The sequence below is a fragment of the Chlamydotis macqueenii genome, chromosome 7, assembly GCF_036417535.1.
Source record: "Chlamydotis macqueenii isolate bChlMac1 chromosome 7, bChlMac1.mat, whole genome shotgun sequence".
In the NCBI taxonomy this organism is placed as follows: domain Eukaryota; kingdom Metazoa; phylum Chordata; class Aves; order Otidiformes; family Otididae; genus Chlamydotis; species Chlamydotis macqueenii.
The window spans coordinates 31,433,145-32,586,577 of NC_141562.1; the positions used below are offsets into that span (position 1 = coordinate 31,433,145).

Here is a 1,153,433-nt window from a genome sequence, read left to right on the forward strand (position 1 = left end):
ACAGGGAATAAATTTTTTATTCCTCATGGGAGAAGCCAGTGTCCTGAAAACTTCAGCATTTTGAGTCATTTATGTGCTGAAGAGGTGTTACAGTCTTTTTTTATTATTTTATTTTTTTTTTCCATAGCAGAAAGCTACTAATGATATAGCAGCTCCCTTCTTGAGGAGCAGAGCTGACACACAGATCAGCAATTCTGAGAAGCTGTGGGAACATTTAATGAGATGTAGAGCAGCCGGTCATTTGGCTGAACCAACCGCAGCCTGCCATCCTGACAGCTCCTGGGGAAGGGGCAGGCCAACGAGCCCGTTTTGGCTATCTGCTCCTTTGCAGGGCTTTGCTGGGTGGGAGGAGGCAGAGCTGCCCAGCAGTGCGTGACCTGACTCCATGCTTCAGTGACCTGCAGGAAAGATGGGGAGAAACTCTTCAGCAGGGCCTGTTGTGCAAGAACAAGGGGTAATGGTTTTAAAATAGAGGGAGATAGATTCAGATTAGACATCAGGAAAAAAATTGTTTACGATGAGGGTGATGGATGGAACGCTGGCACAGGTTGCCCAGAGAGGTGGTGGATGCCCCATCCCTGGAAACATTCAAGGCCAGGTTGGATGGGGCTGTGAGCAACCTGATCTGGTTGGAGATGTCCCTGGTCCTTGCAGGGGAGTTTGACTAGATGACCTTTAAAGGTCCCTTCCAACCCTAAATATTCTGTAATTCTATGACCCACCATTGCTCATGTCTCCTTGCTTAAGTGTGGGGCAAAGGCAATGAAAGTGTAAGGGTCCTTTTCCTCTGAGAAGCAAAACTGTGCTTCAGCGGAGAAGTGAAGAACGTTTTTGCCTAGCTCCCCAGAAGACCCTGCAGGAGATGCAGGGGTGTTCAGCATCACGTGCATTTTTTTTCTCACTCATTTCTTTTTTCTCACGTAAACTATATTTTAGGCATACTCATTTGCAGTACTCTGGTGTAGACAATAAACACACACAACTATTTTGTGAAAACTTGCAGCTCTTAATTTAAATCCTACTTTTGTTCTTTAACCTTCAGAAAGATGTGGAGAAAGACTGTGAAAAATGTGGGTGACTATATTATAAGATATTCCTCTTTCTTTAGGGTAATGTTTAATGATCAGTCAGTGACTGAGTTTACATACATTAAATATTTATTTTTCTTCTGTAGAGCTGAATGGGGAAATGTGCTCACGTTCCTAGCAGATCACTAATTGGGTAACTGTGATGCTTAGGGTACTTCTGAAGCAGCAGTTTTATCTGTGCTACTTGTCTCATTAAACATTTTACTGTTTGTGTTCCAGAAGTCATGAATTCTCCAGCTGGGGCTGGGACTTTGATAAATTGTAATTTTGTATGCTGGAAACGTAACTTTATTACCTCTGAGTAACATAAATTGTCAGTTTACTTCTTTTCTTTTCTTTCTTTCTTTTTTTTTTTTTTTTTTACATTTTTACAGCACAAATTCTGTTCATTTCCAGTGTTTGCAAAATCATAACTTTGTTGAAATCAGTGGGTTTCTACTTGTTGATCTGGCTGCAGAAACAAGACTATAAATCTGTGGGATGTGTGTGATTTCTTACTGATCCTTTATTTCTTTAATTTCTGTGCTCAGATTTTCAGTGAGAGTGTTTTCTCAGACCCCTTGTTGCTGTACTCAAGCTGGGACTGTTCTTCTGGCAGGCGCAAAGTAGCCTTGGCTTTTTCTCAGGGCAACAAAACTCAGGTGGTGACCGGCAGCCAGGGGAATCCTTCTTACCTCCTGTTACTGAGATGCCAGCACCAATCTCCGTTTCCCATCTCATCTGTCCCTGGGATATTTCTGGGGAAAGCCTGCTCTGCGCTGGGTTGGATTCTGCCAGACAGAGTCCCAGTCCCCTCCACCACTAAGGGCAACAGGATCAGCTTTTAAGGTGGTGCCCAGCATTTTTCAGAGAAGGTATATTAAGACTAGAGTAGCTGATCCTGCTAGAGCTGTATTCAAAGCTTTTCCCGTGTTATAGAATCATAGAATGGTTTGGGTTGGAAGGGACCTTTAAAGATCATCCAGTTCAACCCCTCTGCAAGGAGCAGGGACATCCCCAACCAGATCAGGTTGCTCAGAGCCCCATCCAACCTGGCCTTGAACTTTTCCAGGGATGGGGCATCCACCACCTCTCTGGGCAACCTGTTCCAGTGTTCCACCACCTTCCTCTCTGGGCTTTTTTTCCATCCCACAGGACAAGGATTCCCTTCCAAGCTGCTTCCTTGCACCTGCCGTACCCCCAGTCATGATGCTAGCAGCTTAATTTGTTTTGCTGTCCTCTGCTTTCCACCCTCACTTCTCTATTTTTTACAGGGATAGCCCACTCAGGAGCTCCTCTTTGTCAGAGCTGAGCTGCAGCATCGGTTTAGCCCAGCAGAAAGGAGATGAGCTTGCATAACATGTGCAGAGAAGAATCCTCCTGTCTGGGAGGATCTGGACTTAGTGAATGAATCACACATTTCTCCTTCCCAGGAGAGCTATATTTTATCTACTGTTTATTTTAAGTTCTGCCCCAGCTTCATTTTAGGAGCTTAAGAAATAAAAGAGTTAAAGTATTTCTTCAGCTTTCAGGTGGAAAATAATATTCAAATAGCATACAGGTGCAAAGTCCACAACTTCTTTTTGCAAAAAGCCCTGAGATATTGAAATACCGAACCCTTCAGAGAAGATTATTTGTTAGAACTGGACTAAGCATTATTCTGTTAATGTTGCCCTTAAGTGTGCACCATTTGCTGCTCTGAATGTTACTGCATGGCCTAAATACCACCGTAAAAATGAAGCTGATGTTGAGTCTTCAAAAGAATTTTCCCTAATGGAATTCTAAATATAGATCAATGAACATATGACATGCCAAGTCTTTTTTGTTGTTGTTGAGGTTTGCTTAATCTTAATTGTTTGCTTAGTTATGACTGGTTCTTTTTTTTGGCACATTAATGATATTTATATATGGAGCACCCTAAGGAGGCTGCATAGCCAAAATATTTGAAGTCATAAAGGGTCAAAGCTGCCACTCTCAAAGCTCAGTTTAGAGTTACATTAATGAAATCCATAGCTAGTTATTTCTAAGGTCACATTGTGGCGGGTTTATTTATCTCTTTGTAGCCCATGAGCAGTCTATTTAATGATGCTGCTTTTGTATGAAATAAAAAAAAAAAACAGACTCTTTGGCACTTCTTTAAAAATATTTAATATTTATACTATCAAACTGAAAACTTCCTTAAGGTAATGACAAGTGGAATCATTCAAAATATTCCTGGAAGAGGTAAGCTGTCAGGCTGACGGGCTGCTTTCGAGTGTCGCTTTCTCCTTAACCTGCCCATCCCCCTGCTTCTTTCTTGATTTATCTGCCTCGAAGCTTTTAACTCATATGAATCTCTCTCTTGCTTGTAAGGCTTCATATAATTTTTTTTTAATGAAACAAAGGTTATTTGTGGGGTGGATTTTTTCTGCAGCTAAAAAATTATTACTTATCTGAGCCAATGAAGCACTCCACATTTATGTTAGCCTTAAAAGCAAGATTTCTCCTTTGTAACTACATCCTTTTATATATACAGTAGCATATGTCCATCCACTTTTGTATTTATTTATTACAGGTAAGAGCATAGGAGGCTCAAACATCAAACTAAACCAAGTAATTTGTTGTTGCTTTGTTTAGTTTGTTAGATCATTTTTAGTGTGGTAAGATACATAGAGAGGAAATCCAGCCTCAGTGTGTTCTGTTTCAGCATAATCTGCTGAATCAATAGTTTCTAGAAATGGTTTTAAAGCTAAAGCACACATTAATGAATCTACTGTCATTAGCCGGTGGTTTTCAACGCCTAAATTATGAAATGGGTCTCACCGCCATTTTTTGAGTAGATCTCTGTCAACGTGCTTACAGGAAAGTTGTGAGCTGTTTCTGCAGCGGATTCTCTTTTTTTTTGGTCTTCAAATATTAAATAAATTGTCTAAGATTGAGTAGTTGATTTATTTTGATAGAACCAGGTGAGTTTATGCTGATTTATTTATCTAAATGTAATGTTAACTTCATGTCCATGGAACTGAGATTTATCATTACTTTGTCTCTATCTATTAATCTATGTGTATATACACATGAAAATGAACCACTAACAGGTTAATATAATGTTGCATACTGAAAAATTATCAAGAAAACCCTGGGAGCCCCTTAATGAAACATTTAAGGGCCGAGATCAAAACTGTTGTCTGCTCTGCCATGGTGTCCTGATGCCAACAGGCCCAGATTTACAGTAGCTCATACAATAACACTGCTGCCCATTGGTACAATGTGATAATTTTTACTGTTTGAACAAACAAAAGAAACACCAGCTTCAACGGACTTCTAACTTGTGAATACAGTTTTTTAAAAATTTAAATCCTTTATTTGATAAAGCAGACGGGTATCATGCCCAGCCTCAGCATGCATTACAGAAAGTGTTTGACAGGACAGCAGAGTTAACCCAAAATGCAGGTTTTGCAGTGTGTTCACAAAATCTGGGCAGTAAGTGATGTTTCAGCTCCTGTGGCAGCATTACTGTGGTAGCTGTCTTCTGTTAAAGGTTAAAAAAAAAGCCAGTGAAGAGAGACATAGCATCTTTTTAAGACGTTAGATCAATGGATATAGAATTAGATGAGATCTGAGGCTGACACCTTGCCAGTTTTCCTCCCTCTATCCCCTTGCCTCTCCCTAGTCTCTAAAATTTCATGTTGAAGAAAAAGTGAAAACTGAAGAGCCCTGCTATGTTTTATAGCTGAGAAATGTGTGTTCAGACAAGGGTTCCCAAGAAGCTCTGACCATCTGTCTGCCATGAGCAGGATGTTCTGTGCAGGGGGCTGGAAACCTGAGAGCAGAATGGGACCCTGTGCCTCCAGTAAGGTCCTTGTACTTATTAGCTAATACCTGAAAGCGAACCCGTAATGATTCTACTTTGCAAAGTGAAAATGAAAGATATATTATAAAATCTCTCAATTCTGCTAGTCCTAGGAAACCTAACAATTAGCCTTGTCCCACCATCGTAGCACCAGTATCCTAACACAGGTACATTTCCCAAATACAACAGCTTTCATTTTTTTCCCCTGGAAACGTACACCTTTTAAGACACATGTTGTTTTTGGAAAAAAAGAGTTTTATTCTGCATGGCTTTTGGAAAAGATATTATTTCAGTAGATTAAATCCACTTTTTCCTCCCTTTTTTTTTTTCTAATTTTAATGCTTGGTCAAGCCATATAAATGCTCCTGTACCATTGCTTAATGGTTTTGTCTGTTTGTAAAGCTCAGAAAGAAATATCTTTCATTCTACTTCATTTTTAGAACTTATTTTTGTATCCCCTGTGTATTATCTCAAACTATGGCGTACATTTTTCATTCCGTTTTTGGCTTGTGCTCTCCCTGAAATCAGTGTTCTGTTCTGCACGTTCCTCTGTAATCTTCTTAAGTAATCATTTCACTTGCACTGTAAATAGAAATCCATTTGGTTAATTAATGATTTGGTTATTACAGGAACTTTTTTTTCCTTAAACTTAATTTCTCTTATGTGTAGATGTCAAACATGCCATCTTTAGCCTGGGACTATCCCACATAATGTGTTATGGGTCTGCTTCTTACTGAAAGCAAAATTGAGGCTTTTGGGTAAGAAGCTACATTTTTTACCTTACACTTATGAGAAAGATTCTTTAAAAGTAGAATTAAACCAGCTGAGCAACATTGTTTGCCCAAACCAATGTCTCTGACAGAGTATGGACTTCCAGGTCCCATTACTCCTATTTAGAATTTAATCCCCAAATCTAATCTATAAGCCAACAATCTGTTAACTCTCTTCTTACAAGCGTAGGAAAGCATAAGGTGCAAAGCTCATAAAAGAAGGGAAGGAAATCAGCAACTGTGTCGTGGAAGAAAAAGAAAAGACATGGAAAAGACTACAGAAAAGCAAAAGGTAATGATAGCAGTGATCCCAAAAAGGAGCAGATTTTTTTTTTTTCTTTTTAAATTGAATTATGCTGAACGTGAGAACACAGCAGTGGAAAACTCACATCCCCAGTATGAGCTCATACTTAAAAGGGTGTCTCTGAAGGGTAGTCTATGTTTGACTTTCACTCCTTGTGTCAATCTTTTCCTGACAAGAGAGTGCTTTCTGCTGCTGGCAAATGAGCCTGCAGCATCTTCAGTTCTTATGGTGGCACGTGGACTGTCGGCAAACGTGGAATCTGGCTCTTTGGTCGAATAACCCAGCTAGGCTATTTAGTAAGAGAAAACATGCACTGTCTATCCTCAGCCTTTTTCTTCCTTACCCATAGATAAAGCAATCTAGAATATCTCTAAATTGAGGTGGGCACAGATAAAGTAATTCCAACTTTAGTCTAAAACTCTTCACTGATCGGCTTTAGTTGATAGTTCTAGCGAGATGAGAAAACTTCCCGTATTCATTTCTTTAGAAAGAAAGGTTTCAGAAGTACTTTTTTTAATTCTCCGCCTGCTGTAAGGAAAACGTGTCTGTGGTTTTCTCTTGGATCAGTCACATAACTGATTGAAATGCATGCGTTTTTCAGTGCATTGATATTTAATTTCTTTAGAGTTCCCATATCTGAATTTGGTATTTTGTATTAGAAAGGAATTACCCCAAACCCTTCATTCTAATGAAAAACTAGAAACCGAGAGATGTCAGGCACTGAGGTAACCATACTCTTTTATGACCCTGTCTTGCCCTTTACAAAAGCCAGCTTAAGTTGCTTAGAACTGCCTATGATTGCTCATCTTTTCTAGTCATTACTTCCTGCATACGCAGAGCAGAAGAAAAGTCTTGTGCCAAAGAAGATTAATGAAAATCTACATTACACTTCATTCAGAGCATCTGCCTGCTTTGGAAGTCATGCACTGGCACACATACTAATTAGAGCAGAACAAAATGTGCCTTTTTTTTTTTTCTTTTGGGGAGGAAATTGAAAACCAAGAAGCTATTTTCAACCTAATTTTTTTAAATGGTCACACCAGCTGTGAACATTAAATATCTCATACGCAATGTGCGTTTCGTAACGGAGACTACTACAGGGATTAAATTAATAACTCCACTTTCTCAGAAAAAAAAACAAAAAGCACAACATAATAATGATTCCTGAAAAGGAAGAAATCTACTTTTCTTCAAATGAAAAAGTAAAAATCATCACTAAAATATATCTGCACCCTGAAAGAGTCTACTGATGCTCTAGCACATAGTGTGCTATATACTAGCTGCTGACTAAGGGGGAAAGCAGATGGTATATTATGACTAATTTTTATAGTGGAAATAAAACACAGGTAATAATATGCCTGTTAACAGAAAGGATCGTTGAGGAATTGCCTGAAATTGTGGAATGAAATGTACAGTAATACGTGCTCATCCTGAACTGATTTTCCTGCCTCCTGGCTGGGAGGGGAGGGAAGAGGAGGAAGGCGACTGTGTTGATGGGAAAGTGAAGTTGTTCAACCAGGGCAGGTGTTGCTCTGGGACAAACACTCCTTGTCCCTCTGGATGTCTGCTGGTTGCATGTTCTCTTCAGAGGCAGGGTAGATTGAGGACGTCAGCCACTTGCACGTCCCTTGTCTCATCTTCAGGTGAAGACTTTCCCTTGCTTCCCAGGCATGGTCTTGCCCTTGGCAGTAGGAAATCCCTTTGCTTCGGGGAGCAGGACTCAGGAGGTGCAGGTAAATTGTTGCAATGGAGCATTGCAGTCACCAAGGGGAAGTCAGCAGAACTCCTTCGAAATTAGATCACCCAGTTGTCCTGTCAGGTATGAATGGCTAAGAGTCATCAAGGAAATGATTGCATGTGATAGAGAATGGCTGGTTCTCAGCAGTCAATTTAACATTTGGGAGAAGATTTCTGAAAAAAAAATTACCACCAAATGTATGTATAAAAAAAGAAAAAAAAAAAGTAGCATAATTGCACTCCTAGGTATCTACTTCCATGAGATGGATGTGCTTGAAAGAAAGAAAACTTTACAGAACTCTTCATCTAGCTTGCTACATGGCAGAACAACATCCTTCAGTCTGTCAAATTTTTGCCATCAAAAGGCTATGAAATTCAAAGAAATGTGTTCTTTATACATTATTCAGTGCAGCTTTCCAGTTGTATACTTTGTAAATAGTATTTTTAGGGGTTTGGAAATGATGAGAAGACAGGGGCTGGCCAGTTTTCTTTAGACTACCTTAAAATTTTCAGCAGAACACTAAATAATTCTCCAGTGCTATAGAAAAAGGGATAGTGGATGAGAAACACAATCACTCATTTTTTCTAAGCATACGGCTACAGAAAAAGACCCTTCTGTCAGTGAAATGTAGTTTGAATGAAAAATCAGGGTATATTAGCTATGTGGCTCCAATTTTGTATGTAAATTGCCTTCCCACACCCTCTCGGTATTAATGCTTTTGTGACAAGCAAAGAATGTAATTCTGTTTTGAATTCTGTTTTTATCTGATGATGAGACTCTGTGCTCCCTAACTTGTCACCACTGTGGTGAGATCAATTGCATCTTCAGTGTTTCAAATCATGAGACAGTTAGCATTTATTCATTAAAATTCCTTATTTTTCTCCATTAATATTTTTAAAGTAACTCTCTAAGGTTTTGGGTTCCCCTTGGGGTTAAAGCTAATTTTCAAGGACTTGTTTTGATAAATAGTTAGAAATACTTGCTTAACATAATTTTTTTTTTTAAGGAGGAGATTATTGCTTTTTCTCCAATTCTGTTGAACTTGTGAGCTTCAAGGAGACATCCAGACAGTGTTACACTTCAGTAGATTGGCCTGCAAGATTTTAGGTCGAAAAGCTGTAATTGATTCCACCTCAAAAATTCATGACATAGATATCTGTCTTTGGCTTATAAAACCTGGACCCAGAAAATAAAAACCTGAGAGCTTGGGTTGTCCATCTTAGTGAAGTCAAGTCAAAGAAATATTAATATTGATAGCTATAAATAAATTGCAGAGAAGAGGAGTAAAAGCCAGAGACTGACAGAAAGTATTTGAGGTAGAACAGATCATAACACTGGCTGGAGCACAGATAAATAGCCACTTACCCAACGTATACTTAGGTTGCAAGTTAGACATTTCTTAATGATTAAAAGACTTCAGCTTTGCAAAAGTTGGTTTGACTTTTATGGTTGTACTCGATGATCTTAAAGGTCTTTTCCAACCTATGTGATTCTATGATTCAAAGTAGTTTTATAATGGCAATAGCAACAGCAAACTACCTGACAGATGTTAGACTGGCTAATGATGAATTTACATTGGGAATGTTATGGCATTTCTCTTGCAACTGCAGGCAGCTTAGGCTCGGGGACCCAAAAGCCCCTGTTCAGTCCTAGGTTTCCAGAAGCTTTCAGCCTTTAGATCTCCTGCAAATGTCAAAAGCAAAGCTATGTGGAGGAGGCAGATCCTGAATTTCAGTAATGTGGTATTTACAGAGTTCAGGTTCTGTCACAAACTGTCTGCCGTCTTAGAGAATAACGGGGGAAAGAAGGAAAAGACAACATCATTTTTCAGCAGTGCCAACACAAGAAATTTACAATGATGCTAAAATAATTCATAACTTTCTGCATCATACCTTCATTTCCTCAGCTGCCATTTCCCTCCAATATAAATAAGCTAAGCCCAGTAACCCTGCTGGTAACCAGCACTATGTTGATGCGGGATGAAAATAGATTTGAATCTGAGAAGAGAGACACCTGAATGATACACGTTCAGGTGTAAGTTCAGTATTTCTTTTAATAGTGCTCAAGAATTTGAAGGATGAAGATGCATTGATGGAGTGGCTTGACAATAGCATCTTTGACTGCTGTATTGATTGCATGGGCTTGCAGCAACCATGGTTTGAGGATGAAAAATAAGATTTTATTCTGTTTAGAAAGAGATACTTAAAAGGCTTTATAGGATGGGGTGTGGAATTAGCCTCTCATCTTTTTCCCCTCAAATTTTGTCATGTAATGAGACAAAATGAAGTTTGTGAATGAAAACCAGTGCACAGTTCAAAGAGGCCATTGGAACAAAGCAGGATTTTCTTGCTCAGAGTCAGTCCTAAAGTATGTGAATGTACGGAGGGGCTAATTTATCAATCTGCACTATTTGACAGCTGACTGAACACGAGCCAGCAGTGTGCCCAGGTGGCCAAGAAGGCCAACAGCATCCTGGCTTGTGTCAGGAACAGTGTGGCCAGCAGAAGCAGGGAAGTGATCCTGCCCCCATACTCAGCACTGGTGAGGCCGCACCTTAAACACTGTGCAGTTTTGGGCCCATCAGTAGAAGGACGTTGAGTTGCTGGAGCACATCCAGAGAAGGGCAACAAAGCTGGTGAAGGGTCTAGAGAACAAGTCTTATGAGGAGCAGCTGAGGGAACTGGGATTGTTTAGTCTGGAGAAGAGGACGCTGAGGGGAGACCTTATCGCTCTCTACAACTACCTGAGAGGAGCTTGTAGGGAGGTGGGTGTTGGTCTCTTCTCACAAGTAACTAGTGACAGGACAAGAGGAAATGGCCTCAAGTTGTGGCAGGGGAGATTTAGGTTGGATAGTAGGAAAAATTCTATCTTGGGAACAAGAGTGTTTGCTGAAACCTGCTCCAGCATGTCAAACAAAGACAGCCCAGAATTAGGCAAATCTGAAGAACTTAGGCCTGTAAACCTGCAGGAGGCTGCTTAGGATAACAAGTAAATCCAGATTTAAATATTTTAAACTTTTAAGTATCTGAACACTAATGCGTAAATTTGAAGCCCCTGGAAATCTGTTTGTCAGCCTGTGTGTAAGGTAACATAGTTATACCATAGCATTTCATTTGCACTTTCAGTGCAGTATTTTACTTCTGTCAAAATCAATTGCTGAGCCTTTTTAGTGTGTTTATTTAATTGTCTCAGTTAATGGTACAAGTTCACATGAAATAAATCTCCTTGCTAGAAAGGCAATCTGCAAGGAAAGCAAGTGCCCTCTTAGTTTCTGCATAATATTTAAGAAATGCTAAAAAAATAGTTTGTAGGATTTATTAAAAGATATGGTTTCAACTGTGAAATAGCAGGAATACGTCAAACTTTGTTACTTAGGAACCGCTGAGAGCATAACTGTAGAAGTATTACCACAGATGTGGCTTTGTGTTTCATAGAAAGACAGTTGTCTGTGGAGACAACCAGCTATGACAGAGCTCTTCACTGGGTACGGTGTATGAAGGAATCTTTGTTTTTTCTTGTGTCCTTTCTTGCATGCTATGGGCTTAAGTAAAAATGAGCTGATGTGGCTTTGGCTAAAAGCACAAGAGTGATCAGAAATGTAATTCCACTCCAGAAATGGACAGTGCCCTTCAGCTTCGAGTTTGGCCTCAATTCCCACATTTCTTAGTGTTTAGGAGGGCAGTGTAGGATTAAACTATTATTTGTTGATGGTTTGTTTAGGGTTTTTTTTTTTTTTTCAGTAGTAGGCTTAATGCTATTGTAAGGCTTGAAGTGGAGAGAGAATTTGTCACCTCATAGTGCAGTCAGATAAATGCAAGGACTGGAAAAGCCTCATCCCTTCTGATCTAATAAAATGATGCTTTATCTAGAAAAAGATGTAAAATCACTTCCTATTTATTCACACCCCTGCTGAGACTAAAATTAACCTAAGGAGGTGCTTAATGGCATCTACGAAGCCGTCATATTAATTAAACAGATTCAGAACATTTACTTTCCAGGAAAGCATCTTTTCTTTTTTTTTTTTTTTTTTCTGCCATGGACACTTATGACACTGTTGAAATGATATACACTAATAACTCTCATGTCACTAGTAACTTCCAACATTACTTTGGGAAAGTGCTCCCACACTGTTCTTGGCTATATATATATGTGTATGTGTATCTTTTAACTAAAGTGGTGCTGGCAAAACATCTCCTGCCATCACACACATTGACAGCTGAGGCAGCCAGTTAATTTGGCCATTACAAATTTTATACTAAATTTTGTCCCCTTTTCAGGGGAGTTGCAAGAATAAAGTAAGAGAGAAAGGCTGGCGGATGGAGGAAATTACAAGGGGTCTACTTACAATAATTCAAGCAAGGAAATAAAACCTAACTAAATACAGTGACAGAATATGCTGAAGATGATTGGTGACAATTAATACTGGTTCTTTGCTTATCTTTTAGTTACTTTCAGTATGACGTTGTCTGAAGATTTCACAGATACCAAGGAGTGCAGCATTCCCGGAGCCAGCGGGGCCGAAAGCGCTGTTCTGCTGGAGCACCAGAGGAGCGGAGAATAATCACCAGGTCTCTCCCTTCATAGTCCCCTATTTACGTTAACACTCTTCTTCTTCTTGTTTGTCATAGTGAAATGGATGCTGCTGTAAATGCATGAGAAAAATGAGATTTGTGACAGGAAGGTAAAGCTCAGCAGAGGATTGTACCAACACAGATGGGCTGGATAAGAATCTGCAAAGGTACAGGAACATTTTCAGGGATCTGGTTCCTGATTTTTTAAAGCCATATACTTTAAAAGGAACTGAAAAAACTTGGCTGTGAAAAGGTTTCAATTTACTTTATCTATTTTTATACCTGTTTTTGAAATACATATAAATTTGAAAATTGCTGGTTTTCTTTCTGGGTAAAGATGATATACATCTTCGTGTTTCCAGACCTTTTGTAGTGCAAATCCCTTTGTGCTTCCTTTTAGCCATTTCAGCAACGCTCACAGCTGTAGATACATCTTTGATAGAAGCCTGAGGAGCCCACACACCTTTTGCTTACATGGCCACAGCTTTCCTAGCAACTTCTATCTTTTTTTTTTTTTCTGTTTTGCTTCCTAGAGGTAACAAAAAAAGTAATTTTCCCTTTTTTTTTAAAAAAAAAACCAACCTCTGATATTCATAACTAGCCCATTATTTTTGCACTCAGTTCTTAAATTTATCATTATTTTCTTTGAAAGTCTAATTTGACTAAGGGCTGGACCCTATACTTCCATTCCCTCATCCAGTGAAACAGTAGTGTACTCCCATCAGAGCACAACAGGTCTGGGTTCAGAGATGTCCAAGTCATCTTAAGAAACACAGAGTTGGGAAGGGAGAAGGCCCAGTGCTGTCCATCCAGCTGGGCACACTCGTTTCACAAAAGGACGATTCTGAGTCAGTACGTGATTACAGGAGGCAAACTTTATTCACAGCAGCTCTCCTCAGATGCTTGCCAGTGCCAGCACAAGCAATCCCTTTCAGAAACGATGCTGTGCATTCCTAGAGATAACACAGCTGTTCGTATACATTCTTGGAATTCGGTCCCTGGAGTATGGCTGAAGTCTTCTGCATAAAGGAAATTACAAGTCTGATTTAGGAAAGAAACCAGAAGAAATAGCTACTACTGATAAGAAGTTATTGAAAGCACAGCCCAGGATCCCGTGCCAGTTGGCATGCTGAATTATTGAACAAGTTTTCATCAAAAGGATTTAGATCATTTTGAAGCAGGATGCAGGAATGCATACTTGGGTTGAAATAACTAATGATCTACAGCTCTGTATTAAATAACTACTCAGCTACGGTTACTGAGTCAGTCCTGCCCACCCTAAACTCCTTTCACTAGCTTGGATCCCCAAAACAGGAGCATTGTAGACTCAGTGAAAAATACTAAATTTCTCTGTGCACATTAAAAAAAAAAATTATTAACTTTTTAGAAATGATGAATGGTTGAATTCACACTAATTGTCTGTTACATTGTAACTTGCATTTACAGATTCCCACTGTGATACAAAAGCTGAAAGTATTTTTCCTTCAGCTGGTTAATGTATTCAGAGTCTTTTAACTATGGCTGGAAGTGATGAAAACATGTCATTTTTCTGACATGTATTCTCAACCAAGAACTCTTTACTTGTCTTTTGCAAGTACAATAGACTGTCTATAATAATATCTCAGCTCTAGCTGTGGTATTTTTGAAGCAGATGCTCATGTTAGTCATCAACTCCTGCTCATATTAGTATGCCTTAGATACAGCAATATCTCGTTGAAGGCAGTGAGATTTTTCATGGCATAGGTATACTTCAACATCAACTGGGTCTGCATTATCCAGTCCTTTGTGTTGAGATCTATGCCCAAAGCAGAACACAAAATACTCCCAGAGAATGTAGCAAAAGGAAATAGCAAAATTTATCTAAAGCGTGTTTTGTAGGTAGTATTCATGGTGCATTTGGGAACGGCTACCATATGAACTCCAGTTTCTCTGGGCTTTGAGATTTGTTGTGGGGAACTAGCATTTTTTTTCTTTCCTTTTCTAGACAGAAAATAGATTTTACTTTTCTTTTTTTTTTTTTTTGTTGAAATTTAAATGGAAACAAACAACAAAAGGAAAGCTTTTCCAAAATTGTCGTTTCGCGTATCATTTCAAACCCTAACATTATGATTTTATAGCTGTTCATAAGGCCAGCTGGAGCATTTACGTATTTTAGAAATTATGACATATTTAGGGCACTAAATTGACATTGTGGATGAGCAAAATATAGAGATAAATAGCTAAAGAGGAATGGATATGTCCACTAGCATACAACACGTTCAATGTATAGAAGCAGAACATTGTTGCAGTACCACATACCCTTGCCCTTAGATTTGACAGCCCACACTTGTGCTCCGGTGGGTTGCCCCTATCTTTTCCAGATGCTGCTGGATTCCAGCTGCCCTGCGACCTGGTTCTGCAAATGCTGCCGAGCAGAATGCTTGATGCTGAGCTCCCTAGGCCACCACCATCCAAAGCCGAAGTGTAACGTCTGTAGGCCTGCTTAAAGTGCCCCAGGTATGTGAATCATAGAATGGTTTGGGTTGGAAGGAATCTTTAAAGGCCATCTAGTCCAACCACCGTGCAAAGAGCAGGGACATCTCCAACCAGATCAGGTTTCTTAGAGCCTCATCCAACCTGGCCTTGAATGTTTCCAGGCATGGGGCATCTACCACCTCTCTGGGCAACCCTGAGGCTGTGTTTGTGAAATGCTGTGAATTGTCTTGGAAAGAAAGGTTATTACTGCAACAGACACAACTACTTTTGAGGTCTTTTTCTGGCCCGTGCGGCTTCAGGACAGTCGTTATGGTTACGGGTGGTCAAAGCTCAGCCCATGTAATTTCAATGATTTGCCTCGGCTGCTGTAAATAGTGCTGCATATGACGTACGTGGAAAGGAATTAGTTTGGTGGCTGTACAGTAAACTGGTTATTTCAGGTATTGTCATTTTATTCTTCTCCTGTGAGAATGAATTTACATATCTACAGAAAGAGAGTGAAGAATTATGCTTTCTAGAAACGTTCACCTTCTAGCTGAGACTGCAGTGAAATGATTAAATTAATTTTAAAATAGGGTTTTTTAGAAAGTAAGCTGACAAAAATGTTTCTAGGTTTAGAAAACCAGCTATGTATTTAGTGGCTTAATTAGCTTACTGCTCTTTGAATGAAAATTAAGAAGTCATATGATCAGCCTACAAATACATATTTTGTCATGCCTAGTGAGAACTCCTTTCTCCCTCACACCAAAGCACAATAAGGTCAGCCAAACTACTCAATGCCTAAAAATAAGAAAAATTATTTGTAATTAGATAGATAGATAACTGGCCAAAAGCAGAATGGATACTTGAAATCTTTAAATCAAGACCATTGACTTCCTAGAAGGAGGAACTTGGCTCAGCCACAGCTTGATCAGGGCTAAAGGACGTTCACTGCCAAGGATACGCAAAAGATCAGTCTGAAGGAGGAGGCATGACGATAACAATTCTTTCTGCCCTTGTAATCTGTGACTGTACATAAGGGAGATAGATAGGTAGTAGAGAAGAGAGCTTTTTTGGAAGAGACACTATTTTACAGCCTCCTAAAGACTTCAAGGCCAAAGTGAATTCCATAATAATGGCAATTAAAGCATAGCTGGCTATCTCTCCAGGTTAGGCTTTTGAGTTAATCATGCAAAGGTCATTATTAATGCCACTCAAGCACAGCAGAACATGTTAAACCACCTCTAAACCACCTCTGACAAAAACGGTTGCAAATCTTATTTTTTCCTAGTCAATTAAAGAGTGTTATATATATATATATATATATATATATATATTTTTTTTTTTTTTTAATAAGCTGTACAGACTACTTTAGAATACAAGGCCCATTCCTACATATCTAAAGTATTTTACTGGAATTTCAGGAGTACAAATGGAATTGAAATTGTATCAATTAAAAAAAAAAGGTGTCACTAAGTTCATTTATCTTTTACCTCAGAAAAATAAATAAACAATGAAGTGAGATAAAGAAATAAATACTGCCTGAGTAGGCAGGCAGAGAAAGAAATCAAATAATTTTCCAAGTGTGCTGCATAGAATGGGTAGATGTAATAAGCACTAGAGTACAAAATATGACTGTTTAAAAAAGGAAACCAATTGTACCTCTGTTTTGAAATACAAATCTTGCAATCTTATTCATGGAGTTGCTACCCACTATTCTATGTGGTTTGCAAAATTCTTGATGAAAAGAAATATTTTCTTCATTCATTGTAGAGAAGCTGTTTGTATTCAGATACATAGCAAAAGTTCTAATTATTAAACCTTTCTTCTCTTAGTTTGTGCTCCCATTGCATAATTTTATATCCCTCAACAGCCTTTTTCCTTCACCTTTTCTCCATAATTAGGAAGCAGATGCTGTTTGAGTCTTTGTTCGTAGAGCAGGACCTGCATTGTCAGGGGCTGAGTTTTTCGCAGAGGATGAGCTCTCTGCTGTGCCTCCGCAAGGAACACGCTGCCAATTATTTTTAGGAAAGAGCCGACTTACAGTAAACATCTCTCTCTTAATGGTGACAGACTCAGCTAGGAGAGTGAAATAATAAATCTTACAGAAAGAGGGATCTGACCAAATTATTGAAGAAGAAATCACTCCTGCCAGGTACTAAGAAACTTGGTGACAAAGCGAAAATCCCCAAACCCTGGAAGGCTTTATCCATCTCTTGAATATTACTGTTTTGCATTTTTAGAGCATTTCATCTCTTCAAGATGCAGAACAAATGTTTCTTAATTCTCCTAATGGTTCTCTGAAGCGGGTGAGCATTATCTCGGATTTACAGATGGGCAAAGGAGTACAGAGAGGTGGAATGATTTGTCTTGGACCGCGTGAGTCAATGTCAGAACCAGGAATAGGATCAAGAAGTGCTTGGGAGTACATGCCCATGCTGAAACCACTCAACCACACTGTACTTGTCATAAGAAATGGAAATTAATTTTTAATATTCCCGTTTCCAAAGCGAGATTTTGGATTTTAGAAAAATTAAATATTTATTTCATTATGTATGACTTCATAAGCCCATAATTTATACCAGATAGATTTATTGGCTTTATTTCCCCATGATAATTATATAGTCCTTGTTGATCTAATGGGCTTGTCATTTTTAGTAATGTATCCATCTGCCCAGAGAAGCAGCATTATTTGCCTCTTATGTACTTAGGAACCGAGTAGAACAGTGTGCACATAAAAATTACCCTGAACTTCAATATTAAAATGAAGGGGTTTTCCTTCTCCTAAGTGCAGATTAAATACACTAAATTAATTTGCAACTACTTCAGTTTTCTAAGCAAATTTAATCCTCTGATATTTATCAGGCTGGCAGCATCACAGTCCTCTATTTACTTAAAATATTGAATATTTAAACTGCTGATATATAGCAATGACACCAGCAAATTGCAGAGTTTACAAACATTAGCCAGCCTGCCTTTAGCAGGAACTCAAAAGCACCCAGTGCCTGTGACGGGGCGGTTGTTCAGACCCATGTGCAGGATATTGCAGGACGTTCGGGACTGAGACAACTACAGAAAGAGAGGTTTTCCCTTAGTCCCAGCAATCTCCTTTTGCTTCAGAAAGTCATAAATTACTTCACTGCTGATAATATGATATCGAAGCCTCTGTAGCCATGGCATCACCATAAACCATAAAGTTTAAAATTCCAGTTCTTTCCCCCAGTCAGCCCCAAAATTAATTTCTCTCCACGATTCTTTTTTTTTTTAATAAAAAAAAGTCCCTTCCCAGAGCTGCATGCCTCTGACCTTCCCTGTGCAGAAATTAATCTCAGTCTCCTTGCCCAACAAGTCAAAGTCTCCTCGTGTTTCAGTCTTGGGTCCTTAACATATTTTCTGGGTGAAAGCCGTGTTAAAGCACACATTCTTTTGTATAAATAGTGTATAGGAAAACGAGGAAACTGTGATATTGAGCATAGAAACCCTAAAAAGTATCCTCACATTTTCTGCAAATGAACACTGCATTTTCAGGTAAAAATTGTTTTTTATTCCTGCATTGTTATGCTTGTGATAAATTTGGAGAATCCTACACATGTATTCAGCCAGACAGTCAAAAGGAGGGTCTTGCTGAGTATTTTTAAATAATTGTGTCCTTTAAAGGTTAAGTATGAATGAAATGGTGTAGCATTTTTGTTCAATTACACTAATGTTTTAAAGACAGCATTACTGTTATATAATTCAAGTCAAATAACATCTTAGAAAAAAAACAAGAATTGAGGGAGGGGGAAATAGTGACCCTAAATAAGTACAGGAAAGAAGATAACAGCAGAAAGATTGAATAGCCTGGATTGTGAATAAATATATTGGTTGTGCTCCTGCTTTTGCTGCTTTCTCTTTCAGTCCAAAATTAGACTTCATCAATCTGAGTCCACACTCATTACCCTCCCCTGCTCACCAAATTTCTGCATAGCATGGCACAGGTCACAACTAATTACTAGGCAAGAGATTCTCACCTGTTTCCCTCCCCTCATCTCCCTGTCGATGCTCTGTTCCTCTCCAGACAGCCTATGAACGCAAGAGAAAGAATTTGGCCAGTCTGCTACCAAAAGAGGAAGAATTTAAAAGAGAGTAAAGTAATGCAGATGGCTGAGAGCCACCTGTCAAGGATTCTCAGGGTGCAGATCACTGATGCTATTGACCGTTGCGATAGACACAACGAACTCTTTGCCACAGAGCTTAGTGTGGGCAGGACACCTGCTACAGCGTGACTGGTAAGGATGGTAGTTCCCCTTCTTCTTCACCTATGACATGGCGGGTAAAAGGGACACAAAAAAAGTTAAAAGGTTGGAGAAATCAAGCTGTTGATGATAGCCAATATTTTCTTCACATAATTCGCTCTTCTACTTCTCTTATAATAGGTTAGGTATAATTTTTTCCTCTGTCTTGTACCGTATATTAAAGGCCATCCTATTGTAACCAGTTTGACAGTCATATCTTTCTTGTTTATAATGCAATTTGACTGACAATAAGACAGGGGACTGCGATTTGAACTCCTCACTGTAACCGGCCTGACAATCATCTCTTTCTCGTTTACAGTGCCGTTTGATTGACAATAAGTCAGGGGATTGGCAGGTGGTTAGTTTGTTTTTCCCTGAATGCATACTTCTAGCTGAGACAAGACATCTATTCCTAAATAATCTGGTAGATAATTTGTGCAGAAATCTAAAAGGGTGATGTACCTCAGCATTATTATTAAAATAATACTGTTCTTTGGCTTTGTACCAATTTCACTTTTAAGATTATGGTTTTCTTTCTTTTTCCTCTGCCAATTGTCTCTCTACTTTTCATCAATATTATTACAGTATTGTTATTAAAGCATTGTTTATATTTTAGGAACTGTTACGTAGGTTCTTGACAATTTTCTTCTTAACAAGTATCAGAAAAGCTATTATCTGCTTTGCAAAAGCCATGTCCATGTTCTATAATTGGGATGTTTGGGGAATTCTTTTCAGTGGTTGCTGCTTGTGCGTTGTTGACCATAGCCAGTTACTTGCAGGATATCTTCTTTATTTTTATAGAGAAGGAATTCTGGCACTCCCTATGTTGTTGATAAGCGTCATCTCTAAATAAACACACTTTCTCCAACACTTGGCACACTACTGCCTCCCACTAGTGGGTCTCAAAGCCAAAAGCAGCATAATTTGTAGTGATGTAATAGCAAAGGTGTAGCTTGCAGTGACCTTCTCCAGGCCAGGAATCAATGCCAAAAAGGTCCATGAAACATTCCCTCTGCAGTAGAATAACAACCTGTCAGGATGCCTAATGCATCTGTACCTTCTCTGCAACGTCCAAAGGCAGAGGAATCGGGGAGTATGGAAAATAGATATCCTAAAAAGCATTTTTCCTTAGGGGAAAAAAACCCCCAAACAGATATTTCCATATTAGTGTTGCTCTGCAGTTTCAGCCTGATCTTTAGGCACTCTCAATTGGATATACTTCATGAGGGCAGCCACTGTGGAGGCGGGTTGAAGGGCAAGGGAGAAGGGGGCAGTTCATGGGCAGGAAATCAATAATGGTGCAGCTCCCAGGCTGAGGCAGCAGATTCTGCAGCCACTTCTAAGTCCATTATTCACATCAGTTCTGGTGTCCATGGTTTGCAGGGTGCTGCCTGCGTTATAAAGGGCACATTCTTCACAGCCTCACAAGATGCATTTAATTAAGGAAGTGATACAGCTACAGAAAAATACTAGTCGATATTTTTGTGGAGCACCTATGAATTTTTTAACTAGAGGGATATGATCTCTTCACAGTTTAAATGTGCCACCTTCACATGCAAATATTTTGTATACAAACATGGGAAAGCTTTTCTCTAGTCATTGAGTAAATACTCTGCTCAGAAATAGTTTCAAAATTCTTCATAAAGAATCCAGTCAGCTACATCATTTAAATACACTTGAGGGGCTGAAGATTGAAAAAGCAAAAGTAGAAATTGCACTTGAGCTATGGAGGAACAAAAAGTAGAACAGGTATGTTTGTGTCTATGCTTGTTACTAAAGGATGAAAGGGTGAAGAAAAATTTTCAGTTGATACTGAAGAGACATTAGACTGCAGACTTCTGATGCAAAAGTATTCAGTAGAACAAGAAGCCTAAAATGAGAGCTAAAGGTGCTAAGCCAGAGGATTGAAATGTAAAGTTTGTTCACAGTGGGGAGAAAAATATTTATTCCTTGTTTTCTGTTCCGAATAAAATTCTTTCTGATGCTGTAATCTCATGCTGCTGTTTATGTCAACCTGTGAGTTTGCTTATTCCCTCTTCTCTTCTAAAAATCATTGCAGGTAGTGGTGCATTTAATCAGCCTCTTTCCTAGATGCCAAATAGGGAGCACCTTCCCGTCAAACACTTGAACTGGTCAATTCCCCCAGTTAACGGCCACCATTTTGAACAAGGAAGATTAACACAATAAAAAAGTGAAAGGGAACAGAACTAAATTTCAAAGATGCTGAAAGCTAACGTAACACAGCGCTGAGCTCTTTACTCACGCAGAGAGCTGTTGGCTCTAGGCATGCTAAATGAAACATGTTTTACATCTAGATCAGAGTAAGAGTAATCTTAATACTGCTATCATTTCTTGGTATTTTTTTTCCCTGAACAAATTACAAAGAATATAGCAGCCACTACTGCTATAGTGTGGATTTCATAAACCAGAATGGCTGTGTTTTCTCACTCCTATTCACTTGGTATTCAGCATTCAGATAGTAATATTCATTATCTTTTTCAATTAACTACTGATGAGCTGTTTGGAGCACACTAGTAGCGAGTTATGGGGTGGAAGCAGACACAGTTGTTCTTGCTGCCTTTCCAGCTCCCTTTAAAGTGGTTCCTACTGCATGGCTAGGAGCTGAAGCAGCTATTTCTGTGAGCCGGAAAATAGAAGCGTTTTGTCCTCTGGTGAAGTATAATGGAAGACTGTAGTGCAAGAAAGAAAGATAAAAGACCAAAATTGGAAGCTCTTAAATTTTGAAATATAAACCCCCATCCAAGTTGACTATATGAAAGGGAAAAGGAAAATAACAGCTGTGGACATGGAGCAGAAGGAGAACACGGAAGCCCAGCTTCCCAGTTCAGTAGTCTATTCCTAGGCAACATTATTAAAGTAAATATGCAAAGACAATAGCAAAATATACTATTTTTATTGTGATCTCTCTAAGAAACTGCCAAACAAAACAGCTTCCTCTGATTTCTCACATTTATTAACATTTAGCTGTTAAACTGTATCGCAGGTAACATTTATTCTTTTTTTTTTACCCATACTTCCAATTATCATGTCCAAGTTACGTGTTTAAATGACAGCAAAATTCTTATGTCTATGGAAAAATCTTTTCTCTCATCCTCATGTTACTACAAATACAGATTCTTGCCTACTTTTTTTTTTTTGTCTAATATAATACAGCCCAGAGAGCACAATACTTGGAAGACAGATTTGAGCATATTTTTTTTAATTGGTCACACTCTTTTTTTTTTATATTAAGTTTTCACTTTTAATGAGGAAAATAATACAGACAGACAGAAGAGACAATTTTCACTTACTACTGGTAAAACATACTTACGTTATATTGAAATAATTTACTTTCAGCTTTGATAGGTTATAAATAGAAGGCATTGCCATTGTCTAGCAGTTCTCCTGCAAAGGAGAGGTAACTGAGTAGATGAATAAAATATTGGCATTAAAAAAACATTTTAAGTTAAATCCTGAAGTAGCTGATGAAATATTTCTACAGCAGTCCTGTCAGCTCATGCTCTAAGTAGTAACCTCTTTTGCTTGGTGGGGAGGGTTTGGGTTTGGTTGCTTGTTTTTCCTTTTTTTTAAGAAGTAAAAAAACCACCCCAAAACCAAAATACCTGAGCCTGGGGAGAGTGTGAGTGTGTCTCACACTTAGAATCATAGAACAGTTTGTCTTGGCCCACTCCAACCTGGCCTTGAATGTTTCCAGGGATGGGGCATCTACCACCTCTCTGGGCAACCTGTTCCAGCATTTCACCACCTGCATCATAAAAAATTTCTTTCTTGTATCTAGTCTGAACCTACCTTCTTTTAGTTTAAAGCCATTACCACTCAATATCTTGAGTCTTCAAGATATCTGAGATGGAGACTTTTCCAGACCTGCCATTCACACAGATCCTACTGAGGTGCTTTGCTCTTTAGTGTCCATCCCCAATTTCAGAGTACCCGAACACCTCGCAGTACAGCCTGCTTGGTCTTCAAGGAGTCGATGAGACAGAGCTGTGCTCTGTTCCCCTTCTGCAGGTAGAAAGCTTGGGCTACCTGTGCACTGCTCTTGTAGAGAGGTCGTGAGTCCAGACTCTGTGTCCGTACCTGCTGCCTACTTGAAGGAGAACAGTCACCTCTGGCCAGCACAGAGGGGAGGAGAAGGGCACTGAGATCTCCAAGTTGTGGGACCACATCAGGCTGCAGCTGGTTCTTGGGGTTCAGTTCAGATACGGTGTGGGAGCATCCAGGGAGATGTGCTGGTTTGTCTAAACTGGTCCAGATCTGTGGCTGTGTCGCAGGTTAAGGGTCCCTTCTGTGCAGAAAGATGTAAGGGGAACAGAGAAATGGTCTGAGAGATTGTTAATACCCTTAATGAGGCATTAGCTTTATTTAATAAAAAGTGCAATGTGTGTCACATAAGGTCTGGTATTTCAGGGACAGATTATTTAAAATCTAACAGCAATTTACCACTGTGCCTTCAGCCAAAATAGCTCTGTTTGGATTTTAATTCTTCTCCAGCTAAGGGATGACAGCACTGAAGATTAAAGCTTTTTTTTTACTTCTCTTTAAGATTTCAGTAAAGTGCAGATTTGAAACACAGAAAGAGGTTGACCTTCGTATTAACCTGAATCTCTCTTCCTGTTTCTTCTTGAACATATTTTATTCTCTTTATGCACAGTGGGGCTCTTTTTTCATGTGCTCCGCTGTTGAACAAAATGCCAAAAAGATGGAGTGTGCACTTTTACATCAAAGAAATGATGAGACCATAAAAACTCATTTCCCTTGTGACTTCTCAAATTGTTGCTAAGGAATCGAATGAGTCTGTTTGAAACAATGTGTCCCTTTAAATTCTGTTTGCTTATTTGTCTTAAAACACAAAGCCACAGTTTCATGTAGATCCTGGTCCAAAGGCCACTGGAGTCAATAAAAGACTCTCAGTTACTGCAGTGAGCAGTAGGTCAGATTTTTCAAGTATTTCACTATAGAAAACCCAGGGCAGGCTGTTTTAAGAAGAACTGGCTATCTAGAGAAAAAAAAAATTGCTTGTTTTGTTTTGTTTATTCAGCTAGTTAAAAATTTTGCCTTCACGTGGGCAAGAATTCAGTGAACTCCTTACTGAGCAGAATGAATCTGACAAGGACAATAAAGGTTGAGCAGTAGTTAAATTCAGAACTCCAAACCAGTGAAAATATTTATTTACTTCCATTTTTCACAGACAAAATGATGATGTGCAGTAGAAACAAACACAGGAACAAAATCCACAATTTAGACTCTGTTGGAGGGAAACCATCCCCAGTTCTGTGTAATGGTTTTGGATAATCACTCTCACTGCTGAGATGAATGATTTGTTAGTACTACAATCCGGTAAGATGCTAGAAACGATCTTGATTGGAATTAAAAGGCATTGTAAAGCAATTAAGTTCTGACTATTAACAAAGCTCCCACAGGGAGGATTAATTTTTAAAAGTAGACAAAGACTGCATTTAGTAGCTGTATAACTGTGACTATACTGAAATATGGAAAAATGCTACAGGAGGCCTACGCTGTTGTAGATATTGCTTATCAGTTTCCAGAAAAAAGTTGTGAAGTTCCAATTCAGAAAAGCATTTAAGCATATGATGAACTTTCTTTCATTTTAACTGGATATAAATTAAACAAATTGCTAAGCCCTTTGCTTAATAAGGAGCAATTTAAGTATCTGCTTATAGCCCAGGTTCAGATTTAATTGAAGTTTCCATTCTTCTGAATTGGAGCCTTAATCCCCTGAATTGTTATGGTATTTTGGGGGTCTGTAATCCAGAAAATTCTGCTTTTCTCCAAGACACAAAGCAATCTTCTTCTTAAAGTTACCCATAGTGCGTATCCAGTTTCCTTTCCAAAGCTCCAGCTTTGTGCTTTCTTTAATTTACAGTTTATTTGTCACTCCAAAGGCATGTAGTAATTTAAGCAGGTAATTTTATAGTTGTTCAGAACAGTGATTTCTCACTCTACCAGTTCAAGAAAAATCCAGTGCTGGAGAAGATACTGAACATTCTCTGTGCACGTCCCTACCTCTCATCATGCTCAGATGATGCTGTTACTTGCCCTCTTCCCTTCTTCTGCACATCGCAAGCTCCCGGCACTCTTACACCCAGTTTCTGGTTGGTCAGTCTCTATTTTATGCCTAGAAAGGGATACTTTATGTTACTTTTCCACGCTGGGATAGCAGAACAATGGGGAAACATTGCTACCAGTAAAATATGTTTAACTATTTTAAAAATACTGGAGTGAGCCAACAGTCCGTATCAAAGCCTTTGCAAAGGCATGAAGCCAGTTTCTCGGATTACGTTGTTTATAACCTCACTTGGGCTGTTTCCCAACAATTTAGCAAACGTGTGACTGTTTTTGTATCTGAAACGAGTTTGTCCAGTGCTAAAGTGAGAATATGGGATATTTACAAAACAAGGCTACTTAGCATGACTGGCAGTCTAGGAGCCTGATTAACTGAATGGTTCCAGCAATTCTGTTACTGAAGATAGTTCAACTGTCTTCTGAATTACACAGCGGGTTTTGGATTGTTTTTTTTTTTTTTGTTTTATTTTTCTTTTTTATTTTATTTTATTTTTTTTTTGTTCCTGGTAGCATAGTTCTGAGCTGAGTGATTGAGCCAGGTTTTGTTCCACACTACTGGTTCTGAAACTGTTGATGCAGCAGATGCAGGAATGCAGGTTCAGAGAATCACGAAGGAATAAAAGGGCAAATTTGCTCAATGCTTCTGACTACAGAGCTCCTTGAGCTGAACATTTATTCTCTGGTAGTTAAAAAGGTAAAGCCCAACTATACAGGTACTTTGTTAAAAAGTATTTATTGTAAACTGCACTGAAATTCGATATTTTGTACTATTTCTTAAAACTCAGAGTGTTATAATTTTGGTTTTAAATCCAAAGAAAGCAGGCACCCATTTTCCATACCTATAGTTAATATACTGTCTTGTTAGATACTGCAGCCCTGATTCCAGAGGATGGAAGGTCATTTATAGAATCATAGAATCATAGAATCACATGGTTGGATGGGACCTATAAGATCATCTAGTCCAACCGTCTTCCCACTACCATTGCTGCCACAGCTACTAATGCCACATATCCTGTAGCTTCTCATCAAGCCGCCTCTTGAACACTGCCAGGGACGGAGACTCCACCACCTCCCTGGGCAGGCCGTTCCAGTGCCTTACCGCTCTTTGAGAGAAAAAGTTTTTCCTCAAGTCCAATCTAAACCTCCTCTGGTACAACTTGTGGCCATTTCCTCGGGTCCTGCTTGTTGCCTGGAAGAAGAGGCCAAACCCCTGTTCATCACAACCTGCCTTCAGGAAGCTATAGAGTGCAATGAGGTCTCCCCTGAGCCTCCTCTTCTCCAGACTAAACAATCCCAACTCTCTCAGCCGCTCCTCATAAGACTTGTGCTCCAGACCCCTCACCAGCTTTGTTGCCCTTCTCTGGACACGTTCCAGGGCTTCAATGTCTTTCTTGTAGTGAGGGGCCCAAAACTGAACACAATACTCAAGGTGCGGCCTCACCAGTGCCGAATACAGGGGGATGATTACCTCCCTGCTCCTGCTGGCCACACTATTTCTAATGCAGGCCAGGATGCCGTTGGCCCTCTTGGCCACCTGGGCACACTGTCGGCTCATGTTCAGCTGAGCATCAACCAACACCCCCAGGTCCCTTTCCTCTTCACAGTCCTCCAGCCACTCAGCTCCGAGCCTATAGCGCTGCATGGGGTTATTGTGGCCAAAGTGCAGGACCCGACACTTGGCCTTGTTGAACCTCATGCCATTCAGCTCAGCCCAGTGATCCAGCCTATCCAGATCCCTCTGAAGGGCCTCCCTACCCTCAGGCAGATCAACACCGCCACCCAACTTGGTGTCATCTGCAAACTTACTGAGGGTACACTCAATCCCCTCGTCTAGGTCATCAATAAAGATATTGAACAAGATGGGCCCAAGTACCGACCCCTGGGGGACACCACTTGTAACAGGCTGCCAGCTGGACTTGACTCCATTAACCACCACCCGCTGGGCACAGCCCCCTAGCCAATTCTTTATCCAAAGAAGGGTATACCTACCCAGTCCACAGGTAGCCAGTTTCCCTAGGAGAATACTGTGAGAGACCGTGTCAAAGGCCTTGCTGAAGTCGGTGTTCTTGGAAACAAAGAAGAAAAGCCGTTTGGAAGGGGAAAGGAAGTCTCCAGAAGATCCAGTTTTCATTTTTAAACCAGTAGGTTGCATTTTTAATATCCCTCCTCGGTACTTTTTCCTTTGCCATCAGAAAGAAGTATATAACAAGTTCATACCTTTGAAAGAACTCACGTTTTCATCACTTGTGCTTCCAGAATGTCATTGGCTTTTGAAAATATGCAAGGAAACCGCTTCCTTTCCTGCTGTGATGCAGTGTGAGGGATTCTCTGCATCCACGCCTATATGTTGTTGCTCTCTCTAATACCTCTTCCTCTTCAAGAGAACATTTATACTTGGGAAGAACTGAGTCTCTGGTAATACAACAGAGCTAGAAAAGGCAGGAATGTTATTGACGTCAACCTAGGCTTGCAATAAGCTGTATGGACTAATTGGTGATACCATCTTACCACCTATTTTAATTCCAAATGAACACTAGAATATGTAGTTGCATAGTTTGTACTTCAGAATTGGCTTACAGGATCTACAATAAAGGAACAGTGCGATTGAGCTAAGGAGTGATGCTGAGAATAGTAGGGAAATAATGACTTCTGTTGAGATCTTTAGCAACATTTATTGTCTTCCTATCTACTTAGCCATTCAGTTGAAACCAAGACCAATCCTTACTTTGCAGTACCACAGATTTCAATGTTCACTAAAACAAGAAGCCTATAGAGTCATTAGATCCTGAATATCTTCATAAGAGGTACACTTTTCAAGAACATTTCAAGGCGACATTCTAAAAACATGCAAACATCAGAAAGAACTGAAAAGCATTTCTATACAAATCATCATTTCTATACAAATGATAACAGTCATTCACAATGTCCTAATTTGTGCATGTTTTAGGATGTTTATGAAGATTCCAGGGCTGGATACTATATTCATTTAATTAAAATAATAGAAATGTACTGATTCAGTGCATTACTCTCTTAAACCACTCATAAGAAAAGATTTATCTCACTTATCCAATGGTAAAAATTATATTGCTCAATTTCTTCATCTTTAGTGCATGTAGTAACACAGAAAAATCACTTTGCAAAGTGCTTTATGTCAAGGGAATTCCAGGCCACAGTAAACGAGTGCACACTAAAATAATGAAAAATGTAATTTGGGGCGATTCACAAAATAAATAATTATTAAAATATAAAAAATATATTATCACAAAAGAAATCATTAGGGTGTTTATGAATGCTAAACTCTAAGTCTGTTACTCAGCTATGTGCTAGCAAATTATGCAGACATATAAAAAGGGAGCACACTTAACACTGAGGAAAAAGTTGGTTTGATATTTAGGACATGTTGTAACCGGAAAAACTCCTCATGATGATTGCATTTAACATTCAGAAAACTAAAAAAAAAAAGGGAAAAGATAAAAGGGAAGTTAAATAAGGAATATAATTATGCTTTAAAATAAATTCCCTTTCTGTATGACGGGAAAACTGTGAAAGTGGCCTTTGGAACAGGACTGTGAGAGATGGTGGAGACCAGTCAGAGGTCTAGAAAATATGATCTCTGCAGAAAGGCTGTGTGAACTCAGGCTCTTTTAGATTAAAAAAGAGAAGGCCAGGGCTAGGTGACCTCCCTTCCAGCTTTATACTTCTATGGTAATAAAAGGAACTGAAGGAGGGTCACTGTATCCGAAGACGTTTTTCCTTTCAGAAAAAAAAAAATTACTTCTTTATAAAAGTTGAACTGTCACCTGTTCTAGAGATTATATAAAGAAATAAGGGTACATCAGTGTCCATTTCCTCCCAGAATAAGCAGGAAAGCATCTTGCATGGGATGGCAAAATTTTATTTATATGCCGGAGAGTGGGGTGTTGATTAAATTCTTGCTTTTGCTAGAGTGTTCTTTGTCTATTGTTTTTTTTTTTTTATTAATATTTATTATATAACTATGTAGCTAATAGATCAGATGATGCTTGGAACTATGTGATATTAATCCAGTAAATAAATAACTGGCTTTTAGCTGTGAGTGGTAAATGTGTTTACAAATATCTTCACAAGGAGCACCTGGCCACCTCAGCAGGTCTTGACAACATAACTTTCCAGGAAGACTTCTAATCAATAATATACATGAAGTATATGCCATATGGCCATATACTTTTCACTGAGATAATAAATGATATTTTAGTTTATGAAAGTCATCTTTATCAAATGGAAATGACTCTGGCAAACAATCAGATAAAAGGTGGAGGAAAGTGAACCCATTCAAAACTGGTATAAATTAATTGGGAAATTCTCTGTTCATTGTTCTCCACATAGTCTGTGATAACATACATGGGTCTTTTTTTTTTACTTTGCTTTCAGGAGTGCAGAGAGATGTCTTTTCTCTTTGGGTGGCGGGCGGGATTGCATATATGATGTTATGAGAACAAGCAGGCAGAGGAAGGAGAAGATGGAAGACAGGGTGCATTATGAAGGCTGTTCCAGGTTTAGAAATTAAAGGGAGATAAATGGAATATTGTGACCTGCCCATATAGAAAATCAGAGGTAGAATCAAGCCTAGGACTCAAGTCTCTTGATGCTTTGTTTAGTGGTTATTCTCTGCGATGGCTTCTCAAAACCAATCCTGTTTATCTTCCTTGACTGTGCCTATATATGTAGGTTGCTAATCTGCCTCTGCATTTCCAACCTATCCAATGCAATGGAGAGTTTTTAAAGGTTTTAAATAGATGCTTTTTCAGATGGTGTTCATATTTAGCTTGTTTTGTTGGTGTTTTTTTTTTTTAATATAGCAGGAACACTGAACATGTGAAATTGTTAATATTTTCAGCTGATTAGATGCAGAAACTTTACAAAAGTTACTGGTTCTATTTTTGAGGAATTAAAGCAATGTGCTTCGTCTTTCGGACAATTGCTGCAGAGACTTGTATAAATCTGGCACATTTGTTCTTGTATTTTTTAAAATTTATTCTTGAGATCCTGCTTGGGAAAGAGTTGTTTTAAAAATTCATTATTATTTGATTGCAAGTTGGATGTCAGCCAACTAAATTTTTGAATTTGAAAGAAAATGCAGCATCAGCTTCTCCAGAACTATAATGGAATGAAACCCTCCAAGCACTCATTAAAAGGGCTTCTGACGTCTGGCAAAATTAGATGAAGTGTAAATCACTGAACTACCATATGTGGGTTTGAAATGGAATATTTAATTCTGTAGAATCCAAACCCAAGGCTAAAGGGGAATTTAACTACACTAGCATAATATTTTGATGATGGAAGAAGCAATACCATTTTAAAGGTTTTATGTTTAATGCTTAATTTAAAAAAATGTTTATTGAAGGAATCTTCATTGATATCTGGCATAGAGGCAAATGCTTGATGAATAATACTACAGCACAGTAATAACCTTCCTCCACCGAAGAGTTTCCAAGGGCTTTACAAATATTATTGGAATATTCTGACTGTAGAAGCCTGACCATAATAATTATTTCTTCCCTTAGCTTGCTCCTGATAATTTTATGCTCTTTGATACAGCTCATATCAGGGGAAGTTTGCTGTTGCTCCTCAGTTGCTGAAGGATGGAGTTGGTTCCACTGTGGAGGTAGAAGGGATCAGAAATTATGAAACAGTCTTGCCTTCGATTTTCCCTGTATTCAAAAATGCAGCTGAAAACTGCTGTTTTTTCAATAACAATAAAAGTAGTACTACTAGTAAATATTTCTATTCCTGTTCATTCCATTGACCCTTGTTGAGACTGGGGCTCTGCTATTCTGATGCCATACAAGTTTCAAAGAAAAAATGCCTGGCTTGAAGTCTTTGTAAACAGATATAAGGAAAGGGATGCGGATGCATCATCCGAACAAATAAATACACAGAAGAATGGATGTCACTTTGTTATACATGAAGTAAGTTTGATTTTGATCCCTCCTGGCTCTACTTAACTATAGCTTTTTGAGGTTATATAGTTTATTATATGGTTTTACAGTAGTTTAAGTTGGCAGGCTGTGATTCGGCCTTTAGCTGAACTCTCGAGAATAAAGGTGAGACGGTGTTGTTTTATCATTATTATTGTCTAAATGCCTTTATGAAAGCAGGCAAAGATTCATTTCACATGCTGCAAAAGTGTCACTGCCCCAACAGGAAAACCAGTTTGAACAGAAAAACATGTTTGTTTTCTTGTTTATATTGCACATGGAATGGAATACTTCTGTACAGAAATGTACTTCTTTGTGAGAGGATGGATGAATACACTTTGATTTTTCAGGGAACTATTTGTCTCTTCAAGCCAGGCAAGGTGGGACTCATGAATTACATTTTAAGAGGAATCACTTTGAAGACAAAGGAGAGATCCATGTGAGAAAATCCGCATTTGAGGAAATCTTATGCAGAGTTTCAAATTTATTAAGAATAAAAACATTCTTCAGAAAAGGAATGAGGTTTGAAACACTAAGGATGTGCAGCACTGTGCTAAGAATAAGGAAGAGATTTGATCCCTTCACATTGTTCTCTGAAGTGGGGAAGCAGAGCAGTGGGAGTGTGTTGGGATCAAAGGATGGCTGGTAATTTATTTTGTGTCCTTTTCTACAGCTACTTTGATATCCAGTATAAGCTGAAATGAATAATGTTCATTTCTTGAGGAAAATATGGTGCATTTGAAAACCAGTGTTCAAATGAGCAATAATCCAGTCTGGCTGCCTTTGTGTTATCCAAAGCAGCAGCGTCTTCAGCTTGAGATAAGGGTAGGAAGACTGCTTAATTTCAAAGGTTTTCACTTTTATCTTAGACTGGGAAATCTGAATACTTTAATGGGTTTAGGTTTTTAATTTAATTCCAGGTTGCTCATCATTTCACCTTTCAGCTGGGCTATAGAGATAATTCAATCATATTTCCCTTGACAAGTCATCTGAACTACGCTTTTATTTCTCTGCAGATGTGAAAATCAGCTACCATAATAGAGAGCGTGACAGACACTTTTGCCTTCTCTCCATCTTTCTTCCTTAATTTTGAGACTGTTCTGGGCTTGCTCCGTAACGCAGATGTCCTCTGACACAGGCAGATGAAAGGTAACCATTTAATGAAAATGTAATGTGGTGCTTCTGCATAGACACCACGCCAAAAGGTTTGGAAGGAAGGCCAGAGAGCAATCATCAGGCAAGGAAAGGATAAAAAATGCACAAACAGCGTGTTTCGGGGAGTGTGAGCTGATCTTTGCCCAGAATTCAAATAAGGTACTCATCTGTTTACATACTTTCTCCCTTCCATAATCGTTTTTCACAGGCTCCTTTTGTTTTTTTTTTCCAGAGCTATCCCCTTGCTATCCAGCACATAATCAGATCTTAACTTTTGACCCAAATACTTGAATACAGAGGAGGATTCTCTGATCTGATTCTCGATCCCAAATGGGTCATCAAGAAAGACACAAATCTGAGGTAGTAATTTCTTAAATTAACCTTTTTTACTGTTAGACTTCACAAATTCATTTTGTGTGTGAAAGTTTTTCTCTTTGAGATACCACAACCAAGCTCAAGCATTTCACAGATTTGGGTGAACGCACGCTAAAACGAATGTCATGACATTTCCATGCTCAGATAAGGTCCAACTGCTTAATACTCATCTTTCTTTTGCGGTCACTAAACATAATTTCTTTTTTTTTTCTCAAACATGCATTTCATCACTTCTGTTTTTATGCCACCCTTGAAGGTCAAGACAGCGACAGCTGCTCAGGAGTTAACCAGTGCTGAACTGCATGATGCTCTGCTGGTTTGAGAAGTCCTCAGCTGTGAACTGCTAAGATCATCCCACAGAGAGGTCTCTGCCTTCTTTCCTATATGCAGCTAACTGTACTACCAGCATTTTCTTCCAGTTTCTTCAGAGAGATGTGGGCATTCATTTTTGCCCAAAATACTCAGAGCAAACATCCATACTGTCAGCTATTTATAACAGATAAGAACATTTATTTTAAAACCCAATTTAAAAATAAAGGTAGACTGGTCTCTTAAACAAAACCTCACAAACCCAAGAGAAACTCCTCTTTCATATATCAACAACATAGTATTTTTGTTTCTAATTATTATCAAGACAGTTCTATAAGCTTTGTTTTACTATGCTACATTTTGCTTTAACATTGTGCACTCTAAAATTCTCCTCATGTAAAAGTAAGGAGTATTTTGTATAATTTTCTTTAGTCTAGAACTATTCCAATTGCTCTCAAACTAAAAAAAAATCCTCTGTATTCTTCTAGGGTTGACGTGGAAGGCCAAATTTGGAAATAGTGCAAAAAGACTATTCAGGTTGATATAAACAATGAAGAAAGTGAATAGACAAGGTCAGAATGAAAAATTAAGTGAAAACTTTATAACTTGTCTGACATTATGGTAGCTTTTCAGTCAGTAAATTATCCAGACAAAGTTTATTACAAATTATTTTTGGCAGTTAAATATTTGAATTATTTAAACAGATGTAAGTGGCTCAGACCAAAATATGATTTTTCCAACTTTGTTTTTTGATAAACAACAAAACAATCTTCCCATAGTCTGGAGAAATAAGGGAACGGGAGGAAATATAGAAGCACTAAAACCAGTAAGCTTAATTATTCTGCTATGTAAAAAAGTGTTGTGAAATAAGAATACTCTACTTCTAAATATTTTTCAATGAGATTTTATTAAACCTTCTTATTCTCAGACCTGAAGCTATTTGTCTTCACGGCATAACAGAATTATTTGTAGTTAGTTGTATAACCCACCCAGAGTGTTGCCTTTGATTACGGGTTCTCCATCTTGACGCTGATGCACAGCTAATAACTTTTCTTGGCAACGATGAAGCCACAGATCTGCTCCATGAAATATAGCTGAAAATCATATTTCATAATCTTGTTTTGAACATAATTTTAATATTTAGTATGACCATGTGCAACTCTGACAGAAGTAAACTGTGATACACAGAATTAATTTCCGTAGGCCAGACACATGCCTCGTCTTGTAACGATGGTGGACAGTTGAAGTCAACATGGCTGGGAAAGGCACCTGAGAAACTGAAACTCCACCATCTGTCTTTGCTTCAAGCTTGTGAAATTGCTTTTAGAGGACTTAAAGTACAGCATCAGTATAAGACGGAGAATTTGGAGAGGAAAATGGGTCAAAAATTATTAATAAGCCATTGTAATGTGGTATAATCCTTGTGGAAAACAGCAGTCTTCTGCTACAAAGCAGTATAGGAGTTATTACTATTTCAAGCACAGATCTGTCCTGTTTGAACTGAATATGAATATTATTGTGCCACTTGTGACTCATTCTCTGCTTCAGCAATTTTTATTTTATTCTGACTTGCTTGTGCCATCTCTTTATACTTATCATTTATAGATGTGTTCTTTTTTTCTATATTTTATGATTTTCTTTTAGATTTTCAGATTGTTAAAGAGTTCTTGATGCAATCATGTTAATTTTTGATGTACTTCTAATCTTTCGACCATGTTAGGATAATTTGCTGTTGTGCCTTTATCTCTTGCATTTCTTTTTTTTCCTTATCACTTCTCAGATACTTGCATTTCCCTGAGCTATTTGGAGTCCATTACCCTTATCTTGTTATTCACAATTTAAAGGAAGAATGGAAGACTTATCATTTTTATGATCTTTTTCACTTGAATTAACTTTCACTTTAAGATTCTCAACCACTTCCTCCTAAAGAATTTGAATTAAATCTAAAATAGCTACTTTCTGTGTAATTTCCTCCACTTCATAAAAGAAAAAAGCGGTCCCTAGCACATCTGAAGAACTGAATAGACAATCTATGTCCTGCCTTACTGCTTTTTCAAACAGAGCCGCAGATAGTTGTATTCCCATTTAATCACTAGGTCCTGCCATGTAGTCTTTCCAGTTTCTGCCCCTTGGATACCTCCAATAGTTGCTACATTGAAAAAGTCTCCTGATTAGAAAATCTTTGGTTTAAACCTGTCATTATGTGCACTTTACTCTTTTCCTCTCCTATATTTCAACTGGTATTCAATAAATCTTCCTGTCACATTTTCCTAGACTTCAGGAGAAGTAAATATGCCCTTCACAAGCCAGACCACCTCACTTTTCCTACATCTGTTCTTCTAGAACGTGCTATGCCCTTCCATAACTACATGGCAGTATTGCTGTTTACCCAGCCACACCTCTGCAGTGCGAGTTGGGTCACACTAGAGTATTAAGACCGTAAGGTCCAGCACTTATAGCTCAGACTGCAGAGTTTGTGGATCCACACTTCAGATGTTCGATGGCTCACTTCGCATTCTCCCTTTCTTCTTGCAATTTTTTCCATTCTCTCCTCTCTCTCCTCCCCACCTTGATTTGGACCATACATATACTGAATCTATAACCTGAAAAGGAGGGGAGGCAAAGCCTGCAGAAGTATTTCACTGGTGCCTTTTAAAACTGGTTTAAAGCTTTTTTCATGAAGAGCAACTTGCCGAGCTGATGAGGTGTTCCTCAGCAGTTAACCTTACAGACAGCTATGCCCACCTTCACGCCACCTGTGCAGCCAGACATCCCTGTGGCACAATCTGGGCCTTTATCTCTAGCTGGGGGCACGGATAAGGTCAGCATCTCTACTCATAGCTTCTTCAGCCTCACTCATATCGTACCTGCAGCGACACCAGTGCCCAAGTACACAAAGAGGAGATGCCACGTGTGAAGATGTTTTGGTCTTTTGTGGCAATAGCCATATGTCCAGGTATGTGTAAAACTTGTCACTTCAGGGAAATAAGATAATTCTTAACAACGATTGCTTCTACCATTATTTCACACTGCAGATATGGAAGGTATTACTTTATATCTTCATGAAAATTAATGTCTTAAGCTAATTAAATAACTGCTTGCACACTTGTCAAAATATTATATATATACATGTGAATTATTTCTTCAAATTACTGCAAATAATTTCATTGAATTAATACAATATGCCAGTTAGATTCCTGGCATATAATGTCCGTTTTGACATTAATACTGAGGGAAAATTTAAACTACTGAATTCTTTTTTGACATCTGTATGGTAGACAAGACAGGGATCAATGCTACGTAGCCTCTCATTTTTGCCAATTTTATGCAAATCAAAGGGCAAAGAGCAGCATCGTTTTATTCCATTATTCCATTATGCCTAGTACAACTATTGTTTCATTATCCTTGTTGCAGTCTATTTGATGTACTTGTTTTTCTATTTTTTGCAAGTATCACTTTCCAAAGTTTAATAGTACAACTACTCAAATATTATCTGAAAAAAGAAAGAAGTAATTTTTAAAAATATAGAAAAGTGAACGAACAGGAAAATTCACTAGGCTCCAAAAGAAGTAACTGGAAAGGAAAATGTCATTTTAGGAAACGCAAATAATTTCATTACCTTGTTCAAACAAAATATTGAGAAATTAAGTATTAGAGAGGTTACTAGAGTAGCCATTATTAATAGTTTTTTAAAAGAAGAGTGAGAAATCAACATGAGATTACAATGAAATAGAATCATTAAAACTAGGCAATATCAGTCCAAATGAGCTGAACCATGACAGAAATATAAAGATGGAAATTGTATTAATCAAAATACTGATTGTACTGTTGATTTAACAGTTACCCATCATTTTACTTCTTTTTTTTTTTTTTTTCAAAAGAGATGAAATTTGTCAGCCTGAAAATATGGACTGAGAAGTCATGCTTCAGTAGCCTTTGAAGAAATTGGTGGAGGACTTACTTACAAAACACTTGAGTGAATTATAACATGATGAGGAAAAAACAGCAAGACACTAATAATAAATGCACTCTTCCTAAATCTTGCAAAGAAAAAATAGTGGATAAGAGAAAATTGGAGCATATGATTTATTTTTATTTTCAAAATCTTTTCGTAAGGCTTTTTTGGATATCATTCAGCAAACCAGCCTTATCCAGAAAAATGTGGAAACCTCTGCTAAATTCTGAAGGAGGGGTATAAATCCCACTAAGGTCAATGGAATTTCATTACCATCAAATAAATTTTTCAGCATTTTGCTGAAACTTATGAGTAAAAAGAACAAATACAAAAATAAAGGCAGCAGTGGTATGAATCCTAAAGATCATTTCCTGATTTAGAAAAGAATGAGAGAAAATAACTCAAAGTAAATGCTTTCTCAGCTAGAAAAAGTCTAATAGCTGTGTCCCTTTGGGATAATTAAGGGCATTGGATAAATTCAGTACACCTACTAACGATGTGTGAGAAAGGTTGAATTGTGAGATGGAGCTTTGCTGACAAGGAAGAAATTCCCTAGCTTAGTCAAGATTAAACAGGATTGTGAAAAACTCCAGGAGGAATAGCAGTGAAAATGAAATGCAGCAGAACGGATGCAGAAAAATACTCAGCAGAAGGGACATTTGCAGTGGAAAATGTCAGTGTTTTCCAGATAATTTGTAATATATTGCAGGATGCATCAAGGTTGCAGCATGGCATACAATTACACATCTATTCAGTGGAAAGACATCTAAAAACTTTTCATTTAAAAAAAAATCAAAGGATCACACTAAGAGTCAAGATCGATGTCAGCAGATTTCTTCAGTCATAGATGGAAAGGCTATCAGATGTAGCTTGGCTATTTAATTTTTAGCATGTGTACAGAAATCATATAAAAAGACATAATATGATTTTATTTCCTGGTTCAGTAGACTTTGATTTGAAAGCAGACAGGTGTTTCAAATAATGACAATGTCATTGTCAGTGCTGACAGAACCTGGTTTTGTCTGGTCTCTCTGTTCTTCTGAAGTGTCTTTATCTTTAAATGGACCTGGAGCCAACTTGTAATTTACTTTGTTATTCTTGATCCAAAGTCCACAATTTTAAAATAAATGTGTAAAAATGTAATTATTTTTTTTTTCCTATTCAAAACATTCTGCAAAGGAACAAACATTTTCGTAAAAGTCTGACTTGTTCTTTGTAGAATAGATTTTACACCTTGGCTTATACACATGCGTAAAAAATATAAAACTGACCCTATTTTTTTTTTCTCCAGGTATTGGCTTTTGATAAATACATAAACACTAATTTCCCCCTCATTTGTTTTGTAGTTCTTTCTGAGTTTAGTAAGCTTCCTACAGCATTAACAGTCTTTATCTTACAGCAGTTTGCTCGCCAATACATATTGGAGATGAAGGTAACAAAGGTGACTTACTGCTGTAGCAAAATACCTGCAAAGGTGTTAAGAAAGGTAAGATTTTCTATCAAGGTTTCATTTTAGAAGGATGCCAGTGAATTTTCTATGAACTTTATTTCTTTTTTTTAAAAAAAAAAAAGAGTAGGCAAGGAAAGGCTTATATTTTTATTAACATAAAATTGATGCTTCCCAAGAGTTGACTTACCAGGTAAGGTAAATATGAACAGAAAATTGTAATACACATTATTCTGTTAGCACCAGAATCTGTTGAGTAGGGATAAATTTGTCCACCTCACAGAAGAGACTGATGGTTTTCATAGTATTGGAAAGGGTCATAGGGAACGGCTCAGGTGACTCAGTGTCACTCAATGAAAAATTAGCATGGGATTTAGGAAAAAAAAAAAGCCTTATGTTGTCCTCCATTCAAAGCGTTGTGTGCATATTTGGAAAGCAAAAGGAAAGCCTACACCCAAGTTATACTTGCATGGTTCAGTAAGAAGCCTGTACACTGCACACCATAAAGCCTGGACACTGCTCTGACGAGTTAAGCTACAACAGCTCTTGAAACGGTTATCAAACCGCTCTGCAGCTATTCCCTGCACTACAGCCATCTACACGCTAGGTTTACCAGTATGTCGTAAGGCCAACTCAGATCCATACATCCCTGCCCAGAACCAGTGCAGAGCTTGGCACTTCTACTTAATGAGTCTGATAATGTCTGTCCCAAGGAGAAGGGAAAAACATTTGTTTCTCTTAATATCATTTCAAAGAGGTCAACGACAAAGGTAATCTTTTTTTTCCCCTCTACTGTTCAGCCAGTTATATTGTTCTTCTCAACATCACTGCAAAAATACATCTTCACTAGATACTCTAAATAGGACCAAGCATCCTTAAGGAAAGAGGTTGTCTGCAGCAAGGCTTGATTGGTACCAGCCCGTAGGAGAGTGCCAGCAGAGCAGGGAGAGGGTGTGTGGGTCAGGGTGGGGGGTATGGTGGATTCTGCCGTATTCTTGTCCTCAGCGTCTTGCAGAAATTCTGAAGAAGTCTGTGTTTGAGGACTGTTTCCCTTTATCCACTCCACCCTGCCTCACAATAGCAACCTTATAGATCTTTAAATACACTTCAAGCTGTTTTGCTGAATGAACACAAAAGTATCAGTGTTTTTGTATACTAGTGCTTAGGTTTTGATAGTAACAGCTAAGAAGCCTTTATACTTTATTCTTGTTCTTTTTATTTTGCTTCCCTACTAGGATGGATATCTTCTTGGAGGGTGTTGTTCACATAACCTTCTACATCACTACCCTAGTCTGTAATCTCATTACCTGTTTTTATTCAGTAACTTTAAACATTTGATAAGTTATTCAAACACTTTTACATTGTAAATTCTACCCAAGACATTTTAGTACATTAGACCTTTAAAAGTGTAAGCGACTTCTGTGTCAAGAACCAGAAAGATGAAAGGTGTAAAATGTTACACTTCCAAGAAAAGTGGAACTTACAGATACGCATGTAACGATGAAAGGATTGACAGATCTGACTTCTCTCAGCCAGATCTCTTAACTTCATCTGACACCAAAAAATCCCATCAAATCAGCACAGAAGAGAACCACTATTGGCATTTCCACATCACTCATCTCCTAGGGTTGTGAAATATCCACTGCATTGGTGTGACATACAGCAGCCAAAAGGTTTGCATTCCTTCATTTTTGTAGCGTGTTACTTTTTAGTCAGGAGATAGCTGTCCGATGTTTCTTCCTTGCTGTTCTAAATCTAGAAACCTTTATGTGTATAGGTTTTCAGTTATGATTGTTTATGCAGTAAAAGTAGTGTCATGCCATTCTCTGCACCTCTCATAACCACCCTAGTCCTTTTCTGATAGCTTATTTGTGTTTTTTCTCCAGCTAAACAGAATTACCTAAAAAGCTGTTTAAGCTTGCTCAAGGTAAATTTGTATTTCTATTTTCTTTCTTTTTTTTTTTTTCTTCATTCATTACTGAAGAAGAAAGTTGTCGTTTAATGGACAAATGCACACTGATCATTGTGCTTCTGAGTAGATCTCTTGCCTGGTAAAGGATTGTTGAGAGCTTAGCTTTACTGTGAATGTTAATTTCAAAAATTTGGCTGACTTCTGTAGATGTGAAGCAAAATCTTCCTTCAGCCTGAGAAAAAGATGGTGCTGGCTTTACAACCTTTTTTTTTTGATTGGTATAAAGAAATTGAGAAAGTGGAGGAGGAATGTATCTCCCTGCCATGGTAAGCAAAACTGTTGCTTAAAGTGTTGCTGGATTTAAAAGTAGTCTTGAACTGACTTTGTGTCTTGGACTCTAATCTCCTATTAACAGCGTTTCTGGTCCCATAATGTTATTTAACAGAGGACAGTTGTTCAGCAGTCTTAATCACATGTAATATTGTACAATTAGCAGACTGTTTGACAAAGGCTTCAGCCTCAGCTTTTTTTTTTCTATAAAATACAAAGCAGCAACACAATTTCCATTTCCTCTCTTTGCATGAACTCAACAATTCACTACTAAGCACATACAAAGAGACGTCTAATAGCTAAGAAATGTGTCTGATCCAGAACAACGGCATGATCTATCTCAGCTCTGTTAGGAGGACAATGTACAAACTCCTGCACTGAGAGCAGCTTGTGGGCCTCCTGGCATTCCCTGGAATGAAACTGGATAAATCACTTTTCGTCTTTCTTTTCCCCACACACTTTCAGGTATTCCCTCCATCAAGACTGTAAATTCCTTAAGACACAGACTGTTTCTCTGCTGTTTATATTGTGCTTAGCTCTGACATACTGATCTTGGTTGGGCTCTTAGGTCACACAAACAGATACTGCTGGATTTTATTGCGCTTCTTACTGTAGTACAGATGTACCTTGATTTTTTGGAAATTCAGGTGAGGGTTTAATGGTGTGCCTGGGAAAACAGGCTAAACCAAAACCCAGACAATTCCACCACACTTCAAGGGTAAGAACTGCAGAATCTGAAGAAGGGTCGATTTCAAACTCTAACACGGATTACTTCGGACCTATCTGTTCTGAGACGGTACCAGGAGATTAAATGAAACACCTTTTCTTTCTCATCTTGGAATAGAGACATCATGTCATAAATTCTCAATTTCAGTGTTAGGAGAAAGTTTCAGAGGGTTGGATTGCTGCTATTTTCTTCATTGCTTAAGAGCAATGCACTTTTTTTTTTTCCCTTGTAGAAAAATTGTAAAATGAACAGGTGATAGCAAATTGGGAAAAGACAGGCTGTGTATGGCACACTTTGCAGAAAAAAAAAAAAAAAAGCAGATTTTGGGCAACTTTATTATAACGATTACTTTTGTACAGCTCTGTTTACAAAGCTAGGCACTTTTGTTATCGCTCATCAGGCTGTAAGCGGTAGGCAACGTCTTGATTTTAACCATAAAACAGGAAGATGGAGTAAATCTCAGGAAGGCAGGGATTTCAAAAGAAGCCCTAACATCTCTTCTAGTATTAACCACCGCGAGTTCAAAGAAAATCGCCTCTGAACTTTGCAGGACCTGAGGCAAACACCGGAGGGGCCCGGCCTGGCTCCTGTGGAGCCGGGATCAAGGCAGCGGGCGGGAGACATCAGCTCCTCGGGCCACCGGCTGCTCTCCCCGCTCACCGGGGCCCGGGCGGCAGCGACGAGAAGCGCCGAGCCCGGGGGCTCTCCCCGGCCCCTCCCGCCGGCCGGGCCGCCCCCCCTCCTACCCTCCCGCGGGGCCTGCGGGGTGCAGGCCGGCTCTGAGCGGCAGGGGGGCTGCGGGCGCGCTGCCCTTTCATCTCCCCTCGCCCCGTTTTTTTTTTGGTTTTTTTTTTTTTTTTAAGCGTGGGCGGGAGCAGTAAGCGTTAAGCTGTTGAAGCGCAGGGGAAGGAAAGGCATGTGGGGCTGCCAGTGTGCGGTGACTCCTGCCGCACCGTCCCCGCTCCGGACGGAGGGCACGGTGCTCTCCCGCCTTCTCCGCGCCGCCGGCCGGCCCCCCCCCTCCTCCCTCCGCCGCGGAGGGACGGATCCAAACGGGCCGAGGGGCGGGGGGCGTTAGAGCCAGCAGGCGGCTCTGAGAGAAGATGACAATTAGCCTTTAAAAATGGCTGCTTGGAAGCTGTCAGCTGGGACGCGGAGGGGCTGTTAGCTCCCCTCTCCCGCCCTCCTCCCTTCCCTGCAGGGCTAACAACGCAGAGGGGACACGAGCTCCTCAGCCCTTTCCTCCCCGCCGAGTCCCCCCCCCCCACCCCCGCCGGTGCGGGATGCCGTAGCGGCTGCGGGGCCCGGCCGCCCTCACTTCCCTTCTGACTGGCGAGAGGACGGCGGCGGCGGCCGCCTCCCCGCGCTCCTCCTCGCTGCCGCCTGCCTGCGCGCCGCGGGCAGAGGGACTACAAAGGAGAAGGGGGAGTCGGGGGGCTACATGATCGAGGGCGGCGTGTGTGCGCGCACGGCGGTGGGGGGCATAGCTGGCGAGGAGGAAACGCAAGGTCAAGAGGCAGCTCTCCTCCTCCTCCTCCTCCCCCCCCATGGAAGAAGACGGGAGCGATGAGCCCTGAGGAGGACGACGAAGAGAAGGGGCGGATGGCTGAGGGCTGCCGGGCTTCCCCTCGGGAGTGACGGGGCGCGGAGGGCTGAAGGGGCCGGAGGAGGCAGCGCCGGGGTCGGGAGAGAGGGAGGAGAGGAAGACGAGAAGAAAAAGCGGGGGGTTTGAATCTCCCCGACCGGATTATTTCCCCTCGGGGAAAGCTGCCCCTTCCCGGGGTGCGCGGGCGGCGCTGCCATCGCCGGCCGCGCCGCGGCCCATGGCCCCCGCGGCCAAGATGGACCCGAGCAGCGCCGGGAGGAGGGCGGGAGCTGCCCCCGCGCCCCTGGGCCTCCGGAGACCTTTCCCCTCCGCCTGCTGCTGCTGCTTCTCCTCGCTCCTGGATGTGAACAGCTGGCTGCTCTTCTACGGCTTCTTGTACCTGGCCCTCTACGCCCAGGTGTCCCAGTCCAAGTCCTGCGACAAAATCTCCTGCTTCTCGGGTCACTGTGTCAACTCCACCTGTGTCTGCGACCAGGGCTGGGTGGGAGACCAGTGCCAACACTGCCAGGGCAGGTTCAAGTAAGTCTCTGCTTATTACAATTCTCTCTTTCTCCTTCCTGCACCACTTTTCTGTCATTTTCACTTGCCTGCTTTTTTTTTTTTTTTTTTTTTTTTTTTTTTTTTTTTCTTGTGTCTACTATGATTTTGTTCATGTGTGGTGGAAGTATGTGACAGAAGTTAAGGATGAAATAGGCTTCTCCACCTCGCGGTCCCTCCCTCTAAGAACACACAGGACGCAGTCCTATGACAGAAAATTGTACCTGCCGACTTACTGCTGAAAATAGGCTGCTCCGCTTGATGGGAACTGAGAGAGAAGGAGAAATCAGCCTAACGCTGTCGCTGCTGTCCCTTCTGGAAGTGTCATGGAAATGACATGTGCGCTTCATGGGACTGCCCAGGGAGCAAAAATTACCGGTGGATTTGAATGACACTTCCCTTCTGGAGAGTGAAAGTGTTTTGCTCATTTCAGTCTTCCTCCCTCTCTTTCAAGGGTTGTAGCTAAGTGCCCATTACTCAGGCATGTTCAGGGAAACGTAAATATAACTCAGTGAAATATACATAGCTCTTGACAAGATCTGCAGGAGAGGAGAGAGTGGTAAATGTAAAGCAACTACATATTTTTGCAAAGGAGTGAGTGGTCAGTGAAGCTAGAACTAGCTTTTTTTAAAAAAAAAAAAGTGGATGTGAGACAGAGTCGTTGATCAGTGAGAAGGAAGCGTACCCTGACACTTGCTTTTTTATATGTAGTGGAAAAGAAGACGTAATTTATAGGACTGTCACTTTCCCCCCTGCCCCTTTTGGTATCAGTGTAAAGACTGGCTGTGAAGAATACTGTTTGCTGTTATTTTGCTGTATAACCTTGGACAGGACATCTCATTTCATTCCCTTGTAAAACACCTCTTAAAAGCAGGAACTCTATTTATGAAGTATACTGACATAGATAGCTGGAAAGTGTTCTAATATCTAGCTAATAACAATACAGTGCTGAGGTTATGTCTTGGAGAATTCAAATTCTGTCATTGGAAAAGTACTTTTAAGAGGTTCAAAATATCAATAATTGTCTATTTTAAATTGTGTTTAAGTTCAGTTTTCTCTTTGGAGTACTAACATTAAGCTACACAATTTACATCTCTTTTAAACATTTAATCCAAGGTCACTCGTTCTTAAAAGTAAATCCAGTTACTTGTTAGCTTGGGAAGTTAAGGAGTATCTGGAGTCAGACATGTTGGCTGAAGTAATGTACATGCTGCAGAGAAAGAAATAATTCACCGATAATATTTGGTGGATTATTCCATAAGTATGATTATAACTGAGTTATAAAAGTAATAAAAGGCAAATATAATACATCTTTTCTGCATATGAATTTGGTAAGAAGATTTTCAAAGTTGGTAATTTCTTGCCTGTTTGTATTGAGGATTTGGGGTTTGTCCTGCTCTGTGCTGTGGAACAATGGGCTAATTGCGTAGGGATTGAGAGTGAGGAGAGGAGGCCCAGGTGAATCTTCTTTGTGTGTGAGGATCTGCAGGAGAGAGGCTTGCAGAGCTATTATTTCCTTGCTTTAAAGAGATTACTGGTGTCCTTTGTCTTGATGCTACTCACAACAGACCCTAGTAGTGCAAGGGCTGAAGTAAATTTTCATTTCCTAAATTTAAAAGCTTCTTGTGAATTAGTATATTCTCTGAATGGTTTACTATTACTCTGGAGCCTTTACCCAGTCCTTACAGGTATTTCCTTGTTCGTCTGTTAAAATATTTATGTTTCTTTACATTGGTTGTATTTGATGAGCGTGGAGGCACCATGGTTACATTTTCACTTCTGGTAGAAAGTTGATAATTCATCCCCACCTAGAGGAAGTTCTGCCTGAATGTCGAAAGGGCACCTCTCCTAACACAGTGGTTAACTGGTGTGCCGTTGGGAGTTTTGGTAAAATCAGAATAGATTTCTCATTAACTCCTCCATATTCTTTCACACTTAGCTTTAGAAATGACAGTGATGCTTGCATGGTCATTTTTATCATGGAAGTAAGCTGCTCCTATTATATTGGAGACCTGTTTTTTACTGAGGACACTTTCATAGTGATAGCTTTGATAGCTTATCTTTAATCTTTATTCTTGGAAGCAAAATATACACTGCAACGGTAATAAGTGTTCTAAGATTAAAAGCTTTTTCAAGTCCTGTGAGCTGGGGATGGCGTGAAATAGGCTAACGTTTCTTACAATGCAAGCAGCAACTCCGAGTGGTTGTATTTTGAATTCTGAAAATTCAGATGGGTGTTGAATGAGTGATGAGTCAAGTCTATGTATTTCCAACTGAATAGTTGGGGGGAAAAAAAAAAAAAAATCTTACTTTGCTTTATGACTGGGTGATTGAAGACCTTTCTGACTTCCGTGGCAATTGATGGTTTGACTTCTTATCACAGAAAATTTGCATATTGTTTCTATTTATCTGTGAAGCGTGAGTATCTGCTTTATACACAAGTAGCCATGACTGGACTTTTGCAGCAGCGGCACTTTGTTTTGATAAGTGATGTTGGATGTGTATCACTCTTGCAGCAGTTGCTTCTGTCAGTAAGAATCATTACAAAGAGTGTTTCAGAACGGCATAAAGATTTAAAAGTGTGTTTGGCTAGTGTAGCTGCATGAGCAATTAATTTATGGGTTGTAGATAACGATCTATACAAATATTAATTGAACCTTGTGTGTTATTCTAAACATTTACATTGTTTCAAAGTTTCAGCAGTTTGAAGTGCTTGGGTGCCTCTCTGTTGTGTGAGATTAAACATGAACTTTTAATGACCTAAATTGGACATGTGTCATACCTGTTTTCTGTCACTAGATTATTTGAGGAAACAGATTGGCTTAAAACACTTGAAAATAAGAGTATTTATTTTTCTTCATATAAGTGAAGTATGGTTATTTTTGCTCTTCTGGGAATGAGTGACTTGCAGTAGCGAGCATCAGAAACATTATCGTAAGAGAAATAGTCAACCTGGGGTAACTTGGGACCATTAATTCTTTGGTGAGAGACGTGTAGTGTTTTTGGCTTTGTTTTATTTCTTTTCTAGACTGAGGAATAACAATGTAGCAGAGAGACATCAAAAATAATTGATCAGTCTTAGTAAGCAGGTGTCAAAATTAATTGACAATACTATGGTAACCTTGCCTTTTCCCTGCAGGAGAACTACCGAGTAAGTAAACTACTTTGCAAATTTTGCTCTGGACTGGATGGAAGAAAGAAGGGTGAATGAGAGGGGAAAATGGGCCAAAAGATTCTCTAGCATAATTTTATTACTCTTATTTATAGACACTTGTATTTACTCCTTGTATTGTGAAGCATGTAGTGACTCGTTACATAAATGGAAGTGGTGTTGTTCTTACTGCGTTTCGTTTACGTCCATGCCAGTCACTTTTCAGAATGATCTAGGCCTCATCTCTGCTTGGCAGTAAATTATTTTTCTCTCTGTTCAGGATGGATATCTGAATGCAATTCTAACTTCCTTCTCTTATAAACCTTTTTTTCCTTCACTTCTGCTATGACAGAATGCAAAACCTCTTTTTTTTTTTTTTTTTTTTTTTAAACCAAAAATGGGAATTTGGTTATTAAAAGAGTTGAGGAAAGAATTCTGTCTGCCTGTCCATGGGAGACAGGTTGAAAGGTAAGAAAGCCAAAGGATGAGCACGTTCTGTTTTTGTAGCAGGGAGCTTGAAACAGCACAGTTCCCAAGATGTAAACAAAACCACAAGCATAAAAGCATAGTGTCCAGTTTTATTCTGATTGATTTATTAAGGAAATGACAATTTTAATGCTACATCTGCCACTCTTTCTTCTGCTGTCCTATACCTTTGACTTTATTGGTCAGTTACAGTTTTCATGATGATATGAGTTAGGGCAGAAGGGAGAGGGAAAGGCTGCCCAAATCACTTCTGCTGTGAGACTCCAGGGAATTCAGGCAGACAAACATTATGAATGGCCCAACTGCAGGAAAAGCTGCAGTCACAGCTTCTGTGCATTTCGATGTCAAAGTCAATCAATCTTGAGATGCAGCTCTACAGGAAAACAGGTTTCATTAGTTTTGCTACTCACAGAATTACTTCTTGGAAGAAAAAAAAGTTTCCTTCAGATTCGAGCAAACAGTTACCCCTCTCTCTAGCTCTGGTTTGTACACTGGCATGTGGAAGAGCACTAGAGGAAAAATTGTGCATGAAACTGCTCTTCCTTTTAAGTTTTTGAGTACCTGAATGACTGGAAATACCCAGTCTTCTAAGATGCTGTCTTTAAAAAAGTAGATTGTGCCTTCAGTGGTTATCATTGTTTATTTGATAACTTGAGAGTCCCAACTGGCATGTGTAATGAAGCAGAGTGTATAGGATAAGTGAGCACCTTTGAGTACCTATGTTCCAGTTAATCTGCTTTGCCTAGTTCTACATATCTAGTTGTTACGGAGAGAGTAAGAGCAAATCAATCTGTTTGATCATGAAACCTTGTCTCCAGATGTTCTTATTGCACTTCTGAATAACCTCTTGCATGTTCTCCTTAATTTCTAGAGCTGCTATAAAAGATTCTGCGTTCTCCTAGGATAAAACAGTTCCCAAGTACAAGAACCTTAACAACTGAAATGTTAAAAGGGTATCAAATTTTGTTAGTCCAGGCAAAATCCTTATTTTTGTCTAAACCTCTGAATTCTGCTGTCTGAAGAACGACTCACGCAAGGAAAGTGTCCCTAAATTGCAGATTGTAAATGAACAGTAATGTTGTATAAGATATTATCTTTACAAAAACTTAGTTTTAGCTGCAGCCAGTTGAAGTTCATGCTTCTGTGGAAAGGGGCGATTTTATCCTTCATGCTTTACTTGATTACATCTTTCCGCTTCTTATGTAAGCATTCATATTCCTGCTGAGAGTTGAAAAATATCAACAGGAACATACCTCCTCCCCGCCTCTGAAGCCAGCTCAGTTTCATGGTGTTACTTCACTTGTGTAAGTCTCATGCTGACCTAGAGGAGGTAGCAGGAATGAGCAGGTGTAGATGGGAAAAGAAAGTTGTCCCCTTCAGAAGTAGTACAGACTTAGTTTGCCTTAACTCTAATGTGCAACAACATCACCATTAAACTGGTGCAACTTCTGTTATACAGGGTTAAATCCTGAGTCGGGCTGTCAGTTGCAAAACTGCCTTTGTCATTAGCGTGGCCTGTATTTGATTCAAGACAATTTGTATAACTATTCTTATTCACCTCAGTGGAATTTTGTGTGAGATTTTACACCTGAAAACTGCCTTTTGTAAGTCAACGTGTGAATGTGAATATATTTAAACTAGTGGAAACACCAGTGATTATGATTTTATGCTTGTAAAATGTAGTCTTTGTTTAAATTGTTTTTAGTGGTGATGCTCTGAAAAATGTTGTTTTTTTTTTTCCAGTATGACTTATTCTCTCTGTCTGTATTAAAATTTTAAAATACAATGATAGTTCATATGATAAAGAAACTTTGAATTTGTAAGGAATAAATTTTTAAATTCAAATATTGTTTTGAAATGTGAAGCGTAAGCCGTACAACCATACTAAACTTCTCCTACAAGCTAAACAATCTGCACCGAAAAGTGTTTTTTGAAGGGAAAGCCATCTTTTTGAAAAATTGATTTTTATTAGAGTATGTTTTTGTTGTTGTTTAATACTTTCTATATAGAATCATTTAGGCTGGAAAAGACCCTTAAGATCCGGGTCCAACTGTTAGCCTAACACTACAAAGTCCACAACTAAACCATTTCAATGTTTTTTTTTTTTTTTTTTTTTAATGGGCTTTTATAGACAACACCAGAAGTGAACTCTCTACCTGTTCTTACAGCTTGCCATATGCAGGCTGTAGGGTAGCTCTGAATTAATTCCTGTTTGAGTTGAACACATGCTTTAGAAAATCATCTGTACATGTCTGAAAACGCTTCCACTGACTTAAAAGCCCATTACAGACTTTCAAAATTCTTCCATTGGTTAGTTATCCTCACTGTTTTCTGTAACCAGCAAAACCAAATGCATAATCCCCCCAATCCAGAAAATCTACCCTACCTCTTTTTTTTTTTTTTTTTTTTTTTTTGTCTACCTGAGTTGCTCTGTTTTCTCATGTTTTGAGTCAGGCCTTCACTGCAGAGCCTTCAGGATGTCAGCTCTATGTTCCCTGTGTAGGTGACAATATGGTCACCTTTTTCTCACTGAGAAGGGAGAAGGAGCGTTCCTTGGGTCGTTTCAACATCAAATAAATTTTTCCATCCTTGATTGCTCTCTTGGTTTTTAGCCTTCCCTATTTTATCAGCATTCTTGAGCGATGAATGCCAGAGCTAGATGCTTGTCTTTTGGTAATGGTTGTGGTGGTGAGAGTAGAAGCAGAGCAACCTCTCCCCTGCTGCTTGGTGTCCTGCTGCGTGCAGCTGCAGAGAATGCTTCTAAGCTTAGTACTGTGCTGGCAGCTCAGTCCCTTATTTTCTGCCTCACAAGACTTCTCAGAGTTGCAGCATCCTCCGTACCAAGTGATGGATGCGTGGCCCTGCTTTTCTCAAACTAGTCTGTGAACTGAACACAGCCTCCCCTATTCAGAGGGGTATTTTATTGTGGGGCTACAGACATGTATGTGTTTGGGATGGAGCTATGCTCTCTTAGAAACACCCTTCTTCCCTCCCCCGCCTCGAGCAGCAGATAATTAACAATGTACAGACTCCCTTCCTGCATGTGAGTCTGAGACCTTCTATAGAATTGAATCCAAATGCAAGTTAGGCGAAGGGCTCGTGGATTCTGGAGTCCAGTTTGTTTGCAGACTAAGCAATTCATTACTGAAGCGAGCAGGTATGGGAACATACGGCTGATGACCCCCTCAGGCCTTCAGACAGCACCAGAGGCTGGTTGACATTGCCATGGGTGTGTAAAAAGCTCAGTTGTATTGAGTGTATGCTTAAGCCTATCCGTAAATGATACATAAATGTCTGTACCAGCTATAGCATTTAATATTGATTATGTTTTTAATTTGGCAAATAAATAGTCTCACACTGTGTATCTCTTCCTTCCTTTAACCAAAAAGAAGGCAGGATGATGATATTTTGGAAGGCATTACCGTAGTTCATGACATCTTTTTAAAACGAGTACAAGCAGTTTTTGAGAGCTCAGTCTATCCTACTGCAGTAGGAATTAATTTAATTGTCTCAAAATGTAGACAGAAAAGGTAGGAGGTCATATGAGATGCTACAGGAATATCCTTGGGATATTCTTACAAGTACTAGCTGAAGTGCTGATGAAAAAGCTTACACTACTACATTGACAATAAAAAAAAACACATTAGAAAACTCATGCAGTATTGAAGAATAATTATCACTCAGTATCCATGGAATTTATTATTAGCTGTATAGGCTAGTCTTGGCAAAGATGTTACAAGGTTGATGTAAGGAGGAATAAATGGTGATGATACCTGAAAACAGGGGCACTCCAGTGAACTGCAGCTGTTAACAGTAAAAAAAGGTCAACAGTAAACTATAAGCAAAGTTGTTTTCATATGAGATGGGTGAGCGGTGGGGAATTTTGAACTAGCATTGTAGGTTACCATACATACTACTAAAAGCCTAATGAGTAGATGTAGGAGTTGTATTGATTTCAGAGTGGAGTAAGACCTTATTGAGAAATGATGGAACTGAGCTCAACACTGTCTATTACTTAAGTGTTCATTCACAGGTATGTTTGGCTTTGAGGTGTCCTGCAGACAGAAGAACCTAAAACTTTTAGATCTCTGAGAAGTAATTTAGCCACCAGCTCTATAGAATATTCTAGGGTAAACATCTTAAACTTTCTGTTAATGCAAGAGCATTTCGCAAAAGCTGAACTCACTGTAAAATCTCTGCCAAAATTTAGAGCTTACATCATTCATGTGGAAGAAATGGATTCCAGGATCTGTTTGAATCAATATTTTATATTTCTTAGCTAAGGATGGAAATGTGCTACTACCATCATATGATGGCAAAGTATCTAGTGTATTCATGCTAATGATGTTTAGAAGCAAGCTAGCTGTGGAATATTTTCTAAGTTTTAAGCAGCAAATGTCTGAGAACCATGATTTGGGTAGGGAATTTACAAGGCAGGATATTCTAGGATTACCTGTCAACGGAACAAGTGCTGAGGTACTTAAAGATTGCATGCAGACACATAAAGTGGCACTCAGCGTCTACATTTTCTTATGGATTTCTTCCATAATTTATGTGCTTCAGTGTCTCATCTGTAAAAAGGAAATAACACTTCCTGTAAGGTTAAAGACTTGAGGTGACCCACTACTGTAGTGGTGAGGGACAGCTAATAAGAGAGAGAGAGAGAGTTTAGAATTGTAGAGCATGCATTTCTTCCTAGAATGTGATAAGTGCTATGGCATGAAGTACTGATGTCCAAACTGTGCCATATATCTCAAACAAATGAGTAAAATTGCTTCCTTGTTAGGTCAGGTGGACCTAAAACTTGTGAGCAGTCTGTATTATTGCAGAATACTTCAAGAATAATTTGTTCTCTTCAAGAGAATCCTTGGGAAAAAATTGTACATTGGCTGTCACTCATAAGATTTTATTTCAGAAGGTAAAACCCCCAAAGACCTAACTCCCAACCTTGAATTAAATCTTATAAACAAAATATTATGATATGCTGTAGTATTTAACAGATATTTTGAGGAGTTACTGCTCTACTTGTATGAACACAATGTTCTATGTTAGTTAATACAATTTTGTATCAGTATTGAAGAACCATGCATTCCTAATTTGTAGGATGATTGCATTATGTTATTACACATTTGTGAGTCTGGATTCACAGTCTTTAGGTGTAGACTTTTATTACAGACATGCACTTTTATTTTATGCATAGATGTATGTTTGTTCCTATGTTTCTGCATTTTCTGCTTGTTACCTTGAAGGCTAATAATTTGCCTTCAATGAAAAAGTGGATTGTGTTGGGTATGTCATCTAACTATCTGGATGCAGGAGCTGGGACTGAAGAACAGTCGGAAGTATCACGAAAGAACTTTTGCTGTGTACGTTATCAGTTGCAGCCATAAAGTGTGAGCAGCAATGATTTTGGTCAAAAGCCTGGTAGGAGAGCTGGGGTTAGTAATGTCTGTAAATATTCTGAGCTTTACAGAAACTTCCTATTCAAGGTGTAAGTAAACTGTGAGACACTGTGGAACAAGACAACAAATCGGCCTCATTGGTTGCCACCCCCGATCCAAGGACAGAGATAAATTAACCAGAAAAATATTTTGCTAGTCATGCTGCAGTTTAAAATACTTCCCTTTTTGTAATGGATAGTAGTGGTGAATAAAACATGGTAAGCTTAATTTTCTTGATAATGGATCTCAATTTTCAAACTCAAGAAAACTTTGATACCCTGACTTGTATAAAGGAATACTTGATAGTTCCAGCTTTATGAGTAAAACTGAAATGCTGATTAATCCAACTGTAGGATAACTTGCACCTTTAATTGTTCTTCTTTTGAATCTCTAGAGTAAGAGAGTGTGTATGTAAAAGCATGTATTTCTCACAAAGAAAATCCAGAACAATAAACCAAACCAAACACAAAACAGCTCACATTCGTGTTTGTGTGTGCAAACCCAGTTGATGAATGTACTTTGGTGGATACTTGATCATTAAATGTGTATGTGGTATAGCCAAGGTGTTACGGGGAAGAGGGAAAAGAACTGTGTGTTTCGTAGGAGGTATCGTAGAGCTGCTGTAACTTCTGTAATTCTCTAATATCAGCAGATCTGTTTGTCTCCTCCCTAAGTTGACTGAGGCTTTTCTAAAGAGTAACAGTTAACAGGAGCTGCAAGGTGTTCCTGAAAAATGGCAAATACTGGGTGAACAGACAGCTGCTTTTGAAAACATACGAACTTGCACGTGTTTGCACAGCTGTAATATTTTTTTCAGATGTTTTCTAAAACCTAATGCTGATAAGTATTAAATCCAGTATATTGTATTTACAACTTAAGGGTTTTTTTTTTTTTTCCTAGATATTTTTATTAGTGTGGCACTCTGTAGGAATAATCTGTGAGCATCTATTTTAAAATCAAAATGACCCGATTTTTCTAAAGGTTTTAATTTCCAGGTTGCTTATAGTGTTTTAGTTTTCACTGGGGAAAAACCCCCTTACCTATAATAAAGGAAGTACTTACCTCTACATGTGTATTGTATCTTGTGTCTGGATATCTTATTTAAGCACTAACTAGCTGGTCATCACAATGGCCTGGAGAAATAGATGCTTATTTTTTGAGCTATTTTACACGTAGGAAACCTGAGGTTGTGTGGTTGTTGAAGGTAACATAACAAATAAGTGACTGAATTTAAATTGAAACTTGAGAGCTTATACAATTTTCTATGATTCTGTCTCAGTCCTCATTTTAGGAAGGCTGAATTGTTTTCAAATTGTAGATTCTTTTTCTGCAAATACACAATATAGACTGAAGTGATTTGTTTTCTCAGAGACCTTTACTGTGTAACCTAATCGGATACAGGAGAGGATATGAAGTTTATTATTCAGATATGGATACATAGCTGAGGAATTTAGTGATGATATTTCAGACTGTTCCAAACGCATATGGTATGTCGTTCAATGAGTATATGGAGGGCTTCTGTTAATGCAGGTGTAAGTGCCAATGTAGGTTAGAGGTTGATGAATACTTAGATAATTGATCTTGACAGGTGTCCTCTGTTGAAATGAGCCACGACTGAGTTTGTAGGTAGTTGTCTTGTTTTTAAAGGGGGTCAAGGGGAACAAGCAAACCATGGCTTAATATTTTGAGTTCATAAAAGCTGTTCATTAACGGGAACGCTGCTGGATTATTTTATTTTCAATTTTTATATACATCCTTGAAGTGTACTTACTGCTTTTGGGTTTGTATGCCTTCAGAAATCTGTTCTCTTACATAAAACTCTGAGGTGACAGGCAGCTGAATGTAAGCAGAATATTCTTTTAAAGTGTTCTGGTTTTGTTAGTGAGGGGGGGGCTAACACTAACAAAACCAGAACAAAAGTTAGATGTAGGTTTTCTAATTTAGACTAACTGCCTTTATAGGTAGCAGCTGGACAGGAAAGCAGAGCCAGCGTATGTTATCCTTGTCAGAAGCTTCTTTAGAAAAATAAGAACAGTTGCTATTATGAAATATCTGATTTTTACTGTGTGTGGATGCAGGAGAGAAATTAGAATTTTACCATGGAAGAGAATGGGCACTTGAAGAACAAAATAGCTGGGCTATGGTGTGATAGTTATTTTGGAGTAGTTGGGTTTTGAATTTAAGCTAAAGAGCATAGAAGGAAAAACATTAAGGATGAATGAGGTTGGGTTTTTTTTTTTTGGTTTTTTTTTTTTTTTGGTGTAGGGTTATATGCTGAAGGGTAGGAGAAAAAATATTTGAAGAAGTGTGAGGTTTTTTTTGTAAAAGTAGTATGAAATATGAGCATTTGCTTCTGTATCTGTTTAAAGCTGTTTCTGTTACTTCATCAAACTAATGCAACATAGTATTTTATTAATTCTTCTTCTATTTGCAATAAAATAGCAGTGCCTGCATTGCTCAGTAGCGGTATACGTATTTGTCAGGAATGTCTGAAGTTCCCCGTCAGGAATGTCTGAAGTTCCCCGTCTCATGGGAGACTTATTTCTCAACTAATCTTTTCTACTGTTGATACCAGATATAACTTGATACTTGTTCTAAGAATCAAGTAACAGTCCTCTGTACGTATCAAAAAATGTTATCAAAGTGCATTTAGTTGTCTAATTTAGTGATGCCAGGACCATATCTGAAGCAGAATTATGCTGTTTATGTGTCTGATGAACTGAATTTGCAGGATTGTATGAATGGAAAGGCCTTTTATATCAGATAACTTGACAAATGCTTCTGTCTGACAAGTATCAGCAGTTAAAGCATTAAACTGGAGTTTTTTAAATTACATGTAGAGGGCTGTTTCTGACTGAAATGTGTGGAAACTGAACATCTTCCAAAGATTCCAAGTTTTTCTGCATTGCAGCTGGAGGTGGGAGATGGACAGAGGTCGAAAAGAAGTGAAGTTTATGAAGACCAACGTATTTTATCAGCTTCCCTTTTTCATATATAAATCTATATGTTGGATAGTGCAGGTCCTGCTGCCTGTATTCTGGAGCTGCCATTTTTAGCAGAAGGCGTCTCGGCTCCAAGGGGTCTCATACTGTTTGGAAGAATCCCGTGATGGTGTTGCTCTGTTCAGTTCAAAGACGAAGGAAGGTCTCTGCCAGAATCCTGTGAGCACTCTAATGCCACTTCAGTCAGCCTCCCAGAGTCAGACTTTTTCCTGTCTATGCCTCAGAAGAAACTGTAGTTTCTTGTTTTATTCTGGACAAAAAGCCTCAAGTGGGGCCTTTCGTATGCTAGTTGTATATTCGTTTCCATATACAACTGTGTTATTCCTTAAGCATTATATAGACCAGGCTGCGATGGCTAACGCTCAGTCGTGACTCTGCATTAGTTGTGTCGTCTCTGTTGTTATTCTTAGAAGAATAACTTTTAGTTGATGTAACGTTCAGGTAGTTTACATGTAGAGCTTCACTTGCTTATCTAACAAACATTCCTGCAGATAACTGCTAACTGCGAAGCTTTCTTGTTTTCAAGTAGTTTTTCAAATAGCTTTTCCTGTTTGTTTGGCTGGGTACACAAACAAATGTATCCAAACTACTATGAACTGTTAGTAGTCAGAGTGTATCATAACCAAATTTTTCTAGGTAAAGCCTGAGAGATTGGGATGATCGGGGTGAATTAAAGCTCACTGTTTGGTGCTGGAGTCTGGTTTTGTTTCTTCCTGAGATATCAAATCTTAGGGAAAAGCAATTTGAAAGCAGATAAATGCCCAACAATCAATAAATGTAAGATCGTAGTGAAAGTTTGAGGGGGAAAAATTGTAAAAGAATAAATAAAAAAAAAACCTCCTTTGCAAAATGATAATCAAATTGATTTTTTTGAAAGCTCTGAAATGGGTACTTAGGGATTATCCCTATTTAAAAACTGCAATGTGATAGTGAGTTTGAGAATTTCATTTCTATGAAAAGCACTTTACAGATTTTCTCCTTCACAATAAATTATATGCTTTCTTTTCCCATATCTTTTATTACTGTATAAATCTGCAGAAAAGTTATGAATTTGTTTAATATTGCTGTGTGCGAGGAGACTGTGTATTATGTCAGAAACAGATTTAATTGTGCAATGTAATGGAGGAAGGAAGGTGAACTGAAGAAGGGGAAGAAACATAAATACCAGTAGAAATTAACAGATAAAAGGAGAGAAAGTTTAGTTATTAAGCTATATAAGCAATGCAGTGCAGTACTTATGAAATGCAGAACCAAACAGTTATTTTTGTCATTTACAATTCTTATTTAAGTTAAAGGAAAAACAATTTACATGTAAAGGAAAAAAAAAAAGCCTAAATGACAGAAGAGTTTGGAGCACCCCTCATAGCATAGCTAAAACGTTACAGATGTTTTGCCATTTCTTGTCTCAACTCCTGCAGTTTTGTTTTCTTTTGAGCTGGCTCCTCTCCAGTGTGTGTAAGTGCTGAAAGAAAACATTTTGCTTTGTTTATGACTTAAATTTCTATCAGCCACTGTGAATCTCTTATAAGGACTCCTGCTCACCTCATTTTTCTACTAAATGGGAGGAAAAGAAGCTATGCAGCCCCACTAGAGCTCTATTTTAATTTTAGTTTCTCATAATTTGGAGACTGACAGTAATCTTTAGATTGTTTCGAACCTCCTCATTCTGGAGCTACAACTCTGGATAAAAGTTTACAAGTAGGAACCACCACCTCACTAATGATGCTCTTTCACGACCACTGCACAGTTATTTCACCAAAATGATGCGTTTAAGTAATGACTGAACTATTATTGTAAGTTTAAAATAAAATTAATGACAAATTATTAATAGGAGAAAATAAGTAGGATCTGTAAAGTATGTTTTTAATTTGTAATTCTCTGGTTATCATCAAAGCACTGTTTCTTTCTTTTTAAAAATTTATTTTCTTCTCTAGATGTACGTTGCAATTGTCTGAAATTGCTAAAAAGTTATAACCCCAAACAATGTGGCAAACAGGTAACTCTGAGCCTTATGGAGGAGGGAGCAGAGCAGCAGAGAGTTTTAATTTACCGAAAAATAAAACTGTGACTAGCATTGAGAATGAAAATTAAATATTGGAGCTGTCAAGTTTGAATGAACGTAAATGTTGAAGTTTCTTTATTGTTTCTATTATGGTTCAGCTTTTCTAGGAGATTATTTGGCCTTGCATTAGTAGTAACAAATAAGAATTAATGTTGTATTTGTTGTGGGATAAATGAATATTATTTGGTCATTGTGCTATGCGAATTTATAGCTGTCATTTGTAGAGTATTGTAACTTTCTGTTATTTAAACATAAGCTTTTAAAGTTCCTAGGTGCTTTTGCCTCAGGTGGTGAATTTTTATTTTAACATTAAGCTTCCTGATAATGCCTAGTTTCTAAAGTATTGTAGTCTCTGGGTTTTTTGGGGATTTTAGTTGTGTGTTTTTGTTTTGTTTTTTTTTTTCTTTCCCCTTTTTAAGTCCTTTGATTTTTCTAATGACTTGCCTGCCTCCTCAACACTCTGGCAAGTTGAGATTAATTAAGAAGGCGGGCAAGTTGGGATTAATTAAAAAGGCTTGTCTGTAAAGCAGCAGGGATTTGTAGGAGTTTAAAGGTAAAGCCTTGTGTATGAAAGCAAAATATTTCTAAAACACATAGATCTGTATATATGTGTGAGTGTATGTATCTACTTGTGTATTTATGTATGTATGTACAAATATACTTGAAAATAGAGTTTTCTACAGACATGAAAGTCCAGTTCTTTGTCTTGAGGCAGCTAATGTGAGTGCTGCAAACCTTCCCTTCTCTGGGGTTAGTGCCTCTAATCATTGTGCTGCTGGATGAGAGTGGGAAGGAGGAGGAGGAAGAGTTTCATTTTCTCCTTTTGTGCTCATATTTTAAAAGACAATCACTACCACTGCATTTCTGTGAGCTGTGTTCCCACGTTGCCTGTCAAGATCTCAGCGGAGTTAGGTGAGTAGATTCATATGTCGGGGTAGACATGAGATTCAACTTCATACAACCAATTACGTCCTTTTGTCAGTGCCTAGAAGCATAGCTGTTCAAGAGTTCACGGGCTGCAACATTGGAAAAAAATAAGGTGGCTGGTAAGAACAGCTGTCTTCAGGGGTAGACAGCAAGGCTGTGCATTTTGAGTTGCAATTTGGGCTTGAATACTGCTTTTATCCTACTTCTGTCTACATGCCACTCTGTTTTACCTTTTTGGCCAGAGTTCTGGCTGGTATAACCAGCCAGAGTGATTGAAACTGCTGGCTGTTGACATCTCTGCAAAGGGCTAATATTTGGTTGTTCCCCCACCCTTGCAAGATTACAACACTAGTCCATGTAGGCTGTTTTAGGGGTGAAAGCATCAGTTGTTTGCAGGGACCCAAAAGCTGTGTGAAAACACAATATAATGCTTCTGGTTTTTAAAGTAATTGCAGTAAAATAAAGCCTATATGTGGCAAACACATAGTTCCCCATTATTATACTCAGGGACGTTTCATATGGAGGGAGTGTTATCTGTTTAAAAGAAGATAAATAAAATAACAAAAGACCACCACAAGACCCTGTAGACAGCTGTAGCAGAAAAATCTGAAACTCCAGCAGGTATTTTTTTAAAACATGCCTTAATGACTTTGTATATATGACTTAGATGAAAGAATCTTAAGTAAACTGTTTATCTTATGCCACAGTCCCAAACTCCATGGAATGAAATGGCAGTATTTTGTAACTAAATATTCTATAAATATGTTCAAAGGTTCTTGAATCTCACTTTTCTGACTGTCTGAATTTAAACTGTTACTCTAAATTTGTTCATGCAGTCTACTTGATACGTGCCTGTTCTTGTGTGCATACACTCACTTAGCCAAAAGAGCTGTTCTCTCTCTGTTTCCTTTTCCTGTTGTCCTCTTTGTATGTATAGAGTGTGTCATATTTTTGTCTTGGACTTCATTATGCTAGGATGAGCAAGTGTCTTCTTGCTAGGCTCTTATTTCTTCTGTTCACTCAAATAGCATTCTCTATTCATGTTCTAGTTTAATCTTTCCTATTCTGTTTCCTGGATATGGCTTTGCCGGTCTCCTGTGCTGTGATACCATTTCTGCCTGACTGCTTCTGGAAATCCCACATCTGGATCACTGCCTGATATCTGGGAATCCAACACTGTAGGGTCATTTCTCTTTTTCTTTTTTTTTTTTTTTTTTTTTCTGGCTGTATCCCCTTCGTGACATGTAGTCTTTCTGATGCTGTTTTAACTATCTTTTTTTTCTTCTCCAGTGGAATAGCTAAAATTATTCCCCTCGCTTCCAAATGCGTGATTTTACAGACTAAATTACTGGATTTAATCTCTTTTTGTGTTAGTCAGGCATCAACATCACCTAGCTCTTTGGGTAGGGTATATTGATCTCTAACATTATGAACAACTTAATGCCATCAATAAACTGCACTAGTATGCTGGTGCCATCATTAAGTGTCTTTTTAAGATCAGCTTTTGTCTGCCTCCGCTATCCAGTGTTAATTCCCAGATAGGCTGGGATTTTTTTCTTATGGGCAACCTGTTGATCCCCTTTCTGCCCAGCTTGTTACTTGCATTATGGTTCTCATATTAACTTGGTCTCTAGGTGTAAATAATTGTACAGCTTATTCTTGAATCTTTGTGTAATAGTAATTTTCTTTATAGTTGCTTTATCAAAGATGAAGCGTGCGATATTAATAAATTCATGATGCATTTTATTCTACTTTCCCCTCATATCCATATTTTTAGATTAAATTATGAATATAGAATAATGGGAAGCTAGGCTAATGGGTTATATTAATTCTGAGCAATTCCTTCCCATTTTGCATTAAATTTAGGTACAATATTTGCTAGAATATGACAAATGGTATAATTTAATATGTTTAATAAAGAGCCTTCTGCTTAACTTGCAAGTTAATGTCTTGGGTCTTTTGTTTCCAAGTTTTCTTGCGTAGAGATTCTTGTCTCTGTTCTGGTAGGACAATAAGTTCTTTGAAGTTTGTTACCAATAAAATTGTGGTATTATCCAATTCTATACACTTATTTCCATCGGCTTTTGCAAGATAATACTTTACATCGTCATCCCGAGTGAAAACTGTTGAACATTTATTTTGTTTTGTGTTATCTTTAATTTCTGTTGCTTCATGCTTCCTGTTGTTTTTGCCAAACTTCCCTTGGCTAAGAACATTATTTAAAAAAAATTTGGACAAGAATTGGTTCTAGGATTATTAGTGTTACACATTAAAGTTCAGATTTTGGTTTTATACTTGATTGCCTTGTCATGTGTACATTCTTTAATTAAAAAAGTGTAGTTAAAGAGGAGGTAATGCTGACAGAGTTACAGGTTATAATCACAGCATCTCAGTTCATCTTATAAGATGTAATAAGACATTAAGTAATTCAAGGCTTGTTTACAGTTCTTGATTTAGATACGAAGATTTTAGCCTCACTTGGAATTTGGGCAGTATTTTAATTCCAGCTTGAGTTTCCAACTCATAAAGCAATTTTCATGTTGACTGTAAGGTAAATAGCACAAGGTGCATCTCCATTGCGCCATAGATTTTAATTATTTAGAATGGAGAATTATTTATGCTGATTACTACTAGAAATACACACATTCTGTGTTGCTTCCCGATTTGCTTTCTATCAGTTATCTTAATTGCATAAATGACACTATATGAAATAGTTAATGAGATGCTGTGAGGTGAACAAACAGTTGCTGTCACTCGAAAAGCAAGTTCTAACTGGCAATAACAAAGAAATAATATCTGCTTATAAGAGGTTTATGACCCCATGGCATGTATTTTGCAAAGCAGTTTGTAAAGATGAATTGTTTCTGTGCTTGTCTAGTTATTAAAAGTAACAATTTAATCAATGTATTTGACTAATCTTCATCTGAGATTACAGCAGGAGTGCTAATGAGTATGTGCAGCTGCTTTGGCTTTTCTGTTATGTCCATGTGGATACTCAAATTGATACTAGTGCATCATGCATGTGTATAACTCTTCCATCTTCTCTGTTCTTTTTTTTTTTTTTTTTTTGCCTGCACTAGAAAAGTAGTTGCTGATGGAAAATTTAAATGGAAATATCTAAGAATTAAGGATCATACATATTGGCTTAAAAAGGGCTAATTAGTTACACTTGGTACTTAAAAAGTAATTATGCAATTTGCCCAATATGAAAAGCTGAGGTGCTGTTATGTGCTCCAGTAATGGCCCTGTTGTAAAGTACTTAGGCACCTGTTACATCTGATTTAGTATCTCTTCTTGAAATGTTGTCAAAATAAGTATTTGTATTGGAATTGTGTGGTGGAGGAGAGATTTATAATGAGTTATATAATTTTTACCAAATTCCTCCCTGAGCAACAATAATGTTTATACAGGAGAAGATATTAAAGTGTGTATGTATCCAACAGTACTGTTCACAAATACCTGATCTTCATGAGCATCACTCTCCTGAAAATGTATGAATAAAAAAAACCCAATCAACTTGCATAATCTATCCACGCCTCAATTTTAGACTGTGAACTGTACTGTTTTTCAAGATAAGTTCTTTTGTGTTTACTCACAAATAATTTAAAAAACCCCAACAAACCAATCTGCTCTGTAATCCAAAGAAAATGGAAGTTTTTGTCTCAGTGTACATCTGAAATACAAACTAAAAATACTACTTTTGTGCATTTCTATTGGTTTAGCTTTATTTCTTGTCAAAAGCAAAGAGATACAGCTTATTACTACAGAAGGAACCCTCCACCCACACTTGTAAGAAGAAAATAAATCAGCTTTGGAGAGTTTTTAAAACTTGCTGTTGATGTATTTTACATGCTCATTAACTGTGACACTAAGATCAGTGGATTAAAGGAATTTTAAAGGGAATGGAAACATCTAACTAGAAAAAATTGGCAGACGTAGCAGATAAACCTAGTATAAACACTGTAAATCTGCTGGGTTTTGTGGGTATTTTTTAAAAACTCGTTTGTGAGATTGAATAAGTTGTGTGTCATTTAGAGCGGTGCATAGCAGGCAGCTCTCTGGATGATGATGGCTTCTGGGTGTTTGGTTCACTAGCAATGTCAGCGTGAGTCCTAAAATGTCAGTCATCCTGATATTTTAACCTCATTTTAAAAAGGGGAAAACCCAAGCAATACAGAGAAGATGAAGATATTATGCTGTATGTTTGTGAAAGTTGACTACTTATACTGAATGCATGAATGAGCCAGGGAAATGGCTGTTTCTGATGAGTGTGAAGTACGTACGGCAGCTGAGCTTCCAGTGGGAACTTAACATTTTGAGCCTGGACATGTTTTTGAATAGAGGACTACCTGAAAACATCTGGATTTGCTCTCATCAAATCTCTGATTTGATAAAGTAACCCTTCATTATCAATTTAATGTAATACTAGCAGGAGTGTCCATCTTTGTCCTGAGGTGAGAGAGCTAGACTGACTGTAATTTTTTCCTTTAATTAAGCAGAGTGACTTTCCTTTCTGGATCCTTAGGAGGCCCATTTGCCTGATTATAAGATGTGTTGTTTTTTTTTTTTTTTTTCCCTTTGCAACATGCTTCCCATGCAGAAATCCCTGTTTGCAACATCAGTGATGTATAGAGAATGCACGCTATGTTTGTTAAATATTGCCATGTTAAGCTGGAATCAGCAGCTCTTGCAAAGCTTGCAGCCTGTAAGTGATCTGTGACATAATCTGCATGTAGAAACAGCCCCAAACAGGAAATGAAGGTCTTTGTAACCTTATTTTATAGTTAAGTTAATTTTATAATTATTTTAACCTTAGAAGTTCTTAGGAAGGGTTTGGTTTTGAAAGGAGGAAAGCAAAGGCTATGCAGACATACGGTTAGATGAGTCAATGTGTGCTAGATGCTGTTATTGGCACTTCATTCCATGTTCAGCCCTGCAGATCTTGGAGATGAGAATTTTTTGGCCTCTTTATCTGTGCAACAGAAGTGCAACTGGGACTTTTCAGTGTTGACCTAAATTATGCCATCCACCCTCCACCCTCTATTAGTTTGACTTTTAATTGAATTTGTCTTTGACATTGCTGCTTTTTGAAAAGAATTGTCCTTCAGGGTCTTTTTTTTGTCCTTTTTTTGTTTTTTTTTTTTTTTTTTTTTTTTTTTTTAAAAAAAAAACAAACAAAAAACCTTGTGCCTTCAATGTTGGTTGTGCACTTTCCTTGAAATTTGTTCTTGTCTTGACTTTCATGACAGAAGTCTCCCTTGACTTGAAGCTCTGAACTACTGTTGCTGCTTCTTCAGTGTCTTGTTGGATTATTTTCTTTATAAAAATCACTGAAACAACTACTCTTCATCCTTTTTTAGCCATCATTCTTCACTTGATTGCTTGTCTGCATATTCTGTCTCTTGCTGCTGGTTTTAAAATACGTTCTTCCAGCTCAGGCTTTTATTTATTTAAATACTCATGTCCATTCATCTTTTGAGGGAATCAAACAGTTTTAGAAGTGTCTGGAGCTCTAAATATCCAACAATTCACTAGTGTGCTTAGCATTTCTTGCAAATCTCTCAGATGGTATTAAGATAGAGTCTTAGTATGTTCTTTGACCTATAACTTAATTCAACTCCCATAAAAGAAGTTGTTCTTTTATTGTCTTACTGAACTCTTATGAGTGAACCCACAGTTAAAGACACAGATATCTGCAAGTAGCTTGTCCTGGTTCTGGCTAGGATGGGGTTAATTTCCACCAGAGCTGGGAGGGGAGCTGGAGCTGGTGGCACCTGTGGCTGGGGACACAGCTGGGATAGTCACCAATTAGCCAACAGCTGGGACAGTTTACCCAAATTGGCCCAAGGGCTGTTCCACACCTTGTGACCTCATGCTCAGGGTATAAAGTGGGGATGGTGCTGGGGACAGGTTTTGGCATCAGGATCTGCTGTGAGTTATTGTACTGTAAGTTACATGCTTAAGTATTTTCTGTGACTGGTTTTGTTTTCCATCTCTGTTTTCTCTTCCTGTGTTGTTCTGTTAAACTGTTTTTATCCCAACCCATGAGATTTGCTTTTCTTTCTCTGCCAGTTCTCCTCCCCATCCCACTGCAGGGGCTGAGAGGGGGAGTGAGCAGGTGTGTGGTGTTTTAGCTGCTGAGTGGGGCTAAACCAGGACGTAGATATAGAAATAGTTAGGTTTTCAGGTGTTCTTTTTTAAAAAGAATGGCTTCAAGAGCTGTGTTAACCAATTTTCATGATATTTTTCACAGAAATTATAAACCACGTCACCAAAATGATTCTGAGCAGTTAGTATTAGCATTATTATTAAATTTAAAAGTAGTGATGGCAAATGATTTGTGTATTTTGGCTGCCTCAAAGAGAAGAATATGCTGACACAGTTTTGCAGTGCTTATCTGCACAAACTGTTAATAAATTTTTGAATATCTGAATTTTAATTAATTTCTGAAAGCTCATGCCTAAAAACCAGTAATACTATACATCTTATTGATTATTATTATTGATTATTAACCATATTCTCTAGAGCGTGTCTACTGAGAACAAGAATGTGACCTGATAGATTCTATCGAGTACCTACCATTGTAGTACAGCATAATTTTTGCAGAACATTATGTTTTAACATCTGGGATATGTTAGACTGTTTCCTGGATTATTTTTTTTTTGTAACTGATTCTAAAATAATTCCTATTTTTAGCTCATAGCTTAAGTTTCATATCTTAGTTGGGTCATGTTCTATATTTAACACAATTATTGATCAATCTATCAAAGAAAAAGTACTTTCAGAACATGTCATGGCATTCAGGATTGTCTATATGTGCTATACTTTGTATGGAGAATTTGTCTGTAAGCTGCATCTGTTTGCAGGATTTTGAGTGTTTCAGTCCACAATTCTTGCCATAGTTTGATGGTGTGGCTTCCCCGCCCCCTCCTATATTATACACTCCTGAGAGTTCAGGTAAAATTATTTCTGAATTCAACTTTGTGATTTATTTTTCTTTCTTTTCTTTCTCTGATGAAGCATGTTGAATAGCTGAGTTGTTGCAGTGTTTTAGAATGCTTGCATCAGTGCTGAACATTGAAAGATATTTCTGGAACTCTAAAATATAAATGTGGCAGACTTGGAATTAATGCATAACCTTTATTTTAAGATCAATATGTGGGAGAGGACTCTATGCAACCTTACGAATAAGAGACACGTCTCTGCATTTTGCTCTTATCCATCACCAGGGGCTGCTTAAAACTGTTAAGTTCTTTTTGTGCAGACATTTGTGCAAGGCAACCTGTGACCTAACAATGTTTAGCCACCCTATTTTCTGATGGAATAACAGGTGGCTACTGAGAGCTTCCTTATAACTTATTCGTATGTCCCAGTATTCACTTGTGTCAACCTTTAAAATGCATTACTAGAGAGAGAGTTCTTTCCTATTTTGAAGCAGGCAGATGTTATTGACCCCATTTAGGCTGTTACGTTATCTAGTGTGTAGAGCAAGTGTATCAGTCCTTCATGCAGGCTGAGCTGCAGTGTGGTGCTGAGGAAATCTCGACGCTTACAGGTGAGTAGCACAGATCTGAATGGGAAACTACGAATCTGTACAAATGCAGAATTACTCTGAAAGCTTACTAAAAACATGTTCCCTCTTCCCCAGTTACATGTTGTCTGCTTGGTAGCTTAACTCTACTTTTGAAGATCAATGCTTTCTCTCTTAAATATATTTATTTACAGTTTAGCCACCCACTTAAGAGACAAGTAATTTGACCTAACTTCCTCCTTTTTTTCTCAGTTGCTGCCTAAATGATCCCTCTTTCCACTTTTGGCACATGCAAAGTTTCTTATGTTTTTATACCACTCTTCTCTAATGAATGGTACAAACACTAATGAGAAGAATGTTCAGAACTGCAGTTCAGAAGTATTGAGAGCCTTCCAGCAGGTTTCTGAAGCTGGGCTTTGCCCCGTCTTGCCCGTAAGACCCAATCCTGTATGCCTGCAAACCCGTGCCAGAGGTAACACGCGCGGGGCGTTGCTAGGGATGGAGAGAAAGCAGGGTGGCTGTGTGTTTGTGCATGATAAACTTGCAGAGAACATGTGTTGAGTTTGGTGTTCTGTAGATTGTCTAGACAGGAAAAGGTCACTTTTGCAAGTACCCGTCAGACTTAGTTCTCTTCCACACAGTGATCTTGGCCTAAATATTATTCTACAGTGAAATTTTATTATGTGAAGAGTGGACACATTCTGCTGTGACTGATGTTTTTTGATCGTTGGTCTGTGATTGAAGCAGCAATACAGTATTTGTATCTTCTTTATAACAATAGTTAACTCTTGCAGATTTATACCAAAGTAACTGAGACAAGGACTATGTCAATTTTTAAGCTTAGTAAAATTTTTAGCTCTCTTCAAGTTTTTGTGAGAGTACAGGGTATGTATTGAAACTCAAGAAATATGAGTAAATACTTCCGTAAAGCTCACTTGCCAACTGAAAGCTTTTTAAAGCAGCCTTGTCAGTTTAAATTCCCTAAAAGTATGATATGTAAAATTATATACATCTGCTGTATAATCCTATCCTTAGTAAATGGATTTGCAGCCTAAGAACTTCTGTGAATCAAAACACTTGCATCCTTAGGCTGATTCAAGAAAAAGCATTTTAAAATGTAAAGGGATTAAAAACTTGTATTCCCAGTGACTTTGTAAGCAAAGATTTAGCTTATTTTCTAACTAAATGCAAAAGCTGACATTAGGCTGGCAATTCCCAAAATCCAGACTGAAGGAGCCATCTCAGTCTTGTATATACAGGTAGCTTTTAGACTTAGTGTTTAAAAAGTAGCTCTTTTAGTAAGCTAGGAGGAGAAAATGAGGCAAAACCAAACTCCCTTGGTCAGAAGGTGAACATAGTCTGCTGTCACTCTGGATCTGGCGCTAGACTACCCAAAGTGATGAAGCGCTGCTTGATGGAGGGGTGCAGCTGTGTGGGTCAACGCATTCACATTACAGCTTGGGTCTGGCTTCCATGCTAGGACAGAGAAATTGGAGGAAGAGGGATTCTACTTCATTTTTGGTTAGATGGGATGCAGAGATGGAGCAAAATAACATCTGTAGAAGATTGTGCCTTGTTCTGCCTCTGCTGGCTGGTAGTGTTTTTTTACAGCCTGGTCCATATCTGGCGCCTATTTTAGGGGAACACACATGTTAAAGTGTAAATGCAGATGTGGATTTTATGAACTGTGGACAAAAGTGAGCAAATATGCAGATAAAACCAGAACTTTTCCCACAAGAATATAGTTTATTTACTCAATATATTTTATTTGCCTTAATTTATATAGTCACTGGAACTGAGCTACCACATTTTGATGAACACTTTTTTTTTTCCCCCCTTTCATTGCTTCCATTAAATAAGTTGTTTATCGAAATAGCTGTATTTTTAAATTCCAAGTCTTAAGCCTTTGCCTTTTAAAGCAATGAATAAACTATCAGCTTCCTAATTGTATATTTTGAGATGCTAGAAAATGTCTCGTCTTGGAGTAATTTTCCTCTCTTTGGAACGTTCTGTGGCTATTTTTTCTTTTTGATAAAGAGTATGCATCCATGTAAGTGTGTTTTTTTTTTTTTTTTCAGTTTTGAATTGAAGCTTATTTTGGGGATGACTTGAGAAGCCCTTTGGCTCTTTTTAGGCTGAAGATAAACTTTAAGTTTCATAACTGAAAAACAAGTAATGCTAGAATTAGTTGGAGTTTTGCTTTAACTCTAGTATGTTCCATTTTAGTGACCTACTAATAGTTTTGCGCACAATGCTGTCCTTGGATTGTTGAGGTCAGGAGTGATTCAAGCTCAGATTAATGATTTAAGAGCACCTTCTGGTGACTACTGAAAGGCCAGAAAAATGCTTGTTTTAGCTGTGGGGTGCATGTTTAGAAGTGTATCCAGAAGTATATCCTGAAAACAGGTTGGATATGTTTTGTATAGGAGAATATACTGGGATATAGTATTTTTACCCTTTATGCTCTAGAACCTCTTCCCCTCCTTCATCCCTCAGTTCTTAATCTCTTCTATTATTTCTCAGCATCACTGCACAGATGCTTACACTAGATAAGAGCTAACAAAAGAGCAGCAGTAACCAGAAACTGAAATAGAATTTCAGCTGTGATCTTAGACAATGTAGCTCTTTTAATGAAAAAGCATTGAGTATTCTTATGTCCATGATTCTACTTGCACCTGTTTCAGTTTGTAACATTTTTGGTTCTGGCAAGACCTTGGTTTGGGAACAGTCACATGTTGAAAGAAAACTGTTGTTATATATTGCAAAAGTATTGAAAAGGTTTAATGTCAACTGAAAGTTTAAGAAAAGTTAGTTTTCCTTTCTTGTGATTTGTTGCTGGTATTAAGCCATTAAGCTTACCTGAATTCATCCTTGGAATTGTTTTCTTTAAAAGAGAAATCACTTTTGTATTGATAAACATTGAATCAGTTTTGCATCAATGTTAACTGATCAATAGGAACTTCAGAGTCTTGACTTACCAATGCTAACTTCTAGTCAATGAACTGAGAACTAAATAAAAGCATTATGAAGATTTTCTTTTGTTGTTGTGAAGGATTTCAAGGAATATTTGAGTTTTCTTTTGTCCAATAAAAATTAAGGACATTTATTGGAGTTTGCGTGGTTTTCTAAGATGTAGAAAGAGAATTGATTTTGTTAGTTTGTGATATCTACTCACTTATTTTTACCTGGCTCTGTTCTTGTGAGTGTGTATCTTGCTGTTGTAGTCTGTTAGGGGAAAGTGGGGCGTTCATTCCAAGCAATGTTCCCCTGTTCCCCTGACCACTATTCTCCTTTCCTGGGAGACTGGGGACGACAGCCCCTGTGACAAATTCCCATATGTCTTCTCTCCCCATTCTTAGCTCCAGCTCTGTCTTTTGAGGAACTGGCTGGTACTGATCTGTGCCTTGGCATGCTAGAGCAGAAGGGGTTTGGAAATCTCAGCAGAGACTTTTTAAGGTTTTGTTCATTGAATTGGCAGTGTCCTTATCAAGACAGGATTTGAAGTGACCAAGCTTTCTCTTGTGATTTTTCTGCTTAGCAAAAACAAATTCTAAACCAAATTTTTTTTTTAGTTCAATGCCTGTGTGGTGAATAAACCTATGGAGTGTTACACTGAAAAACTTCAGAGTTGTATCTTTCGTAATTTTACTAATATAGTACCTCCTTTAAATGCTAAGCCCATATAAGATTCTGAAAGTGGAGTAGCATGTGGAGTCTCAGTTGAGTTTTCTTACTGGAACTACAGGTATGCACATATGGGTCAGTCTGCAGGATGCAACCTGTTCATTTTCCTTGGTGTATTATTTTTAGTGTAAAACTTTAAAAATGTTTGTGCTAGCTTTCAGAGATTCCCATTAATTGTGTTGTATAATGGTAGCTTTTCACTATTTTGTGCTTCATTGCAAGGAAAAAAAGAAAAAAAATGGGGTAAGAGAGGAAATATTGGAAAAGCGAAGCTGTTATCATTTAAATAGCATAATTAACTTTTGTCTTATTCTTTTGTAACAGCAATACCTTCTCCCAAAATCCAAACAAAATTGCTCTGCATGCATGTAACGCAGATTAAGACTTATTTTGGAAGAGTCTAAGACTTTTAGAGTTTTGAAGCTGTCAGGATACTTCACAACACCAGCTTTGGAAATGTAAAATCGTTGCATTAGCAGGTCCTCTGTTAACAGTTCAGTAAATGGGAAGTTGTACTTGGTAACTAATGGATATAACATACAGTTCTGTGTCTGCCCCTATCTTCTAATATTTCTCATCACTATCTGCAAATTGTTCTTGGTGTTTAATTTTGGTTGAGAGCCCATGAGCTCAAAGCTAAAATTGCTAACAAGTTTTGTTTGTTACTTTAATCTTGACTTCAGTATTTCATTAACTCTGGAGGTTTTGCTTTTAGAGACAGGAGAAATTACAGACTAAAGATATCCTCCTTCCTCCCATCCTGAATCTCTCAAACCAAAAACCCCATAAAAAAAAAAACCCAAACAAACCACCTGAACCCCTATACCCATGTGTGGAGTAATTTGATGCTGTGAAACTGGCAGCTGGAATAGTTGACTCAGAATATTGTAGTCTGTCCTTTCTGATATCTCTTCATACACTTCTAGAGGGAGCACTGGAAGTTGCTAACAGTGTTACGACTTGCCTGTGAATTAAAAAGTCAAGCAGAAAGTGTGAGTGAAATGACACCTGCCACAAATGGTGTGTCCTAAAATGATACTTTTTTATTAGTGGTAAGAATCTTTCATGTCCCCAAACAGGAATGCCTTGTAATACCCCAGGGAGATGAATGCCCTTATTCCAGTTCTGTGTGGTAGATGGGATGTGCTTTATATTTAAGGCAAATGTGTAATGTCCTAATAATTGTTATAGCCGCAGAAGTCAGAAGGTAAGTGATTATCTATATAATTATCTAAAAGACATTGCTTAAAATCTAGTCAGCAATTGGCCCTTTGAATTAATTGATCAATTACGTTCTTTTAAAAGAACTATTTTATCTTCTTATCTCAACATTTGTACTGTCTGAGATTTGTGTTCAGGGACTGGAAACCTCTTGTGAAGCAGTGCATGTGCTGATGGGAGGTGGAAGAGAGGGAGAAGTTGTTGCTGGCTTTATATTTATATAAATAAAAATAGAATGAGAATGCTGAATTTAAAGAAAGCGTTGAAAACCAAATAAATCATAAATAATATGAAACAACTTCTATTAGTGTACTCTCAGGGATGTTAAGAGATACTTGATATCTCTGGCTTTGTTTTTCTTTGGAGTGTGTGTGTGTCAATTTACTGCATTTGGATAATTTCAGAATTAATATAGGTAGTGGTAGCTGGTGCTTGCAGCCTTATGGTAGGAGGCAGTGTCCTGCCAGGAAAACTCCGTCCTGAACAAATATGCAATTTGATATGTAGGTGTTAATTGGTCTAAATGACTGAAAGGTAGAAATAGCTGTTTCTTGTGAAGCACCAGTGTTTGTTAGAAATTTGTCTCAAAGAGACAATGAGAAATTTAGGAGTAGGTGACACACTGGATTTAGAGCATTTGGCTGTTACCTCAGGAAGCTTAAGTTAAAACCCTGAACTAGGTCACAAATGAAAATGAGATTTAGTGATGTACAGTGAAAAATTGGTGCAGTGCATTACCTTTTTGCCAAGTACCTCAGTCAGCGTTGTCTATGTTTTGTGCCCTGCATTTTAAGATACTGTACCGTGTTTAATTAATTATGGAATTCTTACAAAATACATGTATATGGCTCAGTATATAAATATATCTATACGTGTGTTTAAAGTATACACAAATACTTAAAAATACATAAAAATTAATAAGTTACTTTAACATTCACTCATGTTAATCTTGTGATTAAATCAAAACCTGTAGACAATCTTACTTTACTTGGACTGAAATCTATTTTAGGCAGCAGAGATGAAGTGAAAGATGTTAACAAAATAATCTAAACAATGTTAGAGAGTACACTTAACAATGTTAATTTTGGAAATGGAGGACTACCTTGTAGAAAATAAGGCCTAGAGAAAAGAACTCTGGCAATTAAAGAAACATTAACTTTTTTTTTTTTTAAACACTAAGGATAATATAGGGATAATGTGTTACTTCTGGGTGATTGAAAAGTAACAATCTATTCAGGTGCAGAACTTTTCTAAATGAAATAATGATATTAACAGTAGGAAAAAAGTAATAGAACCACTTCAGTTTGGCAGAATGTGGTTTTCTTTGCTTTTGTTATTTATTTCTTCATTATCTTGGCAACATTTGGCCATAAAAACTCTTGGCTGAAATGAACATTGTAAAAATGTTAGAGCGATGAGATGTCTCCTTACTTCCTGGCAGTCTTCTGTAATTTCTGTTTACTTCTAATAGTAGGTATCTGGATGGATAAATGAGAAAACTTTGGGACTGCTGTTAGTATTCTTCTGAATCAACTGAGTAGTCAGAATTTTGAATATTTCAAAATTTTCTCTTTTTCTGAGAAAATGAGTAGCCATAACATGAAATTGTGAATGCGAGAAGTTGGGCGGATGGTCTATATCTTACTCAAAACAACTTTATTTTTATACAGCTTTTTAACCTTTTGGATTCTATATATAAAGTGTCCTTTGAAGCCATAATTAAATGAGATAGTGATGCTGGGAAATATGTGACGTCTTGTGTTTGTATCAAATGCCAACTTGATTTTTCTATCAATTCTTAATTTTAAGCATGGTGGCAGGCCTATTTATAGGCAGAACTTTGGATGACATCTATGAGCTAGCCTGGGCGTTTCTAATACAGTGGATGTCTGTCTCATATAATTTTGTCCAACCATGATATTAAAATAGGAAGTACCAAATGTGTGTGTTATTCCAGATAAGAGAGATGAAGCTACGTTTCTTGAAGTTTTTTTCCAGATCAGTGGAGGATATTGTGCTATTTGCAGTATCTTTTAAGGAACTGATTTCTGAGTTGAGACCAAGAGGACTGTTGCCACTTAGAAAATACTGGCCAGATTTGAACTGTTAATTGGTGTAGCAATTCTGTAGAAAGTATGCAGTTCACTGTTGAACTCTGTAGATTGACTCAACTACACTCAATTTTATAGAAACTTTCCATAAATATTACATGTAAGTCCATCTGTGTAGAACTAGTTAGGATAAAAACTTTTTTTAGTTGTTAATAAATTCTAAATGGTTGGGAGTGATACAGTATTTAGTAGTTTGGGTTTCTTAAAATGTAGCATAATATTTCTGCTCCCTTTCCCCTAAATCAAAAGGTTTGCATTTAGAAAGTATTTTCTCATGTTAGGTTAAAACTTGAGAAAACAGTTCAAGATTTTTTTGCTAAAATATATGTATTTGGGTACCTGTGTTAAACAATTAAGCTGTAATCTCTATTTTTGTTCATCTCTGAGATACAGAATCAGATGCATTTGAAGTAATATTAAAAAAAAATATATTTCCTGGTGGATGCCTACTATATTAGAGGAGGAGTGAGTGCTATAGATAAGGAGCAGTTTTTCTGGAGACAATCCAAGCAATTTATTAAAAATCTTTGTGTGGTTTTCTTCCCATTACATGATGTGAATATCACTATTCAAAAATGCTAAGGATCCACTTGTGCTGGCTGCACTCTGCTATTCTCCCTCATACTGGGTTAGTGTCTGGGTAGACCAAATTTTGTTAGGCTTTGCTGTCTGTTTTAAGAAGGCTCAAATATTAAAAAAAACCCCAAAAATTAAAAGATTGCTTGTATTTTTGGAGAAGTTTCATTATTCCAAAATCTGGATTCATTTATTTAGTTATAAAAATTAACAAATACTTGATACCAGTAGAGAAAATGGTCAGTTTCTTTGCTTATATTCAAGGCAATCAGCATTTGGATTATTTTTTTTAGGTAGTTATGACTTATAGTCACATATTTTAAAGAATGTATGTATGTATTCTGAAAAATAATCTGAAGATCGAAGCCATCTTGACTTTTCAAGACCCGTGCTATGAAGCTACACTTTCAGTACTGTTACTTATTCCATTTATGTATTAAGCTATTAAATGAAAATAGTCCAATCATTTGTGCAGTGAGAGAGACTACTGTGCCTGTTCCTTACCTCATCTCTTGGCCTCCATTAATCAGAAATTCTGTTATTCATTATGTAAAAAAAAAACAACAAACCAACCCACAAACAACAACAACAAAAAAACCCAAAAAAGCAAAAACCAAACCAAAAACCTTGAAATAGCATTTTCATGTATGCTGCTATTGCTGGAAACTAATGGGAAAATTTATCTACATGCAGAAAGAGTAGAAAGCTCTTTTCTATATGCAGGTCAGTATTTTTCATTGAACTTAGTATCAGAACCATGAGGAAGAGGAAAACCTTGACTGTTTGTGCCTGTAATTTGCAATGGTGATGTCTGCAACAGCTTAGTTTTAACCAATGCAAAAAATGCTACTGTGTTGTAGTTGGTTCAATGACTTACATTGTCGTGTACAGAATTAATGCAAGTGTCATGATGAGGACTTTCTACATATACGCACTTGAGTTTTAATTTTTGTTATTACTGCCTCTGTTAGTATTTTGTAAGGTGAAAGAATAATGAATATGAATAATAATTCAAAACCTGTTGACATAGTTGAGTAATAGAAAAATGACTGTTATGGAAAATGTAGTTTTTTAAAAGAATATACACCAATGGGATTTCATCGTTTCTTGTGGAGTCCATTGATTTTTAAGTAAATTTTCTTACTATGCAATGTGGCCAGGAGTTACCATCTTTTAAGTGAATGCTTATATCACAGAAACAAAAATAGATTTTCCTACTGAGAAAGTGATTATAAATGAAACTTTCCACGCAGCAAGTTCCAGATCATGCAAGCTGCTTTGATCCCATATAATACTGCCTGAAAAAAAGTCATACTGACTGAATTGGATTTGAATTTCTACACTTCAGTAGGTATAATTAACCCTAGTAAGATGGACTGGAGTACTACTGTTTAGTTCCTTCTGTGGAGGCTGTTAGCAGTCGCAGGGAATTACAGGTTGTATACAACTCAGCATGCATAAAGGCAGTTGTTATTCTGCTGCTTACATTCAGGAGAACCAGCTACATTAAGGACATGAAATAATTTTTCTTCTCTAGTTGCTGTGCTGGTCAGACTGCAGCTGGAGTAGCAGGTACCATTTTGAGATGCAGGTGAACTGGAGAAGTTCTAGTGGAGGCAAGTCCAGAAAATGATGCATGAGGAATGCCAGATTAAATTGTTTAATTTGGAGGAAAGCCTGAAGGTGGATGTTTGTAAAAGGTAAGAAAAAGAAGGGAATTACATGTTTTCGAGGTCCAGCTGAATAAGGCAGGAAGGAATAGGTTTAAGATGAAGTAAGAAAAAAATGTAGACATTTAGAAAAGCTTTCTAATATAAGGAGAAGTCAGTACTAAAGTAGATTGTCAAAGAAGACTGTAGACTTCTGTCATTGGAATTATTAAGAACAGACTAGACAAATAATTGTGAAGAAAGATTTCAATGTGGCTGATCCTACCTTGGAATAGGCATTAGGGTATCTTGTAACTGAATGGCAATTTAAGGGTTTGGTGTTTTTGGTTTTTTGTTTGTTTGTTTGTTTTTAGAGGGAAAAAAAAAATTCAAGTACCACCTAAGACTGTGAGGAGGTAGAAGCAAATCTTTAGGTATTCTCGTACAGTACTTCCACGGTAATTTTAATATACAGTATATTATGCAGTCTAAGGAAGGGAACAGATTTTTCTGGAACTTTTATGTAGATGAAAATACATTGCTTGAGTAAGATGCTATGTAAGTTTGTACTTTGAAAGGGACATCTACTTCTATGCAGTATTCTTTCAGTAGGTGTTAGGAGTGTTACAAAAACGTATTGTAGAATGACAACCTTTTTCAGAATCAGTAAATGAAGAAACAAAGAACCTGTTGGAGTTAAAGCTTAAATTAATGTTTTGCACCCATCAAAGACTATATCCACGATAACTTTTTTTAATAAAGTGAACAAACAAACAATTCCCCCGAACTCAGAAACTAAACGTTCAAGCAATTTACAATAGGTTAGAAGGAAAAACTGAATGCTTAAATCAAGCAGCACAGACATTTTACAAAAGAAACTGTTACTTTGTCAATGAATAAAGTGGGGCCTATTTAAGAGCATGGCTTTGATTAGGTGGCATGTGAAAAGTTGTTGTGAATGTCCTTACTGTTTCTAAAGATATATTCTTCTATTAATGCAAGGCAATATCTGGATAAGTATATGAGTGTGATTGGCATATACAAATATTTTCTTAATGTATTAAATATTTATTCCTGTTGGCTGGTCACTGAAGAAAAATTGGAGCTACAGTATGTTGAGTATATTCAGTTTTAATATACATTGTGAAAAAAAAAAAAACAACAGCAAGGTTCTACAAAAAATGTGAAAATGCAGGAAAATCAAATGCAAATTCTTAAGATTTTTGTCATGTGCTGATTGATGCTTTATACCTTGGAAAATAAAAATCTGTCTTTGTGGGTTTTTAAGAACATGTTGTTTCTTAGATCTTCCTGTGAAAAAATATTAAGAAAAATCTTCTTAATCTATCACTTAAAACTTTAGTATGAGAAGTGGCCTCTTGATCTCTTTTATATTTATATTTCTTTTTGATACCGCAGTGCTCACTGATTCTGGTTTGTTCTGTAAGGTGGTCCAAATTTTTTTTTCTTTTTTCTTTTTTTTCTTTTCTCTTTCTTAATGTAGTCAGCCCATGTCATTTGGGAATACACGAAGAGCCTCTTTCCCTGCCTTAAAGATTAGACACAAGATCTTGAACTAGAAAGGTTGCCCCTACTTGTATTTATGAAGAATTTGATCTTATAACTTTGAAGCACAGTTATTGATTTTTATTTTTTAATAAAACAAATATTCATAAAAGATGAAAAGGAGATATTGTGAAATTTTGCACAACAGGGAGAAGAGTCCTTGACTGACAAAAAAAATACTGATACTGAGATGAATCCATATAGCAAAATATGCTCTGTATTTCATATTCAGATATATCTGAAGCAGCAATTGCAAAGTAATCCAACATTCCATAAAATTCTGAATAGACATTTAACACTGATAGAGATAAATGAACCTTTTCATAACCCCTTCTTTTGTTTAACAGTGAATATTTGTAATATTATGAATGTGCCTCATGCTTTGTTTCTCCAAAGGTACCTGTATTATAAATCAAATGTCCCTCTACCAGCAGTTTTGTGGATCTTCATGTTCTACTGATGACAGAAAATACCCACTGACTTCTCTGATTTAAATTAGTATCCCTTTCTGAAAGACTTGACAGTACTATTCTCTTACAAGAAGATGCAGGAGATGACATGTATCTTTTGCAGATCTGTAAATATTACATCCAGGAAAGGCCGTTTTAATAACCTCCTCTGATGTCTTATATATTGCAGACCATAGATTTCATCAGACTTCTTCATTTTGGACCAATAATTTCTGACTGAACTAGAGCATACTTCTCTCTTTTCTTGAAACACATCAGTCTTGATTTAAAGTCTCTGCAGTGGTAAATATAAATGTTACCACTGCAAATTCTAAATTAATTGTTTTTGCCATTATTTTATAACAGCGGTAATATTCCAGGGGAATGTAGATACCCGTTTGCATGTTTCAAGTCCTGTGTTGACTTCAGCCTTTAGCCCTTGTGTTTCTGGTAAATGTCTGGCTGCTAGATGAAAGAACATCCAGTGCCACGTATTTTTCCTGTAAACTGTTACTGACTGGTTAGCTTGGTGAGCGACTAACCTGTTGTTGATGCTTTTGAATGTCTTTAACTCTGCTGTGCGGCCTCCTGACTTTGTTCTTATAGTGCGGTACAGTATTCAGAGAAGGGAAGTGTTCTCTTGGCATGCATCTCTAATTTTTTTTTTTTATAGTTCCTGATTATAACCCTGCCAACTGAAAGAATGCTGTTGTGTTTATGAAAGCTGGCACGCAATTTAAAATGGCAATATACAACGTCAGCTACCTCCCTGTGTGTTCTGTTTAGAAAGGTGGACTCTTGGTGGGATAAACCTGTGGTGCATTGGCAGGCCCCACAAATGGTTCTGACTGTCCCCTCATTCCTGAAGAGGGGGAGTGGGGTGCAGCATGTAGGCATTGTTCCAACTATCCCACTTCTGGACTAAAGAGTGTGTAGTCATGTTGGCTCATCTGGACTCTGGTTATTTGACAGGTTCACTGTTAGTCACAGAGCAATAATACATCCAGGAGTACCTGGCGTTGTACGATAGAGAATACTGCCCTTGATTTGGTAAGAGGTTATGCGAAAGTAGTACTGCTTATCTGTGTGTTATTTGTTGGATTTGATAATGTTTGGAAAGAAAAATGATACAGAAAGGTCCTTGGTATGACTCAAGAAAATTAAAGCAATACCCCTATGAATTTGTTTTAAATAGAACAGTCATTTTATCTTACCATTTTCCACAACCATTGTTACAAAGCAATGTCATGCTTTTATTTATTCTTTACTTTTTCAGCAAAGTGCCCTAGCTGCTTCAAAGGCTATCTACTCTTCCGAAAGAAACAATTTATCAAAAAATTATCAACCTAGGTGAACAGGGAAATTATTTGCACTTTACTAGTGCCAAAGGGCTGATCTAATAAAAACAACTCGTGTAAGTCACCTCCATTGCATTATACAGCTACTAAGGCAGCAATGGTCCTGACTGCAAATTAATACTTATGATATTTCACACTTCTTGTGGCAAAATAAATGTTCTGTGGCTTGCTATATAAGACTTTACATCTGCACATAAACCATATGACAGCAATAAAATTATGCTGATTGGAATTTTATGCATCACTGCCATTAAAAAAAGATAATAATGCCTTCAGTATAGTGCATACTCAAATACAGGATCTGCTAAGTTATAAGTTGGTATTATGTTCAGCATTGTTCAAACACTGTAACATCTAAACCCTGAAAAACCTATTTCTTATGTATATAAACATGAAAGTATACCTTTAGGTACAGTTGGCGTTTCTCAACAAAAAAATATTGTAAACTGAAACTGGTTTCTTCAAGCAGAAATCTCTGTGGCCAGGCACTGATTCACACGAGAGCACCTGACAGGAGCACTGTTGCCTTTCCCCGTGGCCGTTGCTGCCGCTCTCCAGTGTGCAGCAAGGGAGGAGTGGGAGATCGCAGCCGTGCCTCTCATCGTAATTGCTTTGCTTGTGAGCTGTGCCAGCGATTGTACCGCACTTAGCAGCAACTGATGCTTTTGGGGAGTGCTGCGCTGCAGCATTCAGACCAGCTCAACGTAGTGGGTTTTGTGAGGGAAATTCTCTCAGCTGTCAGCTAACTGAAGTATGATTTTTGTTGTTGTTGTTTTTACTTTTTTCCTCCCAGCTCATGTTACCAGCTGTTTATCTGCTTTTCTGCTTCTTATTCAAAAACGTAAAATCCGTTGTTGATACTGCTTTTATGCCTTGAAAGTGTTTTGTGGTACAAGTATTTGGACAGCTCCCCATGTCAGAGAGCTTTGTCCCGTTTCATCAAAAGGAAAGTGAGGGTAAAGATCTTCATTCAAACCACCAGTGACAGGTACGCTGTGAGCCACTCTGCTCCAAACAGCTGACAGTAGTTCTTACAGGACAGGTGAAGGAACTTGTTTAAAACCTAAAAGTTTACATGGACCTTGTCTCACAAATTCATCTTTCTTGCTCCCTTGTTTTTATTTCCTTTCCACATGTTTATGGTTTTATGTTTGGAATTACAAACCTCTGTTAATAATTATGCAATTAGTATTTGATATGAGTTCAAATGTAAATTATTTGCAGTAGATGTGGTAGTGAATATTTTTAAAACTGGTGTACACAGCTTCAAAGATAGTAGGATAGCAGGTGCTGAATTCCTGTTCAGCCAGACTCCTGGTGAGAAAATTTAGCTGAGACTTGGTCAGCTTTGTCAGCATTTCCTCTGGACTTAGATCTAGTCTATTGATTTATTAAAACAACTTAAACAAAACAGAAAAACTCAACTGCTTCTTTTTCTTATTCAGTGATACTTATTCTTAATGATTATCTTTCCACACTATAGTGAAATAAATGAGCATTTTTGAGTACATAGTTATATGCACTATTATTGTTGTGACATTTTAAGGAGTAGGATGGTCAGTTTTCCCAGTGGATTAACACCGCCAGAGATGTGTGTTAAGGTTTGAACTATAGAACATAATCATAAAAGATACATAAAATGTGGTAAATTAGTGAAGTTACAGTGTGATGAAGCTATTTCAGAAAGCTTTTATGCTAATAGATTATTGAATTTCATCTATTTTATCACTCTGTAGAGATTAATGTTAAGTAATATATATGAACGGAGGAGAAAGGTTCTATTTCTACATTAAATGAATTTCTGTATGTAATGAATCTTGAACTATCCATTATAACTCAGAAAAAAGGTTCTGTTTAAAATGTCAGCATAGTAGCTGTTGAAAGAGCAAATAAAATGTTAAGATGGGAATAGAGAAGTGGAAAGAATTATTTTCCTGCTGTACAGATTCATGGTTCATTTATATCTTGAATATAATATGCTGATCTCTGTGTTGCATCTCATAAAAGGTGTAGGAGAATAGAAAAGATAAATTAAAGGCAGTAAGCAAGGATTTCTCAGGTTGGAAAAGGGACAGTGGAGAGAAGGGAGGGAAGCAACACATATTACATTTTGAATGGGATAAAGCATATGAATAGAGTACTGTTGTTCATCATCTCATCCGATACCAAACCTAAAGATGTCAGATGAAATTGCCAAGAGGTAGGCACAGGACAAAAACAGTTGAGAAGTCTCATCATATATGTGTGGAAGTAATTCCTGCAGCATGTTCTAGATGCTGCAAGTTTATATGGGTAAACTCCTATGAGAGACGTTAAGCCAAAACCAATATAAAGGCGCTGCTTCTGGCTGAGGATGTCCCTGAGCTGCAAGTCATTGAAGGTGGTGTAACGCTGTGGGGAGTATCTGTAGGGATTTAAATTCTTTTCCTGGGTGTCCACTGTGGGCCACTGTCAGAGACACAGTAGTAGGCTACATAAGCATTTTGATCTGGCATTTTATAGCTGTTTGTATGCATTTTATTTAGTTTCTGTGTAGTCCAGCATTCTGCTTTCCCATGTCTCATCACTGGCCAGGAATAAAAGAGGGATAGGCTGGCAGAGATGCTTATTTAAATTTCTAAATTATGCCTTAATTTCTCTTGATCTAGAACAATTTTCCCACTACTGCTATGGTCTAATTTCAGAAGTAAGAGGTAGGCCAATGGCAAAAGAAACAAACAAAGCAAACCAAAATACTTGTAAACAAAAACCGCTTTGCATTGGCTTGGATCCATTTTTTTTTTTGTGAAGGATAATTTAAATTCTGTATAGTATTTGCTTTCTACTGAACTAGAAAAATTAGAAGTCTTGTGATTGCCTAGGGGAAGAAAGCTAATCTATGATACATTCTATAATCTGAATTCTGGTTTTTATGAACAAAAACAGTGTGATGAGAAATCTGAAGAGAGACTTGACTTTTTCCCTCACCCTTAATTTTCTTTCCAGTCAGAAAGAATCTATTGGCATGTTGATGATGTGTGTTCTGTTGTGTTGTCTCTGGTTTATTATAATACTGTTTTTTCTTCTTCTTGTAGGTTAACAGAACCTTCTGGATATCTAACAGATGGACCAATAAATTATAAATATAAAACTAAATGTACATGGTTAATTGAAGGATAGTAAGTATTTGCTTTCATAGCTTAAATTTTCTGACAGTTTGATATTGTGTATTCTAGAGATCTATAGAACTCCTCAAGTAGAAACTGCATACAGGTACAATATAAACATTTTTGGTTGTTTTTTTTTTGTTGTTTGCTTGTTTTTTTTTTTTTTTTTTTTGTTTAAGTGTTACAAAGGTTTAAAAAAAAGTTGAAGTAGGGTTTTCAGGATTGCTCAGAGTTGGCTAAATTCCATTCCCACTCAATTGCTGGCAAAAGCTGAGCTGACACTGGAATTTGGCCAGTGCTGCAAGCTCTCAAAAACCCTATGATAAATTTGTTGCCTGTTTGAGTACCTTTACGTAAGTTCCAAATGTGGTTACAGAATCGTATTATTTAACTTATTATCTTACTTATTTATCTTAGTTAACTCATATCAGTGTTAAATCAGGACTGACTTCAAGTACAGAATGCTTCCAGTATAATGGTAACTATTCAGTTACACGTTGCTCAGAAGTTAGTGCTTCTATGATGTATTTTATTTTACATTCTAGTTTTCCTCATGTACTTAATTTTAAAATCATTTTGTGCCTACAGTTTATACAACTTAGATGTCTCATGTCTGTTGCTAGGTTTTCAGTTTATGCAGCCTAGAAACACACGGACATGCACAAAGAAATAATGAGATGTATGCACTAGTGTGGCTAACTGCTAAAGGCACAAATGTGTTAAATTTCAGTGGGACTTTCTCCCCCAGGCTATAGGTCAGGATTTTGCAGAAGAATTTGGCTAGATCGAATTCTACTCATTCTAGAAGAAAATATGACCCCCTTTTGTATTTCCATATTGTCATTATCTCAGTTACCTTAAACGTCTGCTCTGTTGCTGCAGTTCTGTAATGATCTGTCTGATCCAGTTTTGGTCTGCTTATATGCTGATAGTAATTTAAACACAAATGCAATGAAGTTACGGATAGTTTGCAAAATCATTTAAGTATGAGCTTCGATATCTAGGTGACTAGGCTATAGCTGAATATCTTTGACATAGCTAGACTTCTCATTTCACCCATGCTAGCTCAGGAATATTTGCACTGCACTATGCTACGCTAAAGTGGAAACATGCCTCAGGACTGTACACAAACTCTGCTTTGAAGTTGGTCTTCACTCTGTTCCCCCTCTTTGTGGGACATGGTAGGGTGTATTGCTGGAGGAAACAATATGCTGCGCAGTATGTGCAAGAGTAATGCAGCCCTGTAACAGAGTGCAAAATGTCAACACACAAGGAAGTCACATATGTATAAAATACTCTGTTAAAAAATGAACAAAGATCTCTCTCCAAATGTTCTCTCACAAAAAAGCGCATGTGTTTTCCAAACTGACAAATTGCACTTGAGCCTGTCAAGTGCGAGAAGAAGGTGGAATTTAAATAAAACAAAGTCATCAGTAGGTTGCATGTAAATGTATTTAGGAGTCTGCTAAATTTTATCATGTGATACAATTTCCCTTTTTGAAATCTCACAGTCCCCATCTGGGTCTCTACCAAAAACTGGTGAAATCTGATTCCCAGGTGTCAGATGGGGAGGGTGGGGAAATCTTGCGTTAATATTGCTTGCTGTATTAAATTTGTGTTTTAAGATTTTAATTTTCAATAACTAGTATAATACTGGAATAAGGATGTGTAGGTGAATTTTGTCCTGACTCTTTCAAACCTCATAGTCTTGATATTGCAAAATAAAGCTAGTGTATTAAAATGGGGATATTTTAGTTGTTCTAGGTTTGTGGTTCTGAATACTGATAAAACCCATTAAACTTGAGTCTCTTGTTAACTTTAGGGATTATTAGGTTTGGACTGAAGATGTTATTTTTAAAGTTTTCTAAGATAAAGTGAAATATTCACTTGCCCTGAATTTTGTTATTTGACTCTTTTAAATGTTTAGTTAGTACTCAAAATGTTTTAATAGTTATGATGGCACGGTCAATTTTCTTGTAAGCTCTTTGTCTTATGAGCTCAATACTTCTGTAAATTATGTTTTACACTTTTTTTTTTTTTTTCCAGCCCAAATGCAATACTAAGATTAAGATTTAATCACTTTGCCACAGAATGTAGTTGGGACCATATGTATGTATATGATGGAGATTCAATATATGCACCTTTAATAGCTGTATTTAGGTGAGTGTATTTATTAGCTTTTTAGTCCAAGTAGTCATGTATGGATGTTTTTAGTTTGTGGGGGAAAAAATAACATTGGAGGCTTTAATTTGTTAAATTAAATTGCTTTCTTTTGTTAATATCGTGTGAGCAGTAGTGTCAGTATCTGATCCTACTTAAGAAAGAATTGCTATCTGTGACTCTGACCATGTTGCACTATGTGGAAGTTATAAAAAATGGCTGCTAAATGCCTTCTACATTTTGGTATGGAGAATGGAGAGACTTGTTCAGGGCATTTGATACAAGCGCTATCTTAAGCACTAATGTTGTAACATATTTCCTTAGATTGCTGAACTGGGGATCGTTGTGACTAGGTCACAGCAGGTAAAATTGCCAAATTCCTCGAGGTTCTGGAACAGACCTCAAACTTACTATTAACTGAAATGATGGAATTTCTTTCCTTTTTGTTTTGTTATTTTTAGTTTATGGGAATTGGTACACACCAAAAATTTTTTTACGTTAATTTTTGTTTCCTAGAATCATAGTATTACTTTTTAGCAAGATTTAGAAATAAACATAAAATCAACGGTAACAAACAACAAGCATAGCAACTAGTACTTAATATTGCCTTTCAAATGACAATAAACCATTGAGGTAAAGAATTGGGTCCATGCACTGCATTTCTGATGTGTGCAAGAGAGAAGCAGCAGGACATGTGAATTTAACACTTGTCTCCTCTATTCCTGGACTTCACCAAAATGTTTCAGTTGGTTTATTCCTAGCCTTCCATTAAAATTTGGTGAAACGTTCCAGAAAGAATGTTCTATGCAAGTGTACTATGGTTTATTAGAGAGAAGGCACAGAATACTAATCTCTTGAAGTCAGTAAAAGTTTTATCTTGATATCTATTGAGTGCAAAGCTATGTTTTGAAAACATAAAAAAACCCAGCAAACCAGAAATTGTTTGTGCATATATACAAACATGGTCTGTAGGGCAGAAATTGTGCTTTGTTTTGTGTTATGAAATACTGATTATGCTGCTGAAGTTTAAGGAATACTAATTGCATAAATGATCGTGTTTTGTCCTAGGGGAACAAAGGTCAGGTCGTCCCTCTTTCCTGCCCAACTGTAGCAATCTACACCTTCTTCTTTCCTAATTCTCATGAGTTCTTGTATAATTGCTTGGTTTTGGTTGTGGGTTTGTTTTTTTTTTTTTTTTTTCTCCTCTCCTCCCCAAAGCTGTATTTGTAAAATGTGTCTAGCTATCATTCAGGAGTCTGACTTGCAGCATGAATTGGAAAGAAAAAGGAGGTTCCTCTTCCTGTGTTTTTACTTCAAAAGTCTTTCAGTTTATTGATTGTTAGTGTTTCCCTTAGGATTCATGTAACTTTTAATTCTTATTTGTGATGTGGTACTTTTATGCAAGTGCTCCTTTTTTCTCAGTATTTTACTATATTGCTTGTTTTTCCTATTTCAATCTTTATGTAAGACTGACATCTTAACATCTTTCTGAAGTTTGAGAAAGAATTTTATTTTCTGTTGAAAATTGACTTTTCATGGGAATTACTTAATTATCATACTTTCCAGCTTTGAAATTCTTTAATAAGATAAACTCCTGAAGGTGCAAATATTATGTCCTGGAAAACTCTACCTTACCTTGCAGAGGCATAGACAAGTTTTATATGCATTTTATTATTTGATTTTTTAAAAAGAAGTTTTAAAATGAAATTTTAAAGGGAGCTAACTCCCTCTTTCCTTTTTTTTTTTCTTTTTTTTTTTGTCCCTCCTAATCCCAAAGACTGATTAAAAACATAATTCTCACTTTCTTTTCCAGTGGTCTAATAGTCCCTGAAGTGCGTGGAAATGAAACTGTTCCTGAAGTAGTTACTACATCTGGCTATGCATTGCTACACTTTTTCAGTGATGCTGCTTATAACCTAACTGGATTTAACATTTTTTACTCGTAAGTATTTCTTAAGTAGTTATTCTGTTAACAAACCTACCATTTCTTTCAGGAGAATGACAAACCCAGTGAAAGTTTTTATCTTTTGATATTATTAATAGTATAAGAGTTATGCTTTGTGTTATATTTCTAAAACCAGGGAGCTGGGTTTGTAATGAGTTTTCATTTAGGTACTAGTTAAAAAAAGAAAAAGCAAGATAAACTATATTGTTCTGAGTGAAGCCACATGGCCATTCCAAGAGTATGTTTTTCTGATGCCATATGGAACCAGCATGTATCTCTTCCAGTATTTATTTAACAGGTGTAGTTGTCATATGGAATAGAAGGGAGATTTTATTTGCTGTCATGCCAATTCCCTTCTCTTGGACTAGGAACTTCCCTTCATCTGTTGCTTGATTTTTCTTGCTGAACATACTTTTATGGCTTTTGACACCTTCTCTAAAGTCCTACTTTTATTTTTGCGCCTGGCGCAAACATTTTATTCCATTTCTTCTGTACTTCTTGGGTACTTTCCCCCCCTAATGTCCATTTCAGTCTGCATTCATAGTTCTTATCTGGACTCTATCTTTTAGTTTCTCTGATGGCAAAGTGTATTCTGGTATATGCTTGCTCTCCTCAAGTCTGCTTTTCTGTGTCAGCAGCTCTAAAGATGCATCCAACGGACCTGAGCCTCTTCCTTCTTATATGCACTAGCTGTTGATTGCACCCTCTGTCTCATTTGGGACATGCTTGTACCTCTTTTCACTGGATGCTTTAGTTCAAGAGGGGATTGTTTGGTCCTATTGGACTTGTTTCTTCAGGAGATAGAATCACAGAATTACAGAATCACAGAATTATTATCAAGATTGGAAAAGACCTAAAAGATCATCCAGTCCAACCATCACCAATACTTCTCAGATAAATCATATCCCTCAACACAACATCCAGACGTTTCTTGAACACCCCCATGGTCGGTGACTCCACCACCTCCCTGGGCAGTGCATTCCAGTGCCTGACTACCCTTTCCGAGAAGTAATATTTCCTAATGTCCAGCCTGAATCTCCCCTGGCGCAGCTTGAGACTTTTGCCTCTAGTTCTATCACTGTCTACACGAGAGAAAAGGCCGACCCCTAGCTCACTACAACCTCCCTTCAGGAAGTTATAGAGAGCTATAAGGTCTCCCCTGAGCCTCCTCTTCTCCAGACTGAACAATCCCAGCTCCCTCAGCTGCTCCTCATAAGGCCTGTGCTCCAGACCCCTCACCAGCTTCGTAGCCCTCCTCTGAACGCGTTCCAGGGCCTCAACGTCTGTCTTGCAGTGAGGGGCCCAAAACTGATAGTTTTCCCATGATTGAAGATATTCTTGTTCCTTTCTTTCAATTTCTTCAGATTCTGAAATACCAGTTTTTGGGATGTGGTGGGCAGCACTGCACTTCAAATGTGGAAGTACATGTAATTTTTTTGTCATATTCTTTGTTAGTTTTAAATTCCTATTTGTGGAACCATAGTTTTAATCTTGTCAGAGGTATTTGTTAAATTGTTTGTGGAAAGACTGTTTGTCATTTGCAGCAGTTTCCCTACCTTGTACCAGATAATAAATAGCTATTCAGAGTTTGGGAAACCTCACTAAATATGCTGTATTGGAAATGGCAGTCTAGAGGACTGGATATTTTTAATTTTTGTCAGTTGACATCAGTAAAATGCAATCACCTGGCAGACTACTCTACTGTAATTAGATACATTTCTCAGTTATCCCTGAACCTTTTATTGCACTACTTAAAATTTGTCTTGCAAGTAAATGGCAATATGACATAGCATTCTTAAGAAATGAGTGTATGTGCTCTGCGTTCTTTTATGACTTGGTAACGTGGTGCGTGCTATATATCATTACCCAATTTTTTGGAAGATTTAAAATAAATGGAAAAACTCTGCCAGTTTTTAATTCCATTACCTATCTAACTCACGAAATTTTATGTATTCTGTTCTTCTGTTTCTTCTATTGCAATGGATTCTTTAAAAATATTTTTTTTTTAGTGAGCCAACAGTAACTCTTTTTATGTTAAAAGAGGTACCTATGGTTGCTTTTTATGGCTGCATTAACTTTTTTTTCTATCACTGATCTGTTGCACTCTGCTTCTGTTACCCTCTTTCTTTCTTGCTTTGGCAACTCAAAGCAGTTTTTGACTTTGTCTATCACTTCATCTTGATGGACCACTCATGTCCCTTTATTTTGGGGGAGACAGAAGCACTACATTTGTAACTAAATGCCATGCCAGTTGCAAACAACGATAGTTATTCCAGATCTCTCTGAGTAAATTTTATGTTCCTTGGAGTCAGACAACCTGCTTCCAACTGTGCCAATCCAGTTTTTCTCGTTCTGTTTGAATCCTTAACAAATCCATTGGAGTGGGAATATGTCTACCTTTAAACTGGTATTTTTATTGCTGGAAAGGCTAAACTATTCACCTTCCTGCAGAAGACTTTTCCTGTGAAGTCAGAGGGAGAGGTTTCTCACAGCTGTGGTATATAGCAGTTCGTGCTATTGATGGTTTTAATGCCATGCACTAGGCAAAACCCCCAGGACATTTGCACTTCAGAAGTAGATTGATTTGATTTTTTTTTAAATTATTATTTTATTTTTTAACTTCTTTTCCCCTCTTTCTGTAGCATAACAGAATCAGTCCTCTGAGGTATGAGTGTTAAGGAAATGAAAAGGTGTCTCCTGACTGTCCTACCATAACTACATTTGGCCAAAAGCCCTGACTTTTCCAGTTCTTTATTCCTTTGGTAAGAGCAAGTAGTAGCACTTTATTCTGAGTTTCATGACTTTGCTGTCAGTCGTGAAAAAAGGTTTCACATGCTTTTTGGACTTGGTCAGGCACATACTGCATGAGATCTATATTCTGTTCCTGGAAACTCTTGGACCCGCATACTTCAGTGTCCTCCCTCCCTCCTCATCTCCAAGGAATTGCCTGCATTTCTGGAACCAGTCTGTGTAATTTTGCAGTCCAGTTGCCTGTGATCTCACTGTTTAGTAGGGTGTATCACAGAAATTCTAACTCCCATAATAGTCACAGCCTTCTTCCAGCCTAGTCTTTCCTCTTTTTCGCATCTCTGACTGCAAAGTTAAGGAGGCAAGATTAAGATGGCTTTGTTATTAAGCTGTCAAAGCATGAAGTGCTGCCTGTAAGTAGTTTCAGGATATTAACTGTCTTGTATTTTTCCTTGCTTGGTTTTTCCAATTTTATTCCCCTTGGATGTTAAACATCATGTTTTATAGTATGGACCAAAGCCACTCAGGAAAACCCTTTAGCTGTATGATGGAGAGCTAAGGGTTACTGCTCACAGTCACTTCAAGTGAGGATGCTCCTAGAGGTAACAGTCATTTGAAGGGACTGACTAGAGTGCTTATACTGGAACGTAAGGAAAAATAGATGGTGATCTGTCCAGGCAGGGCCTGTCCTTCTGCTTTACGTCAATACTTCTTGGTAAAGTACAAGATGTTTGTGATCCTGACTGCATCACAGACTTGGTATGTAAGCCTGGATGAACACTTCTTCAGCTCACTTGCCTCTAAAATCCCAATTAAACTTGTGTGTTATCAGTACATAAAAATTTTCAGGAAAAAAATGTACTTGAACAAATACTCTTGGAATGCTGTCAGATAAAACCGCTGTCAAACTCTTGGCTTGCAATTTTCCTTATTTCATATAATTTTTTTTTTTTTCCAGAATTAATTCTTGTCCTAATAACTGCTCAGAACATGGAAAATGTACAACCAGTGTGTCTGTACCGAGCCGGGTGTACTGTGAGTGTGACAAGTATTGGAAAGGAGAAGCCTGTGATATTCCATATTGTAAAGCCAACTGCGGCAGTCCAGATCATGGGTACTGTGATTTAACAGGCGAGAAGCTGTGTGTTTGCAATGATAGCTGGCAAGGTAAGGTTTTGTTACTTGGAATCAAGTACATATTTAAAAAAGAACTACTTTTAATGCATCCTATCTAGTATGCAAATTAGCATATTTAAAGAATAAACATAAATGAAAAAATAATTTCTGGAGGGAATTTTCGTGTAGACCTAGATTTGTGTGCTTTAGTGACATAGAAGGCTCACAACTTTGATATTTTCTCTCTGAAGATACTGTAGAAATATCTGACCTAAACTTTCTTGTGGTGAGCATTATTTTTTGGATTGTTAATTTGAAAAAGTATTGGCAGTAATTACTCAAGAGTTGTGAGCATTGCTGGAGACCTGGAGTTTCTCCATAGCCTAGTTCACTATTCTGTTGATTTTTTTTTTTAGTATCTAGGCAGATTTTATTTTCTTCCCTTCTTTCCTAATGTCACATTGTCACATCATGTTTTTAGTGCTTCATGAAGTTAGTATTCATGGGTTTCAGTTGTATATTATTTCTATAGTCTCTCAATTAAAAAGGAAGATAAGCAATTTTGTTACAGTGGTACAAGAATGTGTATGTGGACATGTATGTGATGCGATGGATGCACTGTAAGCATGTGCTGTAGATTTACTCAAAGTACCATAAATAATAGTTTGTTATTAAAGGTAAATTATTTAAGATCTTAAATGTTTAATTCCCTTACTATAATCATGCCAGATGTTTCTAATTTTTTTCTTTTTATCCTTTACCATTCCTATTGAAAGTCTCAATTGAGTTAGCTTGTTATGCATTGAAATTGTTGCTCTTCTATTAAAAGAAATATTAAAATACTTCCAGATTACTTAGCTGATATGCCCTCTTCCCATTGCTTCCTGTTTCTACTTTTGTTTTATTGCTGTTTCTTTTTGCATGTCAGAGGAAATGACTTTTTTTTTAACTCCTGTTAGCTGTCACACCCATTAGACCAAAGACACCATGAGATTTAATACGTTTCTGTTCTTAATAATTAATGAAGGTGTTCATTAAATGGCAGTCAGTGCACCCACAGAAAGGAAGTGCATTAGCAATATGGTCATTGAATGGAAACAGTGCAGACTTGTGACGTGGTATGAGAAAAGATGCTGAAAGCTTCATCTCTGTAAGGAAGCTGTGAGTCGAACTTGCAGAAAGAATGTCACCATTCTATTTGTGCATTGATTGCTTGCTGTTTCACATTGTTGTATACAAAATGAGGAAATGTCACAAATATTTGGGAACACTTCTTAGGCTACACCTTCATTTACAGTGCATGAGCATGAAATAAAATGAAAATTCTTCAAGAGGTACTGACTTTCACTGTTAGTACCTTCTTTTCACCTAGCATTTCTGTGCATACTAGCTTCCTATTCTTTGCTACAGTGAGTAGGATTATATAGAGATAATCTGCTTAGATGTTGCTTGAGTTTTCACCAAACCTACATGGTTTTCAATTATTATTTTTATTCTGCGCCAGATGAACTGGCTTGCATAGGTAATTGTTTTTCCTTAATAAATGCAAAACTATACCAAACATTGCTTAGGTTCTGCAGTACTGTAGAATACTGTCAGTATCTTCTATGTAGGTTATTTGCAATGCTGGAACCATAAATAGTAGGGTCTTTCCTTCTATGCTTTTGAATAGAATTTAATGTTTTTTTTTCTAACATTCTGGGGTTTTTTTTTTTTTTTTTTTTGGAGTATGCTTAGTCCCTGTATATATATAAAAAAAAAAATCACTGTCCACATCGATCAATGCAGTCCAGTAAATAAAATCCGTAGTTTGGAACATAAGAAGAGTATTTCATATTTTACAGCACCTGGTATTTCTTTCTTTTACAATGGTGACATCTTGTGGATGCTGTGGAAGGAGCAGCTCTGAAGAAAATTTCACCTTTAAAACGATATTCTGAGAGAAAAGAGAATACTGTATTCTTTGAGATAGAATAATTGTGTTAAGTAAAAAGTAGGGTATTAGATATATTTTGTGGAAGGAGGATGTTGAAGACGTTAGCAGTTAGCTGCTAGTTGTACAAATACTGAATAATGCCAAAGCAATAAAAACTTTTAGGATTGGCAAGAAAATAATAATTTTATTTTTAACAAAAAGTACATTTAACAAAAATGTACTTGTTAAATGTACTTTTTGTTAAGTGTTATTTTTAATAATGCTAATAATATTTAATAATGTTAAATGTTTCTGAGGTGGTTGGTCTCAGAGGTACATACAGGAAGAAAATTTAGTATTTACTTGAAATCTAGTTCATTTGAAATATTCAGGCAACATAGAGGAGGCTGAAGTTTTTCCTGACTAGTGACTATTTTTATGAGCACTACATCATGTTAGTGATGTATGTTGTCCCGTTACTGACTAATGTGTCTTGATATTCTAAAGCAGAATGTGTTGATGCATGCTGATAAGGCTGTGGATATAATTCCGGAAGGAAAAAAAGGTGTCTTAAAACTACGGACTTGCTCTCTTTTTCTTTGCTAGGCACAGATAAAAAATAAATAGGGACTTGGCTGAGACAAAAGTGGTGGCTCTTGTGTTACTTGACTTGTTTAAGAAATGGAGAAGATTTATAGAAAGCTTATAGGAAGATGATACCTTTTGCTGAATATGTGTTTGGAGCCAGTAAATCCTCTTTGATATGAGGAATGCTGTGTCTTGGATTGTCTCAGGCTGTAAGTGAGCAGAGGAGATTTCAAAACATCTAACTTCTGTGACAGGGTTAAAAATTCAGGATAATTGGAAGAATTCTAAACAGTTCCACATTTTTAAAAGGGTTAAATGGACTGTCTTTGGACACGCTGAAAATACTGCTAACCACTAAGAATGTGTTATATGCTTTTTAAAAGTAATACTACACTTCTTGTTGATAGAGATGCTCTTTGATTTCTTCAAGGAGCTTGATTTAATGCCATGTAAAGAAAATAACTAGCATGCCACGTATCAAATAGGTTAAAAACTGTTTTACAAAAGGAATTCAAAATATAGCTGCCTGTAAGATGTGCAGTAGCTGAGTAATTAATTGAAGATTTTTTCAGTGACCAGTTTTTGTCTGACGTTAAACAACATTTTTAGAAAAGATCTCCATTATTATAAAATTATCAGGTAAGATAATAAGATTCACTGTGTGGTAAATAAAGGAAGATAGTTTCATTATAAAAAGCTATAAATCATCCTGTTCAGAGTCATAATTTAGAAAATTGTCTTAATATGTCTTAATGTAAAGTGGTCTGGGAACAATGACTACAGGCTGCATTGGCAAAAGAGAAGGTTGCCTTAGAAAGCAGAGATTAAAACTTGCAAACTCTTGTAGGTAGTAACTTTCACATGAGGAATTTAGAGTAGAGAGCAAGTGACCCTTTCGCTGAGACAGGCATTTGAGAGGGAACATTGTATTATAGTGCCTGGTTTGGGGATCGGCGCTTTAGGGAGGAGTGTAAATACCAGAGAGACTCAAGTTGTGCCACAAAACTGGTGTGTTTGCTAGGAAACAATCTTGTGATGGGAAGATTAGGGAGTTAGTGGTGACTCTAACATTTAGTGGGAGTCCTTGCTGAGAGCTCCTGCACAGGCACAGAATCTCCCTGGTCAAGTGAGATGTGGGCACGCTCTTGGTGCCAATACCCTTGGCACTGGGCGCAGAAGGGGAAAAAAGAGTTGAAGACTCTATTGAATGTAAGAGAAACGTTATTGGTGCTTTGATCATTGAACGTCAGTTCTGCACACAAAAACGGGATCTACTAGGGAGGAATTACAGGGTGTGTTTACATTAGTTTTTAAGAGGATCAATAGGGTACCTTCAAAGCAAGTCTGATCCTCCATGCGTACTGTGTTCTGGCTTGAAATGCGCGGTGGTTTGGAAACACTGCATTCCTTTTAAATGAAACCACACCTGAAGATGAGTACTAGGGTGGCACATAATGCACACCAGCCACAAACCGGAGTTCAGTCTAGGGATCAGATCTAGTCCAAAGTTAGAATGCCAGTAAAAATTCAGGAATATGTATAGTCACTTTTTTTTTTCTCCCTGCAGGTCTGCTCCTAGCAGATAGAGATGCAGTGGAAGACCAGATTCTGAAATTAAACTAATTACCTTTGACATAAGTCTATTAGGAATTCAGGCAGCTTGAATTTTAAAACATCCCTCTAGGGAAAAATAAGCCTTTATGTAAGGAGAAAAGTATACAATGAAAGTATTGAAAGGAGTGCTGTGACTACTGCACTGTAAAATTCAGTACTTTGCCTTGCTCGTTACTGTGGCTTTTATTCTAACAACATCTTGAGTATGGCCAGAGCTACTATGTCAATGTGTGTCTGTACTCGGCTTAAATTATTCTGAAAGGACTAACTGGAGTTCATTTCATTTCTACTGCTTCAGTAAAAGGCTTTGAGGTCATACTCTCTCGTTTGGACTGCTTTATTCCTTGGTGCTGCAGGTTGGCAAAGCTGTGCTTGTGTGGTGGTGGTTTATTGAAACCCATGGAGAAGGTTTGAGATGTGAGCTCAGGCAGTGGCAGTTGAAATGCTGTGCTGGAAAGAGCTTGTGCCAACGCCAAGAGGTCTGGAATCTGAGATTTTGGCCTGTTGTGCCTGGATGTTCCTGAACAGAAAGCATTGACCACCTTCAGTTTTAAAACCATTACCCCTTGTCCTCTCACAACAGGCCCTACTGAAGAGTTCCTCCCCATCTTTCCTGTAGGTCCCCTTTAGGTATTGGAAGGTGCTATAAAGTCTTCTGGGAGCCTTCTCTTCTCCAGGCTGAACAGCCCCAACTCTTTCAGCCTGTCCTCATATGAGAGATGCTCCCAGCCCTCTGATCATCTTACTGGCCTCCTCTGAACCCTCTCTAACTGGTCTATGTCCTTCTGATGTTGGGGGCTCCAGAGCTGGAAGCAGTACTGCAGGTGGGGTCTCACCAGAGCGGAGTAGAGGGGGAGAATCACCTCCCTCAGCACATAGGGTGTGATTGAATAGTGAAGCAGATTATATGTGGGTTTATCAATGTAGTTTTGTACTAAAGTAATTCATAAGAAAAGTGACAAGAAAATGCAGTATGTTTTGTCTGAACCTCAGGATTTGATGGTAGGAAATAATTTAAACTGCAGAAGTCACAGAATACATAAGGGGCAGTAAGGGGAACACAATTTGTAATTGTAAAATGTGAGTTGGCAGGTTGAACAAGAAACTTAGGATAGAAAGACATCAGAACTACTTAAGGACTGATCTTGTTACATAATTTTTGTAATCTACTCATAAGACCACTTAAGAAATCTGGTAATGCAAAGGTGGGAGTTACTTTAAATGTGAAGGAGGACCAGAATATTGTGCAAAAAGGGTTAGGGTAATGTGTGGGTTGCAATTGCTTCAGTATAAATTGTGAATTCATACATTTAGGGACTAAAAGTATTAAGAATTTGTTTTTTTTTATAATCTTGATTTGAAGTTTGGAAGGTGGTGGGGAGAAGACTTGCTTGTCTATCTCAATTAGAATATGAACTAATTTATATTCTTCATTTTATATACTCTGCAAACTGTGAGCTGTCAACTGCACTAGTAGGATGATCAGTCACAGAATCTACAGTTAAATATATGAAAATATTAGTACTATATTTCATTTTTGTTACTACACTTTTATGAATACAAATTCAAACAGGTTCAGGAGGAGAACCATGAGGATGGTCAGGGCTATCAAAGGTATTAACAGAGCATGGTTAGTTTAAACTGGTAAAATTAAGTCTGGGAGAGAATGTGTTGCTGTCTATAAACGTTTGTGGGATATATCGACTTAAAAGATGGACAAGGTCTTCAAGTCCAGTGATATCAACACTGGTACAAGAAAAACTGAGGGTAAACTCTAATCCAGTGGGTACTGTCAGCTTCTGCTAATCTGGTAAGTCCCTGGTTCTTTAGAGAGTAAGAAGCAGAACTTGTTTGTTTGTTTGTTTTTGTTTTTGTTTTTTTTTTTGTTTAGTGTTAAGGTGACAGATCTTATGCAGAGTCTACCAAAGAGTATACTTGTTCTCAGTCACGAATGACCAGGAAGCTTCCGTGACTGTACTAGCCTGGCTGATCTGGAGTTTGAGACCTCAAGTCAAACAGTTAGAGTACTGTTGAGTAGCACACAGCGATGGCAGACAGTGCAGACCTTTTGGCTTGCCTGCTCAGACTTACCCTGCAGATTCCCTAAGGCCAGATCACCCTTGGAAGAACCACTCTTCCTGGATGAGGAAAGAAATGGGACTGAATAATAGCAACCAGATGGCATTTGAAGAGCCGCATCAGCTTGTGTGCATTAGGATTTCTGACTGTTCCATTCATGGAGGAGACTGAGTCTTGGCACCGTTTGCTACCATGCTGCTTTAGCTGGAGACCCATCCAGGTTCTCTCTGCCTACCATTAAGTCTCATTTAAAGCAAAGACTATTTACAGGAAGGGGGAAATAATTATGTCCTATGTGGATGATGCAGAGCTGTGCAGTGGCAGTGCAGGAATACACCTACTATTGGAATGCTGGTGACCAATTCTGAACAACCCTCATCTTTTCACGTGGACAGCAACTTTGTATTTTTATGTAGGTCTTACCTCACCACTTTCCTGTAAGAAAGATGATGTTTTGCATTGTGAAACTCCCAATAGAATTTTTATTGGAAGGATATTCAGATATATTATCTTTTCTTGAAAATATTTTTCATAATATCAAATTCATTGGCATATGAAGGTTTTATTGGGTACTTTAGAATAGCAATGCTGGGTTTGTGTTGGTGGTAGTTGAAAAATTATGTTAAAGTGATAATTCTCAGCTCAAATGATCAGATATCAAACAAATAGAGAATAAGAACAAATACTTTATTTAAATCAGTTGATTAGATTGTATGAAAAACAGACCATGACATTTATATTCAACACATCAGTTTTGTGTTTTTTTTTTTTTTTTTTTCTTCTGTGATCCCAAAGGAAAAGATTAGAGTTGAAGACAGCAGATGATATTTTCTCATTAGATGGAAATTGATCTTATGACTTGAACTGCTGGAATAGATTGTTACTTTGGCAGTTCATGAAACTCCTCAATAAATAGAAATTCAATTCCTTCTCTTGTGTTGCGTGGGTAAATTGCTTTTTTAAAACCTATGGAATTTTTTCCTACCTTTGAGGATAATGTAATTGACTTCCAATTCAGGTTTATATAGTTGTTTGCTGTTTTTAAAGCTTGCTTTTTTTTTTTTTCCCTCCACTGATGGACTGAGTTACACAGTAGAAAGATAAGAAAGAAATCCAATTTTAAAGAAATGGAGAAAAATCGTATTTGCATAGAAAATAATAAAACATTTTTCATTATTTTTGTTCTGCAGCTGTAGTACTTTGCAAAAAAATAATGTATTTAATGTTTCTGAAGAGAAAACGTATGCTGAAATAATGGTGATGTTTCATGGTATGTGTATTTAAGTAGGAAAATCTGTAAGTCATGTAAGTCCTGCATTTACCCTGCCTTTATAAGCATTTGCTCTTTAAATGATATTTCAGTAAAAGTCAATATTATTCTATTGCTTTGGGTTTTTCCAACTGTAAATTCCATTTTTGTACTGATTAATACGTACTGTGATAACTCTGTGAATGTTTTACACTTTCACTGAAGAGGCACTCCTGGCCGCGCAGTCTTACTCACGTTGTCGCAGCCGTGTGTACGTGGGCAAGGTGAAACACATAAGGGAAGGTATGCAGATTAACAGCTAGCCTGGCTAAAAATATAAGCAAGTGTTGACCTGGATGCATTCCCTTGTCTGGTTCACTGTGCAGCCATGTGAAAACTGGTGCCAGTAGCGATGTGAACTGGAGAGTGAGCAGTGAGGAGAGGCTGGGAGTGCCTCTTCTGGTGACAGTGCCGACTGATGGCACTGCAATGCACGTGTGCCTCTTGCACAGAGTATTAACGTGTTCGGAGAAAACAATGGAGGACCTGCTACTTTCAAGCTCCTGAGTTCAGGTCTGCTTCCTTAGAATGCGTCCTTCCTCCGTGCCAGACCAGGACCCGGGTGCATGGTTTTTTCTCTTCTCTATCGCACCTTTCCTGTTGTTCAGTGTCGACCAGCAACGAAACGCTAGATGCAAGAAAATTGTCTGCTACGTTCTTTCAATCACTGATCTGGTTAACAGCGGTGTTAAGACTTTTGCTTTGTGAACTTTGTATGCAAAGCTTTTGCTTGTCCTCGCTTTAATACAGTCAATGTAATTTGAATATATTTTGGATTTTTTACATGAATTCTTGCAGTTTCCTGTCTCCTCCAGAAATGAAATCTCAAAGCAATTGACATGCGAGTAGTTTGTGTGTTTTATTCGTTATTTGCCACCAGGGGACACTGTTTACCACGGCATGTCAGTGCAAGAATGGGAGCTGCAATACAGTACACGAATGTGTTTTGATTTTCTGACTGGAGGCACCGATTTCCTAACTTTAAGTTCTTCCCTGATCAAAGAATACTTGATCAATTGTTTATTTTTAAACACTTTTAGATTCAAATTAGGTGTTTCCTGCAGGGATTTACCAGATCAGAATCTTGCTGAGGTTACAGTTCTGTTACAGTATGTATTATTAATGCTTAAGAAATAATATACTGAATTGTTCATACTCTCATTAGACCTCATTCAAACACTGTAAATCTTTTCTGGGTAGAAGGCGTAATGAAAAAATGGGAATTGAGTGTCTCCATTTAATGAATGGAAGGTAATTTGGATACAAGTGGACGTAATTCTTCTATGGAGTACTAGGAAAAGTTGATACCTGGTTAGGTACAGGAGATCTGACTTGTCATTGTGTATAAGCAGTAAGTGTGAAGTGTAACGAGGTCTCTGGAAATAAAAATAATACACATTGGAAAAACTTAATCTCCCCTTTCCCCACAAGGATAATATGTTTTAAAATTAATGTCTTCATGTAAATTTCTTATTAAATAAAAATTCAATGACTCTCTTTTCTAAATGCTTTTCCAGTCTTTTCTTCACTTTTTTTCCTGTTTGAGTAGAGGGCTCAGTTCTCTAAGTGTGGACTAACCACTGATTTATAGAGTGGGGTAATGGTGTTCTCTGTTCTTAACATGATTTGGTTTTTTGACTGTTTGAGTGTTGGGGTGATATGGTAATAAATTATCTTAAGCTGAGACTTTACTATTGACTGGTGATGGTTAGCTAAGAGGCTATAATCTTTTTAGTCAAGCTAGAACATAGACAAATGTAAGACTATGTAAGCTATGTTGAATTTTATGTGTAACGTTATTGCTTAGTCACACAGTCAGACAAGAACTTGTTCTGTGGTTCTTCAAAGGCTGAACTTATTTTTTTCTGACCTCCATTAATTGCCTGTAACAGCAGACTTTCTTTGCTGTTCGGCCTCTTTTGGGATCATTAAAGCTGTAAGTTGAATATCTTGGGTACCAGCAGAAATCTTTGTGGGAATCCATGGGTGACTTCCCTTCGTGTAAGAAGTGGCTGTTCAATCCTGTCTCCTATTTCTATTTACAGTCAATTATTTAGCCATGCGAAGACCTTAATTCCCTTGTTATGACAATCAAATTTCCTTAAAAGTCTTTTGTGAGAGTTTTGTTAAGAGCCTTGTGAAAGTCCATGTCAGTGCATCAATTGGATCACCCATCTTGATTTCCTCAAAGAATGTTAATAGGTTTGGAAGACAGACTTCCTCTTTACAGAAGCTATACTGATTTATATTGATTTTTACAAGTAGATGGCAATTATCTATCTATTGATTAATTCTGTCCATTCTTATAGTTTCTACAGATTTGTCTGGTAGAAACAGAAACATAGCAGGTTTCCCCTGCAACGTTCTTAAAAAAATTGATGTAACGTGTGACACTGGGATTCAGACTAGGTTTTTTTTTTTTTTCTCTTTATTGTGAGATTCCAAAGAATATTATGTGCAGTCTGACTTGAACAGCTTTGGTTTTTAATAATGTTCAGTAACTTGAGAGAATTATTTACCCCAGTTAGGCTGAGAGGGACATAACATTGCTTTATAGTATCAACATCAAATTACAGAAATAATTTAGTTATCATATAGTATCTGGATGCCATCATTGATGATAAAAACTTCAATTCCATGATCGATGATGCTTTAAGTAGAACACACTGGTGTCCTAAAAATTCAGCGTTTCCTATCTAGGAATAAAGCCAGTCAGTAATACTGTACAGTTACTGACAAAAGGCAAATAATGCATATGTTGTCTTTTTTTTTTTTTTTTTTTTTTTTTTTTTTAGCAAAGTTCTGAATATATTCAGGTTTTAAATAATAAGATTTTAAATTTCTTCCAACATCTAGAGCATAAAATAATGATGAAGGGATCACATTTTGATTATTACAGAAAAAATGAAAAAAAATCATTATTTTAATTATAAAATAACTGAAAAAATCATGCATTTTGCTATCTTTTTGGCTAATTGGCTAAAATATGTTCCAAAATAATATATAGTTGTGAGTTTCGGTAGCTTTGTAGAATGATCTATAAGATTTTATAAAATGTAAACATTCAAATAATTCTATTTATAAAGCACTTTACAGTGTGTTTTACTCTTGAAAGACAATGCAGAACGGCATTGGCAAAGGCCAAATTTTGATTCCCAAGATTTACTATAGTGTAATCTATTTTGTAGCTTAATTTACTGTAATTTTATTTGCTTTGATATAAGCTTACTCTAGTTATTTCAAATGCAGTTTAATCTTTCTCCAGAGGTATTGCACGGTGTATACTGTGCTGTGCATTTTTAGACCTATACAGCATCTAAAAATATGATGCATTATGCCTTTCTTTCAATTTGTGACTCATACAGTATGTTTTCTGAGAAGAATGCTGAAATATATCATTATTATTTGAGCTAATCTAGCGCTTTCAATTTGACTGACGTCCCTTGCTGACAGTTTTTTCGTTGAGCATCTGTTAAACATAAAAGTGTATACTGTATTTTATCAGAATGAGCAATACTGACATCTGTAATTAAGCCTCCCCTGTTTCTGCTTTATTGGCTTTAACATCTCTGTCTAACAGATTGTACAAATTGCGCATTTGTTTACAAAACAGGTCCAGATTGTTCTTTGAACGTTCCTTCTACGGAGTCTTACTGGATTCTACCAAACGTAAAGCCATTCAGCCCTTCGGTGGGCCGGGCTTCCCATAAGGCGGTCCTGCACGGGAAGTTCATGTGGGTGATTGGTGGATACACTTTTAACTACAGTTCGTTCCAGATGGTGTTGAAGTAAGTGGTTTCTCCTTTGTCATGTCCTTTCTGATGTGGCTTAGGGAAAACAGATTTACCAGGGAGGTAGCCTCTATCCTGTAATTTAGCTGGAAGTTTTCTGTATTTTTAGATTTATTTTTTAATTAATGCTGTTATTTTATGCTTATAACTTCCTTATGATTAGAAAAAGTGAAAATATGGGTGACATTAATCTATGTGTGATACTAATGTGTAATTTCAGTTTTGTGAAAACTGTCGCTGTACTTTGCTGGAAAACAATATATATATAAATATATATAAATATATAAATATAAAAATACTTCTAGTGATAAAACAGTAAAAAAAAAAAATCTGTGTGCTGATATTTTTCAGAGAGTACATCTAGAATGCTATTTGCATTATTGAAGTTAACTTATAATTATAGGAGACTTGTATTTAATGCATGTACTTAGCCCATTGGTGACCTGCTAGTAGGATTAGATGTCGTCTGTATTTCCTTTTTTCATATTGTGATAGTTTATATGGTGGCTTGTATATACAGGCCTTAAATGCAGTAAATGGAAGTATTACGGCATGTTTATTAGCACGTTTATTCTATTTTTGTCTACTTATTGTTTTCTTCCACACCTTTGCAATAATCCAAAACAAATCCCATCATCTTTGGTGATTTCGTTTTCTATCCGTCGTCATCTTCTTTTTACCTCTCTTCTATCTTGTGGTGTTATAATTTGTTAATGGATTAATTTTTAATTAAAATTTAATGGGAATTTAAATAATCCATACAGCTTAGAGGGTGCTCAACCGTACGTTTTTGAAGTAATGCAAAAGATTGTGGCATAAGCCATTTAGTGTTGAATATTTGTTTTTTTTATGTGACAGATAACAATGCACTTAGCAATCTGGTTTCATAACTTTCTTGTAAGTCTGGTGATGTTTTAGTCACATTTTTTGAGATTGTTGATGGGTCCTTGAAAGAGCTACTTTTGTTCTCATTGATGAACATTTAGTACACTATCAATAGTTAGTACACTGTTGTAACAGTTAAGTGATTGTGTTACTGCTGCTAACGAATTACCATGTCAGATAAAGAACAATGACATCAAGTGTGCACGCTGTGCTAAGCAGAAGTTAGTTCAAATATAAAAGTCCCTAATTCTCTGCAGGTAGAAAATGTTTACTTCTCTATTTCTCTTCTAGCTACAATTTGGAAAGCAGTATATGGAATGTAGTACCTGTATCCAAAGGGCCACTCCAGAGATACGGACACACTCTTGCTTTGTATCAGGTTTGGACTCTTCAGCATCTGATTTAATTAATGCCTTTGTGTGTATTGTTAGTGATCTTAAAATGATTCATCATGACCATAGATTTTGAGGATAATTTAATTTCTAGTCCCTAAGCATTTTTTATTAGTGTCTTCTTCAGTATTTAAATCTATTGCATAATCTTTTCCCAAAAATTGTGTAATACATCTAAGTCACTTGTTAGCTAACCATAAACCCTCAGAGCTAAACCCCCCTATGAAAGTGCTTTATATAATTGAAATTGTGGTAATAGAAGGAGAGCTGGGAGCCAAGGGTGACCTCCACATGGGCAGTGCCCTTGCTGAGCAAACACCATCTGCAGCGGCTGAGCGCAGCGGGCAGAGCCAGGTACTGGTAGCAGGGTCCTTTGACAGCCTCAGATGCAGCAACTGATGACCCATGTCCAGGGAGTCCAGTCAGGAGAAGGAGGAGGCATGGCCAGAGATGGGACTGGAGAGAAGCCTACAACGTGTGCCTGAGGGGTCTGTCCAGGAGACGAGCTACCTACAGCGCAGGTCCGGGTCCATCCAGGAGGCAGGATTGCAAGCAGTGAGGGACTGAGGGCCCATGGCTGAGCCCTGGGTGAGTCTGTTCAGGGTGATTAAGGCCTGTTAAAGCCCTAAAGACTCTGACAATAAGAAACATGCGTTGATTTGGTTTATTATTTTTAGTACCTCTCCTTGTTCTGTTATATCCCTTCTGAGACAGGGAGAATCACTGTCTCTGGTGTATTGGTACCTCAGAGATTGATGTCTTAGGATTAATGGTCTAAAATTTTCCCCTATTAATTCTTTATAGTATTTTAGCTTTTTGAAAATCTGTTGGCTTTGAACTGGTATTTTCACTGAACTATCAATTATAACCTCAAAATCTCATTCCAATCAATGCAAAACCCACCACCATTTGTACAGACTTAAAATTGTTTTTTATTTTTATGCATCACTTCATGGATATCTACATGAACTATTTACCCTTTTATTTGTCATTGTATTGCACATTCAGTATTACAAGACTCTTGTGCAATTCTTTGCCTTTGACCATTGTCTCAGCTATTTTGAGTAATGTAGTAATGTAAAAGAAAAAAAAAATTAATTTTTTCATTCATCCCTGTGCCAGATTGTTTCTAAGAATGTTTAACAAAAAAATCCCAATTGTAGATCTCTGGGACACTACTAATGACCTCTATTGATTTTAGAAGTGAGTATTTTTTTTCCCAAACTTTTCCTCATCAGGTTATTTACCCTTGTGTTATCTGCCTTGCTTGTCCCAGAGCAGCTCAGTTTCTTTAAGGAGGAACGTTATCAAGCCTCTTTTGGAAATTCCAAATAACTGTATCAAGCAAACCTTTAATTCTTTCAGGAAATCCAATGCCTTGCAAGATATAACTTCTGTTTTCAAAAGTTGTTAGACTTTTCCTCAGTCTGTCTTATCCATGCATTCACTGAATTCTCTCCTTTCTGCCTGTTGCTTTTCAGTCTCTTAGTATTGACACATTGTTGAGGAGGGAGTTACACACTACAGACAGGAGTCAAATGTTTTGTTCTTAAATTCCCTCAGACTGATCCTGGTGACTTGTGGCTAATTTTTTTTTTTTTTTTTTTTTTTTTTTTTACTATAAACTTCTGTAATTAATTTTTGCTATGGAAGTATCTGTAAAGTCTACCATGAAGAAGTCGCAGGGGAAAATTAAGTTCATTTTATTGCTATGGCTTTATCTTCTCAGAATACTCCTTCAGACTGTGTGTTGGCACCACAAATTATCTAGTTGGCTGTATTTCTAATGCATTTGAAAAATGAGGTATTAGTACTTCATATATAAATTTTGCAGGCAGCTCATTAAACTGCTTCATGGCTTGCGTTTATGTATTTCTGTATTTTAATATGCTGAAGTTTCTGAACTTTTATTTTGAAGTATACTATTTCTTCTGGTAGTTTCCATTATCCTACTGTTAAGTTAAGCTTTGTTTATTTTGTTATTTATAAGGGGAAATTTTATGCATTTTTTTAGGAAGCATTCATATGGTCTGAGCAGATGTCCTTAAAATGGCTTCGTATTGTCATTACAGATTTTATCCTTTTAGTTTTCTTTTTATGATCGGTCTTCCTTTTATATAGCGGTCCTTTTGAAGTTAAGCAGAATTGTAGGTGTGGATAGATTTTTCCCCCGCCTTTGCTTAATTTTTCTTTTCCTGGCATCTGTTGCTCTTCCAGAGATGCTGAATCTGTACCTGGCATGGTTTATATTGTAGAGGTGTTTTTCAGTAGTAATAAGAACTAGATTCTGTGCATGCCCTAACATCAACTACAAAATTGCTTTCCTTCTCGTCAGTTCCCTGATACATTGCTAATGCATTACCTGTTCTTTGAAGGTCAGATCTTTCTGACCAGTATCTTTGATTATTACAGTTCTTGTAGAATTTGGACCTTTTAGTTGGGAAACATTCAAGTAATGTATCATTTAGCAGTCCAGAATAAAGGCTTAAAATATCATTTAGCCTTTTTATTTGACAGTGCTAGTATTTTCTTGAGCTATTCCAGACTAAAGGGTAGCTGTTTTAGAGATACTTTTACCAGCAAATATTAAATATAATAGAGCTGTATTAATTCAGATATCTTTTTGGATCTCAGCGAGGAAATGTAACTCTTGTTAGTCTTAATGGAAGCTACAAGCAAGTGTGTGGTGAGGAAGCTGCTGTTGTTGTCAAAGACAAGTTGATTAGTAATTAGAATTCACTAATAATGAACACAGCACCACTCATTTCAATTAACTAATATGTTCCTTGTACTAGTGATTATGTCAAATATGAAAAATTTACATGGGCCAAAAGGAGGTGATAGTGTAAGCTGAAGAAATTTCAAGTGAAAAAGTACATCTGTTTGAAATAATTTCTTAAATTAACTTGTTAGGATAAACTCTTGATATTTTCCCTTTCAAGCGTTTAGTCTCCTGAAAAAAAAACCCAAAAATAATTTGGTGTGAAGAGTAGTAGAAGGTAACACCTAGAGATGGCAGCTTTGAGCTGTGTACTAGTCATTGTGTAACATTTCCTTTATAGTTGAGAGGAGAAAAAATATCCACAAAGAAGAAATTAGATTAAGTTTTTGACTTGAGCTCCTGAGATTTCAAAGCCTAGCGCTAGACCAGAGTGAGAGCACAGAGCTAGTATTGCCTGATTGTGTGGTGTGAGGTAAATTGAAGCGATATAATTGACTCTGGAGAATGAAATAAGTTACTGCGCCCATTTCCCTCAGAAAGCTTCTTTAGTTCAAATTCAAGTACTGTACTTCTTTATTCTGAAAAAATAAAAAAAAAGATCAGAAGACTCCCACTGATGTATAGTTATAACAAGTAACTGAGACTTATTATGCATTTATAGAGGAGAAAGTATAGAAGTGCTCTTGCTTTTAGACCAACTAAACTGTTAGATAGCATTACCTTCAGTGCATCTTCAGACTGGTTATTGGAAAGGTGCTACCTGTATCTGCTGGCAATTGAATCTCCTGTATCTCAAAGATAATATATAGTTCCTGGCATCTTGCCACTAAAAAATGTCAACATACTTAGAAATAATTTCTATAAGAAATAGGATTATAAAGAGACTGGAGGAAATGGCTTGTGAGATTTTTTTTTAAGTAGGTACATATAGCTTTGCTAAACAGTGACTAGATAAGGAATTGGATAGTAATTGAAAAATACCAGATCCTTGGAATAAAATAGAAAGGGAGTTGCATATGGAATGAGTACATGGTCACTGCTGGGAGTTTACTTGGTAGTGAACTTGTGGTTGTGTCACCTTGAAATTTTGACCTCAAAATTAAACTGTCTCAAGACAGAGGAAGGATGACTGGGCACTGAGATTTGTTTCCTTTGAGAAGGGCAACAGGGATGAAGCAAACGGACAGGCTGATGTAGTAATTGTTAAGATGTTTTCCAGTATATGGACCATTTTATATGTAGTCAAATTTAATTTGACTCATTTGAGTTTTATGAATGTTACTTCCAATTTTAAAGCTTTATTAGAAAAGAGTAATTGTTTTTATTACTTTTTCAAATTAATTGATATTGATGTTGAGTCTGTATATCTCATCTGGTACTTTTTTATTAGTGTAATCAAAAGCTAGTTTTAACAAAACAAAAAAGAGTAAAAACTTTCTCCTTTAATATGAGTGAGATAAAAATCTTTCACCAGTAGGTTTATTGTTATTCTTTTATATGCCTATTTTTGTTAGCTATTGTAGTATAATTTTGAACAGCACTAGGAATGTAACAGTCTTTAACTATTCTGTTAATAGTTATTAGCAGATTGTATCACCAAGCTGTATCGTTGGTGTTTGGTTTGGGTTGTTGTTGTTGTTGTGGGTTTATTTTTTTTTTCAAGTTTATGACTTGAAGTTACAGTTACATCTTACGCATCTTTATAATTCTGATTAGCAGAACTTGGAAGTATATGAGATGTGGGTAAGATGAACTGTCATACACTTTTTGCATGTAGTCTGGATAAAAGCCTATTCAGAGTTACTCTTCAATTAAGTGGACCTTACTCATCAAGAGATTGGTTCCTTTATGTAAAAGTGCGATAGTTTTCATTCCTTGTTTCAACGTTATATTCTAATTGGTGTGAAAGTTGAAGTCTCAGCATGATCGGCTTTTATGTTTAGCAGATCTAAAAGTAGATGCCTAGTTAATACTTCTCTGTGCAGTCTTCATTACTTTTGCCTTCCTTCCAATATGTTTAATCCACATATTAAATGTACAAAGGATCAGACAGACATCTCTGCTAAAATTCCAGGTTATACATTCAGCGGTTTTAAAGGTCTGTTGCATAGTTTTATTTGCATGCTTTTCTTCAGCCTAGTTTTCTTTAAATGTAGGAATGTTCATATAAACAAGTAAGTTTTGTTCTTTTGCCAAAAGCACACTACCTTTTTTCCTGTCCTTTGTTTTGAATGCCACTGTAGCCCAGGAAAAAGTTATTGGTGTTTAAGATATGTAGGAACTGGCTTAATTGAATCGTTCAATGAATTAATACTGTAGCCAGCAACAATGTGGAAAACTGTGGAAATAATGAAGAAATAAAGTGACAGCGTTCTTGATGAGGCCTAACCTCCTGATGTACAAATTGCTGCAGTATGTTCCCTCTTGAACTTGAATTTGGTCTTGTTGAGAGGCTTAGATTATAACACACTCCTTGTGTAACATAGCGGGTTCTTATTTGAGTTCTTACTCGAGTTCTTATTCAGTGAGGCTGTAGTTCGACAGTAAGTGAAGAATAATAAAACAGGCTGCAGGAGGAAGAGTTCAGTGAAGACTGCTTTCCGGTCTGTCAGTCCTGGTGTAATGGGAGGATTATGACATCAATAAAGATGATGATGATTCACATTTTTTTTCTTTTGATATAACATGTTGATGTTACCGTATTAAAGGAGGTAACGATCCGGGGAAAGGAAGAGGAGGGTTTAGACAGTCCTAAACCAGGTGGCACATACTGAATGCAGAAAAGAGGCTTGCGATGGATGAATTAATAGCAGATGAATTTTAAGGCTTACATTTTCCTTGAAAAAAAAAATTACCAAAGTTTCCTAATGATGTACGGATTTGACTAAACACTTGGAAAATTTAGGTAAGTACAGAGAACAAAAGTTCTGATGAAATTTTGAGTCCTGTTACTTTACATAAAGTTAATTTATATACCAATTCATGGGTATAGTCTATGGGAGGGAAACAGGTTGATAGTCTTGTTTCAAGAAATGGAGAATGACTGTTCCTCATGTGGTTTGAAAGTAGCATTTCTTTGGCAAAATTTTCAGGAACAAATTTGATTTATATAAGAATTAAGGCAGAAAACTTCTTTCTGAGAGAGAAACTTTTCTATGCAATCATCAGATAGTTAAGAAGTACAAGATGAAGATTATGTAGTTATTTCAACATGATTAATTTACTTCCAATTCATTAGAAATGGCTTATAAATTACCCCCTTATTGCATTTCGTTTACGCCTTTTTTTTTTTTTTTTTTTTTTTTTTTTGTGTGGTAACTAGCAGATAAGATTCTTTGGAAATGCAGGCAGGATTTGCATAACAGTGTAGCATTCCCAAGTACAGTTAGAACAGCTGATAGGTATTGTTCTTCTAGGAGAAAAGAAAAATTGCAAAATCTAAAGAATAAAAATGACAAGTTTTAGAAAAGTCTTGAATTACTGCATTTCTATGAAATATAAAATCAACATTAACACTGAGATATGGTGTAGGGAAAAGAGCCTGTCCATAGTCAAAAGAACTACTATTTTGGCCATCTGTTTGGAATTCAGTGTGGAGTGTGTAGAAGAGTTACTTTGGTATACTCTATAGTCTGGTGACTAGGACTTATCAGACAAGTGGGTGCTCTTACTTGCTGTTCTGGTAATCTTGTTGGGTAACTTCCTTGCTCTGTTTTAGGTTTTTGCTCACTGTAAAAAGCTCCTCTGAAGGGATTTGAAGTCTTCTTAAAATTACTATGCAAAAAATTGTTGATATTGTTGGGGCATGATTTTTCAGGAATTATCAAGTACACAGCTGACATGGAACTCAGGAATGTGAGACAGCTGAAGTAAACCATACTGGATCAATGGTCATTTTTGTCATTTTTTAAAAAAAAAATCTTTTTACCTCTATTGAAATCAAATATTTGTTTACCTATCTTGTGGAAATTCTCTGGGTTACTTTGTAGATTTTTATGAAACTTTGAATGCATAAATCACCATGTTAATTTATGATTACTCACTTAAAGGAGGATTTATTTTTGGATTTGGAGCCTTTATGAATTTACAGAAATTAATGATTTCATGTAGATCCTGACTTTCTTTGTTACTATAACTCTAAGGATAAATGCACACTCAAAGATTTTATTATCTTTTGGATTTCTAAAACAATTCTGCCCTTAAACTATAGAATTCAGACTGTTAAGCTAATTTTAATTTACCAGAACTCTATAGATCTTTCCTGTGTCATCTGTTTAGTGACACTAAGTAAATTTGCAAAGTTTGGGTTTTGTTTTTTTTTTAAGAAAAGTATTTTTGCTTTCACTGTTTGGATGTCATTCATGATCATCCAATGGCTTATTTTCGTTACTGTTTGTAATAGAAAATTAAATAAGGAAGAGGCTCTCCAGAGATTTGTTTTCATGGGATCACAAAGAATAGTTCAGACTGGAAAGGACCTTTGGAGATCATTTTGACCAGCCTCTCTACTCAGGGCAGGGTCAGCTACAGCAGGTTGCTCCAGACATTGTCCAGTTGGGTTTTCAGTATCTGCAAGGATATTCAATTCCATGTCTCCAAGCAACCTGTTTCAGTCTTTGACCATCCTTACTGTAAAAGTAAATGTTTTTTTCTTATATTTAAATTGGGTTTCTTGTAATCCAGTTTATGCCTATCACCTATCTGTTCACTGGATAACACTGACTCCCTCTTTTTTTTTACACTCTTCCACCAGGCATTTAATTTTACTTGAATTATTTGGTTATTTAAAAAACACATTCCCCAAAGATGATGATGATATCAACAAGGCGAAGAAATTAAGAACAACTTTACTGCTTTAAATTGTCTTAATTCCTTCAACAAGCTTTCCAAATTGTGGCAGTTGACTTTCTCCTGTATTTGATCTATTCTCTGGTTTCCATTTTGGCTAGCTGAAATATTTGTGTCAATCATTACTCTATAAGAGAAATACTAGATCAAAGAAATGTTTTCTTCTCTTGAGAAATGTGATTTAACACCTTAATGTGTTTTGTTCAAATCCTGGCTTTGGTCTTATTCCTGCATTCGCTGTCATCCGCTCTGCTCAATATGCAGTCAGCTATTTACAGGTCAGATACCTTTTGTCATCTTTCTTTGTCATTATAGTTCATCAAAAATTTCTACTGAAATAATTTTTTTTCTAGGGAAAAAAAGGTGATTTGAGTTGTAAAGTTTTGGGTTCACTGAAACTAATAGGAGCTATTTTGTTGGCTTGCACCTGAACAGTTGCCAAGAATCCAACTGATGTTGATGTTGATGGGAATGTTGTGAATGAGTGAGCTGCCTACCTGCGTGGTTTACAGCAATAAATTTATCATTTTTTGCTGGAATTCCCTACTAAACAGGAGCTCTGAATTACAAGTTCAGTATACTTTTATACTTCAATTTGCATATGGCAATATTTATATGAATTTTTCATTTAAAAACCACAAGATTTTAAAAGGTGTCTGTAACTTCTTAGGTAATTTTATTAATATTAAGTAATATATCTGAAATTACCAATTAATTTATTGAGTAAATAACTCACATTCACTATCTGCCAGTGTGATTAAAAGTGTTGCTTTTGATGTGAGATGTGAAAGTTTTAAAATATGAGTGTGCTGGATGTCTTACGTCTTCTTGGTGCTTATCTCCCTGTTTAGTTACCTGTTCCTTGGGCAGTCTGCATCTTGGTCTTGTCCCTACTCTGGACAGAAGAGTACAGTTTTTAACATCTTTCGTCTGAGCCAGATTCTTGACACTTTTTCCTCACTAATTTCACAAGGACTCTGTTAAAAAATTATTGTTGTTTTTAATCTCATTCCTTTTGTGGTATACTGTCTTATAAACAAATACCTAGTATTCTTTATTAATTTAAAGGTCAGCAGTTCTTGTGTCCTAGCACTCTTGAAATCTATCTTGTGTATTGTGTCTGTCAGAAAGCCTCACCTTTAGCATATAACTTGATTTATACTTAGTTTATAAGTAAATTATTAAGATGGTATAAGTTTATAAGAGGATTCCTTATTTTATTTCACAATCCTTAAGCTGCTCAGGACTGTTTGCACTTGATTGCTTCCTACAGTCTCTTCCTAATATCTTCAGATAACTGTCCACCTTTATGTGCCTAGGATGTTGCTTTTTCCTGTATAAATATTTTAAAATTCTGCATTTCTTCCACTGACTTCGGTCTGTGAACCTGCCTTTCTGCATGTTCAGCTGATCATCACTAACTTTTAAAGTGTTTTTCAGCAGTACTAGGAGCTTCCTGGTTTTCAAACAGCCCTCAGCAAAGCTTACTTAAATATGTTTTTGTGGTTGATAAAGCAATTGTCATGACCTTCTTGTTGTTTTCTCTGTGAATAGTCTTCTGTACAGGATCTGCTGTGTCATTTATGAAGATTGCTTCTCACAAAAGTGTTCTTTTATCTGAACTTGGAATCATTTAGGCAGAACTGTGAGGGTAACTTTCTTACTGTCAGCTGAGTAATCATTTCGAAGTTCATGGAGCTCTTTAGGTCACCTTTTTTTTGTCTAGTGTCTTTTATTCAGTGTCAGAAATCTTTTTTCAAATACTGTTATACAGCACCTGCAACTCCCTAATTAGCTCCCTCTTTCTGCTGTAGTCTGTTATCTGCATTTAAAAATAAATAAATAGTCTACTATGTTAGCAATGCTGATTTGCCTTATGAGATCTACGTGGGAGTGTGATGAATGAGCCGTATACAGTCCTTTTAAGAAGAATATTTATTCAAACCTGCAAACCAGGACAAAACCATTCATTTGGATCAGCGTACTGTCTTCTTACAGCTTTTGTGGGACTTCACCAAGCTCTTAGAAATGTTGTTTATCTCATAGGAAAAGTGTGGGTTCAGATACATATATCTAATCCTACTACAAATTCATGCTGAAGGATGCGAACATCTTTTGTTCAAACACCACCAGTCCAAACTCATCTGTAAGAGAGTGTCATCGCATAGGAGCAGCTTTAAATTCTAAGTCAAGAAATATTTACCTCCTCAATGAAAAAATAGTTTAAAATCTTGCAGAAATTTCAAGTGTACTCTTGAAGACAGATCAAACAGTTTGGTCAATTGTTTACTGACTAATGTTTCTGAGTAATCAGGAAGTTTTTCTTGTGGTCCAGAACTCTGTTTACCATCCACTGTAGGTACATAGACAGTGTTAGAACCCTCCCAAGCCTTTGTTTTGCTGGGCTAAATAGACTGTCATTCTACTGATAATCTATATTTTACATCCCTGCCCGTTTCTGTTTGTATTTCTTGAAGTGTATAATGTTAATTCCATGCAGTTTATATTTCTATTTAGATCCTGTCAGCTCATTATACAAAAAAAATTTGAATTTTCAAATTTTCAGTATTCCATGCCCAGCAAAACATTGCCAAATGTGCTAAGCCTGCAGCCTTTTTTTTTTTTTAACCAGGTAAAATTAGATTTAGGTTAAACTCTAGAATGTTACATTGTAGTATGCAAAAGACAACTGCCAACTGTACAAACACCATGCAGATGGGATGCAGAATGTATATGTTTCTGGTATGTCCTAGCAAAGACTGAGTATCATTCTCAGAACCAGAGGGAGTTTTTTTCTGTCCAGGATAAACTGTCCTTGAGCCAGTCTGTGAAGCCAACAAGCTGGAATTTGTTCTGTGACTTTTTATACCGTGGTCTGCCACTCTAGATGAAGGTTGAGATTTAATAGGATTTCCTTTTAGTTAATATTTAAATAAATCATTACTTGTCAAAAGAGATGGCATTGCTCTTTTAGTTATGTGGTTCATGAAGACTGGAAAAATCTGTTTTGCTTCCCTTTAAAAGAACTCAGAGTAACCCCCTATGGGGTTTGATTTTAGCCTGTGTACCCAAGAGGATGCTATACACACGTTGTCCCTTTTCTCTGTGCTCTGATGACTGTGAAGTTTCTCAGGACTGAAGTTACTTTGCTGTTAATAGAGGATGTGCTCTCTTGTGCATGCGCTGAATGAAATCCCTACAGACTGAGTGTGTAGAAAATCACATTTTAGTTCTGTGAACTGTTCCTTAAGAAAACAATATAGTATCCTTTCTGTTTAGTTTTTTTTTTTTTTAAATAGAATGCTGTGGTATGAATTAGAAGAGCCACATAATTAAAGTTTTTCTGCTTGAAGTAATCTGGTTGAGATTTATTTTGGTGTCATTGTTATGGCTGGGTTTATTTTTCAGAGAAATAGTCTCCTTATTATCATTGGTTTAGTTTAAGCACCATTATCTGGGATTAGTGTCTGCTATTGAGCTGGTTAATGTAGTATTAGTTAAATGTGAAGATCTAAGTCAGTGTTCAGTTATGAAACATTACACAGCACAGAAGTATGGAGTTGAGATGTTATCTTTCTGTAATCCATTATTTGCTTTCTATTCTCTCCCTTCCAATTTTTACAGGAAGACATCTACATGTATGGAGGCAAAATTGAAACAAATAATGGTAATGTTACTGATGAGCTGTGGATTTTCAACATACACAGTCAAACATGGAGTACCAGAACTCCTGCAGTACTCGTACATGGCCAACAATATGCTGTTGAAGGTCATTCAGCACACATAGTAGAGCTGGACAGCAGAGATGTGGTTATGATTATCATTTTTGGATATTCTGCCATATATGGATACACAAGCATTGTACAAGAATACTCCATCAGTAAGTTGCTTTCAAATAATTTTTATCATGTACTACTAAAAAAAAAAAATTCTGTTTTTTTTTTTTTAAGTGGAGAACACTCCTGTTTTCAGAAAGAAAAACATGTATTTTGCAAAATAAATAAAACCTCATATTTTTTCCTTTGAATTATGTAGATCAAGTATCCTGTTAAGCAGTAGCATTTCATACGTTTAGAGTGTAATGGCTTTGGCTATGTGTTATTGTGCACATGGCTGTGGTATCCCAAAGAGGGTAAAGGCTGAAACCAGAAGTTCCACGCAGTAATTGTTGTGTTGAAACGTAGTGTGGCGATAAGCTTAGAGTAGGAGAAAGCACTTATTTCTCTAGCAGATATTATATGTCTGAATTATTCTAAAGTTTTTATGTCTCCTTTCTGAGATGATAATTTTATCACACGCTAGTGAGAAATTTAGTTTCTTTTTTGTCACTTGCATCAATTGTAAAGTAAACTTGTAACGATGTAGGGTATTACTGTGGAAACCCATTGAGTTTGGTGGGTCTGCTCACGTGATGAAGGATCATTGGTGCATGCAGTGCTTAGCAGAACGGGGTCTATAGGCTGTAAATGAACCATTTCTACTGTGGGTAATTCATGTTTCATTTTACTTCATTGCATCTCCCTCCTTTCCCTCCCCTCTAACCTAAATGAATTTTGTGGCAAATTTTCCCCAATTCTGTGTCAGCTGTAGCATTTACAGTTTTGCAGCTGTAGGATCATTTTTAACCATAAAATTCCAGATGGTGTTTTGAACTGAGGATAACTAGTTTTTTTGGGGGGACTTCAGCAGCTCAGAATCCAAACTTAAAAGACATAGGAAGTGGTAGAAGTTTTGCTGTGAATCCACCTGAATAGGAAAGAAACCATATTACAAAAACGGGCTTCTGACGTTACGGAAAGAAAAATTAGAGTCTCATTTTCTCAGTCTCTGCTTTCTTTTAAAACGTACAATGCCTTAACCTTTCAAATCATACTGCTTTATTCTTTCTAAATGTTATCAACCATGGTTTTTAGTTCTAATGAAAGCTATTTTTCAAGCATTTACCAGATGCCTACTGAAAGAGAGAGGCATAGAAAGAAACCTCTAGTGATCCAGTCCTGTTAATGAACTTTGCTTAACGTGATATGTGGAATTCTGGTGTTAAAGCCTTCTGACCCTGATTTCTATGGGGTCTGGGTCAAGAAATGTCTAAAGAAGTTTTAATTATTTGTGGATTCCCTAGATTTTGACGTAGGTATGTAGTTCCTATTTACAATACATGTGAATCACATGTGTGCATGGTCTGAAAATTACTCTGACATTGATTATTGAAGAAAGTAATTTCTATCAAAGTTAAATAAGTTCTGGAAAAATTGGACATGGTTTGCAGACAGATTTTCACCGTTCAAAAGTACAGGAATTTATTTCTACTCCAAGGATATGGTGGTTGATGCAGAAACAGAAGAGCTTCCTGTTGTCCTTTCTTGCTATACCTAGACTTACGACTTTTGAGGAACCAGTAAATCCTGGTATGGGAATTATGTGAATGGTTTTACTAACTTCAACCATAAAACTTTTCTGGGTTACTCCCCAGGGAAATTTATTTCCCTTTAGGTTAGCAGTACCTCATAAACCTTCTAAGAATCTCAATGTGAGTCTCAAGGTGAATATAATAATGGTGTTTTGTTTTAGCTGAGGTTTGTAAAAGCTTCTAATGTATGAAGAAGCTTCTGAATAAGTCTTCTGTGACTTGACTTTATTTTCTTAGAAGACAGAAGTTGGTTTAGATTCGCGTCATATCTCTTTTTTAGGCTGAATTTTTTTTTTTTTTTTTTTTTTTTTTTTACAACTTTAGAAGTCAATTATAGGTTGCTTTTGATGAAAAGTGTTTATTTAAAATAGCGTTGAAAGACACGGCCCAATGATGTAAGATGTGTTTCCTTTCTTTTGTATGTTAGAATAAGCTTCAGTTTTTCTAAAAAAAAAAAGTTGAGTTTTGTCACTGCAATGAAATTAAGATGTCACACTGAGATGCTTCTTGAACATTTTGTTCTCTTTATCTAATCTGTTCCAAGGTTATATTGTGGTAAGGATAGATCAGGCCAATGTATATACCCTTCCTTGGATTTCTTAGTGGATTTATTAGTGTATTTAAAAAAAAATTCTTTTTGAAACATCTTTTTAGGAACAACTTAATCTTAAAATGCTATTTTAATTATTCTGTTTTGATTTAAAAATTATTATTGCTCAAATTTTCATTTTTGTCTTGATTTGGACGTCCTAATCAGTTTCATACAGAGAAATGTACTGGAAAAAAAAGGAAAGAAATAGATTTTGTCTCTTATTTCACTTGTTTTGCGTTCTTTGATATGATGTTACATCTTTGGATGTGATTAATTTCATGTGAGCAAAAGGCTGTAATGTATCACCTTGTCCATAAAAAAAATCAATGCTTTTAAAATGTAACCACCATATTTTATAATTCCTTTAAAAAATATATGAGGATTGATCTTAAACAGGTTGTGTTTTGTTCACAATGCCATTGGAAAATTAGTTATAATTTTAGTGACCAGGCATCTTCTAATTCATAGCCTACCTTTATCAATTATGAGTTTATATTAACTTGTTTTCTGGGTGATACATTTTTTAATGTAAGCAGCTCGTCTCCCTTTTTGGAATTATCTTTTAATTATAGATACCAATCCTCCCTTTTGCAAGACTAATTAAGGCAACCTCATCTATTCTGCTGTCATTCTAATAGTTCATCTCTGTACCTTTTTCCACAAGGAGTTAATCACTCTTGAACACGGATGACTAGAAAAGCCTGTGGTATATTTTAGGTGAGATTTCACTGCTGCCTGACTAAAAAACCTTAATCCTACTTTATTGGGAACACCTCACTTGGTATCTGGTAAAATGACATTTGTACTGCATCTATGAGAAAGTCATTAATGCCTTATAGACTTTCTCAGATGAAGCAGTGCTCCTACTCATTCTTTTCAGTCATTATCAACTAATAGGCTTCCATTTAATAGAAGTTCGTGTTGCTAATTCCAGTGCACGATATCTTTAAGTTATTGTGGAATTTTGATCCATTTTTTCCAGTAGCCAAGATCATATGGTTCATTCTGCATGTTTTTCTGCTACCTCTGTGGATTTATAGTGTCCAAATTTCTGCAATTATTACATTTAAAATCTGTGACTGTGTCATAAATGCACCCGTTCTGTTTCTTAAGAAGTCTTCCTAGTAATCTCAGCACCTCTCAACATTGTTCATTGCTATTTCTTTTTTGGTGTCGAAATCTCATTCCTTTATAATGACTTGTTTACCAGTTTCACATTGTGACACTAGAGTAAGGACATTACTGAAGCCCAGATAAGGAGAACACCTACGCTTCCTTCTGTAGATTATTGTTTTTTAGGTAAATGTGATGTAGATGGTTTGGTACATTTGTATTGCCCAGTGAAACAGTTTGCCATTATTTCAACATTTTTAGTTATAGTTTTATTTTAAAAACCTTTGTTTTAAACCTTTGCGTATTACTGAGGCGAGATTAAGGTCTGTCATTGTCCAGATCTTCTCTCCTCCCTCTGATCTTTAATGTCAGCACTCTGGTTGCTTTGGTAACATCTAACCAGCTTTGTTTGAAATGCCTTGCTATGGAGCCTGCATTTTCACTTGCTGTGTCTGTCAGAATTTTGGAAAGGATTCATACCCTCAGCTTCAGTACATTAAATTGAGTTTAGCTTCTATCTCAGATGTAATTTCTTTTTCTGTTTACATGTTTTTTGCAGATGCCTCCCTTCTTTCTTTTCTTTCACTTGATCAGTCTCTTGGAAATGGTCACCGTAAAGCTGGACGTAAAGTGTGTGGTTCTGTTTGACAAAGGTGACCAGAATATTGCAGCCTGTAACTGTGTCCAACTGTTTAGTATCCAACAGATTTAATTACCTGAGGTTATCATAGTGATTTCCCTAAGCATTTAAAGAGAAACTTTATGTGGTAGAATTCTCTAGACGATTACCCAGATGTTGAAAAATGTCAAATTACAAATGAAAAGTAGAAGCCCCCATTACTGGAATATTTTCTTTTTTTGTGTCTGCCCCGCCCCCCCGCCCCCCCAAATAATGTTCCATTACTCTATATATAAATAATGTAAATGTGTCAGATATAAATAGTGTGTTACACAAATATTAGCATTCATACACACAGAAAAAAATTGGTACAAGTCTTCCAATTTAATCTATACTTTATAACTTGCTATAAGCACTTTTTACTGAGAAAAGTAACTTGCTTATATAGGCAGTGTCTGGAAAACATCTAATGAAAGTGTAATAGCCACAGTAATAACTGAATGTCCTCAGTCTTTTCACTGTAAAGAAGAATCTGGAGGGAAAAAAAACGTAATCTTGGACTACCTATGTAATACCAGATAAAAATTGAAGTGGAATTTAAACTGACTTTCATGTGAACCAAGGTGTGTGGTGTTGTGTGCTAGTCTTGGATAAATAACTTTATAATGGCAGCCAGTTTAAGTTAAGAATTAGGAGACTGCTCCATTTTGGACGTTCTTGTCCATACTTTCTGTTCTTCTGATATAATCTTCAAGAGGCTGTAAGTGAATTATTTCTTCCATTTCACATCCATAGAGCTGGCTGCCTAATCATCATAGACTCTCTTGAATAGACTAGCTTCTACAGGAAACATGTACCTCCTGACCTGCTCTTTTTTTGTGGCTTATGTCGTCAGCTGCCAAAATGGAGGGGAAAAAAATGGAAATTTCAGGGCCACAGGCAACAAGAAATCTCTTAACCTCTCTGTATTTTTTTATTGCTATGGTAAAATAGTTTCCACTTTTGTTTTACTCTTCAGTCATAAGAGTCACAACTATTGTGAATGGTTTTATTTGGTTTCTCTGTGCAGTTATTAATGATGTGATGTAAAATGTGACTGTAAGTGCCAGTTTAATGAGCTGCTATCAAATGATCATTTTATGAGTTTTTGGCAATTGAGTAGGTATATTTGCAGTTAAATAACTAAGAAACAGTAGTTGGAAACTGATTTTTAGCTCAATAATTTTACAGTTTACTAGTAAAGTGTCTGTCTATATCCATGTGTACTTTGAGCTACCTTATGGTTACATGCTTCTCAACTCATAGAAGTTCAGTTTCTGCCAGGCTTCTTCAGACAGTTTCCCCATGACTGAGTACAGATGTTCCTAATGCAGCTGAAGTAGCTGGAGCACTGAATTCTCATCAGCTGTCTCTGATGCATTTTGGAGACCTCTGTGATTAGAAATCTATGAATCTATGATGGGAAAAAGTTAAGGTTGAAAGAGAATTAATTGTAACTCTTAATTTCAGATTTTCCAAAAGATTTGGGGTTTTTATTTTTTGTTTTGTGTGTGTGCTGAACTCATACCTGGGAGAGTATGAGAGTATGAGCCTGCCGTTTGTAACAATGATGTATTTGTGATTTAATCAAGAATAGCAGATAATAGTCTAATAATGTCGTTATCCATTTGCAGGTATTTTGATGTTATCCATTTGCAGGTATTTTGATCCCTTGGTATTAAATTACTTCTTAAAACAAGTCCCTAGTTATTGTTGCATTTATAATGATAGTGAAAATGACTTTATATACTTAAAATTCCTAGTATTGTGTGTTAGCAATAGTAAGCCTTAAACCTATGTCTTTGTTCCAGGGTCTAATTCTTGGCTCGTACCAGAAACAAAAGGAGCAATTGTGCAAGGTGGATATGGCCATACTAGTGTCTATGATGAAATGACAAAATCCATTTATGTCCATGGTGGATATAAAGCATTACCTGGCAATAAATATGGATTGGTGGATGATCTTTACAGATATGAAGTTAATACTCGGACGTGGTAAGTGCAATTTATAATGTAGGAAACTAAGTTACTTCTTAGTGAAAAAGAAAACGTAAGCATAGAGTAAGGTAGACTAAGGTTCTAGTAAAGTCATGTAGGCACTTCCATATCCCTTGCATGTTGAAGAACAGTACATCTTCTGCAACAAAATGGAAGAGTTGCAGTGAGGCATTAGACTTCAACCAGCGGTTTCATGGAGCTACATATCGAAGGAATGGCAAGGAGAAAGCTTTGCACGTTACACAAATTAAGGAAAGGTTCTCCTATCCAGATGTAAGTAGCATGCAGAAAGAATACATGCGTACTGTTTCCACATACTATGAATATACTGCTGATGCACATTCAATTACTTGTTATATAAATAAGTGGAGAAATCTAAAAACTGTGGAAGATTAGGAATTGAAGATAAGGAATTGGCTGGATGGCTGCACTCAGTGTCATGGTCAATGGCTTGATGTTCAAATGGAGACTGGTGATGAGTTGCCTTCCTTGGAATATTGGGATTGACCCTGTTTAACATCTTTGTTGGCGACATAGACAGTGGGATAGAGTGCACCCTCAGCAAGTTTGCTGGTGACACCAACCTACGTGGTGCGGTGGACAAGCTGGAGGGGAGGGATGCCATCCAGAGGGACCTTGACAGGCTGGAGAGATGGGCCCGTGCCAACCTCATGAAGTTCAACTAGACCAAGTGCAAGGTCCTACACATGGGTCGAGGTAATCCCAAGTACAGATAGAGGCTGGGTGGAGAATAGATTGAGAGCAGCCCTGAGGGGAAGGACTTGGGAGTGCTGGTGGATGAGAAGCTCAATGTGAGCCGCCAATGTGCGTTTGTAGCCCAGAAGGCCAGCCACATCCTGGGCTGTATCAAAAGAAACGTGGCCAGCAGGTCGAGGGAGAGGATTCTGCTCCTCTATTCTGCCCTGGTGAGACCCCACCTGGAGTACTGCATCCAGTTCTGGAGCCCCCAAAATAAGAAGGAGATAGACCTCTTGGAGTGAGTCTGGAGGAGGCCACGAAGATGATCAGAGGGCTGGAGCACCTTTCCTGTAAGGACAGGCTGAGGGACTTGGGGCTGTTCAGCCTGGAGAGGAGAAAGCTCCAGGGAGACCTTATAGTGGCCTTCCAGTGCCTCAAGGGGGCTTATAGGAAAGATGGAGGGAAACTCTTCAGCAGGGCCTGTTGCGGTAGGATGAGGGACAATGGTTTTAAAACAGAGGGAGGTAAATTCAGACTGGATATAAGGAAAAAACTTTTTACACTGAGTGGGGTGGAACACTGCATAGGTTGCCCAGAGAGGTGGTGGAGGCCCCATCCCTGGAAAAATTCAAGGCCAGGTTGGATGGGGCTCTGAGCAACCTGATCTGGTTGGAGATGTCCCTGCTCCTTGCAGGGGGGTTGGACTAGATGACCTTTAAAGCTCCCTTCCAGCCCTAACGATTCAATGATTCTATTATTGTTCAGAAATCTATCAGAAATAAGAGAGAAAATTCCTGGTGTTGTATAGGGATCCTTAGTTATTAATGTTCTTCGTTTTTCTATTTTTGTCAGTTCTTGTCTCTCAAGTTTATTGTAACTTATGAATGCTATTTATGTGTTATGTATAGCAAGTGGCCTTACATATTTTTTTCTTACCTTAGAGATGATTAGAGATCAAGAACTATTTCTTGGAACACTTTATTCTTGCAATTTAATAGCTGTATTGAGCACTAATGGCTTAACTTTAAGCACACAAGACTTGCTCTCAGATGTTGGAAACATAGGTTTGATTTTACTCTTGATTTCTGAATGCCACTAACTCATGGCACTAGAAAACATTATTACAATAGATTTTTGTCCCTTTTAATGTGTTTTTAAATTGCTAGAATTTTACTACCCTCTTACTGTACTCTGTTCTTGGAAGAAAGTGATACTGTATCCCTTGAAGGTCTGTTCAACAATATAATAATAATTATTGGAATATTTTTATTCATTATTCACATAAAGCTAGTAACAAGTGCTTCTATCTGCTCTATACTAATGTAGTATTTTCTGTAGCTTGCAGGGAGCTTAACTCTTTTGTTTCATGAATATTACACTGGAAGTCAATTGTACTATAGAACTGAAAATTGACTGAGAAGATGTGGTAATGACACTTACATAGTAATAAAATCTTCGTTTACTGTATCTGTGACGTCTTATAATCAGTATTCAAAGCACTCAGTGAGGCTACGAAGCCTGAACCTGTCACTGGCGAGGTGGGATGTGAGGAAGAGGTGATCCTCATGCCCATGTACTTAGCTTTTTTCACACTTGGATTTCCTTGTCCTCACTGTCTCTGTTTTTCTCTTGCACTCGCTCACTCTGTGTTTCTCTATCTGATCTGGCTGAGGTTCATACGCTTCGCTGTCTTGGCAGGCAAAGCTGATTACTTATTTTATTCAGTGGCATGTTGGTTTTAATTTCTTCATATCAATTAGGCATAAGCTTTACGTTTCTTGGAATGTGAGGGGGCGATTCTATGATATTTTAATTCCTAGTGTGAACACTATTTCTAATACATGATGGAGAATTACAGCGTTTGTAATACTTCCGTTGCTTTACATTACTTTCATCCTGCTGCAGTTGGCAATTGAGGGGCAATGTGGTGCTGGGCTTAGATAATGGTATGAAGCAGTGGAAGCACCTGCTGGTATTTCTGTCACCATTACAGTATCATGCTGCTCTGTGCAACACTTGGCATTGGTGTGGGTAACATGGTCTGATGTTTGCAGATACACATATATGTGCATAGATAATGAATTCAGTGTGAAGTGTGCTGAGACTCACGTAATTTGCATGGGGCTGATATGTATTGGAGAGCTGTGGAGATTGTTCTCATCAGTGATGCTAATGAGTAGTGAAAATCATGGCCAAATTAACAAACTTGGTCTCTATTACACTTCCACTTCTGCTGAATCTTGGGGAAAAATCACTGTTATCCAAAGGGATGAAACTCAGCACACAATATCCAAAAGTTAGGAGGAAAAAAAAAAACAAACAACCCTGTACAATGTGGGGACCAGGGCCGGGGGAATGCAGTTGAGTGACAGGTAGAAAAGTTGAGTAGCTCAAAGAAAAAATTGTGAGGATTGCTGTTATATATGCTGTGGAGAGGAGAGAGTCCTTAGTTTTTCCCGGAACAGTGTATGGCTCTTTAGGCCTTTAGTGATCAAGACAACTATTTGTAGACAGCTGCAAGGCAGGATAATCAAGATAGAGCCTAGTGTACAGCAATTAATGCAAATTAGGAGGTAGCAGCTGTAGAAAACTGGTAGAACAAAAGACAAATCTATAGTTCAAATGGGTAAGGACAACATTTTCTTAGTATAATTCTTTCAATTCGTAGCAGCAATATTGCTCCGTTACTGGTTGAAAATAATGGTTAAAATAATGTCTTATTCTATTTCCGTGTCAATCCTGATTTTGTATGTTGCTAGCTGTTAAGTTGAAACCAAATATCACATTTTCCTGGCTGGGTACCATAAGTATTCTGTATCAAACTAATTCCTGGTTAGAAAACCGCATTTATCTGATTTCTCTCTATTTTCAAAGTATATTAATCAGAAATACACAACAAAAACACAAGTCATGTAACAAGAAAAAAAAAAAGGAAAAAAAAAAAAAAAAGAGTTAAACCCAGAAGTGCATTGGTGTCATGCTGCTGGTTTTAAGGAATTTTTGCATTTTTAAGCAGTAAAAAAACCAACCAAACAAACCAAAAACCCAAACCCTCATTTACTTTCATTTAGTCTTTGATATTTCCTTTGATGTTACTTTCGGGGGGTGGGGGGGTGGGAGGATATCTATTTAAGTGACAATATGAGAGCTTTAGTCTAAGACCTTCCTTTCAGCTTATTTAAACATACAAACTCTTGTCACTTTGATTGATTTACATAATTATGTTAAAACAGTAAGATATTCTTTAAACCCTCTCCTCCAAACTCTATGATGATGTAAAAATATCGAACAAATGTTATCGGCGTGATTTAAGAGAGAGAGGAGTATTCAATCAGAAGGAGAGGCTGTCAGGTCAGTATGTTTGTTACAGGAAATTAACGACAAAACAGTTTAATTATAGGTGTGAACAGTGTGAAGTAACACAAGTGAAAGTGAGAGTCTAAACTTGAAAGCTGTTAGATTACCTAAATATTAGGGGAATGTGAATAATATTCTGTACTGGTGATCTCATTGGCTCTTCACAAACATGTTTACAGCTGGTCTACTTAACTAATTCAAGCTGGCAAAACCCCCAAATGGTTACTCTCTCCGTTGGTAAGATTGATTTGCTGTGATTGAATCAAGTTTGTATTCTGTTCTGTTTACTAGCCCCACACCTGCCATTTTATAACTGTGATGTTGGGCCCATGTCATTGCTGTGACACAAAGCAGACCACACAGACACAGGCTGAAGTGAATGAAGAGAAATCAAAGACTCAGTGTGCATGGACTGTTTTTTGTTGTTTTTTTTTTTCTCTTTCTTTTCTTTTCTTTTTCTTTTTTTTTTTTTTTAAATGAAGCAGTGCAAGTGTGTTTCATCATAACTAGAATGACTTCTACCACTTCTTTTCTAGGTCTTAGTGTTCAATTAATTAAAAAGAAAGAAAGTTTCTCCTTTTCCAGTACTTAAGATGGTCTAAAGATTCTTTTAGCCTTTTAAAGAATTCTTTATTGCATTTCTTCATCAAAAAACCGTACATGGCTAAAAATATAAAAGACTAGGAAGTGATAATATAAATGGATTTTCATTCAGTTTTGAGTAAAATTTACCATATAATTTTTCACTTCTGAAGAATGTAAACTTGATATAATTTACTTGGACTACATTATTTGACAAACTATTTTTAATTTAAAAAAGCGTGATGTTCTAAATGAATGCTAAATATATTTGTTTAGAGAAAATTAGAAACAGAAATCTTAGAAATCTTAGAAAAATCAGAATACATAAATCATATTTACTGAGTAATAGCTTTAGTACTTTCCTTGTATTTTATATTGTTTTAATCTATTCTTGATATGTGTATGTACTTTTTCAAGTGTTAGTATGTATTACTTTATTCTTATGTTTTGCAGGACTATTTTGAAGGAGAGTGGTTTTGCAAGGTATCTTCATTCAGCTGTCTTAATCAATGGAGCTATGCTCATTTTTGGTGGCAACACTCATAATGATACTTCCCTGAGTAATGGTGCAAAGTGTTTTTCTGCTGACTTTCTTGCATATGATATAGGTATGTATTGTATGGTATTTTTCTTACTTGAGCTTTAAATAGTGTAGAGTTGCTTTCTCAAGTCCAGCTAATGTGATCCTTTAAAATCTTGATCCCAAACACCTTCAAGTTATTTATAAATTATATCAGAAAATTAAAACCAGGCTTTTGTTCTATAGTAGTCTTAAGTTTTTGGTTTGTGGGACAAAGCATAGTAGCTAAAATAATAAGTTTTAAGAAAATGTGCCTAATACTGTCTTAGAATACGAATAGCGGACATGTTGCTAAGTGAATTGCAAGCATTGATGCATTTTGGTGTTGTGAAAGTGTGTTGAACGGAGACCTCGGTGTGGTTATTACCTCCAAGTGTTGGTTGATCCTTTTTTTTCCCCTGTACTGAATATCGACGTAGTACTAATAAAATATGATGATGTAATTAAAAAAAACAAAACAAAACACCTCCACCCCTGCCCACCCCCCCGCCAAAGCATGTCTCCACAAGTAACACTTTCCAAAAACGTTTGAAATTGGTGGCAGTTTGGGAAATGCATTGCTCAGTGTTTATATCAAGGCACCACAATGGGTCTGAACTGAAAATGGAGAAGCCAAGGTAGGCAGCAATCTGAAGGTGCGGCAGGGGTGGTCAGGTGGTGATGCTCATTAAACTAAGAAAGGTTCAGCTGTCACAAGCTGAAGAGCCATCTGGAAACATAGTAAGTCCGCACCACAAGAAGCAGAGTGTAGAGAACCAGCCTCTTGGGAGGTTGGTTGTGGTAGATGGCTGGTTGTAGATGAATAGACACAGGTTGGGGCTGATAGCTGAGATGTATGGGTTTTGCTGGGTATCTTGCTCTGACAAGTTCTCTTCTCCCCTTGTGACTCTTCTGCATTTTGGATTAGAGTATTATTTAAGATTCCTACATTTGAGACTGAAATACGTAGCTTGATCAGGATACCTGCCTCAGTATGTGTCTGTTTCACATGGAGCAATGGGAGCCTTGCTGAGTGGGAGGAAAATTCTAGCAGAATACTCCCCCATGTAGACTGATGGGATTACTACATTAAATGAGTCAGGGACATAATAGACTATGGAATACTTTTGCATCGTTATGTTAAAGATAAACTGTGTTTCCATGAATAACAGTGCAATGAAAATGGCTAAGCTATTTCTGCTTAGTTTCGTGGAACAGAAGATAGTCTTAGGAGGATGGTGCTAAAAAAAATTTAACTTCTGAAGCATAAAAGTCTGCTAGTATGCAGTACAAATGTTAAAATACAGAATTCATTCCCAGTTACGCGAGTTAAAAAGTAGAAGTGAATAATAATAAAAGCACTCTAAAAAACTTTGCTGACAAAGACTTGGGAAGAGGCTGGACTGTCATGTTGGGAGAATCAGATTATTGGAAATGACAGTAGATGTGAGACAACGTTTAATGGAACCACGTACACCTAGGAAATGACAAGAATTTTCCCCCTCAAACTGAAGGCACATTGTTGGAAATGACAGTGGCTCACGTATCTGAGTCAGGGGTGGCATGTGGCTGTGGAGGTTGCCTATGCTGTCCTAATGAAAAGAAGAAAGAAACATTAATGCCGTTCACAAGGCCCTGGATATTTTTGTAGAATTTTGGCAACACACGTTTCAGAAAGACAAACCAGGCTCTGCATGGCAAGTGGCATTAAGGCCATTTTGAAGCATGAGGAGCCTTTAGGAGAGAATGAAAGGATGTGGTATAGTAAATTTTGCAAGAGAGTGGCTGAGAGCAGAGAAGATTGTTGTTTATAAATATATGGTAAGGATACCCTTTGGAGGAAAACTGTTTAAGGTAAAAGACAGTCTTGAGACAAGACGAGTGTAAGCTTTCAGTCTGTAGAATGGTTCCAACCATTAGAGCTGTGCAGTTCTGGAAGAGTCTCCCTAAAGGATTGTGGAGGCTGTAAATGGAAGAGAATTTAATGAGCTCATAATCTGTCTCCTGTCTTGTTTATTGTCACTGCTGTTCTTACCATAAATACTTTTTCTCTTCCCTAATGTTTGTGTCTGTATCTTATGCAGAGGCTGCAGATACAAACACACAGGTCATGTTTGGGCCAAAAGCACTTGTTCTGGGAGCTAAAAATTGGGAAATGTGTCAGAGCAGTCTGGGAACTGGACTTATGCATGATCTGGTTCAGAATAGCCTGTGGATAGTGCCTGGATGTATTTTTGGCAAGCGTTTATCAGCTAACTACAGTGGTAGAAGAGGGTGAGACATGATTCTTTTTATAGGACTAGCTGATGGCTCTTTGTGACTTTCTGTATAGATATCAATGCAGTGTGTTTGCTTTCATGCCAAAAAAAAAAAAAAAATCAGTAAATTAAGTACATGGACCATGTATGTGTTATTTCCTGCTGGTTTTTAAGGTGGAACAATATTTTAGTTTTTCTAGTTGATTACAATATTTAATATGATATTTGTATTTTCTTACAAGTCACATTCTCTGTGTGTTATCAAACTGATGAAGTATAAAAGAAATGAATGTAGTAATTACTCTTAAAAAAAAATTAAATCTGTGAAGATTGATTTGACTTAATCTTCTGTATTATTAATTTCACCAAATTAAAAACACAGCCTCACAGCACATGTTAGATAAAGACATACTTTTATCAGAAAAATGGTAAATACTTATTTTACTAAGAATTAAATAATTATGAATGGATGTATTTCAGAATGTTATTTACTTTGTATCATAAGTTTTTGAACAGTGCTTGGAAGAAAAAAATATATGATGCTATCACATATCCTAGATACCTTGCAAGTGATGGAGTGTTATGCTCTATCTTGTAAAAAATGGGTGCTGTCTGGAAACCAGCTGGATCCTGGAGATAAAGCCTATACTATTTATGTTCAAGTTGGGCTATAGAGTCCTTTTGATTATATCTCTTATTATACATGACATAGCCTTATGGATAGATTGCTTCAACTTTTTATTATCCATGAAAACACTGTTTTTCATATTAATATGAAATAAATATTTGGGGAGATTCATCTCAGTTAAGTTTAGCTGTCTAAAAGGTTGGGTTTTAATACAATCTGGTAATCCAGGCTCCTGCTCTAGTCAATGGAGGGAGATAAGTATCTCCAGAGAGGAGGTAGTTTTACCAGCTTAAAACAGAGTTGCTTTTTTTTTTTTTCTCTCTCCTGGAATCAGTTAATGATCTCTAGGTGCTGAACTTAGTCTACATGCATAAGTTTTGGACAGTTAAACGTAAGTGTTGTGAACCAAGGGCTCAATTCAGTCATTTTAAATGCTTACTGCATCCAAATATATTTTTAAGGGTGAAGACTCAGACATACGGAGATGTTATAAAACTATTATGATGCTCTCATTTTAATAATTTAATATTATTTGTAATTACCTAAATAGCAGTAAACGTATGATAAGTCTGTTGCATGAAATGAGCTTTAGAAACCTGGCCTTTTATATCCTTTTGTCCGCTGATATTTTACCACCAGGCTTGCCACCAAGTTACTTTGGCTGCTCCTTAAGTATCCACAAATGGTTGTTGTCGTAGAGGTGAGGTCTTTTCTGACTGTGCTGTTATTGCTTACACTGTGCTAAAAGAGGGACCTTGGCAATGGGGACGGGGCTGCTGCTGGGCTCAGTCTCGGATGCTGTAGTTGACTTGCAGTTTTCTAACTGATGTTGGTTATGGCTTTTCTTTATCGACTGTTGTTGGCTGAAGGGCCTCAACTGGTGAGATTCTGCCTTTTATGGATGTAATGTCAGTGTTGAGCCTAGGATGTTTATTCAGTTCTTCCATTACAGCATTTTCAAAGATACCTGTAGCAGTTATCTCATTTATAAAAAAGAATTTGAATAGGAGTTTAACTGAAAATATATATGCACTGCATGTGAAAATCTGTACTCCCTGACAACTCTGGAAATCAGGGAGTTGTGTATGCAAAGGCAGTTTGCGTATAGTCATCATACATAATACTGACAGTTAATAGAAACTGGGATGTGCGTGTCTGAAAATGTGGCAGCATACTTGTAATTAATTAGTAGGGATTTATCTCTCAAAACAAGATATTATCTTGTTCTTCAGTCTTTACTATGTACTTGAGAAACTGTGTATTAGGACCTGTACTCCAAGTTCTCCCAAACTTGGAAAGCTTCTCTCTTTCGAAACACTGTATTTCGGCGTTGTCTGTACCTATGGGAGGAGTGCAATAACCCATACTTTTAAGATAATTGTATACTCTGCAATGTTTCTTTTGTGAGTCTTGTTACTGTCTGGATTTCAATTTGTTGTTATTATGGATCAAATTATATGCAAATTCAATTGCTTATGAAAGACACTATTGCATGTGGAATATTAGATTTCTTCTAGGGTATTCAAACAAAGCTTTAAAAAGTTTGTTGGGAAAGAATTTCCAGGATTGTGTAAGAGATTAACTTCAGTTTCACTTGTAATCAATCATATTGCTTGTATTTCGTAATAAAATGAATTGTTTATTCATAAAATGTGTACTTGTAAAATAAGTTGTTTCGACTCTAGTCTTTTTAATCAACAAAATGAGTGAGGAGCAACAGCCCCCATATGCCTCTCTACTTCTCAGTGACAAAAAATTCTGCTGATCAGTTTAGGATGAGTAGTATCACTCCATTTGCTTACGAGCTGTTTCTGTTAAAAGCAGTATAGACTTCCATGTGCAATATATTTATACCTAAGGAGACAGTAGTAAATACAACCAATGCCATATCTTCCACTTACTATATGTATAATATCTTAAGAGTGCATGACATTTTACAGAGGAAAGTATTTTATTCTTTATTCAATGGAGTTGACCATCCTTGTTAGACTTAATACAACAAACACAACACAGAAGGCTGTAATGACGTTCAACAAAGTTGAAACTCATTCTGCATTTACTGTTTGTTGCTTTTTTCTTGGAACTCTACAGCAAGTCTGGAAATTTGAGTACTTTGAAATGTTCAAAACCAAGATTGAAGGTGATGGGCAGGAACAAATTCTATTTAATCCTTTACCAAACCCCACCAAAAATCAGTTGGTTAACTGTCTGCGTTTTGCGTTAACCAGTCTGTACAGAGAAACTCAGATCGGGAATTTAAAGCTGAGCAAAAGTATTATTCTTGCGCAGTGCTCCGTTCAGTGTTTAGTACTCATTGAGAAGGCTAGAAGGAGATAAGAGGGAAGGCCATTTGTAATGTGCTTCCGTCTCCTTTTTTATTTTTATTTTTTTATTTTTCTTTTCTTTTTTTTTTTGTACTCTATTGAAAAGACCTGCCAGTTTGACAAATACCATCAGCAAGAAAGGAATTATTATATCTCCAGCCCTCAGGGGTTTCTTATCTCAAAACTGGCCCTTAATATGGTTTTATGGTTTTCCTTCAGCGTTAAATCCTGCTGCTTCTTAAATAAATTTCTAAGTACAGAAAACTATATATTTGTATGTGTTTGTAAAAATACAAAAAATAATGTGCAACACTATCCAAGATGAGATGAAAATTTAATGTGGGTTTTAAAAAAATTGTTTCCTTTACCATCAAAGGCATATGAGCTCAAACATGCTGTTTCTGTTAACATGCAGTGACTTAGAGCAGCAAGAACTTGATTTTAAAGTATAACAGCAAGATATTGCTGGTTGATTGTAGCATTAAAATATTTGCTTTTTATAGCTGTTAAAATGGAAATATTTTCTTGAAATAGAAATTTAATTGATGTCTGATCACTTATTTCCAATAAATAGTACTGTTCTTAGTCTGAATTTCTTACATAATTCAAACATCATGGAGGCATCAAATGCCAGTTATGCCTGGGATATGGGGAATACCTGATTTTTTTTATTTAATGCTGCTCCTTCCTTCATCTGAAACTTGTGCTCATAAGTAATTGGTGCTTTAGTACTGTGGTGTCTTCTGTTGAAACTGTTTCAGGACTAATGTCTCTCTGGCGTGTATGTGCTTTCACCATTCTGTTTAAGTAGGGAAAATAAAAAAGAAAAATTGTGAAAGATGAAGTGTATTAGTAATACCATAATTAGTGATGAAAGGGTAGATGTTGAGAAAGAGGCAAGATTTTGGGGATGCACTGGTCCTGGAAGGCGTGAATTAAACTTGCTGTACTTCCTTTTTGTTCAAACTGCTAAACTTATTCTGAGGCCACCATCGGATGTTGAAATTATTGCTGTTTTGACCATCTGTGTTACTCTGGTAATAATGTGCTTTTGATGTCTGTTTCAAATTAATACAAAGATGTAATTGATTTATCTATCAGGGCACATTCTCACTCTAACTGTCTTTATGGGCTCAGGCTGTGGTTCTGTGGAAACCTAAGTCAATCCAGCGCCGTAATACTGCAGTTTTGCCTGTAGCCATGCTGTCCTGCTCCCTCTCCTGTGTCAAGTCCACCCTGTGTGACCTTGCACTGAGCCGTTTCAGTGTGGTATGCTAACAGGATGCTAACTGGACGCAATGCTGCTGTGAATCATTTTCTGCGTTAGAAGTGCCAGAAGAGCAGCACTAGCAGAGATGAACCGTTCTGACAGTGGGAACGAGAACAGGAGCAGCGTAGCCAGCAGTTAGAGTGACTTGGGCTCTGTGTGACACCAGCCTGGAGGACAGTCTGTCCCTCTTGGATTTACTCATATCTATTTTTGTTGTTTTAAGCGGGTGAGGGAGGAGGGGTGTTTGGGTTTCTTTTTGGATTTTTATTTTAACCTTGAGCAGACTTCCTTGAAATATGTGGTGTGAAGGTGATAGTCCTTTATTTTTAAATCATATCTATAACTTGATTAATTATTCCAAATTTTAAAATTAAGTATACCTTATTTAGATGTGGCTGACATTGGAATCTTACAGATAAAGAAATTCAACCATATTAGGTAAAAACCAACCTGTGTAATAATTGCATTAGAACCCCAGAAACAGGTTTCAGATGTTCTCCCTACAGTCCTGCTGTTTGCCAGTGACCTTTTCTGACTGTTAAGCTCTATAGGACACTTTAGCTTCTTTGTGTTACTAATTCTGACTGTGCAGCTTCCATGGGCACATACTCTATCCATACTCTATCCACTTCTGTACATTATGGAAAGTATGCTGAGCAAGTAGGGTTTGGTTTTTTTTTTGTTTTGTTTTTGGTTTTTTTTTTGTATTTTGTATTTTGTTTTTTGTTTTTGTTTTTTTTCCTCCTGTGACTTAGTGTCCAGATTGATAGCTCTGCCACTAGTTTAAAACAAGTAGTGTCATCTTGTTATTCTGGTTTCAAATCATGTTAAGGCAAAATGCAAGTAAGTTTTTTCATTGGGAATATCTGAAAGGACAATGTAATTATCAAACACCTAAATGTACATATATATGTGTGTGTATGTGTATTCATATATATATATATATATTAAAAAAATAAAGCCACACTTTTAATTTGGATTAAGTTGGAGAGATCTCTCTCCCTTTAACTCCTTTCCAACTTTGGTTTTAATCCTTGTCTTCGTGTGTTTAGCTGATTTTTTTTTTTTTTTTAAATGAGAGAACTGTAACCATGTCTGACATAAAAGTTTTCCTGAAAGTTTACCCTATGTTTCAAAAACCTGTTCCTATGACAAATTCTAGAAATGTTTTGCCTACTCTGTAGAAAAGTACTTTTATTGCTCCATGTTAAAGAGATTTCTTTGAAGTTTCAATCTCTAGCTACTCCCTATTTCTGTTTGCCCTGATTCCAGCTAGGATGGGGTTAATTTTCACCTGAGCTAGAAGAGGAGCTGGAGCTGGTGGCACCTGTGGCTGGGGACACAGCTGGGATAGCTACCAATTAGCCAAGAGCTGGGACAGTTTACCCAAATTGGCTCAAGGGCTGTTCCACACCTTGTGACCTCATGCTCAGGGTATAAAGTGGGGATGGTGCTGGGGGGCAGGTTTTGCTTCTTGGGAGGGAGCTGGGCATCAGGATCTGCTGTGACATATTGTACTGTAAATTGTGTACTTAAGTACATTCTGTTATTTGCTTTGTTTTCCATCTCTGTTTTCTCTTCCTCTGCTGTTATGTTAAACTTTTTATCCCAAGCCATGAGTTTTGCCTGCCTTTCTTTCCTGATTCTGTTCCCTGTCCCACTGGGGATATGGTAAGGGAGTGTCCTGGTTCTGGCTAGGATGTAGTTAACTTTCACCTGAGCTGGGAGGAGAACTGGAGTTGGTGGCCCCTGTGGCTGGGGCACACAGGTGGGATAATTTACTAATTAGCCAACAGGTGGGATAAGTTTACACAAATTGGCCAAAGGGCCACTCCATCCCATGTGACTTCATGTTCAGTGTATAAGCGTGGAGGGTGCAGAGGGGAGTCTCCTGCTACTTGGGAGGAAACTGAACATCAGGATTTGCTGTAAGCTATTGTCCTATATTTGTTTTCAATCTTTGTTTTGTTTTCTTCTGATATTACTCTTAAATTTATTTTTTGTTTCGTCTCAACCCACAAGTTTTGCTGCCTTTTCTTTACCAGTTCTCCTCCCGGTCCCACTGGAGGGTGGGGGGAGTGAGCGAGAGACTGCATAGCTTGGTCCTGAGTGGGGCTAAACTATGATGGGGGGAAGAGAGCAGATGACTGTGTGGTATTTTAGCTGCAGAGTGGGACTAAGCCATGACACTATTACTATGGGATTTGAATATTTGAAGTCATTAAAGTTCAAGTAGGAAATAATGAAGAAAGGACTAATTGTTCTAAAGAACTAAAATCCCAGTCAGGACAGAAAAATGAAACCACACCAAAACCGCATTTGTAGACACTCCTACAGCAGCACTAAAACAAATGTGCTTGAATAGTTAATTTGAACTGGAGATACTAATACAACATCCATTTCAAATACATGGTGGAAGGAAAGTAATTAGTAACATACTTAAATCAAGGTACCAAAAGATGATGAGATGGGCTGCACAGCTGGAGGAGAGGTGTTTTGTATTAAAGTACTTATGAAAAGAAGTAAGTTTACTGTCACGTATGTTCAATGAAATACATGTGAATTGAAATCCTTTGGCTAATTTGAGGGTGTGTAGTGTTAGAGCAATATTGCTGGTCACTTCATGACTATGATGGCAGTGGTTATAGTTGTGGGTGTTGAAACAGGCTGTGAAGGCACAGAGAACTGTATAATAAAGGAACGCTTCTGTGAGTGTCCTCTGGCTGTGATAAATGCTATGACAGAGAGGTGTTGCTGACAGGTTCTTGGAGCACCTACTCAACAAACACATCTAAAAGGAGTACCTGCTGATTTATTCTTGAGCAATGCAAATATACATTATCTGAGCTGGGGACTGCAGTGGCTCACGTCCTGCAATTTCTAGAATTGTAGAAAAATCTCTATGCATATTAATCCTTTCTCCAGAAAAATCCATCAGTGATGCATTTAGAAGGGAAGATATACCTGAAAATCCAAAAGCTACTTAAAAATAAGTGAAAAGAAGGAGCAAAACTTTAAACACACTCCATTAATATTTTTAAGACTGATAATATTTATTACTGATCTGTGTGATATGCGTTGATAAATAAAAAGCATCTGATAATCCATTTTGCATATATTTTACTGAAACCTTTTGGAATTATTTTATGTATTTTCATATGCTTTTGTTTTGTCTTTCAGCTTGTGATGAATGGAAGATTTTACCAAAACCTAATCTGCATCGAGATGTCAACAGATTTGGTCATACTGCAGTTGTCAGTAATGGGTAAATGAAGTGTATTTTACATTTTCCCGACAGTTTTTCTGAATGAAAAAACTGTAGCAGAAATTATGCCTATGTGAAGTATGGTTCAATGACATACAACTGATGCTATTTACTAACATGAAAAGTAGTGCTCATCAGGGACTTTACTTGTCTGTGATAATCAGTACAGCTAATCATTAATTTGACATGCTGTGGTATCTGTTCGGTGGCATTTTCTATGCACCTTTATTGTATATGAAGACAGATGAATAAAAAATAGCTATAATAACAGTTACATTTACTTATTTTTTACTAATAGGTCCATGTATATATTTGGCGGTTTTTCAAGTGTTCTTTTGAATGACATCCTTGTGTACAAGCCACCAAACTGTGAAGCATTCAGAGATGAAGAGCTGTGTAAAAACGCTCGTCCAGGGATAAGATGTCTGTGGAACAAGAAACATTGTGAATCCTGGGAATCTGGACATGCTAATAATATCCTTAGAGCAAAATGTCCTAAGAAAACAGGTAAGTGAATTCTGGTCTTACAGTGTCAGATTTGCAATGCGATGTAGGAGATGGCGGGGGGGAACCCCCTCCAAAAAAACCAAGTGGAACTAGAGATTGGACTATTAAAACTGTCCCCCTCTGAAAGAGGGGAAAAGCAGTGCTGCTTCACGTAGATTACCTATCAAACAGGAGCATTTGTATAGAACTCTATAGCATAATCACAGCTGGAAACACACTTGAGGTAAACAAGCTCTTTGCTGCAGTATGTCAAAATGGGTTCAAGTTTGTCATGTGAATTTCTGTGCGATATTATGATAGCTATGTTGTTGGGAACAGCAATTTAGTGCTAGAAGTAACTGTTGCAACCTATTTCTAAGTGTTTTGGCTTGTCACAAATAAATTGCTTGTGAGAGCGTTGTTCTTACACTTCACGTAAACAGAATATGCATCCCTGCTACATACATCTGCTATTTTTGATGTGCATCTTTCCTTTCAGCACAGTATAAAATTGACTGTGTGCTGCATGTACGAACTGCCACACAATTAAACTTCCAGTCCACTTTTCATGTTTGTTAAAAATCCATTAGCTCTGCTCTTTATCACTGCTTCAAGAGAGTTTATTTTTCTGTTAGCTTCTTTTTGTTTCTGAACTGGATATAAAGTTGCAAACTCAGAAAAAAGATGCATTATATAACAAAAAGATTATCCGGTACAGCTTTCTGAAGAAGTCCTTTTGTACAGTTTCATAACATTTAGAGATCTACAGTATAGAAAATTTCAGCTCTTTATGAAAAGAAAAATCTTATGACACTAAATTCAAAAGCAATACAGATGAAAGTGGATCTTACAAAAAGCTGATAATATCAACAGGTGTTTAAAAACCAACAAACAAAACAAAGCACAGACAGGCTGAAGGAAAATAAAGTTAGAGCGGTTTCTAAAGTACAGCTGCTGCAGTGGGAATAAACTACAACTAAACTTGCCAGAGATGAGGTGTGTTCAATTCCAGTTCTGAAGCAGTTGCGCTGCTTCACTGCTGTCAAATCCTTCCAGTTTCAGGTGGTAATATTCTGCTGAAAGCCGATTTTGCATATATTCTTTGATACTAGTTGGCTCAATTGTTATCTGGTTGAGTATTTTCTGAGAAACTGCTGATACACGTATTAAAGGATAAGTAGAAATTTTAGTGGGTTTTCAAAAGTTCATTTCTTGGATAGTAAAGCTTCCCTGGCAAGAGAATCTCTTAAACTTGCACTATCCTGAGACTAAAGAAGCCAAACAATGGAGGAGTTAAACATGGTAACTGGTGTAGGAGATGGTAGGAATCCTCCTATTTTGGGTCATGGTGACTTTTCAGACTTTTGCCTCCTTTACACAGAAGTAGTCGTTTGTGTCCTGAACTGTTTTAAATAGCATAAATTTTAGTCCAAGTTGTGGAGGTTTGTATTAAGGATTTGACATGAACTCTTCCTCAAATATTTTTGTAGAGAAAGAGCAGAACAATAACTTGCCAATCATTATTAGGTTTCTGAATTAATTTATAAAGACTTGTGTCTTGCAGTAGCATATGTTGTTAATCTCTGTCTTTTTTTTTTTTTTTTTTTTTTTTTGTTCATTACTTTTACTGTTGCTTTCTTGCATAGCAGTCTAATATTTTTATCAGAAACCTGCATCTGAAGAAAATCTTTCTTCTGTGTTAAAGTGAAGAATGAACAGAGTCATAGAATAGTTTGGGTCGTAGAATAGTTGGGTTGTCTGAACAACCCTAACTCTCTCAGCCTGTCCTCATAGGAGAGGTGCACCAGCCCTTTGATCATCTTCATGGCCTCCTCTGGACCTTCTCCAACTGGTCCATGTCCTTACGTTGGGGGCCACAGAGTTGGATGCAGTACTGCAGGTAGGGTCTCACCAGAGCAGAGCAGATGGGCAGAATCACCTCCTTCAACCTCCTGGCCATGCTTCTTTTGAAAAAACTTTCCAATACTCTTAGTTTATGCACTGAGTTTGTATGCTGCAAATATTCCTGTGAATATTCCTTTAGTTGATATGACACTTAGAACCTTAAAATACAGTTGTTACTAAAAGCATTTTTAAAGGAGCAAATCTTGTTAACTGAATAGAATTCATTTCCTACAGTAACTTAAACATTTATGAATGGCTAGAGTTCAAATGAAGAATGTAACAGAAAATACTCTAAGCAAGTGTTTAAAATATGGTGGTATTCTCCTTCTGTGTGATGTTTCTTTTTAACTTTCATCTGTATTACAGCTGCTGCAGATGACAGATGTTACCGATACGCAGACTGTGCAAGCTGTACTGCCAATACAAATGGGTGCCAGTGGTGTGATGACAAGAAGTGCATTTCAGCTAATAGTAACTGTAGCATGGTGAGTCTTTGCAAATCTGTGATTATTAATATTGTTTGTTTTCTAACTAAACCAGACCCCTGTTGCAGCAAATAAAAGGGGTATAGTAGACTAATAGTAGCTTGTTTCAAACACAAACATAGAATCATGGAATCATTAAGGTTGGAAGCGACCTCCAAGATCATCAAGTCCAGCTGTCAACCTAACACCCCCATGCCTACTAAACCATGTCCTCAAGTGCCAAGTCCGCATGTTCTTTGAACACCTCCATGGATGGTGACTCCACCACTTCCTTTGACAGCCTGTTCCAGTGCCTGACCACTCTTTCAGTAAAGAAGTTTTTCCTACTATCCAACCTAAACCTCCTCTGCCACAACTAGGGGCCATTTCCTCTCATCCTGTCACTAGTTACTTGGGAGAAGAGAGCAACACCCGCCTCCCTACAACATCCTCTCAGTTAATTGTAGAGAGCAATGACGTCTTCCTTCAGCCTCCTCTTCTCCAGACTAAACAATCCTAGTTCCCTCAGCCACTCCTCATAAGACTTGTTCTCCAGACCCTTCACCAGCTTTGTTGCCCTCCTCTGGATGTGCTCCAGCAACATTTTTCTTGTACTGAGGGTCCCAAAACCGCACACGGTATTTGAGGTGCGGCCTCACCAGTGCTGAGTACAGGGGCACAATCGCTTCCCTGCTCCTGCTGGCCACCCTGTTCCTTATGAAAGCCAGGATGCTGTTGGCCACCTGGGCATACTGCTGGCTTGTGTTCAGCCAGCTGTCAACCAGCACCCCAAGGTCTCCCTTTCTGCCAGACAGCTTTCCAGCCACTCTGCTCCAAGCCTGTATCATTGTATGGGGTTGTTGTGACTTAAGTGCAGGACCTGGCACTTGGCCTTGTTGAACCTCATACAGTTCACCTCAGCCAATTGATCCAGCTTGTTCATAAACATGTTTGCCTGACTTTTGCAGTAAAAATGTTGAAGAGGACAGGGTTGGACTGCAGCAAAGATATATATTTCAGGGAAAAAAATTCATGTATTCTTTAGGACTGTGTTAGTCCACTGTATATCTCTCAGGAAAAATACTATTATCTCCTAATTAATGACATTTGGAATGTCATCATCATCTTGGATTTTGTGCATATGCAGTGTACAGTACAAAAGGCAGAAACCGTGGAATCCCGTGAAGGTTGACTGTTATTTTCCCTTTTAAACAGGACCTGATCAGTCTCATTCGTCTTGGTGTTCTGATCATTGAGCATCACAGAAATGTTTTTCTTCAAGTCATGGAGTTACTTGTAATCTCATTAAAGGAATATGAGCCTCTATCACTGAGATTAACTGGCTCGTGATGATTTAGTAAGATTGTGCTGATCTTTCTGTAGACAAGCAATAAGAACATATAAACTCACACAAGTTTATATTTTTCTATTTTTAATATTGCTTAGTGCCATGTTTTATATTGTATGTTGTCCACCAACTGCTGCATCTCTTGCTTGTTCATCTGATTTTTTTGACAATCTTATAGTAGTATTTTAGCTTTATAAATTTTACCTCTTTGTATTTTTCAGCTAGCTCCAGACACCTGGCTATACTTGGGTTCAAAGTCCTTTCTTTACACACTTCCATTAGTAAAAGCAGCTTGCTCTCTGGTTTGAACCTGATACAAATCAATCTTGTTCTCTAGACAGACAAATTAAGATGTGAGTTGGATTGACTCAAATTTTGCCCATTCAAAATGAGCAGAGCCAGCTCTAATCACTGGCGTTTGTGGGTAGTCACTACCAATAAAAGCGATGCAGACACAAATTCATCAGCAGTGGTGTTATAAGTCTGTCAGAGTGATTTCACATTCCAGGCACTAATAGTAGTTTCCTTTGTGATAGTCGAGGACTCTTCCTTTCCTAACACATTATACTATATTAGGTGCCAATTTTCTAACTGTGGTTTTCTACTCTTAAGCAAGGAACAGTTGCTAAGGAGCAGACCATCCCTGATAAATGTGGAGCATTGTGCGTTTTAGCACAAGCTTCTCAGTTCAGTATCATTCTTTGACAACCTTTTGTGATCAAGATTGTCAACATAATTAGCAACTAGTGCATCAGTCTTCTCTATATCATTTCCTGTCTTTTATTCAGGGTTTGAAGCGGATAGCGAATGCTGTTAGTGGAGTTACTAAAGAATGGGATAGTGAAAATTCATAGAAATTACTTCTGGAAAGAGTTACTATCATAAGTTGAAGGTGGCTATTGTAAAATTAATGTATTGGCTGGGAGATGACAGAGACAGAATTTTGCAGCTCACCAAACAGCATCAACAGAATGGCACCATGTGGAGAAATGGAATGGATTAGACTGATTATCCATTTTCATAAACTACTTCTGGACTAGGCCCACAAAGTGAAAATGTTGTGACAGTACTGTGATGGAAATGTGGGTAACAAGCTGTAGAATCAGAAACATCACAAGGAGAAAGCCCCATTTTTGTAGCTGTACGAAGACCTTGATTTATAACTTAGATCATAGAACATCCAGATGAGACAGACAATGTTTTAGAATCTATTGCTTTTGCTTCATGGAAACTGGCCAGCATACTGAAGATATGTTGACAATCAGTTTGACTTTGGCCTCGTGGTCATGGTTGTTTGCAAAGCAGTGATTTTTCTGCTGACTGGAAGGACTGTAAAATATGGAAATTTTTCTGAAATAACTCTGGACAGATGGACTTCATAAGTAGTACTAATGCATTGATGGTACACGTATACCTGCCTATGCTCACCGTCTGATGTGGGTCAGCACATTAACAGGGCACTATATTCCACTAATGTGCAGATTCATGGATAATCAAGGTATCTTGATGCAATTACCTGATGTAATTGTAGGCAGAGGCTTGCAATGCCAGATTGTTCTGGAGGTCTGGCTCATTTTCACACCAGCAAACCGGTTTGTTTTTCTCCCATAAAACATCACATAGGTGGGATGCTTCTCCGTGCTATGGTTTTAGTTGACCCCACCATATCTGATGCAAATACTGAGGGGTGAATGCTTATCCTGTCTTGCCCAAATAGGAAACAGTTTACTTAAAATATGTGAAGTGATTCAAAATGGTACTGAGATTTGACTCGTGAGTAGGTTGAACAGCATGTCAGCAATAGTGCCTTCTTGTCTGTTTTCTACCATTAAGTATATCTATTAGGTATTTTATCTGTTATAATAAGGATTTTAAGGGTTGCCTTGAGAAATTACACCGTTTAAATTCCTTGGACTGCTTACAGTGATTTTACATAATACACTGAAGTTATTCCTTAATAAAATGCAGTGCTTATATGTTTTTTTTTTAAAGTTATTTCATTTTTATCTTTTTTGAGATTGATTGGGGCTAAAAATGGTAAGATCACATACTCTACCAAATGCAGGTACTGGTTTTCCCTAGGGGCAAAAGCAGCTATAGTATTGTCATTAATACTGTCTTATGCCAAGTACAGACTTCATGAAAGATGACATACTAATACCCGTATAACTTCCTCTTTCAAGCTTTTTCATGCAGCATCTTGCATTTAGTCCTGGGCTGTTGGAAATAGAATATTGTGTAAGACCTTGTCACACAGAAGGAAACTGCATCATTGATGTAACTATTATTTTTCTCCCATTCATTGAATTTCTGCATCAAAGATGGAAAATTAAATATGGTTTACTTGTAGAACCTAATAGTGTTGCCTGTGTGTGTCTCTAAGCATTACATGTCACTCTTTCCTCTTCTAAAACTGGGGGAAACAGCCTTCTGTCATGCTCATACCTGCCTTTTTTTCCTTAGCTTCTGTCTTGCATCTTCCTCCTTTTTGCTTTTTCATAAAAAAGTTTTGTGTCCTGCTTGTGGTATGTTTCTGATTTTTGTGGAGTAAATTGTATTGACTTTTACCAGCAGTTCATTGCCCTTAAGTCTATTACATTGATCATGCGCTTTGACACTTTCATTTGTACTGTGTAAAATCCTAAGCGTGTTCCTGGTCTTCGCTGATTCTGATGCATTTTGCATGTTTCTTAATAGAGGGAAAACCACCAGATCTGATTCTGCTTAATATTTTTATGAAACTGTATTCACTTTGTACATCTGCACATGAAAAGCTTTATCTCTCATCCTGTGAGAATGACACCCCCTTGCTGGTTGTGGTGTTCATAAATTTGACTATTAATATTTTGTAATGGAAATATTCTCAGGAAAAGCTGTTAACTTTGCAATTTTTCCTTATAGGTTTACCAAAATTTTTTTTTTTAAAAAAAAGGCTTTGGAGGAGAGATGCATTTAGGTGCATTTCTCTTTAAATTGCTGTGTCTTTACAAGGTGTTAGCTTTCTTGAGAAGGTAGCATGGAAGTGTAAGCAAAGAATTGTTCTCCTCCTCAAGAAGGAGCCATGCCATGAAGGCAGAATCTCTTTGTACCTTGTGGCAAATGAAATGGTAAATGACTGAATAGGGCACACCAGTTGCAACAAAAGGCAAAGCTTTCTTACTGAGGAAGACCAGAAAGCACCTGAATTTTAGAGTAAAATAATTTGCTTTGTCAATCAGTTTTTGCTTCTCAGAAATGGAGCAAAATATTGGTTGATAAAGTGGCAGAGAGTCTTAATATATTAAGAGAGTAATAATTTTTAGAGTAGCAATATAGCAATGTTATGGCCATAATGCTATGGGGTTTTGCAGGCACATGCAAGTAATTAAAAAAGTGTGGTCACATTGAAGCCCTAAAAGTACAAGAATACTACTGCTTGCCAGCCTTCTTCAAGCAATGTACTTGAGAAAGAGGAGGGTGAGCTGGGTTTGGATAAGTACTATGCCGCTTGTATTTTGATTAACTCAAGTGCTGGTAGAGGCTGAAAAAAGTAAAAATATTTAAGTGCACATGTAGGTTGTTAGTGGACAATATGTTGGCTTCTTTTTGACATTTATGATGTGAAAGAATCTTGAAGGTTTTCCCTTCTTTGTCTTTTTTTTTTTTTTTTTTTTTAATCCCACTTCTTTGTCTTCTACCTCACACTGTTTTTTTTTTCTCCAGGGAAACAATGGTAGATGCTTGCACTAGTTATCAAAACAAATTGGTTTTGATTACTTATATCTATAAAATAACTCTTCCCATTTCCTGGCTCCAGGGCAAACTTCACTTCAGATCCAAACAGCACTCCTGAAAGGCAAGCTTCAGGAATTAACAAGAAATTACTTCCTTCTCCCCTTCTATTGTTCTACTCCTCTGTAGTAAAAACTGAAGTAGTCACTGCAGATATAGTATACTCCACTGGTTGTCTACAATGTTGGCCTATAATCCTTCAGTTTATACAAGTGCTAACTGCCCACGCTAAAAGTTTGCAAATAGAGTAACTTGTTCCCGTGTTACTTAAGGAAAGTATTTTAAAGACTTGAGATGCAGCAGTAATATAATACTAAACTTTACTTGAAAAATGTTGGTTGAGAGAATTTTTTTTCTTTTCAAAACCATACAAGTGCTTGGAAAAAAAAATTTAAAGAAACCCCACTTTCCGTATAAAATTTCAACTCTTATTCTGAATCTTCACATTAAGCTTGTTAGCCGCACCCTTACCTCTAGTAGCAGTCTCTGAATTTCTTGTGTGTCAGTCTCCACACATGCAATGTGATAAAGCACCAGTTGATGTAACCAAGCCAAATACAGCCCAAATTGGTATGTGATTTAAAAGCATTTTATATCTGAGTGTGGCAACACAAACTAAACACTGTAGAACCCATGGAGGGTATGATAAAGAGCATATTGCTGAGGGATAGAGGGTACTAGAAGATGCTTCAGAGAGGGCTATAGTCCTACATTGGTAAATATTTTTACACAGTGCTTTAAAGACAAGTATAATTGTCTTTGTAATGCTTGTAGTGCTTACAGAAAGTTAATGTCCACTTTCATGGTGGAGAGTCCTTGGATGTTACACTAATACCAATAATAATGATCATGGTAATCTGCCTACATTTGAGGAATTCAAAGAATAGTCAAGGGGAAAAGTATAAAGTCATAGAAGGAATTATGAATAGAATAAAATTTATCTTGGAGGAAAAAAAGGAAACCTTAAGACTAAGGAGCACCAAATAGTAAGGTTTGGGAGTAGCTTCAGAGAAATAGTAGCAAACTTACAGTTAGACTAGGCAAACTAGACAAGATTATACTTTTAACCTGAATAATCCAGGAGAATGAGAGGTACAGTATTTAATAGCAATTTCCAAAATTCTAAGATAAACTACTGTAACATTTTCATTCTGTGGTGGATATGCAGAAAATCACTGCAGTTCATAAGTCTACCACCGTATCAAGATCAATACTGAAAAAAATTCTAAGTAAATCAGACATAAGTGGGAAACTTCATGTATAACATGATTTACTTGGACTTTGGTGTGTAAACATTACAAGTATCCTACAGCAATATAAACTTAAGTAACAGATGGGCTGTCATATTTCTGAATTACGTTGAGTTTGGTAGCTTAAGTTATAACCTTAATATTCTGTTAATATGAATTACCTATTGGATTCACATCTACATTGAACTAATGAGATTTTCAGGCAAGCAATGTTTAAATTGGATTTAAGGGAAATAAGTGCTGGGAATAAGGGAATATGACAGGGAACATTATTACAGAATAGTCACTAGTACTTTGAATTTTATTTTAAGCCTTAAATAACCAGCGCACAACAAGCTTCATGATTAGAAACTAATAGAACAAATATCTTGGTTTAGTTGGAAAATTGTAATCTGTATGTAATATCAGTGAAGAGTATATTATTTTCAAAAACAACGCTGGAGGATTTTGACTAAGTCGTCATGAAGTGTTAAAAGTGAGTATTAGTTGAGGCATTGTAAATGAGCAGATGGTGGTTACTTGTGCTTTCAAATTCACTTTAAAGGCTCTCTCAAGCAGCTTGCTGTTCGTATGCGTTTATCAGCCTAAGTAGACTTTCTGTTACTTTATGATATTGTCTTTGGCTCTGTTTCATACTGTGGTGTAGATGCTTTCTCCTATTTGCTTCATGGAAGCCTTTCCGATAGACCAGAAAAACAGTGAGAACTTTTGTAGTAAGCTCACTGATGGGCATCTGATCCAGTAAAGGGAAGAGACAAGTCCCTAAACAGCAGTGTTCTTCAGCAAGAATGAAACTGGTCTTGTGTGAGATTGAAAATTCAATTTAACAACTGCATTTTAGGATTTAAAAAAATAAAAATAAAAAAATTAAAAAAAAAAAGAAGAGGTTGGTTATCTTCCTGACTGCAGTAGGTTGATAACAACTGTATAACTTATTGTTGTCTTGCCTCTTTAGATGTGCTTTCTCTTACTCCAGATTATTAGAAAGGAAAGCAACCAAAATTGTTATGTAAACCATTCATATGCTATCTAAGTGCAATCTCTTTTAGCTACTATGCATGAATGATTTATTAAACAAGATATCAATATTACGTATTAATTAAACATACTATGCAAAGGGAAAAGGTGACTTGTATTCAAAATGACTAAGTTGGAAAGGAAGACCTCAGTTTTCAGGAAAAAAAACAACCCAAACCCAAGTAAAAATTCCTTTAGTGTTTACTGTCTTGTATACTAAGGTACCAAAGGAATAATGTTATTGCTGGCTTTATGTCACTGTTTGACAAAATGATTTCCTGTAGATTCTGTAAATTTTATACTAGCTCTGTTGCATATAGATGTGCAGTTAAATCTGTAAAATAACATGATTGAAATTTTTGACAAATCCTTATTTTGTGACTACTGGTTTATAGCTCCTATTTTTGTTTCATTTAATCCAGCTAGGAGAAAGCAGATCATATTCTTGCACCTTCAGTCGATGATGTTTAATTATTTTACACCTGTATCTTGCCCCATTTTTATAATCTGTTTGATTATTTGCTTACTTTAATCCACATAGGATTAGTGAAAGCATATTCCTGAACTAAGAAACAGAGATTTAGTTATTTAAGCTCTTCCTGGGGTCTATACAGGGAAGTGTCATCTTCAGAGTCCTGTTTGACCCACTCAGAGTTAGTTGTCTAGGACAAATGGGGTGATCTGTGCTCTAGAGATGCATTTCATACTCTCCTGAATGGTAAGGGAATCTAGACAAAGAGCTTAAATTCAACCTAGCTTTTAGGTGGCTGTGATTTTTCTGGGAGGGATCCACCTGCTGTGTATTTCACTTTTGACTTCTGGTTTGTTGACGGTTTGACATATGTTTAAGATGCTGTTTTTATCTGTTTTTGTTTTTATAGTCAGTTAAAAACTACACCAAATGTCATGTGAGGAATGAACAGATCTGCAATAAACTGACCAGCTGCAAAAGCTGCTCGCTGCACCTGAACTGCCAATGGGACCAGCGGCAGCAGGAGTGCCAGGCACTCCCTGGTAAGCGCTGTGGGGCGGTGATGCTGCTTTTTATAGTTGGGTTTTTTTTGTTTTGTTTTTTTTTTTTTCAAAATTGAGTATATCTCCTCTATTGTTGCCAAGAGTGTTTGCTCAATGAGTAGACCTCGATTTGTTTCGCTTGTGCTGACTCTCCCTGCCTGACCGTGCCTGTGCAAGTGAACATAGATGTAATTACATCACTGATTGATATGTCAGTGTTATCTTTAATCTTGTCTCTCTTAGGAGAGAGAATAATATTAGAAAAGGCATAATGGCACGTACCTCTGCACAAGCCAGTGACTGGTTCTAGCCTGTGAGGATCAGAGTGCGGACCTGAATTGCCATACTGAGTCCTTTGCTGCTGCATATTCATTGACTGTTACTTTTGCTAGCTGAGATTGTATCTTCTAAATTATACTTCAATTATACTTCGTTTTTTTCTGTGCAGATAGGACCTAAGATCTAGTTTCTTGATTGTCTAGCGTCGGTAATAGTATGAAAGCAGTGAATATTAAAATGCTAATATAAAGTAATCTCAGAAGATGACTGTTAACATTCTGAAATAATATTTATTCTGTAATTCATATTCATAACTACATATATGCAGTTAGGTATCAGAACCGTTTCCATTTATGTCCATATGAAGTTAATGAAAACAGGTTTCTTTTCACAGAGATTATTCATTAAATAACTTTAATCAATTTATTCTGTGTAGTTTAAAACTACATGTGTATGATCTACTCAAAAACGGTAACAGTTGCTCTGAATTACTTATCTTTTAGTAGTTATCTGAATCTGAGTAATACTGAAATACATTGAAGAGGAAATATTTTCTAAGGTGCTATCTGAATTTCTTATTCTGAGGGTATTTGTATTTAGGCACATCTAAATGCAAAGGTGATGATCAAGTTAGAGTAAAGTTGGGATCTCTTAATTCTAAGGCCATTGTTTTCAGATTTTGAAATTTACATAACAGGTAAAGTGATTGGTTAAAACACTGTTAATTATGTACTTACTCTAATCTTTAATATTTAGTTGTGTTCAGATCTGAATGTGGAGAAGAAATAGTGTCGTAACAATATTGTTACACTGTAACTTAGCATATACCTTATAAATATTTTGTCATTTGTTAGAAGCTTATTTTCAGAAATACACTATTCAGTATGATACTACTTGGTATTTTAGAATTTCTGTGACATGAAAACGGAAATTGAGTGTGGGATGTATTTTGAATGATGATCTCAGGAAGATAAAATTTAGACTCCCTTGGGATTTTTTAAAGTTTTTTCAAATCAGCTTTAATGTATGTTTTTTACATTAGCTCATCTGTGTGGGGAAGGATGGAGTCATATTGGAGATGCCTGCCTTCGCATAAATTCTAGTCGTGAAAGCTATGACAATGCCAAACTGTATTGCTACAATTTAAGTGGGAATCTTGCCTCGTTAACAACCTCAAAAGAAGTGGAATTTGTTCTGGATGAAATACAGAAGTATACACTTCAGGTAACTTAAATAAGTGTAGTTGATGCTTATGTGAATTAAGTTTGCTTTGAGAAATCTATTTTAGGGATTCGTCCAAAGAGAGGGAAGTTTATGCCTTGAAAGAAACATAGCGTGGTGCTAAAGACTGCTGTGAGTGGTGTGTAGGATATTAAGGAAATCTCATGTTTAAAGCTAATGATGTAGCAATTCCCAAGTGTTTCTCCTTACTAGATTTAACTGTTACAGGTTTCTGTTTACTTTCAAGATGTGACTCAGGAGAATGGCTGAAACACTAATCTGGGGAATCCCAGCCATTTTTGATGCACTACAATGGCAGGAATCAAAACAAGAGAAAAAATTTTCACTGTAACAGGAAAAAAAAAAAATCCTGACTTTAACATCAGTACCATAAAACTGCGTGCAGCAGTGGTCTGTACAAAAAAAAAAAAATTAAGTAGGTTAGGATTTTACAGTTACAGAAAAATGAAAGATAATTATGAATAATAATTAAAGTTTGTATCAAGCTAGTATGTGATTTGCAAGATTGCTATGTTGCAGATGAATATGTATTTTCTATTATTTGCTAAGAAAGGAGAGAAGTAATTCTATGTCAGAAGATCTCCCCTGATATTGTACTTACTGTAACCTTGAAACACATTCTGTCTGTCCACTCTTTGATATGAGATAATGTTGAAAATGTAATTGAAACCAAAATAACATCACAAATGACAGTGATTTATCTAGTTATTTATTTTGCCTTTTTTTTTTTTTTTTTTTTTTTTTTTTTTTTTTTCTTTTTTTCCCCCTGACTCCTGTTAACATACTGCACAGGACGCCTTCAGATCTAATGGGGTGTGGTAGGGTGTTGATATGACTGATATTACCTGACTGGCTTGAGGTGTAGATGAGAAATAGCCTCAAGTGTTAACAAGCTAGATTTTTCTTACATTTCAGAGCTTAGAATTTCTACAAGGTGACATCCTGCTGGGCATATCTTTATTTGAATGAAGTATGTCCTGAGCCAATGTGATGGTTTAAATTTGAGATATCTCACATACAGTATATGAAATTATAGACAAATGTATGCACTTTAAAAGTATATCTTTGGTTAAATGACCGTTTAGTTATCAGAATCTCTAATGAAATGCTACCATGACTTATGCTGGTTTTCAGTGGCATTTAGAAAAAATACTGGTGGTGTTTTTGGTGGGTGTTTTTTTTTTGTTTGTATCTGTCTGTCCAGTTACATTCATTCTGTATTGAGACAGCCTTAATGTGTTATCAGGTGTGACAGAGGTTCTCTGAAACTTTGCTTGATTTTCTGTTGTCTGCCGTTTCCTTTCAGCTGCAATTGTAATGATTTAAGGGATGAGATTTCATTTCAGATGGCTTGTTTTTGTAACAGGTGGTGGTGTAGAGTTCACAAATGCAGTCAGAGCGACTGTAAGGTGAACACTATGCCTTCAATCTGTATTATCTGTGGTGGAGTTCTGACTTGTGTAGTTAATATCAAAGGCTTTGAAATATTTCACTTATGTGAAACAAAAGCTTTCAAGATTAGTGAATGTGTCAGAGCAACATTTGGAAATGAGAGTGTGGATCTGTTTTTAGCTCAGCTTTGTTTGATGTTCTTGTACAGAGAAAAGAATAACTGACAACTTTTGTGTGTTTTACAAACTGTTAAAATAGTATTGGTAAATACGGCAGCCTGGAGGAACTTAGGAATTCTTTATTGTTCACAGAAATAGTGTGGGACTTTGATGTATTCTAATACACAAAGTTCTTGTTCTGGTTCAAAATTAGGACCATTTCTTAATCAAGATTAGGATAATACAAAACTTTGATGCTTTGGAAAGATTCAGAGGGAAGAGGCTGTCACTGTCTGCACACCCTGTACAGTCCTCATTGTGTATCAATAATTTATCTTAATTCCAATACTAAATTGGAAATAGATTGCCTTCTTTTAAAGGACAAGATTCATTTGATACTAAAGTAAGGGACAAAACGAAGACCTTTTTGTGAAGTCAAAGCACTGTTGAATTTGTAGATGTATTCTAAAACTATCACCAATAATGTAATGTCTTTTTCACTGAAAATAAATGAAATTCTTTAAGAGATGGCAAACTAAACACGATAGACAAGCTGCAAATTCCTCTGTTAAAGTAAAATGGCACTTGATGTATTTTCTTATATGCTGTTTTGTTGACCTAGTAAGCAAAATATTATGAAACAGAAGATTCAAGTTGTGGGTTGGTTTTTTTTTTTTTTTTCAAAGTAGATAAAACAGCAGCAGTATGAGGTTACTTAATTGTTCCTGCTAATAGTAAAATGTTGTATATTCATTTAAAAGTGCAGTTAGTTCTCTTGGGAGTTTGCCTACAACTGTGAGATTTAACTAAAAATAACAATCTTCTTGTTAGCATGCAGTAAATTCTGAGAAGACTTAGTTTTGGTGTGGTAAGCATAAACAAAGATGAGAAGAGCTTTAAACAATGCCTTTCATTATATAAACCGTTTGCAACTTTTCTTTACCTTGCTGTTCTCAGGGTTAAGCATCCTTTACAAATTACACTGAGTGTAGGTTGCAGTTAATTAGTGAGCTTTGCGTGGCTATGTTATTCCTTGTTAGCTCAAAGTATTCTCAGAGGGCTGTGTGTTTTTTACAGTTTTTATCATAGGTTTGGCTGTAGAGAAGCTGACATCTACTTTTTTTTTATGAATGAGTCCTACTTTACTACAGTTTCTAGTAGTCCCACTTAATTGTTGTGGTTTGAGAAGTCTAATAAATTATTCAACTCCTTGTCTCTCAATTTTGGAGTTGTTGCATTGACTGCCCATTCATTCACCTCTAGTTTAGCTGTCTTCCTACTTTCAGGAGGTGGGGAGCTTAACTCACTTTGGATGCCTGAGAAAAGAACCTGAAATTCCAAAAAAATTGTTCCCTATAAAGAAGAAAATAAAACTGAAGTCTCCATGGAATACTAGCTATAATTTCTGTAGATGGAGATTGGGAAGTTGTAGTGTTTTCAGTTTACCAGATTTTACTTTTATTGTGTTTTTTTTTTTTTAATTTTTTTTTTTTTAAACTGATGCCACAACATCAAAATTTGAAGAGAGTTGAAGTGATATTATGAATTAATGCAATTCTTCTTCATTGGAAGTTGATATTTTTCAGAAGAAAAACAGACACATATGGGGTTGACTTCATGTCAGCAAGTGTTTTTCTGAAGCAAAGAGTCAATTTGTACTGTATTTTTCACCCACCTGGCTTGATAACAGTATTTTTCAAGAGACCTGGAAACTAGGATCTTACATCAGTGAATTCTGGGTACAGAGAACAGGCAGTCTGGCTTCCTTCCTGTCTGATCCTCTTCAGAAGTATCTTTGGCAAGATACTCAAAGTAAAGGAATCTCTTTCCTACATTCATTTCAGATTCAGTGAAACAACCATAGAGTTCAAGTGGAGGGTGTTCAGCTCTCATTATCCAGGTTGGATGAGGCTCTGAGCAATCTGATCTCGTCAGGGATGTCCCTGCTCCTTGCAGGGGGGTTGGACTAGATGACCTCTGAAGGTCTCTTCCAACCCTAACCGTTCTATGATTCTATGATTCTCTTTTTGAAGCTTGAAGAAGAATCTGAATTGGCATTTTCATTTGGCACCTTTGAAGTCCCCTAGTTGCTTCCAGTACTTTGAGACTCCCAGCTGTTATGACTGAACCTTTCATCAGTTTGAGAGAAAAGGACTAGATTTATGCTTTTTTTTATTTATTTATTTTTTTTTTAAGATAAATTAGTTTAATAGTTATAGCACACTGGTGGCTGCAGGTGTCACAGGTGGAACTTCCTGAATTCTCTAATGACTATTTGTTTTTTCCTGTTGGCTTTCATGCAAAGTGGCAGCAGTCATTTTTGCTGATAAGCTTTGGTGATATCAACACAGTCTTCAGCTGTGGTCCACCACATCATGGAATTAATGCCACATAATTGAGTATGTGCTTTAAACATGTCATTTGAGTGTTTTGATGGCCTACTTCTCAGCTATTTATTATATTTTAATCAGACATTACAAAAAAAAAAAAGAAAAAATGTTTCACTAATCTGTCTTTGGCATTCCAACAAATGCCAGATGCATCGTAAGTGAGCCTGGAAGGTGATAGCTTCAATGGTGTGTATTTGATAGCATGCTAATCTGTCTTCAGGTCTGTATTTTGATGTGTTATGCTAGCAAAGAGCCAAAGACGGTACATATGGATTTTGAGATATCTGACGTGATGACTATAGGTTGTCCAGATATTACAGCTGTTAAAAATGATGATGACATGCTGCTTTTGCCTGAAGTCTTTCATTTCAGGGGTGCTGTTTTATCTCCTACAGCTGCTCTGGTCTTTCTGATCTTCCCTGGGACTTTGTCATTATTAAAAGGATTCTGAGTAGCTCTCCTACTCAAACAGAAAAATTTCTCCCCAAATGTTGGTGCTGCACTGTCAGTTTTTGTTATTGGCCTGATGTGCTTTTCACCATACCAGGAATAGGACCTCTATTCTCTGTATACTGATGCTGAGGCCAAATTATTTGTCAATGCAATCAAAACAGTCCATAACGTGTTGAAGATTCTCTTAGCCAGGATTCCTCACCCTGAAAGTAGGCATTCAGGGTTGGTTTACGTCTGTGTTTGTCAGCAACTTATCCTGCCTAAGTCCCTGACATTTTTTCATGTGTGCCTGATGTCTAGTGGCATGGGATAGAGTGCACCCTCAGCAAGTTCACTGATGACACCAAGCTGTACAATGTGGACGATACGCTGGAGGGAAGGGATGCCGTGCAAGAGGGACCTTGACAGGCTGGAGAGGTGGGCCTGTGGCGACCTCATGATGTTCAACCAGGCCAAGTGCAAGGCCTTGCACATGGCTTGAGGCAATTCCAAGCGCAAATACAGGCTGGGCAGAGAATGGGTCGAGACCAGCCTTGAGGAGAAGGACTTGGGAGTGCTGGTGGATGAGAAGCTCAAAAGGCAGTGTGCACTTGCAGCCCAAAAAGCCAACTGCATCCTGGGCTACATCGAAAGATGGGGCCAGCAGGTTGTGGGAAGTGATTCTGCCCCTCTATTCTGCTCTGGTGAGACCCCACCTGCAGCACTGCATCCAGTTCTGGAGCCCCCAACATAAGGACATGGACCTGTTGGAGAGGGTCCAGAGGAGGGCCATGAAGATTGTCAGAGGGCTGGAGCACCTCTCCTGTGAGGACAGGCTGAGAGAGTTGGGGCTGTTCAGCCTGGAGAAGAGAAGGCTCTGGGGAGACCTTATGGCAGTCTTTCAGTACCTAAAGGGGGCCTACAGGAAGGATGGGGAGGAACTCTTTAGCATGGCCTGTTGTTGATAGATTGAGGAGTAATGGTTTTAAAATAGAGAGAGGTAGATTCAGTTTAGATGTTAGGAAAAGAATTGTTACGCTGAGGGTGTCGGAACACTGTCAGAGATTGCCCAGAGAGGTGGTGGATGCCCCATCCCTGGAAACATTCAAGGCCAGGTTGGATGGGGCTCTGAGCAACCTGATCTGGTTGGAGATGTCCCTGCTCCTTGCAGGGGGGTTGGACTGGATGACCTTTAAAGATCCCTTCCAACCCTAATGATTCTATGATTCTATAAATATCTAATATTTTCTGATGCATGTGGACCATGAACTTTGATTTCTGTGAATTGCTGTTAATGTGTAGGTATCATCTTACCCACATTGGTCTAACAACTAGTAATCAGTATAGTAGCCACTAGAAAAAAACCCCTACAATTTCATTATGGCCTGATTTTTGACTCTGTATCAAATAATAATAATAATAATAATAATCAGGATTGACTCTGAATAGAACAAACACAGATTTTTAGTAGAATGGAAGCATATAGTGGGTGGTGTTTGGTGATTGTGTGTTGTTTGTTTTGGGTTTTGGTTTTTTTTTGGTTTTTTTTTGGTTTTTTTTTAGAACAATTTTAAGAGGAAAAACTATATGGGCAATGACTGGTGAGATGATTAAGTGAGAGAAGAACAGGATAAATGATCTCAAAATGTGAAATTCTTGCTGTTGATCTGTTGTTTGAAATGTTTTAACGTAAAAAAACCACCAACACGTAACTAATTATGTCACTTTTTTTCTTTCTGATTCATAGAAAATTTCACCTTGGGTAGGTTTACGCAAGATCAACATCTCCTACTGGGGATGGGATGACATGTCTCCTTTTACAAATACAACTCTACAGTGGCTTCCTGGAGAGCCAAATGACTCTGGCTTCTGTGCATATCTAGAAAGAGCTGAGGTGGCAGGCCTGAAAGCGAATCCGTGCACTGCAATGGCAGATGGCCTTGTGTGTGAAAAACCTGTTGGTAAGCAATCTCTTATATTCAGTTACTGTTACTGTCATGATTAGCAAGCTGTTTGGATTTTCATTTGGCTAAGAGGGATTTTTGGACAATTTGGTTTAAATAATAAAAAAAAAAACTTTACATTTTTTTTTTTTTAACTATATGAAGCTTTAATCTCAAAACCAAATAATATTCCTAAAGCAGGAAATATTTATTTGTGAACTAGCTTACATGACTTAGTTTGCATTACACCAGAAGTCTTATAAATTGCCTCTACATGACTGGTAGTTAGTGCCAACAGTGACTGTAGCATGAAAGTGTCTGTGGAGGTGTTCAGCAAAGCTGAGGTTTTCTTTTTGAATTGAACTGAACATCAATAAACATTTTAATGGTCTAAAAGACGGATGAAACCACAACTCTTGTTTCTGTCTTTTAGGTTTCTTTATGTGTAAAGATTACTGTGGCAAATAGTCACTTGAGAGTTCAAATTAGCGTGTTCATGCTCAAACTGTCTTTTGTTTCTCTTCACAGCTGTGAAGTTAAGCATATGAAGTTCTTTAAATTTCCCCTTCAGACTTATTTTGTGCATTATTTGCAAAAAAACAGGAAAATAGCTGCATTGTTGGTGTATTGGGAATGTTGCCTGTGAATCTGATGATTTTGCTGTGAAATTGTCAGACTTGTTAACTTGCATAATCAAAGTATGATCGTACCAATCCTTCATTTTCTTTATTTTCTTCTTAGTATTTTTTTTATTAATTGCAGACTGCGGCTTTAATACGTATATAATAGGTCGCATCCAAGAACAGCCTTGGTTAAGTGATTTGGCATACTATATGAGCGGAGGAGAATGGCTTGAGAACTTGTCTTGTATTCAAGATGAGTCAATAATATACAAAAGCATGGCAATACATATAGGAGAGCTTAATCCCAATGTTTCACAAGGCACTTCTGTATGGGAAATATACTGTTATGTATACTTTTGTGTTTCTACCTAAGAACTGCTATAGTCTTGTACACTTCAGAGATTTTTTTTTTTTTTTTTTTTCAAATCAAAGCAAAAATCAGGAATTCAGGTATACAAATTATTTTTGTGTGTTACAACTTTTTGACACGACATACACAACTAACCTAGTCAAAATATAGTCTCTAGCAGAGAAAAATAAATAAAAATCAGAAACCAACCAATCAAAAAAACCTTCTCAACCAAATCTGTTTTGCATTGAACAATATTTCTTTTGTTACTTTACCTTTGGATTCTAGTGACTTTATGTACACTATAAGGCCAGATTTTAGGGATTAAGTCATAAGTGGAATATTTGCTGCTTTTACACTCTTAAACTAATGAGAGCAATATACCTAGAACTCTACTGTACTTTAGAAGTTTGAGACTTATTTTATGTCATAGATGTACAAGTAAGCAAGCTGATGTTACCAGGCAATGAATATTAAATTAACTATTTCAGTATATAGATGAAATTGCCTTGAAAATTTTTAAATTGACCCTTTTAGAGTTCTAGTATGACTCATGCTGTTTATTACTTCATGATTTTTATAAAATATTATTATACTGCACTGTAAGTTTGGACTAAATTGTTTATAGCTAATTAAGGAAGCAACAAGTTTCACTTTAAAAATAATTTTTCTAATGGAATGTATGATTAAAGAAAAAGGAGGTTGCAATTGTGTTCAAAATTCCAAATGTTTGTATCTCTTTTCCAGTTAGTCCCAACCAGAATGCCAGACCGTGCAAAAAGCCGTGTTCCTTGCGAACAACGTGTTCTAACTGCACGAGCAATGGTATGGAATGCATGTGGTGCAGCAGTACAAAGCGATGTGTTGACTCAAATGCCTATATAATCTCCTTCCCATATGGACAGTGTCTAGAATGGCAAACTGCCACATGCTCCCGTGAGTATCTTTATGTTAATCCTGTTAAATATACTGTTGTATTTTTTTCTGCGCTCAAAAGAGCATCTATATGAATAGGATTCAGTACATTCAGTGAAGAGAAAAAAAATTTCGGATGAATCACCTTATATAGCTACTAATGTGAGCAGTCAGTATTGTATATGTATTTTCTACATACAGACAAAATATTGGTAATTCTTTTATAATGAAACATATTTAGTTGGTTAAAAGAGATAGTAAAAAGTACTTAGAGTAATTTTTTTTTTATTTTAAAATGTTTTTTTTGTATGACCAGCATTAGTGTATCAAATAATGGCCATGGAATAATAATAGTGTAATTATTGAAAGGTTTCTCTCTCATAACAGTTCACTAAAGTTTTTTTCAGTCCTGTAAGGAATTAATTTTCCAACTTATAAAATATTGATAGTGAGTTGTGGCAGAAGATAAGTAGATAGAAAATTTTAGATAAAATGGAGCAGCACATGAATGATGCTTAGGTTTTTAAAATAGCATATATTATTTCAGCCTGAACTTTTAATTCTGTTTTTGTGTTTGTATAGTATTTGCACATCATGCAGATTCAGTTTGTTTGGGGAACACAAAAACTTGTTTTTAATTTAATTGTCATTTTTGTCAGGTCTGAAAAAATTTATATTAAATAAGGCAAATGGGATTTGCTATATACCCGTTCATCATTATGTAAAGGTAGTTGTGTATGAAAATGTATTTACTTAATTCAACAAATGAAAGAAAAACAAGATTCTGTGTCTAAGCAGATGGGATGTGTTTTTTTTTTTTTTTTTTGAGTTTAAAGCATTAGATATTTTTTATTAAACAACAAAATGAATTTCCAAATGAAACATGATGCAGACATTGTTTCAGTCTAAATTACTTGTACATTTTATTAGGCAGACATATTCTTATTGCAGCTTGACGTAATGAAATATTAAGTGGATTCTCTTATCAGTGGGGATAGTGTTTCTACTTGCTTGAAGAATGGAATATAACTATACCTTATTTAAAAAATCCTCTTTAAATTTTATTTTTATTCTGAATGACTGATATCTGAGTTTTTACGTCTTTTGCTCTGAATGGAAAAAAAATAACTTCCCACAAGCCAGTGTGATTTGTAAGAAAAAGTGTAACAACTGAGAACTGCACATTTATTTTCACAACTTGGAATGAAAATGAAGAACTCTTTTATTGGTGACGTTTTGTCATTTTAATACTTGCTTGTCAAGATGTGTCTTCCACACATCTTCCATCTATATGACTTTTGAATATGTGACACTTGAACAATCTTGGACCACCTTTAGAATTTCAAAGAAAAAAAAAGATTCTGCTTGAATATCCCCTTCTTCCATAAACAGTAACTTCTGAGTTAGCTGTCTTCAGTTTTAAATCTGAATGCCAATACAGAAGAATATTTGAGGATTTTAACTTTTGATTCTGTTTTATCTTCCATGAAGATGGTGCAGCTGATACTTCAGCGCTGTTTTTTCCTAGATTTGTAAATAGCAACATGAGAATTGTTTGGATTATCAGTGCATCTCTGAAAGAGCAAACCAGCCAGTATGTAATGGTGGTCTTTATTTTTCTGCTGGTCTTCTAAGGTATTAAAAAACCAAAAAATTTTTATCGTTCAGCTTCAGATCTGATGAGGTCTGGTTTAAAACTGATTTGTGTAACATGATTGATGTTGTTTTCCGAAAACATTTGAGCTCTTCCCACCACCCTACTTTTGATATTTTTGGAAACATTTCCTCCTGTTTGGATTCTTCCAAGTCCGGTGATACAAAACCTCATGCTCCAGCTTTTTGTACTGTTAAAGTCCCTTTGAGGTCTTATTCAGGTTCTTAGTTGCCTGTTTTCTTTTTATATACGTGTAACTTTAGATAACTGGAGTATTTTTTCTCTGACAACTGTCACAACTTTTAAACAATTTTAATAGTTAATGAGGTCAGAGTAACTAGCTTTTTTTTCTGCTGTGAGTTTATTTAATTGGAAATGAAATTGTTCTGCTTAGTATAGCCTTTATAGCATGGAAAATATTTTTTACACTGAGGGTTGTAGAACACTGGCACAGGTTGCCCAGAGAGGTGGTGGATGCCCCATCCCTGGAAACACTCAAGGCCAGGTTGCTCAGAGCGTCAGCCAAGCTGATCTGGTTGGAGATGTCCCTGCTCCTTGCAGGGGAGTTGGACTAGGTGGCCTTTGAAGGTCCCTTCCAACCCTAACCATTCTATGATTCTATGATGCACGTATTGCCTTTAGGGAGGAGAGGGGTCTAGGTAGCTGTGAACGTGAATATTGGTTGGACATAATGTCCTGGCTGCTGCTGAGCTAAATTCAGATGTTACACTCACGTAGAAGCCATTTGAGTGTCTTCCAAAAAAACCCTACAAACCTTTGAAATACTTTCTTTTTAAAAAGAAACTTAGACTATTTTTGGCTTCCTGGTAGGATGTTCCTGAAGTTCCTGTATGCTTTTAATGTTTTTTATATTTATCTACAAAGTTAATGTCAGAAGAGACAGGGACCCATAGTGATCAGTGTTCAAATGATTCTGATGTTAATTTCGTTCAGTTTTACAGCATTAATTAAAAATAAAATTAAGATGTATCAGAAAAAGCTCAAATAAACTTGTGAACTCTAATGGTATTCCTGAAGATGCTAATTTGTTATTAATAAGAAATGACAGTTACTTCAGAATATTAATTTTAGTTAGTTCTAAAGAGATTTCTTAAAATATGAGGAAGACTGTTTCTATGAAAATTAAATTTAAATAAAGAGTATAAAAGAACTGGAGGAGATTTGGTTCTTAGTACGCAAATTAAAAAATGAAAACTAATTAACGGATGAGACTCTTAAGGTATAGTTCAGTTAAGAGATTGAATTATGGCTTGTAGCTTAAGAATCCTTTTTTTTTTTTTTTTTTTTTTTTTTGAAAGATGTGTAGTATGCTAGTTTGTTTCAAAAGTTCTATGTAAGAAGACTGAGTCATGTTTGTAGATAAATACTGAGGTGTGATCCTGGGATACTTCATACTCAAATTTTTGGTTTTAATTTTAATTATCACCTTTTTTTTTTTTTAATTATTGTGATTACTCTTGTTTGGATTACTTACCTTGTCTTGAATTCTGGAGTTTTCCTACTGGAAGGGCTGTTTGTATCTGTAAAATTAGTTATATATATATATATCCTATAATATATATGAAGTACAGAATATATATTTTTATCATGGGATTTAATGAAGATGTGGAATATTATTTTTTTGTCTCCTTATCTTTGTTTATTTTAATTCTTTATTGTTGCATTGTGATGCAACAGACAGCTTCTGTGTATTTTGTGATCTGTGAAGAAGTACAACTTTAAAGAAAATGATAATATTCTTACTAATGTTACTGCTATCTTTTAGTTTGCACAAGAAAATAGACATGCAAAACTGTTTTTTTCATCAGCTGTTTTAAAATCCTACCATCTTACTAAAAACAAACACACCTCCCACCCCCCAAACAAAAAAACAAACCCCAATACTCAAAACAAAAAAACCCTTGCATTAATATTGTATTCCATGTAATAAAGCTCAAAACTGCTCTGGACTGAGGACCTGTGGACAGTGTTTGGAACAGCCTGGGTGTGGATGGTGTAATGATCCCAGTAACACTGGAAAAGGACAATGTTTGGAAGGATCATCAAGAGGCCCAATGAAGCCTGTTGGCACGCACTCCAGTGAAATGGTGCTTGATGCTGGTCTTTGTCCAAAAGAGAAAAATTATGAGTGGTCTTTTATCCAGTGTCCAGGTAAGGTCTGCTTCCATTCATTTCAGTCTGTGTACTTGAAATAAGATAGAATTCATTCTAAGTCTATATAAGCCTACTGAACAGTTTGTAGTTTGGATGAAAATAATAAAAAAAAAGTGGATTATAACATGTAGTGTGAAGATTATTCTGCCACATTGATGAATAGTTGGCTAAACCATTCATGTTCATTCATGTATGCACTTAGTTTTCCTTGTAGTTCATACCCATGCTCGTTATAGTGCCTCTGGGCAATAAGTATTTTAAATTAATTCTCATTTTCTTTCTCCAAATCTTTACAACTAGTATTCACCAGGTAGCATAAAAATGTTTGGGGTTTTTTTTGTTTTTTTTTTTTTTTGTTTTGTTTATTTGTTTGGGTTTTTTTTTTTGTGACTGGTCATCTTCAAATCAGTAGTCTTCAAAGCGACTGTCATAGTATTTCTTTTGATATGAATACATTTTAATTTTTTCAGAGTTATATGGTAACTGAACTATTATTATAAATAAAATGGCAAATGTATTATATTAAAAAAGAAGAAAAATAAATAGTGTTGGCATTTCCTCTCACAAGAGGAGCAGTTTGCAAGCCCAAGTTTCTTTAAAGCCTAAATTTATCTTCTGAAAAGCAGTGTGAATCGATTCTAACTAGTTTGTTTAAAACTAGAATGTGTATCTTTAACCTAGATCCAGATTGTAATGCAGACATCCTTTTAATGTGTTTTCCTAGTATTAAGTATTTTCTTAAAACTGTAATTATCAACAATTGTCAGCATCACCAACATTTCAACACAGAGGTCAGAAGCAAATTAGACATAAAATTACTTATCTCCAGGGCAGCCTTACTGAAGATTCAACTAAATCACATTTGTATGTGTGAGGAAAATTACTCTGTTCCTCTCAATGATGTACATTAAAATAACTTAAAGAAAAAATGACTTTTAAAAATTTAAGTCTTAGTTCTTACTTAAATGATCATTATAGTCTCTCATTTTAATTATTGTTTTAATTATTTAATACTGATGTCTACAGCTTGCTCTCATCTGTATCACAGAAAGTTGTTGAATTATGCAATTCTTCTGGCTTTAGGCTTTTCTCCATGAGATTCATATTTTTAGGAAAATTAGCAAATACATAATAACATTTTGAAATGTTGTGCCAGATTAATTGTGGATTGTATTGGTTCTTATTGTATATATGATTTTTTAAAAATTTGATTTAAAATCTCTTCTATTTTCTTTGCCTTAACAAAATGTAAGAATTAAGAGCTATTATATATCACCAGATAATATTACAACTTGCAGCGAACTGAAATTTGCAATTAAAAATTTGATTAAGGTTGCTTTTGTTATCCTTTTAATAAGACAAAAATTAAGAAACACAAACCTAAGTGTAAGGGAGAATAGAGGAGCAGTAGCTAGAGAATACCAGAATGAACCATTTTTCCTACACTATGATACAGTCTTATCTAGGCAATTGTACTTTACTCCAACAGAACACTTACTTAATGTCCTATGTTTACATTTGGTTTATTGGGCTGCTTGTTTTTTTTAACCTTTGCTTTAACTAACTTAATGTGTAAGACATATGAAGAAAACCCAAAATGCATCTACAATTCATGGTATTTTCGTGTAGCTTTTTCTGAGAAAGGCAGCAAACTACCTGAAGGAAGAGACACCGTAAGTTGTCTAAATATCAAGTATTCTTAGGAAGAGGAAAACTTGTAATTTCTAAGATTTATTCAAGACAGTGAGAAAACATCCAATAGTACAGAAGTGTTTGATCCTTGTTTACAAGATTCTATAGGCATAGCTACAGAAAAAGGAAGAGATTATAGACTTGGGAGATTTAATGTTTTATGAGCCAAGCCTGGCAATGATTGTAAATGTATTAAGTTACTAAATTCTAAGAAAGCTCTAAAAACTTAAATCTTGCAGTGAGAATATATTTTTTTTTTCCCTAGCCAAGACACCAGTCACTGACATCCAATTTTTTTTTTTTTTTAAAATCTTGCTGAGATAGCTGTGCTCTGCTGAGTCTTGCATGCCCTTTGCCAGTAAAGAATTGACGTTTGACATAGTCTGACATTTGACAAGCTGCTGTAATTGACAGATTGCTAATCTACTGAGTACTATGGGCTCTGAGGTCTCACTCTATTGGGAGGTCATCCTTCAGAACCTCTGGTAGCAGGATCAATGATTCTGACAGAATTCACGTTGTGATTTTGCTGCAGTAGTGATCAGTATTTTGAGTTTCTCCAAAACATGGAGCGCTGAAGTGGAGGTGTGGTGCCAGATCAGTGGCTTCCAGTGGTGGTGTTTGATGAAAAGCAATTTTATGCTTTTAAAATCAGGTGTAAAAAATTTATGTCAATAGGAATCCAATTTTTCTACTTTCACCGAAGTTGACTGTAGTGAGGAGGGATTGAAGCTGTTCGATGTGATCCTGGTGTCCCTAAAACCTCTTAGTATGCCAAAGCTACTGTGAGGGTCAGAACTGTTACAAATAAGACAGTCTTTGGAGGTTTTTTATATGTTCTCTCTCCCCAGTAGATATAAATTTGAGTGTGTGTTGTTCATGTTCTCCATTGCAGTGGCCTTTCAAATGCTTCTTAGTGGATTGCATGTAGGTATGGAGGTTTTCAGTTGGTCTCAGTGGGTGACTTGCTGCCTCTTAACAGGTTTTTTAAGTGGCTGGGCAGCATTTTAATGCTGTAAGGACTGGATTCAGTCATTCACAATGACAAAAAAAGACTCTCACATCTTAAACTCACACATCACTGCATAGTCAACTTCTGTGGTTTTTCGCATGAATTCATGTCTTGTCACGATGCTCTTTTAAAGAGGTTCTGTGTCAAAGCACAAATATACATGCTGATTATTAGTCAGGATTAAGCTCCTCAGAATTATATTCTACTGCAAATTTGTAATTACATATGAATGATTCTGTTCCCAAGAGCAATTTAGTAATGGCTTTTAAAATGTTATATTCTAGCTTGCCAGTGTAACGGCCACAGCACCTGCATCAACAGTAATGTCTGTGATCAATGTAAAAACTTAACAACAGGAAAACAATGTGAAACGTGCATGCCAGGATATTATGGGGATCCCACAAATGGAGGACAGTGTACAGGTAAGTTGTTCTACTACGAGGAAAAAAAAATGAAATTACATTTTATGCAATGTAGCTTTAACTTTTTTTTTAATGTACCGTGACATTAACTTTTCTTTAAAGGTTAAATGTTTTATTCAACAGGTGAGTTGATCAGATAAATTAATGATTCAAAATCAGATTAATATTTTTAAAAGAAACTTTTCATTCGCAATAGTTATTTTGCAGTTGTTTGGTCTGGATACTCGAAGAAAATGATAGTAATTTAAAGATGCAGCCGTAATGCTTGATAGCACTGATTTGTATAAATGTGTGATGCTAGTAGAAAAATTATGCATTTAATAGAACCACAGATCTGGTTCATGTATTGTTCAAACAGAAATGCCTGGTACACTGAGGATTGTAAGGTACCCTAACCTATTAAATCTATTTAATTTTGTAATTGCTGCGTTGGAGGATTCTTGAAGTGAAAGAGAATGAAGTCCCGTACTCCAGATGGTTTTTGTATATTGCTGCAGGGCTGCTTTTTCACTTGCATGAGTGATTTTATAGTTGATGAGAACTCCTTCCCTTTTAACTAAATTGGGGAAGGTGGGATGTATTCAATATGAAAAGTCATTGAGGTAGTTGAGATCGAATCTAGGAGGGTGCTAGAAAGTTTTTAGCCATCACTTTTTCTTCTGTTATTAATGTTTCTTTAACTAGACCTTTGCTTCTCAAGGAATATTTATTCATTTAAAGGGTTCACTTGTTCCTCAGCACTTTAACATACAGTAGTCAATGCATAAAGCTGCACATCTGGTAAACTCAAGCACAGTATGTAGAAAGTGTATTCAAGGGGATGGAAAGATTAATGTCTACCCTATTGACAATTGCACATTTTGCTGGTGCTTTATGACGCTTTAAATAATTCTTAATAGTTCTCTTATTTCCTGAAGTTGACAAAATGTTCTTTTGCTGTCTATACCACCTTTATGGCAAAATGATAGGTTAATATAGCCTTTATTCTTCAGGGATACATTAGCTATCAACCAAATAAACATTCCACCACCTTTAGTGAATTATGCGCAGTGCAATCATGGCTAAAATCAATTTATAAGACCAGTAAAATTATAAGTTTTATGACTTGTTTTTTCAACCCTAGTCTGTAAAAGTATGTATTTTTATTGGTAGACATACTTTTAACAGGAGCTATTTAGACTAAAGAATGCTTTAAAAACTAAAGATGATAATTATTTTGAGGCTTTATGTGCATTTGGTATATTATGTTTTGTAGTATAGAGCCCATGAATCTGTTTAAGTCTTTAAGACTTTTTTTTTTGATGAATGTAGTCATTATGAACTGTTAGATTTTTTCTTCAGTATCATGATTTTTGTTCCTGTGGTAGAGGTGCCCAAATTCTGGACCAGGGATTTCTGCAGGAAAAAAATACCTGTGATCCGTAGATAAGTCAAATCAATTTTACTTGGATTTAAGAGGATTTTGGAACCATAGTTGAGATTGGGTAGTGTGCAAATATAGAGTGTTCTATTTTTTTTTTTCCTCCTTCATTCTGGTAATGGTTTTGGTAACACAGAAAAAGTTGAAAATAGCTGCAAATTAAAACCATAGTTACAGTAAAAGCATCCGGAAATTATATGAGTGGAAGAAAGAGAAGTTCAGTCAGAAGCTGAACTTGAGTGTGACTGAAATAATTAGAAAATGAGACAGGAAATGGCATGGAATAGCCAATCAAAGAAAAAAAAAAAAAAACTGAAAAAAAAGTTATCTGTGTAGTCCTGTCAGTGTCACTTTGCTGCTGACAGCTGAGTTTCTGGCTGGATCCTACCAACGTTTCTCTTCTACTAGGACTCATCCTTCTGTATGAGGATTGAGACTGAGCGTGTGGTGCGTTTTCTCCTCAAAGCTCCTCAGTTATTTCCTTGAGGATCCAGATTGAAAACTTTTTGAAGGAGTGACAAGATAATGACTATAGGTCTTAAAGTACATCTGTAATACTATAATATTTTGCATATAACAAGTTGCTATAGTTACAAGGGTGTAACTTGGTTGTGAATTGGAGAGCGGTTGAAGTTGAGGAAAGAGGTTGTACTTGGTCTCTGCAGTTGGGGGGCAAAGTGGTGTACACTGGGAGAAAACTGTAAAAAAGATCTTACAAAATCTGCATTATCACCTACACTGTATTTTTAACATTTTCAAACTTCTCTAGTTCTGTGACTGTAATTTATTACAGTTATGTTCTTACACTAATTAAAAATTATTTCAGGTAGTTATGTCTGTTATGTGAAACAGGTAGCCAAAATATAAAATGAAATTAATTTGTTACCTTACATTATGATATATTTTAAGTAACAGAAAAATATTTGCATACTTTGTTGGAAATAAATGATACCCAGTGAACAAATTAGGAAGTCCAGACCCTGTGCTCGTGCTTAAGGTTTGTAAACTAAAGCTCCTGTAACGCAGAGAAAAGTGTAAAGCGATAGAACCATCAATGTTACTACCTAAAGTTACAGCATGCTTTTTAAGAGCTGGCTCAATATGCAAGAAAGTAAGAGGAACATCAGAGGTGAATTCTGAACACAAGGGAATAGAGCGCTCTAGCAAGGGACAGATTTTGGGTTCCAGACTAAGCTCCAGTTCTTTTTACCCCTTTTATCTGACTGATTTTGAGTGCAAATGCATGAGCAGCCCTTGCAGTGCTAAAATGCAGTCCTGTCAGTCTGTGCAAGAAATATTTAAGGAATCAAACACTCTAGTGATTTAGCAGCATAAGGCACACTCAGCACTGTATTGTGGTGAGGCTTAAATGAGAGATGCACAGCTCAGCCTTGTTTGCTTCTGAGCAGGTAAAGCTCTCCAGACGTGGGAAACCCAAGAAACTTTGCAGTCTGAGATATTGAAGAGTTGGAGGGTAGATATTCCCAATCACTTTGATTCATATTTTTTTTCTTTTTTTTTTAGTTCTGCTCGAGTCCGATTTGAGGTACAACTTTTAAGGCATGAATATCAAAATTCAGTAATAGAAAATGAATTATTAAATATTGATGGATTTTGGAAATAAAACAGCTCTGTAGATGGGAAGAGATACTGGCTTGCTGTCTTGGTGGTTTCACTTAGTGTTATATTTTTTTCAAGGTCTTGTTCTGTCATGTACTGCGTGACTAGGAAATATGTGATTTTTAATAGAAACTCTAGAAGAAATAGAGTTAAACGTGTATTAAAGACTGCAGCATAAAGTAACAGAAGAAAACAGTATGGGAGATTGCTTGGAACAATTTTTTCATCTTGGCAGCATTTTTTTAGCATTAATTTCAAACTTATTAATCATCTACTTAGTTGTCAGTGTTAAAAAATACTTTAGCTACTTGTCATCTTGTCATTTTCTTTATGCATGGTATTTTTAAAAATTATTCTTAAAATGTTTGAGATGCCAGGAGAGAATTCTTTACAGTAAATTATGACGCACACTGTGAATGTATAATACATTTAATAATAAGATAACGTAAGCACTTTGCTGTATTGCCACTTTTTCATAAGGTGATAACATCTCAAACAGCATTCAGTTTTCCCATAATTGTACTACCATTGCTGTTGCTTTTGCAGTAGGAGTAAAACTGTGACAACCAGCACAGCAGGAACAGTGTGTTCTAACTTGCACCCCTCGGTCTCTAAGCAGCCTTAAAAGGCGCAGTGTTTAAGACACTGATGACCATTCTGTAAACCTTCCTACCAGATGGGCTGTATGGGTGAAGTTTTTTAACCAAGTCTGTAGTATTTCTCTTGCCTTTGTAAATCTATCTCCTTCTCTGCCATCGCACAGCTGGACGTTTTCACTACTAAAGGCAACAGCTTCCCCCCATGTTTGATTTGTTATAATTCTGTTTGAAAATGTGAAGTTAATTTTTTACAGGAAACCTTTATTTGTTTTTTTTTAACCAGATCTTCAAGCTATTAGCAAAAGCAAACATGTTCTTAGTGAGTGTACACCATGTGTGCATCAAGTCAGTAGCATCCACTGCAACCAGGCTTTTGTTCCTCCAGTATGTTGAGTATGAAGGACAGAGTAAATCTGAGCTTTTCTGCTCTTCTAAAATATCAGTCTCTCTAACAGCATGCCTTTTTGCAGTGTTTGCTTCTTTAGCACATTGTGTAACTCGGTACTTTTCACCTATATTTATATATGTTTGTATATGTGTGTACATCTACACATACTACTTCCTGAGTTTGTGCCATGTGAACTTTGGCATCTACATATTAGCCACCCAACTTAAGTGTATCTACAGTAAGTGCTTCAGGAGATTGGAAGAAAAAAGACAGGCATTGGTGAAAGACTAAGTTCTTAGACTAGCTTTAAGGTACTTTGACTTAGGTGAAATTGGCCCCAGCGAAAAAATAGTTGCCTATATATATTTGATTGTTTTCTCTTTATTAAAAGAAGTGACTTGTTGATACCTAAGATATATCTTCAGTAACAGGAGAAAAATCCGTGTTGTTCAATCTTGCTGCTCAAAGAATGTGATTATTCTGGTGAGTAACTGACATTTGAGATGTGGGGATTTTCAGAAGAGAGGTTGAGGATGGCAGAAGTCATTGCTTCTAGTGTCTATGAGACAGACATGAGAAAGATGTTAAACTCATTGTGGCAGCTAATTGAACATTATGTCCTTGGGCTTTAGGTTCTGTCTAACTTTGAAAGATGTGTACTGGGGAGATTTACAGATAGAAACAATGACAGAGAAAAACAAACACTTCTACGTACTCAGCAGTAGCAACCTTCGTAACATGTTTTTGTCATGACAGTCCATGGAGCAACTGAATACTGATTTTCTTCCTTCCCAGTCTCTCCAAAAGAAATACTGTTGAAAGCTACCATCGGCACCATTAAGAACAGAGCCCCGTTCCTGTAGAGCACAAAGGGCAGTCAGTGTTTTGATTTTGTTTTGATTCTGCTCTTTGATATTAGGTAGGCCTCTTTTCTGAAACTCCTAGTTTCTACTCCTGTTCAGGTTTTCTGCTTCTTGTCATCATCTCCCTCAGCCCTGTCTGTTGCTCCCAATAGTTTTTGCAAAGCTTGTAATTTTTATTTGCATCCAAAGAAGCAATTTCCTCTTCTATCCAGAGAGTGCTAAGTAACCCATAGTGCCCAGGACAATGTGAACAGGCAGTCTTTTTGTTTGCTCCCCAGCCATATTCTTACAGTGTATATATATACGCATACACACGTGTGTGTATAAATGTGTGTATACATGCACAGTGCACAGCATTTGTATATTAAACTGTACTACAGCAGATTATGTAATTTTATATATTACACAAAGCAACCTGTCTTTCATAAAGGAAAAAGTTGCTAGCATGACAAGGAAAACAGTTTAATGTTCGGTTTCTCTTTTGAACTAAAATATGCTGTTGTCTCCTTAGTTGACAGAAAAATACCTGGTAATTTCCCTTTAGACTTACTTTTCTAGGTTTCAGAAAGTTATACAAGCAATAAGGGAACAGAAAGCAGCAGTCTTAGTTTTTCAGTTCATCGCTATCACTACATAGCTTTTAAATTACCTGTAGTTTGGGATTGCATAGGGCAGGTGTGGGGAAGCATCAACCTAAATATTCTGAATATAAATATTTTATGACTGTGACAGTAAATTTAAAAGTAGAAAAAATTACTTCCTACGAATCATTTAGTAAATATCATAGCACAGTGACATTAGACTTGAGTTTCAGTCTCAAAACACCTGGAGCCTGATATATCATAGTATTGGGAGCTGTATGATGTTCCTTTAGCAGGCAAAACTAGGCAGATGCTGTTGGCCTGAGCAATAGCTTTTGGAAGAAGACATAAAATCTTACATTTAAGATATCATCAAAGGATTTTTTTCCAGTAAGGTGAAAAAAATTTTGTTCAGTTGTGATTCAGAAGTTTACAAACAGATTCTGCAGCAATCCTGACCCTTGTAAATATTTGCAGCTAAAATGGGAATTGAAGATTCTGTCTGTTGGGAAAGTCCCACCGCTGATGGGTGTCTGAGAGACACGTTGGTTACTGTTCAGGACTATCACAAAATAGCTGTACAGCTGAGGGATTTGTTTTCTTTGACAACATGCTGAAGTATTCTAGTAATTCCTAGTTGTTGGAAGTAGTTCATACCAGCAGTCTGAGCAGTAGGAAAGTGATAATTGTTTTGTTTTAGATGGAATTTATAGTTTGCTTTTGAAAAGGACATTTTAGTGTGTGATTTTTTGGGCGAGGGGAGGAGAAATTGTATCTCATACTACCTTAATCCAAGTAATTTTGGAGATGTTTTAGAGAGTTGATTACCAGTTGACATCAGCTGTTATGAGTATTCATGCTATATTTCTTTTTTTAGCTTTGACTTTTCCTTGGCTCTGTTCACTCTAATGTTTTATGACTCTATATTTCCTAAAAAATGCATGCAAAAACTGCATCTGTTATACAGATAGCCTGGGAAGCTTTGTATAATAATGACTTCTCTGCCTCAGTAAGATGCTCTTTAGGTTGTCTCACCTACTTTTGTTTAATTCTGACCTTTGTAAAATGGAATTAACACAACTGGGCAGGAAGGGGCCATGCCGCTCTCTGCGAGCAGCTTTGCAAGTCCGTTTGCCCTGACTTGTACTGCAAAAGGGTTGATCCAGTGCTTGGGTTCCTCATACTGTCCTTGTTACGCTACAGTGGTCCATGCTCTCTCTGGGTTGCAGCATGAAGCGCTCTAGCACTAAGGCCTTTCAAAATCCAAATCTAATGCAAGTGCACTCCCTCATTTACATGATACGCTTCTAAGGAAGTTACTTACACTATTATTTTGAGACTGGCAACCAGTGTTTCTCTGTGTAGGGTTCAACTTACATTCCCTTGTTTTTTTTTTTTTTTTTTCTTGTTTACTAGGTTCTGGATTCGTTAAGTAGCTAGATACGTGGCAAAGCTTTTCTCCCCAAAACACATTCAGTCGATGGAAAAATTGTGAATGCTAGGTGGACTATCAACTTACAGACTTCATACTGTGAGATCCAAAAGAGCATTTGGTGACTGATGTGCAACTCTGTCAAACATGAAGTGGCCAAATCAAAGAGAACAAGAGCCAAAAAACCCTCCAAGCAAAAAAAAAAAAAAAAAAAAAGCCCCCCAAAACCGCAACCCACAACAAAAACTCCTTGTCTGATGGTTCATTGCCATTCTTAGCGTAAATGCTTGTGCTAATTTTTATATTCCTGTAATCTTTCTTTTGTGCCTTTATTATAAGGTTTTATGTTTGTATCCCTGTTTATTGCACATGATTTTAGACCTAAGTGAGCCAAATACTCACTTTTGAATCAGTGAGTAAATAAGCTTTTTCTAGAAGACTGAGGCATCTCATAGTTTTTCCCTGCGCGCACATAGCTACTGTTCTCGATGAACTAACCATCAAAGCACATGTTGCCTAAACTGGTTTTGTACTCTGAAATGGGGCATTCTGTGCACGGTGCCTGAATTCTGTGTATATAAACTTAGACTGTATCCATATATAAGACTAGCACTAAGATCATCAGCTAAGAGGACATGAACTACAGTTAATTTTGTTCAAAATCAAGGTGGTGGAAGGAGCATCCCCCTTTCGCATAACAATTTCGCGATTAGTGCACCCAGGGTCGTTTCCATCCTGACAATTAGTTGATTCAAAACTGCACTTCCTTGGTTAGCGTAGACTGAACTTTCACTATTCAGAGCAGATGAAATCATTCACTTTTTGGGAAGTTTAGGTGTCAAACTCTCAAACTTCCAGGTGTCAGTCTTCTAAAGCTGAAAGCCCACCTGCCCTCAAAGCTTTCCCAGCCTCTGATCCATCACGGGTATCACTTTCAACATCTGTTAATAGCAGTTCTCTGTGGGGAACAGGCATACAAACTGTTAATTTTAATGAAAATATGTAGGAATTATTATAAGCTGTTATAACAAAAAAAAAACCAAAACAAAACACCAGACCAAACAACTGAGATCCATAAAGCTGAACATTAAAGAGAATTAATTAATCATTTTTATAACATCAAAAAAATTATATGCTTGTAGTTGGAACAAATTTTTTAAAATAGAGCTACTTTAACTAGTGTATCATTTCTTTATTCTGTTTGCATTAAACTTTTCTGCAGCTGTGACACAAAGTGGTGACACATGTCCAGAAACATGTTTTTTATTAGCCTGTAGTAACAATTGGTTTTGATAGCACAAAAGCTGCTGTTCTGAGCTATTAATCTTCAGTGATCGATGACCTGACTTTTTGCGCTTATCATGTATTGTTTAGAAACAAAAGACAGATGTTCACAGTCAAAATGAATGTAACAAAATGCAATTCTATATGAAATGATTATATGAAGAAAGTAGAAATTTTAAATAGAACATCTACATTTTGACGCTCAGCCAATCATCAATCTTTCTTCCCATTGAGTCTGGCAGCCATATAAAATTGCTTATTTGAAGTCAGGTAAATTAAAAACAAGCTGGAGTACAAGATTTAGTTTTGTAGTAAATGCTGTATAGGTTATTTCCAAGAGACTTAAAATCCCCACAATTTTATGCTTTTTTTTTTTTTTTTTTTTTAAAATGGTTTATCTATTGTATCTAAATTTTCAAAATGGGGAAGCTGTGATGTGTTCAGCCACACAAGTCGCATTAACACTAATAGGAGTCTCAATTTTTGATCAAGTTTAAGCCGTCTTGTAATCACTGATGTCTTTCATGCTTTTCAGTGGGTGGTGATATCGGCAGCATTTTTTGGAGTAGGTGGGCGTCTGCACCCATGTCCCTAGAATGCAGCACAGGCCTAAAAGGAAAGTGTCATACAGAAGCAGTGAAAGATATATTTTTGTCAAGATAACACAAACAAGCCAAGAATACTTCCCTGCTAGCAGTTAGAAAACAGGACCCTGTAAGCTTTCTTACACCTGGTGGTATTAGCGCTTAGTCGAAGGTAACCTGCTCCTCTGGTGTCAGGGGGATACGGGCTTGGTGCTGCATTTAGCACAGGCAGGATACTGAGAATTAGAAAGTTCTGGTGTGAATCAGCTCCACTGCCCGGAAGGTGTTTTCCACCACTGTTTGCAATAATACTTCAATCTTCAAAATGTTTGTTCCTGTACATTTTATTCTGACTCTGCCTGTGCCACAGTGTCTGGAGTTTGGATGCTTTTGTCCAGTGTTGTCCATAGAGGTCAGCACCTGCACCGCTGTGAAACTGAGGAGGGTGGAAGATAAGCTCCATCGCTATGTAGAGTTTGGTTTATCTGTTTTTAATGGAACTATTGAAGTGATATTCAGTATTTAACTTGATATCAGGATTGAGGTAAGTAGGTGAATTCTACTGCTGTTGTAGACAGCTGTAAATTTGTCTTTTGTCTTCTACATGGGAATTCTGTGTTGAAAAGTTTTCTGGTCCAAAATCTTGTATTTAGGAGCCACAAGTCCTATGGAAGGTAGTATTTCACAGTGACTAAGTCTGTGTAGTTAAAAATCGAAAGCATCTTCTAGTCCAGACACTTTGTGGTTATTCACATAAATAACACATATTCAGTGTATCAGAAGCCTTTGATACAGACCCCAGGAAACTAACTGAAGGAAGACATTTTATGTAAAAAAATGTACACATGGTGGAGATGAGTGAAAAAGAGTATGGAATCTTCATATTGTCTTCAGGTACTGGAACCAAATTTAAAAAAAAAAAGAAATCCACTTCACTTGTTTGTCCTGTACCTTAGTTTCTAAGAAACCGTGGTCACAACTTCGTAGTAAAACTCTGTTATAAGAGGCTGTACTTGTAAGGTTATTCAGAAAAAAGAAAGCTCACATATGGTGCTAAATTCCAGCAGAAAAAAAAGATTTTATTTATCCTATACAAACAAAATAAAGGTGATCTTTTGTTGGTTTTTTCATTTTTTTCTAAAGTGTTTAATACCAGTTATTTGTTTTTATAAAATACCTTATTATAGAATAAAACCACTGAATGTTAACTAAAATGTTGGAATTTGGTTTTAATAGTAGGTAGAGTAGAGGGCTTCTTAGTATGTGAAATATGAAGAAAAGAGATCATAGCACGATAGAGTATTCAAAAGAAGCTCCATTTCATTTTTATAGAAAGATTATTAGAATTGTTAGAATACGCACTCTTCCTTTTTTTTTTTTTTTTTTTTTTTTTTTTCTTTCTTTCTTTCTGCTAGGACCATCTTTTTCCCCAAAGGTGATTTGAAAACTATTTTCCTTCCTTTAGTGAATGTTGTTTATTGCACAATGTTCAAGTCTGAATACTGAGTGAATAAAATACCTGTATTTGGGCTTTGGAGGGAATTCCCTGCAATCAGAATGTATTCCAAATAAGTCCCATAGTACTAATGCAGAAGAGTGGATTGTCGTAAGAGAAAGTTAGTTGAGGAACTTCAAAGAGACAACTTCAACAAATTTCTGTTCCAGTTCTCTTTTGACTGCCAAGCAAAAGTGCTAAGCAAACTTTTCAGTATGCTGCTGTTGTGTATACGTATAATTTTCTTTTTGCTTTGTTGTAGATTATAAAGTATGATTTCTAGCATAATTAATTGTACATAAAAAGCAAAAACTCAACTAAAACTAGAAACCTTTTTATAGATACTTTTTTTTTTTTTTTTTTTTCCTCCGTAACCTACTTGTACTCAGAATAATCCTAGGTAAAGGACCTGGAGTTATACTTCAAGGAAATTGTCATTGTCAAGCTTGTTTAGATGTCTATAATTTCATAGGAGGAAAAAAAAAAGAAGAAACTGTTGAATGTAATGTTACTAATAATTAAACTAAAGAGAGAGATTATTTGGGTGGCTATGAGATTTTGTAAGGTTTTGACAGGATATCTGTTCGGCATATTAATATTTTTGATGATTTTTCTTGGTTGAATATGGAAGAATTTTACAAACCTCCTGTCAAGTGCTGAAAAAACCCAACTTTTAAAAGCTAAATCTTGATTTTCTAAGTTTGATTTTAGTTACTATATCAGGATATTTCTCTGATTTCAGGAACAGCAAGCATGGGAAAATAGTGGTTCAAGCATCAGCTTAGGATTGCTATTGAAAAAGTTGGTGTTTGTACAGAACTGCTGACTGACTGTGGTGGGGTGACCCTGGGCAGCAGCAAGCATCACTCAGCCACTCGCTCACTTTCTGCCCTCCCACAGTGGGATGGGGAGAGAATAGGAAGAGCAAAAGCGAGAAAACTCCTGGGTTGAGATAAAGACAGTGTAGCAAGGGAAAGAAAAAGGGGCGAAAAAACAAACCAAATCAAGTCAACAGTTATATGGTATGAAATATCCTTTTGGTCAATTCGAGTCAGCTGTCCGAGGGGACATGCCCTCCCCTCAAAACGACATGATTTTTTTTATCACCATAATTAGAAGGTAACGTTAAGTTCAACCCGGTCTTGCAGTTCCTGATGGTTAAAACTCTTTTTATTATTCTTAAAGGTGATTAAAATATGTTAGTTGAAATGTCTTTTTGACTCCTCTAAAGGAGATTTTTTTTTCTTGTGTAACAAATTTTCTTTCCACCCTGCACAACCGCAATGTTTATGTAGCATGTCTAGTAATCAATTTTATCAAGTATAGCTTTGTTCCTTAAGCCTGATTGCTCTACAGTGTCTTGCTTTGCGTAAATGTAACTTTTCACCCTCCAGCAAAGTTGATTCTGATTTACGTGAGGTAGCTTTTTAAAAAGAAATAAGGTTGCAAACCTAATTCTAATATTTTACAAATGTACAATCAATACTACATATTTAATTTTTTAATCTTTATTATGCCACAAAAAATCTAAATTTGTAACAAGAATGGCAAAAGCTTGTGCTATCTTAGTCTGTTTGAGTAGCAGGCATTTTGTGCTTATTCAGCATCTTAGGCTGAGAACTAAGAATTCAGACATCCTTTAATTGATCACCACTTATTACTTTTGTAGATATTGAAGAGGTACAGTAGTTTGATTTATATTATATTCCTTTATCTCTCTGCTTATTTTATCTTTTCAGAAGGATTAATGGCAGTTCTATTGCTTTCACTGATGTTGGTGATCAAGTCCTCCTGCATGTTATTACGCAATATAGTTTTTGGCTGTGATGAATGAGTTGCTATTCATTCTTATTTTTGTATTTTCCAGGCTTACCTGCTATAAATTTATTTTCTGGAATAAGGAATATTTATGAAATGTATTTTTGATGTGCTGTATGAGCTGTATATCAGTATGTTCGCCTTCCTAATGAAATTTGTAATGTCACTGGTTTCCAAAAGATGTTCCCAGAGGAGATAGGCAGGGTATGATTTAGAAACTTTTATCTGTCCAGAAATACAGTGATTTTTATCTGCCTCTTATAAGCAAACGTATTTTACCTGGTGTTGAAAGAGATGTCAAGAGCTCACTTAGCTACTGTGTCTAGGCTGAGGAGATGCTAGCCTCTGATTGAGGGTTGGTGGTTGTAAGTTGAAGATGACATTTTCTTAAATCACTGTTACATTTGATTAGAGACAGAGTAATCTTCTCCCAAATGCAATAGAAATTAAAAAAAAAAAACAACAAAGCATTTTGTTTGTTTTTAATTTCTGAATCTACCCTTCTAGATGTTTATAGGTTCTGAGAAGCTCTCATTATCTCTTGTTATTGCAGCTGCACACGGCTTCCCTGTCATTCTTGTAGTTTTGAATACAGAGACATCTGCAGTTAGAGAGAAATTCCAGCATCTCTGTAAACCTTCCTCAGGAAAATCCCGTAAATATGTTTTCTGACAGTTGGTCAGTCTGACCCGTAACATGCAGTATGGTATCTTCCATCATTGACTGTGATTTTACATCCTAAAATATTTTTTTTTCCAATTTGGTTATGTACCCATCAGTTTAAATTAGATCAGAGACACAATCATAGAGGTATGACAAAACCTCTCAGTGTAACAGGAGACCGTGGAGATACCTGTTGGAATCCTTACATGTGATCATGCCACCAGGACAGAAAAGTCGGGAAGCAGTCATTTTGCATTGGAATGGTCATCCCTCTCCCTAAGGGGTCTTGGAAATCCCCTGCAGGTGGTTGAGAAAATACCTTTTGAGGCATTGTGCAACTAATTTTCCAACCGGTAGAGTGAAGATTCTCAGAAAACTCTTGTAATGGCGTTTCTGTTTGATTGCAGCTGATTCTGCCTTCATTTTCAGAGTGGTAAATGCAATACATTACAATGGCAGACCACATTAGTTTTTTAAGGGAAAAAAACCATCACTCACATTTGAATGCATTAAAAATCAGTCATATTTTGTATCCCCTAAGTGCTAACAGAGGGAAATGATTTTCTGACTTCTTTACGTTTTGTGGTGGTTTTTTGTCTGATAATTCTGTAAGGTATTTATCTTCTTTGGACTTTTACTCTGAATGACCAAATACACACAAATAATTGCAACACCAGTTGTTGATTTCAGTTGGTTTTCACCTTAGATTAGAATTTTCTGTTGACATTTAAAGCTACTATGAACAGCTACTGAGTGGTTTCAAATTGTTTTGCTTTTTATACTGCCTTATAATAATCTTTGATTATTTTTCTGTTATAATTTAGGAAGTTTTACATTCTTTTAGAGAGAGGGGGAAAAACGCAGTTGTCTGATGAAAGGGAGGGTTTTTTGGCAAAATTTTCAAAATGGCTATTAGAGAAGCTATTGCCTTTTTCAAGAAAATTTAAAAACCTACAATTTAGAAAAAGTATATACTAAGCCTTTGATGTCTGGAAAAGTCTTCTTAAACACATCTGATATTGGATATGCAAAGATGAAGGCATCCAAAGTAATCACTTCTTGTTTTTCCTTTAGAAAATAAATCTAACAAAACTCACTTTTAGTTTTTACTAAACCTAGTAAAAGTTTTAGTCTGACATATCGGAAATCACTTCTTTTCCTAAGTAATTCTAATTTTATTTTATATTATCATGTAAGAAGCCTCTTCACAAACAAAAAAAAAACCTAAGAGTAATTTAAGGAATATTTTTCATCTTGTAGGCATGTGAAAGAAACCACACTTTAAATGCTTGCATACTTAAGGAACTGTACTATACATCAGATAGTCTACTTTTTGAGTTGAACTCACAAAACCTGCAGCTTTTAACCGACTGTAATACTGGTAGTCTCTTTATTTCTTAATAACATGTCTTATTATATTTAAAAATGAAAAGAATAACTAGCAAGAATGAAAATGAAACTGATGAGTAGAACACATTAAACTTATCTAAGTAAAGTGCTTTTAGTGTTTTCACCTGGAATTTTTCAGTTTTATGTGTTCAAAGTAAGTGTACGAGATTCATTTCTTCACACAAATTAATATTGAGAAAATAAAATTGATGATACTTAGTTCTTGAATTTTCCTGGAAATGTTTTGGTTTGGTGTGGTTTTTCAGTAGAAAATACTGCCCACATTATTCCTGAATGATCCCAAGAGCAAGCTATTAGAGTTCAGTACTGCAGTTCAATATTGGCAAGAAAGAGTGAGGCACAGCAAGACTCCTCTTAATTGTTTAAGATTCTGTTCAGTTCATAACAAGAAAAAGTCTCCTCTCTTTCAGAGTTAATTTTCTGTGTTTCATTTTCATTATCTACTTGTATAAAACAAAATTATGTTTTTCCAAGCTGTCTTTATAATGTTAGTTGGTGATGATTAAGGGCAGATTTAGTATGATTGCTTGAGAGGTATTTATTACAAACAAAAAATCGGTTTACTTCTTGTGTTTTAAGTATGCATCCTGAAAAGTAATGAAAGACAAGCACTGCAGAGCTATTTTGCCAAAATGTAAAACCAGATAAGAATAAATACAAACCTTTAAATGGAGAAGGTTGCAATAGGATTGTGTTGGTATAACCAAAATAAATTTTTTCTTCTGTGACAAAAATTGGCCTGTTGATTCTTTTCGAGATTTATTTGTTTTTTTTTTTTTTAAGAATAAATATCTACTTCTGCAATGCACGTATCAGTCTAAAAATGTGAGGAAAGTTCACTTGTGATTTCCAAATTTTTTTTTTCCTCTCAGACAAGTATAGTGTCACACTCCTTTGCGCTATGTCAATGCACATAGCTATGTTTCTTGTTTTTTTTTTTTTTCTGTGCTGCTATTGTACTATAAAAACCAACTTGATTTGAGACCAAAGAAAGATAAATCACAAGATAAACCATGAAGGATGAAAAAAAAAGATTAGTCATACATGTGCTAATTAGTCTAGTAAGACTGACTTGTCACAAAGGTTAATTGTGCCACTATGAAATGACAGTTGCATTTAATAGCAGTGTCATAGCTTTCCTTTATAAAAAAATCAGCAAGGTGTCTTAAAGGAATTATCTGTGTGCACCTACTGGCTTAGTTATCTTTGACGTAAGCAAACATATTAAGTTAAAGTACCATTTTTAGTGAGCTCTGTTTGAGAGGAAAAATTGCCCTTGCACCTATATGTTGGAGATGGGGGCTAAGCAATAAGTGTTTTTAAATTCAGTTGTCTGCAATGCATACTTCATGGAAATAGTGATGGGTATTGCTTTGTTGTCAGCATCAGTAAGAACATTTATATGCTGAGCTAGCAATTCAGAGTCAACCATGCTGTGGATTTGTTATTTAATAAATTCTATAGGGTTGTGATTTTATAGCATGGATTTACTCTACTGGATTGTATTGTTTTCGTATAATCTTTCTGTTCCACTGGGAATCTACATGTTGTACAAAAGGGTACTGTGAACTTCTATTACATTAAAAATAGAGTAGAAATTGCTAGGGTGGTGTGTTTTGCATACTTTTTTTAAATTTATTTTTTTTATAAGCTCTAGTATCATCATTTCAGTTAACAAATAACAAAAATAGATTAAAGATTACATGTTTTAAGCAGGTTTATTATTGCAAGCTGTAGATTATTTATTTAAAATAGTTAATGATGATAAAATGGTTAAGTATTTGAAATAACTGTTTAAACAAAAGTGTGTGTGTGCATGATATAAACGCAAGTAGCAGCGGAGTGCCATACAGTGGTACAGGAGGACTTGTGAAGTTGGTCTGTAGTCGCTGTTTCTATCCAAATGAGAGGTGGAGTACACGTGCACCTACAGCACTGTGAAAGGTTGCACTGATTCAACAGTGTTACGGCACTGTTATACCCATCTCTAGAGTTCCACGTTTACTAACAGCATCTAACACCCACAGTAAATGTTTTATGGGTTTCGTTTGGGAGTAGGATGATATAGAGGAACTATAAATGGCTGGAGTCCTCAAGGTGAGAGTGTGGAATAATCACAGAGTCACAGGAAGGCTGAAGTTGGAAGGGACCTCTGGAGACGGCTGAAGCACAGTCTGTTAGAGCGGGTTGCCCAGGGCAATAGAGCATTGGGTTTTGAATTTCTCCAAGGATGGAGACTCCACAACGTCTCTGGGCAACTTGTGCCAGTGCTCAGTCACTCTCTCAGTAAAAAAAGTGTTGTGGTTTTTTTTTTTTTTTAATGAAATTTTCCTGTTTTTTAATTTATGACTGTTGCCTCTTGTTCTGTCTGTGGGCGCTACTGAGAGTCTAGTTCCCTCCCATCAGGTACTTATGCACGTTGGTAAGATCCCCCCTGAGACATCTCTCCAGGCTGAATCCCAGCTCTCTCAGCCTCTCCTAATATGAAGGATGCCCTAGTCCCTCAGTCACCTTGGTGGTCCTGTGGCCATCTTCTAGTTTGGTTTCATTCCTATGAAATTGAGTTAATGGACACAGGATATGATACAAACAAACCAAAGCATGGTAGGAGGGAGATTTGCTACAGAAGTTCATTCATTATCTGTACTAAAATTCTTGATGTTAATGAGATGTTAACTTTAAATCTTGCCAGTCAATCTGGGGGATCATTTCCAGCATTTACAGAGGGCTGAATTTTTGATGTGCATCTATACCTAGAACATAAAAATTATCAGAACTAATTATTAAAGGTCAACCTTGCATACTTAACTCATGTTTCTCAGACATGATGGAGGTGCGTGAATGATTCCAAAATACTGCATCTAAAGTTTCTCATCTTTATTGCAAGAGGAATTTTTGTAGCTGATACGATTTTTCAAAAAATATCTATAATATAATTTGTATAAATTTTTGGAAGTTGTTTTAAAGAGTGTTCACATGCTTGGGCAGGAATTTGCAATATGAAGTGAAGTCTCCATTAGAGTTGTACAATATATTTTTTGAATTAAAATATATTTTCATTTTTGAAGATATATTCATATCATAATCTTCAGTATGTCTATATTCTATGCCTGAGTGTTTTCAAACACAAAATTGTGACAATTCTAGTTCCTATCTTTTCTTATAACTTTAAGTGAAGTTATGAGCATTGGTAACAAGTTTTTCTGTTTCATGTGCTACAATTTATTTTGGAAGCTGTAAGGCTAGTGATAATTCTTGCCTAATAGAAGGTTCTGAAATCCAGCAGAAGCTGGCATTTATTTTGAGTCTTAAGCTTGTCCCTATAATTAAAAACTTAGCGCTGTGTGAAAGATGAAATAGAGAGGGACAGATGTACTTCTTTCCAGTGAGGGGAAAGGAGCTATGATACACTGTCAATCCCTGTTGTATCCTAGAGGTGTGATTATCTCACTGTGAAAATACATCGCCTGGAATTAACTTACTGTTATAATTTGAAGTCAGTAGTGTTTTGGAATACAGATTTTTACTTTTTTTTTTTTTTTTTGAGAGAAGTAAATCTGTATATTTTGTTTTAACCAATTTGCTTTGCAGAGATTCATTTCTGAATTTTGAATACTGAATGTGAGTACTTTAAATTAGGAGGAAATAGAGAATGTGAACGTAAGTTAATAAGACTTTAAGAGTATTATTGTATATTAAACTTGCTTAAAGCAGAATTTCAAGCTGTTCACTGCATTAATGACTGTCAGGGAAGATTTGAGAGAGGTTAAGTGTCATCATAACTTCCTGAAAGTGTTTCAGTATGATGCTGCTATGAGTGCAGGAATATGTTGTGCAGCAGTAGAATCTGAATCTGATGTACCCTGTAGATAGTCATGTCTCTTCTCAAACAGCCTTGTACTACATACCGTGTGGCAGTACTCAGCAAAAAATATAGTGGCATTGGTAGGACTAGTTTTCTATGTTGGTGGTGTGGTTTTTTTTTTGACAGTAGTGCCAAAAGTTGACTCTAGATTCTTTTAAAAAAAAACCCCATATATATATATGGGGGAAAAAAATTATCAAGTTTAGAGAACCTTTCCCTACTGCATTTGTAAGCAGTGATATCTTTCTATTTGTTTCTGTCTTTCCATTTGGGATGCAATATCCCTATTCAAAGACATAAAGATTGTTTCTGCTTACATTTAATTTCTCTTAACGAGGCAATTCTGTGTAGGTATTCTTCATCCTTTATTTATAAGCCCACTGACAGTGTCTCAAATAAAATCATGCTAAGAATTGGACATTATTTAAAGCATAATCATGACAGAGAATGTGTTGCTGTTCAACCTAACATCAATTCTGAGATGTGGCAAGGCAAAATATTCACACTGTGCCTAACAGAATGTGTGGAAGAATCATGGCTATCAAAAATCCCCACTAAAGGACATGGGAACTAAATAGGAGAAAGGAAATCAGTAAAAAGATGCTGAAACTTGTGAAAATGCTTGAGTGTGGCAGAAGCTGAAGCTGTCCTTCTTTGCTGAGGTTCTCAGTGGGATGACTTAACTAGCTTCATACACAACCACAGGAAATGCAATGTTGTAGGAGAACTCTAAGGCACAGAAATGGGATCTCAGAAGTTTTCCTTGCTGGTGTCTCAGATGATCCTCCCACCATCTAGCATTAAGTAGTCTGAGCCTGGGATTTTCAGTCAGAAATCTTGACTTACCACCCTGCAGTTCTACTCAAACTCTTAAACCTTTTATTAAATATACAGGAAGAAAAAGAAAGAAGCATTTGAAATATGAAGTATTAAGTATAGCTTTCATTTTAACTCTTAACTCTTATTTCCTTTTTCTTCAGCTTTTGGGAGTTCTTACAAAGAAAAATCATGTTAAGCATCTCGTTAGATCAACATTAAAGATAACTGTCCTTTTTTGGAAGAAAAAAATGTTACTTGATACAGACTTTAGCTGCAGCTGCTGGAACTTAAGCCTCCTTCCTTGAAAACAAATGCCTCAGGGTGGAGAGGGGTGGGAGCTCAAGAAAAAAAAAAAAGAAAAGAAAATATAAATTGCATCTCTTGTGCTGACTTCTGCCAGCTGAGAATGATTGATACAAAATATGCTTTTAAAACTGATTCCAATATTTGGCATATTTCTACTAGGATTAGCCTGTGAGAGGTACTGCTGTAGCTACGGTATATATTGTTGACTTCCACTGCTATCAGAAGATAAGCTGTTCACAGACAATGGTTAAACAGAGAAAACAAAGTGGAAAATATTAAAGAAAATATAGAGAGATGTGTATGGAAATATTGAGGTAATGGAAGAATGATGTAAATCTTGTGCTACTTTGAAATAAGATGTAGCTTTAAGTTGCAGTTTGTTAATTAGTAAACATAGTTTGTATTCAAAGCTCATAATTTCTTTTGTATTATTTGGAAGTAGGCTGGTGGGAAAAAAAAAACCAGCAGTGAGGCATCTAAAAGGATAATACATCTAAGAATTCTTCCATTGACTGTATTATAATATTGTCCTGCTTCTGCTGTTGCTTTGTTTGATAACATATATTCACATTTGCTTCAGTAGCAGCAGGGATGCCTTATATTTATTTTGGTTTTTGAGTTACTCTCCATATAGAGTTTCACAGACTGGTAGGAATCCATTTCTCATCACAGACTTGCAAGCCTGAGATTAATTAAAATACGCAGTTACTGCTGTTAAATAAAATTTGTCCAGATGAGATTTTTAAAGTAATGTAAAAGTGATTAGCTCCTGATGTCCTTTTTCAAAGTATTTTCCAGAGAACAGTTAAATTGCTGGGAACTTGATCAATGATAGTAATTGCTCTTCATCTTGTAAGAGAAGAAAATTAGCTGCTGGGCTTGTCAGAACTAGCTTTTTCATTGACAAGGAACGAAGAATACAAGGTTCTGAGTGTCCTCATCTCCTCCTTTCTTTTCCTTTTCCAGCCAGACTGATCTTAGCGCTATAGAAGCTTCACGTGTGTATTAGGTGAGGTAGAGCAGCCATATTCATGTTTTTGGTGAGAGAGACCGAACTATGAACATATCCTTTGTGTGTACTATGAATACGCACAGGTCAACATTTAGATGAGTCAATGGGAAAATAAATATTCAGATTTTTGTTATTTAACAGTTCTTCGGTATAAGTCCAGAAAATTCTAGAAGTAGAGACAGAATGCAGTGACTAAAGTATGATGCAGTTTAAATGGAGGGAGATACTTGGCTGGTTGGAGAGGAGTGCATCTGTGGACTCCTGTGTGAGTGAGCACATAGTACAGTAAAGTGCACTGTATAGGTGCTGATTTGATTTAGGTAACGGTGCTGGCTGGGGATAAATGGTGTTGAGAAGTTTGATTTATCAGTAATTCCATGGATTGGGGATACAAGTCATGTCTGAGCTGCCAAAGGAGATGGTTTTGCCCTTCCACAAAGTCTCAAACATTTGTTACTTTTACTATATAATCCATTTTACCCTTTTTTTTTTTAAAAAAAAAAAAAAGGTGATAAAGATGCTTAGTGTCCAAAAGCTTTTATAACTTAGTGTTTACATGCTTTTACTAAATAAAAGCTACTCAAGTAAAGCTTCTGTATTTGTTCAATATATTGACATCTTTTGGAGTATGACTTGGAATGCAGACTTTTAGCTCCTTTATAACTTTAGTGCTGTCTTGTAATGGTGCATCACTGTTAAGAGCAATTAACCATAAGCAGAACAAGCTGTTAGGAATATATTCCTTTGTTTTTCACTGAAAGTATAGCAAAGAGTTGCAAAATTAAATTTAACTTTTGAGAAGAGGTTTTTCTAGCCTGAAGTGCCTAAATAATCATTCTATAAGTGTAGAGGGGAAAACATGGATGGATTTAGGGAAATATAACTGATTATATAGTAGCAGGAATTTAATGAGCATTTATTGTAGAGTGTCAGGATCATAGCAAAATTACAAAATTTAGCACTCTGTGGTAACTGTAGGTGTGGTTCAGAAATGTTGTTACACGCTGTATTGTGAAAGAGAGTATCTGGTATTTGTTTCTTGCAGACAGTTTGAGTTTCTAGTACCTCTTTAAGAGCTGGTCCTTCAGCTTCAGCTGGCTAAAGTTCTGAAGGCTGAACAAATTGTAGAATTCCTGATGTTGAGGTATTGTTAATAATATCTTTATGTTTAGTTGTGGTTCTAGTTTGGCTGTTACATTTCCTATTTTTCTATTTGTCTTAGGCTGGAGCAGAGAGATTAGAGAGTGTATGGTATGGGACACTGTCACCTAAGTATTCATTGTGTATTATTCCTTATAATAAGAAAAGGAACATTAAAAATCAGTCTGATAGAAATTCAATATTAGGATTATAAAGTGGAAAATAAACTTTTATTGTATACAGGTCACCAGTTAGCATCATATCTGTTCCCAAGCAGGAGCCCACATATTAAATCTTTTAACTTAGTCATAATTAAAACCTCAGTGAAAGTGTAATATGATCATCAAGGTAGCTTTAGAGTTACTTGGTATTAAAGAAAGACTTTAAATGTAGCATGAATATTAGCAAGTAATTATTCCAGTATGATGTGGGAACTTACTGACACGTTTACCAGAGGGAGGTTATTAAGTTTTGTATGCTTGGTTAGAGAAGAGGGAGGACTGCGTAAACAAGACTGTCATTTGTATGAACATGAGAAGGAAAAGCAAAAAGAAAAGCTCAAGAATTTGGAACATAAAAGTTTGTCTTGAGATGAGAATCAATCAGGCAGCAAGAGTGGCATTGAGTACTGTGCAGTGATTTACTTTAGCCATGGAGTTTAAAAAGGAGTGAAGTGATAATGATGTTTCTGTGATTCCCCTTCAGTTCAAAGTTCAGGAGTTTTTAAAGGTGTGTGTTTTTTTTTTTTTATTTTTTTATTTATTTTTTTTTCCCTAGAACATTCTTGTTGTGGACCGTAGTTGTAGTATTAGCTAGCCTTCATTCAGATGGTTTCAAAGCTTTATTTTTGTTCTCTTTAGTCAAAAGCAGGAGTTCCAATTATACCAGACATTTTTGCAAACATCTGCAAGAATACTTTGATTAATTAGATATTTGAAACTAATGGAATTTTGCTGTTGCTTTTGCCATTGGTCAGAATTTCACCTTGTATAGAGAAGATGTATTGTTAGTAATTTTCTGTATTGCAATTGAAATTGTAGACTTTAATGGCTATTCTCAAACAGCTGTTACTTAAGGTGTGGAGGAAAGCCCCAAATGACACATGCATGGTTCTTAACTCTAGAGAAAATAAACTGAATGATGTGCTAGTGAAATATTCTTCAAAGCAGCTTATAATTTAATGAGTAATATTGGTGTTTTTAATACAGCTTGTAGGAATGTGTTTAGGATGAAGTACTAATATCCGTGAAAATTCCTTTAGTTATAAAGTGAAATATGGGTGAATAAATGTCACTTTTCCTTTTTGATTTTTGTAGCTTGCACGTGCAGTGGACATGCAAATATTTGTCACATGCAAACAGGGAAATGTTTCTGCACAACTAAGGGAATCAAAGGAGACCAGTGTCAACTGTAAGTACAATTAAATGTAGCCCAAAGTTACTGCAATTCATGCCTAATGTATAATCACTTTTTTCATTTTCTTGTTTTTTTTTTTTTTTTTTTTTGATTTTGTGATTGACCTGACAATGTTTAAGTGATGAATCTTACAATTCTTAGGAAAGTTCAATATTAGCCTTTTCTTAAAGAATAGTGTTACAAATATTAGTAATATTTTGCAGACAGTACAGAATTAAAAAAAAAAAATCCTGTAAAAAGAAGTAACTGGAGAATTGCCTGTAGTTGTCTTCCCTTTTTTAGCATTTAAAAACATTATTCTAAGTAAAAAAAAAAAAAAAAATCTGTGAAATTGGTAATTATATTCAGTACATTTGTCACACATGTTGATCAGAATCTACAGTGATTAGACTTTTAGAGTTTTGGAAATGTGTTGAAGTGCACAGTTTTTTAGATGTTTTTCCATATCATTAAATACAGAACAGAGGAATGTGTAGACCTGCCTCAAATGCACTATTAGTATATCTTGCTATGCACTGGAATGGCTTATTGTGTTTGTTTAGAGGAAGAGCTTGCAACTTAAGACAGAGCATACAAATGGGAGGATTAAGAACAAGGAGCTACTGAAGTGGAATAACTTGTCAAGGAGGAGAAATGACACATTAAAGTTAACTATGAATAGTCTTATATTTAAAGATAGCTCTTTCAGTTCATTCTGTCCTGTACACTGCATTATCCAATAGGAACCTTATTCCTTTCGCAATTATAGGGTTTTTTTTTTTAAATAGTATCTGGCCCCAAAATTGTCTTAGCAACGTTGGTTGGAACTGAGGAAGAGGCATAAATACAGCTTATTCCTCTTCAGCAGGGAGAGGTGCCAGGAGGTTATGTTCTACTGCCGTGAGGCATATTCTTTCCCTGGGCTTGCGGATTAATCTTTGATACACTTAATGAACTGGCTTGGATCCTACACTTAATGCTCTGCTTGATAAATAGTCAAGAAACAAAAATACGTGTTGCAGAGGCTCTGTGTGTATTCATGAGAAGGAACTGTGTGGACAGATATACTACTTCAGTGGGACCTCTGGGACTTTTTGCTAGCTCTCAGGATGAGATGGGAAACCAAGATTATGGCTAAATGATGAATTTTTATCATGACAAAAGAGTGATAATATCTCTAAATAGTGAATTAAGTATTCACTGAGAATTTTTTTTTTTCCTCTTTTTGTGTCCAAATGCTCAATCAGTTATAGGTGTTAATGAGTGGCTTGGTTACCAGTGTGCGGTACGGATATATGTTGATGCCATTCTACCTATTTGTAAAGAATGGGGAGGGGGAAAAAATAAATCTACAAATCTACTCCGCTGTGTATCATGACACTCAAACTACAGGAAATAGTTTAATTGCTCATAACTCCAGTCTTCTGCCAACTACCATTCAGCCTGAGGCACTCTTTATGGACCTTTCACCGGTCTGTGTTTCACATACCTGTTTTGCTATTGCTTTCCCTTTGTCTTCTGTCCATTTAATCATCATTTTTTCCATTCTGATTTGAAACTTCTGTCTCAGTCAGTTGCACTGCTCAGCTGTATCAGTCTGCTGTCCTGATTTTACATCTGTCATAAAAGGTTCTTTTATCCCATTTACTGAACTGGAACGAAGAAGGTGGTTCTAGTGGTGGATTTTTCTGACAGCAATTCCACAAAATAGAAGAAACGAAGATTTGAATGTACTTTTACAGACTAAACTTAAAATTGCAATTTCAGACTGAAAACCCCTTGTTTTGTCACATGTAATACGTTCCCCTTCCTAGATTGTTAGGTAGACAAAAGGCTCATCTAGGGCAAGCTGTGGTATTAAAGACATTTGGTATGCCAAATGGTTTCTTTTGGACAAAATAAACTGCAAAGCAGCCACAAATATTAACATAAAAAATTAAATTTCTGCTCTTAAGTCCTTTCTTAACTCTATTCTTTAAAAAAATAGTCTACATAGCCTTTTTTTAAACTATCAGGTTTATGACAGTGCATGTAGAAAGAGACCGGTTCCAGTTATAAAACTTGGAATGTATTAGGAGACTATCTAGGATAAAATGTCAGTACTAGAGACTCATTTTTGAGGTCAGTGGATATCCTGAGGAAAGCCGATAATCACAGATTTAGAGTTCTAGTACATGTCATCAGATGGTACACTTAGAATTTGTCATTTTTACTCTCCTTGGTTTGGGAGTGTGATCCATTAATGTATGGAAGTTTCAGTCAAATCTTTGGTTTTTTTTTTAATTATTTCTCTTAGAACTTTAGGAGATGAAGAACATAAAAACCGAGTCACTCCTGAATCACTGAATCCAGTGCTGTACTGCCATCCAATTTGTATTATGTTTAAAAAAAGAGAAAGCTATTTTCTCTGTAAAAATTACCCTTACACTCTCAAAATACATGCCCAGTAGTTATCTAGAAGACAGGGATTATTTTGAATCAGCTAAGTGCTTTGCTTGTATTTATTATTTTATTGTATTCTGCATAAATAATCTGGAACTTGATTCATATTGTGAATAGTGTTCTCCGTAGCTCTGGATAAAAATTGATTTTTTTTTACCAGTCGTTAGGCTGTTGTGCAATCTCAGCAGCAAACCTATAACCCTGTGATTTCTAAAATAAGGATTTCAGTGAAAATTCCAAACTCTAGCTGTTTGTTGTGAAAGTTAGATTTATATTCCTGTCAAGAATCCTATTGATTAGAAAGTCATAGCTGCAGGGTTGTATGTTATCTCCCTCTTTTCCTCCTTCCCCCTGATGCTTTTATATCTGTCATGTGCAGAACACAACATATACCTTGGGGACAGAGTTTTTAGGAAATCAAAGAAACTTTTCAACACTTTTTTTTTTCTTTCTTTTTCGCTTCCTAACATAAGAACAGCTAGTTATTTGTATTTTTATGGAGGATCCTCTGTTTTTCCTTATACATTTATTTATTTTTAGTATGCTCATCTCTCAGTTATATTAATTTCTGAATTGTGCTGTTGGATATAGCATGAAGCAGAGTGGCATTTAAAATAAAAATCAGCATTCTAAAGCAGTTTTGAGCATACTTTTACATTCTATTTTGCAGTATTCTTTCATGAGACATAACATTTTTTCCAAATATATATATTTTTGTTTCCTTTAAGTAGGTAGTTTCAGATGGCAAAATCCTGTAATACTCCCCTAATCAGGAGGAACTGTTTAGAATGATTTGATTATTCCAAGTAACTAGACTGTAAAACAATAAAACCAGGTATAAATAAAAATACCTAGATTTTTTTCCCCTTAATTTTTATAATGAAATGTGCCATTGATAACAGCAGGAAAATCGTATTGACTTAAAATATATTTTTAGGTGAAAACTATTATTTTAAGGTAATTTTAAAAAAATTTCTGTAGTATTTGATATGCTAGCTGCTAATTTTATTTCCTCTATAGAATTTTCTCTACAGAGGTTTTAAAATTTCCATACATGAATCCATATGCAGGATTATATACACGGACAAATTTTCTGGAATAGGCCTATGGAAATGTAAGGAATATGCTAAGAGGATGTTTCAAAGTTCAAATTCTGATATTAAATGAGAGAACTTCTACTGGATGCAGGGAAGAAAAATGTGAAAATTACAGAAATAACGTGAGTAGTTAAGTCGTTCTTGAAAAAGCTTCAGTATGTCTGGACTCTTCCAAGAGATGAGCCTTCACCTGGAGATGTGTCTGTAGCTTTTGTCATCCCTTGTAAACCTGGACAAAAGATGAGCATCTGGAAAGGTTACAAGGTTACAAATGCTTGGTAGAAATAAGGTTTTGTAGAGAATTTTTTAAATTGTCAGTTTTTACTAGATGTACTGTAACATTTATTGCACTGTGCTTCCCAGTTACAGCCATTGCTGTACTTTTGGGAGAAGGAAATCGATCTCTCATTAAATACATTCCAGTGTGGCATGTTTTAGGCTGTTGGACCTGTCCTGTTGGTATTCAAACTGTATCTTTGAATGATGGGCAGGTTAGATATCTTGTTAGTGTATCTAGGTTCCCAGGCATAAATCAGAATAATAATTATTTTACCTAACTGGGAAACATTAAAATGTTGAAAATGTCTGCTCGGATGCATAAAAAAAACAACCAACCAACCAAACAAAAAAAAACCCCAACCAAACAAACAAAAAATGAAAAGAAAAACCCCAAAAAACCAACCTAGGGGAAAAACCATCTAATAACTGGGCAAAAACTAAGCTTCGAGACTTCTGTAATGAGGAACTGCTAGGTGAAAATAAAATATGGGAGAGGAAAAAAAAGTTATTTTTAGTATCATATTTCATGTAGTTTTAAGAAGGATAAATTTATGAGTATAAAATGTATAGATCCAAGTTAGTCTGGAATAAAGAAGTAATATTTTGCTCATTTTAATTCTAATAAATATTCAGACTATTCATTTCTTAGTTATACTGTTATTTCTTCTGAAGAGGTTAAAAAAATACTATTTTAAAAATATATCCTTTTTTTTTTCTAAAATCTTCATTGTGTGCAGACTTTAAAAAGCTATTTAATATTGTAAGGACTTGTGCATAAAAAATAAGCACTTATTGATAGTCTGATTTACATAAGAATAAGATTTAAAATATCCAGCTGTCCTCTCCTGTGTAATTCCCCTCCAGAGAATGTTGTGATTCCTTTTACCAGATGGAAATAGCAGGTAAAAATATACCGGGTTATGAGTCAAATTCACCGTTCTGTTGATACCACTGCAGCTTTATTTGCTGATAGCAGAGTAATTCTGTTCCCTGTTGTTTCCTCTCAGAGCTCTGCTTTCTGGTAGGAGAAAAATTGATAGCTGTCATATAACAAAGTAACTTCATTACAACTTCCTTTATCAAAGATACATACACAAAAAAAAAAAAACCAAACCTCAAAAGACAAACAGAACCAACCCAGCAAGATTCTAGTTACTGGAAGTTTAATTAAAAAGCTTTTATCAAGAACTTACTTTTCCTGATAGAGGGTAGAATCCATTTAAGACTAGTTACTGTGGTCATCTGTGCTGTTCTAAAGTGAAATTCAAAAGTATAGTATTTAATGCTTTAAAATACTAAATGAAACTGTATTTTAATTTTTATTTCTTCAATTTTTTTTTCCTTTTTCTGTCATTTGGTCATATTTGACTGTTAGTTTTATGTATGTGGTTGTGATTGACATGAGATGTTTTCTCGTCTATGGATGTTATTCCATTAGCTATGGTGTTTCGTGGAGAATTCCAGCAAAACCTTGCATGTGGAGGTGGATTTAGTGGCTGCCTCTGTTCTTGTTTGACTGCCTGAAAATTTTAGGTTGCTTCTGTGTGGATAGCTTCAAGCTTTTAGCTAGTTCTTGAAGAGCTAGATCGTTAGGTTGCTAAGGAGAACAATAAAATAAAACTTCCACTTCAACATTAAATATGTATTTTAAATGTACTAATTTTCTTCTCTACATGTAGTAATTGTTGCCAAAGACTTGAGATACTTTTAAAAATTTAATTCATGTTTATGGCATCAATCATTTTTGCTTAAATTGCAGCTTTCATTTAAACTATGTGTCTAATGTCAAAGCTTCAGAACATGACCCAAATGCACTCTGATGTTTTAAACACTCAGAAGGCAAATATCAGGAACTGGAAACATTTGAGATCATTTTTAATCTAAAATTTGAAGAAAAATAACATTTGTGTTTCTCAGTGGGCCTGATGCAGTATTTTCTTAAATGGGTTTTGACAATATTGTATGTCATTATAAGCCTTTTTGTTGATTCCCACCCCCCCCCCCCAACACCCCCCCCCCCCCCCCGATGCGATAGGCTCACTTTCTCTTCTTTGGTGTATTCACTATATTATTTGTAAAGTTCATGAGGCTCTCTGGGACCTTTTAGAGTTGCAAGCTGTCTGCAAATGTGAAACAGCACTTTTCGTGAGCAACTGTTACATTACAAAGATTATATTTTATTCAGGAAATGGCCTGACTTTGGAAAAATGGAGAAGAACTGGAGTTGAAGCGTCCTTGTTTTTAGCAGGCGGTGTTCTCAGTGAAGAAATGGGGGGGAGGTGGTGGCGAAGGGAGCCGCTGCAAGCACTTAGTCAAAAGCTTTGTATATTGGTAGTTTATTGTGGGTCAGTTGTGAATGTGTTAAATCTGGAGAACGCTGCAATATTGATATTGCAATGTAAAACTAGTTGTGTTAGCAAGATGTCTCTTGCCAAGAGCAGAATTAAAAATGGTACATGTAATTTTCTTAGGTGTTCTGTTCCGATGAAATACGCCTTTTACATTTCTGAGTTCAGTACTAATTGTCCGGACAAAGGGGAGCAGTTTGAATGTGAGGATTTCTCTTTCATGAGAATAAAATAATTTGGCTTTTGGCTTCTAAGTCAGACTCTTCCATAACTGACTGTATGCATATATATATAAGTCTGTATTTTGGTTTGGCAAGCTCAACAGAGCAGAATCTGCTCACCACTGGGCTTCAGTTGTTCTCTAAGTTGTTGGTTTTTTTTTTTTTTTTTTTATTCATTATTTCCTCTCCAGGCTACCTCCAAAAAATAAAAACTGCAGAGCAAAACAGACTTTCTTTACAATTTTTCAACCACTCCTGGGTGGAAATAGGAATGCAAACAGTGTACCAGTCTCTTGTGCCCAGCTGGTTTATGGTAATATTCCTGCTGGTTATAGATTTAATTAAGTAATATCTTTTTTTTTTGTTTCCTATTTAAAAAAATAGATGGTGCTGGATTTTTCTTTCAAAATAAGTAAATCAAAATACCCTGTTTTTAAAAATTGTTCCTCCTGTGCCCTGGCCATGCCATTCAATGATTGGCATTTGAATAACCTGTTCTGCTTTGTGCAGGATGTATTAGTGAAGCAGTGGAACAGAGCAGGGTGCCTGAGTCTTCCACAGGTGACATGCCAGTGAGACCTGGTTTGAATTCTAGTGCTGAGGACGTATCTGTTATAAAGCGAACACTTTTTATAAGTGCTAGTAATTTTTAGTGCCAAATGTTGCTATAGTCCTGTTCTGGTTTTGTTAGTGAGGGGGGGCCTAAGGTGGCAGCTTCTGTAGGAAACTGCTAGAAGTCGCTCCCCTTTGTTCAGTGGACTCGGCCGGGCCTAGGGCGGACCTGCTGCTGGCCAAGGCCGAGCCAATTGGTAGCAGAATGTCCCGTGATAACGCCTCTGCGATAACGTATTTAAGTAGGGGAAAACAGGAGAAAGAGGGAAGAGAAGATGTGAAGCAGCTGAGCGGGGAGCAGAGAGGGGGAGGCACAGGCCTCATGGGCCTTGCAGGCCTCACCCTCTGGCCTCCCGCCGGGCAGCCGACTGGGCCCAACTCGGCCCGGCCCGGCTGCAAGAAGTGGAGAGGAGATGAGAAGTGAATAAGATGTAAAAAGGATCCTGAGAGGCGTCTGCCAGCCTGTTGTGAGGAACGGCTGCAGACGCCAAGGTCAGTTCAGAAGGAGGGGGAGGAGTAATATGGCTCCTGGCCAAGATTCCTCTGCAACTCGTGGTGAAGACCATGGTGGAGCGGGTTGTCCCCCTGCAGCCCATGGAGGTCCACGGAGGGGCAGAGATCCACCTGCAGCTCGTGGAGGACCCCACGCCAGAGCAGGTGGAGGCCTGAAGGAGGCTGTGGCCCGTGGAGGGCCCGCTGGGGCAGCTGTTCTAGAGGGACTGCACCCCGTGGAAGAGATGACCCACGCCGGAGCAGTTTCACGAAGGACTGTGGCCCGTGGGAAGGGACCCCACGCTGGAGCAGAGGAGGAATGCGAGGAGTTCTTCCCCTGACGATGATACAGCGGCGTAAAACAACGCGTGATGAACTGACCGCGACCCCCATTCCCTTTTCCCCGCCCCGTGCCGCTCGGGAGGGGAAGGTAGTAGAGATAATGTTAAGCCCGGGAAGAGGGAGGGGTGGGGGGAGGTTATCTTGTTCCCTGTCTCATTCTCCTGCTAATTTTAGAAAATAAATGAATAGTTTTCCCCAAGTCGAGTCTGTTTTGCCCGTGACGGTAACTTTAAGGATTTCTCCCCGTCCTTATCTCAAACCTTGAGCTGTTTTTCTTATATCATCTCCCCCTGTTCTCTCGGAGGGTGGGGGGAGCGGGAGAGAGACTGCGTAGTCTGGTCCTGATCAGGGCTGAACTACGACAAGTCCCCATTGTCTAAAGGTGTGTAGGTAAGGTAATGCTTCTACGTATTTATTATAATGGAGTAGCAGAGCTGACAAGAATAGAAAAATTTGCAAGTTCTTCAGGTCTGAAATAAGATTTAGAGAGATTTAAAGCTAAATATAAGCTAGAGACAATTATTCTGCTTTTAATTAGGTATGTATTGAGTCTGGATGGGAATGAATTTAAGTGTGGGGGTGATGCTAATCGTTACTCTCATACAGGAAAAAGAGAAACAGGGGTAGCCTGGGCCACCACTTCCCAGGGAAATGTTACTGGGAAGAGGAGAGGGAGGAAGGTTATGACTGCCATGAAACTGCTTTGTTATTGGGTCTGATTTTTTTTTGTTATCCAGCAAAGTTGTGACCTTAGCTTCCATGCTTATTTTTAGAAAGTATTTGGGAGATTTCGAGGCTGTTCCCGTACAGCTAAGGAGGGGGTTAAGGACCTTGTGGCTTGGGCTGGCTTTACATCTTGCCTAGGGCTAACTTTAAAGCAGAATTGCACATACCTGTGTAGCACAGTACTTCACCGTAGTCTCAGACAGGGTCACAATAGGTTGCAAAGACTTACAATGTAATGTTTTGGGGTTTTTTTGTTGTTTTTTTGTGGGCTTTTTGTGGTGTTGGTGTTTTGTTGTTATTTTTTTTTTTTTCCTCCACAGTTCTAACAGTTGAAAATAATGTCAGGGCTGTGCTGGATTGCATCTTTTAGGGTGTGCAATGAAGGCATCTAGGAGTGCTTCTCTGTGGCCAGGACTAGAACTGCAGTTAAGAGCTAGTGAGGCTGAGCCTTATGAAAAGTAACATAAGCCAAATATCAGTATGAGCAGCTCTTCTTACAAAGGAACCAGCCCAGTGGGAGAGGTGCATGCAGTTACACCGTCTCTTGGCACTGCTTCTTTGGGAAGATGTAGAAGGAGACTGGAGCGTTTCTTGTAAGACAGCCAGCATAGTGGTGTGCAGATGCCAGAAAAAGTTTGTAGGAGGCTGCTGACAGTGGAGGCCAGCTGCTTTTCAACACGTAGTTCCACCAGTCAGTTGCCTCTCCTGATCTGTATGAACCAAATATCCTCTTAGTCTGTTCTTTCTGCCCAGATATGAGGCTGAGGTCCCCACAAATCATAAATAAATCCAGTTTATCATGGTCACTCACTCTGTTAACTGTTAATATGATTATTCTTTTCATGCTGCTGTGGTTGGATTATAAACTGTCATTGTTCACAGGAGCCATGATAAATCTCACAGACCATAAATTTTCATATATAGGATAACATCTGTGAACTACTCTAGCAGAGTACTTGTTACTACCCCTTATTAATGAACTTCTGTGTCTTGATACAGCCAGGCACTGTGTGCCTGGCCTGACCATTTTACATCTACAAGAAAGATGAGGAGAGGCTGTTCAGTAGGGCCTGTTGTGACAGGACTAGCGGTAATGGTTTTAAAATAGAGGGAGGTAGATTTAGATTGGATATTAGGAAAAATTTTTTTACAATGCGAGTTGTAGAACACTGGAACAGGTTGCCCAGAGAGGTGGTGGAAGCCCCATCCCTGGAAACATTCAAGGCCAGGTTGGATGGGGCTCTGAGCAACCTGATCTGGTTGGAGATGTCCCTGCTCCTTGCAGGACTAGATGACCTTTGAAGGTCCCTTCCAACTCTGACCATTCTATGATCTTCACTATTCCCTATGCCTGCTGTCAGATTCCAGCTCTTTTCCAGATAGTAACAGCTTGTCCACCTTATGTCCTGTGTGTCACACACCTGCCCAGTGAATATTCTGATCCAACCATTTCTGTATGCGTGCTGAAGTCCAGGAAATGGTTTTGATCTGTTACTCCCAGCCGTACAAAACACATCTAGGTGAATGTAGAGGCGGCTAAGAAACTCTCCAACTGGGTTGTCCCTAGGCACTGACCTGCAACCTGTTTGCTCCATGGGCAGTTGTGATACTTGTTCTGGATTTGGGAATTCTACTTGAGCAACTGGGCATCTAACTGTTTGGCGGTGAGATAATAAGCGTTACAGCACATATGTCTCTGTGGATTTGGGCTTTGATCAGTTTTGATGCTTTTTAAAATTTTTTATTTTATTTTTTATTTTTATTTTTTATTTTTTTTCGTTCCATTGCATCCCTCTTAAGGGAGACAGTGAAATTCGAGTCTTCTCCCTTGGTAGTTGTCCCTCTTTGAAGTCTGTTACGTACTTTACGCCATAAAATTAACTCCCTCTGGGTTTTTTTTCTAAGAGTTAAAAAGATGACTTATTTTTTTTTTCTAAATCTTAAAGGAGACAATGCTTAATCCTCCATTCCTTCCTCACCCCATACCTGACATTGATTTTAAAAAGTTGGAATATTTGCTGCAGGTAGCGGAGAAAAAATAACATGGGTTTCCAGTGGAGCATAAAGTTGTTTGTACCTTCCTACTACTTTGGTGGAAGATAAGGAATTCTCTGTATAGAAGGAAAAGAAAATAATTGAGGGCTTTTCTGTCTACTCATCCTGCTGTCATGAGAAAAAAAAAAAAAAACAAAACCAAAACTTCTTCAGCAGAGTTGTCACTGAGAAGGGAAATTAGGCCAAAGAAGGTCTTATAGCAATATTGTTGTCACCTTAATCAAAACTATATTTAAAAAAAATACAGTTTTTGCTGTGTAAAGCCATCAGTTTTCAGATGTTTCATAAACAAGGAGGTTCTTTTTATTAGCTTTCAATTTAGAGTAAGAAAAATCAAAGGTTTTTTTAAAAAAATTGTTACTGAAAAGGTAATTAGAATTCTATTGGATCATGACAATGACAACAGCAATGAAAAAAGATAAACAAGAGACAAGGCCAGAATGTCCATCAGATTCTAGGAGCCATGCAGCCAAGTATTTGTGTGGCTAAGAGTTGTAAGCACATATTGCTTGCCTGACGGGGAGTGAAAGCTTTGTGAATATTTCCAAGAAACCTTCCCCCTCCTCAACTCCCCAGAAATCCCACTTCTCCGTTGTGAGATGAGATGTTGTGGTGGATGTGCAGCTTGGTCCCAAGATGTCCTGCTGTTGTTGGCCTTGTTGGCTTCCTGCCCCCCGCAAGCGCGTTGGATTAACCAGCTGCTTCTTGCCCCAGTGCAATGCAACTGCTCATCACTTAAAAATGGGCACCAACATGGGATGTGAAGTAGCAGATGCTAATAGACTATTTAGATTACTGCATCTGGAGATACATTAATTGTTTATGATCTTCTTTGTACAGCTTCACTTTCCTCCTGTGGTTTCTACCAAGGATAAAATAGATAAAACTTTCTGGTAGAACAGCTTAAAAATATTCTAGTAAAAAACCTTTATGATATTCTTTCCTGTGAAACATTAATAGTAATGCTGGGGAGCTAGCAAGACTTTTAACAGTATTTTATGAGAGAAAGGAGAATTGATCCGTTTTCATTAAATGATTAGCAGCAGAAATGAGGTTTGGATGGTTGAAGTTTAAAGGGAGTAGAATTATACTGTGAAAAGCATTATGATTTAAATACAGACATTGATTTCAATATGTGGAATGGGTATTTCATTATGTACTGTTAGACTTTAAATACTCTAACAGAAACTGCAGTTGTGAGCAAAACAAGTAAGAATTGTTCTGGGCCACAGGTATATTGAATTTTGATACAGATGAAATAGTTTCTTCTCATCTGGAACCAATCTGTAAAAATGAGATTATTTCAAAGGAACCCCAGCTGTTTCTCGGGGTAGTTAATTTTACATGTTCTTGTAAATTCTGACTTTTTTTTTTTTTTTTTGAGATTTATGACATGGAAGATTCTACAGTGAGCTTATTAAATAGGATCAGATGTCCTCCAAAACACCCCTTGTGTTTTGGTGTTTTTACAACTAAGACTGTTTCTTCCTGAGATGACAACGTTCACTGAGGCACAAAGCATCAGTTCTCAGTAGCATTTATGCTTTTTAAATGACTGGGAATAGTTTTTTTTTTCTTTTTGACTTTAAAGAAAAATCCTTTTAAATAGTAGTGACTAAGAACTTATTTGAACTGTTTTATACTTAGCATGTCTGCATATTGTTAGTATCCATCATTTTCTGAGATACTTGTCTAAACTTTGTAGTCTGAACATTATTAAAATGGATTTAGTTTTAACTATAAAATAAATATGTAATTAAATTGAATAGGAAATGTATATAGGAGTCACTTCAGTAAAGTTGTCACTTGAACTATCAGGCCATCTTTAAAATAAAATAAAAACATTAGGATATTGCCTGTCAAAATAACTATTTCCCTTACTATTTCAGTATGTGGAAAATTCAAAAAGTATGCTTATGTCGTAGTTCAGCCCTGATCAGGACCAGACTACACAGTCTCTCTCCCGCTCCCCCCACCCTCCGAGAGAACGGGGGGAGATGATATAAGAAAAACGGCTCAAGGTTTGAGATAAGGACGGGGAGAAATCCTTAAAGTTACCGTCACGGGCAAAACAGACTCGACTTGGGGAAAACTATTCATTTATTTTCTAAAATTAGCAGGAGAATGAGACAGGGAACAAGATAACCTCCCCCCACCCCTCCCTCTTCCCGGGCTTAACATTATCTCTACTACCTTCCCCTCCCGAGCGGCACGGGGGGGGGAAAGGGAATGGGGGTCGCGGTCAGTTCATCACGCGTTGTTTTACGCCGCTGTATCATCGTCAGGGGAAGAACTCCTCGCATTCCTCCTCTGCTCCAGCGTGGGGTCCCTCCCACGGGCCACAGTCCTTCGTGAAACTGCTCCGGCGTGGGTCATCTCTTCCACGGGGTGCAGTCCCTCTAGAACAGCTGCCCCAGCGGGCCCTCCACGGGCCACAGCCTCCTTCAGGCCTCCACCTGCTCTGGCGTGGGGTCCTCCACGAGCTGCAGGTGGATCTCTGCCCCTCCGTGGACCTCCATGGGCTGCAGGGGGACAACCCGCTCCACCATGGTCTTCACCACAAGTTGCAGAGGAATCTTGGCCAGGAGCCATATTACTCCTCCCCCTCCTTCTTCACTGACCTTGGCGTCTGCAGCCGTTCCTCACAACAGGCTGGCAGACGCCTCTCAGGATCCTTTTTACATCTTATTCACTTCTCATCTCCTCTCCACTTCTTGCAGCCGGGCCGGGCCGAGTTGGGCCCAGTCGGCTGCCCGGCGGGAGGCCAGAGGGTGAGGCCTGCAAGGCCCATGAGGCTCGCGCCTCCCCCTCTCTGCCCCCCACTCAGCTGCTTCACATCTTCTCTTCCCTCTTTTTCCTGTTTTCCCCTACTTAAATACGTTATCGCAGAGGCGTTATCACGGGACATTCTGCTACCAATTGGCTCGGCCTTGGCCAGCAGCGGGTCCGCCCTAGGCCCGGCCGAGTCCACTGAACAAAGGGGAGCAACTTCTAGCAGTTTCCTACAGAAGATACCACCTTAGGCCCCCCCTCACTAACAAAACCAGAACATTCCACCCCTCGCCTCTGCGGATTACGTATTTAAGTATTATAAGTAAAATACACACACATCAACAGAAGAAAATAGAATTCCCCGCACCAAAATCAAAATAATATCCTCACAACACCAACAGTGGGTAGACAATTAACAAACAATTCACCACTTATCCCTTCACCACAATCAGAACATAAATTCCCCATAATAATTTTGCTCTTTTGTCAAGTTCAATCCCTGTTTTGCCCGTTACTGCTCCCAATTAAATTCAATCCTTATCTCAAATTCCTCGTGCCCCACGTTGGGCGCCAAAATAACTGTCGTAGTTCAGCCCTGATCAGGACCAGACTACACAGTCTCTCTCCCGCTCCCCCCACCCTCCGAGAGAACGGGGGGAGATGATATAAGAAAAACGGCTCAAGGTTTGAGATAAGGACGGGGAGAAATCCTTAAAGTTACCGTCACGGGCAAAACAGACTCAACTTGGGGAAAACTATTCATTTATTTTCTAAAATTAGCAGGAGAATGAGACAGGGAACAAGATAACCTCCCCCCACCCCTCCCTCTTCCCGGGCTTAACATTATCTCTACTACCTTCCCCTCCCGAGCGGCACGGGGGGGGGAAAGGGAATGGGGGTCGCGGTCAGTTCATCACGCGTTGTTTTACGCCGCTGTATCATCGTCAGGGGAAGAACTCCTCGCATTCCTCCTCTGCTCCAGCGTGGGGTCCCTCCCACGGGCCACAGTCCTTTGTGAAACTGCTCCGGCGTGGGTCATCTCTTCCACGGGGTGCAGTCCCTCTAGAACAGCTGCCCCAGCGGGCCCTCCACGGGCCACAGCCTCCTTCAGGCCTCCACCTGCTCTGGCATGGGGTCCTCCACGGGCTGCAGGTGGATCTCTGCCCCTCCGTGGACCTCCATGGGCTGCAGGGGGACAACCCGCTCCACCATGGTCTTCACCACAAGTTGCAGAGGAATCTTGGCCAGGAGCCATATTACTCCTCCCCCTCCTTCTTCACTGACCTTGGCGTCTGCAGCCGTTCCTCACAACAGGCTGGCAGACGCCTCTCAGGATCCTTTTTACATCTTATTCACTTCTCATCTCCTCTCCACTTCTTGCAGCCGGGCCGGGCCGAGTTGGGCCCAGTCGGCTGCCCGGCGGGAGGCCAGAGGGTGAGGCCTGCAAGGCCCATGAGGCTCGCGCCTCCCCCTCTCTGCCCCCCGCTCAGCTGCTTCACATCTTCTCTTCCCTCTTTTTCCTGTTTTCCCCTACTTAAATACGTTATCGCAGAGGCGTTATCACGGGACATTCTGCTACCAATTGGCTCGGCCTTGGCCAGCAGCGGGTCCGCCCTAGGCCCGGCCAAGTCCACTGAACAAAGGGGAGCAACTTCTAGCAGTTTCCTACAGAAGATACCACCTTAGGCCCCCCCTCACTAACAAAACCAGAACAGCTTAATAGGAGGTGTGATGGAATTTAACCGTCACAACGTGTATTTCTTTACTAAGTGTAACACATACCTCTTATGCATTGCAGGTTTTTTTTTTAAGCTGTGCAAAGGATGTGTTCAAGGAGCATTTACAGTGAAAATAGTATTTTTCATTAGAAGCTGTATTAAGTTTGCAATTTTAAAAGAACATCAGATTGAACGATTTGAAGCTGATACTGATTTTAATTAATTGATAAATCCAGCAAATGGATTGCATAATTTTGACTGGGACTGAGCAAAGGCTTACGGGACTACCTTTCTGTGTCTGTTTCTCAAGGCTTACGCTGTCCAAGTCAATACATTGCAGTGGATGTGCTTCTATGTCTAGCTCAGTCATGGCTTGCACTGATTAGTTTGTATTGAATGTAGAAATATTTAAAGCAGGAAGAATATATTAATGATAAACAGTAGGCCCAAGCAGATATTTTTGTCTTCTGAAAAGAAGTGAAAATTTGTATTTCAAGGGAAAACAGTTTTCTAAGGCAGACCTGGCCTGAATGTCCAGGTTTTCCTTATTTTCAGTGTACAGGTTTAATGTATACAGTAATCCAAACGCACTTTTTTTTTTAAAATTAAATAATTCGTGACTTTAACAAAATAAGTTCTGTGATTATTAATTCATCTTAATAAATCTACAGTACTTGTGACTTTTTGCAGCTCTTGAAAATTGTTTCAATGTTGTCAAATCTTAACCCTCAAATAAAATATTATCCAATGTGCAGAATAGATCTGGGTTTATAATTTAGGTCTGATAGGCCATTAGTATGGTAATTAGTAATTGGTACAGGAGTTGTTAAAGTTGAAATAAACATCTGGTTTTAATCAATTAGTCATTAAGCTAGTATAAGTATATATGTCGCAGTGGGAAAAGAAAAAATGAGCTCATAGCTCTCTGTAAGCTATCAGCACATAGCTAAGTTTGAAATTAAAATAGTTCTTCTTGATGTTATTGATATGGATTGCTCAGTACTCAACTTGCACTAAATACCATATCCTTCTTTTTTTTATTTTAAGATCTTTTTTCAAAATCTTACAACTAAGTAAAAGAGGAAGGCCATGAAGATGATCAGAGGGCTGGAGCACCTCTCCTATGAGGACAGGCTGAGAGAGTTGGGATTGTTCAGCCTGGAGAAGAGGAGGCTCCAGGAAGACCTTATAGTGGCCTTCCAGTACCTAAAGGGGGCCTACAACAAAGCTGGAAAGGGACTTTTGACAAGGGCATGCAGTGATAGAACAAGGGGTAATGGCTTTAAACTGAAAGAGGGTAGGTTTGATTAACACAAGGAAAAAATTATTTGCAGTGAAGTTGGTGAGGCACTGGAACAGGTGGCCCAGAGAAGCTGTGGATGCCCCATCTCTGGAAGTGTTCAGGGCCAGGTTGGATGGGACTTTGAGCAACCTGATCTAGTGGAAGATGTCCATGCCTAGGGCAGGGGAGTTGGAACTAGGTCTTTGAGGTTCCTTCCAACCTAAACCATTCTATTAAATGAAGCTACGTTGTGATGAAAACTGTGTTGATAGATCTATCAGCTTTGACTTGTGATGTTTATTCATTTACTTCACTAAGAAAGGGGAAAAACCTCATTTTTTATACAGTAATAAAGAAATGCCAGGTCAGATTGGTACTTGTGATGCTTTTTAAGATCTCCTGGTGATGGAAAAATTGCTTTTCTACTCTTATGGTCTCTAATAGAAGTAATATGCATCTTATTACTGCTGTTTTCATTTTTTGATTTCTCTTTTAATCAATTGTATGCCTTTACATATAGATGAAAATTTAGCTGCGGTATTTCTGGTTGTAAAATTAAAACATTTTGTTTCACTTTGTTGCCAGTTATTAGTTTTAAATAGCTTCAGTAGTTGCTGAGAGTATTAAAAGAATTTTGCACATAAAGGAGTAAAATTATGCATAGACAGAACTAAGAAATATATTGTGGTATTAAGACATAGGATTAAGAAATGCATTACTTCTAATTTCTTTTTTTTTAAATGAAGCTGCTGATGAGTATATAGACCAAGCATATCAATTACACAGTGCTAAATCATGCCTAGAGTCCTCGATATGTGCAGCCTTCCAGTTAAAACAAACTTGTGTTCTTCTGCAGTTGTATCCGCAAACATTAGAAGTCATGCAGGTTTTCTTATATATTGTCTCTTCTTTCCATCACAACTCTGTATCTGCAATTTTTGCAGAAGAGCCCATGTTCTCATGCTTTCCCCAAGTTGCAAGTACAGGCAGTGCTAGAAAAGCTTTCTGTAACACTAGCTTCTGCGTTAATGGTGGACTGACTAAAATAATATACTCTTTTTATTCTGTTACGAAGATAAGCATGCAACATATTAAAGAGCTGGTTAGAAAACAGTAGATATTTGAATTGTAGTTCAACTCACTGAACAATTAACAAAGAAAAATAAAATAGGAAGCTATAAAACCTTTTTTTTTTCTGAAATGTGATTCAAGTCCTGTTCTATAGTTAATTGATGAAATCTGATGAGATTACCTATGTTATTCTTCCTTGCTGCAGATTTATCTATTTAAGAGGAATATTTGTTTCACTCCTGTTCAAAAATCTGGAGATAGACTACCTGAGATAATGAATTCTGCACATGGACCATATGTAAGCACATATGGATATATAAACATCCTTTTTTCTTTGCCTTTTCATTCTTAGACTGTATTATCGTGTGAACGACATAAAAGAAACAAAATATGAGAAGGCAGTAAGTTAAAATAAATGGTATTACTGAAAAGCGTCTGTAATATTTTACCTTTTATAATATAAACTAACAGAAGTTGACACCAAAAGCAAGTTTTCCATCATATGCAAGGTCTTTTCAGAGAATGATAACTGATAGGGCAACAACAAATAGCATGGGACCAATCCTATCTGTAGCCACCAGCTGAAAGATAATAATGTCTTAATATTAGAAATGTTCCCTTGCTCTTTTCTTCTTTTGTACTGAAGAATCACCTTTAGAAAGTATAAAATATAAATTAAGCTGCATGACCTTTGTGTGCTTTGAGCTCTACTTTTTTTGTGTGTGTATGTATTGAAAAGTAAGTGGTATTCTTCATCTAGCTTACTAGATAATGGGACTGGGGAACTTGATTACAAAGGCATAAATCAACCCAAGAGCCCTGATGATATCCTAAACTTCAACAGTGAAGCCTGAGTGGTTTATTAGATTATCACTTCGGAAGGATTGATTTACAGCTTTAGTTCTCAATCTATTATTTTTATATGAGAAATAGAATTTTTCAGCCATATAAAAAGAGAACAAAGTACCAGAGGTCGAAGTAAATACTTAGCTATAAAAGCTGTTTTAAATTGTGACAGGAGTCTGATTTAGAATCAAAGCAAACTTATAATCAGATCTGAAAATTTGACCCACCACAACTCTTTTCTTTCATTCGCTGTTACACAGAACAATGATAAATTTGGGAATACTAAGTTACAGCAGGAGGCCAAAGGGAGAGCAGTGAGATTGCGAAATTAATATAAGAAACATGTCCAAAGTGGCACTGTCCTGGAAGAGAAGTTCTTGCACTGCTCACAGAGAAGGGACAAGAATTAAAGGGTAAAAGGAACAGTCAGATGTGCCAGAAGAGATAGAATAAATCAGATTTCATAAAGAAGGTTTGACTTGAAAATAAATAAGTAAATAATGTGGTCTGGAAATGAGTTTTTACAAGATCCAGGAGGAGATGAGGGCAGCAATTCGTTTTTAACTGATGCTTCAAAATGACTTTCTAATCCTGTTCTTGTTTAGGTCATTTTATCCTTTCTTATGTGCAGTCTTGGTTTAATCACAGATTTGGGCTCTTATTCAGATAAATATTTAAATACAAGTTAACACCCTGTTACTTAAGTTTAAGAGGAGGCATTTCTGTTATTTGATGAAAATTGGGGAACATATGGTTTACTTTTACTTTTGCTCTTGGGAGGCTAATTCTAAATTGTCATGTGCAGAATAGCAGCAAGAGTTTCACAAAAGGAGTTCACAAAGTTCTGCCCATCCATGCTTGACACTACACTTCTCATTCATTTGTTGATTTTTCCCATCTCTTTATTATTATTTGTTGTTTTCTGGACTTGGTACAGGTAAGGTTTCCTGAGGTAAGGTAACGTTGAAGGTGACAAATGGTGATTGTGAAAAATGGAAAAATGTATAAATCAATCCTTCATGTTGAACAGAAAAATATCCTCCTCTATATTTACGAATAAAAGAAGAGGTAACTGCATCTAAGCAGATGAACAACTTACTATTCAGTGCCATCCACATAAAAGTAAAATACCTCTACTATTCAGAAATGAGAATTCTGGAAATCTATTCCTTGGGAAAGAGATGCTTTTTTTTTTTTTTTAATTTTATTTTATTTTTTAAGAAAATACATTTATTATTGAATAGTACTTAAGGATTTTTACACCTTTTTCTGTTGTGTTTAAACCACTTTGATATGTATAAAATCAAAAGCATTTTCCAACCCTTCTTTCAGGACAGGAAAAGGGTGAAAATTATGTTTTTTTTTTACTTAATGCCCTTGTCTTTGTCATTACTTTCATGCAGCCTTTCCTATACCATTAGTTTGTTACTGTTTTCTTTTTTTTTTTTCTTTTTTTTTTTTTTTTTTGAGAATAGTTGCTTTTTTGAAAAATAATTAACTGTGATTTAATAAGTGGTTTGACATTTACCCTTCGGAAGCTTTGATTAGAGCTTTCTCTGTGCTCAGTTTTCTAGAATTGTATCTGCCTGTTCTTCATCACTTACTCAATGTTCTTACGTATTTCTGTGCAGTTAAAGTTATGATAACATTCATGTTTTTCTGAGATTTAGTTGTTATGCCACAGAATATTGATTCTTTTAATTGAAATATTTGGACACATGCATATACCTGTCCACAGCTTTTACCTTTGGCACGTAATTTCTGCAACCTAGAAACCTCCTGTCTCTTGTCTTTGTTATGTTTGTGTCATATTAAATTTTCTGTAACATGGGTATCGTTTGAGTACTGACCTTAAAATAAGTTACAGTGAATGTTCAGCAAATGGTAGTTCTTTCATTGGGGAAAAAAAATGAAGGAAATGGTGACTGATCTAGCTTTGTTATAAATATGCTGGAAGTTCAAATAAAAGTATTCCAGTTAAATGCGGGCCTAGAAACAGAAAAGATGCATAGGATAGTAGAACCCAAATATTAGTCTGATATGTCACCTTCCCTCATAGTGGATATATCAAGCTATACACCAGAAGTATCCAGCTTTGTGTTTCGAAATAGTGTATTGTATCCGATTTTCTGCCTGCTCGTGATATAGTGGATTGTCATACGTTCCATTAACGCACTGTAATGAAAACTATCAGGTAACATTTTGTGTCAGAATTTTCTTCTGCAAATTCCAGTCATAGCTGGAAGTCATGAATATTCCTCAATCTTCTTGCAGAAAACTGTACTACTGCTTTCCAGAATCCAAGCCCAATAACCAAAATTTTCTTTTGTTATGACTGTAGGTCATATGATGCACTTTGTTTTTGTTGTGTGTGATTTCCCTGCTGCCGCTCAGTACGTAGGTCTTACCAGCTGGAGTTGGGAAAAGCTAAGATTTTTTTTTTCTGACTTAGGAAATACTGATTATTTATTTATTTCCAAAATTACATGGAAATAATGTCTTTCCTGGGAACTATAGTTCTTGTATATTTTTAAATGAGTAGTTGATGTGAATTGGACATTTTGTCTTCTGCTTGTGTGCTCATTCTTCTTGATAGTAAATGAATGAAAGAATCCAAGATTGCTTATAAAATATTCTGCCTTTTAAAAAAATGCTATGGTGCTTAGGACACTTCTCAAAAGCTGCTTTTGAAGTAGAACTTAGAAATCACAGGGTGGTTTCAGTTATATTTCCTTTAAAAATAAAGATACAAAGGGAGGGGGGAGGGAAGATTGAGAGAAAGAATATGGAAGGCTTAAAATTGTCGTACAGAAGATGCCGAATTTTTAAAGCCTATCTCATGATGGTCACTGGAGAATTTTAAAATTAAACCTTAATTTTTGATCCAAGAGTGAAATGCTTGCTGTAATTCATTAGGTTGCTCTGCAAACATAAAATAATCATAGAGTGAATTCTTTGAATTTTTTCCACTCTGATCTTACCAAAGGAGCATTCACCTCAGAGTGCTTTTCTCCACTGTGCTTTCAGTTAATTTCTCTGTACTTTTTTTTTTCTGACATGATGGACCATTTTAGTCACCAGAATTGTGTTTTAAGTGACATCAAAATATTTTGCATTTCTAAATTGAGTAATGTTACAAATTATAGCATTACTTTTGCATAAATTAGAAACCTGATCTGAAAACAAATGAGAAAAAAGACCTTAGGAACATGAAAACAATTGAGGACAGGATGTTATTTTAAGTCATTTTTAAATCACTATCATAATGCAGAAAATATACATATATTACTGAGAAATATTGTAATTGAAATTTAGAGATTATCTCTCAGTTAAAAAAAATCAGAATATTTCACAATATTAAACCCACTGCTGAAATTATTGGACTGAGAGAGTTTATTATTCTTTGACTTAAGCAGAATGATGTGGGACATATTTTCATGCTGGCATGCAGGACTAATTTAATTCAAACTGAGATGAAAGGCGGTTAATGTAATTTTAGCCTATTATCCTATACCGGCTTGAGTTAAGAAGCAAACCAACAGACAGTCAGAAAATGATGGATAGAAAATAGAAACACTCAAGGCTGGTGAAATAGAGACTTGTGAAGGGATTGTGCTGTAACAGTTCCCACGCAATATCCCACCTCTAACGTATGTTTGGATTAGTAAACGGGATTTTTGTGTGCCTCCTGGGTTCTCTTTATTTCCCTCTGACGTCAGAAAGGGTCTTCATTTAGTAAATTTCAGTACTCTGTAATCCTGATTTTTTTTTTTCTTTGACCTTAATCTACCACATTCATAAGTTCTAGGGATGCAGTAAAGCATTCTGTTACAGCACTTTTTTTTTTTTTTTAAATCTACTATCACACAGAGGCAAGTGGTTGGTCACATAAATAGTCTTTGATCTTAAGCATGTCTGTGGGGCTCATTGCTAGCAAGAAACAATTATTTTTACCAGAGTATTTAGTTAAGAAATAGTAAATAATAATCAGCTCTCAGGTTTTGGAGCTGTAAGAGTGACCGTTTTGTTTAGTATGGCCCTTTTTAAGTAGCATTTTTTTTTCTTTTATTTTTCCATTTTATTTATCAGTAGCTTGTATTTCTGGTTTCTTGGAATACATACCACATTTTGCACTGAAAATTTACAAAAGTCAAAAAGACATGTCTCAGTTTCCTCAGAATACTTATGGGAAGGTATAAAGTTTTGGAATACTTTGAAACATGTTAATTACAAAAATATTTGGATGGATTTGTTGCCCATGGATTAGTGCAGGAAGCAAAGAAAGCACCTTCTTTCCTGTAACATAACTGAGCATACCTAGTGTAATACATACATTGCAGGTAACTCTAGGAATAACTCATTCAAGCATCTAGTGTGATGCTTAAAAAATATAGGAGAGCAGTTTCTAATCAAAGTCCAGCAAAAGCTACTGTCATATAGCCTCTTTGTAGAGGAATTGAGTCTTTGAGGTACACAGACTAGGATGATAAAATGGTTTTCTGAGCAGTGTAGTCCTTAGCTTTCCCAGTCTCTCCCAGCTAGGATGCAAGAATTTTCTCATCCATTGCAAATTATATCATCAGAGCTCTTCTAGTAGCTAAATTTCTTTTTCCCTCGTTCTGTCATTGTATAGGGTGAGATTTTGTGTTGCTTTGAAAAATGCTTTATTCTGTGAACTGCCCTTTGGGAAGTCATTGGGATTACTTAAAAAGTTAAAGCAAGCATTGCTTGTCATGATACTACTATGCAGCCTGCCTATAAAACCCAATGTAAACATAATTTGAATGGGTCAAGACTGACAGACCCAGGACTCCTGTTATGAAATACATCACAGTACCCTGCCATGAGGTTTTAGTCAACTTTTGTTTCCTTTTTTTACAGCCATTCCTTTTAAGCTTTCTTCTTAAAGGGCAGATAACTTTTAAAGGAGAGTCAGCCAAGTTTGGAAGTGTTGGCAGATATAGTATTGATGTTGCCACATAGACAACAACATTTATTTCCACTTATGTGCCACTTCATAAAGAAGTATTGGTGTCATCTCTGCTCCAGGAAATTAATGAGATTGTGCTACAATGGACTAATGGAGATTGAGGCTCTTCATAGGAAAGGGACCAGAGTAAAGCAAACGTGTCTATTTATCTTCATGCTTTCTCCAGCCACCCATACTCTTTAATCTGTTCTCTTCTTGATAGATATTTCTGTATCTCTTGGATTGGCATTTTTTTTTTTTAATAAAGTCACATAAAAGATGGTGCAGGTTAGATGGTGTCGATATCCTAGATATTAAAAAGGACTTAAAAAGAGGCTAGACATGGTTATGATGGAACAGTGGTAGGCAATAAGGCCTGAGTTTGATGGACTTCGCTGTGCAAGAGGGAGTAAAGAAAGTTCTTTTAGACAGAAAAAGAACTTGTCAGAACAACATATTGGATAGATATATAGATATTGAAATGGTCTGATAAACAAAAATGTGATTTTAAAGACCAGAAGGACAAGAAGGAAGCTGGGAGTCTGGAAACTTCCATGCCTCCAGATTTGGTTTCTAATGATCACTCTCCCATGGGTCACCTTTGCCTTCATTTTGTATTTAGTATTCTTGAGTCTTCTGTAGCACTCTATAATAGTATAGCGTTGAACTTTCTGCATGAGGATTGTAATTGAGTATTTCTTTGCAATCATTTCCCTCAGTAACTGACCAGAAATTAAAGTTGACAATAATAAAATAGCCATATTAATGTGCATTTTTAAAAACAAGATGTAAGCTGTTTAATAATGAAATATATTTCCTACAAATACACTTATCAATACTGCATTTTTCACAATTCAGTGATGACTAATAAAAATGCAATAAAACACTTGGGACTTACTGTGCATATATATATGTTTTATCTGGTCTAATTGCTGTGGATATTTACAATGCATTTGTGCTGTCAGGGTCTGTCAGGATATTTAATGTTGCTGAAGTACTACCTTTCCTGCTTTTTTTTTGAGGACTTTTTTCTAAATAATGAAAATATACAAACACCCTTGGATTGGAAACTGCCAGTAGCAAATAGCACAAGATGATAGTATGAAAGAATTGTTTTTGTATGTCCTTTGTGTTTGGTTTTTTTGCACCTCTCTCATTTTTAAATATACTGACAGAAGAGTTCATACTTATCAACGTGAATTTTTGAATATAGTTAACAGTGCTATTTGAAAAGCGAGATTTTGAGTTATGAAGAAATTTAGTCATTTTAACCAAAGAGCTATACTTCTTTTTCTCATGGTTATATGAATATTCTTTCCATGAAATCTTAGTCAAAATAAAGTCAATGTTCCACTGAGGAGAACTTTACATTAAAAATGATTGCAAAAGAAACTTTACAGACTGCTTATGCTTAGGGATGCAGATTCATGAATACTCTGTTGTTGGAATTGAGTTAACATTTACATGTTTCATAGAATAGTTTTGGTTGGAAGGATCCTTTAAAAGTCATTGAGTCCAACCCCCCTTGCAAGGAGCAGGGACATCTCCCACTAGATCAGGTTGCTCAGAGCCTCATCCAACCTGGCCTTGAATGTTTCCAGGGATGTGGCATCCACCACCTCTCTGGGCAACTTGTGTCAGTGTTCCACCACCCTCAGCATAAAAAATTCTTCCTTATATCAAGTCTGAATTGACTTTCCTCTATTTTAAAACTGTTGCCCCTCATCCTATCGCAACAGACCCTGATAAAATGTTTCTCCCCATCTTTCCTATAGGCCCCCTTTAGGTACTGGAAGGCCACTATAAGGTCTCCCCGGAGCCTCCTCTTCTCCAGGCTGAACAGCCCCAACTCTCTCAGCCTGTCCTCATAGGAGAGGTGCTCCAGCCCTCTGATCATCTTTGTGGCCCTCCTCTGGACCCTCTCCAACAGGTCCATGTTCTTCTTATGTTTGGGGCTCCAGAGCTGGATCCAGTACTGCAGATGGGGTCTCAAGAGAGCGGAGTAGAGGGGCAGAATCTCCTCCCTCGACCTGCTGGCCACACTTCTTTTGATACAGCCTAGGATATGGTTGGCTTTCTGGGCTGCAAGTGCACATTGGCAGCTCACGATGAGCCTTTATCCACTGGCACTCCAAGTCCTTCTCCTCAGGTCTGCGCTCGATCCGTTCTCCACCCAGCCTGTATTTATGCTTGGGATTGCACCCACCCACATGCAGGATCTTGCACTTGGCCGTGTTGAACTTCATGAGGTTGGCACGGGCCCACCTCTCCAGCCTGTCAAGGTCCCTCTGGATGGCATCCCTTACCTCCAGCATGTCCACCACACCACACAGCTTGGTGTGAACTTGCTGAGGGTGCGCTCTATTCCATTATCTATGTTGCTGACAAAGATGTTAAACAGGGCCGGTCCCAATACTAACCACTGAGGAATGTCAGTTATATCAGTATTTATATTTTAAAACAATGAAACATGTAAATTTTGTGAACTGTTGAGTGATTTTTGCAAAGTAAAATTTTAGGAGGAGCTGCATTTCAGTTTAAGCAGTAATAAGTATTCATAAACTGTGGATGATTATTCTACCATTGCTTCTATCTAATTCTTTTAGCTAGAAGAAATTAAATAGTTGAGAAGACTATCCTAGTATTTCTTGGAGATGTGGTTCAGTTCAGTGTAAACATAATAGCTTATTTGAGCTGTCTAGAATATTTCTAACATTTACTTTCTAAGGGCTAGAGAAATGTCTGAAATAGGTCAAAATTCAAGAGAAGAAATGTATGTATTTCTCCTCCTCTACTTTGAAAGAACAATTTCTGATAGGTGGGAATTCTGTATTTCCAATTTTACTCTTTTACATTCATATTCATCACTGCCAAAAACCATGATCATTCATAGAGAAAGGAGAGTGCTAGAGTTAAAAGGTAAGGCCATGGATGTGAGTTTTTCTGGTTCAGAGTCAGCAACATTGAATCATTGGCATGTGAAATCCATTTGATTTCTGATTCATGAATATTAACAAAGATTTGTGTGTGTGTGTCCAGATAGTTCCAAATGATGGTTATAGATTACTTAATTATTGTATAAAAAAAAGATACAAAAAATATAATCTAGGGTTTATTAGAAAATCTTATTTTATCTCAACTAATTTTTCTTATTTATATAATTACATGATAAGTTTGTCACCTGTTTGTCTCTTGTAGTGCAGTGTATTTACTGATCTGAAGGATCATTACTTCAAAGAGTATATAAAACCCCTATAATGTTATTATCGATCTTGCAGAGAAGAAGGATTTGAATAGCGTGAGGGAAATCTTGAAATGAAAAATTTGCTTATGAAGCTAAAATGTTTTCGTCTTTCTTTTGGTGAGATCAGCTTAGATTTTAAAAAAAAAAGTATTGCTGGCCTAGGCCATTTTCATGAGTTATATGAAGGAGGAGACAGATTAATCCTGCAGAAAAAAAGCATTGTCTCAAGACATCATTATATGCACTTACAAGAAGAAACAAATAAATCATTTCCCCACATTATTAAAAAGTCCTAACTGGAAACATAAATCCTGGTACCTTCTACCCTTTTAGGTTATCATTATCTTAAGAGGCAGGCTGATAATTCTTTATATCTGAAGCAGAAAGGTTGTTCATGACTGGAAGGATCTTGGCACTGAGAGAAGTGAAAGTGTCCAGTTTTTGCATTAGAACCAAAGATGCTTTATTGTAGCTCAAAAAAATTGGGATAACTATTCATGTACTTCAGTATTAATGGAAAATGTTGGGACAATATAGTGCGATGTCTACAGTCAAGAAGCAGACCCTTAACTGTAAGCAGGATATCTTTGCTTTTGTAGAATATTAGTTTATGTATTTCACTGCAGCAAAATAAAGGTTATAGTAGCAGGATAAAAATACAGTAACAGCAATTAAAAAACCCCTGTTCTTTGAAAAACTGCAAAACACTCAATTTTATTTACAGTTGCTGTTTTTCACTAAATATGTCATCTGAGCGCAATTATTGCATCTGAATCTTAGCGTTTCTGTGGAAGAATGATGCCACTTCTGAATCATAGAATCATAGAATCATAGAATGGTTAGGGTTGGAAGGGACCTTCAAAGGTCCTCTAGTCCAACCCCCCTGCAAGGAGCAGGGACATTCCTGACTAGATCAGGTTGCTCAGAGCCTCATCCAGCCTGGCCTTGAACGTTTCCAGGGATGGGGCCTCCACCACCTTTCTGGGCAACCTGTTCCAGTGTTCTATAACCCGCATCGTAAAAAATTTTTTCCTAATTTCTAATCTAAATCTACCCCCCTCTATTTTAAAACCATTACCTCTCGTCCTATCGCAACAGGCCCTACTGAACAGCCTTTCCCCATCTTTCTTGTAGGCCCCCTTGAGGTACTGGAAGACCGCTATCAGGTCTCCCCGGAGCCTCCTCTTCTCCAGGCTGAACAGCCCCAACTCTCTCAGCCTGTCCTCATAAGAGAGGTGCTCCAGCCCTTTTATCATCTTCGTGGCCCTCCTCTGGACCTTCTCCAACTGGTCCATGTCCTTCTTGTGCTGGGGGCTCCAGAACTGGACACAGTACTCCAGGTGGGGTCTCACCAGTGCAGAGCAGAGGGGGAGATTCACCTCCCTCGACCTGCTGGCCACGCTTCTCTTGATGCAGCCCAGGATGCGGTTGGCCTTCTGGGCCGCAAGGGTGCATTGGCGGCTCATGTTAAGCTTCTCATCCACCAGCACTCCCAAGTCCTTCTCCTCAGGGCTGCTCTCAATCCATTCCCCGCCCAGCCTGTATTTGTGCCTGGGATTGCCATGCCCCACGTGCAGGACCTTGCACTTGGCCTGGTTGAACTTCATGAGGTTGGCACGGGCCCACCTCTCCAGCCTGTCAAGGTCCCTCTGGATGGCATCCCTCCCTTCCAGCGTGTTGACGGCACCACACAACTTGGTGTCGTCGGCGAAATTGCTGAGGGTGCACTCTATCCCACTGTCCATGTCGCCGACAAAGATGTTGAACAGGGCCGGGCCCAGCACGGACCCCTGAGGGACGCCACTCGTGACCGGTCTCCACATGGACATCGAGCCGTTGACCACCACTCTCTGAGTGTGGCCATCCAGCCAACTCCTTATCCACTGAGTGGTCCGTCCATCAAACCCATGTCTCTCTAGTTTAGAGAGAAGGATGTTGTGCGGGACAGTGTCAAAAGCTTTGCACAAGTCCAGGTAGATGATGTCAGTTGCTCGTCCCTTGTCCACCGATGCCGTCACCCCGTCATAGAAGGCCACCAAATTGGTCAGGCACGATCTGCCCTTGGTGAAGCCATGTTGGCTGTCACCACCATCTTTTAAACATGCTTGAACTCCCAATGCATGAGGCAGGCTGGTGTAGCATAACTTTGCTGGTTGTGAGGTCACGCGTGTTCATTGCCATTGACTATGTCTGTTTAACTGTTGTTGATCGTTAGAAGATGTGACCATTCTTTGGCAGTTCTGTGTAAAAGCTGTTGAAATGAAGCCAGCCGAAGTCAAGACCTTTTTGTTCTCTTTCATCTATATACAAGCGTCAACTGGGATTCCAGGTATCAGACACTCACTATTTTGCACTGGTTAATAACCCAGGAACAGCTCAGGTTGGTGCTTTCATCAACAAGTCGCCACTCTTGAGTTGAAAATCTGCAGTTTTTATGGCATCACTTCCAAAATGTTGTGAATTACAGCCAATTACAGTTATTGACTGTGTTTAAGCATATACCTCAGCTAATTTTTTTATTGCTGCAAAGGTACTTTTTGAATATGAAGTCTTACTTGGGTTTCCAGAATAGATACCTAATAAGCAGGGTAAATACCTGTGTGTGAACCTGTGCTGAGCTCCATGTTACTACATTGTTATTACTAAAGGTAATTACATCAGCTATCTCATAAGTATCTGCAAAAGTTGCAGGCACAGCACCATGGGCATATTTCAGTGCTGGGAATGCATCAATATGTAGTACTGCCATAGTCCACTGACGATGCCACAGGCCTAACTACCTGTCCAGAGAAGTCTTAAGTTTAGCTTTACAAACACTGTTTGAATCTTACGAGGTGTCCCAAGTAACCAAATTATATTCTGTTAAATAGTATTCCACTATACAAAAACCACATAGCATCATTCCACTGTGGTACCAGGAATGTAGAATGAAAGCAGGAGCTTGTTCTACAACATCAGGAACTGGAACAAGCAGATCAGAACAGGAATGAGTGATGGACCATGGAAGGAGCAAGATCACTGGCTAGATAGGGGCCAGAATGAGAAGTAAAGGCTAGAACAGAGTTCAACATAAGCAGAAGTTGAACACTAGCCCTAGAAGATGTTCCTACTTATCTAAAAGGGCCCAGGAATAGTCTAAGTCCATGTCGTAGTCTTTATTTATTAGGAACTCTTTGTAGATGCAATGCTGAGAACCTAGGCAAAATCCCTGGACCTGTCTATGACGAGAAAGATGGCAGCTTTTCCCCGGACTTGTTGGAAGTGGCCTGTGTTAATTTGTATGTATTACAAATCTCATATTCTAGGGGAGAAGATATGAGATAAGTATCACAAATCTCTACTCAGTATAGTGCCAAGCCTGCACCTGGGCCAGTAAAAAGATACAATTGCATCAGTAGGGAATCAGTTGAATAAAAGAATATTGTCTTTTAGAGGGGTCTGACATACATTTTTGTCTTCCTCGGGAGTCTGGTATTAGAAGAAAACTCAGCCGTACTTAGGTTACTCTTCCCTTGTTCCTGGTTTTTTTTTTTTTTTGTTTGTTTGTTTGTTTTGGTGGTTTGTTTTTTTTTTTTTTTACTTTACTTCTAGTTGAAAGGAAAGGTTTACCAATTAGTGGTGGCAGCAGAACTGCAGAAAATCCTGCCTTCATAAACCAAAGGTTAGATGAACTGTTACAAGAAGTTTTCTACCTGATCAGATCACTACAAAAGCTGTGGATCCAAGTTGGTGTTAAATTAGATTTTTCTATATGTGAGAAGCTTGAAGGTATACCTTTCCTTAAGGGAGGTACTAGTAAGCACAATAAAATTAGACATATATAGAATCATAGAATAGTTTGGGTTGGAAGGGACCTTTAAAGGTCATCTAGTCCAACCCCTCTGCAAGGAGCAGGGACATCTCCAGCCAGATGAGGTATATTCCTCTCCTACCTGTTCCTTAGCTTTCTTAAGGTTGGAAGATAGAATCTTGTGCACAAGGTGATACACTTTGCTGAGCTTCAACAGAGGGTAATCTGTAAACTTTGTCTTACAAAAAAAAAAGCTTTTATTTCATTAAAAAAAACCCAACTATGAATATTAATATAAATGTGTACTCTTGGGTACATTTATAGTATTTAAAGAGAAAGCCAGAAATGCTGATTCACTTGGTCATAAACATGGGTTTTTTAAAATACACTTGTCCATAACTTGTATTTTGAATTGCTAGGAAATGGCTAGGAAGAAAAAAAGAAAGTAAAAGAAAATGGTTGAATTTTGAAAGGATAATTAAGGGACAGGTTGGGGAATAACTGCTAATAGCAGGCCATCAGAAGGTCAGTGAGCTTGATGAATTGAATACTTCTGTATTGGAACAAACCGTAGAACTTGTACGTAACCTGGTAGGAGCCTTCCTCCATTTGTCCTTGTAAATGGGAGCTGTGTCTTTGGAGGCGTGCCAGAGTGGAACTGCTTCTTCATTATTACCACTTAAAGCACATGGTCGTAGCCCTGTGGCACATAAAATAATGAGTGTAGCTCCTATTTCACAGATACGAGGCATATATTATGCTTCACATATGGTCAAATGTGTGCTGGCTTTTGGAAAAGGTACAGAAATTACTGGAATGAGTAAAGCTCGTAAGGAGATAATTCAGTGAATAGGAAATTTTGTGATTAGAACCATAACTAGTGACTAATGCAGAGCAATACATATGAGTAATAGGATTAAAAGACAAACCTGAATTTATTCAGAACCTAGCATACATACTCACGTGAATAATTTTAGATGTATTCCTAATCCTATTAGTTTCATCTTTTTACTCTGCTGAAAACGTAAGTATTTAAATAGCATCTTTCATTTGAATTAAAGCAGGCTTCTCTAGCTAGTAAGAGCTCCACCTCATGCTGTTCCTAACATGCACTATGAAAGTGTTGTGCGCCAGGGGTCAGAAGAGGAAGCGTAAGAGACGTGCAGGTTTCTTTCTGTATCTCAGTAAGACCTGGCAACAAATGGCATAATAAACTAGCAGTTTTAGTAAGATGGAATAAGAAGAGGAAAACAGCAGGTAAATCTCATGTCCCTTCAGTTGCTGGGAGCCCTGTGTCCATGCGTCACTGGGTAGACCTGGCATGGATTTTCCCCTGGTGTGCTGCAAAGATCCTGTCAGTGGAGAGGTTCCTCCTCCCTCCTATACCATGGTGCCTTTTATCCCATGTGAAAATGAAACCATATATCTCCTCCTGACAAGCTGAAAGGTTCTCTTTGATAGCAGCCACCAGCGCACAGCACAGGCTGGCATGGGGCCTTCCAGCGGCTACCCATGCTCACAGATGGGCTTCTTAAGCTTGATGAACAAAGATCAGTAGATCAGACATGCCTTGTCAAAATCATAGAATCATAGAATGGTTAGGGCTGGAAGGGACCTTCAAAGGTCCTCTAGTCCAACCCCCCTGCAAGGAGCAGGGACATCCCTGACTAGGTCAGGTTGCTCAGAGCCTCATCCAGCCTGGCCTTGAACGCTTCCAGAGATGGGGCTTCCACCACCTTTCTGGGCAACCTGTTCCAGTGTTCTGTAACCCGCATCGTAAAAAATTTTTTCCTAATTTCTAATCTAAATCTACCTCCTTCTATTTTAAAACCATTACCTCTCGTCCTATCGCAACAGGCCCTACTAAACAGCCTTTCCCCATCTTTCTTGTAGGCCCCCTTGAGGTACTGGAAGACCGCTATCAGGTCTCCCTGGAGCCTCCTCTTCTCCAGGCTGAACAGCCCCAACTCTCTCAGCCTATCGTTATAAGAGAGGTGCTCCAGCCCTTTTATCATCTTCGTGGCCCTCCTCTGGACCTTCTCCAACTGGTCCATGTCCTTCTTGTGCTGGGGGCTCCAGAACTGGACACAGTACTCCAGGTGGGGTCTCACCAGGGCAGAGTAGAGGGGGAGAATCACCTCCCTCGACCTGCTGGCCACGCTTCTCTTGATGCAGCCCAGGATGCGGTTGGCCTTCTGGGCCACAAGGGCACATTGGTGGCTCATGTTAAGCTTCTCATCCACCAGCACTCCCAAGTCCTTCTCCTCAGGGCTGCTCTCAATCCATTCCCCGCCCAGCCTGTATTTGTGCCTGGGATTGCCATGACCCAGGTGCAGGACCTTGCACTTGGCCTGGTTGAACTTCATGAGGTTGGCACGGGCCCACCTCTCCAGCCTGTCAAGGTCCCTCTGGATGGCATCCCTCCCTTCCAGCGTGTCGACGGCACCACACAACTTGGTGTCGTCGGCGAAATTGCTGAGGGTGCACTCTATCCCACTGTCCATGTCGCCGACAAAGATGTTGAACAGGGCGGGGCCCAGCACGGACCCCTGAGGGACGCCACTCGTGACCGGTCTCCACCTGGACATCAAGCCTTTGACCACCACTCTCTGAGTGTGGCCATCCAGCCAACTCCTTATCCACCGAGTGGTCCGTCCATCAAACCCATGTCTCTCTAGTTTAGAGAGAAGGATGTTGTGCGGGACAGTGTCAAAAGCTTTGCACAAGTCCAGGTAGATGATGTCAGTTGCTCGTCCCTTGTCCACTGATGCCGTCACCCCGTCATAGAAGGCCACCAAATTGGTCAGGCACGATCTGCCCTTGGTGAAGCCATGTTGGCTGTCACCAACCACCTCCTTGCTCTCCATGTGCCTTAGCATGGTTTCCAGGAGAATCTGCTCCATGACCTTGCCAGGCACAGAAGTGAGGCTGACCGGCCTGTAGTTACCTGGGTGTTCCTTTTTCCCCTTTTTAAAAATTGGGGTTATGTTCCCCCTCTTCCAGTCATCGGGGACCTCACCAGACCGCCACGACTTCTCAAATATGATGGCCGGTGGCTTGGCAACTTCATCCGCCAGTTCCCTCAGGACCCGCGGATGGATCTCATCAGGACCCATGGACTTGTGCACCTTCATGTTCCTCAGATGATCCCGAACCTGCTCTTCGAGTACAATGGGCAGTTCTTCATTCATACACCAGCTCCTTGTGTACAATGTTTTCTGTGAGGCTCCCAGTATAGAAAATATAATATATGTGATAATATATCAAAATACTTTGCTGTGGTCTAATTCACTTTTCTTTTTTTTTAATCTGTATTTTATCATTTCATCATGTGTTATGCTGAAACAACTGAGGTGTAAAATTGTACTGGCATTTTACTCTTCAAGGTTCTTGAAGGTCACTTCTGTAATTGTCAGGGAATTAGTAATTATTTGGATTTCAGTGAATACTTGTGAATACTTGTGTATTGCAAAATATTCTGTATCTAGTAATTTTCATATTAACTATTCTTTTGTGTGTTCTTTTAGGTAATGAAACTTGTGGTGCGTTAGATGAATTTAATAGATATTTTTATTTTATGTATTGTTGTGGATTTTTTTTTTCTGTAATATAAAGAGAAATAATAAATACCAGAAGGTTGTTTGATAATGGAAATCCTTGGATTCTGGTGATTATTGATCTGCAGGAAATGATTTCATCTGATTAGAAGGGAAGCTGTGTGGAAACAGCTTTCTTTTTTCATAAAGCTTTTCAAGATTTGAAAAGAAAAGTCTTATTTTGTGTCAGGAGCAAACTAAGCTCCTTTAGACACTGAGTCGAATCACCACAGGTGAGTTTTGTGACCAGCAAGAGTTCACAGCAGAATTTTAGTTCTCCTGATGGAAAGTTGTACAGCTTATTGTTACTGGTGATGGGACATCGCTCTTCTATGTCATTCATAAATCAGTGCCATTATCAGTGAGCAGCAGGGTGTGTTTCTTGCCTTCTGAGAAGTTTTCTTGTTCTGAGAAAAGACTCTAAATACATATTTGTATAAAATATATCTTTGTGTTCTGGTGTAAAACCCCAGCATATTCTGAATATTGCCTGTATTTAGTATTCTACTTTGCCTTTGAAGCAATTCAGAAGGAAAAATAATTCCTCTTATAATAATCTCTACTATGTTGTTGTAATTTGTTGCATAATATACTATCTTGTTTATGTGACAACCTTGCATATGAGAAAAGAAAAGGAAATTCTTTTAAACTCTTCATTCGAAAATGATCCTTTTCCCTTAGCTCTTTCTTTCGAAGTTCCCAACCTAAAGACATTTTCAGACACATGAGTTTATTTTTACAAGCCTAATCTGTTTAAGTAGTGAGCTGATCATTGAAGAATTTAGTTAGTGTTTTGTGATGTTTAGAAAAAAGCGTGTCAGGCAGACCAATATTATTACTTGAGGTTATTTTCTCCTTTCCTTTATTAAGTATGTGCCAGGGAGATACTTCCACATCAGCCCCTCTCCTAAATTCTGTGGAAAGGACTGCAGGGCCAGAGTGTCTGTGTGGACAAGACCAGAAATTCTGTGCTACAGTTAGAGTTGAAGCATTTTTTTTTCCTCTTTTTTTTTCTTGGATTTTAAGCCAAAGTTTTTCTATATTAAAAAAAGTTGAATTTTTGTATAGTTGACCCTGCAAAGAGTTCTCATGCTGACATGAGACCAGGAGTGGGCAAGAGCAGAGTCCAGAACTTTTTTTTTTTTTTCTTCTGGTTTTAGTGCTACTGTTGACTATTTTCTTTATGACACTCTAACAAAGGGTCAAAGACATTCTCTACCTTTTTTTTTTTTTTTAATAAAAATGAGCATGTTAAGAATCACCACATGGAAACTATTGAAGAGACTAACAGAAATACAAACATTATTCTACAGTCTGGAACTTGTTAGATGATATAACATCTAAGTTAAGAAATTTTTTAATGTTAATCACAAATAAAATAACACAAGAATTATTATAGTTTGATGACTTTGAAATTCTGTAGGATATTTCTTGTCTCTGAAAATAACTATATCTCTTACCAAGAAGAGAGATATTTCCCCAGCTCTTATCATGTACATGTCTTGTCAGCAGCATCAGTACATGGTATTCAGTCTAAATTTCACCTAGTGCCCTCGGTGATCATTGAAGAGAAGCATTTGCCATTGAAGTTCAGAGAAGCCAAGTAGCTGAGACACTGCTCTGCTTATAGTGTTACACGTACGCCTGCAACTTCTGGTCCCAGAGCCGTTGCCATGGCCTGGTAGAGCTGGATAGCCTAGGTCTGGTCTCTCTAGAGGAGGCAGCATATCTTTGGGTCACCTCAAGGTCCTCTGTTACACTGTGAAAATGTAATCATTATTTCATGCTTAGGGATATTTTGGGGATTTGATTTTGTTGTGGTGGTGGTTTTTTTGTAATTTTTTTTTTATTTGTTTTGTGGGTTGGTTTTTTGGTTTTTTTTTTTTGGTTTTTTTTTTTCATTTAAAGAGTTGGAAATTTTCTGTAGTGAATTATCCCTTTAATTGATGCTCAGCTGTTGTCTTGGAGAGGTCCAGATCAAAACCAGCTGAGGGAGTAACTTATCACTAAGGTGACATGGACAACTAGAGATTCAGTGCTTGACCTCCTTGCCTGGCTCTCCCTTGTTCATTAGTGGAGATGTAACACCTGCTGTAAGTCTTACAGTAGGTGGCACATGAATGAAGTACCTTATTTAAAAGTCTAGTCACTCTAGGTTTCTTTTGTAAGGAGAGAGAGATGCCTCCAGAAAGCAGCACACCTTAATTAAGAATTGTATCAATACTTTTCATTTTCATGTCTTTGTGCTACTGGTAATGAAACTCATGCTTTTTGCAATAAATATTCTAGCTGCATTTTTTATTAAAACTGTACTGTGTTTAATGGCAATGTTTGGTTTTGTCTTTTTTTTTTTTTTTTTTTCCCCCCTGCAGCTGTGACTCTGAAAATAGGTATCTTGGAAATCCGCTTAGGGGAACATGCTACTGTGAGTACTTATATTTTTAATGTTCAGTACTTAAATGCTGTTTACATATTATGTGATAATTTCATTTCCTCAGAAAAACAAAATGTTTTGCTAAAGTTAGGCATGTTGATATTTTGACTGAAAAATAAGATACCCCCTGGGCTTCCCTGTTACTGTATCTGCAAGAATGTGAATTAAAGTCTACTAAAAGTTGATGTCTTGCACCTGGGTTAGAGGGACTGACCAAGCAATTGGGCTGTTTTCTGTATGTCAACTTATGTGAACAAAAGGAATAAGTAGTTGTATCATTGTTTAAAAGGATTTGTGATAGGAAAATGCGATAGGCAAAACAACTCAATTTCCTGGGGACATTCTGAGTGGCTTAGCCAATCTGCCTCCCAGGGACATGATACACAGCTGCTCTTCAGAGTATCATAAAATGATACTGTGTATTGTCTCTGTGTTCTTATTGTTGTAGAAAAGGTGCCTTTGGCAAATTTAGTTTAAAGCATTACATTTTTGAAAGTCATAGTAAACACTTGAAGGGATAAGAATGCTTATTACTCAGGTGCAGAAATCCCTTAGTAAGCTGTGCCAATTCTGCTGTACCAATATCGATGTTAAAGAGTAATTTTAATCATCATAAAAATGTATGGGATGTTGGAGAACACTATTTTACTTTCTGTGACTTTTTCACATACCTGCTCAATGTCAGACAATTGGATCCACTTGTCTGTTGTTTCCTAACGTCATTGATATCCCAAACTTAAAATTTGCATAAAGAAATGTCTCTGAATGTATTTATAGCATCTATTCTGATCTCTGGCCTTCTTTTTTAGCATTTCATTTTAGAATGTACAAAAGACCTTTGTTTTAGAATCTCTTTAGTGCATCATTTACCTAATGAATGAATGTTTCTTTTCTTTACTAATGTTTCTTTTCTGCCTTAAATGGTTTGCATCTGCAAAGTCTGTATTACAGAACAAAATTGACATATATTATATTAAAGATGCTGGCATATCCATAGGCCTAAAACATTTATTCTTCTTACCAGATACTGAAGAAATTTGATGTGGGTGTGGTTTTTTGGGGATTTTTTTTTTTTCTCCCCTCACAGAAAAATTAAGTTCAAATGTAATACTTTAAACTGGAAGATAATTTTAAAATATTGTATTTTGAAGTTATGGTTAACATTTTTGACAGTTTACATAAAATAGACCAATTTGAAAATGCTCCTTAAAACTGTATTTTAAAGACACTGTTGGTAGAATAAATTCTGTTTGTTGTTTGTTGCATAAGGAATTTTTCTTAATTCAAACTAGAAATTTCAGTGTTCAGAAGAATGAATTTTTACATCTCTGAAGTTTATAAATTTTGTAGATTTAGAGCTGGATAATGAGTACGAGAAGTTCGTACTACAAAGAGTTCTGTATAGGCTATTTTGGATATGTGTATCAACATTTGTTTTGCCCTTTAAAAATAAATGTTATTGAATTTAAGAGATGGAAAAGAAACGACACTAATGAGATTTGTAGACCTCAGGCACGTCCATGAAAAACCTTATTTTTTTGCACTCATGTTTCAGGTTGGGTCTATAAATCATGTTGAAGACAAATTGTGAAAGATACCCTTTCACCTTTAACTCACTGCTATTATTTGTCTTCTGTCAGATTTCAAAATATTTAAAAGATCTTGTTGTTCTGGAATGATAAATCTTATTTTAATAATTTCAGTCCTTTTAAGATATTTTATATAAATGATTTTCAGAGTTAGTTTATCTGGAAGTAATAAGGAGCCCGTGCTAATTTAAAATAGTGGAATCCTGTGCTTCTTACATTTGGTGGCTGATGCATCATAATGGGGAATAATTTGTTAATTTGTGGATAACTGAATGACCTAAGATTTCAATGACAATTGCTTGTCAGCACTGTCCATTACCTGCTAAATGATGTATTAGAAAACATGTATGTCATAAAGAGATGCTGCAATTTCTTATCTATACAAGTATTTTAAAATATGGTCTTACCGTGGACTATAATTTGTATAAGAAAATGTTTCGCTTTTGTACAAGATGGGCATTTGGATGGTATTTTTCTGTGATTATTTCACTGCCCTGTAAGAAACTTTCTCTTTAGACACTTATATCATGCTGCTTTACTTCTCCTTGAAGTCAAGAATATTCTTATTTATTACAGCACAGGAATAGTTATTGCTCAGAAGGGAGGAAAATACTGAGAAAAAACCAAATTGTATGTAGTTATGAGCAGCATGATTTTATGGGAAATAAAAATTCTAGGCACATTTGTTTCTACTACTTAAAATCAAAATCAGTGAGTGGTAAGAAAATAGGAATACAGCTGGTCATTTGCTATATGGTTGGGATCTTCTTCAGGAAAGCTTTTAATCACGTGCTTGAGTTCAGCCGTCTTCAACATGATCTATTTTAAGTGTTCAAATTTTATCTTGTGGGTTTTTTTTTACTTTTCTAAATACTACCCTAAATTGGAATGCTTTTCTAAGCCAAAACCTTAGAATTCAATCCTGAGTGTTTGGCTAAATTTCATATGCTATTGGATGACCTCAGTTTCTCTTCAACAGCAGAGCGTGGATTGGAAATGTTTGTTGCCTTAAAGGAACTTTCTGCAACTTGTGATATTGTGAATACTCGCTACCCTATAGGAGTTTGGCTTTTTTTCGTCTGCTTCAGCTCTCTGCCCAGCTGACTAAGTATTGCCTAGTATTCTCCTCCCTCTTGCTTATCATTGCCATCCTCAAGGCTAGGAAAGGGGAGCAGAACGGTGTTGATGTAGGTACTGGTGTTAACATCGATGGAATGTTTAAGATAGTAAATAAACTCTGAACTTAATAGAGTTAGCCAGTGGGATAGCACAAATTGGTTTTGTTTCTTCCTTATTTGTTCCCTTTTATAGTGATGTAGGAGAGTAAGCAGAGTGTTAATGCTGTATGTGGATCGTTTTGTGATCAGAACACAAATGAAAACACAGGAAAATTACAGATAGGTCTGGCATGATCGAAAAGGATGACATTTATATAGGAAGTAACATGCTAAAACATTGCAGGGCCTTAATGTAAATAAAAATAAATGTAAATAAAAATGCAGCACTAGACATGAGTGGTTCTACTTTAAATTATCAAAACTTAATAAAAGTAGAGTAGAAAATGCATAATAGACAGGACATACAATAGTACATTATTCAGATTGTGTGAAAATCATTGTTCATTGCTTCTATTGAAATTTTTAATTTCATTCTTCATGGCTTCACTATATGTTTGAAAAAGCACAACAGGGAGAACAAACTGAGAGTAAGAGAATGAGAACAAACCTCACAGATATAAAAATTAAAAAGATATTGAATGTATAAGAATGCATGAGCAGCTGAATGATGGATGGTCTATCTGTTCTAGTACCCTGTTGTTGGTGGTGGCTGAATATGAATGCCAGGGGAAGAGTCTAGCAAATGGACAAACATACAGTGATATTTCTCTCTTTACATCCATCAATTTGCAGCTCAGGAACTTTGTATGAGGAAGAATTTCTTGAGCCAAAAGTGTTTGATATGCCATTGTTTAGGAATATCAGAGGAAATCTTGTCAAAGATTTCTTTTACATAATAAAAAGAAGAATATGAATACAAAAGAATGCTTCATGAATTTAAAAGCCATAGTTTTGTCTGTGTAAATATTTTTGTAAGCTGAGTACAAGTCTGCTTCTGGATTGTGTCTCTGTATTTCTGGTAGGGAGGCTCTGTATCCAAAAGCCTTGCTTGTAGAAGGCAATCTTTCTGTGAATGATCAGAAGCCGATTCAATAAGTGAATTCTGAGTGGAGGCCCTAGACGGCTGTGCAGCTGACTTATCTGTGTACACAAACCATAAATATAACATTTTGTCATGATGCATTCGTATCTGTTGTTATTGTTCTTTGGTATCTCAGCCAGCGTGATGTGTAACAGTGACACCTAGATAGCAAAGTTTGCATCCAAATCGCGGGATTAGTTCTTTGCACGTCAGTGTTAGAAATGCATTACTGTCAGAATCAGTGCTCCGGGGTGCAAAGAAACATGAGCAAAACCAGATGGTTTTAGACTGATTGGGAGGAATCGCTGGAACAAGTGCCACTTGGGTTATAGACAGACACAAAGCTTTAAATCATAAATGGATGAATAGTTATACCAGTGTTCTAGAGAAAATGAGAGTTTAAATTTACAATTCATGATTTCTTACTATACAGAGGGTGAATTTATAGGCTTACTAGCAGTCACTTGCTTTGAAAGAGTGTGACACTCTCCTCTGTAAACCTTTTTTAGATATCTATATTTCTAAGGGCAAAAACTTTCCAAATTGTCTGTTTTATGTACATTACTTTGCATGTTCCAATGCTGCATTTCAAACAAGAGGTATAACTGATAGATTCTAATACTACTACGTGCAGAAGCATAAAAGCTTACAACAAAACAGTACTGTGAATATAAATCTTATTGTTTGCCTGCATAGTTGTTAGAATTTCTGGGTAAGCTGAGCACTCAGGAGTTGCCTATTCCACCAAGAGAATTCCTAGCTAGGGCCAATCTAGTAGCCAGCTAAGAAAATGTAATTGAAAAAATGTACATGGATTTAAATACCTTAATTTCTTATTCCTTTTTAGTCTTAAAAAAAAAAAGTTTTAAAAGCATTTTAAAAAATTATTTCTGGGTACTAGCACCAGTAATGAAGAGGAGATAAGAAGTAGTTTCTCTATTTGGTTCTGCAGATTGGTTGCCCTTTTAAAACAGGCAGTAGTAGTGATGACTTATGGGGCCGCACACTTTAGTGCAATACAGTTGCAATAAATTAACAATTTTGATTCGCCAATTTTGATTAATTTGGTGCTTATCTTTGGGCTGGACTGACAGTTTTGTGGGTCTGACTCTCTGTGAAGTCAGAGCGGAAGCTTGCCTTTTGCATTTGGTACTGCGTTATGTATCCAGGGTAACACTATAGAGTTTACAGTGCTGCAGAGCAAGCCCACTTTTAAATTTGTTAGGGATTAGAACATGACCCTTGAGAATGATTAGAGAATCCGGGAACGAATAGAGGTCGGGAGAGATGGATCATTTATGAAGAGACTTAAAACAATGAGAGGCTGAATGTTTCATAGCAATTTGTAGAATTAAAACCTATTTATTGATCATTTATTCCACATCTTTGCAATAACATATGACTCTGATGGAGATATTTGTTGGATTTACAGCCTTGAAAGAGGAGGCATGAGTATCTCTACAGAAAAGAGGCTGAAAGTATGTACAAATTTTAAGTGTTTTCCTAGGTTCACTATGTTTCCTTCCACAGCTCTTTCTGATCTTTCTCTCACCTGTGTTTTATGAAATGCCATTTGGGGATTGCTTCTCACAGTTGACTCATCAACCACCATTTCAAATATTCTTCTGATATGGAGCATGCAAAAAAGGAAGCTGGTAGGCCTATCTGCAGAAGCCTTGAGGGTCAGGTGTACTACAGAGCACTGACACCACTGAGCTTTTCTAGTGAACATTGTGGACCTGGAGGGAGGAAATGGAAAGCCAGAGATAACGTTGCTGAGTTCTCAGATGTTTATCACAAAAAAATCCAACCTAATGGATAACATTCATAGATTTTTTTTTTTTTTAAATTATATTTCAATAAATTTTATTGGCTGGATTTTTTTCTTCTCTAAAGTACATGACAGGAAAAATATGTGATTGTATGTGAGCTAGTAAGTATTTTGCAACAACTTTTTGGGGAGTTAACTGAGTAATTGATTTATAGCTTTACCGTGCCATTCTAAACTCTGAGCCATAAAGTCATTATAGCTCATAACACTATTGCTTCTTTCCTTGGTGTACATACAGAAAAGATAACAATAAGCAACTGTGTCAGTATGTCAGCAGCTCATGAAGATGAAGGATGATACTTTCATATCCAGAACTGGTGAGGAAGCATGAAATGTGCATTCAGGGGAAGCTCAGAAGATAGTATCTGGTATCTGTGCAGGGAGCTGAGGAGTAAGAAGGAAATTTTGCTTCTTACTGTAGAACCTCCTAAGGATTCTAGTCCAGTACTGGAGCTGCATTAGCCCCATTACTGCTGACACAGCAGGACTTCAAAAAGGGCAAAGTAAAGGAAAATGCTAGTCCTTACCTATAGTCCTTACAATTTCTTATAGTAATTTTTTTTGTTATAATGTAAAACTTTAAAATTATATTGTTATGCAGTAGTATGGTGCCTGAAACAAAAACAAACACTTGTTTCTTGTATTGTATTTACTTAAAATTAATTTGACTTGATAAAAATTAAGAAAAGAAGTCTTAATTACTTTTTGGTATCTGAGCTTTGGCACAAAGATCCTGGTACTCCAGGTGTTACTTTTTATTCTTCTGTTTTGTTTTTTTTGTTTGTTTCCAGTAGTAGTAACTAGAAAGATGGTTTGGTAGAGGATAGATTATTAAAAGTAGATAGTTTGTTACAACATGGTATGTCTAGTGACTTTTGGTTCAGTACTGTCTCAGAGCAAAAGGGTTAGATAATACATCCTTGTATTATCCATTAATACGTGTTGTCAAAATACAGTTTAGACTTAATCTGACCTATTGATGTGGTCTGATAGTTCATCGCACCTGGTGTTTCCTTATTATTTGAACATAATTTTTTTTTTTTTTGGGGGGGGGCTTATTTGTAGTTGAAGTTCTGATATATGCCTATTTTCATTAACAGTTATAGTACAAATATTACTGTTTCATAAAAAAGGAGGAGTGAAAGCCATTGAAAGAAATCTCTCTAAATACTATGCCAAATTTTCTCTTGTGGTCTAGCTGCCTTGCAATAATCTGGCAAATGAAGCAGTGGAAACCTAGGTCGTTATCTTCACAGAGGAGCTGGACGTAAGCAGACATTAGCAACCTCTGCAAAAAGGAATTGTTCTAAGGACAAATGGATGCAGGATCTGAATTACACTTTGCTGTGGTTGCTCTCAGCTTGTGAGTGCCACACTGGGATCTGCCATAAATTGGTTCTTGAGCTGCTTCAGCCTGTTACTTCATTCCTGCTACTTGGAATTTTTTTTGTGAATGGAATCTGTTTATGCTTCCTTTTCTGCATCACTCCCCAGCTTTTGTCTTCCGTGTCTTCCCAGATATTCCTCATACTATACTGACATGATTTTTTTGTTTGTTTTTAAGAAAACAAATTGCAGGTTTTACATTTTCTGCTTGCACCAATCAGATCTCACAACAAAAGAGCACAGTTGTGAGACGGTTGTATGCTAGTCAAGAAATGCACATATGATCTAACAGCTCTTAAAACATGTAATGCAGCCTGTCAGCAAGAAAATAGAATGTGGTTTTTAAGCACTCTGTGTGTAGACAAACCTGTGTATATGCATTTATGGACTTAGAGCATGATATCTTTTATTAAAAACTAAAATAAAAAATTACCAAATAAAATGGGTACTAGAGATGACCACAAAGCACTAGGTGGCAGACTTGCTATACTTGAGAAAAATTAAACTCAAGAACATTCCAAGGAGAGTATTTTAGAAGATAAATAGCAAGTAACACTTTTAATAAAACTATTAGCAGAGATTTTCCAGATATTTAAAAATTATGTTGAAATTTAAAGAGCATAAACAATACGTTTTAGCTTTTGAAAAGGTGTTTGTTTTAGTTAGGTTGTGAGATGATGTATACTAGCAGTTAGATGCTTCACTGCTGATTTGTGGAATTCATATTTCCTTTTGGGACAGCATTAATTTAAACTAAATACATATTGTAATTGTAAAACTCTCATGCTTGAATTAAAATAATGAGTTCCACCAATTATATCTAACACTGATTGACTTTGATACGGATTGGAACAATTTTTATTATTTAGAAATACGGTGGCAATACTGACTCACATTGTCATTTGAATACATGGACTTATACAAATACATTCTATTTAAAAAGAAATCTTCTTAGTGTTTAAAGAGTCTAGTGGAACAGATTATAGTTTAAATCAGACGATTCTAGAATGGTTTGAGAAAAGATTAGCCTCAACAAACCTACCAACTCAGAACATACAAAGAGCTGCAGACAAACGGCGTCTTTGCCCTGAGCTAAAATAACCACACAAACCAACTGTTGCCTTCCAGATAATTAAAACAATAGCCACACTAAGAATATGAAGCTCCTAATAAACTATTATGATCTCACCCCAGGCTCTACATATTCATTTGCCAAATGGTATGTTGGCTTGCAGCTTTTCTGGGCAGGCTAAAGAAACAGTTTTGTTGTCAATCATTTTCAGACTTTACTGTGAATTGGAGAATCTTTCCATGTATGTATTTACTTTTTTAATATTTGAGGTTTTCTCTGTTTAAAAAACACATTTTGTTTTTCAAGTGAGGGTTATTTGCTTTCTCTGATAGCTTATGTATCAGTGAATTTACTGACTGGCATCCCCTTACAGATACTATATAATAATTTTTGCCAAAGTAGACAAAGTCATTTTAATGACTATTCATTTAGATATACTACCCTAAGTGAAAAGAAGGTGGCTACTACTCTGTACAAACTAGCTTTCTAACTCTTGAGAAGAATAAAGTAATAGATAAATGTTATAATGTATGCAAACAGAAGTCTGAATTAGAGGCCTTCATCACCTGATAGACAGTTCCACAGGTCCCATAATTATTTATTATTATTATTATTTATCTTGAGAATATATGTAGTTTTACAGTAAAATATCTATCAGTATAATTTATAAACCAGTATAAATTATGATTATAGAACTATCAGTTTTGAAAAGCTTGATGAGGGAAAAGTGAGAGTGAGTCGATGACTTGGAGAACTCATTCAGAAGAAATACTTTGCTTTGTAGGGGACTCTAGCCCGTGTGTGAAGCCATTTTTTTAAATGATAAGGAAACCAATGCAAATATCTGTGTATATACAATATCCTGTTTTGTCCGTGTGTTTAGCCGGGATTCATAGGAGTGAGTATTTCTAAAATCCTTGTGCTGTATGTACAATGTGCTGTGTATGTGTTTGTTTCCCTAATGTGTGACAGGAGCTGTCACTCCTCAGACACCTGGGAGGCATTAGAGCTCCTCGAGACTGGAGCTGTAAGAAGCAAACAGAATATGAAAGGATCCGTCAGTGTCCCTTTACCTGCTCACAGTGAAGGGAAAGCCTTTGTGTTGGTTTTACAGGGATATTGCTTCTCATGAAGACTTCCCAGGGAAAAGAGAGAATTCTTGATCAGTGGGACTTCAAGGAAAGATCTGTAGTGAAATCTTGAACAAGTTGAAATAGGAAGAAAACCCCTGACTTCAATAAGTGGCTTAGGGTTTGTGGGAGAATTTGTGTTGGTTCCTTTGACTGGGAGTTCTTGGACAGACTATCGCATTAGTCCATATCAACTGAGGTACTTTTCTGCACTGGCAAATATGAAGCACTTGAGGATAGTTTAGCCTCTTTCATTATGTGCCATGGCCATAAATTTTCCAAATTTCCTATTTTGGAAAAATGACAAGCTATGCAAAGTGTGGGCAGAAACATCCTAAAAGGGCAAAAATCTCACATTATTTCTCATTAATGAAATAAGAATTTTAGAATTCTACTCTTACTGACTAGAAATGGGTACTACTTCTGTACAGGTTTGTGAAAATATAGCTAGACAGATTTTAAAGTGTTAGAGCCTTTCATGGCACTGCGAATGGCTAACGAAAGAGAAGATGAAGAGAGGTCGTTATTAGAATGAACAGTAGACTAAGTGATGGAAAGAGCAAAATTAAATTCATCTGGGGAAGACAATGTACAACTACATTGTGCAAATATGTAATTATCTTCATTTTCATTGTCAAGGATTTCCTACTGCAATATATGGTCTGTGAAGATCAGGCAGAGATGATAGGAACAATCAGTCGTTTTCAAATACTGAGAACACACGAACAGTCAGTAGTTGCTACAGTTAGCTGTTCCTTGTTACAAGGTAATACTACCTTTCCTAGAAGAACTACGTAAAAAAGTTTGTGTTTTATATCTGTCAAAAAGTAGTGATATTTATCAATTGTTCTATATTAAGCTAATAATCTGAAAAAACAATGAAGGAGGAAGAGGTGTATTCTATTTATGTATTTCAGTTAGCAGTACTTTCTGTGACAAAAAAGGTAATGAATTAATGAAAGTACAGCTGTATGTAGCTCTTGGTTTATAGAAAAAAATGTACTGGGAAAATACAGTATTTATTTTAATCTATGGCAGCTGTTTGAGGTGGAAATTGAGTATTCCAAGTCACTTCCAGAAAGGAGCCAGTGAGCCCTGCTGTGGTGGCCAACGTTCACACTCTCAGAGAAAGAATAAGTCTCCTCTGAAGAGTGATTGACTGCTTTGGTGTTGAGAAGAACAGCCTTTTGAACTCTGTATTTCCTTCCTCTTCTATCTCCATTTGCTTAGTTTAATGGAACACTTTTATTATTTTATGCCAAGCCTACAAGCTAAACTTGTAGGAAGTGGGGAAAAGAATCTGGGTTCATTTTTTCTCATTTGTCACTCTGTACTTTACTCTCTGCTAAGGGTTGTGGTATTTCCTATATCTGTTTTAAAGGCTATGTAGACTAGATTAGGCAATATTCTAGATATGTAATCTCATTTGTGAATGTTGGGAATTTTAATATAATGTTTTTCTGGTGAGTTGGGATTCAATTCTTGGGATGAGCAAAAAGCAGTGAGAATGTTATTATTTGAATCAACAGACTTTAACTATACCTGATGGTATTTTAAATGAAAAGGTACTTGTGTTACTTTTAAAAATTGTAATGCAAATGTTCTACTGTCCATTGTGCAATTATGGTGATTTAGCTTATCATATTTTTTACAAAACAAGTGACTTTGCAATTCCTGACTTTAAAATAGAGGAGACTGCACAGTGAGGTGTATGACATGCATAATTTCTGTCCAATATGAAGTGCAGTTTTGCAGAAAGTGTTGTGGATTTATTTACTGTAAGAGATTTTACTTCTCAGAAATAACATATTAAAATTGTTTGAGAAATGGCAAAGAATATCAGCAACGTTTGAACATCTCAACTTCAATTTACGTTCTGTATTTTATATAAATCGCATGGAGTCAAGCAACATGGGGTAAGATCTGACATTTGGACTGTAGATTTAAGGTTTCTTAAGCAAAGTTCAACTACATAATGAGAAAAAGGAAGGAAGAGAATTTTGAAAATGTTGAGATATTACAGGAGTATCTACTTATCTGTGTATCTTTATAGCCAATTTACAAAGTGCATGTTCTGTCTGCTTGTAAGGCCTGATCAACCAGAGGTTACCTTTTTAATTGCTGAGATCTGTGTTGAATTATTTGAGAACCAGGACAAAAAAATCTGCTAATAATCCATGTAGAAGTTATTGTGTGAATAAATTCTGAATGTTCTGAGTTTATGTGAAAAGTTGAGCATATACAGGTATAAAAGCATAAGCAGTTTTTACACCAGTATTTATGCTTTTGCCGTACACAGTGTAATTTTATGGGCAATAATCCGTTTTAGAAATAAAAATAAATTTATTTCTAAAAGTAAACAACGTGCTTTATTTGTAGGGATTATACAATAAACAACACTATGAGAGCAAGATTTAAAATAGTATTACAGTTTGACTGCTCTCATTAACTGTATGACAAGAAACATCCCGCTTTGGCAATAACACATGATCTCAAACAATAACTTAATGTTGTTTCTTAGATGGGCTATTTCAGTTGTCAGAACAAGCAAACTGAAGATCTTTTCAGTGCATATAGACTATGTAACTAAAGAAAAAGTTATAATCAGGTTGGTGAGAATTGATGATGGTGTATTGCAAAATGTTGTTGTGTGTTAGAGTTGTAATATTAATATGAGTGTTGTAAAGCTGGTGATGCATCTAGATCATTATGAAGAAAATTTTGTGGAGAGATAAGTTCCTACCATAATATTTTAATGAGATTTTTTTCTTGGTTTTGTTTATATTTTTCTCCAACTTTTCTAACACTTCAGGAATATTACAACAATTAAGATATTACAAAGACTGTCCATTGTGACAAAATAAAAGTTCGTTTACTGGGCAGTGCTTACTATCAAGTAAAAACATTTTTATTTTTGACTAATCATAATGCCTGTGCCATGAGCTTTGAAATGCTCCATCATCAGAGAAATCTAGACCTTTTTTTCTAAAATTGATATTTAAATAACTGCTAGTTGACGTACTCACTTTTCTTTCTTTTTTTACTAATATATATAATATATTAGTAAAATATATATATAATATATAATCTCGTGTTCATTGATTTCCAAACTCTGTTTATTGACCATGGTCCTGTGCAGAACTTGTGAAGTTCTACAGCTGATCACAGAAACCTCATCAGTTGTTGCAGTGTTTTCAGTTAAGAGTTTAGTGAAAAATCTATGAAAAAAAAATGAGATCTGGCTGTGGTACATAGTTTAAAAACTTTAGCAACATAATCTTTCAACTGTATTCTTAAAAGAATCCAGGTAATTATATATGTTCCTCAATTTTTAGATCTCAGCAACAAGTCTTCGCTTGCTTACCATAACATTTACATACCTACATACTTACTTCTATGACAGTTACAGTGATACACCTCTCGCCTAACTAGCTTTTTAAAGCTTATATGTCCAGCCTTAATTAACTTTGTAGGTCTTTCTGTAGCCAGTAGAGAGAACCAAGAGGTACTTGGTATCCGATATCTGTCTTAGAAAAAGATCAGTCATCTTCAGAAAGTTTCAGTCTGTATAGAGTAAGCCTAGACTATTAGTAGCATTTAGCCAAATAAAATTTTAACACAGGTCAGACAGGGCAAGTTTTCTGCATCTGACCCTCCCTTAGGATCAAAATTGACAACTTATTAGACCTTTACAAATAGCAGGTGAAAATTTCATAACAGAAAAGATTTCTGTTTAAAATAAAATTTAGGTACCTGATTTGCTGATTATGGCACTAATCTTTGTCTAAGAAGCCCATCTCTGTCTAAGAAGCCCATCTCTGTGGGCTTTTTAGCTTAGTACATTTTTTTTTTAAAGTACAGTAAAAGAAAAAAAAAGAATTATTATTGCAGATTTCTTTTTTTAAAACTTTGAACTTCTGTGAAGTTCTTTCTTTACATGGAAAAAGAGGCATATAAATAGTAAGTGCTAGAGTATTTTGAAGATCATTCTGCTCATTACATTTAGCAAAAATGCAAGTTTTGCTAGTTGATAGTAAAGACTTCACAGTAAATGACTTTTTGTTTTCTCACAATGGACAAGTAATGTTGGACACTAACATATTTCCATATAACAATGCAAATGAGGCAGTGGATGACTGTTAGCTACAGACAAGAAGAATGAATCAGGCAGCTGCTCTGAAAGTTCAAAATAATTATCCTAACTGAAAATAGGTCTGGTGGTAGCCCCCTAACTTGGATATAATACAGGCAGAATTTATTTTGGTCACAAATGAATATGATTTATAGCATTTGATAATGGAACTTGGTTTCAAAAGCAACATTTTTGCTGACAGAGAGGAATATGAATAGTACTGTTCTGAACAAACTCTTACTGGAAATAGAGAACAATCGCAGGAAAGAGCAGGGGAGAGACAAACTGCCTGTGCAATGAAGAGGTAAGAATATGACTTTTAGAATCAGCATGAATAGAGAGTTCCCTAAATAGAAAAATGTGACGAGGCTGACTGTGATGGGTCTGATGTTGCAATCATGAGGGAGGTTCCTACTCTAACTTTAAAAGTGATTTCAAGAAGTAAAAATAGAACAGCACTATTTTATGAGATTTCTATTCACAAAATGAGTTACTGAAGTTCAATAATACAGAATGATGAAAATGTACCAACTCAGGCACGTAATTGTCTGTTTACCTTTTAGTCTAATGAAGATATTGAAAAAAATGTTACTGGTGGAAGTGAATGGTTGAAATACGATTTCTTAATTCTAGTCTTCAAAGTTTTATGTAATACCTATATTGTTGTACATAAGGCCAGTGTCATTTATTCAGTGAATGGAGAAGCTTTTCACCTCTCTGCTACCCACTCTTTGCTATTAAACATTTTCATTTTCTGTTTTATGGCTAGTCCTCTTAATAGCGTGTCATCTCTTCCTTCAGATTTAGTGATTATCCATCCATCATCATTTCAAGTTGACCATAATAATTCCTTTTGAGTAAGCACATACTGACATTTTTGATGCCCGTTACCCTAGTTTTCAGCATAATTTATTATTATTTATCAGAAAAAAAAACTTGTGAAAAAAAATGCTTTAGTCATTGAATGAATAAAGATCATGTGATCCTCACCTAACATTTATAAAATGTGATTGCTAGGTTGTAGTTGGGAAAGAGGCTGTGTTGTGAGTGGGTCTGGTTGCATGCTCTGTTCTTATGGGTGTCTGACATACATTGTAGTACTTTTGACTTAGAACTTTTGCTAAACTTTAACTTTCAGAGTCAAAATGTTAGACATTTCTCAGAAATGTATGAAAATCTTTTGCCGGGTTCAGTTTTAGAAGTGTCTATTAAGAATCTATGTGACAGGAGCCATGGGAGAATGGCCAGTGGCCAAAGTTAGAAAATGTGTCCTGTTATGTACATTCTTGCTCCCTTTCAGGGAATCCAGGTTCATTCTTCCCTTTCTGCTAAGAGATGTAGTGAACTGGGGTGGTCTACCAGAAAGACTTGGGTAAAGGGAAAAGCTGGCTGAAAAGTAAAGCGGTTCTCTATAATTTACTCCAGCCTGATTCTTAAAATTACTTAACAAAACCCCTTTATTGAAATATGCAATTTACGCAGCGGGTGCCAGGAAAGTGGAAGAATTAAGGTTGCTGGCCCAATCATTTTTTATTTACTTTTTTTATTAGGACATGATTGTACAATTTTTAATAGCATGGCTACATGCCATTTCCCAGTGAACTTTCCCTCTACAGTGCACTGAATGAATTTGTTTGTGGGGGATGAATTGGTGGTCATGTAGTGGAAAGATGAATGTATGTTCCTTTCCTGTTTGGTTGTAAAAGTGGAAAGAATTACCATGATGAAAGGAGCTGCAAAATAAGAATGATTGTATGTAGTGTTATGTAATTTGAAATATTATGAAGAATCAAACTCGAGGTATTTCAGATTGGCTACTTATGATTAATGGATGTTTTTGTCCTTGGTCTTTGTTTCATTTCCTGTCCTATAACATGGGGCTAATAGTGCCTGCTCATCTCACAGTAATGTAGTAACAAATTCATTAATTTTCTGAAGAATTTAGGAAATGATAGTGATGAATCCATTAGAAAGCCACATTAGCAATTAATTCTGTCTTTAGAAAGGGGTTTGTGTAGTATGTAGTAAATGAGGCATGGGCCCAACACTTAGTACTGAATGTAGAACAAAGTGTTGAATAGCTGCTTATTAACGGAGCACTCACCCAAAAATAATTCACAGGCACCTTTGACTGTAGTGGTTCATTTTACAGTCTTAATATTCTTTAACTTGTATATAACTTTATCACTAATTTATACTAACTATATCCAATTAAAAAAAAATTCTTAACATCATTACCAATGTAATTCTGTATTCTTAGACAGTTGTAGTGGTACTTGGAAATACTGAAGTAGAATTTAAAATCTCTCAAGACTTTTGTCTGGCCTTGTTCTTTTGGGAACGTTCTGGCATTTTAGAAAACACAAAATTTTCTTTTAATACAAAAGCTTGAGTATAGGAATAGGTCTGTTCCTTGTTGGATGTGAGTATAAAACTCCCATATTAAGCCATATTATCCCCATTGAAAGTCATGGGTCTTCATTAGAGAAAGAGTTTCTTCAAAATTAACAGCAATACTAGGATTAAACAATTGCTTTGAAATTTATTTTCCTCATTTAATTAAATGGCTTTCTTCATCTAATTATTGTTGTGTTCTCACACACACTCATTACTGACATTTTGAATTGATTTTAATGACTCCTTTTGACTGTGAAAGCAGTCAAGGGTTTTGAAAAAAATCGAGGGAGATGTGAAAAGACTTGGTAACTATAAGTCCGCATTATATTTGACCATTGATGCTATCGGGTACTGTGGTCTTATCTCCCAACCTCCTCCTTCTACTTTATTCAATGATTTTTAACACAAAATAAAGCAACATGCCTGGGAACAGAAATTGGACTGTAGGACTGCCCTGTCCCTGCCGAATGCCTGGGTCATTTGACTTCCTCTGATCTTTGTCTTTCTGTGTTCAAATTGCATCTTTTTTTCCCTGCTGGTGTGAATCCTTTTGACGCTTCTCCCTTGCCTACACTAAGGTGGTGGGGCACACACCCTGCTAGGCAAAAGTAAGAGGAGTTGGGTTTAATACGAACAAAAAGAAGGCAGCAAACAACGTGTTTTCCTGGGGAGAGCTCTGAAGAGGAGGCCATGCCACAGCGATGGTGGCTGACGTTTGTGCTGAACGCTGTAGCAGCTGTGCTTAGGGTGCACTGGGCTGACTCCTGGGGAAGCTTTGGCTCAAAAATACCCAGTTTGTGGATTCCAAATACTGTGTGAGGTGAGGAGGTAAGATGAGAGCTGTGCGCGCTGAGTTGGTATAGGAGATTTGTGTGTTCTCAAAAACTTTTTCTGTGAAACTTTAGCCATAAAAGTTCAGGGAGTTTATAGATTATACTGTTCTCTGTGGCTGTTTAAATTCTGTCTGGCTGCCACTTGAGTCACCTCTATCCTATATCAAACCTGAGATGAAGGTCTGGGGTGCCTATCCAGGCCAGCAACACACTAGGCATTTTACAGTCATTTGTACTAGGACAAAGTAGTAAGGGAATTGCTGTTGTAATATGATAGTGGTTCTGTCTCTTTCCCTTGCCCGTTGGTGTAGGGAAGCTCTGAACATCAGTTTTCCTTTTAAAAAAAAAACCAACCTAAATATTTATTTCAAACGTATCTGGGAACATGTAGACATAGAGGATATTGATGGCATAAAAAAAATGAAATAGTGGATATTAAGATTTTACTAAAACTAAGATAAAACTCTCTTCTGCATAGTATTTCCAAAGGATCAGAATATGTAGGGGAGCAAGTAATTGTTTAAAAAAATGATTCTGGTAAATTCTTTTTCAGTTAACTTTTTAAAAAATAAGACTGCAACAGTCATTCTGTAATGTCATTAACAGTTTTTCCATAGTGAAGAGAAGAGTCTATGCAGTGCTTAGGATAGTTAATTACCTAGTCTCTTTGGAAAATCGTTATAGCTAATTGACGCTTTGTGAATTTAAAATGTGTTGAGAAATAAATTTAGATTGAGGAAAAATGTTTTGAAAAAAGGTGGTATTCATATTCTATGTTTTTAAATTCTTATGTAAAAATGAGAAAGTCACAAAAATGAAACACAGAGTACATCAGTGCTTCTTCTGGAGAATCTAGCATTTTTTCCTATGTCTGCATGTTTAGTTTTTAGATGTTAATGGTTGGTTTTGATTGCTGCCTCTTACAGAGGTGTTCTTGTTTGAATTTGTTTATTTTACTTTCAGAATTCACTGAATTTTGAAAGCAGATTTGAAATCTTGCTGTTGATATAGGCCAGCCAGATGAAAATTATAAGATTGCTTTTATCAGGTGTTGCTCACATGACAGTTTGGTGATTATGTTTAGTATTTGTTATCTTTGTGCTTTCATTTTTATTCTGTGCTACAATATAAATGCAGTGAGATTTTTTTTAAATTTCTGTTTGTGTGATCCAAGTTTCTTTCCTGATTGAAGCAATCTGTTCTCTGTGTGTCTTTATAAACAGAAGCACTTGTGAAAAGTCTCATGTGTTTATGTAAAGGGTAAAAATACTTACGGTGGCTTGTTCAATCAAAAATACGTGGAGTAAAATCTCATGCTTCTTGAAATTTCATTGTAAATATACACTATATATATCAACAGGATATGCTGAATGTACTTTTGCTATTTCTACATTTAGCTCTTAATGCGTTTGACTATTTATACATTTAACTGTTCAGAACAGGTCGTAATCTTACAACTAAATTTTACTTTAAATTTTGTGTTTATTTACAAGCTAAGCTGTCTAGGCTGAATGACAGTATGACTTGGGAAATACGGTGTGATGATGTACTGTGTAACTGCTTGGTCTGTTTATGTGCTTTTACGATCTATTGGCATAGATTATGTTTAGGGTTACGTTCAGGACAGGGCTTGGCAGCATGAAGGAAAGCTGTTCTGCCTGCTGCAGTCTGTAGAAGGTGAAGCCTTCTGGAGGAGAGGGAGGTAATATTGTTCCTGAGATGCTGAATGTGTGTGGATGAGAGTCTCCTAAGGTGTTGGAGAAACCTGAAACAGATGGAGAGGAGGAAGGAGAGTGAGACTGAGAGAAGCAGGGTGCAATAGAGAGAGGAGAGACTGCTTTACAATCTCTTTTAATTTCTATTCTCACTTTGATTTTCCTCTTAAATTAGTTCTACTAATTTATATTCTAATAAAATTTTCCAGAAATTTGAGATGTGCAATTTAAGAACAGGTCCAGGCAAGTCTTTCTCAAAGTTTTGGCCAATTAGAAAGTATCCTGAGTATGAAAGTGAGCCTTCCTACAAGCTGTGAAACTTCTTCAGCATAGTTTTGCAGTCTTCAGAAAGATGGAAAGGAGATGCAGTCTCAGCGTCAGACTTTCATGTGCACCTCGCTTCATTTGCACTGTCAAATCATAAAACTGCATTAGGCAGTGCTCTCTGCTTCATTCAAGTCGTATCCACTTTAGGTATCTTCCCTGAACTAGAATAGTCTATGAAGAGATGTGTGTGTTTCTGCTTTGCAGCATCCACTTGGTGGCCAAGATAGGTTTAATGATTTGTCCCTCTCTACTGCAGGTCTCGGATAAAAACATGATTTGTGTCCATTAATGCTAAGAAATGTGCACCTTCTGAATAGTTCAATGAAAGTATCACATTTTGTAGGGCTAACTCGGCATTAGTTGAAGGTCTTTTGGTACCTTTGAAGAATCCTAGGGTGAGCTTCATGTGTTGGCTCTCAGAATTCTTCCTTGGTAACACAAGCTCTATTGTTCAAGGCTCTTTGAGTACTGCGGAGCTGATAATGGCTACCATGTAGGATATATAGCTATTTTTGATACTATTAATGGAATGATTAGTAATTAATAACTCCATAAAACTTTGGGATACCTTGAGTATAAAAAGTGCTGTACATAAGCAACTGTTACTGTTCATGGGATACTGTTTCAACTGCAGGTAGAAATGCAGTAAAAAAAGTGGAAGTATTATTCTGATTTGTTACAGATGGGTAAAGTGATGAGGAACTATATAGTTGAACATCTTTTATCAATGTAAGGACTTTTCCTGCATTCTTTGAAAAAAAAAAAAAAAAGTAGTTCCTTTTCTCTTGACTTAGTCCCAGTAAAAAAGTAGTCATATTGTTTTAAGAGTAAATGACTTCAATTTTTTTTTTTTTAAACTTGTGTGCAGAAAAAGTGTTCATTCACACATGATTGGGAGAAAAGAGCCCTGTGTCTATTCTCAATTTTGCCGTATGATGAGCTCTTAAGTATATAACACTGCTGGTCTTTGACATCTCTGAGAGGGCGTAATCTGGGTTTAGAAGATGACTATGGTGCTTTTAAATGGTATTTTTTCCTATATTGAGAGCAAATCGACATTGCCTTGTCCAGAAGGCATTCCCACACTGTTTCTTGCATTTTTGTAGCCTTTGCAGCAGCTGCAATTTCTGTAAGAGTGCATGCTGTGGTAGTAGTCTACCATTCATTTACAACAATTGTATTTGCAAAGATTTGTGCTAAAGCAGTCGTTTGTATTTTGTGGGACCCTAAATTGACCAGATCAGGAGATTTAGTACATCTGCACGTAGTTCCTAGCCTTTTGGCCTTGCTACTCATTATTAAAGGGTTTATTAATCACTTTAATAGGGGTCAATATCTACTTGCCATCTTTTGCTGTCCTGTGACCTTCAAATAGGTTCTGGTGCAATGGTAATCTTACTATTAAATATGTAGATAGGGCACACTTACTGATAGAGTCAATGAGACTTTATTAATTAGATTTGCATAGTTATATAAGTGTAGAGTAAGATTAATAAATAAATGGTGTCTTTTAATATTTATTCATCTTTTGCCTTCATAAGCTTGCAAATACCTGATCAAAACTCATTATCTATGACATCTAGATCAACTTATTCTTATTTGAATAATGGCACTGTGGTGGGTAATAATAGAGAAAGTGGACTTTTCATCTTTGAAGGTCATGGTAATTCTTTTAATGTAACTCCTTTATTTTCTAATTTTGCTTTCATACAAACACCACCAAACAAAAAACACACACAAAAAAACCAACCACCAAACCAAACCATTTTGTTTAACCATTTAACCATTAAGAGAATACAGTGGGCTGTATTCTTGCTTCATTAACCAGTAAGCTCTTTTTCTCCTTCTATGTCAGGGTTCCCATGGGATATGATAGAGTGTATTTTTTCAGATGATGTGTTGCTGCAGAGAAAAGGTGATTGTCAGCAGTAGACAAACTATTGAGTCTAACAAAATGCTGACATAGCTTTTTCTTGCTTTGACTTAATCTGTCACTCTGTATTTACTGATTTTGTTTTTATGATCACATATTTTTTTATTTGTAACGCACTGCCCATGTGGTGTTGATGGCTGGCAGAATGTCATAATAAGAGAGCTCAAAATAGGGCTTCAAAGTTATTCACTAGGATGTAGCATTGAAGATGACTTGGATCTAAGCGTATTTTAACATGCACAAAATGATAATTTGAATCATGTACATTTACAAGGCACCTCATTATTTCTTGTGACAGAGGAAAAACTAGAATCTTTTGATCTCTGTAGAACCATAATGGTCAAGGAGTTAGAAGATTTATTCTGTTAGATCTGAAGATATCTGCCCCTGTAACAGAACCTTCAGGATCCATCCACTGCACCCACCTCTGCCTCACAACTGACTGTTGCACAAGAATTATTAATCTGTTAACACAATTTACTTCTCTGAGGGCTCTGTTGATTCTTGACTACCTGACTGAATGATGCCCTCTATGAATTGCAGCAAGAGTCATCCCGGGTGACTAGATCTCTTCATAAAATCATAGAATTGTTTAGGTTGGAAAATAGCTTTAATTATGGATGTACTGGAAACCTGCTTCACCCTGGCAAATCTACCCCTACTCTTTCCCCCTCCTTTTCAGTCTTTCCTAGTGCTGTGACCCTACTAAGGGTTGATCTCATTCCTTCAACTTCAGGAAAACGAGTTGGCTCAAAAGTTAAGTCTTCTGACTTGTCCCACTAATTTTATGCTCCTTCCAGGGAGGGTTAAGGATGATTTGGGTCATCTGAGGATGGCCTTTTCTGCCTTCTGCACCTAGGGTAACTTCAGCTGGCTGTCAGGGGAGTGCCCTTAGTGTGCAGTGACAGAAATGGCATGACCAGGAACTGCCTGCAGACTCCATTCCTTTCATATGTTGAAAGATAAACGTATAGGTTAAATATAATTTGGAAGTGAAATACAGTATTTTTGAGTCAACACTAAACTGCCACTTGTTTCTCTTGTGTGAAAAGTTTATATCACTTGACACTTACAAAATCTTTTAGAATTCTGACAATTTAGAAAGGATGTGCTTGGTGGTCACATAATTTGTATTCAAAATTCCACGGCGCCATTTTATTATTAGCAATCTTGTTTACTACAGTATCGTGCCTTCCTACTATATAATTTTACAGTGGATGCAACTTTTTTTCCCCAAAGCTTTAAAACTAGTAATTCTAAAACGTATTCTAGTAATGTAGCTATGTAAACAACTTGCGTAACACAGCAAAGCATATGACTATAAAAGTAAAATATTTGATTGCATTTTGAACAGCATATTTGAATAATTACTTCAGAGTAAAATTAGGGAACTGATAACACTAGCAATACTTGGTACTGTATTTTGGAATAATTACTTAACAAAGCATGGCTATTTCAAGTTATGCTTAATACCTCCTCTGACTCCATGATGGAGTCTGTTCGTTAATTTAGTTATTTTTCTCTATTTTTTTTTTTTCTTACAGCTTCACTTTTTTTTACTGCTTCAAGCCATTATAGTGCAAATACTTAAACGGGGAATTATTCTGACTTATGGATTACTCCATGCTTTTAAAAATAAAAGTAAATGCTCAATTTTTAAGTGCTTGCACAAAATGTTGTTAATCTATATACACTTGAATCTATTTTACTTTTACATTCTGTTTTGCCCACAGACAGTCTTTTGATTGATTACCAGTTTACGTTCAGCTTATTACAAGAGGATGATCGCCATCATACTGCCATAAACTTTATAGCAAATCCAGAACAGGTAAGAAAATGTTATTAGTTTTAGACAAGTTTTTGAGAGTCATGATTAAGTTTTCCATTGTATTTGACCATGATTCAAGGTTTGCCAAGTGCCAATAAGATATTAGACCTATTTCAAATATTTTTGAAAAGTGAAAATTATTCCAGTGCATTCATTGCAAGAACTTTCCAAATGATCTTCAGATCAACTAATACTAAAAAAAATTTGCCAGCTGGTTTATTTTATTATTGTTCCCATGGATAACAAATTTTAGTGTCTTGCTGAGATGAATTAAAGGATTCTTCCCTTCAGTTAAGAAATCTTTATTAGCAGATGAGCAATGTGATTTTTGAATTGTAATGAAAATGTAGCCGTTTGCCATGTATTTTTTTCTTCAGTTTTATAAAGAAAATTATTTCATTATTTTTATCACAATCTGAAAAGATAACTGGTGTAGTTTTATGCTGACTTGTACCCTGTTCTTACTGATGCAAAAGAGAAGATTGCCTTTGGCTCTGGATTATTACTATTTCAATTTATGTTTAAAAGGAAAAACAGAAGATGATTAAAAGGTTGTATTCGGTTATATGTAATTGAGTTATATTCAATATATTCTGATATATATTTTCATTAACTTCAATATATTTTATTTTTTTATCCAGTCAAATAAAAATTTGGATATATCAATTAATGCATCAAACAACTTCAACCTCAATATTACATGGTCTATTGGTTCTACAGGTGAGGGTCAATTTTGGTATGATGACTTTTTCCCATATAATTTCATGATCCTTTAAGTTATTTTAACCTGATTGTCTCTTTGTTGCTAATTTTGATAATAGAACTTTACCAAATGTGTTATTTTGCCATTATCATTATGCCATTGTTAATTATATTATTTAAACCTCAGATGATAATTTGCAATCTGGACAAAGCTTCATTAATATGTTAACTTTCTCTCCTATTCAATTAAAATTACTTTGGTAGGAAAAGCTTGTAGTCTATTTAAATTTTTAAAATGACAGTGTTATGAAATGCTGTGATTTTAATTAAGATAAATTGCTTCGTTAACTACTGCGGAGACTGAGATTTTATTTCTTTGTCTCAGTGTTCAAGCTAAAAATTTAATTATTAACCTTAACATTGATATCAAACAATAAAGTTCTTCTGTGTATGCTAATAAAAGGAGCTGCTTATCTATTTTTCTCCAACTTTGAACCCCATTACTCTTCTTTGTTTTAAGAAGAAGGAAGAAAAGCTTTGTTTAGGCAGTTTCTTTGAGCTGATTCTGTTGACTTTCTGAAAATTCATCCAAGGAGAAGCATGATGCTTGAAATGAAATAGTGCTAAAATAAAAATATTTTTAAAGAAGGTTCAGAGTTTGTCTTACAGAAACTCATTAATTTCTTAATCAATGTAATTCTGAAGTATTTTAACATACCATAGTTAGTAAACTCTATTTATTCCTTTATTTTGACTTATCACAGTCACCATATCATTACAAAAAATTGTATGTGTTTAGTAGTAGGTATGTTATTAAAGCGTTAATGAACATTTAAAACTACAGCAATAATGTAAGATGTAGGCAAATTCACTTTCAAGCTTTATTGAACTATGAAGTTTTTTTTTGAAACTGAATGAAAATTACTAGAGAAAACTATAACAACTTTCTTCTAAAATTCATGTAACTTCTGTCAATTTTGTGATTCATTCTTTTGAATGAATCTTTTGAAACCAGAGTAAGAGTTTCTGTCAGTTCTCTGTATGGATATGAAATATACCTGATGTGCCGTGTAAACCATAATAAATGGTTATTAAATTTGTAGAATGAAGACACCAAAAGTAATTTAAAAAACTAAGTTTCTTGTGCAAATTTACTTTGGCACCTTTAATGATGATTGATATTTATCATAAATATTTATTTCTACGTATGGGTTTTTTTAGCTGGAACAATATCTGGAGAAGAGATTCCTGTTGTTTCTAAGGCTAATATTAAGGAATACAGAGATAGCTTTTCCTGTGAAAAATTTAACTTTCGCAGCAACCCAAACATCACTTTCTATGTCTATGTCAGCAATTTCTCCTGGCCAATTAAAATACAGGTTAGTATGATCTTTTCTGTGCTTATAAAGATGTTGACATCTTAGCTTTGTATTGAATTTCATGTTTTCGCTCATGCAGAAGGTATACGAATAGCATTATTTGCATGCTGTATTTTCTGTGTATAAGAACTGTTCTTTCGGTAGTGAATCAAACTTCAGACTGCAGATTTTAGAATCTGAAATGAAAATTATTGAATATAAATGTTTATTTGTAATGTATCTTCTGCATTTAGATGTATACATAAAAGAAGGCATACAGATAGGTATACATGTACCTAGATGTTTGTTTGCAATCTTTCATTACTCATTAGCTTTCTTAGCCTCTGGTTTTCTTAAAGGTTCAATATCTGTATCATATTGCAATATTACAAACTTCAGTTAACACTAAATGTATTTGGTTGGAGTTTATATTCTACTTTGACTTCACTGGAAAGAATTTCACTGGGTATTTTCTGGAATAGTGAGATACTGTGCAGTAGCAGACTGAAAAAAATCAATTCAACAACGGTTGGGTTCCTCCATCCCCTGCATTTGTAAAATTTGTGTCCCCTGCACCAATCAAGGAGCTCTGTATGCTGATGACCAGCTTTTGGCTATAGCTCCCTTAAAGAATTAATTCTTTAAAGTTAAATTGTTAACATGAAAATAAAATTTCACAATTCCTAGCGATTTGCTCAGGAAACCAGAACAAGCTCAAAATACTTGCCAGTGAACCATAATTACAAATATTCTACAGATTTCCTTGCTGGCAGGGAAAAAAAACTTCCCGTTTTTATAAAATATAGAGTCTGTTTCATATATATGTGATAAAGTCATCTGCTGTGGAGCCTCCTGGAGTAAAGCACTCATCTTCTAATTAAACTGACAGAGAAATATTATTCCTATGTTGTGTTAAGTAAAGCTAGACATTTCTTAATCTTGTATGAATGTTGTTGACGAACGGATTTGTGCGATTTATTAACATTTATGCATGTACTATTTTATATTAAAAAAACTCCTGTAAGTTAAATTATTTCTGTTACTCTTCATAGTAGGGGAATGTTTTACACTCATCAGTCCCACTTTCTAAAGACAGAAAAACTTCAGTTGCCAAATAGCTTTCCTAAACAAACCCATGAAGCAATTTAAACTGTAAAGGCATTGCACACTCCTTTCACCTTTTAGATTGGAAGATGCCTATGTCATCATTGTAAGACAAACATTATTAAGGTGATGTATTCCTAAGATGTGCAACTCTGTGAGGTGTCAGCAGATTGCAACTCCTTCCTGTGCCACTTCCACTGCAGCATAACACCTTAATGGCAACGTATTTTAATGCTTGACAAAGGGAAGCCCTGATCATTGGTAACATCTCTTCTTTCATTTTTTTTTTATCAGACTTTTCCCTATCTGCCACAGTTGCACAGATTTTTTTTTTTTAGTTTATTTTTGAGGCACATAGAAATTCGTCATTCTATACAGTTCTGTATCAGAGACAATGGTACTTGAGTATTCCTTTCCTGTCCTGCTAATTTTTAATGAAAACCTTATTCTGTCTAGAAATGAAATCACTCCAATTTTATCCAGCGGAAAAGGAATGCTGATGTCCAATTATGGAAACTGTTTCAGGATGTTAATATTGTCCTCTCTATTTGCCTTCCTAAATGCACAAGATTGTTATTTTGTTCCAACTTTTTATGTTGTGATCTGTTCTTTTCCAAGGAAATATCTGAAGTTCACATAACCTGTATAGATTTATTGTGTTTGGTGCTCTAGCAGTAGATAAGATCTTCAAATGCTAAATGGAATAGGGAGTTTTTCAGAGAAAACAAGTTTAGTTTTATATGTTAACTTTGCAGTTCTGTATGTGACAGAAATTTTAAAAATATGTGAACCTTCCTAGGGTTAAGAGAGGGAAGTCATTGTTCATCCCTATCCAGATGCTGAAGTTTCCAAGGCCAGTACTAAATGGGCTCACAGTTCTAACGTATCTTCTATAGAAGAGTCTATTCTACACATCTTCTATATCTACATCTCTTAGCATACCAGATTTCACCGTTATAATATGCAAAACTGGTTGATATCAATCTATTACTGTATTAGAGAGTGTCCAAATAAAGGATAGTAGTTCTTAGAAAAATTATATTACTGTTATACTGATGAAAGGACTCTTCAGGGGACTCAAGATACTGATGATGGATTTGAGTTCTGGTTCAAAATGGGGAAGTCTTCTAGAGGGTCTCTGAGTTAATTTTCAAACGGTCTAGGAATTAGTTTTCTGAATTAGCCACCTTTGCCTTTCTGTGTTGGTTAGAAAGTTAGCGCTGTGTTCTAGTGCAGGGCCTTGGATGTCACAGAAGCTGGCCTATGTGTAAATGGTCTTGGACACCAAGCTATTTGCACTGCAGTCCTTTCCACTAATGCAGCCGTGCTGCATTGGTCAGGTCATGTTGATTAAAACTGTAGCTAGTGATATTTTGTATCAACTCAGTAATGAAGATTTCATTTAATCCTGTTAGAGCTAAGGAAGTTACTGTGGCTTCTTTGAGAAGTGCTCTGCTCATAGGAATAAGTAAGACAGCAACAGGAAATTTGGCACGTGCCTTTTATACAGTACTTTTGTAAAGGACTAAATACTCACTTGAGCATATCTAGCATTTTTCAAGTACAATCTAAGTACCAGTCTGCTCTATTTATGTTATTCAGTGTGACTTGCCAAGAATAGACTGTATAAAGAATGAGTTCCTAGGGAAGCAGAAATAGTGACCTTACTTTCTTCGTAGCTGGTATTTCAAGTTGTGTTGTTGATGTGCATTTCATTGCTCTCTTTTTTTTTTTTTTTTTTTTTTTTTTTTTGCCTCCTGGTGTGCTGGCACTGGAGCTAAGATTACTTATGTCTTTCATTGGGAAGGGTTGGCTACTGGAGCTACTGCTCTTACCATTTCATTTTCTATAAAAGTATTTGTCATTATACAAGACATTTAGTTTCATTTTCTGTCAAACTCACCTATATTATCTCTATTTTTGCGTTCAGTTCTCTTCAAGACTTTCATGACTACAAGGAAAAACTGTGCATCCCAGCAGGTGCTTGTTTATTTGGATCAATGGCTCCCGGTTGCTTGCTCAAGTACTTCTGTTATGCATGCTACCTCTTCACCAAGCTTGGAGTTTTTCTTCCTAAATGTTAATGAACCCCTGGTGATTATAACACAAAATATCCTATTTTGAAATATAATTTACTGTCTTTGAAAAAAGGATTTGAGATGGTTGTGTCCATAGAAGAATTTCCTGAAGATGTGCTGGTCTGTGATAACTCTTTGCCAGGAACTACTCAGTGAGCCATTTTATTTTTGTCACTGGTTAGGCTGATGACCTCAGAATACAAGTTCTTCATTACTGAATAGCAGTGAGTTACTTGCTGAGCATAGGAACTATGTAGGATATTTTCAGTTTCAGATGAAGTCCTGCTCTCTTTATAAAATTGTACTCTAGGTTCCCGTTAGTCAGCACCCTTCTTCTGTCCATAATGGCTACGGGCACACAGCTGGGTGCTCAGTCAGGAAGAGAGCTCTGCAACCCTCAGGGGAAAATGCTGCATTTAAATTTTGTGATGCTAAAAGCATTTTATTTAACTATTAGATCCATTCTTCCTTGACATCAAAGGAGAAGCAGAAATGTGACGTGGTTGCATAAGGGGTCATTACAAAGATGCTGATATAGGACATTTTCAGCTTAGAGCTGTTTCTGCAAATAGACCTGTTGTTGGCTGTAACATGGACAGCTACTGGTTTTTTTTGTTGTTTTTTTTTTTTTTTTTTTTGAGAAGTATGTAATGGTTATATGCTAGCACACAAATGTTGGATATTTTCCTGTTGAATTGTTGGAAGAGTTTATATGACACTTTGCCTGTTTCCTGTGTTGCAGAGTTGACTGGAAAGTAAGGGTGAATACAGAGCTGTAAGTTCAGCTGTTCCAGACTTTCATAGGCAACAGTGGTTTCTACATCTTTTCGGAGGAATTCTGTATAAAGTGTCTTTGTTATTAGAGAGCTCAAGTGTCCAGGTAGTTGGACATGATTTATCATCCAGACTTACCATCCCTATGTTTGACTGAGTGTCTTTGACAGACCCAACTCTTCAGGTGTACCATGTCTTATGTATCTATTAGAGGACTTAATGAGAAAAAGTTGTTGTCTTAAATAGGCTGGATCTCCAAATAGAATATGTGGCAAAGCCCCATAACTTGTTTCTGCTCATTTTTATTTTATTTTGAGAGTAGATGTAATTCAGACTCCACTAGTAATGGAATTTGAAGACTGTAATGTTTATTGAAAAGTGGTAACTCAGACTGTAGCCAGCACCTCAAATAATGGTCAGTGGTCCCTGAAGTAGTTTGCAGTCATAAAGCCTGGGCTTTTGATGGCTATGCAAATATTAATAACAGCAGTAACAACATGTTCTTCAGTCTCGGGAAACTAATTTTATGGCAAGGTATTTTTGTCATTGAAGCTGATGACAAATGTCTTTAGTTTTTTTTTTTTGATCAGGTGCTCCCATATTTTGAAAAGTAGAAAAGTGCATATGAAAGCAGCTAATACCTTTAAAATGCTGTCATGGCTAGCTGGCTGATGTACTCCTTCTCCAAGGACAGCAATAGCATTCCTGCTTCCGGATCAGCTGTTTTTGTGCACCTGTATCTCTTTATAACTGTCAAACTTGTAAGTCTCATCTCAACTTGTGCCTGAGCAGCAAAATTTTCTATCATTTTTAAAGCTGTATCTGGAGACAATAATAACTGTTCTGCTAGTTATTTCCTTTCCTCGCTAGTGTGTGAATGAAAGATTCACAAGTGTCTGAGTTTTAATTGGGAGGATCAGTTTAAATTACAAGGTCCAACCTCAGCAACAAAGCACAGCCTGACAAACTTAGATTTGTATTTAAGGAAAAAAAAAAGTTATTGATTTTTGGTCATAAAATAGTTCATCTAACATGTTTCCACAGCGTAGAACAATTGTTGTTACAGTGAAGTTAGCCATGATGTTAGTGTACATGCAGAATGCCCAGATGTGTCAGCAAGAAGGAATTTAATTGTTCTTAAAGAAGCCTGCTGCAAGCTTTAGTAGCCTACTGTAGCCTACTGGGTCCTTTTTTTTCCCTGCACTGTTGTTTCTGAGGAGAACTATCTTTGGCATCCTGCATTAGTTTGAGTGCCAGAACAAAATAATGAATTATGGTGAAGATTTACATTTATTTGTATGTAGCACAACAAATAATCAAAACTACTTCATATATAAATTTTCAAGGGATTCTTTTTTTTTTGAAGGAGAAACTAGTGTTCTTTCAGCTTACTGGCTTCTGTTTCAGAATTTATTTTCTTTCCCCTGTTAATAGCCTGCTGCCTGTAGCAACTGAAGGACAAATGTAATGTAAATCAAGAAGCATATCTACCCTTGCAATGAAATTTACTGTGTAGCATAATTTATTTCAGCTTTTTTTTTTTGTTGTTTTGGAGTTCGTTTTGAATTTTTAACATTCATGAATGACTTCATGTTGTAAAATCTCCAAGAAGTAAAACTTGTCAGTCACTGCTATTAGAAGTTACAACAGCAGCACAAACTAATTACTAAATTAAAAAATAAAAATCAGAGCTTTTTGGTTTTTAAAACCTTTCCAGATTTTGCAAAGGTCATGATTCTGGAATCTTTGCTTGAAAAACGTGTATTTTTTCACATGTAGCTGTGCTTGTACAGAACCTCCTCCTGTCAGTGATTGCGTACTTAAATCTAATCTCTGTGATTCATGGTGAACAATTCAATTTCTAAGTGCCTTAATGGTTTTTGTAGATGCTGCTGAGTAAATGCATATAGCTATGTATGAAGACACTATAATTCTTGAAACTCTAAACAGGTATTGATGAACTGGATACATTAGCTTCCAAAATGACTTTGATGTTTTCTTACAGTAAATACAAAATCCCTCTTAAAAAGACTTTTGAAGGTAGTATACTGAGAACAAAAACTTGGGAAATTCACCAAACCACCATTTAGTTACAGTTCTGCACAGAGCATTAAAGTGTTTTGGAAGAGGAAAAAGCAGGAAAAGAAGGCACCTAGCAGTACAGAGTGTGTTAGAGTTTATGGATGACTGAGGTATAGCCTAAAATGTAAATATATATACTTAGCTTCAGTTTTCAATAGGGATGGTGATATTGTTCAGTGTAAAGTCAGGATTGATAATAATAATAATAAAGATACATTTATGAAAATTATTCTCAATAGAGGTGGACGTAAAATTCAAGCTCAATGTGCTCAGATTAGGCACCAGGTAATATCCGTCCTAGAATCTGAAGGAAGTGACACATGAAGTTGTAGTGCCAAAAGCAGGAGAGTGGGTTTATGAGACTGGAGAAAAGCAAATGCATATTCATTATCTGGACACAGCAAAGAAGTGATTCAGGTAACAACAGATATAGTAGTATATGGTGCTTTGGAAGAGATTTTGAAGGAAGGTTATAGTACAGTGTTTAGTATTTTGTCAGGCCTCATGCTTTCACTATAGACATTATTAAGTTGGACAGCAAGGGAATTAACTGACGATTGAAAAGTAGAAGAATGTAGATCTAAAGAAACAGAGATTTTGGTAATAGATCACATGGCCGCTCATGATACATTTGCACTTTGATATTCTGCCAAAATGCCTCATCTAATAACCTTTCTACAATGACAGAGTGGAAACATTTAGTCTGTTTGACAGAAAAAAGTCTGGAGATTCAGATATATATCTTGCATAGGATTGTTTCTTATATCTGATTGAAATATATGAAAATATGCTTTCATTGTTTCTCAGCTCAATGTAAATAGAGTTTTGGCTCTAGAGTTATTTTTAGAAAAAACTCCTCCACTAAGTGAAGGAATTAAAAATTATTTTAGAATTGAAATCAGTGGGACAGCAGTGAAAAAATAATTTCTTTCGGTACTAGATTCTAAAACTAAGCTCCATTCTGTTTTTCAACACATTAAATACCAGTATTAAAAAATCTGTGTCATAGTTGCATTATTACAGGTGTATCTGTTACATATGTAATTATTGCATTGTATGAAGTAGTTGAAAATTACTACCTAAATGTGGACTGTTACAGTAATTATGATTACCTTTTTTCTTTCTGAAGTAATCAGATATAATATCAGAAACCTACTTGTGTTGCCTTGGATTGACTCTCTATAATATCTATAATTTATTCCCTTGTAGTTGCAAGGCCAATTTTGTGGTGAATAAATCACAAGACTGTATAATATTCCCTAAAAACTCAATTTGTCCAAATTCAATATAGCATTTTCCAAAATGCTTCCTGTGAATCCTGAAGTATTGCTAAAATGAAGTGTTTTCTGATGATTAGATTATACCTTTTTTTTCTTCAGCAAATAATGATAGAGCTGTTAAGGTTTGTCTTAAAATATAGAATAATAGAATCACAGAATAGATTGGATTGGAAGTGACCTTTAAAGGTCATCTAGTCCAAGCCCCCTGCAAGGAACAGGGACATCTCCAACCAGATCAGGTTGCTCAGAGCCCCGTCCAACCTGGCCTTGAATGTTTCCAGGGATGGGGCATCCACCACCTCTCTGGGCAACCTATTCCAGTGTTATATACCAGAAGAAGCAGAACAAACATATTTTACCAAGTTCTACACCACTCCAATAAATGTAAATATTAATTTCATTACTCTTCCTGGTACATTTCTTTTTCCAGTTACCTTAGAAAAGGTTTAGTGCAAGCCACCAGACTATCTCTAAATATTTAGCATAGTTGATATATTTCTCAGAAAGCAGAAGGACTGCTGCTAGTTCAGCTGATGATTTAAGGGAACCAAAACATCTAATTAAGAGATAATTAGTCCTCAATGATGCATAGTTTTAATTGGTGTATAATTTGAAAGTCTGAGATAAGAACTCCTGTAACTGATGTGCCAATTGTGTAGAATTTTCTCTTCCAGATAGACCAAGGCACCATCTACTGGTAGCTGTATAACACAATAGAGATGTATAGATACGGTATTTGCTAATAGAACTTATCTCCCTGTTATGTTTAGCAAGCAGATATTGAAATTTTTTTCTGTAATTTCTATTTCCCTTATCTACTTAATTAAGTAAATTGGAGTTAAAACACTCAGAATGAAATAAAAAAATATTGCTCAAAGATAGCCTTTATTTGTTCAGGACTTTAATTAGCTATAGGAAAATAAATCAATTATTCGTCTTGGGATTTTGGGAGGGAATGTATGACAGAGTATAGAAACCTGGTTTTTTTTTTTTTTAATAATAAGGAAAAGCCCTTCAAAGATTAAGATTCTCCCTGAAGAAAACATTCGTGCCTTGTTGAACCGCAGAAGCCTATAAAGGTCAGTGGCTCCCACACAGTCAGAATAATTTGAAAGTAAATGTTTGGCTCATAGGGAATCAGAATGGAAATAGGAAGATGATGGTAGGGAATAGATATTTTCATCCTATTTATCATGACTGTCAGTTCTAGAAAGCTTAGTTACCCTCTCTAACCAGGATTTTATAGATAAATGTGAACAATGTGCAGCATTTCTGTTTCTTGGTGGTTTTTTTTTGTTTAAATTTGGATTTGTGCGAAACTGGACCAAATCGATGTTTTTCAATATTTCTTAATAAACAAAATGTCAATGGCCCCAAAATCAACTTAAAAATGCCAAAGTAAGGTGTTTGTGAAGTAGGCTTCTCAAGAACCCCACATCTGCTGAGTAGCAGTATCAGCCTCACCAACGTGATCGTGGTCTTGACACTGACAGGAATTTCAGGTTTTCAAGTTAGAGTAGCTTTTGGATTTTCTAACATCTTCTGGTTACAGGCGGTTTTGTTGAACAGGCTGCTCTGACCTGTCACTCAGCTACGAGATACCTGGACTAACTGGATGCCCTGTCTGAAAACACAGAGCAGAGTTCATTTACATCATAGGATTGTCCTTCAGCAGCAGCACATGGTCCCTTTTCCCATGAATTGCAGACTCCAAATCTGACCTCTGAGCACTGAGCCAACAAGGTGTGTCATGGTGAGCTGTCTCCGAGCCAGCGACCCTGGAAACGGTAGTTTCCAGCTCTAGGTAAACTTGACAGCAATGAGTGGAAATACAGCTCTGGGGTTTTGTTTAGGACGTCCGAGCTTAATCCCTCAGGTCATGGCAAACTAGCTAGAAACTGTAGGAGTGCTTACAGCTGAGTTTGCAGAGTTCTCTAACTCCCAGCTTTCCAAAAGCAGTGAAGCTTCAAAAGTTGAGGCTGTTTATCTGCAGGAATATTCTCATGAGTGAGTTAAAGTGCCATCAGCATCCTTAGCACGAGAAGTCTTACCTTACATCAAGCAGACACTCATGCTTAAGAATGTTTATTTTAGTGAATCCATATTTTTGACGGCAGTCTAATGTGTAGGAGTTATTGCAGTGACAGATGCAAGGAATTAAACTTTATATATGCTACTCAAAGACAATCCTTGAGAATGGAAAATATTTGCCCTCTATTGGTTTTTGGGACCACTTCTAAGGTATTTTTGTGGTGGTATTTTTTGCAAAGCTGGGTATTAATCTTTTAACCATATGGTCAATGTATTGCTTTCTATGATGAAATCACAAATGAAAAATATTAGTCAGTGAGACTCCAGGATTGTCAAATCCAGAGCTGTTCCATGGTTCCTGATGGATTAACTAATGCCTATATGGTTTGACCTGGGATAACCAATATGAAGATGTGAGGAAGTAAAAATAATTCCTGAGAAACGAGGAAAGAATAGCACAAAGTTGGGCAGAATTGAAAGCTCTTTCTTTAGCAAGATGACCAGCTCAGACCTGCAAGCTTGGCTGCTAATTTAGCAAATACTGGGAAGCTGCTGTGGTCTTTGTTAGATTATAGTCTGAATACTCACTTCTTTAGACTCTGCAAAAGGATGCTATGGCTGTGATTTTGTTTGTTTTCATTAAGAAATGTTGATTGTTAGTTTTTATTTTTAAAGGCTTTAAAGACCTTTAAATTGTGGTAATAGTGTAATTTAAAAAATCTCTTGAATTCCTTATTGTATGGAAGCTAATAGCATATGTTTTGAAGAAACAGGAAAAAAAACCAAACAAAAAAACCAACCAAACAGAACAACCAAAAACCAAAACTGCTTGGTCTGTGTTAGACAAACATATTGTGTGCCTTCAGGGAAGCAGTGCAAACACCTATCAGACATAGATATCTGGATAAGCATATTAAACAAGAGTGGAGAGCTTGCAGGTCATCTGCTTTTTTTTTTAAATCTGACTTTAAATACATTAGTTACTTGTCATTACTTTTTCGTGTAACCACTTGATTTCATTGCTACATTGGTGTTATGTCTCATAGATGATAAATCCAGAAGGGACTGCTGTGATCATATAATCTGAAATGAGACGTAAACTAAAGCATAGGCTTTCACAAATTAATTGCTATGGAGAAAAGAAAAAAATCCAGTCTTGGCTTAAGTATTTCTAGACATGAGATATGCACTAGACTCCTACTAAATAGTTCTGACTGGTAATTATTGTCACGGTTTAAGTGTAGCTTTCCAGGGGCTAGTCTTGAAATACAGTTTTATGCTAGAAAGAAGGATGTGCTGTTGTTGTAAACGCCACGTACTCCATCACCCTTTCTTCAGTTTTTCTCCAGTCCTACTGTTGTTCTCATGGCTTTCCTCTGAACCCTCCAGTATTTACTATCCCTTGGGAATTACGGATGCCAGAACTGGATGCGTTTTTCCAAGCACGATTACATCTGTTTGGGATACAGAGTTAATGATGTGCTTGAGGGGGCAGAAAAAAAGGTGCTTTTCAGCAGCTCCCCCATGGGCTGCTGGAGGAAGCAGAGCAACCTTAGCACTGCTCTTTTCTCTTGTGACTCCAACCCAGCCTTTTGCTGACATTCAGTGTTTTCCTTTATGCATCCAGGTTTACCATAGCCCTTTCGTCACAGCATTGGGAATTTAATTATTACCTACCATAACCCCAGGTGTTTTTCAGTGTCACTGAGTCCAGAATAGCATCCTTGAGAATTATCTTCATTCTTTGATTCCACATTTGTACTAGCAAAGGCAGTTTTTATTACTTTTACCTTCCCCTTATTCTCCTGTACAAATGGCTTGGTAAAAATGACCTATTATTTTAACTTCCCTCAGCACACCAAATGAAAATATATTAATAATAATATTGTTTTCTTGCTAGTTGTTGACAAAAGTTTGAAATAACACTAGAAAACGAAGATCCAAGAATCTCGCTGTGCCTTGCATTAGAAATACATTTGTACAAATGTGCATCTCTATTTACATTTCACATGAGTTAAAGTTTAATACATACCATGTTGAATTGGTATTATCTCAGTTTCTTGAAGTTGTGCGTTTGCTAGGATTGATGTAGCCTTTTTGTATGTGTAAAAAGGAAAATATCCAGAAGCAGTTCTGTTACTTGCATTGTTTTGCTATGTGTGTTGTTGAGAATGGGTTAGGAAAGGGTCCATGAAGGCATGAATTTGGAAAGTAGTGATCTCCAGTGAAAACATGTGAGAACTGCTGGTTATAGAATATTTGTTTTGAACACATATGTTTGTAAAGTTGGCAAAATGAATTTTTTAGACCAATATGCTCTACAGATTTTGCTAGTCTATTCTTAGATTATTATTTATCCTACTTGAACTTTATTCGTAGTTCTAATCGTTTATTTTGTAACCCCTTGGTGAACATACCTTACATAAAATTGGGGGAAGTTGAATCTTTTGCCCTTCCTTCCTTCCTTCCTTTCTTCTTGTTTCGTGATGTCCTCATTTTACTTTCTCGTCTTTTCCTTTTGTTATTATTCTTTACTGTGACAAGAAAAATACTCAAAACTGACATCGTTACAGATTGCGGTCTTGTTAAAATTGCCATATTAACTAGCAGTCCAGGTAGTGAAAAACCATTCAAGCTGTCAGATATTCTCAAATGAGTGAAATAAAAGCTGTTTGTATGTATAAGAAATCATTGTTATCCCTTTGTCTCATAATACCATGTTTGTGGAGGCTTTAAATTGTTTTATTTTAAGGTAGTTTTGTTTTTGTTTTATTCTCAGTAGTAGTGTCTGAGAAATTATCTGCTGTGTATGTATGAGAGTTTTACACAAGTGACTAATCTTAACTAGTAACAAAGTTTTTGTATTAATTATATCTACTGAGTTTCTTCATCAAATTAATATATATATTGGGATATATAAATTAATATCTATCCCAAACACAAATACAGGCTGGGCGGAGAATGGATGGAGAGCAGCCCTGAGGAGGACTTGGGAGTGATGGTGGACGAGAAGCTCAACATGAGCCGACATTGCACGCTTGCAGCCCAGAAAGGCAACTGCATCCTGGGCTGCATCAAAAGAAGCATGGCCAACAGGTTGAGGGAGGGGATTCTGCCCCTCTGCTCTGCTCTGGTGAGATCTCGTGAGCCTCTTCAGTAGCAGCAAGGATAAAGGGGAAATAGTGTAAAGCAAGCATTTAAACTCAGCTATTAAGAGCAAAAGCTTGACAAGTTTTTATTGTTACTCTTACCCTTTGCAGAGGTGGTAGTGAGATGTCAGTGGAGAAGGTATTCATACCATATATATTCAAAATGTTTAAAAGGAGCATTTTGACTCTGCTTTCTCATTGGGGATGAGCATCAGTCATTAGCATGAGTGTCGTATAACTGTATTGCTGCATCCATGGCAAAGTGAAGGCATTCAGTGGCATTCTTTGAAGTGCTTATGTCAGCTCTTCAGTGAGAATACAGCAAAAGATGTGTGTTCTTCACTAAGTAACAGGTGTATCAGCACTCTTGTGGGTAATTCCCTTGTGCATAAGTAAGAATAGATTTTTTCCTTAGCTGTTGCCTTCTTAGGCATTAGAAAAGGTGAAAAGCTATTTCCTTCACATCACGCTCGTATTAACTGCTGTAAGCTGATAATGCTTTTTTTTTTTTTTGTAAAATGGTTATACTGATTTTTTTTTTCCCCTAAACTAATAACACTTCATTTATATTCTATGGGCATTAACCACAGAACTTCATTTGTTTTGAAAATCCTTTTAAAAGCTCTATTTATCTGTGGTAAGGTTAGTGGTGGTAAAAAATCAATTGTAGCTATATTATTTGCAAAGTAATCAATTCACTTCTCCATTCTGCCTAGAAGAAGCATCCTGAGGAGCTGGAAAAAATTACACTAATCTGATATGCTTGATCTTGCCTTTGTTTCTTTGTGAAGACTGATACTCATCTCTCTACATCCACTTTGAATTTTATTTAGAGTTCATATAAATAAGAGCTACTTGAAAATATCTTGAACATAGATACAGTCACCTCTTCTTTTGACAGTCCTTTGTCGTCTCTGGTCTTATTTATGCTGCCCTTATGAACTGGGTATATTTAAATGTTTAATGTGCTCATCTTCTGTGTTAATTATTGTGACCTGAACAGTGTTCCAAATTATGTATTTGAAGTAAGTTTAGAAGGGAAATGTACAGTAACTTCTCAGTCTTTGGTTTTTGTGCATACTAAGCGTTATTCTATCCAAGATTTGATCCAGTTATTAATCTTTTTATGAAAATAAATTTTACTTGTTTTTTACTAAGTGCTGATGCATATAGTAATTCACAAAAAGTGAAGGGCTACTACTTTTATGCGCTGGGCCCAAATCTTACAAATACACATGAAACGTTAAAGTGGTCTTCTGGTATCCTATTCAGGCTTAGGGCTGGCAGGAACCTTTTCCATCACCAAAATTATGTTACCTGATGCTGCAAGCAAATATTTTTGTAAACTCATCCATCTGTTTTAAAAAGCAGATTTCCTCACTGTTGAAGTTAAAATATTTTTACAAACCTCCTTTATTTCTACAAATGTAATCCTTCTTTTTATACATACTGGTTATTGTGCAGCCATATTCTGTGATTTCAGTAGCTCTTCCTTCTTCCTGGTGTACACCACCTTTTGTGTATTTGTACACAGCAATCATATTCCCCATTGGCCTTTGATTTACCCAGCTAAGCAAGTTCTATGCTTTGCCTTTGATAAAATTCCTTTTCTCTTCCCCTCCTGACCACCCTAATGGTTCTTCACCTTCACTTTGAATCCTCCTTTGAATAGAGTTGATGTTGCAGTGAGCAGTTATTAGTCTGTCAAGACGCTGTTTTGCCGTTAGAAGATTAAATTGCACGGTACCACTGGTGCAGTTACAATTTCAGTTACTCCATGAAGATGCCTCACATTCTGTTTGTGTTTTTCTTTATGCTTGGCTGGTGTAGTTTGAGTGGTGATTATTCTACACCTCTTGTAGAAGCCAAATGTAAATAGCTACGACTTCTGATTTTTGAAAAAAAAAAAAAAAGAAAAAAAAGTATAATAACAACATAAAATAGTGAACTGATCTCATTTGAAGAGACAAATCTGAATGATGCTCTAGTATGACAGAATTTAATCTTCTAAAGCAATCAGTGAAACTCTGTGTGCATAATTGCAATGTGTAGACTTCTTATCATACTACTACCAATGTGAATTGACGCTTCCGAATTTACAAATACTCTTGTCGGATCATTAAATGGAGTTTCATCTGTGGGATGTTTTCACATAGTTTATAATTCACAGTGATAAACTGCTGATACTTTGATATTAAACCCTCATTTTCTGTCCAGATCCACTTATATGGTCTCTCCATTAGCAAGAATACTGAGTTACTGGGGTTGCACTCACTACGGATGAATTGCTTTGTGTGTGATTTTTTATGAAATGCCCTAGTGCTTAAATTCTTCTTCATGTTTTAAAAACTTATTTTCATTATATGTAATCGTTACCTTTGCTTAACATTACCTTTGTTTAACCTCAGCCAATATGGTAAAGTCAAGCAATTTATGGAGGAAGGAATTTTTTTTATTTTTGGTATTTTCAATTTAAATTGAGAAATATACATGATACAGTAGTGATAATTTACTAACAATATGATAGCAGGTGTTCTGAGGTTAATTGTGTTTTCTATCAGAAGAAACTTAATGGTAAATGGTACATCATTGCAATAACATTTCTAGAGTTTACAGAGGGAAAGAAATTCAATTTTTATTAATGATATATAATATTAATAAGGTTTTAAAATACTTCTAGTACTTACAATGTAGCAAAAGCAAGTTGTTACTTAAATGATCATACTAAGTAATATACTTTAAAAATTCTATTACGAAGCTGACACTTGTGTTACTGTTGTTCAAACAGTAACTCAGAATACAAAGGGAACAAAATGAAAATGAATACAAAGACATAAAGTAGGACTAGTTACCTTGAAGAACAGTGTTTTAAGTGAATCTTGTAAAGCAGTCCTTTTGCTCTATTCAGCTTTATTTTTGGTTTCAAATTGAGAGTTCAGAGGATAGTAAAAATTGCAAAGACGTCTAGAAAGAATTACTTGAAATACTGAAACAATTTCATTTGTTGGTCTCAGGAAGGGAAGATTTAAAGGGTGATACTGCAGTCAGGCAGTATCTTAGGCAGCTAAAGATGTCTGACTGATGATGGGAGAAGGAGATGAAGAGGGGTAGAAGAAGAAATGGGCCTAAATATCAGTTAGAGATATTAGTTTAGAAATGCTAAAAGGAAAGGTGGCATAGGTAGTTTCTGAAATCTCTAAAATTAGATGTTTTAAAAAGAAATTGTGTAACCGTCTATCTGGATAGGTTTGATTCTCCTCTGGGGAAGCAGGTATGTCCTATCTGCTGTACCTGCTGTGCTTTTATTATGTTTTTTTGGGATATAATTTTATTTTTTCAATATTCTGTGTTTCTTCCTTTTTGATTTGAATAATTTGTGAACAAGAAAAGTGAAGCAACTCCATTGGTGTCGTCTTAATAAAGGAATGAAATCATTCTTCTCATGATATGACAGGTGGGTGCCCTAGTAGTCATTCTTAGGAATTGTAGAGGGAAAACCATAGTGGAGGTGAAGAGTGTTTACAATTGTCTCTGAAGTTCTTAAGAAGGACCAATAATTCACAATTAAAAAAAAAAAATTAGAGAACTAAACACTGATTACTACAAAGCAGTTAATGGGCTTCAGAAAAAGAGGATTGAACTAGTCCATTTTTCAACTCTAAGTTTTGTGTGAACGTTTTAAAAACAAATGAAATTGGTCTTTTACCAATTGACTCTTCTTTCACTGCCAGGTTGTTGACACTTAGAGCCCTTTGCTCCACAAGGAACAATAATACAATTGGTCTAGTACATACTCTTTAATTGAATTGACTATTTTGCCCTGCTGCTCAGGGAATTGATAAATTGCTGCAGCCTTCTATTCTGAAAGTTAGTGGGGTTTTTTGTCTTTTGTTTTAGGAGTAGAAGGAAAGTATGAAAAAATAGCATTCATTAAAGATATCACTGAATTTGTTTTGACTAATGATATCATTGCAGTCTTAGTTCTGTGTCGTATTTTAGGAATTAATTGGGGTTTACTGTTATTTTTCTTTCTAGCTTAATCATATAGGTAAAATAAACTTTCATATTCTATATTCCGCTACTGGTAGAATATAACTGAGTGTTTTGAACTTTCAACAGCTAAGTTATTTTAACAGCTAAAGTTATTTCTTTGACCTGAAAACATTGTAAGGAGAGTGTCTTTCTTAACCTTATAAGGTGAGCATTAATATTGTTTTTGTAAAAGGCAATTGACCTGCAGACACAACTTGAATGATATTTTGTTATTAAGCATGTTAACTGAAGTTCCCAAAGTTATTATTTAAGCAAGAAAATATGACAGGAAATATATTTTTTTCAGTCAAATATATATATATATTTTTAAATAATTGCTAGTGTCCTGCTCCCTTCTTCACAAATACATTTCTCACTTCTCAAATTCTCTAAATCACAGATCATAGCTAAGTAGCATTTTTTTAAGTCATCTAGATATTTGTATGCTCATTTTCTGGCAAAGTTGGGGCATCTGAGTACTGTGGATGACTTTAGAAATATCCGCCATTATTTATCTTTGATTTTATTTCATGTCCTGTAACGAATAGTTTCTCTCCAGTTATTATGAAGGAATGGAGTAAATGAAAGGGGTTGCTTTGCCTGAAGACATACATTGAGGAAATGAGGGTGGATCCACATACGAATCAAGCATAAGGAGGAGCAGATCATTCATGAGTGACAACCTTTTATTCTTGAAGCGCATCAAAGAGGGCAGGGAAGTGGGAGGAGAAGAGAGAAACACGCACGCAGTGTCTACTTGAGAGAAATTGTTGTATACGCTTCATTTTTATTAATTTCATGTCCTTTCCTTAAGTAATTCAGTTCTCTGTTGTGGAGAGGTTAGCTGTTTGTCAACTCATACAATGAAACCACCATTGTTTGCGTAGAATCACGCATGTGATTTTGGGGAGCTCTCTGGGTTTGTATGTCCTCTGCAGCTGAATCTGTGGCTGGGTATATTGGGGGATTTAATGTCAGTCTACAAAACTTACATAAAACCTATCTTTACAGTTTTTAAAAATCTAATTTAATCCCAGTATATCAAGTATTTATTAACTACTAGTCAAAACCATGTCCAAATCAACATGGAAACATGATTTTGTAAGTGATGGAAAGAAGTCTTTTCTCAAAGAACAGGAAGCTATGTCATGCTGCTGAAAATTAAGAAATAGCTTTCATGCCTTTTCTCAGTTTCTCCTGGTGTTTTTTGTTTTGATGGTATGGGTTTCCTACCCTCCCTACCCCCCAATTATGATGTCTCTGTAAGTACTCTGTCTTTGTATGAAATAAACATGCTTTCAGCAAATGTAAAAATGGATATTTGATCTGAGGAAAAGCTTAAACTTACCTTGTTTTATCCAAGATAGACTGTAGTTCTCACTAATCTGGGAAGAAAAGTGCATAATTTTGCCATAGTTGGGAAGTTTGTGGGAGTTTAACATGCTTTTCCATTTGATTCATGTTTGACTTTATTCATTATTATAATTAGTTTAGGAAATGGGCTAAAAATATGTTTTTATACCTTCCATTTGAAACTGTGAAAAACACTCACATGACCTTTAGCAGATGCAGTATACTGTGCGTTCTATGTGTTTCCTGGAAAGAAATATTTATTTATTTATTTATTTATTTTTACACAGTGCTACTGCCATTGTGCTTTTATAAGGCCACAGATGTTCTGGGGAGTTTACTGCCAAACGTCTTGCTGCTGCAAGAGATAATATTTGATTAACCACTGACCAAAGATAACTGTGTCTATCAGTATATACAGAAGCTTAGTTAAACTATTTATTTTCAGTAGAGGATCCAGGAGTTTGAGGAGATGCTCAGTAAGTGCTTATTAATCAGATAACCATAACTTTTTTTTTTTTAACCTTCTATCAGTGAAATAAAATAAATCATAGTCCAAAAGCTGATCTAAATTGCTACTTGGATTTAAAGGCATGGCTCCATTAACTTAATGTAGTTTGCATTACTCATGCAAGAGGTGACTTTTCCATTTATTTTTATAAGCTATGTTACTTCCTCAGACATTTTTCTCCTTTTTCGTCAAGTAATACTGAAGCTCACATTTTGGTCATCCTGGCAAAATCAGATAAGTGTTCCATAGAGTTTTAATTAAATTCTGTGTATTTTATTGTTAAAGAGCACGCTTTGGTCTAAACTGAGTATAAAAGATTCTGAAGGAGGCCAGAGTATAAGAAATAATAATACATACCATCTTTATCTGGGTTAATGGGTTATTCTCCGTGGGCCAAAACATTCCTTAGATATTTACCATGCTTATATTTATGCTGAATTACCCTCTTCTGGGAGATGTACTGGAAATGTTTCCTATGTTTTTCTCATAAAAGTGGTTGTCCATCTCTTATTAAAAGAGATTGGCCCTCATTTCATTCATTATGTGAGAAAATGAGAATATTAAATCAATATATTGAATATTATTCAGTCAAATAATGTGTGATATATTTCAATTATCTCCCTCTTTTTATAGAGTTTAATCACAAAGGGTTTTTGTTTGTTTGTTTGTTTGTTTTTCCTATTACTGCGTTGAATCAAATGCCTGAAACAAGTAGTGTGGGTGTTCCTTAATCTTTGATGCTCTTGAGGTAGTTCTTGGGATTTTTTTGTACTTGTACCCCAAGTAGCAATAAGTAGCATATAAGAAATATTACTCTCCTTTCAAATATGGCTTGGACATTCCCAGGTAGAAAAATCATTAAAACTCTCATGCAACACGCTCTGTTTTCAGAACCTGGTAGTCTGTAAGTGCTGGAGGACATCGTGCCTCAAAATGCTTTGCTGCACTGGGCTGTTACTGAGCTCTGAGAAGATAAGAACCTTGTTGAAAGAGATTCAGAATTGCATGCCAGAACTCAGAAGGGAGTACTTAGGTTAGAGCTAGGAGGTTTCAAGAGGAGAATTGGAGTGGAGGCTCCTTCAGGTTGTACACTGAGATTACTTCTGTACTCAAAAAATTAATGGAAGTGAAGGAAAGATATGGAAATATAAAAACGTATTATGAGGGTTGATATGAAGAATTATGATTTCATTGATTGCAATTTTTAGTTGAAATGTGTTAGAAATCAATTTCATTTTAACTACTAAACTATGTAATGGTGGAATTAAGTTTGTAATGGTGGAATTAAGTTTTTGAGGTTAGTAAAACAGCAGCTTCAAAAAAAGTGCTTGATAAACTAGGGAGCATGGTGTTTCTAACAAATATGACTTTCAAACAGAACATTCTTATTCTTATGTCCTCATCTACATTTATTTTCACGTACGTTGGCAGTTTTGCTGCCTGACAGTTGGTCTGTTTCATTATTCTTTCTCCTTGGGTAGCTGATAAGAAATACCTTGCGAAGTGCCTTTAATTGGACCAAAATTCTTTGAGATCAAGAACATAGATAATATATTTTTTTTTTTATACAATTGAGGGTGGTACATGAAGAAAAATGTAATTTAGGAATTTAAGTTTAATTAGGACTGTACTTTTATTTTTGCTTCAGATATTCCAAGTGTAAAGACATTTGTAGCATTGAGTTCCATCTTGCCAAGTAGTCAGAATGATCTATTGGCACCTCATAGTCATCATGGAAATTTTCAAAGCAAAGTTTAACCAATTTAAATTCTATCTTCTAATTCCAGATTTCCGTAATAATGTGATCCCATATTTCTGTACACATTATTTCCCCAGTGAAGCATTCCATTGTTCAGAAGCAGAAAGAACAAAAGGATTTTCTATCTTCATCAGTCATTTTGTCTTCCAAAATGAAGGTCTCTTTAATCTTCTGGGTAGAAGTTGGTAGAAGTTTAGTGTGAAAAATATCCTTTGATTATTTTGTTTTCCTTTGAATTGTCCTTTGACTCTACAAACGTATTATTGGTAATTGTTCTGGTTTAGGCATCATTAGACTGCTTGTAGTTACGTATCTACTTTTTCTAATCTGATAATTCATATGCTAAAGTCTTCTGAAGAAATCAAGTAGTGTTTGTGTGCATGCTAGAAGAGTAGTGTTTTTCCTGTTTATCCATGTCTGTGGTCTGAACCTATTTCATCACGTAACATTAGTGTTCGTTGTTTTCCTGCTGTCAAATAAGCTTTTTTCTGTTCCCACTCTAAAGAGTCTCACTGTCTTTCTCTCCATTCTCCTAAAAAGTTCCTTTTTTTTTTTTTTTTTTTTTTTTTCCCCTCCACACAAGCAATGGGGGGTAAACATGGGCATTTATCAGTGTTATTCTATTAATAAGAATCAAAACCACACTGTGGTAGGCTGTATAAACAGAGAACAAAAGGAAATTATTTCCTTGTTCTCATATTTCTTCTGTGTCAGGAAGCCAAAATGCCTTTCAGCAGCTGCTGTCCTGGGTGGTGGCTGTCACATCAGCAGTGTCACTGTTCATGGTGGTAGCAGGTACATCATTGACAGTAGCCATGTGACAGTCTCGTCCGGTTTGGATTCTGTTGACATGTCACTGGATCTCTGGGTTTTCAGCTTCTCCTTAACTTTGGAAGTGCTATTTTAATCATCCTCTTCAAATGTGAGTAGAAACTCTTTCATTTAAGAAATGTGTAGTGCAAACCTAAATCAGCTTTAAAAAACATTACTATATCTATTAAGCTCAGTTTTTGTAGAAAATTTGACTTTAGAATTAGTCAGAGGTTGTCTTTTGTTAGCTTAGGGTAATTTTTTCGTGTCTCTTTGGTACCTTCTTTTCAAACCCCTGTCATTAACTCAATATTCATGTCTCAATGAAAACAAATCCTTCCTGTGGTTGGTGGCTGTGATGAATAGCCTGAATACTGCACGTTGATTGCTCACAAATTACTTTATATGTGAACTCCTTATTTTTGCTTTGTAATTGACTAAACAAGATATATTATCTTTTGTAAAGGAATGAGTGTAGTTAATAGAAAAAGTGGTATAAGGAATTGCTGGTCCTTTTACTCTGTCAGGGAAAAAGATGGGAAATGTTTGTTCAATTAGGAAAAGCTAAACTGTAAGGACTCTGAAGCTTATAGGATATTCAGAGGCATTTTCAGAACATGCTTTTTTTTTTTTCCTGACCTTGTATGAGACATGGCTGCCAGAAAAATTAGGTTCATTTAGTTTAAAGTTTAAAGCTATTTCTCCCCATCACACTCAAAACTATAACAAATTGCTACAAAGCCACATCAGTTTTCTGCGGTAGGAATTTACTATTCCTTGTTTCACCAGAAATAGATTTGTTTTAATCATAGAATAGATTTTAACTGTAAGCCTGAAACAAGTTTTTCACAGGTACTGCATCAATATTCAAATAAACTTGTTCAACAGTATTAACTCAATTTTAGTTAATACCTTCCCCTCACATACTCTGTTTTACTAGAAATAAAGTGGGTCAGGGAATTGCTAATAGGCGTAAGAAGATACTAAATTGAGAAGAGATAAATTGAATGGAAGATGCAGATATCTAAAGCTGAATGTGGCCTGGTGGGTACGTTTTCCTGATGCCATTTACTTTTCATGTACATGCTGGCAGACTTCCCAGCTGGAAAGCAGCTTTGCAGAAAAGGTGTGAGGATTCTGTTGGATGGACACCAAGCTGACCCTGAGCCAGCAATGTGTTCTTGTGACAAAGACGACGAATGGTATCCTGGGCTGAGTTAGGCAGAGTGCTGCCAGCAGGTCAAGGGAGGTGATCCTTCCTCTGCACTCAGCACTGGTGAGGCTACATCTGGAGCACAGCATCCAGTTCTGGGCTCCCCAGTACAAGAGCTACAGGAGAGAGTCCAGCAAAGGATCTCTAAGATGATGAAGGAACTAGAACATCTCTGCTATGAGGGAAGGCTGAGAGAGCAGGGGCGGTTCAGCCTGGAGAAGAGAAGTCAGGGGGATCTCATCTATGTATATAAATACCTGCGGAGAGGGTGCAAAACCAGAACTGTGTTCTTTTCCTTGGTGACCCGAGGCAATGGGCACAAACTGACACACAGGAGGTTCCATATGAAACAATTTTTTTTTTTTTAATGTGAATGCTGAGCACTGGCACAAGTTGCCCACGAGGTTGTGATCTTCCCACCTACTCAAAAGCCCTTTGGACATGGTCCTGGGCAACATGCTCTGGGTGGCCCTGCTTGAGCAGGGAGCTTGGAAAATTCCAGAGGTCCCTTACAACCACAACCACTCTGTGAAACACTGGTGTATATATAAAAAGATTTGAGCAGGTTATGTTGACAGGAGATGCACACATTTTGTCCTACCATATTGCCACTAAAACATCCAGTGTCTTATTGTATTATCCAATAACAATGAAGGGATGAGAAGGGAAAAAAGAATTGCCCTGTTACAGTCTTTTTCACTTTGTCTTACACCTCTGCTGCTTTTCTAATAAAATCCTTCACATTTTTTTAAAGGTATTTCAACAAGTAAAGCAGTTATTTAGAAAGTGCTACAAATATTTTGCAGACAAATGTATCATTGCTTGAGGGCAAACTATTTTGTCAAACGGTGAGCAAAACATGAAAGAAATTATACCCGAAAGCATCAGATGTTTAATACATTCGGTGTAGAAACTGAAAACCACTTTAAATTCATAGAATCATAAAATGGTTTGGGTTGGAAGGGACCTTGGAGATCATCTAGTTCCAGTGCTCCTGCTCTGGGCATGGACACCTTCCAGTAGACCAGGTCGCTCAAAGCCCCATCCAACCTGGCCTTGAACACTTCCAGGGATGAGGTGTCCACAACTTCTCTGGACAATTTTTCAGTATATATTTGTGTAGATTCATTTTGTATCCCAGAGGCAGAGCTTCTTATCAAGTATCTTGAGTGTTATTGTGGCAATTTTTTATTTTTAGTGAATATTGCAAAATAAAATTCTAACTAAATTGCCAGATTAACTACTTTAATTGCCCTTTATAGCTTTAGCATAAATACAGCTATGTAAATAGCAAATGACAGTTACTGACAGGTTTATCCTGACTTTGAATGTACTTTTATTTGTGAAAATGTGTTAGATACAACTTGTCATAGCTTAGTTTTTACTGATGTTTACCTGTCTAGAAATAAAGACCAGTAAGTGCAATATTATGAGGGGAAAAAAAAAAAAAGCTGTCAGTTTGGCATATGTCTGTAGTGTTCTTCAAAGTGTTCTTTTGTTGTACTTTCCCTTGGTAGTATTAGAAGATCTCAAAAGTGAAAATCACAGAACTCTGTAAGGTCACTGTGAGTAACTCCCTGAAGATCTCAAAGTTCAAGCATATTCTTTTCAGCCAGAGGGAGGGCTGGTATCATGGATCTGGGAGGAACAATAGGCTCTTTCATTGTCTCTGAGTAACCAGAAGGCTCTCTGGCAAGCAGCAAGCCTGGGAGAGCCCGGTTGATTGCAGAGAGTTCCCAAGGGGGTGTTTTCAGTGGCAAGCCTCTGAGAAGATCTCTCCTAAAAAATCCTTGTTGTCTGTTTCTGAATAGTCACAGCTAAGTTGTTCCTGTCCAATTCTGTTAAACCATCTCAAGAAAATACCTGGTTCGTAACAAAAGTCAGTCACAAATAAAAATATCTAGTGTGAATAAAGTTGTAAACTTACTTATTAAACTTCTGCATATACTAATAAATAGTTTTCACCAGTGCAAATTAGCAAAATGGCTATATACCATGATGTTACGATATGCTGTTATGATTTAGTGACATTACAATTGCTGTGTCTGGCATCCAAGATGCACAATTGTCTTGTGTTGATGTCTTCAAGTAGATTAAGTATGAAAACTCTATGTACAAGTTGGGCTGTGCAGTTTAATACTTGTGGATTTATAACAAAATGTGTCCATGAGAGGTCATTGGGTCGCTATTCTGAAGTAGAAGTATAATGTACCACTGTTCCTTGGTACCATTACACTATTGCAGGATAAGGAGTGTAACATGGTTTTTTTCAGAAACTATTGAACAGAACTACTCAGGACTGAAACAGTATTTTGGTTTTCGGGTGGTTTTTTTTGTTGTTGTTGTTGTTGCTTTTTCTTCTTATTGTGTGTGTTTGCTTGCTTGTTTGTTTGTTTTGTAGACAGTGAGGGTCGGTACCTATATTGTAAACCTGCGTATTCAAAACTGGTGATAAGATTTGGCAACGAATTGTGATCCAGAAGGTCCCATTGATTTCCTTATGTGATAAGGTCTTTGAAGTCTTTGGTTTCCATTGTCTTTGCTTCTCAAGATGATAAATGGTTGTGAGATCCATGCTTTTCTTATTTTTTTTTTTTTTAATTCTAAGTGGCAGAGAAGAACATAAGTTGTTTAGGCTTTCTATGACAAGGCCTCCAGACTATAAAGGCAGCAAGCACCATTGTGATAGTCAGATACTTGTAGAGTACTAAAGGATGTTATCATAATGATAACAAGGGGATTTTTGCTGTTGATTTCATTCAGCTAATGTGCTCAACTACAGAAAAATAGCTTTCCCTCTTCGTCTCATTCTTTTTTAACTGCACTGGATCATTAAGTGCTTGAATCAAGTTAATTCTTTTACCATTTTTCAGCATAAGGTGGGCATCTGAAACCTTGTCCAAGTAAGATGAATCTGAATATTTGCTGATTGTTAATATAAATAGATAAATTTAGAGCTGAGAGTAATTTTTATTTATTCATCGTTGTATGAAAAAGGTTTTTGAAAAAGCTTTTGCAAGTTAATCTTTATAGGAGGTAGGCTACAAAAACTGTGTTGTTACTTTGGAACTGTGGTCTATCTTATTTCCAAAATCTCCTCTATTTTCTAATATTTTGGAAGATTATTTTATTCCTTTAAAATTTTCTTTTGATAAAAAAAGTAAAATGCATTAACTATTTTGTTTGAATTGATCTTGAAAGAATGTTTTATGGCCACATAATAAAAAAAATTCTATATTTCAAACATTGGTATACTACATTTTTGAAGAGCAGTAGTTGTAGCTGTATCTTTTACAGGGATAAGTCCATGTCAGTGTGGCCTGTTGTATAAAATATGGAGTGCATTTGTAGCTCAGCTTATTTGCAAAGGAAAGATACTCTTTCTGCATGCTAGAAAATTATGCTATTGAGTTAATTGGCATGAATTCCAGATTTGTTTTTATTAACATTTGTTTTTATATTTTCTAATACCTTGTCTTTGAAAGAACAGCAACAACAAAAAAGCTACTGTAGCTTGAACAGCAGTAACTTAAGAAACTTAAGTATTTTGTATTCTTATGCAATAGTCTACTAATCAACATTTATATATCACAGCTAAAATTGAATTAAATTAGATTGAAACTAAATTACAAGGTCCTGAGTAAATTAGATTTTGCAATTTACTATTGAGTTAATCTGCAACTGATGTCATAATTTAGATTTGCTTCTTATGTGAGAATGATGCCAAGAATTATTCTTCCCTTTGCAGTTTCAATTTGTGAGCATGAAGAGGAAGGTACTTGTACTGATGATCATGCTTGAAGTACAAAACTAGTAACTGACTAGATGTTAATAATGAGTCTGTTAAAATGCTGTTACAGGTCTTTCAGCTCATCTTTTCTTGAATTTGAGAGACAAAGTTGGGACTCAGTGACTATCAAGAATGCTCAAAGTGAGAGGTGTATTATGATTCTTGTATGTAAAAACCAGGCAAGACTAGAGATGTAGAAGTGTTGCAGATCTCATATTTAGCTGTATTTATAATCACTGTTTTTATAGTAATTAAACAGTCTTGTGAACTTTAAGGAATATTTAGCTTTTGACCGCTGACTTGTTACGATTTATCACCCTAAATTGTGACAACTGGCTTGCTTACTCATGTGTGAGAAATTACAGGTATCTGAGGATGAGGTCTATACCAACTTTTTTTTTTTTTCCATTTGTTATCCTTCTTCAAAATACGTATTTCATTTTTTGAAAGCATAGGAAAGGATGGTTTGATGGTTTTATTACATAATAGCATGGCTTGCATAAATGCACTCCATTTATGAAAGCTCTTACGTATTTAGGGAAATTTCATAATATATCATATTACTGTGAATTGTTCTTCCCAGCTGGAACAATGGCCTTGGGCACGAAGCCACACAGTTGGGCAAAATAATGGCATCATTTTATAGCTTGATAATGGCACCATTAGCACAAGACATTATCATATCACCTTTTTATGGCTGCTTGTATTTTAAACCAAGCTCTCTTATATGACGTGTAAGTGTGGCATTGGAACAGACTTCAAAAAATAAAAGTGTAATTTCTCTTGCAACAAGTTTATATTATAATATTTATGTAGCTGTTATCTTTTTCTTTCTAAAACAATAGGCTTCTCCTTTAGACATTTAATTGAAAAATATATATAAATCCAACAGTTTTGCATCTGAAATTGGTACTGAGGTATAAGATGGTTCTTGTCCCATCAGGTGTGACTTTCACTCCCAAACAGATGGATGAAAGGTCTGCTCTTGGACAGTCTGATGCAGTTTCTGGTTCTTCCAGTCTGATAGAGCTGCTGATTCTCTGGAAGTTATACAAACCACAGGTTCAAATAGTCATTTTCTGACTGTTCTGGAACTTGAGTTTTTAACTCTAGCCTCATTTTCTAATTGTTGATCTGCTTACAGAATGCAACCTCATCTCTTAAATTTGGGCTTTGCCTCTAATAGCACATCTCCAATCACAACTCAAATGTTGTGGAAGGTCTACTCCCCGAGACAATCAGGTTTCTGAGAGATTTTCTATTCTTTACTGGATCATTATTGACTAGGGATGAACAAGAAGCATGGAGTCCTGTGGACAAACACTAATACCACAGAGCCTAAAAATCTGACTTCCTCAACACTCTAGTAAAATTTTTGTAAGTCCATTTAGCATCATAGCTTGTTCTTTGTCAGTACAGAATCATGTCTTCTGGTTCTCGTCTTCTGAAGCTGCCAGTGAATGTCCATTCCATAGCATTTCAGTCTCACCATCTTCAAGTCACCACCGCTTCGTACGTTTTCTTCTGCCTGCTCTCTGGTGATTCAGAGCTTATTCTCTCCTCTTGAAAGTGCAATGTGAGTGTCCTAGTTTACTCTCTCTACAGTACTCAGGCAACAAACTGGAATTTGGAGGTTCATATGAAGACACACACGGCTTAGCAGTAATTGGTCACAGTCCACAGTTGAGTATTGGGTTTTACGGATTCAAGATATAATATAAAATGCAGCAAATAAGCTCAGGTTAGTAGGGTAAAAATGTGAAATTGTGAATATCACTTAATTAATAAGATAACACGTTAGATTTGGGTTTTTAAAGTAGTGTATTGTGCAGTTTTATTACAACTCCTTTGAATAAAATTTAGTACCATCTTGTTATCTGTTAGAAATTATCTGTTCCAAAGAATAGATGAATTGATGCTTAATTCTTGAAAATTTGTTGGGCAGTTTGGAATTTAAAGTAAAAAACACAATTGTGATAAATTAAGTTGAAGGAATTATGGAAGATTATTAAGGTTTTGGTTTGATTTGAGAGCTGTAACTTGCCTGTCACTTTAGCAATGTTTAACAGATGTGTCAGATGGAATATTGGTGTAATGACCTTGGCTAGGAAACAGATCAGAGCCTATCAACATTCAGTAAAGAAGGAGTTGACCTGAAATTGCACTTGAGTTCTGGTACCTTTGATTCCTGTAAGGCTTTTAAATTATAGCACAATGAATATTTGGAGACCTTGAAGAGTCACTAAAATTTATAGATAGAATTTTAGTAGATAAGATGCAAAGGAAAATAAGGAGAAATTCTTCCTTTAATAAGAAGACATGAGAAATTTTTATGGTAGAGAATGTGATTCAGTATTGAGATGTGTTCATCCTTGGCATTAAGAGTTTGTGGGTTTTTTTGGTTTTTTTGTTTTTTTTTTTTTTGCAAAGAACATAAAGATTACAACAGAGCAGCAGTTTGTATTTTATATAGCTTTGACTGAAAAGATATACAGATTTACTGGTTAATACATGTATTAAGCTTTAATTTCAGGACACCTAAAATCTCTCAGTTGAGTTGGTTAATATTTGAAGGATATTAAACAAAATTGATTAATTATATTTTTCTGGATTTTTTTAAGACTACGATTGGACATATATCAATTGAGAATGAATAAGTTGCTTTTTTTTTTTAAGATAATTTTGAAGACTTTTAAAGCTTTAATGCCTATGGCCTGTTATTGTATATTAGCATTATTGGAAATTACTGCCATGGAAGGATGAGGAGATCTTGGTTCAGGTAATTTACAACATAAATTAAAAAAGGAAAAAAAACACACGCAGATTACTCATTTCTAATGTATGTTCTGAGAAATAAAACATCATTCTAGACACTTTGCCTTCTAGACATTTCAGTATATAGGCTATGTGAGACTTTCCTGCCATAAAAATGAAAATCAAAGTCTGATCTGAAAATAGATATACTTGTGGTATGCTGATACACGGTATACAGGTGTCCCTTCAATTTTAATTTGGCTAGAATTCATAAATATTCTTTCTTTGAAAGGAGAATGTGTGTTTGTACGTGTGTACTTACGAAGACTCAGTAGAAAGTAGACCTGGTTTGTTATGCCTTCTACTTTTTTTTTCTGTAGTCATTCTTTGTTTTAATTAGTATGTTCTCTATCCTGGTTTTGTTTTTTTTTTTTTTTTTTTTTTTTTTTGTTGGATACAGTACAAATGCGGATATGTGAAGGGATTTTTTTTTTACCTACGCTTTATTAAATTTCTGAGTTTGATTGAATGTAAGAACTATAATTCACCAGGGATCAGTTGTGGTCAGATGGTTTAAAGTTTCATGGTTGTGATGCACATGAAGAACATGCTGGTGACTGCCATTGCATTTTATCTTCAACTCCTTTTTTTGGATTCTAATGGAGTAGCTTTATTAAAGTTTATGCTGGCCACAGCATTATTAATAGATTTTCTGGTAGATCCAATTGTAGAGATATTGATATCTAGGACATTTTAAGCAACTCGTGTGTATATGTGCATAGCATATATCAATCTATATTATTTTTCATTACTGTCCTGTATTGAATTTTGCAGCTATTGAGTTTCTAAATTAAGTGCAAAGAATTTTAATACTGTAGTTAAGATTTTATGGATACCAACAGTCAGAATAGGGATAGGCTTACTACAGCAATTTTAGCTCTATTCTCTTAATTTTATTGGTATCCCAGAATCACACAGTGGTTGAGGTTGAAAGAGACCTCTGGAGGTTATCTTGTCCAACCCGCCTGCTCAAGCAAGGTCAGCTAGAACAGGTTGCCCAGGACTGTGTCCAGATGGATTTTTAATATCTCCAAGGGTATCTATCAGGTATTTTCCCTCCCTTCCTCTTTCCCTCCTTGATTGCTCCCATGTAAGATTTTATCTTAAATACTAGTAAATGCAGCTTGTGTTTGAGTTACAGCATGAGTCTTGTGTGTTTTGTAGACCCTGGTAAACTAGCCATCATGATGGAATGCCTGTCACTGTGGGAGACTAGGTTTGATCACCCAGTTCTGTTCTCCACATCCCTATTTTCCTGTATTGCATAAATTTGAACATTCTAACTTTTCTCTCTATAAAATTAGACCTGCCATCACATTCGCTGGATTCATGTAAAGGACATGTTTAACATTCAGTTACTGCACACAGTTGTTATAAGTGTTCTAAGTTCCAATAGTTTAACAATAAGCAGCTTAATAAATCCCTAATCCAGGAACAGCAAAAGAGACCAAAAGGGTACCATCAGATTTGTGGGCTCAGTTGTGTGATCAACTTTCCAGCTTGTCTATTAGGAAGAACAATTTTAACTCTTTAGGTAGGTTGGAATTACATGAATGGTATTGTACAAAGATTGAGTCACTGAGTAGATATCACTTCATAATGCAATTCTTCAGACCCATAATGAAAAGAACAGAATTACTCTTTACAAGCGTTATATTGGTACTTCTGCAATAGCATGTTACAGTAAATATGTATTAGATTTCATTGTAGTGTTAAACATTTGTTGTCATTACCAGAATCAGGGCATTTTTTCCAGGAACTTTTAATGTAACAAAGTTTGCATGATCACTCTGTTTCTATCAAAATATCAGTTGGTACTGGTTTTTTTTTTGCTTTTGTCATATCAATGGACATTTGCAAGATGTCCCTTATTTTGTGAAACTGCTTTGAAATTAATAAAAAGCATGAGTATCTTTGGTAAAAATACATGTAAAAAAATTAAGTTTTGTTTGGGTTAGATAGTATTTGCTGCTTTTTAAAATTAACACTTTTTGTGTGGATGTCTCTGCATTTGTCAGCTTTGGAAGAATGGAGAGAAAATTAAATCTCTCAGAAATCCTTTTTCTTTCTTATTTCCTGTTACTGACACAGGGGCCTAATAACTTATACTAACAAGCTGTGGGAAGGAAAATAGTCATAGAATTGCTGAATGATTGTGATTGGAAAGGACGATCTGCATATTTCTGACACCTCAGAGCAGGGTCAGCTAAAGCAAGTTGTCTAGGGCTTTGTCCAGTCAGATTTTTAGTATCTCCAAGGATGGAGAATCAATACTTAACCTATCTGAGCAGCCTGTTCCAGTCTTCGATTGTCCTTGCAGTAAAAAAATTTCTTAGGGTTTACATGGAATTTCCTGTATTTCAATTTGATGTGATTTAGGTTCAGATTTAAAAAGGCAATTGGTATATTAAACACTTTAACTTTACCAATTTTTGAAAAAATGATTGTAGAGAATGTATTTGTACTGAAAGAATATTGCTGTATAGAACATCTCATTTGTGAAAATGCCCTGTAACTTTTGAGTATGGTCACAGGGTTTATTTTCATTGAATTGTTTCCCAACAGGCTAAGTCAAGATATAGGTAAACAACATAAATCAGCATTAAGCCTTCTACAGATGCATAAAATAATTACAAAACAAACTCACTTGCAGCTAGAAAGCAATTAAGCATTAGTTCTAAGAAATAATAAATGTAAAAAAACCTTTTTTTCTTTTTTTTTCTCCTAAGTATGTTCTTGTCTCAGTGAAAACCATGAGTAAGTTCTCATTTGAGCGAAAATGTGTAGGGTACAATGGAAGATCTTGGGAATTTCTGTACCCATTGAGGGGAAAAAATAACCCTTGTTTTTGAATGTAGTCAGTGCATTTAGTTGAAGATATCTGTCTGCAGTATTCTTGTCCCGGAAAGCATGCTGAAAATCTTTGCTGAAATACTCTGAGGATATCTGTTACATATGGCTGTTGGCAAGAAAGATACCTTTACAATGTGAATGTGAGAAAGTTCACCCTGCAGGGAGTAAACAGTATGATTTTAATTTCTTAACTTTATTTTTCAACACCTTCCTACACTTGAAGTGAGATAGTCTGGATTGTCTTTTAAGGTATTCATCTCTTTGGGGATGGCATTGTTAATATTTATTCCTCTGTGCTCTGCTCAATATCACTCTTACAAAAGCCTGCTCAGGCTTACAGAATGCAATAATTGGAGTTTGTCAGATATGATGATTTTGTGTGAAAATTTTGGAGGAAAACTAATTTTTTTTTTTTCCTTTGTAAAACTTTCCAGGAAAGTATTTCAAGGTTAAACCAAGTTTCCACTTCAGTCTTTTTTAAGCAAAAACTTTTGCCTTTTTCGCATTTTAGAAAAGTATTTTTTTCCCTGTAAAGGCTATTCAAGAGGTTTTTTTGGTTTTTTTTGGCCAACTCAGCCAATGACAACCTTGTCAACACTAGTAGCTATGTGAGCAAGCATCAACCTCAAGCTTCTTACGTTTCTGCAGAAAACCTGATACTTTGTCCTGACATTCTGTCTAAAATTAATGTGAATAATTGATGCTTTTATAAATATTTTCTTCCATTTGCTTCTGTGATGTCTGATAATGTATGCGCTTGTGTAGGTATCCTTCCTTCAGTTGATATATTTAAGGCCATCTCTCTCATACTCTTGTTAGGAATCATATAGGCACTGAATTTTTAAGACCCTTAATCTTCTATGCAGTGTGTTTAAAATCAGTCTTAGAGTCCAAAGCTGCTCATGCAGGACAGGCAGAGCTACATTCTGCAGCTTTGATTCTTAGAAAACAAAGTTTTGTGAAAGGATTTCCTAGAAATTACCCTATTGCACTTTTGAAACACGTCCCTAGTTAAAAGTAGAAATTATTTTACTGAAGTGTAGAGGAAGGTTGGAAGAAACCCAAACTTTACTTGACTTACTCTTCCAAGTAGGTTCCTTACTCATTGCCTAACTCCCCTGTCATATAGATTTGGTACAGCAAGTGAAATGTTTCATCATTCTGAATAATTCTGAATTCATTATCTTTCTGAATGTTTTTTTTTTTTTTTCATGTGGGGTCTTTGGCCTGACTTATGTACTTGCTTTGTTCAGAAGATGTTATTCATTATTTTGGGATCAAATTCTGCTCTGCAGACACCCTCTCTGCTCTTGCTTAAATGAAAAGAATCAAGATAGCTGAACAAGTACCCTCAAAGCAAACTTAGTATTTCTACTTTAAGTTGCTATGAAGTATTCAACATGAGAAGGGAAAAGGCACTACCTATGTTTCAACAGAGTTGAGGCCAGCATTATAATTATGTAGGGCTCTTGAAAAGTATTTTCCTTTGCTCTCTGAAAGCATAAAGTGCTCTAGCAGAAAAAAAATGTGTTTATTTTCTTTGGATTTCAATTTTGTTAAGGCTGTTAAACACCCAAATGATTACTCTTCATTTGCACATGCCTGATTAAATCATTAGAGCTTCAGGAAAATATACTTGGAAATACAGTTTTTAAAAAGTGAGGAGAAAAAAAAAAAGTGCTCTCAGTGCTGACAACTTCGAATATTTTTTTTTTCTTCTGAACAACTAAGGCCTTTATGAGTTAAAGTGAATGTGAATGAAGTGCCTTGCCATTTGTCCGTGAGGTGGGAATAGCCCGTTCTGAACTTTGCAGATAGCCTTCAAGATCACAGTTCTAGGTGATAGATCTCCTATATTACACTGTCATTTCTATATTTCAGTTGTAGAGCTTTTGTTACAAACGTTGTTGTTTCATGGAAATGGTTGTTGTCAGCACATGTCGATGTAGTTCACTGTGTCGTTGCCAAAATGCTAGCAGGGCTAGCCTAGTTTCTCGGAAATCGGTTTCAGTTGAGCAGATCCTGCTCTTCTCTTTTGTTTACATCATTCTGAATGTGCCTGAAACCCAATTACTCATTCACCTTTCCCCACCTAATTACTGCAAGTTATTAAAAAATATGACATCAGAGATTGCTGGTTTACTGGCATTACACATTTCTCTGCATCTTTTACAAATACTTTCCTGGATCTGACAGTGTATCAGTCAATGATATGATGTGTGCTGTATCAATGATGTATCACTCTGACTCTACAGAATGTATTAAGATGTTGAGTAAAATCTAGAGCTGTCAGTTGTCTCTGCTTTTTTTTTTTTCACATTTATTACAGATTGCAATATAATAGGAATTTCAAATAAGGGATAAAAATTGAATGAAAGAGAGTAAAATTAACATAACAAAATTGGATCACAGTGTGTTCTGTTAATCCTCATCACTTAATTTTCATTTTATCTTGTAAAAGTCTCAGTTGTCACTTTCTGGATTTTGATCACCTCTTCAAGAACCTTAAACTCATTTTCTTCCATACGTGTTATATGTTTCTTCTTAGTATGCTGAGGGTTTTTTTTTTGGTCAGTTAACCACTTCCACTTTATTTGGAGCAATTAATGTTTTCACATTAGTGTGATCTGTTGTTCTTTAAGCAGCAGATCTGTTAGAATAGTCTTGTCCTTGTATGGATAAGTGGGCATCATCCCTTACATGCAAAACCCCACATTTTTTTTTCAGTGGGATATACGTACGATACAGAAAGCTTAATCTGTTTTATTTTTTCCTCATAACTTTTTTGGTTGAATATTCTAAATTATATACGTTAGTATGTATCCTCTTATCTTCACGCTCATGCACACACATGTAACTGATTCTCATACTCTTTTTTTTTTTTTTGCGTACTTCAGTTTCTTTTGCTGTCAGATACTGATCTTCAGTAACAAACTGGGTAGAGTTGATTTTCTTCATAGCAGCTGGTACGGGGCTGTGTTTTGGATTTATGCTGGAAATAGTTTTGATAACACAAGGATGTTTTTAGTTACTGCTGAGTAGTGCTTACACAGAGTCAAGGTCTTTTGTGCTTCTCACCCCACCTCACCAGTGAGTAGGCTGGTGGTGCCCAAGAAGTTGGGAGGGGACATAGCCGGGACATCTGACCCCAACTGACCGAAGGGTTATCCCATACCATGTGACATCATGCTCAGTGCATAGAGCTGGGGGAAGAAGGAAGTGGGGGATGTTCAGAGTGGTAGCATTTTTCTTCCCAAGTAACTGTTACCCATGATGGAGCCCTGCTTTCCTGGAGATGGCTGAACACCTGCCTGCTGATGGGAAGCAGTGAATGAATTCCTGGTTTTGCTTTACTTGCATGTGTGGCTTTTGCTTTACCTCTTAAAGTGTCTTTGTCTTAAACCACAAGTTTTCTCACTTTTACCCTTCTGATTCTCTCGCCCATCCCACTGGGGGAAAAATAAGTGGCTGTGTGGTGCTTAGTTGCCAGCTGGGGTTAAACCATGACAAAAAGCCATTCTGCATGAGCTGTCTTCCTGATTTATCGTTTAGCTAGTTATAGGCTTTCATGAGAGGCAGGACTAAGCATTTCAATTTCTTGTCTTAGCATTCTGCTCTGAAATCCTTGTCTTTCTGAAGTAAAAAGGGAGTCAGTAGGTATTTACCATTAATAGCAATGTGGTCAGGATTCACATCTGGAGAAAAAAAAAGTGAGGCTATTTTTTTTTTTAATTCTAGGAATTCTATGTCTTTTCTGTGGTAGTGCTGTTCATAGTATGAACAAAATTCAAGTATTTGTTCTCTGACCAGTTGCTGGAATATAGATTCCTTTCTCTCTTCAGAAGTTTAATTGCATCACGTATGCTCACAATGACTTCTGCTCTCGTTGTTGTAGTGCTGTTTACATCAAGGAATTAAAGCCTCTGTCTCTCCTGGCCTTATCAGGTGAGGAGAGCAATGAGAAGATACATCAGTGAATTTCTCTGCTGAACGGGAATGATTCTTTTTCGTTGTTGTACACGTTAGAGAGAGGAATCACCAAGCACCATGCAAAAGATCAGAAAATGTAATTTCTACAAAGTGGTATTATATACATAAATCTTCTGAAAGACAGATACCTTTGGGATATTGTAGGCCATAGACTTCTGTGTAATCCATTACCCATGCTGATATAAACCTTTGATTTGTGGGTTTAAACCTGAGGCTGAGTAACCTCATAAATATGCTAATCCACAATGATCAAGAAAAGTGCTATTGCAAATAAAAAATTTTTATTTCGGAGTCCTAACAGCTTTGTAGCATGCTCTACATTTATAACAATAAACTTTGGGAAAATTGCTCTCGTCATGTTTGGGAAAATGCTTTGCCCTTTTCTTGGCATCTCACCAGTGAGTTTTACGCACATTACTTTGAATAGCATGATTTTTATGCAAAATTCAGTGCATGTTTTGCCATTTCTAACCAAGTATTTGGTTTCTAAATGAACAAAACATTACATAAATTTTAAAAATTCAGGTTTTGTAGCCCTATTAAAATTTTATAATAATTTTTATTAGGCTGGAGACCAACCATTGGATTAACTAGTAGATTGTCTGACAAAACCAGCTCTACTGTATATTTAAAAAATAAAGACTTAACAGATTTTGAAAAAAATCTTATGCCTTTTAGCAACACATCTTCCCTATTCTATATATTTCTACACATACACATAGGCATAAACGTTAGATACTATAACTATCATATTAAGTTCTACTGTCATTCAACTAGTTCAGTGTAGTGGTTTGTTTTGTTTTGTTTATTTTTTTTTTTTTAAGGAGTCATAGGAGTATCTTCTATACAGGAAAGAAAATAAGACATTTTTTCATGTTTATAAACTTCAGAATCTGAGCATTCTGCATTTCTTTGGGGGTGCAATTTCTGTGTACTAATAAATTCTAACTGAATGCTGTATATAAATACAATTGTGTTTAGAAATCAGTCTTTTCAAGAAATAAACAACAATTTTCTTCCGTTCATATTTAAGTTCCCAGATACTGCAATACTAATATTTAGTTGGCTTGTTTTGAGTAATCTCATTTCTAATCCATGTCTAAAGAAAACTGAGTTACTTTTAAAATTGAGGGAAAAAATAATCAGTCATTTCTGAAATAATTTATTTCAAGTCCAAGGAAGAGCAATGAAGCTGGTGAAGGGTCTAGCGCACAAGTCATATGAGAAGCAACTGTGGGAACTGGAGTTTGTTTAGCCTAGAGAAAACGAGGCTAAGGGGAGACCTTATCACTCTCTACGGCTACCTAAAAGGAGGTTGTAGCGAGGTGATGTCAGTCTCTTTACCCAAGTGACAGGTGATAGGCCGAGAGAAGTGATGGCCTCAAGTTGCGTCTGGGGAAGTTTAGATTGGATATTAGGAAAAATTTCTTCACTGAAAGGGTTCCCAAGCATTGGAACAGGCTGCCCAGGGAGGTGGTGGCATCACCATCCCTGAAGGTATTTAAAAGATGCGTAGATGTGGTGCTTATGGACGTGATTTAGTGATGGACTCGATAGTATTGGATTAATGATTGGAGTCTGATCTTAAGGTCTTTTCCAACCTAATAAATTTTCTGATTCTATTTCCATTTTAAAAATGTAGATGGTTTGCTTCAATGCTAACTTTTGTGGATTGTGCAAACTAAGGAGCACAACAGCCTATTCTTGTTGTAGAAGTCTGGGTCCCCATGTGCTGTATAGCAGGATGGTGGTAGGTGCATATGATGCAGAAAGATTCCCTGAGTCAGAGGTCAGTGAATAGGTGGTTTTTGGGTTGATGTACCAAGAGCAGGTGAAGTGGTTTAATGCAAGTCAGGCATTACAGATATTTGCTCTAGCTGCCCTAACAGAAACTTTTGCCCAACTTAAGATGATACAGCTTGGTGGCTTTTCTAGCTGCTGCAGTGCTCTGGCCAAGGCTCACTAGAGAGAGCTGAGTTCTTGCAGTGCTGACTGGCATGTACTGGAACTTTGTATTTCTTGCATTTCAGAGATTTTTTTTTTTTTTTTTTTTTACTGTTCATGTGGGAAAGAGTTTTGAGCCACTGTACAATATCTGCTGTGAAGTGACGCTTTCACCTCAGTAACATGTTCCAAGATTCATCAGAAAACTTTATCAAGTTAAATATACTCTGACGTGGTAGTGTTGACTCTGTGATTCTGACTTCATCCTCTGGGAAACTTTTCTTTTAACAATCTATGTGGTTTTTTTATGAAACATATATTTCAAGTAGCCATCCCATTGCATCAATACTTACAGAAATGTGACTTAAAATTATCTGTTTAGTGGTAGTGGCTAGACGTTTTCCCAGATATAAGAACTTTGGATGAAATCCAAATTGCTTCATGAGCTTAGCCACGGTTTGACAGAACAATATGATAGTAGGAGTGCCAGCACCAGGAGACTTAAACTTCCACCATTAATTCAATTTTGACATTGATGAAAATATCATATGGATCTTTTGCATTTGAGGAGATATCTCTTAGACTCTCTTTTGAGAAGTGATAGCACTCTAGTTTTGCTGTGTTAAATGAGAGTCATGTTACTGGTTTTTTTAATGCAATATTTTTTTATTGAACCATTTTTCCTCAGAAATATATAGCACCTTGAGGAGTAAAATTAATCTATGTGGGAAACTGGTTTGTGTAGAATCATAAACCATGTATAAAATTGGAGATTTCCTATGTTTATTTTTTAATAAATTTACAGTTTTGACTTATTATAGTATTCTAGAAACATAGTAGTCTGTCAGTTGTCTTGAATAGGTTTCTCTATTATGGGCAAGGATTCCTGATGTTTTGCAAGCCCATCAATCATGCTACATTAGAGTGACGATATTACTATGCAGCACCCAGGTAGTTTCTCATGCTCTTTAGAAGCGATATCACCAGCCTGGTTTTTAACTCATTTAGCTTAGACAGGAAAAAAAAAAAGTAAATTATGTTGTCAGAATGGAGTTTGTTTTTTGAATAGGATTGAATCAGAAAGGGACTTGAACATGCGCTTATTTGAGCATGAATTGTAAGGGATGCACTGTAGGCCAGAGGACCATGGAATTTTTTTAAGGGGATTGAAGATGAGCCTGCAGTTGTCATTGGTTTTTTTCCTTAGTGTGACTGTTACTTGTACCAGCTTCTACAGATAAAAAGATTACCAGGAGATGCATCAAGGATCTGAAAAGGATCAAAAATCTATTTTACTTGTCAACATTAAACATGTTTTGTTTATCAGAAGACCAAGATGGCTTTCTGTTGGGAGGGGAAAAAATCTTGTCAAACAGTAGAGTTTTGGTTCAGGACAACCTTAGGAAATGTGAGAATTACACCAACAGAAACCTCATTAAGTCTGACAAGAAGTGCAATGCCCTAACCAGGATGGAATTACCTAACATGAACTCGAATATTAGCCAACAGTATGCTCTCATTCCAGTTGAGGCAATACACAAATGTGGGGCCTTATTAAGAGAAAATAATGCCCTTTTATGTTGCATGTGGATTGGGACTCCAATTTTTGGTGTCCCAGTTAAAAAAAACATATTGAGAAGCTGAGGAGGTCCAGAAGTGCCACAAAGATTTGTAGGGACCTGAAGCACACAAGCTAGATTGAAGTTGTGGGGCTTGGGCTTGTTTAGTCTGGCAAAGAGCATCCAATAGTAGACTGCAGTTACTTGTGGAGGAGTTGCAGAGGTGATGAAGCTAAATTCTTCTCTGTAGTAGCAGATGGTAAAACAAGGGGAAGTGGTCACAAGCTGCATTTCAGGACATTCAGATTAAACATTAGAAAAAAATTCATTACATTAACAATGCTGCATTGAAACAAGTTTCCCTGAGTGACTGTGGAATATCCGTCCTTGGAGGTTTTCAAAACTGATCTGGAAAAAGACACTGTTAGCAGTATCCCAGCTTTAAGTGGGAAGTTGAACAACATGAGCTTGAGATGTTTCCTCCAGTTCATGTTTCTATTACACTGTGATGCTTACATATAAAAGCACACTCCGTAACAGGTGCGGCTTTCCTAGTGGGAGACTCTTTAATTTATCAAGTCATAATAAGATACATTTCAGCTTTTTAAAAATTTAATTTTGAAACATGTTGTTTGTCCCTTGTCTATGCTTTTTAGTTTTCTTTCATTGACTTTAATACTCAGTAATTCAATTTCTTAATAATATCAGTGTTAGTCATTATGTGTTAATTATTATTTTGCGTACTGAATTAAACTGTAAGTTAGATAACAGTTCCCCTCCCCTAGATTTTCTCCTTCACTTTTTAGAGGTTATTGACGGAGGGTTTCTCTTTGTGGTATGCATTTGTTTGTATGTTTACACCAACATAAAATTAAATAAAGCCATGAAATAGCTGTGTAGGCATATTGAATTTAATGGGCAAGGTGCAGGGTATGAAAAAATTCAACTGTAAAAACTATTTAAAAAAAAATGTCATTTCTCTCACTTGAATACAAACCTAGATTGTCTTTCCGCCTCTCATGACTCTGAATAGTAGAAGTAATACCTTGTAATGATTACATTATTTGAGAAAGAAAAGGCTAGGTATTTGGATCATCTAGTGTATGCCATCATGACAGACAGGACTTCTGCATGCAGAGATAATCTATGGAAGCTGTTTATCAAATCTTGATGTGAAGGCTATGATTCCAAGTTTTATTTTCTTTAAGTTATCTTTCATTTTCTATTTATGTTATCAGTATGAAAGTTTTGCTATCACTAATTCTCATCATCTGGGAGGACTGTTTGTTGACATTAGGCTAAATACTGACATCAACACAGTAGAAAGCAGTAGGATTCTGCCAGCAGGCACTTAGCTCCATATTGCTTCTCTGATCATTTCATCCCAGCAAGAAGAAATATTTCTTTTTTTCCTGTTTTAGCATTATGTTATTTTGCAGAAATACCCAGTCAGTAGTTAGAAACTATGGGAGAAATTTATCTCACCTAACATTTATATTCGAAGTTTGACATTAGATCTACAGCCTAAACTGATCACACACTCCCTGTGGTGTTAGCCAGGAGAAATGGCAGCTCCACAGTGTAATTCATTCCATGTATAAGAGTTCTATGTCTGTTTTAGAATCATTCACCTATGAAGTGCCTTCCTCCCTCTGATTATTATTTTGGCTAGATTCACACATTTGACTAGATTTGCCATGTTCCACATGGCAAAATTCAGATAAATTTTCTTTAAAATTTCTTTTCAAGTTCTAGGAAAGCCAATATATAGAATAAATGTGTGGCCTTTCTAAGCCTCCATGTGAAGGTGTTTAATGTTTCTCTAACTTAGAAGTAATTTGGATTAATTGTTGTCAAATTTGTCCTTTTCTCACTGCATTCATTGGTAAATTTTGTTTTCCAGAGGAAACAAATAAACATTTTGTGCTTTGCCTGTTAACTGTTTCTTTTGGGAAAAGGACAGAGTTTCCTGCCATCTGCCTTTCACTGGTGCAGATCACTCTTCATATTCAAAATCCAATGTGAAAGAACAGTCATTACCATTTTTTGCCCTCTCTGAAAAAAATTCCACAGAATTGTAGTTATATTTAAGCAAAAAAATCAGAGTAACAGATCTTTTGTCATATAATTGCTGATTATTCAGTAATTATATATTTACTGAATTTAAAGATATACATAGGGCTTTTTCCACCCAATTGTTATATAATCCATAACAATGTCTTTAAAATAGTTTATACTTGGTTCTCTGCAGTCATATTTCTGCACAGTGTACATCTAAACTTCACTTCATACAACAAATAGTAAACGTGAAAATTTGCTATTTATCTAAATTTCCCAATGTCTTTTTTTTCCAAATTACCATAGTTTTTGATCTTTCCAATTTTCCTGATAAAATTATACACAAAAATGTGTCCATCTACACAAATATTTTCCTCAGCTGTCTTTTATATTTGTTTCCCAAAATTGTTACAGTCAAAAAGTGTTCCTCAAGAAAGTGTAAAAGGGGTCAGACAGCAAAATGAGTTAGTCTTCATGTTCAGCCAATATCCACGTCTCTTGCTTCAGAACATACATAGTCCCAGTGTGGGAGTGTGTAATAGTTTTATCCAAGAAGAAAGTCAATTACAGTTTTGATGATACTGAAGGAAGTAATAATTCTGTAGGTTTAATTATGCATGATCAACACAGTACAGGCAGTTTTGTTTTGGTTATGTCTGATCTTATTATATTATGTTTACAGGTCTAATGATTATACCATCTACCAAAGTTTTACCATATATTTATTTTAGTTTCTCTCCTGTTTTTTTCATTCTTAATTTATTAACAGTGGAAGATGGAAAATTGTGTTAACAGAAGTATTTGTTCATTGCCTGAGAGCCAGAGCAGACAGACGTTTACATTAGTAGATAACGTCATGAAATGGAGCATAGATTAAAATTGCTTTTTGTGCACATTATTTGAATATATGAACCATTTCATGGATTAGGTTCCTGTTTACTGCAAATGTGGAATTTTGATTTAGTGCACTACTGTTGTGCCTAACTTTCCCTTTCTTTTTCCTTTCGCTAGATTGGTTTCCTTAGAAGTGCAGAAACAGCTTCTCAACACCTCTATTTTTCAAAATAAACCACTAAATTCTGAGCCAGACTTACTATTTCTATATGAAAGATGTCCTTAACTTAGACTTTCAAGATTCTTTCACATTTGTGATGGAACAGTTATTGATGTATTATTCTATAGGACTGTATTATTGCTGCATGTGATAGCTAAGGTGAACACGACATTAAGTATCTAGAGCAGGGGAGAGGAAAAAAAAAATCTGTTCCTGAAGACATTAACTTTTCAAGATTAGAAAAATGTCTGTGTTCAAAAGTTGTTCTTATCCTATTTCAACAGACATATTCCATCCATCATTATTCAGTGTAAAGTGTACATCATGCATGTAACAAAACCATCAAGAATTAATGAATAACATACATTGAAATGTTGGGTGCAATACATCCTTGTATGCAGTGCTCTCTGGTACATTCTGCTGGATATCTGACCTTTGAATCCTCAATTGCTATAAAAGATTTCTCAGCGCAGTGCCTTGTCTTCCAGTTAGGTCATGTGATGTAAAGATCTTAAGTACTTTCTTAGGGTTTTATGTTTGTATTTCAAAAAACATATTTTTCAAAGACTTGAACATGACAAGAGAAAAAAGAGAGACACATGAGTAATGCTTGTTGGAGCAATCACCACAGCTCATTTATAACCCATCATCTTTTTCTTCATGTATCTTTCCATCTCTTAAGACTCTTAGCTGGAACAAATATATAACACATTTTACTTTGGAATCTTTTCATTCTGTCTTTGAGTTTTTATGACTGTGGATTTCAGAATGTATCTACATTTGTTCCATATATTGGTATTACTTTGATCTAATGGAATGCAAATGTAGTGCACTATAAGATTGTACATGAAACTTGAATTTTTTAATATTTTAGTTCATCCAGAAAAAAAGTCCAAGCAGAAATATTGCTATAAAAAGCACCTCTAATAATACTATTCTTAAAGTTAAAATGGCAATATGAGTTTTTTAGACAGAAGTGTGTATCTTTTATTAAGCTAGCTGGATAGCTGGAAAAATTAGACAAACTTTCAGATGCATAAGTTCTTCTTCGTGTCTGATATAGAAGCATCAGAATTCAAGGCTAAATCCAAGTTGAAAACAATTTCTCAGAGTTTAATTAAAAAGCATTTTTCATAAAATAATCACTGCAGTCCATACCTCTAGATCATACTCCTTACAACTCATTCACAAGGTGAACCTTGAGTCTAGGACACAAAAAGCCTTGGCTTTGGCAGAAGCAATATGTCGGGGGCTGGAGCCCCCGACATAAGAAGGACGTGGACCAGTTGGAGAGGGTCCAGAGGAGGGGACACAAAGATGATCAGAGGGCTGGAGCACCTCTCCTGTGAGGACAGGCTGAGAGAGTTGGGGCTGTTCAGCCTGGAGAAGAGAAGGCTCTGGGGAGACCTTATAGCGGCCTTCCAGTACTCAAAGTGGGGCTACAGGAAAGGCAGGGAGAGGCTCTTCAGTAGGGCCTTGTTGCAATAGGATGAAGAGTAATGGTTTTTAAATAGAGGGAGGTAGATTCAGATTAGATATTAGGAAAAAAAAGTTTACAATCAGGATGGTGAAACACTGGCACAAGTTGCCCAGAGAGGTGGTGGATGCCCATCCCTGGAAACATTCAAGGCCAGGTTGGATGGGGCTCTGAGCAACCTGATCTGGTTGGAGATGCCCCTGCTCCTTGTAAGGGGGGTTGGACTCAATAACCTTTAAAGGTCTCTTCCAACCCTAATGATTCTATGATTCTGTGTTACAATTTTCTTGCACATGCTTATCTCTTCATGTTTCACAGATTATAAATGACTGATCTCTCTGTTTCATTACAACTTGCCTGTCTTATCAACTCTTCTTCCTGCCTCATGTATCCCTCTACTCCACAGAAGAAAACCACACATGAAAGATCTAATATACTAAGACGGGCAATCTTCCCAACTTCTATTTTGGTTTGAAGTTCTCTGTTCTGGGCATCAGAAGCCACTTGCATGCTCAAGAACTTGACTCATTTTTATCTTGTGGAAAAAAGTATTGATGCATACAGCTCTTTCTGGTTATCATAGATCCTCATAACTGGAGTTTCTCCACCATTAGAATGTTCCACACTACTCTACAAACATTCATCTTTTGTCTGTGAAACATTGTTCAAGGTAGAGATCCTCTAATCATAGGACAGCTTTCATTCTTGATGAACCTGTCTCACTTTAAAAAAAAAAAAATATATATACAAGGCTATGGGAGGGCTCAAACAACTTCTAGGTTTTTCTGTGAACCAAATGTAGAGATTAAACTTTGCCCTACTAGAGTACAAAGCTAGAAATTTTCTAAGTCCTGTGATGATTTGTTTCAGCAAATTCATTATAGCTTGATAATGTAATAAACATCTTTCAGTAGTTTTGTAGCAGCAAATAACAAAACGTTAGGTCAGCTAAAAATCAAATGGCATTTTCAGTACTGTAATCAATTTCTAAGGAAAATAAAACTGAGCAGTGTTATGAAATCAGACTAAAGATTTTGTTACATATCTTGAAACCCTCACAATATGGTTCTTTCTTGTTTCGGCTACTGTTTTGGATTGAAGTCATTGTGAAAATTATAAATTTTGATTCACCTTAAGTTTTCTAATTAATTTATTTTTCTTTACTGTCAATAGCAGAGTATTTAAGAAAAAAAAACACATCCATGTTGGCTTTTTTTTTTCTGTAAAACCTGTCTATACTCATATTGCAAAACAACATTGTATCTGTAAAATTAGTGGATCATAAAGTCACTGAAATCATTTAACCCTAGCCAGGCAGGGAAAAGAACTTTAACTGTTGTAGTTGATGACAAGTTTGCTAGTGGTTTCAATAAAATAAGAAAACTGATAACATTTATGTTGGATATCTGTAAATAAGCTTGCCTTTGAAGAGCAAATGGGAAGTAATTTTATGTCAGAAATTCTTTGTGTTCACTCATAGAGGCTGTACTGGCATAGATATTTTCCATGTGGCACTTCGCAATTCTGTTCTGCAGGAAATGATAGAGATTATCTTGGTTTTCATTTATAAGAGAAGTGAGAGATAATATTTATGGCATCCGTAGTATTATGAGACATTTTGGTGAAACTGAGGGCTACTTAGGAATGTTACAAATGAACAACAGATTCGTCTCCAGTGTCTTTAAGTCCAAAGTGAAAACCTAGAGTTGAAAGAATTTTCTTTGTCTTGTCCCTTGTATATGTAGGCACAAGAAAAAAAAACAATAACATTCACATCTAGATGAAAAATCCCATGAAAATAAAACTTTTTATTTTTTTTATGGTTCTTTTTGTCAGGCTTAGATTCATGACATTTACTTGCTCTGTCATGATCTACTTATAATTAAAACGTATTATTTTTGTTAATATTCTGTGCTAAATTTAGTCTAAGATACACGGTACTGTTTCTTCAGAAAATACTGTAGTTGGTCTTTTAAATATGAACTCTAATGTAATCATTAGAAGATAATGTTTGATTAAAATTTGAAATTATTTCTTGGATGGAGCTTTCTTTTTTACTGTGTTTTTGCTCTGAAATATAAGTACTTTCGAGAATATCCCATACAACCAAGCAAAAAAGTTTTACAGACAGAAGTTCTTACATAGATTTGCAAACATGAACTCCAGCAAAAGAACGTCACAATTGTCTTCAGTAGATGATTTGGTTAACAGGAGGTGGTAAATGTAAAATAATTCCTTTTGTGTCTGTTTTTGTGCAAAAGCAATCTATCTGTTCTTGAGCTTAGGGATATGCAAACGAGATTTAATAATTAATAGGCACATAAAATCATTAAATTGTTCTAAACCTACCTGCTTCATATTTGCTGTGTGTTGAAAAAGAGAAATAAGGGCACTACAGTTTCTTAGAAAAAACTGTTATAAAACTTTCCTGGTATTGCAATCGGATTGCGGTTTTTGATTGCAAGACTTTCCCTTGACTGTAGTTGTTTCTAGACTAACAGACATTAATGAATGCTGACACCTTGAATGAAAATAATTGAAGTAGTGCAAAATATAAATGTTCCTTCAACAAATAGCTTTTTAACAGGTCAAAAATGGTGAACTCTGTTGAAACTGGCATGTTTTTTTTTTCTCCTTGTGTTAATTCATTTCCTGAGTTATGGTACTTGTGAAAAACATTCTGCAAAAGCCAGCAGTTAATTTGAATACTAAATATTGTTTGAAGGGAATCCAGCCTGCATTTAAAACACAGATTGAATATGGGAAGCTTTTTGTTTTTCATACAAGGTATTCTTAAACAGTTATTTATTCTTGGGGTGCACTTTATATTGCGCCAAATAAATAGTCAGATATTTTCTCAGATTTTGTCTTTTCTATGTAAAATAAAGATTGCATTGGCATTAACAGATACTTTGACAATTTTATTCCACTCTGTAATTTCTCTTTTTCATATTTTTACTCCCTAATCTCTCTTCATTTTGATACAGTATTCACCATGACAGTAGTCAAAGTTTCTGAGGATTTAAAATTTCTACTTATATTGAAAAAATGTGAAAATGTTTATAGATTAAACTTTAGTGGGTCAGAGAATTCTTTTTTTCTCTCTTGCTTCATTCCCACATGGTCTTTGGCTTCTTGTCTTTCCACAGGCTCCCGGGCCAGAATATAGGTTTTTGCCCTGATCCAGACATAACAATCTACTTAAGCTAGCCACGTTTAGATTTCCTCTCTAGAGAGGATATAGATGATAGGACTCAAAGAATTTAGTACTCTACATTATATTCTGATTCATTTATCAAGTATTGTTCTTGATAATTTGGGCTGAGAAATTTCAAATATCTATTTTCTGTACTGAATTCCAGGGCTCCTAGTATTGTTTAGATTGCTTGCAATTGTGCATTATTAGTGAAGGGAAAGGAGAAGTTACATTTTAGAGACGTGTTTGTGCTCCTGTGCTTATTCCTGGAGTGATGCAGTTTACATACTGTTCCTTCCTGAGGCTTTAAGTAAACTAAAGTTTACATTATATTTTTGCCCTAAAAAAAAATTACTTGACTGTCATGAGTTATCATTTCAAAAGTTCACAAATCAGCTGTGAAAGGGAATCAGAGTAATTTCATGTAATTACTAGTCAAGATCAGATCTTAAATGCACAAAGTTATCTAAAAACAACAATTATTTGAACAGTCTGGGAATATAGTTAGATAAACACTGTGCAACTGAAAGTAGAAGATTCTGTATATCTTCAGTTTGACAGTTGAAACACTGAACAAGACAGGGACTTAAGGCTATTTGTAGATATAACTTAAATATTACGTACAGTTCTTAATATTAGCAGAAAAATAATTATAATAATAATAGGCTGTATGCATGCAAGTGTGAATGTGCATCTGTGTATATGCTGTCTTAGAGATAATTATTAAATCCTTGGGAAAAACTACTGTAAAGAGTTGAACTAATGCATGTGAAGCTGTGAAATGTAGCCTAAAAGAGTATTTGTTACTCAGTATTTAAAGTAATTTGCTTTGAAACAATTTGTTTTATTATGCACCAGATTTATAGTTTTTTTTTAATTAACATATGCATGTATTTTAATATTAAGCAATTAAAATATTTTAAATGTATTCATTTTAAGCACAGGATGGTTTTTGTCATTTCTAAAACCTTGTTTCAGTATTGCAATTAAAGTGGAAAATGGTAATAGTTGAAATAATTGACTGCAAAAAAGACAAGTTATATCAATATGATTTCTTAATATTTTGCATGTTGTTTTCATTGTTTATGTGGAGCAAGTTTTATATGGATATTTCTATTAACTTCACTTTCATAGAAGATATTCCTTTGTTAGTATTTTGAACACAGGTGAAGATATGCAACTTAGTTGCTCATCTCACTTTATGGTAAATGCAATTGTGTGCGCACTGAAATTCCACTTGAAACTAATCATCTGTGGAGCCATAAATATAGCTCAAGCCTAAAAAGAGCTGTTGACTTTGAAAAGATTGTAATTTACTTCTATTTTATTTGCAGATTGCCTTCTCACAGCACAATACCATCATGGATCTAGTGCAGTTCTTTGTCACTTTCTTCAGGTAAATTGCTTTTTCTGTCTTCTGACTGAAATCATGCTGATTCTTTTCCATCAAACCAATATCTTAACCAGCTTCTTAAGCTTAAGAAATGCTTGCAAAGAAGCTTTTAAACTGTGGTCTCTAATTTGCACCAGTGGAGGATCCAGGCCATTGCACTGTAACTACAGGCCACTGCTGGCATCTTTCATATATTCAGTGGTACGCTCTTCACACTTACTTCATAAGGATTAGCTAGATATATACTGTATATTACAGTGATTAAGAGATATCAGCTTTACTGGCTTAAACTAGTGATTTGTGTGTTTGAATTTTCTCTAGACTCTTTTAAATAATTATTAAAAGTGATGGTTCTGTTTAATAGCTTGTTATTTTTAGTAAAGCACCCCAAATCTCAACTAATGCTTTCAGGAGTTAGAGATTCATTGTGAAAAGCAGTAGGCGATGCGTAAGATTTGGTTGTGGCAGCAATGTGGGAATTGGCTTCAACTGCAAATGGACAACTATTCTAAGATCCCGAGGAAGGTATCAATATGTCCTCTCAAAAGTGGTTCATAGTGTTCAAGCCTTTATCTGAAATTTGGTTTCAACAGTTTGGAGCCTAACAGAACTATTTTAATAAGGATTGGTTGGTTGGTTGGTTTGTTTTTGTGGTGTTTTGTTTGTTTTGTTGTGTTTTGTTTGTTTTTTTTTCTTTTTTTTTTTTTAATTCCATATATTAAGACAGTGGCAACTTCTGTTGGTCTCAGTAATAACCCAGGTCATGTTTGCTAGTATTATTGACAGGGAAAAAATTGTGTTTAAAGACAAATTTGAATGTGCTTGATAACAAAATTTGTTTCAACTTGCTTTGATAAATATGTGTTTGCATTTCACCTATCTAGTATTACATTTTTCCTATTTCTGAGCACCTGGTATAACCCTTTCACCCTGGCTGCCTAGCCAAACCAGCAAACAGGTATGCACATTTTACTGCTTGAATCAGAAACAGCAAAATAAACAAGCATTCTTAAAATTTTCCAAATGTATCAAGATCAACTGTATTTAAAATATTGTTCTGTAAGGAATTTATTTCAAACTATACATAGTAAAGTCGAAAAACTATGATTAGATCTGTAACTAATGCTTGACCTACCAAGATAGTGTTGTATGTTCTAGAGCAGAAAAGTTATAGAAATAAAAGTTCTTTTGAAAAAAATTGCAGAGTATTCAGAAACTGTAGTGCTCCAAACAATATCACTCATAATGAAAAAAAGAATCACCTATTCAATTTCATTCTTTTTGTTCTGGAAGGCTTCATTGTACCTTTGTATCTACTGGGTCAGTGACCTTTTCTCCAAGGGTAGAGATGCAATCAGATATGTTAGAGTAGTAACAGATTCCTAACAGTCTTGCAGAAACTGTGGCATCAGTGTTGCTTTAGTCAATGCTTTTTAGCTCATGCCTTGAAGACTTTTAGCTGTCACACAAATTAAGGAGTGTGTGATTTTTTTTTTTTCTGCCTACTTTGAAGCAGTACAGATCTCATTAGAAAATTTCACAGGCAGGAAATGTGAATGATCTTTCTTCTCACACTTGAAAAATGCTATCCCCACCGTTGAAGAAAGTCTATTCCTGTATTACCTTGACCGGTAAAACACTCAATAAATAAAAAGCCTAGCTTTTTTTTTCTAAACTGTAAGTGATAAAGGAGTTTTCAATGTTTTCAAATCTTACATGAATATATTGTTTTAGCTGAGTAGGTAGCCAGGACATTTTAGGCATTTCATAATGGAGTATGAATATCTTTAGTTTCTGAAAACATTATTCACTTTTTCTTTAGATCATATTCTATCCTGCATAAAATTTGATGATGTTCAATATTTGTCAGTTTTTATTACATGATTTGAGTAAATCCAGAATTCAGAGCCAAGAAACTCTTGATTTCTAAACCTACTTTGAAATAAAATTATAGTTAAGAATTTATAACAGTATGCATGCATTTCTCAAAAAACCTATTTGTATCAAGAATCTGAAGCAGGAGTGGTGGTAAGGAATGCAATTTTGTCTCATAATCAAAAATCAGGTAAACATGAAATTGATACAGGTGACAAGGGTTATCTATTGGTATTTTTGTGATAGGTAATGATATGCAGCTGCTACTGTCATAACTATTTTTTTTTAGAGCCTGTTTCAAATAGGTAATATCAGGCACTTTATCTGAGTGTACATCTTCGTTATGCTCTCAGAACGATTCTGTCCGTTGCCTCTGGTTCAGCTCTAGGAGTGGAGCTGCCAGCTGGTGGATTTTATGACTGGCTGGAATGGTGTACTTTAGTCACTTCTATAACCTCTCTCCTTACTGTTATCAATTACAGAATTTCCAAATTGTAATAAGTAGAGTGATGTTAAGAAGTTTGAATACTTTAAAAGCTTGAAAATGCTTCTTTTGCGTGTGCTTTAAGACATTCTATGGCAAATTATGGTATTTAGGACGAGGGATAAATTCTTTCTGACAAATCTTTCTGTGAGCACTATGAGTGTGAGAAAACAATATTCAAAATATACCCAGTATTTATTGCTGGGATGGACATTTAGATTTGGATGAGGGCTAGTAGCATGATCTGCAATAGGAATTGCAGTAGATACTGAAGAACCAGATCTACCATGCCATATGTATGACTGTGCCAAAATCTCAGAACAGTCATTTCGGTTGTGTTTCACGCAGTGGGAGCAGATGGCTGCATTTCAGCAGGTTGTATCAGAGCTCCTGAGAGCTTCAGTGCCTGAATCTGCCATTCTTGGCGTAAACTTGCAATGAGTGAATTCCTTCTCTTTACCGGCATCCAGGTGTGTCTGCCTGGCTATGTGTTTTGCTTTTGTTGAAATAAGGGATGATAAATTAATGAAAGATTTTGGCATGCTTAGCTTTATGAGATCAAATATTGATCTCTGTAAGAAAGACAAAACGCAGTGTGTCAGGATCCCATCACATGCACCATGGCTGGGTTCTCAGAAAATGCAGAAGTCTTCTAGATCTAAATTAGAATAATTTCTGGTAACGTGAAAATCAAGTTATCTTAGCAAAGTGGATTTTACATTTAGGGTTAGAATAAAATTGATTTTTACTTAGTGATGCATTTAACAGTTTTCACCTCACTTAAAAGCAAATAGTTGTCTGACTTCCACTGGGACAAGAATGTCTACTGTAGCGAGCAGTCTGAGGTTTTTTTGTGGTTTTTTTTTTTTTGTTGTTTGGTTTTTTTTTGTTTAAAATGTTTGTTTTGAATTGTGGGGTGTAGTTTTGTGTCTTCCGCTCTCTGAATCACCCAGAAAATGTGTCATCACTGTAGAGTTATTTAATATATTCATATTTTCTGAGAAAGCAGCCACTTATTATTGGCCTGCAGGCAAAGGAGATTCCCCAGTACCGCTGGATCAGTTGCTTTTCAAAACGACAGATGAGTCATTTAGTCCCTTGGTGAACAGACCTGTTTTCCATTATTTTGTTCTTGTTTTTCTTCATTCCGTGTTTCTCCTTTGAGTCATTTAGAAGTGCATGTGAGTGCACTATTTCAATTTCAACACACACTGTTCCTCAAAGTACAAAATAGTTGCTCAGCTTAGTATCTGAAGGTGGCCTATGTATTTGCTTGCTATACAGATACGGGCTTTTCCTTCCTTCAGGTAGGTGCATTTATTACCTTTCTCACTTCCTATATGTATCCAGTACTGTAAGTGAGAGCTGTTCATTGAGCCTGGTGGAGTGCTTAATTCCAATTTCTGCTCAGTTCATAATAACTAGAAATAAGTTCTGGAGCTGGTTAAGTTCAGAGGGGAGTTTGTAGGGTGAAGATTTGGGTGATAATAACAGGATTTGAAAGATTTTTTTTTTTTGCCAGTGTTTTTTTGCGGGGAGGAGGGGAAATATCTTAAATTCACTTTTCATTGTGTCTGTTGCTGTAGACTAGCACTCCAAAAAACATTTTGTCACTTCTTCTGCTTTTATAAAATCTCTTTGGAATCAGAGCTGCCATTTATGTAGTAGTGTTCACCCCAGAGCTCTCAGGAGGTGGCACCTGAAATATGCTTCCCAAGACTCAGTACTTTGCAGACTCCCTTTCTCTGAGGCAGTTCTGCAATGTTCTCCTTTCAGGGATGCGTCTTTTTTTACAGCTACATTGTATCTTTTTTTCCTAAGAAGCATCATAGATAATTCGCATTGTGTTTTTGTTATGATTCCCTACATTTGTATTGTATTTTCTTTAATCCGACTAGTCAATTTTTTTTTTTTCTTAGACTAACACAACATTGGTGCTCACAGCTATTTGTCTTCTAGAGTGCTTAATCCTGGTCACTTCTTTATGAAACTCCAGTCCACTGTGCATTAAACAAAAGAACTAGAATAGGTTTTCATCTGTGATAAATGAACTTGAAATTTTGCTGTTGTCATTTTAATTTGAAAGAGAAGCAATTCTGTGTCTTATCCAGGATATATGTAGTTGCAAACTTAACTTCAGAAATTTGTTTCCAGATGAAAGTATATAGTGAAGTGCAGCGAAAGTTGGTGAAGAAAAATAATAACACAAAATAAAAGAAGTAAAGAAATATTATGATTTTCCTTCAGGCATAATGCCATTGTCCATTATAGCAAGTGACAAGCAGTTTTCTCAAGCTCTTTGCCAGTCCATCTCTGCAGACGCAGCCGGTATGGCACACTGTGAAGTGAGTGACATCGCAGAAATGAGCAATCTGTTTATGGCAGTAGAGAAATATTCAGGGTCCTTCTGTTCAGTTGTAATAAATCACAGAAAGAGAGAAAAGAGGGTGCTAGACTGTGTGTTATTCTGTGGATTTCACAGGTACTAAAATATTAAATGTAATTATTACTTTTGAGAAGAGACGTGTGAATTCAAAGGAATTCATATAATGAGCTTTTAAAATTGAATATTAATAAAATTATTCCTATGAAATTTCCTGCTATCAAATGAAGCATTTTGTCTGGAAGATTCTGGTTTTTAAAATTTATTTATTGAGGTTCAATGTAGGGAGGGCTACGTTTTGTCAAGAAGCAGCAAAATTATGGAAACCCCTGCTGCAGACTCCAAAAGCTGCACTAAAAATTACACATTAAAAAGTAGTTACATAACCTATTTGTATTTTAAAATGTGAATTTAATCTATATATGTGGAGCAATGATGTTCTATATCATAATTGTTTTTCTGTGTTTTCAATAATTTTTGTAATATTTTGGGAAAACACTCTAATTTCAAAATTATATTTCTTTCCTTACATGTCTTGAGTCTTTTCAGTAGAAATTCTAAATATCAGGTTGAGGGATATCAGGGGTTTCGTATTCTTTATACAGTACAATTACAGAAGAATAATGATGCTTCTTGGGCCTGGTAATCTCAAAGTTCTTACTCTGTCTTCAGGATAATGTCATGTTAATAGGGCTTTTAATAAGGAGAGTTATAATTTTTTTACACCTACCACTTGGAATGTATTCACCTCTTTGGAAAAGGTATTGGAAGTGTTACGTAATGAAGAGAAAAGTCCTTCAGCAGTGTATTAAATTTCCTGATTATATTTGAGTCTAATACACTAAACAATGCTGACATATCTTGATGATTCTCTAAATGTATTTCCTGTTTCTGTGATTTATTGTCAAAGGACAAAATTTGCACCAGAGAAACAGTGCAGTGAAAGAAAAGAATGAGAAGAAAGCATAAAAATATTTCTTAAAAGAATGTGAATCTTTTGATTTGGAAGGCTGCTGAAATGTGGCATTGGTTGGCAGTCCTTCCCCAAATTAAGCTAGTTAACTGTCTAAAAAAGTTTTAATTTTAAATCTCAAATTAGCATAAATCAACAAAATGATTGCAAAAAAAAGCTGAAGTTGAAAGCACAACTATTTTGAAAAAGTTCAATTTCTAATTGTTCTTGAAAGTTACTGCAGAAAATATTAAATTCTGTATTTCATAATTTTTCTGCAAATTTAATGGATATAGACTTTTTTTTTCTTTTTGGATCTGGATTTTTTTATATACAACATCACTTGTTGAGAGAAATATGGAATATTTCACCTATGAAGGGCAAAACCATAAAATTATATGAAATATGAAAGTCTTTTCCATGAGTAAAAGAAACATAATCACACTTTATGGGTGTGATGTACTATTTATTCTATGGAGATTAATTTCAGTTTATGTTAGATTAAGCCCCTTTGATTGTAAATCTTCTTTATTTGCTGCTTCAAAAAGGTGAAGGGATGAACTGCCGGGAGTTAAAGTTCACATCTAGAGGTTTATTGTGTAATATATTTCAGAGCCCTTTTAAATGGTTCACTTTAGTTTCATATTGTATTGGCAGAATGAAATGTGAATGTTGGGCTTACGGATAGCATCCTGCTGTACACTTTATACATTTTCCCTTTTTAGTTGTATATAAAGTCCGTTTGAATAATTGATCATTCATTCATACATTACTATAGTAGCTTCTGGTATGGCTTGTAGTATATTTAATATGAAAAGACAGCTTTATGTATATATACATGAATTATGTATGTAGGGAAATATAAATATAAAATATGTATGTGTGCATTTACACATAATATAGTCTCTTTTTAATAATTATTTTCTTTAATAAAGTTATTTAAACCCCCTCTACATTCTCTGTAACATTCCAACAGAGGTATGTAATGAAAAAACATCAATACTTTTTTTCATAATTATTTTCCTACAAATAAGAAATTTTCCACTCAAACATTTCATTCTTCCCTTCTAAGAAGTAGTTTGATGTTTCATTGCACAGCGAAACCAATAAACCCAGGCTTTGTAGGGGCAGTTGTCAGATATGATTTCAAACTATTATAGAATTTGGAGTTTATGCCTCTGGAGATGAAGGATTGAGTTGGTTTTCTATATTTGATATATATTAGTAAATTATTTTGCATGGATGTGGTAGCTGTTCTTACTAATAACGTAATATGTTTTATATTGATAATTTATTGATGCTGCTTACTTTAAAATATAATTTAGATCAAATGCAGTAGATACCATAGATACTTTAATGTCTCTGTTTTCAGTTATGCATTCAGAGCTTAAATTGCAAAGCTTTACTAATACCATTATTGACGTTTTAGTTTATTATTTTGCTCTTCTTCCTCAACAAAATTATTTTGATTACATTTTTAAGAGTAATTTTAAATGTGTTCCTCTAGAGGCTTCTTACAGTGTGGTTTTGGCAGTAGACTGGGGTTTTTTTTAAGGCTCATTTCCCTCTCATGTATTTCTCTTACCTTCAGTAGAGCAGTCCAAATGTTCTGCACCACAACATCCATGTTTCGACCTTGTTGTATACAGAGGCATGCATTGTGCTGCCAAGTGTCCGTGTTTGAGTGAGTCGGTCCATGAATACCTACCATGAATCCTCTGGTGCCCCATTCGGTGTAGGTGTTCTGGGTAGAAATACTTGAGTTGAGGCAACTCATAGACTTGTCATTGATTTTTGTTGTTATTTATACTGCTATTTATCCAAGCAGTAAAACAATCACATTTTAAAACTCCATTCTTCTCCCATAATAGCTCCATTATTTTATTTTATTTATATAAAATATATGTTCACATCTTACACAAGTATACTGATTTTTTTTTTTTTGGGGGGGGGTGAAGTTACAGTGTACATACATAAGTGGTTCAGGTGGTTGTGGTGGAAACTTCTCAGATATTTTAGAAAATAATGTCATTGGGATCATACAGACTTACCTTGTGGAAGTCATAGTGAGCTTGGATCACACCTGTCCTTCCTTACTTTTTGATTGTATATCAAGTGTAGTGATGCAGTTACGACTTTAAAGCTAGACTGTGTCTGAGATTTTAGTGGGACTCTCTTCTTTGAAACAAGTTACAATATCTCTGTGGTTTCCAAGTATCTTTCTTCATAAGACCGGGGAATAAGATCATTTCTGAGGAATTCTTTAACAGACTTCCTGCCATAGTCAATAATAGTCATCCAAGATAGAAATACATTTCCATCTTCATGTCCGTCGACTTCATGGGAGATGAAATTCTGTAGAAAGATCTGTTATGCTGATTTGCCAAACTTCTCTTTCCTTCATAAAAACGTTTAATCTCTCGGATTCTAAAGTACAGAAAACCAGGAATATATTATGTAGGAGTGGAGTCCGCCCTAGCCCATTATCTCTGAAAATGCTTCATTTATAAAGCTTGGGATTGTCAATGATCAATGTCTCATCTGACAGGGAAAGGGAATGTGTTAACATACTTTCTGAACTGAATTTTTACTCAACAGCCCAAGCACTATGTCCAGGGCTCCATCTCAGCCTTCCTCCTTCCTTTTATTTTATGGTAAGTGAGAATAAGTACCAGTTACATCTGTTTCGAAACAGAAGTATTCAGTTTGTGTGTGGTTCTAAGAGACAGATATTATGAAAATAAGAATTGTAGTATTTTTGTACACCAGGAATGTGAGAAGTTAATTTTAGGGGCAATTATGTGACTTTCATGAGGCACTTCATGCAAGATTTATTTATGGGAATATATAGATTTTGAGGACTGCGTCCAAAAATAGCATTTTAATCACTGTCATCTGGATAAGAAGAATTATCCATGTAATTAGTTTCAAATGAACTTGAAAGGTGTTGCTTAATTTGTGTGAATTCCATTTGAGACACAAATAAATAAATACAAATTTGCATTTAAATTATTTTTTGTAATATTTGAAGTTTTAAATGCCATCATAGATAACTTACTTCATAGGCAGGCATTTGTTTCACTTTACAGTTCAGAAAGCAAGAACTGAGGGCTTGAACCCTTTGTATGGCTTTTGGATTAGGAGGTTCACAGTTGAATTACATTTCCCTTGAGTTCTTTTATTTCCTGGAGAAACTGGAGGTGAAAAGTTGGAGCTCGAGAGCTATTGCTTTGTTAAAACAACAGGGACAGGAAAAATGTGACTCCGAATGGGTCATAGATCTAGGCTGATGGGAAGAAAAACCTGCCATATTTAAGTATGTTTAACAATAAAATAGATGTAGCTGAAGAGAGAAAGATTGCAGCTATTAGCTGATCGGTTCCAGAAAATGGAGTATGGGGTGCAGCCAGTGCGTGGTAGTATTTCTCACGACTAGCAAGGATAAGAGAAGGACATTCCAAGCCACCTAGACATCATGCTGGTTTAATAGGTGGAGTCTTTCACTGCCTGTGGCAGCCAGAGCTCTCTTAGAGCAGGAGACGAGCACTGCCGCTGTTCATTTGGAACAATAACACTTCATTCTCAGAATCATTCAGAATTGCTAATCATTGAAATATTCTTACTTATAACAGTGTTTGTAAAACTGTGTGATTCAGAGCAATTTAATTAATCATTAAAACATTAAAAAATTTATACTGCTCTCATACATATCAGACTCCTAATGTTATGTTTACAGTTCTTTGTACTTCAGATAATCCTGTTGAAATCTTTGGAGCTGCTTGTCATGTGTATATTAGTTAACACAAGTAAGGATGGCTGAACATAGCACATCATAATCATAAACACAATGTTCTTGTCAAGTACAATGAGAGAAATCAATTGCTGTGACAATAATTGCTATTCAAAATCATGGCTTTAGAAAAAATAATTGTTCAATTATTTTTATTTTAGAATTGTGCTTGCTTTATAACATATCAATTAAAATAAGCTCTATTTGCCAATAAAAAGATAGTAAACAATATGTCAGAAAAACAGTTCTTAGAAAAACAGTATACGTGATCTCTTGGGAAACTTTTACAGTATTAATTTAAAAACATTAACTTAGATATAAGACTTGTTTTCTTTGCATGTATCTGCATTAAAAAGGTTTTTGTAATAAGTTTTTTTTTTTTCCTGAATACTATTATTTTTTGTTCATGTTTAAAAATACCATAGTTAGTATTAAGAGAAACATTAATACAGTGTAGGGTCACTGTTAAGATTGCTGTTTAGTGAAGTGCACGTTTGGCAAAGAAAGTGAGATCAATGGGCAAGAGGTTTGTGGATCTAGAGGGATGTTTAACCATTGTCTCACTCAGCCCAGCAAGGTTCGATTAAGCAATAGTTAGCTTGCTGGACCCACTCCTCTTTTCAAAAGAAGACTTGGGAGGAGCTTTTAAAATAAGCGTAAGTATATGGGCAGTCAGTGAGACTGCTGTGCACCTAAATAACTTTATGAAAGTGATCTTTGGGTGCTTATGTCTCTGTTCGTAAGCAGTGTGGACAGATAGGAGATCATCTGTTGAGTAAAATGGTGCTTAGAACCTGACATCCACACTGTATACATCTTGTCATTTTTTTCCTTTTGACTAGCTCTAGTTCAGTTCCATGGACTGGAAGCCCTTTTGTCTCTGGAGTGTCCAGTGCACATCTTCCAGTTCAGCTTCTGCATCCTGAGCTCCGAGATCGCTCCGCAGTGTGAGCCAAAGCACAACTGTGGTGGCAATCAGGGGAGTCATTCCAAAGCCCACTCCAGATCCATGCTAAACCAGCAATGCAGGCACACCCCTAGGAACCCAAAGACGTGTCTGTTATGCATGTTGGAGCACTGTGGCAGTGTAACTGTGTTAGTGTGAGGCTGCAGTCAAGCTAATGGACCATCAGTTTTCCTGTGAGTTGTTAGAATAGTCTTGGCAAGCTGTGCTGGCAAGATACGCAACTCTCCAGGCAGGCTTAGGCAGGGATAGCTGAGGGGTTCTGACCACGCTCAGCTGTCTGGTGCTGCTCTACTTTGTCCCCTGTTATAAGAGAAGTAAACATGACGGGTGCTCAAAGTGGAATCCCACAAAATGTTTAATTTTAATAGAATTGAAAGTATACTAGATTTAAGGTAAAGTTTGAAAAAGTGTTTGCTTTCATCCAATATGGAAATTTATACTTAATTATTATGCAAATCAGTGGCTTAAGTAAAATAATAGAAACAACAATTATTCATGCATGAATGTTTACATACATTTTTGGACATTTTAATTTCTCTTAGCATATTAAATAATAAGAAAATGAGAAAAAATAGCAAAGGATGGAATATTTTATTTTGTTCTATTTACCTTCCATTTACAATATGGGTCCTTAAAACATTTATATTTAAATAATGAAATAGTTCCTTTTATATCACTACAAAACCAAGTAAATGATTTCACTTTAACACACGGACTCTTTTGATACATTATGTAACTTACTTATAGGCTTTAATATGTAATGGGAAAAAAAAAGGAATTCTGTAGTATGTGTATAATGCATTCATAGAGCTCAAGGCACAAATGTGTCATTAGTTCATCTGGCCCAATCACGCTAACCATTAAGTTTCACAGACTTTTTCCCGTATTTCTCCCTGTAATTGGAGATTGTTTAAAAATGATCTACAGATTTCATTTTAATTTGCAGATTCCAAGCAGCAACACACTCACTGATTCCCTTTACGGTTTGTGCTAGTGCTTAATTTTAGTTTTTAGTTTGCCTCCTAATCACACGCAGAGAAAATGGTTTCTGTTATGGAAACGACTGCCCTCTCACTCCTCAGCCGGATCTGTGAACTGCACTAAATAACTCTGTGAGTTAAAAATTTACTCTGTACATTGCAAAAACAGTTATGCGGGCAGCAATTGTTCCTTGCAATTTTCCTTTTCTGTGTTCTACTGCATCAGTATTTCTCTCTTCATACTGCTGAGAGCCCTTCTGGGAAGATCATCTGTCTAGCCTAGACCTTGCTGCTAGACCCTGTTGTTCTCTTGCAGCCCTTCCTTGCCTGCTGTCTTCTGCTGCACTGGACATAAACTACTTGTATTCACGGCTTCCTCTTCAGTTCGTCTGTCCTTGTCTCCTACTTAAAACTAAGACGATAACTTCCACTCAGCCTGTAATATATGCCGCTGGTGATGAATTGCTCATATCCAAGCATGCTTTTTTAGTGTTTCCTCCTGTCTTGTTCCACGTGGTTTGAAGGGGCAACTGTGCAAAGCTATGTCATTATCTTCTGACAGATCATTTCTTTACTCTAGAAAATCCTGATGATGCTTGGGCTACTGTGGTTTTAAGTGTGTCTTAGAATGATAATTGTCTTACTGGGAAGATACACATTCATAAGTGCAGAAAGTCATCCACTCTGTCTGTACTCTGGGTCAGTGTTTTGTTAAGCCATCTGCATTGCCAAGATGTCTATCTGTTTGTTCAGATGTCATTCAGAGTCTCAAATAGAGAGTCAGAAGTGATGGACCAAACCTATGAGCATATGGACGAATCTGTATAAGCACATTTATTTTTTGTACTCCCTGTTTACCATCCATCCATTTTCTGTATCATAGATTATCTGATCATTGCAACATAGTCAAATATGTTTTCAGTATTGTTTCTTGCCATGCATTTCTGTGCTAGTTGAATGAGAGCCTTGGTGTTTTCCCTGTGTGGAAACTTGTGCACACTCCAGGCAAGTCACCACCTGATTTTTTTGAAAAGTGAAATGATTGAGCTTGTGAAAATCACTGTCAGTAAAATATTTTCTCCAGCCTTTTAATATTTTTGTGATTCTTCTCTCTATTCTGTCCATGTTTCCAATTTCCTTAAAAAAATGCAGATTCCAGAATTTCAATAAAAAGTCTGCTATATCTGTTTTGGCAACACCTTGTAGAGTGATAAATTCATCTCCCAAGTGCTTCTTACTAGTTCTCACCTGAGTATTTATGTTTGTTTTAACCTTTTTTTTGTTTTAGTGTCCCAGCAGCAATTCATACAGACTTGGTCATTCACACTGATCTCTAAATTATTTTGGGGATTGCTTCATTCTAAGGGGGATATATAACCATTGCTCTGTAAGTGAGGCATGGATTCCTTGTCCTCGTAAATACAACTTAGCAGTGATTGTGTATTTGAAAAAAAAAAAAATGCTGACATAGGTACAGTTGACCAATTGGCACACTGTAAAATTTCTTTGTCCTCCTTACCATTAACCATTTTTTCAGTCTTTGTGTCATGATTGACCTGTCAGCTGTTATATATCAGTTTCATCAAAACTGACTGGATCTGATACACGGGGAACCTTGTATCATGGTTGATGTTAGTCCCCTTCTGATAGTTTCTTTTTTAGGTGTCAGCTGGCCAATTTTTAATTCATTTATACCGCACTGATCTCTATTTTGCCACACTATTTGTGATTGTGCTTTCTTCTCTTATATCTCTGTTACAAGAAGAAGCTAAGAATTATGCTGGGGGATTGGACAGCATCCATCTATACTTGCTCTGCTGTTATACTCTTTGCCTATGATGTTAATGTCTTTATCATGTCTCGCTTCAACTCCCTGTTCTTTCAAAACTGCAAAAAAAAAAAAAAAAAGCTTATTTCTACTACCATTCCATTCCCTTAGCCAAGTTGACTGTACTCCTGTTTACCTTTTAAGTTCAACTTTGTGGTTTTGAGATGAGGAGATGGCTGCTTCAAGATACAGACGTAATATAGATTTATGCACTAGCATTCTAGTGCTTTCCGTTTTGTTCTTTATTCCTTTTCTAATCGCTCCTAACATCCTATTTGCTGTTTTGACTGCCACTAAACATTCAGTTGATACGTTCAAAGAACTATCTGCAATGGCTTCAAGACCATTTTCTTGAATGGTAATTGCTAATTTAGAACCTATCATTGTGTATTTGTAGCTAGAGAGGGTTTTTTTTTTTTTCTTGTGCACATTGTCTTCAGTTCATTGACACTGAATTTCATTCTCTTATTTTATTGCCAAGTCACTCAAGATTGTGAGATCTTTTGCAGTCAGCTTTAATTTTTATTACCCTAAATAAACCAAGGCTATTATCTCAGTACAGTCTGGAACCAGGTTAGCTTGACGAAGACTATTTTCCATATCTTTTTTTCCTCTTCATTAACATGAATTTTGGTTTTTCTTTTTTCATTATGATTATTTATATTAAAAAAAAAAACAGAGAAGAAAGTAAAATATTTCGTATTTGCTTGCCAAGAAAAGATAACACAAAAGTGTTAAATAAGCATTTCAAATTATGAACCCGTTTGTATTATTTTATGGGTGTGTCTTTGAAACAATCATTTCTGATTTTGAGTTTGCACGTAAACTAAACTGTTTTGACTGATCACTGGGAAGTTCAGTCTGTGACCCAACTCTATTGACATGCAGAGCACAGAAGCAATCTGTCTGAAGTTTTTCAGCCAGAACTCTCAAGTTTTTTTTTCCTCCGACTAGCTTAAGAGAATTGTTTAAGAAATTAATAAATGTGAGGAACAAAATTTTCTAAGAAAAGAGATTCAGTTCCTGGTCATAATGAAGCAGTCATGTAGTGCAAGGCTCTCTTAGTTTCTTGTGTCCAAGTCTTTTGAATATATTCATTTTTATATTCATCTTTTTAAAACTCCAGGAGCTTTGAGTTCATCATTGTAAGCAGAGTTGCTGATGTTTCCATAACTTAGTTTTTTTGGGAATGACTATAGAGAAGGAGAAGAGTAAGTGAGATGGCTTACTCTTACTTCATGCACAAAATGCTGATTTGCAGCAACATGTCAGTACTCTGATGTTGCCCCTAAGCATCTGTTGCAGTTACTAGCTGGTCAGTACAGCATATGATAGGGAAAACATTTCTGGGATATAGTATTTGTAAGCAGCTATCTGTTTAAAAAACTTAAAAGATGTTGCTGTAAGACTGTATTTATTCTAGTAGTTAGTGGGATTTTTTTGTTCTGCTTTTCCCTGGATACCAAATATAAATTCACAGTCAACTCACACTTACTTTCAAAGGAGACTGAGGAAAGGGAGACAGCCAAAGACAAATTTTGAAAAGTGAAATCAGTGCATCGTCTGGAGTGATGTATTAAACAAAATGGTGAACTTTCTCTGACAGTCATTTTCTGTCATAACATTCTTTGTGCTACTTAGATATTTTGTTGTTAAAAGCTCTTAAGAAAAACTCTTCTAGTAAGAAAGACTGTGTTAACAAAATGGTGTGTCAATTAAAATGTTCTTACTTCCTTAGTTCCTTTCAGCAAAGACCCATGTAGATAGATGATTTATAGAGAGATTCATTAAAATGTAAGATTGAGATTGAGATTTTTCTTCTGAATTCTCTAAGATTTTTGAACCAGCCCTTGCCCTCTCACATCCTTTTATTGCAGATTGTTGACTCTTCCAACAATTCTCTGTTGACAGAATGGATATTAGATGTGCTCAACTGTTCTGATCCATTGATCAGAACCAATCAAAATTCCAAGTACCTTCCTTTTTTAAAGGATCTGTGCCAAGAACCCATAAAAGTTCAACAAAGTATTTAAAATGAGAGAGGGAGAATATATCTTCCTTTCCATAAAAATCCCTAAGTCCAAAATAACATTAAAAAACTGCTAAAAAATGCTGGTTGTTGACATTGCTTCTTAAGAGGAAAGTCAGTATTTGCATTTAGAAATGATCCTTTAACCTTCATTTTTTCCTTTCAGGTTCAGAACAATCAGCCTTCTTGGAGCTAAACAGACAGAATTAAGTCTCTTAAGTAAAAAAACCAAGCTGTTAATTTTAATTGAGCATTCTATGCCCAAACCACTTTATATATTTGGTACTTTTCTCTTTCAAACTTAACATCAATCTGGGAGGCTTTCTCAAGGGTATTCAACGAAGAAATTGATAAAAAAGATTTTGAAAGCTCATAGTGAAAAGAGTTTTAATTGAATAATATTTAATTGAATAAAAAGCCATATTGATTTGCATTACTTTAACCGTCAAGGAAAGCTTGTGTTATGGTGACTGACTTTTGGACATACTCAGAGCAATGGTACTTTTTGTTGTCAAATATTCAGTGGTACAGCTGATTCTGTTGCTTTCAGGCCAAGGGGTGATTGGTGCTTTCATTTCATTACCTTAATAGTGACGTTAAGCTACAGTTGCCATAAACAGGTTTCCTATAGTCTCTGTATTATGGGTAGATATAGAATGCCATAAGCTGTTATTTCTGGAGATGTATCTTCTAGGTCGTAATTTAAATTCTGTTTACAGCATGTTACAGAGAAACATTGGTGTTACTGCATGGATAATTATTAAATTTTGCATTTATGCACAGTACTCCTCTGAACTATGCTACTTCAGTGAGTTCTTGGTATTTCCCATACTAGTTAAAGAATACATTTTGGAGATTTTTGGCAAAAAAAAAAGTTACAGATGACTAGTATAATTCAGTAGTTACAAGGTTGTATTAATTGCAAACACTGTGCATGGCAAATGTGCTAGCATGACTGGAAGTTCTTCACAGAGCTAGAAAATCCAGATGCGTTTTAAAAAAACTGTCAAAAAATGAAAAGATCTTCTGACTGCTTGCATTAGGTGTCAACTTCAGAAGCCTTTTGTCAGTATCCAGAAATTCTCTAGAACAGGTTGAGAGTTCAATTGTCTTTGTACCAAAATCCTTTATGGATTAAATGTTACAAATAGAAAACCGTTGCAGCAGAGGGAAGGCATATGCTCTGTTTGTGAACTGCAGAAGTGTAATAACTTTGATTTTTTTTTTTTTTTTTTTTCCCTTCCTTTTCTGTTTTTGTCTTTGGAACTGTAGCATGGTAATGTTCTTTGGGATGTTTTCCCTGGGCAGTTCACCACAGAAATACTAAAAAAAAATAGATAAAATAGACCTCTTATGTGCAAACCTAGTTCCTCAAATTAATTATACTCCCTGTGTAGTTATAATTTATACATCCCAGGAAATTATTCAGAATTCACAAACTGAAAGCGGTGTAAGTTGGTATATTTTTTTGCTATAGTTCACTCTCTTTTTCCATCTGCTAAATGTGGAACATGTATCGCATGTTTATTGAGACTGTTGTGGGTATGTGGATGGCTGAAATGGGTCTTATCCCATGCTAATGGAGACAGTAATAGCATTTTGTGGAGACAACCTCAGCATCAGAGGTGTGGATTCTCTTTTAATGTTGAACTTGGATGGTTGACTGTTGTTTGTCATCCGGGTAGAGTTTAGTTTTCCTCTATTTTTGTGGGTTTTTTTCCACACTTGAATGTATTTTTGTTACCTTTGATACCCTGAAAACAAGCTTTTTCAGACCATTATGTTACAATTATTTTTTTTTTTTTTTGTAATTGCAGTTGTTTCTTATCCTTACTGCTGGTAGCCGCTGTCGTTTGGAAAATCAAACAAACCTGTTGGGCTTCTCGACGGAGAGAGGTATCAATAACTTTAAGATTATTGTAGTAGCTTTGTCTTTCATGATAAATTGAGAGCTTTGATGAATAATCACACCTCTACTTTCTCCTGTATACAAAATCTAAGTATCCCTCTAAACATATTTTTTTACCCTGGACTTTTTATGCTGAAGAAGAAAAATTTTTCCTCCTCCTGTCAAAAATTAAAGAAATTGCAGCACTAGATTGCAGAAAGATAAGTTTTCTTTATGGTGCAATATTTAGAATAGAATAGAATAGAATAGAATAGAATATTCAAGTTGGAAGGCACCTACAATGATCACCTAGCCTGACCAGTTTAGGGCTGACCAAAAGTTAAAGCATGTTAAGGGCATTGTCTAAATGCCTCTTAAACGCTGACAGGCTTGGAGCAAAATTTGCTTTATGCTGCTCAGAGCACTGCCCAAATCTTACTGAACAGTTCATTTGAATTTAGACTCTATTTTATGTACATGAGAATTAAAAAAATAAATAATGTCTTCCAAAAGACTAACTGATGTTTGTCAACACTGAATTTAACTTCCCTTTTTCTATATCTATTGTTCTTTTGATTTAATTAGTTGAAATAATTTTTCCCTAAGCCAGGTCCTTGAGTTTTTGTAATTTTTTTACTCAAAAATTTTACAAAATGGTTCTCATCTTTTTCATACTTACATTGCTGCCTCCTAAGATACACTTTATCTAAGGCTTTTTGAACGTCTGTATTTATACTTTCACTCCAGACTGAGCTCTTCTTCTTGCCTGCCTTCTGAAAGAGCAAGGAACAGCAGATAAACTCTCTCTCATCTTATACCATCAAAGTTATTCACCCCCTGTATTGAAAGACAATGAGAAGTATCATTCTTTTATGTCATAGTTCCACAAAGATCAATGAAACTTTGAGCAGGAGAACACGAACAACTACCTGCCTGGCATCCCTTGACATCTCCGCCCCCATCCCTCCCATGGATCTGTGATACTTAAAAAAAGATTTTTAAGAAAGACTGGAGTAAGATAGTGAGATATTGCTCATCTGAGAGAGTTTGATCCTTGAAAGGAATAATACAGAATATGATGAGATTATTTCCAAAACGTTATTCTTATGGCAGTATCTTTCTTGAGAAACAAATTGGAAGGAATTGGGAACATTTTGATGGATACCAAACCTCAAATTCCTACTTACAGAGCAGGGTAACATTTGCAGGCAAGTATGAAAATTCATGTAGGAGTAGACAAAGGGCAAGATATATTTGTTTGTCAAATAAGTTAAAGGAGTTCCTAAGTATTGCAAAGTTTAGGAGCAGCAAAGCATTTTTTAGAAGAGCCTTATACTACATAAAAAGATCAGATATGTACCCTAGATTTTAATCTCTCATCCTTCTTTTTCCTCCAAAGACTCACAAATCTTTCTGCCAGTACCTTTCTCAGTGAAATTTCACTTAGTTCACTGGATGAAAAACTGAGAGCTGTCATTTTCTCAGAAAAGATTTGTTAGACGTCTTGCATTTTTTTTTACCCAGAATTCACCCAAAAGCCCATCCATGAAGTTTCGATCTGACTCTGTTTTCCATCTTTACACAGAAAAAGATCTATCACCCAGATTTACTAAATAAGAAATTGAAGAGAATATTATTTGTTGTCTCTGCATGTTTCATATCTCAAGTATTCATTCAGTCTTCTGTTGAGAATGGGTACAAGAGAATCTGTCATAGATCTTTTTACTGAAAAGATTGATAGGTTGCCTGCCAGTTTTGTAGTGGCTCAAGTTTTTTTTTCATGAACTTCTGATTGAAAGGCACCACACTGCAGATAAAATTTGCATCCAAATGATTTCTTATTAACAGTGTGTAGAACTTTTCTTTTTGCTGGCAAGATTACACTGAGGTCACTAACAAAGCTCGTACAGAGGAGAATAACAAACCACACAGCTTCTGGTTGGTCTGTTTTAGCAAAATATTTGTCCTTCATAAGGGAAAGCAGTTGATGCTCAGATATCCTTTGTACTATTCATTCAGTGAGATGTTTTAAAGAATTGTTACCTTTAATCCAGAATCATGCAATCACTGATGTACATATGTACATACAGACGTATGCTTCCCCCCAACCCCGGCAAAATACATTCATGTGCCACAATGTCATATGCTGTTATATACGCTTGTGTATATTGGATCAGTCAATTAGTTAAATTGTGGTTTTACAACTCTTCTATGAAAATATCTTTTTTACATATTATTATAATTGCACACTAGAAAGCGCTTACATGTCTTAAAAAGATGATTTACAATCTTATTTCCTCGTGTAATACACTCTCTCTTGAGAAATGAGGAACCAATGTGTGATTGCACATTTATGTAAAAATGTTTGAAAGCATGATACTATATGTGTAAAGTACTTGCGTAACTTTAAAGGTTAATATCATTCCTTTATTGGAATTCTCGTATTTATATATAGCACTTCATTATACAGTCAGCTGTGCACCATTTGCCTGTCTGGAAGAACAGCATTATATGAGCAGGAAAATGTGGAATTATAGAGAATACTTGCTATATACAGTGTGTGGGTGCCACACAACTTATTGCTTCATTTTATTGAATAAGATTATGTTTGTTTAAAAAACCTCCCGCCTTTCTAGCCTTAATTTTAATGTCAAGATAGTTTTATTGTCTTGAATATTCAAAGATTCTTAAAAACACACAAATGAAACTGAGACTACTTAATAACAGTAACAATTCACATAGTAGCTTTAGGCTCATTTTTATGGTAACCCTAATAAGAAAAGGAAAATTGAGTTATGTCAATAACACTAATGAGTATAGACAATCTGTGAGTTTCACCTAGATCTGTTTTACTTTATATTGTAATGATGCTTGCATTTTTAAACTATTCCTTTTAGAAAATACAGTAATGGCTTTTGGCGTATGTAATATTGTTTATAAAATGTAGCATGTTTAGTTTAACAATGCTAATACACATAAAATACAGTGTATTCTTGAACCACAACCGAAGGAGCAAAAGGAATACTTTGGTTAATCTGTGTATTTTAGTGTGGGCAAGGAACCACCAACAGTAGATGTAAGGAAACCAAGAAATATTAATACATGTAATTTGAATACCCCAATACAGAATATTATTCATGTGTGTAGGTGTCTGCAGGATTACATGCTTTACATTTAAAAGTTGTTAACCTCACAGATCACTTTTCTTTTTTGGTAGCTTCTTGTCTGTTGCTTAGCAAATATCTTGCACATCTATATGTACTTACTCATAGACTGTGTGAGTAATCCTACTGAAGTCAAAGCAGCTATTCATGGGACCAGGATCTCAACATGTTATATTGCTCAAGCTCTTTTGAAATCAATAGAGCTATGACTGCTTATTTCAACTGTGGATCTACTTTTATGGAGGATAACTGGGGCATTTGTTTTAGGCTGACATTTTCTATGTTCTTTCCAACCTAAAATTTAGGTTCCTCTCTGAATGAACCTTTCAAGTGATATGCCTAGTTAGTTGACAATAGATCTTACCTCAGGACTCCCTCTGCAGTCACTATGAGAGACACCTCCAAATGATTACTCATCCCACCCAATTTTTTCAGCATTCACTTTGATACTTGGAGAGGCTGACTTGTTGCTAATGATATAAATAACCCAATGAGTCAAATCTCCTATACTGAGAGTTAATCTTTGCTTTAATTTTGTAAAGTTTAGGTTGTATTTATAATACTGTCACTTCCTAAAAATAAGCAGCTGATTGATGCCTATATTAGCACTGCTCACATCATGCTTATTCTCTGTAAAGAGAAGTATTAAATTATACCAGTGACAGACTGAATGTTGTATTGGGAAAATGTGTTTTTGGAGGATGAGGTAAACAAAGTTGATCTAATGCAGATATCTCAAAACATCATACAGTGTTAAGAGGCTTCCCTGAACAATTATCATAAAACCAGGGGCATGAGATTGAAGAGCCCTTTTTTTTTGTTATTGGTGGCTATGTATCTCCTGCCAGAGGTATTTATCCCAGGAATTAATCCTAGCTGTCTTGTGTGAACTTGGAACAGAAACAAATAAAGCCAAATTGGCTATTCAAGGATGTACACCTGAGCTATGAAAATTGGTTCCTATCTCTAGTCCTTTCTTAAAGTAAGTGCATGTAAACGTGTTTTAAAAAACAATGGAAAAAACTGGAAAACTCTGTGTGTGTGCAGATAAAATACCTGCTTTTAGCTAATACAAGGCATTTATGAAAGTTTGCTAGTAGATCAGTCTGTTTTTTCATTCCACAAAAATTCAGAAGGTAAAGAAGATGACAGATGACAATAGATCTTGCAAGGAAAATTGTAAGCTACTTCTCTTTATTAAAAAAAAAAAAAAGAGAGAGAGAAAACATAAACTAGGTAGATGTTTGAATTCTATCTACATATGACCAGGAGAAGAAAATTGTTCACTTTTTTTAACATAATAACCAACATTCTTTCTTACGTTTACATAGTATAGTATAGTTAATCTGAAGAATCTCAAAAGGCAATAATCAAAACAAATTAATTTCATTATATATGATTCCTCAGTGTGTGCACAGAAGGAAGCTTGGATGTAGTTATTAGTGATGAAAACGGTACTTTAAAATGAATAGTTGTGGTGTTCTGTTCTGTAGAATTTCTTATCGAAATTGAGATTTGTAAATATTAGTATAAAATAATGCTGGAGATAATGTTTTAATGAACTCTGTTATTTCCTTATATCTGTCGCAGACCTGGTTAAATCTTGCAAGTGAACGTTAAGCTTTCAAGCTAACAGGAAGCTAAAATTAAAGTTACTTAAGAGAAAGAGGGAAGGGACCAAAATGAAAAAGACTGCCTGAGGCAACTGGCCACTTGGCAGAGCCTAAGGAGCCTTTGAGCTGCGTGGTCTGTGAGGTTTCCATGGGACTAGTTGTAATCATAAGAGGATTAGCAGAATTTTTAGCAAACTACCTGTCAGCAAAAAGCATCAGACAGTGAGAAATGCAATCCTTAGTGGGATGCTGGGAAGGAGCCAGATAACTTCTTTTGAATTTCCGAGAAGAAAAGTCGCTTGGATTTGTTTCCACAGTGTTAAAGGAATAAGGATGATGAATATGTTCTTTGTAAATAAAGCAGAGTGCACCAAAATAGATGATTCATTTTTGTCTCTTAACATAAACAAAAGAGCAGGTGTTGAATATTGGTCCAAAGTGGAAAGACTCTTCTTTACATGTCTATTTCCTCAGTGTTTGCAGTCTAGAGTTAATTTTTTGTCCTCTATTAAAACACAAACAAACCTCCCATTTCACAAAGCCCTGTAAGAAAAAAAAAATGAGGGATTTAGGTGCAAACAACAAAAATGCTTAGAAACTCGAAAGAAGTCTTCTATGAAGAGAGAGCGAAAAGTTGAGGGTTTACAGTAAGAGCTCTTGGAGGGAAATGCAGATACTCCTCTTTAGTTCCTCCTTAGCTTGTCTCAGAGTTGGGAGCAATTTTGGTGGTGCTGGGTAGACAACTTTAGCTCGAGGTGAGTCACTTGCAACAGGGAAAATATAAAGGAAACTAAGTCAGAATTGTCCTTCCTCTGAAGAGCAGGGAAGCAACTCAAAGTCCAAACCTAGAAGACATGTAGAGTTCCTCTCTCTTACTCTACTTCTCCTTTCTACCTAGAGTTCTGTTTATTTACAGTTGAATATTAATTATGCCTTCTAAAAATTATATTAAATCATAGTAACAATAATTTTGATTGCTCATGATGTATGGAACATTTGCTACTGTTTCTAGGGAGCAGATGTCAATATTTTTTGTATTCTTTCACAAATGTATCTGTTTCCACAAACATCCAGCTTCTCCTTGCAAATACATATTTTTATTTTTTTTTCAGAGCTGATTTTTAGGTACATTTCTGTATGTGTGCAATTGAGTAACAGTCATATCATTCCTGAATCTATTCCAAAGCATTTGCATTTCACTTTGCCCAGCATGGATAGCATGTGCCTTCTAAAATAACCACATTGACCGTTTCTTCTCTTAGAGTTAGTGTTGATAATATGCACAGTACTTCTTTCTTTAAAAAAAAAAAAAAAAAAAAAAAAAAGGAAGGCACTGAAGTTTCTTATATGTGGATGGATCCCTGCTAAGGTCGGAGCTTTAATAATTTTCAATGAAAAGAGAATGCAATGATCAGTGCAACTGGAAATTAGTTAACTTCACCAAATTATTTTTTCAGTGCCTGCACTATTAATTGGTTTACTCTCACAGCGGAACATGTTCAATGCTGTGGTTGTCAGTGTTCTTGCTATCAACAAACTCTATGGGGAGCTCCACACTTTCTGTAGGTATTTGTACGTACAGACATTCTGTGGTGTCATCCCTCTGAGCAGACAGTGGCTCTCCAGTTCATCTGGGCACCTTCTAGACTTCTTCCCCTTCTCTGGGTACAAATGATAAAGTAGGTACATGGGGACAAAATTGCCCTATGTATGTTTATTTCTTGAGGAACCTGCCCATATGAAGTAATAGTGGAACCTTAGTCTGGAAAAAAAAAAACAAACAAACCAAAAACTGTTTAGAAGAAAGCATGAGTGTACGACACAGTCTAAGAAAGGTAGAGTAGTTATTATTTCTCAAGAATATAATGATGCGATGTTTATCATTCCTGGAGCTATAGTTTTTATTGCTCCAGCAGTTCACAAACAATAGTTGAGAGTTAGTGTGACCTGAAATAAACTAAGCTCATTGCATTCATTTTCAACAGATAATTAATAATTAACATATAACCTTTGGCTTTCCTTTTATCTTCAAGTATTGACATAAGTCGCATAAAAACATAATATGTGTGGAAAAATGCTTTGAAATGCAAAATTTAATTAAAATTAATGTAATATTATTTTAGGACAGTTGCAAAAGTACTATAGGGAATATGAATATTTGAACAGAGCATTATTTTTATCCATACTGTTCAGTTTTTACACAAGTAATCTCTGGAAAACATAATATCATTTGATATTTTGGTCAGAATTTATTGGATTGAGCGCACCGTGGCAACTAGATTGTAACATCAATAAATTACTCTAGACTGCTTTAACAATCAGTTGACCCACATGTAATTAACAAAAATGAAACCGCAATGAACCCTGTAGTTTGAGCTTTTTTTGACTTTCTGTGCTCCACATACATTTTTTAAAAATCCCAGTTATTTAGGCTCACTATATCTAAAAAGCTGTAGTTTCATAGTCTTTTATATTTCTTCAGCCGTAGTCAGAAATACTACTGGAGGAGGCAGGCCAGGAATAATATGTCCTGGTCAGGGAGAAGTTTGGGTTTGGAAGACAGATGTTCGCTTCCTGGTGTTACAGGTGCCCTTGTGCAAATTGTTTACTGCACAGGCCTGCAGTTTCCCTGTCTGTAGAATGGACTTGGTTGTACAAGTGGTCTTTATATGCTTTTAATTAAAAGTGCTGTTGCTATTATATGGGGACTCTATTTTTGTGACTGGTTTGCTTTATTCCCCAGTAATCCTTTTTGTCCCTGGGCAATTTATTTAGGCATCTGCCCCTTTAGGAACTGGACACTGGATTGCTCTCTTAATTGTTGTCTGTCTACTAATCAAAGATACAAACATGTTGTGAAATACAGTCTGTTATTTTAGTGTTATACCTAATACCTATTTCAATATTTGATAAAATACATTATGAAAGTATGAAATATCTCATATGTATTTCATTTTCAGCTTAATTAAAACCAGTCACCCATATCTTAGGGTTTTATGCTTTCTGAGTATGTTAATGGCGTATAATACTGATTCTGCACTACTTTTTACCTACCATAATAATTTCTGCCTTCACAAAGTGAAGGAAAAATAATTCTAGAACATTGGGAGCATGTTACAAAAATACCATACCCATGCCTATGTGACCCACATCAGACACACCACATTTTGACTTAGTACCTTAACAGTGTCCATTAGTAATATTCCTGAACTTGTCCTCTTCCTTGTTCACATGCAAAGCAAGTCCACATTGTTAATGTTCTTAATGACTAAATCAACCGTGCATGAAATGTCCAAGTTTCACCTCTGGTTAGAACATCCAGTGTACTGTAAGCTCATAGAAAACAATGAACATAAATCATTTCAGTAGAAAGGGAGGAAAAGAGGAGCCAGAAAATTATGGTCAGTAAATTCCCAGAAACATCCTTCAACGAAACCTAAGCTATTAGTAAGCACCTATGAAAGAAAAGATTAAAAGCTTAAATTTTTTTTCATGAACCAAATCACATGAAAAGAAAACATGCTTTTCTTCCAAGATTGGATAAAAGTCCTTTTGAATGGAGAGGGAAACATCTGATGTGTGTACAGTTTGGCATTATAAAGACTTTAAAAAGTCTATCACATGATGCTTTAATAGGTAAGGCAAGGCAGCACCGTCATGATTACATAGCTATGGAGTAGGTGCAAAACTGGTCAGAAAAACATACTTAGATGTTCCTTTTCAGTAAAATGAGGTATTAACTACATGTTGGCCATAGTTAACTTCAAAGATTTGGCCTAGCTCTGGAACTCATTGGTGTTTTTATTAATGACCCAACTTATGCAATTAGAGAATACGTCTATTAAATTTGCAGATACTAGAAGCTGGGTCACAAGTGTGTTGCAGGCAGGATTAGACTTCAAAATGATCTTTACAAATTGGAGAGAATATCCATACTGGTGTATGTAAGCTTTTTACCTGGTAGAAATAATCATCTTCACAGAAACAGCATGAGGAAAAAGCTGACTATGCCACAGTTCTTCAGAATCGATCGATGGCTTAGAAAGGTTCACAAGCTGAATATAAGTCAGCAACAACCTGACAAGTTACAAAAAAGCATATCTTACTGACTTGCATTGGTAGAAATAGTAACTGTAAGGCATCTAATTCTTATGCTTTTCTGAGTATGGACTTATCTGGGGCATCATGTCTAGTTTCGACACTCCAGTTCAAAAAGTGTATGGAACATTTGGAAATATTCAGAGGACAGCATCTCAAAAATATGGCTATCTGTAGTGGTATAGTGTAAAAAAGTAACATGGAGAGATGTGATAACAGCCTTGAAGACAGGAAATGGAATAGTGCTTTTGCTGTATCTGTTGTACAAAGGACAAGAAGTGAGGTGCCTGTGTTTCAGCAAAGAGTATTCAGGTGGGACAATGGAAAATAGTAAATGACAGTGACTAGGGTAGTGTAGTGTAGTTCTGGAATGGATTATCTTAGAGATTCTGGGGACTCTCTGTCCTTGAAAGCATTTAAGGGTTGAGTAGGCAAATACAGGACAGAAATCAGAAGACTGTCTTTGCAGAGGGAGTGAATGATCTCTTGACGATCTCCTGAGGTCTCTTTTAACCATATGATCTTATGATTAAAAAAGTCCCACTTCATGTTGAAGTCAGGTAAAGGCATTTTATTTATCATAGAAACACAGAAGAGTTTGGGTTGGAGGCGACCTTTAAAGATCAGCTAGTGCAACCCCTGCTACCATGGGCAGGGACATTTTTCACTAGATGAGATTGTTCAAAGCCCCATCCAGCCTGACCTTGAATGCTTCCAGGGATGGGGCGTCCACAGCTTCTCTTAGACTCCCTCCTGTTAGGTGATATGAAATTACAGCAGAATATATCTGATTTCCTAATTTATGTCTACTTTTAAGTTAAGTAATCTCTAGTTTCATGAGCTTGTTTTGGTGGTGTTTTTTTTTTTTTTTTTTTTTTTTTAAACTCAGCATGACTAAACATCTCACAGGTCCTTGAAAGATAACAACTTTGAAATGTTGAAAGTGCTGGCAAGTGCTGTAATAGTACCTGCACTTCCTCATTAAAGACTGTTTTAAAATCTACATGAATTTGATATTTATACTTTCATTGCAAAACTGTGTCCCAAATGACGATAAAGGCAAGTAATTATCCAGAAGTTCAGTTCTTTTTCCATTGAAAAGACTTTTAAGTGGCAGCTTTCTTCTGTATAAATCTCATATGCATAAATACAGCCTTTGATGTTATTCATGTCCTGTACCATGATTAAAACTTGCAAAATCTCAGATACTAGAATTTAAGGTCAAAACCAGTACCTTATGTATTACACCATTTAAGTTCATATCCATGACGTCTGTCCAACTGACTGATTGCGCCACCCTGTGATTTTTTTTTTTTTTTTTTTTTTACTTTAGCTGCTATTTGTAATTTTTTTTTTTTCATTATTTGAGCTGTATTCATTGTTCTGGACCTGACATCGCTTTCATTGTGCAGTTCTACTGGCTTCTATGCAAGAATGGCAAGCAAGACAAGATACCTTATTTGATATTAAAATTGAAAACTATATGCAGATCAGAAATTGAGCAAGTTTTTTGTTTTGGTTCATTTTTTTTCCCTGTAATTCACATTTTTGCAATTATCCTGGTTCTTCTTCAGTGAAACTGAACCAGTTTCACCAGTCTTTTAAAATACACATATACATTTTTTACAACAGCACAATTTAGCACATGTAGAAAATTATTATAAAAGGTAGAATACTGCATCTTTGTGAGTCATTCTTACTTTCCTGTTTCCTATGACAGATGATTTATCTGTCTTGCAGATGGACAATATATTATATTTCCACTATTTTCAGGATGACTTGTTGTTTGCTGACATGAAACTAACATAATTTAAGCATACTTTCTTCCTTTATGTAATTCATAATTTACATTTAAACTTTGACTTTCCTTTTACCTTGAATCATTGATATAAATTACATAAAATCATACAATTTGAGTGAAAATACTTTGAGATGCAAATTTTAATTGAAATGAATGTAGTGTAAATTTAGGACATTTGTGTTGTTGAAATACAGTGTTAGAGACATCATCAGTATCTGAATATGCTATTAGTTTTTCCATGTTGTTTATGCCTATGAAAGTGGTTTGGGGTAAAAAAAATTGGATTAAGCACAATGTGACACAAGAGCTTAATTATAGCTTTATTAAATTACTTTAAATTGTTTTACCAATTGAAATGCATGCAAATAGCAAATGAATAAAACACTTTCAATTTGCTTTTTATTTTGGGTTTGTTTTTTTTTTTGTATGTCTGCTTACAAGGCTGTTATTAATTGGGAATAATACTGTGGCATAGAAGCTATTACCAAACACCTTTTTTTTTGACAAAGATATTTATCTACAGGCTGAAAAATCTCACTTTTAGTGTAAGGTGAGCAGCTTCATTTAGATGAAACTTTTTTGATGGAAGAGACAAGTAAGTATATATTTCTAACATAAAGAAATGAAGTGATTTAGCTGGATTGCTAGCAAAATATACTATAAAGAAATATAGTCCAGCATCCCAGCAGTAAATAGGTTTGTCTAGTAGTTGATACAGTCAAAAATTCATTGTCAGCCAGTATAAAATTCTCATTAATATCTAAGACTTAGAAAAAGAGTTTATATCCTTCTATTTTGCCAGCATCTCCCTCAGGTCAGTCTGATATAATAATTTAGAAAAGTTTCCACTGTCTTTGAAGGATCTTTCTCTAATCCAGATATTTTACAGGATACTATTTCTGCTGCCAGCTTGAACATTGGCTTCACTTTTTCATTGTATCCCAGTTCTTAAGCTCTATAAGTGCTCATTTACTGCTCAATCCTGACGTGTTCCTGCATCCAGTATAGATATTCATAGTTTATGAGACTTTTCACTCCAAGACCAAGGGAGGTGGTGTCTGTTTGTGGTTTTTTTAATTCCTTTCTTCTCTTGTTTGATTCCTTCCAACATGAGCTGCAGGATGTATCTGAAAATACTAGCTTTGCTTTTCTCCCCGTAATGGCGAGACCAGTTGTCATGCAGTGCTGTCAGACAATTTTGCTCAATGTCCTCCAGGTAGCGTAAGTGTTTACAAATATTTCTCTGATCAGAGATTCATCTCCTTGCAATTTGTGATGCAGTTAATTTCAAAAGCAGGACATTCTGGACTGCTACTCACCAGTTGAAGAACCTGAAGAAGTGGAAGGCTGTCAAAGATTGTGGTATTTGTAGGAAATCAATTGCATGCTTTTACGTTTCATATGGAAAACAGTGACTTGACTCACATATTTGTTCCTGTATGAAAACTCTTCCCAATTTTACTCAGGGCAGTGTTTTCCCTGATGTTCATCTTAAGAGCTAGCTTTATCTGCTCATTAGTGTCCTCATACTACTGTCGTAAAGAAATCAGATACAATAAAGGTTTTCAAAGTGTAGGTAAGCTAACTTCTGAATAAAGTATTAGTTATTGCCAGTTCATTCTGCCTTGCAGAATGAGATAGCCTGTAATGTCGTGAACAGGTTTGTCTTTCTCTGTTTACTGTAATAACACAGCAGAAATGGGTAATGAGCAAATACGCAGTATGCAGACATAACTCCACCTACATTTAATGCTTTTTCTAGATGTGCTAGGAGGCAGACTAAAATTTTGAGTAGATAAAATTGCTAGAAGGGAAACCCTGTAGAAGCTGTTATCAGATTTCATATTGATTTAGTGGGGTTAAAACTTTCCTCTTTGAAATTGTTTGACTGGCTCTGATCTAGATGGTGTTATGCCCCATCACAATATTGTGTATAAGCCTTCTAGCCTTTGAAAAAAGTTGAGATATGCAAGTACCGCCATATGGTAAAATGTGCAAAATGACTTCATGTTGTAGCTGTTCCGTACCTACCTCCGCTGTGCTTTTCATCACATGGATGTGATTGCTTTGAAGAATCCAATACAGTTTGTAGTTCACACCATTCCCAAACATTAATTATACTTTAAGCAGGGAAAAAAAGGTATTCTAAAAATAAAATTTTTATTTTTTGAGGGCAAAAAGCTGATTTTTTAATCATCTTTTGTTTATGATTATCTTTGATTTTCACACCTCAAAGTGCCATAAAATCAGCTTTTGATCTTCATACATTCTTAAAACAATCCAGTAATTAAGTGAACAAAGGGAAAAAGGTAAGAAAGTAAAACTGTTTATGAAAAACAGTGAATCAAATGATAAGTAGTGGGGTTTTTTTTGTCTGTTTAAATTAGTCTAATGTTTTGTCTCAAAAAAAATTACACTGTGACACTGCCCCCCTCATACTGACTTAAAAGTTTGTCAAGTGGTGCTTATGTGCTTTTGATAATAATGAACAAAGTTCTGAAGTTCTGGAGATTTTCATTCCTATTTTAGCTGTTGAGCATATTTAATATGTCTCATTAATGTACTTGTAGAGTTTCTTCTTCAAGATAAATGTTTGTTGAATCCTAAGTGAAGGTGCCTTTGATGTTGAATGGCTGGAGCGTGTGATAACAACGAAGTAGTAACTTGTGCAAATTCGAGTACAATCATGTCTTGCAGCAGGTCATTGTGATATGTGTCTGAGGCCAGCATACTTAGTACGAGGCTCCAAAGACATTGTGTAGCTATATACATTGGGACCCACTGGTTAGATAAAGAGAAAAATACTTCTTCCTGGTGTCTTAGGGAGTTTGTAATCATACTTTAATCAAAATGGAAACTCATTCTTGATGGATTGGTGTTCTGTTTGGATTTAATTTTTTTAATTAACAAAAAAAAACCAACTTAAAAACCATTTAAAAAAAAATTCTGTATTTATTATCTCCCTATAGCATTGGTATCAAATGTTGTTCTCCCAGAAAGAAAAAGCTATGTCGCTGCCTTAATGTCCACGCTTAGATATACACCATTAATTGTATTACCTTTGTGTGAATAAAGGGATGTGCTTCATTGCACAACTTCTGGAAAGCATGAGCAAGCTTTGGCACATAGAAGTTCTCCTGAAACAAAAGTGGCAACCTGGAAGGTAAAAACAGGCTGAGGATGGTTGCTCTGAGTTTTGCATGGGTAGTCAGTTAGATATTCAAGGGAAAAAGTTAGAGGTATCTGGGTACATTTATTATGATGGTTGTGTCAGTAATATTTACACTGTACGTTATTCTGGCACTATCTGTGCAGTGTTTATTCCTTCATGGGAGACATCTTTGATGGCTAGTTAGGCACGGCTGGGGCTTATCTGTAGACTGCGATGAAGACAGTTCCTCGAAAAAAAAAAAACCACATTGCCACAATCAAACTAAGAAAAGTTGACCACTGACTTACTACTGGGGAGCCACAAAAGCCCCAGGGGAAGGGGAGCCAGGTGTGACCCCAGCATAGGTAGTGCCCTCACCCACCTGGAACCATCCTGCAGTGGCTGAGTCTGGTGGGGCAGAGCCAGCTGGTGGAAATGGGGTCCATCGATGGCCCTGACAATGAGTCAATTCCAGGGGCTGTCCAGGGTGTCCAGACAGGTGAAAAATGGCACAGGGGCAGACACAGGGCTGGAGACAAGGCTGAAGAATGGATCCAAGTCTATCCAGTCTGTAGCATCACGGCAATTAAGACCTCTTAGTGCCCACAGAGTCTTGACACTTGCCCTGAAGGATGTTGCTATGATTTTAGACAGGAGGAATAGTGTAAGTTTTCAATTATATAGTCTTGTGGATGCTTTTTAAAAAAAAATGTAGCTTTCTATAGAAATTTTGCTTTATTTGTATTATCATACTATAACAACACTTCTTTCATGTTTATCTGTAATTCAATTATACTCAGTATCTTGTTATACAAATAATAGAATCATAGAACAGTTGGAGCTGGAAGGGACCTTTAAAGGTCATCTAGTTGAGTGCCCCTGCAAGGAGCAAGGACGTCTCCAAGCAGATCAGGTTGCTCAGAGTCTCATCGAACCTGGCCTTGAATGTTTCCAGGGATGGGGCATCCACCAGCACTCTGGGTAATCTGTTCCAGTGTTCTACCACCTTCATTTTAAAACATTTTTTCCTAATGTGTCTAATCTGAATCTATCTCCTTCTATTTTAAAACCATTACCCCTTGTCCTATCACAACAGGTCCTACTGAAGAGTTTCTTCCTATCTTTCTTATAAGCCCCCATTAGGTACTGGAAGGCTGCAATAAGGTCTCCCCGGAGCCTCCTCTTCTCCAGGCTGAACAGCCCCAACTCTCTCAGCCTGTCCTCGCAGGAGAGGTGCTCCAGCCCTCTGATCATCTTCTTGGCCCTCCTCTGAACCCTCTCCAACAGATTCACATCCTTCTTATGCTGGGGGACCAGAGCTGGATACAGTACTCCAGTTGGGGTCTCACAAAAATATACAAATGCAAACTCTGTCTGCCACTTATTCAGAGAGCTTCCAGAAGTAAAAAATATCTATGGCAAAGCTTTTTGAGGAGAAGCCTCTTCAAGTAAGTGACAAACTTGTTTGGTTATATTCATTTTCTTATAATATTAGTCTCTGCCAGAAAATATGGGAAGAGATTGCGATAAGCATATTAATTCATCTTATATCTTTATTCCCTTGTCCTCCTGATTTTGATTGTGTAGCTATTATCTTTTATTTTTCTCCCTGTTCTCATTCCCTTTCACATCACATACATCAGTTTCTGCTTTCTGTTATTCATTGTTACTTGTCTTTTCTATTTTGCTGGTACTTGAATATGCTCTTTTGAAACACATCTCAGCTGTGTTGTGTTTTTGTTAAAATTGGCACTTCTAAAAGGTTAGGCCTCTGCCTTTTGGCTGTTATACTTGAACTCAAGTGTCAAAATGATTTCTCTAGATTGATGACTCTTTAGAGAAAGCTCTGCTTTTGCCTGAGTGCGTTGCTGGTACATAATAATCATTAAAGATTAAACTATCTCTTGACTGTCAAAATCACCGTACAAAAGGTTTAAGAGGACAGAAGGGACAGTGCAACTTGGTGTAATGAAGAAGAGAGGATGCAACAGCATAATATTATTGTCTTGTGCCAGGAGAGCACTTGTCTCATTACCCAGGGCCAATGCAGGAAGGGAAATGGGAAACTGGGGACTCTAAATCTCTCTAAATTTGAATGTGAACATTTAGGGCTCTCCTCATCCATAGGGATCAGCCTAAGGGATGAATATTACCACAAGGAATTTCAGAGTTTCACTTATGCAAAGCAGTTGGGCAAGCCATAGTTTAATATACTCTCAAAGGGAGGGCATAAAAGGAAATACAAACAAGTTCCAATAGGAAGAGGTTTAAGTCAGATGGGTATGATTATATTATAACAGGAGTATTTTCCTGGTTTTACCTGGGATGGAACTAATTTTCTTCTCGGTAGCTGCTGTGTTTTGGATTTAGTATGGAATTTGGTACGTGAAGAATGTTGAATGTTTGGTATGTGAAGACCGTTGATACACTGGCGCAGGTTGCCCAGAGAGGTGGTGGATACCCCATCCCTGGAAACATTCAAGGCCAGGTTGGACAAGGCTCTGAGCAACCTGATCTGGTTGGAGATGTCCCTGCTCCTTGCAGGGGGGTTGGACTAGATGGCCTTTAAAGGTCCCTTCCAACCCAAACCATTCTGTGATTCTGTGATAACATACTGGTGCTATGAGTTGTTGCTGAAGAGACCAAGGACACTGTCCAACTTCCCAGGTTTCACTAATGTGCAGGAGTATAGCTAGTGCAGTTGATCCAGACTGGCCAAAGAGAGTATTCTATACCATAAATGTCGTGCTCCATATTTAAGTGGAGGTGGACTGGCTCACTGGCTCACTTTTCTCTTAACTGTTCAGAATCATTTTGGGATTGTTTTCAGTTGTTTTTTTTCCATTCCGTGACTGCTACTTGAGATGGACTGTATTGGTCATTGGGTCGTCGAGTGGTGAGAAATTGTGCATAATTAGTGTTGTATTTTTTAATTATTCCTATTATTATTACTGACATTATATATATATATATATATATATATAAAATATTTTCCTTTGCTATCCCTGTAAACTGTCTTTATCTCAACCTGTGAGTTTTCTTCTCAATTCTTTCCTCCATCCCATAGTGGGGGAGGAGGAGTGAGCGGCTGTGTGGTACAGATTTGCTGACTGGAGTTAAACCATGACAGGTATGAATGGCTTAAAAGCGTAAACTATCAAAAAAGGTATGAGATATCGATATAGCACAGACATCATAAAGTGTTTGTCAGTACCTTGGTACAGGATTGTACCGTTAATTCTCCAGAAATAGTTAATTTACTGAAGCTTTCTGAAATAAAAGGAGTAATTATTCAGATCTCCAGATGGTTATTTATATATGACATTTTTAAAATTTAAAAGTATCTACAAACAGCATTTTATTAATACTTTTAATTTAAAAAGTTGTCTCCTCATTCGTGGTACACATAGAGCAGAATGTGAAGCAATGCAGAAATTGAAAAAGGAAACTTTAATGCATGGCTTAAAAAAGAAAAAACTATTTGCAATCTATTAATATGAATTTCAGACACAACTAGCAAGTTAAGATTGTTTCTTTCAAGTCAGTATGTTTTCTGGAGGAGTACAGGTGAAGGAGCAAATGCAGAAAGCTCTCATCCCATCATTTTGTTTGACATTAGGGATGAATTTATAGGTAGTTACCTACATATTTTTCACACAGTCATTTGCTTCTGCAGCTTAAGCTACTTGAATGTATAGATGTATCTGCTATCGCGGTGTCTCAGTGACTGTCCTACCCACAGAAAGAATGCATTTGCCAAAGTAAAGGGCCAGCTGAGGCTGGCAGGAGGCTTGCATTGCCCTCTGGAGTAGCATGCCTTTCCACTGAGGCCTGAAACTTGATTTAGATTCCTAAAATTGTAGCACAGGAGTTCGCTTGTATTATAGGAAGTAGCATAAACTGAGAGTGATATGTAATGCAAGTTTCTCATCATAATTGCTTACCTTTGTATCTCTATCTGTATATACACATATGGATATTCCATATGTTAAAATAAAAAATAAGACCCACAAAATAAGCCCTTCATGCCCCCCAAAAAGACACCACAAAAGGAGTGGACTGAAGGGCTACAAAAATACCAATAAATATTCATACAACTTTCACATTGTGCCTCTGTGGTAGGAACTGCTGAAAGAGTTTGGTTCTTGGGGATATTTTTTGGCTATGTTAGATAACATCGTAAATGGAGAACTACAACGTTCACTCTTTTTACACCTTATTCTTTAAGTTTCTCAGTTCCATATGCTCATTTGTTTTTCTTCAAAGTGTGTATCAATATCCAAAAGCAAGTTGCATTCTGAATTTAGCATCAAGGTTGATTCCATTTCACTGCATATTGTATCCACTGAATGTTCCATAGCTTGAGAGAGAAGCAGCTGCCCCTTCATATTAAATTTGCCATTTGTTACTTTAAGTCTGTTAATTTTTAAAAGATCTTTTGTGTGTTTTCTTATTTTTTTTTTTTAAATGAATTTGGGGAGTACAGGTCTGAAACACAACTTTGTATGCAGGGATTAAGTTCTGTGGCAAATTCTGCCACTGTAGAATAATTTTATTCATCAGTATAGCTGAAAAATTCTGAAAAGTCTTCATAGTTAAATTGTTTAATTTTAGAACTATAATCATACCTACCCTATGTATTTTATGTAATTGCCATGATTCCCCATCTTTATATGTTGAATTTTATTGTAGGTTACACAAAGAAAACAGGCAGCAAAGATCGCTACTCTTGCTTTAAATTGCTGGGATATTTTTGGTGTCTTTTGAGAACTTTTATCTGGTGATGCAGAGGTTCAGAATGTTTCTTTAATAAAACTTGGAGATATCTTTTTGGTTTTTTGTTTCATAGCACAGCATTTTTTAAGAAGTGCAAATGAAAGTTACCAGTGCAGCAGGCATTTTAATACCTGAAACAATATTTTGTGCTGTTCTGTATTGCTTTTGGCATGTATTTGTTATGATTTTAAACCTTTAGAATAAAATCTATGCATATTTGTCACATTTCACAACTTTCAGATATTTTGAGGCACTTAACGTTTTAAGTTTAGTACTAATTGACGTTTTTCTTTTAGTACAGAGAAATAGACTTAATCAGTGTCAGATAATATTTTGGGTTGTGTCTCTTAAAAATGAATAGTTTTGAAGTTACACAGTCTTTAAAGCTTCAAGGCTTGACATCACTGGGAACTAAAAACCTGTTTACTCTTAAAATGGGATGTATCAAAGGCAGCAGAGATATTTAGCCACAGTTCCCAGTGAATTTGCTTTGCAGTCAAGTTTCATGTCCCTTTATTCACTTTCTCTTATCAAACACCCACAACTATACCAACTTTGAGGGTTTTTTTGTAGCACAGATAATTATATATAATACTTTTGGTCCAGAATTAATTAAAATCAATTTATGAGGTCCTGGTGACTTCAGTGACAGTTGATTCTGCCCCATTATCTGGACTGATGTCCTCATCACCTTTCACATCCATACCAGACATATTTTAGATAACAACACTATAAAAACAGAACACTGACATCATTGAAAATGATCGCATTATTCATTGTTAGGCAGGACAATAATTGTTACAGTACTCTTCATACCTTTATTGTAGCTGAATGAAATGTCATCATCTCCATTTCATAAAAGGTACCGTAATAAGAGGTGTAGGAATAACAACAATTCTACCCAGCAGATGAGCACTGATATACAAATAGCTCGTAGATTTTGGGTTTGAGGGGGAGGGCTGTTTTTTTCAGGTGATTAGAAAGGCAAAGGCATTATGTGCCCTTGCTGCAAAGTTAACAAAGCATTATATTGCCACCTGGCCATCTGTTAGGATAAAATGGTTGTTATTTTCAATGATGTTACTTTGATTTTTTTTTTTCTTCCCCTGAACTCATAATTCACATTTCATATATTCTACAAAGGGACATTTTTTTCCAACGTATTTTAGTTGAAAACTTGCTGAAAAATTCTGCTTGCTCATAGCTCAATACCCACTTTCACTGTTTGCTCACGGAGAGTGACAGTTACATTTTACACAGTGTTTGAATTCTTATAGAGGCAGCTGCCATTTTTTGCTCAGTGTTAGGTAAAGCAATCCTACGCAGTTACATTTTCCAGGAATCAGGTTATGTTTGCTCGCAGCCAAGGTGTCTTGCCAGTTCTTTCGTGCTCCCACAGGCGCACTCTCACCTTTCCTGTGTCCCTGCCCACTGGTGTAGGCTGACGTGGCTGCCTCTGTGCTGCTGTTGTGCTTTCAGTGGCCATAGCCTGTACTCAGGTAACCTTAATTGCACCAGAATGATTCTGCAATTTGTTTATTTTTAATAGTGTCATAAACATAAGTAATTGCCTTTTATTTATGTATTGCACATTTAATGTGTTTTGAGACAGAACAACTTGTTGTACCTCTTGTTTTTAGAGGCAGATACACAGCGCAGAGATTTAGATACACAGTATGTCAGCTTATCCTTGAATATAATTCTGTTGTCTCAGGTCAAGAAAAACTGAGGATTAGTATATCTCTGTAAAACTATATATTGTGCTGAGAATATTGCTTTTACTATTTTCTATAGTTGCAACGACCATAAACATACTTTAAATATACAAAAAGTATATTATGATGACGATGAAGATCATATTCATTGTCAAAATTCTGTAAGCAAAGCCAGTGTCTCCTCCTACAACCCACAAAGAGGAAATACAAATGGTCTATGAAAGAATTACATTCACTGTGTTTGCAGATCTGAGCTGCTTTGTTTTTTGAGGATTATACAAAGTGAACGTACGTGGAGTATTGCTACCAGCTTGCATTCTTTGATAAATCCAGACAGGCAGAAGAATGCTGGTAGCAGAAAGTCTGGGATACTGGTGTTTCTTATGGTTAAGAAATTCTACCACTTTTGAGTAACAAATGCCAGTAAGATTACAGCACAAATTGATGGATTAATGTGTTTCACATGTTAAATATCAAATGTTAATATCAAATGTATTTGGCAATAAAGATTTCCATAGAAGTTCTGTAGCATACGCATATAGCAGAGGTACAAACAGAGAGATTTGTATTCATAATTAGAGCCAAAAAGTGATCTTTTTGCACAAAACATCTGATTTGTGCTGAGAGGATTTTATATGCCAGTAGATTGTTCCAGCTCTCTTGTAGCTTCCTGCAGCACAGCGGTGGTAGGGGTCAGGGTCTGTCAGTTCAGACCTTTGCTGTTCAGCAGACGTGAGCCGGTATCATTACTCCGGCTGTCGGTGCCAGTCTCAAACTTCATGGGGTTTCCTGTCACTCTGAATGACCAGCTCTGGCATATTGCTGCTGAACTGTGGGAGGAACTGTGAGTACTTTGAGGAATATCGTCTAATGTATGAATTGTGAGAACCTTCTCACAATTTTTTTTTTTGCCTAAGGAAATAGAGAGACTATGTGATGGTTCTCTGTATCCTCCCAAAATAGTAATCCATTGGTCAATGTCACACTTACTGGACAAAAAAGGAGAAATCACAAAGATAATTAACTTCCACAAATGTAAAGAAAATAAGTGGTTGGTTAGAGGACAGAGACCCATCCTATTTTTCTCATTGAGGGAGGGACTGGCAGACCTGCAGGTGTTGTGTTTGTCAGTAACTTACAAACCACTCTGTGCGTAGATGCAATAACCGATCCCTAGGCACAAGAGGACTGACAAACCCTGGGGAATCTGATATCCTTGTAAGTGAAGGAAGGTGAAGAGTCAGGGGACAAAACCCACAAAACAAAAGGAATTAAAGCTTCATTAGTTCTGCTTTAATGTAGTTTATATGTCACATCTTTTATTCTGTCTGAGTAGCAGGACCTTAATCATGCAGGATAGTGTGGCTTTTAGTAGAATAAATATTCCTGAAAGTGGAAAATCAGTTTTGTTCAGAGATTTTTAAAGTCCATCTCACAGTTTGCATGGCAATAACTTAAGTCTTTATAGGTTTTTCACTACTTGCAATAAGAAGAGAGGACTTGTAATGGCATAGCATCTTTAGTGTTTTAACTAAGGTACTTTCTTAATCTGTTTTTAATGGAAATGCATGCTAAAATTTCATCTCATCCTAATAGGGACGTTATAGTCTGGTTTATTTTGAGGCTTCAGATGCTGTGAATTAGTCTTAGCCTGCATTTCCTTGGTGGTCTCAAAAAGTCCTTTGCTGAAAGGCATTGTCAGCATCAAAGGCATTACAGATAGTTTAACTTGCTGCTGTGATTTCCTTGCATACATCAAGGTTCTAGGACGTCCTCTTAATCATCTGGGACATCCCTTATTTCTCTGAAAGATCAGAAGGAATCTGGAATTAAATCAAACTCTGAATAAACTGGCATAATATGTTTTGGAAACTTTTAAGTTGCTGTGTAACTTCATCTATTATCAAAATATTGTACAGTACTTGACATTCATTTTATGTGTTCTTTTTTAATAGTAATCTGATTTAACAGTGTTGCCTTTTCTATGAAACTTTTTTGACTATATGATCCATTGAATTTTGCTTCCATAAAACATTGTAGTGATGATTCTGTAGATTAATTTTCTTTTCTGGCTAAAATGCATTATAACCTACACAAGAAAAAGTTTGAAATAGATATCTAAAATGAAGTACAAGCCTTCTAAATAATATATATTTTTGTAATATGATGTATGTAAATATAAAATTGTGCCACGTTCAACTCAATTTTACCTGCAGGAATAAACACTTGTGAGGAAAAATCCAATTTTAACTCTAGCTAAACTTCTGTGTCACTAGCAAAATACCATAGGAAAAGCCACAGTATTCTAATTTGTATTAGCAAATATTATTTGCTAAAAAGAGAATAGTAACAACCTTTAGCTCAAAGTAGAGCTGAACATCAAAGCACGAGCATACTCTTGCATCTATTATTTGACGTCTGAGGCTTAGTGTTGCTGACATCTGGAATATTTCTCAATGTGCTTGTATAATGTGTTTCTCTCTCTTTTTCTGTTATTGATCATACATCCATTTGCCATGCAGTCAGATTTTCCTAAATATTTGGAACCTCAGTTTTATTCTCTCTTCCTCTCTCACTGCAGCAATTTTACATTTGTTAAAATTTTCCTCAACAAACAGTGGAAAAGAGTCAAAAGTTCAAGAGCACACTGAAGACAACCACCAAATGGAAGTGTTACACATTGAAAATGTAGCTGTGGTGGTTCATTTGGATATAAGGGAGATTAAGTTTGTATTACTTCTCTCTGAACAGAGCTTTAAGATAATAGTTGAGCAGTATTCACACAGGTTGACAAAGATGCTTCCTATCTGCCTACACAGGTAGGGTAGAGAATAAAGAAGTACGGTTCGGTACAGTGAGGGTGGACAAAGGAAATGTAGATATTCAATGAACAATTTGTATCTTTCTCTTGTGTTGGAATATTGAACTTTTCACTGATTCTCTGGGGAATCCTTTCATTGATTTCTGTGGATGTAGTTTTTCCTGAGTTTTCATTGGGGTCAATATTATGAGACACACCCATCTGGCTCTCTTTTTTAATAGATTGTATGCCAGTTTCAAAAATTTAATCCCTTTGAAACGTTAGTGAGAATTTACATTGTATTAACCCACTCCTTTAAAGTAGTAGCAACATTAACCTGCATATCCTGATTATCTGTATCTTAATGTCCACAGTGAATATACAAAAGAGTGCTTATAACACTTAGAGTAATACAGATTTCTATTTATAATTTGTTTTATTCCTGTTAGGAAATATTCTCTGTTCTAATAGTGAGTATAACTAACTTTCTGTCTTGCAACCATGCAAAATAACCTAACTTAATAAAAATTTGCAAGGTTTTAGTTTGTTTCACTACAGTTAATTTTAAGTTTCTCTGAAAGCTTAAGGTAGATTTTGCTTTCTCAGCTACTTACTTTTTTCCCCATTCCATTCCTGAAATCTCATGGGCCAGATGATCTACAAAAGCCCAGCAGCACATCTACTGTGGTAATAAACACTTAGATTCTCCCATCAGATTTTATTTTAAGTTACTGTGACACACTCTGCTGCTGAATAACTGTTTTTATTTAAAATGTGTAATTTGTACTGAAGTCTTTTATAACCGAATCATTGAATAACCATAAGACAAGGCCCTGAACTAGCAATAGAAAGGTCAAGGGAATGTGGTCAATAATTATGTGATCACATTGCGACTTCAGGCAGCAGGCTTTCTACATTGCCACAGTTTATCAGGCTTTTTTTTTTTTATGAGCTGGACAGAATTGTAGCTGTTAGATCTCTGTCAGGAAACTTAAATGGAGAAATGTATTCCAATAATGTGAAACATAGCACATAGGGAGTCAAAACAAATGAGTTCAGTTTGAGCATTGTTGGGTTGGAAGTGTGGACTGCGGCAGCCTTAAGAACAGATCTGAATTGCAAAGAGTCTAATTGTTAAGTGATTACAATCGTTTACTGCCATAGGCTATAAAAATTAAAAAGGTCTAAGTGCTTCTTTCAAACAGAGATGCAGAGACTAATTTTACATGAATGCATATCCTAACAAGATTAGCTGGCTTATTCAGGCATATGAATTGCACTTCTGTTCTTCGTGTTAAACAAGCTTGTGTCATCAGAGCCACTTGGAGCTTATCACGGTCTCCATCAGGCCTGTACTTTCACTCCATGTTTTTCCTCTGTGTCACCACTCTAATGCTGGATCTCTGAGGTTTTGCCTGTTTTCTATTTGTCCTTTGACCGTTGCTATTTGTGCTCAGTTTGAGTTCTTCATTTTCTATACTTATGTTTCTTTATCTTTAACGTATTATTCTCTTAACAACACTGTGTATAATGCAGAGTGATGCCGTAGTTCAGTAACACTGTGCAAAGGAAAGAGTGGAAATGATCAATTTTAACAGCATTTTCTTTGTTTCAGTATGTGCTATATTCCTACAACTTCAGTGGTGCAATTAGGATAGCCCCTGTTTCTACAGCAATTATGCAAGCAACAAAGAATTCTTTTCCTGTCATGGAATTAAAGCTTGATTTATATGATGGCTAATCTATTGATAGTAAAACATTAAAAATGACTAGATTACTGCAAATATGAAATAAATAAATTATTCTGAAATGTCTTCAGCTTCTAAGATCAAACACGATGTGCTTCTTCATGCTTGATGAAGCAGTCTGGCTGAAAAATCGTTAAAAGCATTAATAGCTTGGTAATTTTAGATGGATTGAAAATTCTGTAATATATTATGTGTCAATGTATTTTTAAGGAAGCCAAGCAATTTTGTTTTGGACAAATTTAGTTTTGGGTTTTTTTTCTTTATTTTCAAGTTTTGCAGTTTATACTTCACCTTTAAATTGAGATGGAACATGTTATGCATCACCTCGCAGGAGTTGGAAAGTTGATATTTTTAAGATTTTTAATCTTGAAAACACAGATTCATTTAATAACTTGATTTTTTTAATAATCCCGAATCAGTAAGTATATGGATAACTAGTATTTTTAACATCCCTTGTCACTTTGTGTTCTTACCAGCTTAAATATACTTACTTTTAGTAGTATAATTTGAATAATTAGCAATAGCAGTCATGAATGTGAACATTAATATCTAGAACCTAAGCAAGGCTTCATTGAGACATTGCTTTCTTTTTACAATATATTCTATGAACATATTCTGAAAAAGGGCATGCCATTTTCCAAGCCACTTGTGTAAACCTGTGCATGTGTGTGCCCACAGGTACATTTATCTACTGATATAAAATTGTCTGGGTGCCAAATTATGTAGATTTATTACTTCGTTTCCATTTTTTCCTAGAAAAATGACAAATGATTTGCTTACATTATTTAAATTTTCATGGACTTTAGGTACAAAGAAAAGAATAATAAAGCTTACTAACCCAAATTTCTATTAATAACTTCATATACACGAAGGTTTGTGTGGTATGTGTTCATATTACAGCAATAACGTGATAACAGTTGTTAATAATATTTATACTGCATAGGATAATATTAATTTTGCATTAGTTTAATCTGATTACATTTCATTATGTTCTTTTGCAAACAGTTTGAAATCTTGACTGCCTTGGAAACCTCCTATTCTTTTGCCCTGTTTTTATTATTATTGTCTTCTCAGTTTCTCTTTTGTCATTTGGCCAAACTGTGACAGTTTAAATCTTACATCTTGTGCCTTGAGAGAAACAGAAAGGAAGAAAGAAGCTGGCTAGATAATATGAGAGAAAATATAGAGGCAAATATAAGTTAAAAAATTACACATGAGTTTTGGAAACTGCATCAAAAATAGTAATAAAAAAAAAGAGCACAGTAAAATCTAGCATTAAATGCTAAATCTGTCTCAGAAAAATTGCTTCAGTTTTGACTCTTAGATACTTTTTGATTGTCTAGAAAGGACAGATTAATGAAGAGTTTGACATACATTCCTGTTTCATGTGAACATGGTTTAACATGACATTGGACCTCTTTTTCTGGACCTAGATAGAAAACATGTTCTGTTCATCAACTTTTCTGAGAAGGTAGTTCTGAACTAGTAACCTCTGCAGTGTAACCCTACCTTTCAATTTGGCTTTTGACAGTCAAGTAGACTGGTTTGTTAGTTGTATGGTGAGGTCTTCTGTGATACCTGCCATATTCCACTGCTCACAAGCCATGAAAAGAAGCAAATCGCGAGTACAGGTTTTTGAGATGGCAGCTGCCTGGTAGCCCATCTGAGAACAGCTTTAGAAAGTGGTGAATGCAGCATCCCATCTCATCACGGCTACTCTGACAGTTCTAAAAGGAGGCCAAATGCTTATGCATATTGATTATACATATGATGACTATACATTTTGTATCCAACACCAGCATCCTACAGTATGGTGCAGTATTGCCACTCTTCTCAGGTGAGCTTTATGTATTAGGAAAAAGTTGTTCTCTTCTGCATTTGTATGAGTCTTCCAAAGGGTCTTCAGAAGCAACCAAACCCAAAATCCAGGTAAGGCAGATTTTGAGGTGAGGTGCTGAGTAGAGGATAGCAGCTGAGATCAAGTTTACACCTTTATGGCTTGCTTTGTGGTGTTGTTTAGTTTGTTGGGTTTTTTGTTTTTTGTTTTTTTTTTTTTTAAATCCATGATTAGCAAAGCACAGCTTTTAGTGACTTCATTGTTGAATTTCTTATATTCAGAGGTGTATGCGTACACTTTATATATGATATCCCAATATATCCTAGTAACCCAGTATATCCTTATGTACAAATATCAGCATATCCAAACAATAAATCTTTTCTCTCCTAACCTTAATGAAAAGGCAGCTGGTAAAACAGACTTGTGAGTAGTTCCACATCCTTGTTAGCCATAGCAGCTCTTCAGTCTCAGTACCGCAAAGCCACATGCCAGGCCTTCTGATGTAAGATTTTCACTCAGGTATTGAAATTTCAGATTACACCAAAAACCCTGGCCCCTTGTGATACTCTTGTCTTCAGAAAGCGATATCTTCTAGACAGGTGAGTGGGCTTTCAAATATGGTGTCAGGGTCAAAGCAGTCACAGAAGTCTGTTCCAGTCTTGTCAAGAATGAAGGTGCTGTTTGTCCTTGGACTGTGAGAGGGAGATTGGGTCACTTGGAGAAGAATAGGAGACACTGCAAGCCAAATGCTATGCAAAAGATGAAAAATAACTGCAAGGGCAAATTTAAAAAACTTTACTCTTCAAGTTTGTCTATATTATTCTGAGATTCTAAATACTGTCTATCTTGTTGAAAAATGTATGGGTACATAAGTGACTGAAGATGAAACCTCCAAGGGATTTGAAGCCAGGCTGGAATAGCCCTCAGACATATCCCTGATGTTTGATGCACCTGGTGGTCAAAGCCTGGGTCGGTTACGATGAGGGAAGAGCAGCAAGAACAGAGATATCATTCTAGTAGACCTTAGGATTGCTTTTCTCTCCCTCCTATTGTGTGCTTTCTTGCTCCCTGGCAGTGTCCTCACCCACTTGGGATTTTCAAGAGGGGAAAAAAAATAAAAATAAAAAAAAATTCTGCATTATTCAGAGCTGGCAGTAAACGAGTTATCATGAAAGCTGCGGTAAGAGACACATCTTATTAGTTTTGGTGCGGCCGTATGGTGACATGGGTCTACTGATTTGAGACTGAGTTGTTTTCTTTTCATGAAGTTGCACTGTACCATAAGCATGTCTTGCAGAATAAAACATGTCTCTGAATCTTTTGCCAGGCTTTAGCAAATGCTTTATTACAGCATTTGAAAGAAAATAAGCATTTTGTTGCCTTATGTTGCCCGTTGTGACACATTTAGCTAGCCATCTGAAAGCCAGATTTTCAACAAACAAATATGTTAAAAGGGTACAGAAGTATGTAGACTTTTTATGAAAGGAGTGTCATGAAGAGGATCTGTTAAGGGGAGTAGTATCCAACTATGTGGAAATCATTTTTGTTTAGCAAGACAATAGCATTTTCTAATTAACTGCTGGAAATTCTCTCTATGTTCAGTTGTCTATCTACTTGCTTGGTAACATAAAGGCAGCCACATTCAAAGTTATGAATAGCCAGCTGGCTGCTTTTCAAATGTGCAGCCTTTGAAATGGTTTTGAAACTCCTTTGTGCAATAAAACAAATGTAAATTGTTGACGTACTGATGACACTGCACATACTGCATTTCTGTGAAAGAGCAGAATCAATTATTTTTCCTTCCACAAAACGAATCACGAGGATGTAAACCTAAGCAGGATTTTTTCTGGCTTGAGTAGAAACATCAGATTAGTCAGTGTTTCTCCAGAGGTGACATTTATGATTCACGTTTTCTATGAGCTGATTAATCTTGTTTCTCATACATTAAATTATTTCAACAATTTAGTGATAGATTTCTAATTCACATGATTGGTGTAGAACACAGTTATCTTGAAGTGTTTTGCTTGTCTTGAGATGCTTGAGTGGATGAAGAGCTGTCTCAGTTTTGGAAGCTTGAATTGCATGTATGTGTGCTCTCAGATGGCTCAGACAAGGAGGTGCAATGACGTGATTAATCGCTGTCCTGTGTGGCCACCTAAGACCACATTTTCTTATCGTTACATGTAAGAAAGAATCTGTCATCATGAGTTAGTCAGTAGTTCATTAAACTGTTGGACTTTTTTATTTTTATTCCTGTCCTGAGGTTATAGCCTTAGATATAGCCTACCATTTTTCTAGTTCTGACAGTTATTAGTAAGTTAGAAAGTGGGAGTGAAATCTTCCTTTGTGCAGAATATTGTTTTAGCCTTATCTGTGTCTTTTTCCTACTCAAATCCTGTGCAAGGTGGTTTTGGTATGCTAAGTTAGATGAGTTAATCCAAGTCTCTAAAGTATAGAGCTGCTGCCTTGCTCATTAAGGATAGCTACCAAAATGTTTACATAAATACCAGCTAGCTATTTCAGCTCACTTAATTTCCATACTGCTGACCTATAGTGTTGTGAAAAACTTGATTATTAACTTCAAAGCTAACGGAGGTATGTCTATATTACTTGGAGGAGCTGTACCCTCAACAGTTCTTCAAAACTGTTCTATAATGATTGTGTAGGTGATGTCCCATCTTAATTTCTAAAGTAAGTGTAATGAAATCATATGTGATCAGGTGTATTACTAATATTTATTTCTGTTTTTTGTTGTTGTTGTTTATTTGTTTGGTTTATTTGTCTCTATGTATCCTTTTAGACTTATAGGAAAGGATGAATACTGAGCAAAGCAAAACATCTTCCTTTTAAAAAATTAACCTAATGGGCTAGTGAACATGTATTAATAGCACTATTTGACACAGACATGGTATATTCTTGGTCTCCAAAGTTACATATATAGAAGATTCAGAAAGCTAAATAATTTCTTTAGAAATTGACTGTAAACATCTTTAACATAGAGATCTACACTGAACTAGCAATCAGCTGCCTGGCACAATTCCTGCTGCCTACTGTACCTCTTCAGAGCTTTGGGAAACCTGGGAGTACCTGCTGCCAAATGTGACATGGGGGCACACGAGGCAACCATGAACAGATTTGGTACCAGACTCTGCCCCAGTGGCAATAAGCTTGATTGTCTGAGGACACCTCCAGCTCTTTATCCCAGCACAGAGTCTCTCTCCTTTTTAAAGAGAAGGGCAGCAAGAGGCTAATTTGACATTAACCTCCTCATCCTTACAGCAATGAAATGTAGTTGTTCTTACCCTGCTCAGATTTGGCTTTGAGAATAATGCAGAAGATGATGTTTTACTTAAATTCAAACTTGTAAAGCTTTTGAACATGCAGCAATATAGTCTATGAAATGTGAGGCATCAATTTTAAGGTACCTCCAGCTGATGTGGATTACAAGCATCATACTGCCTAATGTAAATGGTAATAGAACAAATTCCCTCAAAGGTGCAGTATAGTAGACAGTCCAATACAGATTTCAGCTTTCTGTTTAGCATCAGCTCTCTGAATCATTGAATTGAGTTAAGAGAGGCTCACAGTCCTGTACAGTTTCCTGGCTGTCTGGTGGATAGATGAGAAAGAATCCGCTAAGGCTAAATTTCTCCCTGTCTGCTAGCAATGAGGAGGACACAGCAAATAACCTTCTGAGAGATCTCGTAATCCTTCAGTGCCTTATGCCCTCTTTTTTCTCTCCTCAATTAAGTGTATTCATGTCATCTACATCCTAGGAAAAGTTGTATAGAGCTGAGGAGGCTGGAAATAGTATTTGTATTAACTATCACTCCTAAAAACAATGGAGATCTTGACCTCACTGGACTAGACCTTATTGTTTCTTATTGTGTATAAACACATAGTTGAGAAACAGTTTTCCCTTCCAAGTATGTTTAAGGTCAACTTGGAAAGGAAGAAAGACTGGAAGAAAGTAGAAGTTCGTTTAGCATAAGCCTCCTGCTATTTATTTACATACCATATGCTTCCTCGTGCACGTTCACACCGGATGATTTTATTTGGATAGACAACTGAAACATCAAAAAAGTAACAACAGTTTTTGCACAGTGTGAGGCTTCTATTACAGCAGCTTGCCATCCGCTGCTAAGTTCGCTTCTCAGCTGAGCAGTTTTGAATGCAATACAAAGAGAGAAAGCTGGCACTTAGTCTCATTGCCACAATATTGAAAACGAACACAATTCATAACCACGCTCATTTTCCTTCCTTTAAAACAGTTCCACAGCTTCCAATATCACATATTAGCTTAGAGACCTGAAAAATACACTTGTGCAAATACTCTGTCTGCTGACTGTCAGTAATAATTTCTGAACCCAGTTGCCAACTGCAACTCGATTACTTAGATACAAGGTCCATAAGTGCTGCTTCTACCAAGTCTTGTGAAACCTGACAGCCATTTAGAGGAAGGAAGCCCAGATTTGTGAGAGCAAAGCCAAGAGAGCTGACCATTTAGCTGTTCTGTACCCTATCCAGCCCCCCAGTTAGGGGATGTGTGTTACTCGAACCATCTGCGTAACCCTAACACCAGCCACACGACACAACCACACATTGGCTGCAGTGCGAGCTGTTTGCCCAGTTAAAGTGGTAGGGACCATGGAAAGGAGGGGAAAGAATTATCCTAGGAGGTGTTAGGAGTATACAGTGGAGCTGAGGATTATGTGAAGAGCCTTATAGGGTGGACCTGTAGAGATTTTAGAAGGCCTGTGGATTTGAGGAAGGCTTAAGAGTGATGAATCTATAGGGGTTATACAAGAATTGGGGGGGGAGGGGGAAATCTATTGATGTATCTTTCTTGCTTCCACTTCTTTTTCTTTGGGGACTGTGAGCAGGAGATGTTTTTGTATCTGTGCCTAAGAATAGTGGGACTTTACGATACAGGAATAATGGCATTTGAATCCAAAAGCTTTGTGTTGTACCCAAAAGTGTTCAGATGTATGTTGTATCTATAGAAGTGAATAATTTCGTAGTTTCCAAATGTACTTTCTACTTCTTTAAAAATACTTGAAAGCAATGTTCAGTTGAGCATAACAAATAATATGTTTATTAACTAGGAAGTATTTCAAAATCTTTGTGAGTGGAAGAAAAGAACTATAGATTAATTGGGGTTTTTTTGCATGAAGAAGGACAATCTAGAGGGATGGAAAGAAGGGAAGGTTTATACAGTAGCATAATTAAACCATTAACAGCTTATGCCAAGGTCTAAATGGATATATGATTAATTTCGTTTTCCTGAAGTGAGATTCAGGTCTCCAAAAGATGACAAAGCAGAGCTTTAGGTACCCATGACACCTACAAAAAGAAATACTGCTTTGCAAATGTTTGCCACTCCAAGTTTCAGTGCTGCATGTCAGCTAAAAATTAATAACGTGCACAAAAATAATTGCTAAATCAGCATCTCTGGGACTTCCTAAACTCATATTTAACTGAACAACCTGATTTTTTTTCTTTTGCATATACATTAATATGTTTTTCCTTGCATCATGTGGGAAGACTGACTAGTACAAAAGGGAACTCTGTACTGTGATCCAAGTGCCTTAAGTGCAGTTTCATAAATGAGGAATGTTTATTTTGAGTGGCTAAGTTAGTAAAATTTGGAGTTGCTGTACTGGAAATTGAGGTTGTAATCTTAGCATTGCCAGAAATGAACACTATGCAACCAAAACTTTCTGTTTTGTAAGGTAAGAGAAATGAGATCTCTTTAATATGAAGGACTCTAAGTGGACAGCGTAATCGATACCGATTGTGGCAGAGCTGAGCGGAGAACTCCTGTCCTCCCACTGGAGGACTCCCGTCTTCCAAGCCAGAGGGATGACAGTAATAGCTGCTGTTATTGCTTCCAGAGATGATGTTCTGTGTCTCTGATGAAAAAATGTTTCGTAGAGGCTTGGAGCATTCGCAGGCTTCAATTCAACAAAATATTGACAAATATATTTTACACTCATCATTCTGCAACAAAGCAAAAAAAGAAATCCTTGTGTCACACTGAAACTTATGTTCAGAAGACCAGCCTGTGCCCACTCTGTCACCTTAGGGAGCACTACATTCCATCCAAATAAAATAAACACTCTTTGAAATAATAATTATGGATACATCAACTAGCTGATTATGTAGATTGAACTTTATAAATGTCATTAGTGTACACACTTGCATTATGTGACTCAGAAGATCAGGATGTTTCATAAATACTTCTTTCAGACACATTAAAGAAAAGTGACACTTTCCAGCATGACATAGAGGTTTACAAGAATTCGAGTCAAATGACCTATTATCTAACAATGCATTGTTTCATTTTGCAGGAAGCTAGGTGCTCTTGAGACATTTGCATCATTGTGGTAAAATCAGCATACGGAGAAATGCTTTATGTATTGCTTCAATGATGGTGATCAAATTAAGGAGTTTTTAAGTATTTCTTTGGGAAGATTAACATTTTTTTTTTCTTTTAGCAAGAACTACCAATTGTATTAATGTAACAATATACATTCTACTGGTGGAAATAGAAATTCAGTTTATATTGTAGAAAAGTTTTGCAGTTTGTCCTAAGAATTTATTTATTGGTCCTGCAAACACATGTAAGCATGTGTAACATTACCAGCATGGGGAATTCTGTTGTTTTCAGTAGCTCTGGTTAGGTATTTGCTTTCACGTTTTAGAATTTCTGGCTTAATGAGAAACCTTTATCAAAGTCTGAGTAGTATGGTTATAAAATAGTAAAATAGTTTTATTCTCAAGCTGAAATGTCTTTTCATCTTGAAATAGTAAATCTGTTGAGGCGTCAGGGAGCAGCAGCAGGAGTGGGATGCCCAAGAGGGGAAGATGAGCTGGGAGCTGAGGATGACATACTGGGTCCTGGTACCAGCGCAAGAGAAGCAGAATAGGGCTGGCGACTGCCGTCAGGCTCAGCCACCGCACAGGGAGTGCCAGACAAGCCTAGAGTGACGGGGTCAAGCCATAAGAGCATGGCTTGATGGAGTCAAGCGAGGAGAGCGTGGTCAGGCTCTCCAAGGTACAAGGCCAGGCACAGATGTACTTACAGCCTAGCTCTGGAAGGACTGGATCCTGGGCTTGTGTGCAGCTGCCAAACCAGGGGCAGATGCCCCAGGTGAGGGGACTAGTGCAGCTCTCTTCCAGGCCTGATCCTGGCTCACAACAACTGCCTCAGGTCAGAGCTGACCTTGAGTATGGGCAGGTGAACTGCTTGGGGCAGGGCAGAAGACACAAGGCTTGCCACTACGGTCAGCGCAGCACCTGACTTAGTGCAGCAGCTGGTAGCTCCCAAAGCACCCGAATTGCATACTTAGGTTATAGCATGCAAATGTGTTGTCTGTTAAGCAACCTTTTTTTTAGTCAGCTTGAGTATTACAGGCTGTGGCTGTGTTAGGAAGTAATTCAGCACCCTGGGGTACACCAGGAGAAGCAGCTGAGGCTCCTACATGTCCTTTGTATGGCGTTCAGGAGATTTCCAAGCAGGTTTACTTGCCCGTACTGTGCGTTCCTACCCAGGGTATGGTTCAGTTTTCCGAAGGACCACTCATACATAGCTCAGGATACTCACAGACCCATGGGGATTGTAGCATTTATGGTGAAGGCATGAAACAGAGTTTCTTGTTTGATTTCCTTCACTAAAACTGCTCTGTGACGTTAGCCAAAGACAGAAAGAGGGAATGACAGGGGATTACCTTCAAAACCACACTACTATATTTGACGAAAATGCTAATGGTACTTTCTTTATATCTTCCCCTGTCTCCTTCTGTCTTGCCAACTCCTTTCTGTTCAGCTTCTGTAGACAGTTCTGCAGCAGTTCCATCTAAGATATATAGACTGGACCTACAGTAAAAAAATCTTGAACTTGTTATCTGTGCCTCTTATGAGTTAAAAATTATATGGGACATAAACTGTATTTCTGTTTTGTAGTTTTTACCACTGCTGTAACATTTAATTAAATGGTAATAATAAAGATCAATACATACCGAGTTCTTTGTATCTAATATGATGTATTTCTTTTTTTATTCTGCAGTGCTATTTTTTATATTAAAAATCACTTTACTGTGAAAAAATTGTTACAGATAGGTGCCAAAAAAAATTCTTTTTAATCTCTGCTTTTAGCTAAGAGCACAAAAAGTCTTTATTTAAAATCTGTTTTATAGAAGGTTTGAGTATGTGCCTAATAAAATTCTTTCTGGACTGCTATCCTATATGCTTAGTTTGGGATTTCAAAAAATTTTGTCCTGAAGTTATAAACCCTCTGAAATAGGGACATAAAAGAGTATCTAACAGACCATTAACTATAGGGGTAGTATGAAGCATAGCTTTAATGCCGTACAGATCTCACCTTTTAGAAAGTTTCAGTACAAAGTGATGTGAATTTTAACTGTGGTAGTCAAATATTTCTAACACACATATAGTCAGAATTAAACAAAAGAAAAATCTTGTTTGTTTTTGCTCCCTACTTTGAATGAAAGATGACCCCAAAATGCAAGAAATATACCTTGAAAATTAGTATTACGTCTTTATTGGATGTAAAAGCTGAAAACTGAAATAAGGAAATTACCAGAAAGCTACTGTTAAGTATGTCTAGTTCTAAACAATTTAAATTAAGGTGTTGGATTTTTTAGAAACCTCAGAACAAAATAAAGCCATCTTGTTTTTGTCTTTGCCATGATAGAATGCTAAACTCGTTTAGGATCCAAGGTCTTCTTCCTCTCTGAAGACCTCTTGTCGGGAAGAAGCACTCAGAAGTGAAAACCAAGAACACGCAATACTAACTGCAGCTTTCAAATGAACCTCAGATCACCTGTCATCTCTGTCAAACTCCATTTTCCAGTGCACTAAGTGAAGAAAAAAGTGGTCACCATAAAAATGCCTTTAATATGGCAGTTTCAAGTATCATTAAGCTCTGTTCCATCTGCTTAAAGAGAATGTGTCCGTCTAATTACTAAGAGCATTGTTACAGACCAAGCAGCCAAGCACATAGATTTATCACACGAAGTCTGGGGAAAACTCAACTCTGTTGATCTGCTACTGCTGTTTGATGAATTATTATGAATTCACTCAGCAAGGTTGTGACTTCCTCATTTAGTGTTTAATCCATATAAAGAAGATAAATAAGCAATTGAAAATCAGGGGGTTTTAATTGTCTGGTATGTTGTTCATTTTCTGTTGACTCAATAATTAACCTTCCTTTAGGAACTTTTAAACCATATGACTCAAAGCACTTTACAGTAGTATGTAGATATCGTGTCGTTTTACAGATGAAGACAGAGGTGTGACACTAATAAGTCGTAGATGAAATGGTGTGTACAGTGAGCAAGTTCAGGTGAAGATCTGAGTGCTATCTACTCACTGAACCTTGAACCTCTACTCTACTGAACCTTGTTGTTTCCATATATGGTCTCTGTACTACACGTTTAATCTCCTCCTATCTTTCTCCACTCTTACTGTTCTACTTTTCATTTCTCTTTCACTTTAAGCTACCTCTGTTTGTTCAAGTTGATGAACACTTTCAAAAACCCTGTGTTAGGAATTTTAGGTTTAGCATTACCAACTTTTAAAGAAAAGGAAAGGCCTTGGAAAAGATCCAGTATTGACTTTGTCAGCTGCCTCTGCTGTACATTTGATACTTTCCTCACAGCTTAATTTGCCAAGGAGTAAAGAAGGCTTAGTGAAAAAAGGGAAGAGGAGGGAAAAAAAAACCAAATAAAATTTGAATGTTCAGGAAATCTGAGATGAAGCATTCCTGATAAATATCCCTTAAGACATCGTTTTTGCTAAAGACACTAAATGAACCGTCCTATTTTCTTTTCCTGCACCCAGATCAGCATTTCAGATATAAGTAAAAGCACCGCATACCCCAGGTGGTATTTCATTGGGTACTAAGGCAGAATAGAATCATAGAATCATTAGGGTTGGAAGTGACCTTCAAAGGTCATCTAGTCCAACCCTCCTGCAAGGAGCAGGGACATCTCCAACCAGATCAGGTTGCTCAGAGCCTTGTCCAACCTGGCCTTGAATGTTTCCAGGGATGGGGTATCCACCACCTCTCTGGGCAACCTATTCCAGTGTTTCACAACCCTCATCATATTTTTTTTTTTCCTTGTATCAAGTCTGAATCTGCTTCCTTCTATTTTAAAATCATTACCCTTTGTCCTGTCACAACAGGCCATGTTGAAGAGTTTCTCCCCATCTTTCCTGTAGGCCCCCTTGAGGTACTGGAAGACCACTATAAGGTCTCCCCGGAGCCTCCTCTTCTCCAGGCTGAACAGCCCCAACTCTCTCAGCCTGTCCTCATAAGAGAGGTGCTCCAGCCCCCTGATCATCTTCATGGCTCTCCTCTGGATTTGCTCCGACAGACTCATGTCCTTTTGTTGGGGGCTCCAGAGCTGGATACAGTACTGCAGATGGGGTCTCACCAGAGCAGAGTAGAGGGGCAGAATCCCCTCCCTTGACCTGCTGGCCACACTGCTGGTGATGCAGCCCAGGATGTGGTTGGCTTTCTGCTAAGCTACAGAACTGCAGGTAGCTGTACACCTCAAACCATATGTATTTGAACAGTGCTTGAATTTGCAACACTGTATTCTTTGAATTAAATGCACACTCATCAAAATAATTAAAGAGGAATTGTAAGCTAAAGTTAGCACAGGTGGGAAGATACAGTCCTCCTTTTTGTACTTGTCATCTATAGAAGGTGCAGCACTTAAATATAATTTCCCAATTTTAAAATGCATGTTAAATTAAATTACTTTAGAAATACTTATGGTTAATGAGAAAACTCAATTTGCAGAAAGCGTACTCTTGGAATACTTCTGTGATGTTCCATGCTTGATTCCTCCTATGCAATTATGCAAATATTATTGCTTTGGCAGATGACCTTTGCCATGAGTTGTTTTATAATTGAGCAAGGTTATTGAATGCTGTAGATTTTAGGGTTTTGGTTGTTTTTTAGCAGTGGTTTCTGTGACAATGTTATATATAAGACACAAAGACTAATTGCTGGTAATAAAAGCCTTTGCAATTGTAACATACTTTTCTGCATTTTAAAGTGTCAGGAAGTGAGACATTTAAAAATATTTAAAATTTATTAGTTAGTGTTTCCTGAAATATGATTGCTATGGATGGCAGCTCATCTTTTCCAGTAAATGTGAGAACTGTGATTGTGTCCAGCTTTTCTTTTCCAGCTGTCACTAGCAGAGTGTCATAATATTTAGAGATACGCTCTATACCTGTCAGAGTTTGTTACAGTTCAGTGATGCATGATGAAGTGTGAGGGACATAGTCTTCCTACACTACTAACAGTATAAATGCAGTGATGATACTTCACAATGACTTCTTGTTCAAGGTCAGTACAAAGAAACTCATCTGTAGTGTTCAACAGCTCACTTATTAATTGTTGCGTTCTAGAATGCAAGGCCAACTTCTTTAATATGTCTGTCATTTTATGGAACTGTTCCTGGGTATTTAGGAGAAATACAACAAACTTTTATAACAAGTGCAATTTTTCCTTACGATTTCACTTTCAGAATGAACTGATTTAATCATCTGAAATTATTTCTTTGTTCAAATCCTTTGAAATTAAATATGATAGCATTAAGCTTTTGCTATTTTACCTGAGGATTAGTCCTGCTGGTATTTGAAGATATAACTAAAGGGGTACCTCTGACTAATACGTATTCTGGTAATTTTTATAACACCTTGAAAAAAATTAAAACTTGCTAGCTAAGGGATTATTATAAGCATATAAGAATAATATATAACTAACTCATTAGCCTTATTCTTCTGTTTTGCTAAAATATGCAATTTTAGGGCTTTAACACCTCAGGTGCTCTTGGCTTATTTTGTGAATGCCATTAAAACACATGCTAGCGTGAGTTATTCCATTAGAGTATTTGTGTGTGCTACTTTTCCAGTTGCTAATTATCTTATAAAAATACTTACTGATTTACAAGTGTTCTGTTACTGCACTGTTGTCCTGAACCCTTTTTTTCTCCTACACCATAAAGATGGTATGACTAATTGCATTATTAATGGCATATTGAGGTGTTTAGATCCTTGGAAGGGCTTCTTTTTAGTTATTTCTTCATCTAAATAAATGCATACAAATATTTCAATTTTGTATTAAGGACATACCTCTGCAAACTTGAACAACATTTTATTTTTGAAAAAAAATGCTGTTTAAATCATACAATAGAAAAAAATCCTTTACACAAAACCATTTCAGGTAGAAAGTAGTTTTGAAAATCTGAGAGCAAATTATTATGAAAAACATCTTTAAAACACAAAAAGGATGAAAAAGCTTTGTGTATTTACTGAAGAGTATGCATCTTTGACAAGATCTGATGAAATCATCTCAGTGGGTTGTGACTCATAACACAGCAGCCGTAGCAGTGTTTGCCAAGCTCCTGGGTAGCATCTCTCCAAACCTGCAGATGAACCAGTACAGCACAGACACCATGGGCCGCTGGAGCTGAGGTGGATGAGACCCTCTGAGTGGGCTGTCTACTGCTGTGCATCCTTCTCACTTCCCAGTGTTAAACTCCATAGCATTTCTTCAGGCAGTGGGAGACTGTGACTCTCCTGATGTCTTTATTCATTGTCTGTCTTTTGCCTTGCATTGCAAGATTTGAGAGGAAGACATCGTATTTTCTTGCTCTGTTTTGGGGTGGTGGTTTTCTTGTTTGTTTTTTTTTTTTTAAATTGGACTGAGTATAAAAGAGGAGACTGGACTGAGACATGATGTATAGTCTAGTACATATGCTAGTTTAAAAAGAGTATACCTGAGACTTGTAAAGTCAGCAGCTTGCTTGGTCAGTTTGTTTTCTGAGCACTCGCATGGGACAAGAACAAGGAAATGTGCCCCCACTTGCTATGGGTTTTGGCTTCTCTTATATCACTCTGACTTCCAGGGCAATGATGTGTAGGAGATCAGGGCTTTAGCTTGCAATAAAGGGTCCCTTCACAGATCTGAGGGAAAAAAATAGTGTATATTTCTTGTTTATATCTCAAAGGAAGCATGGATGCCTATTGAGACCTGAGAAGGTACTAAGATTTACTGATTTTGGTGTATTTCTGCTTTTGGTTGTAACGTTCACCTACACATCAACTGGTGTTAACATCAGAAGTTTCTGAATAACTTAAAAGTATGCTATGGAGATTACAAAGACGAGTTTAAGGTATAAATTTTACTGAAGAACTAAACTGCTTTAAGCCCTGAAAACTTTGCCCTTATCCTTGACATTTTTCTTGCTTATTGAAAAGCAACCCAATGTGCGGTACGTATTTTTCTGTTTGATGTGAAAACCCTAAAGAGCCATACAGGTATGAACTGAAGGCATGTAATATTAGGCCTGAACAGTTAAGTCCTACGGTAAAGCTTACAATCGTTTAGAGAATATACCAATACGACCTTACAAATTACTTTCATTATACTCCATTAGTCTATTTACCGTGTTTGCTCCTTTCCTTAAATATTTATCTGAAATACCTCTGGCTGCATAATTGTAAATGGATCAACAGAAGAGAGACAAGAATTTGTCTGAAGTTTGTAAAAACGCTTATGCAGACACAGACTGAAGATCTCAATGTAGTTAGCAGAATGAAGATTAGGAGGTGATCTGGTTAGAGTTTATCTCCTCTTTATGGAGAAAATGACCAGCCCTAAGGTGAGGTCTTTAGTGTAGCAGGAAATGTTATAGCAAGATCCTATGAAGAGAAATATAACTTCTTGAAGGTTTCAGGGATTCTCTGTCACTAAATAAATGTATGATTGATGCATAAACTACTGGGGGCAATTCTTTAAAGTTTGTTATGGATCAAGTCAGACTGGATCATCATAATAGCTCCTTGGAGATCTATTGGTTTGGTCCTTAGGTAAACATTCGAACGTCACCTGCTCCAAAAGTATGCATCGTTCTCCTTTTGTGCACATCCTGATCTATTCCTGCATTTGCTTAGTTTATGAGATCTGATGTGTCTCATCATGAGGTAGGGCAACTGCTGACAGGTCTGTATTACAGTTGTCATAGCTTACTTGAAAATAATTGCAAGTGCCAAATAACTACAATTAGTTTGTATGTCTTCTATTGTGTTTATAGTAAATACGGGTAAGTATTTTTCTGTTGTTCTGCCTTATTGTACCACATTATAACCCATTCTGCTTTAAACATTGCAAACTTCTGCAGTCATATAGCTAAGGAAAATACTGTAATGTATTAACTGTAGATTGTCATTAGTTTGCATCAATCTCTTTTCATGAGTGAACTATGTATTGGCTGCCAGGTTATGTGTGAAACAATTTCGTTTTCGCTGGTGTAACATAAAACCCTGCCATGCAATGGCAATTACTGAGACTTGTATCCCATAAAATGTACTTTAATTTTTTCTCCCTCTGCAGTGTTTAGGAGCTACTTAGACCTCTTGAGTACTTGCAGATTTACACTGAAATTATTGCTACCAAATTGTTTTTTTTTTTTTAAGCATAGATTACAAATCTTTTAAAGTATTTATTAGAATCTGTGTCATATGCTGCAATTAACTTGCCATTACTTGCAGCTGCCCTTTCCAGGGAAAAGGTTAGAAGATGGGAATTTATAATCAGGAAACCTCAACAAAGCTGTCAAAAAAGACTTGAGATCAGTACAACTGATCTCAAGGGACAACTTGAAAGGCAGATTTGAACTGTGAACTTCTATGTCAGAATCTTGATTGCCAAGGACCCTTCTAGGTCACACAACAAGGATAATGAGCGCTACAGACTTAAATGCTCTTGGACAAAAGTTTATTATAATCACACAGAGAAATAGCCCAAATATGTCACAGTAGATTCATGGTTATTACTGAAACAATGCATTAATGTTGGCAGTCACTTGAAATATGGTATGTATATAATAGTTTCATTTAATATCACTTAAAGGTCTCCACTGCAAAGAGGCATGACCTGTCACTGATGTATGCTGCTATAACAAAATATGAGTGTTATCCCTTTCCTTTGACAAATTTCAGATCACTCATCTACTGTACAAAACTGGAGGAATGTAGGATAAGTTATAAAGAACTTAATCCACCACTTTGCTGAGTGGTTTTTATTCTAGAAATTCAGATGATTGTCCCCAAAATAAGGAACATCAGAAGATTAGGTGTAGTTTTTGTTTTAATTTGAAAAATTGACCCTTTGTTCATAATGAAAAGAAAAAGTAGCTTTAAAGCTTCTTTTTTTGTTGTTTTGTTTTGTTTTTCGTTTTGTTTTTTGATAATGACTGAAGATATTTGACTTGAAGTAACAGTCTCAGATGTAGATGTCCTTTTTTTTTTTGGAGATTCTTACTTCAGAAAAGAAATATAGTATGCCAAAATAAATAATGAGAAAGCGCCCGTGTCTGCCATAGAACTGACAAAAACCAAAAGAAATCATTGCTTTTCTGAAGGAAAGCAAAAGTTACCTTCTCTAGTCTCTGTCTGCTGTTACCTTTGGAAAGCATCAATGTTTATGTTATTGTTGAGCTATTATGACACAATTTTCAAACTGACTTGCATATCATGCTGTGGTGGTTGGGAAGATAGTGAATGTCACCAGTTTTCAGTAGAAATATGGAAAACAAGAGGCTCTAAGCCTCCATAAAGTGCAGTAAATAACTTTGTAGCTGATGCTAGAAAGACTGTGAGTCTGTATCTTACCATAAACTCTCGTCGCATCTGAAGTGACAGCAATGATTTCAAGATCTCTAGTGCTGCAATTTTTAAATCAGTGCAGAAATGAAATGGGGAAGGACTGTGGAAGTTCTTGGGAAAAAAAAAAAACCTGCAAGTTTTGTTTTACATTTAAAAGAGCAAATGCAGTTAATCTGATGATGAAATCTGTCAAGTTTGAGATTTTATTTCTAAAATGTATTCAGAAGTGTAGCCCTATTGAGGAGACTGTGTTGGCTGTGTAATTCAGGATGCAACAAAACAATGAAAGAGGAGTTTAATAAGGTGGAACTGATTGGGTTGGACATTTGTATACCTCTGTGAGTATTGTTTAATTGTCCATGAGATTGAGTTGTTAAATAAGCAGACTAATATAAACTGAGTAACATAAGAAAGAGAACTAATAAGAGATCACAAGAATAATTTTGTTTCTAATATATAGTTCTTAATTATAGTGTTCTACACTCAATGCTGCATGCTTGAAAGCATACATTTAATGTCTTTGTTGAAGGAAGCAAAATAAATTTTGTTTGCCAATACCAGTACATACATTGTGTACTTGACTTTTAAGACGTGCAGGAACTCATGGGTTAATTGAAATGGTTTTTGACAATATATGTACACCTGGGAGGTGTAACAGAGAAAATTTTACCATGCATTTGTGATCTTATTTCATGAATACAGAGAATGAGTGGCTGACTGATAGATGTCCAGGTCAGGAATGGTATTATGATCTTTTTCAGATGTAAATGCATCTGCTCTGTCTCATCCAGCTGTGCCAGTGGAAAAGGTTAGAATCGTGTTTCTAACCCCAGCTGCTCATCACTGCTATCTGCTGAAGGTTCTCGTGCTCTCAGCTGTGCTGAATGAATTGCCAGGGCCATTAGCCCGTTTCAATCAAAATTATCTGGGCTAACAAAGATGTACTGTTTAAACCATTTAAGCTAACCTGGGGCTAATTATCTTTGGCAAAGAGGGTGGCAGTTATTGGGTTGGCTGTTGCCATGTCTGGAAAAAGATATATCTGCAGCCTTTGATTTCTTGTTATTTGGTTCCTCCATCCATCTCAGTAACTCCTCAAGATGATCCTGGACAGCAGCTGGCTGTTGTACTGAGGGGAGAGTTTTCTTTAACTATGTTGGCACTGACCAAGCTTCCATCTACCAATGAGAAGTTTGGCAGTGGGGTAGGGGTACAAGGGGATTCCACAAGGTATTTGTGCAATGGTATACCTGTAGTCTGTATGTTGGGGGAGTGCTGGTGGTTGTTGTTCATCTGAAACGATTGTACAGTCACTGAACAGAAATCTAAGATTCTTACTTTGCCTTCATTTGTTTATATGTGATTGAGATGAGTTGGAGAGAGAGAAATGAGGATGCTTCATTTATCTTGCTTCCAAGCCAGCTTCTGTGCTTTCTGCAGTCACCAGAGAATTTGAGGTAGTAAGCAGGTTAAACATGAAAAGACTGGATCATTTTACAGGTTAAGAGTTCATGATAGTTCTAGTAGTCTAATAGTTCATGACTTGTACAAGGGGAATCTGAATGAATTCTATATGGTGGGCACTTTAATTGGTCAGAGTCACTGCAGTGTAGTTAAGGAAACGGAGTATCATGTGTATTGCGTGGGCTGTGGCAGTCTAATTATTAACTTGAGATATGTCTCTCTCATAGCACTGTGCCATCACGAGAAATGATGTCCCTAAAGCACCATTGAAAATGGACATGGCAGATGAATAAGACAGTTGGGATCACTGACATTCTTATAGCAAACTCAGTCAGTGTAAGATTTTATTCTTCATTGTCCATGATCAGGCATGCATGGAGTACACAGAGAGTGATACTTATTTCAGCCCAAGGTGATTTCTCTTTATTGTGTACACATCCTGAAGATCAAGGGCCATATATATATCTTCATTATTTCTCATCTGTTTTTCTCTTAGAATGTGGGGCCTTCTTTCTGCAAAGCTGTATGCATCTCTGAAACCATTATATTTGACACTAGTTAAACTAAGGCTTCTTTCCTAAAAGGAAGGAAGTGCCTTTTCTTTTTCGTGTTTTTTTTTTTTTTTGGAAGTCAGGAGGAAGTGAGTGACGCTACTCAGTATCACTTGATCATTTTCACTCGGGAAATATACATAACATTGTGAATTTTTCTTCTTGTAATTTAGGCTGTATTAGGAGCAACCTGTTAGATGGTTATGAGAAAAAATGGTTGAAAAGTTATTCAGCATGAGGTATTTATGTAGCAGTTAGTCCATTGAATAGTAAAAGGAAGCAGGCGTAAAAGATAATGAAGTTCAGCTGAAGTATCACTTGAGCATTAAAAAAGTATTCCCCTGGGACCAATGTTAACTACATTTTAGAAACACAGATTTCTAAATAGCTTATTTGATGAAATGTTCTCTACTGCACTGTTTCATGGTGAACTGGATAAGATACTTTGAGAAGCTATACAGTAGTTTGGATTTACGATAATTGACGTCAGATGTCTGCTGTAAGAGTGACTTGTTTTGTGTGGATTAACACAAATTTCACCTCAAGTGTCCCTTTGTGGACCAACATACAGTATATGTAATTTGATTTCTGTTAATTATGAAAACAACTGTTTCATCAGCTCATCGTATTTTGAAATCTGCCAGCGTTAACAAGCATGTAGTCACAAAAATGCTCTCCAAGTAGAAACTGGATTCTGGGTTAACAGAAAGACATCTATGGTTTACAACAAGGAGAATCGTTTTTTTTACCAATGCACTGTAAAAGAGAAATCTATTCTTCCTAGTTCTAAAAGTGGACACAAGATGATATATTGTGTTGGCATTGGTGTTTGTGAGAATGAAGTTTTAAGCCAGAACAGGATGGATTTAAATATCAGTGGTGCACTAAGCAGACTGATGATGTGAGTTTACTTTGACACCATATGAGATACTGGGGAAGCATCCTATTAGGAGGAGTTAGTTCTTTCTGTAGCTACTCTTTACAACTGTTGAACATAACAAATTATGCTGTAACTCACTCTGAAACCTTGGGATATCTTTGAATTGAAGTGCCGTGCAAAGTTATAAAATAAAATTCATTGCATTAAAAAGAATTGTTTCAAATGCATTTCCAAGGAAGTGCAGAACGCAAAGACCAGGTTTTAGTGTTCACTTTTATGTGCCTTTGTAGCAGGCAGACACAAATAAGCAAAAAATCAAAACTAATTCCTCATCATAACAGGATTCAAGCAATATCACTACTATTCAGTAAACTCAAATGAAATGACAGCAACTCTTCAGCTGTTGGAATGAGTTCATTAATTCACCAAAATCAAGCATGTGTGTTTTACATAAATCAGATAAAATTGTGACTTCAAAAATTCATATTAATATTTTTGACAGAAAGGTATTGTAAAGTGTAAATCATTACATTCATAATCAAATGCAGTTTTCAGGAAAGCCTTTTAAGGGACAGTATTTTTTTCCCCCCCATTTTCCAACTTTAGGCTATCACATCTTCTCTGTGTTACCCTACCTGTCATTTCATGTTGATTCTGGCTGTGGCTGAGGAAGGGCAAAATTTTCTGTGTACTCTAGGAAAGAGAGTTGTGTGCTGCGCTGAATTTACTTCTCATGAGAATGGTCTCTTTATATTTTTCTTGGTGACCATTAATAGACACACTTTAAAATACTCGCAGAGCTCCAGAGGATCCTTGCTATCAATGTGATCTGCTGCCTGGTCTTGATTTTCTCCAAATATTATGTGCAAATTTCACTCTGCCTAGTGACATGTAGTGTTAATGCAAATCAAAGAAAATAAAAATAGTAATAGAATTTTACAGCAATATAGTGACAAAGTCAAATGGGATATGTATTCAGATTTCTATAAGATTATGTATTATCCCCAGTATACAACTTTGAGAGTCTTTTGGCACATCTATCTGGAAATAAAGTGGAGTGAAAGAGGAAAGAAAGTACTATTTGTAATAGACAAATGAAGTAGTTACTGTTTTGTTTTGTGGAATTATGTCTAATTGGAGAGGAATCATCATGACTTGAAGGAGACATGGCACTACCACTGATTTACTGCTAAGCAGAGGTGCTAAAAAGTAGGAGTTTAACATAGACCCATGTGTTGGAAGACCTCAAAAGTTTCAAAGAATGTTCCAAGTTAAGAAGTCCTGAATGTAGGTTGCTCGATTTCCTGCATAATTCATGTCCTTTATATTTGTGTTAAAATAGTCTTTTATTATATAATGACAAAGTTTTATTTTTTTTTCCTCATGAAAAAAGCAACAGTCATAATATTAGTATCCTGCTTGCCAAATTTCAAGTTTGTCTCCGAAGTATTAGTATAGAAGATCCTCTTTGACTATAACAAATAGTCAGATTGTTCCTAATGCTGGGAAAATTCTTAGGAAAAAAAAAAGTAGGATACATTTTATCTGAAATTTATGGACTCTTGAAAAAAAAATCCCTTTTACTGAAATGGTAAATATGGAAAATTTTTACCTTGACAGTGAAATTATGAGGAATATAAAACCATTTCCTTGTGGTAGGAAGAACTGAGTGATCATCTACGAGAGATACAAAGTTCAGGAAAAGTAGCTGGAGAATGTTAACAAAAGCTCAGACCATATAAGATTATGGCTTTATATATCATACATGATAATCATTGAGTTTTTACTTTTTAACATATTTTGGTTTGACTTTACTTCTGTTTGTGAAAGTGACTCACTAAAAATACTAGAATTAACTAAATTTTTTACTTGCAGATTTACGCAGTTAATTACCTTTGCATACAGTAATTATCCCTATCATGTTAATGAACTATACGTATTAGACTCCTTGGTAATTTTTTGACAAATTTAATGAAATATTTCCTGTTTCCAGTTTATGAAACAGTTACTGATTAGGTATTATCAGAAGGGACAAAGTCAAATTCTGATGCAGACAAATAATGTAAGAAACCTGAATCAAATTTGTGGATGTTGTGATACAGTTACTCCACTGATACTTGAAAATAATCAACATAAAACATTAGAGTCAGTGATTTAATCCCAATAGGAAATTAGATGAGGTAGACAAGAATATGGCTGCTATTCCACTCTAAAAAGTTTCACAAAGGAAATAATGTGAAGACTGAAGAGTGAATTTGGAATTTTAGGGTGGTTTGTTGATTTGCAGATTTCTATCGGTACAGAATTCTTTGAAAGGTACCACACCATCCTAGTACCTTTGTTAATGGGAGAGAGACTGTCAGGTCTTTAAGCCAAAAGGAATACCCAAGCCAAATTACACATTTATGAATCCTGCAGTGGGCTTTCTGGTAATGTCCCCACTATTTATTTTTATTGCTGAATCGTAATTTTCTTTCCTTTTTTTTTTTGGCTCCGTATAGAATACTTCATTGTTATTAAAAGTATTTTTTAAAGGCTTATAAAGCATTTTTAAGAAGTTTAATTTGAACACAAGTATGCCGTTAGGACTCAGAAGTAAAAGAGGGCTAAAACCAAGATAGTCCAAGATCTCAGGAAATTTTAACTTCTTCGAGAATGAATTCCATTCAAGTTAGTGAACTGACAAATGACATTCCAGAATGAGGTCATAGCTTCTTCGCATGCTAGCCCTGAAAGTGGTTTCTTTCTCTGTCCATCTTGCTGCTGTTGGAGTCTATGGTTATCTTCACTCTGGTCTCCCTCGAAAAAGGCAAAGTTAGTGACCATCTAGAAGACGTATTTATGTCTGTATGAGGGACAACCTGGAATCCTAGCTGACCCTCTAAATTAGGCCATACTATCTGCCTGTTGAAAGCAAGGTAGCTGTTGCGATTCTTCATTATGGTGAATTATTTGGCCAGAAAATGCAGACCTATTTAAAAAAAAAAGTTATTGGATACAGAAGAGAATAATATTACCTTTTGGTCCATAATTGGAGACATTGCTCCAGGTACAGCATCACAACGTGTATGTGTTTTTGCAATAGGAATACCTTATATTACTTAATACTTTACATTACTTCTGGTAGAATTTTCCTCAGTGTTCACTGTTTTTTGCAAATGTAAAAAGGCATAATAAAATTATACAACATTTAGGAATTGCACCCCAGCCAAAGTGGCTTACGTTCATTTGAAACATCATCTGTCTCAGTAATTAGAATACTTACAGTTAACAGGAACCTGGCCCAAGCTATTTGTTTTTGGACTGTATTCTGTTTAAGCATCTGCCCTTGAGTTATTTTTTTTTAAATTTCACAGTATGTTCTCGCTGTGGTCTGCATATTTAATTCCTCTTGAATGTTTTTCTGCCATTGGTGGATCCATGAGCCTTTCAAACTAAAGTCTTGATTTTTTTTGTGTGTGTGGTTAGAATATAGAACCATACTATTTTCTATTATGAACAATTCCTTCTTATTTCCTTTGTTCCACAAAATTCAATTTTTTTTTTTTTTTTTAATTCTAAGACCTTTGGGACATGAGTGAAAGAATCCCATTTTCACCTCACTGTCTTTCCAGGGTAAAAAAAATGCATAGAAAGACTGGAAATCATGTGACACCATAAGCGATAAATATTATCTGGAGTGTTAGATAATTATATGACTTTTGTTATTTTAGAATCATTTCAGTTCAGATACAGTATTTTAAAAGTCTATTTTGGGACTAGGTTGATATATTTGCATAATGTTGTCCTGTGAGTTACTTAACTGATACCTCCATTTGACTTATTACTGAAGAAGAAATGTAGAAATCCTGGTTTAGAACATTTAAATATTTAAGAACATTTAAATATTTGTCATTTGAGAGATTTGACAGGATGTCAGTCTCTCAAAATCAATGTAACATGAAAATATGTACAGATTTTTTTAATTCTAGAAATTCAAAAATCGACATTTTAAATATTGGTTAGTAAATAGAGGGAAGATATCCCATTACCTTCTTTAATTACCTTAATTTTGGATTTCCTTTCTTTCTGCGGAGTTAAGAAGGAAAGGAGAAAAACGTTTAAAAAACAAAACTTTGCAGATGTATGTTGAGGATCTCTGACAGAAGTAGTAGAGGCAAAAATTGGGTCAAAAATTGACAAAAACACTTCATCTTGTACCATATATAGTTTGTAATGACAGTATAGTGTATGCCTATATCTGTATCTATGTTTACATATTTGTCATACAAAAGAGGCTCTTCTTTTTTCCCAAGTAAGTCATAAGATCATATAGAGATTAAGAAAAATAAGAATTTTGTATGCTTCACTTTTCATTCAAATATCTCAAAGTACTTTAGAAAAAAATGAAGATGATCATTCCAGTTTAACAGCCGGAGAAAATAAGATCTGAGTTGTTAAATAGCACACTGCAGTTCACAGGTTAATTCTGGGCAGAGACGGGAGAACACTGCTTCTCTTCTTTCCGATGTGCTGTCAGCTCTGACAAATGCCAGCTTTAGTGTATTCCTGTCACTAGGTCATTGCTAATGACATTTGAAATGTAGATATTAAATGAAAGTGTGAAAAATGCTTAATAGTTGTTTTGTCAGGAAGAAGTTATACATAAAACCACTTTGTACTTTTTATTGAAACAATTCAGCTATTAAAGCATATTTAACAAGTCCAATTTTTTGATGTGTGGTATGCCATAATTGCCATCCACTTCTATAATCTTTGGCGAATGATCATCGCTGTTCCCTGAATGACTTCACCTAGACAGATTTTTTCCATTTCATGCAACACAAAAAGCAGTTCATTAGTTCCTGTAACAGTGCTTGTATTCAATCAGCCGCTTTAAGCAGTGACCTATTAACAGGATGGTTCAAAGGCTTGGAGATACGTGTGTTTGGATTTAGATTGACTTCCACTGTCCTAGAAGTTAAAGTCAGTCTTTTATAGCTCCTAGATATCGTCTTGGAACGATGACTTTAATTGACTACTGGTTAGTAAGCAAATAGTATGTAGAAAATCTATATAACTGAACATCCTTAAACCAAATGGAGTTACTGTCCTCACACTCAGGAACCTTTAGCCGTGTCGCATGTTAGGTCCAGTCATCAAGCTTTGCTTTACTAGTTTTTATATTCTGCTAATAGAACTGAGTGAGTATTGTGAAATGCTTATGTTAGCATTTTGACAAAACATCGTGTTTTCGTAAGAGAAATGAATTAATGTAATTCATTACTAGTGTAATTTTATTAGTAGACTACTCAATTCCCTTTGCCTTCCTTGTATAGAGATGACTGCAGAGAAAGAAATTTTTGAGTAAAAGAACATATTTCTAGGATACTTAAAGAAGTTATAGTTCATCTTTGTGATAAAACTGAAGATGAAAATCGGCTTTGTATGTGTGCTTGATGTTTATTTTTCAGGGAATAAAGTAAAAATGTGGGGTTTTGGTATGCTTTTTGATTTACATTACTTATTCACTACAATTATATTGACAATGTGTTGTAAATTGTCTAGTTACGTGTAGTGTTTCCTGCTGTGTGGCTCTTTTAGAAGCCCATTGTTTCCTATTTGGTTTATTCAATTTCAATAGATGCAAAATTGTCTCTCTTCTGTCATTCATTGAAAAGCTAGATGTAGGATATTCCCAGAGTAAAGAGTGTGGTGCTTCTCCTTTGAGTGGTGTACACTCACAAGGGATCAGTGATTGAAAGTTTTCCTCTAGAACTTCAGTTGTGCTGATGTTCTTCCTGTTCATTGTTAAGCTAGGTTATAATTCTACCCACAGTTATTATCGTGTCTCATAATAGTTTTGCTTGGTTTTGCTTGCAGAGAATAGTGTCTTCATTTGTGTGTGTCTTGCTTGTCTTTTTAAGACATAGCCAAATTATGTGTTTATAAAAACTATTTGTTCCAAATATTTAATGTGGCTCAGAATTTAATAACTTTGGATTGTGTAATAAACATAAAAAACCCTTGATACAATCATAGGGTTAGTAGGCTTTATTTTTTTAATATCAGTAAGATTCTTTTTTAATTTTCTGTTTTCATAATCATATATTTTAAATGCAGATACATGTGTGACAGAGAACTTAAAATTGTCAATAATTTCTGTTTTGTGAGAGAGGAAAAAGGTAGTCTTGATGACATCATTTTCCCTGTAATTCACAATCATAATAATGAAATCCAGAAGTTGTTGACCTTAAGTAGAAAGGAAGACAAAGAAATGTATAAACTTAACATGTAAAATGATGGCTCTGAAGACTAGAAGACAGAAAAAGAAATCTTAAGATTTCTTAGGGTTCTTTTTCAGTGTTGCCGTGGTATCATGGCCAAAGGTGTCCTTCTGACAGTACCCCTTCTTCCATGAGTCAGATAATATAAATTACTTTCAGTGAAAATTGTTTTTAATAGTTTTTTATATAAAAATTCCCCAAGGAAATATTTTTTCTGTTTCATTTTCCTGCATTTTCTTAGATTTAACTGGAGAGCACAGCTCTCCAAGTTTCAAGCTGTATCACCTACAGAGCAATAGCTCTGCTACTGATGGATACTGAAGCTGTTTATTTTGTTTAGGCCAGAGAGATTTGAAAAGCAACCATTCCCTGTAAAAGTTCTTATTTCACTTTAAAAAGTACAATTTCACATGAAAAAAAAGTACAGTTTTGTTAAGCTATCTTTTTCTGCCCTTAGCAAATCTCTCCAAAAGAGTCAGAAGCTTCAAGAGGAATCTGTATTGCCCTTTACAGATTTATTCCAAGAAAGAGATCTCTCTACCTCTTTCACTAGAAGGGCCACGAAAGTACCAAAACACCTTCCAGAAAGACTCACTGAAAATCAGAAAAGGCTCTTTTCATCTTCTCAGAAGTATATTTCGTACAAACGCTACTGTATGTTTCATGAAACGTATTAAGATTTACAGTGGAGGTAACACCATCACCAAATTATCAGAAGCAGGCCTTGTGTCTCTTATGTCTCTATAATAGTACCTCGCTACCATCTTACAGTTTATTTTTGAAGTTTTCTTCTTTCCTGGGAAGGGGTACATAGCAGCTAGGGCCATGCAGAGTGTCTGATGGATTTCCAGTCTCAGTCAGATGCCATACTCTCCCCTCAGTTAGGTAAGAGTGAGATTATTGAGGCACTTTTTGCATCTGTGTCATCTGAGGCTATCCTCTGTAATGAGAAGACTATTTGAATGTGGACTTCTTTTCCAAATTATTTGAGTCTCCTCCTGTCATGAGGCTGCAGTATGATCTTTTATTGCTTTATGTAACATCATTCAGTAGGTCAGAGTTCTTGATGCACAACAGACTTTGTCAGGTCAGTCCTTTCTGTAGTGTTTCTGCAGTCTAAAATTCCTCCATCCACAAAGATGTATGTGGAATATGTGAAAGAAAAGGAATGGTTACATGTCTCTGAAGCAATCTGTGATAATTTTGGGATGAAATGGGTATTTGAAATGTGATGCAGCTACGTCCATTCCGTTTTGAGGCATACGTGTACCCAGTGCACTTGCCTTGCAGCATTTCTTTGCAGTAATCTTGGGGATTGCTGGGAGGACGTAAGCCTTTGTTGTTATTGCAGTCTCAGCTAATGGGATTGGGGGATGTGAGTGCCTCAACTCCTGCATAGCTCTTAAGAAATAAAGTACTGTGAAAAGCTACCCAGGACATGTTAGGAATAAGACAATGAGAATAATGAAAAAAAAATATTTATGATTATGTTGGCCCATCCTGCATTGTTGTTTTTTTTTTTAATGTAGCTCCAGCTTTTTGTTGGAAAATAAGTATTTTTCTTTCATAAGCCTGAATATCATACACCTAACTCTTCTACTGTACCATAGAAAAACCAACAATGCATCCATCTACCTGAAATGCCAGGAACTAGGAACGACAGAGCACCAGTCTCTCTCCTGTTCACTATCCTTTGCTTGATCTTGAAACTTGGACTCGTTCAGAGCATTGCAGACTGTCAGACCATCTGCCTTCCCCTACCTGCTTGCAGAATCACAGTGTCTAAAGCATCCTAACTAGAGATGCACCTCTGCAGCTAGCACAGGGAGGTGATCAGAGATCTCTTATGTTCACTAGCTAGGCTCTCTTACAGAAAAATAGCTGGATCTGTATTCCCTGTCTCATTACAAGTTTGTTCCCAGCTCGCTAGCCTGCAACTGTTTTATAGCTGATGCTGGTATTGAGTCCAGACCTCTTCCTTTATAATCTTTAAGTTATTACAGTCTGCCCCATGGCCTTTCACCTCTCTTTTGTCCCCTAGTAATTTCTTCCCTCTGTCGCTTAGATAATTTTAAGTACCGCCTGCCTATGACCTTCGTATTTTTAGATTCATCTTTCTCCTGTTTTCCCAAGTAGCTGAGCTTTCTTCCTTCCTTTCAGCACTTTTCCCTGTAAATGGATATTGCTGGATTCTATTTTCTCTCAGCAAAGTTACTCATCAGCTGTTGTTAATTTGTCTCTCTGATGTCCCACTGCCGTAGTTTGGCCAATAACGTAGAGACAGCTATTTAGCTCTGTGGGATTTTTTCCACTCCTACTATGTGGGCCCAAGTTTTACAATAATTTAATTATTTTTTAGACAGAAGAACAGCAGGTTCTAGTAGTAATTTACCTCCTAAATAGTTGGTGCAGTGATGAACTCATGTCCTAATATATCCCATGGTTTTTCTCAGTTTAAAATGCGACATCTTCTCATATCAGAACATATCTGTGATCCTAATAAGGTTTGTGGGATTAAGCTACTGACTTTAAGAAAGACAAAAGAGCAGTCTTGAAATTCGTTACTTCAGTATCACCATTAAAATTGCACTTTCACTATTTGCACCATTTGGTGTTATGAACGACATGCTGTGTTAGGCATAAGTCAATAATGGAAACAGTAACATATGGGCAAAAACTCGTCCAGCTTCCCTTGGCCTTGGGTGGCATTGGGGACTCTTGTGCTTCTTTTGTTAGTAATGGATCTTCATAAGTGGATCTGGTCTTCAGATTCCCTAAGGATGATTTTGTCCCCTGTGCCTGCTTATCCAGATGATGTCTGAGACTTTCAGAAGCTTTGTCATTGTCTGGCTGGTAACAAAAGGACATACTACTGGCTGTGCTCCAAGATAATTCATTCAGTTGCTTGACGTCCTGTAGCCTGGGGATAAGGAGAAGGTGACTCCACCAAATAATGAAGACTCTAGTTTTATTGGCTGGATAGCAATTCTGTACAATAATAAAAGAAAATAATTAATGTATTTTAATTTAGTCCTCTTTAAAATCCTTCGCCTTCGCATATTTTTCCAATAATGTTCAACTGAAAGAACAAACCCAGAAAATATACAGATGTAACTTTGTTAATAATTCATACATACATTTTAAATGCAGTTTGGAAAAGGCACAGAAACACAGGAAGTACTGAGCTCTTTTTTTTTTTTTTTTTTCTTTTGAACAACGTTATGTTTTCAAGAATTCTCTTTCCCATTGTATTGCTTTGAGGATAATGAAGGCATCTGAGACCACCATTGTGTATCTGCAGATTACATTGAAATATGTCGATTTATTTTAATTGCAACTTAGTAGGATTATCAGTAAAAGTAGCAAAGATTTTGAAAAATACAAGAAGATCCTTTCCCTGAGTTTGTGATAGCAATGTGTATTTCAGTACAGAGGAGATTTTAAGAAACCTTAGTATTTGACATTTTGTTTGATTTCATAGATCAGAAAGCAAGGAATTCTAGACTTCCATTCTTTTTCTTCTAAAATTGAGAAAACAAATGTAAATGATTTAAAAGCAATTAGTTGCATGCATATTGTCCTGGCAAACCATTCTATTCCTTTCTAGTATGTAAATTCTGAAACAAGCTTGATTCATCTGACTCATTGATGTGAAACAGGGGAAAACCAGGGCTGCTATTCTAAACTGATGTAGGTTGTTTTTCATTCTGATTTTATTGTTATAGAAAAATAAGACAGTTTCAGAATCAGTTTGAGTCAATAAGAGTTTAATAGCATCCTAAAATGATGATATTATTATTTATTCATGCTTAGTTAAATATAACTAGAACATGAAATAAATGATTATCTGTTTTGGATATAATTTCATAATAAGGCCTTTGAAGGTCGTTTGAACTACTGCACTAATTAATGTTTTATTTCCAGCCTTCCTTAATTATTCTTGCCAGATGGTCCTTTATTTATGTTATTGCTTGGAGTTTCCAGCTGAGGTTGTTTGATTGTTGAAGAAAAATATGTGATGGCATCATAAGATAACTGTAATTGAATTGTTAGATATGTTAGAACATTCAAGCCTTCTGTCCCTGCTTTAGCCACACCTGGGAAATAAGTTTGTTAACAAAATGCTTTGGCACCTCATCGAATACTTGATGTGATATATGGAAATGTTTAAAGCAAACTCAATTAACATAAAAGCCTTTAGAAAAGAGAACTCTGGTAGCTTCTCATTCATTTATGAATTACAAAATCTTCTGGGTAAAATGCACAAATGGGTAAATTACCAGGTGGTTGGTTTTCTTTTGGCTTTTGTTTGGTGGTGTTGTTGGCATCTGACTTACTTTTCTCATATCTAGACAATATTGGTTTTGTGTTTATGATAATGTATTTTTACACTAGACAAAACAATGTGATGAAAGCAGAGTAATACTCATATTATTGGGATATTATGTGGCTAGCTTTGGTAAATGATATCTCAGGAGTGCTAGTTTGTAAAAGGGAGATACCAGATTTTGGGAACAGGAATGTAAAGGCAGTATTTATGGAAAATTAACTGGTTTGTTTTAATCAATCATCAATGCTGTTTGTATGATGCCAGTAAATAAGTATCCCTCTTGTTCTTGGAAAGTTGCATGGTGTCAGATTCTGTACAACAACACATAAACACACATATTCTGAAAAATAAGAGGAAGCAAGGGTATATTTTATGGATACGTGTGTTGGGGTAGCTGGGAAGAAAGAACTGAGTTGTTTGTGTAGGAAATTGATTAATGAATGAACAAGAAAGGTATTGACACAAAGGTTTAAAATCAGAAAAAGAAAATTGTCTTATCTAGAAAATTAAAAGCAAGATGTGTTTTCTGACTGATAGCTGTGTACTGCAAGAGACATAGGTAAAATGTGCTATTAAAAAAAAGTTAAATCAACTATAAATTAGAAATTATAAGAAAAAGCTTACCATGACAACGAATGATAAGAACTTTTTGAATAAGAATAGTCTTAGAGAAGATGATTTTTTTTCTGTTTTTCTTGTGTTGTGGTTTTATTAACACAATAGAAAATGCTCTGGAAGAAAACTAATAATTCCAGTTGTGGAAATTAGGTCCCAGTGTTGAAAATGTGGATGTGGTATAGAAACTTTTACCAATCTATGACAGCATTTAGAAATATCAGTAAATTTTTGTGTTTTGTTTTTTCTATGGGAGTACATGTTTAGGAGCTCGACGTATTTCCTTGGCACATCCTCCTTTGTTTGCCATATGTAGTTTTCCTGAGCAGCAGATAGTCTGGGTACCCGCAGAAATACTCTCTCCTTCAGCCTTTATCAGGGATGTGCATTCTTGGCTTGAGAGTACTCTGAATGTAAAACTCTCTTCAGATGTTGTGGAAGATGGGAAGCAGCTGCTGTCTTTCAGAGCGCAAATGTAGGGCTTTCATTGCACACTCTGTCTGCCATGGAGCAGGATGGAATCCGTACAATGGAGGCCATCAAACAATACAGATGTATCAAATTAAGGCTCTGCCCGATTGATTTTTGCTACTTCCTGTGTAATTCGAGCGCTTTGTGATTTGTTAACTCGTTCGGCTGTAAAAAAACGTTATAAATATGCATTATCTGAATTGCTGCTCTGACAAATGGGACCCTGGAGCTGGTGGTAACATCTCCGCAGCGGTGGTGGAATGAGTGAGCACTTCTGTCAGCTGCAGGAGATCTCCCCATTCATATTTAAATCTAGTCCTTGTGCCAAAACAGAAATGCAGACTGTTCTCCTGCTTGTCTTCTACAGCATTAAGCAGGAGTGTCTCTGAACCACAGACAAGAGAGATGTGGAGTTTTTTAATGACCAGTTAAACTGACCGGAAACTGCTTTTAGCAACTGGTTGCCCAAATAAACAAAAGAGGTAAAAGAAGCAAGAATACCAGGGTGATTTTGTTTTCACCTTAGCAATTTTTAAACTCTTTTCATTTTTAGCGTTCTTCTTTTTATCAGTTCATCATTTGTCTGCCTTCCACTTCCCTCCCCCGCTATACAAACAAAATTTCCCCAACAATATTGCCTGCTGTTTTTAGATAAAAATTTTAGGACAGTATATGAACTTCTTTCACTCCTCTTCCCTTTTTCTATCTAGTGTTGCGAAATAATAAATCAAGGCCAATGCCCCCCAGTTGCATGGCTGCCTTGTCATCAGTGTATTCCATCCTGCTGCTTTGTAGACAGCATCTTTTCCAAAGTCTCGCAGAGGGTCTGCATTTTGCTATTTCTACTCGGTGCAGCAGGAAGGAGGGTGGCTAGCTGGGAAGAGAGACAAATGGTAACAGAAGTGAGCTGACCTCTGCCTTCAGTATCTATATCAATGGGAGGTTGGTCCCGGCCAGTCTCTTACCGCGGCAGGATATCCCAGTGTGAAACGCCAGCGTGAAATTACTGATTATCTTGCTTTTTAACTTCAGGATATGCTGCTAACTTTATATTTTCGTAAAGTTACCATAGTATAATAGAGGTATGTGCAACAAGACATATTATCTTGCCATTGTGACATTAAATTGTGTCAGAGTAATTTAGCAGTCTTTTGTTACACATACTTTAATACTCTGGCTTTTTATAGGGATTTATAAAATTCCTGTGCAGAAAAAAAATCCCCAAGCAAAAGATTAAGTGGAGTTTTTTAACCTTATTGTGTAAACCTCTAAATTCTGTGACATTACATATGGTTTTTCATGGTGTAGAAGATCAATATTAGTGTTTCTTCTTGCCCACAATGCAAGATGTATTACCCAGGATACATGACATACTACCCAACCAAAGCACCCGCTGAGATTTGTAGGTGGTGTTGGGTTACAACTGTTTTTTCCTGGAGGCTAAAATTGCCTAAATCTTGGCTCTCACTGTGCTGTTTTTTCCCTCATTAAATATTTAAGAGGGTCAAATCATTCATCATTCTCAATTACTGGGGTATAATTCAGTGCATGCAATGTGAGCTGCAGACCAGATGCCTGGAAAATTCCTGCACTGACCAATAATCTTAGGTCCCAGTACACATTCTGTTTTTAATACAACAGTAACATATTTGTTTCCTATTGAATTATTTGCAGAAGATGCATACCCAATCAAAGCTTCATCAGACAGGTGGTTATCAGAATGGGACACAATCAGGGAGACTCAGAGCAATATAAACATTCTGAGCTCTGTTCCTTTTAACAGCCTATAAAATGCCAATAACATTTAAAAGGAATAACTTGATTTTATTAAAGGGCAAGATCTGTCGTGGGAACTTGGCTGCAAGGCGTTTAAATGAATGTCTCTAAGTGGACTGAAAGTCCTGCCTCTAGTACAACTACTGGTACTAGAAAATAAGAGCTTTCATTTTATAAGTGCTTTAGCTTGCTTGTAGTTTCCTCTACTATTGTTGCATGAAATAATTGATTCTTTCTGGTGTCACATGGTAAATTCGTTAGAGCTAAGGTACAGACAGCAGACTAAAATAAAAACAGAATTCAAAATAATCTCTGTATGAATTCAGAATTCTAGTTCTGAATTTTTTCTTTAACTTACTACAGCGTACGAACCTTCAGACATTTTATGCCAATTCTTGAATCATGCCAACAAATATAAGCTACTAAAGGAATTTAAAGACCAGGAGTTTCCTGAGTCAGTGAAATCTCCGTATCTGGGATTCCGGAGTGGTCAACACTCAGAGCGTTTGGTTCTTTTAAATATGAATCTGCGGCATTGACTTGGTCTGTGTCCAACAGAGTTTTTAAACTGGATAGATTCTGGAAAGCTAAGAAGTCAAAAAAAGAATAAGCGGAAACACGTTGGAAGGTGGTCCATTGGATAAGAACATGATGGTGTGGAAGCCCGTACTCATTCGGCTCAGTACATCAGTGGCCTAGTTTAGCCAAGTTTTCTGGTGATGTAGTGTCACAGCTGAATTTTAAGGACTGATAGGAAGACTGACAATGGCCTAAGTTTTTTGGTAGCCTAAGGGAGAAGATACAAATGGTCTTCTAATTTCAGAAGGCAGCATTAATGATTTAGGAGCCATAATGATAGCATATGAGAAGTGCTAGGTAGGGGAGAATAAATTGCAAAGGATTTCGAAATTGAAGACAAGTAAAAGGTATTTTATATGATAAGGAAACCAAGGTGCCAGGGAAGAGATGTTAAGCAAGGAATGATATGATTAAAGTGATGACAAGATAATGATCACTCTAGAAGTGCTGTGGATAGATGTAAGTGGGCCAGGATTGCATTTGTCAAGGCTAGTGAGAGGGCTGCAGCGGTCAAGATAAAAGCTGATGACCACATGAGCTTACATGAGTAAGAAACAGAATTTTGTGAGTTATTAAATATGCTCCTACTGTTCTGTAGTTGCATTTTAGTCTGTGGTATTTGTGGTACTTGCCAAGCCAGAGCTCAGTAAGATGAACTAATCTTTCCAGTCGTTTTTAACTACAGTTTTGTGAAATACTGAAATTATTAATTTTGTTGTTATTTTTCATTGGCAGTCCTAGAAATGGAGATGAAATTTATTTGGGTCAATCCAAATGATTTTTTTTTTTCTCTAGGATTCTCACTTTTATAAAATATCAGAGGAAATTAAAGGCTAAGTTTAACATGACATGCATTTTTAATAAAAGCAAAGAAAACTTGGAAATGAAAGATTAGAATCTTAGACTTTGATGCCATTCACAGTCAGAGGAGGAGGAGCTCTCATCCAAAGGATGTGCCTGTGTGCCTTGTTTGATTCTTAACACACTTATGTATGGGTAAGACGGGAAACCACAATTAGAATTATTCCTTTGCCTTATCTGGAGCTGAAGATGGAAGTAAAACTTTCTATTTCTTAAAAGAATGACCTGATTGCTAAATTAGATCATTCTGGAGCATCGCACCTCCAGAGTCTATCTTGTTAAAGTTTCTCACTGGAAGGAATTATTAATGGGACCAAATAGCAGAAAGTAATGACTAGTGCCATTAACAGCTGGGGGAGATGCTAGTTCCTTTTATTTTTCCCTCCAAATTATAGATATGAATTGGAATGAGATAAAAAGGAGAGACTTAAGGAAATCTCAGGCTAGCCCAAATATAAACAAAAAAAAAATTTCAGAAAGTAAGCAGGAAAGCAGGAAGTCATTGTATTAGCAGGGGGTTTTGTGGGGTTTTTTTTTGTTTGTTTGTTTGTTTGGAGTTGTGTTTTTTTTTTTTTTTCACTTTATAGTTGGTGATGACTGAGATGCTTCTCTAGAAGTTCATGTAGAACAAGAGTTGGATTCAGGTGTTTTGACTTGCCCTGTAGATAAACTTACCTTTTTCTGTAGTGTGTAAAAGAAACCCAGCCTTTGATGTCCAGAGTTATATGGTAGGAGTACCTACATTGTTTCCCATTCTTACAGCTGTAAATGACTCACCAGTTCTTTATGGTCTGTTCCGTTCCTGACTGCCTCTAGCATATCATTAATATACATTTTCTCATTCTCCCTCCTTCTATGCAGAGACCACGTGGGAGGAAGTAACCCAGTATTTCCTATAGAAAATCCTGTCTTAACTCAGATGTGTCTTCTTGGTTTCTTAGGCAGTAATATAGCATTGACATTTTGCATGACTACAGGTATTCTCTTAACTGGAGTGGTCATTTGGCACTTCAGAACTAAACACAGTGTTTCAAGATGTATGTTAATGTAATTAAAATGTAAGGGAATATTTGGAATATCTGGAATATTGGAATTATATATGTTTTTTAAAAGAAGGTTCTATGATAAATTTGTAAACATGGGTAAGCCTGATGTGTAGTTAGCTGCCATTTGTGAGGAAAATTCAATTAAACAGAAATTGACGAACTTGAGTTACTTTTGAACATGACAATATGTCATGTGACATTTTGGCTCAATATCTAGTTTCCAGTTGTCAGATGAAGAAGATTATTTGCAGACAGCCCTTGTTCCCTCTGGCCTATATCACTTCTGTCATACGAGTGTGGTGCTTTGACTTTATTTAGTTTAAGTAAACTATGTACAGAACAGCACAGCCTTTCTCCTGTCCTCTCACTGCAGACTATCCACATTTTTCTGCCACAGCTACACTAGAACTTAGTGTATTTCCAAATGTCTGTAGGAAATACGATGATGTAAATGCTGTTGGGACTGAATGGTGATGACTTACTGAAAATGAAGTCATATTTAATTCAAATAGTGGCACATGATATTAAAAAACCCCAAACTCTCAGTTTTTCGTTATTTAGTCCACACTTTTCCCAGTAGTCTTTCTACCTTTTCTCTCCTGTTAGTGACAGATTGTGTGGTTTAAAAGAAGCAAAAATTCTTTTATAGTAGCTACTTGTTTTCAAATAGAAATTGAAATCCTGAGATTGGAGTGGGCTACACTGAGAGATTTACTAGACTAAGGATTAATCAAATTGAGTAAGGACTTCAGGTTTTATTTGGCAAAGCTGCGTGATTGCATATAATTGCAACATTCCCTGAATCTAGTTCACCTGTGGGTTATTTTTTTTTTAATAGAGTATAATGAAAACCGTGCCAGTTTATGTTAATATCTGTAATACTGAAACAACCTTTGAAGGTTACTTTGTTCTAATGTTTAGGCAACCTGTTACGTTTAACCCGAGATCTGATTGGCAAATAAAGAAATATTAAAACAAATGCACATTCAATTTCTGAACCTTTCCTAGTCTTCAGTATCAGGAATTTCTGATTAATCTTAAATACCAATGGAATTGCCATCACTTGATTAAAATCATATTGTACTGTATATAAAATACTTCTGCACTATTATTTCAAAGGTTTGGCAGCATGCATTAAGTACTGACAATTCTAAAAATAATTTCCTTTAAAAAAGAATAGCATAAGTTTTCCATTTAAACAAGAATGACGAATGATACAATTACATTTGCTATGAATAAAAAAGGAGTCCTGCTGCTCAGTTTGAAAATAAATTATGTGGATTTTTAGTGCTACTTATATTTGTTTTAAGACTTATGAGGAAATTTATGATGATAACTATAATAATGAATGATCACTTTATATAAATATACATAAAATTCCTTCAAGTACTGTAATTAAGCATTCAAAGAGACATACTTTTCACTCCATCTTTACCATATCACATAAGTAGATTAATTCATGAGTAAGGAAGTTGATAATTGGACCATGTGATCCTTATCTGAACCTATTGTATTACGCTTTAAAAGTTCTAGTCATGGGCACTGGAACGCAAAACACTTCATAAAGCAGAATTTTACTAATAGGAGGGCTTCTGCAAAAACTTTCAATTTCCTATCACTGCAATGAAGTATATGCCATTTTGTTGTGAGCTAGCCTCATCATCCATTTTCTTAAGATTTAATTCAGTTTCACCTGGTCATACGATAGATGTATAAGTTATTATGCAAGCTGTTGAGTTTGCATTCATATTTATTCATGCTACTTCTGTCTCTTTTGCTACACATTCAGTGGGTTTTGGGAGTAACGGGAAAACGCTGTCCTCTTCAAGGGCTGTGCACCGCTGAAGAACATGACGAAGAAGCAGATAGTGTGCCTGTGCTCTATTTCAGGAATCTATTTCACGTTTTATATGAATATCTGATTTTTAAAAAAATACCAAGGATTATCGAGTATTGTAAAATAATAATCGCCAAGCATAATGTAATGTTCTGACATTTACTTGATTCTTTGGTTCAGGTCTGAATATAACATTGTTTATATTTGGTTGAGTATAAGGGTTTTTTTTCAGGAACTTACACATCAGCAATTTTTTATATTCTTGTCTATATCACTTGGCTATGAAGCCCATGTACTTTCAAAATGTAGTTCCATTACTGTATTCTGTGGACACTTGGTAATATTAAATGGCTATAACCTCAAAAACCTTTTGCAAAGTACTACTATATGTAGTTTATAGATGGAAAACTGAGATTTGGAAAGATCAAAGTCCTCAAAAGTGTTTAGGTACTGACCTCCTTCTAGACATAACTCCTACTGGACCCTTGATCATATCAAACTGGTCATCTCCTGTAACAAGTTAAGAGATATTGTGGATATTCTTCAGGAAACTGTCAAAGAAAGCTGGAGGAGGCTACGTTGCAAAACAGGATTATAGTCTTGGAAAACTGGAGAAATACATATTGATGCCTGGATGTAGTGAATATCAAACTGATCATGATTCAAAAACTAAGCTGGGGCAGGGCGAGGACAGAAAGCAAGTTCTGTGTTGACAAGTAAGGTCTGTAAAATGCATAAAATAGTTTTTCCACTTTGCTTGGTTTGGGTAGTGCATCATTAGAGTCCTATGTTAACTTCCAAGCCCTGCAATTGAAGGTACAATCTGGCTTTAGAGAATCTAGAGAACAGTATTATATGAAGTCTCTTGTACTGTGTTCTTTTATGATCTATGTCTGTAGATCAGATGTCCTTAGAAGAACAGGGTCATGAATCCAGATCCTGAGGTTCTGAAGCAGTGACCCCCTCAATAGACATAACTATAGTATTTATTCTTCCTGTTATCTGGCCGTGGTCCAGACTGGGTTACATTATTTTCTTTAAATAGATATCCTTAGTTTATCTTTGAGATTGTAAGGGTAATTTTGGAAGGATTTTTTCCACTCTAAAGATTAATTTTTCACAAGGGTCCAGTGAGACCTCTCATACACGAAATATGATGTCACCAGGAAAGCGAGCACACAGTGTAGACTTCACTGTCATTGGTATGCTGATGACCTGGAGCTCTGTGATTTGTTTCCATTAAATTTTATCAGTGAAAGGTCTCCTTTGTCTCCGCCTTCACAGAGTGTTTGTGAAATTGGATTTGGATCACAATGAGCTGGCTAATGCTCCGACTAGGAAAAGCAGATACTGCTCATTTGGGAACTTGAGATTCCTTATCTGTAGGGAGCTTCACCAAAGGTTCAGTTTGTTCACTAAGATCTGATAGGCTTGGTGGGCAAGAATTGTTTTTTTGACGTGCATTTGGGTAGGCATCTAAAACTTTTTACATTAGGATTTGTATTTTGCCACACTAATCCAAGTTTAAGTACCTGCTAGTTTGATTGTTGTGATGACGTTACTTGTCGTTCTTCCTGAAGCCACAGAGAGCACTCAGGTGTTGCTGCAGAAGCAGGGTAATGCCACGTGGTTGTTATTCAGGTTAAGAATGTTGTCTGATACCGAGTCCTTGGGCAGTCCCTCGGCTTTTCAGTTTTTTTTTTTTGTAGAAGTGCAGAGGCTGTAGTGGATACGTAATAGTCTTACATGATTTAGGTCCTGTTACATGCACAGACCTTTGTAGACTGCTGATCCAATTGGCTGTGCTTTAAATGTCTTTGTTGTGGCAAGTGAGCATTCTCAGTGGAAGAACAATGGTCTTCTAAGACATAGATCATAATCTGTCTCTCCTCTCATGAAGATAAAGCTAGTTCTACTTTAAAAATAAAAGTAAAAGGTTGTTCTTGCTTATTTTGTGTGCATCCCCTCAGGAAAAAAGTTTGTAACAAACCTGATCGTTACGGGGTTTTTGTGGCTTGGTTTTTTTGTGGGATTTTTTTTGTTTGTTTGTTTTTCTGAAGGGGCTTTGTTGTCTTATATTTTACTACAACAGTTTTTTCTAATAAAGATTTTAAGGTTTTTTGGTTTTGTGGGTTTTTTTTTTTTTTTTTGCTTTGCCTTGGCAGCATAATAGCTGGGAGGCATCCAGGTTTACATTCTGCAGTTCTAGCCAAAACGTCATGGAAAGTGAAGAGCATCCAAAACTGTACAGATAATCTGTTCTATAATTTTTAGCAATTTTTTGAAGTTAACATGGCATAAACGTTTCCCACAGCATTTTTTCTCTAGAGCATATTCTGTTTGAATGAGCAGAATATCTCTAGATATACGCTTCAGTTACAGCAACACCAGGTCCAAATCTGTTCACATAGTCATGGCCAAATTACTCATCTCATTTTACAAAGTCAGCAATCAGAGCAAATTACTGGGTCATATTATATTGTTATTTTTTTCTACTGCATAGAGTCTTGTGCTCTTCCTTTCCTTAATACACCTGGGCTGCAGGTGGCTGACTGCCACTATTAAAAGTGGACATATATTTTTTTTAAATTTTACTTTTAAAGTACAGATCCCAGTTCAAGATGGGATGAAGATGGTATTATCGAACATTACATTTCAAGCTTAAAATGCATACTTGCATGGAGTTAAACACTTCAATACAAGTTCGTTACTGCACTGAGGATGTGCTGTGCAGCATGGAAGCCAGTTACTGTGAGGATAATCACTTTCATTCCCAGTTCCTGCAAACCTGTGTTATCATGCTTGTCTGTGGCAAATAGCAAAACAAGATAGTAGCTGGGCTATTTATTTTAACAGCGTTATTTATTTATTTATTTTATACAGCTTTACGGTAGAGAAAATATAGACAAATGTAGTGGTAAGAAAATCTACAAGTGCATTATCATCCTGCAATTTAATTTAGTGTAGTAAAATATTAACTCTTGAATGAAAACTGACACAGCACAGATTTATCAAGTCAGGCAGCAAAGTACATCAGAAATTACTTCTTTGGAGGTAGTGGAATCTTCATGTATACTTTCGTATTGAGATCTTTCATTTTAAGTAACCTACATTTCTGTTTTAGTCTTGCTGTTCAGCCACCTGGTTTGAAAGATGTCATTAACATTCTCTTTATAATTACTCAGCAATTAGTTTTATCCAAGTAAATATTTGCAAAATATTTACTTTATAAAATTATTAAACTTTATTTCCAAATATATGTGACTTTAAATATTTATTTTAGTGCTTAATTTTGTACATTTTCTTGTAAACAATGCTATTTGATAAAAGGACTTGGTAGCCTCTAATATCACTGCAACACATCACATAATGTGCTACTACTTGCTGGTATCGCATGCTGTGAGATAATATATTTTTGAAATTGTTTAAACTATTATTAGGTTAATTTTTATTATTTTTCCTGTTTTATTCTTAGAACCTTTAGTGTTGATTGCAATTCTCTCAGGGCTAGCACTGTAGTACCTTGGCTTCTCCCTAAATCAAGCAACATGGCATCACAGATGATGCACCAACCTCTAACAGTATGATCCTGATTTTCTGAAATTAGGCATCTAGACTCCTCATGCAGCTAATCTGAGAGATTAGTATTTGTGCCCCGATAATGAGCAGATGAGTAAGGAGTAAGGTTTAGCTGTGGTCAGAGACAGCCAAATGGAAGTGCTAGGCAGAGTTTAATGCTATTACTGCTATAACTGTTCACTATACAATTTAAAAGCAGTGAAAGAATATAAGCTGCAGTAAAAGCCTTTAAAAAAAAAAAAACAAAACCAAAACCAAAAAACCCCAACCAAATAATTTGTCGAATAAATTGACTTTAATCTGAAATATTTTCTCCCTTGGCATGCCAATCCTTAATTACAAAAATCTTTATGGTTTTATACAAATATCAGAAATAGTTCAAAATTAATCATTAAAATATCTGATCTGTAACATTGCTTTTGAAATTAAAATTGCTTCCATTTAAACCATGCATTGGAGAAATTCCTCAGCAAGGTTTCTAACTTAATGAACTAGTTGAGAAATTCTCTGGCTTTTTGTTTTGGAAGCTAGAATGTGTGTATTTATTTAAGCATTCTGTAACTAGGAAAAGAAATTATGCAGATAGGCTAAGTTTCTGGAATATTACCAAAGACGGTACCTACTGCTGCAAAGACAGTGTACTCAAAAGGAAGTTTCTGTCATTTTTTGACAGCCTGATTTCTAACAGTCCTAAATGTTGTTTGGCCCATAAGTTGAGGTATATTTTGCTTTTTTTTAAGGCAGTGTAGCTAACATCCTGATGGCTGATATTACACATTTATCTGTGAAAATTGTATTTAACACACATATTTGCCCTATACATAACACAGCATAAAAAGATTATTCTGAAGTGAAAAAAATGTTTTTCTTCTCTGTTTTATGTATGGATACGCATGCTAAGTGGTAGGTAGTGTTCCTGGTTTAAATTGTTCTGTGTATGTGTAAGACTAGGGACTGATCAATGGCACTTACATTCAAGCAAAGAGCAGGAAATTTTGAGTAGAATAAGAATTCCCCGTATATATGTAAATTTATATGTACATTTACTATACTTCCATAATCTCTGCGATTATCTTACCGTAAGAAAAAGCAGGAGGAGTTTCTTCTGAACAGCTCCTCAGTCACATTGTTGTTCTATGTGAAATACACTTTTTGAGCTCCGCTTTGATGCCTTCATGACTCAGTTTTGGTAACACTGCCAACCTACTGTCTTTTTGCTAACCGCGACTGACCTACTTTTGATCCTGCGATGTTCATCTGTTTTCTTTGATTGATACCTTTATTGCAAGCTCTTTAAGACAGGACTTGTTTTTTTTCTTCTGTGTCTGTAAGACACCTAGTGTTGAGGAAATGAAGCTGGAGCTTGTGTGAGTATTCAGTTGTAAGTATAGTCAGTTATGTTTCTTGAAAGAAAAAAAAATCAAGTTCAAAAATTTAGAACCATGACATGAGACATGGATGGGATACTGGACCTGACTGTTCGATACTGCAAAATGCAGAATATTTGTAATACACATGGAAGTGAATGAGGATTTTCGAATGGGAGCAACAGTACATCTTTGAAAATCAGAGATTAGTTATAGCAAGCATATACATAGAAGCGGTGAATACTTCTGTTGAGTAAAAGCTTAATTGGTTTTCTTCTTTCCATATATTATAGAGAATCTGATTTTCTAGCTCTTTGTTTGCACTCCTAAAGAAAAGCAAAGCATTGTTTGCAGTTATTCTAGGAGAAAGATAACTATAAGTAATTCCTCTATGTTAGTTTAAGGGAAATTTACTCAGTATTAAAAGAATGCCCTTAAAGTGAGGCTTGTTTAATTCTTTTGTGATTGAAAATTTTATTATTTATTATAAAATGTGGATGCCTTGTTGTATTTTAATTAAAAAGAAGGTGGGACAAAATACTTATTTATAAGTCATCCTTATGCTGTTCCTGCAAAAATATTTGACAACTATATATAACCAAATACACATTTGGATAGTGAATGCAACTCTCAAATATTTTGCAGGTGTTGTGAAAGAGTGGGTTATTTCAGTCTTTCTTCTTAGCACTATTCAAATACAACAGTATTGTTGGCAGGCATAGCATTTTTGTAATTCCGTGAACTTGATCCCTTGAGAGAGTATGAGTTAGCTCTAGGACACACTACTCATTTGTTTTGCTTGTCTTAACTCTAACAAATGATCTTACCAGCTATCTGATGATCAGCTGAGACAGTAAAATATTTTGGATTTTTATATGGTCACTGTGTATAGTTCAAAGAAAAGCAACTGGCGCACAATCTCCTTCTTCCTCATTCAAGTGAGAAATGCTACTGCATGTGATTCTTAGTAATTGAGGATAACAGAGTCCTGCCTTGTTCGGGGTAGGAGCGCTTAGCTCATGTAAATGCGTAAGTCAAACCATAAGCTGATTGTTTAGTAAGACATAAGCACACAGAAGTGATTATATGACTCCAAAATTCATCGCAGACGTTTGCCTACATGATATTTTTCACCTTTACTCATAATACTGAAAAATGGATAAAACTATTTCTTGCTTTCAACAGAGTTCCATTTGCTTCTGAAAGAAATGTAATAGTCTGCTGTCCCACTGGTGCATGGAAGTGCATACTGTAGCTTCTTCTGCACTTGAGGATGCATTTTCTTAAAACTCATTTATTATATTAAAATATTAGAAAATTGTCAGGTACATACAGTTGGAGGATATACCAGATGGTAAATAAAACAAAAGCACATGGTAGAAAAGACAGTAGAATTATGTGTTGAAAAGACTTTTTTCTTTCATTTGGTATTTCCAGGTAAAACCTCAGACTGACAATCAATTCAAAAGTCCATGGAATAGTTTTGCCAGAGCTTACAGCTTATCTCTGTTGATATATCCTGACACTGTTCTTCCCATCTCATCAATATCTCTGTTGAGCAGAATCCCAGGAATTACTGGTTGACAGTACACACTTTTAGAACTAGAACTGTCACTAACTGTGACTAGTGTTGGTTTTAATTAGAAGAACTTAAGCAAGTTACAAATATTACTTCTGTAGCTGCATTTCACCTGTTGGCTTGTTACATTTTAAAACTGGTAGTTTTTAAGTAATAACTTTAAAAAATCTACTAGATAGCTTAGTCAGAAAAGATACCTTTCCCTTTTTTTTTTTATGTAGGTATTGTCTTCACGTTGCTGTCAGTCTTCAAGTAAGATCATGTAAAATTTTTTAAATTTGAGATGTAATAGGTGTACAAATGTGATTTTTAAAGTCTTCATGCTAGGGCAGACATTTTACATTTCCTTAAGTCTCATTTGTTATATTAAAATATTAGAAAACTGTCAGGATTTTTATCAACAGTGAACCGTTTAGAGTTTGTAGATGGTAGTGAAGAATAGTGACATACCTTTACAAAAATGTTATTTTAAAAAAAAAAAAAAGTATCAGTATTCTCCGTATCAGAATTTCACGTAGTAATTCAGCAGGTAAATCTAAATTAATTGTTCTGCCACAGAAGTGAAACATTGAAATTATTTTACCTATGTCAACTAAGGTCTGCTATTTGTCATGTTCTGTGTATTGTCAAGTAAATCCTGTGCATAGTTGTTTTTCATTCTTCTTGGGACTGTATTTCATGCATTTTTCACAAAATCATCAAGGCTTTAATGTTTTCCTTGAAGCTGGTTGCTATAGTACTATTTGTATAGTGTTATTTTAGCTCACTAAATAACTATCCCTCAGGCAAGTAGGATCAAAGTGCTTTGTGCCTTTAGTTATTGTCAGTAACCGGGACAGTTGGTATTTGAATCTTTGCTAAGCAGTGATTTATGATGTTTTGCTTGAAGTCACACAGGATAGCTTTGTCTCTTGAGACGTAGGGAACTCCCTCATCACTTAAGACAATCTCTAAGTATTGTACTTTATTAGCATCAGCATGCATTCACTCGCTATTGGTATCTGGAGTTAAGTATCATGATGAAAGCTCTGTGTGATTTTCTATTTTCCCATAGTTGTTTGTTCTAATAAACTAACTTTTGGTGGATAAAATGAAAAACAAAAATCAGAAGTTAATGAGTCTAAAGGAACATCTGTTAGAAGGACCTTCATTACCATATATTTCCAGGGAAATGAGAACATAAGGCAAGACAGAAGCTGATGAAGAGCCTGTTTGGCTTAAGCAAATGAATAATGTGGCCCAGGACAGAGGATGAGCTTTTCAGTCGGATACTAATAAGCATTGCATTGTTTTTGGCAGTTAACCCCAGATGTTAATCTGGTGTCAACTGCATTGTTCTGTCCTTTTTTCATGCCAATGTAATTTATTCATCCTGGCAGAATCCACTTTTCCCTTTATTTTTCAAGGCACCAAAACCAATATATTCTACCCAGTAGGCCTAAAAAATACCTGTCCCTTCATTTACAGTGTAAAATGGTTACCAGTCTAAAATTAAGTTTCTTAAATCAGCTTTTTGCCGTTCTGTAGAATCCAGTGAACAAGCAAAGAAACATTGATGTCTTTTGTATTAAGAAAAAGAAATCTCAAAGTTGTTTGCATAATGTATCTTTTTATTTCTCCCTCTTTCCTTTTATGATCAACTGAGGTAGTTAAAAATGCATTTTGCATAAGTGGTTCTAGACACAAAACAAGCTTTCACACAACAGGCACTTTGAGATGAAAAACAATTGCAACAATACTTTTCACATAGTGAAACCTAAAGCACATTTATTAATCACTCAGTCCCAGATTTAGTATTTTGAAGCTAACATTTATTCTGACATGGCAAACAGCATATAATGAAATAAAATTATGTCTCTAGACAGATCTGGTATTTATAACGAAGAGACAAGAGTAACTCTTGAAGTTCTCATTGATGCTAGTTCTCCATTATAGAACTGATTGACTTAAACATCTCTTGATTATCCCAGAGATACTAAGCTTCTGAAAATTGGCCAGGTTTTTTTTTTTTTCCACTGTCTAGACATTTTGTGAGAAGTTTGATAGAACTAATACAAAAAAAAAATTTAAAACTTCAGCACTCTCAAGTGAGGTTGTGGTGTATTTTTAAATCAGTCTCATCCTAGAGGAGGTGGGGAGTAACGATAACTACAAAATTACAGCTGGAAAAGAAAGTGAAAAATATTTTTTCCATAGCTTGAACTAATGAGACTCTTAAAAATGTATCTTGGAAAGTTCACAGGGTGTTTTTAAGAACAAAAAATAAGGCCTGTGTATATGTAAATTGACTTTGCATCTTTTAACTGTAGCCAGTTTTCTAAGGCAGATTACAAATGTGGGAAAATGTGGAAAGACGATGATACTAGGAAAGATGCGTCTTATGTATACCAACACATTCAGTTATTTGTAGTCACTCCTGCAGTTTAGAAGAAGGCAGAATACTGATCCTCTGCATAGGCTCTTCTGGTATTCCTCACCACCAGCTCCTTCCCCAGATTTCCTGACTGACCTGATTTACACCAACCTCGAATTTCAGCCTTGAACAACTTTTCCATATCCAGCTCCTGAGTCCAAATATTCTTTTAATGCTAAAGAAGCCTATGTGAGCTGTTTCTTTTGTTGTCATTTGGTATAGTATAGTAAAAACTACCTGTTTTGAAGGTGGTTTACTGTATCCTGGCTCAGGGTTTATAATTTCTTTATGACTAGTCTGATTCATTTTGCTTCATTTTCAGAATTGGATATGTTCCTTGATATTAGAGGCATCAAACTTGCCTTCTAGGGCTGTGCAGAGCAATTAAAATGAGAGTTTTCAGGCCAATTATTTCTTGATAGTTCTCTGCTCTGCTGAATAATAGACTCAGATGATATCACCCAGTGGTGGGATTATCACAGCACACTGCACGTTCATTTTCACTTACATACAATTATTAAATCTTAAAGTAATTTTAAAGATTAATTTCAAAACTATTGCATGCACATCCTGAAAGAGTGGTTGCTTTATTATTAAAATAATATTTTTTTGTACTAGGTCCAATTCTATCTTCCGTAGTTTTAAGAATTTCTACTACTTTTTTAATTCTTGAAAATACAATATTTTTTTTCTTTTGCTCAAAGAAAATTACTTGATGGGAATAATGACCACATAAGCAATTTGCTATCTGTTACAATTCGTCTTGAGAATATATTTTGGTTAGTTTAAAGTAGTATTGGTATCTGCCATGAGGAAACAGAACCAGACCAACAATGTTTTCATTTAGTAGTAGAGTTACTTTTAAAAATCAGATTTGATTTCAAAAATATTTCACCAGATTTTGAAATTTTGACAATCTCACTAGTCACAAGATTTCTGTAGTGATTGCAATTCTCTTTCTGTGATAGTTATTCATTTTGAAATCTGATTATTGACTTATAAGAGAGTTAAAGTCCAGTGTTATGATTAAAATTTAACAGTGATGATTACTTGTTTAGCTCTATCATTACAATAAATTGAGTAATGGCTACTATCAAGTGCTAAGTTTTAATGTAAAATAACATCTACCGTATGTTTTCAACATTTCAAGAAATTATATAAATGTAACATGTCAGGATATGGAACTTGTGACAATGTATTTTACTTGATTATGTGCTTAGTAACTTAGGAAATTAACTGATATGTGGATGGATTGTTGTGTTTTGAGTTTAGGTATATCCTTTAAAGGCAGCAGATGAAGATCCTGGGAGGGCAAAGGGACATGGCTCTATTTCTACTCTTAAATAATGTTCTAATTTGTAGCTTAAAACATTTCTAGTTGTTCTAAATCTTTATAGTGAGCATATATTGTATGGGGAAAATATTTTATTAATTTACAGTAATCAAATACCTTTATTTGTGTTTCCTTAGTTTCACAGAGACATAAAACCATACCTCCTTAGCTCTGAGCAGATTTTTCTTAGAGTGCCCTAATATTCCCTACAGATGGAAAAGTACAGTAAGCACCACCAGATTTCTTCTTTACCAACCCAGAATCTTCAGTGAGACTTTGGGTCCAGAAAATAACAATTGAGCAGTAGTTGTAATTACTACTTCTATTTTATTTTGACATAAAATTAGTTTTGCAGTTATAGGAAAAAAACATTCTTTTAATGGATATTAGTAATTTACAGTCTGTTGTTTGTGTGTGTGGTTTTTGTTTGTTTGGCTGTACTTTTTATTCTGCTGCCACTTTTTTTTGATAGTGGATCGAAATTCTCTTTTAAATAGACACGATTCCATTGACGTTAGTAGTAGTTCAGGCATTTATACCTAAAGAGACTTTTATCCTCTTTGCTGTCAGTTTATAGCAATGTTCAGTGTATCTCGTAATGGTGTTTTCTGAACGCAAACCGAGAATTGTAACAGGAGCTGCATTATATAGCTAAATGCTTTCTGGTTTTGAATGCCTGACTGCCTCGTTCTGATTATCTTCTACTCTTCATCAAAAATTAACAAATTATAATATAAACTCTCTGGACCATAAACCCCCTCTTTCCTTTGTTTGCACAGAAGCTAATGCAGAGAAGTCCTGGCTCATGGCTTTTAGGCAATATACTGTATATAAAAATAATAATATAATTAAATTCAACTTTAAAGTGAATAGATTATAAGCAGTCAACATCCGTGACAAGGGGCTTTGCCTGTATTAACAGGCGTGTTAGGTGAAATGGTAGTTACTTTCATATTATTAGAAGTATTACATTTCTCTTTCTTTAAATTTGCCTTCACACATTGCTTCCCATCCTGCTACTGCTGTTGAAGAAAAGCTAATGAAAAAGAACAAATTATAATATACAGTGGAGATCAACAGAAATTTTAATCATTTGGCTTTGCCAAAAGAGAAAAGCTAAAATTTGCTATGACCAGTAATACGTACTAACCTATTATATTATATTAGTACTCTAGCTTTTTGAAATAAGGAGGCCCTGATGCTGATTTTTATGCTAGCTTTACCATATTCACATGTTTGGGGGTTTTTTTTTTATTTACAAAGATGTGAGTGAGGAATGCCTCTGTGGATTGTTGTTTGTCCTTTATTGGTCTGATTTCTTTAGAATTACTACATTTCACACAAATTACTGTACAGTCTGCAAGTCTTTCCAAGTAAATACTGATTTTCCCACAAAATGGATGGTACAAGGACACATCATCCATGTTACTGCCATTTATGTTCTTTACACAACACCAGGATGTGAATGTAATTCCACTATTTCTCCCTTCTCTTCAGCTTACTCCTCCTTAACATGAGAGCCATCCACACCTTCTTCATGGCAGAGTTCATGCACGTTCCCAAAGTGAAGGCAGATGCAAATTAATCTTTTTCTAAAAGTCAGAGTTTTAACCAGCGCTTTTGCAGAATGCCAAAATAAGGAGACATTCTATTTGATTGCATCACTTTTGTCTAGTAATGCTCCATGTAGAACAGTCCCTTGATAAGTACACACACACTGTGTTTAATTCTGTGGCTAAAAGCACTGATGGAAATTTGAAGATTCATATTTCTTGCTTACTTATAAAATCGAAGTTATTTTTCCATCCCTGCAAGCAGTGAATTCGAACATAACAGCCTTCATTTGTTGTGTTACTCTAGCAGCCTTGGTCTTGCTAAAAACATGTAGGATGCTATTAGAGGGTGGGATCATCCACCAAGACCTCTCTTCTTTAAGGAATTTGCTGATGGTAAGATGCAGGATGGAAAAACTGAGATTCTGAACCACTGGCTCAGAGATAATCAGCAGGCAGATCAAAAACTTGAAGAATAAATTGGAGAACAGCAGCAGCAGGCTGAGCTGTTATCAAAAGCCACGGACCCTGAATAAATGTTTCACAGGATAATGTCAGAAGCAAGTATCGTGTCACGTTTAAGAACATGTCCCAGTTGGTTTTTCTGTACCATAAGTGCTAGATTTTAAATACTTGTATTTTTTTAAAACATTACAGTATAAAAATCGGTCAGTAGATTTTTACTCATCCCATGATATTATGTTTGCCTTTTATTGAACATGTCCAGGGAAAATAGGACTAACTATCTTGTCTTGCCTATTTGCATAGGAAATGTTCTTTGCTTGTGCTAGCTGTAGGCTTGTATCTGTGGCAGTAAATTAATACCTGAAATCTTTGTTCTTCGGCTAAATTGCTTTTTAGTCCCTTTTTCGGCCTCACACTTTATGTGCTACTTTAATAAGCGACATCTAGCTGTACATATATTTACTGTAGTCTTAATTTATCTCAGCATTCTATTAAAATCCACATATTTTTTGCCCCCCAGCTAAGAAGAAACCAGATTAAATTTTCTGAAATATTATTTTATTTGGAGAGTTACTGCTCTGTATGTGTATCTGTATGCATTGAGCAATATTTACTGCTGTGGTATGACCTGTGTATGGGTCCTGGGAGAAGCTTGTCATTTCAGAAATAGTCTGTATATTGGCAGTGTATTTATTTCCTATTTGAGCATTATCCTTGAGGAGGAAAAGATTATTATGAATTTATTCTTTTTTATAATTCTTTTTTTTCCTCATGATAGCCGCAGAAGAATGGTAAATTTTAGCTTTTCTGGTTTTGCTAGTCAAACCATCCTTATGTTGGTGACTAAATCTCCTACTTTTTGTTTTATTTTGTTGATTTTTTTTTTCTCTCTCTGAGTACACTACCAGCACAGTGCAACAGGCAGCTCCCAAGTGGGGTCGAATAAAGGATGCTCGTCTTGTTGTCTCTCTTCCTAAATTGAAAGAACAGGTGGTGAACCAGCCCAAGTAGCGTCCCACCACCAAGTGCATGGCTTGGTCTCCGTGTACCACTGCTGCCTCTGCGTCACGGCCGTGGGAGGCCATCAGGGAGGAGGGGGTGTGAAGGAGCACAGGAAGGGGTGTTCCTCACACCCCTCTTTGTTCGGCAAAAACTCAGAACAACTGGTCTCTGAGGAAGCAGGGCAAAGAAAGCCTGCCCTGAACAGGTTCTGCTGTTTCTGCAGGGATGAGCGAAAGCATCCCAAATGTTCCCTCTCTGAGGGAGAAGGGAAAGGGAAGGGGCATCATGGCAGACAACTGAGTTACTGTATTATCTGCATGAAGGGTAGGGCAGGAGGGACAGCACAGGTTCCTGAGGGGAGAGGAGGCAGAGTAAGGGCTGCAGAGCTGGGACCTCACCCCAGCGGGGTGGAAACTGCTCCCTGCTAAAATCTGTGCTGTAAGGGTGATTAGCTGAAAGCTGTGTTGCTGCTTAGGAATTCTGCTACATGCAATATTAAATAAATTTTAAATTGGCTAGAAGAGAGCTGGGCAGCTGAAAAAAGAGTCTTGTAAACATTTTCTGTTCGTTTTTTATTTGTTATTGCTTTTGTTTTGCACAAACATTCTTGTGGTTGTAATCTCTTTCTTGGTAGCATTCCCCAATGATCTTATTCACAGTAGTGCATTATAATAAGAAAATGGACAGTCTTGTACAGTGCTGGTTTTATTGGCAATCATACTGAATGCCTAATTCTTCTATTTTTCTAGCTCCCTAGATTTTAAATATTTTTAAGTATTTTAAATATATGTGTGTTTCTTTTGGAATTGATTTCTTTGATATAGCATGAAACACTTCTATAACAGATTCAGACGTTTTCTAGTTTAATATTAAAATGGAAATAATAGTAAGCCACATGGAACAGAACTGAGTTAAACCCCCGAAGTCAGCATGATCAGAAGGAAGGGTGAAATGTCAGACCTGGCAGAACCCATTTCATTATACCTCGTTTTCACAGTGCTCACACAACAGTGCGTGATCTTAAACATCATAATTGAATAATTATGACTCGGGATGTTTTTGCCTTAGGGCATCGTTTCGGCTTTTCCTGATGTGGCAAAGAGTGTTCCATGTCATTTTGCATTAAGAAACACAGTAGCCAAGCTCTGTATTGTGCGCTGGTGGTTTTAGACACACAGCACACAGTTGTCTGCACTACCAAGTTAAAACGCAACCCTTCTACTCCACCTCTGTGGAAAGCAGGCAGGTATTTAAGGAGACTTTCACATATCCCAAGTCTGATTGATGTCTACAACCTTTTGCGTCAAAGCCTTGTGTATTTTTAGCAGAAATAGTGGTATGCCCGCAAGTAATGCCCCGTCGTTTGAGGTGTTTGTGTCGACTTGATATGCAGGTTGGTTTGTTAATATGGGTAAGGATTGGACCTCTTATTAGAAATTGTATTAAAATGTTAGAAACCGTTCTGTTTTGAGCCACATATATGTACAGTACCATTGCTGATGGCATTTCTTTTAAACAAGTAAATTTGCTTTGAGAAATGCAGCTGACACCACAGAGTGCATGGCACACAGTAAGGTTTTGCACAGAGGTTTACTTTTTGAAAAGTAAATGTAATTTATATCCAGGTGAAGTGGCCTCCTTTTCACATATAGTAAACTGTAGGTCCAGCCTCTGGTTTTACTTCATCACAAAAATAAATGACGTGCTTAGGGAGTGCTAGATCTCATCACATCACAGCTTGGTTCTTCTGCACTGCTGGTGAGTTTGCCAGGGGCAGCTGAGGTGACATTGAATGAGTTTGCTTCTGGAGAAGAAGGGCCGCAGGAGAGGAAAATATGAGAGTGGTGTTGTACAGCTGAGTCACCGCTGCCAATCTGCAGTTTGTATGAAAAATGGCCAAAACATTATCTGGAAATACAAGATTAGCAAAAAAATCTCAGATTAAATTCAGTAGACTGAATGTCACCTCTTATCCTGGCTGTGTCTTGCTCCACACAGTTTGGTTTTGTTTATTTTGTGCATAGCAGTTCATGTTATTCCATGCTGTACATTAGGATCGGAAGCATTTCCAAATGACTGCAAAATGTGTGCAGAGTGAGTAAAATCTGAAAAGGATGACAGTACTGCCTATGCTAAAGGTTTCTCTTTTTTTTTTTACTAAGGCTAAATAGCATGCTTTTCTTTTCAAAAATATTACTTCATCTAAATGTCAGCTTTGTGTGAGAAAAGAGATATTTCAGGGAAAAATTCTAATGAGTGAATGAAAAGTTGAATGATTTTGTTTCAGGTCAGGTGAACATTGATCTCTGAAATGTTCAGAAGGCTGCTATATCTTTTGAAAGCTGTAATCCCAGGTAGTGTGAAGTGCTGTTCTCCATCATCTGTGTCCAGCTCCAAACCTGGGCTACATCCAGGTGCAATCTCTTCCTGTGGTTCAGATCTCACAGTTTTGTACTGTGTAGAGCAAACGTGATCGATTCCCTCCATCCAAAAGAGTGCATTTCTATCTATCACCCACTAGCTGGCTGGAGAGCTTGACATTACTACCCACCGTCATGCACCACATGAAAACGTGTTATATGGGTTAGCTCTAGCTTTCCCCCAGCTTCGCTCTCCATGATGTATTGCTGAGTATCTTGACATTTTTTGCAGAAGAGGAATCTGGCTCAGAGGTGTCTTGGCTTGTCTAGCAGAGTGTAGCCAACATGATTCTTCAGTTGACTTTCCAGCTGTATTACAAACTGCTGATCACTCAGCAGTGAAAGCCTAATATTCACTGGGATTAGATAGAATACATTAAATCTGGGATATTTATATGTATGTAAATTGTTTGCATTCGTTCTGTGTAAGCCTTACTTTGACTTACTAAAAAAAGTTGTGTTAAATATGTTAGACCTAACTCAGTGTTTGAAACAACCCATTTTACACTGTGGGAAAAAAATAATGCCAATATTCTGCCATTTTTTCCTTCTTGGAGCTTCACTAAATGCTGATATAATTACTACATGTGCTCGTGTGGCCACTTAAGTAACTGTAGGTAATAATAAGTTCCTACATATTGCAAATATTAAATGTCTGGTTTACATTAAGATGAATTTCTTTTTTTTAATTTTCTAAATAAATAAAGTAAAAATATTTAGATGCATAATGTAGGTAGTGGATGAAAGCATAAAGGCAACATTTCTATTCCATGAGATTTAACTGTGTTTTATTTCCTCCGAAATACTGGAAAGTATTCCTTTATACAAACCCTTGTAACTAGTTAATAGCATTTTATTGTGTTAATACTCAAGACAAGGTGAATGAAACTGTAAAATAATATATACAGGTCTCCATGTTGTCTTTGTGTGATTTAATGCAAAAATATTTGCAGAAACAGAACTTAAAATTTATCAGAAAAAAATGAATCAGAATTTATCATTAGCTGAGAACTAAAGAATGGGTGTTTTTCATTGATAAGGTGGGGAATGTCATCACATTTTTTTTACCACATTGATGACATAGGAAGTAAACATCTGAGAAAGAGAAATGTGAGATTTTTGTAACTTGTACTGAGCATTTTCCTTGATTCTGATTTTATCATTAACTTTGTATCTGGTGTACATGGTTCTGGTTTAGCATATCTTGGGCCTTGTCAGTCTAAGTGACACCAACTCTTACAATCAGTGTAGTTCACTTATGTTTCACGTTTCGTTTTCTGAAAACTGGGCAGGACATGATTAGGGAAGGACCTGATGTCTGCTGTGTACATAATGTGGTTAGAATGCAGGGGCTTAAGAAAAAAGTAGTAATTGAGATACTCAGCTGCAGTAAGCCTTGACTTATTTAATATAAGCAACTGAAGTGCTTAGTGTATATGAATCTATGCTCCTGAATCTGTGAATTCCAATGATTTTTGTTCCCCTGGGCTAATTCAGATACAAACACCATTCAATTCTGAGTTAAGCACTAAATTGTACAACCTGTACTTTTACAATCAAAGAAGCCAGAGTTTTTAAAAGAAAACCGTATTTTTAAATCCATGCTGGAGCATATGTGAACTGATTGTCAGGAGTATTGGATGCTCAACAGGTCAATGGGATGTATTTTATTTTCAGCATAGGAAGAGAGAGAACAGCTGAGAATACGTTTCAATTTATATTTAGAAATTTTTGCCTTTGTGAGAAAAGCCGTGAGGACTCTGGTACCACTTTATATAATACAGAAAACCAGATATACTCCCAGATTTTTTTAATTTATGCAGTCACCATATATCTAAAGTGTTGGTACAGTAAATGGGAGATTACATTTATGGATGTGACTGATTCCACTTTCAAATAAAATAATTTCATCTGTCACAATTTTAATGTATTTATTTTTATTTGTTATTGTTTAGTTATTTTTATTGGAGCGACTTTTATGGCACTTGCATTTAAGAAGTCATGGTTAAAAATTGTTGACATCTTTTGCCTTTAAAGCTGCAGAGAATTAGGTCAAAATTTCCCTCCATCAAAGATTGAGAAATTCAAAAATGACTTCTGCCTGTAGGACAGGCACGTTAATTTAAAGGCCAGTGAAATATAACTGCAAGCAAATCTTTACTGTTGAATCATATGATTCATTCATCAGAATTGAAATGGAAGAAAATAAAAAATAATAAAGCATGGCAAATATTCAAATACTTTTTCCAAATTATTCATTTTTCTTTTCTAATAAAGCTGTAGTCTTACAATCAATGATTTATAGGTACAAGAGTATCCCCATATGAACTAAATTTGCTAATGTTTTGATTGCCTACCTTTTGTGTTGGAGCGTGGCCACAGCAGTAAATGTTTAACAGTTATTTTGAAATTTTAATATAGGGTAGATTTTTGTATTTGATCCATGGATATGGATCCGTGGATATGGATCAAATAATAACTTGAATACATATATATACTGTTAGAAAACAAAAACATTATTTTTTTTCCTACTTCATTTGAGTATTCGTAACATGTTACAGAAAAAACCTTTGGGGACAGTATAATTCTTTGCATTTTGAACTATGTGTAAGTTTGAAAAAATGATGTAATCAATTGCCAAATATAACCAAATTATTTGTTAGAACCTCTTTGGAGCTACAGCTGATGCTAGTCTTTCAGATCCGTATCCCAACAGTGCCAAGCTGCCTGTATTGTTTTCTGGTCCCGGATTCCAAAATGGGCTTTCCAAATTAGTGCTCCACACTGCACTCCTCCTGCAGTTGGGGCATAAGGAATGGTTGTATTGAGCAACCAAAGCAAGATTTTGTGGTGGTTCAGAATGGACCCGATGGAGAAAGAGTTCTGCACCAATGCGGGGAAGCTGAAATGGAGGCGTTGTCCAGAAGTTTTTCCTGTAGTACCTTTAATGACCTCTGTACTCCACCTCTATTTCTGTGTGAGAGGGAAGGATCAGAGCGTCCTTCCAGATCGTCACACCCCACCACTGCTCTTGCACTTCACATATTTGTGATCATTCAGTTCACCTTCACAGAGAGGAGGCTAACCTTTGCTTCACAGGAGGCATTGCCTCCTCTGCAGTGCGCTGGACTTACCTGCTATCATTTGGCACATTGAAACTGTGCTAGATCTGATGTCAAGAGTGTTCCTTTCTCAGATACAAAGATAAGAGGTCTGTCAATCCTCATTTAGGTGGTGGGAGAGAGAATGTAGATGTGTCTCTGCAGAGGGGAATTAATCCTTTATTAAAGTGTGTTTTTAAAGTACACCTATTTAAATAGCAGTAGTTCATGTAATCAAGAAATAACTTTTTTCCATGTTAATAATCAAGCAACCACCACAGCCCCAAGTAAAAACATCAAAAATTATATTGAAGGATTTGAGCATTATATACTAGACTATTTCCCTCATCTCCAAATAAGTAGGGAAAATTAATTAGCCAAATTATAGTTGTCACGCTGTTTTTAAGAAGCCGCTGAGAGCAAGTGCTTGCTGTACATGCACTGTGATAAATACAGGTCTGTTGAGGAAAATGATTGAGATGTGTGGCACCTTTGAGTCATAGATCACACCTTTGTTTTCTTTTGTCTCCCAATTAAGGACGATGTTGTTTTTTTCTTGGGAAATAAATTTCCATTAATGAAATTCCAACTGTCTCATATGTTATGGTGGTGTAAATTTGAAAGCATTTAGCAGATGCCCGTATAAAAATCCATTAACACATAGCAGATTCCCTGACATTTCAAACCAATATGTCTCCAGCTGGAACAAATAACAGAAAACAAGTCCACATTCTTGAAAAATTTATGGCACTCTCTAATGCAGGTAAAAGATTCCTGTGCAAAAAGGAGCATATTGTGGAAGAATATAAAAGTGTCTTATGTTTTCAGTTTGGCAAGAGGAAAGTAATGAGTACGTTTTGTTATATTCATTTCCTTTTTGTACAAATTTATGCGTATAAAAAGAAGGAAACAATTAAGATTCCAGTAAAAGACAGTACTGTCTCTAAGTTTTTACTTAGTATTTATCACTCTTGAAATCATGTGAGTATCTCTAAAAATTAGCAGTCAGAATTTCTGTTAATTTACCTGTCCCGAAGCATTGTAATCTCATACAATTATTAAAACAACTTTAAGGCTGCCATAAAAAGCCTATTAGTAGCTCACTATGTAAAATCCTACCAGCAAAGTCAAACTTGGGGAGGAAGTAAAGGAATGGGAAAGATGACCTTGACTTGCCTAAAGCTTGCAATATTTAATTTGGAATTGGGCCATATTGGAAGAAAGCAGGTAAAAGAGATATGCACGTAATACTGATATGCACAGAAACTGTGAGGGAAGAGTATGGAAATACACTTCTGAAAGTTTGCTCATTCTGGTGAAGTAATCATTGCAAAATATGCATTTTAAAATGCCTATTTTCATTTACTTGTATTAAAAGTTTTCTTTGGGAAAAGAGGGAAACTGGGTGCTGTATGGAAAACAGTCTTTTTGTTCTTTTGCTTGCTTTCTTAGTGTTTATTTGGTATAAAAAGTAAAGTTGGCTGTGCATCCCTGTCGTGTAAATTCACCACTATGCAGAGGGCCAATACAAGGCCCGTTTTTCATTGACTCTACCTCAGCTTCTAGACTGCAATTTAAATGATGCACAATGCTTGTGATCACATCCGTGATCCCAGGGATGAATTCTTAATATAAAATGTTTTGTGAAGTGATCTCTTTGTAAGGTTTGTCAATGCTTTTCTGTGTATCACTGTGATTTAAGTTACTGCACTGTCAGTGTCTTCAAATAACCACGGCAAATTCAAATTTAAAGTCTGTCAGTTGGAAGGCAAATTCTAACAATTTACTGATAGTGATTTTCCTTTAAAGCAGCTAACCTATGTCCTAACCACATGCAGTTACAATGGCATTCCAGTAGTGTATTCATCGATTTTAAGGATTTAACTGCAAAGGTAAATCACTGTGTAACATAGATGTATACAGAACAGTGTCTGTAGAAAGGCAGTGACTGCAGGACTGCTACAAAGATGTTTAGCACGTTCTTCCTTGCATGAGGATGGAGCTTGTCAGATCAAAGCAAATGAAAGAAACTAAACGTGGCTGGAGACCCAGCTGGGGCGGCTGCCTAGAAAAGCCTACCCTTCTTGCGAAGCAAAAATGCTGTGTTTCCCTTTGACTGTGTCATTGCCAAAAATCCTGTACTTGGCTGTCCTCTCTGTTGTAAATTAGAATAGATGAAAGCTGTCGAGCCAAGCCAGTGATGGAGGCTAATTTGATGTGATATAATTGATGAACTCTAAATCGTCCCACTTCTCTCTCTTGAAACAGTCTGACTGGAGCGCAAAATGCCAGAGTACTTTGATTTACACTCTCTGTCACTTTTATATTGAAAGTCTTAGTGTGGCAGCAGTGAGGAATTAACTTCTTCACAGTATTTTTTTTTCTGATCTACAGAGTATGTACATACACAGGGTGGTGCAACCGCTTGTAGGAACAGTGCTAAGAAAGTCAGATTTCCTTGTTCACAACTGGATTGTGCACAAAATTATTATCAAGATAAAGAGAATAACAACCTGACTTCTGCTGCTGCAGATATTACCGAGATGGTCTGTTGGAATTAGTGTTGTGCTTCTTATTGCAGAACTGAATTTTAGACTGTATGATTAGAGTATTTAATGCTTGGAAGTCCTCTATTGTGGTAATTCTGATGTAGCTTAAATATTTTAGGAGGTTAGACAGGTTCTAGTCCCTTCAGTAGCTGTAGCTTCCTAGGTAGCATTTCAACTCTTAAATAGTTCTTCATTAAAATATTGCAAACTTCAGACTTATTATCTCAGCAATTTCCTGTTACTGATATTTTGCTATTTGAGATACATGAACTCAGAGCAAACTGCCTCCATTTCTTGGATTCTTTCAAAGGTAAGGGATGGTCAGTGGCCTTGCTTTCTTAGATCTATAGCAGGAGTGGAAAAAATTTGTGATCTACTTGTTGGTCAAGTATTCTTGAGAAACCACCATTAAAAGGTGTAAGATTTCACATCTGCTAAATCAGTTGTTTCAAACTGAAAAACAACGTGGACAAAGGAGAACTGCTGTAATTCCCGTTATTACTCTGGCCAGGTAGCAGAACTGCATCTGTTTCAACGTGATTCACTGCCCTGCACAGAATGAGTTGGCTGTGGCCACCTGCCATTCCCACCAGCAGCGTGTGCCAAATTCTTGCTGACCTGAATGTACTAGGTATGGCGAGCAAATCTGTGAAGTCGGGAATATTTCTTTGGACAAGCACCCAAATTTCAGATCAGTATTCTGGTTTTACACTGATTTAGCTAAACCTCTTCTTGCTGAAAATACCAGGTGGACAGGATTTGTATAAGGATTTTCTATACATTCTAAGTGACTACACTATTTTCTCACACTTTCTGATCCTGGGCATAACTAGTTTTAAGTTATGGCTTAACTAATGGTTCAGAATTGGGTTACTGATGTGAAAAATACTAGGTTTTAGAGCTTCTCCTGAGTGGGGCAGTTGAAATAAAAAGGCAATCAGTTCCAGGAGGAGCCTTATTTTTTAATGAAAAGGGAGGCAGGTAACCAAGTAACACGGGCTCAACTTTTGTAAGGATTGTACAGAAGAGCTTTACGTGCCCAACACATTAGCACAAGGTAGCATGGCTTGTCCCTTCACCTTGTAATAGCAAGACTATGCAGCTCCTTACACTGAGGATCTGTGTAGATCAGGACATTTCCATCCTGAGACAGGCAGAATACTGGTAAGTGTACCTCTTTTTGGTCCCCTTTGCAAGGCATTGAGAATGATGGTTATTTTGCTCAATACTTTAAGAATTAAAGCTTCAAAGCATTTAAAGGCATAATTCAGTCATGGTACATCACCGGTTTACCTTCCTTAATGGTAATGTCATTTGTGCTTTAAGTAGCTTCTAAAGTACTGATTTAGAATAGTTGTGTAATTGGCAATGATGCTACACTTAAAATGTTTCATTTACATTGTCACTTTATCAGTGTATTGGTAATCTCAAATAATAGATTATTTTAAAGAATTAAATGGTAATAATAAAGGCAAACTTCACCTTTGTGAGAGTACAGCCTAGATTTCCTATTCAGTATTTTTTATTTCTTTCTTTCATCTTTTTTTTTTATTTTCTATGTTACAATTTAAATTTAAAAATGTAGAAAGAAAACAGTGAAGAAAAAGAAATATAGATCTTTAATCCAATGTCATCTGAAAAAAGATTGTGAGCGTCTGAAGTCACTGCGTGGGTTAGGGACCAGGTATGTTTCAGAAACTCCAGCTTTTTCTAAATTGACATAACTTCAATTAAGTTGCTATAATTTGAACTGTATGTTTTCATATCAGTTCACACAGGAAACAAATCCAGTGCCGTCCCATTTTGGTGTCTTGCAAGTTAAAAAATGCATTGACATTATTTGCAAATTAAAATATACTCGTCCTCCACTTCAGCTTCTTTTTAAAGTAATATTAGGTACATCCCATCTTTCTGATTGTATGTGCTAGGAAAGAGTCTATTTTAGAAAGTGCTTTAGTTAAGGGCTCTTTAAATGTCTGTTGGTACCTGCAGTGTAAAAGGGATACAATATCAAGCAGTAGTGTAGAAAGACGGATTAGAGAAAACTTGTTAAATGTTTTCAAATTGGGTAACCTGATGAAATTTATTCTAGAATGTTTAGGAAATTGGCTAAGTGTGCATGGGATCCCAGAGCGTGTAAGAGTTATCTCTGAGACTTCAGCTAAGACAGGGGAGGTTCAAGTGAGGGATGGTTGTAATTCCTATCTTAGAAAAGAAGGGGGAAAAGGAAGGACTGGGCAATTAAACACCAGTCAGTTTATCATTAAGTCTTGGGAAATTACTGGAATAGACAGTTTTTTAAATAATCTCTAAGAATTTAGAGAGGAAGGTGTGAGTGGTGCTCAGTGTTGTTTTTTCAAGTACAAATCACATCAAGCGAAACTGATTTATTGATAAAAGACTAGCAAACCTTTTAGATCTTGGGCTGCATCAAAAGCAGCGTGGCCCCTTTACTCCACTCTCATGAGACCCCACCTGCAGTACTGCATCCAGCTCTGGAGCCCCCAACATAAGGACATGGACCTGTTGGAGCAAGTCCAGAGGAGGCCACAAAGGTGATCAGAGGGCTGGAGCACCTCTCCTGTGATTCTAGTATTAATTTAAGAGATGGACAATGGTTATTGCATGTGTAGCTGTCATTGAAGTAACAGAGACTGCAAACACACTGTAAAATTATAATCTGGAGGTGGGAGAATCTGAAGTAAGTGGCTGGAAAGCTGCACTTCCACAAGTCTGTAATTGGCAAATACGCGATTCTACACTGAGAAAGAAGTCACTATCTGCAAAAAAAAAAAAAAAAAAAAGATAGGGGGAAATGGGCAATCAGCTTGGTAAGAATATTAAAAAATGAAGTGGAATGATCATGAAGTAGAAGTGAGTATAAGTCACCATATTTCTGTTGTAGCAAAGATGCTGACGTAACATTATCAATAAGAAGACCTGTAAGGCCCATGATGTGATGCTTCTGGTCTGCTATCTAAGGTTTGGGGCCTCGCTTTTTGGCAGGAGTGTCCAGCACTTGAGAGTATAGAGGGGGGCACTGAAAATAGGAGCAGGAGTAGTGAGATAGTACTTACATACCCACTTTTGTTTACAGAAGGTTAAAGGGAAACTTCTCCTGTAGAGGAGAAAAGAGTTTTGGTGTTTTTTTTTTTTTCCTCTGTTGTAGACTAGGAGCGCTCTCCACTGTAGACAGGACAAGAGACAATTGGCTTAATTGTCAGCATGGAGATTTAGTTTAGATTTTTAGAAAAGACCTTTCCAGCATGGGAATCATCAAGCACTCCAGGCTTCTGGAATGAGTGTGGAACCTCCAACACTGGGGTCTATTTAAGAAATGTATACATCTGCTAGAAGGTTCATAATCACACTGCAAACCTGCCTTTGTGTAGGACCAACGCACAGAGGTAGACAAAGTGATCTCATGAGGTACCTGTTGTTCCCGGTTTCTTTTATTAGACCATATTTACTATCTTTAAAGCAATCTGCATTGTTATAGGAACAGCCTAAAATTTTATTTCAGAGCTGGGAATTACCAGCTTGGTATCTATTGTCCAAGCTAAATAACTAAAGCAGTTTTTAACAGTTGTGAGAATAATGGGTAGTATCCATGATACTTCATGTCAAAAGCAGTAGCTTAATAATGTGCATAGGATGCACTGAGGTCTTGTAAATATAAGGTAGTTTCATACTGTGTCTGTTCCACTTATAAAGATGGCACATATGTTTAAAGTACTGCACTATCATTGTTAGTCATTCTTTAGAAGACATTTTGAAAGCATTATTTATGTGACATCTTTGTAAATGAAAGAGTTCCAAGGAGTAGTTTGCATAGTATGATAGTTCAATCTCTCTGTCATATTCTGAAATAATTAATTTTAACATATATTTTAATATATTCATTTATAAATAACTGACCTTGGGCAAATACAGTAGAATGTCTTATGTGGAAACATTTTAACATCTATAATTAGTGGATCTGGCTCTCCTTTTCTCTTTAGAGGATTAGTTTGCAGAATAAGTATTTTTAGAAGTTTTCTGTGAATTGAAAATGGCTCTGCTAGCTAATAGCAAAGTAATCAACAGTTTGCTGAAAGGATTTTTTAAACACACTTGATTAAAGATAAGAGTGCAATTCTGGGGTTAGCAATGCCTACCAAAAAAACTTAAGTACCTCTAAAGCAACCTTTGAAATTATTATGATAGCAACTCTGTAAATGTGCAACATGGATTCATAGTGATCTAAGTGAAAGAAATAATAGTATCAGGTCTTATTTGGCACTTCTTAAATTTGAAAGCAGTGAATTGAATTTTGAGCTTGTTATTGATTCTTAGCACCCAACAAATCTTCCTATGCTAAATTAGTCTCTAGGGGAAAATTCTGAGGGATTGATCACAACTTTATTATAACATGAGGCCCCCTAAATTACTGGCAAATAAGCTTAAACCAGGGTGCCATTTCTCTTGTAATAAACAGCTTTTCATACTCTGAGTGTTTTAGAGATGGGAATTATATTCCAGAATCAAAAAGGTCCAAAACCCCAAATCATAGTAGATTCAGATTTTGCTCTTTGCTTGCTAATGTGCAGTACATTAAATGTCTGTTCCTTGGATCTAGCAACAAAATGACCTTTTCAGGGCTCATCTTTTTTTTCTCATTTTTGATTTGTTCAAGGGAAATTACAGACGACTGGTATTTGGTTTCCAAAAGGGATACATAAAAACTTGACCTTTTGGAACTGTTATTTTTTGGGATGTGTACACTGTATTTTAAGTATGTCTTAGCTGTTGTTTGCTGGACTATGTTTAGTTTAAATAACCCTTCATTTTATTCAGTATAAAGGTAGGACAAGAAGTATAACTCCTCTCATTTTTTTCTATGATAGACCTTTGCACATACCTGTGAGCACTTTTTCTTCAGGCAATTTTAAAAGAAAGTGGCATGGAATAGGCCCTGATATCTTAGGAAGTTTCCGCGGTCTGTTTTGCAGTGCAAATAGCATGTTATACTATGTCCATCATTGTAATATCTCATTGCCTGCCTGAATGCACTCTTGTGTCAGGGCACTTTCCGCTTAACAGAGTGGGAAATGAGGCACAGGGAAAGCAAGTGACCAGGATTATTTAGGAAGTTCATGATGGAGAGAATGACTGAATCCAGATTGTCAGACTACTGTCATAAGTATGGTTATTGCTGCTGCTTGGTTTCCTAAGCTGGCTTTTGTCCATCTCTTAAAGTCACTGTATCTCCTGCAAACATGGAATGGCAAGCTTATTTCACCTAAAACCCAACAAACTGGTTTAATGACTGTGATATGCCTTTAGTGAAATCAACTAATTTGGAAATTAACCAAGTCAAATCGGTTATTCAACTTGCTCTCCTTCCCAGCTATGTAAGTAGCTAACTTAATTTGAAGAGATTTGTAGCACCAAGAGTTACAATGAGAAGAGTTACAGAGAAGGCAATCTTTGTCTTGTGCAAATTAAAGCAAAGAAGCAGAGCTTCATTGAAATATCACTATGTACAATTCAGTTTGAGAATGAGAATTTAAGATTTTTTTAAAGATAATCAAATTGTATTTCTAACTTGAATGCCTGTGGTTCACTCAGATCTGTGTAGTCATGTAAACCTATTTAAATTACTTCTGTTGATTAGATATGGCAATAAGAAATCTCAAGAATATGCGATGAATGACCGACCATGGGGGTGTTCAAGAAACGTTTGGATGTTGTGTTGAGGGATATGATTTAGCTGAGAAGTATTGGTGATGGTTGGACTGGATGATCTTTTAGGTCTTTTCCAATCTTGATAATAATTCTGTGAAATTCTGTGACTGAATTGCATTGCTTAGAGACACTCTGTGTTTGCAGGCCTGTCCATTATACATATATGCTTATTTTTTTTATCCTTTGGAGTTTGTCAAATGCAATCTGATCAGAAATTAGTTGATGCAACTCTTCATGAGGTTTGGACATTTCTCCCCATTGCAAACAATCTTCCTATAAAATTCAGATTTAATGCGTGGCATTGTTAACGCTTTTGTTGTAGCATTTTGGTGTTATTCACATCAGCAGTTGACAGCACAGAAGCAGGAGAGGAGGAGACCAAGTTGTTACTGCAGACAAGTCAGAGCTGTGTGATGAATAAGCAGAACAGGAATTTCAGATTAGACGTTTGGAAAATCTTTGTCACTAGGAGAGTCATGCAGCATTGGGCTGGACAGCAATTGCCAGAGAGATTGTAGAATTACCGTTCTTCATGGTTCTGAATATTCATCTTGACAAAGCCATGGATGTCCTGGTACAATGTTGGTAGTGATCTGACCTACGAAAAAAAAAAACAAATGAAAAAAAAGAAAATCTGAGGTATCAAGGAAGAAAAACTAGAAAACCTAGGCAGTTGTTGCTGTTGTTAAAATAGGCACCCTTTCAACTACCGTAGCCTTCCTTATTTCTGAAATAGGGTACTAAGACTGCATCGCTCTAAACAGCCAAAAGGAAAACTTTTTGGTCTGGTGGTCAGAAGGGTCAGAAGTCTACCTAACATTTTTACAAGCGTTTGCCACCTACACTAGCTGTTAGCTGACCCATGAACTTGGGCTTGCCCACTTGTCTGTTCATGCTTCATGGCATACTCTAACATATACCTTGCTTGCCAGTGGGCTAAACTAGCCCATAAAGGTGCCAAACAGCAACGGAAAGATCTTTGAAAGAATTTTTCTAGTCCTATTATGGCACTAAAATGATCTCATCCTTTTCAGCTATCCTAATTTATCAGTCCCTCAAGAATGTCTGTTACTGTATAACAAAGAGAAAGGAGACCTGTCCCAGTTTCTAACATCTCATGTACTTTATTAGGTTTTTTTCAGTTAGGGCTTTTCTAGGACAGTTATGCTGGAAGGTGAGGAAAAGAACATAGAAAAGACAGTCCTAGTCAGAAGAATGGTATTCTATTCCACATGAGAGACCAAGTCTTAAAAAAAAAAAAAAAAAAAAAGTTTTTAAATTGGAAAAGGAAGCAAAAAGGTAACACTTCCTAGAATACGAAAGATTTGAAATGTGTCAGCCTGGAATGGCTGAAATGTTGTATTCTGTTAATGTTAAATCATGGTAATATATATTTTGCATTAAGTGTTTTATTGTACATGAATGCAATATGGACATTAAAATATTTTGAAAGTAAGTCTTAATGTATCAACCAACATTTTTTTTAAAATCAAGTTAAACATTTCTACTTAAATAGGAACTTTGCAACAAATACATTTTCTCATAGAAGAGATGCTATGGAACATTGTAATTCCCTCCAGGCTTCATTGATCAGAGGAGGAGTATCCCCCATTAGAACTTTTTTGATCAATGATAAAATTGAATTGTGTACCCAGGCAAAAGCTTTCCTGTGATGTACATCTAGGTGGGGAAGCAGGTCCTATTTCAAAGGTACTTATTTGACTAGCACACCAAAACTTGAAATTAACATAACCTATGGGCAAAGTTGTCTACGTGTCCGTAGAAAATCAGGTGAAATGTGTATTTCTGTGACAAGGGACTAAATATGCCAAAATTATTGGGTTTTAAAGAAGTAGTCTCAAATTATATGCATTTTGAGTGAGAAATTGAGCTAATTTATAGTATCCTAACATCCTACTGTTCTTCACTGATGACAAATATAATTCTATACTTTCTATACAAGAAAAACTCTTTAATAGAATAAAAGTTAATACTTTGTTGTAAAATAATAAAGATGCCTAAAAGATTAATCTTGTCAATAATCTTGGACTTAATGAGATATAAAATTATGGTAGACCTTGAAGTCAGTTGTCTGCTCGGTCAGATAAATGCTCATTGAATTTCTCAGTCCTGTGCTGAGAAAGTAATATTTTGAATTTCCCATAGTTTTGAGTGAATATTTAGGTATGTGCTTAATTCTGAATATTATAAATTAAATATGTGATAAAATATTAAAATATTACATCTATAATAATGTCCATCTGTTCTTTGTCTCCAAGTAGATATCCCTAATTAATGAAGAAGTAGATATTTATTTTTGTTTGTATGATTTTTAAATGCAGTACATTTTTTGGATATGAGTATATAAGAAACACCACTGCAGTTCCACTTTCCACTATCTCATGTTTATTCTGCCTTAGTTGTGATAAAATCTGTGTAGGCTTTTTAATCTCTTTCACTGTTGAGAAAAAGGTAAGAGTTTTTTCCTCTCTTCTTGGAACTTTGCGTTTGTCCCAGTCTTGTTACACAGACAGTTGCAGATGGTGGGAATTAGTGGCCTTTTCCAGCCACAAAACTGATTTTAAACATCATAATATCTTCCTATATTTCTCCTCATTGCATCTTATTTCTCCTGTTCTGCACCTTACAGGCAGCTTTAAGACGCTGAGGAGAAAGAAGCAGTATTTTGAATACAGCCCTTTTCTTTGATGTGCAGGTGCTCAGCTGCCAAACTCAGCAGCATTTCACAGGCAGCCAAACATTTTAAAGTTTTCATTCTTGTTTACAGAGCTAATTAAGAATTTTCGTAGTACTCTTCTCAAATGACAGACTATCAAAATTACAGTGACTGCCTTATGAATTAAAAGGTTTTACTGAAAGCCTGTCCAGGAGCAGAGGTGAAGAAAGCTGTCAGTCTTAAAAAACAGAGCGTGTATCAAATACACATTCCTTTATAGTCTGCATTAAGTAAATCTTCTAAATAATCATTTGTGCATTTGCAGGATAGGTTATTCTGCTCATTTAACTGCTTTCCCCAAGCAATTCTGTTTGTTTAAGACAATGTTTGGTTTGCCATTGAAAAGTAAGCATTTGCCAATAGCTCTGTAGGCTTACAATACTGTAATGAGTTCCATATGGCTGGACCGCTCTAATAACATTGTTTTCTTTAATTTTTGTTATTTTAGGAAGAAAATGAGCTAGCTGTAGTAATTATAGCATATAGTGACTCAGTATTTTATGCTTTACGTTTTTGTGGTCTTTGTTAATTTGTTGGTAAGACCGGAGGATCACAGTAGTTTTTTCTGTCTGTAAAATCTCTGAATATGTTGTGTTGATGCGAATCAGTGCTGATGTAAATCAGTATAAAGAGAACACTACTTTCATTTTTAAATGAAGGGTTAGAAATGTAATTTGTAACCATCTAGATATTCATACTAGGTTTTTATTTATACTGAATGTAAAACATGCAGTTTCAGTCACAGATGTATCAGTTATCCTCTTGGTGTGATATACTGGGAGCCCATTTGCGCAGGTGCTTACTGACAAATACACTGCATGTTTTTAAAAAACAGGCCTTAGGAATGTCGTGGGTATGCATTAGGAATCTGCTGTACTGTTTTGATTTTAACATTACGAGTGCTTCTTCAGCTTTCTGTAGACTATCTTAAAGTGCAAGTCAAGAAAAAATGCATGTATTACAAAATATTACAAATGAGCTCGTAGCTTTATAAGAGACCTTAAGCTAAGAGTGTTTACTGGTAAGCTGCCAGCAAATATTTGCATGCATACCTTTTATTATTTCAAAGGTTTTTATGAACAGTACGTCACAGTGCTAGTGTCACTTACATTCAAATACCAATTTCTAATGTTTTAAGCATTCCAGAGTAATAATAGGGAGAAAAAATGCTAAGAAAATGAAACTTAGATCTTTTCTAATAAAACATTTTTGCAGGCATTTTGTCTCTTCAAGATGCTGTGACATCCTGTTCAGTTGAAGGAGCACGTGACTTTAATTGCACGACTCATTCACTTTAAATATTTAATAATGCTTTTATTAGTTGCACTGAACCAGTGAAGTAAGATCTGCAATATCTAGTGCTGGTCATCATTTTTATTCATCATGGTTTAATAAGCATTATAATTACAGATTGAGAAAGAAATATGACTTAGCTTTGTAGTTTTGCTTGGGACTTCCGTGCACACTGGTATGATTGGAAGGGATTATACAAGCTCTGTGAGCATAGCTGATTGTATTCAAATACACTAATGCAGGCTTCCCAGTCCTGACACATTATTCTTCATCTTCAAGTAACTGCAGAAAAGATAAAGTGCATAAAATTATGAGTCCTGACACTATCAGCTCTGTCTGGCTTAGTAGTGAAGTATGAAAATTCGAAGGCCAAGTGGACTTGTTCTTGGCAGGTTTTCTAATGCATGCATTATCAGTGGAATTACCAACCATTTCCACATTTGCTTGCAACTGGCACAAATGGCAAAGTTATTTAGTCAGTTAGGGAAGCTTTCATTTGGAGATTTCATCAGAGTTCAAGCTGAAAGACCGTTTGTAGACAACATAAGCCCTCTGGGATCAGTTCTCAAGTAAATATAGATGATGATGATAATTTAGTATAACTTTCTCCCTCTAATATTAGAAATATGATTATTTGCATGCTATTTGCATTCTTATGTTTTAATGGGAGGTATAGTAGGGCAGACTAATATCTGGTGCATTTTTTAATGTTTTGTTAAAACATAATTTTTTCCTCATCAGCAACTTATGCGGGAGCGACAGCAGATGGCCAGCCGCCCCTTTGCTTCTGTCGATGTAGCACTGGAAGTAGGAGCTGAGCAAACAGACTTTCTACGAGGGCCGTTAGAGGTAGGAACAGTGGTGCTGACAAGGGACCATTGTGATTTGCATATTTATATTGCGAGTCTCATCTGCATCTGCTTCTGAAACCGAGCAGCGTCTGATTACCTGGAGCTGACAAGTCTCAGCTACATATGTTATGCCATTTTCAAGGCGCAGAGTTTTAATAGCATGACATGAGCTGTAACAAAAGCCGCTGGAGAATCTATTAGCCTGGGCTGGAGTGACAGCCAGCTCACCTGGCAGTCCTTCCGTGATGGATGGGAGCTGAAGGAACACAAGATGCAGGCATTAAGGAGGGAGCAAACCTTATGCTCAGTCCTTCGAGTACACAGTGCCCCCTAGTTAATATCTATCTTAATTAACAGAGATTACAGCAAACAAACAAACAAATAAATAAATAAAGCAGCCGTGAGTCGAATTTCAGTGTTGTGTTTTATATGTACGGGTTTAAAGAATACAGAATATGCTGCATGTTTTTGTTTGTAGATAATGGCTACATTACTGCTTTCTTTTATTGTAATTGCAGTACATTAGAAAAGAAGTAGTAATATGCAAGGCAATGTGATATTGGAATAGTGTAATAATGCATGAAATGGATTCTGGAAGTTTCACCTGAAAATAGAGGGAGAATTACAATATGTGGATAATAATGAATATCTAATCTAGGTTGGTCTTTTGGTAGATTGTTATCCTCTATTCCTTTACTTTTATTTACAATATTGTGTTTACAGTTATTACTTTATCTTATTTATGGTGGGACCTGGGAATGAGGTGTGATAGCTCTGAAATCTTTCAAGATTGTACTTTTCTTTTCATTGCTGCCAATTCCTCTTAAATTCAAAGCTGCTCTTACTTCTCTCAATAGCCTCTTTCAATGAAAGATTAAATACGCTCTATCAAATCTCTGAGGTTCATGGAGAAGTGAGCAATGTGAAAAACAGATTCATAGCAGAAAGAAAAAGAATCAGCCCTTGAGTACTTATCAAATTGAGACGCTCTGTCCTGCTACTGCATAGGAAGCAATCACAATTGTTCTTGCTGGCGTAATTTAAATACTTGGAATAGATAGTGAATAAGAATGCCATATCTTTTTGAAGAAGCTTTGTTATTTTCTGACCAAATACTAGAACCCCCACATTCTTCACCAGTATCACCATATTTCTCTCCTCTTATCTTAGAGCGGACCACCTCTCCAGCTCCCCAGGCTGAGGACACATTACACTGTAGTTAAAAGTTAACTTTTTTTTTTTTATATTTTTTCATTGTTTCTACACTGGTATCTGGGATCATTTTCTCTGTTGTCTTTTCAGAGGAAATCAGTGAGTGGGAGCTGAGACATCCAAACTTTAATTCTGTACATCCTGATTATTTAATTAAACTTTAGAAGTAAACATCACAAGTTAATTGCCACATTTTCTTTTCTCATATCTTTTATTTAGCACTAAAAGTGGTAGATGCTAAAATATTTTAGTTATATTTTACAGTTTTTATTTGCTTTTTCTTCCTAGCCGAGCATTTTCTAGTGATTGTTTAGTATTCAGTATACATAATGGTTTTTCCAAATTAATACAGAATGAAGCCCATTCAAAGTTTCCTTGGAATTACAATATACTGATCTGTATCAAAACAAAGTATTGTGCTGAGGATTAAATGAATGTGATTCAGAGTATTGATTGTCCTTTGATGTATATTCTGTAAGAAAGAGCTATATTAAGCTTCCATTCCCAGTCTATCCTCAATTTGCAAAAGGACACTAAAAGTTGTAGTTGCCGTTCTGAGGATGCAGTACTTAAACAATAGGATAACATGAAGCAGCTATAACTTCATTTTGTAGTATTGTTACAATCATTAAACTATTTTAATAATTCTGATATCTGATGCCCATTGTGGTCTTTGAAAGTTAGAGATCTTCTGGTAAAAATGCGCAATATGTAGTAATTCTTTTCAAGGTGTTCCACTGGCATTACGGAGGTCTTGCACTGATGTACCAGGGGTTCCAGTTTTGATGGTGGTGCATTGCATTCCCTCACCTCATACTTTTATTGACATTGTAATAACTCCGGCACTTCCAGTGACACTGTATTGATCCGTGGGTCGTTTCAGCATGGTATAATGTCATTGAACTGTTTCAAACATTACTGTGAGTCTCCCGTCCCACTGCGTAGTAAGACTGCTGTTCATTAATGTCATCTGGCTGACGTGATGGTGCTTTTGTACAGCTGGTGTTCGGAGTTAATACTGATGGTCTGATACATGTCAATATTCATATGACTGTCTGCATGGTAATTCCAGTATACTCTTTGGTTAGGTTTTGTTTTATTATTTGCATTTATTTGTAAATATCCAAAGCAATTGTTTCACTGTAGTGTTTTAGTCTGCAGCAGTAAGGCACTTTTTGCCCAGTGTTTGGAAAGTATATCTAAAAAAATAAGAGTATGGATACTGTAGTGAAACTGATTGCCTGGTTTAGGTACGATACAACTGATAATGTTTGGGTCTATTTTCAGTCAGTTGCAACAGATTAAGATAAAATCCTGAAAACGTTACAGAAGAGAGTTGAATCTCTGTTACTTCGGGCTCTCTTTCTGATTTGAAGTCTTTACCAGCCAGTCTATCTTTCCTAATGTTTTGCCAACAAAGTGACAGTATTTTGATATTCGCTTCTTAAAAAAACTTTACTCTGCATCATTTTCCTTCTGTGTCCTGCTGTCTGAGTGGGTTTTCAAGTACTGGCAATAGCCTTTGCTCTTCCCAATTTAAAACATATTATTCATCAATCTTTACCTCTTCGGGCTGCCTTTCTGTGTAGCTGATTCACAACATGACATTAAGAAGTCTCATCTTGTCATCCTTTCTGTCATGTTGGCCTTACATCAACTATTAAATATCTTATTATCGGCTTAAACTTCGCACAGAAGAAATCAAAGTTAGTTTTTTCCTTGCCCTTCTTCCCTTTTGGTATCGCGTCAACCTCTATCTTGGTAATGATATTGGTAGCATGGTAGTGTCCTAATTCTAAATCTGTGAAGCAATACCTACTCCTGCTATGGTATGATATTAATTATATTAATCTTATGCACAATTATCCTATTTAACCCGTGGCAGCCCAAATCTGCATCTTCATCTACTTCCATTATGATTGCCATTTCCCTGCTTAAAAGTGCTGAAATCTGCACTAGCTTTTACAGGGAAAGATGAGAGTGGAGGAAGGTCACCCCTCACTCTTCCTCCTCCCTCTTGGACAGAACAAGAGTAGCCTGAAGTTACTCTGGTGGAGAAGAGGAAGAGAAATCTGGAAGGCAGTGAACCTCTGGGTCCCTCTGTTAGCAGTTTCGCATAGCACAGACTGTTAAGGAGCAGAGTTAAAAAAACATCGGAAGTCCCCTGTCCAGAGAGTCCGAGAATATTGTGTTGTTTTGTGATACCACCATAATTTTTTTTCAATACTAGAACAATAAAAAATTAAGGTAGCATCATAGATCAATAAATACAATGCTTCTTGACACTCCATGCCCTCGGTGTTAAAATGTTTTTTATTCCTTTCATTTCTGTTTTTCTAGACATCTAAGCCGTTTCCACACCTCGATACTTTTTGCTGCTCGGTATATCCGAAAAGCTAAATCATTCAGGCTGTCTTAATATTCTAAGCCTCCTTTGGGCAACATTTCTTCCCCCAAAATATAAATCACTTTTGAAGAGTCACTTCCACTGTGCTGCTGACAGTCATTTTAGTTAATCGGTATGTTATGTGAAAAGTAATAAAAATGTTTTTTTTTATGTCCTGCTTTGCCTAGCTTCTGCGTATTTTTCAACTCATTCAGCACCCATGATTTTTTGAAAAAGGGAGAGATACTTTTTTTAGGTCTTTGAGGTACGGTGAGCACTACTGTAAACTCAAATGTGTGATCATGCTAAGTCTCTGGACATCAGCATCTACTGTGCTACATCTGCTGGAGAAAAGACAGATGTGTTATTTCCTGCATAAGAACCAAATGCAGATTTCCTCTTATGGTGATCATCCATTTGATATCTTTACAGTATTACATGGATATCTTGGTGCAAATCAATGTTCTTTAATAATTATTTCTGCAGAAAAACATGCAGTAAATCTTTCAATCATTTTTCCATCAAGTTATTGCATTTCCCGTAGAATTGTCACAGATGTTAGATTGTTCTACTTCTGACAAAGCAAGATGATCCCAAGAATTTTGAATTTCAAATAAAAATCTAACTTTGTTTCTCTAATATTTATAGTACATTAGATAAGTTTATAGTACATTAGATAACTTCTTGTTAGTAGTATGAAGCAAAGATTGGCTGTTACTTCTCATTTATTTGAGTTAAAGACTTGGAAGGTACACACCAACTCCACTAGCTATCATTATACCAAGAATGGCTATCGGAAGAGTGACTCATTAAAACATATTAAAATCCTGTACCAGAGGTTTGTGGAGTTCAGTTAATTGAAGTTTAGACTACTAAGCTGTGTCGCTGGTTTCTCCTGCCAATAAAGTGTCAGGACTTTTTATATTGCTTCACAAATAAATCCAGTTAAGTTGGGTTTATTTTCTTGTCTAATTTGAATAATTCAGTGAGTAATTTTTGAAACTGCGCCCTAGAGCATACTTCATTATTTTATACAAAATGAGACTGGTTGTATGCTTCATCAGCATTACACCTGCGTTATTTTGATGACATAATGTCTAATATCAAGGAACAGACTCTTCCCAGCTCTTTGTTACAGGTCATCAGATTGCCCCTTGATATTCTCTGTTCCTAATTTTAATCTTGGTATCAGAGGATAACTTCACTTCCCTTGTAAAAAACTAACGATTTATTTAAGATAATGACGAAATTGTCCCTAGAATGGTCATCTTGTTTCCGGTGACCATAAAGGCAATACATATTTGACAACTGGAGCTATCAAAGACTTGAACTTCTTGCTTAAAGTCATGCTATATGATTTACAAAATTGCAAGTGTTGCTCATGCAAGCTTATCGGGGAGCTGAACTCTGGGAACTTCAGAGAAGATATTAGTATATTATTTTATTATTTATTATAAATTTAGTTTAAAATATGATCAAATCTGATTATTATTTATTGTTATGGTAGGATAACTAGACATTATCCCACATGATCTTTTGGGAAAACTAGACAGAATGTCTAGTTCCCCCACCCCGGATGGGGAAGGATAGTTTCCACTGGCTAATCCATGTTTCCATCTTTGTCATGCTTAGTCCTGAGGAAGGTCCTCATCCAAGGCCAGGCTGGATGGGGCTTTGAGCAACCTGATGTAGTGGAAGGTGTCCCTGCGCAGTGTAAGCGGGTTGAAACTAGATGATCTTTAAGATCCCTTCCAACTCAAACCATTCCGTGATTCTGTGAACATGTAGGATATAGCCTGTGAGCCAGTTCAGCCACGAACACATAGGTTGTTCTGAATGATTCCAGGGACTGCAAAAGCTGTAGCTGGACTGAAGCGAGCAGAAATGGTTTAGTAACACCTACTTCATTCATTCTTTTCAATGTCATTTAGAAACAAAGGTTGCACTGTTTTTTTTTTTTTGTAACCTGCCCCTTAGAAGGCCTTCTATGTGCATGTGAGGAGCTGGTGTTTTTAGAACTCTCATCCTCAAGTTTAATTGTCATTTTCCTAACAAATATTTTTTTTTCCTAGCGAAGTTTTGTTTTGCTCTGTTTTGGTTTTTTGGTTTTTTTTTTTTTTTTTTTTTTTTAACTTCTTGCTAATTCCAAGTTTGAATTATCCATATTGTCCATATGTTATGTCTGTAAGCCAAGCTCTGCTTGGCATTGGAAAGGGCTTCACTAAGTACCGTGTCTGGTCTGTGGCCCTGCAGCTCAAGGAGGAACAGAGGAGAGAGAATCTAGATGAGAACAATGTGAGCAATCAGAGACTTAGGAAATAAAACTACAAGGAAAAGTCAAATAAATTGGAGTAGACTATTGAAAGGAGTCAAAATAATAGCCCTCAAATATGCAAAAGGTTAGTAGCAATCAGGAGGGCAACAATCTTTTCTTTCTGTGCACTGTAGGCATCAAAGGTGTAATGGACTTAAATTGTAGGAGAGGAGGTTCAGGCTGGATATCAGGAAAAAAATTCTCATAATAAAGCTGAATCGCTGGAAGCAATTGCCTGGGGAGGTGATGGAATTTCTTTTATTGGAACCTTTTTAGAACAGTTTGGACAAACATTTCTCAGGTACCATGTACTCCTGGCTGCATTAGCTTCCCTTCTTTCAGCTTTGTCTTTATTATTATTCTGATTGGCATCTAGCTATTCCTGCTGGATACTCTCTGAAAATTTTCCATTTCTGTTGTTTGAACACCTTAATTACCTTCATTGCACTATTGGTTTTCTGTTGCTGAGTATTTCTGACCCTTCTGTTAACTTTTATTCTTATCTTCATCAATTTACATCCTGTTTTCTTGCAAGATCTGAAACTGTTAAGTCATCTCTGACCCCCAGTCTCTCCATGACGGTAGTTCTGCCTAACATGATCTCCAGTACATTCTGGAATACCTTCCATATTCTCCTTGAAGTCTGTATTAATGATGTAATTATTTTTTGTCTTAACCAGTGCATTACCATTTTTATAGCTTTTCAAAACCCATGCAGCCTACACTACTAGATCTCAGAGAAGTGTAATCAGATGATATACCTGATATTTAAGAGAAGAGTCTATATTGGATCATTTCTTCTGTATTACTCAAAGATAATGCTAAATTTGCTGTCCACTGCCTCAAGAACCCCATTATCTTGTGCTACTCTTTAGCCTTGATGGCTCTCTGCGTTCCTCTCTTCCCACTCCCTCAGTCCTGTCATCTGGAAAACTTTCTCCTAAACTATTTAGTCACTTTATTTTAAGTCCTGCCTCTCTCTTTTATTTTTTTTCCTTCCTTCTTTGCAAATGACTGATTCACCTTGGGTATCCTTTTGTGATACCATGTGTGAGGGACGTTGTATCATATGCAAAATTCACATTTGGTACTTCTTCCATTAGAGAAAACCATTTGCCTGAAAGCAGCATTGTTTGGTTTACAGTAACTTCTTCATCATATAATGAACTTTTTTTCACGAAATAAGAATTTTAGATTTCACACTATTTAATGCCTCATTCAGTGGTTATATACAACAGTGTAGCTCTGCCCAATTAAATATCTTCACATTTGCATAAAATTTTTATTGCTTCTCTTTAAGTTTATATCTAGCAATGTGTGAACATTCTGAACCTGTGTATCCGGTCTCCAAGTGGACAGGAAACACATTTTTAATCCCTATGTTCTCTGGTTTGCTTGCTTATTTCTGTTGAGCCAATTTACCCTCACGGGCAAACAGATGTTGTAAGAATGCCTTAAGCATGATGTGTAGATTTCTCTACATGCAGGTTGATGTCCCAGTATTTCATACTAACAAGAGAGTAAAGCCTCTGCTTATTAGCTTATGAGCTGTAGGGTCTGTGGATTCACAATTAGTTCTGAAAACCTGTTTTTTGTTCGGGTTTTTTGATAAAAATGTATCTTTCCACCTCACAGAATTTATTTGGCACATGTACTGTGTAATCAGATGACTACAGAAATTGTTTGGATAGAAATATATGATTTGTGTTGGACAAAACCGCCAACAAATTTCATGCTCAATTGGAACAATTAGCAGGAATTTTGGCTGACTAGCTAAATGTAGGTGTGTTAGCAGTATTGGCATGCTGTGAATAGAAATTGTTAAATTATTGTATTATGCATAGTTGCAAATTGAAAATTTCAAAATAAATATTCTAATTGTTTTTAAGCAGAACTGTTTGGATGTATCTGTAAATGTTGTGAATAATGACACTGTATGTGTCATACAATTTCTCCAACATCTTATTTCGTAAAGGAGACAGTACAAAATTCAGTGAAGGCAAAACAAAATCTATATATGCATGTACCTCTAGGATTGTCTTTGAACAAAGCTTGCTTATGGGAATCTTGCCTTTGGATAGCAAATCCATGACAATGAGATTTTTCCAGGATTATTTAAACTGAACATACCAAAGCATGGAAATAATTATGCTACCAGGATAATTAAAAAGCATACAGATTGAAATTTTTCTTGGTTTGATTGACTGGGCCTTTCTGTACACCTGATTTGTACATGCTGTTGTCTGACAAACTGCTCTTTCTAGTTATATGTATTTTCTTGGTAATTCTTTTGGTTTTAGATCAAAATTTGTTTTTCATCTTTAAAGTAGGACATTTCTCTCTTTAAAAGGAAAGGAGAAGAAGAATAAATAGATACAGAAACTGTAGTCTTTCATCCGCTATTTCCCATGTTTCCAGGTGGAACTGGCTACTCTATAGTGGTGTTTGACGTTTGGCAACTTGTAGTCCTTAGCTTTACTTTAGAGACTTTACCCGCATGCCGTTTCCTCACTCTGTGCTTGGGTTTCGGTTCTTGCCAATAACAATACATATAGAAGCTGCAGCAGACAGGAGACAAAAGTGCAGTGCCTTTGCTTTTCTTCCCCGAACTTGACAACCTGCATGTATTGTTAGGTAATATAATACGTTCCTGCTAGTTTTCGCTGAAGTTTTATAACTTCTATCAAACTAAATTTAGGTCTGAAGTGAATATGACTTCATTGCATAGAAGGCAAGTGCACCTGCCCTGGAAAGCAGATGCCTAAACCTCACCTAAGCTTCAGAGAGCCATCCAGCTTGCTTATTTTCAAAGACACTTCAACCCGTCAGGCACCTTTCTACTTGGTCTACAGACTCAGCTTTCAGAGAGTTATTAGCTAAGCTTCGCCTGAGTCTGCAGAAAAGACTGAAATATTATGTCTGGTCAACTAAACTAATTTTGAAGATGGCAACCTTTTGCACAATAATATATAGACATAGACAGTTAGACTGCAGTGAAACTGGGAAGATCAGTAAGTTTGTATCAGGGCTGTCTCTACAAGAGGAACTCCTTTAAAAACTAAACAGTATTTCTGATATGTGATTGCTTCCAGTTATAAATATATTGTACTTTACAAACCTATTAGAGCTTCCTATAACAAAGACTGTAAAACAGTATTGTTCATTAGTATGAAGCAGTAAAGTTTTTAACAGATATGTATTAAATAAAATTTTCCTTTTTTCATCATTGGATTATATTCAATGTTACTGGAATTGTATTTAAGGCAGAATTTTGTCTTTCTAAGTGCTATTCATTCTACTATATCCTTGGCAAGATGACCTTCTTATCTTTATTATCCAGCTTTCAGTGAGAAACTGGGAAGTTTAAAGAGACACTTACTGTCAGCTTCTTGTCTCAACTGTTTAGGCCTTTAAAAAAGATGTACAAATATTGAACCAGCTGGCGTTAATAAATAAAGTTATTCTGCTCTACAAACAACTTAGTGGTTATTAGAAAAGCACACGAGCAATTTATTTTATATTGAGAAATCTTCCAAATTTTAGGGATCAGACAGAATCAAATGTACCCTTCTGAACACACTGAAATATCAGTTTATGTGCAGAAAAGAAAAGCATTATCCAGTGACTCACAAACATAATTTCTATTTTGCAACACAAAACACACAAGTGTAGGACATTTAAATATACCAAAGGTACTGACATGACTTTGGCAAGGAGATCCAGTGAGATCATATCCATTTGAGTGCATATTTCATTTTTTTTGCATGAAGAATATTTAAAAATCATATTAAAAGAAAGAAAAAATATTACCATCTTGTTATAAATAAAGACAGCCAAACCTCATAAATTGAATATGCCTTAAAAAATCTCCAAAACCTACTATCCTGTGCTCCTGTGTATCTTCAGGGCTTAATCATGGGTGTTATCTGAGTTACATTCTCCTGTCACTCATTTGCTGAACTCAAGAAAGTTAGAGGTGCACCAGGTCCAAATCCAGCACGGTGAATATCTGTTAAAGTACCATTAAAACTAGACTAGTAAAATAGTATACTTTGATTGATTTATTGAGGAATAGTGGATTTGTGTGTATGGTTAAATGCAGAGTAATTGCAGAAATATATATTTTTTTTAATTGAAAAAAAGCTTCAATTTTTCTACTTTCCCAATATAATCAAGTGATAGAACTAGTACTACAATCTGAATATTTAGTTTTCTTTTTCTCCAAAATAGTTAGAGCATCTGTTCCTGTTCAAGTAAGAAGCTTTCATAGACAATATCCCTGAAAGTGAGTGAAAAGGGCAGTGTGGTTGTGATCTAGCAACAGTTTATAACCAGTTTGTCAGTATTTTGCAAAATAAGTAGCTAAAGAAGATTTTAAATAAGCTTCTCTAACCAAATGACTGTCTTATTAGTGACTTTCTGTTACTTTTAATTGTGTGAAGATGTAACAGCTCAAGGTGAAAACGAAGTGAGAGGAGAACTGAAAGGGACACGCAAACAATATAGGACCCCGAAGGAAAGCAATAATTAATGTGGGGCCATACAGGAAGATGCTTTGGTGCTTTGGGAGCAGCAATTATATATCCATAAAAATGCACAAAATACACATCCATAAAATCACACAAAACTGCTTCTATATCTTCCCTAATGTCACCTCTTCACTGACTAATATGTTGATAAAATTTGCATGCAACCCAGGTTGTATTTCCTAAAGCCTGGACATAGTGCTACAATTCGCATACGCACTGCATATAGTCATTGGTATTCACAACAGGAGATGGCATAAAACCAGTGCATTTAGTGCAGGAGTGCATGATGTCATGCTTTGTTTTGTTTGATGTATACATTTTGGCTTGCATTTATGTGAGAGAGGTCAAAGTCAGAGAAGCTTGGCTAAGATTTGGGGTAAATGATGGGAAAGTGTGTGAAAGTCTACAAACCAAGAGATATTTCAGTAACATTATTGACCTAATCCTAAGGAACTTACATCTCCTGTAATACTTGGGGATTGGTTTTGTTCCAAATATTGCCATTGTGCAAGATGAGGAAAAAAAAAAGGTTTGATCACAGACCTTTAGGCATTGTTTTAGATATGCCATCTTAGCCACTGAGTATCTTAAGGATAAGGTCTGAAACTTTGAATTTATATTCTTTAGAAAGCCAGCACAGAAAGCAAAGTGTAGGTCTGATACTTTCATAGCAATCTCTGCAATAGCCTTTGCTCCTGAAATGTACTCTATTACTCTGTTTCAAATAGATTTTCAAAGGGCTTTAAATGTCCAAGTATATAATAGAAATTAGTCACCCTTAAAGGTGAAAATAGTACAGTCAACTCGTTATCTTCCAGGATGTGGGGCAACAACTTTAAATCAACTGGGAAAGGCAGAAAGCATTATTCAGAAATGCTGCTTAATGAGAGCTGGGACTGAATGAGATTCAGAATATCTTCTATATAATGGAATCTAATGGTCATATTGGTCATTGTTTCGTACATCTTCTGTGCAATTGTAGAATCTTCCAAATGCTTTCCCCTGCTCACCTCTGCCTTGCCTGTTGCCAGTCAAAGAGGCTGGAGATGAGCCAAGCTCCTCAGCAATGTCAAGCCATCTTTGATCGGATTGTCCAGGGCCCTGTCCGATGGTGTTTTGAATATTTCTAATGACAGTGATTCTGCAGACTTGCTGGCCTCTGTTCAAATGTTTGACTGACCTCATTGTGAAAAGCCTTTTCCTGATACCTCATCAGAATCTTCCTTCTTGCGACTTCTTTCTGCTGCCTGTTGTCTTATCCCTTGTGAGAAAATCGCATAGTAAGAGTTAGCAATAAGAACCCAACTAATCCTTCTGCTTTTAAGACTGAACAAATCCAGTACTGTTAGGCTTTCCTTCTAAGTCCTAGGCCACCTATATCTCACTGGTTTGTGTACAAAGTTACCATAGAAGACTGTTTCGAGAGTCTTGCTAAAGGCAAGGTTAACACCATCCACTGCTGTCTTCCACTGAGCCAGTCGTACCATCACCAAAAGTAAACAGGTTGGTGAGGCAAACTTTGTCTTTCATAAATGCATGCTGGCTATCACTAATCAAATTCTTGTCCTTAATGTGTCTGGGCAGGGCTTTTAGGGAGGTTTCCTTCGTAATCTTCCCAGGGATGGTGGGAAGCAGGTTAGGCTGACCGGTCTGAATTTCCCCAGATCTTCCTTCTTGCCCTTCTTACAGATGTGTGTAACAGTTGCCTTTTTACAGAGATCAGGACTTGCTCCGATCACCATGATCAGTCAAAGATGACAGCATTTTCTCAATGGCACTGGCGTGTTCCCAGCATCCCATCTGATCCTGTGGACTTGTCTAGATCCAATTTGCTTAAGTAGTCCTCAGCTCATTATTTCTCTCCTGTGGGTACTATATGTACTCCCTACTGACTCAAACAGATGAAAACACATTAGCAAAACCCAAAATCTGTGTTTCTCAGGATTTTAGGCTTTGTGTGTGTGTGTGGAAAAAAAGTTTGATAAAAAGTTCTTGCATAAACTAGAGAAGCTTTGATGTTAATGTAATCAAAGAAATGCTGTAAAGGCACTTCCTTCAGTAGCAGCATGTAAGAGTGGTCAATGTCTGCTTTTATGCTGATATTTCTTGGTGAGACTTAATTTTTTTTGAGTTTTTCTTCTTATGCCACCCTGTAAATTCCTGATTTTTTTCCTGCCCTGTACATTTTAGTAGTTGCAATGTGTACCTTTGTATACTCTGCACAGTGGTTTTTAAAGAAAGTAGTTAAATATTGGCAGTGCATGTGCAGTTACAAAATGCGGTTAGGAGTTTGTGGCTCATATATGGTGAGATGATTTCAGTTTTTTAGGCTTTTTTTTTTAAAGGCTTTGTGGTAAACTAGGCACAGTTCACAGGGTAACAGACAAGAAGGAGTTAATGCAGATCCCACTCACAGGCTTGTACCCGTCCTCAGCTTTGAACAATTAGCCAATTAGAATCAGCAGCTGTAAAAGCCTAGATCCAAATGAATTACAAATTTGCAGGTTCTCCTGAAAAGCCTGTAGAGTTGTGCTGAGAGGTACTGGGGGAAGAGTTTGGTGTGAAGAGCAATAGTTGACCCAGAAAGCCACCTGGAAACTTGGTGAGCTGTGGAAAGAAAAGTCTGTCTTCTTTCTTGTTTAATGCAGGGTGCTTTGGCTTGAGTTCAGTAAAGTTAAGATGAACTGTACTAAAGCTGTGTTCTGTGCTGTACAAGTTGTCAATGCTATTTTAGTTTTTCAAAGAAACAAAAGAAAAAATATATTTCAAGTAGTTATTGCTAAGAGTAAATGAGAAATATGTTTTTAGTCTCTAGGTCTGGTTTAGTTTTCTTGTTTTTTTTTTTTTTCTTGTTTTTTTTTTTTTTGGTATGGTTTGTTCATATGACTAATTAAAAAAAAAATCCTTGCCACATCATAAAGGCATCATCTTCTTTCAGTGATTTATTGATGCAGTTCAGTCCTTAAGTGTCTAGACTGTGTGTTTTAGGTCAGCAGGTATGTTAATATATGTAATTGATACAAACAAACATCTGAATAGGGTAAGCTTTATCTTGTTACTGGCTCTGGTTGTCAACAAGAGATGATGGAATTGTGTGCTCTTAGGTATTGTAGAGTGAGTCATCCTAGAGACCTTTCTCCTAAGCATGTTAGATCACTAAGCTATATGAGCAAAAGAGTCAGTGTGTTAAAAAGATGTTCTAATTGCTTTCAGAACAGACATGATCGTGGAGTGTGAGCCCTTGCTTAGTAGCAGCCTTCCAATCTGTCTTCTGATTAGTTTTAGCAATCACTTTGCATTTTTTCATGCAACTAGCATATCTTCTTTTGCATCTCTTCCAACAGATAAGTTGTATTTAATGACAATCACTGCTATATGTTAATTTGTAACTTTGAATAATGTAATGCATGTCATAATCTTTCAAACAAATTCATGTGCAGTACTGTCCTTTCAAAAGGAGTCCATCTGACTTAAAAGGAAGTAGGCAGCTGCAGTTAAGTGAATTCCTAAAATTTAGCAGGATCAATTTTATAGTCAGTGGTACTATGGTAGAATTTACAAACAGAGTTACTTGTGTGTTTTTTTGTTTTGTTTTGTTTTTTTGTATCTACGTCTTGGGAGCACACTCTTGAGTACATGATATAAAACAACTTTGGAAAATGGGTAAGTGATTATCTTGGAAAGTGAATCTTTGGTGTTGCATACAAAATAATTAACAAAGCGAAAGTAATTACTCATTTAAGCTACAAATTGAGAAACTGTCCTTTGTACAGGATCTGATGTTAGTAATGCACTGATCTACTTCTATAGACATTTTAATCTACAATGAATGCGATAATGAATTTATGAAGTTTTAGTATTGGTACCCTTTTCCTCAGTTGGAAACTTCAGTGAAGGCAGTACATTAATAATTATGAGGTACATCGTGGATCTTCCAAAATCTGTATTCAGAAATTCACTGTCACTAATTTCTTGCAATTATAAGCAACCTGAAGTCAGTGTGACACAAGAAATGATACTCAACTGTCTCATCTCTAACAAATGACAGTAATTAGCCATATTTCAAGCAAAAGATAATATATCACAGAAAAGTACATATTTAATACAGTGCCCATTACCAGAGATGTAGAGCCAAAGGAACTCTCAGGTTACACCCCTTTACAGGCTCTTCTGTCACAGAATGTAATATTAAAATGATACTTGTAAAGTAAGTTTTAACACAGAGGAAACTTTTGAAAATCGATGGCTTTAGTGAGCAGTCAGCGTTACCTTTTACTTTGACGAGGACTAAGGGAGTAGTCACAGGAATTAAAGAAAGCCTATACATCCTTGTTGTGTTGTCTTCCCCACTGCTAATAAGGGAATGACGGTTTGGTTCACTTCTGGTCATTTCCACAGTGACTCAAACAGTACCAGCTTTGTCTTTTTAAAAAGGCTGCGAATAAAACAATTGTTCTGAAGTATCTAAAAATTCTTTGCTGCTTATAAAGCCTGGTATGCGTCACTGACCCTATGATATGGGAGCCTTGGAAACAATCTATGCAATGGAGATGAGGCTTCCCACATTAAGTGGAGATCCAAATCTTTCCCTTTCAAGATTACAGTGGTCTGAGGCTCAGTAGCAAATGAGTGATTAATACCATAAGATATGTTGTCCCAGTCTCTAAAACCAGTTAATAGGTTGAGTAGCTGGTAAATAAAATAGATTTCACTTACCCGCCGCAAATAAAAGGATGGAAAGTTGTGAAGTGGTGAGCGATGCAGTGAGTAAAAGCTGTGACCTGTGCCAAATCAAGCTGTGATAAGTAACATATCTATACAACTATTTGCAAAGCAGCAGAAGAAGCATTCATGTTGTGATCACAAAGTGTGTGTAACACGGGGGAGTGAGGTGGTGTGTTTTGGAGGGGGATGGTGGTAAGGCAGCTGTGGAGCAGCTGTTGTTACAGTGCTGGGAACACGTGTACAAGTGAGGTGTGGTATGGATGCAGTCTGCTGCTACGAAGTGCCATCAGCTTGAAAAAGATGGGCACAAACCAGTTTGCGCTGCTTTGTACAGGACGGAGGCATCCTCTCTGATGTTGAGAAACACAATATAGGCTTATTTATAGGAAAGCTGTAGTACTACACTGTTTGATTTATCCTGTGAAAATGTAACTCTTGGTATATGTTTTTGTTCAACTTCTAGAAACTCAAGATTTAAGAAACAGAATTAATGCACACCTGGCTATGTTCAATATCATCTTACTGAAAATAGTCAGCCATGCCCCTGATTTTTGACATGTGATTCTTTAACAATTGTTTGCTAGGAATTTTATTCTTGCATAGAATAAAGGGAGGAGAATATAAATACTTCTAGCATTCTGGAATCCCTTAATCTACATTCCTGATAAGACTTTGTTACTGATTCTGAGAGAGAGCCTGAGTAACTTCTTTTAAAACAAAACAAAATTTAAAATCTTTTTGCATAAAGATAATCTGTAGAGCATTTTCTGGGATTAAAGGTTTATTATACAAATGAATGCATAAAATTTAGTGTTTTCTTCATCAGTCACAATACTGTTTAAACAGGCATTGTATGTGAAAAGGCACATAGCTTTTATCCTGTAACAGTACTTTCAATGGAGTCTTAGATATTTATACACATGACAGATTCAGATAATAGTACCGATATGTATGTTACATGATGTGAGCACAGATCAAAATTAAAATGAGTGATTTTAAAGGCATAAAAGGTATTCTTTGCAGTGTGGTAACTGTTCCTATTGTATGAACACTACCTGAAGTGTCCTGTTGATGTGTTTGCATGTTCAGAGAAAATCAACACTGCTATACTTTATCTCTTCTTCTGTATAACATGAAGCTGACATATCACTATGAACGGTGGAGCCCAAAATGTTTTGAAATGCTGGCAAGGTTCCAGTTTATCTTGCTTTTAAGTGTCACAATTAACAAAATGAGATTATTCCAGTATTATCTAAGAGTCATTGTTATAATCTAAGTGCTATTTGTGAGGTATGGCGTCAGGCTCCCTAAAGTGTGAATGTCCTTTTGCTGATTTATAGTTTTACATTATTTAAGCAGTAAATTCTGTAGAATGCAAATGAGAACCTTTGACAGAAAGCAAATATTATAGTAATTCAATATTTCAGTGGCCTTGTAGCTATTTGAAACAGTCCATTCATATATTATGTTTATTTCCATCTTTAGGTATAAAAATGCTTCTTATATTAGTAGTATATCCAGCGCACTCTACACACAGGAAAACTGACCAAGAAAAACTGGAAGCAAGCCCAGGGTTTTTTCTTTACTCCCTATCCAGTGACCTACTCATACATGACAGTATTTATCTTGGCCCTTTCTATCTTCAATCTAGGTATGCCTCTCAGCATAACAGAAGGCATAAAATATGGCCCAGTAATTACTACAACTTTTCCTAAAAATACAAGGTTTAACTAGAACTCATTCAGAAATATGTTGTCAATTTAAAAACACCAAATGAAGTGTTGGGATAAATTTATCCCGAAAGATTTTGCTATTGTTGTGCCTATTGCTGTAGTAATCCATTTTTAGATGCCTGACTCAGAACTGAATCCAGAGCCATGTTTGGAGCATAGCCAGCAGGGAATACTGAAAAGGGATGAGTCTTCAAAAGTACCTGAAACTGGCTGCATGTCATAGTTCAGCCCCGATCGGGACCAGACTACACAGTCTCTCTCTCGCTCCCCCCACCCTCCGAGAGAATAGGAGGAGATGATATAAGAAAAATGGCTCGAGGTTTGAGATAAGGACGGGGAGAAATCCTTAAAGTTACAGTCACGGGCAAAACAGACTCGACTTCGGGAAAACTATTCATTTATTTCTAAAATTAGCAGGAGAATGAGACAGGGAACAAGATAACCTCCCCCCACCCCTCCCTCTTCCCGGGCTTAACATTATCTCTACTACCTTTCCCTCCTGAGCAGCACGGGGTGGGGAAAGGGAATGGGGGTCGCGGTCAGTTCATCACACGTTGTTTCATGCCGCTGTATCATCGTCGGGGGAAGAACTCCTCGCATTCCTCCTCTGCTCCAGCGTGGGGTCCCTCCCACGGGCCACAGTCCTTTGTGAAACTGCTCCGGCGTGGGTCATCTCTTCCACGGGGTGCAGTCCCTCTAGAACAGCTGTCCCAGCGGGCCCTCCACGGGCCACAGCCTCCTTCAGGCCTCCACCTGCTCTGGCGTGGGGTCCTCCACGGGCTGCAGGTGGATCTCTGCCCCTCCGTGGACCTCCATGGGCTGCAGGGGGACAACCCGCTCCACCATGGTCTTCACCACGAGTTGCAGAGGAATCTTGGCCAGGAGCCGCATTACTCCTCCCCCTCCTTCTTCACTGACCTTGGCGTCTGCAGCCGTTCCTCACAACAGGCTGGCAGACGCCTCTCAGGATCCTTTTTACATCTTATTCACTTCTCATCTCCTCTCCACTTCTTGCAGCCAGGTCGGGCCGAGTTGGGCCCAGTCGGCTGCCTGGCGGGAGGCCAGAGGGTGAGGCCTGCAAGGCCATGAGGCTCGCGCCTCCCCCTCTCTGCCCCCCGCTCAGCTGCTTCACATCTTCTCCTCTCTCTTTTTTTTTTTTTTTTCTGTTTTGCCCTTCTTAAATACGTTATCGCAGAGGCGTTATCACGGGACATTCTGCTACCAATTGGCTCGGCCTTGGCCAGCAGCGGGTCCGCCCTAGGCCCGGCCGAGTCCACTGAACAAAGGGGAGCGACTTCTAGCAGTTTCCTACAGAAGCTGCCACCTTAGGCCCCCCCTCACTAACAAAACCAGAACACTGCAGAAGTAATCTTGTGTCAAATCAGGAGTCACATCTAAAAATGGTCTCCTGGAGTTAGGTGCTTGTGCCTCTGCCTTTAAAAGCAGAGGGAGTGCTGCTGCATTTATACTTCACGCAGTAGCTCAATACCTCAGTCAGTCATTGAAAATATAAGACATGGATGTTACAGACCATCATCAACCAACAGAGTTAAAGAATCAGCACTATGACCTGAATGTAAGGCTATGGGCTGCTCTTGTCACTTACTGTCGTAGTTGGGACTCTGCTATTGTAGAGAACAGAGTTCTTGATCTCAGCAAGCTTGGTGGAAAAACAACCTGTGACCAAGACGGCTGTCCTGGGAGAGAGAAGATACTGGATATGGGTTTTCTAATCTCTGTGCCAGGTTATGTCCAAGCCTTTAATCCAATTGTACTGATGTAATGTGTAGTTCATTAATTGCCCTTTGAGGTAGAATGAAAAAGTTTATCTCTCTCCTTGTAACCTATTAACAATAGGTTACAGAATTTTACTTTGTTCAGACCTAATTAATCCTGAATTTTTTAATTGCTCTACAGGAAACTTGAGCAGAGGAATGTTTACTTTGGTATTCCTGCATGTGCTTATGAGAGACATAAATTTTGAAGCCATTAACTCTGCTTAGACTGCAGTAAATTCTGAACATGTGAAAGTTTCTTGATGTACCAACAGGAATTTGTTTGGTTTTGGATGTAAGTGCCAGTAAAACAGTGCAGATTTTTTTTTTTTTTTTTTTGCGGGGGGGGGCGGGAGAGGGACAAGCGTCATAGGAACAGATATCTGAATTCTACACATCTTCTTCAGTCTAGTCACATTTGACTGTTTTGGATCTGGATCTAGTCTTCCAATGGTTAATACTTTTCACCTGGCTTTATGAGTCTATTTTAAAAGAATACATCAACTTGAGCTGTGGTAAATTTAAGAGCCACTTAAGTTTGTTTTACCTTCATCTATTAAAGTGATCTCAAAGTCTTGTACTTTTATTGGTACTTGTAGATTTTATTTAATAGTCTTTTAAAAGTTGTTCAGTAAAGCAAACAGGGTTCTTCACATTGCAAAGCATATTTCCCAGACCACAGATTGTTCTGGGGCTCTTCTGTGAACGTAATACCATTCTCTGTCTTTTGTCTTCCTTGTCTGAACTAGGACTAGAGCCAGAAGATGAAATCTGAGAGTAGCTTGTAAGCTGGTATGGTTTTGTTAATGCTTCGTGGTTGGTAAGGCTCTGGTCAGAAGTGAAAACTTTACAAATGCTGTGTAAAAGCATCGTTGCACTTACCTGTTGCTGTTTCCCGGTCCCCCTTAAGGCTGAATACCATCCTGTGACTAGGTAGGACCTTGCCCTCAGCTCTGATGCATACATCTTCCTTACAGTTGTCTTGCTACATAGTGTCTATCAATGGTAAGTAACAATTTCTTACGGATCAGTTTTATTTATCATGTGAAAAGTTTATTAGAAAGGCTTTATTACCATGTGATGGTTAAACTAATGGATTTTATGGAGTCAAGTATCAGTTGTCATAGGATGCCAGTAGAAATACTAGTTGATACTTCATCACAAATACAATTTATTATAACATGCTGGTATTTTAATGTGTGCTATTACTTGGATCAGTCAATTCTAGTGTTGAACTGAAAGTAAGATCCACTCATTGTTTTTCAGTTGCATGGTAATGCCTTGCAACCTTTGAAATACTACCTCTTTTGTTCTGATATAATTGCAGATTCTTGTAGTTCTAATTTTTGTAAGGGTTTAAGGGGTGGAACAGGCTTCAAAAAATGGAGTATGGCCATGTTTCTTTGAAAAGTTCTTCCAAATAATGCTTCAGTTTTGAAAATAAATTAAGTGGTTTTTACTAAGTTTACAACATACTTCAGAGGGAGGAGGGGAGTGCTTTTTAAGTCTGCTTACAGTATTACCTTGATTCAGTGTATATAGATAGTTTTTGAACCTTTTAAGTGTGGTTATAGTAAATATATAATAAACTTTTAATTGAGATTACTTTCCTTCTTTCCCCTTAAAGGAAAAACTCAAAGGCCATATTTCCCCCCTGCCTTTCAGGTATCAAACACTTGCCCTGTCAGCAAGTGGAATCAACCGTTTGATTCCTGACAGCATAGGTATGTGAGGTGTTGGCTTTGGTAATTAAATTGGATTAAGAAGTTCCCATCTGCAGTTGCCTCTTCATTTGTGTCGGTATAGCTGTGGATCAATACAGTAAAACACTGAAACGATCTGGTTCAAAAGTAATCCCCGGGCATAGGGTTCATTCTGTTGTTACCGAAGGCTCTTTGAGCATGGTCTAAATAACGCTTTATTTGACAGGATTTTTAAATTGAATTTTTAGGAGTTTCAGTTGTACGTCTGCAGTGTTAAAGTGCTAAGCCTTGCCTATTTGGCAATGATGTGCTTCAAAAATGGGCTTCTGTAATCTCTGTGCTCTGTACGCTGGCAGCAGTTTAGGGTGTTCCAAAATGGTCGTGGAAAGAACAGAGTGACTCCCTGAAGCTGGTCACCCTAAGCTGTTCCTGGAACAGTAGGAGCAAACGGATCTCAGAAAATCCAGTTAAATGTTCTCAGGAACGGAAATATCAGCAAGAATTTTTAAGTTTAATTGAAATGTTCTGCTGTTAGTCTGACATGAAGCTAAAGCTAAAATACTTCCCCACTTATGAAAAAGTTTTGAGTGAAGTCTAATAAACTGTGATGCTAGTGTGGTGCTGGTTATGTGCTGTTACATTTTTAACTTGGTTAGTCAATATCTGTGTTCAGCCTGCAGCATTTTCCCAATGGAAGCTGTCTGTTAGCTCTAGGATAGATTTAGTCAATGGATTCCGTTTTGCTAACAGAAGCGATCCATGGGAGCTCCCATAAGGAGAAGAGTCATGAGGCGAAACACAGTCGGCCTTTCATGCTGTAAAAGAAGCTAGGAAGTAAGGATCTGACCTGGTTTTGAGATGGCATTTCAAAGACTTTGCTGTTGAACTTTCTTCTTTATTAAATCAATTCGTGTTATTAAAGGAAAGTTGAAAAGGCTTTTGAAACCTTTTAGTTTATTGCTGCTTGTTTGCAACTGTGGTTGATCTTTCTTGAGGTCACAGATTACAAGAGGGTGTTAATACAAGTGTTATTTTGAAATATAAAGTGATCTGCATCACCGAATGAATTCACTGCACACTAGTGTGAGGTTGCAGTAACTCGGTGAATCTGGCAGCAATCTGTATGCTTCGCTAGTGTTTGATATGAGTACAAGCTGGTGGACTTTGTCAGGTAGCTATTGCAAGCATGTTGGAACATGATTGGTTTCAATGCCTTGTTTGCAAGGCAGAGAAAAAGCCAGCTGTTGCAAGAACATATAGTACATGTAGAGTGGCATGGTTCCTAGATGTAAAGCTTTGTGCAGATTAATAAACTATTAAATAATCATGTCATCTTAGTTTATTGTTATAGTGCAACTGCATATTTGTACTTGGACAGTGCTAACTGGAGTTCAGGGAATACTTGAAATCTGAAGGGGGAGGTGTTTTTGTAAGTGTTAAATGGTTTCTTCCGTGTTAAATGGAAACTTTCTAGGAGCCATTAAGAAATTGATGTTTTGCATTGTTTTTCCAAAGCTCCAGGTAGATTTTTTTTTTTTTTTCTTAAAACATTTGTTGTTCACAGCTGCTGTCAAATACCTAGAAGACTTCAGAAATAGAGTGACAAAAGGATAGGATAAACTAAACCCCTCTCTTGACCCAAACGGAAGTGACTTTGTGTCCTTTCACTCTGCTTATGAACCTGTGAGCAGAATTCTAGTCTCTATATTCTCTTCTTCAGCATCTGGACATAAAATTGTCCAGATGTTCTGAAATAAAGTGTAGCAAGTGCCTACACATGTGGTACATTTGCTAGTATGCATGACCTAAGAGAGTCCACAAAGTATTTGGATTGAGTTGGCCAGAAGCAATGTTGGACACTGCATCTTTCGCGACGTTATTAAAAGCACAGAGTCAAGTGTTATACTGCAGCAGTGTGGAAGCATTTGTACTGAAACATGCTGCCAGGCATGGAAATGGAAAGGAATGGGGTTGTCTGGATGTTGAATACAATTGCGAAATATTTTCTAAGTAATCAATGGCAAAATTGAGCTATAGACTGCTTTGAATTATTTACAGAAGAATTTAAATTTGCAAACTTATTACAAGCTGCTGCTTTAACATCACACAAGTTCTTGGAAATTCAATGCTAAAATGAGTTATTACAAGTAAGTTAGCTGTCTGAAATTAAATTAGGTGATAAACAATCCATTCTTCTGCTGTAAATTGGCATTCATGACAACTAGTTCTAATACGCACCTGAACCCATTATTCTTGGCACTTCATAAAGTGGCAATTGATAGCATTTTGTATTGACAAGCTCTTATTGAATGTAACTTCTCAACGAGAGCTAGCTAATCAATTAATTAATCATAGTGTTACTCAAGTTTGTTTTTATGTTGCTCTATCATTCAGAAAATTGTTAATGTTGTTTTTGATTAATATAACTTAAACATCTTAGTTTTCATTGGCTGAATTACCAAGCTTAGACTAATTAAGTGGTAAAGCTTTCTGACTTACTAGCAAAACTGAAAATTATGTATGCTGAATTGTAAAACAAACAACAAATCCTAATGCTATTATACTTTCCATTATGCAGTATTTCAAAATAGAATGTTTAGTCTTGTGCTCTCTCTTGAAAGCTGCTTGCGTGCACATGGAAAGCTTCTGAAAAGGCTTGTGGTAGTAATCATCAACAATATTATGATGAAGAGCGCCATCAAATAATGTTATTCTAAGGCTATCTAATAAATATTTGTGTTTTCCTTCACAATTAAATAAGACTTTCTTAAAAGTAAAAATTGCAAAGATGTAACTCCATCCTCCTGCCAGGTCGTTCTGGACAGATGCTCTAAGTATGTGAACTCCACTGACTACAGTGACTGTGCAGGGAATGCCAAGATTCATCAGTTTGGAGCGCCCTTCAAGTCAAAAGGGCTTCCCTGGAGAGCAAAGGCCACCTCACCTGTCTCTGACTGCAGTGTTTTGATTTGTGTTGACGTAAATTTAATTGCATAGTATTAAAACCTTAAATTCCATTAAATGAACTCTTGCCTCAATAAACGTGAGCTCTGGCCCGGAGCCCTACTTTGCCTGTGTAAGCACAGCATTCATTGTACAGGTTAGGAGAATGGCCCTGATCACTTTTTGTTTGGATAAATAGTGGTAACAGTGGATGTAGAATAAATAAAATGCAAAGTAATCTAGTAACACTGACAAACTTGTTTGCTGACTCATATACTTGGGGAAATGTTTTGAAATGTAAATTTAGATTGTATTTTATTTGTCCATTAAAAGATTTGTATGTCTTTTTTTTTTTTTAGCATAGCCTGGTAAAATAAAATGTGCCAGTAACTGTGTCTTGGATCTCGTTTTCCAAGTATCAGTTTTCTTAGAAGAAGGATAACTTAAACTTCCATTAATAAATTAGTTGATCAAGGAAGTGCAATTACTGCTTCGTAAAGACATTAGAAGTTTTTTGATGGAGCTTGTTTTCTTTTTTTCCTCAAATAGTTCAGATAAAATAATGAATTTTATGAACAAAGGCAATCCCTTCATGAGTATATTCCCAAAAAATTCTGTGACAGGAGACCTTTGGCATGGAGTGAACCAGCAGCAAAGAATGAATTCTGGTTTTTTTCTTCCATATCGATCTTGTTCTTCAAGGTTCTCATTGTCACTGAATTATCTTTTGGATTATTTTTTCCTTAAGGATTTGCCTAAAGCTGAAAATATGAAATAGGAAATGAATGTCTGAGTCTTCTATGGATCAAAGTTACAGGAATGTAGAACTGGATTTGTCTGGGTTCTTTGAATCAGTATTGGTTCAAAACCAATACTGGCAAAAAGCATCCATAGCAAATTAATGAATCAGATGCTTTTTGTCATCTTTTCTCTGTTCACAGTCTAACTTGATTTCAGATAGCCCTTCACTTTTATCAGTAATATCAAGACTACATCACTGACCACTGCTATCAAAAAGCCCTTTTACTTATTAGAAACTTCCCAGACACGAGGTGTATCTTAACATTTTATCTTCACTTCTTGGTAATCTGAACAATTGTATTAAAAATAACATGTTACCATGGCTGGAAAATAAATAAGACATGATAATTAATAGTATCAACACAATAATAAGTAGCCCAAAGAGAAAATTTAAAATAATGAACACTCACTTTTTTAGAAAGGTCTCTGTAAGTACTTCCATAGTGAAAACAACTCACTCTTCCAGTTGGGAAATCTATGGAGAAAATAACTGAGGAGGAGTTGAACAGGAGTAACCAGGGTGATGGTGTTCAGTCCCCTCTCATTACCCACTTTTCCAATTAATTGATGGAGTAGAATATCTAGGAGCCTAGAGGAGAGTGCTGCGCTGCTGGATTTTGTAGCTGCTGGTATTTGGAAAGGACTCAGGCTGGCAGAGCAATTCATGGACAAAGCTGGGTGTCATGCAGATCACTCTGGCTTTTACAGTGCAGTGAACAATGACTTGCCTAAAGTGAATGTGTTTGATTTAAATTCTTCTTTTGTTGGGGGGGGAGAATGGCAGGTATGTCCTCTCAGAGTAGGCCATGATCTGGTTGATGTTCACAACTTTTGGGGAGATAAAGCCTATTAACTCTGTCAGAGGCAGCTGAAGCAGCACCCACTTCTGTGAATCTTGTGGCAACTAGGCTGTATATCCCATCTCCATTTTACATGTTTTTGTAAGGAAAAGGCTGGTATGTCTGCCTGAAAGAACCTGATCCTGAAAACATAACATTGAATGCCACTGAAAGCATTTGCTTAAATTAATTATTTGGTGGAATGAAGGCCATGGAAATGTAATTTTGCACCTTAATTTATCTTAGTATGAGTAGGCATGGGGCTCTTGCTATCAAAACATGGATGCTTTTATTCATGGAAAGAAGTAGAACTTGTTGGTTCTGAGAGAACTCTAGGATTAAAAACTAATACTGGTCTTGTCTAAGTGGCAATCAAGGGGATTGTATCTTTTTTATTTTGGTCCCTGAGTAACATTTGGGTACTACTCTAGTTACCTCTGGTTCTCTTCAGCAGTTTGTGCTGAGTGAATGTTTCTGAAACCTTTTTCAAATGTTATAATGATATATGAGGTGTGGCAGGTACCTCCTTTATTTAGTCACTGAATAACTTAATATAGTACAAGAATTTTACCAGTTAAATTAGATCACTTTCATCTTAGACTCATTGTTTCAAGGAGGTGTAAGGTACACTGAAGTCATCCAAATGCCTACTTTCTTCCTGTAGAACTGGCAGGAGTAGAAGCTGGAGGGAAGACTGAGGCTCTGGTTATGTATCTGAAAAAGTTGGTATGGTAGCTGTGCTGCCTTAGAAGAAATAATATTTTTGTTTGTTGCTAGCTTACCTCAGAAACAATCAAGGATTCTTTCAAAATCACCTCCACTATCTACTGATTACTATATACTAGATTGAGCGTAAGAGATGTTGGACACATCTCATTGATATATTGATATAATATTGAGGTAGAGGAATTTTTATTTTTCTGGTAAATTATGTAATCTAAATTGAAATCTGATCTGTGGAACTGGGGAACGCTTAACATGAAACACTACTACAGAATTTCTGATGCATACTTTTTGTCAGACTTCTTTTAACACGGAAGAACTAGGATGCAATAAATGGATTTAGATACCAGAGAACTTGATTGGGATGCTCAATTTTACTATAATAGCCTCATCTAAAACACTCAGCCCTTTTCAGCTCTTCTGTACTCTTCTAAAATTGCTTCTTACAAGAACAATCTTTAAAAATGGGGCATTTGAGACAAGTTAATGATGCTATAGCTACTCAAGATTACCATTGTCTAAGAGTAGAAGTTGCTGCCTAAGCAAAAGGCAGGATACCGTGAATAGTATCTAAGTTGTTCTCTAGCAGCTTGGAGAGACTTGAAAAGAAAGATGCGTTAGCCATTAGAAGAGCTGTACAGTTAGACAAAACCACAGGTTTAAAAAAACCCCTCAACTTCATTGTAAAAAGAAATGCAAAGTGAAAGAGGGTTTAACCTAATTTTCAAGTTAACTTCTGCTTACATTTTGCACAAAGTTAAAATTTAGAAATTGGGAGTTTCCTTATTCTGGCTTTCAACATTATTTCTTTGATATTTTTATCAATGCTTATCCCACGAAGTTTGTTCAAAGACAGTCTCATTACACCACTACCCTCATCCTCTCTCCAGATTTTTTATGCAATTAAATGCTTGCCTTTAAGTTACCAACTGTGGTGATACAGTGCTATATTGAAATATGTATCCTGCATAACTTAAGTTGCTATGAATGTTTGATTTGCCCTATTGATAAATCTAATTTTATGTTCAGTGTGACCATTAGCAATTTCTTGTAATTATGTGAAAAGATAAAATAACATGAGGAAAGGAGACAGTTTCAGGCTTTGAATTTAGTGTCCCATGGGAGGTTTGAGTGTGAGAATGGCTGAGAACAAGATTTCTCTACTGAGCTGGAAAGAAAAATGAAAATATTTTTTCCCCAGTCCATTTCTGTTCTTAGTCAACACTCTAATCACTTCAGTGTTTAACTGAATCTTATGTTCCTCTTGGCAGGGAAAAGGAATATATCTGAGTATGAGGAGGTAGGGGTAAAATTTTTTAAAAAACACCCCACCCACCCCTGCCAAGACCCCAGACTTTCCCTTCTGGAAAGAGTAGCCTGAACTTGGGGAAGCAAATATTGTCAACTTAGACCATGATATTCCCCTTCCAGTAGATCACCTCACCCAGTTCCAGCCTGACAATGAGAAGGTGCATCCCTGAGATGTTCTTTGGCACAACTTCCCCCATCTCTACCCCTTGCCAAGTCTCAGTCCTGCTTTGGGAAAGGAAGCTGCAGTATTGGAATATCTTTGCAAGCTTATTTCATCCTGGCAAAGAGGCATGGTTGACTCCATTAGTGATAAGCATTAGAACACTGTGTGCTTTTTACTTCAGAAGATTTTGGCCTTCAAGGTTGTATATGCATTTCTAACCAATTAAGAAAAATCGAAAGAATCGGGAAAAGCAGTATATATTACGTGCATAGGTGACATCATGTAAGTTATTGTGTCTTTCTAATTTAGTAGGGTATTTGCAGTACACTTACAAAGCCACAAAACTTGCTCCTATTTATCATCCACTGGTAAATTAGTCTGTGCAAATAAAACAATTGGGGGGAAGCAGTTTGGATGGGGAAGAATCTAGCTAAAAGTGACTTCTCTTAAGGAAAAAAAAAAAACAACAAAACTATTCCCTACTAGCAAAAGTGAAATTTCATGCAGAGATAAAGAAAGCTAGGTCGTCTGCTTTGAGTTGTACTTCTGCTGGCAAGCTGTTACTGACTCCCCACTAAGTGAAAGTGTTGCTGCCTGGTGTTATACCCATTCATGAGCAGGCCTGTCTCACCAGGTTGAAAGGGTAGACAGCTATGTTAGTCTGAAACACCTCTTCTATTCACACCACCCTGCTTTATTTCATGTTCTTGGTTTTAAGTCAGATCAAAATCTGACCTCAGATTTTTCACCTAATTTAAATTTAAAGTTACTTCCTCCCACCCCAAGAGTGCTATATAAGCACTAACATATTCTAACAATAACATTGTCAGGGTATAGGACTACTTTCTTCCTCTCTTATATTGTGTTGTCTGACCTTTCATTGACATGGCAGTGTAATTAATGATGCATAATTACATCCCACTGCTGAAAAAGCTGCAGTGTTTTCTTTTGTTAGCCGGGGCCAATTATCTGTAAAGTCACTCCTTTGAATTCTCCACATTCAATCATCACCTGTGTATGTAAAACAACAACAAAAAAAAAAGCTATTTCATCAGAAGATTGATTTACCCCACCGCACAGTTGTGTGCACACATACAAGGGTTTTCCTCAAGGAAGCGTTGATTGACAAACACTTGCTGGAGCAGTATATCAAGTCTTCCTACATAAACTTCCCTCTATAAAGTTGAAATTTGAACTTTACCACTAGGTTAGTTCCTCCTTATAATTAAGATATTCTTCTATGAAGTGAAAGCATGCAAGTAGTGCTATAATGCTTGGGCTGCACATACTGTGATGCTACTAGAACTGGAAGGTTAGGAGGGACTGCTGAAGGTCAGGAGCATGGGGGGAGCAGGGCAATCCCTAGCTGCTCACTGGACAACAGACATCCAGTGACTGCCTATCCGTGTATGCAAGTACAGACTCCAACTTTTGATGTAAACATAAATCTCTTCTGGATGTCAAGTTTTTACTTTATCTTTACACTGATACATGTCAAACCTTTTAATCTTAGCATTTTTCTAAAGAAAGCTTGATGTAAGAGGAGGAAAACTTATTCCTTTTATCACATAGTTTACTTGTAAACTCTGTTGTTCTTACCAGATCATCTTGACTTTCTGAGTTGGTTTCATATTCATCCAAATTAAAAAAAAAATAATCAATTTTATTTGAGTGGGTAGATAATTGTAACTCTAGTGTTGTTGATATCATTCCTAGCTGTACATCGGTATAAGATTTGGCAGCTTTCTCCCTTTAAAAACAGCATTTTTCTTTGGTCATTTGAGTGTTATCTGAAGATAAAGAGCTGAAAAGAAAAAGCTACAGATAAAAAAATTGCTTAGACTTTAGGAAAGTTAGGCATTTTTAAAGGTGGATGCTATGTTATAAGAGGTCTTTTAAAGATACTTCTATATACTGTACTTTTGTACGGGGCAAAATATTGAACTCCTTAAAGCAGAGCTGCAGAAATGTTAGATGATAATGAAAGTGCTGGAAATCTCTGCCTGACACTTGCAGGATTATTGCAGATATGCTGGACTTGTACAGTCACTGTCACTCCGTGACCTGCTCAGATGCTAAGCAGAGTAATGAACACAACATCCATCCTTGAGATGGATACAGTAAATTCAGGAGTGAGAGGTGATCTAGTGAGTGAATGTGGTATTTTTGTTCTTCTCAAATAAAACAGAGCAATATAATCTGACTACAAGTAAGATCTATACTGCTATTCTCACAAGAGCAGATGAATGCATAAAAGCTTTTTATGTCTGGTACGGTTAATTAGACTATTCTAAAGATCTTTATATCAATCAACAGACAAGTCTGTCTTTCAACTATGTAATGAGTGGTGAAAAGCTCAGGTGAGGGTAGCTGCTCCTCTGTAAAACATTTTTAGGCTTCTTAACCACTGGAAAAAAAAAAAAGCTTAATAGAAGTCCATTTAACCAACAGAGCACTGGAGCGTTTAAATTACCTGGTCCTCATTGTATGGGAGCAGTACTAGGTTTCCCACTATCATTCTGGTTGCAAAGCTTTAGCTTGCATGCTTTTCTTCTTTTTTCTCTTCCTATCCCTTTCTAACGTTTGGATGGGTATGGCGTAGCACACGTACTTGTGAGTCATAGTGTGAGGGCAGAGGGCAGAGTAGTATCTCGAAGTTCAGTAAGACAAACTGGGCAAATAATGTCACTTTCCTTTGTTGTCTATGACATCTTGTGAAAAAATAATCAAAGCCTCTCCCTACTGCAGCTCTTAAACAAATATGACAGTAGGCAAATGTCCCATTGCAGAAAATGGTAGAGTCAAAGCAGGGCCCTAGTGCAGGTCAATTATTTCAATTATCTGGAATTCATGATGGAAAACAGCAGCAGCTTTCAGGAAATATGCACGAGTCTGGCAATTACTTGATCAGTTATGACAGTCACTGCCAAATACCATGTCCCATCAGGTTTTGCAAAGGGAAAGCTTAGAACAGGTGGATTATTTTAGTTACCTGTGCTCCATCACAGGAGTGCAGTGCAGTTCTCAGGAGATCTAACAGGCCACCGATTGCTTGATTAAGTGTGACATCACTGGCAAATATCACAAGGCAGTAAGTAATCACAGTAGAGGCTGAAAGAGAGTGCATAGAGCAGATGGATTGTTTCAATTATTTGGGCCCCTTGATGAATAAGAACTTAGACTGCCATCAGCAGATCCTGTGGCAGGCAAGTAATAACTGCATTGCTATGACATCACTTTAAAATCTGGCATGGCTTAAGTATTTCAACAGCTGTAAAGCTTAGATTTGTCTTAGCATTGACTTGACCCACAGATATGTTTAGTGCTGAGAACTGAACACTGAGAAAATTGTGAGTGCTTTTGAGTGCTTCGTAGTATTTCACCACCACAGGGACAACATTGAACCAGCACCAAACTTGCTGTTGGTACATTATTTCTTTTGTGCTGCATTTTTCGGAAGGAGTCAGCAGGGGAAAGCTAAGGACTGCTTACTGACAAGTGCCAAGACAGGAAGCAATAGCTTAGATATGTTTATTCATAAACTTGTGAAGGCCTGAGCATCCAGACAATTATCCTTACTTGCATAATATACTAGGTTCAAGATCTGATAGGCCTGAAATTTGTTAGGAAAAATTGACCTAAAAGCATACTCCCTCATTTTGCCTTCAGTCTTCCTCCAAGCTGCAGCTGACACAATCTACCTTAATTTCTCCTTCTGCATTTGTCTTGATGTTAAAACAAGTTTATGGCCTTTGCTTTTACAAGAAGATACATGGTACCACTATCTCCTTTCAGCTAAAAGTTGTTTATTGACCCTGATGCACAGAAATCTTGTTTACACATGAAAAGCTGAAGAACAGAGGACACTAAAGAATTAATAAACTTTGAAGCCTAGAGTTGTTGTTTTTTACAAACCAAATCCCATCTGAGTTTTATCAGATTTAGAGTCCGAGATCTGCTTTGGTCAGGCCTTGAAGGCAGAGTAGAGAGTCAATAGGAAGCTTCTGTTTGTGTTACTGTATCTTGTTAACATCTTTCAAAAAGTTAATGTTATAAAGGATTTGATTTCTGAATCCTTCAGTGTCTTTAAATTCACCTCAGCACAGAACTGATAGAGAAATATTTCCTCTACATAATTAACCTGATTATGCAAACATAGCCTAGTCATGGAGGGGTGTCACTTATGTTAGAAGATGGATGTTGAAAAGTTTCTAGTCAAAATTTTAATCCTTTCTACTCTTATATTGAAAAATTAGATAGGACCATAGAAGAAGAATCTTGAGGTTAATTTAACTATATTAATTCTAGAAAATATGAACCACAGCAATTAAAGGTTTTGTGGAGGCTGAGTGGAGTGAAAAAAAAAAAAAAACCCAACCAAAACAACAAAACCACCTTTTTCATTCCATGTCATATTTCTTTCAGATAATTAAGGAGGGGTATTGATTACATTCCATCCAAGGAAAAAGTAATCCTCATTAATATCCTTTATCTGACCTGTCCATTTCCCATTACAGGGGAAATGGCTTCTAATTTGAGATCAAGAAATTACTTTTGCTAGGAACAAGTCTCTCAAACTGGTGAGGAAAATTGAACTTTTCCTCCATTTGCTACTGGTTTGAAAGCTACAAATTACCAAACTCTTGTCACTTCTGGTCATTTCCATTCAAAAGTGAATAGAAGTTACTGAGACAACACTGCTGCCTGTTTTTACAACTTCAGTGTAATGAGTGACATTTTAATAGCATTCTTGTGGTGACTGATATTAACTTTCCTTTTTTTTTCTCCCCTTTCTTTAACATTCTGCATTCTGACCATACAGTATGTAGTGTTAACTTGGAATAGTTCAAAATCGGGGATGGACTTAAGCTGTTGTTACGTGGTCTGCTTTTCTGTTCAGATTAGGTTTATGTCTGACTCTGAGAGTCAGAATGCTTATAGTTACACAGGTAGTTTAAAAATTGTAACACTAGAATATTAGGATTGAATTATACCCTTTCTTACCTGTGATTCACAAAGTTAAGACAGGAGCCTGTTTCATGCTTTCCTTGTAACCATTAAAACTTGACATTTTCTTTTGAGAGATTTCTTATGGATTTCCTTCAGAAGCTGCAGATTCAGCAGCAATAAATTTACTTCTAGTATTGTAATAGAATGATGATAACTGATAGCGCTGCTTGTAGAGAAGGTTTTGTGTTTTTAAAAATTATGCTAAAGACCAACTCTCTTCCAACTTAGTGTTGCTATGCTGTTAGAGCAAGGCAGGATTGATCTCTTATGCCAGAAACAGTTTGTGACCTAGTTGCTTGCCAGGGTGGTGCGATAGCAGAAACTTGGTAGCATGCAAAAAAAAAGTAATTGAGAAGATAGGAAATAACTGGGTTTTAGGTGAAAGAAGGATGTGAAGAGATGTGAATATTGCAAAATAAAAAAGGCAAAGATGAACTGGATGTGTCTGTCGGGCAATAGGTAGAAAAGGCACAGGAGACCCAGAACTGGTAGAAAGGCTGTGGTAACGAAGACAAGAGTTGTGCGTGATGCAGAAGGAGAAAGGTGAAGACTAAAATCATAACAGGCTTGTGGACCTGAACAGAAGGGTAGCAGGGAGAGGCTACCAGAAGAGACAAAGGAAAGAAGATATTTGGACAGAAGGAAGAAAGGAAGAAGTGAATAGGTAGCTTTGGGAAAATAATTAAAAAAAAACAAACAAACAAACAAAAAAAAACAACGTAAGGATTGGACAACTTTATGTTAAAAAAAAAAAAAAGGAGGAAAGTTAGACAAGCTAGATGATGTGGAATATTGATGGGCAGGTTAGAGAGTAGATTGCTTTTGAAATCAAGAAATCAAGAATAGCTGACACTTCGTAATCGTAAGTTGCAGTTGCAGGGTTTGAGGTTGTTTGGTTTTGGTGTGCTTTGTTCTGTGTGTTTTTTTTTTTTTTGTTGGATTTTTTTTTTTTTTTTTTTAATGTTCTGTAGCATTATTATGCACCATTAAATAACTGTCTTGTTTCCTCAGAGGAAACTCTGCTTCTCCCTACTCCAGTAAAGCAATTTAAGTGGATATAGGAACCTCTTCATATTCTGAAATTTTATATTCAAAACACTTTGTAGTACTATAGTATACAGGTAGGGTCTTCTATCACAGTTTTTATTACTTTAGTAATATTGTCCAGGGAAAGCTAACAGGTAGTCTTTTCAAATTGCAGTCAGCACAAGTGAAAAATATTGTGTTCATATATGTGTTTTTCTAGAAAGTCTGTTTCATCTCTGAAACGTTTATCTAAAGAATTGACCAAAAACAAAACCCCAAGAACTATAGAAGGAGAAGCGTTTCAATGGGCTATGGTTTTAATTGAAATATCTCTGAGTCATTTATGATTTGCGTCTTTTACGCAATACTCTCGTGCAGTGGTCCTAGAGATAAAACCATTGAAGATTGTATTTGAAGGAATGAAGATAGTTTTTATTGGTGTTCTTTTAGGATCAACCACAAGGACTGAATAATGCTCCCAAAGGAACACACTTGGATGAAGATGACTGAACATGCAGATCCAAAGGCCTTTTAGGATGTGGTGAACCTTTGGCCTTGGATGAAGAATGTTCTTGGATGAAAGAACTCCAGCTGAAAGACTTTGTCTTTGCCTTTTGCCTTGAGAATTGCAAAGATATGAAAGAAGCAAAGGAAACAAAGATTTGCAGCTGAATTCTTGCAGGGCGCAGTTACAGTGGCTGACGCTGGCACGCAGCCAGCCTGGCTCATTACTGTGGAATGTCACACGCTTGTACCCCTTGCTGGTCTCCTACAGCTCCCCAAAAGCCTCTCTCATTTTTAAATTTATTCTGCTTTCTTACTTGCAGATTATATTAGCAAATTTTAATTGCGTAGTTTCTGTAGTGAAATTAGCACCTCTGGGATTTATGTACATTGAGTGCAGCTAAAAAGGTAAATGCAGAAAATGCCTATTATGCTTGGTTCATCAGATTATAGTACTGTGCTTGTACCTGCAGCTGAACAGGTAGTTAGGTAATAATCTTTGTTTTTCTTCATGGTTAATGACTTGCTGAAGTTTAAAATGGCAAGAGTTCACTAACTGAGTCAATGAACTGACATTCACAGTATGATCAGCTGGGGCTACCTGACACTGGAATGGATTTCTTACTCTAACATACTGAACTACATGAAGTCAATAGGAAGACATCTAGTGTCTTTGTAAGTTTCCTTACTGAATACTCAATATCCTTGAAACTTGATCATACATTGAACTATTTCACTTCTTGAAGTGTCCTTATTTTCACTTTATAATAAAATACAGCTCTGCTAGGCTGATTCTGTTTAGTATCTTAGAATGAGACTCAAACCAGATTTCGTGTAACAGTGTTTGCTAAGATTGACATTCAAAGCATATCTGTATACAGACACATTACCTAACATGTTAGTTACCTAAGTAATTCTGCTAATGTGTCAAAAAACAATCACTATATGGAGAGAAATGTGGTACCAAAGTTTAAGCGCTTACTTTGCCTTTGTCTTTCCTGGAATCAATCCACATGGAGAGAGGCTTAGTGATTTTCACTCTCCTGGGTTGAATTCTGTAATCCTTCCATTTTTGTACAAACTGCCACATTATAGTACCTTTCATGCCAACTGGGCTTGCTTAGTAGGTTTGCCAGAATTCAGATATTTACAGTATTTCTATTCTGAAATGTGGCCACTAGCATATGAAGTCACCAGACAGACTTCTCAAAGGACAGACCTGAACAAAAACTACTTAATGAAAAAAATGCATCCTCCACTGGCGTAGCTTAGGTGAGCCTTGCCTTACCACATGAGGACATATTAGTTTTCTTCTCCTAAATGCCCTCTGCAACTTCTGAAATATTTTTTTCAACTCTTTTTTCTTGCTCTCCCACCCTGTCTAGCTTTAAGAACACAGTTCCAGACGCTGTTTTTAGCCAAGAAGTAGACTTTTCTAAATGATAATGCAGGCACTGTCTGTTAACAACCCTTAGCTTTTGACCTGAAGAAGGGTCTCCCATCACTGGGAGACAATAGCCTTTCTTCAATCAGTGATTTTGCTTGCTTGTCTTTTGTCCTCACGTCTCCCTGTGTCTCTTCCTCTTTACCCCCTTTCATCTGGCCATAACTGATCGTAAAAAATGTGCATGACTATTAGAAGTGTCAGTTACTGCAAGGTCTCTGTGCTGAGCTGATTGGTATAAAACAATTGATATTGAGATACATACATATGTGTTTGTGTGTGCAACATGTTAATATAACCTGCTACCTTCTAGTAAATATGCATTGAAATTATTGGAATGTGTATATGTAAAGAACGTTATGGCTGAAACTTCAGATATCTAGATGCTGGAGAGTTGAACTCCATTGTTTACTATTGATTATTAATGTACCGATGCTGTTTTATTACTGCCCTAATAAATGAAAGCTTTACTAATGTTTTGTTACTGAGTAGTGTGTATGGCAAAGAGGTCCACAGTATTTCTCTAATAGGAGACAAAAAGCCAGAAGACCCACCTGGCTTGACCAAAGCAACACGTTTTTAAAGTGATCATGCCCAAAAACAGGTCAGGTCAGTCATGGGTTAACTTGGAATAGCTATGTGGCTTAATTTTTCCTCTCCTTTGACCACCATTAAAATGGACCAACATTTGATTTACATGTTTCTTCCATGTCAGATAAGGCTTTTGTGTGATTGTGCAGCCCTCTCTGGGATTGGGGCTACATCCATTTCTGGGTGAGCAGGAGAGCGTTTGCTGTTACTACAGAGCCGTTTTGTTTTCCATGTGATTGTTCTGGACACTTTACTGAAGATATAAATTGGAAAACCTTTCTGGTTAGGTATGTGGCTTTCAGTCCAGCTTAGTGCTTTGCTCTTCTGTTGCTAGAGCTACCATGCTCTGTGAAAGATCTGATCTCCCCTTTGTGCCTATCCTCACTTCTTTACTTCAATCACCTGTGATAGGCCTATCACAGGAAAGGACATGGGGAGACATCATCTATTAGGTTTTATTGTCTTTTTTTTTTTTTCTTTCTTTCTTTCTTTCTTTTTTTTAGGGGGGCGGGTAGGGACTAGATTCCCTTTATCTGCTTTTAAATCTGAATCTCTGTGCTTGACAATTGTTTTGAAGGTGGAAAAATTGTTTTGTATTTAAGATGAGACCTAAACTCATCCTTTTCTTTTGTTAAAAACACTGAGCCAACTTTAAACAAATTCATATGGGGGCTTTCTTTTCACTTCTGTTTTTTTCTGTTTGCTTTCCTTTGTCAAAGAAAAGCATAAGGGGTGACATATCTACTCTACACAGAGTAGATGCTTGGTATTGGGGATTCATTTATCATGAAGACAAAACATAACAAGATCCTGAGGCTGAAAGTCAGAGAATTTGATCAGGAAAGATGATGCCCATTTTAAGAAGCCAAAGTATTTTATTATTGGAATGCATCATTCAGGGAATATGATAGATTTTCCATTAGTGGAAGTCTTTGATCAAAACTGCATATCTTTCTAAAAGAAGAGCTGCCTTAAAAGCAAGCAGCTGAGCCTGATGCAAGAATTATTGAATGAGGGAATTTTGCCCCTTTTATATGCAGGATGAGTCAGATATGGGTACCATAACACCACAAATAGTGGTAGTTATTGCAGAAAAGTGAGATTAGACTTCTGGTACAGAAGTGGCACTTGGAGAAAAATATTACAATGGAGCCTAAAGCAACTACATCTCATGCTGCTGGCATCAGAGAACATGTATAACAAATGTTATAGGTAACCTTGTTGTAGGTAACCTCGTGGGATCTTAGAAATGCCTGTTGAGGCAGACAGGTGCTTTCATGTAGGCAGCAGACTATTAGGAAAAAAAATTGCAGTTAAAGCTTCACAGGTCAGAACTGTAGGTTCACAGGCATGGTGTTACTGTGGATTTTCTTCTTCGATCGTTAGAACCCAAATCTTTCTGTGTAAATGCTCTATGTCCTTTTCAGTCCCAAGGGTTTAACCCTAAGTGTCAGGAGAGGTCTATGGCTATCATATCAATATCTGTGTTGTATAAGTATGATATATTCCCCTGTTTCATGCTGAGATGCTATAGTTGCCAGTGGTCAGAAGCACAGCAGCAGCAGAGGACCTCCTGGCAGACTACAAGTTAGGGCACTAACCTCTACTGGCAAGCAAAGAGTCAGAGTTTTTGCTTCTGGGACTATTTTTATGGTTTGTTTTTTTTTTTTATTTTAGTCAGTGTTAGACAACTGAGGTAAGTAAGAAGACAAATGAGGTAAGATAGTGTAGCATACCTGCATGGAGCATGGTGGAGACCCCTTGTTTCATCTCAGCTGAATCAGGCTCCTCCTTATCTGCACGCCTGGTCTGCTTCCACTTGCTGTCCATGTTGCTGTCCCATGGCCAGGCAGTGGGGTGAAGGGTGCTCCGCAGCCTGGTGCCTGGGATGTGCTGCTTGTGAGGTGACAGCTGAGAGCCAGGCCTACAGTAGTGTCATTCCTGCTCAAAAAGACTGAATTGCCTGGGTTTCTACTAGGTGTGTGAAGCTTGTATTTCCAACTGGTACTCCTTAGTCACTAGAAGTAAGATATCTAAGTTGGGTAGAATGGATCACCCTCTGCAGCCTTTGCAGGTGCTTAGTTCTCCTGGTTGATTTTATAAGGACTTGAGACCCTGTAAAAGGCTCAGCTCTTTCCTTTCTCTTCCTTTTCCCCTTCCTCTAGCTGCCTTTCCCATGGCATCTGTGCCCAAGTAAGTGTGTGTTCACAGGATTTCCACTAGGTAGAACTCCGCTATCACATGAAGCCCGTTACAGTACTTATTCACAGCATCATCTTCACCACTGGTGGGTTACAAATATGTTATAACATTGAATCCTGCATAAACTTAGTGCTGGACAAAACAGCTCTCTTTGGCAATTCTTGGGATTTTGTTGTAAATTAGTCAAATTACAGAATTAATTTTGTGGACTTAGATGTCTTATGAATGTTTATGTACCTACATAGTATTTCGGTTATAGCATCTTATTCCTCAGAGTTCTTGTTAGTGGACATGGTTAATAAAATCTTCAAGTGCTACAGAGCCCACTATTGTCAAAAATTAGGCTATTTTCAAATTGTATTTTTTACAGGCACTCTCATTTCCTCCAGACACAAAGACACACTTTAAGTACATAAATTTCCTGTTGTTTTCTACACTTTCAGACATGGTCTAGAGGCTTTTTCTGCTCTGGGGAGTAATTCCTTTTCATTCCTGGAGCTATGTGACAGTCACTGATATCCCAGATCTTACTAATCTTGCTTTTTTTTTTTTTTTTTTCCCTGTACCTAACTGGAATAGAAGTAGCTCTGCAATGCTCAACCCACTTTTAGTCTTTTTGGGAAATCTAGACTTCAGAAACAAAATTCCCTACAATATAAGAAGTATCAGCCTTGTATATTATAGGCCTTTCCTTTAGTCTTATCCCATGATTTTGACATTGTCTAATGAGTATCTGTGAGTTGGTCTTCCAAGCAGCGCTGTTATGCCTCATCTCTTTAGCTTCACTTTTGCTTAACCTTTCTTAGATAGGAGATATCCAAGAAATTACCAAGTGATAACTTTGGTTTTAATAGTTAGTCTTGTACTATGTCTCACTTCCTTCCGAAGACCCCTTTTTTACCCTGTTGTCTGTTACTTTATTGTGAAAGTCTTTTACTGTAAATGTGGTCACGTTATTAACTTTTATTAATAAATGTCCAGTATTCCTTTTTCTGATAGGTGGAGCCCTTATGCTTTCATTGACTGCTATTGCTACGTGATGTGGGAGAAAAGAGAGAGAGGGGGAGAAAAGAGAGAGAGGGAGAGGGAGAGAGAGGGAGGGAAAGAGTAAAAAGAATCTGCAGAGGATAACTTTCCTCTGAGAGTTGGGGAATGATTTTCCTTCATCACAGTAACGGTTCTTTGAGAACCTGAAAGAGGTGATTTGCTCCTAGATACTTTCTGTAGGCGAAGCACAAACCATGAAAAGATCTTGACACCAGAACCAGACACAGCAGTTCTGCTGGTCTCATTGTCCCTTTCTTCTGTTGTCCACCATGCACATAGCATGTCACAGGCAGCTTTGAAGTCAAATTCCTTTAGGGTGTATGAAGCCTGGCTGCAGTTCTGAAATAAGTCTTTAATTCTTTTTCTTTGTGTGTCAAGCTTCGTAACAAGTCATGCTACCTCCTCGTTATTAGAAATGTGACGTTTTGATACTTCCTCCTTTATGTGAACTTTTGTATTCTGTTGCTCTTCAACAGTACTTCACAAAAGCTATATGCTTCGGAGCCAAATACCTGAGTTATTTCATAGTGCTGCTTCCAAGCAAGAAGGATTGGCTTTAACTTTTAAAAGAGCAGAACTAAGAATTGAATTGGGGGTTTTTTTGTTGTTGTTTTGTTTTGTGGTTGGTTTGTTGGTTTTGTTTTGTTTTTGTTTTTTTTTTAAGTACAGTTAGTGTTACCTGGAAGCTTTGCATGGGGCCTTCAAGGACACTCTGAAGTTAATATTGCAGAAATTGTGTGTCCACAGTAATTCTATCCTAGCTTTTCCATGGAAGCTTCTACCCAATTTTCAGGTATTGCTCCGGCAATTTTCACATTGCTTTGGAATATTGTTTTGAGAGATAATAATTTTTTTTTTAGTGAACACAAATCAGTAGATTATTTTTTTTCCCCTTGAGAAAAACATCTTCACAGTTCACAGTGAAATCCAAATATTTTCATTATCCTAATTTTCCCCTGTTTTTCTCCTTCATCTCCTCAGCCGTGCCCCATCCCCCAAAATCTCATTGCCTCCTCACAAGAATATTTACTTTGTGAAAGTATCCACAAGAAGAGGGGCTAGAAGTGGTAGTCAAGTGATAGGCTTTATTTTGTATCAAGTCATACAATTTAGTTTTCAGATAACACAAAAAAAAAAACCCGAACCCCAAATGCAATCTAAGTTGTCAAAAAGCTGACACTCTAAATACTAGCAAATATTAACATCTATTGTCAAGAAAAAGAAAAAGTATGAATCACTCCATCTCCATGACACATTTCAAAACTGCTATACACAGCACAAATTATAGTGTATTTGATGGTATTGGGGATAATAGTACTTGAGAGTTTCTCTCTGAGCGCCCAGTGTTACTACTAAAAGGGTTCAATTGTCTTGGCTTACACTATAGAGCTACAGAGAAAAAAAGATTAAGGTTCTCTGAGGTCATCTTTGCTAAAAATAAAAGCTGATACAGAATTATGGTTAATAGCTTCAAAGGAAAATAGTTTCATATTTTGTTTCTTACTGCAAAACAAAAAAATAGATCTACGTGTAAAATTATGTCTACAGGTAGAAGATTATAGATTTTCTTATTCCCTTACAGGATATTTCCAATGTGACATTCCCTTTTTCACTGGTCATGTCCTACACAATCCTGTATTTTAATTCCTTTTATTGTAAAGTTCCTGATAGGCAAATCAGGAATGCTTCGTGTGCTCAGCAGTCACATCAGTCTTAAACAGAGGAGCCAGAAATACGTCAGGAAAGGCTAAAACGTAAAAACCCTGCCTGTCTGGAAAGCTTATGAGTAATTGTCCTCTTTTAGAAAGCCCATCACCTTCGATTTTTCTTGCATTGCCCTTAACTGGTGGTCTCCTGTGCTTTGAGAGGGAGAAACAGCTTTACTGAGAACTGTAGGAGATGGAAGTCTTTCTCTAAGCGGCCACTTGTAGGCAGCATCTTGTTTCATTTCCAGGGAGAGCAGTGAATGATGATAATGATTTTGTCCAGAGTGGTTCCTCATGGAAATTCTGGAACAGAACACTATTATTTGGCAATACTGAATAAATAAATAATAAAAAACACTTGTATAGGGAAATCGCTGTGACTTTGAGAATACTATTCAAAGGAGAAATAAGTACCAGACCTGAAGAGTCTAAATTATACGGGGACAGAAGGCGGGGGAGGGCAGTGGTGGAATTTGTTTTGTTTTTTTACCTCATTCAAACCCGAATTCTATTTTTTTGTGGCAGGTTTTTTGGAATGTGGGTGGTGATTGTTTGGGGTGAGGTTTTTTGTTTGCTTTTTTTTTTTTTTTTTTTTTTTTTTTTACACTCTGGGAAAATTCAGCCATAGTAGAAGGGAAAGCACTCTGATATATTAATAATGTAATTATTTGGTTTATTATTCATGTGTAAGGAAGAAATGTAATTTCTACTTTTAATGGTGAATTTTACTGTAACTGCAGGGGTGGGGCTCCTGCCTAGGTAATGAAAAGTTTGAGAGAAGAATCCCTGGGGAGAGTGTTTGCAAAATCCCTGTGATAATGAAACAGAATAAATAGCAAGAGGAAGAGGAGGGTATAGAACATCATAAAGCCTGTTGTAAATATATTAACCTACCTGGAAAGAAAACAAATTAATTGTAAATCAGGAGAGAGAACAAGGATACTTACCTAGATTGCCTGACCTACAGTGTGCATCTTTGAGGATGAAAAGGTCGTAGTGAAAGCATTTTCTGAACAAGTCTGTTTTCTGTGTCTCTGGAGTTAACTGCAGTATTAAAAAAATACAAACAAAAAAGTCTTTTAATTATGTTCTGTTTATGTTGTCTTCATCATTACAATGTCCCAATTGCTTTCAGCAGTTCATTAAGGAATGCAAATCTATGCAACTTGTAGTTTGTTCTTTGACCCTGCACATATAAAGCAAACAGAAAGGATGGCAAGTAGCTGATTCTATTCAGTTTTGCTTCTTCACCAACAGGACTATGTCCCTTAATCCCATCCCTGATGCCTATACAGAATTCTAGGAGTCGAGGGACCTCCAAGTGCCGTTAGAGACAGAAGTACAAAGAGCCTGGCTGAGTGAGCAATTGCTACAAATCCTTTTTTCTTAAACTAGTTAACTTGAAGGCATTTGGTGTGGATATGATTAAAGTAGAATGGGAAGGAATACAATTTTTTCTTTTTTTTTTGGTTTTAGAAATTGAGATCTGATGCGAACTTAGTTTGTCCAATAAGATCTACTTTAGTTCTTTTCTTCAGTGAAAGAACAGAGGTTGATGCTGCAGTCAAATCCAATGACATTAAAAGGGCAGATCACACTTTTTTGAGGAGGAAAGGTGCATGTTGGATGTGATGGTATAATATGGTAGACTAACTTCCCAAGACAAATAGTACAAGTACTGCTGTTTGAGACAGGTGAATGATGTAGGTTAAAAATTATGGTTGAAAATACAGAGTTTGGAGCAAGTCAATGTTGAGAGAACATATGAAGTTGCCTGTCAATATGGATCTGATTTCTACCATGTTATTTTTTAAAACTTTTTTTTTTCTTTTTCCCCCCAGAGTGTGAAATTACTTTCAGATACCACATCCAGTTCGGTGCTGGCCTCCCTAGTCCTCGGTATTTTGTCAATTTGGGTCTCTGTGTGTTTCTGTCGTGAGGCAGAGTTTTACAGTCCTAGGTGCAAACAGGATTAGTTCTTGTAATAACATTTCCAAGAGAGGCTTTCATTGACAGAAAGCACATTTGTGCAAAACGCTGATCACATAAGATGTTGGATGATATAGCCTGAAAATGAAGCTGCTAAGAAATCATAAAATCAAGTGCAGTTGTGTTCAGGAGGAAATAATTTGCATTAGAAATTTTGCTGTAGCTTGCTGGACAGGCTCAGCAGCCCCCACTCCCTCTGCTCTGTGTTATCTCATTAACATGATTATTTGGGAGCCAGAGTCAAACACTTACATTGGGTAACAGTTATGAGTACTTGACACAATGTCAGTAAAATGCAATTTTTTCCATATAATTAGAATTTTGACAGGAAAGAGAGGAAGAGGCAGAAAATGAGAAATTAGTTATTTCCTGTACCTCTGTTTGTGCACATTAAGCTTCGCTGGTGCATTTTGCATGATCTCATGGCAGCCCCTTCACAGCAGCCTGATCTCTGCCAGATTTAAAGACAGGATGAGTAAAATCATGAGTGATGAGTTAGAAATGTTGCTGTTTGGAACAGTAGACCTTTTAGATTTTCTAAATCACAAGAGGTCCAAGACAGAATACTGTAGGTATGATCTTGCTGAGAATCTGAGTTTATAAAAATACAAATTTTAAGTAAAACTTTCCTAAATTTTCAGGTACAAAATTGCACTTGTTAGCCTGCACCCTCCATAGAATTAGAGTGAAGCTTTTTATTATCAAAGGGAAGTCAGTGGAAGTAAATTCTAATGAGCATTAGGGCCAAAATAAAATTTGAGGGTTTTTTTTCTGTTTCTGAAAGAGAGCTTATTTTCTTACCCGAAAGAAAGATTCATGCTCAAAGGCTTTAATATGGAGCTCAGACTTCAGAGATCAATAATCTCTGCATACAAGCAGACATCTGCCACCAGACCTCCATCTGGGACAGATATTGGTGAGGCTAATGTCCCTAGAATTAAAAAAAAAAGTCAAGTTGTCCCATGTCATCTTGGAAGGACACGTTGATTAAGAACTGGCATGTCTGCTTATAGGAATAATTGAATAATAAGTAAGGTTTTCAGCAAAATGCATTTATTCAGCACTGCTTACAGCGCTATCCAATTTTTTTTCATTTGATTTTTAAAATCCAATTAATTTATTACTTTTTTCTTCTCTTGCTGCTCTTTCATATCTTTGTGGCTGCATAATTCCATGAACTCCTGTTACACTTTATTTGGGTTATTATACACATTGCCGTCCCAGGTGAAATCAGAATTCCCACTGGGCTACACACAGTGCAAGCTTGTGGTAAGGAGTCTTCACCCTAAAAAGTTTACTTTATAGTGGGATAGAAGTGGGCAAGGAAATAGAAACACACACAGTGAAGTTACTTGACGAGCGTCACAGAACGATTTAGTGGCAGAGATTTTTTGCAGCAAAATTTGCTGACATTGATCCAATCAGGTGATACTGAACTCAGCAGCATGGAATCTCTCCCTCTGCTTTAGGTGGAAATCTACTAAAACAAAATCAGCTGACATCAGAGGAAAATACTGACTCATTTTAAGTAAAAACTAAATTCCCTCCTTTGGTTCCTCTGTTCCTCCAGTTTTCTTTTTCTTCATAAGTTTCACATATTGCTTTTAAATGTAAAATTGCTCTATTCATATTTAACATAAGCACTTTGTAACTTTAGGATGCTTCTAATTCTTCTGCTCACCTCCTGAGATTTAAAATAGTTAGGAATAACCTTGTGGTACTGCTGCCTTTTTATTTTTCTTCTAAGATCAGTGAAATTCGTATAAAAGCTTACCCAGTTGTTTCCTGCTATGCTTTTGGCAAAGTTTATACACAATTACACGTAATATTATAATACAATTTGTTGTGTGCTCCTCCTTCCCGTTTGATGCTAACAAAAAAAAAACCTCCACTTAATTTGTTTATTTCATTGGAAGTGGAAACTGAATTTTAATAGCTAGTAATTTGGTCAATATTGTATCTTGCTAATGATTTATGGGTTTAAGTGTATGTTTTCCTCTTCGGGCTAATGCTGCAATCAATATATGTGAACTTGTTTATTATCTGTTTGTATTGTATTATTCAAACTTAAATGCTGAGTTTTCTCTGATAATTTAAGCAGAATTCAGTAACTCTGCAATGTTCATCAATCTCCTTTTCCTAACTCATGTCACTTTCTTTTAATCTGGTTGTGTGATTCACCATCTTCCTCTGACATTTTAAATCTTTGACAGTGCGCTATGTTTAGACAGTGTCATGGCATTTTCTGCAGATGACGATAGAAATTTTTTTGTGTGTGTGCGTCTCATGTTAACAGATGTGTATGGTTAGATAGTGATCAGGTTAATTAGAATGAAGTGAAATAAATCTCAGTTTGAAAGGGTTGTATTCCATTGGAACTGCTGTTATAGCAGATACAGGAGGTGAAGCTTGAGTTGAAAAGTCCCCATTAACGTAGGTTATGCCAACCAAAAGCACAGCATTTCATCTCTCAACTGACAGAAGCCCAGATGTCGATCTATGAAATCAAGCTGCTTTTCTGATTAGTCATAGTTCTTCAGAAAAACATGCAGTTGGACTTATGTTGGAAAAAACATCATGCTCAAGGTTCCAGTGAATCCAGACACAAAGTCTGGGTTTTTTTTTTTTTAAATTGCCTGTTCATGTATGAGTTTCTCCTGACATATTGATCCTGTCACTCTAAATAAAGTATAGATGCAACTACTCAGGTAATGAGTACAGAATTCTACTAATTAAGAAAGTAATGCAATATACAAATGACAATATTCCCTGAATTCTTAGTCTTCCATACTGCTACTTCAACAAAATGTGGAAAGAAGTGAAGTTCAATAGATGTTATGTTTCTTTTCAATTAAAAATTGGCCTTATGAGTCACTTATTAAAAGTTTAAACCTATACTGATGAAAAAGGCTGGGGAAAAGATCAATTTTATTTTACTGAGTTCTTGCAGAGTTTACTAGTAAACTTTACTTGGCTTATTGTATTAATAGTGGGAAATATATAGGGAAATGAACTAATCATTAATTAAAAACAAAATTAAGAAATAAACACATTTTGAAAAAAAGTATGAAACATCAAGCATATGGTAACAACTTCTGCCATTGGTTATTCTATAAAAGGGGAACTGTAGAGAAGCATCCATTATCATGGTTTTCAAATGGAAGGACTGCATGTAACTTTTGATGGTCTTGTATTAGAGCAGTACTCTTAGAAGTGTCACATTGGTACTCCTAAGAGTACTCCATGAAACTTTTTGTGTAGATTTCACTTTTCACACCAAGAATCACAGAACAGAATCATAGAATCACAGAACAGTTAGGATTGGAAGGGACCTTTCAAGGCCATCCAGTCCAATCCCCCTGCAAGGAGCAGGGACATCTCCAACCAGATCAGGTTGCTCAGAGCCCCATCCAACCTGGCCTTGAATGTTTCCAGGGATGGGGTATCCACCACCTCTCTGGGCAACCTGTTCCACTGTTCCACCACTCATGCATTTTAAAGAACTGCACTCTTTTCTGGGTATGAAGGCTATTGAGGAATCCTGTGGAATTTCTGTAAGGTGTAAAATATGAATCTAAAATATGCAATCTGTGTTTGCATGAGGAATATACTGTAAGAGAAACAATAGCTAATGCATGCTCAAGTAAATTGGCAACATTTTTTTTCTAGATGTTGCACCACTGTTATCAAGGGATCTGGAAAGCCTCCCTTTGATTTCTGTTAAAAGGTCCATCCTTTTGTCTGTGCATTATGTGTCTTAAGTTTTACTTTTTTTTTTCTTTTTTTTTTAAATTTAATTCAGTGCTTTCAGTTAGAAAGTGAAGCAAATTAGCAGGTATTTGCACCATAAGTAGAACAAAGCATCTGCACAGCTCTATGGAAACCCGGCAAAAAATTCCTGAAACTTCATAGCATCATACTAACATCAGCACAGGATCCAGCAGACATAAATGACAGCTCTATAATTTCGCCTTCCAACATAATATTCTTGGAACTTCATAAAAATGCAAAATTAGTTCTTACTAACAAATCTACAGTGTTGTATGTAGTTGTATTATCTTCACTTACCAATGGCTATTTTTTCAAGGATGATTTAAAAGTTGATGGAAAAAGGGTCAAATCACACTTAGTCTTGAAAAACACTGGCAAAAAAAAAAGTAAGTTATCACTATAAATAAAATAGATACATTTCAAGTTGTTCTCTGAAACGCCTTGTATTTGTTGTCTCAGGATTGGTGACATGCAAGTCACTGGAAAATGAGTTGGGGAGTGATTATTATTCTGATAGAAGTATATTAAAACCCACTAATATTTCATAATAGTAGCATAAGGGAGGAATAATTGACTGTATCTTGTCATATGGGAATACCTTATAATCTAACCAGAAATCAAACAGAATCATATTCATCTATAGGAGATGTTTATAAGCTGTCGGAAATTAAGTCATAGGAGGATAATACTAGTTCATAAATCAGTAAATGAGATCAGATAAATAAATTGGTGAGATTTTGTAAATGCATGTGGAGTGCTTTTGTTCTCTTTCTTCACCTACTCTTTGTGTTCCGGGCCCCCCCCCCCCCCCCCCCTTTTAGGATTGTTCTTCCATTGGCTGGATGTTTGGAAAGAGGAATATATAAAATGTAGGATTTATGAGAGCTTCTGACATTTATGGTATTTTTGATTAACGCTTTTATTAGACTTGTCTGAAAAATAATTCATTATTTCAGCTTTTCTTTGTAGTTCTCTAAAAAGCTGCCGTGATCATCAAATAGATCAGGGCTTGTAATAAAAGCCATACAGCCAGTAGTAGAACATACTGTCATATAACCATTAAGACTGTTCTAAGAGCCAAAATGTTGGAACTAAAAGTATTTTTAATGACTTGAAATTGCTTGAAGTGCTTTCTGAGAGTTGAAGGGTGCTGATTTATTTATCTAGTGTACTTACCTAAATTAATTTGGATATAACTACTTCGGTTTTAATCCTCTTACATTTAAATTTATTTTTAGATGGTGCATCATCTTGTCTGAAGGATACAGTTAAATAATACTGATTGGAGCATTGTTGTTAAATAAGAGAATGTGAATGAAATGACCAAAAAAGCATTAAGGAGCCCAGTTACACGTGGATTATAATAATAATTTTTAGAAGTGACCTTGCATGAAATAAAAAATTTTGGTAGTATCTTCTCTCTTTCTCCTTTTAATTAGTCTTTTATCGTGGCAACAGTCAGTAACACAAGTACATCAGCAGCTATTTTAAGTAATTTGTATCATATCTATATGAATGAATTTATCGTTCCATCTTCCTTTAATTTTTTTTTTTTTTTTAATACACTTACCGAGAGGAAGTGTATTAACTCATTGGGACATATTGTTGATGCTGTAATAAGCAAGTTAAAGGACTGAATGGTTTTGATTTGACTGTTTTTTCTGTTGGTAGAAAAAGACTGCTCACCTGTGTTTATCTCCTCGGTAGCCATTTTTGGCCTTATTCTACTCACTGCATCGCTTCTTTCAGGAAATTTGGTAGCCTAGTGTCCAAGCTGCTGCTTCGTTAACCATCACTGTGATAAAGCTAGTCGTCACTAGTGAGAGCAACTCCTATTGAGACTTTTTCCTGTCATACTGCATAGCTCTCCCAGAGCTCCCCCAGTTCCCATCTACCTCTTATTTCCTGTGTGACTGATAATCCTTTTTCCTTCATTCCTTCTGAGTGGTGCCTCATTTCTGCTGCACATCTTCATTAGCTAAAACTTTTTTGCGGTCACCGTATGTATCTGAATAACCTTGATGAACATCTGTCCCTTCAATGACAGGTTTTCCTGCCGGTAGGTACGGGCTTTGCCTTGTACGTATGCTTGTCTACCTAGGCCTGGCTGTAGTAAAACAGAGTAATCCACTGACTTATACATGGATACATTCATTCCTGTTGACTTTTGATTACAATTTGTCCACTGCTAAACTGCAATACTTTGTTCTCTTGGAAAAAAATAGTTGTATTATGTAGCAGATGATGGTTGTCAAAGTTTCTGGGAACTAGAGAAACTGTGTCACAAAAAAAAAAAAATATTACCAACGCAAAATCTTGATGCTGAATAAGTTTTATCCTTCCTCTTTCATGATCTAGATAGAAAGTGCAGGTAGAAATATATCCCATATTGTTTATCTACATACATTTAGTAGGTAGATAGTATAAATAGAGGGGTCTCAGAACATGAACCTTCCCATCATGGTGATTAATCTGTTTATTAAGGTAGTCTAGCTGTTTGATTTCTCTTAGTTTTCCCCACTTTCAAAATAATAAGAAAAATAAGATTTGGGGGAAAACTACTTAAAATATTATTTTGTCTCATCAAAGAAGGAAAAATTAGGCTTTTTTTTTTCTTTACTGAGTCACATACATAGATTCCTGAACATTTGAGGAAAGGGACAGAAATTAACATTTCAGGTTTTTGATGAATTTATTTAAAAAAAAAAATGAATACTTCACTAGCTTATGGAGAAACTTGATTTCTTAAAATGTCTCAAAAAAATAACCAAACTTCAGTGAGATGACATTATAGAAGACTTTATGATTTAAAAAACCTCATGGAAAGTGGTATCTTTCTGTTTCTACATTTTCTGTTCTAACATGTCCCAAGCCAATAAAAACTTAGTTATTATTTCACTCATAACTGAAGGTTATTATGGCAGTCTGTGCCTAATTTATTTCCCTACTTAAATGTGTCTGCATTATGCAATCTCTGCCAAAACAGCAGTACCGAGGAGCCGTATCTAATTGCAGAAAAGTAAGGCAATGCCACAAAGCTCTGGACCTTTCTGTGAGTATGTAGTGAGAGGAGATACTTTTGAGTTCTGATTTTCTTCATTGCTAAAGTTGAGGGGTTTTTTTTTTAGATCAAGGAAGATAAAGAGCTGATACTAAAAAAACTCTCCTGGGAGGGAAATAGTGGTAATTTTTCCTTCAACAGACGTTGTCTTCCAGAGAAAACTGAGACAAGATGGTTAAGAGGTTGGAGAAATATATCCTGCTTACACAAAATTTAACTCACCAGCCTGTTATTCTCATACTCTGTAGGAAAATAAAGATTTCCTAAAAAAGCCATGTATTTTATTAAACTAATATATTTCTGAAATTAAAAACAAGCTAGCTTTCAGGCAAACAAGCCCTCTTTCAATCTGAAAAAGGAAATGGCATTCTTCAAGTTAAATACAGGTTATAAACAATAATTTGAAGTTTTATTAGTGTAGCTAACATAAATGGTTAGTTTGAGAGGAACTAGATCCTGTGAGCAGAGAGGCACGATAGCGAAGGAATATGTACTTTGATGCTTTCAGCTTGTTAGCGGCAATACTGGCTTACAGTATTTTCAGTCCTCTGCCTCAGACTCCTACCACTCATACCCTTTATCTGTGTACACTTTTGCTTGTGTCCCCCAAAACTGCTCGAACAACCACTCTGTTAAATGAATCAGGGAAGTTATCCTAAAAAAAAAACCAACTCAACCTGCTCTTCTTTTCCTGGGTTATTTTTAGGGTAGATAATTTCAGCAGCTGAGCTCTCAGGGCACAACTACACAAATAGTTGTGCTGGGAGATGTAGCAGGGCAGTGTGCTGTGATGCAGAGGTGAGAAGGTAACACCAATTCCCAGACCAAGAGCTGAGCAGTGAGGGCACATGGAATTTTAAAGGAGATACTGTGCTTTAAAATTGATATCTTAAGTGTATCATGTTTTATATTAAATAATTTGCAGTAATTTTTACAGTAAAGAACCGTCAGCACACGTGGGATGACACAGCACATGTTGCAGACAAGAATATATCCTTTAGCCTTCAAACTAGGATTTCAGCACTGTCATTGCCCAGAGAGGTGGTGGATGCCTCATCCCTGGAAACATTCAAGGCCAGGTTGGACAGGCAACCTGATCTGGTTGGAGATGTCCCTGCTCGTTTCAGGGGGGTTGGACTGGATGGGTTTTAACGGTCCATTCCCACCCAAACCATTCTGTGATTCTATGAAAAAGCTTTTCAAAAGTATCCTAAGGACCTTAGGGCCTGAATATGTTTGGCAGGGGAGAAGGGAACTGCTCAGTGCAGTAGAGCAAATGTGTCTGTAAGGAATGAAAAAAATTAAATTAATTTGAGTTAATGGTGTTACTTCCATACTATTTAAGGTATTCAGTATATCCACTGCTCATTATAAGAGCTTTTCCATAGAAGATAGCAAGCAAAAATGTCTCATAATTGCCATGCACTGTTACCACAGGTGACCACATAAATGATGAGAAGATTGTCTGATACACAACACTTTCGTTTGCATCTGTTTGAGGGGAAGGAAAAGGAGGGGCTAAAACTCCCAATACCAGAAGAGCAACAGCAAATCTGAAAAGCACTCATTCGTTGCTCATCCCTTTTCATAAATACACATAAATTAGGTGGGGCCAAGTTGATGGAATAGGTTTTAAACCTCTACAAAAACACAATACTTTTTGTTGCTTCAGTTTTATGTTTAATGTCTTAGAGATTGTTGGTTTGGAGGTTTTTTTCCCCCCACTTTAGTAGTTAAGGAAATCTTGATGCTGGCTATCATGTATCTGTGCTTTACTGTTAGAAGTGACCTTTTGTTCCCCTTTTTTCTTTCTTACTGTAAACTCTGATGTGGTGTCATTAGTACGGTCCCATGTGTGTTACTGCCTAGAAGGTTGGCAGCCACACGGACTGTGTGTGCAGGAGTCAGGCTGCCAAAGCACAGATAGATACTTGGTAAATGGAAGTGCTGATTGCTAGAGACAAGGCTGGAAACAGGGTTCTGCTTACTTCGTAAAAGAAAAAAAAAAAAAAAAAGCCCAAAAAACCCTCTAGCTGAAGATAAGGAGCACAAGCTGGCAGCTCTTTTTGAGCAGGAGAAGTGATGGTGCTGCTCAGGCAGCTTCTGTGACTTCAGCAGTAGAAGCAAGGGATTTGCCTTGCATCTGCCTCACACTCACTCGCCAGGAATTTTGTTCCTCTTTGTTCCCATGAGGAATGTTCTCCTTCCTCTGTCAGCGCCTCTCCTTTTCCCATCTCCAGGTGCGAGCTGTGGTGCTGAGGGCACAGTTCAGCCTCTGAAGACAGGTCATGGAAAACATCACCTACTGTTTAACTTTGGACAAACTGCTCTCGTGTGACCCTAATAAACCATATTTTCGCTCGAGTATAAAAAGCAGATATGAAAGCAAAACAAACTAAATATTTACTGCTTAATCAAAGGTGAATGCCAGTTCATCTATAATAAACAGTTTCATTTAATCTGTCATAAAATCCAGGCTGTTGCGACATTTCTCTTTCCCTCTCATTGCTTTAGAGGCTCCCATCCATTAAGCTGCATCCATCAAGGGGCCTCAGTTCCTCCATAAGATACAAAAATATTTGCTTTCAAATATTCTTTGTAACATACATGTTCACAGATTAAATTCATCAATATTCCTACTTCATCTTACTTTTATAGCATCGGCTGTTTCCAACTTTTAAACTTGCAATAAGTTTTTAATATACTTAATTCTGTTCAGAATTTAAAAGATATTTGACATAATAGTTGAACCTGTTATTGTCCCTGATTAAAAAAAAAATCATTTTAATAATAACCTGTTCACTTTTAAGAAAAGGTTCACTATAAAGGAATAGACTTGTTATAACCTGAGTTTATGTGCATTTTTCCCAGCATGCTACCTACTCACTTAGCATTCAATACCAACTGCAACTGGAAATTATCCTGTAAGACCTACAGATATCAGGAACATTTAAAAGTTTCTCACATTAGTGCATTTTAAGCTTTACTAACGACTATATATTATCAATGAAGCACGTATTGCACCTTCTTATTTTATTAATTGCAGGGTAATAATCTGCATATAGGAATAAAGGAGAATTATGTAGCTGGCGGCTTCTATGTGACAGTAATGTAACGTATTTTGATGCTTTTGTATTGTGTTTCATACATGAGTCCTTTGGAAGAAATGGTCAAGAGCTGTTATTTTTTTTACTCAGAGGTTTTGTGGAAAAACTCCTTACAGGAAAGATATAGATCTTAATGCATAAATTTTGTAGAATGACTGCCAAAGTTGAAACTTCATTTCAAGAAGCACTGGGCTTTGTTTAACTCTGTATTGTTAGTATCCAGAGTTACTGAACCAGACTTTACTTAATTAATAACTATAGGATGTGAGGCAGTTCCAGTGCTGCTTTTTCTATTAACTTGCAATTTCCTCTAGGAAATGAATAAACTGGGGGGGGAGGCATGGCTGCTGAGAATAAATGTGGTACCACTGTACATTGCCAAATTCATTTGAATGAGTTAACAAACATGGTTTATAAATTGAGTAAGTTTAATTCCATAACTCTCACAACACATTTTGTAGGAAGAGCAAAAGCAAAGAATTTTTAAGCTGAATAGGGACTGCGATTAGAAAAGCCAAAAGATCACTTCTCAATTTTCATTAAGATGATATTCTAATAGTAAAATTCACTTGGTAGTTTATCACTATCAAGGTTGTATTTACATAAGATATTGAGACATATTTCAAATATAATTCACTTTTTTTCAATGTAATCTCTGTTGCTTCCATTGAATTTTCATTTTGTCACTGAAAACAGCATCTGGAATGCTCCAGGTGTTAACAATTTCATAAGGGTTGGGCTGGAGTTTAAAAAGTTACTTTTGTATGTAACTCAAAATGTACCATGGAAGTGTAAACTGCTGAAGGTTGTGGCTTTTTCCTGGAAGTTGCGTTAGAACTAGAGAGACTGAACCTTTCCAAAAATTTCCCACATGGATGAAGGACGATACTCATATTTGATGTTATTTAATTAATAGTTTAGTTACAGTTTTGCCTATTAAATTCATTGTACTCGTATTTCGAATCTGTGTTTTAAATGCTGTAATTTCAGGAGGTTATAATTTATTTATAGGGAGGTTTTGTAGTTAAGTAATTCAATTAATTGTAGGGACTCTTAATTGAAATATCTTGTTTTCAGTTGTTACCAATTAAAAATACCACTGAAGTAGCAACGTTATGTGCTTGAACATGTCAACCACTGTGAAATTTTCCATTTTCTTAAATTAAATATTGCCAGACCTACATTTATTGCCGATACTGGTAATTTTAGGTGTATTTTTATAGGAAAGAGTCATACTTCTGTTTCTACAAAAACACCTATTGAATGTTTACAGTGAGTTTTCCATAAATACTGCTTATTTTATGTGTTTATAGCATATTCGGTAAATATGATTGGTGAAACTAAAGGAATTATGGTTAGGCAGCTATCAGAAATAAGAGCATAACAATCTCACATTTGCTGCAATAATTAATTGAACACTAGTGTATTTCTCATCTGAAAAACACTGACCTATGTAAGAGTTTCTATTACCTACATGTAGACATAAGACTATTAGCTCCGAACCTATAGTATCTTGTATATGACATAAACTGTAGAATGAGTCTCGACGTCATTTCACTGTCATTTAACGTGTGCTCATTAAAGAGTCAGCCCTGCTTCCACTGGTTATTTATTAGGCACCTATGGCCAATGCCTGTGTTTATGGTCTTTAATATCATAGATTCATCATTTATGTGGATACCAGTTTAAAACACTTGTCTTTTGTTTAATTTAGGCTGCGTATAAGCATCCAGTCTTTTGTGTACCTGAAGTTATTTCTTGTTCTTGATTAACATGTGCTAGTGAGTTCATCTGAGTGTGTCTTGTTATTAAGCTTCTTTATTAAAGTCACCTTTTAATTTCCTGAGTTAATTAAAGATTTCTGTTATTTTTACAGTCTCCCTAGTTGTGTGATGGCAAGTACGGTACTTTTCACTCATTTGGTTTCTTGTAATTTATCACACTGTCAGTGAAGTTGTTGAACTATTACTTCGGATTTCAGTATTAGTAATGAGTGACTGAAACAAATGATGTTATAATAGCAAACAAATATTTGTAAATGGTGTTAAAGTACTATCTTTAATTCATGCTGAACATAGGCATTGAATGAAAAGCAACACTTCATCATTTCAGTCTTTGCCATGGATACAGCATAATAAAGGTGTTGGTTTAGATTACATTTACCTTAGTACCAAGGAGCTAACTGTATTTTTTTCACATCTATTTTTTTTTTATTTCTATGTTCTGCATTTAATCAGGAATAGTGGAAGAGCACCCCTTCCCCACACTCCCCCAAATAGTTTTGTGGCCAGATTTACTATTGGCTAGTCCTTTGCAACTTCAGTATGCACCTGTATGTGCCTACAGATGAATGAGCAGTCGAAAACTGATTATCAGTGGCAGCTGGCAAGAAAAGTTGACTTTAAGTAATTGAAAGTCATGATTTCATTTAAAAAGTAAAGGTTGAAGGTGGGCCATTACGTAACTACAATAATGTAAACATCCTGGAGAAAAAGAAAAAAAAAAAAAAGAAAAGAGGCTAATTTGCGTCCTAGTGTTTAAGTACTCAGATAAGAGAGTGCTCCTGCTTACTATCTAATCTAAATCTTGCAAGTGATCTTGATTATAGAGCTGCCAAAACCAGTATAAAAAGCAGGTCTCAAACCTGTAAAGCACTTCACCATGGTTCATAATAATTTTCTTACAGGTTATTGTGCTGGTACAACATCAGGTGATTGAGTGATGTTAAGTTCAATGAGGCAGATACAGTTCAATCATTTGTTTCAATTTGGGAAGCTGGAATTAGGTTCTAATTAGCTGCATCGGTTCATTCTGTTTTCTTACTCTGACCTGACCACTATGGCAGAACATGAATTGCATGGCTGCAGTTTTTAGAATGAGCTAGCTGCCAACTCTTTGATTTTAGTATTGATTATGAATAATTTAAAATGTATATCCTAAAGATTTACAAACCATGTCTCCTGAAGGAACTGAAAGGTCTACAGATAAGTTTAGAGACTTTATGAATCAACATTTAAGATTTTGTATTTGATATTTAATATACTGAAACCACTTCTTTAATTAAATAATAACCTTTGATTTATTGCTGAATGTTTCACAGCAAATACTTAACTCTTGATTATATAGTTATATTCCTGTACATCAAGTAAATTCTATTAAAATAAGAACACATAAGGCCTTTGGAGATAGTGTAATGTGGCATCTTAAAATTTGGGATATTTGGAATTTTTAGACAAATTGTAGTGACCAACTATAGAAAAAAAAATCATATGATCTTTTAGCCTTAGTACTTTAAAATTAAAAAAAACTAAGCATGAAAAGATCTGTCCCAAATCATTACATGTTGCGGAGGTGTTGATGGTGAAGATGTTACATGCCTGTGCATTGTGGAAGTTGTAGAACGTTGGTACCATCAAAAAAAAAAAAAACAAACAAACCTAGAAATATATGCTATAAAAACTGCCTCTTATTTATCAAATGCAAATCAGACGGTAAAAATGGTCTCTGCTAGATGAAATTATAAACTCAGAAAATTTTATAGTCCAGTTTTTTACTTTTCAGTATTATGCAGTTGAATTGATGGAATGTAAGGCACTGGTCTTAGATCCAAAGTTTACAAAAACTAGTATGAGAGGAAAAATGTCACATTTCTTCTCTGAATTACTTCTTTTTCTAAAATACATAATGCATTTAGAGTGTGTAATTGTGTGTTGTCAGTTAGTGTTATGCCTTCTTCAGCATGACTTGGATAAACTCTGACATTCAAGAGTAATGTGGCCTTCCTCAAGTGATATTCATTGAATATTTTAATCTTTTATATGTGTGTGAGCAAGAGTTTGGGAGGACTGCATGACTCATAAATGAACAATATGAGTTATATAGATCACACCAAACAACCATCAATAAAAGCTCTGTCGATCACACTGCCATACATTACACATATGCCCCGTGTTTCACAGCAGAAAAAACCCACAAATTAAGCACTGATACAGGCTTAGTTCTCATGTTCTTAGACTGTAAAGCTAATTCCTTCATTTGTATCAGTCTAAATTTGAAGTCCTAAAGTAGGTGCTGTGTATCTCAATGGAAAACTGTGATTTCCCAATTCAGTTTATACAGCCCTTTAATTTCCAGCTCCGAGGATCATGAGATAGCAGGCTCGAAAGTGCTCACTGGTGCTAAATGAAATATCAAGCATATATATGTCATGAGCTTTTAGATGAATTCCAGATCTTAAGAACAGAAAAGAGTCTTTTCTTTTTGAGTTAGGAATAACTATTACAAAATGTATTTACATATTTCTGAAGTCAGACTAGGTCTCTAAAAGAGTGATTTTCTTGTTTAGGTGTGGATCAGGTGAACAGAGGTGTTCAATGGATTATATCTGACACAACAGTTACGATAATGGCTTGTGTGGGTACAGGAGAACATTAATTTAATCATTTGCATGTACATGGTAGTGGAAAGGAAAAACACTGGTAGATGCCATATTTAAGAACCTTGGTAACAAATTTTTAGATTATTTGATGAGTTTACTTTCAGAAGTGTATGGAAAATCGCTAAGAGAAGATGTCTCATGTTATACAATCTGTTGCAATCAATATGAAATAGATGTGCTGTAACAAAACTGGATTTTGAGGGAGATCACAGAGAGAAAAGTAGAACTACAGAAAAAGGAAGATTAAGGTCCTCAGGGTAGACCCCTGATTTGTGGCTCTGCTTTCCCCTTTCATAGATACTTTTTCAACCTTTGGTGATTAACAAGTTCTTTTTATTTCTTTTTTTTTTTCTTTTTCTTTTTTTTTTTCCCCCAACTCCTAATGAACCTGCTCAGCTGCTAAAGGCTGTAGTAGGGATCTAATTACAGACAAGTGGTGTCCAGGAAATAATTCTACCAATTGGAAAATTTATTAAAGACAAAATAAAGTGCTTAAAACATAAGTCACAATGATCCTTGCTGAAATACTGGTGGAAAGCAAAGTATAAAATATTATCTCTGAGATACTAGCACCAAATCAAAATGTGAATATCACCTCTAAAGTCATATAATGCCAAGTTACATGGATTCTGTTGTATTTTCTGCTCATATTACATGCTATGTAAAAGCAGTCACTTCCACATTCATACTTTGTGCAGATGGTCCAGTATCTGTGGTCATCACACAAAATTGTCTTTGGTGTGGATTAACAGGAATGTAAGGAATACCCATAATTTCCAATCGTTAGGATAAGGTACTGAACAGAGTGAGGAAGGATGAGAAATGGGTATGGTGGCAGAACTGGAAGTGTCTCAGAGTAGCTGTAATCCCTTCCATATGATTGAGTGACACCCTTGATCTGCTTCTGTGCGGTAAAAATGAATAATGCCTACTGACACAGGCCAGTAAGTTATCTGCTTGTAAGAATAGAGAAGGTGCTTTCCTTTTGTGCTAAAAATTGCTCTTAAGTATGGACAGTAACTTAGTGTCTGTCTCTTTGTCATGGATGTGAGCCCATAAGAAAAGAGCTAGAGGCGGTGAATCAAGTCTTTGTGAGCATATGCAGTCCATAACAGCATAAAGGAAAGAGGATATATAAAAATATATAGTGCCTTATGTATATAATGCCATGCATATTATAATTAAAAAAGACATCTTCATTGCATTGGCATGCTTAAATGAGCATGCTCCCCAGGAGACAGCGAGAGACAAGATTTATTAGGGAGGTTAGTTACCCTGCTTGAAGCTGTTCAGAAACTCCAGTGGTCGTTGCAGAGTGTAGAGTGCTACAGTATAGAATTAGGTAGGTGGCAGCTTTGAAAACAATACTAAAGGAAAATAACTGATAAACTTATTCATTAAAAACTTGAAAATACAAGGGAAATTTCTCGTGGGTTACCACTGGTGTTCTGGAAGACCAGGGTCTTTGCAAATGCTCAAAATAAAGTACCTTTCTTTTTGGGGGAAAAAACAAAACATTTTTATCTGAGGAAGTAATTTTATTTTTAAAGACTATCTATTACTTTCATCGTAGGAATGTATGTTCTTCGTTATCCTCACTTCTTACAGCTATGGAGTACAGGACTCTTAGTATTCCTAAACCACTGACACTTCAGGGGAGCAACAGACACCTGCAATTTTTTTTTTATTTTCTTGTAATAACAAAGGCTCAATTAGACAGAAACCAGTGAACCAGAATCTAGATTATGAGTCACTGGTCTTTTTCCTGTCGCTTTCTGTACATAGGGAGGAGTCATGTATTTATAGCAGGACAGAGTGCTAGCATAAGGCCCTTTTACTAGCCTTTGCTAGCTCACAATAAATGAACTACTGAACAAGGGTTTGTTTAGAGGTTGTTAATTAGGGACCTAACTGAATCTTTCAGAAAGACAGATGCAAATTGATTAACATCTATATCATCTACATGAGCAGCCATTAATAAGAAGCTCTTACAAAAAAAAAAAAAAAAAAAGAAGTGATATATCCAATTAACATCTTCAGCTTGCTCAGCAGTTCACTGAAAATTAGGAAATTCTAATGACCAAAACCAGGCAAACTGGAGGAAAATTACAGCTATATGAAGAGGCCTTTAATGTGGAGATGAAAAATTGTTTTAAATGTATAAAGAAAATTTAAAAGTAAAACTCAGTAATATAAAGATTGCATGGATAAAATGGTAATTCCTCAAATTAAGTTTGTCATTATGTATGTGTTCAGATACTTCCCATAACTGAAGGTTACACAAAGATAAAATTTTTCTTAAATAAACATTAATCTGTATTTTAAGTTATATTACTTATGGTAAATTCTTATAAGTTTGAGTAAGGACAAAACCAATTGGAATGTGAAGGGCAAAGATTGCTTGAGCAAAGAGCGTTAGCTGATAAACAGACCAAAAAAGATTGTGTTTGGAATTCAAAATTTCAACACTAGGTGATTCTGCAAAAACAAGGACTTTATAACAGTCAGAACTGGAAGTCATCCAGAAATGTCACAGTGGAAGAATTGGGGAAAAGGGAAACCGTTCTGGCAGTTTACAATCAAAGAGAACTAGAAGACATCTGTGAAATTCTTAAACGTATTGATGGCTCCAGAATCTTTTAGTGCAACTCATTTCAGTTGACATTTGGGGAACTGTGAGAAACTGCCCTGTCTGGGGCTGAGGAAGTTTTCAAGAGGATTTATTTTTCAAGGTCTTTGACGTAGTTTTTATTATGCTTACATTTTTGCTTCAAAGTAACATTCCAGAGATTTCTGATAGCACAATTAGAAATAATGTTACGTACTTGTGTGTGTAGTATATCTGCATGTTATGTATAGATGCATATGTATTTTATTTTTTTTTATGTTGTATCCTCTCTAAATGGAATACAGCAGGAAAAAGCTAAAAAAAAAAATTAAAAACACTCAACCAAACAAAAACCCTTAGAAAAGCTAAGTTGCTACACATAAGGAGGAATCAGTTTGGCTCGGTTTACCATCCTGTAACTACAGCATTTAACTGGAGCACTTTCCTCTCTGGATGTTGCTCCATCAGGACAAGTGCCATGCCTTAACTGCACTCTCTGTATTCAGTCCCACACAACCACTTCTAAATTGTAACTCTGTCTGTATAAAACATGCCTGCTTTGTCTGTGATCTCTTGCTTTGTCTCTGACCTGTTTCCAGAATGTCCTTTGCCTGCGTTTCTCACACTTAAAATATTTTATAGAGGTTTTTTTTTTGTTTTATTATTATCTTTTGCCTACTGTTGCAGGCAGCACAAATCACCACAACTAAAACTTTTAAACCGTCTCCTTAGTTGTGCCCTTTTCCTTAATACTTTCCTCACTATGGCAGTATTGTGCATTAAAATAGATACCAGTGGCACAGAGTTCCATACTTCTCTATATTGTTATGGAAATCTAACCATGCTCTGATTGTATCACTGTATTTTAAAAAACTTGTTTTACAATAATGAAAGGCAGGAATCCTCAATGTTACCTGAGTTAAGGCCAAGTTTTAAATTAAATTGTAAGCCTTGGATAGAGCAGAGATTAGGGGAAAAAAATGTTCGTTCTCCTGCATCTCAAAGATAGCTGAGAATTTTCTGAAAGAGTTGAACAAAATTGTCCTGTTTGAACAGAAACGCAGTATAGAAAGTTAAAGGAGATTATAAGTACAAGACAATAAGTTAAGAAGGAAAACAGCTTTGGAATTTTAATAATAATAATCAGAAGTTGCTACCATACCTGTCTTGAACATCTCTATTTTTTTAAATATTGGTAGTATTTTATCCTTTCTAAGGATTTCTCTGAGAAAGGAGACAGAAAGGCTTCATAGAAGGACTATTTCCAATATCCATGAGGCATTAATTCTGTAATAAAATTCCTTCTAATTTCCTTATGTAGCCTTAAATACAGGTTTCCTTTCCATGTATTATAATAACAACCCAGCTTTCACCTGCTTAACTTCAAATAGAAGTTTGCCCTGTTACATATCTAGGGGTAGTTTAATCATAGCAAGAAGAGGGGTGGTTAAAATATGAAGCACAAGTTGGGCTAACGGAACTTTACCTGCCCCATCCCCCTGGCAGGGCCTGTGGTGTTTGTAAGTCACCTGGCAGTGATGGCTGTGACCAGCCCCAGCCCGCTTCCCTGGGGACGTGCTCAGGGTCAGGGACCTCGTGCTGCTGGGGTCCCACTGGCTTCACTGGAGCTGGGGTTCAGATTTTCACTCTTTTTCTTGCATGATTAACAAATAAAGCAACAAGTCTGAAACTTCTGGTTGTGATATGACAGGCTGTTGGAAGATGTTTTCTGAGTGACGCACATGCTTCACAAAGTCTACTAAGGATGAAGAGTGGTTTAATTGCTAAAGAGGCTGGGGCTGGCATTTAGTAACCACTGCTGGTTTTGTGCTGCTGATCTAACCACAGGAATTAGCAGTGGGTTCCTGTTTTTCGCTGTTGCTGAACAGGGAAACACTGATTTGAGTGGCTGCCCACAGGAGGGGGGAAATGAAGCAGATGGGAGTTTAGTGCTGAATGAGTACAGTGTGTGTCATTTTATGGATGGCTGGTATTGTGATACACTATCTTTTAAGACCTATAGAAATCCTGTCTTGTAGTTACTATTGAAAGCAAATAACCAGAAAGAAAATGTGTGTGGTTGATAACTTACTGTGGGATGCAGCATAATACCGAGTACTGTAGTTACAGCGCAGGCTAATAAAGAAGTGTTTGTTTGGAATATTTTACAAAGCTTGGTTTCTATAGTAACAATCATCATGAATACTTTTAGCTTCAGAAATAACATCTGCGTGATGACTGATCTCAAATCTCAGCCCTTATTTAAGTAAATAAGATCCTGCTCCTTCTGCTTATTGTGTTACTCGGTGGCATTTGATATGGGGCACTTATTTCCATGGAAAGAGCACCCTAAGACTGGGAAGGGTGTCGGGAAGGGGTGGGAAAAGGAAAGAGGAATCAGAAAACAATGGTGACGTGCAAGATTTGCCTCATTAGCTTAATAGTAGTCACTGCTAAAATAAATCAGTGTTTACATATAGTACAAAAGTAAATGTGTTATACCATTCTGTTGGGTGAAGTACAGGACAAACATTCCTCTGTTTTACTCTTGGCATAAAATTAGGGGAAGAGAAATAATTTGGTTAGATAGGAAAAATATGTGAGATGGCATACAAAGCTTCGTGGAATGCAAGGATTTGAAGCAAACTCCAATGAAAAGTTCACAAATCTGTGAATTTTCAAGGACACTCTTTTTAAAAGTTGGTCAATCTGCTGTGAAAATGGTATGTCTTTTGAAGAAAAGGTGTTTCAAGCATCAGCACTGCTGGTAAATTCTACAATGTAAAATTTAAAGTGAGAATATTTCCTGAAGCAAAATAACAAGCTTTTCTGTACTTTCATGCCGTAAGGATGAGGCCTGTAGAATTCAACATGAATAGTAATTTTTGTTGGTGGTGACTCTGTACCACCTTACTGAAGAAAAAAATAAAATATAAACAGTAAATATAAAATAATAATTAGAAGTTCCTCCTGTGCCCTAGGAAACACACATGGAGCAGAAGTGTAAGCTGCGGTGGACTATGTTTACATACTACTAATTTTCAATTAGCAGTGCTCAAGCGGCTAAGCGGGCTCGGAATATGGTACTTTCTACAAAAATAATGCTTGTTTCTGTGTAAGTGGAATAAGTAAGCACGATTCAGCAAATCCAAGTTTGGCAAATACTTTATACAGTAGATCTTTGCTGGTTTAGTAAAAATGATGCAGATACAATATTTTAAAGAAGCAGTCTTTTCCTGTTTTGTTACATAAAAAAAAAAAAAAACCCTGCTTCTTTTAAAAAAATATTCTGTCAGTTGTGTTAGGCTAACATTAGTAACATGCATAAATAATTTTATTCATGCGAGTAATCCTGTTTGCTTTAATGCAACAGTTTCCCAAACACTAATTCTTATGTGTCTAATTATTTGTCAGATTAGATCCTCTAAGTTTCATTTCTTGTGCATTTTCTGTGAAGTTCCTAATGTGTTTGTGACCACTGTAAGTACTAACTGTCTTGATGGGAAGCATCTCGGAAAGCAACATAAAGTGATAATACTTGAGTTTGAGTTTATTTGCAGGATTTTTCAAGGAGACCATGAAGAAATTAATAATATAGTTTCAGATTCGCAGCTGGTGTAAATCAGCAGAGTTCTGCTGTTACTCAAGTGTTGTGCTGATATAGGCAGCTGAGGATTATCTCATAGATATTTGAGATTTAAATTAATTCGTAAGATTCAAGTGAAAAACTGTCTCCAATTATGCTTTCAAATTGCGTAGTGGGCAGAGTAGGTCTTGGAGGTCCTCAAGAGAGGAAAGTAAGAGATGCGTCTTGCAACACCTTTACAAAAAATCTGGTTTGTGCTTTCCCAAGCCTGCCAGCCTGCCCTCTCCCTTTCCACCTCGTTGGCAGCAACTGCTGCCAAAACTGGTAGTTTAACACATGCTGTTGCTTCTACCATAAAATACAGCAAAGCTAGGTTCCCTTTTGCTACCATCACGTACCTTTTCATTGGGATGGAGAAGCCTTTTGCTGTTTATTCCTGCTGCCGGAGCAGCTATGATCTGATCCACGATATCCTCACACAGTCACTAGTGTGAAAACTTTATAGACTTACAAATCTTAAATAGGGATAATTTGTTTCAGAATGTTTTTAGCTGTGGTGTACACATTTTACAGCTGTCCTTGGACCGTGGCAAGGACAATAAAAATAAAAGCTATGTCATGCTTTCAGACATTTGGTTCGTGTCCTCCCTACGCTCAGTAAGCTGTGATCTGTGTAAGTTGTCATGATAGAAAGTAATTTGTTATTCTGGTGCCATTAGCATTTTTTCCTGCATTAAGAATATTGCCAAGTTTGCACTTTAAGCTCTTCTGCTGACAGCTAGTTTTCACAATGTGTCTTGATTTAGTTCTCTTTTTTATTATTACAATTCCAGGTATAAATTTTTTAATTTATCATTCACTAGGCATTCTGCATGTGGCCAGGAGGTTAAAAAAGAACTTTAAAAGGCATTGCTGAAGAAAAGTTCACTAAAAGTGTATTTTGGATGACATATGGTGTGCTATATTTTCTTTCCAATTTTGCAAGAAATGCAAAATACAGCATAATAATTTCAGGACACTTGCCTTTCCTAACCCTCAAGTCTGGCATAGATCTCCTAAATAATAATCAAACCTTATATTTAATGACTGTAGGATGCTGCGCAGCCACAGGAATGAGATCTTTATGCTCACAAAAGGCACCTGCTAGTCAGAACTTTTTACTTCTGTCTGAGATTCATTGTCACAATGACAGATTGAAATTTTATGATCCACCCTAAGCAAAGGACAGGCCAAGTTTATCCACCTCACTGACATCTTAGAAATCTGTAGCTGACTCAGTTTGCTTACTCCTGACAAAAGTAAGGTGTGCTGTGCTCATCCTTAGCTCAGTGTTCCCCTGCCTGCCACCACCCTGCTAGCCTGCAAGTTAGGCAGAATTTGAACTGCACCTAGTACTTCATCTTTCCCACACTGAAAAAAATTAGTAGTGGCTCTGAAGGGACCATGATCTCTTCTGCTAGACAGTCTGGGGTAAAGTTAACCCACTGTGGTGTATGGGAGTGATGATCTGGTCTTAAGTGGTCAGCCCAAGTTCAAGCAGTGATGGGACTGTTAGTAATTCATCACCAGTGAAGTGTGAGTTTTCATAGACAAGAGCCTTTAAGAGTGAATTGTGAAGGAATAACAGAATTCTCAGCTTCTTGTTTCCAATCCTTGGAGATCCAACAGATATACCCATCTGGGAAACAAACACCCATTAGCATCACTTCACTCCACAGCCCCGCTTTGACTTACAGAATTTGAAATGGCAGTAAGAAGAATTTACAGGAAAGTATCTGGGGATACACGATGCTTGGTGTATGTCACAGACATAGGGTCTCAGGTGCTTTTCCCAACAGAGTCTAGCTAGCTGGTGCCACAATAAATTTCTTTTCACAAACTGGATGCTAGCATTGCCAGCCTTTAATCAGACTCATGCAGCTTAATAGGGGAATGTTCTGGGGGCTCTTGGGGATACCTCTGGCAGTAATCCAGTACAACTACAGTGCTACAGAGCAACTATCTGCTCTAAGTTATGTTCAGTATTTTCCAGATTAACCTGAAATTAGTCTTATTAATGGGCAAGATGGAAAAGTAAAGTAAAACCACACTTATTTAACGGTATGAAGAGATAGGAAACTGCACACAGAAAAAGAAATGCAACGTGCCTGGCAGCTACCTGATCTTTTGATTTAACTTCAGTGTCTTGTGTTTTGTTCAGCCACTTGTGAAAGTAAAAAAAAAACTGCAGGATGGCTGATACTAGTGTCACAGTTCAGAAAAAGCAACCTCTAGGCAGTAGGATGGAAGCTGAATAGGAAACCTGACTTGAGTTCTTTCTGGAAACCCCATTTAAAAATAAATGTGTCTGCAGGTGTTTCTTGTAGCTTTGTCTTAATAAATCAGTTTTAATCAGAATGTCAATTCATAACTCTCTTGCTAATGAAATGCTATATGACATAGTATTAGATTTTGAAATGAATTCTCTTAGTAGATTAACTGAGAGTAACTTTGTTGCAAATATAGTTTTTATAATAAAAATGTGGCTCTTCTGAGCATAAACACTTTCAGATTAATACATAAATTTAACATCAGTGTAGAACCTTTGATAATGAACAACGACATTCTACTCAAAAAAGGCCGCAAAAAAGAATGCAACCTATCACTGTATATCAACATAGTTGATATGGAGAAGTAAGACAATAAATTGAAGGATAACAACGTGTTTTGCTCCCCTGTGCTGTAATCACAGCTTGGTAATCATAATGTGTTCTTTCTGTTGTTAATTCTCACTGTTTTCCTTATGGAAAATAATGTACCAATATATTCAAAGATTTCCATGGCTATTTTGAAACAAGGAAATTAACTGAGATTTACTTTCTGCTAAAACAATGGGGCAAAATTTCTGAGAAAAGATATTCATGGTAAAATATCTCTGATAAGAAGGGTTAGTATAATTTTGGTCAGGTTGCATTTTATTGTCAATAAGCCTGTTGATCTCAGTTCCATTGCACATTATAGAATTTTTCAAGGAAAACCGTTTCCTTCTGAAGGTCGAGTAGAGTTAGTAGAGTCCTCCCAGTAAGTCAGCGCTGGCTGGATGACTCAGTTGCAGAAACAGGGCAATTACCTCAAGTCTCTTTCAGTATAGGTGGAAGAAGTGTAAGATACTCCAAAACGTTCTCCAGCTTTTGCTCCTGTAGGTAAAGTGGTTATGTGCCTTGCATGGGTTAGTGGGACCTCATTAACCAAAGGTAGAAATCACTGAGAAATCCTCAGGCAAAAGAAGGTGCAGTGTAGAAGCCCAAAGCATCGAGGACACTCGGGCTTTGGGCCATTTCTTGTAGGTTTAGATGAGGCAAAGCTTTCCACTCACTAATTGCGAGAGAATAACTTTATGGAATGGATTAAATGAAAATCTTTAGTGGATGTTTATAATTTCAGTAAAACCCTAGGGTCATATGAAGAACTGGTGTTTCCTATGCCAGACACAAAGCATTGTTCAGAACTCCAGCCTTGCTTATTTATTCTGTTCGGGTATTTCCTGAAGTATATTTCTTCTGGCACACAAATGATGTTTGGTGAAAGCTTCCCCCGCCCCCCCCCCCCCCCCCCCCGCCCCGTTGTACTGTCATTAAGGCTCATTACTCATTGAAGAAGACTGCAGAGAGAATTCTCAAAACTTTTGGGTGGGTGGGAAGCTCATACTCAAAAGTATGTTAGTGAGTGTTAGTTAAACTCTACCCAGCATTTAGAATAGCAATGCAGTATGGCACTGATACTCTAAGAAAACATCAGAACTGATTACAGTCTTTATTTTTGTCTGAGGCATTGCCTTAATTTCAGCACCAGGGTCTCCCTGCGGCAGCAGCGGGTGCTGTGAAAGTGGTGGGCTTCTGCTGGGAGAAGCAGACAGCGTTTCTTCGTTCATCTGACATAACTGTTGATTTTGATTCTCTTGGTTGAATGACCATGGAGAAAGTCAAGTGGGAACAGGATGGTGGTTAGCTACAGGTGGGAATCTCCCATCTCCTTTTCTTGGCAGGATAGCTGTGCTAGGGACATTTGAAGTTTCTCCAGCAAAATGGCCAAAAAAGCCCCCACCACATAGAGTCAATGGAATTCTGTGAATTTGAGAGGATGAATTTTCTTTTCCTCCTTTGCACTGCTGAAAGATCTGCCTTTACTGCACTGAAAATGGTCGGAGCAATCATAGCATTTTACTCTACATCTTTAATTATAGGTCAGAGTATTTCACCTCAAAACAAGCATTTAGTAAAAGCAGGATAGTAAAACCAGAATTAATCCTCTTTCCATGAAGAACTGAGCTACCTCTGCTTTCAACTATGTTTTAAAAGAAAGTATCCACAACTGTATTGTAGAAATATAATTTGGTAAGCATGTTTTGAACAGTTGCCTAGATTGAGGTCTACATCCAGGGCAGCTGCAGGAATGCTGGTGAGCCCTGAGTGGGTGTACGAGAGACCGGGGTGTGCCTGCGCAGGTAGGGGAGAGCTTCAGCTGCTGGGAAATCTTTTATATTGAAACTAAGATTAACAGGGGCTTGAGGCTTTTGAGTTTGCATGTAGGTATCTAAATTTGACCAAAATCCAACTTAGGTACTCAAGAGCTTTTCTGAATCTGAGATTTGCTTATCACAAATAAATCAAGAAACTCAGAAAATAACCAGGAAAAGAACCTGAAGCTAAGGGAAAATGAAGATGTGAATACTTGTAATATAACAGTCTACATCTTATGTTTCCTGCTTTTCTTTAAAAAAGGGAAGTAGGAAACATAAGATGTATTACCTTTTCAGAGGACACGGTCTTGATTCTTTACTTTTCTCCCTTCTGAAGTTTCACACATCGAACTCCAGAAAAGTGGCTGTTTGCATTCTGAGTCTGATACTAATTCTGTCACAACAACAGACTTGATTGTTTATTTGCCAAGCCATCTAGCTTAGGTTATGTGGAATTCACCAGATTAATTCTGTTTTAATAATATGACTAAAAACTAAGTTTAAATTGGCATAATTTATTACTGAAACAAAAAGTATAAGTCAAGCTTTTTTTTTTTTTGAGAGAAGAGATTTATAATGAATTCTCATAAGTAGTGCTAAGACCATTTTAGTTAGGAAACATTACAATGATTAATGCATAGTTGTTTGCCTTTTAATACTTGATTTATATATCAGATCTGTATTTGTGCACACTGTCAAACTTTATTCTGTTCTTGTCAAAATAGTTATTACTACTGACAGGTGTAACATGCTCACATTAATCCTTAATTCCTTGACTCAATTTTCTAATTGCTTTTTTGGCATGAGTTTGGAGCCATTTAGTCCTACGTGATCTATTTGTCTTATGGTATAATAATGCACTTTTAAAAATTGGATGCTTAGAATGCTGGACAGAAAATATATAAAGATATTACTTAGTACTGAAAATCCATAGTTTTATAGCACTTCTGTGAGACACCACTTCTTGGAATACAGATAGAGCCAAAACACTTTATACTTTTCATCTTCCCATATTCACAAGATTAAATATTTTCACTGATAGATATGGATGGATGCTAAAGTTTCAGTGCATTTCCCCCAAAGAGATTCTGAATCCCTGTAGCAGATCCATGAACATCCCCTTAGTCATCGTTGTGTTCTCCTGCTCTTCTCACCTCTTATGCCAGTAAGGGTAGTATTGTCATCTGTCCCTGGTATAGGAAAAAAGAAAATCCAGCCAAAGTTTATTTCTTATAGAAAGAGATCAAGTTGAGCAAAAAATCTTCCCAAGGCTCTGTAGTTCCTCACAAACTTACCCAGGCAGCTGGAATTTGGATAGTTCTTTGTAGTACTTTTCAGAAAAAAAAAAAACCCTAAAGAAAGGAGAACCTTTTTCTCCGATAAAAAATGTGAGACCCCAGGAAGATGACTTCTGATGCTTGTTTTCTATGAATAAATATATGAGTACACACTTAAATTTTGGATAAAACCTTATGTCTTTCTTCTTTTTTACATTTTTTTTGGTTCCCTATTTTATTCCCTTCCCTCTCCACTTTTTTCTTTTTTCCACATCCACTGACTTATTTTTCTTTTCTTACTATCAATAATTATATATGTTCTTTCACCTTTTTATTCCTTCCGGGTTTTCTTTCCCTTTCTATTTCACCTTTCCAACTGACATACCTCTTACATACGCTATGATAGAGAGGAAAGAAAGGGAATATAAGAGTAAAAGTTAGTTTAATAAAAAGGTTGTTTGTTTATTCTGTCTTTCACTGATAAAGTTTTATTAATTCTGTGATTGTCACTTATGCTTTTTGGCAAAAACATAAGTCACTTTCTGTACAGGAGAAAAAAGATAATTCTAGCAAGTAAATCATGGTAGCTAAGTGCTTTGGGCAAACAAACATGTGCCTTATCTCTTCCAAAAATACTGTGGAAAATGCATGATAAATGGCACATTTCAGACAACATGTTATGTCACTGTGAAATAACTTTGATTCATGGTAATGTATTTATCTTTAAACAACTGACAAACCTCAGGGTATCTAAATTATTATCATTTACTCTGTGCCTCCATGGGGTTTTTTGCTAGCGAATCTGAATGATGTGAGGTAAGATAATAAATCTGCTTTTTTAATCATGAAGTTCTATAAAGAATCCTCATTTTTTGAGCACAAATAGAAAATTCTTACTGTATTTTAGTTTTGGATTAGGTCATCTGAAAAGTATTTATTAGAAATAATTTCCTCCAACTGTATTTTGAAAAGCAATAGTGTAAACTTCAAACAGAAAAGGACAGTCTGTTAATGAAAGGTTTTATATCACACAGCAATAGAAAGTATCATCGTTTTGGTTTATAATAAAGTAATTATTCACCCAATTAAAAAGCATAATGGTAAAATTGTTCCTTTCAGTTGTGTGTCTGCATAAAGTGTATTCTGAATTACATTTTAAAATGGAGACTTCATTTTGCCTGCCTTTTCAGATAGAAAGGAATAATGTTATTTGACTTGCCATTGTGACAATCAGGAAGGATGACTTAAGTTCTTTGTTGCATGCATTAGTAATACCAACTATTTTAATCATAAATGCCGTATAAGAATTCAGGTGCTGCTGTTCTAGTATATAGTGGAAGATGGTCCATGACACTCCATGCAAAGGTGTTTATTTGTAAAATTTATTTATCGTATTAGTGAGTGCATGGGAGTCACTTACGAACCACCTCCACAATTTATGGCACTCTGTCTTGTCCGTGAACATGAAGAGCACCTGGTTGCTCCGTTCACAGCTGCTGCTGCAGGAGCTTACCTAGAGCTGGACGCTCTGTTTTGTGCTGAAGATGGAGGAGCTGGGCCAATGCAGGGTGAAGTAGGAAGCATGGGATCGAAGTGAGATGAACTTAACTGGCATGGAGCTGCATCGATGGCTGGGAAAGAGAGATACCAGTAGAAGTGCTGGAATGGAGGGGCCCGTATTTAGGTCTGAGGGGAGGTGGGATATGTGTGTGGCAGTTGGGAAGCCTTGGATTTTAACAACAGCAAAGTGCAACAGGTGGGGATGAATGAAAGTGTGTAATAGCGGGGGAAATAAGCAGAGGTCTACACCAGGCTGCTGTCAGGGCTGTGTTAAGCTATATTGTTCTAAGCCTACACTTGTCTGATTAGATTTAAACAGCCCAGGGCACAGACAAGCTGTGAATCTGAATGATCCCATCAAGACTCTTTTCTGTATTAAATGTTATGATCAGAAAAATTACTATTATTTTTGTGTGGCTTTTTACATAGCCCTTCAACATATGTAAGTCAAAGAAACCGTAGTATGAAAACTTCCCCACACCGTTTCTTTTCCAGTATTCCACTTGTACTACTTCTGTGCATGTGCAATCAATGTGCTAATATTAGCAAAGTTGTCACTCTGTTTTCCCCCTCTTCTGCATTGCTTTTACTATAGAATCGTATCATCCAGCAATGCCTGTTCAAATGTTTTGCTAATAATAGATCTGTGGAAGTTAACAGTTATACATCAGCTCATACAGGTTTAGAATCTCATCTGTTCCTTTGGCCTACATTGAGCCAGTGCATTACAAAAAAAAATTATTAAATGCTACCAATGCATTTCACTCAGATTAGAAAATGTTTCTTATGTTGTTTTTTTTTTTTTAAAAGTTATTGCTTTTAGCTGAAGCTTTTGGGATTTTACTTTTCTGTTCTATCGTTTTGTAAGGTTTTAGTGAATATAAGTTGTCGTTCATTAGATCATGGTAATTTTTAATTAGATTACATTCTTCACCCAAGTTATTTTAATGGTGTCACCTCAAATGAATCCACTGAAATGCCTTTCAAATATGACCATGTAGCAAAAAATAAGTATATTTATCTATTGTTCAACTTATTTCTGTATTCTCAGTTTCCTTATCTTCACTGAGCAGCAATAAATATTGGTTACTCGAAGGAAGCAAAATAGAAAATGATAATTTCCTTTGTTTTCTTTATATCTAATACTTTGCAGTGTATTTAACTTGGATAAACTATCATTTTTCTTGGTATACTTCAATCAGTTGACATTTATATATACATTGCATTTTGCATGTAAATGGAAAGTTTTATGGCTTTGAATTTTGAATCAGAACATCAAACTTGTATTTTGGCTTGGAACATGACAGACATTCTAAAAATTTGCAAACAAAAAAGAGAAACGAATACTTATGCTGATTTTGACCTAATGTTTTTAGAAATATCTTTAGTGTTTGACTAAATGCTTAAGCTCTCAAAAGTGAAATGCCTATCTCTTAGTAAGCACAAAACACGGAAACATGTAAATATGGAAACACTGTAAATTGTCGTATTAGAAGCTTATTATATTATGGCTTTGTAAACCGCTTTGCTTTTTTCCGGGTCCTAGTGCCCTCAGTCTTGGTAACTTAAGAACAATATGGTAGCAACCATTTAGTCGGAAGCTAACCGCCAATTAAAAGATCTGTATAATGAGAGAGAGATGCTTGGTAATAGCACATACCTCCTGCCAGCAAAAACACTATTATCACAGCTTTGTATAAGATAAAGTAAGAGGATAATCACACAGACAACATTTTCAGAGAGTTTCTAAGTTTCTAAGTGTATTTAAATATAGAAACACTGCACCTGTTTTCTGAGTGTGCAAAAAAAAATTCAGGAAGGTCCTGCCTCAAATAAATCATTTGCTTACTAGGACAGACACAGAGGAGGAATACTTACTGGTCTGGGAAACTCAAGAGGGACTGGCAATCTTTATATATCTGTGTGTGATACAGATTTGCTCCCGTTTTCTGGTTTTGGCATTAGGAGGGCTAGGTAATGGATGCTGTTGAAACACAATTCTTTCACATGGGTACATCCTATTAGGATAGGGAAAATTCTGATCCTTTCAGATACCAGTGTGCATACTGAAAGGCTTTGCCATTTTCTAAGCTTTAAGAAGTTGATATCACTACATTTAGTGAGCTATAAAATTAAGTATAATTTTGTTGTCTTTATGGTTATTTAATTTTTTCTGTTTGGTTAGATTTGCAGTGTGGGCTGTTAAAGCCCATTTTTAAATCAATTAACATGAGTAGGACAATCTGTTTAAATGCAAAGAACTAATTGGGAAAAATATCTTCCTACTGTTACATTGAAGCTTAAAATAAATTAAAGATATGCAAGTAAAAATGTAATGGAAATCTCAGACATTACATAGGTATCTTCCTTTTTCAGGGTGCACCTAAACCGATTGCCATTGAGCCGTGTTCAGGAAACAGAGCCGCAGTCCTCACAGTATTTTTATGTCTGCCCAGAGGATCATCAGGAGTCCCACCCCCTGGTCAGTCAGGTAAGGCTCGTGTTGGTGAGCACCATGTTTGTCCTTGTGCAATGCAGTCTGCTTGGACAAACGCAGATCCAGAATAATGGCACAGCAGGTGAATACGAGGGGCTACACAGTCAAGTTGGTGTTAAGTTAAGGGCCAGTGTTTAAAGAGGAATTTTTGTTGGGAATTTGATGTTCTGTCCCAAATAAAAAGCCCAGTGATCAAACTAGGCTGGTGTACAGTGGCATATCTCATTAGCTCTTCCTGAAACAGTATCTGTACATACCGATAGTCTTCAACCTTGTCTTGCAGGGCCAAAAAAAATTCATGAGCATACACTTGTAGAGTTTCAATTCAAGTTGCTAAAAAAGAGGCTAAACAGGGAATACCAGTGAGTATTCTCGGTTCAAGTTGATGTTTAGTATACTAACTTCTAGTTAAATTCCTTTGCACCGTGAATCCAAATGCTGTGCTCTCCAGAATTCAACTGAAATATCAGCATTTCCCAGAATGCCTATCAGACGAAACCTGAGCTTGTGTGAGTGAATGTATCTGCTTCGTTAGGAAGGTGTTCACTTTGGAAATGATCCCAGCTCATTTTAAAGCAGCATTTGCATTATCTGCAAACACTTCTCCTGCTCATTTACCTTATCTGATCTGTGCTAGATCGTTGTACAAAACCATTGCAGTCATTCTTATGAGGTACTTCCTAAAAAGGAGATACCTAAATACACTTTTTTTTAATCCTTTAACTAATTGCCTACAATGATATAATAATGAATGATTGTGACAACAAAGTTAAGACAGTAACCTCTCAACAGATGACCAGTTTACTGTTTCAGAATTCATTGGAGTTGTTGCCAAAATGAGAACATTTGTAATGAACAGTAAGCTGTATGGTGTGTGCCCAAAATGATACTATAAGCCAGAAAATACGCTTTAAGGCTAACTTTTGTTATTAAAAGCCAAAAACATATCCTTTTAACCTTCAAAAATCCATTTAAGAGATTAAAAAGTATTGAGTAATTGTGATGAGGGTAAACTCAGTTGACTTATGTTGGAAATAAGCTCGTCTGAGTGTTCTTTCTTCTCCTTTTGGCCTGAAGAGTCTCTGTCATTTTTTGGGGGTTTTTAGTTTGGGCTTTTTGGGGAGGAGGTTTTATATGTATATATCTTTTTTTTTTCTTTTCTTTTCTTACTGTATCCTGAGATGTGGACTTATTTCTTAAAATGCTGCTTGTGATTTGGAATATAGTTTCTGGAAATGCTGTGAAAATAAGTGTTACTGATGCTTTGTCAAATACATTTCCTGGAAGAAGTGTATAAATGTAAGTGCTCTGAAGAGAGCAATGAGGGAGGAAGGATGTTTAGCATATTCCCTCTTCATGTTTTAAAGAAATGAAAAAGCAATGAATTTGTTTATATTCTTACAACAAGGAAAAGCATTACGAAAGGATATTGCAAGTAATTGTTGAAGTTGGAGATTAAAATGTTTTTTCTGTTATTTTGAAATTTACCTATGATGTGCTTTTGAGCTGTAAAAATTTATTTATCTAGTTACTTCATAATCAGCTTCTATTTACTATATACATTTTTTAAAAAAAAAAGTAATTGCTGTTCTTTGTGTGTAAAAAGTGGACAGATAGGCTTTTTGAAACAGGAGCTGGGTTCAACAACACATTTTGAAAGTTTCTCAATTTATTAAAGAATAAGGGTTTTGTCCTTCTGTTCTGCTCTGTCCTCTTATTCCTTTGTTTTCCATCAGTTTTGCAGGTCTATATTTCAAATGCTCTTACTCATTTTGTTATTATGATGTTTGTCAGCTGGTTAATATTTAAAAATATCTAAAATTTTTAGTCCCACAACTTTCACTTTGTTCAGGGTCAAAAGCAAATAGAAATGCTTGAGGTGTGCAACCATGCTGATTCAACCATTAGACTATATTAGATTATATTGCTATAATCATTTTTTCTTGCTTATAATGAATTTTGGTGCTCATGATCTGCTTTCACTTTATGTAACTATGCATAGTCTAGGCAGAAGCTATTATGCAAGTTTGTTGGCATACCTGTAGCTCTGCTAATTCACTTCATTCCTGTCCTGTAGCACTACCTGCTGCTGCTTTCCTGGGAGCAGATGCTGTGAACTGTGCCAGGTTATCTGAAATGATGTGGAAGCTTTGTGCGGCAGACATATGTCTTCTATGCAGTTGGTTTCCCTTATGACCTAACCTAGGTTAAAACAATGATATTTAGGTGGATGGAAGTAGTGTGTTTAGTAATTATGTCTTGCCAAGTAATTTTAGAATCCTCTATTACTTGCATATAACCATTTTCAGGCTCATTGGGATCATTCCAGGATAAAACTGACGGCGTGTCAAACATTTGTCTAAATGATACTTCAATGATACTGATTCTCAGTTCACAATGAGAGACCATGGGCTTCATTTATTTTTTATATATATATATATGCCTGAAATATAGGAAAGAAATGCTTGTACTTTTCTGCATTACATTTTTTCCAAAATCAAGAAAGCTAATTCTTTCTACAAATAACTAGTCAATGCTCTACTGGAGTTGTTAGAGTTGTATTCCTATGTTTTTTTAGATCTGAATTTGATCATTTTACTTTTTCCAATGCTTACATTAACAAATATTTTATTTTAAAATGTCTCTGAATATTTAAAAACCCCAACAAACTAATGCAGAGGTTACTCTTTCTGCAGCATATGTTCTATACTTCACCTTTATCAGCATCTGGAAGAAAAGTTGTGACTACAGATGGTGGGCTTTGGCCAAAGGCTATGCAAGGCAAAAACTTCTCTAGGAGAGACCATATGTCCCAGTGGAGATCCGAGTGCTCTCTGCTTCCTGCAGAAAATACTCAGAACTTTACAGTCTTTTGACAGCATTGCTTAGTTCTAAGTGCTAATCCTATAACTATACAAATAACAGCTAGGTTGACACAATTAAACTACTTAAAATTAATGTGTGGTTGAAGATAGGTTTTATAGAGATTGGTCATGTAGCTTCAGATGAAATATTGATAAAAATGAGTTTATTGGGAAAAAAAATACATTAGTCGTTGTGACTCACGCTTTAAAAGGGACTTTTTTGGTGAGGGAACAATTAATAAAATTAAACATCCTGAAAATCTGGAAAGACAATACATGTTACCACCCAGTAAAGGTGCTTTCCTATTAAGACAGTGAGCTGAATAGTCTCTGAAGGTGTATGTGTATTAATGTCTCCCTATTAGACCATAAAGGACATCTTAACATCTAGATGGTTATGACTAGGTGAGGTGAATCTAACTTAATAGCTAAAATAACACTTGTAAATTAAAATCAAGAACTAAATAAAATATAGTAATTAATAGAGCAACTAATTTAGTAATGTAAAATAAATATAGTAATTAATGGAGCAAATAATTTTGCAATGGAAGTTGTGGAATGTACATCCTGAAAGATTGCATGCAATATTCTGTTTCTACAAATATAAATGAAGGTAACAAAATTTCAGTTTGGCAGGGCTCTCCAACAGAGCTGTCTGGAAGTTCCTCTCTGATATCCTTGAATCAAACCAGAATTTCATGTAATGCTGGCCACACTAACTGTGGTGTTCAATCCTACTTAATCAGCAAGCTACAGTAGAATCACAGAATCGATAAAATTACCATGCCATCTGCCTTCTCTGTACTTACCATCATAATGAATAACGACTCGTTAAGTGTTCTACAAGACAATTAGCTCTGAATGGAGGTTTTCAGTAACATGGCTTTCTTAGTTCTATTTTTAGTTTTCTCAGATTAAGATACAAAAAAGGTAATACATATCATAAGAGGCACATAAATATAAATATGAAATAACTAATAGTTTTAATGGAGTATTACATTTAATGATATTGCTCAATTATTCTTACTGTTGGAAACAAAGCCATAGGTTAGGGGTTTCCATATGTGTAATGGGTTCGTATGTGATTACTTAGCTCAGTATGCAGTGAAATAGTTGTAGACTGCGGATGAGTAAGTCCCACAAATTTCTACCTGCCACAAAACCATTCCTTGCTCAGTCCCTTCATACTTGCAAAATAAAGTCAGTAGAGCTACAAGGATGAGTAAAGATTTTCTTGTAGAAAAATGTTAAAGATGTTTATGAAAATACACTGTAGTTAAGACATACAGAAGTTGGTTACTGTGAGCACATATATTATGTATCTTTGTGTTGAATCTCATATGGCCTTTTCTCATGTTGGAGGGTATTTACAAAATACTAAAGGAGTGAGAATACAAGACATGTACAATGTAATGTATGGAGCACACATTATTAAGGGCCTGTGTGTGCATGTTGAGGAGTCTAGTATTTCACATGTACTCAAAGGGAAAAGACAAGAGAAATATGGGGAAGCACCTGAATCTGATTCTGCATTAGCAAGTATAGCCCTGTGCCTCCTGAAAAGCTCCTGCCTTGCATTAACAGCGAGGCTGAACTTCAGAGGCTCATTTGCTAAGGACCACTTAACCCCTTGTCTTCTCAGACATACATATTCTGGTACAGTACTTCACCTCTTTGTGTACCTTTTCTTACCCTGAGAAGGAGGGGGAAAAAAAAAAAAAGAGCTTTAGGCTTACTTCTGTTTAGAGCAGAGAACTGGACCAGATCGTTAATCTTGTTTGTCCTTTGTGTGGTCTCTGTTCAAACTGTAAAACCATGACTTACGAGTTCAGGATCTGTACATAGGGTGTAATGTCAGGTAGCTGGTAGAGAGAAGTGTTGGCAAGGTATCTGGTTTGGAATAGTGCTTACACTAAGTATCTATTTCATGCTATATAAAACATAGCATTATAGAAGGCATATATGGACTAATACCAGTGAAAAAATAAAGCCTTCAACTGAGTAAAAGGCAATCAAGGAAAGAGAAGAGCTTAACCTAAAGCAGAAGTACTTAAGGTACATAAAAAGGCATTATTTAGAAGTGAGACTTCTAATTATTTATATATATATATATATATATATATATAAAACAGCCTTTAGTGAAGAAAGATCATGAGTAATCAACGTTGGGAGAAGAAAAGTGGGGGTAGAGGTAGAAATGGGAAGATATTCATAACTAGTAGGTTTTTTAGGCTCCTAAACATATAAACAAGAAATTTAAAAGTGATATTGCGAAAGAGAACGGGAAATCTGTGAAAGAATATAAGTCTAGATAAAACAGAAGAGAGTTCTGCATTATGTTTTTTTCCAGCCGGTTTTAGTCCCATAAAGGTAGTATCTGGGCATCCTACATGTGTATTTAAGTAAACATATTTATCTGCATCATCCTGTTTGTTCTGTACCAGTTCACCTCTCTAGACTGCATGTCATCTCTCCTTTGTAATTTTGGAGACAGATTATGGGCTTATTTTCATTATTTGCTGTTCTGTTGACAAAGGATTTATTGATGCACTAAAGAAGTAGATTTTCTATTTATAATCTAACAGTACTAATTAGGTAGAATAAAGTGACATGTAAACAGGGAAAGCATTATAAAAACCTTGAGAAAAACCAACTTCACAGTACACCTAGAAGGGACACTTGCCCTCCTCATTATAAATAACAGGATTTCTCCTATGAAATGTTGAAAAAAAAAAAAAAAATCTCAATTCTATTAATCTTCTATGAAGTGCCAACATGCAATTGGAAATAAGCCAAACTATGTTTTACAGCAAAACAGTGTGGATGTCAAGAACCTGTTTTAAAATATAGGGGTGAGTCAGGCATTTTATCTGAGCCAAAACCAAAGTAGGGTTTATAGTTCCATATAATTCACCATTCCTAGAAAAAAACTCTCCAGAAAACATTATGTGCCTGCATTATATGAATGATGCTTCCATGATGGAAATCACAGTGGCAATTGACATAGCTCAGCTTGCAAAGGTTCGTGGCCTTATTCATTTGATGAGAAGCTCTGCAGATAAGGTGGATTATTTTAAAAGACTCAGTGAGGAACAGGATTTTTTTGAAAGTTTACCTTTACTGTTTAGGCTGTGTGAAGACTGAGTTTAATCCATCTTTCTAACCTAAGGCATGACTAGAGCATTTTGTGTAGAAAAGTAATTTTGGTAATTGCATTGAGGGATACTCCATATTAGTTACCAATATGCTGCCAGTTAAATGCTCAGAAAATAGAAGAAGTTAAAATTGTATGAGAAAATCAAAATGATCTTTTTAAGAGTTTAATGACTATAACTAAAACTAGATGCTTAATTAATATATTAAGCAGTAACTTCAACTTATTGACCACTGATAGACCGGTTTGTCGAGTGTGATAGTCTCAAAGTAAAATCTGGAGTTCTTTTTAGCTAACGGAAGATGCTTAGAAAATGGCTTTTTAAGACTTGGTAGAAACTGGAATAATCTATTCTGAAGATCATTTTACTGAGGGAGTAGCTTTCTTTTAAATAGTAAGGCCTATTTTTGGAATGACTATTTTCTGCTTAATTCCATTCTTCTGCACTGCATCAAATGAGGGAGCAGACTGTGTTTATAGTATTGACACTGTGAAAAGAACACAGTGGTAAGTGGCAGATGGTGCTGATGATTACTTAAAAAATATTTCTGGCAATAGCAAAAACAAAGTTGATAATAAAACCCAGTAGCCACCACCACCCTTCCTCCAGGCCAAACCTAAGGCAATTATTTTTGCAGCCTGCAGGGTAAAGTTTATCTGAAAAGCCCTGAGATTCTTAGCATAGTAAGCTCTGTAAGTGATGAAGAATGAGGTGGGTATTGATTTTGTTCAGTCTTTTAAAGAATTTTAGGGTGGTTCTGTTATGAATTAGTTTGTACATCGTTCTAGCCATAGAACCTTGATTTCTTTATTTTCTGAAGAATTTATTTGAAAAGGACACAAACATTTTAATATGAAGAACATGTAATGTAATCTTAGCAATGTGTCTTCAGCAAATCTTGGCAAAAGTAACTTATTGATTGGACAGTAAAAACTGCGTGCTGTAGAGCTATCAACTGGAAAAAAAAAAGAAAAAAGGAAAGAAAAAGAGTAGAACAGAGGAGTTAAAGATGGTTGTTTTACAACTTTGTCACTGGATTTCCTGCCCTAGAGGGACTTAATAAAATAAGATATATTTTAAAAAACTGCTAAATACCATTAACATTTATTTGACAACTACTTATTCATTGTTCAAAACAAAGTTGTCACTGTTCCTCCAAACTATCAGAAAAAGGCTTTTTCGGAGGGGCTTTTGAAGCTTTAATTGCATAAAGGGAACTAAAAGAATGTCTGACAAGGCTGTAAAAGTTCTAAACACTGAAATGTCAGTACAGCCATGTACATCTCCTCCACTGTTCATGGGGGTTGGCTGAGCCATTTTCAGGTTGCACCCAGACAGCAGTTTGGCCTTTTCTTCTTCCCACTCATCAATGAGAATAGCAAGGAAATGATGGATGCTCATGGTCCTAAGCTTCTGGCTGTGAACAGATGCACTGGAACCCAAACCATCAAATCAAAGGCTCTAACCTGGAAAGAAACCTCATCCTTCAGCCATACCTGCATGCTGACCACGAGTAATAGGAGTTATCCTATTTTCATCCTGACATCTATCACCCACAATGTTTTAACACAGCAATCATATCTCTTTTCCACCTTCATTTTGCAAGACTAAGGCAAATGAGGTCTGCTTTAAACATGTTCTTCAGCCTTCTGAATATCTTTGTAGCACTGTCCCAGTTTCAGCTTCAGCTCAGCTATTTTTTACTTTGCATGGCCAGGTTGTACTCGGAGTGTCATGTGAAGTCCCATCTGGCCTTGCCCAATGGCACTAACATTTCTTTGCTGTATCGCATTTAACTTTTACCTTTTTTAAACAATTTCCACCCCGTCCAACTCGGTCATTCTGTAGCCAACTTCTTACGTTTCTGCCTTTCTTCTCTTCCTCAAATAGTGAACTTTTAATGAATAAGTTTCTGCTTGTTCCCAAAATACATTGCTTTGAATTTCGCACTGTTGAATCTGAGTACATTTATATTCCTCAAGTTCTTGAGGTCATGCATCTCTTTCTGGTTTGTATTCTACTCCTTCGCTGTATTGATGATACATACCTATGTTTGTAACGATTGAATTTCAGCAGCGTACTCCTACTTTCATGCTCTTTCAAGCTCTTTAATGGAAATATTAAAAAAGGCTTGTCAAAATATTGATTCTTGTTGCCATGCTATACCTTCAGCAGCCGCCTTCTTCCTCTTCAAAACTACTCTTACTTTCCCTCCTTTATGCAATTGTCCACTCTCCATAACTCCTGTACTAATCTCTCATACGTTGTGCCTGTTGATTATTTCTCACGTTATGAGATATCTTTCCTAAATCTAGGTAATCTTCTGCATGTTCTTATGCAGAAAATGAGTTAACTTATTGTAGAAAACTATCAGGTTGATCTGGCACAATCTTTGAGAAATATTGATGCATTTTGACCCATTTTCCATTTACCTGCCTTGAATTATTCTTTCTCGCTAAGTATCATATAGCTGAACCTGATTAGTGGATCAGTAAAGAACTGAATATTTTTTTTATTTCTTAATCGAGGCAATTTTTACTATGAAATAAACAGCACTTACTGATGTCAATTTGTATGCCACTGCATTTGATTGACAGATCATTAAATTTCTGTTATCAGCCTTTGTTCTCTTGTATTCTTACAGAATCTAGACATTAGATTACCCTAATGTCAATGCGTAAAATTTCTGTTGCTTCTATTTCCATATCCTCATTCCATTATCCATGTTGATGGTACCTTCTTTGATAAATATTACCTCCCTCCTTGAGAACCATCAAATAATTCACTCCTGGGACAGTATCTAGAAAATATTTGATCTCTGCCTCATTTGCCTCATTCTTTCCATTCTTTCTACATAGAGACTCTTTTTTTTTTTTTATGGTCTCTTATTTATTTATACAGTGAAAATCTTTAGATGCTTGTTTTAATAAACCTTGGCAAGGTCTTGCTTGACTTTTGGCAATTCTTATTTCACCCTTTCATTTCTTTACCTCTAAAACACAACCTCCTTTGTTTGATACTTTTTATTCATTTTTGTAGGGTTTCTGAATTTAAAAAAAAAATGTACATAGCCTCCTTCCTCTAGAAGGTCAATGGCTTCCATATAGCAAAGTTATAATGTATTTGTTGGAAGTCGGGGAAGAGTCAAGTATTTTTCTTGATGAATGTATTGCAGGTCAGCAGGAGCTCTGCACAGCGTACGTTTCTGTTGATGTAGAAAAGTACAGATTTCTAGCACTGATTTGTCTCTTGGACTAAGTCATCAAGATTTATGGTAGCCAGGACCTTGTGCTCCTTACCTTGTCAAATGGCAGGGACAGCCTTGGGATTCTGCAAATGGGCTCCATATGGAGGGGTGGGGAACTGCTGTCCCTTAATATTTTGGCCCATTTCTACTCACAGCCCTGATTTCTTCACCATAATAACTTCCTCTAAATAGAGTGGTGGTTTACAGAGTTTGGTCTTATTGTCTTTTTTAGGCTGTGAAATCCTATACTTGTGTTACTGGATGTGATGTTTTTTTCTTTTTGCCTATTCTGTGGTGAGGAACGCCACAGGGTTAGGATTTGGAAAGTCAGAGTACAAACTGTTAGAGTACAAAGAAAAGTAATTCATGAGTAGGAAGAAGAAAATATTCTGTAAAGTTAGGTCTTCAAATTTGATTGTCTCCTGGGCAGACCCTTAGGCACTCGGCAAGGCTAAGCTTTCCATAGTTGAAAGAAATGGTAGTGTGCTTTTCTTCTTTTGACATGAACTATACAGATTTCAACAAAGGAAAAAAAAAAAAAAAGAAGAAAAAAACAACAACAAAACAAAAAAAAGTGATAAAGGCAACTAACAAACGTTAAATTCTCACTTTAGAATTTTGCTGAGAGAGGTTATATGATACTTATGTCATTTTTAATAGAAATCTCATGCAAAAAAAAAGTTCACTACTATGATTTATTTTACACAAATGGAAACATTCATTATCAGATAATGCCATTAAGCAGTGTTTTGTTCTACTCTCTTGATACTAACACAAAGACTTGGTGTTTCTTACGTAGAAAATATGCATTAATAGGGCCTGTCTTGTCTGCATTCAGTCCGTATGAATATACAGCTTCTCCTCAACAGAGCATCTTATTCGGCCCTGTTCCTTCTGAAAACCAAGCAGATTATTTTAATTTTGTACTGTTAAACTTTGAGGATTCAACAGATGTCTAGTTAGAATTGCAAAATTAGGTAAAGTGAACAAATCCCTTTGCAAGTGACACACTGGATGATAAGTGCCCTTCCTATTTGAAATTGGTGGTCTGGTTTTATATTCAGTCAACATGTACTAGGTGGAGCAGATGGCTTACAGTTAAATTAGAACCATAAACCTTTCAAAGATAAAGTTATGTATGATTTAAACATTTCAGCAGGGGTCCATCACCTATTTCTCCTTCCTCTAACTTTGAATTCCTTGAAAAGAAGCACCTTCTTTTTAATCAACAGAAGTCAAATCTGTTCAAATCTACCACCAGAAAGAGTTACATTCAGACCTGTCCTGATTCTTAGTCATACCATCATGGAAGGTTTCAGTCATCGCTGGGACCATGCAATTGCCCATAATCTAACTTCCTAAATTTATTTTATCACACTCTTGGGGTAGGATGCTTATACTGCCTATTTTTTTGGATAAAGCTATCCAAAATTATACAGAGACCAATCAAATTTATCATCCTGTGGCATTTGATGACATCCATCTGTTTATTTATGAAACCATTAAAGACTTATTGAGTTACTAGACTACAGAGAAAATAAATTGAGTTATCATCTATAGTTAAATTCAGTCGTTGCATCTGCTGTCTTTTCAGGCTGTATGGTGTTTTCTGAAATTACACTGGCTTGCAGACCCAGGCTTCAGGAATACATTTACTTCACAGCCTTTTTATGCCATTTCAACTGTATTTCTAATGCATGAGCAATTTGTGGTTCAGGAAAATGTTGACAGAAGGATGTCAGGGCTTTCTGTTGTTAGCAGTTTAAAAGCATGATGGGGACAGTTCTTGCTTAAAAGTAGCTCTTAAAAGTTTGGAGCTGCTCAATTTATACAATCGTTTGATCCAACCCCTTTCAATCAATATTGTGCAGATACTGTGGGAGGCTAAGTTTAAAGCTTATGGATCCAAATAAATTAATACCACTATCATTATTAAGTAAAACACTTTTAAGATGGAGGATGGGAGATGAACTACTCTCAGTGCTGTATATGTTCAATTACTATGTAAGCAGAAAGAAAAAGACATAGAGTTTAAAGTTCAAAACTTGCTGTTAATAAAATTGAATAGCAGACTGAGGAAATACATCCTAATGGGATACTTTCTTTCTTGTAAGAAGAGTGAGTTTGTAACAGTGAACTCTGTTATTGCCTATGTCCTTTCTGGTTGTGGATTAACTGTCCCATAACTATGAAATCAGTAGAAATGTCCTTCTGAAGGAGCTGGTTTGGATCCAGCAGAAATATTAACTCAAACCACTCACAGACAGCTGAGAGCTCAGGGTTGCTGTTAATTAGCTCATGGTTGTTAGACAGGTTGCTTGTAATGACATCTTCCTTTACTGTGACAATTTCTCAGTTTCTCTTATTCTTATGCCTTGGATAGTTCTGCGTTGTAATTCTGGAGAGGTATAGGGAATATAGTTTAGAGGCATCTATATGTCAGCTGATGTCCTGTAGGAGTATAGTAGAGCCAAGTCAGTGCTGTCTGTACAAGACCAGGGCTGAGTTCTGCATCTCTCTGCACTGTCCTTTAGCATCTAGGCACAGTGCTCTGCCTACGTACACAACCAGCTAAACAGTGCATCCAGATGACTAAGTCTTGGTGGAATATGAAACAGGGAACAGTGTAGATACCACCAAATCCTGCTTTTTGGAATGACTTTCAGCCTGGCAAGGCTGTCAGAACTCGTACACCCTGGTGAATCATACCTGACTACAGAGCTGGTCGAGAATTTCTGCAGGATGCCCTGCTATACTTTCTGCTTACATTAGGTGGGCTTTTCTGATACCAGGTCTATTCCTGCCTGCAATTTCCCATATTTAAAAAAAAATAAAAAAGAGTAAAAAAGAGTAAAAAAGAGTTGTAAGGTGATTTTTCTGATCTTCCTTACAAAATACAGCAAAGACAAAGTTCTGCAGAAACAACAACAAGGAATAAGTTCAGGCATACAGAATGAGTAGGTCCATAAAATGAAAACAAGGTTTTTAAAAGATTGAGGTTTTTTAAAAATCCAAACAAAAATCCAAGGATAAGTTATATACATAAAAAAATAAGAGAAGGAAAATATAAAATAAGATGAAGCTAGGTTTCTGTAAATATTACTGAACTTGGCAAGTAAGTCACACAGCAAAATGCATATGTTTTTCATACTGGAGAAGATGAACTTGAAAGCAAGTGAAAGCTAGTTAATATGAAAAAAAAGGCAGACAAAAAAAAAATCTATCCAAAAGACAGACATTTTAAACTTGTACCTATATGGGAAACATATTTTATAAATCTAATCTTTCTAAAATTCTTGGATCTCAAAATGCTAATATTAAGTGAATTTTCCAAATTGCGAAACATGCAGCATGCATCTGAACAGTAGCAGAAAAAGACCACTCTTGTCACTTTAATTCTTTCATTTGAATATACTTATCTTAAGTGCTCAAAACATGCTAGGGTGTAAATGAAAGATTACAAAGAAAATTACAATGGCAAGCTATATTTAGGATTGAGAGTGACTCAAAGTGACACAGTCATGGGAGGTTTGGGATGACAATGTATCTACCTTTTTCACCCGTTCTGTGCTTAATTCCTACTATTTTATCTATATTTATTACTTATAATTCAGGATTCAGTGACACAATCTTGAGTATCTTCTGTGAAGTACTTGGCGTTCTTGGCTTGCTTTGAACACAACTGGCTGTAAGTGGGAGTTAAAATCTCTAGTGCCTTGCCATGGGGCAATGCCAGTAAGGCAGCGTACTCGGATTTCAGTGGTCACAGGGTAACCTTCCTTATCCTTCTCCTCTGAGCGTGATATACCAGCATGATACCCGTAACTGCAGTTCAAGGCTTCAGACTTGTTCCTGTTAGCATCATTCAGGGCACTTTTCCAGGTACATAACTGCTTCGGGCTTGTGCTGTATTTTCCCCCTCAACTGTTCCCCTTCCTACATATCTGCAGCTGTATCTGCCTCTGTGTCTCACTCCTTCAGTTCAAATTAACACAACAATGGGTTCAGCAGAACTTGCTCTGTAGTGAAATGGTTTCACTGACTGTAGGTAAGCATGGAAGTTTTAGATGGCTGGTTGTAATTAATCATATCGAAAAGGAAGAAAAGGCTTGTTGGGACTTGCACCTACTGAAACTTGTATCCAGAGTAGACTCTAGTTATACTAGAGTCTGTTACTGGATCCCCATCTGTTTGAGGATGGATGATGTTTCTCCATGCTCTCTGTAAAATGGGAATATTACCTTGTGAGGATGTTGTGGGAATAAATGAATTCATGTTTGAGATGTTCTCAGATTTGTTGTTGTAAGTGTAATAGAAAAAAAGTATGAACAATCACTCATAGCATGGTTTAGTGCATAACATCATTAATTTCCAGATCCCTGCATTGCCTGAGCAGGAAAGTTTTTGAGTCAAGGATGGAGTTAAGAACTCTTCTTCAGTGTTTGATGAATTTTCAGATCAGTATCTCAATATATAAGATACTCTCTTTTGTTTTGCTTTGTTTCCAGGGAAGTGCAGATTAATCCATTATTTTTCCAGTAGATAAATGATTCCTGTCAAATATACTCATGCAGGAATCTGTGTCCAAAATAGAGAAATACTGATTAGTCATCATGAGGGAAAACAGGTAAAGAATCTTAGATAGCATATTGCAGCTGAGAGTAGGCAATGAAGGTTTTTGTAGAGAGGTTTTGGTACCTGAAAATGTATCAATATGCAAAAAGCATAACAAGTTACACTACAAAGTATTAGAGCATAACACATTACATTCAAGAGGAGACTGCATCTTTTCCTGAGGAAGCAGCAAAGGAATGTTGGCCATGAAGTGCAAAATTATCTAAGTATAAATGTGAACTGCTGATGGAATATTCTTTACAATTTATGGAGATTGTAATTATTAAATTTTAAATGCCAACTGTTGAAAAATATCTTTTGAATAAATTGTGTTTACATTTATATATGGAGAGGATGAAAATAATGGAGTTTTTCTGGAAAACAGCAAACTATGGCTGGCAGCACAGTGAGCCATGTCCTGCGTTTCATCAGAGGATTGTTCAGGCTGACATAGGAGAGGAGTTATATGTAGGTTTATATGATCCATTAGACTGAAATTAAAATATATTGTTTAATTTACTGTTTTCAGATGATTTAAGAATATTTGCTCAGAAAAAAAAAATATTTAGAATAGAGAAAGCTCTAATGTGAAACAATGCATTAAAATCCATTACTCATCCACCTGAGATACACTATCAGCTACCCATCAGCTTCAATTCAGAAGAGAACCTGAAAAATGTCCCGACAGAGGCATCAAATTTCTACTGCTTTGTAAAGAGCTTGGTAATGCAAGATATTGAGTGTGACAAATGCAGCTTAGGTATAAATTACCCTCCTTTCTTCTTGCAGCTACTGGAGCACACAGTTCCACCTTAGTTTCTACCACAGGATAGCTGGAATGCCATTACAGAACACTGCAAACTCCCATTATTTTCTATAGGAGCGATGCCAAGCTCCTTTCAATGTTGATTACAGAATCATAAAAAAATAAGGCTGGAAAGGACTTTTAGAGATCATTTAGTCCCATCTCCCCTCTTCAAGGCAGTATCAGCTGCATGTAAACAATTCCTGGCAGGTGTTTGTCTAACCTGTTCATAAAAGCATACAAAAAATGGACTTTCAGCTTCTTACCTAGGAAATTTTTTTTCCCATGGGTTGCTGTGCTGTTGGACAGTTTTTCTTAATGGTTAGCCTAAATTTCGTCTTCTGTGGTTTAAGCCCATTACTTCTTATCATGACCTAAATGAGCATGGAAAAAAAAAGATTATTTCCTTTCTTCTTCTATCCAGCCTTTTATATTTTCTATCACCTTTCTCTATATCAAAATAATCCCAGTTCCTCCAAGCTGGTCAAGGTCATGTTTCCTAGACCTGATTGTTTTGTTTTAGTCCTCTATATTATGCCTATGCAAAGACATGTACAGCAGGAGCACGGAATACTGACAACTGGTGAGGGAAATTGAGTATTTTAAAAAGAAATATTCTTAAAATCATACCAGACATTGAATAACATTTTTTTTTTTTTTTGCAAGTACATGAGTTTATCTTTCAGTCTCTTCTTCAGTGTGCCCTTTTCACATACACAACTTCCATCCTCCTTATACTGTTAATTACTGATATCTGATATAGCTGAAATGATTTGCTGAAAGGCTGGTATCCCAAAAATGAGGTACATGGTATATGACATTGTAATTCTGAGCATAAGCAATATGCAGGATCTGTAGAGTAACAGGAAAATCAAGGCTGTGGTTGATTCAGATTTTCTGTTTCCCAAATATTTTACTAAGTGACTTGACACTGAAACCAGAAAGCTTACTCCACAATTCTTCTTAAGTTGGGCTATTTTTAGGATTTCCTGCAGAGATCTTGGCCTTGGGCCTTAATTCTTTCTTCCCACAAACATGCCCATCTCTTTCCATACACAGTGGAGTCAATGATTCATGTCTGGTACAGTCTGCCAGCAAGAATCAGCTATTTCTTCCTGCAGGGTTATGGCACTTTGCAGCAAGGTGCAATGAAAATTGCATTTAATGAAGAGGAATTTGTCTTAGGAAGGAAGTGTGGCTTAGTTTCCAGCAGAAGTGGTACATGGCAATTTAGGAACTATGATGTGCATTTTGCTTACATGGATGTATAATTCATTCACAAGAAAATTTGTAAATTATTCAGGTAATCCTTACCTGTGGGATAAATATTGTCTCCTAAGACTCACATATAGCTTTATAATCTATTCCATCAGTATCGTGCTAAGAAATTCTGTAATAAACTTTCACCAGTTGTTATTAGGCAACTAGAGCTTTATTCAAATGATATTTCCCTGATATTATGCTTCAGTGATGCTTTCTCTGATTTTTCTCTGCTGATCAAAAGTAGTGATATGAAAAGAGATTTTTTAGAAAGCACCATTCTCCTGCATCTTCTTATCATAAATTATTGTGTTTTTTTTTCCTTCAATGGTAGGTACATGAAAATATTCCGGATAGTCAAATGAACAATCAGAAAGCATGTCAAGCATTTGAGTCTCAGTTTTGCATTAGATTCAGAATTTGGTTTTGCCAACTTCAGCACAAATAATTTTGCTACACTTATGGGAGGCCACTTTGCACTTCTTCCCTGCTGTGACAGTCCCTATGAAAAATTCAAGACTTACTGGATTCTATATCTCAAGCCAGACAAATCCCTACAGTGGAGTAGAATGTGAACAGTGTAATAATCAACAAATGTGACCACAGTCACAATCTGTCCCACTCAGACACTACAGCCCAACTATCAAAGACAGTTTTCATCAGGCAACAACAGAGGACATCCTGACATTGTGCTACTCAAAGCTCAAAGATGACCCAGTACCCTTCTTCATATTGGAGCGATTACACTATCAAGCCTTACTCAACAGCTCCAAGGGGTGCTGAACATTCCCCATTCTCTAATGCCTCAGTAGATTCTATTAAAATGTTCGAACATGGAAATGCTAGCAAACCTAATCTGGAGTGCTTGAATAAGCCTATAGCTGCCACTTATCCTTCAAACTAGAAACTGATTTAAAGACAACAGATTTATAGAAGGTACAATCAACATAATATAATTCACTTCAGCAAGTACCCTGCTTTCTATCATCATATTCAATTTATTCAATGTTTTTATATCCTCATGCATGTATTTCTATAGGTACATATAGGTGCAACTAAGCAAGCACAGTGCAGCAGGGTGAACTCACAATGCATGGACAGAAATTGCTAGCTACCAGTAAAATAACATATTTTACAAAATTCTAGTTCTCAGTCCTGAATAATGTTAACATGGGTCTATCCAAATGAAAAGGGTAGGTCTGTCATTAAATCAATGTTTCCACTGAATGAAAGACATCGAGCCACGTGAAAATTATGAAATTAGTTCCCAAGCTAATCTGCTAAACGTATTTTATGGGTACACTATATTTTTTTCTAGCTGATTTCAGGTGCTCTAGTAAAAGTTAATCTCCCTTCAACCATATCTCCTATAATTGACTAAGGAATGGAATATAATTATTATTGTGGTAAAAATTTTATTTATTTACACATTCACCAATAGCACAAAAAATAGCATAAAAGAAAGCTTGGTATGCACACTGTTAATAAACTAACAAAGCAATTATGTTTAAAAAGATGGGTTCCAATCAAAATATCTATGCTCACACAGTGGAGCCTATGTGGACAGAGTTAAAGTGTGCAAATACACTATGTACGGAGGTAAACTACTACCTTTCTCTTTCAGGAGTATGCTGCTATGACCACCTTTATATCTGTAGGTACATCTCCAGAACCTTTTCCACATTAGTGATACTAGTGCCAGTAAAATAGTTTGGATTTTTGAATTAAAAACCCTTAGAAAAGTCCCAAGAAACTTCACAAACAAGTAATTTCTGTAAGCACACAAATTAACCAGCTTAAATGTTCCTCTTGGTGTTTGTTCCATGTTTTGACAACATCCATCTTTGCGCAGTACTTGGTCGGACTTCTTTAGATGGTGTTGCATTAGAATCATAGAATGGTTAGGGTTGGAAGGGACCCTCAAGGGTCATCCAGTCCAATCCCCCTGCAAGGAGCAGGGACATCTCCAACCAGATCAGGTTGCTCACAGCCCCATCCAACCTGGCCTTGAATGTTTCCAGGGATGGGGCATCCACCACCTCTCTGGGCAACCTGTTCCAGTGTTCTACCACCCTCACCGTAAATAAATTTTTCCTAATATCTAATCTAAATCTACCTCCCTCTGTTTTGAAACCATTGTGTGGAGGCTTTTGAGAAAAGTACTTGTTATATTCTCCTCTTTGAATTTCCCTACCTAATTGCAATAGCTACTGTATGCATTTTCTTTTCCCTTTTGAAAAGCAAAAGCTGAGAGATTTTGCTTCCTCAGATAATTTTTCTTTTGATATCAAATTGCATGCTTGAATTTTAATGCTACATTTCTTGCTCTGGGATCTGAAACTTTTGTTTATTCATCTGAGCACTGGCAGCACTGGTGCGGTTTTCCCAGCAGGGCTCACCGATCTGTCTGGTCCCTTACTTTGAAGGAAGCTGTTTCTACTTATTCCTTAATGCTCCTAGAGAAATTGCCAGCAAATATGGAGGTCAGTAAGGGCTATTTAGGTTCTTGTAATGATTTTTCCAGTAGAGTCAAATGTAAAAAGTACCACATTCATGTCACAGAAAGAGCCAAATAATAATCAGATGGTAGTACTAATAATCTGTAGCAGAAGAGGAAGACTACATCCGAGCACTTAACTTGCCGCATATTTGCAGGATTGAACTAAGCATAACTTGAAGTTATGAGGTTTTATCTGTTGGTTGTGGGAGGAGTGTTGGTATTATTTATATCTTTTGGATTGCAATGCAAGGGGCCCATTGAAGAGTCAGTGATGAGTAAAAGCCCCACCTTCACAGCAGTAGTTCTAAGCACTCTCCAAAGTACAAGGAGGAGAATGGAATATTGATTTCTCAAGAAATCGTATATTAGAAAATGAAACAGCTTGAAAAAGGTGGGATGAGGTACCTCATTGGCAATGCTTCATGAAGTGCATTCTGATCTTCTTTGCTTTTGGATGCCACTTATACCACAAATCTACCACTCTTTAATTGGAAAGCTGTTCTGCTGGAGCTTGAAAAGGAAACTTTTTTTTTCTGTTCAAAACATTTTCAGCATTTCAAGCCAAACAATTTATGTAGAGGAATAGATCAGACTACTTGTTATTGCATCTGGAATCTTACTTTAACATGTTCTTTGTTTTGAAAACAAGGCTATGAATTATGCTCATTTTATGATCTGACCAGTCACGAATTAAAGACCTGACTGATTTCGTCTCCATAGTTATGTGCCTTTTCTTGTAAACTCTGAGTATGTTGTAATACCATTTTCTTGTCCCAGACTGCTAAGGTTGAAATGGAAAGAAATGAACTTGATTGAAGTTGCAGGTCTACTTGTAGTTTGTTTCATTCTAGATACAGTTGAAACCAATTTTATTTCCCATTAGTGAAAAAGAAAAAAAAGCATCCAGTCTTATATACACTGACTCCACAAAGAAAGACAGATATGCTACAGTTCGATTTCCTGAATCTCTCCCTGGCTACATGAGAAGGCATTGTTAGAGGAGACTGTAAAGTTAAATACCCCATTTGTAAGCTGAAACGCCAACGTGAAATGCAATTGTTACAGTAGACATCTTTTTTAACAGTGATGTTGCTCATTGGTGTAGTAATGCGATAAAAAGTCATAGCACTTTTTTTTTAATTGAATATTATCTTCATATTGAAAAATATTTAATTGGGAAGAAACTTCTGACACTGTCCTGCACTTAGAAATACCTTCCAAGCTAATGCCTTCTCCTTCTTATGAACAACAAAAACAGAAGCAGAAGTGGAAAGTGAAGTCCAACCTTAACAGCACATACCACTCCTTCATGAGCAACTTTAGTTGTATATAGAGTGGTGTGTTGATATCACAGCATAAAATATTCTGACTTCTCCCAGACTTTTAGGACACTTCAAGGTGTGATTCTGGAAAGTAACATTCAAGAGATTGAGCCAGTTATGACACATTACTTGGAAATGAAAAGAAAATGACTACTTCACTGAGGCGGTAGATGTTGCTGCAAGTAAACATCCCTACACATATGGGAAAATGTAATTTACTATGTTCTGTTTATGGAAGCAGTTATTTTTATCATTTTAATGGGAAGACAAGAATCTTACAGTATTATATGGTATTAGTAAGTTAGCTCTTCTTTCTACATAGTCAACTTTCTTTAATACATATCTGCATACACATTTTTTGAGATCATGATAGAAAGTATGGCTCCATAGGTAAAGAATTTCTTTTTTGGGTGATCAAAAAATTAGTTATGAAGTTTTAAGTGCTCTTAAGCGGATGCTTTAGAAATTATTTCCATAGCATAGTGCCATTCCTTCTATGCATTTTGCTAAAAAAAAACCCGCAAGCCAGTTAACCTATATTATTTTTAAAATGTTGATATATTTGAGTGTATTTTTAAATGTGTATGCACGTGCATGTGTGTGTATAGCTAAGAAATTGATAAAATTTTATGATTCTTAGTAAGCTGAATCGTAACACTCTTGGGAACTCTTCTCTTTAGAAAGCTCAAATCTGAAGGGGTCCTATTTAAGAAAGTCTGTGATTTTTCAGCTTTAATCAATTGGTCGGTACCATCTCTCCATGCAAATTCTACCTCAGTATCATTCAGTGGTTTATCACTGTGATGCATTGTTAAATATTGAACCTTGGTTATCTAAGTGTTGCAGTACTTAGTTTTGTTCACTGTACATAAAGACTGGTGAAACTTGGCCATGTTTGCTCTTTCATATTGGGAGCAACATGTGGAACTTCCCAGTATAAAACTTGTTCCATATTGGATGGAAAAGAAAGAAACGCTTTGTGATGCTACTCTTTTAAATAGAAGTTATGTAAAAATGAAGAAGTTGGAGATACGTACAATTTGCAGATCTTGAGAACGCTACTCAGAACAAGTGGACAGAAGCACCTCAGTACTGTGAACTTAGCTGTTCTGAACTAGCTGTGGGAATTACTTCAAATATTGTAAATAACAGGGTTAACTGACTGCTTGTACTTATGCTCAAATTGTGATATTTTAAACATTAAGCAGAAGTTTATTTTCTAATCCTATTAGTGACTTCAGTCAGGCTGTGTATAAGGCATTAGTAGCTATATCTAAGGTTATCTGTATCTGCAGCTAGCTATTTGAAGCAATTAACAAGTTTAAATGTAACTGCTGTCACACAAGTGCCCATTTTATCATGTTAATAAACTTGTTTGTGAAATTCTTGTGTAGTTATATATGAAATATATATTTAGACAAACTTAGAGCTATCTGCTAAGTTTCCTAGCACATTGGAATGAAAGATTTTTGCAGAAAAATATGGTTACTTTCAAAGGCAATTTCTAACACTTCTGTTGTTTACAGCAGACTTTTAAATTTGGTCAAGGAAAAAAAAAATCGTGAATTGAAGAAGTGCCATTTCTTTGTTCCCTGAATTCAGTCCAGTTTAGTGGAATCATAAACTGTAGAACATCACAGCTTTCTTTCTTTTAGCTGCATTTCATAGGAAAAATTGGCAGCAGGCCAAAATAATAACTGAACTCAAACATTTTTAAAGATTCAGGTTCACGTTGCTGCCAGAGCAGCTGCAGCAGCAGAGGCTGCAAAGTGTTTGAGCTGCTGGAGCGGTGGGGAGGAAGGAGCAGGCACCAGTCAAGGCTCTGTGCTCTCCAACCATGCCTCTCCAGACCTACCACCGAGCCTTAGCATTTTGCCCCATCTGGAGGGTCATAAAAAGATAATTTTCACCCATGGGATTATTGTTGACAGTTCATATATTTGGTCCTGAACATAAAGTTGAAGAGTTGTGTGGTGCAGCTGATAGGTCCAGTATCAAATATTTGGGCTTTAGGGAGAACTTTGCAGTTAAGCTAGCAAACTTTTAAAGCCTTTTATTTAAAAATAAATAAACAGTGAAAGCCAGGAAAAAAAAATGCTTTAGAGGTTATTTTAAAAGGAAATCACTGAAACAGGAAAGTCAAGTTCTTGGAAGTAATGGTTTGCCAGATTTGGCCGTGCAGTCGTTATTCTGTTCCCCTGGGTGAGCACATTGTCATACAGCCTTCAATAACCCGATATTGTCATGTGTTTCTGGAGAACACCTGCAACATTGCATAGGTTGGACATAAAAAAAATGAGAAAAGTATGTTTGTACAAACAGCTGCAATGTTTGAATGCTTGGTATTGCCGCTTACATATGCTTTAATGTATTCTTCTGAGTTGTGGATGCTGTTGGCTGCACACTTAAGGGTGGAGGTATGTATGTGTGCATTCATGTGCACCTGTAATTGAGGAAATTAGGAGTTTTTTGTTGCTGCACAAAAAGAACTATCCATTTCTCTGAAGAAGGATGCTGCAGGGCCAGCTTAAACATTTTAGTGCTGTAGATGTACGATTTTAAGCCCTGGGTAAAAGCTGACTGAATATGTCACGGAGATGATTTGTCTTTGGATGATAGCAGCATCTCTCATAAAGCACTCCACTCAATCTATGGAACGATATTAGTAGTGAATGTGGAGAATGCTCTTTTCCAGTAGCTTGAGGTGTACTTATATGAAGCTAGCTGGTGAGTGACATGGTAAATAAAATCCAGAGGAAAAATGATATACAGTTAAAGATGTATTTTAGTGACAGGCAGTGCAGCAGCAAAGGCAAACAGAAATAGAGCCCTGCAGTAGGTACACAAAAATAAGAAGAAAGAAGAAACAAGTGCCTTCTAGAATGAATGGTTCCTTGAATGTTTTATCTTTTATCCAAATTTAGACTAGGTAAGATCTATTTAACAGAAAAAAAATAAATATTCTAGTTCATCTTTTAGTAAATCTTCTATATTCCCCTCAGTACCCACACTTACAAAATGCATGTTAGGAACAGAATTGTTTCATTTGGAGAAGAAAGTATCATGCACAAATTAACTGTGTGTAGGTCTATATTGGTACAACATTATTTTACCATTTAGGTAGTTTAAACTACTTTTTTTTTTATATATCCTTCTGACACTAATTCTAGCACCAGAATCACATTAGTCTCCGTAGTGGATCTCCTTTCCTGACAGTAGATTTCTCAGCAAATGAAAAATCATCCAGTCATTTCTCTCTAATTATGTGTGTCTCTAAATACCTAATTATCATTGGGAACAAATTGCATTCTACAAAGATAATATTATGGAGAACTGTTAATCTGTTAAGATGATGCTTTTGAGTTTTGAGCAGTTGATGCAGCTGTTAAAACAGAATTTTTGCCACCTGGACTTATCGTTATCGTTTTGTTGTAAAATTCAGAAGCAACTGATGAGAAGCCAGAGTGCTGAACTTAGCTTCTTTAGGCATTCTGCATGTCAGATAAAGAAATGTGTCTATATATTCTTCATAATCTACTCTTTTCCATGCTTTAAACTACTCTGGCATTCTTAGAAGGAGAGTCTGTGGCAGCAATAATTAGTAAAATATTACATTTTCTTTCTGGATTATATGATTTGTTAATAGCTTAGTTTGCATTGTCCACATATGTGTGGCAACACAGAATAACAGAATATTCATGGAGCTTTTTTTGCCAAATACAATCGGCATAGAAATTCCATGTTTCTGTAGAAGACTTGATTAGTGCTTAGGTGGCTTAACTGTAATTAACGTGTAATGTGCACTTTGGCTAGAAAAGAGAAATTACCAGGTACTTACCTCATGATTATTTCAGCATGCACTGCACGGTTGTGCTTTGTGGTCATGGCAGTGCAGGCTGCTGAATGTACTCAGTTCCTATTAAAGTTCATTGGTGCCGAGTATCTCTGCAACCTCCCCGATGAAGTCCTGGATCGCTGAGGACCATATAGTGACTGTATGTAAAGCATAATTTACAGCTGATGCCTGCATACAAGTAATGCCACTGCTTGTTAATTATATCATCAAAAATTCTCAGCTCAAGTACGTTCCTGATCACTACAGTTACAAAATTTTATTTGTAGTAAAGCCTCCTTTTTTAGCTGAACTTTTGTATTTCCTTATATTCCTTTTTTTTCTTCATATCAGTTCTTCAGGCTACAAGATTTTTCAAGGAGACATGTATGAACTAGAGTGATTTCAGTATTACGGGTAAACACAGCTGTACACACATTATCTGTCTGTATTGATCTGCTAATATGAAACCCAGAAAAAGATGGACTGGTAATAAATAGAGAGTTCAGTTCTAATTAGCAGTCGTCATGCTGCCACCTCTTCTGTGTAATCAAATCAGCAAAATACTGACAATATGAAAGAGAGGTGCTTGAAGAAATCTAAGTTAGTGAGACCCATTAATAATCTGATCTCATAGGAATACAGCTAAAATTTATTCCCTATTTTACTTTCATGGAAAAGTTAATTAAACTAATCAGCACTTTAAGAACCACAAGAGAAATCCTGTCCCAAATTCTGCTCATCTGTATACAGGCAGCCTTGAAAATGGGAATGAGGATATAACCGTGCCACATCCCTTGCCAAAATCCGCAGGCGACTCATGAGGGTAGCTGTAAGGGGTGTAAACTTCCCCAGCTGTGTTGGTCAGTCCCAACGGAGTCTGATTCTGCATCTGTGTAGTTTTGGAGATGTTGCAGGATTTATCATTTGCTCCATCCAGAGGCACACATGGTGTTTTGTTTCTTTGCTCTTCTGGGATCTGCTCACAGTGGCTTCTTAATCTATACGTCCCCCACAACACAGTAGAGATTAGACTGGATGACCATGCATATTCCTTGCACTATTGTGAGAATCTGGGCAGAAGCGCCTGAGGAGCTGGACTTGGAATCCAACTTGGCCATGGGTGAACAGAAACCAACACATGAGCTGGTGAGACAGGCAGCTGAAAGCACGGTACTCCTGGCAAGATCAAGACAGGCAGAAGGAGGAAAGAAAGGGTGTAGTTTAAAATGACCTTGAATTAAAGGTCCCAGACCTTGCGCAGAGCAACTGGAGAGCACTCACACAAGCTATTCCTCCATCGCTTCTGTAAACAAGGTATGGGCCAAGGGTAACACACGCTGGAAGCAACACCTTAAACCAGTGAAGGTGTGAGTGAACATCTCCATACATCCATGTTGGCCTCAAGGGGGCTGGTTTCAAACCCCAGCTTTTATGGTAGAACAGTGAAAGGGAGATTCTGAGCCTGCTTACTGTAGACGAGCCAAGACACAGGAAGCAGAGCCCCAATACCTAAAGAGCACAATGCAACAACTTGACAAGTTTTATTCAGAGGAGAGATTATTTAGCTAAAAGCCACAACTGTGAGTAGATGCAAAAGGAAGAGGAACATCAGGGCCATTTTACAGTGATGACCAAATGGGCCGGGTAATTTAGTTTTGGTGGAATTTGATTCCTCCATGTTGTGGTGTCTGCGAGGCAGTGTCTGTATCTGGCACTCCAGCTGGGTTATTTGTGAGAATGTTTGCTTGTTTGTATTATTCTAGTGCTGGGAAGCCCTAATCACGGGTCAGGCCTGCATTATTTTAGGCACTAAATGAACTCGAAACAAAAAGGCAGTTCCTCTGCCATAGAGCTTATATTAAATCTAAGTATGAAACAAGAGACAACAGATGGGGCTAGACAGATGAGGGAGCATAAGGAAGCAATGTGACAGGACTGGTCAGCCAAAAAGTCAGTGTTCAAAGGAAAGCAGCAGGCCAACTACAAGTTTTCTATAAGCAGCGTATCAAAGACAGGCTCTGAACTGAGATAATTAAGACAGCTTTGCAGATGACTGTGGGGATGTCCTAAGAATGAGGCAGCTTGATGCGGAAGGGCTTTGGCAGTAAAGCCAAACATCTCAAGTTTCAGGGTGTAGGAAGTAGGAAATGAGTAGAAAGCACACAGATCGTGGTTATATCACCAAAATTTTTAGGTAAGGACATGGGTTTTGCAGCAGCATTCTGTATAGGTTGGAGTGAGCTAAAGCTGCATGCCTTTGATCTACTTTATAAGTGTGGAGCCACCTTCTGAAGAATGCTCCTTCCTCCTCATCCTCATTGAAGGATTTCTCCCCCATTGTATCAGCAGGCACTTCTTGGCTATGGAGAGTTTGATGAGATTCACTTTTTGCGCACGAAATAATTTCTTTGGCCAAGGAGGCTACGGGATACTTTTGCACTTCCAGAATTCAAAGGCTACTGGAACAAAAGCTTGGATTTGGAAGTCAAATAAATTTATTTCCTCAACAGACCATGTTTGATCGTACTGGACAATTGGTAAACAACTTGACAGCAATGTCATAATACAGTTACATTAGCTATTATTTTATATGCCAGTTGTATTTGGCAAATTACAATTTCTCTTTGAAAATGATCTTTGTAAAATAATACATGACATTTTAAAGAGCCACGATCCATACATGCAAACCAGTAAATGTAAGATAACGACATATAGCTAGATGGCATTAACTGAGATGAAAGAGCTTGGAGATCTCTCACTGTAGTATCTCTGTATCCCATTGCTGTATTAATACAGTTCTCTGTATTTAAAGTAACAGTTGCTTGCAAAAAATATATAATAAGCTTTATGTTTGCTTTCAATTTCTATGTTGCACATAGGGAAGATAAGAGCAATGAGTCTCTCTTAACAAAATGAAATCCCTGCATATGGCACCCTTCTCCCATTAGGACTTATAATATGAACCCAAAAAGCATCTTTTAAAATAGCTTTATAGCTGAAATGGGATTTTAGTTTAGCTTAATTTGTGAATTGCCTGAAGCAAGAATTATCTTTAATGCTGTCTGGGTAAGACTGCTCTCACAGCTGTTCTTAACCAATTCTATATCAAAATAACCAGGAGCTGTCTCACATTCATCTAGAAGTTGGGTTTCTAATCTAAGTTAGTCTAAGTTTCCTTGATAGTCAACAGAAATAATGAAGCATTTGGAGAGGACATCTTGTCCTATTCTATTACATATGCTCAAAATAAAATTGTCTTTTAAATCTCACTCTTGAAGTGACCCTGCTCCTCTAATGTCTACAGAGAGAGCATAGATGGTGAGCTTAGTCTAGTCACCTCACTCTAGGCAGCTGAAGTTGGATGACATTAAAAACAAACTTTGAAACTGAGCTGAATTGTCTTTTTATTTCAGCCTGTCAGATGTAGTACGGTGATGCAGTTAGCAGACATATCTTTGACCAGCAAGTACAGGAAGAATTTAAGGAGAGCCTGTGTAGAGCCAGGGTAGAATAGGTTGTATTAGTTAACCTGGATGTCCTACAGCTGAAACGATGGCCAGGCTTAGTAGCAACTACTAGTTTTAACAGTAAATCACCTTGAGAAGCTCTAATGTTTGAGGTAATGTAAGAACAATGTCATATATTGAGTGCTGTGTAAATAATAGTATCGCAGGCTGATTCCTACGTTATGAAGAAGCTTTACTTAAAGAGCACTGGGTTTTTGCATGACTGAGCTGCTCTCATGTCAAGCTCTTTACCTCAGCCCTGAGGTCCTCACCTATCTGTAGGCTCGGAGCACTGTTCTGTGTACTAGATTACTGCTGGCACCTTAGTGTAGCGGCATCTGTTAAGCTACAAACATCTGATCTGCTGAATGCAAATTGGGAACTTGCAAGAGTGTTTTTTCAGCTGTTAACATACTTAATTCTTAGAGCTATTTACCAAATGCAGATGAATTTGATTGAGTGCGGGGACCATGATTCTGTCTTACCTGCTCCCATCTGTCACCTGTTTTACTACTTTCTCTGTTAAAACTTGTGGTAGCCCTGCTGTTTGAAGGACTTTTATGTAGTTCTCAGAGCCTGTAAAATAAACCTTTTTCATAAATCATATTTTTAAAAGTGCTGCTCCAAGTGATTTGACAGTTTTTCAAAAAGTACGATAAAAGTTTACGTGCTTGGAAATGATGTCTCTAAGAACTATGCACTTTATATTTTGTTCATTTTGATAGCTTATGTTATGATACATTTGATAGATCCTGAAAGACACTGTCAGTTTTAAAGATACAGCCAATAAACTTTTGTTAGTGATGAAAATGTGCCCCATAATGATCAGATGCCTCTGTCTATGCAAAGAGGTTGTATCAACCTTATGGCATTTATTTACTTTCAAACATTTTTGTTGCATGGTTTTGGTCAGTGTTGCATAATATATTGCAGAAAAGGAATATTTGACAAATAATGGAAAGTCAAAAAGTAAAATTAAAAAATAACATGTTTGCAGCTGAGGAGCAGGAATTCTCTGAGGGAGAACAAGCACAAGACAGTAATTTCCTTCTACTCCTTTTTGGACACATGGTATCTTTTCTTATCAAAATTTGTTCTGAAAATGGCAGAAATAAGCCTTTTATATGTATATAGGTATGTACAGTTCCAATACCTAGATACTGCAAGTAACATTGATTAAGACTTCAGTGGCTTGCTAGCTAGGTAGACGGAAAACCAGAACCTCAGCTAGCTAAATTTGGGATTAACCTCTTGGCTATAGTAGAGAGTATCCATTAATATCAACTGAAGATATGACCCATAGCTCTTCTGAAAGTTTCAACTTATTATCGTTCATAATAAAATAGGCTGTAGAATTTTTTTTTCCTCATAATGGAACAAATTTCAAGACCAGTGTGGAAATTCAATGAGTTGAAAATATTAATTAATCAGTAATGCTATTTTAAAATAGCATTTCTCAAAAAAAAAAGCTCAATGAGATAATTTTTTCAGCTAGAGAAATGTTGAAATGCAATTACCAGGTAGAAAAGTTTAAACAGATACGTTAGTCGCTGGCATCCTTCAACCAGTTTGATTGGTGGATTACAAGGTGAGAGCAAGACCAACACGAAAGCATCGTGCGCGTGCTGAGGTGCAGTACAAGCGAGAATGCAATGTAGAGATAAGAGACTACTTAAAATCCTGCCAAGCCGTTCCTCTGGTTTTGCTATATTTACACTGATTCAGCAGTCAGAGCACAGAAGGATTTTTCTTTGTCTTGTGAAGGACTGATATTTCCTAAGAGTAGTGCTGTGATTTTCACTGAAGCAGGAGCCGCCTCACTGCTGTGTGTTGAGCTTTTGCAGGCAGTGAGAATACAAGTAGTTGTTACTGTAGTTGTTTCACAGAATAATAGAAAATAGTTGTTTACAGACATATTTTTAAACTGAGAAGAGATTTGAGTGTTTTATAGCTGTAAAAATGTTTCCAGTTCTGCCAGAGCATATCTACATGAGCAGTGTCTCTCTCTAAAATCTTTCTATGTTCATTCCATATCACAAATATCTCCTTTCTCCATCCCAACCTACCAGATGTCACAAAGCCTTTACTATGTATCCACTTGACAATAAAAACAATACCAAATCTGAGGTATTTGGCTGGGGATATAATTTATTTATCTTTAATAGTAAATTTATTAAATAAATTTTCCCTACTACAGTATTTGATTTTTTAACACCTTTTCTCAGTATCTTATACTCAAAGAAGAATTTAAGACCAACCCAGTGGAAGGTTGCTGCCACGTAGATAAGAATTATTGCATTTTTTTTTTTCTTGAGACAGTGGACGCTGTATTATGGTGACTCTATCTTCTGCCACATTGTGCAGTCAAGAAACATCTCATTCTGGTTTTGAAATGACCCATCTGTGAATCTGTGAATTTAAGGTAGGCAGTCATGGGAGCCTTGTCCTTTGTGAGGAGTTCCACTTTGAAAAACCCCTGCTAGAAGACCTGCCTCAGCGCAGTCCTACAATGGGAGGGACCTCGCTGAGCTCTGCTCAGAGCCCTCCGTGGGCAGATGGTGTTTCTGAACGAGCTAAGGTTCGGTCTCCCTACTTGTGTCCCGGTATTACGGTTTCTCCTAAGCAATTCATAAATTGCCTTTTTACATTTAGGTGTATCCATTAACAGTGTACTATGATAGTATCCTGTTACAGCTAGAGAGATCACCACTTTTCCTTCTGTTTTGTTCTGATGTCCTTTTGCCATGATTTATATTTCCAGTTTACTTAACGCTCTGAAATAAAATGTAGGAAACAGTACACATGAAATTATCTTAATGCTAAAAGCTGAAGTGTTTATAGTTGTTAAACCTAAGTATACTGTATAATAAAAACAGTTATTTCATCAAAAGATGCTTTCAAAAATTGTTTTGCAATTAGTGCCATTGAAATAGTTCTGTTATTTTACAGGCATTTAATTTGTGTTTTGGTCTCTCTAAAGCATATTTTTCATAAAAGGCAAAACAATTTAGCATCTATAATTATAGTTTAAACAATTAGCGGTATGCATGATCAGATTAAAAGCCTGAAGTAAACCTTACCATACTAGGACTGAAGCACAGGAGAATATACTGTGGTGGGTAACTCTGTTTAAGGTTATGAACATATGGGCATGCTTATAATATTTTCCAGTTTGAGTGATATTGTATCACTGTGTGTTCCCAGAGAGCTGAAAAAAGAATTTCCCACTCCTGACACGCTGTCGGGTCCCTCTGCAGGGTTTGTACCCTCCTGGCATGGAGCACAGAGCATTTTTAACAGCAGCTCACTGGATAAGGTCTCTCTCAAGGGCTACAGTTCTACTTTTTTTTTTTTCTTCTTTACTTTTTTTTTTATTTTAAACAAGAATTACAACTCCTTTTTGATATCTTGATGCTCATAAGCTCTTGCCCATAATTCCGCAAATCTAGGAAGACCTTTCTGCAGGCAGTACATTTTCTGCTTCCTTTTGCCCTGTCTTTTGTTCATACCTAAGATTTAACCCTTGGGTTGGTCCCTATTAAGGGACAAGGTTCGTCAGGCGTAGTTATATAAAGCTTGTAGCACATCACTAGGAGTATTAGAAAACATAGTTGCAGTGTGAGCACACAGCAGAGTTTCTTCAGAGCTTTGGTGACTGAAATGCAAGTAGAGGGTGATCTGAAAATACATTATATTTACAGCTTGATTTCAGATGGGATTTATGTTAATTGTTTACAGATCAACAAACCCAAAATATATTGATAGTTTGATGATTTCAGTTTTGTTTTTCTAATCTAGAAGCTTATTTCATGGTTTTGTTTTCATATGCTAAATGTATTTTATTTACTAGACAGTGGAGAAATGCATATTTTCAGATAATTTGCTTCGTGCTGAAATTACTGAAATATCTTTTCTGAGTTCTTCAGTTTGTGATGTTGACAGAATAAATTGTCAGCAAATTACTAGTGAAATATGTGCATTTAGAATAACTATATATACATATATATAAAACTCATTTTTAACAAGGCACTTTGGCTTTTTTTTGTAATTGCTCCCACCTATATATATTACTTCCATGCTTTCTGTCATGGTGGTTCTTCTGATGATCTGCCTCCAAGTCTGTTGGCCTTTCAAGGTATCTGCGTTGTTTCTTTATTTTCGTTGAGTTTAAGACATGAATCATTGCTTTGCCTACTCTAATGACTTCTTTATTAAAGTTTTTTTTAATTTCACCATATTTTGGTTTCCTGAGTTCAAGCTTTGGACCTGAGTGTTAAGTTTTTCTGGCTGAAAGAGTGACAGAGCCCTTTTAGCACATGATCTTTCCTGCCTTGAACTTTCAAAATGTAATCAAATCATATTTGGCTATAGTGGCAAAGCAACTAAAAAGAAAAAATATTTAAAGAGAACATATTTAAAAAACAAAGAGATTTGGGTTTTTTCTTGTGGATTCCATCTTCACCACTGGTGACTGTTCTGTTTCGTCTGCCTCTTTCATCATCACATTTCACCATAAATTTGCACCAAAAAAACCCAAATTTTGCACAAAACTTTGCTTTGAAAAACACAGGATCTGTTAAGGGTGCATTGTAAAACAGAAGTTCAACAACAGTTACCTGTAATAGCTATTTTTGCAGATATTTATGTTTATTGTTCCCTCCTTTAATCATTTTTATAGCAGTCCCATCTAATCCAATGGTTTACCATAATCTGTGCATATTATTTTAGATGTTTTGCTAAATTGATGACTTACATTTCTTTCTTAAAGCTTTTGTCAAAGGCCAAAGCTTTTGTCACCTGCAATCTTGGTTCCTCTTTGGACATGCCTTTCCACGGATCTTTCAAGTCTGATGTGATACTTTCTGGATTTGGATGTGTCAGCTAGGTGCCTAAAGGCAGATGGGATCAGTGCGAGACCTTTGTCCCCATTACAAAGACGTAGTCTACTTTGAACTGATGCATTTCTCTAATTTAAGCAGTCTGTTCCCACACATGTAATGTACCTCTCTCAGTCTTCCCTTCTTAATGTTCTCGCTCTCTTTCACACTTCCATCTCTGCAATTTCTCTCATTTCAGAATATTCCCCAGTTGCTCCATGCTCCACCACAGCTTAGCCCCACAGCTGCCCATTTCTTCCCTGCACTATTAGCTTCATCTATCCTTGCCCGGTTCTTCCTGCTATGCCTGTCTCATCTCAGTTCCCTTGAACATTTCATTTATCCATTTGGGATAAAGCGTATTCTTCCTGTGTTTTTAAAGCACTGTAAAAATTGATATCTCTGTATATATTTTTATAATTACCACATTGCCATTTCAAATAATACTATGCCTAATTCTCCTCTTGTTTTATTCAGTTAACCTAAGAGTCCTATTTTTATTTAACTGATGCTGTAGAACAGTGTGTTGGTCAGAAAGCTTTGTACTATAATTGAGTAACAAATTATTATTTTCTTCTCATGTGTTCAGTGAACTGGTTTTGCAGATCTTTCAGCTTAATTCATTATGATCAAATGAAGATGCATTTGTTTCAATAAGATTTTAATCTCTAGGACTATCTTTTGCATCAGTGACTTTTCATTGTTAATTGCTTTCTTGTCCTCCATTAAGGTGCTCTTGCAACTGCTTTTTTTTCAGACTAAGCTCCTTGTCTACACATACAATTTGAAAAGACTCTTTTCTACTTGTTAGGTAATACAACTATTGTTGCCTTCTTAATCCAGCAGTACGTTTTGTGTATTTTCCTCCCTTGATGCTGACAAAAAAAAAAATTGTATAAATCACTTCTTAAAGGAGTTTTGGAAATGTCCTGAATTCCCCCAAGATACATAAGAATATAACAAATAATTGTATTATTCCATAGTACCGATTCAGAACACCAGGACACCTACTCTATGCTGGATGTTTGTGAGTGAATTCCCATTTATATGAAGGATTTAAAAGGATATGCACTGACTTATAGTCATCCTACTGAGAATAATTTTATTATGACTTCTTCTGAACCTGTTGCTACTTTAAACCCCGTAAATGTCATAGGAGGCAAAGACTTCAAATGACAATTTTAAATACGCCCCAAATTTTACATGTTGAGTTAACAAAATCAGAAGATGAGTTCAACTGGTTCTCTCCCTTTTCAAAAATCAATTGGTTACAAATTTATTATTTTAACACAGCTGACAGAGAACATACAGAAGGAATTCAGTAATGAAAAGCATTTGGGGGTTTTGACAGGTCTTGGCTGAAATGAAGTCCTTTGATACCAGCATTTGGAAGCAGAGGTGAAGGTAGAAATTGGTTTACCTGAAGATCTCTGTATATGGAGTCTAAATTTTCAAGGGAGACTGCCTGCCAGTGTCAGGGATTATCTTTTGACACATCCAGCCTGGAATTTATCAAAATCTGGAAACTTCTTGACTTTTCAGTGTAACTTCTCTATGTGTGATTTTCTGCACAAAACTTTGCACAGATGCTAAAAGTTTACCATAAAGTTTGTGCTAATGTTACAATCTGTTCAAAACTATAAATCTTTTTTTTTTTTTACCTAGGTATTCTATGCTTACCTGTAAGCATCAACTAATTTTAAATAAAACTCATTCACTCATTCTGATATTAAAATTAACTACACAAGTCATTGAATTTTGCAGCTTGGTCATTTATTAGTTTTCACAATGATTTAGTTCAGTTCTCTCTCAAAAAAAAATTATTAATGCAGTCTTACTGCTCCATAGATCTATGCAGTATTTATATTGACAGTTTTTAATGTAAAATAGTATTTTCTTTTACTTGTGTTAGAAATGCAAAGCCAATGTAGATAGGCAGGAGTGAGGTAGATTTTGTTCTTTCTTGCATCATCATTAATATAGCTATTTACAAAGGTATGCTCAGTAGTAGCTGTGTAACAAGATGTCAGAAATATAATTTGAAGCCTCTGAACAACACAGTGCAACTGAGAGCTGATAGTGATTTGCAGAACTTTCATTACACAGTAGGTTATTGCATAAAAGTCTAGCTAAATTTTCATTTTCAGCCTGATTTTAAAATCTGTGGGTTAAGGAGGTCTGTGGATATATTTCTTTTAAAGCACAGTGAAAAGTTGTTTATATTGTAAGCTCTTTGGTGCAATGCTCATGTATTACACCCAGCACAATGGGAGGTGTATACCTGGCTGGGGCTGATAGAGGTTACAGGAAGATGTCTGAGTAACAGTAATAGCAGTTGCACTGAAAAAGAAAATGAAAACCCGTCAAGCTATTTTGAAGAGCCATTCTATCCATGCGCGCTGTAATATGTAACATGCTTAGAATAAATTTCTGTGTAATTTTAAATATTATTCGTACGTGCATCTAACCTAGCAATTGAAATCTGTGTGATAAAATTGGCTGTGTTCTAGGAATTTTCCCCCAGCGCTCAGAGCATGCACAGATTTATACCATTATAAAATAATCCTTTCTTGGGGTCATGCTTATGTATCTTTGGAAATCAGATTGCTAGTTATATATTTATTTACACATGCAGTATTTACTGGCTCAAAAAATTCAGCCATGTGTACTTAGGGCACCAAAGGCAGAGCCAAGCCATGAAGCTCTCCAAGCTGTGTCATATTATACAGCACAGTGATGGACCATATTCATTCTGAATCGTGCAAACCAGAAGATATTACTTATATTTGAAAATATTGGCAACAAATTATATTAACTCTCATATGATCGCTGGAATGCTCTGTGCTAGCTTTTGAAAACATAAAATGCACGGAAAATATGAAAACACCCATAACCTCCTATCAAACGTTGCAAATGCTGGAGCATTCAGCAGGAGTTGAAGATGGATAAAGAGTAAAAGGTATAATGCATAGCAAGGAGTAGCAGATGAGCTGCACTAAAGACAAATAGATTCTTCATGAAAATGCTATTACATTTATTTTTTATATTAAAAATTCAAATGCAAGTGTTTAATATGTCTCATACACATCAACTCTCTGTAATTTGGGGACTGGTGCAGTTTTGCCCTTCGTCATTTGGGAATTGCTTTTCTGTCCACTTTGATCACATTGTGCTTATGCGATGTTCCCACCAGTTATCCTAAGAACTCTGATGACTGAATCTTGTTTCATCTGCCCTAGAAAATAAAATATAATGAAAGGGGCTCTCAAACAAAATTGTAGATGAGGGAAAAAAACCAAACAACCAACCCTAAATGCTTATTAGCACCTTTAATATAAACATTGGAATTTATGAGGATTTAACCAAACCTCTCAGAAAATTGTAGCATGAATCTATAGAATGCACAGCCAGTATCAAACCTTTTATCTCCTACACAAAGAAAAGTATTTATTTTTCTGGTAACACAAGGGACAGAAAACAATGCAATTCACAAATAAAACCTCTCATGATTTAATATTGTTGCTTTGTCCCCTGCGATCCTAGAATGATAAATATTGTACCTTCTTTTGTCAGTATCAGAAACACTTTCATATGTGGAATAAAGGCTCATTCATTATATTAATATTGGATCTTTTTTCCAGGTTGCTTTTTCCAAGCTGTTTCAGCACACATCGTACCAGTAACATCAGGCGAGCTTTCTTGTGATCATTCCAAAGGTCCACAAATACCTGTGATGCTACCAGCTTAATTTCTATTTTGTACTATCTTTTGTTATTATTATTTATATTCTTGAGGCTTTCAGAGGCCTCACTGTGGTTTGGGACCTCATTACATTGAGAGGTGTACAAACCATGTACTTAATCTAGCCTGCAAACATTGGAATTGTCCATGCCATGCAATTGTCCATGGCGTGTGGCCTTTTGGGAAGCCCACAAGCAAAGACTATTTGGCCTGTTACCCTTTTCCCCAAAGGAGGAGGGAAGGGACAGCTGTTTCCTTTAGGGACTTTCTGTGCTATTTGCTCCTGAGAAGATACTGAGAGGGTCAACACCTATGAATTTATGCAGAACACAGTAGTCATCCCAGGTGAAATGTCTGTAACACCATCTTCGTCCCACCTAGCCAACAACAACCTATTATGGTTTTGCCTGGTGTTGCAGTCTTGCAGTAACTCAAAGCATATATTGATTTCAAAATGTTTCTCCAAAAGTAGTTTTCTTTTGCAAATAATCAGTACTCTAAATAGACTTATGTTATTTTCAGTGGGGAATACACAAATATGAGGCACATGATGTTTTAAGAAGAGCTGTCCTGGCTTCAGTGTCACACCAAAGCATCTCTCATTGAATGATGGCATTAGGAAATATAGTCATTGCACTAAGCCTAGGCAAACAAGCTAATCACTGTATTAGCATGCATTAGTTAATTTGGATGTAGCACTTTGGAGATAACAAGCTCAGTATTTTTATACTATTTTTCCTCCCTGAACACATCTCTTCATATTTAAACCACTATGGAAAGGTCAGTAAACTTTAATTTTGTAAATGAAAGCTCTACAATATGACTTGAAAGAGCTAGAAAAAGAAAGAAAAAAAAGAAAGAAAATTCAACTTGTTTAAGTCAGGCCTTCGATTTTGGGAGCCAGATTTATTCTACCAAGCTTTAAATCTCTTAACAGGCTCGTATATGGTTAAGCATTTTTTTCACTAAAAAATTTCTCATTATCTGGACTTAATGCAACTGCTAGTATGGACCAGAGGAGGCAAGTTTCAGGGCAACAGGTTGATTTTTCATGGGTAAATAGAAAGGTAAAGACTAGGAAGCCAGAAGAAAATGAAAAGACTGCATCATGACATCATCCTCAATCGAGTGCCCAGTTGTCTAAATTACTGAGCATGTGCCACTTTGCAGAGCACAGCAATGATGTACCCCAGCCTAAAGGCTGTTTGTTCCTGCAAGAGCCTCCTGGCCCTTCTTCCCTCCTCTTGAAATCCATCTCAGTGCGTCTGGAGAGAACTTAAACCACACTGCCTCAGCCTCTGTGGACCTTCAGCAGCTTCATGCACATCTCACGCTGCCACAAAGGATAGCTATATCCTTGAGGCCATCCCAGTGAGAAAAACACATTACTGTCGCTTTTGCAGAATTATTAGTGAAAGTACAGTTAAAGACATCAAAGATGAAAAGCTGCATAAAAATGTGCACCAGTTAACACACAGCTTTTAAAATCTCAAAGTAAATATTGTTCTTAAAGCACATGTGGGACTGAAATAATGAAATAAGGCTGGCTGTATTTAGATTATTCGCAATCTACTTCATCTCTCTTAAAGAAATAATTAGATAATAGTTCAAATGTGAACAGTTATTTTTATCTCTCTTTGTACATGGTGGACTTGTGTATTTTTCTTGGAAAAGAATTGCCCACTAAAATGAGAAGTCAGGAGAAGGACAAATAATATAAATTATGATGAAGATGTTTGCAGCTTTTAAAACCTGCCATACCACCACCTCCTCACACTATTACGATCCAAAGAGATGAAAGAATGTGGAAGGGAATTAGAGTAGTCATAGTAACTCACACGAGATTCACAAAGAGAATTCCTGATTATTGCAACTCCAGGTAGAGGAAAACAAGTACTTCATAAAGGCAGTTAAATAGCATGGGGACTGGAGTTTAATGGAACAAGAAGCAGCAAAAATAAGAATGGAAATTGGAGGGCTGTTTGGAAGGAAGGCAATGAAAAATAGTGTAGGAGAAAAGCAGGAATCCTATATATCCCACTGTTGTTATATTGAATGCTTGTCCAAACAAGACAGAACAAACAAAAAATCAACTCACAAGTTCACACATGTGAACACAAGCCTTACAGAGGCTTAGGTAAGTCCCTCTCATCTCTGACACTGCCCTTTTTTGAGGATAATACCTTCTATTAGTGAACCTCACATCTTGTGAAATCCCATTCCCACAGCTGGTTGGTTTTCTTCCCCCTCACCTTTCAAGATAGAGGTCAGAAAACCTGGTGCCCCACCTGTTATAAACAAGATGCAGTTTGCCACTGATTGCCTACTATTTCCACTCTTAGCACCCAAGCTTGCAGCAAGCGTTTGATGAACTAATCCTAAGCAGGAACGATGCTTTTCATTATCACCACCTTTTCTGTTCTTTATGAAAATCAATGTTTGCTTATGGCTGCTACAGAGTCTCAAGTGTATGGTGTCTAATGGTATTGCTTTCAAGTTTTATATTTTATCTTTATAACTTCGGATAATTATTTATAGCTGCAAATCATAATGTAGCGGCATTATGGGAAACAGAAGCTGGATTGCACTGCAAAGGGAAGAACAGATTCAGGGTTTATTATATTATTATATTATAGAAGGCACTTGAGAGGCTATGGAAGAAAGCAACTCGAATTGTAGCAGTTCTCAGAAGCTGGGATAGTACGAAACAGATTTCATTCACAACACACTCTTGTATCATCATCACTGTGTATATAGCCATTAAAATATAATTGAAATATAGAAAAATCAGGAAATGAGAGAACTGAAGCCAAGTTTTTCACATGTGATCAAAAAGCATATGGGAAAAAAATAGAGGGGAAAAAGGTCAGCAGTTAAATAGAAAATAGAAGACAACATAATTTCTGCTTTTATAAAACAGATGGGAGATTTAGCAAAATTACAGTGAGGGAATTATAATGTCCTGCTGTAGGTTTGTTTCTCCTTCATCACATAGTAAAAACTTTTTTAAATTCATAAATGGAAACTAGCTCCTAATCACATCCTGGAAATACAAAGCCAGCAGAGCGCTTTATACAGGATGCCTGTTTTTAATGAAATATTGTGAAGAACAATGAACAGAGTTGCTCTGAATTTTGACTCTTATCTCAAAAACCATCCTGACTTTGGAAAACTCCAAGCAGAGTGTATCTCTTGCCACATCATCTTCTCCTTGGTTTCATTTCTGCCACTTCTTACTCTCATGGCTAGTGATGAGGAGGGTCTGCTGTAGTAACTCTTCAGTATCTGAAGGTTTATTTTCATGGAGTGCATCTTCTGGAGCTGACACTGCTGGGAAATGGACTTTATGAGCATTTCTGGAATGTATCTTTCACTTAGTTTCTACCTTTTACTTTCACACCCATTTAGTAGCATGAGTCTTGTTCAATAGGAAATGAGTGAGAGATTTTACTTTGTTGTATAACAACCTGGCGTGCACATTAGGCTGAGATTTATGACAAATCTGTTCCCAAGAGGAATTTTTCACAGCTCCTGTGTCTCTTATGGATGTGGCCCCTAAAGGAGAAACACTGAACCTGAATTTGGTGTGTCAGAGGATCTCTCTCAGTTGTTTTTTTTTTCCCAGTTACATCTTCTAGATACAAAGGGGTATCTAGAGGAATGTTTTAAATGGCAAACTCTATAGTTTGGTAATCTTTGTACCAGAATAGGTCTTTCAATTCTTATAATGGGACTGAGAAATGAGACAATGAGTGCTACTTGTTGCAGTGTGAGTACACAAAGAGCTAGGTAACAAGCTGTGACTATCTACTGTCAGTTTTCTAGTTTTCCCTCTCCAAACTCAGAAGCATGCCTGGGGCAGGTAATATATTTTCAGTGATATGCAGTCATCGTATTGCTATCTCGCAGTTTCAGGCGTTAGCTCTACCTGTATGTGTCACACAAACAGAAATGGTGCTCTGTTACTATAATTTTACTGATATTTATCTATATTAACTGTTCAGGACCAAGTGTATGTAATCAATTATGAACATGCATTGTTTTAAATGGAACTCTATTTCTATACATTTTGGCACAATATCCATGTCTAAGTGTGTCATTTTGCCTATTAAAGTAATAATATAGCATATTCAGTGCTATATAGATTCAGGAAGGAATAAATGAGTAGCTGTATAGCTTGCCTGTGTCTACTGGAATCCCATTCAGAATTACTTTCTTTCAGTGCTAAGCAGGATTCTGGTAGGGGTATTTGTATAAAATCTTTGGGTTTTTTAATGTTTTTTTATTACTTGAGCTTTTCAACCTTTTACCAAGCTTTTCTGCTAGATCTAATAAAAATCAATGTTCTGTATAAGCTGATGGTAGCTTTGCTGATGGAACCTCCCTAATATTGACAGCAGGGCATTTGTGTCTTTTTTTTTTATCTTTTTCTTTTTCCTTATTCTTGGGCATTAATAGGTACTGAAACTACAAATATGGTTATGTTAGAGATCCTGAGGATATTCAGTAATATTTCAAAATACGGTTCAAAATTCTGGGCACGCTTTCTGTCCTGTTGACTTAATTCTGTGTTACGTTCCCAAGATCGTTTGTTTTGTCAGTGACTGCTGGCTATGTAGCTGGGGATGTACTGAATGTCTAATTGTGGAAATCAGCAGAATACTGAAAAACTGGCATTGTTATTTGGCCAGAACCAAATTACAAGCCAAATAGTGGTTAGAGCTATGATATATTGCAGCAGTATGTTGGAAATTGAAAACAAGTCCAGCACTTCTTCAACCTTGGAAAGCAAAACTTCTAAGTGAGAATGCATGATGGGAAAGCACTGCAGATACCATCCCTACTTCTGATTAAGCTGCAGTCCTATTGAATTTCTGATGAACTGTAATCATTTTTTTGTATGAACATGTTCATCACTTTCTGGTTTAAAGGCAATTTTTGACAGTGGAAAAAAAAAAGCCAGCACCTGCAAAATAAAGGTGCAAGTGAGAAACAGCATCTTTGGGGATTATTGCTCTGATCTTCTCCCTTAAAAGTAAATGATAATGTAAGTAAAATTGTTTTTTCTCTAGTGGGGGCAGAATTGGCCCCTCTTGGGCCCTTATACCTGTTGTCTTTAAGGTTGTGTGTTTTGTCTTGAGGAGGAGAGTAGTAAAGCTGCAAATCTGACAATATACGTTATCACCCAGATGGAACATCAGGGAGGTATTCACAAAAACTGAATTTCACCTGATGAGGTTAATCACCCCAGATTTCCTCTACAGACAGAAAGAGATCTGCTTTAAATCACCCCCCAGAAGTAAGGCCCCTCTGGAGGGAAGCAAACCCCAGTGAATGTATCTGCCTTTTCTCCTTCTAACTGTTCTCCTGATTGCCTGGTTGTGTTCGAACCTTCTCTGTGTTTTCCTGATACTCACACATGTATATGCACACACACATGTGCGGATATTCTGAGTACTTAATTGCATTAAATGACAGTTCAGCACTGTATTAATGGAGTGGCAATCACACTCGGTTTATACGAACGATAAATCTCTGTCTCGCAGGTGGTCAACCTACTCACGGTGTTTAGTAAGGCTTTAGGTGTCATCACAGTGGTCAAAGAGTCCAACCTGCATGAGTGCATTTGAGTAAAAAGCTTTAAAAATGTAACTGAAGCTCACAATTTTTTACAATTTTCATACCTTCACTTTCCTCTGATTGGCATGCATGATTGCAATAAAAGGAGATTGCTGAAGATACAGATAAAGAGTAAAATAATGCTGTATGAGTAACCTCAAGTGCACTGGTCTGGATGAGGCTTTTGCAATCCAAACGTGTCTAATTACTATAGAGAGGTTCATAAACTAACCCCAATGGGTCACAGCTGTGATACTGACTTCTAAACAAAATCAATTATAATTTTGTTTGTATTTACCCTGGTATTGCTTAAAGTAAGTGAAAATAGTGCTTCTTCAGTACTCCAAGTAGATTTTTTTTTTCTCTTCTACAGAAATAGGTTTACAAGACCAAATTAGATTCTGGAATGATTAATGCATTTCACCAAATTCTTGCAGAGTAGCAAATTAGTTTATAGTGATTTTCTTGAAAACAAATTAAACGGCTGCAAAACATCACAAGAATAGAGATGTTTTTCATAACATATGGATAAATGATTCAATGGAAAGGAGATGTAATCAAACTGAAAATTTAATAGTTTGTGTGAAAAAAAAAATCCAAATGTTTCAAATATCACTGTCCATTATGGAAGCCTGTGTAATCACTTGCATTTTAACACATGATGTGTAATATACAGTGGAAGAGGATCAAGGAATTAATCTGCATGAGATTTGCACATATCCTGCAGATTATTTCTTTTTGGCTGTTTTTAATAGCCATCGGTTAAAGACCAACACCCTTGTTTTGCTAATAACTTCAAATAACAATTATTTTGTGAATGACAGATGATTTGCCATAAGTGATTGATAGTTTTCTGAAAATGTTACATATCATATGAATTTGCCTCCCCCCCCCCCCAAAATGTAATCGTATTTTGCTGCTGATACACCTGTTTCAGACTCCACAACTTATATTCAAGAAATGTAGGGTAGAGAAAGTCTGATCGCATGCATGATTATTCATTCATTCATGCATAATTATTCATCTTGTTGCTTATTTTTTAATGCAAAAGGAAAAAAAATGCACACAAAAATCCACCATCATGTTGTATAAAACAAGCCATGTTGAAAAAGACAATGGAATAGTTAGGGACATTCTCAGATTTCTGTAATTACCCTTTGTGGTCCAAGGTCCAAATATTACAAAAATTGAATAAAATAATGGTCTAATAGTAGATAGCTTGTCTGTAATTACTGCCAAGGTAAAATTTCTTAGATAAAAGAATCAAGATGCTGTCCATCTGGTTTTGCCCAGGTATTTTTTGACTGTCATTCCTTTGCTTCCTTGCCACCAGACTGCATAGTGTTGATAAATTCTGCTGCTGCAGCCTCTCCAAAACACCATCTTCCCACTGCATCACCAGAACAAAAGCCCTTGCCCAGGATCTCTGCAGCTTATTTCTGAATTACTGCCACATTGGGTGACTGCTGTCTTAACTGCATTTATTTCAGATCTTTTTCTTGACTCTTTTTTATAATAAAAATAATAAGTAATTTTTATTAGCTCCATGCATTTCCTTTTTTATTGCCTTGAATATCATTATTCATCTTCAAGACCCATCATGACTTACCATTCCCTGTCTATCATCTCTTATGCAGTCTCAGATGAGAGGTTCTCTTCCAGCTCAGATCAGCCATTATCTCAGTCTTCCTCTCCCACTTGTTAAGTAAGCGTATTTCTACTTCTAAGTGCAAAGCACACAGGTCAGATTGGTGTACGGGTCTGACAGTGCAGTCTGGTGAAATGCAATAAACTCATATTAGTTTCTTTTAAAAGTAATCCGTGAAGGAGCAGTTGAGGGAACTGGGGTTGTTGAGTCTTGAGGAAAGGAGGTTGAGTGGAGACCTTATTGCTCTGTACAACTACCTGAAAGGAGGTTGTAGTGAGGTGGATGTTGGTCTCTTCTCCCTAGTAACTAGTAATAGGAGGAGAGGAAACGGCCTCATGTTGTGCCAGGGGAGGTTTAGATTGGATATTAGGAAAAAGTCCTTAAACAGAAGGGTTATCAAGCATTGCAACAGGCTGCCCAGTTAAATGGTTGAGTCACCATCCCTGGAGGTATTTAAAAGATGTGTACATGTTGCACTTAGGGACATGGTTTAATGGTGGACTTGGTAGTGTTAGGTTAACGGTTAGACTTGATGGCCTTAAGAGTCTTTTCCAACATAAACGATTCTGATTCTATGATTCTTGTGTTCCAGGAGGGCTTGAGTGGAGACAAGAGGGTGGGAGAAAAAAAAGTTAATCAACATTAGATTGCACCAATCCCACCACCGTAGTGTCTCTGACTCCTCACTAGGCCCCCTTCATCAGTACGGTGTTTGTTTGTCCTGCTGAACAGACAAGAGCTATCCCAAAGTGCATAGTCAATCCCTGCCTGTCCAGAGCCAGAGAGACCAAACAGCCCATGCTGCCTCTTAGCCACTGGCAGGCTGGATAATTTAAAGACACCAGATGTTGGACAGACTGTTACAGACTAAACTACAGATATCTCACACTGAAAGGGAAGGGGAAACTGCCTGACCATATACCAAAAAAAAATCACTACCGACCTCTTGGAGCACAAATATTTCACACAAATATGTAAGGCCATTTCCTTTTCAAAATGAGAAGAATTGGGAAAGGCTGAACATTTTGTAAAAGATCCTTTATTGTATAGTCTGCATTTCCCACAAACTGACAGCAAGTAATTTATAAGTCTATTCTGGGAATAAGAGTTCCTTAGCCCCTTATAGATAGCTGTTATTACTAAATACCAAGGGTATAATGCAAAGGAGCATGACATCTCCTCTCTGCTAGTGTGTGGCTATTTAATTTCACACTATCATTATTTAGTTTATTATTGTTGTAGTTTAAGCTCTGTCTCATATTTTACTTATTTAATTAAGTTATATGCATAAGAAAAGGAAAATGTAACTCCTGGAGTCTTGGCTGTCTTCCCATCTAGCAAAAATTATCAAGGAAAGAAAATGATGGGGCTACTTGCCCAAAGTAATTTCCTAGTTAGTTTAGTTTGTTTAATACATCTTTCTCATAGTAAGAGTTGTGTCAACTTCAAGTACGTATCCATGCACCAAACAGGAAGAGAAGCCCATAAAAAGACTGATTTTGAGGTGCTGTCAACTTGTCCTTTTTCAAAAAAAATATAATTCCAATTAAAAAACATTCCATGTGACAGGTTGTGAACATACTCATTCTTCTTGGCAGTTGCTTATGATTGTTTTTTTTTTTCTGTGACTAAGTCCATGATCTCTGGATATTGTCTAAGAACACATGCCAGATCAGGACCCTCAGATAGACATGAAGGATTTGACTATTTTCTGACTTTGAAATGAACATAGCTCTGCTGTGAGATACAATGGTTCCTTTAGCCATGTACAATCTTAATTTTTCTACTGGAAAACAGGCACTTGACTATCAGATTTTTACATGGTTGGGAGAAGGTTTTGTGGATCATACTTTTGAATCTCAAATTTTGTTCTGGTTCCATTTCTGTGCCTTTTGGATAACTCCTGTCATGACTGGATCTATAGAGCAGGACTGTGTAGCACAAACAACATTCTGGCCTCTTCAGACATGAAAATTAGTCCACTTGGAGAAAGTTTGGTTAAGAAAACAGGGACAGTATAGGAAGTATCAGACAATCTTGAAAATCTTATGAAAAAAAACTAAACTGAATGAGAATACATATAAAAATATATGATTCTCAGAAAGTGAGATAATTTTTTCAGTGGGTACTCAGAAACACTTGCCTAGTAACAACCTTCTTGAAAGTTATGCTCCTCCATGATTATAGACACTATAGCTAACATATATATTGCCTATGAAGAATAAATATGCAGTCCATAAAGGTATGGATCCATAAAGGTTATGGTGAATGTTCTCTACTTCATCAAATTAAGAAACAGTTAATATAAAACTTCGTTATTAAAAAGATGGTTTTGTATATAAAAGTCATTTCTACATATGTAATATACCTTGTGTATTTTCAAAATAGTTCTTTATAGACTTGAAATAATGATAAATGACAGAACCCATTAAAATTCCCTATGTAATAACTGGTAGTTTTATTTATGAGCATGAAATTTTCTTCACTGGCTTCACCGTGTGCTGTGGTCATCTTCATGAGGCAATGGAGGCTATAATTCTCATCACTTACTCAGCATGTCTTCAAACTGCTTAGATCCATTTGTACAGATATTCACAGGTATTACATCTCCTACAATGGAAGGACTTTGAATAACAGATCCCTTATGATAAAAGGACTCTGTCCACTATTAGGTGAGCAGGTACAGTAACACATCTTTAAAGAACCAACAAATGGAAGTAACACAATGACTGCTGGGTGCTGAAGGGTGAAGCTATTAATTTAATAGTATAGCACTTACCCAGTCTTTTCTGTTTAAGTCTCTCTGTATGGCAGCTGTCATTTTATTTTCATTGCTTAAGGTCACCTTAAGCAATGACTATAATTGTGGTTAAAATGTCAAAAAAAATTTAATTTATGTACCTGAGTTGTAGTTATTTTATTATCTTCGGCTTTCAGAATGCTCTGATTGCGTGTAACAATGAAAAAGTGTACAATTTAATCAAATGAAGACATCTATCCAAAAGTTATCTCTGAATAATACATATTTAAATTGAAAAAACCATTTCCAGTTACCTGCATAACCATGAATCTGAGATCATTCTTTGTTCCCTTACTTTTAACAAAGGGGATAGTAAGAACTCAATGAATTTCTCATTAAAAGGAACAATAGAGGAGGAAAAAAAAAGGTTTTAAATATGCATGTAAGGCTAACTTTTTTCAATGTAAGTTTTTCTTTCTACTTTGAGAGATAGTGTAGCCTTACATCAGTTCAAATGTAGCTGTATACAATCAGAGGAAAAATGTTTAAACATCCCAGCATGGGTATTTCCATTTAAATCTGATTACAGTGAAATAAAACTGTAGCTATTAAAGGTTTAGAAGAACTACAAATACAAGCAGTAAAAGAAGACAGTTAGTAAATGAGGTAGTAAAACATTTCAGCAGGGCAAACAGTTTATAGCACTCAGCCTTCCTGTAGCAGACTGTGCTATTCACTACAGACCCGTGCACTGTTCCCTGAACTGCGCTTAAACCTGCAATTAACCTTTCACGCCTAATGAAGCTGTTTTGCTGCAAAATTAAAATATATAGTACTGCCTGTTTTTACAGAGACTGGGAGGAGAGCATCTCGAAATGAATGACTTTTTCAGATGCTTTTGTTCAAATGCAGAATTAAAGTGCTGTTTGTATATAAATTGGGAATGTGCTTTTCAAGGCAATCTCATTTGATGTGCTGTATTTTATTCCTGTACTTATTAATTGTTTTGCATAATTGTAAAAAAAAAAAAAGACAAAAAATTCACACACCAGTAATTTTATGATTAGACACTTACTTCCTGAGAATAAACTATTACCATTTAACTTCCATTAGGAAAGACAATAGTTCTGCTAAAGATAACCAAGTTCATATTGCTTTCTCTGGTATTTTTCTCATTGTGGATGCAATTACCTCTTACAAAAATATACTTTCCACTTATGTATTTGACTGGGCTCAATTCTTAATGATCTTCCCATACATATCCTTAAAACAAGCTGGAGGTTGTTTTAGCTACATAGAACTAGGTCAGGTTATTTCTATAACATTTAGTAGAAAAACAAACTAAACTTAAAAATAGGTCCAGTTCTGCAGCTGGGATTGAATTTCCAGAAATTACAGTATTAGAGGTGACCCATTGATTCTCCATGTGGGGTGCTTACTGATTCCACTGTTCCTTTCTGCCACCTTACTTGAGTCAGAAGCAACCAGAGACCATGTACTGGTTTGGAAAATACCAGTTTGAATGATAGGTAGGTTATTTAAATTGCAGCATTCAGGGAAGATGGGTAAATAAAAGAACTTAAGAAATGAGGTAACAGATATAGAGCACTATACAATGTACAGTTCCAACTTTAATGACTATTAATGTATTTACATTTGTTGTTTAGATACAAAACCTGTGAAATAAAGGGAATGGTTTGGGTTTTTTTTCTTTTAATGAATATTTAAGGACCAGCATTTTTATCAAATCTTCTGTTGTATTTTGATGTAAATTCTGCTTGCTTGCAGTGTCTGTGCATCAGCTTGACTTGGTAAATGAAATTCCTTGAGACTGCCAGTCTGAAATAATGAATTGTTCCCCCAGTTAATTGTATTGCTTTGATAACAAAGAACTCTGCTGGGCGTAGAAAACATAATAAATGAATTTAATCAGATGATTTGTGTGACGTTTTGAAAAATGATATTCTATAGTGACCCAATTTTAATGGAACTCTAACAGCATGCCAGTATATTCCAGTATGCAGCATTAGATTTGAAGGAAATAATTCTTCCTTTTTGTTAATTGTTATGTAAAGTGAGGTTAGCATCATACATCCAAGTGTCTTTTAAAATATTTATAAAAAATGGAAAATATGTTTTCCTAGTAATAATTATTCCATTTAGCATACTCCCTAAGCCTAGCTATTAAAGACAGGATCACATGTAAGCAACCATCAAAATGTTATTTAAGTTTTATCCCTCAATTTGCTAATACCACATACTGCTGACACTTTAAAGGTGTCTCAAAATTTCAGAAATTTAATTTATCAAAGTCCAATTTAAGGCATCACTAGCTCATGCTAGAAAATATATGTGTATGTGAGAAAAAGACTTAATTAACCTTGGCTCTTGCATATCCTGAAATGTAGTGATGATAATTGTACTTAGCATTTTACACTATAGTGCTGTGTGTTTTCAAAAATCTGTATGCACATTAATTATTTCTTGCAACATTTTTGTGAAGTAAGAAAGGTAGTGTTACAGTGTGCAAGAGCATACAATTTTTTAGGATACTGGAAACCTGAACCGAATCTGACAGTGTATCATATAATAAGAAGCCTGTAGAAATACTTGTAAGTGAAAAATATTTTTTTGCCCAGTTTCTCAGTAGATAAGTGCAATGAGGGAATGCATTCTGGATTTGGATTCATTAATAGATGAACTGAGTTTTATATTGGCCTGAGTTAAAAAGTAGAGACTGCCTGTTAAATATGGTGAAAAGTATTTTCGAAGGTTTCCTTGTGGAATAGTGCTGTTATTGGTTAGCGATTGACAAGTGTTGGACAGTATGGAGAATCAGCACTATCTTTACCTATATTACGGGTATATATAGATGTGCTTTTGCAGGTATAAGCCTCATGGTTTTATTGCAGCCATGGTGTAGTAGAACATATGAATGATGTGAGCACTCCTTATCCATTTCATTGTGATATCGCCTGTGTGAATTTAAAAATTCAGAGCTACCACGTATTGTGTTGTTAGTCAGCATTTCAGCAGAAGTCAGTAATTTCTAGAAAGTATGCAGTAACAAGCAAATGGAAGAGTAAATTCTTAAACTACTCATTTCCTAAGCATGCCTGTTCATGCCCTCTGTAATATCTTGTTAAGATTATAACAGATCATGAAATATCAACAACTTAACCAGAATCTGAAACAGAACCATTTTGGTGAGTTGACAACATTTAGAATTTATCCAGGCCAACACCATCACAGTTCACTGTCTGTTCACAAATCCCTGCATTCTGGAAAGATATTTTCTTATCTTTTTGTTCATGGTAAATACTAACCTCTGAATATTCCCAAATTAGGGAGGCATATATATTGCAAAGGGATATATTCAAGGATAAAATTTTGTCTTAATCGTGGTCTCCATTTCTCTTTTATTTTCTGATTTCATAGTTTCATCCATTTCTAAATGCAATGCACAGACATTTCATAAGAGAAAATCCATGTCATAGAGCTGCTGGTCCACATAACCAAGAAAATGGTGATAAAGAGCTAAGATCACACACACACACACACAAAATCAATAAAGGACTTAAATGGAACTTAGTTCTCCTGATTTCCAGTCTAGTGTCTTAACTGCACTTTTTTCTTCCTTTGTTTCTTCACTGTTACCAGGTAGCATTTTAGAAAGTGAGAACTTGTTATCTAATCTGAAATAAAGCTGATCGCCTCTGGGAAAGTACAAAAACTTGGCCTGAAAAGGAACCATCACACTGCTATGGAACTCTTCTAGGAAAGCTGGGCATTAAATTTTGTTTTTCCTTTATTTATCTTACAGGTCTTGCAATTGCCAGTGCGCTGATAGACATTTCACAACAGAAGCCTGCAGACTGTAAAGATAAGAGTTCAGGAGTCAGAAATCGAAAACATCATCTTTCAACACGTCAAGGAACTTGTGTCTGAGATTCACGAACTACAATTGTATATTCTGTAATGTTTTCTTTTTAAATGGCTTCCATTGAAAGCTATAATACAGCCTCAGTTTTTATGGAGGCAAATCTATGAATGAACATATGAGGTACTGTGCTCTGTTATAGTCACACAGCCTACTATACCCCAAAGCAGAACAAACTTATGGTAGGTATGCATATGTTTGATCAGCTTTAACAAAAAGAGTGGATCCTAAAAATATGAAATAAAATACGTACTATTCTAAAGCCTGAACATATCAGGGAAAATCCTTGAACAGAACTAGGAAAAACTGTACATTGTTTTGTAATGTAGAAGGGAATTGTATAATTGAAAACTAAGCAAATTCCAGGAAACTAAAGGACATTTTTGTATAGCTTAATGTAACAATGAGAATTGTACAGTTCTTTCCTTGTAATCAGCATTAAGATTTCTTTCCAGCGAGCAGGAACTAAAGAGGATCATTTGGATTTAGGTGTTCTTTTATCATTGCCCAAAATAGGTGGGCAGCTTTTGAATTTAGCATAGGTATAACCCAAGAACACCACATGTAGTATTTGAAAGATAATTCCATTTTAAAAAAATTTGGTTTAAGTACTTCCTGATTATTTTTTTTTAGCTTGCAAAAGCCGCAGAAACATAATCCGGGCTGCAGCAGAGTGATGGTTGGGCTTTCATGTTTCTGTACCTAAGAGTCTATTCTGAATTCTGAACTATATATTTTACAAAGAGTGCACGTGGGTCCTCCATGCCAGCTAAATGATTACCAAAATTAATTGAGCACAGAAAGCTACTTCTGCAATAGTTTGCTGGTTTTTTTTCCAAGACAGTGTCCAAGACTGCAAGTCTAAGGAGAATTTAACTTGCTGTTATTCTACCTGCTCCCATTTCAATATTGAAATTTGCTAGTATTTATATATTCTCTTGACCTCCAAGCAGAAGAAATTAATCCCAGTCAGCACTTTGACCCTTATTTTTATAATAAAGTATGGATTTTTTTTTTTCCTCCCAGCTGTAGAATTTCATCTCATTCTCACTTTCACACCAGTTAAGTAATTCCCTGCATAACAATAAATAAATAAATAAATAAATATTTAGAAATCCAAGTTGCTTCCAACAGTGATTCTCAAATCTGACATCTAGTATGGAATCTCACACAATCAGTACTCAGCAACAAAAAGCAGATGAAAGGGTTTCCTTTCTATAGGACATTAGTCTTGTGGCGGCTCAGTCACCACAACAGACAACCTAGCAAAAAGCTTTAATGGCCCTCGGTCTTTTTATTGGTTCAAAATTCATGAATATACAGAAAAATGAGAAAATGCTAAGGGGTAGGTAGCAGACATATCATATTCTCATTTACGTATTATATGTTGACAGCCGTATAATATGAAACCAGTAGTTTTATACAAGCTTGTTGAAAGTAGAGTTTCTCAACTCCAGATTTGCCACCATACTAGTACAGGAGAGCGATACGAAGGTATAAATGCCTCATGTAATGATAGACTTTTGGTAAATATGAAAGATATAAAAAGATAATTGATGTTTACTACTATATCTGTATTTTTCATGTTCTTTTTATTTCAGGAAGATGATGACATTTTACTGTTTATAGTTGACTACAGAGTTACTTGCATGCCATGGTGGTGCAGTAGCGGTAATAAAGCCCTGTTGTGAGTTGTGTTTATTTCGTAATGCCATTCATACATAGAAGTACTCGGCTTTATTTGGATGAGGACTAAATGTAAAAATAACTATAAAAAAGGAATGATTGTACAGTATGTAGTTATATCTTATACAGGAATATTAGGTTGCATCTAACCATGACTGCTCTATTGTTTTGATAAATTATGCACTTACGAATTATGGTATAATTATTTCTTATGCTGGCATGATTGTTTCAGTATTTTCATATCTTAAAATAAGATTATTATCCTAAAATAATGCCATCACAATCTTGTAACTTTTATTGCCTATTCTGACCTCAATCTCTTATATCTTGAAACTTTAAAAATTCCTTTTTAAAGCTTCTGTTGGGAACTTTCAATCAGTGCTATTTAGCATAGTGAAAAAACCGTCTTGAACACAACCCTTTCTGTCAGTTTTAAAGTTAGTCTGTTCAAATGAATATAAGCCGATGGAACCGGTTTATATGATGCACACACTTCTGAAAAGGAAAAAACCACTTGTCTGGAATATATTCCGAACTCTGTGTTATCCTCAACCTCAACATTTCACGTAAGAAATATACAGTGTGTGTTTTGTGGAGATACACAGAAAGATCATGTAGTACTGTAGAACAGTTTTGACTGTACTCACTCGTAAAGGATTACATTCCTCCATATCTCAACCGGAGTCTGACAAATACTTGAAAAGCAGGTATGAGTTTTAAAGGGATTAAAATGTTTTATTGCAACACTGAAGATGGGCAAATAGCTATCAGCCATTTTATTGTGTTACCAGTTAAAAATGTTATTTTATTGTACAAGAAAAGTTTGTTTGTCATGGGATCATTCAGCATTTTCATTCACTCTGAGAGTGTTTTTTTCCTAAAGTATCTTTCTTCTCCCAGGGTCCCTGATTGCATGCAAATTAGTAAAGTCATATAATAATTAAATAAATAAATAAAAATACTTATATCATGGCCACACTTAAATGCCAGAAGTCTGCCAATAAACCTTAAACAAAAGTTTCAGAATAACTGTTACAGCTTTCTATTTGAAAGGTATAAAAATAGCATAATGTGTCTGATAACTACATTTTGTTAGTTGTTGGCAAGCGCAAACTTTTTAATAATGACCACTGAACATCAGATGAGATGCTTTATCAACTGTCACATTGTGATTGCTTCATGAAAAAGCCAGGCTTTTTAAAACCCTGTTCTCCAGTTTAGCTTTTGAACTCTTTCTTAGAGTCAGAAAATATTGAATGGCCTGTTTTATCCCTAATGTGATTTATGTTGGACGAAAAACAGATGACTAAGTGCTATTCTGGAAAGTAAGCCCCAGTGAAGTTCTGATTGTCAGGATTCCACCTACGCTCCCTCAGTCCATAGATTCTGCTGAGGGAAATCCAGCAGCTATGAATTACCGTTCAAAATATGAGATAGACTGTCCATGGTAGCATGGGTTCACTATTTCAGTTCTTCTGTGTACTTGTGTATTTATATGAAGTGCTGAAACTACTTAAATCATATTTCTGCACATATAAATAATACTTTAGAATACTTGCTTCCATTCATTGCATTCCTATGAAATGTAATGAAATACTAGTTTACATATACAAAAAAAAAATGGTTATCAATATGTTGCCACTATTAAAATTGTATCCTTAAATAAAGGACAAATTCTAGATACATTAAGGCATGAAGATACCATTAATTAGGAACATTATGATTTATCTGATTTGAAAATTTTCATAGCTGACTGCTCTCTTTACAGAGCACTCTCATCTTCCCAAATCAAAAACATTTGGATAAGTTCAGATTGGAATGTAGAATATGTTATATGTAAAATCTGCAGCAATAATTATTTTCTAAATAATCTAATGTAGAGATTTGGAATCCTGATGGTAAGAATTTTAGTTTGGGATCACTTTAGCAGATGTTCATCTTTATGCATAATCATTTTCATAGTATTCATCTAAATGATAAAGTCATTATGTATCTAATTTCATGATCAGTTTTTTAAAAAGCATCTGAAAGGTTTCTTGACAATAAAGGAAAAGTCTCTGTTAAAGGCGAATAACAATCCCTCTCATTTTTAAGCAAAGTTGTCGTATCCAGAATGCTTGACATCACTGGGGAAAATTAAATAAATTAACTCTATTTTTCAGTCTCTAAGGTGCAGCATTACCTGAAAAGCTGTAGTTTACTGATACTTATTTCAGATAATCTCCAGAGTGAGGTATGGAATACTCAAGGCTATTTTAGGTGCTTATAGTAAATAATGGCAAAACTACTGTGGTCTACAGGTGGCCAAAGCTTCCCATATTGTCTTCAGCTGTACTTGCTTTTTAAGTCCTCATGAAGAACAACAATGCTGGCAAAAACAGGCATTGCAGAACCTGGCTTGTATAACTCAGGGCCATATGTTGTTTCAGCTTTTCCTTATTTAATGCTATTTCACTTTCAAAAGGAATGGTTGTATTTCTATATGACCGCATATATGACCACATGTGGCCATTTCTATGGCTACAGATATTTCTGATGTAAAAAAAATCATCATCTTGTATAAGTAGTTGAAATTCTAGTGACCCTCTGAAATTTACTGTGAAGCTGAAAGGGAACTATTATTATCCCAGGCTTTCTTTCATTAATACTTCCTTGGTCATGTAAGTTGAAGCTGAGTCACGTTTTGGTAAAAAATATCTCTTTGCACCTCTTCAGACATGTTAAAAGCTTCCTTTTTCTAAAATAAGACAGCAAGGGTGGGAATCATGAAAAAAGAGAAAAAAAAAAAACAAAACCCAAACAACCGTCTTTAAAGGAAGCATATATATATATGTATGGAATTATTTAATTGGTTTGACAGCTGATCTAAATCAGAACGTTTTCTCTGTCTCTTCACTTATTCTTACATATTATGTTGAATAGTATGAATCAGTGACTATTTATGTGTATACTAATGGTAATTTCTACAGAAATAAGACCTTAAATGTGTTTATCCTTCTGAGTGAGGATATAGAAATGTTTCAAATACTGTATAGAGAATGTTATCAATTTTCAATTATTATCAATTGGCTATCAGTATTTTCAGCATGTCCCAGACTGAGTGCATAAAGTGAGACAAATGTCTTCCATCCTTTTATATCCTTTATTTTTTAGTACATTTTCCTGTAAGTTTTTACGTGCTAAGGACATAGTTAATAATGCAGAAAGTTTATATGAAAGATTTGTTACTTGTTTAACAATAACTGTTTACCTTTCTATGTTATCTTCAGAACAATGCTTAGCTGTCTTATTTTACAATTTTAGCAAATACTTTTTTCTAAAAGACCTTTTATTAGACAACAAGCAAGAAAAGAATAAGATGGGGCTCTTCAAATACACTTCCAGACCTAGAAGATATCTCAAGCATCTTATTCTACTGAAGATCTGAGTCTTTTTAACATTCCTTTCCAGGTCAGTATTTATCAAAAGTCATTATTATGACATGATTTTTAGTGGTTAACATGAAGGACAAATTATTTTTTAATGTGAAGGCCTAAAGCTCTTTTATGATATTCCGTTATAAAATATACTTGAGAAAAAATAAACATAGTTTTGAATCATAACATTTAGGATAACTAATTACGGACGTTCTTATGACAGAACTCTATCCAAATTGTCTGTGTCCTAAAGTTTTCTCTCAGAAATGAAATGTTAATTTTCTGACAAGTCTCTTCTTCCTCCCTCCCCAAAGCACAAAGAGCCAAATGGTCAGGTATAAAAATCTTTCTAAATGTATTAATACACGTAATTTTGTTTCTGCTTCTAAGTAGATGGTTGGAATATGATAAATTATTTTTCTCTTTAAGTTTCCTAGCTGAATACTTAGGAATGATAAAATTAACCTTACTAATGAGATGGGAATATTGAAGATTAATTAATTAATGTTTAGAGAGTACTCAGAGCTCTTCAATGATCTAAAAATAACAGTCACTGTGTTAGTGCTAAGTATATTTTAGTTATTAAGTTATTTAGTATCAGATTTATTTAATAGTGCTAGATGTTGCAGTTTTCTATACCACAACTTGAAGCATACTTTAAAAATAAATAAAAGAAGAAACATTTGCTGACAGATGCTAAATAATTCATACCCTATGGTTCTTCACACAATAGCAGTCACAGAATTTCTCAGTTTCTCTTGTTGAGGTCATTTTCCCATTGCTGGTAAATCGTTTTACTGATCTATTCAACTTACTGATGTATTACTGATTAATCACGCTTCTCAGATGTCTGATTTTACGTTATTTGTTATTTGTTTTTTTTTTCTTCAAGTAGGCATTCTTTGTACAGTACCTTCTGCTTCATTCACAGTTTCCCAGACTACAGGATCCCAAAGGTGCTCCACTATTTTGATGTACATTGAAGTCTGAAAATGTCTGTGATTTTACCATTTTAACCATGTTAAATATCCGGGATAATGTATTTCCATGCCTTAATCCCTCATTTATATTAAATGGGCCAGAGATTTTACACCCTCTTCATGCTCCATCTTCTTCATTGCAAATAGTGACTATGCCTTTTAAAAAGGGTTTTATGGAGTTATAAATTCCTCCAATGTAGCTCAAAGGCCACGATGTAGCATCAAAAGTTTTCTTAAAGTCTGTAAGTCTGTGTATTCGTTCTGACTATAGTGTTATATCTTATCAAATATCTCATAAAAATATTTAATATTTGGTACAACTGTTTTCCAGAATCCCCACCGTGTTATTGAACTGTTCCTGCTTTATTTTGAAAGAAAATTTTAAAAGTAAAGCCTTCTGAGAAAGCGTTATAGATTTAAGAAGAAGACAGGCACCACACTAGCTTTTACATTGCATTTATGAAAATGACCTTCCGTTGCTCTGAAGCTTTTTCACATATCTGAAATCAACTGAATTACTCTGTACAGACTTTGGCTTCATTTACCTCCTCCTGCTTTTAATAATTTAATGGCAATCCTGCTAAAACACACAGTACCGAGCAATTCCCAGAGGGTTGTAATTGCTTTTTGGGTCTCTTCAGAACTGAGCTCCACAAACAACCTAGGTCCATCCCTCTGTAACTTCCTTCTTTGAAACTAAAAGATTTTCATTTTTCAGCAAATGTGCAAGAATATGATACCCTTTCCTCCAGAAACAGATTGTGTCTTGTCAGGCATTAACGTTCCTCCTCTGCTCCGTCCCCTCCACCATGCCATTCAAATATTGTCTTTCGCATTGTTTTTCTCTCTTGGCATTTTCTTTTCATTCAATCTCATCATGAAAACAATCCAGCCGCATGCTGATCCTGATTCCAAATTCATTTATCTTTGCTCATGGAAGTATGCTGTTGGTTTCTACAGCAGTTCTCCTACTGTATCTACAGGCATCTTACACTTAGTGTCAGCATCATCTGTACGCTTCATATAGAAATCTTCCAAAGCTTCAAACCTGTCCTTAGCTGCTACTCAGTGATTCCTGAATCCCTCAGAATCCCTAAGTTTTAATAGTAGCATATATGTTTAATTTGACTCTGATGGGACAACGCTATCTCTTGTACAGGCCTTTAAAATTTGGATATCCAGTCCATTTTTCCCATTCCTCTACCTTACATTTTGGCTTCTCTTGCACTATATGCACTCAAAACCTTGTGTCCGTAGTTTCCATCCTTTCCTTAGACATCTACCTTTTTACCTGCTTTCCCAAGACTTATTCAAGTCTTTTCTAAGTGTTTGTGCTTATTTGTGAAGAGAAGGCCTTCAAATACAAGCAGTATTACTTTAATATGACCCCATTCCTTTAGCCTGTCCAGGTTTTCACCGTTAGCAGAGCTTTCAGAGTCACACGTGTATCCAAGGTATTGTGTTATGGCAAGATCCAGGCAACTCTAGCCAGAGTGGGTATGCTCAACCATGGCCTAATTTCTGTAGTACTGTAGATCTGGGAGCTGTTTTGGATTGCGGGAGGAGGGGGGTGAGAAATTTAGACATCTTAAGTGAATGAATCATGTTGCTCTGTACATGTTCTTGTCTTACATAACTTGACTGCCATTTTATATGGTTGGCCTCCCACTGTTCCTCTCCCAGTCCCATCAGAAGGAAAACATACAGGTTTATGGTCTTTTCACCACTGAGCCACTGATATTAGTAATGGTAGGCTGTATATTATTAGTATATTTTATAAATAAATAATCAGTTTTTCACAAGGGACCTTTAAAATTGTATGGCTCAGTGGTAGCTCAAAATTGAAGCATTCAGAACTTGTGATTTACCCTGTCTTTGCTCAAACTTCTGTTAGAACAAACTGCCTTTGTTATAAAAATTACAAACCCAGAAGGAGTGCTTTGAAGCTTGGTTGACTTTTGCCTGCTTTGCAAAACCTTGCTTTGATGGCAAACAACATAGAATTGCAAAGGTTCCTTTATTTGTGTTCCTGTGACAGTGCAATGTGCAAGCAGTAGTTTTGCTGTCTGGGAAGATCAACTTGTTTTGTTTATAGGCTCTAAAAATGAAGGCCAACAGGAAGGGCATCAGTAGCTGTACCCATACAGATTATGATTTCAAAACCAACAAAACTGGTATCACTAAAATTTAAATAAGAAAAAACTTAAGCACTAAAAAACAACATGACATTTTGCTTTCTAATTTCTCACTTAATTGTTAGGAGTGTGATATGCAGGTGAAGTTCTGTTTCACAAGAGGAGAGACAAAATAAAGTGCTAATCTAACTGATTTTTACCCAAAATGTTACATTTGTGCTCACACACACACACACATATATATATGTGCGTCATCTATAGAAGTGTTAGTTTGGCTCAAGGTCTCTGTTTTTGCTTGCAAATATGTATGTTCTCTTTCTGCATAAATAGAAGAATGTGCTCCAGGGGCTTGAGGATTTTCTGACTTTCCTTTCTAGTTCTACATAGACTGTAGTTAAAAGGGAGTTCCGTTTTATGAGTGCATACCATTCTTAGTTATCTAGGAGAAGAATAAGCCTCAGTGAAATCTTTGAAATCTTCAGGCTGGCTTCCAGTTAGACAGAAATTCATGGCTATGAACTGGAAAAGCACCAAGCAAAGTAGATTTAGCAGAAGAGGCCGAATGTGCCACTCCTGTCCTTCAGGTGCCAGAGTACTAAGGCCAAAATGTAAAATTTAGATCAGGTTCTTTAATGGATCTTTGAATCACCCTTCTGAAGGATGTCAGCAAAAATTCATTGATGACAGAGGACTGGCACAGGTTTATAGGAACTGGGAGCAAGTTCAAAGCATTCCTGTGGTGTAGAGACTCTTTTTTTCAATTTATCACAGTGGTGTTTATCCATTGTATGTATTGGAATCATCTGTGTCAACTGCATACATTGTATTGCGTCGCATCGGGGTTTTGTATGCCAAAGATTGTAAGGATGTGCCTATAGAGCATAACATATTACAGTGCAAATCTCTCCAGCTAACTCTAGGTGAGTGAGTTAGTCTGGGTACCAGAAGGGCATCGCTGCATCAGCACTGTACCACACCCCTGCTAATAGCTTACTGCTCTGCAGAGCTAATTAGCTCGGTGAGGGAGCACAGGATACTGGTGCTGATGCAAGCCAGCTTGTTCCCGGCTAGCTCAGGTAGTTCTGCTTAGCGTTTAATTTTGCTGTCTAGTTTCTAAGTTAGCAAGACTTGCTGGATTAGCCTGAGTGCCGAAGTGATGTAAATAACAGCCCTGCTCCAGGAATATACTCAGTGCTACTGAGTGACATTTTTCTGCAGGATTTCTTCTATGAGCTGGTGAAGCAAAACAAATGTTAAGATATTCATATCTGTAAGTATATTGTGGCCTTAAAAAAGTCAGTTACCCCTTCTCCTATGAAGGCTGGCACTAACTGTGCTGATCTGTGAAATCTGAGTCATAGCTTAAAAAAAAACCCAATAGTCAGAAGAAATGTGTATCAAACAAGCAACCAAGGAATAGCAAATATTCCTTGGATCCTTTTGAGCCAGATTTTATGAAAGTTTGTTGCCTTTTTGTCTGCTATTTCAAGCTGTACCTACATGTCTGACATTTTGTTAGGTACTTCTGAGTAAAACGCTCCGGCTTTAGGAGTGTTTAAATTTGTATCAATAACGAACAGCTTTCATTCTTTCTTAGTCAATGCTGGCACGTGCAAAGCAAATTGAAAGCTATGATCAACATAATAAACTAAAATATCTAGCTTTTCCAGTCAGCCATTACCTTGCTTTTTTTCTTTTTTTTTTCACTTTAGATAAACAATCTACAATGTGTTTACTGAGGCTTGTACTGATATCCCTCAACGGTATAGGCGAGTCTCCTTTTATTCCAGCAGACACAGAGAATAAGCCCACAGTGCACAGTGCGTGCAAACCCCTTTGAAACCTAAGATTATTTGTTCTCTGGCTGTTCTAAGGTAATTAAGGAGCATTGCATGTTTCTCAATTAATGATTCCTCATTCAGCTGGGGATCTTTGATGCTAATTTGTTTTAATCAGGACAGAGACTGCTAAAAAACTAAACAATTCAGTGAAGAGGAACTAGGAATTTTTAATCAAGTGGAAAAGATCTAAATGCTATGAGGGACACATCCATCATAAGTTTTCACTTCTTATTCATTTAACTTTGTTCTTTCAGGTCTCATAAAGCGCTGCGTTAATCAATGCAAGAAAGTTTGTTAAGATGAAGAACGTGAGGTACTTTTTCCTCTAGATGATGTGAACATTGGTGCAAAAATGAGGAGCTGGACCAAGAGCTACGATAGTAAAAAACACTCACCACTGGTTCTTTGTTACGCACTGAAGTTACTGTTTCATGTTTTGTCAAACATTGTACAGAAAGGTGTCAGTCATTGTGCTCTTAATATGCTGGGGAGTCACTGGAAAAACAGACTGGTTTTGTGGGGGATGTTCTCCGTTTAAATGTTAATTTTTAAATTATTTTGATATCACACTACATACATACGTTGGGCAAAGTGACCTTCTGTATTCTTCTGCACATGGAATTAGTATTTCAAATGCTGCAGCCCATGCTACATGAAATCACATGGTTTCTGAGTAGACCATGTATATGCTTGATAAAATAATGTTTATTCCTAAGCACATTTATTTATAGCACTGAGGCAAAAGCACTTCACAGTTCTGCCTCCTCCAGCTGCTTTACCACGATAGACTTTGTGTCTTCCACCATGAAAATAGTACCAATGCGCGTCTTCTGCTCTCATGGTTTCAACAGAGGAGTGTGCTCCTAAGCCTTGGCTTCCAGCGGTCTTCAGCACCCAGAGTTAAAGCCATGAAGGACACCTAAGTCCGAAAAGCAGATCTTCCGGTATAAGCAGTAATTTGGCACCTGTTCCATTAAAGGCTAATTGTAGGTGCTAAGGAATTTCCAGATCGGAAGGCAAGGCATTTAATGGTTTTGAAGGTTTTAGTGTTAGAAAACATTCTCAGACTGCAAATTCTCAGGTGACCTCCAGCATCTTCCCAGTTACTGCTCTTAATGCACAAATTCTGGTTTGGACTGGTACCTGACTTACGGTTCTGAATCAGTTCCTGGCAAAGGGCTGTGTACCAAGCTGTAAACAACGCCAAAAACACACAGAGAGCCAAGATGGCTTCCTGCCACCCAGCCCTTGTTTCTTTATGGCTGTGAACCACTGCGTTTATTTTGTAGTTCAGGAGTCCAAATCAACAGAAAAATCCTGCTAATAAATTCCTAATGACCTATCTTAAGGTCTTTATGCAGTATAATAGCAACAGTCTCTCAATTTTCTACAGTGTTTTTTTAAGTAAGCTTAAATACACCCACAGCTAAAAGTAGCATTCTATATGTTAAACGATTCCTGTACAAATGGAAGCACAGCTGTTGAAGAGTTTTCTATAGAAGATGGTGCTTTTTTTCCACTCAAAAGCTGTCCGTACACTGTTAAACATAGTTCAGATGCTTGAACTTATGTTAATTGAAAGATCAACATTTTCTTTCTTCAGTAAGCACCCTGCTCTTTTCGTCTTCGAGATGGCTTTCCCATGTGCAAAAAAAAAAAAAAAAAGCTGTAATTATGCCCAGCTCAAGGCAATCTCAGGATCTAAAATATCCTGCCAACCAGCGTGTTCTCAATATGCCTTGTTAGTTCACAAAATTGTGCATGTGCCTTTGCTACAGTCTCAAACCTGATAATGTCACATCATTGGGACAGGAAGCCTTCTCTGATCTTATCTGAAGTGACACTTGCAATTTCAAGTTCTAGCTTGATGAGATCACGTTGTCAGGACTCCACGTAAGTGTGATCTTTCCTGATTTGCAATTGTATCTGTTTTGAACGATCTTTACACTGTTCAAGCAAAAACATATGATAATGTATTTTGTCAGATGCAAGGATAATGAAAGGGTGATTTCATGTTTCCAGTTTTAGAAAATCCAATTCATGTGGAAAATCCAAACTCAGTTTCCGTACCAGTTCCACCCCATCTATCTAATTCTGTTTGCAGCTGGAAACTCTAGTACCTGCAAAATATGAGCATGTCAAGGTAGCTCATCCCCTTCATAAAACAGATGAGCCTTATTAACTTTAAACCTCTATTAATTCCATGAAGCTCCAAGCTATAAAATGTTTTGCACATGCTAGAGTTTTTTTAAACATATATTATGCCTTAAGTAAAAATATTTAACATGGCAAAAGCTTGTAAAGTTGAAGAATATTTAAATACTTACATTGTGTTATTAGCACTAAGAAAGTCTGTAATATTTAGAGATATTTAGGGATTCTGAAGTAATTTAAAATATTTTTATTCATTACATTAATTTTCTTCAGATGTACAGCATCTGAAGGGAAGGAAAGAGCTGTTGCAAATGCTGTGTTTCCCTTTTTACCATGTAGATTATTGAATCCAAGTAAAGATAGAAGAGGGAAGAATACTGCATATACCTAACCTAGTAGGACTTCAGGAATTTCTGAACAGAACTGTGGTGGTAAGGTTCAAAGACTTAGACCTTCGATCCCTGTTTAAAATGCATTATGACAGAGCCCTGCATCAATCTGGATGACCAAGAGAAATAGCAAGTTTTGACCTCTCTTTTAACAATTGCATGATAGCGTATTTATTTATCTGGATTATGGCGTACAGATCATAGTAACAAGCAAGGCAAACCACAGCTATTTGACCAAGCTGCTGCAAAGACAAAAAATGAAAAAAAAATATTTTTCTACTTAAAGTGCCAAAAAGGCACTAAGAGGCAATAAGAGTCTAGAGTATTTGGCTTCCTTGAATAATAAGGTGAGACTGGAGTCTTGGTCCGGGAAGACTGGAGGAGTGGAAACAGAGGACTTTCTTTGCAAGCTGTTTTGAAATCCATACGAAACCATTGACAATTATTTTTTGCAGCTGAATATTATTCCTAAATAGTTATGTCCAAGCCAGAGGGAACATGATTTACCAGAGTTATTCCCATATTGCAATAATAATTATATCCCTCCTACTGCAAGATTAGATATACTGTTTTGTTGTATATCACATACTGATATATGACCCAGATAAATCACTAAAAATTAAATCTGAAGTGTTGCATTTGAACTGACTAATCCTAGACAAATACAATTTCTTTAATAATGAATCCAAGCCCAAAATGCATTGTATTGTAAGGGAAGTGACAGTTCTGCCAAAACCCTACATAACTTGCAAGATGCAGGCTCATGTGAGATTACTGTGTACTGTGCTGACTAAGAAAAAGAAAGGACAGAATTAGGTTATTGTGATGCTACCATATATATTTGGCCATTGCTGAGATGAGAGATACATGTATAGTGCCGCCTCTGTGCATCCTTTCCAGAGTCAAAAGGCTCTCCAAGTTTTCCTTGTATTTTGGGGACAAAGTAAGCAGATGCCTCTCTCTGTCCAATACTTAGGATATTAAAAGTTCTCTTACTGAATATTATTATGCCATATTTATGGCAAAGCTATTTGAAGGAGAAAACTGTCTTGCATTATTTCTAAGGGACTGGATTTCTTCTTGTTGCACAATGTGGTTTTGTATTTATTCCCATGCTGATGTTCAAACTTTATGACTGGATAGTCTCAAATGTTATTAGATGGCAACAACTGCTTCCAATCTATTGCCTGGTCAGCTAGATTTTTATTATTTAAAACAGCTTAACCTTTCTCTACCGTTTTATGGTGTATACAGAGCTTATTCCAAACCCCTTTATGCTTTGACTGAAAGATGTATTTAGTAGATAGATTTCAAAAGTACTGTGACTGAAAATCTGCATCCTGTGGAGACATTTGCAGTATTCTGTTCTTGGCCTAATGCTAGTTAGGGCAAGAACTTTAAGCAAGGCTTTAGCAATGATCTGGAGGAAAATATAAAATCTCTGCTGATAAATACTGCAGATGACATAAAAATTAGTGGAGTGGTAAATAATGACAGGATAGATCATTTCTATATTCTGAATTTACACCATCCTGTAAGGTGAGCTCATCTCACCAATATGCATTTTAATACAGTCAAATACAAAGTCATATGCCTGGGAACAAAGAATTCCAGTCACACGTGCAGAATAGCAGAAAAGTACCCTTGAAATACAGTGGTACTGATGAAGATTTAAAGTTTGTGATAGGTAGTGTCTGAATATGAGCTCCCTGTTCAGTATAATGGCTAAGGGAAAAACATTAGCTTTGAATGGGTAAGCAGTGAATGTCAGGCAGGAGGGAGATGAGTTCATGGTTTGACAGATAATTGCTAGCCTTCTCTGTCCAGATCTTTTTTTTCATCCATTAAGAAACAAATCTGAAAAATACAAAATGTTCAGAGAGGAACAAAAGAATGATTCTGGGGCTGTAGAAAAAAAAAAAACAAAACAATAACGTGTGATTTAAGAAAATTAATTTATTTGATTTATCTAAGAGTAGGTTAATAGGTGAATTGATACCAGTCTTCAATATCTACATAAAATAGCTATTTTATGATTGTGAAGAAGTGTGAAGACGTCACTAAAACTCATAATAGTATCTAGTGGATAGAAACTGGAGCTAAACAAGTGTGGACTTAAAATAAACCATACAGTGTTTCAAAACTGAGGATAATTGATTACCAGCACAATTTATCTAGGACCAGAATGTGTTTCCCTCCTCTGATTATCTTTTTGAAAAATGTACTATTGTTTAAACAGAAGTTAATTTAAAATAGATTATCCTAACAATCCCTTTGGTTTTACAGTCCATTAAAGAGACATTACAAATCTCCAAATATGACCCAGAATGCAGATTTTTGTTTGAAGAAGAAAATGTTTACAAAATGAAAGACCTGTAGGAATATGTGCTTGATTCATTTTAAATCTCCAAGAGAAGTGTTTATAAAAAATAAGAAACCTCCAGTGATAGCTGCAACCCAAATATTATGCATCAGAATTTAAAAGGGAAATTAGAAAAGAAATGACATGAGTTTCCGTTAACTGTCTAAGCTCTCCCAAAATGCTGGAGGAAAATAATAAACTGGGAAGGTATGGCACTAAGAATTGAATGCAGTAATAGTATAATTATTGGCATATTGCTTATGAAGGACATGCACCAGTTGGAGAAGGTCCAGAGGAGGGCCACGAAGATGATAAAAGGGCTGGAGCACCTCTCTTATGAGGACAGGCTGAGAGAGTTGGGGCTGTTCAGCCTGGAGAAGAGGAGGCTCCGGGGAGACCTGATAGCGGTCTTCCAGTACCTCAAGGGGGCCTACAAGAAAGATGGGGAAAGGCTGTTCAGTAGGGCCTGTTGCGATAGGACGAGAGGTAATGGTTTTAAAATAGAGGGGGGTAGATTTAGATTAGAAATTAGGAAAAAATTTTTTACGATGCGAGTTATAGAACACTGGAACAGGTTGCCCAGAAAGGTGGTGGAGGCCCCATCCCTGGAAACGTTCAAGGCCAGGCTGGATGAGGCTCTGAGCAGCCTGATCTAGTCAGGGATGTCCCTGCTCCTTGCAGGGGGGTTGGACTAGATGACCTTTGAAGGTCCCTTCCAACCCTAACCATTCTATGATTCTATGATTCTATGATACATCTTGTTTATTGCCCTTTTAAACTTGCCACTGACTTTCTTTTTACCACTGAAATGTAGCCCAGATTGCGACACAAAACCATAGCCATTAAATGAAAGAGTTTTGATGAGACATTTTTTTAAATATTGGTATCGCTGCTCTCTATTTCTGCCTTGTCATGTGAGAGAAATGAAGAAAAAAAAATAGTGAGGCGTTAGAAAATGTTTGACTCTCTAGTAATTCTCTGTACTAAGTCATGTGAAAGAACTGCTCCCCTTGCTGAAGACACATGAGGTAAAAGATATTAGTATGATAATGGCACCAGGGCGGGTCAAAGGATGAAGAAGTAATGGGAACAGACATGTCAGAAGGATTAATAGGTGTGGTCATTAATTTCAGTTGAAGAGGCAAAAATGTAGAATCTGGCAAGATTTAGAGGACAAGTAGAGGCTGAATATGATGCAATAGCTCTAGGACAGACAAGAGCAGGACACATTTGGATACCGTAAGAGAGAAGAGAAACACTCTCCCTCGTGTAGCATTTATTCTTTTTTACAGGGTAACACCTCATTCTGCTACAGGATGAGCTCAGGGACAGGAAAGGAAAGAGAGCTGCCAAAAGGCAGACGGCTTTTATCTGCCAGGTATAGCTTTTCATAACTGCTCACCTCAGTTGATTCAGGGTAGCGTCCGTTTCAGAGCAAATGATGGTAAATGCAATGACTGAACAACTCGTGAAAGAAAGGGCTTAAGTACAGAAACTCGTGGAAGATAAGTTTCCTGGACTCAAGAAGAGGAGCAGCAGCAAGAGGGAGTTGATCATTTCATACCTCTCCTGTTGCTTTAGAGCCATTATTAACGCTGCTAGGTATCAAGGATGTGTATAAACTAGGGGCAAGGATCTCAGCAGGGTGCCATCACGAAAGTCCTGAAATCCCAGTGAGTGAGTGCGTATGTTGGTTTTATAGCATTGATATGCGTGATACTCATCTGATCATTTTTCTAGCTGAATACCTACAGGAATGTAGTAATCCTAGAAATGCAGTGAAGATGAGAGAATATGTATATGTATTTTAATGGCAAGGTCTTGAGCACTGATGTAATAGAAATAATTATCAAAATATCTTTGACATTCTGATCAAAGACACCCAAAAGCAAAGAGTTCAGTTATTTAGTTTAAGCTCCTACATTTCAATTAATGTTCATATAAATCTTTCCCTCTAGGATGAACAGAAATGAGTTATTGATATAACTATACCAATGAGGAGAAAAAAGCATAAAATATTAGTTTTACCAACTGATGCCAGGAACTTATTTCTTTTCAATGCCCCATTAAATGCTTTTTCTATCTGACAGGGCCTCAGTTCAGCAAAACATTTAAACTTTTGAGGTAATTTACTCTATTCAATGAAACACACAGTTTCATACTTACCCATATGTCCCATTGACATTAAGCACATACTTAAAGTTAAGCACACAATTAAAGGCTTAGCTGAACTGGAGACTAAGCTCTTTATAAAAGAGGTTAGCTGCAAAGAGAAAATGAGCAGGGGTTCATTTCTACTGAGTTGCACTTTACGGCTAGATCTGTCTTTAAAGAGCATAGCATCTAGAAACAAATAGTTAATCCTAATTCATCTTGCAGGAGTCTCTAAACAGAGCCAGCTGCAGAGGAAGACTGATGGGAAAATTAGGATTTTAGGACTAGCACATCAAGGACCATCAATTCTAGTCCCCCAGTTACTGTAGACACCATTGTTAGCTCTTCTTTGCATCTAGTAGCCAGATAGAACTGGAACTGAGGAACCTTTGCCAGCTGCTTGCCTGATTACCTGGGCCAAAACCAAGTCTTTGGTGGCATTTTATGGAAGCTGGTCTTTCTAGAAAAGATGTCACAGTAGTGTACAATCAGGAAGGTAAAGCAATGTAATATGCATTCCTTTAGATTGTGAAATCTTTAACTAACTTCCATCTTGTACCGGTCTCTTTCTTCTCAGAGTTTTTGTTTTGACTCAGGTGTGATGCAGACCCATCACCATGATTAGTAATGGTCATAATTTTAGAGGATTAAACTGTTGCAGCAGTTCTTGAAAAGTGTTTGGAAGAGATGGTAATTTTCCTTTTTGAACTGTCAGGCACTTTCCTCCTGAATTCCTTAAACCACAGACTGATATCTGAGTGTATCTATCTTTAGACCTCACACCATTCTCATAACCATTTATGATTACTGTTATTATTTTTGTCACATATCATAGTTCGGGTTTCCTATCAGCTACAAGTCCTTTCTTGTAATAAACAGCATTACTTACATATGCTTATCTAATTCAATAAACAAAAGATTCCAAGAGAATCTTTATGCTACAGTTGGATTCAGATAAATAGTCTTTTCAGCACTGCTGTGAGTACAAGTGACATTTTTGAACCAAAACTTAATAGAGAGCGACTAGAATAGCTGACTCCTGATTTTTTTTTGTGGAGATAAAATGAAACTTCAGTCTTCAGACAGTCCTATCATTGATTTTAGTCTTTTATCTCCCATGGAAACATCCCCCTCAAAAATCATTTAGCTGTGGATTTAGCAAAAAAAACAGAAAGCAGATTTTGCCTGTTTTCAAGCTACCCCAGTAATATGGTTATCTGACTTTATTAGGGCATACAGATGCTAGTGGGAGAACAAACCCACTTCTAAAGGTTACTTAACCCATTTCTTACCCTCATAGGAAGAAATATATTTTGTATGTACCCTTAGCAAGTCACGTAGAAAGAGCTTGGTGCTGGGAACAAAACAGATGGCAAAAAAAAAAAAAAGAGCAAATGGAACTGTAAGTGGAATGGCATGTCCTGGCCAAGACACTTTCCAAAATTCTGGGTTCTCAGCAGCTTCGTGTGTGTCATTGTAGCCTTGCTGCAGACCACATAGTACAGTCCTTCCCTTCATCCTGCTATCCATCCTCCTTACCTACCATGTTTCCTTGAGCATAACTGATATTGAAAACTTCATAGAAGCATTGGATCACTTGATTCCCATAGGTTGCTGGGAATCATCAAGCCCATAGTCCTGGGACAGGCCAGTGTGTATGGCCCATGGGTGGTCCCATTCCTAATACATGAGACCACCTACACCTGGGACAGAAGAGCCAGGAGAGGAAGACTGCTAGTTCTCATCAGAAATGCTGCTGCGCTCTTTTGATCTGCTGACAGGTATTTTACTGCTGTGGCCAGTGTTGGTGTTCCTCTTGAGGTGCTCTGTGTTTCCTGGCACACAGATCTGGCTGGCTTCTGCCCCTTGCACCATGATCTCCGGGACTCAGCTGTCATGTTAGCCCACTTCACCAGCATTCCTGTGGGCCTCCTTGTAAGTTAGTAAACTGTTGATAACCTGTGCAAACTGTGGGGCAAGGCTATGGAGCAAGGCTGCTGAAAACGCTGTTGATAGTGACTGTGACCACGTGAAGCTTGCACCTGAGACTGGTTCTGTGGATACTTCCCATTCTTGGACACTCCTCCACTTGTGCACTCAGTCTTTCAGCGGAGCCCTCCTGGACTGCAGGCTGTGAGCTGCCAGTACGGCTTGTACAGTATGGTGGAATTGTCCTATTAAAGAGACAAGAGTATGTGTCCTGCTTGTGCTACGGAGTACATGAAGATGCATGCTACTAACAGTGTGTGCTTTGTTTGTGCAGGCCTCATTAATCAGTCTTGCCAGATATATGGTGGTGGATATCAGGCATGAAAGCCTTAGAGTATGGAACATAGAGATTTCATGTATGGATATCTTGGCCAGGTCTTCTCCTTCCCTACCAGGGGCATGCAGGCCAAAGTGCTTTCCAAAACCCTTATGCTGTTGAACAAGAGTGTGGGGAGTCAGAGATCTGAACTGCACAAATGGGAGCACTACAGCAGGATGATGTGGACAATGCCAGCCTCTGCATGGCTGCATGGACTTGTAGGTCTGTTCCAGCAATACCTGCAGGAGTGGACCTTCAACGTGCAGACTTTGTAGGTGCCTAGTTTCAGGAATGTGAGGAGATTCAAGCAGTGGAATGAATTTATGGATGCTCAGTGTGATAACAAGGGAAGCGGATAAAAGCATCTCTCTAGTTCAAGATGAATACAGGAGGGAAGGAGGGAGGAAACAGAATTTGCTTATGAATGCATAGTAAAGCCTGAAGCAAGTGTACTGGATGAAGGAGCAGAGAATCTATTTGCATTAACTTAGCTGTGTGTGGTTATGTTTGTCTAGTAATTGGGCAACTAAAACCTTTGGGAAGTCTTTCCCTAAGAGCAAGTTAAATGAAAGGCAGCAGTTACAGAACGAATGTGTGCAGAGATGTGGAGAGGAAGAGGAGCAGGATAGAGGTTGGGTTTGTCAGCGTTCTGCAGAGAGAGGTAGGAAACTGCTGCTCTTTGTTTAAATGTCTTATCCCACTGTGGAAATTCTTCACTGCCATTATAAAAATAAAAAAATGCAGTGGGGACCGAATTTAATTGTGTAGTTACTGAAGAGGAGAAAATGGTGACTCTATTGGAAACAATGGTAATAAGGTGATAGCTCACCATCCTGCCACAGGCGTTTCTTTGGTAGGGTCCTGATCTTCAGTGTTGCTGAGTGCTAAGGCAATTTATAGAGTGGGACTCCATATGGAAACAGGCTGGAGGAGGTCAAGTTTTCCATGGTGACCTTTGCTGTCACCACCAATCGTGCGGTGCCTCGGTGTATCGCTCAGTATGGCCCACAGTGTACATCTCGCCGTTTTCCCAGAGCTGTACTAGAATCAGCTGGTAGGGTTGGCATATTTGCCTGTTTGCTAAAGGTAAAATGTTGAGAAAGCCAACTATTTCTTTCATTTTGATAAAAATTTGATTGTGCGCCCTGTGCTAATTGTAACAGAGCTCCGTAACAGAGCCTCTGCACATGCATCTCTTGCAAACCACTGCTTACTGCAACTCTCATCACAGCGCCTAGCAGCTGGTGCTGTGAACAAAGAGGCTTATTGAACATTTCACGATGCTGGGCACTGCTCTGGTGGCTGGAGCTGAGAGAATCACGAGATGATTCAGTGTTTGTTGATCTCCCCCATTGCACTCCACACTCTGTCCTGAGCTTGAACCCCAGCTTTCAGAGCTGCAGTTCAGCTGCCCCGTATAAAGCACCAGGACAGCTGCTGGTTGTAGCTTTGAACTGTTACAGTACCAAGGGCTCAAGCTAGCCTCCGAAAATCACCCGTGGATGATCCCTGTGTCCCCATGGGGAGATACATCCCCGTATTTCTCATCTCTCTCCTCTGCGCACAGCGTGAGGACAGGGAGCAGTGAGAGCTGGCAGCACAGCTTCCCCTCCCCTCCTTGCAGAGCACAGACCGCTTCTGGCTTGCCCGTGCCATTTTGTTTTGTTTTCCCCTCATCTAACCCCTTACAAAAATATTACCAAAGAGCTCTAAATCCTAAGGGCAAGCCATCCTGCTCAGAGCTTTGTTACAGCCCATGTTTGCCTAGTGTGGAAAAGCCGATGTGCAGCCCAAGCTGTGTACAGTACACGATGGATCTCGGAGCTGTGCAATGCTGAGATCATTCCAAGGATGTGAAAATAACAGTCAGGCAGTGCAGATCTCTGACAGTCAATACATAATGCCAAAACTGGTAGAGGAAGAATGTATATGAAAGAAAGTCATACGTAAAATGAAATATGTTTGTGGGGTTTTTTAAAGCTAGATATGCAGTTTCCATGGACACCCATTTTTTTCTTATAGTATGTTTTCCTTTATTAAATATGCATAACCAGGCTTGCTCAGGATGTGAAATCTGCTGTTTGATTTTCTTTACATTGTCACTAGGGAATTTCTAATAGGCAAGCAGATTTCTGAAGACATTTAGGACAGTTTACCTTCCTGCTATCAAAGGCAGCTTAACCCTTAGGAAGCCAGACAGACGTAGAACAAGGACAAAGAACACAGGGAAAGCAAACTGCTGTATTCAGTGTGATAGGCTCTCCTGGTTCCAGCTAGGATGGGGTTAAGTTTCACCGGAGATGGGAAAGGAGCTGGAGCTGGTGGCACCTGTGGCTGGAGATACAGCTGGGATGGTTACCAATTAGCCAACAGCTGGGACAGTTTACCCAAATTGGCCCAAGGGCTGTTCCACACCCTGTGACCTCGTGCTCAGGGTATAAAGTGGGGATGGTGCTGAGGGGTGGGTTTTGCTTCTTGGGAGGGAGCTGGGCATCAGGATCCACCGTGAGCTATTGTACTGTAAATTACGCGCTTAAGTATTTTCTGTTATTGGTTTTGTTTTCTATCTCTGTTTTCTCTTCCTTTGATGTTCTGTTAAACTGCCTTTATCCCAACGCACGAGTTTTGCCTTCCTTTCTCTCCTGCTTCTGTTCCCCATCCCACTGGGGACGTAGTGAGAGGGGGAGTGAGGAAGCAGCTGTGTTGTTATTTTAGCTGCTGAGTGGGGCTAAACCCCAACAGTTCTTTTGGTGCCCAATGTGGGGCATGAGGGGTTGAGATGACTACAGATCTGATCAGAGTGGATTGAAACAACACTTGCTATACACACTTATTATATTAGTTAAATAGTTGCTGGTCATGATGTTGCTTTAGCTCCTCATGTGGTTGTCTTATGTACGCTCTTATAGGCACTGTGTATTCCCTGTGGTGTTGTTTATCAGTTCAGGGAGAATGATGAGAATTACCATTTTGTTGTGCTGTGCAGTATCGATTTATGATATGGTAACCTCAATGGTCTTGAGGTTAAGTTGATATCTGTATGCAGATAATTTTCCCCACTCTTTCACCTCCAGGCTAGTTACAACAGTTTTTGAGAACTTTCAATATCCTGGGGATGTTCAAGCTGCATGCTCTTATTGCTGTATCTCCTGAATGTGTCCCAGGTCTTGTTTAGTGTTAGAAAAGCACTTTTTAGGAATACCACCCAGACATCTGCCCCAAGTCTGGATAGTTGTGGATGGCATGGTATGTGGGAGAATAAGGGCAGGTATCTAGAGAACTTCTCATCTCCAAGGTTTTGGGATTTCGTTCCAGAACAACTACAATACCCTGATGAAATGACAGAATATTTGAAGGGAAAATGCGGTGGCTGTTCTAAAGAGGCACAACTTACCATGCTGTGCTGGGCCCTGGCCAGTATCTACCAAATGCTGCTCAATGTTATACAGCGTCCTCAAGGGAAAGAGGGTCCTTTTTTTTGAGTTTTCTTAAACTTTAGTGCAGAATTATTTATTTTGGCTTGCTGATGAGAAGAAATTGTAGGTGGCAGAGAGTTTTCTAAAGTTTTCTTCTGTTTTCCAGTTATCATCAAAGCTCAGTGTTCTGAACATCTTCAAATTGAGGCAGAGCACTCTGAAATCATCTGACCTTCATTTAGTTTATATCATAGATGAGTAGCTTTGAAAAGTTATCTTGTCCATGTAGAAACAGCTCTGAACTCAGAGAGGAAGGGAAAGCAAAGAATTGCTACAATATCTTGATTAATGTGGTTGTATTTCATAGACTTCTGTAAAGTTGAAGAAGATGAAGAAAATAATGGTAATGTTGTTCTCTTTTATTTTTTTTTTTTTTTAATCCAGATCCCTTTTTTAAATTAATTTCCTCTTTGATGTAGAGGAACAACAACTAGTGTCAAATTCAGCATGTTTATTAAAGGCTATTGATCTGATGCTGTTCTGTGTTCAGATTCTCACCTGGTCATCTGGGTCAGATTCTTACTGCTTTTTACATTATTGCAGCCTTCTGGAACCAGGGAACATATATTTCTCTGTCAAATTTAATGGTGAGAACATTGTCAGTGTCTCACTGATGTGCCATTTAGAAAGGAGAAGGCAAAAAAATCAGAATTATTCTATCAACTTTGCTTTAGTCTTCCCATTAAAAAGGAAGAGTATAGGGCAAGTTCCCCACAAATACCATCACTTATATCTGCTTATACTGCCAAGTCTTTTACCTGAAAGCTCTCATGAAGTTTTTATCCATTAGCCCCTTCTTTACCAGGTCCATTTTATATTCTTTTGGACACTGTCGAGCAGCAAACTATGAAAGCCAAGAAGCAGAGCAAAGGGCAGGTGGCACAGAGGCTGATATGGAAGGAGGTGACTCATTTGGCATTTCATCCTGATCAGATTACTACATTTAATTTAGGCATTGGAATCTGATGTCATCCAACACTTCTCATGGCATACAGAAGGAGAAGTGGATGGGGGAAGAAAATGTACAAAGCTCTGAGATGCAGCAGGGCAAAAAAAGATTTGCTGGCATTCTTTTGTATGGTTACACTGGCAAATACAAAATAATTGCTTTCTAGCACTGGTATGGAGTCTCTTGGCTGTGACTAGGAGGCACGTTGCACTGAGTTCAGTGCATGTCCTTTCTGGCAGAGGAGATCAGGCCTGAAAATGCATCTACGGAAATTGCATAACTCTGTATTCATGAGAGGCATGGACAAAGTGACCCGACTTAGATGAGGCCCCAGCAGCCTCGGTTCCTTTTCTCTTGTATAGCAAGTATAGGATCCTGTATTTGTGGTCTGAGCGGGTGTATGGCCACGTGCCTTAAAGTCCTGTTATTATCCAGTGCTAGTGTATAGCCTGAATGTGAGTCAGCTCTTCAATAAGGCAGAAATGGATTCTGCATGATGAAACCTTGAATTCTTTATCCCAGCACTACTGATGAGAGCGTGAAAAAGACTTAGAGAGGTATGGTTTTATCCCTTTATCTGTGCCTAGGTAAATGCACACACCTGTCACTTCCCTGCCTCAGGGAACTCCCTTGAGCATCCTCCTTTTACCATCGCTGTCCTGCTGTCTTGTGGGCGGTGGGGAATCAGAATCGGCGATTAACATTGTTTCACTAAAGCGCCTTTAGAAGAGACTTTTTAGCTGAAGCCTCTCCGGTGATAATGATTTCCAGCAGGGCTGACTGCCCAGCGGGGCTGGCGATAACCTGCTGCCAGGGTACCCAGCAACGCGTTGATCAGCCCAGCTCACTGTGGTGTGCTCCATTTGCAGTTAGTGTGGAAGCGGACTTGAGTTACTGTTCACACCAATCCTCTCTGGCTTGGAAGCTGAGCAGTGAGCTGCGCTGATTGTATGAGGCACGCAGACACAGGGTAACATATGTGGTTTTGATGACAAACAGGGATCTCTATCAATGCTCCATCTCTGAGAAGGTGGGCTGTGGTCTACAGCTACCAGTGCTGTGTGCGAGCAGTCAGCCCTAACGCTGAACTCTGCACATTAATGTATGGCTTTTCTCCCATTATATCCCTTCTCCAGAAGGCAGTCTTATCTCTTGAATCAGTAATGACCAGCTGCAGAGCCTCAGGGTTTTCTCTAGCTACTTTTAACTGATCTAGTACTTCTTATTTTTCCCGTGCTCTGCCCTTTTCTTGATTGGTAAATTCCCCAATGGCTTTAATCAAGCTGTGTTGAGCCTAGCAGCTCTGGCAAGTTTTCTTTTGTTTTAATAAAAGGTGAGTTTGGTCCCCAGGCAGGTTCTGCCAGCTCAATTTCAACTATTGCACATTTGTCTTTAAAAAAGGGGCCTCCCATCTCACAACCACAGGCAATACAATATCCAAGGTGAATTCCTGCAATCTGCCCTTTCCCCTTCAGAGGAAAAAGGAACTTTTCCCTCCCACTTCACTGAGGTCAGTGTTCTGTCCAGTGCATTCTTCATTCACAGCTTCAGGCTAATGGACACAAAGGGTTTAGTTGTGTGGCTGATGTTCAGCCCAGCCTCAGGCTTCAGATGGCCACTTGGGCTCTCCAGAAACATCTTTAATTAATATTCTGACTATGGTAATGTTCAAACCTGCAAAGCCAAGGTTAGGTATCACTGCGATCTCGCTGCTCGTCTCAGTTCTCAGCCTCTCCCTTTTTCAGGCGTTTGATCAAAGTTGGGAGAAGTGTTCAAGCAAACAGACTCTTTGGAAAATTGCACCTAAAAGGGGAGAACAAAACTGCTTATGATTTTGGTCAATGTAAGTGAGTAGACTTGGTTAGAACACTTTATTATTATTATTATTATTATTATTATTATTATTATTATTATTATTTCAAGCTCTCGAGATATTACCTTTGCAGCAGCTCCTAATATTTATAAGCAGACAGATGGGTTATGGAACTGGGCAGGTGAGGGGAATCTCAGATACCTCATGAAGACTGAGAAGCTGAAGTAATATAGACTTTCTCAGTTCCTGAGTATCCCTGCGACTTGTCCTAGTGTTCCCTGTAGGATATGTTGTTTCTTCAGTCAAAGCTGTTTTAAAAAACATTTTCAGATTTTATATGGGTTTCTTTAAGCTTCCAGCTATCAGTAAAGCCAGAAAATTCAAAGCTAAGGCTAATTTATCAGGGACATTTCAAAAATTTAGACACTAGAAGTGTGAAAATTGCTATTAAAAGCATCTCTGTAATACATCTAGCCCTGTACAAAGAGAAGTGCAGTTAAAAGTCAAGACGAGTGCAATGTAGGGCTGTTTCAGGGAGAAGAAATCAAAACTGAAATATTGAACCAAAGTGTATCTCTGGTGTGAAAAATCATCAGAATTTTTAAAATGCAGTAATTTTAGTTCTATGGAATATAAATGAAAATCTGTCATTTTTTAAACACTGATTACAGAAAGGAGGTGACGGCTAATTAACAAAGGTAGGAGGGGTCTGGATACTATCGTCCTTTCCTTCAGTAGCTCATTGATCAGAAATAGTCACCAGAAGATGGAGATCCAGATTTACCTTCTTTCTTGCCTGATGGACATAGAAACCACCTCCCTGGAGAAGCAGCTGCCCGATGCCATGTACTGACTCTGTCCCACTTGTGTGAAATGCTTCAGTGCTCCTGGGAAGAGTGAGGAAGCAAGGGAAAGCATGAGAATCTCAGTGTAACACCTACGATTTTCAGCTGGGATGTGGAACTGCCTCACAGGTCTTGCTCCAATTAACATATGCATGAAGAGTGTCAGAGGACAAACTACCTCATGTCCCAGGAGTGATGTACAAACCCTTAAAGCAAGGGCATGCCAGGATGGGCTGAATCAGATCTTGTCTGCCTTTCCCTGAGGCATCACTGCAGTTCCAGATATGTGATTCAAGCAAGAGACCCCAAATTTCTTGTTGCTCACCATTCTCTAATGTCTTGTTAGGCAGGAAGGCAGAGGAATGAGGGAACAGCTGCAATGGTCTGTCTTGGCTGAAAAGGCAACATGCAAATCCTGGCAGGGCAGGAGGTAGCATGCTGCTTCCTGCTGAGAGAAAGTGGACCTCAGTAAAAATTAAGTGGGTAAAAGGTAACAAAACCATCTACCATCTCTTGTGAGAGCCTTAGCTCAGTATTTTTTTTTTTTTTTCCTCAGATGGAACCATTAGGAAATTTGACCTGAATTCAGAAATAGTTTCTGGACAATGGAAAATGCATTTTTTTGGTGACTTTATTATTGACTCAAAAAAAAAATGTTTACCCAGCACCACAGCAATATAAGTAGCTTTTATCTCCGTTACAAACAGGCTTATTTCATCTATCACTGATGTACTTTAAGTCTCATATTTCTCTTACAAACAGGTTTGTTTTATTGGTGACTTACTTTAAATCTTGTAGCAGAGTTCTGCCAACCCTAATTTTCTTTATGGCCAGATGCAGACCAAAGAGAAGTAGGTGCCATATACTCCACATTCCTAATCAGGAAAACAGTAAGCTTGGCCAGCTTTCCTTCCCAGTTCAGACTTTGTCCATACAGAACAGAATGTGAGGGAGGTATTGGGGCAATTCCTGAGGCTTTCCAGCCATGGAGGAGGAAGAACTGGGTGGGAACTGATTCGGTTAGGGAGCCCTGCAGATAGCAAGTGAGACAGGGAGGAGCTCATGCCTAAGCCACCATGCGAGGCTCCGATGACTCTGATGCTCCCTCTGCATGGATTACCAATTATACAAATGTCATGAGATACAGGACGCAGTATGTCTGCATAAATAAACCTCCCAGGCCCAGATCACTAAATCATTGCACTTGCTTTCTGAACAGAACAAAGATTAGTGTGGTGATGAAACTGTGCACTTAGCATTGAAGACATGAATGTATGAAGTCAATTATAAAAGGAAAGCTCTGTGGTGTGCACATAATTGGTACAACTACAGTGGCTCTTATATCCTTAGTGTATTGCTGCAGCTTTCCTAGATAACCCAAGAAAAGTAAGTAATTAGAAAAAATCAACACACCTTACAAAGTAAGCGTGAATGGAACAAAGATGGGAAGTTGAGGGTTCGCAGTGGGGTATACATTTAATTAATATTCTGAAAGCCCCAACTATGAATTTCCATACTTTGAGATATTTGAGGTTCTTTTAAGTACAGCCAGAACTTAGAATCCTCTGAGTCTTTAATGGCTGTGGTGATCGTTAGTGCTGGGCACCCAGTGAGTGACAGAAACAAATAGAGATGTAGTTTATGTTCAGAAGTATTTACAATCGGAATCGAAATAGGGCACAGTGAGTGGAAATGATGAGGAAAAAAAAAATACAAGAGAGGTTGTTAAGTCAGAGTTTTGGTAGTGCCCCAACACTTCAGTGAGACTATTTTAAGTGTGTAAGTTGCTGTGGTATTGCTGCATCACCCCTCTCCATCCCTTCTTCACGATGTAGCTTTGCCAGAGGTAGCACCCAAGGCTTCTCCTTACTAAAAGGGTATAAAATTCAGGAAAAGGTCACAAAAACCATAATAACATCATGCTGCCAAATCTTTGAATTAGGTGATCTAATTTAGTCACTTAGCCATGGTAACTTCTGGGCATACACTGCCTGTCAGGGAACAAGTTGCTTCAAAATCTCTTACGGGGTTGATTCACATCAATACCTCTCCTGGCAGCTCAGTGAGTCCAGCGCACTCTGTTCATCTTTTCATATGTCTCTTGAGTGCCTTATTTCGCTCTCATTGGCTGCAGAGGTAAGAAGGCTGCAGATAAGCATGTTCAGGTGCTCCTCCTGAACTTTTCCTGGTGGGAATGCCTGGCAGGCAGCACGAGAGCTGGCTGTGAGAGTGCTCCAGCTCCTCTTGGAAGCTGCTGTAGTGTCTGTGCCCCTTTGCAGAGCTACCTACTGGCTGAAGAGGAGGAGAATATTGGCTCCCCAGGTGTATCATCCATGGGCTTCAACATTTGGGGTAGAGGATTTCACTACCTAAATCCTAGATGAGATGTCGAGGAAGTCTCAGTGCTAAGCTGAGCAGTGCTTGATTACAGCTATATCCAGAGACTGTAAGCACCATATCCCATGCCTTATCTATTATGTGTCTCATTAACGGGCTAAGTTCACAACTATTTAAAAGCCAAAAAGACTTATAGTAGCTCTTGCTTCAAACAGCAGAGGAACATAGGAAGTGTTTAAACAGTGTTCAGTATCCAGTATTAAACTCAATTTAAATAGGATTCTGTGTCTGAAAACTAGGCAGCCTTTTCCACAGCCATTTAGGATTGAAGTGGAACTAGCATAATACAGACAAGAAATTAAGGCAATATTTAAGAAGATTCAAATGACATTTCAAAGGAACTCTAGCTGCACACATAGTCACTTGCACAGCAGATGATCCATCTGACAAGTCATTAGAAGGCTGGAGGAAAAGGAAGATGGGCACTGAATAGTAAGATGTTATACATTTTTTAGATATCATGAGTTATTGGTCTGCTATCTGACTGAGTTTTCCTTTCTCCCTCTTTTAAGGTTTGTAATTTTGTCCATTGGCATAGTCTTGAGGGATTTTGTGGAGTCTCTGGCATGTCTTGTTCTTTTAGATTTTGTTCATGACCTCTCCTTCCTTCATTTAGTGGTGGAAGGTGGAACTTCTGTCATATTCCAGGCTGGAAGGAGGTGTTGGAACTTGTATGGCTGCAGTGACATTTCCCACGTAATGTTTTTGCCGTCTCCTCTTTGATAGTGGATGGTGACTGTGGAGGAGCCCCTGGACTAGTTCATACCACAGCTGATTGCTTCTCTTCAGGAGCGGAACCCGGGCAGGCTGTGGGGCTCTGGCAAGTTCTCCTGGCTCACAAGTAACATAGCAGGATTTGGCCCACTTTTTGTCTTCCTCTGGTGCTTCTGGTAAATAAGAAGCACTTTTCCCTGAGCCACCCTAGTACTATGGAGCTTAGAAGAGATTATGAACAGAAGTCTTAATTCCCTGCACAGCATGGAAGTAACACTCAGCATCTAGTTGCCAAGGAACAAAGTTCCTCCTAAGGAATAATTAACAATGGAGAAGCCAAAAATACTATTAGAAACTATTTGGCGGTATGCCGTGTTTTGACTTTGTCTCAAGTCTTCATCTTATGATTGCCTTGATAAAGGTGTAAAGCACAGGATAAAATGATGGAATGGGCAAGGAGTATAGATCACTTGTTTCCTGTTCTATGTCACTGCTTTGCAGAGGAAGTTCCTGCCAGGGGACATTTGCATAGTTTTTCAAGTTCTGTGTCAATCTTCTAAAGAAGACATCTGTTGATCATGCTCAAATTTGTCTAGGGAATGTATCTTTCTCAGCAGAGAAAAATAATTATTTTCTTCAGATCTGCCATTCAGAGCAAACATCTGTCCTTACAGTGAGAAAAAATGATAGGATCCATATCCTCTATGACATGTTATCCCCAAGGAAGGGATGAGTCTCACTGTTAACATGATCTGCAGGAGAAATAGTGGTATACAGCAGTAGCAAGAATCACTTTCCTAAAACAGAATATTTATCCCTAAAATTTCTGATTTATGCTGTGCTTCATTGCTGGGAGAACTTTACACCATCCCCAGAAAACCGTCAAACCTTTATCTGCATTACTCTTTGGATTTAAAGAAATGGAGTATAGTTTCTCAAAGAGAAGTGATCTCACAAGCTACATGAGACTATCAATTGCAAGAAGACACCTTCCATCTTTGAGTCCCAGCCATTGACTTTGGGCTTCCCAATCTTATCAAGGCGTTTAGGACACTGTTTACTTTAAGAAGTAAATCAGACCTTGAAGAGAGAGAACAAAGCCTATCGTGTCAAGTGGCAGAACAGAGGAATAAAGGAATAGGGGCATCGACTTTGGCAAAGATATAGGAAGGAGAAAAATAAAATAAATGATAATCAGGTTGTCATGTTTGCAGTTTTATGACCTATACAAGCTTAACAGAGTGGAAAAAGCATACCTTTGAAGCTGCTGTTGGAATGCATATTGCCTTATGTTGTTGATTGAGGAAGGCCTAGAATTCTGTAAAATCTTAATAGAGCCATTTAAATGGGTAATATATATATATACACACACATATATATATATACATACACATTGTTATGTTGACAGGATAAAACAATTAAAGCAGTAGCTCATGGATGTACTCACATAGTATCTGCTGTATACTATCTTATCCAACTTCGGTGTGTTTTCTTTACCCTCCCCATGCTCTGGTGCTGTCAAACCATCCCTCTCCCACTTTCCTTGTCCTTTTTGTAACTGTAGGCAGCCCCTTTCTTTACTCTGAGCATTGTGTTCTGCTCCCCCTTGCCATAGGCTACAAAGGGTGCTGTGCTTGGAGCCCCAGTTACAAGAGAGTAGAGAGACAAGCGGCCGTCCCTATGCATGGAGCTCTGCAAAGCTCTTTCACCAAAGGTATTGGGATGTCGTATTTACCATTGTTGGCTTTGAAAGTTTACAGCAATTTGAGACAGAGCTATTGATGCAAAACCTTTATTGCAGGAGGAAGCTTTAAACCTGAGAAAATATGGGAACAAGTATGGCTGTAATATTTTGGGAGGGGGGAGGAGGATTTTGTTGCTTTTCTCAGCTGACTGTTTCAGTTCTGACTTGTTCTCTTTATTGGGTTCATTCCCCTAAATTTTCTCTACGATATACCTATAAAACTATAGTTCTTAAGGCTCATTAGCTATTGTAGTCACATTTAGATTTTTGAAAACAAGTAACATCTTTAAGGGCTTTTAAGTACGCCAGTGGTAATGACAGCTGAAATGGTGAGAGATCTTTTTTTTACCCATTTCTTTGGTAAAATGCTTCTGCAGGACAGTGCCACAGCCCTGGCTGTATTCCATCAGTCTCGTCTTCCCTGGCTCGCTGTCATGGCTTGCTAGTCTGGAACAAAGCTCTCAGACATGTTGCAAGAAATAATAATAATAAAAAAAAAATCTTAGAGAGAAAGAGAGTTAATGAACACAGTCAGAACTATTAACATCAACCAAAGCCGAGTTAAAGGAGTATGTGGCAGATCTATGCATGGGATTCCGTTTGTGACTCTTTGATCCTGTGCAGCTGTAGAACAACTCAGCGTAGCAGCACCGCCTGTAAAACAGCTCAGTGATTGTGCTAATTGCTAAACTGAGGAAAACCAGCACTAAATAACATGAGGGTGACCGCACTGTTTCCGCCTTCAATCACTCAGCAACAGATCAAACACGGAGCTTTGCTGATGAAATGCAGTGAGAAGGAATAGGAGACCTGGCACTTGTGCTCTACTTAGAGCCTGAGTCTCACCTAATGCACTCAGGGGAAGAAGTTGAGGACAACTTTAAGGCATTTTAGGTTTTGGGGGGCCATCTTTTCTGCTCTTCCATCTGTGCAGAATAGGTATGTATTCCTGATGAGTGAATGCATTTGAGGGCTGAAGGAAGCAAGTGTCTAAACCCTAAACGCACGTCTCTCATGAAGGAGAGTCAGAGAGAAGGCATGAAACTTGCTCTCCACAGATGGGACAAAATTTCTGTCCAGAGGGAGTTTTCTGGGTAACATTTTTGGCCCTGCTGTAGGAAGTCTTTAGGCAAACAAAGAGAACTGAAAAGACTTTTTCTGAGAAATGGACTGGTAGGTGCTGAACTGAACTACATTGAAAAATGTAAAAATGTAGTGGACCACCTATCATGGATGTTGATACTTATTATCCAAAATACAGGGTATTTTTCACTATGAAATTAAAGCAGATTTGAACTACAGGAGCGGGAATTTACCCTACATGCTTTTTTTTTTCTTGCAGTAGGTGTTATATTATTTGCTATTTTCAGATCTGAAGCAGGCAGCCTTCTGTTGACTACAGTCCTTGCAGGTGTTTTCACTGTAAAGATCCAGAGAATGCAACAAGATGGAGATTAATTTGCAGGTCTTACTTAAAATAGCCCAGTCCATGTATTTTAAGCGTGCGTTCCAGTGTAAGACAATGATAAATTAGAAATCCCTGCCCCAGTAATGCTTGTTAGTAAATCTGATACGCAGTTAGCTGACAACTCTGATGCATGGAGTTTCAAACCTGCTCTTTGGAAACCCAGCCTTCTGCCCACCTCCCACCCCATTGCTAGAAAGTATATCCATCAAATTTTACATGGAATAGCTCAGATTGCTATCTGGATGATAGCAGCAACATTTTCTGCATTAGCAACTCTACAGATAATGTCTTGAGGATTGGGAGAGGGAGATTAAGTCTGAATAAATAACCTGTGATATTCATATTTAATCACTGTACTTAGAGTCTGTCTAATCAGTCAAAGCAACAGCTGTTACTGACATATATGTTTCATAAAAATATATACTAAACTGAAGCAATAAGCCTTGTCGCTTTAAATTCACCTCAAGCCTGTAAGAGGCTCCCAGATAGAACAAACTGTGACCTTAGGAATAGAATCTGATGGCTGTACTGAAAGAACTGTGTTACTCAGAAATGACAAACAGAACCTTTGGACATATCTACATGACTGGAGGAAGGATAAATTGTCCTTTGAGTAGCTTCATCTGGCAAATAGTATACTTCTGTAACCCTAGAAGCTTGAGAGTTTGGGACAGATTAAAGCTGGACACCCACGTATCCAAGTACACGTGTTTTACCATCATCACCTTAGAGTCTTTTTTCCCCCTTCATAAATGCCCATAGGATGGGAGGAAAGGGGAAAACAGCAGGGAGAGAAGGGGGTGGTTTTGGAGAGGCTAAAATATTTCTGTTTCTCTAGGTACAAAACTACAATACTTGGCAAAAGGCTGGGAAGTGATATTTGGGGGGAAGAAGGAAGGAGATAGTGAAAAGGGGCTGAGAGGGTGATTTGAAAATTTCTAGAAGAGACAGAGCAGATATATTGCTGATGTGCTCTAAGTACTGTGCACCATAACCAGTTCGGCTGAGGTGAGCTGGCGTGTGCTTTCACAATGAAATTTGGCTCTTCCATCACATGAAATACGCTCTGGTTGCTGCCTCATCATTTAACAGCATGGCATTCTGCTGAGGACAGAGCAAGCTGTTCTCTACCTTTAGAGACTGAGTACGTGTAGCTATGTCTTGAATGTTTTCACTGTGGCATATAATAGAAAGCCTCTCCACTGTAAGCATTAGCAATGCAATTTCATAACTATCTGTTCAGACAGTGCACAGGAGCTTGAAAAACAATTTGAGACACTTTATTCCCTCCGGGAAATGCCATCTGAGAATATGTTAATCTGACAATATGCGAAAGGCTGTCCCCTATTGGTGAACCATGAAGAATACCACCTTTTTTTTTTTTTTTTAAAGGAATGTGAGATGTGCTCCTCCCTGCTGAGACTGGAACAATCCTTACCTCCTCATCAAACCAGACAGCTGAAAAGTACAGAGACATTATTCTGCTGCCTCTTTTGCGTTGCAATGTGAATTTGATATTATCTGTACCACCTTTGACAATGCACTTGAAATTAATCAGAGGAGAAATGTCTTATTTGATTTTATTTAACCACGAACATTGATCAGTTGCATGCAATTTTAACTTCAGAGCTATGTGTCCAAAGTCCTTTCTAAAAAGGGCAAAACATTACCCAGAGATACATGGGAGCTTGTATTGTCTGAGTCTCTGAAAAGACACGCTCAGGGGAAATGAGTGTACATCTGGGAAATTAAGAGTCATTTACTATGAAACTCTGTGAGAGATGGACAGTATCAAAAGAAAGATCCACAGAACATCAATCCCTTGTGTATTCCATGTTTTCATTGCAGTCGTCTTAGCTCGTTTTACTTTAAGATTCTTGCATTAATTTCTGGCAGACTAGAGACTCAGTCAAGTCTCTGAGGAGACCATAGCAAGACCCGCTGTTTCTCAGCATTTCAAGTGGCACTGGAAGCATCCGATTTCCCTGCCTGTAGTTTGAAAAAGCCCATGGAAACTACATAGTTCTCTAGTCCTTTTTCAGGCTTCCTTTCTGCCACAGGAGACTTGCTGTGGCCTTGGGTGCAATAATAATTTGGTGTCCTTAGGGCAGACCAGTCAGAGGATCTACCAGGCAAATTCAGAGTCAGGTGGGCTGAGACCTCTACACCTACACACCTAAAGCTTGAAGGCTTTATTTGGATGTAGCCTGTCTGGTGCCCTAGGCTGGACTTCCTCACCAGGCATGTTGTTAAAAGCTCTCCAAGGGCCCTGTACATCGGTGCAGACCGTCAAATCCCCATTAATGGTTGATACATATTTGGTATGCATGTGGGCTGGAGCTTCAGTCTTAGCTGCCTCCAAAACCTCCCAAGCTGGTGAGTGCAAAAACTGCTCCACAAACTGAACCAGCACAGAACTGCACTGCTCTACTGAACAAAACGATTGTGTTTGTGAGTGCTTTGTAAGATGGCAGTGGAAAACTTTCCACTGTTATTGCTTGTATCTTAAGTAGGTAGAGATCACCAATTCCCAGTCCTGGCACTTCTCACCCTCTTTTTGGAGGGAGACTAGATCTCCCAAATTTGGTCCGCCCTGCGATGCTCAGATAGGCCAGCACTTCTCACAGATGAAAATAATTTACCTTAAGGTGAAAAAAGGAAGAAAGGCAAAGAGGAGATGCTTATTGTAGCACATAGCAGGACAGTGGGCTGGAGGTCAAAAATATGTCTTCTGTCTTCTGGACCTTATGATAACTTATCATTCTTCAGCTGCACGGGATCTGTGAACTCAAACAACACACATGCTCAAGCAAGCTCCTCTTCTCCTGAGAGGGTTAGGATTTCCTTATTTCCCCTACCTTTCTCAAAGACAAGAGATTTCAGCGCAGTGAGCAAATTTGCATGTCCTGGCAGGTTTTTCCTGACTGTCTCTGAGATTCATCATTCCTTCATAAAGGGCAATAGCTTTTCCTGCCTCTCACGTCCTAACCTTCCTGCTCTCCAGACACCCTAAGGGTCTTGGATGGCACTTCCCAGGGGGAGTAAAGTGTCTCAAGCTGTTTTTTCAATAGCTTTCTTTTTAGAACCTGAGGAGGAATTAATATTTCACAAAAGTGACTGGGTTGGGTGGAGGCGGGAGCCTGAATACAAAATCTACTTGTTGATGGGGATTCTGGGGTGGGAGCAAAGGAAGAAAGCTTTGCAGGGAGTGTTTTCAAACTCTTAAGCACATGTTTTTCCAAGTGCTGTTCTTAAGCATAAAACTGGTAATAATAAGAGCACAGTAGGGTAATATAAATGACACAAAAGGCATTCTCATTGCAGAGCTGAACGGTTTGTGGTTTAGTAGATTTTTATGATAAAAGAGACAAAGGAATAAAAGGTTTCTTTTTCTTTCTCAAAACCTACCATGCCTAGTAACATCTTTTGCTAATAAAAAGAAGTCGGCCTCCACCCCCTCCTGACATGTGTTCTTACCCAATTAAAGTCCTCCTGCAGATCTGTAGGCCTATTGACAACTTGTTCCATGCCACTAAGCTTGCTTTGCTGCCCTGCTACAGAAATAACAGAGCAGTGCCTCTTAAATGGCCTTGGTGTTACGAAGTGGCAGAAGAGATGGAGTTTTGCAGGCTGCCAGCCTCCTACATGGGATCTTCGTTCAATCATTTATCCTTCTCACTGTTTCCCTTCCATCCTGTTCTTTGTCAGCAGCAGGGCTTACATACCAACAGGAAGAGATTCACTTTTCTTTTGTATTGTAGGAAGTCAGTTTTTGTGGTTGTTGATTTTTGCCTTTTTTTTTTTTTTTTTTTGCCAATTTGCCTGAGGCAGGTTGGAGGTGAGAGGCTCTGAATTGTGCAGATTTGCCACGAAGGTGCGCAGAGAGAGGTTGTTATCTGTGAGCACATGGAAAGGGGAAAGAAACTGTGGGAAAGCATAACCATTGTTCCTTAACATGAAATAGATATTAGGAAAAAATTTTTTACACTGAGGGTGGTAGAACACTGGAACAGGTTGCCCAGAGAGGTGGTGGATGCCCCATCCCTGGAAACGTTCAAGGCCAGGCTGGAGAGGGCTCTGAGCAACCTGATCTGGTTGGAGACGTCCCTGCTTCTTGCAGGGGGGTTGGACTCTAGATGACCTTTGAAGGTCCCTTCCAATCCTAACCATTCTATGATTCTATGAAATCAGCCTGTAAAATCTTGATGGAAAGGAAGAAGTCCTTTTCAGTGCACAATACTAGGAGCTCAGTTCTAGTGCAAGAATGAAACCTTCTCAAAGTAGACCTGTAGATACACTGTGCAAGCAGCATTAACACCAACTGTCGTTCCAGCTGCAGCCCCCCAGCTGGTGCAGGCTATTTGTAAATCCAAGTACGCTGCTGAAAGTGAAGCAGTGTCCTCCATTAGCAGTTCAGTCACCTTCTCATACAAGCGTATGGAATCCAGAAAAAAACTGATTTCACTCCCTTTTCAACAGGAACATTAGGCATAGAGTGTCACAAGCTCAAAACATTGAACTGACGTTCTCCGATTGTGTCTTCCTCAACTGGTTGCAAAATCTAAGGATGAAACCATGCAGCTCTGAGAAGAATATGACTCTAATGCCTACAAGAGGGCTTTGTAGTAATTTCCCATCTGTTTCACAGACTGTATGAAGGGCTTGGATGGGTATCTGGCATAGTTTCTGTGAGCCACTGGGATATGTAACTCCCACTGAAACTAAGGGAAAAGGCCATAAATAACTTTCTGAGGAGCTGTGCCGTGTTTTGTTATTGATATATGAAAGTGAAATGATAAGGTTTCAGGTTTTTTTCCCCCCTCTATTTATGCATATTGCCTGTTTAGATCTGTATGCTCCTTGCTGAATGACCTTTTTCCAACCGCAGAGCTTGACACCACAGTAGTTTGAGGCACGGCTCTACTATGTGAACAGAAGGACCTAAGAAGTCTGTAGTCCTTGAGTTACCAGGATCTACCACGACACTCACAGCAGAACACCTTCCTTCTCTGCCCAGCCATGAGATCCAATCCTGGTCACACAAGTGGTACAAGAACCTTGGGTGGATCATCAGTGGTTCTGCAGAAATACACGCATGAAGGAAAGAGCCATACCTTGCTGTGTGGCTCTAGGAGAGCTCACTCTGCAGCATGAGAGAAAATGCCTAATACGCTGTTACCTTGGTCTTTGTTTCATTTCTCTGATCAAAAGCAAACTTTTGTGTCCTCTGCTGGATGCATTTGTTATCATTAGTTCGTTGACGAGTGCGTACACAGCTGGTTTTAGCCTCTGTTTAAAATGCAGTGAGTTTAAATACTGATGTGTAGAGTGCAGCAGGATAAATAAAGATGTACTTGAGCAAACATACGTTTAGTCATTTATTTTTCTACCAGCAGTTTTAGAAAGTTGTGGAGTTTTGTTTTTTTTTTTTTTTTTTTTTTAATCTAATCCGTTCAGTCAGCGGTCTCAAGAGTAAAAGCTTCTGCCTCAGCTTGGTGTTGATGCTTGGTCGAGTCTTAAAGCTTCATGGTTTTTTGACACTGCGCTGAGTCTGAAGCTTTGATGTCTGAGACTGCTGCCTGCACAGAGTAAATCATATTTTAAAGTTTATCAGTACTAAAAGTTTCTCAGACCTACACACATGCATCCACACACAGCATCTTTTAACTTCTTTTAGCTACCTACAAGTTTCCTTAGGATTAAATCATTCTTGCACTTACTGTTCCCGCACGGATGCTGCCATCTTTAATTGAAAGCTAAGGTAATACACACTTGTGCTTAGCAGTGCCAATTGAGGGTCTAAAGAGAAACAAAAATGTTTTTCTCACTCCGCCACTGTAGTTGCCGTATCTGGTCCACGCTGGCTACATATCTCTGTGTAAAAGCAGTTCCTGAAACTGCTGGCACTAAAGTGAAGGCTGGAAACAGTTTCTGTGCATCAGCAGGGACAGTGCTGGCTCAGTCTGCTCTGAATTGTGTCGTGGAATAGTAAGTTTCTGCAATGTACACCAGGAGCTGCCACAGAGACAGACGGTGACTTGGTGCACAGATACCAGCAAGAGCAGCTTCCACAGGCTCCAGCGAGCTCCTTGCATGGCTGGCACAAGCTCCCTTGGCTGCAATCTCTCTGTTCCCCCTTTGCCTGGGTCTGGGAAAACGTACGAGCCACCTCTTTGAGTGCCACCAGTTGTGAAAGTCCGTGTCTGCCTTTCACAGGCTAATGGAGCACATTAGGGTGCAGGATTAATGGGATCAGTGTCTGAATTGTAGCTGTGCAACACTTTCTCCAGTGTACAGACGACTGCTGGGAGGAAGGAGCCGTGGCTCCCCATGTGAAGGGCAAGACACTGATGAAGCAGCCACACGTCACAATCAGTTTCTCTTTTTCAAAATGTGTTTTCTATAAGAAGCAGACAGCACAGTTTGCATGTGCATGTTTGCCTTTGTGCCAGATTGTTCTGGTTTTGTTAGTGAGGGGGGGCCTAAGGTGGTAGCTTCTGTAGGAAACTGCTAGAAGTCGCTCCCCTTTGTTCAGTGGACTCGGCCGGGCCTAGGGCGGACCTGCTGCTGGCCAAGGCTGAGCCAATTGGTAGCAGAATGTCCCGTGATAACGCCTCTGCGATAACGTATTTAAGTAGGGGAAAACAGGAAAAAGAGGTGGAGAAGATGTGAAGCAGCTGAGCGGGGGGCAGAGAGGGGGAGGCGTGAGCCTCATGGGCCTTGCAGGCCTCACCCTCTGGCCTCCCGCCGGGCAGCCGACTGGGCCCAACTCGGCCCGGCCCGGCTGCAAGAAGTGGAGAGGAGATGAGAAGTGAATAAGATGTAAAAAGGATCCTGAGAGGCGTCTGCCAGCCTGTTGTGAGGAACGGCTGCAGACGCCAAGGTCAGTGAAGAAGGAGGGGGAGGAGTAATATGGCTCCTGGCCAAGATTCCTCTGCAACTCGTGGTGAAGACCATGGTGGAGCGGGTTGTCCCCCTGCAGCCCATGGAGGTCCACGGAGGGGCAGAGATCCACCTGCAGCCCATGGAGGACCCCATGCCAGAGCAGGTGGAGGCCTGAAGGAGGCTGTGGCCCGTGGAGGGCCCGCTGGGACAGCTGTTCTAGAGGGACTGCACCCCGTGGAAGAGATGACCCACGCCGGAGCAGTTTCACAAAGGACTGTGGCCCGTGGGAGGGACCCCACGCTGGAGCAGAGGAGGAATGCGAGGAGTTCTTCCCCTGACGATGATACAGCGGCGTAAAACAACGCGTGATGAACTGACCGCGACCCCCATTCCCTTTCCCCCTGCCGTGCCGCTCGGGAGGGGAAGGTAGTAAAGATAATGTTAAGCCCGGGAAGAGGGAGGGGTGGGGGGAGGTTATCTTGTTCCCTGTCTCATTCTCCTGCTAATTTTAGAAATAAATGAATAGTTTTCCCCAAGTTGAGTCTGTTTTGCCCGTGACGGTAACTTTAAGGATTTCTCCCCGTCCTTATCTCAAACCTTGAGCTGTTTTTTCTTGTATCATCTCCTCCTATTCTCTCGGAGGGTGGAGGGAGCGAGAGACAGACTGCGTCCTGATCAGGGCTGAACTACGACACAGATGTAAACTTTTTAACAAACTATTCAAGCTAGTGGCACTTGTGATTGCCTTGTGTATCTCGTGGTTTCCACCCACGGAGGTGAGAGCACAAAAAGATTCTGCAGGCTAAAGCTGGTGCTGCATTTCTTTACACGAGGCTGTAAATCAAAGAGCAGCACCCAACACAACTCAGCGTACCTGGCACTCAGGGCTAGATATGATGTTATTCAGTTCGGTGTCTTTTGAGGAGACCCAGGAGAGATTCCATCACTAGGGAGAGAGACTGCAAAGGGTGGCTGGAAGGGGAGTTGCTGGTGACTGTATGGTTCAAGTCACAGCCGCCCCGTGCCTGAGAGCCCCTAGAAACATGAGGCTGTGACTCTGAAGAGCTGAGAAAGCAGAACTTTTTTTCCCAGCACAAGTAAAAAAAAAATCTCTTAGTGAAATAAAAAATTAAATCTAATCCAACATCACCTGCAATTATGAAGGCTAATGCACAAAAATCTGCTGTTCCCGGTGTTAATTGCAGTGTGGCATTTCAGGCAAACCTAGGGAATGTAATACCTGTCAGTGGGACCTATGATCCTAAATCCCATCAGTGCTTTAAAAAATCCTCACGGAACCCCTCAACCATTGCAGTTACCATGCCAATGTCTCCTGAGGTCTTTTGCACCTACTGGGAAATGTCTGGAAGTTCTTAGGGCAAGAAATAAAGGAAAGGGTTTTTATTCTTCTGTTATTTTTAACAAAATCCTTTATTTATAGAATCATAGAATCATAGAATGGTTAGGGTTGGAAGAGACCTTCAAAGGTCATCTAGTCCAACCCCCCTGCAAGGAGCAGGGACATCCCTGACTAGATCAGGCTGCTCAGAGCCTCATCCAGCCTGGCCTTGAACGTTTCCAGGGATGGGCCCTCCACCCCCTTTCTGGGCAACCTGTTCCAGTGTTCTATAACTCGCATCGTAAAAAATTTTTTCCTAATTTCTAATCTAAATCTACCCCCTCTATTTTAAAACCATTACCTCTCGTCCTATCGCAACAGGCCCTACTAAACAGCCTTTCCCCATCTTTCTTGTAGGCCCCCTTGAGGTACTGGAAGACCACTATCAGGTCTCCCCGGAGCCTCCTCTTCTCCAGGCTGAACAGCCCCAACTCTCTCAGCCTGTCCTCATACGAGAGGTCATTTATCTGTCATTCTTTAAAGACCTGGGATACTCTTTCTTTAGCACTTGCTGTCTGCAGTTGTTAACTAGAGGAAGGAGCCAAGTATTCATCCTTTTTCTTCAGAGGAGCTGTACAGAGCTCAGATGAGGAGTATATTGAAGTACATTAGTAGCACCTCCTCCACCTAGTCTATCATCTTGGCATTTTTCCTCCAGCTTTTATTTATCTTCTATGTACAGATTCCCTGAAAGAAGAAAATTTTTCAAGACTTCATGATTCAGGATGTAGAGCCAGGAGGTAACTGGGGACAAGGAAAGAAAGGGCGAGTAAAACATAATTAATTGTCTGTACGCTGCTTTCCCTCAGCCATCTATATAACTCTTTCCTATGGAAGTGTAAATGCCTTGGTATAAAGGTCAAGATATTAGTGCACCAGGCATGACTCAGACAATATTTGTTCAATTCCTGCTATTGACTCTTTGTATGACCTGAGGAAGGTCCCTCATTTCTCTCTGTCTTAGATCTCTATCTGTAAAATAAGGATAAGCGTATTGCTTCTCCTTTCTCTAGTCTGTTTGGACTGTCAGCTCTTTAAGCCTTGGTGTGAGGTGTAGATGCAAACGCATTCACAGCCACGGCTCTCGAGGCATAGTGATGGGAATGAAAACATGTAAAATTGTACCTGGGCTTCAAAATCAGAAATGAGCTGAAACATCACAGTTCATCTGGCCTCAGTGTTACTGATTTTTTTTTATTATTTATATTCTTTGTATGAGTCACAATCTGTGCTTTTAAAACCATAAACTAGATATGAGCCCTTCCTTAAAGAGCAGGGTGTTCGTGATAATCTTAAGCCATCTTCAGACAACCTCCCAGGTGACAGGTCCATTTCTAACTGCAGCTTTGAGCTGTAGGAAGTTTCTTTAGGAATTTCTTGCTGGCCTATGTTTACAACAAGGCACTGGATGACAGAGCTCACAGGCTGATCTGGCGTTGAATTCCCTGTCCTCCTCAAAGGTGCTATAAGAAAATGCAGCAGAAAGCGGTGTGCTATTTAAATTCACAGCAGTAACAGCAATAAAAGGTTTAAATGTCCCCATGAACCAGTTTCTTAATATCTATGTGGATATTAATATCTTAATGTCCCATCAATGCTGCTTCACTACCACCCCTGCTGTAACTGGGAGGAGTGATCAGGGAGATAACGGGTTTCAGCAGCAAAGCTGGCCCAAGATGCGTTTCCCCTGGCCGATTCCCACCTACCTTCCTGCAGTTCATCACCCCTCCGCTGTGTTGATACAACGATTTATTATTAACAGTTATTTTCAGGCTGTTCTTTTCAGGAATCCAGGTTACAGCTCAGCTCCACAAACAATCATGATGGCACAAGTGAGGCGTACCAGACACCGGGGTCAGGAGGGGATGTGCAGAACGAGCAGCCGGGGAGCGGGGACTTCTGAGGCTGGGCTTGCTGCTGAACCAGGACGTGGTGCAATGACCCAGGTCTCGCTGCACACAGCCTGGTGTCATCCTACCAGCTGTATATGAATGAGTGTACGTGCTTTCCTAAGTTGGATGCGTAATGAATTCCTAAGGCTCTTCGTGGCTCCTTCCTTGGGAGCACATCTGTGCTAATTCAAATGTTCATCTCATGGTATCGAGGAGTTGGAGGCACTGCTAGGAAACATAAGACATCTGGACACATGTGGCACATTGTGACAAAAAGCGGGGGGCATTCAACACAGACCCTGAGAAATCGTCAATAAGGAAGTCAAATAGAAAGGGAACAGATTGTTATATAAACTGACTATTCTTGAATTTCTATTTTTTCTTGTATTCTTTTTTAGAGTGTGAATAGGGATGATGGCTCAGTTTCCAGCTTGTAACCTGTAATTTTAACAGTGATCTTACTAAAATATTGTTGAACCTCATTACACCCGAGTTACCAAAATTGAATTCAATTTGCATGCTTGTGCAGAAGCTTATGCTAGGTAGGATCACAACATTTATGGTCTCCAGATGGTAACTGTTTTGATAGATGAAGGTCATATCTTTTTTAGATCCATTTGTTTTGTATCCGTAGGCAAATTGGTTGAGATTTGGGGCTGCTTTGAATCAGAATGAATGGCCAAATGATGGAACCTCAGCTTCCATGCAGGACAAGGGGGCAATGACTGAGAGCTACTAAGGATATTGATCAACAGATTGGCCAAAGTCAGCAAGCACTTTTTTAATCAGAAAAAAGCAATACCTGGGGATACATCCTATGAAAATTACTGGCAGGGGAAGGAAGTAATTTCACAAGGAGAATATTGCTAAATTTAATCTTCCCAACAGAAATTGTAGAGATAACCCCATTAACAACCTTCTGTTTCTGCTTCTCTTTGCATTATTTTTCTCTTTCTTAGTTGCAAAGTTTAAGAAAGCATTTAATCTATTACAAATCATATAGAGTTTTATGCCTATTTGTCTACTTACTTCCATTAGCAAGGGTAGAAATAATTTTTTTTTTTGTCAGTTACCATATTAATCCTGGGCTCCTAAGCTTAATTTGACTATTGTGAATAGAGTCACTCCCAGAATCTACTTGAAAATTACTATATCCATGCTTTTCTTGTGTGGAAACATCAGTCAGCTTTCTGGCAAATGGTGTACATAAGACTCAGTTGCATTCTCACAGGTGGAACATGCAACCTTAAAATGACAGAATCAAAGTCCAGGAGAAAGCACAGGCTGAAGACAGCAGAACAAGGCTGGATTCTCAGAAGTGACTAATGGTAAGAGATGCCTAGAAGAAGATCTGGCTTTCAGCTAGCTTTGATTTCCTAACCTCTGAAGATTAGAAACATTTAAGATGTTTCACACCTGAGCCAAAATCATCTCCACTCTGGAATTTGCTCACTGATTCTTCTCTCTTTGGGCTGATGGCTTCATTTATCCCACAGGTCTAAATCAGTGCATTTCCATGTCACGCCTCTTCTCCTTTCATCTCGCCTCATTTCCTGAGAGAGCTAAACTACTTGGAATTCTTTTCTTTTTCCAAATTGAGAGTTCAAAGGATGGATTTTTAATTAACTCTTCCTGATGAGTGGTTTCATTAAATGAACAGAAGGGAAATTGTTCTAATAACCTTCTGTATTGCAGAGAAGGGGGATAGTGAATTTGAGATCCTATGAATAAAAGGGCAGCCTCCCACAATACTGAGAACTTCCCAGAACTGTAATATGGTGTTTCCTGCAGAATGATGTGGATGGTTTGGGCATGCTGCTACACCTCTGCCTTGTTGAAATCAAGATGAGCTCCACTGTTAAGGGCAGTGCCCTTCATTGTTCACAGTGGGGATTGTCCTGGTGTGATCACAATGGTTCTCTAGATCTAGGACAATTTCTCCATGAAGAAAGATCATAGAGACATAGAGCCAAAATCTTAGTGCATCTCAAGCCCCTGGGCTCCTAAAGAGTATATTTGTCCAAGAAAATGCAGTATTTGCATGCACTGTGACTATTTTGGAGTACTGTACATGTTAGTTACCGAGAAACCAGTACAGCTACTTCTGAGATAATTGGACTATTGCTGCTGTACACTGATCTGAACTGCATCAATAAACACAGTGGGACTTCCTAAAGCTGTGATGGCATCTGCCATGCTCTGACAAAAGGCTAGGCTTGTGAAGAGTCTCAATTTATTATTGAGACAGACAGGATCAGATTTATTTTTCTGTATATAGAGGGTACAACTAGCCTAGGAGAGTCTATGGTGCATAAAGCTCAGAAGAATAGTACCTACTCACTAACAGTCACTGGGTCAGACTCCAGAATGCCTGCAGACTTCTCTGAGAAGTCAAAAAAGGGCTGCTAGCAATGGATTTTCAGGAGTTAACCTTTTATTTGTCCTTTTCGAAATGCTGTCTTTTAGCATGAGTTATATGCTACGAGATAATTTTCCTAAAGTGGTTACAGTAGGCACCAATGATAGTTAGGCTCTTTGTCTGGACTATCATTTTAGAGTATGCTTTAACTGCATCTTCTGTAGGATGTAGCCACTCAGAGAATCTTTCAGAGGCACAATTCACTGCAGACAATCCATCTTTTATGTGCAGTCATGCAAAAAGAAGTAAAACAAATTAAGAATGAAGGCATCAGTTGTCTTTGAATTTATCTGAATTCTTTCTCCCAGGAGAAGGAAGAAAGACAGTGGTCATAATCTTACTGTAGTTTACAACACAGATTAACGTTTGTACACATTTTCTCCCTAATTTCAATGGAAATTCTATAAGGGTTCTGTGCATTTTGAAACCCCCAGATGGGGAATTTGTTGAGGGTTAGCAGCTACAAGGAAACAACAGCTAGCTTAACCAGCATTGCCTTCTGAACTAGCTTCAGCACAGGAACACAAAATTATCAGGCCTGGCTTTGCCCAGAGCTGCGTCGTTTGTTCTCCTCTGAAGGGCATAGTATGAATTTGAACTTCTTCAGGCTAAGCAGGGCCTAGTCTCCAGGTTTCCCAGATTTTGCAGAGGTCTTTAAGAAATAGAAATCAGCAGCAGGAGGCAGCACCAGCACAGCACCCTGCTCCAGCAGTGATTTCATTGAGGTCCTGGGCAGAGCTGAGGTGTTTTTTCCATGCATCCCTGAGGTGTGATAGCACTTTAGGTGGGAGGCAGGTGCCTTTCTGCTCCACCCAGGGAGCTTCCCAGCATGCGAAAGTGCTTAATGAGCTCTGGAGCCCAGCATGGATATGCTGACTGGATTAAGTCATCTTTGGGATTAGGCTGTGTGGAGAGCAAACACTGTACATCACCTTCTGAGAGGCTGGCTCCTGACTACAATTTAATCCATATCCAGACTGTTTGAACCTTTATGTCCTCATCCATAAAATGGTTTTAACAGCATTTTTCCTGCCTCTCAAGACAACAGGGTAAGCACACAAAGGTAGTGTTGTTCTTTAGCACTAATGAGCTCTTATGAATACTGTAAGTGAATACTATCTAAAGGCCTACGAGGACTTTTCTTTATTTGCTAAAAATAATTGAATCACTTAGGTCACTTCTGAGGAGTTATCCCAGAGGAAACCTGTATATTTTGTGGAGGAAACAGCAGGGCCAGAACCCATCAAATGTACATGCATAAATATGCATAGAGCAGTCCAGCATTTTCACCCTGGGGAACCAATTTGTTTAGTTCTGTTTTGTTTTATTTTATTTTTTCCACAGCAAGAAGACTCGAGTAGGGGCAGCCGCACTAGGGAGAGAGCTGATTCCTCAGATCAATGTCTTTGAGCTCTGAACTCCCAAAGTAATGGAGGCCTTTCAGTCCTCCCTTTCTCATGAAAACAGAGGGTCAAATGAGAGAAGAAAAAAAAAAAGTAGCTGTGTTTCATACACAAATAATTTAAGACAAATCCACCAATTATTATGATATGTGCTTATAAGCTTTGACTAGTGTGAAATGTGGCCACATCTACTCTTTATCAGAACATTTTTATTGTACAGAAGAAGGGACAAACATGGGTTTGAGCTGCATACATAAGAGCAGACTGTACCTGCTTGCCCAGAGGAGCTATTCCTCTCATGCCTGCTTTGCCTTTTGCCCTTTACTCATACGTGTATCCCCTCCTATGCTTGGGCCCATTACTAATGGTTGATGCAATAAAATGTTAATTTGTGGTGGGAGCAGGAAGCGATAACTCCAAGCAAGAGAGGAATTTCATTGTATAAAATGGCTTGAACTTTAAATTGCTACTTGAGGCTTGAATCCAATGGGCTTTATTGCTTATAATTCAAAATGGAACAAAACACTCTCTTTTCTTGATTTTCTTTCCCAGGTGTTTGAGGTATGGTCTTTGGAAGCATCCTCTGCTGTGTATTGCAAAGCCAGCTGCACAGCAGAAACATGTAAGGCGTACAAGACAAAATGAATAGAGGTTGTCATCCTTTCCTGTTTGTCCCTTCCTGTAGGCTTTCTGAGGTTCCCCTGCAGCGATACCAAACATGTGATTATAGTGAGCATGTTTATATCTGTACGCTTAGTACCAATTTCCAAGATGAAGACTATGATTTTATTGTGTATTATTTTAAAAGTTTCCGACAGGTCTAATGCTAGCATCATGAGAAATCACCACTGAATATCAGAACTGAATGTTTCTCTTTCCACTTAAGAACCCACTTTATTGTCACACTGTCCACAACAGTGCTTGACCATGCCCACTTCACACCAGGTTAAATTTTAACTGGTCCTTTCCTTTATCAGAAGATTGGCCTTCCTTGTTGATAAATACCTGACTAATACCTTGTACCAAGTGTGCCACCTGACTAATACCTTGTACCAAGTGTGCCACCTGACAAGAGGGCAGGGTTTCTTGCACGCAGTTGAATGTTATTTCATCAGCAGCATTTTGCTCTTGAAACTTTGGACTGTTCTTGGTTTTTTGAGTCAGCAATTGGATCATATTTATTTAGGTCTGGCTGTGCAAATGTATTGATTTGTAGCCTGTTATTGTTTTGTGCCTTGTATTTATGTGGCTCTAATGGACTGAAAGTGTTTCAGAACTGAAGGGGATTAAAATATAGAGCTTTTTCTCCGAGTAAGTGTAGGGAATATTATCAACTTGAAATCCATTTTAAAATGTGAATTTACAGCATATATACTGTTATTTTAAACCTGGAGATACTTTGCCATTCAGTAATTGAGTACAAAGCCATGAAAAGAGTAGACAGAAACTAGCGTACAGAGGGGAAACAATGAAGTTGGCAACACAAACCCTTGTCAAATGTGAGGAATGAGCTTTGAAACAAGAGCTGAGGTTGCCTTAGCATCACTTGCTTGGTCGAACGATCTCATTCCCTGGCCAGACGTCACCATATGGCCAGTGACTGCTTTCCATTAAAGTCCTGTTGTGTTTACATCTCCTTTTACATATCACTTTAAAAAGATGTTCTGTGATGTGTTCATTGCCTCTGAGAAGTGTTTTGCTCCTTCTTTAAAATAAGTGTGTGCCTAGATTTGCCCCATCCTTAGTGCTTTAAGTTTCCCAGCCCAGTTTTAGTGTTTTGAACCCCTATTCAGCCACTGCCAACCCTGAAAACTGGATCAAGCCTGCGTTTTCAGCATTCCGTAGGTGCTGAGGACCGTTTGTGGAGATGCTTATTGCTCAGCTCTTGTCAGTGCTGGAAATGACATTGTGGAGTTCACTCAGACCCCCTCACGGTGCTGTACCTGCTTTGGCTGCCCACTTATCCAAGGGGCATTTTCAGAGCATGGCTACACATACAAATGCTGTGTCATGCACCTCAGCTGTCGAGCAAGGAACCTACTGTGTTGTAAAGGCACCAGCCACACTTATTAAGGAGTCCTGGCACCCTTAATGAATGAGGGAAAGGTGCTAATGCTCCAATCACTCACTCATTTTTGAGGCTGCTTAATTTTTATACAACAAATTTGATTATAGGAATTACCATGTGTTTAAAGTTAACAGGATGCCCTTATATGCATGGCAGCGCTTTGCTGGTAATGCTATACAGTGCATGTATCCAAGGTACCATTCCATGGCTCCTTGAAAATCCCCAAAAAGCAGTTACCAGCCTTTCTACATATTCAGGAATTGCCAGTTTCAGGAGCAATTAAAGTAAAATTGCTTTTACTAGATACTTGGCTATGATGACTTTTGCTGGTCATAATTCTCCCCACACTTCGTTGTTTCTTCAGATAAAAAATATATTTCTCTTGTGTCCTGGAATCTCAAGCTCATTTTTGACCCAAAGTATCCTCAGAGAGTTATAAAACTTAGATGATATAACTGTACATTACCTAGTAATGAACGTTGTGATAATCAGGCCAGGAAGATGAAGACAAGAGATATGAATTAATGTTTTAATAATCTTCCTCAAATTAGTACAAGTCACACAGGCAGGGATCCCAGTAACTGCTGGTGGGCGATGCAGCTCCTCCAGTACGGTCCGATATTGCTTTATAACTCTCCAAGGAGATGATGCTCTAAAGTCTGCAAGGACAGATGGTCACTCAGCTACCAATAAAGTTGTGACCTTGTCCCAGCAGTATGGTGCAACTGTGTGCTTTTGACAGAACTGCTATTTACAATGCCACAGCTTTTGCTGAAGACACAGGAAACTAGTTAGTTTAATTTTACTTCTATTCAATCCTAGGCTATGCAAGACATTATTTTCTACTGATCCAGGGCATTCACCATTTTTATAATGGAAGGTGAGGACCTGTTCAATTTCTGATAGACTAACACTAGATTTGGATTGAAATACAACTGTGAATCATGCCACGTGGTTCTACAGTGGTGTGACAGAACACTTGTTGGAGCAGTATGTCTGACTGCGCCCTGCCAGTGTTATCCTTCTCCATTACAGGAGTCCACCAATATGAGACATTTTGCAGCCCTACAGAATGCCAGCCTTCCCACACATATACAGACGCTCTCAGTCAAGAGCTCCATGGTTGAAATAACAGTGTCTTGTTCATCCATTTTAGAACACAAAGACTCTTCAAAGTCGGTGCAAAGACTCTATTCTGACATCTCAAAGTGGCAACCCCAAACTCTACACAGCCATACACTAGAGAAACGGTTTTACCCATTACAGACTAAGAGGCTGTCCTCTGGCACAAGGTGTAGGACTTTCCTGAATTATTCTTTGAACACAGCTTTTCTCTGAAAAAAAAAACAACACCTTGACTGTTTTTAAAGACTTTGTTCAATGGTGGAGAACACAGTACAAATCTTGTTTATTTATGTTCTCTGGTAAAAAATCTGACACTCTACTATTCTGAACTGGTCTAGATTTAACACCCATCCAGCCAACCTTGTTAAAACTTTGTCTATGGGATGGAAAACTTTCTACTTTCTAATTTCTCTTCCTTGTTAGGTACATACAGACAATACATAGTGGGGTTTTTGATGAGTTTGCCCTCTTAGAGATTTAATATTAGGCATGCTTTTCACAGACTCAGAATCATCCTTTTGACTCTTTTGGGAACCATCTTCTATTTTTCTGCACCAGTTTGATGAGATTTACTGAAAAGGGACAGTACTGATGCAGATGGCATCCCAGCTAGGGCTGTCAAAACAGACAACACAACTTCAGTTCCATGCACATTATTATCAGTATAGCAACAAACACTGAAAAGCATTTGCTCTTACATATTTTAAGGATCTGACTGCTGTGAGGTGGTTGCAGTCTCACAGAAATAGCCCTCAGCGAAGCCAGTGTGCCTCAGTTGACTATTCCTCCATTTGGGTGGTCCAGAAAATCTGGCTGCAGTGGCTCTAGCAGGTATAATCTTCTCAGCAAATTTCACTGATGTCAGTAAACCAGAAAATTTGGAACAGGGGGCAGATAGTTGAGAAACTGTTATTGCTGCAACCTTGTTTGTTTTTTTTTTTTCATGTACTCTCTTGAGATGCTCAGAGTTACGGTCCAGTTCATCAGCCACTGTTAGTCCAGCTTCTAGTTGACGAGTGTTTAAAAAAGTCAGTTAACCAATAAAAACCTCAGCCAAGCTCCAAATGAGCATCTGGCATTGGTTGTTTAGATGTGTCTGTGAGTAACAGCAAGCTACAGGAAAGCCAAGCCAGTATTCAGACATTACTTTTTGACAATGGGATTTGCTGTGTTGTTTCTCTTCTGTATTAATGGAGGGGGTCTGGCTTTTGTTTTTTAACCTTGTTGTTTCAATGCCAGAACAGTAGAAATAGAACACAAGCTGAAGCAATAGCTCCTACAAGTTGTGATGTTTTCTTTCATCTCCTGTTTAGTAAGCAGCCTTGGAAGAGCCATTTCATATATAAAGAACTGCAAGAGCCACAAGGTCCAGAAATACAATAATTCCAGCAAAGACAAAAAAAAAATTGACCTGCTTTGTCTTTTTATTGACTATAAATGTGGTGCAAAAAGCCTTTCCACATCCTCAGCTGTAACTAGTTAATTATTTTCTGTTGTTTTTTGTGGATGTTTCTAGCCAACATTAAGCAAAACGTACATTGTGGAACAAACCATCCATACAGTGTATGCCATAATTACTGTTTAGCAATTTCACACTAGAAAAAATTTATTAAAACTTCATGACTCATTAATAGTAAGTGATCATAATCGCTTAATAGAAAAGGAAACTGAGCTAATGATAGAAGTGCTGATTAATGTTTTTGACCTTAAGACAGGAAGTCAAGTGAAATTAATGTCACTGGGTGTTGAAAAAGTTAGATAGTCTGTAATCATAAGAGAAACCTCCCAACTACACAAATTTTGTGTTCTTCAGCAGAAAAATACTCTTTTTCTATATCGAGTGACATTTTAAAAAATTGCACAACTACATTTCAAGTAAGCACAAAATTGTTTTATTTATCATAAAAATTGTTTTAAAAAGTTATCTGAACATCAATGTATATGCTTATTTCAGAAAAAAAATCTCACAGCAATACTTAATGTGCTAGCAACCAAGGGGCATTATACGTAGCTATTTATCTCTTTTTTGGTGAACAGGATTCCTTTTATGAGATCAGGTTAAAATATTATTCAAGGGAATAGCACAGTAGAGCTCACCAGTCAGTTGCCTAATCACATATCAGATACTTGGGCCCCACCAGACCTGACAGGACTGTTTCTACAGCCAGCTGTGTGCCTGGAAAGCATCTTCCTTGTCTTAGCAGCTGGCTGCTTCTGGTGCCCGCGGGGGCGGTAGCAAGTGGTGGCATTTGAGGCGCAGCAGGCAGTGGACTGCACTAAGAGGGCTTGTGACCAACCTCTGGTCCAATTAATGTGACAGTACAACATCTGTGTAGACCCCAATGTGCAAGGGTCTCAATGTCTGAGGTAACACAGGTACTAGGGCGTAAGTGGAAAACTCTTCCGTTTCAGCAATATATATATTTTTATATGTGCTTCTTTTTCTTCTTTTTTTTTTTTTTTTTTTTTTTAAGGGAGACATTAACTTAAACCAGAGTCACCAGGACACACTAGTTCTTAATTATGCCACAGCCCTGTGTGCAGCATTTAAGGAAGACAGACGTTCTGGAGCCTCTCACAAATTGGTCTAAGCTCGTTGCACTGAGGAGGTCGAAAAGAGGTATCTCAGCCTTTCACCCAAGAAAGCAAACTTCTTTCTATATGCTAACTCAGATTGCTAGCACTCCAAAACTCAGTTTGAATAATCTTCCTTAGATTATTCACCTCCCATGCCAGGCAGAGAGGGAGAGACAGTTTTTTTGCAAGTATGAGCAGAGTCCCAGCTATGTGTTAGCAGGCTTTAAGTTCATGTGACATCAGTCAAAGTCACAGAGGGAAGGACAATCCCTTTCTAATAATGCAGTCAGTATTTAGCCTACCTACATTTGTATTAATAATAAAGCCCTCAGGCAGTGAGTTATGTACAGCCATTGATCTGCTCAAAAGTCAGCACTGCAGTATTGACAAATATTGTTTTGGAGAGAAATAAAAGCTAAACTGTATTTACAGCCACCACATTCTGACCTCTGACAAACAGGCAAATATCACTGCTCAGGCAGGTTAATGCTACCTTTCAGGCCTTCCCAATCCAGAATGAAGCCAGCAGCGGATTGACGAATGTAGATTTATTTTACAATTTTTGAGTTTATGCCTGTATAGCGCTGTGTGTGTACTTTGTGACACTTTTGCAGTAGCCTCTCTTGAAGATTTTTGCGTTACTGTCTCTTTTGAAAGCGAGAAGGATGTGGCACGCTTGCAAACCCAAAGATAAATACCATCTGTTTAGCTAACCTTACAGAGAATGCTGGTGGAATGTTGTTTTGTTTTTTTTTTTTAAATATATACAATAGCAATTCAGAGGCTTGAATGCCAGGTCCTTCCAAAGCAACTGACTACTGGTCTTTATTTTGTAATGCTACAAAACATTAATAATGTGTTGGTTTTTTTTATTAAAGACTCTGTGAATTATGCTTTCTACCTTAAAGCAACATATTTTCTGGCATCCTCCTTAGAAAAAACAAGTGAGGAGAAAAAAAAAAAAAAAAAAAAACCAAACAAACCACAACCCCAAAACCTTATGCAGAATAACTTTTTGAAGCAACATTTCCCAGTCCCTGTTTTGGCTTGTTCCTGGCTGTTGCTCTGCAGTTTTCTGTAATTAATATAGATTTAAAAAAATTGGCGATGCAGTATTAGGGAGCGTAATTTGTATTCGGGGCCAAAAAAAAGACATGCACATCACCAAAACAATGAGTTTATTGTTACCAAAAATTGTTTCAGGAAATCATACTCCTGTCTCTGAATGTAAAATAGAATCCGGCAGGATGCAAACAATAACACAGACAGTTTTTGTTGCCAACACAGAGGAGCTGTGCAAGTGTTGGAGTTGGTCGATCGCTTCGGCAGAGTGGTTTGGAAAGCCGTAGGCGCATGCTTAGAAAATGGTTAGGACCACCTTTAAAAACCCATGTCCCAGACAGCTGGGACCCTCTACTGGTTTAATGGCACACTGGAAGTACATCTCTAAGAAAATGCCTAATGGGAAGCTGGCCAATTTGCCCCCTCTAACATGTCCATCATATGCCTGCTTTGAAGCTGTCAACCAGCTTTCTTCATCTGCTCACCAGGATGTCAGTTAAAATGTTTCTGCAACTCAATCCATTTAATGCAAATTATTCTATAAATGCCATTAAAAGTAGTTAATCCTACTTGTCTGGGCATTACTGGATCACAATGTGACCTTACTAACATTCCTACCGAAAGCCAGCCAAATTGCTGGGAATGATGGACGTTGTTTGTTTAACACTCAGCATCCAGGCCATTGGGGAGGAAATGCAATTTCCTCATGAGGACAGTGATCCTTCCTGTCATGACAAGAGATAGATGCTATGAGGCATCAGTCTTTATTAATTAATGGCATAATATATACCTGTGGAAGAAGGGCAATTGTGGCACAATGGCCTATGTGTAGCTTCTAGGCAGACCTCTTGTACTAACTTACTCAGTTGGCCTTTGTCCAATAAAAGTAGCCCTGGTGCCATTATCTCGCAACCCAGAGGGAAATTGTCAAAAGGAGGTTATGAGTGAACAGTAACAATTAAAAGTTAATTAAAAAAAAAAAATCAACAAAACAAAACCTACAGATCAAACCCACCGACCGTGCACACAAAAGAACCCATCTGGTCACGCGTAGCTGGCTGCTTAGTGGTGTCAAATCCAGCTCAGTTTCATTTGTCCCTGGAGAGGCTGCTGCTGTTCAGGGAGTTTGTCGTGGAGCTGCACCTCTCGAAGGGTGGCTTCGCTGCTGTCCTGCCCTCCCTGTTCTCCTCTTCCAGTGCTGGTGCTGCGGCAGCATCAGGAAAGCAGGTAGAAGGAAAGCCTAATGTTACCTCATCCTGCCAAATCTTTTGATTGTATATCACGTTTGCCATCTCTGTGGCTTTGAAACACTTGGAGTTGGCAGCACAGGAGCTGAAGTACCTTCAAGATATTAAGCACAGGACCATAATAGCAGCAGAGTGACTCTTAAATCCAAGCAACCTCAATAGGTGGGCCAGGAACCCAAGCTGAGCTGTTGGATGCTCCCATACAAGCGCTGATCCCTTCCCACCTCGAGAAACACAGAACATCTGAGCAGCAGATGATGCCAGGACAGCTAAACATCTCCTCTTGCTTGCATCTCCCCATGCCACTTCTGGAGCTGCCAAAACATGATGGTGAACACATAGAGTGATGACCTGCTGCTGTGGTACTTTGGAAAGTCATTTCAGCCCTAAAAGAGCAGCCCTTTCATCTTGGATTAAAGTGCATTTCTACCACTCCCATCTTTCCTTCTGGAATCCTGCCCCAAACCTTGCTTCCTGTCTCTGAGGCAACAGCAACTGAAACTGTCTGGTCTTACAATGGTAGGAGGCTTTGGCCTGCTTGTTGCTGTGCAGCAGTTTTTCAGAGGTGGGTGAGATTGCTCTTTGCCCATAGCATATTCATTTGTTAAGTCTCAGTTTGAACATGAATAAACGCTGAAATAATTTTCCTGGTTTCTAGTCGTCAACATGAGCAAGTGCATCATGAAAGCTTGTTTGTCCACCTTCCATTTCCCCTTCCAGCACACTGTGCATTTCCTAAAATATCCCCCCCGCCCCCCCCTGCAGACCCTTTTGTCTTTAAAAACCTTTGCAGCTCTTTTGCTCTCTTTGTGCGAAAATAGGAGCCAGCCCTTTCTTTCTGGCCTGGCAGGACGAAGGGGTGGGATGGGTGTGGAGGCATGTTTGCGTGCCAGAGAGTGAACAAGTATGAATAGGGCCAGCTGGCCACTCCGGTGCCCCTCTTCCCATCGTTTCCATCTGATATTCCCTGCTCATTGCAATTTTGCAGGCCACTAACATAAAAAGACTAGGGAGCAAGCAGATGCACAGATCTTTAAAGGGAAAAGCTTTATTTCTTGTTTTCTTAGATCATAGTGGACTGTAAACTAACAGGGAACAATGAGATCAACCTTTAATAAGCTTGCTTTTCTTTCTTCTTTTTTCTTTTTTCGCCAGTCAAGCTTCCTTTTTTTTTTTTTTTTTTTTAATATAAATCAAAACAGAACAACCAACCAGGAAATATTTCTCACAAAAACATGCTTTTTAATAAAAAAGAGAATGATGGTTATTGAGAGGGGTCGTTTTCCAGATATGTACAATACTAATGCAGGAGGATTATGCTAACAGAAAAATGCCAAACATCATGAATTGACTTCCAAAGTGTGGACGGTCTGAAAAGCAATGTCCTTGGAGCAATGTCTAAGTAAGTCAACAGGAACAAGTGAACAGTGTTTTATTTTTTTTTACAGCAAATTACCATCTATTATGACTGAAGACCTGACACATAATAACCTGCAGTGAGATGTACAGAAATCTGTAAGACAACACAGAATTTACACAAGAAGGTAATGATTTGTGTAAGAATTTCCTCCAGAAAAATGGAAGTATGTTCTAGACAGATAGTTTTGGAAAAAGAGAAGGAGAAAGAAAAAAAAAAAGAAAAAAAAAAGAAAAGAAAAAAGCAGGAAAATACTAACATTGGATATCCTCAGTTCACAGTGAATGCCAGTCTTCTGGGTCCAAATGCTACCTGTTCCCTTTATCTGCATCCTTTCTACCTACCCTCAATTAATCCCTTTATCATTGTGATGTAACAAAAATTACTTCTTTTACCTGAGCCTTCTCTTGCTATTTATTCTTTGCTGTGGCTCTTGTCAACCTGCACTTTACACAAAAAGTGCAAAATCAGACATACCCTCAGGTGAAAGTCACGTGCACCTATCCCAGCGTGAGTGGTACTAATCACAGCTAATCATTTCAGCACTAAGGAATGCTATGCAAAACATCATACAAACTCTGTTAAGCAGACTCAGTAGCAATAATTTCGGGGGAGGGGAGAACATAGAAATTAATCATTGCCACCAGTTAAGTTTCCCATGTGTTGCAGGGCTTTGAAGCAATTTCTCCCATCACCCATCTTCTGTTGTTTTTTTTTTTTTTTTTCTTATCCAGAAAAACTGGAGGATATTGGGAAGAGGTAGAGTTTGGGTTTATGCCTCACTTCTACTATGACCCTTCCAGAGAGGAGGTCATGTAAAATTCAAGACCATACTTCTTCTTTCAGTTTTTACCTCTACTTTTATTTATAAGCAGTCCGTGACTCAGCTCAGTCTGGGCTGCGTGCTCCCGACTGCCAGATGCGATCCACCACAAGGATTTGTTCCACCCCTAACAGTCCTTACAAACACTCTTCCTGAATTAACTTTCACTTAAGGGTTAAAGTCTTTGTCTCACCCCAAAATATGCAGAGGATGTCACTACTAATAAACAGGCTTGGGGATGTGGAAAGGAGATGCTGTGCTCTCATCAGATGCATTTTGGTTAGAATACTCCTGAGAGAATGGCTTCACCTCTCAACAGGGAGAATGCTTTCCATGGGTCTACTCACAAAGTCAAAAAAAAAAAAAAAAAATTCTTTCTCTGTCTTCTACCTCTCAGGACACACATTTCTATTTCTCAGCAGCATGCTCGCTGCAGTATCTCCTGCTACAATACGTGGTGGTTCCCCAAACAGCAATTTTTGCATCTTCAGATTTCTCCTGTTTTCGACAAAAGCTGCCATCACAAATATCCTCTTTCATAAACATTATCAGGAGAGGACCATGATATTTTAATTAATTTGAAAATTACTCCAGAGTATCAGCAGATTTGCCAGCTTCAGTGGTTGGAGGAGTTTACATCTCCCTGTGTTTCAGTAAATCTATAGGGTTTAGCTTTCATACCTTTCAAGCTTCCACCTAAGGACGAGCGCAGTGGTCAAAAATCATGATCTTATTCTGTGCAGACCAACTAAAGAGCTGGAGCTAGCAAGCCTGGCACAACCTATTTGTCAGCTTGTAACTCTGAAAAGGTTTACTAGTGTGGTCTAAGAGAACTTCACAGTGGCTAGACAGGTCTGAGTGACGAAGCAGCCCCAGAGGCTAGGCAAAATACAGAGCAGCTCGTGCCAACACCCCTTGCGTTACCAGGGCATCAGTGGGCAGCGAGAAGAATGCTGCTGCCTGTTAGTGCCCACCGTGGTACTGCCTTTACACAACTGGCCAGTAAATACAGACGGAGGTTACTGACCCGAGATGGAGCTATGTTACAGAGACTGATACCAAGAACTCTGTGGCATCAGTCAAGCATTTTCAGCTCTTCGGTGCTTCCAAGCAGATTGAGAGAATGAACTCAGAAAAGGGTGGAGTAAGGGCTCTATTTCAGCCAAGAATGAAACAATGAAAGATGTAACATCTTTCCAGTTACAACAGCAGGACTTTGAATGTCATCTCCTCCTGTCAAAGCAATGCACAACTGAAGGAGTCATGAGGAACTTGCAAACTGCTTGAAATGAGGTGGCCAACATGGGGAGTAGTGTGATGCCACGACATCATCTCTAGATATTTATGTTTATCCATAACATCAACTCATAGAATAAGTGTCTTGAAGAAGCTTGAAAACAAACATGGCCTCATTTACTGGAAGGTGAATCCCCAAAACTCCTGCTCAGTTTCATAAGGACCAAAGGTGCTGGGCAGGGGGTATTCAAGGCTTTGGAGGATAGAAATCCATAAGGAAAGAAGTAAATTATTGGGGTATTTTGGCAGCAGGAATTTCAAGAAAATTGCCTTTAAATCTATAACTCAGTTTCTCCTGGATTCTAGGAAAGTCTCCTTTTGATAAATTAAAAAGCATTTCAAAAGAATTGAAGTGTGTTGGACTCACTGAAAGCAGGAGAAAATGGGCTAAGTGGAACCCTTGCTGAAGTGAGATCAGGTTGGGCTGCTGTAACCAAGGCAGCAATTAGCTCTAAGTGTATGTGTAAGTGTAAGTTCAGCTACTGGCACCTACCAATGGTAGAAAATAAGAAACTGCAGCTGCGCTGGTTAAATGTGCTCAGAAAACTTGAGTGACTAGCCTAGGTGGTACCAATTGATAGTACCACAATCTGTACTGATAACAAACACTACTGAGAAATTGGTTGACTCTGTGCTCTTTTAAACTTCAGATAGTCTTTAGGCTACATCTTGAGTTTGTTGCTCTGGCTTTTATGAATGATAAAAGTGATGGAGTATCTAAGTAGGAGTTCCAGGACTTGCCTTCTGATGATTGAGGTGACAATAGCTAATACATATCTATTAAGCATAACAGTCCCCTGAAGACAAACATACTCAGATAAAGAGAACATGGAAACAAGGGTGTATGAAATTCAAGGTAATATTGAGTTAAAAATGGGAATTTACCACCCCCCCTGATTTTACCCTAAAAATGGACCCATCAAAATTTCCCAATGAAACTTCTTACTCTTGAAAAAAAAATACGACTTAGTGAGACTTTTTATCTATTTGACTGAAATTCCAACTGGAAAATATATTAGAAGTATTTAAATATTTCTAAAAGATTGTCAAAGTTTTAACTTTTATATCCTTATTCAGTATCAAACTAAATTTTAAGTTCCATCTGGGGAATAGCAACATCGTGTTTTAGCTTGTTCTCGTCAAATCAGTGCTAAACAGATAAAAAAGGAACTTGCAATTTCCTTCCCCTGTAAAGGTGCTGGTCCTTCAGCACAGACATATTCCTGATTGCATTTTTTTTTTCTCAGAAATGAAGGCTGTAATTAAAAAAAAAAGAAAACACAACAGTGAGGCAAATCTATAAAGTGAATTACTGCAGAGCATGGAGAAAATGACCTTCTGAAGTTAAAGGAGATGCTGAAATAGCCAATAATTGAAATGTCATAGAAAGAACTGAGCTGGTAAGAAAAAGCAAATATTTAAAGACAAGAAATATTTAACAAGTCACTGGATTAATTTCTCTGCCAAGTTAATCAGAAGCAAATATATTTCTGTTTGATGTCAGGGACATCAGTTAGAATCTGACTAACCTTATGGGTATAAACCAACCTTGGGGGCCTCTTTAGCCCAGAGGAGCTTTAATGCAGAAGTCCTGTCAGTGAACATGTACTGTTCAGTGAGCTACATCCACCTTGCTGTTGAAGACAAACAATCACATTTTATAAAATAAAGTTATAATTGCTGTACAAATAACTGCTCATTCTTCCATCTTTTACTGCTTGCTCTGAAGGAGCTGCTGCTCCGAGCATAATCCAGCTCTTTTATGTCAAGCAAAGTATGAGACATTCCCGTCACCTGACACACACGAAATCTATGACCCTTCAGGGAGCTGTTCTGAGTTTTGCTCTTCTCCTTCACTGCTTTCTCACCATCTCTCCTCTGTGGAAATACCATTGTGATTAAGCCAACAATCACAAATTAAAAGTAGATTGAGATTTCAAGGTGATTCCTTCTCTGTTTTCTTAATCTCCAGCATAATTACACAGGCTTAGCAAAGGTGTATACTTTCATGTTTTCAGTCTACTGATACAAACTGCCACATCACTAAAGTTGTGAACAGCCCCTTACTCAAAAGGATGGGTCTTAGAGGGACATAATTCCATTTAAAAAAAAAGGCTGGGAATAGATCTCCAGACAGAGTCTGCCTATGCAATGCTTTGAACTGATTAAGAATTCCTGTTCCTCCTAATTCTTCCTAATAACACAGTGGGAATGAAGCTGTCCAAGGGAAAGAGGCCAGGGCACCAGTGAAGATGGATGGGCGGCTCCTGCTCACTGCTTGGTACCTCCCTCCCCATTCTCTTGAAGCAGCCAGGATCTCAAGGAGCAGAGTCAGTTAAACGAGGGGTGCACTCCTCGTTACTGACCAAATCACTGCGCACACACTCCTGGAGGGCTGCTGCCCTTTGGTGGATGCCACCATCTGCACTGGGGCCAGGGGAAAATCTCAATTGTTATTATTTTCACTAATATCTGAAAGGTTTATCTTCAGTGTCTCCTTCATTAGACTGGCTTGTGGAATGAATATCTATGTTAAATAGTGCAAACCCTTAGCCATATATTTCAGTTCGGTCCAAATTTTATCTTTATGTGTACTACCTTTAAGAAGCAGCATAAACAAAATAATCAGGTTATTTTGCATGGCAGAGTATGCACACTCCTAACAATACTAATGACAACATCTGTTCCATTATACTAAATGAAAAAGATGATTTGTATATGTTCACAGTAGCCCATGATGTAATTTACACGCAACTGAACTGGTTAAACTTACAGTTTAAACAGTAGATCATCTGTATGTACCTCTTGTATTTGGACAGTTCCTCTATTATACTTACATTAATAAAATTAGTGTACTAAAGGAATATATAAAGCCCAGCCTAACCTTGTTCACTGAACACTCAACACATGGCATTTTAGTGACTGGAAGAGGAAAAAAAAAATTAAACAATTTGCATCCTTTAGTACTGCAGCAAATGACTCCATTGACAAGGTCACCATGCTAAACTGACATCATCCACATCACATCCAACTTCTAAAAATCCTCCAATATTTGCATGGTGATGCCTGTAAAAACCTCATTAAGTGTCAGACTCTTAGGGGTGTTTTCCCTCTTGCCTGTTTAATAAGCAATTTATTTTTTTAATTAAGAATTCAGTATCTGCTTTTAATTTATATGAGGAAAAAAGCTTGAGTGCTGTGTTTTATTTGTGGTAACATGACTAGCTGTATAAAACACAATTTCTTCTTCTACTACATACATAATTGTATTTCCAAAGGTAACTCCCATTGAATCAGATAACTAGCAATTTCCTTTGTAATCAGAACCTAATTAGGTGGTTGTTTACAGTATAAGTGATCAATAGCTTTTATTCTGGATCACACAGTGTCAAAGCTCTAATAATTGGTATTAAATGTAATAGAGATACTGTAATCAAACCAAATGTAAAAAAAATCTTCAAAAAGTATGTTCTATACTGGAAGGTTATTAAAATTCCTGGTACTGCTTAAAATGTGTTAAATGTGTTGAATTAAAATGATATTTTAAAGAAAGCTGTGTGGATCAAAGACGGATTTAAGAATTGTAATGTTTATGAATTTGTTTTGAAAATATTTTTAATTGGATAATGTCAGACTTTTCAATTAAATGCTATGTTCATTAGCATTTCAATAGGTTATACTATCAAATCCTTTTGACATAAAAGAATTTTATTTATTTTTAAAATCATGAATCTCATAATCTTTTTTTCTGTTGTCACTAGTTTTCAATAATTTGATTAGCTTATAGAAGAAGAGCAACAGGAACCACATGGGCTTTGCTGGCAATGATGTGCTATATATTTCTTCTCTGAAAGCAGCTCTGATGCTTTTGAAAGAAATCTGCAGTTTCTAACCAGCACAGAATTAAAGAGTAATAGTGTGTAATTTGTTGTATTCAGAGTATCCTAGAATTTGATCACATACACAGTACTTTGCAACCTGTATTAGGTGACCATAATCAAGAGTAAATAAGTAGATTTCAGAATTTCTGAAAGTGTTTACTATTAGCTAAGCAGCAGCTCAGAAGATGAACTAATAGGTTTAATCATATCTTAGTAAGATTTATTTCACACTCTCCCAAACTTCACGGCAGTTTATAAAACAGTAATTCCTACTTTATAGCTGTATCGCAAATAACTGATGTAGACACTTCAGAGCAGGACGGGCCATAGTTGTGTGAGTCTCAGTGTAAACCTGGAAATTCAACATGATGAACTCTTTACTTGGCAAAGTTATCTTCTACTTTCTATAGAAACAAAAACTGATTGCTGTTGATCATTTAGACATAACTGCTTGTAACAGTCAACAAGCCATCAGAGTAAGGTACAAAGACAGCCCTTAGGAGAAATGCAGCCTATTTGATGACATTTAAAGCTTTAAAGTATTCCTTCTAGATACTGCAGGAAATCATCATGAGCCAGCACAGGCTGTCAATGTCACTGAATGAAAACCAACACGATCAAATCATGTATACTGGCAATATTGCCATCCAAACCATTAAAACAATTTATGGAACTGGTCTTGCAAACAGTTCATCATGTCAGCAATGCCAAGGTCTGCAGTAGGAACTACCGGAGTGAGAAAAGCCTGTCACATGGGTGACTGTGCATGACGCTACCTTGTAATTGGAGCAACCATCCCTTTGTGTTGATTTTAGCAGTCTTAGAAATAAAACACATTTGAAATGATATCCCACTACCTCTTTTCCCTCTACAATGTTGTGATAAGAGAAGGCATGAAGTTCCTCTAACTTTTTTGAGCTGACACTATCAGCTATGTACAAACAGATAATGCTGTTTTAGAAGAGCAAATACATTGTATGTAATTTTTATTAAACAAAAAAGTATAATAACTGGATCATATTATCACAATGGAAGAATAGAAGACCACAGACTGTACAGCTGAAACCCTGTAGCAAAATTTGTTTCTGCCGCTTATCCTCAAATTTCAAGAAATGTGTCTTTTTCAAGCTTTCACAATGGCTGCTTCTTGTTAAAGATTAAAGAATCTTTACCCTTGTTAAGGTTAGATGATTATAATTAAAAGATAAATGTACTGTTAGAAAGTTCTACGCCACACTATTTTTATGATAATTTAACTGAAAGACGTACATTATACATGTATGCGAATTATATCTGCTTCTTAGCAGGGAACGCAGAATCACTTACAGTACGTAAACATTTAAAGAGAAAAATGCTAATACACTGAAAGAGTTTAACATCAGTAGCAATTTATGGAATGAAGAAGTTTCATGAAGTCCACTCTCTGGGAGAACATTCACTGTTAGACAAAAGCCTGGCATCCTTGATAGTCTGAAGTTCAATCAATTTGAAAACCAAAACCATTCAATGAGATAAATAGGATCTTAAGAAAACTGCCATCCTCCTTCTCAGGTAAAAGCCAGAATTAAAATAATTATTATTAAAATAATCCAACTAGGTCGCTCTACAGGCAAATTTACACTTTGTCTCTTTAAAACACTGCATGCCCAAAAACCTTTCGGGTTTGGAATGTAGCACTGCACCAAGTATTTCACAAAGCCTCTAAATATCACAAGAAGCTTTTTTAGAGAGAAAAAAAAAAATTCCAGCTGACTGAAACTGTTCTAGCAGAAGTGCCTCAGCTTAACTCCCAGACCTGGAATTCCAGATAAACAACAGAGGACAGGAAACAGATTTTTTTTTCTTTTTTTTTACATGTCCTTTTGTAATGCAGCTACAAGACGACTGATGAGCTTAGGAACAAACAGAGTGAGAGTGCAAGTGTCATCAGAGTGAGCGGTGTGCTTAGATAGAAGCTTCTAGGAAGAGCCAGGGAATTCTCCGAAGATATGTGACTGGTGGAGACTCCTGCTGTGTTGTCTTTCCCGATAGCATTCTGCAAGACACAATACTTTCCTTGGTCACCATTACACATTTTCATTGCAACATATTTAAATCTACATCATGAAATTCATCTTTTGTTTGTTCGTGTCCCACCCTCCACTGTTACCCACATATCACTGTCACAGATAGAAAAATACAAAAGGCATAAAAACAGATGTTAAAGTGACTGATTCTAAAGTTAGTTTAAAGGATAAAAACACCAGTACAGTACAATTTTAAAAAAAGAAGAAAGTATCAAAAAACCTCTACTTTAGCAGGGGTTCCATGTGTAAACCTACTCTTGTTAAGTATGGCATTTTTTTTAGCGATCTGTGTTTACCATGTCAGTTTATTTCAAAAAGCAAATTCAGGACCCGCAGAGAAAGTGCAACTTCTGCACAGTCAACAGAACAATTTTGTTGGATAACAAGTTGCTTCTGGGTGACAATAGATAAAATCTAATCCACGGGATCAGAAAAGACAGAGGTTTCTAGCTTACGAAAAAACATCTCTGTCTTTTTTTCCCCTCAATTGCTGCATTATTTTCCTTCTTTCTCTTCTTTGCTACTAATAAATAAACAGTATGCATATGCAAGTACAGACTGGCAGAATACAGTGCGCTATTTAAGGGGGGGGTGTAACACGAATATTTCTCATTGCTTATCATCCTCATTTAAAAAAAAAAAACCAACCAAAACAAACCAGGTATAATCACAGAATTAGAACAATTTAGACTAGAAGGCACCTCCAAGGTCATTAAGTCCAACCTACTCCATGCAAAGTTGCTCAGACCCGACAGAGGGGACAATCTTCCCCCATCCTGGAGAGGCAAAGGGCCAAGGTACAAGCTAGAAGTACCCAGAAGAGCAGATACAAAGAATAAGCATCAGTTTCCGCAGGAACGACTGTCTACAGAGCCTGGGAGTCATTCATGGATAAATCTCCGTGCCATTCCCTCACTTTGCTATCAGCTGCTAGGAGTGGCTAACTGGAAAGTCTATGAGATGTAAACTGTTGAAGGCAGTCAAGGCATTGAGGGAATCATCACAATATGCTTTCTTGTACTCAGCCCTGGGCTGAGTCACAGACAGAGTATGGGATAAGATGGTTCCTATGGTAAGCTAAAGTTACTAGGGTCTTCTTGTGAAAGGTCTTTTAGCCAACATGTCAACAGACCTGTTAATGTTACTGCACTGTTCCCTTACATGTTTCCAGGCTTCATTCTCATATCTACAAGAAATTCTTAATAGAATCTAAAGAATTAGGAAAGGGCTAAAGAATTGTCATTGTTTAGAAGAACTGTGCAAATTTGGACTGGTGAAGGAGAACCCGAAAGAGATGGCCACATCCATGCGGTGGCTTATGCCAGTACAGCTAGGCTTGCTCCAATGCCGAAGCTACGTGCTTCCACACTGTAAAAAATAATTTATGTACATCACGAATTATGAAGCTTCCTGAGATACTCAGTACAAAGGATATGGACTGACAGACATGGAAACTGATGTAATGTTTACGTCTGAAAGGTGGCCTTGGAGGTCAGGCTGAGCAGACTACTCAAACAGCACTGGGAGGTCCATGTCTCTTGGGTCTGTCAATCTGTCTCCTGATGTAGGAACATTGCATCCCCTGATGTGAACATCATCTCATGCCCTAAACTGGTCATTTTTGTTAGCCACAAAATGATGTCCAGTATGTTTCTGTGTATTTGTTACAAGCCATATCATGTTGTGTTCCTGCAGATTATTAACTAATTATATTTGCTAGGTGCAATGGTAATTACCATGGGATCTGCCTAAACATGTAGTACACAGTTATTAAAATATAAAGTCAGCAGAGGCCGCTTTGAGCCCAGCTCCAGATTTCTGAGTAAAATCATTCTTTAATACATTATGGTATCCAAACATAACAATACTAACAAGACTTTAATGTGAGGTAAGCCCATTATAACCTTGACAGACTTTGAACATTTTATATTACAGGGAGACACCTGTACTGTGAAGTATACAGGACCCACACTCTTACCTCATTAAGACAGAGCTCTGTATCTACAGATTCATTGGATTTCCGCTTCTTCTGTGCCTATGAACAAATGCAAAATTTATTCCCTGTACAATTTATACATACAGCAGCCTAAAACAATTAGATAAATTCGCATGGGTTGTCACACTCCTATAATTTTGACAGTGATTTGCACATGATTAGCAAATAAATTCTCCAAATGTAATGCATGTTTTCCAATAACATTCACATTCTGATTTGGATTTACAGCAAAACTTCAAACAGTCAACTAAGGGTACTTAGTAATTACAACGATGAGTGCCATCAGCTGCAGAGAACATGTTACATGCTGTGGCCTCTTAAAAATGGTGCTGGATGTTCATGAGAAGAAATGAAACACGACAATTAATAATTGCCATAAATACCACTATATATAAAAAAAAATAATATGACTCAGTTTCAGGAAAATATACACTACAGGAGTATTTTATCCTTAATGATTCTTGCAAATTCTCCATCTATTATTATGAAAATGCAAATATAGTTCTAATACATTGCATGGTTGCCACATAGTCTCTTCTAGAAAGTTACAAAAAGAACATTTAATGTATTTTAAAATCTATACCTGTAATTCCAATTGAGCTGTTTGTTTACATTGCGTTCACTGATTATTATACAGGGAATATGATTAAATGCAGGAATACTTTAGATGATCACAGACTAAAAAAATGAATGTTATATCTTCAGCCATGGCTTATGATGAGCATCCATCTGTTGCTATTACGGTGTGCTCTCCATATTGACTCAAGAAACATTTCTGGTGGCAGCATCATACAAATTGAAAGCAATAGTGTGCACTCTGTCTAGCATCATAAGGTGTTTAATATTTCCATTGCTCAAGAGAACATGACTGGGCTGGGAGTTTTCTGCTTTTCTATAATAGCAATAGCAATCCCCATGGTGCTAAAGATATTTTCAATAAATGGTGCTGTAGTTGATATAAGGACATCAGTGATTCTCAATATCATTTCTCTCTTTATATATTCCAGAAACATAAACAGCACTCTCTTATAGGAGCTACCACTGTTAAATATACAATCAAGTCTTATAACAGAAGATTTGGATTTACACACCAAAGCTACTGACTGCAGTGAGCACATCTGACACTTCCTGGAAGTTTTGTTGGACTTGCAATTTATTTCCTGCAAAGAATGAGGATCTCAATCTGTGTTGCTTTCACTTTACACTGCAGAATCCCATTTGTTTCAGCAAAGATGGACTGGACTGAAGCTGATGTGAGGAACTGCTGAGCATTCTGATTTTATACTCTCAAAAAATTCAGTTCTACATGCAGCTATTTTATTTTCCATCTGAGAGCCGTTGGTGCTGCCTGTGGACATAAAACTTTCTTTGACCTAATTACTGATTTTAGAATTCAAATGAAGAAACTGAATTTCTCATTAGGAAGCACATTCCCTGCTTTTCATGACACTTTTATATTTATAAACAGATGTATTAGAGGCAACTTAAAAACTAAAACAGCTGGGATTTAAAAGAAAGACAGCTTAGCAGTAGTAAGACTGCATACTGTATATATGTTGATAGTTTTCAGATATACAACAAAATAATAGCTCAATTCATTAATAAACATGCTCTGTGAAATCTCTCTTATATACTCTTTCTCCTAATTAGTACCATTAAGTGGTTACAGTAAGCATAAATTTAACTATCTAAATGGAAAAAGAAATGCCTGGAAGTAAATTCGCTACGAGAAATACCACACTGAAGCTTTCCTGCCGTGTTTGCAGAAGGGGTGGCACCCATAGAGGTCAGGAAACTTCCCTTAATGGCAACTGTAGATTTCAACTCCTAAATGGTTGGCTCCAAGAAGATGGGTAAAGATGGAGAAACTGGATGTCAATCCTGATTCTCCTTTATCCTAAACATCCATACTACACTGAATTGGAATGTGAGGCTTCATAGTAGGCCTCAGGTTCAGATCTTGACAGTGTAAACTGTAAGGATCATACAAGCCTCGTATTTCTTAGCTTGTCGTTCAGAGCTAAATTTCTTAGTCCACACAAGTATTTGCCTATTGGAAACACTGTGCTTTGCTGCTTACGCCTGCCTTGGATTCATAACACTGTGCTAACTACAAGTCTACTCTCAGTAGTTGGTCTCAACACCAAAGTTACAATCTATGTTCCTTCTGTACTGTGTTTCTCAAATGAGAAAAGAGAAAAATATTATTTTGTCTATATGCAGTAAAGTCCTCCTTTACTTCATTCAGCCTGATAAACAACAGAGTGCAGCAGCAAAACATTTACCTTTGAGAACACTATTTTAAAGGTAAAATCAACATTAAAAAAGCTTTTTAATCATTTTGATCAATAGCTTTCATTTGGAAGGTAATACTTCTGTGTATCCATATACTTAATGTAGTCATTCTAACATCAACAACACTTATTCACATTCCTCCTCCATTATAAAGTCCTCCTTTCTTAGAACTGAAAAGTAATTTTAATAAACAGGCAGGTTTTTCTCTTATTAAAACAGAAAGGACAATATCTTTCATGTATAAATACAGCAAAAGTGCACTTCTTTTGGTGGGGGGAAACGCAGAGGGGAAGAAAACACTCTCATTTTGAGGATAAGGGGAGACATCATATGCCAAGTTTCAAATTGGAAGAGTACGTTTTTACTGTTGAGTTATAAACCTGTAAAAACGGGTTATAATGGAAATGCTGGCATAGGCTGCACTACTGTAATACAACACTGCCTCACTAAATCACAAGTAACGGTAAAAACCCCATCTATGTGTTGAAGAGTGTGCTATAGAGAGTGTATGTCCTGTAATTACAACTGAAGGGGAAATTTCTTCCTGCCCTACTCTTGGGCAGAAAGGACACTACATGTAGCAGAACGGCTGTATTTGTGCTACAGGGAGAGAACATGTTATTAGGGGAAAAAAAATCAGAGCTTGGAGGTTATGCTGATAGCCTCAGTGGAAATGCCAGCAGACTGAGGCACATGTATTTGAATTATGATGGATATCCTCAGCCATAGGATATTTACCTTACAACTCCTTCCATTATCCTAAAAAATTAAACAATATAAGTGTGTGCCCGTCACATACAGCTGCAGACAATTCTGACAGGGAATATCTATGCCATCAACAAATGTGGGAAATGAGAGCTGTTCGTTATGCAAGATGCCAAAGATTCACTGCCAACTCTCATCTCAGGTCTCCTCCATGTCTAACATACAGGCAAGAAGGTGCCACCAAATGTGCTAGAAATACCTAATGCCACAGGAGTAAAATAGCACACACAAACGGCTATTAAATCTGTATTCAAACTTTTTTTTTTTTAATTTTTATATAAAGCTCTTATCCGGTGACAAAAAGCTCTGTGGGAATTTCGTCATTAAACAAAACACAAGCACAGTTGAGCTGATAATAATAATTAAAAAACCTGTGAAAGAAAAGCAGCTTAAAATAACTGCTTAAATATATGGAAGAGGTGTGAGATCTTTTCTACTGAGGTAAAATGGCATTTGTTAATGACTTATACACTCAGCTGTGACATGCCTCTGACTGTAAAACAAAGTTATGTAAGACGGGTTGACACTCATCCCGGCTTCGCAGGGATCTGCAATTCAGCCATGTGGGCTACTCTGACGAAGCTGCCCCCGTACTGCCAACAGCCTTGCACTCACTTAAGCTTTTATACTCTGTAAAAATGAACATCTGCTTTTACAGAGAATCTTAGCACTGTGGTAGCACAAGCAACAGATGATATTTAGAGATGATAATACTCATGCCCCTCCCGATGAGCTCTTCAGTATCCTTTGATATTTGAACTAAGGTGTTGCACTTAGTCAAGGACTGGTAGAGAAACTAACTGCATGTCCAGAAAAGAAAAAGCTCTCATGGTCAGAATTTTACTTATTTCTTTCCTAGAAAGAAAGGAGAATCAGGACTGGCCGAGGACCTAGTGGTTTTCTTAAAGGCAAAAGGAATATTACTTACAGAGAACTTTCTCCTCCAGAGTATTCTCTGGACCTCCATGCTTCCTTCTAAACCCAGCGCCTCCCAGATGAGTTCAATCCCATGTCCTTGCTCAGACACACCCTAACCCAGCCATCTCTCGTCCCGCACCTAATAACCACCGTAAGATGCTCCCAAACCCAGTAACTTTCTGCTTCCCATCCCCCAAATCCCTCTACCTCCATCCTTTGCAGAGATTATAGCCCTGGATTTATTCCCACAAACGCTATCTTGCAATTATACACCCAGTTTCTACAAATCACAGCCCTACATGGTTAATAAATGCATTAAACACTGCAGTGGGATCTCACCAGGAGTCAGTAGACACGTTGTTTACGGCTTGTCACCCAGCAGTATTTTTATATATCCACTACGGCATGCGTATCTACGTTACTCACAGCAAACAAAAGGTCTGACTGGGGACAGCTCCAAACAGAGGTGAGCTTTTATTTGGAGGGAGGCGACGGAAGAAGGACGAAAAGGGAAATAAATGCACTGGATCTGAATGCAAACAGGCACAGGGTGAGTATAGGAACTCAGAAACCAGTCCCTTGCCGTTAGCGACACACTTTGCGCCTTATGTGCTTTACGGAACATATTGCTTAGACATTACAGTGAGAGACAACAGAAGTGTCATTACAACAGATATCTGTTATGTGGGTTGTTTTTTCAGCTAATTTTAATGAGTGTGCCTGTGTCCTCTCTTGAGATGCCTGGTTAGTTATGTTCCATATTAACGAGCCTTTCTGAAAAAGAGGGACGAATCTCCCAGAATATATCCTTCAAATGGCCACGCTTCTGAAGTAGCTGTAACAAATGAGGGGGCTTGTTCTTTTTGTTCTTCTCTTGTGTTGATTAGAGAGATCTGCTATGTGACTAACCTGGTTCTCCAACAGCAGGACACAAACAATAAGCAGAGAAATATATAAACCGTAAAAATGCAATCAGTTTAACTCTTCTGCGCTCACTAAGCGGAAGGTGCATCTATCACAATTGTCAATAGTATTTTCTTATTAGCACAGCAGTACTACACTCCGCTGGAGTATAAATTACTTTCAACAGGGAAGATAAGTCAAGCCTGGGTCAGAGACACAGGCCACTAAAATAAGGATCCAATTCAGCACAGATTTTGAAATCCATACCATGCAGCCAGGGTGCAAAGCTATGAAAACAATCAGCTTTACACAATCCTGTAACAAAGCAGTCAGATCTTCTTTCCTGCTTCTCTTTTTTCCTCTGCTGAACCAGCCCTCAAGGTACAAGCTTGGGGCATGAAATTATTGGTCATTATTCTGCATAAAAGCACTACAGCTCTGCCATCCCACTTTGTAGAGTGAAGAAAGCATCTTTAAAAACAAGCATTACCAAGACTCTGCTCCATGAGTCTCCAAAGCTATGCAGGCAACCGCAGCTCAGTAAGAATCAAATCACAAGTTTTTTCAGCTAGGAGATATTACATAAAGCAAACCAATTATCCCCCTGTGCCCAAATATGCACCAGGGAAACACACACAGGGTTTTACAGGCTGCAGTCCTGTGCAATGAACAGCCAGTCCCTTCAGATCCCATCACGTCCCAGCACTAAGCCCCCTGACCCGCATACCTTTGTATCTATCTGTCCCAAAATCGCATAGTTTGTCCCCATTCTCCTATAAAGGTCTTGCCTGGCTTTCCCCCCACAGCCGGGCAGAGCGACAGAGCTCCGTCAGTCCTGAGCACTGCAGGACGCCCCGGCCGCCCTCAGGCCCAGCCCCCCTCTGGTCCATCAGCTCAAGCATTCAGAAATCATGCGTCAGGCCCCATCTCTTGATAGCTGTATGCTATCAGCTTAGCAGCATATACAACTGCAGATATCCAAGAAACGGGCCTCTTAGTTGATAAAATCTAATACAAGTAGAGGAAAGCCTCTTCCCTCCAACCTCTTCAATCTCAAAATTATGATAAAATTTGATTGGGGGTGAGGTAGGGGAGTTGGGAGTAATCTTTCCAAAATGAGCAGAAAAACGCATGGAAGGAAGGAAAGTTGACCTGTACCATATGAATTATTGCTGGACCATTCCCAGATCATTATGTTAAATACGAGATCTAATTAAGCTCCATCTCTCACTGCACATATATGGCTGGGACAATACGGCCCAAAACCAACCTAAGAGCAGTCTTAAAGGTTGTATAAAAAAACAGATCCTATCAGAAACACCAAACCGATCAAACAGCTTACAAGGACCAGACATGGAGACCTTCAAATATTTATTTCAAGAAATTAGTCTCTCAGTGAGCACAGCACAAAATACGACACCCAGCCAAGACAACTGAACAGACTGACTTACCTTTCATGGCAGTACAGCCACTTGCTAACAATTTTGTTTTCGTGTGCAGTCATTCATGTAGCTGAGTAAAATGAATTTCTATAGTCCTAGATTCTTGCTTCCTATTTTTAGAAGATATTATGCAATTCTCCTAATATGGTCTTTTTCTGGATTTGCCTCAAGCAAATATTTTTTGCATTAAGAAGGGCATAGCAGAAAACAGAATACTAAAAAGCATAGATGGAATAAGTTTTGTTAAGTTAGTATTTCAACAGCTTAGGCTGCTTAGGTTTGTTTTTTTTTTTCCTCCTGTAGTTATAAAACTGAACAGCCACGTAATCCAAAGTCGAGCTGTTTGAGGTTTTATTATTAAAACCCATTTCCCTAGTGATTCACCACTGCTATCAACCCAGTGCCATACATAGCAGTTACAGGTAGCATCTGGCTGTTGCACAGTGAACAGCATCGACAGAAAAGCATCATGAACACGAAGTCATTACAATCCAGTCAAAAGCCATACTTAGCTTTTAATTTTGAACAAAGGTAAGCCATCGAAGAACTGCACATCCCACAACGCTTCCCCGGGCTGGAGTGTGTGCCCTTGCGTGTCCGAATATGCAAACAAAGTTGTTCTGTTTGGCAGCAGGCGAAGTACCTACCTCCCCTATTAGATGGGGCTACGTGGTGCACTGGAGTGTGGTGTAAACACTCCTGAGCAGCTGTCAGCCACGGGTACTGGGGGACGAAAAGCAGCCCAGCCAGAACAGCACCGGCCTGCATGGCACTAATGAGCCTTGAAGAAAAAGGCACTGAACTAATGCGGCCACAGAGCCTCCACACTGTGTCTCACACCTCCAGGTTGTGCCCTGGCTGGAGGGAGGCTGTGACGCACTGCTCTGGGCAAGCGAGTTCTCCTTCACGCCACGCAGATGACAGGACGAAGCGGGACTGGGACCCTCTGCTAAGAAGAACTTGGGAGCCTCCCAAACTGAAAGCGGAGTTGCAGGGGGAGAGCTCAGGAGGGATGCTCACCGCATCGGTCGGCCTTGTGAGACATCCAGCTCCAAGCTGTCAGTAGGTGGAAGAGATTAAGAAAACAAGGTCAGGCGTTGCCTCTGCACTCGGGCAGCAGGACCAGGGGTGGTGTCCTCTGGTTCTGCAGCTGGAAGGGAAGATCAGGCAAGCTTGCTTGAACACCAGCCTGCATGAAGCCCTGAGCGATGAGCATTACAGGAAGCCTCCGTTCATGCTACACCAACTTTAAGCAACTGATATTAATGCTGCTTTCTTGAGCACTGCATTCACTTATAAATTTTAAAAGGGAAGCGAAGAGAATGACCATGAACATCTGCTTTTGATTAAGTGACTAAACATGTTCAAGACTTTCCTCTTTATTAACTGTGTGTGTGTTGTGAGTACTGGCATGGTTACGCACAGAAAGGTAACACAGAAAGACTTAAAAGAGTTTTGGAAACACTTCGGATACCAAGCAACTTTGCTGCATTTGCAGGGAGGCAAAAGCAAAGGCTGCAGGTACTTGCACAGAACGGTAGGAGAAACTAGCCACTTAGTTGAGCACCCATCATACAGCTATGCCTCCCCTCCTCAGTTCTGTTTACACATTTCAAGCCCAATGTATTTGTTTCCTTACATCCACAGTTACATGGCTATGCCTGTACCCATGTCCCACTAAATCATGGCACAATTTAGAAACTTTTTTTTCTTTTGAAGTAAACCAAACAGCTGTGATTTGAGTTAATTGGAGAATTTTGCATCTTTGGCACCGTTTGCTCTCCAGAAGTGCCACTGAAATAAAAATTTTCTCCCTATTCCTCTAATCCTGTTGCTGAATTCTGCAGGTGCACAGATGTATCCTCAGAACTGGCAGGGCTGAAATTTTAGTGAACCTGTTGCAGTACTTGCCTCAGTATCCATGTTCCATCCAGGCAATGAAAATATCATTAATAATTAAAATATGAGAGATATTTTTTTAATAATGCAATCAAATTGCCCAAAGTGAGTCTATAACAAACACAGGTTATGGCATACTGTGGTTTTGACAGGCAGTTATTCCTCAAGAATTCAGCCAGAGTCACACACATAATATGAAGAAATTCCCCCAAATAGTTAATATTTTGGCAAAGTTCAAAGTCACTGAACACAGGGTTTTTTTAATGCTAAATGTAAGAAAACTTCAACTTTAAGCATAGCTGATAGCTGCATCTATAATAATCTATTTTTATTTTCATTAGAATATATGCCTCAATACTTTTGTAGAAAGGTATTCAAATTCACTGTTAGTATTCCTGATTAACAAATTCTGATAGCATTTAAATTTCTAAAAGTGAATTAATATCATACAATTTTGATTGTTGGCATTTTATACAACAAGGATATGTTTCAACAAAATTAAGTCGTGACTGAAAGAAAATGAAAATCCAGTTGGTCTTGTCCACAGATCTCCATTAGCTAAGGAGACCTTGGTTTGTCCTGTCAGCTTCCTAAACATCATTAAAAGGAGAGAATAATCATCCTTCCTCAGAAATATTAGGAGTGAAATCCTAACACAAATTCTCTTTCACGGGCTACACTATAGTGGACTATAATGGATTATATTATGTCGGCCTTCCTCATATCCATTACTTACACATGAATGATGCTCTCACACACAACAGTTTAAGCTTATTGAGCTATTCAAATAAGCACAGAAACTCTCATGTAAGAGAAGTCTGCAGAATCACAACCTTATTAGAAAGATGTCTTATTCTTTACTGCCCTGATCCCACCACACCAATGGGAATTATTCCACTGACCAGGCAGCAGCAAGTGAAAATAAAAAGTAACTTCCTAATAACATCTGCATACATGGCCTCAAATTTGAGCTCAGTAAGAAGGTCTGAGAATTTTTTTCCATCACTGAAACAATTTCTTAGACATAAAAAGTATTGTGAATGTTAGATGTTTAACAATTATAACTCCATTAAAACAAATCTGAGCCTATAATAACCAGATTATGCAAATAATTATCAGATTATGCAAAACTGTATTCACAGGATATGATCCTGCTTTGTTGCATCACACAAATCATTCACAGAGGGACAGAAGGCTTACATTTATGTTTGCATTTAATAAACCGGAAAATACAAATAGATGAATGCTAATAATGCAAGTAATGGAGATCAACAGCATCATTTTAGGTATACTTTGTAAGGTTTCCATACTAAATTGGAAGAAGCTTTTGAAGATTTATTGTGACTAGTTTGCCTACTTTTTGAAGTATTATGTTGTGGAACACTGGATAGTTCAGGGGATTATTAATGGGATATACAGCCTTACATTCAGAGGTAGCTAGTTTAATCTAGCTCAGCTCAATAGTGACAACTATTCTGTAGTATTTTTGAAATGAGGAGGTGGTTCTGGAGCACTTCTCTTAAGAGGGCAGGTTCAATGCACAAAAGTGGCACTAATTTGCACCTCAGGCAGTGCACTTCATCAAAAAGACGGAGGAATTAATGGGATACAGGTTTATAACATTACAAAGCACTCAGGATATTCCCCATGCCCTTCATTTCCCTTTCTGTGAGAAAGGGAAACAACTGCTATGTCAAAAATGGGCAGTAGTCCTATATCCTCAGATTTTTCTAATTCCATTGCAAATCCTACAAGAAAAAAAAATCTTGAAGGTGCCCTATGCTACCAAATTTTAACGTCCTTCAGTGGGACTCAAGAGAGAGATTAGAAGATTTCACCTAGAAAAACATCTTGAGAGTGCTATCTGAAGAGAATCTTGATTGATGATGGTTGGTGGCAAGTATTTCCTTGAGCGCATAACCGTTTTATTAACAGTTCTGAGCTGAGTTAGAGTAGAAAAAAAAGACCAAGTGAGGGATGTTTTTTGTGATCTACCTACTCAGATGCATCTAATACTCCCAAGCACCAGTGTTGTCTTACTAGCAAGTTTCCGCATCAGTACGTTGTCTCCAATTCTCCAGAGAGTAACCATTCCAAAAAAATACATCTGGGCACGTGTCAACTACAGCCACAATACAACTTCTTGTGTTACTCCTACCTCCAGACCAGTGGGTGGAAAGTCAGAACTAAGACAGCATTACTAGAGATGAGGGATGAGTATAATGCAGACTGTGTCTACTGTATATTAACATATGTATACTGTACATACTGTCATATGTATACTGTACTTGCAGGCTGCACACCAGCACTGATAGTACACTGGTGTATGGAAATGTCCTAGTGAGAAGTGACTTTAATGGGTTTCAGAGATGCCATATTCAGTGGTCAAGATGAGATTAGCCTCTCCAGTACTGGAGAACAGCATCCTTAAAAGGGATGTGGGATATCGCTATGCTGCTCACACTCAGTGACCACTTGAACAGCACAGGACACCACATTTCTGACATGCTGTGCATGGATGAACATAACTGCACTACAACAGGCTTTGTACATAACAGAGGGCAGCAGATGATGAATGAGGACTCGCAGAGCATACATGAGCAGATGTGTCTCACTAGCTTGGAGATTTTTTGGAGCTGCAGCTTTGCCAGTTGCTCTCTTTAAACATTCATGAAACGCCAGAGTCCAGTCCGCTGTTACACTGACATGAGCCAGCGTGACTGGTATTTTAGGGGCTGTCCCTGTCATCTGGACTCAGGGAGACCAGTTTAGCTCCCAAAGAGCAGAGCTCGCTCACTACGGGCATCTTCCAAGGAGCTGTACCGCTGCTAAATACAACGCTGCATCTGAGCCATCAGCCTGAAGGTGAAAAGCCTCTGCTAAATTAATGATTCCTAAGTATCCTCATTAAGCTGTTCTCCGGGTATAAACTGTCTGTGTTTTTTTATCTAAACCTTTTCAGTTGTGCCTAAAACAATCTGAATTTCTCATCTGCAAATAATCATGACTGAATCCTTCAGAATAATTAGGAAATCTTAATAAAAAGTAATAGGGATTAGGCCTACTCTTGATGACAGCATGATTGCACAAATAGTTGCAAGAATTTCTCAAACTACGTTCAAAATCAGTATGAAAAAGGGACAATTTATCCTTCTGAATTTGTATTTGACTTATGAAATTATATACAGGTAGTTCGTCCCTTGCGGGAACAGATCCCTAAATTTGCCCTCAGGACAAGATAATTACAGTGCATATGTGGCTGAAGTGTGCAGAACAGCACACAGACACAGAATTCATTATATAATGGTCTTCAGGAATTTAACTCTGATACATGCAACTGTTACTGCACTACTCTGCCTAGAGGAGGAGGGCAAGTCATTGTAAAAAACATACAAAACACTGCTGATCAGAAAACTTCTGATCAAACCACTTTTTTATATTCGTGCAGACACAAATTTAGGAATAGGTTTTCACAGATAATTGTAACTGCTTTGCTTTCAGCCATGCACATTTAATTTATGTGCCCACTTACCCAACTCCCTGCACAAACGAGGTACTTACGACGGCAGGTAGCTGCTGAGATCCTACCTGCTACACATCTTACCTACCAGGGACATAACAAACCTGAATGTGCACATTTCTAATCTGAGCATGAATTCAGTACATCCAAATGTTTATGTGCATGGGGTAATGCATACCTAGCCTTGAATTAGAGGCAACTTGAGGCTTCTGAAAATGTCAATCTGGAAAAACAAAGTAGTACTGTGTAATGCAGTATTTAGTAAATTACTGCTCTGCATACCTAATTCTGTTTTAAGAAAGACATGAGGGAGGATAATCCTGTAATTCTTTAGGACACACACTGAGTGAATCGATGAAAAAATATCCCGCATTATGCACAACAGTCAGTCCGTTTACTTGCGGCTCACAGAAAGAGCCAAGCATGCAGGAGGGCTTAACTTGAGGTGGGATTATTAGGCCAAGTCCACTGACTAGAACTACAATTGCATGTGAAATAGTTAGGCTCTCCTCCAAAGTACACACTAAAATAAACATTTTGAACTCCTATTGATTTTGAAGGCAAGGAACTGAAATGAGTGACAGCATCTCATGTTCTGGAACTCAACAGCAAGTTGAAAAATGCTATAGAGTAGAAGGTTTGAGGGTAATGTAAAGATCTATTGTTCAGGTAAGGCAACTGATTAGGAGTCATAAAGATAAAAAGTAAGTAGGAGATAAAGAGTGTGATTTATTTACAGTATTTGATTACTAATCTACCGTGAAGACTGTAAGTAAAATGAGCAGACAGGTTAAAAGCAGAACAAAAATATATTTATGTTTAGATGTTTGTAATCATTAATGTCTTTTTTATAAGGAGTATTTGTTGTCCAATTTGGTTAAAAGACTGCATTTCATTTTCTGCTCTATGAACTTTTTTTAAGTACTTGAAAAATCTAGGCAGGCTATGGAAAAGGTTCCAAATTTTAGGTCTTCCACAGTACACTATTTTTGTAGCTATGCTGCCTTGTCACCAATGTATGACTTAGAATGATTACTTATTATTGGATTCTAATTTCCATTGGGCTTTTCTGTATTTCATTTGTTGCTGGTTAAAAGGAAGAAACTATTCCTAAAAAAAAAAAAATCTTCTTTATTATTACTGACACGCTTTGCGATCCTATCAGCCACAAGATAACTGCAAGCCTGGGTAGTTTAGTTTTTAAGAACATTAGCTTACAGGTCACATAGAAATATCGAAGAATGTTGTATACATACGTAAGGAGTAACTGATAATTACAATGTACGCTTAAGGATAATGGCAATGTACACAACTGTGGAGTTATTCCATTTTTACAAGTGTATAAACAAAAGCAGAATTTGATTAGGTCGTGTGATTGCCTATTTAGGCTCAAATGACTTTACACGCATATAAACATACTTCATGTACTTGGGTTTGCTGTTGGCAGAGGAAGGCAATGCATCCTCTTTAATCAAGGATAAGGAAGCACAGTCGTCTCAGATTTTTTTCCCCAAATCAAAATACAGACCTACTCCCATCTCTTAATCGCACCCCACTATGGCCACAACTCCCAGCCCCTTCCCACTTCCCTGCTGTTGCTGATAAATTTCATCCCAGAGTAAGTCTATGAGGCAGCTGAGTGCCCACAGATTACAAAACAGATCTGCGAGAAGAAAGGACAAAAAAAGAGGAAAGGACAGATAGGAAAAGGATCTATTAAAGACTAATGGTTAACTGGAAGTGAGGTTTCAGAGATGGTGCAGATATGCCACTAAATTGAGACTAGTAGCCTACAAATTCATGTCTCATAAACAGGCAGCGCTAGTCTTGGTTATCATTTCGCCGAAGGGGAACCTTCCTCCATGATAAAATAGTGTATTTTTTTAATTTCGACTACTACCAATAGGGAGAGTTTCCAAGAATCCAAGAAGGTGTTTTAAAATGATCTTTGTGTTTAGAGCTGCTATCTGTGTATGAGCTTAAGGGAATCTATCTCTCTAAAAGCAGTGTGATTTTCTTTGCTGCTACCGCAGAGATATTGAGACCTCCAGAGGAAAGGTTACAGTTCTGTGCCGGGGAAAGTATTGTTGCCATGAGACTGAGTGTAAGAGGACGAACAAAGCTGCCACATCCACTTCCACAACTGGCATGTTCTGCAAGGTGCATAAAAGGAGAGAATATGGTAAATGCTTTCAAGCCCATTTTCACCCAGTGGGTAACGTCAGGTTATGCTTCTTGTTTTCTGAGCACTGGAATACTCAAATTCATACACCTTCCTCAAATGCTTTAATTCTACTATATTCTACATAATGATTCAACTAAAACCAGCAACAAAGCAATGCGAACACTTGAAACTACTAAGGAACAGACAATGAAACGTGCACAAAGCTCCGGAGTCTTGTGGAGAACTATACTTGCCTGACAGCTGCTCAGGACCTACCACAACAGGGCAGTGACTTCTGCATACTACCCAATTCTTATCCTCTTTAAAATTATTTTGGACGGAAAGTAGATCAGAGCTGTAAGCGTAAGACAGTGAACTTTAATCGACACATTGCTGTAGTGGTAGACAAAATACTATCAACCACTTGTCCCAAGCAACAGCATAAGTTTGATGCGCTCTAGGAAATAGATAGCTGATCTATGCAAACAACCTGTTGATCATTAAGAAGCACGAAAGTGTCCAGAAGCGTCTGCAAAAAAGTAAGACTGCAAGAGCCAACAAGGCTGACAGCACATCAGAGAATTATAGCGCAATTTGAATGCAGTAGTCATTCATGAGCTCTTCTCTACCCACTCACTTACCCAAGGACTCATAAAAATAACGAGGAACAAAGATTATGGGAAGAGACTCTGGGGCAAGCAGCCCCACAACCAGGGGGTCCAGGATCTGGGACCATTTCCCCAGCCTGTGGGGGTTTCAGGGAGCGGGACAAGAGATGAGGCAAACCTCACAACCCCGCAGCAGGACCATACGCAGCACATCAGGGTCCCTTCTCCAGGACTGAGCCTTGTTCCCCAGGGAACGAGGAGGTTGTGCAACAAACTGCTAGGCTGCTCCCCTGACTTCGCAGCCCCTCTGCACCACTCCCCCACGAGACAGAGAAGGCATGTAATTTGTAAAACGGTATGCGTCTGTGATTAAAATGCTTCGCTATCCAAAATTATTTAGCCTCCACACTGTCATTTGTCTTAAACCATCACACTACAGAACAAAAACATCAATACTTGTTTCAAAAACTGTGTTTAAAAATACATTTCAATTATAAAAGTCTTGTGAAATCATTTTGCTTGCCTAGCAAATAACAATTCTTCGCGAAAATGGCAGAATTGATAAAAAAGATTTTATTTGTTAAGTTTTGATCTATTCTGGCAACTACCAAGCTATTTTCTTACTTTAGAAAGAAACATCTCTGTATTGACAACTGCATCAATTATCTGAGATCTTACCAGTCTTTTAATTTGTTTTTCCTCATGTATCTCTACTTTTGAGGGTAACATAGTGCATTAACATAGTTTAAAATAGTAAAATATTTATTGTTTCTAGAGCACTCAAATACACTATGTCGTTTTCAGAATAAATAAAGGCTATGAGGTGATATTTTAGCTTCACTGAAGTTAACTGTAATCCATTGGGTTTCTAAGGTCAGGAGTACCATTTCATTATGAGCCTGTGGAATGGCTAGTATGACGGGATTGTGGTCTATCAGCAGGACTCCTGCAAGCTATTCCGGTTAAAATAAAAAAGTATTAATGATTTCAAGCATTCTATTCTTGTTCTCCTTTCCATTAGAAGCCTAGTGGCATGATCGCTTCTGCCTGTGCTTCCTTTGCAACAGGGTCAGCCTGCTGGCATCACCAGAGTTGCTTTCACTTGAACAAGTATAAATGGAAGCAGAGCCATGGCTAAAACCCAATATTTGCTAATAGCAAACAATATGTCTTAAACAAAGCACTTTGTCAAGTCCCATAAACGCACAATATATTATGAACTACACTTCCAAAATCAGTGTGATCAAGTATCTACCATCGCAATGACCTAGAATTTTTATTAGTGGTAGTTATGTCTTAAAATTAAATTATAATGCTGTACTCCATTTTATGGATGTTTTTTGCAGGCTATAGTGAGCTATCTGTTTTAAAAGGGAAATACATGATAGGCTAGATATTTGATTGAGAACTAAAGTCGGCTGACATTAGCAATACCTTTAATATGATGAAGAACTACATAAAGTAATACCATGGGCTATGAATAGTTTGATTTGGCTTATTTGATGTGATCCAATTTTCTGATTCTGATTTATTCTACCACTTTGTATTTTTGTGGGTATTCCTATAAGAGGATACTGATGTGAAACACAGAAACAACTGTGGCTTAGGGAACACTGCAAATGCTATATCTGCTTTTAGTAGCAATAACTATATCTGCAGTAATTTGCAAAATACTTTGAGGATAAGAACTATAATTTGTCCATAGAAATTTCAATTTTCTGTAAAGGTGTGTGGTACATTTTAATAAAGTTGTATTTTTGTAAGTCATTAAATTGGTTTTTAGTAACCTCATACTCATTTTCAATTGAACAATTATTAAACTATAAAACAAAATTGCATGATTCCTAAAACTGTAGTCTGGAGTTTTACAGTCTGCTATAAAGCGCTGTATTATTATAATATGCTAAAGATGCTCAGAGTATTAAATTAAAAAAAAAATCAACTGTAAAATATTTTATCATTGATGAAATAATTCTAAAGTATTATGCTCTCCAGCAGTATACATGCACAATATTTTGGTATAATGAAAAGCACGCTAATAGAAAAACCATAATTTAAACTGTAATTCTAATATGCAAAATAAGCCATTTCGCTGTCTTTCAGTAACAGAAGTTTATTTCACCTGACTTCCAACATTACAAGTGTTTCATCAGACTATTTATCATTAAATGTGAGGTCCAGTCTTACAGAGAGCTCTACATGCCAAGGAGACTGAACGTTAACCAGCATACATCTGTGTAGCTTTGATGATAACAGAGATATGCTGACTTACACTGTCGGAGAGTTTTAGCCTGTATTTCACTCCAAAAATCGTGACTGATCTGGCAAGGGGGACCCGATGTTCAGCGAAGTAGTTCAACCAAGGCTGGTAAATGAGAACAATTTTCTGCTGACTTCTGATGGCTGATGTCTCATAGCAACGCTGACACTAATATGATACATCTGAGCCTATAGGGTACGATACTTGGCTACGTCCTCAAATTGTTCCTCTGATGTTCAAAAGACAGGCAAAAGACTCTCTGTACTTAGAAATTAATCAGCTATATTAATCAGATCTTTAACTTCAGCAGGATTTCAACAAGCTTGAAAATTACTTGTCTTGTGTGGTCCTGAAATTCTTTGGCAAAGATGGTGAAGAACCCGAGTGCAGCCTTGCTCCAAGTGGGTGCAGTCTACGTGATCCCACCATTAGTACATACGTACGTATACGTTCACTGCAAAGCAGCGTTTTGCCACAGAGGTACACTTTCTGCACAGTAACGTAGGTGGACTGCCAACCACTTCCCTGCCTATGAACACCAAGATTGCCATACAGACTGAAAACCCAAACCTGTCCCTGGCTCATGATGACCTGACCTTCTCTGGTTCTGTCTGAAAGGTGCAAGAGCCATGCAGTAAATAAATACAGTCTCAGGGAATTTTATATTTCCACATTTTTTGAGGACCCACTCTAGCACAGTGCTGAAGCAAACAAGGATTAACTTCACTGAAATAAGTGTCAATGAAATAAATGGACAAAGTAGTCTCCATTTTGGTAAAACACAAAATTTTGTTCAGTGCACCCCAAATTAGAAATAGAAGATTAAAAATGAAACTTTAAATTATCCCTGGCTGTCAGATTTTAATCTGAACAAGCAAAGCACACAAGACTTCTTTAGGTGCAACAGAATTGCTATGGAAGTAAATTAAACGTGGTGCTTTTTCAGAAGAAAAGCTGCTGATAGGTGTTCTCTAAATCATTTGTATCAGCAGGCTGACTCCATTATGTCAGCTCCTCCTGGAAATACAAGAGGTAAATTTCAATTTTTTCATATGAAACATTTAGTCAATTTTTTTTTTTTATCCTTTGTTCTGACACAGCATTGGGAGTTTTACGTTCCTGTTCATCTTTTGCCCCAGACTATAACTCGCTGTACAGCTGCACTGCCCAGAGGAAGAGGTCCAAGTACAACTTCTCCCAAGGGACAGAGCAGGCAGGGCATTTGAAATGACAGGCCTTGCTTTACACAAAATGAAAAAGAAACAAAGTTCACAGGCTACGGGAAGGGATGGGGAAGAGAGAGTGCCAGGCGTACGGGCAAGTTAATACTGGTGCTTAGGGAATAAATCGAGTTCCCTTTGTTCCACTGTACCGTCTCAGCAGTCGTACTATCCCCTCATCAACAACACACCTACATGTTGCCTGTGTTTCCTGCTTATGTTCACCCACCACCCAATTACTGGTCCATGAAGCTCCACACCTGCTGTGTCTTCATCCTCAGAACACTACCCTGAAGCTTTTAACCCTCTCCAAACACCTACATAATGCATTATAATAATAATATTTAGCACATGGGAAGCTACATTAAATAATTATAAACAGCACTTCAAACACCAGATTAGTAGATCCTTAGACAGTGCTGAAGATCTGCAACAGATAGACCTACAAGGAAAAAGCACAGTCCTTTTCAGTCTGTGAGTCATTTTTAAGACCTAGTCTCCTCAGAGAACTGTGAACCCTGCCTCCTGTTTTTCTTCTAAGTCTTGCCATAATAGTTACTTCTTAAAGACCCAAGTTTATGTGGAATTATGTGAATTTGTGGAAGAACAGCTTGCAATATGACCCACTTCTGTTCGAAACACTCACTAATCTTACATGCAAATAGAAAGAATCAGTTTATTTAAGCATCTATATTTCTCTTTTCCTCCTTGTTCCCCACAAAATGTTTGAGCTTTTTAATTCCTATCTCATAATTTTTTTTTAATTTTGCTTCTGAAGGTACAAAGATATTAACATACCAGACTCAACTGAAAAGTACTTGCCTTCAGCCTGAAGGGCCACGTATCTCAATTACACACGTTCACTACTAAAACTTCTTCAAAAGCACAGAAACCTTAAATTCCCTCTGAATGCTGAACTAAGGTTAACCAGAGCAAGACACTTATAACTAACGTGGGAAAACAAAGTACTGAACTATCTAGGAAGTTGATAGATTTCAGTGCATAAATTTACACTTAAATGGCCTTAAACATCTTGATTTCTATAATTTTTTCCTTGCACAGAATGTCCGCTAAGATATTACAGCAATTCCCATATGAAAGTCTTAGGTTTTTGTTTATCTCTGCTGATGACGTAGTAACAATTGGTCTAATCTAGTCTAGCCTATCATTTTGAAGTGATTATCAGCTTTCAGTTCTATGCTTCTCTCCTAAATGCAGAAGCAGCATTTTTCTTGAAGAATACATGGTGTCAGTACACATCCAAACTTGTTCTTTCATCCTTTTCAAATAATCCAACATGACGGTTCAAGTAGTGGTGGTAGAACGTGAGACAAACACCATAACTATTTTTTGACTGGTGTACTGAACACAAGCTATGACTGAGAATGAAGGATAAACAAATATGTCCGTTAAATAGAAAACGTTAGATTGAGGTTACCAGAAAAAAATATAGGGATGGCAATTACTTAATAAAATATGCCTGTATAAGGAGCACACTGTTGGCATTCATCTTCCTTGTTGTTCACACTGCTTTATAAATGACTTTTATGTGGTGCTGATTATCCTCCACAAGATGTTAAGTGCCTCACAAAATACTCAAATTTAGCATTTTATATAAAACTAACCACTATTTACTCTCTCTGTTTAGCAAACTTTGTTAGAAGGCAAGTTTATAAAAGAGTTTATGAGATGCTTGACAAAGTTAATAATTTCCTGGCAAAGATGGAGCACTGATTTAATTTAGGGATGGAAAAAAGAGTGTATTACACAAATCCACACATACGTAAACATAAAATAACCATATATCAGAAACCACCATTTCTCTGTACCAATTTGAAATGAGAAAATACCACCAGAGAACTGTAAATTCTTGTACCAATGGTAAATTGAAATGAAGAACACTTTCTAAACAGCATAATTGAAACAAAAACTATTTAGAAGTCCAAACCTTCAACAGCTATTCAAAATAAATATTGAGTATAGGCAAACAAAGAGTATCTGTCACAGTTCAGCCTGGCTAAGCAGCTAAAAAGCTACGCAGCTGCTCACTCACTGCCCCTTCATTGTCCCCTCAGTGGAATGGGGAAGAGAATCATGAAAGAAAGGCAGGCAAAACGTTGGGATAAAAACAGCTTAAAAGAATAGCAAAAGAGAAGAAAACAGAGATAGAAAACAAAAACAATAACAGAATATACTTAAATACACAATTTATAATACAATAGCTCACAGCAGATCCCGATGGCCCACTCCCTCCCAAGTACCAAAACCTGTCCCCAGCACCATCCCCACTTTATACCCTGAGCATGAGGTCACAAGGTGTGGAACAGCCCTTGGGCCAATTTAGGTAAACTGTCCCAGCTGTTGGCTAATTGGTCACTATCCCAGCTGTGTCCCCAGCCACAGGTGCCACCAGCTCCAGCCCCTCTCCCAGCTCTGGTGGAAATTAACCCCATCCTAGCCGGAACCAGGACAGTATCTCATATTTTCTTCAAGCATTCACAACCCTTACAATTCCCAGGCTTGCATGTGTGCAGGAGAACATGGCATAACAACAAAACCATTAGTTCATAAAACCATTCTGAACAAGTCAGAAAAAAAGGTATCAGAAACTGCTAAGCTGGTGACACTCTTGGCAGATTGGGTAAGTGCCCTATATTTTACAACCCCAGGAGGGTATTTGTTAATTTCTATGGCAATTTATACTAATCAATCACTTCCTGCTCTTTCTTCCTTCACTGTATTTTTAAACCCACTAACTAGGATGTGCAGCCTTGTAGCATCTCAATGGTAATTCCTTATCCCCTCTGCCATTGTCTTTCTGTGCTGACACTAATGCTTTTAATTCTACTTTCCACTGTGTTTAGGCTATATTGCCTTTTTGAAACCTTTCAGCTCAAATGCTAAGTGAATAACAAAGCCCTTTAGATTGCTTTTGGTCGCATTAGTTCATGTTTTGAAAAAAAACTACAAAGGCATATTTTTCATGGGAGGAGACCCTTGGAATGAATGCCCTTCTCCAAGCGTGATATGAATGCCTCCAGTTCTTTTGTAAAATTTGCATAGAGGTTTAAGTCTCAAATGCAAAGTGGCACCATACTGTCCAACAAACATAGGTTTCTTTTTAAAAAAGTGTGGGCTTGTTTTGGTTCTATTCACAAGTTATTTTTTGAAAACTGCGTTAAAATACAAGAGCTTTGTTCTTTATGTTTCAGTTTTGACACAAGGAAGTAGTGTGCACTGGGATGTTCACTTCACAAGAATAAAACTGCCTGATTCACATAACTGCAGTGACCTTTTAGTGCAGACTTATCGATAGCTTCTACAAAACAGCAGAGATCATTTATTTAAAGTAAGCTGGTTTCCCTACTGACCTTTACTTCTTGTGTCAAGTATATCAGGGGTACACTGGAAGTCATAACACAGCTTTAAACCAGTCCTGATAAACTCATGTGGGACATGACTTCAAAATGCCAGAGTAACAGGACTAAGGAGAGACAAGAAATTCACTTTCAGAACACTGGAACATGTATTCAGGCTTGAGGAACATTTGCAAATCCAACTGAATCCAATGGGATTTGTGATCGCTTGCCCTTTCTCCAGTTCATTATTTACCACGTGTACTTTGATAGAATCTGAAGGCCTCACTCTATAGGGGACTGTACCAACACTGAAGGTAAACGTGATCTCTCCCATAAACCAACTTTTTAATATAACATAAAGTGAATTAATAATATCCCATCAACCTCTTACTTTAAATGCAAGATATTCTGAGTTCCAGGTTTAAAAGGTTAAGTTTCTTTTATCTATTTGGTCAAATGGCTACTGCATACAGAAATATATGCATACAACTATCTCCCTCTCATCAATAACTTACAAAGCTTGACTAGTAATGAAAGCACAGATATGAAAACCAGAATTAAACCAGAAAAATCTAAACTCAACACCAGCTACTATCAACTCCATGTACTTTGCAACTCTGTAATGTCTCTGAAAAATACTAATTCATAGGTGATCTGCCAACACAAAATAAATGGAGAAACTAGAAAAGGATGAAGATGGGAGTGTGGTGCAAGAAAAATTAAGAGGCAAAACACATTTCCGAGGGATATGAACTGTACAATATATAACTTTAAAATATATCCATTTTGTAACTACAAGATGGGAATAAACAGACACTCCAATTTATGCAGGCATCTGTTTATGCAGCAGGAGACTACTCTGTATATATATCTATGAAAAACTTTCATTTATTCACTGCAACAAGTACAAGGCTCTCTTACCTGCAGGTTTGCACATGCTGGTGAATCATTGTGGTTGGGTATTTCATTGTTGGTGGTCTCTGAACCTGTGTTTTTAAGTCTGGAAGCTGTCGTAGTTGTGGCTGTGGTGGTCTGTACTGGTAAGATTGGCTGCCACACATTCACATCAGTTCCATTGCCAAAGGCCTGAATTGCATTTTCTGTAAAAATAACGTACAGGCATTTTTCTATTTCTAAACAAATAGTAGAAAGCAGAACTGGCTTTTTAATCATTATTATTATTATTCCATTGAAAATGTGTATTTATAGAAACAATTTTTATGCTGAAAAAAGTGTCTTAATTTTGAACATATCAGAAACACGAGCTGAGAGTCTGGGGTCACATAACAATCTGTTGCAGCCTTGTCTTTGTAATGTTCCCAGTAATTCTTGATAGAAGCTTGAGGACTTACTGTAATCATATTTGTTACCATCCAAAAGCCTCAAAAATTTACTTTCAAGATTTAAAATACAGTTTTAATTTTATGTCCTAATTCAGGCAGGTGATGTTACATAGCAAACTGAAAACAGAGAGCAGGCAAAATATTAATTTATTTCTTCAGCTTGTTGTAGTAAAAATAATATGCCTATAACTACAAAATGGTTTAACTAAGACAATCTTTTCCTTACAGTTTTCAATCAAAATCTGCATAATTAGGTGAGGGGAGCATGGTTAAACTAAAACTCCAGAATATGAAAGTGAAAAAGCTTATCATAGTTTCATGAGATTAAAGAGTATGTTTATGGCAAGAGTAAATTGGTTGAGGTTTTTTACAACAAATAGAAAACCAATTTTTAATCAGGTCTTTGGGGATTCATCATGGATTTAGGGATTTCTTCTTTCAAATTCTTTGTACAAGAAATCAAACAATTTCACTGGGGACTAATATGTGGATGTTATTAATACTTCTCAGTGGTATTCCTTGCCTTATAAAATAATTTACATTTAATTCTCAACTGAAAAAGATTTGTTTTATTCTGATATTATTTCTCGTAACTCTGACATGCAAAGAGAAGAGTCTGTAAAAGGCACGACAATCAGCTGGGTTGATGGAGACAAAGTGGGAAGAGTGGAATGATATCTTTCTTGGAATTACCTGAATAAAGCAGTATATAAAGCAATATTTTCCTAGATTTCCTAAATGAACAGTAAGTCTTTGTTTCCATTACTACAAGAAGAATCACAAAAATACATGCAATCCTTCCAATCTTCTATGTAAAAGTGGTCTTTACAATTAGTCATCCTTAATTATTTCACAGAACCACAGAATCATAGAATGGTTAGGGTTGGAAGTGACATACTTGATGATGTGAGTCCTTTCCAACTTGAGATATTCTATGATAGATAAATAGAATCATAGAATAGTTAGGGTTGGAAGGGACCTTTAAAGGTCATCTAGTCCAACCCCCCTGCAAGGAGCAGGGACATCTCCAGTCAGATCAGGTTGCGCACATGTTTCAAACATATTTAAAAAACCATAATGACTGTAAGGAGGTGCTTCAAGTGTCTAACTGCTGTAGTAAAGGTCCTTTCAACAATTTTTATTAAGTAACTCACTGCTTCATGCTTTTCCTCCCACTTGCCAATTCTTTTTACTGCAGTATAAAGCAGGTGTGAACAAATCCTTTGAACAGATAGGTAGATATATTGAATCCACTCAGTTCAGTAGGAATTCCAGAGTATGTAAATGAATGTCAGGACATTAACTTTACGAGTAGCTGAAATAAAGTCTTAAGATGGATTTCCAGAATTTAAGATCGGCCAAACCCTAATTGTAGACATAGTAATTAGGACCACCGTAACGTTACCAATAAACTTGCATCTCCCAATAAATAGGATAAAAGTTCAAGCAAGGTAATACAGAGCCTCAGATTTTAGTGTAGAGTGTATCTTATTTGGGGCCTATTAATTTAAATTTTTAACTTTCTTGAGATTGGGCTTATTTCACAGTTCTCATATAAACCCATGTTCTGCAAGACAATGCTGAGATAAAGAAACATTTTATCTAATAGGTTTAAAAAGAAAACAATGCAATTTTTGTGTTTATTTGGACTAATTATTAAAAGAGATTGGAATTTTTACTTGTATTCTCAAACCTCCCTTTTAAATCAAAACTTCCACTCTAGTTTCAACTTAACATCTGTTGCAAAAGGCTTTTCAACTCTAAAGTGGAATTTCTAGGCAAGTGCATGCAGAGATGCAAGGAAGACTCTAGGATTTCAGGTGTGTATGTGGGACATGGTAAATTCAGATTCATATCCCAGCTCCACATCAAGCGCAGTATGAGCGTGACCCTAGATTTCCTGCTTTCCGAGTTCCCCGAGTCCTAAGGGTACAGTCTCAGCTATTCCACTTTCCATAAATAACCAAATGGCTTTTTGAATAAACATTTCAGGTAGGTTTTCCACTTAATTTGTAAATGTCCCAAATCATTGGTCTATTTTCTAGTTTGAAGGGGAAGTATACTTTAGCAAACAGACTAGCAAGAAATTCCTAGTTTCATCCCATTGTGGAAAAAGGATTTTTGTTTTTTCTCAAAAAAGTAGGAGGGACTTTAATCTCATCCAATAAACAAATTACATTTTCTTCAGGCACTGTAAGGCCATTAATGACAGTAACAGTTAAAAAAAAAATTGAACTTTTCCCATTCTCTATAAGAGAAAAACTTTTTATTAAACCAGAAACATATTTAATTTCTTCATGAAGACATCTCTTATAGCTAGGATGATTATAATTTGTCTCACACTAACCTCTAATGTCTTTGATTTGTCTTCATTAATGACAGTATTTATACTGACAGCAAAAGAAAGGACAAGGGATCACTCTATCTTTATGTTCTAAAAGGAACCTGTAACAATCTAGCAATTAATACATTCACAAATGAACAAAATCTGATTTATTACAGTATATATGGCAGTGCCATTAGGTTTGAAGAAGGTCTGATGCTATGTTGTTAAATTTTACCCAATCGTAGTCTGCATTGTTTTCTGGTTTTTTTTTTTGGTTAAATGATCTTGAGTAATTGATTCATTCTGCCAAAGCTTAATAAGTAGTGTATCAAATAGCAACTCAAGTCACTCACTTTTTGTACACAAAGCTCCCCATGTCTTCACAACATGCTGCCTTTTGAGAAGCTACCAATGGAGATTTTCAGATCACTACACTAAAATACAGACTGGACCCTGTGTTAGTATTAGCTCAAGTTTATAGGGCCGGATGAGACAGTCTAGATCATCGAGTTCATTTGCTATTTTTGAAAAAAGCAATGAAGTATGCTTCTTTTCACAAGCTAACAAAATACAACTTTTAAAACTGGTAAGAATTTTTTACCCTCAAAACTCCTGCTGGAAGCTTGTTTCTTAACTTTAGTCTGATGGTTAAAAATTTGCCAAATTGAGCCTAAATATGTATGGCAAATATCTCCCTTTTTGATCTTCTGCCAACATTGTCCTCTAGGTTAAGTAATCCTTTTCCCTCCCTGGGCTTGCCCCTTTAATGCAATTTCACAGGACAATCACGTAGCCTTTCAACTTCTGTTCTGCCAGGCTAGGGAAGCCAAGCTCTTTTGGTCTCCTCATTTATCTGAAATTAAAACTCTGATGCACTCTCCACATCATCCAATTATGCTGCTCCAGGCAGACAGGAAATTTGAAAAGAGAATCTGCCAAAATCGACTCCACTGAGCCACTCTGAAATTTATAACAGTCCCTAATTTGGAAAGGTAGCTTGACTGAAAAAAAAAAAAATCAATAATTTAACAAAATCTTGAGAATACGTACCATCTAGACCTGTGTTAAAACCAGACATCTGAGATCAAGTAGCCTAAAAAAACTGAAGCCTGGCTATAAATTGCAAGCGCAATCCAATTTATACTTACCTACAGCAAATCCTTCATATCATAAACTACATGTCTTTTTTATATGAAGTTATTAAATTATACCCTCAGGCGTTGCAATTATTTTGGTACAGATGCTGCCTGACTCTTAGGGTCCGAACATGATGTGTGATGTAAACATATTTCTCTATGATACAACTTTGTTATTTGATTTTTTTTTTCCAAGAGCTTCTCATGTTTGCAATCTCAGCCACAAACCACAGTATCAGGTGTATTTCCATGTTTGTTTAATTCTTACACCTACAGCAGAACAAAGTCCAGAGAAATGGCCTTGATGTATCATAACACACTCAAACAGTAAAGAAATTCCAGAAAACATCCTACAACACGTTTAAAGACATTTAATTTTGTACTCACTAAGGCATGTATTGTCCTGGAAGAAATTCAGAAATTTCTGGCATTCGTCTATGTCGTTGCCACTGTTGCTGCAGTCACACCACGGGGCAACGCTGAGACTATTTGAGTCTATGTAGTTTGGTGTCATCACCGTGCCTATTAAAAAGGGAAGTAAAGCACTGTGAGCAACCTTTGTACTGAAATATTCTTTCCATTCTAAGAAGACAGCAAACAGAGCTTGGTAAGTTTGCGATGCAGACCCATGGCAGGGTTCTAACTTCCAGACTGAACTGTTCCTGGCTCCCTTTGCCTTTTGACACCCAGCCCTGTGCCATAATTCGTGCTTTCGGTTGTTTGAATGCAACCACTTTAGGGACTGTAAGGTGACTCACACATTAAAGATCCATTCCTTTTCTCCAAAATGGTTTATAATTGAGAGAAGGTAGGAACCTCTTAAAAGAGCTTTGCTGCCAAATCAAACATATGTGGACCTGCGCCCTTAGAGTTGCACTCTAAAAATCCAATTTTTATTCCTTGCTTGTCTTTGTTCTCATTTTTGTTCTAGCTGCAAATAAATGGCTGAAACCAGACATCCAGACCTGAGCTTCTTCCTTGGGTCTGCAGCCAGCCTAGAAAAACAGTTCAGAAACACACAAGCAAGGAGAACGCTTGTCATGCTGAGAGGAGCCCTAATACGTCTTGGAGGAGCATTGACCCCGGTGTGCTCAGTAGGGATCTGCCAGCAGAGTGGGTTATGGTGATGAACAAAGTGAAAAACATAACTAGCATGCATAAAATGCTACAGTAATAAATTACTATTAACCTTGCTGTGTCACTACTTTTCCAGTACAGTGACTGTTTCCTAAACATTGTCAACAACTTGCAACCACAGGTTCATTCCACCTCTATTAAAAATTCTGGGGTAAATATTCTCACATTTATATGTCAACTCAAGGCTACCAGAATGAAATGAAACAAAATAATGCATTTTGTGTCCTAAAAGATAGACAGCAACTGTTCGTCCCTCATCTGGACCAGGCAACTGTTGTATGACCAGCAGTTATTCAAACTAGTAGTCTCATGGAAGACATCACCCCAGCAGGCCAGAGATTTCAAACTTCTCTAAGGACTGAGAAGTTTGAACCTTAATTTTATTTGTCTGGCCAAACAGGAAAAAAAAATTAAAAAGGGAAAGTATTCCAGACTTGTATTGATGACAGCTGTTTTGGGAAACACGTTCCTCACTTAGTAATCTAGAGTTCTAAGACAGGCTATATATCACGAGGAAATGTGATCACATCTCCTCAGAACTGACATCAAAGTAGTCATTAAGAAGATGGAATAGATGAAGGATAAATATTAGACACCTAAAGTGTACAGTAGCAGAGAAAATTTGGTCTGTAGGTCTGGGGTCCCACAGTCTGCAATACCACACAGGAAAGGACTACCAAACACCAAGCTAAAAAAAGAACATTAGAAATAACACAAATCACAGCCTTTCAGTCACCAGGCAGCGCAGGGAACTAAACAAATCAACATGCAAACTGCTTCATATATGATGTGGGAGACAAAAGAGAAAAGACATTAAGGACTGGCCTTAGAAAGGCAATAATGTATGTGAAAATGAATGGAGTCCCCCTGCCAAACTCACAAAAAGCATCTTTTGTCTTGTTTTGGGATGTTCTTAAATTAGAATGCGACCCCATACCTTCATCTATTTCGAACTTTTAACAGATAGTTGCAGTAATAATTGCTCAAGTTTTACATGAGATTAACACGTGAGTAAATAGTACAGTTCAAAACTTATTAAATGGAGGTAAAGAATTTAGTAAAATAGGCAAATATCATTTCCACCATTAATGAAAACTTGACAGTAGATAAATAAGAAGAGGAATGATGTTAAATTAAAATAAAACAAATGAAAATATCTGTCCATTATCCATTTGATGGTTCAGTACACTATTTCAACAATGTGACACGATCTGCAAATAAGTGAAAGAAAACGAAAATCAAGAGGATTTTGCAAATGGAAAGAAAACAGTAGCCTTAAAAAAACCCTAAAGGCTAAGTAGCAAAAGCTTAGTGAAGGGTTAAAAAAACAGAAAGGTACTGAGGAAATGTAAAAGGTCACTGAGGTAAGACTTCCTTATCACAAAGAGGTAATAAGATAATTAAAATGGGTCAAGACAGGGGCTAGAAGTGTAACAGATACCAAGCTACGATTAGGGTTGATGAACACAGGAACGACAGGACAAGGAATGTGTATACACAGCACACAAACTGTACATCCAGCAAAAACAGAGTGGCTGAAAGAGCAGCTAGTAGAAAATCAGCCTGTCATTTAAACCTGGGGGCAGATGTGAACCCAAGCGGATTATGTGCTTCGTTTCCTGGGGTGGATTTTCTTTTTTTCCCTGCAATGTGTGTGCCTTCCCCTCCTCCCCAACTCCCGCTAGCTGGCATCTTGGAAATTCTGCTGAAGGACACTAACAGATCAGAGAAACCATGGTGGTTGGCAGTAAAATAGGACATGTTCGATTTTCTGTGTTCTCTCTATCAAATAGTTCTGTCATAGTCTCAGAAGTATGCAGTCAGGTCTCTGTATTTTAGACAAAAGCAGAGTTGACCTGAACACAGCCATGAGGTTGCTCAAATTAGGGTCTATTAAGAATGAGAAGATGGATGGTGACCGCAGGAGGAGGGGCATGTGACTGAAGTTCCTTTGGCCCAATGCAACTCCAGTTTATTCACATAAACTCTCATGGAATTCCTAGGAATTCCAGCGAAATTAGATGGATTTTACAGAAAATAAGTGAAAATATATCAGAAAGTGAATGCTAAAGCAGATCTTCAAGTCAGCAGTTAAAGCAATACCTCCCTGATGTGGGAGTGCAGACAAGTTCAGATGGCTTAACTAGGCTGTAACCAAGGCACTGAATCTCCAACACGGCTACCTCCAATCTTATTGTACATTTAATAACTTTAATATTTTTCCTTTAATTTTTTAACAAAATATTAATTTATCCCTATTACTGTAACAAAGAGCCTAAAGCAATGAATTAAGATTTTCAAAATTCCTGTAAAATATACATAACTTTAAAATGATATATATAACAACCTGAGGCAGACCTTAAAGAATCCTATACAGACTCTTCTACATTTAACTGGTAAACCACCTGATACAAAAACTGCCTGACTCTATTCCCACTTAAGCAATTTATTTCGGGTGGGATTCTACTAATTTCAGTGAAGTTAACTCTGATTTACATCACTGTATGTGACAGCAGAATCACATCCACTGTACCTTCCATAGAGAATCTTCATTTTCCTGAACAAACTCTGTGGAGGCATAATTTTTTCCTACATTTAATGAAATGGCTAAATTAAATAATATTTTATCTTAATGAACAATATTTTATCTTAATTAAAACATCTGGAGAACCTGAAGCTCTGATGAATGAATTTATCTGTAACAGCTTCTTACCCACAGTCCGTCTCTTCTTCCTGTGTTTTATATATATTAAGCAGATATTTGAAAGACTGTACCTCTGATTTCTATCTCAGTATCTTACAAATTTGATGATCTTCACATAATTTACTCCACTTCTATATCACCTTGATATCAGAAGCAGGAATTTACTGCTTCAGCACATAAAAGTTTTGTTTTGATAATTTTCTTGGTTTATCAGAACTAGTACCAAAAAGTAAAAACTCTTGTAACACTAGTCAGTACCCAATTTTTTGCATGTGTCTAGGGTTAGCAGGAAGGAAGATAAACATTGATTTTCACCTTTGAAAATTAGATCTCCTTCGGCTTTCAATGCCTTAGGGATCTATTGTGTATTTCTGATGTGTGACAGTGTTTTGCAGCATGGTCACCCACAGTAGCACAAACCACCTGACTACAGGATCTGGGTCATCCTTGGGGTTAAACTGAAAAATGGATCCAACAAAACTGCCAGCAAAATTCGCTAGGTCCAGCAAGAACTTTTTGGCAGCTCTTACCCAGAAGTATCTATTAGTAACAGTTACTCTTTGCCAGCAGCTAGACTTCTTAATCTCATCAACTAGCTCAGATTTCAAGGCTATTCCATTCTTTGTTTTAGAGTCAAATGACATTCTGTCATCCCTGTTCATATGTTATACCCTTTACATACTTGTCTTCATCTCTCAAATCCTAGAAGCATACCCTTTGAAACCATCACATCTTATTTTACCAGTTGCCACACGGACTTACCTCACTTGTGAGCTGCTAGAGTAATAAGAATGGTAACAATAAGACAGCGAATATAGCTTTCAGTTATTTTTCTGCAAAACCAATCTATATTTTATTTTGGATATTATCTCCAGAGACATTTATTTAACAGCAGGATCTGCTTCAGGGCCTCAGCTGGGACCTTCACGCCCAGCAGAAGGGGATATTACTGCATCGCAGCAGGTGCAGGCTGTAAGCTTAAAAACATCTTATCTGGTGGCCTTTAAAATTTGTTTGTTTCAGAGTTTTTGACATTTACTTATTCCTTATTGCCCAGCCATGGGCAATTTCTACAACAAGTTCACCTTCCTGAGATGATCTCTCTCTTTCAGGAATAAAATACTGTGTTGTACATGGGATCTGCCTTGAAAAAAGGCATCCTTGTGCCTGTTGACAGTCAGGAAGGTGACAGCAAAAAAAAAAAATGTTGGAGAGGGAAGAGGATTTCAGAAGACAAATTTGGTCCCAGTTCACCTCCACTGACAGGCATCTCAGAAAATATTTAGAGTGGACAGGATACCACGGAAAGAATAGCAGCTGGACATGAAACAAGGCTGGGCTGGACTACTATCTCATTCCTCAAATGTGCCACAAATTTTCTCAGAAGACCAAAAGGTATGGTACCCAACCTTGTGATGGCAGCAGCAAAAACAACCAAGCTGCAGGCTCCCTTGTTTAACTTCCTACTTCACTGTCCTGTCCAAATTCAACCCCCTTAATAAGCTTTACTTTGTAAGCTTAATTTATATTTGTTTATTTAGAATTCAAGCACCTTTCTCTCCTTCTTTTTAAGCCTTCATTTCCCTGCAATGTACCAATTTACCCCAGGAATCTCTGTATGGTAAAACAGGACCAACACACTTAGGTGGATAATTTTGCCTAGTACATTGCACAGTATCATATTCCACAGTTTGTATTTCTCATGGGCCTTCAAAATACAGCTTGGGTGTTTTTCTTAGACCGAGCAAGCCCCCACCCTTCCCTGCCCCCTTACCAATAAGCCCCGAGTAAGCCAGGAGGCAGTCGGCGTAGTTCTCCTTCAGACAGCTACTAACAGACCGTGACTCGGGCTGGCAGTTCGTGAAGAAATCTGCAAGGCGAGATCTGCAACATGAAGAAAAATGCATATCTTCAAAAAATCAAGCCTGCAGGCATTCTTACCTTTTACACTCCTTTTATTTTTGGACAAGGCTTAATATTCTTTGACTTAAATATATATTGGACACATTTCAGCCGATGAGAGTCTCTTGCTATGACGCGTCTCTTTCCAGAATCCATTTTTGAAGTCAGAACAAAAAAGTGCAAGAAAACAGTAAAAAGGGACAGAACAACAGGGCAATTCCTGCCCTTTACTAAAAGAATTGCTCTGCATTTTCATGCCAAAAACCAGACAAAGAGTGATTTTTATCCTATGAGCAGTCATTTTGCCTGGATTTGAACTCCAACTGGAATCTGTTATTCTACGGATTCAGAACACAGTTTCTGTTGTTTTACTGACTACACAAAACTGTATGTTTGTGCTCACAGAGTCTTCTCACCACATGACTCTAGGCAGGACCTGCTTTGGTATTGCCCTGAGTTTCCAGGGAACGGGCTTACCCCTGCTCTGGCCTGGCCTGCAGAACCAGCTGGCTGAACTGGGGTTGCAGGCAGATACGGATGGCATGGCCTCAACAGCCCCCTGGAACCACGGTACCAAGAATCCATTTGTTCTTGTAAAATGTGCATTTATCTGAAGTTCACAGAAGGTCTGAGAAGAAAGGGCTGAGAAGAAAGGAATGTGCGCTCTGCATCGTGTTCTGCTGCTGAATGGCCGAATTATCTTCACTTACCACCATCACCGCATGTCCAACAGCGGAGAGCACTGCTTACTTATGGAGAATGCTTTAAGACCAGGACTAAAGCTCTATTGCAATTAACAATTACTGCTATGTTAGAAAATAAAACAAAAAAGAGCAAGGAACTCTTCTGCTTATTTGTGATTTAAAGGCCACATAACGCTCCCGTTCAGGTCTGTACAATTCAAGAGGCATCACTGAGGTGGGTCAAGGTCCCACATCCTACAGCTGCTCTCCTGCCCATCATGGCCTGCTCTCCTCAGCTCCACGAGCGCTTTCACTTCGGCTTGTAAACTTTCTGAAGCAGTGACTTTTGTTTATCTATAAAATGTCGTTTAGAGCTTTGTCTCCATGAACAAAATTATTTAACCTCCCTACTTCAATCCTCTTCTCTGTGAAAAGGCAATGAAAATGTTCTTTTGCATATAACAACTCACAGTGATGTTTCAGGATCAGGTCCTTAATCTTCGCAAAGCCCTCTCAAAATCAGAATAGTATAACCTATGCATTTTCAGCACTGCTCTAACATTATGTAGATTTGCAAAAGAAATGTTTTTTTTTTTTTTAGTTTTGCAACAAAACCACAAAAGTTAGCAGAAAGAAGTGATTTGCAAGTGATTTACTTTACTAGTTTACATGCTCCAGAGACTAATTATCTTTCTTTGCTTTATTGTTTTGCCTATCTCAGAATGGGATTGGATGTACATCATTAATTGGCCTGAAAGTAGTGATGGGCGAACTTCAAAAGGTTCACAGGCTTAGTTTGAGAATGTATCCTATAAATAGACTGAATGCAAACTGTACCTGAATTTATCTGAGCTATTCTCATGACCTCTTTTTAGTTCTATGTCTTGCTAACTGTACTGACACCAGCAAATCCATGGTTGCCTTTAAACCACAGTCAATTATAAACTTTTCACTCCCTCCCTTCCCTTATTTAACCGTTTAACCTTGAGATGGACATCTGTACCCAGTTACCTTTAACAGCTTTAAAAAGTCAAGCTCTCTACTGATCCACTTCCATAACATCTCTACTTTGCTGGTGAATACGTACTGTACCTACCAGGGGACCTACAAGGGGACAGGCTGAGAAGAAATGAACTCCAAGTTATGGGAAGTGATAAACAGCAGCACCATGAAGAAAATCTAGGCAAGGAAACCCTGTGTCACTGCAGCAATTCATCTCTCAGACAATAATTAAGACAGTGGCTCAGATCCAGCCTTCTGAGAAACTGGGAACAAAGACAGTTTCTACAAATTCTACTAACACCTGGATGAAGTCTGTTTTAGGACAGAAGAGAGCCTGTTACATCTATCTAGTATGGAAAAGCTTTGCCATGGCACAAGGAGCAAGCCTGCTGTATGTGCAGTATTTTTGCATTTCTAAAACAAAGTAGCTTCTCAGATGTAAATTTCATTATTTATGTGACAACAAATAAATCTTTTTGGAGATGCAATTACACGATCAGCATCTTGAAAATCCTGAAAACATTTCTTGCCATCATTTCATCATTCTTAAATGTTCAGTTCTCCCTTAGATTATTAGATGCATTGGTCCAGAGATCATTTAATACATTCCTCCTCTCTAAATGTTTTTAAGGACTAATGATTATGGAATAACACCAGTCATTTACTACCTAGTCTGCTTAAAGAATTTATTTGTTGTAAACCCTAAAGGAGGCTAAAAATTGCTCTCCTGATCCCTTTTGCATACAGCTTGATATCCATGTTAATTTCTGAAGAATCTTTGTGCTCATTAAAGGTAATGATCTGACAATGTTGCACGTTTAATTTTTCAGAAGCCAAATATAGTTCAGACAGCTCTGGTCCAAGCATTACTGGACATCATTATACACCTCCTCCCTAGTGAGTCATCCAAACTTCATACTATCAAAGTTCTCTCTCCAGAGCTGTAAACCACACTTGATATTTATGTGGATTAATTTCCACTGGAGATAAAGTTAAAGCCAGCAAATAAAAACAGAGACAGACCTGCATCTGCCATAAAATACCCTCCTTATTTTCAGTGAAGATCTGCTGATTAACGCTCACTGAAGATCTAGCCCCAAACATTTCCAGTAGAGTGGCACTGATTAAAGTGTGCTCATCAGCAACACCAAAACCAGTGGTACCTAGAGAGAGACCTAGTGGTATCTAGAAAGAGACAAATTAGCCTAATTAGGAACCACAGAATCATTTATTGTGAAGTATTGCACATGATAATAAGAACTGTTTGAGTAAAAGAGCCAGTCCTTTCAGGGATGCTGAAAAAGAGCAATCAGATGATAGTGGTCCTAATAAAAATATGCATACTGTGTTAACTTAGCATTCCTTCAACAGGAAACAACTTGCAGGTAGTAACTCGTGGGTAAGTGTCTAACCTGTGACTGAGCAGTGTGGTAATCTAGAGGGCAAACCAAGCCTGCAACACATGTGCCTTTAAGTGTACACCATTTTACACGTGCAGTGTACATACGTGTATCTATTTGCTAGACGGCTGGATAGAGAGACAGGCAGTTTTATGCCATAACGTGTAGCAGGACCACATTTAAAAGGAACTATTAATTTCTTTTTCTGTTGGAGAATCACAAATCCTCTTTGTGCACAGCAGCATTAACTATCTTTCCCTTCCCTTGCACCAAAAAAAAAAAAAAAAAAAAAAGGAACTGAAGAGAACCACACAGAAATCTTCCTTGAAAGAAAAAAAATTCCTCTCTTTGTAGGGTAAAAACCCCACAAATTAAATGAGTCCTGTCTTAGCCCTGGAAAATCTCAAAGTCAACCACAGATTTTCTGGAAAGCTTGCTTTAAATATTTTGTACACCACTAAGTGAAAAAAGAAGAATAAGCCTATTGTCAAATTCAAAGAAAATCTGCTCAAACAGCAAACAGTCTTTCTGAGAAGAACAGAACAAAATGCCAAACCTGCTATTCTCTATTGCTCTGTATTAGCACTAGTAAAGTAATTTGTAACCGTTAAAAACACAAAACAAAGTTAATTCGTTTTCCTCATGATAGTGGTTCTTTAAATACTCGGCAGGATAAATCAAAACTTTACAATTTTGCTTACAAATAAGCTTTGTCAATAGTAGTATTGTGTTTAATCCACACATAATTTTTGAGGCAATTTAATTTAATATTAGCACAGTCTGTTGCATAGGCGATATTGATTAGGTTTTCACTATTTTTTGTTCTCAAATTTATCAGTTCTCCCTCTTCAAAGCTGGTCAAGTCAGCTCCAGTACTGGTGCAATATTTAAAAGCATGATACAAATGATGAAGTTGCAGAAAATTTCTAAACCTGCATCTTTAGTTTGGATCTGGTGTAAATCATGGCCACGAGTCTTCCCCAAGGAGTATCGCTATTGCTGGGCTGGCAGGTGCTGATTTCTCTTACTTCCTTTTTTCTCTCTGGCTGTATGCATCTTCAACTGCTGGTGCATAGGGGCTGAGCCTTGAGAGAGAGAAATTTTCTCTCTTAGCCTTAGGTGGTGATCTTCAGACCAAGAAGGACACTGAATCCAGATCTCCCCCTGACCGCACACACCCATGCTTTGATGTCCAAGTCAGTGGTTACGACAACTTGCCCCATTAGTGAATACAGGAAGTGATGGCTGTTGTCCTCTGCGCTCATCTTGGTGACACTGAGTGAAGACTGAACATCCTCACTGCCACCTCTCTTTACATTGCTGTTTGCGTTTAGGTGCCTATTTATGGCTCGACAGCAGTAATATAAAGAGTACGTAAACACCAAAGCTGAGTGACTGGGGTGACTACACTAATTAGTCAAAGCTGCTCTAGCGTCTAGACACCATTTGGCAGACACAGTATAGTCACGTAAGGGAAGTGCTGCATCAATATTCAAAACAGAAAAGAAGTATAAACCTGACACTGAAAAAACTCAGGCTAAGTTAATGAAGATGTGTCATAGTGACAAATGACACCATTATAGAAAAAAACCAAGCCAAAATACTTGTTCTTCTTTTGTAGGGGTCAAATGGAGTATCCTCCTCCGTAGCTACAAATAGCTCCCATATAGCTTGGGCGGTGCTGTTTCTGCTGGGACGCAATAGCAGCAAGAGGGGCTGGTATGTGGCCAAACTGATGGCTTCATTGTTGGAGGGAGTTTTCACTTTCTCTTTGTTTCATAAACACACAGTGAGTGGGCAGTGAGAAAATGAGGCAAAGGCTACATAAGAAACTTTATCAACAACTGAGCCGAAAGAAAGCCTCTGAGCAGCTCCATCACAAGAGCGATGACCCTCCCAGCACCCAGTAATATAGCTGTGACTTTTTTTTTCCCCATTAAAAGACACTAGAGCTGTGTAGTACTAATACATTTTATACCTCCTTAGCTATGTACACACACGATTGAGCACCTGTGAGTAACCATAAATTTTGTCACGTTTTTTTAAATGGTCATTTTAACTTATATTTATCAAACAGCAACTCTATTAGGTTTTTTTTTCAGCAAAGAGGTTAGTTTTCTTTGGTTGCTACCCTCCTTCTTGAACAATGACAGTGTCCAGGCCCTGAAGGCACTGATGTCCCTGCCCAACCCTGGCGTTTCCCCTACCCAGCCTATGGCCCAGGACCCCATTCCAGCCCCCACCCCAGCGATACCATAAGGAGCTTGGTCTCCAGCCCCCCGCAGCCCTGTCCCACCCGGCCATGGGCTCCACTGAGCCAGGTCCACCCGTGGGCCGATGTCCCAGGTGGTCCCCAGGGAGGTGCCTGATGCCCAGGGCTGCCCTGCTGCCTGGCTGGGGTGGTGGGACAAGCCCTGCCTGCCAGGTCCTACCCTGCCTGGCCCAAGGGGGTCCCCATGGACCCCAGGGAGCCCCCAGCCCACGCTGTGCCCTGTCACACAGCTCAGCATTTGTACCTTTTGGAGGCGGGAAAGAAGAGTCAAAAAGTAAAAATCTGATGGCAGACCACTTGGCTCCTGAGACCTGAACACAGAGAGCAGTCTCTCTCACATGAGCTGATCCAAATCTTTTGCAACACTGGCAGAAACCATTACAGTATCTTAGACACCAAATACCAGCTACTAACAGAAAGAAGCTGTTTTTTCTCTAGTTTTGCTTCTGTTTTCTTATTTTAAATGACTGGCAGCCTACGCCCACACAAATATTTGACTGTAGATTCGATTTATCTCTAAATCTTGTGGTGTTCATCTGGAAGTAAAATACAGAGGATCCCCAATTACATACAGGCAGCCTATTTGGATTGTGGAATAACTGGATACAGAAACAAGCAGAGACCATGCAAGATTCATTCAGATGCCTCTCAGCATCACAAATGCTTGCTCAGAGCATCCGGCACAGACACGACAAGCCACCAAAGCTGGTTCCTCCAGCTAAGCACCCACACTCGACCCAAACTGGTGGGCTGATGGTCTGTACTGGGTTGCCCACCACGTCTGCCAGTATCTATGTCACCCAGGCTTTTTCTTTACCTTCTAGACACCTAGTATCCCAGATAATGGAGAGATAACTATTAGAAATTCAGTCATGCAAAAAAAAAATCTGTCTATGCTATGCATATCTGAGTTTTAAAATTAACAGTACAGTCATTCTATTTTTTTAATAACAAACCACATTTTTCTGAATAACAAATGCTCTAAAGTAAACATACCCCACACTCATATTCTATTATTGTATTTTATGCAAAGCAAAATAAAGTTAGTTATGTATTATTTTCTGTTAATATTATCCTTTACCCTTGCTCACATCATCTGCTAGAGACCTGTTAGATCTTTTTACACAACGTCTGCTACAGAAAATCAAAAGAACTTAACAAAACACTAATCTCATAGTTTATCAATGTTAGCTAAATCCTCTAAGTGACTTAAGATCATGCATGAGAGTAATTTTAATTTAATATATTAGGTCCCCTTTGGGTTTAAGGAAAACTACTAAGCTCAGATGTGATTCTAAACGAGTAAGATTTATTTGCAACTGGGTAATATAAATATTTTTATACTACTGATCTTTTGTGTAATAAAACCAATTTTGAAAAATACGGTGTAAATCCTGAGCACAAGGAAATGCAATAAAGAATTAGAACAGTGATTCTCAGATGCAGTGACACAAACCAGAATTTTCTCTTTCTGTTTGCAAAAAAAAATTACCTCACATCATTTTTTAGAGGCCTGTTTGTGAGAACATCTGGAAAGCATTCCACAGGAAATCAAACCTATATTAAATATGTTTTGCAGGGCTCTGTTTCCTTGCATTGACTTTAAGCATGCATAATGTGTTTCTGTCTTCTCAGCTGCAAGGAAAACACTTCTCTGAGAATCTTCTACAAAACGAGAGGCTGAACTGTCAGGCTGTGATTTCTATCAGGGGATGCTGGTAAGACTTCTATTTAGTCTATCTGTCTCTGTACCAAAGCTCTCCAATAACACGAACAAACCCACTAGCTGCTTTCCAAGTACTGTGAATTTGTATATTTTAATTTTATGTCATTTCCTTTATGCTGTTTAATTTGAAGCACCTAAATATAAATGACTGTCATGTTTAAAGATGTCCAAGCCTCACCGTGTCTCTTGATAGCATGTTACTCAGGAAAGAACTAGTGCATTACAGATAGAGTTGTTCTCACTTCATTAGCTGGGCAGACAGGAGTGCCTTTGAATTACAGCCTAGAAACCTAAGAAAATCATTGTCACTCTCAAACAGCAAGCCAGAGAAATTAGTGCCACTGCAGGTCCTTGAGTGTGCCGCTGGATGCTTAGGTGTTTATTAACAACTATATTGTGAGTGCTCACTGAAAGGATGCGGTTCCAAGTACCTGAGAAAGACATCCATGACAGTAATATTCTCTGTAACCACTCGAATCAACTATAATAGAATATTGCTGGCTCAAGCATGAAACTGTTGTAGAGTCTGGAAACAGAAAATAATCTGAGAAGTCCAATACAAGTTCTCTCTTTACCAGAAAAGTTTCTGTTGGCGGATGCACTGGATCATCAGTGGTTATGTAGGGATGCTTTTTGCATAGGAAGATCCCTCAGTGGCACTGTAGTAGGTGTGGTGGCATTCCTGAAAGGAATAGCTCCATGTCCCCTTGTCAGAGACCTTGCTGAAGGAAAGAAAGGGTGCCCAGTGTGTCCTTGCACTCAACTGTGCAGGGTCTGTAGGCAGTCAGCATGGCTGAATCTCATCCTGAAGCTACCCTAAAAACTCTCCTGACTTCAGGAGTAAGACAACAAATGTAAAATCAGAACTACAGAAGATAAAAGCAGATTAGAGTATCTTTTATGTGAATCCTTTTTTTTTTCCATGCACAAAACAGCCCCATCAAACAGCAAGTCGAAAAGTTCTGGCACTAGCAAACCAATATAGCATTGATCTTATTCAACATGTTTTACTTGCTTTTAGAAGCTATGCAGGTACATAATGCTAGTACAAAAAGCACTGATCTGTAGTATAAGACTGGAAAATAAATAATTTTTACTAGTTAAGGATGATGTGGCTCTCTTAAGGGGTTTTTTTTTTGTCTCCACTGTCAAAAAAACCTGAACACAACCACTGAGGTGGAGAGCTGACAGCCTGTGATATATCCAGATGTTTTCAGAAGTTGCCCTGAAAGACGTCTGTTCTGAAGAATATTTTGCAATGCTGCACGATGGCCAGTTACTGAGATGTATCTCCAACATTTCACAATGCCTAATTAGAAAAGGGAGCATCATAACTGAGAGGACAACTATTGTGATTTATACTTGAATTGGAACAAAAGAAAGTAAACTGAACATTCAAATTATATGGTTTTAATTTAACAGAGGTCCTAGTCATATGTGCTTTACAATAGAAAAGCTTGCTTTAATGGATTATAGAACGTGCTTGAACAAATACAGTGCAAGCACAAACATGTGAATGTAAGGTCATCTATTAATAATCTTAGGCAAGGGTCACTGTCAGCTCACATAGAAAATCTATATTCAACAGTAAACACACACCAGAAAACTTTTTCTGTGTCACTTGCTTTAAAGCCAGCAGATAATCAAAGCACAGGGAACAACCACCACCTCGGCTGAGAAGTCTCTGCAGACACTGGTACATTTACATCCACTTAACTGCAGTTACTCCATCAGGAACAGGGTAGTGCTTAAAGCCTAATGAAAGCAATGCAATTTCTATTCAGTAAACATTAAAATGCTAAAATTTGAAAATATGCATGTGGATGTCACTTGCTCTGTTGAGAAACAAAGTTTTATTTTTAGTTCCAGTGCTTACATTTTCTTGCAGCTATTTTAATAGATGAACTGCCAGTAGAAATATTCTCTCACCAGAGCCTGATGTAGAATGATATAAATAACCTTTACAAAGTCCAGCATAATGGAATGGTAAAATCAGTTGACATTCTTTTAATTAGCACTGCCTGAAGATTTACCTACATAGAACAGGAACAGCCAAATTCATCCCTGGAATAAATCCGCTGAAGTCACTGATGTCAGAGGAAGTACACTGGGAATGGACTTGACATAATAGCTCTGTTATTCACATTAAACACACAGCAGCTTCTTGTCTGTAGCACGTACATGGTTTGAGGTAAATGAGAACACGTTTTGATTTATTAAAGAAAATGCTATTCTGTGATACATACACCTTTTCTTTGCCCCGGAAAGAGCAAGTTAGCCAAACATGACTGGGTGTACATTAAAAAGGATCAAAAACCTCTTCACCAGATTTAACAGATTAGTAGGTGGAAACTACTCATGCAAACCAGTGGATGCTAAACTGCTCTCTACAAAAACCTCTCAACTAACAATTCAACAAATTAGGGGTAGCAGTACTCTTACTGGAACCCCATCCAGCAAAGCAATTAAGTGCTTGCCTAACCATAAGAACATGAGTAGCTCCAAATTTAGATGTCTAGTAAACTTTAATGCCAAATTTAACTTTCCTGGATTTTAATATTTTTTTAATAAACATGGGTGAAACTGCTTAAATTAACATATGTAGTTTAATCTTTCCCCTCTGATAAAGGAACAAACCAAACTGGGTCATGTTTGCCCTGCTGTAACCCCCTGCCTGGCTCCTCTTTCTAATCTGTAGTCTTCTTACTCTGTATATTACACTGGCAGCTTTCCTGTCTCACTTAGAATAACAAAACAAGGCTTTTGGGACAAAATTATACACAGAGGTGAAGGACTACATTTGGATGATACAAATGACCCCAAGTTCTTAGAGCTAAAGTTCAGTGGTAGCTGTGAGTACTTCAGCCCACTGAATCGTTCTGGCTAAAACGGGACTGACGTGGAAGGCAGGGTATCGAAAAACAGCCTACAAAACTCTAATCATTTGTATCCAAGTTTATTTTACGATTGCTGTAAGTTCACACACACACACTTTATTCCCTCTTTCACTTTTTCAACCCTGTGGACAGTTAATAATGAATATTCAGTGCCATGGTTTGTTCTTAGACCTTAAAAGTAACCAGAAAGGACTGGTAGGACCTCAGCCATGTCAGGGATACTGCCAAAGCTACACTATGCAAAACCAAAGTCGTCTGAATCAAACAGTTCTGACAATGTTGAGGCATAACTTGTGTTTTACAGATAATGGGCACAAAAGAATTATGCTCCCTTTTTGTGGAGACTGGGTTTCAGGAATCAGCAGAGGTTCTGGCTGACTGAAGGGATGCTGCTTGGAGAGCTTCAAGCTTGCCTGACAAGGGATCTCAGCGTACAGATACTGTCTAGTTACTGCTTCTTGGAACATAAACCAAGCGTGAGGCTCTCTTCGTTGATAAAGCACAAAGCAATGTAAAAGTGGGTGCAGGAATAAAGCTGAGCCATTTTTCTAATTAGTATCTCCTTGTGCCTTTGCTTCCTTTGGAGAAATGTCAATCAGCCAGCAAGCTCTTAATCTTCAAGACCCTCTTAAGCAGGACAGAGAGAGTATAAACGAGGACTGGCCAAGCAGATCTTGGCACCGCAGAATGAGATCAGTCTACACTTCAACAGGGACAAAGTTTTGTTTTGCTGGGTGTTCTGATTTTTGGATTTCAAAGGGATTTATGGATATGTTTTAAGGGGAAACTGCTTGATTCGTTCTGAGTTTTATTCAGAGGGAAGAAATTTAAAATTATCTTTGTTTTTGGGGGAGGGGAGAGTAATACTCTGTCTATTTTACTCTGCTAACGGAAGATGTCAATGTAATGAATCATGTAAGGGACGAGAAGGGAAGAAAATAATATGATATTGCAGCATTTTCTATCTTTACTTTGCCTTGACTTGAAAGGTTTTTGCTTATTTTGCAGAGAGTGCATTAATATTTTTTTCCAGGCTAGCAATTCCCCACACACATACTCCACTACACCATCATGTTTCCTCTGCAAAGCACACCAGCTTCTGTCCCACCTCCCTCCAGATCCCATTTCTTGAATTTTCTGAACTGTCAGCAATCCTCGCTAATAATTCAATGAATTAATACCTGGGGTTTTTTTCACTTAAATAAATATGATACCTCTAGCAATATATACATGTATCTACATGCTTGTATATACATATAAAAATCATTCTTCTTCAAATTCAGGCTATGCTGATAGACATAAGGTGAGCTTGCGGGCATGCTGCAGTACATGGGCTGAAAGGTAGCTTTACGTTTTTTCCTATTACTTGGTATTTTGCAGAGGAACTTTCCCAATGTCATGCCCCGAGAGAGCAGGCAGGATTTGCAGGTAGCCTGAGCTCAGGCTAACCCTATTACATCCTACATCTAGCACAGGGTGAGCCAGTCAGCACACGAGGTTTTTTGCCCACTCCTTGACTCAGTCTCCAAACACGCAATACAGGCATAGCCTGCATGTCTCTAGAAATCAAGAACGTCCCTGTTTTAACGTCCTTAACAGCATTACAAAAACTATGTTGTTGTCCTGGTTTTGCATACTCACAGCAAAACAATCATCTCAAGGAGCTGCCAGACAGCTTTGAGTGCCAAACGGATATAAATACCCCGGAGGGATGCAAATCCAGCTCTGTTGTACAGAATTGTATAATGCTACTGTGTCCTTCATGAAAATATCCACTAAGTGTCCTTTTAACACGTAAAGCTAGAGCCAGTCTGAGACTGAGCAGTCAGGCTTAGTAGCTGGCCAACTGAATCGTAACCAATATAAGCTACAAGGCTCAGAAAAGGAGGTAGCACCTATGTTTTCCCTCTTATTTGCTGAATTACAGATGATCACTGGACTGTGACAGGATATTGAGGGAGGAAAAGAACAACATGCAGAGGAGCAGGTGAGGAGGTACCGTAAGTGGCCGTAACAGAGAGAATACAAATGCAGCAGGGAGGCAATGAAAATGAGATAATGACTGGGAGATCTGGAAAGAGGAGATGAAAGGAGACTAAGCAAGGGGAAGAGGCATGAGAAAAAAAGCAAGGGAGAAAGTGAGAAAATGAAAGATAAGTCTAAGGAATAGAAAATTTGAGGGAAAGGGCATATTTCTTCTTCTTCCCCTTTCCCCTGACACATCCCTTTAGTGCACTCCTCTCCGCTACTTCTGAATGCTCTAACTGAAGGCTCCCACCTAACACAAGACACTGGGCTCCCCCTCTGCTATAGCAGGACAAAAAAGGCTGACTGCACATTGGTAACATCTCATCGTAGATATGTTACACAATCTATGATGTAGAACCACTCCTTCCTCTGGCAACTACACCCATGGAGGGTGCAGGGTCTGCAGTCAGGAAGGGCACACGTTGCAGGATCAGCCCAGAGGTCTTACGCAGAGAAGCCACTTTTACAAACAGGTACTCGTGTAAAGCACTTGCAGATTCCCACATCTTACAGAAAAGGAGCACAGATACAGTGTCTCCCTTTCCATGGTAAATTATTATTTTAAATGGGCAACAGAATATAAAGAAGGAAAATTAATTTATTAGCAAGTTTCTTATGTTTTCAAGAAACATAGCAAGCAGCTGAGCTTTTGTTCTAGCTTTTACTGTGGATGAACTCCTTTACGCACTGATGAAAAAGTTTGCATATTTTCACACAATGTTCTTATACCTTTAGATACAGGTATCTTTCATACAGAGTTGAATGGGTCATTGCAAGAAAATTAAAACTGGATAGGACAGATGACCAGAAACTAGTCAACAGGTAAGAACACCCCAATGAAAGCACATTTTTGAAGATTTAGCTCTCTGAATACACAGTGCTGAAAATATATTTATTGTACTTTGAGGGAGATGAACCATCTACTGAAACCTAATAGGACATTTCATTATTATCCTTCAGGTATCCCACCAGGAAAAGTTATTTAAATATATTATTAAACCATTTTATCTTTTTTTTTTTTTTTTAGTATCAAACAGCTGTAGCCAGCAACACATGCTTTCTACAGAACTAAAGGCAAAACAATAAGAATAGTATTTATTTTAGCCACAAAAAAAACCCAACAAACCCAAAACGGTCTACAAAGTGTCTTCTGAAATTAGTCAAGAACTACTTTCTGACTATTTCACCTTAAATGTGAGCCTCAATGATTTGACCAACCATTCTGAATATAGTTATTGTGAACAAGAAATATGCTGTTACTAGATTCTTATTTTGAAAAAAAAATGCCTCATTTTATGCTACCCTTCTTTTCAGATCTTTGCAGCATATGACCCGATTGGTACTGTTCTTTTCATAAATAATGTGTCTGTATCATTACCATTCTGGTCAGTGCCAGGAGACAGAGGAAATTCAAATGCAAATTCAAAACACAGATTATTAAAAAAGACCAAACTAATGACTCTCACTTTCATTACTCAAAGAAAATAACATTTGAAATACTGTCAAATGTGATAGTGGGAAAAAAAAAAACACATTGCCCTGCATTGACAGCAGAATGATATTTTTAAAACACGCCAGTCACCTTTCTGAAGTTTAATTGGTGGCTGAAGTGATCAGAACAGGAGGTTCCTCAGAGCTGTTCCAGGCCAACATCGTTGGTAAAAGTTTTTGACAGTATATTGACTTTCCTTAGAAGTTTTGTTTATGTTCTTAATAAAAAGGAAATCTAATGGCTTCTTTTTGTTCTTTGTTTTTTTTTCTTTTCTTTTGAGTGAACATTGACAGGCATGCCTGAGAGACTTCAATCGGATTCAAAGCTGGATATGGACTGGGATACAAGTAGAGGCTGCAGAAAAATGATAATGAAAATGAACCATTCAGTATTCTGATGAAGTTGAAAAACTGGAATCGTTTACATATGTCAGAATTTATTTGCATTTCCTGACATTTCTGGTCTCTTTTCCCTCAATCAAGGGTTTATTTTATATAACAGACAGATTAATGACTAATAAAGAAAAAAATAAGCGAAGCATCTTGCCATCTGAGTTGGTGATACCTGCAGTTTGACCAAATCGCTTCCCCCTCTTAACTCTGTTTCAAAACCAGATTCAGTGATATATGCATCCAGGACAAAGCTTTTAAAGAGCATCCAAAACTGTATGTTTAAATACTTAATTGCACCGTTGATATTTTACACAGAATACAGGCAGATTCAAACCTTGCATTTCTGAGTAAGCAGCATTCATAAACCAAGGCACTTTCAGAAATCCTTTAGAACTTCTCCCCTTCTTTTACCCAGCTCTATGAAGAGGCTTCAATAGATGTAACAGGCACACAAATACTAGTTTCTAAATGACCCTGTTTCACAGTAGGCAGAACATATTCTCAAATTATTCCCCATTTAGATAGTCTTTCTGATTTCAAAATGAAATAGAAGTTATCAGAGCTAGAATTATATGCCTATTGACTACTGCTTTTAATTAGTCTAAACATATCTGGAATTACCATACAGACTGATATTTAGTGCCAATACTTTCAATAGCATGGAGGAGACCTCGCCTTTCTTTCCTCCTCTGCCCCAGTCCTTTTTTTTCCTGAAGGATAAAGGGAACAAAGCACTCATAGAGACAAAATGTCTTTCACCATATTACGGATAGGCCAGAATAGCTCTGCTGCTGATTCCTCCTCTCTGTGACAGTAGAGAGAGAAGGTATTAAATACACCAGCAGTGTGGACAGCCCAGGAGGTATTAACACACGGGATGACTCTCAGCAACACATCAAGCCCGATTTACCTCCAGGTGTAGGACCCAAGTGCTGCACTCGATGACTGCCCCAGGCCCTCAGGCATTTGTTCACCCGTTCCCTTCCACCAGTGCTGCCTCTCTCCCACACAACCACGTCCCACTGAGCCTTGGAAAAGCCCAAATTTTTTAATTTTCATATTTTAAAGGAAAGAAGCCACAAGAAGAACCTGTAAAGAAATCAATTTTCACCCCAGTGCCAGCTGCAACTTGGGACAAAGGGAGCAGAGATTTTACCAAGCTTTCCTCTGCAGCGCTGCGATGGAGAAAGCACACCACTAGACTCGTGAAGTCAAATTAAACAACATGCCATTAAAAACTTTGCTGAGACAACGTTAGATCAAAGCTGACCAAAAGAAAACACAGTCATAAGAGAAGTAATGGCATCAATTTAACTAAGTAATTCCTGAATACTGCAGCGTGAAGGAATAACTCACCCTATAAAATACTCTCTCCCATTTCATTGGTACTGTAACACATGGGGAGTTTGGCAGAAAATACAGTAAAGACACTGTAAATCTACTGATTAACAGGGCCTGTGTAAAGGGAAGACAACACATATAAGTGAAAAAATTAATGGCACAACATGGAAATGGAAAACAGGTGGTTCTGAGACTACAGGTATCCAGCTTTCATAAACAGCCAGAGCATCCCCCATTACGGTGCTGAATGCAACTCATGGGACTGAACTGAGAACCCTGCTCTGATTTAAATTTGCTCTAATTTAAGTCAGCAGGAAACTGGCTCCAGATTTCCCCTGAGCCATGGAGGGCAGGGTGCTGCTCGCCTCCTCGCCTCTGAACAACACCCAGTCACATCTGAGGTGCTACAGCTAAACGTTTAAGATCAGCAGTGGAGATGTCATAAACAAACTTCAAAGTAAATATTTTACCAGGCATATGTAAGTACTTATTAAGATTTATGTCACATCTTCAGTGTCCTTGACATTTTACAATAGTGTTTATTTCCTTAATTGCTAATTTGCAGAACTAGAGAACCTACAAGGAATTTACACGTTAGAAATGCGCAAGATTCCTGGGCATAACTTCATAAATAGGACATGAACACAACAACATTCTTGTATAAACATACACAATGCCAAGTAGGAATAAAGCATCTCCTAAGGGCAGAGGAGGCCCTGTATGCCACTGCTGCGTATGCTGCAGGCGAACGGACGCGGTCTGTCCTGCGGAGCCATGCTCTGCGCTGCCTCTCCGGGCTGAACGTGCAGAGGAAAGAGGCTGGGAATGCGGTCAGTGAATCAGTGACCCACTGCTCTTGTCAGGGGAGGGCCGAGAAAACAATCCCAAGACTAAAACAGCTCTACAGAGACAGTGGGATCTAGTCTACAAATGTGGACCCCTTTTTTTCCCATTGAAGGAAAAGCCCATGAGTAGTTTGTGTACCGTGACCATTTATAAAGTCCAACACGTGGCTTGTACTCAGTTATTAGTGCTGACATGTAAGATCACAATGAAAATCAGTCCCATTGTAACAAATAAATCTATTTTCACCTGGTCACTAATGGGACAGAAAAATCATTCTAAGACATCATTTCACAAGAGACACCTAATGAAAATGTTTCCAACAAAACTCTGTAAAAATTAAACTAGGGGTTCAAAGATTCCTCTGTAATGCGAGGGAGTAGCTATGAACAGTTTTGGGGAAGGCACACACTGTAACCAGATGCAGGCTTCTGTTATTCTGTAAGGATGTCACGGGCATCTGCTTTTTTTCCTGAATCATCCTTTTCCCTAGTGGATATTCTGACCCTTAGTCCTGGCAAATCCAGCAGTACCAAAAAGTTCTCTCTGGTACCTCATCAATCACTCCCCTGTCAGTGCTATCTTACCTGCAGATGTAATTCTTCTTGCAGGATTCTTGTAAATTCAGGCAGTTTGGTTTCTCCCTGTCCTCATATGAACACACAGGAACAATAGTCTGCCGTCTCCTTTCTGTACAGGCTACGTCTCGACAGGAGCAGAAGAGCATCCCGTAGCTGTGCTTTGGGGGAACTTTGTCAAAAAATAGCCGGAGGGCCTTATGACACTTCCGCTTGTTACAGATTTCATTAGACGTGCTGCTGGTGCAGGGGGTTATGTAAGCAGATCTGAACCTCTTGCAGGTATCATTTAGGTTACAAGCTTTGGCTGCATCCAAGCAATTGTTCCCCTTTGAAAGTACTGGCTCCACTAGAAAAAACAACACAACAGCAGTAAGAAAGGCGTCACATTTATATTGTGTTTTGACGTTTGCGTTTATTTCACTGTTAATGAGATCCTGATTATATATTTGTTACACACAAAACTTTCAGTGCCAGAAACTGCGACCAGTCCTTACTTTTCTTAGAGTAATGTTTTAACGAGCGAACAAGAGCACAGGCATGCGTTAAGACCAGAATGCTGGCAAATAAATGACGATTACACCGGGCAGGCTGTACTTCATCTTCGTTGTAGCAGGCATGCAGGATGAATACTGGGTAAGACGTGGCCTCAGTAAAAAGCTATTAAAATCCCTGGTAAATGGGAAGGGATACTTCTGGCCCATCGCAAAAGAACACAGCGAGAACATGGGCTCCTAACTCTGGTTTTGTAAAACTCTGACATCTTGTTACTTTTTCCTTGATGGTATAGATGACATTCAGTGTCTACACCAGGTAACAACATTTTAATATAATTTGTGTAATTTGCAGAATGTAAGAGCCACATGGCTGTTGTGGCAGTTTTTGAGGTATGAAAACAGCCCACCCTGACAGAAAGGAAAGCAGGTGCAGCCCCATGACTGTGAGCAATGCAAGGCCACCCACAGGGCCTGTGAGCTCCATGTGGGATAAAGACACTTCCATAAAATCTAGAGATGCCACCTGGACCCTAGAAGCTTTATGAAGTTTACAAGCTTTGACAAAGCTGACACAGAATTAACTAGTGACTGTGAAAGAAACATTTTAAGAAAGGAGTATGTCTCCCTCACACACACATATGCACATGCTACAAGAAGTTATAGAGAAAATTAAACTCAGATAAAAGTTAAGCCTATAATTACACATTTAATTTTGCAATGCATTATCCAGATACTGAAACCCAATATATGCTTTGCTTGAAAATGAAGGCAACTGGCATTAGAATGCAAAATTCAATTAAGAATAATCGTAGTGCAGCTCTGGATATTAGGAATGCCAACATCACAGATCCAAGAAAATACATTAACTTCCCAATTGCTACAGAATTTGCAAGCTGAACAAAATATTCTGCAAATATCTAAAACTCTGCAGCAACCTCTTATGGGGGCTGGCCAAAGATAAAATATCTCAAACAATCTAAAGCTCTAAGTTCCTCTTAAAAAAAGCTTTTTTTTCCCTAGATTTTCCACTCCCCCCCCCCCCCCCCCGAAAAAGCTCAGTCCAAGGCTCTTCTACAACTCAGGGCCACTCTTCTCCATTCTCCTGTCACTTTGCCTCCCTTTCCCAGATCAGGGCATCAACTTTTTATCTTTTTCCATGTTAGGAAAAGATGATGTAGCTCGGCTGACACACTGCACCGAGGTACTGCAATTGCCTGAACTGGCTGTGCCCAAGATGGGCTTTGGTGCTAGGACACACTTCCCATTAGACAACTATATCACCTCCCACTATCCCAGGCATCTCACCTATCCAGAAACAGCGCAACACATAAGCGGCATTAGGTTTGGTTTTTTTTTTCACTCTAACGATGTGCTGTAACTATGTTCAGCGGGTTCATGCATTTAACCTTTGTACATTTAACATTCACACTCCAAGTCCTTCCCAATCCCAGTTTCTTGCACAATAAACTGCAACTTTTTGCTTATATTCACAAATTAGAAAATTATAAATACACATCATTTAACTACAAATTAACAGAGCCAAACATTTCTTACAATAGTTAAGCAACACCAGATGCAGAAGAGATATCCAAAATAAAACCCTCTCATAAAATGATAACATTTTATATAAAATGTTGTATTACATTAGCATATAACTATAATCTTAACTATGAACGCTCAAAGTTTTTTTTTATACAGTATATAGAATTATATGTTTAGTACAAATATAATTACTATGTAATCTGCAGGGCATATAATTATGCAATATATGAATAGTACATGCTAATTACCATGTGATTGCAGAGTAATTACATGGTTATTTGTGCCTGGGAGTCAACTGCTGCATTTCGCTCTGTAAAAGAAGATTCTGTGGCAGAGCTCTGAATGGGGCATTTCAATACAAGCAGACATCGGCTTACCATATGATATATTAGAAAACATTCTTTGAAAGAAAACCAGAGATGTAATAAAGCATCTCTTCACTGATAATCATATGTATGTTTTCCATTAAGGGTCCAAAGTGTAGTAAATGCTGCTACAGAATTAAATAGCACTGTTAATATAACCACCTCAAAAATCAAAAGGGACAGGTTAATCAATCTTTTTAAAGAGCACAAGCCAATTCACTGACCACACAAACAGCAGTGAAAGTTATCCTGGATGAAGGCTGAATTAGCTGCAAATTGTTCATAAACAATAGTTAAGCTCATTCATATCTTTGATACAATTTGCATCTACCCAAGACTCGCATTCCTCTACATGTCAACTCTGAACATGGACCAGGTCTTTTGGTGTTTGGTTTTGGTTTTTTTTCTCCCTAGAACTACCCCTGGCTGTAACTTGCCACTTGGCTTTTCTATTTTGATACATATGTCTCTAACTATTGTTTCTGGCACATTTATCGTGACTTTACACAAATTATTTCTACTTTTTAAACCCAAGACTAACCTACATCACATAAGAGATGTGCACCAACTGCATTTGAATTAAACAAGACTGTCTAAACCAACTCTTCTCATTAATAACAGCTTCTCTCAAGCTTTTAAATCATGTTTTAATGCAAAATTTGCAATACAGAACACACTTTATACTTTATTTTTATTGAAAAAATGCAATATAATATATTATACAATATAATATATTATACAATATAACAATTCCTAAGACCTGTGATAACTACGAACAGTTAACAATACTGAGAGTGTTTCTGAGGCTTACTTACGCAGCAGTAATACATAAGGTCAAAATTTCACCCAGCTTCTGTTCTGTAAAGCTTAAATTATTAAGACAGGCAGGAGTTTGGCTCTTACTAGGTACTGACTACGTTAAGAGCAAATGGATCTAATCCAGAGCCACTTTTCCTGCCAGCATCCTTTGGGAAAGGTCTGTGTAAGGAGATCCTTTTTCTGTCCCCCCCTCTCTTGGGGCACTTGGATATGGACTGAGGGAAGTCAGAGCTGTAGCCTGGGACAAGAAACAATTCCTTCCCACCACCATTTCCCCACCCAGAGCCTCCTCTCTCACAAGTCCGCTTTGCCTTGGGCCCATTCTGGAAATCTCTGCCAAACCACGCAGCTCTCTGCTCCTGCCAAATCACTGCAGACTCCGAGGTAGGTTACTTCCAGGCAGGTGGTGAGCGATGCCTCATGCCTGTGCATGAGGCACCAGGTCCCACCGGCAGCAAGGGGCCCAGCAGAGGAGATCAGCAAACACTAGGATGCTGTCTCCCAACAGAAGTCACCAGCAGCTGCGAGCTGCTTCGCTGCTATGGGTGCTGCCCTGACGCGGCGCAGGCAGAGTCACGGCAGAACACAGTCAGAGCCAGGAGCTGCTCCTTTGGTGGGGAACCAGCAGCTCCCAGCACCCATAGTGTTAGGATGCCTAAAAACATCCTCCTACCAGGCAGTTTGCTGTACACTATGTGCAAAAACTCTGGGGCAGCAATAATTAGCTTACACATACTAATTTACTTCTACATGGATTGCTGGCTCACAGCTCTTCTACTGCACATGTAACGCACGCAAGGTGAGATGTTTTTCTGACAAATTTTACTGATGTAAAAAATGTGCCTTGTGTTATAGCGTAAGGTGTTACCACTCTGATATTTGTTATCTCCTCAACACCCCCCACCCTGGACCAATGCTGTTACAGCCACAACAGCTCTGGATTCAAGCTCCCATACAACAGCAGAAAGCAGCCAGCCAAACGCTCCAGTCTTTTATCCAGAGATGTCTCTGCAGTTTTAATAGGGCTTCCTCTGCCCTGTGTGATCTTCGTCATGCTTCACTCTCTTTCAACAGGCTCTTCACCTTAATCCTTCATCTTCCTTGCATTTCCATTTCTATTTCATTTCTGCACCTACTGAGCCTTTGGCTCTCTCCTCAACTCCCGTTAACCCCATGGTGCAGAAGAAGGGATTCTCAGCAGACATTGGTAGCTTCTTACTCGTGCTTCCACTAGACGGAAGGAGTGAAAGGACTATTACTTGTTCTATGAGATTCTTATTAAACAGCAAAAAGGACTCTTAGTTTTCAATTTTCCTACAGTACATAAAAAGCAATTTGCTGAGTTTGCCATTAAAATTACAATTACTATTTGCAAGTAATTAGCATTAGTAGGTTTTCTAGGGTTTTTAGTGAAGGGAAGGCTGTAAAGAGGGTAGTAAATGCTAATGTGGTAGAAGGAAAAATTACAAAGCGATAGAGGTGACCACAGGGGTATGGGCCTGCTTCAATGCAGGTGCAGGATATGGCCTATAGGAACCAAAAATCGACCAAAATAAAGAGGAGAACCATGATCCCACTTTAACAAAAGTGCTGCTAGGGGGTTCACCAAAGTAGTTCCGCTTTGTAAGAACAGATTAAAAAAAATAAGGAAAGCACGGGGAATACTGTCATCTGCATCTTAATGGATTCAAATAAACTACCATTTTCCTGGACAAATTATTTCTAATCCCAAATGGCAGAGAAAAAACAAGTCATCACTGAGAAATCATGAGACTGATGCACATACATGTTCATGGTATTCTGAGGTTCTACTTGTCTTCTACTCAGCCTTTAGAGAACAGTCAAGCCTACTTCAAACCTATTCTATAATAATGATAAGCAGGTGCTTAGCTTTTTAAAATTAAAGCTAATACATTATCAGCTATACCCAGGGCTTTCAGAGTACTACCAAATACAGCAATATGCATGTTGAAATTATAATAGATGGCAGCAGTAAGTACACCGGGCAACAAGGATGTTGAGTCTGACATCTGTGTGCAGAAAAGCACACCCAGGGCTAAAGCAGCAGAAGCACCTAAGTCAAAACTGCCCCAACAGAGACTTTAGTTTCTTGAGACCAAAGCTGGAACACTTTACATTCACGGTCAGTCCTGGGCATGCAAGTCTTTGAAAATGCAAATTCCACAGGTGCCTAGAATGCTTTTCTGAATACACGCATAAATACACCTGAGGAGTAAAGACTATCTCTTGTCCAAGCCCTATAGAGATGAATATTTACATTTCTTAGTGTGAACCAACAGACATGATTTGGAAGTGTTCATCACTACCATCTTCTGCACAACTGCTATGCCCAGTCTTTTTCAAAACAACCTGGCCTTTTTTTTTTTTTTTTTATGAGACTCTACAGATCAGGATCTAGGAGACTTTGGTTCAATGCCTTCCCTGACCTGGGGACCCAGAACCACTGTTCTCATTTCCCAGAAGTGGTCTCAAACTCCTCGCTGTAGGGTGTTCTCAAGAAGGTGCATGGGAAATAGTGTATATTGCAAAACACAAGAGAGAGCATGATGTTTCAGGCCAAAAATGAGAGGTCTCCTTGGGAGGCAGATTGCTGGATTCTGGCCTGCACCCAGGAAAGGGAGTTATTTCTCTTGCAAGAGCAATGACTGGAAACCAAGATTCCCTGCCTGAAGATTACTCCCTTAATTGTAAGTCTGCAGAGGCGTGATCCCACTTGTGCTCTCTTCTTATAATCCCTTCTAAAAAAGCATAATCCTTTCTATACCACAGCTCATCCCCTTCCTTCCAGACCAACCTACTGCCTAATCCATAGGGTAGTCTCATGGGCTTTGTGAAAACCCATAAAGAAGAGCACAGGCACCTCACCTCCTCAAAGACTATTCTGATTACTAACTTAATGACTGAAGGGCCATGACATCTTTTGCTACGTGCCCATTAAAAGAAGAGTGGCTCTACTACCGACTGCTGTGTGGACGGATGCACCTGCCTGAGGCTGTGAATCTGGCTCGTCAGGTTCAAAGTCTCCGACAAATCTGTTTCTGTATTTCTTATTGTCCATCTAGAGATTTATTGTGCAGGTTTTTTTGTTGGTTGCTTGGTTTTGGGTTTGGAGGGTGGAGAAGGTATTTTTTGTTTTCTACACAGTATTCCCTGTGTCCTTTGTAAGGATTCTGGGCATCTTTAGGTATCACCTTTCTGGATGTTTACTCCAGAAGGCTACATGCCCTACGCACTGCATTTTGCACTGCCCAAGCTCACCACTGGATCTGGTCTCTAATACTTAGCAGGACTCTTGTCTCCATTTAGAGTTGGATCCTGATACTTTCAGTTGACCATTTCCCAGTGCCTTTAATAGACATTACACATAAAGAGTGCAAGAGAAGATTGTGCTGGATATTCGTTGATGAAAAAGGGGAGAAATTATGTCTTAAGATTTCCTTTGGTACTTTTCTGGGGAGGCATGTGGAAAAGCTGAGTGGAAAAAGCAGGTGGCTGAGCCCCGTGGGTTGGTGGAGGAACATCTGCTCAACTTAGAGGTGATGCAATTCTACAGTGAACTGGTCTAAATTTTTGTTCCAGGAGAGCAGTGAGGGAGAGGAAACCCTGCTCCCCAGTGTTAACAACATTGGGGTCTGCTGCTGAAATTCTTTGTCTTCACTCACACAAAAATCTTTATTTATCACCTTTCATTTCTGCTACAAATCTAATGAAAGGCTATGCCAGGGTCCCTAATTTTCCCCATGGCACTGAGGATGGCAGTTTTGCATTATATTCACAGCAGCATAGTTAAATCCATTTTATTCGCTAGAGTTATTCTGAATTTTCAACAGTTTAAGTTCAAGAATTTGGTTCTTTAATGCTACTTTTACTTCTTCTGTCCAAGGTATGAAGGCAGAAATGTATGAATAAAATCAGAGGCTGCTAAACAAAGACACTTCCAATCATTGCAAACTGATGCAGTCACTGTTTCTCACATTACTGCACCAATTATTTCAGTTCTACCCTAAAGAGTTTTAGGGTGTAAAGGTCATTTTAACGTATCTACACGGCACTAGCACGAGAGATGGATTATGCATGACTGGGACCATGTACAGAATATATTTTTTTCTGAGGGACTCATCTCAGGCATTCCATATACAATTCATGCTCTGTACTGAGTCAGAGGCTGGTTTTGTGATGTGGAAGGCTATTGCCACCGTTTCAGCTGAGTTGTTCTAATTAATTTCCCCTTAAAATATTCAAAGTGAAAATGTGTTACTGCATATTATGCTCTCATATTATACAGTTCAGTATTTTATTATTAGCTAAATGCTAAGTCAACAGAATTGAGAAGGAACTAGCACACACAGAAATACAGAATAAACCTGTGAAAATATTCAAACCCACACGGTTGTCATGAGAAGTGATTTACAGCATGCAAGTTCTTAAGACACAGTGAGGGACTGTTTACTAAGTCACGCCAATTACAGGGCAACTTTCAGCATTTCTTTTTATTACCGCAGAAGTGAATTCACAACTTGTTTCCGCTTTTCCTCAGACTTGATTAATTACCATGTTAACATAACTACCTTTCTCCTGCTTATAATGGGCTCCCTCTAAAGTGCTGCCCCAGCAAAATAAACGGGAAGAAAGATTCTAGCTCTTTGCTCTAGTATTGCAATCCTTTCTAATCTCACTATTTCTCAAATGTGTGTTCCATTCCAATAAAGCTTCTGTGAATATTATAGCAGATTAGATAATACAAGGTTACAGCCCTTGTAATTGATCCTTCAAGGTTCTTTTTGCCTTTTTCCAGTTGACGTGGTAAAAATTACATTTAGATGTGCTTGTTGACACTTGAGAATTCACTTTGTTGGTCATATACACTGTTTCAGAGCGATCACATTACATAATGATGTATTTCTAGTGCTTTATTTCTTCTATACCTACAACCCCATTAAGCTGTAAGCAAACCTCCCGTGGGGCTGTAAGCCTACAAGTATCAAGGGGGCAATGCTCCCATACTGTTCAGGGTATAGCTGGAGAAAGTATTATGCGAGGATACAGGGTTAAAACATTAGCTGCTATTTTAAAATATCTTCAAATAAATAAAAGCAACTTAAAATGAAAAGTTAAATTTTCATTTATAAAAAAAAAATACACATTTTAACGAACACAGACCATGTATGCTGGCACCTAAAACACAGTTATCTGTAGCAATGGTTTGTGTATCACATGACCACTGGAATAAAGTGATTAATTGGACTGTTGCAGTAAATGTGATCATTACACTTTTAATTAACCTTTTCAACCTCTTACACCTTTCAGGTTTGCTATACATTAGATTTTCGCAGTTTTCAAGTTATTACACTTGACTAAGCTTAAAACAATGCAGAGTTGGGTTAGAAAGATAAGAAAAACAATTCAAACAACTCTTACTGTTCGTAATAAGAAAAGACCACTGATACTGTCATCATAAGGGTAGTTATAAATCAGGTGGAGGACAGACATTCTGAACTCCGTGGCTACGTTCCCACCTAATTTTTGTTTTGGCAGCACACTGTTATTTAATGGCTCTGGCTACCAGGAAACTAGCTTTTGAAAATTCTCTCTCAACCTAGTTATAATTACTCCATATAAATCATACAATGATCAATTATAATAATCTTAGCTTCATCCATTATTTAAACTTCGCATTTGAATCTACACAGCAGGAGTGCAGGAAATTCCAGAGTCCTCTCTCTGCTCACTAACAACTGCTTTATTCCTGAAGTCACGCCAGTTACAAAAAAAGAAGGGGCCAGATATGCTCTTAGCTATGACATCGAAACCTGAAATAACCAAATTTTGGACAAGGAAAGGTTTTTGGCCCTGAATATGGTATTTTTTCTAACCACACCAGTTTCCTGTTGTTGAAGCTAAAAATCAAACATGAGATTTTGCTTTCTTTACATCGGTGCACCAGAATCAGAGGAGTTCTACAATTCTATATACTGAGAGCACAGAATATTCTTACTTAAAAATGGCTTAGATCTTTCTCAAATATATTCATACAGACCAGACACATTTGTATACACACACATATATGTACATAGAATGTTTCAATACTATTTGGCTGATGTCTCATTTCACAACAAAACTACTTATATATTTGTCAACAAGTACAAGAAATAAGCCAATGTTTTTGTTTAACTTAAGGCTGATTCTGAGATATCTGAACTCAGTGTGATTGGAACGATAAGTCTGATGGAAGGACGAAAGACGCTAAAAGGAAACAAACTTTCACAAAGGCTCAAGCAAAACATCCAAACATTTTTCAGAAAAAACTTTAAAACTGTAACTGGATTTCAAATTAGAAACAAGGATTTTTAGAGCATTTTAATAAACTTACTATATTTTTGACTATGCAAAATATTAAGCTTATGATTATTATTTTTTGTACCTTGTCCTATTTCAGTCTCAGACATTTATATGCTATAAAGAGTAAACATAGGGTCTGTTCTGAGGTTTAATATTTTGAAATTTTCCACAACATATTTTAGTGTTTCAACTATGTGCCAAGAATTGCTTTGTCAATAAAGCTGTATTTTTCCGCTTTACTTTTTTTTCATTTCATTAAACAATAAAGTTGTGAAAATGTGGGAAGTGAACACGTAAAAAGTGTTAGGATATATTAAAAAAATTAAGTGATGCTTTTGCACATACAGAACCACACTTTTTCTCAAAATCAAAATAAAGAGTAATAGGTGAATCAAAGCAAAAGACGTCAAAGTTGGGAAAATTAATACTGTGCGGCACAACAGAAAAAGGGCCGAGAAAACCCTCAACTTAGACTATAATGGTACATACAAATGGGCACAACTCCAACACCAGGAACAAAAATATAAGCCCATATGTCCAAATTTGGGCATCACATGAAATTTGTCCATGGACAAAGCACAAGCAGAAGCTCAGCAAATGGTGCATAAATAAAAATTAACTGGTAGGATTTTCAATTTTTTTTTTTAAATAAGAGGCAAATATGACCCACAGCAACTCTTTTCAGGAGACAGAAACTCTTCCTCAAAAGTCATAACATAAGCCATGTTTTCCAGACATCTAAATTTATGCGATTTTATTCTCAGATTTGAAAAGAAAAAAAAAAGAGATTTAAAAAAAAAAAAATCCATTGACCAAGAGTTCCTGTTTGAATTGTACTCAGGAGATCGCTACAGACAGACAAAACCTGTTAATTCAAGAGTTGCTGAAGCATAGCTTACTCCAGCCTCAAGCAATACCAGTGTAGGTAGGGATGGTTTACACGCACTGACTGTCTACTGCAGGAGTATATATTAGCTTATCTATGACAGCAGCTTGCTCCTGATGGCTATAACCTGAAAAAAAAAAAAAGAGTCAAAGTATATAAAACCTTACTAGAAAAATTATCCTGCTTATTCTGCAGTATTACTCTCTTGGAAAGAAAATCAAGAGACGACAGAGGGCTGGAGAAGCGATTGTGAATGGAGTTTGACAACAGCAGCTGATCAGATAAATCAGGAAACGTTTGAAAGCAGAGAGTGCAGAAAGATACGCTCTCTCCAGCATAACAAGAGGAAAGCTCTACCTTCTCCACAGCTCTCCTGCAACTCCTGTCAGGTAGACACAGATGTCTCTGTTGTCACGACAAAGGTGCACTACATAGCAGTAACGGAGACCGGGCAGATGCTCAACTAATGACAGCAGCAGCAGGGGTGGGGTAAAGGTTGCCACCATGGCAGCAGAGAGGGGCAAGGGTCAGAGAACAGCAAAAGTCACAGCAGCTGTGGGGGCACCACATCAACCCCCTTTCCCTGCTGCAAGGGAAAGCCATTTGGGGCAGTTATCTGGCCTATCTACCAAACAATATGAGCCTCATTCCATTAATCCACCACCAGCTGCTCTTCTTTTCTCTATCAGTTGGTCCCAATGCAATCCTGCTGAATACAAATGAATTCACCACAATAGGAAGAGGGTGACACTGGTAACTCTCGTCCATTCATGGATTTGCTGTGGATCAGCTTCAGCAAGTTTATGTGAGGCGCAGTCACTGTGTTGCTGCTGACTTCACCTCAAGTCTCATGGCTGAGAATTCAAAAGGCAACGAACAAGGAGATATGTGCATTGAGGCAGGTGAACTTAATGGAACAAGAGATGTAAGATACTTTGGAAATAAGTAACTTAATTGATACTGACTTAGAGATTAAATAATGATTATGATGATCACTATCCCATTGTGTGTCCAGAAGACAAAGCAGTACAAAATGAAGGTAAAGCAGTTGTGTATGATGTATGTCACTTACCTGTGTGCAACTGGGGGTTCATTAACTTGAGATCATTACATTATTTAACAAATTAGACCACACTAATTTAACTAATTAGACCACTGCCTACTGTCTACTCTAAATTACCTTTTACTTCCCTGTATGACACGTATGACATGTGGCAATAGACAGAAAGCTTCTTTCTGTTTTGTTTCCAGTGTCCTAGTCTTTCCCATTATCCGCTGATCCCTCTCCATGAGCGAGTCTGGTTTACCTTTACTTATCTCTTATAAATGCCTAACTTCTCTCTTTTTCCAAATGTAAAAATGCAGTTTTTCCTGAAAAAAAGGCAAGCAGGAAATAAAATCATTTTTACTTCATTGTTAACTACATAGCGCTCATGCCTCTTATTTGAGGTGCTGCCCCCATGACCCAGCTGTTATGTTACTTTATGTCTAGTCTGAAGCCCACTGAACACAGTATTTTTTACTTCCATTTGCTTCAATAAACCCTGGATCAAGGTTCAATAAACTCTGGATCCAGTTTTTAAGCCCTAATTCAGCCTATGCTTTAAACTCATTTAAATCAACTAAGTATTTGATTAAGTGTTATCATAAAGTAGGCATCAGCTTACACTCTTCTTGGCTCCATTTTTAACTCTAAAATGCATATGGAATGCACTGGCTTTTATTTAGTGCACGTTTACAAATATGTGAATGCACACGTACATAAGAGTAAAGTAAAAACAACTGCAAGAGAACCAGTGTTACACTAAACCTAATTATTTCAATGTTCAAACACTACAGTAAAATGATCGCCCTCCTAATTCGAGAGGAGTGATCCTCACTAAGTAAAATGGCCACGCTATTTACATTTAAATAGTCTATTTTATTTAGAGCCACTTCACACACATGCACGCTACTGAATTGCAGTCAGTTCTGGAGTGGAGAATTATACCTATCCAGCACCAGCAACACTGTCCGAGGCACTGGAGGGACATTGATAAGAGATAAACTAAGAGAGTATAATACCACTGTAATCAAAACTATAATATTTCTCCAAATCACTGTTTTGTTTTGTTTTGTTTTTCCAACAGTAACACTCCTGATCAGATAAAAAGTGTTACTGCTGCCAGGAATTCAAACCATGAGACTGACATCCCAACTCACATCCTGCTGGGACACGTGCAGTATTGACCTCAATGGGTGATTCTGAAATACTAAGTCACTGGTATTAACAATATTAATCACATCCCCTTCATGGTGGGTGTGGTGAGTACAGTGTTGCAGAGACAGCAATTGTGCAGTGCGCAATAGCTGTACAGTGCACAACAGCTGTACAGTGGCAGAGTCATTCTTCTGGCACATAGCAGAGTCCACTTGTTTGTATTTACATGCTTCTGCATCCCCACCAAAACCATAAAAGTTTGCTTACATATGTATTGACTAGTGTCAATAGCAGTATTTTTACTTTTTAGTATACTTACAAATGCATATATTTAGTTAAAAAATAGTACTCAGATCAATGCCTGTGATCTAAACTAAACCTGCATCTTGAAGCTTGTGATGTTCTAAAATTATTGTGATGTATGAGAGAGACATAAAATAATAAAGACCCCAAACAAGCACGGCGCATAGAAGCACTGAGGGGAGAACAGAACCCTCAAAATTCACTACACATTGGATACCACCATGCACGTGCATTTCTTGGTCAGCAACAACTCTTGCTCTCCAAGGCCTTCATACAACTGTGAAACTTTCACACCTCCGATTAAGTGTACAGCCAATACAATAGTATAGTTTCCTCTGCAATTCAAGAGCATGAGAAAGAAAGATTAAGAACATTATTGAAATCAACACAAAAACTTCAACTAAAATGACTCATGATAGGCTGTTAAAGCTAGAATGATGTAGAAAGGAGAGATACCCACAGTACAGTAGTGCACCAGTAAATAAATAAAGTACAAAAGTCCCACATATTTGACATTTGAAGAACAAAACTATCCATCAATGTCTTGGCATAGATCGATCAAACAAAATGCTACTGCCGAAAACCTAATAGTATGATGGTAATAATGTAGCCATAAAGCCTCTACTCTGTAATTGACTGCTTCCACTTCAAGCTAACATTTCTAAAAGAGTGAGTAATGTTCACCTAAAGGATTGAATGACAATCAGCTACACCTCGCGCTGTTCTTCCCTGCTTATGCTGGGTAATTGTTGAGGGACATGAGCCAGAGGGGAAACAGTCTACTCAAATAAGGAAATTTAGATGAAGAATGGTAGTTAATCTTAAAGGAAAATATACAGTTTCCTATCTGATTGTAAAACACAACACAGTACTGTACTCCAGCCACCACACGCTCTCCTAAAGAAGAAGCAGAAGCCTCAGTAGTGACTCCATAAATAGGTCAGAGTAGGTTTTATATTTCAAACAGGTATTTAAACTTTTAGCAAGGTATAGAAAATATACCATATGCGTCCCAAAATTACAGCCTCTATTCTTTGAAAAAAACCCCATATTTCTGAGAAATGACAGATAGATTGTATGCTTTGGTCAGATTTTCCTTTGGTTGATGGGGAAATAATGCAATTTCACTGGAAGTCAAGGGAGTTAATTAGTGTTATAAAACCAAAAAGAACTATACACTTCAGTGACATGATCTGTCTTCATAACTTTCATGATCTTACAGAGCAGACTATCTCAAAAATAGTATGAGATTAACACACAGTTTATTTAGTTTTAATTCAGGACAGTAAGATGAATTTAGGCATATTTTTGTACTTTCCTGAATGGAAAAAAAAATTTGAACAACTGAAGAATCAGTTTGGGTTTTTTTTTTAATTTTTTGAGGCCAGAATGACGAAGTTAAATTTACTTTTTAAGTTCCACTGCAGATAAAAATATATTTATAATTAAAATGTTTGGAACTCTCTAATGGACCATGACTGTAAGTCAAATTGCTCTGTCGCCTTTGATATATACTTAAAGGTAATTGGCTAGTCTTAGTGATGTATTTTTAAAGAGCTACCTATTGATTAATAATGTTTCAGTATTAATATAACCACTTTGTGTGGATCAAGAAACATCAATAGCAAAACCCCATATTTATCCACAAATTAACTGGATATAGATCTGTTGCTTTAAGCCAAACGGGGTGTGTTCATTCATTATTTTACAAGAGGAATGAGGTAAATCTAACAGTGAAGATTAAAGCAAAACTGTTTTATATTTTAGCTTCATACAATGGATAAAGTTCACATTCTTACGCTCTTGCAGAACACATAAAGGATGCAAAAGCAAAACTCCCACCTGCGGGAATCTATGACACAGTAGTTTTGTACTGTAAGGCCAAAATGGACAAAATGAAATGTATAGTACAAGGAGAGGTGGTTTTTTTCTTTCTTTTGTTTTTTTTTAATCCAGTTAAAAATGGATTAAACTAGTAAATTATCTTGTAATCTGATCCACACAGCCAGAGCTACACACACTCATCTGGTAGTGATGGGTGGTCCCTGTCACCCAACAGACTCCATAGGGACACAGAGGTTTGCTGGTTTAAAGAGATATTTGAGAATACTACCCTGGCCTGCATGTGGTGAGCCATCACACAAATATATAACTGAACATGAAAAACTGCTGGCAGATGGAAGTTATCTACCTGAGACTACAGTTTACATTCACACAGCGTATGTAAACGTGTGAGAAAAACACTCAGTTAATTTCCATAGGAAGCAGCAGAATACCATTGTGCTTTCCCACTGCAAACACTAACGAATAAATTCACCAAAGCTGCATTGTCAAGTATTTTGCCAAGCAGTTCAAAACCTGCATTGTGCTGTGAAATCTTAACAAGATCAGAGCAATTCAAGGCTGGAAGGAACTGTAATGGCTATCTAGTTCATCCTCCTGTGGCAAGCCAAACTGAGCCCATCCTTTGCAAAATATCTGTCTATATCTCCCCGTGGAGGGGATGCTACAGCCTCCAGAGTATTACGTACGGTGCCTAGCTATTTTTAAAGTTAGATTTCTTTTCCCTAATATCTAACCTAAACACCACATACTACAATTCAGACCAATTGACAATTACCCTGTCACAAAGGATATTAGACTGCTTTGACATTTGTTCTTAATGGATCCACACTGACCCTCCTTATCACCTTACATCCCCTGGATGCTTTTAAATCAATTTTTTTAATACCCTAGTCTATCATCCTTCCAAGCACTGAGTCTGGGAACCGCATCGTAATTCCCTGGGCCTTCTTCCTAGGTTTATTTTATTGATGGTGTATGTGTGTGTGTGTGTATATATATAAAATTATTTTTTTAATAAGGTAGGTACTATATTACTCTTTCCCCAGCCCCCTGGGATCCCCTCTGTCTTCCCTGAGTTCTCAAAGATAGTTGTTAATGGTGTAGCGACAGCTTCAGCTTAAGTACTCTAAAATGAATGTCATCAAGCTTTTGGAATATTTTCAGGCCATCAGAAGGAAAAAAAACCTAACATTTCTTGTATAATTTCCTTTCTTTCTATTCAAGACACAATTTAACTTGAAACTAAAAAGGAAATACTAATCTTTAAGTTTTTTTTCAGTGCCACGTCATGTGGTAACATACCACACGTTACAAATCAAACATGTTAAAAGAGTCTTCCTAAATTGCTTGCCGAGTAATGTTGAATACTTTTTAGATGATCTCTTATCAGTAGAGAACAGTAGTTCTCAAAGACAAAAATCTGCCTTTTCACCTCCAAACAGATCATCAAGGAATAAATAGACACAGGAAGTGAGGCCTAAGGTACTGGCGGTCTTCAGTTGGTTTTTTTGCTACTCTGGAGAAGGAAAACAAACTTTCACCCCAACTGAGAAGTTAAACCAGATTTCTGGTGACCTTATCTCACCACAGTGGTCCAGAGAAGTAGAAGCATTCTGATAAATCAGATTCTGAAACAGAGCAAAGTTGGCCAAAACTTTATTACTGTTGGTTTGTTCGTTATTGAATACATAAATGGATAGCCTTTCTATTCAAATTAACTAAAGCCACTTGTGGCAAAACCAGGATCTTCCAATGTGCACTCACATCTCTAGAGCTTCAAAGCCTCAAGCTATGTGCAGTGTGTCCTTATTCAAAAGAGATCACAAAGCCACTAGATAAGGACAACCCATCCACCACCAGTTGCCCCATCACCCTTCTAAACTTGTATCTGACCATCAGGAGGAATAAAATAAGGACCTCTTGAATCTCAAATGCATTAAACTGCTTACCTTCCTTCCTATTTTCCTGAGCAGGAAGCTGCAATCTTTCTTAATCTCTCTTCTGGTCACCATACAGGCAAATTATTTGGGCTAGGACAACAGTGGCTAAGGCTACTGCTATGAAGAATGCGATGGAGCTGAAGAAACACAGCAAATCCGGATGGAGCCTCAACGACGGGAAGCAAGGCAGCACAAATAAGATCACACATCGTGCATAGCAAAGATGATACCTGAGCCATGATCCCCAGTGCTACATGGCTGTGGATCCAGCAAATCAAGGACTTCCACAATGTCTGCTTTACAGTCGGATGAGCAAGGGATTTTTTTCCCAGCATCTGTTCTCAACAAAACTAGAGGATTTGCTGAGCCTTACAGATAATAGGGCCTATTCTATCTGTTCAGGAAAATACTGAAAACAACTGGAATAGAAGAGCTAATCAGCACTCCAAAGTCTTATCACCGCAAAGCTGTCAGTCAGCCAGAGCCTAGGGAGCTCCAAACCCATTCTCTTAGCATTTCCTATTTCCTATTCATCTATAAAATCGCACGAAGCTAGTGAAGGGACAGTGCCAGGAGCATCAGTTTCCATTTCTGAAGGGCTCCTAGAAGTGTCAGTCGGCTCAGCATTCAGCCCCTGAGTTGCAGGGAGCTGAAAAGACATGGGATCAGGGAATATCACCTCAAATCAAATGTAATCTATGGCCTTCAGATGAGGGCCATAGCCATTAAATGACCCCCCAACTGCAAAACTATGCAAAGCCCTGCTATAAACAAAGGAGATCTAGTTCCTGGATGAAGCACTTTGTCCTTCCCTAATCAGTAATTCTTTTCAAGGGAAATTAAAGTGTTAGGACAGAGCTACTACTATGTTAGAACGGCTCTTAGAAGAGTTCACTTCTCCTCTGAGTTTGCAAAAGCTTAGAATAAGCTCAATAACAGGGTATCCATTCTGCATTATGGTAGACCATGCCATCTCGGATTCACAGCTGGATCCTTCAGGCTTCTGAAGCAGCAAGAGCAGGAAGGGGAAAGCACAGTTTGTTATAATTAACAATTTACTGTGGGTCTGCACATCCTAAAATTGTAGCTACTGCAGAAACAACAAAAGGATTAGCTGCTTCAACAAACATATAACTTGCATAAATCTTCTCTATTTCATTTGTTTCCAAAGAATAATTCTAAGGTCATTTTTGCCTTTCTGGAAGAAAAAAAAATTAGCCAACTTTCCTAGTTTGTCTTAATCCAAATATTTCTGTAGAACTTATTAATGATTGGCCTGATCTGGAAAAGCTCAATTTGTATGTAAAGCTTGCTGCAAAGTAAGTTGCAAAGAAGTAACATGGCACTACATCAAATGAAGTTTAATATTTTCCTACTTTCTTTTAACTAGTCTCACAGGTGCTTTATATTTTCCTACAATATTTTTATGCAATTCAGAATCCTAAATCACAGTGACCCACCCAAATTCCCATCAAGTTAAGCAGATGCACAAGAAGCAATTCAGAAAACAAGCAGTAACACTAAGAAAAAAAGCTATTAAACATGCAGAGGAAGCTTTTACCACGGCAAAGAGATAGGTCAAGTTGTGCAAAAAGGAAATATAAGGAGCAGTTTAATGGCCTTAAATGCATCAGTAATTTTACAGCATTTGCCTTTTTTTTTTACAGTGAAAGGATGTAGTCAATACCTAAAAGCTACTATATTTAACTGGAAAAATGAGTGACCACTGTTTACTACTACAGAGTCCAGGCCCTAGGTCCATGACAAAAATTACTATTTACTTCAAATCAAGCAGCTAGAAGGCTTTCATATATTTAAAATAAACATTTTTCTGAATTTTCATCCAAGATTCCTCATTGTCATTTTTGAGAAATTGCAGCAAATTAGTAAGGATCTCTATCCATGGTTGAAAATATTTTTTTTTATAACAATGAAGTCATTACTCTTTTATTTCTGTAAATTCCATGAGAGCAAGAAATAGAAGCACAAGAAAAATCTTTTTCATAACAGTTGATTAGAAAATATGGCCTGCAGAAAGCCTAGCTCTTTTTGCACTTGCACATTAGGAATCCAAATATGTTACCAAAGCTGGGATTCTAACCCCCCACAGCTTTAGCACAAAGAAGCACATTAATAAGATACAATTTAGATTTGCATTTTTTAATAAGCAAGGGGATCAAAGAAAATATGAATGCTGAAGGGATGTTAAATCATGTGCAAATTCAAACACCAAGGTATACTACACAATGAAGACACATTTGCACTGAAGTAAGTGTAGTAAGGTTTTCCATAAGTTGTGGTGAACAAAATGTTCATTATGAACTCTTCACCCACGCCTAGTACGTCTAGGAGAGAAGGAGATACATTCCAGTTGTACCAAATATTTGGGGGATTTGCATATGTTAATTGTTGACAGCAAATCACCAGGGATGGTGGAGGACCAGCAATGAGAGGATAAATCTTTCTACCAACCTAGTACTGTTCTCATTAAAGACTTTGGCCTGTTTCTACATGAATATATGAATATCTTGAACCACCATGTATTTTCATTCAGACATCAGGATGGCATATCTCATTAAGGTGGCCACACTGCTGTAATCTACTGGGAGTAACCATCAGTATGGGCATACCAACCACGATGGACTGGTACAAAAGACTGCCGATGACCTGCCATTGTAAAGGGCTATGCACATCTTCACATCCCATAAGGCAGCTGAGTTACCTCTCAAATGGCAGAATGCAAACCAGTACCAGGACTTCTGCCATTTGTGCATATCTAGGACAGCTGACAGGTACATAAAGGGGTATACAGTTGTTGAAAAGGGCACCAAGAAAACAAGAATGAAATGGTCTTGACAGGATAATGACAAGCAGTCTTTTCTGTAAACCTGTTTTACATTTTTTGAAGAATTGAGTTCAGAAGCTAAAGCTGCCTCCAGGCATGACCAGCATTTACTCATCAGATCACCACAGGCCTCGATGACCTTGGCAGTCTTACAAGGATCGTATTTTCACATGGATGAACTGTTCCTGAACAATTCCTCCAAACAGTATTTCTATCACTGTCAGGCACACTTGGTTTTTTATTCTATTTCCCTTTCCTTGATTAAACATATTTATACTGGACATTTAAGAGAGAAAAACAAGTCTTCACTAACATGCAGGTTTAATGAAATGAAATCAGTCAATCATAGAACTAAAACAGTGGTTTCAGTTATCACGCTCTTCACTGCTTGCATGCTTTGCCCCCCGTCTATCCTAGTGATTTACTTCGTAAGTTCATCAGGACAGAGTTTATCTTGTATTCCGTGTTTGCATACAGTCTGGCAGAATGGTATCTCGTTCCCCAACAGCTCTTGAATGTTATGTAATAAACATGATTCATACGTGGATCATCTCCATCATTCTTACAAAGAGTGACAGAAGATAATACCTTTTGAAGGAATCGCTTTCAACACTTCAGTGTCAGTGTGCAGCAATGGTCTACACTTACCGTAAACTTCCATTCTAGGACTTTCCCATGAATTCTGAGGGCAAAATGCTCAATGTACTTGGAGTATACAATGAACTGCATTCTCTGCTTGCAACTAGACTCAAAAATTAAGAGTAACTTTGTTGCTTCACTGAAAGACATCAAATTCTGTCTCATTTCATAGCCTTCTCCCATCTTCAGAAGAGACCAACATGGAACAAGAAATCTAATCTACACCTCTTTAAGCACCACATAGGATGATATTTATTCTTTCTCTGCATAAATAATGCATAACAGAAATCTATATATTAAGTTGAGGAAGAAGTCTGTTCTAGCACCCGAGGAGGAGCCACTACTCAAACACAAATACTGAATTTATAAGCAGAATTTAAGATTTAGTTTTTAAATACCATTTCCTGTCTTGCCTCCACCTGTACTAACAGCAAATTAATTGATACCATGCCACATACACACCTATCTTGCTATAGTGGAGCTTAATGGAGAGCAAAAAACTACAAAAATGCCCTGGAAAGCAGCTGTTATTGGCTGCTATCAGACAGGGATAGACTGACATCTGTTCTGATTCATCACAGAAATCTTTCTATTCTTAAATTCCTAACACATGCATGAATCATAAGAGGCTGAACAGAGAGATTATATCTGAACATTATGATTTTTCTTCTTTTTAGTGGAAAATAAACTTGGACAAAAACACTACCAGAAAAGAATACTAAAAACTTGCCCCAATCACTGCTAATTATCAATAACATATTATTAAGTCATGTTTTCAGTCACAGAAATACAATTAACAAACGGACAAATCTGCTGCTTTGAAAGGAATATATGAGTTAAATTTCTCAATTCAGTAACGATTCAACTAGAGCCCTCTGAAAATGCTAAAGCTTGGCTGCCTGAATGTAAGATGGCATGGGTACTACATGGCACACTAATCATCCTGGATACGTACTTGAATTACTCACTGGGACAGATCTATCAAGCTTTATTGAGTTGGTGAAAACAAATGGCTGTAAAGACGAACTTTGGTTTACAAATCTGGCCCATAGAAAGAAAGAAACAAACATTTATTTAAATCAGTTTCCAGCGCAATAGCTGAAAGCAAGCAACAGACAATAAAACAAATTGGTGCTTGATCTAGTACTATTTGATATAGTTTAAATATTTTGTAGTATGCACTGTTATATACGTCTTATTCAAAAATTGCTCCATTTAGCTGTTGAAACAATACAGTATGATCTTAATGCCAAATCTTAACAAAAGCTGGATCGGCTCAGCCAAAGGGGAAAACAAAAAAAAACGCTGAAAATTCTAATTTTCTGTACAGCACTGTCACTAGATATATTGCATGAATACTGAATTGTAAACTAACCAGAATGAAGGAATCACCCTTTTAATGAGCGTAACATATCATGACAATGTCAATTTGATTAATGCAATGTGGCCACATTTCAGAAGAAGGAAATTACAGGTCATTAGGGTAAGTTAAAATTATGATATAGATTTGAATTATTTTCTTCATTTTTTAAGAATTTATCAAATATTTGTATTTGAATATCCTACATTTTTCTTTAAAATCTCACTCCATTCCTCTTGCCTCCAACCAGTTTTAACTCAGAAACCAAGAAGCATGACTCGTCACACTTTGTCTGATTATACATCTGGATGCATTAGAAAAGAAAAAAAAAAAAAGCCCTCATGAATCTACTGTGAAAAAAACTTCTTTTTATTAATATAATTATACACACAAGTCCCTTTTTTTAACAGAGATTTTTAGCAAACATACAGTAGGGTAAGTTTTGTGCCTTGGAGATACAAACAAAAAATGACAAGCAAGACAAGTCACAAAAGTTTAGAGGATGAAAACGATGATTTTGGAGGCAGAGAAGGCAGCTTAGGGAAAGTACAATATAAAAGAACAAGATGAAAAGCAAAACAGAAGGCTGTGATAACACATGGAGAAGCAGTTTGGGCAGAATATGTATGTAGGGGAGAGTGAGAGCAATTGAGGTAGAGACGAAGAGCTTGAACATGATCTGGTAAAAGACAAGATGATCCCAAGGATGCACAAAGCTTACAAAAACAAACTATTGGCTTGCCCCAAAGGAGTAATTTCCTATGTTTCTACTCACAGAGTTTTAACAAAAAACTGGATGCAAGGAATGAGATTTTCCCCACTAATGAGGATGGCAGAGAGCATTAATGTAAACAAAGGGGAAACGTGGAGCCACTAGGGGCACAGAAGATGCCCAGAAGACAGTGATGGATGGAGAAGGAGGACATCTATTCATGTACACCTATGCAAATGTTCTCTTTCAACAACTACTTTGTTGTTAGCAAGCACAGGAAGGCATAAAGCAAGACTTCTACAAATCCAGCCATCTCAAGTCACAGTGCGAAAGAAATGTGTCACTTAAAACCAACTCAGATCACATCATGCTGGTACGCTAAACATTCCAGTGTTATCCCACACTTGGAAGGCTGCTTTGCATGCTATACAACCTTTCTGCCCACCCCATAGAGCATCTCCCAAATGCAGTCAGGTTTCAGCATGAGGGCATGAAGTTTTGGAATCTTCCTGTGAGATTATTTTGCCCCATTATCCACAGTTGTTTTAAAGTAAAATTAAATAATCTCTTGACTCTAGCTACTGGGAAAAAAATAAAAGACTGATGAAATCCAGCAAGATGAGATTTCATTACAAATTTTTGCAAAATCTGGTTCATATTTGATTTGAACCAGGCAAATAATAATTCAAATCAACAGATCTAAACATAGATTTTTTTGATATTTGAATAATTACAGTTTTAAATAATTGCATATTTCTTCCTACTACCACAAAATATCAATGTATTTATAATTTATCCTCCTAATATCTCAGAGGGGCAACATTATAGTTCCAATTTCTATCTATGGAATCTAGAGATAGAAAAATTATTTATTACTTGGTCAGATCACTTGTAAAATCTGTGTATTCAGAAGGGATTTAAGAGATATCTTGAGCAGAAATCTTAGGTCCTCTAGTAATTTCTTAATCATAACACCCATCTTTCCATACAAAATTTTGATATATCTTAAGGTCTTAGTTGACACTGCAAATAAATAAACCCAGGCATTTTTCCAAGCAGTATTAAAAGAATAATTCTTTGGTGGGTCCAAAAATCCAAATTCTAACAAAACTTTTAAAGTAACTTTATACATTGTTAAGAAATCTTTTTCATGCATTTTAGGGAAAAAGTCCCAAAAGTCTTGCATGATGTCCCTATTAAATTTGAAACTTACATTTTCATCCAATAAGTGATTCATCAGTCAAAGCCACATTCCCAGTCTGACAGACTTCCCAGTAACATTTACAGAGGAAGCCAAGGTTAATTTTGTTCAAATGTGGACAGCTGAAATGAGCCCTTACTCCAGTTAAGTCTTTTCTTCTTAAAATGGCCAAGACAGTTTTTCAGAAGACAAACTTGAAAAGGCTGAACACTTCACTTGCCAGTGGGGAAACTAGGATCCATAAACCAGTACACAACATTACACAGCATGACAAAGACTACTTTCAGTCTACTTTGCTATAAGAGTTATAATTCTAAATGGGTTAAAAATCAATGACCAATGTACGGTTTAGAAAATATATATTTACTCTCTTTAAGCTACCATACATTTAGAAATTTCAAAGCAGTATGGACCACCAGGCATTTAGCCATATATAGATTTATGATATTGTTATGCATACTGTTTTTAATTAGGTATTATTTTAACATGCTCTCTTTGAAAGCAGAAAGGCATATGTCAATAACAACTATGAATGATTAATTCTTCTGTTATAGGATCTTAATTTACTAAGCAGGTAACATAAATTTGTCTAAATTGAACCCTAAGTATATTACAGATGTTAACAGAGGGCCAGGTCACTGTCTGCATTAATTTGATAAACAAAGCGATGTTTTTCATTATTAAAATGCAGTTCCCTGAAGTATAGATTAAAAAAGATGAAAGGACACTAAAGAAAACAGAGATCGATGAGATTCAGCTTTGCGCTGCATTGTACAGAAGTAATCTCAATGGCATGCAATCCAAGACGACTTCTGAAAAAAATAGATGAAATCTGTTTTAATAGAACAGACCTCCAAAAAGATGACCTCCTTCCATGTGTGCATTGTAGTGAGAGAACTACAGGAAGGAAGGAAGGAGTTGGGGGAAGGATATCTATAGGTAGAGGTTTGTGAAGCCAAAATGCAGCATTTGTAGATGGCAATCCCCTGCCAAAAGATCTGATGGCATCAGGTCAGCTCTGTAAGCCTTTATATATCAGCTCCAGTGCCTAAGGAACAGTCAGTGCCCAAATCAACTAGAGACACAGAGAACCGAGTGCCTGGTAAGTGAAATATGCTCTCAACAGTACAAAGATACTCAGAGTTCATTAGCAGCTGGGAAAATTATTTCAGTGCCTTTGGATCCTACAACAATTCATAAGAAGTTAATCAGATTCCTATTTGTCAATACTATTATTCCATGGTAATATTATTTAAAAACTCCCTTAGTATCCTATTTAATATTCCAGCTTGGCATGATGTGTTATTTTCTAGCACAGCCTTTCAAACAAACCTACTCTGAGAACTAAGGCAAACCACTTTGTAGCTGAGATGTGACATAAGATATTTCCATCCATGATCAAAACTCATGGTTACACAGCTGCCACTTATTTTTAAGACTCTTCATTTAAGCTAAAGAAAGAAACTTTGCTGGTCAAAATTTGCACATTTTTACTAAAAGGACATTTAGCAGGTCATGTTCTTATTGTGCATAAATGCATCAACATACAGAGACACCCTTATATACACACATTAAGTAGACCGTGGATCATGAAACTCAACATTCTGCTATATAGCAACATTTTGTAACAGGGATTAAGTGCAGTGAGACTCTACACTGTTCAGCTGCTACAGTAAGTAAACTGATAACATTTTTTTTTGTTACCTCAGGAGAATGTAAGTACCAAAATACAGCCATCTCTGCTGTAATGTGGAGTACACCGAAAGACTGAGAGACAATTGGAGGGAGAATGTGAAAAATGGCAGAGGGCACTTAGTAATGAATAAAGAAAAAAACTCCACAGTTAATTTCCCAAGGGGTGGATATATTTAACTGTCACATCTGGAATCCATGTTTAAATATCATTAAGGGAGTTGGTTTTCAAAAAAGGTTATAAACTGAAGTGTTCTGAAATCACTATGCAACGCTGTTTACATAGCAGAGTGGCTGCAGGTTTTACAGCTGCGTGTTGGATACCGATAGCCACAAGAACCAGTAACCCCACAGGGATGCTCACATGGATGTCTTCCTCACCAGAAAGGGATGCTCACAAAAGCAAAGCAGCTCAACAGCAGCCAGAGTTTGAAAGTCTCAGACGCAGTTCTAGAGGCTATTAGTACAACAATAGCCTCTCCTGGGCCAAAAAAAGCCACATCAAAGTACTTCTTTTATAGATTCTCATCATGATAACGACACTCTAGCCAAGTGAGTGGCTGAAAGAGCAGCAAAGGACAACAGCAGGAATGTTAGTGATGTGGCATTTGAAAAACACTTCACATATAAAAGGAAGTCTTTGTTTTCAGAGGTCTAGCAAAATGCAGGTTCCCATTTACTCAAGAAAATCTTTACTCCAAAAAACATCTTCTATGGCATTCAAGGTTAGTGAGAACTCTGATTTAGTAACAGGTCTCAAGATTCAACCTCTACTCATCTGCGCATACGTGCACTTCACGTTGAATTTAAAAGCCCCTAAAACAAACCAACAACCAAACCTTAGTAGTTTTTTGGAAAGGTCAAAAGCTCTTTGATTACAAACAACACTGGTGAAGTGTTTTGGTCTGTACACATCTTCAGCATTACGGTAAAGATGAAAAGATAGAGAGTGGCAGACAAGGTACAAACAAAGACACTGTATTTCTCCTGCAAATGCATATGTGAATTCTACATGTGCTAGTTTGCTTTGAGCTATGCCAGGTCATGCTGTGTGACACACATTTGATTTGCTATAAGATTTAGAAGGACACACCTATCAAAATATGTTTATAAACTGCCTGCAGAATTAGTCAACTGCATTTTGCCCACATCTGAAGTAGATGTGGGACGTTTATTTGTAGACCCAAAGGCTAACTGCAGTCAAGGAATGCTGCTCAATTTATTTTTTTTCGTATGAAAAACAACTGGTGTTCATTCTGTTGCCACCGTATTTATCACTATTTTGTTTGAATATGGAACTTGGGAATTAAGGCTATTTCCCTCAGCCTGTTAGAATAATACAGCGCAACATCTTACTTAATTATTGCTTTTGAATTATAACACAGCAGAGAAAACATAAGATGAATTAAAAACTAAAATGAAGTGATCTGTTTATATCTGTACACAGGAACACCGGAATGAATTACACTGATTGCCATTATAAAATAACATCTACGCTTGAGTAAATGAGGTGTTACACTCTACTGGAAGAATATAACTGTATCTCGGAGAGCACTGTTTAAAACAGCAGCATACATAGTTAGTGTTTATAGAAATTCATACTTTCATTTCCATCTGTTCCTGCATGGATCTGTACAAGCCAATTTTTACTCAATTCAAAGGTGCTTCCAATAAGAACGTCTATGGGCTTTCATCTGCTTATAGACTACTTCTTTTGTGTCAATGTCCTCAGAAAGGGGACAAAGAGAAAAATGTATACAGATTGGGGAATGTTTGTATGTAAGGGAGGTTTAACATATGCTCCCGTCTTTCTTTGGTGTGGTATCCTAGTCTGGATTTACTCCCTTGCACCCAAGGACCCACAACCCGATTTCCGTGTGGTACTTGCAGAACGAAGTGCCACGCAGAGCCAGTTCTCAGTTCAAGTTGTCAGGCTGCAAGAACAAAACGTGCTCCACAGGTAATGTCTGATGGATATGGGTAATTTGTCCAATTTTAACTTAGCTGATATATTAGGTTGGACTGTAATTCTGTGTTTATGTGCAGACAAAAGACTACATTCTCAAAAACATGGCTGAACTGTTCAAGCGAAACCGAGATCGAAATGCTAATTGAGTCTTCTCCCAGAAAGGTTTTGCTTAGATCTATGAGAATACAAAAGGCCAGTTAATGAAAATATATGCAAGAAATTTTGTTTATTCAGTTCAAATCATATAGATAAGTTAATTAAAAATTCACAAAGGATTTGTTTTCTGTGTATCAAGCCTAGGGGTTCTTGGTGTTGTGTTTAAACAGGTGCATAAAAGAACAATGAAGGGAAAATAGATATGTATCCTGAAAGAGGAATTTAAAAAGAAAATCAATATCCCAGGCAATAGAAAAGATGGAATTTATCATTTGTGCATGCAAATGAGGGGTAGTTAGGATAAGAGCTAATGTAAATTTCTTATCCCTTTTGTAGTCTAGTCCGTTCTGAGACTTCAAATTTCATTATCTGTATCAGTAATGAACTGATACAGATCTGTACCATGAGAAGCCCCCAAGCAAAGAAGCATGTGAGAGGTAGTGCATCCCCCTCAGGGTGCACAGGGGCCACCGTGTTAGGGAGCAGAAGGCCAAGGGCGAAATACTGCTAGATCCTCTCCCTCTCTAGCCCAGAGAACAAGTAATACACTTCCAAGGAACAGGTGAGTTTGGGTAAATTCCTTCTGGAATTTATCTGGGATAATTTGCAAACATAGAATCACACAACAGCCCAAGTTGGAAGTGACCCTGAAAGATCACCTGGTCTAACCTTCGTCAGGCATACTCAGGACTGGAGTAAGTGCCACAAAAGGACTGAATCAGCCAGACATACTACAGATCTGACACTGAAACTAGCTCCAACGTAAGCTGATCACTTCATATCCTGAAAACATCTTTTCAATGTCAAAAAGATTCTTCTTATCTGAGATTTATACTATAACTATTTTTCTTTTCTTAAGTCCAGACCCGAAGTATTTAGGCTCCCAAGAAAGTGAAAACACAGGGGCTGAAACAGTAACTAAGTGTGTATTTTAAAATAGTGGGGGGTAGATTTAGATTGGATATTAGGAAAAAAATTTTCACAATGCGAGTTGTAGAACACAGGAACAGGTTTGCCCAGAGAGGTGGTGGAGGCCCCATCCCTGGAAACTTTCAAGGCCAGGCTGGATGAGGCTTTGAGCAACCTGATCTGGTTGGAGATGTCCCTGCTCCTTGCAGGGGGGTTGGACTAGATGACCTTTGAAGGTCCCTTCCAACCCTAACCATTCTATGATTCTATGATTCTATGTAGGTTCTTTGACTGAGGCCCTGGAGTTTAAGCCAGGCATTTTAGTTTAAGCTTAAACTTGAACTGAAAACAGTTTAAACCAGTTTAAGTCTCATTAAACTCAAGAACAATTCCATAGCTTTTATGGGTAAAAACACTGGGGTGTCACCGACTTGTATTTTCTATTTTCTCACTGTTCCATAAAAGGCTGTTTAATACTTCTGTTGTATAATGTAAGATGGGAAATATTTCTAGCTGGCACACTTGAAAGAAACAGCTCTGTCCGCCAGAGAAGCAGAGAAAGATCAACTTTAACCACCAGAAGACTGTGGATTCCTTAGGTATTGGAAGCCCACTATGTCTCATAAATCATATTTACAAATTCAGCATGCTACATGTAAAAATCACTGTGTAATCTTTTTATTTTTTCCTTTTAAGCAGTGCTTCCACATATTCTATGAATACTTTTCTGAACAACTCACATTGAGTGATTTGTTACCTGTTCATTGTCTTCTGTTTCTGTGTTAGTTGAGCATATGTTTACACATGCCATTTTCTGCTTTCATCACCTTTCCTCTGTTACTTCATTCCAAAAAGACTTCACTCTTCAAAACTTACCTACTTTGCACATGAAATTCAAGGCTGCCCTTTTCTATTGAGTGGCGTTCCTCAGGGGTCCATATTGGGCCCAGACCTGTTTAACATCTTTGTGGGCGACATGGACAGTGGGATAGAGTGCACCCTCAGCAAGACTGCTGAGAACACCAAGTTGTGTGGTGCCGTCGACACGCTGGAGGGGAGGGATGCCATCCAGAGGGACCTGGACAGGCTGGAGAGGTGGGCCTGTACAATCATCGTGAAGTTGAACTTGGCCAAGTGCAAGGTCTGGCATGCTGGACCGAGATGCTCATCATGAGCCAACAATGCACACTTGCAGCTCGGAAAGCCAACCGCATCCTGGGCTGCATCAACAGAAGTGTGGCCAGCAGTCAAGGAAGGTGATTCTGCCCCTCTACTCTGCTCTTGTAAAACCCTACCTGCAGCACTGCATCCAGCTCTGAAGCCTCCAATATAAGAAGGATGTGGAGCTGTTGGAGATGGTCCAGAGGAGGCCACAAAGATGATAAAAGGGCTGGAGCATCTCTCCTATGAGGACAGGCTGAGAGAGTTGGGGCTGTTCACCCTGGAGAAGAGAAGGCTCCGCGGGGACCTTATAGCAGCCTTCCAGTACCTAATGGGGGCTTATAGGAAAGATGGGGAGAAACCCTGTAGCAGGGCCTGTTGTGACAGGATGAAGGGTAATGGTTTTAAAATAGAGGGAGATAGATTCAGATTAGATATTAGGAAAATTTTTTTTACGATGAGGGTGGTGGATGCCCCATCCCTGGAAACATTCAAGGCCAGGTTGGACGGGGCTCTGAGCAACCTGATCTGGTTGGAGATGTCCCTGCTCCTTGCAGGGGAGTTGAACTAGATGGCCTTTAAAGGTTCCTTCCAACCCTAACGATTCTACGAGTCTATGATTTAACAAGTTTTTCAAATATACCATTTTTCCTCCCTTTTCTTACAGGTACAGAATTTTACTGTATATTGCCCATTTTTCACCATTTCTCTGGACACAGTTACAGTGTTAAAAAAGCAAGTAAGGATAACTGATATTCCAGCAAGTACAGACAAATTCTAACTACAGGCTAAGCTGGAGGGTCTCTGTGGCAAAAGAAAAATTGCAACCATTAATCCTTTCAGAATATAAGCTTTTACTAAATTAAAAAGCACAATAAGAGCAAAATGGTATACTAAGTTACCTCATGTTATGCTTCTCAATAAAAGCAATTTTTTTTTCTTTTTAGAGATATTCAACAAAACAAACTCATCCTGAGTTGCTGGTAGCTGGAGAAACGTGCCAACTCTGAAAATCACCTTGATCTGAGTATCTCAACGGGAACTCAAATGTCTACCTTCACATATGCTAGCTCGACAAATTTGTTCACTGTTTCCCAGCCCTTATGTTTACAAAGATAACCTTCCGAAAGTGAAGTGCACATAAAGCAAACGCAGAATTGTCCTGTTGAAGCTGCTGGGGTGGAGGTGTTTGTCACAAATCAAAACCCCAACCCAAAAAATAACTGAGGAAACAACACAACCTCCACTCTCAGCTGCTGCTTACAACTTTCTAAAGTGGCAAAAAACCCTAAAATTGACAACACTCCTGTCATAACATGGATGCTACTGAGAACTATGCAGGTCTTCTGCAAAGTTTTCCTATTTTCATGCTGCTGTAAACTGGGAAATCTGGGAACTGAAGCACAAGTTAGCAATGACTTCACTTTTTTAAGGAAAAAAATCCAGCAGAATTGGAGCGGCCACTGCAGTGGGCGAGATCCCTCCGTTCTAAATCCAGAAAATAAACCGGGACTGAACATTAAACAGCAGAGGGGCTATGATCTTTACATGTGCTAGAAGGAAGAGAGAAAAGGTGGAAAGGGGAAAGCAAATAAATAACCCAAGAAAGACACTTCACCTTCCACTTCAGGCATGGTTATGCAAATCTGAGAACTTGCACAGACAGAAGAAAGCAGGAAGAACCAAAAGAGCAGCAAAAAAAAGGTGTAATCTAGCAGAGATTTACGACTTAAAAGTTTGTACCAAATCTAGGCTTTAGACTGAACTCTGAAACAAAGCTGGTGAAAGTTGCAAGTGCAAAGAAGGAAAATTACGTTCTCTCTGAGGGGCTGTCAGAAGGTCAAAATTTTGGCCCTTGGTTTCTTTCTCAACTTTAAATGCAGTTCTCTGCTAGTAGCCATCCACAACCAGCTTTCCAGTAATGTTCCAAATATATCTGTGCTGACTTTTAGCTGGAAACTAAGAGCTTAATCCAAAATTCAAAACCCTAGGCCCCTGCTCAGCTGCTACAAAAGAGAGACACATAAAGTCCATAAACACCATTTACAGCCCTAAAGTTTCCACATATTTGAGGTTGGACCTTAGACTTTTGGACATGGCTTTCCAGTTAGCTGATAACAAAGTCCCTCAGGATCCACAGAAGAAATGTTCTCTCTCCCAAACCTAAGAAGCTTAAAGGCTACTGGAATTTATTTGAACTTGCTTAATAAACTGCGTGCTGCAAAACATGCAGTCATTTTAACATGGGCCAGGGCAGAAAATGAGATAGTGACAGTCATCCGATTCAATTATTTCTGTTAAATGCATAAGCAATCCTTGGAACAGAACTGGAACTCTGTACTCCGCTTCCCCAAAAGAAGGTTGGCCACTAGGTTACAGAATCATTATCTTACATCCTCTCATCTCCTTTTTGTCACAGGGTGTAAGTCCTGTTGTGGACATAGGGCCTAATTAATTTTGCAAATCTGACATAATGTAAGCGTCCAAATACATTTAAGCAGTTTGCAACTAGGGGGGGAAAAAAAAAAAAAAAAAAAAAGGAAAAAAAGAAGGATACTTGAACCTAGAAAAATTCCCGCCCCCTCAAGTTCTTGAACTGCATCCGTCACAGCACTGTCTCAACACTTGAGGGCACAGGAAAACACTGATTAAATGGACAGGGCTTGGAACAAATGAAAAGCATCAAACCTCAAGCTTAGTTAAAAAGTACCTACTGTTGTGTAGGACTTATTTTCAGTGCTATGTAGATCTTAAAATAAAGACAGAATTGTACGCTGCTTGTTCAAAAGAGAAGTAAAGACCTTATTTTTCAAGTACAAATTGTATGTGACTTTAATAGTATGAATTCTGTCAAGTGGTCCATAGAATAAATTTGCACACAGTTCAACATAACATGTGCACATTAAATAGGATTTGGCATTAAAAGACCCAACATTGAATGGAAATCGAAAATAAATGCCCACATTCTCCCCAGAAGACTATTCACCCCAAGGCCTTAGGCATTAATTTAAGTGAATGAGGAAGCCACTAGGGCAGCTGTCGGTAGGTTATTTGATTTGTGAATAAACAATGGCTTCATTTTAAATGCTATTTACTCCTACTCCATACTAATGTAAAAATCGAAAACACAAAAAAGAACTGACTATTTAAAAATACATATTTTCAAGAAAGCTTTTATACTTGCAAGGTTCTTGATTTCAGCATGGTAGGAAAATAAAATAGTAAGAATTTCTGTTGCATTATTAATTTTAACTGCTACTAATGTTAAGAAGCCCTGAGGTTGTATCTTATACTTAATTGATATTGTGCATTTGGCTGTATATTAATGAGAAGTTAGGGTATCATAGGTCATTCCAATAAAATCTTTGGGCTTGTCAGCTTGAATTATGTATCTTTACATCTGCAGAAAACAGTGGCAATATGATAATTACAGTAGTTGATACATGTTGTTACAACTTGTTAGTACAATCAGGTACATCATGTCCAAAGTGCAGATGCCGATCCAGTCTGGCACTAATAATCCATCAAGCTGATTATTAATTATGGACAGTTTCTACGCAAAGAGGAGCATTTAGCTGCACAACAAATTTTCAGGTTGGAGCACAGTAATCTCTTCTTGATATTATAAAGACTTAATTACAACACAAAGCCACCATCTCCCTGTCACTACAAGATGAAAACGAAGACCTTTACCCTATACATCCATATACAAACTGTTGAGCTTTATGTGTAGGTGTGCCTGTGGGTTTGCAGATAATTACATATATAACCTCATGCAACCATTAAGGTTTCATATGAAACAGCTTTACATTATCAGGATTCATACTTTTCATAGGTTTTACCTTGTGCAGAATTCAGAGAAGACCTGTCTAGAAAGATGCTGTTCTATAGCCTTTCTCTAGTGGAACACACCTGCTGAACACTTTTTAGTTTCCATGTAATTTGTATTTAAAAGGCAACGGAACCCAGCTTCCTCAACCTACACTCAATTTCTATTTCATATATAGATATCTTGCCCTGTGAACAGATTCTTGTTTAACATGTAATACAGATACGGGACTGTAAGAGGAGATGAAGAATTTACATAAAAGAAAAGGAACTGTTCCAAACAATAAGCAAATTGTATCTGTTCATGAATGCAAAATCTGACTATAAAGCAAACTGAGTGCAGAAGTTAAACACGCCTTTGTGCAACTGGCACTTAAAACAGCCAATAACCCAAGATGCAACTGTCCTTGAAAGCATTGCCGTGACAATCTATGGATAAATTGTTCTTGAACAATTTCTCCAATATACATTAAGCACAAAAAGCTTGTTTTCAACACACACCATACGAGTTCAGCCTTCTTGGTTTTCCTGGTAAACATAAATATTCAGGATAGCAAAAGAAAGGGGGGAAAAAAAAGTCCCAGTTTCCATGCTGATGTCTGCTGCTACGATGTAAACTAAGAAAAACTGCACTGAGATCCAAAAGGTGCTCTGAATTTACACTCTTTGTAAAATCAGAATCCAGCCCTACATATTCAAACACATGGCCTCCAAAGGCCTGAGCCCACATATATACATGACCTATGAGCAAACATTTTTTACCTTATTCATTTAAATTTACCCAGGCTGTCCTGCACAAAATAGCAGGGTTTAGGGAAAGAAAAAAGCATGAAGAAAAACAGACTGCAGGTACCCCTGTCCATGTGCAAGGAACCAGTCCAACAGCTTGGGACATATCCGTGCACAAGTCAACCTTTTAGCACACGTGGAGGGAGGGCACCCACCTCCTCCCAGTGTTTGCTGGGCACAGCTATACGAGATCTTACGTGCACACCAGTTCCAGCTGGACTGCCAGACGTCTGAGATTTATGGGCATGAGGCAGCCGACACGGTAGCGTCTAAACTTCTAAGATACCCACAAAACTCAGACTAATGTGTTAGAATTCTTGAAATCTACATGGATAAGAACTCTATGTGCGAAAGGGAATGTGTCCAGGAGAGCGCAGATGACTGGTAGCTGACATGGATTAATGACCCAAACAATTTACAGCCTCTTATATTCAGAGAGGAGCCATTATCCTCACTAATTTTTGTTTCTGAGTTACGAAGCAGAGCTCAACACGTTGTAAAAGGGTATATTTGATACACTAAGAGCGTACTGGCTGCAAGCCTGTTTTGTCTTCCTAAGGTATTGCTCAAGTGGTGAAGTTCCACATCTCCTCCTCCATGGGCTGATATTTAGCCAAGGAGGCACAAAGTAGCCCCAGCTGAGCAGGTCAGGGTTCGTGTATTATGGACAATAAATTGTTGCATCCACAGTAAAGGATAAAGATAAGAAAAGAAGGGAGAATGAGTTCCTTGAAAAATTTTTATGTCATCTATGGACTTGGACCTACAATCGGGTTGCACATTACATAATATTTCAGGACATCATCTCTGCTGAGCTCTGCAGCAGCAGTGTCAGATAGGGCAAACTACGTCCATCCTTAACTTTTGAACCACAGTTTTCTGTGCCAGGCTTCAGGGAAAGATGAATTACAGCACAGCTGGAGGAGGAGTTTCTGGCGGCTAATATGACTTACCAGAATGATGCTTCTGAAGCATCTGTATTTTCATTTCCTATTTTGGTTCAAGTGTATAAGCAAAAGAATTCTGCTTCTGGGGTCTTGGATTCCAAAAATTAAGCACTGAATCTGTATTTCAGTACCTAAACAGAGCTGGCCTGTTTCTCAGCATCATCAAAGCTCTACACTTTCAACCAGTGCTTTTCAAGTTCAACTGTGCTTTCCCACTCTTCAAAAATTATTCATCTTTTTCCTTGCATAAAGAATGCTCAGATTAGTAAGACAAGGAAGAAATGCCCTTGTAAAAGAAAAAGAGAGGGACAGACATACAGACACCACACTCACTTAGGGCTAACAACAGGCCTTTTCATTAATTATCTTCCTAATGATGGGTTCTCGAACAATACTGCAAAATTTCATTCAAAATTAAAATACTCGCTAGGGAAAGAGTACATTTTATCTTGTTCCCTCAAGAACTCTGAAGCCATCTTCCTCATATTTATATTCTAATCTTTCTATGCTCACTTGTAAAAGCTGATAATTAGGAAAGCCTCTTTGATGGTCAGAAGCTGCACACTATTTCTGTGTGCATGGTAACAGGATGAATCACTGCCTGCACTAATCCTGTAAGAGTGTTAAAGGTCCCATGTGACAGTTACTGTGAATGCTAAACCTGCCCTATATTATGCTACTTCTCACTAATCCTAAGAAAATTAATGTTAATTTATCACAAAAAAAAAGGTTAATTATACATTTACTTCTGATTTAGGCACATTAGGCCAGACACACAAACAATACAGATTTTTTTTAATTCTTTTTTTTTTTTTAACAGGAGGATTCCTCTTCTAGCATACAATCAGGGACTATACTCCAAAATCATATCAGGTTCGGGAAGGGGGGTTTGCAGAGGCAGGACAATTACAAGACCCAATGGTAATTCTAATTATCCTTCTGATCCAGTTTTAAAAACCTTTAGCTTTTGTTCTTTATGCTAGTAGTTTTCAAGTATACATTGAATGCCAATTCTGGTTCAGAAAACAGATTCGAGTTATTTAATTAACTTTTCATTCTATAAGTAATAACTTACAGAATAAAAATTGCTCCATTATGAAATACTTTATTGTAATTAAATCATAGCATTTCCTTGACATGAGAAAAACAACAACAAACCCCTACATTTTGAATGATTTATTAATATTAGCAGATGCTAATCCTTAAGTACAATATTAAAAAGGCATTTTACCCAGGGTCACATAATAGCTGCACTACATACTATACAAACCAACTTTCAGAGGGTGTTCCCTGTTCCACCAGTAAAAGCAAGTACCTGCTGTATTGGGCTGTTTGCAAGGGTGTTCAGAGCATTTCTGACAAAGGAAGAGATAAATGAACCGAAAGATCTTTTGCCGAACTACACACTATACCAGTTCCAACACTGTTGTAGCTGACTGGTTCTTGTACGACTTGGCCACCTGCTCTGTTTAAAACTACACTGACATGCAATTTCTATGCCGCAGAATATAAGCAGCATTCCTTTTTCAAATTAAAGGCTCAGATAGCTATTATATTTTCTATCAGGCACCACAGTTCCCATAACAAGGTACCATACAGGAGTAATTTTTTTGCCAAGAGTTAACCCAAAATCACATTTCATATAATATGTCTTTTTTTAAAAGTGGTTTTAATAGCCACTATTGCCTAAAAGGAAATGCATTTTTTCATATTATGCTTTAAAATTACTTGTACGCTAGGAGCATGTCCTAAAAGGTGTCCTCCACCCCCAGGTGTCTGACCAAGTTCATTTATGACCAAATTCACACCCAATTTTGGCGAGTGCAGCTCCACTAACTATATAATCTTGTATATTTCTCTAATTTTCCACTTGTCTTAATTGTTGGAACTAGAAGTGTTTAAAGCAATTGCTTTGAAGGCTACTTACAATAGTGTTCAGACACGCTACCTCATAGTGAAAACCACAGAGCCTTATCTCTTCAAAAGTGCATAATGCAAGAAAATAAGTGTTTGGGTTGTGGAGGTTTTGTTTTGGTTTTTTTTTTTAAGATTAAGAAGCAGTTGGCTTAATTATGAGCTTATGTACCTTAACCAACAACCATGTCTTCTGAACACGTCCCTGCTGCAAGACTCAGTCTCCATCCACCTTGATACTTTTTCACGCAGATCATCGTTTGCATGTTCAGGTTGTTTCCATAGCCCAAAACATGAGGTGAAGAGGAAGGAGTTTATGAACAAGGGGTTTAATTCACATGAGAGAACTTCCTTAACACCTAAATAGAAAAAAGCTTTCCCTTATCCTCCCCCTTACTGCTGAGGTGTGCTTCCTAAAATTATCTTTTGGTCCAGTGCTCTACTATCTCCCTGCCCACCACACAGAAACATCCACTTATTCCTTATATTCTGCACCATTTATGCTGTACTAGACAGTATCTACTAGGAGACCAGTGGGCCCCTCATTGCTTCCAGCCAAAAAACAGCCAAAGGCAATAATGTGTATCACTAACATTTCTCAGTTACAGAAGTTAAAATTTAATTAACCAGGAATGGAAGAAGTTAAACAGACATAAACTATATAATTTGCCTATATCCCAGTGTTTTCTCTGGTAAACCTTAACTTCTGCTACATCACTGTTTATAGTTAAATGCATACTTTTATAATATGATATGGATCATGTCCAACTGATATTACTAAAATAGCATTAACATTTTTGCTTACTTTTATATTAGATGTGCCATCATAACGTATGATGAAAATCCATCTCAAATTCAACTGCTTTTCAGAAAAATTATAACACCCAATTATTAAGAGGCAAGGTCTATCCTATTTCCTGCATGTTCCAATAGCCTTTTGAAACCATTTGTCTGCTTAATATCCTATAAATTTTTGTTAGAAACATTCTTCAGTGTCTGTGGTAGAAAAACTGTGCTGAAAATCAATAGTCGGCATACTTCTTTGCCTGCAATATGTTCTATATCATAATCCTATTTTATAAGAGTCTAAAATGAGCTAGAACAGATTCAATTTTAAGATTCAGAATTCAGACTAATAGGTTTTAATTTAAGAAAATATCTGTCACTGTGAATAGGCAAACAAATGGATTAGATTCTCCAGTTTTACTCCTTAGGCCATAAGTGTTAATCTCTCAGCAGCACCAACATAATATACCACTATAGATTATCAAAAGTGACTACTCGCTGCCATGAATTATTCATTTGAAAGGTTATGCACCAGTGATAATATAAATTATATTTGAAAAACATTCAGATAACATTTTAATAAGCTTTAAAAATGATTTCTTTCCCAATGTTTAAACTAAAAATAATATTTCGTGTCTCAGAAGGAATTATAGATTTATTGGATGTGTTCAAAAGTCCTGCCACAAGGTATCTGAGACTTACGGGGAACTGACCATCTAAATACTCTTTAAGATGTACTTGCTCATAAATTAAAGATAATACAGGTACATTTTTCTCAAAGGTCTGCAATCAAATTATTCTCATGCATGTAAAGAGATGGTGACTGTCTACAGTTCATGGTAAAGCGCAGGAATTCTTGCCTGTGATGCCACAGAAAAGGGTCTCAAGGAGAAACTTAGCACCCAGGACAGGCAAGCATATGCGCTGACATCTTGTTTTGCATCGCAGGGCACTGGGTGCTCAGTAGCAACACCCAGTGCAGCACCTGAACTCAGTCCAGTGGTGCAGTGTATCTGCACTGCTGCCTCCAATATAATAAACTACCAGAAAAGTTTTTAAGATTTTGAAAGCATAGCAAGAGTTGTAAAAATAAAGTGATTTAGAGTACGTTGTGCATGGCAAAATGTGCCTAATAGACACTATCAAAAAACATTGATTTTCTCAGTATCCACCTGTAGAACTGAAGACCCTTTAAAAATGTATTTTAAAAGATATTATGAAATTGAAACATAAAAATTCTCTATTCACATTTGAAAACCTTAGTCTTCAATTCTTACATCATCTTAATATTGCTAACTGAGAGGTTTGATTTATTCTAGTTTATAATACAAGATTGCTTATGTTATATCTGAAAATAAAGTGGTTGAATCATGTGAGGAAAATACAGCAGTTGTTCTTCTACTTGTTGATGGCAACATCTGACATCTTTTTCTACTCACCCAACGGTCATATTCTGAATCACGTTAAACTTGACCCAAGGAATGACTCCTACACATTGGATGGAATACTTTAAGTATACCAAAATCTAAGCACACTTCTAAACAGCAAGAATGGAATGTCAAGATGTCCCATTTGGGCTTCCACCAATTAATATAGATGCCTTCTCCTACAAATCAGAAACTAGCATTTGAATTACCTATGTAATGGGGAAGGTCTTCTACTTACAAAATACCTCTTATCTTGCCTCTTCAAGTATAGTGCATATGCACTTTGGATATTGTCTTCAGGCTCCACAATTATTCTAAATAGTCCATTTACAATCCTCTCCCAAACTCCACATTCATAAGGTTTTCATTTTTGTATTTGATTTGCGGTGTAGTTATATAACACCCAGTATTTTCTCCTCTCTCCTGCCATGGTAGTCCACTGTGGGATTTGACAGGTCAGCATTTCCTTCTCCTTCCTTTTGTTTTTATTGATCTCCAGTGCAAAATCTCAGCCAGTCCTCCTCCCTCCTCCTCTCTCAGTGAGGTCACCTGCCCTCAGCTTCCAGCACCATTTTGACACTGATGAATCACCCATCTTTACTTGCATCTTTCATTACCACTACATTGCAGGGTATCTTGCTTCTTTGCCTGCTTCTCAAACACACAATTTTTATATCAAAGTCATCCTCTTGAAAATTGAACTTCTTATCTTTTCTCCCAATTCTCACCTCCCTGCCATTACTGTTGACAATACCACTATCTTTCTCGATTCTCTAGATTTCAAACTTCATGGCCCATTCAACTCTTTTCTCCATCATTTCATCACAGCTCAAACTGTCATCAAATCCTATCAGTACTTTTCCACGATATCTCCAATATCCACCCTGTTCTTTCCAATTCTTCCACTGAAATCTTTGTTCAAGTCTTCAAATTACTTGCATCAGTTACTGCAAAATCCCGTTTAAGGCCTTCTTCCCCATGCTCTAATACATGTAAAATACAGCAGCTAAAATAATTACCTTCCTTGCCTGCATGGACCATATCGCTATGGTCACCCATTTAAAAACTGTTACATAAAGTCACTCATTACTTTCTGTATTAAGCTCAAGGTTCTGACTCTTACTTCCAAAGTCCTGTACATCTCCACTCTTAACTATTTTTTTTCTACACTTTGTCCTTTTCTGCTCCTTTCTGTCTCCTACAAACTGACTTACTACTTCTTTGTTGTTTTTTCTGCTTCTCTTAAAACTTCATACATGCCATCAGAGTGCTGAATATACAAAATACTTTTGTTTCTTCTCGTCCAAAACACAACTCTCTGTCACACTTACTCAAGTATCTCTGCTTAAAATTCTCTGCTTCCTTTCACCTGCAGTTAACCAGTGGAACATAATCCTTGCCTTTATTTTGAAAAAGGAAGTAAGCATCAGAATTGAGCTACTTCTTATTCTGTCCAGAGTGGTTCTGCTGCTCCTGTCTGGAGTTTTTTCTTTTAAACTAGTCTAAGCAAATAATTCCACAAGAGTGACATCTTCAAAGATTTTTAAAAAACTAAGCAAACAAATACAAAAAATCCCCGCAACTCTCTCCTCCTAAACAGAAATAATCAGTTTAATACACTATGTATTTCACTGAAAATCAACACTTACTAACAACTAAAAATCATGAGACAGTAACATGCAAAGCTAAATTTAAATCAGTTATGCAAACAGAGGCTACTTTTAAGTCATGGTTTAAATCAAGATTAATTAATTAAATTAATCCACTCTGGCCCAATGTAATACCATAGTACGTTACATTATTTACATCACAATGCATATATTTAGAGTACTTTATAAAAAGTTGCACACACAACCTGATCTGGTAAAAAGCTGCAGTGAATTTATTCCCATTGACCAGACAAATAAGTCGAGACAGAAATATCAGTCAGTAAATTAGTGGCATATCTAAAGCCTTGATCTAAGGTCTGCTGACGAAACAGCTCTGCCTTCCTTAAAGAATACGGGTGATGGTCATCAACCGAGTCCCCTCAAAGACTGCGTCTTTTGTCTACACATCTGGGCAGTGCTACTGAGCCGACAATTAAGACGTGAAACCTGAACAAAGACTACAGGAACAGGCCAACTTCAAGATCATATACTCACCATTTTCCAGATGAATTATTTGAGCATGGATATACAATAGTTCCAGAAACAGCTATAGCGACTTAACAGTGTATCACCCACAAGGCACTCAATATGACCCCTACAGAGGAGACACTGCAATGGATTATGTGCCTTTCATATGAAATCACACTTCACTCCTAATTCAAAGTCAGCTCCACAGAAAAAGACTCAGCATCATCCCATGACCTCTTACAGAAGCTCAGCGATGGGGAAAGGCAACATCCAGCAAAGGAGCAGCAGGAATAATTAAGCCAAACAGTTTCCTAAGCTTCCCCAGCAGCTCCCCCGGGGACACCAGAGGATCTATAGCTACACTTCTGATTGTAGTCACACCTCATTTGGGGTGAAAGATTTTCTGGAAAGGAGCTAAATGAGTGTTATTATAATCTATTTTACAAATTCAGCACTGTTTTCAAACTCTTGATCAGCTCAGACAACACTGGAAGCCAGTATTTTTAGAGCAGTACAGCACAAAAAAACATTCTCAAAAATGAAAGACACTTCCTGAAAAAAATCCAACTCCAGGATTTTCCAAGATGATAGAAAATATTTAAATATAAATGTCAGTACACAGGTGAGAAAGTCTTTTTACACCACAAATGCAATCAAAGCAATAAAACTGAAAGTGTATTGCTCTTCAATTAAGTCTTTTACTATTTCATTATTTCATAGGTACAACCCCAGATTTTAATACTACAAACATTTAATTCAAAGCTTTTTGTAGCTATGAAGACTCTATTGAGCACTAAAGCAAGAAAAAAACAGATCCAAACTAAAAGTGCAATGAAGTGATTATGATGGTTATGAATCAGCCCTCCATTATTGAGCCACTTCAGCAGCATGTAATAGATTCTGATTAAGCTCTTTAAGCTGAATTACAATGTACTATTAGAAGACTACTCAATTAATATTTTTCAAGGCCCAGAAGCTAATTTTACCAGCATCTGCTAATTTTTACCAAGGTCTGATCAGACCTTACCACAGTCTGCACAGTGGGGAGCAATGAGCCAGCTCCAGCTTCACCAGACCTGCTCATAAGAATGTCAAGCTGACATCAAAGCTCAGGGCTTTGTCACTGAGTAAGAAATACAGGATTCCCCATGGGAAAGGTACAGACATCACATGCTTGTAATAGAGGCAATTCCACGCAAAATTTGCCTGTGGTCTGGAGCTGGCCTGGAGTTAGACATTTCAGAAGCACCGCACTACAGTAAAGCTATTAGATGCCACTGCAAACATTCAGAAGCCAAGACAAGAACAACTCAAGCAAGTTCTCAGATCAGTTCATACACTGCTCCTGGCAATCGAAAAGTGATGATAACAGCATACTACTGCTCCTTTACTGCACAATAGATTTTGAAACAGTGCAGTAATTCATGTTCCCATTGGAAGAGACACAAGACACACAGAGTATCATCTCCTGTTACACACAAAATATAAGCAGGGCTATCCACATTTACTAGAAATGGCAACAACTGCAACAAAATGGCACTCCAGCAGCTCCATCTACAGAAACTCTGGGTAGGAAATGACTGTGTTTACCTTAGAGACAGCAAACAGCTGTCTCTGACCTATGGGTCGTGTTAACATCTCGGGAGAAAAAAGGTTTCTTTTATGAAACTCCTGAGTAGATACCTTACTATAACATCATAGCTTAATTTTACCTAACCATTTTCACCCTAGTAAACATGATGAATTCTTGGTGTAGGCATTTCATCAATAAAAAGAAGCACATTTTCTCCTGAACACTTTAAATAGCTAGTTTTGGTATTGAGAACCATGTAGCCAAGACAGTACAAGTCTATAATTTAAAGAAGGTTTTTTTATTTAAGTTTCCACATGTAGTTTTGCAGTCTGTACTATTTTACATGCCACTGAGGCTACATGGCACTGAAATTCAAATGTAATTCAAATGTTTGCACACTGAATGCAACATAGACACAGCCCATCTAAACGAAAAGATCTCTCAGATTAATATATAAAGCAGTGCACAGTCATATGCCAATTCATATGAGCCTGATCATAAAATCCCCTTAGCCTTGTAATAACAGGGATTCCTCAACCAGGTTTGTCTACATACATTACCCATAATCATCTCTGAGAATGTACTGAGAATAGTTTACTTCTCCAATCCACTCAACTGTCATCCATTTTTGATAATGTTGTAGTCATTCTTTATGACTTCTACTAAGCAGAGCCGTCAGAGCCAGGTTCTTCAATGGCATGGTTTAACTCTACTGCTATCTGTTTTTAACCTTGTCTCTGAAAAATTTTGTTTTAACTTCTAGTACTTATCAGTAATTGATACAATATGCTTCAGCATTTTCTTTTCCGTGTTTTACAGCATTTTCTTTTCCGTGCTTTTGTTTCACATGGAGCAGTAAGTAGCAGGTGCATTTTCTTACAGCCCATAAATATTTACGGATTGAGAATAACAAATAGCACTGCATTAAAAAGAAATCCTCTCTCATATTTTTACATACAGCATGAGGAAAAGGAAATTTCCCCCCCAGAGCCTACGTGTGGGAGTGAATAACTTGGCTCTGTGTGCCATGGAGCCATCTGAGACAAAGGGGCTATGTCCCTATTCTTACAGTCATCCAATTATTCAGATGTATATGTATGCATGTGAGTCCATGACATCTTGCACCTTTAATACATTTCCTATAAATTCAGGCAGCTGGTCTTTGAATCAAGTTTTGAAATCCCACCAGCCTGGAGACAGTAGGAATTTGGAGCAGTTGAGTAAATTGTACTGGGAATTTCTCTAGTCCTACACTATTATTTCGTTATTTTAGATTTCCATTAAAAAAGAATTGGAAATTGTTAGTTTACATACTAAAATGAAACATACCAAACTCAAATATTTTAGTGTTGGTTTAGTGCCAGCTAAAATGTGTGCAGTGTACAGATACTTACAGCTAAACACTGGCTGAAATACATCTTAGGTCATCCGCACTTCTGTAGCACCGAGGCTAGCTGTCCCTCAAGGAGGGCCTTCTAAATTTGTACGAGCAACCTGAGTGGCACACCAGTGAACAGGGAGCCAATTCTTCCTTCAGAGAAGTAGTGCAATACACTCTCTGAATGTGCTACCATCAATTAATGTGAACAGTTGCACTGAGCTTCCAAATGACCTTTGGAGTTATCCCAGTACATTTCGGTGCACTGCAATATTGAAAGGTAGGGTTCATACGGGTATAAAGAAACTGGTTCACAGAGAAATGGCTACAGTGAGTGGACTGAAAAAATAGTGTCAATAAATTCCTTTTAAGGGTTATTGTTTACAAATCTGAATAGATGTAAGTATCCTAAATCAGCTGTGCATTGTGCTCTTCTCAGCATGGAGGGTTCTCTAAGCTTTCTGTGCCTCCCAGGCAAATGATTTTATCTCCATTTACAGGAGTTTTCTAATTGTCACTCAGGTTTTTATTTTTCTAGACTTTGGGCAAGCGAGTTTTGCACCACCATCATTTTTAGTGGGAGAACATGGCTCAGAGTCACTCCCATAACACCATTCAGGCTAAATCTTACTCTTTTCCCATTTCTACACAGATGAGTGAGGATCCCAGCAACGATCATGGCCCAGCTGAGCATTGAAAATGGACAAAATAATGTTCATCCACTTACACATCTCTTTGAAGTAAAAGGGAAACTCTCCCACTTATTCTATCTGGAGTCCATGGGTAGGTCACTAAAACACATTTATCACCGTTACAGAGCTGCTGAAAAGTTTACAGTAACTTTGGTTTAACTCTGCCCACTTTAGTGATAGTTTAGTTGAGATTCATTTCTACCTGTAACAAATTTTAAAAGGAACAGGATAGACTTCCAAACACGACTTAAAAGTAGTTTCAATGTGCCTGACCTCAAATCTGTACATGCAGCTATATTGTCCCTTCTTTGCTGCTCAGTTGAAAGGCAGCTACCCGCACAAAGTGCTGCTGCACACAAAACGCGTGCCTGGGAGAACAGAGGAACTGCGTCCGCATAAAAGGTGATCTGTAACAGGGTAGGTTTGCAAAGACACTCCTTTGATCTGCAAAGAAAAGGATACTGAAAGACTATCATCTAGCAAGATTGTCCATCTTGTTTGCAGCCCGTGCTTACAGGGGTTTAATGATTTCTGGCAGTTTAGTTACTGACAGACACAACTTCACTGTGCCCTTTTGCTGCCCATTCCCCCTAATGGATTAACTGCTATCAGCTCAGGGAAGCCTGCCTGCTTAAAAAATCACCAGTAAACGGCTTGCCATTGACCTTCTAAGCAGGTTTAAGTACAAATATTCCTTTAAAATAAGAAAACAATATGTTCTTCTGTTCTAAAATATATGCTCTCAATTGTATGAAAACTAAATATATTAATTAAACACTACAGGGAGTAGGCTGCTTTGCAGATGTGTTACCTCAAGAGCAACCTTTCTTATATGCCTATTGGATAAAAATACATGTTTGCAATTTTAAGTATAAAATTCTACCCTTATCTTTGTGATATTTTAAAAATTCCATACAGACATCTTGAAGTGTCCAACTGTGTTTGTATTCCAGGACAGATGAAATGTGATATGTGATTTTTTTTTTTTTCCAAATAGCAAAATAGCAAGAGGGAGAAAAAGTGTTATTCATATACCGACAGTGACAGTTTCTAATTATTGATGCATCACTAAGCAAGGTTTTGCTAACAGCTAAATGAGCTATTGCACTTACAAAATGAGAGCACGTGGCTTAGCTGATTAGTTTTACTTATATGTCTATGATATTATGTAATTCTAGAAAGCTGATATCTCTTTATCTTTTGGAAAAATGTGCCACTTAAAGAAGTTATGTTCAATGCCATATTGTTTTCTACCCAATTATCTTTTGTTTTCAGCATGCATATGCAAAAATGCTGAGTGCTCATTTTAAGTCCTATATATCATCATAATTAATTGTGAGCTAGCTTCTACTTGCGCTTGTCACATACAGAACATAAAAGAAATTAAATATTCCTGGCAAAAGAAGGTACAGTATTCCAAGAAATCTGCTTTTTCCAAACTAATGAAACAATTTTTAACAATTTTTATTACAAGCATCTGTGAGCTCCCACCAGGCAGCAGTAACAGACTTGTTTCTGCTTATATTGCTCAGCTCCAAGATAATGTCCCCTAAAGCTGTTAGGCTGAAAGCCAACAGAACATATATCCACAAAGAGACCTGACCCTTATCCCTGCAACTAATAATGTCTCCTGGAAGTTTTGAGTTAACAGTCTATGTGAGATCCTCATTAGCGAAACTTTGCCTTTTTCCCCAATCATATTTGGTGAATTATATTCTTCAGGCAGTAGAAATCATGAACAGGAATCAAACACATTGATGTAAAAGAAAAAGACTGAAAGGGAAATTCTCCAACTACAAAATATTTGAAATCTCTTAAATAAAGTCTAAATCTAGAACTCAATTCTCTTTTCCTTTCTTTTTTTACTAAACATGGTTTAACTTTTTCGCATAGCAAATCTCAGAAGGTCTTCTCTGGAGAAGCTGAGTGCCTGTGAATTCAGTTCTTAATTTCTTTGTTCCTACACTTCAGATATGTGAGGGCATCTTTCTGTGAACTACTAGATAGCATGACATTTCAGCCACTGGAACACCATGGTTGCTCATGTGTTGTGCTTTTTTTCACCTGTATTGCTCTGAAGATTCTAGCAACAGGGCCAGTGCTTTGACCCTTATCAAAAGCCCGTGTTCTTGAGGCAATTTTGTGTTTCCACTACTGCAATCACAAAAATACTGGACAAAATAGCATCAGTAACCTTAGTAAGTGAACTGACTAATTGAAAATATTTGATTTTACAGTGGGTAAATTATGTGGAGCTGAGTCTCTGAACACTGGAAACTGAAAGGGAAATAAAACCAAAGAAACCACAGAGGTCAAGGCTTCTAGAGCAGGAAGCTTCAAATTAGGTTTCCTTGTCCATATTTAAATACTTAAGCAAATGGTAGTTGGCTCTTCTGCAATACCTTTGACCTATACTTAAAATGAATCTAATTATAAGTTGTGGGTTGTTCTGTTGGTTAATGGCCAAATTCAGAACAGAATCTACCCTGGTGACTCCAAGGCCAATGCCCTATCTGTGCTAAAGCAGTGGCTAACCCCGAATCATGTGATGTGTGACTGGAACTTCCTCTCATAGAAAGAGAGAGGTCAAAAAAAAAAAAAAAAAAAAAAAAAAAAAAAGAATTCTCTAGAAGAAGGAGCTGAAAACATTGTCTGCCTGAGCCAATGTGATATGACAGCAATTTCAAGGAGTGGATTAATTTCTAAGAAAAAGTCTTATTTGTAGGTAAGATCTTTCCTCTGAATACTGTCTCTGAGAAGATCTGCAAGAACATAGGCACAAACTCCTTGCCACAATGCGAGCAATAAAAGCACTAACCAGCACGGTCTTCACTGAAGCCGTTATTTGTACCATGCTGCAGTTCAGATTACCTTGCACAGGACAGAGCAAGAGGGTATTTGTCAACAGTTTGGAAAAGATGATTTTTTGAGTCGTGGAATAACTCAAAACTGCTATTTCATTATGTGAAAATGAATGTCTATCGAGTCTATCACCACAGATTTCACACGTGTGGGATAACAATGTTGTGCAAATATCAGCTCATTTCTACCTATAAGTTATTACAGTGTTTACTGACAAAGAAATGCAGATCGCATGGGAAGATTAATTCTAGGAGATTTTATGTATTTAACCCAAAATGTATCTCCCATCTAGTTATACAGGACAACTATATTTTACAGTAGAGATTAGCTAAAATGTACACCTTCAGTTCCAAATGACTTCGTTTGCTGCAACTGCTTGGAGTGCAAGTTTTAGAAAATAGGACATAGAGAATCTATGAGGCTTAATAGCTACCAGACCTGAACACCTGCCTATTCATGACTTGATCCTGAATAAAATCTAGATTCAGGCTTAATTTAAGGGATCATTTATCTTCTAGGGTTTTTTTTAAAAACAGCTCTTAGCCCACACTAAAGGATTAACAAATATATATAAAACAACAACTAAAAAAGATTTGACAGAATGCAACAACATCACCACCTGAGTCCCCGCACTAGGATGTATATAAGAGTCTTAAAACAAACCAAACTACTAAAGAGAAAACAGTTTGTATATAATGAAGTAGAATTTATTCTCGCAATGATCAAATTCTGACACTAAACGTTCTCAAAGGTAGAAATGGCAATTAGGCCCACAAGTCACCTGGGAGTTTTCAAATTTCTCCATCCATAATGAAATTGAGATCACTCCAAGAAAAAAAGGTACATGTTGCTATTCCATTTTTACTACATCTTCAAAAGTATAGAAGAACACAGATGAAAACAAACTGATAAAACAATCGAAAGATGGACAGAACATTGTTTTAAAGTTTACTCTCTTCCCATATATGAAAAGAGCAAGTGCCTTGTGCAGAACAGTTTGGCATAAACGAAATAATTTCTGGATAGTCGCCAGTGCTAAGGTTAAAATGCAACACTACAAGGCTTCCATGACGACAACCTCCTGGGAGACATTTGTTGAAAATTGCTTTGCCTATCATTTAGTCAGCAGAAAGAAAAAAAAAAAAAAAAAAAAAAAAGGCCTTGCAGTACTAGTTATGTGAGTGCTATGTTGAGTCTGTATCTATAAATGATTCAAATTGTAAGCTTATAAAGCCCCCATACAGGTGCAATCAACATAAAAGCCTAGCATTTCTCTTCTTTTCTATTGCAAGGTTCTATATATTTTCGCCATATGCTGTTCCAATAAGTGTGTGTAATTATAAGGGAAGTATGATCTAAGATTTAGATTCAGATTTCAAAAATTAAATTAAAATAATTATTTTTGACAACAGGCAATAAAGTTTTCACCAGTTACACTGCGAACAAGTAGAAGCCTTAAATCTTGCAACATCAAATAAAACAACGTGTTTTAACTATACTCTTTTACTCTGTGGGAAATGACAACTTAGGCAGCGCAAGTACTAAATTGTAGTATTTCAACTGCACTATATATGTCTGCCTTTGAAAGTCCACTAAATACATGAAAGTCTCCTATAATAGTTTGAAAGAAATAAGAATAAAGAACTAAACCTCAAATTTTCAAAGAGGTCCATACAGACTGTCATTTGACTCTCATTTAAATTAATGGGATTCAATCAGCTACTTCCCAGAACACTGCTTCAGAAACAGAGGGTAAGTGGTCAGAAGGGCTTTTTCAATGTGGTTAACAAATTAATATTCATATTCCACAACAGCTTTTATCTCTATGTTATCTGTTCCTGACAAAGAGAAATTAGAATTCTGATCTGTGTTTTAGTATTACAAATTGATTCAAGAAAATATCATTTGTGGTTTCCTTTTTTAAGAATCAGCTAGCTTCTTCAAGTGAAACTGGATTTAAAGTGATATTACCTTGTAATCAATGGGCAAGAGTTTAGGCATATGCTACTTCAAAATAAGGTGCATTTCACATCTTCTCTTATCTTTCTGGACCAATCCTAAGGCAAAAATCCTGTGGTTTTGCAACAGTTTCAATAACCTATTTGTGGAAAACATTTACAATTGAGTGTCATCACTAGGGACTCAAAGCATGCGTTGGTGGTTTTTTTGGGGTTTTTTTTTTTAAATTAACTTCCTACCTCTTTCTCAATAAATGACTACTTTTTCTAGAAAAATTAATATAGACAATTGGATGATGAATTCCTAAATCCACAAAGAATTCATTGCCCTTTCACTAGCTCCCCTCTTTTAAAGGATTACTTAGAAAATTTCTCTCCAAGACTCAACTACAGTAAAATAAAATAGTAAAAACTGTTATTTGGTATAAGTAAAGGATTACTTTATATTAGCTTGATTTATCCTTGTGACATCTGGATAAGGGTTCAGTGTAGCTTATAAACCCAACAGAAAAATTTTCTCTAGTACTTCAAACATAAATTGGTCTCTGATCCTTAAAGCAAATTGTACTTGTGTACGTCATACTTTAAATAAAGGGAAAGACAAAAACTATTGTCTGATGCTGGTCTCAGGTTAAAATCTGCTCATACGACATAAGAGAGTTTCCCACTCTGTGGAAGCACATGGTATTACTTTCTCTGTAAGAAACAGGAACATCAGATATTGTTTTTACACCCCTGGTACAAACTATACTTGGAGATTAAAACCATGAGTTTTCTTGTCTCATACTTACGGAAAACAAATGACAGGACTTTGGTGCTGTCAGTTTAGTAGAATTATTGCAATGTGAAAGTAATTCTTTTTCACAAGACTTTTCGTAATTATGCTCCTACTTGGAGCCTCACATTGTTATGCATCCATACGTTCTGCATCCATAATTACAAAAAAAAAAAAATTGCTTCTGCAATTCTGTAGGTATTGACACGAGTCACATTTGTGTTCAATTAATATTCCTTATCAAGTGTTTCTACCTCGAATTAGTTTATATACCAAAGTCCAAATTCAGTATACCACAAATAGCTTAAAATTCAGTGATGTTTTATTTACTTTTACACAAAGTGATGTTGGTCCTAAATTTGACTTCTCTTATCACAGCAATCAGACAGTGACTGTCAGCCTTTTTTAGTTCCCTAAAAGCCATGAAAAAAAACCCAAATGTCAAATCTGCATCATCATCCACAAACTGAGTAGAGATGGGTACAGAGATGGAGGCAGAAATGCTACATGATACTGACAAATTAAATCAAAGGGGAAAAGCAACCCTTACATTCCATGTAGAAAAGAAAACTCTAAAATTAGGTTTGTACAAATAAATCCTGACTTGACAAGAAGTTAGAAAATCTAGGTACAGTGGGTGACATGCAGACATGACATTTCAGATAAAAAGTTTATTTAAAGAGAAGTGGAGAAATTTCCTTTTTCAGTTGAGTATCAGACAAATACCTGCGAGAACAACCTCTTGAGCCTTTGACAGAATGATTTCTAACACTCTCTGCAGCTGTTAAGTACTTTGCATGGGTATCACCATCTCCTTCCACTCAGAAATGTGTTTTCCCATTATGTATCTTCCAGCTGGGTAACCTGATTTAGATAACACTAGTAATACAAATACATAAAGAAAGTTATCATGTACAACTTCTGAATTAGTTTGGGTAGGTGTTTTTTTTTATTTTAAAAGGCATACTGAGAAAGAAAAATATGAAGGAAGGAGAAAGGTAAGTAATGGTGTCAGGGAGGTGCAAAAAGAAAGGAGGACAACTGATACCACTCAGCTTCTAATCCAAAGTAGCAGAATTATCAAATGTGACATCAGGACATTGTGAATGTTGACAAAAAAAAAAAAAAATTATATACTGAGGCTGCTAGGTCAGAAAGCCCAGCGATACTCCCCTGAAGAAGAAAAGCTCAATGCAGAGATTGGATAGGCACTCACCATATGCAATGTCACAGGAGGGGTGGAACAGCTGTGGAGCTATGACATACCTATGCCTGCTATGTAGATGTTGTGCTGGGGCACTGGCCAGTAATTTGTATGCTTGCAGGCTTACCAACTGCAACTGCCAACCTTCTCAACGTCTTCAACTCACCACTGTGAAAACAGCTACCATGGCTTGCACCTATCCTATACAGCTAAACACTGCAGCTGTGATGTCCTTCATACTTTCAATACTTGCACTCCAAGGGAAAGAGAGATTGGATTTGGTCCAAAGGATGTTACATCCATATGCTTTTAGAAGGATAAAATATGTAACAATTTCACTCTGACCTCTAATGTTACAAAAGCTGTCACCAGGAGATATTAAAAACAGCTACATGGGTGGCAACTGGAAATGAACTCAAAATCCACTGACTACTGCAAGCACAGAGCTTTTCCAGTCCTTTCTTGATCTTATGCTGATTGCCGTGCTGTCGTAATGCAGAAAGCACCTCAGGATAAATACAGACTTTGCTTATGAAACACATGTACACACATGTTCAGAACCAAGCAGCCTGGTAATTTAGGCTTTTATATACCTATTATTGCTCTTCAGAAAACACATCTCTGAAGGTATTCCACACTGGTTTAAAACAGGAGACAGGGCAACAGGAAATGGTGTCAAAACACAACAGTACTTTCTCAGTGAACGCAAAGTGGCATCTCCAACAAATGTAACTCTAAAACTTACGGTCCACTGGCCCCAGCATTTAAAAACCAGTCATAGGGATTTAGAAAAGGATACAGCTCATGAAAGGATCTCTGTGACAGCGTGGATGGCACAATTTCTAAACTGGAGAGACACTGGGCTGCTCTTTATGTTCAACAGTAACACACATAGAAATACAAAATTAAAAATAAATACTGTAAAGGCATCATACTACTTAACAGAAAGGTAAGTAAATCATTGATAGGGTTAAAATAGGCAACAGGGAAAAAAAGGAATTAACTTACGTTTTACAAGTAAAATAAATACTAGTTCCAATAAAATAAAGTGTGTTGAGTAAAAAGCCCTCCCTCTTACAAGGTGTTTCCACCCCCTGTATGGGGCATTAGGCATATGTAGACTCCTCTGTCACACTGAGAGTAACAGGAGACAAGGCAACCCCAAGCATGGTGCCTCCCAGGGAAGAAATCAGGGATCTGCTGTCTTGAAAAAAGAAAACACAAGAAATCACTGATATTTTCCACACAGGCTAAGAGCTGTAGCTACAGCTGTAAGTAGAATTTCAATGAAACAACAACAAATATTATTCAACGTCCTGCTTCTCCAGCAGTGCAAAGCATAAACCTGCCAAATGGACCCTTTTTACAATAACGCAGCAGAAGCTACTCTGGGGATGCGTTTGGCCCAGGGAGGGTTTCTTTGCAGAGTACTCGTGACCAAGCACAGCAGCAGACTCTGGACCAGAGGGGACCAGGTGGTAGCAGGCTGCTCGACAGCACGTCGAAGCGTGGATGCCAAGCATCTCTGCGTGTGTCCTGTCTAGTGGCGGACTGAGAGGCATTACCAGCAGCCTCACAAACAGCTTACTCCAGGTCCTGGCCAGAGGGCGAGTGCTGCGCTGGTTATGGCAGCTGGGAAGGAGTGTGTGGAGAGGGGAAATAAAAATGGGGAAACATGGAAGGTCTCGCTAGCCAAATGAGATAAACACGCGCGCGCACACACGCGACACATAAATAATCATTGCAATTTCACAGCCTGCTGGAAAGCAGCACTAGCTGCAATTTCTAGATCTTTCTGTCATATTCGTAATACTCGGTAACAGGCACAATGGAAGCAATTATAATTTTAGAGGACTTCTTAAGTTTGCAGTATTAACTGGGGTGAGAAGAACTAAAAAGCCCCCACAAAGGACTACTGTAGGACTTATGCAAATATTTCCATCTGGGTTTAGAATAAAAATCAAAGCCCTGAACCAGTCAGCAGACACTGTTTCACGCACTGCTAATGAAGAGAGAATTCAATTCTCCCGTTTGCTGAAATGAATACCGAACTTGTATCTCGATGTTTTACAAGAATACAGCATGTGTGTCAAAACAAGAGTTTTGAAGACAATCATGGGAGCACTGGCAGCTTCCCATAACGCTTAAGGGCTGGATCACGGCGTTAGCCTGAGACCTAAGTAAAGGACATTGACTATCTGGGCTCCCACCCAGTCATATTTGAAATTCATACGGTAGCCGATGTGATGGCTAAGTGCCAGTCCACCCTTGGCACGGTCCCCTTCCCTGCTAAAGGGGTGATGCACACACACAGACTGGGATACACTTCACAGCAGTACAAGTTAACCTATATCCTAACACATGCTCCAGCACCTGAACCTGCCAGCTGTTTTCCTCAGAAAAATGGCAAGGAAGAAGCTGAGCTGAATGGACCCCATCCAGCGCTCAGGGTGGGTGACAAAGGGACAAGTTCCCCTCACTGGGCAGCAACGATGAGCACATGCATGTTGCTCATCTAGCAGTCTGGAAACAGACAGCAAGGGCAGGATTAGAAAAGGAGGAGTGGAAAATCTGTTGTTTCACACTGGTGATAGAAAACCTGAAAAAATGGTAGGATGATAGATGACTCATAAAAGTGTTAGACTACTGCCAAAAGCAGTAGATTTGGCAGCAATGCAAGATACGCTGCCTCAGGAGAGTCACGCTTCAGTCTCTTCCTCCAGCGGGGAAGCGAGATGCATGAGCTCCCATCCAGGGCAGCTTCCATCCTCCCCGCCGGAGGCTCCTCTGCACCGCCCTGAGTCTGCTCTCCGCAGCACGATGGTGATGCCATTAGCCTGTCTTTTCCTCCCTGGTCCCAGTGCTGATATAACACTTCAAGTAACAATTTGACAGTAAATTAATAAATGTATTCCTACACTGCTAAGTTTGAAATGGTTTATAAATTCAATTTTTTTTCCCTTACCATATTACTAAAACTCTGCTTTCCTTCCTCCCTCGTTCACTAAAATATTTTGTCTTAAATTTTTCATTTGTGGCATGTAGACTTGGGATTCTTTTTTTTTTTTTTTTTCCCAAAACTGTTCAATATAAATCAGGCAGGCATTTGGGAAATAAAAGAGATCTGAAAAATGAGAGGAGCTGAAGTTTTGGAGATGTGCCAGAAAAACCTTGAGACAAAATTAAGGCAGTAAATACATATCGATTACTCAGGGGAAACTTTTCACTGTTTTATCAAAGGTTACCTGCTCCCAATCCTTTCTACTCTAAACCATTATATTGCCAACCTGCAATACTGCTTCAGCATTTATCTATCCATTCTTTAAATACAACACTACAAACTGACTCTCGCTTACCACAGGCAGGCAACCCACCCAAACAGACATTCCTTTGCTTCAGATGCAGATGTTAACTGCAAGAGTCAGTAACAACTTCAACTTTCTCAGTCCTTCTTTCACCTATAAATGCAGGTTACTGAAGCAGTGACACATTAGGAGACTCTCCAGAATCTCAGGTTCCATATCCGTTAGATCTTTGGCTGATAACAAAAATGTTCATTCATATCGACATACTTTTTACTATATTTTTCTAACAGGCACTGTTTGGGCTGCAGAGCTGTACAAAAAACAAATCCGGCAAAAGTAACATTTCCTGTTGACACTTCAAAGAAAACTTTTTTCAAGCAGTCTCTTGAAAGAGAATAAGCAAAGGGTGTCCTCCTGATACTCTGAAGACAGGTTTTAAGGTAAAAACAGGCACCCAAGTGGGTTGGTTCTTAGAGGTCTAGGGGTATGCAGATGAGACATCCAGAGAGTAAGGAATAAGAGAAGTTTCACCTAGCTTTGTGATTCAGGGAAAGCACAAGCCCACCTGGACTCCTTCATCTCCTTGATGGCTATTGTACAAAAGGTCATTTACAAAAAAATTGGGTTTGCACATAGGTTTATGTGATCTTCTGTAGTCTTCTGACAATATTGTCCAATTGAAGATTTCTTATGGCACTAGGAACTCCCGTCTGTAATTTTATTCCTGTCTCACACTAACATTAAAGAAGAAATTGAGTCACCATCCCAGAGAGCTCCGACTTCAGTGGCAGGAGTTATGGAAGTTCAGTCACTGCTTTGTCTCCAAAGAAAGAATGAAGTAGATATTGCAGTTGAAAGTGGTGTCTACTCAGCACTTTCAGGCAATAGGAACATTGACATTGCTATTCTGAAGGCTACGGTCATCTTCTATATTGTTAAATTTTTGTTACTTCCATTTACAGCCAAAGAAAATTCTTCACGCTGCTGTCCTCCTAGCCCTGAAAAGCTACAGTGCAGGTGATGCAGCAAAGCCTGGGCAAACATCCCACAGGCCTAAGTAAAGTGTTGAGCAGGACTTCCCCCCTACTTAACTTGTACAAAATGCCATGAGGAAGGGGAGACACTAAATACTGCTGGCATGAAGAAAGGCATCCTCATTATGGCTGCTGAAGCGAGCCGAGGCTATACTTACAAGATCAGTCAATGCTCAGCACCAGAAACCCATCAGCAGACTTTGCAGTTCACGTGTGCAGTCTGCTCCCACAGGTGTTTCAAGGCCTGCCGAAGATGTCACTTCTTTGGAGGTTTCACCCCATCTAAGAGCGCTTCTGACACTCTCTAAGAATTTTACAATTTCACTGAGAAATTTCAGAACTCTAGACATTTCAATCATCAACCCATTCCTTCCAGAAGCTTATCAGGGAAGGAAACGAGAAGGATAAAAGGAATACAAGTAACAAAAAATATTTACTACAAATTTAAGAGACAATTAGTTATTTGGGGTATGAGGGCTACAAAACTGCAACAATTATGCAGATACTGACAAACATAGACAATTTTCACAATTCTTAAGTTTCTCAAAAAGTGTTTCCTCAATATTTGTTGAAAATTATCCAGTTTCAAATATCCACAAATCCTTAAAAAGTTTTCTGGGTCTCCACATTAAAAACTTCCTAAAAATATCGGCTGTTGTGTCTCTCATAGCTTGACATATGTGCTGGTGTATGTGCAAACATGACGGTCGGTATTCAAGGGCCTGGCTACGGTCATCTTGTTCACACACAAGCTACATCACCACGCTTCCTTGCTTTTTTAATATTTCTTCTCTTAGAAGTTCAGAATTAAGCTGTCATTATATAGAGAGTTTGACTTTTATATGATACTGCCAAACATTCAGCACGCTACTATGCAGTGTGTCAATCAGAAAGCAATTGTATTTATAACTTTTCAATTACACTTGCTGAATTTAACACCAACTTTACTTGTTTTTTTCATTGTTCTAAGCAAAGATTGAATTAAAATAGTGACAGCAATAAACTATATATCAAGCCCAACAACTCTAACTGCCTTACATGTAAAAACAGAATAAAAGTATAAACACAGAATTTCTGTGCCTTTATACAGTGACTCTTAAAGCACTGCCTTGCACAGAGTAAAAATTTTTAAAAAGTTTTTAGTACTTTAGTGTTTGTAATGTTAGTAATTCCTCCCTCTAATAATGTGAGGAAGTAACAATACAACCACAACTGCTTCAGTCTTCAAAGAAATGCTACTCTATTTCCAATTATGAGAAATTTTCATAAGATTATGCTCAACAGCATATCATGTTACCGACTGGCAAAATCTACCAACAGAATGGCATATTTCTATCAAGTATGGCAAGCTATTTAGTAATAAACCTAAACTTATTCTTTGCACTTCAACGCTACTCATAAATAAAGCACTTAGATTTTATCATCACAAATGATAAGTCTGCCTTGTGTTTTGCACGCAGAAAGACTGTTTCACAGTATAAACAGAAACTGTGGTAACATGAGAAATACCATCTATATTCTTGGTTGTGGTTATTTCTAATTTATAAAATATATTATAGCCAAAGTTGCCTAGATGGCTCAAGACAATTAGAAAGATTCCCAATAGATATGCATTCCCACAACAGATATTTTATTAAAAAAAACAGCCTCATCCCCTTTTCAGTTTTGTTTGTTCAACCTCAACTAAATATAACCTCTAATGCAACTTACAACATGTTGGGTTATATGCATTACACAGAAAGTCTCTGTAGGAAAAAAAAATTATAATATAGCCTCTGGTGATAAATAATAGATAGCCTACAAACAGTAAGCATCTTCTTTCCCATACCATATGCCCCTAGTAATCATTAATACATCCTGATATTCAAGAGACAGACAGACAACTGTGCAAATAAACAGACTGCTATGGACTGCATTTTGATAGCTACATAAATGAAAAGTGTATTCACTATTTAATTACTTTAATCAACGTACCAGCTTCCCAAATCTTTAGGAAAACATCAACATGCCTATAGCTACCCATTCCCAAAGTGAGGTATTTCATGTATTAATCTTAAAAGGATGTCAGAAATTGATGTCATGCATCTGCAATAGCAGCAAGGAGACACTGAAGTCTACACCACTCATTTGGTGGCTCAGTTCTTCCCACCACAGCACATACCCTTCTTTGAAGGGTCGCTGAAACAAAGGAAATCAGTGAGAAGAGGAGAAACACGAGTAATCTTTCTCTGTGCCTCTTACCCACAACGTCCTTGGAAAGCACAGTGAAAAACATTCAGGCCCAATCCAATTTGATAAAATGTTTTCTGCCTATTGTGCAGAGGGACAGTGACGCCATAAAGCAGAAGGCAATAGAGAATATGACTCATGAATTGTGAATGAGAATTCTGAACCTCCCCTCTGTGGATGGCAAAATTTTCAACGACTTTTCCCAACGAAGAACTGGCCTTCCATTACAATCTGTTCTTCATACACAGAGTAATGCCATATTATAGCATAATGAGACCTGTATATCACATTCAGATACCATTTAGGAAAAACTCAGTTTTGCCTTATTTAACCAATGCAATTCACACGTATTCTCAAATGCTGTTGATTGTTCATAAAATCACGGAATAACTCTGGTTGGAAGGGCTCTCAAGAGGTCTCCTACAAAGTACTTCTAAAAGCAGGGTCAGCTGTGGTATCAGACCAAGTTGCTCAGTACTTATCCAGGAAGGCTGTGAAATCTCCAAGGATGTAGAGTAGACTTCATAGATTTTATAATCAGCTTGCAAAGCAGTAAGCCCTGTGCAACTGGCTTAACAAGCACTCTCTCTGAGTGGAGCCAGGAGAACGCTTGGCAGCATAGATAGGGAGTTGAATTTGGTCCTTTGTCCATAAGGCCTGCTTCCTTCTTAATAGCCAGGTACATCTTCCATCTCTGGGAGAGTCTGCCGTGCCTGCTCGATGAGCACTACAGGTTGTCTCAACCTTCTGTGTAAATCAAGATGGCACTTGCTGTATATTGCAAGTGACCACTTCTCAAAAGGAAAAAATGTGTCTTTAAAAAAATCAGGTGTTTCAGTACAATCATCACTCATGCTACAAAAAGTACATTTTTGGGTTTTTTTTAGAAAAATATCCTCCTATTTACAACAGTAGCCTAAAATGTTAATTGTGATCAAATAAGAAAAGGAAGCTTACACAAGAACAATCGAGAAAACAGGTTGTCTCTGAATCATTCTTGACGTGGGCACTGAACTAACTCCAATCCATAAAATTTTCTCCTTTGTTCTCACACAAGTGCAACATCAATAGAACTAATAAATCAGTTAGGATTAATTTGCCCCAAAATCCATTATTTTATCAGTAAAACTATGGGTCTCAAAACAAAGAGGACAGTATGAAAGCAAAAGCACGAGGTTTTTGCATGTTGATTAAAGCTTTTGAAAATTATTTTCTCTAAAAAAAATGCTGCCAATGTGTAATTTGATGATCTTAGTGGCAAGTAACCATAGATCACTCCGTATGAAAGATGAATCCTAGGCCTAGGGACATGGGCTTCTGAAGATAAAATATCCATTTCTGGACTCTTTCCCAAAGTCGCTGTGCAGAAGTTGTTTCAAGAATTCTTTCTTTGTACATGTCCAGTGAACCACAGACAGATGTATACAACATAGTCACAAGATTTTGAAAAGTAAGTGTTGTGTGCTTGTTCTTCTGTTGTTTGGTTTGTTTTGGTTTTTTTTTTCTTGCTTTCCTTCGCCTCTCCCAGAAATGTTCTCTCTGCAGAAATTTATATATTTCTGCAAGAGCTTTCACCTTCGCACTTTCCTTTTCTGTCTCTAGTAATTAATTTCCACTCTCACCCAAGCTCTATTAATTCCCATATGCACAAGGATCAAGAGAACACCCAAACATTTAAAACTGCTTTATCTAACAAAACTGAGATTTACTGTGAAAAAAATGTCAGAGGTCATTCACGTCTGGGAACGGAGCTGCAGCTCTCAGTGAACTAAAGTTCCTCTGTCCAACTGCAATATCAAAAAAAAAAAAATATCAAACCCTACATCTGATTTTCTCTGTCCTAGACATGTATCCTCAGAGTGCAGCTCAGAAGAGAAGACCCACATGATCTCAACCAGTCTGGTCAAAGAGAAAATTATGTCTCACCAGTTTTAAAAAGATCCCAGTACAGTGGGTAGGTGCACATTTGTCTATGAAGTGCCACAAGAAGCTGGAATAGCACAGAGAAAGGGTTGTGCTGGATGGGAATATAACACACAGATGGTTTATTTCTGGGTCAGATGAACCTGATCAGATGAACTAGAAGGAGACTTTCTTGCTTAAGGATTTTATCTCCTCCTTCCATACTGAAACACTGCCTTCTTCTTCAACCAAGCAAAGATCAACCTTCTACCTCATAAACAAGGGCAAGCAGATCAGACAAAAGAACAAAACTTTCCTCTTCCTCCAAAATTATGTGAATCCCAGACTAAGCTTTCCCTTGCACTTGATCATTTCAAGCATTGTTCTATTTTGAGCTTTCACAAATTTGACAGTTCCACATGCTTCTTTATAGGATCTGTGTAGTTCATACCATGCCTTGTTGCCTCTGTCATACAATTACTCTCATTCTCCTTTCATCTAAGTCAGAGTTTAATCACATTTGCCAAGTAAGCAAGCATTAAGCTGTATCCCTGGGTGAGTTTCTAATGCTAACAGCATGCAACAAAAGGAGAATCCCATCACTTTATTGATTGTCTCCACAGAAAGGCCAAAACCTGATTTAGCATGAATGGCACCATTTCTGGTGTTTAAAGGCTGTACCAGAATGACTGTTTATACTGCTTGCTTCTGTACATGATCCAGGAAAAGAGAGGACCACTGCTCCATGTATGAAATTAAACAGAGTATACATTAAATCTATTTCAGAAGTTCCCCAAAATGGGGTAATGATTTGATTGCAATATGGGAAATCATCTAGAAAGGTAACAAACCAGGACGATAATCCATCTTTCAAAATACACTACACTCATCAGGATATTAATATAGTTAGTCCACTTAACCTGCTGGTAAATCATATCATAGAGTACAGGGATATAAAAACTGCACCTTAAAATAAAAAAGCCCAAACCAACCATTTTTCTTAGAATAAACCAAAAAGTATTTCTAAAATAATAGCATAAGAGCATCAGCCTAATGTTTATTTTACACTTGAATACTTTCTAATATCCAGACAACCTCAGTGTGCAAATTGGCATCGTTAGTAAAACTAATTAAGAACACCAGATAGAATATCTAGACATTATAAACATTTTAGGCAACTGATAAAGCTTCTTCATCTTTTCTTAATAAGTATGTTCAACTATTTTTCCACCCACAAGAACATTTTGAAGAAAGATTATGGAACAGGATGCATTTATAAACAAAATAAAATTAAAATATGAACCCCAAAAGACAACTACTTTTTCAGTCCCTTTTAGAAAATAAGATTCAGAAGGAAATAATAGAACAAGATACAACAGAGGAAAGATCATCCTGTTGCAGATCATTATACTGTGACTTCATGGGGTTCCTGCCAGAAATTAGTTGCATTAAATGGAATTCATTGGTAATGTAATTTAGGGATGAGAGACAGGGACTGTGAACAAGGAGATGACAATTTCTTTCATGTAGGGGCATGGGTGCTTATGGTACTTAATAATAACTCACAAAAAGTGAAGATTCACATGTTTTATCAAGTTTTGATCCAGACATCCAAATCCTGCCTGCCCTGACCCCTCCTACTGCCTAGTCTGAAAAGGAGGAAACCAAGCAGTTTAACTGCAAAGACAGTCAGCTCAGATGGAGACACGCTGAAGCAAAGGGCCTTGCGCTGTTACACACCACTGCCTGCACCCACAGTTGCCTAGGGCAGTTGTTTATAGATATATAGATAAGTGTGTATGACAGATACAGGTATATCTCTGTAGATACAGAGAGAGAGAAAGAGCGAGGTATTGAGAAGCTGTATGTATTGAATACAGCACTGCACAGAGAAAGTGAGAAAGAGGTCTTCCTATCCACAAAGAGCATTACAAACCACATCCCAGCTTCACCGCAACTTCCATCTTGGGAGAAGAATCTCTTCTCTCCACTGCATCCTAGAGCAGAGAGTCAAAGCTCCACTACCCTTGAAAAAAGGACTAGATACATTTTATTAGGTCACTCAGGATCTGTCCTTTGCACAAAGCAAAACATTAAATAACTACATTTCTTTTCATATTTTTGAGGGGAGAAATCATAGAAATTCTAATATGCTTTCCTCTTTATACAAAATAGATTTGAATGAAGAAAAGCTGAAGTAGGATGTCTCAATGTGGACCTATTCAAAAGAAAAAAAAATATCTCATCTCACCCTCAGGATAACTACTGCTGCTGAAAAGGAGAGACAAAACACTTTGCCTATCATTTGAGGTCCCCATAAAAATTTTAAAAAGATTGCCCCTTTATATATGTCATTACTGAAAATAGTGAACCATTGGGGCTCTATAATTTCTTGGCAGGGACACAGTAAGACAGGAGCAAAGTTAAGTTTAAAGTCTAACTTTAAATTCTTACTTTAAACGTTAGAATACAATTCTAGCTAATACAGACTTTTAAGAAACTTTTAAAAAAAGATTTTTTAAATGCTTGTAGTAAAAAAAAAAAAAATCAGACTAATGAGACTAATTTGTATTTATTGGGCTGTTAGTTTGCAAATAAATACCTGTGATTTTCAATGTTTCCTAAATATTTTTCTTCTGAGGAAAAGGCCTGTGTTTCTTGGTAACACTAAAGGTTCTGGACAGAAAAGTACAATGCCTTTCTCTAGGTCTTCAGGCCTCCTCTTTTTCTGCCTCATGGAAAGCAATTATGACAGCATTGTTCTACTTTTGCTCCACTGAATTATCATGTTTTTTGATACATGCTGTAAAAAGATTAGCCATTTTTTCTGCTTTTGGACTGTCTTCAGTTTTTATGATTAGGAACAAGTCTGTACTTGCCATTTTCTCTGCTTTGGTGTCTATTCTGCTCCAAGTAGTACGTACAATTGAAGATATTTTCCACTATCGCAGTCTAATGCTGTCAGGACTCATCTTCTAGACATTTTGCTAGCATCCCTTGCAATTCACAAGTTTCAGAATATCAGCCCCATATCACTTCCCATTTTCAATACAATGCAAAACACAAAGCCATTCTGGCACAGTTTTATATTTTCCTTCTTCAAATCTTTAAAATATGATTACCCATTACAAAAGCTATAAATACGAGCTGTGCTCTCAAAGAATCATGGAGAAAACACATACCCAGAAAGAAACCTCACATAGATTGCTTATATTTGAATGGACTGCTTTTTGCTACAATGATGACAGCTTTGATTTGTTAACAGATTACATAAGTAAGAATAAAATAAAAATAGCCTTGAACTTGTAATACATTTACAATTTTTATGGAAAGCTTTCATTGTTACCGGTCATACTAAATTTATAAGACAACCCAATTTAGTAGTGATGTTTTAAAATGCATACATTTTTGTGCAATGTTCTTTTCTGTTCATAAACTAAAAGTCAAATTTAGAACAAGGTGTGTTATTAGTAGAAGTACACGAATACCACAAATTTGTATCCATTCAGAATTTCTTAAATTGAAATACTTTTTAATTACAATACATAATTCAGGCATAAGGATTTAAGTGTAAATATTTAGGCTGTATTATTAAACTCTCTGGGATATAAAAATATATTAAACACCATCCCTCTAGCAGCTACTGATGACTTATCTGAGTCTAGCAAAGCAATACAGATTACTTTTTTTTCCTCAAATACCTTGCCAAGGTCACTTTTTTGAGAGTTGAAATGTAAATTACTTCTATTACAGCAGTATCCTCAAAAGTTTTCATTTTGTGGATTAGTTCTCTCCTCCCCGCTCTCCCTCGCTCCATCTGTCCTATTTTAGGATTGTGAAGTCTGAGATGTTTGTTTTCATAAAAAGACATGTTAGGACAGAACTGAGAGAACGATCTGGAAAATTAGTTTCCCTTAATATGACAAATGTGAGCAGGTCCTCCCATTGACAATCCTTCCTCACCCTGGCCTTACAGAACTTCTTATTTATTAAGCGGCTCATCTCCTTTTGCTCCCTATGACCTTTGCCACTCTAATCTCTCAAGATCATTGCATTTTCCCCTGGTCACAAGAGCAGTCTTGGCCCATCTGGTTTTGTGTCACCAACAAATTTGATCATTGTTGAAACCACATCAAAGAAATACCCAACAAAGGAGACGTGAAGCAGCTGCACATCAGACAGAAAAACAATAGTTTATAGTTTCTGTCATGAAAAGAGCTTCTGTAAGTGCAGCTATCCAGAACAGTCAAACACTACATGAGAACCAGTACAAATTTCACTAGTAAAACAGATGCAGCACACCAGTACAGACTGCCATGCAATTTGTCCCCCAAAAGGCATGAATTGTGAATAAGATCCTTCCCAAAACGTGCATTACTATATCTAAGTTATATACTAGGAGTGTTTCATTAAATAATAAACTACAATCTGGTATCGTCTATGAAAATAAAAACACATGCAAAAAGCCAAACAGATATAAGTATGCATTTGTAATAAGACCACCTTGTTTAATCATCTTGTTCTTTGAAATGGATATTCCATTTCTCTCTTCAAAATCCCAGGCCAGAGGGAAATAATTCTCCAATACAACTTAGAATCATAGAATCGTAGAATGGTTAGAGTTGGAAGGGACCTTCAAAGGTCATCTAGTCCAACCCCCCTGCAAGGAGGAGGGACATCCCCGACTAGAACAGGTTGCTCAGAGTCTCATCCAGCCTGGCCTTGAACGTTTCCAGGGATGGGGCTTCCACCACCTCTCTGGGAAACCTGTTCCAGTGCTCTACAACTCGCATTGTAAAAATATTTTTCCTAATATCCAATCTAAATCTACCTCCTTCTATTTTAAAACCATTACCCCTCATCCTGTCACAACAGGGCCTACTGTCACAACAGGCCTCTCCCCATCTTTCTTGCAGGCCCCCTTGAGGTACTGGAAGGCCACTATAAGGTCTCCCCAGAGCCTCCTCTTCTCCAGGCTGAACAGCCCCAACTCTCTCAGCCTGTCCTCATAGGAAAAGTGCGCCAGCCCTCTGATCATCTTCGTGGCCCTCCTCTGGACCTTCTCCAACTGGTCCATGTCCTTCTTGTGTTGGGGGCTCCAGAACTGGACACAGTACTCCAGGTGGGGTCTCACCAGGGCAGAGTAGAGGGGAGAATCACCTCCCTCGACCTCCTGGCCACGCTTCTCTTGATGCAGCCCAGGATGCAGTTGGCCTTCTGGGCCACAGGCGCCCATTGCCAAGGGCTCATGTTGAGCTTCTCGTCCACCATCCCTCCCAAGTCCTTCTCCTCAGGGCTGCTCTCAATCCATTCCCCGCCCAGCCTGTATTTGTGCCTGGGATTGCCATGACCCAGGTGCAGGACCTTGCACTTGGCCTGGTTGAACTTCATGAGGTTGGCATGGGCCCACCTCTCCAGCCTGTCAAGGTCCCTCTGGATGGCATCCCTCCCTTCCAGCGTGTCGGCAGCACCACACAACTTGGTGTCATCAGCGAACTTGCTGAGGGTGCACTCTATCCCACTGTCCATGTTGCCGACAAAGATGTTGAACAGGGCCGGGCCCAACACGGACCCCTGAGGGACGCCACTCGTGACCAGTCTCCACTTGGACATCGAGCCGTTGACCACCACTCTCTGAGTGTGGCCATCCAGCCAACTCCTTATTTACCGAGTAGTCCGTCCATCAAACCCATATCTCTCTAGTTTAGAGAGAAGGATGTCATGCGGGACAATGTCAAAAGCTTTGCACAAGTCCAGGTAGATGATATCCGTTGCTCGTCCCTTGTCCATCGATGCTGTCACCCCGTCATAGAAGGCCACCAAATTGGTCAAGCATGATCTGCCCTTGGTGAAGCCATGTTGGCTGTCACCAAGCACCTCCTTGCTCTCCATGTGCCTTAGCATGGTTTCCAGGACAACTGCTAAGTCCCAAGTCAACAATGCATTCAAGTTGCTAAAGTTCACAGATCTTTTTTCTGACTTTTGAAAAATGCTCTTTCAGCTGTATTTACAAGTCAACTGATAATTAAATCACATCTATATATTCCCTACAGAGAACACATGAAGTATTTCAGAGATTCCATTTAAGGTTTACAGCAAGTAAGGTCTGAATTCAAATAGGATGGTGACTGGCACACTGCATATACTGTCTTGCTCTTACTTACCATTTATTTCAACACACTATTTTAAAAATAAATCTAGAAGAATGCCAATAATCATCACTATGCTAAATTGGCACCAAAATATTGTGCAATCAGAATCTTTGGATGTGAAATGCAATAAAAGCTTAGATACTGATTCAGTTCCTAGTATTGAATTCTTGTTGGCATGCTCCAGCCCTAATCAATATCCAGAAAGTTTTACTGGTGTAAACTGTAACTGCGTTGATAATGATTTTACAGTTATGTCTGACCTTTTCTTCAGAAAAATTTTCAGCATTTTACCAAACATACACATGCTTAATGGGAGAATCAGTTTATACATCACTGGTACAAAAGCGTTTTCTAAGAGGATGGAGGTAACATAGTCCTGTTACAGAGCAACAGGCCTAAAAATTAAGACTGCTGTACAAAATGGAGGTGGGAGATTTCCAAAGACTGAAAAAAAAAAAAAAAAAAAAAAAGAAAAAAAAACTTAACTTGGACATTATGAAATGAAAATTCTCTGCCCCGTGATACCACAAGATGCAGCTGGTTTCAGTAAGTCTGTGGGAAGAAGATCCTCCAACAAGGTTTAATGAGATCAGTTTTGTTTTCTCCAATATACTATCATAGTTTTTCCTGACTAAAGAAATACCAAATACAGCAGCAGGTAAACCTAAAGGCTGAGAAACTCTGTCATCCCCCTGAGGTGCCAATAGTTAGGATTCAGTCAGTTTTCCTTGCCTCTTTCTTTCCCGTTCTTAGACGTTTACAAGCTAGAACATATTCTTTTTCTGAGACTGGAAACTCACGGATTTGTTAGGCACAATAATAATGATATTAAATTCATAATATGCCCATTCAAGTCTCTTGGGCATTTCAACAGAATACTCATAAGCTTTAGAGGAAAGAAAAACCAAACAAAGAAAAACCAAAATGTGTTGGCACTGGAAACAAAACAGAAGGAAAGAAAAGGAATGCAAATTATCCATGTGCCCTTTCTTTGTTCCATCTGTTTTCCAGTCTATGTCAAAGTAAGACTTTTTGCGGTCAAGTGCTTCCTAAAATAATGCAGACATTAATTTCTCTATATTTGAAAACACAGAATTTTTTATTAAATCCAGTCAGAAGTAAATACTAAACACGGCCTGTAGACTTTTAAAAGCAATTCTTTATTCCTGAAAGCAACATGTATTCCAGTGTCACGGCCCTACAAACTATGATGTGCTCCATTTGTCCCTATCAGTTACATTTAATGGCTTCACATGGCATGACGCAATACAATGTGCTCAACTACACAAGAAAGTCAAATGCTTGAGAGAAATGGGACTTCTCCAAAAGTAGACATGAGAAAGTGAAAAGCAACAAAAGTATTTCTGAAGTGTTTTGGTTAAAAACAAAGACAACTCTGGAAGCAAGTCAACAAACATTGTCTGAGAAGATCTGGTACTTTGAAAGGGAAGAATTTGTGAGGACTAGAAATCTGATATAGTCTATAGCAGTGATTACACAGAGTAATAAAAATCGAGCACACTATTGACAAGTTTTATTTAGCTTAATATGGAAGCAAATCTCCTTTGAAACAATGAAATATATTTGAAAGCTTCAATAATATTGACAAAAATATAATAATAATTAAAAGTCAATGGAGGAAGGAAATGCAATTGCCAGATATGTCACAGAAAGCACACCTCTGTCCTTAGGCTTGGAAAGCTCGATCTCAATCCAGGCTGAAGATAACCAAAGACACCAGAGGTCCTGAGGATTGCACAGTGAGGATCAGAAGATGGTGCAGGTTCAAGGGAGGGTCTGTGAACTACAGGGGAAAACACTCACAGCACCTCTTCCTCACCATTAATCCACTCAGCTCACGGTTTCATGAAGAAACCTTCTTCTATCTGTGGCAGCTTTTCTTCCTTAGTAAGTTAAATTTAGAATCATGTACTCACCACTAGAGGGTAATTCCTGCAGTCTATATATGCTGTATAGTATTTAGTGTATTGTCTATATACATATACACTAAATATATGTGCTAAAACAGCGCCGTGCACACTGTATACTGCACTGTTTCAAACAACTCTTAAGTAACAATGCTGCTTCTTTTTGATTAAATCCCTAAAGTTGCCCAATTGTGTTGCTCTCAATCCCTTTATTAAATATAAGATCTTGGCATCATAGGATGTGTCTATACAGAATAAATATACATTGAATAAAGTAACTCAGGTTCCAGATAGCTGCATTAGCACTTTGTTCTATTCAAGCTAATTAACCCCCCTGAAAAGATGCACTTTTCCCCATGGCCTGGGATTCAAATCTGACTTCTGATTACAATTTCAGTTATAGTTTCACAAATAATAAATAGGATGCTACATGACACTATATTTTTGTTCAACACAATTTTTTAATAGCAAATTATTTTATTTAGACTCTAAATGGTAATTAACTTAGGAGTACACTCAGCAGTTGTAAAATTCATGCTGTTCTGCACTTGTAGAGGTACAAAAGGTCCCTTGTTTGCAGTACTATGCTGATTGATGCCTATGGTAGCGCTGTTGATTCTCTGCATGAGTTTTCTCAGATAACACATGGCCATTTAAATATTGGTGCACTGAGTATTTATAAAGCATATATTTTCCACAGATAAGCTGGGTAAAGAATGCTTATTGAACTTCGTAATTTAAATCAAACATTGAAAATGTATCAAAGTTTTATACAATCTATTTTTAAATGATGAAGGCAAGGTTTATAATGACAAGAATGACCAGTATAAAAGAGAAATAGAATCATAGAATGGTTAGAGTTGGAAGGGACCTTCAAAGATCATTGAATATATTATAAATAGAATTTATATCCTGGAAATTTGAGGAACTTTAAAAAGTGTATTTGTGACAAATATACCCAAATTTGCTTTACCGTAGCAAAAATAATAATTGTCTGATAAATATCTGTGATTTCTGCAATATTGTAGGCAATGGGGCTGCACTACAGTACATTGCCAGCAGGCAAGCACCTCAGCTGTCTGACCCTGGGACCCTCTAAGGTCTATGCCCAGGACCATGTATTGCTGCAGATATGACCTCTAACTTCCAATGCTTCTACACAGACATAGAAGATGGAGCAGTAGTTCCTCTCTCTCCTTTTCCTTGTAATTCAAATCTTTTGTTAGCAGTGTACTTCAACTGACTAAAGCATCCTGAAGAACTGTTGCGGCCATGGGAGAGCTATCTTATTTTTCTTTGGGTGCATGCCAGCATAAAGCCAGACAAGAGCAACTGCTAAGCTGCAGTCTTTTCAGAGTGGTGGCATGACAAGAGCCAACATTATCAATTAAACAAAGATGGGAATACTGCTCTCCCAGTGCATCAGCTCTGGATCTAGCAGCTGTACACATTACAAATACGAGCAGCTTGTTCTGTTTGGGAGCCTTCTAACTTTCATAAACTGGATGGCTTTACAAACAGGAGAAGATGTTGCTGAGGATCTGGCAATGGAGGAAAATACAGCTGCTATCTGATTGCTGAGCTATAAACTGAGTTTTCCACATAAATAACCCTTTCCATCTGTAGCATGAAGTTTAGGGGAAAAACATAAGGCCACCAATTCTATTCCGTAAAATGCAGGTGTCATCTTTATGAATGAATTTCACACAACGTCTCAGTACTATCTGTTCCTGATAGAGCTAGGCATACAGCTTTTATACCATAACTGTCTAAAGCTTGCTTGCTCTCCTGAGGTGAATACCAATTTTAAAAGTCAGACGATGATCACAGCAGTGCTTAAAAATACACGCAAACATGTGATGAGCATCACAAACAGGACATTAAAGCACTCCACAAAAACCTATTTTGTCACTAAAAGGGTCTTTAAGAACTTTCAGCAGTATGAGATAGAAGAATAGAACAGTGACACACACGTTACTATCATGTGAACTTTTCTCAATATTAGAGAGAATATGGAACATCCTATACGTTGTAAATAGTTACAGATCTTTAATTTCAAGACCTGCCCACATGGAAAATCTCCTCTGCTTGGAAGGAATTTTCCTGGCCCTGCATGATGTAGTCTCCTTATCAGATTGCATTGCTCAAAGCAAAAAAAAAGCAGTAGTAGTAATATGAGAATAATTATCAAGAACAAGTCCTGTTTTGTGGAAGAGATCTCTGGGATTATCTGTCAGAGGTATCAGACTACTGCATGAAAGCCTACATAAAAACTCTAAGAGCTTTTAACCCATATTTTTCATGACTAATGAAAAATAACATTTAGAATTAGACCAAAGGCATGAAAAATATTTTCTTAAATGTTATGGAGCTTAGAAATATACCATAGAGGGTAAACACAATCCTCTTTCCTCACATAACTTAGAGGGAAGGTAATAGCTGTGTCCTTTTTACGTATGAATAAGGCAGGCACAACACACATACGGAGTTCCAGAAGATGCAATTAATCAAAACACCTCGAGGTCACACAGACGAGGTATATTTGCAATCTAGAATACACAAAGAAACATCATTGTTGACAGGGGTTACATTCTGCAGCTTGCTTGGGAAAGCTTCATTTGATCTTAACAAAAATTTTGCCAAGGAGAGACTAAAAATCTGATCTAGTGAAGCTGATTTTGATCCAGTTCTGATGGAAAACAACTACAGACTCAATGGTAGCTGAAGGCTTACAGCACTCATAGGAAGACCCTGATAATAGAATGTATCTATAGATGGGTATCCTGTGACTAAAAGCAAGAGAAAACACTCTTCTGCAGTTAACTATAAAATATATTCTACAATAAATATTTTTCATAGTTTAGTGCTATGAATATGGGTTTTCTAGATTAAAAAAAAATATTTCCAGAGGAAGAGACAAAATAATACAAAATGTATTTTTCCTCAGTGTTTCCACCATACACAAATGGAAAAACAACGAGAAGTCAATTTCACAGGAGCTGATCTAATCCTCACACTAAAAAAAAAAAAAAAAATAAAATCTGTAATTAAAAGAAGTAATTGGCATACTAGTATCATTACTGCAACATACATTCTTCAAAGAACAACGTGACCTGATGAAATAAACAGGTTTAAACATGCAAATGTCACTTCTCTTCCTCTGCCAAGTGTCCTGAAGAACTACTGTTTTGCTTGCAAAATGTCTGCTGCAATTTGACTGGTCTCCATACAACCAAACTTCTCCGTAACAATTCTCTAAGTTTCCCATCAGCGACCAACTGACAACTAGTGAAAATAACAACAAATAGAATACAGTTTATGCTTCATTGCACATTGGGATTGATCATATTTGAACATAACGTAATACCAGAGTTTATGGAATTCCACCACATTAGAAAGCAAACTGGTCATGTCTTTCTCTCCAACACCAATAGAGGCAACACACATTCTCCTCCAGGAAAACGTTGCCAACTCTCAAGTTTTGTCACTCAGTGGAGTAGCTTTCTGATACACATAAAAGGAGATTGAAAATGATCAGAGGCTTTTCTGTTTAAATGTGTCTTTTACACTACCTGAAGCTCTCCAATTTAGAGTTTGACAAACTCTTCTGTTTTATTCACAGGCAAAATGTTGCCTTCTTCCCTTCTGCTAGTCTTCCTCATTTCAGATGTTACTTTTTAAAAAAATATTTCAATTTATTATTCACATTTACTTGTCACAAATGAAGAAAAGAAACTGCCAGAAATTCAGGTATTTAAATTCTAAGTACAGCATAAAAATTAATGTTGTATGACAGCCATCACAGAACACATTCTCTAAACAACAAAAGACAGATTTTCCTTACAAAGGAAATGGAACTTGGTTCTTCCTTGTTTGTTTTAATAAATAAAACAGTGGCGTGATTGCCTATCTTAAGTACAATTCACTTTGTTAACTTTAATTTAAAAAATGGGTTCTGAAAGCCAGATGGGACTTCTGCATACTTGTTTCCTACCAGTTAACACCCTTGAACTCATTTCACTGCGATGCAACAGGTACAGAGAGAAGAATTTGTACAAGGAAATAAAGCGTGATGCAGCTTGCAATCCAACGGCAACAAATACTGCTTTGAGAAGATTTGGTTTTACGCTGCTAGTGTCTTTAAAAACATGCTGACCTAGTATCCCATGGTTTAAGGACACCGCATTGTATTACAAACAGGAAGGTCTGGCTCTTTACAAATTGCAAGCTGTTGTTCAGCTCTATGAACAGATACGTACAAGACACATTGCTCTTCTTTAGTCCTTTCTAAAAAGTGCTGTGGGACAAACTGGTGGCCTTTCTGTTACCACCTGTAAAGGTTTTGAAAACTCCTAACAGGAAGAAAAATGCAGTCTCACAGAACAACCAATCTAGAGCACAGTCAGGAAATCAAGACAACTGCATTTTTTCCAATGGAAAAGAGCTATTTTGGGGAAAAGGGCTGGAAGTTTATACAAATGAGCCTCCTAACCTTCCTTTCAGTAAACCTGCTGTGGAATGATTTATGAAAAGGAACTTTCAGCCAGACAGGCCCAGAATTAGAGATGTCTCTGTACCTTAACTCTCCCTTTAATATATGTATTAGTCAGATTTTAAATACATCAGCAAAGGTGATCTTAGGCACCGGTACAACACTGATTCATATCACATACTGGAAAAGGAGTGTTTGAATGTAATTTCAAGCCCGTGTCAGAAAGGAATTGTACAAGAGAAAAAGCTAAAGTCATAAGTTGCCTGACCTCCAAGTGCTTGAGTCTGCCAAATATACATTAGCTCAGCTTTTACATTTAGTATGAAAAAAAAAAAAAAGCTAGAGACCTGCCAGCACCTATTCACGCAAGACTTAAAACAACTAAGGGCAAAACAGTCACAAGAATGAACTCAGCCACATCTTCTACAAACCATGCAGCTCTCCATGCTAGCATTAGGTGCAAAGAGGAACAACCTGGGTTAACATTTGGGTGTTATGATGTGAAAGAGATAAACAGTCCATTTGCCAACTAAAATTAACACCATCTGCTATGACAGATACGCTGGCTGCACCTCTTCCAACACCAGTACACCCCAGCACACCCCCACCTTTCAGCTGTACTCAATCATTTAAAGCAAATCTGGGGTACTTCAAGCTGTACAGAAGAAATGTGAACAGCAGGAGTCCCCCAGCAGTAAAAATACCTCAAAGAAACCACCTCCTCTTCCCAAATACCTACTGTACAGGATTTTGGGCAGCTAGCCAAAACCTTGTCTCTAAATAGCTGTAGAGTGATTTAGAGATATATTTTAATACTTTTGCCACTCTTTAAAAATAAATAGTTCAGAATAATACATTTACTGCACACTAATAATAAGCATCTGAGAAGTTAACACCTTTAAAAAACCCTTCTAGCTTTCCTGTTATAGAGTCTAATAAATTATTCCTAAGATGCACAGTAACTTCTAGAATTCTAAAACTAAATTACTTTCCTGTTATTATATCATGTCACACACCAAAAAGTCACTACCCAGAATTAGACCACTGCACCCAGTTACAATCTGGGGAAAATTTGATTTCTAAAGTATTACTCTGAAATACCAAGGTTTTCTGAGTTTCAATATATTTCAAATATTATAAATCCTTTTAAAATTCTGAAAATCACGAGGAAGGATAAGTAATAAACCTTAATTCTCTGTGACATGTTCCTTGAGACACTGATCTTGTTCAACACGTAGCATTCACGCTCAGGAACATTAGGAATTGTCACCCTAATCCATCAGTGACACACTCTGCCATGGAAGCACAACCTGCTCCGTAGATAGAGCTCTCTGTTACAAGCACTTCACATCTCCCGCTCTGATAGCTGCAGTGGGAAGCAGCTCTTCTCACCACCGTACAGCTTCACAATCATTTACTGTATTTCTCATTCTGGCTAAAGACAGAAACTAGTCACTCTAAGTATTCTACAAGCTTGAATATTGACTCTTACAAAGCAATCCTGAGTCCTTCAATTAGCACATATTACCACTCAATGACAGCTAACTATTTGCGCTATTTTATTCTTTTTGTAACAAAATAATTCATTCTGTAACCTGTAAATTACATTTCTCTTCACAGTCTAGACCAGATATTGCGTAGTGCCTGCATTACAGAAATCTGTGATTTTTTTTTTTTCTGAAAATCCTACTGAGAACAGCTTTACAAAAAACATTGCTATTTATGAAATCAATTTCTTTTCCCTAGTGTCCTAGGTATAGGCACTTACTGATTATCTTTTAGGTATGATTTTAGTTTTATTCTGTTGGTTTGTGTAGGATTAAATACATACTTAAATCACCAAATTAATTTAGAAAATAACAATAAAAATCAGTATATACAGTTGCATTGCCACAAAAACAATTTTGAAAGGCAAAATAGAATAACATTTTTTCTTGAGATCTGAAATATTTTAGGGTGATATTTTCTCTTTAAAGCAAGACTGAAAGTTTACAACATTTAAATCCTTGACTGAACGCAACAGGAAGGAGATAACTCTCTCTTTAATAATCTGAGGAATTTATAATTTTACTTGCAATTAGCATAAATGAAAGCTAGTATCAGACTGTATAATTATTGCACAGCAATGCAGTACCTAAGCCCTAAAGATGACAGCTTCACAAGGGCAACCATTCTCTGTCTTGTTAAGTGAATAATTTAAAGTAGATAATTAAAAACACTGCAGAGTGGCTGCTCGCAATGGATATCGCTAGAAGTCATCTGTTTCCAGAAGTATCCCTAGAACGTCACAGACGCCCAGATACCGACACATTTTGTAATGAATAAATAAATAAAGCTCAACCACCACAATTATTCACCGTTTATGGCGGCAGTCATGCCGTTAACGATGTCTTTAATATATTGACAATCTCACCTTTTAGTCTCTGGTTCAAATACAGTCCAAGAGGGTAATGACCGACAGCATTAATACAGCTGCACGGTGAACTGCACAGGACAAGGAGGGGGGAAGGGGGTATGTTAAGGCATAGATAGCTAAGCTACAGAAATCACCATCAGAATTGTTACCTTTGTTGGCAGCTTCCGCAAGGAGGGGAAGGAGGGAGTGGGGAATGACAAATGAAGCACCTTCTCATTTCTAGGGCCCTGCTCTACTAGCAGGTCGCTTTGCTCAACCCTGCCACGCTGCACATTTTGTAGGACTGACAACTTAATAACAATTTGTGGATAGCTAGAGCATCTGGTACCATTTTTCTTCAAATACACTAATTCTAAATTTATTCTCGTTTATGCTTTTTAATCTTTCCACAGCTCTTAGAGAAAGGTCAAGGGCATGAAGATAAGATATATTTAACTATACAGCAGAAACGTATTATAAAGTTAAATGAACCTCCAAGTCAGATTCAAGTAATTCTTTATTTACTAAACTAAAAAACATTGTATACTTTTCTCCCTAAACATCAGTGCAGTTAGAGTTAATACATTCACTTTCTACCCAACCCAGAAGAGAGTTGCCCAGAGATTTTTGAACTATGTAAAAATTAAAAAAAAAAAACCCACCACCAAATCCTGTGTTCAACAATTCTCACACCAATTTATAGATGAGATTAAATGCGCTAACATAGCACATTTCTTTGCAAGTCTCCTTTAATTTTCTGTTGCGAAGGTGGGACATTTGGCAAGGGGAAGAGACATCTCGCGCATCAGCAGCCTTGGGGAATGTTTGCTCAGAAACACACACAGTTTGACCTCTCAGAGGATCAAAGCTGTTTACTTCATCAGGTCATAAGTGTTACCAACCGCTGCAAGTTTGTGTCTCCATTTCACTATTTAGGAGACTAAAATGAAGTAAATAGATTATGAGAAAAGAACTTACATAGTTTCTCAATCTTTATGCATTTATTATAAAGCTATAATTCTCATGACTTTTCATATGAGAAAACTATAGGCAGTTCTTATCTATGCAATCCTTTAAAGACATCTGACAAGCAAATTTATCAATTTCTAATAGAACTTCAAATAGCACAGACACCTCGCTGTCTTCAATCATGTCTTGTTTCATGACTGTGTATGTGGAGAAAAGACTTGTTTGTCTGGGTCCTAATGGATAACATGATGTACATTTCCCATGGCAATAGAAAATGAACAACAATAAAAATGATAATTTACTTTGCTGTCAGGCGCTGATCCTGTAGGTGTGAAGGAAAGCAAGTAAAGCTGCAGGGGCTGGGTTTTGATCTGGTATTGTATTTAAATATTCTGTAGTTGAGATCTAACTGCACTTAATCTGCTCAATAAAATTATCTTCACTGTTATTAGTAGCCCAGACTTGTGTTATTATATAATCTTAACCTATTTTTTAAACAGACATTTTAATCTGCAGCTTAAACGTTCATTAATGCAAAGCCACTGCTGTGCAGAACACATTCCACTTCATTCGCAAGCGGCAAGCCTTGGGAAGTCTGGGTATTTGGACATGAATTCTTGGAAACTACTACCAAATGCTAGTATTGCCTTTCTTAATTATGACCTCACCACAACAAACATCAGCAAAATGTAATCTTTAATCCTAAAAATATTCTACATGAAAAAGAAGATGACTCTAAAAAGTGCAGTGTCATTTGTAAATATGATGTGGTATCATCCAAACAGTCAAATGCAATATATGTGTTCACATACAACAGCTTTTGGATGGGTCCTTTCTTTCTTGTTTCATTTATAAATCTGAATAAAGAATCTTCATGCCAACTAACCTAAATGCATGAATTATTTCCCATTTTGAGAATCCTGAGATGCTCAATTATCTACTACAACTGTCAGCCATCAACTGTACTTAATTGTCTGTATGTTTCAAGTCCACTGCTTGTTTATTTATATCACTTGCACAACACTCTAGTCCCATAAAATATCTAGCGTAAGATGAGATATATCGCTAAGCAATAAGCTGTGACATGACAGGAACCATATTTGTTTTTTCTAATCCTAATTCTTCCAAGGAAATGTAGGTTGAATATTATTAGTCTCTTCTATCTTCTCCATACCCCTGCAGCTCCCAGCAATTTTCTACCCCACAGGATATAGTCAAACAAATTTGACAGAGAAATTAATATTAAGTTCTTACTAATTTTACTGAAAACTGCAGCTTTTACACCCATGCAGACCTGCCTGCCAATGACAGGGCAGCCACGTTCCTGACTCTGAGCCATTTTCCAAGAGGGAGCAGGTGCCTGCTCACCTGTACCGTCCTTCAGTGTGTGTGTAACATCAGGCCGGCCACAGCATGTGACACCCCACGGGGACAAGGGACGTGGGACAGAATTAAGGACAAGTGGAGAGAGAAGGAAGTACATTTGGAGATGGCACAGTATGGGGAGACAAGAAAGGAGCTCTCTGCAGAGAGCAGGGCATCCAGGAGATCATAGAATCTTTAAGGTTGGAAAAGACTTCCAAGATCATCAAGTCCAATCATCAACCTAACACCACCATGTCCACTAAACCAAGACCTGAAGGAGGACCATCCAGATGGAGGACTCTGGTAGAAAACCAGGCTTTATTAGTTCCATTGCTCAGGAACAATTTGTTTTACTAGACCACATCTGAATCTATTTACAGGGAGGATGAGAGAACAATTTGGAGAATGCTGGAAAAAGCAGAGTTTAAGGGAAGCTTTGAAGGAACAGAGAAGGCATTGCCTCACCAGAGGTACCAGACAAGGGAGAGCAGGGTGGAGGCAGACCACAAAGCAAAGACATCGGAGAGGACAGCAAAGATGTGCCTATTGTAGAAAGGAAAGGGAAGAACTGTAGTCACTTTTCTGAGAAACAAATAGCTGATGTGGAAATATAAGCCACGCCATGCCACAGCGATAGAGAAAGAAACCACCAAAGTCCTTCAGCCAGAGGGGATTTGTCGGAGGAGTCACGGTTCAGAGAGAGCAAAGCTGGCAATCCGAGAAGGCAGGGTGGTCTTTGGAAAAGGTATGTCAAGGCACCAGAGTTGTGGGTATCGGCTCAAGGAAGCAACAGCAGCTAGCACTAGCCTGACTGTCAGGGTTACAGGTAAGAAACACCAGCAGTGGGCTGGAGGCTGTGGGACCGGGAAGCAGGGAATAATCAGGTACGGTCTCCTGGAGAGGAGGAACAGGGAGATGGTGATTTCTGGTTTTGCTGAACTGAGCTTTAGTACTGAATTTAGGGTGCAGAATTTAAAAGGAAGAGCTTTTAACACTTCAGAACCTCATCAGCTGGATGACAAAACTTTAATGGGAAGATGCATTTTATGGACACCAGACAGTGATAAAATCGTATAACCAGTGAATGCAGAAATTCATCTTTATTTATAGGTTCCTACTCAAATTGTTTGATATCTTCAACTCTCTTTATAACCCATCATTTCTGCAAATTTCTATGCAGAAAGAGCTATCTCTATGCCATTACACTTTGTGTCATGCATCTCTCATGTTAAATTTCAGGCTGAGTGCAGATTGTACAGGACAATAGCCTGACATTTATAAAAATTGTCAAAGCATCACAGCACCACTAAAGAACTATTCCAAAAATAACTTATTTGTGTTAATGCGCTAACTATACTGACAGCATTGTTGCTGCATTAGTTTCATCCACAGAAAGTACAAGATTATAAAAAGTAATACCAAAAAGCTAGTATAAAATAAATTACAGAATTCATTTTCATAAACAAAAATGGTCACATTTCTAAAAATCAAAGCTGTAAATATGTTCCTTTCTAAGGTTAAAATAATATGATGTACAGCTTAATGAGAAGAAATGTTGGATACTTATCACAAATAAGTTCTGCCTTACAACCCAGAAATTCTTATTTCTTTTCATCACACACAGGCATTTTACTCTTAATGTTTCCAACATACTGTCAGCTCCTGACAGGTACCACTGGCTCTTCCAACACTATCAAAAGTTATCCCTGAGAGTAAGATACAAAGGGTTATAAAAATAAAGTTTTAAATTTTTTTAAAATGTAAAGAGCCAGAGTGCAAATCACCAGCTAAAAATTGCACCTTGCTGTGCCATCAAGAGACCAAAAGCTACGGGATGCTGCTCTTTCGGGCACTGTTCCGTGCATTTCGCCAGGGGACACAGCTTACAGACAAGGTGCTTCAGGAGCCCTCCGAGGCAGACTGCCATGGAAATACACCTACTCCGCGCAGGCTTTTCTTCTGCACCAGCCCTTACACCGCCTTTATCACCGCAGTATTCCCAACCGTATGCTCAGCACTGCACCAGCGCGATGCCACACGAACCACGGGCTCTTCCTCACTCTCACCACATCGTGCCTTCAGCAGTCCCATGAGCAGGCTGGTTGTGTCCAACCACTTACCTCTGCGACACAGCAGAGTTTGTAAATACCTGACAAAATGGGGAACTTCCTGGCAAGGTCTGTATTTCTGAGGTCCCCTGGCAGCCCGTGCCTTCTCCTGCTCACGACAGCCTTGAAACGATGGTACCTCTCCCCACAGGCAACCAGATCCTGCTTTCCTTCCCAGTGACTTGCAAGTACTCAATCTCTCCTCGTAATCTCCCCAATAGCACCAGCAGCACCCATGTGCTTTTGCTCCTGCGTCAGAGCAACTACTGTGGCACTTGCACAAACCGTAAAGCTGGCCCGGAATGGGAAACAAGAATATACAGTTTGCTGCTCAAAAGCACATACGCATTTGCTCATTTGATATCTGGCCAACACACTATAATTGAGGCTTTCCTGTAAAGATACCAATTAAAGGGATGGCAATTCCACTCTCTAAAGATGCTACTTTAGACAAAGAAAAGATGCAGTTCACCGTATACATTGCACATTGTAAGCCAAATGCCTGGCCACGCTTATGCAGCTAGCCATCTCCCGACACTTTCCTTTGAGGCTTCAGGAGAATACTACTCTCCTTTCAGTTTCCTTCAAGACTCCTAAATATTCTCTCTTACTACTCCCAGCGTTTGAGGAGATGCTGAATATTCATGCACAAATGCTCTGTGTTGTATCATCAGATGCCTCCTCATTCCATGGAATGGATTTCATCCCGTTTCCCATGTTGAAACATGTTGACAAGCCCATCTAGACTACTGGGGCAAACAGAAACCCCACATTTGCTCAAAGCTGTGCATTTTAAATACTTGAGGAACAAAGACCTTTTCTTCTGTTTTACAGATCGTCAAAGAAATTAGCAAAAAAAGTTCAAATAATCTCACCAAGGAAAGAAATGTGAGATAAGCTGAGGGTGTTTACATGTTCCTATTTGGGGTTTCAAGGCCTGTGCATGTTCCTGCTGTAGTTAAAGTGCGTAAGCACTGCCTTTATAAGCTAGTCAATCAGTTACTTCAGCAAGGTACTTAATTCCACTCTCATAATCAGATCTAGCTTCAAGAAATGCAAAAACCAGGAAATTCAAAGAGCTCCTGCAAGCCAACAGTCACCAAAGTGATTTTCTTTTGTGTGAAGTCCAATCTGATTATGAAAATGCAGAAGTGGAAATCAGCAACTAGTATCTATGCACCCTTGATAACTTGTTATCTGACTGGAAGCCAGCCTAGTTGTCTCTGCAAAGAAAATCTGTAGACAGAAATGTCAAAGAACACAAACATCATACATGCTTATATTAGATTTATTTTTGTCAAACTAGTTTCATTTTTTTTAATGCAGTTAAAATAGATGCCTGTGTTGTTTGGTTTTTTTTTCTTGCAACAGGCAAAGGGCCACAAATTCTCACTGGAGAAAGAAGAGTTAGTCTTGATTTATAACTTTAAAAACAATATTATATATTAGTCAAAGGACTATAACATATTACCTTACAAAGGTTGTGCATGTGACAATCAGGTATAAGCAAAATTAACAGTATGTTTTTACTTTTCTGTTATCAAAGGCTCAACCTCACATCAGAAAACCAGAACTAAGCCAAAAAATTACAACAGGAAACAGAATACATCATAATCAAATAAAAAGATTTTGATGTGTTATGCTTACTTCAGTGGGAACAGAATCAGATTGCAAGACTCCAATTAACTTAATAAGATTTGGTTTATTGTTTATGAAATTGGATGAATGTGCAAGGTAACTAACATGAAGTATCTCATTTTTTTTTAAATAAAAGACAACAATATGGGAGGTAAGAGCTAATAAGAACATTGTAAATATTCAAGATAAATCCTAATTTTTAATATTTTGTAAATTAAATTGACAATCTAATTGACTTTGTAGAAATGTGGCATCTCAAATATTCTTACAGAAATGGCAGTAAAAGAGAGTGTTAAATTAGAAAAGTATGTAGCACTTGAAATATACACAGATTTAGTAACAGACCCAGGATTAGAGGCCTCAAGCTGTAGGAATCAGGGATGTCGTACAGTATTAATTCATGGGAGAAGCTGCTAATTCACGTGCCACAAACCCCAAAAGGAAAAAGCAGTGAATCTGTTGGCTAGGACTGAGACTCTAACTTATCTTTTTGATAAACAATTTAAAAAATGCTATATATGTATTCTACAGAAGAAAAGTAATTTACCAAGTTTGAAAAAGAGAAGTAAATGATAATTGAAGTGTCAGGGACCTGCTACCCAGAAGATAGCTCTTACATTTGTTCAAGAATTGCAAAAATTAATGGAAAAATAGTCAATTCTTGATTAGAAGAATTTTGGCGTTATGAAAGCTTGGGAAAAACTAATTCCCTATGACACAGTGATTTCCTAGTTCTGCAGCCTCTGCTTTACAGAAGTAGCAGAAATAGAAGTTATGAGGGATCCTAAAGGACCTTAAGAACACAGACAAAGGAAGCTCTGTTTCTCTGGATCCTGAGAATTCACACTGAAAAACCCCAGCCTTTCTCCCCTGCCTCTGCTGGTAGCAGCTTTTCCGAAGGAAACCCTTGCAGTTCATTCTCTGTGAAGTCCCTACCCCATGCCTGGGAAGGATAAAATAACGGAAAGGGGCCAGATAGCTGCTGTGAATACTCAGAGCAGGCTTTATGATGGGAAAAGGGAAGTCTCTCCATAGAAAAGTCTGCCAAATCCTGAAGAAAGTGCTTTCCATACTGGACTTCATTCTTTCTCAGCATCAAGTTTCTGACCTGTGAACACCAGTGATACAGGATGCCTACAAGACTCTGAAAAACTCAGAGGAAGAAGGGAAAAGGACTAAGTAACCCACTCTCTGAACAACGCATAGACCCTAGAAGGTGTCACAGACCCATCTTCATGAAATCTTACAAAGCGTACATGGGACTGCCTTATTTAAATACCATCAGCACACACACGCTTTGAGAATTCCAGTACTGCTAACTTTTTATAGTCTCAACTTTTTAAATACAATAAAAGGCCATCTTACTGGTCATACTGGTTTGTATTTGTGCTTATAGCTTATTCAGGATGCAAATGAAACATGCCAACTTCATGTGCTGTGCCACCAATGGGGAACAACACCCTCCAGTCAGAAGCCCTTTGTGCCGTGCTGTCTACTCTTGGTTTTAACAAATTTACCATAATAAATATAAAATATACTCTTTTCTAAAGATAAGCTTCCAGACACCAGCTGCAACAGAAGATTTCCAGAGTTTTTAAAGAGCAAACAGCCTCTCATGAGAACAGCAGAATCAGGAAACGTTCCTTTTGACACAGAATCATACGAGCCAGTTTCTTTCTCTCCTTTGTTAATGATACAAAAGGCACTTTGCAAACGGAGTTCACTACACTAAAAAGAAATATTGACAAAATAATTAATTTCTACCTGTCTTGCATTTTAGCAACTAGAAACAAGCTATAACAGGATGTAACTGACCAATTCTCCACAGATTACCAGCAAAACCTACATGTTCTAAGAATTATTCTGCTTTTTCTGGACATAATAGATATAAAAGAAAGAAGAAGAGATACATAAAGCTGAACAATGGGATAATAAGCCTGTGATTAACTAGGCAACTTAAAAGTTAATCCATGCGAGGAGAACATTACATCATCCTAAATACATTGATCTAAATAGTCAATTCTTTTTAACATTAAGATTCTATTTACACTACTTCACAGACATAGCTGAAAGGCACTTTATTCAGCTATAGTGGCTCTCCATTTGCGTTGAAATGAATGAGGCATTTCAGAAACATTTATTTTGTGCGTATTTCTATAGGTATTTGAAGCTGCAGTTATTACACAGGTTATTTTCTTACAACACGCCACAAAGATGACCACTATACTGCATCAGCTGATACCGAAATAATAAGATATCTTCCAGTTGTGAGGCTCAGTGTCAAATACAACACAAATTCAAGAGGCAAACTGTTTCCCAGCTAGTAAAAAGCTATAGATAGCTTTCACAAGTGACTAACTCAAGCAACTATCCTTAATTTGGTGTGAAACTCTCTGAAATCCAATCAACAGATTTTGCATTTACCATAGTTATGATAGAAGTCAATGGCCTTAAAATGTTTTCACCTCTCAGAAGTTGTTAAGTTTTAAGCAAGAATGTCTGCTTAAGCAAAATCTTTACATCATAATAACTAACTCAAATCTGTTACTCTCTAGAACACACCCATAAGTCGTCAGTAATTTGAAGAGCTGCCTACCAGCAAAAAATTCATGCCCTTAAGGCAAAAGCACCGCATCAGACATAGTAGGTCTAAAGAAAATTCAGAAGTAGGCATGCCCAAAACAAAAAAAAAAAACAAGACAGCTCTGTCCTTCACAGGGAAGACTCACAGTCCTGGATCTGGCCATGTGAGGTGTCAGAGAAACAGAAGAAGCTGAATTATGAACTTTAACTGTACATGGAAAGGAAGATCAGACCCTTGAATACTCAGGATGCATCACCACAAGTGAATCAAACACTCAACTCACATTGCTATTTTAGCTATCAATTATTTTTCTCATAAATTACATTCTCCTTGCAAATTCAGTAGTGTTTCAAATGCAAAGTTCACGCTTGTTAGTATCTAAATATGATACCTTGGGCTTAACAGCTAGTACTACGAAAAATAATTTTGTGGGTTTAGATTTTTCTTATTTGTGTTATTGGACATTGTTTTAAATTTTGTATAGAACATTTAGCTTGTCTTTCTAGTTCCAGACTAGCTACACCACTAGTCCCAGTATAACACAGACCACTTAAAAATATAAAACAAAGCTTCACTTTAGTAACACAACTGCATCACCTGCGCCATTAACGCAATGGGAACTGGAGAGAAACTACAAACTTAGTAACAGCAATATATTGTTGATTTCTGTTTTAAATCAACATACTGATGCTTGAATGATTAATGAGAAAGCGGCTTCTCCACAGAGAATGCACTTTTAAATGTTTTCCAGTATGGAATTAGATCAACTTTAACTGCTTTTAAAAACTGTCCTCCATTTCTTAGACTTACGTACGCTACAAAAGACTTACGTAACACACAAAACAGTAATCTTAGCCAATGTTTTCCCCTTGTATGTCCATAAAAGACAACTACTGTGATTTCCTATACTGTCTCAAAAATAAATAAAAAAGATGGCAAAAGCATTACACTTGATATGTACCAAGTCATACAGTACCACAGAATGGCCTTTGTGAGATGAAAGGGTTAATTGCAGCTTTTAATTACACCCGAGTAACTTTAATGAGAGTGAATACTGCAGCAACATCTATAAACACAGTGACCACATTAGCAGAACACCAGTTATGAAACTCCTGCCAGTACTGCTTGTACAGGGTTTTTTTGTTGTTGTTGTTTTGTTTTAATCAATATATAAAAATCATACCAAGTTCTGCTGTTTGGGGTATTTGCAGATCCCTGAAAAAAAAAAACTGTCAGACTAAGCAGCTTTAAAGAATGTAAGATGCAATAGTAACCATGACAATAAGAAAAATGCTTTTGCTAATCTCCTTCTTTCAGATGAAAATACTTCAAATACCGGTGTTCTTCTGCTGTATTACAACTTTTGTTTCTTGCTTGCTGTGAATCTAGCTCTCCAATCCTTGCAAACCTTAAACTTCTGACAAAGCGAACAGGAATTTGGAGTGCACCAGTAACACAGAATGAGTCCTAAGCAGCCCAGCAGCATCTTAAGTGATTGTGGTAGGACGGGTATCACTTGTTGGTAAATACGTCTTATTTCATTGTTGCACAGAGCAGCTACAAAAAATTACTACATTTCAAAGACAATTACTGTGCAAGTGAATGGGAAATACAAAAAATAACAGAAAGGCAGAGCATACATAGGATACTCCTATGGAGATCATAAAACTGCTAAGGTAGGTTAGGATTTGGCCCTCAGTAGGCTGACCATAACCTTTAAGAAAACAGCCTGGAACTCCTCTGCATTGGTTTTGTCTTTGCTCTGTATTAAGTTGGGGCTTTTAAGTAATACAAAACAAAATAAATAAAGATTCTTCAGAAATCAGTGGTTATTCTCTACTATTTCTCCAACAGACTTGCTCACCAAATTAGGATAATGCTTTCAAAGGATGTAAGTGATTTGGATCCGAAGTCACATTTTGAAAAGTGACTAAAGGGCTGATTTTTCAAAGGCATTAAGATACCTAAAGACACATTAAGCACTTAGAATTTTTAAAACTACCTGGGCATCTAATGCCTATTTAAATCACTTAGTCCTTTCTGAAAATCCCAATGGGCAGTTATCTACTTTTTATGTGTCTATATGCCTTTGAAAATCTGTACCATTAAATACTTAACAACCTAAGTTCCCCTGGCTTTTAATGAGACTTAGGGCCCTAAAAAGTGTAAGTACTTCTGAAAATTGGTCAAGCCACTCTCTCTGGTCTTTCCTTCTGCCTTTTAAGGAGCAATCTACTAATGCTTACCCGTAGTATGTCAGTTAACTACAGCCCCAACAGTGTCAGACTTACACATTATACTGTGCACATTCAATTTTTATTTAACTAAACAAACACAGGTCCTGAGTACAGACTGCATCCTTATAAGACTTTCTGAAACTCAAAAAAAAAGAAAATTAATTCCAACCTGTAACTCCTGTCAATGCCCAAAATTAATTGTTTCAATAAATATGATCCAAAATTAGTGTAATTTAGGCTGACAGAAAACAAAGAGCCTAGTTTAATTACCGAACAACATATTCAAATTGCTACAAACAAGTTCTGAAAAACAGCCACACAGCAACAAACAATATTCACAGAAAAACTAGATAAAGAAGGAAGTTGTGAATAGGCTCTTTAAACAGGCAGCAGTTCCAGAAAGGAAGACAAGCCTTAATTCTGAAATTTCTTTTTTTTAAACAAAAAATGTATGAAACTATAAAGCATTCCCTTATGCAAACATTTGAAAGATTTATCTTCTGATCTTCTTGAATGTCAATGGGAGGTAACTTGCATTGACCACATTCCCAAAAAGCAACTGATTTGTAAATTAGGAACGCAGGGAATCAGATTGCCACCTACAGGAAAATTTAGCATTTATTGTCAAGAATGACTCAAAAAAAAAAAAAAATACAAATTGCCATCCTGCCAAGCACTCTTTCCATTTTCGTTATTATTTCAAAACCAATTAGTATTTCTTTTGGGCAGCTATATCATGAACTTACTAAATCCAGAAAACCATTAACATTTCTTTTTATTTAAGAGAGTATTGCTTGAAAGTTCCATAATTCAGCTGCAAAGCAGCACATTGTAATCATGTTTCCATTAAATAATTTTAAGTCTGCTTACCTGATACAATTGGTGCTAGCCTGAATATGTCTGATAGTCTGCTGTTAACTGGTTCATAGGGGGAATCTTCAAGTAAGTCATTTCCTAAAGACAAAAAAAAAAAAAAATTTTAATACAAAAATTCAGGTTAAGATTCTGTTGTTTACTTTTACTCTGAAATGAAGCTACTCTAACTGCAAAAGGTACTCCTCTCTAACTTGTGTGGCTATTTCTCCTGAAAGCATGATCTGTAAAAACACCTGAAAGAAGCAATTTGTTTATCCCTGTCACTAGTTCTTTCCTCTCCTTCCTCCATGGATAAGGTCATAATTTGCAGAGACAGCCTATGACATCACAGGGACTGTCCCATCTCTTGCCAGCAGGAGAGAAGCTGTAGCAGGGATGTTCCTCTTCATCCCCCCTAACAGCAGAGCTCTTTTTTAGAGGAGCAGCCCAGGTAACAGCCAAAAACTAGTATCTTTGGAATAAAACACTCCTAACAAGATGTTGTTTGAAGGGAGACTTTTTTTAGGATGAAGAAAATGTTCGAGTAGTGTAATTTATTATGAAAGTCAGAACAAAAATATATATTGACTTATTAAAATGTTCCAGTCACTGCCTGGATAAATGATCAGAAAGAGATGACTTCCCTTTTTGCAGAAGCAGGTACAGAAAAGAGTTAAATGGGGACCACACTGAAGTGAAAGATTGCATCTTCAACTCCAGGGCCAGAACAAAACAGGGCTAAAAATGATCTCTCTCATATAAGGACCTGACTGTTTTCAGCTGACTACGGGAAATTTGCCAGTAACATCAAGAACAGAAGTCCTGAGTCGATCACTGTCATATCCCTTCTAACTGGCACTTCTACACACTCCAGGAAACACAAACTTCTTTTTTTTCTGCCTCAGCATGCCTAGGGAATATTGCTAGTAAATACAGGAAAGGAAAGAATAAACTTTTCTTTAAAACAATGCTCCTCTTCATATTACATTTAACTTTCAGAAGAGAGCTAAGAAACTAGTTCCAGTGTCCTTTGATCTTGTTAGGTGAGTCCTAATTAAGGAGTAAAAATATTATTAGGAAAATGTCTCCAAATGATTGTTTTTGTAGCTTTTGCACTTGCTAGTGCCCTTATCTTTTGACTCTGGTTTAGAAAGGTCAGCTGGGTCCCCTGGAGGAAACCCTCATTGTGGATTTCCCAACAAGAGGAGACGGAGCAGCAGCTGTTCCTGAGTCGGATGAAAGGTCCTCAGTTTGCAGCTGAAGAGCACAATGTGCATTATGGGGCCAGACCCTGGGTTTAGCCTCAGTGGCGGTAGCTAGCTGCTCACATGAGGGGCTGCAAAAATCACACACTGCATTAGTGGAGTGTAACGTTTCTGTGTTTCGCAACATACCCTGTAAGCTCTGGTACATGCTCCAGTAAATGCGCAGGCAGTTTTTCTCCTTCTTCATGCCCCTCTTACAGCGGCAGTTGTACAGAGATTTCTGCTTGAGAGCTTCCATGGCGCTTCTGCATTCATCCTTTGCCTCCAGGCCTGTTGCCCGGCTGAAGTTGCTCTCTTTGCCAGCCACACACTGCCTCAGTGTCCTGTATTTGGTACTACAGCTCTGCTCCTTGAGACACTGATCACTGGCTTTCACGCAGTCCAGGCGGTCCCCTCCAGGCAGCCCGCTCACTTCAGCGGACAGAAGAACATCTAGAGAGAGGAGACACAAACCAAGAAAGTCTCGTTGAGGGATGAGGCTGCTTTAACCAGGCATCCAGAGTGGGCATCTAGGAAGCACAAGGCACCTCCTCAAGCAACACACGCAGCCAGCCCCATGGGCAGCACCTTGCAAACCGTGGAGCCTCACGCTACATCTTAGAAAAAAAGCACTCGGGGTTTTCATGGTCTTAGATCCGCTCTCATGGGAGTCCAAGGAAACAGCACGTTTTAACGCTGCTGGTTGATTTATGAGAAAACACAAAGAGGAAAGAAAACCCACAGGGGTTAATGTGCCTGACAAAACAAGCATTCATTATTCCTTAGATCTACTTTGGTGAAACAAATAACGTTTCCATTTGAGCGTTTAACTGAGGGGTTAAACATTTGGCCTCACTTTCCACAAGAGCTTTGCTGTAATTTCAATTACATCCACGAACAACCTGCTCAGAGAGATAAGTATCCTCACTGATTGATATTAGCCTCTTTTTGCGTCAGTCACTTTTCAAAGGCTGTACACATTTTTTGCTTATTCTACATGTATAAAGGTAGAATTTATTACTCCCTCCCTCCATTTCTCTCCACGTATGATGCTTTTGCAGGAGAACAAAGCAAATTACATTAACTCTCTCCTCTCCATCGTGCCCCCTGTCACGCTCCCTCAGACACACGCAGATGGAAACGCAAACATCTCCTGTGGAAAGGCAACTGGTTTGGGCTGCAAACCTCTCACAGTCAGGCAGGCTGCCAGGTCCAGGTGAAGATGTAATCCTTCAGCCGGCTCTTGTCACCCCGCCACCACCCTCCCCAAGCAGCCTTATTTTATTAAAATGAAAAGTTTCCCTGCAACTTGCAAGAACCCAATTGAACAAGGTGCTACGCCAGCAAGTATCCAAGTCTGTAATCTCTCAGAGCTTTAAACGTAGACTGGGTTAACTGATGTGAGGCAGAGCAGCAAAAACTACTGGAAACTTCACTGTTCTGCCTAAACAATAGACTGACAACCGTCAGGCATCCGATCCCATAAAGCCTATGCTTTGCTTTATGAAGTGATGTAGAGAGAGAAAGCAGATGCCAGCAACTTACCTACTACGGGCAAAGCGAAGTACAAGAGAGCGAGAAACATCTTGCTGTCTTCGGATGGTTTCCCCAAACGAGCTGATGTGCCACAACAAAGAGGATCAGCATGTAGATATTCCAAGCCCGCAGAGGTCCAAAGACTCCAAGTTCAGATCCATTGAATTCAAGGGGAAAAAAAAAAAAAAAAAAAGAAAAAAAAACCAAGAAAAAAAAACCCAAACCCTCTCTCCTCTTCACCGCTACCAGCACCAGCGGCAGGAGCAGCGACGCAAACGCTGAGCTTTTTTTCCCTTAGATTTCAGTCTGAGCAACCTGAAAGCAGAAGCGCTGACTCCAGTGCGGGAGCGGAGGCGCACGCACGGGTATTTGTGTGTGCGCGGGAGCAAGCGGCAGCGGGGCAGGAGCTGCGGTCGCCTCCTTGGGTGGGCAGCGCCTGTTCCCAGGGAGGGACCGAGAGCTCACACGAGGAGGGGGAGGACACACACACACGAGATCCGCGGGGCCCGCCCGCCCCCGGTCCCGCAGCCGGGCCGAGCCGCTGACAGCCCCGCAGCCGCTTGCAGCCCCTGGCTGCGGCTCCCCAGGGCTGCCCGAACCTTCCCCCGCTCCCGCCCCGGGGAATTCGCCTCTTCCGTCCCCTTCAATCCGCAACTTTATTTATTCGCCTGCGCCGGGGCGGAGAGGCGGTGCGGAGGGGGGCGCAGCTTGCGCGGGGAGCGGCGGGGGCAGGTGCCGCGCAGCCAGCAGCGGCGGCGAAAGTTTGGCAGCGGAAATTAGGACGGGCCGTGGGGGGGAAAGGAAGCTCAGCGGGGGGCGTGGAGCCCCGGCGGCAGCGACTGCTCCGGTTCCGCGGAGCGGCTGCGGGAGCAGCACCTCGGGCGCGGCGGGAGCGGTTCCGAGCGGAAGCCGCCGCCGAGTGACCGAGCTGCGGGAGAAGCGGCGGGCGGGTGCCGCCCCCGGCGCCCAGTGGAGATGACCCCGCGTCCCTCTCGCCCCCGCCCTCCGCGGGGCCTCGGCGTCCCCATGCGCCCCCCCCTCCGCCACCCTCTCGGGAGGGGGGGAAAGCCCGGGGGGGGGTCCCGCTGTGGGCCCGGGGGAGGCGAGAGCCGCCGGGTGCATCCCCGCCGGCCAGCCCCGGGCCGGGCCGGGCCGAGTGTATCGGCTTCCACTCGGCTCCTGAGTAAACAACGCGAACATATGTCCCGTCTTCGTGACAGATGGTTCCAGCAGAGAACTATTTAGTGGTTTTCCCACAGTTGCTACTACGTAGCGTTCCCCCGAAACCCAACAAAATGCAATTAGTCTGAAATAGCGTCAGTTTACAGATCTCCTTGTTTTCAGACGTGGAAAATTTGTTTCAGGTATTTTTATGTTTTAGCTGCAACCAAATATTTTATTTTAAAATATTTTTTAAAAATCAGTATATACTTTACTTGGCAATTTTGTCAACAAGCTATTTTGGCCCATTAAGTTAAGCAATTTGCTTCTCCTCACAATAAATTTTGCCTAAAGGAGTTTGCCTCGCCTCATGAGACGGAAGATGATCAGGCTGGCCACTTTTATAGCAAAAACTGGATGGCAGATGGAGCTAAACTGTTGTAAGGTACTTCAGAAACACTTATTTAAAAGCTTAGCATATGCCAGGGTGTACAGAGAATGCGACATTCACAGAACTCGAGTGGGAGCTTTATTTTTTTGTTTGTTTGTTTTCCTTTCCTGCCACTTTTTCTTAACAGACAGATTTGTATTTAAAAAAAAAAAAAAAAAAAAAAAAGCAAAACTGTCCAGAGAACTGATTCTCTCCATGAAGTCGTAATAGTGATATCAGCTTGCAACTGATTAAGTCACACTTAACTGTGACTTAAACACCGTTTCTGTTTTGGTTTTTTTTTTAATATGAAGGGGCATATACTATTATATGGTCACAAAAATCTATTATCTGCTGCATGTACAAGGATATAATTGGAGAGAAACAAAGACAATGGCCAGATTTCTAGAGTATTTCAAGATAATTAGAAGGTGTTAACTTGGTGACAGCATTGATGATACAAGTCAGGTTCAGCTTTTGAATTAGCTGGTATTTAATGAAACAAGTTGGCCTTCCAAACACTTCAATACAAACTGAACTGGGTGATATAGAGAGATTATAACCTCTTCACTGGTAATTTTGACACCATTATGGCACATGATAAGATTTGTATAGGAGTTATTTGTATGTCTCTTATACAGGTAGCATTATTCTCTTCGTATTTACAAGAGTAAGTCAGGAATAGCAGCAGAGCAAGGCAAGTGAAAAGACTGAAATCCAGGCCACTATTTACAAAACCATTCATGCATTAATGTTCTGAATACATATATATATATTTATATGTGCACACACACACAGAGTATTATTTGGTATATAAATGCAACACATTGCAAAGCTCTGCATTAATAGCTGCTTTTGCTGTTATAAAACACAGCTTTTGTGGGGTGTTTACTATTACAGTGAAATTGAAATCATGTTTTAAGTGTTAAAAATCAAATAAAATTACAAGACAGCTGTAAAGCATGCATCCAAAATTCTAAGCGTTCTCACTAAACACTTCTCTTGCCAGTATTTTAACTCATCTCTGGAAAACTATCACCCAAAGTGAAAAAGGTTAAAATGTCTTAATCCAAAAAAGAATCTGAAAAAAGAAGAAATCCAAGGAGAAAGTCCATGCTACGTACAGTTGCTCAGAATGCCCAGCCTCTACACGCTCTTTAAGAGGCCTGTAGGTGTGAGAAAGCTGCTTGCATATCACAAGGACATTTGTTCTGCAATAGAAATTAATTTATTTTTTTTTCTTTCAGAGCTGGAATTATTTATAAATTTTGTCAACTTATTTCCAGTATTTTAAAATTAATCTCTGGACGCCACCTTTTCCGTTTACTACTAACCTAATTTCCATGTCCTGCTAGCACTGGGACAACACAAGTACTTTACTCACTTCAGAGAGGGTTGCTGGGGTTTTGGGTAGCTGAAGTCACTTGCATGTTGGACTGGTGTCACATTAACACTCAACGTATGCAGCTTTCCTCAAGTGCCATGTTGTATTAATATTGCTTATGTATACTCTGCCACAAATCATAGTTACAAATAATTTTCAGGGGTTTTTTTAAAGAGTTTAAAAAGATACCAGAAGAAAACCATAAACCACTGTGGATGGAGTCATAATCCTTCTGCTCTTTGCACATTTTTTTCCAATTGCCTTTTTACCTCCTCTGAGGTAAAATTAAGTCAATGGATGCTTTGCTGTTGATTTCAGTCAAACCAAGGTCTACCTTACAATTTGTATCTGACATTCACCCAAACCATAAGGCTCTTCAGTCAAATGAATAATAAAAAAAATAAACCATATAGAAGTCGTTAATGTGAACATTTTAAAGATATTTAAACTGGTTTTCTATTCTGTTCATTGAGTTTTATAAAAAGTTTCAGAAAAGTTAATATAACATATATAAGGTATGGCTGGGACAAACATTTCATATGACAGATGACAACATAATGACTACTGAATTATTGTTTAAAGGCTATTACAATGTAAATCATGTGGAAAACAGTACTAACTTCTTCAAGCTACTTACTGCCAGCATTAACTGCTAGTACTTCAGTCTTTACTACTTCTAGTTACTTGTTTTTTTCTAGTTACTTATACCAGCTAGTATTCTTTTATTGAAAACTTTTAATAAAGAAAAGATAAAGTAATGAGGATAAAGGGGTTATTTGATACTAAAACTTCTGTAAAAAAAAAAAATCCAGTGCTTCAAACACTGTTCTTTAAAAGTAGGACAAGATAAGTGAACCCCTAACTGTGGGCAGGTGAGGCTTCCTGTTGCCTTGCAGACTGAACCCAAATGCTCTCAACTGCAACTGCATCAAACTGCACCTGTAGTCAGGGCCAAGGGGTGCCTGAGGCCAGCCATAAAAGATGTGCGAAGTCAGAATACTACTTTTTTTTTCTGCACTCAGTCTTACTGGATTTTCCTTCTGCCTCCTCCTTTGTGTGTAAATTAATGGTTGACAGCAAATTCTCAGAAGAGTGTCACGTGCAAAAAGAACTAACTCAAATGCAGTCGGTGTTGTTTTGCAGTCCCTCGTGCGGAAGTTGTGGTGTTGAAGCACTGCATTAGTTGTTTATGGCTGGCAGCAGCTCAGATGCCAATGTAACGCTAAGCTGGCAAGAAAGTTGAATTACTACATTGACTGGGCCACAGCTAGCCTGCAGATTCCCTTTGCTATCTCTGCCATAGAGCTCCTTTTAAAAATTGAACCCTGCAAGAAAATATTGAAGTTGGAGCCACTGAGCCCAGGGAAAGTTACACAGCATTATCTGCAGGCCCAGTAGATATGTGAAGAGAAAGTATGCTGAGAATAAGAACAGTGCCATGAACTTTAAATATAATTCTTAAGGGAATGAATAGGTGAAGCAAAGCTGTAGCTGAACTAATGAGTCAGATACAGCAGGTGGGGGAGAGCAAGAAACTGATGGGAAAAAGTCTGTGTGCCATGCGAGCACAAGAAGTAGTGTTTACACAGGAGGCTTTATTCAATAATGGCAAAGGGAGAATAGACAAGTTACAGAATTACTAGGGACTAGGGGAACAATCTGAACTGCATTTTTTGTCTTACATTTATCTGCTTACCATGAAGTCAAAGCATCTAGTGGTGGGAATAAGGCAAGAAGGATTTGCTCAAGGCATTGAAGTTTTGTAAAGGACAGATTAAATAACAGTGCTCCAAAAATCAATTTTGAGGGGCTTGAAGACTTGAATGGGCTTTTGCAGCACAAAAGCAAGATTGAGTTTTTACTGAACCTGTCATTTATTTGGGTTTAGAGCTTTCAGTAAGTATCAGGAAAAACATAAAACAAAAGCTAAGTAAGCAATGAGCATTCACACAGTAATCAAATAAAAAACATATGGAAGTGCAATCCAGATCACTAAGTGGTTTAATTGATGCAAAGCATAAGAAAAGAAAGTGCTCCCCCTCACCTCACTTTAATCAGACCTGTTAGTGAATTCCCACAGCTGTTCTTGGCCAGGAAGTTTTTCTTAAACTCTTGCTTTCCGGTCCTCAGCAGAGGTTGTGCTTGTGTAGCACGTAGATTAAAGAAAAAAAAAAAGAAAAGAAAGAAAGAAAAAAATCCTGCAAAATTCCTCTGTAAATTCATATCTGATATGTGACCTGATTATGATTTCAGTAGAACAGATACATAAATACTAAACCAGTACAATGCAATTCAGAAAGCTTGTGGTTAAGAAACACAACTAGTTACCCTTACAGATTTGAAAATATGGACGAAACACCAGCCACTTGTGAAGTTCTGTATCTCTTACAAATGATTCCATCAAACTTTAAATACTCCTGTACAGGCACAGACATTGACGTTTGCCCAAAACTGGAAAGCAAAACGCTGCGGAGGAGTACAGAGTGGCGAGAGCCGCACCCGCGAGCTGTGGCCCGTCGCTCTAAAGCTGGGCTAACACCGCCCCCTAGCGGCGCGTAGCGGAGTAACGGGGGAGAGGCGACCGCGTGTCCGCAGCCAAACGGGCTGCGCTCCGTGGTGCGAGAGGATGCAGCCAGGAAACAAACTTGATGTGACACAGCTGAAAGTGTAAAAGATGAAAAAAAACCTAGGAAATATCATGTAGTAAGTAGTAGTAGTAGTAGTTCACGTGCCTATAAAATCTAGAGCAATACAATTCAGATGCTGGAACAGCATCATTATAGCCAGCAGCATCAGCCTTAAGCATCCTGTGGACATCAAAACCAACGTGATTCAAATGAGATTACAATTCGGTTTGTTAACTTGAACGTTTGCTTTTGTCCTTTTAAATTTCTGTGATTACCAGCAAAACTTGATCTTGTGGAAACCATGCAATCCAGAAACACAGAACAGGAAACCCTCCTTTTACTATGTAAAATATATTTATGTTGGTGAACCTCACAAACTTTGCAGAAAAACTAAAGGTCTAGAAAATGACTTATTCTAATTGTCTATGGCTGTAGGAATATAACATCCAGGCAGCTTTAAGAACATAACTGTGGAAGGCATTAACATCTGAGATCATTCAAATCAGATCCTTGAACAGTGTCTGAGAAAACCCATGTGAAAAATGAGAACGTTGGTATCTTGCATTTGCATACTGCTTCACTTACACATAGGTTCATTCCCCTTCCATGTTCAATTGAAAGTGATAAAATGTCTGTGTATAGAATGGTGTGTAAAAAGCAGTAAGATTCTCTTTTCAAATGTACGCAGCTCTAGCTAGTGCTGGGTATTCACCTTTCACTCTTCTTGCTACACTGGATTACATGCACATTTACAGAGCAAAAAAAAATATTACATCATAGAGGAACATTTTCCTTTCAGTTACTGTACATATCTTATTCTAAGTCATAGGACCAAATCTGCCCTGATTTCTGCTCTGCGCAGGGAAGTCAAAAGAGATGCATGGAGGTTAAAGTCATTTTAGAATTTAGTGACCAAAGGCAAAATTATCATCTTGGATTTTCAAAACTGTATTTTCTGTACATTTGCTAGACTAACCTTGACAAGTAAAATGATTTTTTTTTCTCCTGATGGTGAATATCACCATATTGGAAGTTTCTCAAAAGGTTAGCGGCTCTGTCAGTGTTAATTTCTACAATCTCTGTTCAATCAGTCTTCCTCTGAGGGGAGAAATTTAGGGTACAAAAAGTCTCAAGAGATTTATATTTGAGGTGAAAGGAGATCAAGAAAACACGGAAGTGGAAGAAAGTAGTGTTGTAAATACCTTGAAAAGTTGTCCTACATAGAAAGCCAAACTGTCTGTTCTCAGATACCTGCTATCCGCTGCATGTAGCAGTCTCTCTACTAAAGGTATGGTGATATTGGGGTTTATATTGTTTGCTTCGTGGAGGGTTTTTTTTTTTTTTTTTTAATGAGGGGCTTGTTTGTGAGTTGTTGGAGGGTGGGGTGGAATTGTATGGGTTTGTGGGTGTTTTTTGTTTGGTGGTGTTGAATTTTTTTACTACTAGGGGGATGAGGAGCGTTTGTTGGTTTGTTTACACAATTTCCTGAATACCTGCAAACACTTCAGGAAAAATAAATGTGCAGAGCACAACTTGAAATTAGATATTTAGTCATAAAAGGTATTCATTAAATATGGGATGAAAAGACTAAACATTTCTTGAGTCAGCAACAACAGCTACTTAATTTATACATGCTTTTTTTTTTAATATAGTTTAGAAAGAGCCTTATGATGAGATAATTTTCCTGTAATCTGATTGATTATCAACTGGAAACAGTGTTGAAAAGTCAAGACCTGTTTGTTCTACTAAAATACCAGATAACCCCATTATTTGGCTTCTCTGCTACTACTTCTGTAAAATTCTGATGACAGCAGAATACCCGCTGGGCACTGGACTCACCAAAGAAGTAAAAACAACAGGCCAATCTGAAAGGCAAGTCTGAAAGCTAGAGTCACAACTGATGTTACTTGCAGTTTCTTCCCCCTACACTTTTCTACAAACATTCATTATATCAACTACAGCTTTATCTGTTAAAGAAATTTTCCTGGTTTAATCATGATGCATAGTTAAATCTATGGCACTTTCTTTAGATGCATATAGTTACTTGCTGGTAACACCAGTAAAAAAGCTTTTACAAAGGAATAGCTTCATCTATCCTGACATTTTACTAGCAGACGTAAATCAGGTGAAAAACAACAATGCATAGTTTTACATTATGAAGGTGAACTATTCAAACTTCTTGGATGCTGTCTGAAGGTTTTTTTTACATGTAACTGCATCCTGAATGTTCCTAAATAAACTGTTTCTTAACTTGGCAGAAAAAGTAACCAAATGTAAAGGCCTCCACATTGACCGCTTGTCCATCTGTGAGGGATATGAAGGTGGATTTGCCATTTTCTTTAAGCAGACACCAAAATCTTCTAATCTCAAAACCATATTTTATTAAAACACAAAATAATGGATTAGACCGAGCTTTCTTTTTTAGTACAGAAAACTCATTTTAGCTGGATGGGCTAGACTAAGTAGAAGGTTTGAAAACAAATCTTTGCTCAACTGTATGGAATGAATGTAAGTCTTTTTTTAGCAGTTTATTTGAAAAAAAAAAATGCAGGATAAATAAGCACCTATTTTAATTTACACGTTTGATTTTACTTCAGAAAAAAAAAAAACAAAACATTTCTTAAGGCCATACTTTTGAACACGGCAGTGGCTGTGGATATCAGCAACCGAGCCGTACAATTTACTTTATAAATGGCAAAAAGACTAAACTGCAGCTCCATGTAAGGAAAAGAAGGAAGTTTCTGATGAACTCATCTTCATAGGAATTTCTGAGTTATTAATTTATGAAAGCAGAAAAAAACTGTTTCCAGACAAAATGTTAAGATAAAATGTAAATACTTTATAGTAAATCCAAAGCTGTAACAAATTACTTACATGCCCAGAGTGTGACCCACTCCAAGCCTGTCACTTGTTCATTATTCAGTAGATAACTTTTTGTAACAAAATAATGCAAACTTGTTTAAATATGTATAATAATGGCATCTTGCCAGAATGGAATGTAAGCATAATGTTCCCAGAGTTACAAAAATCCAAAGCAATTGTGATTAATATGATGATTTCTGAACTTGATTACATTCTAGTCTGTATAATGTGAGACTGGAGCTAGTCAGAGCATCCCGACAGATGCACCGTCAGGATATTGTGAAACACCAGCACAGCACATTTGAGTTCTTTTTCCTTCTTTATTCATAAAAAAAAAAAAAAAAAAGGAAGCAAGGAAAAAAAAAACCAGGAACAAAGGAGTTTCAATTTAGGGGGCAGCACAACTGAACTATCAGGGATACCTGATTGCAGAAGACCTCCAGGGATTCCTGGGACCAAGGCCACAACCACCACACATAACGTTCTGCTCCTCCAGGTTACTAATAACCACTGCTCCCATCAGCAAGGAAAGGGGAAGCAGAGCTAACCACATTCCTATAACTTTGGGTATTTGTGGCCTCTGTGACAGAGTGACTATTAATGCACAGAATAATACCTCACATAGTTTTGTTCATTATGTAGCAATTCATAAATAAAATTAGTCTGTCCTGACCTAAACCATGACATCCTCATGAACAGAAACTTGTGCATTTCCCTGGAATATATCCTTAGATCTTTGAGATTCAGATTTTGTCTTTTAAACTGGGTAATCTCAATTGCCTTCCATTTTTTTACTATTTATGTTGTAAATGCTTTGAAGTGGGCATTGCTTTAACACTGTTCAGAGAGTCAGAAAGGAGGCTACAGTCTTGGCTAAAACTGCAGTAAATTACTATAACATTAGAATCAAACAATTTTGGTGAAAACATTTTGAGAGAGAGAAAACTTCATTCTATATGTCAGACAAAACTGGTAAGTGATGGCATGTTAAATTATTTGCTTGTGAAATAATTAGCTGTGCCACAGTAGTTTTTGGAGACCTGGAGAGCACAAGGAGAAGCAGAAAGAAGCAAGCTGTTCATCCCCAGGTAGGTAATTTCACTGCATTACCACAGTCTTAGTTGAAAATGCATACAGTCATCCCCTTATCACTAAACAGGCTCCACAGATAAGTGATCAGAGTCCTAGAGCTGACCTTACGTTTCTATAACAAAAGTAAATAAATTTCATCTTCAAGATGCAGAATCTGTGCAATATGAAAATTGAACTTCAAGAGAGCTGCCTTTGTCTACTGGAAAATACAACACTCAAATTCAGCATCCTTTTTTCTTCTCAAAACAGAAGTTGGAATTCTTTCGCATTGCTCATCTTAGTATTAAAAGCTCATGTTATTGACAGCACTGCTTTACTAATCATTTGCCCACTTAAAATGTCTTGAAAATGTTTTTTTTTTCCTTCATTAATTGTATGTTTTATAAATTCTTAAGATATTTTCCATATGAAAAAATATTTAATGTGATTGTGGTCACTATCCACAATTTATATGTAACCACCAAAACAGTGCTACTTCCTATGATATTTTGAATTTGCACTGTTTTGCAGAACTTCAGTAAAGATACAGTTAATATTGTAAATATCAAAATTTAATTCTTTCTACAATTATATATTAAACACATGTGCTTTGTGACAATTGTTCATACCCACTTTTATTCTACTGTAAACAGACTGAATTAAAATGATATGCCAAACAAAGTACAAATAGCACAGGTTTCAAAGTTATTGATTTCTGACAGTGTTTACAGGTATTAAGCAATACTTTTTCAGACATCTGAAATAGCTCACTTCAGCACAGAGACACTGTATTGAAGGAAAGCTGAAAATGTGTTCACTGCTCCATCAATATTAATTTAAAACTGAGGTTTAGAACTTTCTAAACTGTGGAAAAAAAATTAACTTAGTTTTTCAATCATCTTTTAGCCCATGAAAAAAAAGGAAAAAATTAATCCCCGCAGAAAGATAATGTAATATTTTTCCTCCCTTAGAGGAACCAAAACCATTCTTCCTGCAAGATTTCTACAAATAACCACAAGTAATCTTCCTGTAATATTTCCACTTTATGTGTAATGTCGCAGTTGATGAATATTGACTAAAAATGTTTACAAGAAGTGTCAAGCACATAGAAGCTTCCCTAAGTCTGTTTAACTCCTTTGAACATCTTTAAGTGGTATTTTTTACTAGCAAGAGTCCCGAGTAAATAAATTCTGAACTGAAGGTGAAACAGAATAGCTGAAGAGATTGGTAAAAAGACTTAGACTTGGTTACAGTTCTGAATCCAGCTAAGATGTTGGTATCCAAAATCTTCTGACATACTGAGACAGGAAGATGCTTACCAGAACATGAACACGTGACAGGGAGGCCTAAATATATCCAGCTGTCAACTTCATGGCCAAGGTGACAAGTACTGGTCAGAGAGAGAGGGCAAACTGATGCAGGCTCCCTGGCTACCTTTCTAGCTACCTATGCTAGCCCAGGCTTGGCCAGTAAATTAAGAATATGCCCAAACAGAAATCTTTCAGTGGTTGGGGACCAGTAAGGTCCTACTTTGAGCTTTGTGATAAAGAACTAATAGAATAGCGTTCATGGTTTGAATAATTGTGTGACTGGACTGTCAAAGCTATCTGCACAATATATATATTTTTTAACATTTAAGTGATACCTTTATAAAGCACTCAGTTGCTGAACTGAGTTTACTCAATTGAGTTTACTCAATGATTAGGGAAAGGTCATATTTCCCAGAGAAGTCTAAAATTTTAAAGATGAGAAAGAACTAGGCATTACATTGCAAACCACTTTACTGAAGCAGGATCACCACATTTCTATGTAAGATTCACAAGACAAGAGTATCTATGCCTATGCTGTGCAAATGCAGCTCTTATGAAGTAAATTTTATGTTGGACTTGCCACACAATGTATTCCTGCTCAGGAACCATTTATCCTAGCTGTCCAGATACCTAGAAGCTTATATGAGGCAGTGACAAGACCACCAGATATCTAGAAAACCTGGAGAAATGCCTAACATCTTCAAAATCTGTTTGTATAGATTCCAGAGGTTAGTCTAAGAAAATACAGGCATATCATAGACCTGCATTTAGGCAAAGCCTACAAGTATTACCAGGGTGAATACATAAATACATACTAAAATACATTTTGGTTTTAATACTGTGATCAGTTCTTGTGCTTTGTTTGAACTGCACACTCTGATCCTGGATCAAAAGGAAGACTATAGTTTATCTCAAATTGAAATCCTATGCCAATACTTCCGTGTTAAGACTTATAAACTTAGTGCTTTTTAGAAACCACCCTCAAAGACCTGCTCCCTCTCTTCCTTTGCAATACTAGCCATTTCTCTATACCCATGAGTTGCCAGTGACTCAGAGGAAGCAGCATACAGCAATTACTGCTGACTCCTGTTTCAGAGTAGCAGATGTGTACTTGGCACAAGTGGAATCCAGTAGTATAAAATGACAACCAGAAAATAAAGCCTCCTTGGGAAAGAAAATTTAAAAATATATATATATATATTCCGCTCCTCAATACAATTGGAATCTGTTAGGAGCCTGGGTCTGTACATTTTTCCAGAGTTAAAAGTAAGAACTATATTTTAATTAGGAATTTATATTCAGACTAATACTGTTACTGAATTGACCTCTAATTGGCTGGTAATATGCTAGGAAATAAAGAATTTTCATTCCCTAATGCTGCAAGAGAATAAGATCAAAACTTTCCTGTCCTGGGCAAATACTCTAGCCTCTACTCTACCTCTGCACAATGTGCTCTGAGAGCTCCTAACAATGCAGGCCTTTCAGAGAGATCAGCCTTTCTCCTTTCCCTCGCTCTCTCAACCCAAATCACTGTATTCTTACCGCATTTCAAGATCTCAATCCAACACTTTTGCAGGGAAACACAATATCTTGGGCAATTAAAATGAACACTGAAATATTGTACTGACTCCTCTTCAATTATATATAGTAGAGTTCATTTTCCATCATGTGGGTGGACTTTTAAATATAAATTACAGGGACTTTGAAAGGAGATGGCTAGACACTTTGCTACTCAGGCTGAGGCGATCTGGGACACATGTACAGCACACAAGTAAAAGGACAAGAAGGTAATTAACTTTCTGCCAGCAGAAAGGGTCTATTTAGCAGGAAGACTTTTTTTGATATCAGGAACCTAAAGGCATCCCAAATCCTGATTTATGTATCAAAGTTTTCCTGTGACATAAAAGGAAAATAAATGCTTGATAACTAACTTAGACAGCAGTAATAATGGGAGGGGTGGGGCATCATAAGAGAGTATTATGCTGTTTAAAATGCTAAAATGAAAACACTCTGAAAGAATCTGCTTCAAAAATCCTGTATTTCTAAGCAAAACTTAAAATGAGCAAACTTAAAATGACTCAGCAGAAACTTTCCAGCTTAAATTCAATAACACAATTTATTAGGGAAAAAAAATATTTTCAGCTGGATTTATGTACCTAAGAAGATAATAAAAAGAGTTTGTTTTATTTTATTGCTATTCCAGATGGTAGCCAAAAGGGACTGAAGCATGGGAGTAACCGTTCTCCATCTATGAGGGGTTTGGATTTGGGAAGTTACATATGCTGTGCAACTGCCACCTATTTCTTAAAAGGCTCCATGGCTTGTAACACTGGACTCCACAGAGACAGTGATATGAATAACAAAGAAAAACTAATTTGGTGATTTTGCTGTTTGCATCACTAACAGTTAACTAAGTATTTGCTTAATTCAAAGCAAATGCCACGTGAGGATTTTGGAGGACTGGCAGATTGAGACATCCATTTTCTGTAAATGTTTCAGGCCATCTCTTCACCAAAATATAATTTATCTGAGTATGTCAAGATAAGACTCAAGAAAACAGATACAGACTAGACTTGACCTGACTTATGAATCTGCTATTTTATTTCTCTGACAAGGAACATAAGGGGAGGGACAGACTGCGTAGCAGTAGATCATTCTGCCACTTAGTAATCTGTGCTTTAAGAAAAACTTTCAAACTCCTACTTCCTGGATTGCAAGAGACAAACCACATCACAGAACTGATAAATTGATACCACTGTACAAGTGTTGAGAAATAAACTGCACAATTTCAGAATTCAAGAAACAATACAGAGATAAACAGAGTATCTTGTTTTTATTAGTGGCAAGAATGATGCCAGCATAGCCACTGCAAACATAGGTATATCAATAATTCACTCTGAATTACCTTGTAGATTTTTAACACCATTATGTCCTCTGTGGCCTCTAGTCTGGGTATGCATATTTGCATATAAAACAATCTTTAGAACTAAATGTTATAAATTTGGTACATTTACATCCCATCTAATTATATCCACTTAACTATGACATATGAGTTAGGAGCCTAATTGCCATAGACTCCTTACACATTTAATGAGATAAAGCACTATCACTTTAATTTTTCAAGTATTTCTTTTCAGGCAGTAGTAGTCGAGAAACCAAATCAGGAGGAAAAACAATGTCACTGTAGTTAACTATAAAATGGATTTTATAAAGTCTGACGAACCTCAGCTGTTTAGTAACATCCGTAAGCATGTTAGTGGAATACCTAAGCTAGAAAGCCCTGAGAATCCCAGTTAATAAAATATTATATCTTCTTAATAGTTTTTAAAATTCTTTGAGCTAGAATAATCAATTAAAGGACTTTTTCTGCTGTCAGATCTCAGGAATATCTGGTCCACAAAAATGATCAACCTTTTATTTTTCAAAACTTATCAATATATATTAAGTTACTCAAAAAAAAAATTATTTAGAGAAAGAAAGGTCTGAAAGAGTAAGCACTGAATCAAGTCTTGTAGCATACTGAAATAACGTCCCACATCATAGTCACACCCCCACGTACCTCAAAGGAGAATAAAAAGCTGAAAAGCACCAATGTGTCAGAATACAGTAGAAGATACTAAAGTCATGAGACTGCCTGACCAGCCATGTCTTAGCATTCTGCAAGAGCAGGTACTTCACAAGGTAAAAACTCACATCCCATTCCAGCTAGTTTATGTTAGAAAGAAAAATAATACCCTCCACAACCCCAGCCAATATGACTTAGAGAAAAATTACTTTCTGATCCCAATCAGGTGTTCAATTTAACCCTTAGCATGTAAGCATGTTATATCCAGTTAACACCTCACATCCTAACCGACTGCTCCATTTTCACCTGCTGCCAATCTTATTTAAGAAAGGGCAGTCCTCTTCTCCTATATTGTTTACCAAGAAGGAACATAAAAGTCCTACTATATGCAGAGAATAGAAGAACTGGTACATGGACCCATTAAAAATATTTCTGTTTAGGGACCATGTAAGTAAAGTACATAAACAATTTTCCCATTAAACTTCTCTGACAATGTCAGTAACCATCCAAAGCTTTATATTGTATTTATATTCTTCACCATGTCATGCATATCCTTTCATTAATTTATAAATTTCCATCTGGAAATAGTTCAGGTCCCCACCTCCATGACCTTGTCTGGAAAGCAGTTCCAGAGCTCTGCACAGTTTGCCAAGAACCTTCTTTTAAATTTCCCATTTATTCATAATTGTTTGTATGCATCTGATCTTGAAATAGTGTTATCCTTAAACATAAAAGTCTTCTTCCCTCATGTCTACCCCCACACCTACTTATAAAGATGTAACCATATGCTCTTTCAAGCTTTGTTTTGCCAGATAAGCTATTTTCATCTCAGCTGAAAAAACAGGTACTCCTTTCCCCTAACCATCTCACTGTGCACCTGCTGTGAATCAATGCGGGTCATGAGAACCGTAAACAATATTCTGAGAGTTGGCTTACCAATGCCTTGTAAAGCAATATTAGCGCTTTATTGTCCTCACTGAAAATCCTTCATCTAATATACCCTGCAACTGCTTCATGGCCATGACACAACGATGGCTCATAGTCACCATGAGCCGACTAATGCATTAAACCTCTTCCTTTACTATGACCAGCAATTATCAAGACCCTAGCTTGTACTAAAAGAACATTATATTAATCTCCAAGCACCACCCTCTACTTTCTGTACTATTAGGTTTCCATTTTGTCAGTCCATAAGATAATCTATTTTTTCCTGATATGCTAGACATATTCCAATTTTGTGCCATCTCTTAGTGCCATTCTCCTACTTTTACCAAGCTGAAAAATACTATTTAAATCAGTCCCAAGATCAGTCCTAGAGGAATTCTACTAGCAAAGTCCTTTAATTTTAATATATTCATTTCTAACAGAACCCTCTTAATATAACCCTTTACACAGTTCCTCTTCCACCTTACAATTCTTGCATTGAAGCCAATCTTCTCCACCTTAAATAATTTCCCACAGGGAAGAACATAATGCCTTATTTTGATCAAGGTAGATTAGGTCTACTGCATTACTCTTCTCTGGACAATTACCTTATCAAAGAAAGATATGAAGTTAGCCTGATATGATCTGCCCTTGATAAAACTGTGTTGTATTTTTTTTCCCCACTTTCCATTTACCTCCAGGTCCTTGATAAGTTTTTTCCTTCAAAATCTACTCTAAGACCTTGCTTGGTGTTGAGGTCAAACCACCATGTCTGTGTCTTATTTGACCACCTCTTTTCCCTTTTATGAATAAAAGGAATAACTTTATTATTTTTAGTTGTATTTATCTAGCCTTGAGTCAAACAGATGCACCTATAATCCCTGCAAATGCATTCTGTGCAAGTCAGCATTGGCATTTGCAGATTCTTTCAGTGTCCTGAAACAGGTATTGTTTAACCCTCCCCATTTCATCACAGTAAGTAGGCTATGCTTGGCAGATAGCTGACTGACAAACTTCCATTGCTCTGTCTTCATTCCCTTAAGCACCTTTTTACTATTGTTAGTCATTATGTTATCCCCACTGAAAAAATAAGACAAAATATTCATTTGCTATTTCAATCACACCTAGATTGTAGTTAATCTCCATTTCATACCTGGTATGTTGTGTTACCTTACTTCCTACTTCTGTGCTCCCTTTTACTAAGGTGTCTGATGAACCATTTTGTGTTTGGTTTAATTGTGCAAGCCATCTCAGCTAAGTTCTTAGCCATGCTGATATTTTTATATCACTCTTGAGAAGAACAATTATGAACTGTGAAAAGGTGTGGAGTTTGATACTAAGAACACTGATAAATTTCTAACCCTTTTTTCCTTCAGCGCTCTCCAGAAAACTGAATTTTGTCTTGATGTGTAACTACACTAACTTCAACAAGGAGTATGGACTATTGGCCACAATATAGAAAGAATTTATAAATATTTAGGTGTGTTCATGCTGAACACCTCATCCTCTTCAGCTTACAAACTTGTAGGAATCATTCAAAGATATTTCTGAATTGCTAAAGCCTATCTTAAAGAATTAATGGAGGACTGGGAAGAGAAATACGACTGGCTAATCTTACTGTTTCTCTTTATTTTTTGGCAGAATTTTACACCAGGAAGATTAAGTTTTAAGAAAGGTACTAGGACAAATTATTAAATAACTAAACTACAGATATTTGAAAGAAAAATAAACATAAAACACCAGTCAACTTTGATTTGTCTTGAACAAATCTTATCACACTAACCTCCTTCCCTGATGTGGTGGCTGGCTGAAAGGATGAAAGTGAATCAGTAAATGTGTTGTACCTTGACTTTGATAAAAGGATTTTGACACCAACACTGGGTTTTCACAGTCTTATATCATATTCTTATGAGTAGAGTATTTTCTAAATCCAGAGTGTTGCAAAATAGAATGTCACACCGAGGGAAGACTCATCTCATATCTATTTTCTTCTTACATTCCTTAGGCTGGCCATTCTTGAAGAGAAGCTAGGTACTCCTTTGGTCTGAGCCAGCACAGCCATGGTCCTGATCTTCGTATCATCTACAGTACTTACGGTTACCAGAGCGCCTAGCCGATTGAAAACTTGCTCTCGGTGAATAGTTTTCAATTATTTACTCCCACAGAAGTTTGAGCCACATGCAGCTCTATTTGGTGTTTTTAACACCTTGGAAGATGGAACAGAAAGTGCACTTATAAAATGTGTGCAACTCAATGTGTAGTATTGAGGAAGGGACGGAGGCTGGAAAAGGGGAAGAGTGTTTTGGAGGAAAGAATCAGAATTCAGAATACCATGACAAATGGGAAATATATGGAATATTCACTAAGGGCAAGAGGAACATGGTGCATTTAGTGACAAGAATTCTAATGCACACATGCAGGAAAAGGAATGCCTGGCCAAGAAGCTGCCCAGCAGAAAAGGATCTAAGAACACCAAAGATGGAGAACGTGGGGAAAGAAACAAAGACAGGTAAGAAAATATAACTGATGCGGAAAGGGTGGAGGAAACTGGGTGTATTTACTCTAGATAATAAACACAGGACAGGGAGAGCCAGGCAGGACAGCAGTCTGCTAGGAAGGCCTGGCAGAACAGTTCTGCATGTGCAGCAGTTCCCCATCCCCACGAGTCAGGCAGCCCCCAGTGAGGTTTTTCTGTCCTAACTGTAGAGTTAAAACAGACAATTCCCTGCTATGCTTTTCAGCCCTTCATGCCTATGATTCTTATGTCATCTTCTCAGTACATCCTAGTGGATTATTCCTATAAATAAAGATTATAAATATAAATGTCTGTGTGCATCAGGCTCTTCATCATTAAGTCCTTTGATTAAAGAATTTTTTTTTTTTCTTTTTGCAAAACTAGAAGATTTAACAGCATTTGCAATCAACAATTGCTTCTAAACTGGTACTTAAGTTATGTTTATTTCTTTTAGCAATGGAAGAGAAGGGTTAAAAATACCATAAACAGCAGCATAGTTATGCTATGATTTTTTTAAAAAAAAAAAGAAAGAACAGGCCAAAACATGTGCAAAAAGACATATGAAAACAATGTGTTATTAATTTTTATAAACTCATCTAATATCTATAGATATTAATTTTGTATTCAAAGAACTGGCTTACTGAGGGTATTTTGAATATTCTGATTTAATTCTCAAAATAGGAAAAATGCTATTATTTTAAAGGAAGCAACATTTTTGCTATTTATTCTAATCCACTTTCCTTCTCTTATCTTCTTTCTAAAAAGACAAGCTGTAAAAAGACAAATCCACAAGAATTATTTACATACTTTGCACACAATCTGGGAATAGACATGTTTAATGCTTCTGAAAAGAAGTCACTGTAATACAATGCAAATTATTAATTTATGAATATGGCACAATTGATAATACATGCTTACCGCAGCTGTGATTTTATACTTTACTTGAATTTAATGCTTTTATTATCCTGCCTATGCGCTGAGTCCTGACATATGTATGCAGATGTGTGCCGTGAAGCCTTTGAAAATTTCAGGATTAAAGATAGCTAATCTTCCAGAAGCATTGGTGGGAAGGAATATGGAAGGGATAGAAGCACATCTATAGGTTTTCTTTTTTTATGTCATCTTTAAAAAAGATTAAATCACAGCATAATATCTCTATCAATAGGCAGTTAAGTTTATATAGTGTTATTTATCATTGTTAAGTCTTCATTAAATATGTTCCTCTGCCCACAAAGGGCTGTAGAGAAAATAGAGGGCACCATTTCATGGAGATCTATTTATTAGATTGGATTTTACAAAGCAGCTTTTAAAACCTGCTAGAACCTGGTAGAACATACCTTTTCCACAACATTCTGGAGGAAAGAAGTGTTCTGAAAACTGTTCAGTTTATTTTGAAGAAGTGGGGATGACAGCTTTTTTTTTTCCTGGATAAAGAATTAGAATTGGGAACTTTCTTACAAAATAGTTTGTCACTAAAAAATAGCGTCTGGTCCAATTTTGGTGAGAGGTTTTATGAGACCATGCAGTTTCAATAGTTATGTTAAGAGCAGGATTTCAGGTTCAGGATATATGTTTTAGTCAAACTGAGCTAGTCCTTCCCCAAATAGGGAGTACTTCCTTGGTTTGGGGACTTGCAAGGAATGTGGAATAATCTCTGCTGCTGCCTAATTCAGGTCATGGGCATGTATCCAAGTTTTCCAAACGTCTAAGGAAACTGTCATATTTTTAAGCAGAAACATGGATGGAACTGTAAAACTAATCTTATGAAAACTGTTAGCAGAGAAGCCTAGAAGTGTAATGGACAACTCTTGGTATGAGAGTTATTTTCAGCATGCAGAGAAACTCATCTGGCTTTAATGCATACACCAAAAGTATAACAGTTATCTAACTTAGCACTAAATAACACTCCTGTTATGAATAAAAGCAATAAAGCAGTTTCATTTCAGTCATCTACACATATTCTTTTTCCCACAAGTGCAGCATCAAGTAGAAATAGAGCTTAAAGAACAAACATTTTTAAATCTCCTGAAATATTTTAGAAGAAATAATGACAGCTGCTTATCTAATAATTTAGGAGCATTGTATATAAACTTCTGAGAAGCAATTGAAATGAAAAAAAATATATATATTTTCTTTTTACTTTGATGAACTAACTGTAAAATTATTACTTTCTATATTTCAGTGTCCATTAAGATTTTTCTATCATTAAGATAAAATCTATGTGACAAAAAGAGATAAGCTGGCATACCAACATTATGTTTTTATAGGAAAGATACCATACTTAATTGATTAAAATGAAGCATTTTCAACAGATTTTTTAAATGTATTTCAATACAAGATTAAATCTCTTGCATGAAAGTCTCAGTTGTCAAAATGCTTCTTTAACAGCCCTTTATTCAGAAGATTTAATGACACTCATCATCTTATAAGCCTTTACCATATAATGGATAATTCATTTACATTTCTGTCAATACAAAATTTAAAAAATAATTTTATAAATGGAAGATGCAACTAAAATCTAAAAAGTATTTTTTACACTGTTTCTGTTGTAGAAAACAGTGCCCCCCTCACTAAACAAAACCACAACATTGTGATAACCAGTATTGATGTAAAGCAAACTGCAATTTTCCAGCCAAATAATTAAGACAATTTACAATATGAAAATGTAAAGCCAAGGCATTATTTTGTACTGTGATATGCAGTCCAGATCTGACAAATTCTTTCTCCATTAGACAAGTTGCTACCATCATGCCAAGATAAATAAGAGCTCTGATAAATGTTTCAAAATGAGAACCTCATTTGTCACTTATCCAAATACTACAGAACACTGCAGTAAAAAGGTTTTAGGATAGACTCTTAGATCCAGTAAAAGAGACAACTGAAATATATTTAAGATTCTAAAATGCTAGAGAGGAACGACGTGGATACCTATGTAACAGCACAGTTACAAATCAGCAAAGAAAGCAGTTACTGTGTTATTTTAACCAAAGACAATAGAAAACTTAGATTTAAAAACATAAAAGAGTAATCTTTGCTTTTGTAACCCAAAGGGATCCAATGAAGCCTTTCCAGATGGAATTAAACAAAATCTTGGATATAAGACTCAGAGATATCACAATGCAAATAGCAGGCTCTGTCCTTATAAAGAACATCTGTTGTGAAGTTATTTACATTCCTACCAAAGTGGAAAAGAGTATAGCTAATTCTCCATTGCAGCCAGACATGTTAGGATAAGTACCAAGTTACTTCTTAGTGTTTTTAAAACATTATGAACGCACATGGCTTTTCGCTAACTCACAGTTTTGTCACCTGAAAAAACAGACAAATAGGGATGTGGGCCACAGAGAAATATTCTGTATTTGTTTCTGTATAATTTGCCAGGGACTTATTTCTACATTTTCCATTATTTTATTATATGAATTTTTGTCATTTATTTCCTCCCTGTTACAAGGAGGAAACAGGCTGTCCATTTGTGAGTCCCTTGCTGAGCAGTCTACTAGAAATGGAGAGCTTCCAGCCTGTGGGTTAGCAGTTTGCTTTCACTCTTCCAGAGATAATAACTAGACTGTGTTTAACCTGAGTTCCTCATGAAATTAGAGATAGGTCATAAATCATAGGTTTTTACTGCATTTTAATATTCCTCTTCTCTGCTGTCTAGCTCTACGTTTTCAGAAGTAATTGAGGTCTTTTTCTTTTTATTACTAGGAATTCAAATATATTCAAGCAGAGACCACCAAGTGGTTATTCTGCTGTTCCTGTGATCCCCCCATCCCACCCAGCCCAGGCAGGAAACAGGCAATGGAAGAGCTAGAACAGCTCCACCCTCCCCTTCAGTGCAATGGGTGGCCAGCGGGAGAGAGAGAACAACCACACAAAGTGTTCTTGATTTGCTTTAAAATCGCATTATTACATGTTACCGCTTTACACTGCTTGCTGTATTTTAACAATGAAGTTTTAAATAGCAGAGCTAAAGCTTTGATTTGAAAAGCCACATTACAAAATTAACTGTGAATAAGTCTGCTATTTTTTATGCTTACTTATGCAAAATAATTACTGGGTTTCTCAGTATTTGTGGTCTTTGCTCCATTTGCACTGACGCTCAACAATGTATTCCAAGTGCCTAGTGCCCTTTCCTCCTTTATATATACACCTATACACACAGACACATATATGCTATTTCCCAGTAAAGGATAGCTCAGACTACAGCACCGAACACAAAATGATAGCTGTGAATTTATGCCACAGACTAATTTGGCTTTATTCCTTCATGTAGGGTAGAAATAAGTTAATGCAAAAATAGATGGCAAATATGAAGACCACCAAGTGCAAAGGAAGACCAAAGAAATGTAGCTTGGGAAGAAGGTTTGCTATAAATACAACATTTCATAAGTAGTATAGTTTGTATATGGAAAAAAAAAATTAACAGTGCTTAAGAACAAAAGAGGAAATCTATTTGTAACTATGATCCTATAATTTCTAGCTTCTGGTACATATTTTTTATGATGAAGGCCATACTACATCATCTAATCTTTACCTTGCCACTTCTTTACGTTTGCCTCTTAAATTTTTGGCTTTCATAAAAACAATTTTTGAATCAATTTGAGCATAAATGATTTCGAAATAAATTACGCTAATAAATATTTTTATAGTGACTTGAAATTGCCAACAAAATCTTTATTTTCTTCTTCCTACACAAACTAGAGAATAAACTTGTAGAAGAAACTTTACTATTAGCACAGCAGCCTGATTACAAAGGGCAATTACTAATTTTGAAGTACACTGGAAAGACATGACCTGATTACAGCACAGTGATTAAGATACAGATATAGATTAAGACTAGGATGTACTGATATGACTGACAGAATAAAATTGAAGTCACTTTTCTAACAGCTAGTGATTTACAAAAGATCTTACACTTTGCAAAAGTTGGAGTCGAGCAAAGGTATTTAACATTTTACTTTTATTCTGAAATATTTAGGTTCATACCATCTCATCCATTTCCATGCGAGCCAGGCAGCTACACACCTTTGAAGTAAGGGCCTTGATCCTGATTCTGAAAGCACTTACTTATGTTTCACACATATAGTTCACTTTATACAATCCTGAGTCATTATTGTGAGTTATTTACCATGTAAAAATTAAGCACATGGCAAATAGCTGCAGGAGTCAAAAACTGTGAAGCTTAATGTCAAATTCTTGTCCCACTTTGAATTTTTCAGTCTCTGAAGGAATCTTTACAGAACTCTTAATTACACTGAATGGTCATTCTCAGACAGTGAGAAGTATATTTGGAGCCAGACTGTAGTTTCTAGGGAGAGCAGTTTCTTTGCCGTAATTAGAGGCACTGAAACACCCTGTCCACAAAACACAGTTGTTTCTTTAATAAGTGACACTGCACACTATCCCAGCCTACAGCGGCTTTCTCAGTTTGAAACACAAAAGCTGTAAAGTCCCAAAAACTTCAAAGAAAGCTTTTCATTTTATTTTCTCCTTGATCCACTGATAGAGCAGTTCATTTTCTCGAATTTTGTAAAATGACTTTTTCACTCATCAGACCTGTGTAACAAATCACTGTCTCAATCACCCAATGTTCCCGTTTGACTCATTCGCTTTTCCTTTGGCCTTTGGGGTAGGAAGCTTCACTTCTGAAACATTTTTCTAAACTCACTTTTGTGAACTCTTCTCTCTCAGTTGCACTTTGTTCCATTTTAAAAAAATAATTGCATTTCCTCCAACATAATGTGCTAGTTTCAGGTTTTTAAATTTCATCAGAACCCACAGTTTCTTTCTCAGATAGAGCAATGTCTTTTCTTGAAAAAACACCATTTTATAGCACACTATCAGCTATAACATGGTGCTTTTTAAGTAGTAAATGCTATAACATAACATTTTCCCAGAATTCTCAGTTTCATTCTACTAATTTAGAACAGCTTTTTCACTAATAAGACATTTGTACTCTCATGTGTATTGTTTTCCTTTTTGCGGTCAAAGATTCTCTTTCTATTTTCTGAACCTTGCTGCTTCAGTCTGTTCTAAGACAGTATCTCCTCTGAGGAAAACTCTTTAACAAGACAGGACTGTCAATAATCCTAATCTTTTGCAATGTTAAAAAGGCTTGAAGAGTATAAAGTTCCATTCCTCCAGGCCTTTTCTGCCTCAAAGCAAATAGGCCAACTTCACATAGGTATTCCCTGTGGGGAGCGTAGTTAATCCTTTTCAAGATGTAGGAACAAACCCTGTAATATGAATTGTACTTTCAACTGGGTATTTACATTTGCAGGTATACCATCCAGTAATGTACAAACCAGAAAGCTGCAGAATCTCAGAGCATAGTAAGCTCATGCACAGGTATGCTCGAAGAGTGTACAACAGGCTATGTTATGATCTTTGCTTACTGAGACCAGCTGGAAGAGAAATACTATCATTTTATGTTAATGGTGAAATGCAGCTAAGTCTGATCACCGTTACTTAAATTTTTTTGTAGTCAGCTTTACCATCTTCTTCTATACGATAGCAGATTTTAGCCTACTTCCTTAACGCTAAGGTTAGATAACAGTCTTCAAAAGACAAATAAACCTGAGCAGACATGCAATATTTAAAAGGGACGTTGATCACTCCATAGAAAAATGAAGGGGTAAAAAAACCTGTTTCTGAACAACACAAAACCAGCATAAAGTGGATAGTCCCAGAGAAAGAAAGAAAATCAGAGCTATTTGATCAAAACTCCCCAAACTCTGAGTCAGAACCAATGTTTCACAAATGTGCACAAGTTTCACAAGATTCAGAGTGTCAGCTGCCTCTTGCCTAGCCACATACCTTCTTTCTCCTGCTCCTACTGTGCTGCCTCTCTGCCTGCTTGTTTCCATTTCCCATGTGGGCTGCCCCAGCCACTCATCCACATTTCCCTCTGCTCAAGGTTCACTCTCCCCACTCCACTTTCTCCAGCTTGCAAATCCCACCCTGTCACCTCTTCCTCCTCAGCTGTGTCTCATTTACCACAGGTGCTTCCCTCTGTGGTTTGGGGTTTCTTTCCTGGCCCCAGGGAGGCAGAAGCCAGAGCCAAGTCCTGGCAGGGTGCGAGCACTGAGGGAAGGGCTGTGGCCAGGCCCAGCCTCACCTTCCTCCAAGGCATCCCAGCTTAATCAACCAGTCCTCCACAAAGACAGCAAGACCCAGAGCGCCCACAGACTCCGCGAGAAGACAGAAATGAACTTGGATGCTTTGTTCCAGCAAATACAGCTCACAGAGAAACAGGCGGGGGAGAAGAGGCGCCTCATCCAACAAGGTCTGTGCCATGGCCGCCATCTTGTGGGTCTGGGGGCAGCGCCATCCACACTTAATGGCCTCTCCATTTCCGGAGGGAGAAGCAGGATGGCCCCACTCTGCTGTCGTGGGAGAGCTTGGCAAGCAGCTGGGCTGGCTGCTTCTTGCCAATGGCATGCTTTTATGATAATGTAATTTTTACAATCTAAGCACACATTCTTGCACTTTTTTGTTGTGTTGCAGCTAAATTCGACATAAATAGAAGTTATGAAAAAATTAACCAAAGAAAAGAAGATCTGAGAACTGCAAAAATGAAATTAGAAACTAAGGTAAGCAGGCATGTTTATAGTATACATAATAATGAAATACATTTGTAAATATATTACTTATTCTTTCAGGAATAGATTCAAACACTTTCAAGGAGTATGCCTCACCTAACAAATAACACAGCATTGAGGGAAACTTACACGGTGAATTTCTGTAGTGAAAAAAGTCTGTCAAAAAAGGCCTGTCAATATCTTTTCCCTATCACCAATCTCACGCTTCAGGCTGGCCCCTGGTTATGCTCAGGGACTCACCTTAGGGGCAGGAACGTTTCCAGAAAATGCTTCCAGAATCTGGAAGCACTGGAGACAGTACATGTGCACAACAAACTCACTCATGCTATGCAGATCAAGCTTTGCAGGGAGTGGACCACCATGTTAGGTGAGCTCATTGACAGAACACAGCCCCCAGACATCAGCTGGGGGCAGGCCAACTGTCCACAAACCATCTGAGCAGCCCTTTCTTAACAGTCCTGGAGCTTGTTGTAGCACTTTCCTTCAGAGGGCCAGAAACTATTCCTTCATTGCCCACTGCCAGTCAGTAACAGCCCTTCACAGAAAATATATAAAAACATTTCTTGTGTTTACTTCACAGTATTTTAACTTACATACTAAATGACTTCCTGCAAGCCTGGGCTCACAGGTAGGGCTCAGAAGGCCTAAGAGTTTTTCTAAGTACATCGAAGACAGAGGAAAATTTCTGAATCTAATTTATGTTTTTAAGATTTTATTATGTTTTCCATTTAACCAAACTGCAGATGTATTTTTAGATTAAGTTTCAAGTTTTGCAGAGCTTTTCATCATTAATATCTGTGGTTAAAAATGATTTAAAAAACCATTCACTTGTGCCTGAAAATGAAATCTAAGTATCATCCCCTGTGCTTTTAAGCATCTGGAACCTCCTTTGAAGTCAGAACTGTTGTATCCTATCACTTAAATAACCATCTTCAAGAACCTTTGGGGAATTACCTCACCTAGTTGTGAAAATAAATGTTTGGGGCACGACTGTCATACTTCCAAAACCAAGCTCTTCTGCCTTTTGTGAAAGACTATGTAATATACATAACAGATAACAACTTTACTGCGAGAGAACTCATTTACAAATATTTACTGGTTGCAAGTTGAGACTATAATCATGCAAGCAGTTATTCATGTGCTTGCATTTACACATGCCACAATCTGAGAGCCCAGAAGTGCTTTAAACTAATAACTTATTTAACCAACACCAATTATATCTGGATGTTGCTTGTTAGAGTCATTTGTAGTCTTGCTCATAAATTTATTGATGAACATCACAATTTTATGTTTATACTACTGATTTATTATTGATGCCTTGTGATTTATAATCCAAGTTTATGTGGTAGGTATAGAAGGTCCCAAGAGTAGAGCCATTATTGTACATGACTAATGGGAAGAGCTGAAGAACTATTCCTAATTAAATCTTATGGGCTTTACCCACCAGGATTAATAATATTCTCACTGATGGCCACAAAGTTGTATTTTAGTTGCTTGCTTAATCTGACATTGATTCATTTATAGATATGAAATACAGAAAACAAGCGGAATGGGAAAATGCATTTCAATCAGTCTGTATTTAGGTTTAAAGATTGTATAGTTACTGAAGTTATTTGAAGTAATTTATTTTTCAGTACAGGAATTAAGTTTACATATGTCTACAATAGTTAATGTAATTCAAATAATATTAAACAATGCTGTTCAGCTAATGCTGTTCAATTTGTCCTGCACCAAATAGCTGCACTTCTTTATAAGCACACACATCCAAGCACGAGCATGCACAGCAGCTTATGCCTGACCAAGCAGATGAGACCAAGTTCAAAAGTGTTTTGACATCTATTTCACAGTCTGCCTGTGGTCAACCAGAGGTTCCTAGGAAATGCTACTTTTTTTCCTTCGTTCTGTAAAATCAGGTAGCATGTAATTAGAACTCGAATTACAGCATTTTGCTTTTCATGGCTGAATGATTTCTTAAAAAAAAATCTGTTGCAAATGCATAGATTAATTCAGCATCTTACAGTTGGAGAAACTACACTCCAGCTAGTTATGTTCAGTAATATAAATACAGTGGTAAAGATCATGTACTCTCTTTGAATTAATATGTAAAATAAATATTTCTGAGGCAAGCACTTCCTGGACATTTAGCATGCTGTACACAGAGGTAAGGAAAAGATCTAGTCCTTTCCTTTCCACCTCTCACATTCTAGTCTTAGGGCATTTGATTCCACTGTCCTCCTCCTTTTTGACCAGATGTACCCTCTCCAAAATCATCTACATTATTTCATTTTGCAATATTTTCCTTTTTACCTCTGTAATATAACTATTACTTGGTCTTTTCTGCTTCTGCACACATAGACTGCACACACAGTCAGATATCAACCTGACTATTCAATTTACTTCCTGATACTTACCCTATTCCCCACAGTCTGTGGGGAATTCTGCTAACTTTACTTTCCCTGCTTGTTGTTGAGAGTATTTCAGTCTGAGTCATTCTCTTGACCTCCTTTTCTCCACTTCATCAGATGAATGATTCTCATCCTTTAAGACTCTTCAGCACTTAGCTCTTCCCTATTTATCTGCTGTTATAGTTTATCTCACCATATATCTTTAACTTGGGTTAGACAATGATACAATAGATGCACTGGAAAATTGAGAGGAACTCTTCAGCAAATTTTGAAAATGCAATGGTTGAACAGCATAACCTTCTATTAAACTACTGTTTAAAATTAATAAAAATAAAACTATATGCAAAAGAAGTTTGGGGCTCGGGGGAGGGGGGCAGGTTATGGTCAAACTGTCTTTAACCGATGAGCTGATTTCCGTTACACTACTTTGGCTAAGAATTATAGAAATTGTGCTCAGAAAAATGTCAGCATATCTCTTTAGACAAGGGCATGTAGTGATAGGACAAAGGGTAATGGCTTTAAACTGAAAGAGGGTAGATCTAGGTTAGACATAAGGAAGAAATTCTTTACTGTGAGGGTTGTGAGGCACTGGAACAGGTTTCCCAGAGAAGCTGTGGATGCCCCATCCCTGGAAGTGTTCAAGGCCTGGTTGGATGGGGCTTTGAGCGACCTGGTCTACTGGAAGGTGTCCCTTCCCAGGGCAGGGGGATTGGAACTATATAATCTTTAATGTCCCTTTCAACCCAAACCATTCTAGAATTCTATGATTCTCTGATCTCTCACTCCTTCGCCTATGCAACAGTAGCATTGCACAGTTGATGTATTATGTATTGATGTATTATGTTGGGTAAAAGATCCTATATGGTAAATTTTTCCTGGTTTTAACCTGAAAAACAATTCTCCTAAACCAAATACTTTAAAATGCCATTTTAGGTAGATAGACCAGCACTAAATGTGTCCTTTAAAGAAAGGATACTTTTCAAAAGGAAGATTGGTGGCAGGGGTGAGGAAGGGGGCGGGGAAGAGCTGTTATGCTTTTGCTAGTCCAGCAGCTGTGCCAACTGTGTTTTAACTGGACCAAGACCCTTATATATGATATCAAAGTATATGAAACAATAAACCAATAACTTTTCTTTATAATCTTTTTTTTTCTTTTGCAAGGTTCAGCATCTGTCTGAAAAACAGTTCTACTTAGAAATACTGAAGAAACGTGAAGATAGCTTGGAAAAACAGAAAGCAGAACTTATTAATCAAAAAAGCAGTCTTCTTAAAATCTTTGTAAGTTTCCAGCTACGGTATTCAGACAGCTCTTTTGTACTGTATGAGAGTAGTCAGCTTTAAAACTTGACAATATGGAAGAAGCAATGTTTTAATTTTTTTTTTTTTTTACTCTAACATACTTAATGTAAAAGTAGCTAAATTCTCACTTTTGATTTAAAACATGATTGAAGATAATGTATGCTGCAGTTTACCTAGAAAGCTGATTAACATTCTTGACTTCTTTTTCTAATGTCTGCTGTTGTATAACTGCATTCAAATTCTGACATATTATTTCCTTTGTAAAAGAAAAATAGGCAAAGTCTCATCTTAAAGTGGACTGCCTCATTCACAATAAAACATATTGAAAAGGATCAAAAAACTCAAGAGGCCAACACCACATTTTAGGAATCCTGATATACCACACAGTCTCTTTGATGCTAGACACACCTAACCACCTCTTAAGAAGTAGTTACTTGCAACACATACAGACAACAAGCTTTTCAGTTCTCTCTTGTGCTAACCTGAATATTGCCCTCCTCTTACTTCATGGTGGATCCTTGGATCTGTAGATACCAAGAAACACCACAGATGAGTAGGCTTCTCTGCATACATATTTGTACTTTAAATCAGCAGAGCTGAATTTTAAACATTCATTATGAATCACCACTATTAACTCTAAATCTTTAGGCAGATATCCTTTAAAGTAATATTTCTTCAGCATCCAAAGCATTCCCAATACTAAGTATACAAAGAAAGAAAAAAAGAAATATTACAAGTGTCAGAAAAGTTATTTAGCTATGGAACCTAAATATCTTTTGAAGAAGTGTGAAGTTTCTTTTAGTTGTAATGAGTCAAGTAGGATATATAGATTATTATTTTATCTTCCTGTATATAGAGGTCATTTCTTTTTATTTAATGTAGAAATCAGTTAAGATTTTTTTAAAAGGCATTTAACATTGCCTTTCTCTTTAGAATATTTTTCCAGAAAATGAAACAATGAATTCCTACCAACTTATAGACTTCTTGGTAGTTATCCAGGGAGTTAAAGTTAAGTCTGTATTCTGCAGAGGAATAAACACCACCTTTATTCCATTTAATAACAATCTAAAAAAGGTGCTGCGATACTATGCTACTGACTTTAAACAGAGCTTTCTACTGATTTCAGTAAAGAGTTGAACAGAAAATCTGCTGGCACAAGTCTGTAATATAATGTAGTGATTTTTCAAATGTTTTATTATTAAGAATATATCAGGAAAAAAAAGGTTAAAACAACAGAAAATTATAGATCTGTAGACCATTTTTATGTTCTCACAAGTCAGGAAAAGTAAACAGACTACATTTATACTACACATTTAAAGATAAACAACAATAGCGTGTTTCAGTCTGCCTGGCTCAAAGACTTTCATTTTTTCATCTGAACATTCAATTTTCCCTTTTTTTTTTTCCTTCAGACAGACGCAAAGAGAAAAATGACTGAAGAGGAAGATAATTTTACTAAAGAAGTAACAGAGTTTAACAGTGAGTATGGACTAACAAGTAACAGAGATCTTCTGATTAAAAAAAAAGTCAAGATTGAAATAAATGACTTAGAGAATGAGGCAGCTCTGTTGAAAAATGGTAAGTCTTATATTAAATTATTTTATCTTGCATTACTAGATAATGAATACAAATCAGTAAAATAAGGCTGTGCAAACCAGTTATTTTAATTCCATTCCATTGCTCTCTGGAACTTCCTCTTAGCACTAAACTGAAAGTGTGTGGTATGACATACCGCATCACACAAGCGTAATTAAAGCCTCTTCTGTTCCCTATTGTCTTCAGTCCTTTATGACTATGGGGAGAAGCAGCACACCTGCAGAAGTGGCTCCCAGTGTCTGATATCCACCAGCACAGAGGTGCACTGTCATACACTGTCGTACAATGATTATAATCACTTATTGTTGAGCTATGTAAATTTCCTGAGCTTCAAAAGAATTATATGCAAAGATGTCTTGTAGGACTGGTCTTTTACTGCCGCGGTATATCTTTGAGTTGAGATACAGAATATTAAATTTCTCAGAACAGAGGGTCATACTGAAAAGCAATCCTTCAGCAAGGAAATAGGAGTCATCATGGATCACAAACTGAACATGAGTCAATGACATCAGAATGCCAACACCATACTGAGACATAAACATAATTCTAACCTCGAAGACATGCAAAATAATCCTTCATTCTATGTAGAACAGTTAAGCTCTTAGCTGGAGTACTGTGTGTCTAGTTTTGAATGTTACACTTGAAGAAAAAATGTGGACCAGCTGGAGAGAATCCACATGGGGCCAGTGAGAGTGATCAGAGATCTGGAGAATGTGCGGAAAAAAAAATAATTAAAGAAGTGAGACTATTTAACCTATGAAGGAAAAGACTGATGCAAGATGGATATCAGTTAAAGGATTCTGTAAAAAAAAAAAATTAATATATTCTCCATACCTATAGCGAACTTAAAAAAATGTAGGGAGTGTAAATCACAATAAGGGAGAGTCTGTCTGGCTGTTTAGAAATCTTTAAAAAAAGAACAGTGAGCAACTGAAACACAGTGCATTAGGAGATTGCATTACCAAAGGAATTATGAGTCTCCTTTACCAAAGATTTTTAAAAAGAAGTTAGGTAAGCATCTGTCAGAAATTACAGAGGTACAGCTGATCCTGCCTTCAGGAGGAGGAATACAGTAGATTACCCCTCAAAGTCCTTTCCAGTGTCACGATTCTATGATTCATCAAGCGGCAACAGTTTCAATTCTTGATTTCCGATATATGGTTACTGGAATATGACTGTCCGTTTGAGTTTGTATTTGGTGGTACTTTCTTTCTGTATTTCCTGTTGTTCTGATTCTGATCTACAACTAAAAGAGACTACATTTGGTATCACTTCTTAAATTTAATTATTAATTTTCACATATTCTGACAGATCTGATCAAATTATCAGTAGGACATGAAAGGTGACTAACATTCTCCTCTAGGTTCAGTTGCTGTCTTGATTCTATCCTGTTAAATTGCAGCTTTTTTGAGGTACAACTTGTCTGTCTTTGTCTGCTACAGTCCTGAGCACACTGACAACTCTAAAGATAAAAGTTTAAGTAACTCACAAGAAGGAAATTATGTGAGGACCTCCAGTTGTCAGGGAAACAATCAAAATTAATTCCAGATGCTGTCAATGGTCAAGTTCAAATGTCCATAACACTAAACAAATAAGGGGGTTTTTAAATCCTGCTGAGAGGTGTCTGTTCACCACCTATTCAATAAGTCATTTTCCTTTATAGCTGAAGTAACTCTAAAGCAGAACATTCTTTTTATGCACAGTCAACAAAATACGTCAAACAACTTTAAACAAAAATCATTTTCTTTCATAGTTACGAGTACATTATATGACTTATAATTTGCTCTCAACTAGTTTTTATATGATTGATTTTAGTTGATTTCAGTTTTATATTTAAGGTTCTTTTTGTCTAGCTGAAGATTGGTAGTAGTAAAGAATATTTAAGATTATATAATGAAGACGAAAACTGCAATGCATTTTAGTTTAAAATATATTTTTTTTCTTAGAAATTGAGTCAATGGAACATAAAAATGTTCACTTAAATACACTCCAGCTGCAGAAGAATGAACTAAAGCAGGATTTATTTATTCTCCAAAGCAAACTTGAAGGTATGCCTAACAATGACTTGTTATGATATTTGTGGCTTGAGAAATGCTTCTGAAAGATCTTTTCTGTCGTGTTACTTTTCTCAAGAAATCATAGAAATAAGATTTGAATGTATTTATACATTATATAATACATAACTTCTAAACATAGTTATAAAATTGTAGATTTCAATAAGGTTTATTTTAAATGTCAGTGATACTGAGGTCTACACATTTGCTGAATCATAAGCTATAAATATGAAAAATAAATTCTTACTTTCGCTGATAAGTCATAACTTCAATGGAGAATTTAGCATTTCAAAGTGAACTTAAAAATCAATGTAAGTATTGTTTAAAACCTATTAACCTATAATTAAAGAATGTCACTAAAATCCAAATGCTTAGCAAGCAATGTGGGTTGGACTGATAAAGACAGATTTGGCCTAGGTACTAAACCTCTGAGTGATAAATTCAACTATCCCCTTACTGACATTTGTGTATTTGTATACAAAATGCATTAAAAAAAGGTCTACACACAAATTTGGGAGGAATGTGTTGAACACACAGGAAACTATAAAAGAAAAAACTAAAAAGATACAAAGGGAACCAAGAAAGATTCTGTGTCTAAGGTCATCATAAGCAATAGGGATGATTTTGAAATTCGGATAAAAAAAAAAAAATGTAAAAATGTTACTAAACTGCTTCTAGATTACAAGTCTGTAAACAACATGTCACAGTAAGAGAGCTAAGACAGGCCATAAATATGGTCAAATTGTTTGGGGAAAGGAACAAAATTTTCTATAAGATTGCAATATGCATACCAATTACAATAATAAAATAATTCATGTTCTGTATTTTGATGCCTTTACCCTATAAACAGTTTCAATAAGAAACATTAAAAAAGATTCGTTAGAAAATGTTGTAAGTCTTTGAATGTAAATGATTAATATTTACCTATAAGGTAATTGTTATTTTATGTTTAGACCTTGAGAAAGTAATCAGGGAGGCTGAAAAAATGACGAAAGACTTAGAAGCAGAAAAAGTCCAAATCACTGAAAAACCTCAGACTGATCCTGAATGTTTAAGGTACAAGTTTCATGTTAAGTTCCCAAAATTAATTTTAAGTCTGTACCTGCAGACCACTCCTGGTGGCAATGACTATTTTACCTTTCCTGTACAATATTCCTTTGAAATCAGAAGAATCATTCATTTTTATTATGGAACACGAATTCCTGTTGTTTATTACAGCCTTTCATCCTTACATGCATATTCCAATGAAATAAAACCCGAAAGTGTTTGCAAGGAAGTCAGTCAAAATTGGAGGAAGAGCAAAAGACTGCTCCTTGGGTGGAAGGCCCGTTCTTAAGTTTTTATTAAAAAAGTGGTGGCACACAGAGTACTGATGAACTACCCAGTGCTATACGTACTGCTGACTGGCTGCACACAACCTTCCCCAGAGCCTGACTGCAATGGAATGGATTGGCCACAATAACTTCCTCGGGTCAGGTGGGCCTTGTATTGAAGCTACTTAACACAGATTAGTTTTCTTCACGATCTCTACCATCAGTTCTAGTTTGTGTTCTAATTAAGCTAGTTTAGAATACAATTTTAAAGATTTAAAGAAGACAGAAGACCTTGCACAGTCTCCCTTCATAATGAATATTGTTTCCCCGGAATCGAGTGGTAATGACTCATTTCAGTTTGCTTAAGTGTGACATTTACGTTTTCACTAATACAGAAAATAAAATAGGGGTTTTTTTTGACAAAAAAAAAATTTTCCAACACAGAAAGTCTCACATCAGAGTTAACCAACTTTTTCCTATTTTATGGTGTTCCAGATGAAAGTGTCTGTGGATATTTAAATATATTTACAGACAATGCAAAGGAACTCCTAGAAAAGCTGGTTCAAAATATTCTAACAGAAATTGTTAGGGAAAATACAACTTTTGTTAGCATCACATTTTTTTCCCCTATACATTTCCAAGTTTTTGACAAAAAAATAAATATTGTGGGTTGTTTTTTTTTTTTTCTGAAAACTTTCAATGGAAAAAAAATTTTGCAGAGAACCCTGAGCATTTTTCTGAAAGATGATTTGGTAATGGCCCATTTTTTGCTGATTATCAGTTTTTGAAAGAAAATGATAAATCAGCCCTATTATTAACTCTCTTCAACCTCTTACTTGGTGTTGAGGCATGGCCAAAATTCCCTCAGCATAAAAATTAATTAGCTCACAATTCTGCATACAGTAGCAAAAACTTTGTGTTCAACATGTGCATAGAGGACACTATGTAAATAATATAACAGCAGCAATTCTGTAAGAGAGCATGCTATAATTCACTCTTTTTCATTATTCATTCCATCGTGATATATTAGGTTTTGTGATACATGAGGTTGTCAACTTCCTTCTAAATAACATACTTCCCTTGGAGTAGTTTACTGCCATCATGCGATTTAATATTCAAATTGGTGTAGTTAGTTTTCTATAACAGGTTTCCTGTGTATAAGGTACAGAAGCAGCAAACGTTATATTACTGTAATCCCCAGCTCCACCACTGATTGCCATGAGATCCTAGGCAAATCATTCAAATCCATGTATGTCTTTCTATGTAGTGAAACTAACTCTGAAGTTATCTGGGCAGAAAACACAACAGTGGATAAAATATATTAAATTCTATTAGCTACAAAACCAGCAAATATCATTTGCAACCAAAGGAAGAAAGATAAGATTTTTTTTATCTCATAAAATACCTCATTTTATGGTTAAAATTAGTTTACGTTATTTGATAATTACATGCCGTGCAAAACAAAGTGCTCTCACTGCTCTTTCTACTGTCACAAAAATCAAGCACCCCTTGAAGTGTAATAATATATTGAAGAAAATTTCTTTACATTGAAATGGTTTTTCATTTTCGATACTGGACAAAATTTAGGACATATTTGCCTAAATCATACTTTGATCTTGCACTTTCTTTTGATCAGAACTCAATACTTTATAGAGAGAGATAGCCCCAAATAAGTAAACTCAGATACCAGAAGCACCTTAGCTATGTTACTGTACTTCCATGCCAGCAATAATAGATTCTGCTTGTCAGTAGAGCCAAGCAGGCAATCCTCATTTGTCTACTTCTGTATGTCATAGCACTGTGCTGTTTAGAATTATCTCAAACCTTATCAGGCTCATACAACTCAATTTTTTTATTTATTTTTTTTTTAAACAAAACCTACTCATCCCTTCTTGGTTTGAACTACTGAATTAAGAAAGTGAAAGGGAATTTGAAGTATTAGATGCTATAAGTACTGCATTATGGAAGTAGCCCACGAGGAGGTACTGCCAGTAGCTACAAGTAGGTCATCAGATTGTCCTGGCAACTATGCTAAGGCACATGGAAAAGGACGAATGAGGATGTCATTGGTAACAGCCAACATGGCTTCACTAAGGACAAATTGTGCCTGACAAATTCAGTGGCCTTCTACGATAGGATTACAGCATTGGTAGATAAGGGAAGAGCAACTGACATCTTCTACCTGGACTTGTGCAAAATGTTTGACACTGTCCTGCACAACATCCTTCTCTCTAAACTGGAGAGACATTGATTTGATGGATGGATCACCCAGTGGATAAGGAATTGGCTGGATGGTTGCACTCAGAGTTGCAGACAACGGCTCAATGTCCAAGTGGAGGCCAGTGCCAAGTGGTGTTCCTCAGGGGTCAGTACTGGGATTGGCACTGCTTAACATCTTTGTTGGCAACATGGACAGCAGGATAGAGTGCACCCTTAGCAAGTTTGCCAATAACACCAACCTATGTGGTGTGGTGGACATGCTGGAAGGGAGGGATGCCATCCAGAGGGACCTGGACAGGCTGGAGAGGTGGGCCCATGCAAACCACATCAAGTTCAACAAGGCCAAGTGCAAGGTCCTGCACCTGGGTCATGGCAATCCCAAGCACAAATACAGGCTGGGGAGAGAACGGATCTAGAACAGAAGGACTTTGGTGTGTTGGTGGACAAGAAGCTCAACATGAGCCAGCAATGTGCACTTGCAGCCCAGAAAGCCAACCACATCCTGGGCTGCATCAAAAAAAGCATGTTCAGCAGGTCCAGGGAGATGATTCTTCCCCTCTAACTCTGCCCTTGTGAGAGCTGACCCTGAAGTACTGCCTCTAGATCTGGAGCCCCCAAAATAAGGAGGACATGGACCTTTTGGAGAAAATCCAGAGGAGGACCATGAAGATGATCAGAGGGCTGGAGCACCTCTCCTATGAGGGCAGGCTGAGAGAGTAGAGGTCGTTCAGCTGGGAGAAGAGGAGGCTCAGGGAGATCTTATAGCAGACTTCCAGTACCTAAATGGGGCCTACAAGAAAATCAGAGACTTTTGACAAGAGCCTTTTGCAATAGGACAAGGCGTAATGGCTTTAAACTGAAAGAGGGTAGATTTAGATTAGACATAAGGAAGAAGTTCTTTACTGTGAGAATGGTGAGGCACTGGAACAGGTTGCCCAGAGAAGCTGTGGATGCTCCATCACTGGAAGTGTTCAAGGCCAAACTGAATGGGGCTTTGAGTGATCTGGTCTAGTGGAAGGTGTCCGTGCCTAGAGCAGGGGAGTTGGAACTAGATTATCTTTAAGGTCCTTTCCAACTCAAACCATTCTGTGATGAGGAAGATGGAGCCAGCATCTGCACAGTCCTGCACAGTGGAAGAACAAAAGGCAAAAACCAGAAGTTTAAACAAGAGGGTTTTCAGGAAAAAAAAAAAAAAAAAATTGTTTGTGAAGATATTATAGCAAAGGAGAAGGCTGCCCAGAGAGGTTGCATAGTTTTCATCCTTGAAGGGTTTCAGACTTGACTGGATAAAGCCCTGAGTAACCTGGTCTGACCTTGTAGCTTACACTGCTTTGAGAAGGACATTGAGCTAGATGACCTCCTGACATCTCTTCCAGTCGGTATTATCCAATGAAGCAATTATCATTGTGGATTGCCCAAGGGAGAGAAAACAGCCCGTAGATCAATACATATGCACTGGCTTGTGCCTACACTGCTCAGAGGCAGCATTATCTGCAACAAACCAGTCACCTCCACACTGCCTAGCATTTGGTGAGATCATATCTGCTCTGGTCCCTTTGTAGTGTCTCTGTGACATTAAGATACAATGTCATGTGTATACGTATTTTCCATTCAAAATGCATTAAATACCTAAAGGAGCTACGTCCAGCATAGCAGAGTGCCGGTTCAAAATGACAATGCCTAGCATGTGCATTGCATGCCCTCTGATGTGCCACAGAAGTGTTTGAGGGATCACAGCTGCTGCAGCAGAGCACATGCTGATGCAGTCCATGCCAAGTCTCTCTGGTGCAGATCCTTGAGCAAACCATCCTGTCCCCTCCCATGGGTACCCTCTGAAAGGAAACTGGAAAATAAAGAATTCATTCAGTGTCAGTGAGAAAAACTACAGTACCAGGCACTTGGGGTGAACTGGAGAGCCCTCCTGACAGTCTAGATACACCTTTTGCACTTGCAAAGGACCTTCTGCAGCTGAAGTGCCAATTAATGCAATCCTACATACACTAGTAGATATCTCCATAGGAGTCAGTTTTGGTCATGTTAAAATGAATGTGACTGAACCTACAGTGTTTGAGATACAACCCTTTTTAGCCTAAGATGATGAACTTTTTTCCCCATACAGTATCTATTGCAAGAATAGAATATTAATTTTTACTGAAAAATCATATTTAGTGTATATAAAGAGAAGATTATTTTGACACAAGTAACATGGATCAAAAATACTTTTTTTTTCCCTATGAAATAAGTACAAAATCTGATTTTTTTTTTTTTTTTTTTACAGAGCAGGAAACCACACCACTCTTTAAATTGTAAAAATCCAATGTTTTTAATGCTTCCTTAGAACAAATGTGAGACACAGTCAGCATCAATAACCTGATATATGTAGCTCCCAGACTGCCCCATAAGTCTGTTATTGTATCAAATAACTAGTCCCAGCTTAAAAATCAATATCAAAAGTAGCTGGCAAGGCAAGAATCTTCATTAAAATTAAGTATATATCTTAAAGTAAATTGCATTTCAGCTGAAGAGTGTAGCCAGCTAATTCAAATTACAGCAATTCATCCTTGATCTCAGAAAAATGCCCTATACCACGTCTGCAGTTTCATAAAATTTCTCCCAAATCCATCAAAGAATTACAAAAGGTCATGAGAAGCACACATGGGTAATTCCAACAGCTGTTGCTGCTGCAGTTATAGGCTTGTTATAATACACACCAGATACAGGAAAAAGCTAATAATAAGTCTCATGATACAGGTGCATAATTCAGAGAAATATTTGAGAAAAAGGGGCTTTTTGTTTTTCAGAAAAGATCTGCAATTAAAATCAAAAGCCTTATTTTAATTATCTGTTCTGCCAATGCCAACCCCAAACACAAAGCAGCAGGAAAGAACTCTGGCATCAGCTCTCTTGGGTCACACTTCCCTGGCAAGGTGCAAGTAGCATCACTTAAGTAGAACAATACAGGAGTCAAGCAGAGACTAACTGATACCAGTAAATTCCTAGCTATGTCATTTCACTGTTATATTCATTGTAATTACTTACTGTATTAATTATTTATCTTCTTTCACATTTTAATTTTAAATTTATATGTTGCCTTATGTAAAGCAACCTAGAAATAATTTTAATTAAAGTTTATTTAGATTAAGATCAGACAGTTCCTACCTAAAACTGATTTTTTTTTTTTTTTTTTTTTTACACTATTCTAAAGATAGACTAAGGATAAATTATTTCTTTGAAACCTGAATTTCTGTTCTACTTAAGAAAAGCAGCAGCAGAAGGGAAATACATGAAGTCAGCTTACTTTGTAAATAGTTCAAGGCTTTGTATACTTGCCTCATTCCTCAAAATACAGTATTGCTTCTTATAGTTCATAATACAGAAAAAGAAACTCCATTACCAAAATTAAGTAGTAAAAAGTGATGCTTTCTTTCATACAAATCATACAATAAATATGTTTATTAGAGCTGAACAAATGTTTCATATTAGCAGCAGGCTGCCTAAGGCCATGCATGGTTCTGATGGTTTAAAAAAAAAAAAAAAAATCGCAATTCAATTTTATGTTAAATTTTGTAATCAGGAAATATCAGTCTCTGGAGTAATATATGTGGTTCAAATGAGCTTTTTAATGACAATCTCCTCATCGATTTTTTAAGCTTTTCTTTTTAATAGGAGTGCCCAGTGGAACTATTATAGTTTGAATTATGTTAAAATAGGTTTCCATTATAAATTGCAGTTTGGATTTACAAAAAGTAGATCAGATCCGACTAATGATACCTTTCTTTGATAAGGCAACTCATTGGTTAGTCAAAGAAAATGCAAATGCCATCCATCTAGATGTTAGCAAAGTATTTGATGTTATCCCACATGAGAAAGTACTAGTTAACCTGGGGAAGGCACATTAAAAATTTTAAGTGAAGAAATGAGTAATAGTGACAACAGTAATAGGTCTGAAATTTTTTTTTTGCTAGAAGCAGCTAACTACAGTCACAGCTGGTCTTGCTTAATGTTTTGAGTAATGACTTTGGAACAGAAAGTCTGTAAAGACAGTAGTGTAAACCATTTGAAACACTCTAGACTGAAGTAACTAAAAAAAGGAGGAATGTAATTATATACAGTGCAGGTTTATGTACAACTAAGGATGTCAGTAATAGGTACCTGGAAGCAAAGGAGAAGAGAGGCCTGAGCATACTATGTAATCAAAAGACAACTGTAAACATCAAAAGTAAACATAGCTGTGGCAAAGGTAAAAGCAAGAGGTATTTCCAACAAAAAAACAGAAGAGTGTAAGAGTACTGTGTACAAATCTGTCACCTGCTTTTCAAGAAAGATACATTCAACCTGGAAGATGAGCGGAGAATGGAGAGCCCATTACACAGAAGGAAACAAGAATGTTTCTAAATCCTTTCTAGCTTTGAGAAAATTATATGGTTCACATTAAGCAAAGTAGTACAGTATAAAGAAACTGATTTCAGCAAGAGAGTAGCCATATTAATACATTCAGATTGAGATCTAATTTTCCCTGTACAATAGAAAAATCAAGATATTTGAACTAGAAGGAGCATTGATCACTATTTATTTTCCTTGCCTTTCAATAGGAATCTTATTGACACCTAGAAACACATTTAAATTTTGATGTCTCCAATGCTTGTAATTTTTTTTCTTTCCTATGTAACTTGTTCTTAAAGTTTCTATGGAAAATAATCCATGTAACTTTGGTTTGCCAACTGCACAAAAGCAAATCTCATCCTAAATATGTAGTTTAATTCAATGTGCCTTAACCTTTTCATGCTTGTTCATCTATAAGAATATATTCCTTAAAGACTTCTTGTGATGTTTTATGTATTTGGGGAATATAAATTTAAAAAAAAAAACCTAAACCACACTTTAAGACCTGTAACTACTTTTATAAATAGTTGCCTGATAGCATTCACAAAATCAAAGCTTTAATCAATCATACTTATGTATTTTACAATCAGCATTTGATCCAGAACAGTAAAAGCTGAAATTTTTTTATTTTACATGAGTTATTTATATTTAATTTGCATTTCATTCCCATTCAGTCCGGTACCCTGCTCACTTTCATGTTTCATCTTCTTGCTAGCATTTATTATTACTTCTAGATCACTTTCTTAATTCTTATTCTAGTTCTGCTTCATCAGTCACATACTTCTATAATTTATTTGTTCAACTCAAGTGCTTGAGTTTATCTTTTGAGATACTGAATTCTATTTAGGACTCTTTTTTTCCTTTCTCAATTGATAATAGCCTGAAATGTATTGACTTCTTCAGCTGTATCAATAGCATTTTCTGTTTAGTAGTGTCAGCAAAGTGCAGGTATCCAGCAAAATCTTATTTTCCCTGTAGAAACATACACATTAACTTAGTTCCAGTACTGAACTGAGACTGAATGACCCCAACACATTAGCTCTACTTTGGCTTGAGACATTAAAATTGAAGGCTTCTATACTGTTCTTCAATATCAATAAAGTCTTAAAACTTTGTTAAATGTTTTTCCTGCCCTTTATGATAAAATCCAGGAAAATCAACATACATACTCTCAAGTTTATATATAAACTTCTTAGGGAACTTCATTCTCTACTATAAATTCTATGCCCTGTATATCTGTGTCAAGCAATTCCATTTTATAATACACTAATGTTTTCTCTTGTATTTGTGGTTAAAAAATAAAATGGTGGTCATAAATCATAGAATCATACAACAGTTTGAGTTGGAAAGGACCTTTAAAGGTCTTCTAGTTCAGCTCCCATGCAGGGAGCAGAAATATTCAACTAGGCAAAGACAAGAAGGAAAATAAGAAAAAAAAAATGTTTTGCTTGTCTCAGCAAAATATAATCAAGAGACAGTCTGCTCCTTTCGCAACTCCAACAGTAACCAGGTAGGGTCTTCCATCCCCAGTTTAAAAAAAAAATGAATTTTAAAAAGGCTGTAAAAACACACACATTCACTTTGCATAATACACAAGCTGTTTCTTCTTTGAGACCTCTTTACATAAAAGCATTCCTGGAATACAAGTTTGGGCTACTGAAGTCTTGATCCAGTAACATGCATATGTGGATGATTTTCAGAGAAACCTAGTTGACAGTCACATTATTTTAATCATAGTTCAATTCATGATACCAGCATGTATTGATTTCACAATTATTTTTCCTATTTGCCTTCTGTATATACGTCTGAAATTCAAAAGTGTTTATCAACCACAAATGCCAGTGACATCTAATAGCTGTGCTCATTTCAAAGCTGCAAAATCGATCATGTTCAGTGATCTCCTTCTTCATCTCTTTGTCTCCTGGCATTCAAGAGTGATGGCAAATGGCCCACTGATAGCAGAACTCAGTCTAGGGCAAGCTAGCATCCAAAGAAATGCTGATGCTGTTGTCCCACCTACTTGATTTAAGGCTAAGTTTTGCTATCGCTATTTATCTTGAATGTTTTTCAAAGGAATAGTCAAACCTCCTTTCACAAATATGGCATTTCAACTCCAGCTGTTCATTAGAGCCTATTACTTGTCATGTTGTAACTTATCAACACACTGTTAATCCAGCACAATGACTTTTTTTGAAAGAGATATTTTATTACCAAAGACACTAAAATGCTAAAACTAAAACAAAACAAAGGACACAGAGGACCAAATGCTAATATGATTTTTCAGGGTTTTGTTGTTGGGGGTTTTTTTGTTGGTTGTGTGCGTGTGTGTGCGTGTGTTTTGTTTGTTTGTTTGTTTTTTTAAGAGACTTGCTTTTTATCATAGCCATAAGGAGGGTATAATTGTCGTATTAATCCTTGGTCTGGCAAAAGGTACATCTCTTTCCAATTCCAAAGGTGACAGAAAACCTGCCTTCCATCTAGACAGTATAGTTTCATGAATAATTGGTTTGCACATTCAATCTGATAGTGGAAAGATGAATATGGATATTCTGCTTATCTTAAATATAAAGTGAAAAATCTAAAACTACTTCCAGGATAAGCATTTTTTAAAAATAGTTCAATTGTCTCAGATTCCTTCTGGTAAAACATCTTCATTTATTCAGTAACTCAGGCGTCTCCAATACATTAAATTGTGTAGACTATAACCTAACAGACAGCCCTTGTTTTGTGAGTATAATATTCCTGGCAGATACTGTAATTATCTAGCTTCTAAATAAGAAAGAAGAAAGATCTGAAAGCAGAATCAATTGATTAATGTAAAAATTAAATACCACATTTGAATGAATGTCTTGTATCACCACTACCCCATGCTATGTAGGAGTTGTGCTGTCACCACATTTAAAATTTTATAAAATATTTTAAGTAAAATTTTAAAATCCATATGCAAAATGTTACAGTTTGAAAGCACATCATCAATAGCAATTAATTCCCAATCCCAAGACACAGATAAACAACTCCTACTGCTTATCTTCTGGTTGTTCTATCCTTAGTGTACACCTAGCATTGACTGGTATTATTCTTAGCTGACAACTAGCAAACAGACTATGCATCACTTTTACAGTGTGGAAGACAATGAGAGAGCATTTTCTCTGAGATTAACAGCGAATGTCTTTTCCTAAACTAAATTAGGCAATGTAGGCGTTTTGTTTGTCTTAAACAAATTAGGGTTCTAATATCATGCTAACAGAGAACACAGAAAAAACAAGGTGGCAAGACAATGAAGTTAAGCTGACTTGATCAAGATCAGAAGCTGATCTTAGACCTTGAAATGGTCTGTAAACTAGCACTGTACTACAGTACAGTGAATATTTCATTTTTAAAAATGTAGTTCAAAGCTTCCTTTTGTTCGAACACTTGTATGTGTTACAAATGCAGGAGAAATATTTCTGAAAGAAAAGACATTTACTCCTTTGTAATACAAACACACAGAACGCATATGTTTCCACATTACTGGTAAGATATTTACATTTTCCACAGGAACAGCAAAATTAACTTAAGGTCCAATCTTATGTTATTTTTCTAATGCCACATGGTGACTAAGCTATTCCTCTCATATGAAGCTCTATCTTTTACTTTAATAAAGTCTTTTTTTTTTGCGTAGAGAACAATGTGCAGTAATTGAGAATCCTGTTGCTGATGTTTGTTTTGTTAATTGTTTCCATACTTATGGCAAGAATTAGCCAAGAGCTGTTTTTAAAAACTTCTTTTTGCCTCAAAGAGACAAAAGAAAGCATCAGTGCTATGAATATTTCCACCCATTTAGGAAAATCAAACTTCACACTACAGTTCGTTTGCTGACCACTTCCTGTGGATCCAGAGGTAGCTCCCTGTATGGTGCTGGCTCCAGGCTGTCTGATTTCCAAAGAGATTTTAATCTTAAGCTACTAATATTTTACATTACAAATAATTTTGAATAATATTTTTTAACAGATAATTGCTTCTAGTGCTATTGGGTCTATGATATAATCTTGAAATAATGGAGAAAAGGTTGATGCTCTTTTGGATGCAAGAAATCAATGTATTAAAATCTGTCCTTGTGGTAGAAAAGTTGGAGAATTCCTGGCCAAGACTAGTAGGAAACAGTCACTAAGTGCTGAAGAATAATAGGAGCAGTGGGGAGAGAACAGCAGCCACCAAGGAGCCTGTGCAGGGGTATGGAGCTGTGGCTGCACAGGAACGGCCGTGCAGGGTCAGACAGAGGATCCATCTAATCCAACATTCTGTCTCTGCCAGCGGCTACAAGTTGATACCCAGGGAAAGTAAGAACAGTAACATATGGTACTTCCTAAGTATCAACATCCAAATTCACATGTTTAAATAAGGAAAATTATGACTAATGAGGCCATAAATCTTTCATGGTTTATGAAAACAGTACAGTCCAGAAATTTGTCTAACAAAGTACTTAGCCAAGATACACTTTGTAAAACTCCAAAGTGTCATTTTCTGAAGTTCCTCAAATTGCCATCACAACTGCAGGGCTGAATGAAATCCAAGGATACTGAGAGTGAGCGGCATATTGGACTGTCAATTACAAAACTAGCAAACTTAAATCCTGATCACACAAACAGATCAATGAAAGTTTTCTCACATAAGTCAAATTGACACCTGAGACCAAAGCTGGGAAAAAAAAAAATAGTTACCCAAGCACTAATTCTGAAAATTTGTTTTCGGCCACAGGCTTAAGAAAGAACTGGAAAACTGCAGAGATGATGATTGGGAAAGTATCTGTGAGACTCTTCGAACAGAAATTGAAATTCTCCAAATGGTATGCCATTTTCATCGTGCATTTTAAGTGTTTGATAATTTTAGTTTTAAAGGTGTCATTTAAGATGATTAGCAGTAGTTTTAGATAAGCAGTTTTTTATACTATGTATACAGTCAAACATCCTTGCATTGCAGGTGAACTCCAATTCTTATTTGGTTTAGCCTGTTATTTCCAAATGCCCAGGAATATAATTTCTCACAGAAAAGGGAAGCAGAGAAAAGAATTTAAAGATACGTTTTTAGCACAAGAAAGATCTATTTGGGGGACCAGTACTAATCATTAATTTCTTGAAAGCTGCAAAATGTGTAATGTATTTAAGAGCTAAATTAATCTTTACCTTCAGTTGTCAGTTAAGTGGAAGATAGAAATATGGAGAAACAGGACTATAATAGGATCCTTTTATGTAAAAAACTGATTAAAATGTTTTTTCTCTAAATGTCAATCCTAACTTCAGATTTCTTGATTGCCAGTCTGTGTAACAATACAAAGAGGAAAAAAATATTTTTAAGTCTCATTTTTGGAAATAAAAGGGTTTTTAAGGGTTATTTCAGAGCCCCTGATTGAGCTGTATGAAGATGCAGCTGCCACTAGCCTCAATAGCTGAATAACAGTCATGGGAAATTTTTATTACTCACTTTTATGATCAGTTTCAAGTTTCCATTGGAGGGAGTAACTTGTACTTTATCCATTAATTTTATCATGCTTGCCAAACTTCAGAAACAAAAAAAACCAGCTCGTTGTTTAAAAACTTCTCTGTAAAGAACACAGTGAACTCATTAGATTTAATTTTCTATAATTGAATTTTTTCTCTTTTCCAGAATCTATCACAAAAAAAGTCTTCAGACAAGTAAATAATATGTGGCATATAATATGGAGTGTTATAGAAGCTAGTCTTTGCGTATTTTAACACTGTTTTACTCAAGCTGTATCCAGTTTGATTCTATTTTTTTTTTGTTTGATTAAACCATGGTTGGTATCTGCCTTTACTTTTCATTAAAATAAAATTTTATTCATTTAATAGTGGTGGGGGGTTTGTGTTTTATCCTCAAATTCAACAGCTATCCATCTGTAGTTTCCTCTTTGTTGCCCATGAATGGACAGTATCATAGTCCACTGCACATACAGGTGAGTTCCTATATTAACAGCTATGTACTATTTTTTAGAATGAACATTCTCCTATTTTTAAGGTAGTGATATGGTCTTATTTGAGAGGAAGACTCTCAAGATTAATTACCATAAAAAAATACTTAAGAGGAGCTGCAGCTATTTAATTTATACCTTGGCAATGCAATTCTGTAGGAAGCGTTCTGGAACAGCTCAACTCAAGTAATACTGGATGATAGTCCAGAAGAGTTTCCAAATCTACTGATCAGTAGATGCCTCCAGTGATGGTAATCCAGTCCATTACTTAGCACTTGTCTTCTGATTACATCAGAAGTCTTCTTTTCTTCCCCTCTCACAACCCACAAAATACTGAGGGCTATCTTCAGCACTTGACAGCAAAAATAAAATAATCTTCTAAATGAAAAGTCCACAATTCTAGAGAACTGGTGAAGAATGTCCATTGAACACTGAACCCTATTCATTCCAGCATATAGAACCTATAACTGCTATAGCAGTTCCCCAGCCCCACAGCAGGAACTCACTTTATGAATCTGGTGCTTCCTATAGGACCGTGTGAAAACATTCACTCTGAAAATATTTGGATGTGATGAGATGATGACCACAGAGTCAATCTGCTTCCCACCCAGAGGGTGGGATGGATAATTGCTCTTCATTATTTTTTCTATACCCAGAACTCTCCAGACTACAAAGGGTGTCTGTCACACATAAAAGTGCAAAAGAAGTTTTATTAAGAGAGGAATAAATCACTTTTGGAAGCTGACCAAGTTCTGCCTGAAATGAAGGAAGATTTTTCCTCTTGGGACACAGCTGCAGTTTGAAGTCTGGCAAGGTTTGATCTGCAGCACTGGTATCAAAGAGTATTCTGATCCACTGGGTTAGCTAGGATAATTCCAAGAGGTTGGAATTATCATTCTTAATAACCAGTGCTGTTGGAGCTGACATCCTTATAAGGTTTGGGTTTTTTTTTTTACCTCTTCCCTAAAACAGGATTAGGATGTGCTTATTTTTAAACAACTTAGTCACTCTGACTTCTATGGGACCATCTGACCCTCTTAAAGTTAGGAGACTACTACTTTTGGGTTTTGATCAAATCCAGGACATATTGCAGAATGATAAAGCTGCATACCAGCTTTAGCAATTATATTTCTGGCTTTAATTGCTCGAAAGAGTTATAAATTCGAGATTTGCTAGGATGGCTGAGTTTATTCTGATCATTTTATTCATTTAAGAAAGCTTGCTTGTGCTAAGCATATTGGTTAATTGACCAAGAAAAGCTTGTTTTTAAACTTCAGGTTTATCCACTTACAGTTGCTCTTATTTACAAGAATCCTTGCATCTCTTCTGCAACGGTCGGACATTTATATAGTTGTTTGGGCCATATAGATTAAATACTCTGATATAATATGAAACAGAACTCATTGGCTTATACCAGCATTATATATATATATATATTTCAGCTATTGCTATGAGCAATACCATCCAATAACTGTCAATAAATAATATAAATTAATGTCTCTAAGTGGCCTGAAAAAACATCTAGGGAAAAGAAATATGATAAGCCCTTTTCAGAGATAATTCAGATTCCAGGAAACGAGCTGCAACTTCAATTTTTGGGGGGTTTGTTTTGTTTGTTGGGGAGATGTTTTGCTTTGGTCTCTTTATTATTGTAGTGGAATTACAGCATAAATACAGCAAAATTTGTAATAACTCAAATGACTAAAGCTCTTAGAATCAATATAACAACAAACCAAGAATAAAGCTCACCAAAAAAAAAGTGAAACAGAAATCAATACAAATCCTATTGGGCTAAACAAATCTCTCAACAGCTCTGAAAAAAAAAAACAAAAACCAAAAACGAAAAACAAACCATAATGCCAGATATGCCAGATAAAACCAGCTGTTGCAGGGTGAGTGTAAAACATACTAATTTCTCCAAGTATGAAAATACATTTTTCATCCCTGTCTTATGAATAATGTAATTCAGGACCAGTATGATATTTCTGTTTGGAAGACTCAAACTAAAAATTAAGCATAAGTTTGTGCTTTGTGGATTTCCTTTAAAATTCTCAAACCAGGGATGAGTATTCTTTTAAACAATGAATAAAAAGTGAAATTTTTGTCATATTTAATAACATGTTAAAGAACAGAACATTTCCAAATTGCCATGAAAATATATACAGAGTTGCTATTAATAAATACATTATTTTACATATTACATACTGAGAAATATATATATTTAAAGATTGATTATATACCTTGCATATAAGAGTCTAACAGAACCTCTGAGGCCAGAGGAAGTAGTTGTCCCTTTTTATGACCAAAAAAGATAAATTAGAGCCATAGAAATACTCGAAGCAGTTAGTGAGAAAAAGCAAGATAGTAGAAGAAAATATGTTATCCTACATCCTTCAGAAAAGGCTTGATTAATTGGTCTTTTGTCTCAGGCTTACACACTGACACCACCTCTGCTATGACCACATACCCACACACAACTGAGCAGCTGGGGGTTTTTTATCATCGAATCACAACTCCCAGCCATGCTTTGTAAAAGACACTTCCCAGGAGCTGAGTAATATGAACAGAGTATTGCAAAGGAGAATCCAAGATCCAGTTGAAAAGAGTCTAACAAGAAAATAATTAAGCCAGGCCACAGACCTAAGAAAGTGTCGTAATCTAGCCCTGCTCAGGACCAAGTTATACAGTCTCTTGCTCACTCCACCCACCCTCCAGTGAGGTAGGGAGGAGAATTGGTAAAGAAAAGAAGGCAAAATTCATGGGTTGAGATAAAAAAATGTTTAAGAGTCCAACAGAGGAAAGAAAACAGAGATAGGAAAACAAACGAACAAAACCCAATAACAGAATATACTTAAGCATATAATTTACAGTACAGTACCTCATGGTGGATCCTGATGCCTAGCTCCCTCCTGAGTAGCAAAACCTGACTCTTAGCATCCTCCTCACTTATACATGAGCATGACCATCATGGAATGGAACAGCCCTTTGGCCAATTTGTGTAAACTATCCCAGCTGTTGGCTAACTGGTAATGATCCCAGCTGTGTCCCACTAGGTCCAGTTCCTTTTCCAGCTCAGGTGAAGATTAACTCCATCCTAGCCAGAACCGGGACAGAAGGCTTGGGAAAAGTCACTGAACTTTAAAAAATAGTTTACCTGCCAGGGTTGGTAAGGTCTGACCACAAAGGCCCAAAAAAGAAAATCTGTTAAACCCTGAATCTACAAGATTATGGGTTTACAAATCAGCCTTAATGAGTTTGGAGATAGAGCCAGTGTCATGAGCCAAAGAAACTGGGAGACATACTAAGCCAAAGTGATGGCCAGAGGCCATGCTGAGGAGCAGAAGACCCAAGAACCTCAATAGCCTACAGGCCACCAGACAGAACACAAACCACAGTGAAGATATGGCTTAACTCTGTAAAAAGCCCCCCATGACCTAATGTTACTTACCCAGACATGTACCTATTCTTGAAGCAAGAAACAGCTACAACTGGGAGAGGGGGAAAAATAAGGAGACAAAATGCAATTAAGATACTACATTTTCATGTTATTTTATTTATTATTAACAGCCAATTCAAATGCTACCAAGAAAATCACTACAATGTCAGACCACAGGATAAAATTAATTATCTAGTACAACAGTACCCACGCAAATTGTCTCTAATTGGTTGACATAAGTATGATTGAGTTGGTGATAGTGCCAAATTAATGTTGTAAAATGAAGAACAGCAAGGAAAAAAGAATAAATCATACCAAAAAAAAGTATTTGTAACTGAATCACAGATTGAGTCAGTGAGAAAAAAAATTCATATGTATGACACAGGGGGCAAAATGTCAATTGAGGTCACATATCCTTGTTCAGCTGATCTAGCTTATGGGGTCCTCAGTCACACAGGCAACTGACAGTCTCCAGCTACAGGGCTGGTTGCCTACATAGAGTTGGACAGTTTGGCAGTTGATTAATCTGAAAAAAGAAAAAAAAAAAACAGACCCCAAGGGAAAGGAATTTGTTTTAAGAACCTGTGACTGAATTACATGGACAGATTAAAAATGGATAGGGGAAGTACCTGCAAGGCCAACCCATGCCACAAAGGTGTAGTGGGGAACCTGAGGGCACAGATCCTACGAGAATGACAGCAAAGGAACACCAGAAAGAGAAGATGTGTTCCAGCACTGTCTCCCTGGTTAAGGATGCCATGCCGGACCAGCACCGCTACCTATCCATAGTAGATCCTCCTTGTCCTTTGATAGGACAAAGACCACTGCTTTTGGATTTCCCATTCACTAAATTTCTGCTGCAGGTTCAATCAAATGTAGAGAGTTATGTCTGACTAGATAATGAAGGTTAAACATAACAGAATTTTGAAGAGCTCTTACGTGTGTATCTGTCTGTGTGTCTACACCTGTTTGGGTGTTTTCCGCTCTAATTGATACCATAGAATCCATTTAGAATAAATTTGGATGAAACAATTGTTATCTCTCTAAATTGTCATGCTAGTAGAAATTTAAGCTCATGCTAACTCAGTACACTAGCTCAGGTGTAGAACAAGCAACTGGCTTACACAGTCATCTTCAGCTTGATAGCAGGTTCTAACACAAGAAAAAATTTTAGCCTTGACTGAGCTGAAGTAATAAATGGGAACCTGTCCTGAAGCTTGTGGTAACAGAAAACACCTCCAGATGATTTCCATGAAAAAGATAACAGGTTTTGTAGGTATGCTGCACACCCATTTCCAAGGATGACAATGCAATAAACAGATACTGGGTAAAGAGGATTAGCAAAATAGTTCCAGTCCTCTGCTCTGAAATTAAATGTGATACAAGAGTATGCTAACTGGATAAAGGATCTGATTCAGTGTCTAACGATCTACGCTTTGCTTGTCAGTAGAGTATTTAAGTAAGTAGTAGCTCTGCTGCTTTCACCGATCGCAGCTGACATGTAGTGCTTATATACTCTGGTGATAGCCCAACCTTCCGAACTCCCATCGTTCTCACTGTGTCTGCTAGGATTTGTCTGCCCCTTATCCAAATGACTTTTGTAATCATTTGGTTATTCATTTTTGGGTCTGAATTTATCAAGTTTATAGATGTTTTATATATATATATATATATATAGTCTAGATACCAGGCTGCTGTTAACAGCTCTTTGTGTAGCAAAGCATCTATATTCTGGGATGAAAAACACTTATATTCAGCAATACCTTCATCTGCAGAAGGACAGCTCTCACCTGGCTTACTGGTAAATCTCCTAAAGCCCAAACTGTCAAAAACACTTACAGACTTTGAGTTCAAAGTAGGGGACATGTTAGCTCTGATTCTCTGAAGGGCCAAACTCAAGGCACATCCATACGTTCACAGACACCCAGCTGATACATGTAGGGTTTGAATGTGTTATCAGCATGAGATTGTCATCAGCAGAAAGCTCGTGTTTAATTTGTTTTTTGACTAAAATTGCATCAGAAAGTATAATACTACATCGCTTTTAATTTTAAAACATTAGATGTATAATGCTAAATTGCATAACTTCTGCATTTCTTCAACCAGACCTATGCAGTAATTCCCAGCTACTACCAGTTTTCTGTGATCCGCTCTCAGCAGCACAAGTCTGTCAGCCTGAAGAGCTGAGAAGCTTAAAAATTTCTTTGGAAATGTCAAGTGGGAGCTGACTCCTTTCTTCCCACTTAATGTTTTGAGTATTTAAAGACAACATCTACTTGTTTGGAAGGAACGGCTTTACAGCAATCAATTTTACATGTAAATAATTTATTAAATAGATGAAATGCCATAAAAGAGTCTTTATAAGTACACAGCATATTTCTTGGGTTTTACTGAAACAATAATTTCTATTACTGTGTACTAATAAACATCCAACCAGTCTTAATGCCATGTCCTAGTGAAAGAGGAGCCCATAGCTTCTGTTTCAGTTTCAGTTTAGAACAGAGAATTACTGTAATTTATTTAGCTAAATGTACTCTAGCAGGAAGTCAACAAGGTCTAGCCAGCACTCAAACTATGGATTGGAATGGTGTTTAATTCCCTGTTCTAAGGAGCATTTGATATAATTTGGTACTGATTAAGTTCCCTTAAACAAAGTTTGCAGACATATCCATGCATAAAGATAATTCAGATAATAATAAACTACACAGTGAATGGTATATTGTGTACAATAAAGAGAAACAAAGAAAAATCATCCTGTCTAATATCAGAATTTTATGTCCCTTGAATTCTTCATAGTATGGTTCATATATTCCTTTTAGTCTTGAATAAAAAATACAGATTATCAAGGTATCATGCAAAGTGAGAAGATTTGTAAAGGGATGTTTCAGTGCCATCTAGTGGTTTTATCGTATCAGTAAAAAAAAAGTTCCATCGTATGAGAATTTTCCTTTTATAATTGTAATCAGAAAACACTTTTTGCTACTGCTATATGCCTAATTTTTCCTCAACTTTTATACATAATGAGGTTGGACACATTACCTTTAACATACTTTCATTGGCTCTGTCTAGGGATATACTATTTCTGGGCAAAAATAGAATAAATATCCTGCAGTGTGGGAATATACTAAACTGTATTACGTACTAGGAGGAGGCATCATACTGCGAGGCTGAGACCAATAATCTAGCCAGGGAAAACCCATCTTTTGGAAGGAACTCAGCTTAAATTTGGAGACTCCAAGAGGGGAGAATCATCAGACCTGTACTACTGACAAACTGGCACGCTAATCTTTGTCTAATTTGGCAGTTGAATGTGTTGGCTATAGCTTCTAGTCCTTCATTTTTCTTACACTTTTTCCTCTGAGATTAAAAAGCCTTTTAGTACATGGTATATTCTCACCATATATATTAGTATTTTTGTGCTGCAATCAAGTTACCTTTCAGACTCTTTTTTGATAAGCTTAACAAATTGCATTCTTCCTGTCCTTCGCAGGAAGGCAATTTTCCAGCACTCGGATAATCTTTGTGGCTTTTTTCTTACACCTTCTCCTTTTCTTGCACTTTTAGAAACACTGACACTTGACTTGTACACAGTATTCTAGTACCGGCCTCATCAATGCCTATATAAACAAAAAATTGCCTTCCTACTCCTACACACTGCCTTCCTCAACGGATTTACAAATTCTTGTTAATCCTTTTTACCTCATACATCACATTAGAAGTCTGTGTAGATGTAGTTGTTCAAGATGATTTATAAGCACTTTCCAAAGTTGCTGTTTTCAACTATATTGTCCTCCCCTCCATACTTGTACACTGAATTTTTTCAGGCACACAGCTCTGCATGTGAATATATCAAAACAGTAGCTAATTGCACAGGTTCTACTTGCCAAACTATCCATGTTACTTTGTGTGACTTCTGCATCATTATCTATCATGCTGTGAACCTCTGTGTCATCTGCATATTTCATCAGTGGTGATTTTATATTTAAGTCTATGTTATGCATAAAAGTAGCATCACTTTGCTTTGAGGGCTCTTCCTTGGAAGTCATAATTGTAAACAGCCTCACTGTTGATTATTTCTGGCATTATTTTTCTAAATTATCAGTTTCAGGTTTTAATTTGTTGATTATAGACTGTATGTGCTACAGTGCCAGTTATTTTAAATGACCAGTAGTATATTGTGCTAGCTGAATGTCTTCCAGCAGTTAAAGCACACGATATCTATGCAGCATGATTACATCTGTAATCTCTTGAAGAGTTAAATCAGGCCTACTTTCTATAAAATCACACTAACTTGCATTAATTGTATCCCTGTCATTTAATTCCTTATCACTGAAATCCCTTGCCCTTTCCCACTCTTTCACCTGGAATTCATGTCAGGTTAACAGGCCATTTAGCCACCTAGCAGGTGCCTAACTTCTTCCTTACTTATTAATTAACTCTGTGGAATGAGTGCGTTAGCATGCTTCTTTCCAAACACAAACCAGAAACATTATATTAAAGCTCTATTCTCTTTCTGCATCATTCTAAATAGCTGTAATATTAATCCACCTGCAGGGTCCATTTGAAATTTGGAAATTTGGGAGCAGTGCCCAGAATCTTAAAGAAAATTCACCTGGAGTCAGGTCACCAGTCATAGTCTGTCACTCCTCTGAAGCTCCTGAGGTAAATCTGTAGCTGCACCTTCCAGCTGTCTAAACATGGTAGCGAAAGTGAAACCAGTGATACCACATCATAGAAAGAGCCATTGCTGGTATGGTGGACAAACTGTAACACCATATTTTATGTTTCTCTTAGAAAAATTTACTCTGTCAGAAAAGGTATGTATAGCTTATAGCTATATACTTACAATAATGCAGCTTATAATTATTAAATTAACTGATTTGGCATCAGTTCATATTTCAACACTTTCCAGTCTCACTGAAGTCCAAGAAATTATCCGTCAACCACAAATTTAGCCTTCTTAGTCTGTACCGTAAGCTTTAAACACATGGCTTTTCACATAGGTAAGACCCCTTTACCAAAATCATATTGGAATTCCAAATTAGTGAAACTTCTTAGTTACGTGTTTATAAGGAGTTTGATCATTCCTGTCTCTTTAGATCTGATTCTTTCAAATGAAGGAAATACAGAAAAAGAAGAGGGCTGGAAACAATACTTGGTCATTGACACTAACACGTATTTGGTTCTTTCAGAGTTTAGCTAGCCCATAAACAAAACTGCTGTTAACATTTTTGTATATTTCTTTATAAGAAGTAAGTGTACATGCTTTATCTTTGAGCAAGGGCAAATACAGGTAGTATTGGAGAAAGTTCTGCTGCACATGTATGTTTTCCTTATAGACAGTATTATAATAGGGCTGGGGAATTAAATATAATAATAGAAAGGTTCGACTTTACTAACTTCTTTAAAAAAAAAAAGGTTATAATATCCAGTTTTGACTCTGAAATAATTCATTAATAGAGACAAAATGAAGATTCTAACATATAAAAAAAAAACAAACCCTTTGTAAATGGGCAATGTTTTTATGTATATTCATTAATATGTAGTTATACTAAGGACCAACATTACATTTGGCCTTTGGGAATTTTATTTAACTAACCCCTGAATAATTTGAGGACCTTTATTGGACATACCTTTAAAAAAAAAAATGGTCTGTTTCATGAGAGAAGTAGAATGGCACCAAAGTAATAGCTACACACGAGGAATTAGCAACCTTAGCTGCTTAATCCACACCATTCTGTGTTAAGACCAGAATGCTAATACCTGCAAACTTAGAGATTTACTGTGGTTCTACACCACAGCACTCGAGATCAAGTCAATCTACTCTCCTTTTCCAAATCACACTTCAAATAATAACAGGGTGCTCATACAAGCCAGCCACTGTTCATTCATATGAACTCACAGCTGCATAATTCAGCAGGCGTGTGGGCGTGTGTTGTTGTGCCAGGGGAATGATTACTATCTTGAAATTACTGTATACATGTGAGAAAACAGGCAGATAAAGCATGGAAGTCAGTATACTGTTTACAGAGGGCTTAGGGGTAGAAGAACAATTGCATTCTGTTTCCTCCATTAATATAGAGTTATTGCTCTATAGTCAATAAGTCCATCAGCTAGATTAATTATTCAGAGGAATTCATTAATAATAAAGACACCGTACTGTGTAATGCTGTTGCATTGAAACATGGATTGCACTAGGTGGTAGTATAAACTTGCACCTCATGAGAAAATGGTCTAGGATTAACAGTAATAGTTGTGATTGATACTCATTAAAAAATCTGCAGTGCTTTTTCCGCTAACTAGAAACACTTTACCTAGGAGAAGCTACTAAGCTGAGTGTAGTACTAAATTCTGAAAATTGAGAGATTTTTCAGAAATTAGCTTCCAAAAAAAAAATGCAACTCAACTTTGTCTCATATTCATGCCTAGACATTTATAACCAAACACAATAGATGTATCTTAATGCTTCCTTAATACTTACAAGCTGAACACACAAGAAAGAGACCAAAACATGAATGGCTTCTAATCCTTTTTTCCAAGTTATTTAATCCTCTTTAGGCTCCTTCAAAAGTATTTTTTTCATTCTAAATTTTCTTAATTTGCACATGTATTTTAGGGATCTTCTCTGTTTGTTTACCTTACCTACCTCTATCCTCAGCCCCAGAGTTTTTCTAGACACCTTTCAGATGCTCATGCTGACAGATTTTTCAAAATTGTCTACTAGAGAGCATCACCATCACGTGGCATCACAGAAGAGCTAAAAATCTCATTTCAGTCACAAGCAGGAAGCACAACTGCGTGATGAAGGGAGGACAAGTGATACTCCAGTAGTGGGGCTACAGAGTCACCCTGAGAGGATCCGAGTGCATCGTTATGGCACTTACACACGAACGGAAGCAGAGGAATGTTTTGCAGGTGATGTGTAGGAAGGGGAGAGGTGATGAGAGCAGACACTGAGCCCAGGTTCTAGGACTAGGTGTGGCTTAGTAGGAGGACGTGTGGTGCAGGAGAGGTGAGCAAACAGAGCAAGGCTGGTGTTATTGGCTCAGCAGTGACTGGGGCAGCTCAAAGTGCATAACAGACTTGTGCAACTAGGTAAAGAGTTATGTTAATTCACTTCCCTTAAGTAACCAGTTGTAAAGAAAAATTATCAATGAAAAAAAAAACTCCAAACCTGCAGACTCTCACTGGAGGGTATTTATGACTGTCAGCTGTCATCCATCTCTCTGCCATACTCAGAAATGTAAACCATAACTCTGGCTCCTGGCTGTAACTATGCCAGAGTCAGTGAAAATAAAGTCATCCAACCAGTATACCAGTCTGATTAATTTTATCAAACAAAATAGCACAAAGAAATAATAATACAAAAAAAAAAAAGAAGATACTTCAGTGAGAAGGATCCTTCTCATTTTTCCAGGGAAACTGCCTCAACAAACAGACTAGTGAAAATCCTTTAAACACAATTGTCTCCAACTATATCTTCTATAGAACTATTTAAACCAAATGGTTCGTGCTAGTGCTTCTCAGAAAATACTCAAGCCAATATGATATAAGAAATCAGGCATATCTGAAGATCACATTACTCTGGGGCTGATTTATTCCTATTGAACTGAATGCACGTAAACAGAGCTTTTCACACCCTTTGAGAACTCAAATGATGTAAATTGTTAGCTTTTATTTTATTTTCTTTTAAATATAGTGCTTCGGTAGAACATGAACCCCATTGAATAGCACCGTTTTGTTTTCAAACAGGATTTGCTTCACTACCAGAAATGTAGTTTTCAGGGATTTCTCCGTTTGATTTTTTTTTTTTTTAATAAGTTGACATACAGTTTCTCACGGTAATTTCTGCCAGGAAATAAGGCATCACAGTTTTATTATTCCGTGATGGGGACCAGGAAAGTGTAGCTCACCTAATTTAATTCCAATTCTCAAAAAATTCAAAGAGAAATAACTTTTCATAACTGAGAACACAGTTATAAACTAGAATAAATTTCACAGTAGAGATGTCATGAAACAGTAAATATGAAGGGATAAAAATACCAGATCAGTTGTCATCTCTCATCCCTTTAAAGCCTTCTGAGAGACGCTGCAGCGTAGTTTTACCCAGAGAATCCCATTAACTCCTGACAGCTGACGAGGCAGGCAGCAGTGGCTGCTGTCAACCCTCTCGTACTTTGCCTGGCTTGTCACTGTCGCTCTCTGCCTCCTCCACCCCTCCTGTCCATTTCAGCTGCTGCAGCTGGATCAAGATTTTCCCATTTCATTCCTGCAGAGCACAAGCCTCTAGGTGCTGCTGCGATGCAAGTAACTGGCAATAAGGATGATGGAAATGACACTAGAAAATGGGGCGCATGAAAAATGCCCTCAGTTTCATGACCCTCTGAATTAACTTCTGAACCTTTTTCCTTCTGCATAAAATATGTACAGGTGGTTGTTGATCCTGTCCTCCATAGGAAAAAAAATTCATGTTCTGTGGAGGTGTTTCTACAACTGTCATCATTCTTATGAGCTTCATAGGAAACTCCCAGCACATTTCAAGACCGAGACCATCAAGTTCAATTCACAGGAGTGTCTTGCTCTGGTTAATACATGCCTGTTACATTTTATTGTCATTTCTAAACCCTCGTTAAGTGTTTCAGTACTTCAGGCCCTTAGATATTGTTTTGAAATTAATATCTGATAATAAAAACTACTTGCAAATTATTTTTAAGTAGACATTTTAAAGTGTTTTCCCTTCAGGCAGCTAATGAATTGGCCTGAAAATGCTAGCATTAATAAAATGATACCTCCATGGCAGCCCCAGCGTCCCAGCACCACGGGGTGCTATCATGTCTCAGGAGTGGAGCTTTGAGTTCTCACAAACTCCAGAGGTGAGAATTGCTGACTTAGTCACTCTTGTTCCATTCAGGAAGATTAGCTGCAAGTATCTTGACATGGCATTCAGGCAGGGCCTGGCATTTTGTGCTTCTGCTTCAAGCAAAGCTTCCTGAGAACATCAGTAATTCAAACTGGTAATAAAAGTAAAGTGTATTCCCAGTGCTATCATCTTAAATGCGTAATTTATCCTTCCCCAAAATACTATTTGGCAAAAGCATCATTTTCAACCATCAAATGCCCTCTTATCCGAACACAATACATTAGGAGGCCAAGTTTGCACTACGCTAAAGCAAGAATGTTATAAAGTCATCTGTTGATCTACTATGCAATCTAGAATGCAACTAGAAAAGTGATGTTCCTAGTAATTCACTTTCAATTTTACTGATAAAATGCCTTCATGTGTTAGTTTAATGGGATTAACTAATGAGGCAAGCTAATAATTAATGCATTGTTTAGAGGCTCTACTATTTTAAGGCAATGATGAACTAGTGATGCTGCTCAGAGATGCATGCAATGAAAGTGGTTTTTTTCTTCAGGTTTAAGGACCGGGGCAGTCTGGAGTGCAGCATGCAGCTTTCTCCCCAGCTGAGTGCAGTGTGAAGAGGGGTGGTGCGTGTTGGGGCTCACCCCCATCCGTATGAGACCCTTGCCAGAGCACAGACCCCAGCCTAGGAACCAGAAAGCGTTCCATCCTGGGGCTGATAATCTAGAGGAATAATCACATATAATTAGGGATCAGAGTGACTTTGCAAATGATCTGAGACTATGGGTAGAGCTGCTGGTATTCACACATCAACCTAGCTAATTTTGGAAGGACACCTTAGCTCTTCAGGGAGCCCTCTCATAAAATGAGACCCTCATTCTGTTCACAAAATAATCTTTTTTTTTTTTTTTGAGATATATTATCTTTCTTTATCACTTCTCTACATGTGAATATTGCACCAATTTGAGGCATATGAACATTTATAGCACAGACAGGCAGAACTTGGGGCTTTTTCCCTTTGCCGTTTCAGTAACCTGGACCGTTACTCTCCGTGGTTCACCATTCTGAATCTGTTCATTGTTAGGACTTTTTCTTTATGGGCAAAGCAAGGAGAATGTTTCATTAATGAAAGAAATTAGTTTATCTTATAATGGAATACCAAACATGCCATGACTTTTGTGGCCATTGTGAACGGCGGTCTTGCATGTGCTCCTCGCAGACTGGGAGGGCTGTAATTGCTTCTCCTTGGGTCCCAGAGCTCCCTGTAATCAGCATTTAAATAATGGAGGGAAGGATTGTGTAAATCTTGAAAACACATACCTAACTCACGCTCTGTCTGTAGATTCTGTAGTTGTCTGAAGGCAATTCTCTCTTTTTATCACTTGAAGGACTTAATTTCAGTGGCGTATAAAAATTACACCCAGTAGATATCTCATCCATGTATCATACAGACTGACATACACAGAGTTTAGTAAACATGTTAAAAGGCACATGTGTACACAGTAGGTATGAAATAATAATTTAGACTATTGAATTTCAGGAGTTTGTAAAGTATTACTGCAGGATATGAGAGAAGTTTCAGTGATAATATAATTATAATTAAGTCTAATTATAAAATAATTTTCAGCAGAGAAAATCTATAAAGGAAAATCAAGAATTGCCCAAGTGCCATTTCCACTATATTTAAGATTTCATGCCAGTGAATGCACTCCCAGTTATTATAACTATGTTATACTAAAAAGGCTAAAAAGGCCTTTAACTTCCTTATTGCTTTTGTTTCATGAATTGCAAATTAAAAAAAAAAAAAAGAAAAAATATTATTTTACCCCACCTGGTAGTTTTTTTTATTTTATAGCAAAGAGAGAATTATTACTTTAAGAAGTGACAGCAGCTAGATGAAGGCCATGAAAACCAACCCCTTTGAAGTGTGTTTTCGAGGCTAGCAGGAAGTCTTTCAGAGAAACAAAAGAGCTGGTTTTCTCAGAACCTGTGAAACTGCCAGCAATGAGGATGGGCTTTGATTTCTTGGCCAAGTGCTCCATCTTCTCAGGCCAGGCTGTAATATCAGTGAGATCACCGGGCTCAGGTGTCCAGCAGTTGGAGGTGATGGAGCAGAGACCCTTTACTTTTGACCACATCTGATGCAGGCTCTGACTGCTGTTCATATCACCAGTAGCCCTGAGGACTTACTTTGAAAACCACTGGTTCCCAAACTTGACTTGCCTTGCTGGCGGTGCATTCTCATCCCGAATGAGTGTTCAAGGCTCCCCTTTGCCTGCACGCAGAGTCAGTCCAGCGCGTCTACATCACCTTTAAGTAACAGAGCACACTAACCCCAGCAGCAAAACACTACAAAGGTAGTTTTTCCCAGTGGTAGCAGTGGTCCTGATGAGTCTGGCAAAGGCTGAGGTAAACCCCTAAGTCACCAGGGCTGATTCTGCCGGCAGCCCAGGCATCATTTGGCTCTCGCCTCTTGTAACTACTGATAATTCTAGCTTTGGTTATTAGATGTTTTACATTGATCTCAACCAACTCGAACTGTAGTCTGACTGGTAGTAACAGAAAGCAGATAATGGTTGTTTATAACCTGCTGCTAACATATGTTGTGTATTGCTAACGTTGCAAATGACAAGAACAATCAGTGCCACCTCTTTTGCATATACCAGTGTTGCTCAAATCACTCCACGGTTAGTGTGTCCACAGCAGAGTCTCCGCATCCTCTCTCCTGGAGAGGAGACAAGGATGTACACAGACAGTGCAGATCACATCTAATGTGATTAATGCATCTGGGAAGAAAGTACCTGCTCTGCACACACAAACTGACCATACGCCACATCTCTAATGTGTCCAGTCATGAGACTGGGCCGGACTAATGGCCTAGAAGCCCTTATTTGCCACTGGAAGATTTTATCCTTCTGTCACATAATTTCAGAAGGATGCCTAAATAGCCATTTCATTTTATAAGATTTAACTGTTAAATTATCCCAAACCAGGTACAGCTCCGTGAAAACCCAAGGCCTATATGCTGCAATCATCTACAAGTGATGTGTTCACAAACCACCCAACTGGTTTTCAGAAGCCTGAAGCCCACACAGGAACCAGTCCTAAAGCCTTTCACCCTCCAGTTCTTCACAGTTAGTGTTTAGTGCCAGTCCATTAATGGAGCACTGAAATATTACTGAAATCTGGCATCGTTTTCAGACATTTGTATACACCTCTGTCGTGGGGCTATACATACCCTGAAATCAATACTGCAATGCTGGCTTCTACCCTTGCACTCTCGAAACAATGGCTGTAACTTCAGCTGACTTAAAAGAGGCTGGGTTGGACTCCTATTATGAAATACTCCAGTTAAACTGATTAGGCCTAATCAGTGTGGTAATGCCTTTATATATTGCATGCTGCACCGATTGTGACATCCCACTCCCACACTCCTTGGGCCTAAAAAAATTTTGTGCTTCGCAACCCTGCCTCATAACTCTTATTTGGGGTAGCACTTTGAAGAGTTTTCTCTATTCCTCATGACTGTTTTCTTCACAATCTTCAAAAAAATCCAATTGTTTTCGTAACTTCAAAGCCAAAAGTCTTAAAATTGAAATGGTGATGCTCAATGTTTCTGAAGGCATATTGGTCGTGACACTGATTTAGCTGGCCTGTAAAATAAATGGATGCCATCTTGTAGCTTTTCCATTACTTCATTTATAGAAAGATGCTATAAATTAGTTATTCTTCACAATCTACCCTGTATTGGCTGGCCCCTCTCAAATGAGTGTTGAGAGACACTTCCAAAAACAACAGAGGGCTGAGGTAGCAATTCATTAAAACCTGATTTAGTTCCAACAGTGGCCCACAAATTATTAAAATTCTGACAGCATTCTCAAAGTATACTAAAAAATCAAACTGACTGAAGAAACAGCAGTGTTCAAAAGCAAAACAAAGAACCCTTCCTGTTTACAGGCGGCCTTGTGTCACAAGCAAATATGATAAAAGGGTATTCCTTGTGTAAGTCATCCTTTTGTACAGGGAGTGGCAAAGCTGGTGAGAGGCACCAAGCAGAGCTTGGAAACCATCCATGTACTGCTTCTCCTTCCGTCAGCCCCTTCCAGGGGTCCTTCTGAAGAAGAAATCTATAGATCATCATGTGCCTAAGGTGCACAGCTCCAAATTCAAACCTCCTCTCCAGACAAGATCCAAATCAGGGACAAACACAAACCCACAGTGCAGGCTGCAAACGTAGAGGGCACAAACATAAGAGCACCTTGATGTAAACCTCCTGTACTCAACTGAGGTTAAAGGAAATGCGATGTAACAAACCAGTGCTTGCAAAATAACCACAAAACCCACATAAACCAGGCCACCTATCACATCAAAGGCCCGATATGAAACCACTTAATTACTAGGTGTTTCTATATAAGAGCAGCTAACAGCTTAAGTTAACATCATTCTATTGACTTTATCATCTGGTTTTAGAGATGGAGCATTCTGCTCTGACTGTTGAAGTCATTTAATGGTTTGAGAAAAGTAAGATACATGGATATTAAAAACCTGATTAAGATTTAAATGCAGAGAAAATCTGGTGAGACGCTAGACTATGTGTGCCTGTCTCTATCTTTAGTCTTATCTTTCGGAAATAAATACATGAAATTATTTTATCAACATATAGAAAATAATTCAGCCGTCCTGCAAGCCAATGTTATTTGTTTAATATAAAATGTCTTTTTTAATTTCAGAAAGAAGCAGCAACTAAAAAAAAAAATATAGTGCTTCTAAAGGCATAGCATTTCAGTAATTATGCTACCAGATAGGGATTTGTCCCAATTATTTCATGGCTTCCTATTTTACTAATAACCACCAGCTTTAATTAGCACAATCAAAAATTCAAAAATTTAAAATCAAAGGCCTTCAGATAGAGCTTCTGTCCCACCACTTCATGTAATCTTTAAACCGTATAACAAAATTTGTCATGATCAATTACAATTCAGCCACCGCAGCCTTCTACAGGGCTGTGGAAAACAGCTATGATTACAATCTTTATTCCATTTTTTCCCATTAATCTATGAAATCCATTTTATATGGTTTTAAAATGTCTTTTCTTAAAATAATTTCTAACTTTTCAAAAGTACAAACCCAATAATTTTGTGCTGTATAGCTGTTGAGAGAAAGGAAGAAATGGCAATTGGTTAGGAAAAAGTCCAACACTTTACTTACTTCTTTCATTTTTTTGCACTGTAGTTAACTAATTTACGTCTTGAAATTTAGATCAAGACACATAGCGTCCATAAGCCTTAAAATACCTTGCTGGAGGAGATTTAAAATTTTCTATTTATACCATATTCTTTAGTTCTGTATTTTGTCATTTTAAATTCAATGCTGTCCTCAGAAAACACATCAAGCACAAGAATGTTTAATCACAGAAATGATGAAAAGCTACTCACTTGGAATCCTCTTTGACAGAAATTAAGACAAAACTGCAGAAATAAATTTATTTTCTTTATTAAGATACAAATTTCAGATTTTACCTGGTCTAAATCAGTCTAACTCTGTTGAATCCAGTCAGTGACACTGACCTAATGTATCTGTTTCAAATATGTACCCTAGACTCTTTACAATCTGTGAGTAGCTGCTGTAGAGACAAGCATAACCTATTACTAATCAGATGGTTATTAGCAATTGCACATTATTACATGAAAGTAATAAAATATGTGTCTTCAAGCTTCAAAGCTTGAACTCGCTAACACTGTTTGAGTTCTTCTCTTCTCTAATCTGTTCCAGGGAAAGGGATATTTTATCAAACTGAATCTCTGTACAAATACTTTTTTTTCCCCATTTTTTCCAATCTAAAGTTGATGTTGCTGTTAAACAGTAGCATGGCTGAAAGAGGATGCTTATCTCTGCTCTATTACATTGACAGGATATGGATCTCCAGTTTTCTAGGAGCTCTAAATTGACACAAAATTAAATAAATTTGTAGCATGGTAGTGGGATGTTTCAGACCTACCCAGATATGCCAGATATGTCAAGGACAGACCAGGCTAGACATATGGGAATGTTTCATAGAATCACAGAATGGTTTGGGTGGGAAGGGACTTTTAAAGCCCATCCAGTCCAACCCCACTGCAAGAAGCAGGGACATCTCCAACTGGATCAGGTTGCTCAGAGCCCTGTCCAACCTGGCCTGGAATGTTTCCAGGGATGGGGCATCCACCACCTCTCTGGGCAACCTGTACCAGTGTTTTACCACCAAAAAAATTGTTTCCTGCAATATATCCTTGTGAAGTCTAATCATTCCTCATCCATCTTCTCCTGAGCGCCAATAAGCATTGTAGTTAACCACAGAGAGGTAAGCAGTGAATAAAGGATGGCTAATTACACACTCACATCCTTGAAAATACATATTGTTATGAGGACAGCAGAGAGGAGCCAATGCTCTTAAAAAACATCCTCATCCTATTTTAATTTCTGGGACAAAACATAGTCAGGTGCATTACAGATCAAATCTCATGGTATCTCAGGCCCACCTCAAGAAGTACAAGACAAAATGTGGGCTTCCGTAGGAGGTATGAATAAGTCACACAACAGCTGTTAGTTTAAATGGTATTAAAATACAAACCAAGCAGAATTTAACATTTGGTGCTCTCTCTTTAGCTAAGAAGTATTTTATTCTATGAGTGATCCCAGTGGGATTGGCATCAATAAAAGTATTTGAAGCTGGATCATAATGAAGGAACAGTAGATAAAAGGAATACTAATTCCTTCATATCTATTTCAGCAGCCCAGCAGACTGGAAAGAATAGAAAAACACTTGCTGGTGTTTAAGTTTTTTATTAAAAATTTTTATGTCCTTAGGGAGGGCCTTAGGGTGAGCTGGAAAAGGTGACCTTTATATTACTGTTACCATTTATAATAAAAAATTTTCATACACTTCCCAAAACTAAATTATACACCCCACAATGTGCAGAGGTAGGTAGATAGGTAGGTCTCTGCCCAGAAAGTTTACTCTCCAGTTTAAGACATGACAAGTGGGTGCAATTACAATTAAATGACACACACACACACACACAAAAAGCATAAACAGCCCTGCACAATAACTTAATTATGCCTATTATTCCTATATTTTATCATAACATATTATATGCACTCTACCTCATCACATAAGTTCCTCTCTTATAGATGTTGCTATGGAAGGGAGCTTTTAGGAGAGACTACACAAAGCTATATTTGAGCTGCAGAAAGAACCTTCTTCCACCTTTGAACACTTATTCCTGCAAGAAAACACACATTCAGTGGCAAAACTTCAGGACAGAAGGAATTTTCCTTACTAGTTTTGGTAATGGAGAGCAAAAGGCTAACCTATATCTACTCCAGCCGAATGGAATAAGCTCCTCTGGTGGGAAAAAAAAAACAGAAGTCAGCCTGGAAAAGAGATGAGGGTGTGAATGTGGTCTATAAAATGAAGAGGATCATGGAGAAGGCAAATACAAAACGACTTGTTCATTTTCTTCCACACTAGTAACAGGGGGCATGAAATGAAGCTGGCAGTGGCACACCTCAAAACAAACAAAAGGAGATAATTCTCACAGTTACGTAATTACGATGTGCCACTGCTTGATACAGAATGCTGTGTGTGCTAAAAGTGTGCATGAGTTCAGAGACAGCTTGGACAAGTTCATGGAAGAGAAATTCTCAAGAATCTCCAGAAATGGAGAGTCAGCACTTTGTAACTTGTCACTTCCTATACTGGTCCCAAATAATACCGACGTAGTCAACCCCATTAAAGTGAGAAGTTTTCTAGAAGCTGACACAAAAGTGCTGACATCTAACAATGTTACTGAGCTATGAGGTTTCCTGGTATTAGTAACCTAGCATGGAAAATCCATTTCATGCTTGTCTGCTGGGGTAAATCCTCTGATTAATTCATTACCAGTATGAAGATGGCTTGCTCTCCCAGTAACCTTGTCTTGAACACTGGAGGAGAGCTGTGATGTCTCACTGACTGCTGAAAGGCAACATGAACACCACTAAATAAACTCTTCGTGTGTTCTGACAAAAGCCTAGAGAAGTTCAGCTCTGATTAATGCTCAATACTAGCTGGAATGATGATTTTTAAGAGTTGCATAGTACACATTTACATCTAGGATATGAGACAATGATGCTCTCATCCTAGGTAAATTCAAGAGCCCTTAAATATTTTGTCATTCTAATTTAAACTTGGCAACATTACTGAATCTTTTAAGTGATCTGCAGTCTTCACCACCAGACTGCTATCGAAGTCCACGTTGTAACAGAGGGTTGAGGTATGGTTTGGGACTGGAATACCAGGTTCCAGAAAGGCTTCTTAATGTAATGGTTAATTCTGATTTCTTGAGCTATCCAGATACCATATACACCAAAATACTCTCTATAGGAAAAAATCTATGAACTCAAATTAATGAGAATAATTTATTGAATCAACCGGGTTAATTTAAAAGTTTGGTGGCCTGCTTCTGCAGTAAACTCTCCTTCTGAAGTGGGAAGAATGAAGTAAGGTTTTGGTCCAATGGTATATATAATAGAATTAAATCAGAAGCAGGTAATGTAAATTAGATACTAATTTTATGTAGAGCCTTTGAATGCCAGTGAAACAGCCTTTCTGAGTTTGTCTATAAATGCTTAGATGTATAAAAACCAAGCATGCACTCCTTTTGAATGTGATAGTACATCACAGATCTGAGCACCTGATCACCAGATCCGAGTACACTGTACCCTGCAGTCTCACAGCTTTGAGCACCTGTAACTAGAGCTGAACCCAGTTTTAGTCAGGATGACCTAGGATAACTTCAAAGCAGATTTTTTTGGAGTGTTTCTTTTAACAACTTCTTCCAAACACCTGGTCAGGATTTTCATTTACTGAATTCTATTAGTGACTGGTTAACTCATCAATTTGCACCCTATCAATAGTCTTTAATTAGGTGAGCAGAAGGTAACTCAAATGAATTTCAATAAGAATAATTCAACACTTTACTGGACTAACTTAGTCCTGAAGAAATGAAAAAAAAACCAAACTCCCTGAGTTACATACTAATCTTCCTTCATAATTGTCTGCTGGGGTTACCAAAGCACAGAGATGCTTCTATAACCTGTAAATGAAGTAATTAACCTTTCAAGGCTACATAAGAAAAAAAAAAAAAAAAGCCTAGAAATGTTTTTGTACCAGCACTCTTAAGACTCTCTTTAACCCAGTTCATATTCGTGTGTGCTAGATGTGAGATAAGCCATCAGTCATTGTAAAGGATCATACAAAGGGAGCCTCCCTTTTCTGTACACCCCTGGCTTAGGAGGTGCCGGTAGTCACCCAATGTACTTAAAGGGTTTAACATTAAAATGTTGAGATACAAGTTTCTCATTTGTGTCTATATACAGGAACAAAAATTTCTAGGAAAGCTTGATCAGAATTGTTAACATAATAGTATGACAACAATGCAGTACTATGTGAAAAGACATCATTATCAAAACATTAAAAACTAAAATTACTGCAACTAATACAATTTAAATATGAAGATTCATGGTGATTAGATGTGGTGACAACCTGCCCAAGGAACTCTTCTCCTCTGTTTTAAAGCATTTCTGTCATCTTTTTAAATAAAAGTCAGATAATTCATCCACTAAAAAAATCCAGACAAGAGAAATACAAGATGAACAAATAACAGATGACAGACTGAGCAATGTAATAGTTTAACAGTTTTTCATCCTTCTCTTTTTTTCCTACTTTTTCTCAGGTAACAGCTTAAACCTTGTGAACATATGTGCTAGCTGATCCCACACCACCTTGTTTGTGTCTTGGTGTTGTAATGGTAGACTTAATTATCAAATACAAATTTGAAAATTTTCCTTAAGACTGTAAATACTTAAGGCAGGGATCAGCACCAGGAAGGATGGTTTTGCTATTAAAACTGTATAGTAGGACCTAAAAGGTTGGGACTCTGCTACAGCCTGGTGATGGAGTGCTAAATCACTTGAATCCCAACTCAGCATCACTCTGAGACGAGCAGCCCAGCTGATGCCAAGCACCTTGTTCCTGAAAGGCTGCATGTTTGTTCCATATTTACATCCCACTTACCAGTATTTTTTTAGCTTTAAAAATAACTACCGATGGATGACAGTAACGCCCTCTTTGAAACTTTGCATGAAATAGGTGGAGTCACGCAGCAACTTGTCTGACCTGGTTCGTATTATCTATGATGAAGAATGCCTGACACATGGAGATCTCTTTTGGCACTACCCAACAAACTCACGGGGTGGCTGGGAACCCAAGCCTTGTGCAGCCGTGGGGTGAGAGTCCCTCCACCGTGTGCCCTTGTTGGGCAGGCACATTGCTGTCCTGCTTCTTTCCAGGCTTCTTAAAGGGCTTCTGTAAGGTTTGCCACAGTCAGCTGAGAGGTGGATCCTAAGAACTTGCTCTAAGCCTTGCCAAGGTAAAATGGGATACATTGGCGATGAAGAACATCTAAGGAACTGAAATAAGCTGCATCGTGATAAGGCGTGGGGTATTGGGTGAGTGGCTGGAGGAGAGAAGATGGAAGCAGGACATGTTTGAACCTGCACTGGGTTTCACAGGGATGAGCTCTTTACTCCTAACAGCGTATTACTGACTTCAGGGGACTGGGGGGACTTGGAGGGGAGGGATGATGAAAGAGGATGCCAGACTTTGCCTGTGCAGGACTCACTAGAGGATCAGGGCCTGATATTAGAGTTTTCTAAGAATGATCTTCTTTCTTTTGAAAATAAATTACTAGTAGTAATAGTAAGACTACACTTAAAAAGCTTTCCCTTCTTCACCTGGAAGTAAATGACTAGTTCCATTTACTCCAGTGCTTACCTATCAGCTGGTAATTAAGTGATCAAGCAGATCAGGGCTGATAAGCATACATGGCTGATAGCAATGATCAAAGATTATCTGTATGATTTTCAAGACTGTTTTTGAGTCTATCTATATGATTTAGAAAGACAAACTAAGTTTGTTCCTGGGTTCTTTTAAATACAATCCCTGAATAGAAGCTCTGTGAGTAACTTTTTTATTAACTGCTAGAAGAAACTCCACTCTGTAAAAATATGTTGTTGCAAATCCTTTAAGAATTTAATTTGCTTGCCTATAAACTGTAGCTCTAGAGAGAGAAAAAAAAAAAACCCACACAAACTTCTGTTTGTCAAGGTCATGAAGACAATCTTTAAGAGATTCTTAGACGATGTCCTGCATATGCAAAATCTCTATGGCAAACAGAAGGAATCCCAAAGGTGTTTTTTTGAAACCTTGCTATCTTTAAGGAAGCTTTGATTCTTTTGGATCCAAGTAATTAAATGCCTGAAGTACTCCTATGGCTACTATGACTTTTTTTTTTAATGGGCCAAGGAAACCCTTAGATGAATTCCAGATTCACTAGATTTTAATTGTGCTTGAATTGTGTTCTTATTTGCTTTAGATGCTTGCAGTATGGATCACTACTCTTCTTCTTCTTGATGCAGCGAGAGGTAAGACACATAGTTGATAAAGTCTACAAACAGTAAAAATTGTTGTGTGCAGCTTACAGCAGGATATCTGTATTTTAGAAAAAGGATGTGCTTTGGAACAGGTTTAACATACTTCTTCATTAGGAGCACTGAGTTACATCATGTCTTTCCCACATTTATCCTATTACTTTTTAATTCTGTAAAGGTTTTTGCAGGTAGCAAACAGAATGGGAATTAGACAGGTATTTTTGTACATGAATTGAGACTAAAATTCTTTCAGAACAGTTTCTCCTACCCACCTTTAACCCACCCCAGCATTTGTGGTAGCTACAACACCTGTAATGCCAGCCTAGGCACTTATTCTTCGTAGCGCTATGCAGAAAACAAGAAAATAGTTCCAGTCCAAAACACCACTTTACCAACAGGAAAGAATAGTTCATCAGGGATGGACACACAGAAAGAGCAGAGAAACAAAAAGACACAGTCCAAAAATTCGCTGGCATCAAAGACCCCTGTGAAAATGACTGGATCACTTGTGGAGACTTTAGCTTGCAGCTCCACAATTAAATCTTCTCTTTCTCTAGATGTATTTCCAGTACATATCACACTACCCCTGCCTTTCGTACAGAGTAATGAATAGAGTAAGTCATGGTGTGGTGTAGTAGGAATCTGTCTCCTGTCCTAGGTAACAATAGTTTCTCATTGTTTTCAGTATCTTTTTAATAGCAATAACAAATATTTGGGATTTCACAACTTGTGCTATAATAGTGAGTAAGGATGACATTTACTGGTAACACCCATATATCATATTTCCATCATTACTGTGTTAAAACCACAATAGAAATTGGGAAATTCTAGTCCTTCGGGCGCAGACTGCACTTCCTGAGGCTGTGCTTTGCTCTAAGAGTCCACTCAAATTCCACTTTATTGCTTCCACTAAAATTTTATGGTGACAAAAAAATAAAAGTGATGTTTAATGTATGTTGTGGAGCAATCAAAGGTATCTATTTTAATGTTTTGGTTTCTTTTTACTCTTTCATGTATTGCTGCACAAGAAATAGCAATTTAGATAATCCCTAAAGCACAACGACTAATTTGACACACTGGCAGCAGAAGCTGGTTTGTTCTCTGGATCCATGAAGGATCGAGATTTTATTGTCTTTTTATGATAGTTGTGTCAACAACATGTTTGACAAAACAAATCCTGCATTCTCCTGAGTTTATCAAGCTGAGCTCTACACTATGCTTGCAACAGGAATCAGTCTTGAAGTTCAAGTCCCTGTTAGTGCACAAGGCACAGGAGCGCAACTGAGCCCCTTACTGAAATATGAATGCAGGTCCCATAATAATCTGAACCAGTCATTTTCAACTTTCCTGGTATAAATACTCTCCTACCAGCTTCTTTTAGAGTGGTGGCGGCCTAACCTGCGACAGTCTCAGAACACGAACGTTTTTCTTTGTGTACTGCAGGAAGGGAAGTTTGCTATGAAAGGCTTGGATGCTTTACAGACAGCCCGCCTTGGTCTGGGATCCCAGGGAGACAACTGGCAGGCTTGCCCAGCTCTCCAGAAGAAGTGAACACCAATTTCCTCCTTTTCACTAGAGAAAACATCATGAAGTATCAAGTAAGAAACTGCTTTGCTTTTAAATACCGATAGTATACAGCACATTCAACAACATATATGGAGAGTTTCTTTTCTCCTATATTTTAACTCAAAACTTTCGCAGGAGAAGCCCCAATTCTATATTACACACTCCATGAACAGTCCATCCCAATTCCTTTCATCTCATTTCTTTTTTCTCATTTCAGCTCTCTGACAGGCAAGGTATATTTACAACACATTAATTGCAGCCTTGTAACACAAATCATATGTTTTATATCCTTCTGTACAGTAAGCTAATGCCCCAAATTCAGTTTCAGGTTTAGCATTATAAAGCCAGAGATAGTGAAGGCAATACGAAAGGAAAGCTTAATTTTGACTCCTGTGTGTCTTCAGCTTAAAACCGTATTTCAGGCCCATACACATGACTCAGGGATGTGGTTCACATGCATGATTACTGGGTCCCCTGAAGTAAGCTCTGCTTACATGGTGGCCAACACTGAGCCCTGAGAGCAGGTAAATAGTTAAGAGTGAAGATCAGAAGAGAAAGTATTCGTGTTCACTAGAGGGGGAAGGAAAATTGGGTGAAAAATTAAAAGAAAGCTTAGAAGGGAAAACAGGACACTAAAGAAAAAAATGAAGGAGAGAATGAAATAATATGTGGACAAACAACCACCAACCAAAGGAAACAACCAAAAAGAATGAAATGAGGATGGATAAAGAAAATAAACAAATATTAAACGTTTTTTGGAAGAATGGGACTGAGGGAAAATGGAAACTAAAAAGCTAAATAAAAAGTCTTGGTAAGATATAGCATAGAAAGAGCTTGCAGTTTTCCCTTGCATAAAGCTGAACCAGGTTATCCCTCCTGAGGACACATCAGGTGGAGAAGTGTAGAGACAGCAGACTCTGGAGCTGTAGGAAAGAAAAAAAAAGTGAAAAGGTGAAGTTATCTACAACATCTGCAAACAAGTGGAGTCTGCAAACACTGTGACAGAGTGGCAAATGGAAGTAGCTAAAAGGAGTCTGCAGCACTGTATAGGACAGATAAAATGGGAGTGTACTGAAAGATGCCAGCAGTTTGTCAGCCTTTTCCTCTGAAGATCAGCATGTACTGGAAAAAGCTCACAGCAGGGCACACACCTGACCTGCCTGAGGTGTTGGAGGTGTCTGGGCTGAGCTTATCCATAGCAGGAAGCAGTTTTGTGGAGCTATAGACTGGTTTGGTGAAAGAAGAGAAGTGACTGAGAGTTGGAATTTTACTTGGACAAAGAGCAAGAAAAATGAAGAAAATTAATATGAATTATTAATTCCCCTAAAAGGGGAAGAAGGAAATTTGTTGCTGGTTTTGGCTTACATTATATGAAAAAGACTTCATAGTTGTTTTTTTTTAATATAAATGGCAGTCACAAATAGCAGAGGCATTTAGTGATTTCTCCTGTTTGCATCACCTCAGAACAAGTCCAACATCTCTAGCTGAGAAGGCCTGTGAGATTTTTAACTTTAATCAGTCTTTCACTGAAGATGAGATGTGTGCTAATTAATGCATGACATCCCCTTTTAAGTTCATGAAACCATAACAAAAAACAAAAGCCAAGTTTTAAAACAACTCAGTATTCAGAATTTCTTTAAAAGAAAATAATGCCTTCCTTCTCAATAAACCTCAAAATACATACAGCCTCTGATCTGATAAGCCTGGTGGACTTTCTCATGCTGTCTGGAATATCTTTAGGATAAAATATAGATAGGCTGAATGATGAAGGTCTTATCTTCAAAGAAAAAAAAAAGAAAGAAAAATAGGTATAGATTCAAAGACAACCGCATAATACCTTGCAGAAGATGCTATCTTTGTATTTCTATGGCCAAGTTTGATAAAATCTTATATGTACATGGCATGTTGTACCAGTATATCTCAAAGCATTGTGCAAAGGATGCCAGCATCACCAGCTCAATTAACTAAAGGAAGTGAATAATTTGTTGAAGCGATTAATTGGTATCTCAGAGCAAGGCAGTTTACGAGTTAAGAACAAGACCCATCTCTTCAGAATCTAGATCTTCGCCTTAACCATTGCTGTACTTTGCGGTACTGTATCAAAATGTACACTGGGACAGAGCAGTCACATCCTTGTTGTATTGTTTCTTGTTTTTTTCAGAAGATTTCTGCTACAAATCCTTCAACTATCAAAGCTTCAAATTTTCGAACACACAGGAAAACTCACTTCATTATACATGGGCATCTAGTTGGAGCGGACCTCCCGTGGATGACAAATATATGCAGGGTATAGTATGACTATTGTCATCTTACTTGTGTTTGAAAGTGCAAATATCCACATCCTCCTATTTACAGGCTTAAAATTCCCACATAAAATTTACACCTCTGTTCTCTTGCTGACTCAGGGAATGTAGCGCACTTCAGCCTTCTCTTAAATGCCCTTTTACTGCATTCACCTCCACAGGGAAAGCTATAATTAATTGACTTTTTCAATTCCTTGCCAATGATAAAAGTCACTTTTCCAACATTTCAGTTTGAGTGAGGCATTTGATCTAATAAAAACAAAATGCTTTGTTCAGCAGATGGGTTTCATTTTATTCAGGCACATTTCGAAAAAGAAATTGTTTCAGAATGAAAAATCAGCATGCTCCAGTGTATAAATAGAATATTTTGGTTAAAATATATTAACTTTGGGCCTTAACAGTTCAAACAATGAACATACATTTGTGAATCCTTTTAGATGACCCAACCATATAAATTTTGAGGAATAAAGCTTGGACAATAAAAAAGAAGTCATGCTATCCTCTTTCACTCGCTGTCATTAAGAGTTGCTGATATCCTAAAACTAACCAAGGCATCTGGAATGGAAAATAGAACTGAAGCAGGTTTCTGTGTGTCTTTATACAATGTTCAAATCACTGCCTCCACTCTGCCTCCTTGTGTTGACTCTTCAGTATTAGGAGGAATTAATATACTAAAGATCTGTCTTTACCAGTTATGGAAACAAAGTGAGTCCTCAGCTATAGCAGAACAAAATATTGTCAGCATACACCCTGCTGGAATTTTAACTAATGCCTGTTTCCTTCTGTTCTCCTGTCTGCATGTTTTCCATCAGTTCATGTTTCGCACGGAAGACGTGAACTGCATTTTGACCGACTGGAGAGGTGGCTCTAGTGGTTTGTACACCGATGCAGTTAACAATGTCCGCATTGTCGGGGCTGAGCTGGTCTATCTGGTGAACTTTCTTGAGGTAAATGTACCCATGAAATATGAACGCTAGCACATAGTCTGCATGGTAAAGGCTGTGTTCAGGGTGGCACCTTTAGGTTTGATGCAGTAGAGTCAGGAAGTACAGAGGTACTCAATAATGCAGCTGGAAATGTCCTTAAAAGTCTCTAATCCTGCACAAATGGAAATACCTACTTTAGTGTCAGACCACAGATAAGCATGTCCCTAAAGGATTACAGTTTCTGAAAGTTTTGCTCATGATGGGCTTTTTACTGGATAAGACATCAGATTAGAGACTGTCTAGCAAAATCAGCAGGGTGAAGAGTAGTAATAGAGGGCAAATATGGCTAAAACGCTTAACACACTTGTTTTATTCTTTCCTTAAATCTCCATAGAAAGATTATGGCTACTCTCCGGCCAACATTCATTTCATCGGCCATAGTCTTGGAGCACATGCTGCAGGAGAGGCAGGGAGAAGGAAACCTGGCATTGGAAGAATAACAGGTACTGAGGCTATTTCAGCTGATAAAACTTTGTATTTTCACACAACAAAAGATAACTGAATAATCACTGCTGCCTTATAAACACACCATACAGACTGCAGTGTGCTGGTTTGTTAACAGTGTACAGCTAGCACGACAGCACGCAGCCAAAGCTGCGTCCTATCCCACGTCACGCGTTTCATATGTCAACAGTCACAGCCCTGAGAAAGGCTCGACTGCGACGGATCAGAAAGGTTTAACTGTCCGAAATGTGGCTAAATAGAGGTTGCTTTTCACAGATCACAAGTCCCAGGGAGCACTTGGTTATGATTTTTAATGATATAAAAGAATAGGAACAAAATACTCTATTACATGGGGAATAACAGACATGTGAAACATTAGTGACTCATTGTCATATTTGGTTTTCAAAGCCCAACCTAACATGACTTTTCAGCAGTTCAAAAGATTGAAACTCTGACATGAAAAATTAAAAACCCTAGTTGTAATATGTCAGGATGAGACAGTAAATAGCCATGGACACCCTGAAAAGGAAGAAAGCTGTTAGTCGCACAGCTAGCAGAGAGACACAGCATCATGACACACTAACATCACTTTTTTTCAAAGGCTCGCTGTTTTCTGTTTTCCTTTCTCCTCCAGTCAGTTCTTTTCTCTCTATAGATGTTGCTTTGACTAAGCTGTGTACACAGTAAGCAGTCACATAGGCAATTCAGGGAAACTGGGTTCCTTTAGCCTCAAAGAGAGCTCACTGACACTGAAGTGAAGGGGTAACATTTTCAGTCAAGATCTTTTGGAAGTAAAAATAGATTTTGGACCAAATAAAAATGCTCAGACAAATCTACATGCTCAGAGTAACATGTTAAGATTTCATATCTTTCACTAACATGCAACAAACCCCTCAAACCTCTTCTTAAAACATTGTTCCCCAAAAGTAAGCCAAGGACCTATGATCCTTTGCTGTGCTGCAACGCCGCTAGCCACCCTTCTGTTAAAACCCTGCTTGTTTTGCTGGCCGTCATGGACCACACAATGGATTTTTATGTGTGGAGTAAAGGTAGAAATGTAATGGCATACAATGTACACACACTCTATGTGATGACATACATATAGTATTGTTTACTCGATCAGACAAATCTCTGTTTATTTAGGTCTGGATCCCGCTGGGCCCCTTTTCCAGTATACTCCCACAATGGTTCGGCTGGATCCTTCAGATGCAAAATTTGTTGATATCATTCATACTCACGCCGGTCATCTGTTCTTTGACTTTGGTGAGTTTTCACACAAAGGCTGACACCAACACAGAGGTTGGCCGCAGCGTGTTGAAGGGTGATCAGCCTTGGTTCATCTTACGTTTCAGCTCCAGGGATTCTTCAGACTTGTGGCCATCTGGATTTTTACCCAAATGGTGGGAAGAAGATGCCAGGATGCAAGCAGCTTCGTGTACCTCCTGCAACTCGGAATATCAATGACATTATGAGAGGTAAATATATTTTTGTTCTATATTTTAGAAATAAAGACTAGGCTTAGATAAAGCCTAGTATATATAGGCTTTTGAATGTATATATTCTTTATATAGCTCAGATTTGGAGTAGGGAGAGAATGCTCAAAAATGGAAGATTTCATTCAAGCTGCCTATGAAATACCCTCCAATTTTTTTGTATACTAACCAAGGCAAATTCCAGATGGAAACTTCAGTTAAAGCATGCAGGCTTGTTCATCACAACCTTCATAAAAGCCTACCACTGTGCTGACAGACTGACCTCAGTGGGAATTCCACTGATGAAGGACCAGTAAAATTCATTCAAGGATAATCCAGAAATAAGTATTTTAAAATCTGAGCTTCCCTTCTCCCTAGGAAGACATACTCATCCACACCATTAACTGCTTTATGTTCTTCAAAGGGAACAGCACAAGGTTAAAAATACAGAAGATGATAAAATGACTGCTGCATTGATAGTTCATGTTCTTCAAAGAAAGCCAGGCAGTTAATCAGAATTACCCTGGGATCCAGTACAATAGATACCCAAAATCCTGTCTTCTGATCCTAACCTACAGAAATAAGAACATCTGTTATTCACAGCTAAATGTTTTGAAATCCCTACTGCTAGTTAAGTAATTGGCTTTCAAAAATGCTCTGTCTTAGAACTGGTTGGAGAACTTAGTAACAAAGAGGACCGAAAGCTGGCTGTTCACAAAGCCACTTGGAACCAAAACACTTTCCAATCAGGCTGCATAGGAATGTCTGCATTTTCAGGGAAAAAAAAAAAAAAATATTGTCCACAGACATTTCACAAGGCTGTTTGCAATGTTCTGTGAAGAAGGAGAAGCCCAGCTCTACTTAATGTGAGCAGATGGAGTTGGTTGTTCATGCATCTCCTAAAAACAGAGACATCCTTAACTCTTGTTTAAACCTTACTTTGAGCATATCTCTTCTGTTTGATAATATTTGCATTTATGTAGTGCCTTTATGTATGACGTGCTTTAGAAATGCTATTTAGTAACTTAATTCTACAGCTTTTGATGCAGTAGGGAGAGGAGTATTATGTTCCCATTGTATAGATGTTAAGTGAATTTGGCACTAGCACAAAGTAAGCCAACTGTAAGACCTGAGGTTTCTAAAGTTAAAAGCACAGACCCTTCTGAATTAGAAGGAACTATAAAGAAAACAAACACAGGAAGCCTTGATGGTGCAGATTATTTTCAAGAAAAACAGACAAAAATACTTTTCAGAAGCTTTTTGGTGTGTTTTTTTTCTTTCCTTATGTAAAGAACAATGTTGAATCAACTGGTCAGTACCAACTGGTCTATCTTTAAGATGCATAAATATTGACAGTAGATCAGTTTTTATTTCAAATTCTGATTTCACTACAAACTGTGCCAGCTTGCAATTACTTCAGTGCCTCCGAGACTTCACCCTGGGATTAGCTGAGCCCCGACACACGCTGAAGCAGAGCAAAACCTATTTTTTTATTGTGCTTTAATAAAGGAGAGACTTCAGAGACAAAGAAGACAGTACTTGTACAGGACCTGTAAATATAACCTTAACAGCACTTTCTTCTTTCAGCACTGACGGCTGATAAATTTCACACTGATGGGAAAATGTACTGGTTTCAAATAATTCTGACAAAATCAAGGACACACTAACAAAAATCTTGCTTTTTAGAGCATTTCACAGAATCATCACTGTCAAATGACCACAGATTTTCTAGAGCTTAAAAACACTGAAAGCCACTGAAGTTAAAATAATTACTACAATTACCTTTAATTCTAGAAATGAGTGGAAAACATTGTTTTACAAAATACCATGTTGTGATAATGGTAAGCAAATGAAAACTACTACATAGTAATTACTATATGCTTTACAAACGCTGCAGCTATGAATTATTCCAGTCTTTGAAATATCGAAGGGAAGTTCTCCTAGATCCTCCTCTGTTCTCATGCTAAATTAGAAGCAGTTAAGTATGCATAGCAGGACAGGAGGCTGTACAAAGTCCACCTGGGTGTATCTCCACCTCTGTGAACTTTGGCACGAGAACAGCGGCACACAGATTAGAACCTAGCTCTTCCCTGTCGAATAAAAAATATGTGTATCCATAAGTAGATTTTTTACTATAATACCAAATAATTCACACTTTAAATGTCTTTTAATTATTACTATTTTTTTAATCTGAGACTTCACTATGTATACAAATGCTTTTGAGTAAAAAACACCCACGAGTGTTGCTTTGGCATGGACTTTATATTAATGCACAGCTTTGATTTTTCTTACCTGTTTTGTGTTTTTTTTTCCCAGAATATAGATCCATTGGATGTGGACATAAAAGAAGTCTCCGGTATTATGCTGAGAGTATTATCACTCCAAATGGATTTGTTGGGTATCAGTGTGAAACATACAGAGCTTTTGTAGTGGTGAGTATCAGGTACGTGTTTATCTGAGGGGTTAGAGCTCCACCCTTCTTCTCTTAATAATTTCTGGGACAACTTCTGTACTCTAGATCATGGGATACAGAGGGGCTGTGCAGGCCCACTGACTACCCTTATCCAGACAATATCCAAAAACCAGGCAAAATGTAAAAGCAGCAAATTTACACAATTATCTTTTTTAAAATTTTAATGGACATCAAGGTCTTAGTCTGAATCTTCTGTCCACATGGGCAGATTTATTTCATTGAGTTTCTACACAGGCATGAAGTCTGAAAAGCAGACAAAACACATTCCAAAGCAAGACTTCAAGCTTCAGTATTCCTAAACTTAAATATCGTTACCATATGAGTGAGATATCCAGCCAGACCTTCTCGGAAATATGGTTACCTACCCTATAACAATTATCAGACAACCTTTCAATGGACCCTGTGAAAGATGAATACATTACCTGTATTTTTCAGATCAGATAGTAAGGCACAAGATGCATTAAGATACTTACTCATGATATCTGTGAAAGCATAAGGAATTAGGCCAGATTTTCAACCTGTTTCTCTCTGATTTTCACCCAGATTAAATAAGCTGACTGGCAATTTCAGCTCCTTTTTTCACCACTCCAATAAATAGTGAAGATATGATCTGAACTCAGAAGCAAGTACCTTTTTAAAAAAGCTGGAGAAAAGCTGAAATAACCTAATTTCTTATACTTCAAGAAGTGGGATTAAAACAAATAACATCATGTAACCCACATTGTTATTTTCCCTCAGGGAGACTGCTTCCCATGTCCGAAGGAAGGATGCCCGCTGATGGGTCATTATGCTGATAAGTTTTTGCATAAAACTGAAAAAGAACAGCAAAAGGTTTATTTGAACACAGGGCCCTCCCCTCCATATGCTCGTAAGTGCTTATTTTGGGTGATGAATTCTAAAGTGGCAATAAATGAACAAATATCTTGCACTTCTACAGAGAACTGCTGGAGGTAATGAGTGGCACTTGGTACAAAAATCAGTTTAAGATGGGTTAGGAACATGCAGTACCAGCACTATCTGAGAAAAGAAAGATAATTTTAGAAACAGATCAACCAATGCTGACCTCTAAGCTAGAAACCCTGCCTAATTTTGTTAATTAGATGATGGCTTCAAAAATTATATAAAGCTGACGGTGGGAGGAATGCTATACTGGAAGTGCAAAATTTCAAATTAAAAAAAATTTACATTGTCTTTATTGATAAGAATTTCTAAAACTGGATCATTTCAGGATATTTTTTGCAAAGCTCATCAAGTCAAAATGGCAGGGAGTAATAAGAAGTATATTTTTAATTGTGATTAATGTAGAAGCAGCCATAGAACTGGAAAATAAGAAAAATTGTAAATAAATTGTAATCCATCACAGGTGATGAACTGCAAAGGTAATAAATGAGAGAGGGTCTTTGAGGTCCTTATTCACTAGGAAAGCAATATATGAAAGCAAAATTAAGAATAAAAATCATATATGACATCTCTATAAGAGCAAAATGTAAAAAAAAGAATTTGATATAGAGAAACTAGCAATTCCTCAAATCTGAATGCATACATTAATTTCAACATTTCCATACTGTTGAGTTTATAGAAATTATAGTCTGAAACCAAATATAATTTTATGAATTGGGTGAAGAGATTCTCCTTGTAATAGCCTAAAGTAAAGCCACTACAAAAACTTCCCAAGCCTGGTTGCTTGAAATCAGTATGTGCTATCGTATCTGAGGCCCTGCCTCTGCCTTAGGAAGACAGAGACTCCAGAAATTGCTTACACGTGTAAGAAATTACAAAATTAAAAGTGAAGCCAAGTGGAAGAGCAAAGCAGACTGTTGGCCATGGCAGATTAAATACTTGGCTTAGCCAGTAGGTCAGCAAAGATGGCATCCGTGATGCAGACCACTGTCAAGGAAATTAATTGTACTGGAATCACACAGAACTAACATTTGCCTTAATAAAGAGTAACATTTTGTTTGTTTACAAGCACATTTGTGCAATCCTTTCCTCTCTCTGAAAGAAATTGAAACATATGAAAAGTTTTACATTAGGAAAGAAAACTCCTTACAGCCATCACCTATTTCATTTTGCTTTCAAAGGCTGGCGGAAGGAGATACACGTCAGAGTGTCTGGCACAGAAACCGTGAAGGGAGATATAGATGTAGCCTTGACTGGAACTAATGGGATCAGGAAAAGATACACAATTGACAGGTAAGTTTAACAGGACAGTTGAGAAAAATGGCTCTGTCATTGTTATCATATTGAATTTATACACAGCTGGGTTTAAATGTCTCGTCTTGCTCTGTGTGATCTGTGATTTACACTAGTAATAAAAGTAGCTGATAAGTGGTTAAAGTTCCCCATGCGACATATTGTGGTCAAAATCTGCTTGCTGGTCTCTCTTGTTCTGTATTTCCTTTCCTGTTCTGATGATGACAGCACAGCAAAGTGGACAAGAGCAAAGAGTTCTGTGGCTACTGCTGGACTCAAAATACTGATTTGGAGGAAGAAATAAACCAGTGTCAACAAGACATTCCTTCCTAATCCTTGCAAAAATGTTAAATGAAAAGTGTGTTCTTTTTTATTTGTTTTAATCTTCCCTTAAATTTAGTCCTGTTACAATGTTCATCCAAAAAAAAAAAAAAGTGTTTGATATATTTTATCGATGAAAAATCTAAGGTCCAAAGACTGTTCTCAAAGAACATGTTCTAAGCTAAAATTTTGCCTAAAGATTCCTGTTTGGTAATTCTTGGGGGAAAAAAAAAAATTAAGAAAATTATAATCATAGTATTCAAAGCTTCAACTCTAATAACATACCACACTTCATCTCTCTTTCTCCCTAATCTGTAGCATTTTTTTTTTCCCCTCATTTGTAAAGAACTCAGAGCATCATTTCTGTGATTTTCTTTTGGCAGGGGCACTTTCAAACCAGGCAACACATACTTGAACTATATCGATACAGAAATTTCTGGGAACACTTCAAAAGTTGAGTTTCTCTGGAAAAGGCATCTAGGTCACGTACACAGAGGCTGCATGGGAGCTGAAGAAGTCACAATAATATCTGGGGAAAATGGAAATGTGTGAGTACATAATCTAGTGGTCTTCTATTCTGTAGGTCTGGGGGGGGGGAATGAAGGGGGGAAAAAAAAAAAAAAAAACAGAAAAAGGGGAAAAAAAACCTTTGCATGGTATCGTGACCCTTAAACTAAGTGGGTTTAAGGATTGAAAATAAGAGCCTGATCCAGATTTCCTGGCAGTACCTGACTGTTTGGCTGACTACAGTTACTCCCACCAGCTCACAGCTGCAGCCAGACTGCCCCAAAGAACAGAGGTATCACGTCTGAAATTCTAAAGGGAGCATAGGCCTGCACTTGTAAGAAAGGTACAAGTTTTTTTCCTAAATTGCAGCACACTGGAAACAGCTCTGCACCATAAAACAGCGTACTTGCCCTGGCAGGGTGCTTTAGGCTGACACTAACCTCACCCCACGGACCAGGCGCCCCCGGGCAGCTGCAGTGCCTTAGGTCACGCTTCTGGAGGGCGCCGCTCAGTTTAGCTTTAACCAACATAAATCCAGCTGATGCGTCCCGAGACCACTCTGTTGTGTAAACCAACGCGTGGGAAGTGGGGAAAATGGAGTGAGAGATTCACTCCAAAAGCACACTCCTGGTCCAAAATAAAATGCTAATGGAATCTGAGCATAAAGCCAAACATGCCTTAGAATTTTATAATTAGAAACTAACTATTAATTCTTTAAAAAAAATAATGTGATAACACACACTATGTTCTCAGTCTACTAGAATCCAGGCTTTGATCTAATATAAAGCAAAAAAAAAAAGTTTATATTTATTATCTTTGACTGCTGCTACAGAAAACGTCCCATTGTGCTGAAAAATATTTCCTTAAATTCTTCCTCCCTCACTAGGTCTGTGTTCTGTGGCTGTGGAACTGTGCGGCCAGGCATGTGGCAAGCCCTGACGCTTTGCTGAGGCTCGGCGAGGAATGTCGTGGCTGCCCACTGTGGCAACCCTCACCCTCTGGAAGAGCACACTTCTCCAGTCAGTGGCAAATGATTAACAAGGCTCCTTCAACAGGCAGGAAAAATTTGCCCAGCCCTCTACAAAAGCTCTGTTGCCAATTAGTGTTATCAGTTTTTATCCATACATACAGTGTAGAGGGGAGTTACACTGCTGTGAATTCCAGTTACAATGACAGCTAACAGATTTTTCACTAGTAGCACGCTCATGTGGTGTGATTATATTTCAGAGTCAAGGAGGAAAATAATAAAATAGAAAAAAAAAAAAGTTCCAGCCAATTCTCCTTTGAAATACATTTAATTTTCGTAGGAGAAGCATCTGAAAGGAAACAAAAAAAAAAAAAGAACAAAGAAAAAATAAAAAAGAAAAGATAAAGAAAAAAAAAGAAAAAGGGATGAGGAAGAAAATAAAAAAGGAGCATAGGTAGCCAATTTTTTTTAATACTGCTTACTTCTTCAGGAAAAGGACACTTTCATGTCTTCAGGAGCATCTATGTCAGGAATCCAAGGACTAATTTTAAATATAAAAATAATCAAAGTTTGAATGGCATTGGCAGATGTGTTCTTTCTTTCTAAAGATAAAATTTAAACAACACTTTAGCAGTACATCCAATGGACTAGGTAGGAGCTGGGAGTGCGTACTGAGTTGTACAGTATACCTTGAGAAACTACCATCAAAGTTCACCGTGTGCCAAGCAGGACAGCTTAATGTACAGCAAAATATTCGACTGTTGCCTTTTTCCTGGGGAAGAACTCGCTGATGTGGTCTCTTCAACTCTGCAAGCTGGGACTCTTTCTCTATACTTGAAATGGGCATCCTTTTTATCAAAATTATGTTGCACTACTGAGGATGTTCAATTTTTTTTGGCAGCCTTCAAAGTAACTAGTTTCTCTTTACCTGTAAAGCTGAATTTTCCACCTCTACCTTGCCCTTCTGAAGCCACTGAAGTCAAGCTTGAGCTGCATTATTTGCATTACCATACAGCATTGCCCTCCCCAATTTGGCAGCATTTGGATTATACTGGTTAACAAAACCAGACTACTAAGAGTTATCAGCCAAAACAAGCTGAGATTGTTTCTATCTCAATACAAGCTACCCACAAAAATCAGTTTTTAATTGCCAACCGTGGTTTAAGACATACATCCAATTTTTAAATCTAATGTGAGGTTTATCACTTGGGCACAGAAATCCTGCGTGTGAATTGTGTTGGGCAATTCTCTTCTGCCCCTTCCTAACAACTAGTTATTCCAGAACAGTTCCAGTGAGGTTTACCAGAAGGTGTTAATGAGATGCATTACACAAGGCTAAATGTGAGTGATAAACAGGTGTGTTTCAAATAATGCAGCAACAATTTTGAGATGTCAGAATTCAGTCACGTCCTATGAAGTTTGCCAGAGAAGCTTGCTTAGGAGGTTTGCTGCAAAGTTGACAAGTCAGCTGTCTGCCTTCTCAAGCTCACTGCTTTGGTACCCTTACTATCTCCACCTGTGTGGAGCAGGATCCAGAAACCATCCCGAGCAGGGAACTCCTCCTCCTCTGCCTCTCAGTGAATCTCCTTAGGCAAGACTCCCTTCTCAAGTACACAGGGAATCCCCTCTTCTATGCTCCCCTGGAGAAGTACAAAACAACCCACCAGGTACTTCTACACAGCTGGGAAAGAACTGTAGCTAGTAATTACACCATCTTTAATACCCTTCATAAATCAGACATGGTGCTCTGTCCCAGAGCTGCACAAATAAAGGAGACTCAGGGAAGGGAAAAGGAAGACTTATTTCCCATTCTTACAGTTAGGAACCAAACCAAAACAAAACAAAATATTTTCCTTGAGGTCACAGGAAAGCATGCAGCAGGGCCAGGCACTGGATGGGGTCATGGGATTTAATGAGATGAGACAGCAGCGTGAGCAGTGCAATATGGGCCGTCGCTTCTCACAAGAAGGAAGCAATGTCCTGTTGAACTTAAGACTCCCATGAAGCCCATCCCCTGCTGCCTCCATACATGGCTGTGCCACTTTTGCAATGCTAAAAATTAATTTGATGTTTTCATGAATAATAAATCATATTCTTGCTTTCAAAAATACAAGCTTTCATTTTGTTTAATTTTAAGCTATTGATTTCAACAGCATTCTGACAAAACATAACAGCTCATATGGGCTGATGACTTCTGCTACAAATGTATTCCAGCTGATTAGACTACTTAAAAATACACATTTTCTCACTCAATCAGTTCAGCTAAAAATAAAATAGTGTTAATTTCTTCCCCTTGTGTTGTGCTGTTTTGCATTTTTGTCATACACTGTTTCTTGAGTTAATTGTCATTCTTTTGTATAGTAAACATTAGCACTGCACTTGTTTGCTAAGCAAAAGTGATTTACTTTTATGAGCTAAAGGTGCAAAAAAAAAAAAAAAAAAAAAAACAAAACAAAAAAAAAAAACAAAACCAAAAACATTGACAGGAGCTCTATGTTGCTGGTAGCAAATAGTCTTCCACTTGTTTCCTTCTGTATTTAAAAATGAAATTTTTTACTTAGAATCACAGAATCGGTAGGGTTGGAAGGGACCTTTAAAGACCATCTAATCCAACCCCTCTGCAAGGACCAGGGACATCTCCAGCCAGATCAGGTTGCTCAGAGCCCTGTCCAACCTGGCCTGGAATGTTTCCAGGGATGGGGCATCCACCACCTCTCTGGGCAGCCTGGGCCAGTGTTCCACCACTCTCACCGTAAAAAATTTTCTCCCCATCTTTCCTGTAGGCCCCCTTTAGGTACTGGAAGGCCGCTATAAGGTCTCCCCAGAGCCTTCTCTTCTCCAGGCTGAACAGCCCCAACTCTCTCAGCCTGTCCTCACAGAAGAGGTGCTCCAGCCCTCTGATCATCTTCGTGGCCTCCTCTGGACCCTCTCCAACTGGTCCATGTCCTTCTTGTGCTGGGGGCTCCAGCGCTGGTTGCAGTACTCCAGGTGGGGTCTCATACTCGTATAAAACCTTCGGATACTATCACTTTGGCAGTCCAAAAAATGCAGAGATTTGATAGTTCAGAAGACAATCAAGCCTTTGAGAAAGACTGAAACAGGTAATTCTTTCATGTCTTCATCATGAGGTAAACCAGCTTTTTAGAACAACTTAAATGCATCTTTAAAATGTCAAGTGAGATGCATCATTTTATGTTCAGCTGACATGCTGAAAGGTAGCTTGTTTTAATAAAATATGCTTCATTTGCCTAGGCTTTTTAAGGACATATTATGATTTGCATTCTGTCTTTTATGTTATTCAAATATTCTGCAACACTATGAGTGCTTCAGGATTACAATACAAATGTAATTTAATAGTCCTTCAGCATTTGTTCACTGCAAAAACTATGCCAAGAGTAAATTACTAACAAAGCCGTCACAAAGCATTCAGCCTCAGTCCCTTTTCTCTCTCATTACACTCTCTTTGGCAATGGGGTAAGGTAAAACAAACACACATACAAACCAACCTCTTAAATATTTCATGCAAGAAAGGAACAGCAGTAATGAGTAATCCAAAATACTAACTCTCTGCTCACTTACAACATCTGCATGTACTTTATATGTAACATCAGAAAAATAATTTTAGGAGAAAATGTATTCTTGTCATAAAGTGATATATGCAGGTATGCTAACGAGAAAACAAGGCCATTGTTGCCAGAGTTGTCCATTAACAGGAATAAAATACTCTATTGCTTAGCACAGAAGACTCTTTTTTTCCAAAAAGCACAGCCTACCAAAATGTCCCTCAAATATTTGTCAGCCCAGAATCAAAAGCATAAGAATAATTAAAATTAATTAAATAGAACTCATAGGCAGAGAGCTCAACATTAAGTTGATGCAGTCATCTCTCTCCCCACTTTTGATCTGATCTTTTTTATTTCTGTAACTTTTCAGATTTTTTCATGCTACTCTATTATCCTAGAATATATTGACAAAATCCTTGTAAATGAACCACAAATTCGCAGGAATAAGCCTACCAAGTCCTTTTGGTCTTTCATCCTTGTTAGAGACAAAGCTTGACAAGGCTCCTATACAAGTGCCTTCATTCTGTCTTTAAGACAGAATCTCCTTAGTGATTATACAATTTTATAGCCCAGTTACTTGCCAGCATCTTTCCTTATAGAAACTCCATGGGAAACTCCATAATTTTCTCCAGGTAAAAATACATTAGGCTTTATTTTCTTATCTAGATAATTTATTTCACATATTCTCACATGATTTTTTTATCAGTTTTTTTTTTCTCTCTTCAGCTTTCTGTTTCCCCAAGAAAAGGTAATTATTTTTTACATAGTTGCATTTTGATAAGTTTTTCTGACTTCTCCCTTTACATTTAATTTAGATTAGAGTCTTTATCTTTGAAATACCAGAAGTCAATGAGTGATTATAGTGGCTGAGTGCCTGAGAACGTGCATCCTGAAGGTACTTCTGGTAGATAGGAGATCTGGTTTCAATTTTTTCAGCCCACAGTTGTGTTGTAACACTTACCACCCCATCTGTAAGATCACATTGCCTAGGAGCAAATCTATTTTCCCGGTTCGCATTCTTGCAGGGGCATCACCTCACTCCCTTCTCTTGCATTGCCTCCTGGATATTTTTATATTCAGCTCTACCAATCTCTTCCCTCAGTGAAAATTTTGGATTTTTCCTACAACAGGGTCCAATTCTCAAATGTCTGTCTTTTATACAGAAGGTAAAATAAAATCTTTGGAAAGTGATTTTGCTGAGACTTTAATGCAGTCAGGGTATTCCGTGTAACCCCTGGCTGTAATAATTAGGTTTGGCAGGCTCCTGGAACAAAAGCAAAAATGAAAATCTTTGTGCATTCCCAACATTTATTTGAGCTATTCTTCCAAACCCAAAGCTAATTGTGGTTGGAGTTGCCACTGGGAGGGTAAACAATTTCTCACTGCCTTATCTGCAAATCTGGCTGATAGGCGCTCTTCTTCTTTTGTACTAACTTCATAGTTTCAGATGATCTCCAAGCTGCTCTACATTATTCTGTTTCCAATAATCAGGAAGCAGAAGTTGATAGTATGCCCAAATCTGTTTTTATGGCGTATTTCCAAGACAAAACAGAGCCAAGAATCTGTTCCTTATCTTTAACTATCAAGGATCTAAAAACTTCTGGAAAGAACATGCATCATCACCAACCACCGCACAAACAGTGCACGCCTACATTGCTGTGCTGCGGAAAAACACTCCTCTCCTCCCAGCTACCGCGAGGTTGGATGGAGCAAGCGTGTTGCAACACCGGAAGTATAAGCAACATGTGAAAATACAGGCTGGCATTGGTGCCAGGCCCCTTTTCATCCCATAATTTCTCCCTTTTTTGACACTAGGAAAGCTTGGGACCTAATGTAGGAGATCTCCAGAGCCCTAGATAGCTAACTTTGTTCTGAACCACTGGTCTGTATCCAAGCTGTTCAAAGCCATTCTTTTATCAGTCTAAACATTCAAGAAGATTTGCATTTGCCTCCCAACCTGCAAGGCGAAATCTACAATTATTCCCTTTTATTTCAGCTGCTTCTTTCAAATAAGTTTAATATTCTGGCATTAATAGGAGATCAAGCATTCAGAATAATGGACTTAACCAATTCCCTGTAATTCTGCCTGTTACTTGTGAAGAAAGCCTGGCTGTCCCTACTGACTCCTCTCTGTCTTTGGTTGCTTTCATCATCTGCTGTAAAATTCTGCCCTAGTGTTATTTCCTTGAAATGGTGCTATGCTCCACAAGTCTCCAGCTCCCAAAACCAGAAGTTCATGTTATCTTTGTTTGCTTTGACTTATTTAATTAGCAGACAGTATGTACTATGGAAGGTCAAAAATTTATCATTTCTAAAATATTCCTTTTATTGCTGTTGTGCAATACTGGAAAGGATACGCTAACACAAATTGGGTTTGCCTCTATTCAGTACAAGATTGTTCACTGAACCAGAATGAACATATTGGAATTAGACAACAGAAATATCAAGAAAGTCTTTTATTCGTGGCTCTGCCACTCAAAGACTAAAGGTAAGATTCTCCAAGGAGGAGAGTGGTCTTCATCTACACATATTAGCAATTCTCTAGGGGATGGAATACACAAAGCTAATTCCAGATGACCTTCATCCAAACTAAGAAATTCATTATCCATCCTCAATCTAAAATTGAAATGAGAGAGAAAAATGTTGCTTTTACAATTTTATTCACTTTTCTTTCTACGAAAGCCTTGGTAGTTTATATGTTGCCACACTTGAAACACAGTTGCTGAGATTCCTTTGGAGAACATGATTCTCGGTGAGAGTTTTGACCCTCTTTTTCATACCTATGTGAAGGCCACTATCATCAGAATACATTTATGTCCTTGATAATTCTCAAGCTGACATTTATAAAACCACCTGGATGTGCTCACTTGCATATTGTCAGAGACAACTGCAAAAGCCAGCCTTTTCTTACTGTCCATAAAAACCGAATGCTGCTCTTAAGAAATAAAACCAGACCCAGAAAAACTGACCACTCCTGAAAGAAGTTAGACCTCAAAACCCAGCAACATAGGCTAGTAATTCTTTTCACTGTTAATTCCAACTTGTCATACTGGCCTAAATTAAATTAATTTGCACCACTGTGTATTCTCCCCAAAATACACTGACAGTGAAACTCTGTGTTGAAAACATGTATGGTCCCTCTGTATCGACCGGGTTGACACTTATCAACATACAGAGCAGATCAAAAATAAAACTAAAGAAGTCAGTAAACCTGTATCTTTGCCAGATGCAGTTTTCAGCAATTTGTGTACATTTGTCCCTGGAGGTGTTCTTGCAAGCCTGTAATTCTGTTTTGATCTGTAACTGGGAGGGGGCTCCATGGCACTGCTTTAACACTCACACACAAAGAACTCATTCTGTGGAAAGTACAGCAAAATATTTGAGTGTATCCAGCAATCCTGGTCCCCTAAAAAAGCATTTCAAAGGGGTCTGATTTTCACACAAAGATGTTCAGCAACTTCTGAAGATGTCTCACCATTAATAGAGGCATCCGTTTCATTTGCTGCTTTCCATTTAAGTTGCATGCCAATATTTTGACAAAGGGGGCACATGACATTCCTTATCTCTTTTCTATGGCTCCCCAGCCTCATTCCTCCTCAGACTTACCTAATGAGCTACTTCATCTGAGGAGATACAGGTCCCATAACTTCTGCTGAATTTTCATCTTCCAGTCAATGAACATCGACTAAACTGTAGATAAACTAAATTAAATTGATCCAGTTGAAGATGTCCCTGCTCCTTGCAGGGGGGGGCTGAACTAGATAACCTTTAAAGGTCCCTTCCAATCCAAACTATTCTGTGATTCTATAGTTTCATATTAGCTAGATCTGTTCTGTCTTATCTGAAATTACATATGTATCTTCAGTGTAAGCAGTAATTAAATATGAGATCCAGTCACTACTAGCCACTGCTTCCTCCATTCCTCTGAGACTTCTTTCTAATGATCATCATCATATGTGGCGCTGGCTCGCACCACTTCACCAACAAGAACTAGACCCATATCTAAACATTCATGTAGGTGCCATGTGCTACAACGAATGACAGACACTCTTGACTCATTTTTTACAATGGCTAACAGACTGAGTGTGTTATGAACAGCTCAGCATATGGAAAAAAATTTTTTTTTGGTGTTATTTGCAAAATTATGTCTTCTCTGAGGCAATGCGCGTATCTCAAGATGACAAATTGGCTTCTTACATGAACCATAGATTCAACGCAAGTTACTTCCTGCCCTGAGGCACTTGAATCACTTCTTGTATAAGGATGACAGCCGCTCTTACACAGTTGCCTGAATGGGTGATTATGGCAGCATCCATCCTGCAGATAGCAGTGTAGTGACTTGAGGTCTTGCCCAGCTACTGAAAGACCTGGGTTGTGACATAGCTGTAACCTCAACCTGGTTGTTGCACAGCAGAGAACCTGGGGTTTACATGATGGACAAGTCACGAAGCCATTACAGAGAAAAAGATGAATAACATGATAATCATCATCCTATCCTTCTCCTCCTGACACAATTTTGAGTTTGAATGCCCATAGTTTCTCTGCTCTAAGCTGATCATACTATTGTCAGTAGATGGCAGTTACATTCAGAACATGCCAACCGATGAGAGAGCTTGGTACAGAGACACATAATCTGTGAATCCCACATGGTCTAAGAGGACATACATTAGATAAAACTGTAGTGGGTAGACAGAGCTTGAGTAACTTCACTAGAAAAAGCTAATAAATGCTGAGACACCTATATCGTCCTGAAGTTGTAACACAGTTTTTCTTACTCTCTCCTTTTTAAAATAAACTAGCCCGTTCCTTGTGAAAAATATAGACAGGCTTGATTCTATGAAAATGTATAAAGGTTTGCTTCACAGGTCATCTACAAGAGACAGATAACAAACAGACAGCTGGTGACTTCCAGCAGGTCACACAAAGCAGTGAAATTAAGCTCCTATTCTGAACTGTCCCACAGAGGAGGCTCAGCCTATTGCCTGTAACAGGAGCTTACAGGTGGGGATTTCATGTTCGCTATGTGAATGTTGTGTACAATGGCCTCTTCAAGGGTTAAAATGGCCTCACCTTGCTTTTCTTCAAACCCATAATGAAACTTTAAGGTGAAAATTTTGATGAATTAGATATGACAAGAGACAAGAAAAGGCAACATCTGTTATATCCAGCAATAAGAGTATCATTCTTACAAAGGTTCTCACTCACCCACACGAAGCCTATAATTAGGCACCATGTGGGCAGGTCCGCACCCACCACCGTGGGACTGGGTCCAAGTGAAAAGAGCCGGTAGCAACCAGGATTCGACAGGGAGCTGGCTGGACGGGGCTTACAAAGCAGCAAACCTTTCTGCATTCAGAGTGGTAAGTGGCTGAAAACTTGGTAGGGTTTTTGGGCAAGCATCCTTACTAACTACTGGCTGGGGCTGGAGGACTGCAAGGACTCCTGTGTAAAAGAAGTAAGGGGGAAAAAAAAAAAAAAAAAAAAAAAAAAGCAAGGTCAAAAGGTATGGTAAGCAAACAGCAGCACTCAGAGTGATCCTGAGGAGACCCTGGCAGCAGCTACAAGGCTTAAAACTTTTCAATTCCAGGAAATCCCGGTAGGAGATGAGAATTTCTAGGCTCTGATAGTGTAATGCAGCAAGGAAAACAGGGTGGATTCAGTTAGAGTAAGGTAACTTAAGACTGAATACATCCTTATGTTTTTAAAGGAAGAACAAAATGATAGTATATGCACATGGAATCTAGACTTCTGTTTTCAAAGGGAAAATGCATGAGAACATAAATAACAGCTGAAATTAAAAAGGAGGGTAAATTAGGCTGCAAAATTAAGCATTATTAGGAGCACTGCAAATTTAAAGAGAGAATGGAAGCGGGGAAGAATTTCAGAGCTGTTATATGGAATAAATGTGGCAAACGATGTATTTTGATAGACTACCACAGACAGAGAAACTCGAACCAGTCGTCAGCAAGGGTTATTCAGAAAATGGCAAAATTAAAATTGTGTTGGTCGACTAAATTTAAAAGCAGCCTAATCATGAAGGGGAACAGTGAAGGTCCTCCTGGAAAGACAGACAAGTGACCAGATGGTGGCTGCAAGTCAGCTGAAGGCTCCCTAGTTCACACAGAATTGACAGAGCCACCTCCCAAAACTGAATCATGTTTGTTGGGTTTTTATGATCCTTGTAGTCAGATTAAACGATCGTAATTGTCTCTGTAAACTTAAATGTACAAATGCCAGTGCCGGGTCAAGGAAATCAGAGCAGATACTGCACAAAGTCCTGAAGTGGGAAGCCAAAGACTTGATATTTAATAGGTTTTATTTTCTATTATCCTGAAATTTCTTTAGATCATTCACCATTTCTAAGCAACTGACCTAAACACCTTAAAAGCCAAAATCTTACTGCATCCTCCAATGATGAACAAATTTATGTATGACTTTGCATAATTACTAACGTTTTATTGGAGTGCTTCCCACATTAAACGCCTCAAGAAAAGTATTTGCATCACTACTCTGCGTCATTATTTCAGGTTAATGCCCTAGTTCACTGTCTCAGATTCAGTTTAGGAGGTCAGAAGACACTTAGAAAACTCTGCTACCCCAGCCCAGACAACACACGTGAGCCTTGCCTTGCCTTGGTTATTACTTCATATTGGGTGGCTTGGAGAAGGAAATCTACAAAAGTTTCTGGACATCTTTGCTCCACTACAAAATTGGTTTATCGAATGTTAAATTTGTGGGTTTCAGAGCTATTCAGTTAAGATCAGTTTCCTCCTGGAGAATGTAACTGCATCTAAAAGCTGCTGAGCCAGCAGAAAAGGAGACTGGCTAACGCCAAGATGCTCTTTTACTTATTATTACTCATTTGTATTGAGGCAGTGCCAAAGAGCCTTCATCTGGAATCAGGACCTGACTAAGGGCTATCTATGGGGAGGAGCTGAAGATGAAATTAAGTCTTTTATCAATTATGCCAATTACTCTGCTATCTGAATTAGTACACCATATCACTAGCATTTTGTCCAGTGCTCTGCTACCAGTTTTCAGTATTTGATATTCTGGACAAATACTATGTCTGAGCTACTGAATGGGGACTCTGCCTGGAGAAGACGGTATTCTTTGTGTACCTGTAAAGAATGGGCTAGACAACCTCTACAAAATTACATTCAAATAAAACAAACAAAAAAATTATACTGTATGTTCATGTATTTGCATATTGGTAAATATGTACATGATCTCCCTTTATGAGGCCTAAATATACTATTGGAATATTTTTTCTTAGTTTCTTTTACCATTTTGGGTACTGTTACAATGCTTGGGTGTGAAATTAGCAAGTGTTCTCCAAATGTCTCAGGCTCAAAGCCATGCAAGGATTTGCTGAGAGAACAGGAAATTTAACCTATAACTCTAACCCAAGGCTTATAAACTAAACTCTGGAAGGCTTCTTCTCCTTTGTGTTACCTTTACACTGTTAACTGAGCTCTGTGCCAAGCTACTGAGAAATATGAAAGACTAAAATAAAACACTGGAAAGACAGAGCTGACAAAAATATTCTCTGTTTAAGGACAGTGCCAGTGCAGAAAATATGGGAAGCAGAGCTCGACTGGTAAGGCAGAAAAAGATGGGGGGGGAAAAAAAAAAAACCAAAAAACAAAAAAAACCCATAAACGGTGACAAATAAGAAGACTTGAAAGATAAAGAAGTTAAAACTTCAGTACAGAAGCGGGGAAAGCAGACATGAGAATTGGAAAGACCATATAAGACTGAAGGGACACAAGATGCCATGCTTAGCAATATCGACATGAAAATGAGCTAGCATTGCAGTCTTACTGCAGAATGAGCTGTTCCTGCTCTACCACTACTTGTTTTGATCATAATTATGTTAACAAAGGCTGTTCCCCACCTCAGCACAGGCTGCTGAGGTGACACGTTAACTTCCCATTAAGCCTCTTTGAAACACAGGATGAAGAAGTGGAAGGCATCGTCTGGATCATTGAGCCTCATCCATGCCGCTTCTCACTGTCACATTAAAATGTGATAAAACTCCATCTTAGAACTAGCTGTGTTTTTTTGCCCTGTGAGGCCAGCTGGATGGCTATTTGAGAACAACACCCTAGACTTCGGGTTTTTTTCCATGGTTAGTTCTTGTTCTACCACTACTGCTTTGTTTAAGCATCACTTCTCTCAGGCTGTATCTTTGGGGAACAAAAATTTACACTCAATACTCCTGGACTGAGAAGTCTCCTCTTCACTTCTTGCTCTGCATTCCCTCTTTTCCATTGTCATGATGATCTAAGAACCACCTTCTCAGTTTTCTCAATATTCCTTTTGAACTATGCATGTAGCACCAATGAAACCTCTGCACTTTTAAAATACCCTTATCTATATATTGAATACTATATATGTATATTTACTGAAAATACTATTCCCCCATCTTTTTATGTGGAAAAAAAGACTAACAAGTTCCTTGGCCCTTCAAAAGTCACTAGTAATACATTAGCAATACTTCAAAGGCCTTTTCAGTTATTGCTTCCTCAGATGTTAACCTCCATTCTGTGAGTATGATACACAGTGTGACAGCATTTAACCTCCCAAATAATAAAAAAATAATCCAATAATCATGATCTATCAGTGATAATCCATCATGAGCAGTAGGTAAACACAGGATCAAAAAACACAGCTAAAAAAAAAAAACTATGATCACAGCTTGATCATACTATGATGCGATGGTACCTAGTAGCAAGAACTGCATCCGTAATCCGGGAGTTGCCTTCTAGTTCTTTGCCATTATAGTCTGAGATGCAATAATTACTCTATTTTTAATCTACTTAATCCATGCATTTAATTTTTAATCTACTTAACAGTTATAATAGTGCATGTATATCATTTTAATGTCTTAATCAAAATAGGGAGTAGCAGATCTTTTTAAAATCCAAGTATCATGTGACTTATAATGTTGATCTTGTAAGAGTGTCATGTTAGTTTGTCATGTCATGTAACTGAATTCAATTACACAACTTAATCTTTTAACAGTTTTCCACAATTTTTCTTTCATGAGTGAGTATCCAGTGGAGAGTTTCATTATTCTGCCTCAGGCTGATATTGGACTGAAACTCCAATTGGCCTGAAATTCCTCAAGTGATTAATCCTAAATGTGGTTTTCTTCAAACCACATCTCTAAAATTTTCCTACTAGTCAATAGCAAAAAAAATTATCAGCAGGTTTTTTTTATAGCTTTTTCTTTTTTTAACGATCTCAGCTACAAGTTAACCAAGTCCAATGACTTTACAATACATAGATCCAGCAGCTGTCCTACAGCAGATCTAGAATAATGGTCTGAACAGAGCATCACCATGAGTACCTTTTTCTGGTGTGAACAACATCAGCTGGTTTTGGTAAAGAGAGAGTGAGACCAAAATTGTTGCATCTTTTTAATTCTTCCATGTATGTAATATTCCTTCTTAATTCATGTCTTTATTCTACTGTAGGTTTTTAATCTCTTTGCTATTACTTCTTTTTCAACATAAAGCTACCCAGTCTTCACTAAAGAAAACAGTGGCTGTTTTGTATCCTGTTACTGCTCAGCAGGGAAATATATAAGAAGGGTGGTAACAGAATGGTGAGTAAAATTCTTATCAATTAGATAAATAACATATCTTGTTTAAAATTAAAAAAAAAAAAAATCAATAATTTCATTGCAGTGAGATTATTAAGTTAAAAGTACTGATAATTAAAAACACAGAGATTTGGGCTTGCTGTTCTTGAATAGACTGTGTGTTTGTGTTCATGTCCTGAGGAAGGTGTGTGGATATATATGTGGGACTTAAAAATACACTGTTGACAGTCATTATGCAAACTTTCTCATATCTTACAAGCCATCCACTAGTGGCCCATGAATCGCAGGCTGAGCAACAGTGTCCAGAAGGTGACTTGATGGCCTATTATGAAGGACAACTACTGCTCCAGTGTAGGTTTTATACATTAGCATGTCAGTTGATTAATATTTGCAATTTTATTCCCCCCCCCGCCCCCCTCCCCAAGCTGAACAGCAATTTGGAAATATTTAGAGCTGGTTTTCCATTGGAAGTGCATGTCCTCTGTCCATTGAGCACAAAAATTGAGCTCAGCGTTCAGCAGCAGTCCTGCCAGCCATACCAGCTAGGCTGAGATTGTATCCACTAACAAGTTATTCCAGTTCCTCTTGTTCAGCAGTAAGCCTCTTAAATGCTTGCTGAAAGAATTTTCCCCCATCAAATTGTATGCTGCCTCAACTCTTTTTACAGAGACATAATTTCTTAACCTCTTTGCAATCTTTTTGTCATTAAGCTAACATAGACCAATATAGAAAACCTACCCACTCAAAAATTGTCTCCTACCCAAACTACTACACAGTTGTTACAACAGAATAAGTCAACATTCCACAAAAAAAACCAAACAAACAACAACAAAAAAATCCACCACAAATCCACAACCCTGCATCTTCCATAGCTTACCTAGTTACATGTTCATATCTACTTTCTGCCTTCAAAGAACCTCTGAAAGTAAACTACTGATCACTTTGCTTTGGCAGCAACCTCCGACGTTTTCTAAACTCATTACTCTTTAGGTGCCTTTCAGAATTTGCGTCTGAAAATAAATTCTACTGTCCTTCCTGCTGTAGTATTCCCAACATAGACTATACATCCCCTAAGTATGAGAGCTCTTCATTAAATATAAACAAATCCCACTGAGCTCTCCAATTCATTTGATGAGCCACATCATCTGATTTTCCTGCACTGTTGTCAGGTTCTTATCATGATGAGGGGTACTTCTTGATAGATATTCCAGCTGAGGCAGAGGTGCTCCTTTTGGCCAACAGTTAGGACTTCTCTGTTGTAGTCTGTCACCAGCTGCTCAGAATGACTCCTGATCCTTTTCCATTCTAATCTTACTGACTGCCAGACTTCCTCTCCACTTTTCATTGCCCCTGAGCGGATAGTTTTCTTCTCTATGGACTTCATCAGTGGATATAGTAGAACTAGAAATAGAATTGTATTTGCAAGGAAATTACATGATTCCTCTCAGCTCTGCACTTTGCAACTCCAGCTCACTGCTTAGACATTCAGCCTTGCTCCTCTACCCTGCCACATAAACAACGAGCTATTACCACACGGGGACTTCAGGGCTGATTAGAGAGTGCTCACAGACACACACTCTGCGCTCTGACCTGTCCCATTTAGCTTGGTTAGGAAACCATGTAATTATAGCCGAGTAATCCAGCTACCACCAAAAAAAGCACATAGGTGGATCACATATGCCTCTCCTGTCTGACATTTAACACACAAGCTTCAAGGACAAATTCTGTCAAATTCCCAATTGTTTTTTTTTTTAGTTTCTGAGAGCATTTGGTAGTGTCAATGACCTTTGGAGTGTTGGTTTTCTAGCTTTCTCACATTGCCAAATCTCTAAAAATATCCCTTGAAGACATTTTCCCAACATAGTAAAATTATACCTACCAAATTTGCCATTTTTTTCTTCATTACTCCTCATTACACTCTCAGCAGCCAAGGGTGAGAGTTCAAAGTTGTTGCTTTACTAGAAAAGCAGTCCGTGGAAAATGGGAGGCGGGTGCCATAGGAAACCCATAGAAGAAGAGGAAATTGAGAACAGTGAATGGGGCAAATAGGAGGGGAGGAGAACAGTGAAATAGGTGGAACCCCTGCCATAGGAAAGCCAAATGATGAAAATGTGGAGGAAAGGAACCTGAACAAAATCAGAGAACGAAGGTGCAGAAATGCAAAGAGCTCTGGGTAAAAACCATCATAAACAGCCTAGAGATGCTGTCAAGTATGCAGACTTTACCAAGTTACAGGTACCACTGTCTCTGTTCTACTACACCTCCCACCTATCTCCTCAGAGCTGGCAAAAGTCAGGCCCTCATGTTCTGGTTCACCCCCTCAGCAATCCGCATGCTGAGTATTGGCTGTGCAAGAAATGCAATGAACAGCAAAACTGAGGAGGGGAAGAGTCACCTCCCTCTTCCTGCTGCCAGCACTCCTCCTAATGCAGCCCAGGATGCTAACGGCTGCCTTTGCTGCAAGGGCATGTTGCTGGCTTATGGTCAATTGGTGTCTCTTTGTATTACACACTTTTAAAAAGGACAAATCACTCTAAATAAAATGCTTAACCTGTATATTCTATTTGCTTTAGGTGGTTGGAATGTGGATTATTGCATTTTATCTCCTTGGCACAGTAGCAGGTGAGACACAACATGTATAAAAACTACCACTAGAAGGCGAATTCAGATGAAATAATATATAGGAGGCAATAATTAGTATTTTCCTTTACAGTGAATTTGTAGTATGATTTGAGTATCGTTGTACAACAATGTCTATTATTGTGCATAGTACTAACACTAAAAGGCTCTGCTTCTTTAAATTTTATCATTCAGAATACAAGAGACATAAATACGTGCTCAAAATTCAGAGAAATTCAGTCACGTGTCCTATTTCTATCAAGACAGTTCACAAGCTGTCTTTAGACGACTGTTGTGTACCAAGAACCGCTCAATCATTTCATTCACAGCACAAGGTTACTGTGTAGATATCCTTCATTCCTATGAGCAGAGACACAATGCTTTGGAGCAGGAAGCATGCAGGAGCTATTCTAACAAGCACTTCTTAAAAGACTTTTTAAAAGAAATTGAATTAATCCTTTACAAGCCTAGAAAATGGTGCCAAAAGTGTCTGGGTCTTTATTTGGTTTACCCTCAAACTGCTTAGCTCCCCTGATGTTAGCTGCTTCAGGCAATACCCCTAAAGGAAACAGGAATGAATCTCAGTTTCAAAATTAATCATAAAATGCCATCTGTAGCTTTCTGCAGTTCAGAATGTTGTATTCTCAAATCCATCATCAAGCACCAGAGAGTCCAAAACATAAACAAGTTGTTTCTTCTGCTCTAGGTAAAGAGGTTTGCTACCCCAGGCTTGGCTGTTTTACAGATGACTCGCCCTGGTCTGGGGTACCAGGGAGGCTTCTGACAGGTTTGCCTGACTCGCCAGAACATATGAACATCAGCTTCTCACTCTACACCAGAGAAACAGGAAATAACTCACAGGTGACATTTGTTTTTAACATCAAGAAAGGACTAAACCCACAAATGTTTGTTAACTTGGTAACAAGTTGTGTCACTCATCATAGGCAAACAAGTCAGACTAAGGAGATAGTTTGAAGGTGCAATAATGAGTGAACACTGAAGCTATTTGGGGTAAAGCACAAAAAAAAAAAAAAGCACCAAACAACAAACAAACAAACAAACACACACATTGTGAAGGAACTGTAAGACACAATAGCTTTCCGGGAATTATCCCACACAAGGATATGAGCTTTGGCAGACTTACTTTTGCATGCATTCAGGGCTCTGAGGAAAGCTGAAGATTCCTTCAAATAAGCCGCTTTCTGAGTATTCAGATAGGAGAGCAAACACCGCTGTCTTGCAGGGAAGCTGAGACAGGAAGATATTGTGACTTTTAAAAATAAAAGTCTGAAGACTATGGATTTTATGCAATTTCCAAACCCTCTGTCCACCTTGAAATTTGAATTATTTGAATGAAATTTGAATACCTCGCTGCAGTCTGAAAATAAGACAGAACTATTCAAGTTGCTTATGCCCTGAAACACTGAGCTGAGCAATGCGAAGGAAGCTGTAAGATCAGAGGCTGGGACCACATCACTTCAGCAAATGCTTATGAGGCTGCTACATCCCTTTCAGGCTCCTGGGGCCAGTGTCCCCTGAGCTGTACAGGGATGGTTAGGATTCCTCTGGCATGAACTACGATGCCGTCACTGCCGTTGCAGGCAGCACTGCTTACAGCAATCCTGGTTGCTGCACTGAGAATCCAACTCAGGCTCTCTAAGGACGATAAATTATACCTGTAATAAACATTTACAATCTGCAGAGCAGGAGCATGTGAGCACACAAGATACGTTCAGCAGCAGGTTACTCAGCACTTCTGTTGTTGATAAAATAAGTTAAAATACACCTTGCACTAATTCCCAGCCACTGAACTTAAATGTATCCATGATCTAGAGCACAGCCCTTCCACACCCGAACTCCCTGAGCTCACATCACAGACCCTGTATTTGTCCAAAAACAGTACGGACAGTCAGATATTATTTTCAGAGAAAAAGAAAAATATATCATTAAGCAGCTTGCAGCAACGTGTGAAGACCACCTTCCCCCTTCACCCATATTGCATGCAGTTCTTGCACTAAAGTCTTTCAGCCTTTCTGGAGTAGCTAATAGTGAAAACGGGCACAGAAACATCACCTATCCATTTAAAAAAAAAAAGAAAAAAAAAGAAAAAAAAAGAAAAAAAAAAAGATGTTGTTTAGATGCAGAGCAGCGCATTGAAGCTAAAGGTAAGGTCAGTAAAAGGGCAAGCTGATCCAGGAGACATGGAGGTGGTGGGCTGCTCTCTGGAGGAACTCATCCAACTCAAGCCAACAGGCACTATGCCGCACTGTGGCCCTTTTAGGCTGCTTCATACTCCACATAAGGGGGTTCTTCCTTCTTTATGTGAAATAGATAGGAGCAGCAGAGAAGCCACATGGACGTAACTTCTTTGGAAACCATAATGGAACTGCGAGAGCCAAGATACAGGGGTCCCTGGGTTCCAAAAATCAGACTCTCTCCATTCAAAGTAGTCCCGAGTCCTACAGAGGGAACAACCTAGCTGACTTATTTAAATGTTTGAAAGTATGAATAGATAAAACTTCTCTTTTTTTCTCCTCTCTTTTTACACACAGGTGATCTCAGCGATAAACTCTTCAACCATTCAAAACTCACATTTTTCCGCACATAGGAAAAGCACCTTCATCATTCATGGATTTGGCAGCACTGGAAAAAAAGGCTGGGTGGTAGAAATGTGCTTGGTATGAGAGAATATCCTCTGATTTCCATCAGCAGTTGTAACTACAATCTGTCAGTATCCTTTAGATGCTAATGTTCACTTTCCATTTTGCAATTCATTAGGTAGCAGCAGATACCAACCAAGAAGTAAATTTTACCAAAGCCAAAATATTCCCACTCTGGAAGATTGCTGCATAGTCAAGGCTTCTTGGTCATCTCTGACATCACGCTTCTCTGGAGAGTTTCCATTCCCAAACCCTACAAATCAGATCGAAGCAATAAACAAAACACAGATGTCCCCAGCCTCTGCATTGATGTCAGAATATTGCATTAGACACAACAGTTCACTGCTTCTGCCATTAGGGGCAACTGAATCATGCTTCAGCCAAAAGGCTTTCCTGAGTTGTAAAGCCCAAGTTTCAGCCTACAGATACTAGTTCTGGCTCACCACTATTCAGTTCTTAAACTAAAAAAAAAAAAAAAACAAAAAAAAAACAAAAAAAAAAACCAACCAAACCCCAAAAAACCCCAAAACAACAAAAAACCACACACAAAAAACTAAACAACCAAATCATAACAGGAAAACAAAACAAAACAACTCATTTTTGTTTGATTAGAGAGTGCAATTAAAAAAATATTTCAAATATGGAATGTAGAAGCTACCACAAAACCAGCAGAGAGCACGGTGTCAATGACAGCCTTGGCTTTGATAGATAAGCAAAATCCGCTGTGGTTTCTGACTCTTCCACACTGGCAGGGAAAAGGACAAGCTAGAAAAAGGCCGCCACTGAATAATAAGTCAGATCTGCAGCATTGGGTTGTTTTGTTTGTTTTTTTTTTTAACCTATGACAACTTTTAATCTAGACTATCAAATCTCCATATTTTTTTTTTTCTGTTGGCAAGAAACAGCAATTCTATCTGTCTCTCTGAACTACAGACTTATGGTGCTTACGGGAGAGGAGTGAGTCCAGGATTCAATGCATTATCACTTCAAGCTTCTGTTTCCTTGTCATTCTCCTTCAGCTGTTTATCATGGATACATTTGTTCTCTCTGTTCTTTCTCAAACCTTAAGTGAGCCTCAGTCACAGAAAGCTACAACTGCAGGCTTTAATACAGGATTCTTCCAGTGGAAAAATCACTAATCTCTACAAGACAGCAACCAGTAGAGAAGTGACCAATACATTAGCTTTCTTTGCTGAAATATAAACTTTCTGCTCTACTCCAAACCTTTCCAGTCTGACATGACTTTCTCAGTTTTAAAGGCACTTGGTAAATAAGTCGACTTCCTACGTTTTCCAGTTAAATGACTGACATTCCTCAAAGAAAGTCACATTCTGCACATAGCAGCTACTGTGTAGTTGTGTAGCTTTCCCAAATTATTTCAAATATGTATATAAATGGTTTATAGAGTAAAATATTTTTTATTAAGACCTTTCATAATTGATACTTTTTGGATGAATGGCTTCTTGTATTCTGTTTTCTAGGAAGATGCACATTTCAGTGTGGTACAAGCTACAGTGAGGTAGCCCGTACAGCCTTATTTAGTGAAGAATGAGAAATTCCATGATTATGTTACCTTTTAACATTTATTCTCATTTAAGTTGAACCTCTGTTTGTCATTTTGTTTCCTTAAATACTTTCCTTTATGTGTTCCCACATCAGCTGTTACTGGAAGTGGAAAACATCAACTGCATTGCTGTGGATTGGAAAGAAGGTGCAAAAGGCACCTACGTCAGTGCAGTGAACAACATTCGTGTGATTGGAGCTGAGGTTGCTTATTTCCTAAAGACTTTACAGGTAAAAGACACAGCTTTACAACCTACAGTTCTTAAGTGGAGGCAGTGGGGTTATGAAGCCACTGCTTTGATTTTGAACCTTACCCAGTATGGTCAACCTTCAGGAAGAGCTGTGCAGTGCATGCACCGAGACCCAGATAATTATACTAATTATCTACTCTGTAAGAACTTCTCACAGCCACAAAAGATGCAAATCGAGCTGATGTGGTTGAAAAGAGGTGTCAATTAATTAGGGACCAGTAGGTGGCAACATTTCCACAGGATGATGCAAGCAAGAAGGCATTCCATGAAAATGAGGCACGGCCTCGGGAGTTCAGTGCTTACAAGAGTTTTGCGAGCACTATATACGTGTGCTAGGAGCAAATTAGTATTTCAGTTTAGCACCACGAAGCGAGCCGGAGCTGGCTCACTTGATAATGCCATATTTGCTGCCTACAGGCACAATGAACCGTCCGGTTGCCTTCTAGTTGTGAACTTCATGTTCCTGAAGGCAGGCGTGCACATTTACACAAATAGCACAGAACTCAGTTGCAAAGTTTAAGAGTATTGGCATTTCTTGCTGACTTCAGAAAGACTCACAAGTACTTAGAGCTGCTGAAATTCAGAACACTGCCTGGCTACAGACTTGATCCTGGTCAGTAGGCGTTCAATTTAAAGTGCTGCAAGAGAATTCAGAGCCCACAAGTTGAAGTGTCGACAAAGAACCACTTCCCCAGAATCTGCTGGCATACAAGCTACTGCTTCTACCTAGGGAACTCATATCTAGCCTCATGCATTTATTTCTGTACTTTTCTTTGTGTACAAGTCCCAGGTCACTCGTAGGCGTGTTCTGTTCATCATTTAATATCTCTATTACTGAGTCATTCACAGCCTAGGCATCTCTTTATTCTGTTACAAAAATGCATAACTGATCCTTAGACTTTCTTTTCTTTCCTTCAATTTAGGTATTTTTGAAGTTAGTCTTTAAGAAAAGTTGAGCTGCACTGAAGCGGGACGTACTGCAGTAAAACACACATTATAACCCAAACCAGCATAAAACCTCAAGCAATTAGCAACCAATCCTTGTTGTCTTTGGTCATTACAAAACCCAGCAAAACCCTAGACGAAATGTAGACTGCATGCAGGGGACAGATGCTGATTAATCTCCATTTCCACCTTCAGGGCATATGTAATATCTCAGCAGTGCAGGCCTTGTGCAGGTGACACTTGGCAAAGAGGAGAATGAATGTCACCCTACCGAAGCTTGTCAGTGAAAATATTATTGAGTGATATGATCACACTTTCTAAGCAGATACATGGAGAACTCCCATGTCATTAAAAAGAGGGTCTGTAATTGAGCAGATAAAGAAAAAATAAGATCATATTTGATGGAATATGAAATTAGGGCTTGATCCAAATGAGAAAGAAGGTTCATATTTTGTCACCAAGGGTCACTGCATATGGTAACCATATGCCAACAATACAACAGTCAATCTGTCATCACTAGGCAGTTAAAATTCTAGATTGGATCATTTTCTATCAAGTCTTAGTGTAATTTAAACAACAATTAACTGAAGGAACTCACACCCTGTTCACTATGTAAAGTCAGTCTAGATGTTCCCAAAGGCCCCTAATGTAAGACACCCTCTTTGCTTGCTATTTAAAGCCTGTGTTCTTGTCTCCCCTCCACCACCACTGTAATGGTCAGAAAATCTTCAGATACTGCCCTTGCAAAACCCATTTAATTGGCCACAGTCTGGGAGCACATACTGCAGGAGAAGCGGGAAGAAGGATCCGAGGCATCAGACGGATAACAGGTAGGCTGCTCACCGCGGTGTAGAGCTAACCCAGCACATTTCTAAAGGAGGCAAACTTGCAACACACTGGTGTGTAGACTGGAATCGCATTATTGGCAGAGCTGGAGACACCTTGCAACGACTTAATGCATACAACACTTCTCTCCCTCCTTCAACCAATAAGTGTGGGGTTGTTTTTTTTTTTAGGCTTAGACCCTGCTGGGCCCTATTTTGAAGGTACTCCTCCTGAGGTGAGACTGGATCCTTCAGATGCAAACTTTGTTGATGTTATTCACAGTAACGCTGCTCATTTTCCTGCCATAGGTAAGTGTTCATGTGCAAGTAAATATCTGCAGGGACGGGTATGTCACTGAGACACTGACATCATCACATGTGTCTCTCAGGGCTTGGAATGTATAACACCACTGGTCACCTGGACTTTTACCCAAATGGAGGAACTGTGATGCCTGGATGTGCTGATTTAGTTCCAGAGATTAAACAAAATGATTTTGAAGTTATGATTGCAGGTAAACACACATTCCCAACATGCATAGTACTTTTCTTTCAATTCTGAAATGTCAACTGTGAAAATAACTGTCCATCTGGGAGAAAACAGCAAAACAAAATTGTTTTTTGCCTATTTAGCTGTAACTTAGAAAGGGAAATAAGACAGAATAAAGGCTGGATCAGAACAGTGTTCCCCAGGGATCACTGTAGGGAAAGGAGGTAAAACACAGGCCTAACCTTTCCTTCTGTGACTTGAAATTGGACCTGCAGAGCACAGAGGCAGGGAATGGGGAGTCCGCAAGTCCACAGCCACAGCAGGAGGTTTTCCAGGCTGAGACAGACCAGTGTCATGGCCAAAACAGCGGCATGACAGCACCACCCTCAGTTTCTTGCAGATGCTGCAAAGAGCACCCGACACTTAGAAAGCATGAATTAGGCAAAAGCACTCAGTGTTTCCAGGGAGTGTGCGTGCCTCCCCTCTTCACCTGAGACTTCTCTCTCTTCGTGGGCTTTGGAGAGGCCAGCAGAAGGCTGGTGGATTCTCCTTGCTCCATAAGCCTTTAAAAACTGTAACTCATACAATATTTCTGTGACACCTCATATATATACGGCTATCTTCTTAAAAGGGACCATCATGCCGTAGCAGAGCAATGCATCTCACTTGAAATCTTGGGGTAACCGGCACACGGTTCTCTGGATAAAACACAGAGAAAACAGTAACTTCTACTGCATTTACACATTTCTAGTTGCAGACAAAAAAAAAAAAAAAAAAAATTTGTTACAAGACCATGCTGCTGTTCCGTGCCTCAGCTGTTTCCATGGTGAGGCAAGCACAACTCTCGTACAGGATAACAGGAGCTTATTTCACAAATGCTCATAAACTTTGTTCCAACAGATGCTACAATCGTTGGAGGGTGCCATCACTCCCGCAGCCATGAGTTTTATTTTGAAAGTATCCTCTATCCCACCGGATACCTTGGTTATCCCTGTGAAACATACAAATCCTTTGAGTCAGTAAGTATATCAGCCCAGGAACAGGTGAGCCGTAAAGAAAATAATCCAAGTCTCTGCACTCACAATAGGTCCCGCTATGCACGCAGAGCACTTGGGTGTGGGTGGCTGTGCTCTCAAGGTGTGGTTTGGTAGGAGGAAGCGCACAGTAAGGCACAGCACGCAGTGGTTCCATCAGCTATTCCACTCTGGAAAATGAATCCTGAAGCACAGATGACATCACCAAATAGGAAAAAAATTAAACCCTGTACAATTCTCACCCTAAGCATTTATGCAAAGAGCAGATAAGTTAGATGTATCTACCCTACTAATTCCTAGCTGGAAGAAGAGATGTTTGGAGCCTCCAAAATAATTGACTCTTCTATAATTTACAATGGGCACTGACTGGAGCACCTAAATAAATGCACTTATAAATGATATTTCTTTTTTTCCCCTCCATATTGTGTTGCAGGCAAGTTCCCTTCCAGGGGGAGGGTAAAATTGGCTTGTGTTTTGTCCTAGGGTCTAGCTGAAAAATAACACGTCTTGGTGCAGGACGTGTTATCTGAAACAAATTTATCAGATTTTTGTGGTACAGTACGACAACACACAGCACTGCCACAGCATTGCAAGATCAGAACAGCATCTTGAGCCTGAATTTCGTCAGAGCTAGGATTAAAAAAAAAAAAAAAAAAAAAAAAAAAAGAAAATTACTCCTCTTTAACTGATGCTCTTATTTTCCCTAGGGAGACTGTTTCCCGTGTTCCCTGGAGGGATGTCCAATGATGGGGCACTATGCTGACAGATTCCCAGATAAACTGAAGAGGGTAAACCAAAAGTATTTTTTAAATACAGCAGCAGACCCACCTTTTGCTAGTAAGTCAAGGAGGTTTGCTACAGTTGATCATGTGTTTGAAAAGTGATTGCCTTGATGTGACTTACAGCCATGCACTTCTGTTGCTTTTATAAACAAGTGCTAAGATCTTTGACAAAAAAAATGCTGTATTAGTTATAAAAAATTCAAGCTCATTGAATCTTTCATTTGCTAACACAAAGGAATTCCAGCTAGAAAAATAAAATATATATACTGGAAAAGAACTTTCCAGTATACTAGCATTTTTAGATCTCATTTATCAATGACAATCTCATTTTATTTTACTTTTCTTTATGCAGCTTGGAGACAGAAAGTATTTATCAAGCTGTCTGGTGTAAAGAAAATGAGAGGGGACATAAACTTAGTTTTCCATGACACAGAGGGGAACACAAAAGAATATGAAATTGCTAGGTAAGGTAAATTAATATTTCCCTATAGCATTTAATGCTGCTAACCTTAATCTATATATTTTCCACATATTTAAGCCCTGCAAGCACTTATTCTGTGTTGCAGACCTACCTGTTACATATGTGCTTTAGCAGTACCACACCCATGCTAGCATGGCATCACGCGTGTCAGCATACTCGCTCCACGTGCTGACAAGACACCCTGCTCTGCCAGTGACTTGCTGTATGATCTCATGCAAGGCAATCCCATGCCTGAACTTATCAAATTTGCAAAGTTGGTACCTCCTGCCTTCCTAGGATATATTAAAAGCCATCGCTACTATATAAATGGCACCATATGGTCTGTCCAGTGAGCATCATTCTCAGCTCATCATCTCCCATTGACTAACCATGTAAACTTCTGTACCTGCTCTGAACCAAGCGCTTCCACGCATTCTTCCACCATCCTCTGTGCACATGCAGACCAAAGCTCAGAGAAGTTCCCAGCTCGTCTGTAAAATCCTCCCTGACAACCTCATCTGCAGCCCTCCCTGCTGTGATACCTCAGCACACGTGGGCACTGGAAGCCTCACCCTTGTAATCTCCCAGTGGTCTCCTGCCACATGCGCATTTAAAGTTTTCAGTATTGTTTTTTTTATCCTCTTCCTGTTCAGACCATAAACACCCCAGGGCACTGCTCCAGTGTCCTGTGCTGTTGCAAAGAACAGCAAAAGCACATTTTTTTTTTTAAGAAAGGCGAAAACCCAAAACTTGTGGAGAACATGATTTAGTTCAATAATGCCTGAACTGCATTGCTGTCTTCATTCTGTTTGCAGTGGAGACCTCTCTCAAGACCAAGTTTATACAAAATACCTTGATGTTGAAATTAATCCAAAAAATACTAAAAAAGTTGAATTTCTCTGGAATAAAACCATATTCACTCTGCTATGGGCAAGACTGGGCGCAGAAGCAGTCACGATAATTCATGGAGAAGACGGACATCGGTATGTATACCCCTTTTGCAGGTCAGAAGGAATGGGAAAGGAGTGCAAAAACTCTGGGACACAGGACTGAATAATGGTCTTGATAAATTGGACACCGTTTCAAATCAACAATGTGAATTTCAGTAATAATATATTGCACTCTGGACAGAAAAATCAAGTGTTCAAGTACAACCCAGAGAATAATTATCTGGAAAGGAATACAGCAGTAAATAATTCGGAATGTGTACTGTTTTGCCACAGCAAAACAATTGCAAACCAAGATAAAGCAAGTCTCATTCCCAGATGCATTACCAGGAGTATTGCATAGAAGATCCAGGGAGTAATTACGCTGATTTGAACAATTGTGGTGAGACTGTAACCAGAGCAGGGTCATTTTCAAGTTTGGAGAGTATGCTTCAGGAATGATTAACATAGCCTGAAGTCTGGAAAAGTAGCAAAAGAGATTTAGAAAATATGTTCTATGTATAGCAGCTGAAGGAAATGTGTTTCTCAATGAAGAAAAGCCTGGAGAGGAGCATAAAAACATGCATAAGCTGTCTGCGAAGGGCCACAGTCAACTATTCCACATATCCACCAGGTTTAGGTCAAGGTTTAATGGATACATTTTACAACAGAGCAAGTATTGGTTTGATATTAAGAAAAACAAACCAACAAACAAAAAACTTCCTTGTAGTTTAGCATTGGCATGGATTATTTAGAGAAGGTGATAAAATCCCTTTCAGTGTGAGCTCCTAAAAACCAAAAAAAAAAAAAAACCACCAAAAAAAAAAAAAAGCTGCAAAGCTTTGATTGGACCTAACCTAAATAAAGGAAGATTAACAAGATGCCTTTCTGACTTCTTATCTAAAAGCTTTATATTTGTGAATCTAGAGATTAATTGTATTCCTGTATTAAAACTCAAATTTCACAGCTGGTCCCCAAAAGAACAAAATTCACCTTGTTACTGTTAATATGTAAATGCTAGTATTCTCTGTAGCAAGCTTGTAGGAAGGCTTAAGTGGGATTATGGATCAAACTAACAACCCTCAAGGTGACAACTAACAACTTTTTTTTTTTTAAGGGAAAAAAAATAAATAAATCTTGATTCAAATATTTTTTTTCTTCCTAGGTCAACTTTTTGTGGCCGTGGAACTGTGACATATGCTGTTCCCCAGTTACTTACACCTTGCTAGAGGTCACCAAGTACAACTGTTCCGTACGCAGCAGCTGAGCAAATCATCAGTCCTGTGCGTGGAAATGTTGGTACACAAGGCTATTAAAGCAAAACTAAAACTGCCTGTTGCTTCCTTTACTTTTTCAGTTCTTTGCAAACACACTTGTCACCGTTTTTCACATTTGAACCAAGTTTATTGTGCTCGTAACTATAGAAGCAACTGGAAAGCATACATGCTAAAATCCACTTCTGACACTGCACAGTCTCACTCTAGCAGTGCCTCAAGAAAGGCAGGTAAGAGCTGTTTCCCATCACACTGACAATTTAAAATATTTTGTGTCTGTCAAACACTCTTGAGGCAGCAGCTGGGAATGGTCCCAAGCACTTTTCTGCAGCCTACACTATTGCTCAAAACTTTCCAAGCTCACACATGGGCTCTGCCCTCAGAAGATGTTGTGAAATGAGGCAGGAACAGAATAAGGTCAGGGTATTTCTTCAGCAGCCCAGCACAGCCCTTTGGGCACTGCACTTTCATGGAAGCAACAGGCAAAGCCAAACCTCAAGCGTTCCCCACTTTGGAAAAAACTAAATGGCTAAATCACAGCACCTAGCTACTGTTTAATTTCAAATCCATACCTTTGCTGTGGCCACTGACAATCCTGGAGAGAAACTTTGACTAACTCCAAGCTTTGCAAAACATGGAATTAACTATTTCACATTAAAATGGACGCTACTGCTCTGCAAAGCATGGCATGAGTGAGCCTCCTGGAGCTTTAAGAGACCAAGGCAATGGCTATTTTTAGAAGTAAAAGACAAAACTCTATATCAATGCATAGTAAGAAAGAGTTAATCATTTATTCACTCCCATTTCCCCATGATTGATAAATGACATAAAAGCATTTGGGCAGATAAACTTCTGAGAAGTAGAAATACAATATTAAGAACATATTTATAATGAGTATAAATATCTGAATGAATTTTTTTAATAAAAAAAAAGAAAAGAACAACAGTCAGTGTTGTATTCTCAACTAAACACTAATCAAGCCTGTACAAAAATAAAAGTGTAATCAAACACAAGTCTGAGGTTCAGCCAAGACATATCTGCAGTCTCGAGTACAGCAAGTCCCCCGAGGACTTGACATGTGGCAAGGGAAGTGTGAACAATGCTGGGAAGCACAGCGCTGTGTCCCAGGAGAGATCCACAGCATCCTGCAGTGCCAGAAATCCAGTCGTCTCCTCTGCCTGCTTCCTATTCCAGACTACAGCATCTTCAGAACCGCAGAAACTGCAGGCCCATAGCTGGGCCCTTATTTATCACTTTCTTTCTCAATAGCTGTCTTTCCTCCAGCAGCTGCTGACTGAGGCCTGAGGGACAGACATCCAGCCCTACCCCTTCTTCCCAAAGGAGAAGCAACCAGCTGAAACCCACTTGACCATGGCCTACGGAATTGTCTACTCAATCAGTTTGCCCTGTGTTATTACGGTGTTGAATAAGAGCAGCAGACTAACTAGGATAAATTCTTAACTTAAATCTTTTTCACCAGCTCTTAGATTAAAAGGAAAAGACTGTTGCCCCCTCATTTTGAACAGGTGTTGAAACTTATCCATGTACTAGTGCAGGTACTGATTCCTCTGTATCAGTGATATGAACATATTTACAAACTAAAATGAAATAGTACTTCAATCAAGGACGGGAGCACTGAGCTCTAAATTTGTATCAAAGGTGATATTTTAGAAAAATTAAAAATTTCACTGCTATTTAAAGAAATAAACCCCAATAGCATGAATGATCATAGAGTGGTTTGGGTTGGAAGGGACTGTAAAGATCATCAAGTTCCAACTCCCCTGCCCTGGGCAGGGACACCTTCCACCAGACCAGGTCACTCAAAGCCCCATCCAACCCGGCCTTGAACACTTCCAGGGATGGGGGATCCACAGCTTCTCTGGGCCACCCGTTCCAGTGCCTCACAACCCTCACAGTAAAGAATTTCTTCCTTATGTCTAATCTAAACCTACCGTCTTCCAGTTTAAAGTAATTACCCCTTCTCCTATCACTACCTGCCCTTGTCAAAATCCCTTTCCAGCTTTCTTTTAGGCCCCCGATAGCAGTGTAATACCTATACACACAGCTGGTATCCATTTGGTCATTCCCAGAGTCAGAGATTAGGGAACTTCAGCTTTGCAAAGACACACGGCCACAGCCAAAAAGCATAGCCAGGCTGACAAAGCTTTCTAGATGGAGATTTAGCTGAGGTCTTGTTTCTTCTTGAGCTCACTTAACAGCCTCCCCTTAGAGATGAAGGGGACCATGGGGTTCCCAGACCTAGTCCCGCTCATTTGCGCAGGCTGTTTTTCACCTTTTAGTTGATGTCTCTAGTAGAATGCCCTAATGAGCTCTGCGACATCACTACACAAAGCAGCCATGTTGCTATTTCTGGGGGAATTTTGTATGTTATTAATACCTATTTCCAGCACATTTGCTGTCTGTTCATCACTCAGAGGAGAAGGATTTTCTCAAAACTTGGGTTATAGGGGTAGTATAGAAAGGATTCAAAGGCATAGACAACTATGTCTAGACTAGATGTCCTTCTACATCTACTTATTTCAACAAGGAAATGAAAGGGACACCAGGAGGGCAGACTCTTTCACTGTGAAAATACCTAGCACGCCCACTAAGAAGTTTTCCTAAAGGGATAAGGCTTCACCGAATTAAGCTGCTATCACAAAAGATCCAGAAGCACAGGAGCATTCCAGATCCAAAGCCACTTGATGCAGGGCAAGGGAGGGAACTTATAAATGATGTGGTTCTCTACTAACCCTCCCAGTAGACCCCTACATCCCAGCTATACAACACTAAAAAACAAAAGCCTTCCCAGCCAAAACAAGGGCCTACATGCAATGCCACACAGACTCACATAATTCTGATGTCCCACTACTGATGTGTTGCTGTCTGGGAATTACCCTGCATCTTGAGCTCCAATTCTATTCTGGGCTCTAGCATACCAATTTAGGAAATCTCTGTCCATTGATTTTGGAGTTTTCAGATAAACTAATCATTAAAGTTTTTTTCCAGCTTAGCTATAATCTGAAATAATTTTTCCTATCTTTCTGGAAACATGTCCAAGGATAAAGCAGACTATAAAAGTACATGCAAAGTTTGCACATTAGTGCATGGAGCTTCAAGGCTGCATTGTAAGTAGTTCGAGTTTTTCTTTTACCTCATCAGATATGTGGCTTTCCAAGACACAGAGGAATAAAGGGGAACGGCAGCTCACATAGGTGTCCTTATGCTAGTTCTAAAGTAGCAACTATGCATCCAATCAGAAGCATAGCCTCAATAAAGGAAAAAAAAAAAAATTACTCTGGATTTAAGACAGGCTTTAGTAGATTTAGAAGCCCCACAATCTTTAGTGGAGCAAGCAAACAAAGCTGACTCATCATACATGTCTCATATATGTGGCAGTCATAGCTACGCGTTGCAGAACAGACAGACACAGGACCCTTTTCACCCTGAGAAAGTTCAGCACCAGAAAGCTAAGTGTGCTTGGCAATGAAGCAAATCCTAGCTGCTTCTTTTTCTACTGTTCTAGATGCTTGGGATTTGGACACTTGCACTATGTCTGCTCGGCGCAGCAGAAGGTAAGCATATGGGGTTAGTATTTATATAGCTTTTCTATGCTGCTATATTTTGTGAAATATTATTCTACACTATGGTGTTTAAAACTTACTGAGATTATATGGTTCACTTTCCTGTACAAGAATGGCGAGATGAGTGCATGTGTGTGTGTGTGTTGTCTTTCCTCTTCTCCACTCCGGAAATTCCACCCTTGAAGCATGCAAGAAATGCTGCAGTTATTTTTCTTATCTCAAAGCAAAGCTACTGCTCTACCAAACCTAGGAATTTACTTGTATTCTTGTTTAGTGATGGAAATAGAGAAAAAGCTGGAGTTTAATGAGGTATAGCTTTATATTCAGCAGAAGCCACTGGTTTGTATGGTATAAGACTTCTGGTGCACAGCGTAGTCAGCTATTCAGCACAGTCTCAAGTTATCAGTGGTTATTTCCAATACCTTGGCTTGGTATTAGGAAAAACTCATCAGCTGTCTTTGCCTTAGGCAAAACAGAGCTGGGTAAAGGTACTCAAGGTATAGTATAGAATACTTATGGAGGAACTCCACTGAAAACTTAGTTGATGAGCAATAGGGTGGCTGCTATCCTTGGGGTAAACCGAGCCTTTCAAGATCTGAGAGAGGGCAACTGCTGGTCTGTGCTTTCTGTACACTGTAGGATTTTCAAGAAACCAAGAGACCTCCAGAGAATAGATGCTCTGAGTTCTGACTAGACTGCTCCACTTCTTTGCTTATTCATGTATTATTGATCTGATCTGTGTCCTACAGGCAAAGAAGTTTGCTATGACAGGCTCGGATGTTTCTCAGATGATATACCATGGTCTGGGACTACGGAAAGACCAGTGCATAAGTTACCCTGGGATCCAAAAAAGATAGACATTCACTTCCTCTTGTACACAAGAGAAAATCCTTCTGTCTTTCAAGTAAGAAGTATTGTGGTTTAAACATTAGTAAATCACGTAAAGAAGAAGAAAAAAAAAAAAAAAAAAAAAGAGTAAAAACAGACTCTAGCTGTGTTCCTGGAAAAATGTTAGAAATGGTCAAACCTCTTTATTCAAGACACAACCTCTCCGCTCCTTGGCAGGGTCTCTGGGGCAGAACTCTCATCCTCCTCCAGCCCTCACAAAGCAGCACTCCCCTATGTTTTCTGTATGGCCACTGAAAAGTACTGGGAAACTGCATTTTAAAAATCATTGGGTAATTTTTTTTTTTCCACAGATAAGATAAAAACACTTTAAAAGTAAAGTCTTGGCTGCTCTAAAATATGTGGCAAAGCTTGCTTTGACTGGAGTTACGTATCTTAAGCCATAGCCATGCAAGCACTTGCAGAGTTTTAACAATGCATAATTTTTAAACACCTGTACAAATAAGCATAGTTCAGGTCTTTGCAGTCTTGATAAACTGTTTACAGAAAGCAGATTTAAATGTTTCTTAATTTAATATCTACAACAGGAGATCTCTGCCGTTGATGCCTCAACAATTGGGTACTCAAATTTTAAAGCAAGTAGGATAACCAGGTTTATCATACATGGATTTGTAGATAACGGAGAAGAAAACTGGCTGTCAGACATGTGCAAGGTAGGTACCACAGGGAAGTCCTCTCCCTGTGAAGTTTCCCAGTTTATAGGAATGTGTTTATAAGTGCAAACTGTTCTCTCTTTTTCTAACCAATTTCTCTCATGGTACTTGCAGTGATAGGAAGGGGCAAAAAGGCCACATTTTAAAACTGTTAGTAACTTAAATATGTAGCTCTGCACCTTGAGGAAAAGCATGAGGTAAAATGCATTCAATTCTTCTCTTCAGTGAAGTCAGGGACAACAGGATTTGTCTCAGTAAGTCTCTTTTTTCTTGTTTAAAAAAAAAAAAAAAAAAAAAAAAAACAAAAACCAAAAACACAAACCCTGGAGCAAGATACTACTTAGGAACAAGGGCAACTCCAGAAATAACTGTAGACTCATAGCTATTGCATCATCTCTCTCCAGACAAGAGACAGGTTTCTAGATGTGGAAAGTCCATCACAAAGGTATGGGCTGCCCCGTGGGCGTTGGAGGCTGAGGACATGGGGCTGACCATTAACAGAACCAATAAAGCTGTAGAAATGTACAGCCAGAAGGCACCTCAAGGGGATCATTTCCAGCAAAGCTTTCAATCTAGGACTTGTAACAAATAGTGAATGAAGTAAAGCACTCTGCTTTATCGATTTTTGCACTAATTCCCCAAGTTATTTCTTAATCCTGTCTCCATACAAAGTTACAATTCCAGCTTGTGGGCTCTTCAAATCCTATAAACATGCTTTCTACTGCAGCTGTAGCTCATGAAAGCTACTAGTCATACAGCACATCAAGCAAAATGCCAGTTGATATCATATAGCACTTTTGGGATAAGGTTTTTCAACTAACTATTCACACAACTACAGTTTTGATTAAATTCTGTATTCCTGTTTTACTTATGAGAAATGATGTGAAAGTCAACTAAAATCAAGATATTTCACATTTATTGCATTCCTGTTACCTACTTCCCTCTGATACTAGGTCAAAAGAAAATAAATTAAATTTATTTTACAGTTTCTCATTTAAAAAAATTATGTTGATTATCACTTATGAACATTAAGGAACAATTGTTGGGTTTGCTAGTTAATAATTTGTGCAATATATCAGAGGCAGATTTATGTTTTTATAATTCTCAGTCTCCCATTTTCCACTCCTAAAATAGAGATTTTTTTTTTTTCTAGAACCTCACAATCAACGAGTTAGCTCACATTTTACTTCAGCTAATCCCTTAAATCTTTTGATCAATTTTCAATAGGATGTAGAGACATCAGATAAATCTTTAATTCTCTATTATGCTGCCTACATTTCATCATAATATTCCAATTTATTTTTTTTTTTTAATTTATCTCAGTGAATCTTTTCAGTAAGGAGTGGAGCAAATAGAACTGTGAATGCATCAGCCCTCTTCTGTGTATGTTACTTACTTTCCTTCCTATTAAGTAATAATTCTATCTGCACATTTATTTTTGCTACTTTTAAGATAGCCACAGATGCTTCTATTGCCTTTTCTGTCCTTTGCCAATTATAAAACTTTTTTAGATGCTTTACAGTATCTGAACATAAAGCAAAGAGGAATAAATATAACAAAGCTGCTAATGCAAAATACACTTAGCCAAACAATACAGCTCACAGGAGGAAAGCAAAGTGTCAGATTCTGTGGCAGACAATAAAGTATCTGCCTGTACATACATATTCCCGAAATGAATATTCGGTGACACCAGCAATTTATGCATCCTCATAAAAACACAGATACTCCCTTTCTTACAAATCTGTATCAGAAAAACACTCTCAAATTCTGTCATTTAAAAAATATGAGTTCTAATTGAATTTGAAATAAAGAAGTACTTTTAAATCACGTAAGTGAAACTATGTACAAGTAGAGCTCTTATTTAGTGTTGCATATGAAGTTTGATTGAAATTAAAAATTTCAGTGTTTATATTGTTTTCCCTTCTGCCAAAAAAAAATACTGCTATGGGTGTTTGAAATGATGGTGTGGCCATTACTGCAGCACACCACTATTTCAGCATTGTGGGAGCACTTACACACCCGCGTGCAGGCACAACCGCAAATACACGCTAAGGTTTTGCTTCTTAAAATGTTCTCATACAAATTCACAAAACATTTATGAGTTGAGCTATAAATAAGCAACATGAATCAATTCTAGATTGTATTTACTGTGGGACTCTCTGTTTTTTGATTCTGTTTTACAAAACAGAGGATGCTTACTGTGGAAGATGTGAACTGCATCTGCGTAGACTGGAAAAAAGGCGCAAGATGTCAGTACACGCAGGCATCAAACAACATCCGTGTTGTAGGCGCTGAAGTAGCTTATTTTATAAGTGTTCTTATGGTAAGAATCTTCTGCTTATAAAGCTGTAGTAGTAATGCTGATTTCAGAGAAATACATATCAGGAACTTTCATTAACGTGAATGTAACCACGCGACAACATTTTCTTATACCCAGCAAATATTTTAGAAGTTGTACTGAAAAAAGAGACCCTTTTTATTTTTTAATGTTAGAGAACTATGTCATAACAGCAGGGTTAGCCAGCTTAGGAATATGAAATGCTACAAGACATCCCCATAGCATGGCCAAACAGTTATTCCATAGACATTAACAGATGTAAAGGGATGTGTTTTGGCTTTTTTTTTAAAGATGCAGAAATAATGGGCACAGCAAACTGCCTTTTCACAGCGACAAAAACGTACAAAACAACTCTGAAGAATATCAGAAAACCAGCTGGCAGCCAGTAGTGGCTGGAGGAGAACAGTTCTCCAGTCAGCAACGGTACCTGGGGACAAAGAGGGCCTTCCCAGCTGTCTCCAGGGAAAGCCATAGTGCACAGTGCCTAAACCAACAAAAGCTGCGATGCTTGGTTTGAAGCCTTCTTTTAATCTAAGTGTTTTCAACATGTATTTCTTCCCTGTCAGAGAACTCTAAACTACTCAGATGGATACTCTGAGGTTAGGAGTGCTCTCACCTGTGTCTTGCCCTCTACATCTGCATTGCAGCCACTGAATTACTGCCCAAAAAGGCTGAAGGCATCTCTCCTCTCATGTCCTCCTGCAGCTGCACGTGGTGCCTGACCTGCCAGGTGTGACTAAAGGTTCCTGCCTGGCTGAATCTTATAAGCCACATAAGCACCCTCTGAATCTCAATGGGTCTAGAAGCTAAAACGGATACAGAGCCTCTCAGGGCTCTGTTGACAGAGCTGTCTAGAGTTTTAAGAGCCTCCAAACAAGGGCAGCAGCTGAATAAGGAGTTTTGAAAAAAAACTATATATTGGACACAAGTACTTAAACAGGCAAACAGATGCTGAAATCCAATAGGACTTCCTGAATCTGCAGTCAAAGTAAAAGTCATTTTTCAGCCCCTTTTTACTCTTCCCTGTTGCTGATGAAAATAGATGTAATACTTTTTTTTAATATTGCTATTTTCTCAGGAAAAATATGAATACTCTCCAGCCAGTGTTCACATAATTGGCCACAGCCTTGGAGCACATGCGGCAGGTGAGGCTGGCAGGAGGCAGCCAGGGATCAGCAGAATTACTGGTAAGTCAGTGACTTCAGTCACAGCTCACACTAAAGACACCACCGCTTAACAAAACATTGCTGTTCATTTTCTCTTACAATTGTATCTGATTGTGGGCTGCAGTTTAATCAAGGGTAATTTGGGCAATATAGAACTTGGCCTCTTCTCACAGTACACAGAGGAGTGGTACCCTGGTAGGTGTGGGAAAACAGTCAGCATGATGATTATTTTGCTTGCATGTGTTTACACAGCAAAGGAATGGCTCCACACAGCTAACAGAGCCGAAGGGCCCTGCAATACATCAGCTGACTTGCTCAGTGTCGCAGACCAGCACCAGTTTGGAGCAGGATGGCAGCGATGCTCCAGTATGATGGCATGGTGTTGTCACTGCTAAAAAACAAACTCACAATAACTAACACACCACCAGAACTAGGTTTAGCTGCCATGAGTGTTTTTATAATGATTTGTCCAACACTAATGTAATAAAACAGACCAGGAGAGTAATCCCTACCTTCCCTGTCCTAGTGCCTTTTCTCCTGCTATTTTCATCTTTCTTTAATCTGGCCTGTTATATAGCAGCACATCTGATGTACATCATCATGCACTGCTTGCATTCTAGAAGCAGCACAACAGCGAGCAGTTAGTTATTTTGTACTGTAGTTTTGCTAACAACTATAATTTTCCAGAAAAGGATGGATCAAACCCCACGTTTCAGCAGCAGTAGGCTGACCTTCCTGATATATCACCCATTATCACCTTGCTTTGCTATGTCTGCATAACCTTTTCACATATTAATTATTGTTAATGTACTCCAAATTATCCTTTTTATTTATTTATTTCCAGCAAATTTTCTAAAGTTTCATTTCTTCACTTAACTATTGATACATTTTGTATTTCTTTGGCAGCAAAAATTGAGTCACATACGATTGCACCGTCTGTCCAGATTCAAGCAGACTTACTAAGAAAGTGCACTCATACTTTAAGAAACAGTCGGATTTGAACTGAATCCTCTTTTTCTTTCTGAGGGAGATAACAGGCACTATGTTTATACAACCTGCATTCATTTGAGCTACATGAGCTTACTCTTACTTTCCAGATAACATCAGAGTTGTCCGATCAGAAAGCTCTGCCACATCTTCACTATATTCCTAAGTAACAGTCTGTCCCTTTTAAGTGCTCTTGCATTTCTGAATTTAGATTTTTTTTTAAGGAATATGATGTTGTTCTCTTATTTTCGCTCAGCTGTACTGATTCAGGTTTCGCCTCCCCAGCACTGAATTGCTCTGTTGTGAGTTACACACTATGCTCTGAGAAAGTGAGGAAGCCTCTTGCTACTGCTGAGCCAAGTTTTCCTGTTCAGTTCTTTCAGAGAAGGCGTTTTTATTCTGGATTGTTTTATAGCCGTCCACAAGTCACTCTGAATACAGACTCTGGACATCCTCCACCAGTCCCATAAATCGTGCCTGTCTCTCACAAGCTATGATCAAGCCTCTGTGATTGTTGCCCAGAAGCATTTTCATCTTCCCTTTGATCCAACAGGAAGTTTCCATTTTTCAGCATCCTTTAGCTTGCAATCACACTAGCTGAGAGCAAATGACTCTTGAAGGAACCATTTGCAACACTGCAAGACTTAAGTGATGGAAATGTGTACGAACGAGAGGCAAGGCGAAGATCCGTGGAGGCACGGGCTGTCTCAGCCCTCTGCCCGCAGCAGGGGCATCTGTGCCACACAGCTACTTGCCCTATCCCTGCACTGTTCTTCAAGGGATAGCCCTCATCTTTCTTAAATTGCTTAACTGACTCTTTAAAAAAAAAAAAAAAAGCAAATGACAAATAGGCATATTCATTATTATTCATAATTCATTTCTGAAAAAGATATTCCAGAGACCTCACAAAGAAGAGACACCACTGAGTATTTTAAAACCTCCAATACTCTCCCAGAAAACAAAACTGAAAAGAGGCTTTATCAGCTAAACCTGTGATCAAACCAATCCTTTCTCAAAATACAAGTAACTCACCCCGCAGTCTGCAATCTTTAGCAATTTTTTAACATATTCAGCACTTCCAGAGTTTAAAGCTCTGGGCTTGATCTCTTTATTCACCATGCAGGCAGCACCGAGGGCAGTATGCATTAAGCAGAGTGACCTTTCATACACAAAAGAAAATTTTGGATATTATTAACACAGCCTTTTTCAATTGTTACTTTTCCTCAGGGATTTCAGGCACAGTGAACCTTGGACTAATAGTCCACAAAATTCAGTCTAAAAGCAAAACCAAATCTGCCGCCCAGGGACAACAAGAGATGCAAGCATAAGGTAGTGAAAACTGTGCAATTTGCAAGACTTTACAAGCTCCTGAAATTGCTGCAGCAATTTGGGAAGCAAATGAATTCTGTTTTCTGCTACGATCAAAAGCAAAGACCATAACTTCAAAACTGGATGTTTTTCCAAAATCTAACTGGAAGTAGGCAGGCTGGTTTAGGCACCTCTCAGCACATGGGGTGCTATCAGCATCAATTCCTGTTTGAGTACTCTTGAACGAGACCAGGCAGATAAATCAGTTATGTGCGATACAGACACAGCAACCTCAATTTGAGGAACATTATTAAAGGGAAGCTAATCCTTTTTTTGTTTTTTTTTTTTTGTTTTGTTTTTTTTTTTTAAAAAGGGTTGTATACAAACATTGGAACTCAATATTGATGTAAATCAGTAAAATTTAATAGGCTTCACACAGGTAACTTTCTCCTTCCTGGGAGAAAAGCCACTCGATAAGAGAAAGCATGCATCATCATTTTATTAATGCCTATACTACTTAGGTGTAAGGAATCATAGGCAACCATATATGTGTTATTAATTATATACAACCATTGTGTTACATAAAACGATATATCTCTTTATCTATATATAACACTAGCCTTTTTCTTTCAGGACTGGATCCTGCTCAACCTTATTTTGAAGGCACTCCCATTCTAGTCAGACTGGATAAATCTGATGCAGAGTTTGTTGATGTTATCCACACAGACTCAGCTCCCACAATCCCCTACTTAGGTGAGTATTCAATTCACTGGTCACTAACAGCTCATATCGTAAAATACTGAGCACAGGCAAACTTCAAGGCAGCAGCTACAAGTATGAGCTAATATTAATTTAAAATGTGCTTACCTTTGCTTTAAATGCTTCAGGTTTTGGTATGAGGGAAGCTATAGGACATCTTGACTTTTATCCAAATGGAGGAAAGCAAATGCCAGGGTGTGGGAAGAACCCTGTTTCACAAATTGTGGATCTCGATGGCATCTGGGAAGGTACGTTGATTACGTTACAAATTCAGAGGAAGGTCACCCTCAAAATGTAACAACTTAACTTCTCTTAATTCAGGTGTTTTGTGTTAGCTTTGGGTGTGTCCACCAGCAAAGGCAGCTGCAGAGTGCAGTGAAACTGTTAATATGCTCAAAATGCACCATTTTCCAGACCCTGTTCAAAAAATAAACAAAAGGGTTTGCCTCTGGAAAATATGCCTCCTCCAGAGTATCTGATAGCAGAAACAAAAGTTACTGAAACTGTGCCAAAAATTTTGAAGGGTTTGTAACAACACCTTCCACTGTGCTTCTATTTAGTTGCCCAGCAGCAGTGCTGGGTAGAGCGGGGCAATGATGCTCACAGCTACTTCTGCTAGGGTACCTTCAGCTGCAACTCTTCTGAGATACAGCAATTAATTTAATTTGGTTTTTTTTTTAATTACCTATTACAATCTAGGCTGCATTAAAGCAATGTCATTGTGTCATAGTCAGCTAAAAAAAGAGATGGGCACCTAGCTGCTCAAATACACTCTTCTTTGTTGTTTTATATGGTTCTAATAAAAGCTCTAAGTATTAGAAAATTTCTACATGTCTTTAGAAAGTTAAATTACATGTAACTTTAAAAAAATAAACCAAGGTTTCTGCTGCAGAGATTTTTCAGTATATTATTTGAGCTTTTTCTTACATTACTGCAAGCACCTTAAACTCTGGAAATCCATTAACTTATTTGTGATAACTAGCCTTTTTCTCCAGGTTTTATTCAATGCAGCTGGAAGCATTACTTTTTCTTTCTTTCTTTTTTTTTTTTTTTTGATAGAGTAAACTTGTTATCAATAATGGGGAATTAAAGCACAAAGAAACAACTGTGTTGTATATGATCTTCTTTTTAACCTGAAGTCAGGAAAATAAAGGCAACACAAAGGAAAAGAATATATTCATTATTTTAATTTTAAGCGTCTCCCTTCCTTAAGCACCTCCCAAATAATAATAATTTTGTTTTGAAATCCTCAGCTGGAGCAAATCAGCATTGCCCTAGGAAGTTCACTGTTAAATACTTTTCATTTCGTTTTCTTTTGTTATGGTAATGCAACGGTTGCCTACAAAAGACCTGTTTCATGCAGTTCTCATTTCTATTGTGAAACGCGGTCAGATCGCTTGAATGAGTGTTTGTGAGGGAAGGGGAAGGCATGGGCTGGGCTGAGCTGCGCAGTCGGGCTCCACAAAGCATTTTGAGTTTGCATTTTATACCCGTTGAGGCAGTGACATTCCTTGTAGCATCAATTCATAGCAAAAGCAAGCTTCAAACCTTACCTTTGATGCTCCACGAATTGTGAAGAGGCTTTTGAGGAGGAATGAGACATCCCAAGGACACGGCAAGGGCTGTGCCAGTATCTTCCTTCAAATGGTAACAGAAAGGAAGAACTAACCCGGGAACATCTTTTCACAGGAACTCGGGACTTTGTGGCTTGCAATCATTTGCGGAGTTACAAGTACTACTCTGACAGCATTATCTACCCTGATGGATTTCTAGGCTATTCTTGTGCTTCATATGATGTTTTTGATACAGTAAGTATTTCTCAGAGCCTCACGATGGATCATATAGTAGCTCTTATCTATACAACTGAAATTCAATTTATTTATGCTACCTTGCACCCAACGAGTGCATCTGTAAGAGAAGCAAGTGTCAGACGTTCTGGAGTATTATAGCTCATGCAGCTGACATGGGTTCAGGTAGGAAAAGGCAACAACAAAACAGGGAGATCCCTGGTTCTGTGCTGATGTGACAGTCCTGAGGTGCTACTGGAGCTAGTGTGGCTTCCCCAGGCCTGCTCTGCTGCATCAAACTGGGGAACAGGAGAGCCTGCCCCTGTAATCACAAAATGCATTTATCAAACAGCAAGGAGTGGGATCCCATACTGTGAGCAGGTGAGCTTTCAAACACAGCTTAAATGTCGTCTTTTCAAAACAACAACTTAAATAATATGTGATGACCTGATGGGTCAGTCCATGATCAAAGTACTTTGGTGACTTAAGATGGCCTCAAGGACAAAGTGCAATGGTTTATGGACTAGGTAAGGAAGCCCTTTCCTGTCCCAGACTGGGAAATGAGGAACTACAGCCTAAGAGTAGCAGGGGGGTAATGGGCTTGTCATATCCTACAGGCAGCACAAACAGAGATATAAACTTATATGCTGCTTAGAATGGCCTTTATATGTTCTGAGCAGGTGACAGAGATCACAATTCTCAGATCAGTTTGGGAGATGACTACCTGCTTCTGTCACCATAGTAGAAAACTGTTTTCACTACAAAAATGAGCTTTGTTTTCAAGACAAAGCTTTTCTTGAGCCAACATGAAGGTATAAGGAGACATCATTCTTTTTCATTGGTTGTTGGGAAGGACACCTCCTCCTTCCTGCTCCAGTTCAAGACTACTCAGGAATGTCACTGGTGTGGCTGGACTGAACTAAATGGTATGAGAAAAAAACATAGAGCCCTGAAAAACCAGAGCCTTTGAGAAAGTTGGCATGCTTATATGATATTTCTCAAGTCACAGAAAGGGTTACTTGAAATTTGCTGCTGCTGTGATACAGGGCCAGTTAGGTGAGTATGTTAAAAATAAGTTCTATGAGTAATTTTTTTTTTCTTGGCTGACTGGATAATTTTATTAATAGATACATTTGTTTTTAATAGGAAAACTGTTTCCCATGCCCGAAAGAGGGATGCCCGAATATGGGTCACTTTGCAGATAAATTCAAAGGCAAAATAAAAAACGATTTCGTAAAACTCTACCTGAATACTGGAGAGGCCAAGGATTTTGCTCGTGAGTTTCAGTTGCTTCCACTGCTATCTATTCCTTGTAAACAAATCTTTTTATTTTCCTATTTTACAATTAATTTTAGCAGATGAACAGACCTCATAGAAGTGCAATGGCTCTTCAGTCCTTCATGCCTTTTCCTCTTTGGCTGGGCCCTCTAGTACAAGAAAGATGTTGACAAACTGTAGAGTCCAGTGGAGGCCACTGAGATGTTTAGTGGGCTGCACTACAAGGTGCATGGAGAAAAGAGGATATGTACTGCACAGAAGTTGCAAGAAGGGAATTTTTTTCTAAATAGTATGAAAATTACTGTCACAATGACAATGATTAAATGCAGGAAGAGAGGTCTAGAGAGGCCGTGAAATCTCTGTCTTTGGAGGTGTTCAAAATTGAGTTTGACAAAGGTCAAGAGCAAGCTGATCACAGCTGGCCTTGCTTTGAGAAGTGGATGGACCGGAAGACCTCCTTTGCAACCTAGTTTATTCTAAATGTCAGCTCAGGTGGTTCTTCTTTTGCCTTTGTAAACAAGAATCAGAGGGAGAAGAGCTGCTTTTGCAAATTGTGTTCTAAAAGAAAGTTCACACACACAAAAATTATTTTCCTTCAACTTCAGAATGTTTTTTACGCTCCTTTTACACTGCTTATATTCTGGTATTTATAGAATCAGTATTTATAGAATCATAGGATGGTTTGGGTTGGGAGGGATCTTTAAAGGTCATCCAGTCCAACCCCCCTGGAAGGAGCAGGGACATCCTCAACAACATCAGGTTGCTCAGAGCGCCATCCAACCTGGCCTTGAATGTTTCCAGGGATGGGGCATCCACCACCTCTCTGGGCAACCCATGCCAGTGTTCTACCACCCTCACTGTAAAAAATGTAGGTTTTTCTTTTTTCTGCCCCCCCCCCCCCCCCCCCCCCCCAAATAAGACAAATATCTACCCATTTCTCAGGTTGATCTCATTAGGACATAATGACAGATCTGATTCAGTGGTGTTTTCTATTTCTTTTGTACTGTTATAACCCAAGGAAGATCAGAAAGCACGAAGATTCAGGTGTGAGAGAGCGCTGTCTCAACCCCTTCAGTCCAGACAATCTGCAATGTAGCCGTGAGCTGAAAGTGAAAGGCTTTTGCTTTCAAATACACTGTACAGACCAAAAACCAACACCTGATATTTTGAAGACCATTTCTTCCTGCATACAATTTAACTTACTGTGTTTCTTCTGTAGTTTGGAGGTACAAAGTAACCGTGACACTCTCTGGAAGGAGTAAAGTTAGAGGATATGTAAATATTGCCCTGTATGGAAGTGGTGGGAACACAAGACAGCATCAGATCATCGAGTAAGTTCAAACTTCAACAGAAAAGAAGCTTCAATTCTAGAATGTTTATTTCATATTTTCAATTAATATTTCTATTTAAATTGGTCCTATTTGGCAGATCACATTCTAACCCCAGATACAGCTCCCTGATATAAATGCAGTGACAATTCACTCCCTCTGGATTTGAAGGCAGAAGTTTAGAATGCAGCACTATAAAATGTTAGAATTTGGTGTAATTTGTTTACTGTACCACCAAGGTCTTGCTGGACTTACACTAGCAGAGTGCTGATCTCTTTGTCTTTCACAGGCTTGTAAAATGTTGCAGCTAAAGCTACCTCATGATTTACTACTACTTTTTGTGGCTCATAACTTCACCTGCTTACACTGAAGCTGCTTGCTTGCCTCATATTTTTGTTTGTTTCAACTAAAGTATCTGAAATGATGAAAAATAGGGAGAAGGCTTTTTGATATATGTTTTAGTTTTTATTTTTTGGTTTTTGTTTATGGACAACTATGTCACTTCCACTTTTCCAAGAAGGACTTCACACCTTCACACTTGGCAGTAGGTGTTTGCTGTGAGTTAATCCCTGTTTGCAGGCATCTGTGCATTCAGCTGAGATCAGCCTGCCAGTACTGCATGGCCTCCAGCACTCTCTAGCTGCTATTTGCAGGGCCTGTGTCAATTCAGTTGCTGTAAGTGAACATTTTTTCCCCGGCTCTATCTTGCTCTATCCCAGCAGGCACACTGTGGATCCAGCAAAGAAACAAAAAGGCAAAGGGATTTTACCCTATCTCTTATTACTTCCAGTACTCTAAGCTTTTTAATATGGGGGACAGTAAACATGCTTCTCTGAAGGCAGATGAATGAGGAACTGTAGAGCTAGGGAAAGGAATAAAAATCCTGCCATGAGGCTTGCTAAAACTGTAGAGGTTTCTTCTGGGTGGTTCTGCTGGGTTCTCTGCTTTTTCTTCCCCTTCCTGTATTGCTCAGGTCATGTCTACAATAACAGTTCTGCAGTGATATACGCATCACACATTCAAATGTCTCGACTTCACAGAGCAGGGGTAAATTTAAGAAAGTAGCCCTTCACCTTCAGAGTATGGGGGTGGGAGGGGACAAAGGAGAGCATCAGAGCAGCACTGGCTCATATTCAGTGAGATGGAGTAGCTGATGCCATTACCAGACTCAGACTGCTGCCATTTAGAGCTTGATATATTGATGCAATGAGAAATAAGTAGCCAGATTATAAAGAGCAAGATGCACATTTGACTCAGCCACGGTGCTGCAAGTGTGGAAAGAGCCACGCTGAGCAGCTGGTAGATAATCCTTTTGGCCATCCCAAAAAAAATTCCAACATCTGTATCATATAAATTAACTAACATTAAGTGAAAATTTTATTTACATGTAAAAAGAACCCTGCCTGCATAAGCAACAGAGCAAGCTCTACCTTTTCCACTGGGTTTGCCCTGCAACTGGGTCTTCATTTTGAAGCATGACTGCAGCACATCAGGCCTACCTTGCCTCCCTGACAAACACTGATTTGGATTTAATTACATTGGAAATTTGGCCATAACATTGTTACCAATTTATAAGCTAAATTTTGTCTCTCTGCTATCTTTCTACTTATTTGCTATCACAGTCAATCAATTGACAGAACTAGTAATTAATATTAAATGCCAGCATGCCTCACATCCATAAAATGTTATTTTTCACAGGGGAGCCCTCCAACCAGACAACACTTACACAAGCTTTGTTGATGTAGAAGTTAACATTGGAACAGTTACAAAGGTTAAATTTCTTTGGAATAACAGCATCTTAAATCCAACATTTCCTAAACTAGGAGCTGCAACTATCACTGTACAGTCTGGAGAAAATGGAAAAGAGTAAGTACATCCATTGTGAAAATCTTGAAAGTTACTTGGGAGGACAGGTGACAAAATTATATGTGGTCTAAAAGCATTTTCACAAGAAAAGCTATATAAAGCATTCAAAGACTCAAGAAAACCTTTTATTTCCTTCCTTTCAAGACACTGTTCATCCATTCACTACTACTTCAACTCTTTGCCTTAAATAACTTCAAAGAAAAACTTATAAATATTTCCAGACTTCAGAAGAGCAAACTTCCTGTATAACCCTTTGGGTGAGGAAAATTAGCAGTGGCTTGGATTATCAGCATCATTCTTTCTAAGCTCCTACTATTCACAAGAACTGGTTATCTGTGTCTGAGCTTGTGTTAGGCTGTCTGATTCGCTGGCAGCTGGAACCAGCAGAAGTTTTCCATTTATATTGATCATCCCTGAGATCATGATCAAGAAAAGAGAACGGTGATAAGCTGCCTGCCCTTCCAATGAGCAAGTCTAATAGTTTGAAGCTGTGCCTAAAAGGCTTCATCTAAAGTTAAGGGAAACAGGCTAGAACTGATTCTCTAGACTTTGTTGAATATGAATGTTCAGATTATAGAAGAATGATTTACTGGACCAGTTTTACTTGTTTCCCTGAACTTTTTAAAACAAATTTCCTCATTTTCTTGATCAGTTATGTTATTTTATTCAACCAGTGGTTGAGTAACTAGAGGAGGAGGTACAGTATATGTTTTAGACCCACATACAAATTCATAGTTAAAATGCCATTGGTTAAAAAACAACGTGGGAGTTGGAAACAGTTTCAAGCAAAGGAAAATGATCACAGCCCAGCAGCATTACCTTTAGGCAGAGCTCCTAAGACCAGTTGTAGTTCCTGTTCACCAAAGCGCATTGCTGATGAAGTGTATTCCTGTAGAAATGCACTCACTCTTCTATCGACTCATTCCCTTTGCACAACTAGTTGTGATGGTACCACAAAATCTGGAAAAAAAACCAAACTATAAACCAAAAGGAAAGCAGGTAGTCCACCAGAATGAACACAGTCCATCAATACTTTCCACAGCAGTAATATTTCAAATTTAGGAGCTCAAAGTGTTGTGTTCAGCTGTGTCAAATGACAAATCAGGTTGACTTATATTAAAAGTATAATCTCAACAAATCTTGACAACTCAAGTTACTCATATATTTTTGTTTTCTTCAGATTCCATTTCTGTGGTTCCGAGACGGTGAGGGAGGATGTTCTGCAAACTCTTACTGCTTGCTAACAGCATATATGGATGCCCAAAATCTTGCTACCAATAAAAGCTAGTCATACATAAAAACCTACAATCTACAGTCACTGCAGTTATAATACTGGCGATGCGTGTTGGGGGTTTTTTGCTGGTTTAGGGGGGAAGGGGTGTGTATCTATGGGTCCCTGTCTACAGACAGAATTTTTAGAGCAGCTTTAGGAGTGAATGAGCCAAAGCCCATTGAAAACTTCCCCTGATTTCAGCCTGTTTTAGAATAATTTCAGACTGAAGGCTAAGCCGGGAAATAGTGTGAAATACAGATCAAACAGAGACAGGAGGGTGAGCAGTTATAAAATGAGGCTGGAAGTTTAATTTTAATTACCTGTGAGAGATGGAACAGTGAATGTGATGGAGAATTGATAACGTGTTTTGGTGTGTAAGCTTGGACCATGTCATCTGGACAGAATTCATTAGAGAAAGCTGCAAGCAAACTTCATATGTTAGTGAAGTTTCACTAACATGCTTATAATCACAACAATCACCAAAGCGTCCTGAAATCCCATATGCTGGCCTTCAGCCTTGAACAAAATTGTCAGATGGTGAAGGAGTCCAGTCACAAAACAGGTAATGCAATGAGGGAGTCACTTCTTTTTCTGCTTTTTGATAAACACATTCAGCTGAAGTGTGGCTAGTTCACATATTCATTCCTGTCCCTATGTAATCCTGTCTCAGCTCCTTCAGCCTGCTGCTGGAGAAGTGGTCTGCTTCTCCTCTGCTCCCAGAGGAACACCATCCTCTCTGAAAAACCCACGGAACTGCTAGGGACTGGAGATACCACTCCTTGGGACCTCTCTTTTCGGCAGTTTCTGACGATACCACTTTTACCTTCCCCTCACTACACTGCTTCCCTCCCTGTATAGCTTCTCGCGGCACCAGCAAGTGCAGCAACGCGCACAGCAGAGAAGTTTTTTTCATGTGTTTTCTTCCCAGCCTACAACGTCCGTGAGGGGTATAAGCTAACAGTTATTTTGGCTCCAGTTTTTCCCATCTGTGGTCAGCTTTATAGCGGTAGAGTAAGAGAATAAGGCTTAGTAAGTTCAAGGATGTGAATTGTTTGTCCTGTATCAGACTGTGGTTTGTCCAGTTTTGGGTTGCTCCTGCAAAGCCTTCCTCGGCTCTCCACAGCTGCACGGCCGCGGGAGGCAGAGGATGCAGCCGCAGGACTCTACACACTTTCACACTTCATTCATGTCATCCAGTCCAAGGAGGAACATACATCCCCTCTCCAGGGAGATAAATGGGTTTACCCAGAGGAGACACAGCCATAGACACCAGAGTCTTCACCTGATGTTGAGTTTCCGTGTTCCTCGTCCGATGTCCTTTGACATCGCCTCCTTCCTTCTGCCTTCCTTCTGCCTTCTGCCTGTTTGCTTCTTCTAGAATTTGGCTTCCTGATCTCAGTACCTCCTGCTGAGGAAACCTCAACAGGGTTATTAACTTCCTAACACGGCAGAAGAGCTTCTCCTTTGTCTTTTGTTCCATTACCTTAGTATAAGCAGATTCTTGCCTACACAATTGTTTTGACAGTCATGATATTCTCTGCATTATCCTTTGCCATAGCCACTTCAGCAGCCCATGTAATTTTAACAAACACCTAACAGAATCAAGACGTTAAAGCTGACAATAGCATAATAAAAAAAAAAAAATCTCCTTTTAATAATGAACTGGAGCTGCCGTCATCTTGTTTTAGCAGAGTAAAATCTCTCCCCCCCTCCTGAACACTTTACAAAGCTATTACATAAAATGCAATGTTAAATGAACAACAAATTACTTTCCCTTTAGCTAGCTTTTAATGCTAATGGTGCTATTTATTCCTGACCTTTTGAAATATTAGATTTTTTAAATGACAACATAAAAAGAATTCTTGTTTGAAAACGCAAGCGACTTTAAACCACATGTTATTACTTGTAAGTATAGCGTGCGCATGCATCATTCATTTCAGTGTCCCATTTATGGCTAATTGGTATATATTTCAGTTGACATATATTGTTCTCCCGCAAATGTGTCAAATTCCTTAACGATGTCGGTGACAAAAGCATAGTGCTTGAGATATATAAATTACGCTCTTTACCATATAATCATTTTTATCTATTGGGAATGCTATTTGTGACAAATAATGTTCAAAAATACACGCTAAATTGATTATTTTTTTTAAACTTTAAAATCACACCATTCATGGCAAGTCTGATTGAATCTTTAAATGCAGAAATGTTTTGATTTTTATCTGCATCTTTTCATAGCTTTTGAAAAGCTCACTTTATTTATTAAAGGAAGAGTAGCACAGTGCAGATCTTAAAATGTATCTTTTGTTATCAGCATAAGAAAATAAATGGGCTATAATTGTAGATATGGAATGAGTAATTTGGTGAACAACGCTTTGTGCTGTAGTTTAGGTTTTATAATTCCTGCCAGAAATTACTATTATTTTGTTGGTGGGCAGCATTGCAATCAGAATTTTAAATACAGGAGCAACTCGGGGCACGTGTTTTCATTACATTTTAGATTGCCATGTACAACATATTTCTCTCTTATATTACAAATCATCTGAGAACAATAAAAAAAAAATTGAAGATTTCACGTGACTCTAATTATTACTGAGATATAGCAGTGCTCATTGTTGTCTTTAGACAATGCTGTCTATAGTCATTACTTTGCTCCATAAATCAGTAGGATAATGAGGCTCTATCTTTCAAGAAATAGTTCAGCGTATCTTAATTTGGCATTGATGAATTCTTCTTCCTGAACCTCTTGAGGTTTTTTGTAATCTAGTTTGTCGTATTAGAGCTTTCATCACCTAGCCACAGCTGACAGTGTTTATGTACGTGTATTTATTTCTATACCTTTCTGGGATGTCTCCTCAGAGGCTGCAAATAGGAATTTTATTATGTTATGCCTGAAGGCTGTTTTGTTCTTAATTTGAATATAAATCACAAGCTATTTTGCCACACCCTCATACTTCAGAAATATGTACTCTGCACAGTTATTTAATTGTGAAAAAAAAACAAGTTTAAACCTGTTAAAATATTGCTACTTTTAAAAATTGGAGACAGTTTATTTGACAAAAGAGATATTTACTTGAAGAAAATACCATATTTTGCAAAAAAAAATACATAACTTCAGACAGACTCCCATTTTTTCCTCTGCAAACCCTCTCAAATTTGCAGACAATGAAAGGGTAAAATGCATTAACATTTTTAATCAGTCAAAACAGAAGGCTTCAGTAGGGGGCAGAGGAAGAACGGAGAAGGGCGATGCTCCCACAGCTCTAAATGAAAAAAATACTAATAGTGGCCTACATGTCACTTACTTCTAAATCGTGCCTGTTTACAAACAGAAACAAGAAGCAAAGTACTCTTTAAATTAGTCTAAAAGTTGTATTCAATTACACAATAACAACTGAGTGGCTATTACATTGCTAGCATATTGAAAGACATGAATTATGTGAGACCCAAAGACAAAAGTTGCATTCAAGTCCCTCTTTGTGTATGGCCCAAGTAATTATTGTTGCAGTACATGTCCCATGAAAAATCTTACCTTTAATTGCATTAAGTAGCTAATTGCTTCACATCAAACCAATTAAGGAGGTGAAGGTGAAAAAAAAGGGGATCTCAACCTCCAAAACAATGCACTTTTTCACCCAACAATTCGCATTATTATAATTTTGCATATAATTTTAGACAAACATAAGTCTTGATCTCATTAAAAATAACAACAATGGAAAACACTGGCAGCTTGGGTGCCTCAGTTTAGGGTTTCTAGTTTCAGGGTCTGGATTCCCCTGGGAGGGCTGATTATCCACTTTGGAAAGTAAGGTCTCCCCTGAGAGAGATACCATTTCTGGCTCAGAAGAGGTTCTTCACGGAGGAGAAATACAGTCATCACCTCAATTATGTGGGATGCAAAACACAGAGAGCATGTGCATGTCTTGCCTCAGATGATGAAGAGCAGAAGCCATCCCCTTCTTCTCTGAACACCAAGCACTGTGTTTGCTGACTGCAGCCTGAGTTGGGCTGCAGAAACTTCCAAAGGAGCTGCTTCAAAAACCCTCAAAACTCTTGGTTTAGACTGACAACCTTTTCCTGACTGTCCTTAATTCCTTACTCAAACATCAACCATCTCTAATTTGATGAGAGAATAAAAATCAACAGGAGGGAAGCGTGAAAAAAGTTCTCCACAACCTTCAGCCCTCACCAAGGCCACTGTCAGTCCCTTGGGAGGGTCTGTGGCCTGACCATACGTCTCTCTCCAACGTTTCTCATCTTCCCTTTGCTTACAGTTCAGAAACCGGTGCCATCTGACTATTTTATACTCTGGCAGAGGCACTGTAAATTCACCGGGGAGTCAGAGAGGAGGATGCATTTGGTCCTTCTGCACCCTCACTCCGCATTCATCCATCTCCAAAATCATGTCTCCCACAGAACGCGAGGGGGAGGATTTGGGCAAGGATTCTTCCCCACTTCATTAAAGAGAGCCTGTAGGTCCTTAAGCCTTTGCTTTAATTCGAAAAGGAGTCAAAATGTCTTCGCTGGGTCAGGAAAATCAGCCTCTCAGCTCCTCCCATTGAACCTAAATTACAGTGGCTGTGACAGAAAGGACATTGAAGGGCAGTTCATGGCAGCAATGAATGCTGGGTCTGATGGGACAGCAACATGGCAACAGAAAGGGCATATTTTTGTTGCAAAGGACAATTGTAGGGTATTAACAACTTCTTTTTAACCAAGGAAAATGTTAAAAGTCAAGAGAAAAGTGACTGCACTAAAGAATAATTCTCCTTTTGACCCATAGAGAAAGAGGTGCCTAATGAAAATATATGATCGCGGACAGAGTGAAGATAACTGTCTGATCAGATAATGGAATTGTTTTCAGTGATAAGAATGAATCCATTACTAATGCAAATAACGATAATAATTATAATTTGCAATACAGTAAAAATCACCTAGTCTACCTCCTCCTCTGACAGGAGACTGTATAATAAATTATAGGCTGAGAAAAAAAAAAATTCAAAGGGATAAAGGTTAAAAGATTAAAAAAAATTCTGAAACTTAAATGCTTAACAGGGAAGTCAAGACCTGAAAGCAGAAATTGGTGCTGTTAAATAAAGCAATTGTGAAGAATGAGATATTATGGAATTGATTAACAAACCGGAAACCAAATGTTTCCTCATATCACTACCTCTTGTCACAGATTTCGATAATTTTGAAAGAATAAAAAATTAAGACTTGGCGTATAACAAGAAAATTAATTATTTAAATGTAGGTTAATATGCTAATAGTACTCTGGGAAGATGAATATAACTTAACAGACAAAAAGCCCCCCGAAGGGTTCAGTAAATTTGGGGAGTTTCACCAGTTGTTTTTGCATTGCTTTGGTATCCGAAACAGGCCCAGCTGTTGCGTCATCCCCAACCAGGCGGTCTGCAGACCACTTGTATCTATAGGGCAGATCTTTTGGGGTTCTCTGGGCACAGTGAGAGTCTCATACCAATCTCATCAACTTCTTTGTTCATATGAGGGCTTTTGGGTATGGAGACAATGTGAAAAATGCTTCATTTCACCTCTGTGGAGGAGTAGAACAGGGCAGAGAAAACAAATCTTGTATTACAGAGTTTGCACTGCAGTGAGCTGTTTTGTTGTTTATGGCAATTCTGCTTTCTCCATCGGTTAAGCAGAGAGGAAACAGAGCTACATAAGCTTACCGTACACTGCTGGCATCATACCAGTCATATAGGTTTAGGTGATAGAGCATTGGGAATCTACTAAAAGAGCATGGGATTCTTGCACACCCATCAATTCAGAATAAAATAGCAATTAAGTGACCAAGTCTAAAGCATTGTCTTCCAACACTCTTCATTTAAATCCTTGTTTTCTGAAGCACAGTATGTCCTGTAACAGCCACATAAAAGAAGCCAGGGATTTTAATGACAGGGGATGTGTAAGGGAAACGTAAAGACCAGAAATGCTGACACCTAGTCAAAAGTAGGGATGACTACCAGATTAAATTAGTTCTTAACCACAGAGTGGAGCCCAGTTTTCTGCAGTTGGAGTATTTTATTGCATTTTAAATTCACAGTTAAAAGCTCAATGTATCCTGTCTAAACTTTTCCAGTAAGTCATTCAGGAAGTTAGAGATTTCTCATCCCCTTTGAAGTTTTTCATTGCAGCATTTTTCATGTAGCTGAAAAGCTCAACACTTCAGGTCAGTAAAGCACAAGTACTTTATCAGAACTTCCACAGTATAGGAGTTAAGCAAAATGCTTTAGCAATGAAAAGTCTAAAAGCAAATTGGGTGCAAAACTCACAGTATGTTTCATAACCATGATTTGAGGTTACCTCATAAGTGCAATTTATCAAAAACACACCCAACTAATATAATATTAACTAGTGCAACAAGCTCCTAAGGTTTAAACACGCACCCCTCAGATTGCACGCAAGAAGGCCTTTAATCAATGTTTGCAAAAGTCAAAAACACGACGCGCCTCAGCTACTCACATCATATTTCACTGTTTGTTGATACTTTGCCAGGGCTTTCCATTTCATAGTGGGATGTGCACAACACAAGTCCTCCATGTGTGTGCACACAGAACAACTTCGGCATTGGTTTCCAAATGCCCTTCCAGCAACAAGATGTTTATCTGCAAGAAACCAGCATCCACTGTCTAATCCTCAAAGCTGCCAAGAGAGTCGTAAAAAAAAGATCACAGGTCTACAAAATGTGATTGAAAGCCCTGAGGTTTAATCAGAGAATTAGGTTCAGGGCAAGCATGAGTCTAGTCTTCAGATATGTCAAAAGCTGTCAGAAGCAGGAATGGGACAAAATGTTCCTGTGTTCTCTAAGGGTAGGACAGCCACAGAGTCAGAGTTGACATTATGTAAAACTTTAGAAAGGTGAGGAAAGCAAAACACAAATAAAGTGCCTGGGTAGGTAGCAGCATTGCAGCATCAGAATATTTAAAAACAAATTAAACAGAAGTTGTGAGTATCTTAGGCAGAACTAGTACTGTTTTGCCACAGTAAGGCGAGATAGTGGTCTGTGGTCCTTTCTAGGTACATGCATCTCCTGTGATGCTCTGACAGAGCTGTAACTGCAGTCAGCAAAAATAGTGGATGGACCCGCACAGACATATAGGGGAAAAAAAATGAGGGTGGGACGGGGGTGGAATCTAAAGCCACAACCATGCTAGGTACTACCTGACTCTGAAGGAGAGAAATGCTAAATGCTTCTGTGGGATGTCATCAGTGTATTTTGGCATCCCCTCAGTCCTGTAGAATCTTTGATCAGCGTGTGGCACTTTTTGAACTTCGGTCTCATCTGTCTCATCCCTAAGACAAGATAAAATAACTACGAAAATAATTTAAATGTGTTTTGGTACATCCTCAGTCATGTTACCTGATTCTTCAAATGCCTTACACAATTATCTTAAATGCTGACCTTCTTGCCCTGAGCCAACAAAATATCTGTCCTCCTGCCCACCCATGTACTACTTGTTAAGGACTTTCTCATGGACAAGACAGCATGCTGTGTGTTCCCAGCACCCTGCAGATACGACTGCCATCTGCGACCTGTGCTTTCATGAGGAACATAGGGAGAAAACTATCTGAAGGAGGATGCCGGAATGTTGTTCATTGAAAAACAGAAATACAGGAACCCCTGCAGGTGTCAGGCAGGACCAGCATCTTTTCTGCTGGATTCAACTCTGCTCACAGGTAACTTCCTTCAACTCCACTCGTTTTGAGGAGTTGATAGTCATCTAGATAAAGTGTGTGTGTGTTGAGGTGGGGAACAGGCTGAGAAAATAGATGCATTATGACTGCCACTAGATGAAAAGTAAAAGCTCTGTGAACAGTACATTATAGTGCACTGCTTTAACTGCAGCCTTGGTATGCGTTAGCAAATAGGCAGTGATGGCAGACATATGGTATGCAGCATGCTTCTGTGGGGGAAGCATCAGGTCAGCGCTGAGGTTGTTCTTTGTACTACAAGGGAAGAGGATGTGTTCAGTCTGGTGTCTGCTCTTATCAGCTGATGGCAGACGGAAGTTCCTACTAGAGGTGCAGAGCTTACTCCTCAGAGGGAAGGAAATACTCCTTGTTATCCTTAGGAAAGGGAGAGTCACCTTTCTACCTCCTTAGCTTACTATGGTTTAGCAAACTCTGGCATTCGCAGCTGTCAATCTCACCACCCCTGTCTGCTTTGAAACCTTCCCCAATCTCCACTTACTGCTGGAGCACACCAATGCCTCTGTCCCTCCACATCCATATCCTGGTTACACACCTCTTCAGCCAGTTCCTTTGGTTTCCTTACACTCAATCCATTATTGTCCCCACCTTACTTGTTGGCTCTGCTGCAGCACACTGTATTCCCAGGGTAAGCTTATATTGTATTTTTCATTTCTCCATGTTTATGTAAGCTCACCTGTGGACACTGATAGAAGGATCATTTGTTGCAAACTACCAAGTTCTTAAAACAATGATTTGCCATCAGATGGTTGCAAACACTATGTCCTAGTTTGACGACTTCTGCTCTAAGCACAAAGCCAGTGCTCCTGGGAAACAGCATCTAGTAAACTTCTCCTTATGTTATTACAGTCCCTGAAAAAATGAAAAAATAGATACCTCAAAAATATAGCCAGTATCTACACAACTGTACATTAAACAAAGAAGATACAGAATTTCTTGGTTTGCAGAAAAATGTTTGCAGTTAACTGACTAACTTAACATACTGCACTTAGTCCCTTTATATCAGTGAGGTCTGTGCTCAGCTGCTTTTGATATACCCTTTAGTGACATTGAGATAATCTAACTTCTTTTTATCCAGCTAGCTCCTCAAAATCTGTTTACTTTTGAATGTGTATTTCTCTGGCTACAAAGGTTTTGAGAGCTTGGCTACCAGCCAGACTCAAAGCTCCCCTGAAGTCAGTATGAACCTTTCTATTGAATTTAATGAGATCTGAAACAGTCCCTAAACAGTGGAAAGGCTCCCTCACGTAAGTGTTTGTGTCATTTCCACTGCACTGTCAAAATTCACATATAGGAAATTGCCTCCTGGCTGCCAAACAACAGTTTCAACAGGACACAGGTGACCTCTTGTTTCAGATTGCCGGTTTGTAAGCTCTGTGCTCTTAAAATAGCTGTCGTGTTCAGACACTGGTGCTGGCCACTGGGAAGGGGCACACAAAGCAATCTAGGAAGAAAAGGAATAGTGATAAAATTAAGAGCTGTAACTAAGGAATGCTTTATAGCAGTGAAAGGTTATCAAGGTAGAATGGGTGTTTGGGGCATCCTTCGTAAGACTGAAATACAATGAAAAATGCCAATAAAAGACAACCTTTGGTTAAGATGAAGGAAGAAAAAAAAAAAAAGGCTGTTCTGCAGTTCAGCTTGAGTTGATGCATTTAAGAGTCAAGGCATGTTTGAATTTTGACATTATGTGCCTAGGAGAACATATCAAATGGTCTGAACTTATTTCAACAGAGGAGTCTGAGAATACAGTTGGAAAGAATTAACTTGAATATGGGAACCAGGGTCTCAAATTCTGTAGTCCAAAGAACTGGGAGGAAAGCCATAGAAGAATTACAATGTAAGAGTAATTAAAACATAGAATCATGAGGAACATCATGTGTTCATCGGTAGCTAGCAGTTAAGGTTGCAGTGAAATTTGTTGTGAAGGTAGGAGTTAAATTCCCATGTAATAGAAATTACATCTTTAGCTACTAATACTGTCTTTGCTATCAGAACAGTGATTTAGCAACCTGGACATAAATGTTTAGCACAAGAAAATTCAGAAGAAATGCAAAGTGTATTCTCTGGGAATTTTGACCTTAAGGTTTCCTTTTAATGTTTAGTTTGTTTCCTAAGAACTCAGTACTCCGATCCATGAAACTACAAGAAAAACCTCAGATATAGACTCACTTTTTAAAGCTGCCTTATACCTTAGAAAAACTACTGGTGCTGTCATAGCTGGTTTAGAGCTTCTGTATTTAGCTTTTCCGAGATCTGAGGAATACACTTCCTGCATAGCCTGTGTACATCAATCCAGCAATGCAGCAATATTTGTGTCAGATTTCTGAGCATGCAGCTAATGCAGTCAAAGAAGCTATTTGCATGTTTAAACCAGGCATATCCATGAACACGCCCACATGTTAAGTCACAGGTATAAAAACAGAACTGTCATGAACTCATACATCACAAATACACCATGAACATCTTCACCTCCCCAGAGGCTGCTCAGCACTCCTGATGTTTGCTGTGATGCATTTTCAGGATGGCACAGGACAGTCTTTGCTGAAAAAAAAAAAAATTGCTCTTTGCATCTATGGAACTGCACAGGATGCAGTGCAAACTCCTTCATTTGAATATCCACTTTCTGATCTCTACTTTGAAGGAGCAAAAGCACAAAATTCTGCCCCTCCAATACCCTGTTGTCACTCCACAGGGGTCCCACCACAAAAATCTTTCTCCGTGTCAGAACACAGCAAGGGATGAATGAGAACTAATAAAACAGAATTTATTCCTAAAAAAGTAAGTACAAGTTTTCCAACATCAGTAACTAATGAGATTGGCAAGTAACAGACCTGAATCTCAGTTACATAAAGCATCTGCAGTTCTCACCAATTTATCCAAGCTCCATCTCTTGGAAATCAGGCAACTCAGGCACTGAGTAAGGGGACTCTGGCTCCATTGACCTTAAGACAGACATCTGGGTGGTGTTTAATGTAGCTGCTTAGGACACCGAAAGGAGAGAATGTCTTTGGGGAAGTTGGACACTGCTGTCCTGGAGGTTGTTTTATAAGTTGTTTTATTCCATGGCCATTAACATGAAAACACCAAATTTCAGTGAGGAGTTACGTGATCTTGGTAGAACCAATGAAGGATTTAAACAAACTCCTTCCTATCAAGATAAGGCTGTAACTTTAAATATAAACACACTCATGAGAAAACCTTAAGATTTAGAAAAGGCGAGTGAAAGGGCCAAATTCTGCCAGTGAATGCACATACATGAAACTCCCCACGAAACCAGAGCAATGTGTTAGAACACTGAAAGCAAAATTTGGTTCTTAATGTGTCTCTGAAGGCTGTAATTATATTTCCCATTGTACTAGTAACATTAATTGAATGTTTAGCTGAAATCAAGTTCATTACAAGTTAAATACAGTACCTAGCCTATTAGGATGGTGTTTATAATTATAGTCATAAAGCACTTGTAAAACACCTTCATTGCAGCAAATAGGTGGAAGTTGGAGTATAGTGGCTGCTATGCATCGCAGTTCATTCTCTGCATCTTTGTGTCTGAGCAGCACTGTAGACTAAGGTCACACACAACGCTGAATCATCTCCATAGGTAGTGCCAACACTGCTGAATTTTAGAGGGACATGGCCTGCAACAGTTAGCAGAAAAATGTAATATTACACAAACTATTTTCAGTGCAGGTGCACCTTACTAAACATTCCTAGATCTCAAAACACACAGTGAAGATGTACACTCTCATGCAAATATACCTGGTTATTGGCCAGCTTATTGGCCTGATAATACAATTTTAGGAATAAACCAGCCTTTGACACAGCCTGAGACTACAGTCCTCGCTGTATATTAATTTTTATATTTGATATCCCAGCTTTTTCAAAGCATCATTGCAGAAAATATCTAATCTGCTTTTGGTACTGCCCAAAGTCTGTCTTAACTCCAACAGACGCCCTACTCAGAGCTACACCAGCTTCGGTGGAAGTTCAGTAATGCCCAGCAGTGGGCTTCTACCTTGGGCACAGACAGAAGTCCTCCTAGAAAGCACACAAGTAACACAAGCAGCGTCTTGTCGAAGAGTTCTGTGTGCTGCACAGGGGCCTGCAAGCCCTTCGCCAAGACTCTAGATCTTGGTCCACACACCCGAAAGGTTGAAAAAATCTGATAAGCAGCACAAACATACAGTTGATGTCACTTTTGCTCAGTTAGGCCTATGAAGGAGTATCCAAACACAAATATAACCACTTAGCCTTTCTCACTTTCAAAATAAATTAAGTTTCTTTTTATAGTCATTTTCATAAAAATAGTAACACCTCAAAAGAAAAATTAGTTTTACTGTATTTTATTTGACATGGTTGAAGACACAACAACACTCAAGGTACAATCCAGACAAGTTGTGAACAGCTCCAAACATCAGTGAAATCCGAATTTATCTTGCACAGAGGTGAACAAGACGACAATGGTTGGTTTTATAATATAGTTTAAGACTATTTCAAGCAGGTGAGTACTGTGACGTTATGCCCAACAACTTTTATACTATTCATCCGCTTAAGCCACTTCATATCATAAATATGCAGCTTATCTTGGCGATTAAATCTCTGCAATATATAATTAGCCTTCTCATAATAATGCATTAAAACTCCTGTATACAAATATTGGTATATTCATACCAATGTAAACTGCCCTAACCATCACTGCACATTTATCATATTCTAGCACAATTCATCATTCCATCACAATTAGCTGCTAACCTTCAGCCTAGAGTTAAGTAACTTGGACCCAAACTTGCAAGTTGCTGCTTAGAGCAAAACTTCTGCCAGGGCCTTCGCTTTCCCTAAGGAGAACAGGCCTTGTCTTTTCAACATTAAGTTGCACAATGCCATCCGAAACCCTTAACAAGAAGTGCTCTGCAGGGAATCTCCTGCAAAAGTATCAGGACTACTATTCTATAAATGACTCATTTCCTAATAAATTTCATATTAATTTTAAAGCCTAACATCCTTTACCAAAATAGGCATCCGCATGCCATTTTTACAATGTAAAGTTGCTTAACTGGGTTATAGACTACAGACCACAGCATAATATTCTACTTCTAATTTCTTAGACAGACAAGCTAATTTTCCATTCTTAGATTTAAAGAGGGCAACAAGGACAGTTGGGAGTTTGTTCAGTAGTTCAGTGCTCTGCAAAGATAAGCTTGGTAGTGCTCTCATCAGACTGAAGGAGGAAGTGCAAAAATATGCAAACTTTGTATTTTACAGTTACAGTAGAGTCATTTCAGAACAAACTCCTGCTTGGATCCAGATGGAATCTTACAAAAGGCGAATAAGAAAAGGGCAGAGAATCACTAATGTGCAGGGACCTATAGTTCAGAAGAGCTGCAGAAACTTCCCTTAGCACTCCCTGAAAACAGCACAAAAATCATGGGCCACCTGATTTTGCAGTTTACCTCCTCTTCAGGTGGGCAAGGGGGAGGTTACAGTCATTTATTAGATCAAATTTTGTGTTAACTTAAGGCCACTGGAAACAAATCCATGCAGAATTGGACCGATTCAGTTTAACACAGGATGCAAAGACACTGAAATCTACTTTCCTTTAAGAACTTCGTCTTTTGGAAGGTGGTAGTGGTAGACAGAGACTGGGCCTTACCTGCAGCTACAATAAAATCAGTGTTGCCTATCTTGGGAAGGTAGCTTTGTGTTTGATTTTTTTAAAAAACTAGATAAGATCCAAAATAAAATCCCAAAACCTAGCAAAGAAGCTGTATTAGATTATACAATCTAATTTTTAACTTGGTTTTACAGGAGGATTCATCCATTATTATGATGAACTGTTGGTGATGGAATGGTCACCATCTGAAACAAAGAAATTAAAAACCCAGCAACACATTAGTGCATCTGTGTAATATGCTTAACTGGTATGACTTGCATTGCAATAAGAATGTTGTATTCTCTGACACACCAAATTTCTTTCCTATTATTATAAGATCAGCCTTTTACATTTCATATCTTACCATCTTTAAAAGCCTATAATTACAGAAGCTGATTGAGAAACTATGTTATTTAAAATTAACAGCTAAATGAAATCAACACAGGCAAAGAGCATTTTTATACAAGAAAATAGCACTGTAGAAAGAAAGAGTCTGTACAATATTTAAATATTGTATATACATAAAATTATATTGTTCATAACTCATCTTAAAGTTTCTCTTGTTTGTAAACCATGGAAAACAACACACAAAAATCCCAGTATTTAGCTTTTAAAGCATTTAGCAGACAGCAGGAAAATGAATGCTAGCAAGTACACTTTGTAATTATAGAAAGTATCCAGCCAGATACTGTGACTAGCATTCTCCATAGTAATTTTTTTTTTTGTTTTGCTTTGTTTTTCTTAAAGCCGAATGCAGAACAGATTTCACATTCAACTAGGGAATTCTGCAGGAGACACTCAATGGCAAAATGCAGCAGACCAGTTCTGCAGCTCTTTACTGTGGCTAAACTCCAGGCTAAACACAGAAAGCTTAAGTGCAGGATTGGAACGTAAATTAGTGAAAGAATTGATAAAGTTTTCATTTCCCAAAATTGTCAGTAATGGATTTAACTCATGCTCAACTTACTAGAAATTAAGCTTTAGTTTAACAATTAACATTGCAAACTTTCAAACATGTAATGAATTCCAGCAGGTAATCAGGCAGCTCCGTATAAATGCTCTGAAAGGGTTGGCATTTTAGCATGATGCCACAGGTGAGTATCAGTCTGCCGATTTGGAGTAGGATTTGGATTTGAATCTGAAGTTGTTAATTCACGGCAGGTATAGATTGCAGGTTTCAGAAGTTATCTACCTGTAGCATTGTGCAGAATAACTGTTCCCGTTGCAGAAGAAATTTTCAAGGTGAACGTGCTTACGAAAACATTTCCAGAGAGTTATTATTTGTAAAACAAGACACTACCACAACTATCACTATATTTCATCTGCGTTAGCCTTGTCTGCTCATAGCCACGTAAGGAATGCTTTATTTGCTTTATTTAATGCTATTTGTAGTTTCATTCTCTTGGCTTCTGCCTTCCACTTTACTGGCCATTCAACTCAACCCAGAAATACATTTTACTCAATTAAAATGTTTGCTACTCAGAATATATTACTGTACTTTTGATCTGGACATTTTCTCTCTTCTAAATTGTTTAAATCTTCTTGGACATTCATAATCTAACAGTACTTCCAAATCTTAACACAGGGATTAACAAGAAAAGACATATAATCACTTGGAGAAGTGCTTAATAAACCAGAAGGGTCAGAGGGACCTCAACAGGCTGGAGAAATGTGCAGATAGGAACCTCATAAAGCTCAACAAAGGGAAGTGCAAAGTCTTGAACCTGGGGAGGAATAACCCCGTGTACCAGTCTATGCTGTGGGCCAACTGGCTGGGAGGCAGCTTGGCAGAAAAAAAACCCTTGGGGTCCTGGTAAACAAAAAGTTGAGCATGAGCCAGCAGTGTGCCCTTGCAACAAAGAATGCCAACAGCCGCCGGGGCTGCATTAGGAAGAGCATTGCCAGGAGGTCAAGGAAAGTGATTATTCCCCCTTATTCAGCCCTGGTGAGACCACATCTGGAGAGCTGTGTCCAAATCTGTGAGACACGGACATAGTGAATTGAATACAGCAATGTCATGTGAGGAGAGGCTGAGAGAGCTGAGACTGTTTAGTCTCGAGAAGGCTCAGGGGATGCTAGGAATGTGTACAAATGCCTGAGGGAAGATGGTAAAGAAGGTGCCTTCTCAGAGGTATCCAGAAGGAACAAGAGGCAACGGGGACAAATTGAAACTCAAGAAATTCCTTCTAAACATAAGAGAAACCTTTTTGCTGTGAGGGTTGTCAAACATCGGAACAGGTTGCCCAGAGAAGTTTAGGCATCTCCATCTTTGGAGATATTTGAAACTGGACAAAGCATCCTGCTGTACTTGACATTGCTTAGAGCTGAGAGGTTGGACCAGACAGTCAATGGAGGTCCCCTCCCATCTCAACCATTCTGTGATTCTATGATTTCAGATGGAAACTAATAAAAATAAGCTTAGAAGTCCCAAAAGGGAAATAGCTTTGTTCGTAATAATACTCCAAAGTATAATGAGGGTAACACTAGCTAATTAATCCAACAGCTAATTCTGAGAGCTTTGACAATACAGACCTTGTTTTCAAACTGGAGCAATCAATATTAAGCTCCTAAAACACATATATATTTCCTAAATTTAATTTTAAGGATTTTCTTTTCAGTGGGATCTCATAATTTAAGACACTTTTTTTCCCATTTAAATCATTGATTTCCAGCACTTAAAATTTTGAAAGCACAGGGCAAAATCAAAAGAACAAAAGACTACTATAGACTACTCATTTGTTCCCATTGCCAGAGGATGGTGCTGTTTAAACAGACATGCCTCCTACAACAACCACGTGGGTTAGAGAGTTTTTCTTGGGAGGAAGAGGAATAACAATTTAAAAAAAAGGCAAAGAGATTACAATTCTATATTTTTTAAAGTAATCTTCAGGACCCAACAATAATCAGTATTTACTTAATAAAGGTAGATCTTTAAGCATGCTTGAGTAACTTGGGAACTTTTACTACATCTGGAACTTCTGCTCCCCAAACTTTTTAAGGGTCTTTCAAAATCCAGTCTTTGGTCATCAAAGGGCATAAATATGACATACCCCACCTTACTAGCTGTTCTCATATAGCCTGCTGAAATTCAGGTTGATTATGTGACATATGAAAGTCAAAAAATGGAATGGTGGAAGATCAGACTCACAAACAGGCTGTGGTGGGGAAAATGGGCTGTTAGTAGTTTAAGAAATCAATACCAACTTTGACACTTTTAGAGGTGGCAACATCAATGGCCATAGCTTTGATTTCAGTGTCCCCAAACTGCATAAGTGTTTTGATCTCTCGCCGGTTTGGCACTGAAGCATCAGTTCCTGTGAGATCCAAGCGAAGGGTGCCACACTTTTTCACTCCAGATTCGGTGATGAAGCTGACATTATCTTGTTCTGAGCTATAGATATTGATCACTATTACTAACTGAGAAGGTTTGGCAGGTGTGTAACTGCGTGTCACAGTTTCTCCAAGGGCTACAGATTGGTCAGCTGAGATAAATTTGTCAAAGACATCAGTGCACCAGCGTGTGCCATCTTTGATTAGAAGCTTCTCTGGTGGATGCTTCCCTTCCACAAATCGATTGAGCACGCCCACACCATAAGTGAGAGGTGAACGCCGCACTTTGATGACAGCAGGGTCTAGACCAAAGAGAACAGCTCCTTTGAGGATAGTGAGCCCCACATCCTGAGGAATGATGACTCGACATCTCGAACCAAAAGCATTCTGGACAGCTTGTTGGAGTAAGGGGGATTCAGCAAAGCCACCCACCAGGAACAGAAACTTGACATTGGTCACTTCTGGCTTATCAAACACATCACCTAAACAGAAACAGAGCCCATTCAATAGGGAAAAATCCACTGTGACAAGGTAAACCAGGTGAAACTCCTAACGTCTGAGTGCACGGAATGTCCCATGCACATGCACATGCCCACGCTGTCACTTTCAGCATGCACTATTTCCATTTCTGCAGTCTCTTCTATATGCTGTTTAACACTGAAAGGAAACTTACCTCAAAGAATAGAATATTTCTGAAGTGGCAGAAATTTTATTTATTTTTTATTTAGCCTCTTCCAGAAAAGAGAGCCAGGGATTTCTTGCAAATAAATCCTGTCAGTCATAGTATGGGTGGTAGGGAAACAGACATCATCTTGCCACTTCAAGTATCAGTGAGATATTCCCAAACCTACCCGATTCACCTACTCTTTATTGCATTCCAGATAAGTCACTCAATTTTAAATTCAGTTCTTATTCCTGACCCTAACATCTTAACCACAATATGTACCATCTGCAAGATAATACCTCTTTACATTTTTACAGATGTTCCTTCTTAGCTTAAGTCCACATCCCCTAGTTTCAAGAAAATCATAAAGTTCAGTTGTAGGCTCACCCTTAGTTCACATAACTGAGGCAGCATGACTGAGGTATCTGTCACAACCATTGTAAATCCAGATGTCTACCTCCGTGTTCACATGTAAACTGTTCTGTACTAGCTAACTCAGCTGTGACCTCTCAAATGTATGTAATAATTCCTCACATGCAGCAAGTAAAGATGGATATTCCACTCCAAATACAATTCAATTAGTGCTTTGTAATGTGTAGAACAGCAATACCTTGCTCAGCACATATATTATACTCTACTTGATAAAAATCCAATTTTGCACCAGGAACATTTTAAATAATAAATTTCCCAATAGGCCTATATCACTTCCTATTACTGGATAAACAAATTCAGTGCTACTTAAGCCATGCCTGGAAGTACTTCTACCATGATGCATCATTTCTTATTTGTGTTTTAGAGATGTCAGTGATTTGGAGGATCATGAACAAATGTGACTTTAGAAGTCCTTCTAATGAGGAGAAATGAACTAGAGGTCTTAACAACAGGAATAATCAGAAGCTAGTTATGTCTCTAGCATTATTTAGTTGCTGCCTGAATCAGGAAAAAGAAAAGCAGGATCTGGGATGGTTAGTGCCTTTCAGCCTTCTGAATGCTTGCAGCCCTGGAAGTACAGAACAGTTGAAGCTTAAGCAATGACAGGCCTGAATCACACTCAGTAAGTAGTACTAGAACTAGGTAGGAATACACGTTAAGGTGATGCACTTTTATTATTTTCCTAACTACTCTGTAGAGAACTACAAATTTCAGAACTAAATTTCTTGCCCACATTTAGTACATGCTAGGGGAGTTGTTTGATTTAATTACAGTTACTGATTTGAAACAGGTAAGCAATGCTTCAGTTTCAGCTCAGCTGGAAAGTGGAACTACACACAGATACATACTCAGGTGCTGGACGATCTGGTCAATTGTAGGTTTGAAAAGAGCATTCATTGCATCTGGGCTCATCCTCAGCATTCCCTGGGAAGACCACTTCACAAAGTCCACACTGGAAAAGAACAGTTAGGAAGGACATTAAAACATCACATCTGAGCTGTAAGAAACAGCCAAGCACTCACAAGACACTAAATAAATAAATGAATGGGTTTAGAACCTGCATGCATTTTGCTTGGAAGAAGGTGCCTCACCTCACCCTAGCCCTATACCAACTGCAGCAATGTAAAATTTCAAGGGAGAATTGTTATTTTTGCTTGTCCAATTGTTTTCTTTGCCTGATTGCCTTCTATAGCATTACCAATGCTCAGATGCTTCCTGAAACAGCTGGCAGTCAATCCAGTGCTCGTTCATCTGAAACAGCACTGATTCATCCCCAGAAGGGCAACATTTAGATTATAGCAGTAGCAGGCCAAAGCCGCTGGAAACACACAAGGAAAACAAGCAAGTATGGGAAGGCTCAGCAGGCAGAAGGGAGCACAGCATATTTAATGAGGCATAGCATTTGTTAAGTGAATCCAGGCATTATGTTATTCCATCGCTGATACACATCCATATAGCTCAGTAATCTTTTCATTCATGCACATTATATGTAACCTTTATACTCTTTCTATCCCATTATCCAATTAATTTCATTTTATTTGAAGGGAATATTTAGCATTCCCTCTAAGATTCACCATTAAGACTATTAATAAGATGGAGATGGTCTTGCGAGGGGTAATATTCCCAGAATTTTTAAATTATTTCAGAACCTCAGCCTTATTTAGGAAGTGACTCCAAGCTAGATTCCAAGTCATTTAGGCTTAAAGTACATTTACCAATAATCTTTAGGAAAAGATGTAGGAGCTTCAACCTGCATGATACATTAAACATTCACTGAATTAAAAAAATCCAGAAAGAAGTCAAGGTACAGGTATTAAATATCATGTCTTCTCCTCTCAGGTCCCAAGCATTTTGCCCCAGATTTGTGGGCTCTCTTGCTCATTCTCTTTGATGCTATTAACCTCCAGGTTTCCTGTAGTATATAACTTGAAAAGATGTAAAATGCCCACTTTATTTTCTTCTTACTTTCGTTTGTGTAGCAGCCTGTGCCCTTGCCATTTAGGCTGCTTTCTTGATACTTACAATAAGGAATTAAAATCTCTGAATTATGTCTGCCCATCTACCAAGCAAGTGCTCTAACTGTAGCATACTAGGAGAAAAGAAAGCCTGTCATCACTTTAAAAGTAGAATGCTTTCATTTTGCAGAGCTCTATGCAATAGTATATGCTTTCACCATTTATCTTGTATTGTTCATAACTTTCCTCAAGTCATGAACGTACTTATACATCTCACTCAAGATCTTGGATTTGTTCCAGGGCCCAGACCTCTAAAAATTAAGGTTCTAGGGAACTAACTTTTAGACATCAAATTCAGTATTTGATCTGATCTTCCTAATTAACATGTAAAAGACTAAAAATATATGGTCGAATTCAAGAAAGCGACCCAGCAGTGGCCTAATGAAAGTCCTAGAGAGCAATAACAAGAGAGTCCAAGTCTTGTATAGAAAAAGCTTTTGCAAGACATTGATCAGAACTTCTCATTCTGGAAACTGCACTTGAGGCAATCCCATTTTCTCATCCTTATATTGTATTTTTACATGATTATCTTTCATTCTACATGTAATTAGGATATTTTAATTATTTGTCTTTGCTATCAGTAGTTAATTCTACATCCATTTCAGTTCAATTGTCTACTCACTTGCTTTTCCTCAAGGCATGTTCTACACTGTGACCTCGAAACTTCTTGTAATAGTCAATGAAGGAGAAAGGCAGAGTGATGTTCAGTGGATTGGTCCTGTCTGGAGCTGCTGCACGTTTACGGGACTCAAATGCTATCATCAGATCTACCCAGGCAGCAGGACGCTTGATTTTAAATTGCTCAATAAAATCTTCTCCAAATATTTTACACAGGAGCTTTTCAAATTCATAGTCCACACCTAGAGAACCATATGGTCCACCTGTATTACAAACAAAACACAGCTTTAATATTCTGAACTGCTTACTAGACTTCAAGTTGACCAAATATACATCAGATTGACAGTACTAGGACTGCCACAGGAGAAGATCTACAGAAAGAGGTGTCTTTTCTAAATATAACAGTTGGTCTAATACAGAACATAATCTTACCTTTGCTTCACTTTTACTCCTATACCATCATAGCCACTGTAACATTACCACTATAAAACAGAAACATTTTTATTAGAAGCAAAGGAAACTGCCTCCTTATGCGCACATGAGATATCTCCACTGAGGAGGAGATAGACTTGATGTACAGTGTCCCATTTGCTCTTACTAGGTTGTTTCCTGAGGTAGTCTTACAGCCACCAAGGCTGAGAATGCTCAGTGATGAACCATACAGATGAAGACTAACTCAGTATGGAGACAGGAACAAATAATAGGCTGTCTCATGTAGGCAACAGCTTAGTCACAGGACAAAGTCCAAGGGGATCTGGAGTTCAGCATGGGAATACCATTCAAGGAATTGCAATTTATATCTTTGTTGCAGACCAATCATTATGCATTTTTCCCAGGGGAATGTAAACTGTCCTTTTTACACTGCCTGTGAAATTACTGGAATATATAAGCTTCCCCTTAAATCTAGGGAAACTTCTGTTCTGCCAACAGCCACTTTACAAGAATCTTATTGTGACACTCAGCTATTCATATCTCCACAGTGCATCTCTGAACACCTGGACAGAGCAGCAATACACAGGTGACCTCTCAATGGACAGGAAGATGACAACTCTTCTAGCATAAGTCAGACCAGGAACACAGCAGGAGGCCATGGCCTGAATGGGAGTGAATAACAAAGGAGATGGCAGTTGCTTACCCCTCCAACATGAGGTTTACCATCCCAAAGCATCAGAATCACTAAGTGACTTACCCTTGTCTGCTGATCAGCAGCTAGGCTAATTGTAAATGCTGGTATTATTTCCGGAAGAACTGTTAGTGAAATGTAGTGAATAACAAAGGCACACAATTCCTTCACTGACAAGTAAAAATATTACATAAATAAAGCAAGCAGTGGAAGTGACATTACCTGTTGCCTTGTATAGCTCCTTAAGATGTCCTTCAGGGAGCCGTATCTGATGAACAGTCATATCCACTGTGCCTCCTCCACTGTCAACAACGATGTAACGGTCACCTAGTTTTGCAAAGGAATAGGCAAATGATATTTACATTAACTTTATCACAACATCGTATTGCAATGAAACTTCTCAGGGGCATTATCACCATGAGAGATAATGACTTACAGAAAGTCATTAATGTCTACACTGAAGACTTGACTTTTTAGTAACTATAATGCAATGATTGACAATAAATATGAAAATTGTATGCCCAAGATGAAAGTGGTTTGGTAGAACTGATAAGGCTGCTAACGCATATTCTAGTAGGTTACCAAATTAATACTATGGCATATTTACAAGGTCTATTCTGAAGAAAATATTCTGGTTGCATTTTAACACCTGGATTCCTTTCTACCATCTTAGTAAACTGTATTTTGCTAGAGCATGCAGAATAACAGTTCAGCCTTAGTAACTAAGAGCAGCACACGAACTTGTATTTTTTTCTTTTCTGATTTATAATCACAGTGAGAACAATCCAGTGCACAGCACCTCTGTGGGAAACACAATGTTTGCCTGGAATATAAAACCAGTGAGAGCAAAGTTTATTCAAGAAAGGACACTACCTTCCTCCAGTTCGGACCAGATCTCTCCTATGACATTTTCCACCAAAAAGGTGCGACTCTGTCGATTACGACGGACGTGTTCCTTAGCTAGTCATTGACAGAGAAAACATTACTGAGTATAAGAAAGCATGAAGCAGTTGATATCATAAGCTGCAGGAAACAAGTGCAAGCAGGCTGATAGATCTGTATGATCACTTCTTAACAGAACAAACAAAAACTATTACATTAGAAGCAACCGTGCTCAGCACAGCCTGTGCCAGCAGGCGGCAGCCCCAGCCTGCTGCCAGACCAACCGGTACCGACCAGGGTCGGGGGAGACAACTCCTGCCTTTCCAAAACCCACTGCTGATCTGGGTGCTCAGGAAAAAGACATCTCCTGAGCCTTTCAGGACATCAGTCTGTCTCAAAACAAGCTGCCAAAAGCACTGCTTCTCAGATTTATAACTTCTTAAGACCATAGTGATCATCAGGTCTGACTCTCACAATATTTTAAATATATATCAGTTAAAAATTAAACATAATCTAGCAATACTATTATAACAATCAGTTAACTCGCAAGACTTAATTGCTACTTAGACGTTTAAAAGATGCGGAACAGAAAGCAGAGTGGCAAGAGCCTTTGCTCTTATGCTTTTAAATCAACCTCTACAATTGAATGATTCAAAACAATCATTCCCTGTGTCACCTTCACTCACTTTCCAAGACACTTCTAGAAAACACTACAGAAGAAGTGAGGCATTGTCATGCATGAAAATATCATTCTTTCTGAAAATATCAGCATGTAAATCACTGAAGGCCTTTTGCTTCTTGTTTCTACAGTGCCTACCATCAGAAAAGGACCAGTGGCTCCACTTGTACGCGTACCCTCCCCATACAGACCCTATGATGCAGACAAGCCGTGCCAGTCTCGTTGCGCTGACTTAGCAGCACACGGTGAGAGTTTAAATGTCAAAGTATTCAGTGACAGAACAAGCACTAAGTCTAAGCAAGGGCCTGAGACAGAGCCCACAGAAGTCAATGGGAGTCTTTTCATTCACTCCTGTGGGCTAGAAGTGAACACAAGAGCCAGTCTTTAACTGCGACTGAAGTAACCTTATCCTGGCTACCATGAACAGTAAAATTTTGTTTTGACTTCACAGCAATAATATGGTCTGTGGAGTGCTTCTCTCTGTTTATATTTGAAGGGTTTTTCCCCTTAATCTGTTCTCAGCTTGTCTTGGGTGCCTGCCATGCCTTTATGAAATTTTAATTCTAACCTCAAATTAATTCACTCCAAACTTTGTTTGCATTAATACTGACATGAAACCTTTCTCATCCCCAAAAACTTTCACCATACAAAGTCAAGAAAGAGAATGGTACCCCTTATCCAAGAAAAAGTCTGTTAGCAGAAATCCATGAACTGCCAGATTCTGCCCAGCTTCAAAACCTTAAGCAGAGAAATTTTTGTCTTTTATTTCCCAGAGGCACATCCCTATGCAGCCTGAAAGTGAGTCCATGTAAAATCACATGGAACTGGAATGTTTCAGGACACAAACAAGGGGGATAGAAGGCAAGAGGCCCCTGAAGGGACTGTGTCCTGTAAAGGGATTGTGTCCTGTGCTTTGCATGGGCCTCCGTAACACTGAACACATCTGACAAGTGCTGGCTAGGAGAGGTACAGATATGAGAGAACGATGTAATGACTCAGCCTAACTAAAAAAAAAATACCCTCCAGTAAGTACAGGAATAGTTTTACTGGCTTAATCTTCCATTTGCCTGTACTGTTTTGACCTAGTAAATGTGATAAAATACAATTTCTTCTGAAAAATTCCTTCTGGGATAAACTGGCACACTACCATCAATATGAGTGCAACTGTTACAGTTCACACAGATGGGAAATCTGTGCATTATGCAACAATTACGTCTTACTGCTGCTTTGTTTTCTGGTTTTTTTTCTCTCGTATTTTCCTCCAGTCTGAGGCAGGATACCAAGACAAACAAATCTTTGCTGACAAAAGATCTTCTGGCAAGTGACTTACACTGTGGTCCAATCTTTGTGCCTTACTTTAAGTCAGTCTTCAGACGTGAGCAACAGATCCCAGGTCAGTAAATCAGAAGTGTTGTATCTAGTTGCTCTTCTACGAGCAGATAAATTAATGGCTATATTCCAATATCATGTGTTTCCCTGAGTGTTGAAAGCAATTAATGGTATTTCATAAAGATGACATCAAAAAGCATCTGCCAAAACTCTGGAGCATCTCAAGACTAAAAGTCTCCTTGCAGATCTGGTTATTTAACACTGCTTCATTAATGCAGCTAATTGAACACATATTTGTTTCCAACAAATTAAACTTTAAAAATTATGCAACACTAAGTATTGATTTTAATTAAGGCAAAAAAATACTGTTGTGAAAATTCTAAAAGACTCCCACAACATCCCAATTAAGACAAGGCAATGAAGCTACCTGCATGCTAAAATTCAAATGCATGCTGTGTCAATGCCTAAACTAGTCTAATAAACAGCAAAACAGCTTATAATAGCAAAATGATGCTAGCCTGAAACATTTCAAGACAGTGAAGACAACAAGAAATGGTATGAAAACAGCCCGCATGGACAAAGTAAATTTAGGCATAAGAATCTAAGGAACTGAGTTAATAGAAGTAGTACCCTGTGTAAATCCAGTTCCAATAGTGTCACTTGGGCTATAACCATTGACAGGCGCCCTGCTACTCAGGTCTATCATCTGGTGCAGGCGGAGCTTTCGGCAGTAGATAGAAGCAGCCTCAGGTTCCAGGGCAATGATCAACTGCTCGGGATTTTCAGGAGATGCCATTCCTGCCTGTGAGAGAGAATCAATCAGAGGGGTGGGGTGGGAAATACCACAACCGATTAGACTCTTTTCAGCAAGTGAACAAGCCTTTCCCCAGCTTACGGTTTGAGTTAGGTCAGCCCTCCGAGTTCAACGCGTAAAGAAGCTGCTGCTGTTTGCTAAAGGTCTTGATCTGGGAATCGTCCTGCCCACAATGTACAGGCTGTAACACGGACGTATGCATGCACTTACCATGCTAAGTGTCTAACCGAGCAGCTGTGTGCATGACAGGTGGGGAAAGGAAGAAAGCTGATATGAAACCTGTAATGAAAGGCCTAAAACCTGAACTCCTAATTAACCCATGACTCTGCCTGCTAAGAGAGGCCCCAGCCTCCTTTAAGAAACGAAGGAATACCTTTGGCCTCTCCTCCCCACAATATTTTAAGTATGCCTTTCTTTATATCCTTGCCAAAATAGACTCCCCACACCTTGTAGCTTACTAGGAATATATAATACACTTTGCCAGTAATGTATCTTCTGACTTAAACACAACATTTTCTATTTCAAAATCCATTACATTTAAGCACATTCAGTTTTATAACATCTTCAAAATGCTCGGTATATTCAAGGACTCAAAATACAACAGGGCGGGTTCCCTAAAATGTAATGAGACCAAGCCTAAAAATAATCTTAAAATTATAAAATTAACATTTGCTACTCTTTATATTTTCTTTCTGGATTTTCAGCCTTCAGACACACAGATTTTCAAGAAGCCACAAGTTCTCATGTAACCACATCACTCTCAGAGCTGGGCTTAGATAAAAATACCAAAGAACAGTTGAGAAAATTGTGCTTTCATTTCTTTTCTCCTCCACTTCTCTCCACTATATGATTCTCTGTTAAAATAGATAACACCTTTCAACTCTTTCTGCCCAACTTTCATTTTATCTGCTGTTGTTTTTCAGTTAAGGGCCTCAGTACTAAAACATGCTAACAAATAAACACACGTGTGAACATTTTTCTGCTTCCATGGTCAGCCTTCTAGCAAACCTTCACTTCAATTCATACACACAGACTGCGGTGGCTCCAGAGCATCCCCAAAAGAAGGCAGACTCACACGGCAAGACTGGAGACCTGGACTAGAATTTTGTTTCTTTCATACAGCTACACTGTGGGCTGTGGAAATTGCTGGCTAGTTTACACTCGAAGCTAGAAACACAAATTTAAGCTTGTTCACAAAGCACTACTGAGGTAGGACTTGGAGACATAAAATTATCTTCACATTTACTGACTCATTTTACCCTCTCCATCTTAATAAATAAGATAAATAGATTTTTATAGAAAGTGTCTTCCTCATTGTTAATAACAAAAAGGAAAAACAACCACAAATGAATTCCCAAATAAGAAATTAAGGGTTAAACAAATCGTGGTTGCACACCTCATGCTTGGGATTATGGTCACTTTATATCCTTTATTGGTGTTAAGCAAAACCTTCCGTTTTGGTTAGATCCACTGGACTCAGTAGCATGATCTGAAATTAGTGGAACCATCTGGGAAGGAGAATACTGTGCAAATACTACAGAATATCAAACCTTGCCAGCTATGTTTCAGCTATACTGAAAAAAAAAATTATATTGAAAAGAATGCAACTGAACTTTTAAAATTTGGAAAATACAGATTTATAGCAGCTAGAGTAACCCTAAAAGATATAAAAGACTATCAAGCATAGGTCCAAGCCAGACTCTCCTGCCATCATACCACTTGCATGCATGTACATTGGCAGGCACAGGCTTAGATAAAGCTCTGGGGCTGTACTGGGGATGAAGGTGAAGTTCTTGCATTGTGCTGTAGTATAAACCCAGTCTTTTCTCCAACCAGTCTGGATGTACTAGGCACAAGCAGGACTGGTTTCACGGCAGCTCACTTCAACATTACTTATCTCCAGCTGAGCTCCTCTACACACAAAGCTTTCATTTGTTGCATCGGAAAGGCCAACATTCAAGATATGAATCAATACTTGGTCCCTGACAGATATTTATCTAATCTGTTAGAGAATTCCAAAAATGTATGGTCTCTGTACACCAACTATCTCAGCCCTTTACTGTCTTTGCCTTTGGAAAGTTTTGCTAAAACCCTAATCTGAATCTTTCTTGATGCAACTTTAAGGCCAGCACTTCTTGCCCTATCTGATAAGGGCATGGAGAACAAACAGCTCCCTACTACCCTGCTGCAGTTCTCACATATATTAAATCCATTATCATGTCCCATGAGAGCTCTGAATCTAAGTAGCAAGTCTTTTTTTTTCTAATATCCAGCAATGTGGATGAACTTAGCATGCTCAGTCTGCTCCATGTACTGGGCATATGTTAGTAGCAGAGATAAAGCAATTCTTAGTCTCGTGTCTAAACTATGCACTAAAAGAGAAAATTGTATTTTAGGAAAAAAAATAGATTGCTGCTATGGATATTAAAATCCAAAGGCTACACCATAAAGTACTTGCAGAGGTGACAAGAACTGAGTTGCACACACAGGGAATGCACTGCTATTTCCTGACTTGAGTAGGTGGAAAAAAAGATTGTATTAATTGCAGTCATCTACTCTAGGGGGGATTTTGGTACAAATTTCCAAGGCTGGTTCTTCTAAAAGAAAACAGTAAATCATTAACAATAACACTTGCTTCCTCCCCTCCTCCAGCAGTAGTCTGTACCATGAACTTTTCACATTGCAGCCTGCACATTAGGAGAGGCAGGCGGTGACCTGCAGTGCATGGACTCAGATTCGTGTTCTCAGACCCTCCAAGTATAGCAGATGCTATTCTTGCTACTTTTTCTCTCTAGATATTATTTTAACATACTCAAAATATCTCCTGCAGAAAACATTCCATAGAAATGACAGTTTTTAACAGTTCAAAGCACAGCTGATCCTAACAGAATTTCCTGAAGAAAATGTTAGGTTTTTCTGTTAAAAAGCTTTCCTTACAGAGTTTGAAGGGCCAGTTACAATGAAGAATGTGTTCTTTCACATCATAAAAAGACCATACAAAGAATCTTGTACAGTGAAAGGTACTAGACACCCAACATATATGTATTTTTATATGTACATATATATACATATGTACACACATAGGTATGGGTCAATATTGACTCTACTTCATACCTTGTGTATGCAGTATTTCTACTTAGATCATCAGAGACAGCATGTTACTGTACATACATGTACCTACACACACCACAGAGAGAATGGGGGAAGGGGAGATGAGAATGAAACATGAGCATATACATACAGCTAGGGAGGAATGGAGCAATGAGTTTGCTTTAATACAAGTTATGAGAGGATGAAGACTTAGGAGGCGTTACCTCTGTCCCATCATTACAGCCGAGAAGAAAGGAACAGATGGGAGAAAAATACTGAGCAGACAGACAAAGAGGAGTGAAAAAAGCAGGCGGTTAGCACAAAGAAACAGTAATGCATTCAACTAAAAATATTAAATGTAGAAGTTCAGGAATTTGCCATATTTTACATTTGTTCTTTTCTATCTGCCTCACTCCATGCCCTCACGCACTGCTGCCCAAGAAGAGAGCTTCACAAGTTCATGGGCCAGATCTAAACAATGTCTCGATATTCAACATCATATAGATCATTCTGGCAGTGGGACTCACGCATCATGTTGCTTTTGCCCAGGGCAGCTTATAGCAGACTTTATAACAGAGCCATGCCTTGATTCTAATCTGCTAAGGAGATTTTCTTTCTCCCGTTATATTCACTAGCAGCATAAACCCAGTCATCACTTAGGAATCATGAAGGAAGCAGACATCGGTTTTCCCAAAAATGCAAACATGGAAAACCCATCATGGAATTACAAAAATCCTTTGAGCATCAGAAAGTTCTTAAAAATGAACTTATTTGCAGGACATTGCTGCATTTATATACCTGGAAGAAGCAAAGAACACTATCAAAAGAAATACTTTAAAAGATTGCCCCAAACTCACTTTGCTCATACGCCTGAGGACTAAGATTTCATGCTTCGACAAGAGAACTCTCAGATTTTTACTCACTCCAGTAAAACAGGTCTGTGAGCTGCTGCCAGTGCATTGCTGTTCATTTGCCAAGATGCATCACTGACAGCAAACCTCAAAGTGCTTCAAAGCCTCACATACTGGAGTACAAATAACTTCACCATCCAGAGGCAGGTGAATTCTCAACCTGGCACACTAGCTCTGCTTTTATAGCCAGAGATGTGTCACCAGAGAAAAGCCACAGCTGACCACAAATACATTCTTGATTCCCTGAACACCATCAGCTGCCAAGTGTTAGACTAATTCATCATTAGCAAATATTAAGGTCTGGACTGAAGCTCAGTTGTTCTGGTTTTGTTTAGTAAGAGCGGGGCATAAGGTGGTAGCTTCTGTAGGAAACTCCTAGAAGTCGCTCTCCTTTGTTCAGTGGACTCGGCAGACAAACCTGCTGCTGGCCAAGGCCGAGCCAATTGGTAGCAGAATGTCCTGTGATAACACCTCTGCGATAACATATTTAAGAAGGGGAAAACAGGAAAAAAAAAAAGGGGAGAAGATGTGAAGCAGCTGAGCAGGGGCAGAGAGGGGGAGGCGCGAGCCTTGTGGGCCTTGCAGGCCTCACCCTCTGGCCTCCCGCCAGGCAGCCGACTGGGCCCAACTCGCCCCGGCCCAGCTGCAAGAAGTGGAGAGGAGATGAGAAGTTGAAGTGAATAAGATGTAAAAAGGATCCTGAGAGGCGTCTGCCAGCCTGTTGTGAGGAACGGCTGCAGGCGCCAAGGTCAGTGAAGAAGGAGGGGGAGGAGTAATATGGCTCCTGGCCAAGATTCCCCTGCAGCCCGTGGTGAAGACCATGGTGGAGCAGGCTGTCCCCCTGCAGCCCATGGAGGCCCACAGAGCGGCAGAGATCCACTTGAAGCCCATACCGGGGGAGGTGGATGACGGAAGGCGGCTGTGGCCTGTGTAGGGCCCACTGGGGCAGCTGTTCTAGAGGGACTGCACCCCGTGGAAGAGATGACCCACGCCGGAGCAGTTTCACAAAGGACTGTGGCCCGTGGGAGGGACCCCATGAAGGAGCAGGGGAGGAATGTGAGGAGTTCTTCCCCCGACCATGATGCAGCGGTGTAAAACAATGTGTGATGAACTGACCGTGACCCCCATTCCCTCTTCCCCCCCTGTGCCGCTTGTGGGGGAAAAGTAGTAGAGATAATGTTAAGCCCGGGAAGAGGGAGGGGTGGGGGGAGGTTATCTTGTTTCCCATCTCATTCTCCTGCTAGTGTTAGAAATAAAACTCGACCCCAAGTCGAGTCTGTTTTGCCCGTGACGGTAATTTTAAGGATTTCTCCCTGTCCTTATCTCAAACCTCGAGCCGTTTTTCTTATATCATCTCCCCCTATTCTCTCAGAGGGTGGGGGAAGTGACAGAGAGACTGCGTAGTCTGTTCCCGATCGGGGCTGAACTACGACATCAGTACAGCAGTCTTGAGCACTTCCAGAGAACTAAACAACATTCACTCATTCCATATGCAGAATTCCATTATTACAGATTAAAAGATACTACTTTAAAAACCCAGCCTCACATGCCATGACACACAATGAAAGAAAGCAATGAACATTGATTTTATTTTTTAAAATATTGCAGTGTATATGGCCTTAAAGACGGCATTATAATAGAATATCCCATGTAATTTGAGCCTTTTTAAAAAGCAATGAAAGCCATGAAGTAGGCCTAGATGAAAAGCTCCCATCTCTGAAAGCCATCATAATTGGAAGTGTCAGTGTTTAGCTGGAGTACTCCTCCTGTATTTCATAACACAACCAGCCAGAATGCTGTTGCTCTATCAGGCTTTATTTATTACACCATGGTGACCTCAAAAGAAATAGCATATTAGGAAATATGCCATCATTGACAAGGTACACATCCCCTATTACTGTCCTTTCAAAGTATCAAACGCAACAGTAGGATTTCCTTTTTTGCTTTTTCAGAGAGATAAATCAGAAATCCTTTTAAAGTCAAAAAAAAAAAGGGCTGACCAATGAGTCGCAACACTAAGAACATGCCTTACATGGAGTGCACCCGTTTCTTTGAGTTATAAAACTGATTAAAAGAACTGATACTAAGGTCTGAAATGCTGAAAAAAAAAAAACACACAGAAAATAGTACTACATCTGTTAAATTTAAGATGCTGATTTGTTATTAGAATTGTATGTTAACTGGAGTCAGTCCCATGCATTTTATATTCATCTTTACTTCCTTGAGCTTTACCTGCCTGGAAATTCTCTTCACTCAGAAAACTTTAAAGTCAAAATTGTTTTCTGAATATGAAAACTTCTGCAATCTCATGGCTGACTGCCATGAGGACTGGGAGGCTCTCAGCTCATGCTGCAACTTTTCCCATTATCAGGGAACACATAACCATGCTTTCCTGCACACGGCAGCCTATTTTGAAAAATTTCTGAAGCTTCTGCCATTCGGTCAACGCTGGGTGATAACACAGGCAGGCACACACACTTTCACAAGATCACTGCATAAGTCTAGCTTACTTTTGGAACCAGATCATTAAAAACGGCCAAACCTGCAGAATGAAACTACTCTAAGGGCACAACAGCAATGATTGAAACACTGCCCTGTTTTGTGCAGTTCTTTCTTTTTTTTTTTTTTTGTACATATAAAAAATATACTTCTACATCCCTGGGATTGCATGGAGGAAGAACAGTTTATAGGGTGGGTGTAAAACCCAACTGAAGCTGTGGGCCAGCCCTTAGACTCCACTGTAGGCCAGCGGTGCTACTCTGCCAAGCCAGGTGGGAAAGCAGCAGCTCAGGGGACCAAGTCAGCCTCACACAGGCAGACTGAGGAAGACTGTTCGTGGATGGATCTACCTTGATTATATTCTTCAGCACTGGGTCCGGGGGCAGGTGAAAATATTAAATAAATAAATAAAATAAAGGATTAGGACCATTTTACCCCACATTTATGTAGGATTAGGTTCAGATGGGTCTTGCACCTCAGTGTTATGTTGACACAGGCAAAAATGTCTCAACCTGTTAAGATTCAGCTGCACATAACATTAGAAACTCAGCATCTTCCTTATGGCAAAAATATACTGAAAATATATCTAAACACAGCCTCTGAAATAGGTCCAAAAAGTAAAAGAGAAATGGTTAAGAGTTTGTACAGAGGGGAAATAATGGAGGTGCAAAGGAGCACTATACAGACTTAGGACTAACCAAATCTGTGCAGGCAGATTGGTCTTTACCCCTATTTCACTAGAATGTAGAGTTAGGACCAGAGCAAACTGCAGCTGGGGGTACTTCAGTGCTAATGCTCACACTGACTTGCAGAGTGCTGCTCTTCACTGCAAGATGAGAACAGAGGCCACTCCGACCCCTTGATCCCCCTTTGGTCCAGGAAGTACTTCAGGCCAGTTCTCTGAACTAGAGAAAATAATCTGATCGAGACCCGTTTTTCATGCATTTAGTAACACTTGCTACATTCATCACTTTCAGGGTCAAATGGAAAAAGTAAATTATTCCAACATATACTCACAGATTTTAAAAACTGCATTTTCTGTGGATAAGAACTGTGCTCACGAGATGTGAATTTTACTTTCTGTTGCACTACTAACCAGTGAGATGATCCTGGCAAGCTCTGTATTCCTTACTAGCTCAGATTACTTATCTGTAAAATATGTATACTAGTGTCTTTGTCCTTTATGCATTGAAAGCCACTAAAGGAAAACATTTTGTAAATGAAATCTAGAGTAATATACTATATATTACTTTTAAGGCAGTTAAATCGGATCTTTCAGAAAGAGAAACAAACTAAGAATGAGGTCTGACTGGATGAATTCTAATTTACTGTTTTGATAAATTTTGTAGTCGTCTAAGACCTGATTCAGTACTGCGTCAATGCCGCAGGCATTGCATTCACAATTAATAAGACATTTCCAGATACAAAAATGTGGCATAAATAGACTAGACAGATACACATTTTCAAGAGAAGAACCACCTTCATTAGATAGTTGCAAAAACAAGGCATAGAGACTAAAAGCCTTGGCTAATGTTGCGCAGGAACCCACAGTAAGGTGGGAATTCACTCCACAACCCCAAAACTTCAGTCCAGTGTCCCAGCCAAATGCTCCTCTTCACCAAACAGCAAGCTTCAATGTCTGCATGTGACACCTAGCATGTGCAAAAAGCTTCAGGGACAGCTCCATCACAGCCTTGGGCCTCTGTTCTGCTTTTGCAGTTCGCCACCTCCACCAGTTGCATTACTTTAATCACCTCTGAAGCAATGCTGCAGAACAGATGAGTGTAATGATCCATTATTCTAGGTGGCAGAAAGAACATTTTACATTTGTTTTATCACTAAAGTCACCTTTGTAGGCACTAGAGATAAATTTTAAAAGTTGGATTCTATGAAATAGCTCTGTAAAGATAATGTGGTTCATTAGTAAATTAAGCGCTGCAGGACATCATTCAGACAAAAAAACAGCAGCTGTGAATTAATAACAACATTTTTCTATTTTCCAAGATATTTATTATAATTAGTAACAATAGGAAAGCCATGATTGCAAGTTAAGCACTACCCAGCCTGCATGAAGATAGTATTGTGTGACTGAATCAAGGCAACACAAAACAGCAGTTTACACTGTTTAAACTAATCAGTTCATTGTGTTAACGGATTCATGATAACACCATCCACTTAGTGCCTTGGTAAGGGAGCTCTTCTCTAATCCTCCTCCTTTTTCACTAGCTAGCACTTTCTCCAGTTCTATGGCATCAAACTGCGATGTCACAAATAAATGACTGAGATCTAATTAAAGGCAGAGCATGCCAGGAAAGAAGATGAGCAACATGGGAAAAGACTCGGCATTATCACGAAGAGGCGCATCAGGGGGAGCTGGGTTGGCAGGGAGTGGGGCCAGTGGATATCACAAAGCTGCATGAAAAGCACAGCACATGCAGTTTTGCTAGATCTTCAGCCGTGAGACTTAAGAAGCCTTCACAAAAAAATGTTTGAAAATCAGTACACCATCACATACACCGATGCTTTGCCGTTAGTCTTCAGAGTGATGAAGAGTACCGCAGTACAATAAGTACCATGAATAAATGCAACACAGTGAGGTCAGTGAGCCCATTTAGCTCAGTCCACTTATCAGTTCAAAGGCAGATTCTTAAAATTACTCAACAGCCACAAAACAAACAGGATTTTCAAAGGCACCCAGATTCCTCTTAGGGACCACAGTGAAGAGGCTGGGTTTGGCAAAGGCAGGAGGAAGAGTTGCTGGGTACTCCCCTCCTTTCAAAAATTCATCCTCAGGATTTAAGAGCCTAGACAAAAACTGAGTATTAACATCTTTTTTTTTTTTCTCTTTTTAAAAATCCAGTTAATACAACATTTGGTTGGTAGTTGATCCTGCAAAGATCTTAAATGTACAAGGTCACAGAGGCACTTTTTGCTTTACAGAACCAAGAGCTTTTTGCTTTCTTTTAAACAACATTTGCTATATATATATGCATGCATATACATAATAGATATATAAAAATGCATACACTTTTACACTACTGTTGCCTGTTGAGCTAAAATTAGGTTTGTGGAACACGCTGTCCTTCATTCTATTCTGATCAGGTGTCACTGATAATATTTTGCATTTCACAAGTGAGAACATAGTGGATAATTATCACAGCTGCAGAACTCCTTCAGCATCGGATTCCCCTTCTGTACAGATAAGTGACAGGACAAAGACACTCATCTCTCTGTGAGAAAACTGCTTGAGAGAGCATAAATGAAATCTCAGGCTATGGTAAAATAGTAGTAACTTCATTTTGCAGACAAGGGAAATATAAATTAAGAAAGACGAAAAGTGGAAAAGCCATTGGTTTAACAGAGGGGGCACAAAACTGGAAGTTAAGATACCCCTGTAATAGTTTTTATTTATTCACTTTGCACTAGCTTAAGTGATTAAATAACGTGAATGACACAGAAGGATGAACCCAAATGTAAAAATCAGCCTTTAAATCGTCCTTTAGGATTTTGGGATTATCTTGAGACCTCTCTTTGGACCTCAGATACCTTCCCTTCCGCCATAATGAAGTAGATACTGTTACTATACATTTATAGAATTTTTCCTTGCTTTTAAAATACCAGAGCTTAGGCTTTGCAGTGCTTTTTGAATTCCCAGGGCTTGCCCAAACCACGAGCTCATACAAAGTAACTAACCCACAGAAAATTCACAGCCTTCCTACAGCCTTCACGTAGGCTGAACTTACAGCTGCTCACACTTCAAAGTTAGAACTCACAAGCTATGAACACATGTGAAGGGAATTTTTAGGTGAAATCCTCTAATCTGCAGGAAATTAGGATAGATGATAATAAGATACCTCAGACTTGCATCCCTGTAGTAGCTTTGCTGATAAGATATAAATTAACTTCCAGTTAATAGTGACTACTCCCCATTTAAGAGTTTGTGCATTAATGTGTGTATTGAAAAGGCAAGAGGTTTATATTAGTATTTTACAATTAGACTTAAGTTTTGTGGTGGAAGAAACTCTCAGATACCAACTTCAAAGAGCTCAGATGAAAATATGTAATCATTATGTAAACTATTACTATTATTGTTAATTCCAAAGAAATCACTAGAATCACTTACAGCCCTCTCCTACAGCACTTATTCCTTGTTATTTCTCAGTGTAAGTACTCATGAATGCTAATTTCCATAAGCAATGGCTACAGAATTATAAAGGTTATAAACCAAACATTTTTGCACCCCTCAGTTCAAGAGAGACATGGAGAAAGTGGAGACAGTTCAAGGAAGGCTGCTAGAGAACACAGTCTGTAAAAAGAGAATGAGGGAGCTGGGTTTGTTTAGTCTGGTAAAGAGGAGGCCAAGGAGCAATCCAATAGCTGCCTGCAGCTACTTGAAGGACAGCTACAAAGATAGCAGAACACTCTTCTCAATCTCACCAGGAGACGTAAAAAGGGCTACAGCCACATATTGCAGCTTGCCGCATTCAAACAGGGTATTACAAAAAAACCCTTTTCATGAGGAAGATGATGCAGCACTGCAACAGCTGCCCAGAGAGGCATCACTGTCCTTGGAGAATTTTAAAACTTGGCTAAACAAACACTGCTGAGCTGGTGTTGGCAATAACTCTGCTTCAAATTGAAAGTCAGACTAGATGATGTTGCAGGTATTATACACTGAGATCAGAACTGCTGGTAGGAATCTTTCCCAAATGCCAAAGACCTGCACACTTTCTCATTCCTTGTCTTTGTGAATGCTGTGTCAAATCCTTGCCTGTATCAGCAAGAGGGAGTCCGTCGTCTCTGACAGTACGACAGCAGTGCCAGACTCACTGTGACAAGCCTTCAGTTATTCAGGGTCTCACAGGTTTCCATATGAAGTTCAGTCATCTTTGTAGTTAGAATTTTTATTTAAGTGTCTTGGGATCAAAAGGAAACATTTGTCACAGTACTTTTTTTCAAGCTGAAAGCAATACTTCTAAAAATCAGAAAATATAAAGAGCACAATAGCCCTAAGCAGTCCTGTAGTCGTAAACATCAGTCACTTTAAAAAGTGATTCAATATAGGGAAAGCAATTAGTTTAACGCATCAATGATGCACAAGGTGAGTTTACAACACTAATACAATCTGCACCAAAAAAAAAAACATCTGCTTCAGTCCAGTGTCTTGTCAGAGAGGGAAATTCAATTCCCAATTAATTCATTTTCCTATATTTGGTTGTAGAAGAAAAAAAAATGGCCTTGTGCTTAAAAGCATGAGAATACAAATAGCAGACCTGGACTTGAAGCTCAATTCTTTTGCATTCAGCTCTGCTACAAGCTTCTCATACAAGATTTTACAAGTTACTTAGGCTAAACTTTGTGAAATCATCCACTAAAGTAAATGTATCGATTTCTGAGCATCCAACTCAATATCAAGGTTTACAATGGAACTATTGCTAAAGTTTGTTGGAAGGGGGAATGCTTGGGCTCTGAACAATCAAGCTAGCTATCTGTCATACACATACCTGATCATGCTAATTAACAATGTATTTTGGACCAAAGCAGAACCCATTTGATATTTCATATCTGTTTACTAATCTAACAATAAAGCTACTCCTATGATAAGACATAAAGCACAGCCTGTAACATTGCTCCCTCCTAGCAGTTGTTCAGAAACCAAGGCATTATCCCATTCTGGAAAGCAAGAACATAAATGTAGCACCTGGAACTGTAATGAAGTGTGACTTTTACTTTCAGTACACTCTGAATAATTAATTGTGGAGTTGCATTAGCTACAGTCAGAATTTGTGCATTTGTGTGGTCACTGATTAGATGAATCCATTTGCTATAGATGGCTAGGCTGCCTTATGGAGATAAATGCCTTTGCTAAGCACAGTCAGGCTGCCTCAATTTATTTTTTCCCCGGGGTTGTTGTTACCCAGCTAAGAGTACAGACTGACAGATTGATTTACCGTGCATTTCTATACTTCATATTTTATACATTATTTTCACAATCTATTCTTTGTATTTTCAACCTGAACTTGGAATTGTTTGATACTGCAAGCACAGTTTGATTCTATTATTAAAACCCACACAGGTCCTCTGGATTTTGTATCATAATTTTACTTCTTAAATTTATAAAACAATAAAATTTACTAAATGTAGGATATAGTACAAACTTTTGAAACTCCTAAAGTGAATAATGGAAGCCAGAGAAGGAAGAGAAGCAGATAGTCTCAAGGGCTCCCGAACTCCATGAAGTATTACTCAGGGAAACATGTCCCTGGGCAGTAGGAGCAATGAGAGGACAAATAACAGGAAATATTGCCAAATCCTTATAGATGACACCAGCAGAATTGCAGAATTTTTAAATAATACAGTATTCACTATATAAATGTTACAAGTATTAAGATTACACTTCTAGTCCAAATACTGAGGTAAATGTAGCTTCTTGCAGAAAACAACAATGGTGACAAAAAGGGCTCCTCTCTGTCAAGCCTTCCAAAATGTCACGCTTCTCTCATAGACAGAGGAAGTCCTTTAACTGGTCTGTCTCAGTATAAAAAAACCAGAGGAAATTTATAATTTAAAACTGTACTGTGACAGCTCTGACAGGGAAATGTCACTCTACCCCAAACTAGCAGATATGTTCTATGACTCAAAGAAAAAGGTCCTTGGGACAATCTTGAACTATTTTACATCTGTCAGAATTCACCTAGAAATGTGTACAAGCTGTTTATTCTAAAGTTATGTTTTTACTGAAAAAAAAAATATCTTTAATTTTTGAAGGACGGTTGGTCATTTGTTTACTTCTCAAAGAAAAAGACTGTTCATGCTGAACTCCCCATGGAGGTGATTTCAGGGTTTTACAGAACCCTGCAGACCTGAAGGCTAACGTGGAAGGAAAGAATCAGTGTTCTGTCCTAGCAAAGGTGAGAAACAGAAATGAAAGAGATAAAAGTGTAGGAAAATGTGTATACTGCACCAGACAGAAACAGAGATATAGAGGTAATACTTTCTCTTTATGGCATGATGAGACGATTATTCCTGTTGCTCTCTTAAATGCAAAGATGTCCTCTTCCTATTACGCTTCACTTTTCTAGGGAAGAGAAACAACACTCCCAGGTTGTAACAGTGAGATGGATGAATCCAAGAGCCGATGTCTGAGCAGAGTGGTATGGAAATTAGTATTGTAGCACGCGCTGATGAGCAGGCTTGCGGAAGGAAATATCTGAATTACGACCATTGGCTACCAATCATGAAGCAGCATTAAAACCACTTTCATTTACAATGTATGGACAAGGTTCTGCAGTTTACCTGTGCTTATTCCTCAAAAAGCTTTTGTGAACCACTGATAAGAAAGAAAGATAATTTCTTGCTACACACAGGCAAGGCACAAGATTTCTGGGTCATCATGAGAAAGAAAAGGATTTCTTGTATTTGTGAGGCAGAAAAGAATACCAATAATTGCAGCAGATCTTCCTCTAAGGACATCACATCTAGTCTATCACATCTAGTCTATCACACAGGCTGAGAGAGTTGGGGCTGTTCAGCCTGGAGAAGAGGAGGCTCCGGGGAGGTCTTCCAGTGCCTCAAGGGGGCCTACAAGAAAGATGAGGAGAGACTCTTCAGTAGGGCCTGTTGTGACAGGACTAGTGGTAATGGTTTTAAAATAGAGGGAGGTAGATTTAGATTGGATATTAGGAAAACATTTTTTACACTGAGGGTGGTAGAACACTGGAACAGGTTGCCCAGAGAGGTGGTGGAAGCCCCATCCCTGGAAACATTCAAGGCCAGGTTGGACGAGGCTCTGAGCAACCAGATCTAGTGGGAGATGTCCCTGCTCCTCGCAGGGCAGTTGGACTAGATGACCCTTGAAGGTCCCTTCCAACCCAAACCATTCTATGATTCTATGATTTTGGTCTCAGAAGTAATTCCAGATATGTAGACAGAATTTTCTAAGGGGCAGAATCTTGGATATCTTACAAGGTAAGGAACAAGCACAAGACTCTAAAATCATCAAGTTTTTCTTTGCACAACAGGCTACACAAAATCTCTAAATTGCTTGTTTTGTTGTGTCCCTGCCCTTTTATTCCTCCAGTATTTTCACAGTTATTGGGACCACAAATAAATCCAAATTATGATTGCTGAATGACAACGTGCTAAGCGAGAGGTTATGTTTGTTGACACATTGATGGTAATCAGGATTACAGTGGCATTTAGTCTCCATTTCCACTAGGGTGACATTGCTGCAGCTTCCTCCCAAGTGACTGTTGCCATAGATCACATTTGTGCAGTAAATGAAAGCTTAGTTCCAATGGCATTACCAAGAATCTTTTGCTGCATTACATTATATCTCCCAAGGCGTAGGAGGACATTAGTTGCAAGTTTTATGAGTAGTGTGCATTAGAAAAATGAAGCCATTAAGCTTTTCAATTTTTCACATTATATTATTCTAGAAATGTTTTTTGTACCATGGGCACGCACCAGTTACCACAATAGCACAGCCTGACTCTCTTCCTGTTTCAGTATCCTGCTAGTATCTCAAGGTCTCCCCTTCCCTTTGTTTCAAAATATCCTCACTGTAGGTCCTTATGGCTCAGGCTGATTTTATTAAAGAGACACAGGCAGCCCTGACTGAGAGCAGTTTCACTGAAAAAAAAACATATGAGTAAGTTGCATCTTATTTTGTGCCTTGGGCTTTCTGATTTTGCCTTAACTTTTTGCACTATAGTTTCACTTGCAGCTTGTATTTCTTTTCTCTCTCTTTGTAACGGAATACTGGCATCTAAGATGTCTCTTAGACCAATCTATTATCCTCCTCTGTTGTCCCTTCTATGAACTTATTACCAACAATCCTACCCACTAGTTTTAGACCTTGTCCACACCGATTTATATTTGTTTGTGGACTTCTGTCACCCCTCCTCTACTGATTGTAGTTTAAAGCCTTTCAGACTGTTGTTCTCTTCTGTTGGCTGCAAATTCCATCTATTACAGTCTTTCTGCCAGGAAGAAGGAAGGTTCTAATTTTTGGCTATTTCTGTTGGTTTCAGGTAGTTTCTAAGATCCTGAGAAACATGTTCCACAGCTTTATAAGGCAGGCATATATCCATGTACCTACTCTTACCTAGGAAGCTATGAAAACCTCCTATTTTACTTGTTTAGTAAAATAAAAAGAAAGCCTCCAAATATTCCAACTTGTTCCACAGAAGTGGACAAAGAGAAATGTACAGAACTGGATTAGCAGATGGGTTTGTGAACTGCCTCTGCTTTCATGTGAACTTGGCTGGGTAATTAAAATGTGTAAACCAGGATCAATTAGTACACATTTCCCACTGTGCTGAGTTCCCACTCTATAATCTTCACTCTTCAATCAGTTATCCTTTCCTAATTAACATAGCTACAAGATGCAGAATCCTCCCCAGCATATCACTTAAGAAATATTTTAATCCTTATGATTAAAAAGATCTTAATATCACAAAAGTGAAAGCATGGACTCAAGATAACCCCAGAAGCTACAAACAATCAGGATGTTTGATGCATTAACACATTTCTGCCTCATACGGCTCGACTAACAAGTACTGTTTCAAGCAAACCACCAGCTTCCAAGTGCTGCTTATGCCTGAACATCCCTGCCTTTTGACACAGTTTATAGCACAAGTCTGTTACACTGTGCCTTGACAAAGAAATTTCAGTTGTGTGTGGTTGATGTACCAAAGAAAATACTTATAAAGGTACAAGCATACCTCAGTTTCACAGCTATCACTCTGGCTAAGTCTTTTAAGCATATGTCATGTCATGTTTTCATTAGCAAGGGATTTTATGTGCCATCACATTACTCTTTCACCAAATTTGTTCACTTTTCTCTGAAAGTTACTACAGAGCGGGGTAGTACTGATCAACGTAATGTAACGTAATCCTGGAATACAATGTGTTAAATAATTCTTATCATGTGCATTCTGTGATTAAATTGATGTGAAAACATTAATAAAAATTCAGCGTATGAGCTGGTTAAAGAATGCCTCTCAAATTCCAGGCTCACATGCTTAATCCTATAACCTAGACTGCCTCTTTGTTTATTTATACGAGCTTACCATGCAAACAATCTCATTTGCTATTCGGAACTGGAATATAAACCTACTTGAGAGCTCTAAAACTTCACTTCAAAATCAGCTAAAAAACCTCTCAATATCTCTAAGTAGACCAGCTAACTGATGTTTGTAAGATTACAAAATATTTCAGGCAAGTTTATGAAAATGTGTTATCCTTCCCTTTCCTTTGCTCTGCCCTGAGTGCATGGGTATGCTATGTTTTACTTCCTTATTTTATAGCTTCTGCATTCACATACTCCTGTCATGCTCCAAACTCTTCCTTAAAACTTATTCTTATTGGCATGTTCATGGAATTCCAGCCTGCAGATTCTGGTCTGCACTTACTGTGCCCAAAGAATTTGTATTGAAAGATGAGCTAGAAGAATGCCTTTACACACTCTGCCAAGAATATTGGATCTTGTGTTCTTCTAATAAACAATCTACCGCACCTGAATTTCATTTGAATAAGGGATTAAAAGTGCTGCTCATAGTAAATATATTAAGACAGCAAAGTGCTGTTAAGACTGAACCAGCTAGTCACAACTACCTAGATTAAATAGATTTCTACAGAAATACTCTTGAGTACTTTTAGAGTTTCACCTTTGACATTGTGAAATAAATAAAGCATGGACACATGCTTTATTTTGGGGGGTTTTTTCATCAGTAATACAAGACTAACAAAACACTGAATTTTCTTGTGTCAGTACAAACTCAGATGACACAGAGGTGGGATCCTGTTTTGTGTCCATCTTCACACACCATTCTGATGAGGCTGTAAGATCCAGGCCATGTTCATGAGCAGAAAGTGGCTCGCCTCCACATCTAAGCCATCTTTTCACGTTGAGGTCTAAACCTCACGCACAGAGCAAGTTGCATTTGGCTGCTTCTGCAAGGACAAGAATAAGGGCAGGTCCCACCCACAGGAGCAAGATGGAGTCCTCCCACAACTGTCCAACCAGGCCATGCTGCCAAGGTCTCCAAAATAAGAAAATATATCAGCAATTTGAATTTATTACTCACGATGCGAGTTCTTCATGAGAATGGGACTCCTAATATTGGTAAATACAGCACTTCTGACAGAACTACACCAAAGCAAAGAATTTGTAAGGGAACAGCTAGGACACAGAAACAAGAAAAGTTAATGCTATTTATGATGCCTTATATTTTACTGGTGGGGACAATGGCAAACCTGACTAATGCATCCTAAGAGTCATTATTCAGGATGTAATGAACACAGATGCAATGCACACTAATCCCAGCAGACATGCTTTCGGAAAGGAAACTTAAGCCAAAGTGGGTCCTGCAGAGATGACACTCTGTTCTTGTCACAGAACTCTCTCCAAGTGTGAACCAGATCTCAAAAAGTATCACACAGCTTTAGCACTAGCTCTGGACTCATAGAAATTAAGCATGAGGGACAGGAAGAAGCATCTGTGAACTGTTATTCATGAATAAAGCAATTTTGATTCAGCAAAGTGAAGCTGTAAAGACATGCAGCTCTCTACAGCCTACCAGACATAGTTCCTCAGGAGCGAGGAGACAAACGAGAATAAACAAATATCTGCTTCAAAGAGGTAACAAAACAAGTATAAAAAAGAGTTAAGGATATAAAAAGCACAAGAGATGAACACAGATGAGGCAGGCAGAGTAACAGCAAGAAGCGATGAGGAGCAGTTTTCACATATCAGTAGGCTACCACAGTCAAGTTTTTGCAGGTGTGAAAAAATCTGCATTTTAGAGAGGGTTTCAGAGGAGGAAAATGAGTTAGCATTGCAGATGTTCATGTCCAGGAGATGCAGCTTATGTCTGAGATGACACAGATGAAGGAGTCAAATGTAGGTTGATTCTCAGTCAAATGGGAGGCTACAAAACCCTTTAGCCACAATGTTCTGAAGAGATATGAACCAGGCCAGATTACAGTTGCCAAAGCCAAGGAAATCATGTTGCAGTAGCCAAGACGCAAAATCAGTGACAGCTCTGATGAAAGCTCAGCAGTATGTACAGACAGGAAAAGCTGTCATTTGGACAGAATTAGCAGGATTTTGATAGGCTGGATGGAAAGAGAGAGGAAGAAGGGAAGCTGAAGGGAACACCCAGATTACTCATTCAAATGAGAAAGCAGCACAGCAGCTGGAAGGGGACATCGTGGGAGCCCTTGGGCAGATTAAGAGTTCCAGGCTAGCAATGTTTTGTTTAGGGCAAGACAGAGATGAGGGGATGTCAGAGAGGCATTAAGATTGTATGCTGTACAAAAGCTAATGGATGTTGAGTGCAGATGCAGATCTACAACACTTTTTACATTATTTTAGTAATTCCATGCAATATTTACCTTTGCCTAGACAACCACTTAACCATTCCAGAAAGGTTGGGCTTTACATTGTGATGCAATAACACATTAATATTTTTGTTCTCTTAGAGCTATGTCACTTGTCACAGATTACTCAAACACATTTCCACAGCTCATTAACCTTTCCCACCAGTTAACTCTCAGCTTAGACTAGTGGTTGTGTTTCCAGTAACAAAGTTTCGACCACTGCCTTTTCACACTTTTCTCTACTCAACGTCCCAATTACGTTTACAAAAACAAGCTCTTATTTTCATAATGCTTGGATGTTCCAATAGTTAGCAACAAGGCCTGCAACTTCTGATCCGTCTGTACATACTGGTTTGAGGAACATGTTGGATCCAGCAATAGGAATCTGAAAGAATGAACGGCAATGCAGTTTTCTGCACTTTTCCTCATCCCCATTACCTTAAAAAAAATCAACCATGTGTGTCAAGTAAATACCAATTATTTCCCTAAACTCTTAGGTTTTCCTGCAATTGATCACACACTCCAAGTTAAAAACCTTGTCATCCCTTGCTATTTATCAAGCTTGCCGATAAAAGTACACAATCACAGACACAACCACAGACACAGACAGTAATTAACAACATTCCATTGTGCCACAAATGAGAAATGCCAAGAGATCTACCTTACCCTACCCTGCTCCTTACACAGCTCCCGGTTCACGAGCACACATGCACACAGACAGCAGGCAGACAACAATATACAAAGATAATGAATGGGTCTCTAATGTTTCAGATTTACCTACAACCGTGTTCTTCCATCAGAACTTTAAGAGTGTTTTGCTTCTGGCACTAGCATTAGCAATCCCACAATAAAGACTGTTAAGAAAAATGTTGCTCAACATTAGAGATAGTTAGAAACAGAGTCAGAAAAATTTGGGTGCTTCCCAGGAGCACTCTGCAAATTACTCATGAACTACTAGATATTTTACAAACTGTGCGTTGCATAGCTGCTGCCAATGGGTTACGCAAGTCTCTGATCAAAAATAAACAAAGCAAAACAGAATATGAACACCCTGATGAAAAGAAGAATGCGTACATCTCGTGTACCAAAGACACAAACTGAATTTGAAATAAAGGACATGCATATGGGAAGTGCACATATTGGGGGGGGGGGGGGGGGCTGGGAGGAAAGGGTTAAATGCAAATAAACCTCTTACTGGTGAAAATAACATTTGAATTTAATTTTATATCCAGACTATCTGGTTCACAGTCCTTTCATTCCTACTGTGGGAAAATGGGAACTGGAAAAAAAGTCCCACTAACGAGGCTCTTTGCTTTCCCTTCTCTTCCATTATTTTTTCTTTACTTTAAAAGTCTGTGATGACCTAAAGAAAATAACAAAACAAAACTGTGTCCAGTATTTTAAGAATCAGCTTTCCCTTGGGTCTCAAAACTGCATCTGTTCCATGTCTATTGAATTCAGCAGGAATACGGTGTACAAGATGACTAAAACATCAATCTGCATTGAGGGACAACAATACATAAAAATAAACAGAAAAAAAAAGCCATTTAAGAGGTGAATACATACGACTTAAAGCTACTGCCTGTTAGAATTAACTCCTCTTTCAACATTTCTGGTCCGACTTCTAGACCATTTTTATACAGTTTATACTAGAGCTAATTGTCCCAAATACAGTTTATCATTTAGCCTATCAACTAGGACTTCACAGGAGCATTTCTACCTTCAGCCTGCACTCTTACCTTGTAGGCAGCTTGCCTCATAAACTGCTTTGCAGGCTGCTTCCAAATAGCAGGCACTGTAATGACCCATCTTACTTCAGTGTTTTCAAAGTCTGAGCCTCCTTGGTCACTGAGCTCCTAAATAAAAGGAAAACAGAGGTGAACACAAAACGATGGGTGTCAGCTTTATAAGAAAACATTACTTTCCACCAGCTCCAGTAACAGTAACTTTCTCTTTTCAATTTTTTTCTTGTTATATCTATGCTACAAATCAGAATTATTGCTAACCTGTCAAGAACGCTCTACCGTGCCAAAAGCTGAGATTAGGGTTGATGCCTTCTCAAGGAGGCCTGTAGAAAAGTTTACTGCTTAACAAAGTAGAAAAGTTAGTTTTTCCAAAAGCAGCTCATGTACTGCTGAATATTACAGAGCATTTATGTACATTCTTAGTCACAGTGTGGGATTTGCTGTTAGTTTGAAGAATTCACACTTGCACTTTGATTAATAGACAGAAAAATATTTGAGGTATCGGTGATGAACATTATGTTTTACAATCTGGATTTTTCAAGGACTTCTTTATACACTGCTTACCTTTCAATCAAATTTTTACAACTCAGTTAACAAGGGGAAGTTACAGTTAAAACCTTTAAAAAAGAAATGACTGATTACTCCTTGAAAATTTTGCTTTAAGCAAACATTCAAGATGAGTTTTTTTTCCCTGAAAAAGAGGAAAGTCTGTATTGCATTCACAAATTAGGTGATACACTAACACGTTTTGGGAAAGCTTCCAAGTAAAATGTCATTACCATATGTTCTATCTAAACCTCCATCCAAACAGGGAAAGGTTCAGAAAGGTGAACAACGAGCCTTTAGAATGTAAAAAAATATTTCTGCGTGTGCTGTGCCAAGGTGTTGTGTTTGTTTAGCTATGCTGCAGTTCAAAAATCCATGCTAGAAAAGTGGTACCTTTATACTGCACAGGGCACTAGGAATGAGCAGATTACAGTCCAAAGTAACAGTTCATTTACATCTCTTGTCTAGTTTGTTTCAGCATGCACTCACAAATCACAGGGATTTATTTGATAACATCAAGAAAGGATGTAGCCCTGAACAGGCAGCACAGCAAATACATGGGATTATACCCAACAGCATTCATATTCACTAAGGATTTCCCCAGACTATGCACAGGTTCAAGTCTGTGACTCCAGAATCAACCCCAAAATCTAGCTAAATAATTTGACAAGATGAGGAATGTGAGTTGTAATGGTAGGGTTGTTTCTCTGTAGCCATAAAGAATAGACTGAGATCTCACAGAGAATAAATTAAACCCATGCAAAAAAAAAAAAAAAGTAGGTTAGTTTTTAACAAGGCTATTTTAAACAATGCTTGCTTGGATGAATATTCTGATTTGACCCAGCAACTACTATGCTTACGTTGACATTATAGTGGCGCATCTGAAGCCAATGTGTACTTAACTCACATTTGACTGTTTACATGGGATTGTAAATCTCAAAAACTGTTTATTGGGGACATATATTTCACAGGAGAATACGAAAAACAATCTTGTGACCCAGGAAGAACATTACCAGAAATGAATATGGCAACATTTCAAATGGGAAGTGGAAAATAAAATGCATTTTCCCTACTAGCCACAGTAGGGAAAAAAAAAGCCACATAAATGGAAGCAGTCCACCAGAACACAGTGTGAATTTACAAATTAAACCTCAACAGATGTCTTTCTTACTTTTTGGTTCTTCCTAATGCTTGTTAGATTTTCTTCACAAACTGGAATCCAGATCAGGGAACCAAATAACATCTCACAGCACAACAACATGAAATTCACCCCTGCAAAGGGTCAGCACAGGGCCAAAATATTGTAGCCTAATTGCAGCTCTTTGGCACACACGCTACAGTTTAACTGTGTCAAACAGCATAAAGGACTGTTGCACAAAGGTATTCGAGTTGGTTCGGGTAGTGCAGGCTATTTATCTGTGCTGGTGCAGAATTCCTTGTAGGATAATATACTGAACCTCTCAGTGCAATCAAGTGGCCTGTACAGACCAATTACTGGCATAATTACACTATTTCTGCCAGGTTAGCCAGCTTGTACACCTCAGCAGGTCATCTTTGTACAGACTTATGAGTGAGATTCAAGTCACCAAATTATAAATGAGCTTTCAATAACCTTTATGCTACAAAATAAATGCAGCTTATCTGACTTCCTTTTGTTTAATCAGTGAAGACAATGTCAGGCAGGAGACATCGGCAGGTGCCCATGCCCATCCTATTGCATTTCTCATATTAAAGAATTGGCACTGCAAGAGAATCTTGTGTGAACACAGAACAATCCATCGTCCCAGCAGCAGAAGTGTAGGGGACGAGGACAGGACCCAGTCTCAAATTTAATTCCTGAGCTTCAGCTCCTGCACTTTTAAATTTTATTTTCAAATGAATGGTTTTTTTTTTTCATTGGAAAAGCAGTAGAAAATATTTAAGCTGGTAAGAAGATATTTAGAACTCTGCATCACAGTGATATACTTACTATTATTGAATCAAGCTTCCTCTGTGCAAGGGGAAATCACTTCAGGCTATTGTGAGCTCTCCAGAGTCCACAGCCTGCCTAGAGTTTCTACAGCTGCCTTGCTTTGTTTACATCAAATACTACTGAGGTCAAAGCTTGGCAAGGTTAGAAGTGTTAAGCTCACATTTATACCAGTTATAAATACAGAAAATCTAGATAAGGAAGCATTACCCTACCTTTAATGCCTGTTCCTTAAAGAATTGCAGAGCGTAAGCAAATATCTCAAGTGCTTTGACTTTTTTGCCATTTGCAGCTGTCAGGTCTGTCTCCATGGTAAGATTCTACACGAAAGAAAATAACTGGAAGTTATTAAAAGGCAAAGATAAACATGAAATTAATTGCTACTGCTTGAGGAAAGGGAATTCTTCTTTATCCACCTGGCTAGGAAAAAGTGACTAAATTGTTCTGAAGAGAATATAACTCATCATTTGAATTTCCTGAAGCGTGACTTATTTTAGACTTTGTTTTTAAACACCTATCATGTCTACAAATAACTGCAGGCAGAGAGAGAAATGTGGACTAAATATTAAAGAACTACAACAAATGTATTTGTAATCAATTGTAGCAAAGTTGCATATGCAAGATATATAATCCAAATTAAGAGTTAGAATCATAGATTTCTGGCTTCCCACCAACACATGAAACCAGAAAACACCTTAATACAGAAAGTACTGGCCAAGTCCCAAAACTCTAGAATGGCTTAGTTTAAAGACCAAAATATAATCAGTAAGAATAATATCAGATTAGCAGAATGATTTGCACTTGCAGTTTTGATAATGAACTCTGGGTAAATTTGCTCCTCTGCACTGGACTTCAGTACGGCTTTTATTTCTACTTCTACTTTGTGAGTAAATTTACAGAACAAACCAACCTCACGGAGACTCCCTAGACAACTATGAATTTCACCCAGGAAAATTAGGACATGAAGATCTAAGCAAAGCAGACATTAAACTCCCAAGATCTAGAAAGAAGGCTGGCAAAATACATTTGCCAAATAGAGTGAGAAGCAAAATCATAATGCTAACCAAAAAGTTTAATTTACTTTATTTACTCTCTGAACTTAGAAATAGTGCTGCTTCAAATCTACTTCACAATCTTTAGGCAAAATCTAGCACTGTCCACAGGAACATTATTTGAGTAGCAAATGCACAATTATCCAATAGAGCTGGTTCTTACTTACACCAGTGGTATGTAGCTTCATCTTAAATTTTTCAAAATACAGCCAGTGCTTTGATTCAGTGGGATCCAAGTCATGGTAGAAATCTCTTGCTGCATACCCAAAGCTATGAAACTTTCTCTCTGGTGTCAGGAGGATAGTGGTGGGTGTCTTCTGATTGGATACGCCTGGATCTCCACCTTCCCATCGTCTATCCAACAAGTGAAATAGCTTCAGTAAGTGATACTAACATTTATGGCAACAGAAAAAGTAGTTCATCATGAGAAAAACAATCTGGTGGCAGTGCACACACTGCTTTCCTTTCCAAAGATACTAAATTTCAATCCTTGCAATACCAAAATCACATGTTTTTATTCATGTCCAAGAAAAGATGTAATTTTAATTTCAGATAATTCAATAAATTTTGCAGCTAGTTATATAATTTTTAAGGACATACTCGTACTCTGTCTTTGATAAGAATACAGGTTCCTTAAAGTAAGCCACACACAATTAACAAGGAAACAGTATTACACTTACATTTTCAAATTAAACAGCTGGGTAGGCCATTTTGAGGATTTGAGTTTTAATTTGTAGAGTTCTTGGTTAATTACTTGATTTTTTTTTTCCTTACAATGTTTATTACATATGTGTTTTTAATTGGAAAATGTAAGTGTAATACTGTTTCCTTGTTAATTGTGTGTTGTTCCTGGATACCTGAAACTCTGAAGACATGTCTGCAGATGTTGAGCTCTCTGCACTCTCTACTCACCTGAAGTTGATGGATTTGTGTTTTAAATGCCCAAAATGCTGTAAAAATTTTAGTCCATCAAAAACAAAGCGGACTCTCCCAACCCCCAAGTATCTTATAAGCAGTAAAAGATTTCCCTCACCACCATCCATTAAAACAGTGAATGAATCTTATCTTATTAAGGCTGTTAAGACATCTTCAGGAAGACCCAAGAAGCACAAAGGTATTAAGGCAAAAGCAAGATGAGGTTTCTTTCAGAGAATGGATAAGGAAATAAGAACATCGAATATGGGAACAACCATTAAATGCAGCAGGAACTAGGAGGGCAAGGGGGGCTGCCAAGGTCAGACAGCAGAAAGTCATACCACAGAAACAGCTGTGAGCATTCTTGTCTTCTCCTCACTTCTCCATCACATAAAAAAAAAAAAAGCAGAATGGAAGAACAAGAAATGTGCATTACGGTTCCCCCTCACCCCATATACGAGTACTTTCAGCATGGGAAACAAACACTTACCAGACAACATTTTCTTTAAAAAGCATCAGTGGAAAAATCTGCCTTATGCTATCAGCCATAATCATAATGCAGCTCAAATATGAGCCAAGTTAAGATCACACAGGCAACTGCATTCATTACTAAACCACATGTTGATTGTTTTTTTCTAAAGATAGCAAAACACACACTTCCATAATATTCTACTGCCAAGGTCCTTGTTCTGAAGCACAAAGAGATTACCTTGTTCTGCAGTACTTGTTTATGTGAAGATTATGTAGGAAAAAAAAAAAAAAATTCTCTTCCATATCACTCTCCAAAACAGTTAAACTAATTGAAAATTAATTGACTTCCAAACCAAGGCAGACAACTGACAAGGAGAATTTCAGTCTAAGGGGTTAATACTTGGCAAAGAAACAAGGAATAGGATGTTCTAACGTGCTGGGAATCCTTCAGACCATTCAACTAAATCAAACAGAGCAAAACCTGAGCCTTTCTGCACTAGCAGCAGCGACGGCAGGCAATCACCACCTCTATAAATTTACTTCACTACAGAGGGCAATTCCCCTGCTCTGAAAGCAGAAAAAGTAGGATGAGAAGTGGAATGATTTCCACTGTCATCCACTTGGAAAAAAAAAGCTTTCCTAAATCTCCCTAGTCCCGCTGCTCAGCTTCTAAGCTGATAGCTGGCAAGGGCTCTGCTCCAGGTCATTTCTTCTAAACTGCTGCTAGAAATGTACTTGGTCAACTCCAAAGTCTTTGAGTAGGTGTTACAGCAAACATATGGTTCCAATGTGAAGAACCTGTGATCCCACAGTCCATGAACAGAAAACACTGCATATTTCACCGGAAGGTTAAATCCTACACACCCTCTGCAAGCAGAGAGGAGACAGACTGGTATCGTTTTTGCTTGGAATCATTAATGATTCATTCTGAGTCACCAGTGGGAAATTCCACAAATAGGATGTGGCTAATAACAACACTACTTCATTTTGCATTACAGCTAGGCACATCTTCTCTTTCCGGAATAAGCACACTTGAGGTGCAGTTTAAATGAAGATAAATCGATGCTCAGTGGTATGGGCTGAAGTTTTCAAAGTCGCCTAGAGAACTGGATGTTCACTTCCTGATGAGTTTCTGATGGAAACTAGACACGGTAATTGCTCAGCAAGTTCTAAAGTTCTCAGCCTGTATTACTATTCAGTCACAGAAAAAGTAATAAGGAAACAGAAGGGGAAGCCTGACTTTACCATTTGCAATCAGAGCTTTAAAAATACTCTTGTGTGACATATTTTCTGGAGAGAAGTAGCTGAAGACAAACGCATGTGCATGGTAACTCCTGAGTGGGACACTTTCTCAGGTGGAGCCCTAGCCTCACTCCAGTTAGTGGAGGCTTCTAGTCAGTAGGGCTAGTTCACCGTTTTCGTTCACGGTCCCAATACAGGCAAAATTATGGTAAGTGTTCTTAGGGGAAAAAAAAAAAAAAAGAAATTCCTATTAAGGGCATGGCCTAATACAAGCCAGCAATATTCTCTAAATGGTAGTAGTAGTTTTTGGTGAATAGTTGGACTTGATAGTCTTAAGGTCTTTTCCAACCTAAATAATTCTAAATGCATGTGGTGGATATCTTCTCAAAGCAGGATCAGAGCTAAAAAATTATTCAAGTAGAACCCAAGGTAGATTTCTGCCTAAATTCAAACAGTTCCTAGGCTGATACAGAGTAATTCAAGAGGGCAGCACAGACCCATCCATAGCCACAGAGGATCTGACTGTATATTAAAATTTAAAATAGAGACAAGAGGAAAGTTAGTGTGGAAAGGATCACAAGGCTATACCAAGGTTAGAGAAATGCCCTTCCTTACACATGAACCTGGCTAACAGACAGAGCAAAGAGTGATCCGTGCAGAGTGATGAGAATTTGATCCAAAGCTGCAGCATAACGGTCAAGGAAACGAAGCTGTGGGGTCATTAAAACGTAGCCGAATGCTGCTAGGAGCGTGCATGCAGAAGAAAGGTAAGCATGCTTCTGCCAAGAATTACAATCAAACAGAGAAGGGAAGGAAAAGGAAAAATCTGAAGGTTGAAGTAAAGTTACACTAAAAAAAAAGACCACTTTCTCCCTCCTTCCAAAGACAGGTTGCAATTTGTCTCATAATCACATGTGGTTTTCCATTTATTTTTTCTCCATTTGTGAAATATTTACATTCAGTTTGTTGCAATTTAACCAGCAGCCAAAACATTTATAACTTCAGCTAAGTGCACATAAATCAATAGGAGTTTTTCAAAACTGTGTAAGACCTTGTGTATTCCCTTCAAAGGAAACATTACTAACTCATTCTACAGCACCAAACTGCCTTTCATTACGGCTCTGGCACACTCCTGCCCGCTGAAGTGCTTGCTGAACTCATGGCAAGGCTGTTCATATTCATTTCCTCACGGTCTCCAGGTATGCAGAAAATAGCACTCATTGTAACTTCCACAAGAAGAGCCTGAAGAAAACTACAACTACCTCTGCAGAAGCCGTGGGGAACTAGTAAGAGTTGACAGGTGTGAAGTATTACCTAAAATTGATAAAGCAGTAACTAATATTATGCAATCAAGGTAAAGTCATTCATCGATCGTCAAGAAACACATGCCCAAGTCCAAATACAGGCTTTAGTCTACTGAAGTGAGTGAGGCTACTCATACATTTAAACCTAAGTATAGGCTTAAAGAATTTTGTTAGGTCAATGCCTATACATTCATTTTTTTAAATTATTATCACAGCACAGTCAAAACTATGACTACTTATTTGTAGTCATTTGTAGTTTGTCTACTTATTACACAACTAGAATCACGACTTTGCTGACACTGCACTCCAACTTGGTACTAAAGCTCTGTGTGTTCACTCTTTTCTGAAGTAGGGTCTTCTAAATAAACCCATCTTCACTGAAACATTTACAGAAAAGCAGCTTTGTTAAAAGGCTGTCAGAAATCAAAATGTCTGGAAAGGATCAACACTAAGGCAGGAAGGTGGAAAAAATGTTAGGAAGCAAAGAGGACCATGCATCATTGGTATGCTTTATTTTAATGTAAACATCATCCCATGCAGTCGGTAAGTTATGTTTACTCTGCCGAAATATTTGCAAATTTTCTTACATGTAAGCCTCATTATATACAGAGTTTGAACTTCTTAATACCTTCTGAACTACCTAAGCCTTATTTTGATACATACACCATTCTTCTCATTGAATTTCATTACTTCAGGTGCATTTATATGAAAACATATATATTATATGAATTATTTCATTATTAATTTTCAGCTATATCTTCTCCCAAATCCTTCCCTGCCAGCAATATTTATTTAGGGGTGAAAAAAAAATAATACTAATTCTTGGAATTAAAATATTGTCCATTGTTTGAAATACCTGTTGGAAATATGAATACATTCGCTTCCTAAAATCTGTTCCTCCCTGCTGGGTGCAAATATATGAATTAATTTCATTTATTTTTACATCAGTGTCTCATATATCTACACAGGTCTGAAATCACAATAACGCTACCATTATTGCATAAAGAACAAAATACGGTGTTTTAAAGGGTAAGTAGCAAAATGTCTATTAAGATTTGGAACATCTCTCAGCTGGCTACACAGCTCCTACATTTCAATGTCCCAGTGACCTACTGCAGGAAGCCTGGTACTCTGGAAGGAGAATCTAGTCTGCAATTTACTGCAGTGTAGTGTAAACCCAATGGCAAAATCAGGTTCTAAGGTAAAGTTTTGAGTCCAAAGCACTTAAAGGACATCCCTAAAACCAGCAGAGTTTTCACATAGTAAAATCTCCACAGAGATTATCAGAACAACAGTATATAGGATTTAGGCTGCTTTCTCAGGTACAGCTTCAAAAGATGTCTTCCCTCACTTCAGATAACTTCTTTAAGAAATTTGATTAATTATTTGCTGTCAAAAGAGAATAGGAAGTGATATAAATCAATTCTGACTCCACAACCCAGTAACCTGTCTGAGACAGCAACACGTCACTTGTCCTTTGACTTCTAGCACCATGCAGCTTCCTGTGCTGTTGGCAAAATAATAGGTGGATGGGATGTAGAAAAGGCATCAAAACATTGCTTGCCTGTACTGAAAATAGTAGGTATCTTTGCAACTGGATGGCCTAATACCATTTCAAAATTTACGTCCCTTTAGACAGTATTTCACATCACCCAGTTGCATTAGATCTCTGAAATACTTTGCGGTCATATACAAACCAGCTATGCAGGCTGACTGCGCAATCAATACTGTCTGCTGAGATTTAGACAGCTGCACTCAGCTAGCATCTTTGCTTAGAAAAATTACAGTATATCACACTGGACTACAGCAGGTTAGTCTTTTTGCCCTTGTGTTCTCAGTATTACACTGTGTTTGAAATTATCTATATCTTGGTCTTGTTACAACATAATCATTTTAAAGGTACTTTAATAAGAATTGTATAAGCTTTTAGTTATTAAAAAAATCTTTAAAAAAAAAACTTCAAAACATTATAAAAATGGTTTGTAGGGCAATCCTTTTGGGTACCTGTCATAATAGTTTTGCATTTGTGATTGCATTAGATTTACATGCATAAATTCATACTGGGCTGAATCTATCAAGAAATTGGAAAAAAAAAAAAATCTGTCCCTTACATACATATAATATAGAACAGATTTCACATCAAACCTTAATTTTCACATTCATGCCTTTGGATTGCTTTATTTCCCAGTATCACTGGTTCATTATCAGGTATTTGATTCAAATTTAATGCCAAAAAGCTTAAATCAGCCAAATGAACTATCAGTTTCTGGGTGCAAGTAACTATCTGCTGTATACACAACTGTATACAAGCATGATTCCAGGTGGATGGGCAGCTCTTTGAAAATGCCATGACCCTTGATAAATGTGCAGTTTCTTTCAATCTCTGAGATAAGGGCACCTTGACTTAATAATTTTCACTGCTCCCAGAAAAATTCTAAATACTCACTGATCCCTCCTTTTGCTCATGTCATCTTGTAAACTTGGCAAAATAACAGAGGGGATGTGTTCACATTGATTATTAAAGCAAATTAGAACATAGTTAATGCAACAAAAAAAAATACAACCATGAGGAAAATGTACACTGTGGCAACAGTAGACAAATCTAGATGCTTCAGACTCCTGTAGAAAATATCCGTAGCTACTGCAGACAATCCACGTTATCACAATCGAAAACTAAATGCTGCATTGCAGCCCTTACCTCATTACATGAATACATTCTGGTTCCTTGGTGAAGCTGTAGGCGTAGCCACTGGATGTTGTGCCAAAATCAATAGCCACAACAACAAGAAATAACTGTTCTACAGCATCATCTGCATCAGAGTCCTTCTGTTAAATAGCAGAAGCAAAATAGACGCTGAGTCACTGATTAGAACAACTGCAACCTGTCTTACCCTTCAGTATTTCTTCTCTCTGAGACATTTATATCTCTTCAGTGGAAATAAGGACTTCCCTAAAGCTGCATTTGTGACCAAAGCTGATACTGGAAAGCTCCACAATGCGATGGAAATTCAATATGACTCAATATATTTGCTGAAGCCTTTTATATATAATCTTCTGAATCAAGAGTTTTGTCCACACTCATTTCTAGGAATAGCTATCATCCTGTATCATTAAAACATACAGCTAAACACTAAGTTATTGGTTTGGGGGCTGGGTTGGTTTTGTTGTTGGGTTTTTTTTTTTTTTGGTCTTAAATTTATCAACTGAAAAATATGTCTATATCCAGCAGTGTGGTATATTCGGGACTTATCTGGCGGCTTTATGAGTTACCTATGTCATAACCTTGAACATGGCATACTACTGCCATTCAAAACTAGTGGAGACAGAACAACCCAAAACACAGCAGTAAGTTTTTTATCCCATGATAATTATTTATTTTTGAAGAATTTACACAACACTTATTTTGCAAGCACTACATGCATTCTTTGCTAGAATGTGGAATGCTGTTCAGCTGTTTATAGTGAATTTGAATCCTTCTCCCTGCATTTTACCTATAATGCTGCAATCTTTGAAAAGCACAGTCAAGGGCAACGTAGGAATGTTAACCAGAAGAGGTGGAAGGGTTATGGTCCAAATCATAATGACGTGATACAAAGCCTGATGTGAATAAAAAAGGAATTGTACCGCTCCCCAGTATGCTTTTGCCTATCATAAATCCCCTATAAAGGAACAACAAGTAATGAACAGCAAGAAACTACTGTTCACATGCTGATGGTGGCTAAAGCATGAACAGCTTAGCAAGACAGGAGAACAAGTTGGAAACACTGGTGAGAAGGTTATGTGCTACAGGCAGGTAGATAGTGAAGGAGGGTAATAGACCCATCTGCACACACATATTTTGGTAAAATCATAACGGACCAGACCTGTTGACCTATTATGATACTGGTCATGTCTGAATCCTCCACCACTGCTGCTCAGCCTGTCCCCTCAACAATATTTTGAAGTAATTGCTATTGTCTTTCAAAAAGGAACTGCCAAATGTTCTCACTCTATGAGCACTCTTCCACCATCTTCCTCACATACCTCCGTTATCTCCGTGCCTGCTACCTCCAGCACCTTTCTATTGTACCCCTACATTTTCCAAGATCATCCCATAAGCCTGCTACTTAAAATGGAGAAATGACAGTAATAAGGTTTGGTCTCAAAAAATGAAAGACCTGTTTGAATTTTCCTAATAAATCTTTTCAACTAGAGCAATATGTTATTTATATGGCTTCCTTAAAGAGTTTAAGAAGCAAACCTAACTGAAAGAGGATACAAATTCATCAGTATGGCAGAAGTAAAAGGGGGAAGTTCTAGACTATATGGAGCAAAAAGGGAATAAAAGCAAAAATTTATGAGCAAGAACTCTGGAAATCCTGAAGAGGCATGTCATACAACACTGACCTTGATTCAGAAAGCTAAGGAAGAAATCTGACAAGGGTAGCAATGTGTTCTGAACATACCTGGTGATGTTGTGGTATCAAGAAATACTGTGTGTATATACTGTGTTACAGATGATGCAGATGATCTTAAAAACAGACAGGACTTAGTTTTAATGGGAGTTTGTCAACAAAATGAACATGATGAATAAGAGATTAAAACCTTTATGGTGCATTTGCTTGCTTCTAAAAGCTTACAGAGGTGGCTATTTTCCTCAAGAAACTATAACAATTCTATTTTGAGCTTCAGTTTCTCTATGTTGGAGGAGGTTCTTTTCTCTGAGAATCCAGATTTTACTGTTGAATATCATATATATCCTTCTTTCTTTCTGAACAGAATGAGATTTTTCAGGGGCTACCTAAACAAATCAGTGATAAAGACAGGGACAGAACTTGGGAACCCTGAGGATGAATAAGCCCATGCGTTTGATATAAAAATGTGCAGGAGCAAATCTAGCGGCTCAACAAGTAGACAAAAAGAAAAAAAAAAGGAAAGCCAGAGATCCCAATGAAATGAATGATTGCTCTGTCACCAACTCCAGTGTAACCAAAAATTAATTTAAGACTATGGAAAGCATAAAAGGGATTCCTATGCGAGGGAATGACAGCTTTCTAAAGAAATTACATCCCACCAAACAAGGAGGAGAAAGGGAGAAAGTAGTGTCAACATACAGTACATTGAGAGTACATTTCTTACCACAATATGTGATGGAGACAGTGGAGTTATTCCAGGGTCTCCCAAACTTTTGGCTGGTGATGAGTAAGCAGATGTAGAAACTGCATCTGAAAGGAAACAAAAATTCTTCAGTAAGCAGAACGAGCAGCATAGGACAGTTGCTTTGCATACTGCTACACTGTTTTCCTGTTCTAACAAATCTGCTAAAAAAGAAAGCAAATTCCACAGGCACCATGTAAAATATATTTTTTATCCTTACAACATGTTAAGACACAATAACTGCAGTTTTGTTTTTAAAATGTTTGTCTGACCTTAATGACATTCTTTTGCCTATGACATTACTATGTATTATTTTTTAAGTCTTCCTAAATATACTCAGAAGTCATAGTTGATGCAAGCAGCTTGAACAGTATACACTCCCATTAACAGCCTAAGATTTAAATGTGTGAATGCAGAAACTAAACACAAGTTGGGAGATCAAAAAGACACCCATTTTAAGAGAAAAAGAGGAGTAGGTATCAATTTGACAACACAGTAAGAATAAGTTGCAATTATTCCATCATGAACCCTTATTCTGAAACTTTCCCAACACTGTCTCTGCTTTTGTTCTTCAATACACTCTGCACTGAAACATCTTGCAGCTGTTAATATTACTGCAGGACAGAATCCAGCTGGAAAAAAGGAAAGTATTATTAACAAATCATCAAAGAAATATTTGTACCCTGCATACAATACTGAAATTTCATTTAAAGGAACATACCAAAGGAGTTACAAATACTGTAATGCACTATTTATATTTTTCCTTTTTATATTTACCCCATTGATCATAGAAAAGGAAATGGCTTATTAAAATAATTAAGCACTGAAGACTCAGATGGATTTCTATATAATACATTGTCTCACAAAAACTGCAATAGTTTATCAAAATGGAATGCAGAAAAGGTGCCACACACCCTATCCATGCTTACACCCCTCTGTCCCCAAATTTAAGCCTCGAGTTTACTGAACTATCTTCTGCAGAATACAAGCTAATTAGATGTAAAGTAGAATTATTTAAAAAGTCTCTAATATTATTATGGTTATTAATCTTTAAACAATACATTTAAACATTTTTATCATCTACTCAGATGTATCATACAATAAAATGCATATTTATGTATAGGATGTAATTTCTAGACATGACAGACAAGTCAGAGCATTACTCTAAGATGACACAGGAGCTGCTCTCCAAGACCTTAGAACTAGTTAATGAAGAATCCTGTTGTTCCTGGTAATCAAGTATGTGTTGCTTCCCAGGGAAGATGCAAACACTCCGCAGTAGGCAATTATGGGATTGGCCCACAGGAAAAAAAAAAATCTTCCTCCAAATCTTAATACTGCTCTTGTAACTACATTTCTTTCTGTTTACATTATAATATGCATGTTGAGCCTGATCTTCAGAAGCATTTGCAGAAGTAAAATATTCACATTTCCTATACAAGTTCTTCAAGAATATATTAAGTTACTCCTCTTGTGCTGAAGTACAAAAAGCCACAGGCTAAATGTGACAAGCACAGAATCTGCTCGGTTCATTAAGATATGTTTGGATCAGATGCTGTTACCAGCCTCCTTTGTGTAATTTCTTCCTCTTTTCAAAACAGATTAAATTTTGTACCATCAACATGGCATTTTCTGTAGAAATGAAGAACAATATTTCAGGACAAGACAAAGAAAAAAGGAATTAGTAACAAAACAAGTTCCCTGCATCCTGCTGTTGTTCCTGACTGGACCAGAACCAATGCTTCCTGAGTGGACCAGGACATGACAATACTGCCTCAACATCTTTGGAAACTGGTATGTTTCCCCCACTTAGGCCGCTGGCTTTGGAGCACAAAAATGTAGACATCAAATCAGTATCTACATGTTTTCAGTGTTTCTCTTTGTTACCAATTCTTTTCATTACCTGTTTCAGCACTCATGTTTCAGCTATTTGTTTTCCAGCCTGTCTTGAGTTATCAGCCTGGGTGTACCTTGAGAAGTTATTTATAGCTCTCTGTGCAAGTCAGAAAACTTGGTGTGACAGTCTACGCATTTTTTTGTGTCTCAGGGAGCAGTGATTAAATAACCAGTGCAATATTCATCCAACGAAAGTGAGCTAACTTGGGTGGTGTTCTATCAGGAATTTATTTGACCCAAGTAACTTGTGATTATCCAGAGGTATAAAATGTGTACAAGGACATTTGCTGTATCCACAAGTAGAAAAATATTTGCTAACAAATAAAAAATGTTAAGTAGAGATCAGAAGTCTGTCTTAGCTACCCATAGAAAATATTGCTTAAAACAGAAAACAGACTTAGATATTGTCATCAAAAAATCTTTAAAACAAATTGTCCATTTCAGTTTTGGAATGCTCTTGAAAACTTATCCATAAGGCTGGATTTGTGGAAGGGCTAACTTCTAATTCTCATCAACTGCTCTTGGTGATTTATCAATATTTTTTGACCAGAGGAAAAAAATCCTTCCAGTGACCATTCTGCACTGTATTCACTGCTGCTCCTGCAAACATCCAGCTAAACAAAATAATTCTACAACAAATCCAACATGCCACCAGCCTAGAGTTTTGTCAGATGGAGAGAGGAATATCATGGAACGCAATGCTACAACCTCTGAAGTAGCAAAGCACAAATTTAATCAAAATGTAGTTACAGTGATTCTGTAGAGTTGCTACCCTGTTGGCACAAGCAGCAGTCGCATTACATTGTAGCTCATTTCATGAGACTCCTAACTAATCATGTGCAATAATTGGGGCAGCCGTCATCGTTACACTGTAACTCAGCTGTTAAGAGAGGCCCTGACATTACCAGAGAGTCCGCAGAGCTAATGAACGAGGGAGTACAGTACAGAATACCGGGAAGTTAAAAAGTCATTCATCAGAGCGGTTGGCATTTACAGAAAAACGGCCAGTCGCCCTGGATTTAATGCCAAGAGTTCTTCTAACAAGTAGTGAAATAGTTGTTAAAAGCAAATTAAATTAGGAATTTTGTAACATTATACTATCTACCCTACTTAAACTGAAAGGTGTTAAAATCTACATGTCCATGTGGGAGCTTTAATATTTTGTACAGTTAGCGTTTGATTGGGGAAAAAAGGTGCACGTGTCACAATTTTTACAACTCTGTTCTGAAAAGTGGTAAATGTATGGATATTCCAGGATATTTAAAAATATCTTATTTCTAAAGGACTGTGATTAGTTGCTCTGAAAGAAAAAAAAAAACTTCTCTCTCAAGCCAGAGAATGGCTAAAGGGTTGCAAGGAACCCAACTTGCAATCATGCAACAAAAAAAAAAAAAAAAAAAAAAAAGGATGCTTAGCCTTTTTGAGTAAATTCCTCCTCTTAACAGTTTAAAAAGAAGTCCTGGATAGTATAATGGTATTTGGAACAGTTCTTAAAAGCAGGATGACTTATTAAGGCTTCTGTAACAAAAAAAACCACAATCGAGTAGTGTCCCGCATAGCTCAAGTTCCAGCTTTATCTCCCATGTTTACTAAGGACCTCTATTTGTGCCAAACCACTATGACAAAAACATATAGCTAAACAGCATGCGCCAAATAAACATTCAACTCCTGACCATTTGCACACCAAAATACATGGAGGAATCTGATTTAGAATCCAAATTAAGGTAAGTCTTCAAACATTTCTCCCAATATTTAAAATACTCCTTTTCTAAATATGATGCAAACTTATTGAATAGAACATGTATAATTTACCTATGAAACACTATCAATTAACCTGAAAGATGAGTGTCTAATGTCAGGGGTTTGAATCGTGCATATAGAATTACAATTTCTGACTTTAGTCCTAACGTAAGCAATTGCCAAAGAACACCTGAATACATTTTCAAGGTGACCAGAAGAGGAGGGGAAAGCAGAGAAGACTCTCTTCTTCAGCGTTTTTTTAAAATGTCAAAGGGTCCTATCCGATTTGCAAATCCCCAAACAATTACAGAACTGGTGAAATTACAAAATCAGCAGATACTCTATTTATAATGAATCGTGTCCATTATCATATTAGCTGCAATTGATGATTTAGCTGATTTAAATTAAATTACTACTTCTTTTCATTTAAACACGTGGAAGAGTTTATTTTCTGTGGTTTCCTGTAATACTCAATCAGTTTAGTTTTTTCTGTTTTTCAGTAAATGATCAGCCACATTCTAGATTTCCAACTTAGCTGACAATAAAATTCAACAAAGGATTAACCTTTAAGTGTCACGGAATACAGAGTAAAAGCAAAGTCCACAGCATTTATAAGAACTTAGCTGATACAGTGTGAACATCTCACTGATAGCAAGTTCAGCTAAACCTGATTTTCTAATAGATCAAGAGAGCAGGACCAAGCTTATTATCTAATTAGAAAGATCTGTTGATGACAGCTGATCTCCTCCGGAAGACTAGCAGTCTGTTCTGAATATTTAGGAGCTTCTGCCAGGCATTCTTATCCAGGACTGGATAAAGGAGTGTTAGTGAACCACTGAAAGTATCAGACATGGACTATTGTGTTTTAAGAAAGCCTCATAGTCACAAGTCACTAAGGTGGTACTAAAACAAAAAGAGTTTTCAGTAGCTACATAAAATCTTCTCTTCTTTATCAAATTCAGCTTCTATTAAATATTTAACTTCACATAATTCAGCAACACCAGGCATCTGCAACATTTTCTACTTCACATATTAGGGAAATTGTTCATTTCAACAGCGAAGCAGCATGCCATAGCAGTGGGTTCTCTGCTAACAGAAGGTTCCCTGCAACCCAGGTAACACAGACAACAGATACGCTAAAGTTTTTGCAAGCGTGCATTGTCTTTAAGTAAGAATCTAACAACACAAGTAAAAGCAGGAATTCAGGAAGCAGGGATATGCTGCTGCTCAACAGCATAAAGCACAGAAACGCAGTCAGGACAGGAAACGGGTGAAATTTCTGAATATGTCTCATGTCACCAGTTTATCCTATGGAAAAGAAACAACTTAAAAAAAAAAAAAAAAAAAAAAAGACAAATCAGGTATCAAGCCCCAAGTCTGCCATCAGAAACCCCACACAGACCTTTTCAGGCACATTCTGCAGTACTTTAGATTCATGTCTACAAAAGAGAAGGCCTGGCCAGGAGAGAAGTGTACTTTGCAAACCTTCACAGACATCACTTCCAAGTGATGGTGAAAGGGACTCATCATGGTCTGAATCTTTTACAGCTGTTTTAACAACCAGAAAATAGGCAACACCACTATGAAATCTTCTCTCTGTAGGAACATGCCTGACCACTAGTGTGTATGTAATATCCCAAGCAACGTATTCAAAGTTCTTTTCTATTTCTATCCTGCCAGAGCGGCCACAAACCCAACAATTGTTAATTAAACTCCTCTCATGATTTTCTGAATCAACAATAGGATCAACACTATTCCTTATTTCAAATCATACTTCTAGCATTTTAAGAAGTGTTTTCACAATAATAAGTCTTTTTTTTTTTCTAATCCATAATATACAGCGCAGAGTTTCATTCATTATGTAGATCTGAACCTCTGACTGAGCTTGAAGACCCACTGGGAAGACCTATACACCACACTTTTCCAGGCTTTCACAAATTCCCAACTGACTCTGCCTGCAGTACAACACCCTGCCTCAAAAGAAAGCTGCAATAACTCTTTTTTATTTGTATAATGCATATCCACTGTTCCACATGCCAAATCTGTTCAGCCTCTCAGTTATTTGTGGGTTGATGAAGCAGATGCACAGGGTAAGTCAGGACGCATTAGACCTACTAAAAATGCCACTGTTGCAGCCAATCTTTATGAGTCCAATAAATCCAAGTTAACTGAATTTACTGTGCATATACTGAACATTTTCACAGATCAAACACTTGCACATATCTGATGGCCATTTTTCTGGAATTTCCAGCCATCCACCAGCTGGTGAGAGTGATTGCTATATGTAGGTATGATCTCAGTAAGGTTGCTGGTCATAACAAAATCTTGGCCAAATTCTTCGTTTTCCATTCAGGCAATATCTCTGGATTTAAAAAAAAAAAAAAAAAGGATGTATCAAGTGAAATATGGACATAGGGTAGCCATCAGGCAATAAAAGACTGGAATGAAAAGATATTGGTTTTCATTCAAAACAATGTAAAACATCGTGAGCATCAATAATAATTTTGCTGCAAGCAAAGCTTGGTAATGATGTCTGCACAACAGGAAAGGAAGGGTTCACCATATTGCTATTAGCTGGCAACTGCTGCTTTGATGAAGAAAACCTTATTCAGCTTTTCCTATTGCTGAGATTTTGCTTTGCATTAAGAACAGAATGTCCCAGCTTCCAAATGTAATATGACAACCTACAGCATTTTACTGCGAATACAAAGATGGCCTTTGAAAATAATTATAGAACAACAAAAAGAAGAGACTGAGAGAAGTAAATAGAAAGAAAACCCACTTAAAATATTCTTACGCTTAACAAAAAGATCTCACATTTCATATCAGAACTAATAAACTTTCATTTACACTGAAACCAATGACCCCACTGCTATTACCATCAATGGAATCAGAGTTCTTTGTTTTATAATGCCAGTAGGCATCCAGTCGGTTTGCTGAAGACTGCAATACACTTCCCTTCTATGAATACAGCCATAGCTAATCTCTGATACAAATCCAAGTTTCCTGATACCCTTTCATAATAATTGGTCACCCAAAGAGCTGGTATTCATTGCATTGATATCAATCAAAGCACAGTGATTTCCTAAGTAAAAAAAAATCTCCCAATTCTTTGGATAAAATTCTAAAAGTAAGACATGTTCCTCATTACAACATTGACCTTTTTCATTTATGCTTCTACATTACCTGCCTGATTAGAGTTTGACTGGAGGAATTACTTTTCCACTATGTTATCAAGCTTTCTAAGATAATTTAAGTTTTTAATGTTATTCTTAAGAGTATCAAAAAACAACCCCAGGTTCATCCCATCGCTTACTTTGTGGATAATATCCATTTTCTTCCACCTCAGCAGCAAAGTGAAATTGAAAGACACCACTTATTTTCTGTGAATTTAATTTAAGATGAAAGAAATACCCATGAATTTGCAATAACCTTCTGAAAATGCCACATAAGTTACACTCATTTCTCTTTTTGAGAAGATGTAGGCTAAACTATTTTACCCAGATTTAATCTGACCTATTACGCTCCCATGCATAATTCACAACCGGGTCTGTAAAGCCTCAGCCAGGTCCTTAGCTAAGTCTGACCCTAAAGCTACCTTAAACTCAAACCCATTCACCATCTACGCTGTAAGTTCTTGAATCCATTTCCACCTTGAATGACATCTTTCCAGCTTTGCGATCAGTCAGCTCCCTCGTCCCTCCCAGTCCTGCTGTGGTTCCCACCTGCTCAGAACCTACTCACACCCCAGAGTCTAGGGCTTGGGGGACTCACCAGTGGTGCTTTGCAGTGATCGCTCTCTTCATAGATTCCAGCTCTTCCACACCTATGCACTACTGCCAGGAGAAACAAGACTGATCCTGCTTTACAAGTTAGAGAGAGCAAGCCGCATGTTGTGAAAAAGGTGGGTTAACAAGAGATTTTGTGGCTCAAAGTGGTAGAATACAACTCTCCAGAACCTTTCTAAATATTCCAGGGATATAGTTCTGTAGCAGACACTTTTAATATGCGCTAACTAACCTTCTCTTCCTTCAACAAGCTTTTCTATGAACTTGCTTCTTTCAGGCTTCCTTGCACTATTTGCCTCTGTGCAAGCACTGTTTTCCTATATCTCTCATCTACTCCCCTCTTGTTTCCAGGCAGAAAGATATAAGGAACATAAAACAAAACAAAGATGTACAGAACCTAGGTTCTGTGAAAAGACACCTTCCTTGAAAAGGTTTCCTGCTGCTCCTCCTTCATCATCACGTCTGTCGTCACCTACCTCATCTACTTGGTTCACTGCAAGGTTGTCAGGAATCACACTAATAAGATTATGCTCTAATTCCCAGGACCACACTCATAAAACAGAACACTTGTGATGCTAATCACTTTCTCTGGGAAAAATACAATTTATCGGCTACGGGTGGGCTTGTTGTTTTTTCTTTTTAAAAAGCAAGATCAAAATACTACAGAGTTATAAAAACCCCTATTTTACCGCAAGTTCCTATTTAAGAACCATCTCAGGATGCTATTGTGTCCTGAAAACATCCTAAACATCCTAAATTTACCTTTCTAAGTCAAGATATTCAAAGCAATATTATTCAAAGACTGAACAAGAATAGCTGTTCAGCTTTTCTGGACCATGCATCCAGCACACCGGAATAAGAACACTTTTGGCGGTACTTAGAAGGCAAAAAGGTTATTTAGTTAAGAAACATTCCTAGATTCATGAAGCAATGCATCAAGCTGGAGGATGCAACGACTCTTTTTTCTTAAAACATGATTTGGAAAAAATACTTGAAAATGTTTGTCTTCTTCATTTTGACAATCTTCAGGAGTGTCGAACATAGAGTCACACATTCGTAGAGTCTTAACAAGAGGAAACAAACCTCTCTCTCTCTCATTCTCCCAAAAAGAAAAAAAAAAAGAAAGAAAGAGGGAGACAGGGTAAGAAGAATAGCAAGAATAGCCAAACTAGAATAACTATTACTTCTCATAGTAGTCAACATGAATGATGTTATATATAAATCCCTTTATACTGTTCAAGGGTATTAAACCCAATTTTATTCCAAGATGGGAAAAATAAGAGAATATTATCTGTTGCAAAACTGCAAAAATTGGTATCACATTTGACAACTCATTAGCAAAGTCATGTGTGAATCCATAGTCCATGGCTATTGATTTAGCTTCTGAGTGAAAATTTTTAGCTTAATCAAGAGTAAGTTTGTATTTCTTTATTCTTTTTATTTTAGGATCTTGAAAACAGATCAGCTATCAGGCTTAAAGGAAAATACCTTACAAGGAAAGAAGCCATGGACAGAAGAAAGTACATGTTCAGAATCTGTAAAGAAGATCACAAAATCATGCGATCACTGACCAAAATCCCTTTCCAGAGGTTTTTACACTAGCACTCATCAGGCTCACAGTCAAATGCCATGCCTGTGCATACACATCACACAAAGAGCAATACTGAACAGTCAGATAACCAACTGGAAAGTTACACGGTCACGGCGACAAGCAGATGGTATGGTCTGCAAAGGAGCTCCTGCGGCTAAAATCATAACAGGAGTATAGCTGAGTAAGCAAGAGAGCTACTACAAAAGGTTGATTTTTGAATCCAGCGGTTTCATAACAACAATACTGAATGCTTTTGTAAATGGCATGCCCTGCCGTTCTGATTATAGTGTGTGTTCTACTAAGGTATCCATGGAAACTTGAGAAAGAGATGTTAAATTTCTTGGATCTGTTTGGCACGAGGGAATGGGGCTTGTTGCCAGTCAGCCTAGTATAAACACAGGTATTTTGATCTTTAAACATGGAGAAAACATTGAGTCCTCAAATGATGAAATCCACAAAACCAAATTGTCACAGGAATGCATTTCCCAAGCAATCACTAGGAAATGGCAAGGATGTACTAAAGAAACTGTGATTTTAATGTTGTTCTTATCTCTTAACAGAGAAAAATAGCCCAATCGCTGTAACAAGGAGAGACACACCTGAATATCTACTCTTCAGACCTCAAAGGGAACAGGAAAAAAAGAAAGTGTGAATACAAATGCACAGAGCCTCGCAAGGAAAGGCTGTGCAGGACAGTGGGCATGGAGCACTCGGGACAGTAAAACTCTCCGAGAGACACTGCTTCAGCCCTAGAGAACGGTCCCGAAAAGCACTAAGAACATAAAACGTATCCAGAAATGGACAAATCGAAGCAGTGCTCCCAGATAAATCCCTGTGGGAGAAGGAAGTAACATTAGGAGAATAATTTACCTCTACCTTTTTCCCCAAGGGAAACCAGTGCAGGTTGGGTAGGCTCCTGCAATAGAGTTTTTCTTCAGAGAGAGTAAATTAATAAACTCCCTCAGATGACATGAAATTGCTGCTAAGAAACCTCATTCACATACACACTTCTTTCTGGACTCCAACTGATATGAATTATTAGAAACATCTCTCAATATTCCTCAGAAATTCCATCTGTAGAGAATGGTCTGAAAGCGTTGACTCAGGCACTGAGGAATTACTGCCAGAAGAAACAATAGACATATGAAAAACCCTTTCCAGGACTCCTGTTTTTGTAAATTAAGATGCCTTTAGAACTGATCCACATGCCCACAGCCCTGCAAATCAATCATGGCAGAGCTACTGATTTGGGCCAGCAAGCACCAAATAACTCCCGCACACGACAGGATCACAGCAGCGTGCCGACGACAGGACACATCAATGCAGCTCATAAAGCTGCTCTCTGATGTCCTTGACACACCCTGATGCAGTCCAGAGTAAGGACATTCAGTGAAGTCCTTAGTAAAGAACAAAGGCTTTCTAGCCTGAATGCTGGCCTCCATATTCTGAGTATTTTAGTTTATTTATTTGCTTACTTTATTAGAACTGACTGTGTTTTCCTTTTCATTTACATGAAAACCTTTCTCAAATCCCTCTGAGACAGACTTTGAAGGAATTTCCTGTTTTAATACCCATTACTTACACAGTCCACTACTGGCATCCTAATTTAAAAACACTGCAAAGTCACTGCTTTAGTAGTAGCTATGCCAAAATTTAAAATTCACATTTGTTTATTTTAAGTGCATATCACTATGCTTCTTAACAGCCCAGTACAGCATATGGGCCATAGCTGACATATTTTGAGTAATGAGAGTTATAGAATGTCATTTTTAAAGCCAGAAATGTGCCTGGTCACTGAGAGGGGGCAGTTTTAACTTAATAACCCAAGAGTGAGAACATTTGTCACAGTGAAGAAGTCTGCAGGTATACCACAGACATTTCAGATCACTGAAGTTCACGCTTGGCAGCAGCATTCCCTCAGCGCAACACCAACATCTGTGACCTTACATCACCAAACAGCTGCACACTCTTCAGTAAAACATCTGTGGAGTGAGCGTACCATTTACAATCATGATCGACGGACATCAGAGCTCATTCCTGAAACAGATTCCAAGTCCTCCTGGTCTCTCTCTCTTTGATCATTGGGGAAACACAGCCAAACAGGCCCATGTGATAGCGATGTAACCTGGAGTTTCACCTATTTTTGTTTTCAACTAGCAAGGCTGCTGAATAGAAAAGTGGCAAGTGCCATACAGAAGCTGAATAAGTAAGCAACTGAAGTCATTTATGGATAGACAAAACACACTACAGATGTCACAAAGCTGCATATGGAAAATGTCAACATCTACTTTACTTAAAAATATAAATAAAAGTAGTATATCCAAACTCCCCAAAAAGGTCACGTTGCCTCATATCTAATCAAGGTCATGACTGTTCTTGTTTTCTACTCCAAAGCAGCATCATCTGAGTACATTGTTCTTTATTCCTTTCACATTTACCCTCACTGTTCACTGAGAGCTAGCACAGCTTTTTTAAACACCCTAAAAATCCAAGTTGCTCCTGAATAATATTTACGGACTAAAACAGGCACAGAGAGAAGTTTCTAAAACCAGAAGTGGTGTGCTCTTTGAAGTCAAACACTTGTGAAATCCCATCTGACACATCGTCAAAAGGCAGAACCAATTCAGGTACAGAAAATGGAGGTGACGGCACATTTTTAGGAATTTTCTTAAGAAAGGGATGGTTGTCTGGTGAAATTATAGACAGAATAAGTGAAATCATAGTAGAGGACAGCAAAAAGGGAACTAGTCACCCAGAACATCTTAGAAGAATAAGTAATCAAAAGATGTAAAGTATTTGACCAAAACTGAAGCTGTAAAGGAAAAAAAAATAAATTCCAGACTTAATTGCAACAGCAGAAATTATGTTCAAAAGGAGACTCAAGAATTTCAACAGCATTTCCCTGAAAGTGGGAGAAGTTGTCTGTAGCAGGTCACATCACCACAACCAATAAATAAATAAATAAATAAAACAATACAACCAAAACATTTGGCAGAAAAGAACACATGATAAGACACTAGTCAACTTGCATATAACCCAATCCACTAGTCACATGGTCAGAAAGTGAAACAAATCCTAAATCTTGACATTGATATGCAGGGATCAGGTCTTTTGCAGCTGAGGCAGCATTCTGGTCTTCCTGCACAGAACTGGCCTCTCGAAGGCTGCTCTAACCTGAGCCGACATCCGAGGCTGCAGCAGCCTGTTCCAGCTCCTGGTGACAGTTGTGTTCGAGAAACATCCTCGTCACACCTTCTACTCAAGGATAAAGCCCTCTTACACCACATGTGCATCAGCTAAATCAGCCTCTGGACAGAACAGACCTCCTGGGGCATCACTACTGCTGATGCCAGCTTTGGGGAAGCTTTGCAGGTACAGAGCTGGGCAGCTCTGTTAAACACCAACTGCTGTCCCAGTGGGAATGAACTAAATATTCTGACTGAAAGCTTATAGGGTGACAGTATCATAAAGGAAAAGTTGTTGGCTGAATCAGCATCACTCAATTAGGACCCCATGGCTTTGAAAACACTAAAAGTCAATACAATTAGAAGCTTTACAATCAACAGCTCCCGGGTATGAACAATTTAATTCAGGCTCAGATACCTGGCTTCATCCTTAGAGAGTGGTCCTCTGATCTGAGTGGTCCTCAGATACCTCGGATACCAGGCTCAGATTCACCAAGCTGCAGATACCGCATTGCTGTGCTAACTGAAGCTATAAAAATGACTGGCAGGCACTGCATACAACACTCGGCTATTTTACATATAGACATTTCTTTTACGCATTGCACTATGCTGCAATAAGTGACTGCAGCTTCAGTGCTGTCAATACAACAACACTCACTAAATCATGTTTTATCCCCAATTTTTTTTTTCTCTCAGAGCTTCAGCATTCCAGCACATGGAAAGAACATAAAGATTTCTGGCATAACAAATAATTGTTTTACTACACAGTTTTCTGTCTTCTAACAAAATCCCTCCTGCATAAATTCTCCCTATGTCACAAGTTACTTAATTGCAGCACTGCATCGCACTAACCCTGCAACTTTGCAGAAAACAAAACACATGATACCCTGTCATCTAATAGACAAATAAATCTGTCAGTCTGTTCTTCTCTTTGTCAGCTGCATGCTAGAAAATTGCTACAGCTTATTTCAAACCAAATAGACATCAGAGATTTTATTTATGAAGCACAGAGAGAACATTTAGATGGGGGGGTAGGGCAGGGAGGAAATCCAGTAGAGCAGGTCATCTTGAAGATTCAACTAGTTTTTACATACTGCTTTCTGTTTGTTTGTTTGTTTTTAATGGATACTTTATGACTTTCATTCCACTTACACTGCAATTAAGCCATTTTATTCAAAATATTCTCCAAATCCCATTACACTCTTCCCCATACATTACTGCCAGCACCTTAGGTTCAACATCACAGTTTCCTCAAATCTTTGCAGCATACAGTGAGGAAGAAGGGATGGAGAGATCAAATGAAATCAGGCTGAGTCTGCATTTCCCTTAGGGTTATTCACCCGTATCATTTGTATCCTAGGAACCCTCTTCCCTCCCCCAGCTGCCTTCCCACACACGGAGAGACCACCCCTGTCCTGCAAAGGCTGTGTTATTTTTATCAGGCGCAGTGTAATCACGAACGGACCAAAACCACAGAATCCTTGTTTCAGGGAAAACCGGATTCACATCGTCTCCGCTCATCTAAGTCCGCAGAGACCCGCGGACCCGTTAACGTGGTAAAACGGAACCGCTCGGGTTTTATCCCATTCCTACGCCTCGCTGGGAGCTCCCTGGTCGCCGAGGCTGTGCCAGGATGCGAAGGCTCGCCTCTCACCCCATACAGCGCTGTCTCTCCCACCGAGCTGCCAGGTCTTTCCTCCCCGGTGTGCCTAAAACCCGTGCCGCCTTCCTTTATTTCAGCAGCAGCCCCCGATTTCCAGCCCAAGCCCCACCCCACGCCTTCTCTCCCGGGCTGTTGCTGGGAAAGGGAGAGACCTCGAGCCGCGGGGAGGCTGGAGCCACAAGGCCGATGTCGCCGTATTGTTTTATCACCGGGATCCCTTCCAGCTCTGCTGCACCGGCTCCTCCCGGGGGGGGCTCCGCGGGGCTGAGCTCCGCAGCGAGCCGTGCCCCCACCTCGCCACCCCGCTGCCGCAGCCGGCCCTGCCCGCGGGGACACACCCCTCCACCCCGCGCCCGCTCCCCTGCCCTGCGCGGACACAGCCGCCGGGACGTTGCCCACCGCCTTCCCCTCCTCCGGCCGGGGCTGCGGCTCCAGATCATTTCCCCCGATAAGCCGGGGCCGTGCCGGAGGAGCGCCCGGGCTCTGCGCCGCGCCGCGCCCGCCGCCGGCAGCGCTCCCGCATTGCGGCGGGGGCCCGGCGGGAGCGGGTGGCCCGGTGGGAGCGGGGGCCGCTCCCCCCCCCCTTACCTGCAGCACTGCTCTCTGTCTCCGACATGGCCCCGCGGCTCTCTGCCCTCCTCACTGCCGAGGCATGGGCCGGAGGCCGAGCTGCGCTGCCCAGCCCCGGGGAGGGGAGGCTCCGCTCCTTCCTCTCGTCCCCACCCCGCCGCGCCTTCCTGCAGACGGCGCAGAGAGCCAAAGGGCAGGCTCCGCGCTCGGCCCGGCACTGACAGGCTTCCCGCGCAGGCTGCGCGGCCCCTCCCCGCCCGCTCCCCGCAGCCGCACAAGGGACCCGCGGCTGCGGCTGGGAGGCGGTGGGGGGAGCTCCGAGGGGCAGCGCAGCCCAGCCCAGCCCAGCCCCAGATGCGGATTTCACGGCTGCTGAAGCAGAAAAACCCCGACGGTGACGGCTATGAAAAGAGCACCCCCGCCCTGGCCGAACGCACCGCTCCGCGCGGAGGAGCAGGGGCTCCGCAGCCCTGCTGGAGACACAGCCACGGTGCTGTCGGCGAAGGTTATGCGGGCTGTTGGCCTTCGGGTTGTCAAGGGTGTGTGGGTACCGATAACCTGAACAGGTAGAAATCATGAACAGGTCCCCCAAACTCATGAGTTACGGGGTTACTTTTACCGCATGGGATTCTTTTTATTTGCCTTTGGAGTGAAGTCTCCCATGTGGTTCTGCAATGCCATCAAGGCAGAGCCTTTTCCCGGTGACTTTTCGCTAATTAACTTGTCTCCAGGACCTGGGAGAGGGACACCCCTATTGTCACTTGGTCCATGATTAAGTTTTGAGAGTTTTCCAAACTAAGTAAGAAGCCATTACAAATTCAAGAGTAAAAATAAGACTAGTATCCTCCCATGAACAATCCTAGAGCCAGGGAAAATGTTTTCCTATTTTCCTCCCATGCTTCATGTTCTAATTCTCCTTTGCTTTCCAGCCTCAGCAGCCATTCCCATTTTGAAAACATTGCCCGCAGTTCACATGGAATACGTAAGGGCATTAACTCCAAGCACAGCCACTCTTCCTTGCTAACTCCCAGGTTCAGGAGGACACTTGGACACAATATAAAACCCACCCAAAGTTTCCCCCGAGTCTTCCCACCAAAGCTGTTGCTCACACAAGGCAGAGTCCCTGTGAAATCCCTGAGGACTAGGGAATTTTGAAGCAAATCCCTAGACACTGCAGGTGCTTACTCAGCACCTCCCTCTGTTTGTTCCCTGAATTCTTCCTCTCATGACATTAGCTCTGTTGCCTGGAAGTTACTGCCTCTGAGGACAGAAGGTGTGGCACCAAAGTTAAAATTAAAGCAGTGAACTGCTTCATATCTACACACCTGACTCATCTCAAAGGCCTTCACCAATCCTGTATGCACTAAAAAGACAACCTCTTCCTGAAATCCACTGTCTTGTCCAGGGGAAATCCTCAGTCCACCTCCCAAAAGCAGCAGCACAAAATTATTTTCTAACCAGTTGAGGAGACAAGAGGGAAGGAGCACGCAGGAAGGATGGAACAGCAGCTCACTCCAACGTCCACATCGGCTGTCAGCTTATATTCTTGCAGAGGTAGACTCCATGACATGGGGTGATCACTGACACGATTTGCCAAAACCCGAAGACAGCATGCACTGGGACAGCGTGCACTGGGATTGCCGCTCCCTGTTCTTCCCTCCACTCCACACCAGGCAACAAAGGGGAACATCTGGCCAATAGTTGGCTTTAATTACGTATTTAGAGTCAGGCTGAATATTTATGCTGTCATTAAACAGCCTCGGAAATAAGAAACCAAACAAGTCTAATACTTGGTTTCCTGACAAGAGACATAAATAGCAGAAAGTTTTGCTTCAGATTAAATGTCCTGCAATAGCAATTAATCGTAGGCTTTAAAAATGTATTGACATAATTAACAAAGGCAGAGGGAAAAGAAAAGAAACAATCAAGGAAAACACAAATACACATCCAAATTTTATCATTTCAGGAAAAAAAATACTGTATGCAGGCTAATTTTCCATGATCTCTCAAGCAACAAGACAACACACATAAAAATAGCATTTGCTGGGTACAGACATCTTTCTGAATGTCAAGGCAGTGACTACATTATTCAATATCAAGCCAGGTTGCCTAAGTTACACACTCAGCTGTAGGTGTCTTGAATAATGCAGAAGGAGAATATTTGAATGCATGTGACTGCTAGTTTCAGAAATAAGACCCTTTCCCAGAAAGCTTAGTATCGCTTTTTAAAATCTAACGAGATGAACCAAGTAAAATAATGCATTTGAAGTAAAATTAGATTCACAATCTGAAATATGAAATGAAGGACTAAGGAAATACATGACTATGTCACCTTAAATTTTGTTTTGTTTTATATAGATCAAAATAAATTATATAGATAAAAATAAATTACAGGAAAATAAAACAATGGTGTTTTTTTTTTTTTCCTTTGTCATTGTTCTCCCTTGGAAACAAAGAAAAAAAGCACATTTCATATGAAAGAAAAAAAAATTAGAAAAGGTCATCGTATCAAATGAGCCTGCTCTGGGGCTGAAGAGACTTTATTTTTGTTACTTATTGCTTAGGAAGTTTGTAATTTTTATGGTCATTTTGACAGGTTGTTTGGAATCTGTGGTTTTAATGGTTGATATTTGATAAGCCTAACAGGAAATGAGTCTACATATAATGATTAAAATGTAAAAGTATTGCAGATAGATTTTGAAAAGGACAGCACAAGTAAAGTCATCTACATTCTCTGAACACCTGTTCTTACAAACACCTAGGTGAGCTAATTAGCTTGTCCCTATACAAGATTCAATTTTAGTATGGGGCTGCAAAGGACTTCTTTCCTTCTCACTGAACTAACATCAGCTGGCTTAGTACATTGCAGGGGAAGAACCTTTTTTGACTTTGAAACATCAAAGTGTTATTCTGTCAGACAACCAATGCACCCATCAGTGTTGAATTCCAGCGCCAAACCCAGTACTTGTTATGATCTTACTCTAACTATGGGGAGAAGCATGATTTCCAGAGTAGCTTGGGGCAGATGACTGCTTTAAGTTCCCTCTCAAGCCACTACTTGGGACTGAACACCTCTCCAGCACAATCAAGAACAGTGATTTAATACTCTGTATTTTGCATCTGCAGAGCGTTTCTTATCCTAGGTGATCCCCAGAAAGCTGCAGCCTCAAACTATTTAATTCATTACACAAGAAGTTCAGATACACTGGCATAAACTGACAGTACAAGAATAATAGCTGTCTAACCCAGCTCTGATTTTAGCAGAGCTACCACATATATGTTATCCATTAGCATCAATCAAAATTTCAGAAGAAAACTTAAGATCACCACAGTGCCCTTTCAGGGCCATATTCACACGTTGTGAGAGCTACACAAAACTGTGGCATGTCAGTGAAGAGTTATGCGCTTCTCGCACATGATTACAAGGGTCTAGGTAAGGCACTAATGGGGTAGTACTGAAAATCAGTGAGTTGTAAACACTGGACACAGGGATCTGGAAGGAATATAGGAATTTGAATACTGCTTTCAATGCACCTGACAGCAAGATGTACAGACATTATGACAGACACAGAGATCAGCATGCCACTGAAGCCCAACACCTCGCCTAATACTGGTACTAGGGAGAGTTGTATCTTTAAAAACCACGCTACATTTAAAACAAAAGAAGAGAAAGCAGGTAGCATGCCTTGTATCTTGGCAGCTCAGGAGTCCCTCATCAAACACGAGGCCCACCTGCTCAATCAAAATTCCTAGGGTAATGATTTCATACTTCAAAGTTTCTTTTTATGTACTTTCTGGAGCATCATCAAACATACAATACTTGATTTTTGTTTGTCACCTGCAATAATTGTTATTGCAGTGTCTTTTTTTCATTGTAGCTGTAGAGTTTTTCTGGCTTACAGCACTTGAATCTCTCCAGTTCTGCTTATTGGTTCCTGTACTAAAAACTTAGCATTATTTTTATTACATAGTCAACTGGAAATCTGTTTCCCTAGTTGCAGTTGCTATCTTCCCCTTTCTTAAAAGCAGCCTTTTATATTAATACTCAAGACACCTCTGTAAAGACAAGAATTAAAAACTATTCATTGCTGTTACAGCCTTTCAATAAAGCAGCTTATTTAGCACATAAGAATATAAAGGGTTTCTTCAAAAGGAACAGTTTATACGGTTTCCACCTGTCTTTTATACATTTCTCATTCCTGGTATCCCCGCATCTGTTGGAACTGCATCACTCCGCACAGAGCCTGCATGGAATTCTCCAGCATTTCACAGGACATTTTTTCAGAAAGTTTGCTAGGCTGTGGACACTGGAAGTGTGGTTCTGCTGCTTACAAATCTCTGGTAACACACTTACTCATTTGGAGAGTACTTTCAAATGCGGAAATGGTAGCCCAGTGCTGACTGCTTACACTGTTTGTTCTTTTCTCACTTCTTTTACAAACTATACTGTGTAGATACACTGAACACTGAACAGTTTGTCCAATGGTCCCATCACAGTAATGTTCAAGAGTCTTCTCATGGATCCCAACCGACTGTTCTAGGTGCTGTGTGCACAAAACCAAAAGATGAGTTCAGTGCCAAAAAGCTTCCACTCATACTGTATGTCCTGAACTCCTTTTTTGCTTAAATTCACTGCCCTTCCTCTACCCTGGATGTATTCAAAACAAACAAACAAAAAAAACACCAAACCCAAAACAAACAAACAAACAAACAAAAAAGATTTATTATATAACTTAATGCGATCATACCGTCATCTGAGTATTACTCTCCAAATATGCACCCATCTACATACAGTAAAAAACGCTATTCTGTCAAGGCATTTTGAAAATATCTACCAGATTGTGCATCCATAGTGTCTTGTTTTACCACACATTTCTTACCGCTCCAAAAGAAACAAAGCTGCATATGCATCAAACAATAAACTTAGTTTTGTTACATGGTTCCTGTGAACATATACACTGCTCAAGTAAAGTGATGAGCATGTTGGCTCCTACTGAAGTCAATAAAAGTGGCAGATGGCTCAGCCATCCCTAAAACCAAAGAACTACAGTTGGGCACGACAAAATTCTGCGTAGGTTATTTCTTACGGCCTCTGTTCCAGAGGATGCATTGTACCCCTCAGGTGGCATGTTTAGGTATTATGTTCATATCCTTGCTTTGCAGACCGCTTCACTGAATTAAATAGCATTTACAAAGTTGCAATGTTATTTGCAGTGCAAGTAATAATTCTGTCCCTTAAAAATATCCTGTACCAGGCTGAGTATACTGGATTTGACAATGTAAACGGGAAAGGACTCAGAAAATTATCACTCAACAAGTGACATAGGAGTACATTCTCTCATTGTGCACCTGTGATACATAAAAATGTCATCACAGAAACACATAGAACATATGACAGTTACAAGGCTCCTACCTAACTGCTTTCTGAAGCTTCCTGTCATCCAGTTACATACGAGAAAGAAAAAGCAGCACACTGAAAGATAAGCAACAGATGATTGACATGGTACTCAAAACAAACTGCATCCAAGGGGAAAACCTGAAACTGGAATTATATGCAGATTCCACAGATTCATTACTCATAGGAAACAGCTATCTATGTTTCTTGTGGGTACACGTCAGCTCAAGGGTTTGTTCCCCCCTCCCCCCCCCAAGACATTTGAGAAACTGTGTGGAGAATATACAAATACAACACAAGCATCAACCCAGATCCTCCAATTAGTATGGAATGAATTGGAAGAGTGGGCACTATAATGCACGTTACATTTCATCCACCTCATCCTGTATCTAGGAGGTAGAAGAGGTCACACTGAGATACACACATATACTGAGGAATAAAAGAAGCTTAAAGGCCAACTGAAGAAATGCAGGCTACAAAAGTCAGAGAGTAAACACGAGAAATAACATGCTCAGTTTTACAAGAAACTACTTGCAGTATACAGAGGAATCTATACCTCCACCTAAGGCTGAACAAACTGATTTACTTGCTGGAGTAAATCTTAATGAATTCCACTGACCTCCAGCTTCCATCTGACATTTAAAAATGCAGAAGGACTGGGACAGTTTAGATTCTGAAGGGAAATGAAAAATAAGCAAAAGCACTCTGACACACTTAAGAACTGCCTGGTGAATACTGAAAATGTTTTTAACATTATAAACATATTTTGATAGGTTTTACAACCTTTAACATTTAATGTATATGAACATTATATCATTTGATTTTTACTTCTATTATCCAAAAAGAAAAGGCTAAACTGTTGTAAAAGATGTTTTAGAAATATATATCTTAGAAATGCTCCTGAAACATAATCTGCAAATATAAGTGATGTCTTTTTTTTGAGAGCATAACTTTCTTTAAGAAGAATATTTGATAGAAAATTATATTTAGAACATCAAACGGTACCATTTATTCAGTCATGGGTAGATAAAGCATAGTAAATCACATATACAAAGAAAAAACAGAAATACTCCTAGACATAGTGGAAGTAAATATTTTAGCATGAATCCTCTGGTTGAAATATGTTCTTAACAAAACCTGTAAGAAAATGTCAATAACTAACCTATCTGTAAAAATTAAAAGGCTAAATCATGAGTCATTTATTTACTTTTGGTTAAAATGTCTGAAATGAATAGTATCTTGAGTATCACCAAGATTTTCTCAAAATGCCGCTCCTCCCTGTATGTTCTTTGTTAACTACCACATACTTCTATTTTTGGAATCTTTAATGAGGGCACACACATATAAGTGAAAGTACATAATATCCCAAATGAACAGATTGAGGTTTTCCACTCAATATCTAATTTATCTCACCACAGGTTACATGAGACCTCTGACTGGTTTTTTTCTCCCTAATTACTACAGGAATGCCAATTCCATAAGATTATACCACTCTATCACTTGATGTAAAATCTTTCTTCAGAAAGACATCAATACCAGTTTTGGAGATTTCTAAACATGGAGTCTAGTATGCTAAAATAAAGACTATGAATCAGTAAGTCACATTATTCCTGCAAAGGTGAGGAATTACCAAGAGCAGTAGCAAGTAATTAAAAAGTCAAATCGTATAATAAGTAACAATCCAACAGTCATCTAACAAAGACCTGACTCTTTTTAAGAAAAGCAGTTCATCTTACACAAGATTAGCATCACTGAAATATGTAATATATTTAGCTTCTATAAATGAATACTGAATTAGTTATAACAGCTACAAAAAAAAAAAACAGAAGCAAAAATAAGCTATTTCCTGAATTTACACAAATGTAAACAAGAATACAGTTTGTCCTTGACTTCAGAATTCAACAACAGAAAATGAAAAAAAAAATAAAAAGAAGATGATAGAGCTCCACTGACTTAAAATGTAATTGAAATCAGAAACCATGATTCAAATCTGGCTTTGATGAAGTATAAAGCTGTGAGTCAGAGAAGCCTGTTATTTGTCCATTCCCATTTAAATACAACAAACTGCACCAAAATTTTTAAACTGGCACATACAATGCAAGAAACATCCTTCCTTTTATTAAATCTGTTGGATTTGCCTGTGGTATTTTCAATAATGATTTATTATTTCAGTCGTCTTTGCCAGCAGAAAAGAATGTTGTTGACATTCCTTTAAGTGTTTAGCCTAAATTATTACTAAACTGCTCAAGTCTGGTAATTCCATGAACTAAGCATTTGTTCAGGAGAAAAACTAATACTCCTTCAAATGTGGCCACCTTCTTAAACTTAACCACAATAAAGATGATGCTTTAATCCCTTGAACAAACATAATGAAATCGTATTAATTTGCTTTTTCATTAACAAAACAAGAATCACATCACATAGATCCCATTAGCTGCAATAAAAGATCTGGGTTTTATTTCTTGGTGAAGATTACCACTTAGAAAAAGACACAGATTATTATCTTAGTAGACTATGTATGCATGTGTATCTTATAAAGCCAGGATTTTCACTGACTACAAAAATATTGCATGCCTTTTTGTATTTAAGACACAATGGCAAACTCCAGCTTCTTTCAGCTGGATGCAAAGTCTGTTCAAATCAATGGAAAATCTCCCATTGCTTTCAATAATTTTAAATCCGACCCTGAAACGCTGAGGTTAGGCGACAGCTGCCTTGGTATCTGGGGACTGTATAACAGAGGATGTAACGTATGCCAATGTTTCTAATACAGATATTCTTTAGCTGGCACTCCATTAATCTGTGCCGTTACACAGAAACTGTGATTGTCTCCATCACCAGAATGTCTGTCAAAGAATTTGGATTCAGATGTTTTAAGATGTTTGCTACACAACAGGAGTTAGGGGTTGGGTTTTTTGGTTTGTTGTTTTTTTTTTTAAAAAAAAAGGAGCACAGAACATGCTTTCAGTATCTTGCAACACCAGCAGATCTCAGCAAGGATGTCTGGAAACCCAAATAGAGCAAATGCACTGAGATTAATGTGTCCACACCTCAGACGATCTTTGTTCATCCAAGGTCTCCTGGCTTTGAAACACAGGGCAGTGAAAGTAAATGTAGATGCTTCTTTAAAACCAGTTCTGCAGAAAATGTATGTCATGTGGGCAGCGTGCAAGCACAATAAAAAAAGCTGTCACCACAGGAAACTGCATTTGGTTTGTTTAGAATGGCAGCGTAACATTTCATACAAAAATAAGTCCTTGACATTGTTTATAAACAGCTAAATGTATGTAAAAATACTGTTCAAATCCATTTGACATCTCTCTTCCACAGGACTGTATTTTTGGCTGACTCTGTATTTTCAGTCCTTTGCCTTAAGCCTGCATATGACTGCTCTGTTATTTAGGAAGTAGTGATCTTCTTTTACTAATACAAAGAATGGGCAATTTTAAATTTGAATGTACTGCCATTAAAGTATAATTCAATGCAGTGCTCCGTGCAGGAGCAGTCCCCCTCCTGGAAAAGCCTTCTTCCAAAGAAATTGAAAAGAAATTCAGAGACAACAAGCCCATATCAAAATCAAATGGTTCACTAACATAATTCTGGTACTAGCATAAAGTAGGTCTTCAGACTGCATGACTTCAATAGAAACGGGTAGTAAACAAAAAATAAATACGAAGGTACTGCTCAAGAAACAGAAGGAGTGCGTGGTGAGGAATGTACAGCGAGGAGTGAGTGCCAAGAGAAGAATGAGCACGAGGAGATAAGAATAGTATTTTCTAAAACAAGGTCATTGCAGAAAAGGTTTCAGATTCCAGTCTATGTTTATAGCCTTTGGTGTCAAGCTGTCCAAGAACAGATCCAGAAAGACTGACTTTGTAAAAGTAAATTTTCTCTGTCATCCTTTTTCTTACCCGAGGTGCTATCTGTCAAGGCTTATAAACTTCACTGTAGATAGATTATGTTAACAAGACATGAAATACTGTACACAGCTACAGGGAAAATAGGGTGCTTGTATCAAATACATCGTCCTGTTCACCCATGCAAGATCTGAGGGGCACTTTCTACAGATAAATGAGTTTGGAATGACATTAATTTAAAATTGTATTCCCAGTCATAAGTGGACCATGCAGACAATGGACATGTAAGCAATCCAAATGTTGCCATGAATAACTATTTATAGTCATCCTTTCTTCAACCTTTTCAATGCTGGATATTTAGTCAGTACAAAAACAGCATACTTAACTCTCATCCTCTCTATTTTGCACTTGAGGTAACCCAAACAAGAGGTTTTATAGTTTTTCACAGGCATCCGTAACTCATTTTCCATGGCACTGCATGGGTATTATGGGGGCTCAGTACCTCTTAAGGCAGGGAAAACAATAGTTCAAAAGTACTCACTAATTCTGAATGGTTAATTTTAGATTTTCAAATAGTCTAACTTACTGCTGCTTTCTCTGAGATGCAGCTGCTCAACAACAGAAAGAGCCAAAGTCCAGCATTTAGAGTACTCAGAGATAACTAGATGTCTATCCAGATTTTCAGATTCACAGAGGCACCTAATCCTCAGTGAAAATCACAGGAGATAATTGTAAAATTGCTATTCAGAGACAGCTGGAAAGCTATCTCCATTTCTAGGTCCTTTGACAACTTCACTGGCACAAGTATTTTCGCCTGTAATAGATGTTCCTGTATATCCATGTGTTTGCAAGATTTTATACTCTGTTTGCAATTACAAGGATCTTTGCTGGGAAGAAAATTAAGTTTGCCTTGAGGTTCTCTTAAAACTGCATCTTCCTACAGGTATTTGAAATTTCAAGGACTTTGAATGACTGGATACATACAGTTAGCACAGATAAAGAAGGGAAGTAGTTGTACTTCTATATTAAATCCTCTTCTATGTTACGTATGAACAAGTTTTATGTGGATATATACCATAATTTCCTGTCAATGTTTTTAGGCAGTTTCAGTTTATAGACAAAAATACAATATTAGATGAGTAATTCCCTGCAATTCACTGCTATATCTCCTCGTTACAGGCTCTTCTGTTTGCAATGCTTCTGTATTTGGCTGGCCGTTCCCAACTGGTATAGCTGAGAAGCAGCACTAGATAAAGAGTTATGGACTGGTCTCTTTCTAGGTCCTTGTTCACCAGTTAGGGACCACTGCTTTCTCAAAGTCCTACTGCAGCATATTTTTAAGCCTGTAGGTACTGAGTTACTGCCAACTGGCAGATGCTGATACTCTTTCACAGCTGATAAGCTGCCTGCAGCTTCAGCTCCAGCTGATGCCTTGGGATTTGATGCAGGATTTTTAAAGCATGACTTCTATGTTTTCACTGCTGGTGCTTTCTGACCCTTTCAGACGCTTTAAGCACACCTAAGCCAAAAGGTGACTAGCTGTCCAGATGTATATAGTAGAAGAGAACACTGCCTGTCTTCCCCTGCTTTCTAACAAACAGGTGTTCTGGTGTTCTAACAAGGACACTTGAACTTTCTCTTGCAATCAAGATATGGAGGTTCAGAATCTTTCCAAATCATACTCAGGAGTTATTAGCACTCTGCAGGCATATCTACCACTTTCTTCATAGAATCATAAAATAGTTTGGGTTGGAAGGGACCTTTAAAGGCCAGCCATCCAACCTCCCCTCTAAGAAGCAGGGACATCCCCAACCAGGTCAGGTTGCTCAGAGCTCTGTCCAGCCTGACCTTGAATGTTTCCAGGGATGGGGCATCTACCTCCTCTTTGGGCAACTTTTTCCAGTGTTTCACCACCTTCGTTGTAAAAATTTTCTTCCTTATATTAAGTCTGAATTTGCCTCCTTCTATTTTAAAACCATTACCCCTCGTCCTATCACAACTTATTCACACACTCTCATGGTGATGATTTAAAATTCTTCTAACTCCAGAGTAAATTTCCTATTTAGGCATCTCAAAGAAAGTGCTTACTTGCTCAAAGACCATCTTACTCCCATCACAGTTCTTGATTTTCCTGTCTTGGCTAGTAAGATTTTCTCTCCACACAGCTGACATCTGTGGGGCCACTCTGGGTCACCCAGCTCTTCCCTATAAATTGCTTGAGGGAATCCTGGAGCTGAGGACTCTGTTTAGCTACAAGGCTCATTGGAGACAGGCAGTGCCAGGCACTGAATTGTTCAAACACCTTTAAAGGTCTAGGCCCAAGCAAGGTTGATTTCTTTCTATCCCAGCAAGAGGTCTTTTAAATACCTTCATGTGAGTAATGTCATTTGTCACAAAAGAGCAAACCAACAAGCCTGGAAAGCATCAAGCATTTTCAATCTTTAAGGGAAAGATCTCCTGAACTCTTCTCTAAAACACAAAATCTATCAGGGCATTCAGAAGAGTTTGTTAGTGGCCATGTAAGACACCCAACTTGAATCTGGAAAGAGAGGGATGCAGTAGCATGAATCCATAAGGGATGCATATCTGCCTATTATCTTCGTTTTCAGGTAAGCTGCTAGCCAGGCTGTCTCCACTGCTCAGTTCTGCAGTGTAACATAACTTGAAATATACACCACAGTACTGCACAGATGCCAGATTTAATTTATCTGCCTAAATTAAATGGACTTAGGATGCGGAGCTGAAGCCAAATGTGGATTTATGCTTTAAAGCAAACAGGGAGGACCTAAGGCATGTACTTTGGCAGAACAAGACAAAAAGACTGACCACAACTTCATACTTGTTTGCCTGACAGCCATCCACACAAACCAGCAGGCATGCCACTCCCACAAACCTACACACCTACAAACCCCTGCTAAAAAGGCCCAAATTAAATTCTTTGCAGAATTTCCCCAGTAGAGGTTCCTCGCTCCTTCCTACTAAAATCAATAATTTCTGCAGGAAAATCTGTGAGAATAAATAGGATGCTCTAATCAAAAGCTTAAAAGGCACAAAACATGCAAGTTAAACACATGTCCACTGGGTCAAGGTTCCCTAATTCCTTGTATCCAGCTCCAGGTTTAAAGTAGGGAAGGGACAAAGCCTGTACTCTTGCCATTACATCAACTTCTGCAGTTAGAAGTCATCCAGACAGATTATTTCGAAATCATGCTGGATCCAAACTGTTCAGGACTTTGAACACTTGAATCATTCTCATGAAATAAGGCGGCAACCACTTTCCACAGCAGCCAAAGCTTCCAATGATTGCAGTGTATTACTCAAGATACCATGTACTACACTAATCTACTCAAGAGGTGACGGAGGCACAGAAAACTGTGTAAGGCCAGCGTCTGAAAGGAAAGGTTGCAGACTCCTGGGCAAACACAGATGATAAAAGCATTCCTGGTGGTTGTTGCTATCTAAGCATTCTGGAACAGCCAAGGACATCTTCAGAATGGCACAATATCTTCTTCAGAAACCCACTCTCATTATCTATTTTTTTTTGTGCAGTGCTTGTTTTGTCCCTCCCTTTCATGACCCTCTTTAAAGCCAATGGAAGTTAAAAACACTCAGGCAAGAACAAAATGGAAATCAGCTCCTTACAAAACAACCATACACAGGCTTTGAGTTGACAGACAAGCCTGAACTCAGTAACATTTTTGTATAAATATCACTTTGATTTACCCCTCATTAGCTTGGAGCCACCTCTATCACTTCAGACCCAAACACATACCATAGATCCAATTAGGAACCAAAACCACAATTGCCAATGTGCCAGCAATGAACTAGACAAATCTTAAAAACAAAAACAAAACCACACGCAGAAGCCAAATGTAAGAACAATCAACAAAAATCTGAAATAAAAGCTGAACCAATTGGAGAGAATACGTCTGTGACCACGTCACTACATTTCACAAGAGCAACAAAAGATGCCACACTGCTCAGACCAGACCGTGTTTGTTCCACAGCCTGAATTTTACAATAAGGTTGTATCCTTAGCTTACCTTTTCTTCTTAGGCATAAATGAAGTCACCCGGAGGCTTCGTTCAGTGCTCTCTAGAAAACCTATAAGCACACAATCACTGACAAAATATTCATACCTTTTCAGCGTTATTCTCACTGTACTTGCTTTCTGAGCATCCCCATGCATGGCATACAATGTACAAAAAACACGTTATGACAGGAGCTCCAGAAACACACAGCCAGTGCTGACTGCATAGCTAATGACACTGTTCCAGCCGATTAACTTGTGGCCTTTCATGTGACCTTTTTCTTCAGCCAAGTTAATACACAAGCTTAACTTTGCAGAGGAAATCAATCAAGTTCTGCTTACAAATCCAATAGTGTAAATCTGAAGCAAGTTCATTGTTCTACTCCCAGTGTTACAGAAACACCAAGGCAGTACTTTAGACCAACAGCACCATGAAATGTGATGCATATCTGAAATCAGACACTGGTAATGCAGAAAGATTAGATTTTAGATTAGCAACAATGTCCCAACATCGCATAAGGAAAACAAATGCAAGGTAGCCTCAAGGGGAATAATTTGAATAATCTGTAAACACTGCCAAATTCTAAAGTAATCCCAACAAAAAAGCTTGCTATCATTGGTGAACACACCATTCAGTAGCTATCACGAAACAAGCAAAAGTTTAAGAAGAAAAGAGTAACAGAATTAAAAAATTATGTCTCAGATACAAAGCTATTTTAAACGTGATGCTTTCACCTGGAATACTGTATTCAGTTCATACTGTCATGTAAGGCGTGCAAGAACCAAGTAGGGTTAAAAGTACATTGTGAGAGTGATTTAGAGACATTCTTCCATATAACGAGAAATTGTTAAGATTGGGATTGGACACAGAGGACAGACAACTATAGGACAAAAGCTCTGGTGACACACAGCTCTGCCCGATTAGAGTCACCAGTTAGTGTTCAGAAGTTAGGGCAGAAGTTAGACCAGAAGAGAAAACCTTAATTCCAAGATCTACCAAATGTCTTTAATCAGAAAAAAATCCTGAATAGTTATGAACAAGCCATGTAAGGCAAGAAACTAGAAGACATGCTGCAAGAATATAAAATGGTAAGATAGAACATTCCCAAAAAGATTACTAGCAAACAGCCAAAATAATCATCTACCGTACAATGCTAGCGCACACACCCAGATCACACTCTGCAGCTAACAGGCTGGCCCTAGAAGAGGTTCAGGTGTGTAAATAAAATCAAGGATGATACTAGTCATTATCCTGTTTCTTCAGGATGCTCTAGGCATTTCTGGAAGCACTTTTGTGCATGCAAGAGACATCTTGACTTAGGCTCAAGTAAATAACAGTGAGCTTCCACACTCCAAGTAACAGGCCCATTGTAGCAGCTGAACAACGCCTGCAGAGAGCTTTGCGAACAAAAAGCAGCCAGGCACTTGAATCACAAATGTCTAGGATTTCGGGATAGCAATCTCACATACAAGCAACTGCCCTGACATCTTAATTTCTGGATTTCATTGACTAGCTTAAAGTTTTCATTTTAAACTACTTAGCTTTACTAGCATTTTTCTTTTTTTTATTTTCAGCATTAGGATGCACAACACCTATGTGTTGCAACTGTGATCAGGAGACTGGAATTAGGATTAGTGGTACAAACACATCAAAGAAGACAGACATAGAAGACATGTCATAGAAGGTATAATATGGTTGAAACGTAAGTTGAAGTGCTACAGAATCGCTACCTTGTCATATACTTTTATTACAGCCAATACTTAATCTTCTGTATTCTTTCTTGTGCCAAATTGTGATTGTTTCCTTTGCTTCTGATAATAATCCAAATCTGATGTCCTAATTACATACTCCAGTAGTTTCTAGGAGCTTAGGGAGTGAAAAAAAAAAGGACACACTTGCATATGTCACAGTAACTATACACCTTCCCACTCGAAACACTAGTGTCAGCTTGGAAATGCACCGGAAAGGCGTCCACTGCTTTTGTCACCCGCAAACTCTTGCCAGTCAGAGACAATGACCAAAGAGTTCTTAAATAACCATAGGGAATGAATAGTCTCCAGTTCCACATCAGTGGAAAAATCTGACCTTTCCTAACCCGACCCGGAAGATCCCCTGTGTCTGATATATAAACATGTGCATGAACAAACATCAGTTAAAACCTACATCAACAGTTTCTTGTTGCATTTTCATATAGAAAAGATTTTCAGAAGCATAGGGAAAGATGATCCCCAAATTCTCACCTTCTTTTGTAAAATCTCTGTTGAAATATCATCACTGAATCCACAGTTAAATATACCTTGTCCTTACTTTTATCACATACATGGTTTGCATTTTTATTAACTATCCCATAGATTTAGTTTGTTGAAAACTCTTAATGTCATTTTTTTTTTCCATGAAACACATTAGCACTGATATTTTCTCTGGATGAGTCCTCTAATGGTTTCTTAGCTGCCCTTCTGTTTTGTTTTGGGTTTTCTTTTTTTTCAGTTTACAGCTTATTCAGAATCATGCTGCTCTTTTAATCTCATGTTGGACCTGTTATTTTCTTCATGTTCCTATGTTATGTCTTGAGCTACATTAAGATGACTTAGAAATTGAGAATCAGGATTAAATCCTTGTTATTGATCTTCATGACTGTAACAAAGCCTAACAGGAAATCAGATGGAATTCAGAGGAGAGTGAAAATTATTAAAGTGCTTGAGTAGCACATATTTAATTATTTTCAGAGGGCAGTGGCTAACTAACATAAGTGTAACCAGTGTTACCTAACCGTTGACAAGAATCTGAGAAATACAGGGTGAGTCTCACAGTAGTGGGAGATAACTTTTTACTATTAAAAAAGTGTAACAGGACGAAAGGATGAAAAGGAATCTTTATACTAAATATCAGAAAGTATTTTGAAATTGTAAATCCTAAATTCTGAACATATCAGATGGGAAAATTTAGACAGGGCAAAACAATAGAAAATATTCTTCTTGCCCAAAGCTTCTTTGTTTCTGTATTTGGAGAGAGTTTGGGGCAGATGGAGGGGTAATGGTTTTAAAGTAGAAGGAGGTAGATTCATATTAGATATGAGGAAAAAATTTTTACACTGAGGGTGGTAGAACACTGGAACAGGTTGCCCAGAGAGGTGGTGGATGCCCCATCCCTGGAAACATTCAAGGCCAGGTTGGATGGGGCTCTGAGCAACCTGATCTGGTTGGAGATGTCCCTGCTTCTTGCAGGGGGGTTGGACTAGATTCTATGGCAGCAGGGCACTGGTGACACTCCCCAAGCACTTCACACAACCTGTTCCTGGCTGTTAGGTTTCTTAAGTACCCGTCAGGCTCCAGCACAGAATTAACCTGTGGCACACATGAGTTGTTCCAGTGTGGCAGCTTGCTCTTATAACTACTTTTTCTGGAAGACCCTGAGCTTGCCTGTCACGCATCTTATGAAATAGTGGTGTGTCACCTAGGAAATAACAGCAGATAGGAGTGGGCTGCTGCTGTCAACTATTCACCCAGCCTGCAGCCTGTCCTTAAGGCACTATCAGAAAAAGGTGTGGCCTAAGCAGCTCACCAACTTTATGAACTGCCCTGCTGTACAACTGATACCCCACTGTCTGGAAATCAGGAGTTGGTGCTCACCATAAAATATTGCACATGCAGCTAATATTGACTGCAACTGCGCAAGCTCTTTGATTAGCATTTATGTTTACAGAATTGTCTGTAAAACCACAAAGCTGGGATTTTTCTATGGCTCCTAAAGAAAGCTAAGCTTCAAAACCAAACAGGGTATAAAGCTCAAACATTTTACCCAGCTTTGGAAATCTCAATCAAAACGACCAGTTGGGTTTCCTCAGAAACAGCCCCTCTCACTTAGCTGTGTAACAGCTAAGACTCAGCAGGCCTTAAGCTAGTAGCTCTCCATTCAGAAGGGGGAAGGGAAGGAGTCCTAGTTCTGGAATTTGTTTTGCCCCTATCTACCAGAACTCAACTGACTATCAAATAACACTGTGACACTCCTTCCTTACACATTAGAAGAAAGTTAAATTTCAACAAATGAGGGCTGGGAGGGATGTGCTGTCTGCCATTTAAAACTGCCACACTTTTTGCTTACTTTGTTTTGCAATTGTTTTATAACTATGCTGTGGATTATGGATAGGGATATTTTAGAACAAATAAATAGGACAGAGCAATTTTGCAGTATCATTCTCCTTCCCTCATCCCCCCTTCCTTGCTTTCTTTTGCTTTAGAGGAACATCCAGGACCAATACAGAGAGCGCTTGACTTAGCAGTTAATGACAAAGGCAAAAGGTCATGTACAAAAACCTAGCTTTGAAGAAACACTCAGTTTAGCAGTTATCACTAATTGACACTGAGGAAAGATCAGACTCAAATACTCTATTTTTTCTTCTTATCTGTCAGTGAGATAATTGCTATTTCTTTCTCCACCTCAAGAGAGGCACCAGCCACTGATGACATCAGAGTGCCCAACTTTTGAAAGAGTCACACGCATTGACCCAGCATTTTGCAAGCGACTTTTCAAAAGCCATTCTGTGGAGCTTCTTATGAAACACATTGAAATTGTGTTCTTTCTTTGCTGTCTCTAATTATAAGGCTAATCCAATTCTCACTAAGTGCAACAGCAATTTTAATATTGGCTTCAGCAGGAGGGGAAACATGGAGCTATATATGGCATCCAAAGATGATCTACTGTTCACAAGGTCATAGAGTCTGGAATCAAGAAGAAGCTGTAACTTTTTCAAGTTACTCTCATGCTCTAGGGTTTATTGGAAAGAGCTTGTGTTGTTTTTTAAAGAGCTTCTTTGTGGATATATTTAACCAGAACCTTGGGAAAATCCTTCTTGTGCTAAAATTAGTACTCAATGACCCTGAAAGACAGAAGTTTCTATAACACTAGGTAAAAGGATAACCGATGAAGTTGGTTTTGACTAGTTTAGCAGACTCCTTGTCTTTATCCATCAATACACTGCCATCGCGTGGTTCAATGTTTCAACTACAACATTTATTAAGATGCACTAATACTCCTAGGATGTTTTCACAGATCTTTTATAGCTTCAATTTCTGTTATGCTAATAACGTATCAACTTTATGCTTTCAGGGTATTTATTGAAAGTTTTAAAAAAAAAAAGGAAAAATATTGTGATTCTCTCTTCAAATTAGAAGAGTTAAAAAATGTTAAATTAAAATTATTTGAATCTAGCTGTATTTCGTTTGCTTTACTTTAATAGTGGACTGTTTCTAATGCAGACCACTGCCATCCTTCCATTTTCTTTAATTAATCCAAAAGGGAGTTTTTGGGATAACTAGATTATTTTTTATATGTGTGTGTGTTTATGCACATAACTTTATTGATCTCACGTTCAGTTGCTTCTCTGACTTGAGAAAGAGTAAATGGCTTTCTAGTCATTCCATCAATCCCTTATCTTCTAATAATAACTTGCTGTCTTAACCCTAAGTGTTCAGCCCCAGATCCCAATGGGCCAACCAGCTCTCTCATGAACTTCTCTTGAACCTCTCATGAACTTCTCTTGCTTTGCTAAGAACTCTGGTCTTAGACAGAGCTGCACAAGAAAAGGTAAGCTCTTCAGAATCTTAACATTTAGGGGGAAGCAGTGCAAAGGAAACACTTATTAGTGCATCTACTGATTAATCTTCCAACATACAGAACAGTGAAACCACACCTCCTCTTCTATACTCTACTGCAGGGGGAAAAAAAAAAAAAGGCAAAAAAAAAAAAAGCAATATGATTAGCATGAGCGTAACCTTCACACAGGGCCAGACATTTCATCTCTTTGAAACAATCATGCAAGGTCCTGGCTAATCCAATGTTAAGCAGTTGGCAGAAGAAAGTCACTAGTTTTTTTCTTCCCTGCAATCTTGTTTTTAATGGCTAATCCTGCTTTTAAAAAGTGCTTCTGGCTTCATAGTGCTAGGAAGTCAAGGCTGTCCAGGAAAGTCAAGAATTGTAGGCAGCACTTTATCTAGTATGGTGGAATACAATGGAATAGAATAGAACAGAACATTTCAGTTGGAAAGGACTTACAGTGATCATCTAGTCCAACTGCTTGACTGGCTGACCGAAAGTTAAAGCATGTTATTAAGGGCATTGTCCAAATGCCTCTTAAACACTTGGCTTGGGGCATCGACTACCTCTCTGGGAAGCCTGTTCCAGTGTTTGAGCACTTTCTCAGTAAAGAGATGCTTCCTAATGTCCAGTCTGAACCTCCCCTGATGCAGCTTTGAACGATTCCCATGCATTCTGTCACTGGATACTAAGGAGAAGAGATCAGCACCTCCCTTTCCCCTTCCCCTCCTCAGGAAGCTGTAGAAAGCAAAGAGGTCACCCCTCAGCCTCCTTTTCTCCAAACTAGACAAGCCCAAAGTCCTTAGCTGTTCCTAATAGCAGCTCCTCCTTCCAGCCTTTCACTAGCTTTGTTGCCCTCCTCTGGATGCATTCAAGAACCTTCACATCCTTCTTAAATTGTGGGGCTCAGAACTGCACATAGTATTCAAGGTGAGGCCACACCAACGCTGAGTATAGTGGGATAATCACCTCTTTTGACGGGCCAGTTATGCTGTGTTTGATGCACCCCAGGATGCAGTTTGCTCTCTTGGCTGCCAGGACACGCTGCTGATTCATATTGAGCCTGCTGTCAACCAGCACCCCCAAATCCCTTTCTGTAGGGCTGCTCTCCAGCCACTCCTCTCCCAGTTTTATACTTGTGCCCAGTGTCACTCCATCCTAGGTAAAGAATTCAGCATTTGGACTTGTTAAATTTAATTCCATTAATCATTGCCCAATGCTCCAGTCTACCCAGAATCTCTCTTCAAGGCCTCTTGTCCCTCAAGAGAGTCAGCAGCACCTCCCAGTTTGGTACCATCAGCAAACTTGCTAACAGTGCATTCCACTCCTTCATCCAGATCGTTGATTAATATATTAAAAAGAACTGGCCTTAGAATTGAGCCCTGAGGAACACCACTGGTGTTCTCTGTCACGCTGGTGTGGTACTTTTTAAGAATTTGACTCTGACATGGTAGGCTGTCACAGGCACAGACTCATAGCCATTACTGCACAATGAACAAGCAACAGCTTGCTTTAAAAGGCTGTCATCATTACTTTTATTCATAAGGATTGCAGCAGCATCTCTAAGGGACACTCAGTTGTTACTTTCAAACAAGCAATCTTGCTTGGAGAAGATAGCATTCAAAGCTCATACCAGGTATTTGTTTTCACACATCCATGGAAAAAGGTCTTCCTAACTCAATCACTAGTGCAATTACATTATGTCCCAGAATGCTGTAATAAATATTTTTCTGATCTAAAGTTAATAAAAATCAAATTTGCTTTCCTTCTGGCACTTATACATACACCTATACATAAACTTATAAAACTAATTTATATACATAAATTCATATATATACACAAATATATACATTTACATTACCTTTATATACTCAGTTTCCTATGACAGTGTAGCCCTTAGCTGTCATACTGGGAAGACAGATACACTGTAAGTTATGCTATATACTGTATTATGTCACTTTCTGTTGTGTTCCATAAAATACAATTTATAAAGAAGTCTTTCCAAGACTCTCATCCTTCCCATCTCCTTTATTTCGATGTTTCTCTCTCTGGGTCACTGTTTGTATGAAGTACCTGCAGCCGGACACAGCGAGCCAGAGGAGGGCGTCCTATTGCTTTGTATAACGACCGAGTCTGCTGGAGCCAAGTCCGGATAGCGGTGGGGAGGGGATGGCAAAGAACCGGGGCACTGAACAACAGCAGAAAATCAGCAGCACATGTAACAGAGGCAGGTGAGTACACTAAGCTAAGACACTCTGCATCCACCACCTCCTGAGTAAATCTGGGTGCTCACTATACACCTTAACTCTGGGAGGCGGGTGCCCGCCTGGGCCCCTGTGCTCCCTGGAATCCGGGTGCTCTCTGGCTCTGCCTGCAGCCTGCTCTACGCCCTGTCTCCCAGCACACCACAGTCTTTCACCCGCTCTTCTCCAAGAAAATCACCCCACAGTTCTTCAAAGATTTTGAGAAAGTTTTGCAGCATGAAAGGTCTGGAGTGAAAGGTGAAGATTTTGACCTCAGTCAGTTCTCTGAGCTGTTAAACACCAATTGCTTCCAAGAATTTTAGGCTGAACTCGTTGCAAACCCATATTTAATATTGAACCTAAGCCAGTTCCTATCAGAAAACAGCCCTCATATCCCTTATGAAAAAGGTAGTTCAAAATCAGACAACCAGTAGTCATGCCATCATAAAAACCAGCTCTTTTGTAAACAGATACCAAAATGAGCAAAAAGAGGCATCCTAAAATATTATGAAACTTTTGGGACAGCGACCAACATAAAAAGCTTATCAGAGAATTTGGACTTTGGAGTTCCAGAGGAAACACCTGGGAACTCTGCCCAGAGTTCTGGCAGACGCAATATGAATCTGGGAACTCTTCTCAACAATTTCTGAGACCTACTTTACCAATCCTGTGTCTGGGGAAACCTTGCAACAAGAAATTGTTCTATTAAGTTTAACATATTTCCTACAGTCAAAGAATATTTTTAAAGGGGAAAAGCTAGCCATGAAAAAAATGCTTCACTTACTACTGAGAGGAGCATGTTTGTTTAAAAAGGAGCAGAAATATTTCAAATCACTTAGTGATGAAAATTAAAAAAAAAAAATTGTAGGAATGGTATATTTCAAGAAAATTATAATGTATATGAATGTTGCACTATTTTAACTATTTATAATGTTATTAATGCCATATAACTACATTACACAGAAGTAACTTTGAAGTATTTTTAATGTTTAAGTTCTATTACATTTCATTGACTTCATTTGGTAAGGATTTTTACTGAGTGAAAGCTGTGATAGCTTTCATGTCTTCTACTGCATTCTGCTGCTGTATTACTGAAGTCAAAGGGAGCTTTTTCATTGACTTGAGTAAGAATTGCGCTTTACAGCTCTAGTTAAAGGAGGGATCTTAGATCATCTTGATGAAAGGTACACATTTTGAATTGCTAAACACAGTTTTTGACAACTTCTGGTCAAATGAATATATCAAGGCAGTTATCAAAAGAACAGATAGTATCATACTCTGCTGCCCTGAAAATATACACTTCTACATTTTCAAAGTTTTTAAAATCTGAATTTTGTGTCTTAATCTGTGAACCGTTACTGTGCATAGTTAAACAGTTATGACGTTTCATTCCTGTGAAGTTTCATTCCAGAAGACCTGCATTTCAACAACCAGAGATGCTGGTGCTGTATCTGCAACTGTACTGCTATCTGTATAGCTTGCGAAGTGCTTTGAGTTTCTTTCAAATGAAATATAGCATAGGTTTAAGATTATTAAGTTGACTGATGTAACACATGATAGAGCCAGCATAGTCACTTATATTTGACCAATGAAAAATCCTCATTCTTTCCACAATATTCAGCAGGTTCTGCAATTTTTCTCTCAACAGGAGACAAAATGTTAGGTTACAGAACCCTTAAAATTCCCTGCTGGATCTCACAGAATCTGCAAGTCCCACCCTGCGGGGAATGCCACTTTCCGGCAGTCTCTACACATTCCCTGAAAGAGTTCAAATTCTTTACACCAATTGAACGCATTTCTGGTCTCGTTTGAATGGCAGACTGAATGGAGACACTTGAGAGTTCTTGGTCGCAGACATTCTAATTGATCTCTTGGCTGCAGTATACTGTAATTTGTATGGAAATATGCATTTCTCTGTGTAGGCTGTCCTGCAGTGGACTAAGCATAGTCATGTCACCTAACAAGAGCACTTTATGAACCATAATTTTCTCTGTTCAAATTATATCTCTCAACTTAGGAGGTACATGAAGAACCTTTCCATATACACACACAGAGGAGAGAACCTGTCAAAACATGTAGCTTTGATAACATTGACTCAAAACCTGAACACTTAACAAGAGCTCTCTATGAAATAAACGGGGAAGAGGCTAAAAATCATGTTTTCTTAGGCTGAAGTGCTTTCCACACTATCTGTAAGACAAATTCAGCTGTGGCGTTTGCAGTGCAAATCTCATTAGGTAGGCTGGTAAGTTACGCACGCAGAAACAGACTTGTAAGGATTATTCTGCAAAGAGGGGGAATTGGCAGCACACAGAGCACTTCCCACTCCCTGTGCTGTGGGATCTGGTGAATCCCCAGCTGTGCTATAAAGCAGACCTGTCAAGTCTCATGCACCGACTCATTCTTTTGTATCACACTCTGTCAGTGCCGGCATTGCACATTTTTATATGGCAGTACCATGGCTTCTCTCCCACTTTTGGATCCCACACATCAGATGCAGGTGGTCAGTCTGATCTGTGATTATCTGACCAGCTGCATCTGATGTGTGGGTCAAGGAGCAAAAGAAAGGTCATGGTACTGGCATTGCAGCTGGGGAATGTGCTGTTTAGCAGGACCCAGTGCTGACAGAAGCCCTGCTAGAAGACACGCTCCCCTCTTAAAGCTATGTGCTGCAGGATTCAGCTCTTTAATGACTGGGTTTATGCTTATCAGCTAACCTTGCACATAAATGTGTGCCCCAGCACATGGAATCTCACATGTCTGAAGACCAGAGACTTAAGAGGTTTGTATTTATAGGCTTAGCTTTCTCATTAAATTTCTGCAAGAGAAAGAGATACAAGGAGAACTTGGAGATCTGGCAGATATATTCCTCAAGAAACCTTTTGTTGACCCTACCTTTTCCCTTATGCTATTATTGGTCAGCTCTTGAAGACATAGAAACAACCACATGAATTCTGATCTTATTTTTTTCTCCTTGATTTATAGAATATAAAGGCAATAAGGAAGCACTTATGGTGAAGGTAACACTTGTGAAATGATTTATACCTACTTACGTCTCTCTTTGTGGCAATCAAAAATTACATTTCATAAATACATGTTTGTAAGCAGTTACTTAAAATGAAAAAGGCAAGTATTCCATTGCTGAGGTTTTAAATGTCATCCACCCAAAATAAACACTATAAACATTTTAACTGCTCTCAGTGGAGAAGGCCAGTGACTGACATATTAAAAGCCTCAAGGCTGCAGTTATTTACAAACTCTGATTTTCCAGATTCTTCCACATGTTTAATTCCCCTCCTTATAGCCAACCTTCCCACTGCATTTCATTGACAGGCATATTAAGAACAATTTTGGTTACTCCTAACATTTCTTTCTCTGGCCTGATTTTTCATCACTTTTAGAACTATGCCAAGGAAGACTAAGAACTGATAAATACCTCTATGCAGAGAGCTTCCATATGGTCTTCTGTACCATTTATTCCACACTGATTGACACAGCAGCCTTCCACCGATGCACATGATCCTCTGTGGGATTCCCGTAAAACCAGGAACAGCACTGCATAACAGAGGCATAATAAATTAGCACATTTTAACAATTTTCCTCACAAATATAGCCCAAAAATCCAGTAAAATAAAGCTGAGGAAAAAATTAGATACGGTATGCCTTTACAATAATTAGGATCTTATGGTTTATTTGACAGAAGAACTCCCTTTGGTAGAATCTCCATTGACAACCGCAGTTTGTTTACAGTATCATATTTGTTGGAACACAAACATCTGTTCTTTAAGGCATTAAATCTTTCACTACACATGAAAACCACAGTCCTTACATATAAGGAGGACTTATGATCTTAAAAGATCAGTCATTCCTATTACATTGCTTGGCTGTCTATTAGTAATGTGCAATTGAATTGGTTCTTTATGTAATGAGCTCTAAACATCTGCTATGCTGGAAAATTTTCTTTGTGCATATTTTTTTAGTTCATTACCTATAGAAGTGCAAACACACAAAAAAAACCACCCATAAGAAACAATACACAGTCCACCTTATCCCAAGTAATCAAATACAATTAAAATAATAATGTTATCTTGTATATGACAGTGGATAAATCCTAAGACACTCTGTTTAAAACTTAAAGTATTAATGCAAGCTAAAACCTTTTAAACGTAATGTGTAAGTTAATGTAATGTGTAAGTTTTGCTGTCCATCACATAAGGTAGTAAGCAGTGTCAATGTGCCATAGAAAAGACATTAAAATGAAAAGAGTCAAATACTTTCAGAATTTGAAGTATGTTTCAGAGACAGGTAGGTATCAATAAACCCCGCCACTGTGTGAGGAAACTGTATGAGTATTCACAGAAGTAATTAATTAACCCCATGCTTAAGCTTCTATAGAAGTCTACTGGCAATACTGTTCTGCAGAACAGAACATGTATCTGCTTTCTCTAAGTATTTTCCTCTCTAGTTACAGCATTTTCATACTGTTTTTGACTGCTATTTCGGATCAAAGTGAAATAAAAATGATCCCCTGCAGATACCGTTCACCCTTTCTTTTTTCCTATGGTCAAATGAACCCAGGCATTCATGAGTAATAACAGCTGTCAAAATTCCACACGAGGTCTGAATCCCTAGTTATCAGTTTCCATCCAAGAACTTGAGCTTTCCTGCTCCCAGAGCTCCTTGATTTTATTTGCCATATTTCACCCATAATATTCCACTCATTGCCTTGGAACAATGCAAATACTTTCACATGTGCTACCACCAGCTACAAGCAGCTTTTGCTACAGTTATTTCACAAACCCTTAAGGAACCAAACTCAACTTCTATTTAGCCTTACCTGGCTTCTAGATTTGCACTCAAAAACCAGCTTAATTTTAAGGATCAGATTATGATTCTGATTATCTTCCCATAATAACAAAGGATTCAGATATTACATTTCTGTCTTTACTAGCTGATAAGTTATGGGGTTTTGTACATCCAGTACTTTATTACTTAGTTTATCCAAGAGAGAATGAAAAATTTCAGCTTTCTGATTTTTTCCCTCCTCAGAATTTGGGTTCATTGTGCTATTGAATGTAAAACAGCTGGAAAAGAGAAAAAAAAAAGGAGGGAGAGGGTGCTCTAATGGCCAGGATTAATTAATCAAAGAAAGAGGATATACATGCCTCCTACTGGCACATTTGAAACTCTGTATTTTGCTTCTGTGGATCCTCAGCAAAATCTAGAAATAGACACAGGACAGGGAAATGAAAAACAAGAATGCGGAGGCTGCTCTTTGTTTGGGTTTGAGTCTAGCTTCCTCCTATTCTTTTCCTCCGCTCTTTCAAAATAAGGAAAGAAAAGATACATACCACATGACCCAAATTTATACTTATTTCCATTTTAAAAGAAGAATCACTCCTATTTTTTTTTAATACTGTAAAGGCTGAACACTCAACTAACCCACTGTGTTTAGATTTCCCTGAGTGCTTCACAGAGATTTGTTAAAGATATAAAATAGCATACTAAACAATGAAAGAGCTTGTTTCCCCAACCATTTTTGTTGAAAGCTACTTTGTATATGTTCCTATGCAACAAAAATTAAGTTTACCTGTAGGTGTTCCATGTTTTTACAAACTCTACACTCCTTAGTTGTTATAAGATTAAAACAATTTTCTCCCTCAGTAAATGCTTCCCTTGAAAACCACTGGAAGCACATAATTCATCTGTCCATTTATAGCTTCTATTTTCTTCTAGGCACTGAGAAACTGCTGATTGTGATTGTTGTTTTCCCTTTTAAGAAGCCAATGTTGAACAAGTGACAGATAAGACAATTTAATGTTTCAGTGACCATACAGATCAATTTTTCATTTATTCTGAAGTTTAAAAGAAAAAAAAAGATAGGCAACCAAGGTACGATTGCAAGGATTTTGTTTAGCAAATTATTCTTCTATACCCAGAAAATTTAACAGGCACTCTCATTAAATCTGCAGGGAGTTTTAAGGTAGCTTTAGTCCTAATATTTTTCAAAAAATGCATTCAAAGATTTTTCCCCTGAATCATTTTCTTCTCTATGGAATCTATCAGAAAGGTTTGGAGATACAGCACAAGTCTTTAACTGCAAATAATAGAAAAAGAAGAAAGAAAATAAATGTATTACCACAAGCTGCAGAAGATCTCAATAAAAAGACAGATAAGTGAAAAGGGAACATTGTGCAGTTTCTGTATTGGAGAGAGAAATGGAAAAACCACACATATTTGGGAAAGTCTTTATATGGAAAAGGTACAGGATTGGTATCGCCTATTAGCACTTACCCACTCCATACAAGTCATTGTAGGATGACCGACACCTGATTTGCTCTTTCCACCCACTTAATTTCTTCCCGTTTTTTCTCCCTGTAGACCTCCGCCTTCTGTCCCTGCAGGACCCAAGTGTGCCATCTGATGTGCAACCCTATTAAACAAGCTAGCATTATAGCATCATACGTGGGCTGGCGAAGTGTGTGTACTGAGCCCACTCGTGATTGGGTCCTAGCAACATGATGGCTGCACACTTCATACAGGTTCAAACATGAAGACACTAAACACTGGTGCAATCTGTTGTTCTACAGCAAGAGACCCTTCTGGAGAGAGGAGAGAGCCTTAGATATCTGACCTGGCTGTCCTCAGGAAGATTAAGGACAAAGCACACCTAAGTCACTATCTCCCTCTTTCCATTATTCATAAGGTGACTGCACTCAGATGCCAGGACGGTTTACCTGTATCCAATCCTGCTGTCAAATAAGATGGCCCTCGCAGGAAATTATGCAGTCTTCATCCCACAAAAATAAAAACTGAAAGATAGCTAATTAACAGTAAATAGTCAACAGTGACATCTAAATTGCTATCAGTAATATTCAGTGTTTTCAGCTTACCGAATACATGCAAGAAATTTAAAACTTTTATCAAGGGTTTTACAGTGATATCTCAAGCAATCTTAGAAAAGTACGGGAGATACAACATTGGTTTATATTCACAAGTCTTATTGCCTTTGCAACTTTAAATATCAGAGACTCACTAAGAAAACACAGAATTTGAGATTCAGTAATGTAAGAAGCAGTCCTAGAGATAAGCCTGTTCACTTTTTCTTTTATTATTCTTATAACAGAAAATTCCCATCTTTGTTCCTTATGACGCAAAAGTTTTTCTGCCTCTGGGCTAAATCCTGCTCATTTTATTGATGGGAGGTGGAATTTTAAATCCCGAGGATAGATATGGGTCTATTCAGCACATGGGTCTACAGAGAGTAATTTTGCCCAAGCATTCACTGCAAGATTTTTCCATGGGCTTAACTGTTATTCTCATGTTTAAAAATGTTACAAATCTTAAACTGTATTAATGAACATCTTTCTATGCGAGTTTTGCAGTATAATAGAATTGCATCACTATCAGAACCCTATAAACAACCTTTGGCTCTGCTAAATGCTAGAAGTAGACTTTATTGCCTCATATACTACTCTTGACCACTTAATTAACTACCACAAAAGCTAATTAATTAGACATCACAGTCTCTAATCATTCAGGAATTTGCTGTTATGTTCAGCTGGAATATCCTCTTTCCTCAACAGATCCCCTAAAGTTCAGGTGAAGACAATAAAGCACTCCTTATCTTTCCAGATATTCAAGATCAGGAAGGGAATATTTAGACTGATTTTATTAAACATTTTCCCTACTTAACTCTGTCTTTACTATAGTGGATGTTTTTGTGAGCTTGGAAGGCTTCAGCCTGTTTCAGCGTTAGTGTTCTAACATTTTAACCTAATGTTGCCAAAAAATCACTCTTAAGAAGTCAAGAAGAATTCCAGTATGACTGCCTACTGCTGATGTATCACAACATGCACGTCACACAAATAGGTATTTTATGAGGCAACTTATCAACTAAACTCAAAAGTTGTACATCCAAAATTTTAAAAGATTTTGTCAACAAGATGCAGCCAGTCTGTAACGTCAGACTGTGTATCGTGGTGGAATGAAAGTACCAATGAGAAACAAGCTGATAAATTGGTTTGACTAATCATTAAAACCCATCTAGTATAATCGTTTTAGCTGATCTCGTTTAAGTCATTCCGTGAAGCTGCCAAGACAGTTCAGGGACAGGTCGATCTTCTATTCGCATCATGCAAGGATCAGGCAGATAAAATCCGATCAGTTACCTGAGCATTCTTGCATTTATATGTAATTATTCCCTGTTGTTTTAAAGCTTCCATCTGGAGGAAAGAAATCTGTTCTGCTCACGACCTTTTCAGACCTCATGTCACTGTATTTAGCTTTAACAGACGGATTCTACTGATCTAATATGAAGATAGAAATAACACATTGAAAACATGAAAAGAATGGAAAAATATAGCATCATTAAAGCTTTGAATCATTGCTAACTGCAGGTGGGTGGGTGAATCTTCACTGGATTCATGGGTCATTGATCAGGCCTCACAGTTTGTTCCTGCCCGAAACTGCAAAAGAATTAAAAATACTCTGTCAAGAAAGTGACTGGCACTACCTTCCTCTAATGGCAAGTCAGTGAGAGCAGGAAGGACTGCTAACACACACTGTATCTCCAAGGTCATGACTACTAACAGACAGCTATCCTCTAAAATAAGTACCAGTTCTGAGCAATAGTGAAATCTACCTTGTGGAAGTAAGGGCAATTGCTCTGAGCAGTGAGGACTTCTGAATTCAGTAAGACTTCTGCTGAATACAAGAGCAGAATTCCTCCTATTTGTGCATGGCTTTTCTTCCTGCTGTTGGTCAGACTGAAGTATATCAACAACAATCTTCTTGCAGATTCCTTTACAAAACACTTTGGTAAAAGGATTTACTCTTCCTTCATGGGGAAAAAAACAAAACAAAACCAAATACCTGGGAAAATTACATCAATCACTAAGAAGTAATGAAAACATTTCTCAGAACAATATACGCATCAACTAGGCAGTCACAAAGAAAGCAAGGAACTGAACTTTTGCAACAGGAACATTCAGCTTGAACATGCACTGCAAACTGGTGATTAAACATTTCTGAATTTTATAAATGGAGAGGAAATTCAGAGCAAAAGATGATTCTCTGTCCTTGGTTCAATTCACTTTGTCTGCTTTATGGAGATAAATTACAAGGCAGGATGCTTGGATTGACGTATGCTGCAGGTTAATATAACCCTACATAGTTTGGAGTAGGCTGCAGCAGCCTGAATTTCTGGGCATATTCCCAGAACAGTACAGAGCAGAGGAAATGTGCTTGTACAGCAGCCTTGTCCTCCCCACATACTCATCTTAAGATTCATGAATTATACATTTTAGGCTATTTGATGTGCTGCAATATGTGGATACAATAAAATAGGGAGACAAAGACAGATTTCAGTAACTGTCTTTAAAAAAAACAGCATTACCTTCAAAGTGTTCTGCATTTTATTACTCTTTTCATCATTGGAATAACTTCTCATTGCAGCTTCACCTTTCCAGGAACTACACTTTAAGATGTTAAAAATGTATGATTGATGTGTATATTTTTTTCAATAACTGATTTGTATGCTATAACATGAACAGCTCCCATTGGAACTATCTGGCAAAAAGTCTGTGTACTGCCATTGTCACTAACTTTCCAAAACCAGTCAACATTACTAAAAGAAGGCTAAAATTCCGTTAGACCTAGGCAGGGAATTAGTAATACATAAACAGCAAGCATTCTGCTTCATGCTCTTTGACTCCAAGTATCAACGAAATAGCTCTACATTCATAATAGAAGGAAAACTACTTTTTCAAAAAAATAATATCAAAAGAAAAAAACATCCCCTCTGGAAACTACCCTGTGGTCTTGCCACCTAGCCAGCAGCTGTCCTGCATGCCAAGTTCTTTTTATGACAATGTACTGAAAATCGGATGTACACCACAGAGCCAGAAAGTAGATCAGGCAAGATACTGACTAATGTGATTCATTGTAATTTCTAGTTAAATTTTCTCCTGAAAGAAATGCGTGTCTCTCCATTACCTTTGTATTTCAGCATTAATATCTTTTAAAAGATAGGAATATTGTCTTAAATATTGTCTTCATAAACTATGTAACATAACTTTTAGGTCTCCCTGTTTGGAGTGTCTTCCTACTGTAATAGTTGTCTTCACTGAAAATTAAATTTTGTTAAAATACTGGAATGGAATTACACTTCAATTGTTCTTGCTCTCACAAAGTATAACTGCTTCTCAGCTGTCAGTTCCAGTTTTCTACTGTTTCATAGCTACAATTTTGCTGAATACAATAGAAGAATATTTGTTTTCTCCAGAGCTGAATTTCTTTTGGATCAGAGATAAGGGCAAAGAAAAAAAAAAAGTGCTTAACATTAGTAGGAAAGGATGCAACTGTTTCCTATTATAGTCTTCCTGTTAAAAAAAAAAAAGCCCACACTATCATTATGACTACAGCTATCAAGTGATATAATTTCCTTTATTGTTTCCTGCCCTTAATATTATTGAGCATTATTAACTAGTTGTTTGTTGTTATCCAACTGCTACCTTAAAAGGTACCTTCAGCAGTGGTTTCATTCCATAGAGGTCAAAGCAATTCCTGTACATAGGAACTTTTATGTAAACAGGTAACAGTTAAATTCACTAGCTTAAACTGAGAAATCTGAAATCTAGTTGTAAGATCTGAAAACCAGAACACCTTCTGAAAATTAGATTTATCTTAGATTAAAGAAATCTACTAAATTATTTCAACCTTGATCAGTCTAATGCTTTGTGCATTTGTAAAGCATTTTGAAATGCTGAATTATTTATACAATAGTCAGGAATGTCTTTATGTTTTAAGGACTGTTTTGTCAGTTAACATGAACTACCATAACTCAGCTGAAGTTAAAGAGATACTGATTAACCAAGTAAGATATATCTGTTTTGAAAAGTCAGTTCTCCAATACGTTTTCACAATCGTCAGCTGTCAAGACACCAAAAACTGGCCAACTATCAAAAGCATGTGGCCACGTATGAATATGGTCAGGGTGCTGCTAAGAAACAAGGGAGGTCAAAGGAAAACTTCATTTATTCTATTCTTCTTGTTGTTTTTAAGAATATACTTTTACTACAGTAACAAATTTTAAACATGTTCTTGGCGAACATGTTTAAACATGTTGTTTTGTGATTCTGGAAGCATTTTATGTTTTTGAGGGTTATCCCTGGTGTTTTGATGGAGATATTTAATATGCACTAATAATAAAGAACAGGTTTGCAACAGAGAAGTAGAAAACATTTTATTTATGAAAAGATCTGCATTTAATCCTTCTTTTTTTCAGATCTGGACTGCCCAGTGCCTGATTTCTGGAACTAGTGCTGTTTCTGCACCAGTGCCTAAGGTTTATTTGGGGAGGGAGAAGGATTGCTAATGATCTCCCAGAGATAAATGAAATTGCTGATTTAGTCAAGCTCATTCTTGACCTTGACACAAGACGGGACAGGCAAAAGGAAGAGCTCAAAATAGAGCAAGTGAAAGAAAGGAAGATCAAACGAATGCCCAGGTCTGGCCAAGACCCCCCCTACATTCAGCTAACACCTGGCTGAGTTAGAAAACATGACCAGCCCAACCTTCCTGTTGGAGCCGATTGAAGCTGTCAGCTCCCGGCTTGTCACCCACTGCATCAGGAGGCCCCTGGGCTGCCACAAGAGCCCTAATTAGGCAGAAATGGCACTTCGGCAACTGACCCGCCAGGACCTTTGGCAAAGCATTTAACATCATTAGTTAACATTTTTATTAAAAAAAGTGTGAATGTAAATGAACAGCCAATGCATTTCAATAGGGTTTGTCGGTGGCATTGCACGCCCCCCCACTCTCCCAACCACACACACACTTTTTTGCATGAATAGTTCACTTGTTTTCTCTAAAGGGGGATGGGGATGTAGAGAATGTTTTTCCAAGGGAACTAGACATGTTCAAAGCAGAAGCAAGGTCTTAAACAATCAGACACAAACTCTTGCCTTTTGGGAAGTGTGGTGGTGAGTGAACAAACAACTAAATGCAATCTTACCTGCAACATGCCTAAGGGGACATCTGAAAGGGAAAGTATGCATAATCCACACCGGAACAGGGAGATACACAATCACATATTTTTCCGATTGTTATAAGTGTATTCATTGTATTTTTGTTCTCTTCTGTTACATCCAAGAGTAGGTACCTAATACAGTAAGCCTGCAACGCTTTGCCAGAGCTATCAAATGCTACAGCAGTGTAGAAGGATGAATGTCTAAGAATATACTGGCCTCTTCTTTCCTTATAATTTCCTTAATTGTTGTACATTAACTTTGACAGAAGATTATAAAAAAATACCACTCAAGCATGTTAACAACCTACTTTAATTAAGTCTCCATTGGCAGCAATTTACGTGTGAAAAGTTATTTATTCATACAGAAGAGTATGCAGCCTTGAGACAGTTTGTTAGTACTCACGGGAGTACACAGAAGGGCCACGAAGATGATCAGAGGGCTGGAGCACCTCTCCTATGAGGACAGGCTGAGAAAGCTGGGGCTGTTCAGCCTGGAGGAGGCTCCAGGGAGACCTTATAGTGGCCTTTCAGTACCTCAAGGGGGCCTACAGGAAAGATGTGGAGAAACTCTTTAGCAGGGCCTGTTGTGATAGGACAAGAGGTAATGGTTTTGAAGTCGAAGGAAGCAGATTCAGACTTGCTATAAGGAAAAAATTTTTTACAATGAAGGTGGTGAAACACTGGAACAGGCTGCCCAGAGAGGTGGTGGATGCCCCATCCCTGGAAACATTCAAGGCCAGGTTGGACGGGGCTCTGAGCAACCTGATCTGGTTGGAGATGTCCCTGCTTCTTTCAGGGGGGTTGGACTAGATGGCCTTTAAAGGTCTCTTCCAACCCAAACTATTCTATGATTCTGCTCAATTTTTTCTGCAAGTTCTTTAACTGAAGAGTTTCCATAATTTATCAATACTTGAACAAAATCCTGGCAGTTTTTGTGGAGATAAGAGACACAAGAAAATGAAATAATTACAAGCATGCTTTATAATAAAGAACTGGCCAGGACTTGGAAGGGTGTCCAGTTCTCAGATATTTTATGTCTACTTCCCATGAACATGCCCCAGTCTATGCTCCTTTTATTTCCTTCGAACCCAATTGGCTCCTTCCTCCAATAGAAGCTACAAAATATAGCACTGGGGTTGTTTCCTTAGTCCAGATAAAGACTGTATTACCCTAGATTTTGGAATTTGATCTCCCAATCTGTAACAGCCATATGTTACCAGCAACACTTTTGTTCCACTAAAGAAAATATGTTTTTCATTTGTTAGGAAATAATTCCATTACATTGTAGCTGCACAGACTTATGCCTTCTAAAACAAAGTACAGAAGTAACAAGAGATTAAAGTAGATCTTCCACATAAGGTACTCGGGATGAAGGTGCTGAAGATGTTGGTTCAAAACACAAGTCATCAGACTTGCTCTGCAGCCAGTGAAAAGTTATCTGCTTTCTCAAATCCATGTATTAGAAACTGAAATAACAGTATTGTCATTTTCTCACACATTGGCATACTCAGAGGTTCTGGTCCCTGGCTGTTTTCGAGCCAAGTAAATGCCATATCAGGAAAACAAAACAAAACAAAACAAAACAAAACAAAACAATTTGGCTATGCACCTTATTCCTGTTTTTTCAGTTTCTTAAATAAGACAACTTTCCCCTCAACCCTGACCTCAGCACAAAGGGAGAAGCACTGCACTTCTATACATCACCTGATGGAAAAACAGAAGACCATACCTTCAGACTACATCAGATGCCTCACAAATCTCCTGTTTTGTGACTGAGACGCAGCAAAATTTGTCTCCAAAAATCCAGAATCAGGCTACACCTGGACATACCTCTACCTCACAGTGCAGATGCAACCACTGTTAACCTGTTCAGCTTCTTTTCAGGAAACTTCCATCTTGTCTTTGTGCTATGCCTAGTACAAAAAGATCAGACTGGGATTCCAGCATCTCTGCACTAATAATAATATGCATACACAATAACAAGATTTGTACGTGCAGAAAAAAACAAATCTTACATTTGTACGTAGTACACATGAATATGTTCATACACATGAGGACTGTCGGTTCACAGGATGGGAACATTTGTAAATGTTTTGGGATCTATAGGTTATGTCACGTAAGTTCTTACTCTCTGTGTCTGTCTGTCTGTGTGTGTATACACAACTGTGTGTATACACAAATAAATGCTGTCATGCTCTTTTTAAACAAGTATGTGTAATCTTCAGGGACGCACTAGAAATGTTAAAACAACATGGACTTCTGAATATAGATTTTTAAAGCACATTACCAAGTCTATAAATCCATGTAGGAAGCCTGGCTTGATCTTTTGACTCACTTGTGAGACCAAGTGAGCAGCTAATTTTGGCAGTATTCAAATCATTACCAGAGAATTAATGAAAACAAAATCCATATCTTTATTTCTAGAGCAGAAATAGGAAGAGATAAATATTTTAAAAGCGTATTTGCTGACATATGGTGACTTGCCTATCCCCATGATGCAGATTTTTAGAGGTCATTAGTGTAAACGCAATATTAGCAAAAAGAATAAATGCTTGGAATTGCCCCAAAAGCTGAATCATACAAGGCTCAGAAAGTTGGTAACACTAAGGTGACTATATTTGACCCCTTTTCCCATCACATGACTATTTTCCAGTCTGCTTCTTCAGTATGGCTTCTCCTCTCCCGCTGGGAACTAGAGGGGTGGGTGAAGGGAGAGAGAGAGATGACAGCTTATTGAAAAGCTCGTGCTCCCTGCTTAGTTTTGGCACATTTTCTGCAGGTGCCTCGCACTATAGCCACAATAGGCTCTGGAAGAGAGGATTCAGACCTGTCAACAGCTACAGGAAGCAACTCAACAGCTTTGTCTTAGAGGCTAACTTCATTGTTTGCTGTTGTGAACCCTGCAGCACAGGCACCCGTTAATGAGATGAGCCCCTTTTCCCTCTAGTTGTTCCTCCCTCTGTTTCTCTTGCCTTTCTGTAATGATTTAACTTGATCGTATTGGTTCCTTTCTAGTGGGGATTGCTCCAACGATCAGATAAGATAATTGCCTGCAGAATACTGCTCAGCAACAACTATTACTTCCTTGGCTGAAAATGTCAGAGCAATTGAAAGCTCTTAGTGAAGTTCAAGAACAAGAAGCAGCTCCTATATATGGATGTATCTGCGTATACATAACAAGTTTGCAGTGGCCAGCTCTCCTGGATGATCTTGCTTTATAAGCACCACTTTCAGCACATTTTCTATTTTCATTACTCTTTTAAGAAGCTAAACAACATAAACACACACGCTAATTCACATAAGGAAGAATTTTGCTCATTTACTTTAGATTTGTATGTAATTTACTTCAGCTTTGGAAGACAATATCATACAATTGTGTCTTTTGCATTTTCCCCACTTCTTTTTCTTAGAAACCAAACTAACGAAATTTCTTTTTAATTTTAAAATACTGTCTGTATACAGACGATGCCGAGGGAAAGCCTGGAGTGGCTTGAAGAAGTGAGTGGAGTTAATGAATAGTGCTGTGAGTTTAATGCCCTTCTGAATTAGTCTCTGGGTAGTAACAGTGACTTGCCAAACACTCAAACAAGACCACGTTTTGTGAAGCTCTGCTCTGTAGCTTTATGAAGTCACAGCTGATTGAAAAATGCTATACCAAGAAAAGGTCGTGTAAATATCACATTCTGAATCTAAGTAAAATTGAAATAACAGAAATAGTTGGGCCAGTATTTAATTCATTTCTTCATCTGAAACACACGCTGTCACTTCCAACAAACACGTGATGTTACGCACTGATGAACAATTCAAGAGCACACCCAGAGACATCATGCTTTTTATCACTAAAGTGTGGAGGCTCTAGAGATTTCGTATGAAATCAAGATCTCCATTTATTTGACTGACTGTACAAATAAGCATGAAAAAGCCCACATGTGTAAAACCTTACTCAGAGCAAAATCAGAAAAAAACTGCACAAAACCGTATTCTTTATCATTTTCCAAATCACATTTTTTTCTATACTACACATGCACTGTCACCAATAATATACCAGTACAAAGAAAAGGATGGAGAACTGGATCAGCAGCTGGATCACTACAGGCTATTCATATGCTGAGTGGCTGAGGAGCCACCACAGGGAAATTCTGTATTCTTTGGTAACGAACTCCAACATAGGCAACTACACGATGGCTGTTTTATGTAGTATCACAAGATTACAGGCAGCCAAATCAGTGTGACTGATAAGATATCTGGAGAGATCCAGGCTCCAATCTTGCAACATAATTTATCCACTTACATCAGTTTAACTACAAGAAGTAGAGAACCAGATGTACAATTTGTTTATACATTGAATATTTCGGGAACTGAACTACTATTTTAGAATTTATTAATGCACAATTACTGGCTTCATTCATGGGGAGGGAAGCAGTCCATCAAAACCAACCTAGAACACTCTGGCAGTGCAAGCTGTGTATAAGTAAATAACACAATGGAATTATTTTGAGAAGTGATTACTATTGCTCTATTTTAAAGTTAAATGGTATCCTAGCACTTACAAGCTTAAATCCACAAAGAGCTGTTGGATCATGTACTCTTGACCTCCTATGTATACCAAGCACTGCATTGTTTTTGGCATATGATCTACAAGTTGAAAGGTTTTTAGGCTTTAATGTGAGACAAATTGCTGCCTGCTTGCAGCAAAATATCTTAATAAACAGCATAGGTCTTAATTAGCAATTTTGTGTTTTAATGCTACCCGTATTCTGTGAGCATTGACAATGACAAGCAAGAAAAAGTGCACGGGAACATCTTAAATTCCCTGGCTACTTGTCAGAAGATAGTAGAGCTTTTCTTTTGTGTTTCCTACTTATAAATGATCATTTTTTCAGGACTGCCATGAAGTGTTTGTGAAGCTACTGCACTAGTCTGCCCTGTAATGGGAGTTCATTCAAAGGCCATGTTGTTTCAGGACAAGCATCAGTAGCAATTACCACTTCCAGCTTTTCTCTAGAAGTGTGAGTTTTTGTCAAGGGCTCCAGAGTCAGACTGCTAGCCTAAGCTTTAGACACAAAGAAAGATCCATTATTCTCAGTTTCTCATGTCACAGTTCTTGAGGTTGAAGTTTTAGATAGAATTTCCACTCTTATTTTTGACAAAAAAAAAAAAGTTGTGAGACTATTTGGGAAAATAGAGCCTATTGCAACTATACTTGTGAAAAGAGTAAGAGGAAATGCCGTGTAACACAAAAATATGCTTTTTGCTGTGAAACACCAGAGCAGGTTGCCCAGAGAGGTTATGGAGTCTCCTTCTGGGGAGATACTCAAAACCTCACTGGACATGGTCCTGGACAACCTGCTCGAGCTGACCCTCCTTGAGTAGGGGAGATGGAGTCACCTATATGATTATGATTCTGTAATTTACATCATCATATAGCTTCAAGAAAGAAAGATCAAGTTTCACAAAAACTCATTTGAGAGCCATACCCTTGTGCTCTAGGAATCTGAAATATTAGGTTATAATATAAAACAGCATTTTCTTCTAAATGTCATCATGTTAATTACCTTAGTTACTTGGTATAGTTCTCAATCATTATGTAGAACCAAAAATATTTTCCAAAACCAAGTCACATTCAAAATTAGTCTATTTCTACATTGGCCCACAAGTATTTGTTTCTTGAAACTTGTTTATCAATGTTTAAAGAAGAAAATGAAGGGAGGTTTTGTATTAGAAACAGTCACTGTCTCAACATCTGTATCAGCCACTGCTTACTTTTAGAAAATAGGGATATTTGAAATCTGAACTTACACCCTCTGTGCAAATGCACCATGCCTGACGATTTTTCCAATAGTCACATCTTTTCCAAAACACTACGAACCCACTAGACTGATGTCATGTTCATAGATCTCTCTAATTTTAAGCCATTCTGTAAGAAATGCTATGGATTTACAAGTCTCATCAACTTTCAGTGGAAATCAAAGGTGTTCAAGCTCACTCACAATCTGGTGCTTTGAGACAAGCTGCACAACTAGCTTTTAATAAAATTCAATCAGTACACAGAATTTATAAAAACAGTATTTTGTGGATGAAAACACTCCCATGCAGTAATGTCCGTCAGTAGACTTTTGTCCTTCAAAATAAGACAGATTTCCTTGCATTAGGTGGATGTTATTCAAACGTATGGCTGAGTATCTTAAATAGAACTGTGAATATTATGTATTCTTCAGAAGTCATATTCTGAAAAGTTTTTAACTTTTAAACATTTTCAGTTTACAATCACATCTAGCTTCAAAAATGTGCTTTTTTTTTTAAGAATATGTAGGAGCAATATTTCCTTTTGAATAAAGAGTCTCAAACTGAGGAAAACTATTCCTTTGAAGATCCCTTCCAACCCTAACCATTCTATGATTCTATGATTAAAGATAACAGTGGAAATAGGGGAAAACAGAGAATTTTACCTCCACGATTCATACAGTGTTTCCCTAGCCTCAGAGGAACTATTTAAATATTGTTTAAAAGTAGAATAAAAACGGTTATAAATGTAATATGACTTTTCATACAAGATCTGAAAATTTTAGGGGTTTGTGCAAAAAATACTGGCAACAAGAGCCAAGTTGTTGTTTTTTTTAAATTTAATTAAAGAAACCTAAATTAGTGCAACGGAAAAAAATGAAGTCAGTTATAAATTCGTATGATCTCATGGGCTTATCCTGAAATGATAGTCAAGCATTTGCTCCAGATGGTGCAATAGTGTTTGTGACATCCACTTTGAACTGCAATCTAGTTATGTGTCAAGCAGGAGAGTCCATTATTCACAGCATCAGTGCTGAGGAAAGAAGGTTAAAAGTTCAAGACATGCCCCAAGTGATTAAGGTTGTAAAAATCAGGAGATATACCAGGGGAAAAAAAAAAATGCCATTCTTCCTTTTCTTCGATACTTAGTTTGTCCCAAAAAAATGTGTTTAAGCAAAAAAAAATTGCAGAAAAGTCCCAATTCTTAATAGTAATGCAAAAATTACCTTTTTATTTGAATTCCTTAAACACCTCTGCTACCAGCTTCACTTTTCCTGGAAAGAAACAAAAATGCTTCTCTTAAAATCTGTCAGCAAGTTACAGGACTTAAGAACTCAATTAACATTGTTTCTCACTCATTGCGATAGTCACTTCAACTATTACATACTTTTAATTAACTCTGATTTCAAACTTTATTTTTCATATATTTCACAGATTACCAGTTCATCTCCAGTAGTAGGGTTTCACTTCTCAGTCATGTGAGGGTTTGAGCTGCTAACCAGTAACGGATAACCTACAGATTGCTTCCAGTCACCTTAAAAGTTTCTGTATTTGGAACTGTAATTACTGCTTCTTAAATAGTGGAGCAAATTTAGGGAATTTCTAATCCAATATAAAATGAAAGAGGAAGATGCAAAGCCTGAATTGTGAAGCTAAAAAAAAAATTAGATTAAAAAAAAAAAACTTCCACAAAGTTCTTTATAGTGAGAGTAATGAATGGAAAGATTTAAAAAAAAAAAATAGTGTTTTAGTGCTCAGAAGCACTATTCAAAGATGTCAAATCACACTTTTGAGAAAGGCATCTCATTTCAACAAACAGGTCAGAAAAGTAGAAAAGAGTAATTCCTTTCTAACTAATACATTACTTTTTCTGTCTGCTGTTATACTGCAGGTTCAAACTAGAACATCAAGAAAACTATTCTGACCATAAAAAAGGAGATGATGAACAAGAATAAATTCCATGGATTTATGTAAAATTAAGTTTTTCTTTAGCAGTAATTACCCAGCCTAAGAACTAGAAAACTTAAGTACATGGTCGCACTTTCTAACTCTGATCATCTCTGAGTTTTACTGCTGGTTTGTGTAAATTGCAAATGTATTATGGCCCCATTGTCACATGATCTTGGAAATTATCTCAATACTTCATATACAGTAACAGCTGCATGAGCACACATTTTTATTTTCATGTCGTAGAAAATATTCAATATGAATTTCACAAAGCCTGATAGCATTCAGACTCTGTACATATTTGTAAGTGTATTAACATTTCAGAATATGATATTGACAATGTACTGGAAAAAAAATCCCTATAATCCATCGTGTCAGGGTCCCTGAAGTAGGTGAGCTTCAATAATGCTTTAAAGCTCGTAATAGTAACTTCAAAATGCACGGACAAAGAATCATGTAGTAAACTCCTGGTATCTGAGACTAAACCTAGCATTCATCAACAACCTGTGCATCGCATTAAAAAAAACCTACACACTACAAAAAGCAGTTATATCACAGAAATCTCGCGACAATCTTCTGTAAACTCAAAAATCAGCTCAAAAACTTGTCTCTAAATGTTGTGGGTTCCAAATCACCTTTAGAGTTAAAATGATAATTCAAAGCCTACCAGCTCTCACATTTTGGTTCAGCAGGCTCCTTTGGAGAAGGCTAGGCTCACCCTTGCACAGCAGGAGCCGAACAGACCCACAGGAAGAATTCTCAAACTTTAGAAAGAAATTAGTACTAAAACCCACTCAACTTGAAGTAGCCATTGGAGCGGAGAATGATTACTCAAGGCAAATGAACTCTTATATGAGTACTCTGGAAATTAAAATAATAATGTTAGAGGGGAAAAAAAAAAAAAACCAACCCTAAATCATTATTAGAAATTTCCAAATACCCTCTGTGTGTGTATATATATATATATACAGATAGATATAAAATGCAAGTTCTTGCAAGTTTTTTATCTAGACTCAAAGTCCAATCTAAATGCTATGTTCAGCCATGTCCTAGGACCAAAGCCTTTGTTTACTCTTGTGCATAAAGTTATATTTAGCTTTCATTACTGAAGTTTATCCTTTACAGAATACAGAATATTAAGAATTAAAAGAAACACTATGGAACAATTTTAGGTGTATAAAGAAAAGAAAATTAAAGCATTTTTTTAAGAAATTAAAGCGTCTCAAAACCAGTAACCTACTTGTACAAGAGTATTTGTATTGCCAATCTGAAAAGGCAATCCTGATTTTATTGGAAATGTCATGCAGTTTTTTATGTATTCAGACTTGACTTCAAAGAAAACCCTGTCAGTGGAATGAGCACACATTACTCTTCTGTGAAATCCTACAAGAACACAGATGGCAGTAAGACCATGATCTTAACGGATTTAAGGGGCAAGTTTATATCTTTAAAGCAACATTTTAGAACAGCAAAAAGCAAATCCTTTATGCGACACTTAAGCATGCTGTATTATACTTGGGTTTAGAGTGCCCCAGATTAGCACCACATACGAAGTGACATATGAAGCATCTTCCAAAAAAAAAAGAAACGCACACAATACAATATCGTAAATGCGGAACAGCTGATCATAATTGATTTCCTGGCACAAGAGTTATAGTAAAGGAAAGAAGTGATAAAAAATTACGTGCAGCTGCTCTCAAAAGAAACACAAGAAACACATTTCTCTATCCATCCAAAATACTATACAATCTAGAAGATTTTGGAACAAAATCTGTTGAAAAGACATCAAAATATGGTATTACTGGACACGCTTAGGAAAGTGATGATTGCAAGCTTATACAGCCAGTTTTGTACATTTTAAATGTACATGTTGATAAAAGTGAAACATCTTAATCGTTTAAAACCAAAAAAGAACGACTATAGGATGTCATTTGTACCTGGTCATTTCTCAAAGGCCAGAATCACACCAATCACAGGCTTTTCCTCACGGGGTTTCTTCCCTGGGGCTTGCTACATATACTTTGATTAGAGAGTTTGTAATTACACTTTAGCCTGTTAGCACCATGGGGCCAATAAAACTAAGAGAAATAGAACTAATTCTTTTCATTCAACACAACTGCTAACTAAACACCAATTAATTACACCCACACAAGCCTAATGAAGATAATGGGGTTGTGGAGAGTTCACTGATGGTATGAAGTGGCTTGCAGTATCCTAACCTTAATCAGTTAAATACTTCATAATAGGTAGGATCATAGGATAAGCCATCCTCTTTCTACATGCTTACAATTACTATTACTGTTAATGGAAATTACATGGCCATACAGACAATTCATGTAACGTTTACTTGATCATGAACCAAAAATGATGAACACTTGAGAAGAATCCTTACTAGTTTTTCAAACAGTTTATTAAAAAAAAAGAATGCACGGTTATTAAATAAATTGACTATCAATCTGCTTCAGCTCATTGCTATCCTAAAGGCAAATGTGACAAGTTTATTTTGCCAGATGGTTGATCAGTACCCACAGAGCAATAAATGAAGCTGTTTCTCCACAATGCATTTTATTTAAAGCCTTTTAAAAGGCAGAAGGTGGGGAAACTGACCGAGAGGTGCTTGAAATGTATCAGAAGGTACAGTTCTCGCATTGGGTTCTGTTATCTAGCATATGATGATGCTCTCAGAGCCCCGCATCAGCAGCGATACCTCCAGAAATCTGTTCTTCCAGGAATATTTAATTAAATCAGAGCTTTCTGGGCCAAGCACGTGCATGTGACACAGATCTGGGACTACTCTGCTACTGCCACCCAGCCCACCGACCACACAAGCCCCTCCTGAGCTTGTACCTAAAGGAGCAGCCGCCCACCACGCTAACCTGTTCTGAATGAGGAAAATCTGACGAGGGATTCGCTGCCTGCTCTCCTCAAGGAATGGGTAGTATCAGTTCAGAAACTTCTGCTGAGGAAACAGCTTGGGGAAAAAAAAAAAAGAAAAAAAAAAATAAAAGAGGGTTTAACTCTCGGGAGAGATACCATACTATTTCTGAAGGATGTGAAAGGAAAAGAAAATGATTCAGTAGGGATTTTTCTTCATTATCACCCAACCTAGAGAAGTGAACGTACAATGAGCAAAGGTCTACACATATTGATTTTAGAGCTGAGAAAGTGTGCAGCTAACAGCTTTTTAAGTATCTCCATTTTCAGTTACTTCAACAAAATTACCAGTGAACAGTGTAACAAAGTGAAAGTTTTTGTAGGAAATTGCAGACTAAAAATGATCATTTAGATTGTGAAACGTTTCTTTTTATTGAAAGTAAAGGGCTTTTAAACGCACAAGTAGAGTTATTGGGGCATTTTGCGGCGCTATCCTCACTAGACATTTCACAAACCATAATCTGTCTCTCTTTCAGGACGATAATCTTACACAATTTTGTTGTTCAGAGACTTTTAAAACTAAAGAGTACCTGCTTCGAGGCATTCTGACTCGGAAGACCATAACCAGCCTCTGAGAGAAGCGCCAACACCGCACAGCATTAAGAAAACCAAACCAAACCAAATCAAACCAGCTCCCGGCTCTCCAACCACGCCCGGCCCGGCAAGGGGCTGGATTAGCGGCTCCGTGGGCGGGAGCAAAGCCCCGTTTACCGAGAGGCCCGCGGGCCGGGCCGAGCCGGCAGCACCCCGAGGGGCCGGGATAGCGCTCGCGCCCACGGGCAGCGGCGGGAAGGCAGCGGGCGCGCGGCTCTCGCGAGAGCGCGGGCGGCCGCCGTCGCCTAGCAGCCGGCCGGCGGCTGCCGCAGCCCCGCGATGGAGGCCGGCGGGCAGCGGGAGCAGGAGCAGCAGCAGCAGCTGAGGAGGCTCCGGGGGCTGCGGATGGAGGCGGCGGAGTACTACCGAGCCCAGCGAATGCCGCAGCGGCTGGAGGAAGCGCTCAACGCCCTCTTCCCCCTGCGCCCCGCGGATCTCTACGGGGAGCTGGTAGCGCGGGGAGGGGAAGCAGCGCGCAGGCACCCGCCCCGGCTCCCCTCTGCGGGGCCGCTGTCCCCCGCGGGCTGAGCGGGGCCCGAGGGGGCTCTCCGAGGCACCCGTGGGTGCCCACCGTACCGGATCTTCCAGTGTCCCCCTCTCAGGGCGCTGGGCTCCGTGCTTGCCCTCAGGCGAGGGGAGTGCAGCCCCCCCGCCCCCCACAAGGGTTTGATGAACGATAGGTTGATGCAAGGAGTTTGACATCACTCTGATTGAAATTAAGCTTAAATAATTGCCTGCTAATTCAGGCAAGGTCTGCAATGATTTTATGTTTGTGACCAGTGGCACTTTGACGCTGGGCCAAATGCATTTCCGCAGCAGCAAGGCTTTGTGCTGCTTTGGTTGCTCATCTCAACACGAAACCCAAGTATGTTGCCTTGGGAGGGCGCAGATGGACCCCTGATAAAACTGCTGCTCAGCATGGTGGTGTCTCCGGCCAGTGGCAACAAGAGACTGGGTGCTATTCGCACTGCAGCTGCTCCTGAAAAGCAAATGGGCCTCAGGGGAAGTGTCAAGAGTCAGACCAATTTTATCTGTTCCCGGTTGGCAAAATACTGTAGACAGTTGTCCTCATGAAACACATCGATTCATAGTGATACTGAAATTTCCAGCACCACAATAGTGAGCAGCTCCTGAAAAAAATAATTTCTAGTGTGTTCTTTGATGTGAAACTGGCTGTGGAAATGAAACACTTTGTTATATCTTCTACCGTTTCCAATATCCAACTATTTTCTGTCACCAGTGGAAGGGACTAGAACTGGTAACAGCTATTCTTGCTCTGCTTGGTATTTGGTGTGTTCCTCTTCTATGTTTCTGTGTTTCCTAGTTTTCCCAAGTGGTAAGTCATGGTTTGGTGACCATATCCGATACCAGGCTAAAGAATAAAACTAGTAGGGAAGTATGTAGTAAACCTCAGGTAGAAACATCACTGTTCATTGAATATGGTCAAAGCCCCAAATATATTCTTCTAGTTGGATGATGGTAGTTCAATGGGCCCGGAAGTCTAGGTTTTCAGCTTTCTCACAGGCCTCAAGGCTTGCTAACCTAAAATCCCTGATCTTCCGTGGAGTGGTGACCCCTAGCCACATCAGTTGTCTTGTGTCCTGTTACTAGGTGCGGCATACTTCTAGCTCCTTAAAATTGTACCAGCCTTCTTACCTCAGGTTCTGTCCAACCAAAAAAAACCACTTCTAATTAGGAGAGTTCGGTCATTGTGCTAAATACCCTTATACCAAGTGTATTCCATAAGAGAGAAGTCTACAAAAGGAGCAGTTGTCATTGTTATTGAGGAGCTTGCTGACAAGCTTCTTCTCCTTCCAAATTAAATCTTCCGCGATGAAGATCTTTAATATTGCATCGGTTGAGTGTGAGACACATTAGCTACGGTACTTAGGTCTTTGATGAAGCAACCTTGAAACATTATTAGGTATCTAGGACATGACATTAAGTATTTTCTGAAAATACTTCTTGTTTTTCCCTGCCTACAGCACATACAAAATTTTATGCATAGCATTTCACATGAGAACTTTTTCTGAACCGGAGGATTTTGGTTAAAGATGGTTTCTAGTATTTTTTTTTTAGGGAAAAAAATACAGTATTGTTTCAAAGCTTAGTAGCTACTTGCTCATAGATAAATAAATGGAAGCATGCTACAGGAATTTTAATATAACATATGGTAGAGCTCTGTATAGATTTCTAACAGTTTTTCTTGTCCAAGATCTTTCTTCTCTCCTTATGAGAGAGAATAGATGTGTATTTTTTCAAGATCTTATCCAGAGCCAAAATCATTATTTTATAGCAGCTCACTACACAGAGGAGGTGGAGGCTATGTGAATTCTAATAGAAATGAGTTTCATGAGTAGCACAAGTAGCACGATGACCATTTTTGTTACTAAGTGTAAAGCCAAGTAAGCTTTGGACAAATGCCTGTTTTCTAGGAGGGTTAAGGAGATTTTGATACTCCTCACTAACTTTGCCAGGTAAAACACGTGTTCATCTAACGTGGATGTGGCTTTGGACTTCCATGCTTAGATATGAGTTGGATCTGTTCCCTGGACTCTCATTCTTAAGCAGATAATACAGAAGTAAATGTGCAGTGTAACAGAAATGTTTTGAATACTGCAAGGTATAAATGGATTTGCTCAATGATGGATTTGGAATAAAAATCTCTGCATAGAAGTTGACTTTTAATGAAGTTCTTTCTCTTTCATTTAAGGCTAACTACTTCTCTAAGTTTTCAAAAGCTCCAGTAATATGCAAATTAGTTGGAAGAAAAGTTCTTGATGGAGTTGGTCAGCCAACATTAGAAGTGGAAATATACTGTACAGTTAAAAACTATGAGAAGGTATGAGCTGCTTCTTCCCGTTTTATTTACTTTAATAAGACAATATCAGGGAGGGGCACTATTCTGCTCACATCCTAAGGAATATTTTATTTTCTGTCTTTAATGAAAGGATAAAAGGATCCCTGTGACTCAACAGTTGACTAAATAGTGTAACTTGGAAAAAAAACTGTCTTGAAAAGTTAGACAGCAGCAGGAACAGTCATTACTTTATTTTCCATGATTTAGACAGTACTTACCTTTATTTTAGGAGTGGGCTGTGGCAGTGCATCTTTGTATATTAATTTTTTGTCTGTCTTTATGCGTCATGTAGCTTTTCCGTAGACCCATATCTAGCCCTGTAAGTTCATTTTCCATTCACATTTTTGTTTGTTTGGTTTTTTTTTTCCCAGATCCTTATGTTTCTAATTCTATGTCAGTGTTTCAGAAGAACATAGTACACATGAGAAACACGGTATAGGTGAAGGCACATTTTTACACTGAGCTCACAGGCTGATGTGGGTGACAGTGAAGTCAAACATGCCCATCTAGAACCTGCAATGCAAAACTGGTGGTGCATTGCCACCTCTCCTCCAACCTGAAATATTCAAGATACTGTCTTTGCAACTGTAGCTGTTGTGGAGTAATTATGTATACTCTGCCTCAGTCAAACCATGGTTCAGTTAATTCTTGAATTAAATATAATTTCATTGATATTCACAGTATGTAAAGTTAATACTATTAATGTAGTCAACTCTGTGATATTTGTAAATAACGTCTTCATTAAGTGAATTTTCTTAAGAATCATTTATCCTTCAGCAGTATAGAAAGATGTGTTTAAATTATCTAAGTAAGACAAAAGGTAACTGATCATCAGGGATGGCATTAAGCGTGAATGCTGATGAGTCACGGTACAACAGGCTACCAACAACTGCAATAAAAGATGTCCTAACGACTGTATGGTCTTTAAAATAACTCCATTCTATTCTGATAACAAAATATATGTATAAAGCAGATCTGCCAGTAGGTTTTTGCCTAAGTAATTATAATTTAGGTCAAGAAACTTGAATAACATCTGTGATTACCAAAGTATAAGACTAGGAAGAAAGTGCTGGATGAAAAAGGATAAGTAAGTGGAGCAAACAGTAGATTTGGACATGGGTACTAGTAGAGTTGGTAAAGACATACACTTCTTATTCTTTCCAATGACATTTCCAAGTTAGAAATTAAATAGTGTTTTAAGCCTTTTTACTTTTTTTTTTTTTGCAGAAGATTTGTTCCACTGTAATGTCTTATCATTCTCAAATACCTGAAAATGCTTTACCTGAAACAACTGAAGCTGATGAGAAAGAAAGAAATGACTCTGTTAACACTGCTGTGGAATGGGTGAATGAATCACTGGACACAATGTTAAGAGACTTGAAGCCTACTGACCAGTGTATAGTTGATAAGATGCTTGGGTAGGTCTTGCATATTATGCAAATTATTGCATTTGAAATATACACCATTAATTTATATTGTAAATGAAAACTATATAGAATATTCAATGTTTTATAGGGGTTTTTTTATGTTTTTAGTATGTCATGTCTATCTCAGATACATTGCACTACATTATTTTCTGCTTTTTTCATAATTGTCATATGAAAATCATGTGGTTTTTAACAAAATTTCATATCTAGGATACAAACGTAAGGTTCTCTAAGAAAAAAAATGCCTCAACATGTTCATGAGTCAAAGGCTCCATTTAAGAAGCTCATTCAGAGCCAGTTCAATTCAGTGGGGATGTTTTTTCAGACTGCAACTCCACTTCTTCCGTTCATTGCACTGCAGAACAAAAGTGGTACAAAAGTCCCGGGTGTGTATCTTCTGCATTGAGGTAATCTGCAGCAAACTTATATATATATACAGTTTTCAGGTTCTGGTGGAGTCTTCTTTCTGAGGAGGCTACTCCAAAAAGCTTCTTACTTGGGGGAATTAGTTTCTTAATAACCATCTGTGTTTATTTTTTCATTCAAATATTTCTTCTTGGGAGCATCCCAAGGTAAAAAATGAATGGTCATATTTTTCCATTCAAAGAAATATGTCTGTTTTTTTATGAGAAAACAAAAGACATAAGGTAAAAGCATCACAGATGTATCTGAATTTATTTTTACAGTAACATTAGAGGAGCTACCTGGCAACATTACGGTTTTCTTCACCCTGGAAGCAGTAATATGGCCTGTCATCCTCTTCTGTAATTGGAAGTGTTTCTTTCAGCGACATCACTGAGGGAGGGGACGTCGCTTTGCTGTAGGGGTAGTGCTTGGGCTGCCTCACTTAACACAGGCTGTAGCAAACAGACCTAATTGCCTTCCGCGTGGATTAGCTTTGAGGAAACCTTGCTGAAGGGAATAAGTACTCAGTTGGAAAGAAATTCTTCCAGCTGAAGTGAGTCTAAATAAGATCTTAATGCATTGTTTACACTACTTTATGTATCTTACATACTCAGTTTGCCTGAATTGGGTGACTGTGACCTATGTATGCAGTTTCCACGCTGCATGTAATTGAAATTCAGCCACTTCTGAGCTGGCAACCACTTAGATAACCTGTGCACAGCTTACCTATTGGATTAGCAGCCTAGACCAAGCGGTTGCATGTCATGAAGTTGTGACAGAATACATTACTACCTGTGCAAAGCAAATTCCCCCTTCACACTAAGATTGTCTGCACAGAGCTCACTTTCAAACCAGTGTGATTTGAAAAACATGTGTTAAGGTTTGTATTACTTGTTTGTGCTCCTTTTTCTTTACCCAGGGCTGCAGATGACTACAAAAAAATTAAGTCGTTTATTAACTTCTTCAGCTTCGCACCATGAATTCATGGCAGAAACCCAAATAGATGCCCTCGGTCCATCTCTTAGCATGTTCTTTAGCCTATATCCTGTGTCTACTTGTCACATGTCTAACAATATTTTGAGTGACTAATCTTTATGCCTCTTCCCTTAGTGAATACTTTACCAAAAAGGTAGAAGAAAAAAAAGAAATTCAAAAGCCGGAAGAAGAAGAAGCAGAAGCTTCTCTTGCCCTTACTGCATGTTCTCCATCAACAACAGAACTACCTGGGAAAAAAAAAGCAGCAAAATCAGGTTTTAGTTGATTTGATTTTAATATTTTATGCAATATAGATGTCAATAAAGGTGCTAAAGTACTTTCTGAAGTGTTACCTGGACACTGTCTTATACTCAAAGGGTTTGGTTACTCTGTTCTAAATCTTCTTTCTGATTGTAGCAGTTTCTACTGCAGAAATGAAAAAGGGGAAAATCTTTTTTTATCATCATCCACATGCATTGGTTGAACAGAGTTGTTGCCTTTGTTTTACAGTTGGTTTAGACAGGAGGTTATTACTCTTCAGAGTGAGGAATAAGAACGGAGGTGGATGCAAATTAAGAATAAAAATGATAAGGAAAGAAAAGGAAATCACAGAACTGAACAGGAAAATGGAAATAGAATTAAGATAGAAGTTGAAAAGAACGGAAAGAAGGAGGAAGGGAAGTTTCTTCCTAACACTGAGTAAAGGAGGAAATAAGGTGAAAGCAAAAGCGAAAGAAAGAAGAGGATGAGATAGGAAAGATGGGCAGTGCAGAGTAAAGAGAAGTAAGCAAAGAATGCTACTAAAGGAAAAAATGGTGTGAGAGTAGAGAAACAGGATAAGTATACATGATCAAAAAAAAACCCAAACCAAAAACAAAGAGAAAAAGCACCATATGTTACCACCACTTTGTGTTACCCTCAGGAAAAAAAAAATGTTTGTCATCATTTATTGGAAGGGCATAAAATTTTGACAAATTATTATTTCCTTATCAGTTTAGTTTCAACTGTCATATACTATCAGTAAAACCTCCCAATTAATTTGTTAGATGCGTGAACAGTAAATTCACCTTTGACCTGAAATGCAACGTCTGCTGTTGTCAGGTGCATCCAGATATCATCATGTTGTGTTTATACTTTTAGTCAAGCTTCTGCTGATACATATATTACTTGTTTTCCCTATTTATGTTTTCTTAATATTTGATTGTGACATTGACTGCAATTTTATTGTTAGAATCAATACCTGATTCTTAGGAGCCAGTGATTATAGCTACTTGTTGTTACAGGAGTCCAGTAACAGATAGTGACTTCCAGCAGCAGGTACTTTCAGAGGTAGCATCTGTACTGTAATTCATGCAGGTTACAAAGCAGTGTAGTGGAAAGAATCTCTGCAAAACACTGCAGTTTATCAGAGTTGCTCAGTACTTGATTATTAGTGTCTATACGTGTAGCTCTTCGTTCTTGATGTAAGAGGTATAGAATGTCTGTATAGTATACAAATTATGTATAATCTAATCTGCATATCCAATTAAGGCACCGTTAACATTTTGTCCTAAAATATCAGTTGTATCCTGTAGTATTTATATTTTATTGAAATAAAAATTTTTAAAGCACTCCTATTGGGAACCCAAGTAGTTGGTCAGATTTACAAAAAAAGTCCCCAATGCATGTGAGTTTTGAGAATGAAACCACTTACTTTAGTTTCACATAGGTGCTTACTGTCCGTGTTCATGTAAGCACTGTAGGCAATAAATACGATAGTGGGAACTGCTGAGTTTCAAGCATTTTGACAAAAGTTACCCTACTGTATCTGAAAGGGAATTCACTTCTTTTGAAAATTTAACAAGACTATGCATGTGGAATGTTTAAAAGACCTGTTTTCTCATTGGAAAATCCAACTGTAATAGGCCTACATTTTTTTCACGCTGATTATTAGAAGAAATCAAGTACATATACTCCCAATCAGCTTATAATTAATCTTCCAAGTTGTTTATGCAAAAGATGAGCATAAGGAGGATGACAAAGCATATTGAAATCATGCTTATGAAAGGAACTTGAAAAATGAGATGACATTGGTGGATATAAACATAGATATGTAAAAATACAGATTTCAGTGGCTGAAAGATCTCTAAAATAAATGGATTTGAAATACATTTGACACCAGAGCGAGGACAGATACTTTGCTTACTCCTAACGTCATTTCATGCAGAGCGAATTACAAGATTAAGTTTTAAAAAAAGAACTGATTCTTTTGCAATACATTGGGTACATACTGAAATGACAGTATTGCGTTTACTCTTATAAATGTCATATATAAGCACATGTTTTAAATTCAAGAAAATACTTAGCTACTACTTTCTGTCTTGTAGGGAAGAAGGTGGCAGTTGCAGAGAGAATGATCCCACCTGCAGAGCCTGTTGAATCAGTGCTTTGTGGCAGCTTAGCCATTGGGGGAACATCACTGGCTATAGCTAAGGCTGGTGCCACTGTTAGCCAAATCCCCTTGTACTTACATATTGCACTGCTGAAACGTAATCAGGTACATGTGACTTTTGTCATTTTGTGTATTTTATCTCAATTATCACAATTATTCTAGAATTCTGAAGCCAGTAGTCCCTTGTGACAGAGTTAAATATACCTCGTAGAATACATCCTTACGACCATTGCCTGTAGCAGTCTTTGAACTCTTTGCCATCATTAAGATGTGTAAGAAATTATTCTAATTTTTAACATTTTTGTTTTCACATGGTACTCCCAATTACAGGATTCACCTAAAGAGATTACTCTACCACTCCCAATGGTTACTCTGTTGAACTGTGAAAAAACTTTACCTGCAAAACTGAAATCAGTGAAAGAAGTTATGCTTATACCACCAGTTCAGTTATCACTCAAACAGGTACTGTTTTATTTTCATTTCTAGAAATGTATTCTATAGACATAATATAAACTATATATGTAAATAAGTGTGTAGCTCTTTCAGTACAGCCCTTACATTTTTTGTTGGCTTCAAGACCAAAGTTTTAACAAATGTTAGCTCAGAATTCTAACACAAGGAACATTAAAAGAAGTAAATAGATGAAGATTTAAAAGAAGATACATGAAGATTTCAAGTTAAAAATGTGTGTGTTAGTAGAGAGGAAAAAATCAATGCATTGAAGAAGATGCAGGGGAATTGTTCTACACAACAAGAAGAGTTTTCAGTTTTGTTTAGAAAGTGATTTTACATTAGTAGATTATAAATAGTATCAGTTGATTGATAGAGTATACAAAACAACAAAACTCAACAAATTCACAGGAAAACATAAAATCTTTGGGAATAAATTGCTGTAAAAATGAAATTGTGAAGATAGGGAATACAAAGCAGAACAGTATCTATTCAAGGGGCAAGAGGGATGGATGAGACAGACTGGATCAACCTTCTTTTTTTTTGTTTAGCCATGTGTGTTGCATTAAAGATTTTACCTGCACAAGATGCCTACTATTGGGCTGTGATTTCTACTTTGTATGCTGGTAGCCTGAACAAATAGCTGAGCTTGATTCTCTATTTTTCCTTTTCCTTTAAGTTTTTAGAATTGTCACCAAGAGCTTTTAATAAGGTTGCTAATTCTGTACCTTTCAAAGACAGAATGCCTCCTAGTGCCCATGGGAGAGCAGCAAGCTGTTTGCTGCAGTGCAAAAAAACATAGTTATTTGTCCTGTGTCGGTGTCTTGTCAGCTGTGACTGACTTCTGCCCCTTCAGTATTCCTTACTGGCACAGTTTAAGAAAATCTGAAATGTGATTTACGAAGTTAGCATTAAACTTTGAGTCTTGTATTAAAAGCAATGGATTCATTTAATTGGAGTGTTCCTTCTGCGGAGGAAGAGGTGACTTTTCTTGCCATCCCATTCAGCAGCACAATCAAATGTTCCCACTCTTTATCATTGGACACGTGACTGCATTTTGTGGGTGGGGGTATTGTGTTAAGGAAGTCTATAATAGTTTTTTTTAAAAGACTTGATATTAATATCTGGATTTAGAATAAGTATTCTCTCCTGATTTAAGCTGATAAAATGATATAATTTATCTTTCTTTTGAAGATTACTGTTGTTTAATTTCAGGGCATAGAAAGAGTTCTGGATATTCACAAAGAAATGTTGAGACTGTTGGAGCCTCCAGGCAAGGTGGTACAATAAAAAAAAAGTGTAATAATAATGTGATGTACTTCATTTGATCTTTCTACTACTATTGTTTTTTAAGCTTAAACATGGAACATTTAGCCTGTTATCAGGTTTGGTCTTATGGCACAGAATAGAAGGTGTGTTTCTCTGACAGATTAATAAAACATTGGCCATCTGGTGATATTAAATTAACGATAGTAGAATAAAACATCTTTAAACTTTCTGTTTACCTGAAGAAGTACACTGCGAGTGAATGGCATCACAGTGAATATACAATATATGGTTCTTATCTCGCGAAGTCTCACACACACGCAACATGTCTAATTCAAGGCACTACTGCTGTAGTAGTATATCAGTCTCAGTATGTGCGTATGTTTTTTGCAAAGTGAAGTCATTTGGTTTCTCCAAGTGTAGAGTCTAGATTCTCATTTCTAAGATCCTCTGTATTTTTGATAGGCTGGGTGGGAATCTTTTGAAGGATAAATGGTCTTTGGGATGATGCCCACATAGAAATAAACATTTGAAATAGGTTACCACTACAAAATAAAACCAGATAGTTGCTGATAGTATTCAAGACAAAATCAAAGCTGTTTCCTTACTTAAGTATTTGCTGTCTCTTTAGATTAAAATTCTGTCAACTTTTTCTTTTTCTTTTTCTTTTTTTTTTTTAATTCTGAGGTCTCTCTGTCATTTTTGGACTTTTCCGTGAAATTGACTTCTTTCTTCCGTTGCTCCCAACAGCCCAATCCTCAACTAGCAGACGATAAGAAAGGCAAAGCACATAATACAGGGAAGAAAGCTCCGGTAAGAAAAGAGATTTTCGTTTTAAGCCTTCAGCAAGGTATTAACAACAGCAGGGAACCAAAGCATTCTTAAGAAAGTAAACATTAATCTCCATTAGCATTTCAGAGAGGTCAAGGAAAGACTTTTAAATACTCCAAATGCTCATATTTTACATAATAATTTGGATTTTTCTGACTATACCTTCCCTTCCTGTGGAACAAAACAGAAAAGGGAAATTCTTCTGGAATCTGGTCATTTTTCTCATATAGCAATTCTGGTAAATTATCCAAATGAGCATTCTGCAGGCCTGTAGCACCAGCAGAGAACATACCTTTTGATCATGTAGGCCATGAAACTATTACCTGTCAGACTTGCATATTGTGCTGTTTCCAACCTCTGGGAGCATAACTTCCCTCTTAGTCATGCTGCATTATGTTCCCAGTTGCTGTTTGAGGTTATAGATAATGGTAGATACACATCACAAGCTAAAGGGCAGCACACAATAGTGTGCAGGACATTATTTTATGTGACTCAAATGATCTTTTTTATTTTTAACTTCAAAACCTGTAGTTTATAGATGAGTTTTGCAAATAGTGGGATGGAAATGCTGTGCTGGTTTTGCTCTTCAGTCTGAGACAATTAAAATATTGTCAGGTAAGAATTTTTGATGTTGTGGAGTATACAAAAGAGAGGACGAATGGAAGTTTTCCTCTTTTTTTTTGTTGCTTAAACAACACAAAATTCATCATCATTAACAGCTGGCCAATGTTCTTCTGGTGGGTAATTTCCACATTCTTATCACAATATGTACCGCAGTCACAAGTTAAAATAATTCCTTAGAATATGTACAAGGAATGGATTAGATTCTTTGAAAAAAATTCTGTTTATTTAAAAGGAGAAAACTAAAGGAGATAGTAGTGGGACTGAATTTTAAACTAAGAGCACCATGTTAGTTTGAACTTTTTTGAGGGGGAAAACTAAAAAGGAGAAATGAAAAAGTAGGCAGTGAAGAAGTTGTTTAAGTTACAGAAGTAAAGACTAGACAGAAAAAAAAAGCATTTTTATAAAGATAAACAATGCTTTGAATAGAATGTAACAATGCACCCTGTATAGGTGCCTTGAAAATCACATGAAAATGCAGACTTAACCTCTATTTCGTGTTAAACGCAGGAAGACTGCAGCATTTCTTGCTGTCTGTTGCTGCAGCTGCTGCCTAGTGTTCCAAAAGCAACAAGTCAAATCTATTGTCTCTCCTTGCAGATTGCTACAAAATAATCTCATAACAATTTGTCCTGTGTTTTCTTCCTAGTTTTTTATGTGAAGGAACATTCATATGCCCTCTGTATCTAGGCCTCTATTCTGTCCGTGGTAGATAGTTCTCTAACTCTTGTCAAAACCAATGGCTTCCAATTGACTTCTCCAGTCTAACTCAGAATTATATCCTGCTGCTTTCTGGGCAATTTAGTATAATTCTTTATAATCCAAATCTCACATACTTAAAATTTAAAGATCAAAGTTTGAAAAAACCTACAAAAAACCTGACAACAGAAGGACGTGTGAAATATTTCCTCAATACAATGCTGCTTGTCCAGGAACACTGGTCCTGAGGCAGATGACTCCATGCAGCTGTGGCAGAGGAACATACCCATCTATGAAATTTGTTCCTTCTAGAAGTCTTGGAAGATTCTAGTGTTCCTTGACCACTCCATAGAGGCAATATCAAAATTGTAGTTGAGTATAAAGCACTAAAAGCTATTTGAAAGTGGAGAATATGTTTTTGTGGCAAGGGGATTGCCCGCAGCACTGGAAACTTCTACATGGCAGATCAGGTTGCTCAGAGCCCCATCCAACCTGGCCTTAATTTCTGAGAACAGGTTTATATTTTGATGACTAAATGCAGACTGAAATGACAGTGAAAATATATTTCTATATGTAAGTATTATATATACATGTGTGTAAATAAAGTTATTATTTTTCTTTTACTTTCAGCCACGGCCCTTAAAAAGAATATCAAACTTAGGTTGCCTAATAACAGGATGCGATAATCTAGAACAACCGCTACTCCTAATGCAAACAGCTTGCAACAATATTGGTCTGGAGCTAGGAACAGATATGTATTTAGCAATAAATTGTGCAGCTCATGAATTAATGGATTATGTAAGTTATTTTCAATATCTATTTTTTTGATTTTTAAAAGTAATGTAGTTATTTGTTGACATTATTTATTATTATATTGCAAACTCACCTAGAAGCTTCTAACTTTATATTTTTAAGGTAGCAATCAAGCAAACCCAAAGAATAGTTTCTGCTTTTATAAATTATCGTTGAATCAGTCCTACAAGTGTAGCAGATATGTTATTGGATTGTGAGTGCAAAGGAACAAGACATGCAGACATCCTTCTGGTAGCCTGTTGCAGTGGGAGCAGTGAGAATGCACATATTTCTCCTCTGCAGCTGTACCAGCGTACTGGTGGTGCACCTTGCATGGGATAAGGCTCACTGGACCCATTACAGCTTGTGTCCTGCCTACAGGAATCTCTGTTCGTTTCATGATTTAACTTTAATCATTCAAATGGTATAAGCCTGCCCGCATCAGACAGGTTTACTTCTTTTCTCTGTTTATTTATTTAATAAGATTTTTCAGATCATTCTGTGTCAAATTCAGTGAACTGTTTTAATGAGTAAACACCTGCTACATGCTATATTTAACAAACCAGCTTCGTTTCACATTACATCTCAGACGATTTTGAATTAAACTGTTAAGTGGCAAATCCTGGTAGTTTTTTTTTTTTCCATTTCACTACTAAGTATAAGTGAAATAATTATCTTCTATCCACCTTGCTTCAAGGATGAAGAACAAGAAATTACTTGCAGAAGTATACTTCTGTAATTCCTTCACACCACTAGATGCTTATTTCTCCATTTTATTACACTACATCTGTTGTTTTCTTCAAACTACCTTGACCTTTCTGTGTATTTTTACTATGCGTGTATACCCACTAATATTAATCTCATTGTGTACCAACATTCATTTGTTTTGGGTTTTTTTCAAGATTTCTATTTGACAAAGTTTATTTATCTCCAGCTGAAGTCTTAAAGTTCTTGCCCCTTGTTCCAAGACCAATCAGGTTTCTTTTTAAGCAGAAAAAAAGAAACTTCTTTTCCATTTAATATCTCATAAAATTTTGTGGGTTTGGGTGTGCTGTAGTGACAATCTTTACATTATTAGTATCTTTTGCGAAAGCACTTGCTTTCCTGAGAACTTGTGATATTTGTATCCTATACCAGAATGAGCAAAATCTCAATCAATGAATTATCAGTAATTCTGTAACTTTCTGTTACTGAACTGCTAAAGTCCCTAAAGCAGTGGGTATTCTGGCACAGTTTGACAGTGTGCTTTTAGTAATCCTCATACGCCGCGGTTTGTGTTTCCTATAATGTGACTAGTTTTAAACTAGTCCTTTTTTTTGAAAGGGGAAGGAGGCAAGGTAAGACACTGTCTTTGTTTTGAGCACTGATGGTGCACTCTTTTTCCCTAGCAATGTTTTCTTTGTGAAAATGAAGACCAAAAAAAATCACTTTTTTTTTTGAAAGTGAAAAGTGAGATTTTTCATGCAAGATTTAATTAAAATGTCAAATATTGCTGACTTTATCACAAAGTAGTGTGAAACTGGCAGTGTTGCCTAGAAAATACTGAAACAGATCTCCCTTGTTTTGGGAGTGACATCTTTCAGAGACTGGCATGAGCCCACTGGAACCCACTGTTACTTTAGGCAGAGTTTTCTATAACAATATGCTGACCCCTTAGACGTAAAGTAGACAAGCAAATGTGTGCTTAGTGAAGAACAGGTAATCCACTGCTTTAATAGAGATACTAGTGTCACAATATCTGTATGCTTATGTTAGTGCTCTGGTTTTTAAAATATTAGCTTCCTTCTCTTTTATGCTTTTTGCTTCACTTTCTAGGATAAAGGAAAATACGAAATACTGACTGGAATGTTCAAAAGTCCCGATGAAATGGTTGACATGTATGTGGAACTGATTAATAAATTTCCTTTTATTATTGCATTAATAGATCCCTTAAGAAAAGAGGTAAGATACCACAGTGCAGTCCTTGAAAAAATTATAATACTGTTAAATGGCATATCAATGAACTTTTCACATTTTTACAAAACATATAAAATACAAAGCTTCTGTTTTCAGAGTCTTTAGGCACAAAATTATCACTATAAAAATGTATGTAACAATTCATTTGCATATCTGTAATTGATAAGAACTTTAATATTTTCTATACTTTTGACATAATTCCTGACAGAAAATAACTGTTGCATGAACAGAATATGGTCAGTAGAAATATTTTAAAGAATTACAAGAAAATGCTTTTTTTTTTTCTGATTCTGCTTGCTAAGCCACTGCAATTTTTATTACATTTCCCTTTTTAAGTAAACAAATAATTCAAATTGTAAAATCAAATTATAAAATTCAAGTGATATATAAATGATATTATATTATATGGGAGAAGCTAAAAATTTGGACGTAGTTTTATATTCCTTAGAATAACTAAAAAAAAATTATTGCTGCGTTCTTTATAATTGAGATTTATACCCAAAGCCAGAACAAACAAACCTGTCACTGGCAGCGTTGCTCGGCAGAATTTTTAAAGTGGTAGTAAGATACCAAGTATTTACCACTGTGATCAAAGACAGAAGAGTTAATTTACTGTGGCAATTAGATTACAGCAATAAAATAGAAGACTATTAAGCATGTTATCAAGTTGTAGATGGATGAAAGAAACAGATTGCATAACCTTAAATATTTGCATTTATACATAGGATTGTTTCCATGTATTACCAAAAAGAACTTAGTTGTAGCAGAACCTACAATTGTAGACCTAGATTCTGCAATTGAAAAACTTAACTAAAATTTGCTCTTGCTGTTGGATAGCACACTTTATCTTCTTTAAAATAAAATATGGAGTTTGTTTTCATGAACAAAACATGAAGACTGTGATTGAAGCGGGAAGCAAAGTGATATTGTTTTTGCGAATCTGCCCAGTGCCTGAATCAATAATTCTAAAACAAGTGAATGGAAAAATTAATCTGATTTTGTTCTTAACTGGAACATATTTTTATTTTGTTCATTTTGAATATTTATGTTTACTGTTACCTCACTGTAGTTAGCCTTGTCTCCCTGCACTATTTCAGTCTGAATCTCTGAATTACCCATGTTCCGAAATACCAGATTATTCCCCACTCCTGCCAGGGCTGTAAACTTAAGAATTCTTTTGAAGAAACATATTTGCAATAAGAAAATCTGCAGGAGTATTACAACAGCTAGTGAAGTACAGTTTGAAATAGAATACTGGTAAGGGAAATGCCTCTCCTCCTCCTCCCCCCTCACAAATCTACAAAGTTTACCCGTGCCATGTTTTTGCCACAGATAATCAGGTCCCTGATGATTAGCTCTGGTACCAATTCAACAATTCATTGCCAGACAGCAGACCACTTTAGTGCTTAAGTTTAAGCATTTCTTCAGGTGTCAAAAATTTCATTTTCACTTACATGTGGGCTTGAAATCCTTAAAGGAATGGGCTCTTATACAGATTGCAACTATATAGGTAGGAAAGTCTGTCTGATCCACAGATCAAGAATTATTACTGGCAGTATGATTAACTAGAAAAGTAATGCTTTTAATGTGAGAACTTTGTATTCTGTGGATACAAAGAAAGCAAATTAATTTATAAATTTCTTATTTCAAATTATTTATATATCCTTATCCTTTCTTTATTCTTAAATCTCAGTACCATGCGGACAGTGCATTAAAATAAAGAAACAAAGACCCCCCAAAAATGGAGGTTTGCTGGAAAGCAAGCATTGTATTCTGCTGTTCCCTGTGGGTCAGACTTACAGTTCTGATCATCCTGTCTTGATACATGTTATTGAGGATATGAATGGTTCCTGTTTCATTATTTTATATTAAAGCAAATATTGTGACATTTAAAAGAATAAGTCCTCTGAATAAAACAATAGAAAATAATTTCATATTCCATTAAAAATTAATAAACCTCAGGAAGGAAATCAAAATTGCAAACTCCTACAGTTAATTTAATTTGAAATATTTAAAACTATACTTGTGTGCAACTAGCTTTGATTAGTTCCAGATTAGAATTTATGTTTTCTAATAAAGTCTTCAAATCCAAGGAAAATTCCAGTGGTATGTTTTTCTTAGGTAGACAGATTTGAAACACAGTGTAAAATATAATATGTTCATGTGAAGGGTATCTTTAGGATTAAAACAAATTTTTTAAAATTTATTTTATTTTACGTTATTGTATTGTATTGTATTGTATTGCATTTTTATTTTTACCTCATCAGTTACGGTTTTCATTCAGTTTAGTTTTTTAAACTCTGGTTATTTACTTGCTTGTTTATGCAGGACAGAAAACAATGGAGTAACATATGTTGTGCTCTTGGTTCCAAATGTTACCTGATTGCTGAAGATGCTGCCATGTATATTTCCAAACTTAAAATTGACCAAAACATAAACATACCGACTTGCAGTGGTGTTGTCCTAAAATATATTCACCAAACCAGGGTATCAGACCTCATAGAACTTACTGGACTTCTAGATGGTGAGTAGAGAGGGAAAAGGTTGACTTTCAAACCCTACAATCAATAAATAGTGTTGCCACACCTGTAAATATTATATGTTTTTATTTAATTATTGCCACTTCTAATTTAGAAAGCACTTGAATGCCTTGAATGTGGGTGCCTTTTGACACTGCAGCTCAGTGTCATACAGTTAGATATCAGAATTAACATTTTAAAAAGATGCAGTTGAGTAATCTGAATTTTGGCTAGTACTAGTATTAACAGGAAATTCAAGCAAGTCCAAAATGTTTAAAATTGCAGTTTACATAGATTATTGATTACATATTATTGAGGCTTTGTGGTTACAGTACTAAGAACTGCAGTTTCATATGTAAGATTTCTCTTTATATCAGTTTTTCTGTATTAATTTTTATACCCAGGAAATAGATGGACAAATTTAATATCTCTAAGTTCCTTCCTTACTCCTTTAAAAAGCCCAGAATCACCATATCAAAGGGAGTAAACAGCAACTTAAAGAGTTTATTCAGTCATGATGGTAAACTCCTTTTTATAGGGAAGAAAAATCTTTAGTGTAGTAAGGAGCACATTTAAAATAAATAAAACAGCCTCCTAGTCTGTGGAATACATTACCAGTCAGATCCATGAGAGACAGAAATTAGGATAGGGTGTTAGATGTTCCCTTAACCGTGCTGAAAATAAAACATAATGTTAATGTCACAAGCTAATACAGTTTACATCTTTACACGATGGGTTTCATTGGTTTTACTCCTGTTTGTATTTAAGCTTAGATAACCCAAAGGCAAAAAAGGATGAAAAGTCCAAACAATTTCTGTGTCAAATATATAAAATATACACTAATGAAGGTTTTACACGCCCGTTATATATAGGTCAAAGACGTATTACCATATTAGGAAGTCCAGATGGAGAATCTTCTGATGATAGCCTTGTGGATCTGGTAAGTATTGAAAGCTGTTCAATTGCAGAATTGCCAAAACACTGCTTTTAACATGAACTGGTTTTTTTTTTAAGGAGAAAGCCTTTTTCTGCTTGAGAAAGAAACAACATTTTACAAAATGGGCTTTTTCTAGAGAGTTGCTTTTTTCCCCCACAGAGAGTTAATCTTTGAGTGTAAAGAGAACACACAGGAAATTTGCCAGAGCAGGGAGTGTATTCAAAAGTCTGTACGATCTGTTCAGTTGCATTAGTTTATAAACAAAAGTGAATTACTTAAAACATTTCTGAGTAGTAGTAATATTTTAGACAAAAATTCTTAACACCAATATATTTAGTCTTTTTATATTAAAGCTACATTTGCAAATAAAATTTCATTTCATACGCCAGTGAAAATTATTGTTTGCATCCGACAAATCTTTCACTAAGGGATTGTATTTCTATTTAAAGGAGGGGTTTTATCTGTAGAAACATAAGAGTGTAAAATTAGGATACGAGATTTAATAATTAAGAATGACTTCACTTCCCAAACCGTGTAGTTTTAAAATACGCACTTTCTCTTTCAAGGCTGTCGGACTGGGTGCCAGGTTTATCAAGTTGGGAGGTCTTTTCCGCGGAGAAAGGGTGACCAAATACAACCGCCTTCTTGCTATAGAGGAAGAACTGGCCAAGAATAGAACGCTACGTATGAGCTTCTTTCTTACTTTGTTTTCAGCTTGCAATGAATACAAGAACAAAGATTGGAGGGAGAATGATTGAAACTGCACCACAGGAGGGAAGCGAAATCAAAAGACTATAAATAAGCGCTGACAAAAAAAACCTAGGATAGCACTTGCCACAATGTATATTGTTGTCCTAATGGATTATCTGTTTACTGAATGTTAAAATAGACCCCTTCTTGAGGAGTAGCCTACATTAAGCTTTTTTTCCAGAATTAATTGGTTGGAGTCTTGAAGCCCACAGTGCAAAAGGAACAAAACAAAACCCATGCATATAACATGCCGAAAAGCTGCCAAAATGGAATTTTAGGCCAAATACCCCACCTCCCTCAAGCCCCTAAACATGTATTGCTAACAAAACTTCATTTCACAACCCCCTTTTGTGTGTTACTTTTCCAGCAAAATGTGTTTGGAAAGCTACAATTGCTTGGCTAAGCACTAAATAAAACCCAAGAAAACCCTGAAGTTGACTATGCACATTCAGCCTTAGCCACTTGTATGCATCTGCCTGCATTTCAAGATCTGCATCTTTTTTTTACTCTATACTCTGCACTGTTAAATGCTTAACAGTTCATTAGAACCGTTTCTCACTTGCTCAGGTATCAATCAAGACAGAATAAAGGCATACAGTCTGAAGGGGAGGCAGAGAGACAAGGAGAGGAAGAAAGGAAGGAAGGGGTTTGCAAGAATTTATTATGTCTAAGAAAAATGAAGGAGAATGAAGTCATTTTACCCTCTCTAGTAATTTTCAATCTTCTATACATAGGATAGCAGCACTTGACATGCACAGCATCGAACAAAGTTTTTATTTAAAAAAAAAAATTATGTAAAGTATTTGAGTTTTTGAAATCTCCCCCTTGGTCATATATAATAATTGTAAAAAATGGAGACAGAAATTCTTTTTTGCTAAGACAGTAGTTTCACAGAATGTATTTTTCAAAAACAAAAGAGAGAATTATGAAGAGCTATGAGCTTTAACTGCCTCAACAGTATTAATATATTCCCTATTCAAATGGTATAGGCTAAACAAAGAGCTCGAGTTTGACAAATATTTAAACCTATATCCCATAAAATGAAATAACAACAATTCCCGAAGCTGTTAATCGTTTGGCAGAAATAAAATCCAATAACTAAATCAACAGCAGGGAAATATTGAGGTGGCACGTCTGAGCTGCATACCAAACTCTTCATTTGGCTGGGCTGTGAGCTCTGAAATACTCTGGAGAGCTGAGTAGAGGACTGCCAGTGGCTCATGGATGGGCGGTGACACTGACCCATCGGGGGTCCCCCCCCGGAGCGACTGAACGGGGCACGCAGCTGGGCCCTGGAGCCCCGTGACACCCGGCGCCCTCAGCTCTCCTGCTGCCTTGCCCTCGCGCGCCACGAGTCATTTGGGTTGCGCAGGCGGCTTTGCCGATGCCGTGTTTCAGCCACCGGATTCACCCAGAAGGTGCGTGTGAACTGCTGCAAGCTCAGTCAGACTGGCCATCCCGTTACTGAAAAATAACATACATAGCTGAGCCGTATGCAGTGATGGGGTGGGCACTGTGGATGTGGCAAAACAGGGAATTAGGTGGGGAGGTGAGGGAAGGAGGAGTGTCACAGAACTGGGAAAAACAGCAGTGAGAAGAGAGGTGAAGTGTTAGTTCCAGGAGCAAGATCCGAACATGGGCTTACCTAAACTTGTTAAAGGCTGGGGTAGAGAAGAGGCACAGTCAGCTGATGGGAACCTTTGCAAGAGCACCAGAGCAGAGGAAGATGGGTGTTCACAAAAAGCACAGCAAGGCGAGATGATTAGTGAAGAAGGGAATGCAACAAATATCCCAGCTCAAGCTGCTGTGCACCTAATCCTGTAATTGAAGTGCTGGGCTGTTCCTCAGGACCAGACTTTTAAAAGTGTTCAGAGACCCTTGTAAGCATCACGTGGCATTTTAAAAAAATCTGACTGCATCAGAGAACAATACAAGAAACCAGATTCCAGCAAACATGAGTTTCTTTTTTTCTTTTCTCTTTCAGGTGAAGCAAATCTCGGATTTATTGCTTTTGCTGAAGAATCAGCCAGAGAAACAACTTCCTGATGTACTTCCTTCTACACAACTGGATTTGTTGCCTCCACAGCTCTCTCAGCCAGCCCCGCAGGTTCACAGCCTGCCTGCTCAGCTCCCAGAGAACAGCACACTGACCTAGGTTGTCAACATTAACTTTAAATTTCTAATAAAAAAAACCAAACCCCACAACTTCTGCTAAGAAACTCATATATTAAATATTGCTTAATTCATTTATTTTCAAGCACTTTAGCTAAATGTTTTTAAAAGCACTGAGATACTAGCTTCTCTCTTCCCAGGAGACCATTGCTTTCAGTGGAAACCAAGTTAACTGAGCAGTGGCTATAGTTTGAAAATGCCACAAAATTCCGTGCTGTATTTACAAACTGACAAAACAAATACCTCTGTGTTAAGTCTAAAACGAAATGTTTGTTTTGGGAAAGTCAAAATCTCTCTCCATACAAAAAGCATGCTAGTGACAAACAGTAAAAAAAAACACAAACAAACCAACATTTTACAAAAAACAAAGGCCTTGACTGTTATGCTGCTCCATCCCCCCACACACCCTCAATGCTGCTCTTAGATCTAGCCTACAAGGGAAATTTTGCTCCAGTTCTAGCTAGCTATCAATACAAGTGCATCAGTGCAAACCCCAAATGTAGGGCACAAAGCTGTAATTGGCATCACTAGGAAGCTTGCTTCACTCGGAGGCAGGGAATAACAAGTCGATTTCACAAGGTCTGGGAAACTTGTCAGGAGTCTTTTTAATAAGCAACAGTGAAAAGATAAATAAATAATTTATGTCCTAGGTAACAAACAGTTTAAGTAAAAGAAATACTTCTTTAAAAACGTCCGGGTTTTGTATAATTGGAAAATTTGCACATATAATACAGCAGCAATAATTTGAGGAAAAATACATATATAAAAGGTTGCATTTTTAAAATTCAATGTAACAGATACCTAAGTGAAAAACTAACCACCAGAACCAACTGCCCCCCAGAAATGAAGAGATCCACGAGAGACAAATTTCCCCAAGTTTAGGAATTATATGCAGTTCAGTAATTAGACCAAGTCCAAGATTTTCTTAGCAAACATGCAGAAAACACCAAAAAAGATGTGAAATTACCACACTCGTTACTATCGTTTTATTTTTAGGAAAAGCACCAGACAGTTGCATGCAGAGCCAAACCAACAAACTCAGAACATTCATCCTTCAATACTATCACTGTTTCAAATCGTTAAATGAAAAATAATCCAAGTGCATTCGAGTACTTGACCACTCAGTTACACCGATCTTTAGGTAAATCCCTGATTACATTTGTTCATTAGTTATAAAAGGATGAGATACTGTGTTGAATTTAAAGAGAGACTACAACAGAATTGGCAGTGGAGCAAATCAATTAGGTACCTATCTCCCCGTCTTCATAGGAAATAAGGGCTGAGGGAAACTGGGATTTGTGTCATCAAATACAGACACCTGAAGTGTTACCTAATCAAGAAATTAATGCCACCAGTGTGTAACAGGTTCAAAGCAAAGCCTGATTTGTTAGTGCTGTGAGGCTTCAGCTGGGAGTTCTCAAAATGTTGATTACAAATAACTTGCAATCCTAGAATGACTGAATCCCAAAGGTACTCCATGCTCACAGGAGCCTAGGATAACTTATCTTCTGCAGCAGCAAATACAGGCTGCAATTGCAACAGTTCCAAACTTTGCTGTGTAACACTCAAACAAAAGACAGGAGGTAAGTCCTTTGGAAAGCTTTTGATCCAAATGAGAGCACCAATTTCAACTCACAATCTTCTGACTTTGGCTATTGTTACCAGAAGTCTTGGTACCAAAATGACATGCTGCACTGCCCCTGCTTTTCAGTCTTTGGGCTAGCTGTCCACTGGGGAATCTGAAACAGAAGTGTTATGCTTGTGCTTTTAATTTCCTCAAAAGAGCATGTGTGGAGACAGCAGTAAGGAGACCTATAAGACCTTGGTTTAAGTAGATATCAAAATATTTTTAAAGCAATGTGTCTAAAACCTGTTTTTTTAATTATTAGTAATACCCCCCCCATACTAAAGCTGATGTGTGTGTAATCAAGCCCCTTCACAGGGTCTAAACCAACCTGTCCACTTCAAGAGGGACACAAGGGGCTTCTGGCAAGCTTTAGAATGGCCTTGTAACAAGGTATCTTCTCAACAAAATAATTAAAAAAGCCTTTTCAAATAGTTTAAAAGAAAAGGTAACTGACATTATCTAAGAAAATATTAACCATACCCGTGAAATCAAAATGGGAAAGGGATTTTGAGTGATACATAGTTATTTAACACTTTAATGCATGTAACAAAACTGCATACAAAAGACCATTTCAATCTCTATTATTGAAAACTGGAGCACAGACCGTAGCCCCTAGTAACACACCTAAGCGATTTACATGTCCAGATATCGATTCCCAAAAGTTACAGCCTTTCAGAATAACAATTAACAGTTAGAACTGTCTGCTTCTTTTATTTTCTCAGCATTAGTTTCTTTATGCAGCGGCTTGCTTTCTTCTTTCATTTTGTTCTGATTCAGTGTGTTTCCAGACATCTGATCCCCACTGGTGGAAACAGGATCTAAAACTACAACGGATTCTGTCTCTTTTTCATTGCTAGAAGGTTTTCTTGTAAATTCTGGATGACTAGTTGACCTAAAGGCAAAAGAAGAAATATATGAATACAGATAGCAGTTCACATAGTTAGAAGAAAGCATATAAATATGCAGAAAATCATTTCAATTATTAATAGCACGTATGACCAGGACAGGTGTACTAATGCAGTGAATAGATCTCCAGATTTACAGCTGTTACACAGAATCACAGAATGGTTAGGCTTGGAAGGGACCTTCAAAGGTCATCTAGTCCAACCCCCCTGCAAGGAGCAGGGACATCTCCAACCAGATCAGGTTGCTCAGAGCCCCATCCAGCCTGGTCTTGAACGTTTCCAGGGATGGGGCTTCCACCACCTCTCTGGGCAACCTGTTCCAGTGTTCTACAACTCACATTGTAAAAACTTTTTTCCTAATATCCAATCTAAATCTCTCTATTTTAAAACCATTACCCCTCGTCCTATCACAACAAGCCCTACTGAACAGCCTCTCCCCATCTTTCTTGTAGGCCCCCTTGAGGTACTGGAAGACCGCTATCAGGTCTCCCCGGAGCCTCCTCTTCTCCAGGCTGAACAGCCCCAGCTCTCTCTGGATGGCCTCACAGGAGAAGTGCTCCAGCCCTCTGATCATCTTCGTGGCCCTTCTCTGGACCTTCTCCAACTGGTCCATGTCCTTCTTATGTTAGGGGCTCCAGAACTACACTCTGCCGCAAGACAGGGAGGTAGTGGCACCGTCACCAGATTTTCCACCGTGGCTCAGCACCAACAGCCTGCTAGTGGTCTCACTGGGAGCAAGTCCAAATGATTTCTGAACGTTCACCTACTGGGTTTGCTGAAATACAGAGGGCGTCAGACCTGCATTCTGCACTGCAGAAATGGGGTTACGTCTTGATTGCTTGCAGTGCAGGGATTCTTGCAGATAAAAAGCCCTCTGAGCCGGGAGAGAGGAAGGAAAGGTCAGAGACACCAGGGTTATTTGTCGAGGCTGGCATCATGCTATAAACTCTAAAAGCACTTGTCTATATTCAAAAGCTTTGTATTAGTGTGAAAACGTGCAGGCAAATCCCTAGATTAGCATGAACGCACCAGCAGAGAAGGCAGCAAACACTGGGAAAGCACGACCTGAACAAGTTGCGGATGGGAGTGTTTCCTATGCCGTCGTAACGCTGCGGTATGGGCAGACAGGCAGCTCACAAGCAGGGGCTTAGACCTCCTCCACCGTGCTTTCCAGAGCCTGTTGGCCTGTGGCCCTGAGGGTACGTAACCAGGCTCGCTCAGAGGCCCATCTTTAGGCAGTGCCTTACAGAAGGGTATGGGCACAGTATAGGTGTCTGTACCCATACAGCTACAACCACCAAACCGAGCAGGCGCAAGAATCCTTAGCGCAGGAAGCTCCTACATGCACCAGTGGGTGTGTGGCTCCGCTCTCCCAGGAAGCCTCACTGTAGAGCTGCTGAATGCAACAGCATTTGCTAGTCCAGAGCCCTTTTTTATTTTTTTTTTCCCCCTTAAATTTGTCATGCTTACTCATAAGGAAGAGCCTTCCATACTGCTAAGATAACACCCTAGAAAGGAAAAAGTAGAATCAACTGGAGGCCAGAGAAAGAAATTCAGCTACTGGATCCATCTGCTCTGAACTGCCCTTTATTGTGACAGTCTTTGTCCTAGAGAAAATGACAAAGAAAAAAGAGGTCACCCCACTCAACAATTAGAGCACCGGGAGGAGAATGCACTGGCTCCCACCTGACAGGGAGAGAGTAAATGTACAGGTTAAAAACAACTAAATAATCACAAAACCAGCAGTTGTTGCACCTTCCATTTCAGAAAGGATTTACTCAGCTTGCTACTGAAGCAATGGATATAGCGAATGAAATTCCATGTTCAAGCTTTAATTACAAGAATTGTCTCTAACATTAGAACTTCGGTATAAGTTAATTAATGCAGAAATTGGCGCTAATAGATACAGTTTCAGACTCATTTGATTATAATCAGAAGCTAGTGATTTCATAAGGAAAATAATGCTTATTTTATGCAAAAGTTGCCAATCATTCCAGAAAATACAAGGTGGGGTATTTTGAATCTTACAGCAAATTAAACTTTTTAAAGCAGCGTAACCAGAAGAGGGTTATTTTTAAAAGTGCTACCTCTGAAAAGCTGATTGCCCAACACTATAAAAATGGTCAAAGCCATAAATGCCAAGTTCATTTTTATTTCACTTTGGAGGTAACTATCTTTCAAATCCCAACAGCTGGACTATTTAATACAATCTGGTGAATCAAAGTATAATTCTTCACTGGGCTCACAGTGGGGAGTCTGCATTAGTGTATGGCAGCATTCCAACAACTGATGCACAGCCAAACGCTCGGAAGTCTGTTTCCTTTATAACAAAAATGGATAAAACGGCAATCATATTTACCACCTTCAAAGGACAGAAAAATGAAAGATGTTGATATAAAGTAGCTTAATGGAGAAAACCAGTGATTAAATCAGTGTTTCAAGCATAAAAATAAGAATTACTATTCAGACTTCCTTCTGCTAGCATTCCCTTCTTCAAATCCTTTACGCTGTTGCAGCACCAGCCTAACAGTGCTGCCGTTGCAGCTGAGGTATTGTTAAAAATTATTAACCCTATTTATCAGGTATTCATAGCTCCTTTTCAATAGTTTGCCAAGAGCAGAATGCAGGCATAATAAAGTTTCAGTGCAAGAATGAACATAATTTTGATGCTCCCTTTCAAAAAACAGGTTTTGCTGCCACAAATAAAGCTGAGAAAAGCAATTAGTACAGATAGAGTTAGCCACGGTTTTGAACAATTACAAATTTGTCCGGCCAAGGTATTTGCATTTAGCTCTATGCAAAGCTCTTCCCTCATTAAGATTGTTAATGTCGTTATCAGTATTCTTGTTATTTGTCCAACTATATATTTAAGCCAGAAATTGAGAACCCAGTTCTATTGTACTCATGCATACATAATTGTTTGTAAGTCTGCATATATTTTTATGACTAAACACATCAAATCTGTAATATGAAATCCAGATTTACATGATAAATGCATTTTGGATTAATTGTATGGGATATGCAAAGTCCCAGGCAGTACTGAGGACTACTTGTGATATGAGAGTCTCAAAAGCAATACATTCCATTTGTACAGTTACAGAAGCTACAGAAGGTGTAAAAATAAAGGGTTACGCCCGACGGGCCTCTGTGCATGAGTACTGCTGTGCCCTTTGTAAATAATTTACAGTACAAGTACAAAAGGAGAAACTAAGGATCAGATTGTCAACTGGAACTTGGATTTGCTTTGTTTCCTCTGGTTATTATTATTACCTTGGTATTATTCAACCTTGCTCGGTGCTCTAGTCATTAAATCATTGTAATGTTTCCATTGGAAACCAGAATTTTACGTAAATATTATGGAAAATTTTATTGGATGAAGTCCCATCCAACTTTCCAACTGTATGTAAAAGCAGAAGGCTAAAGGAAATCATTCAAGGAAAACACTGTAGGAAAATCCATGTTTTTTACAGCATAATCAGAAAATACTGGCAAAAATCTATTCCAGCAAAGACTGGTTTTGCAAGTACATGGTATGAGCATGGGAGACTCCACGTAGATACTCTGCCCGGAACCTCAGCTGGTACACATGAAGTAATTTCTGCTACAAAAGCCAACACTAACATGGTATCATGTTAGGATACTTGGTCTTTCAGCGAGCTCCCTAATCTAGGACCCAGACATAGCTGTCATCTCTCTGCAAAGCAAAACTGCTTTCAAAACCAAATTAAAACTCAATCAGTGCTATTCCTTACTCCCTAATAGATGAGATTTGAAGCCTTAAGCCTCAGCTCTCCTGACTCTGATGCAGGCTAACAGCCCATGGTGTCAGCCTGTACAGGAGAGCGGGTCTCAGCTCGGCAGAGCAGCACCATGGTCTGCCTGCTGCGTGCCAGACCGCAAGAGGTGAGTCAATTTTAGCCTCACTCAAAAAATTTACTGAGAATAAAAGCCACAGATGTATTTATTAAATATTTCAGAATTTTTAACAAGGCCAGGGAATACAACAGACAGGACCAAAGGCTAATAATGAACAATAGTGAAAAATACACCAATTCCAAGTCCTGAAAGTCTTCAAGGAACAAAAAATTCCATCCCACTACAGCATTTGTCAAAAAGGAAATTACAAGGAATAGAAACGGTGACACCAGTGAATTAGTCTGTTGGTTGCCCCTCCAACAGTACCAGTGCTATCTGTAACACCAGACATCTGTGAAGCAACTGCAGGAAGCCTTCTCCATGTCAGGAATGCCTCTGCTAAATCTATCAGTGGAAAGGTAGTCAGCATAGCAGCGAGCAGACAATCTTTAGTATGCTGGATCAAGCCATGGCATATTGTTCCCATTTTTAGGTGCTTTTTGGAAAATGCTCAAAAAGATTGGCAAACTCATTTAAATAAGAATATTGGAGAGCTTCTACCTGCGCTGTACAAAAAGTACAAAAAGTCTAAGAAAAATGTGTGACAACAGCTTTTAAAAGAGTTAAAATTGAGGAGATCTCAAACTTCCAGAACATCCCATTGTTTTCTTCATTTGCTGTTCAAACTAAATTGCCCATGTTCAAGCTGCACTGGAAAACATTTGCAGTTCTGTCTAGCTAAGGCTGAGCTGCTTCCCGCAGAGCTGGTAGATGATTCAGGGGTACTAAGATTACAGCCAGGAGAAGGAGGACAAATCCTGTAATTGTATAAAATCATCAGATTAAGACTAACCCTCTCTGTGGTTCACTCTGTTAGCAGAGAACTCTGCTGCCCAGAAACAAAATGTTTACAGACTGCTGGGAAAAAAAAAAAATCCCCCAAAACCCAGGGGCAGAGCCAGACACACCTTTCCTTTCTGTGCCTGCACACCGCAGGGAGTCAGGGGAACTCTCTTTGCTCCCAAGGGAACTAAATTGTCACCTATTCTCTTTTAAGCAATTGTCACAGAATTACACTCACGCTGGGTTAAACATTTGGGAAGAGATTTGCAGAGGAAGTTACCTGAATGCTCAGGCCTCAGTTTCTCTCTAGGACACACATCAGTGATGTCTTCCCCCTCAGCACCACCTCAGCGAAACCTCACACATTCCAAATCTGCTTAATGGCAAACAATCTCCTGCACTGAAATAATGCCTCACCTAGTGGTTTGAAGCCCAAATTTTTATTCTGAATTAATTTTTCTGAGCTATCATCACGTAGTTTGATTACAGGGAAGTTTCAGAATCAATCTGTGTTTGTCCGTGTTACAGCCCTTTTCCACAATCCCTCCTTCGGCAGCTCACACGAGCGGCCCCACTGATTCAGCTGGAGGCCAGTGCTTTGGTAACGCTTAACCACGCAAGTGACCATACTATGAGTCCTACGTCAACCAAAGACTGAAATTCCTTACCCCGTGCATATTTAGGTTAGATTGTCACTGACTTAGCGACAGGGAGGATGCAGGATTTTACTCAGTGAGCTGACTTCTGTCTCTGTACTGTTCACAGATACATTTTCAAGACTGGGTGTTTTTCAAAGGCACGACCTTCTCTGTCCATGAGAATGGGTCTGCTCAGCTGTTACTCAATGTGAATAAAGAATGATAAATAGGGCTGTTGGCATTTAAATGTTTGTAAGTATTAACTCCTCCTTCAGATTACAAGCCTTAGTAAACTGATGGTACAGCAAATATCTCATGCACAATTGTCCCTAAGGTTTTCTATAGGAAGCTTTACATTAAAATCTAGGCAAAGAAAAAAGAACACACACTGCGCTGCGAGAGACACGTGGTAATTCTGAGCCACACAATCCTCCACTGGGCTATAAAAGGTTTGCTTGGCTGCTGCAAACAGTTGAAGTAGGTCACACCTTTGTCAGATTTCAAGGAATTGCAAATGATGAGACAACTGCATCCTTTTACCTCAGGTATGAATAAGGAGAAGAAGAGCCACAATAAATCTTTTGTATGCCTTTGTCGTTTAGGGTATCTGGTCAAAGCAGCACGTTGTTTGTTTAGTTAACACAGTCCACTTTAGGAAATAGCGTGGTGTGACAGGAGCAGACGTGTAGAGGAAAACAGCCTGTGCTTCAGACCAATGCGCTCGTAACACAGGTTTTTGGGGGGTTATTCACTGAACTAGCTCTCATGTGGCCCCTGGGCCAGGCATTAGAGACTGGATCATGTCTTCTGGTTTAGTTTCACCCATCCAATGAATCCAGGGATCCAGTTTATGCACTAAGACCACTCTAGGATACACATCAAAGCATAGTAAACGGGGACAATAGGGAGATTTGCTTCAGAAGTGTTCTGCTGATCCAAACTAAATTGTTAGTATAGGTGTACTCAGGAAAGCCTGGAAAACTGCCTAATTACAGAGCCAAGTTGTCAGACATGCTAGAGAAGTGAACTTCCTTCTGATGTCTGCTTCAAAGGGGCCCTGTTTCAAAACAGCACTTACACACCTTGGAGTCTGGCGGCTGCTTCTACTGAGCTTTGCTGCAAACAGTACCAGAGAAGAAGTACCAGAAAAACAAAGAGCAACTGCACTTCCACATGGTATGAAGCGTGGATTTCACTTCTGCTCTGCCCTGCCAGCCCAGCAGCAGAAGAGTACAAGAGCCCCAGCACCTTCACTCTCGCTGGAAAACTGTCCCCAACAATAAGCCTTTCCAATTAAGCAGGTTTACACCAGTGACTCGGTGCAAAGAAGCCCCTCAGCATGAAGGAATCTGGCCCACCACATTTGTTTTAATGCTTTAAACAGATAAATTAAAGTGAAATGTGTCTTTTAGGATGTCACTGAATAGGCAAGCTGAGAAATAAATTGAGCTTCACATATGCTTTTATAACACATAACAACTGTGACTGTCAACACAAGATCCTTTTCACTGTCAATTAACCATGCATTCTGCAAGACCTTGGGGCCCGCAATTATTTCATTTCCTTTCTTATAAATGCAATTTCCACTTAGTTTGGTGGAATAAAAGGTAGACAAAAGGTGGTAGGAGTGGCTGTATTTTCTGATTAAGGTTATCTGTTCAAAATTGTAGAAATCAACAAACTACAAACACTATTTTTCAGGAACAACCTCACCTTTCTGTCAGCAGTTCAAGAAAATGCAATGGCATTATTTATGTCAAATTAACTGTTGAACAAATCTTCATCTTTCTGATTAAATTAAAATGAAGATCACCTTTCTTCTAAGGATACTTAAGTGAAATAAAAGGGGAAATACATATGATTGGAAAAGGCATTCTGCTCTTAAAACTTGGGGCGAAATAAATAAAACTGGAGGGCACAAAATTAAATTGGTCTCTTTATCCATTCAAAAATAAATAGTAAAAGTACCTGCAGGAGAGTGAAGTAAATATCAGCTCATAAAAACAGATGCAAACTGAATAACCAGCTCATTTGTTGTGACTTACTCCTTTGAACTAAGCAATGGAGACTTGCTAGAATTGGTACTGGTTGTATTTTTTAACTGATAGACGAGGAAATCAGGGGTTTAATTAGACATGATTACACTATTCTGCCGATCTGATTTGTCTCATCTATTTCCTTTTCTTGAAGTGACAAACTGACAAACAATCTGGCAAGGGAACTGAAGCAAGTGCACAGCCTAATTTCAAAAGGAGCTTGGTATTGTTATAAAACAAACCAATCCTCCACAGGATCTGTCTGAAATAAATAATTCTGAAGCAGGTTTAACTCTTTGATGCTACACCGGCACCTCGGCTCTTCAATCTGTTGAGATGAAAGATTCCTCCACCTGTCTGTGCAAACACAGCACTATTTGGGGTTTTGGGGTGGGTTTTCTTGAAGCATATTAATATTGAGATTTCAAGGTAATTCAGAGTTTTTACCAACAAACATTTAAGAGTAATAGTTAGCACCCATTTTGATCCAATGGAAACCACCCTGCACACCTGCATACAGACTGGTATGACTTACATGAACTTCCTTCTGATGTCTGCTTCAAAGGAGCCCTGTTTAAAAATTGCTAGAATTAACTTTTTTTAAAAAAATCAAGCCTTAAGTATATAACTGTCTTCCCTTTTCTCTTCAGATAAAGAAAAAAACCTCAGCCTTACTATTCCTTGAAAACTCTGAGTTGTTTTTTTCTTTAGCAGAGAAGATTGTACAGGAAAAGAGCTTTATTTCAGAGAATTCAATTTCTGCTTCCATGTGAGACTGCAAATTATTTGAGGAGTCAGTGGTAAACAGCTGCAGACTGTACATTTATCCATTTAATCAAAACAGATGTTAAATCACTTTCAAAATGTACCAGCTAAAAAAATCTGGTACTAAAATATGTCTAGAAATCCATATTTTACTTACTGTAATGTAGGCTTGGAGCTCATGCCACCCTTAAGCTGGTTAGAGACAGCACCTGAGTCGGGTACTTGGGAAGCGAATTCTGTCTCCAGGTCTCTCTTGTTCAATGCTGTTTGTGCGGCACTGGCTCCTGAACCTAGCACAGGCAGAGATTTTGATTCTGATGTGGCCAAGGTTCCAGTGGGACCTAAAACCCAAAGAAAGTTTAATGCTTCTCTTATCCAGATGACTGGCCTAGAAACAACACATAAGCACAGCAGAATACAAGATAACACTAGAAATCAAAAGAGAATTTTAAAGACTAGCATGGAAAGTATCAAAATACCATATTTGCAGCTTCTGCTCTCCCTGCCAAGATTAACCCTTTCTTTTTCTGCAAGCAGGGCTTGCTGTGTTGACACAGGTGTGCACTCAATCCCCCTGCCTCCTGGGATGCCCTCACAGCAGTAGCCACTCACAAGTTGCCAGTGCTCTCCCAGCCTGAAGTGCAGCTGGAGTGACAGCCAGCCAAACAACAAAAAAGCCTGTTCTCATGATAACGAGTAATTTATGAACTGTCTATCTACAAAGTCGAGGCTAAAACCATACAGTGACATTAAAACCATCCGCATCTGCATGGACTCACACTTGCACAGACTGTGTTTCTGACTAAGCAGAACATCAGTAGTTCCTTACAGATGACGGTAGTAAAGCACAGCTTAAAAACTGCAGACCCTTGCTCTGCAGAAGAGGTTAACTCAAAACATTAGTCCTAAACCCTCATTTCTCTGGTTACCATTACTTTCAAAAGTATTTTCACAGTAGGCTCAGACTATTAACCCCAGTAACAACATCTGAGCTCCAGGAAGGACAGAGGAACCTGTGTATATATGGCTGTGTGCGCAGAAAAGCCTGACAGAGGCATCTCTTGGAGAAAATGGGGATGAAAAGCGACAGGTGCGACAGGGAAGTCACTGTAGAAGTAAGGGTTCTCCGTAATGGCTGAAATGGCAATGGTCTGGAAGAGAAAGTAAAGCTTCAAGAGTCACTTAACGCAGGGAGAGGAAGAGGACTACAAAGGAGTCCAGTCACTTACTGCCACTGTCCTGGTCAGTGGTCACTTTCCGGCGTCGCAGAACTCGTTCCAGCTCCGTTTCACTGCTGTCTGTTTCCAGGGACTTCAAGCTTCGGGAACTAGTGGATTTGTTCAATGTTTCCTACAGCAGGAAACAGGCATGAAAATCTCTCTGAGGATATATTATGCCTTGCCAAACATCCCATATGCGCAACATGAGAACCTTTCAAACTGCAGAAAAGAAACTGCAGAATTGCAGTTCTGGAGCAGTGTGTGAAGCTCTTTCATTAGTACAACAGCGAGCATCTGGGGCCTGGCTCATCGCTCCTCCTCTTACCTGGATTTCCCGACGTAGGGATTAACTACTTACCTACACCTTAGAGGGTTGATATCAGGCTTAGGAAAGATGCTCTGGATCACTAATAAACAAACTCTGATGTTTGTGGGGAACTGCCAAGTTTCTCCATCTCAAAAGATCTTTAAAAACCGCGAGAGAGTTATCCTGCCCGTAATTAATCTCTTATTATCAAAAGCCAAAGATCCATATTTTACTGCTCCAGCATGTTTTCTGGTTTAGCATGGTCCTGTGTCGCTACATCCTGGTGTGAACACATATCTGCAGAAGTCAGTATGTACCCGCTGCAACTGCAGCATGTTATTATACCCTATAATCTGCCATAAACCTGACCCTATGTCCACACACTTCATGGTTTCTCTTAGGCACAGTTAGATCTCAATTTGAAACAGTTTTTTATACATATATATATATATATACACACAGTTTTTTGTAAAGCAACTTGAGCAACCGAGTCACTGAAACTCTGCAATTTACAGAACATAAATGTGTTTTGTTTGTAACAATTATATGGAGGTCTAAATGAAATCCATAATTAGCATACTAACAACAAATGTTTACTCCATCACATCCCACCCCCATGTTTGTTGTCTGGCTGTGTATAACGATTGGTCTCAAAAATAGACTAGCACTGGATTTTATGTAGTTTGTCTTATACTGGAAATATCCTGAAGGGCTCAAAAGCAACAAGCTAGATGCAGAAGTACAGTGACTGCAGGTTTCTTTCTGCTCCCTCTGAAGTACATAATCAAGTCTCCCCTGATGTCAGTGATAGAGCGTCAAAGAAATAAAACACCTATTAGAAAATGAAAGGACCTTTGGCAGGATGACTGAGTCCAACCCTCACTGGTCCAAAGAGCACACCATATCAAACTACTCATATACTTACAGAGTTCCATTTAAAACAATCTCTGTGTTGCATTTTATTCCTTTTCTATGTAGCTCCACATTTCATTATGTGTCCTAATTAGAGCTTGGCATTAAGGTCTGGGGGCTTCTAGACCATTTCTTCCCTGCTTTCATTTGACTGAAGAACAGTAAGTTTAACGTGTCATTGGTGCCACACTTGTGACTTCTAAATCACAGCACAGGCTGTGGCTACGCTCTTTGCTGTACTGTCTTGTATCACCCAACACAAAACTGAAGTTATTTTTGTAAGGGTTGTTTAGGTGTTATCATGGATGATGAGAATGATTAGCCTTACCTGCTATGGAGTGGATGTGAAGCATTTTGCTTCAATATAGGCAGAATTTCACAGTATTTCAGCTTACAAAGGCAAGATTTCACCTGACATGACAAAGTCGCACTTCAACTTTAAAAGCTTCACAGTCACAGAAGTCAGGGAGCAAGAACTATGGCTCCTTCTGACTGTTTGATGCAATTTTAGCACTTGTGCAAAAGAAGCAACCAGTTAAATGAGCAATGCAAGGTGTAAGTAAAAGACAGAACAGCAGCAAACTTAGCACATTGCTCTGAGCAGGACCAAATCCAGGCCTACTGCTTTTATTTAGTGATAAATGGGTATGTGGACATGTGGACAGCTATCCAGAATAATTTTTTTTCTGCATATAAATGCAGACAGATTAGAGAGCTCTTGCTCTATTTAGGCTACATTTACGCTAACAAGAAATCTGGTGCCTCAGGACAGAGTAGGAGTTCAGAGCAGTTGATGAGGAGCACCCTACCTCTACTATACCTGCAGTTCAGGGGCTTTACTTTGGACCAGATTTATTCAGCTGCCTCTCCGTCCCTAAGCATCCCCACTATGAGTGCTTGGAAGGTTTCCAAAGGATCTATGGCAGGTGCAGACCATAACGTCCCCTCTAGCGGCAGGAATGTACAAATCCAGAGCAGAGTTAACAGGCTAGTTTTCTCCAAAATAAATTCTTTTAACAAGATCAAAACCAATCTTTCACTTGGACCAAAGTCAAAAGTAGAATCAGGGGATTCTCTCCAAAACTGCTGTACAGCTTCAAACCAAAACTCTAATGCAGAAGTTTCAAATACTCAGCTATTTTTCACAGAGGCCCTGTCAGTTCAATGAGAATAAAAAACTGAAATAGAAACTACAAGTTTTCTTACCAGAATCCCTTTCAATTCTTTCATTGCACTTTCAGAGGGCTTTGGTGTTTCTGGCTGTAAACAAGCACAACACATGCATGTTAAAATCCACATGAAATGGACCATGACAGACTTTGTACTTGACAACAGACATCGCACAAGGTGTGCAGTTGTATTATGTTCCTCTGCTCTCTCCTCTCCTTGGCACACGGCTAAAATTCAATCTATTTTCTTATACAGATGAAGGGAAGAGTCTTGGCTCTTAACGCTGTGAATCACAGCCTACGCATAAGAAAGATAACGCTTTTGTGAAGATGGTAAGCAATATTTTGTAATAGCCACATTCAGGTGTTAGCTCTAAGTGTTGCATTAAAGAAAGAAATACTGCTCAACACAGTCTACTTCTTGCTCATCCCCTTTACCCAACTCAGTTATTCCCCCTGTGCTTTTTGTTTCTCAGTAGCTGTTTGTTTACAAGATGTTTGCTTTCGGTTCCTTTTTGTATCAAAGAAACTGAGCTTCTGTTTACTCACTGCTGGCTTCACTTCTTTTTCTGTTCTTCATATATACAATGCTCTAATTCATTTTATTCAAAATCAAGCAAAGCAAATGAGGTAACCAAGGCAAATGTATTCTTTTGAGTGTCTTACAGAAAGCCTGATTTATTTTCAGGGTAAATTACTGTACTGAGATAATATTGCTCTGCTATTTATTCCAAACCTTTGTTTTAGGTCTGCTTGACTGGTTGACTGGTCTCAAGTGAACTCCCTTTTTAATTCTGTCCATCATTTCTTCAACAGCTTGTCTCTTCAGATCTGTAACTTCTTCACCTGTTCCAAAAATCAGTACAATGTACTTAGTTACACTCCTTGCAGCAAGTCTTCCTGTCTAATTTTCCCCACCACAAAGAGACACTTTACCTTACACTGCATACATCTACACAGTAGCAGAAACCAGCAGCCACATCTCTAGTTATCAGGATTTCTGGTTTCTGGATTCAGCGCTATTAGAGATCTTTGCTATCAGCTAAACTGTCCCAAGCTCTTCAAGGATAAAATGCCAGTTTACACACATTGAGGACCCAGCCATGGACTTCCCAGATGCCAAACTGCACTGTCTGCAGAAGTCTGGAGAGAAGCTGGGCCAAGATCCTAAAAATTGCAAAGCTCCTACAATTGTTTGGGAATTGCAAAAGCTCAGTGCTATAGGCTGAAGCACCAAGGACTGAAGAATACGGCCCCACTTCTACTATACCTCTTCATTGTGGCTTAGCAGAAATTTCCACGGCTTCACTGACACAGGACTAGTTGATAATGCCCCATGGTGAAGTCTCTACGCAGCCCATTACAGGACTAGCACGTGTCTTGTATTTCACATGGGTTTGAGAACCTTGCTGGAATGATACACCAACAACTCAGACTGAACTAAAACTACACATTCAAAGAATACTGCATCAAGTTAAAGGGCAAAACTTAAATACCATGAAAGGCAACAGTTGTTTTTTCAAGAGATTCAGTATCAGGACTGCAAAATATTCAGCTGAAATGATGATGAACCTAAACTTCTCAGTGTTCTGGATATTGTAATAAAAGACATTTAACATGCCATACCAAAAAGGGAAAAAAAGAGTACTTAAAGCAAATACATTGAGAAATACAGCGACGCTATTCAAAGGTGAAACGCTGTACCTTACATAACAGGAATTTTAAATAGACTTCTCACTTGTCAGGGTACTTTTGATGATTCATAGAAATGCAGTTTCTATATTGTAAGCTGATTTAATGTCAAGCTTTAATTTCACAAACAAGCTGTTTCAAATATAAAAGCTTAATTGGTGGTATGGGATAGAATCCACTCGTTCTAAGTCCTTAAGAAGGGTCAAAACAAGCCTCAAGTTGGATATAACAACTAGATCAGGAAAGAACTTTCCTCCTTTTTTCATTTTTATTTTAAGAACAGCTCAACTATTATGAGAAGAGGCAGTTTATATGTGATTGAAGAAAGGTCAGAACTGTTAGAAGTTTGCTAATAAATAATGAAAGAACGGGGTGTAGAGAACTTATAGTGAATTTCATACTACTTCCTGCAATCACTGTTTGTAACAGTCTCAACAAAAAGGTGTAATCAAAACATCTAGGACGCATCAAGGTAAGGAAACTTGATAAATGAAGGCAACATAACTGAACTTTTACTGAAAGATAAGACTGACTTATCAGAGATCTTGGTACAAGGTCACGTCTGTAATTATTTTCCCCAGACCAACAATCTTATTTCTCTCAGACTGGTAACTGGTTCCCAAAGATTTCCCCAGGGACCTGTCCAAGTCACCCCTTTCCTCAGCTCCTCACCTGAAATATGGGAGAGGTAATACTTCCTTTCTCCCACTTCCTCCTTGTTGGCCCCATCCAACAATCCAGCCATGCTTACACACCATTACAGTCTGCTAATAGTGATTTTTTTTTACTTCAACAGTTACATCCTATACCTATAATTTCAGCCAGGTTCCCTTCTGCAGCCCCCTTCTTTGTTTAAGTGACAGCAAATGAGTTAAGCAATTCACCGCAAACAAATTCCTGCTGTTACAGAAGGAAGAGAGAAACAGCAAGAAAAACCTTGGTTATTTAACTGGCAATGCTTGTCTAACTAGCTCTGACTTCAGGCACTCATGATCATTTGTAACACTGTACTTAACTCCTGTTCTCAACCTGCTAAGTTTCCAGCTTCCATTAACAACAATAAAACGCAATTTCAGCTGTTACTTTGCATGCAGAGCCACCTTAGTGCAAAATTCTGTTTTATTTAGGTTTTCCTTATTATCAAAGGATTAGCACCACAGTCAACTCCAAGTGGTAATTTCATAAGATACAAATTGAGGGATGAAAACTGAAGCATTTAACAAACTAGTTCTGCAGAGAGGCTCTGGACAGAAAAAAAAAATCACAAACAAGAAGGCATTTGGAAGCTGGACACTTCCCTATATTGTCCTGTATATAATCTGCTCTCTGCTTAATGATTGTTGAGTTTGTTCTTCTGCCTCTTCCAGATGACCTATGGAAGTGCAAATCCCTGGACATGCTGTACGTGCAGCTACGTTCTGCAGTGTCTCCAGTTTAGAAACATAGGTTGAGCCTCTCAGCGTTGCTATAGTGCAACTCCTACAGGCACTACGGAACTGCCAGGGTGCAACTCAACAAGCTGCACAGAGTCAGTGTAACAGCATGGGGCCTAAACGGAACCACCCCTGTTCTCCCCCTCCAGCTCACCCAGCACCTCCCCGTACTCAGCGGAGTGCTAATCCTGTCATGTCCGTCTGCGAGCCTACAGTAAACACAACCACCCTCTCCCCAAGGGAAAAAAAAAAAAAAAAAATATTTTTTTTTCTGCCACATCACTGAATTAAATCTGTTCAGTGATATATCTGATAAGCATGAGAGCCAGAATTGGGAAGATTAGAACTTTTCTTCAGTTACAGCAAATGCTAGGTCTTCCCTTAAGGTTTTTGATCTGCAGCCTCAAAAACCATTCATACTAAAATCCATTTGGATAAAGTAAACTGGATGCTGATCATCAGCTCAGTTGTGCAGGCACAGGTGGCTACGAGGGCTACATAAATATGCTTGGAATCTCGAGGAAGCTTGCCATAGAATAGAATAGAAATTAACATTTCAGTGGGAAGGGACCTACAATGATCCAACCGCTTGACCAATTCAGGGCTGACCAAAAGTTAAAACATGTTATTAAGGGCATTGTCCAAATGCCTCTTAAACACTGACAGGCTTCAAGCACTGACCACCTCCCAGGGAAGCCTGTTCCAGTGTCTGAACACCCTTTCTGTAACAAAATGTTTCCTAATACCCAGTCTGAACCTTTCCTGATGCAGCACTATCCTGTCACTGGATACTAGGAAGAAGAGATCAGCAGCTCCCTTTCCCCTTCCTCTCCTCAGGCACCTTTAGAAAGCAAAGAGGTCACCCCTCAGCCTCCTTTTCTCCAAACCAGACAAGCCCAAAGTCCTTAGCTGCTCCTCTCAGGAGTACCAAAGCTACAGTACCAAAGATATCACACGTACCTGGGCTGCAGTCACATTTCCGGACTGCAAGGCAGATGAATATGCTGGGACACGGACAGCAGTTGTTAATGTTGACAATTATAAGCATCTGCATCACTACCTGCACCCACAGCTCATTTTCACAAGCTCTATCTGCAGTACCTAGGGAATAATCTGCATGACTTGAGAATGGATGAGCCATACCTGACTCCTGCTGAGGAGGTTTCTCCTTCTTGCTCACGTTGGTGTTGGAGTGAGATCTCTTGCGAATCATTGACATGAGAGACCTGTGGGGAAAATGAAACTGCAGATTGTCACTCTGTCCTGTGTTACACACTGTTAGAACGGACTCGAACACGACACACAAACAGCTTGCTCATACCTGATTATACAGCTACTTACAAAAGTAACAGTTCTTGAATGCAGATGTGTGTACTGAATTACCCCCCACAATGCCTCCCATCAAAACGCACCAGAGAAATTTATTTCTTTTTAACAGACATTAGGCACAAATCAAAACACTCCAGATTTGAATATTAAAAGACAGTGTCTCATTGTGACACATGACAAATTGAAGCTCTCTGGCGTAACAAAAGGAAGGAAGAGCTGTAGATATTGAAGTGAAGTATTATTCTCCAGAGGACACTTAAATATGCTGAGCAGTATCTCCTCACCAACTCAAAGTTTCTAATCTTCTTACAGTGTCAAATAATTATCCCTTCACTGTAGTCAAAATGTAAAAGTCCAGGCAACGAAATGATTCATCTTAAAGCACAAGTATAAGCTCCCATGCACATCTGATAGCAGAGCCTGTCACTTCCTAGTGAACATTGCTCCTCATGGAGTGGAGTGACTTCCCTGACATAAAGGGTCAAAACTCTGTCCCAGAAAAAATCAGCATCAACTGCCTAGGTTCTGACACCACCTCTACACACATGAACTTCACAATTCCTGAAGGAATTACTCTGATTTACCTACTAAAGGGCTTAAAATGAATAACGTTAGGGGCACAAACTTAAAACAAAACAAAAACCCGCAACACCCTCACACAGTTAATTCATACTACACATTGGTGAGAAAGAAGCAAGCAAGCCAAATGAGTTAATGGATGCAAAAGAAGCAAAAGACCAAATACAGTTGTTCAGAAAATGTTTAGTTTGGATTTCTAAAAACAAAGCAAGATGCACAAGAGTATGCATTCTCCCTAGAAATCACCTCTATTCATGTATTTAACACAGTAGTTTACAAGACTCCTGTATGTAATTTCTATTACAGAAGGTTAGAAAGTGTCATCAAAGTCCTTTTACTTTTAAAATAAAGCAGCCAAATGAAGATTAACTGAGTTCCTAAAATTAATTAAGCACACTTTTGGGTTTAGTTAATTAATTTGGGTCTGATGCCTGATACATCATATATTGGTCAGCCTCTTTTATAGTCCTTTGCAAAAATCAGGCTTAATTTTGATAATTTCACCCAAAACTGCTTGAGGATGGGGTGGTGATTTTCTGGTTTTTGTTTTTTTTTTTTTCTTTTTAACTTATGAAAGCAATTGTGGGAACTCAATGGAGTCTGTACTTTCATCAGCAGTATCCAACAGGAAGGGACACAGAGTAATCCAATATATCCTTTGGTTCAAAGGGGGTTTCTTAGCAGTGGATTCAGATAAGCACTTTGCAAGTCTGTAATTACAGCTATCAGGTGAACAGAAAAAAATAATCTCCTAAATTTAGAGGAGACAGGTATCCCTCCTCCTCCAAAGTCACAGTCTAGACAATCTGTTAGGCTTGGCAAGGCACACACTGTTCAAAATCGGTCAGGGTGTTAAGAGTCTGTTGGCAGGTGGGGCAGAGAGTGTGTCCTGCTGGTAAAGAGCCCAAGACAGATGGAGAAAGCCTTTTTTTCTTTAAAGACACTTTTCCTGCTTGGATGCAAGCTCATGTAATGTATTCTGCTTCAGCAAGGCACTAATGCTGTGACCCCTGATTTAAGCACTTACCGTATAGGGTTAGGGGGAGGGGGAGGAGGCAGAGGAGGAGGGGGTGGCGGTGGAGGAGGTGGTGCAGGATTTTCAGACTGCTGTACTCGTTTTTGAAGTTCATCAACTGCGCAAAAGCAATAAACAAACTAGAGTGAGTTCCTGGACAAACAAGCCTGTAAGGAAGGAATCTGCCGTAAAGGTTAGATCTTCTCCAGGCAAATGAGAAGAACTCATACGCCTGCCTAGGTGTACTTTTAAGGCTGGATAATGTAAAGCTCCAACATAAAGCAGTTCTTCCAAGCAAGACTGCTAACAAGCTTAAAGATAATCCTGCTCTTCAGGATACATTTCAGAAAGTATGGCTATACAGGGAGTCTTAACTAAGGATAGGGACTTTGGCCTGCTCTGAAGGGGGCCCAAATGCTTTCCTGACCAAGTATCATCTTAAAACTAGCACCTGCTCAGACCTTGAACTGAACAAAGACTGAAAGCAAATGCACACGCAAATACTTAACCAGCCATAGCCCTGCATTCCCTATAGTGAGGACACATGCACCAGGGGCCCTTCTTAAAAGCAATTTTAAATAAAGAGCATTAGGTCAGAATTTTCCTTATTCAATAGGATAGGTTGCTGCAGACAAGCATAATCTTGATAGCGATAACTGTATGAAAATATTTGACTATAAGTATAAGATTTAGACATCTGATTCTCATGGATATGAGCCATAAAAGCCCACCAGATTTGTTTGGCTAACTCCCTTTGTAGGGCTTTGAAGGCAGTACTTACCTTTTAAATATCTGTTTAAAAAAAAAAAAAAAAAAAAAAAGAGAGAGAAAAGAAAACCCCTCAGACTGTCTCACATCAGCAGAAACTGTTTTCTCACATGTCAATATGAAGGGCTAAATCATGTCTTTATTTTCACTGGTGTCTTCTATTGCAAGAGAATTAAATGGTTGGGTAGCTTGATAATTATGGGATGTTTTTGTACAATTCATACAATGCAGACTCCACAGTCTGAGAAATCACTATGCATCTTTGCAGAGAAAAAAAAAAAGAGCAGAGTTATCCCATTTTATGTGTTTTTAAAACTAGGTAAGGGATACATTTTGACTGAATACGAAGGATTGTGACTTTCACACAGAAACCCATTCACATGTATATATCCATCTGCAAGACTCAGGGCAATCTAACAACAGTATTTTTATACCTTACAGAATTTTTACAAGGTTATTCTTTCAAACACATTCTGGACATGACTGTTCTGTGGTTGAAGGCAGTTGCTGAACCTCATCATGTGAAGCACAGGTCTGGATCTCAGCTACACAAAAGCTGTTGCTTCTAGGGTCTCAAACATAACATGTATAATTCTATTAGATGTGCACCACTCACACTCTGCAAATTGTACCTCTAAAATGAAAGTTATTACTTGATTCTACCTGAATGCTTTAGGTCTCTAGCTTTTTCTTCTGAGTTCTGACACTTAAGCTCTAGTTCCTTTTTATCTTCTTCCAGAAGTTCTAGTTGTTGTTTAAGGCGACTAATCTCCTTATGCAGTGCTTGATTCTCTAGCTGCTCTTCCAATTCTTTGATCTGCAGTTGGAAAATAATACTATTCATTATAAGAAAAAGTATTTTCTGTTCTTCCTTTGTACAAATAACCCAATAAGCACAGTTTTTCCTGAAAATATGATGTTATAGTATAGGAGTGAACTATGACTACCAGAAAGAGGATAATTTTTTGAATGAGATCTGGACAGATTTTTCTGAGAGATGTCAGAATTTTCTATTAAAATCGTAACTTGTTTTATCTCTTTTTTAGAATACATCTTAACTCCAAAGTACTTAAGCTATAAGATGTTCCCTTTTTCTTTAAGTTTTTATCACACAATTAGAATTTAATTTCAAAATGTTTCTTCATTTGAAGCACAAGAACACCAACATTTTTGTTCTCTTACTGACTGCTTCCACTGACAGGTTGGTAAACTCCCTTGTCTCAACTCACGCAGATGCCAATGGGTGAACTGCCTGCCTCACACCTCCTGATCTTCTTAGCTTATATTCCAAAAAAATCCTTTATATTACTCAATGTCCAAAATATTCTGTCATCTCTTTTTCACTTAATGCTTGTAATTGCATCCTGCTGGCATCCAGAATAAAATACTTACCTAAACCAGAGCATTCAGGCTGAAAAACCTTCAGGTTTTGTACTCATATCTTACCAGTAACCCAGAAGAAGGGAACCACAATCTTCTCTGAAGTTTAATTTTTAGATTGTGAACTGTTATGGGGGACAAGATCTCTAATAATTCTGAACAAATACATAACACTCCTTAAATTCAGGAGGCTTTCAAAGACTCCTGCATGAAATGAAAAGAAAGCTTTACCTTCTGTTGATGTTGAAGCCTCTCTTCTTCTAATGTATGGGTTAGCTTCGCATTGTCATCCAAAGCCTTCAAAAGCTGTTGATCAGGGGCAGAATTTTGCAGAAGCAACTGACTTTGCCTTTTCATCTTGTTTTGTTCAATAAACATCTGCCAAAACACAACCCACCCCCAACAAAAACAATAGTTAAGCACTGTCTAATGCTATCCTGGGAAGTACGACAATTGGAAAGAAAATGAAAAGCTAACATTGTGTTAATATGGTAGCCATAGAGGGGAAGAAGGCAAGAAGGAAGGAGGAAAGAAGTTTGAGAGCAAAATTTCCAAGGGCTAAGCTCACACTGAAAGGAACCGGGTGTCTGCTGAGAGAACCCACTGCTACACCTCAATCACCCACACGTTGGCAGCATTCAGAATTTAAACACATCTGAATTTTGTTTCCTGGAAATAAGAACAATCTGATATCTATTCTTGGAGCTTTGGAGTGATTAAAAGAACTCTGGGTGGAGAAAAAAAGGTCTATGAATTCACAGGCTATCTCCTCAAACACATCTGCAAGCCTTGGCATAAAGCCCACTTATTCGAGGGTTACCTGGATATCTGAATGGCGGAGTGTCTTTGGGAAATGAATTTCAGTCCATGTTTGTGTAATCAGTGTATGCACTTGACCTGGGAAAAGGTATTTCAGAGCAATTTCAGCCTTTTACTTCTGATACTTGCATTTTTTCCTCTTCCCCAGTTATATTTTTGATGTGAGGAATGGATACATTGGGGGGGGGGGCAGGAAAATAATCAAATGGTAAAGAGACATGACTGATAAAAATATCAAACATTTCTCTAGACTTCACCTGAGAGAAGCAGAGGCTGTCAGCACAGGTACTTTCCATACAAGAGATCTGCTCCTTCGAGGCTGTTTAAAAACTCAGAAAAAAAAAAAAAAAGATTGCTTCTTGTAAAAAAAAAATTCCTAGTGATTTTATTCTGGTTCTTGATGCCTCTTTCAGGTTGAGGACTGCCCTCCAGGCAACAGGGGCTTCCACTCTTGACAAACTCAGCTGTGCCTGTTCTTACAGCAAAGATGGGGATGGGGTCACGCTAAGGCTGCAGATGAGTGTGCACAGGTCAGCAAAGCATGGCACTTCCGGCAGGAGAACAGAGAACAGCCTGAGAATGCAGATACTCCCTCAGACTGTTAAAACACTGTTGCATAGCACAGCAAAAGCAAGAAGCTATTTTAAGAACAAAGTATGAGAAATACAAAATTCCATGAGATCTTTTCAGGTTCCCATACTATTTATTCACTGGCCAAAATTACAGATAAACATTTACAAATGGTTTCTTCCCATCCAGTGCTACTGCAATGCTATGCAATTTATTTTTTAAAAAAATCCAATTGGATTTTAAAGAAACAACAGCTGATGCAGATTTCTGGCAAGCATTCCACCCAGTGCTTTCCACAGACACTTCAACTGAGTCTTCTTAGCAAGCAGCTCTCTCTCTACCTGTACACAGAGACTGAGAAGCCTGCTGATCTTGATGAACTTTTAACACACAACGCAGCCTGCTTGACCCTGCGTGCCAAGAAGAGTCAACTGATGCGGCCTTAATACTAATAAAACCTCCAATGAACACTTCACTGGGCAAAGCTGTACCATGGGGGTAGGCAGTAAAGGACTGGAAGTATTCGATGAAGAGGAAACAATGAGTACAGGATTTAGCTTATACTTCGTTAGAAAACAAACAGAAACACATTTCTGACAATACACAGGCCACTGTGGCATGCTGCAATGTGCACTGGACATCAGCTCCCTGTCCCAAAATTCTGCCAGTCAAACCAATTATGCTTGTGTTGCCTTAGGCTACTAGAGCTATGGCAAAAACAATTAAAAGGCAAGAGAAATTCAGAATCAAAGCTACCCACCACAACCCATAAAGGTCTGCCTTTGTATTGCAACTAATCTATTTGTTTAACATTTTATCTTCTTAAAAGAAACAGCATCTTTGAAATATCATAGGCCTCTAAATCCCTGCTAAAGAACTCAATACTGTCCCAAAGCCTCCTGCTTTCCTGCTAAGTCAGTCAAAAGTTATTTAACTCTGACAGAAACATCTCTCTAGAAGCCACCTTTAGCAAACATTGCAGTTTACTGACTGTGACCTTTCAAAGCAAAGTGAAAACTTGGATTTCTTTTTTTTTTTTGAATTGGAAAAATAGTTTGAGGTTATAATTTCAGATTTTTGTTCCCTGCATTTCTGCCACTAAAACCAACAGAACAGAGTTGTTCCAGCCTGAGGGAGGAGAAAGCTGCCAAAACAAGAAGAAATCAAGTACAGCAGCTTGATTTCTTCAACTTGAGTAGATACTTCACCAAATGTAGAAAATTCATATTCACTTTGTTTCATCCTCTTCTGCAACAAAATGAAAAAAAAAATCCTTTTGAAGATCTGGGTGAAAACCTTTTCATTCAGAAGTTTTCACATTAAGTCCTGCATTTTCGATTAGCCTTATAAATTGCCTTCATGACATTGCAAATATGTTCCTGCTTACAATATATGTAAAAGTGTCTTCTCCACTACAAAAAACAACTTTGTTGCTTGTAATTTAATGCTGCAATCAGAAATATGGGAATCAATTTCTCATGGGAAGTCACATCTATTTCAGAAGTTACTTACACACATGTCCTTGAAGTACCAGCATATTCTAAATGAAAGGAACAAAACTAGACAAGATGGTTGTGGCAGACAAAGCAGAAAGCAAGCTGGTGATGAACTGATTGCAAGTTTTTGAGAGATTCTTCTGTCTGTTTAATGTGGGACAAAAAAAGACCCTTAGAAATTAATTCTAATTTAAAATTAAAACAATCACTCACTGCATCAGCAGGGCAGAAATCTGACTGCCTGCACAACCCTGAATATTAATTAAAGTGACTGCTGAAAGGGCAAAACAGCTACTAACAGGATTATTTGAACTAGGTGGAATTTAACCAATTGATGGATTAGTTCCGACTTTGCCACCTGCTAGACAATTATCTGCAGAGTATCCCAATCAATACTAGAAACGCAAGTCGATGCTGGAGGAATCTACTGAAACCACGACTGCAATTAAAGGCAGATCACAAAGGACAATAGTTTGCTTACATCTATGATCTTCATTTACAAAATCTCCAAGTGTTGTGCAAGCCAGCTACCTCTATTTCCCTTGTGAGTTTACAAACAGAAGCTCAGAAGTGCAGGAAATCTGGGACTTGGCCACTTCCCACCAGCAGAGTTTGCACAAGAATTGGGGAGGGGGAAAGAGAAGGGGGTGAAATCCTGAAAATAATAGAAGTTTTTCTCTTGACCTTAATGGGGCCACACCTCATTCTCAGCCCCCTGCTCTAATCATTACCCTACAGAGCGTTTGCTGCAGCTGTTTTTTGTTTACACCAGAGCTGAAAAAGGAATTCTTCCTCATTAAAAAAGTTAGAAAGCAACTCTGTTAGTGTCAAGTCCCTGGGAACTTCGATCGTCGTTCAAGTAGCGTTCAGGGTATAACTGGATGCTTTCCAACCAACTCCTCTCCCAGGAGAAAAATGAGGCCAAAGGAAGTGCTTTAATATCCCTATGTTGCTACATTTCCATCTATACATCGTTTGGGTACTCACTATGTGGAATAACATTTTTGTCTTAGCTACAGTTTGAAGGGAGAAGAATTTCTCAATACAGCAGCACTGTTAAAATAAGGCAATCATTTGCTGCATAAAGTAAAATAAAAAGGTCACACACTGCTCACTATAAATAGACTAACAAAAGGTACATAGCAAAGCAGAGTCTCAAACAGAAAAGAGGAGATCAGTCAACTGAGTTGGCCCTGATTTCAATCCTGAGCAGCACTGCTCCATCCCCTCCACATCCCAGTGAGAAATTACTAAGTCATCCTTATGAAGTGGTAACCCACGCGTTTACATTTGTCATCATTTACAGGGGCTGATGTCTTTTGCATTATGTGCACCCTGAAGCCTTACAGTCTTGTATTCAGACCTGAAGTAAGTCCCAAGTGAGGCAGGGTCAAGGTACTTCTGTCTCCCCAGAAGAACAGACTGTTTGAAGGATTTTATGTGATGAGAGAAACAGAAAGATCTTGTCCGGCTATGGCTTGACAGGGCACTAAGCTACTCCAAATTCTGGAGGTACTCAGTTTAAAATATAAATACAGGTGTGAATTTTACTTCAATGGCTAATTAGGAAAAAAAAAAATTCTCTACCTTTGTAACAGATTAACTGTACTGGATTACCAAGGACATCTGGGTTTGTGAGCTGCACTGCATATAAATATTACAGCAGGAACCAATGGCTAGTGGGTTTTTTGACTGAAGAGTTGAGAAACAGATATATCTTACTAAAATACATTAAAAAACACACCTATAGTTTGGACATTGACCTAGAAATGCTCTCTCCACACTCACATCAAGCAATGATATCAGACTTGTATGAGTTACAGATCCCTTGTGTTTTAGTAGGTTGATAGGTGTCTGCAGTGCTACTCAGGAAAAAAAGCTACAACAAAAAAAATAGGACCTGCAGTTAGGACACAATCCAGAAGACTTTACTTCAGCACAAAATTTTAAGTGCATGTGGCATTGTTCTGATCTGAAAATTTTGTATGTGGTGCTTATCTTCTAAACACATCTGGGAGCTGCTTCTATGGAAAGTAACCGTCATGTGATGTCAGACAGAAAATTACCCGAATGGTTAATATCAAAGGTTAATATCAATGGTTAACATCAAGGGCATGGAGGACACAGGACAAGACTCTCTTTAACATAAAAACAAAACAAAACAAAAAAAAACACCAAAAAAAACCCCCAACAATGTGAAGTATGGAAAACCAGAGCAATGCATTTCTGGCAATGTGCTGTGACCTTCATAGACGTCCTCCTTCAGAGGAGCCGAAGACTAACCCTAGCTGGATTTTTCAAACTGACACAGAAAACTGAGCAATATGATGATGAAAAAGGACATATGCAGGGTAATGGACAGCCAACAGTCACTCTCCTCTCTCTAGATGATTCCTAATATTTTATGTTCAATAGTTTTTGTTAAGACCTGCATCAATTTTAGACTAATACAGATACAAGACAATTGCTTTAGTTGTTTGTCTGACTGCCAGACAACTTCTGAAGGGGGTATTTCTAAAGAGCTACAAGATGTAGCATTAGTAAGTTTTGTGGCTCAAAAGAGAAGGTCTAATTTACTCAGAATGGGGGAACTAGAGCAGGGGAGTTAACCCTGTTTCCTGGCCATCATTTGCCTCTCACCACAGAGGTGCATGGAGTATGTATCCAGAGTGTGAGAAAACTGAATCCCCGTCAGCATCGTGGCTTCCTTAATTATTTATTTATTTTAACAGCCTGCTCTGTACAAAACAGTTTGTCAAACTGCAGAACTCATTCTTTATGGGCATAAATGCCCAAGGCCCAAAATAAAGGAAAAAAAAATAAATCTCTATTGTTACTTATTTCTTCACTTCCTGCAGTTAATGGTTTTCTTTTTGCCACAGTAGAAGTGTAGTGATACATTCTATAATTCTCCCAGGCTTACAGCATTTAGACTCCATCTAATATATTCAGAAATAGATTCTATACCACATGAAGTAGGAAACCTCTTCATATACATCTGTTGCCATTTCACAAGCCTGTTCTTGGGGCAAAGCTTGATGAAACACATTAGTGTTGCATCATGCTTCAAAAGTAATATTCAAGCTCAGGAGAATTTAACTATTAATGACTTATCATGTCTCTTTAATTATTATTTCCAGTTCAATCAGCTGGACTGCAAATTAATTATCTTCAGATACCAGTTGAACTGTCCTTGGTAACACACAGAGTGTGGTAATTGTAAGCACAGAGTTGTTCCATGAGTGCTGCTTTTGCAGCATCCACTCACTGATGTAGCACGCTAATGCAAAAGTCCTCACAAATTAACCCAAAAGGTCACAAATGCATCTGACTGAGGAAGAGTTCTCTGAGAGCTCAAGTCATCAGGATAACCAAATTCATCGCACACACGTCATGAGTAGTGCAGACATCTGTTAAGAATTACAATCACTTTTCCTAAGTCTTACAAAAAGATAGCCACCTTTTATCTTTCAATAAGGGAAGATTCAGTCTCAGTAATCTCAGCTGTGCACCGGCCCAGGTACAGGATGGAGCCATTCTGAGGGAAGCAAATGCAAACATGTTGTTATAGAATCATAGAATGGTTTGGGTCGGAAGGGACTTTTAAAGGTCATCCAATCCAACCCCCCTGAAAGAGGCAGGGACATCTCCAACCAGATCAGGTTGCTCAGAGCCCCGTCCAACCTGGCCTGGAATGTTTCCAGGGATGGGGCATCCACCACCTCTCTGGGCAACCCCTGCCAGCGCTCCACCACCCTCAGTGTAAAAAATGTTTTCCTAATATCTAATCTGAATCTACCTCCCTCTATTTTAAAACCACTACCCCTCGTCCTATCACAACAGGCCCTATTGAAGAGTCTCTCCCCATCTTTCCTGTAGGTCCCCTTTAGATACTGGAAGGCCGCTATAAGGTCTCCCTGGAGCCTCCTCTTCTCCAGGCTGAACAGCCCCAGCTCTCTCAGCCTGGCCTCACAGGAGAAGTGCTCCAGCCCTCTGATCATCTTCGTGGCCTCCTCTGGACCCTCTCCAATTGGTCCATGTCCTTCTTACGCTGGGGTGCCAAATTTACTTAGAAACACAACCATAGGTATAGTATGCTGTTATAATGCATCCATAAGTATTGAGAATCAGAGGGAAAGTCAAGGAAAAGAAGAATGACACACATTACAGATTCACTTGATTTTTTTAATCCATCTGGATCAAAGTTTCTTTGAGTACAAACTTTCAACCTCTCAAACTGCAAACTATTTTACAGATAACCATGAACACTTGGGAAACCCTTCATTTTTTTCCAGTTGTGTGTTTTGAGAAAAAGCCTACACTAGCCTCAAAAGTGAGAGAAACCCAAACAAACCTGCTTCGCATTTTGGCCCTTCGTTTCTATTTATCCAAGACAGAAAACAAGAGCTCAGTGCTAACTTTGAGAGCACACTGCCTCTTCTCTAGGAGGTTTCCAGAGTAACTTTAGGTGCAGGGGTTGTCTCCATGCCAGCGCACACGACAGTAATAAACTGTTCACTTTACAAAATATTGTTGCAAGGCAGTATCTATGATTAATAAACCATTTACGCCAGATTATTTTGTTAAACTCCTGGGATTTTTACATCGCTACGATTTTCAATTTACTTCTCTCACTGTGTTCCTCCCCTTTTGGCTTGCTTTGGCTGTATGTATTGTATTTTGCTCATCTTTGTGGAAGAGTGCTTTTCAGGGCTAGCCTCTATATTATTGCAATGGCCTTCAAGATACTCTCTGCCTTCCTTTGTTTTCTTATAAACTGCTCTACAAAGAGCTGAGAGATCTTAAAGTGTCTCTTAAAACATGACACTAGAATTCTGGTTAAGCTTGCCAAGATTCCTATGTTAACAACCCTGTTTTATTCAGGTAGGTACAGATTTTTCCATGCCCCCGCCCCTTACACACTCTATTTATTTAGTTCTTTTATGCAGATTCCTGTACCTTTCACAATGGATTGTGACTCACTTCAAAACCTCTTTCTTTTTCCTTCCCCCTCTCCACACCACGGCTGACAATATTTACTCAGTTTCTTTAGAACCTCTAAAGAGCGTGAATTCTAATGTTTGAAGTTGGATCATTTTTGATTAATTAAATATATATTATGGTGGTGCCAGCAGCATGACTATAATTAAAGCTGTATTGGATTTTTTTTTTAATCAAAAGCTCTGATTTTCAAGTGTTCGCTCACTCCTATATGTGCTTACTCCCTCCCTCTCTCACTCTGTGTCTCTCCTCTCCCCCAATCTGAGTTCGCTCCTGCACACACGCTCATCTGCCCTTTATCTCTCACACCTGCTCATATTCTGTGGCAAATCCTCCTCGGCTGTCAGAAGGGCAGGACACTAAGGGCATCACTTCGAAAAGCAGCCCGCAGCAGCTGCTCATCTGGTCTCCTCCCATCACAGCCACAATGCAACCTCAGGAGGGCAAAGCCAAAAGATGAAGCTGTGGTATGGAGAAAGGGATTCATCTGAATACATGGCCAACTCCTCCTGTCAAGGCAAACTTCCAATACCTCAGCCCCTTAGAAAGACAACATGCCCACCACCAAACAAGCCCCTCCACAAGGGATAAATCCATATTTCAGTGAGCTAAGACACATCCAGGCTGCTTGAGATGTCATACACAGTAATATGAAACACGAAAATGTGCTGTTCTTAAGTCTATGCCATGGTGCTGTGGTGAAACCTGTGTTACTCAGAGCTGATTTCCTTTCTCAAAGTGCTCCAGACAAACCAAGCACAAAGTACTGAACACGCAGTTTTGCCTTTACTCAAAGCTTCTCTCAATACTGCATAGCTAATCACAACCAACTGTTGTGGCTTCTGCAAAACTCAAGCAAAAATCCAGCAACATTTTTTGGTTTTTTTTCAAGAAATATTATATAGGGACAGAGAAAACATGTGGCTGATGAAAGAAAGCAGAAAAGCCCTGCACATCCTTTGCGTAACCCAAACAGCTCCTGTAAGCACATCCTAGAAACCTCAGCTCTCAAAACACAGCTGCGACCTTGCGGCATGATCCATGTGAGAGGACGCTCACACATCCTCACCCGAGCATAAAGCTTTGCTGTTGTGGATGCAGCTGTGGGCTGGAGCCTGCCTTTCTAAAGTCTCAGGTCACTGAAGGGACATCATCAGTATGAAACCAGGCCAATGATAACAGAATTTTAAAGTAATTTGAAATGCTACTAGTTTCCCAAACACAATTGAGCAGTGCCTTTGTTGTCACATGCTCTTGCATTAAAAAAAAAAAAAAAAAAAAACAACTTTCCAAAAATCTTTCTGAATAGCATGATACAAAAGGGAGAGAAGCAAATACACAAAGGGAAGATGAACACAGGCCTGAAGCTCATTGTTGTAATGACTCCATCCTGAACTGGAAGACTTCATAGAATTAAAAGCCTCAACTGAAGAGCTACGCTGTCCATCTGCAACAACAGGAGCCCATAGTTTTGGAAGAGACAATGATGAAATAACAACAAAACCCAAGAAGAACTTGTTTGTAAATAATTAGCATTTCTTTGGCACTGGACTTATCAGCTTGCATGTCAGTTTGTTATTCAAATACAAAAGTACTTTAAATATCATCTTTCAAAATGTATAGGTGTCTGAATATTACAGTTATGAATCCAAACAGCAACATTCTGGGCCCAGAGTATCTGATTACACTCTGTTATAATGTGAAAACCAGCTTAACTATGCATTTATAAATTACTCACTTCTGAGAGATGTAAGACCTTTACAATCTTCTGTTGTCAGTTAATGAATGGAAACATGTAATTGTTCTGTACTTCAGAAGATAAAGCAAAGCAGCAGTAGGAGATGCAATGTAGACAGTGTAATAACGCATGCTAAATGAACATAACTAACATTCTTAGAAATCTGTTTTCTGAAAATAACAGTTCTGCAGATATCACAGTCAACAAACACCACTAATAAAACAGTAATGCCTGCACAATCTCAGGAGGCTTAACAAAAATTGCATTATAAAAATAGTTACCATAAAAGCATGAGTAATGAACAAATCCAGGTTTCCTGAAATTTAAAAATAGTTGCAAGAAGGTAATTTTTTTGTAACACAGACTGGTAACAGTATTGAAAAAATCCAAATGAATACTTAATAAACATAGGCAATATTTTGTTTAACAATTTTTGGTCACTAACAAATGACTCTATCTTTAGAAATCTGAATGGAATTTACAGATCTCATGTTTATTTCTGAAAAACCACAGCGAGCCTTTGACCAAAATGTAAATGGCCTGATGGCACTGAAGCCATGGCAAAGGGAGGTGTCCAGTTCTGCTCAGCAGAGGAATTTGGGCTCCAGCCCACAAAGCTCAGTAAAAGTGTGTTTTGGAGGTGGCTACATTTGCCATCTCTTTGATTTCAGAAGTCACTCCTTGAGTGATTTCTCTCCCATATCTCTAACAGCATCCATCTCTATACTTAAAATTCGAGAGTTAACAGGATATTTCAATAATTAGTAAATAAATTTCATTTATATTGTTTCTTATTCCCTTGGGGGGGGAACTGTGTTAGCTGCTTTAGCTTCGCCTGAAGTACTTAAATTTTTCAACATGGACAGAGATACTGACAACAATAGGCAAGAGCCTGCAGCTATGTGTATATATATGTTACCTAAACTTAAATTTACTTCAATGACAAGTTGACTCATCGAATGACTGAATCTTCAGTAGTGGAACTGATAAGGAGTAGTTCATCTAAAGCTAGGTTATACCATATACCTGTATGAATGAATCTGCCAAAGCTTAATAGACTTGAATTTGCAAATACCTTTCTCCTTTAGGATGAGCACCCAACCCTGCTACGCAAACACAAATTTTCCTATTAACAGAAAGAGAAATTGATCTGTACCTAGATGTTACTAAGTTTCTGCCAAGTTAACTCTTTCAATGGGTTTCCCAAAGGGTCGACAGGGTGACCTTGCAAAGGAAAGAACAGGAAAGAGTAGCAAAAGGTGGAATGAGGAGGAAGAGAACCAGTACCCCAGGCACGGGTGTCCTGAAGTTCTCCAACCTTTGTAGACGACACAGAGAGCGAGCGCTCTCAGGCAGAAGAGAGTGAGTGCAAGCAGCATCGGGGTCGACTTCCTCACCTCTAGCTTCCAGATTTTCAAATTTTTTTACAGTATATATCAGACTCCCCCAAAATTAATTTTGTTTATAATACTGCTATATGATTCTGTTCATATCCAAAACACTCAAATATCCAGCAAAAACCTACAAGGTTAACAGTAAGCCTATTCACTGTTTTCTATACAGGTTCAGAATGCACATATGCCCTTGATTACAATCACTGACTGAATGCAGTTAGATGTACAGGAGTTATCAAATACATTTTTTAATTTTTTGAGAGAGAGAAACAGCAGCAGCAAAGACAAAACACAGAAGAACTCCCTACTCAGACAAAGCTGGCTTCCTGAAGGCTAAATATCTGCTTGCTGGCAGCCATGGTTTCAAAATCTAAAATCCACTTCATATCAGATGTTTCCCTTATTTACAATATTTTAGTACTGATGACTCATGTAATTTTGACATAGAATGGCTTTCTTTAAACCTGAAAAATGATTACTTAGGAAGCTCAACTTTTATTAAAGAAAATATTGATGCATGGCTTGGGACAGAAAAGCTTGAAAATACAACCCAAGTGCAGAACTCTTAAAACCGAGTGCAAACAGAAAAAGCCCATGAGCAAAAAAAAAAAAAAATCAAACCAAAATCAAACTCATTATTTTATAGGGCTCAGTATATCAAGAGAATGAAAGAGTCTGTCAGCATTTTCTAAGGCAAACATTGCCAGTCACAAGCCATTGGAGCAACCACCAGCCATTCCACAATGCTACCCAGTAACTAAGTTTCCTCTCTGGGAGTTCATACCTTTTCTAGAACATAGAAACAATTTTTTTCAGCCTGAATGCTTCCTGCACTAGATTATTCAAAAGGCATATGTTAAATAGCAGCCAAACTTGCACAAACCTCAACTAATATTGTATTTTGCAACACTTTTTTTTGTGAGTTCACATATTTTTCAGGAAAAACACAGGACTTTCAAATTATATCACTAGAAAGGCAGCTAATCCTTCCCAAACCCATCCACTACATATAGCACATTGAAATGTTGTGGCTGACTAAGCCCATTAGAAATTTAAAGCCTCACTTTAAAAGGAGAAAGAGGTAAGACTGCATGGATAATTCTGCAGTGCTTTATAAATGCTGTTGAAACAGTAAACCCATTTTACGGATGAAGAACAGATGTTAGCTAAGTAGTATGTGGACATTCAAGACATCTTTTGTACAAGAGCTGTGAATTGAAATGAAGTCATCTAAGCTTCTATGTTTTTGCCCAGTTGCAATGTCTTCATTCCACAAGATCTCCTTTTCTTGACTACTCACCTCTTGAGCAAATGACTCTGCTTTCTTGCGCAGGTTCTTTTCCAGTTCAAAGTTTACATGAAGCTCTTCGTATTCCTCTACTGCCAGCACAGATACTGTTTATAAGAATAAAATAAGATCAGAACTGAAAGCGGAACAGATCAAAATAAGATAAAAGCGCTGCTTGATTTACCCAGACAAGCTGTTATGCCCCAGCACCATGAATCCTTGAATGAAGGTATAACTTAGTTTTACATTTCTGTATACAGTCTGCTTTGCAATATTTGTCCTGTTTGCTCTAAACCTCACTACATATAGATGCACAACTACTGGTCATCTGAATAGAGTAATACTCCTCCCGCCCGCACTCAAAACTCCAGTAACATGTCGCACAGACCGTATTTCACCTCTTTGGGTGCAAGCAATCAAAGCCTCAAGAGAGCCTTGCCGAACCTATCAAAGATTACTATGTTGTTTTGGAGGCACCTCTATTTGCCTGTCCAGTTTGAGTGAAGTTTGATGGGTTTCTTTACAACAGAGATTTAAAGGAGCCTCAAGAACAAAGTAGTGCAATTTTGTATTGCTTGTATTTAAACTGTGCTCACAAAAGCAAGGCTCGTATAGGTAGCTAAAGCTAACCATGGGGCATGCTTCCCCAAACCGCTCTGAACAGGCCTCAATCCAGGACAGCAAGCATCATTTGTAAGTATTCAAGTACCATTTATGCTTAACAAATCTCAGTGACCACTTGCATAAGCTTTAGCTCTTACTGGCTGAACACTAGTTTGCAGGATGATGACATTGGTCGTCCTACCTACGTTCCTTGTTTGGAGACAAGCATAACAGTTTTTAAAGCTACGTACAGTGAGTGGTACTTCAGTGTGGGATACACATCCTAGACCACTTTGCTCTCAAAACGATGTTAACTTTAAAAAAAAAAAAAAAAACGCAAAAAAAAAATCCCAAAAAAACCCCTCCAAACAACCCACACACTTGGAAAGAGTCAAGATAAATTCACCAACTCTGAAATGTATCGATTACACAACTCCAAGACAGTGCTGCATAGACACAGAATACAGTAGGTATTAAACAAATTCTTTGGTAGCTCATTTTAACTTTGCCTGTGCACTAGGACCTAAGCTGGTACAAATTCCTCCTTCCTGGGAAACAGGCAAACGTGAAACAAGGGGTTGTTATTTTTTCGATTGTGCTTAGAAAAAAGAAAACATTTCCGAAACATTTGATCTGCTACACTATCCCATCAAAATTTTCTTCAAGCTGGTCTGTCTAATCAGCCTACCCAAAGTTTGGTGTTTTAAGAGTCTTCAAGTACTACCTGTCATAGACTCAAGCAATGCTGAGACATGAAAGAGGTAAGAGATGAACACTTGGTGGAAGCTGACAGAGTACACCCTGCTAAGCAAACCTCCTCCTCCTATGCTGAGAGACAGCCGCAGCATACATAGAAGATAAGACTGTCCCACTGGACAGTAAAGGAAAAAGAGAAAATAATTCCCCACTAAAAGTTCATACACTTCTCCGTAATCCAAAATTCAGCTGTTTCCTTGAAAACATGGACTATGCTTGTTTTGTATATTTTTTCCAAAGAAAAAGAGAATATTATTGGCAGAAGGCCATGGCATAATTGGAGTCTTCACTACTCCAAAGACTGCACTTTTCTTCTGTATTTTCACTATTTAGGTCCTTCTGTGTGAAAGTGGCAGCCCTCGCCATTCCCTCCGCTGCCTGACAAACGTTTCAGAATTCCTGGGAGATGTCTTAAGAGCTTTTCATTTTTCCTCCCTAGGTAAGCAAGTAAAACATAACTGCAGAGGAACAACTTGAAGATAAATCAGAGTAACCGGGAATGTGGCTGAAGTCCTCCAGGATGTATTGTTAAGGTGCTGCTGAACAAATGACTGAGTGCTTTTGGAAGGCAGAACAAGTAATGCATCAAGACAGGCAGGCATTAGAGGCCAGACCTGTTGTCTTCCACATCAGGAAAATATGAAACAGCCAAGGAGACTTTTCAAACAATTTTTAATTTTACAAGGCTAAAGCAGCAACAAGAGAAAAAGGCACAGTAATTCAAGGCACGAAAACCTTTACCCTCCTCTCTGAACTACTTTTCGGCCAACTATTTCTCATGTGGAAGCGCTCACCTTTATTAAGCAAAACCTTTCCTTTTCTGAGCCCAATTTTTTTTAGACTTTCCCTGCCCTGGTTTTACCTCTCATCTCTTTCCAGGAAAGGAAAGTCTCTGCTTTCCTTCCATAACCTGGAAATCCTATTTAGCTCATTTCTAGCACTCCTGCCTTTTTCTCATCATTCTCTGAACGTACAAGTTGCTCCTAGGTGTTCAGACATTCAAAATTATTAGCTGTGTCCCAACTAAAAGGAAGGCAATGCAATGATTCAGGAAAACAGGAGATCAAGGTTCAATCACCATCTCTATGAAGGACTGCCTTCCTGTGCTAGCTTTCCCTTTGTGCCACAGAGCAAAAAGTTTTCCTATTCTCACATTGAACCTGCTATTTATGATGTCACATTTTCCTGGAGTAGAAACAGTCTAGAATAGTCCATGTGTTTATGCAGTGCCTGCAGCAATAAGGGCAAGTGTCAGATCTGGACCACAGTCATTCTTCAGCAACCTACTCTTTGTACTACAACATAAAAGCTCCAAAGCTTCTACAAAGGCTGCAGCAAACTGTTAGAGAACCTGATGAGACCACACACCTCTGTTACATTTCTCCAACAGTTTTTGCTGCTTATTAACTTCTGTTGTCAAAACAGCCTTTTCTTCTTTCACTTTATTCACCTAGAAAAGTGTAAAGATCAAAAATAAGAGTATTTTAGTTAGTGGCATAAGGCATATAGCAAGACATAATGCAAGCAATATTTTGCTTTCAGTAATTCTGTTTCTTAGGTTTGGCTCAATCTTAGGGTTTCAGTGGGACGGAAAGCATTTTTACCCCATAACAAATGGCATTAAATGGTTATGAACTAATTCTTCACATGGAGCTCCCATGGCCCATTCTCAAAGCACGTACGAGTCACAGCTGCAAATATAACATTTCTGGAACCTTTCAGGATGAGGCGCCATAGCACCTGGTTGAAAAGTTACTAACTTGTCCTCGACTGTTTGTGTTTTAATATAGTCAGGCTGCTGTTTTGCTTTTTTTTCCTGGGCTCTGTTTATTGTCCAAGAGCTGTCAGCTGTGTCTTTCTGAATGCAACTGTGCATAGACAGGAAGAGCCACTAAGTCCTGATTTGCATCAGTACATGGCTTATCCACTTTTCAAGCAGGAATGAAACTCTGCTGGCTCAAAAAGCCAATTTGCTGGTCTAATTACCATGACAGGACACTGCCAATGGCTAAACTCAAGGATATGCTCAATGAAGTATCACCAGTGATTAAACTGGACATTCTCCAGAAGTACTTCTTGCACATCCACAGGTTTAAGGAAACAAACAAAAAAAAAAAACCACAACTCCGCAGGCTGTGATGGGTGAGGAGCTGTCAGGAAGTGGAGATGAGAGTTAAAATATGGGCATTAGAACAGATCATGAAAAGTCACATGCCAGCAACAGCCGTAGACTGGACTCTGATGCAGAAGGCCCCTTCTAGGCGTATGCTCTAAGTGGCCCATCATACGGGCAGGCTGGCAGGACTTGCGATTAGATAGTATTCAATTAACTTCACAACTGAGCGTTTTTAGCAAAATTAGATACAAAAAGTACTGACTACACGCTAACACGGTCTCGCCTTCCATGGCGCAATACATACTTCTTCAATTACTTCTACAAGTTTGCACCTCAGGTTTTCCAGTTCAATGGCTAAGGTCTTCTTTTCCTCATGAACAGATATGATTTGATCGCGCAGCTCTACAGTTTGAGGAAGGAAATGAAAAATATATTTTATTCTTGGAAGAAAACAACAAAGGAAATGTCACAGCAATGCAAGTACAATAAAGTACGAAACACCTTAACCATATAGAAAGCATCAGCTGTATTCAAGGTACATCTTCAATAATTTAGGGACTTTGTATAAGTGTCAAGTAACAGATCTATAACTGGGCCACAGTTTCAGATTTACTCTATTGAGGTAAGCTGCCTTGTTCAATACTGCCGTCTTTATTTGCATTCTGAATGATTCATTTCCCACTGTAACGAGGCCAATCCTGCCACCACAGAGTATCCTCAGTCTTACTCAGGAGACTGGCACATCGCAGAGACTCTGGTACGGAGGTAGCAGAAAGGAAATTTTAATAGGCCTCCTTTAAAACAAATTAATGCACTTTAATTCGTTTTGGATCATGAGTTCTTCTCACAGGGAAATAAACAAAACAACAGGCAGTTAATACTTGGGAGGTTTTCACTGAAGAAATTGTCCTGAACAGCTGCCAATTTATAGTCTTGGTAATATTATGTGAACAGAGTCAGAATATAACCTTTACTGATGGACGAGCTAATGCTTGTAATTTTCCCCTCAGAATTTTTGTTCCTTAATTATCAAAATATGAAATAAATTAAATTCACAATGGAATAAAACATTTGATTATAATCGCTTCTTAACAGGAGACTAGTTTGCATACATAATATATCAAGGCTTAGGTTAACATAAAACCACCACAAAAACATAAATTTATTGATACATATTAGCTTTCAGTAAGGGCTCTCATTCCCCACCTGCTTCCAGTATTTCATGGCACTGCTGTTTGTGGAATACCAGCCACGACTTGAGAAAATTGTTGCTAATCAACTGCAGATGATGATGACATGCTGGATGGCATTTCTGTTTGGTCTCACATCTTGAAAACGTTGATTCTACACCAGCCCACTCCCCTGCCCCCAATTCAGGAGGCTCAGATTTATTTTCCTCCAAATTAAAGGCATACACATTCTAAAGTAAATAAAAATACTTGTTTTCCCAGAAGATTCTTGAACCAAATAGACTGTTATATGGATTTGTGCTTTCCAGTGAAATTAATGGGAGAAAGCGTCTCATTGAAATTTATGGTAACTGGATTAAGTCAGATCGTACAATACATATATCAACCCCATGCAGAGAAGAAAACATATCCATATAACTAAATATTTATAAATGTGTATAGGAAGTGTTTCTTTTCAGATACACGGTATGCACTAAACTGTTTGACCAACACAGCTGAGTTTTCACTTCTCATTACATCCAAAAGGCCAGCTAAAAAGAAAATGCAAAACCTATAAGTTAATTTCAGGTACTGCTCTGAGACCACTCTACATTTCCATTAGGAACTACAGCTTTACTATTACCTTTCCTCCATGTATGAGACAGCAAAAATAGAGGAAGGTATCTGAAGGACAAAATTTTATCCCTTTAATAAATTAGAGGGTTTTAATGAAAGAGCCTCAGACTGTACTACCATACTTGTATATGCTTACAGCAAAGTGGTGGGAGGGAAGGAATCTTTCCAATAAACATCCAGTATTTTGTTGAATAGTGAGAAGCCTAAAAGACTCCCAAGGCTCCCAACACAAAACACAACTGCTTGGAATCATAAACAAGGGCAGATTTCACCTTGGGTAACAGCACAAAGCATTAAGGAGAGTTTTGAAAACATATATTTCATTCCATATGGTCTGTCACTTAGCAAGTAATCCAAGATGTAACTTCAGATTTTTCCCTGAAGACAAATGCCATGCAGCTTGGCTTAGGCTAGGGACAAAGCCCTATCACTGCCTTTTGGTATGTGTTGTCAAATCAGTCAGCTACCATGCACACACATGCTTCTCTCCAGGCAAATGGGACGTCAATGCTTTTAAAAATACTCAGCACTTGTAAAAGTAAGGTCATTAACATTTAATAATAAGGCCAGAGAGAGGAGCAGAAGCCAGGAGTTCTAAATCCTTTACAACTTGTCACATTTCATTCTTTAATGAATTCTTAATCAAGACAGAAATTATATACAACAGAGCTCTTTTTAAAATATTTCTCTCATTTGACCCTGCTACCCTCCTAACCACATTCTCTGATCTGCAGCCAGAGCCTTTGCTCTCTTTAAATGTATCCTTGACATCTTTCTCCAACAAAAGACAGGAGGAACTCCACAATCTTATTTCTCATTCAGATAGGTTGCATGGTGTGAATTACACCATTCTCTGCCGCTTTTCCTACATCTATAGGATGGAAAACTGCTTATTATAGAAGGGTACTAGGACATCTTTTTTTCTTGGGTGGGATTTTTTAAAAGCATTTTTATAACACTCATTCTTTTTTTTTTCTCAGTGATACTTTGTACCACTTCATTGAGGCTGCTGCATTCAAACAGAAAACAATTAACAAGGTCAGGCTGAAAGTTCAGGAAAGCTGTACTCAGAGATCATTTGCTATTGTAGCTTCCTATCAGAAAAAAAGTTAAAGCTTTTTTTAAAAAAGTGAACCACTTAATCTTGTCTCTGTCACCAAATGCAGAATGTGGACATATCCCTTTTTGCATACTATGATATAACAACATACAGAATCATAACGACTTCATCACAGACTTAGATGAGAAAGGAAGGCAGGCTTTGGATTACAGAAATATGAATCGCCTTTCAAAAAAGAAACAGAAATTTCTTAATAAAGCACAGATGTCTCTTATCAATGTACTTCCATTTTCCCAAGCTTTGCTGTTTTACCCAGTACAACAAAGTTGCTTGTTTGGTAATAGCTCTGGAATACGAATGAAGTTTGTGCAGACAAAGGTACATAACACAAGTAGAAATTGAGAGTCCTGTCTTACAAGCTTCGAAACAGTGACACTGCAGTTGAAGTAACACCAAGGTGACCTTGTCCTTCTGCTTAACCTTTACTTTGTTAAGGATCTGAGGAAATATTTCTTCTACTGATTCAGTAACACTGAACTCTTAGCTGTGTAGATCTCATTTTCCTCTTGCATTATAACTTTACAGGCTGTATATCCACAGGCTGTATCTTTTACACAGTATCACTACAGGCCTACCATGTTCTTACAGTCTTTCCTAGAAATCCTTCGATGACCACTCTCAGAAGCATCACTCGAAGCTGGATGGAACTCTGGTCCAAATCAATACTGCCATTCTTTAGACAACTTTTGTCTCGTATGGTGTTATAGGCTCAGCAAGGACGCTTACCTTTTATTTGCTGCTGACAATGCACAGAATTGCATGATCCAGAGTTAGCTTCTGTATCTGTGGATGAATCATCCTCGTCAATGTTAATCTCTTCAGTGATAATTTCTGGGCCCAGTTTTGCCATATAAAGCATACTAATTCTTTTCAAGGTCTTATTTTCTTTGTTCAGCTAAAAGTTGAGAAGCAGAAACAGTAAGAAGCTAGTCTGTCTTTAAGATACTGTGCAAGAAAAAAAAATTCAACCGTATTTTGATGATACAGAAGAGGTTCTGTAAAGCATCTCCATCTTGACTAAGGTGTCAGGAAAAACTGAACAACAGATTGCTGCAAATGTTTCATGCTCACCATTTCTTTCACTCTTCTGCATCTAGACACCCCATGCCAGCAGCTCTTAGCAAGCTTAGCAGTGTCTCAGGGGTGTTCAGGCACATGTTGAGGTGACTGCCCACCCACAAGCCAAGCATTCTCTGCATTTAGGTCTAAGAACGAGGCTCAATTTTTGGCTAATGATGTACAACGTGTTTAAGTCAACATGCACTTCAGAAGTCAAATATTTACCTTGAAATAAAACATACTGAACAGTTAGGCTGAGCCTGAAGTTTTACCTAAGCAATTATCTTTGATCCCACCTTTCCTCAGCCCCCTAACTACAGGAGATTTACTCAAGAACTCCATCTCATTTCCAAAGAATGAAACTGAGCAAGTGGGAAGGATTTTGTAAGGAATCTTATTTAGACAGCTCACAGCAACAAACAAATCAGCTTTGGCAAAGCAGCCTCATGAGGTAAAGCTAGTCTTTGAACTGTCCCTGTACGTGCATTACAGGAAAAGTGGAGGGAAGAAGAAAAGTTGCATAAATATGTTCATTTTCTTACTTATATGCTGATTGTCTATCTTATGAATTCTAATATAGTGTCATTATGCAAACAATTAAGTAAATACCTCCAGAAAGTACATTGCTAATGCATCTAAATTAAAGTGATTTCTTGCTGGTGTGATTTTTACCATATTTAAGGACGTACTTTAGACAGTGGATGGGGAAGGGGAGGAAAAAAAAAAATAAAGGGAAAAAAAAGGCAGTCAGCATTGCTAATGAAATTTGGTTCAAAATTGCTCTAATCCATTTTCTGATGAAGTAGCTCAGATGCATTTTACACAACCAAAAATATATAACAGAGAGATAAAAACATTCTTTAATAATAATGCACTTCTGATGAGATGGAATATAGAAAATTACACACTTGCTAAATTCATCAGACTAGACGCAATCAACAGAGCAGCAGAGGTCACCTTTCCCCTGCCCTCGCTCTGCTTTCATAAACAATCACCTGAAATGTAATGCAGTGGTTGACTTTTTCCATTTGATTTAGACACTGAAATGCTCATTATTGTTTTATATCTCATATAGGACAGCTCTAAAACTTGTTTTCCATTTAACCTAAATGCATATAAAAATTAGATATCAAGATGCCGGTCCATGACTTACTGTTGTTAAACGGAAACTAAATTAAAACAGGTAATTTTTCCTTTAAAGGAAGGAATTGTATTTTGCATCTCATGTATGGCTTATAGTTTTTGCCACTTCAAAATAATTTCACAGCTCTGCAAGATTATACTAAAACATATAGGGGATATGTATACAATCTCAAGTTAAAAAGAAATAAAATATAAAAAGTAATTGGATGAAACCGATTCACCGTAACTCTTCTCACCTTAGAAGCCAAAGCCTCAGCACTTTCACGGCACGTCTTCTCAATTTCAAGATGGTTCTGAATACAGTTTACTTCCTCAATAACCATGTGAGAAACTAGAGGAAGAGTTTAAAAATTTGTCAGCATTTTCCAGCATTTGACACATGCATCCCATGATCAGAAATATTACATATTTTTCTGTTCACTTTCTATGTAAGCATTTCAAATACAGGGAACTAGGTACTTGGATAATCTCCATGGATAGGAACTGTTTTGAACACAGAATATCTGATTCAGTGCTTTAAGGAACTCTCTCAAGCCATGTCTGCAGCATTAGAGGGGAAACTGCAGAACCGAGCAAAAATTTATGGAAGTAGAAGACTAGCAGGAGCCTACCTGACCACAGTCATTAGCCATCTCTTTTTCATTAACACTTGAGGAACCAGAGTCAGACCACTAGGATTGTCCCTTCAGATTGCCATCAAAATCCTCTTGAAAATTTGGTACGGATGCTGTTTTCAGAAGATTGGAACCTTGATATTTTTAAACATCAAGACTAACTCAGGTGTCTTACAAAGATTATTCTCACCTTCTGGTTTATATGGTAACTTTAAGTAGCATCACACTTACTAAATATACTGTACAAGAAAAGCTGCAAGATGGACATACAGCACAGACGTAGGGCAAGTTTACTAGGGAATGGAGAAAGGAGTTACGTGACCAAACGCTCCATGTTCGTAGTGCCTCCTACAGCACATTAAGCAAAATCACTAGCACAGGACAATTCCTTCTGGTTCTGCCCCATCAGCTTTGATGCTCACTGCAGCAGCTGGGATACACTTTGATGGCTGCAATCCTGATGGAAACTCAACACTGCTTGCACTGCTCAATTTTTGACAACCTCAGCTGAACAGCCTAAGTTCTGTATTACTATATGCCTGTAATGTCCAAACTGTTCCTTGTTTGAAGTGTCTCTGTGCTTGAGCATGCCCCAAAATAAGCACTGTGGTCTCACGCCCTGCCTTCGCAGTCCTATGCAGATTCAGACACCACTATGCACACATGGACACAATCTTCTATGAGAGCAGGGCTGAGAGTAAGCTGCCTGACAGCATATGAAATACATGGCTGCGCTACTGTATTTGACGTCACAGCTGGAAGAGCTAAAGACACATCTGTCCTTTGCACTTACAGGATCCCTACTACCGCAGTCAGTATATATCACTATGTCAAAGACACGCAATATTCTTAGAGTGACCAAAAAGCTACAGAACAAGTCTTATTTTGTAACATAGGATACGGATGTGAGGTAAAGGACATTTAAAAGCACAGATGCGTTTTGGCTTGCAATTCCCCTCAGCTTCCAACAGTACATAGGTACTTATGTGTTGAAAGTCATCTCCTAAGCAACAAGCTTCAAGCCGTACACGGGATCTGGAGCAAAGCAGGAAATCCAACAATAGATTCTCATTTCTCAGGCTAGCACCTTGCTCATTGATGCAACTTCTCCTTGGCTCCTGGCACCCTCATTCACCCTAGGCAGCAGCCAGGACCTCAATCCTGCAAGTTATTCCATGGTGCAGATTCCTTTTCAGCTCAATGCCAGGATTTCAATGTGCGGAAAGGACTATTCACAGCTGAGCAATACTGTGGAGCAGGAACAAGGCTAGAATATAGTGTAAATGGGGGGACTTTTTCTAGTTATCTCCTTTCATTGTCATGAAGATAAGCTTTAAAAACTAGTGATTTCATACCACTAGGTAGAAAGTCCTGCCTGTCCTCTTCCAAGACCTTTGCCTAAAAACTGAGGAGAGATACATAAGTTCTCTTTGATATCCAGAGGTCATCTTATTGACTACAAAACAAGACTTTACGACAGGAAAAAGCAGGCTGCTACCAAGTGTTATTTCTGCAGTTTTATTGATACTTAGTCAATATTAACTAAGATTTTCATTAATAACATAGGAAACCAGTTATGAAACCAGCAATACATTTGACTTAGCTGTCAAATCAGTAGCTGCATGCAAGAAACGAGTTCTACAAAATATGAGCAGCCAAAACAAAAGAGCAGAGCAGAGTATTGGGAAAACCTGGTCCAAAAACCACATTCACATGAAGTCTTCTAACAGCAGAGCAACACATCTTTCTTGGTTGTTTTATTTCAATTTTTGCTGATTTTGGATAAATTATCTGCCCCAAGCATGCCATACCAGCTGCTACACTTAATTTGGAGGAAAGGAAAAGCTTCAAGTAGTACATGTTCCTATCTCTTCTGTTTTTATTCTGCGTAGCTCTGGGAATTTGGAGTAATGAAATGCTTTGGGCAGGATGAGGGAGTAGTGGAGATACAGAGCTGCTCCCATTTCACAGACAGGAATCTAATGGCCTCAGACAAGGTTAAAGTTAGGAAACAAGGATTGGGCTCAAATGGCAGAACTAGGGATTACTCTTGCTTCATTTAAACTTAATTAACCTGCAATTATGATTAACTCAGGGGAAAAAAAAATCTTTCCAAATTAAATACAAAAATATATTATTTCCTAAGTCTGTCCAAAGTTCTTATTATGTCAATATTAAAATTCATAAAGCAGCACTAAGTGGCCTGAAACATCTCTAACCTTGACAGTTTTTTTTCAGGGGTAATAATAATCCGCAGCAAATGCAGGCCAACCAAAAACCACTTAACTAATTAGTAGTTGCAGTCACCGAGAAAACATGAATCAACACTGTTATTACAAGTGGCACATTTGAGTGGCATCTAATTATGACTTGATGAGCACGATACTTGCATTATCAACATTACTACTGCATCCCATCAGGGACTAAAAGCCGCTGATGGCATTGACTGCGAGAAACTCCCACTCAATGGTACTTCAGCACCCAACAATCTCCTTGGCAGGGGCACCCTCACTAAATGACATGTTAAGCGTAATTACTGGTAGACATTGTAAATAAACAGGATTGGAAGTGAAAATTGTACCAAGTGCATAAGACACAATCTGACACATTGGAAGTGGCAGCCTTAATTGAGAGTTTCTTTGACTGCTCAAGATCATTTCAACTGCATTTCTCGGAGGACAGTGATTATAACTGTGGAGACAGACGGCATAATGGTATCAGCACTGCTGACAGAGCAGTGAATTAAAATGTATCTGCTGTTGTGTGAAAGCCTTGATGAGAGGTACAGATCCTTAGTGGTCTTATCATTATAACACAATGGTCATGTTGTCATCAACCTTGCTGGCTCCAATTGAAAAGAAATGATTGTGTGTTGAAGCTTTCCCCCCCACCACCACCTTCTATCTCTTGTGTTCAATAGAACCAATTTTCAGAGAGCTATGAAATCACGCAATAGGGCCTAAAATGCAGCTGCTTGGCATACAAACGGGGCCCCATTAAACTGGAATCACACACAATATGTGTTTATGCCAGGAGAACAAATAGAAGCTGAGTACAGGCCAAGTTTATTCACAGACACAAAGCCGATGTAGCTCTTCATCAATATAATTGCCTTTTATATTGTCGTTTAAATAATGGGCTCTATTATTGCCTTAAAATCCTAATATTCCTGGCATTTTATCACTATGTTTACAAGGTATGTCCTTTAAAAATGTGAAAGGAAGATAAAAGAAACCTATAAAATTTTACAACATCAAATATTACTTCAAATTTTAAGTCTTAACTACTTGACATTTTCTGCCACACTCTGGTATTCCTCGTATCATAACAAAAACAAAACAGACTGTAGATTTTTCCAGAGGAATTAGACTTCTTAGAAAACATTCTTGCCTCACAGAACAGTTACCCAAGATCATTTAAGGCAGTAGGTGATTCCTGTTGATTTTACATTATTTACCGTAATTGTATCATATGAACAATGATAAAATAGAAGTGAGCAAATTCTTCTATTAATGCAGTCTCACAGAAGTGTAGACCATGTGATTTCCTCCTCCTGCATTCACTTCATCCACATTTCTGACACTTCATCGTGCAGCTCACCATACTGGCACAAACCAGACGTAACAGACCACAATCCTATTGTAATTGTCTCTCCTAAGGAGCTATTCCACTAGGATACTTCCACTCCCATTAGATGTGCTTTGTTGCTGCCAGACACCATACAGTTTCAATAGAACCATTACTATAAAAGTGTAAAACTGAATATTGACATTCTCACAGCCCAGACAAGACGCAACTTGCTCTAAAAATTATCAAGAGACAGCAGTTCAATCTAAAAACCTTTATTGGTATATCTACACTTAAAGTAATTTTACTCCTCCTTCACAAAAAAAACCTGCCGTTATTAGTTATTATTATTATTATCAGCAATCTCAGGAATAGGGTCAAATCCCACTCAATCCAAGTATGTATCATTCAAAGAGTCACTTGCACAATCCAGGTGAGATAGAGCTGCATTTGTACCACTGTATTTTCACCACTTTGAACCTTAAGAATGGCTACTTGTGTCATTGTCTGACAATGGTCAAAATCTCACCGGATTAGCTCCTTAAAACAAGGCTTTGAAGGAGAAACAGCAAGTGGACCTGAATCTTGGCATTATTAACACTGCTGTAGAGTATGCAGAGTGATGTTCATAACTCTCTATACCAAAAAAAAAAAAATCCCACTAACATTATCAGCTTACTTTTCTGAAACTCCTCCAGTTTTTTGACAGCCTCATCTCGTTCTTGCTTGATTTTGTCACACTGCAGGAGAAGAGAAAATTGAAATGAAACACTGATCCCAGTTATTTAACTAGCAGTCAGTCACAACATGCAAAATCAACAAAGATCAACTGCCGACACAATAACGTATGGAAGCCTATCAAAGCATCGTTTCTTTTTGCTGTCAGTCATGCAAGATCAATGGAAACTATGCATAAAAAATTCATTACCTAGAGTATTTCTTAACCAAACTGGTAAGTTGTACTTGATTTTAGGTTCCAATTCAGAGCTACTCCAAAAATACTCTAGAAAAACCACACTACCCAAAACTGATATAAACAGTCATCCATGTTCCACACAGTAGTAAAAGCAACACTTTGCATGTCAATATGCTTTAAGTCCAGTTCTTTAACACAAACAGGTTGGAGAAGAGGCCTACATTTCTGTACCTACCACGTGCAAGAAAAACCTCAAAGCCAATAAACAAGGACATGCTGTTCAGTTTCATAACATTATGAGCAAAGCTTTGGCCTTGAAGAGGAGAGGACTCTCATTTTCACACTTTCAGGATTTTCCATCACCCCACTTTTATTAATTTTGGGTTAATCCTAATACTACACTTGGCTGCAATCACTGAGCTTATGATGGAAGGGTGGAAGAGAAAGAAAGGGACATTAAATATTATAAAATAGACATTACAATACACATATAGACATACATAAATATTATAAATAGACATTACATATTTTTATTTAAGAAAACTCCTTCTACAAGCAAATGAAAGAACTCAAAGAAATGAGTAAACTTCACAGGAGACACAGTCAGTGATTAACCACACTGTGAAAAACACATGACCCGGAGGGAAGTATGACTGGCACACAACGTGTCTTACACACACGGTGTACCAGACATCCTTCCTCACAGGCAGCTCTGTATGTTCACAGTAATAAATCAACGTAAGACCATGAGTTAACTTCTAGAAAAGATCTGTGTGACAGAGCTCCTTACAGTGTAACTGCAATTACAAGGAAGGTCACTGGAACAGAACTGGGGAAAAAAAAACCTGACATGATTTTGCTCGATTTTCAGTTTTTCCACATGAGGACCCACTTTGAGTTAGCTGGGAAAGGAGCCTGCTGTTAAGTAACAAGAAGGGGGAAAGTCTGATTCAAAGGCAGCCAAATTCAAGAGAGCCCTTCTATCAGCTCCAAGGACCCTGGATGAGGCCCAAAGAAGGATCTGCTCTTGGGCAAGGGGAGGATGCCATCGGTGTCGCATCAGGGGCAGACTCCACACAGGCTTTGGAAGCCGCTGCTTATGGCTATCTGTGGGAGCAAAAGCAGCTGCATTCAAAAAGCAATTTCTCTTCTCGTGGCACTGGGGTGACGATGCAAGGGACAGCGGCTGAGTAGCGGGGATAGGTAAGTCACCAGCTGCTGTAAAACCAGGTTTGTGAAACAAGGCAGGGTTGCAGGAGTGAGAAGTGCTGAGCAAGTGGCACTGGACAAGGACTCACCTTTTCATCTGGCCCTGTTAACAAAGAACCTGTTTAAAGAATCTTGCACAGGAGAAGTGGGGAAGAGAAATCTGCGCATGAATCTTGCTGCTTGTTGCTATCCCTCTCAGCTTCCTCAGCAAAAATTTCCCTTACCTTACTAGCAGAAGTGCAGTCTAAAAACAGAAGGCAGTAAAAAACGCAGAAAGAAAGTATTTCTGATTGTTCCTGCGGAGCACAGCTCCGCTGCAAAAGGAGGATCCGAGTGAGCTGCTGCCTCTTCGCATTTTACAAGAGAGACGCTGTAACCACACTGGCATACTTCACCCACAGATTTTTCTGCACGATGCAAGCTTTCAGCCCACTGCACATTAAGCGAGCAAGCGCTTTTAATGATCTGTTTAAAAACCAGGAAGATTGGCATTTTAAGGATCGGATCTGTTGCCTGTGGAAGTCAATAAGACACTTTCCTACTGATGGAAACCTTGATGTAGAGGACACAGTACGCTCCCTGTCCCACTTGTAGGAAAAACTCCTTTTGAAATCCTCCAGCAACATGCCACAGAGCGTAACAGCTTTCCCTGTGCAGTGAAAGGGGAAGTTAAATGACCTATTCCACCTCACCTTGACTGCTGTTTGCAGAGAGCGCTCCATTTGGACTACAGCAAGCTGACTATTCTCCTGACAGCTACGCATGTTTCTCTGCACAATCAGGGCCTGCAGGTTTGGGTCTCTGCAGAGCAATTCCTGCTCCCAGTTGCAGCTTGCGGCCTTGCAGTATTTTCCTTTCGCTGCTACTGTGCTTCAGAATGAAAGAGCAGGAAGAAAAGGAGAGTAGGAGATTGTTGCCCTTGCTGAAATGATCAATGGAAAGCACTTTGCCTTTTGTCTTGCAATCAAACCTGTGCAAGTAAAGCTGTTACAAGTCCTACCAAAAAACTCTACTTCATCTCCGATTTATCTAAGTGTTAGAAGGAGTTGAGATCGTCTTTAACTTTTTGCACTGTTTCAAACTGGAAAGTTACATAAAGAAAGTATTCATATAAATCAATTAAGTTTCATAACAAAAAACACTGTCATCCTTTAAAATAAATTGACCTTACCTTTAAAACAGGAAAGTTTTAAAATATCAAAATTTAGAAATGTTTGCTGCTCTCAAAAAGCTGCACAGAAGCCTTCAAATTTCACAACCACCCCACTTTTCAAAAAAGCAACTAGAGGCATGTACAGCAGACTGTTAATTGACAATACTATCACTAATTCTAAATGTTAAAAGGCAAATAGCATAACATTACTATATAATCTACTGTTCACTTTTCACATTCAAGTGCACACAACTGTTGAGGAGAAACAATTTTCAAGTATTTACCAAATTTCCTCTTGTCAGTATTAACAGATAGCTCCATACTCAAGAGTACCCCCAAATGAAAAAGAAAAAGTTGGTAACTCCTGGTTTGTCAGTCATTTTTCTGTTTTTAACTTTATTTTGTTAAATATTCCAGCTTCTCTGCAGAGGAAAATGAGAATTTATACCATTTTATTGACTATAATTTAAATCAAATATTTATAGCACCATTATTCCAATAAAAACCACAGGTAACAGACAATATTCCCATTCTAGTCCTGAACTATCTATAGGAGTCAACGATAATGCCTTGTCAAAAAAGGATATTGCATCTGTATTTTTAGAAGTTCAGGAGCTTTACAGATCCCACTCAATTAGATTTTTACCTTCTAGGTACACAGGATACAAGGCAATACTTCAGTATGGAGAACTGATATACTGACCACAAGTAAATCACGCACATGTCAAAGATCAGTGTTCAAACCAAACACTGCATATACAGTGAAGTAAGACAGTAGTACATGAACCTGGCCTGTGCCTGGAATTAGCATAATACCAGGACAGTATCATGCCACCGCGGGAACCTGACACTACAACGGGATATTGGGAAGTTGACGCGCATAACTACCTGGAAGCCTGTGGATACACAGTCTCCGCACACCCGCTCCCACCAGCTTAATGACTCTTTGCCACTAATTCCAGGGAAGCCTGTGTTTCTTGTCTATTCTCTTCTAACAGGCTTCTTTTTTTTGCCAACTATTTTGCACATAAGCTCCTACTGACTACAGTAAAGGGCCTTCAAAGGGCAAAAACAAGAAGGAGATTGTTCAGTCCAGATATTAAGATGCAAGAAGTTCACATAGTAGCCATATAGTCGGTTAAGCCATTGCTAAGCAACACAAGATACATTCTTTTCCATTTACATAGATTGTTAAATTTATGCAGGTTTAATGCTTGTTCTAAAATCATGAGTTCAGTACAGTGCTCAAAAGTATCCTCTGACATTTGCTATACTCTACTTAGAGAAAGAATGAGCATGTCATCAAGGCAGAATCCCTTCTCCATTCCCATTTGGTGACAAAACATATAATCTACTCTATACATGTGCTTTAACACAGCAAATACCATGAATGATGTATCAAAGATACAGTATTACACCTACTGTTTTGGAAAGCTGTCTTGCTTCTTTTTTTCTTTTTCCCCCTACTGGCAGCATGACAAAACACTGTCAAAACCAGTGTTCAGAGTCATTTCTGTCTGATTAGCAAGTACTCAAATATTTATTCATGATCTGACTCTGAATACGTCAGAACTGCATATTAAGTTATCCACATTTGTGTGTGACTGAGCGCTAGTTATCTGTTTTGGGGGGATTGGCATGCATGCATGCTTAGTTGGCTACTTCAATTAAAAGGATGACCTAAAAGAAGTAATCTGACAACGTCATTTTTGCTCCAGATTTTGAAAGTGTTTAAAAATACTAATAAAAAAAATATGCCTGCACCAACTTTGCCAGAGACCCCACTAGAGGTCTCCAAATTGGTAGTTTAGCAAGGCAACGAGGAAGAGACACTGCAGATGAGAGATTTTACATTTTGCTCCTGAATTTGCATGGTTATTAGCATCCTTTTAAGAAGCAATGCTTTGAACAAAGTAGCCTACATAAAAGTCAATTTACTTTCTAATCATAAGAAAAAATAGGGAACAAAGAGCATAAATTTTCAAAAATTAAAATTACATCTTATTTCAAGTTAGCTGCCTGTTATGCACCAAGTTCCATGTTTCTAATATAAACTAGGATCATTTCTCCATGACATAGCTCAGAGGTTTCAGAGGCATACAAGTGTAGCGGTGACTCAGAAAAAAAACTCCACCAAGTGTATCAAAAGCACATATGTACGTGCTAACTCCTGTGTGGTACTTTCCAGAAATAGTATGCAAGTGATTTTCTAAAAAAATTCTCTCTTCTCTTCCTCCTATCGACGCAATCGTGTGGCCACAATGAATAAAGAGGAAGCTATTTGCTTACACTCATACTAACAGTGGTAGAAACCAGGACAGAAGTTACCCACAACTTCCCAGATCCACGGGCAGAGATAGGCTGTGCTCTACATACTTCCTCCAACATTAGGTTTGATTCTGCAAAGCATAAACTAAGACATAAAGTTAGAGGGACACTAACAAGATTTCAGGATTACCTAGCCCTGCAATAACATAAGGAATAGTTTATTTCAGTATTGGCACTGTAAAAAAACATAACCATGAACTCTGTATCAGTAGATTCTTTTTTTTGTAGAAGAAATGCACTTAGGGCCTCACACTTAACCACTTGAGTCCAAGCACTTAAACAATTAAGAAGGACTGCTTACACAAGCACACCAATTTGCAGGATGGAGGTTCTTGGATGGAGAATACTTGCATAACAACTGAAAATCCTCCAACCCTGAGCACATGGGGATTACATCCCCAGTCGGGCAAATTAGTTAAGCACGTGCTCAGGATTGGAGGATTTTCAGTTGTTACACAAGTAATCTGAAAAACAGCATACCAACCTTCAGAAGAAACACACGGGAGTGGCTAGAGATATGCAGTTACAGGAAAGAAGTCTTGCGAGAAACAGGAGCAAGGAAGAAAGAAGAGCAGAATGCAAGAAACAACCTCAAAACATCTCATTTCATCTCCATTTTGAGAACAAAATTTTTCATTGGAATTGTGGAGGGCAGAACAAGCTGAAACCACATGCAGCTGAGGAAGTCCCCAGGCTGCAAGTGGTTTGGAGACTAGAAGACTACTCTGTGGAGGTGTTAGACGTGCTCTTACACTCTTCCCTCTCTGTTGCTGTCAGAGACAGGATGCTGAGCTAGATGGACTCTTGGTCTAATTCAGTTTTATTCTCCTTTTCTTCAGCAGTAGGAGATGAACTGCTATCGTCTTCTGAACAGTGAAAATAAAGGGCAGATTTCCTGGGACATCTGAGACTCTGCTATAGGACAGCAGAAAAGGGAATGCAGCAACAAGCACAGTAAAGAAGAAAAGGTCGGTGGGAGTGAAGCACAATATACTGAGCTCAGCAGAAATACACATAGCCCTTGCTGAAGCGCAATGTGAAGATAAGCTTCAAGTTTTATTTAGTAATGAGAAAGTAGTTAAGGACAAGGTCTTCCCAACACAGCCTTGAATTGCAATGTTTCTAACAACTGAACTAAACGTGACCCTTCAGAAATGACTTCACAAAAAGCTAAATTAAACCTACATGCCTTGGTAGCTAACAGGGATTTGAAAACCAACATGTTTACTGCATCTTCAGCTCACTAGTACTGGAGAAAGGAGAATTTTCTGTTTACAGTACAGTGTAGCACTGACTCCTCTGCCTTCCTCACTATCTAGAACTGATAAGAGGCTTTTACTGGCCACAGTTCCTTTTGGCAGATATCTGCTAAAAACCTTTTACACATTGACATGGATTTATGCAACACAACTCTGCCATCAAATCTCTCAGAGTTCTCCGTTCCTGTTGGCTTCCTCACAGAAAGCAAGTGTGTTGAATGAACAAGAGTCCTGGGTGAGAAGAGCCACCTTACCGAATGTGCTTGATTTTACTACTAGGAAGACAACGTATTATAATTACAATGAACAATCTAGAAAGCAATCATTATTTCTTACTCCAGGATTACTGAACATTAAAAAATGAAGCCTGCAGTAACGTACGAAGTACAGCCCATACATTCAAAGCCTCTTTTCAAGTTTGGCAGGCAGACAGATTTCACAGAAGGGTATGGGACATGCTGCAAATCTGTTCTATGCTGCAGTACCATTCTGCAAGTTGAGATAAGATATCTTGCTCTCCTATCAAAAGTTGGGGGGGGTTGGGGAGTAGGGCAGGGAGAAAGACTTCAAATACCTTCAGAAATCATATTCCTACATTCTGAATTTTCAGAAGGGTTTTGTGAAGGGAGGAGTTGTTCTATGCTCACATTGTAACTATATGCAAACTGGCTATGGCAGCAATCAGTTAAAATATATATCTACATATTTATAGCAACTTTTCTGGAGTGGGACAGCTAGAATATCTGCTGGGAGTTGCATTAATTGCTGCTTAATACATATAGGTATACAAGCAGTACTTACAAGTGACACTGTTTTAAGTCAACATCTGAGCTCACAAAACAGACAACCTTCCATATCCAAGAAGGTATTCTGATATTTAGCATTTTAGTATTAAAGAAATAATCAGTTGATACAAACCTCCGCTTTCGTTTTCTTATTCTCTGCTCTAAGCTCTTCATATTCACCAATAGCTGTACAAGGAGAAAAAAAAAAAAGAAAAAAAAAGAAAAAGGTTAATATTGCAGCACTTCCTTTATCCAAATTAGCTCTCCATTTCATTCAATTTAAAGCTCTTCCAGCAATCTACACAGACTTCTTAAATAACATGGGTGATACACTTTATTAATAGCCTACGGATGAACTGGATATCCTTTTAGAACTGAAGTAATTGGAAAGTGTCCGAAAAAGATGGTGGCTCCCAAAACAATCAATTTCTGATCAATGAAGAGTTAAACAATCTTATTGATTGAGTTCAAAAATTACAAGGTGAATGTACTGGCTTGTTGTCACCATTTTAAACCCACACTGTCTGAGGTTACAGATCAATGCTAGAAAGCATAGTTAATGCAATACTGTTACACATATGTACCTCCAGAGTAGCTGAGCACCTTTATTTATTTATTAGCATTTTCTTCCAGGAAGAGTCCTATGAGAGATTTTTTTTCTTTAAACTCCACAGTGGAGACATGAAAAGATTGTACGATTTACCCAAGACCACAGAAGAACTCAGCTGTAGAGATCAGCAGGGAAAGAATCAACCTCCAGGATGCTGGAGGTCCATTGTTTCAAACCAGTAAATAATACACAGAAACAATTGATCAGCTACCAATTAAGCTTCCAGTTTACTGCGTATTTTTGTGTGCCCTTCTTAAACTTCTTATTTTACTACCTTAGAGATGTGCCATCATTGCCCCAACTTCCCAATTCTATTGTTCCTTCAGTGTGTCCGATATGGGCTGTTCGGCATCCAAGACCATAGAAATTTACTGTCGCTAGAAAGCAGCTGAATACACCTTCAAACATTAAAGAAACAAACCTTGCAAGGAAGAAACATTTTTCAGTCTAAGATGCATACTGCAATCTGAGAGGGCTGTTGACATCACTCTACATCTTATTCCAGCCCTCCATTCCCTCAGCATATCCTCAATTTTTTTTCTTGCACCTAACAGAAGCTACACTGGCATACAGGTGTTATTTCAAGCCAACTTAATTAAAAGTGGATAAAGGGAATGAATATATAGTTTTCAGCTGATGACAGCAGATACGTTGGAGTTTCACCGTAAACTTACCGCATTTTACCCCACACCTGAAGACATGAACAGGTAGAGTTTGATAGATTAGCCACCTGAAAACCTACTAGCCCTTTCTAGCTTTAGATAAACTTTTTCAAACAAGAAGCTCTTACAAACAGTGTAAAGTTACGCTTTACATTTGTGATGCCCTTCTTCTACCCCCTCCTCAGCATTCCAAAATCCACTGAAATAAAACTAATTGAACTCACTCCACAACATCACTATTCTGCTTGCCTTCAGCATGCCTATTACTTTCAGCAGCAGCACAGAAATACCTCAGATGTAAAAAAAAAACCCTCAAATTACTCTAATTCCTCTTTTCTCCAAGACCACTTCATTTTAGAGATGCAGGACTGAGGTACATGAAGTCTGGGATACAGATAGCACTATTAGCTCCTGGGCTAGTAACTCAAAACACAGGACTCTGCTCCTTGTGTGCCCTAAGCCATAGGGAAATAGCAAGACCCTGCAGACTATATTAACTAGAAAGGGAAAGTGAGGAAAGCTAGAAGTCTCTTACTCGGAATCTCAGCTCCTGTGTGACCAGCAAGGGTTAAAAAATTTAAAGCACTCTCCAAGAAAAAAAAAAAAAAAAATAAAACCACTGAAAGCAAAGTCATCATTTGCATGCAAACTCACAGAAAATCTAATAATTTAAGTAGATGAAAAAATCCTCACTCCCTCTCACCCAAGTAAAAAGGTGTATCTGAAGAGTAAAAAACCCAAAATCATGTCTCTTGAAAATGTGCCCTGCATCCCCACACCACTAAAATGAAAGTCTCCCATTCCTCCCTTTACTTCATCCCCACCTTTCCTTACCTAATCCAAGACCCTTACCCACCTCCTAGATTCAAGAAGCAGAAAAAAACAGCAGGCAAATGAACAGTGATGAAACAACACTGATGCAGTTGCTGTGAGAAAGGGCATCTAAAGGGAAACAACATATTTCCTACACAGCAACGTAAAAGCTATGCCTCTTGATCACTGTTCCACTTCTAAGCCATTTCTCTGTTCCCTTTAGGAAAACATGGGAAGAGATTTCTAGCATCCAGCTGCAAGAAAAGGAATGAAAATTGTATTAACAGACACAATTCAAGCTTCTTCATGCTTGAAAACTGCTAGTGCTTCCTTGTCTTTAAGGCAAACTCACACTTGCTATTCAATACTTTATAAATGACTGAAAAATGTAAATATAGATTTGCCCCATCCTTGGCAGCTCTCCTCACATGCTCCGTGAACCGAGAACTCTGAATCATCAGCCCTTAAGGCGCAGATACAAGAACAAGCGACCAAAACCCAAGGATATGAACTTACACAACACTCCAGCAATTCTCAGTAAGAGCTCACCTCTGAGGCTGAGAATTAAACTGCCTGGTCAGGGTAGCCTTTCCCTCTTGTACTACAGATGGTAACCCATGGCACATTTGTCATGGAATGCAAACACAAAATCATCAGCTACTTCACGCTGCACTCACAGGGCACCTTTCTGCAGTGCCCACCCCCTAACTGTCATTGCAAAACTGTTAGTTCTTCCTTGAACGGAGCTAATGCATAGCAAGGATCTGGTATCTTAAAATAAGACTGTTCCTCATGGATGGCAACCTCTAGATGATGCTCCCATATAGATCTCACCACTCAGATTTCCGGTTATGGATTTATTAAACACTAAATCCAGCAAAGAAACTGCTGTTTGTAACAGGCATGGAAACAGAAATAATAATTAAAAAATTACTACATAAATTTTCTGCTGTATATCAGATTCCTTGCAAAGGCAAAAGATGACTTCGAAATTATGAAGTGTGACTGGAAAGCTGGTGCCTTTTTTTCCTTTTTTTTTTTTTAACATTGGGAGGGGTTATCGTGAAGTTTTTATATGAAGTTTTTCAAGTGTTTCATGTACAATGAAGTTTTGAGGCCATCTCAAAAACCCAAAAATTAAAGAGTCTACATAACCTTCACTGAAGCACTAAATGGCATAAAGGTGACGACGATATCTTTGCCCTAAAACTACCCTAGAACAATTAATACCAGCAGCACTAGGCAACGCTTTACATGTTCCAAATCCCATATAGATTATTTAGCTGTAAAACCTCTTTGGTAGAATAGGAAGTATCACTGTCACCCTTTTATAGACTGACAAGGCATAAATGCTGTTGTACAAGGACTTCCCTAAACGTTCTCTGAGAGACAGGACTATTGTTTCTCCTTAATCTGTGAAGGCTTTCACACAATAGACACAACAGCACCTGAGCATCCCAAACCTTCTTACATCTCACCATGACTGATTCAGATTATGCTATATGTAAATTACTCTAGAATAAAGGTATCTCTTTCCAATAAATTAGTGGTGAATGAAACAAACAAGTGAAGATGCTTTACTAAAGGTGCCACTAAAATTCCAACATCATTTTCTCAAAGAATTAATATTGTAGCATATATTGATACTAAAATATACTCATTAGCTTCCTGTGAATCCCAAAGAACTACAATAAATATGCATCAAAGACCTCTTGAGATATTGTTGCTGTCTGATGCTAACTTAAGTTTATCCTTAACAGAACTATTCCTGACATACAGCAGTATTACATAAACAATTTATCATGATACAAATCACATTTCTTTGCTTCAGGCTATCTTCATGCAGTATGAGGGCAACACTGCAACTTCACTTCAGGACTAAGGAGAGAAAAAAGCTGGAAAAAGGAGAAGAGAACATAATATTTTGGGCTGTAGCTCTTAACCCACCCCAAACATACTCCCAGCCAACCCTGCTGGGAGCCAATGTGAGTGAGCACAGCATGCTCTTTCATAACACGACCACGCTCATGCACCAACTACTCACTCCACAGCTCAGAAGAGATTGTCCTGTCAACACGTATCAATGCGCTTTATCTGTATCAATTTAAGCAGGTAACTTCATACACAGAAGCTCCTTTAATTATACCTTAGTTTTTTGATTTTTAGTGTGAACCTCTGTCTCCTGAACATGGATTTGCTAACAGAAGATACGTATTATCTAAATTAGATGTTTTAGATATCAGATACTTATCATAGCTAAAAAGCACTTATTAGTAAAACAAGGTTATAAGGGTAGAAGTATATAATGACTGTAATTCATATTGAACAACAGAAAAGACACCTTTATTTTACACAGAGTGAGGTGGTGAGACTCTTCATACTCATTTTATTAAAAAAAAATTCATCAACCCCTTTTGTAAAGCTGTATATTAAAAAATACAAATTAAAAAACCAACCTTAAAAACGCTACATGCATATACTTTAGCACTTATATTGTAAACCAGAGTGGCCTTCAAGCAGATTGAGAGCCTTTCCATGCCAAATCAATGAGTAATGCCACTTCAGCATTTCAACCCTACTTATTTAATCAAAAAGTAAGTACAGCTGTCAAACGAAGCAAGCGTCATTCCACTATTTATGCTTTTAGACTATGGACCAGGCATGTCTTTGCTGGTACAGGCAACAGAAAGAGCTTACAGGGCAAGAAGTCCTTCGTTCCAGATGAAGCAAGCTATCCTAATGAAGTCATTTTTTTTCGTTGGTAGAAGTAAACAAACACTTGGCTTTTTGTAGGTTTGGATATATCATTAGAGAGAGAATTATCCCTGACAGCAACACTGCACCAGAAGCTTTAATGGGACCGCTGCCACCACCCTCTTCATCCCATTGTACTTGGAATAGGAAGAGTCAGGCCAAGCCTCTTCTACAAACCACCTCTCAAACACCCATGGTCTCCCTACAAACACAGCATGCACAAGACCTGTGAACTGGTATCAAGACCATAAACAAAAGTCAAAAGGGCTCAATTTTTCTCTTGTTCCTCTTTCAGGCTCAGAGATACCTTTTGCTAAACCCAGGCGATCTCTATTTTAAGCAGTGTGGCATTGGTAGCACCAGCCATGTGCAAACTATTTCAAACAGATGCCTGGGCAGCATCTCCTGGGCCTCCACAAAAGAGAGACAGAGCCAAGGAACAAGTGCTTATGGGCTCGTCTAAAGGTGAATGTGTGATGGCATTATACCCATTACTTCACAATGACTCCAAATCTTGAGTCAGAATATATAAATCTATTGTTAGGCCAAAAGCCTACAAGGCCAAACCAAGCTTTTGGTCACATATTAGTTGCACTAGCTGATACCTACAAGATTCAATTACCAAACGGTTCCTAAAAAAAATAAACAAAAATAATGTACGTAAGTATACAAAGGTAAGTGTTAAATACAAATACTCTAAGTCAGATGCTGTGTCTGTGTTTCCACATGCTTTGATTTTACTCAAATCCATAAAAGTATGTAAAAAGATTTTTTTTTTTTAATAAGATCCCAAATTTGCATCGTGCAGTCTTACAGCTTCCTGGAAACTGGTCAAGGAAATTAAACACACCATGGCCTGATAAAGCCCAACCACTAAGCTCACATCAAAAGACTTGCTTTCAGAAGCTTCTGAAAAACAGAAGAAACTGAAGTGGGAAATACTTTTAAACTCTAATAAATGAAGAAAACATTCAAGCAGGATGGGTTCTGCTGGGAAATGGGGACTGCTGTGTGTGAACACTCACAAACACAGGCACATGGGGAAAAAAAAATTAAATCTATAGAACAGGTGACTATAGAGGGGAACACAGCAGCCAAGAAGATATCCCAGCCTAAACAAAGAAATTCGTCAGGTGATAAAAATTACTCCTCTGCTACAAAGAATAAATTTGCCAAACCACATTAAGAGCTTGTCAATAGCATATCCTCAAAAAGTATTACTTTGAGATAGTGCTGTCAGATTGGCAGTCTGTTCCTTAGAAGACACATGGTATTCCCTTATTCAAAGTTTCTAACATTTTTAAAGTTGGGTTTTTTTTAAAGAGATCAAACATATCTTAACAAAAAAAAAAAAAAAAAAAACCAAACCAAAACAACAACAAAAAAAAAAAAACCAAAAAAAAAAAACCACACAGAGCCACAGCACTTGGGACTAGAAACTGGAAATAATCACACTTCAGCAAATTCAGCCAACAAGCACAGGGCAAGATAAGACCTCTAAAACTGATTAAGAAAATCCAGGCAATATAAACTTACCTAGTATATGTGTAGTTAACAGCAGTTGTTAACCACTGTAATTCAGCAAAGCAACCAGAAATGTGGCTATGACAGTGGCAGCTGAAGTGTAATTTGATCTAGTTTATAACTCTAGATGTTTTGGTTGCTGACTCCTGTTTTCAACTGAACAAAGAAGTGACCACAGCAGCAGATGACTATCTTTAAGGGTAAAGTACCAGCAGTGCCAATAAAACCGAAGCCAGACAAGGCAATCTTCCAGGCAGGTAACAAATCGCTGTTATGATGCAGTCAGGTTTACTACAGCTCCTTGGGTTCTACAACACAAGGCTTTGCCTACTTGATTTTGTTTTGTTTCAGTTTTAAGTCTTATCCATAGGAGTTGTAAGGGCCAGTTAAACAGAAATATACACTTAGTTAGGTAATACTAATATTTATAGCGGATCTGCTTTATCTAACTGAGCCATCTCGGAAAGCTATTCACAGGATTAATACTCAAACAACACTTTCAAGTTCTAAATATCATCAATAAAGAGATCACATTTCTTCATGATAATGACCTTAAACTTGGCAATGGAGGAAGCCAAAGAACAATCAGTATCAGGTATCTCAGTCTAACACACAGGACTTGGAAAATTCAGCAGAGGTGAAAGATAAGCATATCTTGCTCACAAACAGCTTCAGCGTCCTTGTTGTTGTTCAGAGCTCTGCCGAAGAGCCAAGTGAATTTGCTCAGACACCAGTCAGTGTCACAGCTGCCACCGAGAATCGAGCAAGCAGCTATGAAGCACCTGCCTCAGGTTCAATTTAGTGACTTTGTTTAGGGACAGTGTAAGCAGCAGTTGAAACGTGACAGCTATCAGCCAGGTACGCCGCTGTTTGCCTCCCCCTCTACCTTTTGCATCACTTCACAGCCAGTTTAGTTACCTGGTGTCAGGTGAGTTTCTCAAGACTAGAAAAAACACATCCTGAAAGAGAAACCAAACAAAGGCTACTGAACGAATATTCTCTGAAACTCCTCCAAATCAACAGGTATTTTTCAGTAACCTGACTACAGACCATAATATTATGGCACTCTGAAGCCATATGCCACTTCAAATGCAATAGAGATAAGACAAAATACAATAAGTTCATACACCCATTATCCCAAATATTCAGAGACAGCAGATCCTTCCACCAGCTGCATTTACTTCCAAAGTAATACTGTTCCCTACACCTGTAAGCAGTAAAGAAGAAAAAGAAGAGACTTATTTTTCCCTCCTTTTGTCATGCTGCCTCTGTTTAAGAGCATCCTAAAATTACAGGAGGAAAGTTGTTAGTATCTAAAATAGTCTTGTTTTGCTATCAGTAAGAATGGAGGGGAAACTATATATTCAAACTTATAGTACCTAAAGAGGAAGTACTTATGTACGGTAACAATATTTAGATCATTACTGTTAGGATAATTTTATGCATCTCATTACCTTTTCATCACTTGGACTCTTTACTTGTCAGACTTGTCAGACTCTGACACCTCAGACTAAAATTATTAAACATAATTTAACTTCTACTTTAACTACAGTATTCTACCATATTTTGCATTCTTTTAGATGCAAAACAGCATGCAGAAGAGTATCTTCAAAAGTTTTCCACTGGGTAACTTTTTGCCGATATAAAACAACTTTCTTGCCAGCCATACAATTACAAAAACATTTGTTAACCCCACAACAACATACTACAACTCCTACACTTGGGCACAAACATCCACCAAAACCAGTGCCTTACACGAGAAAGTCTGCTGACTACGGTTTCTATTTCAACAGCTTAAGTAGATCTGGGACAGCCAGTTCCTCAAGTTACACTAACTGTCCCTTGAACTAATTCCTGCAGTCCCGTAAAATTTCACTAAAGGACACTCAGCCTACTGGAGCAGAAGACTTTCAGACATTGGAACTGAAGCCCTAATCTAACCAATTTCAAGAGGCTAGGATTTCTCTGAAGAATAATTCAAACTTGCCTTTTTTGCAGCTGATCATTGTTATTTTAGCAACCATCCTTTTGGCACAGACAAGTCCTCTGGAGCCAACAGTACTGGAGGGAAACAGTCAGTCAGCAAAAAACCAGCTTTTTAGCCTTATTTTTTGGTCCTGTATTATCAAAACACATAACTATAACATTACCGTGAATTTTACACCCATTGAAATCCTTGTGAGACAGAATCCACCCAGTGTAGCTGGCAATCATGAATTTACAACGCTGTGTGTATAGGAACAATCAAAAAAGGAAGTGTCAAAGCAGGTCATAAACAGTTCATAAATATCCAGCTGAAATTTGCTTAAGAAAAGCTTCCGCTATACAGCAAAGGTGACTGAACGCATTTATGGTCAGAATGAATGACAGAAAAAACGGGCGCTGATCACAGCCCTGTAATTTCACTCTTTTACACAACTTTGTCCAACAGGTCCTTTCCAAACAGCTCCTCCCAGGCTGCTGGGAGACAAGGGGAACACAGCTGTCGGAATTAACAGCTGCGAATTACAGCGTTGGTACTCTGCACCTACTGCACATGAAGCTGTGAGACAGGAGGCACGCCGATCACTTGATGCATGCTCACAAGAAGATGTCCACAACTCAAATGTCTGGTAATGCTGGTTCTTCAAATGTTGTTTACCTGCTTAACTAGACAGGGTAGAAACTCTCCTGGACCAACCTGGTTTGCGGATAGACTGACCAGGGGAGTTAGGAAAGCAGGCTGCCTTTTGAGCATCCAAGCTCTTTTCCATGCCCTTTCTTGCAGAAGATGAAATATTAAAATGTTTTAGTTTCCTAGCCAAACTCACGAAGCTGAACACCTACAAAGCTGGACTTTTCTACAAAAGCACCAAGAGTGACTCACACGGGAAACCAGATCAGCCCAGGACAAGCACTTCCCTTCATTTACACTGGAACTACAAAGGCTCGACAGAAACTTACAGTGTATCAGGGCGAGCCCTGAATTATCAGTGGGAAGTTTGCACACTGACGGGGAGTGGGACGGAAGGTGTTTGATGGGTTGGGTTAGTATCAGATCTGGCAACGCAAAGTGAGAAACAGGACACGATGCCAGGTTAGGCAGAGCCGGGCACTCCACGTGAAGCTCGGCTCTACAGAGACACAGTGAGGCAGGTGGACTTTCACCTCCTGGAACCGGACAGACATCCGGGCTCGCCAGTACGTCGGACGGCTGGGAGATAAACATCTGCCGTCGGCCGTGCACCCCGTTACCAGCACACGGGCCAGACCGAACACTGGGCGGGAAGGCCTGGGTTGACAGCCCAGGTGCTGCAACACCTCAGCCCCCGGCCCTCACCCCAACCCACCATCGGCCACCGCGACACCCGCGCTCACCCTGCTCCCGCAGAGAGCACCTGTGGGGAGGCGAGGCTGCTGGGACGAGCACCGAGGGGAGCAGCCAAAACGTTTCAGTTTCCTGATTTTTGAATTCTTTTTGTTAAGGCTTTTCTCTGCTTAAACAGAGGCCTGGGGAGCAGAGGGAACGCGATCCCTGGGCCGGGGTCCGCCCAGGCCGCAACAGCCCGCCCGCCCCCCTCAGCCCGGCGCAGGCCGCGCCCGCCCTGACGCGCCCCTTCCCCGGAGCGCTCGCCGCCTCACGCCGCCCCGCGGCGGCCACGCTCCCGCCGGCCAAGCCCGGGCCCGCGGCGGCGGAGCCGGGAGGCAGCCGTTCTTTCCAGCGCCGGAGGCGGCGGCGGCGACGCCGTCCGCCCTTACCTTGGTCCTTCAGGCTGGTGAGGAGCTCCAGCTGCTTCTCCTCGTCGGAGCTGTTCATCCTGCCCCGCGCCGGCCAGCGGCTGCCCCCACTCCGCTCCGCCCCACCCCACTTATAGCGCGGCTTCACCTGGCTGCGGGCGGCAGCGGCCGCGGGAGCCCCGGGGCGCGGCGGGCGCGGCAAGCGGCCCGGCCCGCTCTGCACATGCCCAGACTCCGGCGGCGCCCCAGTGAGCATGTGCGGGGTGCGGGCACGGCGGCACCTCGGCCCGCGGGCGGGCAGCTGCCGGCGGGGTGGGGCACGGCCCGAACACGCGTGGGCTCGGGGTTCCTGTCCCACGCTGCCTCCTCCGCAGGCCGGGCAGGGCCGCGGGGGGCTGCTTTGGGTGTGAGCGAGGGGGTGAGGGGGGAAAAAATCCCACCAGCGGGCCACCGGTCAGAGGAGAGGTGGGTCCTCGTAGCCTCGATGGTGTGGTCACTGCGCCATCTGCGATGGCACGGGCACGGAGAGGCCATGACCACCCTTCCCTCCAGACCTGGGGCAGGCGTCTCCCGCCGGGCCCTCCGTGATCCGGGGGGGGAAGCCCTCCACATGCTCCCTGCCCAGCTGCGTGGGTTCTCAGTAAGCTTTTACCAAGTTTGTGTTGGGCAGCTTTCCACGTGTAGTTCACGCTCTGCCCAGAGGAATGGTGGGAGGACATAATAGTGCTACTTGAGTACCGTGGTACGAAGAAAGCTGAAAGGTTTTTTTTAAAAAGGAAAGAATTGGAGGGTTGCATTACTATTTGTGAGGTTCTGAGGGAAACAACTGCATGCCAGTTCCAGTGTCCGGCACTTAATCGCATAATTGGAACAACACGAGGGTGGAGGGCTTTGGCTGGGACCCTGCTGTGTTCATCTGAGAAGAACAGTTCTTCTCTCTGTGCTTCTCTGATGATCCCCGTGTGAAAAAAAAAGAGAGTATCCAGTGATGATCTCTGCATTAAAATCGTTACCCTACCCGGCTTATCCCCAGGCTGACACTGAGTGCACTGCAGAGTTTGTTTCTGCCTCTGGTTTTTTTTGCTGAACTTCAGTAGCGGTCAGCTGAGTGACCACAGTCTGCAGATTTGCATGGACAAAGGTACATCTGATAGACCTCCCTCCCTCCTTCTTTGCCAAACACACATCGTTCACTGTGGCAGGCAGGTCAGAAAACACAACATGTGGCAGCATTAGTTAGAAATACCTGGGACGGAAAGGAAAAAGAACGCACTGCAAAGAGTCCTCCTGCCTCCTTCTTCCCAGACTGCATCCTCTAGTCTTCTCGTCTTGACCTAGTAAACCTTTAAAACGTGAAGAGATTCCACATGGATGCTTTACAGCATTATCTGTCCTAGAGATAGTTAATAACACGTGTAGCATCCTGGAAAGAAGCCAGGAGATCCATGTGAGCTCTCCTGGTGTCTCATAAGCGTGGTATGCTCGTGTAAGGCAAGGGAGGCCACGCAGGGAAGTTCAAAAGCTAGCCAGCTTATTTTGAACTAGTCAGCACAAAAAACATTTAACTGTACCAAATGCAAAGTTATAAATTCATGCTCCTAAAGGTGGAGTCATACACTCTACCTCTGTATTATTAGATGGATAATGGGAAATTATCTTGGAAAACAAAGGCTCTGTAGAGGAAGTGGGAGGCAAAGTGCAAGTAATTACATATGTGCTGCCAGTAAGGTACCGCAGCAAAAGAATGAGATGTACGCTGACAGCAGGGGAAAAATTTCTTCTATGACATTGACAAGACCAAAATAAAGTTACTGTATCCAGTTTTTCAAAAGATGGTACAGAGGCATCTACGGAGAAAGCACAAGAGAAAAAAAAATACCTAAGGTTTGAGGAGAGTGCTTTGCAATAAGAGACCTCAAACCCTCCATCTTTTTAACTGAACAAAAAAAGGAAACAAATTCCATGATTATGTTAATTTCACAGGAGAAAATCTTCAATACCCGAGGGCTTTTCAGCCTAGTGGAAAAGAGTCAGCCAGAATCTGTGTGTGTAACCAGAAGCTGAACATAAAAACTACAAATACAGTCACACATCAATAAATGCCTCCATTCGAAGGAACACAGAGATCCTATTTAGGTCCTTGTAGTTCTGGGCTGACCTCAATTTCAAGTAGCCTCCACTTTAAGTCAGAGCAGTTTTGCCAGTGTTTTACTTTTTAGTGTCCTTCCTTGGACTGCCCGTTGGCTTCCCTTCAGCCACAGGTCTCATTCCAGGCCCCCCTTCCTATTGCTGATATCACCCCCCTCCGTTTCCAAACCAATGTCTTTCATGCAGCATAATAGCAGGATTTGCAAAAGAGTCATTGTAGGGTTGCTTACCCCTGCACCGTGCCAAGACACCGGACATCTTCGTCTTGCAACAATGTTCTGTCTGTTGTATGCAGCCAGAACAGGGCATAAAATCTCTTTGAATCTGCAGAGACAGTAAACAGATTCTTCCATTATTTTATTTATTTATTCAAATTAAAGTGTTACGGCTCTGTTAAAATAATTCCCTTCCATAGTTTCTATATTGTGGCTTCATATTGTTCTTACTTCATATTGTTCAATTAGACCTACATCAAGTTACAATACCTTGAAAAGTAAGCATTTAAAACAAGAATATGTAGACGCTTTTGGTTGCAATGGTAGGATGGGTGCCACTGCAACATCGTTCCTCAATTGTTAATCAAGAGTTGCTTTTCTTTTTCTAAGTTAACAGACAACAATTAACTCGATTTCTAAATTTGCTAATGGATCCTGCTATGCTCTAAGGATTTAATATCCCCAGAAATGTCTCCCTGGATCATCTATTCAGTTCACTGTTTCAGGGTTTTTTTTAAATAAGAGCTAATCCGTAATGCCTATTTCAATGTAATATAATGTCTACATTGTGATTTGATAACTGATGCTGTAAAGATCATAAAAGCCCTGAGCAGGCAACACAGCCATCCAACGTGGGATTTCACAGTGTTTAAACAGGGACTGGGTAGCAATTGCTTCCTTTATCAAAGAAAAGCAGTGCTTGAACACTTTGAACATATATAACCAGTTTCTAGTGATAGCATTTCAAGAATACTATTTCTTCTATGTTAAATGGGAAAGCTAAGACTAAAGATGCCTGAAAACTTGTCCAGCACAGCGTCAGTACCAGTGCTGGGGAAAAAAAAAATCAAGGATTGAGTCATTACCTACTGGACATGATATGTCATGGATAATCCATGTCCTTTGGAGATGAAAATTCAGATGGATTCACCGTATCTTTAGGTTCTCCCCATCTGTGCCTGTTCTAAGCCCTGGGATAGCTTTGTCACTTTGCAGAGAGCCTGCAAAGTTTTGAGAATCACAAATGATTCTTGGTAGGAAAATTGAAGAAAGATACAATGGGGAAGGCTAGAAGCACTGTAGAAATCGGGATTGAAATTCAGCTTTTGCCCAACTGGAGTGGTGATTTCAGCTGGGTATCATTCTACACAATGCTCAATTATGCTACATAGAAACAGTGATAATCAAGTGCATCAGGAAAATAAGTGCATAATTTCTGGAAGTTTGAGTAAATGAAAGTAATATGTGGCTGTGAAAAAAAAGACAAAATATGGAATCTAAAGAAGTACTTAAGACACACTGTGGTTTCTTCCTGCTGTGCTTGGCTGTGGTGAGACATCAGACAGAGGAGAATGCCAGCTCCTACTGCCACGCATCAAATAGAACCACAGACCTGTCGGGAAGAGCCTGCAGAGAGCCTGCGACGGGAGCTATCAGTTCTAAACGTAACCTGGGCCTGCAAGAACATAAAATGGTGTGTTTGGGGGGATCATTTCCTGTAGAGCAAACCAAGGGGAAGAGTAATGAAGGTCTTGGTATCAGGTAAGGATTTTTATAAAGTTTTGAATAAGCTGTCCTCGGTAACCGTTGTGTTGGAGAATTAGTGCAGGGTTTAAACTGGAAGAAGGGAGATGGGCTAAGTATTAAAAAAGGCTTTATTAGTGGAAACACTGGAATAGACTAAAAACAAGAGGGAAGGTGAAATCTTCAGAAGTATCTGACAGGTCGTGGTGACCAGTGAGTGTCTGTCCTTCTGATAATCTGTATAGGTGACAGGACTGAAAGCAAATGTACTACTCCCACTCCTCTCTGCCTCCAGCTCCCATCATTCACACCACGGCTAACTTCACAGAAGGCCTCCCCTGCAACCTTTTCAACTCTTTGCGGGCCATTTTATATCTCCAGGCAGCTCCACAGGAGCTGGTGATGGACTCTGACTCAGCTCTAAGGACAGGAGAGAAAACCAGAGCTGAACGGCAATGCCTCTTCCTCACCGAATCTCTCAACGTAGTAATGCAAACCGGATATTTGGAAGGGTTTGCAGAGCCTGTGTTTTGAGGAATGATTCAGTCTTCCTTTATCTCTGCTCTCACCTCCTGTTGTTCACAGATGATTATGTTTATCAGCTTTATTGGAAATAACACTCTGACACATTTGTTCAAACCCCTTTGTTGTTGTTATTCTCCTTGTAGCAGGTCAGATTTATTCTTTGTATCTCCTGCTCGCTGGGCCTCGTACAGGCCTGTGTGGGCTCACCTGTGGAAACAGTGTATGTGAATAAAACCCCAACATCTCCAACACCAAATGGCTAAGAAGGGAGCAGTGGACCTCCTCTGGATGGGAGAGAAGGGCGTTCTCTTCTGAAGCAGTGGCATCCATCAGTCCCTGCAAAGCCTAAATTAACTCTTGAGGATTCATCCCCCTCCTGTTGATGTGAGCTACCTTGTGGAGACAACTGTGACTACGGGCTGAAGTTACCCTCAGGGCATGACTACAGTCAGATGTTTACCACTTTCAGAGCAGATATATTTTGAGGGGGGGACCAGGGGGAACAAGGAAGAATAAACTACATAATCACTGTACAGATAAACAACTATTAATAAACTCTGTAAAAAAAAAAAATGAAATGGCAACAGCTATTTGAGTATATAATTAAAACGATGAGTAAGACTAAGCAGCTTATCTGCTGAGGTAATGTATATTTTTCCATCAAACCAATCAGTGCTGAATAATGAGTAGCATAATATATCTGGGTAAATATAAGCACTTCTTGTTTCCCTAAGATGACAACTGACTAATCAACACACATTCAAACTGGAGTATAAGTATGATTAAAAATAAAAACCCCAGATAATATGGATTCATTTGAAAATCTTAACTGTTTGATTAGTGAGACTGAGTTGTCCCCATCTAGGATGGCAAACATGTCTGTCTACACAAAAACAGGGACGAACTGATTGGAGCATAAATCAGAAGAAGATTAAGTATTTAGCATGGCATTTTAAAGCGCTCTAATTATACCATAATTAACAACGCTGCATATCTAATTTGCAACTATGAAATGTAACTACACAAATTGTATCTACCCGCCCTTCGTAGCAGTACGTTGTACTTTATGGATGCTCACCTTGTATAATTCAGTTGAAATAGGTGGTGCTTCTGTCTGCAACCACAGACAGGTGGTGGGTTTCACCTGCTGAGATGTGAACACCTGCCAACACATGCAAGGACACGTATTTAGAGATAACAAATAGCTCAGAAGGGATTCACTACGTTCCTACCAGCAAAATATGGGATCTCTTTTGCTTCCAGCCTGGCAGAGACAAATATCACACTAGAAACTGAGTTGCTCTCCAGAGCACTTTCCTGAGGTGGGGGACCCTGTTTGCGGTGGGTTGTATGTGCTCCTCTGGGGTTCTGCTCTGGTTTATTCTGTAGCTCTTTGGATAAAATAGACTGCCAGAGTAGATAAGAAGGGAGTTTGCATGGGAGAGTCCTTGCAAGAAACATTTTTGTGCCCTGTTTCTTCTTAGAAACTACATTACTGTGTTCACTCAGAGTATCTGAGAGTTGTTTTGTCCAGTTTGAGGGAAGGAATAGGCTGCTGACTGAGGCATCACTTCTTTAAAGCACTTGTAACACTTTTTTTTTTTTTGCTGTAGATACTATACCAGTGACCTGAGTCATTAAAAACACAAACTCTACGGTAGCTCTGCCAGTAACAGCTCTGGAGCCCAAGAGCTGGCAGTCCCTCTTACAGTTCCTGAATTAATTCCTGTGGTTTCAGATGGAAAGTTTTGCATAATTTAGCAATCAATTATTGATTCTTAAGTGTTAAGTACCTCTGAGGCAATTAAAGGGCTGGAGCACCTCACACATGAAGGAAGGCTGGGTGAGCTGGAACTGTTCAGTCTGGAGAAGAGAAGGCTCAGGAGGGATCTCATCAATGTGTATAAATACCTGAAGGGAGGATGCAAAGAGGATGGAGTCATGCTCCCTCCAGTGACAGGATAAGAGGCAACAGGCACAAACTGGAACACGGGAGGTTTCCTCTGAACATCATAAAACACTTTTTCACTGTGAGGGTGACTGAGCATTGGCACAGGTTGCCCAGAGAGGTTGTGGAGTCTCCATCCTTGGAGATACTCAAAAGCCATCTGGACGTGGTCATGGACAACCGCCTCTAGGTGGGCCTCCTTGAGCAGAGAGGTGGGACAAGATGGCCCCTAGATGTTCCTTCCAACCTCTAACAGTCTGTGAAAGAGACTCTCCCTCCACTGATTCCTCTGGTTGGGTGGTCTCTCTTCTGTGGTGTTCTGCAAAGAGGAGAGATGAGCTGGTAAGGCTGCATGGGAACATATTTATCTGCTTGAAAGAGAGTCTGATGTTCTCCACTATAAAAGAAATTACTCCATAGAGTCTAATCAGCACTCTGGAAATTTCATAAATTGCCTATTAACAGATATCTGGTCTGTATATTGCTCATCTGCAAATATTTTAACAGCATTTACTTCCAATACTCCCTACTCTGATATGTTTAAACAATTACAATGTGTTACGTGATGATAAATAACAATGGCAAAGAAAAAAGCCTTTTTTTTTTTTTTCCTAGGAAGAAGGGATGATCTATCAGATTGGGTGAAAAAAAAAATCTTAGCTATGTAGGATCAAGTATCTCTGTGCTCGTAATTTCATTACGAAATACAGACATAATCAGATTTTAGTGTGGACAGATGTTTATCGTGGGAGGAATCTTAGGAAAAGAGCACACTGAAATCTAATGAAGTGTCACTGAATACAAAAAGTTATTCCTTCGTAAGTTATTCCTGGAGCATGCAGTGCTATTTTAGACCTTGTTCTTTACTAAACAACTAACATCATGTCAAACTAAATAATAAAATCAGTTAGTTAGAAACTTAAGTATGTTACAATACAACAGTCAAGGTCTCTTGGTGCTGATCATAGGCCTGTTAATAGACCATTCATTATGCATGGCTTTTGGATTCAATGCCACTGTTATTTTGCCCACATTTTTGTTTGCTGCTCTGTAAAGTTGCCTTCATAATTAATTTCTCCAAGAAGGGCAATTCATTTCACTTATATTAAGCAATTTTGCAGCTTATGAGAAACAACCCATTGCCCTGCTTCGTCAACACACTTCCCATCAAGTATTTAAGTGCAACTGGAGCCACTTTCTCTCTCTCTCTCAGCTGAACTTTGCATGCAGCTCAACAGCAGTTGATGCTTTTGTTCCTGTTGCAGACTTGTCCATTTTCTGGTGCTTGCGCTACCTCGGTTTTCACTACATAATTAGGGTTAGATGCTAGTTCCTTGAATTAAAGGGCATTTGGGCTCTCCTTCCAGCAAGCTCTTCTACTCCCTTCTTGCAAAACAAAGCCGTGACATGCATTCTTTAGATGGTGTTGGATTACGTTACACCACTTGACCACACTTACTACACTAAGATAATTATGGCAGGTATTTTGCTGATAAAAATCACCATGGCATTATCGTATGCTGTAGAGTTCCATCAATTCATGCAGTAGAAAATTGGGCTCTTTGTACAAATTCAGGGGCAGAGACAAAGCTCAAAGTTGCCAGAAGGTTAGCCAGCATTTCTGGAAGTCCTTCAATGAGGCAAAAGTAAAGGGACCAAGGAGTAAGCAAATTTACTTCCATAAAAATATCAGAAAAACTTTCTCCGACTTGCTCAACTGCTCATCATCAGGTACCAAGGAAATACATCCTTTGCAACACTTTTCATTTTGCTGAGCTGCTGTACCACAGGGCAGCTCCTACAGCTTGCTCAAGCACTGTTACTGGCAACTCTGTAAATAGAGATAAAGAAATTGGGTAATGAATCTTGCACTAGAAATTCCAGGAAGGGGCTGTTCAGGAAAGAGAAAAAACTGTTTGCAGTGGAGTTTTACTGGAACTGAATTTGGGCCAAAGTGTTTGTTAACATTTAAGAACGCTCCCTGCTCTTGGAGCCTACGCAGAGCAACTCATTCCTGCAAACCCTCAGCCACCCCAGTGAACTTGCAGCATGGATTGGCTGGAGCTGGGATTTGCCCTGTAGCTTCTCAGTGTTACACAGGCATTTAAAACACACAGCAAGAGGTTGTTGTGAGTTCCCGCTGGAGTCTGAAACTGAGAATCACAGATGGTGAAAATGAAGAAGGACCTTGCGAGGCAGCACACCCACCAGTGATTGCCCAGCCAGGCCCCCATGGACAGTTTTAGCCAACAGACCACTCCACTGTTGCTTCCCTATTGAAACAGGCCATACAAGAACTCCTTGGAGTGAACATTGGGGGTAAAAATCCTGTTTGCCACACTAAAATTAGTTTTCAGCAACCATCCTGACTTTAAAATTATAATTGGTTCACCCCATTTTAACAAAGTGAAGTTTGTTCTGCTACTTGGGTGAGAATATATACTATTTCTGTGGCCAGAAGAAGTAAATATCTTCTTCTCTCTATTTCTGTCGCCAGAAGTAGTATATATATTACTCTCACTCTGCCAGTGCTTTTTATTTGTATACTGATTCTACATTAAGGCTTGTTAGTTAAAGAGATGGCAAATCATGCATTAACCACATCTCTGGATCCGATCAGAAGACAGTTTGGGGGATTAATTGCATTCTTTTTAACTAACTTCCTTCACACTCTAATATCAAGAGTATATTTACTTATATATAATAAAATACTATAATACTATGTGAAAATACTGCTTTAATGCGAAAAATGGAGGAAGACTCAGAGAAAAAAAATTATTCGCTACATTGTACAAAACTAGTGCAGTGCAACAATCAAATAAACCAGAGCGTTCTCACAAGGTGAGTTGTTTTGTCAGTTGAGTGCTTGAAATGCTATCTAATGTCTCTGTGGAAATGGCTGAAAGAAACAACAGATGTCTCAGATTTTTGCCTTTCATGTCTTATTAAAATCAAGAAAAAATGGAAAAGAAGATGAAGGGTTAATCATCATTTTTCTCTCCCTGGAAGAAGTTCCTTTGAACACCGCCTACAAGAAGAGGCAGCGATAACTGAAAGACAAAAAGCAATTTAGATAATGATGAACATTAATAAACCAAAAGGTTCATCAAGAATGCTATTCCCCAGGATGAAAGGTAGAAAGAAGCCGAGAAATTCTGCATGCTGCTCATCTGAGTAATGTAGCAGTGCTACTGCAGCCTTTGGCAGAGCCATCTTGTATTATTTCCCTCTCAAACATGTTCAGACAAGAAACTCCAAATGAGGTGCTTGTGATCTGATTGGTGATGGATACTTTTGACTTCACTGTCTCATTCAGACTTGCAGCTGTGTCCTCTGAGCTACATCCCTGCTCTGCAGGGACTGAAAAGCTGTGCCTAAATCAGGCTCAAGCCACTTTGAGAATCTAGCTTGATGTTTACAGCAGAGCTTTCCACTGCCGCTGTCTAAGATGTCTCCATCTCCAGTTTTCATCAGCTCCCCACACTGCCTTCTATGTGGAACAGCAATGCTTGCCATTGTTGATTATCTATGAAACAACAAGAAATATTAAAATCTGCTTCACATTGCTATGGTAGCCACTTAACACTTTTCACTAGATGCAAAAGCAAACACCTAAACCCTTATTCTGTTATTTTCTCCTTCTGTTCCTGAAGGAAGATGGCTATGTAATTTGCATTGGCTATACAAAGCATCTCTTGATAAGATGAAAACACTTAGAGAAAATGCATATGCAAAGTGTGACCCAACGCAGTATTTCTGAGCCCATATTTCAGCTCTGGGAAAAGCGAGGGAGAGCGCACTGGGGATCAGACATTCAGCCAACGCCCCTTTTGCGTGTCACTGTGCATTTGGCGTCACACAGCCCACCGGAACGTCACGATGCTGCCTGTGCTGCCTGTGCTGCATGTGCTGCCCACTGTACCGCTCACGCCATGGCTCCCTGAGGATGCCTTTCCCACTGCTCCTGCACCTCCGTAGGCAAAGGGACAAGTATTAAACTCTGAATCATCCCAGGCTGCATACAGCAGCATTCGACAAAGCGTTAGAGAAAAAATGCCAGAGCAGGAGATCAGGCTGTTCTGTAGTATAAGTCACTTAAAGAAGATGTGCAGAAATCCAGCTGAGATACTTAAAAAAAATAAAATAATAATCCTGCTTTTGCATTCCTGAGCTGAAATTCTGTAGAGGAGTTCACACAGAATAGGTTAGCTTTGATCTTAAAAATCTTACACTTCAAATAAAGAAACCGAAGAGACAACATTTCTTTCCTTGGTTGTTTTCATTTAAGGCTTCAATCCCAAGATGTTGACACCGATGGGCTGTGCTGATGCTAAATGCTGCTGAAAATTGACAAGAAAAGGTCTTTAAATCATTCATAGAATCACGGACAGGTTTGGGTTGGAAGGGACCTTCAAAGGCCATCCAGTCCAACCCCCCTGCAAGGAGCAGGGACATCTCCAACCAGATCAGGTTGCTCAGAGCCCCGTCCAACCTGGCCTTGAATGTTTCCAGGGATGGGGCATCCACCACCTCTCTGGGCCATCTATGCCAGTGCTTCACCATCCTCATCATAAAAGATTTCTTCCTTATGTCTAGTCTAAATCTACCCTTTTTTAGTTTAAAACTATTACCCCTTGTCCTAACGCTACAGGCCCTGCTAAAAAGTTTTTCCCCAGTGACCTCATATGTAATGCCAAAGGCTACAGGCACTGAAAAAAGTTTGGTGGGTGGGTCGTGTATGTGAACAGGCCTTTAAAGAAGGCTGTCCTCAATTAGTGAGCCACAGAACAATTTTTTTAAAACCCCTATAATTGACTAATTTTTGGATACTCCCTACAATGGTACAGCATGATGTATTTGTATACAAATGCATGGGAAGCAAAACACTTCTCTACCTACTGTAAAAGGTTTCAGACTAACTGTAAAGCAGGTCTAGTGTCATGTACATGTCATTATAAGGACTGGCTTGCTTTTGTTTGTAGCATTGCCAAAAATATAACGAGATGGACTTAAGGATGAGAGTATGAAAAGAGGAGCGGAGAGCGGCTGGGAAAACAAGTGACCTGGGGCTCAAAGAGAGTCAGTGGGATCCATAATACTGGGACCTATTGCCCAGCTGGAGTGGATCCCATTATCTCCAAGTGTCAGATTCCTCCCTGGCCCCACAGCTGAGGGTGGAGCTCACTGGCAAAGCATCTCCATCACCTCGCGTGGGGTGTCCACACTGCAGTCCCCTTCTCTGGCTACCAAGCTCTCCAGACAGCAGCTCTGAAAAATTCATCCTCAGTGATCACTCATGTTGGGGGAAAGCTCAAGACTATTCCTACCTGCCTCTTATCCCTCCTCCCCCTAGGTTTTAATATGCTAAAATTTAGGAAATAGCATGCAGAAATACAACATGAAGCACTACCCAACCAAGAAGCACTTGCAAGTTTGTTCCCACAGCAAGCCTGGCTTGTCTTACCTTATCTGCACGCTTGAGGATGCAGTCTTTGGTATGTGATCTCATAATCGTTTTCCTTGTGGCACCCATCTTATTCCTTCCACCGCCATTACTAATAGTAGCCCTGCCCATCTTGTTGCAGGAGATGGAAGATGTACAACTGAACACCGGAGCCTATTAGAGATAGTTAAGGCAACAATCTGTTAAGGATAGGTTGGGTTTTTTAAAAGTTAAGATTACTATTTGTATTATCTAAGAGCCTCTATATAGTTTGTTAACACTTTAATTCCATTTTCTACATTGAATATAGATTTTTTTTTTCTGGAATCTGGGGAATTAGGGTCTAATTTTAGGCCTGGGTTTATGGCACAAGGTAAAAACTTCTTTCCTCTTGGTGGAAACCAGTTGTGTGTGTAGATTGAAAACAAGACCTTTGAGTAAATCAGGTGTTACCATTATTCTCACACTTTTCCAAACAAAGCGTGCCAGCTCAAGAAATCACAAGTAGAATCAGAGCACACCATTCCTCACTCCTTACAGAAAACCTGTCCTGCTTCCTAACATATTAAGAAGAAATACCAGAAGGGAGCTCATTTCTAGAAGAGCCTCTTGAGTCTGAGTGTGGCACCACGATGCTCTGATGTGAAAGAGCTACACGTGAGCACTGAAACCACTGCATCAGCTCAGCAGGTGACTCCCCCGGGCTATGGTGGGAAACGGTCACGCTTTCTGCTGCTGACTACTCTGCAAGGGTACTCTCTAGAAGAATGCTCCATACTCTTCTGTACATCTTGATCCACCACTTCAGCACATTTTCATTCTCCATTTAGGTTTTCTCATACTTTCATGAGATACCCTCAAACTTAATGCTCAGGTAGATTGCCTTCCCAAAATCTTTGGCTGAACCATACAGGAATGGTAGCCAGAGTGGTGCAACGGCCATGTTCCCCCTTATTTTTGAAATAACTCACATCTGGACCAAAACATTTGCAAAGTTGCCACTGCAGAAAAAGCAATCCCTGCAGAAAAAGTAATCTCTATTCCAAGAAGTTTGCACAGCTCAGTAATACTGGTGAAACTGCTCTGGTGTCTGCCGGGAAGAAAACACCACAAATCCTGTGTGACATGTCTTCCTGGGGCACATAGTTAAAGAAAAGCCTTAAAGACTACGATTTAGAAAAAAAATGAAGCTTTTATCGACTCCAAGTCAGCTAAGGCCTCTAGGTGGTATTACAAGACAAACACAAAATAGCCACCCTTTTGAGGTTGGTAAGTTAGGTACTCAACTTTGGGAAGAAAAGATTTGGGTCTGAATGCTCTAAACAAAGGCTCTAATCTTGACAGTTCTTCACTGGAGCAGGAATTTACAGCAGCAGGTGCGGGAGGAAGGAAGGGAAAAGGGAATGCCGCGACGGGGGCATTAACCCCGCTATTAGCCCAGGCTGCTGTAGCACGCATTCCTGTCTCGCAACAAGATTACAGCTACAAGTCCGAGCAGTTCCATCCCCTCCAGAGAGGGGGAAGATATGGAGCCACTCCATTCTCTGCTGTCACTGAAATCAGGTCGCCTGTGCCTATGGCCCTGCTCACGTGAGGCGACTGAGGCAGGAGAGTCATCCCTACGGTTTGTGTGATGCCACCGGCTCCAAGATGTTTACAGACTAGCTGTTGAAATAGGCATAGTGTGGCTTTATAGCAGAAATGGCACACCAACGCTTCCATCCTGGCTCTGGGTCCCCACACCAAATGAGCTGAACTACGGCCACACCAGCTCTCGAAGAAAGTGCTCTCCCCACCACCAAACATGTACGCACGCCTCTGAGCTGCTCTGGAGGCAGCAGAAGAGCCAAGAACAGGCAGTCTTTATTGAACAGCAGATTTCTTTGGAACAAACGCTTGGCAAAAAAATACTTGAACATTTTTCCTTCCTACAGTGCCTCAAGAATTATGTCTGTTTAACTAGCATGTGCTTATTAAGCTGGTAAAGAAGGCATTCTGGTATGGTTGGTGAAAAACACAGGCAATTGTGTATTGCGTGGGACACAGTCCAGCTTGCCTAGCTCATCTAGAACAGCCTGTTCTACCCTGTCATTAATTACATTTGACTTTTATAAAGGAACAGCTATATTTTATGGAAGTAAGGGCAGATCCTCCGACCAAATCTGTTGCCAGGAAGAGTCTGGAAATGAAGGCAGCTTGCGGAGGTGAGACTCACTGCCTGTCTGGGGAGAGTTGGCACCACAGGTCTAAGACATCTCCTCCAGTTCTGGCTCTGGCATAAGCGTCAGAGTGAGTAACGAGTCTCAAGGCTGTTTGGGTCTGATAAAGTCCTCAGCATGCACCAGTGGTGGTTTAGTCTCTATTCTTACTCTTTCTGCTGAAGAACAACAGACTGCAGTCAAAACCTGCTATAAATTTTTCCACCCACAACTCATTTATACAATTTACCGGTGCTGACAGATGCTGATACCTTTCTGTCTCTTTCTAGAAGCTATTTACATCAGCAAATAAATCTTGACCCAGTCTGAGCTGGCAACCTAAAGATCAACAGTTTGAATTTCAATCTCCTCTCTTATGCTGTCTCACCAGAACACATTCCTGCACATCCAGAGCTGCTACAGCCAGACACACTTTCAATAAATGTAAATTTTCTAGCTCTGCTTCTTCTGATGCTCTACTGTCTTTGTCTCTGGTCTGGACAGTTAGTATCTCAGTAATGCTTTTGAAACGTGTCTTAGCCTTGAGTTCCAGGTTAAGAACCAACTGACTTTTGTTAAACATCAGAAAATCATCCTCCCATCAAGAAAACAGGAGGAAAATATCTTCAAAATACTCAGTACTTCCTGGTTCTCTGATGTCTAGGTTGAAGCCAAGTGCCTCAGTGGCACTAACATCAAGTTCAAGGTGTCTACAAATGGTCAAGTAGTACAAGTTGGTGAGAAGTGTATTAAGAAGGGAAGGGAGGGGGAATATCAAACAAGCAAAAGACCAGATCAGATCACTGCAGGAATGACAGTTCAACTAGGTGGGCAATATTAAGCACAGGAAGAATCAGCCTTCTAGTGTAGTTTGTCTCCCCCTGCCTTTCTGCCCTCTTCATTTCTTTCACCTGCTCAGCACATTTAAAGCATTGCACTGATCAGGTATTTTCCAGGTCCCTTCAGGTTCCGCTTTCACTCTGCTCATGATGCCTACCACCCACCCTTTGGAGCTGGGACAGGGATTCCCCACCTGGAGTTGCTCGGTTTATTTGCATCGTGATGGCACCTAACCAGCTCTAGCTGAATGCTATGCTCGTCATCCTAGCTGCCGCAAAAACCCCTGAAGACAGTATACCAGTTAAATGTTTCCACCCCCACCCCAACAAAAAAAAAGAATCAACTTCAATAGATAATGCAAACAGAGACTGGTAGAAGGGAAGTGCTACCAGTGCTGTCATTAGACAGCCTGTGTTGCTGTTTTTCCATCTCCTTTTGCCTATCAGCAGCCCTTGGGCTCAAGGCTCTGGGCCTTTTGTCCTTGCTTTGGCACATTCAACATGTGGGATTCATCACCCTCATAAGGGTAGCATCTGCTTTTAACTGTGCAGGAATTCTATGAAGCATTGTTATCATTGCTCCAAGAGATGAGAGCTATCGGCAGAAATCATACAGATGAACTGAAAGAAGATTTTCAGGATTAATAGGTCTGAAATATTTCTGACAGATCAGTTAAAAGATGCATTAAGGCAGAATATAATGCTCATCAAGCTCAAGAATTGCTTTTCTTTCCTTGACTTCTACCCATTGGAGCAAATCCTGAGTCAGCTTGTTGACATACTAGGGCAGGAATAACTGAAGAACTCTAGTAAAAAATGCATCACAAAAGCTCCGCAGTAGCACTCTGTATCTTAACATTGCTGATATTTACAACAGTGATTCTTCACAGGGTTGCTCAGTATTCTGGGCAGCCAGGAACCACATTCATTTCAGATTGTTCTTACTTAAGGTATAAGTGCATCTCTATTGACTTAAACTTGGAGAATTGTATCCGGGGAACAAAAGTCAGCTCTACCTTCCACAAAATTAAATCAAGAAAGATGGCTGCAGTAGAGTACAGTGACAGAGAGGCTGCTGTTGAAATATTAGTGTTATAACCAGAACAATTGCCATCTCACTTTGTTTTGATATAGAATCATAGAATCATAGAATCATAGAATGGTTAGGGTTGGAAGGGACCTTCAAAGGTCATCTAGTCCAACCCCCCTGCAAGGAGCAGGGACATCCCTGACTAGATCAGGTTGCTCAGAGCCTCATCCAGCCTGGCCTTGAACGTTTCCAGAGATGGGGCCTCCACCACCTTTCTGGGCAACCTGTTCCAGTGTTCTATAACTCGCATCGTAAAAAAAATTTTCCTAATTTCTAATCTAAATCTACCCCCCTCTATTTTAAAACCATTACCTCTTGTCCTATCGCAACAGGCCCTACTGAACAGCCTCTCCCCATCTTTCTTGTAGGCCCCCTTGAGGTACTGGAAGACCGCTATCAGGTCTCCCCGGAGCCTCCTCTTCTCCAGGCTGAACAGCCCCAACTCTCTCAGCCTGTCCTCATAAGAGAGGTGCTCCAGCCCTTTTATCATCTTCGTGGCCCTAGATCAGGACAGAATCTAACGCTGTATTTTCAAGTGAAGAGAGGATAGTGGACACCTTGGAGGAGCGACCAAGAAGTCAAACATCTCCTTCCTAAGTCACCAGCAGTGGTGGAGGAGTTGTTCCCTGGCTGCTGTGTGGATCAGGGAGATTCGGGCTTTCAGCCCCCATCCCATGAGCTGCAGGGCTGCCTAAAGAGGCTGGAGCAGAGCAACCCCAGGAAAGGTTTTGGGCTGGTGGAGTCTTGCTGGACTGGAGTCAGGCCTATGGCCTAGTTCGTTAAATAAAGGGCAATTTCTGTACCAAGGCATCAAGACCGACAGGGAGGTGTGAGGTGATACCATCCCACCTGGGGACAGGGAGTGACCCTAAACTGCCTTGACTAAGACCACTGTGTTTTAGCAGCTGCCTATCCATCAGCAGCCGCTCCAAACAGGAGCCAGCTCTCAGCAGGTGTCTCTGGATGGGCAGGGACGCTGCAGCACTTCGTCCTCCCTTTGCTCATAGATAGCCTGCAGAGTCATGCTTGAGATGGTCAAGCTGTCGATAACTTCAGCTCCCCTAAATAACACCACTTATCCTATGCAGCTGAGTTTGCTTTTATGGCATTATGGAATCCCTGGATGCTTACAAGTAAAGACTGCATTGACTAATACTTCAGCCAATATTACCTATATATAGTTCAAAGTTAACTGCGTGACTGATTCACACTGAGGGAGGATGGCCTGTTATCCATCCTGGGAATAAATGTAGGTGCTGCATAAACACACTTAGCTGCCAAATACAAACTGGATATAGCTTTATACTTACATAAATAAAACATAATGGTAAACAGGAACAATATTTAAAGGACCTAAAGTACATGATGAGCAGTCTCAACCATTTTTCAAAAGCAAATGTAATAATAAAGGAAGAGAGGGGTCTTATAAAAATATTATAATGAAAATGGCATTCAGAAATCCATTAGCAAGTGACTGTGCTTCATCACAGCACTGGGAAAGTATTTTAAATGTAAGCAAAGATCTTTGCTTTTAAAATCCTTAATGAAGATGTAAAGTACTAAAAGCCACCAGGAAGTCTTAAAAAATGAAAACAAGACCATGCAACAAAGCTAACACCTTAGTTCATAATGGATGACAAGTCGATACTGTTGTTCTTGCCTACATTACTGCAGACTGCCATTATCTGAGTGAATGATACTACAAAACTCACCTACATTTTTTTTTTCCTTGGCCTCCTTATTTCTAGTAGGATTTGCTTCATTTGTTGATCTCCCTAATGGATACCATAGCAATGGATGAAACAGGACCGTTTATTTAAACTGCCTTTTATTAAGATAAACAAAATGCGTTCAGGTGAAAACTCAGAACACTAAGAAAAGATAAAATAGGCACTGAAAAAGGTAAGGAGAGTACTTGCAGAGGATTGGCTTTTGAAACCTAGCTTGAAGTCTGTACTCCTGGCAGGAAATGCTGTGTAATCTGTACATTACAAAACTCCCAGCTGTTTTTAATGAGAAAGTTAGGATTTACTAGAAGCAGAAGCTCCTAGCTGGGCAAAGTGGTCCTGTATCCTGTACCAACATCTGGAGTTCAGAGCCTTCCAATGCAGGTGGTGAAGACACTGCTACTTAAAGACTTCTTCAAAATGTCTTTCACCAAAAGGGACCTTTTTTCCCCAGAGATGTACACTTCAGACAACACCTGTGATTTTTTTTATGTGATCACTTTTTTTTTTTTTTTTGACAAGTGCTCACCTGTCATTTTATTGTCAGGTATGGGTATAACAGGGTGTGTTGTACAGCCACTCAATGTCTTTGAGGAAGGCAAGGGCAGTACAGAAAGGCAGAACTTCACTTCAAACAACTCGTTTGGTAGCACATTGCTTACTTGGTCACATCAAGGAAGAGAAAATGCCCTGGAAGTTGCAAAGCCCTGTGGTTTACCCTTTGCCAAGAAATGAAGTGAGGAAAACCAAGCTAATATCTCATATTTATTAATGCAAACCACAGTTAAAGAAAGAATGGCTTCTGAGATAGGTGGTTTCTGAGAAAAGGATGTTTTTAAGTCTGCATCCTTTGCTTTCATATTTGGAGTGTCTTCTGCGGCAACAACGAATGTCGTGCCTGGGCTAGTAATGCTGTGGAGCTCTCCTCAATAAGTCATTTCCCACTGCTGTGCTTGAACCAGTGCATTTGTGCTGCAGGCCCTGCTTAATCCACGTTTAATATGCAGGGAGATGTGCTGACAGGCACCAGGGAGGATGGGGATGTCCCATGGCTGGACAGCAAGGCACATCCCTCCACATGGGCAGGTATTTCTGGCATAGGGCGAGTTCCATCTCTCATCACTGGCCTGTACAAGAAACATATCTGACTTTGAGCTCTTAATTGTGTTAGACACAACCAAGTACATTTTTCTAAGGTGAGGGAAGCTGATGTAAGAGTGCATGGCTGCATAAGGGGTGAGTGATTCACTTCCTCACGCCTGCTGGAAAAGAAAAGTCGATGACTTAAGTGTAACGGAGTTGGGGAATTATGGGATTAAAGACGTGGATCTTGCATTTGAACAAAAGAGAATGCAGCAGGCATTCAGGGTTGTGGAACTACTGTTCATGCACTCTACAGCTTCACAAATAGTGTAACAACATATAGACATTGATTTTATAAGTTAACATCATGATTTCATACACAGTAGCTATTCTAAAGCAATGCACTGTTTGTTTTTTTCTGTCAATGCCCAGCAGTAATGGGTTATTTGCCATCTCCCTGCACAAGAGGGGAATTGGGAGGAGCCTTGCCTTGGAGTCAGTGATAAGACTCGATTTTAAATGGTTGGTAAGAGGCCCTCAAATGTGCTACTTTACTTAAGCCTTGTGAGTGTCAGTACACTCAGAGATCTGAGTTAGTGCAGTTAGTTTTTATCTCTCCAAGCCTCAGTTTACCTTTACAATCCAGATTCTGAAGTCAGGACCGGAGGATGATTCCTTTTTCTCTCCTTTTCTTTTAATTTAAAAAAAAAAAAATTAAAATCTAGTGAGCTGCAACACAGCCCTTGTGTTATTTCAGGTATTTTGAAAGTTAAAAAGCAACCCTAAAAATACAATTATTTCTGTCTAAGACTACAGTGTGCCTAAGAAATACCAAGAGTCACCACCAGTCTAGTGCAAACATGGCCCATCGAGAGGAACTAGCCCTGAGCAGCAAGGATATGAGCCAGACTGAGCCTGCTGACGTTGGAGACAGTGATTTCTCCCTGGATTTCTTTTATCGACATAGATGCAGCCTTTGTAATGCCTTCTTGATGGGAAACCATTAGAAACCATCAATAAGTGACTAACCTGGCTAGGAAAAGTAGGTCACTGTATCCAGAATAATCTCATCCCTGTCCACTTGGTGAAAATAATAGAAAAATTCTGAAAAGGGGAAAAAATAAAAGAAGTGAGTAGTGTGAAACAGGGAAGTGGAGGGAAAAGGCACAGAGGGAGATTTGGAAGTAGGGCAGAGCCATGCTGCTCTGGGATTGTTGTGTTCCTCAACTGAGGAGCATCAGACTCCTGGGCTGGGACCTGAGCTGTCCCAGTTGAGGCCACTAAGCGATTACTGGTTCCTAACTACACTTGTGCCACCCTGCTGAGAGCCGTGACTCTAGGTAAAGCAGCCCCACAGAAAGGAATGCTTTAGTGCAGTTCATCTCGGTTTGGTTTGAATGTGCCTCTGGTTTGTGTTGTGTGTTGGGCTGATGGGCTCCTTTCTACCTACCCTTGCATCGCTGGTGTGTGTACCTTTATCTGAGTTTTGATGTTAACTATTGGGCTGGCCTGTTGCACCTTAGTCTTTTATACTCTATGTTATCCCAAATAAGCAATTTTTTTTCTAGAAAATCTTTAGGAAATTTCTGCTATCGATTTCCATAAATCCTTGTAGAGGTAAACTGCAGGGCACCTGGAGCGTGAGCATGGAAAGCATTGCTTAAATCATGGGGTTCCCCTTGAGCCTGGGTTTGGTGAATTGGATTGGCTATCTCATCTGAGCAGGTTTTCTGGAAACCAAGCATAAAGGCAAAAGATGGAGCCTGTACTTCATGCCATAGTGGTCCTAATAAAACATAGTCATCTAAGCCTGAGCATTTAAGTCAAACTTTGAGCACCTCCTGCTCAAACCTTACTAGCCATGGCAGTCACCATGCCTGTGTAGAGTTAATGGAACAAGTTGCACTTGAGTTATGTTTGACTGCAGAGAAAGCAACTAATTGTGTAGTGTGAAAGAGGAGGGGAGTGGGGCAAGTGAGTGAAGGGCTAGAAGTCTGGGAAATGGAGAGTCTTTGATTCAGAGAGACTAACAGAGCTTTGCTTACTCATCCTACCAAAAAAAAAAAAAAAAAAAACCAAGGGGAAATTCTTACTCTTTACAAGTATGTAGGGAAAAGAGCCCTGAGGGAGAAAAGCTGTAAGGTAAAGGTTGATGCTATGAACGGGTAGTTAATGTTGCCTAACCTCTAGTTTAGCATCTGAATAGCCTTGCAATCAGAGTAAGGGTGAGTAGTGTCTCCTTGGTCCTAAAGAGGAGCTTGGTAAGAGTATGAGAAGTATTGTGTGAGGTGATGCATGGGCTAAGTGACACATCCTGGATGTTCTCCATCAGCTCAAGTTCCCTGAGCAGCAAAAGACTGTGCCAGAAGTGATTGTGCCCAAAGAGCTTTAGTGTGTGAGGAGGGAAGGAGCTGCATAACCCTACTGCTCTTCCTTTGTAATCAGTGTTAGGACACCCCTGCATTTAGGAAATTCCCACAAGGAGCCATGTGATGGGGTAGGTGAGACGCCTTGGAATATATAGAGAAGATAGATGGCTCTGTTCCCCAGCTATCACCCAACCCCTCTGCTTCTCTCCTGCGCTAAGATTTTAGGCACTCAGTGTCACTTTGCTGAAATAGGTTTTCCAAGTGGCTGTGCCTGATGATTTAGGGCCAGGAGCGAGAGAGAAAGAAGCATCACGCTGCAAAGGCAAGAAGGGTGCTGAGGGGATGAAGGGTTGGGAAAGGAAAGCAAAGCTGATGCTGAGCATGCGAGTCTGGACATGCATGTTTGGAATCCTGGCTTCATGGGGACTTAGGAAATTGCCATTGCCATTAGGAATTGCTTGGGTCTAATGAGATAGTTGGTTATTTCTCGTAGGTCACACGCATACCAGACCCAATTCTTTCCCGAACTGGGTTGTGCTAAGTCCCATTATTTAGTGGAAGTTGTGCATCCCACTGAGGACAGTGGCTGTGTGGTGGGGCAGAGACTTGCCACTCTCTGAGTGGGAGAGATGTTAAGAAAGTAACCATTCAAACAGTGAAATGGCTTGTGCAGACTAATGCAGTCAATGTGTGTACGCAGATGTATGCAGCATCTGTGTGCACCAGTTGGTTCTCTCTGATACATTTGATGGTTTTAGTTATACCTGCCAAACTCCAGGCCTGATCCCTCATCCTTCTTTGATCAATCAGCCCACATCCTTTTCCTTCTAGTTTGCAATGACCCTACTGCTTTCGGATGGTGGCAGAGAGGATTCGCCGTTTCAAAGCATCTTTCTTTGTACGATTTATTTCGCATCAAGCTGCCTGCTCTTGTGGGCACTGGTAGAATCAGAGCTGTGTCTGTTCTCACTCCATAGTAACAGGAAAATAGGATTTCTACAGAAAACCTCAGGGCCAGAAGACTTTTAGCCATGCTGGCATCAGTGGAGAAATTCTGGCTTGTAGCTACTGAAGCTCTGGTCTGGTATTACTAGGTCAGCAAGGAGTTTGATGTTGCACCCTCAATGGACCCTTTTTATTCTTATTATTTTTTCTATGAGAAAATAAAGCTTTGAAACTGCTCAAATGTTGTCGAACTTGTCTTATCGTATGTAATTTGGAAGCATTTGTTCCAGGCACACTACAATTTTTGCCATTTAGTGATTACCTTTAAATTCTGCGAAGCCGTTTCTCGTGTGCCCTTGTGCAGCGCTTTGGGAGATTGTCTGATGTGAAAGGCACTATTACACATTGAACTGATTATTGTTGTTTGTTGCTGTTAACACAGACAAGAAACCCTCCTGGCAGGCAAACAACTTCTTTGCTAATAAGTATTCATAATTTGTATCTCAGCAAAAGATGTAAACATATATTATCATTAAATAGGCTGTAATTTTAATTGCCTATAAATGTTATTAATTCTGATTGTGATTATTGAATAGGTAATAAAGATAAAGGCTGTCAAAATTAATTAAGTACATATTCATTAAATTCAAGGTAGCTTCAGTTTCTTTATTGCACAAATACAATTAACACTTAATCTGAATCTCAGTAAGTTACATAATCATGTGACTCAAAATAAAGGGAGGATACAACCTTGGCCTTTTACTTTTTACATGGGAAAACATTAATGATGCTGACATTGGAGACAATTAGACAGTGTCGGCCAATTGTTTTTAGTCAGCTTTCTCTCACATCTGTGGTGTCTACAAGCAAGAAGGGCCATTGTTTCTGCAGGCCTCCGTCGCGCTTTGGCTCTTTGTGCGAACCGTCAATCTCTTGCTGAATATCAAAGCTGTGAGGAAATTAGAACAGACCAGCTCTACTGCACCACACTAAAGCTTAGCAGGGTGCATCCACTATGCTACTAATTAGGCAGTGGCCAACAAAATAACCTGTCAGTGTGTGCTTGCCATTTCCCACACACCTGCATTTCATACACTAATAAGCGTACAGCCAGGGAGAGAAAGGGATAACTGCTGAAGTGTGAAAAATGAACAAAATATAACAATGTTTCTCTCCCCACCTATACTACTGCCAATTACCATTTAACATTAGGTAGAATCAACATGTCGGAAGAAATACAATACAGTATCTGAAACTAAAGAGGGGGTAGGAAGGGGCAAAGCCACACATAGCGAGTGTATTGATGTTTGCTGCCGAACCTCGCGCTAAGTGGAATCTCTCCTTATTTGTATAAACCGGGAGGTTGAAAATGATCATGATTGGGGTTTTGCTATTCATGTCAATCTGGAGAGAAATCCATATTTTAGTTGCTTCCCAAAAAATATACGAATAAACACCGTAGCAAATGACATCCCGTGTTCTTCTAGCGGACCACATCCTTCACGTGTACCAGTGCAGCTAAGCCAACACAGACCCAAGTTCTGATTTCCCTCTTATTTACTTTCAGTCAGTTGGTTGTAAGCCTCTCAGAAACTTTTGTTCACCGGCCTTCCACCTTATAATTCCTTCGTTTAAAATCATATCAATCAGGATGTCAGCACCAGCTTGCCTGGTGGACTCACTACTTTTGTGCTATTATTTCCTATCATTAATCTTTTCCCTATAAAACACATGGTTAGAAAACTTCTAGAAATGACTTTTCAGTCCGAGTGATAAAAATACACAAAACTGCCCTATTATTACTGTTATGAAAGGGAGAGGAGGACTGCTTATGCAGTGATTACAAATACTGTGTTTGAAAAAGGCTCATCCTCCAAATACAGAAATCAGTTTCATTACAATCGTTATAACATAGCATCGCTGCGAATTCACACAACTCCCACTTACAAGCCTTTGTAAATTGCTAGGTTTCGTACAATAGTAATTCACACACCATGTATTTCTTTCCCTTTCCCTTTGCTTTAATGCCTGATCAGATTGCAGGAGTGATGATTTAGAAGTGATATGCGCTGAAAACAAAGCGGAGCAGAAGTAAAGATATTAAGTCAGGTGCAAAATACCCAGGGCCAAGCTGCTAAGGCCATTACCTCCGCTGAGGATTGGCTGAATTCAACACTTCTGACTTGGAGCTCTTTATTTTTTTCCCTCTTTGCACAAACCCAAGGGTTATAAGTGCAGATTTACTCATATGAAACACAGTGATTCCCTTGTAGGACTCCATCCCCCTCCATCCTGATGCACATACTTAAATTCTATCTTTTCTTTTTCTGTAGACTTGACCATTGGTGAATTGGGTAGATGAGTGGCAGAATCCCCTTCAAAAAGAGATTTATGGACGTATGTCACTCCTGAGCAGCCGTCCTACCGTGCGTCTTTAATGTATAGCTGAATTATAAACAAGAAATGAAAACCAGAAGGGCCGATGCAATGTGTGGATGAAGCTGTTTTCCTCTACAAGAAAAAATCACTTCATCTCAATATGTAGGAGAAATGACTATATTGTTATGCTATCCTTGATGGAAATCATACAATAGAGGCCAATATTCAAATGGTATTTGTTAGATACTTTTGAACACCACTCTGCCTTTCATTAGACTTTATCCAGGAGCAGCATTTTCAATTATAAATAAAAACTTTCTCCGCCTCTTCCCACTTGAGCTCAAGTACAGAAGGCCCCTATTTAAAATGCAGCTCCCGAGCAGGCCACCAGGCCGCCTGTTCAGCTGCCAGTGGCTTTTGTGTACAAAGATGTTAATTGGTCCTAATCCCCTCCTAGAAGCTGTTTTGGTAGCCTGACCTGGCACCCCAAAGGACACCTTGGTGTGAAAAACTAAAGGGCCCATTGAAAAGAGAGTGAAAAGCAGCACTGAGCATTCCAACACATTTTAATTTCAGGAATTAAAAAAAAAAAAAAAAAAAAGAAGGGAGGGTGTAGCCAGAGGGGTTACGGCAGAGGGGGGCACAGCGCACATCATCTTACTGATTCTGAATCGGTTGTACAAAGCTTTAGTAACTGTGAAGTAAGCTCTACAAACACCCTTTTCCACATACACACAAAAAATAAAGCCGAGGGCTGCTTGTACTTCAGCTTCAGGTTTGGATCCTTCTTCGTTTTGTCATTTCTAATGCACAAATTGTGTTTCAGAGGGCTGGAGAAACCCAAATGCAAGCCAAGGCTCCGACATCCCTTCTCCCATCCTTCTCAGGAGGAGCTGGGTAAGTCCAGGCCAAAGTCCGTTTCCTTGCGTATTCTGCTGTTCCATTATGTGGCACAAATAAACATCCAGGATCTGAAGTGGAGAAGACGTTTTTATTCGGCACTTCCAGAGCAGCTGGGAGGGGAAAAAAAAAGGATGGAAAAAGGGAAAAAAAAGGCAGCTATTATGGCAAACTTATAATCAAATATGCACAAGAAATGTTAGATATAAACACTCCCCCTTAGGAAGTTGTAAAATGCTATCTGTTCAGCATGCCATTGTACAAAGTGTACATTTACAGCTTGGGTGGTAAATTATGCTAATAGAATGCACAAACCTCAACCGTGAGGTTTTGAATTTTTTGACACAGTTCACAGATCAACTTCATAGGTCAAAAGAGTTTGCCTCCCACAGCCTGATAAAGTAGAAAGATATAAAGTGTGTGTATTATTATAATCTCGCTGAATGTAAGTTTTTAGATAGAATACATTTGGTGTATTTTCATCCCGGCGTTTGCTCATAATGAATATTTTTCATTAGACACTGCTCTAGGCAAGGGCAAAACACTTAGGATACTGTTTTCACAGAAGTGTTTCAAGGTGTTAAATGTAAAAACCCAGTAATAAAAGCTTCCATAGCACATCAGTATACACAGAAAGGAATGCACAGTAGCAATTCTTTCACCAAAGAACCAGCTACTCAGATGTACTTTTTCATAAGCGTTTGCAATAAAAGAAAAAATAAAGATATGGCACATAAAATGATAGATTCCTTAACCAACAGAGACTTGCTACTCAAATAACAAGGACCCATCGTTAGAGGTGGAAGGTAAGACAAAGACACGAGGCTTGCACAATTACCATGAAACAAACCAACTGACCCTCCCTATACAAAATGCCAAAGAAATGCGGAGCGTCCGTTTGGGGAGAACAGCAAAAAGTGGTGCATTCTCCTGTCGATTTCCTAAAGCACTTTCAGTGATGGAAGGGCTGCAAATGAGACTGTCAGCATTTTCTGTACTTATATTTTAAAAATGAGTATTTTTTAAATGTCAAATAAAGAAAGGATAGCTACCAGAAGTTCATCCTGTTCAGTTATCTCAAGGTGCATTTTTTATATGAATGACTGATTCACTGCTCTCATCATGAGAAAAGAAACTCTTTCTCTGGCTTGGCACTTTCTGGGTCAGTTGCCTTAAAATGTTACGGTAAGGTATAGCTCAGAAACACAGCAGGACCACAAAAGCACCTTAAGAGGTGGGTGGAGAAGCAGATGATCAAGCTGGAAAAAAAAATCCCTCAGAAGCTGAAAAATTAAATAAATGGAATTGTCAAGGCTTCAATGCATGTGTAAAAAGACTGATAATATTCTTTCTCTCACAATATTTTTGTCATTTTAAAGCGTTAGGTGGATTTTAATGATTTTGGATGCTTTGTGGGTTTGTTTCTGTTTCAATTTACTTCTTAGCAATAAAAGCAAAGGCAAGGACAAGGAATTCAAAGTGACTCAAGGATCTGGGGTTTGGGTAAGGGGCAGGGTGTTTCCACGTGCCCCCCCACGATGTGCTGGAGGAGCTGCTCAGCAAGCGCAGAGCATCTTCCAGTGGGAAAGGTGGCATATTTGAGGAGTTTCAACCAAAAAAAAACCCCAGAATCAGTTCTGCAGACCTAGACCTCAGTCTCTGAGTCGTCTGCGGGTAAATCGTGCTCTATCTCCTAAGCTGAACTGATAACTGATACAAGAGTAAAGCGAGTAGGGCTTGTCTCAGGATCACGCACGTACAGGCCTCATTTTAAAACAGGCCTGAAGTTGCACGGGGTGAGGCAGCAGAAGAGACTGAACAAACAAACCCAATAAATCCTTCTGTGAAACCCCCCCCCATGTCTCCCCCAAACTCTGCAAGCTTCTGTGAAGCCACACAGGATCAGAGCAGAAGACAAAGTTTACCTCAAAGCGAGGGCTTTTGCTGAGAACCACGGCAGATCATTAGGAAAAGAAAAAATGGTATTTATTTTAAGGTGTTTGAAAAGTAACTGCTCACCAAATGGTTCATGTTTTTCACTGAACTGCTTGGAGAAAGAGCTTTTAGATGAAACCAGGCTTATGAACTGCTGCTGGTGTGTGTGAATCTGTGCTTTCCACTCAGTATTACTGCACTAAAAAAAAAAAAAAAAAAAAAAAACCAACAGGGAGGGAGAGAAGTAAGCTCTGAAAACTGCTCCAGCCTCTTTGGGGAGGTGAGTGTATAGTGAATATGTCGTACTTTTTTTTCCTCCCCATTCCAATCATTTCCCTCCACTCCCCCTCACATTTACAGCTCTAGCAGTATTTCAATCCAGTTAATGTATGTGTGTTGTAAATGTCACAGGGGTTAATCTCTACCAAGCTTTTAAGAAAATAAATCAGCATTTTGACTGATTTGATACTTTAAAAAAGTTTCCACCCACTCTTCCTTTCTTCTCTTGACGTGGCAGGAGGGGTATTAAACTCTGGGTGAGCCTATAAGAAGCTGTTGGGTATTTTCTGTTATCCCTGCCAGGTGGCAAAGAACCACAAGAGTATACAACTCCTTTTTGCAGGAGATTAGTAAAATAGAAGGATTCCAAAATGAGGGCCTGATTCTGCTGGGTATCGTCTGTCCCTCTTGATTTCTGTAGCAACTGCAAGAAAAAAAAAAGATGAAGTGAATAATTTAAACAAAAGAGGGGGAAAAAAGGGGGAGAGGATTCCTCCCTCCTGTTGTTGCACCCACAAAACTTCGAGCTGTGTAGCCTCTGGGAATTTCTAAAGTTGTGTTTGTTGCATTTGAGTTTACATCTGTGGCTTTTCGGGGACATTGATGAAAACCACAGCCACACTCACACCTCCTTAAATTGGCTCTCAAAGAGCGCTGCCCGCTCCAAAGGCAGCTATGGCAGCGGGGCTGGTCGAAGGCACGGGCGGAACAGAGTTGCAGAGGGCAGCACATTTCCAGGGTGTAAAAAATGTCCTCAGTCCCTTTTTTATGTCGGTCAGCAACCGGCAAAACCAGGCGACCGGGAAGGAGGGGTCACGGTGTGCGTGATGCCAGTTGCTGTGGTGGAGGGAGGAGAGCAACCCCGTGGGCAGCAGCCCCAGGAGCAGCAAGCTCAGCCCTTTGAGGGTCCCCCTCCATCCCGAGCTAGGCACCCAGGGACCCCCGCTGTGCCCCATCCCGCAGCAGGGTCCTTGAGTCAGCTCCGGAGAGCAACGTCAGGGATTGAAACGGGGTCATCGGAACTGCAAAACTGACCTGATCTCTTCAGAAGGATGCAAAATATCACTCCTGTGATTTTATTGACAGAAATGCGTGGAGTGATTAAACAAGTAAATAACACAGGTGTTCTCTACACACCCCATCTACATCAGTGAGATGGACTTCCAAGCATCCTGCTCTAAACAGGATATATTGTTGTCTGCATTTTAGACATGGGGAAGTTTAATAATATATCTGGCACATGACTTTCAGAGATAGTCTGTCACAAAATCAGGAACAGAACATAAACATAGTATTTAAAACTTGGGTATTTGACAGTACGTACAGCATGCCCTCTGAAACCTGCTGTCATTGAACCCAGGGCCAAGAAACCCCGTTAAAGGAGGTGCTCTGAAACTCCAGAGTGTTTAAGTTCTCAAATGGGGTGTGCTATCCCCCAGCCCAGACTTGGATGATAGCAGCGGTTTCTGTGAATCAACTCATTCATTCTCTAAAATCTCCATTCACTTTAGTCTTTACCTTTTTCTGCGAAAGTCTGGCAGTATCAGAACATGTAGTTTTTCTAAAATGGATTAAGGATAAAGTGCCACCCCCCCACCCCCAGCCTTGCTCTCGCTAAATAACCTACATGCCCAGAAAACAGTGAATACTCAGTGAATACACAATTTAAGGAAAATGAATCTGCATTTGTCCCCAAAAGCACAGCAAAGGTAGCGGATGTAGATTGGCTTCCTGTATTTGCATTTCCTTCACACAATGAGTGGATCTAGTTACATTTGTTTCACCTTTCAGCTATTTCTCCAATTTTCCTTTCTGAATGGAGGAATTTATCCCTTTTTTTCCTCCCAGAGTCAATGCTGGGGAGGGAAGCAAAGAAGTTATCAAAGGGGGGAGGGTGGGGAGAACAGCCTAGCCAGAGCTAAGGCTGTAATTACTTTAGAAACATAAAGGTCTATTCTCTCATTGCTGAAAAAGGGGAATTACACACATAACTTCCATTAGCATTAATGGGACTCACCTACATAAATCCCTGGTACATCAATGGGAGAATAGATCCTGTGTAACTATAGGTACTGTTTACTCAAAGGAAGTGTGTACTAAAGCATGCTGCCTAAATCAGGAGAGAGCGGGTGAAAGCTCTACCTTACTCATTTCATTGTCATTTGCTCTTGAAGGGCAATTATCAAGAAATTATTAGGTAGTGGCATCTTAATATCATGCTCTCCTGCCTTTTTACTTCTTGCCTGACAAAGGCAAAAGCTGACAGAATGTAAAATATTTTCATAATGGGTTTTTTCCTAGTTGTTTTTCTGGTACTCCCTCAGGTTAGTTTTCTGCAAACAGAGACATACATAATTCGTGTTTGTTCCCCTCTGCTCTGTCTCTGTGCACGAAGACTGGGCCGATTTATAGCCGGTAATGTATTCAAGGACTTTATCTCTTTTTCTTTTCATGGATATATCAGAGAAAGAATTTGCTTTTTTTTTTTTTTCCTTTTTTTTTCCAAATTGGTCTGCTCTTCAGCATGGTTAGATGAATGTCTTGCATGAATGTCACTCCAGAGACTGCACATAGCAAGGGCTTTAGCGTTCGCTGTTACTGTGACGCACAGCGCAACAGCATCTCACTGGGTCAGTGCAGTCACAAGGGAGAAGACTGGGAGCACCAGCTACCCGCAATGCTTTGGGTTCCTCCAGGTTTTGGAGTGTTAGGACAAGAACAAAGAATATTTAGAGCAATTCCAGAATTACAAACCACCATCTGAAGCTTTAGGGCTATAAAAATTAAGCTGCAGGAATTTTATAGGCTTACTTTGGCAGGCTGGCTCAATGCACTGCCAGCGCCAGCACGCTGACAGGGGGGTTAAACACAGAGTCCAGGTTGCTGTCTTGCTACCTACCAAGCAGAAATTCTCATTTCCTGTGTTCCTAAAATATAGATCTCAAAGTACTGAGTTGTTACTCCTTATTTAAATCTCACATCACTTAGACGATTTTTAGTTTCAGGGAATATACATTTAATATATAAATAAATATAATGTATTTATTTATATTGTAATATAATAATTATAAATAATAGTAATAATAATATATAATATAAATAAGTCTGCAGAAGAACGTTCATCTTTGGAGGATTCCCTCGCCCAGGAATTCAGTGAAGGGGAAACACCATCCAGCATGTGCAGAGCGGGACCCCAGACCTGCCCTGCCAGTGAGCTGCCTGCTCAGCTCTGCACCTCTCCTTCCTTGCTTGCTCTTCCCCAGTTTGTAGGGTGCTCGCTGGCTGCTCAGATGGCCGGATGGGTTTGGGAAGGAATGCCTTTATCTGCTGTTCCAAGGAGACTTTCTGTCTGTAAGGGACTCTTTAGCCAGCTTCTGGTGCTATGCATCCCAACCATTGCCAACACGAAATTTAAAATTAAAGCAAAATGTTATGGGGGAGAACTTAGCTGAGAAAAATGTAGATGATGCTTCATCAGAGCCACCAATTTTAAGTTTGGAAGCACCGCAGCAAAGTCATCCTTTGCTCTAAGAGTTATCAGTTTCTACTGCTAAATGCAAGGATAAAAGGAGGAGGAACAGAAAATAAAATCCAGGCCCATTCAGGTCTGATATACGTGCCAGGAACTAGACTAGATGGAAAGGCTGCCTTTATAAAGCAACACAGCTAATGTGAGTGGCATGAGTCAGCTCAATAGATCGTATCTGGAGAGGGAAATCATTTGTGATGGTCTTCCAGCTCTTCCAGGCATCTGCAGAGATCATGTCAAATCTATTCAAAATGTGAAATTTCTGGTTCTATAAGTCAAAGTCAATTATGGCCCTGACTTTGATGAGGGCAGGGTTTCACTCACCATAAAGACAAAGGGTTCAGGGATGGGAGTTCTCATTGTTGGTTTGTTTTATTCTTTGGAGCTGCTCCTTTGATGATTCCCCTTTTAAGCAGATGTATTGCTCCGTCTGTGAGGGAGAGCTAGGTTCTGCAGTCCTTATTTCTATAAAAGTGTGGTTGAGTCAATATAAGTTTTGCCTGAGTAAGGACTGCAGATGTAACCCCACATTTCGGTAAGCCAGCCTCCAGAGAGGCTACTTCATTTTGTAGGCAGCAAAGGTGGGGAGAGCGGGACCAGCTGGCTGAGAGAGGGTGGGGTGTAACTTCAGAAAAACTGATGAAAATAGGGGAGAGATTTTAAAACCAAAAAGCTGTTTTAGTTAGAAATGAGTGTCCTGTAAAGCTGTTACAATTTACCTGCTCAGCACAGTATGCAGCCATTTGAAGCATAACATATTGACTTTTCTTGGAAAGATTAACTTCCTTGTTGTATTTAGCTGCCTGTTTTTATGCTGAACTTCTGCCTTTCCTGGAAGCTCCTAATAGGAGCACTTGTAGCCAAATTTTGTCTGTGTTTGTAGTGATCAGGCAGGAAGAATACACTAAATGCACTAGGTATGCTATTTTCTTCTTTTCACATCTTAAGCATAGAAGATGTCTGCATCAAGCAAGCCTGATAATAGACCCTGGATATAAAATAAACTAAGATTAATAGAAAGTGGTGCTCTAACTTTCTCTCCTCCTCAAAAATAAATCTTGGCATTCACAATTTGGTCCATGAATGATGTAACCCTTTCAGAGTGTGTCAGATCCAGGAAACCTCCCAGGAACAGGCAGTTCAGGTTGGTTTTGTTGGTGAGCACACATGCAACATCTGGGCACAACTGTAGTAAATGCTTATCGACCGTGTAATATTTGTCTCAAAGAGGTTATATATATGTGTGTGTGTATGTATATATAGCTAGACAAGACTGGATTGCTACATGGACTCTTCTGTGGAAAAGCCTCTCTCTGAGAAGGAGTGGACTAACTACTAGGTGTTGCTCAGAGCAGCCCTAAGGAGACAGAGGGTCCTACTGTCTTTATGCTATTGGACAGCTGTAGAGCTTGAATTAATACCTAAACTACCTGGTGTCCAGGTCCAGCATTGTCCAGCCACAAGTCCATCTCGAATCATAGAATCATAGAATCACAGAATGGTTAGGGTTGGAAGGGACCTTCAAAGGTCATCTAGTCCAACCCCCCTGCAAGGAGCAGGGACATCCCTGACTAGGTCAGGTTGCTCAGAGCCTCATCCAGCCTGGCCTTGAACGTTTCCAGGGATGGGGCCTCCACCACCTTTCTGGGCAACCTGTTCCAGTGTTCTATAACCCGCATCGTAAAAAATTTTTTCCTAATTTCTAATCTAAATCTACCCCCCTCTATTTTAAAACCATTACCTCTCGTCCTATTGCAACAGGCCCTACTAAACAGCCTATCCCCATCTTTCTTGTAGGCCCCCTTGAGGTACTGGAAGACTGCTATCAGGTCTCCCCGGAGCCTCCTCTTCTGCAGGCTGAACAGCCCCAACTCTCTCAGCCTGTCCTCATAAGAGAGGTGCTCCAGCCCTTTTATCATCTTCGTGGCCCTCCTCTGGACCTTCTCCAACTGGTCCATGTCCTTCTTGTGCTGGGGGCTCCAGAACTGGACACAGTACTCCAGGTGGGGTCTCACCAGGGCAGAGTAGAGGGGGAGAATCACCTCCCTCAACCTGCTAGCCACGCTTCTCTTGATGCAGCCCAGGATGCGGTTGGTCTTCTGGGCCGCAAGGGCGCATTGCCTGCTCATGTTAAGCTTCTCATCCACCAGCGAACCTACAAGGGCTCCCAGATGGGATGTAGTATTTGATACAACTATGTTATTCATGACAGGCAGTTAAGATACTGAGGAATTAATATCTATAGTGCTATTTACTCTTTGTAATTGTCTGTTGATGTGTCTGTCTGCTAGAAATAGTTTTATGACATACGGGTGAAGGATGGCGGGACTGTGAGGAACATAGGGATCCTTGGGGCAGTACTCCATGGGACTCTCCACAGGCCTGACACCCTCAAACTGGAGTGAGGGGCCAAGGGCCCAGCAGTGCGTCTGGTGCTTCAGATCCTGGATTACTGAGGCTTCTGTACCCCGGGTTTTGGGACTCAATAATTAATTACGTCCCCCTTCCATGTTTAATTTTGTCAAGGAGTTGCTTCATCTTAGAGCTAAGTTCTGCAGAAACTGGCCTGTCAAGTTATGAGACATAGCCACAGTCTAAAGGAAATATGTGCACTTAAAAGGCCTCTTAAAAATACATGTAATTAGTTGAGTAGTGGAAAAGGAAGAAATATAGCTATTTAATTTCTCACTTATACAGTCATTTCAAAAAAAAGGATTTAGACTCTGTGACACATTTTCCCATGACACAAATCCTATTGATAGAAATAAACGGCAAATATAACTGCTAATGAAACTCTTCTCCTCTGAGAATAGCTCCTGCCACCAGACTTCTCATTGTTGCCAGCTTGGAGCTTTTGATTCCTCCTCAAAATGCATGTTTGTGCCCTGTGCATGCTACTAACACTTCTTAACATTTCTTCCAAGAGAGCAGAGCCACCTCAATTTGGAGGTTTAACATATAGGCAAAGAAAAGCTGCCCCACTTTAGCAATATTCCTCAGTCAACAAAGACCGTGATGCCAGTGGCTGGTCTCAACCATAATTATTGAACCATTTTTTCCTTTAGAAACACACAATTATCAAATTCATTGTAGACATACTGTATGTACTAACTTAATTTTAGCCGTATAATCTCATAATGGACATCAATGAATAGAGGATTAGTCGAAAGCTATTAATAAAGAGATATAACAGGCCCTTCGATATTTTCTTTCAAAAGGCACAGTAAGCTTCAAGTTCTGCTTCTAGAGCCAAGCCTAAGTACCCAGCCTGCATAGTGGGCTTCGCAGTAGGGGTAAGAGGGAGAAAACACTACCTTTAAATTGTGGATTAGAAACAAATCTACCTTGCAGGTCTGACTGGAATTTTCATTTTGCGGCAGCTGCTGTGTCTTAACATCTCCGTCCTTTGAGGTCCCTGAGATCCCCTTAGGAGGTGGTGTCTGAATCACATCCCAAGCCCACAAGACTGCCTGTTTGCTTCTGCATGGAAATCTGGGCTCTGTAAGGTTTCAAGGACTGTGGCGGTGTGGGGCTGAGCTGGGGCTAGTATTGCACACCACCAGCAAGGGAGCAGCAGGGCAACCTCCACCCTGCACGTTAGCTGTGTGCTTGCATTGGTTCTTGCAGCAAAGCAAGGATACCCAGGTGTGCAAAATACCCAAACATGATCTGTTCTAAGGTGGGGCAGACAGAGGAAAGGATACTTCTTTTATGCATATGTGAACATACTTTTATGTGTTTAAACCATAAGAAGAATAAAAGCATCAAGTAGTTCACGTGGTAACTTCTTCTTAATGGCCTGATTCAATGCTTTTGAAGTTGATGATAGAAAATTTCTCCTGTCAGCAGTGGAGGCTGGAATGGAGTTTAGGTGAGCTGTATTTAAAATTTTATTTCAACACACATTGGAAAATTGTTTGGAAAATGTGGACTAAAGAGCAGAGAAGCAGCTAGAAGGAGAGGTTAGCTGAACATCACCTCTGTGCCACTGGGAGTAATTTAGCTGCCTGGCTTTTAAAAGTTGTCTAAGAAGAGAGTGACACCTCCTGAGAACTATCCAGCAGCTTTTTCTAAATACATTGCTTCCAAAAAAAAAACCAAAAAAAAAAACAAACCCCAAAAAACAAAAAACCGAACAAACCTATTTTATACAGTTTTCGTTCCCCTTCCTTCTCAACATTGAATTAATGACTTCTAACATCCTCAGGGTCCTTCACACCCCCTACGCCTGTAAAGACATTCCAAACTCAGACCAGAGATTTCTTTGGGAAGATCACGTAATACTGCTGAGGACACTTCAGCCAGCACTATACTATCATTATTACTTTTCTTGTTACAATAGGTCATCGCGAGACATGGGTAGGAACCTTACAAACACCCTATGTAAGGTCAGAGCAGATGGAGCGTGCCGTTTCCTGAGGTCCGGTGGTACCTTTTGCACAGTGGTTGAGACAGCTCTGTGTAGCAGGGAGAACTGCTAGCTGGACCACAGTGGTGCTTAAGAACTGCTGGCAGAGCTGAGGGGCGATAGCTGTCACTTTATTCTGCGCACTTAACTCCTATTAGTATTAATAGAGCTGCACACAAACAGTGAGAGCAGATCATGGCCTGCAGCTATTTGTGTATTTCTGCCTCATGTCTCGTATTTTATGGCATTGTTCAGTGGTGTCATCCATCAGCTAGCAGTCATTATGTTTCTGTTTTGACACATAGAAGTATGCATGTGAAATTTATAATGGCAAAAAGGAGGCATACATTTTTAATTGAAGTGTATTCTTCAATAAGGGAAGCGAATTTCCTTAAGTAAATGCTACTGCTGCACAACCCCCCACTCCAAGTCTTCGTGTGGCCCCGAGAGCTGCTTTTTGTAGGCTGCTGGTGCCCTCACCATCTTGTGCAGAACTTGTTTATTTGTATTGCGGTGGCACTTAGAGCTTCCCGAGGAGTGAGGTCCATTGTGTTATGTGCTGGGCACACAGCTGAATTGGAACGAGCACGGCTTTCTGTGTGAGTGCTCTAGAGAGAGAATAGATCATTAAGGTCACTTGTTTTCCTTACAGGGGCCAAGGCAGGATTGATTCCTGCATTATATTCTATCTGTGTATGTATTTTTCCTTCCCAGTTTCAAATAGCCAAGGTGCCAAGATATTACTCACTTCCCTTAGGAGAGTCTTCTGTTACCCAGATGTCTCATGCAAAGTTACACCTGAATTTTTTAAGCCCACTTTTCAAAAAAATTTCATTCTATTATTTTCAGACAAAGAATATTCATGCAGAGTAGGAAGCTTGTCACAGAGGGAAAGGGGAAGGAAACCTCAGCCCCTTTGCTAGAGCAAAGAAAGGATTGGAGGAGGCAGCCTGAGTCAACCGTAAGAAGGGTCCCACCAGCTCTTTCTACCTCCACTCACTTCTAGACACTCCTGGCCGTGTTTGAGACGGCACCATTGAATCCATTCAGCACTACAGCATTGTAGCTATTCACAGAAATGCACTTCAACGGGGCAACCACCCTTAAAACCAGCCCCATTGTTTCTCCTAAAAGCCTCATTGAAATCTGCGTATATAACTAGCTGCCGTTTGTGAGTTAGCTATACTTGCGCGTTACTGATTTGGAAGTGAATGCTCTTTGGAGGGTTATTTTACTTGAAATACAGCTTCTCGACAAAATGTTCCTCATTTCTTCAAGAATATCGTTGTGGAGATTCCTCCCTTTAGGAAGATGATCAATATTGCCTTGTGAGCCGGGATCTGATAGGAATTTCTGGTTTTAAGGGCACTGGATCAGTGGTTTAACGAATTGCACAGTTCTGTGTCTGTGTGTTTGCATGTTTACTGAGAAGCAGTTTTACCTCCCTTGCCCACCAGAGAGAGACACACTCACTTGCACAAGCACACGTGCACAAACTCGCCTCAAAACTCTCCTCTCGTATGCTGTCAATAACACACTAAAGGTGGCTGCACTAGAAAGAGTTGCTCCTCAGGGATAAGGAGGAGTTATTCTATATATTGCATTTTTTGCTATCAAGATGTCTTGCAGTATCAGATTTGTTTGAAGCCTTAACAACGCAAGCGCAGACTGAGAGTGCTGGCAAAGCCAGCAACCATACCCAGTGACACCCATTCCTGCAGGAGATGGTCCAAAGCAGGGTAGGGTGAAAAGATATGATAGATCTGTGATGTATAGTTCGTGTCTGGGTTTGGCAAAGTTCTAGTTTGTTTCATTAGTTATACCTAGAATTTCCCCGAAGTATAAAAAGGCATTATTGGACATTGTACATGAAACTTGGCAAATAAATCCAATGGCTAAGTATCTAAAGCAGCGAGCCAACCTTGATCCCTTTTGCGAGCCCCATGTTGATGATCAGCAACTTATAATTAGTTGACTTGGACCTTTGTTGAAGTAGGTGCTTCTTTCAGGATACAGCTGTAGTCTAGGTGTTTATCCATCAGCTGCCCACCGATGCACCCACCACCCAGCGATCATAGAATCATAGAATACTTTGGGTTGGAAGGGGCCTTCAAAGCTCATCCAGTCCAACCCCCTTGCAAGGAGCAGGGGCATCTCCAACCAGATCAGGTTGCTCAGAGCCCCGTCCAACCTGGCCTTGAATGTTGCCAGGGATGGGGCATCCACCACCTCTCTGGGCAACCTCCACTAGTGCTTTACCATCCTCATTGTAAAAAAATGTCTTCCTTATATCCAGTCTGAATCTATCCTCTTTTAGTTTAAAACAACTACCCCTTGTCCATCCTGGGGCTCCTGGGTGTATGAGTATTTTGTGCAGAGTTATTTGTGCGTAGCACTGAGGTGCGTGCTCAGACTGGCTTCCCAGGTGCGTTAGGAAAGGCACATTCAGCCCTCAGTGAGGGAAAAAAAATTCCATCTCCACTTTCAAATGAGGGGTTAAACAAACCTGTGGCAAATTTGACTGCTTCACAGAATGTGGTAATGGAGTTGATGCCATGTGGATGACGGAAAGTGTACACGATATTGGCCAGTTGTTTGATACTGCCACTCTAAAGGCCCCAAGAATTAGACCAATTTCACAGTAGAAGAGGTGCCTGTTTCTCACATTTTCTTTCACAGTTGGAGTCCTGGTCACTTGTTGATCTTCTGTCCTCATAAAATCTTTCCAGTTCATTTAAAAGTTGGCTCTCTTGTGCATTTCTTGGATTCTTTTTGAAGCTCAAGGTTTGAAATGCTCCCTTACTTCTGAGACCGAAAGGGCAAAACTGGGAACTGAACACCTTGACCCCAAAGGCCTTATACTGCCAAATACAGTCAGCAAGAATTTGTGGTAAGTAGAATTGCGGGATCATGCTCCAGTATAAAGTACTAGCTAGATCATAATTTGTACTCTAAGGCTTTGAAATCTCATGCTTTCCCTCCAGCTTTCTCCAATGCATCTCTACAATACAAGCTATAAGTTCTCCACTGAGAGATTTCCAGACTTCTCCTTATAAAATTTTACTCTCCACAAAAAGAATGGCTGGCCACATAAGGCGGGTAAGTTATTTTCTTCCAGTTAAGGATCTCTCTTCTTTCTATATCATTTTAGAAAATACTGCTGTTCACTTTTCTTTGTTTGTTTTTTCGCAGGATAACCCATGAAAACATGATGCTGCCTGTGCTACACCCTTTCCCTCTCTCAAAGCACGCAGTGTACAGCTATGCATGGATCTGGATATTTATTCATAGCAACACAGAACAAGTTGTATTTTATTCACTAGTGATCATCTAGTAAGCATTCTGGTTTAAACAGTGCCCGACGTTGCAGCTGACCTTTAATTAGTCAGTTATAGAATGCTTTGCTCTAGAGAAAAAAAAAATTCTTCTACATCTTTTAAAATCATTGTTCATGTGTGAACTAAAGTATTGCACCTCAACAGAATCCTCTTGAGTTCTGGGCCTAAAATAATCTTGAATGCAGGGGAAAATTGGGCCATGCTTAATACACAGTTCTAGCTACGGAAAGAGCTGAATTCAAGTCTTACACTGTTTTGTGGTGCAGAACTCACCAGTTCTAGGAAGTTACTTTAGGAGTTCACCAGCAGATTAACTCTTACATTAACCAAGACTAAGAATGTTGCCTACTAGCATTGTTGCAAGATGTATTAAAAGGCGAGTATCTCAGACCAGGCTGCCAGGAGTTAACGGACTTGATATTAACCCACACACAGTTGGGTAATCCCCACACTGTGCTGCCTACCACCACCTACCAAATTATACCCTGCAAGTACAGAAGTCCCTCGCCCTGTTAATCTGAAGCTGATGGACAGGAAGCAGAGCATATGTAAGAATTTTATTTTACGTACTTTGAATTGTGTTTTCTCTTTCTTCTGGTACTCATGACCTCTTGATCTTTACACATCAAAAGTTTACAATGGGACATCTAACAGTTCTTTATGAAAATATCAAGAAAATTCTGGCTGAAGGTTTTGTTTACTCTCTGCCTTTAAATTTTAAGCAATAAAGTTCAGAATAACTGAGGTAAAAAAGACATTGCTTCCCACCAAAGTTTACTGCACAAAAGCCATCTCAGGATCCTGATCTGAAAAAGCTAGTATTTCCCATCTCCCCATCTTCCACTTTAGGAAGCCATGTAATCAGGTACAAATATTTCCTCAGGGACCCCTCTGTGCTGATGTAGCTTTCAGGAGAGAGGTCGCTTTATGCATTTGTTCCTTTCTTGTTATCTAAATGCCTGCCCTGGATTAGCTCTGCTGTTGGGATTCTCACTGCTTTGGCCAGCACAAATGGACATTGCAAAATCTTCTTTGTCACTGCATTTTTTTGTGCGTTACCTGCATATCCACATCAATTAGCTTTGGAGTATGGGCTGTTTCAAGGATTCTTCTTAACAGAAGCATGCGTATGTATAAATATAGCCAAATATTGAACTTCTTGGAACCTCTCAAACAGGTGAACTCTGACAATATTTTTTTCATTGATACAGTCCCGTGGGAGTCAGCAAGGGTATTTGTAGTGGTGGTGTATCCACATGTGTCTAGAAAGGGGTGTATCTGCTCTCTAGGCTGTGAAACCAAATAAACAAGTAGAAAATTATCATTTATCTTGGTTTTAATATAAACTAGCATTACGGTTCATTAAAGGGCTTGAACTTTTGGCTGTAGAGTTTTCAAAATTTGCTATATGCTCAAGGATTGAAAAGCTGTTTATTATTGTTATTCGTATTAAAGCAATGCTTGCTGGCTGGCTTAATTATGCAAAAGCATAGCAGGAGAGAGTTTCTACCTGCAAATCTCACAGTATAAACTAAGTAAGAGTGGGAGCAGAATGGAAAGGGAAAGCAAATGCACAAAGTGCTTGAACTGGAGTTCTCTGATTACCAACCAAGGTCTGTGTGTTCCAGCACCACTGAACCTCTTACCATATGATACTTTCTAGGAGAAGTTTCCCAAGAACACAACTGTAGATCTGGAAAGAGCAGCAAATGCTTCTGATTATGGGTCCTGGTTGCCTGTAGCTCTTAGAAGTCTATTTTAAGTGATGTCAAGGACATGAGCTTGCTCCTCTTGACTGTGATAGGACAAAACCATGTTTCATGTACATTTGGATTATCTGGAGGTTAGGAAACATGGTAATATGATTCAAGTAGTAGGGCTGAGCTCAGCTAGCTAACCTGCCTCATGACGATGTGCAGCATGATAACAGAAGGGTCTTGCAGCAACAGAGTCTTTCAGCTGAAATAATTTTGTCTTTACTAAATTCTCTTCGCTGATAAAAGAGATTCATGACAGACTATCTCATCCTTGACGGCTGACTCCAGCTTTACCCAGAGCTGCTTTACCATTACAGATGCATTTTGAGATGCCTGCAAATCATCTCAACCAAACTCCTTTCTCTTCTGATGTCAATTCCAGCGCAGTGCACGCAAGCTCCTGCCACACCGCGCTCTGTCAGCGTGCCAGGCACCCCGTCCCAGGTGGCGATGGCGGGTTTCTTGCTGCTCCCGCACCCTCCCCGCGTGTTTTTCTGCCCCGGGAGGTCCCGTCGCGCCGAGGGACCGTGGGGCCGCCGCTGTCCGCGGTGCTGAGGGGCCCGGGCGGGGCTGCCGCCGCCCCGCGCTCCAGGGCCGCCGGGGAAAGTCCCCGAATCATCCGTGGGTTCCAAGACGGGCCTTCCTCGCGTGACCTGGCTCCGCAGGGTTCTGTAAGTGTGAAAGCGGGAGGATTTGGCATCGGTGGTGTTCCTGTTGCGCCGACACCAGTGTCCAGCAGAGCTGGGTGGGCACAGATGCGTGGTCAGTTCGCAGCCGTGGCTGAAGAAAAGACTCTGCCTTCGTCAGGGACGTTGTGGAGAAAGACAGCATGACTGGGCTTGCACTGGGAGCAGGTTTCTCTCTGAATATCGTCGATTATACATAAAGGTACCCTAGGAATCTTATTGATATTGCTATTAAGTTGTTTTTGTAGCATCACTGGGGCTCAGGGCACTCTTGCAGATAAAGACAATAGCCTGATTGTCTGAAATTGTAACGCCTTGAGGCCTCATCGGCTGAGCTGGTGCTCCAAAGGGTTGCATTGTGTCTTTCCACCTAGATTCATGTGTCTGTGTGTCTGACAATAAAGCACAGAAATGTAGGTAGAACATTAGAAAATTTGTCTTAGCTATAGATAACAAGACTGAAATAAAGCTCAAACATTAGGTTTCGTACTAATTATATCCAGATAGATGTGAGGTTTGGCTCATGGAGAAGTTTTGAGACAGTAACACCATCCCATCACTGAAACAGTACTCACTGTCCCCCAGAGCCCACAAAAGGTAAATTCACACTCAAAACTGCTATTCACAGGAAGAGATTTCTAGAGACATATTCTGAGTAGCAGGATTTGGGCATCTTCCATCAGAATGAAAACATTTCTTCTTTACTTGTTTTTTTTTTAAAAAACAGATTTATAGTAAATACTGTATTAATTGGGTTTTGTCTTTCCCCCATTAATCTAGTCTCCTCAAATAGCTTTCACATGTTTGTTCTCAGCATTGAACATACTTCTTAGAAATTCATGATGTGCTGTAGAAAAGTTTCTGCTGCCTGATTAGCTGGCCGTTTCGTCTTTCATGTATACATCTTAGACCTTGCTTCGGTGAAGGTCCGTGCATACAGTAGAAGGAATTTCCCTGGAGGAGTTTTGCCACTAAGTCAGACTACCACAGCCCTGGATAGAGACCTCAGGTGGTCAAATTGGAAACTAAATACAGACTAATACATGAACTGGAAATATAGCTTATATGACTGGTGCTTTGCCTTTGTGATAAATAAATTTCATCCTTAAAATTTTAAATCAGTTTCTAGGGATTATTCCCCACTTGGTTCTTCCAATGAAACAGAGAAGTTATTCTGAACACAAATGGCCTATACCAAGACTGAAGGCAGTAAGTATCAGTATCATCTATGGAGATCACCTTCTCACACAACATCATTTAAACTCTACATGACAGGGGATCTGATTCCATCAATAGGAGAATTGCCAAGTGGGAGAGAAGTGGACACACCAAGTTTCTTACTACCTTAGGCTTAATAAAGGGCAACTAATTAATGTATCTCACACTATTTTCCCTACAACCACATTAGAACTATGCCAGTGGAATAAAGTATTAAATATGCGTGCAAACACATTTAAGTGGGAGTAAATAGCAGTTCTCACAGTAAATAATAATAATAATGACAGTAAGAATATCTAAGAAGACACTACGCAGTAAGAAATAATAAGCATAATCCCTTTCATTAAAAATATTTCACTCCATGGGGCCAGTAATCCAAGACTGTTTCCATAAGGCTATGTTGTTTTAACAGCTGCGGCCATGGTATAAAGTTTCCCATTTGGAGCCTGAACACAATTAAAGTCCCCCTCAACACCTGATGAAATGAGTTCTTATTTACTAATTCATCTCAGTAATCAGCTGATCCTGAGGATGTTTGCAATGTTGTGTCCAGAGAAGTATAGAGATTATCTTGGAGCGTGCACTCAGGATGCCTTGGATTACAAATTTATCCCTCCTTAGCCCTTTATGGCAACAGTTTATTCTCCTGCCTACTTCTAATGTCTAGTTAGGATTTGGTTTATGAAATTGTTTAGAAGCCTCAAAGAGATTATGACCATATAGTGGTAGGCACACTTTAGAGGTTTAAGTTAAAGAGACCAGGCAGGAAAAGAGGGAAAGAAATTGGGGCTAATGAGACAGAATGGCTGCAAATGGTGAATTGGAGTTGACTATGGCAGCCATTAAATTTTCAGTCACAGTTTTGTCTCACTTTTGTTGAAGCAAGAGTATATACTCATACCTCCTTCTGCGTAGGTTGAGATGAGTATCAGTATTCCCATTTCAGAGGAAGAACAGCAAGAAACTCACTGACCAAATGATTAACAGTCATCTTAGGATCAGACACAAATTCTGGTAGAAATAAGAACTGGTCTCCTGTTCTTAATTTCAGGCTAGGGCCTAAGCCATAAGGACATCTTTATCAGGCCCTGTTGAAATCCATGAAACTCTTTAGCAGGGCCTGTTGTGATAGGACGAGGGGTAATGGTTTTAAAACAGAAGGAAGCAAATTCAGACCAGACATAAGGAAAAAAATTTTTACACTGAGGGTGGTGGAACACTGGAACAGGTTGCCCAGAGAGGTGGTGGATGCCCCATCCCTGGAAACATTTAAGGCCTGGCTGGACTGGTCTCTGAGCAACATGATCTGGTTGGAAATGTCCCTGCTCCCTGCAGGGGAGATGGACTGAATGGCCTTTAAAGGTCACTTCCAACCCAAACCATTCTATGATTCTATTACATCCTTCCACGCAACTGTACCCATGCCATTTTGTCCTTCACTTGCTTCTCTCTCTGACAGCGTTCCTGTAGCCAGGGTGAGGACTTCTTTCATTTGACCTTTCATATGGTTATCATAAACTTTTTCCCAGGTGTAGCCTCAGTAACCTTCCTTGTCTCTGTTCTGACTGGCTTCCTTCCCAACATCCAGCCTCAATCCCTGAAGCCACAGCTCCTGACTTACCAAGCTGGTGCTTGCCAGCATGAGTTTTTTTCTACCTCCCTGTCTTTTCTGTGCACTAAAATAAGACAAACAAAATTGTAGAAGGGAATTTAAAAGGACAAGAAGTCCATGAGATTTCCTTTGCAAAATTTTCTACAGATTGATCCCTATGCAGTCAGGCTAACAGAAAGAGAAAGAGAATCACTGAATATGTAAGAGGTGCCCACCTTAGAAACCATTCAAATTCATGATAGCATTCTTTTTTTTTTTTTCTTTTTGGGACAGAATTGAAAAATCATTTTCCCTTTGGGTTTCCCTCAGTCTCACAATCTGTTTTTCCTACAGCTTTGGTGATATGCTGCTGGGTTGTAAGAATAGGTTTCTACTGGGTAGATGTACCCTGTTCTGCGACAAACTTTGTGGACCAGCCATACGTGGAATGGGCTGTGTTATTTGTCCCCTGCTACATCTGGTTCCTCAGATGGCTGCTTCAGCCGAAAGATAGGAAACACACTTTGTTCACCCAGGCTGTGGCGACTCAGCCTGTGATCCAGTCTTCTTGCATCAGCCATAATACTGTGTACCAGGTAAAGGTTTGTATTCTGGGCAAATCCTTACTGGTGCAATGTTTTCATCGTTGCTCACAGCAGGAGCATCAAACAGAAGAATGGGCTGCAGATAGCTGGACAGAAAAAGGCTCTGGGAATGTATTACTTTGGTTTTTTTTTTCACAGGAAGAATAAGAGAGAAAAGGCAGCATCTCTTGGCAAACAGTTATAGTAAGTGCAGTTTGCAAGAAGTGTGTATGAGAAGAAGTTGAAAGGATTTTGATTGCTCACGTAGAAAGGAGACAAAGAGGCAGCGTGGTAAAAGAATTAAAGAGGACGTGGTTGCAGAAAGTAGCTTGGGAACGCCTGTTCTGCTGCTTCTCATGGCAGAACTTGGGAGTATTCGTGGTAATAAAAAGTAGAAAATGAATATGCAAAATGTAATAATTTTTGTTCTGTATGTGATTGACTATGGAACTCACTCCACCAGAAACATTTAAGACTGAACATTCAAATTAGAATCAGCTGCTCACGCACATATGAAGAACAGCATTAACGGTAACAGCTACGTATAGAAAGATAATAAACACTGCGCTTAAGTTTTTCGGCACTTATTAGAAGCAGCAAGGTGGGGAGTAAACTGCTTATTAGAGAGTTCTTACATCTGAGTCAGAAACATTTCATGTTGGTGTCTGCCAGGCAGTGCTCTGGACCGCGGCTACGGCCCAGGGTCACCGCTTATGTTACGGCTGCCGCATAGACGGCATCACATCAGTGGATCTCACTTCAGCTTCCCTGGTAATTTTGTTAAACACTTGCCGGTGACTGTGACTTGATTCTGTTCAAGAGTTATTCTTTTGAAGTGTTTTTCTTTCCTCTAAAGAAATAAAATACTCCAAAGTTAATCAGGGACCTCGTGTGCTTTTTTACATGTCACAAGGTCATGTATCTTGGGCTGATGACAGGGTTGCAAATGGAGACAAAGTGGTCAGAGGCTGCACTAATCCCTGGCATGAGGGATATGGAGGAGCAGCAAATAAAGCAAGGCCTATGTTAAGTGGGTGGGCAAATGCTTTTGAAAAAAAATCCTCTAAATAGGCTAATTCCTCTTTTCCCTACATGGACCTAGCTAACATTGTTCTGTGTTCACCCTGGGTGCTCCGGGGCTGATCCCGGGAGTTTTCCCTTCCTGAGAGCCGCAGAACCAGACCTTCTGTACGTGTACCTGTGAAAATATTCCTTGGGTTCAGCTGAACGAACTGAAACAACCCACGCTGCCTTCAGTCTTTGTTACTGCTTGCTCACCCTAAGTCCTACGGGTAGCTGCTGCTAAAGGAAAGTTTGAGGAAGTCTGCCTGCCACAGAAATACTTTCATGATTTCCTTTTAAAAGCCATGCCAGAGATAGATTTATATTTTTTAAATTTGCTTTTCTAATAAATACTCCCACCCCTCACACTCACACACGCTCCCTCTGCATAAGCCCGATATTCCCTAATTCGATGCCGCAGTGACAGGCACAAATAACGATACCGCACAAAACGCAACAAAACCTTTCAGCAGCCAGCAGTTTCGGGAAGGTGGTTTGTGTTCCTTGCTCCCGTAGAATGAAATTCAGCATTTCAACGAGAACAAGCAAGCAGTGTCTCTGGGCAGCACACGGCTTCGGAACAGCTTTGGTGTAGTTGGCAAAAAAAAAGAAACGGGACTACTATTTATAAGCAGGTTTGTATTTTTTTTTTTAATTCAGGCTCACTGAATATACTGATGTGCGTATGCCTGATTTTTAACTTGTCCTACGCAGTGACACAGCTACAGGTGGCATTCCCTTCCCCTTTTACAGAAATCAGATGAACATTTTAGTTTCTTCTCCTGCAGAAAGGAGGGGATTTAGGCACCCAGGAACCCCATGCATTTTTGATGCTGGAAATTTCCAAGGAAAAAGCACATTTCCTCCCTCCCTGGTGGGGTCCAAGGTTCTGACCTGACTCACAAGCAGAGATTGAAACAGGACCGTGATAACCCTGCACAGGAGAGGAGAGCCTCCAGCTTCTGCGCTACCCCCAGCCCAGAAGCAGCCTCCGGTACAGCAGTGGGACAAGTGGAATTTGAAGAAGACAGGGGGAAAAAAAAAAAAAAAAAAGAATAATGTCTTGAAGTATTTATTTTACTTGAATGCTTAGACAAAACCCCTTCACACCTCAGGGCACATACTTATTTGAAAATATTCAGAAATTATTTATAATAATAGGAATAAAAATGTTGAGCTCTCCTACTGAGGAGGGCTGCAAAGCTGTAAAATAAGGATTTCCACTTTAGCATGGCCAATTTAGCTTGACAGTGGTTTAAATTGCCTTAGGTGAGGAGTAAAAAGCTTACAGTGACCATGGCTCCAGCCTCGGGACTGCAGGTCGGGCCAGCGGCCAGGGAAAAAGGGTGTCATGGTGCCTGTGTGAGGGGACAGGAACCCCCCTAGTGTCTCCGGTTAAAAAAATAAAATAGCAGAGAAATCCTCTTTTTTAGATAAAGGCACCTGAGACAGCTCTGGCGGGACACATAGGTGCTGGTGTTCCCCATGGGTCTCAATGCAGTAGCAGATTCGGGCAACGCAGCAGCCCCATGGCGACAGCAGAGAGATCCCTGTGGGACAGGGCAAATTCATCACGCGGGGCAAGTTTTTCAGCCCTGACCAGCAGTTTCAATGTCACCTCTCCAAAAGTCACCTGCGCTCCCCTCCTTCACCTGGATTGCCCTTCCCCAGATAATTTCTACGCACTTAATAAAACCCACAAGTCACCATCAGCACCGCAACTTTCCCTCTTAATCGTGAGCGGTGCATCTGCCCTGGCTGGGACGGGCTGACAGCAAAACCCAGCGGAGGCTGCACTGGGGTCCCATGGCCAGGGGGAAGCCACAGGGTGGGCACATGCCACTGTACTGGGAGTCCCAGTTTGATGCCTCACTGTGGCCCTCAGGGAGCCAGGGCCTTGAAGTGGGGGTGATCCTGAAAAACAGGGGTGCTGCCCCTCACCGGCTTCCCAGCAAAGGACTCCTGAGGCTGGGCTGACAAACAGGATAGAAGCAAGAGCAAGAAAATACTCATAAATAGCCATATTTATGCATGCAAGCATATATATATGTATTTATGTGTGCTTATAGAGATATATTGAGATATATAGATAGATATAGAGATATCTAGAGAGATGGACCCATGCGCGTGCATCCGTAAGCCTCTGCCAGGCCCTGCACCGGCCACAGGCAGGAGAAGGGATGCAGAGGGGAGCAGCAGAGCCCAGCAGTGGCTCTCGGGCAGGCCAGACCCCCTACTCCCCTCCCCACGGAGAACCGTGCCGAGCCCACCCCACGGCCACGGGTGCGACCGGGCCCGCAGGGCCGGGGAACCCTCCGAGGGCTGGGAAGGGACCAGGAATGCCCCGGGAACAAGAGCCCGCTCCACCAGATGGACCACACAACCCTCCGCTTCAAAATTAAAAACAAAATTTAAAAAAAAATTAAAAATCGTGAGGGTTACATAGGGATAGGATTTTTTTTTTTTTGTCAGCACAGGTATTAGATTAAGGTAATTTGAGTGCTATGAATATAAGACGAAAATACACCTAATTCCATCATCATATAGATATAATATATTTCACTCTCACCACATAAATACAAAACATCCAAATATCCAAAACATTCAGAACAAAAGTTAGTAGCAAGGGCTCAGCGCTCGACTCATTCTTCTTTTTTTCGACTAGTTGCCTAGAAACTTCAGACGTAAATAATTTACAATAAAATTACTATTTTCTTTCTGTCCAGCTCCTTCTGTCCAGTTCTGGTCTATAATTAATTCTATATACTACAGCAACCATTCCACTTCTTGTATTTTTTTTTTTGGTTACAGTTTGGTGGCACGTATTTATACAGTTTGTAAACGCCATGTGTTAAAGTTTAAAGAAAGAAAAGAAACTTAAAACCAAAGTAAAGAAATATTTTTTTTTCCAAAGATCTAGCTAAGTACAGCATCCCTTTTCTGGCAAATTCAAGTACCGAAATTGAACAGGAAATACTCGATCCGAAATACTAGAAGGTGAAATACATATGTTTGTGGAGAAAATCGCAGTAAGAATTATGAAGTATTAAAAAAAAAAAAGATTGTTACATAGATGTATTTTAAAGTACAAAAATAACAATCAAAGATACGCTTTTTATATTTTAGGTTCGTTTTAAATGAAGTGTGAGTGATATACAAGAGCATTATTTTAGGAGGAAGGAAGGCTAAAGATTTTATTTTATTTAGATGCGCAATGAAATTATTTGGAAAAATCGAATAGAAAAAAAAAAAAAAGGAAAATTACCATCGCAACAGATCTGGATGCAAATCGAGTCGCGACTTCCATTATTTATCTGCAGATTTGCTTTTGCAGATAAGGTCGGCAGGACTAGCCCGTGGGAATGCAACGGAAAAAAAAAAAGGAAAAAAGATTTAAAAGAAAAAAAAAGAAAAGAAAAAAAGGGCGTTGTGTTATCTCGAAGGGAGAGAGAGTTTTATTCAAAATCTCTGCAGCCACTGGTTTCTGTCTCCCCGCTTCGTACTTGTGTTTTCAGGGCAGTCCGTTCCGGCCCTTCCCACACCCAAAATTTTACGGTGAAAAAGAAAAAAAAAAAGTTGCTGGGCGTTCTCCTGGCCGGTGTCAAGGCCGAACGGCGGGGACGTTACCGGGGACTGCAGTGCGGGGAGCACGGGTGGAAGGGAGGGACACGGGTGGAGCCTCCAAACCTTTGTGCTTGGGAGTTACTGAAGTCTAGGGGGGAAAAAAAAAAAAAAAAAGGGAAAAAATAATAATAATAATTAAACAATTTGAAAAGAAACCACGCCAAGCCCGGACATCACCTGGCAGCTCCATCTTCCTCTCCCCGAAATCCTTCTCCCTCGCTTGGCATTGGCTGCAGCCCGGCCAAACCGCACCCCGTCCGCTCTCCCTCTCCGTCCCCAAAGCAAACGAACAGACAGACAAACACCCCCTACACCCCCCCGCCTTCCCCTTCCCCCCGACCGGACAGACGGACCCCGCTCCGCCCCGGCCCGCGGAAGGAACCGGACAGGGATGGGGGGGGCTGCCGGGGGTGGGTGGGGGGGGTCCCGCCGCGCCGCCCGTCCCATCGCCACCGCCACGAGCAGAGCCTATAAATATAAATACGGGGAAGTTACTTCCAGTCAGTCCAGTGCTTTTTTCTCAGCGCTCTCTTTATTGTTGGTCCGGGAGTAGGGCTCGAAGGCGGACGAGCTCAGGTAGCGGGCCGACAGTTCCTGCAAGTTGCCTGCCAGCGAACCGGCCATGGCCAGGGGCGCGGAGGAGGAGGAGGAGGAGGAGGAAAGCCGCCCGGCCACCGAGCCCAGCAGCGCGGGCACCGGTAGCCCGAACAGCCCCTGCCCACCGCCGGCCGCTCCGTGCAGCGCTGCGGGCGTCGGGGTACCGGTAGCGGTGCCGGCGGTGGGAGGGTGCGGGGATCCTGCGGCCGGAGCCGCCGCCGCCGCCGCCGCCGCTGCCACGGCCGCGCTGCCCGCGGCCAGGCCGGGCCCGCGGAGCGCAGAGCCCAGGGCACCGGTAGCGCAGGGGGGCAGGAGGGCGGGCAGCCCCGGCGGGGAGAGCAACCGGCCCTGCTCCAGCAGCCGCAGGACGCTGCAGGTGGCGGCGGTCTCGGAGACCACCGAGCGCAGCTCGGAGTCCTTGCCCTGGTCCTTCTTCTGCTTGGTGCGGCGGTTCTGAAACCAGACCTTGACCTGCGGGACGAAGAGAGAGAGGCAGGGTCAGCGCAGGGGTGGGGGACACACACGTACACACGGGCACCCCTGACGGCTACCCCGGGACCCCGTTTCGGGTGGAGCGGAGGGGAATCCGGCAGCCCTTGGCCCTTTTTGTCTGTCACCTGCCCCCTTTGCCCTGTTTCACCCGACGCCAGCAGCCCCCTGGGAGCCGGCTCCAGCCCTTTTCCCCACAACTTTACCCCAAGCCAGCCCAGCCCCCCGCCCCACTCGCGGGGACAGCGCACGCTGCCACCCACTCGGGTCCGGCTACAGCTCCCGGCTGTAACGGCAGCTCCGCGCCTCCTTCCCCAGCTCCGGGCCTGGACACTTTCTCTCCCTTCCCCATCCATTTTAAACAACATTTAACTTTAAAAAGGAATCGTGGAAGCCGCCCTCCCCCTCGGAAAAAAAAAAAAAAAAAAAAAAAAAAAAACCCAACCAACCAAACGAAAAACCAGAAACAAACAAAACCAAACACCCATGGCGGTGTCTGTAACCTGCGAGCTACTGCACTTGTCATTCCTATCCGGCAGGGAAAGGAAAAGGCTAATTAGCTTGTCAGGGGAATTTATTTTTATATGATATTTCACAGAAATGTGAAACCGGCTTTCAGAAGGTTTTTTTTTTTTTTTTTTAGATGCTTCCCCGCACTCTCGAGTAGTGTCCTATAGTTTCCTGCAGTTTTCTATAGTTTTCTGTAGTTTTCGACAGTTGTAAGCCGCCTGACCGCCCCCGGCCCAGGCCGCCCTGCTCTGCGGGATGGAGGGCCCGTCCTCCCCCTCGGAAATACAGGGACTCAAAATCCGGCCCGAACTGCGGTGTGTGCCCCTTCAGATGTCTTGTACCCAGGCAGGGGCGCTCAGACCCAGCAGCCCCCAGGGGAAGGTGCCAGCCCCCCCACAACTCGGGATTTTGGCAGCCCTATTCCCCTCCCTGCGGGCTGGCAGCGGCTCGGCCTCTCCTGGCTTGTCCCCGGCCCGGGGAGGGGTTTGGCTTCGTGGCCAAGCTCCCACGGACCCGTGGGGGCCGGGCCGCCTCGCCGTGTGCAGACCCACGCGGCCGCGGGAGAGCCCACGAGAGGCTGCGTGTGGGGACACGCAGGGCCGTGGGATCCCTCCCTTCCCCCAGCAGCCCCCCCTCCGGGGGTCCCCCTTCCCTGCCTTCGCATAGCTATCGATCCCTCGCCGGGCAGCGGGCCCCACCTGCGACTGGACACGCGTGGGCACCTCGGGGGCTGCCTCTGTCTTTCCAGCGGAACCAGACCTTGCCCGACAGCTCCCGGGGGCTGCGTGGTGGCGCGCAGGAAGCGCGCAGAGTGGCGGGACCGACCCACCCGTGGGGCCCGGAGCGCAGCAGACCAGGGAAGGGGAAGGGAGGTCCCACGGAGGGGACAGGGCAGGGCAGCCAGGGTTCCCCCGTCCCCATGGGGCTACCTGAGTCTCGGAGAGATTGAGCTGGCGGGCGAGCTCGGTGCGCTCCCGGCCCACCACGTACTGGCAGCGCTGGAACTCCATCTCCAGGCGGTAGAGCTGCTCGGCCGTAAAGGAGGTGCGGGTCCGCTTGGGACGGTCCAGATCAAGCCCCTTAGGCAGGATAATCTCTCTGATGGAACCTTTGGCATCTGGCAAAGAAAGACGCAGTCAGCTTTACACCCAGGAAACCCTCCTTTCTTTTTTTTTTTTTCATTTTTTCCCCCCCATTCCTTTTTTTTTTTTTTTTAAGACCAAGACCCAAGCCGGGATGGAGCAGGGTCCCTGAGACTGCGGCCCTGCACCTGGCCACTACACCCAGGGAAGGGGAAAAGAAAAATAATAATTTTTAAAAAGAAAACAACAACAGAGAATGAAGGAGGAGGCGTTGGGGACCCAGGGCTCTGAAAATAATCCCCTCAGCCCATGGAAAAATTGTCTTGAATGTGCTGCGCGGACAGTACGCCACTACGGCATAACCCACGGCCCCTCGAGGAGGCTGGGGAGAGACGTTCCAGGCCGGGCTTTGTGCCTGGAGCGCAGGGCTACTCTTTGTTCCCCTTGGGCTCCGGGTTAGGGCTTGCTGGAAGCCGCCGCACACACCCCACCGACCTCCAAAATATAAAACCTCCTCCTTATTTATTTATTTATTTTTTTAAGAACAACTTTCCTATGCGGGAAAAAAAAAAATAGCAGGCAGGAGCTCTCTGGGCACAGGTTGGCTGTCCCTGAGCTGGCTGACTGCCCACCGTGAGGCTGGGGACACCCCCAGCCCACCCAGCATCCCAGGGACAGCATCGCCTCCGCCGCTGCTCGGGGGTTTTGGCAACGAGGAGCAGAAGGAGGGGAAAAGGGGGAAAGAAAAGAGAAAAAAAAAAAAAAGAAGGAAAAAAAAAAAAAAAGGAAGAAAACCAAAACAAGGCACCAACCTGCCCGCAGAAACCTCACTTTTCTGGTAGTCCCGACCAAAGGGAAGCGGGACAAATCTTATTAACCCGACTGTCAAGCTAGAGCCAGATTCATGTTACATTAAAGCCTTCCCAACTTTGCTTTCTGTAATTTTACCTCCTCGCTACGTTTTAAATCCGAGACAACCACATCATTTTAATCCGACCCTTCTCTGGGTCAATCGGTCGCGCAAGGATTAATTATTGTTTACAAGGCCTTCTTCGCACTAATTTTGTTTCGATTCTGTTCTCTCCCTCCTCCCCCAAAACGCACCTTAGTAAAACTGAATTTTCTTCAGGTAATCTTTTATTCTTTTTTTTTTTTTTCTGGAGAGAGTAGGATAGAATTATTTAATTCGTTTAGCCTGGGAGGGAGATGAGGCTTGAGGAAAAGAAAACGTATAACTATTAAAAAAAAATTAAAATAAAAGCCCATCGTGATTTTACTGCTGATGGTTATTTAAAAGCAGCCCTTTCTGCCGGGATGCTGGGAGAAGGGAAAGGTGGGGACATCGGGAGCCCCTGCCCCGCCGAGGGGACCTTCCTGCCCGCTCCGACAGCCGGGCGGGACCCGCAACCCCGCGCCATTGTACGCGGCCGCGGCTGGAGGCGGGCGGGGTGCGCGGGTGCGGAAGGAGCGCGCCCGGCCGCGGGACAGAACCGCTGGTAGGGGACGGGCACCACCGGGAGGGAAAAAAAAAAAAAAAAGCAAAATAAAATAAAAGAAAAAGAAAAAAAAAAAAAGAAAAGAAAAGAAGAGAGGTTGGGCCGGTGCAGGGCAAACCCGGGGAGGAAGCACCGCGATTTAACTTTCCCCCCAGGCGCTGGTGGAAATTCCCGAAATAAAACCGGGCTGGAGCAGGGCGGCAGGACACAGCCCGTGGGATCCCTGCCCGAGAGCCCGGGAAAGGTTCTTTGGGCCCAGGGACGGACCGAAGGCACAGCCACGAGATAAACACCTCTCCCGGGTGCGAAGGGAGCTCACCTTCCCCCCCAAATACCTCAAACTCATACCTCTCACTAGGATCCTCCTGCAATAGTCCGGATCAGCCGAACCAGATTTACTTTTATTACAATCTTCCGTAGCTGCAGAGGCAGAAAAAGTCCCTTGCTGATCCTTCAAAAAAGAAGTAGAAATATTTCCTTCAGACCCTTTGCTTTCCTTGCCCTCTTTATGTCCGTTCTTCGAGACCCGGTTAGCTTCAGCCTCTGAACTGCATCTAACGTCCATTTTGTCTTGTTTCCCAAACATGTAGTGCAATAAAAAGCAACAACCAAAAAAAAAAAAACAACCAAAAAAATATAGAAGAGTGGAAGAAGAAGACGAAGTCTACGCTGGATATTGCACGGCTTAGGGTCAGATCGGTGGAGATCTGTAAAGCACCTTGAGTAAGGAAGGTCGGGTTTTATCCCACTGGAAAAGCAGCGGCTTCCTCAGTCCCAGCGTCCTAATGTGACTGTCCGGCTTCCCAGAGCGCCCAGTGATCAGGTACTTAACAGTACAACTCTAAAATGATTTAATGTCTGCCTTATTACAGAGACATGTAGTTGTTAGACACACAGAGGGACGCGCACTCGCTGTTTCAATTGATTACGGGTAATTTTGCAGCCTCCACATTTAGGTTACCTCATGAATACACTAAATTGTTTGGATAATATATCAGATCGTAATGGATGGTTTGTGTGCTTGTCCCCAATCAAGTAGAGTTTAGCCAGTGAATAAACTGAAATGATTGGTCTTGCTTTCAGGAAACACACAATCAAAAGACTGAGACTTCCAGAAAAAAAAAAAAAAAAAAAAAAAAAAAAAGAGAGAGAGCAAAAAAAGGGGGGGGGAGAGGGGAAAAAAAAAAAACTTTTGACAAGATTCACCCTGAATTGTTAGCACCATTAGCAGCCATTATTAACTTTCTTCAGTATGCCTTTGACCTCCCGATTATATAGTGGCTTTCTCCAAAGCACGCCAAATAAATCTGAATAAAGCTGCTAGGGAGGGCTGGAAAAAATGCGGTTGTAGGGGGGTGAAAAAAAAAAAAAAGCCCCCTGATTTCTAAACAAACAAACAGATCCCCAGCACGCACACACACAAAAAGTTCTTCCTTCAAGCAGATCTCTCCAAAGAAGCAGGTTATCTTGGCCAGCAGAAATCCTCCTTAACACATCTCCCCACAGACAGCCATCTTAAACTCCTACCTCTCCTTATTTCAGTCCCGATACTTGCTTTTTGTGCTTCTCCCTCTGTGTGTGTGTGTATGTGTGCGTGCATGTGTGTGTGCTAATTCTGCACCTTCGCAAACACTGAACCTATTCGCAGAGGCTGCTCATTGAAAAAAAAAAAAAAAGGAGGAAAAAAAAAGAGCCAGCTTTGTGTGCAGTGGATCCAGGAGGGGGGAGAAAGGGAGAGGGGGAGAAAGAGGGAGGGAGGAAGGGAGGGAGGGAGGGAGAGAGAGATAGCCCGTGAAAAATCTCAACTGCGTGATCCACTAAAGGAGAAAAAAAGTTTTACTCTAGCTATTTCATTGTCTCTGCTACAATATCTTTGAGAACCGCAACAGCCAGTAATCCAATAAGACCATTGATTAGGCCACAATGATTCAATTCAAGCAAATGGCCTTGTGCAAAGAGCATGCTCCAGTCCTTCTTGTCACCTTGCAGGGCAGAAGCCCTCTTCATGCTGCTCTCCTTATTCATTCCTTTATGGGAAATGTAGAGCAAAAGGAGTGAAAGATGGCAATTATCTAATTGGACTATTAACAAACAATTCTCTGAGTGTGGCTGTCTGGCAGTGGTTCTTGGGTGAGGTGAAAGGCCACATGTTGCACTGGCCCCATTCACAAAGAGTTTAGGGGCCTGAGAGAGAGAGAAAGAATTTTCCCTGAGAATTTTTCGCACAAACGCCGGAGTATCCATCAGGCGTGCTCCTCTCTGCCTCGTCCTCTGCCTGCCTGGGCCGCTGCCTGGGAATTTTCCCCACCTGAAGCAGGCTGAGGGAGCCGCACATTTCACGGCGGGTGATATCAGCGGGTCCGAGTGGAATGCGCCACCCTTGCCAGGGTGGCTCAGCCCCACGGGTCTCATCCTGCTCCTGCTGGAGGAATAACAGCCCTCGCCCCATGGGACCCAGTCTTTGTCCAAGGCGGTGTAACGGAGCGAAGGATCCAGTGCCGGGGCCTAATCGTCATAAATAGGAAATCGAGGAGAGGCAAGAGAAGGAGTGAGAGAGAAAAGAAGATAAAGAAAGGGAAAAGAAAGGAAGGAGAAAGAAGAAAAGAGAAGGAAAAGAGAAGGAAAAGAGAAGGAAAAGAGAAGGAAAGGAAAGGAAAGGAAAGGAAAGGAAAGGAAAGGAAAGGAAAGGAAAGGAAAGGAAAGGAAAGGAAAGGAAAGGAAAGGAAAGGAAAGGAAAGGAAAGGAAAGGAAAGGAAAGGAAAGGAAAGGAAAGGAAAAAGGGAAAGGAAAAGAAAAAGAAAAATAAGAAAAAGAAAAAAGATAAGAAGGCAGTTCAGAGATACATTTCTATGAGTAATCTTTAGTGGAAATCTTGTATCTTGGTCATTTTTTTCCACAAATTACAGCATAATTTATTTTTGTTACCATCTTCTGAAAAGTCAGATTGAGATTGAAGAGATGCCCCTAATATTTCATCAAGCCCTATCATTTCAAATCTATTTATACATACAACCAGACATAAAATGTCCTTGTTACAGACCAGGTTTTCTTTTTCCTTACAGCCAACGCATCTCAGCGATCTCTGGTGGTCTGTTGTTATTAGTTACTACTTGCATGGCAGTCATACCCAGGGGCCCCAAATAATTCACAGCCCCATTGTGCCAGGCTTCACGCAGATACGTAGAGAGGACGGAACGAGTTCGTTTCCTCCACAAATTCACAGTGCTGTGCAAAGGCCTGTTGTGTGAAGGGATGCTCGTGAAAAAGCACTTTTAAGAGAGACTTGGTCCTTTCAGGGGAGGTGCAACAAGTGGATGGTGGTTATTGAGAACATTTTTCATGTAGCTGAAGCACAAGTTTGTGTTTAGCAGGTAAGATTTGTTGTATGACATCCGTAAATGTATACATGTGTATGTGTGCACAGGCATACATACAGTCGTGGCTGGATATGTTTGTTTAATGCAAAATAAAATAAAGTTCCATTTCAAATATTTTTTACATAACAGATATTTTTGAGACAGAATTGGCATAACGATTCCCATAAAAGGTCTCCTGTGAAATACAGAGAGCAATTATAATTATGTTTGCATAAGTGTGTGGGAGTATGTATGACATTTCCCCCCGTGTTTTTCATTGTGCTAATGTCTAGGCACAGGCTATAATAACAAACACGGAGCTATTGAACTCGATTACACTGTTTGAAGCGGAATGTCTGGAGATTAAATATTGTATATGTGTATTGGTGTGATAACCTGGCTTGCTTTTTTTTTTTTTTCTCTTTTTCTACAAGGACCTGATCCAAAGCTCAGTAAAGGCCAGGGTAATTTTCTTTCTACCTGTGTAATATCTTAACAAAGGCATTGCAGATGCCTTTTTGTCCATAGCAGTCAGTGCTATAAAAAAACTTTCCCCTAATAAATCAGTTGAATTTGCTTTCACACATTATGAACACAGTAATGTTGAAGATCTGGAAATTCCAATAGTAAGTCTAGTCCTGCAGCAAACTTGTAGTGAGCAGACAAGTCTATCCACACACAGCTCAGTTACTTTAATTGAGGTCCGCTCGTCTGCGACAAATGGAAAAGTCCAGAACAGCATTGGGAAATACAAATTTTTACCATTTATAAAGTCAACATTTTCATTAGTCTAGCAATCGCTAAACTTCCTTTCACCTATTCTCTCTTTTTTTTTTTTTCCCAGTAGACTTTAAGAAAAGCATTATCAAATATTCTGTTCTTTCAAGACTTAATCTGTCCCCTTCTTACTGTCATAACTCCAGGGATCTCCACAGTGTCTGCACTCATGTGCCACTGGATATGCAGATTAGGAGTTACCTCTTTCCCTTAAAAGAGTGCTTACAAATGACTTAGCACACTACACAGGTACTCTCTGGCTGTAGTTTGCTATGTAGACTTTCTTACTGCTTTTCAAATACAGTTTTATTAGTTTGTATTAGCATGTAGAAGACTGACAAAATAGTTTCTCATTGACTGCCACTATTTATACTATTTTTATCTCTATTTGATGGATAGGAAAGATACCCAGTATTGCTACTACTTCCTAAACTCTTCTTTGTCAAAGAAATATTTCTGTCCTAAATTCTCTTTAAGACTTGCTTCCCCAGCACCCTCCCAGCCCTGAGCTAACAAGTCATGGCTCAAAGATCTTCTGAATCAAGAGACTTATTTCTCTGTTTAACAGCTCAAAGTAATTTGGGCTATTTCCATTAATTTGCCTAATTATTTTGATTCAGGTTATTTGCTTTTGAAATTACAGATGTATTTGTCAAGCGGCTGTTAGGCATGTTTTTTGGATAATTTTTTAGCACAGCACAGGGGATACGAACTGGTACCTTGGGGCTGAAAATCTTCCTGGTTATTTTCAATTACCAGAGAATATGGTAGTTACTGATAATGATACATTGCATGTGGAAATGTCAAGGAGTTGCTAGGAAGAGGTCCTACCACACATCCAGCACCCTTGGTCACTGTTAAAGGCAAATGAAGGAGAAACAGAAAACCACATTACTATGTGCACAGATGCTGTTTCTCTTGGACAGGACATTTCTGTCCAGCATGAGTGACACTCTGCGAGCAGAGAAGAAGATGATCGTCGTGAAAACAGGAGGCTCACCAGAAAGGTCTTCTTTCATATAGGTCCCAGTCCTGTGCTGATCACCAAGATCTTTGAATGCTTTCTTGAAACAAAGTGCACAGCATAACTGACAACTCTGTTGCTTTCGTAATTAGTCACTGCTAGGGAGGAAACTGCCATACAATTTAAGATGAACTCTGGAAATTTCAGCATATATGTACTACTGTGTATTCAGGGGACAGTTAAGAGGCATATGTTCAGCCCTTAGCTGAAGATGGTAATTTGTTCCAGTGGGAATCAGCTCCATCTCCTACAAGTGAGCCTAGAAAAATGGTCCTCTTCCCACACAGGTGAACAGTATCCCTGAAGGACAGGACCATGTCTTCATCTGGAAGCTTTACACTGTCTTTGAAGAAAAAGTCTTTGACTCAGTTTGGCTTTCTGTGTGAAGTGGAGGATAAGGCTGTCATCTTTATGATAGTCTACATGGCTAGAAACAGTACGAATTCCACTTTCCCAAGGACTGATGCCCAGGTACATTTGTGTTACTCAATGGCATGTGGGTCTCTGGATCATGATATAAAAGATATCATATGGTGTGTTCTGTGTGAAATTAAATGTCAGAGACTCACAAGAACTCTAACAGGTACAACAGCAAGACAATGATATTTTTGTTCTGTCTTATAAGTGGACAACCCCACCGTACATTGGTATGAAATAGGGATGTAGCTCTCTTTCCAAACAGGCTTAATCAGCTCTTACGCAGGTGTTGTGTCCTTCATGACAGCACCCTATACATTCCTCTTCGAGCAAGCATTCTGGAAGACAGCTGTTTAAAATAAACGAGCATATCCAGACATCCATTTAAAATAAAGTAATCGGATCAAGATAATATGTTATTCCCTGTAGCTGTTACATTCCCATGCTTTGCTACACTCCTGCTTACCAGCCTGACACCGAATACAGAACTAGCTGCTTCTTAATTTTCCTGCATACTTTGCCAGTAATTGCAGTATTGTCTCTTCCAGATACTAAACCAAGCGTATTGGCAGGACCCAGCAGAGCCGCTCTGGAAGCCAGTAATAATGAGCATGGGTATCACACATGTATCATGATTAATCACGTTGTGGTCATTATGAGCTGCCCCTTAGAGTTATCAATCTGGACAGTAGATTAATACAAAGCTTCATTGCCTGTATCATGCCCGTGGCATATGCGAGCCATCTGAACAATGGGGAGACATGATTCTTTTCATGAGGGAAAAACTGTGAATTAAGAGGAAATACTGCTTGTTCTCTGACAGCAGATTGAGAGCCTTTCGTTTCAGCCTCAGCTGTGTCACTGACTGCCTCTGTAACCACCGGCACCCGAACACTCCATCTCCCCCGCCTTCACTACACCCTCTCGTGGCAGGGGTATGAGCTTTACCAGCTTTGCCTGAGCACTCACGCGCATTGACCACCTCAAAAGCTGTTAGCCCACGAGCCTTTACTGTTGGTGCTAAAGCTCTTGCAATCCTATTCATTCCCATAGTGAAGACAAGCAAGCTTGAAGGTTTAAACAGTGCAAGAGGAGAAGTTTGCAAAGGCGACGTGTTCAGGATAGCAGATGTGATCTGTAATCTTTTAAATACTTGGAGTTTTAACATTGAAGACCTCTGCATCACAAGCAAAAAAAAAAAAAAAAAAGAAAAAGTTGGATTTTGTGTTAAAACAATTCAATTCTTTCATTTTGAAAGTCAGCTCAGATTGAACACAAGGTGTCTCAAATGCTCATAATCATGGTCTCAAGGAACCAGAAGAAGGCTGTACAGGACAGCCTTCCTGAGCTGAGTCTGCTTCTTAGGTACCAGCTAGTAATGAGAATGAGAGATCAGAAGCTGTCCCTTCACTCTGCAGTGAGATAAACTCTGCCGTCATCCTGAGGCTGTTGTGGTATGGTAGCCTGCAGATTTGGTGAAAATCTTGGCATTTCTTATCTTCTGTTGGTTTGTTTTTTTTTTTATTGCTGGTTTTACCTTATTATCAAGTACTTCTCCCATGTGAAAATGGGAGTGTCAATGGAAGCCACAAGTACAAACCAGAAACAAAATCCTATCTGTTTTGGAAAGGTTTGTCTACCTGGGTGCTTTGGTTACAACCGACAGACAAGAAGCTAAATAGGAAATTCTTGAACTGTGAGTCTTGAAGGTTAACTCATGCCATAAAGAGAAATGTGGCCACATTTACAGGGAGGTTTTGGACTGAACGTGTAGCTTCAATACTGGCAGGATTTTGTTACCCGAAATATAGCAGTACCTTAGATGGATGCCTGAAGCGATGGTTCAATATACTTCCTAACACTTTGTCAGGGAAAATGATGGAAAAAATCAGTGTAGTTTGGTTTGTTAAAACCTGTCAGAGACCGCGGGTCAGTTTAGGGAGACTTTGCTTTATGGTGAATACTTTACTTGATGGATTTAAACACGCTGGGAGGCTGAGCATCACGATGTCAGACAACGCTGAACATGGCTAAATGCAAGGTAATGCAAATCATCAGTGGTTAGCCGTATAGCTCGTATAATCTGAAAAGCCCTGAATTTCCAGGAATCTCTGAGGAAAAAGAACCTGCACCAGCAGTCATCAGTGCCTGATTTACCTCAATCTATAGCAGCAGCTTAAAAAAAATAAAAAGGTTATTTGGATTTATTAAATAGAGATAGAGCAGAATGTCAAAAAAACATGAGGATAGCACAGGATTATGCCATAAATCCACATTAACTCTGTTTTCATTCTTTTTATCCTCTTCTCTCATGAGGTATATAGCAGAGTCCAAAAATATTCAAGAAATCAGAATGAAAATAATTACAGAGCTGCTAGGATTAATACATGAGAGATGGCAAAGTCTAGAATTATTTTGCTGGGAAGCAGAAGATGAAAGCGGAGCTGATTGTGGAAGTCAAAACTCTCAAGCACATAACATTGGACTTTATTTTTGTTTTATCATATGAGAACAAGCATCAGATTAAATCAAAAAGCAGCAAATGTAGAATTAAAAGTAAATGTCCAGACACACATCTTATCACCTATGGGAGTTGCCGTTGCAGGAGGTTACTGAGACAAATACCCTGGCTTGATTTTAAAGTGAATTGGACGTTGTTAGCATTACTTCATTACCCAAGGTTGAAAACAGTGATCGGCGTGATTGAATCTTGTACCCCGGGCTGGACACTGATCACATGGAGGAGTGATACAGGAGGAGAAGCGCACGGGTTTGGGGCTTAGTTTGTTCTTCCATGACATATCAGGAGTAGGATATTCTGTAATAGATCAGAAAGTCTGATGGCATTGGTTAGGAAAAAGCTAGAGTAGTACATTTTGGGTAGCAGTTAACTTTAACACTTATTACTACAGAACTTGCGCCGCTGGTAAGAAAAGAAGTAAGAGTGTGCTCAGTGGAAGAGACAAGCCATTTGGCACAGCCACATTGCAGGCGAGATGGGAAAGTGTTTAGTGAAACTGTTTTGTCTTAGGTGTCCCTTTCGTGGGAAAGCACATTTTAACTTGGGCTTCAGCATTAGTAGGAAAGGAAAAGCCCTAAGGATTATTTGCTCCAAAATATGCTTCTGCAGCATAATGGACACTTCGCCACTAGTTTTGTGAAAGGTTGGGACTTTGAAGGTAGAAAGGTAAAAAATATATCTAACACACTTGTGAGGCTAAGGGAAGAAGCCACCTTCTGCTGGTACACTACCCAAAACGTTGGAGGTCAGCTCAGCAAGTGATGTTCTGTAAAGCCAAGTCTGTTGAAGGCCGGAGCACTGGCAAATGCTTTGGGACTGTGCTTTGTGTTTCTGTAGAGCACAGGCAAGGACAAGAAGGAGAATAGCAAGAAGAAGAAGAAGAAGAAGAGATCTTTTGTACTGGTGCACTCCAGCAGATTCCTTTGACAAAAGGATCTACAAAATTTGGAAAGCAAACTCCTTGAGCACCTCTATGGTAAAAGGTGCATTCCACCTCTGGGTGCAAAAGAAGGATGATTTATTATATTTTCGAGTTCCTAGAAGGAAATACTCTATGTAAGAGAGTAAGACATCCTGGAGCCTGGATCTGTGCCGGCTGAATTATAATATTCGCTTTTGCATGAAAGGAGTAGTGCTGTGCCCATAGTAATTTGTGCAAAAATATGAGAATACTTTGTTTTTTACCCTATCACTCAGTTTGTTATTAATGGATATAAAGGGGTTTATACATTGTTTTCATTTTGCTTATTGATTTATATAACAGAGATACAAATCTCAAATAACAATATGTTTCTAAAGGCTGGGATATTCCTAGGATATGGTTTTGCTATTTCTTTTGCTAGGGTGTTTCTACCATCCAATAACAAAAGAAAAGCAAAGTTATATCAATAATATCTAGAATCCCCATATCTGTTTGTGCTCCTGATGAATTAGATGCTGTGCAAAAAGACTGAGTGTGCTGTAAGACATCTACAGCCTGAACAAAACTAACTGGATAAGAAAAGAAATATTTATTTTATTTTTATGGGTAGAAGAAAATGTTTTCTTTCATTTTATAGATGGAAGAAAAGAAGCATAAAGCATGCTATGTTTCCCTAGTGGTGCTAGAGGAATGAATGAGATGCTCAGGGCAGTGCTCTAACTCTAAGAATACCCATCAAAAAAAGAAACAAAATACTCAGGAAAGAGAGGATTTATTCAGCAGGGAAGATAAAAAATTGCCAAGGCCCCATTGTTGAGTTCTAAGGTGTAGAAATGATGCTACCTACTCCCTGCCTTTTAATATGGTACATACAACATCCACGTGATGTCTAGCTGTGAAGGACAAATGTTTGGGATATTTTCAAAGGGCATGTTCTTGAAACACTTACTCAGATCCCCACGTACCAGGTAAGAGAAGCAGAGGTCCAGCCGTAGCAACCTTTTCCAGTTCAGGAGGATGCACAGCTCTGAGGACCGATTCTAAGCTCTTCCACGGAGACACGGAGCTACTTATGTTATTAAAACCGCTCTTCATTTAGACTCCTGCCAGATTAAGGTCAACTCCAGTTAGCAACCTACTGCCTGGTTAGTATGAAACTGTTCCACAGAATTTTTTGTCTTAGTTCTATCTTTTTGTCTGTTACACCTTCATTTCCTCCTAATGAAGAGCAGAATTGGACCTTTTGGTGCTTGTCTCCTTTTATCATGGGAACTAATTCATCATTGTGTTGGCAGCGCTCCTACTACTGTCAACGGGAATTATGTACTTTGAATGAAGGAGAATGAGGCCATAACTGTTTAAGAATTATGCTATTAAGGCAGCACAATGTGTTTTATTTTTATATAGAGCATTACATATGAAGAGTCAAAACCGCTTTGTGGGGAAAAGGGATAATAGACTATATTTCACAGAGTTGTTTGGATTCGTGCTCTGATTCAGAAGGAAAAGGACAAATGACTGTACAGATGTGAAGAGAATAGCAGAAAAGCTGGACCTTCAAGGCAGTAAAGCAGCCAGCAAGTTTCCTGACAGAACAGACGTGGCAAAGGGGAAATGCAACAATGAGCTATGAAAAGAGCCTAATGTCAGCTGGGCAAAAATAGAAAGATGTTATAAAACTTCAGGCTGGAGTCATCCCCTCAGTCCTCCTCCTGCCAAACACAAGCCAGTGCTTGGCCTTGAGCTAAGCACCCCAGGTCAGCGTCCATTTACATGGAACGTATTTTCTCCCTGTAATCTTACAAGTCCACCTGCTTGTGTCAACTCAAGCCATGAGGTGCACTGGGGAGATGCTGCACGAGGCAGCCACCCACAAAAGGCCCCACCGCAGCATCGTGCCAGCACCAGCTTTGGGGAAGAGCAGGAAGCAGGGCAAGATGGGTGGTGCAAGGCCATGCCATCCCGTTTCTTCCTCTACGGTCTTTCCAGCTGAAGAAGAGCACTACCCCCTTGCCCAAATTTGTTGACGATGTCTTATCAACAGGTTGCTATTGAGTTATGTTAGCCTGACCACACTGAGAGGCCACACGCTATGTTGTGGGAAGGCTGCTCGATGTGAATAGCTGCTTCCTGATCGGATGGAGCGTTGGTACGCTGCATGGGAAGGCACAGGCAATGGTCCTTTCAGGCAAGTGAATGCCACATCTGGATTTCTTTTCACTTCATTATGCTCCTAACCTTCATGTACCTCCCTCCCATTCACTTCCTTTTTAACAGGATCCATCCAGCCGCCTGCAATCTGACAGGAATAAAGGGGACATGTGCTCGCACTGCAGCCATTTCCATGCCTGCAGCTTGTGCCGTGGGATGTGAGCCTGCTTCCAGGCCACTCCAGTCCTGCCAGGTACCCTGCTCAGACTGGGGTCAGGAGCCTCCGGAGCTTCAGGGAAAAAAAGCAGCGGCACTGAGTTTGCTGTCTCTGCCTGCCTGCCATGGGTCTACATAAGCTGCAGTCGATGAAGTAGCTAAAATATAGATGAGCCCAAAGGCTGTCTCTTCCTCTAGGAGGAAGTCTCAGGAGGATCTGGGAAGAGGCCATGTGCTGTTTCTCCCGGCTTGCCTTCCACCTGGCTGCCTCCTGGGCGTTGCCAAGCTGCTCCGCATGGCTGGGCCCCAACGCTTTTGCTTTGGAGGGTGCTTCTCAGCCGCGGCTGAAACCCTGCCCACTGCAGGGCAGGTGGGCAACGCGTGGCAGGCAGCGCAGACCCCACCAAAGGAGATTTCAGAGCAGATGAAGTGTCCAAAAAAACCAGCCCAACCCAAAAGCATTTCAGAGAAAGGGCCGTGTTTGACCATCTCAAACATCTCCCTCGCGTTGCACTGCGTTGGAAAGCTCACCTGCCCTAGTTCAGTTCACGGGGATGATTTTGCTGCTGCACCTTCACCTGAAGCTCAGCCATCCAGGATAACAGGGCTCATGCTCCCAAATGCCAAGAAACGTTTGCAGAAAGTTGCTGTTTGATTAATTTCATCCCTGGGGCATGCGGAGAACTGAGAGTAAACATGTTTTGCTCAAGCAGATTTGCATTCAATAACCTCTTCCAGTTTTATTTTTTCCATAGAAGCAGCTTTTGGCATTTTCCCTTATCAAATGAATTTACCAGGCAACTGCAGTGAGGTAAAGGAAATGTTAATGGTCTTCATTTTTGCAGAGGTGAGCAGGAGCATGGGCAGGTGAGGTGACTTCCCTGAAGTGGGATATTGAACGTGTAACGGTGTGGGAATGGAGCCTTGCAGGGCTTTGCTGCTCGGTTCCATGTTTGCACCCCTTCTGTCCTGATGCCGTAAGTAATACAGGTCAAACAATATGGACTCGCAACATTTGAAATAACCAGTGTGAATCATTAAAAAAATATATGTTAGGTGTTGGGCTTTCCGTTTCCACCTTCTTTTAAAATAATATTTTAATATAACATGCAGCAAGAATCCTCTTCTGCTATATACAAAACTCCAAGTCTACTATTGAAATGAAATGCAAATAAAACATTCAAAAAGTTCCACTACAGCAAAGCACTTAAGTAGGTGTTTATCTTTAAACACATCTGGAGCCCCATTGACTTTGACGGGACTACTCATACGCTTAAAGGTAAGCCTGCTTTTTTTGGATTATGGCCCTGAGGATGTAAGTGCTGGGGGAATCATTTTCATGCTCTCCAGAAAGGGCTTTAAATCACTTTTGTTTAAGGAGAGCTGACTAGTTGGAGTAAACATACCTAACAAACCAATAGATCAAGATTAACTTTTATGCTGAGCTACTTGACACATCTCTAGAAATTACTTACTCTTGAAGTTTAGTTCTTAAAGAAAATAACGATCCAATTATTTTTTAAATGAAATAGAGCTGAAGGAAAAACCTTGATGCTGCCACGTGGGAATTTTGTTGGAAAAAAGAAGAAAAAAAAAAGGAGAAGCAAGACATATCCCTGTTAAAGGGAATGTAGTGTGCGTGTCTGAAGGGCAGGAGAGTTAGGTGGATTATTAGATTTCAGCACTTGAAAGAAGAAGCAGTGTTGTACATAATAGGACTTTGACAGATCGTCTGCTGTTGGTTTTGCTGTTTCGCTGGTGATGCTCTGAGAGTGACAAAACGGATGGGCAGCAGAGCAACGCAGCCTTAAAAAATAACAGTTGGCTCTGATACTGTACCTTTCAATAGTGGATGCTAAGGAGTCTAATCCAAAGTCCTTGAAATCAATGGAAAGGCTCTCGTTGACTTCAAGGAGCTCTGCCTCAGGCCCTACACCGCTCACCTTGCCACACTACACAGGCACTTGGGTCTGTTCAGACGCGCAGATCTGGCAAGGTCAGCACCGTGCATCCCCTCGGAAGGTGCATGGGCAGCGGGGTTGGGATCTTACCCCGGCCCTTGACATACACACCCCTACACTTGAGGAAAAAAATGGAAACAGTGCTTCTGTCCCAGAGTCTTCGCATGTTTTCACTTCTTCCCGGTCTGCTGCAGGCCGTGGGGACTCTGCCACGCTGGTGTGGTCCCCAAAAGCAGGGCAGTGGTGCTGCCTCCTGCCCCTCCATCACCTCCCACGGTCCCCCTGGGCCAGTGCTGCCTGGGGCACCGCAGGGTCTCGGGACCACATTGCAGGTGCAGCCCATGCACTTCAACTTAATTCCTTCCCAATGGTGCTTGAAATCGTAATAATAAACACCAGTTGTCGGTGTTGGGTTTTTTGTAAGTGAAAACCAGAATTGTTAATACTTTGTGAAAAAATTGCTTTTTAAGTGTCGCCACCTCTGCTCTGTGCCTCGTCAGGAGTCTAGGTCAGAAAAGCAATGGGAAATACAAGATAAGAAAGCCCTACCACCTAGGCCAAGCACAGCAATATAACATCACTTCAGCGGTAATGACAATGGAGAAGGAACAGAATGCTGTCAGGGGATAATGGTGTCCTGCTGGCAGCTAAATATGAAAGCCAAAGCACAGACATTTATAAAATAAACAAGCATCAGGGAAGATGAGACATTTATTACGGCGCAGGAAATAGTGATCTTTAACAATGGTCCATTCCGGTTTCTCTCATTGTTATAGAAATAACGTGGTGTAAATAAATGCTTTGTCTCATATATGTGTTATTGTTTCTCAGGCAATTACCAGCCTGTATTCGGTTTAGTCCAGGGGAGGGAATTGCACCTCGTCTGATTGGAACGCAGTTTCTGGGGGCAAGCAGGCCAGGGGGAGACATGCTTGTTCCACGTCTAAATCTACATAGTCTTCTGAGCACCAGGCTGGGCTGTGTCACATATGATGTCAGCAGTTTCACGTGACAACAGAAAGATGTGCTGCAGCGTGGTGACACCATTGTGGTGGCAGAGCCTGGTTAAGAAGCTTCTTCACCCCAGCCTTGCACATCATCATGCTGCGGCTACTTCTCCCCATGGTGCCAGCTCTATGTACATGGTGCTATATATACGTGGTGAAGCAGATGGAATAAAACAACCGCCAGAAAATGGCTGGTTTCTCTCAGTTAGAGTCCTCTGTCTCTCTGTCTTATCAGCCGCACAAATGGGGGGGTGCTGGAGGGACAAGTGCTGGGGAGTTATGGTGAGGCTGGGAGATCCTTACATCAGGAGCTGTGCCAAGGAGAGGGCAAGGGGAACTATATCCTTAGTCAGAAGGAAAAACTACATGGAGATCATGACACAAAATGCACCGGCCTGACCCAGAAAGCCCCCATGCGCTGCCATACTACACGTTTGTGTGGTACCTTGGTGGGGTACCAGCCCTGTGTAAACGCTTCGTAGAGAAAACAGCCATGAATGCAGACTGGGGGCAAATCAAAGAAAATTCCAACTTCTCCTATGACTTCAGTGAAAAGGCCCACGAGAAAGATTTCTTGCCATCAATGTACCAAATGGGAAAATAAAAAAAAAGAACAAGAATTTGGACATGATTACGTAGTCAAGTTCCTGTCTGGAACGAGGCCCAAGCTGAACCTGCACTCTTTTATTAACCTTCTGTAGGAGGAAGAAAAAAAAGACATTAAAAACATAGTAGGGTCATGTTGACAGGTGTAGAGATGAAGAAAAGAGAACACATATTTAAGTTGTCAGAGGGATGTGTGACTTAAAGCTATGGGATAAAATAAAACCTAAAGAAAGAAAATACAGTTGACCATCAGAAAACATTTTCTAGCAACCCATTTTCTAAAATATTCTCTCTCTTTTCTGAGCTATCTGGTGGTATAACAGCCTCTCAAGACCACAGAGTAATTCTCATGGATTGTTTTTAAATTTAAATCGGGACTGAAAAATGTAAGAAAATACTACTGAGTGAGGACAGATTAGATAGCCTAATAGACCATTTTCCTCTCTAATTTCCATTAAGGTGATTAGCTGGAATGTTGCTTCCAGCATATTAGTGAAAAAACACTGGAAACACAGTCATATAGTGGATCCAATATCTCAAAATAATGTTTGTAGTAGTAACAGTGATATAAGAATCCATCTTAGGTATTTATAGAACCCTAATTAGTGCCTGAGTGAATCACAATCTTTAATGTATGCATCTTGCAACACTCCCCAGGAGAAGAGATTTGTATCAACTGTTTAAAAGAAAAGGAGCAGATATAAACAGAGATTTGGTTGTCTGGTGTGCAAGGGCAATCAGGAAAATTAATCTGAATTAACTGAAGCATGAATTTAATTTGGATCCTTCTGCCAAGTTACATTTCACACATAATCCTCATTCAGAAGGAAAGTGTCTTCCATTGAGTGCAGAGTATTTGGCTCTCGCCGCATACCTGTTGACATTGATATCCATTACCAGTTTAGAATGGATTAGTTGCACTGTCCAGGAACTATTAAATAGAGGATTCGTTTGCATTTTTTTCTTTTCTGTGCTCAGGGTTTGACGGGCAAGCTGCCAAGCATTTCAGAATTAACTGCACAAAAAACGTCACCAGTGGGGAAGACAGAATTGGCAGGGCTGGGTTTGGTTAGTCCGTCCGGTCCTGGGGAACTGTAACGCGCGTAGCGTAAGTAGGGTGCCACAACTAGTAGAGCACAGCTGGGCAGTGGGTCAGAGCCCAAAACCAGTGTCAAATATATCACGGTTGAAAAAAAAAAAAACCGCTAACAGTCTTGAGAAGACGGGAAGAGATAGTGCTTTCATTTTTTTTTTTTTATTAGGATAACACTTTCGTACTTTCAAGTATCTGCCACATAAACCCCTTCAGTTTTTCTTCCCCCCGCGCTCCCTGCTGTGCATGGCAGAATCAGCTCTTCCCTGCATCCCCCGACACAAGGCACCGGCCCGAGGCTGGGGGTTATTTGAAGAAAGCGGTTCATTGGGAAAGTGGTGTTTGGTGCTCAGGGTTTCCAGCTTTATTTTAAACTGCGGTAAATTAACGCCGGGGGAAAAAAAAAATAAAATCGTATTTATTAAAAAAAAAAAAAAAGGAAAAAAGGAAAAAATAAAGGAAAAAAAAAGAAAAAAAGAAAAAGAAAATAAAGAAGGGAGGGAGAAAACAAAAAGCTCTTCTGAACTGCGGGAGACCCACCCTAACGCAGCCGCTCCCGGGGCAGCCCCTCCGGCGGAGAGAGGCCCTGCGAGAGTGGCATTGGCTACCCACGCGTGACTGCCCCCGGCCGCGCACGGACGCCGACTAGCTTCTACCTCCGGCCGCGCCCCGCGGAAGCCCAGGGCAGCCGCTGCGCGGGGGCGGGGCGGTTCCCACGGCCCCTCCCTGAAGGGCTGCACCGCCCGTCCCCCGCTCCGCCCCTCACCCGCCCTCCGCTCGCGTCCTGCTCCCCCCTGCGTCCCACTCCCACCCGCGTCCCTCTCCCACGCGCGCTCCGCCCTCCCTGCTCAGCGCACCCCCACGCGCGCTCGCCCCACGCGAGCTCCTCCCGTCCCTCGGCGATCGCGGGGCAGGCGGGGGGGGCTCGGGTGTTTCTATTCAGGACACGGGCACAATGAGGGAACAAAACCCCGATATATTTTTTTTTTAATTTACTTTTTTTTCTTCTTCTTCTTTTTCGTGCGTGCCACTTCCCACGAAGGAGCGAGACTGGGGCTGCGGATCCCCCGCAGACTGGGACAGCGAGGAGCGCAGCTCACAGCGTGCTGGAAAAAGCGTGGGTTTGGGTTTTGTTCGGCTGAGGGAAAACTAGGAAAGAAAAGAGAAACGTCAGGCTGAGTTCGTAATTTTGCATTTATCCCGGTGTAGAGTAAGGGTAAAAAGGGAAAGAAAAAAAAAAAAGGAGGAAAAAAATAAAAAGGAAATAGTGCGGGAAAGGAGGCAAATACATCAAACGAGAAATGCTGCTTTAACGCGCTCTTTGACATCCGAAACGAATTAATTTATCTTGAGCAAACACGATTTTGGGGGCATTTGCGAACCTCCGCAACACAGGTTATTGACTCAATAATGTGCTTCGCGCGTGGAAGCGCAAGCACAATCGGTTTCGGTGGTGGCACTCTGCTCCCTGAAAGTGCCGCCTCGCATCGAAAACCCACTTTGGTATTAAAGAACTTAGAAGCACTGAACGATTCAACGGAAATATTATTTTTAAATTTATTTTTTTTTTATAAACTGAGGCATTTGACAATCCATCAGTTGCTTTAAAATTTCTCCCCACAGCAGACGGTCGGATTTTACCTTCGTTGTGAGGTGGTTTTGCGGGATTTGCGTTTGCCTTTTCGCACAGCCGGTGGCAGGGCTTGTTTCTGAAAAGGAAAAAACACAGATTTTTTTTTTTTCCACTCCATTTTGTCTGTAAAAATTGTTTTCTTCTCTGTCATCGACGGTACCACAGCAGGGGCAGGGGCTAACCGAGCGGGATAACTTTATAACTTTCGGGTAGAGGAAGGAAAGCTTCAAGACGGCAAACCACATCTCGCCATCGGATGCTGCGATATTTTATTTGCCCCAATTTTAGAGCTCGGCAGTGCCGGCGGGGGTGAGGGGTGCGGCGGGGATGCCCCGGAACCGAGCGGAAGCATAGCCCAGGGGCTTCCCCTTCGGCCGCGCCGGCCCCCAGCACCTCCCGAAGTCTGGAGACCGGCTTTTGCCGCTCCAGAGACCGGAGCCTCACCGGCCCGGTTTGTTTTTTTTTACGGGTGGCTCGGAAACCCAGCCCCAAGCGTTAATTCCGCTCCTGAGCGGCGCTGGGGCGCAGCCTCTGCTCAGCCCCGGCTTCGCGACTCGGGGCGGGGGCAGGAGAAAGTAGGGTCTTCGGCTTTGATTTTATTTTTTTTTTTTTTTAATTTTCCCCGTATTTTCTCCCCAGGCTCGGGCAGGCATCCCTGGGGTTTGCGGCCCCGGCCGATGCCCTTGCTGGGCGGGAGGAGCATCCCCTCGTTACCGCGAAGACTCCGCGCCTCTCCGCGGGCATTCCCCGGTAAAACCAGGAGCCAAGAGGCGACAAATCCACACTTGCTCCTTTTTCCAGCCCTCGAAACTCAAACTGGAGAACCGCGGCCCTTGAGCCAGTTCCAGGAGCCCAAGGGATGCCGGGCGAGAGCTGCGGACCGGTACCTTCCCTGTTTCCCGTTCACACGTCCCCATCATCCCGGCGCAGGGCTGCCAGACTTTCTGCTGCTCCCCGCTCTCACCCTCTCTGCTTCCCTCGACGTCCGTCCGAGCCCTGCATCTTCTCCCCCTCCACTCAACCGCATCCCACGCCCCCACTTCCCCCAACCCCGGAGTCGCCTCCTTCCCCTCTCTCTGTTTTTCGGGGATCCTTTGAGACCTACTTGCTCGGGCACGGCGGTGGCTTTTTATTTTAGCCGCACAAGTGCCTTTTTGGGGCAAAGCGAGGGTCCTTTCCTCACCTCTCAGCTCAGCATCTCTTGCTGGAAACGCCTAAATGCAGGAAAAGCCTCCTTCTCCCCATTGAATGTGCGCAGGGGTGGAGGAAGGAGGTTCTTCCAGGAGGGATGAAGGTCGCGGAGTGTGAGGATCCAGCAGTCGGTCCCTTGGGTAGAGCAGAACCTTTTTGCCCCAGCCAACCCTCATCCCCAGAAATTAGGGTACCACCCTGCTCCGACCGGAGAGGTGGATTTGCTGCCTTGCTCCTCGTAGCAGAAGCAGCCCCCTCGTCCTCCTCCAGCCAGGCTCGGCATTTCCCTGGTGTAGACTCTAGGGCTTGACAGTTTTGCTCCTGTTCAAGTCACAGCCGCCTGAGAACTGGAAAGTTTCCTTCGTACCTTCATGGGGGCACTGATGAGATTCAGCCTGGAGGAGTTGGAGCCCTCTCATCCCCACCCAAGGGGACACAGAGAAGAAGCACAGCCATGGCCAGGTCTTTCTCGTGGTTTGGAGACTTAGGGAGAGTTCAGCTCTCCAAATAACTTCCCCCCCACCCTATTACATCCCCATACTAGTCATTGGGATGTCCTGGTGTCTTCCAGTCCTTATTCTACTCCTTGCTTCACTTTGCCCAGGCCAAGCCTGTGAGCTTGGATGCTATTTGGAGGGGATGAGGCAGGCTTTACCCCCCAAACCCCAGTGACTGTCCTTGTTGGGCCCATGGGAAAGGATCAGTGGGGAAGGGTGGTACCTGCTGTGGCTGCTTATTGCTCAGATGTCTGTATGCCAAGTCCTCATCAGAGCTTTCCCAGGCAGCTATCTCAGCAGAAAATCTCTCCAAGACCTTCACTTTATTCCCTACCAGAAGGGGCAGCTCCCTCCCTTCCTTCCCTGCTGAATTCTAAGTGACAAGAATGAAAGAAGCAATCGGGCTGATTCCCCCTCCTCTACCTGTCAAAACACCCACAACCCTTCCCAGCTCTTCCCACTATCACGATATATCGGGATGCTCCACTGCCTGGAGCTGTGCTGGGCTCTGGGAGGAACCCTCCAGGATTTAGTGACAATCCTGAGTGTGCTCCTGGTGATTTCCATGCCTGGCAGTTAAGCCACCATGGGCCACCTCACCTGAGGAACCTGGCTGGTGCTGTAGGAAAGCCTGCGCAGGGTATTTGCAAGGAGTCTGAGCACACAAGCGTGCTGGAGCTTAAAAGAAGGCTTGGAAGAAAAAATAAGGTTGAGATGGGAGCATGGTTTATAGACTCAGGCAATCATCCACCACGATAATTTCTTCCTGTGAATCCCTCTACTCTTACAGGTGAGGGAGGATGCTGCGGGTACAGTAACAGCCCATCCTGGGAACTGCTGCTGCTCGCACTGCTGGGCTCAGGCATCTCTGCTTTCCTTGCGCTTAACATTCGTAAAGACAGAGGAAGGAAAAGGGCTTGGGAGGGCATGGAGTTCTGTCGTGGTCAGCACAGATGACTGCCACATTGATACACAGTTTATATGAGGTCACTGTAGGTGGATTCAGCCAACCCTGCTGGACACACAATGCACCCTACAAAACACCTTCTCACACGGGGTGACGAACCAGAACTCTCCTGTCAAACAGCCAAAATGCAGAAAACATGACAGGAAAATAAGAGAAGGGACTAAAGGAATTGCCAGTGTAAGAGGGAATTGTTAAAGTGCCATTCCCAGAAGAGCTTGGGTAACTGCTGAAGTACAGAAAATCCAAACCAAACTGCCTTTCCCCTCCTCCCAAAAAGCCCATGACTCCTCGCTGTTCTTACCCAAGGGAAAATTTATTTCTGACCCCAGCTCCGGTGAATCCGCAGCTACCAAGGCATTATGTGAAATGCATTGGTTGTGGTTGTTTTTGGCATTATCCATGCCATTAAGCATTCATTCCTAGACATATCCAAAGGAATACAGTCAAGGAAAAGAGCTTGATTGGGAGCAAGCTAATCTCTACCTGCTCTATTAGGCAAACTGGTGGTTTTTTTACCAAGCATCAACAGGTTAAGAAATAAAATGCATATCAGTGCATGCTTTAGAGAACTGTATTTAGATTTACAAACAACATTGTAACTGGATCAACAGGCTATAATTAGAATTTAATAATCCAAGTGGAGGAGTAATACGCCCGCTGCTTGAAAAATTGGAGCCTTTCTTGTGCAGTTCTGAACATTCAGCTCTGCAGATTGGACTCCAACTTGCTTGACACAATTACTGTCCTAGTGAGGCAAACATGTTACAAATAAGAACAATAAGATCAACAATAGACTAAGTCTAATACCATAAACAAAGAGAATAAGCGGAACACCTCCTGCCCCAGCGCAATCTGCACAACTGGGACAACAAATTAGCGCGGTTATTGGAAAAAATATGCAAGAAAGTGTTATATTTTATTTTTTAAAGCAAAGACTTTAAGGCTGGCAAATACGTCAAAGGCAATCCCATCAGATGCATCGATGACTATTAGATTCAGTCTTTGTATTTATTTCTAAAGTCCACCCGAGCCAGGGGTGACAGCAGAATTGATGAAGGGGGGAAAAAGACTTGTGTAAACCAGATTCCACACTCCCAAAGTGTTTAGTATGAGGTGTGTAATTAAATAAAAAGATTAATCCAAGGGATTCAACAAAGGGATTCAACACACAGGCGCCGAAATGGGTACAGTCCCTAGGGTGTGTTGGTGTCGTCATCGACAGGATCACAGGCACAAAGCACACCCCCGGCAAAGCTCCTGCCATGGACGGACCACTGAACATTGCAGCTCAGGCCAATTTCCAGTCCCAGATATTACGAGGAGACCTAGCCTCTCATTTTGCTTGCTAAGAACATGCTGTAAGAGATTGCCACCTGGCTTGAGGCAGGGCCTCTTTCCAGCCATTGGCCAAGCTGGAAGAAGGCAGTCCCACTCCCAACAGAGACGGTGTGGTTCTGCCATCTGTGACATTTGGGGTTTTCTGAGTGCATCTGCTATTCTCTTTTAAATAAATGAAATAGTGGCTCAAAGGAAAGTGGCTCTGATCCCTGAGCGAGAGGAGGGACCACAGAAAGGAAAATATTTCTTAAAAAACCTTCTCCTTCTCCATAATTTCTGCCACAATGATAGATGTATCTTCCCGTTTTACTTAGAATAGGTTGAGAATCCTATTTTAAAACTCATGCCAAAATCCAAAGAGTAGTTCTAGAGGTATTATATCTGTCTGAAAATAGTCCGTGCACTACTATCTTCAATTTCCCATAGGTTTATTTTCACAGGACAGGAATGGCCTGGTGCAGGATCTTGCCTGGCCGGAAGGTGATTGGCAGGGGTATCTCAAGTCAAAAATTCAGTTGGGAGGATGCGATTGGCTAATCTTTAATGCAGCCCTTGACAGAAAGTATATATTCTCCACTCTATTTTTAAATTGTAATTTGATCTCTTTATGTGCACTGATTTGTATTTGGCTTCTCAAAGTGCTTGGAGATTGCCGTGAAAGTAATGACACTGGGAAGTGTTTAAAGAGATTTTGAGGTGAAAGTATATGTGTGTCCTCTCAGCCAGAGGTGACTAAGACAGACATGGTATGGGGATGAACGTCATCCATCATTAGGGCTCTTGTAGGAGACAGCCATGGTCCCACTCAGGTATCTTGCAGTGGAGATCCCTTAGAGCTCATCATTGTTGCAGTGCAGAGCTGAAACGCTCCCCCTCAAAGACATCCTCGGCTTTGCTGTCAGGGGTACCCAGGCAAGACGTGTCTGAGCAGCGCGTTACAGCAGCTGCCAGCTCCTCTCCCTGCTGAAACAGAAGTGGAGAGGCTCTGCATCACTGACAGTAACGCAGGGCTTGCACAGCTCTGCGTGACAGGGAGGCAGCTCAGGGGAACATCCTGCGTGACGGAGGGGAGAGCTGGCGAGGAGGAGGTGAGAGCAGATGCTCTTAAGCTAGGTGAGGGGAGGCAGAGCTTGCCTAGGCTACCACAGCATCTCTGTCCCACTTTCATCTTGTACCGGCCTAGGGATCAGACAGGAGTGACTGAGATCCAGATGAGATTCAGGGGAGAGATTAATGTTATCTCAGGTTCTTGGAGTTTTGTGGTTAAAATGACACTCGGAGCCAGCAAGTACTTGCCATAGTTACACTTGCAAAATGTAATTTCTCTGGAGATTTCCTTTCTTGCTTACCCTCCCTTGCCTGCAAAACCAGGGCTGGCTCTTTTGGCGTTGTGCTGCAGAGAAGAGCTCTCACAGAGGAGCCGAGGTGCCCAGGAAGGCAGTACCGAGCACACATGTGGCACAGACCACTTTGGGTCACCGTCTGTGCTGCCTTCCCTCTATGGTTCACAGCAGCTGAAGATCAAGTCCCTCGGAACATGTTTCTGGCCAACTGACTCAGCATTGTCACATCTTTAATTATTAATCAATAAGACAACACATAAGAGGAGGTCACACACAATCATATGTATGTTTGCACGTATTTGGTGCCTCGAATTCACCACCAAATTCACAGGAGCCCACAGTTCACGTCCCTGCTGCATTTACCGACTGGCTTTCCGAGGAAGGCCTTTTACACAAAAATCACGGACGTATGCCTGCACCCAAAGGTGGGAACTGAGCCAGCCGTGTCTCAGCTGCCAAAACTCCCCTGCGAAGAGGCCGGCTCCCCTCAGGCCAGCCCGGCTCCCCCAGCTCGCTCTTCAGAGCAGATCGTGGTTTGGGGCTCCCCGAACTCTCAGCGGGACGGGCTTGGAGGGGGACGCGGGTCCCTGCGGGGGCTGCAGCCGGGGATTGCTCCTCGCTGTTCCGAATCTGGAGGGGCCGGGGTGGGGGATGTCCCTGCGCCCGGCCGGGCCCCGCTCCATGGGCTTTGAGCCCCCTCTTGCGGCAACTCGCCGGTATTTAGGGCTGCCTTCCCTCCGCACCCCCCACCCCGGCACCGTGCATGGCGTCAGCCGCCTCCGCCCGGATTTCGCACCTGCCCGGGGCCGCTCCCGGAGCCTGGGGTGGGAGCAGGGATCCCGCCTCCCTGCCTCCAGCTCCCAGGCTCTGTTGCCTTGGCAGACCTCCTATCTCCTTCGCAAACTCCAAGCATCTCTCCTGGAAACCAGTTCCGAAGTTGGATGAACCACACCAGCTCCGACCTGGGGGCAGGTTTCTCCCAGCAGATGCCTCCTCTCGCTGATCTCCTCTTTCTTTCAAGGGCTCGGAAATGCTTGAAATTATTTCCTCGTCACAGAGATACCATCTTTGGCTCGGGAGGTCCGTGAACTGCAAATTGCTGGAGGCTAAAAGACTCTTCTGGGAAAATATCACTGCACGCTTGCCCTGTTCTCTCCCCTTTCCCAAGCAGATGGAAACAGAGGGGAGCAGATATGGGGCTCCGTGGATCTCACTCCTGCCCCACTGTAGATGTTCTCATGCTGCTTTGGGCAGAGCTGATAGCACTAGCAGACGTGGTGTTCAGGAACCAGTCTGCAATGGGTTTCTGCAAACAGAGCCATTTGTTGCCAAGGTGTGTCCCTTCACATTTATTTTTTTTTTTTTGGCTGTAAATACTGCGTGTGTTGTGTGTCACAGGACAGCAGAGAGCAGCAAGTTCTGGGACAGGGAAAGTAAAAGAGAAGCCAAGCAGGAAACAGGAGTATGGCTTGAGTGATGAGGCTACAGCTAGAATATCTGCAATGCCTTATTAAAGGAAAAAAAAGCAAATTCTGCTTTCATATCCATTAAAATGGGTTACATGGGTTTAAATGAAAGCAGAGTCTGACCAAATTTTGCTACAAGTCAGCTACATAAAAGCATTAAGTTGAATGCGTAATTGGTATAAATGGCATATTTCTGCTATTAGTGTTGGATTGCAAACAACCTCCATTTCAAATTAATGAACAAAAAATGATGATCATTTCAAAAGGGTGGAAAAAGGTCCAAAATGACAAAGGGCACTTCCAAAGATAATTTACTTTTGCTTATGTAAACATCTGACCACAAGGAAGGAGAGAAGTTCTCAGTTCTTTGTGCTGCTGAAACTAAATGGACCTCTCTCTCTCCTTTGGCAACTTCCTTCTTATGCGTTTGGAAACAAAGCTCAATTATGTCCAAAGCTCCTGGTTTTAAGATGCCTCGTCCAGCCTGCAACATTGTGCAAGTTATAGCAAATCCCTCATTCCATTTGGAAATATTTTTAAAACATTGACCTGTAGCAAGCCCTGGTGGCTTTCTAGTTCCTACCCAGGGCAGCTCTTAGAGGAATCAGTAGGAACAAAGAAATCCATTTTTCACCTGAGAGCAGTGTTCAGAGAACCACATCAGGAGGTAACACACCAGAAATCACTGTGTGTCATCTAAGCACTCAGAGAGGAGAAGATACAGTCACCTCTGGATGAAAGAGGGTTTTCAGCAGCTCTGGTATTAGCGGTTCAGAAGTCAGGTTTGCTGTGTTGCAGCAGCTTGGACTGAACAGCAGGATCCAGGTTCCCGGCTCCAGCATCAGGGAGCGAGCACCTGGGGGTAAGAGCTGTGGAGGAGTGTCTTCTCCTCCCATCCGGATGCAGTGTGAGATGCAGGTGGAGCAGCCACGCACCTGACATGCTCTGCTTGGGTAGGGAAACGGAAGCAGAGGAAAAGGAGGCATGTGTTCAGCCATGGTGCTCAGTGCTGCCATGATCGGTGTCCAGCATGGGTTGGCCGTTTTTGACCACTGCTGTGAGCAGGCAACCAGGCCATGACGTGAGTTCCCTCTGTGGGCAGAGGGGTGCAGGAAGAGGGGTGCTCCTGTCCTCTCCTGTCCCCTGGATGTGGCACATTGATCACAGTCACTGTCACTCAGAATATTACAAACCTCAATAATACTTCTCTGCCTTTGAGGTTTGTTGGCAAAGGAGAGTTAGCCAAGGGCTACCAAGAGATACCACCACAGCTGGGTGGGTAATGGAAGTATGAATTTATGGGTAAAATAAGGGAAAGTTGTTGTTTTTGTCAAATAACAGCTGCAAGAGGCATGTTCAGGAAAAAAATACAAATCCTTCTTGTTTGGCCCCAGATTTCAGGCTGCCCGCTGGAGTCTCTCTGACCTTTTCAACCCAACTCCTTGCTGGAGTTTTAAAGGACAACTCCTATAATGCCGCAGGCTTTGCAGCCACTGTGCTGTGGAAGATTTGATCTAATAACAAACTAGGATCTTAGAGATGGCCGTTTTCTAATAGTTGTACCTCAACAAGAAATAAAACACACCATAGTGCTAGAATACACAGAATAATAGAAGAATTTGGGTTGGAAGTGCTCTCTGGAGGTCTCTAGTCCAAACAAAGCTAGATCAGGCTTCTTGTGGCCCTATCCAGCTGAATGTTAAAAATCGCCAAGGACCGAGATTTTACAGCCTCTCTGAGCCTCTCTTCTAGTCTGTAACTATTGACCTTGTGATTTTTTTTTTCTCCTCTTCTATCTAATCGGCTTTTTCCTTGTCATTGCCTCTTGTCCTTTTTCTCTGCACCTCTGAGAAAAGTTTGGCTTAATTTTCTCTGTAATCCTCTTCAAATGGTTAAAGGCAGAGATTATTTCACCCTTAAAACTTGTTTTCACTGCACTAAACCCCTCTGGTTTCTTCAGAGAATCTTCATTTATCATATGCTCCAGACACCTAAACAACTTAGCAGACCTCCACTGGAGTCTCTCCAGGTTGTTAATAAGATATTACATCTGTCTCAATCAGTTGTAACAAACAGGGCAATTGTGATTAATTTTTTTTCAACATAGTGTTCTTAAAGACTAGCCCATGATATGACTGATCTGTTTTTGTACATGCACTGTGAATGACTGCTGAATTGAGGAGCTAGACAGTAACTGCTCATTAACAGGTAAAGCACCTGAAGACAAGCTAGAAAATATGAGTAAGAAATTGTATCTGATCCTAAAATACAGCATTTACTGCAGCTGTGTATGGAAAAAGAGGTAGATGAGACAGAAATACTCCCAAATATGATCCAATAAAATCCCTGCGGAGGGTTCTCTCTCTCTGGAGCACAAGTAATGAGGTGCTAGCTGTGAGGCAGCATGAATGGCCTCTTTCTCATAGAATCATAGAATCGCTTGGGTTGGAAGGGATATTTAAAAGTCATCTATTCCAACCCGTCTGCAAGGAGCAGGGACACCTCCAACCAGATCAGGTTGCTCAGAGTTTCATCCAACCTGGCCTTGAACATTTCCAGGGATGAGGCATCCACCACCTCTCTGGGCAACCTGGGCCAGCATTCCACCACCCTCAGTGTAAAAAATTTTTTCCTTATGTCCCTCTATTTTAAAACTGTTACCCCTTGTCCTATTACAACAGGCCCCGCTGAAGAGTTTCTCAAGAAATACTTGCTTAGATGGCCAAAAATAATTTAAATATGAGCACTTTTAACTAAACACTCTAGTAAAAAGCAAGGATCAGAGCTCTCCACCTTTTCCTGTGTGTGATATCCAACAAGGAGCTGGGCTTTGGGAGGGAAGCGTCTGTGGCTCTCTGCAACTCCACAGCAGGAACAGTGGGATCGGGGAATACAGTTCCCACGCATGCCTTGCTGAGGGTTAGCCAACACCACAGAGGGCCAGGTATTAAAATCTTCCAGTTACCTAGTGCCAGCTCACCTCCTGGAGCAACACGCTTTTGTTAGACCTAGCTGTTGTCTACAGCAGAAGAGTCTGTGGATCCACAGCTTTTGCAGGACAGTTATTTTGCAAGTGGCCTTTAGCGGTGGTGTGGTGTACGCCAGCAAGATTTCCTGAAAGCATAATTACACATTACCCTGACCAACAGTACTGAAGCTAATCTATTGGCCTGTTGAGGTCTACAGCAGTGGTTTTGCTGGCAAAGAGTGTGAATTCTGGTTTGGACACATCTTGCCATCACAGTTATGGCAAGTTTGTTGAGGGGTCCCTAGCCTGACAGAGTTTACTGGAGCAGTTATGCTGTATTTACATGCTTTGCATGCAACTGGGACCCGTGACCTATGCAAATGAGATGATGGGCTTTGCACCCTTGCCATGTACTGTGCCTCTGAGCTATTTAAGATGTGGTTTGTTAGCCAGAGAAGCTGATCTGCAGGTGTAATGTGATGGGGTCTGTTTTGGGGCAAGCATTTTAGCCAGCTGCTAGGGGTGGTCTTTTAGCACATTATCCAGTGTTATGACCAGATATGTCTTCTCTCAGGGCCTTCTGGGCACCAGTAGCCTTCAGGAAGGGAAGAGGCTCAGTGAGGAAAAGGAGCCCTTTGACCTGTCCTTTAGGATAGTGTGTTCCAGAGAGAACACACCCAGTTCTGCATACTAGTGAAATTTAGTGCATGTGTGTATGCCTCCACAGGGAGAGGTCTTTTATAATATGGAAGAAAACCAATGCCATTGTACCACTGGGTAGAGGTAAGCGGCTGAGCAATAACCTCTTGAAGAGCGCTTTCCTGGTTCCAGCTAGGATGGGGTTAATTTTCACCTGAGCTGGGAGAGAAGCTGGAGGTGGTGGCATCTGTTGCTGGGGACAGAGCTGGGATAATGACCAATTAGCCAACAGCTGGGACAGTTTACCCAAATTATCCCAAGGGCTGTTCCACACCTTGTGACCTCATGTTCATTGTATAAAGTGGGGATGGTGCAGGGGACAGGTTTTGCAGTTCAGGAGGGAGCTGAGCATCAGGATCCACTGTGAGCTCTTGTACTGTAAATTGTGGGCTTAAATATTTTCTGTTATTGGTTTTGTTTTCTATCTCTGTTTTTCTCTGCTGTTTTGTTAAACTGTTTTTATCCCAACACATAAGTTTTGTCTTTCTTTCTCTCCTGATTCTCCTCCCCATCCCACTGCAGGGGCAATGAGCGGGGTAATGAGTGAGCAAGTGACTGCATGGTATTTTAGTTGCTGAGTGGGGCTAAACCAGGACAAGCGCATCAGAGGGCAGCATGAGAATGGCTGCCACTGCAGTTCTACTTTCATCAGCAGTTAGCCTGGAAAAACAAGGAAAAGACAGCAGTGTCCACAAGGCAGCCTGCCAAGGGTCTTGGTCTTGCTCCATGCTGAGGACTGCTGGCAGCTTGGTTGAGTGGAGAACACTTGCTTTCCAGCTGGATTCCTGGACCTGGACATAACCCTTGGGTAAAATACAGCTGTTGTTCCCCATACCCTCCTGTCACTTGTAGTATGAGGAGGGCAGTGGGGGAGCAAAGGTGTCCAGTGCTGCAGGGTTCAGGAGGCTGTGCTTCTCCTCACAGCCAGCACTGCCACACACGTTACTGCATGGGAACATGCAGTCGCCTCCAGTCCTCCCTCCTCTGTGCGTGCAGGACCTTCAGGGGTCATCTGAAGTAACCAATACATCTATACAAATGTTTATCTCAGCTGCTCAGTCTTTCCTTTCTGATATATTTCTCAAATACATTAGTTTAGATAAAAGACAAATCTGCCGCTTTCCGGTCCAAACTTGCACTAATTATTGCTCTACCTGAAAGTTCCATCCCTTAGAATGTGGTACAGCTAGCTGGCTTTGGCTGCCTGGCAGGGTTCAAGCAACAACCCTCCCTGAATTTATGCTCATCCTGCAGTTGAGCTGCTCCACCCATACATATCAAATTCCCAAATGATGATGGAGAAGGTCAATGTCATTTAGATGGCTTTTTGCATGCAGCCAGAACGTCGGGCGGCAGTGAGTGTTGCTGGTGATGGGCAGCCTGGGTGCCAGGCAGTCTCGGGAAGAGCCCACAATCCCTGAGTGCAATGTGGTCTTCGTGAATCTGCCGGCTTCATTACACATGGGGCCTGTGGCCCAGATGACTCATTCAGAAGTCATAGAAGATTTTTCTTTTTTCTTAAGAGTGAAAGAAAAGACTTCATTCCACACCCAAGTTTTATAAGAAGTTCCTCAGAAAAGATGGGCAATTTTGCATGCATTCCTTTCTAACCCCAAACATTTTTCAGAAGGCACTTTCATAATGCAATCTTACTCATCAACCCAGGCAGGGTCTCATCACCAAGGAATTGTGGCTTAAACTAATTAAACATGTGAAGCTACACTTGATGGGTCTGGAGCTTGAAAGAGTGTTCCACACTAAGGTGGCAAAATGCTGTTTACTGAATCACTAAAAAGCACTTAAGAGCTATTCCCATGACTGCTAAAAACATTTGAAGGGCCAGTGTTACAAAAGGTAAGCTAATTCATGGTGTATTAGCTGAAATATTTGGGACAGAGTTTGAAAAGTTCATGTATGCCTGCTCAGAGCTAAAGGAAATCAGCAGAACTGAAATAAATTTGAAGACAAGGGTCAACTTGGTGATGTCCCACGGCACACCCATCTGTGAAAGTATCTTCCATCTCTTGAGTCTGCAATGATGAGTGAGTGATAGGAAGTGGAGTTAAAGCTATTGTAAGAGTACTTTGCACAAATATAGGGAAGAGAAGATACTTTGTGTCATTAGGAAAAGTGGGATGAAAATAAGCAATGGAAAATTTAGCCCGAAGTTCAAGAAACTCTGAGCCACTGATATAAATCCACATCCAATCTGATTGCCAGTGATGGGAAGCAGAAAGAGGTGTCTGATTGTCAGCATCCTACAAGACTCCTGCCTGTGGTTACAAAGCACAGTGGATGGCTGAGGGTAGAAAATACAGTAAGCAGTGTACTTTGGGGATTAATAGTCCTTAATAACCTTGGAGCTGTTCCAAATGCAGGTTTGACCTCAATGTTATCAGTCATATTTGGCCAATACTACAGCCTGCAAAGGATGACTGCTTATCTGCGTTCTGTTTAACTGAACACGTATATGACATTGGAAATAAGATCAGTAGATGTTTTTTTTTCATTAGCATTTTGCATGCTGAGAGTTGAGGGTCTATGCCGCTCACAGTCTCGAATGTGTGCTGGTGGATATTTGCACCTAAAAGCTTGTTCCTATGTTTGAAGTTTTAGATTCCCCACTTTTAAACTGCTTATATACATACGGTGCCACATTAATAATAATAATGAATAACCTCCACTTTTTTTTAAAGAGCAAAGTAGACTGACTTGTCATCTTGAACCTAAGGTGTTTTTTTTTGCCAGTTCAAATAGTGTAAAATTGCTCTGTTGACATGAATCATGATGCTTAGCTTTTATGCAGCATATAATCTCACATGCTCTAATGTTAATTAAATTCCAAAGAAGCAGTTTTCTGATCTCACCACGGGGAGCTTGTTTGCCTTCAAATGAAACTACTGGGCTGAGATAGTCTCCACTATACTAGCATTACGTTCACTACATTAACTCAGTAAAGACTTTGGCATAAGACATGTAGCTGAACCTCAGTAATCCCCTTTGCTTATCTGGAAACCCAGGGCTCCTGCGCCGTGTCTCATTTGCAGCGGGGGTCTTGCGCTGGTGACTCATTGCGATATTAACCTTTCCGTTTGTTATAACACCCTGAAGCGTTATCGCATCATTCAAATGAGTCACGCAAATAAATGAGCAACATAGGCAGTGCTGTGAGGTGACGGTGGCCGGGTTTTGTTTGCAAAGCCTTCCCCACGCTGATTAAGAATTGTTGCACTGCGTCTGTCAGCGCGTTTGATTTGGCTTCTCTGTGGCCCTTTAGAAAGGGGCTGGAGGAGCGTTGTCCGTGCAGAAGCAGCTTCCCCTCCCAGTCCCAAATGTATTCTCACATGGTTCAGATAGCAGAATGAGCAGAAGGAGGGAGAAGCGCCTGCCACAAAGCTCTGCTGTGTTGGAAACCCAAGCTTTGCAGCAATCAAAACCCTCCACGCATGCTTGCACCCGTGGCTCCTGCGCGCAATGGCAGATGAAGCCCTGGGAGAGAGGAGATGTTGAGGTTCTGAGTTCCCTAATGAGAGAGGGGTAATATTTCCCCCATATGGGGTGTGCGTCTGAGGGGTCAGCTCTGCTCCTCCTAGACTATTGCTGATTGCTCAGCTTTGGGGAAGGGGTGAAAGAAGAGGGGCAAGTTAAGTCTTTCTACCCAGGCAATGATTTGGGGATGGGGGACAGGGCATGAAGAAGTGGCTGGCTAGCTCATGAGTGAGCAAAGGCTGGTCCTGTTCAGTCACCAGGCAAAAAAGCCTCCCATCAAAGGTGTTTTCTGGCTATGTGACTTCATCTGTGCTAAAAAAAGAGGAGGAACAGAGACTAATACCCAAGCCTTGGCTGATCCTGGGGTGTATGAAGAGTGTTTGCCTCTTGTAAATGAAATGATGGGACCACTTGCTTGGCTTTGGTGTCAACAAAGAATGAAATAGGAAATGCTCCTATTCAGGGTGAGAGTCCTGGACATCTTTGAATCCACTTAGCATTATATACAGTGTCAGGATGCTTGTCCTGAGTGCTCTCAAATATTCCCAGAGGTTACAAGCTCAAGCACTTGACTCAAGTGAAAGCTGAGATTTTTTTAAAGATGGATACAAAGGAAGCTAAACCTTCCCCTGGGATATCCAATAGACCCTACGCAGACAATTAGTGCATTTCTCTCTCCATCCCAGCAGTGTGAGGTGTAA

At 38.2% G+C, this 1,153,433-nt stretch overlaps 10 protein-coding genes and 1 long non-coding RNA gene across 15 annotated transcripts; 6 read left to right on the forward strand and 5 right to left on the reverse strand.

Annotated features, from left to right (window-relative positions):
- Positions 1 to 42,819: 42,819 nt before the first annotated feature.
- ATRNL1 (attractin like 1) lies at positions 42,820 to 533,041 on the forward strand. The gene is made up of 29 exons (XM_086752524.1): positions 42,820 to 43,404; positions 81,711 to 81,794; positions 83,829 to 83,942; positions 85,756 to 85,884; positions 89,594 to 89,802; positions 100,870 to 101,044; positions 102,224 to 102,311; positions 113,519 to 113,774; positions 119,479 to 119,662; positions 124,757 to 124,911; positions 134,523 to 134,607; positions 134,906 to 135,114; positions 137,365 to 137,483; positions 145,730 to 145,862; positions 147,184 to 147,365; positions 153,503 to 153,716; positions 155,418 to 155,606; positions 159,193 to 159,411; positions 162,403 to 162,540; positions 185,156 to 185,249; positions 221,509 to 221,561; positions 243,848 to 243,942; positions 244,584 to 244,662; positions 245,866 to 246,023; positions 294,245 to 294,306; positions 311,409 to 311,487; positions 406,429 to 406,536; positions 479,497 to 479,611; positions 529,174 to 533,041. Exons 1-29 carry the CDS (start codon positions 43,103 to 43,105, stop codon positions 529,296 to 529,298), a joined length of 4,152 nt encoding a protein of 1,383 aa, XP_086608650.1. The 5' UTR covers positions 42,820 to 43,102; the 3' UTR covers positions 529,299 to 533,041.
- A 59,543-nt stretch (positions 533,042 to 592,584) lies between these two features.
- GFRA1 (GDNF family receptor alpha 1) lies at positions 592,585 to 733,920 on the reverse strand. Its single transcript, XM_086752243.1, has 9 exons — positions 733,866 to 733,920; positions 732,471 to 732,773; positions 731,092 to 731,175; positions 644,242 to 644,581; positions 627,451 to 627,560; positions 622,223 to 622,357; positions 617,952 to 618,130; positions 595,660 to 595,716; positions 592,585 to 593,650 (listed from the first exon to the last, which is right to left on the reverse strand). The coding sequence occupies exons 1-9, from the start codon at positions 733,903 to 733,905 to the stop codon at positions 593,489 to 593,491; spliced, it is 1,410 nt and encodes a 469-aa protein (XP_086608369.1). The 5' UTR covers positions 733,906 to 733,920; the 3' UTR covers positions 592,585 to 593,488.
- Positions 733,921 to 758,911: 24,991 nt separating this feature from the next.
- On the forward strand, positions 758,912 to 780,252 carry CCDC172 (coiled-coil domain containing 172). The gene is made up of 8 exons (XM_086752438.1): positions 758,912 to 758,990; positions 759,212 to 759,297; positions 762,873 to 762,989; positions 764,423 to 764,588; positions 766,553 to 766,654; positions 767,614 to 767,716; positions 779,314 to 779,401; positions 780,220 to 780,252. Exons 1-8 carry the CDS (start codon positions 758,912 to 758,914, stop codon positions 780,250 to 780,252), a joined length of 774 nt encoding a protein of 257 aa, XP_086608564.1.
- A 23,021-nt stretch (positions 780,253 to 803,273) lies between these two features.
- LOC104483949 (pancreatic lipase-related protein 2) lies at positions 803,274 to 817,566 on the forward strand. Its single transcript, XM_086751967.1, has 13 exons — positions 803,274 to 803,291; positions 804,297 to 804,345; positions 805,795 to 805,949; positions 808,079 to 808,204; positions 809,033 to 809,167; positions 809,541 to 809,649; positions 810,794 to 810,913; positions 811,003 to 811,125; positions 813,439 to 813,554; positions 814,334 to 814,463; positions 815,677 to 815,788; positions 816,493 to 816,657; positions 817,503 to 817,566. The coding sequence occupies exons 2-13, from the start codon at positions 804,297 to 804,299 to the stop codon at positions 817,564 to 817,566; spliced, it is 1,404 nt and encodes a 467-aa protein (XP_086608093.1). The 5' UTR covers positions 803,274 to 803,291.
- On the reverse strand, positions 810,039 to 856,616 carry LOC147600123 (uncharacterized). Its single transcript, XR_015259046.1, has 3 exons — positions 856,391 to 856,616; positions 810,889 to 811,092; positions 810,039 to 810,101 (listed from the first exon to the last, which is right to left on the reverse strand). It is a non-coding gene; the product is annotated as an uncharacterized LOC147600123 (long non-coding RNA).
- On the forward strand, positions 826,464 to 844,638 carry LOC104483950 (pancreatic lipase-related protein 2). Of its 3 annotated transcripts, XM_086752225.1 has the most exons (14): positions 826,464 to 826,506; positions 830,670 to 830,759; positions 833,330 to 833,378; positions 834,082 to 834,236; positions 835,928 to 836,053; positions 837,695 to 837,829; positions 839,516 to 839,624; positions 839,811 to 839,927; positions 840,008 to 840,130; positions 841,006 to 841,124; positions 841,847 to 841,976; positions 842,274 to 842,385; positions 843,197 to 843,364; positions 844,473 to 844,638. In XM_086752225.1, the coding sequence occupies exons 2-14, from the start codon at positions 830,757 to 830,759 to the stop codon at positions 844,534 to 844,536; spliced, it is 1,410 nt and encodes a 469-aa protein (XP_086608351.1). In that variant the 5' UTR covers positions 826,464 to 826,506; positions 830,670 to 830,756; the 3' UTR covers positions 844,537 to 844,638. The 3 variants fall into 3 exon arrangements, with proteins under 3 accessions (XP_086608351.1, XP_086608352.1, XP_086608353.1); XM_086752226.1 differs by lacking the exon at positions 840,008 to 840,130; XM_086752227.1 differs by lacking the exon at positions 835,928 to 836,053.
- On the forward strand, positions 848,108 to 863,785 carry LOC104483948 (inactive pancreatic lipase-related protein 1). The gene is made up of 12 exons (XM_010125875.1): positions 848,108 to 848,156; positions 848,915 to 849,069; positions 849,599 to 849,724; positions 851,913 to 852,047; positions 853,141 to 853,249; positions 856,157 to 856,276; positions 856,411 to 856,530; positions 857,972 to 858,090; positions 859,216 to 859,345; positions 860,567 to 860,678; positions 862,374 to 862,541; positions 863,722 to 863,785. Exons 1-12 carry the CDS (start codon positions 848,108 to 848,110, stop codon positions 863,783 to 863,785), a joined length of 1,407 nt encoding a protein of 468 aa, XP_010124177.1.
- A 15,426-nt stretch (positions 863,786 to 879,211) lies between these two features.
- Positions 879,212 to 936,951, reverse strand: HSPA12A (heat shock protein family A (Hsp70) member 12A). Its single transcript, XM_086752550.1, has 12 exons — positions 936,800 to 936,951; positions 922,331 to 922,416; positions 919,911 to 920,038; positions 913,448 to 913,634; positions 912,444 to 912,548; positions 909,708 to 909,824; positions 888,901 to 889,072; positions 886,254 to 886,340; positions 885,603 to 885,707; positions 884,262 to 884,520; positions 882,473 to 882,576; positions 879,212 to 881,010 (listed from the first exon to the last, which is right to left on the reverse strand). The coding sequence occupies exons 1-12, from the start codon at positions 936,825 to 936,827 to the stop codon at positions 880,376 to 880,378; spliced, it is 2,013 nt and encodes a 670-aa protein (XP_086608676.1). The 5' UTR covers positions 936,828 to 936,951; the 3' UTR covers positions 879,212 to 880,375.
- Positions 936,952 to 981,468: 44,517 nt separating this feature from the next.
- Positions 981,469 to 1,002,613, forward strand: ENO4 (enolase 4). The gene is given in 15 exon segments (XM_086752546.1): positions 981,469 to 981,639; positions 983,903 to 984,031; positions 985,277 to 985,467; positions 986,992 to 987,131; positions 989,223 to 989,392; positions 989,618 to 989,749; positions 990,953 to 991,018; positions 991,754 to 991,816; positions 993,785 to 993,952; positions 995,762 to 995,887; positions 998,231 to 998,426; positions 999,294 to 999,361; positions 999,925 to 1,000,042; positions 1,002,093 to 1,002,129; positions 1,002,131 to 1,002,613. Coding segments are annotated over 15 exon segments (1,908 nt in total). The 3' UTR covers positions 1,002,264 to 1,002,613.
- Positions 1,002,614 to 1,002,860: 247 nt separating this feature from the next.
- SHTN1 (shootin 1) lies at positions 1,002,861 to 1,067,764 on the reverse strand. Of its 3 annotated transcripts, none has more exons than XM_086751965.1 (17): positions 1,067,594 to 1,067,764; positions 1,057,626 to 1,057,678; positions 1,050,522 to 1,050,582; positions 1,045,898 to 1,045,992; positions 1,044,186 to 1,044,354; positions 1,040,839 to 1,040,936; positions 1,039,787 to 1,039,868; positions 1,037,072 to 1,037,166; positions 1,024,985 to 1,025,131; positions 1,024,037 to 1,024,190; positions 1,022,618 to 1,022,723; positions 1,020,826 to 1,020,908; positions 1,017,294 to 1,017,403; positions 1,016,595 to 1,016,648; positions 1,014,179 to 1,014,299; positions 1,013,107 to 1,013,239; positions 1,002,861 to 1,004,799 (listed from the first exon to the last, which is right to left on the reverse strand). In XM_086751965.1, exons 1-17 carry the CDS (start codon positions 1,067,649 to 1,067,651, stop codon positions 1,004,592 to 1,004,594), a joined length of 1,827 nt encoding a protein of 608 aa, XP_086608091.1. In that variant the 5' UTR covers positions 1,067,652 to 1,067,764; the 3' UTR covers positions 1,002,861 to 1,004,591. The 3 variants fall into 3 exon arrangements, with proteins under 3 accessions (XP_086608091.1, XP_086608090.1, XP_086608092.1); XM_086751964.1 differs by having other exon boundaries at positions 1,013,107 to 1,013,290; XM_086751966.1 differs by lacking the exon at positions 1,067,594 to 1,067,764 and adding an exon at positions 1,059,300 to 1,059,337 and having other exon boundaries at positions 1,013,107 to 1,013,290.
- Positions 1,067,765 to 1,117,417: 49,653 nt separating this feature from the next.
- Positions 1,117,418 to 1,121,676, reverse strand: VAX1 (ventral anterior homeobox 1). Its single transcript, XM_086752542.1, has 3 exons — positions 1,121,439 to 1,121,676; positions 1,119,442 to 1,119,629; positions 1,117,418 to 1,117,984 (listed from the first exon to the last, which is right to left on the reverse strand). Exons 1-3 carry the CDS (start codon positions 1,121,674 to 1,121,676, stop codon positions 1,117,418 to 1,117,420), a joined length of 993 nt encoding a protein of 330 aa, XP_086608668.1.
- Positions 1,121,677 to 1,153,433: the final 31,757 nt, after the last annotated feature.

Bases quoted from the DNA above. Each gene is read 5' to 3' on its own strand.
- VAX1 (XM_086752542.1), bottom strand. From the start codon at position 1,121,676: ATGTTTGGGAAACAAGACAAAATGGACGTTAGATGCAGTTCAGAGGCT. The intron at 1,119,630-1,121,438 runs GTATGAGTTTGA...TTTCTTTGCCAG, and splicing joins CAGGAGGATCCTAGTGAGAG to ATGCCAAAGGTTCCATCAGA. The intron at 1,117,985-1,119,441 runs GTAGCCCCATGG...TTCGTCCCGCAG, and splicing joins TCAATCTCTCCGAGACTCAG to GTCAAGGTCTGGTTTCAGAA.
- ATRNL1 (XM_086752524.1), top strand. From the start codon at position 43,103: ATGGCCCCCGCGGCCAAGATGGACCCGAGCAGCGCCGGGAGGAGGGCG. The intron at 153,717-155,417 runs GTAAGCAATCTC...TCTCTTTTCCAG, and splicing joins TGTGTGTGAAAAACCTGTTG to TTAGTCCCAACCAGAATGCC. The intron at 311,488-406,428 runs GTATCAATAACT...TTTCCTCATCAG, and splicing joins GGGCTTCTCGACGGAGAGAG to CAACTTATGCGGGAGCGACA.
- HSPA12A (XM_086752550.1), bottom strand. From the start codon at position 936,827: ATGTCGGAGACAGAGAGCAGTGCTGCAG. The intron at 922,417-936,799 runs GTAAGGGGGGGG...GTTTCCTTTCAG, and splicing joins GACAGAGAGCAGTGCTGCAG to ATGCAGTTTCTACATCTGCT. The intron at 886,341-888,900 runs GTACTACTTCTA...GTCAATGACTAG, and splicing joins TGGAACTGGATTTACACAGG to CTAAGGAACACGTCCGTCGT.
- LOC104483949 (XM_086751967.1), top strand. From the start codon at position 804,297: ATGCTTGCAGTATGGATCACTACTCTTCTTCTTCTTGATGCAGCGAGA. The intron at 809,168-809,540 runs GTAAATGTACCC...AAATCTCCATAG, and splicing joins ATCTGGTGAACTTTCTTGAG to AAAGATTATGGCTACTCTCC. The intron at 813,555-814,333 runs GTGAGTATCAGG...ATTTTCCCTCAG, and splicing joins CATACAGAGCTTTTGTAGTG to GGAGACTGCTTCCCATGTCC.
- CCDC172 (XM_086752438.1), top strand. From the start codon at position 758,912: ATGAACTTGGATGCTTTGTTCCAGCAAATACAGCTCACAGAGAAACAG. The intron at 764,589-766,552 runs GTAAGTCTTATA...TTTTTTTCTTAG, and splicing joins GGCAGCTCTGTTGAAAAATG to AAATTGAGTCAATGGAACAT. The intron at 766,655-767,613 runs GTATGCCTAACA...TTTTATGTTTAG, and splicing joins TCTCCAAAGCAAACTTGAAG to ACCTTGAGAAAGTAATCAGG.
- LOC104483948 (XM_010125875.1), top strand. From the start codon at position 848,108: ATGCTTGGGATTTGGACACTTGCACTATGTCTGCTCGGCGCAGCAGAA. The intron at 848,157-848,914 runs GTAAGCATATGG...TGTGTCCTACAG, and splicing joins TCTGCTCGGCGCAGCAGAAG to GCAAAGAAGTTTGCTATGAC. The intron at 853,250-856,156 runs GTAAGTCAGTGA...TTTTTCTTTCAG, and splicing joins AGGGATCAGCAGAATTACTG to GACTGGATCCTGCTCAACCT.
- SHTN1 (XM_086751964.1), bottom strand. From the start codon at position 1,067,651: ATGAACAGCTCCGACGAGGAGAAGCAGCTGGAGCTCCTCACCAGCCTG. The intron at 1,045,993-1,050,521 runs GTAAGCTGATAA...CTCTTCCTCTAG, and splicing joins ACTGGAGGAGTTTCAGAAAA to TTTCTCACATGGTTATTGAG. The intron at 1,004,800-1,013,106 runs GTAAGTAAAATA...TTTTGCCTTTAG, and splicing joins AGCTCCAAGCCTACATTACA to GTCAACTAGTCATCCAGAAT.
- GFRA1 (XM_086752243.1), bottom strand. From the start codon at position 733,905: ATGTTTCTCGCTCTCTTGTACTTCGCTTTGCCCGTAGTAG. The intron at 732,774-733,865 runs GTAAGTTGCTGG...TCCTCTCTCTAG, and splicing joins CTTCGCTTTGCCCGTAGTAG to ATGTTCTTCTGTCCGCTGAA. The intron at 595,717-617,951 runs GTAAGAGAGCCT...ATTTGTTCATAG, and splicing joins CAGCATGTGCAAACCTGCAG to GCACAGAAGAAGCGGAAATC.
- LOC104483950 (XM_086752225.1), top strand. The intron at 840,131-841,005 runs GTAAACACACAT...TTGTTCCAACAG, and splicing joins TTTTGAAGTTATGATTGCAG to ATGCTACAATCGTTGGAGGG. The intron at 843,365-844,472 runs GTATGTATACCC...TTTTCTTCCTAG, and splicing joins CATGGAGAAGACGGACATCG to GTCAACTTTTTGTGGCCGTG.